Here is a 975,175-nt window from a genome sequence, read left to right on the forward strand (position 1 = left end):
TTTGAGATTCTGTATGGAATGTTGCTACTATTTGGGATTCTAGAATCTTGCTATTCTTTAGGATTCTGTTTTGGAATGTAGCTACTTTATGGGTTTTGGCCAGGTACTAGTGACATGGATTGGCCATGGTGAGGACGGGCTATTGGGCTTGATGGACCATTGGTCTGACCCAGTAGGGCTATTCGTATGTTCTTACCTTCTTTAATAATGATGGATGGTGTGGTGGGATTTTCAGGAGACCGAGAGCTGGAAGGAAAGGCTTAGAGTGGAGGACGAAGGAAGCCAAGGGTCAAATCTCACTATATTCGCTGTGACTTTGGGTAGGTCACTTAAACCTCCATTGCTTCCGATACAAACAAAGGTTTAGGTTTACTCAAGTGCATTAACTTGTTAATGTGTAACCACAAAAAGGCGGTCTACAAGTTCCATTCTCTTTCCCCTTTATTTTGAATATCGAGCTGCTATTTCTTTTGCTTTGGGGAGTTTGATCGCGATTTATTGTATTTCCTAATTAACAGTCAGATCCAGCCATCTTCTTTTCTCCCATCAAACCTCTCCAGTCCTCTTAATGCCTCACTTATAGGAGCATTTTCAAAACACCAAGACGTCCCAAAAATGGCATTACTCAGCACTTGGATGTTTTTCTCGTCAAAATGTCCAAGTGCCAATTTTTGAAGCTGAAATTCTGGACGTCTTACTAGGCATAAGAACATAAGAATTGCCGCTGCTGGGTCAGACCAGTGGTCCATCGCGCCCAGCAGTCCGCTCACGCGGCGGCCCCCAGGTCAAAGACCTGTGCCCTAACCGAGACCAGCGTGCAAAGTTTGAAGGGATGTGTTGGAGTAGGGCTACCAGATGTCCGGATATCCCCAGACATGTCCGGGGGTCCATCCGGATTTTGAAAAGAAATCGCATCGGGAGGGGGCGTCTGTGCCCATGGGAATGCAACGCGGTGATGTCACATGCATGTGGGCATGCATGTGATGTCATCGTGTTGCATCCACGCAGACGTGGATGCCTTCCTGCTCGACGAACAGGCAGTGAGGGGGTGTGGCTGGGGGGTAGAGCTGGAGCATAATGGGGGTATGGGTGGAACTGGGCAGGCCTGGGGGTGGGTCTAGGGGTCCAGATTTTACAGATGTAAAATCTGGTAACCCTATGTTGGAGGCTTGTTATGAGTGGGCTTTGGTGTGCTTAGAACTTGGACATCTTGCGATGATAATCAAACATTTCCCAAGATGTCCAGGATGGAACTTAGATGTCCAGAGATGATAAACCTATTTTAAAAGCATCAAAATACCAAAAATGTACCCAAACTAACCAGAAGACCACTGGAGGGATTCAGTAATGAGTCCCTTACTCCCCCAAGTGGTCACTGACTCTCTCCCACCCAACAATGATCTGAATGAAACAGTTCATACCTATCCATAGAACATCAGTACCTGATAAGGGAAAGCCTAGTAGAGCTGCACACGTGTCTTAAATAGCCTGGGGGAAGGGGGCTAGTGAACCATCGAGAGGAGGACCCAGGCCCATAAGCCACTCTAAATACTCCATTTATGGTGGGAAGTGTGAGGCCACCAAAACCCTACTCTACTGCCAGTTGGGTCTAGTAGGTTTGGGAGGACTCACTATACATAAAGGGGTTATGGTGAGATTTACAACTGGCACCCTTTTTTGTGAAGTTCATAGCAGTGCCCTCTAAGGTGACCCACTGCTCTGTTGGCATGTCTGTGTGGCCAGTCCATTACAATGTTGGCTTCTCCCATGGAAAAAATCCATTATTATACCAATTTTGAAAGATCATAAAATTAGTTCAGGCGAAATCTCCAATTATCGTCCCATCGCTAATACACCTTTCCTCGCCAAATTAACTGAAAGATTGGTTTTTGAGCAGGTTTCAGATTTCAAAGTGTATAAAGTCACTAGTCCAGGATATTAAGAAAAGGCCAGATGAAGGAGAAACCGCCCTGAGCTCCTGCAGGATCCTAGTAAACTCCATTATGGCAGATTAAAGAAGCAGCATAAGCTCGACTATATCCTAGACCATCTGCATTTGTAAAGGTTTCTGTTTACTAACACTAGTTCTTATTTCTTATGTAGCACTGTACAGGGTGCCCCCAAAAACAATCCTTGATTTTAAATGGTTACAAGCCCCCAAATTTATTGAAATATTCTTTCACTTTTGAGGCTACAGTTTTATCAACTCTTAAAGTTTCATATGGATCTGTTGATTACATACACCTGTTACTCGGCAAACATCAATGCGATAATAGAGCTTTAACCAGACCTTTCCGAAGCATAATCGGCGTGATCGTGTTTATAGCTGTAATAATGCATTCCTGCAGATCATCCATAATTACAGATAGTGGAGGTACACAGTGGCTTACCTCGCCTATGTGACACCTAGGGCCCATCATTTTTTCACACCCACCCATCTACATTACATTACATTACAGATTTCTTTTCCGCCTATACCTTGCAGTTCAAGGCGGATTACAAAAGATTTGACTGGACATTTTCCAGTGAAGATACAATTTTTTTTTAGTAACAACCCACACGTCACACAAGAGTGTAGCTGGGAAAAGGCAGCATCTTACATACTGCAGGAAGCAGTACATCAATACAGCCATTGTAAAACTAAACAAGCCAGACTAGTACTGATTAATCTTACACCATCAATCCTAACAGAAAACCATGTCTTTCGAAAACATAGAACACAGAAAACGCATCTGCCTAGTTTGGAATATGTAATCACAAACTAACCCCTCTCCCTTTTATAAAACTGTAGTGTGGATTTTAGCCACGGTGGTAACAACTCAGACTCTCGTAGAATTCTGAGCATTAGAGCTGTTATCACCACAGCCAGAACTAAAAAATACTCTATGGTTTTGTAAAAGGGGGGATAAAATAGAAATACGGAGACAAAGGTTAAATTGAACCACCAAGAAGCTGGGCTCTGCATACAATGCAATACCACAGAAACAGCGATGCATCTCCCCTAAAGCAAAAAAATTAATAAATAGAATTTTTTTCTACCTTGTCTTATGCTTTTCTCATCTTCTTGTCACTCTCATCCTTTCATCCACTATCTACCCTCTCTCTGCCCCTTCTATAGGGCATCTTCACTCCTTCTATTCCCCTTCCAGAAAATTTATGCCTCCCCCTTCCATTTCTTCCTTTACCCCCATTGGTCTGGCATCCATCTTTTTCCATTCCCTCCTCCAATGGTCTGGCATCTCTCATAGAAACATAGAAACATAGAAGATGACGGCAGAAAAGGGCTACAGCCCATCAAGTCTGCCCACTCTGCTTACCCACCCCCTGTCTATGCCCTAATGACCCAATTTCCTTATCTTGACCCTCGTAGGGATCCCACATGGGTATCCCATTTATTCTTAAAGTCTGGCACGCTGTCTGCCTCGATCACCTGCACTGGAAGCTTGTTCCAATGATCAACCACTCTCTCTGTGAAGAAATACTTTCTGGTGTCACCATGAAATTTTCCGCCCCTGAGTTTGAGTGGGTGCCCTCTTGTGGCCGAGGGTCCCTTGAGAAAGAAAATATCATCTTCCACTTCGACACGTCCCGTGAGGTACTTAAATGTTTCGATCATGTCTCCCCTCTTCCTACGTTCCTCAAGAGTGTAGAGCTGCAATTTGTTCAGTCTCTCTTCGTACGAGAGACCCTTGAGCCCCGAGATCATTCTGGTGGCCGTCCGTTGAACCGATTCAATTCTGCGCACATCTTTACTGTAATGTGGCCTCCAGAATTGCACACAGTACTCCAGATGAGGTCTCACCATGGCCCTGTACAACGGCATTATGACTTCAGGCTTTCGGCTGACGAAACTTCTATTGATACAACCCAATATCTGCCTTGCCTTAGATGAAGCCTTCTCCACTTGATTGGCAGTTTTCATGTCTGCACTGATGATTACTCCTAAATCTTGTTCTGCTGAAGTCCTAGTTAAAGTTTCTCCGTTCAAGAAGTACGTCCTGCATGGATTTCCGCTTCCGAGGTGCATGACCTTACATTTCTTAGCATTGAAGCCTAGCTGCCAGGTTGAGGACCAACTTTCCAATGTAAGCAGGTCCTGCGCCATATAATTCTGTAAACTGCATTCACTTACTATATTACATAGTTTGGCGTCATCGGCGAATAGTGTTATTTTACCTTGAAGCCCTTGAGTCAGATCCCCTATGAATATGTTGAAAAGGAGTGGACCCAGGACCGAGCCCTGCGGCACTCCACTGGTCACCTCCGATGTTTTAGAGAGGGTACCATTAACCACCACCCTCTGAAGTCTGCCACTCAGCCAATCATTGACCCATGCAGTTAGTGTCTCTCCTAACCCCATCGATTCCATCTTGCTTAGCAGCCTGCGGTGTGGGACACTGTCAAAAGCTTTCCTGAAGTCCAGGTACACGACGTCCAAAGACTCTCCCAAGTCCAACTTTCTTGTTACCCAGTCAAAGAAGCTGATGAGATTGGATTGGCAGGACCTACCCTTGGTGAATCCATGCTGACTGGGATCCCGAAGATTCCCTTCATTCAAGATTGTGTCCAATTTGCTTTTAATTAGTGTTTCCATGAGTTTGCACACTATTGATGTGAGACTCACCAGTCTATTTTCTACTCTCCTCTACTCTTCTTCCCTTACCGCTCCCACAGACCCATGATCTGTACCACTTCACTGTCTCCTCTCCCTTCCCCCACTTCCATCAGCATCTGCCCCCTTTCTTTCCCTCCAACTCAATTCCATCCAATATCCTTCCCCCTTATGTCTCTCTCTCCTTTCCCTGCACACCAATTTCATCAGTATCTGCCCCCTTTCTCTCCCTCCACCACCCTTCTATGCTCCTCTCTCTCTCTCTCTAAACCAGCAAGGTCCCATCTTTCTCTGTGTAATTTTACCCTTTAGGAAAGAGGAATCTTCACATTGGCCAAATTCCTTACCAGTTTTCAACTGGATTCCATTTGCGGGAGTCCAAGGGGAAGGCCGCCATATCTCCTCTCGCCTACCAGAGATACAGTATATTGGATGTCACATTGCAGTTTGGGGATAAAGCTACAAGTCCCTGTTGTAGTGACACATAATCCCAAACTGGAAAACCAGAAAAGTCATAGAAAGTCCTACAGCCACAGGAAGTCGAATCGCTGCCTTCCAACAAACGCTTAATCCACAGCAAAGCAAGATCAACCAGAAGCTCAGAAAGAAATTCCTAAGCTACTACCTTCCTGTTTGCCTTTGCAAGTATAACCGTTAAATCCACAGGATCTCAGGATTGCATCCAGATACAAACTATACGGATGCATTGCACCTGCTATGCTGTTCCTATGTCTGTATCTTTTATGCCTTGTGGTAGAGGTAATGCCTTTTCACTTTTGAATTAAAATGTGTCATAATTAGGGTTACTAGACGTCTGGATTTCCACCGACATATCCGGGGGTCTGGATTAGACAGCTGCACGGGAACGGGAACAACGGGAATCCCACGGGACCCGTGGGGATCCCATGGGGATGCCCCCTAAGGTCCTGGGGTCCCGTGGGGACACCCCCTAGGGTCACGGGGATCCTGTGGGGATGCCCCCTAGGGTCGCGGAGTTCCTCCGGGGTTGGATGCGAAGGCTCGTCTTCTCCCTACCTGCCCTGCCGCAGCACACAGCCAATCGGAACGGAAGTCTTCCACGATGTCAGCGCTGAAGTCGGAGAGAGGGCTTAAGCAAAGCCCTCCCTCCCTCTGACGTCAGCGCTGACATTGGGAAGACTTCCGTAATGATTGGCTGTGTGCTGCGATCGGCAGTGGCGTACCAAGGGGGGGTGGGGAGGGAGGTCCACCCCGGGTGCAGCCATAGGGGGGGGGTGCACAGCCAGCCAGGTCCCCTTACCTTTGTGGCGCTTCCACCGACCGACCGACAACAGGCCCGGTCCGACAAACCTCCCTGCCCTGTAGCCGCGAATCTAAATTACTTTCTTACAGCAGCTTCAATACTCCAGCTGCTGTAAGAAGATAATTTAGATTCGCGGCTACAGGGCAGGAAGGTTTGTCGGACCGGGCCTGTTCTGTTGTCAGTCGGGCGGGGAAGCACCACAAAGGTAAGGGGCAAGGAGGGAGAAAAGGAGGAAAGGTGGAGTGGAGAGGAAAAGACGCTTAAGGTAAAACTGAGGGGGGAGAAGGACGCTGAAAGCACTGGGGAAGACAAAGGGGTGGAGAAGGATGCTGAAAGGACATGGGGAAGACAGAGGGGGGAGAAGCACACTGAAAGCACATGGGGAAGACAAAGGGGTGGAGAAGGACACTGAAAAGACATGGGGAAGACAGAGGGGAGAGAAGGACACTGAAAGGACATGGGGAAGACAAAGGGGTGGAGAAGGACGTTGAAAGGACATGGGGAAGACAGAGGGGGAGAAGGACGTTGAAAGGACATGGGGAAGACAGAGGGGGAGAAGGATGTTGAAAGGACATGGGGAAGACAGAGGGTGGAGAAGGATGCTGACAGGACATGGGGAAGATGGAGGGGAGAAGGACGCTGAAAGGAAATGGGGAAGAGAGAGTGGGGAGAAGATGCTGACAGGGAAGAAGACAGAGATGCCAGAGACTATGGGGGGAGCGGAGGGAAGAAGATGGGTGCCAGACCAATTTGGAAGAGGGGAGAAAGGGAGAGGCACAGTAACAGAGAAAATGGAAGACGCAGAGAGAAGAGAGACAGTGGATGGAAGGAATTGAATGAGAAAAGCAGAAACCAGGCAACAAAGGTAGGAAAAAAATTCTATTTCTTTTTTTTTTTTTTGCTTTAGGATAAAGTAGTATATTGTGTTGATAAAAATTTATAAACATTAGAGGCTCTGGTAGAAACCCATTTATTCTTCCCAATTAATATTTCCAAATTAATAAAGTGTCTTTGCTTATTTGTAAATGGATTTCTACCAGAGCCTTTAATTCAGTAGCATAATTAAATGAAATAACTATTTCTGAAGTTTATAGGGATGGGTGGGGATGGAGGGTTTCCTCACTGGGACGGGTGGGGGACGGGTGGGACTTTGGCGGGGACGGGTGGGATTTTTGTCCCCGCGCAACTCTCTAGTCTGGATGGCTTTTCAGAACTCGGCACTTTGTCTGGGTTTTGAAAAGCTTCCCGACCAAATCAAATCGGGAAGGGGCATCGGCGCGTGGACGGACGCAACGCGGTGACATCATGCGCATGTGCGGATGCCAGTTGGGAGCGGAACTGGGCAGTCCTGGGGGGGCGTGGCCATGGGTCCTGATTTTCCCGAAGGAAAATCTGTTAACCCTAGTCATAATCCAAGAAAAGGGACCAAGTCTTAGAAATTGAGTTATTCAGCTGGGCTAAGTAATGAAGAAAATGCCGATTCAAATGCAACAAACAAACCACATCTTTCTCTCGTTTCAATGATAACTAGAAGCCAACTGACATTGTTGCCTTGTTTCTCACGTAAGCGTGCACGAAGATTTGGTACCTTTTCTTAGATCAGGGGTGGGGAACTCCGGTCCTCGAGAGCCGTATTCCAGCCGGGTTTTCAGGATTTCCCCAATGAATATGCATGAGATCTATTTGCATGCACTGCTTACAATGCATATTCTTTGGGGAAATCCTGAAAACCCGACTGGAATACGGCTCTCGAGGACCGGAGTTCCCTACCCCTGTCTTAGATGATGCTGTCAATATTTAAAATGCATTCTCCTCGGTTTAGACTCTTAATTATTGTCCTTTTTATGCTATATTTATGACTTATGTCTTATGAGGACTACATTTGCCACCATCTAATATGGTTTAATTGGTTTTATTATTCCGTTTTGATGTGTATTTTAGAGTTCATGTGTTTCATTTTGATGCTTCCAGATTTCTGAAACACGGCTGTAATGCGGCTTTTTCAAAGCTGAATTTTTAATAAACTAGATTGATCTTTACATCTGGGACTTTTTGCTTTGTTCAACCTCACTTCTTTTATCCTTCGCTCTCGCTTATCCTTCCTCCTGGTTTGCCTTCGCACGCACATGTATAATCTTTACAATTTTCAGTGGCTACATTCTGGAGTACTTGCTTGGCCTTTTTTCATTTGCTTCTCAAGCCAAAGATTCTTTCTCTGGAGTTCGATTTAAAAAAGTTTTGGAGAGCTTAATCTGTTACCAAAAGACCATAAGAATCGTCTTACTGGGTCAGACCAATGCTCCATCTAGCCCAGTAGCCTGTTTTCGCAGTGGCCAATCCAGGTCACAAGTACCTGGCAGAACCCCAAATGGTACCAACATTCCAGAATCCCAAAGAGTAACAAGATTCTGGAACCCCAAAGAGTGGCAACATTTCATGTTATCAATCCCAGGCTCTCAAAACAACATCCTACCCATATCAAAAGTTTACTAGAAAACGGATTACAGTACTTCCCCGATATTCGCGGGGGTTCCGTTTCAGGAACCCCCGCGAAGCTTAAAAAAACGCAAAATACGGTTTTTCGGGGGGGGGGGGGAGGAGACAGGAGAGAGCAGCCGGAGTGAAGGAAATCACTCGCTGTATGCTCCGACCGCCTCTTCCTGCATTACCAATCAGGAGCTACGAATCAAAGCAGGAAGAGGCGGTCAGAGCATACAGCGAGTAATTTCCTTCATTCACCGGTGCTCCGGCTGCTCTTTCCTGCCTCTCCAGCTGTCCTCTCCTGGTTGGCGGCTCGCGGTCGGAAAATACTGTGAATGACCGGGACCGCCAACCGCGAATGACCGGGGGAACACTGTATATTTTAATTACTCCAAGAATAATGATAATTGATGAAAATAGCTGATCAAATATATCTCATCACTTTAAGGCAAATCTTTATAACCTTTCACTGTAATCTCATGAAAAAATCTCATTAAACATGTAATATATGAGATACTATGGGAAATTAGCATATCAGAAAAATCGGTACCAATTACCACCAATTACAGTCAATTATTGAACTGCTTTGCACGTGCAAACGACCCGATTCTGTAATAGTGTTGTATTAATTTGCACGCCCTATTTTAAAGAATTTGAGGGCTAACCATCGGAGGGTGGGAGAGTCCCAGTCGTTATGCAGTGGTGACACCTAGTGGCCAGGTTTCGTGTGCACACTTACTGGATTCTTGAAGAAGTTGAGGTCTGAGAGGGTTGCCCAATTGTAACCATTAGGCAAAGGAGGCCGCAGTTCTGGGAGGTCCTGGCAACCGGACAAACTCAAGGAGCCATCAAAGAGGTTGGGCAATGTTCAAATAGCCAATTTATCCAGATCAATAATTTTGGAAATCACATGCATTAAGCAGGTGCATATGCATATAGAAGTTTCAAGTTTTATTTGAGTTTGATGAATCGCTTATTTAGTTTTACTAAGTGAGGTACAAAATTGGTAAAAGTATAAACATATATTTAAACATACAATTTAAAATTTGAAATAATGGCTTAGACAAATAGACTTACAGACTGACTAATACACGAGGTAAGAGGGAACAGAACTACAATTCAGTGTTTTAAAGTACAGAGGAGAACCATAAAGCCATGAGGTCCAATTATGAATTTTTACAGATTTATTTTTGGAGGAACGATCATGATTGTTTATTGAAACTACTATACCGCTGCTAATGACTGGGGAGTCAATCCAGAGAGGTTTACAGCGGCTTCTATAATGGTGTTATAATACATGAGTGGATCGATTTTTCACTCCGTCAAAAATTGCAAAGACTAGGAAACACTCGATGAAGTTACAGGGAAATAGTTTTAAAACCAATAGGAGGAAATATTTTTTCACTCAGAGAATAGTTAAACTCTGGAACGCATTGCCAGAGGTTGTGGTAAGAGCGGATAGCGTAGCTGGTTTTAAGAAAGATTTGGACAAGTTCCTGGAGGAAAAATCCATAGTCTGTTATTGAGAAAAACATGGGGGAAGCCACTACTTGCCTTGGATCGGTAGCATGAAATATTGCTACTCCTTGGGTTTTGGCCAGGTACTAGTGACCTGGATTGGCCACCGTGTGAACGGGCTACTGGGCGTGATGGACCATTGGTCTGACCCAGTAAGGCTATTCTTATGTTCTATAAAAGGCGTTATAATACAAAGTCAGCGTTTTTTGAAAGGCTAGTTCTGATTCAATGTCATTCCCAAAACAGCAGGAGAGAAATCCTCCCCCAAAACTCTTTGTAACTTAAAGCGTGGGACTCCCCTGGCCCCAATGCCTCCTTTTACTTTTCTTGTTCCTGGACAGCTGCTGCTGGGTGTCGTCCGCCTCCAGCTCCTGCTTCGTGCTTTGTTCGATGCCTACAGTCTCCTTTTCCTGGGGAGATGCTATTTGGGGCCAGATTTTATATACAGCGCCTAGACTGCGCTTGACGCAGTTGTCAATCAAGCGCTAGGTGCCAGTGGCCATGCCTATTCTCTGCCCCTAACCACACCTACTGTCAGAAAGCGCCTCGACAAACTCTAAATTGGTCATTTAAATTTTGTTTTTGATTGACGGAAAACTGGCGCAGTCAATTGCCATGCCGATTAAGCTAATTAAAAAAAGAAAGGTACGCGCGGATGCCGAAGTTCGGCATCACCAGGCAAACGCGACTAGGGCGCCTTGAGGCATCTAATGCAAGCATCCGCTCCAGAATCTGGCCCTTGGTGTCTTCTGCCTCCAGCTCCTGCTTCGTGCTCTGCACAGCGTATATGCACCAGGTTTTGGCATGGCCTTATCTTCTGACTCACTGCCATATCATTCACTGACGTGCTGTACCTGGTGCCTGGGAGGGATGCACAAGTTATGCTATCCAGGGAAGACACCTGGGTTGTGTTTGCGTTAATTGTGTCAATAAAACCCCAAATCAAAGTCACATTTTCCATGAGAAAAGATTCAGGGGAACCAGAGGAGGAGGTGGAAAGCTGGCACTTTTTGCCCAAGGGAAGAAAGATCTGACAGCTCAAGGAAAAGATGCCAGAGAGTGACATGTACATACACAGCTGTGAGTTAGGTCTTGCACAGAGGTCACACCTGGAACAGAGACAGAGGCAGCTCTGGAGGGAAGGAACTCTAAAGTGTGCCAAAAGCAAGGTGCCATGGCCTAGTTCCAAGCGTATCTCTCTCAGCGATCGTATATAGTCACTTCACTTGGCACTGGCAGAGTCAAACAGGGTTCAATATTAGCACCTACACAATTCAATATCTTTCTTGGGCCCCCACTAGTGCTGATTCAATCCATTGATTTAAACTTCCTTTGTGTACAGGGTTACCAGATGTCTGGATTTCGCCGGACATGTTATCCTTTTGAGGACACGTCCAGGGGTCCAGACGGCTTTTCAAAACCCAGCACTTTGTTTGGGTTTTGAAAAGAAATTGCATTGGAAGGGGGCACCCACGCATGTGCGGATGTAACGCAGTGACATCACATATGCATGCATGCAACATCATCGCATTGTATGCGCGGATGCCTTCCTGTCTGAAGAACAGACTGCAGGGGGCAGGGCTGGGGGTGGAGCTGAGGGCGGAGCTGGATCATAATGGGGCAGAGATGGTTGGAACTGGGCGGGCCTGGGAAGGCGGGTCTAGGGGTCCGGATTTTGAATATAATGGAGCTGTCCTCACCGTTGGCTATATAGGAATTAAATAGACCATTTGCTCAGATTGTTACCTGAATGTCAGAAAAGCCAAAGCCATTTGAATCTGCCACACAGCAACGAACGTCAATGGCTATCACTATGGCAGCCATTCACATTTGGTTGGTGTCATCTCTGGAGATCCTGTGAATTCATATTGACAGTCAACCCAATTTCAATTCGGTCTCTTGACCAGTAAGGCACTCAGAAAACTCCTCCATTCATTTAACATAGGAAGCTTGAATTAATGCAATTCACTTTTTGCAGGTCTCCAATTGCTGGTCAATAAATGATTACAACGTACAAAACGTAGCCATAAACTTCCTTAAGAACATAACATAAGAACATAAGAATTGTCATAATGGGACAGATCGAAGACCCATCAAGCCCAGTATCCTGTTTCCAACAGTGGTTAACAACATAAGAATTGCTGCTGCTGGGTCAGACCAGTGGTCCATCCTGCCCAGTAGTCCACTCACGCAACGGCTCCCACGTCAAAGACCAGTGCTCTAGTCTCACCTGCGTACGTTCCAGTTTAACAGGAACTTGTCCAACTTTGTCTTGAATCCCTAGAGGGTGTTTTCCCCTATAACAACCTCCGGAAGAGCGTTCCAGCTTTCTACCACTCTCTGGGTGAAGAAGAACTTCCTTACGTTTGTACGGAATCTATCCCCTTTTAACTTTAGAGAGTGCCCTCTTGTTCTCTCTACCTTGGAGAGGGTGAACAACCTGTCCTTATCTACTAAGTCTATTCCCTTCAGTATCGTGAATGTTTCGATCATGTCTCCTCTCGGTCTCCTCTTTTCAAGGGAGAAGAGGCCCAATTTCTCTAATCTCTCACTGTACAGCAACTCCTCCAGCCCCTTAACCATTTTAGTCACTCTTCTCTGGACCCTTTCAAATAGTACTGTGCCCTTCTTCGTGAACGATGACCAGTGCTGGACGCATTACTCCAGGTGAGGGCGTACCATGGCCCGGTACAGAGGCATAATAACCCTCTCCGATCTGTTCGTGATCCCCTTTTTAATCATTCCTAGCATTCTGTTTGCCCTTTTTGCCGCCGCCACGCATTGTGCAGACGGCTTCATCGACTTGTCGATCAGAACTCCCAAGTCCCTTTCCTGGGAGGTCTCTCTAAGTACCGCCCCGGACATCCTGTATTTGTGCATGAGATTTGTTACCGATATGCATCACTTTACACTTATCCACGTTGAACCTCATTTGCCATGTCAATGCCCATTTCTCAAGCTTGATTATGTCACGTTGCAGATCTTCGCAATCCCCCTGTGTCTTCACTACTCTGAATAACTATGTATCATCTGCAAATTTAATCACCTCACTCATCGTACCAATGTCCAGATCATTTATAAAGATGTTGAAAAGCATGGATCCAAGCTCTGAGCCCTGCGGCACCCCTCTGGTGACGCTCTTTCAGTCCGAGTATTGGCCATTTACCCCCCACTCTCTGTTTCCTATGCTCCAGCCAGTTTTTAATCCACGTGAGTATTTCACCCTCGATTCCAATTTTCCAAAGTAGTCGTTCATGCGGAACCTTGTCGAACGCTTTCTGAAAATCCAGATATACAATGTCGACTGGGTCGTCCTTGTCTATCCGCCTGTTTACTCCCTCGAAGAAGTGCAGCAAGTTTGTCAAACAAGATCTGAGATTGTGATGTCATAATGCCTAATTCCATCAATGCCTAAGAGTCAAACTCAGTGATGTCACAATGCTTGATTGTCCTATACTTGGCTTACATAACATAAAAACTGCCATACTGGGACAGACCGAAGATTCATCAAGCCTAGTATCCTGTTTCCAACAGTGGCCAACCAAGATCACAAGTGCCTGGCAAGATCCCAAAGAGTAGCAACATTCCAGAGTTCATACTGTGATGTTATAATGCCTAAGAGCCAAACTCTAACAAAAAGGAACCCAATAAGAAAGAATGGCTAAGTAGGTTCAGGAAATAATTCTTTCAAATAAAACCTCTGGGGACAATCTGGGGAGCCAAACTCAACAGTGATGTAACAATGGCTTGATCGCCCTATACTTGGCTCACATAAGAACATAAGAATTGACGTATCTATCAAGCCCAGTATCCTTCTAAGCTAATATTTTGGTGCCACTTGTTGGGATCATGTTATACCCTTTCCCCCCCCCCCCCCCCCCCATTAAGGCAGGAACATTCACTCCTGATATCAGCAAGGATTCCTTTTAAAATCCTTATGGGTCATCCAGAATACTCAGTCCTCTGAAACAGGGACAAGAATCAGAATGAAAATTTATGACCGTTAGTTCCCAAGAAGGAGAAGCAAAAATAATGGGATTTTTCCAAAATGAATAGAAAATGTACTGTCCTAAATAGAATAAGAACCATAAATGACATTTTAAAAATAAAAATGGCTTAAGAGGAACAAAACCTTCACATATATATATATGTATGAACTGAAGATCTGAATAAAAACTGGAACATGTTCAGCCAGCAGAGGGCAGTGCTTTGACTTCCTGCAGCCGGCGTTTATCCCTAATAGCTGGTCAATAGCACTGAATATCCATCTTCACTTTTACCGTAGCAGCTTAACCAGTTAAGTTAATGTTCAGTGTGAACCAGTTAAGTGCTTCGTGGGTGAAGATAGTCTGCTATGTGGCCTATTTTATTTATTTAGGTCCTCTTTTATCAAGCCGCATTAGGGTTTGTTTGTTTTTTGGTTTTTGTAAATTGCCGGCCGCTATGGTAAAAGCGCCAACGCTCTTAGGAATTCTGTGAGCGTTGGAACTTTCACTGTAGCGGCCAGCGATAAAAAACCCTAATGTGACTTGATAAAAGGAGGCCTTATTTATTTTAAAAGTTTATAGCTCACCTAAACCTAAGCAGGTTCTAAAATATATACAACTATTACAACAAAAAAAATATAAAGCATAAGAACATAAGAAGTTGCCCCCACTGAATCAGACCAGAGGTCCATCCTGCCCAGCGGTCCGCTCCCGCGGCGGCCCATCAGGCCTAGTGCCTGAACAGTGGTCCCTGATTAATTTTGTAATTTACCTATAATCCTATCCCTATAATCTACCTTTACTCTTATCTGTACCCCTCAATCCCTTTGTCTTCCAAGTACCTATCCAAAGCTTCTTTGAACCCCTGTAGTGTGCTCCTGTTTATCACATCCTCTGGTAGCGCGTTCCATGTATCTACCACCCTCTGTGTGAAGAAGAACTTCCTGGCGTTTGTTCTAAACCTCTCCCCTTTCAATTTCTCTGAGTGCACCCTTGTACTTATTGATCCCCTTAATTTGAAAAATCTGTCCCTGTCTACTCTTTCTATGCCCTTCATGATCTTGAAGGTTTCTATCATGTCTCCTCTAAGTCTCTGCTTTTCCAGGGAGAAAAGCCCTAGCTTTTTCAGTCTGTCAGTATATGAGAGGTCCTCCATGCCCTTTATTAGCTTAGTTGCTCTTCTCTGGACCCTCTCAAGTACCTCCATGTCCTTCTTGAGGTATGGCGACCAGAACTGAACACATTTTACATTTCATCTCATAAACACTAGTTCTAACTTACATCATTAAAATCTTCTACATAAATAATAATTTTAAAAACAGTAACACAGCATACTACTCGAAAGGGTCCAGAAAAGAGCAACTAAGATGGTTAAGGGGCTGGAAAGATTAGAGAAACTGGGCCTTTTCTCCCTCGAACAGAGGAGATTGAGAGGGGACATGATCGAAACAGTCAAGATACTGAAAGGAATAGACTTAGTGGATAAAGACAGGTTGTTCACCCTCTCCAAGATAGGGAAAACGAGAAGGCACTCTCTAAAGTTAAAAGGGGATAGATTCCGTACAAACGTAAGGAAGTTCTTCTTCACCCAGAGAGTGGTAGAAAACTGGAATGCTCTTCCAGAGGCTGTTATAGGGAAAATCCCTCCAGGGATTCAAGACAATGTTGGACAAGTTCCTGCTGAACCAGAATGAACGCAGGTAGTGCTGGTCTCGGTTAGGGCACAGGTCTTTGACCTGGGGGCCACCGCGTGAGCGGACTGCTGGACGCAATGGACCACTGGTCTGACCCAGCAGCGGCAATTCTTATGTTCTTATATACTTCATCTCTTAACCACTGGTTCCTCCTCTCATCAATAAAATGTTTCTACAAAAAGAGAAGTTTTTAAAGGTTTTATAAAATATCTGTATATCAGTGACCATTCTCAACTGGCCAATCAAATTATTCCAGTTAGCTTTGCAGGGTTTAAAAGACGTCTGGACAATTTCCTAAAAGAAAAGTCCGTAGGCCATTATTAAGATGGCTTGGGGAAATCCACTGCTTATTCCTAGGATAAGCAGCATAAAATCTGTTGTATTACTTGGGATCTAGCTAGGTACTTAGGACCTGGGTTGGCCACTGTTGAAAACAGGATATTGAACTTGATGGACCTTCGGTCTATTCCAGGATGGCAACTCTAATGTTCTTATGCGAGTCAAGCCATTGTGACATCACTGATGAGATTGACTCTTAGGCATTGGTGGAATGAGGCATTATGACATCACAATCTCAGCTCTGGAATATTGTTATTGCATCGAGGAGGGGAAGGTCTGCCATTTTGAAGAGGCAGGCCAACGGGCCAGAGGAAGTAGGCATCCCTCCGCCAGCCATCTGAAAATAAGTTAAAGGGGAGAGGGCGGGGGGTCATCAGAGGCATGGGGGTGGGGGTGGATGGGTTGCATGGCAGCTACTATAATCGCTATTATAATGGCTGTGACAGAGGCCTGTAGGTTTTTAACACAACATTTTGAGAATCTAGGCCTAAGCCGGTACTTGGACGTCCTAATTGCTGGTTCATCCAAGTGCTTGTTTCCTGGACGTCTAGCGAGATGTTTCGTCTGCTGTGCATCCAGAGTTCCAAGGGGCATGTTGGAAGGCATGTTATGGGCGGGCTTAACTTGGACATCTTGTAGTGACAATCAAACCTTTTCCAAGACATTCTGGACAGAACTTAGATGTTCAGAGCTAGACCTATTTTAGAAGCATCTAAGTGCCACAAAAGGACCCAAACTGACCAGATGACCACTAGATATATTAAAGTATGACCCCCACCCCACCCCCACTCCACCACTGCTCACTAACCCCCTCTCAACCTCCAAAAATCTGAATGAAAGAGTACATACATGTCTGCAGAACAGCAGCACTTGGTATGGGAAAGTTAGTAGAGCATCACAAAGGTGTCTTAAGTAACCTTATGGGTGGTCTAGTGAATCGTAGAGACCCAGGCCCATAAGCCACACTAACCATTACATTTATGGTAGACAGTGTGAGCCCACTAAAGCCCACCAAAACCATTCTCTACTGCCATATAGGCTCCACCTGCAGCCATGATGGCTATTGGCGTGGTAGGAAGGTGGGCTTAGTAGGTTTGGGGAGCTCAGCCTAAATTATAAAGGGGTATATGGCATGATGTACTTCTGGCACACTACATGTGAAGTTCACAGCACTGTTCTTTCTCTAAGGTGTCCCACTGCTCTGTTGGCATGTCTGTATGGCCAGTCCTTGACAATGATGGCCATTCCCATGTCCAAATAGTCTGGATTTAGACATTTTCAACATCCCACAGGTTGGACGTCCTGTCGACCAAGATATTCATGTAGGTAATTTTCCCCCAAAAAATATATATATATTTTTTAATGTCTAGTGGTTCAGTTTTCAAAAATAGACGTTTCTGTGCTTCCAACTTTGGATGTTTAGCAGGAAACATCCAAGTCAGACTTAGATGTCCCTCTGAGGTTACAGAATTAGGGGAAATGTGTATTTCATGGCGAGTGATGTCATGAAGTGATGCATTCAAAGGAGGCAAAGGGCCAGGTCATTTCAGCCCATACAGGGAAGGTCATGGCAGATCCTAAGTCACTTTCAGTTTGTCCTTGATGGCAAGAAAAGCAAAGAAAATGACCCAGCTATTTCTTGCCTTTGCCAGTGATGGTCCGTAGCCCTTGGAACTTATTGGCCCAACTGTTTCTCAAATACCTGGAAACAAAGAAAAAAAAGAAGAGGGATTTTTTCCCCTCACTTTTGTAAACAAACCTACTGCCTGAAATCTTAAAACACACAGTTCTTAGCAAGCTGAACCTGTTTCATAAACTGGGTAAATATTAGTTATCACACCAAAATATTGACTTTAGATTTTTTTAATAGAATTATTTCTTATCCTTCCTCTGCTTGTTGTAGGGTAAGTCCAGGTTAACTATGAGCAGAAAACATATTTGCTCACTTATCTAGGAGTAAAATGTGTTATCATGGTGCGTACTTTCAGCTATATGGGCCAGCGTATGATGGAAACACAGATCCTCCTGCTTAGGTCTTGGTACTATAGTGGATATTGACAGATAAACACTGTCTCTCCATCCCAGTCTGTCCAGTTGTGTCCCCTGTTTACATTGCTTTAGCCAAGAATATCTCCCACTTGGGTCGGTGACACAAGCTTCACCATCTCCACTGTTCTGTAGCCTTCTTTCTCCTTACCTTCACCCTCTGTGCTGAGGACATCTTCCCGCTGATCACGAGACTTAACTGCCCCGAGGATATTACGCCTTCTCTCTAGCTGGCACGTGTCACCAAATCAACCTGCAACCCCTAGGGTAATTCTCACTGGATCCCTCCCCTCCCCCCCCCCCCCCAATTAAGTCTGAAACTGTATCAAAACTCTGCCGTCACCTTTCCTTCTCTTCTTGGCAGTCTGATGGAGAAGTATTGCTACCTGCACAAACCAACTATCATTCCAGAAAGATCTTCCATTACCCCAGGTAAATTAAATAGAGTTAGGTAAAAATGCATCAGTCCCTGAATGTAAGCTGCTTAGACAACCTCCATTGATAGGAATATGTAAATAATTCATAATGAGTACATAGGTTCCCCTCTCTAGTGCCTCTCCCAGGCACTCAGTTTCCTTTCATCTATTGCGTCCCCCACCCCAATTTTTCTAATTATAAAAGGATAGACTTGTGGGTGAAAATAGGAACAACTTTTCCTGAGAATGAAAATGAGACCAATGGTATGATAGGAGGGGCATAATCAAAACATACGTCTGTCCAATATGGGCATATGGTGCTAGACACCCAAAGTTGGCAGTGGGAAAATGCCCATTTTTGAAAAATACATCTAGAATTTTTTTTTTTAATCATCTATCTGGACGTCCAGACCATTGGGATGCCCAGACCACCCATCTATCTTTATGCCACATTTTTGACCAAAATTTTGTCCAAGTCCCAAATGCCCAGAAAGACCATTTGGATGTGGGAGGGGTCAATCGTGTAATGGACTGGCCACCCAGACATGGTAACAGAGCAATGGGGCACCTGACAGGGCACTGCTGTGAATTTCACATAAAGGGTGCCATACGTACATCTCAGCAGAACTCCCAAAACACCCCCAAAATCCACTATACCCACCTGTCTACAACCCCAATAGTCCTTATGGCTGCAGGTGACACCTATATGGCAGTAGAGTAGAGTTTTTTGGGGAGGCATACATGTTCTACCATAAATGTAGTGGTTAGAGTGGCTGATGGGCCTGGGTCCTCCTCTCTATGGTTCACTAGCCCCTCCCCCAGGCTATTTAAGACACTTGTGGCAGCTCTACTAGGCTTTCCTATACCAGGTGCTGATGTGTTGGAAACAGGTATGTACTTTTTTTGTTCTGATCTTTGTGTGGGTGTGAGGAGGTCAGTGAACACTGGGGGGGAGTGGGGGGGGTTCTTTACCTGGTTTCTGCAGTGGTTATCTGGTCACTGTGGATACCTTTTTGGCACTTATACCTGTTTCTACATCGTCTAACTCACAACGTTTTACGTTTTGACCAGGATGTCTAGTAAAACATTCTACTAAGTCTAGGTCGACCCCCCCTCCCGCCCACGTACTGCCCTAACTACTCCTCCAGATACGCCCCTTTCAGCTCTGGGTACACAGCGGCATTCAGAGGCATCAAAAGTCCCGCGACATCCAGAAAGTCAGTTTGATTATTGCCACTTGGACGACCTGTCTTAAGACGTCCAAGTGCCGACTTGGGCGGATTTTTAGAGGTGTTTAAGTTTTGATTATGAGCCTCTATGCAACCCTCGGTTCAAAATGTTACAGGAATAAAGGTGAAGACCTCTTTGTACTTTTTGGGGAATGGGGTTATGATTTGTAAGTCCTTTCTAAAATCCACCTCTATACGTAGAGTTTTGGGGGGATTTTTTTTGGTGGGGTGGAATTTTATGTGCATTTATGCTAAGCCCTCACACACCCCATCTAGGAATGCTTTGTCTTGGTCTAGGTAAATGTAATAGCCAATCAAATTGAACATACATAAGGTTGCATGTTGCATGTTTACTGGAGAGGCAGTGATTTAAAAGCCCATTTTCAGAGAGTGAGCGAGCACTGTTTTACCGATGGAAATGCTTTTGAAAGTCTCGTCCCTGCACATTCTGAGGCTGATTGAGCATTGGTTCCCCATCCATTTCTGAATACAGTTCAAACTCCTCTTCCTGACTTACAAATGTATCTGCTTTGTAGCCGCTGAATATCTCTCCTCATCTCCCTCTATGGTCCCTCTTATCTGTACCCTTCTCCTCTACTGCCAACTCCAGACTCCGTCCCTTCTTTCTTGCTGCGCCATATGCCAGAGTCAATATGTCGTGCTCCGTCTCTAGCAATATTCAAATCCAAGCTAACTCCAACTTACTGTCAGATACCTTAACCCATCGTATCATTCCTTCTGCTAGAAACACCCCAACCCTGAGATGTCCTGTCTGTCCAAATTAGATTGTAAGCTCTTCTGAGCAGGGACCGTCTATTGAATGTTGAACATAGAGCACTGCGTACGTCTTTTGGCACTATAGATATGATAAACAGTAGTAGCAGTATGCCACAGGCTTTCTTCCCTGCAAAATCCTTTAAGTAGAATTTATATTATAAAATGTCATTTGCTAAATGCCCCAACTTGGGCGTGTCTGTTTATAGGACTTACAGATGAAATCTGCTGAGTTGTTAAATTACTTTTCACTTCTTAATTAGTGCACAGTAACACAATAACTCTCAAGGTTTAAGCTGTGATCTCCCTGTCCCTAATCACCATCAGAGCAATCCGCTTTCATTCAGAGGGCAGAGACGGGTTTGGCGCTCATAACCTGAGCAGCTGTGTCCTAAAAGTCTTAGACAACAAACCAAGGAGCTAAGTCAATCATTTTGACCCAGTGAGTTTAGCAGGGCCAACATCCTGTACACTGTTATTGTTTGTGGATTGTACATCCTGTCGTGAATTATTGCTTGCTTTCTACATCATTTTTTTTTTTGGGCTGGGTCACGCCCTGTTTGGTATGATTGCATCCTTTGTATGTTCTTCTTTGAATGTTATTGTTTACATGTCGCTCATCCAGTTTGAACGTGCTGTTATTAGTGACGAGTGCACGTCAGAAGCCAGTGGGAAGAACAACTCCTGGGACAGAAGCGCAGAGCCAAGTCACTGTGCAAGGGAAAATCGTCAATCTGTCCCACCAGTAACCCTTGTTGTATTCCACTAGTCACTGAACAATTTTATTTGCTTTTTAACTATAGACTGCGCTTATGCGGACAAAAGCCTCAGATCCCCGCACATAGGGTTACCATATAACTCCAGAAAAAAGGAGGACGGATTGAGACATCCTGGTTTTGTGTCCATTGAAAGCAACGGAAGTAAGGAGGACAGATTGAGCCATCTGGGTTCTCTTTTCTTTTTAAAAAAATTTATATATTTATTGATTTTCAAATCAAACAACCAAGAATAACTTGTACAGAAAGCAAGATTGGCTACTATATATACATCAAGAAATTCATACAATAACATAAGAATAAATCTTAGCTAATTATGCTCAAGTCCTCAATTATAAGATCCAAGATGTTACAATTGGCGAGAAACAGTGGTGTACCAAGGGGGTGGGCGGTCTACCCAGGTGCACACCCCAAGGGAGTGCACAGCTGGCCACCCACCGGGGAATAGGCTGCCACCGGGGAAAGGCTTCCACTGTCGTCGTCGGGAACAAGCCAGCCGAGTTCTCCCTTCTTTTCTTCCCTGCAGGGCCGACCAACTCTCGCCGCCCGACGTCAATTCTGACATCGAAGAGGACGTTCTGGGCCAGCCAATCGCTGCCTGGCTGGCCCAGAACGTCCTCTCCGACATTAGAATTGACATCGGGCAGCGAGAGTTAGTCGGCCCCGCGGGAAAGAGAAGCAGGGCAAACTCGGAGCTGGCCTGTTCCCGATGGCAGCAGTGGCAGCCTATTCCCCAGCGGCGGTGGCAGCATTTTCCCAATGGCAGTGGCATGGGGGAGGGGAGGGGAGGGAGAAAGAAAGAAACGGGGGGGGTACAGGGAGCCAGAAACAAAGGGGGCAGGGTGAAACAAAGAAAAATAAAAAAATGGGGCATGGAGAGAGAGAGAAAGAAAGACAGAGAGAGAGAGAAAGAAAGGGGGCATGGAGAGAGAAAGAAAGAAGGGGGCAGGGTGAAATAAAGAAAAAGTTTGGGGAGGGAATGAGGTCTGGAGGAGAGGAAGCATACAGGAGGCTGAAAGAAGGGAAAAAAATATTGGATGCACAGTCAGAAGAATAAAGTGCAACCAGAGACTGATGAAATTACCAAACAATGGTAGGAAAAATGATTTTATTTTCAATTTAGTAATCAAAATGTGTCCGTTTTGAGAATTTATATATGCTGTCTATATTTTGCACTATGGCCCCATTTTACTAAACCGTAATAGCAGTTTTTAGCGCAGAGAGCCTATGAGTGTTGAGAGCAGCGTGGGGCATTCAGCGCAGCTCCCTGTGCTATAAACCGCTATCGTGGTTTAGTAAAAAGGGAGGGGGTATATTTGTCTATTTTTGTATAGTTGTTACTGAGGTGACATTGCATAAAGTCATCTGCCTTGACCTCTTTGAAAACCCGCGGAATATAAATGATAATTAACATATTCTCTGCGTACAGTGTGCTTTGTGTTTTTAAAATTTTAATGCTGGTAGATCATTTTGACTTGGCCACGAAGATAAGGGGGAGGGAGGGAGGGGAGCTGCTGAAAGACATCTAGTAATCCTTGCAGGCTTGACTGTGCAGGGAATTATTTTTGTAAAATCATGTTTTGTTATGTGACTGGCATTATTTAATTTCTATGAATGAATAGAATGGAAATGATATAAAATTACTTGCTTGTTTTTATGTGCATGCGCTGAAGGAAAGTGGGGAGAGAGTGGGCTGAGGACACTGAAGGGAAATGGGGAAGAGCGAGCGGGGAGAAGAAGCTGATTTATAAATTGACAATTGTACAGAATATTGTTTCTTTTTATACTTTAATATAATAAGTTCAATATAAAACAATTCAAGGCTTGTGTGGATGGAATCAGGTGGTTTGTGGGGATGAGGACCGAGCTTACGGGGATTAGTTCAATAAAATGGTATTTTCTTATTTCTCATTATTTGTTTTATTTTTATTTGTTAATTTGTAAAGTGGCGATTGTTATGTATCAGTTTTTTCAAATTTACATCCACTGTCTTTATATTTTGCACAGTATTAGAGGACATGCATTACTGTTTTTGTGGTGTTGTAGTGTTGCATTGTATGCAGAGTCTGGTTTCTTGGCGGTTCAGTTTAACTTTTTCTACATATTTCTATTTTTAGTTTGTGATTATTCCATATTGAGCGAGGGTGTATCTGTGTGTATGAAAGGGACATGGATTTCTGATAGCATCGACTGTACTGGATCAATTGACTATGCAGGATCTGGCTTGTTTAGTTTTACAATGTATGTGTTGGTGTTCTAGTGCTCACTGCAGTGTTTAAGATGCTGCCTTTTCCTAGGTACACTCTTGTTGTGCGATATGTAGATTGTTACTAAAAATCATATTTTTCATATAGATGTGGGGGAGGGGTCAAAAAATGATGGGCCCCGGGTGTCATATATGCTAGGTACGCCACTGGCGAGAAATAAGAAGAAAAAAATGAACTAAGGGCCTGTTTTACAAAGCCGCGCGGTAATGGCCCCGAATTCCCCCACTTTCACTTTGATTTAAGATTTAACTTAAGATTTAAGTGGGCTTTTAGCTTATTGAAAATGAGGGAATTCAATCAAGGGGATTTTGTAAGCCAGTGGAACAACCTCCCTTTCAAGATTTGCTCTGGTGGTGTGTGGGTAGAGTTACCATACGACTCCAGAAAAGGGAGGATGGATCGAGATGTCCGGGTTTTACTTCCATTGCTTTCCATGAAAAGAAAACCCAATTAAGATTGATCAATTTCCCTAGGTTAACGTTGGTAACACCTAGGGAAATGTTTAAGAGGTACCTTCTTGAAGTTTTGGGGGTTTCGGAAGACTCGTTACCCCCTTATCAAGAGTGAAAAAATCAATTTCAAAAAAGGTCCTCAGACCAAGAATTATTGAATGTATCGGAGCTATTGGCGAAATCAGATAAAGAGGCAGCCGTGCCCAGTACTTTTATTATGGGCTCCTTTTACTAAGGTGCGCTAGCGGTTTTAGAGAGCGCTACAATGCCGCGTGCACTAAACGCCAACGCCTCCATAGAGCTTGCGTTAGTATTTTTCGTTTAGCGCATGGTTTGCGTGCGCTAAAAACGCGAACGCCCCTTGGTATAAGGAGCCCTATGTCTGTAGCTCTTTCTCTTGATAAAGTCTGGTTGCTAAAGCTTTTCTTTAAAAATAGATAGAAAGAATTTATGGGATTTAAAATACAGATGTTCGCTGATCTTTCACGGGAGACCCAGAAGCGTCACCGTGAATTTCTCTTGATGAAACCTGGGCTGTATCTTTAGGTGCCACATTTTACTTACGGCATCTTTGTAAGTGTAAACTGTTAAATATGTTTTCTTTGAGCCTACTGTTATTTATTTATTTATCCCGTTTGGAAGTAGAAAAATCTTAAGCCCTAAGGATTCAAGAATTTAACTCCTGGACTCAGCCTTATAGCCATTATCGTGTATTAGAATGTACATTTAGGGCCTGTTTTACAAAGCCGCTTGGCAAAAGCCCCGAAGCCCTTTAAATCTCTATGGGCTTCGGAGCCGCTAGAGTGGCTTTGTAAAACAGGCCCTTAGTTCATTTCTTTTTCTTATTTCTCGCCAATTGTAACATCTTGGATCTTATAATTGAGGACTTGAGCATAATTAGCTAAGATTTATTCTTATATTATTGTATGAATTTCTTGATGTATATATAGTAGCCAATCTTGCTTTCTGTACAAGTTATTCTTGGTTGTTTGATTTGAAAATCAATAAATATATAAATAAAAAAAAAAGAAAAGAGAACCCAGATGGCTCAATCTGTCCTCCTTACTTCTGTTGCTTTCAATCGATGTAAAACTCGGATGTCTCAATCCGTCCTTCTTTTTTCTGGAGTCATATGGTAACCCTATGCACGGGGATCTGAGGCTTTTTCCCCTTGTATCTAGACAAGTTAAAAAGCAAATAAAATTGTTCAGTGACTAGTGGAATCCAACAAGGGTTACAGGTGGGATAGACAGAAGCGTTGAGTTAATGCAATCCTGAAGCTCTTATGTCCTATGCGTATTTATTGACCGGACTTGACTTCTTCTTCCTACGGCCTCTATCACACCACGTCTATGACTGCCACAGATGTCTTCCAGTGGTAGGACATGTGATAATGATTCTCCTGAAAGAGGAGGACAGATTGAGACGTCCGGGTTGTGCTTCCAAAACCCAGATGTCTCAATCCGACCTCCTTTTTCGGGAGTGATATGGCAACTCTAATCATGAAGTTAAGACCCTCCTAACCTGTCACTGTAAGATTCATGGCAGGCAGGGCCCAGGGCTTTCACAACACAATTCTTTTCATTTTTAAAGCTGTGAGGGGCAATGGACTAGATATGTCTGTATTTATCCCCTCTAGGCACTTTCCTTTGATAAGAAGGCTTTTTTTTTTTTTTTTTTTTTACTTTCTTCCCTGCTCAGGATGAGGCTACTTTGAACTAGGTTTAAAGGCTAACACCTAACTTGTTAAAGAGATTGCTTTAAAGAGGTTTGATTACTAGATAACTGAGGTTTTCTGCAAGAAAGTTAAGACATGGGTTATTTACATAAGCAATGCCTCTGCTGGGTCAGACTTGAGGTCCATCGTGCCCAGCAGTCCGCTCACGCGGCGGCCCAACAGGTCCAGGACCTGTGCAGTAATCCTCTATCTATACCCCTCTATCCCCTTTTCCAGCAGGAAATTGTCCAATCCTTTCTTAAACCCCAGTACCGTACTCTGCCCTATTACGCCCTCTGGAAGCGCATTCCAGGTGTCCACCACACGTTGGGTAAAGAAGAACTTCCTAGCATTCGTTTTGAATCTGTCCCCTTTCAACTTTTCCGAATGCCCTCTTGTTCTTTTATTTATCGAAAGTTTGAAGAATCTGTCCCTCTCTACTCTCTCTATGCCCTTCATGATCTTGTAAGTCTCTATCATATCCCCTCTAAGTCTCCTCTTCTCCAGGGAAAAGAGTCCCAGTTTCTCCAATCTTTCTCTATCTCTCTCTTTCTATTTCTGTCTCTCTCCCTTTCTTTCTATCTCTCTCTCTCTCTCTCTCTCTGTTTCTCTCTGTCTCCCTTTCTCTCTGTCCCTCTCTACTCTCTCTATGCCCTTCATGATCTTGTAAGTCTCTATCATATCCCCTCTAAGTCTCCTCTTCTCCAGGGAAAAGAGACCCAGCTTCTCCAATCTCTCAGAATATGACAGGTTTTCCATACCTTTTATCAGACGTGTCGCTCTCCTCTGAACCCTCTCGAGTAACGCCATGTCCTTCTTAAGGTACGGTGACCAATATTGGATGCAGTATTCCAGGTGCGGGTGCACCATCGCCCGATACAACGGCAGGATAACCTCTTTCGTCCTGGTTGTAATACCCTTCTTGATTATGCCTAGCATTCTATTCGCTCTCTTAGCTGCCGCTGCGCATTGTGCCGTCGGCTTCATTGTCATGTCCACCATTACCCCCAAGTCCTTTTCTTGGGTACTCTCATTTAATAACATCCCTCCCATCGTATAGTTGTACCTCGGGTTTCTGTTTCCCACATGTAATACTTTACATTTCTCAACGTTGAACTTCATCTGCCATCTCATCGCCCATTCCCCTAGTTTGTCCAAGTCCCTCTGCAATTCTTCGCAGTCCTCCTTAGTCCGAGCTCCACTAAATAGTTTGGTGTTGTCTGCAAATTTTATTAATTCGAACTTCGTCCCTGTTTCTAGATCATTTATGAATATATTAAATAGCAGCGCCCCGAGCACCAAGCCCTGCGGGACCCCTCTCGTGGCCCTCCTCCAGTCCGAGTAGTGGCCCTTCACTCCTACCCTCTGTTTCCTACCCAGAGCGTTTGGTTCTGTGCTAAAAAGCTTGGAATTTTGTAAGCAGTGTTATACTCTGCTATTTTAGAAGTATTTTGTTTAAAATGGTTTTGATTATTTATTGCTGAAGCAGGTTTCTCAGTGGACTATGTGATCTGGCAGTTCCAACGTTACAGGAATGAAGGTGGAGACCTTTCTTAACCTTCTGTTCAGGGGTCATGAGCGATGCACTTTTTAGGGGGTTCATGGCATCACTATCTTCGCTCTCCTGGATTCTACACACCTCAAAATGGTTAAATGTCCACTCCGGTAGGCTGTGTAAAAGACACAGAAAATCAAAATATACAGAAAACACAAAATGACTTCAAGATTTTATCTAACTTTGGTTCTCTTCTCCTCCTTGGACGCCTTCTTGCTGTTTGGGTTGTTTTTTTTTGGATTAAGTTCACACCTTTGTTCAGTAGAACAGTGTTGCTTAGATAGGACCCCAAAGTTCTAAAACTTACCGTTAAAATCCTGTGGGTTGTTGTTTTGCCGGTAAATTTTCTGATTTCAAAGAGACAAGCAATGCTGCAAAAACTTTGCATGCAAATGAGCTCCGTGAAGGTCCATTGGAGAAAGCAACTGACATATGCTCAGAGTAGTCCATGGAAAGAGGCATACATGTGTGTATGTGCCAGGAAATGCTACGTTGTAGGCACATATGAGCATCAACCATAGGTGTGCCTTATCGTAGTGCATCATGGGCGCATGTCATAAGCAGAGGGGAGGGGCGGAGAACTACCAGTAGCCATGCAAATGCTTTTTTCTGCGGGACATACTGCATATGCTGACCCCGTATTTTTTTTGGAACTTCCGTCTCTCATGCAATCGGCAGCCCCAGACCTGCTGGCGTATGCTTTTAACAAAACACGTATGAGATACGCCTTTAAGATACATGCATGAGATGCACTGTTAACACACACATATATGGCATTTCCTCCCATCAAAGATGTTAAATCTTATCTTCATCTCCCATGCAATCAGCAGCCCAGACCTGCCGGTGTACAATTTTGCCGCATGCACATGTGAACTGTGAAAAATTGCAGACAGAGCTTAGAAATTTGGAAGACTGGGCGTCCAAATGGCAGATGAAATTTAATGTGGACAAATGCAAAGTGATGCCCATTGGGAAAAATAACCTGAATCACAGTCACTGGATGCTAGGGTCCACCTTGGGGATTAATGCCCAAGAAAGGGATCTGGGTGTCAATGTAGACAATATGATGAAACCGTCTGCCCAATGTGTGGTGGTGACAAAAAAATCAAACAAGATGCTAGGATTTTTTTAAAAAAGGGATGGTCAACAAGACTAAGAATGTCATAATGCCCATGTATCACTCCATGGTGTGACCTCATCTGGAGTATTGCGTTCAATTCTGGTCTCCTTATCTCAAGAAAGATATAGCGGCGCTAGAAAAGGTTCAAAGAAGAGCGACCAAGATGGTAAAGGGGATGGAACTCCTCTCGTATAAGGAAAGACTGAAAAGGTTAGGGCTCTTCAGCTTGGAAAAGAGATGGCTGAGGGGGAGATATGATTGACGTCTACAAAATCCTGAGTGGAATAGAACTGGGTACAAGTGGATCGATTTTTCACTCCGTCAGAAATTACAAAGACTAGGGGGACACTTGATGAAGTTACAGGGAAATGCTTTGAAAACCAATAGGAGGAAATATTTTTTCACTCGGAGAATAGTTAAGCTCTGAAATGCATTGCCAGAGGTTGTGGTAAGAGCAGTTAATGTAGCTGTTTAAGAAAGATTTGGACAATTTCTTGGAGGAAAAGTCTTCTGCTGTTGAGACAGACATGGGGGAAACCACTGCTTTGGGATTCTGTATGGGATGATGCTATTATCTGCGTTTTTGCCATGTACTTGTGACTTGGATTGGCTTGGCGTCCGCAAAAATGAGATACTGGGCTAGATGGACCATTGGTTTGACCCAATAAGGCTATTCTTATGTTCTTAATATAGAAAAAAGGAGACAAAGATTTCCTCAGTTCTTTCCCTGACCAGCAAAGAAAGCATGTTCGCTCTTCCTATGCTTCAACATCGTACATACAAGGAACGACCAGCAATACCCTCTGCTTACTCAATTGTACAGAACTGGGAATATACTGGCACCGAGATCCGAAGACATGTGTGACCTATTTTACCCTGTTATTAGTGTATTGTGTGTGTGTTTATTATTTTCATGACTTCTTTTTTGACATTTATAGTCACTGTGTTTGTTTGTAACTGTTGCTCGTTGTGTTATTTGATGACTCTGTACATTGTCTTGAACAAAGGAAAGGAGGTTTATAAATGAAGGTGAATAAAATCTTCTCTTGATTCCCCATTTTTCTCCTCATTGCTCCTACCCAGCTCTCCCCCCCCATTAGGGGTCACCAGTACTAGTGCTGGCCTCTGAGACTGACTCTCAGCAGCAGATTCATGTCAGGAGGGGTCAGAGAGATGTCTTCTTTTCTACCCTGGGACCGAGAGCCTCCCCTCGGCAACACGCAGAAGCCTTTAGGCCCCTGTTAAGCAAGAGTTTCCCATGGTGCAACATCAAGTGTTCTAGGCGCATCATGGTGGTGACTTGCCACACCCAGCTTACTTCTTGCATTCATTTATTCATTTACACCTGATGATCCCTTTAGAAATGTAAATAAAACTTCACAAGACTGATGAATCGACACATTACTAAGAACTAGGGTTACCAATTGAGACATCCAAGTTTTACTTCTATTGCTTTCAATGGAAGTAAAGCCCGGATGTCTCAATCCGTCCTCCTTTTTCTGGAGCCATATGGGAACTCGACTAAGAACCACAGAATAGGATAGCAGATAAAAGCCTTCAGGCCCATCTTATCTGTCCAATTTCCTTCCCCGTTGTCATACTAGTTGGTCTTCAACGGGCTACTGGGCTTGATGGACTATTGGTCTGACCTAATAAGACTATTCTTATGTGCTTAAGTCCTGATTTTTAAAGATCCTCCATGCTTATCCCGCTTCTGCTGGGAGGGTGTGTCATGCGTCTGCCAGTTTTTCCCTTAAAAGGCTCTCTGGCCCCCTTGAGATAGCCTAAGCCTCTTGCCCTGGATGTTTCTTTCCACTGAAGAACCCTTGCTTGTCTCTGACATAATAATCAGTGATGGAGAGCAATGCTCCCTCTAAACCAGTGGTCACAAATTCGCGGCCCGCCAGGTCCTATTTTGAGGCCCTCGGTATGTTTATCATAATCACAAAAGTAAAATAAAACAGTTTCTTGATCATATGTCTCTTTAGCTATAAATGACAATTAGCCAAAAGGAAAGATTTATAAACTATAAAGAGTTTTATCTCATGCAAAATTGTCATTTCTTTAAGACATTAACTATTTTTTCTGAGGCCCTCCAAATCCAAAATGTGGCCCTGCAAAGGGTTTGAGTTGGAGACCACTGCTCTAAACTGTGTTCCTGCCAGTGAGGGGCGCTGTTTCAGGATCATAGTTTAAATTATAAGGGACAGGCAAATTCCCAGACATTCTGCAGAGCTTGCCTGTCCCTCAATATTAAAAATGTGATACTAAAACAAACGTTTCCCACTGACAGGAACATAGGAAGTGCCCAGGTTAGAGGGAATGCTGACGGAGAAGATACTACTCATGTGTTTATACAAATAATTTCTTCCCTCCCGATCACCCCCAACTGACTCGAATCCTGTCATTGCAATGATGCTGTTCAGTCAGGGGCCGTGTGCCAGAGCGCCTTCCAGAATTTTCCAGTCAGGGACGTTGAAGTCCACGACCGTGTGTCACCATTGCCCAATGAGAATGGCTCCCTTCACCCAGGAAGTGGGAGCTCTACCTCTGCAACGTTCACAGTACCAGATGAGTCAGGAATTGAAAAGCCTGAGCTGGGAATTGAGCCCAGATCTTCCCTGATCCACTGGGTCAACCCTGTACAGATCAGATTTGCTTCTTATTTGAGGCACCTTGCTGACAAGGGAATGAGTCATCCCTACAAAGCAAACATGTCCATTAATAGCGCTGGGAGGAACAGGCTTCCTACCCAAACCTAGGCACATACTTCCTTATTAACTCTAACTGCTAAAACCCTGCAGATTTTTTTTTTCTTTCTACACAGCTTTGGTGCTTGAGAACAACAGACACAGGGCAGGATTAAGCATTTGGTAGGCCCTAGGCCATGGGTCCCCAAAGTCCCTCCTTGAGGGCCGAATCCAGTTGGGTTTTCAGGATTTCCCCAATGAATATGCTTTGAAAGCAGTGCATGCACATAGATCTCATGCATATTCATTGGGGAAATCCTGAAAACCCGACTGGATTCGGCCCTCAAGGAGGGACTTTGGGGACCCCTGCATTAGGCAAATAAGTTTTTTGGCCTCCTTATCATAATATAAATATATTTTAAAACTCCCACAAACTGGAAACCATGTGGAAAACTAAGTAGCAGGTATGAAGCAGGACCAGCTCAAGGGTAGCTAGGGCTACCAGATGTCCGAATGTTCCCAAACATGTCCTCTTTTTAGAGGACATATCCGGGCGTCCAAACGGCTTTTCAAAACCTGGCACTTTGTCTGGGTTTTGAAAAGCTTCCACCTCAGGACCACGCCAGGAGGGAATCTGTGCATGCGCGGTCATGAGGTCACAACAGGTTGAGGGGCGGGGCTTGGACATAATAGGGCGGGGCTGGGACAGGGCTTTGAGTCTGGATTTTACAGGGCATTTCAAAACAGCTATAAACAAAACATCACCATCAATGCTAATGCCCCACAATTGTAAAAAGGTGGCAATTATGAGCTATAGAAAATTGTTCTAAAAATGTTCCAGCAGAGAGTGTCGACAGATCAGAAAGGCTGCAACTAAAGGCAGGATCTGGTACTCATCAAAATGGACTAAGCTATCAAGGCTTAGAGATCACGAGACGGCAGAGGGGAGATAGGACGGAAGTCTCCAAAATCCTGAGTGGAGTAGAATGGGTACAAAGACTAGGGGACACTCAATGAAGTTACAGGGAAATACTTTTAAAACTAATAGGAGGAAATATTTTTTCACTCAGATAATAGTTAAGCTCTGGAATGCGTTGCCAGAGGTTGTGGTAAGAGCGGATAGCATAGCTGGTTTTAAGACAGGTTTGGACAAGTTCCTGGAGGAAAAGTCCATAGTCTGTTATTGAGAAAGACGTGGGGGAAGCCACTGTTTGCCCTGGATCGGTAGCATGGAATGTTGCTACTCCTTGGGTTTTGGCCAGGTACTGGGGACCTGGATTGGCCACCGTGAGAAAGGGCTACTGGGCTTGATGGACCATTGGTCTGACCCAGTAAGGCGATTCTTAGGTTCTTCTGATTAATAAAAGCTATGCACCACCAGCAATACTGACTGATTAGAAAGATAGTGGCTTCAAGTCCACGTCATCCAGTTAGTGTCTGAATGAAAAAATGAGAATAGAAGTGTCATTTAAGCGCACAAAAAAACATAACCCAAACCAAACTTATGAATGGATTGTGGCACATAACCAATGCGGATTCTGTTTTCAACCTGTTCAATGCATCCCGAATCCTTGGTGTAGAACATTTCCAATTACTGGTGGGTTACGCAGGACGTATAAATGCTCCTCTGCCTTACTGTTCAGGACGCAATTAATATGCATCTTAATGTGTCTGTTCATTTCTTTGATTGGCGTTTGTTTTGTTTATAAGTGATGCTATTTTCAGTCATCATTGTTATTTTTTTAGCTTTTTGAAACTCTGCCATTCCACTAACCAGCACTGTTTATTAGTTGGTTTGTCATTTGCAAGGTATGTTTGTCAATTATTAGTATGTTTATTGAATATCTTTTGAGCATTTTATTATACGTGTTCCATGGCATGCAATGTGGACCATATTCTATAAACAGCATCCTGATTGTTGCCGGCATTAGGCATCCTACCGTAGTCTAACCAGCCAATCAGCATGCACATAAAGAAAATCAGAAAACCAACCTGAGGCAGGTCGCCTGCGCTTTAGGCATCTGTTGCAGGTGCAGGGAGGTGCCTAGGGACGCTGAGGCTTGTCCAAGGCTGGATGTGGGTGTGATTTTGCACGAAAGTGGCCTTAAGCGAGCTTAAGCGGCTCTAGGCATCTCCCTAGGGCTGTGATAGGCACCAGAAATGTACAGGCACTGGGAAGAGGCCTAAGACTCTGGTTGACCCAGGTGCTTAAAGCCACTCCTATAAGAGGGGCCTTAGGCCCCTCCCCAGTGCATCCCAGGATGCACTGGGAAGGGGAAGGCCTGCCATTCTAAAGAGGCAGGCCTTCTGGCCGAAGGGAGTAAGTATCCCTCTGGCTGGCCTTTTTGTTAAAGGTACAGGGGGGGAGAGGTGCCAGCAGGAAGTAGTGGGCATCCCTCCTGCCAGGGATGTTAGGGGGGTGCCAGCAAGAGGGATGCCCAGTCTACTCTTCAGCGGCAGCAGATAATCCCTAATCCCCCCCCCCCACACACACACATACTGTCCGCGGCTGGAGGGATTCTCACTTCCTCCTGCTGGCACCCCCACCCCCCAACATCCCCGGCAGGAGGGATGCTTATTCCTTCCTGCTGGCACCCCCAAACACCCATCGTCCAAAGCCCACCTAGACTAGAGGTCTGCACGGGAACGGGGATCGTGGGAATCCCGCGGATCCTGTGGGGATCCCACAGGGATCCCCCCTGGCCCACAGGACTCCCACGGGGATGGCCCCTTGGCCCATGGGACTCCCACAGGGATGCCCCCCTGGCCCACAGGACTCCCACAGGGATGAAAACAGGATTCCATTTACTGAGGTCTACCTAAATTCTGGCGATGCAGCTGAGAGACAAGTCCGGTGCCACGGCGGAAACAGCCATGCTCCGCAGTGAGCTCAGCACGTACACAGCTGAAAGCCTTGCTTGCTGATTGGCCCTGCGGCACGGCGGGGCGGGATCAGCAAGCAAGGCTCTCAGCTATGTATGTGCTGCTTGTTTGCTCTATGGCTGCAGGTCTCTTTTCTCTGGGGCACCCCTTGTATCCTCCCTCAAACAAAGGCCGGGAATGCAGAGTTGGTTCCGTTCTTAGTAGGGGATGCCTCGGTAGGGCGGTAGGGCATCACAGCACCGGCTCACCGCTCAGCCACTGGGAACCCAGATTCGGTCCTGTTCTGGGTGGAGGACACTTGGGGGAAGGGGAGGGGGGCTTGTTTGCGCCGTCGTGTTGGCTCACCACTCTGCCAGCAAAAGCAGAGTCTGTCCCATTCTAGGGGGTGAAAACCTAGCAGGGACCTGGCTGCACCACAATACTGGCTTCTAGAAAGTACAATGGGCTGGGGGGGGGGGGGGGTCTAGCAGTGTGTGGCACCATTTGGACCCATGTAGACTTGCACGGCCATTCTGATGCTGACCTGAGGTCCCTTTCTCTCCAGCATCTTCCCTCTCCTTCATTTCCATCCAGCATCTGCCCCTTCCCCTCTTTCCATCCAGCATCTGCCCTTCTCTCTCCTGCTTCTGCCCAGAATCTGATCTGTCTCCTCTCTTCCTCCTTTCTGCCCCGTCATCCCATCCATCATCCACCCTTCTTTCTCCCCCTTCCATCTAGCATCTGCCCATCTTCCCCCCCCTTTCAGCCCAGCATCTGCTTTATTTCTCTTTCTCCCCTTCTATTCAGTGTCTGCCCCATCTTTCTCTTTCCTCACTTCCATATGCATCCTCCCCCTCTCCTCCCTTCCATTCAATGTCTTCCTCCTCTCTAATTTTCTTTACATCCATCATCTGTCTTTTTCTCTCTCCCCAGGCATTTCAGCTTGTCTTATCTTTCCCCTTTCATCCAGTGTGTCTGATCCCTCCCCCTTTCTATCTACAGTCTGTCTCCTCTCACCTCCTACATCCAGTATCTACCCCCTCCCACCTGACACCTCAGCCGCCACCAGACTGATGCAAAGCCTTCCCTCCGATGTCAGCTCTGACTTCGGGGGAAGACTTCTGGGTTGGCTACATATGGCGTGCTGCAAGCTGCCTCCAACCCCTGCTGTTATCTGTATTTGAATGAAGGGGTGGGAGGGAGTGCATTTTTGGACACAGAAGGCATGAACTGGGGAGAGAGGAAGGGAGGGAAAGAGATGCTGAGGTGGGGGAGGGAATAGAAAGGGAGAATTGGGTGTGGGTGTGTCAGTGAGCGGGAAAGAGAGATGGGTGTGTACACATGGGGAATGGAAGAAAGAGGAGAATTTTTGGTCGTAGGGAGGAAGGTATAGAATATGATAGGGAAGAAAAAGATGAATGAGAAATGTGGTGGCAAGGGAACAGTAGGACAGATTGAAAGGGATGCAAGAGGGAGGAATGTTGGACAGTGGTGAAGGGAATGGAGGGAGAGATGTGGCATGGTGCTGGAGAGGGGTGATAGAAGGAGAAATGTTGGGCATGGGGCTGGTGGTGAGCAGGCACGAAAGATGAGAAAGGGATAAATGCTGGACTTTGATAGGAGGAACCAATGGACAGCAACAGAATAATTTACAGAAGATGGGAAAGCGGAAAAAAGAAACTGGGACCAACTTAATGGAAAAATAAGTCTCCAGACAACAAAGGTAAAAACCTGAATTTATTGACTAAAATATGTTAGCTTTGGGAAATGTATATAGCAGATGTCTTTGTATTGTGTTCAACAGTAAAGGAAATGCATTTCTGGTTTTATTTCTACAGTGTTGAAGTACTTGCTGACCCTTGCTGTGACTGGTGGGGATCCCCAAGCACCGCCAGCAGAAGACCTCCTCTAGAGACGGCCAGAACTCCCCTCCACCAAACACAGCAGTCACTGGCAGCATCCATGAGCCACTGAGGTGCCAGCATCTGTGACTCAGGGACGCTACTGCTGCCTGCCAAGCTTAGCAAAAGGGACCCCTGGCCAACTGCAAAGGAAGTCCTCAGCTGACATCTTGGGGGTTCTCATCAGCTGAGTATATTTTATATTTACATTAGAGGCTCTGGTAGAAACTCGTTTACAAAGTATGCATTCTTCCCAATTAATATTTCCAAATTAATAAAGTCCCTTTGCTTATTTGTAAATGGGTTTCTACCAGAGCCTTTAATTCAGTAGCATAATTAAATGAAATAACTATTTCTGAAGTTTATAGGGATGGGCGGGGACGGAGGGGATTCTTCACGGGGACGGGTGGGATTTCTGTCCCCGCGCAACTCTCTAGGACCTCCCCATACCTTCAAGGTAATATGGAGAAATAAAACATCCCCCGGCACCCCCAACATCCCCTACAGGAGGGATGTCCACTCCTTCCTGCTGGCACCCCCCACCTGAACTGCCCCCCTCCAAAGCCCACCCAACCTTCTCTGTACCTTCAAGGTAATATGTAGAACGAAAAGAATATCTTTTTTAGTGAACTAACTTACCCCCTCCCTCCCCTTTTACCAAACTGTAACACGGTTTTTAGCGCTGGCCATGGTGGTAACAGCTCCAGCACTAATAGGAATTCTTTGAGCATCGGAGGTGCTACCGCCTCAGCCAGCACTAAACACCTCACTATGGTTTTGTAAAGGGGGAGGTTAATTTACTTTATGAATTGTATCATATTAGATCAAAAATGTATAAACCACCAGTAGCCAAAATGACACTGAGCCTCAGATCATGGATTACACCCATTTCGGGTTTTCTCAAAGAGACAAGTCCAATCGTTCTCTTGCTCCTACTTACATCACTGGCTTGAACCTGTGCTACCTACCTTTTAAACTACAACACTTTAATTCATTTCTCTCATAACTTCTTATTTAAAAAGAATTTTGTAGCTTAAAATTCATTTGATGTAAGTCTTCTAATTCATACTAGATTCAAGCAATCCTTACACTGGGTGGAAAGCGAACGCCGCCTACGCAATGACCGAAGCGCCAAAAGAAGCTTCCGCCTGCACCGCCACAGCCCTACAAATCTCCGAAAATCCCCCGGACTCAGCCCACAAAGTAGCCACTGCCTGAGTCGAATGAGCATGTAGAACCGCCGGCAACTGCTTCCCTGCCCCCGAGTAGGTGGACGCAATAGCCTCTCTGACCCCAGTGAGCAATCGAAGCCTTGGGACTCCGCCCAGCGAACAAGACAAAGAGGTGATCCGAATGACGAAAATCCTTCGTAACCTGAAGATTGTGGAGAAGCATCCTACGCACATTGAGCAAACGCAAAGAATTGAAACGTGAATTATACTTCTTCTCCTGCAGTGGGTGGCACAGTGGTTAAAGCTACAGCCTCGAAACCCCAAGGTTGTGGGTTCAAATCCACACTGGGCAAGTCACTTAATCCCCCCATTGCCCCAGGTACATTAGATAAATTGTGAACCCACCAGGACAGACAGGGAAAAATGCTAGAGTACCTGAATAAATTCATGTAAACCGTTCTGAACTCCCTTGGGAGAACGGTATAGAAAACTGAATAAATCATCAATTTTGGAACACAGAACCGACAGAAAAAGTACTGATCTTAGGAAAGTGCATTCGTGCTGTAAACTTGTAGCTTCTTTAATTCCTTTCTGCTTATAAAGCTTAAAGTGCATAACTCCTGCTCTGGACAACCAAGGCCGTTGCTGATCTCTTTTTAAACATCCGACGCGGCCTGCGTTTCACGGGATACACTAACTCCCCGCTGCGTCAGGGAAAATATCTCTCGCAATGCTTCTTTTTGGCTACAAACAAACTCCTGGCGTTCTGGGTTTTTCTTTTTATTGTAGTATCATATTAGGCAATAACTTTGTACTTTTACTTAAATATTTTAATGTCTTCCTCACTGTACTTATACATTAGGTGTTAAAAGTCAGCTGTATTTTTACTTAGTCACTACAGTCGTGCAACCTCGCACTAGCACCCTGCTCACTTCAAATCAGAGGAGATACAATACAGTTCTTGTATCCTGCAATTTTCTGCCTGGAATCAACAGGGCTTAACAGCAGGAGGGTTTTACATTAGTGACTCTAGGTCAGAAATAAGCGAATCTAACATGGATCTCTCAGGTTTAAGAACATAAGAAGTTGCCTCCACTGGGTCAGACCAGAGGTCCATTGCGCCGAGCGGTCCGCTCCCACGTGGCCCAACAGGTCTATGACTTGTGAAGTGGTTCCTGACCATTTCTATAACCTACCTCTACTTCTATCTGTACCCCTCAATCCCCTTATCCTTTAGGAACCTATATAAACCTTCCTTGAACCCCTGTAATGTGCTCTGGCCTATCACAACTTCCGGAAGCGCGTTCCATGTGTCCACCACCCTCTGGGTAAAAAAGAACCTCCTAGCATTTGTTCTAAACCTGTCCCCTCTCAATTTCTCCGAGTGACCCCTTGTGTTAGTGGTTCCCCAAAGTCTGAAGAATCTGTCCTTAGCTACCTTCTCTATGCCCTTCAGGATTTTGAAGGTTTCTATCATGTGTCCGCTTTTCTAGGGAGAACAGCCCCAGCATTTTCAACCTGTCAGCGTATGAAAAGTTTTCCATACCTTTTATCAGTTTAGTCGCTCTTCTCTGGACCCCCTCAAGTACTGCCATGTCCTTCTTGAGGTACGGCGACCAGTACTGGACACAGTACTCCAGATGTGGGCGCACCATTGCACGATACAGCAGCATGATGACTTCCTTTGTCCTGGTTGTGATACCCTTTTTAATATACCCAACATTCTGTTTGCTTTCTTTGAGGCTGTTGCACACTGTGCCGATGCTTTCAATGTTGAGTCCACCATCACCCCCAGGTCTCTTTCAAGGTTGCTCACCCCTAGCAATGATCCCCCCATTTTGTAGCTGAACATTGGGTTCTTTTTCCCTACATGCATGACCTTGCATTTCTCTATGTTAAAACTCATTTGCCACTTTTTTGCCCACTCTTCCAGTCTCGTTAGGTCCCTTTGTAGGTCTTCACAGTCTTCCGTGGTTCTAACTCTGCCGCAGAGTTTGGTGTCATCAGCAAATTTAATAACCTCACATTTCGTCCCCGTCTCCAGGTCGTTAATAAATATATTGAACAGGAGCGGTCCCAGCACCGACCCCAGTGGAACTCTGATGGGATGAGGATGACATTTTCAAGGGGCTGGGAAGAATTGTTGTGCCCCTCTGTAGAGCCCTTGCATTGCCCTTGGCACAGAGCTGCTTGCTGGACACGTATCTTCCACTGGACCCAATTTCTACTAAACCTGGATTTGCAGAGTTGCATTTAACCTTCCCTATGTGTGGCTGAGAGGTTGTGTTTGTCTGTGTGGGTACCAGATGTCTGGAGTTCCCCGGACTTCTCCTCCTTTGGGGGTCCGGATGGCTTTTCAAAACCCGACACTTTGTCCAGGTTTTGGAAAAACCTCCTCAAATCGGGTCAGGCAGGGAGGAGATGGCACGCGATGACATCCGCGCTTGCACGGACTTCCTCCCTGCCCGACCCGATTTGCGGACAAGAGCGGGCAGCGGTGGACAAGAGCAGGCAGCAGGGAGCGGGGCTGGGTGGGCCGATTGGAAAATCTGGCCACCCTACATGGAAGCATAACCTGCAGTAATGGTGTTACTTAACGACATAGTAGATGACGACGAATAAAGACCTGCAGGGTCCATCCAGTCTGCCCAGCAACAGAAATATACACATATTTGGCCATGAGCTGCCATTTTCAGGGCACAGACCTGGCACTGGCTTTATTTTCAGCTGCTGGAGTTGCTGCCAGAGCCGCTTCCAATCCAACCAGATCAAGCGAGCCATAATCGGGACACAGGGCTGTCGAGGTCTGCCTGGTATGATTTGCCATCTCTCATAATACTATCAAACCCTCTTTAACGGTTCCCTTATCTCCATATGACAGCAAAGCAATGGGCGAACAGCTAAGTCAGACCATACATTAGGTGATTTTCTTATTGTGCTTTAAATTTTTTTAAAAAATTGAAATTGCTTTGACAGCCAGGATGGGGGAGGAGCTGTGCTTAATGATTTCTCTTCTGAACAAACGCCAGGCATAGCTCCTCCCCCTTTTCTGGTGCTACTCAGCGTGCATATGATTTGCATGCTAGTTTGTGCTAAGCATCACCAGCAAAAAAAAAATTTGTTTCCACTATGGTATTTTTTTTACCATGATGTCATAGCTTTCCACATCCAGCCCCCAGTCCTTGGGGTACAACTAGTCCCATTGGGTTTTCAGGATATCCACAATGAATATGCATGAGATAGATTTGCAAACTTGGCTTCAATTTGCATGCATGTACGTTAGATAGATTGTGAACCCACCGGGACAGAGAGGGAAAACTGCTTGAGTACCTGAATAAATGCATGTAAACCGTTCTGAGCTCCCCTGGGAGAACGGTATAGAAAATGGAATAAATAAAAAAAAAAATAAAAAAGTAACTCATGCATATTCCAAGTTTTGCATTTTCGCTATTCTTTGATATACTGCTTATCAAACAGATACCTAAATGGTTTACAATGGATTGAGTAATTTGAGTCTATAAAAAGAATTTAAAATTTAAAATAAAACATATCTAAAATTAGAAATAAGGGGAAAAGTAATTTTTTAAAAGGGGGCATAAACAGACTGATGTACTGTAAACGAGATGGGAGGACAAATTAGGTAAGTTAATGCAGGTAATTACATCGAGATTGAAAATCAAAATAAAAGGGTGGAAGGTGGAGGGAGGGAGATACGTTAATTATGGTATGGCTTGCTTCAAAATAAGTGTTTTTTCCCCCAAAAAGTCCATCAAGAAACAACGTGAATTTTATTTGAAAGAAATGAGTTCAGAGATTGTAGGCATCTTTAAAAAGAAAAGTCTTAAGTTTGGACTTGAATTTTTCTAAAGAATCTTCTAGGCGAAGATCCACTGGGAGGGCATTCCACAGAGAGGGGGCAGGAGCTGAGAAAATAGTTCATCGCAGATATCCTGAAACCCAACGGGGCTAGGTGTGCCCCAAGGACTGGTTTGGGAATGGCCGACCTAAGCTATGCGTGGTCTCAGGGCAGAGTCAGCACGTATGAGGTTACGTGCCATATTCAGCACATAACTCTATGAGGTCATCAGGCCACAGAAAATAGTCCTGTGCCCGATTTCACCTATTTGCTTAGGAGCTGAACACTGGCATTGAATACCGAGGCATTAAATACGCACTCACCCAAGGCGCCGTCTTCACGGGGGGAAGGAGGAGTGCCGCTGCCCCCCCCCACCCCCTTGTGTACCTCTTTAAACATGCGCCAATCTTCAACATGACGCGCGCACCGGCTGCGATTCCTTTCCGACGTCACTTCCTGCTCGCGGGACCAGGACGTGACGTCAGAAGGGAGCCGAGGCCGCTCATGCCAGTGAACATTTCAAGAGGTACGCGGTAATGCTGGGCGCCATTTCCCCGGGAGCTAACCTCCCTCGCTACGCCACCGACTCGCCACCAGCAGCTGAATTTTTACCCCTTCGATTGTAAGCTCTCTGGAAAAGAATTGCCCGCAACTTACTTTGAGCTCTCTTTGAAAAGGTGTGAGCTAAGTAATAGGCAGCACGAACGGAGGGGGAGGGAAGGGCTATGCTTTTCTATCGCACTTTCAGCTAGTAAAACCTTATCACTCTGTAAAGGTTAGTCAGAACTTATCCTAAGGCTGCATTCACAGCCTGTTCCTCAGCAGCCCCGTGCGCTCCAAACCATCTGTAGCTGGAAGTTAATGAATAGCTCCACGGTACACAGCTCTGGGGGGTCATTAACCACCAGTATGCCAAGCCAGGGCTGCCAGGGCTTATATCAGAAAGGGCAGGCCAATAGAGATTCACCCTGTTTGCATAGCACTAGTATGTACAGTTTCTATAACTGAGGGAATGTTTGCCCAGAAAGCCGACAGGGAAGTCTGTTTTCCAGCTGTACGCACAATGCACCGAAGTTAATCTCTTCCTTGAAGAGGGGAACCTAATCTGCAGGTGTTAATTGTATCCAAAAGATGAAGGAGATTGCGCAGTATGCACCCCAGTTTCTAGCATTACTCAGCATTTGTACACATTCCCTCCCCCCTTTTTATGAAGCCGCGTTAGTGGGGGGGGGGGGAGGTTCCGCCAGCCACGGTGGTAAGAGCTCCGACAATCATAGAATTCCTATGAGCCCTGGAACTTTTACCGCCATGACCAGCGATAAAAAAGCCTAATGCAGCCTCATAAATGTTACTCATACAACTCGATCTAGTAGATCACAACATCCTACTACAAACATTGGAGGCAATAGGAATCACAGGCAAAGTCTACAATTGGTTTGAAGGATTCCTCCGCTCAAGAAGATACAGAGTAAAAGCAAACAATGAACAATCAGAATCCTGGAACAACCCTTGTGGAGTCCCCCATGACTCCCCACTATCGCCAACACTCTTCAACCTTTACATAGCCACACTTGGCACATGCTTAGACAAACAAGGTATAACGTCATACAGCTACATAGACGATATCACCATCCTCCTGCCTTTCGACCAAACCACCCCCAACACAACAAACAAACTACACATTGCACTAGAAACAGTGTCAAAATGGATGAGAGACCACAAATTAAAACTGAACCAAGACAAAACCAAATTCTTACTTCTAGAAAGAAACAAAACCCCAACCATAACAAACCTAGAAATACATCACATATCCCTTACAACCCAACCTAAAACTGCTGGGAATAATGATAGACAAAGGCTGCATCATGCAACTTCAAAACAGCAAAACGGTTCAGAAGGCATTCGCAACCATGCGCAACTTAAGACAAGTCCGAAAATACTTCAGCAACGAACAATTCAAACTCATAGTACAAGCGCTAATCCTAGGACTCCTGGACTACTGTAACATACTTTACCTGTCATGCCCCGCCAACATGCTAAAACAATTATAAACAGTCCAAAATACAACCCTAAGACTAATATACTCGTTGAAAAATACGACCACATTACCTCAACTTTCCAAGACTCACACTGGCTCCCAGTACAAGCACGCATACAATACAAATTCTACTGCACCCTATTCAAAGCCCTAAATGGAAATGGATCAAACTATCTGAACAACCGCCTAATCTGGAAAAACACATCCAGACCAAGGAGAACTCAAGCACACTATACCCACCCCCCAATCAAAGGCATGCAAAGCATAAAAATATATGACGTTCTACTAGCCACCAGAGCAGCAAAAATAGACCACCACCTCTCCAATCTGCTGACCACGACGCCCAACTAGAAAACATTCAGGAAAGAACTGAAAACCATACTATTCAAGAAATTTGTCAAATGATCTAACCAAACCGAATCGACCATTCCCAGATCCCGACACATACTATAGCTATCAACCTTGTAATCTCCCTGGGAATGCCCAGGATCATTTCTTGTTGTAAACTGCCTAGAGCTGAAAAGTATTGGCGGGAAAGAAGACATTAATGTAATGTAATATAATAAAAAGGAGCCATAGTTTTGCATTGCTTCCCAATCGTAGTTCTTAAAGTTAATCACTGAAAATATTTATCAGCCTTTTTCCCCTCCCCCATCATCTCTTTCTTGATCCCACATATCTCCCCCCTTCCAAAAGTTCCTCTTTTCTATCCTCATCATCTCCTTCCCAGGTCCTCTTCCCCCTCTCAGTCTCTCCTGTACATCTCACTTCTCTGTGCTTCTCTCCTTTATTCCTCCAGGATATCTTCCACCCTTTTTCTCTTTTCCTTCCAGATTTCCATCTGCCTACCTTTTTCTCCAATTTCCCCTCAAATCCTCTACCCCATCCATCCTGCTCAACAATCTGCCTGCTTTAAACACACTGAGGCTTATTAAAAACAAAACAAAAAATCCAAAAAACAGCATAAACCAGCACTTAGGACGTTTTCTTAGAACATAAGAACATAAGCAGTGCCTCCGCCGGGTCAGACCATAGGTCCATCCTGCCCGGCAGTCCGCTCCCGCAGCGGCCCAAACAGGTCACGACCTGTCTGAATCACCAGAAGGGGCTCCCTTGCCACCTTGGTTTCTCATTGAAGTCCTATCTTCCCATCGTAGTCCTAACCCTCCGGTCTTGCACATACACGACCTGTTGGGTTTCTATACTTATTACCTGGTTAGCTTTCTATACCTGTGTTACATCCCAGCACCTCTCTCAGTATCCCACGATCCCTTTATCCCTCAGGAATCCGTCCAATCCCTGTTTGAATCCCTGTACCATACTCTGCCTGATCACTTCCTCCGGTAGCGCATTCCAAGTGTCCACGACCCTTTGGGTGAAAAAACACTTCCTTGCATTTGTTTTGAACCTATCTCCCTTCAGTTTCTCCGAATGCCCCCTCGTACTTGTTGTCCCCTTCAGTCTGAAGAATCTGTCCCTATCCACCCTCTCTATGCCCCTCATGATCTTGAAGGTCTCTATCATATCTCCCCTGAGCCTCCTTTTTTCCAGAGAGAAGAGCCCCAGCCTATCCAACCTTTCGGCGTATGGGCAGTGTTCCAGCCCTTTTACCAGTTTCGTTGCTCTCCTTTGGACTCTCTCAAGTACCGCCATGTCCTTCTTGAGGTGTGGCGACCAATACTGAACGCAGTATTCCAGATGTGGACGCACCATCGCTCGATACAATGGCATGATGACTTCCCGCGTCCTGGTTGTTATGCCCCTCTTTATGATGCCCAGCATCCTGTTGGCTTTTTTCGAGGCTGCTGCGCACTGTGCAGATGGCTTCAGTGATGCATCCACCAGCACACCCAAGTCTCTCTCAAGTCTGCTGTCTCCCAACAATGCCCCCCCCCAATTTGTAGTTGAACAACGGGTTCTTTTTCCCTATATGCATGACCTTGCATTTTTCCACGTTAAAGCGCATTTGCCATTTGTTTGCCCAGTCTTCCAGCTTGTCCAGGTCCCTTTGCAGGTCCTCACACTCCTCCCTGGACCTAACTCTACCGCACAATTTGGTATCGTCTGCAAATTTTATAACCTCGCACTTTGCCTCCTTTTCCAGGTCATTGATAAATATGTTGAAGAGTAACGGCCCCAGCACCGATCCCTGTGGCACACCGCTCGTGACTCCCCGCCAGTCAGAATATTGGCCCTTCACTCCGACCCTCTGCAGTCTACCCGACAACCAGTGCTTGATCCATCTGTGCACATCCCCTTCCACCCCATGGTTCCACAGCTTCCTAAGCAGCCTTTCATGTGGCACCTTGTCGAAAGCCTTTTGAAAATCGAGGTAAATGATGTCTATGGGTTCCCCATTGTCCACCCGACTGCTTATTCCCTCAAAGAAGTACAGAAGGTTCGTTAGGCACGACCTTCCCTTACAGAATCCGTGCTGGCTTGTTCTCAGTAGGCCATTCCTCTCGATGTGCTCACAAATGCTGTCCTTGATCATAGCTTCCACCATCTTCCCTATAATTGAAGTCAGGCTCACCGGCCTGTAGTTCCCGGGGTCACCCCTCGATCCCTTCTTGAAGATAGGTGTGACATTCGCCAATTTCCAGTCCTCTGGTACCTCACCAGTTTTCAAGGATAGGTTGCAAACATGCTGGATTGTGCCCGCTATTTCTTGTCTTAGTTCCTTCAGAACCTTTGGGTGGATCCCGTCCGGGCCCGGTGATTTACCGCATTTTAACCTGTCTATCTGTTTGAGGACATCCTCCTTACTTACCTCTATGTGCTCCAATTTTTCGGCCTGTTCCCCACTCATGAGTTGTTGCCAAAACGTTCAAGTGCTGATTTTCACAACTGACTTTCTGGACGCCTTGCTAGGCTTCTTGACTGCTGAGCACCCAAAGTTCCAAGGGGGAGTGTTGTAGGTGGGCTTTGGGTGTGCACTTACAATGATAATCAAACCTTTCCCAAGATGTCCAGGACACAACTTTGACGACCAGAGCTAGACCTGTTTTAAAAGAATTTAAGTGCCAAAAAGGTACCCAAACTAACCAGATGACCACTGGAGGGATGAAAGCATGGTCACTCCACACTCCCCCAGTGGTTACTGACCACTCCCACCCCCTAAAGATGTAAAAGGAATAGTACCAGCCTCTATGACAGCTGAAGATATTATGGGACATCCTAGCATAGCAGCAAGCAGGTGTCTTGAGTAGCTTGGTGGGCAGTGTAGTGAACCATAGAGAGGGGGATCCAGGCTCATGTCCCATCCTACCCACTACATTTATTGTGTAAAGTATGAGCCCACCAAAACCCACCCCAAACCATATACTGCCATAAAGGTGACACCTGCAGCCATAAGGGCTATTGGGGTGGTAGACAGGTGGTATATAGTGGGTTTGGGGGGAATTCTGGAGGACTCACCATATACTATAAGGGGTTCTGGTGAAATATGAAGTTCACAGCAGTGCCCCCTAAAGTGTCTCACTGCCCTGTTGGCATGTCTGAGTGTCTAATCTATTAAGGTGCTGGTCCCTCCCATATACAAATGGACATTTTGAGCTTGGATGCTTTTGTATTTGAAAATGGCCAAAAAGTTAAACGTCCTAAGGACCAAGATGTCTAAATAGGTTATTTTAGTAAAAAAAAAGAAAAAAGAAAAAGATAAATACCAAACAAACAATTGGACATTTAACGGTTTAGAAAATGGATATTTCCCTGTTACGACTTTTGGACATCTTGTGGGAAATGTTCAAAGTTGGACTTAGATGTTCTATCGAAAATGCCCTTCTCTGTCCCACCGATGGCAGAAGAGGGCTCAAAAAAAAAAAAAAAAGTTGAGTGTAGCTTGGAAAAGGGTAATGGACAAAAAAGGAATAAGAAAAAGAGCTAGTGAATGTAATGGTGAGTGGGCAGAAGAGTAGGAGTAAAAAAAAGGAAGAATGGATGAGAGGTGAGGAGAGAGTCTAGGAATAGGACGAAGAAAGGGAGAGTGTAATGTGAGGAGAGAATAGTGAAAACAGAATAAGAAAGAGAAAGTTGGTAAAATGGTCTGAACTTTGCCAGCTAAAATTTAATGCTAAGAAATGCAAAGTCATGCATTTGGGCTGTAAAAACCCAAGGGAACGGTACAGTTAAGGGGGTGAAGAACTTATGTGCACGACGGAAGAGTGGAACTTGGGTGTGATTATATGTGATGATCTTAAGGTGGCCAAACAGGTTGAAAAGGTGACGGCGAAAACTAGAAGGATGCTAGGTTGGCCAGTAGGAAAAAGGAGGTATTTATGCCTCTCTATAAGACTCCGGCGAGACCTCATTTTGAGTATTGTGTACAATTCTGGAGGCCAAACCTTTAAAAAGATATAAAAAAGATGAAGTCAGTCCTTAGGAAGGCTACTAAAATGGTGTGTGGTCTTCGTTATAAGGCATAAGGGGACAGACTTAAAGATCTCAAAGATCTCAATCTGCATACTTTGGAGGAAAGGCAGGAGAGGGGAGATATGATAAAGACGTTTAAATACCTACGTGGCATAAATGTGCATGAGTCGATTCGCTTTCATTTGAAAGGAAGCTCTGGAATGAAAAAGACATAGGATGAAGAGAGGCAAACTGCCCTTAAAGAGAATTACAGTAGTTTAACTGAAAGATTGCTAAAGTCAAAATCTAAATCGCACAGAAGAAAACACCCGATGGCATAAGTATAACATAAGGCATAGAAAAAAGCATGCACAAATCATCAATTTGGGGTCTGATCATAAATTTAGGGGTCTTTTTACCAAGGCGCACTAACTGATTTAGCGTGCTAAGGCGCTCATTATATTCTATGGGTTCCTTAGCATTTTGTGTGCGCTAAATTGATTGGCATGTGCTAAAATCGGTTAGCGCGCCATAGAATTTGGAGGTGTTGGTTCCTTATAGATGGTGATGAAGGGCAAATATTCCATGGGTCAAGGAAGTGGACAGCCTCCCATTTCATGGTGTTCCAAAAAAGAGTCAATTTCCTTGAAGCCACGTTGAGTGTAAAGTAGAACAGAAATCTTTATTTATATACCACAAAAGCCTTTCGCTTCGAGGAGGTTTACAGGAAAAAGTATCTCCGTGTCAGCTGCAGAGCAGTTTGGGCTGTGGGACCCTCCGATTGGATAACGAGTGGAAGAGGGGACAGAAAAATATAAACGAGCCTGGGAGCAAGAATGGAGCCCAAAGAGATGCCACAAGAAGACAGGTTGTTCACCCTCTCCAAGGTAGGGAGAACGAGAGGGCACTCTCTAAAGTTAAAGGGGATCGATTCCGTACAAATGTAAGGAAGTTCTTCTTCACCCAGAGAGTGGTAGAAAGCTGGAACGCTCTTCTGGAGGCTGTTATAGGGGAAAACACCCTCCAGGAATTCAAGACAAAGTTGGACAAGTTCCTGCTGAACCAGAGCGTACGCAGGTAGGGCTGGTCTCGGTTAGGGCGCTGGTCTTTGACCTGGGGGCTGCCGAGTGAGCGGACTGCTGGGCACGATGGACCACGGGTCTGACCCAGCAGCAGCAATTCTTATGTTCTAAAAGTTTAAAAAGTGGATGAATTGGAAAGGAACAGTCAGTCAGATAAGACTCAAACATGGCGTAGAGCGTTCCAGAAATACCAGGACTACGCAATCATTGAAGAATAGAGAACAGTTGATTTGATTAAAGCAGAGGACAGTATTACCAAAAGGTCGACCGATAGAACATCTGATGTTGTTATAAAGTGCAATCAATGGATTTTCAGGGCTGTGCCCCTGGCAAAAACCTGGCTTAGTATAAAAACAAACACTTGTTAAAAAAAAAAAAAAAAGAAGCTGATAAGACAATCTTCAAGATTTTTTCAGAGGAAAGAGAAATTAGAAACAGTGGCATAGTAACAGGGGTGCGGTCTGCCCCATGAGTGGTCTTTGTAAGGGGCCAGGCACCCCCCCTCTCTCTCCATCCCCAACCTCTCCATGCATGCCCCTTCCCTTGTACCTCTTTGATTTTTATGAACTTTCTGCCTGCGTCGGGGTTGCCTCTATCTGACATCACTTCCGGGCCCCGCACCTAGGAAATGACATCAGAGAGATAGCCAACGTGACGCGGGCAGCAAGTTTGTGCTTTTAGTGGTACGGAGAAGAGCACGGGGGAGGGGCTCCACTCACCCTCGCTGCACCACTGATTAGAAATTGGCCTAAAATTAGTGGAGTCCCAGTTCCAAGTTATGAGGGGTGGATTCAAAGGTAAACGATGAAATAGGTAGGCGGGAATCAGAGGAAAGATGACTTCATTGATAGTAGGCAAAGTCAGATTTTGAAGAGAAAACCAAACTGAAAAGTGCTGTAGAAGATGAACATTTTGGGACGGGGCCCAGGCAGAGAATTACAAACAAGGAAAACATTTGCAGTGCAGACAGACTGGTGGAACAAAACGTTTTAGCCTATCTGGGGGAAGGAGATAAGGAGAGGAGGAATAGAGAGAAATCGTCCCTAGATTTTGGAAGAGTTTTTTAGGCTTCTTATTGAAGAATGAGACCTGAGAAGCAAGATCTTTTAGTCCTTCGTTATAACTTCGTGAAACTCCTTCTACATCATGAAAGCTGCAAGGTTTGGGGACTGGGTAAAACGAGGATCTCGCAAACCCCACAGATCTCAACCGCACGTCCTTAAAAATCTGGTTACCTCAGGGGTGAGCAGGATTCATGAGGTCCGTGGGAGTTTCAAGTTTATATAAATTTTTGATTAAACACAAATCATGGTTTCTAAGCGTTTTACAAATTATATTTTTTTAAAAAGGGAGCCATAATAGACAAATATCCACTTAACAACACTAGACCAACAAAGACATTAGGAAAATTGGGAGAACTACAATTTAAAAGTAAAGAATGCATGAAAGGAAGACCACAGTAAGGAGGAAAGACAATCAGGATTATCAAGTAGCTCTGGCTAAGATTTGAAATCTATTTAAGGGTCATATGCATCATGGAAAAGGTAAGTCTAGATTTCCCATAAATTTGGCTAAGTTTTTCTCCGTTCTGATATACAGCGGTAAAGAATTCCATATCATGGGGGCTGTAACTGCGAAGGAAGTAGCACGACACGAGTCAATTTTTGATGATGGTGTATGAAGAAGGTACTGAGAGGAGGATCTTAAAACTCGTGTAAGTTCATGTGGAATAAGAAGTTTATGAATAAAGGCCGGTTCTTTAGTGTCTTGCAACATAAACGAGAGAAGAGCTATTTTATATATGACACGATCTGGAATTGGTAGCCAATGAGCGGATTTTATCAGAGCAAACTTTTTCTTATTTGTGATCATTTTTATGGCAGTGTTTCGTATCAGTTGTAACCGAAGGATATCTTTTTGATAAATACCCTTATTCGGTGCATTACAATAGTCGAGTTTAGATATAATAAGAGAATGAATTAAAGTGTTGAGAGATAGAGGGTCCAGAATCTTCGCCAGTTGCAATGAGCATCCCTGCGGGCCCCACACCACGGCCGCTTTCTTTTTAAGGCCGCGCAGGATCCGTGGGGCCCCCAGGTAGAAGGCATTTAAGGCACTGGGATGCAGAAAAGCAGAGCACCACCAAAGGGAGAGCTAGGAAGAGAGAGGAGGAAATTCATGCAGTACTCAGTACCCGCAATCCCAACCACAAACCGAAAAGAAAGTAGCATGGGACCCCATAGAACTAAAAGCACAAGGCCTTATGGTGTGGGGTCCCCAGGATCCTTGTTTTAACTCCTGCAGACCTCACGGATCTCGCTCACTCTGCAAATCCTCGTTTTAATTCCTGTGGACCTCGCGGATCCTGTGTGTGTGTGTGTGGGGGGGGGGGTCAGATGAGGATATGCGGGATGAGTGGGATCCATAGGCTCCACGGGAGTTAAACAAGGCTTCCTTGGCCACTTTCTTTGTAAAGCTGTGCGGTAGAGAACCGCAAGGTCCTTGGGGTCTGCAGGATCCTTGTTTTACCCAGTCCCCACGGTTTGTAAAGTAATGATGTTACACATGCTGAATTTGGTACTTAAAGTATGTATAACCCAGGATTGAGCCAGGGAGTGTTTCTCCTCAGTAACCATGGCATGTTTAATCAGAGCAACCGTGTACTCTGTGCTTCATTATATCCAAATATAATCTGGAGAAAACCAAAACTATACAGCAAACTCTCTCGTTCCTTTCAAATACATTTTAAGCAGGGTCACTTGAAAGCCATTGTAATACTTTAATCTTTCTAACAATAGCTTTTCTCCCTTGGGCAAACATTCTTACAAAACCCCATGACGTGTATTTCTGGTACGTTCCTCCTCTTATGTTATAGAGGGACGTTCAATTAACGGACGCTCGACTTTCTGCTGGCTAGAAATGTCAATATAGATCTCTTGCAAACAGACAGGTAACAGGACACACAAACCTAAAGCATGCATGATATAAATACACTAAACAAAACTCCAGAGCAATGACTTAATCTCTGGCTTCACTCGTCATCCCATTCCACCATGGAATCTATATATTTGGAGACGTATAGTGGTATAGAGGCTATAGGTCTATAATTGGATGGCTGATCTGTAGCTCTTTTTGGGTCTTTCAGGATAGGGGTTATGATGATTTTGGATAGGTCTTGTGGAAATTGGCCCTCTGTGAGCGTGTAACTGATCCACCGCATGAGTTGGGTGTGGAATTTAGTGCTGGCTGCTCTTAACAGATATGGAGGATAGTGGTTGAGGTCGCAGGCTGCATGATTGTATTTGTTATAGGTGAGAGTTACCAATGAGTGGAGTGCTCGGGGAGAATGTGGGGAAAGATACTGAGGAGCTATGGAGTAAATACACTTCTAGATCAGTAAGAGGAGTTTGAACTGTAGCAGAAATGGATAGGAGGCCAATGAAGTGACTTGAGGAGAGGGGTATGGCAACATTGATGGAATATGAGGCTTGCAGCAGAGTTCTGAACAGATTGATGGGGCAATATGGTTTAGCAGAAGGCTAGTGAGAAGCAGATTGCAGTAGTCTAGGAGAAAGGTGATAAGGATCAGAATCAGAAAATAATATTAAATACTGAACTAAGGCCAGTACTGGGCAGACTTGCACGGTCTGTGTCTGTATATGGCCGTTTGGTGGAGGATGGGCTGGGGAGGGCTTCAATGGCTGGGAGGGTGTAGATGGGCTGGAGTAAGTCTTAACAGAGATTTTGGCAGTTGGAACCCAAGCACAGTACCGGGTAAAGCTTTGGATTCTTGTCCAGAAATAGCTAAGAAGAAAAAATTAAAAAATTTAAATTGAATCAAGTTGGGCAGACTGGATGGACCATTCGGGTCTTTATCTGCCGTCATCTACTATGTTACTATGTTACTATGATATGGATGAAAGTCTTGGCAGTGTGCTCAGAAAGGAAGGGTCTGATTTTAGGGATGTTGTAGAGAAAGAAATAACAGGTTTTGATAGTCAGATATGTGAAGAAAAGGAGAGAGATGAGTCAAACATTACCCCAACGTTGCGAGTCGACGAGACAGGGAGGATCAGGCTGGAGAAGCTGCTTGTGCTGGTGACGATTTTAAGAGGTACAAGGATGGGAAGGGAGGGCATAAGTGTGTTGCGGAAGATGCTACCTCCAGTGCCTCCTCCCTTCGCTATGCTACTGATAACAATAGACTTCCTCCCACAGGCTAACAGTTTTTCCAGTAACATCGATCGTTTTCTGCCCTTTGCTGAAGGAAAACCACAAACAAAATGGATTCTTCAGTCTTCTACTTCTATTATTCTTTTAAAAAAAAAAAAAAAAAAGTGAAAGAGAGACACCTGAAAAACTGAATAGTTTTCTTGTCTAACTTTATAAATAAGACCTGCAAAATCAAGTGTCCTAGGATTTCAGATGAATTTTTGTCTATATATTTCTGCTTTTAGCTTATGGTCTCTTTTCCTGTATTTACACAAAATCTATCATGTGTAACTAAGACCATATATTCTATTAGCACTAAGTGTTTGTTGAGATCTATAGTAATCCATCTCGTTCAGTTTTCCAGGGCGGGTTCAACCTATGAACCAGGTAAGAACTAGCTCAAGGTGTCATAATCCAGGTCCTGCATTACTCCCTCCACTGCCTTCCCCTCAACTCATGATCCGGTATCTCCGCTTCTTCCTCAAATCTGTCCACCCCTGGCCTACCTTCACAATCTGCACATGCTGCCTGAGCTTAGCCCAGAGCATCCCCTCTGCCTCTTCCTGCTCTCTCTGAAATAACTTCCTGTTTCCAGTGGAGCTGGATGTGGCAGAGGGAAGGCTCTACACTGCTGCCTTAGAGTGTGAAGGTACATGGAGGTGGTTGAGAGAGGAGATACTGGATTGCGGGTCCGGGAGGGGGGAGGGTGAGGGAGGGAGTGAAGAGAGCTACTGTTTCATGAGCAGGGGAATAAAATGATGCAAAATTTGACTAAGGGCACTACAGTCTTTTTCTGGAGCCATATGGTAACCCTACTCGAGCCAGGTCAGCAATTCTCCCACCAGGTGTTATGAGATATATCCTAAAACTTACCACAATATTGACAGTGCTGCCTTTACCTAGGAAAGTCCTACCCAATTTACAGTTTCCGAGTGATTGTTGTAGAGTTGTGTATTAATATAGCTCTTACTGGAGAGGGGTTATGTTGCTTTTATTGAGAAGAAACCAGAATCACACTTTATGTTTGGGGAATTGAGGGAAATGCTCTAGTTCTGCTCTGCACCCATTGTTGTATGAGGAAGGCGTCTAAGGTATCTCACCCACAGCAGACATCCCCACCTACTCTATTGTCTTAGGTACCACCTTCAAATCCTACGTGTACACTCGTTCCCTACAAATAAACCCCCAGACTCACACACATTTCTATCTCCGATGCCCACCCACACTTTATCCCAATGGCCCTCAATTTTCAAATATTCCCACCCTTGCTCCCTGACTGGAGTGCTGAAGGTGACTAGCCCCTGCTAACTTGCCAAATATGGGTGTTATGGGGGGGGGTGTCTATTTTAATAATCACCCCTCCCCTCGGCTCATTCAACTCAAGCTACACCACTGGAGATGATGAAATGATAACAGTAATAAATCAATTGAGGCGGGTGGGGTAAGTTTTCCAAATTTTTAAAGATACCATCAAGCATTTATTCTGCGTCAGGATATGTACTGGATCCTTCCTGAAGTCTTGGAGCATCTTCCAGATTGGCTGAACCTAGAATGGCAACTGATGTCCCTTAAATTACCACGAATTTATAAGGACAATAGTATTTTATTCGATACATGGAAAACCTTAAAATTCATCAACAACTTAACATCTGTGCCAGTACAACAGTCCATGTGTCAATCCTTATGGTTAAACTCCAAGATTCAAATTGGCGAGTCTAAAATTATTTGGAATCATTGGCTGCAGGCAGGCATACACGTATGTTAGATGATGTAATATCAAATGGGAAAATGCTTGATTTTTCACAACTGCAAAATGATTCTGTGAAAGTAAACTTTGAAATGTCAAGCATGTCCTGATCTAACTATGGATAAGGAGACTAATTCTCGCAGATACGATGGTCCTTGACCATATAAAATATTAAAAACCATCACACAAAGCTTAAAAATGTATCCTTGTGTGTATTGGCAGCCAATATAATTCTGTCATATTTAGAAATCGAAAAGACCACCTTAACTGCAGTATTCTGTAGTGTCTCTAGTCTCATCAAACAGGCTCTTTGCACATCCCAGATTTATTTTCCATCAAAGTGTAAGTGACTGAACTATAATTTAAAAACACAGCTGTATCAAAATATCTACGCACTACCTGGATTTTCCTTAAAAGGCCAAAAGCTTTCCTACTAATCATTTTAATCTGATGTTCCATAGTTAATATATTATCCAATTGTACTCCCAAAACTCTAGTTTGCATATCAAAAACATAATTATTCTGACCTATAATTGACAGCTGATCTTATCTGGCTAGATCCTGAGAACCCAGCCAGAGAAATCCTGAGAACCTTACCACCACCACCACCACCACCCCTTTTATGAAGCCGTGTTAGGCTTTTTTATCGCCACTCTGATGCTCAGAGAATTGCTACGAGCATCGAAGCTAATACCGCCTAGGTTGGCCTTATGTTTTTCGATATTTATTTTCAATTTGTGGGTTGATACCCATTGTTGTACAGTGTACATTATTTCTCAATTGGACTGTTAGTCCAAAACACAAAAGAAGAACAGACTGTGGAAAACAATGATCTTGATTAGGCATTTATTATGATGAATCAAATAAAAGTACAAATCCAAAATGAAATCATCTCCACTTCATGAATAACTGACGTGTCTTGCGATATGGACCCTACACAATCCGTGTTTCGGCAAAAAGCCTTCTTCAGGGGTCCTAGGTGGGGGGTAAAGATGTGAAGTATGAGATTAAATGTAAAAAAAAGTGATAATAGTGACCAATATCATAGGTGCAAAGTGTCAGTCAATTAAATGAATCGAGAAAGATCCTGTGAAGAGGTGCGTGAGGGATCAGACCTGAAAAAAGAAGGAAGGGCACAGAGGCTTGGAGAACACGGGGAAGAGAGAAGTCCAAAAACCAATGCGAAGACCATACTGATGGAAATGATGAAGGCACTCAAAAATCAAACACAAAAGGGGTCATACATACCAGGTGAGTATTCACTCAATGATATAAAAATAAATAGATAAAACCTACAAAAGGTCACAGTCATCGGCAAAAGAAGATCTAGCTAATAAGTTAGATTTCAAAATTAACTAATATGTCAGAGGAGTCTGAGAGATGAATACGGTGGCATAAAAAATACATACCCATGGCATACCCTAGTATTTAGAAGTGAAAACAATGAATACATTTACATAAAATCCAGAGGAACAAAACCTGACATTTTGTATATGTACAAAGAAGTCAAAACCTGGGATGTTGCATGAAATACATAAAATATGATATGACATGAGGACATCAAAATGCAACGTAATAAAAACACAATGCAATGAATCAAAAACATTGAAAAATCAGAACTCATGCAGCAAATCTCCAGTCTACCGATAACAACTCCAGACTACAAAACATTCAGCAAAGACATAAAGACTATACTTTTCAAGAAATCCCTGAAAAAGACTTACCACCACAAGTTCCTTCTTTCCTCCCACTAACTCCCCGACCCCCCAAAACAACCTGCTCTACTCTTTTATCTTCCCCAGAAAAGACCAGATAAATCTCCCTAGCCCAGCTAAGAATGACCAGATATCTTTTTGTAATCCGCCTTGAACCGCAAGGTAATGGCGGAATAGAAATCCCTAATTTAATGTAATAACATAAGGCACATAAATGTGGCATGAAGAAGGGTATTAAAAATGTCTTAAAATGCACATTGGGAATTAATAAAATAAGGAGAACTACATAATAACGTGGAGAAAGAGGAATCATGTGAGCTAGCCCGGCGGACCGAGAACTATGGTGAAACATAGGATGAAGAGGCTATGAAAAAGGAAGGAAGGAATGAAAGTCTGGCTGCCCTGAGAAAGTAAGGAGACAGTTACAGACAATGCTGGGGGGTGGTCTAGGAGCCGGTTCTCAGTCCGGCTTTTGGGATACACCTATCCAGTCAGGTTCTCAGGATACCCACCGTGAACACGCCTGAGATGGATTGGCATACAATGGAGGTCATGCATGTAAATTTATCTCAGACTGGCTGAATTTAAAGGATGCCGGATGTATTGAGCATCTTTTGGGGGGGCAGAGAGAGGCATAAAACTTGGGTATCATAATGAAAAAATGCATAAAATAGACAGGCGAGGGAAGAGGGTTAAAGTCACAGCCATGGAGACTGCAGTACAGGGCCTGCAAAAAAAAAAGTGTGCTCAAACCCCACCCAGAGCCTGGGGATGGTTTATTGGATCACAATTACAGGTCAAGAGCACCAAGACCAGGAAGCTGAAAGAAAAGAAAAATAACCAAGTCTAGTTAAGTGACAATCATCTGATTTCACAGATTTGCAGCTAGTCGACTGGATCCAATAAAAGCCTGCTCCAGTGCAGATGCCCCGATTAGCAGCTTCCATGAGCCAGGCGCGACTGGCATCACAACAGAACTCAATGCCACCTCACGCCCATGTATCCCGTAGTCTCAGATGGGCAGCACAGTCATGCAGAACTGATCTAAGATGCTTCCAATTCATTTTGCACTCCATCTGGCCATAACGTGCTCATGTCTTTCTCCGAGATTTGTTGGGTTTTTGCCGACAATAAATTGAAATAAAACAAACCATGGGTCGACCTTTTTTATTGGACTAACTAACACATGGCTTTTACAAAGCAAGGCAAATGCTCCGACATTCATAGGAATTTCATGAGCGTCTGCAAAAGGAGCCCTAATGTATTTAGTTTAAGGCATTCTTGATGCCTGGAATGTGCTCCCGAGGGAGATGGTGGAAATGAAAATGGTGACGGAGTACAAAACAACATGGGATGAACACAGAGGATCTCGAATCAGAAAATAATAGGCATATATTGGAGGAACTGTGTCCTGTATATGGCCATTCAGTTGAGGCTGGGATGGTTAAGATGGGCTGGAGTGAGCTTTGGCAGAGTCTCCAGTAGATGGAACCTAAGCGCACTACCAAGCCTAGCTCTGGGTTTCTGGTTCAGAAATAGTGAAGAAAAAAAAGAACAATTTCAATTAAACCATGACTTTATAGAGTGTGTACGGTTGGGCAGACTGGATGGACCATTCGGGTCTTTACAAGTCCTCTAAAAAGAAGGAATCACTTTTTTTTTCTATTTCTGTTCTAATTTTATTACCTTAAAGTGGATTCACAGGGTGACAACACCTCCTTTATCTTTTTTTTTTTTTTGTGTTACTGGGTCTTTATCTGATCAAGTTTGCCGGTAACAAGAGGGCATCCTTGGAAAATCAGAGGCGGGAAACTACGAGGTGACACCAGGAAGTTATTTTTCACTGAAAGGGTGGTTGATCGCTGGAATAGTCTTCCACTGTAGGTGATTGAGGCCAGCAGCGTGCCTGATTTTAAGGCCAAATGGGATCGACACGTGGGATCTATTCACAGGGTAAAGGTAGGGGAGGGTCATTAGGGTGGGCAGACTAGATGGGCCGTGGCCCTTATCTGCCGTCTATTTCTATGTTTAAGTTTATGAAAATTTTATATACTTCACCCCCGATTCCGTCTTCGATCTGTTCCCGATTGTATGCAGGCTGACGAATTCACAAAAGGCCTGCATGCAAATGGGGACGATCATTGACACGCCTTCCACCCACGGCATAGATTGCTAGAGAGCGATCCTGGAGCATGCGCAGACCCTGACAGTAGTGACAGGAGAAGCAGCCTCCTGTCAGGGCTTCTGCCGGCTTTTTCAATTTTTTTTTTTTTTAAATTGTGCAGATAGTTTGCGTGTATTACACAAGCAAAATAACTGCTCAGTTAAAATAAAATAAAGCCACCCCCCCATGAAGTGTCTCCTCAAACTCCTAAAAAAAAAATGCCCCCCACGCAGATGCCCCACCGAATTACAAAAGGCAGGAGGGATGCCAACTTTCTCCTGCCATCTCAACCCCATCCTGGCCGGGCCCAGCCCACATCCCTCCCTGTAGCTTAAGCTAGGCCTGCCGGCTGGCCAGGCCAGAGGCACCCCCTCCCCGTACCTTTAAAATCATTGGGAGCCAAATTATACTTGATAATTAAATTGAAAGGGTCTAGAGAAGAGGGACTAAGATGGTTAAGGGGCTGGAGAAGTTGCCGTACAGTGAGAGATTAGAGAAACTGGGCCTCTTCTTCATCGAACAGAGGAGATTGAGAGGGGACATAATTGAAACATTCAAGATAATGAAGGGAATAGACTTAGTAGATAAAGACAGGTTGTTCACCCTCTCCAAGGTAGAGAGAACGAGAGGGCACTCTCTAAAGTTGAAAGGGGATAGATTCCGTATTAACATTAGGAAGTTCTTCTTCACCCAGAGAGTGGTAGAAAACTGGAACGCTCTTCCGGAGGCTGTTATAGGGGAAAACACTCTCCAGGGATTCAAGACAAAGTTAGACAAGTTCCTGCTGAACAAGAACGTACGCAGGTAGGGTTGATCTCAGTTAGGGCTCTAGTCTTTGACCAGAAGGCCACCGCGTGAGCGGACTGCTGGGCACGATGGACCACTGGTCTGACCCAGCAGCGGCAATTCTTATGTTCTTAAAATCGGAAAGAACAAAAGGTGGGGAAAAGCAGGAGATCAGCCAAAGTGGCCGGTCTCGCGTAAACTTAAAACATCCTTAAAAGGACAATCAGGATTCAAAAGCATCTTGAAAAAGAAATGTCATCTCCCTTTTTCAGTTTTCTCTTGCTAGAGCAGCTCCTGAAATCTCACAGGGGTGCTCGGGGGCTAATTTTATAGCAGGTCACCTCGGTCAAAGCTGGGCAAACACACCCTAGGCACCGCTCTTCATTTATCACAGGGGCTCTCCAATCCAGTCCTTGGGGCCCGTCAGGTTTTCAGGATATCCACAATGAATATGCATGACATAAATTTGCATGCATTACCTCCACTGAATGGAATCCTATCTCATGCGTATTCGTTTTGGGCATCTTGAAAACCAGACTGGGCTTAGAACCCCTGCTCTAATTCTGTGACCTGAAAGAAAATGCAGAATTATTGATTTAACCTGGGGGGGGGGGGGGGGGGGGGAATGCATCAATAACATTGTTTGAATCTCAAATATGAATGAATAACCTTAATGATATTACACAAAACCATGCTTTTCTAAAGAAGAGAATAGTTTATCCTATTTGATTAAGAAAATTATTTCTCTCATGCATCTGTTGTTTATGTGTTTTGAACCTACCATTTCATTCTCTAGTCAAACAAGGCCCTGGATTTCGACCAGGTGAGCAAACTTCAAACCAGGATGTCTCCAAGTGCCAACACTAGATTCCTTTACAGAAGACAGGCCACGGGCTCCAGTCAAGCAAAGCCAGACAGTATTAGCTCAACGACGGCTCTGCAAACCAGGATGGAAGAAATTAGATCTGATGTTAGAAAAAGCTTCGTACACGGAAAAGACTTTCAGTTTGTTTTAGGGTTAATTTGGGACTTTGCTCAAGATTTGTGTTGTTTTATTTTCTCGGTTCATTTCCAACTTTTTGCTAACCCCTCCTCCCCCCAGGAGCGCTATGAGTGTCAGAGCATCATTGGAGCATTTTGCGTTCCAGGCTATGCCAGAAACCTCTACTGTGGCTTAGCAAAAGAGTGGGTAATTCTTTTTCATGCTGTTTAGATTTCCTGTTTTGATTATTGCAATGCGCTCTACAAGGGCATAACTAAAAAAGAAATAAGAAGACTCCAAATTATACAGAACATGGCAGTAAAAATTATAGTTAATGCAAAGAAGTTAGACTATGGGCTCCTTTTATCAATGCACGCAACTTTTCATCACGCGCTAACCCCCACGCTGGCTAAAAACTACCGCCTGCTCAAGAATTACAAGGCCCCACTACGGAATCAGGGCTCCTTCCAACTATTCCGTAAGCACCTGAAAACTGTAATGCTCCCCTCCCCCCTGTACTCAACCTCCAAACCCAATATGTTATTCCTTCCTATATTAAGCTCTTGTAAACCGTGCCGAGCTCTATAATTATGGAGAGGATGCGGTATATAAACTTAAGGTTTCGTTTAAGATCATCTTCTAAAAATCTTTTATCTGCTCCGTCTCTGAAGTTTACGAACACAATGAAGTCTACCATCTTCTCTGTCGGCGCTCCATCTCTTTGGAATAATATTCCGGCCCACTTACGGGAAGAATCAACCCTTCACTATTTAAGACGAAATTAGAAACATTTCTTTTTCTTGATGCTTTCGAGACCTAAACGTCCTTTTCAAGGCTACATGTCTTTTCCCTATATGTTCTTTCTTTTTACTTGAAAATTGTAGTTCTACCCTGTTTCCCTTTTGGTTTGTTTTTAAATTGTTTTTAATAACTATTATTGTTTTAAATGATGTATTGTTATCTCATATATGTTTTTAAGACAGTGTACACCACCTAGAAGGCTTATTGTCCGGTATATGAAATTTAAAATAAACTTGGAACATTTTATTATGTGCATATTGACTTTCCGTATGACAAATTGTAGGTTAAAACAAGCAGCAAAAGTCCAACAGGACAAGAACCCATGGGAACGCAACACCGCAGAAAAGAGTGGGAACAGACAATGAGCACTCCAATGGAAAACACCGATACAAAACAAACATTCCAGTCAAGGACACGTATAAAAGCTGTGGACCCAACACAGCGCTGTGTTTCGGTGTCTGAAAACGCCTGCATCAGGGGTCACTGTGCAGCTGTGATTCACGGATAACAGGTCCTTTGATAAAACAAGGCTGGGTAAAACAATCGTACACCTTTTGAATCGCTCCGACAGCTTTTCAGCATTTTGGCTTTTCATGTACGATTGTTTTACCCAGCCTTGTTTTATCAAACGACCTGTTATCCGTGAATCACAGCGGCGGCGAAAAGGGCGAACAGAATGCTAGGAATGATAAAGAAGGGGATCACCAACAGATTGGAGAAGGTTATCATGCCACTGTACCAGGCCATGGTGTGCCATCAGATGGAGTACTGCGTCCAGCACTGGTCGCCATACATGAAGAAGGACACAGTACTACTCGAAAGGGTCCAGAGAAGAGCAACTAAGATGGTTAAGGGGCTGGAGGAGCTGCCGTACAGCGAAAGATTAGAGAAACTGGACCTCTTCTCTCTCGAGCAGAGGAGACTGAGAGGGGACATGATCGAAACATTCAAGGTACTGAAGGGAATAGACTTAGCAAATAAAGACAGGGAGAACGAGAGGGCACTCTCTAAATTTGAAAGGGGATAGATTCCGTACAAACGTAAGGAAGTTCTTCACCCAGAGAGTGGTAGAAAACTGGAACGTTCTTCCGGAGTCTGCCATAGGGGGAAACACCCTCCAGGGATTCAAGACAAGGTTAGACAAGTTCCTGCTGAACTGGAATGTACGCAGGTAAGGCTAGATTCGGGGCACTGGTCTTTGACCTAAGGACCGCCACAGAAGACTGCTGGGTACGATGGACCACTGGTCTGACCCAGCAGCGGCAATTTTTATGTTCTTATTTTTGGAAAGAGTGAACGAGCGATTCACATCTAGCCTTTCCACTCCACTCATTATTTTATAGACCTGTATCATATCCCCTGTGCCATTTCTTCTCCATGCTGAAGAGCCCTAGGGAAGTTCTCCCATCTCTTTTATATTTTTGTCAGCCTTCTCTGTACCTTTTCCAATTCCGCTATATCTTTTTTGAGATGCGATGTCCAGAACTGCACACAATATTCGAGATACGGCTGTATCATAGAGGGATACAGGGGCATTATAACATTTTCTTCTTTGGTTTCCATTCCTTTACCGATAAGGCTGAGGCACCTACCAGCGCGTAAGGGCTAGATTCACTAAGCAAACCGATCGTGTACCAATCGGTTTGCAACCTCTTTGCGATCCGATTTTACTCTGGCCCTATTCACTTGCCTCTGTGCCGATCCAATTCCGATCCATGCATGCAAATGAGGGGGAACGGCATGCAAAGTAGGCAGGGACGTGATTCACTAAAGAAATCTTGCAAACTGACTTGGCTGACCGATCAACACAAGAAGCAACTGCTAGGGACCAGTTGCAAACGTCGTTTCCCCACTGTCCTTGGCCTGAAATCCCAGCCCTGCAGCCCATCTCTGCTGCTCTGCCCCTTCTATCCGAGCCCGACTCTCCTGCTCTCTGCCGCCCTTCCCTGTCATGCGAGCCTGTGATTTTAAAGCGGGGCTGCACTGCGGGGAAGGGCGGCAGAGAGCAGGAGAGTCGGGACAAGAGGAGGCAAGGTCTTCCGCGGCCAGGCCACTTTAATGCTGCTCCAGCTTCAAAATATCCTTCACCGAGAAAGGCGTGGAGGTCACAGGACTGGGAAACATGGTGGGGAGCAGATAAAACCACAGTTTATAGGATGGAAGAGCCTCATTAAACGCACACGTTTCTGAAGAGATGCATAGCAATTCCGCATGGTGAAGGGGCCTCTCAGGTAGACCAGATCATATGGAAAAAAGAAAGGCAGGAGCTGAAAGACATGCACAGACCATCTACAGGGAAAGCAGATGGTCTGCACATGTGTCAGGATCGCACGCTAGCGATCCGTGCGGTCGGAGGGGGGCGTTCCTCCGATCGCCCTCATTTTAATTTTTTTGCGAATTGGTCGGGCCATGGACCGGGCATGGAAAGGAGGTTAGTGAATCTAGCCCTAAGTCCACGTTAGGTGCGATTCTCTGTACGACGCCTAACTAAAGATTGAGAGGCGCTCCGAGCTGCATTCCCTCGGCACCTCTGTTTTACGCACCCTTTATAGAATCAGGGTCTTACTGCTTCCCAAGTAGGAGGTGGTACGTGATCCTGAATTAAATTTTTGTAGGTCGTGTGCATTAATTTAGAAATTTGCATGAAATCTGCAAACAACAATTTCAGTCTTTCAAAATTTGGTCTTAAGGGTTTAACTCAGCTCTTAGCATGTTTTAAGAAAAGGACCCCCAAGTTGCCATCAATTAGCTTTCCTGGCCGGGGGGGGGGGGGGGGAGAGAATTCCTTTTCAACACTATTCTGTATTTAGAAACCAGTCTTTTCCTTCTTTATTCAACTGGTCCAGTGACCAAAGGTCAAGTTGGCTGCTTCAAAAATGACCCTTGAGCTTGGCTGTGAGTCTGGGCTCCTTCTAGTAAGCGAACCTAATACTTTTCTGTTGTTGAACCGAGCAAACCTAGCCATACATAAAGCTTTTTTGCCAACACTCCCCACTGTGGTATGTTCAACTGTAGACGGAGCCCATTGCAAATGTTTCTCTCTTCACACACATTTGACAGCAGAGAGACTGAATTCAGGTCGGGAACACACCTGCCCTCAGGTAAAACAGCATGCTCCAGACAGATTAGGCCCTGATGTTCACTCTGATCTCCATGCCTTCTGTCTATCTTCTTTTCTTAATGAGTTATGGATATGTCCTTCGGCATTTTCAAAAATTCATCTGACAACTAAGAAGATGGTTTTAACTGGACGGGGGACAAGAGTGGATCCAAGGTCAAATGAGAACCAAGGGGTACCTGCAGGTTTGAGCGTCTCTCTCTCTCTCTTCAGTTTCTAGAGCTGTCCATCCCCCCATTGTTTTCCTTTGTCTCAACTGTAATATTTGTTTCTGAGCCTGGGTATTCATTCACAAGTGGCGCATGCCACCTTCTAGGGCATCGGGCCAGCTTGCCTTGTTCTTTTAATCAAACCACATCAACAGGGAAATTTGTGCCAACAACCCTGTTTAGCCATGCTTAAGAGCACAGAAATATGTTTTCTCCCTTTGCATACATGCATGTGAGCAGTGGCATTCCCTGAATTACTACTAACATTACGCCAACCCGAGTCCACACCTGGACAATCCCGGCACTACCCAGATAGTGTGGAGGTGGTCGGAGCTCATATGCACTAGTTGTGGGCCGACCAGCTAAGTGGCTCAACAGACTTCAGCAGGTACAAAATGCTGCCACTAAACTTTGATCTAATTCTAATATGTTATGAGGGGCATTTTTGATGTGAGGTCTAAATCCAATTTTGGACGTTGTGGGAAAAACGTTCAAAAATCCAGTAGAGAAAATTACCATTTTCAAACCAGGAAAAAAAAGTCTACTTTTTTTTTTTTAAACTTTATTAATTTTTCAAGCCAACAAAAGTACAGAACAATATATATACAATCATTAATCCATCACAGTAAGCACTTATAATCTGTCAAATAATACATAAAGAATAACCCCCCTCCCTTCCATAACTCCCCCCAACCTCCCACCCTACCCTGGATGTGTGTATAATTCCACAAAAAACTAAAGATAAAAGACAATTGTAACGAAGACATCATTGGGCCCCAAATCAAATTAAATAATTTGCTATGCCTCAACATATCAGCATTCGTTTTCTCATACCTGTAGCAGAGGCATAAATTTGCCCACCAAAAAGAAAAATTAAGGCGATCGCAATTTTTCCCATTACGAGTAACCAAGTCTACTTTTTTCTTGAAAATGACCATTGCTTAGATGTGTTTGTCCTCAGCGTGTCTATCTTTTTGAACTATTTTTGGAAAAAGGAAGTCCACATGGAAAATGCACAAAAACCAACCATTGGGACGCAGGAGGAGCCAGCATTCTTAGCAGACTGGCCACATACTGTGGACATCTCAGCAGAGCCGTGGGGCATCCTAGGGAGCACTGAAGTAAACTCACGATTCAGGTGGCCCAGAATTCAGTGGTACACTCTCCATTTCAATTGGACAGACGTGAGCATGTGACGGAATATTTTATACGGTTGTATTGGCTGAATGTAAAGGACAAGATACGTTACAAGCTCTTGCTACATGTTTTCATGTGCTTACAGATGTTGACCCCCCAAACACCTGGTCCAGAGCATCTTGCCGCGTGAGCTGGCTCGACTGCTTCGCTCAATTGAGCATGGCGATCTGTTTGTTCCATCCGTGCGGGACTTAAGGTTTTCCTCTTCCAGAAACAGTGTCTTTCACTGTATCGGCCCCAGGCATTGTAGCGCCTTTGCAGAGGCTCATGTAGTCCACTCTGAATTGACTTCCCAGTCATTGTTAGCAGTATAGAAGCTCTCAGTCAATAAGATCGCTGGTATCTGGATAAGTGCTAGCTCTGCCCTGACCATCCTAGCCTGCTCTGGCATTACCCAGATACTACAGGGGGAACTGGTGCTCACATGCAGCGGCCCTGCCTGGTTAAATGCTTTGAATATTGCTCCCAACATAGGCATGAACAGGGAAAGAAGGGGGTAAAGATTTCAAAGCAGCCTCGAAAAGGTGAGCTTTTAGCCAGGCTTTGAATAGGGTTAGAGAGAGAGCAATGCACACCGAGTCAGGAAGGTTACTCCTGAATCAGTTGGCTGTGCCCACACCTTGCAAAATCACCATTGCCTTGTGCATAGATTGGCAACTTAGCTGGCAGTTTTGGCAAAGAAGAAAACACCAGAATTAACAAAGAGACTGGAATATGTTCTTGCCCCAAATGTTGGCTCCTCCAGAACTCTATGTGGCTACGTATATAATGATTCCATATTGGCCTTTTCCTTTCCTTCCACTCTTCCCACTCTTTTCTGATCTTGCATTTGTGCAGTGCATTCTTTTTAAACTACTGGTGGCCATTTTGCAAGGGCAGATGCATCTGAGCGATCTGTGATTATTTTATGGTGCATTTAGTGGAAAGGTGGGTCATTTCACTTTATCCTTTGCATTGAACATTTGGCTTCCTCAAACATCCCTCCTGCCACTGGTGGGCAGTCATTTCTGCTTGTTCTCCCAGGGTTTCCACAGCTGGCATTGTGCTTGTTGCAGGTTTCCGGGTCTCGTCGAGTCTCGTCAGGTAGAAACTGTGCTGTGGCTTTCAACCTGAAAAAAGCATGGTGGCTGAAATGTCGGGGGGAGAGTGTGGCACAGTGGTTAAAGCTGCAGCCTCAGCACCCTGTGGTTGTGGGTTTAAATCCTCATTGCTCCTTGTGACCTTGGGCAAGTCACCTAATCCCCCCATTGCCCCAAATACATTAGATAGATTGTGAGCCCACTGGCACAGACAGGGAAAAATGCTTGAGTACCTGAATAAATGAATGTAAACCATTCTGAGTTCTCATGGGGGAATAGTATAGAAAATTGAGTAAATAAATAAATTCTACCTGCTAACTTGCAACAGTCATTTCTGCTGTTTGTGTTTTGCATCTTGTCATTCTCTGTGTGCCATTCTCCATGCACACTGTCAGTCAAGAATTTATAAGCCAGGCCTAAGAACATAAGACTAGTCTTACTGGGTCAGACCAATGGTCCATCAAGCCTAGTAGCCTGTTCTCACGGTGGCCAATCCAAGGAGTAGCAACAATCCATACAGAATCTCAAAGAATAGCAAGATTCCGGAATCCAAGTGTAACAAGATTCTAGAATCCCAAAGAGCAGCAACATTCCATGCTACCGACCCAGGGGAAGCAGTGGCTTCCCCATGTCTTTCTCAATAACAGACTTTTCCTCCAGGAACTTGTTCAAACTTTTATTTCCTTTTTTTACCTTAATGGAATTCTTTGCATATATCTGTTGGATCTCCATTATTGGGGACTGCTAAATATTTAAGTTTAAGGAGTGATTTTTCTGTGAGCTTTTTCCTGTTTCTGGACAAGTATTATTTGCTTGTATATAATTTGGAAATTTTTAATATAAAGAAAAGAGCTTATAAGCAAGACATTGCCCCCAAATAGGGACAGTCAAAGACCAACCAGGATCTGAGGTTATCTCAAGCGCTAACAATGGGTGGTTGATTTGAATCCATATCTTTACCAAGAGCGCTAATTCTTAACATGCAGAACAAATGAATACAAAATGCAAGTTTTCAGCTGACACAATGTTTTGATTGATAGGCTCGAGTTTAGGTCAAAGAAGGGTGTTCATTTCATGGAAAAAGAAGAAACCAAGAGTATTTTTCCTATTGTAGAAAAACATGCTCTAATATCATTAACCTCGTGTTATCCTGCACCTCGCCCAGCTGTGTTTTGGCAGGGACTCAGAACGGAATAGCACGTGGCCGCCAGTGATAGCTCAGCTCTCTGGTCCTCTCGCTCGAAGGGTATATTTAGACAGATGGCTTGCAGTATATCCTGGGGCTGAGAAAAGAAATTGCCTACTGATTTTACATAGATGCTACTGAACCCCATTGCAAATTCACCATCCGATAGAGGCACGTGTGAAGTTCAAGTTTGGATGTTTTTGCTTTAAGGTACTATTCGGTTTAGCCCCTAAATATATGTAACTGACCTTCTCTCTTTCTCAGCCAACAGACATAAGAGAAGCTCACACTTGAATTTTGTTTCCCCTCCGGTTAGAGGATGTAAATTTAAGACATCATCAACATCTTCTCTCACATCAGGCAGCATTACGGGGTAAAGATCTGGGACAATTGCTTACGCCTACTACTTATGGGGAATTTAGGAAATGCTTAAAAACATATCTGTTCCTGAAGTATTTAGGCAACTGACCTGCACAATCTTATTCCACAATAACTGATCCCTAGAGACGGTAATCACTAGCTTTAAACTTTGTTAATTCCACTCAATCTGTAGCATCTTTTAATTATTGTAAACCACATAGAACTTCACAGTCCTGCGGTATATAAACTGTTATTATTATTATTCATCCGACCTTACCTGTCGCCCTTGTTTAACCAATGGCTTTTGGAAGCCCTTGTCAAAATGGGGGAAATGCCAAGATGTTGAACCAGTTTCTTATCAAGGGACTGGAGCTGACTCTGATTGAGACATTCTTTGCTTTCCTATGTGACCCCCTGAAAAATGCCTCTGTCGTAAAGGCAGAGACAGTGGATTTTTCAGAGGGTCACTGAGACTAAGTTGAAACGGGTACTGGGTAGAGTAGGAAGAGTGAGAAGACCCTTTTTCCCAGTGGGAGGGGTGGAGTATAAAAGGAGAGGAAAGAGTGAGTTCCTGGCTTCTGGTGATCCGATTTCTCCCGCCAGAGCCCCAGGGCTGAGGGAGATTCCTGGAGTACTGATCACCTATGAGGAGAAAGTACTCCAGGTGAGGGCGCACCATGGCCTGGTACTTGTCGATCAGAACTCCCAAGTCTCTTTCTTGGGAGGTCTCTCCAAATACCGCCCTGGACATCCTGTATTCGTGCATGAGATTTTTGTTTCTAGCATGCATCACTTATCCACGCTGAACCTCATTTGCCATGTCGATGCCCATTTCTCAAGCTTGATTATATCACGTTGCAGATCTTCACAATCCCCCTGTGTCTTCACTACTCTGAATAATTTCGTATCGTCCACAAATTTAATCACCTCACTCGTCGTACTTATGTCCAGATCATTTATAAAGATGTTGAAGAGCACAGGTCCAAGCACAGAGCCCTGCAGCACCCCACTGGTGATGCTCTTCCAGTCCGAATATTGTCCATTTACCCCCCACCCAGTTTTTAATCCACATGAGTATTTCACCCTCGATTCCATGACTCAAAATTTTCCGAAGTAGTCGTTCATGCGGAACCTTGTCGAACGCCTTCTGAAAGTCCAGATAAACAATGTCGACAGGGTCACCCTTGTCTATCTGCCTGTTCACTCCCTCGAAGAAGTGCATACTATTACACCGAAGTCCTGCTCCTCTTTCGTGCACAAAAGTTCTTCACCCCTTAAACTGTACGATTACCAAGGGTTTTTGTAGCCCAAATGCATTGCATAGCATTAAATCTTAGCTGCCAAATTTCAGACCGTTCTTCAAGCTCTGCTAGATCCTTCCGCATGGTGGAGAGGAAAACGGTGATGGAGTTCAAAAAAACGTGGGATGAACACGGAGGATGTAGAATCAGAAAATAATAGTAAAGATTGAAGAACTAAGGCCAGGACTGGGCAGACTTGCACGGTCTGTGTCTGTATATGGCCGTTTGGTGGAGGATGGGCTGGGGAGGGCTTCAATGGCTGGGAGGGCGGAGAAGAGGGTGGGGGAGGGGCTAGATCTACTGTCAGATCTAGAATCAGAAAATAATAGTAAATATTGAACTAAGGCCAGTACTGGGAAGACTTGCACGGTCTGTGTCTGGCCGTTTGGTGGGGGATGGGCTGGGGAGGGCTTCAATGGCTGGGAGGGCGGAGAAGAGGGTGGGGGAGGGGCTAGATCTACTGTCAGATCTAGAATCAGAAAATAATAGTAAATATTGAACTAAGGCCAGTACTGGGCAGACTTGCACGGTCTGTGTCTGTATATGGCCGTTTGGTGGAGGATGGGCTGGGGAGGGTGGGGGTGGGGCTAGATCTACTGTCAGATCTAGAATCAGAAAATAATAGTAAGTATTGAACTAAGGCCAGGACTGGGCAGACTTGCACGGTCTGTGTCTGTATATGGCCGTTTGGTGGAGGATGGGCTGGGGAGGGCTTCAATGGCTGGGAGGGTGGAGAAGAGGGTGGGGGAGGGGCTAGATCTACTGTCAGATCTAGAATCAGAAAATAATAGTAAATATTGAACTAAGGCCAGTACTGGGCAGACTTGCACAATCTGTGTCTGTGTATGGCCATTTGGTGGGGGAGGGGCTGGGGAGGGCTTCAATGGCTGGGAGGGCGGAGAAGAGGGTGGGGGAGGGGCTAGATCTACTGTCAGATCTAGAATCAGAAAATAATAGTAAATATTGAACTAAGGCCAGTACTGGGCAGACTTGCACGGTCTGTGTCTGTATATGGCCGTTTGGTGGAGGATGGGCTGGGTAGGGTGGGGGTGGGGCTAGATTTACTGTCAGATCTAGAATCAGAAAATAATAGTAAGTATTGAACTAAGGCCAGTACTGGGCAGACTTGCACAATCTGTGTCTGTGTATGGCCATTTGGTGGGGGATGGGCTAGGGAGGGCTTCAATGGCTGGGAGGGTGGAGAAGAGGGTGGGGGAGGGGCTAGATCTACTGTCAGATCTAGAATCAGAAAATAATAGTAAAGATTGAAGAACTAAGGCCAGGACTGGGCAGACTTGCACAATCTGTGTCTGTGTATGGCCATTTGGTGGGGGATGGGCTGGGGAGGGCTTCAATGGCTGGGAGGGTGGAGAAGAGGGTGGGGGAGGGGCTAGATCTACTGTCAGATCTAGAATCAGAAAATAATAGTAAAGATTGAAGAACTAAGGCCAGTACTGGGCAGACTTGCACAATCTGTGTCTGTGTATGGCCATTTGGTGGGGGATGGGCTGGGGAGGGCTTCAATGGCTGGGAGGGTGGAGAAGAGGGTGGGGGAGGGGCTAGATCTACTATCAGATCTAGAATCAGAAAATAATAGTAAATATTGAACTAAGGCCAGTACTGGGCAGACTTGCACGGTCTGTGTCTGTGTATGGCCTTTTGGTGGGGGATGGGCTGGTGAGGGCTTCAATGGCTGGGAGGGCGGAGAAGAGGGTGGGTGAGGGGCTAGATCTACTGTCAGATCTAGAATCAGAAAATAATAGTAAAGATTGAAGAACTAAGGCCAGGACTGGGCAGACTTGCACAATCTGTGTCTGTGTATGGCCATTTGGTGGGGGATGGGCTGGGGAGGGCTTCAATGGCTGGGAGGGCGGAGAAGAGGGTGGGGGAGGGGCTAGATCTACTGTCAGATCTAGAATCAGAAAATAATAGTAAGTATTGAACTAAGGCCAGTACTGGGCAGACTTGCACGGTCTGTGTCTGTATATGGCCGTTTGGTGGAGGATGGGCTGGGGAGGGTGGGGGTGGGGCTAGATCTACTGTCAGATCTAGAATCAGAAAATAATAGTAAATATTGAACTAAGGCCAGTACTGGGCAGACTTGCACGGTCTGTGTCTGTATATGGCCGTTTGGTGGAGGATGGGCTGGGGAGGGCGGGGGTGGGGCTAGATCTACTGTCAGATCTAGAATCAGAAAATAAAAGTAAGTATTGAACTAAGGCCAGTACTGGGCAGACTTGCACAATCTGTGTCTGTGTATGGCCATTTGGTGGGGGATGGGCTGGGGAGGGCTTCAATGGCTGGGAGGGTGGAGAAGAGGGTGGGGGAGGGGCTAGATCTACAATCAGAAAATAATAGTAAATATTGAACTAAGGCCAGTACTGGGCAGACTTGCACGGTCTGTGTCTTTATATGGCCGTTTGGTGGAGGATGGGCTGGGGAGGGTGGGGGTGGGGCTAGATCTACTGTCAGATCTAGAATCAGAAAATAAAAGTAAGTATTGAACTAAGGCCAGTACTGGGCAGACTTGCACAATCTGTGTCTGTGTATGGCCATTTGGTGGGGGATGGGCTGGGGAGGGCTTCAATGGCTGGGAGGGTGGAGAAGAGGGTGGGGGAGGGGCTAGATCTACTGTCAGATCTAGAATCAGAAAATAATAGTAAAGATTGAAGAACTAAGGCCAGGACTGGGCAGACTTGCACAATCTGTGTCTGTGTATGGCCATTTGGTGGGGGATGGGCTGGGGAGGGCTTCAATGGCTGGGAGGGTGGAGAAGAGGGTGGGGGAGGGGCTAGATCTACTGTCAGATCTAGAATCAGAAAATAATAGTAAAGATTGAAGAACTAAGGCCAGGACTGGGCAGACTTGCACAATCTGTGTCTGTGTATGGCCATTTGGTGGGGGATGGGCTGGGGAGGGCTTCAATGGCTGGGAGGGTGGAGAAGAGGGTGGGGGAGGGGCTAGATCTACTATCAGATCTAGAATCAGAAAATAATAGTAAATATTGAACTAAGGCCAGTACTGGGCAGACTTGCACGGTCTGTGTCTGTGTATGGCCTTTTGGTGGGGGATGGGCTGGTGAGGGCTTCAATGGCTGGGAGGGCGGAGAAGAGGGTGGGTGAGGGGCTAGATCTACTGTCAGATCTAGAATCAGAAAATAATAGTAAAGATTGAAGAACTAAGGCCAGGACTGGGCAGACTTGCACAATCTGTGTCTGTGTATGGCCATTTGGTGGGGGATGGGCTGGGGAGGGCTTCAATGGCTGGGAGGGCGGAGAAGAGGGTGGGGGAGGGGCTAGATCTACTGTCAGATCTAGAATCAGAAAATAATAGTAAGTATTGAACTAAGGCCAGTACTGGGCAGACTTGCACGGTCTGTGTCTGTATATGGCCGTTTGGTGGAGGATGGGCTGGGGAGGGTGGGGGTGGGGCTAGATCTACTGTCAGATCTAGAATCAGAAAATAATAGTAAGTATTGAACTAAGGCCAGTACTGGGCAGACTTGCACAATCTGTGTCTGTGTATGGCCATTTGGTGGGGGAGGGGCTGGGGAGGGCTTCAATGGCTGGGAGGGCGGAGAAGAGGGTGGGGGAGGGGCTAGATCTACTGTCAGATCTAGAATCAGAAAATAATAGTAAATATTGAACTAAGGCCAGTACTGGGCAGACTTGCACGGTCTGTGTCTGTATATGGCCGTTTGGTGGAGGATGGGCTGGGGAGGGTGGGGGAGGGGCTAGATCTACTATCAGATCTAGAATCAGAAAATAATAGTAAGTATTGAACTAAGGCCAGTACTGGGCAGACTTGCACAATCTGTGTCTGTGTATGGCCATTTGGTGGGGGATGGGCTGGGGAGGGCTTCAATGGCTGGGAGGGCGGAGAAGAGGGTGGGGGAGGGGCTAGATCTACTGTCAGATCTAGAATCAGAAAATAATAGTAAATATTGAACTAAGGCCAGTACTGGGCAGACTTGCACGGTCTGTGTCTGTATATGGCCGTTTGGTGGAGGATGGGCTGGGGAGGGTGGGGGTGGGGCTAGATCTACTGTCAGATCTAGAATCAGAAAATAAAAGTAAGTATTGAACTAAGGCCAGTACTGGGCAGACTTGCACAATCTGTGTCTGTGTATGGCCATTTGGGGGGGGATGGGCTGGGGAGGGCTTCAATGGCTGGGAGGGTGGAGAAGAGGGTGGGGGAGGGGCTAGATCTACTGTCAGATCTAGAATCAGAAAATAATAGTAAAGATTGAAGAACTAAGGCCAGTACTGGGCAGACTTGCACAATCTGTGTCTGTGTATGGCCATTTGGTGGGGGATGGGCTGGGGAGGGCTTCAATGGCTGGGAGGGTGGAGAAGAGGGTGGGGGAGGGGCTAGATCTACTGTCAGATCTAGAATCAGAAAATAATAGTAAAGATTGAAGAACTAAGGCCAGTACTGGGCAGACTTGCACAATCTGTGTCTGTGTATGGCCATTTGGTGGGGGATGGGCTGGGGAGGGCTTCAATGGCTGGGAGGGTGGAGAAGAGGGTGGGGGAGGGGCTAGATCTACTGTCAGATCTAGAATCAGAAAATAATAGTAAAGATTGAAGAACTAAGGCCAGGACTGGGCAGACTTGCACAATCTGTGTCTGTGTATGGCCATTTGGTGGGGGATGGGCTGGGGAGGGCTTCAATGGCTGGGAGGGTGGAGAAGAGGGTGGGGGAGGGGCTAGATCTACTGTCAGATCTAGAATCAGAAAATAATAGTAAAGATTGAAGAACTAAGGCCAGGACTGGGCAGGCTTGCACAGTCTGTGGCTGTATATGGCCGTTTGGGGGAGGATGGGCTGGGGAGGGCTTCAATGGCTGGGAGGGTGGAGAAGAGGGTGGGGGAGGGGCTAGATCTACTGTCAGATCTAGAATCAGAAAATAATAGTAAAGATTGAAGAACTAAGGCCAGTACTGGGCAGACTTGCACAATCTGTGTCTGTGTATGGCCATTTGGTGGGGGATGGGCTGGGGAGGGCTTCAATGGCTGGGAGGGTGGAGAAGAGGGTGGGGGAGGGGCTAGATCTACTGTCAGATCTAGAATCAGAAAATAATAGTAAAGATTGAAGAACTAAGGCCAGGACTGGGCAGACTTGCACAATCTGTGTCTGTGTATGGCCATTTGGTGGGGGATGGGCTGGGGAGGGCTTCAATGGCTGGGAGGGTGGAGAAGAGGGTGGGGGAGGGGCTAGATCTACTGTCAGATCTAGAATTAGAAAATAATAGTAAAGATTGAAGAACTAAGGCCAGGACTGGGCAGGCTTGCACAGTCTGTGGCTGTATATGGCCGTTTGGGGGAGGATGGGCTGGGGAGGGCTTCAATGGCTGGGAGGATATAGACGGAGACTTCAGGAGTTGGAACCTAAGAACAGTACCGGGCAGAGCTTTGGATTCTTGCCCAGAAATATCTAAGGAGACTCCCCCAAAAAACGTTTAGATTGAATCTAAAAGTTACTCGCTTAGTATGTAATAAGCGATTTATCAAATTTAAATAAACTTGAAACTTGAAATCAGGTTGGGCAGACTAGATGGACCATTCAGGTCTTTATCTGCCATCATCTACTACATTACTATGTTTTTTTTAATGTCATCCACACCATCAAGGGGGTCTGCTCTGTTGGAAATTTTGGTATCATCCGCAAAGAAGCGAATCTACCTGACAGCTCTTCAGGCCCAAGAACCGACCCTTGAGGTACACCGCTGGTAACATCCCTTTCCTGAGAGCGATCTCCATTGACCACTACCCTCTGTCGCCTTCCATTCAACCAGCTCCTGACTCGGTCCATCAGTTTGGGGCCCATGCTGAGAATATTCCGTTTATTTTTTAGACGCCTGCGTATTTACCTTTCTGATGACTTTGACGTTTCCTTTACAGTGAGATCCCAATTCTCAGCATAGCACAGGATGGCATTCAAGCCATTCATTTTGGTGTCTCTCAGCTTCTGGGGATGCATTCCATGCTGTCCCTGTTATTCCAAACCTACAAGCTATATTCAATGTCCTTTCCTATCTGAACAATGAGCGCATGGGTCTCTAAACTGTCAGGAACAATGGTGTCAATAGAACGTCATTAAGAATTTTAAAATCCAGACCTCAAAGCCATCAATTATTCTGTTCTGAAATTTGAAATTTATTATATAGGGGCTGGTTAGGTTGGAGTGTAGGAGGAGGGATTGATATTATTATGGGAAATTATATTGTTGTTTTCGCATTTTTGTAAAAATAAATTAATACTAATGATAATAAAAAGTGGGCATCCCTCCTGCCATATTTCAGTTCGGGGGGGAGGCATCTGGTGGCAGGAGGGAGTGGGTCATTTTGGGGGGTTCAGGGGGGGGGCACTGTTGGGAGGCTTTTTCTCATTTTTTTTTAATTGGGCAGATATTTTGCGTGTGTAATACCCACAAACTATCTCTGCCATTGCAAAAAAATGAAAAAAAAACCCTGGCAGACCTGTTAGTAACACATTTACCGACAGGTCTACAGCAATTGAGTTTCAGGATCAGTAAAACCCGAAGCTAAATAGCCAATCAATGTATGTGAATCAATCGCTTGGCTATTTTGCATGGACGGATTGGAAAATAGGCAATTGAGGGGAAAAACGGATGGTGGGCCATTTCGGGAATCGGGTCGGTTACACGATCGCTGACTTTAGCGAATCTAGGCCTGAATCTCCTGTTTGTCAGGGCCTGTGAGATATCTGTCAAGTCTCCGGGTCATCTCCCACAATCCTAATGATGATGCTGAGAGTTCAACTCAGCAGGTCTGATGTGTTGTATCAGTCTCCCACTCCGTCAGCAGCAGGAGAAGAGTTAATAAGACGCCATGTGCTGCTGCAAGGGGACCAGTTGTGTGATAACATAGTAACATAGTAGATGACGGCAGATAAAAACCCGAATGGTCCATCTAGTCTTCACAACCTAATTCAATTTAAAAATTTGTTGGGGTTTTTTTTTCCTTGATAAGAGCTGCAAAATCTCACAGCTCCTATGTTTATGTATAACTTATACTTTCTATACTGTCTTTTGTTTAATACATCAAAGTGTTTTTCAAATAAATAATCATTGGAACATCGTAACCATAGACCTCTTTAAAAAAAAAAAAAAATTTATTCATTTCTATTTGTTTCATTAATAACAAATTCCAAAAAATTTATATTAAAAAATGAAAAGATATGTAAGAAGAAAATACACCCATAAGTCACCATATAGTCCACATTATCGGAGCTGTCTTGTTCCTAAGAAGGCGAAGAAAATATATCTAAGAAAATCAATCTTGAATTTTACAATCGTGGTATGCATAAAAAAATGTTTTTCTTTAATTCACATATCATCTTTAACCACAACATTAGTTTCTGACACTTTCTCAAGTAAAGGTTTATATTTAAGAAATAACTCTAGTTGGGATGGATCCACAAATATGTCCTTATTATTCCCATGGGATGCTAAATGCCTACAAGGAAATCTAAGGAAGAAAGTAGCTCCCCCAGCCAACACTTTAGGTTTACGCTAGAGGAACGGTCTCCTCCAAGATTGTGTCTGCTTGGCCAGGAAACACTTTTAATTGCTGACCAGAAAACATGGCCTGGTTCTTAGCAAAGTACAATTTAAGAATAGCCTGCTTTTTTAACTCTGTGTTATAAGGAACCAACAATGTTGCACGCTTTGCAATATAATCCTTAGAGGATTCCAGAAATTGAGATATATTTAAACTATCAAGAGATACTAGCTGATCCATTTTCCATTCCTCCGTCACACTCTTGGAACTCCTATGGATGTAATAAACCATGGACCTCTTTGATACAGAGTGCAATACCAAATGTCCTCTTTTCTTCTCCAAGCACCCCTTTTTACTCAGATTTGTTCCAGATGTATTTTCAACCCACTAGGAGAACCAACTACCCATCCACACCTTTGTTAGCCAAGATCTTGCAGAAGATATGACAGAACAAAGCAACCGTCATCCATGTTGCCCCCACGCTCAAAATCCCTAATCCCCTCTCTTCCACTTCTCTCACCCCTCGCTCAAATGACCCAACTCTCCCGGTACCCCCCCCTTTTTGATCTCCCCCATCTCACTACCTCCAATGACCTGTACAGTCCCCCCCTCTCATGCTCACCTTAACCACCTCATTGCTTGTAATTATGATCAATTGTAAGTTCTTGTTAAATTTTGTTTATCTGTTGTGAAAACTCCCCTCCTCATGCTCACCTCAATATCTACATTACTTGTAAATCTAGTTTATTGTAAATTCTTATTAAACTTTGTTTAATTGATGTGAACTGCCTAGAACTCCCTGGGTATGGCGGTATACAAGAATAAAGTTATTATTATTATTCTTATTATTCTAGCCAGGACAAATATGGTTCCCATACCTTTGACACTTGGCCATCTAACCACTATCTCAGACTTGATCTCACAGGATGAAGGGGTCACCCTTCAACCCAATCTTCCAACACCTTAGGGGGTGGAGCAGTGGTGTGGGGCTTGGTGGCATGTGTTAAATTCTTCCTCTTGAAAATGGCTCCACCTTGGGATGGCTTTGAAGGATCAATTTGTAGGAAACTTTAGCTCTTGGGGCTGGGAGCTTTTGACAGTCACCCAAGCTTGCCACATGGTGGGTGGGATGAAGAAGACATACATGAAACTATGAGGATGTTACTGGCTAGATTTAACACCTAAGTAGCAGCAAGACCAGCTGCCTATAATAGGAGCCCTTGCCCCGATCCAACCAGGCATGTGAGCTCCTCCCCCTATATCCCGTTTAAGAGATCAATCTACCTGCTTTAAATATCAGCAGCAGTAGAAAAACAACTGCTTTTACATACAAGCAGCAGCGAGACCTACCGCAACCACCAAGAGCCCACAGACCCGATCCTGCCAGGAGTGTGAACTCCTCCCCCTGCAGTCCATTGGAGAGATCAATCTGCCTGCTTTTAAATATCAGCAGCAGTGGAGATCAACTGCTTTTACACCTAAGCAGCAACGAGACCAGCCACAACCACCGAGAGCACACAGACCCGATCCTACCAAGAGTGTGAACTCTTCCCCCCATGCAATCCGCTAAGAAGATCGACTGTCGGCTCCGGGCGGCTTTCCCGCAGAGGAGAGAATCCTGCATTCACCGTGGGCCTCATCTGGGGCAGCCTCCTTGGAGCGGCTGGGGCACGGGCAGTGTGTCTGGGAGGGAATGCATGGATGGGAGAACATCGCAGGGGAGGAGACATAGGCATCCTGGGACTGTCTGCCAAGTCTCTTCCCTGAAGAAGCCCTTTCTGGAAACGTCAATCGCTCCTCCTAAACTTACTTGCTCCACTTCATCACTGACGCTGAAACCGTGGATTGAAGACAAAGTTTTATTTTATTTTTCTTTCCAGCTTATGATTTATCTTTAATCTTATCTATTGTTTTGCCTTTTGTCTTTGTTTTGTTCTATTTCTATCATTTAAATTTCTCCAGAATTCTACTGTTCAACGGCTCCCCCTTCTGCTTCTATTCCTTTCTCTCCTCTCTTCTACCTTCCAAAGTATTTAGATCAATGCTGTCTTGTTAAAATGTTTATTTTATTTTTATTTTTCCTCTAACTCTACTTTTCACTTCTCTATTACCCTCCAGGTACTTTAGTTAGATTGTGAGCCTTCGGGACAGTAAGGGAATTTTTCAAGTACCTTTCTTATTTCTAATCTTAATGTATATTTTCTGTAAACCGCTTAGAACCTAACGGATGTAGCGGTATATAAGAAATAAATTACATTACATTACATTACATTTTACGGTAGATGTCCTGCAAACAATGGGATGGTTGGATAGGCTGGAGTGAGCTTGGACGGCAACTTCAGCATTTGGAAGCTAGGACAATACCAGGTGGACTTTAGTCTATGGCCCAGAAATATCAAAGAAGAGACAAGTTAATCTAATCATGTATTTTTTAATGGGTATAACTTATGGGCAGACTGGATGGACCGTCGTAGGGGGTGGACCCAGCAGACGCAGGGAGTTGTGATGAGTGCATTTGCCGGGTCCACCCCCCTCAGACGTAACTTAAATCCTCCGGAGCAGAGCCGGCAGACATACTCATCGCGAGACCTTGCTGCATGAAGGGAGCAGGACTTCAAGAGTGGTGGAGAGAGAGAAAGGGGGAAGGATGGTACTGATAGAATTGGTGTGCAGGGAAAGGGAAGAGAGGCATAAGGGGAAAGGATACTGGATGGAATTGGATTGGAGGGAAAGAAAGGGGGTAGATGCTAATTGAAGAGGGGTGGATGGAGAGAGAAAGGGCAGGCATTGGATGGTAGTGGGGAGGGTAGAGGGGGAGCCTATGCTAGATGGAAGTGCGGATGGGAGAGATAAGGGAGCAAATGCAGGAAGGAAATGGGAGGGGAGAAAGAGGGGAGCAGATGCTGGATGGAACATGAGAACATAAGCATTGCCTCTGCCGGGTCAGACCAGGGGTCCATCGTGCCCAGCAGTCCACTCCCGCGGCGGCCCCCAGGTTCGTGACCTGTAAGCCCTTACCTAAATTCTTTATTCCCTATTCATTAGTACCCGTATAGTTACCCTCTATCTGTACCCTTCAATCCCCTTCTCCTTCAAGAAGTCATCCAATCCTTTTTTGAAGCCCAATATTGTACTCTGCCCTATCACCTCCACTGGGAGCGTATTCCATGTGTCCACCACCCTCTGAGTGAAGAAGAACTTCCTAGCATTCGTTTTGAATCTGTCTCCCTTCAATTTTTCTGAATGCCCTCTTGTTTTTGTTGGCCCTGTTAGTCTGAAGAATCTGTCCTTCTCCAGATGGAAGGGGTAGAGAAAGAGAGAACATGATAGAAGGAGGGGATAAATAAAAGGAGGGCACATGATGGGGGGAAAAGAATTGAATTAGTGAAATACTGGAGGGGGTGAGGGAAAGAGGGGACGAGCTGTAGGTAGACAGTAAAAAAGGAAATTGATGAGAGGGTAGTAAGAACGTAATCTAGGCGGGTGCAGAAAATAAATTGAAAAGGAAAATGAGGGAAAAAAGGGAAAGGGATTACAGAGGAGAGGTGTGGGAGAGGGAAGGAGAGGAGAGAGATGCCAGACCAATGGGGGTGAAAGGAGAGATGGAAGGGGGAGGCATACAGTTTCTGGAAGGGGCATAGAAGGAGAGAAGATGCCATATAGGGGAAGAGAAACGGCAGACAGTGGATGGAAGGAAGAGAGTAACAAGAAGATGAGGAAAGCAGAAACCAGAGAAGACAAAGCTAGAACAAAAATTTTCTATATATTTGTTGCTTTAGGAGACATGTGTCACTGTTTCTGTGTCATTTTATGCAGAGTCCAGCTTCTTGCTGGTTCAATTTAACCTTTGTCTATGTATTTCTATCTTATCCCCCCTTTTACAAAACTGTGGAGCGTTTTTTAGCGCCAGCCATGGTGGTAGCAGCTCTGATGCTCAGAATTCTATGAGTGTCAGAGCTGTTACCACCGTGGCTAAAATCCACACTACAGTTTTGTAAAAGGGGGAGGGGTTAGTTTGTGATGACATATTCCATACTAGGCAAAGGTATTTTCTGTGTTCTGTGTGTTCAAAAGACATGGTTTTCTGTTAGGATTGACGGTGTAGGATTGATCTGTACTAGTCTGGCTTGTTTAGTTTTACAATGGGTGTATTGATGTACTGCTCACTGCAATATGTAAGATGCTGCCTTTTCCTAGGTACTCATGTGTGACGTGTGGCTTGTTACTAAAAATCATGTTTTTCATACAAATGGGGGGGGGAGGTCAAAAAACGATAGGCCCCGGGTGCCACATATGCTAGGTACGCCACTGCATGGGAGGCCTGTTCACAAGGTGTTGTACTCCAGATACTCCAGTACACAGCACATGTGCTATGTTTAGAAATGTCAGGAAGTACCTGTCCCATGCCCTTAGGCTGCTCTCATGAGTCAGGACAGTTATTGCTCTGGGATAATTAACACTGTGACCCTTTGGCCTACTGCAGTTATTACAGAGCTTCGATTTATCATCTAAATAACCACTTCCGAAAGTTATTGCTCCTGCAAAGGAGATATGCAAGAGTTTATAAAACTGGGATTATCTCCATTGATAAAAGCCTCGGCAGCTGGGGGGCAGCCGGCTCAGGTTGCTTTTACTAGCCAGGCTACCTGTCATATTCAAGATGTCATTTTATGAGTCTTCTATTGTAGCTCACACTCGTTTTCAGGCCAAGACTTCCCTTCATATCCTTGTGGGCTGTTTATTGCTTGTAGCTGAATCTGGTTGCTAAGCAGGTTGACACAGAGAACCAGAGATGGAACCGGATGCCAGGCAAAACGCTCTTTTTCATGATTATCCTCTCTTCGCAGGACCTCCACTCAACACCTTTCAGCATTGCAGTTTATTCAGAATTCAGCTGCATGACCTAAAATGGGGGCAGAACAATGACATAACATTAAAAAAGGACATGTACAGGTAAGTCTGGACATATGGTAATAAGAACATAAGAATTTCTGCTGCTGGGTCAGACCAGTGGTCCATCGTGTCCAGCAGTCCGCTCATGCGGCAGCCCCCAGGTCAAAGACCAGTGCTCTGAAGGAGTCCAGCCTCACCTGCGTATGTTCCAGTTCAGCAGGAACTTGTCCAACTTTGTCTTGAATCCCTGGAGGGTGTTCTCCCCTATAATAGACTCTGAAAGAGTGTTCCAGTTTTCTACTACTCTCTGGGTGAAGAAGAACTTCCTTACGTTTGTACGGAATCTATCCCCTTTCAACTTTAGAGAGTGAACATAAGAAGTTGCCTCCACTGGGTCAGACCAGAGGTCCATCGCGCCCAGCGGTCCGCTCCTGCGGCAGCCCATCAGGCCTATGACCTGTGAAGTGGTCCCTGACTATTCCTATACCTACCTCTACTTCTATCTGTACCCCTCAATCCCCTTATCCTTTAGGAACCTATCTAAACCTTCCTTGAACCCCTGTAGCGTGCTCTGGCCTATCACAACCTCCGGAAGTGCCCTCTCGTTCTCCCTACCTTGGAGAGTGTGAACAACCTGTCTTTATCTACTAAGTCAATTCCCTTCATTATATTGAATGTTTCGATCATGTCCCCTCTCAGTCTCCTCTTTTCAAGGGAGAAGAGGCCCGGCTTCTTCAGTCTCTCACTGTACGGCAACTCCTCCAGCCCCTTAACCATTTTAGTCGCTCTTCTCTGGACCCTTTCGAGTAGTACTGTGTCCTTCATGTACGGCGACCAGTGCTGGACGCAGTACTCTAGGTAGGGGCGTACCATGGCCCGGTACAGCAGCATGATAACCTTTCACAGTAGACCACCCACTTATCCAGATTTGATTTGAACCTTTCCGGAGAAGGGCCCAGAATGTTCTTCCTGCTATTGCATTGCTAAGTGCATTTTGACAGCCTACTACACAAGGATGATGTTATTACCCTGTAAAGTTGAGAAAAGAGCACATGGAACTCAAATGGAGCCTTTCATGCACTGAACATTCAGAAGTGTGACCTTTGTGTAACAGCACCACCCTTAGAATCAGAATGGAGGGCCCAGGTTCTACGGTTGGTAAAGCTCTTACAGCAATATTGCTACTCTTGGAAGAAATCTCAGATCTTCCTACATGTGTTCTGTCATTTCACACATTTCTGAGCAAGTGAGCACCAACATGCTGCTCTGTACAGCCCTGGGGCATCTCAGGCAGAAAGGAGAGCCAACTGAGTCCCAAATGAATGTTTAGGACTTGGCTTCTGGACAAGAACAGAAAGAGCAGCTCTCGGTGTTTGATATCAATAGAACATGACAGAGCCATCTGCTGAGAGTAATCACGGATGACATGCTCTGAGAATGGGTGTTATTTTGGGAAATTTGAGGGGCTGCAGGCAGTCATGTGAGCTTGTGGTCTTGCATCATAGGGAAAAGAGCACCTGAAGAGGTGCGTTAAAACATGTTCTGAATCTAATTAGAGATTTTTTTTTTACATATAGATAATTGTTTAATTTTTATGTCAGTGAAGGGAACCAGACTGGCAGGACTGAAGATCCATTCTGCATGTTTCTACACAACAAGAACAAGACATGGAGGGCTGATGTGGTAGAGTCAGTCCTGGTGTTTTCTCATGATGTCTAGGGACCTAGTTTCCTGGAGAACCAAGCATTACAGTATCATGGATACAGTAGAGTGACACCAAGGCGTGGTGTCCTAGAGAAATCTGCTAAACTTGGGTTCACGCATGGATGTGCAGAACAAGCTCCACTAAGCTAGTTTTAGTTGCAATTTCATGGTATTCAGAGGGGAGGCTATACCAAAAACCCACAAATATGATATGAAAAAGTTATTTTGTTTTGTATTCGTGGTTGTTTTGTATTCGTGGTTGTTTTGTATTCGTGGACCGTCTTTGAACATATCCCCCACGAATATAGAGGGAGAAATGTAATACAAATCATAACACGTAAAAAATTAAGCAGTGGGGTCACAACCATCATTCTCGGTTAGACACCGACTGCAGTCCTACACAAAGAAATCTCCTGTGCTTTGGTTCTCTGATCTTTCTTGTAGTATCAGTCTTCTAAATACTTCTATGTTATATTATGTTAATCAGATTTTATATTCCTGCTTCACCTATTCAGTTCAAGGTCATAAGAACATAAGAATTGCCGCTGCTGGGTCAGACCAGTGGTCCATCCTGCCCAACAGTTCGCTCAAGCAGTGGTCCTCTGGTCAAAGACCAGCGCCCTAACTGAGACTAGCCCTACCTGCGTACGTTCTGGTTCAGCAGGAACTTGTCTAACTTTGTCTTGAATCCCTGGAGGGTGTTTTCCCCTATGACAGACTCCAGTTTTCTACCACTCTCTGGGTGAAGAAGAACTTTCTTACGTTCGTACGGAATCTATCCCCTTTCAGCTTTAGAGAGTATCCTCTCGTTCTCTCTACCTTGGAGAGGGTGAACAACCTGTCTTTATCTACTAAGTCTATTCCCTTCAGTATCTTGAATGTTTCGATCATGTCCCCTCTCAATCTCCTCTGTTCAAGGGAGAAGAGACCCAGTTTCTCTAATCTTTCGCTGTACGGCAGCTCCTCCAACCCCTTAGACGCTCTTCTCTGGACCCTTTCGAGTAGTATTGTGTCCTTCTTCATGTACGGTGACCAGGTGCTGAACGCAGTACTCCGGGTGCAGCAAGTTTGTCAGACAAGATCTGCCTTTGCTGAAACCGTGCTGGATGGTCCTCATTAGACCGTGCCCGTCAAGGTGATCAGTGATGCGGTCCTCTATCAGCGCCTCTACCATCTTTCCCGGTACCGAGGTCAGACTCACCGGTCTGTAGTTTCCTGGGTCTCCCCTCGAACCTTTTTTGAAGATCAGCGTAACATTTACCACATTCCTCTGGAATCTTTCCCGTTTTGATCGACAGATTGGCTATTAGTTGAAGCAGTTCAGCTATGGTCCCTTTCAGTTCCTTGATGACCCTTGGATGGATGCCATCCGGTCCCTAGGAATTTATCGCTCTTGAGCCTATCAATCTGCCTGCATACCTCTTCTAAACTGACTGTTAACCCTGTCAGTTTCCCATTTTCAATTCCAGCATATAGTCTGAAGGGTTCCGGTATGCTGTGTATATCCTCTTCGGTAAATACAGACGCAAAAAACGTGTTCAGTCTGTCGGGGATTGCTCAGATAGTCTTTCATCTGTGGACACTGCAAACTGAGAGAATGGGCATCTCATCCTGCTGCATCACAATACAGGGGCCGTGGGAGAGTATATTTTTGTTTTTACGGAAACCTTCTCTGCTGTCCGACGATCTTATTTGCACGTGCAATTTTTAAAGAATGTCTGGGGTTTGTAGATTCGGTCTGAAAACGGCTGCCTTAGCAGACCGTTGCTTTTTAGCGTGGGTTTTTGAAAATCCTGGCCTGAATGACGTGTCACTGGAAGCTGCATTATTTAAAAAAAAAAAAAAAAAATCACTTTTTCTGCTACAACATTACAACTTAGAACAGCAGCTTAATTGCAGTTAGGTTTTAACTAATAAATAGAGATGCATAAAACCAAAATGATAAAACATATGTTTATATAAGAAACACCAGAACTACACAGGGGCTTTTGTGGCATATGGTGACGGGACAAAAGTGCGCGAGACAAACGCGTGCCGACATTTGAGAGCAGACAATTGAGCGCAAGACTTCAGCGTGCCACTCTAAAAGCTTATTGTAAAGGGCTCCGATGGGGGTGTGGGGGGGGGAAGAAATCCCACTTTACTTAATACTGTTCATGCTGCCATGTTGGGGGGGGCGGGGGGGGTGTAACCCCCCCATTCTACAGAAAACTTAACTTTTTACCTATTTGGGGGGGAAAGTTAAGTTTCTGTTTAATGGGGGGGGGGGTTACAACCCCTCTAAACCACCCCCAATGGCAGCGCCAACACTATTAAGTAAAGGGAGGGGGTTCCCCCCCACGCCCCCCGTCGGAGCTCTTTAAAATAAGCTTTTAGAGTGTCGCGCTGAAGTCTTGCGCTCAATTGTCCACTCTCAAATGTCGGCGCATGTTTGTCTCGAGCGCTTATGACTGTGAACCGTGAATATTATATGTGAGGGTGGGGTGGATTGTTTTTGATGTGTATTTTATGTAGGACAAGGCAGTTAAGTAAAGTCTGTTCTTGCTTGAATGTGTTTTTGTAAGAAGTGTGTGTGGGGGAGGGGTGGGGGGTTGTGATTTTTACTATGTATGTTTTTGGAATCCGCTTTGTATAAAGTGGGATATAAATAAAACCCATAAACCATACACCAACCCCCCTGCTATTCTCTCAGCCTTCCCCTCCATTCAATTTTGGGCCTTTTCTGCACCGACCACTCCTAAGTGGCAAAAGGACACACATTTCATCTCGCTTGAAAACATTTGAATCTCTGATTGATTGGAGTCCATTAGCTAGAGAGGCACAGTGGTTAAAGCAACAGCCTCAGCACCTGGGGTTGTGGGTTCAAACCCCACGCTGCTCCTTCTGACCCTGGGCAAGTCACTCCAGAGACATCCGGACTTTGCTTTCAGTGGAAGTAAAACCCGGATGTCTCCATCCGTCCTCCTTTTTCTGGAGTCTACACTCCGGGCTCATTTTACTAAGGTGCGCTAGGAAATTACCGCGCGCTACGCGGAAAAACTAACGCCGGCTCAATGCTGGCGTTAAGGTCTAGTGCACGGGGCAATGTAGCGTGTGCTATTCCGCGCTTTAAATCCCTAACGCAGCTTAGTAAAAGGAGACCTTAATCCCCCCATTGCCCCAGGTACATTAGAGAATGTGAGGGCAAAAATGCTTGAGTACCTGAACAAATTCATGTAAACCATTTCGTGCTCCCCTGAATAAATAGTGTGACAAGCTTCAGCCTCTGGTAACCAGAGCTGGTATTGTGACATCATAATGCCTCATTCCACCAATAAGAGCCAACCTCATCAGTGATGTCACAATGGCTTCATTGTCCTATACTTGGCTCACTTTCACTACATTTTGATTTCTAGAATGGCGCAGTGGTTAAAGCTCCAGCCTCAACACCCTGAGGTTGTGGGTTCAAACCCTCACTGCTCCTTGTGACCTTGGGCAAGTCACTTAATCCCCCCATTGTCCCAGGTATATTGGATAGATTGTGAGCCCACCGGGACAGACAGGGAAAACTGCTCGAGTACCTGAATAAATGCATGTAAACCGTTCTGAGCCCCCCTGAGAGAACAGAATAGAAAATTGAATATCTAAAGTACCGTGGCTATTTTCAAGGACACTCGTGCTTCCTCCCCGAAGGAATGTCAGAACTTGCTTGCTTTAAGAGCTCTGGTGCTAAGGACATAACAAGGATAGAGAGTGAAGCAGGGTGAGGGTGTGGTGCCTTTCATATGGAAAATATCATCTTAAAGGTGTAATTATATATTACACATTTTTGTTTTTTGTTTTATTTTTTGGCAGAAGATCAGAGGACATCCTCCACCTATGGAACCGAGGCTGATTTACAATATACTGACTGTATAAACTGGTTTTTCTTTTTTCTTTTTACAAGACAATTCATTTAAAAACAGTCCTAAAAGAGTTCCAAATAGCTAAACAGAGCAGAAAAGTCCACGCGTGGTGTGGGGCACTTCCTGAACGGAGTCTGAGAGAATTATGGGCTGCACAAATCCCAACGGCTTCTTGTTTTGGTAGGACATGAAAGATGACGTAGGACTGGCCTACGATGTTTCTGTGTAGGTGGGGGTCATTTTTGGCACCCTCCACCTGGCTCTGGTCCCATTTTCATTTCTGTTGCCGCAGCTGGGGTGAAAATGAGCTTCACTCGGCTTAACAAAGCATCAGCTCCTCTCAGGTATTTGGGACACATGAGTTTAGCCTTACTTCCAATCTGAATGCTTTTAAAGAATGTAAGGAAGGACTTCACGCCAGTGGAGTAAAAACATTTGGATTCTTCATAACTATTTATGTACATAATTACAGTCAGTGTCTTAGTAAGGGGAAGGGGGGCAGACTGCCCCTGGCATCGTCGTGGTGGAGGGCGCTGGCACCCCTTCTCTGCACCCCCCAATCCCACTTCTTCTCATTCCTCTCCCGCCACGCCACCGTACCTCTGGCTCTTCGCCAGAGCGAGCAGCACTGCCAACTTGCTTCTAGCGCCAGTCTCGGCGCTCACCTCTGAGGTTGCTTCCGGGTCCCGTGACTGGAAGTGATGTCAGACGGAGAGCTGGCACCAGCGCGGACAGAAAGTTGGAGATGCTACTTGCGCCGGGAAAGCAAAACTGGTACAGGGGAAGGGAAGGGGCATACGCACGGCGGGAAGGAAACCTCACACCCTCACTACACCAGAGATCACAGTTCTCTACAAATGACACTACAGAGCAAAACACCTTCATTGCTGGCATCATTGCAACAATGTTCCTATGCCCACCCTCACGTCAGCATTTCGATCGGATAGATCTTCCTCAGAGGAATTCCACCCGTGCTGCCAATCTGTAAAAAAATCAATCAGCACCTATTTCTTTATTGTTTTTTATCATTTCTATTCCGCATATCTAGGGTTGCCAGAATTTCCTTCCGGAATATCTGGACCCCTAGCTCCACCCCCCAGGCCTGCCCATCCCTACCTCCAAGCCCCTCCCCCTGCTTCCTGCTTTTGTCGAGCAGGGAGGAAGTCCGTGCGTGCGTGGCCGTCACTCAATGATGTCACACGCAAATGGCTGCGCACGCGCAGACTCCCTCCCTGTCCGACACAGCTTTTCAAAACCCAAAGTGCCAGGTTTTGAAAAGCCGTCCAGACACCCGGACATAGAAACATGATGGCAGATAAAGGCCAAATGGACCATCTAGTCGGCCCATCCGCATATCCTACAATTCTATGCAGTTTACAAATTATTCAGGTACTCATGCATTATTCCCTAACTGTCCCGATGGGCTCCCACTCTATCTAATGTGCCTGGGTCAATGGGGATTAAGTGACTTGCCCAGGGTCGCAAAGAGTAGTGCGGGATTTGAACCCACAAGCTCAGGGTGCCAAGGCTGTAGCTCTAATCACTTCTCCACACACTCCCAATCACATGTCCACAATTAATAATATGGCTAGTCTGCTAGATTCACCGGAGGGTCCCTAATATCGAGGCCTTTTTGCATCTGTTATTATGAACACGCACAATCCACTTGACGTGCATCAGGGCTGTCCCCTTGCTTATGAATAAGGTGGAAAACATACGACTGATGTAATAAACAGTCAAAAAACCTAGCTGTGAAAAACCTCCTATCTATCAAACAATCCCTACTTTAGTTCAAAAGAACAAGACGATGCCTTGTAACGTCAAAAATCAGTGTGTGTGAGCACCTAAGCGTGCTTTAAGTATTACCACTGAGGGAAACGCCTCCGTTGAGATCATGACGCACTCAAAGGGGGAAGGAACTGAAGTCTTAAAGGGACAGGGCCAAAGACACCCTTCAAATGACATCATATTTTGCTTGTAGCCCGTCAATAGCGGCACCGCTTTATGGCACATAAAAATGATGAAAAATAGTCCCAAAGCAAAAGGAGAAAGAAATGCAGACAATAAAGCACCCAAAAAGAACCCATCTGCTAAGTGGGGAATTGACCCATTTAAGAATTCAAACAATTTATAGTTTTATAGAAAGAAGGCAGCAAAAATGAGTGGGGGGGAAAATGATTAAGTCAGAAAATGATGTCAAATCAAATAAAAGTAAACCTGTAGATGAGATGGGCAGCACAAGATGATTAGGCCCTTGGATGCATAAGAACCAAGAATAGCTGTACTGGGTCAGACCAATGGCCAATCCAGGTCCCTAGTACCTGGCCAAAACCCAAGGAGTAGCAACATTCCATTCAGAATCCTAAAGAGTAACAAAAGATTCCGGAACCCCAAAGAGTAGCAACATTCCACAATGAATCCCAAGGAATAGCAAGATTTTGGAACCCCAAAGAGTAGAAGAAAGTGTAGTTACTTACCTGTAACGTAGGTTCTCCGTGGACAGCAGGATAGTCAGCCACATATGGGTGTTGTCCCAACACCTCCCAATTTGCGGATAAGCTCTCCAATAGCTCAGAGAGATTTTTTTTTTTTTTCTCTGAGCATGTGCAGTGCCCGGGCCCCACTGGGCATGCCCGAGCCCTACCCATTTCCCCCTGCTTCCCCCTAATCCCCAGGATGTTCCTAGCTGTGGCCGGGTCGGCCGTATGGGGAGGCGGGTGGGTTGTGTGGCTGACTATCCTGCTGTCCACGGAGAACCTACGTTACAGGTAAGTAACTACACTTTCTCCTAGGACAAGCAGGATGAGTCAGCCACATATGGGTGACTCCCTAGCCGAGGGATGTACCGACTGGACCTGCGCCTTAGCGCTTTGTGCATCCCTCGCCTGGCTGTGGAGGCCGAGCCGGGCAGGGTAATCAGGCAAAGCAGGTAAGGTTGTGGAAACAAGGTTTTAGATAAAGTGCTGTGTTAACTGAGCAATAATACTCACAGAACAGTGAACTGGTCAATGACAATCAATGAACAGTGAGAGACCAACTGGTCCAAAGTGACAATTCGTACTTGCATGTGAGAATTCATACTTGCCTATTCCACATTCAGTCTAGACAGGAGTGCTGGAAGACCTACTTAACTCACAGAACAGCGAAACTGGTCAATGACAATCAATGAACAGTGAGAAAACCAACTGGTCAACAGTGACAATTCTTAACTGGTCAACAGTGACAATTCGTACTTGCATATGAGAATTCATACTTGCCTATTCCACATTCAGACTAGACAGGAGTGCTGGAAGACCTACTTAACTCACAGAACGGCGAAAACTGGTCAATGACAATGAATGAACAGTGAGAAAACCAACTGGTCAACGGTGACAATTCATAACTGGTCAATAGTGACAATTCGTACTTGCATATGAGAATTCATACTTGCCTATTCCACCTTCAGACTAGACAGGATTGCTGGAAGACCTACTTAACTCACAGAACAGTGAAATTGGTCAATGACAATCAATGAACAGTGAGAAACCAACTGGTCAACAGTGACAAATCGTACTTGCATGTGAGAATTCATACTTGCCTATTACACATTCAGTCTAGAAGGAGTGCTGGAAGACCTACTTAATCAATATCTATAACACCCTACTTGAACAGTGTTTGTCGATATTTATAACACCCTACTTGATCAGTGTTTGTCAAGGCTGTGCTAGTGGTTGCTGTCCCTCCTGGGAGGGAACCTGTGCATGGTGAAGGTGTGCATGGAGGACCATGTGGCTGCATCGCAGATGTCCCCTATTGGTGTGTGGTGCAGATGTGCCGTTGTGTTGGCTATGGTTCTGCGCTGGTGGGCGTTGGCTCCCACCTGCGGTTGATGCTGCGCTTTTCTATAGGTGAAGGGGATGCACTCTTATATCCAGCGCGCGCGCCTGCATTTGGTGGCCGGAAGTCCCGATCTGTTTTGGTCGTAGGAGACGAACAATTGAGGCTTGTCTAATCTGCTGCATAGTCAGGGCCCGCACACAGTCCAGGAGGTGTTGCTGAGGTGGCAGTGTGCCTCCCTGTGGGGAGATGTAGAGTGCCGGGAGGCCCGTTGAAGCCGCCTTCGGCAAGAATCGGGGATGGATACTGGGTACCACCCTGTTCTCATGAGGGAGTGTGTCGGTAGACACGATGATCAGGGTTTTCCCAGCCAGGAATACGGGATCTGCCTCCCCAAAAGGTTTGAAGGGGTCGAGGTGAGATGATGCGGCACCAAGTTGAGGTCCCATCTGGGCGGTGGTGGTCTGACCGGTGGGTGCAGATTGGACAGTCCCTTCATGAAATTTTGTGATTACTGGATGCCTCGACACTGGTTTGCTGTCTAGGCCAGCGTGGTATGCCGTGATTGCACTTAGGTGAACCTTGATGGAAGTGGGTTTTAGGTCCCCCTGAGATAAGCTCAGTATGTACTGCAGGATGTCCGGTATGGGGCAGTTGTAGGGGTCTCGCTGCGTGTCTGTGCACTGGTAGCGGAACCTTCTCCCTTTCAACCCATAGCGTTTTCTGGTTGAAGGTCTTCTGGCTGCCATAAGAGTGTGCTCCACGTCTTGTGGTAGGTTCATCCTCTCATCATCCATGCGGTCAGGGCTAAGGAACGCAGGTCGTGGTGGAGGGGGTAATGAGAACTGCACTGATCTGGAGCGGGGAGAGGTGGGTGAACCGCTATCCCTTGCCAGAACGGGAACCATGGTTGCAGGAGCCCGATCAGGGCAATCATGATCACCGTTGCTCTGTCCTGAAGAATCTTCTGCAGGACTTAGGGTGTTCAAACTCACAGACAGACCGTCGGGGCTGAGATGGCGATGGGTTGATCTTTTTGCGCAGAAGGTCGAGTATTTTGAGTTTGGTTCGGTTGCAAACAGGTCGATGCTCGGTGTGCTCCAGGTGCTGAAGATCTTCTTAATCGCCGCTGGGTTGAGACACCACTCATCGGGATCCAGCTGGTGGCTGAGTCTTTCTGCCAGGTCGTTCTGCTCCCACAGGAAGTAAGTTGCCTGGATGGTGCATTGAATGGAGTTGGAGAACTCCCACATGTGGCAAGCTTCCTTGCATAGCGAGGTTGACCCTGTCCCTCCCTGTTTGCTGATATAGTGCGAGGCCACCTGGTTTTCTGTTTGGGTGAGGACTGCCCTGCCTGTTTGAAGGTTTCGAGGGCATTCCCTAAGGCCCTGAGCTCCAGTGGGTGGGTGGTCAGAGGTTGGGTACACTGGTCTCAGTGATGTCTGAGGTGCCCTTTCAGGGATCACATGAGTAGTCTGGTGTGCTGCACAACAAAGACCGGAGCGTGCTGACGATGAGCTGCTGGCAGGGAAGCACTGGGCCAGGGATGTCCTGGCGTCGATCTGGTAGTCCCGTAGGACGGCCTTGGTCTGCGTGGTGTCGATGACTGCCCAGATGAACGATATCCCCTGGGTGGGTATCAGGTTGGGCTTCATGTAGTTGATGAGGAACCCCAGTTCTTGGAGGAGGGTTATGGTGGTTAACGGGGCTGCCAGCTGTCGAGATAAGATAGGACGCGCACCCCTTGAAGGCGAGGATGTGCCACTGCCACGCACTTTGTGAACGCTCTTGGAGCCGTTGAGAGTCCAAGGGGCAGGACCTTGTACTGGAGGCGTCTGTCTTGGCTTTAGAAGCGACGATGCCTCCTGTGGGCTGGGTGCATGGGATACTAGCCAATACTCGGGCTGTAACAGGGCCAAGACTGTACCCAGAGAGTGCATCTGGACCTTGTGTATGTATCTGTTGAGCTTACAGAGATCCAGGGATGAGCGTTGTCCTTGTCCATGGTGACGCGGGGGTTCCCGGAGTAGAAACCCCTTGGTGATCTCCTCTGTTCGTCACCGCATCTATTGATTCTGCCGAAGCAGGTCCTCTCCTTGCTGCAGGAAAGTTGGGTCGTCAGATGGAGGGTGCCCCGCCCACTTTGGGGGGGGGCGGGAGTGGAGACGAATTCGGAATCCCTGCTTGATGATGCTGAGGGCCCACTGGTCGATGGTGATCCTGGGCCAAGTCTTCGCAGACAATCTGATCCTGCTGGGCCGGAGGGTGGTCAAGGTTCTATTTTTGTCTTGGGGAGAGGGCTGCCCTTGGATGCCCCTGCCCCTCGGGCGGTGCTTGTTTGCGTAGCAGTTATGTTACTGTTGCGAGTGCTGGGGCACAGACTGCTGTCAGTGTGGACTGGCTCAGTTGTGAGCTGGAGTCTCTATTTTATTTTATTTATTTATTTCCTCTCACTGGCCTCCTGATAAAGCCGCATCTGGAACTGGAGCGCAGCAATTCATGCGCTCAGCATTGCGCCCTCGAAGGTCTTTTTCCCCGTGGAAACCAGGGTTTTTCAGGTCCTTCCCTGACGGGGGTTGGAGGGGGGGGGGGGGTCGTGCTGCCCTGTTTCTCTTAAGCTACCGCAATGTCCATGTATGGCTGCTGCGGGTTGTCGAATCCCTGGGCTGGAAAGATCTGGTACTTCAATCCCAGTCTCCTTGATGTTGGTTGCCCTGAGGAGGGAGTCAGCCAAATCTTGTCTCTGCAGTCCAGGAGGTTCTTGTGGACTGGAATTGCCACTGCCTGCGTGAAGTACTGGTACTGGTAGTTCAGGCCTTGTAGTACTCTGTCTTGGGTACTTGTTGTCCCCCCATGTGGATTTTTTAGTAAATATTTATTTATTTTTGTGGGTGGTGACTCGGGGCGTGGCTGGAGGCTGGTGTGTAGCTTGTTCCTCCGTTGCTTGGGTGCATGGCCTGCCGCTGAACCGCGCCATGTTGTTGTGCGTGGCTCCCTCTAAAGGGGGGCATTGTGGGGAGTGTAGCCCGCTGAGAGAGGAGTGGGTCAGCAGGAGGATTAACTGTGGCTGCTGGTCCCACCCCTGGTGGTTCGCAGGTTCATGTGCTGCTCCACTTGACTGGTTGGGTGGCTCCATGTACCCCACCACCCTTCTCTGTCCTTCTTGAGAGGGGGGGGAGAGCCTGCAGAGAGGGGGCAGGATGCACCCCTTCATCTGTGCCAGTGCTCCTGGCTGCGTTTCCCACTGTGCCTGGAGGCAGAGAAAGAGGAGTGATAATGCCTCTTGAGTGGGCTTCTGCTGCTGTACTGCCTATTGTATATTAAACTGTACAGCGCTGCATATGCCTTTCAGTGCTATAGAAATCATGAATAGTACAGAGTCCCTCATGCTAGCTGGAAAAACACTCTGCCTAGGTTTTATGAAGAGCAAACAGCTTTTAGACTGAGGAGTTTCAAACCCCCACCCTTGGAGAGGCATGGTCTGACATGCCGCATCTCTGAAGATATCAGCACCCTGCTGAGAAAGGCAGACTCCTCGTTCCCAACCTGAGAGGGGGAGGGGGGAGGGGTGGGAAAGGTGTGAATTGTAGACTCTGCAGGACCCCAAGAGGGAAAGAAACATCGAGTTGTTTTTTTTTTTGTTTTTGTTTTTCAGCATGTCCTTTATAAGCTGAACTCTGGGGCAGCATGTCTCCTACTGGGGGGAGAGGTCTGCAGGTCCCCTCCAAGGGAAAGAAGCATGGGAGATTCTTTCTCCTTAAATTCAGATTGGGAGGAGGGTGGGGCAGAGCCCTCGGGGCTGCAACAGATTATCAGAGGTTTTCCCAAAAACAAGCAGATAGGACTTACCTTTGAACCCCAATCGGCTCCCTTCAGAGGCCGGCTGTAAGAGGCAGCATGCCGTCTGGAGGGTGAAAGCCCCAATCTGTTGCTTGCAGAGGCTGTGGATTTACGCAGCAGCATGCAAGACTCCTATCGGCTGCCCTGCAGAGGATGGCTGCGTGGCAACATGCAAGGATTCCTGGAGAGATCTCTCGGTCTGGCGAGACTCCTATCGGCTGCCCTGCAGAGGTTGGTTCTAAGCGGCAACATGCAGGGACTCCGGGAGATATTTCTCTACCGGGCCAAGTGCAGGTGGGGGGATTAGCTGAGCCAGGGCATCCTGGAGGCTCCTTGCCACTGTAGCATGTGGATCCCCCGCTGCTGCATTCTGATGAGGATGGCTGCTGGAGAAAGATTCTCGGGCCTCACTTCTCTTCATGCCCTGCGGAGGCTGGCTGTCAGCAGCAACATGCAAGAACTCCTGGAGAGATCTCTCGGTCTGGTGAGACTCCTATCGGCTTCCTGCAGGGGCCGACGGCTAGCGACAGCATGCAGGACTTCCGGGAGAGATTTCTCGACCGGGCAAGTTGCAGTCGGGGGGGTTGACTAAGCCAGGACATCCTGGAGGCTCCTCACCGGATTCGTCTGTGGATCCCCCGCTGCTACACTCCGATGAGGATGGCTGCTGGAGGGAGATTCTCGGGCCTCACTTCTCTTCATGAAGTCTGTCAGTGCCCTCTTCCTTAGCTTGCGTGCACGTGGTGACATGTGCGCACAATGCAAGCCACACGGAAACCTCGAGCGCCGGATCCAATCAGTGGGCGCACAATTCGTGAGGATCCAGTGTGTTCATCCTCCTCCTGCATCCCAGTTGTTTCTTTAGATGATTCAGGCATCTTCAAGTTGATGAGTAGAAAAGTTGTAATGGAGAGCTGTAGAAAATCCGACCGATGGGAACGGGCGGAAACTAAAGACTGGGGATTAGGGGGAAGCAGGGGGAAATGGGTAGGGCTCGGGCATGCCCAGTGGAGCCCGGGCACTGCACATGCTCAGAGAAAAAAAAAAAAAAATCTCTCTCTGAGCTATTGGAGAGCTTATCCGCAAATTGGGAGGTGTTGGGACAACACCCATATGTGGCTGACTCATCCTGCTTGTCCTAGGAGAACTTCCTTACGTTTGTACAGAATTGATCCCCTTTCCACTTTAATGTTATAACTTAGCTTTCCAGCCATCACTGTTCGTCCCCTCAACCAACGCGTTTCGCTCTCTTTGTCAAGGCAGTGGGGAAACGATGCACTTTTCACAATACCCATACAGCCGTCGTTATAAAGGCAGGATACTTTCGAAATTACATTTGCATGTTGAGGTTAGTCAAACCTGTTAGAGTTTTAGAACTACATCAAGGCTGAAGAGAAATTTGTCAAAGAGATAAGTTTTGATTGACTTCCTAAAAGTTAGATATGAAAGTGCGTTCGAGATAGAGTTGGTTAGACATTTATTCCATTTGCCTGCTTGGAATCCTAATGTTCAATGGAGGAATCTCTTGTAGGTACAGCCCTTCAAGGATGGGAAAGCGAACAAGTAGGCACTACGTGTACAAGTTGTGCCTGGAAATTCAAACTGATGAGACAGATAGATTGGGGATGAACCTGTTATGGTTTCCAAGCAAACTTGAAGATGACCCTTGCTTCCACAGGCAGCCAGTGTAGTTTTTTTGTAGCACGGGCTTACATGATTCGATTTCATGTGGCCAAAAATGAGACAGACTGCAGCATTCTGGACAATTCTCAGTCGTTTGATTGTTTTCTTAAAAGATCCCAATAGTCTAAGGCAGTGTTCTTCAACCACCGGTCCGCAGACATTTCTTGCCGATCCACAGGGCCGGCACGTGCATCGGGCCCAAGACAGTGTTCTTCACCGCTGGTCTGCAGTTCGATCGATGCGGCGTTATCTCCAGGCCGGCTCCCTTTTCCTCACTGCCACAGTGCACAAAGCCGCGGGCAGCGGCTCCTACACACAGCCTGTACCTGAAGCGGAAGCCTTCTCTCTGATGTCGTAACGTCAGAGGGAAGGCTTCCAGATGAGGCGCGGGACGCACGAGGGGCTGCTGCCCATTGCTTTGTGCACTGCATCAGAAAGGAAGAGGGAGCCGGCCCGAAGATAACACCAGGGGTGGCAGGCCAGAAGGTAAGGCACAGCATGGAGGGAGGGAGACAACAAAGGTAGGGGGAATGATTTTCATTTTGAATTTAGTGATTGAATTGTGTCAATTTTGAGAATTTACATCTGCTGTCTGTATTTTGCACTGTTCAGGAAGAAATACATTTGTTTCTTTTCCTCTAGGGTTGTACTGCATGCAGAGTCTTGCATCTTAGGGTTTCTTTGTATATATTAGTACTTTTAGTTTTTGGTCCCATATTTGCATAGGGGTTATCTGTGTTCTGGTAGGAATGAATAGTGAGAAGCATACAGTGTGCTTTGTATAGTTTAATTTTGTGGTTAACCATTATGTGTTGTTAATACAATTATAGTGTGTGTATGTGTATATATGAAAAATGAATGAAAAAAATAGGGTTACAATTAGTACTATTATGGGGGCGGGGTCTGAGGCGTAGATGGGCGGGGTCTGGCCTGCGACTTAGCCCAGTGTTCTTCAGCCACTGGTGCCGGTCCACAAAATAATTCTTTTATTTTCGCCGGTCCATAGGTGTAAAAAAGTTGAAGAACACTGGTCTAAGGTACTTAAGATCAAAGATTGTATCAGCAGTCGAAAGCAGGAGAAATCGAAGTGATGTTTAATGGTGCGAAGTTTCCATAAAGTGAGAAAACATTTTTTGACCAGAGTGTTAGCGTGATCTTCAAACGTCAGGCTTCGGTCCAAGATGACTCCACGGATTTTGATTGTAGAATTAATTGGGTAATCTCAAGGAGGTGTTCATGATCTTGTTATTAGGACTTGCCACGAAAATCTTAGGTTTTTCCCGATTCAGTTCTAATTTAGATTGCGTAGTCCATTGTTCTACTTTGGGAAACACAGATGAGATGAAGTTGTTTGCAAAATCCAGAAAACTGACAAGCCTGAAACCAGAAAATGTATGCTTAAAATATTACCCAAACTCATTACGTGTGTAGCCATTTTAAACGTACAAATGAAAGTAATTCCACCTCTCGAACATTTAGATAAATCTGATTTTTAAAAACTGCATGAAATTTTCAAAGCCACTCCAAAATTCTGAACTTTTGTGTGGCCCCTGCAGTTTATAGGTCAATCCGTTATTGAGGCCACTCCTTCTCTAGAAATGCTTTCCTAAGAAAGGGAAAAGATCCAGAGCCCTTGCACTGCTTGAATGTATTTCTTGAACTCTTGGGGACAATTTCTCCAAATAGCTTAGTTTGGTACTCTGTGGGTCCCTTGTGAGCTCTGCCTCTGTCCTGATGGTATTTTGCAACACTGAAGTGTGTCTTGAGTTTCTAGAGCAGGGGTGTCCAACCTTTTGGCTTCCCTGGGCCACATTGGCCGAAAAAAAATGTTTCTGGGGCCGCCAAACGCTGCAGCAAGACAGAGGAGGGAGCCGGCAAGACGGTAAACACCCAGGGGCAGCAGAGGAAAACACTGCGTCACCCTCGACCGGGGCCACACAAAATACTTCACGGGGCCGCAGGTTGGACACCCCTGTTCTAGAGCAACCAAACCCTCCCCTCACCAGCCACAGTATCCAAACCCCCATTGTAAGTATCTTCTGTCACACTCTGCTCACCAAGAATGCTTTTGAACATAGTGTGTCTGAGGGTGACTGTCACTGCAGCTTTATGGCGAGTCTGTCTTTCTGACTTTGGGCTGGTACCGTGGAATTTGCTCTTCTGTTTTCGCTTATACTTTTGTGCTGTCTTTGGCATGACAAACATCTTTGCAAATGTGTGCAGAGCTCTGCAGGCAAAACTTGCTGGTCTGACCGGTTTTCAGAAGCCGATATCCCGACAAGACAAACTGGGGCATTTTGTACTGCTATATTTATCTTTTCAAATGCAGCTCATCAAGATGGAGAATGTGGGGCTCCCCAGAATGTACACGAGCAAAGAGGTACATGCAAGAGCCGTGGATTTGGGATGGAGATTATGGGATGGGATGTTGTGTGCTAGAGACATCCTGATGGCTGAAGGCTTAATCCCTGTGTCTCAGGTCAGCTGAAGATGAGAAGGCCCAGGAGCAGACCAGCTGTGCCATCTCAATACCTTGAAACCTAGAATGAGACAAGTTTGTAAAACAGAAATAAGGTGGTAGGAAGGATTGTTGCGATTTTATAGAGCATCTTTTAAGCAGAAATATTCCACAGTGCATTTTGCAATCTGAAATAATGGCGTGGTGTTTCAGAAGGGTCTCTCAGGATAACTTTGGGATTTCCCTGGTTAAAAAAAAAAAAAAATGTAAAATTGAAACTTTGAGCCTAGTTAAATTGTGGCTGAGCAGCTTCTGGGCTGGCCGTTATCAGACACACGATGCTAGAGGATTTTGAAAGGAAAGAGGGCAGTTTTGCACCTCTATGTCCTTGATAAGCAGTTACGGGATTTCCCAGCTATTTTCAGGATATCCACAATGAATACGCTTGAGAGATCTGCATCCCAATGAGGAAGGAAGATCTCATGCATATTCACTGTGCAAATCCTGAAAATCTGAGTAGTTGGGTGTAGAAAGAATGGCTGAGAAGGGCTGGACTTTTCATTGCTGCCTCTTTTCAATGGTAACTTCTTTGGGAGAGCATTTGCCTTGAGGGATAAGATTTTTGCTTGTGAAGACCAAGAAAGTGTTGCCTTATTATCAGGTGCTGTAAACTTGACCTTTTTTTTTGGAAAATACTGCAGGGAGGATCATTTTGGACCATGGCCCACAGGCTGTGAGCCTGAGTCTCTCTCTAACATATCTCTCACACACAGTTACACCTGTGCCAACACAGTATAAAGGGGAGAATGTGGTGTAGTGGTTAAAGCTAAAGCCTCAGCACCCTGAGGTTGTGGGTTCAAATCCACATTGTTCCTTGTGACCTTGGGCATGTCACCTAATCCCCCCATTGTCCCAGGTATATTGGATAGATTGTGAGCCCACCAGGACAGGGAAAATGCTTGAGAACCTGAATAAATTCATAGACCATTCTGAGCCCCCCTGGGAGAACAGTATAGAAAACTGAATAAATAAATAAATAAATAGTGTGAAACGTTTCAGCCTCTGATAACCAGAGTTGGTATTGTGACATCATAATGCCTCCTTCCACCAATAAGAGCCAACCTCATCAGTGATGTCACAATGGCTTCATTGTCCTATACTTGGCTCACTTTCACTACATTTTGATTTCTAGAGTGGCGCAGTGGTTAAAGCTACAGCCTCAGCACCATGAGGTTGTGGGTTCAAATCCCACACTGCTCCTTGTGACCCTAGGCAAAGTCACTTTATTTAGCCCATCCTCCCAAAAGAGCCCAGAAGGGTTACAGGAGTACATTCATAGTATGACTAGGACAAAGTTTAGTGAGACATAGACTTTACAGCATGGACAAAGGGGTTTAGATTACAGCAATTACAGTATAGACATAACGTGCAGACTTACAAACACAGACTTAGTGGACATTGCAACATTTTCAGTGAAGATATACTAGGAAGTGAAGTAGTTTCCCCTATCTGATCTGGTGGGCTCACACTCTATCTAGTATACCTGGGCCAATGGGGGATTAAGTGACTTGTCCAGGGTCCCAAGGAGCAGCATGGGATTTGAACCCACAACGCCAGGGTGCTGAGGATATAGCTCTAACCACTGTGCCACACATTCCCCATGTGCATGGGCAGAATTACGATAGCACATGAATTTTTGAATGCTATGATTTATACCCATTCATACCAGTAGGGGGCTCATGCAGTAAGCAACCGCAGGCTGAATATAGAGAAGTAGCCTATTCGTGCAGTGGGCTACTATGCTAGGGTTACCATATTTGAAAAAAGAGAACCCCGACTCCGAAGACCTACAACAAGACATAAACACACTCGAGGAATGGGCCACGAAATGGCAAATGAGGTTCAACGTGGATAAGTGCAAGGTAATGCATGTCGGTAACAAAAATCATATGCACGAATACTGGATGCCCGGTGCAGTTCTTGGAGAGACCCCCCAGGAAAGAGACTTGGGAGTACTGGTCGACAAGTCAATGAAGCCGTCCGCACAATGTGTGGCGGCGGCGAAAAGGGCGAACAGAATGCTAGGAATGATTAAGAAGAGGATCAGAGAAGGTTATCATGCCACTATATCGGGCCATGGTATGCCCCCACCTGGAATACTGCGTCCAGCACTGGTCGCCGTACATGAAGAAGGACACGGTACTACTCGAAAGGGTCCAGAGAAGAGCGACTAAGATGGTTAAGGGGCTGGAGGAGTTGCCGTACAGTGAGAGATTAGAGAAACTGGGCTCTTTCCCTTGAAAAGAGGAGACTGAGAGGGGACATGATCAAAACATTCAAGATATTGAAGGGAATTGACTTAGTAGATAAAGACAGATTGTTCACCCTCTCCAAGGTAGGGAGAACGAAAGGGCACTCTCTAAAGTCAAAAGGGGATAGATTCCATACAAACGTAAGGAAGTTCTTCTTTACCCAGAGAGTGATAGAAATCTGGAACACTCTTCCAGAGGCTGTTATAGGGGAAAACACTCTCCAGGGATTCAAGACAAAGTTAGATAAGTTCCTGCTGAACCAGAACATACGCAGGTTAGGGCACTTGGTCTTTGCCCTAAGGGCCGCCGCGTGAGCGGACTGCTGGGCACGATGGCCCACTGGTCTGACCCAGCAATGGCAATTCTTATGTTCTTATGTTCCATGAAGCTTTTTCTCCACTTTATTTTTCTTTCCTGGTTCTCTTGTGCTCCTTTTCCCTCTGTTTCTGTTTTGAATTTAGTGTGTGGTGTATGATTGCGGTGGTGTATTTCCTCTATCTGTGAGTGATTATTTGGCAGTACTGAATGGAATTGTAGGGGGTTCTATAGATATATTTGTTTATAGAGTATGAGCTTTGTTACTTGCTGATTTCAATTACCCCAACATTGACTGGTTAAACGTTACATCAGGGAGTGCTAGGGAGATAAAATTCCTAGATGTCATAAACGACTGCTTCTTGGAGCAACTGGTCCAGGAACCGACAAGAGGGGGAGCTATTTTAGATTTGGTGCTTAGAGGAATGCAAGGGATAGTACAGGAGTTAACTGTGTTGGGACAGCTGGGAAACTGATCATAACATGATCAAATCTGAGCTGATACTGGGAGTGATGTCGCTAAAGAAATCTACTGTAGAGGCATTTAATTTTCAAAAGGGTGACTATGATAAAATGAGGAAAATAGTTAAAAAGAAGCTAATAGGATCAGTTGCAAAGGTTAGGACTGTAAACCAGGCATGGATTTTATTTAAAATACCATTGTGGAAGCCCAGACAAGAGGTATTCCACATATCAGCAAAGGTGAAAAGCGGAGAAAAGGAGAGCCAGCATGGTTAAAAGGTGAAGTGAAAGAGGCTAATAGAGCCAAAAAACATCCTTTAAAGAATGGAAAAAGGATCCGAATGAAGAAAATAAGAAGAGACACAAGCACTGGCAAGTTAGATGCAAAGCATTGATAATGAAAGCTAAGAAAGAATATGAAGAGAAACTTGCAAAAGAGGCAAAAACTCATAGCAATTTTTTTAGGTGCATCAGAAAGCAGAAAACCTGTGAGGGAATCTGTGGAACCGTTGGATGATCAAGGAGCAAAAGGGGCGCTCAGGGAGGATAAGGCCATAGTGGAGAGACTGAATGAATTCTTTGCTTTGGTCTTTACGGAAAAAGATGTACGAGATCTACCTGAATTGGAAATGGTTTTCAAGGGTGATGATGCAGAGGAACTGAAAGAAATCTCAGTGAATCTGGAAGATGTATTGAGCCAAATCGACAAGTTGAAAAGTGATAAATTACAAAGCCAAAGGGACACTGGATGAAGTTACAGGGAAATACTTTTAAAACCAATAGGAGGAAATATTTTTTCACTCAAGAGAATAGTTCCTCTGGAACGCATTGACAGAGGTTGTGGTAAAAGTGGATAGCATAGCTTGTTTTAAGAAAGGTGTGGACAATTTCCTGGAGGAAAGGTCCATAGTCTATTATTGCCCTAGATCGATAGCATAGAATATTGCTACTTCTTGGGTTTTGGCCTGGTGTTAGTGACCTGGATTGGCCACCGTGAGAACGGGCTACTGGGCATGATGGACCATTGGTTTGACCCAGTAAGGCTAATCTTCTGACCTTTCTCCTTCACCTCTTTTCTTTCATCTCTTTGGTAGAGGATGAGGACCTCAAGAAGGACATGGCGGTACTTGAGAGAGTCCAAAGGAGAGCAACGAAACTGGTAAGAGGGCTGGAACACTGCCCATACGCCGAGAGGTTGGATAGGCTGGGGCTCTTCTCTCTGGAAAAAAGGAGGCTCAGGGGAGATATGATAGAGACCTTCAAGATCATGAGGGGCATAGAGAGGGTGGATAGGGACAGATTCTTCAGGCTGAAGGGGACAACAGGTACGAGGGGGCATTCGGAGAAACTGAAGGGAGATAGGTTCAAAACAAATGCAAGGAAGTTTTTTTTCACCCAAAGGGTCGTGGACACTTGGAATGCGCTACTGGAGGAAGTGATCAGGCAGAGTACGGTACAGGGATTCAAACAGGGATTGGACGGATTCCTGAGGGATAAAGGGATCGTGGGATACTGAGGGAGGAGCTGGGATGTAACACAAGTATAGAAAGCTAACCAGGTAATAAGTATAGAAACCCAACCAGGTCGTGCATGTGCAAGACCGGAGGGTTAGGACTTCGATGGGAAGATAGGACTTCAATGAGAAACCAAGGTGGCAAGGGAGCCCCTTCTGGTGATTCAGACAGGTCATGACCTGTTTGGGCCGCCGCGGAAGCGGACTGCCGGGCAGGATGGACCTATGGTCTGACCCGGCAGAGGCACTGCTTATGTTCTTAGGACCAAGGTACTTCATGGGCCTCTGGGCAGGAAGCCAACCACTTTACCTTACATTTCTTTGGAGAAGGACACTGGGCATCTCCCTAGACCCAAGTCTTCTACTTCAGAACACCTACTACTAGGCTTTTTACTGACTAGACCACCTCTTCAGTAGATTGAATGAACCTGCTCTGGAGCAGAGACCCAGACTGCTCTTCCAATTACCGCAAGGAAGGCACATTATGGCATCCTGCTCCATACAGTATATATTTATACAATTACGTCACAGAATACCAAGAGACTATTGTTGCTTGTTCTGCCTGAGAAAGCAGAGGTGTATAGGGGGAGCAGACATGATGTATAATGTTCTCCGTGTCGTGCAATTGAAGCAGGATTCATGGGAGTGCCAGTGTGGGCATATACAAGTGTTTTGCTGAAGTGTGCAAGCCACAATAACTTCATATTACTTCATCCTCCAGTAGTAAACTTAAAATAGGTCAAAGCTTTGTTACTGACATGCAAAGAAGCAACACAAATTCCAAGGAACTGGGAAGTGTAATGGGCCAGATAAACTGGTTTCACCAGCACAGGACTGATCAGCTTCTCTCCTTCTGTGTAGTTCTTGCCAGTGAATCACCACTGGAATTTTCCAGGGCCAGCACCGGAAGTGCTAATGACACGAAAAGAGAGAAGAATTCAAAACAACAGCAGCTGATCTCCGGTACTGGGATCAATACAAATCGATATCAGTGTCACATTTGTCATTTACCATGTAGTCATATCCCCCACTATCTCACAATCTAGGCAGGTTCCAGAAAAAGATCTAAAAAGAGAGGAAACTTTATACAGACCATTGAGGGGAGAAGTTATCGATGGCTTATTTCACCACTAACTCACGCTATTTTAACCCTGGTCCCCTTTTATACAATGAGGCCAAAACTTAAGTGCCTGTAGGCGTCCTACCGACGCCTAAGTTAATTGAGAGATGCCGTTTACAATGGCGAAAAATGGTAAAAATAAAGCTCCTACTGCCTCCTAAATAAAAGGCACCAGAATCGTGGCTATGCAGGCACTTTACGGCTCCTAACGCCACTGTGGGTGTGGCTAACACCGGAAGTGGCGTTAGGCGCCATAAAGCGCCCACGTAAGTGCGATTCACAGCACAGATAGGCGCCTACATTTCCAGCACCTGCCTTTCGCTGAGGCATGATTCTCTATAGGGCGCCGTCACGTGATTGAGACGCGGTCGATGGCTGCTATTTAGGGAGCCGCCAATGTCGGCACCCTATAGAGAATCTGGGTCCTAGTTACTAATGACTGAGATTAGCAGTAAAATAACACTTCTTCAAGGTAGCCCACATTGATAACTTTCCCCCTTACTTACAGAAACAGAAATCAAAATTGCTGCTATATGTAATGAAAGTGAGCCAAATAGAGGACATTGAAACCGTTGTGACATCACTAACGACGTTGTCTCTTATTGGTGGAATGAGGCATTATGACATCACAATCTCAGCTCTGGTCTCCTGTACTGTTAACACACAATAACTATCTCCACAACTCTACAAGTGACGGCCAGGTGGGGCAGTGGGAGTCTATGTATGGCTCTTCTTCGTTATCAGGAAGGGCCAGCCCTATGACCACACCCTTTAAATACACTCACAAGACACAAGGTGGGGTGGGCACAAGGCTGATTTCCCTAGGGCAGTGGTTCCCAACCCTGTCCTGGAGGAACACCAGGCCAATTGGGTTTTCAGGCTAGCCCTAATGAATATGCATGAAACAAATTTGCATGCCTATCACTTCCATCATATGCAAATCTCTCTCATGCATATTCATTAGGGCTAGCCTGAAAACCCGATTGGCCTGGTGTTCCTCCAGGACAGGGTTGGGAATCACTGCCCTAGGGTACCCTAACAAGCTGGCACTAGCCTAGGTGAGAGCCTCAGAAGGTACATATTGCAGTCTCTTCACGACCCCATTTGCTTGCATACACTCCCAGGCGTCATCCCTTTGCACAGATTCCTTACAGCTATATGAAAACGAAATAATTTTGGAGAAATCACTGCTGCCCGGTGACTTTCCTTGAATTCTTTCTCCCTGACATTTAATGCCAAACATTTTCCTCAAAGCTTGTCTTGTGAATGATGGCTCCGTCTGCCATTGTCCAGATAGAGGCTATTTCTGTGTTTCCTTGGAGCTCACAGACACATAAAGAAAGTGGGGGATGAGCAGAAAACCAGAAAGCAACACGAAAATCCAGCAGGCTAGTTGTGAAATAACGCTACTTCACAATTGATAGTGCAACTGGAGGCACACAGTGTTGTATCATGGCAATACATATTCGGGCATAAAAGCCCCATCCCTAAAGAACTTAAGAAGGTCAGCGAGGAGAGGATGTGAAACTTGTACCCTGGCTTCCCCTGGTCCTCCTGTTACTGCCGAGGGCTACAGCTGAGTGCTCACATAACATTCAGGACCTCCTGTCGATAGTCAGTTGCTGGCAATCAGCATTTCTATAAATGCTTTCTCTGTCTGGTATTAGCACCAAGTGTCTGTGGCACTGGGGCAGCTACAGGGAGTTAGCCAGATACCCTAGATCGGTGGTTCTCAACCCTGTCCCTGTCGGGTTTTCAAGATATCCCTAATGAATATGCATGAGAGAGATTTGCATACCTGTCACTTCCATTATAAGCAAATCTCTCTCATGCATATTCATTAGGTATATCTTGAAACCCGACTGGCTGGGGGGTCCTCTAGGACAGGATTGAGAATCACTGCCCTAGACCCTCAGTGCAGTGCAGACATGAAGGCTGCCAAACAAGTAGAGAAGGCCTCATCCAAGACAAGGCAAATGATGGGATGTATCAATAGAAGCTTCGTCAGCCGCAAACCTGAAGTCATAATGCCACTGTACAGAACCATGGTGAGACCTCATCTGGAATACTGTGTGCAATTCTGGAGGCCACATTACCGTAAAGACATGCTTAGAGTTGAGTCGGTTCAGCGGATGGCCACTAGGATGATCTCGGGGCTCAAAGGTCTCTCGTATGAAGAAAGACTAAACAAATTGCAGCTCTACACTCTAGAGGAACGCAGGGAAAGGGGTGACATGATTGAGACATTTAAGTTTGTCACAGGTCGTGTCGAGGTGGAAAACGACATATTCGTTCCCAAGGGACCCTCGGTCACAAGGGGGCACCCGCTCAAACTCAGAGGAGGGAAATTTAGTGGTGACACCAGGAAGTACTTCTTCACAGAAAGGGTGGTAGATCACTGGAACAAACTTCCGGTGCAGGTGATCAAGGCCACCAGCATGCTCGACTTTAAGAATAAATGGGACATCCATGTGGGATCCCTACGAGGGTCGAGATAAGGAACTAGGACATTAGCACCCAGACCTAATGGGGGGGGGGGGGGGTCAGTAGAGTGGGCAGACTTGGTGGGCTGTGGCCCTTTTCTGCCGTCATCTTTCTATCTATCTTTCTATGTTTCAGTGGCGGTACCTCAGTTACTTAGGGCAGTCTCTTTGCTAAATATCAGTGGTGCACAGATTACTCCCAGGTCACCCCGACTCTTTGCTCAGACTGCCCCAGCCATTGCGGTCTGCCCAAACATTCAGCACCTGTGTTCCCTCTAAGCCAGGGATCTCAAAGTCCCTCCTCGAGGGCCACAATCCAGTGGGGTTTTCAGGATTTCCCCAATGAATATGCATTGAAAGCAGTGCATGCACATGGATCTCATGCATATTCATTGGGGAAATCCTGAAAACCCCACTGGATTGTGGCCCTCGAGGAGGGACTTTGAGATCCCTGCGTAAGCGGAGCGTATGAGAAATTGCTTACATGGCCGTTACGTGGTCACTCACAGAAATACTGACCCGACCTGACTTTCAAACAAATTTAAAAGAAACTAAATCAATTGCCTTAAGTATGGTGGTTTTTTGCATGATTATATAGACATTTCTAGAGATTCTAGTTTTTCAGACATGGCCCCAAAGCTCTGGAACTCCCTTCCGCTATATCTGCACACAGAAAAATCTCTTAAATCACATTTGAAAGCCTATTATTTCAAGCTGGCGTTTGACCCTAGTTCTTCCTTTGCTTCCTTCTTCTCGCATTCCCCCTCTTGGTTTTATCTTATTTGTTCTTACCTCTTGATATCGTAAACCTTTCCTGCCCTTGATTGTCATTTTGTGTCTAGTATCGTTAATTGTACAGTATACATTTCCCTTTGATTTTTATCTATTGTTAACCGCTTTGATTTGACTTTTTAAAATGAATATTGGTGATATGTCAAGTACAATAACTGTAAAACTGTAACTGATCCTGGGATCAAAGATTGTTGCATTTTAGAATCTATTGCTCACACAGAAAAATTACATGCACTCAGCCATTCCTTAGAGGGAGCTCTGGTTAGTGCTATCTGCGTATGTTGCCACCTCACATCTAGGTTGGGTCTGGTCAGCAGGAATTATCCAGGTAGAGCAGCTCCAACCTTGATAAACACCCTTTATAAATGGAACAGCCCAAAATGCAAGATTTTGTAAACCGCATAGAACTTCACGGTATTGCGGTATATAAGCTGTTATTATTATTTTGACCATAGAGAAGAACGAGACACTCACCTGTGTCCCCACCATAATCCACCACGGAGGGTAAGGGACACAGGTGAGTGTCTCGTTCTTCTCTATGGTCAAAATCTTGCATTTTGGGCTGTTCCATTTATAAAGGGTGTTTATCAAGGTTGGAGCTGCTCTGCCTGGATAATTCCTGCTGACCAGACCCAACCTTGATAAACAACCTTTATAAATGGAACAGCCCAAAATGCAAGATTTTGACCATAGAGAAGAACGAGACACTCACCTGTATCCCTTACCCTCCGTGGTGGATTATGGTGGGGTGTATGGGGCAGTCATCCAGGGTCCAAGCCGAAAGGGGACTGATATAATGTGAATTAAAGCACAAGTAAGTTGGGGCTGGCAAGGTAGGGTGGGCAGAAGGGATACAGTTAGAATGAGGCAATACAGACGGCAGGCCAAAGCCACTCAACCCCAGTAAACATTTTGGCCCTGGGTTGGCCACTGTTAGAAGCCGGACCTTCGATCTGTCCCAGTATGGTAACTCTTATGTTCAATGGTTCTTTTTGGAGACTATTTGCAGACATCTCTAGGCTTTGGTTCCCTTCCTGACTTCCACCTCTTCTGACTAGACCCCATGGGAACGAGGGCTTGCTTGAGGTTACATAGAAGTGGATAACAGTGTCCCAATGCTTGGCAGGAAGTCACATCACATGATGGCCCTCGAGTCTGTGAAACCTGTGTTCCGCTGCCATAAAACTCACTTAAGGACCTGATTCATTTCTTAGCCAGTTTTCTTATGTCTTGCCATGCCACTAATCTTGAAACCAGTAAGGTCAGACTATCTTCCACCACATATTGCAAGAAAACCGGTTTTTGGAAAGACCTAAAGGTAAGAACAGTTCTTCAAAGCAAGCCGAGGATGGAGGACCAGAAGACTTGTCTTTGGCAGGGGAACATTACGGGAGAGAAGCCAGTCATTCCTCTCGAAGCTCCGGCATTTGCTTCTCTCTTGTGGTAAGGAACACTGGGCTTTGCTCCAAAAGACCAGTTGCACAATTTGTGTCCATGCAAATCAGCTTTGTTGAATAAGGCTCGCTCTTTCTACCCAGAAACGGCATCAGACTAACTGTGTTAATAATCTTGTCTTTGATATTATCTGTGTTTGTGGGCCTGGTCAATTTGTTTCATATCACTTTATTGTAAACTGTTTGTTGTAACTTGCAAAAGGCAGAACAGTAAATCTTTAATAAACTAACCTAAAATGGTAGGCAGTGGAGGCTAGAACAGTTTTAAAATCCTGCACTTTGGCTTTTTCTATTATTCATTGTGGAGCATCAGAATATATGAATAATTTAATTCTATTATCTATTCATAATAAGTTGGGTACAGCCAGACAATATTTAAAACTATCCCAGCCCAGCACATGTAAACTATAAAACCATTTTTACTAACATTTGAATTTAATGAAAGGAGGCTGTATTCCTTCTATGGGTCTCTAAGATGTTTTAATGGGGCTTTTCTTTGGAGGGTCTTTATCTCTCTGTATCATGGCGTTCCTTTCTTATTATAATTTATTTTAATGTTCTAAACTGCTGATATTCTCTGTAAAGTGACAGAGCGGTATATTAAGTAAATAAACCAGTAAACCTTATGGTTGTTAAATGGTGAAATCAGCTGCCCTTAAAACTCAGGAAATTGACGCATGGTGGACTATTTTGTAAATTCTTATTATACAATAAAGTTGTAATGGCAAATATCCAGTTTACTCTCTTAGCATTTAATTATCTCTGTGTATTCCTTAATATGCCCAGCACTGTTCCCTCTAAGCCAGGAGTAGGCAATTCCGGTCCTCGGGAGCCGGAGCCAGGTCAGGTTTTCAGGATCGCCACAATGAATATGTATGAGATGGATTTGCATGCACTGCCTCCTTGAGATGCAAATCTATCTCATGCATATTTATTGTGGCTATCCTGAAAACCTGACCTGGCTCCGGCTCTCGAGGACCGGCATTGCCTACCCCTGCTCTAAGCTGAGCAGAAGTCCTCCATCTGCAGTCCTGCCAGTGGGGGGTGCTGTTTCACCATCACTTTTTCAATTGTGGGGTACAGGCAAGCTCTGCAAAACTCCAGGGAGCCTGCCTGTCTCTAGTGATCGAAAACATAGTATCGAAACATAACCCCCCTCCCCCGGCAGCATAGCACTTGGAGGGCTCCTGCTCAGCTGGAGGGAACATAGTGGCGTAGTGAGAGTGAGAGGCGGCCGGGGCCCTCCTGCCACACACACGTGCGCCCCTTCCCTTTCCACATACCTCTTAATATTCCCAGCGCGACCAGCAACCTCAACCTGCTGTTTGCATCAGTGTTGGCTCTTCCTCTGACATCACTTCCTAGGTGTGGGTCCAGGAAGTGACATCGGAGGAAGAGCCGTGAACAGCAGCTTGGGGTTGCTGCTCATGCCGGGAACATTAAAGAGGGACTGGGGAAAGAAAGAGGCAGGCATGTGTGCTAGTGGGGAGGCCGAGAGGGGAGCGCCTGTGGTGGACTTACTACGCCACTGAGGTGACTAGTATTGATTCTCTAAATGAGAAGCTTGCAGATAGAAGAACCAATGTAATGGGAATTTAGGGTTACCATATGGCTCCAGAAAAAGAAGGACAAATTGAGATATCTAGGTTTCACTTCCATTGAAAGCAATGATCCAAAGGGCCAGTGGTGCAATTGTGCACCCCCTGGTGGTGGAGTGGTGCAACTACCTCTAAATATAAGTTGGTGAACGTGTCAAGGTGTCTAACAGGGTTCCTAAATTCTGACTTCCAAAAGCAAATAAAAGGCATTTCGTCAAATATGAGAGGAAAAAGAATCTCAGAAACTGATGAAATAGTCTGAGACTTATCACTTCCAGATTTCAATCACTAATCCTATATATATATAAAAAACCCTCTCATATTATCAAACGCCCTATTTTGTGTGTGTTAATAATTTTAGAAGTTTGGAGGTTCTTTATTTTCAAGTCAGCTGTCACTATTTCTCATCCAGTGTGCATCCGATCATATTCCAGAAATATTTCATTCACTAGACACGTAAGGATTTAAGGAAAGCAAGTAGTGTTTGAAGATAGTCATTTTTTAAATAACTTCTGGTCTAACTTGGATAGCCTATAGCCCATTTTGGATGCTTACACCCAAAATTTAATTATTGCTTCATTCCCTTCAGTAATTCAACTACTGGAGCTCAACTGTGGGACTAAGAATCTGTAAAGAACATAACATCAGATAAGTGCTAAGAGCAGATAGTTTGGACAAGTTCCTGGAGGAAAAATCCATAGTCTGTTATTGAGAAAGACATGGGGGAAGCCACTGTTTGCCCTGGATCCTGCAGGCGGGAAGGAGCGCCTTAAGATAGAGATCTTATCATTGAAGAATTTTGCTAGGACCTCGGCTGAAGGAGATGAGGGAAGAAGGGTGGAGTCATTTTTAGTGGTTAGGGAGCGCCAAATGTTGAACAATGTGCCATTCTGGTTTTTGGATTTGGAGATCTTGTCTCCATAGAAGTTCTTCCTTGCTTTTTTTAATATTGAGTTGTAGAGTTTGATATTGACTCTCCAGGCCTGACTGTCAGATGAGGATTTGGATTTTTTCCATTTTCGCTCTAAGGCTCGACATTTTTGTTTCAGGTCTCTATGGAGTGGAAGGTACCAAGGGGCTTTATGGGGATAGGTGATGGATTTAGTGGTTTGGGGGGCGAGGGAGTGGTAGGTGGACTTGGAAAGGGCGATCCAGTTGTGCCAATTGTTTTCAGAGTCTGCAAGCTTGGGAATGGAGGGGAGGAGGTTGAGGAATTTGGTCCAGAACAGATCGCTCGAAATTTTTTTCCGGAAGGTAATAGAATTGGGGGATCGGGGTGGGGATCCGAGATGAGACATGAAGATGGGGAGGCAGAAGGCCCCTAGGAGATGGTCTGACCACGGGATGTGTTCCCAACGGGTGTCTTCGGCAGACGTTTTATAAGCGGTGAGGTCGAGGAACTGGATGAGGTCTAGGGTGTGCCCTTTTTCATGGGTAGGAGCGAATTTGGGGGGGGAGAAACCTAGGGAGATGAGGAAGTCATTGAATTCTATCGTGTCCTTGCTGGTGGAGTCGTCAAGGTGGAGATTAACGTCTCCGATGATTAGTAATCTTTGGAATTTGAGAAAGGCATTAGTTATGGTCTCGAAGGACCAAGGGATAGGTGGACGGTATAGTAACAGGATGCCCAGTGGGTGAGGACGGAGCTCATCATTGATTGAGGCTAGCATATATTCTAATGAAGCGTGGGTGCCTCTCTCGAGGAGCTGGACATCAAAGAAGGATTTGTAGAGGAGTGCCAGGCCACCTCCTTTGTGGTTGATTCTGGGTGAAAAGAGGCCTTGGTAGCCATGGGTGCAGAGTTCGTTTTGTGTGAAGAGGTCGTCTTTTGAGATCCATGATTCTGTGATGCACAGGAATCCAGGATCAAGGTCCTCAAGGAGGTCCTTCAGAATTTGAATTTTATTGCATGCGGATCTGGCGTTGCAGTAAAGGGTCGGGACAGGGGTGAGAGAGTTAGAGGCATGGCAGGGGAGGTTAGCTTGGGGGACTGGCTTTAGAGAGGTGGGATTGACTTTGCGGGGGGTTTTTCTGGTGGGGTGATTCCTGGGGTGCGTCAGGGTGGGGATTCTGGTGCCAGGGCCAGAATTGTGACTATTTGAGGAGTCGAGCAGGTTGGGAGAGGGAGGGTTCAGGCAGAGGGAGGTGTTGAGAGATGAGCAGAGCAGGAGTATAAGGACCCAAAGGGGTGGCTTCATGGTGGGTTTTGGTTTTTTTTTGGTCAGAAAAGGGCCTTAGCAATGGGCAGAGACTAGTAACTGGACAAATTCCTTCTCCCGTGTGGACTTTCAATTTCCCCCACTTAAGGCCTCGGTTTTCAAATTCTTCTATGTTTTGCTTTACAGGTGTCAACAGATTCACATTTAACTGGGATTCCTTCAGGTAAGTATATCACAAATGCTTTAAATACTCAGCTATGAGGTGTGTCATTTGCATAAATGGAATCTACTGCAATAAATTTGAAAGTCTCAGTCTTGCGTTGGGTACCGTGTTCTTCTGGCAGTTGAAGTCAGCTCTCCAGTTCAGGAACTCCGGGGTACCTACTAATCTGACGGAAACAAATGAATAAATGAAAACCGTGACTCACTGTCCTCAGTCAGTGAAGGGTGGGGTTTCAAGAAGAAAGGATGGTGGGTACTATAATACAAAAGAAAATATGCTAGCCCTCCTTTCCAGACTGGCTCCTCCCACCCATCCTAGGCTAACTGCAATCACTGGCTGACTACCACTATCCCAGAGACAGGTTCTTGGAGGCAGGCTTTAAGTGCAATTCTCAGAGGGATGGGCTGCGGCTGCTTGGGGCTTGCTCTCATTTTTTCTCAGGAGTCCCACACGCAGCTCTCCTCCCTGATTCCAGCCTGGCTCTCTCTGTCTCTCCTGTAGCGGCCAGCCTCTCTCCCTCCCGCAGACCCCTTAGGGCTTGCAAGTAGTTTTCTTCCAAAAGCAGTTCAGTCAACAACATCAAGCTTTCCTTAGGCTCCATTACTTACCTATTCCAAGAATCTCTGTCCACCATTTTCACATGGACCATGAAGGAGCATATTTTGCAGAATTACTTATACCACAAATCCAACTGATGACTTTATGCTTCTACATCTTAATCCGCATTTTCAGGAGATGTGAGAGATCCAAGAGAATTGTGCTACGGAAATGGAGTTCCCACATATTCCATGACTACACAAGTGCAATTTTGCCACTTAATAACCTCTGCATTTTGCATTCGATTCACACCAAATTTTCTGGTGCCCGGGGGGGGGGGGGGGAGGAGGGAGGGAAGGAGACACACAAGAGCCAAAAACAGATTTAATTTTTTTTTTTGCTAAATCCACACTGACACATTCTGGAAAGTGGACTCCATTAGTCCTGTGTGCGAACACCCTATTTGTATATAATTTCATTTTTGGAGACATAATGCAGCACAAAATTATAGAAGTCAATGAAATAACCAGGGGAGCGTGATATTTCTAGATAGCTTGCCCCATTTGCATGCAATGTTGCCAACCCATGTAGAAAATGTACTTGAAGCTCTTAACATGAAACCAATTTGAAAGACTCTGGAATGCAAAACAGCAAAGTCAATCGTTCTGAAAACCAAGACGTATCTTCATACTTTGGATTATTTTCAGATGCTCAAATTACAGCAAACATTCACCACGCCCTGAGGAACTACCAACATTTCAGTCATTCCAGTCAAAGACCATTGGAGCCAATGGCGAGATGTAACATTTTTGGACAATCAGATATAATACAATGACGTTGCTTCCCATGAATTTATTCTTGGGGAACGTTCAAGTTAGTCTTCTTGTGCCTCTCCCCCAATCGCTTATGGTTTTTTTCAAAAGTATAAAAATTAAATCTCACCAGTTGGACTTGCTATATACTAAATTTGATTCAGAAAAATCAAATCATTGTCAACATATGCATGGTAAGAAATGTTGCCTTGCGAGATGAACCGCTGATGATCCTAAGGTCTGACCATAGTTTCACTGTACAAAAGCAATTCCTTATACCTTAGGTCAGCGGTCTCCAACCTTTTTCATGTAAAGGGTCGCAATGTGAATACAAGAAAGCTCCAAGAGCCACCAAAAAGATTTCAAGCTTACACATCCTACTAATTTTGTAAACCGCCGTGACCTGCTGGGTATTCATTCCAACATTGATTCTACAACACTTCAAGGATATAGTTTAAAAGCTCACTTTATTTTGGATTGCCAAGAGTAGCACCTGAGTAAGACACTTAAGAGATTGTTTGCAGTTACACTATCAAGTGGCAAGATTGAAATGAAAACAATACTGGCGAACCAAATACTTTGGTCTAGTATCGCTGGGAGTAATTAAAGGGAGGTATATAAAGACTGCAAAGAATCACTCTCCTATCAAACATTCAAACTTCTTAGAGACAGGGAGGCAAAAACAAGGGGCGAACCCCAAGGAATATCACCTCACCACCCAATCATTGCATATATTTGAGTAGACTTCAAAAAGCGTTCTTTCTTCGCTGCTTATGAAGTCTAAATATTAGTATATGTAAATAGTTGAAAAAGAACGTATCTTTTATCGGGGGTTCCGACGTGGCCCGTTTCGTTCCTGCATCAGGGAACCGATATGCAAGATTCAAAAGTTTGTAAAAGTGGCATCTGTCTCTGAAAACATAAGTAAAAGTAATTAATATACATAGTAACATAGTAGATGACGGCAGATAAAGACCCGAATGGTCCATCCAGTCTGCCCAACCTGATTCAATTTAAATTTTTTCTTCTTAGCTATTTCTGGGCAAGAATCCAAAACTTTACCCGGTACTGTGCTTGGGTTCCAACTGCTGAAATCTCCATTAAAACCTACTCCAGCCCATCTACACCCTCCCAGCCATTGAAGCCCTCCCCAGCCCATCCTCCACCAAACGGCCGTATACAGACACAGACCATGCAAGTCTACCCAGTACTGGCCTTAGTTCAATATTTACTATTATTTTCTGATTCTAAATCCTCTGTGTTCATCCCACGCTTCTTTGAACTCAGTCACAGTTTTACTCTCCACCACCTCTCTCGGGAGCACATTCCAGGCATCCACTACCCTCTCCGTAAAGTAGAATTTCCTAACATTGCCCCTGAATCTCCCTCTTCTTGTATATCTCTCCTTTCCTCTCCTCCAATACAATGTCCAACATCTCTCCCCTCCTTCCTCTCTCCTGTCTACCATCTCTCTGTCTGTCTGTCTCTCCCCCCATCTTGCGCACCTAATCTAACATCTCTCCCACTCCCCTCTCACAGCATCTCTCCATCCCTTCTCCACTTCCTCACCATGTTCAACATTTCCCCCTCTCTAATCTGTCCCTCCCTGCTATATTCAACATTTCCCACCTTTTATCCCTCCCTCCCTTCCACAGCCATGTCCAATATTTTATCCTCTATTGTCCTTTATCATTCCTGTGCAGCTTCTCTTTCCCTCCCTCTCCCTCTTCCCTCCCCTCCCCACCCCACCGTGCAGTATTTCTCCCTCCCTTCCCCTCATATCTAATAATTATTCTTGCATCCCACCTAGCATTAGCCCATCTCACTTCCCCACAGCAAACGTGCTCCTGTCCTTCTCCCTATCTCCCTGCCCTCTCCCCCACTTGCATGTTGCAGATTTTTGTTCCCCCTCCTAGACCATCTCTACTGGGCCACGGTTTTAATTCTACAGCAAGGCCATTCCAGACTGCACTGTCTGCATGCTGCAGCTGCTTGCTGTAGTCTGGCCCTACCTTCTCAGATATAACTTCCTCTTTCAGAGGAGGTGGGGCTGGCCCAGAGAAAGCAGGCACAGCGTATAGAGAGCCAGTCTTGTGCATCTTTGCTGTGAAATTAACACCACAGACCAGCAGAGATGATAAGGGAACAAGGGAACAAAACAGGCACCCCTAAGGGATGCATTATTCCTATGTAGGCCTGAACACAAAATGGGTGGGCCCAAGCTCACCCATGGCTACACCCCTGACATCAACAGGCTGGAAAAGAAGTACAATCGAAACAGGAAAAAGGACATTCATCTATCCAAGAAGAGAGAGGGAAGTAGATAGGGGGAGAAACAATAAAATATGTTTGTGATCCCCCTGAGTTACAGACAAGTTCCATCCTTATTATGTGCATGTTAATAGATTGAGGCCACCTTTATATAATAAGATTTCAATTGTTTTTTAAAAGCTTGAACAGTCAGTTCATATTTAAAAACAGCTGGTAGACTATTCAAGGGGCGAGAGGGGGGGAGGTCAAAAAAAGACGGCAGAATCTTGAGTAGATTCATAATGGGCAAACTTGGACAAAGGAAGTCAGTTGGTGAGAATCCAAGGATTGAAGGGCTCGTGTTAGGGTACAGGGAATAACTAAAGAAGCTAGATAAGCTGGACTACCTGGAATGCTTTACCAGACTATTTGCACCTGTGTACGATTATGATCTTGAAGGTGATAGAATAGAAGTTGTAAAGTATTTCAATCTCCTGGTCTCTTATGTAAACAAAGAAGCAACTAGCATAGATACTGATTGATTATAAGTGCTTGGTTGATTATCATTATTTGTATATAAATTGTATTGCACTTTATGTTGGCATTAAAAACTAAATAAAGTTAAAAATAAAAATAAAAAACTAAATAAAGTTTTTTTAAAAAAAGAAGCAACTAGCAGGGAAGAAATACTCCACAGAATAGCACTTGGTCCCTAAAGTATTCAAAGATAACACTCCAAACGGAGATCAGACTTGTCTACGACCTCATTTTCTAAGTGGTCAGTTATGGATGCGAAAGCTGGACACAACAGAAAGAAGATGGACTCATTTGAGCTTTGGTCCTGGAGAAGGATATTAAGCCAACATGGTTTCTGCAGGGGAAGATCGTGCCTGACTAACTTACTGCACTTCTTCGAAGGAATTAACAAACAAATGGACAGAGGAGACCCCATAGACATCATATACCTAGATTTCCAGAAAGCCTTTGACAAGGTGCCTCATGAACGTCTACTCCGGAAACTGAAGAACCATGGGGTGGACGGAGACGTGCATAGATGGATCAGAAACTGGTTAGAAGGTAGGAAACAGAGGGTAGGGGTGAAGGGCCACTACTCAGACTGGAGAAAGGTCACGAGTGGTGTTCCGCAGGGCTCGGTGCTCGGGCCACTGCTTTTTAACATATTCATAAATGATCTAGAAACAGGGACGAAGTGTGAGATAATAAAATTTGTGGACGACACCAAACTATTTAGTAGAGCTCGGACAAAGGAGGACTGCGAAGAATTGCAAAGAGACTTGGACAAACTAGGGGAATGGGCAGAGAGATGGCAGATGAAATTCAATGTTGGGAAGTGTAAAGTATTGCATGTGGGAAGCAAAAACTCGAGGTATAATTATGTGATGGGAGGGAAGTTTTTGAATGAGAGTGCACAAGAAAGGGACTTGGGGGTGATGGTGGACATGACAATGAAGCCGACAGCACAGTGCGCAGCTGCCGCTAAGAGAGCGAATAGAATGCTAGGTATAATCAAGAAAGGTATTACAACCAGAACGAAAGAAGTTATCCTACCGCTGTATCGGGCAATGGTGCGTCCACATCTTGAGTACTGCGTCCAGTATTGGTCACCGTACCTTAAAAAGGATATGGCATTGCTCGAGAGAGTTCAGAGGAGAGCAACACGACTGATTAAGGGGATGGAAAGCCTTTCATATGCTGAGAGATTGGAAAAACTGGGACTCTTTTCCCTAGAAAAGAGAAGATTAAGAGGGGATATGATAGAGACTTACAAGATCATGAAGGGCATAGAGAGAGTAGAGAGGGACAGATTCTTCAAACTTTCAGAAAATAAAAAAACAAGAGGGCATTCGGAAAAGTTGAAAGGAGGCAAATTCAAAACTAATGCTAGGAAGTTCTTCTTTACACAACGTGTGGTGGACACCTGGAATACAATTCCAGAGGAAGTTATAGGGCAGAGTACAGTACTGGGGTTTAAGAAAGGTTTGGACAAATTCCTGCTGGAAAAGGGGATAGAGGGGTATAGATAGAAATTTACTGCACAGGTCCTGGACCTGTTGGGCCGCCGCGTGAGCGGACTGCTGGGCGCGATGGACCTCGGGTCTGACCCAGCGGAGGCATTTCTTATGTTCTTATGTTCTTATGTGCCGTGGACCGCCAGAAGAACTAACAAATCGATTCGGGATGAGATCAAACCGACTATGTCACTCGAAGCCCAAATGATGATGTTACAACTGTCTTATTATGGCGCACCGTCAGAAGAGAGAGATCACTGGAGAAGGACCTCATGTTTGGGAAGATCAAAGGAACCGGGCGAAGAGGGCGACCTGCAGTCAGATGGCTGGACATGTTGAAGACGCTGGAAGACCTTTCTGGCCTAGCACAAAAACGGTTTCTTTTTAGATCCGCAAATCAACAAGTCGCTAGAACTCGAGCCCGAGTTATGGCACCAAACATCAAGAATATAGTCCAATTCTGGAAACTATTAACAATGTACCTGTTTGTTCAGGTGTTTTTCAATATCTCCCTTATTAGAGATGAGCAACATGTCAGCAGCAAATTAGTATATTTGTATGATAGATGTTGTTTGGAAATGTTTTCTTATTGTTTCTGTTTGTTTTAAGTTTATTATGTGTGTTTTTAATTTGTGACCCACCTAGGATGTAACATAGAAACATAGAAACATGGAAAAAAGCAGCAGAAAAGGGCTATAGCCCACCAAGTCTGCCCATTCCAAGTATCCCCTCCCCTGAATTTACTCCCTTAAAGATCCCACGTGAGTATCCAATTTTCTCTTAAAATCCGTCACGCTGCTGGCCTTTATCACCTGGAGTGGGAGTCTGTTCCAATGATCCACTACTCTTTCAGTGAAGAAGTACTTCCTGGAGTCGCCATGAAACTTCCCTCCCCTGATCTTCAGCAGATGCCCTCTGGTGGTCAAGGGTCCCATGAGCCAGAAGATATCATCTTCTGACTCGATGCGTCCCGTGATGTACTTATATGTTTCAATCATATCTCCCCATTCTCTTCTTTCCTCAAGTGAGTACAGCCGCAATTTTTTAAATCTTTCTTCATACGTGAGATCCTTGAGACCCAAGACCATCCTGGTGGCCGTTCACTGAACCGACTCGATCCTCAGCACGTCCTTTCGGTAGTGTGGTCTCCAAAACTGAACACAGTACTCCAAGTGAGGCCTCACCATGGTTCTGTACAACGGCATCATAACTTCAGGTCTCCTGCTGACGAAACCTCTGCAGATACACCACATCATTTGTCTTGCCCTGGAGGAAGCCTTCTCCACTTGATTGGCAACCTTCATGTCCTCACTAATGATCACCCCTAGGTCGCGTTCCGCCGTGGTCCTAACCAAGGTCTCACCATTTAGTACATAAGTTCTACGCGGGTTTCTCTTACCCAAGTGCATTATCTTGCATTTTTTAGCATTGAAGCCTAGCTGCCATGTAGGCAGGATAAAAAATTTTTTTAATAAATGAATAAAACTAGCTTTCCTGTAATGAGTAAAAGCACTAGAGTTATGTACTTGAAGGGAGTTGTCACTTCTATTTCTTTTTGGGCTTCCTCGGAAGCCTTTTTGTTGTTAATATTCTATCTATGAAATCGATAAAAATATTTTGAACTAAAAAAAAATCATCTTTGATTTCCGATTAATTCAGCAGCCAACAATCATTTCAGTCTGCTTTGGCTCCTCATCAACCATTAGTAACACAGAATATCTCTTAAATCGACCAACAACTTCTCCAGGGATATATCTCAGTGCCACTACTAAAACTGCCTGTTTTAGGTCTGTCAACCCCCAAGTGGAGGAATATGGCTAGTGCAGTGGGTTTTGATCCTGGGAATTATTAGAACAGGGATGGTCAACAAGACTAAGAATGTTATAATGCCCCTGTATCATTCCATGGTGCACCTTATCTGGAGTATTGCGTTCAATTCTGGTCTCCTTATCTCAAGAAAGATATAGCGGCGCTAGAAAAGGTTCAAAGAAGAGCGACCAAGATGATAAAGGGGATGGAACTGCTCTCGTATGAGGGAAGACTAAAACGGTTCTGGGCTCTACTGCTTGGAAAAGAGACGACTGAGGGGAGATAGGATTGAAGTCTACAAAATCCTGAGTGGAGTAGAATGGGTACAATCGGATCGATTTTTCACTCCGTCAAAAATTACAAAGACTAGAGGACACTCGATGAAGTTACAGGGAAATAATTTTTAAAACCAATAGGAGGAAATTTTTTTTCACTGAGAAAATAGTTAAGCTCTGGAACGCATTGCCAGAGGATGTGGTAAGAGCGGTTTAATGTAGTTTAAAAAAAAAAAAGGTTTGGACAAGTTCCTGGAGAAAAAGTCCATAAACTGTTGTTGAGACAGACATTTTTCACTCCGTCAAAAATGACAAAGACTAGAGGACACTCGATGAAGTTACAGGGAAATAATTTTTAAAACCAATAGGAGGAAATTTTTTTTCACTGAGAAAATAGTTAAGCTCTGGAACACATTGCCAGAGGATGTGGTAAGAGCGGTTTAATGTAGTTTTAAAAAAAAAAAAAAAGGTTTGGACAAGTTCCTGGAGAAAAAGTCCATAAACTGCTGTTGAGACAGACATGGGAGAAGCCACTGCTTGCCCTGGATCGGTGGCTTGGAATGCTGCTACTATTTGGGTTTTTGCCAGGTACTCGTGACTTGGATTGGCCTCCGTGAAGTCGGGATGCTGGGCCAGATGGACCATTGGTCTGACCCAGTAAGGCTGTTCCTATGTAATTCCTTGTGACCTCAGGCAAGTCACGTAACAAAATTTAGATTGTCAGTCCAGTAGAGACTAGATATGTACATCTAGTAGGTTTTTACAAGAAATTATTATTAGTAGAAACATTCATCAGTATGACCATTTCTTCTTTGTCCCTTAAAATGCACCTCAGTGCCTGCATAGGTTTGGAGAGGTTGTAACCCATTCTGAGCTCTCTGGGGAGGACAGATATAAAAACTCATAGGATGCATTGATTACGTACATAGGAGCTGGCTCCATAGGTGCTGTGCACCCCAATAATGAGCAAACTCCTTCACTGAGTCCAGGGAGGAATCATTTGCATTGTGTCAACCATTTGAAATGTTGGCACCTTTAACTAACACTTTTTCAATCCAGAGAGCCATTGGCTTGTTTCCAAAAATGAATTCCACATCTGTCACACAACCTAGGAAAGTGTTAACATGGCAAAAAGGGTTTGAACATTTCAGGAAGATTGTATTTTTAGCCCGACTCCCGTCTGTTTAAACTGGTTTAAGGCTGCTGCTTCTGATTAGAAAAAAACAATGGGCCATGTGGGATTTTCCTAACAATACTGAGTGAGTTCGTACCAAGCAAAAAGCACATCATGTGCTAGGCAGCCCCTTCCTGAAAATGCCTGATCCGCTAGGAGAGAAGAACATCATTGGGGTGTGGGAAATGACAGCTCTCATAGCAGGGTAGAAAAATACCAGGCAAGGGGGATATTATCTTCCATGCTGACACTCGCTGTTTAATCATTCCAAATTCACAAAAATGGTAGCTTGCAAATTACTCCCCAAAAATCTTTACTGTTGTGTTGGTGACTGTCCCAGTGGGTGGGGAACCAAGCTTACAGAAGAGATCAACAATAGGTGGCTTGTTTTTGGTTGTTTTTTTTCAGAACAGGTTGATCTGGTCCTTACGTTGTCCCATGGATGTAATTGGGGTGTCCCCTATGAAACACAGGGTTACAAGACCATGCATGCACACCAGCCTGAATCAGCCTGTCCCAAGCCAAATGCTGTCAGCTGGTAATGTGCAATCAAAGAGTTCATTCGTTTTTAAGATACTGCGTTCATGCTAGCTGAAACTGCTTTAACTCCTAATCTTTTCATCCACTAGACAAGATGATATCTTGATATTTGATGGAGTTTGTTGACCAGTTGGAAGGATATGTCTTGTTCATTGTCCAATGTTGCCTACTGGGTGACTGAAGAATTGGATAGTGGACATGCGCTGGATGTTGTCTACTTGGATTTCAGTAAGGTTTTTACAGGTGGCTCATAAATAAACTCAGTGGGCTACAGTTAGGACATACAGTAGTGAACTGGATTGAAACCTGGTTGACTGACAGATGGTAGAGAGTAGTAGTTAATGGAGTTTTCTCAGAGCATAGAAATGTAAGCAATGGAGAGGCCTCGGGGATCTGTAGTGGGGCCCATCCTGTTTAACATATTGGTGGGCAACATTGCTGAAGAATTGGAAGGTAATGTTGGCCTTTTTGTGGATGGCATCAAGATTTGGAACAGAGTGTGGACAATATGAGAAGGGATCTAAAAAATGAAATGGTCAATGCGACCCTCTTCCTCCCTTTCATGTGCCAACGCAACCCTTATCATCCTCCTCCGTTCTGCGTCCCAAATTCGTGCCTCCCGCGTTTACCTCCTCTGGTCAGCTTCCTCCTCCCAGCCGCACTTCTCTTGGCAAAGCCATGAGCGGCGGCTTCTGCCCGCAATCCACTGGTCTTGGCAAAGCCAACTCCAGCATGCCGTCCACTGACTCAGAAGCCATCCCTTTGCTGTCCTCTGACATTGGTTGTCCCTTCTCCCAAATGTGCCTATTATGAGTCTAACCATGCCGTGGCTTAACTTTTTCTATCTCCATGGTTATGGAACAATCTTCCGCGCTGAAGAGGCCTTTCCAAAATTTAAATCATTATTGAAGGCACTTTTGTTTCAGCTAACCTTTAATATCCCATTGGCATAGAATTTCTCAGCTTGGACTGGGATATTCTCGAGAGGACTGTCATACTCGGTACAGTGTTGAAATCTTATGAGTGTTTTCGTTTGTATTGGCGTTCCCTTCCACACTTCGATTTTATAGATTTGGGGGGGGGGGGGGGGTTAAGCCGCTTTAACCTTTTGCATTTGCAGGATATCTGTCCCAGTACGGCAAAGCTTATGGGCTTATTTCCAAGTTTTATTAAAATTTGTTATCCCGCTTATCAGATTTCTAAGCAGTTTTACTATAATAAAATTATAAAAAATGGGGGATGTACAAACATTCATCATTAACGAGATAATGTAGATGTTTACATGGACAATATGGACTAACAGCAATTACAAGAGGTAAGAGGAAAGAAATACAATTTTAATAGGATAGGAAGAAGGGGTATTCACTTCAGAAATTATAAGTCAAATGCGTTTTTGAATAGAAAGAACTTTAGGTTTGATTTGAATCTCTCGAGGTTGGATTCTTCCCGAAGGTGATTAGGCATTGAATTCCACAGTTGAAGGAGTAATGGAGAATATAGATGAGCATGTGGTGTCGTGTATTATCTGCTGTGGTGATGTTATAACTAATAGATGTTGATTTTGAGATCAGAGTACTTTGATAGCTGTGTTGGGAATTAGTAATTTATTTATGAATTCTGGTTTATTGGAGATTTTAGATTTAAATGTCAGTAATAGAATTATGTAGGTGATTCGGTATGAAATTGGAAACCAATGGGCTTTTATTCGTAATGGTGTTACATGGTCATATTTTCTTGACTTGGTTAGTAATTTAATTTTCGTGTTCTGTATTATCTGTAATCTTCTTAATTCTTTCTGAGAAATTCCTTTATAAAGCGCATTACAGTAATCTAGTCTTCATATGATGGTTTATGGGAGAGAGAGAGAGACTTGAGCTTAGTCAAGGAGGGAGAGTCTGGCAAGATTCTTTTTTATAGTTGAAAATTATATTATCATGATCAGGTGACACTTTAATTTCAGCAAAGAAACAAGGAATTAACAGTTATACAATTCCTTGCTTCTCTGGGCACCGTTCACACACATTGATGGAATGAGGTAGCAGCTGGTTCTACTCTGATAAATGGAAAATATCCATTTCTAAGAACATAAGAATAGCCTTACTGGGTCAGACCAATGGTCTAGCAAGCCCAGTAGCCCATTCTTATGGCGGCCAATCCAGGTCCCTAGTACCTGGCCAAACCCCAAAGAGTAGCAACATTCCATTCAGAATCCTAAAGAATAGCAAGATTCCGAAATCCCAAAGAGTAATAAAAGATTCCAGAACCCCAAGGAGTAGCAACATTCCGATCCAGGGCAAGCAGTGGCTTCCTCCATGCCTTTCTCAATAACAGGCTATGGACTTTTCCTCCAGGAAATTGTACAAACCCTTCTTAAAACCAGCTACGCTATCCGCTCTTACCACAATCTCTGTTACCTCTGATCTGTCGCTGGAAATTTGCTAACAAAGGGCCTGAAACATGTTGCTATCTCCAGCCTCATGCATGGAATAAGCCAAGATCAAGCTGGATCACAGGACAACTGAGGGGGTTTTGGCAAACAATAACTGAGTAAGAGCCAGAATAAAGGTTTGAATTGGCAAGTTAATAAGAGTTACTCGGAGTGACAATATTGCGTGTTCCAGTTATCTTTTCTAGAACTGGCTTTTCCCGTTGTTTGATCTTTCCCCCTTTTTCTGTTCCTTTAGGGTATGGTAATATTTTATTGCTTATTTATTCATTTATTGAGATTTGTTAACCGCAGGGATTCACCCAGTGCAACATTCAACAGGTATAGCTTGATATATATGACTTACATTGTGTTAAAATTGACAGTTGGGGGCAATTCTATAAGTTGGCACCTCCATTCAGATGCTCTGAGGCCGTGGATGGCGGCCTATTTTCTAAGGGTATGGGGATGCCCAGATTCCATTACAGAACCGGCAGTGTTGTAGAGGATGGGTCCTGGGTCAGGCCCAAACCAGCAGTGGTGCATCTCTGATGTAGGGGCTGGGGCTCCCCAAGCCCCGCCAGCTGAAGACTCCTGCCCTCTCTCCATCTCCCCCCTCTCAAGCATTTTGGCATCTCTCAACTCCACCACCCCTCATACATTTTAAAGCCTTCATTTCTTTGCTAACTGCAGCGGCAGCAGCAGCAGTGAGTTGTACCGGTTGCTCACGCCAGCCCTGAATCTCCCATCTGATGCAATTTCCTGTTTCTGCATAGGCAAGGCCACGTCAGAGGGAAGGCTTGGGGCTGGTGTGAGCACAAGTCATTGTTCATTACCATAGAAGAATTGAAGGGGGGGGGTACGGGGGGAGGGAGGGAGAGGTATGGGGGAAGGGAGAGGGTATGAGGGGAGGGAGGGGAGTTGAGAGACACCTGGTGTCTAAGGGCTGAGGCATAACGGGGCTTGGATGGGTGGAACTGGGCGGGCCTGGGGGGCGGGTCTAGTAAACTCTGGCAAACCTACTTGAGGCTGGTGTGAAGGCCAATAATTTTTGGTATACTTGTGTATTCCTGTGAGGCAAATCATCAGCTACATAGTTTATGGCTGTCTATTTTCCCATCTTTCACACAAGTAACTTCCATTAAGTGGCCCTAAACCCCATTCAAGAAACTAATAGTTCCACGTGTATAATTTTAAGCTCTGTCCAAATCATGCCCAGAACATGCCTCATTCAAATATAAGAACATAAGAATTGCCGCTGCTGGGTCAGACCAGTGGTCCATCGTGCTCCCACAGCGGCCCTTAGGCCAGACACCAGTGCTCTAAATGAGTCCAGCCTCACCTGCATACATTCCAGTTTAGCAGCAACTTGTCCAACTTTGTCTTGAATCCCTGGAGGGTGTTTTCCCCTATAACAGCCTCCGGAAGAGCGTTCCAGTTTTCTACCACTCTCTGGGTGAAGAAGAACTTCCTTACATTTGTACGGAATCTATCCCCTTTCAACTTTAGAGAGTGCCCTCTCGTTCTCCCTACCTTGGAGAGGGTGAACAACCTGTCTTTATCTACTAAGTCTATCCCCTTCAGTACCTTGAATGTTTCGATCATGTCCCCTCTCAATCTCCTCTGTTCGAATCCCTGGAGGGTGTTTCCCCTATAACAGTCTCCGGAAGAGCGTTCCAGTTTTCTACCACTCTCTGGGTGAAGAAGAACTTCCTTACGTTCGTACGAAATCTATCCCCTTTCAGCTTTAGAGAGTGCCCTCTCGTTCTCTTATCACCTATTAGTTGCAGCTTTTCTAAAATTGGCACTTAGAATACATCAACATTTTACATGTGAAAAGGCCTGAACCTTCTGAAATCACCCCAAGTTTTATTTTCATACCACAGAGCCAGAAGCTTTAATGCAGTTGGCTGAAAATAATTCAGTATTCCCTTTGATCATTTGAGTAAAGATGACAGACGGTTGCTAGAAAACGTAGATAGATCAAAATGCTTTTATTGTTTGGTGGTTTATTTTCATTCTAAACATTTTTGTTGGGCACAAACGGAGCGAAAACCTTCAAAGCCATACTCCGGTGGTTTCAAAACAGCAAGGCAGCCAAAACGTGACAAAGAATCTTACAGAAAAGTCGAGCCCCCGCCACCCCTTCCCCAGTTCTGGGACTGTGGTTTAGAAAGCCGTAACAGTTCTCTGCTTGAGCAATGGTAAAGCTGAATTTATTGAGAGATGATTAGTGGAAATTACACAAGAATTATTAGTGGTTGGAGTGGGCGGCTGGAGAAGCTGCTATATTAACCCATTTTCAAAGTCTGCCTCCCTTCACTCATGTCTGTCAGGAATTTATAATGCACAAGTGTAATGTTAATATAGAAATTTCATTTTATGTCTTATCATTTATGTTTTTAGATGAATTCTTATTTTACAGTGTGTGATGATTAATATTTTAAGAACATAAGAAATGCCGCTGCTGGGTCAGACCAGTGGTCCATCATGCCCAGCAGTCCGCTCACGTGGCAGCCCTTTGGTCAAAGATCAGCGCACGTCCTTGTTCAGTAGGAACTTGTCTAACTTTGTCTTGAATCCCTGGAAGGTGTTTTTCCCTATGACAGCCTCCGGGAGAGCGTTCCAGTTTTCCACCACTCTCTGGGTGAAGAAAAACTTCCTTACATTTGTACGGAATCTATCCCCTTTCAACTTTAGAGAGTGGCCTCTCGTTCTCCCTACCTTGGAGAGGGTGGACAACCTGTCCTTATCTACTAAGTCTATTCCCTTCAGTACCTTGAATGTTTTGATTATGTCCCTTCTCAGACTCCTCTGTTTGAGGGAGAAGAGGCCCAGGTTCTGTAATCTTTCGCTGTACGGCAGCTCCTTCAGCCCCTTAACCATCTTAGTCGCTCTTCTCTGGACCCTTTCGAGTAGTACCGTGTCCTTTTGTTAATGTACTGTGAAGGTTTTAGGGATGTTTTGCTGCAAACTGCATGGAAGGGTCTCGAACTGATGTTGAGGAGTAGAAATGGAATAAATGCACACTCGAACTGGTTTTATGAAGATAGAAAGTAACTAGACCGTACCTTGGAAACCATCACCATAAGAACATAAGAACATAAGAAGTTGCCTCTGCTGAGTCAGACCAGAGGTCCATCGCGCCCAGCAGTCCGCACCCGCGGTGGCCCATCAGGCCCATGACCTGTACGGTGATCATTGTCTGAACCCTTAAATCCCCTTGGTCTATATCTAAACTCTCTCTATATCCCATCTCTACCTCTATCTGTATCCCTCAATCCCCCTATCTTTCAGGAATTTATCTAATCCTTCTTTAAAACCCTGGAGTGTACTCTGTCCTATCACAGCCTCCGGCAGTGTGTTCCATGTGTCCACTACCCTCTGAGTGAAAAAGAACTTCCTAGCATTGGTTCTAAACCTGTCCCCTTTCAGCTTCTCCGAGTGCCCCCTTGTAATTGTGGGCCCCATTAGTCTGAAGAATCTTTCTCTGTCTACCTTCTCGATACCTCTCATGATCTTGAAAGTCACTATCATGTCTCCTCTGAGTCTCCGCTTTTCCAGGGAGAAGAGCCCCAGCCTTTCTAACCTATCTGCATATGAAAGGTTTTCCATGCCTTTTATCATTTTCGTCGCTCTTCTCTGGACCCTCTCAAGCATCGCCATGTCCTTCTTGAGGTACGGTGACCAATATTGGACACAGTACTCCAGGTGCGGGCGCACCATTGCTCGATACAGCGGCATGATGACTTCCTTCGTCCTGGTTGTGATACCCTTCTTAATAATACCCAACATTCTATTTGCTTTCTTTGAGGCTGCTGCACATTGTGCCGTTGATTTCATTGTTGTATCCACTAGCACACCCAAGTCCTTTTCAAGGTTGCTTTCCCCTAGCACCGATCCCCCCATTTTGTAGCTGAACATCGGGTTCTTTTTCCCTATATGCATGACCTTGCATTTCTCTGTATTAAATCGCATTTGCCATTTGTTTGCCCACTCTTCCAGTTTGTTTAGGTCTCTTTGTAGGTCTTCGCATTCCTCCGCGGTCCTAACCCTGCTGCAGAGTTTGGTGTCATCTGCAAATTTTATAACCTCACACTTCGTCCCCGTTTCCAGGTCATTTATAAACACATTGAACAGCAGCGGTCCGAGCACTGACCCCTGTGGAACACCGCTCGTGACACTCCGCCAGCCTGAGTATTGTCCCTTCACCCCAACCCTTTGTTTTCTGCCTGCCAACCAGTGTTTAATCCATCTGTATATATCTCCTTCCACCCCGTGGTTTTGCAGTTTCCTAAGTAGTCGCTCATGGGGCACCTTGTCAAAGGCTTTCTGGAAGTCGAGGTAAATGATGTCTATGGGTTCCCCTTTGTCCAACTCGCTGTTTATACCTTCAAAGAAGTGCAGTAAGTTTGTTTGGCACGACCTTCCCCTGCAGAAGCCATGTTGGCTCTCTTTCAGTTGTCCGTTTGTTTCCATGTGCTCACAGATGCTGTCCTTTATCAGTGCTTCCATCATCTTGCCCGGAACTGAAGTCAAGCTCACCGGCCTGTAGTTCCCGGGGTCACCCCTTGATCCCTTTTTAAAAATAGGTGTGACGTTAGCTATTTTCCAGTCCTCTGGGATCTGCCCCGTTTTCAAGGATAGGTCAAAAATTTGTCGGAGTGTTTCCGCTATTTCGTTTCTTAGCTCTTTTAGAACCCTTGGGTGGATTCCATCCGGGCCCGGCGATTTGTCGCTTTTCAGTCTATCTATCTGCTGGAGGACATCCTCATGGCTTATCTCTATTTGCGCCAGTTTTTCTTCTTCTCGATCTCCACTTATGGTCTCTTCGGGTTCTGGTATATAGGATGTGTCCTCGCTTGTGAAGACCGACGAGAAGAATTTGTTCAACCTGTCAGCTACCTCTTTTTCCTCCTTTACCACTCCCTTTCTGTCTCCATCATCCAACGGTCCTACTTCCTCCCTCGCCGGTTGCCTCCCTTTAACGTATCTGAAGAACGTTTTGAAGTTTTTTGCTTCCCCAGCCAGCCTTGTGCAACTCTGAAGAGGAAGTCATCCGCAGTCCTGCATTTTGATATTGAAGCCTCTCGTTAGCAGCAGGGGGACCTTGAAACCAGGAGCTCTCTCTCTCTCTGTTTCGTATAGACTTAGTGGTAGATTCTCAAAATTTAACGTCGCCTTTAACGCGGTCACTATACTGGTTGCCGACGGTTTAGCGTGCATGTATTTTAGTGGCAGATCAAAACAGCTTACCGTGGTCTTTTCCAAGCTTCCTTGCAGCCTCTGATTCTGCCATGCAAACGGGCGCATCTATATTTAAACGAGCACTCCAGTTGATTCTTCATCATCACCGAGTGGTTCTCCAAGTGCAGCGTTGGCTTTTGGCGAGCACAAATCAGCGACTGGTCTGGGGAGCTGGTGCTGTACCAGCACTGTGAAAAGCGCATCTCTGGCGTGTGTTTTTACTGTGGCTAATGAAATAAAAAAATAAAAATGACAAGATTCATATAAATTATATTTCAGTGTTCCCCTACGAATTCGCGGTTTGCAGTTCATGGTTTCACTCATTTGCGGTATTCTCCAACTGCCTCTTCCTGTACTAAAGTCGAGCTCACCAATCAGGAACTGAGTGTGAAAGCAGCTCCTGATTGGTGTAGCCCAACTTTCGTACAGGAAGAGGCGGTCGGAGCACGCCTTCACTCGCCGGCGCTCCAGCTGCCCTCTCCTGCCTCTCCAGCTGTGTTTTTTTTATATTTGCGGGGGTTCCTGGAATGGAACCCTCGGGAATATCGGGGGAGCCTTTAGTTATTTTTGAGGGGGTTAGAAAAAGCACGTTTCTTATGTGTTCCTGGCTATGGCTCATGTTGGATGATGGCAGTGGTCTAAGTTTGGAGCTATAAGCAGTAAGGGATTATCGCCTTGAAAAAAATGTTTCAGGTGAAACATTTTGGCTTAAAACATCCCTATATCTCGACCACAAGGTTAAGTACTTTTAAAGTATAAATAATTCATTCAAAATTAAATACTTTTTGAATAGGGTTCAATGAAGAGTTGACACATAAAGCCTCGGACTATGAAAGTTTTTTGAGTCCCAGGTGGTGCTGCTGAGAACCAAAGTAATCATATGTTGAGAGGTTAATGAGGAACTTTGGAGACACTGTTTTTGAGTTGATAACAGTTCTCATATGATCATGATAAAATTTGACATTAAAAACAAATGACAAGATTTACATAAATTATAGTAGTTGAACACTGACATTATTTTGCATCTGCCAAGGGAACCTGTCACCAGGAGTGGGATCCCTAGGATAGTAGACTTGGGGATGGGTCAGTAGAGTGGGCAGACCTGATGGACTATGGCCCTTATCTGCTGTCATCTTCTATGTTTTTTCCCCTTCCCCTTCATCCAATAGCACTGGCACGCCTATTATGCTCCAATAAGGCGCGCCCACAATATGTGTGCTTACGGCGTTGCTTTTCCCGGCCCATGCGCACATTTACGCCTCTTTCATGGTGTATTCTGTGCACGAACCAATTGCAATCACCAGCGACTCATCTCAAGTAAATTTAGCGAACCTTTGCTACTCTCCGCTAACCTCATTTGCATGCGCAGTTTTTGAGAACGACTCACCTTTTTTAAAATTGCTACAATAACGGCCGCAACAGCGGTGTGTCGGTTTTTACTGCAAAGATTTGAGAATTTTCCCCTTAGTGTACGACGGGACAAATTTTCACAGGTGGACATTCCGGCTTTGGCATTGTACACCCTGTGAGCTTGGGTGGTAAGGTCATTGGTAAGACCCCATTTGGAATATTGTGTTCAGTTTTGGAGACTGTATCTGGTGAAGGACGTAAGAAGACTTGAAGCGGTCCAGAGGAGGGCGATGAAAATGATAGGAGTCTTGCACCAGAAGATGTATGAGGAGAGACTGGAAGCCCTGAATATGTATACCCTAGAGGAAAGGAGAGACAGAGGAGATATGATCCAGACGTTCAGATACTTGAAGGGTATTAACGTAGAACAAAATATTTTCCAGAGAAAGGAAAATGGTAAAACCTGAGGACATAATTTGAAGTTGAGGGGAAATTCTACTTTACGGAGAGGATGGTGGATGCCTGGAATGCGCTCCCGAGAGAGGTGACGGAGTTCAATGAAGCGTGGGATGAACACAGAGGATCTAGAATCAAAAAATAATATTAAATATTGAACTAAGGCCAGTACTGGGCAGACTTGCTATGGCCCTTTGAGGGAGGATGGGCTGGAGAGGGCTTCAATGGCTGGGAGGGTGTAGATGGGCTGAAGTAGGTTTTGACGGAGATTTTGGCACAGTATCGGGTAGAGCTTTGGATTCTTGCCCAGAAATAGCTAAGAAGAAAAAATTTAAATTAAATCAGGTTGGGCAGACTGGATGGACCATTCAGGTCTTTATCTGCCGTCATCTGCAAATTACAGACCAGTGAGTCTCACATCAATAGTGTGTAAACTCATGGAAACTCTACTTAAAGGTAAATTAGACACGATAATGGATGAAGGGAATCTAAGGAATCCCTGTCAACATGGATTCACCAGAGGCAGGTCATGCCAATCCAATCTTATAAGCTTCTTCGATTGGGTGACAGGAAAGCTAGACTCTGGAGAGTCTCTGGACATAGTGTACTTGGATTTCAGTAAAGCTTTCGACAGTGTCCCACACCGTAGACTATTAAACAAGATGAAATCGATAGGTTTGGGTGAGAAACTAACTGCATGGGTCAGTGATTGGCTGAGTGGAAGACTTCAGAGGGTGGTGGTCAACGGCACCCTCTCTGAGACATCGGAGGTGACTAGCGGAGTGCCGCAGGGCTCAGTCCTGGGACCATCCCTTTTCAACATATTCATAGGGGACTTGACCCGGGGGCTTCAGGGTAAAGTAGCACTGTTCGCCGACGCCGCCATACTGTGTAACATAGTAAGTGAAAGCAACCTCAAGGATAGTATGACACAAGATCTGATCACGTTGGAAAACTGGTCCTCGACATGGCAGCTAGGCTTCAATGCTAAAAAATGTAAGGTCATGCATCTCGGCAGCGGAAATCCATGCAGAACATACTCCTTGAATGGAGAAACGCTAGCTAGGACTTCAGAGGAACGGGACTTGGGGGTAATCATCAGTGCAGACATGAAGGCTGCCAAACAAGTAGAGAAGGCCTCATCAAAGGCAAGGCAAATGATGGGATGTATCAATAGAAGCTTCGTCAGCCGTAAACCTGAAGTCATAATGCCACTCTACAGAACCATGGTGAGACTCCATCTGGAATACTGTGTGCAATTCTGGAGGCCACATTACTGGAAAGATGTGCTTCGAGCTGAGTCGGTCCAGCGGATGGCCACTAGGATGGTCGTGGGGCTCAAGGGTCTCTCATACGAAGAAAGACTGGGCAAACTGCAGCTCTATACCCTAGAGGAGCGCAGGGAAAGGGGTGACATGATTGAGACATTTAAGTACGTCACGGGTCGTGTCGAGGTGGAAAACGATATATTCTTTCCCAAGGGACCCTCGGTCACAAGGGGGCACCCACTCAAACTCAGAGGAGGGAAATTTAGTGGTGACACCAGGAAGTATTTCTTCACAGAAAGGGTGGTAGATCACTGGAACAGACTTCCGGTGCAGGTGATCAAGGCCACCAGCGTGCTCGACTTCAAGAATAAATGGGACATCCACGTGGGATCCCTACGAGGGTCGAGTTAAGGAACTAGGTCATTAGCATTCAGACTTAATGGGGTGGGTCAATAGAGTGGACAGACTTGATGGGCTGTAGCCCTTTTCTGCCATCATCTTTCTATGTTTCTATGTTTCTATCTACTATGTTACTATTTAATCCTCCATATTCAACAGGTTCTCAACTTCGGCAAAAAGGCCAGAAAGGGGCCATGATCAACTGAAAAATAAGAAAACATTCATCTGCCAGACAGCTTTTTATTATGAGGTTTAAGTCTTCTTGCTTTGACTTGGGTCCAGACCTTTTCATTTCAGGGTCCCAGTGGAACCTTGTGGTTGGGTATCCCCTCCCCCCTCCCCCTCAATATCATACAGCGAGCCATGTACGGACTGTTCTTAATTCCTAGAACAAGTCTTGGCACCAAGATGTAAGGACCACAATGGGGGGTGCATAGCACCAGTTCTGTAATGGTTGGAGGGTGTACCTAAGCTGCACAAAGACATACCCACTTATGACAGGTCAACGGCGGCCATAAGATGCCATGCCTAAGTGTTCCATGCAACACATGCAACTAATAGTATTCTGTAAGTTTATTGCAATCTATTAACCGCCTTTACGAAGAGATTCACTCAAGTCTTCGCGATATGCCCATGGCCACCATGCTCCACCCACACCTACACCTCATTTGCACTAACCCCCCCAATTCTATATATGGTGCCTTAAGTTGTTCATGCACACAACTTAATTGTTTAATTGGCCCTTATAATTGGCAACTAACACCTCCTAATTGCCACCAATTACAAGTTATGCACGCAATTTGGACGGTGTGATTCTCTAAAAAGTTTGCGAATTTGAAAAGGAGGCATCATCGGGGGAGGGGGAGGGGCGGATTGCGGGCATTGTTATGGAATAGGCCCGAACCGCACACAACTTAGGTGCAGACATTTATGCTTGGTTTTAGCTGACCTAAATGTGGCAACCTATGAGTTATGAGGCGCACTGCGCTTAGCGTGATACTATAAAAGGTACGTGCGCCTTGTGGGATCATGCTAAGTGCTGTTCTCGTTGGCACCGATTATTTTTTTCTCATATATAGCTGGTTTTAAGAAGGTTTGGACAAGTTCCTGGAGGAAAAGTCCATAGAATGCTATTGAAACAAACATGGGGGAAGCTACTGGTTGCCCTGGATTGGTAGCATAAGAACAAAAGAATAGCCTTACTGGGTCAGACCAGTGGTCCATCTAGCCCAGTATCATGTCTTTATAGTGGCCAATCCAGAAGCCAAATGGTAGCAACATTCTACGCTATTGCCGATCCAGGGCAAGCATGGAATGTTGCTACTCTTTGGGTTTTTGTCAGGTACTTGTGGCCTGAATTGGCCACTATAAAGACAAGATGGACCACTGGTCTGACCCTGCGATGCCATTCTTTTGTTCTTGTGTTACGACACCTGAGGCTGGCAGAGTGCCGCTGAAACATGGCTTTGTGTCGAATCTTTTACTTATAAGAACATAAGAATTGCAGCCCAAATAATCTTAAACTCCTACTGCCTCATTTCACTGTTGAGAACATTTTTGCTTTCAATTTCTTTTTATCTGGGCTTTTCATCATATAGTTTTCCAATGAATACTGAAACTATTTACCTCTGGGACCTAGTTTCATCTTTTTTGGGAAGTCCATCGAGTCATCCCTACTCTTTTCTGTCTCGGTGGCCCACCCCATGTTTGCAGGCTGACAGAAAAGGTGTCATGGTGCCCATCCATTCCCTCCTCTCAACGTAATTGCCCTGTTTGCGTATCCCCCGCCCTCACTTTGTCCTGTTCTATTGAGAAATAGTGTTCTTTATTGACTGTAAACTGCTTCAATGTATTTTGTAAGACTGTGGTATTTAAAGTCTAATAAACCATATATCGACATCACTGGCTTTTTTTGCTCGGAGCTGTAGGACATGTATTCGTCACTGAGATTTTTGGTGAGCGAATGGAGCAGGATCCAGAAGGTTAAGGAGGTTAATGTATTTACATAGTAACATCCAGTCTATATTTTTGCCTGGCACTGTCATTAGGTTCCAACTACTGGAGTTGCCGTCCAAGCTGACTTCAGCCTTTCTAAACCATCCAAAATTATTGTAGTTCCCGTCGAAGCCCTCCCCAGCCCATCCCAAAACATATAGACATATACGGTACACAGATCGTGCAAGTCTGCCCTAGTTCTTGAATGTACACCCTTCACTTTCTGATTAGAGATCCTCTCTTTGGCCCATGTCACCGTTTTGCTCTCCACCACCTCTCTGTGAAATTTTTTTTTCTAACATTACTTTTAAGTCTACCATCCCGTAACCAGATTCTCTTCTCTGGAAAAGAATAGTAACGTGGTAACACTTATCCGAGATTCTTGTGGGTATATTGAAAGTCTTCCCATGCTGCCGCAAATTAGAGTATGACACAGGGACAAATTTTCCCCTGTCCCTGCAGAAACTCATTTTTCCATCCTGTCCTGGGAGTTATTTTTCCTATCCATGCCCCCTTTAAAATCCTAAGTGTTCGAGGCTTGTGCAGTTAAGGCAGAGCTTACAGGAATGGGGCAGGGACAGCGACAAAACGCGTGGGGATGGGACAGGGAAATTGAGTTCCTGCGGGGAAAAATTTGTCCCCGTGTCATTCTCTCCTGCAAATGTCCCATGCAATGCACGGGTCTTATCTGCCCTTAGTTCACTGTTCACCACTAGCTTTAAGAAAGTGTGTAACTCCTGGCATGCAGTATTTTGTTCTCTTTGATTAATTTATTCTTCTTATTAATAAGCATCTCCAATTAACCCAGAGCAATATTCAAGTTATACAAGCACTTACAAATATCAATATGAGCTCACTAATTACATCCTCTACCATAATCTCTTACAAATAAACATAAAACCCATCCTTGTACGTAACTAAGCCACTTCAAAGGAGCGTAATCATAAACCCGTATAAAATAGAAAAGTTCAGACAAGATCATCCTTTATCAAAGCTTAAGCTTGTATCTCAGACTACACAGCCCTGTGTCTCTAACAACAAATGTTGGAAGTGATTCAGACACTCTTAAGGTTCCAGGAGATGAAAATGCTGGAGACGTAGAGCCGCAGCAAAAGGCAGTAGATTTCACTTTCATTTCATTGATTATGCTTTTATATGTCATTATGTCTCTAGTTCTGCTTGACTTGGAACCAAAACATACCTAAAGACTGCAAGGCCCATCCAGTTTGCCCAGTTGTTCAGTCTCCAGGACCGCGTACCAAGCAATACTGGATAGTATTAGTTTTTGTAAGTTCATCCCATCTGTGGTTCTAATTTCTAAACCGTCCCCTTGTTAGGTTCTGCCACCAGCCTGCCGGGGACTCAGATCCTGTGAGAATTTTGTTCGCACTTTGGCTGCTGACCGTCTTGTTCCCATACAAACCCAGTCACTGATTTGGTCTGCACTGTTTGATGTTGTCATGTGCTTTGGGTGCCTTCTTCTAAATGGCTCCTTAAGAATATAAGTCTAGTCTTCCTGGGTCAGACCAATGGTCCGTCAAGCCCAGTAGCCCATTCTCAGGATCACTAGTAACCCAAAGAGTAGCAACATTCCACGCTACCCATCCAGGGCAAGCAGTGGCTTCCCCATGTCTTCCTCAATAACTGACATGGACTTTTCCTCCAGGAAATTGTCCAAATCTTTCTTAAAACCAGCTCTTACAACAACCTCTGGCAATGTTTTCCAGATCTTAACTATTCTTAACTATACTTATCTTGTTAGACACTTCTTGATCCTAATCTAGTCCCTGCTGGACCTTAACCTTTCCCCTCATTAATAACTGTCCTGTGCTTGTACAAATTCATTGAGTTGCAACCGCTTTCGGGTTTTCTCTCCTTGAGTAGTTGGATTCAAGCAACAAAGACCAGTTGGCCATCAGAACTAGAGACTCCACCCGAAGGGAAGGTGAGCACCAAAAGTGGAAGACCCCCTGTCCTTCCCCAGTTTCCATTGGATCTTGGGAAACCAAGCCCTGTGGGGAATCTATTTATAGAGATCTGGTCTTCTCGTCGTTCATGGGTCTGGTCTACTAAGAACTGTCACACCCACCTATCCAATTTATATGGCTGCTTCTTCTTTGTATCATACTGTGATACCAATATGTTAGATCATCTGGCTGAACTTTCAAAGACACCACATTTTCAACTGCTTGGAGAAAGGTGCCACAGAATGGAATTATGTGTTCAAATATAGCATGCTTGGAAGGTGCCATCAATCACACAGTCTAGTTGGCTGACCTGCATTACAGGAATAGCCTTCAGCAACTGTTTTTTCTGGGTGATACACTAGGGATTATGAAAGATGCCTTTGTATCAGCCTTGGCCAAGTGTATGGATACAGTTCAGTCGCTAGGTCGAACTTACAACCAAGAGGTGGAGCAAACCACAAACCAAAATGACTGCATTGTTGCTTGGAAGAAGCAGTGAGGAATGTTTTGACTGGAAGGCATCATGAAAGGAAACGAGACCACACTGTCTTCGCTGACGTCCAAGTGTGATGAAGGTAAACTGCTCTCTTTGGATGCTTTCATCCCTAGTGTAATAATACAAGGTAGTTTTCTGAGCCAAGGGCATGCTGAGAAATCCCTGCTATCCAGGAAATCGGCCACACTGCCATCCAGAACATCCTGGAAAGTATGAAAACGAGGAAGAAGGGCAGGAGAGCTGCTCCTGTTGCCAGCACAGTGAAGCAAATTAGAAGAGTCCAGTTTCACAATCAGGTCAGACTTGCGCAAGAGGTCAGCAAATTGGTCTACTGGCATGAGTCTCAAAATGTACAGTAGGTCTGTTGTGCAGAGGGTTTAATCTCCCATGGCTTCTGGAATGGAAGAGAAGTCCACACAGTCAAGTCACCTGTCAAGGAGGGTGACCCGACAAATATGCGCATCACAAATGCGTGCAGACAATCGTACACGGACAAAAGCGCGCATGACATGTGCGTACCGCGCACGTCATATACGCGCAGCGACAATTGAACAAATGCCTCGAGCAAAGCAACGAATGAATAGCGGGACAAAAATGTGCACTTTTTCTCGTGCGCATGTGCCATGCGGGCAGCATGCGCACAAATGCGAAACGCTCATTTGATGCCTCACGCTGTACACATTATGTGGCAGTATTCATTTTGTTTCACGCTCATCCGGTGGTGCGCATACGTTGTGCGCTCATTTGACATGTTGCTCGCATAGGCTGTATGCATATGACGCCGCGTATTTATCGGCGTGCTTTTGTCTGCGCGCATTATACATGTGCATATTTCTCCACGTACCGTCAAAGAGCCCTGTCTCTTGCACAGAGGAGTCGGCGCACTGACCCCGTGTTAGAGCTGTGAACTAAAGCTCATTATGAGGTTCCCTAATGCAAGCGTGATGCAAACATCTTGCCCCTTGATGCTGTAAAGCAGAAATCACCTAAATTGATAAGGGCAGACTTTCTGCACTTGTACATAAGACGCAGCAGAAGGAAAAGCTAAGCAAGCCAATAAAAGCCCATTAAAGCTGATATTAAAAGACTTGATGTGGCCATGTTTCATCAAATGACTGTGTCAGGGGTGATAGAATCACTTAAAGATGCACTTGAAGAATACAGTATTCTCCTAGATCTTGCAGGGATCTAAGAAAAACCCCCAAAAAGATCAAAATAAAACTTGAAACGTCCTAAGGTGAATATGGATGATTATTTTTTTACACTACACTCAGGATTCCAGGCTAGCCCTAATGAATATGCATGGGGCAGATATACATGCCTGCCATCTCCATTGTATGCAAATCTCTCTCATGCTATCACGAAAACCCGACTGGCTGGTGGTCCTCCAGGACAGGGTTGGGGATCACTGGTTTATATGAATATATTCCTGTACTCAAGCATTTCCCCCTGTCTGTCCTGGTGGGATCACAATCTATGCAATGGAGGGAGCAGCATGGGTTTGAACCCACAACCACTACACCACACACTCTATGGCTGGCCAGCTCAATAGGGTTTACGCGAGCCCTTAACCTCTTTTTGCTCAAATTTTTATTTTCCCCCTAGATTTAACAGTTGTGGAACACTGAGCCAAAGCAGGCTAATGTTAATCCCACTTTCTGATGGCATTTAAGTCCTGTGCAAAGGTATTCCAGCTATGAGACACTAAAAAAGACTTTACTGCACAACCTACAGGAATAATAAAAACTTTTCCACCTCAAGCACAAAAGACCCCAAAAAGTATGATCACATTAAGACCTAATTTTAAAAAACACACATTTGTACAAAACATGTAGCCAATGTTTAAGAGCTATGGGGCTCATAATCGAAAGAGAAAAACGTCCAAAAACCAGCCTAAGTCGGCACTTGGACGAACATTTCTCAAAAACATCCAAGCGCCAAAAATAAAAACGGGTTTTGGACGTATTTCTAAACGACCTAGGCCTTCATAGTGCCGCTCAACGTCCAAAGCTAAACGGGGCATTTCGGGAGGCGTGTCAAGGGCGGGAGTTGGGCGGGATGTGGGCCGGCTTAGACGTAGTCGTACAGCATGTATAACTGAAATTTATACAGCCCAGGATCAACGAAACTTGGACATTGTGACTTAGACCATTTAAAACATGGTCTAAGTCACAAAAACCCACCTAAACTCACCAGATAAGCACTGCAAACACATAACACAGACCCCCACACACTACCCCCGTTATCCCATGCCCATAAGCCCCTGTAATCACTGCATTGATACTTAAACATGTGCACTGCCCTATACACCCCCAAAACCCTTTTTGACTGGCATATAAGTGGCTCCTGCAGCCATAAGGGCTATTGGGCTGCTAGATAAGTGGGTCTAGGGGATTCTGGAGGTGGTTTGGGGGGCTTACCAGTTACCATGACCTATAAGGGAGCTGTAGGAAGAAGAAGACATGGCACCCTTTCTGTGAAGTTTACAGCAGTGCCCTGTAAGGTACCCCACTATTTAGGTGGCATGTCTGGGTGTTCAATCCATCACTTTGCAGACGCCTCCCACGTCCAACAGGGCTTATTCTAGGCGTTTTGGACTTGGACGGAAAGTTGGACGGAAATGTGGTATAAAGATAGACGATTTAGCGGTTTGGACGATCAGATCGGCAGGACGTATAATTAGACGATTTTCTAAAAGTAAAAAAAAGTTGGATGTCTCTTTTCAAAATGTGTCTTAGGCTCTTTTTAAGTTTGGACGACTTGCGAGATGGACGTAAACGGACTTAGACGTCCCTTTCAATTATGCCCCTCCACATATACTCAGGAGTAATCTAAGGAAATAGTGTTTTACAGAAAGGGTGGTAGATGCGTAGAATAGTCTCCCAGAAGAGGTGATAGAGACAGAGACTGTGTCTGAATTCAAGAAAGCCTGGGAGAGGCACGTGGGATCTTTTAGAGAGATGATGGTTACTGTGGATGGGCAGACTGGATGGGCCATTTGGCCTTTATCTTCCATCATGTTTCTATAACCATAAAGCTTTATGACCTCGCAATGCAGGGGTAAAGAGCCTTAGGCAATAGGAAGAGGAGATGCAAATGTGAAGAGCCTTAGCCAATAGGAAGAGGAGGAAATAGTGGATTCTGTGGATGGGCCATTTGGCCTTTATCTGCCATCATGTTTCTATGTTTTAGATTGAGCCAGGAACTGCTATAAATTGAGCAGTGACCACAACTATGGTTTAGACCTCATCTGATTTTCCCACCAAGATCTGGCGTTGTAGGCAGCATTTCCAATGATGTACATAATGTTTGTTAGGCGTTGGCTGGTCATTAGTTTCGATGTATGTATTCTTAGATTTTCTTTATCTAAACCACTTTAAAACCCTGGTTGTGTTAAGAGATAGATTGAATTAACAAATCAAATCAAACGGTGGAGGAGTGTTAGCAATCATATTCTTTCAGATCACAAGTGGAGGGTTAAGTGTTATTTTATCTTGCAGATCAGTTCTTGCTTGGGGTGACACAGGGCTCGTGCAGACAGCATATTGGTCAGGAGGAAGGGTGAAGAGGGCACAGGGAAAGTAGTAGGGTCAGAGGTGGAAAGTTCACAGAGGTCCAGGAAAGGACAGAAAGAAGGTGGATCCTAGGATGAAGGACCTCGGACACATGAAGGGCCTCAGGCAGCTGATGTGGTATTTTGGTGAGTCACTGACAAACTTCTTTGCTTCAGATTATCATCATCTGGGGGATGTCTTTTTACCAGGGATTCTTACCAAATGAATTGCCCGACTCTGTGCTTATGTTAATTACAAAGGATGGAGAAGCTCCTCGGCATTGTCCATTACCTTTACTTAATACCATGTATAGCATTTGTACTAAAATTATCTGTGCTAGAATTGAAAATTATACAGTAAACCCCTGTGGACTCAGGAGCTACTTTGACACGCTATCTGGCATGTTGAAGCAGCTCCTGATTGGTGTAGCCTGACTTTAGTACCAGGAAGAGGTGGTCGGAAAATGCTGAGAATAATTTTCAGCACCCACCGGCATCCCAGCTGCCCTCTCCTGCCTTCGATCAGCTCCTAAACTGCATTTGCTGTTTTTCGAAATTTGCAGGTGTTCCTGGAACGGAACCCCCATGAATTTCGGGGGAGTACTGTATTCCAAGCATTTATACTCCCAGATCAAACATGCTTTGTGGAAGATTTATAGAAACATACTGTATTACATTAGATTACATTGATGTCTTCTATCCCACCAATACCTTTCAGTTCTTGGTGGTTTACAACAAGAAATGAGCCTGGGCATTCCCAGGGAGATTACAAGGTTGATAGCTATAGTCTGCGTCGGGATCTGGGCATGGTCGATATGGTTTGGTTAGATCATTTGACAAATTTCTTGAATAGTATGGTTTTCAGTTCTTTCCTGAATGTTTTCTAGTTGGGCGTCGTGGTCAGCAGATTGGAGAGGTGGTGGTCTATTTTTGCTGCTCTGGTGGCTAGTAGAACGTCATATATTTTTATGCTTTGCATGCCTTTGATTGGGGGGTGGGTAAAGTGTGCTTGAGTTCTCCTTGGTCTGGATGAGTTTTTCCAGATTAGGCGGTTGTTCAGATAGCTTGGTCCGTTTCCATTTAGGGCTTTGAATAGGGTGCAGTAGAATTTGTATTGTATGCGTGCTTGTACTGATATCGCAAACTGTGTGCATCCTGAAATTTCAGGTGTGCCGCAACGCACTGGGGAGGAGAGGCACGTCCTTTAGGCAATCAGTCTGCGCCAGCACCTCGCTATCTCTCCGGCCCTCTTCTCTGCTGGCATCCCCCCCACTGGTGGCTCAAGGCCCATCTGGAGGCCTCTGCACATGCAAGGGACATCATCACGGTGACATCTGCGCACTTCCGGATGACTCAAACCGCAGCCACTACGTTTAGTGTGCCACGGCTCGACAAAGTTTGTGGGACACCGCTTTAGATGCTGAAAAACTATTTGATAAAATTGAAGGGCTTTATTTGATTTAGAGATAATTTTGCTGCTTGGATTAAAGCTTTGTAGCAAAAGTCATTGCAATGATTTTGGTCAGACTCATTTCCTGTATACCATGGTACAAACAAGGATGTCCTCTCTCTCCTACAAAGTTAGAAGCCCTTTTAATAAAATGCGTTAAAACATTAGTGACATGTTTTAACGCGAGACTTTCCTGTGCGCTAAGCAAATTAGGCCTTTTTTTTTTTTTTTTTCCAGTTTGCAGATCATGTACTAATGCTGTCAGTACTCTACAACTGCTAATAATTATGAGAGCAAGCAGAAAAATTCTCAGCCCAGCCATCCAACTTCCTCAATTCTGAGCGTTATTTTGCCGCTGTAGTTGAAAAAGTGTTACACCCTTAATGGCGAGATCCTAGCAAGGACTGTAGCAGAACGGGACTTAGGGGTGATCATCAGTGAAGACATGAAGACTGCCAATCAAGTGGAGCAGGCTTCATCTAAGGCTAGACAAATCATAGGGTGTATACGTAGGGGTTTCGTCAATCATAAGCCTGAAGTCATTATGCCATTGTATAGATCCATGGTGAGACCCCATCTGGAATACTGTGTACAATTCTGGAGGCCTCATTACCGAAAAGATGTGCTGAGACTAGAGTCGGTCCAGCGAATGGCCACCCGGATGGTCTCAGGACTCAAGGACCTCCCATACGAGGAACGGCTGGATAAGTTGCGGCTATACTCACTCGAGGAACGCAGAGAGAGGGGAGACATGATCGAGACGTTCAAATATCTCATGGGCCGCATCAAGGTGGAAGAAGATATCTTCTTTTTCAAAGGTCCCACGGCTACAAGAGGGCATCCGTGGAAAATCAGAGGAGGGAAGCTGCACAGTGACACCAGAAAATACTTTTTCACCGAAAGAGTGGTAGATCGCTGGAATGGTCTTCCACTTCAGGTGATTGAGGCCAGCAGCGTGCCTGATTTTAAGACAAAATGGGATCGTCACGTGGGTTCTCTTCACAGAGAAAGGTAGGGGTGGGTCATTAAGGTGGGCAGACTAGATGGGCCGTGGCCCTTATCTGCCGTCTATTTCTATGTTTCTTTTGTTAAGTGCCAATCTGCAGAAACGAGATTCTATATTTTGATATCATATCAGATCATTGAAACATGACGGCAGATAAAGGCCAAATGGCCCATCTAGTCTGCCCATCCGAGTAACCATGATCTCTTTCTGCTATCCCAGACACTCTTGAATTCAGACATTCTATTTCTTTGTTGGGCTGAGAACTTTTCAGCACCCCCTCCTATTGTGATACTGTGATGTCATAATGCCTCATTCCACCAATAAGAGCCTACCTCATCAGTGATGTCACAATGGCTTGATTGTCCTATACTTGGCTCACTTCTATTACATAGGGCCCAACCAACCAACTTCCTAAACTGGATTAGATTGGATTGGATTTATTACATTTGATATACTGCTAGTACATGAGTATTAAAGCTGTTTACAATAGAACTACAATAGAAGTGGAAATTACAAAAAAAAACAACCCCAAAAAACCCCTAAAATACATTAGGGAAAGGAGTTACATGTTTACAAACCATCAGACTGTAGAAGAAAGGCAAAAAGGTCAACAGAGGGCATGAAAGCACAGGAGATGAGAAAGAGGACGGGGGGGGGGGGGGTTGGGGGGTAATGAAGATATGAGAATCAGAGACACAAACTATGGTGAGTCATCGCATAGGGTTCCATAGTGTTGGCGGAACAGAGTTGATTTCAATTGTTTCCGGAAGGAAAGGTAGGGGATTTCTTCAATGAATCCTTGACGTATGGAGTTCCTTAGATTAATACCCGCATACGAAAAGGCTCTCTTTCTAGTTGATTGTAGTTCTATACCTCTCAGGCCTGGGATTTCAAATCGGTCATGTTGAGATGATCTTAGAGCTCGGTTAGGTTGATATCCGACCAGTTTCTTGTACAGATATTCTGGAAGATGAAGATGCCAGGCTTTGAAGACTAGACAAAGCAGTTTAAATTCAATTTCTCTACTAGATTTTGGACAATTTTCCCCAAACATCTTAGATTTAGACATATTACTGAAAATGCTCATGTTAATATACCGGTAAATCTAATAATAATAATAACTATTTTTCTATACCCCACAATCTTACAACTTCTAGGCGGTTTACACTGACGAGAACTGGACAATCAGCGAATTATAGAATACAAATAGCAAAATACAACATATTTCTCAAAAATAATCCGTATAGAATTATTAATTTTAAAATGATTTCTGATTAGGAGATAAATCTGTCAAACAATGCAGACTTAATTTCTTTCCGAAATGTGCCTTAAGTCAACCTGGCTCCATTGATGGAATTGCCAAACCAAGACTGCTGTTTGCTTGCTTGAAACTTGAACATTCTATCCAGAAAGGACCTGGATTTAGGCAAAAAGATTATAATTTCTGGTTATCCTAGTGGGGATGTATAGCACGAAATGAGGTAAGAGATAGGTAGGGGCCCTTCTCCAAACCAGAATTTGAACATTAGTCGTGCATCCACTGTCAACCAGTGCAGCTTTTGATGAGTTTACCATGACTTTCATGAATATCAACATATAAAATAATAAATGTTTGTGTTTAGTCTCATCCTCTTTTCTATGTAGTTTTTGTATTTGCAACAAGAATGAATCAGTCTCGTTTAGATCTGTTTATGTTTTCTTGTGACAAGCTGTTTATGAGAGATTTACTACAGATCTAAAATTGATCGGTTTACAATAAAAAGATGTAAAATGAAATAAAGAAAGCGACTGGCAGTCTGGTACTTTTCTTTCCATGGCAGAACCAGATGGTTTCAGACATTTACTGGAATGAGCTACTGGTCTCTGAGAACGGAGAAGTTTCAAGTTTCTTTTTTATGTAGTCCAATCTTTATTAAGTTTTAACATCTTACAGAAAAATGCAACATACAAAAGTATTATCCAAGTTTTGATAAAACGCCAATCATAAATTCTAAGGGGCTCATAATCAAAAGAGAAAGATGTCCAAAAACTGGCCTAAGTCGGCACTTGGACGAACATTTCTCAAAAACGTCCAAGTGCCGATAATAAAAACGGGTTTTGGACGTATTTCTAAACAACCTAGGCCTTAATAGTGCCGCTGAACGGCCATAGCTAAACGGGGCGTTTTGGGAGGCGTGTCGAGGGCGGGAATTGGGCAGGACGTGGGCCGGCTTAGACTTAATCATACAGCATGTATAACCGAAAGTTTTACAACAGAGCCTAGACGGAACTTGGACGTTGTGACTTAGACCATTTAAAACATGGTCTAAGTCACAAAAACCCACCTAAAGTCACCAGATAAGCACTTAAAACACATAAAACAGACCCCCCACACACTACCCCAGTGATCACCAACCCCCCACCCCCATAAAAATTTTTAATAATAACTTTAAAATTCAGCCTCCAGACCATCATCACCTGGCCGCCTGGCATAGGAAAGCCTAGTCGTCCAGCCCAGAGGCAGCTTAAGTCGTTTTGGGGGTGGGTTAGGGACCCTTAGAGAGAAGGACCCATACCCATAAGCCCTTGTAATCACTGCATTGATACTTAAACATGTGCACTGCCCTATACACCCTAAAACCCTTTTTGACTGGCATATAAGTGGCTCCTGCAGCCATAAGGGCTATTGGGGTGGTAGATAAGTGGGTCTAGGGGATTCTGGAGGTGGTTTGGGGGGCTCACCGTAACCTATAAGGGAGCTGTAGGGAGGAGAAGACATGGCACCCTTTTTGTGAAGTTCACAGCAGTGTCCTGTAAGGTACCCCACTATTTAGGTGGCATGTCTGGGTATTCAGTCCATCACTTTGCAAACCCCTCCCACGTCCAACAGGGCTTGTTCTAGGCATTTTGGACTTGGACGGAAAGTTGGACAAAAATGTGGTATAAAGATCGACGATTTAGTGGCTTGGACGATCAGAATGGCAGGACATATAATTAGATGATTTTCGAAATGAAAAAAAAAGTTGGACGTATCTTTTGAAAATGTGTCTTAAGCTGTATTTTTACTTTGGACGACTTGCGAGATGGACATAAACGTTCTTAGAGTCCCTTTCGATTATGCCCCTCCACGTGTTTTACAGTAAAATATGGGGGAAACAATCAAGAGTCTAATTGAACACAATACAGACAAGAGGAAAGTGGGGAGAACATACAGTAAGAAATTCTTAACAAACAAGTCATTGTCTTCCCATCCCTCCCTCCCTCCCTAACCCAAACGCCCACCCTACCGCCCTCCCATATGTCTGGCAAGTCAATCATAAAGCAAACCAAGACAGGGAAGAACCAACAAAGTCTGCAGTGAAGGATACAAAGGCAAAACAAAGAAAAACTGCAGACACACGTACAATGATGCAGGCTAAACTTATTATATCAAATAAATGCGGTTAAAAATATCTTAAAACAAACCACAGGAGCCATCCGTGTTTCGGAAAACACGCCTTCATCAGGGGTCCCAGGATGAAAAGGGATCAAATAAAACCGCAATCAAACTACAGCCTGTAAAACAATGGAGATAAATCTGTCGGTGAGCTGCTCACCCCTGATGAAGACGTGTTTTCCGAAACACGGACTGTATTGGGTTTGTTTTAAAGTATTTTTAACTGCATTTATTTGATATAATAAATTTAGCCAGCATCATTGTATGTGTGTCTGCAGTTTTTCCTTGTTTTGGCAAGTCAATCATTTCAAGTTTCAAGTTTATTAACAAATTTGATGAAAATCGCTTTTTCGGAATTTCAAAGCGATGTACAATACAAGGGGGAAGACAGACGAATTATTTGGAAGCCTGTTTCCGTATATTTCTAACTGATGGGGAAGAAGTTAACTAGCACTGAGAGAAACATGAGCAAAAGGAGTAACTTTCTAAAAAGAAAAAGTACCAGATGAAGGCCAGTGATGGCCGCTATCTTCAACTGCAAAGGTCAATGACAAGTTCAAAAAAGGATCCAGGTCAGTGACCTGGCAGAACATCACCACTGGAGTAAAGGCAAGAAGGAAAAGCAAGGGAACCTGAAAGAGCTGTCATTAACCTCTTCTTTCTCTTTCTGATTGTGAATCGAGTGTCTTCAGTTCTTTACTTTCAGGAAAACATTATTGTTTGTGCGTTGACCTAATCAACCCTCCTCAGAACAGGAGCTCTCCTCAAAGAGAATCCAATCAGGAGCCTTTGTCAATCAGAGGACACATTTTAAAGTATGACCTACTAAATCCACCTGGAGTGTCCTAGTGATTAGAGCCACAGCCTCAGAACCTTGAAGTTGTGGGTTCAAGCCCCTGCTTCTCCTTGGGCGAGTCACTCAATCCTCCATTGTCCCAGGTACATTAGAAAGGTTGTGAGCCCACCAGGACAGATATGGACAAATGACTGAGTACCTGAATGTAAACCACTTAGACAATTATTAGGTGCTATATAAATAACTAAAATAAAATTAATAAAGACTCAGGGGACCGTGAAATAAAACAAGGAAGTCCATAGTCTGTTATTGAGAAAGACATGGGGGAAGCCACTGTTTGCCCTGGATCAGTAGCATGGAATGTTGCTACTCTTTGGGATTCTAGAATCTTGTTACACTCTGGGATTCCGGAATCTTGCTATTCTTTGAGATTCTGCATGGAATGTTGCCACTCCTTGGGTTTTGGCCAGGTACTAGTGACCTGGATTGGCCACCGTGAAAACGGGCTACTGGGCTTGATGGACCATTGGTCTGACCCAGTAAGGCTATTCTTATGTTCAAACATGAGCCAAGTTTAGGGCAATCAAGCCATTGTATCATCACTGATGAGGTTGGCTCTGTGGAATGAGGCATTATGACATCATAATCTCAGCTCTGGAATGTTGCTCTCATTGGGGTTCCGGAATCTTGCTATTCTTTGAGATGCTGGAATGTTGCTACTCTTTGGGTTTTGGCCAGGTACTAGGGACCTGAATTGGCCACCGTGAGAACAGGCTACTGGACTTGATGGACCATTGGTCTGACCCAGTATGGCTGTTCTTATGCTCTTATTTGTGCCAAGTATAGGACAATCAAGCCATTGTAACATCACTGATGAGGTTGGCTCTGAGGCACTGTGGAATGAGGCATTATGACATCACAATCTCAGCTCTAGAATGTTGCTTTCATTGGGGTTCCGGAATCTTGCTATTCTGTGAGTTGCTGGAATGTTGCTACTCCTTGGGTTTTGGCCAGGTACTAGTGACCTAGATTGGCCATCGTGAGAATGGGCTACCATTGGTCTGACCCAGTATGGCTATTCTTATGTTCTGCTACTGCACCTGCCCATTGCTACAAGGTGTTTTGCACAAGCAAACTGTACACAACTACTCATGCTCATAGATCATTCAGATCCCAGGGTAACGAAGGTATTAGCTATTAAACTCAGAGGCAAAGAACTGCACAAAAGACATGAGAGCTGAATACATTGTTTTCTAAGGCCAAGTCCTTGGAGCAGTAAAAGGCATTTCTTTGTTTCCTGTGATCATGAAGCATTAGCAATTTTTTTCTCAAATTGTTGAAGCAGTCATGTAGCCAAACCTTAACTTTTTTTTTTTTTTGGTGGGGGGGGAGGAATTATAAATTTACCCCACCCCATAATCTCTGCTTTCGTTCTCTTCTATTCCCCCCCCCCACACACACTCTCTTTATGCATACGCATGTAAACCTATATGTTGAGGGGGGGGGGGGCGGTGAAGTAGCAGCAGCCCATAGAAAGTACTATTGACCACCTGTCCATCTTTGGAGGACCTTCTACTGGCAGGGCTTGGAGATCCTCCCCAGCCATAGCAGACAGTGCTACAATTTTGGGAGGTCTGAATGCAAAGAGGTGGCGTCCAGATCCTCCACCCATTTTGCTCTTTTGAAATAGTGGCTTATATATAAAAGGTTGCTAGTTTTATAGAACAGCTTCTCGGGAGAGGTAGTGAAGGCCACAGAATTGGAGAAGGCTGTGGAAACCAAAGAGAAACTTGAGCAGTGGGAACTGGAGAAGAAAACCTGAGATTGGGTAGGGTGGGTGGGTGGGATTCTGAATGAGTGGTCAGGCCTTGCCGTCTGTATCTATGTTTCTGCTTCCTGTGTTCCTAGTAAATAAAGATTCCTGTTCTATGCCTGTCACTCACAAAGACCCTCTTGACAGCTTTCGCTTCCTGCTCTGTTTCCACAACACATCCCAACATTTCACTGCTGAAGTAAAAAAAAAAGAGGCAACAAAGATCCGGGATTAAACATGAAAGAGCGAGGTGGTGCCCGCAGTGCTGATGGTGAAACAGAAGCACGTGTCAAAGAGTTTTGCTGTTTGTCATGATCCTCCCTCTTTTGCTCGGAGCTCAGGGTTCTGTGCATAGTACTTGCTGGCTTGGCATGCAAATGCTCACTCCAGTCACTAGGTGGCAGCCATGACAGCCACACTGTTTCCATCTGTACAGGGCTCTATGCTCTCTGGGAGTAATTTTAGAAAGCATTTTCCATGAGGCAAACTATGGGGTCCTTTTACAAGGCGTACTAGCCGATTTAGCACGTGCTAAACACTAACGCGTCCATAGACTAACGCTAAGTTGGCTAGTTCCTTAGTAAAAGGACCCCTATGTTTTATTTGCAGGAACTAGATCATATAACAGAAAGAGTCTTATATGCTGCATCTTACAGACCTCAGTGGTACCACCTGTATGAATTCCAACTTGAATCATACAAGTATCTGGCACCAGTCGTCATTGGTCTCAATAAATACTTTAAATATTTTTAATATATTTTATATTTTAAATAGAAAAATACTGATTTTTATCTACGTGGGTGGAGGTAGGCGCTCCGACATAGAACTATGTTTCACCCACAAGGGCTTCATCAAGGAATTTCCCCTTAGGTCAACCGACTCATGCTTCCCGCGTTTAGCCGTTTTATCCAGGAAACTAGAGCATATCCACTCTCATAGGCTCTTCTATTCTTTGTATTTATAAACTGCTAAATCCCAGAACAGGTCCAAAGCGGAATACAATTAAAACAGCCAATACAAAATAATCAGCATGATCTGACACCAAACGTCATAAAATAATCTCATTTACAAACCAAATACCTCGGAAATAGATGGGGTTTTAAATATTTTCAAAACAACAATATGGGATCTTCCTACTATTTGGGTTTTTGCCAGGTATTGTGACCTGGATTGGCCACTGTAGAAACAGGATTTGGGTGGGAGGAGCCAGCAAGCTATAAACCGTGAATAATCGAAACCGCAAATGCTGAAACCGCGAATACGGAGGGAGAAGTGTAATCAACAACCTTAAGAACATAAGACTAGCCATAAAGAGGAAGACCACAGGTGCACCTGTAAGAACATAAGAAGTTGCCTCCACTGGGGCAGACCAGAGGTCCATCGTGCCCAGCGGTCCGCTCCCGCCGCGGCCCGTCAGGTCCACGACCTGTGAAGTGGTTTCTGACTCTGTATGGCTAGTCTTATGTTCTTAAGGTTGTTGATTACACTTCTCCCTCCGTATTTGCGTTTTCAGCATTTGCGGTTTCGATTATTCACGGTTTATAGCTTGCTGGCTCCTCCCCCCCCCCCCAAATTACATCAGCTTGCATAGAGAAAATCACTGATTCCCAGCACTCTCTTCACTGTTTTGCCTCTCCTTCAGGAACAGGCCAGGTCTCCCACCATATTATTCGCGGTTTCACCCTATTGACGATGGTTTTTAATAGAAAACAGCAAATAACATATGAAAAAGTTATTTGCGGTTTTTCTGTATTTGCGGTTCTGTTAATCCCCTATCACAGCGAATACGGAGGGAGAAGTGTATTCCACACTAAAACAGCCTGAAAAAGAGAAGAATTTTCTCTAGAGTTTTCCTAAAACATACACCATTAAAAGTGAAAAAAGGGGAGGAAGAAAACCACGTTTGGTAAACTTGGCAGAGTCAGCAGAATTAAGATGAGTTTCCTGTAGCAGAATAACATCAGATTTAATATCATCCAAATATGACATTAACTTCCGTTGTTTTATTACATTATTAAGACCCTTGACATTCAAAGATGTTATTGATAATATACTGAATGGGTGTCATCACCCGGTTTATAACCTGTACTTCCTTGGAAGCTCTTCTTTTTGTACTTATGTTTTTTATGTTTTCCAAAAACCAATAAAAAAAATTTTTGAACTAAAAAAAAAAAAAAAGTGAAAAAAATAAGCTTGCTTTATTACTTATCGAGAAGTTCATTCAATATGCTTAAGAGAGGCTGCTGAAAAGTTCTCAGCCCAACCAACAAAGTTGGGGCAGTCTCCATCGAGCGCTATACACTTAGGCTCCGATTCTATAACGGGTGCCTAAGTCATGCTTAAAGTTAGGCGTCCACTCTAAATGGTTAATGAGCCAATTAAGGGTCCTAACAAGCGATAATTGGTACTGTGGTGTCCAGATGCCACTTTGTAGGCAGCCACAATTTCATGGACGCCCATGTGTACAACTCACGCCTAACTCAATAGGTGTGGGCGTGGTTTGGGCAATGATTCCATTTCGGCGTCCTTCGATTCATGTACATAACACTGAGTGACCTAGGGCGTCCATATCATGCCTATATTGTAGGCGAATGAAAATCAGGTCTACTTTTGAGCTTAGTTTGGGCTTCAAATAGATCTGAGTCCTATGGACGAAACGGAGGCACTCTTTGGACGTTCTTAATGTGATCTGCTAAATAGCTCTCTGGGATTTATTTTTGCTTTATTAAGCTGAAAATACATTTAATAAGGCACCACATAAACGGGGCACATCAAAACAGATATATTGCATGCAAAATCTTCTATTTTTGTGGACAAATAGCAATGCTATTTGCTAATTAGAGGAAAAGATCCATTAACTGAAGCACAGCACATGAAAAACATCGCTTTAGTTTTCTTGCTAAAAAGCTACCCTTTTTTCTGACTAAACAGTGCTCCAATCAGCTCATTCCTGAAAGCAAAGAAAGCACATGACAAAAATATATAGATTGCATGCATAACTTTATTTGCAAAAGGTTAAAAACAGAAATGGACTTTAGCATGGCTTCTACTTCATTGCAAATGGAGGTTTGCAGCTACACAATGGTGACCTCATTGTGAGATCATCAAGGTGCACCTGCAAGGTGAAATGCCACAATTAAAATATGTGCTGGGGGAGCTGAACCCATGACCTCTGGAAGATGAGCACAGGGCTTTTACTTATTGACCTATAGCAGCTTCCAAGCAGGTGTCTCTGACTGCCCTGTGATATGATAGCTTAGCAGATCCATAAACTATCATCTCACAGGGTAGTCAGAGACACCTGTCTGGAAGCTGCTTTAGCTCAATAAGTAAAAGCCTTGTGCTCATCTTCCAGAGGTCATGGGTTCAGGTGCACCTTGATGGTCTCAGGGCCAAAGTCTAATGATTTTCCAGTTTTTTCGTTCTGTTGGAAAAATACAAAACAAAAAAAGTGGAAAATCACTAGACTAAGGGGCAGATTCTATAAACGACGTCCCAATTGTAGGCAGTGGTAGGCATCCTGCCGCTGTCTAACCTTCCAATCAGGAGGCATGTTTAAAAAAAACCCCAAAAACCCAACCAAGGCAGGCTACCTACACTATAGGCGTCTTTCTCATGCAAGCAGACACGTCAGGACACTGAAGGGCAGATTCTGTATAAGCCGCCTAAGCAGCTGCTGAGAATCACACACCAGCATCCCATATAGAATCATGTCTGTCCTAATGGACAGACACCTAACCCTTTCAAACTGGCCCGATTCGCTAACTGGTACTATGTCACAGATGCCGGTTAGAGAATCGCTGATGGATCCCTTGCCATTAGCTGATCATGGCAAGGGAATCCCCTTGCTGCAATCAGCTGAGCAGCTGTGGAACGGGGAAACCCTCCGTGAAGTCAGGAGGGAAGCCCATTCCCTCCTGCCCCTGACCCCCCACCCCCACAGAACTGGCCAGGCAGGAGAGATCATGGATTACAACTGAATGTCGGGAAATCTGAAGTGATGATAGTGAGTAATGATCAGGCTGAAAACCTTCCTGCCGAAATTCAGGTTCAAGGTGTGAACCTGAAAGTAAAAAGGGAGATGGTGATCTTGGGTGTATCTTTAGATTATACACTCTCAATGGGGAATCAGCTCCTCAGGGTGATCCAGGGTGGATACTCACAGCTGCGGACACTCTATCGATTGATGCCAATGCTCCTTCCATATGATTTCTGATCAGCAGTACAAGCATTGATCCTGACCCGGTTGGATTACTGTAATGCGCTCTACCTGGGATTGGTGAAGATCAAATGGAAAGCCTTGCAGCAATTGATGAACTCTGCAGCAAGGCTGATTTCAGGAATCCCACGTAGAGAGCATAGTACTCCGGTATTGAAGCAGTTGCACTGACTCTCAGTGGCACAAAGGATCTGCTTCAAGGTCCTATCAGTGGTGCATCAGAGTTTGTATGGTTTTTTTCCTCTGAATTTTCAAACTCTATGGGAGGTATATCAACCGAGGAGATGCTTAAGGTCTGAAGGCACAGCGAGATTAATTTTGAGGAAGTAGAATACTGTCCGGTATGAAAAAACAAGAATAGCACTGATGTCTGTGGTAGGAGTAAAACAATGGAATCTCCTCCCTGGCATCCTGAGGACCTGTTTGGATCGATTACAGTTTAAGCGAATGTTAAAAACTCAACTGATGCTATGTGGAAGGGAGATGTTCCAAGAGGAATCTGAACCATGAATAATGCTCTTGAGCCCTTAACGATTGATGATATATAATCCTACTATAGTTCCCTGCTGTTTTTAGTGGGTTAAATGTGTGTACTGAAAGTATCGTTATATGTTGTTCTTTGAATCATTGCGAATGTTTTACGCTGTAAACCGCTTAGTTATAGGTGGTTAAGAAATTTTAGAAATAAATAAAATAAAAACTCCCTCGTGCACCCAAATCCTGCCTAGTTGAATTAGCCTGGCAGGAGGGATGCCCACTCCATCCCTCCACCGAACTCCCCTCCCCCCATTGAATCGACCGAGCAGGAGGAATACCCACTCTCTCCTGTCCCCGAACCCTTCCCTCCCCATTGAAGTGGCTGGGCAGGAGGGATGCCCACTCCCTCGTGTCACCACTGCCCCTCGGAACCCCTCAGAGCTCTTGATACCTCTCAAAACAGAACAGCCAATGCCCTCCCAGGACTGCAGGCCCCCTACTCCGTACCCCTACCCCTACTCACCCCCCAAGCCCCCCCCTCCCATCTGAAGGTCCGGCTGGAGGGATGCTCACACTCTCCGGCCTTCAGACTCTGCCACTCCAAAATGACAGGCCTCCCCTTCCCAGTGCATTTTAGGGGAGAGGCCTAAGGCTCTGATTGGCTCAGATGCCTAAGTGCCCTACTCCTTGCTCACTTTTTGTTGAACACAGATAGGTTGCGGGTCTTAGCACTGCACATAATTTATTTTATAAATTTATATACTGTGATTTTGTTTTGGAAAATTTGTAATCACAGCTATTAAATATTTGTACATCCACAACATATTGAGTTGCCCAGACATAGTACATAAAACGGAGGGTTCTTGCTCTATATTATGCCACCGGAGGGGACTTGGTAGGGTAGAGCATTATATGATGGGCAACAGTACATGGGCAGGGTAGGATGAAGCACCTCAGCATTTGAGACTCGGGACGGCAAAGGCCTGGGGAATTTAGGTTCATAGAGCGCCAAGGGAGGAGGTGGGTTTTTATTGCTTTCCTGCTTGTTTACACCTTTCTCCTCTCCTGTCAACTCCTAACTCTGCCCCTTCTGCCTTGCTGCACCGTATGCCTGGAAGAAGCTGCCGGAATCAATCTGCTAGGCTCCATCTCTGGCGGTATTCAAACCCAGGCTCAAAGCCCACTTCTTCAAAGCTGCATTTAGGTCCAACTTCTAATACACTATCACATCTGTTTCTCATTCTCTCTGCAGCCCCCCACCCTCTCCGCCTCTTCATCCCTTTGTATCCCCCTTCATGAATAGTATATATTGACCCTCCCTGTGTGTCGGTCATAATTAGCTTGTAAGCTCTTTCGGGCGGGTTTAATGTACAGTGCTGTATGTGTCTGGTCACTAAACTCACCGATCGTGTCCCGACCAGTTTGCGATGGTTCCCCGACCCGGTTCACTCATTTCGTGCCCGATCATTCTCCCACCCGATCCGATCCAGCCATGCAAATGAGGGGATTCACTAAGCAGAAGAAGAAACACCGATCGGGGTTCCCGATCCGACATGAAGCGACTGCTGAGGAGCAGTCTCTTACGGTCCTTGCCAACTCTCCTGCTCTCTGCCACCCTGAAATCCCAGGATCGAGGTTACAACCCCAGTCATCAAAATATAAAACTGTAAAATATCCGTACATATGCATACAAACTCCCTTCTATTCTGCAAAAAGCGCAGTGCTAGCCTGTGGTTTTAACCCGCGGGTTTAAAGCGTGTTCTGTTCCATAATCTGGCTGCACAAAAATCATTCCTTTTGAAATGTCCACTCGAAGGGCCAGCAAGTAAACTGCAGCCACCCCTCCCCCTTTATTTTGAGCTCGCTTGTGCGAACAGCAAGCGCATGCGCAAATGGCCTCTACAACCAACAAGGATAATCTGCGCACGCGTCTCGATCGCTTGTGGGTGGGTGCATGCTGAAGCTGTAGTGAATCGGTCGCTCGGCCACTAAGTGCAGTCACCTGGTAGTCTCCTTTCCCACATTAACAGCCTTTAGTAGGAGAACTCAACAGGCTCTGAGACACAGGGAGCCTCTCGGCTTTCCCTAAATGAGGCCGAGCAAGAGCTGGAGGATGGACTTGCTAGGCCTCAGGTCTTCTTTCAACCCCAGGCAGCCATGGAAATAACTGATCTCATTTTCAGTCCTATTGGTCTGGATACCGACGGTGTGATAGACAGAATGATCAAATCCAGAGTCGGAGAAATACAATTGTATAACATTTCACATGGTGCATTTTAAAAACTCTCTGGATTTTATTTACCAGAAACCAAACTGTCCCCCTCCCCCCTCAATATAAAAGTCATTAAAAAGGGATTCTATTGTACTTAAGCATTGATGTAAAGGGCTTTATCACCTTTTACTGTGTACATTCCTTCCTTATCTTCCCTCTGAATCTCAGTACCAGGGATGACCTTTGGCTATGCTACAGCAGCATAGTGAAGTGAAAATCTCTTAGCTAGCTTTTTGTCTCTTGCCAGTTGGGGGTGAGGGGGAGACACTTCTCTAAGGGACAGGTTTGAACCATCCTTTTGTTGATGGCTATCTCTGAAAGAAGAAGTGATTCACTGAAGACCTGCCAGATGAGACTTTTTGACTGCAATGTGCAACATCTAATTAGCTTCCTGAAATAACGATCCCCTTGACCTGATGGTTTCTGTCTCCCTTCTCCCTCCCCACGCTGCCCGCTCATCTCTGCTTTCTTTTGTGCATTTCCATTCAGACCCATGCAAATATCCCAAATGGCCCCATGACTAGGTTTCATTGACATGAGGGTCTTTTGTCTTTTACTTTTCTCCTTAGGTGGGGGGATTTATGGCTCCATGAAGATAAGGACTGGTGCAGGTAAATACCATCTCAAATCCAGGATGGCCTCAGCCTGAGGGGGCTGCAATGGGCATTGACTAATATCCCAGCAGATCTCTAGTGACATACCGGTGTCGTCCAGGAGAAGCTCGCTAGAAAAAAAATACATACTAAGAACTTTAGTACTCTTGAAAAATAGGAAATACAAGTATTTTTTTTAGGATGGGGTCAAAGTAAAACAAAATTTCACACTTCAAAAAGCAGAGGGAACTGTTTGTCGCAGACCCAAATATACGAGGGATCTCAAAATCCAATGACATCACTTTTCAACATAATCGCCCTGTTTAATGATTCCATTTTCCCATGACATTCTACGACTCGCCCTCTTACCACTTCTCCCGCCCCAATCATTTCCTACGAAAATATGAAGGTGCCAAGACTTTTTGAAGAAACTAGATTAGTAGTCTAAGAAAGATACAATCAATAATTAAAAGTAATTACAAATACATATATCATTATCATTCACTTATATTACTCCTAAATATACCAATGTCATCAGTTAAAATGCTAAAAAATATCCCTCCCTTAATGAGATACGATGGGGTCTTGAAAAGTCCTCAGCCCAACCAAGTGATGTGGATATGGTTCAATGATCTGAAACAATGTGAAAAAACATAGAATTTCGTTTTTGCAAATTGGCCCTTAACGAAATAAGGTAACTCTCTTTTCAGCCACAATAGCAAAATAACGCTTAGAATTTTGGAAGTGGGTTGGTTGGGCTGAGAACTTTTCAGCATCCCCTAGTATGTAATAAAAGTGAGCCAAGTAGAGGACAATCAAGCCATTGTGACATCACTGATGAGGTTGGCTCTCATTGGTGGAATGAGGCATTATGACATCACAGTCTCAGCTCTGGCTACCAGACACTGAAACTCTTCACACTCTCAGGGATCTCTGTGTGAGGTCTAACTGATGAGCACGAAGAAGCACTACTACTAATCATTTCTATAGCACTACTAGACGTCCGCAATGCTGTAGATCAAAACACAGAGACAGTCCCTGCTCAAAAGAGCTTAAAATCTGGACAAGAAGGTGCCTCGATACTGTGTTCAGGTGGGGGAATTAGAGAGGGAATAAGACAGATATTGGTGCTTAGAAAGTGGGTTGGAGTCTGCACTTGAGCACTGCCAGAGATGGAGCTTAATGTACTGAGTCAGGAAGTTTGCTCCAGGCATACGGTGCAGCAGGCAGAACGGACGGAGTCTGGAGTTGGCCTTAGAGGAGAAGGGTACAGATAAGAGAGACTTACCTGATAAGTGTTGGGAGAAGGGATACTGAGGAGCGAAGGAGAAAGCATGTAAATGAAAATAAGTATGAACTTAGAATAGGGAGAGAGAGGAAGAGGGAGAGGAGGAGATAGGGAGAGAGAGAGAGAGAGGGAGGGGCAGAGAGGGAGAGAGGGAGGTGGAGAAGGAGAGAGAGGGAGAGAGAGAGAGAGAGAAAGGGAGCGAGAGGGAGAGAGAGAGAGAGAGAGAGAGAAAGGGAGCGAGAGGGAGAGAGAGAGAGAGGGAGAGCGAGCGAGCACCTGTTCCATAGGCTAATACTCCAGGCCAATTTATTAGCTATTGTCTTGGACTGTAATCAAACTATGGAAATGCAGACTACACAATGGTATGAGGAACTTAAGAAGAGTTAGTAAATACCGTATATACAGTTAAATCATTTTAGATCAGTAGTCCAATTTCTAATTTTAAGTAGATTATTGTAATATTGTCTGTTTGGGCACTTCTAAAATTTTGCAGGAAAAATTGCAAACGGTGCAAAATGTAGCAGTAATTATGATTAATTTGTGGTTCAGAAAAATTGAATAGGAGAACTCCATTTTGGGTAATATTGCATTTGCTTCCAGTAGCACCTGCTATAATTGATTTGTAGACCAAGGATGAACCTGTTCTATTCTTGCTGTGATCCAGTATCTCCTCCTCCTTTCTCCATCTCGGTAAATAATACTGTCATTGTTCCAGTCTCCTCTGCTCGCAATCTTGGAGTCGTCTTCGATTCTGACCTCTCATTTTCTACGTATATCTGCTAAGACCTGTCACTTCTCTCTCTTCAATATCACCACTACCCGGACCCTTGGCCAAGCTCTCGTAACCTCACGCTTAGATTACTGCAATCTACTCCTAACTGGTCTCCCGCAGTGTCGCCTCTCCCCTTTACAATCTGTGCAAAACTCTGCTGCGCGACTCATCTTCTACCAACTTCGCTACGCTCATGTCACCCCTCTCCTTAAGTCACTTCACTGCCTCCCCATCTGCCATTGCATACAGTTCAAGCTCCTATTGCTGACCTACAAGTGCGTTCAATCTGCTGCCCCCCAAATCTCTCCTCGCTTCTCTCTCCTTATACACCTCCTAGAGAACTCTGTTCCTCAGATAAGTCACTCTTAGCTTTAACCTTATCCTCCACTGCCAATTCCAGACTTCGTTCCTTTCATTTACCTGCCTCCTATGCCTGGAATAAATTACCCGAGTTTGTCCATGAAGCCCCTTCCCTTCTTTAAAAGCAGACTGAAAACCCACCTTTTTGATATAACCTTCAATCCTTAACCCTACTCTGATGTCATAATGGCTCATTCCACCAATAAGAGCCAACCTCATCAGTGATGTCATAATGGCTTGATTGTCATGTTCTCCCCCTCTGCCCTCCAACCCAGCCAGCAGATTAACCCTTCCCCTGAACTGTATCCATGACATCCTGTTTGTCTGTCTTGACTGTTTAGATAGTAAGCTCTTTGGAACAGGGACTGTCTTCTATGTGACTCTATACAGTGCTGTGTACGTCTGGTAGCGCTATAGAAATAATTCATTGTATAAGTAGTAGTGTGAAGAGTTTCAGTCTTTGGGAAGCAGAGCTGAGGTTGTGATGTCATAATGCCTCATTCCACCAATAAGAGCCAACCTCATCAGTGATGTCACAATGGCTTGATTGTCCTGTTCTCCCCCCTCTGCCCTCCAACCCTTCCCCTTAACTGTATCCATGACATCTTGTTTGTCTGTCTTGACTGTTTAGATTGTAAGCTCTTTGGAACAGGGACTGTTTCTTCTTGTTTGTGACATTGCGCAGCGCTGCGTGCGTCTGGTAGCGCAATAGAAATAATTAATCGTAGTAGTATAAGTATCTCGTATATCATTTCCTTAACCCAAAGGTACTCATTTGTGGAAATTATTCTCAACTTGACTTTCTTATCAAGCTGCAAAAAATTGATCTAGTTTATCTAAAGAAATCAAGCTTTTAACTAATAAAAATGTATTTATACAAGTAATCAAAATATATCTATGTGCTTCCAGGATATATCTAACATTTTGCGAGGGGGTGCTGAAAAGTTCTCAGCCTATCCAACCAGCTTCCTAAATTCTGAGCACTAATTTTACCAGTTATCTTATTTTGTTAATTGCCAATTTGCAGAAGCATTGATTGATTAGTGACTAGCAAAGCCTTTTACTGCATATACTTTTTGGGTGGAACCATCGATTGGCGGTCTTTTGTATATTTGTATATTGGAGATCGTTGATTGAACCCTATCCACGTCATTCTCTTCTTGGTTGGGCTGAGAACTTTTCAACACCCCCTAGTAGTGTGAAGAGATTCAGCCTCTGATAACCAGAGCTGAGATTGTGATGTCATAATGCATCTTTCCACCAATAAGAGCCAACCTCATCGGTGATGTCACAATGGCTTGATTATCCTGTCCTTGAGTTGGTGGTGGTACTGGACAGACTTTACGATATGTAACCCACAAGCGATGAGATGGTTGGGCAGACTGGAGTGAGCTTTGATGGCAACTCTTGGAGCTGGAACCTAAGGATGGTGCCGGGTGGACTTTATGATCTATGGCCCGGAAAAAAAGACAATTTAGGTTAATCATGAATTTATAATGCAAGTAACTAACGAGCAGATTGGATAGACTGTTCAGATCTTTATCTGCTGTCATTTACCATGTTACAATGTGGTAAAACTGCGGGAATATGATCTTGCTTCCTGCACCTGTTTTCCTTGGGTTGCTTGTTCCTTGCTATGAAGGGCTAGATTCACTAAGCAAACCGATCGTGTACCGATCGTTTGTGACCACTTAACTATCAAATTTCCATCCGGCCTGATTCACTTACCTCTCCTTCGATCCGCTTGGAATCCTTGCATGCAAATGAGGTGAAACGCATGCAAATTCGACAGCGACCCGATTCACTACACCAAATTTCCGATCCGACTGGGCTGTCCGATCACCTGAAGAAGCGACTGCTGGGGACCAGTCGAAAACGTCTTTCCAACTGGAAACCCTGCTCTCTGCCCTGCAATCTCTCCTGCCAGCTCGCCCCAAATGCTGCCCTGTTCTGCCCTGCTATCTCCGCTGCTCGCCCTCATGCCGCCCTGCTCTGCGTCGATCTTCCCCTGCCACATTGCCGTTCTCCTGCCCTTCCCTGCCAGCGAGCCCATGGTTTTAACCCACGGGCTCCATTTATCTTTTTGTGAGGGCGGCAACTGGCAAGAGCGGCACCAGCTTTTAGGAGCCACGCGGGTTGGGGGTCAGTGGAGGTGGCGGCGTTTCCCCGAAGTCAAAAGTTTAAAGAGTAAAAAAAACCAGATCGCTGCTCCTATGGTCTGCGCATGCGCGAGCCGTGCGTTCCTCCAATTGCCCTCATCTGCATGTTTAAGTTTACTGAATCAGTCGGACCTGCCAGGATCGGGACCCGATTGGGCAGGTGAATCCAGCCCAATGTCTTGTGCTAATGTGCTTTAAGTGTGACACATTTTGGCAGGTGTTCGAATGCCGCCTCTGTTAAAAGTGTGACAAAGCTCTTCTAAATTAGCTGAGGACACAAACCTTTCTTCTATTTGGATAACTATACGTTTCTGTGTCTTTTATGTTACTATGAGATCATTTCATGGCATACTTAATGAATTCCCCTCCCCCCCCCCCCAAGTCACCTGCTTCAACCAACGGCTGATGGAAATTCCACCACAGTAAATGCTAAATTGCTGGAAATGGGAATCACTGAAACAGCAAAATTACAGGCTGTGGGTTTGGCGGGGCCTTGCTCTACCTGTCCTGCCCACAGGTGAGAGGGTATATTAAAGGCCGTCTCCTGCAGAGCTGTGCATTGCTTGGTTGTTAGACCCCTGCTGGGGTCCAGAGTGCCCTGACTGGCAGGCCAAAGGCTAAGGCAGGTCTGGCATTGTAAAGCCTGCTGGGGCTCTGTTAATAGCCACTGTGCTTGGATAAACAGAGGAGGATTTCAGCAGGTTCCCTGGGGTAAAGAATAGAAGGAAACAGACTTTACAGGTAGTCAGAAAAATGGTCTGTAGAGAGTAAACTTTGGGGGTAACCTTTCCAGCTAAGGCCTTATGTTACACCTTTCCTTATAATGAGGACCCCTGAAGAAGGGACAGGGCCTTGAAATATTGCGTATCGGTCTATATATGAGTAGCAATTTAGGGTCCAATATTCAGCTGGTGTAGGGTTACCATATGGCTCCAGAAAAAGGAGGACAGATTCCATTGGAAGTAAAACCCAGATGGCTCAATCCATCCTCCTTTTTCTAGAGCCATATTGTAACTCTAAGTTTGCAGAAATCAGTATATTGCTGACCACCTGGAGTGCCGGGCCATGGATGGGCATCAGTATTGAATATTCAGGTCCAGAGGTAGCTAATGTAGGATTGCCAGATGTCCAAATTTATCCAGACATGTGATATCATAAGGCCTCATTCCACCAATGCCTAAGAGCTAACCTCATCGGTGATGTCACAATGGCTTGGTTTCCCTCTACTTGGGCCCACTTACTAGATTCATTTGCCTCATTGAAATGGAAAGTGTGGAATAACTTGTAAGTTTCCTGGCTCCACATCATTGTCTTCTTGGTTGGGCTGAGAACTTTTCATTGGCCCCTTGTATTGTGATGTCATAATGCCTCATTCCACCAATGCCTAAGAGCCAACCTCATCGGTGATGTCACAATGGCTTGGTTTCCCTCTACTTGGGCCCATTTACTAGATGCATTTCCTCATTGAAACGAAGTGTCCAGAAAAGTGTGGAATAACTTCTACATAAGTTTCCTGGCTCCACATCATTCTCTTCTTGGGTGAGCTGAGAACTTTTCAGCAGCCCCTCTACAGAATTCGCTCAAAGTAGGTGTCCTCTAATTGGAGTATATGCTCAGAAATGCCAAAATTCCACCTAAGTGCCATTCTCATATCTTTAGTAGCGTCTGCCGTGGCAGGTGTCAATCACCGACAGGTGCTGCTTCCAGGATCATATCTTCACGGGACCCTAGGTGTCGGTAATGTAGGCCAGCGCCTAGGCTCCAGACAGCAGTGCCTACGATGCTGCCCCTGACCATGTCCACTTCTGGGCTTCGCCTTCACTATGCTCCACTAGCCACCAGGGACCTAGGTGTGTTTTTTTGTAATTACCTTTTAATTGGTATTGCACGGCATGGTCAATTACCACATCGTTTAGCATCAATTAAAACAATTAAGTTAGGCAGCGGTAGGACGTCTGCACCTGCCTAAATTTCTTTTTTTTTTTTTTTTAAATTCTTTATTAATTTTCAAACTTTGACAGTGTATTACAATTAATATAACTTTAACAGATTGCATAAAATACACCATATTACACACATCCATTTTCCCCCCTCCTCCCAATGATTAATATATTAAATCATATTATTTGTTACAATATTATATTTTCATATTTTTAAACTCTTCCAAATACTTTCCCCTCCCCTCCCCCCACCCTGGATGTGTAAGGAAATCTATCTCTATTATTGTATGTTAACAAATGCAGTCAATGGGCTCCATTCTTTATTAAATGGATTGGTAAGACCCAAGTGTTCCCCATTCATTCTTTCACACTTGCCCACCAGAACGTGTCGTTAAGTCCGTCATGACATTTCCAGTTCCTCCTGATCATTTGGATGGCTCTTCCTGCCTTGATCAATAAAAGACGGCGCTTGTATTTATCCAGAACAGGCTTTACCTGTAACAACGTACCACAAATTATGGTTTCATAAGATAAAGGAATAGATGATTCAAGAATAAGATTTATCTGTCCCCAAATTGACCTCCAGAAATTAAGTATCAGTGGACAAAAATATAAGATATGATCAAGAGTCCCAATATTAAGATGACAATTGCAGCATCTATTAGACTTAGAACTGTCTAGTTTTTGTAAACGAACTGGGGTCCAAAAAATCCTACTTAATAAAAATGACCATGTTTGTCTCATAGATGCTGACGCTGTACATTTCAACCTCCAAGTCCAAATTGGTGGCCATCGAGATACAGAAATGTACTATTTTATCTTAATACTCCAAATATCTTTAAGACTATTTTTTGGTTTTTTATTCAAAAATTCAGAAATTAATTTATACCACTGGGCAGCCTGATGTCCTACTAAATCTGTCTGGTAGGAAAGGATCTGCAAGCTGTAATAATTTTTAAAATTTTTCCATTCAGAGAACCCACTCCGAATGGCCTGCTTCAACTGCAGCCACCTATATTGTTGAGATTTTAAAATGCCAAATGATTGCTGCAGCCGTGAAAAATCAAGCAATTTCCCATTAGATATAACATCATCTAATGTCCGAATTCCTACCTACATCCAATTCTTCCAAGCGATCCCAGCACCGCCTATTTGAATCTTGGAGTTTAACCATAAGGACTGTAAAGTAGATTTAATTATAGGAACATCTGTAAGTTTGTCAATAAATATAATTGTTTTCCATGTATCCAATAGAATTACATTGTCCTTAGCATAGCTGGGTAATCTGATACTTATGACATGGGATAATCGCATAGGGGACATAATTTTCCATTCCAAATATAGCCAGTCTGGGAGATGCTCCATGCCTAACTTTCAACGTCCCGATGAGCATCTGGTGGGAATGCACATAGCCTATAGGAAGAGGAGATGCAAATGTTAAGAGCCTTAGCCAATAGGGAGAGGAGGAGATAGTGGATGCTGTGGATGGGCCATTTGGCCTTTATCTGCCATCATGTTTCTATAACCATAAAGCTCTATGACCTCACAATGCAGGTGTAAAGAGCCTTAGCCTATAGGAAGAGGAGATGCAAATGTGAAGAGCCTTAGCCAATAGGGAAAGGAGGACATAGTGGATGGGCCATTTGGCCTTTATCTGCTATCATGTTTCTCTAACCATAAAGCTCTATGACCTCACAATGGAGGTGTAAAGAGCCTTAGCCTATAGGAAGAGGAGATGCAAATGTGAAGAGCCTTAGCCAATGGAGAAAAGAGGAGATAGTGGATGGGCCATTTGACCTTTATCTGCCGTCATGTTTCTATGTTTCTTGCGTAAACTGGACCCCTCCCCCCAAGCACCTCCCATGGCTGTACCTCCTTTGCAGATCTGCTTGAAAACACTTATTTGCTATCCTATAAAAGGCGCACTCCACGCCTAGGGACTGTCTATTGTATGTTAAAATGTACAGTGCTGTGTACGCCTTTCAGCGCTTTAGAAATAATAAATAGAAACATAGAAACATAGAAATAGACGGCAGATAAGGGCCCACGGCCCATCTAGTCTGCCCACCTTAATGTCCCTCCCCTACCTTTGCCCTGTGAATAGATCCCATGTGCCGATCCCATTTGGCCTTAAAATCAGGCACGCTGCTGGCCTCAATCACCTGTAGTGGAAGACTATTCCAGCGATCAACCACTCTTTCAGTGAAAAAGAATTTCCTGGTGTCACCTCGTAGTTTCCCGCCCCTGATTTTCAACGGATGCCCTCTTGTTGTCGTGGGACCCTTGAAAAAGAAGATATCTTCCTCCGCCTCGATGCGGCCCGTAAGATACTTGAACGTCTCGATCATGTCCCCCCTCTCTCTGCGCTCCTCGAGCGAGTATAGCTGTAATTTGTCAAGCCGTTTTTCGTATGGTAGATCCTTGAGTCCAGAGACCATCCGGGTGGCCATTCTTTGCACCGACTCCAGTCTCAGCACATCCTTGCGATAATGCGGCCTCCAGAATTGCACACAGTATTCCAGGTGGGGCCTCACCATGGATCTATACAATGGCATAATGACTTCCGCCTTACGACTGACGAAACCCCTTCGTATGCAGCCCATGATTTGTCTTGCCTTGGACAAAGCCTGCTCCACTTGATTGGCAGACTTCATGTCCTCACTGACGATTACCCCCAAGTTTCGTTCTGCTACCGTTTTTGCTAGGCTCTCGCCATTAAGGGTATAAGACTTGCATGGATTCTGGCTGCCCAGGTGCATAACTTTGCATTTTTTGGCATTGAAGTTGAGTTGCCATGTCCTAGACCATCGCTCCAATAGGAGTAGGTCGTGCATCATGTTGTCGGGCACTGAATCTTCGTCTGTTGTGCATTTGCCCACTACATTACTCAGTTTGGCGTCATCGGCGAATAATGTTATTTTACCTCGAAGCCCTTCTGCCAAGTCTCTTATAAAGATGTTGAATAGGATTGGGCCCAAGACTGAGCCCTGTGGTACTCCACTAATCACCTCCGTCATTTCGGAGGGGGTGCCGTTCACCACCACCCTTTGGAGCTTACCTCCAAGCCAGCTCCCAACCCATTTCGTCAATGTGTTACCTAATCCTATAGAACTCATCTTGCTCAGTAACCTGCGGTGTGGTACGCTATCGAATGCTTTGCTAAAGTCCAGGTACACGATGTCCAGGGACTCCCCAATATCCAGCTTCCCCGTTACCCAGTCAAAGAAGCTGATCAGGTTGGATTGGCAGGATCTCCCCTTAGTAAATCCATGTTGTCGGGGATCCCGTAGATTCTCCTCATCCAGGATCTTATCTAATTGGTGTTTGATTAGAGTTTCCATTAGTTTGCTCACTATCGATGTTAGACTCAGTGGTCTGTAGTTTGCTGTCTCCATTTTTGAGCCTTTCTTGTGGAGTGGAATGACGTTAGCCGTCCTCCAGACCAACGGGACGCTGCCTGTACTAAGGGAGAGGTTGAAGAGCGCGGACAGTGGCTCCGCCAAGACATCACTCAGCTCCCTAAGCACCCTGAGGTGCAGGTTGTCCGGCCCCATTGCTTTGTTAACCTTGAGCTTTGACAGCTCACCGTAGACACTGCTGGGCGTAAACTCAAAGTTACTAAACGGGTCAAATGAGCCAACCCTTGTCTGTAGCTGAGGGCCGAGCCCTGGCGCTTCTCGGGTGAAGACTGAGCAGAAGTATTCATTTAATAGTTGGGCTTTTTCCGAATCCTTTTCCACATAGTCTCCGTCTGGTTTCCTAAGACGTACAATCCCGCCTGAGTTTTTTCTTCTATCACTGATATACCTGAAGAAGGATTTATCTCCCTTCTGGATGTTCTTTGCTAGAGACTCCTCCATGAGGAATTTAGCCTCCCTGACTGCTGTTTTGACGGCTTTTGATTTGGCCAGGTAGTCTGCTCTAGAGTCCTGCTTCCCTGATTGTTTGTAAGAGATGAATGCTTTTTTCTTCTCCTTGATCAGGTCTGAGATCTCCGCAGTAAACCACTGTGGCTTATAGTTCCTTCGCCGTTTACTTACTGATTTTACATAGCGGTTTGTTGCTTCTTGTATAGTTGCTTTCAAAGTCGACCACATGTCTTCCACGTTATCGGTTTCTTCTTGGCTTTGTAGCGCCTGGTGAACGAAGTCTCCCATTTCTTTGAAATTTGTGTCCTTGAATTTGAGGACTTTGGTTAGTGTAGTAGATTTAGTGAAACCTTTCCTGATATTGAACCATACCATGTTGTGGTCACTGGAGGCCAATGTGTCGCCCACCGAGACCTCTGTGACACTTTCTCCATTGGTAAGTATCAGGTCCAGCAGTAGGAGTAGTTCCGGTGCCACACTTTGACATTCTTTCCTGTAACAGCACTTGGTTGCTCAGATTCTATTGTACGTCACTAGCGTAATTTATATGTCTCAGTTACCACAGCCAGAAAGTGTCGGGTTGCCAGATGACATGTCCTCTGGGTGTCTGGACAGATTTTGAAAAACATGGCAGTTTGTCCGGGTTTTGGAAGGCCCCGCTCTGACAAGAGGTCAGGTCCGCATCTGGAGGGCCTTCGAGCATGCATGGATGTGATTTCATTGTGTCGCATCCGCACATGCTCAGAAGCACTCTAGATGCGGCTCCAGGCTCAGGGAAGAAGAGACGAGGTTTGTAAGGGGGCAGGGCTTGGGTGGAACGGGATGGGCCATGTGTCCTCTAGCAACCTTATGCAAGTGGTGCGTGCAAGGGTATACCGTTGAAAGTGAGCAGGACATTGGCGCACCAACAATCCTGCCCTGACACTGGCATGCAGGACAAATGTGCGCCACCGCTTCCGCCAGTTTTAGGCCTTCACGTTGCATTCTGAGGGCGGGGGGTTGGGGAACCCCCCACTACGCTTACAACTCCTTGGGAGGGTTGGGGAGAATGTTGCTACTTAGGATTGTAAAGTGGTTGAGGCTTGTGCGGATGAGGACAGAGTTTGCAGGAATAGAGCAGGGACAGGAAAAGAACTCACGGGAACGGGATAATGAGTTCCCGCGGGGACAGGGACAAATTTATCCCCGTGTCATTCTCTAGTCTTTAGTAAAGATATGACAGTGAGAGGAGACAGATTCATAACGAATGCAAGGAAGTTCTTCTTCACTCAACGGGTGGTAGACACCTGGAACGCGCTTCCCAGAGAGGTGATAAGACAGAGTACAATTCTGGGGTTCAAAAAGGGACTGGATGACTTCCTGGAAGCGAAGGGGATAACAGGGTACAGATAGAGGTTTACCTTACAGGACATTGAGCGAACAGGGTATGGACATTTTAGGTTAGGTAGGGAACACTTACAGGTCATGGACCTGGGGGGCCGCCGCGAGAGTGGACTGCCAGGCACGATGGACCCCTGGTCTGACCCGGCAGAGGCAGTGCTTATGTTCTTATCATGCAGTTGATGATCGTTCATTTTAAACATTAACAAAAGGAAAGTTGAAAGATCTAAGATGCACGTTCAAAGGCCATGTCCCATCCTCTGGTTTCCTCATTACAAGGAAAGGTGTAACATAAGGCCTTAGCTGGAAAGGTTACCCCCAAGTTCCCTTCTATTCTTTACCCCAGGGAACCTGCTGAAATCCTCCTCTGTTTATCCAAGCACAGTGGCTATTAACAGAGCCCCAGCAGGCTTTACAATGCCAGACCTGCCTTAGCCTTTGGCCTGCCAGTCAGGGCACTCTGGACCCCAGCAGGGGTCTAACAACCAAGCAATGCACAGCTCTGCAGGAGACGGCCTTTAATATACCCTCTCACCTGTGGGCAGGACAGGTAGAGCAAGGCCCCGCCAAACCCACAGCCTGTAATTTTGCTGTTTCAGTGATTCCCATTTCCAGCAATTTCGCATTGATGAAGCAGGTGACTTGGGGGGATTCATTAAGTATGCCATGAAATGAATTTTAACGAGCAGAACAGTTAATGACAGGCCTTTCGGCCACCTAATTATAGCCTATGGCATGTCATTGCGCCCCCAGACTTTATGAACATGTCATCTCCATCTAAGGCTAGCAAGAAAGATCATGATGACCAGCTGTCTATTCATCGTGCTCTTCCTTAGCCAGTGAGCTCCAGTTCCAGGTAGGAGCAGGTGCCTTTAGAAACGGTTTTCTCTGCAGAATGCTGTCATCTTTCTGAAATAAGTTCCAGGTCCTAGAGAAGATCAAAATATCAGAGATCAGGGTTCAAGTTATTCACTCCATGTATCGTTAATTTCTGACTCCTACTCCCATACCTGCTTACCCTACTGATACTTATTATTTCTATAGCACTGAAAGGCATATGCAGCACTGTACATTTTAATATACAATAGACAGTTCCTGCTCAGAAGAACTTACAATCTAATTTAGACAGGACATTTCAGGGTTGAGGAGATAACAGTAGAGGAAATGATACAGTGAGTATCCCAAGCATTGATGCCTTCAAACCCAGAAAATAACTCAATCCATACATCACGACCCTCAGAGACAGACCTGCTCACTCCATGCATCGCTTGCTAACAGATTCATACACCTCTCATTCTGTGCATCACTGTCCTCAAATTCATAAACCCACTCACTCCATGCATGGCTGCCCCCAGATTGGTAAACTTCCTGTATCAATGCCCGATTCATAAGTGTCTTCAGAGCCATACAAACACCCACTCCATGCAGCACTGCTTTCAGATTCACAAACTGCATTACGCCAAACATTGCTGCCCTGAGATTTATAAACCCTCTCACTCCATACTTCGTTGTCCTCAGATTCATAAATCTGCTTGTTCCATGCATCCCAGATCCACTCACTCCCTGTTTTATTAGGATTCAGATTTTGCCTTTAACTGGTTGATCGATGGAATGGTCTTCCACGTCAGGTAGTTGAGGCCAGTAACGCACTCGACTTCAAGGGACGATGGGATAAACATGTAGGTTCGCTCTGGGAAATGCTTAAAAAGAGGAAGGAAGTCATCATGCCGCTGTATCGTGCAATGGTGCGCCCACATCTGGAGTACTGTGTCCAATACTGGTCGCCGTACCTCAAGAAGGACATGGCAGTACTCGAGGGGGTCCAGAGGAGAGCAACTAAATTGATAAAAGGTATGGAAAACTATTCGTATGCTGACAGGTTGAAGATGCTGGGGCTCTTCTCCCTGGAAAAGCGGAGACTTAGAGGAGACATGATAGAAACCTTCAAAATCCTGAGGGGCATAGAGAAAGTGGACGGGGACAGATTTTTCAGACTTTGGGGAACCACAAGTACAAGGGGTCACTCGGAGAAATTGAGAGGGGACAGGTTTAGAACAAATGCTAGGAGGTTCTTTTTTACCCAGAGGGTGGTGGACACATGGAACGTGCTTCCGGAGGTTGTGATAGCCCAGAGCACATTGCAGGGTTTCAAGGAAGGTTTAGACAAGTTCCTAAAAGAAAAGGGGATTGAGGGTTACAGATAAAAAAGAAGAGGTAGGTTACAGAAACGGACAGGAACCACATTACAGGTCATGGACCTGACCGGCCGCCGCGAGAGCGGACCGCTGGGCGCGATGGACCAATGGTCTGACCCAGTGGTGGCAACTTCTTATGTTCTTATGTTCTTAAGAGGGTTCTTGTTGAGGGAGGGTTCTTGGAGAGGGTTCGCTCCGGGAAATTCTTAGAGGGAGGGTTCTTGGAGTGGGCAGACTTGTTGGGCCGACGGCCCTTTTCTGCCGTCATACTCTATGTTTCTATGTATACGTAAATATGAAACTGAATAGTACATGTGGAGGGGTATTTTTGATATGACATCCAAATTTGAGTTTGGACATTTTGCAAAAGATGCACAAAAATCCAGTACCAAACATACCCTTTTCAAAACTGCAAAACGTCTATCCTGGTTTTTTAAAATAGCTATTTTTCAAATGTGCATCTAGCTTTTTAAACCTTTTTTTTTTTTTTTTTTAAGAAAAGTCCAAAAGAAAAATAACAATAGCCCATACTAATTCCAACCAATGGTCCATCTAGCCCAGTTTCCTATTTCCACAGTGGCCAATTCAGGTCAAAAGTACCTGGTAGAAACCCAAAGAGTAGCAACTTTCCATGCTACCGATCCAGGGCAAGTAGAAGCTTCCCCCATGTCTGTCTGAATAACAGATGTTGCACATTTCCTCCAGGAACCTATCCACCTACATTAACTGCTCTTGCCACATCCTCTGGCAACATGTTCCAGAGCTTAACGATTCTCTGAGTGAAAAAATATCTCCTCCTAGTCCGTTGTGATTTTGCTGGGCTTTGGATATTGTGTGAAGCTAGTGTCTGTGCCATTCCCCTGATGTAGCCTACGTGAGAGGCGTGAGAGGCGAAACAGGCGGGATTATTTAGCAACACAAGTTGGTGAAGCCAGCGATGAAGATAAGTAATCAATCTTTTTTGTCTACATGCTTCTCAGTGTGATATAATGCTCTTGGAAGATTACAATACAGCGTTTTGCACTTTCTTATTCATCTAGAGTAGGGGAAGGGAACTCCAGTCCTCGAGAGCCGTATTCCAGTTGGGTTTTCAGGATTTCACCAATGCATATGCACTGAAAGCAGTGCATGCAAATAGATCTCATGCATATTCATTGGGGAAAACCTGGAAACCCGACTGGAATACGGCTCTCGAGGACTGGAGTTCCCTACCCTTGATCTAGAGTGAAAAATGTACAACTGTTGCCATTTCACATTCATAAGTTAGTTGCTTGTGGACTTTCATTAGGGAACAAAGAGATAATGTTGACATCATAGGCATCACAGAAACATGGTGGACTGAGGAAAACATCTGGGACACTGTACTACTGGGATACAAACTATACCGCAGAGACAGAGTGGCTCAAAAAGGTGAGGGCGTTGCCATATACGTCAAAGAGGGAATTGAATCTCCTGGAGAGAACACGCCACAACTGACGGATAAGTTAAGAGTCTCTATGGGTCAAAATTCCGGGAACAAATGGACTGGAAACAAAGATCGGCATCTACTACCGACCCCCAGGGCAGTCCGAAGAAATTGACGGAGAAATGACGGACGTGATTAAACGCAACTGCAAGGGAAGCAACGCAGTTATCATGGGTGACTTCAACTATCCAGGAATAGACTGGAACCTAGGCACCTCTGGCTGCATTAGAGAGACCAAGTTCTTGGATGCTGTAGGCAATTGCTTCCTGGAACAACTTGTCAAGGAAAATACTAGAGGAAATGCAATTCTGGACTTAATTCTAAATGGTCTACAAGGACCAGCACAAGATGTAGCAGTAGAAGGGATGCTAGGAAACAGTGATCACAATATGATCCGCTTCGATCTGGATACAGGGGAGAAACATCAGTCCAAAACGACAGCCAAGGCACCGAACTTACTAAAAGGGAATTACGAAGGAATAAGACTCATGTAGGGAAGAAGATTAAGAAGAGGATAAGCACTGTACAAACGCTAGAGCAAGCTTGGTCCCTTTTTAAGGACACAGTCACTGAGGTGCAAAATCTATATATACCGCGTATCAACAAGGGATCAAAATGGAAAAAGAACAAAGAACCGGCATGGTTCACTGTAGAGGTGAAGGAAGTGATGAGACAAGAAAACTTTGTTTAAGGAAAGGAAAAGGTCAAAAAGGATAAAAACTGGAACAAGCACAAACAACATCAACGCAAGTGCCACAAGGCGGTAAAAGGGGCCAAAAGAGACTACTTTGGCTGAACCCATGCTGACTCTATCTCATTAAATCATGTTTGTCTATGTGTTCCACAATTTTATTTTTTATAATTGTTTCCACTATTTTGCTGGCACTGAAGTCAGGCTTACCGTAAGAACATAAGAATTGCCGCTGTTGGGTCAGACTAGTGGTCCATCGTGCCCAGCAGTCTGCTCACGCGGTGGCCCTTGGTCAAAGACCAGCGCCCTAACTGAGACTAGCCCTACCTGCGTACGTTCTGGTTCAGCAGGAACTTGTCTAACTTTGTCTTGAATCCCTGGAGGGTGTTTTCCCCTATGACAGACTCCGGAAGAGCGTTCCAGTTTTCTACCACTCTCTGAATGAAGAAGAACTTTCTTACATTCGTACGGAATCTATCCCCTTTCAATTTTAGAGAGTGCCCTCTCGTTCTCCCTACCTTGGAGAGTGTGAACAACCTGTCCTTATCTACTAAGTCTATTCCCTTCAGTACCTTGAATGTTTCGATCATGTCCCCTCTCAATCTCCTCTGTTCGAGGGATAAAAGCCCAGTTTCTCTAATCTTTCATTATATGGCAACTCCTCCAGCCCCTTAACCATCTTAGTTGCCCTTCTGTGGATCCTTTCAAGTAGCATTATGTCCTTCTTCATGTATGGCGACCAGTGCTGGACGCAGTACTCTAGGTGAGGGCACACCATGACCCGGTACAGCGGCATGATAACCTTCTCCGATCTGTTTGTGATCCCTTTCTTCATCATTCCTAGCATTCTGTTTGCCCTTTTTGCCGCCGCCGCACATTGCATGGACGACTTCATCGACTTGTCAATCATAACTCCCAAATCTCTTTCCTGGGAGGTCTCTCCAAGTACCGTCCCAGATATCCTGTATTCGTGCATGAGATTTTTGTTATCTACATGCATCACTTTACACTTATCCATGTTAAACCTCATCTGCCATGTTAATGCCCATTCCTCAGATTGCAGATCTTCGCAATCCCCCTGTGTCTTCACTACTCTGAATAACATTGTATCATCTGAAAATTTAATCACCTCACTCGTCGTACCAGTGTCTAGATCATTTATAAAGATGTTGAAGAGCACGGGTCCAAGCACCGAGCCCTGCAGCACCCCACTGGTGACGCTCTTCCAGTCCGAGTATTGTCCATTTACCCCCACTCTCTGTGTCCTATGATCCAGCAAGTTTTTAATCCACATGAGTATTTCACCCTCGATTCCACGGCTCGCAATTTTCCGAAGTAGTTGTTCATGCGAAACCTTGTCAAACGCCTTCTGAAAATCCAGATATACAATGTCCACCAGGTCACCCTTGTCTATCTGTCTGTTTACTCTCTCAAAGAAGTGCAGCAAGTTCGTCAAACAAGTTCATCACTAATTTGCTTGACTTCTTTAAAGGTGTGAATAAACATGTGGATAAAGGTGAGCTGGTTGATGTAGTGTATCTAGATTTTCAGAAAGCTTTTGATAAGTTCCTCATTAGAGGATCCTGAGAAAAAAATGGGATAGGAGCAAAGTTCAGTTGTGGATTAGGAATTGGTTATCAGATAGAAAACAGAGGGCAGGGTTAAATGTTCATTTTTCTCAATGGAGGAGAGTAAACAGTGGAGTGCCACAGGGGTCTGTAGTGGGACCGGTGCTATTTAACTTATTTATAAATGATATAGAAATTGGAACAATGAGTGAGGTGATTAAATTTGCAGATGACACTAAACTGTTCCAGAGCTTAACTATTCTCTGAGTGAAAAAATATTTCCTCCTATTGGTTTTAAAAGTATTTCCCTGTAACTTCATCGAGTGTCCCCTAGTCTTTGTCATTTTTGACAAAGTGAAAAATCGATCCACTTGTACCTTTTCTACTCCACTCAGGATTTTGTATAAGTCAATCCTATCTCCCCTAAGCCGTCTCTTTTCCAAGCTGAAGAGCTCTAACCGTTTTAGTCTTTCCTTATACGAGAGGAGTTCCATCCCCTTTACCATCTTGGTCGCTCTTCTTTGAACCTTTTCTAGCGCCACTATATCTTTCTTGAGGTAAAGAGGCCAGAATTGAATGCAATACTCCAGATGAGGTTGCATCATGGATACAGGGGCATTAGGACATTCTTAGTCTTATTAACCATCCCTTTTTTAATCATTCCTAGCATCTTGTTTGCTTTTTTGGTCGCCGCCATACATTGGGTGGAAGGATTAATCGCATTGTGTACGATGACACCCAGATCCTTTTCTTCGGCACTAACCCAAGATAGACCCTAGCATCCAGTAGCTGTGATTCAGGTTATTCTTCACAATGTGCATCACTCTGCATTTGTCCACATTAAATTTCATCTGCCAATTGGACGCCCAGTCTTCCAATTTCCTACGGTCCGCCTGCAATTTTTCACAATCCGAATGCATTTTAACAACTTTGAATAGTTTAGTGCCATCTGCAAATTTAATCACCTCACTCATGGTTCCAATTTCCAGATCATTTATAAATAAGTTAAACAGACCCCTGCTTTCTATCTGAAAACCAGTTCCTAATCCACTTATCCCATGGGTGTAAAGAAGTCAGAAAAAGTGTAGATATATATCTAAGCTGAGGCATTCAGGCAAATACTGTATATCCAAATTTTCTCCACAGAAAATTCTCATTTGGGGTATTTTTTCCTTACAGTTTAAAAAAAAATTAAAAAGCAATTACTTAGCACCTCTCTGGAAATGTTTTATTCCTTTGCCTGTTTGGATCCATAATTACAAGGCTGAGAGGATGTGTTTATATTTGAACTCGGGGCTGCTACAAAAGCAAATAATGTTTGGGAATTAAATTTGATCCAAACAATGCCTTAAATAAAGGGGAAGAAAGGGAGAGAAGGCAGGAACGGCAAAGTGTTGAGAAGGCCGAACAATGGCACAGTTCTAAGCTCAAAGCCATGGAGTATTTCGATAGCAGAACTATTATGAATTTACTTTCATTTTAATGGATCTATAGAAGATAGGAACAAAGTGCGGTGCAGTTGCTACAGTACCATGATCGCAGGTGTTTGAGTACCAAGCTGATTAAATTTGCCCAGAGTTTGGCATGGATAAAATTAGACAACGGCTCTACTGATAAAAAGACAGAAATGAAAGCGGTTATGTGCGTCTTTCACATGGGGCTTGAAGGACCATCTGCATATTCAAAGAAGTCATTTTCAGGCCCAATTAATTCACCTTAATGAAGCCCAAACACAGAAGTCGTAAGGAAGAGATGTCACCAACCAGGCTATTGTTCAACAAAGAAGCTCTTCATTAGTATTCATCTTAATGAAGTCAGACGGAGGGGCTGGCAGTGACACAGTGCCCGATCCAGAAACCTTCACGGGAAGCTCTCTCCAGATATGACTGAGAACGGGAAGGAGGTTCACTGCCCTGAACAGGTAACTCACCTAATACTGAGGTACCGATCGGAACAACAAGGCTAGCAAAACTGCATTAATTTGACAGATCGAACTTCACTGAAAAGACCCAATTGTATGCTCTGAATTGTTTTTGATTTGGGAGACAAATGTGTCAAACTCAATATAAGAACCTAAGAATCGCCTTACTGGGTCAGTCCAATGGTCCATCGAGCCCAGTAGCCTGATCTCATGGTGGCCAATCCAGGTCACTAGTACCTGACCAAAACCCAAGGTGTAGCAATTTTCCATACTGAATCTCAAAGAATAGCAAGATTCCGGAATCCCAGAGAGAGACAAGATTCTAGAACCCCAAAGAGTAGCAACATTCCATACAGAATCTCAAAGAATAGCAAGATTCCGGAATCCCAGAGAGTAACAAGATTCTAGAACCCCAAAGAGTAGCAACATTCCATACAGAATCTCAAAGAATAACAAGATTCCGGAATCCCAGAGAGAGACAAGATTCTAGAACCCCAAAGAGTAGCAACATTCCATTCAGAATCTCAAAGAATAGCAAGATTCCAGAATCCCAGAGAGAGACAAGATTCTAGAACCCCAAAGAGTAGCAACATTCCATACAGAATCTCAAAGAATAGCAAGATTCCAGAATCCCAGAGAGAGACAAGATTCTAGAACCCCAAAGAGTAGCAACATTCCATACAGAATCTCAAAGAATAGCAAGATTCCGGAATCCCAGAGAGAGACAAGATTCTAGAACCCCAAAGAGTAGCAACATTCCATACAGAATCTCAAAGAATAGCAAGATTCCAGAATCCCAGAGAGAGACAAGATTCTAGAACCCCAAAGAGTAGCAACATTCCATACAGAATCTCAAAGAATAGCAAGATTCCAGAATCCCAGAGAGAGACAAGATTCTAGAACCCCAAAGAGTAGCAACATTCCATACAGAATCTCAAAGAATAGCAAGATTCCGGAATCCCAGAGAGTAACAAGATTCTAGAACCCCAAAGAGTAGCAACATTCCATACAGAATTTCAAAGAATAGCAAGATTCCGGAATCCCAGAGAGAGACAAGATTCTAGAACCCCAAAGAGTAGCAACATTCCATACAGAATCTCAAAGAATAGCAAGATTCCGGAATCCCAGAGAGAGACAAGATTCTAGAATCCCAAAGAGTAGCAACATTCCATACAGAATCTCAAAGAATAGCAAGATTCCGGAATCCCAGAGAGAGACAAGATTCTAGAACCCCAAAGAGTAGCAACATTCCATACAGAATCTCAAAGAATAGCAAGATTCCAGAATCCCAGAGAGAGACAAGATTCTAGAACCCCAAAGAGTAGCAACATTCCATACAGAATCTCAAAGAATAGCAAGATTCCGGAATCCCAGAGAGTAACAAGATTCTAGAACCCCAAAGAGTAGCAACATTCCATACAGAATCTCAAAGAATAGCAAGATTCCGGAATCCCAGAGAGAGACAAGATTCTAGAATCCCAAAGAGTAGCAACATTCCATACAGAATCTCAAAGAATAGCAAGATTCCGGAATCCCAGAGAGAGACAAGATTCTAGAATCCCAAAGAGTAGCAACATTCCATGCTACCGATCCAGGGCAAGCAGTGGCTTCCCCCATGTCTTTCTCAATAACAGACTTTTACATGTGCAGGAGTTAAGCTATGGAACGGCCTTGTTGGCCAGATTCGAAAATATGGAGAGAGGAGTTCTTTTAGGAAAATGTTGAAGACTCAGCTATTGGTTAATGCATTTTTCTGAGCAATTGATTTATACTACACTGAATTTATGCCACATTCAATATGTCTATTATATCTTCTTATTTTATACAGATTTTAACATTTTATGTATGTAACTCCTTGTGAACCGTTTTGGATAAAAAGGTATAGAACTTTTAAAATATAAATAAATCAATAAACACCATGTCATACCGTCATCTTTCAAAAGACATAGATGTCCAAAAAGCATCCTAAATCGCCAGAACGTCCAAGTGCCGAAAATCAAAACCATCTTTCTGTACGTCTAGCAAGGTGTTTCAGCCTCTGTACGTTCAGAGCATGAGACGGGCGTGGTGCAGGCATGTTATGGGCAGTCTCAAGGTATCTCACAGGGAGAATTGAGACAGTTACAGATAATCCAGAACACAGCAATAAAAATCAGTACAAATTCAAAAAAAATTCAACCACGTTACACCTCTTTTGAAAAACGCATATTGGCTCCCGATCGCACTTAGAATCACATATAAAATACCCTTACAATCTTCAAAATCAGAGCTTCAAATCAATCTGCCAGCCTTTCTAGATAGGTTATTAATTCCTTACAGTCCGTTGAAGTCTCTGAGATTGAACAAACAACCCCTATTGTCTCTATCCCCTCTTTGAAGGTTATTAACACACGGCTAAGGCTCCTCAAATCTGGAATTGGTTACCTATCTACTTATGAGAGGAATCCTTATTAGAAAGATTTAAAAGTTCACTGAAGAGTTTTCTCTTCAGAGACGCTTTCGGAGACTAATAAGTTAGCCCAGGGGTAGGAAACTCCGTTCCTTGAGAGCCGTATTCCAGTCGGGTTTTCAGGATTTCCCCATTGAAAGCAATGCATGCAAATAGATCATTGGGGAAATCCTGAAAACCCGACTGGAATATGGCTCTCGAGGACCGGAGTTCCCTACCCCTGAGTTAGCCAATCGGCAAGTGTTCTTATGATTTTAAACTTAGCCCACATTTTTCTCTCCCCATTCCGATGTTATTACCTTATGTGTTTTCTGTCCTATTATGAGCTATAGTTCCTCCCTCTTTTCCTTTTGTTTTGGTTAGCCATTTTTATTCTGTTTTGTATATGTGATATTAATTATTTATATTATTGTATGCCCTATTTTTATTTGTAAATTGCTTAGAAATACTGATAAGCGTGCAATCAAATTTTATTAAAACTTGAAGGATGGGTTTCATAGAAATAGGTTATAGAAACATCGAAACACAATAGCCAATAAAAGCCAAATGGCTCATCTAGTCTGCCCATCCAGTATCTCCTCTTCTTCCTGGAAGACTGCTTGTCACACACTTTCTTAAATTCAGATACAGTCTAGATCAGTGGTCTCAAACTCAAACCCTTTGCAGGGCCACATTTTGGATCTGTCGGTACTTGGAGGCCTCAGAAAAAATAGTTAGTGTCTTATTAAAGAAATAACAATTTTGCATGAGGTAAAACTCTTTATAGTTTATAAATATTTCCTTTTGGCTAAGTCTTAATCATAATATTGTCATTTATAGCTACAGAGACATATGATCAAGAAACCTGTTTTATTTGACTTTTGTGATTATGATTATGAGGGCCTCAAAATAGTACCTGGCAGGCCGCAAGTTTGAGACCACTGAGTTAAGGGGAACGGTTAATCTGCTGGCTGGGTTGGAGGGCAGAGGGAAGAACAGAAAAATCAAGCCATTGTGACATCACTGATGAGACTGGCTCTTATTGGTGGAATGAGGCATTATGACATCACAATCTCAGCTCTGCTTCCCAAAGACAAACAGGATGTCATGGTTACAGTTTAGCCAGTGGTCTCAAACTCCAACTCTTTGCAGGGCCACATTTTGGATTTGGAGGTACTTGGAGGACCTCAGAAAAAAAACAGTTAATGTGTTATTAAAGAAATGACAATTTTGCACGAGGTAAATCTCTTTCTAGTTTATAAATTTTTCCTTTTGGCTAAGTCTTAATAATAATATTGTCATTTATAGCTAAAGAGACAGATGATCAAGAAATGGTTTTATTTTACTTTTGTGATTATGATAAACATACCGAAGGCCTCAAAATAGTACCTGGTGGCCGCATGTGGCCCCCGGGCCACGAGTTTGAGACCAGTGGTCTAGAGCTACCTTCATAGGCCTCCAGGCTTATTTAACATCGGCAATGGATCCAAATGCAGAGAAAGTATTGAATTATGAAAGCAGCCATCCAGAATTCAGTTAAATCATTCAACTTATGATAGGCATTCTGATCAGCAGAAGAAACGAGTGATAATCCACTTCTCGGCGCAGGAAAGGAACCAACAAAATATGCAAAGCAAGAGAAAAAGCTGTCAAAAAATTACGAGGGACCGTTGAAAATGATTTCCCACTTTTTTCGTTCCACACTTTTCCAACAGAACAAAAAAAGTGGAAAATCACTGGACTAAGTGTATAGCCCTCAATGGAGACTGCCCCAGCTTTGTTGGCTGGGCTGAGAACTTTTCAGTGGCCCCTTGTAGAGCCGCACAGAAAGCAATGCAAATGGAAAATGCATAAACACAGTGGGTAGTATCAAGATTTACTCCAGGATGTCATACATGGATTAAGCGCAGATGCATGAATGGTTAAGGAAAGAAGTACTAAAGCCTAAAAATGAAAGATCAATATTTGCAGCCCAGGACAGTAGATTATAGATGAGATGGTTCACAGTGAGCACAGAAAAATTGGTACAACAGACATTTGTAAATTCTGTAAAAAAAACAAACAAAAACCTGGAAATAGTTACTCATCTTGTAGCTGACTGCAAAGTCCTGATGGTGGAAAATTTCTGTATGGAAAGACACACAACGAGGTGGCACATGTCATTCATTGGAAATTTTGTACCAAAAAAGCATTGGAACCATGACCCTAAAGGAAAACAAAGAGATTATGGATGCAATGAAGCCAGACATAGAGGCATTGATCATAGAGGTCTAAGTCCCAGGTGGATCGTGCGGAGAGTAAGAAGATCCAATGTAGTCTAAGGCCAAGAAAATGGGACAGAAAGGTACCTACATATTTCCCATTGTTTCAGGTGCCACAGATTTGATTCAAAAGAATTTCCAGGCTCTTTGGATAGGTTGTTTTTATTCATGTTGCATCTTACAAATTCTGGAGGGAAGCTTTTATGCAATTATGACAATGCACATTAGCAGTAAGCTTGAGAGACTACGATGGAGATGGTATTTATGTATTCTTATATTTTTTATTTTCATTTATTTTTAATGAATATTTAATTTAATCTTATTAATTTAGATTCTTATATAATATTATGTATTAGGAATGTTACTTTTATCTTATTTTCCTTTTCTTTTCTATTTAAATGGAGTTCTTTTCATAATTTTGATTGAATCATATTGTAAACCGCGTTGATCCTTTTTTGGCTGTATCTGCGGCATATAAAGATTTTAATAAACATAAACCCATACTGTGGCTTAAGAGTGAGGTTCATGACTGTCATGGTATGTGCCCAACTAACCCTTTTGGAGAAATTAATCTCATGACAATGCAAAAGGAGACTGGGTTAAGTTATCAGAGGCTGCTATAAGGGGTCAGAGAGGAAATGCCACTGAACCGGATTTTGCAAATGCTTATCAAGCAGAAGACTGATCCCCTGACACGGGACGGATGATGATCAGAGAGTGGTATCTTCAATTTGTGTGAAATCAGGTGCTGTACAGAGAAAAGAGTCACAGGAATTTCATAAAATTGTACTGCACTTTGTCCATGTTGATACGGGACACAAGGGGACTGAGAGGGTCCTAGGGCTAGTTAGGCAGGCTTCATTGGCCTAAGCAAAGCACAAGATGTTGAAAGATATGCACTCTCCACCTTGAGAATGCTCGAAAAAGATCTTACACATACTGCCTACCACGCCTCTGGAACAAGCTACCTACCCAAGGAAACTCATTAGAACCTAAGAATAGCCTTAATGGTCCATCAAGTCCAGTAGCCCATTCTCATGGTAGCCAAACCAGGTCACTAGCACCTGGCCAAAACCCAAAGAGTAGCAACATTCCATGCTACTGATACAGGGCAAGCAGTGGCTTCCCCCATGTCTTTCTCAATAACAGACTATGGACTTTTCCTCCAGGAACTTGTCCAAATCTTTCTTAAAACCAGCTACGCTATCCGCTCTTACCACATCCTCTGGCAACGCGTTCCAGAGCTTAACTAGTCTCTGAGTGAAAAAAAATTTCCTCCTATTGGTTTTAAAAGTATTTCCCTGTAACTTCATCGAGTGTCCCCCTTCGTCTTTGTAATTTCTGATGGAGTGAAAAATCGATTCACTTGTACCCGTTCTACTCCACTCAGGATTTTGTAGACTTCAATCTTATCTCCTCTCAGCTGTCTCTTTTCCAAGCTGAAGAGCCCTAACCGTTTTAGTCTTTCCTCATATGAGAGGAATTCCATCCCCTTTACCATCTTGGTTGCTCTTCTTTGAACCTTTTCTAGTGCCACTATATCTTTCTTGAGATAAGGAGACCAGAATTGAAAGCAATACTCTAGATGAGGTCACACCATGGAGCGATACAGGGGCATTATAACATTCTTAGTCTTATTAACCATCCCTTTTTTAATAATTCCTAGCATCCTGTTTGCTTTTTGGACTGCCCCCGCACTTTGGGCGGAAGGTTTCATCATATTGTCTACGATGACACCCAGATCCTTTTCTTGGGCACTAACCCATGGAGGACCCTAGCATCCAGTAACTGTGATTCAGGTTATTCTTCCCAATATGCATCACTTTGCATTTGTCCACATTAAATTTCATCTGCCACTTGGACGCCCAGTCTTACAATTTCCTAAGGTCCACCTGCAATCTTTCACAATCCGCATACGTTTTAACAAGTTTGAACAGTTTAGTGTCATCTGCAAATTTAATCACCTCACTCGTCATTCTAATTTCCAGTTCATTTATAAATAAGTTAAATAGCACCTGTCCCAGTATAGACCCCTGTGGCACTCCACTGTTTACTCTTCTCCATTGAGAAAAATGACCATTTAACCCTACCCTCTGTTTTCTATCAGATAACCAATTCCTAATCCACAACTGAATTTTGCCTCCTATTTCATGATGCTTGCAATAATGTCGATCAACGAGTGTATACGGTTCTCTTGTATGTCCTCTTAATAACTGATGTAGGGTAACCATGTCGGGACCCAGGAGTATTTGGAAGATAAGTTTTTGCTTTATATTTTTTGAAATTGTAGAACCTTTTGAGTTATACACTGAGAAGCGATTATAAGAGCTAAAAATAAATGTAATGATTGGATGCTGAGACTTACTTTGGGGGATTGTTTCCTCAAGAGGTCTCGGGGTCTCAGAGCACATATCACATTTAAATACCATTGACAGAGACATTGTTTATTAGAAATCACAGTTATATCTGGGAATATCAGGTTTTTGTTGCAAAATTTATGCACCAGGATGATGCGGTTGAGCATGAATTCTAGAATGGCAGCTCCACGTGGAACTCTCATTGTAGAATACTAGAGTATGTTCACAGTTTTGTGCCTAACATTAAGTGGGAGAAATTAACATAATATCAAATGGTATAAGTGCTCAGGCCTAGCACTTGGCATTTAGGCGTGTAACCCCTAGTATTCTATAACATGTGCTTGAAACTACTAAGCACGCCCCTGTCCTGTATAGGCCCCTCCCACAGCCACACCCCCAGAAGTTGGGCATGACAGGAAATGAGTGCACTGATTCGAGAATAGCGACTAAAGTCAGTTGCAAGCTCAACTGTCAGGTATTGCCCACTAATGCCAATGAACTGCCCTCTATGTTACTGACATGGTAGAAACATAGAAATAGACGGCAGATAAGGGCCACGTCCTATCTAGTCCGCCCACCTCAATGAGCCTCCTTCTACCTTTCTCTGTGAATAGATCCCACGTGTCTATCCCATTTGGCCTTAAAATCAGGCACGCTGCTGGCCTCAATAACCTGTAGTGGTAGACCTACACTTCTCCCTTCGTATTTGCGGTTTCGATTATTCACGGTTTTTAGCTTGCTGGCTCCTCCTTCCAAATGACATCAGCTTGCATAGAGGAATCGCTGATTCCCAGCACTTTCTTCACTGTTTTGGCTCTCCTTCAGGAACAGGCCAGATCTCCCACCATGTTATTTGCGGTTTCACCATATTCACGATGGTTTTTAACAGAAAACAGTGAATAACATAGGAAAAAGTTATTCGTGGCTCTGTTAATCCCCTATCACAGCGAATACAGAGGGAGAAGTGTATAGCACAAATTGATATGCGCCTAGTCCAAAATGCCTCCCTAAAAGTGGGTGTGTTTAAGAGGCAGATCATGGCTGTGTTTTGAGGTTATCTACCTATTCTTGACTTGGGCATCATTAAGTACACATTTAGGCCAATAAAACCCTGGCGACGCCTAACACTGCATGATTCTGTACAGTGGACCTGATGTTTATAGCATCATACTTAGCGCCGCAGTAGTCGGCACTGATTTTTTAGGCCACATATATAGAATCGGACCCTAAGCGCAAAGTTAGGCGCCCAAGTTTATCCCATTAGAGGGGGACACCATGTATTTCATAGTGTTAAAAAGCCAAAGCTAGATCAAGGTCAAAGATGTTTGACTCTTTAAATCAGAGCTCGAAGGGCTTAAATGAGGCAGACACATTTGCTGCTACATGGGTCTCCATATCCATGTTGGGTCTCCATATCCATGTTGGGTCTCCATATCCATGTTGGGTCTCCATATTCATGTTGGGTCTCCATATCCATGTTGGGTCTCCATTTTCATGTTGCTGAGAGCTTCATTGAATTGCTGATGGACTCGTGTCTTCTTTGACCATCTCTGCTTTTTCTATGACTTGTGCATCGCTGTGGAGGGTGAGTCTGTGTTTCCTTTACAGTAGCAAGAGGCTATTAGGATGCCCCAAAGTGCCTGACGGTGAGGAATTAGGGCCGTCTCCCAGCATGCTTAACCCCAGCCCTGATTCTAGAGCGAGCAGCCCAATTCCCATCTTTTAGCCTGCAGATGTACCCCCCAGTTTGTATGTGTGTTTCTCCCCCAGGGGGGCTATGCTAATGTCTTTAGCCCTCCGTTGCTTCTAAAGTCACTCACACGCCATCCTGGCTTCCCTTCTCTCTGCAGGGTCTTAAATGAAACAGTACATAGCTCATCTGTTCCCGCCAAACACCTGTGGCTCAGGCTTTGATTAATTTTATATGAACATCTCTTTATGGAGGTCTTCAAAGTTTGTATCTCTTTTATCCTATTATTATTTTGGGCTATTGTTATTTCTGAAGGGCAGAGGGAGAATGAAAAACCCAGACCTCACTAGGACAGAAGACAGTTAATTACCTACAACTTCTCTGGCGAGAAGAGCAACTGAGCATTGTCACTGGAGAGGAGCTCTTCACCAACGCCCAGGTTTCTTAAACTCTTGCCCCCTTTCCCCAGGTCATTATTTGTCTCATTAACATGAGGTGAAGTGAGGAGAGGACCACTTGAAGAAACAATCAGCTTGTGCTGCAGAGCTGGGTTGTCGCATCAATCCCTGCACAATTAACCATGTGCTAATAATGTGTTCCCTGCCAGAATACCTTTTAAGACGTTAGCATCAGAACTGGGGGGGGGGGGGGCACAGGGGCCATGGCCTCCCCCCAAATTCCCGGTGGTAAAGGGCCGACAGTGTATCTACACATGCAACACTCTCCTGGGGGGAGGGAGGGAGAAGAACTAATGTCGTGGAAGGTTCGGGGCAGAGAGATATGACCAGCAGGTATGGTAAATGGTAGCAAGATGCCGCTTCCAGCAGAGTGCTGCCAGATTTGGGGGAGGGGTCGAAGGTAAAGAGGAAGCGATATAGGATATGGGAGAGGGAGTGGGGGAGGGGGAGGGAGAGATGTTGGATTTCAAATGAGGGAAGGAGGGAGAGATGTGACACTCAGGAATGGAGTAAAGGGAGGAGGGAAAGATGTCAGATTTGAGAGGGACAGGGAGAGATGGACATGGGGATGGCAGAGAGAGTAAAAGTATCACAGGGAGAGGTGGCAGAGGGGAATAGAAGGGGTATAGTGAGAGATGGATTTGGAGGAGGACAGAGGGAGCAAGAGAGGGAGATAAGGGGAAGGCAGAGGGGGTCAGGGAGACATGATAGAAAGGGGTGAAAGGGAGGGAGACATGGAAGTGGGGGGGACAAAATGGGAAGAGGGAGAGATGGATAAGGAGGAGGAAAGATGGACTACTCAGGGAGAACAGAGGAAGAAGAAGAGAGATGGACAGGGAAAGGCAGTGGGAATATGTCGGGGTCGGAAGGAGAGATGTCAGACTTGGGAGGAGGGAGTTGAAGGGCAGAAAGGATAGATGTTGGTTTTGTGGGAGGGAGAGAGAAAGAAAGAAAGAAAAAGAGGAAGGAAATGCTGGGCTACCAGAGTGGAATAAGCAAAAAGGAAGTGGTGGATCCATATGGGAGAGTTGTCAAGAGGATGAATGAGCAGAATGAGTATACGATGGTAGAAATATTGTAATGGGAAGCAGATAAAAGGGAATAGGAGGATGAGAAATGTGAAAGCCAGGGGATGAGAAAAGGAGATAGAAAGTTGATTAGATTAAAAGTGAAAAGGAATGTTCCCTCTAAGCTGCCTAGCCACACACCTCTTGGTATCAGGCCGCGTAACCAGCACACCAGGACCTCTGGCCATACTCTGTTGCTGCTGCCTGTTGCTCTGTGAAGAAAGAAGTGTGGCTGGAAAGAAGGAGGAGGAGGAGGCCTACTTGGATGTCTTAGAGCTGGCCAGAACACAGGTACACATCCTTGAGAGGGGGATGAACGTGTGACATGGGAGGGAGATACACAAGAATGCATGCGGATGCCCAAAGCCACGTCCAGTGGAAACCACGATCATGCCAGCCTTGGGCATCCATGAGCATCCCTGTATGTCTCTATAGGCATGAGACAGACGCAAACAATGTAAGTATCGTTTGCTGCATCTATTTTTTTTTTTTAAACATGCATCCCAATTGGCTGATGAGACAGCGGTAGGATGTCTACCACCGCCTACAATTGGGGCACCGTTTGTAGAATCAACCCCTGATTGTTTTGGGCCAGTTCTTTCTTCTGCTCCATCTAATTATGTAGAGCAGTTGTCTTCTTTAGTTGGGTTCCACTCATTACTTAGACTCCAAACACTCTTCTAAAATACTACACTTCCCCCTCAATATTCACGGGGGTTAGGGGGGAGAGCCGGCCCACGAATATTGAAAAAATGTGAATAATTTTTAGGACTGACTCTGACCTACCCCCACCTCCCTCCTGCCTCGACGTCTCCACACCTTACCTGGTGGTCTAGTGGTAAAGCGGGGCAGGAGCGATTGTCCTACGCTCCTGCCCCTTGTAGAGCCATGCACAAAAATGGCTGCCGTGAGTTTCCACTGTAGTCTCGCGAGACCACAGAAACTCACAGCAGCCATTTTTGTGGACGGCTCTGCACGGGGCAGGAGTGTAGGACAATCACTCCTGCCCCGCTTTACCGCTAGACCACCAGGTAAGGTGTGGAGAGGGCCGGGAGGCAGGAGGAAGGCGGGGGTGGTTTAGGGTTTAGAATCTCGCAAATAACTGAAGTCGCAAGTCCTAATATAAGTCCTAATGTAAGTATTTCAACTTGTATCTTCACTAATAGACACCCAGTTTATACTTCAGTTAAGCCTTCTATTAAAGATATTCTCTAATATGCTTGACCGCGGGGGGTACTGCGCAATTGGCAGAGTACTTTAATAATAACATTTTACATATTAGGAAACAATCTGAAGACAAGGATAAAAACTTGAACAGTGATATTTCATTTAAAGAGCCACCATATCCTGTAACTAGATTTTAGACAGACTTGTCTATGAAACAATGGGATACGGTTAATTCCTTCTTTCATAAATATACTTATAATATTTCATAAATATTCATAAATATAGGGATAGGAGTAAGAGTAAGTTATAGAAATAGGCAGGGACCACTGCTCAGGCAATAGGCCTGACGGGCCGCCGCGGGAGCGGACCGCTGGGCGAGATGGACCTCTGGTCTGCCTCAGCGGAGGCAACTTCTTATGTTTTTATGTTCTTATATACTCACTCATATTGTATGGATAACTGCCCTTCTTATATAATGCAGGCAGCACTTTTAGTTTTTAAAATTCATTTATTTGATTGGATTCAAGGCATGCTGGCCGGTAGCAAAATGCCTCTCCCAGCCTCTACAAGGTGCTTCTTTCCTCACAGGATCCCCGTCAGGCCCTGTTATAATACCACCGGCAATTTTTTGGGAGGTCATGGCCCCTGTGGCTTCCCCCATTCCAACGCCTATGCACCGCAACCTGAATAGATGCAAAGGCACCCATTAAAATATGAGAGGTCTCTGGAAAGTTCTCAGCCCTACCAAGAAGAGAATGATGTGGAGCCAGGAAACTTACAAGTTATTCCATACTTTTCATTTCAATGATATCAAGTGAAACAAAAAGTGTCCAGAAAAGTGTGAAATAACTTCTACATAAGTTTCCTGGCTCCACATCATTCTCTTCTTGGGTGGGCTGAGAACTTTTCAGTAGCTCCTCGTATTGTGATGTCATAATGCCTCATTCCACCAATGCCTAAGAGCCAACCTCATCGGTGATGTCACAATGGCTTGGTTTCCCTATACTAGATTCATTTGTCTCATTGAAATGAAAAGTTTGGAATAACATGGAAGTTTCCTGGCTCCACATCATTCTCTTCTTGGTTGGGCTGAGAACTTTTCATCAGCCCCTCGCATTGTGATGTCATAATGCCTCATTCCACCAATGCCTAAGAGCCAGCCTTATCGGTGATGTCACAATGGCTTGGTTTCCCTCTACTTGGGCCCACTTACTAGATTCATTTGCCTCATTGAAATAAAAATTGCGGAACAACTTGTAAGTTTCCTGGCTCCACATCATTCTCTTCTTGGGTGGGCTGAGAACTTTTCAGCAGCTCCTCGTATGCATGTTCACAGGCACAGCCAGGCAACACACTAGGAAGGTCACAGAAACTCTCACCCCTTGTAAACATATAGGTAGTATTTACTCTGCCCAGACTTAGAGCTCTGTGTATTCTCATATTGACCAAGAGCTTTTCCCAGGTCCTTGATTGTGAATGAATAAACTCCAATGGTAACTCAGCACAAGGTCAGCCCTGCTCCCTCCAGAAGTGATGGATGCCATCACAAAGTGTGTGTGAGAAATCTCTGCTCAAGTAAATGAGATAAAGCAAATCACTAGACAATTGGATTTGCTGCAAGGGAAAAGGGACCTTGGTAGCCAGTACTTCAGCCCATGGTTCAAGAACTACACTTTTTGCAATGAATGATGATTCTGGTTTATTTGGATTGATCTATAATGGAGCGCTCTCAATTCATTGTTTTCACAGGATGATCTGAAAAGTTTGTTGTTTGTATAAATTTGGGATTTTTGTATGTTGCTATTTGTAAAGCCATCTAGCTTGCGTGAGGTTACAGCAGTGAGGCGGGCAACGTTCCAGAACACGACCGCCGGACATGACCGCTGGACACTTAAGGCAGAAGTTTTCCCTAAAGAATCATTCTTTATAATACCAAGGGCCTCAAAATAGTACCTGGCGGGCCGCATGTGGCTCCCAGGCCGTGAGTTTGAGATCACTGAAATAGACTGAGGGGCAGGTGCATGAGCGGCAGTTACCACAAGGGGGACTGGTTTAAGCATGCTCAGAAAGGTCTTCCAGACTTTTCTCAGCTATGTGGAGCAAGTCTGAGCTGGTGCCGTCAAGCGATGACATCACCTACATCACCTACATGGCTGCCTTATCCTTCTTGTGCATGGAGTATGGTCCTTCCTCCATCAGGAGTGGCTCTTTTTCTGGATCATCTGGAAAAGATAAAACCTTTATTCTAGAAGCTGGTCAGGAATTCCCGTGCAGTTGTGACGTGACTCAAGCACATCCTCCATGGTTGTGGCTTCGGACAGTGATGCAGAAACCCGGCTGGACCAGCAGATCAAACGTCCCTCTCAAGCTCTCGGATATGCTTCATTGTTTAGTCACAAAAGGGGAAAGTGAAGGAACATAGCAGTAGCTACTTTCTATGTTAGAGGAACAATTATTTTCTATTCCTGGAAAATAAAATCCCTGAAAGGTCACGTTTGTTGATTGCACATGCCCAGAAACTTCACCAAAGGCAAGCCAAATTTTGCAAGTCTAGCAGAGGACGAAGGTACTGGATAATTTTATCCTCTCTCCCTCATCTCAAGTTGGGGATCACTCCTGATGCCTTTCCCAGGACTGGGTGATTGGCCGCACATGATCCCTGGTTAATTCAGTGTGATTTCAAAAGAGCCAAGATTCAGCAGTGAGAATTCTGCCTCAAGTGAACTGGATGACTTATCTGGTTAACTCAAAGTAGATTGAGCATTTAGTAGACAGTCCTAAATATAAATGGATGTAAACGAAGTTAGAAGGGCTATTTCTGTCTGCCATCACCTTGTATAAATACACTTTAATATGTCTGTAAACTTGTAACCCGTTCTGAGTTCTCCCGGGAGGACAGGATGTAAAACCAAATAAATAAACAGGTTCCTGTTTAGTGAGTGGTCATTGCTTGGTGGCGGGAGGGAGGGGGCATCTCTCCCGCTGCTGGGGGGGTGTTGGGAGGCCATTTCTTGGCAGCGGGAGGGAGTGGGCATCTCTCCTGCTGCTGGGAGGTGTCAGGGAGTCCATTTCTTGGCAGCGGGAGGGAGTGGGCATCTCTCCCGCTGTTGGGGGTTATCGGGGGCAGCTTTGCTTGGTGGCGGGAGGAAGTGGGCATCTATCCCACTGCCATTGGAGGGTGTGAGGGGGCTGTTTAAAGCGGCAAAAGTTTCTGACAGGTCTGAGCTGTCGAGGCTTACTTTCCTGTGAGTGCTTGAGCCAATCAGCGCTCAGGCACTGATGGGAAAATAAGGCAACAACAACTCAGCAAATAACTAGGTCAGGGAATCGCTCGGCGTGCTCATTGTAATATTACATTGGCACGGCAGTATTGGAGACCGCTAGAAAACTCGGAAAAGACCTCGGTAAGCCTTTTGATAATCCGCCTCTAAAATGCATGCATCCTAAACCGGCTGGAACTGGTTTTCGGTCTGGCACTCCTTTGGCATCGTGGTGTGGTGCATTCACAGATCTTTTTAATAGCTCACAGTATTTACACACCATCCTGTGCATAGGCCACTCTTGCCTATTGTATATTTCTCCATGGACAAGCAGTATAAGTCAGCCCCACTTTTGGTGACGTCATCTACATTCCCAATTCGGATTTGCTCTCCCAGAGCTCAGGTGAGGCTTTAGGAGCCTCATCTGAGCATGTGCAGGTAGCCCTATATATACCTGTGCTGTCCCTCACTAATCCAGTTTAGTTAATCCGCCCTTCCCAAACGGACGGATCACAGCTCTCCATTCAAAAAAAAAAAACAACAACAAAAAACCCAGGAAGAAAGAAAAGAAGAAGAATGGCAAAACAAAAACAAAAAAACGAAAAGCCTGCAGGAAAACCAGGTTTCAAGAAGTGCCCGGACTGCAAACGAAAAAGGAGCTCCTTGGACCCCCATGAGGTGTGTGTCCATTGCCTAGGAGAAGCACACCTCATGGCAGCCTGCCCTCAGTGCCTAAAAATGTCTCAGAGGGCTAGAAGAAATCGGCTCCAAAAGCTGCACACCATGGGGGAAGACCAGCGAAGGAAGAGAGAAAAAATAAAATAAAATAAAATGCAGCCAAAAAGCAGCCCCTGCTTACCTGATGCCTCAGGAAGCCCAGCAAAAGCTTGCATAGGCCCCATATTACAGGATATGGAGGAATGCGAAAAACACATGATAAAAGCGACTTTTGATGCATTTGAAACATCTGCCCGCACGGCCGGAGTGGCCATAGCATCCAGACGCCTGGCATGGCTGCAGGCATTGGGCCTATGCAAGGACACCCATGAGCGTATCGCAGATGCACCCTGCTCAGGGGAGAACTTATTCGGAGACAAAGTCACGGAAACAGTGGACATAATGAAAGCCAATTGCACAACTCTCCAAACCCTCTTCTCAGATGGCTTCGTAAAAACCCCCGGCATCAAGGCGGCTTAGCACCAACCACTGTCGCCGACAAAATAACACCGTAAGGCGCTTCGACAACCAGACAAGAGGGTCGTCCCACAGAAAGCACAACCCTGCAGCGCCCCTTACCAGCAAAGGCAGGGCCAGAGGGAGGGAAATCAGCAGAAGCCAGCTACTTCCACCACCGCTTTTGACTCATCAACAAGGCCCTCCACCCCTGTTGGGGGGCCGCCTCTCCGCATTCAACAAAGCCTGGGAGAAGATAACAACAGAAAAATGGGTGCTACACACCCGCCAGCCAACCCACCAAAGAACTCATCCTCAGAGAAATCAAAGCTCTCCTTCAAGCAAGAGCAATAGAACCAGTATCCAAGTCACAGCACAACCAAGAGTTCTACTCCCACTATTTTCTCATCCCCAAAAAGACAGGAGGGTTCAGACCCATCCTAGACCTATGAGGCCTAAACAAGTATGTAACCAAGGAGAAATTTTGTATGGACTCCTTAAGAACAATCCTACCACTAATTCAAAAGGACGACTGGCTGGCTTCACTGGACCTCCAAGATGCGTATTCACACATCCCTATGCACTCCTCCCAAGGAATGGTTCTGCGGTTCAGGATCCAAACCCAGTACTTCCAATACAGGGTCCTGCCCCTTTGGACTCTCCTCTGCACCGAGAGTCTTCACAAAATATGTCATGGTAGCAGCGGCACACCTCCGCAAGAGCGCCATATGCGTGTTCCCTTACCTGGACGACTGGCTGCTGGGGGGTCCATCAGCCTGGAAAACGACAACAGCAGTCAATACAACGATGTCACTCCTGCAATCCCAGGGGTAAACACCAAAAAAATCTGTGCTACAACCAGCATAATCAATAGAATTCATTGGGGCAAGGATCTGCACGCCCCTGAATGCAGCTTTTCTGTCCCACTCAAGGGGACAAGCAATACAAAAAACTGGTTCAGCAAATATCAGAGACACACACATTCACAGCAAGAACAATACTACGCCTCCTGGGCCATCAAGCAGCCTCCATGCATGTTGTCCCACGCACCAAACTCCACATGCGACCCCTTCAGTGGTTCCTCAGAAAGAATTGGAACCAACACACACAGCCTCTGTCTCAGAGTCCCAATGGATCAGAAAATTCGCAACAACCTCAAGTGTTGGACACAACAACAGAATTTGTACACGGGCAAGCTTTTCCAGCAGCCACAACACCAACGACATTCACCACAGATGCCTCAAAACAGGGGTGGGGAGCCCACCTCCTCCATCTGAGAACCCCTGGTCACCCTCCGAGGCCAAACAACACATCAACCCGCTAGAACTCAGGGCAATTGGGAATGCCCTACAAGCCTTTGCTCCCTGGATCTCCAACAAGACCTTACTGATCCAGACAGACAATCAGGTGGCAATGTTCTATATCAACAAGCAGGGAGGCATGGGCTCACTCACCCTCTGCAGGGAAGCCCAAAAAAAATCTGGACATTTGCTTTACCAACCAATATTCTCATCCATGCCACCTACCTCCCGAGCCTGAACAACGCCCTGGCGGACAGCCTCAGCAGAAAGCTGGATCCCCACGAATGGTCCCTCCATCTGGAGGTAGCCCAGGATCTCTTCCACAAATGGGGCCTCCCAACAAGGGACCTCCTCGCCGCAGAGGACAACAAGAAGTGCCCTCAATTCTGCTCCAAAAGACCGGCACAATACCAGTCAAACCAGGGACGCTTTTCTCCATACATTGGGGGGAATGCCTGCTCTATGCTTTTCCCCCCCATACCACTCATCCACAGAGTGCTACAGAAGATCAGGCAGGAAGCAGCCACAGTGATCTTCATTGCGCCCCACTGGCCGAGACAGGTGTGGTTCCCCTGCCTATACCAGATGTCGGCACACAGCCGCCAATCAGTCTACCGCTGCGACCGGACCTCATCACCCAGGACCAGGGACAAACTCTGCATCCCAGATTGAAAGCACTAACACTGACAACATGGATGTTGAAAAGCTAATCCTGGACCCTTTCCACATGTCAACCGGGGTGACCGAGGTACTGTGAGCAGCCAGACGCTCGGCAACCAGGAAATCATACAGGCACAAGTGGAAAAGATTCCACATATGGTGTGTCTCGAAAGGAGAAGATCCACTCACCTGCCAGGTCCCAGTAGTATTCCAATACTTACTTGACTTATCTACAGCAGGCCTGAAAACATCCTCCATAAGAGTCCACTTGAGCGCTATATCAGCGTTCCGCAACCGCATTGAGGACAGGACCCTAGCCACACACCCACTAGTGTCCAAATTCATGAAAGGGCTTATAAACCTGCACCCCCCGCCCATCGCCAGCGTGGGACCTGGGCATCATCCTCCGCAGGGTAACAACGCATCCCTTCGAGCCATTGGAGGATGCGCCAATCAAATTCATCACCTGGAAAGTAGTCTTGCTCATTGCCATCACATCAGCAAGGCGTATCAGCAAGCTACAGGCCCTGGTGACATACCCACCAGACACACAGATCCTTCATGATCATGCAGTGCTGAGAACTCATCCAAAGTTCCTACCTAAGGTAGTCTCATCTTTCCATGTAAACCAAATTGATAGTGCTCCCCTCCTTCTGCCCGGGACCACATACCAACAGCACGGAACAACTCCTACACATCTTGGACTGCACCCGTGCACTTCGCCTATACATTTAACGAACGCAACACTGGCGAAAGGCAGTACAACTATTTGTCTTCTTTGACCCCAACAAGCCAGGAACACCAGTGGCACTATATCCAACTGGATCTCAAACTGCATTGCCTCCTGCTACGAGCAAGAGGGAGTGTCCCTTGAGAGAAAGACCACAGCACACCAACTAAGAGCCATGGCCGCAACATTGGCAAACCTCAGCAACATGCCACTTCAGGACATTTGCAGAGCAGCCACATGGTCTACCCCACACACCCTCACCAGACACTATTGCCTGGAACGCCCGGAAACAGACCTCCAGTGACTTTGGTCTCAACACACTACGAATGGTGACCAAAACAGACACAGCAAAAGACACCAATACTTGGACTAGATGAACAGGACTATCTGATCTGTCTGAATCAGACAGAAAAGATTGTTATTTTTCATACAGTTCTTCACTGTCAGTTTAATTTCCATCCTATAAATTCACATAGAATTTTTCTTTTTTCAACCATCTTTATTAATTTCCAGGTACTTTAGTTAGATTGTGAGCCTTTGGGACAGTAAGGGAATTTTTTAAGTACCTTCTTACTTCTCATTTATAATCTTAATGTATATTTTCTTCAAACCGCTTAGAACCTAACGGATGTAGCGGTATATAAGAAATAAATTACATTACATTACATTACATTATATTCTGCTATGTTGGCACAATTTGCACAATCAAAAAAAAAAAAAAAAAAAAAGTGTTACTCAAACACCACGTTATTGATATATATTTGTTATAATCGCTATCTGTTATTGAGATACATACTCTACCATATTGGTAGATTAAAAAAAAAAAAAAGAAAGGGAGTGTTGGTCCAGTTCTAAGGACCAACATAAAGTTCCTATTGTTTACAATGCATAACCTCTGACTGGTCTCAGTAACTGGGGCTTTGTCTCTGTCCCTCACCTGACATTTATGCAGCCTCACCCTACCGCAGCGAGGTCGCGGGGACGCAGAGGGGACCATCCCCGACGGGGACCCCGTCCTCTTACACCCTCCGCACCCCGCAGCTGGAGAGTCACCAAAAGCGGGGCTGACTTATACTGCTTGTCCATGGAGAAAGCGAAGTTACTTACCTGTAACGGGAGTTCTCCGTGGACAGCAGGATAAGTCAGCCACACTGACCCTCCCTCCTCCCCTATGGGTGACACTGCAATAAGACTCAAGCTAGGGGAATCACTGGATTAGTGAGGGACAGCACAGGTATATATAGGGCTACCTGCACATGCTCAGATGAGGCTCCTAAAGCCTCACCTGAGCTCTGGGAGAGCAAATCCGAATTGGGAACGTAGATGACGTCACCAAAAGTGGGGCTGACTTATCCTGCTGTCCACGGAGAACTCCCATTACAGGTAAGTAACTTCGCTTTATACTATATTTATACCGTCCTACTAGGTTAACCCTTTCAACTAAGCACATGTATTTACATGCATCCTAAATGAGCTCTAGTATTGCCTATGTTTAGCTCTATGTTACCACCTCCCCCGTTCCTTTCCAACTCCCCCGCCACGTGCGTGCACCCCTTCCCTCGTACTTCTGTCATTTTTTTCCTGCCGCGAGCAGCATTACAAACTTGCTGCCCGCGTTGGTGTCGCCTCTCTCTGACGTCACGTCCGGGCCCCACCCCTAGGGAGTGACGTCAGAGAGACAGCCAACATGACTTGGGCATCTTAGTGTTTTGAAAATGCCCCTAATAGTGTAGTTAGACATTTATACCTGCTAATTCCGGTCACCGCATCGCAAAAAATATATGGCAGATTTAGAAAAGGTACAGAGATGAGCGACAAAAATTATATAAGGGATGGGATGACTTCCCTGTGCGGAAAGGCTAAAGCGGCCAGGGCTCTTCAGCTTGGAGAAGAGACGGCTCGAGGGGGATTCGATAGAGGTCTATAAAACACTGAGTGGCGCAGAAAGGGTAGAAGTGAATCGCTTGTTTACTCTTTCCAACAATACTAGGACTAGGGGACATTCGATGAAGCTACTAAGTAGTAGATTTACAACAAACCGGAGAAAATATTTCTTCACACAATGTATAAACTCTGCAATTTGTTGCCGGAGAATGTCTCAATCCATCCTCCTGTTTCAAGAGTCAGATGGTAACTCTATCTTAAGTGTATTACTCAGGTGTCTCATTTATGGAATTTGCTAAATAAACTCAGCTTTTAAAATATATCCTAGAAGTATTGTCGAATCAAATGTAGCATTAATTTGAATGTCGTATTACCAGTCTGAACAAGAGGTCACAGCGGTTTACCAAATTAGCGTTAAGTGTAAGCTTGAAATCTTCTGGTGGCCCTCAGCACTTTCTCGTACTCACACTGCGACCCTTTACACGAAAAAGGTTGGCGACCACTGCCCTATAGCTTCATGTAAGGATGGAACAGCGGCTCCGGGCAGGTCACCTCCCCTTCGTGGCTTTACTTAAGGCTGTATGTGTTGCTTTGTGCAGTTTAAAATGAATGTTTCATTTATAATTATTGCACATCTCAAAAAAGTGTTCAACGCAGGGAGTATAGGCCTTCTCTGGCCTGTGTCCTCCCTTTTTCATACTGGTTAGGTCTCTGGCTATCTAACTCATCATCCTCCTGCCTCTCTCTCCCTGTCCAGCCAAATCATACATCTGCCAGGTACAGCTCTGCTCTTCTGGGTGAGTCACATACTGTAAGCTCTCTGGAGCAGGGATTTATACCTGAGTGTAGATTAGTGTAAAGTGCCCTTGGGTAATGCATTATAGAAATATCCAAATAAATAGATAACAAAAAAAACATATTTCATCTTGGCACAGAAAGGCTCCTGGGTGGGGGGACTTTCACATCCAGTTTCCACATTAGATGGGAATTGTTTCGATAAACCTCCCGTCATCCATAAACCCTTCTCCCCCCTTAGAATACAACTTTCCTCTGTGAATGACTTGAAAACTGCCCAGAGCACCAGATACTATTTCCCTGTCAGCAATATTGTGCACACAAAGATGCTCTTAACGACTTGATGGGCATTTGGAGATGTATTACCTGATGGCTCTTTGGCATCGCCTCTGATCTCTCTTTAATGACATGCAGATAGCCTGTGATATGTGGGGTCACAAGTGCCCCAGAGCATTTAGCTACTTTTTTCATCAAAGCTCATTACAAAGAATAAAGGGGAAGCACTCCAAATCTGTCGCCTTCAACCCCCAGACTAACAGGTAGGAGCTCTGATGTCAATTCAGAGGCCCAGACATCAGAAAAGCGTAAATGAGGTGACTGAGCTGATAAACTCACTAAGGTGCACTGTCCTGGTTATAAGCCCAGCATTCCTCTGTAAAGGGGACATGGAAATTGCTGGCATGTATCGTACATCACAGGGGTCTGACGTTTAAAGTGATTTAAATGGGCAGAAGAGGCTCCTGGTCCTTCAAACAGCACTTAACTGGACAGTGCCACTGAAAATGTCCAGTTATCGCCCAGCCCAAAACCAGCTATTTTGGGGGGGGGGGGGGGACATTCCAGGAGCAGAATCAGCACTTAACCAGCCAAGGTGTCAGTATTGAGGATACGTTGAAACCCTGAGCTCAGTGTGCAGCAGCGGCTAAGAAAGCAAATAGAATGTTAAGAATTATTAGGACAGGAACAGGAAACAAAGATGAAAACGTTATAATGCCCTTGTATGCGCAGTTCTGGTCACTGTATCTCCAAAAAGATATAGCGAAATGATAAAAGGTTTGGGATGACTTCCCTATGAGGAGAGGCTAAAATGGCTAGGGCTCTTCAGCTTGGAGAAGAGACGGCTCAGGGGGGATATGATAGAGGTCTATAAAATATGGCGTGGAGTGGAAAGGATAGATGCAAATCGCTTGTTCACTCTTTCCAAGGGACATGCGATGAAGCTACTAAGCGGTAGATTTAAAACAAACCAGAGAAAATATTTCTTTACTCAATGTGTAATTAAAGTCTGGAATTCTTTGCCAGAGAATGTGGTAAAATCAGTTAGCTTAGCGGGGTTTAAAAAAGGCCTACCGTAAGTGGTTTATATTCAGGTACTCAGGCCTTTTTCCCTGTCTGTCAAACTCTATCTAATTTACCTGGGGCAATGGGGGGATTAAGTGATACTTTCAATAAATTTCACTAATTTCAAAAGGCATAAGTTCATATAGATTAATCACTGTCATTTTAAACAAAGGAAAAATCCTCAGGGCACGGTTCGGGACCCATCTGTCCTCACAAACCTTTTCAGTGCTTTCTCATTGGCATAAAAAACCTTTGTTCTGTTCCTAAATTTATACTACAAGTGGCTTATTTGAAATTTGTAATGAATTAAATTTTAACTTAGCTCAAAAAGTGACTTGCTCAGGAGCAGCGTGGGATTTGAACCCACCACCTCAGGGTGCTGAGGCTGTGGCTCTAACCACTGTGCCAATGAAAATGGTATAGGGAGCCATTTGTCGGACAGTTCTTCAGGTGGCTCTCACCTCAAAAAGCCCTCAGATCATTATTTTTCCTGGTCCACTCCCCAGCTTCACTCAACACACACACACTTCTCTCCAGGGAGCAGGTTCTCTCTGAAGGGAAGAGATTTCCTCTAAGGCCCAGGCATAGATTCCCCTTTTTCACAAATGCTCACACACATATGGGATGCTTCGACTAACTTTATTGTAGGCAGGAATGCAAGTATGCAAAAGGAAGAAAAAATAGAAAACACATCAAAACAGAGGGGACAAGACATTTTTTAGATATATTAGTGATAGGAAGAAGTGCAAAGAGGCATCGTGAATCTCAAAGGGGAAGGGAAGGCATATGTAGGAGCTGATAAAGATAAGGTAGAATTGTTTAACAGAGATTTCTTTTCTGTGTTCACAGGTGAAGTGCCCAGGAGCAGGACCACAGAAAACAAAAGCAAATAGGGTGGTAGACCCTGATCGATTTTTAGAGGAGCTAGCTAAACTAACGGTGGATACAGCGATGGGGCCGGATGGCGTACTTACGAGGGTACTGAAGGAATTTTAGGGAAGTTCTGGTGGCTCTTTTGGCTGACCTTTTCAATGCTTCTCTAGAGATGGGAGTGGTACCGGAGGACTGGAGAAGGGCAGATGTGATTCCTGTCCACAAAAGTGGAAGTAAGGAAGAAGTAGGGAACTATAGGCAGGTAAATCTGACTTCTGTGGTAAGCAAATTAATGGAAAAGCTTTTAAAATAGAGAATGGTGAAGTTTCTGGAATCTGATAGATTACAGGACCGAAGGCAACATGGATTCACTAGAGGTAGATCTGGTCAGACATATCTGATCAATTTCTTTGACTGAATGACCAGAGAGTTGGATAGAGGATGTGCGACAGATGTGGTGTATTTAGATTTTAGCAAAGTCTTTGACAGTGTTCCACCAAGGAGCCTAATAAATAAACTGAGTGCCTTCAGGATGGTCCTAAAGTGACACACTAGGTTAATCAGTTCTGGTTCTGGGCTTTCTAAACGCTGGGCCAACCTATTCCTCTGTAATTAACTCCATGGTTTCTCCTCTCTGGGATCTCTTCTACCTAGCCAGTTTCCAGCTGAGAATATCTCCCCAAATACCTTCACCTGTAGTGCAATTCCTGGTCCGGGCCTATGTCACTTTTCTCACTATCTTCAATTTGTAGGTCAAGCTGTTCAATTCACTCCATGTTTCTATAGTCAGGCTCTAGTTGTGGCCTGTATTACTCCTTTTTCTCTCTTTCTTCACCTCTCAAATCTTGCTCTTCAGTTCACTTCTTGTTTCTGTAGTCAGGCAGAGGTATGGGCTAAAACTCTAACTAGTGTATGCACTTCACACAATGACTATAACATAAAACTCAAGGGAGGCTTCATACTCAACATGAACTGACTAGGCCCAAAGGCTAAGATTTAAACAGAACGATATTTCATCTCTAGAATCGACATAACAATCCACCACAGGAATCCATATACACCCTAGGATCTCTAGCTTATAAATGGGCAGACTGAATCATGCAACTATCCCAGATGGAGATGTAGTAACAAATGTTATACAGCAACTTTCTATTTTAATATGGTGTGGCCCTGAAACTAGCAATTTACTGGACTGAACTGGACTGCTCTATCAATCTGTAATTAAATCCTAATGAGATACAGAACAGTGTAATAAGTAGAACTAGCTTCTAGTGAGTGAAATCCTTTCAAAATAAATGAGGTTTGCCTGATCAAACTATAAAATCAGGCTTCAAGTATGTGAGCAGGTCCAACATGGCCACCTCTCAATTACATCAAGCATCAAGAGCCCTGTCACTGACAAGCTTAGGCTATGGTCCATTTCAGCTCTATAGGACCTGAAAGCAAGGAGGAAAAAGAAATGAGCCCAGTAGAATAACAGAGTGGAGGTAGTTACCAGAATCCACTCTTAAGGTCCTGAATCACAAAGACTTGACTCCCATTTTATTTCTAGGGGTCAAAAGCTTAATGAATATTTGTAAATATTTACAGAGAACTAATTACCTGGAGCAGAGCTGTCACGGGCTGTCTCATTTATCACAGAAGCATTATGGCTCTTAAGGACCCGTTTTCTGCCCCATCCATAGCTACAGAGACAGCTAAGGCTGCTTTACCTGCTCAATGGGAATTTCTTTTGTAACTTGTGCATTGTTAAAAGTGACAGGGTGCCTGTAAGACTGATCTGTCTGGCAGGTAATTAAAGATAAATATGAAGTTAATGTGCTTAAGGTACAATCACTGTCCAGAACCACAGACACAAACTAAGCAACACTGCCACACAAATGGCAAAGGAATGCAGTGAAAGCCCTTTCCATCCTATCCACCAGTGGCCATTGATAGCTATTCTTTCAGCAATACCTGGTAAACACAGTGCTTTTACACTGATCTGGTGAAAGGAGCAGAGTCTGAGAACTCATCACACATGTTTTCGCCTAGTCCAGGGCCGGATTAAAGGGTAGGCCCAGTAGGCATGTGCTTCGGGCCCAAAAACATCATTAGGGGAAGGCAAACGGGGCAGCTGCCCTGGGCCTCTCTGGGCATCTCTTCCCTTTCCCCTCACCTTCACGACGCTTTTGCAAACCAGTTTTCTCTCTCAGAGGGGCCCTGATGCGGCAGCCATTCTCATTAGTTGCACGCGCACGGCTGCCGAAAAGCTTCTCCTCTGATGCAATCTGGCAGAAATGGGAAGTTGTGTCAGAGGAAAAGCTTTGGGGGAACTGCGTGTGTGCAACTTGTGAGAACAGCTTCCGTCAGGGCCCGTCTGAGAGAGAAATTTGGGTTTAGAAAAGCGTACACGAAGGTGAGGAGAAGGGAGGGAGATGGCCCAATAAGAGGAAGAGGTTGAGTGGCGTTTTAGGTTTAGGGGGACAAATACTGAATGGAAGTGTGGGGGAGGGGGTGAGAAAGGGGGACAGACACTGAATGGAAGTAGGGGGGGAGGTGAGAGATACTGAATGGACTGGGGATTAGGGGGAAGCAGGGGGAAATGGGTAGGGCTCAGGCATGCCCAGTGGGGCCCGGGCACTGCACGTGCTCAGAGAGAGAGAGAGAGAAAAAAAAAACACACAATCTCTCTGAGCTATTGGAGAGCTTATCCGCAAATTGGGAGCTGTTGGGACAACACCCATATGTGGCTGACTCATCCTGCTTGTCCTAGGAGAACTAGAAATGATCCAATAATTTAAGGAGATATATGGTACCCTCAGTGCAAAGGGTATAAAGGCTCGGTTCTTGGGCCCATCTTATTCAATATCTTCATAAATGACCTGGAGGAGGAAACAACAAGCAACATAATCAAGTTTGCAGATGACACAAAAATATGTTGGGCAGTTGGGTCACAAAAGGACAGAGAAGATCTCCAGAAGGATCTAAACCAGCTGGAGGAATGGGCGGAAAAGTGGCAAATGAAGTTTAACATAGACAAATGCAAGGTGATGCACCTGGGTAGGAAAAATAGGGAACATGAATATAAAATGTTAGGTGCAACATTGGGCACAAGCAAACAAGAAAGGGACCTGGGGCTGCTGATAGACAGGAACCTGAAGCCGTCGGCTCAATGTGCAGCAGCGGCAAAGAAAGCAAACAGAATGTTGGGCATGATAAAGAAGGGGATCACGAGTAGATCGGCGGCCGTTATAATGCCGCTTTACAGAGTGATGGTCAGACCACACTTGGAATACTGTGTCCAACACTGGTCTCCATACCTAAAGAAGGATGTGACCCTGCTGGAGAGGGTGCAGAGGCGAGCCACAAAAGCTAGTAAAAGGTATGGAAAATTTGAGCTACAAAGAACGCCTCGGAAAACTGGGTTTGTTCACCCTCGAAAAGAGACTGCGAGGGGATATGATAGAGACTTTTAAAATACTAAAAGGATTTGACATAATAGAGCAAGAAACATCGTTATTCACTTTGTCAAATGTGACACGGACAAGAGGTCATGGACTGAAACTGAGAGGCAGCAGGCTCAGGACAAATGTCAGGAAGTTCTGTTTCGCACAGCGAGTGGTGGACGCTTGGAATGCTCTCCCGGAGGAGGTTGTGACGGAGACCACCATTCTGGGTTTCAAGCGCAAGTTGGATGCACACCTCCTTGCAAAACACATTGAGGGATACGGGTAAACAAGGTCTCCATCTGGGAGCACCTGACTTGGCCTCCGCGTGTGCAGGTCGCCAGACTAGATGGACCTAGGGTCTGATCCGGTGAAGGCGTTCTTATGTTATGTTATGTAATACCAGTGTGTGTTAACTGCGTGTACTTTGGCCTGCTCTTACAACAGCACCGTCCAACATCTCTCCCAAGACAAGGGAAATCTCTTCTGGCATTCCTTATATTGCATTTATGACAACAATGTTTTGCGACCGATGCCCTTGACGCGTGCTGATGACGCACGCAAATAAACCACGCCTATGACTGGCGTACAACAGGCACATGTGTACATTGCATCAAGAACCAACAGGACTATTCTGCGCATGCGTTTAAATCGCTCTCACAGCAATCGATCAAATGAGATTAGGGTGAGCCTCTGCTCGGCCCAAATCAGCCAGAGAATGGTCCAACAGTGATCCAGTCGGTATTACCACACCCACCCGCAAAGCACCTGCCATCATTGCAAAGAGTGCACGTTTATGAGAATTTATCTACACATGCACGAGTTCACATCTGCACAGTGGGTGAATAACTTTACTCCTGCCCCCTTATATTATTTTCCTCAAATGCCCATGAGGAAAGGTTTCATCACGGCTCAGTGTTGGCAAGCAGGGTTAACACATCTTGAACTCGCACTGCAAGTACATCCCCTTGAGAAGGGCCACTACTAACAAGTGTAGTGACGGTCAACACTTTCCTATTCCACTAGTGCAGGGGTGTCAAAGTCCCTCCTCGAGGGCCGCAATCCAGTCGGGTTTTCAGGATTTCCCCAATGAATATGCTTGAAATCTTTGCACGCACTGCTTTCATTGTATGCTAATAGATCTCATGCATATTCATTGGGGAAATCCCGAAAACCCGACTGGATTACGGTCCTGCAGGAGGGACTTTGACACCCCTGCACTAGTATATCCTGGAGAGGCTGAAAGCTTTTCTTTCAAGCGGTTAAATCTGGAACTCTAATGCACATCGCTGAAAAACTTGTTTATGAACGTACATGTTTGTATTTGTGACGTGAGGCTGGTTGTGTGGGAGGTTCTTGGGATGTGTGACGGATCTTTCCTGTTTTTAATGGCGTTCTGTATCCTTTAATTTTTAATTACAGTATAATTTATGAATTGTACATCATTTTGACAGTTACTTGAAGGGTGGTATATTAAGTGCAGAAAGCATAAGAGCTCCCAGTCCCTCCCCAAACTCTGCCTAACATAATCACACCTTGTATCTAACTCAACTGTATTGTACTTCAAACTGCTGTACTATAATTCTAATGAGAGCTCCATGTTCCCCTCTATTGAAGGAATACTACACCTCATAGTATCTTCCTTGTTGTAACTCCGAAACATAATGTAAACTTCTTGATTTGTAAGTCACCTTGAACCTAGATTTCTTTGGGTGTCTTCATAGACAATAAGCTGAAGCCTTTTGCCCAATGTGCGGCAGCGGCCAAAAAAGCAAACAGGATGCCAGGAATTATTAATAAAGGGATGGTTAACAAGACTATAATGCCCTTGTATCACTCCATGGTGCGACCTCATCTGGAGTATTGCATTCAATTCTGGTCTCCTTATCTCAAGAAAGCTATAGTGGTGCTAGAAAAGGTTCAAAGAAGAGCGACCAAGATGATAAAGGGGATGGAACTCTTCTCGTATGAAGTTAGGGCTCTTCAGCTTGGAAAAGAGACGGCTGAGGGGAGATACGATTGAAGTCTACAAAATCCTGAGTGGAGTACAAGCGGATCAATTTTTTACTTCGTCAAAAATTACAAAGACTAGAGGGCACTAGATGAAGTTACAGGGAAATGCTTTTTAAAATCAATGGGAGGAAATTATTTTTCACTCAGAGAATAGTTAAGCTCTGGAACACGTTGCCAGAGGATGTGGTAAGAGCGGATAGAGTAGCTGGTTTTAAGAAAGGTTTGAACAAGTTCCTGGAGGAAAAGTCCATAGTCTGTTATTGAGAAAAACATGAGGGAAGCCACTGTTTGCCCTGGATTGGTAGCATGGAATGTTGCTACTCCTTGGGTTTTGGCCAGGTACTAGGGACCTGGATTGGCCACCGTGAGAACGGGCTACTGGGCTTGATGGACCATTGGTCTGACCCTGTAAGGCTATTCTTATGTTCCCCCCCCCCCCCCAGCCTCTTTAAAATCTTCGCCAGCGCGAGTAACTTTTCTAGCCTGGCTCCCTCTGAAATCAATTCCGGAACGCAGGGCCAGGAAGTCACGTCAGAGGGAAAACCAACACCGGCGCAAGCAGTATGCCGGTGAAGTGTGATGGAGCATGAGGGAGGGGGGTTAGGGTGGAGAGGGCAGGAGGGTGCCATTACCCCAGGCGCCTCCTACCTTTGCTAAGCCACTGCAACCTACACTGAATGCCCAGAACCTGAGAGGATCACACCAGTGCCACAAAGGGATTGTGTGTGTCTGTGTGTCTACACATGGTGCATGGTGTATAATGAACATATGTGTGTCTGCATGTGTATGTGTTCATGTGGGCATGTGTGCTTGTATCTGTGTATGTGTGTGCTTGTGTGTGGGTGGGTGTCTGCTTGTCCAACCTGTTAATTAAAGAAGTCAGGGGGCAAAAGCTTATAAGTTGAGTTGTATAATTTATATTGAAGGTGGGAACTATTACTCGCTGTGGCAGCCTTAATTTAATAGCCTATAAAAACAGCTTTCTCCTCCATATGAAACAGCAATTAGAGAAGCATTCCATGTTTTATGGGGAAAGGTGACATATTTGGACGTTAATATATCACTTGACAATTCACCCCACCTCGGTAAGTCTGGTAGTCTGCAGGGCTCTCCCTCTGCCCTTACGTCACTCTGTCATCTTGGAAAGAGAGGCTGATTTGATGAAAGCAGGTCAAGCTAATTAAGGAAGAGTTTGAACTTGCAGTCTTCAGCTCTGGAAACCTCTCATTAACCTATCAAAAGGCCTTGTCACCTTCAGTCACCCAGAATGGTCTATAGGAGACTTGAGCTCCTACTGTTTGGGCTGCTAAGAGTTAAATGCTAGATTCCACGCTGAAGCCCTGAGCAGTTCACATTAAACACAGAAGTACAGAAACTCAGTGTCAGGCTTACTTCTATTGGGTCCTGCTGGCCCACTGGCTTTTTTCGTTTTTTGCAAACTCACTTTCAAATCCCATTTTTTGCTCTCTATATGGGAGGATTCATTTAAAAACGGAAATGTTAATTTTTAATGGCAGTCTTGCAATGTTATACTAGTATTAATCATTTCCACAGCACTGTTCATCAAAACATAGAAGAGACAGTGGCCTGCTCAGAAGAGCTTACAATCTAGTCAAGACAGACAAACCGGACAAGAAGGTGCATCTATACACTGTGCTCATATGGGGGTACAAGTGAATCAATTTTTTACTCCATTAAAAATTGTAAAGTCTAGGGGACACTCAGTGAAGTTACAGGGAAATACTTTTAAAACCAGTAGGAGGAATACGAGTATACAATGTCAGGTGCAATGTCAGGTGCAACTCTGGGAAAAAGTGAACAAGAAAGGGATCTGGGTGTACTGATAGATAGGACCCTGAAGCCGTCGGCACAATGCGCAGCAGCGGCAAAGAAGGCAAATAGAATGTTGGGCATGATAAAGAAAGGAATCTCGAGTAGATCGGAGAAAGTTATAATGCCGCTTTATAGGGCAATGGTCAGACCCCACTTGGAATACTGCGTCCAACATTGGTCTCCCTACCTAAAGAAGGATATAAAACTGCTGGAGAGGGTGCAGAGACGAGCAACAAAACTGGTGAAGGGTATGGAGAAACTGGAATATGAGGATCGACTTAAAACACTGGGATTGTTCTCCCTTGAGAAAAGGAGACTGCGTGGGGATATGATCGAGACCTTCAAAATACTGAAAGGAATCGACAAAATAGAGCAGAGAAGATTATTTACATTGTCCAATTTGACACGGACTAGAGGACATGTAATGAAGCTAAGGAGGGACAGGTTCAGGACTAATGTCAGGAAGTTCTGCTTCACTCAGAGAGTGGTTGACACCTGGAATGCCCTCCCAGAGGAGATTATGACGGAATCGACCGTCCTAGGCTTCAAGAGCAAACTAGATGCATATCTCCTTAAGAGAGGCATATAAAGATATGGTGGACTATAAATTACGCCAGGTGTACACCTGGCAGGGCCTCCGCGTGTGCGGATCGCCGGACTTGATGGACCGAAGGTCTGATCCGGAGATGGCAGTTCTTATGTTCTTATGTTCTTATGTTCACTCAGAGAATAGTTAAGCTCTGGAACGCGTTGCCAGAGATTGTGGTAAGAGCGGATAGCGTAGCTGGTTTTAAGAAAGCTTTGGACAAATTCCTGGAGGAAAAGTCCATAGTCTGTTATTGAGAAAGACGTGGGGGAAACTACTGCTTGCCCTGAATCGGTAGCATGGAATGTTGCTACTTTTGGGTGTTTGGCCAGGTGACCTGGATTGGCCACTGTGAGGACGGTCCACTGGGCCAGATGGAGCATCGGTCTGACCCAGTGAGGCTATTCTTATGTTCTTATTGGTACTTAGAAGGTAGGTTGGAGTTTAGAATTGAAAGCATCTTCAAAGCACTGCCTGTTGGTATGCAAATCTAACTAATGCATATTCATTGTGGATATCTCCACTGTAACTATGATAAATTTAACCTGGATATTGGTATTAGATCCCTAGTATGTGTCAAGTTAGGATAAAAACTTGTACCAGAAAAAAACTGTAACTATGGCACATTGTAGCCTGTTAACTGCATATTATATATGTTAAGCTGTAACCCGTCCTGAGCTCCTTGGGAAAGATGGGATAGAAAAAGAAAGAAAGAGAGAAAGAGAAAGAAAGAGAGAGAGAGAGAGAGAAAGAAAGAAAGTGAGAGAGAGAAAGAAAGAGAGAGAGAGAGAGAAAGAGAGAAAGAGAAAAAGAAAGAAAGAGAAAGAGAGAGAGAAAGAAAAAGAGAGAACGAAAGAAAGAGAGGAAGAGAAAGAGAGAACTAAAGAAAGAGGAAGAGAAAGAGAGAAAGAAAGAGAGAATGAAAGAAAGAGAGAAAGAAATAGAGAAAGAAAGAGAGAGAGAGAAAGAAAGAAAGAGAAAGAGAGAACTAATGGAAGAGAAAGAGAGAAAGAAAGAAAGAGAGAATGAAAGAGAGGAAGAGAGAGAAAGAAAGAAAGAAAGAGAGAGAGAGAGTGAAAGGGAGAGAGAAAAAAAGGAGAGAAAAAGAGAGAGAGAGGAAAAAAAAGAAAGAGAGAGAGAGAGAGAAAGAAAGATAGAAAGAAAGTGACTTTAAGTCTGAATTTGAATACTTCCAGAGAGCCTAGTTTGTGAATAGCAGATAAGCAAGGAACCTCATTATATACTAAACATGTGTGGTCCAGTTTAAGGGAAGGGATTTGTTATTCTGCCTTTCTGTAGATTGTATATTAAATCGAGGTACTTACTTTGTACAAAGGGCAGCAAAGGGATGAGTATCGTACCCTGAGTCACAAGGAACAGCAGTGGGAAGTGAACCCAGTTCCCCCAGGTTCTCAAATCACTGCGCTAACTACTTGGCTACTCCTCCACTTATATCAAACAGCAACGCACCTACATATGGTGCTTTAAACGATTTATAACAAAAAGCTTTAAACAGTTTGTCGTTTAGGACTGGAATTTGGCAAATGTTATGCCGATCTTCAAAAAAGGTTCAAGGGGAGACCCGGGATACTACAGACCAGTGAGTCTAACCTCAGTACCGGGAAAGATGGTAGAGGCGCTGATAAAGGACAGCATCATTGATCACCTTGAAGGACACGGTCTAATGAGGACCAGCCAGCACGGTTTTAGCAAAAGCAGATCTTGTTTGACGAACTTGCTGCACTTCTTCGAGGGAGTAAACAAGCAGATAGACAAGGGCGACCTGGTTGACATTGTATATCTGGATTTTCAGAAGGTGTTCGACAAAGTTCCACATGAACGACTACTTTGGAAAATTGCATGCCATGGAATCGAGGGTGAAATACTTACGTAGATTAAAAACTGGCTGGATCATAGGAAATAAAGAGTGGGGGTAAATGGACAATTCTCAGACTGGAAGAGCGTCACCAGTGGGTGCCACAGGGCTCAGTGCTTGGACCTGTGCTCTTCAACATCTTTATAAATGATCTGGACATAGATATGACGAGCAAGATGATTAAATTTGTGGACGATATGAAGTTATTCAGAGTAGTGAAGACGCAGGGGGACTTGCGAAGATCGAGGAATGGGCATCTACATGGCAAATGAGGTTCAACGTGGATAAGTGTAAAATGATGCATATTGGTAACAAAAATCTCATGCACGAATACAGGAGGTTGTCCGGGGCGATACTTAGAGAGACCTCCCAGGAAAGAGACTTGGGAGTTCTTATTGACAAGTTGATGAAGCCGTCCACGCAATGTGCGGTGGCGGCAAAAAGGGCGAACAGAATGCTAGGAATGTTAAAGAAGGGGATCTCAAACAGATCGAAGAAGGTTATCATGCCGCTGTACCAGGCCATGGAGTGCCCTCACCTGGAGTACTGCGTTCAGCACTGGTCGCCGTACATGAAGAAGGACGCGGTACTACTCGAAAGGGTCCAGAGAAGAGCGACTAAAATGGTTAAGGGGCTGGAGGAGTTGCCGTACAGTGAGAGATTGGAGAAACTGGGCCTCTTCTCCCTTGAAAAGACGAGACTAAGAGGGGACATGATCGAAACATTCAAGGTACTGAAGTGCATAGACTTAGTAGATAAAGACAGGTTGTTCACCCTCTCCAAGGTAGGGAGAACGAGAGCGCACTCTCTAAAGTTAAAAGGGGATAGATTCCGTACGAACGTAAGGAAGTTCTTCTTCACCCAGAGAGTGGTGGAAAACTGGAACACTCTTCCGGAGTCTGTCGTAGGGGAAAACACCCTCCAGGGATTCAAGACAAAGTTAGACAAGTTCCTGCTGAACCAGAACATACGCAGGTAGGGCTGGTCTCAGTTAGAGCGCTGTTCTTTGACCAGAGGGCCGCCACGTGAGTGGACTGCTGAGCACAATGGACCACTGGTCTGATCCAGCAGCGGCAATTCTTATGCTCTTATGTTTTATCAAGCTGCGATAGAGGTTTTTTAGCATGAGCCAGCGTGGTAAATGCTCCAACGCTCGTAGAATTCCTATGAGCATCAGACAACTTACCTCTAGCGCAGCTTAGGCAGGGATAGTCCATTGAAATTTGTTAGACTTAGGGGGTACTTGGCTTGAAGAAGTTGAGAAACTCTGGACTAGCATGTAGCAGATGTGCCCTCAGATCCAAATTGGTGCCAGTTATAGTTCAATTATTGGTGCTAATTGCTCATTAGCCAGTTACTTGGGCATACATCTTGGATCGGCACCACATATAGAATGGGTTAGTATATAGTAGAAGGGTAGTTTGAAAAGTTTGGTAAAAAAGCAAGTCAAGCTACGCAGTCTCCATCAAGGACTATACACGCGAGTCTTGCGAGTTTCCCGGTTTATCGTATCACAGGAAAAACTGCATTGTTTAACTTTGCTGCTTTTTTTTTTTTTTTTATCTTTATTGATTTTGTAAAAGATACAAACGAATGAACAGTAAGATGTCCAATAACAGGTTAAAATACCTGTTCAACTTGCTTCTTTTTTTTACCAGATGTTTCAAACCACCCTGCTACATTAGCACATTTAAATGTTTCTGTGATATTTTCAAAGAGAAAGTATGCCCAGACTTCCTGAGAGGAAATGTGCAAAGTGCTGCCTCCTCCCATTTATGTCTGCTGGGAGCCCAGCAATAGTGTCAGCCAATGCCTGTGAAATTCTTCTTCTGAACTTTCTCTCGAATGCTTCTTCTGCCGAGCAGGGCCCATCACCTGCATTGCTCTGACTTCTGGGTGTTTCTAAATTTCTTTTTGAGTCATCCTTCCTTTTACTCGGTGAAAACAAAGCATAAAACCACCACTGGTTTCCCTTTGGAGCAGTCAACTGGCCACATCTTTTCCAGAGTTCAAGAACGGGCAAAATGCAGGTCGTTGGGCTGTGCCCGAGGCCCTAATAGCCTTTGAAAGCTTCCTCCAGAAAACCTGCACCTGTGCTTTCATTAGCATACGATTAAAGCACAGGAGGACACGACAGAAAAAGGATCCTTCAAAATGGCACAAAACTGGTTGCAGCTTGAAAGAGAACAGGATCAAGACATGCACCATAGAAGAAAGGTGCTGGAACAGAGCCACCGGAATTGTACTAGGGTTTCCCTGGAACTGTCCTCCTTTTCAGGACATGTCCGGGGCTCCAGATGGATGTAAAAAACCCATCACTTTGTCCAGGTTTTGAAAAGCGGTGTCGGGCAGGGAGGAAGTCTGCGCATGAATAGGCAGCGGGGGGGCGGGGCTAGGGTGGGATTAGGGCGGGGATGGGCAGAACTAGGCGGGGCTAGGGGATCCGGATTTTCCAAAAGGAAAATCTGGCAACCCTAAGTTGTTCTCCTGCCTTAAACATGAACCACTTTATACCAGGGCTACTCAATTCTGGTCCTTGAGGTCCACAGCCAGGCCAGGTTTTTAGGATATCCAGAATGAATATGTTATAGGGTTGAACCAAAGTTCTTGATGCTGCTTTTATTCAGTAAATCCTTTTAAAATACAAACTCCATCACGGGCCGTGGTTCGGCAAAACATGCCTTCAGGGATCCAAGATATTGATAATATAACCTTTGCAAATGTGGAATATCATTAAAAGCTTGACCAGCCCAAATAAAACTGCCAGAAAGGCCTGAAATCTGAACTGTCCAGGTACCTGAAGGGATTTTCAAAACCCGGCAGTTTGGGTTTTGGAAGTCCCTGAGCTTGGGGCCGCGTCTGGAGGGCCTCTGTGCGTGTGCACATGTTGACTCAATGACATCGCATGCACGCACACGCAGGGGCCCTCCAGATGCGGCCTCCAGCTCGGGGCTAGAGTAAAAGATGGCGAAGCTGGAGGTGACTGGGGGTGAAACGGAACAGGGCCAGGGTCCTTTTTTTGGTTTTAAAGAGGAAATCTGGCAACCCTAAATATCTATGAGAGAGGTTTCCATACCAACGAGTCAGTGCATGCAAATCTCTCTCATGCATATTCATTGTGGATATCCTGAAAACTTGGCCTACCTGTGGACCTCGAGGACTGAAATTGAGCGGCACCTGCCATAGACATCTGTGTGCAACACTGTCAAAGGCTTTGCTAAAATCTAAATACACCACATCTAGCGCACTTCCTCTATCCAATTCTCTGGTCAGATTTGATCCATGTTGCCTCCGGTCCTGTGATCCACCCGATTCCAGAAACGTCATGATTTATTTATTTAAAATTCGTTGTAGCCCGCCTATCTACAAATCTAGGCGGGGAACAATGTAAACATAGAAAATCAGCACATGACAAACAAAATGCAATAGCAATACACATTTTAAAAAATCATAAAACAGCCGAACATCTTTACTCAGTCATAAAATACATCTTCAAAAAGACATGCAATAGGCACCTATCTTTATTGGGTGCCAATTACAGAATCCAGCCCTCAGTGACCACTGTGGGTTTAAGGGGGGGGGGGGGTGTTCATGCCTTTATTCTTCCAGTAGTCATCTGGCACCTTTTTGGCACTTAGGGGGAATTCATCAAATGTGTGCTACTGTTAAAACTGATATCGGGATTGTCTCCAGCTTACCTTTTGCCTCATTTTGTGTTGTGTAGACCATCAAGAGAAACTAGACACTTCTACTTATTTGCTTATCCAAAAATTAATGGGTGTAGATGTAAGACCTTCTTAGATAGGACCCTAGCAACAATCTTGGTTAGGGAAATGTATTCAGCAAGCTATGTTATCGGAAATTAATTAAGACCACTTAGTTCGATAAGTTTTATTATTGAAATTCTATTTTACAAATATTTGTATTTTTTTACTATATTTTTGTATTTCGCTGATTGTCCAGCTCTTTTTAGTGTAAACCACCTAGAACTTTTCGTTATGGCGGTATAAAAGAATAAAGTTATTATTAGTATTATTATTATTTACCACGTCATGTTATTTTAGTACAAGGCCTCATTGGAAGAAAGAGCCCCTGTGCCAAAATAGCATGACTTGTGGCAAAATAACCTGACCTAACGGTAGCACACTTTGATGATATCCCTCATTGAAACTCAGAAAAACGGCCAAATCATAAGCATGCCCTAGTTCCACCTAAAACACGCCTTCCAAATGCCCCCTTTAAATTTAGACAAACTGCATAGAAAACCATCTTAAAAGTCAGTTTTGAAAATAGAGATTTGGACATTTTGGGGAAAACAAACAAAATCCATCGGCCGCTTTGGGCCATTTTGGGGACATTCTGTTTCAAAAACGAGCCCCATGTCCTCCTAGCTGCAGTGTTGTTCCAGGAGGGAACCAGCTTCTTCCATTAGAACCAACCTAGCAAAACGAAAAGTGACCGCTAGGGCTTCCCTTCAGAAACCCACTTTGCTCTGTTGGACTGTTGCTGCTCCCTGGGCAGGAGACACAAGAGTGAGTCAGTGGTAACTAACACACATAGACAGATCTAATTGCCACAAACTGATCCGTGAATCTGAGTCAGAGAAAATAGTTAACATATAACGTGCTAATATATTTCTCTCATGCAACAAAAACAAAACTATCCAAATTAAACATTCATGTGATTAATGTGTAGAAGGTTCCAGGGTGAGGCAACACCTGGACTAATTGTCAGTCATGTGTGGTTTTCTTTCCTTACCATCTAATCACAGCTTGCCCAGATTTCCGGTAGAGAGAAAGTATAAGAATGAACATCAGCCATGAGTCCATAATAACCTAATAATTGCAAAAATGTCATTAATTGACTGGGGGAAATGTAGGTTGCTTTGAACTGAAAACATGAACACGATATTCACTGATGGCCCTCAAGAATTTCCCATAGAGAAGAAGGATTCAAAGTACAAACCACAAAGGAACAAATTTAAAAAAAGCACAAAGGGCCGTCAAGTACTGGGTAATCTTACTTTAATGATGGACCCGACACGGGCCGTGTTTCGATGTCTCCGCCTGCGTCAGGGTTTTGTACTAAGATTAGATATACAAATTTTAAATGCAAATAATTAGACATAAGATGATTAAACAAACAAATTATAAATGCATGTCTGATATGCATAAAGATTACAATATATATAATTTAAAAAGGCATCTAAAAAAACATTTATTAAAAAGCATGTTTAAAAGCATCTAAACATATTTTTTGATGCTTTTTAATCTTTTATAAATGCCTTTTTTAATTTTTTTATCATGTTGCATGCTTCGTACATACCTGTCAACTTTATAAGTTGCAATTTTGATGCATATCAATCCATTGTGCTACCTGGGTTCTTCCCGAAGCCTCATTCTCACCCTTGAGAAACTGCTCTCCATACATTGGACTGTAAACGTGCCTTGACTTACGACATACAGAAATCGAAATAGAGTCGATAGGAGTCTTGAAGCTATGTCTCAGATCCTCTGCTATAAAGAGTCTAATAAGAATAGCAATTGAATTGCTAGTGTACTCAGAGCATTGCACAGTGGGGATTAGAACCCATGTCTCCACTGTGTATTCCTGCCCCAAAGTGTCAGCTTACTACTGATGAATCCTTATGCTACCTCCTCAGTTAACTAGAGATATAGATAGAAGCCATCTATAGCTTCAGCATACGCTTTTTTTAATAGGTCATCAGATGTGCTTTCCGCATTTGATCACTTTTAATCAACGGAAATATGTGCACAGCTTAGGTAATGATTTCATTGGTTTAATCATTACTTAGCAGTCCTCATTGACCCCATTTTATGTGTTTTGTTCATACGCTTTATATGCACGCTATATGTCACAAATTCTCACCACTCTTGTGCACTCTGGTCTACTGGGTCGGCTGGGGAGTATTGGTTACCTGTGCTGTACTTCCTATAAAGTGACTTCATAAAACTGCTGCGGCCATTTGGAACGGTGAGAAGTGGACCAAATGGCATTCATGGGTAAATAGAAGAAAGGGTCGATAAGTTTTTACAGGAATTATATAATGTGTGCCGTTTTGGGTGATAAAATAAATAAATAAATAAGTAAGTTAATCTTTATTAATTTTCCAAAACTAATACAAAGTGCCAAGATTTATACAAACATGAATAATCAAAATAAGCACTTATATTCAATCAATAACAATGCAGAAGAAAAATATCCCTCCCATCCCTTCCAACACATTTGATCAAAGAATAACCCAAAGAGATATCCCCCCCCCCCCCCCGTCCTGGATGTGTATGGAAATAAATACAAATTAAAATTAAAAGACAACTATAACAAAGTTTTTTTTAATCATATCTTGTATGTTTTGCAGAGGACAACCTTGAAAAAGTCATTGGACGAAACATGGCAGGAAAATAATCCCCAGCCGACCCAGGAGACCAGAGTGCACGAGAAATGAGAATTTCCTGTCTTGGTCTAAAGGGCCTTTTTCTTCTTTTATAGAGCAATTTACTTTGATAATATTACTTTAATTCTCCGCTAAGTATATCTTGGATCCTTATTGTGGACTTCAGCTATAATGATTTTCTTTTCACTGATGTTTGAGATGTTAGAGTGAATATATTATTGCCTTATTGGCTTACCTTTATCTTTCTGTACAAGTGACACTTGATTTGTAATTTGAAAATGATAACTAAATAAAGAAAAAAAAAAAAAAAGAAGAGAATTTGTGCTACTATTTAACATATAGCGTGCATATAAAGCGTAAAAATAAAGGGGGCCTTTAACTAAAGCACGCTACCCGATTTAGCACACGCTAAATGCTAACGTGCCCATAGGATATAATAGGCGCATTAGCATTTAGCTTTATCGAATGCACGCCTTAGTAAAAGCGGAGGAAGCGTGTGAAGAAACCGCATTAAAAAAAGCTTATCAGATTGGGTCAGAGAGGAGTGTCACGTAACGATTAAACGTATGAAATCGTTGCCTAAGCTGTGCACATATTTCCGTTGATTAAAAGTGATCAAATGCGGAAAGCACATCTGATGACCTATTAAAAAAAAGCGTACGCTGATGCTATTGATGGTTTCTATGGCCTCACGTCTATCTCTCTCTATAATGAGCGAGGTATTAATATTATAAGAGCTGAGGATTCAGCCTCACCAGTCAATGCATGCGATACTTATAGGACAAGCCTGGATCAGGGGCGCAGGACTATCTAGACGCGTCTGAAAGGGAGTCTGCATTCCCCAGCAGACAGAATGGGGGTCCCACAAACCAATATTCACGGTGGGGCTTAGTACAAGGGGCCGCTGCAAAGTTCTCAGCCCAACCAACAAAGCTGGGGCGTTGAGGGCTCTTCACTTAAGGCTCCTTTTCCTAAGTTTTTAGCGCACGCAGTGTTTTTAGCGCACGCAGAATTGCTGCATGCATTAGAAGCTAACGCCAGCATTGAGCCGGCGTTAGTTCTAGCCGCGTAGCGGGGGGTTTAACGTGCATGGCAATTAGGCACGCGCTAAAAACGCTATCGCAGCTTAGGAAAAGGAGCTCTTAGTCCAGCGATTTTCCAACGGAATAAAAAAAGTGGAAAATCACTGGACTAAGTGTAAAGTCCTCGATGAAGACTGTCCCAACTTTGTTGATAGGGCTGAGAACTTTTCAGCAAACCCTTGTAGACTGAAATATATATTTAGCTTCACGAAAACCAAAAGTCGATCTAATAAATATACCGTAACTTGACTTATTCCCTAGTAAAATTAGTTCAATGTGGATAATGATCGAAGAACATAAGCATCACCTCTGCCGGGTCAGACCAGGGGTCCATCGTGCCCAGCAGTCCGCTCCCGTGGCGGCCCCCCAGGACCATGACCTGTAAGTGATCCTTTACCTAAACCTTTTATTCCCTAATCATTTAATATTCTGTATAGTAACCCTCTATCTGCACCCTTCAATCCCCTTCTCCTTCAGGAAATCATCCAATCCCTTTTTGAAACCCAATATCGTACTCTGTCCTATCACATCTACTGAGTAACAAGAAATTTTTGAAACCAAGAAGTTTTCAGTTTCTTTTAAAGTCTCATAAAGTCCGATTCTAATCTGAGCTGCAGAGGGAAAGAATTCCAAATGAGGGCAGAGTATATTCGTTTTCATTTGCTTCCCTGTATCAGTGGAAAGCTCCTTTTGCTAGCGTCTTTAGCGTGCGCAAACCACGTGCTATATGAAAAATACTAACACAAGCTCTATGGAGGCGTTAGCGTTTAGCGTGTGCACTAAAACCGCTAGCGCACCTTAGCAAAAGCAGCCCTAAATTTCTTTGACATTGTAACACTTTACACCTGGGGAGAAGCAATATTATACTCTCCATATAAAGTGGCGTTAATCTTTGGAGAAACATAAAAATAAATGTATGCATTTTAAACAAAACACAGACCTGAGAACCAGGAGAGTTGCCCATTTAAATTTATAGAATAATATAGTAGATGATGGCAGATGAAGACTTGTGTTACCAGATGCTAGGGTCCACCTTGGGGATTAGCGCCCAAGAAAAGGATCTGGGTGTCTTCATAGACAATATGTGAGGTGTGAGGCGGCAGCCAAAAAAGCAAACAGGATGCTGGGAATTATTAAAAAAGGGATGGTTAACAAGACTATGAATGTTATAATGCCCCTATATCGCTCGTTCAATTCTGGTCTCCTTATCTCAAGAAAGATATAGCGGCGCTAGAAAAGGTTCAAAGAAGAGCGACCAAGATGATAAAGGGGATGGAACTGCTCTCGTATGAGGAAAGATTAAAACGGTTAGAGGGGCATAATCGAAAGGGATGTCTAAGTCCATTTACGTCCATCTCACAAGTCATCCAAAGTAAAAAAAACAGCTTAAGACACATTTTCAAAAAATACGTCCAACTTTTTTTTTGTTTTGAAAATCGTCTAATTATACGTCCTGCCAATTTGATCATCCAAGTCGCTAAATCGTCCATCTTTATACCACATTTTTGTCCAAGTCCAAAACGCCTAGAACAAGCCCTGTTGGACGTGGGAGGGGTCTGCAAAGTGATGGACTGAACACCCAGACATGGCACTTAAATAGTGGGGTACCTTACAGGGCACTGCTGTGAACTTCACAAAAAGGGTGCCATGGCTTCTCCTCACTACAGCTCCCTTATAGGTGTCAGTGAGCCCCCCAAACCACCTCCAGAATCCCGTAGACCCACTTATCTATCACCCCAATAGCCCTTATGGCTGCAGGAGCCACTTATATGCCAGTACAAAAGGGTTTTGGGGGTGTATAGGGGAGTGCACATGTTTCAGTATCAATGCAGTGATTACAGGGGCTTATGGGCATGGGTCCTCCTCTCTATGGGTTCCTAACAACTTAAGCCACCTCAGTGCAAGTCGACTAGGCTTTCCTATGCCAGGCGCAAGTTTGAGCCTACTTTTTTCATTACTGCCTATTAAGACCCCTGTGGATGTTCATATGTGGGCTGAAATCAGAGCTTCAAAGGTGCCCGATTCCAGGAGAGAGACCTTTTAGCCATTCCTGGTTTTGAACTTACTTATTTATTTAATTTTCTCTATCGTTCTCCCAGGAGAGCTCAGATACTGAAGCATTTTTCCCTGTCTGTCCCGGTGGGCTCACACTCTATCTAATGTACCTGGGGCAATGGAGGGGGGGGATTAAGTGACTTGCCCAGGGTCACAAGGAGCAGCGTGGGTTTAAACTCACAGCCTCAGGGTAGCTTTAACCACTGCACCACAAGCACATGGGATTTGTTGTTTCTGATTTCTACCCATTGAAACCAGCACTTCAGGTCCCATAATGCATCAGGACTGGAGGTGTATAACAGGGCAGCTCTGTGACATTTTCCCACTACACCAAGCTCTGCATCTGAGCAGCTCCTCTGCATAGACAAAGTGTTTCTACAGGTTACCATTTTGTAGAACCACAACCGATCCGGTCTTAAGAGTAACTCCACAAACACCTGCTGTAAGCCAATGAAATGTGACCAGAGCCCATCCCTGTTTCCTCTGAAGTGAAAATACCACAGACAATTTGCCTTGGGCATGAACTAACCTTAATCATATTGTGTCAGGCATGGAGGAGAAAGTGCCACCAGAGAAGCAGATTATTTAGGTGGCATTAAACAGTCCCTGCCTTTTCTTTTAAAATGACCCACATTAATCACAAACGTGTCCAGCACACCTCTGTGGAGAAAGTTACAAGGATGCGGTGATCCTTCAATTAATGGCTGCTAGTTTAAGGTCACAGCTACATAACACAACCCATCAAGGTTTAGGAAGACAGTGCCAAAGGTGGAGCCAATGGCTACCACTCCTTACCACCAACTGTAATTACAGCCCATTTGACCATGCCATAGGAAGAAAACGGAGCAGTGACTTTCCAGTGCCTCTCCTCCAGGGTGACCTAATTTAATTGTATCCAGGAGGACCTTGTCACAAGAAAAGCAACATCTGGGTTATTTGGCAGATAGAACCCAATGTTCATTTTTTTTCAAAACTGCAGGCAGGTGCAGGGCTGGGTTTTGTACTAGTTCTGAAAGAGAAAGTACACATACACTGCCCAGGGGGAAGGTGTTCGCAGAGACTTTTTCCGGTCAAAACAATGCAAATGCAAAGACTACAGGCACCTTTGCCTTCCCTGGTTAAACGTCACTAAGGGAACACCTCCATAATAATGCAGGGGAAAAATATGTTTTTTATTCCACAAGGTACATAGGTGGACAAATTTCCAAAATCTTTTTTCTAGAGATAAACAGTTTGGGGAAATCACCCTGCCCAGTGGCAGCATACTCTGAATTCCTGTGGTAAGGAAAGTATCATGGCTTGGCCTGTGCTGTGACCCACAGATCTAAAGCCTCATATTTTCAGCCAGTCTCTCACCTGCATCCTTCATAAGAACATAAGCAATGCCTCCGCTGGGCCAGACCTGAGGTCCATCGTACCCAGCAGTCATGTTTATTAATTTATACATAAACTTAACTCTGTTGTTTTTTGTGTGCAAAAATCACATATATTGACAATAGAACTGAAAACAGATTATAGTAGACTCTCAGTTAACCGGCACCCATGGGGCTTGATAGATGCCGGATAAATGGAGTTTCTGGTTGCTTGAGAGTTACTGTTAAAAACAGGCCTAACTAAACTAAACTAAACTAAACCTTGGGTTTATATACCGCACCATCTCCACGGATGCAGAGCTCGGCACGGTTTACAGGAAGTAGGATGAGAGAGGAACTACAGTGGAGAGATTAAGAGTTAGGTGTAAAAGGGTGGGGGAAGGGGTAGAGGCCTAAGAGGGGGGAAGTGTTACAGTTTTGAGAATAGCCAGGTTTTTAGGTGTTTACGGAAAAGTTGGAGGGAGCTTGAGGTTCGGAGCGGGGAGGTGAGGTTATTCCAGATCTCAGTGATTCTAAAGGGGAGGGATGAACCAAGTTTGCCTGCATGGGAGATACCTTTTGTGGAAGGGAAGGATAGTTTAAAAATTTGGGACGATCTGGAGGAGGTAGGGGTTGGGGAGTTCCAGGATAGAGGGATTACGGCAGGAAGGATGCCATGTAGGATCTTGTAGGCTAGGCACGCACATTTGAAGTGGATCCTGGGGATTACTGGGAGCCAATGGAGCTTAGATAGGACGTGATCGAATTTGCCTTTCGCGAAAATAAGCTTAGCTGTGGCGTTCTGAATCTGCTGAAGTCTGTGGAGGCTTTTCTTGGTTAGGCTGAGGTAGATAGAATTGCAATAGTCCAATCTGGAGAGGATGATGGATTGTACTAGGACTGCGAAGTGTTTTTGGTGAAAATAGGGTCTGACTTTCCTTAGCATGTGAAGGCTAAAGAAGCATTTTTTTACCAAGGATTGGAGATGATCGTTGAAGGATAGAGAAGAGTCTAAGGTGACACCCAGGACTTTGCTTGAGAACTCGAGCTGTAATGAGGAGCAGGAGGACAATGGGATGGAGGAGGGTAAATGGACTAATTTTGGGCCGAGCCAAAGGAGTTTTGTTTTGGACTCGTTCAGTTTCATTTGCATTGTGAATGCCCAGGATTGGAGGTTCGTTATGCATGAGGATATGTTCGTAGAGAGGTTAGTGAGGTTCGAGTCGGTCTCAAGGAGGACGAGGATGTCATCAGCATAAGTGTAAAGAGTTTCAAGGGGGGATAGTTGGAGTAGTTTCAGGGAGAACATGTAAATGTTAAAGAGGATTGGGGAGAGGGGTGAACCTTGTGGGACACCACAAGTCGGGGTCCAGGGGGAGGATGAGGTGCCGCTCATGTTAACCATGTAAGAGCGGGAGCGCAAGAATTTGGAGAACCAATCAAGAACTATGGAGCTAATGCCTATCTCGGAGAGTTGGAAAATTAGAATGTCGTGGTGGACAACGTCAAAAGCTGCGGAGAGGTCGAATTGTAGAAGAACAGCAAACTTGTTACGAGAATGCAGTTGCTGAACCTTAGAGATTAGAGAGGCCAATAGGGATTCAGTGCAGAAGTTGGATCTGAAGCCATATTGGTAAGGTAGGAGGATAGAGAATCTTTCTAAGTAGGAAGAGAGCTGGGTAGATATGATGGACTCGAGCAGCTTGGTGAGGAGAGGGATATTTGCTATTGGACGATAGCTGGATGGTATGGAGGGGTCGAGGTCAGCTTTTTTCAGTAAAGGGGTCAGTGCGATGTGTCCCATTTCAGTGGAGAATAGGCCTGATAATAGGGCAGAATTTATGAGTTTGGTAAGAGATGTGATGGCCTGTGTGGGGATTTTCTCAAATAGATAGCAAGGAAATGGGTCCAGGATGCAGTTGCATGATTTTAACTTGAGGCAGAGTTTAAGGGTCTGAGAATCAGATATGAGCTCGAAGGCAGTCCAGGATCTGTCGGCAGGGATGGGGTTGAGAGCAGCTAGGGTGGGGTTGGGTTCGGGGGGCACCAGAGAGTTGTAGGAGACTGCGGGCGGGAAGGAGCACCTTAAGATAGAGATCTTATCATTGAAGAATTTTGCTAAGACCTCGGCTGAAGGAGATGAGGGGAGAAGGGTGGAGTCATTTTTAGTGGTTAGGGAGCGCCAAATGTTGAACAGTGTGCTATTCTGGTTGTTGGATTTGGAGATCTTGTCTCCATAGAAGTTCTTCCTTGCTTTTTTTAATATTGAGTTGTAGAGCTTGATATTGACTCTCCAGGCCTGTCTGTCAGATGGGGATAAACTGTTCCAGACAAACTACCAGACATGTGGTAGCCAAAGCGTGGGTGTGCCAAGTTTACATTTCAATTTCCACGAGAAATTGATTTTATTTTCATTTTTATTTAAAGTTTACAGTATTTCTTAGATTTTTTTTCTGGTTGCTTGAGCATTCTGGTTAATTGAGTTCTGGTTACCAGTCTATTGTATCTCCATTCCTTTTCTGCCTTCTTCAGCTGAATTAAATCATCTTTAGGAAGCAAATGTGAGTGGCTCCTTCCGATCACTCCCTTCCCCATGACCCAATCCCCCTTCCTCCGACATAGAAAAATTAATTCCCTTCTCCTCCCAAATCCCACGGATCCACCCCACCCACCTTATAAAACTGAAAGATGGAGCACTGCCTCCAGTTCAACTGTCATTCAGAATGGCAGCACCTGACCCCCCCCCCCCTAGCAGGGCTTCCTGATTATAGGATGACCAAAACCAGGATTTTTGGAATCTCTAGACAAAATTTGCTGATTAGTATGAGCTACAATTAAAACCAAAACCAGCCCGTTCTAGCCCCACTCCAAAACAATATAGAAACATGATGGCAGATAAAGGCCAAATGGCCCATCTAATCTGCCCCGCATCCAGACAAATACTTCCTCCCTCCCTCCCTCCCAGACCCACCCATGAGCCTCCCCCTCCCCCAGGGCCTATCTTAAACCCTAGTGGTCTAGTAACCTAACCGGGGTAGTAGTGATCCCCAGTTGTGGCACTATTCAGTTGGTGCTCGGGTGGTCTGGCAACAGAGACAGGGTAGCGCTGTATTTACCTGCTGAGGAGAGGTCTTGAGCCTGCCAACCGGGTGAGTATCCGGATAAGTTCTGTTGACCACCTATGACTTGGACGTTCAATGTCATTTGCTTAGATTAAACCCAGCACTGCTCAAATTCAGCCGGCACCTTTGAAAACACTGCCAGCTGCCTATTAGAGTGGGAGGGGGATGTTTGCAACATGATCAATATTGTAAATTAAAGCCTCTGGTCTTGCAGTGAATAGTAATACAGTGGGCTGAGAGCCTCTGAGTCCCACTTAACCCTTCATTGCCCCAGGTACAGACATTATAAGCCTACCAGGGACAGGGAAACTGCCTGCATATAATAAATGTAAATTGCTCTAGTTGTACCACAGAAAGGCAATATATAAAAAAAAATAACAATGATGAATCACGCTCTCAGGGTTCACAGGAACATTGTACTGTCTCGTCTTCAGTGCCGGATTTACCTATAATCTAAATAAGCTACAGCTTATGGCCTCACAATCTGCAGGGCCTTACAAAAGTTCAGAATTTGGGGGGAGGGCTCTGAAAATCTTGTGTGGCTTTTAATCAAACTTATTTAAATGATCAAGAGGTGAAATTGCTTTCATTTGTACTTTTAAAATGGCTATATACGTAATGAACTTAGGTAATATTTTAAGGATAAATTTTCTGTTTTCAGGCTTACCAGTTTTCTGCTTTTGTAAACAAATTCATTATTACATATATTAATAAAAGTGATCCAAATTACTAATTTTGAAAGCATTGTATATCTATACGAGATATCTATATCTATACATTATATATATATATCCTATATAATAAAAGCTTACCGGCACATGTGCTGTTAAAACAGCGTGATCCCTACCACTGTGGTATGTGATCCGTGGCCATGTTCCATTTTAGAACCTGGCGGCAGGGAACATTCTGACCACTCCTCTCCTCCTGCCCTCACTCACCAACCGGAAGCGCAGGCAAGCTCTCTTCCTGCCCACATCCTCGGCAGGGAACACACCTCCCGCCCTCGCTCACCGCTGCTGCTGCTGCCGCCACCGCCACCGCTGATCCTCCTCTTCAGAGCAGCCTGCGATCGTGGCCAGCTTTAAAGAAACTCGCAGGCCGCTCTCCAACCTCAGTAGCACGTTCCCTCTGACGCACGGGATTGCGTCAGAGGGAACGTGCTACCGAGTTGGAGAGCGGCCTGCGAGGTTCGCTAAAGCCAGCCACCACGATGAAGAGGAGCAGGCCAGAAGACGCCGGGATGGAGGGAGGGTAAGAAGGGGATCAATACAGGGGGCCAGGGGGAGAGGGAAAGGGGGCTGCTTTGGGGGGAGGGGTGTGCTGGGGGGAGATAAAAGGGGCCATGGAGAGATAGGGAGAGGGAAAGGGGGCTGCTTTGGGGGTAGGTGTGCTGGGGACAGACAGCTTTGCTCTGGGGGGGAAGACAGAAGGGGCCATGGAGAGACAGGGAGAAGGAAAGGGGGCTGCTTTGGGGGGAGGGATGGGCTGGGGGGAGACAGAAGAGATAGGGAGAGGGAAAGGAGAGATAGGGAGAGGGAAAGGGGACTGCTTTGGTGGGGAAGACAGAAGAGGGCCATGGAGAGACAGTTAGGGAGAGGAAAAGGGGACTGCTTTAGGGGGGGAGGTGTGTGCTGGGGGCAGACAGCTTTGCTCGGGGGGGGGGGGGGTTGAAAGACAGAAGGACACAGACAGCAGCCAAGGAGAGAGAGATAAAGAAACAATGAACAGACAGACACATCTATTCTAGCACCCGTTAATGTAACGGGCTTAAAGACTAGTACTGTATGTATATATCAACGTATGCAAAAATTAGAAATGGGAAAGCAACTGCTTGCCTGGGATGTTGTTACTATTTGGGATTCCGTAATCTTGCTATTCTGTAAGATTCTGTATGGAATGTTGCTACTACTGTGTTTCCACGAAAATTAGCCCTAGCATGATTTTCGGGGTAGAACCTAATATATGCCCTACCCAAAAAATAAGCCCTAGCTGGATCGACTCTCGAAGCCCCTCCTGAATGTCTCTTACACTCCCTGATTCGCTGGCAGCAGCGCTTTCTCCCTCCTCCTCCCCATGCGAAGCATCTTTCCTCCCCTCCCACCCATCCCCTTATGCAGCATCTTTCCATCCCTCCTTCCCATCCCACGCAGCAGAACCCCACTGACCCTCCCACCATGAGGCTGACATACCTCCGTTCCAAGCAGTAGTGGCAGCAGCACTGAACTGGCTGCTATGTGGCCTTCCCCATCAGGACCCTCCCTCTGCCGCATCATTGATGATGTCAGGTGTAATTAAACTCTTGAATTTGTTGCCAGAGAATGTGGTGAAATTAATTAGCTTAGCGGGGTTTAAAAAAGGTTTGGACAATTATTGTAAATAATTGGCAGTTATTAGATTTTGCAAGGTCATCTTCCTGCATGCTATTCTATATCCCATGCACCTAAATACATTAGTGCCCACTCAAAGGGGGATGTGGTCGGGGTGGGGCAGGGCCATATCCGTGGAATCAATTTAAGATATCCTGTTTGGTCTATAAATCATTTTATTACTTTTCTTCTGATCGATTAACAAACAGATTTCAGCAAAATTTGCTACATCAAGAAGTTTTTGTTGCTGATTTTGCTAGATCTGGAACAAATAGTATTCTATCCCCTTTAAAGAATGGTTTTTTTAATTCTGACTGATTGCAGTGTAAACAGAGCTTGATTAAAATGAACAAACTTTATTATTATAGGTCTTGGATAAGCTTTACCTGTCAGCATTTTTGAAAGAGAGTGATGCACTCATTCTAATTCCAACAGCTGATTATATTGAACATTTAAAACCTGCAGTATAAAAGTAGTGAAACACTCAGTAATATTATCACCCTCTGCCGCTTCGGGCATCCCTAATATCCTGACATTATTTCGCCGCATCCTATTTGCCAGTCTTTAACATTGCCAGGCTGTTTAGCCGTCGCTGAAACTCCATGGCCTGTGAATCAAGGGACAAGATGTTTGCATCACGCTTGCATTAGGGAGCCTCGTAATGAGCTTTAGGTCACAGCTCTAACACAGGGTAAGTGCACTGACTCCTCTGTGCAAGAGACATGGATCCACTGATTGTCCTGCATCAGTAGCATGGAATGTTGCTACTCTTTGGAATTCCAGAATCTTGATACTCTCTGGCATTCTGCATGGAATTTTGATATTCTTTGGGGTTCTGGAATGTTGCTACTATTTGGGATTCTAGAATCTTATTACTCTCTGGGATTCCAGAATCTTCGTATTCTTTGGGATTTTCTATGGAATGTTGCTACTATTTGGGTTTCTGCCAGGTATTTGTGATCTGGATTGGCCACTGTGGAAACAGGATACTGAGCTAGTGGGCCATTGGTCTGACTCACTATGGCTAGTCTTATGTTCTTAAGTAGAACTACACATGTAATATTAACCCCTGGATTCTATATATGGCTCAGATATGTGGGCGCTTGTCCAATGTGTGCATGCAATTCAATTGAGTAATGAGACATTTAACACCAATAATTGGATACTAGCAATCAATTGAATTTGAGTGCACATTTCTGAGTGCTTTTCTATAAAGATGAGAGTGCAAATCTGTTAACCCTCCCCCTTTTACAAAACCGCAATAGCAGTTTTTAGTGCAGTCTGGCGTGTTGAATGCTCTGTGCTGCTCTATGAGTGTTGGGAGCAGTACAGAGCATTCTTTGTGCCGGCCTGCGCTAAAAACCGCTATCGCGCTTTTGTAAAAGGGGGGGGGGGGTTAATGCACAACTGTAAAGGGGGATGGCTATGGGAAGGGCCTGCATGGGTCAGGAGCTTTCACTACAGAGGTGCTCAGTGGTATAGAACTGGGGGGGATCTGCACCCAATTTATGCCCAAGGGCTCTCACCGGGTTTCAGTTGGTGGAAATCGTCATGCCCAAGGTTGAATGTGGATCCCGGTGAAGGGTTACCAGATATCGTAATTAAAAAGAGAAGACATGTGGCCCTGCTCCGTTTCACCCCCCAGCCCCATTCCCATACAAATCTCATCTTCCCCGAGTCTAGGCCCTGTCTGGAGGGCCTCCGAGCATGCGCGGATGTGACTTGATGATGTTGCATGCTGTGTGACATCATCATTCGCATCCACGCTCGCTCAGAGGCCCTGCAGATGAGGCCACAAGCCCGGGACCGTCCAAAACCCGGATAAACTGCCGAGCTTTAGAAATCCATCCAGACATCCAGGCATTCCTCTTAAAAGAGGACAGGTCCAGATTTTCCCGGACATCTGGTAACCCTATCCCAGTGCTATGCACTCTTCTGTGCAACTCAGAGCACCTTTTGATGCACATTTCTTTTGGTCTCCAAATTTGGACACCATTTACTCGAATCTAGTCCTATAGGGGTACCTCCCCCAGATTTTGGAAAGAAAGTACAGTAGTTCTGTTTGTCATGGCACAAAACGCATGACTGCTGTTGACTCCTATATTGCTACTTGAGTACAATTATTTATTAGTTTACTACTTCCCAGTTTCCCCATTTCGTCCCATTTTTCCCTTCAGTTCAAAGTTTCTGAGACATTTAAATCTCCAGAATCCAGTTGAGAGAAAAAAATCCAATGGATATTCTGAGTGGATGTGGGGGGAAATCTGATCTCTGAAGAACCCAGACCAGGCCGAAAGCCATGCTAGACTGAGTTCAGTGAGAAATGGTTCATTTATCTGGGCACGTAATGATGAGTTAACTTTAGGATGGGGGTCAGACGCCTTATGCCCAAACAGATCACATCTGTGTCTTTTCTGTACTCAAGTCTGCCCAACAGCTATGAATCATACGATTCCTTAACTCTCTTTTTAAGGGTAAATCAATATAAAAAAACCAACAACCCATAAAATGCCAGAAATCCATGCTTAAACATGTGGAACTGCCTTACTCACTCTAGTTTGGGTAAGAGGTGCCAAATAAAATATATCAAAGCATTCATAAAATGACACAAAGACCTGACAAAAGTTTCTTCCGCCTCCGCAGGTCTGTGTCATCTATTTGTACCACTATCTCATTGGTGCATAGGCGGGAGAGGCCCCTGAGGCCTCAAGCAGGTGCAAGACCGGCTCGGAATCCCAATCGGAAAGTTTTGGCCAAGAAAATTCTGTGGCACGTGCACTCCCAGCCGTCATGAAAGGCTCTGGCGCCGGCTCTAGGGGCTTCTGAAGCCTGACTAGGCAACCTGCAGTGATGAGTCAAGAGCCAGGCCACACCCCGTGTGAATGCAGCCAAGGAGGAAAACAGGAACATTTCAAGAAAGCGCTGCCAATTGTTTTATATATTAAAAAAACCTCGGGCCATCCAAGTTATGCCTTCTTGCTTGTGTTATGAAAAATGCATATAGAGAAAGTTACAAAAAAACCTCAAGCCTGTCCACACTATAGCTGTTTTGTGTTTTATGAGCTCTTTTTCATGCTAATAAAAGAGAGAGAGAGGAGAAAAAGAAACTGGATAAATCATGTACCTTAGCTTGTTTCTCAATTTAGACATGGAGTAGGGCCAACAATAACTGGTTTACTGAGTATCTGCAGTTCTTGCACCAGTGTTGCTTTTTTTTTTACAAGTAGGCAAGATGCCTTGAACAGCTGTTCTCATTAAACTGGGGAATGACTCCATCGGAACTGCCCCAACTCACTGATTTATGCACAGAGGCCTGCAGTTCCGATGGAGGTTGTGGATGCTGCTCCTTGTGACCCTGGGCAAGTCACTGAATCCCCCCATTGAATGGACAATTGCTTTTAGTTAGTGAAGGCCTTAGGGGACTTTACCTACCCTCTGTCCATTAGGACCCAATTTTTTGTGTACTCCCTTGGGCTGGCAGCCCAAAGCACCATCCCAATGGACTCAGCTTCCAGGAGTCCCTAAATTAAGACCTGCAATCCAGTTGCGTATACTGTAGGAGTCCAGACTAGAACTTCTCTTACGTTGTTCATCCAGGCCCTGGCTCTCACCCTCCCAGCTGAAATTTGGACGTCCGTGGAATCAAGTATCCCACCAGGCTACACACTTCAAATTACAGGAGTAAAACTAACCCCTTGAGCTTTAGAAAGATGGCCAGATTATGGACACTAGATTTCAGAACTCAAGAACTTTAGTTTATCATCACACAGCCAGGCTACAATTGCTCTCAAGCACTGATAGATGTTATTCATTAATTCAATGTCTTTGTAACTGACTGAGTTATGGAGCTGCACATTGCCTACATGAGAGATTGAGATTAGAGAATGACACGGTGACAAAATTCATCACCGTTCCCGTCCCCGCGGATAACCGCAGGAAATAATCCCATGTCATTTTCTAGTGTCTATTTCAGCCTCAGTCCTTCTACACCAGCATTCTTCAAAGCAAAGCTTGCGGGTCAGTGGTTGTGGCCATTCATACTCTGATTCTTCCCTCTCTCCTTAAAGAATGACATGAAGATGGTTTACCGCGGTTATCCGCGGGGACGGGGACGGTGATGCATTTTGTCACCGTGTCATTCTCTAATTGAGATCATGCTCCACATAGCCCTGCATAGAAGTGAGGTCCCTTTCTACAACTACTAATACTATTATTATTTCTATACTGTTACCAGATGCACACAGCGCTGCACATTGAACATGCAAGAGACTGTCAAGTTTCAAGTTTATTTAAAATTTGATATTCCCTTAGAAACATGACGGCAGATAAAGGCCAAATGGCCCATCAGCAGCATCCACTATCTCCTCCTCTCCCTAAGAGATCTCACATGCCTGTCCCACGCTTTTTCAAATTCAGATAGTCTTTATCTCCACCACTTCTTCCAGGAGACAGTTCCACGCATCTACCACCCTTTCTGTAAAAAAAGTATTTCCTTAGATTACTCCTGAGCCTATCATCGCTTAACTTCATTCCAGAGCCTCCTTTCAACTGATAGAAACTCTCCTCATGTGTATTTATGCCACATAGGTGTTTAAATATCTCCCCTCTCCCACTTTTCCTCCAAAGTACATTACATTACATTACATTACTGACTTCTATTCCGCCTGTACCTTGCAGTTCTAAGCGGATTAGATCAGAAGATAACTGGACATTTCCAGAAACGAAAGTTACAATTAAGATAACTGGACATTTCCAGGAAAAAAGTTACAATTAAGGAGTTGGTTACATTATACAATTAAGGAGCTGGTTTCATAATAAAGTTTTGAGAAGAGGGTACAAGATAGGTAGAAAAATTAGGAAAACGTCAGATGAAGCTGGAAGATTATGAGGAAGTTAAAGAGTAGAAGCTGGTTACATTGTTGAGTCTTAGGGGAATAATGCAGGTAGAGAAGGTGAGAGGGGGGGAGATTGCAAGGGGGGAGGGGGAGGGGGGTTAAGCTATCTGGATAAATTTTTTGAATAGCAGGGTTTTGATTTCTTTTCGGAACGTTTTGAAGTCAGTTGTTGCTTTGAGCAGGTTGGAGATGTAGGGGTCCAATTTTGCTGCCTGTGTTGCTAGTAGGTGGTCATACATCTTTTTATGCTGAGTTCCTTTGAAAGGGGGGGTAGGAGAATGGGGACTGGGTTCTCCTTTGCCTGGATGAGTATTGAGATCTTTAACTCTATCCCCGTATGCCTTATTACGTAGACCACTGACCATTCTTGCGGCCTTCCTGTGGACCAACTCCATCCTGTTTAGATCTTTATCAAAGTGTGGTTAGGAAGTCCTTAGTACTCCTACTAGTCCTGCCTCTCTTCACATCCCCAGATCAACGCTGTGTCTTCTGGCCATTTGTAGAGCTGTGTAAATGGCCATCCCAAGTTGTTCTTTCATCTCATTGACCCATAGAATTCCAGCTCTACTCTCATGCATGACCTGAGTCCCCCTCCTCACATTCTTCCTCTACTGGACCATGCAGGCAGGTCTTCTCAGACTCAGAGTGATATCAGGCAAAGCAGCTGTATTCTCTTTAATGTCCCGATGTAGTGCCTCCTTCAGGCTGTTCTGAGCTCCTCCAGTTCTAGATTCAAACAATTTTATCGATGCAAACATCATCAAATACAACATCAAAGCACATAAATAATGCATCAACTATAATAATATAATATACATAATAAAAGACAAATTCCACTTTCAATAAACCCCCACTTTACCTATATGTAACTATGTGTTTGAACCTTTCAATAACCTCTACCATCCCTCTCCACACCCACCCCTCCCCACCCAATAGTACTCTCTTCCCCATGATACTCTCTTCATTTAACTAAATAAAATCCCAATTAAGAGATCCAACTTAAAATCGCACTATGTCCCTTAGGATGCAAATCTTGCAAATATGAATCCCAGGTTTGTATAAACAACATCTTTCGCTTTTTTATAATTCCAGCATCTCTAGCTTCCCAAATGGCCAACTGATGTAATTGGTTCCGCCAATGCCAAAAAAACGACCCCTTAGCAATTGTCCATTAATCAAATCAACCCATAGTATACCAAACCCTAGATGGACAAATTTGCAAATTCTGTCTAGAGATTGGCCAGTTCTGCACAAAAAAGGAGGAATTCTTGCACCTGAAAAATTGCAGTCTTTTCACAATCATTCCCAAGGAGGGATGCTTGACAAAATTATCCAAGAAAGTCCAGAAAGGAGATCAACGTCCAATAGGAACACAAAACAACCAAAATAGCAAAGAAGGATGTTTGAAAAGGATTCACTCACAGTCTTTCTACTAGTTTCAAATTTATTAAAGTTTTGTTATCCCGCCTTATCAAATTTCAAGGTAGCTTACATTCAAAATACATTAAGTAAGGGTAAAAACCAAAGAAGTCTAAATAACAAATTAGCATCAAAAATTAAAACCAAAACAACAACAGAACTACCAAAAATAACCCTTAAACTTTTAGACAGACGTATAGACTGGAATGAAAGGAAGGGGGAGAACTACAATGATTTGAAAGAAAGGACAGAAGGTTGAGAGGACACTGCATTTTGCTGAGCAGAAAGACTGATCATAAAAGAGAGAAAAGAAGAAAAAAAAGAAAAATTCTAATGTTTGATTAAAAGAAGAGGACATCCTTAAAAGGACGGTCGTGCTGCAAACGCTTCTTCAAAAAGCATGGTTGGACTTTATTTCCCATGCGTTTCAGCTAAACCAGCCTTCATCAGAAGTGCATAACCCTTTGTATAATACGCTGGACATTGAACAAACAATGAGAATCGATTGTAAAAAATGCATCATATATACTGCTCTGGAACGCTGGGAACGAAAATGATCGAACAGCAGAGGATCTAGAGAGGGTGCTTTTTTTTTTTTTTTTTTAAATAGTGGACATCTGCTATAATGCCTTCTGTCATGGAGGTATTGCCATAGTTAAGCCTTTTAAGCAAACTATTTCTGATCTGGTAGACTTGATTAACCATGAAGGCAAGGATGCATTTTTCTTTGCAGGGGGTTGTGATACAGCAGCAAATCTGATGTGCCATCTGCGGCCATAGCAAAAGGGCTTCTCCTTTATAAGGAGACAATTGGGACAAAGGAGCTGCAAGATAGGCTAGTACAGAATTAGCATTTTGAGTAGGTAACAGAAACTCTCCACTTAAATACAGTTCACAGTTTATTTAAAATTTGATAAAAAACGCTTATAAGCGCTGTACAAACTAAATCAGGGTACAGAGCATTCACAAAAAAGTACATTAATACAAATAAAATATTCAATAGATAGATAAATCTAACTCAGGACTTCCAAAACCTGTCCCAGAATCCCTCAAGAAGTCAGGGATCCTGCATGGGATAAATTTGCATATATTAGAACCTCAGTATATGCAAATTGATCTCCTGACCATTCATCCTATAGATCCTGAAAAACTTATTGGCGGTGGGGTCTTTAGGGCAGGTTTGGGAAGCCCCAATCCAATTCTTGCTTGTTGTAGAAGATTTTAGCAGAAAACATTTGACAAACTGACCATGTTGCGATTTTGCGCAAAAGGGGTCTTAAGATTCTTTTCCCCTTTAACAAGGGCTTTGGCTCTGAGCTCACCTATCATTCTCCATTTCATTTGTGTTTGTTAGTTGAATAGCTGCCCAGCTGTGGACACAGCAGCCTTGCCAACACCACCTGAAGGCAAGGCATATCTCTAGCTGAGGGTGAGGCCCGCAATTCCAGGTACTATGATTAGAAAGTGACAGGGCAAGATTATGTAGGAAGTAAAGATCATTTGGAGTGAGTGTTTTTGTCAGAGAAGCCATTAAGTGAACTGCCCAGATCTACTTTTCCTGCAGCACAGAGGTTAAGACACGTGAATGGGTCAAGCAGCCCAGTTTACCAACCTGCTGTTCAAGTCTTGCCCACTTCAGCAAAACAAAGCAATACTTTGTTCTTCCACTCTGCTGGAAAGAATGCTTAGCATATCAAGGCTGGTTTTCTAAACTAAACTAAATCTTAGTTTTATACACCCGGTCATCAACCAATTTGTAGCTCGACTCGGTTAACATTAAAGAATAGAGTAATGCAAAAGAACAGAAGAAAAGAAATCTAATTTGGAAAAAATAGAATAATTAATTTCCAAAATGTTTGGCAAACAAGACTGTCTTCAGAGCCTTCCTGAAAGATAAGAAGGGGCTTAAGCTTCTTAGCGAGAGTGGCAAGTTACTCCAAAGCTCGGTTGGTTTGTAGGAGAAAGAATGGCTAAGTTTTCTGATACATTTGATTTTGCCCTTAAGGGAAGGAAAGTTTTAATAATAATAATAATAATCAGTTTATATACCGCAAGGCCGTAAAGTTCTATGCGGTTTACAATAGTTAAAAAAACAATAATCTCTGAGAGCTCCTAGCCAGATGAGATCTGCCCACATTCCAGTCCAAAGGGACAAGAGCAAATAAGATCTTGCGTGCAATACAAATGGACCGGAAGTCAATGTAGTTCTCTAAGGAGAGGGGACACTGCAACCTACTCTACAGGAGTGGTGCAAACTCACTACGTAAAGATGAATGAAAATAAAACACTGGGTTTCAGCAGTGGAGAAGTAGCCTAGAGAAAGGGATTGGGACTTGGTAGTTTTTCAACCACACTCAAAGTGGTTTACACACAGGTACTTCAAGCATTATTGCTATCTGTCCTGGTGGCCTCACAGTCTACGTAATGTATCTGGGGCAGTGGAGGATTAAGTGACTTGCCCAGGGTCACAAGGAGTGGGGGGGGGGGGGTTTGAACCCACCACCTCAGGGTAGCTCCAGCCACACCCCTGCATGGTTAATGCAGCAGCTTGCGCTTCTTTGGGAACTGGGTTCAATTCCCACTGTAGTTACTCGTGACCCTGGGCAGTCACTTCACCCTCCATTGCCCCAAGTACAAAAAACACCTTAGACTGGGGAGTCAATTCAGAGCTCCTGTAAAGGTGTTACAATACAGAGTTAGCGTTTTCTGAGATGGTTTTCAAGCAAAAAATTGACCCTTTAAACGCCACAGAAAATGCAAGTCCAGCAGAAACCTAAAACGCTGTGGAGTTCAAGATGCAGGCTTTATTAAAAATATGATTGAATAATCCACATAAACTATATCTAAAATATGGGAGCTATGGATCCAACATGGTCCGTGTTTCGAAGATGATGTCTTCCTCAGGGGGCCCTAAAGATCTAGTTATAAAAGCTCATAGACTAATAACTAAAAACAAACTAAATCATGACTCTGCACAGAGAAAACAATTTAGTTTGTTTTTAGTTATTAATCCACAAGCTTTTATAACTGGATCTTTAGGGCCCCCTGAGGAAGACATCATCTTCGAAACATGGACCATGTTGGATCCATAGCTCCCATATTTTGGGTCTTAGATATAGTTTATGTGGATTATTCAATCGTATTTTTAATAAAGCCTGCATCTTGAACATCACCATCTCCACAGTGTTTTTTGTTTCCGATGGTTTTCAATACAGACATATTTAAATCATAATCAATCATCCTATATATATGTACACATGTATACCATAGTCAATAATCCTACATATACTGTATAGACATATAACAATAGTATCAATGCCAAGAAATGCAAAGTCATGCACCTTGGCAGTCAAAATCCATGCGAGACTTACACCCTAAATGGCGAGATCCTAGCAAGGACTGTTGCGGAACGGGACTTGGGGGTAATCATCAGTGAAGACATGAAGACTGCCAATCAAGTGGAGCGGGCTTCATCTAAGGCTAGGCAGATCATAGGATGTATACATAGGAGTTTCGTCAGCCGCAAGCCTGAAGTCATTATGCCGTTGTATAGATCCATGGTGAGGCCCCATCTGGAATACTGCGTACAATTCTGGAGGCCTCATTACCGCAAGGATGTACTGAGGCTTGAGTCAGTCTAGCGAATGGCCACCCGGATGGTCTCGGGACTCAAGGATCTCCCGTACGAGGAACGGCTGGATAAATTACGGCTATACTCACTCGAGGAACGCAGAGAGAGGGGAGACATGATCGAGATGTTCAAATACCTCACGGGCCGTATCGAGGTAGAAGAAGATATCTTCTTTTTCAAAGGTCCGACAGCGACAAGAGGACATCCATGGAAAATCAGGGGCGGGAAATTGCACTGCAACACCAGGAAATACTTTTTCACCGAAAGAGTGGTTGATCGCTGGAATAGACTTCCACTTCAGGTGATCGAGGCAAGCACGTGCCTGATTTTAAGAAGAAATGGGATTCGTCACGTGGGATCTCTGCACAGAAATAAATAGGGGAGGGTCATTAGGGTGGGCAGACTAGATGGGCCGCGGCCCTTATCTGCCGTCTTTTTCTATGTTTCTATGTTTCTATGTTCATACTAAAGCCTACTTATTTGCACACATAATACCTGTATCGTGTTCTATGTTGTGTTTCTAATGGGGACTAGCCAGATATCTCCTCTATGTTGCTTTATTAATTAAAGTAGTCTGTGAATGGGATGGTCTTTATCCCTTTCTTGAACTTTCCAGTGACCTTTTCCAGTTTTATTTCCTTCGGAAGGGAGTTCCACCACCTTGTAGCCAAGACCAAGAACATTCTTGTTCTGACGCTTTTGTATTTGATGTCTCTGAAGGAGGGTATTTCCAGCAGGATGTGTGCCGGTGTATGGTAATGTAGTCTGGCTGTTAGATATTGTGGTTCTGAGATATGAATGATTTTGTGCATTAGCAACAAGATCTTGAATTTCACCCTGCTTTTAATTGAGAGCCAATATAATGCTTTCAGTAGTGGGGCGGCACTCGTCTGCCTCGATTTTCCCAGCAGAAATTTTGTTGCTGCGTCTTGCACCATGTGAATCTGCTTGATCATGTACTTCAGAATGCCCAGCTAGTTTGCATTGCAGTAGTCATAGATTGAGAGTACCAGGGTTAATATTACGTTAGACGCTGCTTGATGGGTAAGGTAGGGTTTAAGTCCAGTAGAATTTGCCATAAGCGTTTTTCATGAATCCTTTGATCTGTAGCATCATGTCTAGGTTTGGGTTCAAGAACAAAAACGGCATTGGAAATTCATTTAACCTTATCATAAATACAATTTTTAAACCATTAACTTAAAGTCTTCAGATTGTGCCAACTTGAAACCATCCGAAGATTTTCTCTAGGCCTGTCTTGATCCACCATTTAGTCTTCGTGACCCATTTCTTCAGCAGGATGAGCAGTTGGACGTCGTCCGCATAGATGTAGCAGTCCCATCCCAGTTTTCTGATGAATTTTCCCAGCGGTTGGAGAAAGTCGTTGAACAGCATGGGTGACATAGCGGATCTCTCTGGTACCCCTACATCTGTTTCTTTCCAGTTGCTTGTGTTCCCCTGCCATTCTACCTTTCTTAGTCTTTTGGATATAAAGGACTCTATCCATGCCAGGACTTTTCCTTTGAGGCACAATTCTTTGCATCTTGATTTTAGCAGTGTGTGTTGGACTAGGTCCAGGAACCCCAGCAGCACATCTTCTCCTTTTCCATGGTGTTGAGGACTGCTACTAGCATGATTTCTGTACTCAGGTGTCCTCTGAACCCTGATTGGGCCTGGTCTAGCTTCAATGAGTTTTCCAAGAAATCTGATATTTGTTGGCAGGCTAGTTTGTCTATTAGTTTAGATATCCACGGTTGGTTGGTTACTGGTCTGTAGTTGAAGGGATCTTCTAGGTCTTTTTCTTTACTCTTCAGGATGGGCCTGATGACCGAGAGTTTCCATTTAAGTGGAACATGTCCGGACTGTAATGATTCATTGAAAAGGTCTGTGAGGTAGGAGAGTCCCAGGCCTTCAAGCTCTCTTACCGGATGTATTGGGCATGTGTCGAGGGATGGTGGGCCCAGTAACACTCTTAGAAGTTTGTTCACCTGGATCCCTGTGACAGGTTCAAACTCTTCCATTGGGTCTCCCATTTCCCCTGTCTCTTTATCTAGTAATATGTTGTTATTTAGGCCTTTCTCTTTCTGTAGCTTCATTATTTTCTCTGTGAAGCATATAATGTGTACAGCACTAGGTGTATTTAGCAGCACTCTAGCAATGATTAGTAGCAGATAAAGGGCGTTAGCTATGAGATGGAGCACAGCAGACTGAAGTTTTTCAGCTTTGCAAATAAAACATTTTCACTGTTAGCTTTATGTGTGTTTAAGATAATGCACAGTTTGTGAGTTGCTGTGATGCCAGATAGTGTAACGAGCTTGCTTCAAAAAAGCCAGCGCTTCAGCTGGTTCAGTTAAAAGTTGTGTTGAGAAACTCAATGCACGCCATTTTTCTACTGAACTCATTTGCATGGTAGTTCTGTGCAAAGAAAGAAAATGTGCTATTTTGCAAATGCTATGCAAAAGTTTTCACAGTCTTACATGCATCTGGCTCGGTGCCCCATCCAGTCCAATACAACCTCATGTTGCAGCATTTTTAATCTATGCCTTATAGTAAAATGTAAAAAAGAGAAAGCACCTTTTGAAAACTCTTTCAAGAGGTAAGTTGGATGATAAATTTCTCTGTATATTTACACCTACTCTCTCTTTGAAACAACAGGTCCTAAACAGCATATATAGCTTTGGAAAATAAATCTTTGCTTTTTTTTCCTACCTCTTTCTGACTTCTCTACCCATTTCAAGAGTTCTCGTACTTCTTTATGGCTTCTTCTCCAACCTCACGATTTTCGTCACCTCTTTCTGACTTCTGTACTCATCTCATGAGCTCTCTGTGGTTTCTTTTCCAGTCTCGTGATTTTTCCCTACATCTTTTCTCTACCTACTGTATCTCATGAGCTCTCACACATCTTTATGATTTCTTCTCCAATCTCACAATGTTTTCACCTCTTTCTGACTTCTCTACCCAGCTCAAGAGCTCTCACAGTACGTTGTGGCTTATTCTCGAATCTCTTGATTTTTCCCACATCTTTTCTCTACCCAGCTCATGAGCTCTCAGATTTCTTTGTGGCTTCTTCTCCAATCTCATGATTTCCCACCTCTTCTGACTTCTCTACCCATCTCATAAGTCTCACACTTCTCTGTGGTTTCTCCCCTAAGCTAACCATTTTTCACACCTCTAACCATCTTATCAGCTCACTCATCTTTTTGTATCTTCTCCCAGCTCATGAGCTCTACCCATCTCACAAAATCTCCTATGTCATCATGGCTTGTTTCCCTTCACCTGAGCTCTTTCATTTCTTTGCCCATATCAGAAATTCTTTCATTTGCACTTTGCTTGCTCCCCTTCTCACGGACTCATCAACCTCTATTATAGCCTTCACACATAACCCAGATGAACCAAAATGGTTAAGGTGTGCAGGTGAAAAACAATGTGCAACCTGAGTCATGACATCAGAGGGTAATGTGCCCAGAGGTGCTCCTTTCCAATATTATTCTGTCTGGTGGGAGAAAGATGCTGAAGATTGCCTCACCTAGGAGCTTCTGGGATATAAATCTGGCCCTAGCTTCCACAACAGTTTGAGATTTCTCCCTCATCTCATGAGTTCTCCTACTTCTTCTTAGCTTGTACCTCACCTCTTGAGATGTCCTGCCTCTTTGGGATCTTCCCGCTACCTATAGGCATTGCTACTTCTTTGTCATTTCTTTCCTGTCTTCTGAGCTCTCTCACCTCTTCGACATTGTGCTTTCATCTCACGAGTCCCTTATTCACCATTGTCTCTCCTATTGAACAAAAAATGAATATCTATATCTGTGTGTCTAAGTAAAGAGCACTGGTGGTATTTAAATTGAGATTTTTCTAAATGGAACATGATCTCCTCCTGAGGTTCTTGTCATGCTCCAGATTTGGTCACTTCCCTAGTGGATTAGCCTCCCCCATCTACCAAAAGTAGGTTGCTTGTGGTTCTTTGCAATCAGCTTGGGATGCACAAATAGACAGATTAAATGCCTCCCCATCCATCCATCCCTATTATTCTGCTCTTTGCCCTCAGGCAGAGCTAAAGACCATGCCCATACCAGCTGAGCTGAAATAAACAATTATTGTTGATGTTGGTTTTGCAATCGGAGTCTGCACCAACTCAAATTTCTGCTGCATAGTGAGGAAGAATGTTGAAAATGCGGTGGAGGTGGAAAAAGAGAAGCCACGTGAGCTGCAAACAGCATGAAACATGTTGCGGCTTATTGTCTCCCTCTGTACTTATGCAAATGAGCAGCCACTTGGCAGAGAGCTGGTGGGAAGTAGCAAGATGACAATATATAGAAGGCCTTGCATATCTGGTGCAGCTTGTGCTAACCCTAATCCTACACCGAAAGGTATTAATTTAATGCGTGGGTGAATTTATTCCAAGCGGTAATAATAAGGTAATTTATGTTGCCATTAGGCAATCTGTTGTTATGAGAAGAAGAAGCTGGGATCAACTTGTCTCTCTGGTCTCTGCTTGCATGACAGACAAGAGCAGAACACAGAGCTTTTTCTTGAGGTTGCGTGGCTCCAGTGGTTCACTTGAAGCATCTTTTCAAAGGTGATGAGTGTTTGCTGTGCCCAGATTCCAACATCCCACTCACACTCCACCCTTGTCTCTTAACCGGCAGGTCCATCTCTAGTTTCTTCCATATTTGAAGGAGCTTGTTTCAACTTGACTGAAATGTATCTGAATGGCCTCAATTTTCAGTGTAGCCCTGTGCAAAAATGCCCCTGGCATACACAAAAGTCCCTCCATGGCTCTAGTTCTCCTTAACAGTACTAACCTGCTAAGAGCGTAAGTAAAAAAAAAAAAAATGTATTCCAATGGATTGAACATATGATTTTGGATATATGACTCCCCTGTGTAAAGCTCTGGATGAAGCAAGCACTCTTTTATAATCCATGCGTCCTCTGAGCTGGTGCAAAACCTCACAGGGAAATGTAGATGAGCATTTCCTAGGGAAGAGATGAAACAAATGTGTAGATTTTTGGCCCATTGCAGCCAGGCTCCCTTGAAGTCTCTGTCATGCAGACCTCCACATGTAAACAGAAGCTTTCAGAAATCTCTATTTACATATGTATGGCTCAATACGTGCAACTGTGCACATGGAAATGCTTTTAAAATGATGTCCTATACGGTATGTCCAAATACAAGTACGTGAGAAGGCTTTTGAAATGATGGCCAAACACATGTACGTGAAAAGGCGTGGGATTTGAGGCATTCTAGGAGCAGTACCACTCAGATATATAAGAAGTGTTTTTATAAGACCTTTCTACATGTCATGCCTCTATCTGCTGGGACATCGCGCAGCCACGTGCAGCGTGCAAGAGCCATTGTGCGCTGTCCCAGCAAGCAAGTGCAGCTGTCGCTGAAGATAAGGAGCAGCCAAGTCGGAAGGAAGATGGACACACGCTTGCAGGGGACACTATTTCTTCACAGACCGGCAGGAAATTTTTACGGACCGGCAGCTGAAGAACACTGATTTAGATTGATTATACAAACTCTCTGCCCACTAATCAGCCAGAAACTGCTCCCAGCCAACTAAGTAGCACTAAGCTGGCTAACCACTGATATTCAATGGGAAGTAGCCAGTTATCGGCAATATTCATCATCTGACCCGCTAAGACACAAAACCAGGCCTATATTTTTCTGCTAGGCCACAGCATCTAACTTTTACTAGGAAATTCAGTGCCGGTGGCCAGATATGGCCTCAGCATTGAATATCCGGGATTGCCACTGACCATGGGAGGTAGCCGGACTGCCTCCCGCGGTCTGAGTAACGAGTCGTATCTTATTACTCCATCCTGCTTATTGCAACATTTTTCATGTGGGATGCAAAGAGTCAGTTTGGACAAAGTTACAAAGATTACAAAATTTAGCAACGCATTTAATATTTAGGATTTCCAAATTTGAAAAAAGTGACCCCATTATTCTTGAGGTTGCTCTGGCTCCCGGTTGAAGCCCTAGCTATTTTCAGACTGCTTCCTTTGACGTTCCTTTTTTTTCATGGCTGAGCACTTAGCTATATGTCTCATCTTATGGAAATACCAATCGGAAACTTTGATACTCTCTCAAGATCTTATTTAGTTTTCCACTATCTTAATCCTGGAAGGAGAGTGTATAAATGTAACTATTTTCATACTGTTGTCCCCTTATTTACTGTATTTTTTGGACAATAAGACGCGCCCACCTGTAGAGGAGGAAGAACCAAGAAAAAAAAACTTGGTTCAGAATTTTTTTCATCTTGGTCTTTTCTCCTCTACACATAGGTGCATCTGGTGGTCTAGTACTGGGAAGCCTAAAGCCCAAAGCTGCCCAAAGCCCGAAGCAACCCGCAGCCGCCCAAAGCCCAAAGCCACCCGCAGCCTCCTGAAGCCTCCCACAGTCCCCTCCCCCCGTACTGTTTTTAGTGGCGGTGGTCCAGAGCGGTCTCCTGGACAGCTTAGAAGAGCAACACACAACACAGGAGTGCGACCTTTGCGCTTCCTGCTTGGTCCTGCGCCTCTCTGTGATTGGCTGCAGTCAGTAACTGCGGGCTTTGGGAAGCTTTGGGCTTCCCAGCACCAAACCACCAGATGCACCTACGTGTAGAGGAGTAAAAACCAAGAAGAAAAAAAATTCTGAACCAATCATAGAGTGGCGCGACCAGGCAGGAAGCACAAAGGTCGCGCTTCTGCATTGTGCGTCACTCTTCTAAAACAAAGGCAGCCATTCAGGAGACCGCGCTGGACCACCACCACTAAACAAGGTACCAGGGGTGTGTGTGTAGTGTACAGTATTCGGTCCATAAGACGCATCTCCTTTTCAACCCCCATTTTGCATCTTATGATCCAAAAAATATGGTATTTATTGAATTTGTTTTCTATCACATTCTCCCAAAACAGCTCAGAATGGGTAACAGGTTGACATACATAATACACAGTTAACAGGTTACAATTTGCCCTAGTTACACTACAACTTTGTTTGTTTTTTTATACAAGTTTTTATCCTAATTCGACACATACTAGGGATCTATTACCAATATATATAATAGGCTGTGAGATGGTAGAGTTCTTTACCCAAAGTCTCTGAGACAAACAACAAATTATAAATTATTTAGAAAGTTGTTTGCCATGGATTGATGAACTGAATATACCCCCCCCCCCATGAAAGCGGTTATTAGCGCAGGGAGCCACGCTGAATAACCGCTATTGAGTTTTAATAAAAGGGGGAATAGTTTGGCGATATATTGTGATCATCCTGTCAATGCCTAGTTCTTCTTTTCGTTAACTGCACTGAATCATGAGATTTATAGTGTCTGATGTAATTTTTGTAACGTAATGTGTGCGTGTGAGTGTTCACTAAAGCATGGAAATATCACTGTTCTGTATTTACGTGTTGCAATGGGTGTGTAAATTTAAACCATGCGTTACAGAATTTTCCTTAGAGTGCATGCACACTTTCACACCTGAGTTAGTCTGTGCAAATATATTTGTGCGTGACTGATCTCTGCACTTATTTTAAAAAAAGCTTGGAAAAGAGACGGCTGAGGGGAGATATGATTGAAGTCTACAAAATCCTGAGTGGAGTAGAATGGGTACAAGTGGATCGATTACAAAGACTAGGGGACACTCGATGAAGTTACAGGGAAATACTTTGAAAACCAATAGGAGGAAATTTTTTTTCACTCACAGAATCTTTAAGCTCTGGAACGCGTTGCCAGAGGAGGTGGTAAGAGCGGATAGCGTAACTGGTTTTAACAAAGGTTTGGACAAGTTCCTGGAAGAAAAGTCCATAGTCTGTTATTGAGAAAGACATGGGGAAAGCCATTGCTTGCCCTGGATCGGTAGCATGGAATATAGCTATTCATTGGGTTTTGGCCAGGTACTAGTGACCGTGGGTCTGACCCAGTAAGGCTATTCTTATGTTCTTGTGACCAAACTAGAGGGGTATTTAAAACCAGGCTTTACTAGGGGTGTTTTTGACCTGTTACGCATAAAATAAGTGTCATGTTCAAAGGTTTTTTTTAGGCTCCCCATAATCAAATTTTCATCATAGGCCCATATTCTTGAACCGGCGCTGAAATCAGCAACCACCTTACTACCGTAATATATACCTAGGAGCCTATAAAAACACCATCAAACGTCTAAGAATAGTACAAAATGCCGCCGTCCGCCTCATCTTCGGCCTCAAAAAATACAACCACGTTAGCCCCTATTACGCCAAACTCCACTGGCTGCCGGTGGAGGCAAGAATCACCTTTAAATTCGCTTGCCTTTGCTTCAAAACCTTAGCAGGCACTTCACCAATCTACCTATCCGAGCACCTTGAAATTACTGGCCCCTCTCGTACTCGAAATACCTACCTGTTCTCCTTTCCCTCCCTAAAGGGCTGCCTCTACAAAAAATTCCTTGACCAATCACTAGCATTCCAAGCGGGCAAATGGAACAAATGCCTCTCTACTCTCATCTCCAATTCCCCCCACTATCAAACATTCAGGAAGTTAACTAAAACCTACCTTTTTGATAAATTCCTCTGATTTATCCTCCCTCCTCCTCCCTCCTCCCTCCTCTTCTGACCTCTCCCCCCTAGACCCTTACCCTAGACCCTTACCGCCTCATGTTACAACGCCATCTATAACTACTCCGAACATATAACCTAGCTGCCAAAATAACTTCACCGTATATTTATTGTCTAGAATGTAAAGGTAACTTGACCGAATATGTATCGTCTAAAATTGTAAATGTAACATTAACGAAATTGTAACTTCGCTGTAAATGTATAGTCTCTTCATCTGTTAACCGCATAGAACTTCCATGGTAATGCGGTATACAAGAATAAAGTTATTATTATTAAAAGCAGCCGCCAATCGTGCGTCAATCACGCATTGGTGCCGGTTTTGGAACAAGGGCGATGCAAAAGATAGGCACCAGAAATGTCGGCCGGGGTTTTCTGGGCCTACATTTCCGGCACCTGTCTTCGCATGAATTGCACCTACATAGCTATTTTAGGCAGCCTAACGCAACTTCCGGCATTGGCCACGCCCACCTTGGTGTTCAGCAGCCTGAAGCAATTTTCATAGGCACAATTCTGGCACCGATTTTTCTAGGCATTGGTATGTGCCTCTAATCCATTCAAAACGCCGTTTGGATGACATTTTAAATGGAGATCTGGGCGCCACCGGCACCTAGAAAATCAGCGCCAATTTGGGAATCCTGGTCATAGGGCCTGTGTACCGATCACATAAAAGCAGATGCCGTCATTCGGGGAGTCTACTTTCTGTTCATATGCTTCTTTTCATAAAATCTGTTTTCACATGCAAAACATACTTTACTTGTGGAAAATGATAATTAAATGTGTCCCCTGAAGTACTATAAGAAAATAAGAATTGCCACTGCTGAGTCTGACCAGTGGTCCATCCTGCCCAGCAGTCCACTCATATGGAGGCCCCCAGGTCAAAGACCAGTGCCCTAAATGAGTCCAGCCTCACCTGCCTACGTCCCAGTTTAGCAGGAACGTATCCAGCTTAGTCTTGAAACCCTGGAGGGTGCTTTCCCCTACAACAGACTCCGGAAGAGCGTTCCAGATTTCTACCACTCTCTGGTTGAAGAAGAACTTCCTTACGTTTGTACAGAATCTATCCCCTTTCAACTTTAGAGAGTGCCCTCTCGTTCTCTCTACCTTGGAGAGGGTGAACAACCTGTCCTTATCTACTAAGTCTATTCCCTTCAGTATTTTGAACGTTTCGATCATGTCTCCTTGCGCATTTCAGCTTGAAGGACTCTTTGAGTCGGTTTGGTCAGAATGTTGATTTAAGACAGATCCTTCCGTTTACAAAAGTGACCACTTCCAGTATGACAGCAGATCTTGGAAAACTCTTAGCAATAAGCCTCACCCCAACTGGAAAATGCTGCCTATGGGGGCAGCTGTTCCACGCTATGAAGCTTTTCTACAAGCCTATGTCGAAATCAAACTCGAACAGAGGAACAAGAGGAAAAAAAAACAGTATTATCAGTGCTGCAAAATGGAATCTTGCGATTAGCACCTGAAGTGACTTATGATCCCAAGCAGTGTACTGTAAGATTTGATTAAATGTGCAACCATGACGGGGCACAGAATGCTGAATAGTTTTTAAGTGTGATAAAGGTTAAATTCTCACCTTAAGTGATATTTCATTGTACAGTCAACACTCTCTATTTAAGTCTGTTATATGTAGATATTTATTTACACACATGCAGAGCTATATATAACCACATATCTCTTATGAGTAATTCATCGCCTTCCACTTACATAGCAAGGATGTACTTGCTTTCAGTGGGTTCTGCTGGTCTGCCTCTGTTATGTCAATTATAAACAAATAGGGTTATGGGAAATTATTGAATTATTTTTTCATGTATTTATAGTAGTCACATACGTACTTTGTACCATTCACTTCATTGGGGGAACAAATGTATTGTTGCTGCCATTCATATAATCCTCAGCCAAGCAGAGTATTTGGATGTTGGGGCCACTTCTTCTTCCTATTCCCATACATTTGTTCCCCCGATGAAGGTCTTTGACTGAAACGTTCACGTAAAAATCGAGCGTCGGGCAGTTATGATTCAATAAAGCCAACGTTGGACCAGCAGTTTGCTGTGAAGAGATAAGTGTTGCTGACATATATAAAAGTTTATAAAAGACTTTTTTTGATAGATATAGTTACGATAAATGAATTGAATAATGATTGAATAATGTTAGATTCATGAATTGTCCATCATAAAGAAATGATTTTTTAAATGAAATACAATATAAAATAAATTAAATTAAATAAAGATACTAATCAATTAATTAAGGGAAGGAGGTTTTGGTATAAATGATTATTGAAATTTAACAGAATACGGACCTGGGATAACGTATGTTATGGGAGGTCCTATGCACTGAGATCTGTTATAAGGTATGATATACCATCCTCCTAGTTTATTGAGAGGCTTTTAATTCTCTTTTTGCTCTTCTAACCACGAGGTGACATTCTTTTTGATGCTTTCTATGCTATTTCCAGTTTTCTTCGGTTTTGTCCTTTTTCCATTTCTGGAATGAATTCTTCTTATCCCCTATCACTTTCTTTTCTTCTTTAGTTATCCACGCCGGGTCATTTGTTCGGCTCTTTTTGCATCCTTTTCTAAATCTGGGGATATACAGATTTTGTGCCTCGTTCACTGTGTCCTTGAATAAAGACCAGGCTTGCTCTACAGTCTGCGATTTCTTTGAGCTGTTCCTAAGTTTCTTCCTTACTATTACTCTCATCGCTTCGTAGTTTCCTCTCTTGAAATTAAAAGTTGTTGCTGTGATTCTCTTCCCCTTCGATACTCCTACTTCAACTTTGAACTTGATCATATTGTGATCGCTGTTTCCCAACGGCCCCACTATTTTCACTTCTTTTGCAGGTCCTCTTAGCCCATTGAGGATTAGATCCAAAGTGGCATTCCCTCTCGTCGGTTCTCTGACAAGCTGCTCCATGAAGCAGTCCTGTATAGCCTCCAGGAATCCGGTCTCCCTAGCGCATTTCGAGTTTCCAAGACTCCAGTCTATCCCGGGATAGTTGAAGTCTCCCATAACAATCGTGTTACCACTTTTGCATTCTCGCTTCATCTCTGCTTTCATTTCTTCATCGTTTGCTTCAATTTGCCCAGATGGACGATAGTACAGGCCCATCTTTATCTCGGGCCCATTCCTTCCTGGTATTTTAACCCATAGTGATTCCAATTTGTTGGTCATCACTGCTGTGTCCACTCTGGTCGAGTGTATGTTATCCTTTATGTATAGGGCTATTCCTCCTCCTTTCTGACCTGACCTGTCTTCGCGATAGAGTTTGTACCCCGGCAGTGCTTTGTCCCATTTGTTTCTTCATTCCACCATGTTTCAGAGACCCCAATGATGTCTAGGTTCTCTTTTTTGGCCATGACTTCTAGTTCTCCCATTTTGTTCCTTAGGCTCCTTGCATTAGTACACATGCAATTTAAGTCCTGGTATTTTTTTGCCTTCATTTTCTTTTCCTGTGCTACAATCTTCCTATCATCCTCTTCTTGATCTGTCAACTCTTGTTGTTTGCCCGTTGTCTCTTCCCAGCATTTTTCCCACTCAGTATCCTCTCGGGATACCTTCTTCCGAATCGTCGACACTTGGTCGACTGTCGGCTTTCCCCTTCTTCTTAGTTTAAAGCCTGCTCTATTCCTCTCCTGACGTTGTTTGCTAGAAGTCTAGTTCCCGCCGCGCTCAGGTGCAGTCCATCTCTCCTGAAGAGCTTGCTCTTGCCCCAAAACATTGTCCAGTTCCTCACAAAGTTGAACCCCTCTTCCTATCCATTCTGCGCTGTATCGTCATAGAAACATAGAAATAGACGGCAGATAAGGGCCACGGCCCATCCAGTCTGCCCACTCCAATGACCCTCCCTATCTATCTTTGCGGATAGATCCCATATGTCTGTCCCATCTGGTCTTAAAATCTGGCACGCTGCTGGCCTCAATAACCTGAAGTGGAAGACTATTCCAGTGATCAACCACCCTTTCAGTGAAGAAGAACTTCCTAGTGTCACCCATTGCACACACAGGTGGTTGTTTTTTATCCATTTTAATTGCAGTTTGTTATTTACCTAAAGAAGGCGTGTTTTCCGAAACACAGACCGTGTTGGGTCTTTTGGTTTGTGAAAAGGTAGCATTAGTTAGCGCATTTAACATTGGGTAAAATAAATATAGCCTGCATCTTGTACATATCAGTCTGCAGTTTCTTTTTTGTTATAATTGGAGAGGAAATTCAGTATAGGGGTTCCAGTGCCCTAATTGGATTCACCTCAGTGGGATCTTGTATTGGCTATGGATGACAAACTCCCTCTACAAAGTGTAATCATTCTTCAGTTGTGCTCACGTTACCCCCTCCTCAAGTCACTTTACTGGCTCCCTGTTTCCACATATGGTTCAAACGCTTCTTACCTACAAGTGTATCATTTCTGCAGCCTCTCAGTATCTCTCCTCTTTTGTCTTTCCCCATACTCCGCCCCAGCAACTCTGTTCATCAGGTGAGTCTCTCGTCAGTACCCTTCTCTTCTACTGCCAACTCCCGACTCCATCCCTGAAATCGTGCTGTGCCGAAGGCCTGGAGCAACATGCGTGACTCAGTGTGTCCAGCCCCGTCTCTGGTAATCTTCAAGTCCAGGCTGAGTGCCCACTTTTTGGAACTTGCAATTAAGTCTTGCCCATATCTGTTGTCATTCCCTCTTACTACCTCTTAAGTCCCTTTTAATTCACATCTATGTATCATGTATAAATTCACCCTTAGTCCTCTATGTCTGTCATAATTAGATTGTAAGCTCTTTCAAGCAGGGACCGTCTCTTGTGTGTTTAATGTACAGTGCTGCGTGCATCTTTTAGTGCTTTAGAAATAATAAATAGTAGTAATTCACATGGGGTCTATGGTATACAGCAAGAAGTAAGCTGGGAGATGATGGGTTAGTGATGTGTCTAGGGTTACCCGATTTTCCGGAACGCAAACCTGGACCCACGGTTCCGCCCTCAGGCTTGCCCAAGTCACGCCCCATTTTGCTGCCTTGACCTTTTCGCCTGTTGGAACAGTATCTGCGCATGCGCTGGTGTGATGCGATGACATCCTATACATGTGTGCATGTGCGTGACATCACCGCATTGCATTTTTGCTGATGCAGATACTGTCCCGACGCCACTGCTAGCTGGAAGCTTTTCAAAATCTGGACTAAGTGCCGGGTTTTGAAAAGCCGTCTGGACCCCCTGACATGTCCTCGAAAAGGAAGACATGTCCTTAGGTTCCAGTAGCACCAGAGGAAGAGAGCTGGTCCAGAAAGTATACCCTAGGGAAAAGCATTCAACACGAGGAGATCCGGCTCGTGTTTCTCCTCTAGCAGTGAGGAAAATGCGATCCAGCAAATGAAAAAGTCAAGAATCATCCTTCACAGACGTAAGTTCAGTAGCAAACAAGGTGATGGACCACAGCATTGCATCAATGACCTTTCGTAGCAGGATAACGAAAATATTGCTGAGAAATGGGAAAGATAAGTACATGCGGAAAAAGAAGAGACATTAGTGTGAATACAGTAAGTGGAAAGCTGTTGGGATGAAGGATGAGCTCAGCCTAGGAACCCAATACACTTTGAAATAACCAAAATATTCAATCTTCGTAAAAGTTAAGTGATCTTTTATTACAGTGACATTAAGATGCCACTGGAAGAGTAGCGGTATTTTGAGTCTGCAACTGATACACCATATTATCAGTCAGAAGTATCCACCAACACATGCACTCAGCGATGAACACAGAGAGTCACTTTAGGCCCATGTAAAGCCTTTCCTTGACAATGTACTGCAGTCTGAATGGATACCATAGGTCGACCATTTAGAAATAAAACTGCATATCCTGGTTGCTGTATTTGCACTCCACTGAGATCGTGCAAAATTCAAACTGTACCACTCTCTGGGAGGTTGACATCTATTCTATATAACCATGAATTGTGTTCTTTACCTCTGTCCAGGACTCTACCAACTGACTCCATCAGAGGAGTCTATGCTCCATATTACCTTTTATGCAAGTATCTGAGCTTGCATTGGGATTCTAACTTCAGTGTTTGGTTCAACCGAATGTACCTTCCAGAAAAGCAGTCTGCACCGACTCTGGCCCAACTCATGGTGGGGCAGGCTGATCTGTAAGGGAGTGTTTAACCAGTTTGAGGGGGGTAAACACAGGCAGAGCATGGGAAGGCCTGGGAGTGTCTCCACCTTACATTACACCTGCTATGGGCATGATAAAAGTGAGCATACCAAAAGGTGGGCGTGCGGATGTCTACGTATGCTTTCATTGGAGGAAAGCGTGGCCTAGTGGTTAGAGCTAAAGCCTCAGTGCCACCTTGTGACTCTTAATCCTCCACTGCCCCAGGTACATTAGATAGATTGTCAGCCCACCGAGACAGATAGGGAAAATGCTTGAAGTACCTGTATGTAAACCGCTTTGAGTGTGGTTGGAAAACTACAAAAAGGCTGTATATACCGGTAAGTCCCAATCCCATCCCCATCTCATTTTTAAGAACATAAGATTTGCCACTGCTGGGTAAGACTAGTGGTCCATCGTGCCCAGCAGTCTGCTCACGCGGCACCCCTTAGGTCAAAGACCAGTGCCCTATTTGAGTCTAGCCTTACTTGCGTATGTTCTGTTCCAGTAGGAACTTATCCAACCTTGTCTTGAATCCCTGAAGAGTGCTTTCCCCTATAACAGCCTCCGGAAGAGCGTTCCAGATTTCTACCACTCTCTGGGTGAAGAAGAACTTCCTTACATTTGTACAGAATCTATCCCCTTTCAACTTTAGAGTGCCCTCTCGTTCTCTCCACCTTGGAGAGGGTGAACAATCTCTCTTTCTCTACTAAGTCAAATCTCTTCAATATCTTGAATGTTTCGATCATGTTCCCTCTCAGTCTCCTCTTTTCAAGGGAGTTTCTCTTGGCGCTCCAGATGCCATTATGGAATTAGGACTCAAAACATAGCTTCAAGAATTAAAAGTCTCCATTCCGTTTGTTTCAAAATCGGTGGAAGCTTTGAAAAGTCATATGTCAGGTCAGAAAATGCGAACAGCAATTATCTGTGTAATCATGAGCAGAGTAAGAGGTAGGGAGCAATAGGAAACACAGTTGTAATGGAGAAACTGCACTCGAGCAGGACAGAGAATATTTTGCGCATGTTGTCCCCTGAGGAAGGCAAGTTCATTTGCCGAAACCCAGATCCTGGTTGGGACTTTTCTTAGGATTCCATTCATCTGGGACTTAAAATGGTCTTTCTAAAGACCTTTATACTGTTCTTTTTTATTTTTAATAAACTTGACCTATGGTTGGTTCAGACATCTCTCTTGCCTCTGTGTTGTTTTATGTGTTAACTTTTCAAACATTTTGCGAGCCAGTTTTTTAATTCAGGTGGCGGCAAAAGCCGCGCTTCCTTAAGCAACTTCTTGGCCAACTCTGTCAGCAGCAATTGCAACAGGGTCGCCCCAGCCAGCCCCAGGATCCTTCCTCTGTTGCAACTTCCTATTGCCACGTGGGAAAGATGCAGCAGAGGGAACGATTTGGAAAGAGCCTGATGTAATGCTGTCAAAGCCAGTGAATGCTGCAAGTCCCAAGGTGAGGACAAAGGAAGGCAAGACAAGATACCCAACACACAGGAAGGGCAGAGGACAAAGTGCACTGGGATATACTCTGTTTAGAGGGTTTTTTGTGGAGAGAGAGCCCGTTGTTAAACATTTACCAGTACACCACTGAGGAAACCTAGCGTGCATTTCGTAAGTGAGACTGGAAGACCAGGCGTCAAAATGGCAGATGACGTTTAATGTGAGCAAGTGCAAAGTGATGCATGTGGGAATGAGGAATCCAAACTATAGCTATGTGATGCTGGGTTTTATGTTAGGAGTCACTGCCCAGGAAAAGGATCCAGGTGTCATCATTGAGCATACGTTGAAACCCTCAGCTCAATGTGCGGCAGCTGCTAAGAAAGCAAATACAATGTTAGGAATGATCAGGAAAGGAATGGAAAACAAAGAGGAAAATCTTACAGTGCCCTCGTATCGGTCCATGCTACAGCTGCATCTCAAATACTGTGTGCAATTCTAGGTGCCGTATCTCAAAAAAGATATAGTGGAACTAGAAAAGCTATAGAGAAGGGCAACAAATAGGATAAAAGGTTTGGGATGACTTCCCTATCAGGAAAGGCTAAAGTGGTTAGGGCTCTTCAGCTTGGAGAAGAGATGATAAGATAGAAGTCTATAAAATACTGAGTGGGGTAGATGGGACTCGCTTGTTTATTAGGATTAGGGGACATGCGATGAAGCTACTAAGGGTCTGTTTTATAAAGCCACGCTACCGGCTGCTGCGCGGTAACGGCCCCGAAGCCCATAGAGATTGAAAGGGCTTTGGGGCTGTTGCCATGCGGCAGCCGCTAGAGTGGCTTTGTAAAACAGGCTGTAAGTAGTAGATTAAAAACAAACCAGAGAAAATATTTCTTCACACAACGTGTAATTCAACTCTGGAATTCGTTGTCGGAGAATGTGGTGAAATCAGTTAGCTCAGCAGGGTTTAAAAAAGGCTTGGATAATTTCCTAAAAGAGGCATCCATAATCCATTATTAAGATGGTTTGGGGAAATCCATTGCTTATTTCTAGGATTTGCAGCATAAAATCTGTTTTACTACTTAGGATCTAGCTAGGCATTTAGGACCTGGGTTGGTCACTGGTGGAAACAGGATTTTAGGTTTCATGGGCCTTTGGTATGTCCCAGTGTAGCAATTCTTATGTTCTTATACATTAAAAAGAAGTTAGCTTATAACGCTATGAGCGCAGTATTCAAATGCATCACAAATGTAAAAATCACTCTATTAAAAAAGCACATAAAACTGTAAGAAGGGGAGCTGCACTTAGGATGCCCTTTTATATTGGAAGGTGAGCTAACATGGGAGGTAGATGGAAGCTAAGGGGCTCATAATCAAAACAAAAACACGTCCAAAAACCGGCCTAAGACAGGTCGTCCAAGTGGTGATATAATCGAAGCCAGTTTTTGGACGTATCCAGAGACTTTTTAAGCCTGTGAATCCCAGAGCACAAAGGGGTGGTTTTGGAGGTGTGGTTAGGGCGGGAGGTAGGCAGGACGTGGGACAACCTAGACTTAGTCATCCTGCAGCGATAATCAAAAGTTTGACGAGGTTGCTTAGATGGAACTTATACGTTTTGACTTAGATGAAGTTAAAACAGGTATAAGTTCTGGATCAGCTTGCCGCTGAGCTAATCATGGCAAGGGATCTCCCTGCCGCGATCAGTTTAGTAGCCCAGGCAACCCTTTCCCCCACCCCCCACCCCCAAGAAGACTATTGGCAGGAAGGATGCCCAATTCCTCCTGCCGAAACCCCCCAGCCCCTAGAAAGTTAGGTTGCCAGCCCCCCCACAAAGCCCACCTGGCCGGACCACCCCAAGAACAACTGTACGCCAGTTGGAAGAATGTTTCCTCCGGCCGGCAGGCCCGCTTTCATCAGAATGGCAGGCCTGCCCCTTCACAGTGCATCATTGGATGCACCACAATCTTAGACCTGTCTCCCAGTGCATTCTGGGATATGCTGGGAGTAGCCTAAGATTCCAATTGGTCAGATCCCTTAGGCCACCTTCCCATGGCCATGGGTCAGTGATGTTGTAAGGGTATGCAGCGCCCAGGGCAGTGGTACCTCTCCCCTTTCCCCGTACCTTTTTATTGTCTCCGGTGTGAGCAGCATGCCCACATCGGTGTTGGCTCGCCCTTTGACGTCACTTCCTAGGCATTGGTCCCAGAAGTGACACCAAAGAGAGCGCCGATGCCAACTCAGGGGGGATGGCAAGAGGCGGGCATGTGGCAAGGAGAGGGGTGGAGCAGAAAGGAGGAGGGTCAGACTACGCTACTGGGTGGGGCATTACCTTCTCTTCAAGGCTTGAGTGCCTGCCCCGCTGTCACCTCCACCCCCACATACCTCTTGAAAAGTTCACCAGAACAAGCAGCATCTTCCATCTCCTGCTCACGCCAGTCTAGGCTCCCCTATGGTGTGATGTCCTGGTCCCGGAAATAGGAAGTGATGTCATAAAGGGAGCTAAGGCCGGCGCGAGCAAGGGGCAAGAGATGCTGCTCGCTCCGACGAACTTATCAAGAGGAATGTGGGGAAGCAGAGAGGAGGAGAGGCACCAATGCCTCCGGCATGACAGAACCTTGGGGGAAAGGCGGCCCATACCCCCACCTCAACTCCCCCTTAGTATTGCACTGGGGCGGAGAGAACAATTGAGCCCAGCTGATTCAGTGTGGCAGTGATAAAATGGCCCACGCTGCAATGATTGTGATGAATTCCGAGTCTAACTGCCTGGAACTCGAAGGCCCTTTTGTGCTTGTTACGTTTGCTCCTAAAATTCAGGATTGCCTGGGTCCTTTCTAGCAGAGGTCAACAGCATCGTTCCTTAATATCCTTCCAACTAGGGTTACCAGATGGCTCCAGAGAAAAGAGGACGGAATGAGACATCCGGGTTTTACTTCCATTGCTTTCCAGGAAAATAAAACCCGGATCTCTCAATCCATCCTTCTTTTTCTTGAGCCATCTGGTAACCCTACTTCCAACACCATCCTTCCAACCGTCCCTTGAGATTAAACCTCCTGAACTGAAGACTCCTGGGCCCAGACAGAAATATCACTAACAGTAAAACTGTTTAGGTGGAAGCGCTGGTCGCTTATTTGTGTGAATATTTTTATATGCATTTTATGTAATTTTTATTATGTATCTTTATACTTGTGAGCTGCTATGGGAAAATCTTTCCTCTAGAGCAGTGGTCCCCAACCCTATCCTGGAGGACCACAAGGCCAATCGGGTTTTCAGGCTAGCCCTAATGAATATGCATGGAGCAGATTTGCATGCTTGCCACTTCCATTATCTCTCTCATGTATATTCATTAGGGCTAGCCTGAAAACCCGATTGGCCTGGTGGTCCTCCAGGACAGGGTTGGGGACCACTGCTCTAGAGCACGAAGTATGATTGTTAATATTTTACATTGAAGCTTTGGAAACATTTATAACTTTGTAATCCCTGGTAATATGTGTCATCTTCCAGTTAAAAGGAGGGTGGGGAATTGGGGTGGGGTGGGGGTAGGATGAAATAGGTCATATTGAAATGTATATTGAAGGAATGATAAATTTTATTTTATATTATAGTTTTATTAATTATTCAATAAAATGTGAATTGGAGGGGGAAGGGGAGGGGGAAGTAGGGGGAAGGGAGGTGGGGGGTAGTAGGGGGGTAGATTTGGGTCATATGGAAATATATTTTGAAGGAATGATAGAAATATGTATGTAAATATTATAATTGTGAATCTATTTGAAATGAAATCTTTTGTATTATATTATATTATTTCCTTCAATAAAATGTTATAAATTAAAAAAAAAAAAAACCGAACCGAAGCAAAAACTCAAAGTTACCACCGCTCTAATTGGACCAGGTCAGTAATGACCAAAAGGCAAGATCTGATAACCACTGCATGAGCCACGTGAACAGGGTCAACCGTAGGCAGAGCTGGAACCTTCACCTCCAAAGTCAAATGCATTAACTAATTAGCACTCAATTGGTAATAAATACTAAGAATTGATATTAAGAAGCTCTAATTAGCATGAATTTGCCATCATGTATGTACCATGCTGTCAACAAAAGCAAGGGAGTATTAACGTGAGAGGAGTGTGGATGTGTCATGGCCTTCACACCACCCCTGCATGCACGTTAGAGAACCGCTCCATTTATATGGCCAGCTGCCACAATTAAGTGCCACCATTTACGCCAGCCATAAGTGGCGTGCAACTATAGACTTATGCTCGGCTTCTATAACAGATTTAGCGCACAACCTTGCTTTATCGAATACGGCAGATAAAGACCCGAGTGGTCCATCCAGTCTGCCCAACCATACATGCTCCAAATGGTCCTTTCTCTTAGATATTTCTGGGCCAGAAACCCAGAGCTCTGCCCGGTCCTGTGTTTAGGTTCCATCTACTGGAGTCTCCCATCAAAGCTCACTCCAGCCCATCTGAATCATCCCAGCCATCAAAACCCTCCCCAGCCTGTCCTCAACCGAATGCCCATATACAGGATCCAGACCGTGCAAGCCTGCCCAGTCCTGGCCTTAGTTCCTTCAATGTATATTCATTATTTTCTGATTCAAGATCCTCTGTGTTCAATCCCACGCTCGTTTGAACTCTGTCGCCGTTTTCTTTTCCACCACCTCCCTCGGGAGCGCATTCCACGCATCAACCACCCTCTCCGTAAAGAAGAATTTCCTAACATTACGCTTGAATCTACCACCCCTCAACCTCAAATTATGCCCACTGGTTTTACCGTTTTCCTTTCTCTAGCTTAGATTTAACGACTTGTACAGAATAAAGCAGTTCTGACCTTTTTCTGCTAGAGGTGTGCTGAGCATGTGGATTTTGTGCCATCCAACCTCCTAGCTGTGCCCTCAACCAGCTGTGCCCTCAAAAATAGGTTTGTGTCGGCCACCTTGCTGCTCACCCACAACCCAGAGTTACATTTAAATTAGCGGCTCTCCCTCTCTGATTCTCTCATCTGACACAATAGTGATTGGCTTCATAGTCGACAACCAATAGATCAAAGCAAGACTTTGATGGATGGATGTGTAAGTGTGAGCAAGATTTTCATTGCGTGAGAAGTCAGACCGCTCAGGCTCTTATTCAAAGCCAACCTTGAATTTAAGGAATATTGTCATGAAAAGTCATGCTTTCCTGGAGTTTTGGTTGCTTGTGGTGGCCTGTAGCTTTCTTCTGGTTACACAACAAGTTGTTACTGTGCCGTGAGTCAGCCCTGAAAACACAGCAAAAACCAGAAGATGAAAAAGAAATCCACTCACCAAAGAAACTAACCTGCAGTAATGGCATGACTCACCCTGGCAAGAGTTACCTATAAGGTGTTATGTTATGTGCAATCTTCTATCCCATCGAATCCTCACAAATCGATGTTCTAGGTGGGTTACAAGCAGCATAGTGCTACATAGAATTATACATAGAATCGTACATGTTCCATGAAATTATACATGTAATAAAAGGTAAGGCATCTAAAACAGTAAATAACTACTACCACTATTTATTATTTCTATAGCGCTGAAAGGCGTACACAGTGCTGTACATTTTAACATACAATAGACAGCCCCTGCTCAGAAGAGCTTACAATCTAATTTAGACAGGACATTACAGAGTTAGGGAGATTATGGTAGAGGACATGATACAGAGGGTCTAGGTACCTGACTGCAGTGAGAGTTGAAAGCAGTTTCAAAAAAGTGGACCTCTAGCTTGGATTTGAGCACTGCCAGGGACGGAGCATGACATATTGATTCAAGCAGCCTGTTCCAGCCATACGGTGCTGAAAGAAAGAAGGGATGAAGTCTGGAGTTGGCAGTGGAGGAGGAAGGGTACAGATAAGAGGAGCTTGCCTGATGAGCAGAGATCACCGGGGGGGGGGGGGGGAGCATAGGGGGAGATAAGTGAGGAGAGATATTGGGAGCTTCAGAGCGAATTCACTTGTAAGTCAGCAAGAGGAGTTTAAACTGTATTCGGAAATGGACGGGGAGCCAATGAAGCGACTTGAGGAGAGGGGTAATGTGAGAAGAGTGGCTCTCATGGAATATGAGTCATGCAGCAGAATTTTGAACGGATTGAAGAGACGAGAGACAGGTGTGGAGGCCCAAGAGAAGTACGTTGCAGTAGTCTAAGTGTGAGATGACTAGAGTGTAGACAAGGGTTTTGGTGGTGTGTTCAGAGAGAAGAGGACGAATTTTGGTAATATTATAGAGGAGGAAGCGACAGGATTTGGCGGTTTGTTGGATCTGAGCAGAGGAGAGAGAGGAGTCAAAGATCACCCCAAGGTTGCGAGCTGACGAGACAGGGATAGTGTTATTCACAGAAATAGAGAATGGCGAGAGGGAGGAGTAGAATTTAGGTGGAAAGATAAGGAGTTCAGTTTTAGACATATTCAGTTGTCAGGTAAACATTTATTACAAAGTCTGAGTCTCCTTAGGCCCCTAACAGGGACGTATTAAAAAGCCAGTGTTTTCAGACTTTTGTGGAACAGTGGTTCTGAAAAAGAGAAGGCTGACAGCAGGGAAATGGGGGGAAAGAAAGCCTGCTCCAGTCAATACCTCGATTGAAACCTCAATAATTCTAGTGCTACATTGTGCTCACAGGGTCACCCCCTTGGTTGAATTCCCTCATTTTCAATAAGTTAAAAGCCCACTTAAATCTTAAGTTAAATCTTAAATCAAAGTGAAAGTGGGGGAATTCGGGGCCGTTACTGTGCGGCTTTGTAAAACAGGCCCTTAGTTCATTTTTTTCTTCTTATTTCTCGCCAGTGGCGTACCTAAGATATGTGACATCCGGGACCCATCATTTTTTGACACCCCCCCCCCATCTATATGAAAAATATGATTTTTAGTAACAATCTACATATCGCACAACAAGAGTGTACCTAGGAAAAGGCAGCATCTTAAACACTGCAGTGAGCACTAGAACACCAACACATACATTGTAAAACTAAACAAGCCAGATCCTGCACAGTCAATTGATCCTGTAGTCAATGCCAACTGAAAACTATGACCTTTTCATACACACAGAACAGAGATACACCCTTGCCCAATATGGAATAATCACAAACTAAAAATAGAAATATGTAGACAAAAGTTAAACTGAACCGCCAAGAAACCAGACTCTGCATACAATGCAACACCACAACACCACAAAAACAGTAATGCATGTCCTCTAATACTGTGCAAAATATAAAGATAGTAGATGTAAATTTGAAAAAACTGATACATAACAATCACCACTACAAATTAACAAATAAAAATAAAACAAATAATGAGAAATAAGAAAATACCATTTTATTGGACTAATCCCTGTAAGCTTGGTCCCCATCCCCACAAACCACCTGATTCCATCCACACAAGCCTTGAATTGTTTTATATTGAACTTATTATATTAAAGTATAAAAAGAAACAATATTCTGTACAATTGTCAATTTATAAATCAGCGTCTTCTCCCCACTCTCTGTTTCTCATTTCCTTTCAGCGTCCTCAGCCCACTCTCTCCCCACTTTCCTTCAGCGCACGCACATAAAAACAAGCAAGTAATTTTATATCATTTTCATTCTATTCATTCATAGAAATTAAAGTCTAAATAATGCTAATCACATAACAAAACATGATTTTACAAAAATAATTCCCTGCACAGTCAAGCCTGCAAGGATTACTAGATGTCTTTCAGCAGCTCCCCTCCCTCCCTCCCCCTTACCTTCGTGGCCAAGTCAAAATGATCTACCAGCAATAAAATTTTAAAAACACAAAGCACACTGTACGCAGAGAAAATGTTAATTAACATTTATATTCCGCGGGTTTTCAAAGAGGTCAAGGCAGATGACTTTATGCAATGTCACCTCAGTAACAACTATACAAAAATAGACAAATATACTCCCTCCCTTTTTACTAAACCGCGATAGCGTTTTTTAGCGCAGGGAGCTGCGCTGAATGCCCCACGCTGCTCTCGACGCTCCCTGCGCTAAAAACTGCTATTGCAGTTTAGTAAAAGGGGCCCATAGTGCAAAATATAGACAGCATATATAAATTCTCAAAACGGACACATTTTGATCACTAAATTGAAAATAAAATCATTTTTCCTACCTTTGTTTGGTAATTTCATCAGTCTCTGGTTGCACTTTATTCTTCTGACTGTGCATCCAATATTTCTTCCCTTCTTTCAGCCTCCTGTATGCTTCCTCTCCTCCAGACCTCATTCCCTCCCCCAACTTTTTCTTTGTTTCATCCTGTCCCCTTCTTTCTTTCTCTCTCCATGCCCCCTTTCTTTCTGTATGTCTGGTTTTCTCTCTCTCTCCCCATGCCCCATTTTTTTCTTTCTTTCACCCTGCCCCATTTCTTTCTTTCTGGTTCCCTGTTTCCCCCCCCTTTCTTTCTTTCTCCCTGCCCTCCTCATGCCACCGCTGGGGAAAGGCTGCCACTGGCCATCGGAAACAGGTCGGCGCCGAATTCGCCCTGCTTGTTTCCCGCGGGACGACCAACTCTGGCTGTCCGATGTCAATTCTAACGTCGGGGAGGACGTTCCGGGCCAGCTAGGCAGCGATTGGCTGGCCCAGAACGTCCTCTCCGACGTCAGAATTGACGTCGGATGGCTAAAGTTGGTCGGCCCGTGGGAAAAGAAGCAGGGTGAATTTGGAGGGAGGGAGAACTGGCGCCGGCTTCTTTCGCGGCAATGGCAGCCTTTCCCCTGTGGCAGGCCAGCTGTGCACCCCCTTGGGCCCGTGCACCCGGAGCGGACCGCCTCCCACGCCCCCCCCTAGGTACGCCACTGGTTACCTCCTTGCCTTTGAATACTTTGTCGAGAGCCTTCACTGAAGAGTGACCAAGTGCTATTCTGCAGAGTATTTCCTCCCTGCTAGTTGCTTCTTTGTTTACAAAAGAGCCCAGGAGACTGAAATCCTTTACAACTTCTATTCTGTCACCTTCAAGTTCAAAATCCTCATCATTTTCTGTGTTCGTGATCTTCAACTTGTTTATGTTCAGTTCTAATCCCATTTATGGCTTTCAGCTTTGGCTTTTCTCAGTAGATTCAGGTACTCAAGCATTTTTCCCTATCTGTCCCAATGGGCTCACAATCTATCTAACGTACTTGGAGCAATGGAGGACTAAGTGGCTTGCCCAAACTTGGGCACCGATAAAAATTAGTGCTCAGAGTTGGGCACTCTTTATGCAATATCATTTGGCGTTGGGATCCATGCCCACGTTTGAGCATGAGGATTTACACCACATAAAAACCTGATTTAAATTAGCTTGCCTAAATTATGTACAGATCTCCCTTATTCTATAAAATTGGGCATGAATTGTAGAAACACCCCAGATCTGCTCACTCCCCTCCCATGGCCACTCCCCCTTTTCAGATCTCCACGTACAATTTACGTGCCTATCAAAGAGCCTAAAGATGTGGGTGTAAATTTCAATTAATACCAATTAACCCAATTATTGGACCTAATTGGCTCATTAATCACTTAAATTGTACACACAGTTGGGTACGCAGCCATATTTACTTACACGCACAGTTTTGAGCACCATATAATGAATAAGAGCAATGGTGTCCCCTATAGCTGCTATCTCACCAGATGTGGAAAAAGCTTTTGATGGCGTCACATGGGACCTCTTCTTTCACATATGGATTGGATCAATGAGTTTTGGGTTTTCTATATATCTCCCAAGGGTAGACTGCTTGTCAATGGGTATCCTTCCACTAAGCTTTTCATCACCACAGATTCAAGACAAGGGTGTCCCCTTTCATCATTATTATTTAATCCAGTGATTCCCAACCCTGTCCTGGAGGAACACCAGGCCAATCGGGTTTTCAGGCTAGCCCTAATGAATATGCATGAGAGAGATTTGCATATGATGGAAGTGATAGGCATGCAAATTTTCTTCATGCATATTCATTAGGGCTAGCCTGAAAACCCAATTGGCCTGGTGTTCCTCCAGGACAGGGTTGGGAACCACTGATTTAATCTACCCTTGGAGCCATTGGCCATTGCAATCCATCAGAACTTGAACGTGGGAGGCTCCTATTTGCACTCAGGAAACTGTGAATTGTCAATATATGCAAAAGATATTTTAGTATATGCTACAATTGAATTGGATTCTCCTCTTCTAAAACCGATCACAGAACGCTCTCAGATTTCCAGTTGTAAAGTTAACAATTTCAAGAAAGCCTGGGATAGGCACGTGGAATCTCTTAGAGAGAGGAAGAAATAATGGTTACTGCGAATGGGCAGACTAGATGGGCCATTTGGCCTTTATCTGCCATCATGTTTCTATGTTTCTATTGCTATAAAGCTCTATGACCTCACAATGCAGGTGTAAAGAGCCTTAGCCAATAGGGAGAGGAGATGCAAATGTTAAGAGCCTTAGCCAATAGGGAGAGGAGGAGATAGTGGATGCTGCGGTTGGGCCATTTGGCCTTTATCTGCCATCAGGTTTCTATGTTTCTGAAAGTAATACCTGAAGCTGAAGAGGGCAGCGTGGATTTGAACCCACAACCTCAGAGTACACAATGCACAAATGTGTGCTGGTACTTTCATTTTCATTGGACTCTTGCACAGTGAAGGAAAGATTAGATTCTTCACTCAGTAATCTTCTTTCTAGTAGGCAGACACATTATTCTTCAACCTGTGAAGCCACGTTATTCTGAGGTTTGATTCTCCACCCTTTAGGTTTTCAGTAGTGACTGGCACGTTCTTACTCTGTGGTTTATTCTCCCTTCAACACTAGTGTATGAGCATTGAAATTTGTTCTATTCAATCCCTGTTCTGTTGAATGACCATTTAAAAAAAACCAGGATAGACGTTTTACAGTTTTGGAAATGGGCTTGTTTGGGACTGGATTTTTGTGCATCTTCCACAAAATGTCCAAACTCATAAGAACATAAGAATAGCCGCGGCCCTCAGGTCAAAAACCAGTGCTCTAAATGAGTCCAGCCTCACCTCACTCGGATTTGGACGTCACATTGAAAGTGGAACTCTTTATCTCTGTCTATTTTAACTCTTAAATAAGAGCATAAGGAAAGTATTAAAGAGGGGAATTGTTATAAGTTCTTTTGTCTACGAAAAGCACATTTGATATGTGGACTGATATTATAACATGAAATCTAATCTAATCTTTGATTTCATATACCAATTCATCCCAAGAGGGCTCAACTCGGTTAACAAAATATTAATGAAATATACAAGAGATTAGAGCAGAAACGGTATCTTTTATGCCAAAACATTTTATCTTTTATGATCGATTATTTAAGGAAGAGTCATTAGTGAATTTCTGAAATATGCCTTCAATGCTTTATGAAAAATGGGTAAATGAGAGAGAACCCTATAGAAGGAAGGTCATTCCAAATTTTTACGAATAAAACAGAAAATGATCGACCAAAATTGGCCATAGTGTTTTTTTCTCTTAACAGTGGGAAAGCCAAGTTTAAGTTTCTGAGAGCTCCTAGAATTACAGATTTCGTGTGAATTAAACGAAACGGAGACCAAAGGAGAAAAAATACCATATAGGATTTTGAAAATTACAGTTGCACACTTAAATGGAATTAAATTAAATACAAATAGACATGCTTTTATGCAAATTGTGTGTAGGCATTTGGGCAAACCTGGAGGATAGGGGTAGAATGGTTGTGTGTTTCATGTACAGCGCTGTAGTGCTATAGAAATACACTTTTGTTGTTATGTGACCACGCATAGAATAGGTGAGGGGTGTAACTGCGCCTCTCTGGGAATTATTTCCTGAAATGTAATGACTCCCACGGGGTCCTTGCAAAGTAATATACATCAGATGCTTCCATCTGATGGGATCTACCGTAAATCTCAGTCTGTCAACCGGTGTCTAATGATTAATGTCATGCCTTGAAGCCTTAGCAGGCAGAGGAGTTTGAAGTCTTCAAGAGTGTTAAAAGCCTCTTGTCTGCATGGACAGGGCTGTCTTTTACAGCGAATTTGCATAGCAATGTAATTAAAAAAGCAAGTTCAATCAGATCAGGGACAGCATTGTCAAGTGCAATTAAGCCAATACACTACACCTCTCCCCTTTGCAGAGTCCAGGGGACAATTGGGGTAAGGAAGGATGAATAAAGAGCCCCCTATAAATGCATGTCGCACGCTGACACTGGTGGCACAATGGGACCTGGATGGGACCCTTAGACGGGGGCCGCAGGAACATGACCTTCTCTCCTAGCCTTGACGGATTCACAGGACCGGGGAAGCAGCTCAGATAAAAGTCATTAGCTAAAGTTGCTGATTCTTTTCAAGCCCTTTCTAAGTAGTCACAGTTGCCAGTTATGGGGCAAGACAAAGCTGGCTAATTAAGCTGGAAGTGCTCTGCAGTTTCTCAGGCTCCTGGGCACTAGCCCATGAGCCACACTCATTAGCGCAAAGCCTTTGAATTGCAAAAAGCAGTCCCTGAAGTGCCACTTCACAAAATGGGCCGTGGAGGGAAACGTGCAGGAAAAGCTTTCCATTTTCTGCCACTTCTGAAACATTCGGGGCCACCAGATATGGAGCTTTTCATGAGAGAGAGAGATGCTCGGATACCACTATTGATCATTTCCATAGCGCTGAAAGGCGTACACAGCACTGTACATTTAACATTCAATAGATGGGCCCTGCTGAGAAGAGCTTACAATCTAATTTGGACAGACAGACAGGACATCTCAAGGTTGTATCTGACAGTAAGTGGGAGTTAAGAGTTGAAAGCAGTTTCAAAAAAGTGGGCTTTTAGCTTGGATTTGAATTCTGCTACAGAAGGAGCAGGACATATTGGCTCTGGCAGCCTGTTCCAGGCATAAGGTGTGGCAAGAAAGAAGGGACGGAGTCTGGAGTTGGCAGTGAAGGAGAAGGGTACAGATAAGAGGGACTTACCTGACAAACAGAGTTCACGGGGGGGGGGGGGGAGATAAGTGAGGAGAGATATATTGGGGGGCTACAAGTAGAGAATGACACAGTGATAAAATTCATCACCATTCTCGTCCCCATGGATAACCTTGGGAAAACCATCCCGTGTCATTCTTTAGTGTCTATCTCAACCTCAGTCCTTCTAAACCAGCAGTCTTCAATGCAAGGCTTGAGGGTCAGTGGCTGTGTCCAATCATACTCTGATTCTTATGTGAGCCAAGTCTAGGACAATCAAGCCATTGTGACATCACTGATAAGGCTGGCTCTTATTGGTGGAATGAGGCATTATGACATCACCATATCTGCTCTGGATACCAGAGACTGTCATTCTTTAGTGACTCTCTCAACCTCAGTCCTTCTACACCAGCAGTCTTCAATGCAAGGCTTGAGGGTCAGTGGTTGGGCCCATTCAGACTCTGGTTCTTATGTGAGCCAAGTATAAGATAATTAACCCATTGTGACATCACTAATAATAACTTTATTTTTGTATACAGCAATACCACAAGCAGTTCAGAGTGGTTTACAGAGGAAGAGACTGTACATAGACAGCGATGTTACAGAAAAAGACTTTCACATTTCGTTAGCAAGCCAAGAGTGGTCAAGGTTTCAGAGATACAAGGCAGGAAAGGAGTCTGAGAAATTTATCAAAGAGATAGGTTTTAATTGATTTCCTGAAGGTTTGGTAAGAGGGTGCATTTGAAATGAAGGTGGTTAGACATTTATTCCATTTGCCTACTTGGAATGATAGTGATCTATCAAGGAATCTCTTGTAGATACAGCCCTTCAATGATGGAAAAGCAGATAGGCACTATGTGTGCAAATGGTGCCTCGAAATTCAAAACGGTGCAACAGGTAGATTGGGGATGAACCTGTTATGGTTTTGAAGCAGAGATAGGCAAACTTGAAAATGACCCTTGCTTCCATCAGCAGCCAGTGTAGTTTTTTGTAATACGGGCTCACATGATCCGATTTTTTGAGACCATAAATAGACGGACGGCAGCATTCTGAATGACTCTCAATCGTTTGATGGTTTTCTTAAAGGATCCCTAGTATATAATATTGCAGTAATCTAAGATGCTTAAGATTAGGGATTGAACCAGCAGTCAAAAAGAGAGGAAGTCAAAGTAGTGTTTGATGGTACAAAGTTTCCATAGGGTGCAAAAGCATTTTTTAACCTGAGCATTAGTATGGTCTTCAAAAGTCAGGCATCGGACAAAGATATAAACATGATGGAGTTGGTCCAGAGGAAGGCAACTAAAATGGCTGGTGGTCTACGTCCTAATGCGTACAGGGATCTCAATCTGTATACTTTGGAGAAAAGGCGGGAGAGGGGAGATATCATAGAAACATTTAAATACCTACGTGATGTAAACGCGTATGAGTCGAGTCTCTTTCAGTTGAAAGGAAACTCTGCAATGAGAGAGCAAAGGATGAAGTTAACAGGTGATAGGCTCAGGAGTAATCTTAGGAAATAAGGTACTTTTTTACAGAAAGGGTGGTAGATGCATGGAACAGTCTCCTGGAAGAGTTGGTGGAGATAGAGACTGTGTCTGAATTCAGGAAAGCATGAGATAGGCACGTGGGATCTCTCGGAGAGAGAAAGAGATAATGGTTACTGCGGATGGGCAGACTGGATGGGCCATTTGCCCTTATCTGCCGTTTTCCCCATCTCCCTGTCAGGCCTTTCCCCATTGCATTGAAAGATGTGTTCCCTCAACCATTCTTTTATGACCATGCTCTCTGGTTTTCTAGCATAGGGTCAAACAGCTGACAAAATGCTCCTCTTGTGTCACTCAGAGCAGGTTGTGTAACTTGTTGAGCCGCTGCTCTGCCTTTCATCTGAAGGAAGAGGTTGATGGTGGGGTGAGTCATCAGGGATGGGACATATACAATAATATACCTTACTACATAAATATTGTTTTCTTTAGACTCGGAAGCTTCTCCTAGGAAGTGTCTCCCTTCCTGTAAATAAACAGTTTTTTCTGATTTTTTTTTTTTTTTTTAACCAGCACCCCGATAATATCAATATGGCTGGTGCTGAGGGGTAGCTGATAGGAACATAGTAAATGACGGCAGATAAAGACCTGAACGGTCCATTACAAATACACGATTAAATTAACTTGTCTCTTCTTTGCTATTTCTGGGTCATAGACTGTAAAGTCCACCTGGTATTGTCTTAGGTTCCGTCCAAGTTCACTCCAGCCTATCCAACCATCCCGTTTGCAGGATATTTACTGTAAAGTCTGGCCAGTAACATCCTCGTGTTCCAAGTTAGTGGAGTTCCCATTGATGCCAGTAAGTCAAGCATCTTCTGGGAAGATGGATAAGGAGAGAGTGTGGCACAGTGGTTAAATCTACAGCCTCAGCACACCCACACTGCTTCTTGTAACCCTGGGCAAGTTACTTAATCCCCCCACCCCCCTGCTTCAGGTCCATTAGATAGATTGTGAGCCCTCCAGGACAGACAGGAGAAAATGCTTAAGTACCTGAATAAATTCATGTAAACTGTTTTGAGCTCCCCTGGCAGAAATAAATAAAATAAATACAAGTTACACATCTGAATGACTTTATAGAACCAGAGAGGGTATTATTTGGTTGTTGGGGGTTTTTTTTGTTGTTAGGGGGGCGGGTTTGTAGTGTGTATGTGTTGATATGTTGTGTATTTGTGTCTTAACAATATGAATCAATAAATAAGGAAAATCTGTAGACACCTAGAAGACTCCCAAGTTGGCTACAATTTCAGTGAATGAGAAAGAGCTAAAACCAGTTCCGATAAGAAGTCATGTCTTGCAGGTGGACCAGCTGAATCTGAGCAGGAATAAGCAGCCGACTGGTGGGCCAAATGTTCCTCATCTGTGAACATCCGTGAGATTATTGTGCATGTTAGACACAGAACAATTCACCTCTGAAGTGCCAGTGGGTGCAGGAGGATTCGGGATCGGATCTTCCTCTGAATGGTGAAGTAGGTGCCTCCTGCTCGATGCCGGTGGCTTCAACATCTGTGTCCCATCACCCATCCTCTCAAAGGTGCAGGAGAGGATCTTGCCACTCAGTGGGGTGTTTGTGAGAAACAGCTAACGGGACAGACATGAGCTGAATGCAGAGGAGAAAAGAAAAGAGATCATAAAATGAAAAAAAAAGAACTGAGAGATTGCGACGAGGCAGAGCAAAACCTGTGAGAGGGGAAGGAAGAAAGTGCGTCAACCCTCAGAGATCCTCACAGTCCGTCTGATCTTTGCATTTTCCCCCCTTTTCTTTCAGTCCGTTGCTCAGCTGTCTATCAACGGCTACGACTGCTTCATATTTTGTTGACACTAAGGGCTCCTTTTACTAAGGTGTGCTAGCGTTTTTAGCGCAGGCATGAAATTTCCGCGTGGTACGCTTCTAGAATAGCGCACTTTAGTAAAAGGAGCCCTAAGAGACATACAAAACACCAAATCGGATTCAACCAAACCTTATTGCTCCTGCTCGGCATTTGGTAAATTGGAGCCCCAGTTTACACAGCATGTAGGGATCAGTCCCTTGGGTTACTGATATGTCCATTTACCCCTTCTATATGTCACTGCCCCATTTGTAAAGAGCCAAGCAGTCGCCTGATCTGGCCTACTTATTTCGAATTTACACTTATAGCCTAAGCGGTTTCTTCTGGTGGACTCACAATCTGACGACTTGCCCAGGGAGCAGCGCTGGGCTCGAACCCGCCATCTCAGAGTGCTGAAGCTGCAGGCCACTCTTCCACCTATATTTAGGCTGCGTGGGGGGCTGCCGCGTGAGCAAACTGCTGGGCGCGATGGACCACTGGTCTGACCCAGCAGCGGCATTTCTTATGTTCTTATGTAATTAAAAGGGATCTAAAATCATAAAGAGTATAACAAAATTCATAAATGGCACCTTAAAAGCAGAAAAACCAACAAAGGTGACTGAATGGTCTTCAATCTCGTTTATTGAATTGAAAGATTCGACACTTAAAAGCAGAAACATGAGTCGGCAACAGCTTATTATTTCTATAGCGCTATCGGATGCACGCAGCGCTGTCCACTAAACACGCAAGAGACAGAACATAAATGGTGAACTCGCCACACTAGCTTTACAAGGAAATGCCAAACCAATGGATGCAACAGTGCCACCATCCGCAGCCAACCTATACGTTGCTGATTTTGAAAATAAATCTCGAAAAGCACATCTAGCACTTTGGCAGAGGTACACTGATGACTTGGCATGATTTTCTTTGATTGATTAAATTCCAGAGGATGTTTGATAAAGAAGCAGTACCCATCAAATAAAATGCCAACGGCTTCCACTACTTGGCGTATTTGGTCTCTTGGTTTGTTTGGACGTTGTCAATCTGAGGAAGATGCATTATGCTTTCACTCCCACTGGCTCGCTAACAAGACGTGCTCATGGGGAAGGGGTAAAACGCGGACCTCACGGATCTAAAACCGCACGACCTTAAAAATCCGAGGTCCGTGCATTGACAAGTCCGCCTTCGCTTTCCCTGCAGCTCAGGTCAGGCCCCCGGCTCCCTCGCGGACCTCACGGGTCTGAACTGCACATCACATCCTTAAAAATCTGAGGTCCGTGCCACTTTTGAGGTCCGTGACACTTTTAGTCTCTGGCTCTGACAGAGCTCTATGACAATTTAACTCGGACGGATTCTAATGCTTTTCCCTCCCTATGTTAAGATCCGTCAGAGTTAAATTGTCATGGAGCTCTGTCAGAGCCAGAGACTAAAAGTGTCACGGACCTCAAAAGTGGCGCGGACCTCGGATTTTTAAGGATGCGACGTGCAGTTCAGATCCATGAGGTCTGCGAGGGAGCTGGGGGCCTGAGCTGAGCTGCAGGGAAAGCAAAGGCGGACTTACGGACCTCGGATTTTAAAGGACGTGCGGTTTTAGATCCGCGAGGTCCGTAAGGTCTGCGTTTTACCCCTTCCCGTGTTCATTTCTTATTCTCATTTCTTCGATGATTTGGTTTTAATTCAGTATTTTGTTTTGCTTATTTGTAATCCATTGCCTGTGGTATATAGAAGCACCACTATGTTGACTTTAAATATAATAATCAGAAAAAGCTCCTCCCTTGTAAATATAAACCCTCATAAGAGAAAGCTTTACATATGGTAGGGTTTAGCTCAGAGACACGGAGGGGCTATGAGGGGGGAAACCCCCAACCACCTCACCACCCAATCATCACTTAGCCCTCCAAACTTTTAGCTTTTTCTTTGCTTATTTTTGATCAGATTTTAAATTGTGAAAAATGTTTAAAAGTCAATAGAACTTATGAATAAACCACTTAGCTATGTAGTGGTTCTTTGGTTTCAAAGTGAACCCGTTTCGATATCTGCATCAGGAAACCAAATAACTAATCTTTAAATCACGCTTCATACCAAGCAGCAGGAAAAAAGTGAAAATCTGAAAGCCAAACATTCTCAAAGGACGCTTCAAATTGCTGCTGAGTGGTGAGGTGGTTGGGGACTTTCCCCCCTTATAGCCCCTCTGTGTCTCTGATCTAAACCCTACCATATGTAAAGCTTTCTTTTAAGAGTGTTTATATTTACAAGAATCTTTCACTCCCTCTTTGGTATTTTTTCCTGCTATACAGTATATTGATATTTTTAACTTTGGTACTTTTCAATATGCATGGTCATTCATCACACACTCGATGTCTTACCGCTCCCAACACACAGTACCAGTTTGATTTTTCCATTTTACGTCACATGTTATGCATACAAACTTCACTATATTCATTCTTCATGTCGGTTTCCTCTTGGCACAGCAGAACTTACTGCCTGTTTCATAGACATTCACCTTTTTTGCCTGTTCTTACACATTTATGTGAATGTTCCTGCTCACCTTCGTGCTCGGCATTACACCCTATTTCTCCTCCTTTATTAGATTCATAGCCGCACGCCTAAAATTGGTTCACAGCTTGTTACACAGTCACGTATGTCTTTTGCACGATATCCATCCTTGATCTTTTCCTTATTCTTCCACATTTTTTCTATTTCATACATCCGCATAGGACCCCGGAAGAAGGTCTTTTATGACCGAAACACGGCCCGTGTCGGGTCTATGCCACTATTCATTTACTGTGTATTCTTATGTTGGATTTTTTGAACTGCACCATCTACACCAAGATTGTTTGAATAAAAGACTTTATCATGATTTTCACTTCCACAGTTGTTCTCCTTGTCATTTTTTTCCACTGCGGGACCGTGTTTCCGCAATCAACTGCCCGGATATTTATGTCTTTCTATGCATGTAGTTCAGTTTAAGAGACTGATGAAGACTTATTTGCTTATCTTATTTGCAAATCTCATTGGCTTCCCATTGCTCACCGAATCACTTTCAAAATTCTATTTCTGGTTTTCAAAACACTAATTTCCAACGAACCTTCATTTATATCAAAAATGATTATTCCATATAATTCTGCACGTACTCTAAGATCATCTTCATCGAACTTACTTTCAATCCCCTCACTGAAAATTATCGGTACCAGACGGAATGATATTTTCTCCGTAATGGCCCCTACATTGTGGAACTCCCTTCCTAATTTTATTAAAAGCGAAAAAGATCTAGTCTCTTTTAAGAAAATTTTAAAAACATATCTATTTCAAGACGCATTTGATACATGATACGATATACTCTAAATTTTTACATTTTACAATAATTATAAAATTTTACCTTACCCCTTTAATTCCTATTGTTCTTTCCCTTATATGTCATTTCTAACAAACAACAAAATTGTAACTTTCCCCTTTCCCCCTACTCATTCATGTCTGTCTAAAAATCGTCTGTCTAATGTCTGACCTATTTATATTTTATGTAATACCAACTTCTAATGGTTTTTAAATTGTACATCGCTTAGATATTGTAATAAGCGATTCATCAAATGTGATTAAACTTGAAACTTATGGCAGAGAATCAGCTGGGGTGATGGATGGAGCAGCTATAGTGAAGAAAGTTTTTCAGCACATTTCTTTGCTGTGTTTTAACGGATGTTTTCAAAGCTTTTAATAAATGCTTTATTGTAATCTGCCTAGTATTTTTAGGCAGAATATAAATTGAAGAATTAATAATTTTACAAACTGACACGTGCAAATGCCACCAATTAAGTAGTGAAGCCACAATTTTAACTCGGTTTCATATAAGAGGTGGAAATAAACTACATGGGATTAAGGAGAGTGACACCCTTAATCCTTTGTGTAAAGCCCTGGCCGAAACGAGTGCATTTAAAAAAACAATCTGTGCCTTTGAGCTGGTGCGAATTTTCCCCAGATATGTTCATTCCCTTTGTAAAATGGAACTTTAGCCATGTCCAAATCACGTCCCCGTGGCAATTCAGTGTGGTAAGTGTAAATATCAGCTTTCTGAAACGGGTAGGTACAATGTAAAAGCTGGTATTTACACGTAGCTGTGTTTGTACAATAAATGGCCTTGATATGAATGCTTATATTTCACGGTTTCAGTCACCAGGGACACTACAGGCTAGATGACAATAGGAAAATACATCCTCAAAAATTCAACCAATAAAAGAAAATCAAATTGAAGGCAATTGCAGCTTCCTCAAACCGTTTCCCTCGACCCTGAAGAAAGGTTTCTTTTTTGAAACATGGATGTCGGGAGAGGTGAAGACAGCACAGGCTCACTATAAGCTAAGGGATGGTCTGTTATTGAAAAAATGATAGCTTTTACATAGACAAAAATACATTAGAGTGACATATTGAATTAATAAAGGTTAGACCGATGAAGCATTAAGCAACTGGTGGTATGTGCCCGATTGCTGCCTGAAGGTCCAAACATATGACAGATGCATTCAATACTAGCTTGTCTTTAAAGTTAGTTGGATTAGACAAACCAATATATGACTTGTCAGACCTATAAGTCAACACGGAAACATTAAAATAACCTCAAAGGAATTGCTGAGTTTACATCCTAAAATAATTATCAAGCAGCCAGGGCTTCAATAATTCCCGATCACCTAAAAGAACTATTCAGAATATGTTGATGAAGTATTTTGTCACAAAAATACAGCCAAAAGCAAAACCTAAAATTACCAAAACTCAAATTCCCCAAAAGATTTGGTAAAATGTATGTAGATGGAAATAGGAAAGTGAAAAGGCCAATAAACCCAAACACTAAGACCTCTTTTTACGAAAGTGCAATAGCAGATGCTAGCGCAGGGAGCCGCGCTGGATGGCCCGCACTGCTCCCAACGCTCATTCAAGCTTGGCTCCCCGTGCTAGAAATTGCCATCGCCGTTTCGTAAAAGAGGGGGTAAATCTGAAAAGAGGAAGGATTGAATACAGTTTTATAAAAGAGTATCATATCCGAGAGAGCAACAAAGACCTCGTATACCCCATGGGCAGGCAACTCCTATTCTTTATAAAAGACAAAGCCTGACATGAGTTCGCCCCGTACATCAGAATGTCCCCTCTGAGTGCAAGATAATGTTAAGTACGAAAACTAAAGTGAAAAAAATACACACATGATAATACAAACAGGCACCGTTCAGGTCAAACATAGAAATAACTGATCAACAACCATATTTCAGTTTAGAAAAAAAAATGTTGTCTAATGTAATCTGCATTTGTGTTGATACTTTAAAGCAATGGATTGGTTCTTCTGCATCGGATGATAAACGAGGTAGGTTTAGAAACATCCGCACACGTTAACAGCGGTGTTGCACATCTAGGTCGGCATACACTTATGCAAATAAGATTTCAGAAAGATGCCATTTTCATGGGTAGATTTTCTAGGAAGCAGAGATTTCAAGAGGGTTCAATTGGGCAAGAAAGAGATTGTACATACACTTCTCCCTCCATATCTGCGGTTTCCGTATCTGCGGATTCGCTTATTCGCGATTTTTCAGCTGCTGACTCCGCCCCTAATTTTCATCACTGAACCCAGCATTTCACATTGGAAATTGGTGCTCCCGAAATTGTACGGAGCAAATCACAGGTCGGGTTATTCACGGTTTATTATCTTTTTCAGGTCTATTTTACTGAAAAACCGCGAATAACATGCAAAAAGTTATTTGCGGTTTTTCGGTATTCACAGCTATGTTCTGCCCGCATCCCCCGCAAATACGGAGGGAGAAGTGTATAGGGCTATGCATTCAGCAGCTGGAGTTTAGCATTTTGCTGACCCAGAAATTCCGATTATGGAGCAGACTAACACATCCAGTTAAGTCTGATATTCGGCATTTAACTGGCTATGGGTTAGGCATAAAGATACGACTGACTTTTATGCATTCCTGGCCGGTTTGGTGCTGAATAGAGGCACTTAACTGGCCTAGTGCCGACTCCACCCTGGAATGCCCCCAAAAGATATACCGGTAGGCACTAACCAAACATTTTCAGCAGCCCTAATTGATTAATGATCGGCTATCCTCATTTCTGCTTGGTTGATTCATTTTGAATATCAAGCCAATAGCCCTCACATGACAACGGAAATATACATTAGGGTGGTCCGAAAAAATTAATTAACACATTTCATTTGCCCACTAGGCTAATTTTATTCCTATATATAAAAATGAGAACAAAGAAAGTATAGGGTCACCCCACCTCGCTGTTTTTTTAAACTATCGCTACGCTTTTGGTGATTCTCCTTCAATCAAGAGATCAAAAAATGACCATGTTCTCTGGGTTACAAAACGTTCAAAGGTCACAGGTTCAGTTTCATCTGTACGCATGAGACATCATGGAATGTTTGGCAATGGTGGACGCTGTAAGTTTTGCACCATTTTGACAAGGTTGATTTTTTTGCATACTACCATGGACCACCCTCCTACGCAGGGAATAAAACTTGTGATCTGATACATTTTCACGTTGCTAATCTATTTATGTATGCATATATTTAGAGACTCCTGAAGCAGGCCTGTGTGGCCGAAACATGTACATGTCGAGTTACTGAGCTGTTGGATGAATAAAGTCATTTGAACATCAGACATCTTTATAATAATTTGTAGTCATCAGTCTTATTAGGACAATTCCACCCTAATACGCATACATTTTTCTATGTTCTGAGGCATGAAGTGCAAGCTTCCTCCTCATTTGGACATGGGGGTCTAAAAATCACGTCAAAATTCATTGAAAAGAGTTATTTCATCTGGCTCCTTAATCAGTTCCTCTTGTATTTGAAGCTTTGGAAGATACCAGTAGATGCAGACTGCAGCAGCCCAGCCATGAGGCAAGATTAAGAAGTCACTTAGGGCAGTAGTGAAATACGATTACAGTCAATGCAGAGCAACAGCTTCTGAGCCACACAGGCTCATAGAACCGCAGTACGTGCTTTACGTCCAATACAAAGTTTAATGTTTTAAAGTAAGATGTCCTATATAGAATGATACGAGGACAAAGTTTGGCCCCGTCCCCGTGAGTTCAGTTTGATCCCATCCACACAAGCCCATAGTTCTGATTTTATATTTAAATCATTTTATTAAAGTATTCTGTACAACTGTCATTGTATTAATCACAAATACAGAAAAAGGATCAACAAAACCCCTCTCACCTCACATAAGTCATGATATTCTAGTCATTGATGGACCTCATCTAATATTGACTAGCAAGAAGTACACCATGATCGGATGCTAGATTGCATAGAGAGAGGTATGGCCAGTAGGAAAAAGAAGGTATTGATGCCTCTGTATAAGACTCTGGTGAGACCTCATTTAGAATATTGTGTAGAATTCAGGAGGCTGCACCTTCAAAAAGATCTAAAAAGGATGGAGTCGGTCCAGAGGAAGGCTACTAAAATGGTGCGTGGTCTTCGTGATAAGGCGTATGGGGACAGACTTAAAGATCTCAATACTCAATCTCAGTATACTTTGGAGGAAAGGCGGGAGAGGGGAGATATGAAAGAGACGTTTAAATACCTACATAGCGTAAATGCGCATGAGTCAAGTCTTTCATTTGAATGAGAGGTCATAGGATTACTCTGGAGCCTATCACCTGTAAGAGGTGATAGGCTCCAGAGTAATCTAAGGAAATAGTTTTTTACAGAAAGGGTGGTAGATGTGTGGAATAGTCTCCCGGAAGAGGTGGTAGAAGCCAGTAGCGTACCAAGGGGGGGGCGGAGGGGGCGGTCCGCCCCGGGTACCAAGCCCTGAGGGGGTGCTCCCGGTCCGGTCCAGTTCCCCCCTTGCGCCGGGTGTCGCGTCTGGAAACAGCCTGCAGCAAGATCGCGATGCCAGAGATCTTTGCCTGCTTCGACTGTTTCCTCCGCCACGGTCCTGCCCCTCCTCTGATGACCGCGGCGGAGGAAACAGCCGAAGCAGGCAAAGATCTCTGGCATCGCGCGATCTTGTTGCAGGCTGTTTCCCCAGGGCAGTAGCGTACCAAGGGGGGCGAGGGGGAGGTCCATCCCGGGTGCCGCCTTAGGGGGGGGGGTGCACAGCTGGCCCGGTCCCTATCGCGCTCCTACCCTCCCAGCGAAAGCAGCATCGGCGCCATTATCGAAAAAGGTAATGGCGCCAGGCCTTGGAGCACCAAGGCAGACCGCTTCTCCCCCCTCCCAGCCGAAACCCCGCTGACCATCCTATCTCTCCCCCCCCCAAGTGAACCTTTCCGACCCTCCCAGCGAAAGCAGCAAACCTCCCTCCAATAGCGTCGGCTTTATCCTCCCTCTGCCGCATCACTGATGACGTCATCAGTAACGCGGCAGAGGGAGGTGAAAGCCGCGAAGGAGGTTTGCTGCTCTCGCTGGGAAGGTCGGAAAGGTTCACGGGGGGGAGAGATAGGAGGGTCAGCGGGGGTTCGGCTGGGAGGGGGGAGAAGCGGACTGCCTCGGTGCTCCATTACCTTCTTCGGGCAGCAGCAGCGTTTACAATTCGCTGCTGTTGCCGGCTTCAGGCCTTGTTCTCTGCCGGGTCCTGCCTACTTCCAGTTTTCATGAAGACAGGACCCGACAGAGAGGAAGGCCTGAAGCGGGCAACAGCAGTGAATTGTGAATGCTGCTGCTGCCCGATGAAGTTCAGGACATCAGGACATCGGGGAAGGAGCAGGGAGAAATCGGCTGCTGGCTTGGGGGTGAGGGTAGGGAAAGAATCGTGGAAGTGGAGAAATCGGCACGATGGCTTTGTGCGGGCTAGGGGGAGAGAGAAAGAAAGGAAAAAATAAAGAGGGGGCCAGGGGGAGAGAGAAAGAAAGGCAGAAAGAAAGAGGGGTCAGGGGGAGAGAGAAAGAAAGGCAGAAAGAAAGAGGGGGACCAAGGGGAGAGAAAGAAAGGCAGAAATAAAGAGGGGGTCAAGGGGGAGAGAAAGAAAGGCAGAAAGAAAGAGGGGGGCCAGGAGGAGAGAGAAAGAAAGGCAGAAATAAAGAGGGGAGCCAGGGGGAGAGAGAAAGAAGAAGGACCAGAAGAAGGACCAGAGACTCATGAAATCACCAGACAAAAAAGTAGGAAAAATGATTTTATTTTCAACTTAGTGATCAAAATGTGTCCGTTTTGAAAATTTATATCTGCTGTCTATATTTTGCACTATGGCCCCCTTTTACTAAACCGCAATAGAGTTTTTTAGCGCAGGGAGCCTATGAGCGTTGAGAGCAGCGTGGGGCATTCAGCGCAGCTCCCTACGCTAAAAACCGCAATCGCAGTTTAGTAAAAAGGGAGGGGGAATATTTGTCTATTTTTGTATAGTTGTTACTGAGGTGACATTGCATAAAGTCATCTGCCTTGACCTCTTTGAAAACCCGCGGAATATAAATGATAATTAACATTTTCTCTGCGTACAGCGTGCTTTGTGTTTTTAAAATTTTATTGTTGGTAGATCATTTTGACTTGGCCACAAAGGTAAGGGGGAGGGAGGGGAACTGCTGAAAGACATCTAGTAATCCTTGCAGGCTTGACTGCAGGGAATTATTTTTGTAAAATCATGTTTTGTTATGTGACTGGCATTATCTAGACTTTAATTTCTATGAATGAATAGAATGAAAATGATATAAAATTACTTGCTTGTTTTTATGTGCGTGCGCTGAAGGAAAGTGGAGAGAGAGTGGGCTGAGGATGCTGAAGGGAAACGGGGAAGAAAGTGGGGAAAAGACGCTGATTTATAAATTGACAATTGTACAGAATATTGTTTCTTTTTATACTTTAATATAAACAATTCAAGGCTTGTGTGGATGGAATCAGGTGGTTTGCGGGGATGGGGACCGAGCTTACGGGGATTAGTCCAATAAAATGGTATTTTTTTATTTCTCATTATTTGTTTTATTTTTATTTGTTAATTTATAAAGTGGTGATTGTTATGTATCAGTTTTTTCAAATTTACATCTACTGTCTTTATATTTTGCACTGTATTAGAGGACATGTGTTACTGTTTTTTGTGGTGTTGCATTGTATCCAGGGTCTGGTTTCTTGGCGGATCAGTTTAACTTTTGTCTACATATTTCTATTTTTAGTTTGTGATTATTCCATTTTGGGCAAGGGTGTATCTCTGTTCTGTGTGTATGAAAAAGACATAGTTTTCAGTTGGCATTGACTACAGGACCAATTGACTGTGCGGGATCTGGCTTGTTTAGTTTTACAATGTATGTGTTGGTGTTCTAGTGCTCACTGCAGTGTTTGATGCAGCCTTTTCCTAGGTACACTCTTGTGGTGCGATATGTAGATTGGTACTAAAAATCATATTTTTCATATAGATGGGGGGGGGGGGTGTCAAAAAATGATGGGCCCCGGGTGCCACATACCCTAGGTACGCCACTGGTAGAAGCAGAGACTGTATCTGCATTCAAGAGGTCTGGGAGAGGCATGTGGGATCTCTCAGAGAGAGAAAGAGATAATGTCTACTGTGGATGGGCAGACTAGATGGGCCATTTGGCCTTTATCTGCCGTCATGTTTCTATGTTTCTATGGATGGCACATTATTTTCCCATGGTCATGCACATGGATGGGATTCGGGAAGAGTACACAAGTAGACATGTAGAACTACAGAATACTATCATTCATGCACATCTATGCTAGCATCTAGGTGGGGGCATTTGCACAAATAAATGATCATGCCTTCTTGTAAGCGTATGTTTCGTTTATTCCATTTAAACTTTAAAAATGTATAAACCACCTTATTCCAAGGTGGTGTGCATAAACACCTACATGATTTTAAAAGACAACAACAAATACACAATGGAGAGTTCAGATTACAAGTCCCCTTACATCATCTGTCTCAGATAAGCAGATATTGCTTCACTAGCCGCTTAAACTGATTTAATTGGCAGCGAAGTCCTCTTGGTAACGCATTCAAGACATGCATCCCAGACTGTTGGTATTACCAACTGACATGAAGTTGCAGAGCGGAGAGATCTCCTTGGGTCATACCAATGGATACAACCCTTCAAATACTGATAAGATTGTTGGTATAAACATTTATGGACCATCATCAATAACTTGACTTGAATTCTATCGTCAACAGTCAGCCATTGCAACCATTCAGCCATTTGTGTTATTATTTGATAAAGAGACATAGATGGCTACTTTTTTAAATATAGAATAGGCTAAATGGGCACCATAACCAGCACCTATAGTGAGTCCTTGTTGTAGAATTACCTTCCACGTGTGGAAAAACCTTTCTAAAATTATCTCTACATGTGCACGCCTTCACTGTACAATCAACCTGTGCAGAGCACAGGGACTATGGCAATAATGAACCATTTCATGATTGAAGATCTTTACACACATTGAGAAAGCCAAGCTCATGAACTGGAGTGGTAGATTCTACAGAGGAAAGAGGTGTCCTTTGCTTTCACACTCTTCCCATTGATGATAGACTGGTTTTCTACCTATAGTTAATATACCTGTCCTGAAAGGGTTTCTTTTGAAATGATGTCCGGACAAGTGATTTCTACTTGCACAGAAACAACTGAGGCTCTGATCATGTTGGGATTCGCCCATCATTTATAGGAAATTGGATTAGTCTTAACTCTTGGTCGACTTTATACATAAAATTGTGTGTTTTTTTCCTAACTACCTGCTGGAAACTGCTCATTGAGCCATTAGGAGAGTGAAGGAGATTCAGGCTTGTAATGAGTCACTCCAATGAAACACATCCCAAGAATGTGCTAAGCAGGATCAGCAAAGAGTAAAAACCTATTAGTATCGCTCTCTAAGGCAACTCCACCCTGCAGAAGATACACATCATACAGGCTCAACAGAAACTGAAATTTGCATCCCAGGCAGCTTCTCCAGTCTTTTGTGGCATTGAATAACCTTTTTTTTTTTCCACTTGGGAATCACTTTCTTCCCTCTTTTGTAATGGATTTTCAGAGACAGGATAGTCTTCTACATCAAACATAAATGGGGGTCAGGATTCCAGGGTTCATGACTCAGTTCTGCTAATAGTTCTTGAACTTACATAGTAACATAGTAAATGACGGCAGATAAAGACCCGAGTGGTCCATCCAGTCTGCCCAACTATACATGCTCCATAAATTAATTTAGTTTAAATGGTCCTTTTTCTTAGATATTTCTGGGCCAGAAACCCAGAGCCCTGCCCGATCGTGTGCTTAGGCTCCATCTGCTCGAGACTCCATCAAAGCTTACTCCAGCACATCTGAACCATCCCAGGCATCTGAAGCCCTCCTCAGCCCGTCCTGAAATGAATGTCCATATATGATATTACAATTCCTTGTATCTCAATTTAATTGATTGAATAAAAATTCCAATGTCTTCATAGTGTATGCCAATACTTGAGAGCCCTAGAGAAGTAGGGTCCTTATGAATCAGTGAGCCCAGAACTCAAGCGCTAAGCAGGGCGAACCAAGGTTCTGCACCGAGGGTCTGAGCAAATTGAAGGTGTCAACGCACGTCTGTGCATGCGGAATAATGCTATCCTGTGGATACATATCAGCCTTGCAAAAAAATGTTTGCGCCTAACTTTGATTGCCCAATGCTTAAGCACAGGACAATATTCCACCACATCTGCAGATGCAGGGTTTTTTCTGCTCAGACCTTACCTCCCGTCGGCCTTAAAAGCTACAAGGTACTGTTATGCTGACAAGCCAAAAGGCTGTCATTAAATCCTCTCTGCCATCTGGAATACTGTTTTGGGGTTTCTGTTTGTAATGCTTGTTCAGGGTCGCCAACAAGGAGTGGGGTAAAATGTCTTAAACGGCTAGGGTGAGAAGCGAGACCACCTTATCATTTTTGCAGAAGGTGAGATTATGCACAAGTTTGGTTGTCATACTTGACTATCTTGGTACCTCGAAGTGTAGTCAAGGCTTGCGTAGATTATAATTGTACATGTACCTACTTGGAGACATTGTACCTTGTGTTGGGAGAGTTAGGGAAGGGGGTTGGGGATTCCAAAGGGGGAATAGCACTGTAAAATCCCCCATGGATCACAGAATAATTTGGAAAAGTATTGAGCTGCTCTGTCTGTATCAGTTGTGTTTGCTTTTACTAAGCAGAGATTTACATAAATCCTCTCTGATTCAACTACAGAAGAATAAACTAACCCTTTGGGGTTCACGTTCTAACCTTGTGCCCACCTTGCTGAATAACTAATGGTGTGAGTGTTTTTCACATATTTGCACCATGAAATACTTCTCTGCGTTGCACAGACATATAAGGTGCGCTAATGTCTCACTAACTGCGCACTTCCATCCATGTTAGCTTTCTGTATCAGCCCCTCGGTGACCAAGGAGCTCTGTGGACCCGGTGACCCAATCTTGTTTTCAGAAATCTCATTCATTAAGATCCTGGGAGTGGTGTAACTGCTTTTCCTACCCCAAAAAGCTGAACCACAGATCCCGTCAGATTCTGAGACCCAGGACTGATCTAGACCAATCTGAATATCTGTGATGCTCTATTGCCCTTCATCTCTCCTTCAGACCCACAGACTCTCCTCGGTAGCTGCTGAGGTCTCCAATCATGAGCAGTGACTCAGCTTCAGAAATCCCTGGAGGAAAATGGTGGATCCAGAAAGAACTTGATTTATTTGTCATGAAATGAATTTCATCAAACTGGAAAGACAGGGACTTGGAAGAGTAATTATTATTACATTCATGCATGCCATTTTAGGAAGGATTGTGAAATTACCTCGTATCAGTGTGGCAGGTACACACAGAGACCGGTTAGGAGGCCTGGTGAACCTCGGTGAAAAACACCAATGTTAAAGTTATGGATTGGGTACCTGAGGAATCCCTGTTAGCATAACAAACCAGATCTGGACTATTAGAAATGCCAAGTCAATTTAACAACTAAGGAGAGAAATGTTAGAGCAAACATTTGATCTTGTTAAGCATTTGTTGAGTAGCTGAGCTGGTGAATTGATCTGCATGAAATGACATGCTCTTTGCAAACAAAAAAATCTGTGTATTAGTTATAGAGAGCAAGCAGCCCGGAGCCCATCTCATGCATGGATAGTACAGGAGGAACCCCTGGAGGGTTTGGGGTTTGGTTTTTTTCCATTTTCTCAGCAACCACTTTAAATTTCAGTGAGAAATTTTGCACACTTAAGTATTGCTATTAAAAACAGCATTTCATTATCTTAAGCTTTGTTGATGTTACTGGCATTTTAGCATTATCACCTCGCAATTTTTGCACGTTAAAATGCAATCAAATATCAGAATTCTCAAAGGCAAATTCTGTAAGAGGCGCGTAAATTGGCTTCAATTATGAGCTTTAACAAGCTAATAATTGAAAAAATAATAATGAATGGGGTGCTAGGCACCTATATTTTTAGGCGTGATTCTACAAAAGATAGGCGCCCATTGCATGGCGCACAGCAACGCCTAACACCAAAGTAGGTGTGTTTAGAGGCGGAGAAGGACTTGGGCGTCTTCGTCTGGAGTTGAAGGGTACAGATAAGAGAGACTTGCCCAGGGAGGAGAGACTCATTCCAGTCTCTTGATTCTTTTCATCACTCTTTTTGTATTTTTCTAGTTCTCTTATATCTTTTTTGAGATGGATTGACAGATACTCAAGGTGCAGTCTCCCCTTAGAACCATACAGAGGTGTCCTCACATTGTGTTTGCTGTTTTGGCTGCCACACACTGAGCCGATTTCCACCTATTGTCCAAGATGATGCCAGATTTGGGTTATTCTTCCTAAAGTGAATCCCTTTGCAGTTGTCCACATTAACGGCTTCTTTTACAAAGCCACGCTGCACTAACGGCCCCAAAACCCATAGAGATTTTCCGCGCGGCTTTGTACAAGAGGCCGTAAATTTCACTGGAATATGGATGCCCTGTTTTCCAGCCTCCTGTAATTTCTTATAATTCAAATGCGAGTTAACAGCTTTGAAAAATGTTATGTCATTTGCAAATTTAATCACTTTACTAGTCTTTCCAAGTTCAAGATCATTTATAAATATAATTAGCGCCACTCCCAGTACTGATCTCTGTGGCACTTCACTATTCATTCTCCTTCATTGAGAGAAATGGCTATTTAACCCGACGTTTGGGGGGAGGGGGGTCCCAATAACCAATTCCTAATCCACCTGAGAAGATTGGTGAATTGGGATCCTGTTTTTTGGCAACTATTTAAGCACGATTTAAACAAAATTATTTTTATTGCAGATTATTTAGATTGAATTGATTTTCCTTTTTGATTTTTGATGGCGTTCTTTGCATTTCTTCTTTTTATATATTTTGTACACCGTGCTGTTGATACACCGCAGTGCGGTTAAAACTTTTAATAAACATAAACACAACAGAATTTATTTATTTACAAATTTAGATACCACATAAAAACTATGCGGTTTACAAAATTGCATGCATACATATTTAAGAAATGCTCAACAAGTTTCAACAAGACAAACACAAAAGACATTAACTAACGGTATCATTATTAACATTTTCTCAGATACGCTTTGGGGGTATGTCGCCTAACGGGCTCTAGCAAGTGGGTTTGGCACTTCCTCATGTGTTAAGCCCTTTTCTAGTGCACCCAGGACCTAGGCATTTTCCACCATTTTTTAGGTCATGTTCTAATGTTTGCATTAGCGCATGTTACCTGGAAAATAAATAAATAACAAAGGAATATGCAATTTAAAAACGGCTCATGCATTAAGTAAGCATTAACCAGGTAGTGTGCGCTACTGAGAATGCGATATCTGGCTAATGCTTCCCTGCCCATGTTAAAATAAATCAGAAAAATAAATAACACATTCTTAGCACACGCTAAACAGCTATTTGTCCCATTAGACCATGCTTGTCTATACATGTTCAGCAATTTTATTCTTTAAAAGAGTTTCTATTTTGCCTGGCACTGATATCAGGCTTATTGGACTGTAATTTCCTGGATCACCCCTGGAACCCTTTTTAAAAATCAGCATTACATTGGCTATCTTTCAATCTTCAAGTACCAAGGACAATTTTAATAACAGGTCACAGATTATCAGTAGTAGATAGGTGATTTCTTATTTAATTCTTTCAGCATTCTAGAGTGTAGACAATCTGGTCCAGGTAATTTGCTGCTGCTTAGTTTGTCTATCTGGATTTAAGTTGTACCTTTTTTTAGCTCTAGGTCAGTAGGTATTTTCCTTCCCCTGGAGGGCTTACACTCTAAAGGCCCAATATTCAAAGGATTTTGTTCTTAACTTTTGCTGGGTTTTACTAAACGACGCTAGAGGTTTTGAATGTGGGCCAATGAGGTAAATGTGCCAACGCTCATAGAAATTCTACGCGCGTCAGAGCATTTACCTCACCAGCCCGTGCTAAAAACCTATAGCGCTGTTTAGTAAAAGGAGCCCTTTGAGAGCTGGCCTCTTTGAAAATATTAGGGCTGAATTCCTAAATTTAAACTTAAAATTTCACTAAACTCCTAAATTTAGAAGCATAAAATAGGTGGCAACAGGGGCTAACCCTAAACCCGTCCATAATCAACATATACTATATGTTGAAGATAAATATTAAATAATGATGCCAATAAAGAAGATCCCTGAGACCCTCCCATTAACGAAGGCATCTAGGAGAGCATGTCACCACATAGAGAACCATCCTTTAAAAATGAATGAATCCCCTTCTCAAGACCTCCTTACAGGACACTCTAGAGATGTTTCCCTAAAATCCCTGGTTCTTAAAATGTAGATATCTCTAGCTCAGAAGGAGTCTCCTACACAGACAGAAATGAGCTCTGAGACACGGATCAGTTCGGACAATCTTCTCTGCCTCCAGCAAGAGCTCTACTAATGACATAACCTCTTGGTCCTTCTTAAGTCTCTTTAGTCTGAAAGAGAACCCAAGACATCTCCCTAATCCAGAACCCTAAATATATAATAGCATAGTGGGGTTGAGGAGGAGGGCGTAAGCTGTATGAAATGGCAATTACAACCCCAATCACCTTAATGGACAAACTAGAGGGACTTCTTTGGTCTCTACTTGCCATCACTTACTCTGTTACTATGAAGACGTGGTCATTCAGACTTTGGTTCCCATGCACCCTGTCAGGACAGGAAATAAAAGGCAAAGGACATGAGTCCAGACGGACTTAGCACCTGTTCCTAGCACGGAGAACCACCACATAGTCTGTTATTGAGAAAGACATGAGGGAAGCCACTGCTTGGCCTGGATCGGTGGCATGGAATGTTGCTACTCTTTGGGATTCTAGAATCTTGTTACTCTTTGGGATTCCTGAATCTTGCTATTCCTTAGGATTCATTGTGGAATGTTGCTACTCTTTGGGTTTTGTCCAGGTACTAGTGACCTGGATTGGCCACCGTGAGAACGGACTACTGGGCTTGATGGACCATTGGTCTGACCCAGTAAAGGCTATTCTTATGTTCTTACGTGAGCCAAGTATAGGACAATCAAGGCATTGTTACATCACTGATGATGTTGGCTCTGAGGCACTGTGGAATGAGGCATTAATGACATCACAATCTCAGCTCTGGAATGTTGCTCTCATCGGGGTTCCGGAATCTTGCTATTCTTTCAGATGCTGGAATGTTGCTACTCCTTGGGTTTTGGCCAGGTACTAGGGATCTGGATTGGCCACCGTGAGAACGGACTACTGGGCTTGATGGACCATTGGTCTGATCCAGTAAGGCTAATCTTAGGTTCTTAATTAGCACTCAAGCTGCCATAAAGTTTCTTTCTGACTTTTCTTTTTAACACACCAGGGATCTTCAAAATACCACCCAATCAAGTAGATCAATCAGATCAGTGTGGCAGCACTCCTCACTGGTTCCCCTTTTATTTGGTGTGTAATTTACTGCTCTCTTTTATACTTTACATTCTTTCTATGTTTTTTATATAAACAGTGTTTAACTATATTTCATGATTTCAAACATGTGCATTCTATATAATCATCTAACATAGACTTAGCGTAGTCAAAATCGTTGCTGCACCAGTTCCCCTCCGACGCGTTTCATACTTCTTCAGGGTCGGGGTTACTGGAAGTGCAGAATTCATAAGCTACTCGCTTATTCCATTAAATCATGTCTCCACGACACTGACATCGTCTGACCTCGTGGAATCAGCAGCTGCCAGACACCTAACATTACTAGTAAAGGACCTCTTGGTGGCATCTGACATTTCCTATACCTGATGTAGGCACAGCAGGCTCTAACTTGAGCTGATAACTGCACGAGGACTGCAACATGTTTTATTTTGATGATATGAGCCTTGTGTTTGTGTGTTCTGTGGTTTTTCTAAGTGACCACTTTGCACACGGGCTTTCTGAAGCTCTGCAACTCCAAAGGTCCAAGGTGTGGACCTTCTGCATTGGGCGTATCACAAGATGCTTCTTCGGGACTTTCTGTGAGCAATCATAGGTGGCATTATAACCATTAGAAAAGAGAATGTTAAAACCAGGTAATGTTGGCAGCGCTGGACGTCATTGGCAGAAACACGCTTGGCTGTAAAAGTAGAAGGGTGTTATCCAAGCAGGGGAACTCCAGGGTCACGAGTATGAATTATCTCCCGTTGCCTCAGTTGAATGCCAGTGTCGCTGTGCTACTGACTCCTGTCTTTTACTTCCTTGTGGCTTCTGAAATAATAAGCCACAGAATATGCGGGGATCCTCTCTGGACAGGAAATGCTACAGTATATCAGATGCTTATTAATAGAGCTATTAATTCACTGATGGGCTTTGTGGTTGTTAGGGTTTGCGTTCATTCTCATCACAGCTTGTGAAATCCCTGGCTTTGTTCTCTGGGGATCCAGCATTATTTCCATTGTCTGCACCCAAAAGTACCAGTACAACAGCCCAATAGCCCTCCCACCCCCCTCATCTCTCAGACAGAACACACAAAATAAACCTATATTTATTTTTTCCAGAATGTTTGGCCAGCTTGTTCTGCTTCCTGTGATTCCTATCACCTCTCTCCGTACTGGAATAACAGTGATAAAAATACATCACGTTAGAGGTTATACAGGACTTTTCATCTCAACAGACAGGTTCCAAGGTCAAGCACATGCACAGCCACCACTGGGGTGGAGAGTCCAAATTCCACAAAAACAGTAATCCTGTGTAAGGGGTGTAAAGTAGGAACTGAACTTGATTTCTTCTGCAGCTCTCTGGGACCCTGAGCAAGTCAGTTAACCCTCAACCACCCCAAGTACAAAATAAGTGTAAACCTGATCCCGCTCACACACAGCCCGAGGGCACCGGCCAGCTTGTCGGGTCGGGCACCCGCGACCAGGGATTACAAAAAGAATTTACTTGGAACAGTTTTAAAGTCAATGAACTGGGCACATGCCAGGCCTGGCCTTACTCTGGTAGGCTGAAGGGATCACAATCTTGGGCTCCAATCATCACATATCAAGAAATGAAGCTAAGACCAGGGTGCAATTGATAACTAGAACATTTTACCTGAACTTGATTGTAGCATCATTTACAGTTTCTTCTGGTGTGAATACTGAAACTGGTTTTATAAGCTGTTTACGATAAAGTCACTTCAGCAATGCATCTCCTCCAGCATCTCGCCCTCTTTCCTCAGCCCGAGACCACTCTATCTTTCCCGCCAAGATGAAACACGCCATACAGGCTCTGCAAGAAACAGGGTCTTTTTTTCACTCATGGTTTCCCTTTGGAGATGGGTCTCCACACACTCTTTATTAATTAAAAGTTTTTTTAAAAAATGGGTAGTGTCTAAAAACACAACATGAATATGTGGAAAGAAAGAAATACATTAGTAGATAGTAAAGATTTTTAAAAACACATATCGGAAAACACTTAAGGAGAGGGTAGGTCTTAAAGCTCAATCCAACTAGTTGAGTTCAACTTGCGAGCAACCTTTAAGATAAGTGTGGACTGTTCCATGGAGTTATAATTACACTGCACAACAATTTTTTGGTTAAGTCTTGATTCCTGAAAAGTTTTTGGTGATTATGACAGGTACCAACTTGGTATGCTCAAATATGGTTTTGGTTTTACTGCATCACGTAAGAACTATGAGAAATAGACATTTTTATGTTTACTGACAATAAAATATATAGTCAAGTTTACGTTTCGCACAAGCGACTAAATGAAACAGAATTAAAAGTGTTTTGCTCCCGAGTTTCTTTTATATTCAGTGTCTGGTGCATCACGTTGTAGCATCCAACAATAGTCGGCAAGCATTGACGGATTCCAATTGCCCTGGTATCGTTTCTCCATCGTAGCTATGTCTTGATGAAACCTTTCACCGTGCTCGTCACTCACAGCACCGAGATTTGCGGGGAAGAAGTCCAAGTGTGAATGGAGGAAATGAATCTTGAGTGACATATTGCACTTCATTCTCTTGTATGCTTTGAGAAGTTTGTCTACCAGCTGAATGTAGTTTGGGGCTCTGTAATTGCCCAGAAAATTGTCAACAACGTCTTTCAAGGCTTTCCAGCCAATTTTTTCCGGCCCAACTAACAGATCTTCAAATCGCTTGTCACTCATAACATGTCTGATCTGGGGGCCAACAAAAATACCCTCTTTGATCTTGGCATCAGTTATTCTTGGGAACATCTGTCTTAAATAACGAAAACCTTCCCCTTCCTTGTTCATTGCTTTCACAAAATTCTTCATGAGTCCCAGTTTAATGTGAAGAGGAGGCAAAAATATCTTTGTCGGGTCAACAAGCGATTCATGTGCTACATTTTTCTGTCCTGGAACTAACTTTTTACGGAGTGGCCAGTTCTTTCTAGAATAGTGCGACTCTCTGTCTCGGCTGTCCCATTCGCAGATGAAACAGCAGTACTTTGTATAGCCAAGCTGCAGTCCTAGTAACAGAGCAACGACTTTGAGGTCTCCACAGATATTCCAGTTATACCTGGTATACTGGACATACTTTAGTAACATTTCCATATTCTCATATGTTTCTTTCATATGTGCTGCATAGCCAACAGGTACTGAAGGATAAACGTTGCCATTGTGCAACAGAACAGCTTTCAGGCTTAACATTGACGAATCAATGAAAAGACGCCACTCTTCCGGGTTGTGATCACAACCAAAGACCGAGAACAATCCTTCAATGTCACAACAGAAACAGAGACTGTCGACTTGTGCAAAAAATTTGGTTATATCATGATGCCGGTCTCGAAACACAGAAATTTTCGTACCTGGTGATAGCAAACACCATTCCTGCAGTCTCGAACCTAGCAGCTCAGCTTTTGCTTTTGACAGACCCAAATCTCTGACCAAATCGTTCAATTCGGACTGTGTTATCAGATGTGGATCGCCTGATGAGGATGGTTCAAAATCCGGGTCAATGTCACTGTTAGAACCCTGCACTGCAGTTTCTTCATCTGGTTCGTCTAAGGTCCAATCCTCTGGTGGTTTCGGAACTGGAAGACTGTCATCATGTGGCATGGGTCTCATTGCTGAAGGCAGATTAGGATATTCAATTGACTTCTTGTTTTTGGCAGAGAAACCAGACACATTAGTCAAACAGAAATAACAGTCCGTCACATGGTCTTTCTGTTCTCGCCATATCATCGGAACAGCAAATGGCATCGTCTTTCGAGTACCTCTGAGCCAGGCTCTCAGACTAACAGCACATGTCGCACAGCAAATGTGAGGCGCCCATTGCTTGTCTTGATCACCTATTTTGCAGCCAAAATACAGATGATAGGCTTTCTTTACAAGGGCAGTCATCGAACGTCTCTGAGGCGTAAGTGTATATTCCCCACAGATATAGCAGAATGTGTCGCGGCTGTTACGACACCGACGAGACATATTGCCCGACACCAAAACGTCTATAGCATCAAGCTTACTTACTGTTATATTGCTACAGCTACTATACTACTATACTTTACTATACTGATACTATATACACACACGGACTATCTATATTAACCAAATGAGCAGGATCGGTGTATGGAAGCCACCATTATAGCATGGTGAGACAGCGCAAGCTCGTTCAGACCTGCCCAGACATGCCCAGGATGTCATCTTCCATAAAACAGCTTCCAACCTGGCTAGATTTTATGCATGGACATACCCAGGCGGCACAAACCGTTGTTGATAAGACACTTATGGGAGAAAAAATTGTTTGCATCCAAATATAAGAAAAAATCACGACAAAATTGAAGATTTCTCTGAAATGGTACGTGATGGGTAATTTTTGATGTAATATTCATGATCAGCACCCAAAATTCTATAAGAAACACCCAGCAGTGTTCAGGAAGCAAAAACTTTGTTGTGCAGTGTTATTTAAGCTTGCCGTTTTAAATTTTGCATGGAATTGATTGAACATTATCAAAATGTTTAAAAAGAGAGGTTTTTTTAGGATCGATGAACCTTGTAAGACTTGGTTGAGGTTTATTCCTGAATATCAAGCAGGTTTCTGAGATCCTTTTCCTCTCATATGAACACTTATTACACTGCTATAGGCGGGATTTTGCATATTTTTGCCAGATGGTATACATCCCCGCATACAGATAGAATTGAAAAATGAATTTGCAGAGTTAGGAATTTGTAATTTATGTTTAAAATCCAGCATCGTACTGGAAGACTGGAGGGTGGCAAATGTAATGCTAATTTTTTTTTAAAGTCAAGAGGTGATCTTGGAAATTATAAACTGGTGAGTGTGATGTAGGAGCCAGGCATAATGGCAGAGACTATTATAAGGAACAAAATGACAGAGCATATGCGTATATAAAGATTAATGAAACAAAGCCAAGGGAAATCTTTCCTCACCAATCTAATACATTTCTTTGAAGGTATTGAATAAACATGTGGATAAACGTGAGCCAGCTCACATTGGACAAAGTACCTCATGAAAGACTCCTGAGGAGATTATAAAGTCATGAAATAGTAGGTATATTTCTTCACTCACCCCTAATGTTCTGTGTGTTAATTAATTGGCCTAATCGGTGCCGATAACTGGAAATTAACAACTTATAACAGATGCTAATACAAACCCCTCTGCTCCTCCTTCTCCATTCTCCATTTCAGTATATAATACTGTCATCATTCTAATCTCATCTGCTGCAACCTTGGAGTTGTCTTTGATTCCGACCTCTCATTTTCGACACACATCCAACAAAGTGCTAAGGCCTGTCGCTTCTATCTCTACCGTAACTAAGGTTCTAATTCAAACTCATTCTTATCACATATACAGGCAAATGAATATCAATTTCAAATAATGTGCAGGCAGCAAATTGAAGAGGATCCTCAGAAAGCTCATTACAGTGCTAATCCTCATTGATCCAATTTTCTTATGTATGATGATGTCTTATTACAGTTTTTTTATATAGACATATTTTTTAAAATTATTTCTTCAAAACTAATGATCAAAAAATGTATCTGATTTTAAAGAAAAGAGCCGTGTTCACCACGCTTCCCAACATGCATGTTTCAGTTTCTTCTTCGGGGTCAAGGTGTCATCACTCAACGCCTACAACAAGCAATCCATATGTAGTACAATATTTTCATTTCCAACTGCCCATATCTGTGAGAACATTTCAATTTACATTTACTAATAAAAGAATATCTCTAAAGTGTATAGGCTCCTTTTACTAAAGTGCGCTAGCGTTTTTAACCCACGCTAAGCACGCGTTAAATGAAAAATACTCACGCAAGCTCTATGGAGGCGTTAGCGTTTAGCATGTGCGGTATTGTAGCGCGCACTAAAACCGCTAGAGCGCCTTAGTAAAAGGAGCCCTATAAACGCTTACCTATACTCATTGCTCTAATGCTCAATGCATAATGGTGGCAGCGTTCTCCGACCACAAATTTAAACACACAGCTGATTACACGCCGTGCATGCTGACATAAATTAAAAATTTGCATAAAAAGTACTCTTTTGTGGGGACTACTCCTCTGTATACCATGCTGATTTCAACTCTCCCCCTTGCTTGTGTGTAAAAATATTTACCGGATGTCTAGTAGAAACAAATAGTAACAGGGTTTTTCAATATCCAAAAATTAAACCTTTGATTTCTTCATTGAGGCCCGTAGGAGTCAGTGAATTCAACTTGAATATCCAATGTCGTTCTTTTATATCCATAATGGAATCGATAATACGCCATCTAATATCAGACCATGAATGGCCCATTAATTGCCAGTGTCTGGCAAGAGGTGCTGTATCTCTTTCAGTACAAACTCGAGATTTGTGCTCATTCAGGAGTACCTTAACAGAACAAATTGTACGGTCCACCTAGATGTTACAACATTGACACTGAATCAAATAAATGGCATGTGTGGAATCACAATTTGTAATCTCAAGCCCGTATCTGGATGTTGCCAACTGTCACCCATCATAGATAGCTCACACCATCGACACTCTCCACACACAGTACGATAACCCTTAATCTTTCGTGATGGAGGTTGAATGTTGATCTTAACTAGTTCCCCCACATTCTTAGTGCGTTTACATGAAAATATGAGGTTTTCAGGGAATTTTGAACTGGCCAATCAAGCCACATGCCAATGCTGCAAAATTAGACGATTAATCTGGGTAGAGAGTGGAATGTATTTCTGAACAAAAATCAAATTGGGAGTTGCCTTCTCCTCATGATAATTCAAAAGCAACTCTGTGCGTATTTGGTCCATAAATATGCATGCGGAATGACTTGTTTTGGGTAACCACTTAAGCTAAATCTTTGCATCATCAGTTCTGCATGACGACGGAATTCATCAGATGACGAGCAAAATAATCGTAAGCGTAAAAATTGGCTTATAGGTAGACTCTTTCTTAGATGATACAGATGAAAACTATGAAACCATAGCAAATTGTTTCTATCTATTATTTTCCGATATAAAGTTGTGACAAATCTATCATTGTTCCTCTTAATATACAAATCCAAAAAGGTAATTCTCTCAGTATTCACAGTAGCTGAAAAGTGAACACATGGGTCAAGAGTATTCGACCAATCAATAAATTGATTTAACACATGTCTACTTGACATCCAGATAAAGAAAAAATCATCCAGGAACCTCTTCTAGAGAACTACAATATTAAACCAGGTAGAAATGTAATGTAGATATGTTTTTCTTCAAGATCGGCCATGTGGCAAGAGATGAGACTAACGATACCCCTATTGCTATACCATTAAACCAAAAATAACTTTGCAACAAAACCAATTCAGCCAATTTCAGAAGAAGTCTGAGATTCTTGGATGAGTCATACCTCAAAAAAAATTCCTTCTAATAATTTCAGTTCTTTATCAGATACGTTTTTTGTTCAATATTTTTGAAGAAATAATTTTTTCAAATATATCTATATTTACAAATGTAATAAGACGCCATCACACATAATAAAGTTGGATCGATGAGGATGAGCGCTGTAAGGAGCTATTGACCCTGACAATTTTCTGATGACCCACTTCAATTTGCTGCCTGCACATTATTTGATATTGATAATCATTTGTTTTGTTTTTTTTAATTAATCTTTATTCATTTTGAAAGCTCACAATAAGTGTAACATATAATACAATCATTTATACTTCAACATCACTTAATATATCATCAAATTCTAACTCACATCAAATAACCCCCCTCCCTTATACCCAACAATTATTCCTAAGCAAAAGAAATCATAAAATATTCCCACCCCCCACCCCACCCTGCACGTATATGAACAAAAGGGAAAAAATTAATATTTATTCTATGCAATAATTTCAATCTTTACAGTATCTTGTTAATGGCTCCAAAATAACCTGAAATTTCTTAAAATTTCCCTGCTGCATGGCAATTATCCTTTCCATTTTGAATATGTGGCATAAAGAGTTCCACCAAAAGCTATAATTCAGCCTATCCCAATTTTTCCAGTTATTCGTAATCTGTCGTATGGCAACTCCTGTCATAATGAGTAGAAGCTTATTGTTATTAGAGGATATTTGGCTTTTAGCCCTCATTGACATACCAAACAATACGGTGTCATAGGATAATGCCACTGGATTTGACCCCATATTGATTTCCAAAAAGCAAGAATCAATGGACAATAGAATAACAAATGATCTAATGTCCCAGCTTCAAGATGACAGTGCCAGCATCTAACTTCTGTAAACGATCCGGGGTCCAAAATGCTCAATGTAACAGAAAAAAACAAGTTTGCCTCATAGATACCGACACTGTACATCTCATCCTCCAAGCCCAAATATGTGGCCATTGAGATGCAGTAATTTGATGCTTGATCTCAGTGCTCCAAATGTCCCGAAGACCAGTCTGTGGCTTCTTATTTAAAAATCCAGATATTAATTTACACCACTGAGCGGCCTGGTGTCCCACGAAGTCCACCTGAAAGCATAAGAGCGGCAAACTATACTGATTACTGAGATTTTTCCATTCAGGGAACCCAACCTGAATGGCCTGCTTCAACTGCATATATAAGGCAATAGTATATATCTTTATAAGACCAAAAATCTAAGAAGCTTCAAAGCATATAGCCTCAATTAGGATTAAAGTATATTCATTTATGACCTAATTGAGGCTATATGCTTTGAAGCTGCTTCAACTGCAACCATCTATAATTTTGTGATTTATTAAGACCAAATTTGTGTTGCAACTGTGAAAATTCAAGCAGCTTACCATCTGAAATAACATCATCCAAAGTACATATACCTGCATTCATCCAATATTTCCAGATGACCTTAAATAATAATCATTTGCCTGTACATATGACAAGAACGAGTTTGAATTAGCACCTTAGTGACATTGGAATTATTCTTGTGCTAATTATAGTAGCCTATTGGTATCTTTTGAGGGCTTCTATCTTTACAACATCATCAAAATTCGCCCCTTCCTCTCCGAGCACACTAGCCGGACTCTTGTCCACACTCTCGTAACCTCACACTTAGATTACTGCAATCTACTTCTAACTGGTCTCCAGCAGTGCTGCCTCTCCCCCCTGCAATCTGTGCAAAACTCTGCTGCACGAGTCATCTTCTTCCTACCTTGCTTCACTCATGTCACCCCTCTCCTTAAATCACTTCACTGGCTCCCTATCCGCCTTCGTGAACAGTTCAAGCTCCTATTGCTGACCTACAAGTGTGTTCAATCAGCTGCCCCTCAATATCTCTTCTCTCCTTTTACACCTCCCAGAGAACTCCGTTCCTCAGATAAGCCGCTCTTAGCTGTACCCTTCTCCTCCACTGCCAAGTCCAGACTTTGTTCCTTTCATCTAGCTGCCCCCTATGCCTGGAATAAATTACCTGAGTTTGTCCGTGAAGCCCCTTCCTTTCCCTTGTTTAAAAGCCACCTTTTTGATATAGCCTTCAATCCATAACCCTACTCCCCACTTCCCACCAACCCAGCCAGCTGATTAACCCTTCCCCTTAACTGTTTGTCTGTTTGTCTGTCTTGTCTGTTTAGACTGTAAGCTCTTTGGAGCAGGGACTGTCTTTGTGACTCTGTACAGCACTGCGTACGTCTGGTAGCGCTATAAAAATAATTCATAGTAGTAATAATTAAAAGTTAGGCACACAACTTGGAAAATGCAATTTTGTAAAAAGTATGCGCCAGTTACAGTGCACATATTTGAAAAGTGGGCCTGGCTAGAGGTAGATCAGAGGCATTCCTAAAAGTTAGAATATGACCGATGCGCACAAGCATTTACGCCTGGTTTTAGCTGCCCTAAATGCCTTCACCTAGGTTATGTGCTGCACACCAGCTAAGCCCGATTCTACGGTGCTGTCTAGTCAGCGCCAACTTTTAAGCATGATATAGAGAATCAGGCCCTCAACATGCAATTAAACGCTGGAATTCATTGCCAGAGAATGTGGTGAAAGCAGTTAGCGTCGATCATTTCCGAAATAAGAAGTCCATAAGCCATTATTAGGACGGACTTGGGAAATTCTGCTGTTATTTCTAGAATAAGCAGCATAAAAAGTGTTTTACTCTTTTGGGATCTTGCCAGGTACTTGTGATCTGAATTGTCCACTGTTGGAAACAGAATACTGGGCTTGATGGTCCTTCGGTCTGTCCCAGTATGGCAATTCTTCTGCTCTTATGTAACCCAAGTATAGGACAATCAAGCACTGTGACATCACTGATGAGTTTGACTTTTTGGCATTGGTGGAATGAGGCATTATGACATCACAATAACAGCTCTGGAATGTTGCTACTCTTTGGGTTTCTGCCAGGTACTTATGACCTGGATTGGCCGCTGTTGAAAACAGGATATTCGGGCTTGATAGACCTTCGGTCTTATGGTCTTATGTGAGTCAAGTATAGGACAACTGAGCCATTGTGACTTCACTGTTGAGTTTGGCTCTTAGGCATTATGACATCACAATCTGAGCTCTGGAATGTTGCTATTCTTTGGATTTCTGCCAGGTACTTGGGACCTAGGTTGGCCACTGTTGGAAACGATACTGGGCTTGATGGTCCTTCGGTCTGTCCCAGTATGGCAATTCTTCTGCTCTTATGTAACCCAAGTATAGGACAATCAAGCACTGTGACATCACTGATGAGTTTGGCTCTTAGGCATTGGTGGAATGAGGCATTATGACATCACAATAACAGCTCTGGAATGTTGCTACTCTTTGGGTTTCTGCCAGGTACTTATGACCTGGATTGGCCGCTGTTGAAAACAGGATATTCGGGCTTGATAGACCTTCGGTCTTATGGTCTTATGTGAGTCAAGTATAGGACAACTGAGCCATTGTGACTTCACTGTTGAGTTTGGCTCTTAGGCATTATGACATCACAATCTGAGCTCTGGAATGTTGCTATTCTTTGGATTTCTGCCAGGTACTTGGGACCTAGGTTGGCCACTGTTGGAAACGATACTGGGCTTGATGGTCCTTCGGTCTGTCCCAGTATGGCAATTCTTCTGCTCTTATGTAACCCAAGTATAGGACAATCAAGCACTGTGACATCACTGATGAGTTTGGCTCTTAGGCATTGGTGGAATGAGGCATTATGACATCACAATAACAGCTCTGGAATGTTGCTACTCTTTGGGTTTCTGCCAGGTACTTATGACCTGGATTGGCCGCTGTTGAAAACAGGATATTCGGGCTTGATAGACCTTCGGTCTTATGGTCTTATGTGAGTCAAGTATAGGACAACTGAGCCATTGTGACTTCACTGTTGAGTTTGGCTCTTAGGCATTATGACATCACAATCTGAGCTCTGGAATGTTGCTATTCTTTGGATTTCTGCCAGGTACTTGGGACCTAGGTTGGCCACTGTTGGAAACGATACTGGGCTTGATGGTCCTTCGGTCTGTCCCAGTATGGCAATTCTTCTGCTCTTATGTAACCCAAGTATAGGACAATCAAGCACTGTGACATCACTGATGAGTTTGACTTTTTGGCATTGGTGGAATGAGGCATTATGACATCACAATAACAGCTCTGGAATGTTGCTACTCTTTGGGTTTCTGCCAGGTACTTGGGACCTAGGTTGGCCACTGTTAAAAACGATACTGGGCTTGATGGTTCTTTGGTCTGTCCCAGTATGGCAACTCTTATGTTCTTATATACACAGATGAAATTAAAATGAGATCTGTTCTAAGAAATGAGAACTAAAGCCAAATGTCAAACATAACTTTCATATTTCCAGGAACTTTTCCTGGCTGGGCAGCCAGTGTGGGCGACAGGTGCCAGGTTTTTCAATTGAAGCAGCTCTGCCCTTCCTCCCACCCCACTGCCTGGCGCACACATCCGCAAATCACACTCAGATTCCTAAGTTAGGCCCTTCGTCTCGTGTTGGTTTTCATAAACCCCAGAACCTTTCCTCGGTCTTCTCTGGTAACAAACTTTTATTAACTTTGGCGAGTTTGCAGGGATCACACCTGCTCTTTAAACACCACAGCAAAAGTTTCAATAAAAAACAAAAAAGACATTTGTTGCAGTTTTAGCAAACAAGCAAAGAATCCATGTGAAGACTTTTGCTGACAGCTGTTCTGTGTACAACCACATTCTTAAACTCCTGAAAACAAATAGAACTAATTTTGTTAAAAAGAATATTCCTTGCTATGAGGAGAACAATGAACAGTGGCACAGAAAGTGCTCTTACCCCAAGCAACCAGCTCCAGCTCCAACACCTTCTGTTAATTGTATTAATTTAATAAGAACATAAGAATTGCTGCTGCTGGGTCAGACCAGTGGTCCATTGCACCCAGAAGTCCACTCACACGGCGGACCTTAGGTCAAAGACCAGCGCCCTAACTGAGACCATTCCCTTTATCATCCTAGTTGCTCTCCTCTGGACCCTCTCAAGTATCGCCATGTCCTTCTTAAGGTACGGCGACCAGTATTAGACACAGTACTCCAGATATGGGCGCACCATTGCTCGATACAATGGCAGGATAACTTCCTTCACTCTGGTAGTGATACCTTTTTTGATAATGCCCAACATTCTGTTCGCTTTCTTTGAGACCGCTGGCTTCATTGAAATCTATACTCTTGCTCTAAATATAACAAAATATGTCCATAGCATTAGCCCTTACCTTTAAAGATCCCAACGGGTACCCGTTTTGCCAGCCGCGTCCTCAGATCACTGTGTGCTGTACATATCTGTAAAGATAAATCAACATGTTACAGTCTGTCATTACAATCTGGTAAGAATACAAAAGTTTCAGCAAAAAAATTCACTTGTGACTGTTGCTACTGTTGTGGGTGGTTTTGTGGCTTTGTGTTACACACACAACGTCTGTGCCCATAGGAAAAAAAAAATGAAAAAACATGACAGATCACAGGTCTAACCTGTTGTTTTTGGGGGGTTGGTATTAGCGGTCGCTTATGGCTTTGCAATCTTAGGCCATCGATCGGATGGCTCATTTTTAAAGTAATGACCTCATTTTAATAGTAAATGAGGTCGCTTGCATGTACAAATGCACGGAAAACCACACGGTTTGAACATCGGGTCGGTCACTAAACCAGTCAAACGGGTTTAGCAACCATCAGTACACGATCAGAGTGTTTTGTGCTTAGGCCGAGGTGATCTCTCTGAATACTTTTGTATTCCAGCAAGATAAAGAGGCATTGTTAAGACTTTTCTTTAAAATTAAAGATTGCAGTTTTGGGGGAGGGAAGGTAAATATTTTTCCTGATGTATCTAAGTGGACTCAATCTCGTCAGAAAATGGTTCTTTCTTTTAGACAACATGGTGCCAGGAGGTGCCCTACTGGTGTCTAACTTAAGTGAAAAACGCTGTTTAAAAACAAAACCATTTTAAAACAAAAAACGTAGGTCTTAGAAAACGGTGCCTTGCATCTCAGCTACAAAAGCGCTTTACACTACCTAACGCCACCATAGGCGTGGCTAATGTCGGAAGTGGCATTAGGCATTGTAAAGCGCCACCGTAGCCGCGATTCATGTAGAAAGGTAAGTGCTGGAAATGTAGGCCATGAAATCCCTGGTCTACATTCCCGGCGCTTACCTTTCACAAAGCTGCGATTCTACAAACAGCCCCAGTGCGTGATTGACATGTGATTGTGGCCATTTTTCAAGCAACCGCCAATAACGGTGCTGTTTGTAGAATCCAGCCCCAAGCCACTTTTAAATTAAGATATCCTTGTAAACGTAGCATTTCCTTGAATCAGGGGTGTCCAATCTGAGGCCTGAGGGCCGCATACGGCCCCGTGAAGTATTTTGTGCGGCCCCGGTCAAGGGCGATGCAGTGTTTTCCTCTGCTGCCCCCGGGTGTTTACCATCTTGCTGGTTCCCTCCTCTGTCTTGCTGCAGCGTTTGGGCATTGGTGCGGCCCCCAGAAACCTTTTTTTCGGCCAATGCGGCCCAGGGAAGCCAAAAAGTTGGACACCCCTGCCTTAAATGATGTTAAATATATCTTTTTGGAACCCTCTCAATTGCAATATTTTCTTGAAGGTGTGGAGGGGCGTCATCAAAACAAACCTCTAAGCTAATTTTGGGCCTAGGGCGCTAGTCGGCCAAAGTTGGCAATGTCCAAAGTCCATTCTCGAAAAAATGTCCAAAATTTTATTTATTTTTTTTTTTTAAATCGTCTACTTCTAATAATAATAATAATAACTTTATTCTTCTATACCGCCATAATCGAAAGACTTCTAGGCGGTTCACATTCGAAGAAGGCTGAACAATCCAGCGAGTTACAGGATGCCAGAAGTGAGGGTTACATAAGAAATAGGTAAAGGACAGCAAATTACATCGAGGTTGGTAGAGAGAAAATATATCATTGTCAATGGAGAGGCTTCTGTTTAGGAGATGAATTTGTCAAACAGAAAGGTTTTCATTGATTTTCGGTCTATTGATGTAGTTTCCCAGCCAGGACTGCTGTCTGCTTGCTTGGAACTTGAAGGTCCTGTCCAGAAAGGATTTGCATTTGCAGCCTGTGATCTTTGGGTATGTAAAGATGTTTCGGTTTCTGGTCGTGTGGGGAAGGCAAATTTGAACAGTATTCGTGCTTCCATTGGCAACCACTGCAGCCTTCTGTAGTAAGGGCTAATGTGGTCGTTTTTCCTCCATCCGAAGATCATGCGAACTGCCGTGTTCTGCACTATTCTTAGTTTTTGTCCTGGTTTATTTTTTTAGGATACCTAGATTAACAATGTTGCAGTAGTCTAGCATTGATAGCCTTAGAGACTGCGCCAGTAGTCTAAAGGACTTAGCGTCAAAGTATTTTTTAATGGTCCTTAGTTTCCAAAAGCATCTCTTCACCACTAAATTCTACTTCTACATCCTGCCGTTTGATCGTCTAGACGCCAAGTCGTCTATCTTTATACCGCATTCTCGTCCAGAAAATCATCCAAGTCCCAAACACCTAGAACAAGACCTTTTGAATGTGGGAGGGGCCAACAAAGTGATGGCAACAGAACAGTAGGGCACTGCTGTGAACTTCACAAAAAGGGTGCCACATTAACATCTCACTGCAACTCCCTTGCAGGTCATGGTGAGCCCCCCAAAACCCACTATACCCACCTGTCTACAACCCCAATACCCCTTATGGCTGCAGGTGCCATCTATCTGGCAGTACAGTAGGGTTTCTTGGAGGACTCACATTTTCCATCATGAATGCAGTGGTTGGAATGGCTTATGGGCCTGGGTCCTCCTCTCTATGGTTCACTAGCCCACCCTCAGTCTACTTAAGCCACCTCTGTGCAGCTCTACTAGGCTTTCCTATGCCAGGTGCTGATGTTCTGGATGTAGGTATGTACGTTTTTATTCCGGTGGGGGGGTGGGTCATCAGTGATCACTGGGGGAGTGTGAGGGGGTCTGTACTTTGTCCTTGCAGAGGTTATCTGGTCACTTCGGATACCTTCTGGGCAATTAGACCTGTTTTTAGATCGCCTAAGTCACAACGTATAAGTTCCGTCCAGGCAACCTTGTCAAACTTTCAATTATCCCTGCAGAACGAAAAAGTCTAGGTCGTCCCACATCCCGCCCATACCACTCCTTCAAAAATGCCCCTTTCAGCAATCAGAGGCCTATAAAGTCTCTGGATACGTCTAAAAACCTGTTTTGAATATCAGCACTTGGACGACCTGTCTTTTAGATTGTCCAAGCTCCAATTTGGGCAGCTTTTTAGACATATTTCCGTTTCGATTATGAGCCCCAAAGGGTCTAGTTTAGGTTAGCTTAGATCAGTGGTCTCATACCCAAACCCTTTGCAGGGCCACATTTTGGATTTGGAGGTACTTGGAAAAAGTTAATGTCTTATTAAAGAAATGACTATTTTGCATGAGGTAAAACTCTATATAGTTTATAAATCTTTCCTTTTAGTTAAGTCTTAATAATAATATTGTAATTTATAGCTAATGAACCATATGATCAAGAAACTCTTTTATTTTACTTTTGTGATTATGATAAACATACCGAAGGCCTCAAAATAGGACCTGGCGGGCCGTACGTGGCCCCCGGGCCGTACGTTTGAGACCACTGGCTTAGATGTTTGTACCTCACTGTTATTGTAGAATTAATTCATTTTCCTTTTAAGTATCTATCTTCTAGATTTTCCTCCTTGGTCTCCCATATTTGTGAGCTGGAAGCAAAGCAGAATTCTATACGTATTTTTTGGGTTTTGGAATGATTTGATTGTCCTGTATATTTTCTCCTAATTCCACATTGCAAGTATGTTTGTTTACTTTTGGCAATTTGCTTTCAAGCCATGACGGCGTTCATTTACTTCAAGTTGTTACATGCACCTCATCGCTTAAAGATCAGGTGATAAAGAATTTCGATTGTTGTTGCTTACATCTTGTTCTTATCAACATTTTAGAACGCGGAGTGTTTGGGATTTAGTAATACATTTCATAGGGTGTGACGCCCATCGACTGTCATGTATTTTTCCTTTTATTAGATTTCCTTACACATCCGGGGTGGGAAATGTATTCTGGTTACTAAAATGACTTAACTATAATATTGTAGGGGGGGGAGAAAAAGTTTGTTTATGTATTAATGATGTATTGAAAGTGCCTTCTTTATAGTGTTTATGTTTAAATTAACTGTATTGCACTGTCAAAGTTTGAAAATTAATAAAGATTTAAAAAACAAAACAAAACCCCAAAACCAACACATTTTAGAACCCAATTGAAAACTTATCTCTTTTTAAAATATTTGGTTAAATAGTTCTACTGTATTTCCTTTTGCTATTTTTATTTATAATCTTTTATAAACCTCGTTGAACTTATGGTTATGCTGTCTAGAAGCACGATGTTGGACGAGAAGGGGGTATAAAGATAGACGACTTAGCGGTCTGGGTGATCAAACAGCTGGACGTACAGTTAGACAACTCTCAAAAAACAAAATATTTTGGATGTATTTTTCGAGAATGGACTTTGGGCGACTAGCGATGTAGGCCAAGAACGGAGTTAGATGTTTCTTTCGATTATGCCCCTCTGTGCGTCTATCTTTTTAAACCATTTAAAAAAAACAACCCCCACCACCCATACAAAAACACACTGAACAAGCATTTTTAGTAGACTGTCGACACAGAGCAGTGGGGTACCCTAGAGCAGTGGTTCCCAACCCTGTCCTGGAGGACCACCAGGCCAATCGGGTTTTCAGGCTAGCCTTAATGAATATGCATGAGCAAATTTGCATGCCTCTCACTTCCATTATATGCAAATCTCTCTCATGCATATTCATTAGGGCTAGCCTGAAAACCCGACTGGCCTGGTGGTCCTCCAGGACAGGGTTGGGAATCACTGCCCTAGAGGGCACAGCAGTGAACCTCTCATAAAAAGTGCCAGGTACATATGTCACCATAGCCCTCCAAGACCCACTCAAAATCCTCTGTACCAACTGTACAACATCCCAGCAGCCCTTATGTCTGCAGGTATATGTTTGGGTGGATTTTGGAAGGCTCACATCTCTATACTCCCCTGCCCCATCCACTAGGCTACTCTCGGAAGCTGCTTGTTGTTCTACTAGGACTGGCCATAACATCTGACGCTATCATAGAGGCAGGTATGTACACTTCCCGCTCCCCATTCGGGTTTTGGCAATCGCGATTTCACATATTCGCGATTTTTGGGGGAGGGGGGAAAAAACCCTCATAGTTTAGCCTTCCCCCCGGTGTCCCGGCCTTACCTGGTGGTCTAGCGGGCTTTCGGGGCAAGAGCAATCTTCCTACGCTCCTGCCCCGTGTAGATCGCCAATAGGAAATGGCTGTGGGGATTTCCCATCGTAGTCTCGAGAGACTAAGGGAACACACGGGGCAGGAGCGTAGGAAGCTCGCTCCTGCCCCGAAAGTCCACTAGACCACCAGTTAAGGCTGGGATGCCGGGGGGGAAGGCGGGAGGGAGGCGGGGGTGGGTCAGAGCAGGACCAGAAGATATTTGCGGTATTTCACCAATCGCGGTCCGGCTCTGCCCCTATCCCCCGCGAATCCGGAGGGAGAAGTGTACTCTTTCATTCACATCTTTAGGGGGTGAGGGGTGGTCAGTGTGTGGGGGAGGGGGATCATACTTTCAACCTTCCAATGGCCATCTGGTCATTTAGGCACCTTTTGGTAAAGCAGGTCTAGCCCCTGAAGTCCAAATGGTGCCCTGAATGTATTCTTAAATGTTCAATTATGGCAGAAAAATGTCCAAATCATAGGCCCGCCTTAAGCCCCTCCCCCTTGAGATTTAGACGAACCGCAGATGAACACGGCATAGAAATCCTTCTAGAACATGAGTTTTGAAAATAGCGAATTGGAAGGGTTTGGCAAGAAAAATGTCCATTTGGCCCTTTAAGCCACTTTTTGGATATTTGTCTGTTTTGAAATTGAGCCCCATAGATGATCCCCCCCCAGTAATGAAATGATCCAAATGGGAGAAAGACAGAAACGACAATGGGAAATACTCCACAGCAGTGAAAATAAAGGCTCAAGACGCTAGATCCCTGCTTAGATCTAATGGAGCAGGAGAGAATTACTGGGGGGGAGGGGGTGGCGGATCCACCTTGGACGCCATCTTGATGAGGGCACATGTGCCCTTTTTCCTCTCTGCCCCCCACCCGCCCCCCACCCCCGCTCCCGTTTGTCATGTCCCTTCCCCCATATCTCTGTAACGTTTCTGGCCCGAGCAGCAACCCTCCAACCTTCTGTCACACCAGTGTCAGCTCTTCCTCAGAGGAAGGGAAGCGGTGTGCGAGGGGGAGGTGGGGGAGGGGCTCCCCCTTTCCAAGAAGGTAGCCCAGTTCCTAACAAATCTAAATCCCTCAACCACACATTGAGACTTCGGAGCTCTGTCCTGTGCGTGGAGTGGAGGATCTGGATTTCAACTTTCTAGCTTAGAGCCTAAATTTGTCTTCCAGAACCTCCCTCCCATATTTTCCTATGTCATTAGTACATTCATAGTCATTAGTGGTGTGCAAGTCATTTGAGACTCAGTTAACATAATTTAAGCTACTAACTGAACATAATTTTGCCTGAAAAGCACTATTTATTTATTTAAAGAATTTATTATCCGCTTATCTCCTAAGCGGCTTTCAAGTAAACATACACAGTAGAGGTCAAATTTTGCCATACATTTTCCAATACATTACAAACATCAATCAGGGCTAACTATAGAAATAGAAGTAAAACGAATAGTAATGGAACACAATCTGTGACGACAATTTAATCTCATACAACCATACGAGCACAATCCATTATCACTGCCAATGTTCAACAAACTTTCTCTGGATCTTTCTAGAAAGGGCCTGGAAGGGAAGGGGGCAGTAGATTAGAGACAGGGAGTTTTAGCGTGCGGGCTCAAAGGGGGTGGGTAATCTGTGAGGAGGTGGGGTATGCTAGAGGACTCATGGCTTCCCGCCTGGAAACCTTCAATTTGATTGGGCAGAGGCAGAGGAGGAGGGGCTATAAAGGTTGTTGCTTCCTTGCCTGTTCCTCGGAGGTGGCTTTTCCTCCCTGTAATTTGAGGTTGGGATTGTTGCCATGGTGGCAGTAATCCCGAGCTCCTGGGTATTGGGCTCGTCGGGTGATGTGGAGCAGATGCAGTTTGGGTCAGGTGAACTGGAAATGGGACATGGAGGTTCATTCATGCCACCTCCATGCCCTAGCTGATATTGCGGGCTCAGGGCACTATAATTTGGAGTCTTTTATATTATACATGTTGGTAGCTTGGGAGGTGTGTTTTTTGTTAATTGCACAATTATGTTTTCCAATAAACAGAGCTGCAGCCTGTCTGTTGTCTGATTTACTGTAATCGATATGTTTAGAAGTACACCAATGCTTTTCTGAAATGGGTGTGAGGATGGAACGGTAAAGAGATGAGGGGTGGGTGGGGTCCAAGTGGGTCTTTCCAGATCCAAGGGTTAATGAAAAAAGTCTTTGGATAGGAAGTGATGTTCTATGGTATAAAATGTTTTCTAAACAAAAAGATAAAATTCTGAACTGGAAACCAGCACAACTGGAGTGCCCCAGGGATTGATACCAGGTCCTGGGCTTTTCACCATAGTCATATTTATAAAGTTAGAAGAAACCTGATAGGGGCAAAAGAAGCCAAATTACAGGCCCAAGACACTGTGTTTCATATTAGGAGGAAAAGCCTTTGGCAGTTGTGGACGATTTGGAAAGATGTGTCATTCCGCCTCCACGGAGTGGCTATACCTTGAGTATTGTCTGCAGGTCTGCTCGCCACCAATGATATGGTGGAACTAGAAAATGTAGAGAAGGGTGACATAGACTCCGAGTTATTCAAAATTTGGCAGTTCGACTGAGTTTTGGCTTGAAAAAATGGGAACATATAACTACACTGGCTGCCCCTGGAAGCCCAAGTTTTGTTTACATTTTTTTGTCTGTTTTAAATCAATATTTGGTTTGGCCCCTAAGTACTTGGTTTCTCATTTTAATTTGGATAGTTCTATTAGGTCTACACGTAGAATTCATATGTTCACCTATCCAACAATAAAGGCCTGTTGTTAGAAAAGATTCCTGGACAGAACTCTCGCTTTCCAGGCAGGGAAATGGAACGATTGGCTGGGTAACATTATTATGCACTCCTCAACCTATTTTAGTTTTAGAAAATCGGTAAAAATGAAACTGTTTAATCGATTTGTGACCTAAGAATTATAGTTTTTACTCCTTCTATTCTGTATGCTTGTATTTGATGACTTTACATTGTAACTTTTCTCTGATTGTCCAAAACCTCTTATTGTAAACCGCCTCGAACTATTATGGCTTTGGCGGTATATAAGAAATGGGTTAAAATCAGGGGATATGATAACGGTCTGTACGCTCCTGAGAGGAGTGAACCACATAAACTGGCAAAATTACTTACGTCGAAAGGGGAAGGATTGATGCATTCAGAATTGTTGAATTTGCTGCCGAAGGTTTCAAAGGAAAAGAAATATTGATTTGAAAAAACTATTAGCCAAATAAGCGTGGGGCATTGCATCAACAACCCTGGGGAGTGAGCAGCAAGGAACTGGTTTTATTACAATTTGATTTAATCGCTTATCTAATTTCTAAGCGAGTTTACAATATATATATAAAAAGAAGAGCATGAACATAATAAAAATGCCATTAACAATACCATTAATACTTACAAAAAGAAAGCAATTACAAAGAAACATCAACTAATAATTGGCATATTAAAAAGGGATAAATGAGACAGACAGACAGGAGACAAAAGGAAATAGGGATCTGCTGCATTCTTCCTTGTGTCCAGGACTGGCCACCTGGACCCTCAGTCTGACCTGCATGGCGCACCTTGTGGTCTTATATATTCACAGATAGAGACAGAAAAGTGGCCCTCACTGCTTGAAAGTCTGTCTGTTCCCCTCTCCTCAGCAGCGCTAAGACAGGATACAATGCCACTCCCTTTCTGGCATCTTTTTTTTTGGGGGGGGAGGGTCATTTTTTATATATACCATCTGCAAGCGCGAAAGCTATCATCTGTGATACGTTGCAAACCCAGCAGCTCGTTTGAGGATGGCATAACTGAAATGCCACTTCCCAGTGTGGGAGTTTAAAAATAGCTCATCTGTTATGTAAGTTGGAGGAAACTGTCGGAAAGGCTGACCTTCTCTGTTTATGCATACCAAGGTGCAAGGTCTGGTCTAGGAGGCTTGTCCAGGTGTGGAATGTACCTGCAGAGCTGATAATTACATTTCTAGGATTTGGCTTTGCCTCTATACTGTGGTACAGCTACCAGAGAGTGAGGTAAGGTCACCGTAGTAATGCCTTTATTCTGGAGCTTCTTCCCCTGCTCCTGGTTGTAATATAACCAGATCACCCATCACATTATGTAGAGGATGAGAGCAACCTAAGATTGGTCAGTTAGTTTTCTAGACTGATCTCCCACGGGAGCTCAAAACAGTTTACGTGAATTTATTCAGGTACTCAAATATTTCCCCCCGTCTGTCCTGGTGGGTTTACAATCTATCTAATGTACCTGAGGCAATGGGGGGATTAAGTGACTTGCCCAGGGTCACAAGGAGCAGTATGTGCCACTCTAAAAATCAAAATGTAGTGAGAGTGAGCCAAGTACAGGACAATCAATCCCAGAAAGTAACAAGATTCCATGCAGCATTTCAAAGAGTAGCAACATTCCATACAGAAATCCAAAGAATAGCAAAATTCTGGAATCCTGGAGAATAACAAGATTCTTGAATCCCAAATAGTGCAACATTCCATTCTAGTAGTTACTATTGACGAAACATAGTTACACTGCTATGATCCTGAGACAAAAACAGTGGCACTCAGGTTCTCCAAGGCCAAGGAAATTGAAGACCCAAAAGTCGTCATGGCCACAGCGTTTTGGGATCTTCCAAGGGGCCAAACAGTTAATGCAGAATACCTCAGTAACTTGCTGTTCCAATTAAGGGAGGCATTGAAAGAAAAAAGGAGAAGGAAGCTGCAGAAAGGAATTCTCTCTTTGCAAGACCTCACACCTGCTCACAAGGCTGGCAAACGGTGGATGTTTTGACGCAGTTGGGGGTTTCAGTGCATAGACCATCCACCCTATTCACCAGATCTTGCTTCAGCTGACTATTTTCTGTTTGCAAACCTTAAAAAGAGTTTGAAAGGACAAGTAATTCAGAGATGATTGCAGAAATATATAAGAGCTGGAGAGCTTGTCTCGGCTGGCGTCAATAATACAGGGCTGGAAGGCCTCATTGGCACTGGTTGAGATGTGGCATAGGGACCTCTGTGGTGGGGGAGGGGTGATTGGTAAACTGTAGGAGGCATCGTTTAAGGAGTGGAGGGTAGGGAAGGGTTCAAACAGGAAGACTGACTCTAAATTGATTGGTTAGGGCAGGGTCTCTCAAATTGTGTGCCCCAAAGAGATTCCGGAATTTTACTCTATTTTTAAAAATTCCCTTCATAAGTACTAGATGACATGTACGTCACGTACGCCAGAGTCTGTCAAGGATACATCCGCCCAGACAAGCATCTCCTTGAAAACTAACGGCAAGTAATTGTAGTTTCATTTTATTTTTTATTCAGTAGTTATCGTTTGGATTTTGCAGATGGTGGATGATGAAATGTGTGTCTGCTGGTCGGCTATCCAGTCGCGCTTTGAATTAATTTGCACTCCAAAACATTCACATCCACCACATTGATTAGCAATTCTATTCTATCTACTGTAGTTTCACCGTTGTTACAATTACTCATATTTAGCTTAAAGAATTTTAAATAAATAATTCTCAAATTTAATTTTTCGATGGGTTTGCAATTTTATAATTTCAATTATAATGTGATGTAACAAAATTTGCTCCTTTTAGTTGCCAGAGCTAAAAAAAAAGTTTGAGAGATACTGGGTTAGGGGGTAGAATGGGAGCGGTGGGTCCTGGGAGGGGAATAAAAGGCCAGGACTCTGATGATCAGAGGCGGCTTTCCCTCCCTCCCGCCCTTCTTTCTGTGTGGGGCGGTGTGAAGGGCAATGGGAGCCTGGGATGTCGAGCTACCGGGTGCTGGGCTCATCCGGCAATGAGCGGTTGGCTGGCAGGAAGCTCGGGGAGCTGATGCCATGGGTCATGGAGGTCCATGCCACCCCCCAGGCCCTAGCTGACATGGCAGGGCAGGGGGCTATATTTTGGTTTCTTAAGACACATGTTGTAGCTCCAATGTTCATACCATATTTGGTTTCCAATAAACAGAGCTTCAGCCTAGCTTTTACCCAACAGGAAGTGTCTGTGCCTTGGCTCTGACATATATGTTGTCAAGTAATACATATATTTATCCTAGTGGGGTGGGCGGGGTAGGAGGAGAAAAGAGGAGAGGCCCAGTGAGGACAAGAATGCAAGGGGTGGTATGTGGTGGCCAACGGGGCCTTTTTTGGAATGGCTACAGAAACTTCAGACATGAGGTGCCAACTTAGGGGTGAATATGTGGAATAAGTTGGAAATTTCATGGCTGAGAACTTTCCAACACACACCCCCCCCTAGAGTATATGTTGTAATCATGTATTGTAAACATCAAGTCTTTTAATAACCCTACGATGCTCAAGTTCCTTATAAAATCATCCATTCACAGTAAATACCAGCAGGTAAAGGACCAAATAAATGGTCCAGCCAGTCTGCCCAGTACTCTGCATGGAAGGAAGTAAAGATCCAAGAGAAGCAAGCATGGCTGATGTCCTGTTTCAACCAAGGTTGTAAAAGGACATCAAAATCCCAATAAAGAAAATATAAACTGATATCTTTTGACTGGAGGTAAAAAAAAGTCTTTCCTTGCATCACAATAGAACAAGCCTAGGATGGCAATGCTAGAAAATATCAGTCCCAGTGATAATCAGGAGGGAAAAGTCAAAGCCCAGATCTTTTTCCAAAGTGTCTGGTCATTTCAAGGCAAAAGTCTAACAGCTCTAGATTGTCTTGTGAGCATTTAGTTATTTATACCGTTTAAAGAAAACCCCAAATCTCCTGATGACAGGTGCATTGAGGTCCTGAGCTTTCTAGTTGAAAACCATATGAGACGCGTGCACAGAATCCATGCTGTTCCCCGGGGGTGGGGGGAGCTGTTCTCTGCTGTGCTCAAGCCGCCTCGTTAAGGTAACTAGTTTAAGAGCAGGCAGAGAGCTTGTAAAGACAGCTTTAGATTAGGGGTGACGCTCTTCTCTCCCCAGATTTGGGTTGCTCCGTTATACCCTAACTCTTCTGTTGTCTTTTTTTCCTATTCTATTTCTTACCCTTTTTCCCTTTTGTAGGGAATGTCTTGTATGTCCCCCTGAAAGGTGTAAAAAATTGAGCTATGTACATCACTTAGAAGTGTGATTAAGTGATTAATCAAATTTTAAATAAAACTTTTTGCTGGGCGAGCTTATGTTTAACTTATAAATATGAGAAAATGCATGCTGACATGCTGGGGCATAATAAGATATTGAAATTAGTTTGGGGTCCATTGACATCTTTTGTAGATTTGCTATAGTTGTCCTTTATCTTTATTTCCCGTTGTTTTTTCAGCCACACATCCGGGGGGGGGGGGGGGGGGGGAGGTATATCTTTTGCTTTGGTATTATTCCTGATGGTTATGATGGATGGGGGAGGGAATTTTTATCTTTTCTATAGATACTGATTGATTATAAATGCTTGGTTGATTATCATTATTAGTATATAAATTGTATTGCACTTTTTGTTGGCATTAAAAACTAAATAAAGTTCAAAAACATAATAATTTTAAATAAAACGTAAACTTTGGGGGTTGGTTGTTTGGTTTTTCCATCTTCCTAAACATTACACTAATGTTCTTAGATTGGAAGAAAATGGATTTTCCCGCAGCCCTGTTACTTTTCCTAAACTCCAGCTTCTCTCTCCCAGTGAAAGTCAAAGGGAAGAGAGGCGAGTTTGGCGCGAGGCATAGGAAGAGGGGTAAAAAGTCCAAAAGCTTTTTGGCTCCGGAAATTTGTAGCATTTCCATTTCCCCTCTGGCTCTGGGCTCCTGGTCATTCCGGATTTGGGATTTGCGTAGGCAGGGTTAAAAATAACAGGGGTATATAAGCAGGGAAGGTGGCTGTGCACAACAAAAGATTTCACTCCTCTGCAGGCCCTTCCATATACCTAGAGAGAAGCAGAAAAGTGAAATCCCCCCCACCCTCCAAAGGGGTTCAGGTCTGCGCACACACACAAGAAAACCCTTTTAAGACACTCTCTATTGTGGGACAAAAATCCCCCCAGCTCCTCTGGGACAACTCAGGATTTCACTTGGAACAACATTCTCTAGAAAAAAAGATCAGCTCCCTCTTAGCACTTGTGTCTCTGGCTTTCTATCTTGCAAAGCAGAAACAATCAAGTGTGAAGCAGGTGAGAAGCTTGTCCGGGGGTGTTAAGCTGAAATGGCTCAGGTGTTTGTACTTTTGGGGCCCATTGAGTAGGTGCAAATCTTCTCTGAATGTGTTACGTTCCTGGCTTCGGTCTCTCTTTCTGCCTCGATTGGAAGAATTTCTCGCACAGCCCATCTGATAACAGGGGAGGGGATTTAACATGCCTTGGAATTAATTTCCAAGTGGATGGTAGCCCTTGTTCTGATAACATTGTTTGCCTTCTAGAGAGGGAGCAGTGCAAGACATGATAACGAGTTTACCCTGGCCTTTTGTTCAATTTTGAAACAAATCCTGGGCTGTAAGGAGTGGATCTTGGAGACAAAAGAAGGGGGCTGAAAAGTTCTCTGAAACAATGTAATAATCATCAGAACACGGAATTTCGTTTTTGCAAATTGGCAGGTAACGAAATAAGAGAGGTTGGCCTGAGAACTTTTCATCCCCTTGCTTGTAACCTGGACTGGAGACAGGACTATTGGTCTGACCCACTATGGCTGTTTTTATATGAGCCAACTATAGGAGAATCAAGCCATTGTGACATCACTCGTGAGGTTGGCTCTTATTGGTGGAATGAGGCATTATGACATCACCATCTCAGCTCTGGTTGGGGTGCTGAAAAGTTCTCAGCCCAACGATCTGAAAATGTAAAAAAAAACCCATAGAATTTCGTTTCTGAAAATTGGCACTTAACGAAATAAGAAAACTCTTTCCAGCTACAGTGGCAAAATAAGGCTCAGCATTTAGGAAGTGGGTCGGTTGGGCTGAGAACTTTTCACCCACCCATCTTCGGGTTAGATAAGCCTCAAAGTGGCAAATGCAATCAAAGCCCAGTTCCCACCATCCCTGCTCCTTCCACCTAAGTCCCAAACAGCGATTCTGATATTCAATTTGGCGTTTGGATAAGAAACTCAGATTGCTTAAGGCACTACTTCCTAAAAATGTACAACGAACTAAACCAAACATCCCTAGCAAAGCAAACAAAGACGATGGCAGGCAGGCAGCTAAGAAGACCAACTGTTGCACAAGGCACCACAGTAATAAAGCTTCTGGAAATGAGGCCTGTTGACTTAAGTCGAAGGGGATTAGCAAATCCTCGAAGATGCAAAACAGAGAGATTCGAATTCTTTCGAATGACAATGAAAAGCCCCATTGGAAAATACACTCATGCGTGCAGAAAAAGGTATTTCACCTCCTCCCCCCAATTGCTGTTAAATTTGTGGCCGCCCAAAAAAAAAAAGAAATTCAAAACAGTGCTTCAAGATATGCTCGATTTGGGTTTTCTGCTGAAGGATTAGTTGCATTCGATTCGGCCAAATCTATAGACATTTCATGTGGCTTTCACCCAGAAATGAGGGGGAAAATCCAGTTTCCCTTAGCAGATTGCCACTTTCCTAGAGGGGTTTTCTTATTATTTGTGAATATCCCCCAGTTGTGAACCTTAAGGCATTCATCTATCTACGTGCGGAGAGGGGGGGGGGGTATTTCTAAGTGGTGGTTCAACAGTGGCACGCAAGATCAGTGGATGCCACCAATGTGGATTCATTCGCTTGCTTTCATGAGCGCGACTGTTGCAGGAACAGCTCTGGAGAATTATTAACTCTTTCCTCTGTTTGTCTTTTCAATTTGATTAGTATTTGAGCTGGTCTAATGGTCCCAGGCTTTTTCAAAGGGGATCCCCAGGAGGGGCTGGGCAGAGGGAAGGGGCAAAACGCGGACCTCACCCTCTTGGATGAAGGGGGAGTTTGAAAAAGACAGACCCCCTCCCCCAACCTTCTTGCGAACCTCCTAGAAGATTTGAGGACAATTTTTATACGTATTGCCGTCAGAAATCTTTCCATTATTCAATGTATAGGTTATGCAAAAAGAATGAAAATAACCTGACACTTGTACATCAATAAAAAATAAAGAATCATTTATGCACTAGAACATGAAAGCAAAGCAAGTTGATGGGGGAGGGTAACTGGTCTTTCTTGCTTTCGTTTAATCTATCAACGAAAATCAACGAATGAGCTGAGTCACGTTCTGGTATTAAATCTCAATACAATTTTCCAACAACGAAAGATTGACTATTCATTGATGCTTTAATCCACAATTGCGAGAGAAAGATGAAGGGAGGGGGGAGGATTTAAGTGACGACTTTTCACCCTAAGTGTGGATTGCTGTTCGTGGCGTGAAGAGATGCCTTAAACTCAGCAGCCCGCCCAGCCCTTAATCCCTTGGCTTTGTAGAAAGTAGATTGCAACTGGGGGTTCCGGCTACCAACGAAAAGGGTAGTTACTTACCTGTAACGTAGGTTCTCCGTGGACAGCGGGACATATGTGGCTGACTCATCCTGCTTGTCCTAGGAGAACCTGTGTATCAATAAAAAGCATGTGGAAAGAAATTGTGCAGGGTCTGAGGAGAGATCTGGCTCCCCTTTTCAGTAAAGCAAAGTTTTCATGTACAAGATTTCTTTTGGGCGGCTGCAAACATTGATTGGCAACGGTGACGAAAGTTTGTTTAGGTTAAGAATATGTTGGGGGGATTTTTGTGACAGGAACTCCCCTCCCCCACGTCCCACCACCACTGAGAAGGGAGAGTGGACCCCCTCTAGTGTTAGTGCAAAGGTGTAGCAGGCAGGAAGCTCTTTTGCTGGTTTGGGGGATCGTAACCTCAGCGCCCCTTCAGGCGTGGGCAGGTTCTGTCGGTGCCATGGTTTCAGTTGCCCTGTCAGGTTGAGCACATCTGCAGTCCCTGCTCAGAAGAGCTTACAATCTCTCTGCAAGGATTTTTCATTGCTGCAGCTATTTAGAGAGAAAAGCTGCGGAAAATCTACGGTTCCCTCACTGCCACTCCCGCCCTGAAGTGCTGAATCAATAGCAAACTGACCTAAATAGAAACAAATTCACCGTCTAAACAGGTGCGCGTGGAGGCGGGGGTTACTTTCTCTTTAGCCAACCAGAGGCTGGGGGCGGCGCCCCGGCATGAGTTCTGTGTACAAATGTTCGCAGCCAATCAGAAAAAGAGCCTCATATAAATATGAATAGAGCGGCTGAGCCAATCGGAGCGCAGTGGGGAGATTAACAGGCTCGCGGCTGGCGTGGACTCGGGACTCGTGGAGGAAGTTTGGGGCGAGTGGAGCTCTGTTTTGGAGGGGGGGCAGCAGGATGACCGGGGCCGTGGATGAAGCCGTCCTGCCTTCCTTTGCCAATATCTTACCTGGGGAGGACAAGCTAAAGGTGAGTGTCGGGGCTTGGGCTGGGCTCGCTTAGGCGCAGCTTCCTTTCTCGTTCCTAATCTTGGCCGTCTCTCGTCTGCTTCTCTTTCCACAGAGGATGGCCGAGCCCCGGGACTTGCGCTTCGCCATGATGGACGTCTCCGCAGTCAAGAAGGAGGACGACGACCTGGCCAAGTTCGTGGACCTGGACTTTATCCTCTCGCACATCGCCAGCTCGCAGAGCGCGGCGCACAGCGGCGCCTATCCTCTGCCCGAGACGCCGGAGAGCTACGACAGCGACGGCTCGTACGTGCCCCCGGGCAAGTTCGGCGTGGCCAGCTTCGCCGGCAGCCCCAACCACAGCTACATGGCCGAGCTGCTGACCCCGGACGTGGCCAGCCTGGACCTGTCGCCCGACTTCGGCCTCAAGAGCGCCCTGCACCGGAGAGAGTACACGGAGCTGCGGGTGCCGGGCATGGGCGAGCACTGGCACCACCTGGGGCCCAAAATCAAGAAGGAGCCCCCCGAGCAGCCGTGCATGATGGGGGCGTCGGAATGCATGCTCGACCAGAAGCCCGGCCTGCTGCACCCTTTCCCCCAGCACCGAGGGAGCCCCGCCGAGGAGCTGGCCCCCCAAGACTGTCACCTCATGCCCGAGCTGCACTGCCACCCGCACATGCCCGTGCCCCCCCACTACCAGCTCTCCGCCTCCTTCGCGCCCCACTTTGTCAACCAGGCGCCGGCGCAGTTCCACGGACAGTTCGGCGTCTACCAGAAGGTGCAGCACGGCATGGTGCTGACCCCCCCGTCCTCGCCGCTGCTGGATTATTTCCCCGCTCTCGCCGCCCCCGAGGACTGCAAGCCCAAGCGGGGCCGGAGGTCCTGGGCGAGGAAACGGACGGCCACCCACAACTGCGAGTACCCGGGCTGCGGCAAGACCTACACCAAGAGCTCCCACCTGAAGGCACACATGCGCACGCACACAGGTAAGCGCGCTGAGAGACTTTCAAAGCTGCCGGTCACCCATATCTGAATTTCTAATGTTTACTCGGTGGGATTTGAGAGCTCAGATGGGATTTGTAACTACAGTACTTGATATATAACAGCATTTTCTCCTCCCCTCCCCCTCCTTTGCTGCAGGTGAGAAACCTTACCACTGCAATTGGGAAGGCTGTGGCTGGAAGTTTGCAAGATCCGATGAACTCACTCGCCACTACCGCAAGCACACGGGCCACAGGCCCTTCCAGTGCCACCTGTGCGAGAGGGCCTTCTCTAGGTCTGATCATCTGGCACTGCACATGAAGAGACACATGTAACGGAACGCCTGGATCCAGATGTACAGCCTCTCTATAAATATCCCATAAGGCAAAGCAAGAACTCTATTTATGGTCAGATGTCGTATTTTCATATTGGATTTAATAACAAAGGTAGAAAGCTAATTTATGTATCAAGATATTTGTAAAGGTAAAAGTCAGTATTTAAGAAAAGTTAAAAGCCCTCACCCGATGCATCTGCCACACAACATCTGTATGAGTTTCAAAATCTACCACTAAGGTTCCTTGGTGGGGCAGCGCCCTAGCGTCTGTGTGAGATGATTTGAAGCGTCCAGTTCTGAAATTGCCAGATGCTGTACAGAATATTCTTTTCCTGGGAAAAGGGCTGCAAAAGGAAAAGAGTGTGTAAAAATACCCCATAAATGTGTATCTGTAGAAAAGAAGCTTTGTAGTATTTCTGGAAATAACGTTTTAGCGAAGAAAAGCTGCCACTATTTTAAGGTCAGATGGTCATGTTTTGCCAGACAGCCTTTTTATGCAATGTTTAAAACTGAAGTTGTTCTTTCCTTTCAAAAGGGAATATGAACAACACCAGGTACTTTTAGAACTGTATTTTCCAACAGTTGTAACATTTTGTATGAAAAAAAGAGGGTTTTTTTTGTATGAATGAGGGCCTGCCTCCATATGCTTCTGTTTATACTTGAAATTTTCTTTTGTAAAAAAAAGAAGAAAAAAACCTTACAGTGCTCTGAAAAGCCATTTGTAAATGAAAATGTAAAATAGTGTCTTTTTTTTTTTAGTGTAATATTGAGATGGTTGAGGAAGGGAGCTGAGAGATGTGCAATATTTTTGTATATATTAGGCTCTGGTTATGAGGCTTTCTCTGTAGAACCCTTACGGAAATGTTATTTTAATCCCCCGTTCATTTTTGTGATCTGTAAAAGAGCTAAATAAAACTGTAAACTAAGTGTTGGCTTTGATTTTAATATCAGCAGGATAAAAATAGGATTTAAAAAACCAATTTATTTTTATGTTATCTAGGAGGGGCTGTTGAAAAGTTCTCAGCCCAACCAAGAAGAGAATGCGGTGGAGCCATGAAGCTTACAAGTAATTTCACACTCGTTTTGACACTTTTCGTTTCATTTCATATCATTGAAACGAAAAGTGTCAAGACAAGTGTGAAATTGCTTGTAAGCTTCATGGCTCCACAGCATTCTCTTCTTGGTTGGGCTGATAACTTTTCAGCACCCCCGGGAAGCCTGTGGTGGAAATGTTCGTTGGCTGTCCCTGCCGTAAGGCACTTCACTTGGGCTGCTTTATAACCTACATTTAGACAGCTGGGAGCTGAGGAGAAGGGGCAGCCTACGTCAACATTTGATGTATTTTCTAGGTTGAAATGTAAACTAAAGATGGATTTTACAGGAGTTTATTTTCAGCTGGGCTCTGGTTTATATTGTGTTTCACATGAACGATACTTTCTAGTGAAAAAAGTCAAGCAGGTGGAAATGTCAACTTTTCTTTAGAGTGCTCAGCAGGTAAGATTAAGCATTGACATTGCCTTTTGTGTGTTTTCTTTTAATTTCTGTTGACTAAAATGACTGTTTTGACAGGCTGTTTATTAACAGTAAATAGCTCTGCTTTTCTCTCATAGACTAGTTCTTAGCCGAAGTACAGGGGCTTGTAGAAACCTGACAGCTATGTTGTAGCTGAACAAGGATTGTGTGCGAATCTGGACATCCCAAAACAGAGATGGGGGGATACTTTAACCGGACCAAAAAGGGAGAGGGGTTTTATTGTTGGGATGGGATTGAGGAGAGAGAAGTAGCCAAAGTAATATAATGTAGGATAACAGAGAGCAGCTGGTTGTCTCAAGCGGCACGGCATATTTAAGGTAATTCCCCACCACTTTACCCCCCTCAGAAGGATGTAGAAGGTGAGGGGAGATTGTGACTCGGAGCCAACCCTTTAGGGAGACAGTTGCAGAATTAAGCAGCCCCTTTTTAAAATTCAGAATTTAAGGGGCTCGACCTTTTGTCCTTTCTGGAATAAACGGGATCCTCTCTTCGTTCAAATTGTACTTTACGAGAGCTTTGTGCACACAACTGCACTTAGTATCCGTTCCTCATAAGAAAAGCCAGATCACAAGTATCTACACATCCCCAAAAGAGCAGGTCTGTTTCTCATTGTTCATTTCTAGGAATAAGCAGTGGCTCTCCCAAGTCCACCTTGCTAACAATTTTTAAGGAGCTTGTCCAAACATCTTGGGAAGGGTGCTATGTTAGTCACCTTAACTATCTGTTTATTTACAGTATGTAAATATTTGGATTTAGCTCGCACCTCTTTCAGTGAGTTATATTCAGGTAAACTAGGAAATATCCTCCCCTGACAAAAGATCCACAAAGTTTAACTGCCCACTACATGGAAAAAAAAATCTACAAGTTTTCTACCTGCAGGTCCCTAGTGTCATGGAGAGTCCTCCTGTTTTAATGTTGCTGAAAGGTTAGGCAACCGTTTCCTATCTTAATGGTTTTAATCATATACTGATTTTATAAATTTCTATCATATTCCCTCTAACTTGTCCACTAAACTGAAGCATCCTCAACAAGTAATTAAACTCTAGAATTTGTTCCCAGAGAATGTGGTGCAATCAGTTAGCTTTGCAGGGTTTAAAAAAAGGTTTGGATAATTTCCTAAAACAAGTCCATAGGCCAATATTGAGATGGCTTGGAGAAATCCACTGCTTATTCTTAGGATAAGCAGCATAAAATCTGTTTTATTACTTGGGATTTAACTAGGTACTTGAGACCTGGGTTGGCCACTTATGGAAATAGGATATTGGGCTTGATGGACCTTCGGTCTGTCCCAGTGTTGCAATTCTTATGTCCTTAACCTGCCCCTTCATCATGTTTTGTGCCTGTCTCTGAACCTTTTCTAGCTGTATGGTCTTTCTGAGATCGGGTAACCAGAACTGGCACAATACTTATGCAGCAGTCACACCAGCGACTTCTACAGAAGCAGAATTAGGGCTTCTATGGTTGCAAGTTTATTTTCCAGCTAATTAGAGGTTGAGGGTACACAAATCTTTGTTTATCAGTGGTTTTGTCCTAGGGGTACAATTGCTGGAAGATAGAGATTTATAAAATACCGAGTGGAGTTGAATGGGTAGATATCAGTTGCTTGGTTACTGTTTCAAAAATTACCTTGGAATAGGAGGCATACGATAAATCTACTAAGTAGTAAATTTAAAACAAATCAGAGAAAATACTGTATTTTTTTCACTTAACATGTAATTAAACTCACATTCATTACTGAAGAATAAGGTGAAAGTTCTTTATTTATTTAAAAATTTATAACCCACTTATCCTACAATTCTAAGCGGGTAACAACATAACATACATAATAAAATAACTTACCAATTCTACAATGTTAAATCATTAGTAACATAAAAACAAAACATTACAAAATAGCAGTAATTAGCTTAACAGGGTATAAAAAAAAGATCAAGCTCATTTCATAAGCCAATATTAAGATGGGAAAATCTACTGCTTATTCCTAGGATAAGCAGCATAAAATGTTTTACTCTGGGATTTTGCCAAGTACTTGTGACCTGGGCTGGCCACTGTTGGAGACAGGATACTGAACTTGATGGACCTATGGACCTCTGCTTCAGCCCTGCCTATGCTGTCCTGCTCTGCCTTTCCTCCGGTGTCCCATGTTACATGCTCTAAATTATAATCTACCAACATCCAGTAATCAATTTTTCATCTATATATAGGTGGTTTTTTTGATCCTTGGTGGCTCGCAAAGTGCCTCCGGGTTATGCAAAAAGCGCATACACCCAATCATCACTGGATCACTCATATATATTTTTTGAAAATTTCTTCAGTTTATATATTTTTTTTCAATTTATTTTTTAATTCTTAAATATCAAGTAGCACTTAGCTTTATTGCAAGAATCATTAGTGGAGCGCCTCTACTGACATATCCATGTTTCAGTGTCATTTTTTCAGGGTTGAGGCTCCCGCTATTAAATTATCATGCTTTTCTCCAAGATAGTCACTCCGCTCTGCAGTGGCCTGTGGACTGGAGTGACTATCTTGGAGAAAAGCATGATAACAATATCGAGAGCTTCAACCCTGAAGAAAAGACATTGAAATGCTCCCCTAATGATTCTTGCAATAAAGCTAAGTACTACTTGATATTGAAGAATTAAAAACTAAAAAAATATATAAACTGAAGAAATTTTCAAAAAAAATATGAGTGATCCAGTGACGATTGGGTCTATGTGCTTTTTGCATAACCCAGAGGCACTTTGCGATCCCACCGAGGATCAAAAAAACCACCTATATATAGATGAAAAATTGATTACTGGTTGGTAGATTATAATTTAGTGCATATTTAGTCCAGTAAAATATTAGCCAGTCATATTGCTGCCATGTTATATGTTTCATTTGAGTGTTAGCCACCCAGAACGTTGGAGACTGTGCGGGTTAGAAAGTAAATACATTCTGCACTGTCACTTCTTTCTGAATCGCTTGGGCTTTGCCATTCCTACAATTTTCCCAGTGAGATGGCTAGGAATATTTTGATTCTTTCTTTACCTGGGTTTGGGTTCTGTTTGCTGGGCATAATGTTCCCACAAATTCTACATGACAAAAAAAGGCACAGACTGTCAGTTTATTCCACAAAGGTACCAAGTTCCTGTGTGTATTACAGGAAATCAAATGCTCAATAACTAAATAAAACAAAGATAAACTAATTCAGATGCTCAAAATTTGTTTCTTAGGGTTGTCTTCCTTGTCTTTGCCCCCAAGATGTTGCTTTTTTCCACACATTGTCTGAACAGAAGGAGTCAAACAATTACTCAGTGCAAAGTAGTTCTTATTTCAGTGGGAATTCTGACTCCACTTGCTCAAAACGAGTCCGTGGTCATGGAATTCTTCATTATTCCCTTACTGATAGAATTATTTTTTTAGATTTATATACTGTTATATATCATTTTTAAACTTTTTTAAAATAGATATAAAAGTGTAGTCACTTATCTTCAATCTTTATCAATTCCCCTTCCCGACGCGTTTCGAAGTCTTTTTCAAGGTCGGGGGAACGATAAGATAAGGTAATCTGCCTCTTATCGTTCCCCCGACCTTGAAAAAGGACTTCGAAACGCGTCGGGAAGGGGAATTGATAAAGATTGAAGATAAGTGACTACACTTTTATATCTATTTTAAAAAAGTTTAAAAATGATATATATATCAGTAAGGGAATAATGAAGAATTCCATGACCACGGACTCGTTTTGAGCAAGTGGAGTCAGAATTCCCACTGAAATAAGAACTACTTTGCACTGAGTAATTGTTTGACTGGTTGATTATAAGGAGTGAGTCTATTGTTTTGGTAGATGAACAGAAGGAGGCCATTTTGCATTCCAACCACCAGCCCTTTTTTATTTGTAAAACATCTTTCTATTGAAAGCATCACATGCATATCGCTGCAAAGCCAACAGCTTATGAAATCGTAATTTATAGACAACACTACAGTGTAATCTAGTGGATACATAAAATTGAGATAAACTAACCAGCTTTTAATTATAGCTTCATTCAAACCATTGGAAACAGTGGTAAAGCAATCCATTCCCCCCCCCCACACACACACAATTTATATTGATAACAGAATACCCCTTAATCACTAAAACCCATTAAAAACCTTCAATACAGTAAATCCCCAAATGAAAATGTCCAGATCCGCACCCTCCATCTATTTCAATACAAATATTTATGCACAAACAAAGCTCAAGTCTTCTCCCAGTCAGCTTTCAGTTTCCGAGAAGGAATCCATTTAGAATTCTAAAGGCAAGCAAGCATACAATGTGCCATAGCCAACGTTAAAATTAACAAATGTTGCTACGAAACTTTAAGGGCCCTCGGTAACCCCATGGACGTAGTACCCCAGGTTTAATCAGTTTTTGATATACTGCCTATTCAGTTTACAAAATTATATTTTATAATAATGAGAAATGAAAAGAAGCCACATGATAGACAGGAAAAGAGAGATGTGATCCAGAACATTCCCATTGGCTCCAGGAGGAGACAGGCCATAAGCATCCCAGAAGAGAGATCTCTTCAGTTCTTCCTTAAATTTTTGGAAGGGGTCTTCCAATTGAGATGAAATGGTAGGACATTCCAGAGGGTAGGTCCTGTGACACTGACAATCCAGGTTCTTATAGCATCAAGACCCAGTTCTGTTGAGAAGATCGTTGGGACCTAGTATGTTTTTGTTTATTAATTCTTGATATACTGCTTTATTAGGAGCGTATCGATGGAATAAGTACTCCAGATAAATAAAGTGGTTTGCCAGAATAATGTACCTTGTGAACAAGGGTTAAGATTTAATCTTGGCTATCTCTGGGAGGAGGAGAGGTCATCTTCTAGTGGAACTTAGCAAATAAAATGAATAATTACTAGATTGTTGATTCAACATTGCCTTAATGATGACTGTTGGGCAGACTGGATGGACCATGTTACAATGTAAGTAACCAGTGGTGTATATGGAATAGAAGAGTCACATGCTCATATTTTTCCAAACTGTATGCTTTATGGTTTAGTAATATCAGAGGGGGTGCTGATAAGTTCTCAGCCCAACCAACCTACTTCCTTGAAGAATCAGTGCTGAACAATGTTAAGATATTTGTAAATGGAAGCTTAGATGTTGATCCAGGGTAACATCCAATACTCATAATGAAGATCCAAAAGGTATGTTAACATTTGTGATCAGGACTGAAGTGGGCAGGATCTGGGACAAATTTGGCATTGTTTCAACAAAGAAAACTTTCATAAGAACATAAGAATTGCTGCTGCTAGGTCAGACCACTCACGCGGCAGCCCTTAGGTCAAGGACCAGTGCCCTAACTGAGACCAGCCCTACTTGCGTATGCTCTGGTTCAGCAGGAACTTGTCTAACTTAATCTTGAATCCCTGGAGGGTGTTTTCCCCTGTGACAGACTCCGGAAGAGCGTTCCAGTTTTCTACCACTCTGGGTGAAGAAGAACTTCTATCTTTCAGCTTTAGAGAGTTCCTTCTCGTTCTTCCTACCTTGGAGAGGGTGAACAATCTGTCTTTATCTACTAAGTATATTCCCTTCAGTATCTTGAAGGTTTTGATCATGTTCCCTCTCAGTCTCCTCTTTTCAAGGGAGAAGAGGCCCAGTTTCTCTATTCTCTCGCTGTACGCCAACTTCTCCAGCCGCTTAACCATTTTAGTCGCTCTTCTGTGGACCCTTTCGAGTAGTACTGTGTCCTTCATGTATGGCGACCAGTGCTGGATGCAGTACTCCAGGTGAGGGCGTACCATGGCCCGGTACAGCGGCATGATAATCTCCGATCTGTTTGTGATCCCCTTCTTAATCATTCCTAGCATTCTGTTCGCCCTTTTCGCCTCCGCTGCACATTGCATAGACGGTTTCATTGACCAGAACTCCCAAGTCTCTTTCCTGGGGGGGTCTCTCCAAATACTGCACCGGACATCCTGTATTCGTGTATAAGATCTTTGTTACCGACATGCATCACCTTACACTTATCCAACGGATGCACACTGGGACAGGCAGAGACGTAATGACGCAGCTGGCACCCTGCGAGACCCCGCTGAGCCTCCTAATGGCGCCTAACAGCCTAGCTCGACCCCTGATTAAAAGGAGGTGAGACCACCTCAGGGACGGCCCTGAGTTCCAGAGAAACTATGCAGGCTGGCTAACAGGTACCCAGAGGGATCGGTCTGTCAACTACAGACTGAAGTCTGAATACTCATGCAGGCAGAGCTTTAAAAACGCTTCAAGCACTAAATTACCCCAAAAGGGGCCAAAATTTCATGGAATTAAAATAATAAAATGGGGAGAGCAGAATAAACAATCCTGCAGGCGCGGGTGCAGAAGGAAAGAACTGAAGGCGGAGCTAGAGAGCCCAGTGAAGTATAGCAGAGGCAGAATGAAAACTCCGCAGTGGATTCCTTCTGCAGCAGCACAAGGCTATAGGGAAATAACCCTACTGTCTAGACCAGTGGTTCTCAACCCTGTCCTAGGGGACCCCCAGCCAGTCGGGTTTTCAAGATATCCCCAATGAATATGCATGTGAGAGATTTGCATATAATGGAGGAGACAGGCATGCAAATATGTCTTATGCATATTCATTAGGGATATCTTGAAAACCCGACTGGCTGGGGATCCCCTAGGACAGGGTCTGAGAACCACTGGTCTAGAATGTCTCACCTATTGCACTGGAAATCCCATTAACACCATGGCTGCCAAAGTGGAATGCAGTGGTTAACACATAAGCAGTTAGCATGTGTCAATGATACCCTCATTAACTGCAGGGCACACTCCCTATCCGTTCTCTGCCCTTTCCTTACCCTCTAATATGAAACTCTAAACTAGGCACTGCTAATTTGGCACATTTAGGAATCAGCTGTCCAAATTTAGGTGCTAATAAAAATGAGACCGAAGTGCTATTCTATAAATGGCCAGAATCGACACTTAGTCTTGGGCTGGAGAATTTACACTGTGTAAATTCTCACTCCTAAATTTGGTGCAGGGTCTCCCTCATCCTGTAGCACTATGCGCAAATTTCAGGACAGTCCAGATCCACTCATGCTCTGCCCATGACTGTGCTGCCTTTTCAGATCCACATGCAAACTTTATGCCCATTGGATTGGTCACTGCCAGAGACGATGCTGAGCTTGATGGACCTTGGCTCTAACCCAGCATGGCACTTCTTATGTTCTTATCACTGCATTACTAAGCATTTTCCAAACAGGTGGAAGCAGAGGTGTGAAACAAAGAAAACTTCAAACAGAGAGAAGACAGGATTCCTCTCCAGCAGAAGAGCATTTAAAAGCAATCTGCCAGGTAGTCATAAGAACATAAGAAGAGCCCAGTAGCCCATCTCCATGGTGGCCAATCCAGGTCACAAGTACATGGCAAGATTCCATGCTACTGATGCAGGACAAGCAGTAGCTCCCCACGTCTGTCTCAAAAGCAGACTATGGACTTTTCCTCCAGGAACTTGTCCAAACCTTTCTTAAAACCAGCTAACCGCTCTTACCACAACCTCTGGCAACGCGTTCGGAGTTTAACTATTTTCTAAGTGAAAAAAATATTTCTTCCTATTTTTAAAAGTATTTCCCTGTAAAAAAAAAGTGTGCCCTAGTCTTTGTAATTTTTGATAGAGTAAAAAATCGATCCACTTGTACCCGTTCTACTCCACTCAGGATTTTAAAGACTTCAATCATATCTCCCATCAGCCATCTCTTTACCAAGCTGAAGAGCCTTAACCTTTGTAGTCTTTCCTCATATGAGAGGAGGCCCATCCCCTTTATCATCTTGGTCACTCTTCTTTGAACCTTTTTTAATTCCACTGTATCTTTCTTGAGATAAGGCGACAAGAACTGAGCGCGATACTCAGGGTGAGGTCGCTTCACTTGTCCATGGTTAACCTTGAATATTCAGCAGCATTCAGCAGCATGTGCCTCTGAATATCTGCAATTAGCACCAATGATAATTTGAGGGCGATCCAGGGGTGAAGTCATGATAGAAATGTAGAAACATGACAGCAGATAAAGGCCAAATGGCCAATCCAATCTGTCCATCCACAATCGCCTCCTCTCCCTATAGGCTTTGAAGAGCATAATCAAAACTTTAAAATGTCCAAAAACCTGCCTAAGTCCTAATAGCAGGGACATCCATGTACCAATAATCAAAACAAACTTTCTGGACATTCAGTAGCACCTCTAAGCTGCTAAGCATCCAGAGCTCAATAAGGTGTGTTGGGAGATGTGTTATGGGTGGGAATTGGGTGGGCTTCCACCTGAAGCAATAATCAAAGCTTTTCCAGGACATCCAAGGTGGAACTTACATGCTGGGACTTAGACCAAAGTAAAACAGGTCTAAGTGTACCAAAGGTGGCCAAACTGACAAGATGACCACTGGAGGGTTTAAGGCATGACCCCCCTTACTCCTCCAGTGGTCACAACCCCTTCCCACTACCCAGAGATGGGGGGGGGGACACATATTGCAGCAGAGAAATCCCCATTAGCTGAGTCTGTTTTGGGGATTCCTGCCAGCTCAGCTGAAGGCAATTCCCCCTGCCAGGATCAGCTGGAACCCTACACCTCTAACTCCCCCAACATTCCAGGACCCCCCATCACCCAACACCCCCAACATCAGGCAACAACCCCCCCATCACCCGATAAAACCCAACATCAGGTAGCCCACTCCCTCCTGCATACAGGGCCACGTGCTGTGAATGACAGGCCTTCTCCCTCCCAATGCATCTTGGGATGCAGTGAGAGGGGCCCAAAGCCCTGATTGGCTCAAAATTGCATTTAAATACCTACATGGCGTAAACGCACATGAGTCAAGTCTCTTTAATTTGAAAGAAAGCTCTGGAATGAGAGGGCATAGGATGAAGTTAAGAGGTGATAGGCTCAGGAGTAATCTAAGGAAATGCTTTTTTTACAAAAAGGGTGGTAGATGTGTAGAGCAGTGTCCCAGAAGAGGTGGTAGATACCGAGTCTGTGTCTGAATTCAAGAAAGTGTGGGATAGGCACATGGAACCTGTTAGAGAAGGATCTCAAAGTCCCTCCTTGAGGGCCACAATCCAGTTGGGTTTTCAGGATTTCCTGAATATGCATTGAAAGCAGTGCATGCACATAGATCTCATGCATATTCGTTGGGGAAATCCTGAAAACCCTACTGGATTGCGGCCCTCAAGGAGGGACTTTGAGACCCCTGTCTTAGAGGGAGGAAGAGGTAATGGTTACTGTGGTTGGGCAGACTGGATGGGCCATTTGGCCTTTATCTGCCATCAAGTTTGAGATGCACAAATTGTTCAACAATTTGTTGTGTCCTCTTGAAGGGGGGATATGAAAAAATGCCTCAGACGACAAGAGCAACGTCTTATATTTGAGTTAAACACGATTGAACCAGCAGGATTAAATTCAGCAATCAAATGGAAAGCTTTCTTTAAATAATTGATTTGGGTTTTGTTTGAAAGTCAATCCCTTGAAATTCTGAGCTACCCCTTTAAGATTACGTTCTTGAATTTTTGCGGGCTAATGATGCCATTTCAGCAATGAGGAGCATGTACGCCGCAGTCCTTAGCGTTTGCTAGTGAGATTTGCTATTCTCCTGCCAGAGTGTGAAACAAGGCTGTGCATGGACTCTTGTTGAAAAGAGCCAGAAGTTAGCCTTTGAATTTTGATTTTTGGATATTTTTTTGATACTTTTGCTGAACACTTTTGGTGTATTACAACTGTCGGTGATGGAAGGTGGAAGAAATTGGAAGTTTACTGGACTGACGATGTTGAGATAAGTGTTTGCATGCAGTGTTTTTGGATCTCACAAGTACAATAAATAGCCCGGTTTTTTGGATTGTGGGTTCTTCTTCCTTATTGGGGAGTTTTTTTTTAATCTTAGATTTATTTTCCAGAGCTGGCCTATGATTGTAAAGTGGGCCCCTTATAGGAGCTGATTGCACCTGGGGACATATACTGGTCTAAGACTTTTGAGGCCTTTATTCAAAAAGTTCCTTTTGATCTGTGAACTGCAGAAGGTGATGAAAGACATCATATAAGTTTGTTATTTTTTGTATGTTATATCTTTTCCCATTTTTTGGGATAATAGTGTGATATATGTTATGTGGGTTTTTTGGGGGGGGTTTATTTGTAATCATCTTTATTAGAAAGGGTGCAAATACAAATAAGCAGTAAAGATACAAGAATACACTCTCCATTGATAGGTACATGGATGGCACAGGTACATCAGAGCAACAAAAGGAAGCCAGCTCCACCCAGCAAGCGGTACATATAGGCAATAGAGGATCTTCTTCCGAACCACAGATATTACAGAGAGGCCTAGGACCCCAAAGACCCCAGATGGGGAGGCTAGACATTTTCATTATTATAAGTATAGACATTCTAACCTGAACAACACCCCAAGAGGGGAGGGTGTTATGTTCTTTTTTTTTTTTTTTAAACTTATGTTTATTGAAAGTGAAAAAGGTTACAACCAGACTCAGGCAGAATACAAAACTGAAATAGAAATACAGCCAAAGGGCCCAGAAAACTCTACCTATGTGTACAATATGTGTTATTTAAGGTATTTACAGAATAGAACTTAGAATTAGAGCATGACACAGTGACAAAATTCATCACCGTTCCCGTCCCCGCAGATAACCGCAGGAAACCATCTTCATGTCATTCTTTAAAGAGAGAGGGAAGAATCAAAGTATGAATGGCCACAACCACTGACCCACAAGCTTTGCTTTGAAGAATGTTGGAGTAGAAGGACCGAGGTTGAAATAGACACTAGAAAATGACATGGGATTATTTCCCGCGGTTATCCGCGGGGACGGGAACGGTGATGAATTTTGTCACCGTGTCATTCTCTACTTAGAATAATGCGTGCACAAAATTTGTTCTAATGATTTATCTATGTAATCAGCTTGTAACTGTTCAGGCACATTTTAGAAACCTGCCCCCCTCGCGACTAGTTGATTGTGATTAATTAGAGCAGGATAGGTGGATATTGCTGTTTATCGCATGACCCTTTTAAAACAGAGCTTACCAATCTCATAGCCACAGTATTCCCAGAGCTGTGTCAGAATGGCTTAGGTTTCGACCCCAGGTAGAATTTCGTATATGTTTATATAGAGAAATGATAAGTAGCAGTAGTTTAATTGCATAGTTCACCTGTCCAGTAGTTCATCTGTGGTTCAAGAGGGGCATGAGGGAGTCTTTTGCCTTGTGGGGATACAAAGCTTAGTTATTATGCCTCCCAGAGAGGGGGTGCACTTGAGACCCAGTGAGGGAGGGAAGAAGGTGGCTCCTACAGCCACCACATCCGCTAGTGATGCATCCGTCTCGGAAGAGATTTTCTGATAGCCCTAGCAGGAGAGAACCTGTGTCACCTGGTCACACATGATCTTGGATGGTATATCTGCAGAAAGCGGAAATAAGATACATTTAGCTGTCACTGGAATACTCCAAGCACACACATGAAAGCTTTATGTGACTCTGTAGAAGTTCCCTAGCACTTAATTCTAAAATAAATGTCAAAGGATGAAAAACAGGCGTGGCCTGTTTGATTAATATGAGTCAGTCTGTTACAAGTGTGCAGTCCTCCACACCTTTCATTTCCAGCGTTAAGTAGGTGTCCATAGGCATCCAGCAGCACTGGAAAAGCTGGATCTATTGGACAGAAAGTTAATCTAGGCCAGCTGGAAATGCCAAGGGAAAATTACTGAGGAAAGGAGGGTTGGGCTGCAGCTTTGGTACTGACGTTATTAAACCTATATGTTATTAACAGAGATGCTGAGTCTGTTCAGTTCACATTCATTCCAGTCTCTAGACCGGGTCCCCATTCTTTCATCAGGCCCGGGAGAACACAGCCTAGGCTGACCAATCTATTTTTCCTGAGCAGTAGCTGAGTAGCTAGACAATATCTTAATTATATAACCGAGCAGATTCCATTGGAATCTTATTTTTAGAAAGGAATTTTGAGCAGTGTGCAAAGATTGAAGCATTGGTCCTCCAAGGGTCTAGAATATCTTGGTGCCAGTGGCGTACCTAGGGGGGGGGGGGGGGGGGGGGGGGGACGGGCCGCCCCGGGTACCAGCCCTAAGGGGGTGTTCCCGGCCTTGCCGTTCAGTCCCCCGCCACCCCCGAAGGACCGCTCGCCCCACTGACCTTCCTGCACCACCTGTGAAGCAGCCCGCAGCAGGATCGCGAAGTCAGCGTCAGCATCCCTGCGCTGCTTCCTGCGCCGCGATCCCGCCCCTCCTCTGACGTCAGAGGAGGGGCGGGACCGTGGCGCAGAAAGCAGCGCAGGGATCGCTGACGCTGACTTCGCGATCCTGCTGCGGCTGTTCATAGGTGGTGCGGGGAGGCCAGGGGGGCGAGCGGTCCTTCGGGGTGGGTCGGGGCATCAGGCCTTCAGGGTGGGGCGGGCGGGCAGGCAAGCAGGCTTTCAAGGGGGAGGGGGTGGCAGGCAGGCAGGCAGGCCTTCAAGGGGGGATAGGCCTTCGGGGGGGGGGTGCAGACCTTCAAGGGGTGCAGGCCTTCAAGGGGGGGAGGCAGGCCTTCAGGGGGGTGCAGGCCTTCGGGGGGGGTGTAGGCCTTTGGGGGGGTGCAGACCTTCAAGGGGGTGCAGGCCTTCAAGGGGGGGAACAGGCCTTCAAGGGGGGGGACAGGCCTACAAGGGGGGGGACAGGCCTACAAGGGGGGGGGACAGGCCTTCAAGGGGGGGTGCAGGCCTTCAAGGGGGGTGCAGGCCTTCAAGGGGGAGACAGGCCTTCAAGGGGGGGAAAGGCAGGCAGGCAGGCCTTAAAGGGGGGACAGGCCTACAAGGGGGGGACAGGCCTACAAGGGGGTGGGACAGGCCTTCAAGGGGGGGACAGGCCTTCGGGGGGGTGCAGACCTTCAAGGGAGTGCAGGCCTTCGGGGGGGGGTGCAGTCCTTCAAGGGGGTGCAGGCCTTCAAGGGGGGGAAAGGCAGGCAGGCAGGCCTTCAAGGGGGGGACAGGCCTACAAGGGGGGGAGAAGCTACAAGGGGGTGGTACAAGCCTTCAAGTGGGGGACAGGCCTTCGGGGGGGGGGTGCAGACCTTCAAGGGAGTGCAGGCCTTCGAGGGGGGTGGTGCAGGCCTTCAAGGGGGTGCAGGCCTTCAAGGGGGGACAGGCCTTCAAGGGGGGAAAGGCAGGCAGGCAGGCCTTCAAGGGGGGACAGGCCTACAAGGGGGGGAGAAGCTACAAGGGGGTGGGACAGGCCTTCAAGTGGGGGACAGGCCTTCGGGGGGGTGCAGGCCTTCGGGGGGTGCAGACCTTCAAGGGGGGGGCAGGCAGGCAGGCCTTCAAGGGGGGGACAGGCCTACAAGGGGAAGGGACAGGCCTTCAAGGGGGGAAAGGCAGGCAGGCCTTCAAGGGGGGGACAGGCCTACAAGGGGGGGGACAGGCCTACAAGGGGGGGGACAGGCCTTCAAGGGGGGTGCAGGCCTTCAAGGGGGAGACAGGCCTTCAAGGGGGGGAAAGGCAGGCAGGCAGGCCTTAAAGGGGGGACAGGCCTACAAGGGGGGGACAGGCCTACAAGGGGGCGGGACAGGCCTTCAAGGGGGGGACAGGCCTTCGGGGGGGGTGCAGACCTTCAAGGGAGTGCAGGCCTTCGGGGGGGGGGTGCAGTCCTTCAAGGGGGTGCAGGCCTTCAAGGGGGGGGAAAGGCAGGCAGGCAGGCCTTCAAGGGGGGGACAGGCCTACAAGGGGGGGAGAAGCTACAAGGGGGTGGTACAAGCCTTCAAGTGGGGGACAGGCCTTCGGGGGGGGGGGTGCAGACCTTCAAGGGAGTGCAGGCCTTCGAGGGGGGTGGTGCAGGCCTTCAAGGGGGTGCAGGCCTTCAAGGGGGGACAGGCAGGCAGGCCTTCAAGGGGGGACAGGCCTACAAGGGGGGGGAGAAACTACAAGGGGGTGGGACAGGCCTTCAAGTGGGGGACAGGCCTTCGGGGGGGTGCAGGCCTTCAAGGGGGGGACAGGCAGGCAGGCCTTCAAGGGGGGGACAGGCCTACAAGAGGAAGGGACAGGCCTTCAAGGGGGGTGCAGGCCTTCAAGGTGGGACAGGCAGACCTTTAAGGGGGGACAGGCCTTTGGGGGGGGACCATGATTTAGAAGTACACGGAGGGAAGGGGGTGTTCAAAGAGACATGCATATGCCAAACTTTGGGGGGGGGGGGAAGAAATAATGGGTCTGAAAATAGAGGAGAGGGAGAGAGATGATGGACCATGGGATTTAGGGAGGGAAGGAACAGAAAGGGAGAGAAATTGGACACAAGGGATGGTGTGGAGGAGGGATAGAGATACTGGATAGGAGGGTAATTAGGAAAAGAAACGGAGAGATGGTGGACTCTGGGATGGTGGGGAAGGAGAGAGAGATGCCGGATGAAAGGGTATTTAAGAAAAGGTGGATCTGTGGAGGGAGATGAAAAAAAGGAAAGATACCAGACTTCCTGGGAAGGGAAGGGAAATGGAAAGGGAGGACAGAGTTGGCAGATGGATGGTTAGCATGCAGAAAGAAGGAGACCCTGGCAAGCAAGTTATCAGAAGAAAACCAGAGCCTTGGACCAACAAGATTTGAAATATAACCAGACAACAAAAGGTAGAAAAATTAATTTTATTTTCTGTTTTGTGATTATAACATGTCAGATTTGAAATGTGTATCCTGCCAGAGCTGGTGTTGGACTGCAAACGTGAGCTAGGATTTAACAGAAAGAGGAAAAGTCCTTTTTGTTTCTTTATTTTATTTACACCACAGCGCCAGTGTGGTTAGGAGAAGCCAAAGGGGGTGAAAAAGCTATAAAACCCACCAGGAGTTTTGAAAAAAATCACCCAACTGGGCAGGAAAATCGAATTGAAAAACCAATTCAATAGGGCTGAATCGAATCAAAATTTTTTTTTCCTGTATCTGGCAGCATTAGTTTGCGCTACTGTCTTAGACTTTAGGACCTGGGATTGGGGAGAGATGGCATCCTCAGTACTTTATAATGCAAGTGAAACGAGGATTTGGTCAGACTTTTGAAGGGTCTGCAGAAAAAAAATATTGTATAGGCCGGGGACATGAGACAACAGGAAATGGGAACTTTTCTTCCTTCTATTTTTGTGAATGGAAAGGCTGAGGATGTCAGAGAGGTCAGTTAAAATATGTGCTTTATAAGAAAATATAATAATGTGTTTTATAAAGTTTATAGCATAGCTGGCCTACCCAGTGAGGTGTTCCTAGTGGTGATGGTGGCAGCGTGTCAATGTGTTGAGAGGAAGAGGTGGTCTGGGAAATTCTGCTGAGCAAACTCCGGGCCCATTTCCACCCCCCAGTTAGTCCACTCCACTCAACTGATTCACACACTGAGTGGGTCTTTGGGTGTTGTGTTGGGATCTCTTCCAGTGGTTTATCTCCTTCTGGTCCAAGGAAGGAAACTTTGTTATCCTTAGCATTGACCTACAGAATATGTTTGTAACAGCGCTGCTTGTGTGGCATTAGGCTATGTAGTGATCGAAAGAAAAAAACAGACCTTTGCACATTTTTGCACTATATGGTGGGTGTATGAGGAGATTCACATTTCCTGCACAGCTAAGTCCATGTGAAGTTACCTTGTGCTGTATTTGACATCTAGCAAGGTCTCTGTTTGAAAGGAAAGATCTAAACTTAAAAATGAAGTGGCCAGAAGTTATGGTAAAAGCAGATAGTGTAGCTGGTTTTAAGAAAGATTTGGACAAATTCCTGGAGGAAAAGTCCATAATCTGTTATTAAGACATGGGGGAAGTGTCTGCTTGCCCTGGATCGGTAGCATGGAATGTTGCTACTCTTTGGGTTTTGACCAGGTATTAGTGTCCTGGATTGGCTACCATGAGAATGGGCTACTGGGCATGATGGACCATTGGTCTGACCCAGTTAGGCTATTCTTATGTTATGTTCTCATCTGTAGGGGCCTTTGTTTTCACTTCTTATTTTAATGTATTTTTTTTCTGGGAACTTATCAGTGTTTTTTATAATGGGAACAAAAATGGAAGAGAATTAATGTGTGTGGAATGGGGGGTAACTAATTTCTTCAGCTAAATAATTCAATCCACTTCAAACAGACATAGGAGAACTTGTGCACCATTCACACACCCTCCAACCAAAAACGTCAAAAGAAAAAAACTGTTCGACAACCTCCTAGCCATTCGAGCTGCAACACTCGACCCCCAACTCTACAACCAATTGACATCGACCACAGACTGGAAAACCTTCAAAAAGAAATAAAAACCCTTCTATTCAAAAAACACATAAAACCGAACTAACACAATCAGAACTGTCCCAAGCATCACCTGCAACTACTCCATATGTACTTCTAATGTCATGACAATTTAGACATAATTTATGTTATGTTATGTTTGGAATAATGGTTACATATATGAGGTTCAATAAAAGAAAATTTTCACTGCCTGTTTCTATTCTGACCATTTATTCCATTTCATGGTTATTGCAAAAAAAAAAAAAAAAAAAACTTTTTTACATGGGGGGGGGGGGGGGGGGTGTCAAAAAATGATGGGCCCCGGGTGCCACATACCCTAGGTACGCCACTGCTTGGTGCCACACTCTTCTGTACCAATGCTACTTTTAGGAAAAGGGAAGATAAAAATTGAGCATTACAGATTGTATGACATCATCACATGACTTTTGCATGGTCAGCACACTACAAGATTTTAATCTAATCTAGCATTTCTGAGTCGCACAATGCCTAAACAGGTTCAAGGCGACTTAAGATGTAAGGAACTGCAGAGTTTATATAATACATTATAACAGTTTGAGGAGGGCTGAGTTATGAACAGGGTAAAGGGGAGGGAGAGTGGAGGTTCTATGACTGCACTGGTATAACATTTGAGATGAGTATGGAATTTAGTGACATTAAGTATTTCAAGTTAGTTGTCTATGGTGTGTATGCTTTCAAAGAAGAGAATTTTTAATTTTTTCAGAATCTGTTGTAGAATGTTTCCATCCTGATGTCAGTCGGGAGGTTGTTCCAGATCTTGGTGCCAAGTTAAGTGAAGAGCAAATCGAATGTGTGCTTGTATTTAACCCCTTTGGGAGATGGAAATAATTGAATTGATTCTAGTTTTCTGGTTGACGTTGACCAGGAATAGATGAATACATTTATGAGCGGTGTAGCGATTTTTGCATATAGAATTTGGAACATTATAAAAGGGCTGTTCAAAAAGTATCAGACCTTAATTTTTCTTGCGTAAACAAATAAAGCTAGAGAGGCATGGTTTGGTACACGTATGTAGGCGACCCTAAAGCGCATGCTTCAATTTTTTCCTGCCTACAGAAGCTGTCAGTCGCCGGCAGACTGCCATTGAGTAAGCACCGTCCAATTTTCATTTTTGACAAAATGACAGAAAAAGTTGAACAACGCTACTGCATTAAATTTTGTGTAAAGCTTGGCGAATCCCAAGTGGAAACGATCCGCAAGATTCAACAGGCCTTTGGGGATGAAGCAATGGGCACCACACAGATAAAGGAGTGGTACAACTGCTTCAGAGATGGCCACACATCAGAGGAGAGTGAAGCACGTTCTGGTAGGTCCTCAACATCCAGAAATGAGATCATCATTGACCAAGTGAGGACCCTGGTGATGCAGGATCATTGAATCACCAAGGAGTACTACCAAGAGGTTCTATGTCACCTTCATAACGCTGTGAGACGCAAACGGCTGGACCTGTGAGCAGCGGGCAATTGGCAGCTCCATCACGATAACGCACTTGCCCATTTTTCACATTTGATACGGAGTTTCCTGGCCAAACACAACACACCTGTGATTCCTCAGGCTCCCTACTCTCCTGACATGGCTCCGTGTGACTTCTGGCTTTTCCCCAAGGTGAAAATGCCCCTGAAAGGGACCAGATTTCAGTCAAGAGAAGACATGCAGGATAGGATGGACCAGTTACGAGCAATCTCAAAAATGGCAGAACCATTGGAAGAAGTGTGTGGCAGTCCAAGGGGACTACTTTGAAGGAGATTAGTATAAGATTGTTGTATCTGAATACGAGTATTGTTTATGAATAAAGGTATGATACTTTTTGAACAGCCCTCGTACATGATAGGTTGAAGGTGATAAGAGTTTGACAGGTAGCCAATGTAAGTACTTATAGTAAGGTGAGAAGTAGTCACATTTTTTTAGTTTGAATATTAGTATGATCGCTGTGTGTATGTTGGGGGGGGGCAGTCTTCTTAAGGGTGCGGCACCCCACTCCCTCCCTGCAACACACATGTTCCTCTTGCCTTCTCCTGTACCTTTTTTACTTCCTGCCCGCATCAATTTAATTTTAGATTAATTTGGTGTGAGATAGAGGGTACTAGTTGACATTGCTTGGATAGGCTGGAGTAAGCTTCAACAGCAACTCCAGTAGTTGGAACCTAAGGACAGTACCGGATGGACTTCTAAGGTTTGTGGCCCAGAAAAAAACAAAGGAAAAAAAAGATAATTCTATCATGAACTTATAATGTATGTGGTTACAGGGCAGACTGGATGGACCATTCAGGTCTTTATCTGCCGTCATTTACCGTATTACTGTTATTATCAGGAATAAAGAGCAATAGTTACACCAACGACATCATGATCCTCCTCCCAGTTCCCTCTCTGCCTTCAAAGGAATGAGAACGAATCAAGGAGGTCATCAAAACAATGGAAGACTGAATGACAAAACACAAACTAAAATTAAACCCTGAAAAAAACAAGCTCTTTCTCGCAAACCCCTCAAACCTGAATGATGAAAACATCAGGATCAAGGGTAAAATCCTGGGTGTGACACTAGATTGAAAGAGGACTATGGAAACCCAAGTAGCGGCTGTATTGCGCAAAGGTTTTGCAACACTCTGGAAACTGCGATCCATTCGATCATACTTTGACATCATTCCCTTCCAAATCCTATGCCAAGCACTGATTCTTAAGCATGCTAAACTACTGTAATCTGTCTATCAATCATGCCCTTAGAAACTCCACAATGGACTCAGCTGTGTGCCTTATCTTTGTTCCAAGGAAAACCGACCATGTCACGCCTTACTACAAGCAACTGCACTGGCTCCCTATTGAGGGCCGCTTTCTTTTTAAACTGGGCTGCTTCATGTACAAAGTGCTGTATAGCTTCCTACCAAACTACATGATGGAAGTATTTGAATTGACCTCTCTGATCAGCCTTCTACGTTACAAGGAAGGCCTAAAAGAGCTTACATCACAAAACTGTTATCCTATCAGGTAGCTCACTTAAGCCGAGAACTACTCCCTATCATAGAGTCCTCATCATACATGCATTTTAGGTGAAGCTTAAAAACACACCTGTTCAATAAGTTCCTAGCAGAGCATTAACCCAGTGCCCTCTCCGTGACCCACTCTCGCTCATTCTCCCCCAAACAACTGTAACTGCTCCTTGTATTTGTATTATACTGATTGTATTTGCACCCTAACTACCTATGTACGGTCTTTAGATAATTTTTGTTAACCGCATCGAATCTTACGGTGTATCGCTGTATACAATACAAATAAAATTCTATGTTATAGAACAGAGCGGCACTCAAAGTGGCGGGGAAAAGTGAGATAGTGCACAGTACAGTGGGGAAGAGTTGGGAGGCATACAGTGCAGCAATGCTAGGAGTCACAACCCCAGATGCCAACCTCCCTCATTACACATAAGAACATAAGAATATAAGAACTGCCGCTGCTGGGTCAGATCAGTGGTCCATCGTACCCAGCAGTCCGCTTCCGTGGCGGCCCTTAGGTCAAAGACCAGTGCCCTAACTGAGAACCTGCATACATTCTAGCTCAGCAGGAACTTGTCTAACTTTGTCTTGAATCCCTAGAGGGTGTTTTCCCCTATAACAGCCTCTGGAAGAGCGTTCCAGTTTTCTACCACTCTCTGGGTGAAGAAGAACTTCCTTACGTTTGTACGGAATCTATTCCCTTTTAACTTTAGAGAGTGCCATTTCGTTCTCTCTACCTTGGAGTGGGTGAACAACCTGTCTATATCTACTAAGTCTATTCCCTTCATTATCTTGAATGTTTCGATCATGTCCCTTCTCAGTCTCCTCTTTTCAAGGGAGAAGAGGCCCAGTTTCTCTAATCTCTCACTCTACGCCAAATCCACTGTATATACCCTAGAAACAATATGTAAATGGAATTTTGGCATAGATAATGCTGATAAAATTAGTAATTTGGTCCACTTTTATTAATATAAGTAATGATGAACTTGTTTGCAAAACCAGAAAAATTATAAGCCTGAAAACAGAAAATTTATGCTTAAAATATTACCTAACTTCATTACATATGAAGCCCTTTTAAAAGACAAAATGAAAGTAATTCCACCTCTTGAACATTTAAATAAGTTTGATAAAAACCACATAAACGTATCAGAGCCCCCCCCCCAAAAAAAAAAATAATTGAACTTTTTTTGAGGACCCTGCAGATTGTGAGGCCCTAATTAATTTGTTGTAATTCTGCCCTCTTCTTCTACGAAGTTGGCTAAACTTGTTGTAAATTTCCCTTTTCATCTGCCAAGTTTTGGCTTCAGTTGTTGTAAATCCTATAAATTTGTTGTAAATCTACAAGTCTATACGGATCCTAATCTAATTTAATGTAAACCGCCTAGAACTCGCTGGGTATGGCGGTATATAAGAATAAAATTATTATTATTATTATTATTAAACTGTAGCTTATTTATCTTACAAGGAAATCTGGCACTGGCAGGTTTGCAAAAACTTTAAAAATGCACACAGGAATCAACATCCATGACATACCAAGTAGCTTTTACAAAAATGCAAAAGGGAGGGTTGAGTGCTTAAATCCAGAAAGTGTAAAATAAATGTATGGACAGAAAGCTACAAAAGGAATGGAGAGACTGGTTCTGGGCTGCATTATGCGCCTGCTGGTTTGTGAGACTAAAGTCTCCAGAGAGCGAGAAAGCGCTGGAAGCATCAGGTCCAGTTTCCTGGCAGAGTTAATAAAACAGGTTATGTTAAGAACTATGTTGGCTCCTCTGATCTTGCATATTGCAGTGAGCACTGTTGACATGTTTAATTAAAGGAAATGGAAAAAAAAAAAAAGGTTTTGGAAGACAGTTCTACAAATCTGTTGTGACCGTTCTGAGCCAGAGCCAAAGGGAACCCACAATTCTCAGAGCAGCCTGCTTCACCCAACATTCAAATTCCCTTCCAAAAATTCCTAAAAATCCCACATTTTTCAAATTATCATACTATATCCAAGCTCCAATATAGATGATATAAATAGTCAGCAAGCATTGTTGAATTCCAGGCGGGGTTTTGTAACAGTAAACCTAAGTCAGAAAGGGTCTTTATAAGAGGAATGATGAACAATGGTTTAGGTTATGCCATCAGTACACAAATCTGTGCTATTTGGCACATAAATAAATGCATATTAATAGTCCATCCAAGCCGAGTGGAGGGGCTGTATCCATCCGAGAATGATACTCATTGTAAGCTCTTTGGAGCAGGGACTGTTTTCTTACTCTTTATGACTGTGCAGCGCTGCGTGCATCTGGTAGCGCTATAGAAATAATTAATAGGAGTAGTAAAGAGCACATTCGCATGCCATTGTCAGAGACTGCTAGAAAAGACAGAGATAATCCGTTTTGATAATCTGCCGTTAAAATGCGTGCAGGCTAGACCTTAGCGACCACGTTAACGTTTTGAGAATCTAGGCCTTAGTGGTGGAGAAGCCATCTGTCTAAGCAGGGCTAGGTAAAGGGATTGTGGCATGTTGCGCTAACATTTGCTTTAAGGGCCCCTCCCACATTAGCACCCTGCCCCCCCACCACCACTCGCGTGGTTGCCTTACTCAAAATGGCGCTGCTGGGGGGGGGATTGAAGGGATTTATCTAAACTAGAAGAATGGTTCAGAAACTGAAACTAAAATCTAATGCTTAAAAATGCAGGGTCATACACCTGGGCTATAGAAACCCAAGGGAGCAATACCACTTAGGAGGAGAATTATTTCTGTGCACAAAAGAAGAGCAGACTTGGGGGTGATCATTTCTTTACTATCTTAAGGTGGCCAAAGTCTTCTTGTTAGCATACCCCTGTAAATGCCTAGTTAGGTATTTGGGAGTTAAATATACATTTTTTTCTCCTAATCACCTGAAGGAATTCTTGGATGTAAAGAAAATCATCAAGGACTGAGGGGAAATAGAAATTAATAGCTGGTGTTTAGAACATAAAGCCTAATTGTTTAATTAAGTTTCTTGTTAAATTTCTCTCAAAAATTTTTGATTGACCATCCCCCTATTATGGTGGTCTAAGAAAGGAAAAATTACTTTCATAAGTATGAATCTGTAATACTTCTGTATTGTTTTTTCTTTCCTGTATTTAATGTAACAAGATGTATTCTTGTAAAATTTTGTTGAATAATATAAATAAAAAATTCCAAAAAAAAAAAAGGTGGCCAAAGTCAAAGCCAGAAAAATGTTTGGGGACATAGGCTTTACACATACTCATAGGGTGAGGAATGGCCAGCAGGAAAAAGAAGGTAATAGTGCCTCTATATAAAGTCTCTGGTGAGACCCCATTTATTGTGTGCAGTTCTGGAGACTGTACCTTCAAAAAAATATAACTAGGATGGAATCAGTTCAAAGGGCAGTTATTAAAATAAAAGACAGACTTAAAGATCACAAAATATATACTTTAGAACACTGTGTGATGTATGGGGCGGTGTTCATTTAGACCTCATAGGTCTGGTGCTAGTCACCTATGGACACTTGCCAGGGGCCAAACAAAAAACGAAGGCTTGATTGAGCCCGTACTGAAGTTCCTTTCCATTTATCTTTATATTTCCTTGGACGGGTGTGGATTTCTAACAGGTAGTTTAAAGCTTTTTGTCAATTTTTCTTTGTTACATGAAGTAAAGCAGGGGTGTCCAATGTCGGTCCTCGAGGGCCACAATCCAGTCGGGTTTTTAGGATTTCCCCAATAAATTTGCATGAGATCTATTAGCATACAATGAAAGCAGTGCATGTATATAGATCTCATGCATATTTATTGGGGAAATCCTGAAAACCCGACTGGATTGCGGCCCTCGAAGACCGACATTGGACATCCCTGAAGTAAAGGGAATCAGAAAAGGTTACAATTAATAGAGAAGCATGACTAATTTTTGGAAAGTCACAATTCGAGCAAGCTACTCCATTGTTTAAGAACTTACACTGGCTCTTGTTCAGCTTAAATGTGTTTGTATTGTTTATAAAATTATTCATGGATTGTTTTGACTCTCTGATACCCTTAACCTTAAACTCTTCAAACATTTCTTATACATAAGTTATCTTTTCCTTCGATCAAAGCTTCTCGATAACCAGCAAAAGTGCTCAGTCTTTTCCCTATTCCTAATGACCTTCCCATTCAGATACGATCATGTATTTCCTTTCAAGTTTTCCGTAAAATTTTAAAAACTACGATGTTTCAACATTTTAGAATATAATCCCTAATGATCTATCTTAAAATCAAGATATATTTGTAAATATTTTTCTATTGTAAACCAAGTCAGATTTAGATTAGATTTTATAAAACCGTAGCATGGTTTTTAGTCAGCCACGGCAGTAACAGCTCCGACACTCATAGGAATTCTATAAGCGTCAAGCTGTTACCACTGTGCTACGGTTTTGTAAAAAAGGGGGCGGGGGTATTTATTTAATTCATTTTCTATCCTGTTCTCCCCAAAGAGCTCAAAACGGGTTACAATTTACCATAGTTCCAGTACAAGTTTTTCGATACAAGTTGTTATCCTAACTTGACTCATACTGGGGATCGAATACTAATTCCTTGCCTAAGGACCTGCATTTAGAATCTCCTACCAAAAAAAAAAAAAAAGCAGAGAAAACTTGGCTTTTTAACCCCTCCCCCCCTTTTATGAAGCCGCATTATAACTTTTTACCCTTACCTATTATTTTTCCCCTTTTACTGTGCTCTTTTCCTCAAAGATTGTAGTTCTGGCCCTTCTTCCCCAATTGTGTGAAGTCAGTCCATTTGTTTTTTGTTCTGTGTGTTAGTAACCTATTCTGGTTTTGTTTAGTACCTCTAATTTTAACTTGTTTTTATATAATTTTTTACATTGTACACCACCTAGAAACTTGATTAAGCGGTATAAAATTTTTTTAATAAACTTGAAACTTTTTTATCACCAGCCGTAGCAGTATTAGCTCTGACACTCATAGGAATTCTATGAGCATTGGGGCTAATACCGCCGTGGCGGACTATAAAAAAGCCTAACACGGCTTTGTAAAAAAAGGGAGGGGATATTTCAGATACTTCTGTTTCACCCTCAGTTGTTTCTTTTCCCTTTAGCCTGTTTGACCCTTTTTCCTCTGTTTTTCTAATCCTCTTCTTTCCTGTGCATTTTCCTTCCCTCCCCTCAAGTAGTTATCCTTTTGTAAACTGCCTGGATATACTTATAGAACGGATGGCAATTTAAGACTTTGTAAATAAATACATAAATAAAATTGAGTCCCGTGTAACTACAGTTACTGGAAGAGGTTTTACAGCAGCCTTTCACTGATTATATGTGTTTCTTGCTTGATATCAGCATTGTGTCACTTTTTTGTCCTTAAAGGTACAGAAAAATTCCTCATGGGAGAGGGTGACAAGGAAAAGGAAGGTTTCTATGCCTCTACCACTCTCTAACATGTCCTCTGCAGCCCTAAGAATTGCCAATTGCAATGTTGATAACATGCAGCCTGCTATCAGATCCTGAATGTTGCTGCCCCACCCTCAACAAACATTTACCTTTATCCACCTGAATCCACTACTATTCCCCCAGATAATGGGTTTGTGCTCTCAGAATTTCTTGCTTAATGCCCAGCTCACACCCACTGGCTGCTATCATAGGTTAGTCACAGGCAGAGAAGGAGCTTTTCCACAGCTTTTCTTCTCACTGCCCATGGGATGCAAACATCGGAAAGTCTCAGACATTGGCTGAGTGGCAGTCCTTGAGGTACAGCTAGAAGGCTCTTGTTGCTAAATACAATTCAGAGATTTCTGGTGCCAGCCCTCACTCACTAAAGTGTTCATAAGAAAGAATAGCCATGGTCCATCTAGCCCAGTTTCCTGTTTCCAACAATGGCCAATCCAGAAACCCATGCTACTGGAGGAGTGTGTGGTGCAGTGGTTGAAGCTACAGCCTCAGCACCCTGGGGTTGTGGGTTCAAACCCCGTGCTGCTCCTTGTGACCCTGGGCAAGTCACTTAGTCCTCTGTAGCCCCAGGTACGTTAGATAGATTGTGAGCCCACCGGGACAGCTAGGGAAAATGCTTGAGTACCTGATTGTAAAACCGCTTAGATAACCTTGATAGGCGGTATATAAAATCCTAATAAAACTTGAAAACTACCAATCCAGGGCAAACAGTGGCTTCCCCCATGTCTGTCTCAGTAGCACACTATGGACTTTACCTCCAGAAATGTGCCCAAATCTTTCTTAAACCCAGCTATGTTAACCACTGTAACCACATCCTATGGCAATGAGTTCCAGAGCTTAACTACTCTTTGAGTAAAAAAATATTTCCTACCTGCCCACCAGGACAGATGGGGAAAAATACTTGAATACCTGAATATAAACCACTTAGGTTATACTAAAAACAAAGAAATATGTCTTCATTTATTTTAAAAGTATTTCCATATAATTTGGAGTGTCCTCTGGTTTTTATACTTTTTGAAAAGTCGATTCGCTCTTACCCATTCTACACCTCAGTATTTTGAGGACCTCAATTGCCTGTTCCAAGCTGAAGAGTCTCCATTCTCTTTAGTCTTTCCTCATATGAGAGGAGTTCCATCCCCTTTATCATTTTGGTCACTCTTCTTTGAGATACGGCAATCATAATTGGGCTCAATACTGTATCGCACCATGGAGCGATACAGAGGCAAGTGATAGGTTCAAGGTCAGAGCTGTGAAGACTAGAGAGGGATGAACAGAGCTGAGCTCTTATTACACTTCTTTATTCTGCTGCTGTCTTATTTTCTGACAATCAATAACAGAGTCAGTTTCATATTTAGCAGAACAAAGCCATTAAAATATATTATTCCTCAACTTTAGGAAAGCAATAAAAACATACCTGTTCACCTAACTCTCACAACCGGAAATGTATATTGATACAAGATCCTTGGTATGTGCTGCGTTAGGACAAAAAAACTTGTATTGTAAAATCTTGTACTGTAACTGACAAATTTAACCTGTAAACTGTATACTACAATATTGGACCCCCTGTTGGCGGAAAGCCGTCTCAACTACAATCACTTTGACGAAAGTGCGGGAGCCATTGCGAGGCCAAGGGGCAGAGCTGCGAACTGGAAATGCTTTTGAAGAACATAAGAAGTTGCCTCCACTGGGTCAGACCAGAGGTCCATCTCGCCCAGCGGTCCTTAAGGTCCACGACCTGTGAAGTGGTTTCTGAACACCTCTACAACCTACCTCAAGTTCTATCTGTACCCCTCTATCCCCTTATCCTCCAGGAACCTATCCAAACCCTCCTTGAACCCTTGTCTCTGATGCTCTGGGCAGAATGGAATATGGAGGTAAACCTCTCCGATAGATCCAAGGACACCAGAAACACCCCTGGACACAGCAGAAATGGGTGACCGATTGTAGAACTGGAATATGTCTCCAAATCTCCAAGCCCTTCTGGCATGAGGAAGAATAAGGAGCATCTGCCTAAGCCCCCATTCGTGGACTGGAACAAGTTCAAGCATCCTGAAGACTAAGAGACGCTGCAGAATATCGCAGACCCTGGACTCTGGTGCAGTCGACTTGCTGGAGTCCAGAAACCAAGCAAGAGGAAAGCAAAGGAGGATTAACAAGTATCCGATGAAAGTCGAGTCCACTTCTAACAAACAGTAGAAGACAACCTGCAAGTGAGGAAGCCACAACCACCCCAGGCAACATCGGCGCTTTCTTCTTTTTTTGTGTGTGTGTGGCATAGCTACTGCACAGGAACCTGAGGATGCCTGGAATCGGAACTCTGATAACAGAGGCGTAGCCCTGGGAATGTCTCTAGAAGGGAAAATCTAAATAACTTTGACGACACCTATGGTAAAGGGTTTGAACCATAAGAAGTATGAGAAGAGACTAGAAGACCTAAATATGGACACTTGAGATGAGGAGAGACAGGGGAGATATGATACAGATGTTTAACTACTTGAAAGGTATTAATATAGAACCAAATCTATTCCAGAGAAAATGGTAAAACTAAAGGGCGTAATTTAAGGTTGTAGGGAGAAAGACTCAAGAGCAATGCTAGGAAATTCTTTTTCATGGAGAGGGTGGTAGATGCCTGGAATGCCCTCCCAAGGGACGTTGTAGAGAGGAACACGGTGATGGAATTCAAAAAATGTGGGATAAACACAGAGGATCTCTGGAAAACGAAGAATGTAAATTAAAGAACTAAGGCCAGTACTGGACAGACTTGCACGGTCTGTGTCCCATATGTAGTGATTTGGTGTAGGATGAGCTGGAGATGGCATCAATGGGAACTCCACTAACTTGGAACATGACTATGTTACTGGCCAGACTTCAGCATTTGAACCCTAAGACAATACCAGGTGGACTTTACAGTCTACGACCCAGAAATATCAAAGAAGAGACAAGTTAATTTAATCATGCATTTGTAATGGGTATAAACTATTGGACAGACTGGATGGACCGTTCGGGTCTTTATCTGCCGTCATTTACTATGATCTTTTTTCCATTATAATTAAGTTCTGGAAGATTCAATATACCTGTCTAATACTTCTGGTAAATCTACTGCTTACTTATTAGGCAATTCATCATATTCAAAATGACGCTGGTGTCACTTAAACACACAGGACCATATTCTGTAAACGGCGCCCTATTGTTGCCTAACTTAATTGCCTTAATTGGTGTGGTAATTGACCACGCCATTAAAAACCAGGAGGCAGTTACCACAGTAGGCACTACAGCATGGGGCCTAGCGGCACCTAAGGTCAAAGTAGGCATGGTTATGGGTGGAGATGACCTTAGGACCCACTATGCGTGGTTCTCCATAAAACCTAGGCGCCAGCAATGTAGGTCTTTAAAACCCTGGCCTACATTAAGCGGCATCTAAGTTCTTTCTTAGGCACCGGAATCCACAATTCAGGTAACAGTGCCTAAGCGTGATTGACATGTGGCTGGTGCCATATTTGTAGGACCAACCGATTTAGGCACCATTTACAGAATCCAGCCCACAAGTACCTCTACAGATCAGCTGATCATTTTCCACCAATCATTCACTCCATTTCTTTATTCAGAACCTGCAGTAGCACTATATTTAATTAATAAATCCATCTTTGTAATTAACTCCCTCCCATTCCCCTTCTATAGTACCTGACACCAGCCACCACAAATCAGAAAGGGGCAGTTTCATTATCAGACCTGATTCAAGATTTGTGCTCATTCAAACATAGCTTCACAGGGGCACTGAATGAGGTATATTAGAGCAGCTGTATCACAAGAAGTAAAGTGCAGCTCTTGCCTGTCATAGGATACACCCAATTCATTCCCACCATTGACAATGCTCACATCAAATATGTCTCCCTCTAATCTTGGATTTGTTCCTACCAACCCGTTGTACTCCTTTGAAATGCAAGCTAGAATTGTGGACATTTTTTCAAGAGAAACCCAATGCATGCCAAATGTTTCTGTAAAAAACAGATCATACTAGGCATTCATTGCTCTAAAATAAACCCTCTTCACCACATTGGCTGGGTAGCCCCATTGATAAATTCTCTTTTTAAGCTTGATATTTTAATTCTTCCAATGTGGAACATATGTGACAAATTTGCATAATTGACTTATTGGTAAACCTTGTCTCAATCAATGTGGATGGAAACCATGGTGCATCAAATAATTATTCCAATCAGTCTCTTTTTTGAATAAAATAATGTGTATGGTCCCTCATCCCCACTTTCAAGATATGAAGGTCCAAAAAATTAAATAGCAATTAAATGATAAAACATGACAAATTGTAAATGAGGGTTTAATATGTTCAACCATCTTGTAACATTTTTTAAGATTTTCCTCTAAAGCAGCCCAAATAACGAACAAACAAAAAAGACGTGGAGGCGTGGCCTAGTGGTTAGAGCAGCTGCCTCAGCACCCTAAGGTTGTGAGTTCAATTCCTACTGCAGCTCCTTGTGACTCTGGACAAGTCACTTAACACTTCGTTGCCCCATTTAAACCACTTTGCTTGTGTAAACCACACAGAAAAAGTGGTATATCATACATCCCATCCCCTTTACCTCCACATATTCCTCTAAAGATAACAGAGAGCCCAAGAAGGTAAAAAGCAAAGAGAAAATCACAACATCCAAGAATCTCTTCCACAACAGGACTGAAGCAAATAGGGTCCATGTATTGTAAATAAGGATTCTTTAAAATCAGCCATGTTTAATGAAGCCAGTGAGGAGCAAATGAAACTCCCATCACAGTTAAAAACATAAGAACTGCCACTGCTGGGTCAGACCTGTGGTCTATGTATTCATAGGAAACCCCATCAAACCAAAAACAACTTTGCTGTGGATTGCAATAAAGTGCCCTGAAATGAGGGTGTATGTATTCCCCCTCTGCCATCTCTTGCATCTGTAGTGTTTTTGCACACACACACACACACACACTCATATACACTTGTACTGTATTGCAGATCCTATTGTGTTTGTGCTGACAGAACTGCCCATGTGGCACCTTGACAAGCTCTTGGGCGATGGGAGTCTTGAAAGGGAAACAGATCCTTTCTAATTTATGAGCCCTATTGTTTGAGAGAGGAAGTGAGGTTGCATTTCTGGCTATATCAGATTCCAGTAGAGTACTCTAGAGAAATTCTAAAATTTCAAGTCAAACACACATTGAACATATATAAACACACGATCAGTACCTCACATACTACAACTTATCATTTCTATAGCGGTACTGGACATACACAGTGCTGTATGTTAAACACATAAGAGACAGTCCCCGCTCGACAATCTTCAATCTAATCAAAACAAGCAAGACAAATAAGGGATTAGGGAATTGTTTATAGTGGGAATGATTAAAACAAACATGGGTACTTTAAAAGTGAGGGTAAAGGGGATGGGACTTGATATACCACTTTTTCTGTGTGGCTACAATCAAATCAGTTTACATATTTTAGATTTCCTTCACTTTAAATTTATGCTGACCTCCTTTAATTCTGCTCTTAGACTTCTCTATCCAACTAACCAACTCCCTTTCTTCCAACCCATGCTGTCTCTTTGCCATTCTGAGCTCCCCTCCCCTCCATCTCTCTCTCTCCCCAGATGATAGCTGAATACTTCCATGACAAAGTTCACATGATCGCCCTTGAATTCGCCACAAAGTCACATCCTTCTCTCCTGATATTCAAGCTCATACCATCCCTTTTTCCTTTGCCCAAACAACTCAGGAAGCACCCGTACATCCTTCCCTTGCCTGGTCTCACCCTCTAGACCCTCCTTCACCTACCACCAACTTTTCTTCCTTCCTTGAAATTACACAGGAAGAAACCGCACAACTTCTGTCCTCAGCCAAGCCTACTACATGTCCCTCAGACCCTATTCCCACCCCTCTACTTGACCCCATCTTACATACTGTTATCCCTTCCATCTGCTATATCCTCAACCTATCCATTTTCAGAGCAACAGTCCCCAATGCCTTCAAATATACAGTGGTTACACCTCTTTTCAAAAAACCCTCGCTAGACCCCACCTGCTCATCCAACTATCGCCCTGTCTCCCTTCCTTAATTTCTATCCAAGCTACTCGAGCATGCTGTCCTCCATTACTGCCTTGACTTCCTTTCATCTTGATAGACTCTTGATCCTCTACAGTCTGGCTTCCACCCCCTTTACTCCACAGAGTCTGTAGTAAGCTGTCCTGGCCAGATCTAAGGGCCTTTACTCGATCCTCAATCTTCTTGATCTGTCTGCTGCCTTTGACACTGTTAATATCTGTTTACTCCTTGATACGCTGCCCTTGTTTGGATTCCGTGAATCTGTCCTCTCCTGGTTTGCCTCCCACCTCTCCCATCGCACATTTAGTGTATGCGTTGGAGGGTCCTCCTCTGCTTGTATCCCACTAGCGGTTCCAAGTTTCCAGGTTTATTAATTTTTTGTTATACCATCTATCCCAAGTATCTAGATGGTTTACAATGAATAAAAATAATAAAAGTTAAAAGAAAAGAAAAATATAATCTTAAAATATGAAGGAGGGAAAGACAGATTTGACGCACAAGAAACATGTAGGGAAGCTGGGGAAGGGAAGTAAAGTTACAATAAAATTAAGGTAGAAAAAAGTTAGGGGGATGGTAAATACAGTAGGGGAGGGTCTCTTCTATTTTGCATCATACAGTAGGAAAGAGTTAATCCGTATTGAAAGCGTTGTGAAACAAGAAGGTTTTAAGTTTGGATTTAAATGATGATAGAGATGACTCTTGTCTGAGTTCATTAGGCATCGCGTTCCAGAGTGCTGGGGCCATGATGGAGAAGACTAACTTCCATGTAGTGTCATAGAAGATTTCACGTATGGAGGGGATTACAAGAAGGTTTTGCGAGTTGGATCGAAAAGTTCTAGAAGGGGAATAAGGAAATAAGTTTGTTGATGAAAATAGGAGAATTTGAAAGTCTGGTTTTAAAGATGAGGAGGAACAGTTTGTAAGTGATCCGATGACAGATGGGTAGCCAGTGGGCTTTCCGGAGCAGAGGGGTAACGTGATCATATTTTTTGCTTTTGGATAAGCTTAATGGCCGTGTTTTGAAGTATTTGGAGTCTGTGAATTTATTTTTGTATCAGACCTTGGTATAAGGAGTTACAGTAGTCGAGCTGAGTGATAACAAGGGAATGAATAAGAAAGTCTAGAAGCTTAGATATAGAACAGATAATTTTGAGTTTGTAGAAGGATTTTTTGACAACTGAACTGATTTGATCATGATAGAAAAGTTTATTATCAAGAATGACTCCAAGGAATTTTATCTTAGAATCCATTTTGATAGGAGTGTTATCGATGCAGATTGGTGTGACAAGATCTTCCTTGTCAGCGAAGGGGAAAAAAACACCTTTGGTTTGTCCAAATTAGATGTAAGTTCTTCTGAGCAGGGACCGTCTATTGAATGTTAAATGTACAACGCTGCGAATGCTTTTCAATGCTATAAAAATGATCAGTATTGGTTTTGTCAATATTTAGGACTAGCATATTTTGGCTGAGTGTACCCCAGGGTTCTGTCTTAAGACCTCTTCTTTTCTCTCTCTACACTTTCTCCTTCGGTACCAGAATCTCCTCCCTTGGCTTCCAGTATCACATCTACTGATGAATCCTAGATCTACCTCTCTACACCTGAAATTTCACCTAAAGTCCAAGAAAAAGTCTCAGCCTGTTTGGCTGATATTGTTGTCTGGATATCCTGTTGTCATGTGAAATTAAACATGTCCATGACTGAACTGCTCCTTTCTCTCTGTTCTATCTCTGTAAATAATACTGTCTTCGTTCCGGTCTCCACTGCTTGCAATCTCGGAGTCGTCTTCGATTCCGACCTCTCATTTTCTACGCACATCCAACAAATTGGTAAAGCCTGTTGCTTCTATCTTTACAACATCACCACAATTTGCACCTTCCTCTCTGAACACACTAACTGGACCCTTGTCTACCCTTTCATAACCTTACACTTAGATTACTGCAATCTAATTCTAACTGGTCTCCTGATGTGCTGCCTCTACCCCCTACAATCTGTGAAAAACTCTACTGCATTACTCATCTTCTACCAATCTCACTGCACTCATGTTACCCCTCTCCTTAAATCACTTCACTGGCTCCCTACCCACCTTCATGAACAGTTCAAGCTCTTATTGCTGACCTACAAGTGTGTTCATTCTGCTGCCCCTCAAGATCTCTCCTCTCTCTTTATACACCTCCCAGAGAACGTAGATTGGGATGGAGCAGGGAATCCTTGTTCTGTGTCACCAATGTTGGAAAGATGAAAAACATAATGGGTTCTCGAACAGAGAGCTGTAGGAAAGGGAACCATGGTTGGCACAGCTATCGAGATCTTATGTGCACAACAGAAGAGCGGGACTTGGGTGTGATTGTATGTGATGATCTTAAGATGGCTAAACAGGTTTAAAAGGTGACCGTAAAAGCTAGAAGGATGCTAGGTTGTAAAGGGAGAGGTATGGCTAGTAGAAAAAAGGAGGTATTGATACCCCTGTATAAGACTTTGATGAGACCTCATTTAGAATATTGTGTAAAATGCTGGAGGCGGCACCCTCAAAAAAATATAAAAAGGATGGAGTTGTACAGAGGAAGGCTACTAAAATGGTATGTGGTCTTCATCACAAGGCATATGGGGACAGACTTAAAGATCTCAATCTGTATACTTTGGAGGAAAGGCAGGAGAGGGGAGATATAAAAGGTTTAAATACCTACGTAATGTAAATGCGCATGAGTCGAGTCTCTTTCATTTGAAAGGAAACTGCAATGAGAGGGCATAGGATGAAGTTAAGAGGTGATAGGCTCCAGAGTAATCTGAGGAAATTCTGTTTTACAGAAAGGGGGTAGATGTGTGGAACAGTCTCCTGGAAGAGGTGGTGGAGACAGAGACTGTGTCTGAATTCAAGAGAGATAGGCAGGTGGGATCTCTCAGAAAGAGAAAGAGATAATGGTTACTGCGGATGGGCAGATGAGATGGGCCATTTGGCCATTATCTGCCATCATGTTTCTATGCTATGAGAATCATGACAGCCTGCTCTCAGCGGTTTGAGTAGAATCTTCCTAATGAGAGGGAATGGAGGGATGGCATACAGGAACTTGTGTCGACAATAGAGGAGAAAGGCATCCGACTTCAGCCGATTGGGAGAGTCAAGCCTGGAGCAGAAAAGTGGGAACTTGTGATTGTAGGGAGAAGCAAAGATATCCACTTCCGGGGTTCCCCAATGCACAGAGATTTGTTGCATTATGGTGAGACTCAAATGCTCACGGTAAAATCTGATGGGCTGCTGTCATGGCTGCTACTGTAACAATTTCAAAAAGGCGAGTTATTCTTAAAAAACAGTGCATGCAAATGAGGTTCACAGAGGGTGGTTAAATTTGCATGTGCTGATCATTGGTGATAGCGATCGGCACACGCACAGAACAAATGCACAAATAATAAATAAATATAAAATATCAAAGTTTGGCAAGAGGGATGCCCACCCCATCCACCGCTGATGTCAAGCAATCCCCCCGGCAGCGGGAGGGATGCTCACTCCCTCCTGCCGCCAAATAACCCCCCGACACCCTCCCCCCGGCAGCGGGAGAGATACCCATTTCCTTCCCGCTATCAAGCAACCCCCCGACACCTCCCAGGCAGCGGATGAGATACCTGTTTGACACCCCCGCCAGAAACAACCTTTGGGTGGGATTTCCGGCCCTTATCTCAGACTCCCATCAACTCCCCAGCCCAAAGTTCCCGCCTCTCCCCAAGCACGCCGCAGCACGCGATAAAAAGGTGCTTGTCAGCTGGCAAACCAGTGCAATCCAAACATGTATACGACAGATGAGCTGAGCAGTTCATCCCTACCAATTTTATACAAATCAAGGAAGTTTGAGGCAGAAATGAAACTTTGAAAAAAAAAAGATAGATAAAATCCAAGATGGCAACAGCCAGCAAATTTGCGCCAAAAACAGCTGTAAAAAACGCTAAGAAAAAATAAAAAAACACCAATTTAGGGGTTCTGGAGGTGGGAGACCTGAACCCTACCCCCAGAAATGGGCCAAAATGCTATTTTCAGACCACCCCAATTCTCCCAGAGGGGCATAATCAAAATAAAAGTCTAATTCCAATTCAGACATATGATGCTGGACGCCCAAAGTTGGCAATGGAAAAATATCCATTCTCAAAAAATATGTCTAGAATTTTTTTTTTTTTTAAATCATCTATCTGGATGTCCAGGCCATTGATCATCCAGACCGCCAGTACATCTATCTTTCCTTAGCAACAGCAGATGAATCCAGAGACCAGTGGAATAGCACACATCAACCAGCAGGTGGAGATAGAGAAACTGATTAACAGGTGGTCCTATTGTCTGGCACGCCTCCTGTATCTTCAGTATGCTCTATCTCCCAGCAGGTAATGGTCACTGTTCAATTAGCTCCTGAATTCTGACTGTGACTGGGCAAATTTCTTCTCCTGTTGAGGTTTCTCTTCAGTGAGACAGGGGTGTCTGGCTGAACAGTGCCGGCTTTAGGAGTTACACCTGGGCCCCCCAGGTCCCTGCCTCACCCGCCCTCCAGTGATAGAGGGTTTAAACTGGGTCTCCATTTTTCTTCTTTCCCTTCATTGTAAAAAAATAAAAATAAAAATAGGAGACCACAGTTACTACATTCTGCCCTGTTAGTGCTAAACAAACAGCACCTACCGGCATCAACCAGTACTAACAACAAGCTTGTGAGTATGTGTGCGTTATTACTGGTGTTTGAACTTCGGGTTCTGTTTGGAATATTAGAGCTGCGGCTTAGGTCGCGTCGGTCTAAGGAATGGAGATTTTAATAACACTAAGTTTTGTGCAGTAAATTTTTATTTTGGGGAAGCTACTTCAATGAAGGGCTTCGGAGGGATGACTAGAACTCCATTGAGGGAGCCGGGACCTTCCGCCTGTTGCATGCTCGCGCTTGTTCTCCTAATCGGGTTACAGCGCAGCAGTATTAGTCAAATTTATTCCCAAGGCTCACTTTAGGCGGTGTTTGCCGTGGCAATGTGAAGCTGGTTGTACGGGGCTGTTTTTCTCTCTATTAAGGAGCCAGTTTATAGCAGCGCGCATGAGACGCGGCATGTTTTTGTAGGAAGCACTGCAGCATTCTTATAGTTATTACCCGAGCCTAATTGGTTTTTCTATGTAGGCCGCGGCAGTGTAAATTTTGCGGTTGGCTCTGACTGTTTCTAACAGGGTTGATGCAGTCACATTTCAGTGTGAATCAGGTGTGCACTTGGGTCTCCGGCGATGGAGGGAGAGCTGCAGCGTTCAGGTTATTTTCCAACTGACTTTGGTCAGGGTATGCCGCGGCTTCTATATTTTCCGGTTCAGACGAGTCCTGACACCACCAGGCCCACCCAAAAACTTAAACTATCCTTCCCGTATCCTCTATGCGGGAAAATTTCTCTTCTTCAGAATCACAGGGCTTTGGAATACTCTTACTGCCCCATTACGGAATCAGGGCTCCTTCCAACTATTCCGTAAGCACCTGAAAACTAGGCTTTTCACAAAAATGTAATGCTCCCCTCCCCCCTGTACTCAACCTCCAAACCCAATATGTTATTCCTTCCTATATTAAGCTCTTGTAAACCGTGCCGAGCTCTATAATTATGGAGAGAATGCAGTATATAAACTTAAGGTTTAGTTTAGTTTCACCAGCTTTAGGCAAGATTGGGCAGATCTAGTTTTCTTTGTGTGTGTTTCCTACTGTATCCACTTGAAGGAAGCAGCTAGTTTAATCGGACTATATGGTTAGCTCTCAAGGAGCTTAACAGAGAGACTCTGACTTATGCTAGGCCGCCCAGTCTCGGTTTATCTCCGGACTAGGTCGACAGAAGGCAAATCGTGACACAGTGATATAAGCAGAAAGAGAGTACCCTGTGTTTCACACGGGTATCTCATCATCTCTCTCGGGGTCCCTGAAGTTTGAGGCTTTGTCTATTGGTAGATGTCCTTCTTATTTGTGCCTCTGTGCAGCGCTGCATGTGTCTGGTAGCGCTATAGAATTTATGACTAAAGGTATTACGAACAGATTCCAAGTTGGGGGAGTCTCTATTGGAATGACACTTCACATCTTCCTGCAGCCAGGACTGCCTTTCTCTATTTCTGGGGGGGGGGGGGCTGGACTTCAGATTTCAGAGCTTATCATGCAGGCACATACTAGACAGACCTCCAACCAGGCATGAAGGGTTGTGCGGCCTCTTCTAACCAGGAACAAGTTACCTATTCTCTCAAACCCACAGAGGAGCAAACGCTATGTGGCTGTTGGAATCATCCCTGAAGCTCTCTTTAGGGATGTGAACGTTGTCTGATAACAATTAGGATGAGGATTGTTTTCCAGTAAATACAGAGTCTAGATTACGTCTAGTACGTCTTTACTTTAAAGGCAGTATGTTTTTTTGCTAACATTGCATGGAGTTAGTACTGTTTTCAGGGTTCCAATATACTCCTTCTTACATTGTGAAACTGTATTTTTCATAGAGTTCCTTTCTTCTTCCAGAACTTACAGTTCTCATCCAGCCATTCCCCGTACTCGTTCATTCTTCTAGACTGAAGTATGGTCAAGCTACCATTTCTGGAGTTTCAGACTATTCTTCTGGAATGATGATAAAGGTCTTTTAGGTCAGTATTATGATGGTGGTATTTCTCTACAGCCAGGGCAGTATGTGATGTACTCAGTTGGCGAGTAAAGGTTCTATTTCAATGGGTGGAATCTCATCTTCCTCTTCTATTGGCAGATCATTTTATGGTACAGGAAAAGTGTTTAGATAGACTTTCTCACCACAAAATCTTCTACATCCTGGAAATTGAGACATATTTGTGCACGCGTTACAGCTCTCCTAGAACTAGACCTCATGGCCTTGTCTCGAAATTCATAGTTTCCTAGCTTCTTCAGCAAACACAGGGAGTGGCAGTCAGAGGAGGTAGGAGTGTTGCTTCTTTCTCACCTCTGAACATAAGAACATAAGAAACGCCTTCACCGGATCAGACCTAGGTCCATCTTGTCCGGCGATCCGCACACACGGAGGCCCAGTTAGGTGCTCCTTGTTGGAGACCCGGGTTTCCCTATCCCCGGCTATGATTTGCAAGAAGGTGTGCATCCAACTTGCGCTTGAAACCCTGAACACTAGTCTCCTCCACAAGCTCCTCTGGGAGAGCATTCCAAGCGCTCACCACTCGCTGTGTGAAAAAGAACTTCCTGACATTTGTCTTGAACCTGCTGCCACACAGTTTCAGGCTATGACCTCTTGTCCGTGTCACGTCTGAAAATGTCAGTAATGGTTTCTATTTTTTAAGTGTTTTCTTTCTCCTGGCCGATCGTCGGATGCATTTGCCATCTCAAGCTCGCTTTCAGGGCTCAGTGATCAGAGAATCTCCAGATCAGCTGCACCGCTATGCTATGCGGATCTGATGAGTCTTTCAATGGGCGAACTGTTGAGATTCTGCTTTTAGATGACTGGTTCAGTCGTTACTACTGAGTATTCTCAATTATTGTAATATTATCTATCTGACAGTCACCAAGAAAGAATTAGCAAGACTTACAATAATACAGAATACAGCGGTCAGAATGATTTATGGCCTGAAGAAATTTGATCATGTTACACCCTTTTATCGCGAATTGCATTGGCTGCCAATGGAGGCTGTTTATGGCACAGCTCCTTCTTACTTAGTCAATAGATTTTCTTTAGCATCACACAGACATAGTAGAAGAACTCATCCTTTGTTTAATTTTCCATCTGTCCAGGGTTGCAGGAGTAAGAAATTTCTGAATCATACTTTGGCATCTCAGGCAGCTCTTTATGACAACGAATTCCGAATATTGATGCTTACTACCATTCCTATGGCCATTTTAGAAAACAATTGAAGACCTATCTTTTTTCTAAATATTTGACTTTTAATGAATCATCTTATTTCATGTAACATGTTTACTTTTATAACTTTTTGTAAACCACGTTGAACTTCTGGCTACGCAGTCAATGTTATGTTAAGCTATGTCTCTGGATTTACTCACCCAGGGTCTGATCAACATGGATATTCATCCCACTTTGATATTACAGCCTAGCTTTTGAAAAGTCATGGCTGACATGTAAGGGTTATGCGAAGCAGGTTATTTCTTCTCTTCTTCAAGCGATACAGACGGTTTCACCTGTGACTTACGCTACCATTCAGAGGCTTTTTCATTCTTGGGTACTTCTCAACATTTGGTACCCTTCCAGACTTCTATGTTTTATATTCTTTCTTTTTTAGAACAAGCATATTGCCAAGGGCTTAGCGTTCAATTCCCTTCACCTTCAAGTGGCAATCTTAGCTAGGTATCTCGCTCTTCGCTTACTTCTCAGCTTCATGTAGTTCAGTTCCTAAAATGAATACGGTATATTCATACACCTCTTAAGAAGCCCTGTCTGGAGTATAGTCTTAAGGTACTTCTTTGCATTTTACAGAAGGCTCTTTTCAACCTTGTCTTTTGAGACTCTAAAGGCTGTGACGTTGAACAAGGTGTTTCTTGTGGCCATGACTTCAGCTCGTCAGTTTTCTGAATTGCAGGCCTTGTACGGCAGGGATTCTTATTTCTCATTTACGAATTCTGGGGTGTCAGTTCAGACAGTACCAAAGTTTCTTTCTAAGGTGATGGCATCCTTTCTTCTATAGCAGAAATCGATGGAACACTGGTAATGTATATAACGTGATTTAAATCAAGGGAAAAAGACCTCAAAATACCCCTGAAATGTGAACAATGAAGTCACAAATATTTTGGGGTTGGGTATCATCACTGGTCAAAAACCCTTGAAGTATTTTTAATATTTTTGCTTTTAATTAATATTTAATATTTTTAAGTGTTTTTTTTAAAATATTTTTTCTATTAATGTGAATATAGTGTATAACATTTTTATATTCGCATTTTCTTTCTCTGAACAAATGAGCATATAAATGGCTAGCGACTGTTAGTCCAATACCAAACTAATCATCATGCTTATATTTGAATGATAATGAGCACTTATCTTTGATAACCCGACGGGGGCCCAGTCCGTTTCGCACTGATGGGCTTCTTCAGGGGTAATGAAAAGGCTTATTGGATTGCCAGTTAGATTTCAACTTTGCTCAAAGATCTTTAAATGAAAGAAAAATATGTAAGAATATACATTATATACCATATTTTAACTGAATAAATCATTGATGAAAAAATCATTGATGAAAAACATCAAGCACCCTGTGTACTAATATTAAAACTGTAATTTCATCTATGATATTGGATACATAGACTTTCTGTATGTTAAGTTATGTTTGTCATTAAAGCAAACATTACAGTTTTAATATTAGTACACAGGGTGCTTGATGTTTTTCATCAATGATTTTTTCATCAATGATTTATTCAGTTAAAATATGGTATATAATGTATATTCTTACATATTTTTCTTTCATTTAAAGATCTTTGAGCAAAGTTGAAATCTAACTGGCAATCCAATAAGCCTTTTCATTACCCCTGAAGAAGCCCATCAGTGCGAAACGGACTGGGCCCCCGTCGGGTTATCAAAGATAAGTGCTCATTATCATTCAAATATAAGCATGATGATTAGTTTGGTATTGGACTAACAGTCGCTAGCCATTTATATGCTCATTTGTTCAGAGAAAGAAAATGCGAATATAAAAATGTTATACACTATATTCACATTAATAGAAAAAATATTTTAAAAAAAACACTTAAAAATATTAAATATTAATTAAAAGCAAAAATATTAAAAATACTTCAAGGGTTTTTGACCAGTGATGATACCCAACCCCAAAATATTTGTGACTTCATTGTTCACATTTCAGGGGTATTTTGAGGTCTTTTTTCCCTTGATTTAAATCACGTTATATACATTACCAGTGTTCCATCGATTTCTGCTATATTATACAATTATTTGGACACTATTCTGTTTTCCATTCTTTCATTCAGTTGATCCTTTCTTCTATGCCATTCTCACTTTTTACTTCCTTCTTCCTGGGAGGAGGAATGGGGAGGTACAATGCTTATACACGATATGTAGGTTTCTAACGACTTTAGTCGTTTGGATCACCTCTTTGTATTCTTCAAAGGACGCAACAACATATGGCAGCGTCCAAAGCCTCCATCGCTCGAGGGGGCCAGGAGGACATTCTTTCCGCTTACTTGATGGCAGGGAAACGGTGGGCGGAAGAACTTCATGACCATTCAGCCAGAGCGATGGATACCTCTTGGACTCAGTCCAGAGGTTTATTCCTTGGAGGAGATTTGCCATGTGGCTACTTGGTCTTCCACCAATACTTTATATAAGCGTTACCGGTTAGATGTGGTGGCCCGTGTGGAGGCTGCTTTTAGTACTTCAGTTGTTGCGGAGGTGGTGTTTGCTTCCCACCCAGCTTGAGGATTGCTTTGCTACATCCCACAGGTCTCTGGATTCATCTGCTGCTGTTGCTAAGGAAGGAAAAATTATGTTCTTACCTGTTCATTTTTTTTTCTTTAGATGCAGCAGATGAATCCAGAGCCCCACCCTTTTTTCTAGTTGTTGGTTTTTGGTTTATATTTCGCGCGTTTCAGAAGTTTTGTTATAGTTGGTAGTTGTATTCTCTGTTATTACCTTTGAAATGTATTATGGGAAAGAAGTTTATTACATGCTAAACATATTTCTGGTTCCAGATGCTTGGGCAAGGAGCAATACTGAAGATGCAGGAGGCGTGCCAGCCAATAGGACCACCTGTTAATCAGTTTCTCTGTCTCCACCTGCTGGTAGATGTGTGCTATCCCACTGGTTTCTGGATTCATCTGCTGCGTCTAAAGGAAAGAAAATTAATAGGTAAGAACATCATTTTTCCTTATAACACATTTTCAACCAAAAATTTGTCTAAGTCCCAAATGCCCAGAACAAGACCATTAGGAAGTGGGAGGAGCCAGCTTTGTAGTGGACTGGCCTCCCAGACATGGCAACAGAGCAGTGGGGCACCTTACAGGGCACAGCTGTGAACTTCACAAAAAGGGTGCCACATAAACATCTCACCAGAACTCCCTCAAAATACAATATTCCCACCTGTCTACAACCCCAATAGCCCTTATGGCTGCAGGTTGCACCTATATGGCAATACAGTAGGGTTTGGGAGGTTTTTGGTGGGCTCACATTTTCCATCATGAATGTAGTGGTTAGAGTGGCTTATGAGTCTGGATCCTCCTCTCTATGGTTCACTAGCCCACCCCCAGACTACTTAAGACACCTATATGCAGCTTTAACACTACTTACCTTATACAACCTACCATTAAGATCTTGGATGTTATTCTAGATCAACACATGATTATGCAGGATTAGGTAAATGCTTTGGTGCGGAAGGTCTTCTATACTCTGGAAATTGCATAGTATAAGATCTTATTTAGACACTGCAACGTTCAAACTACTGGTGAAATTGCTGGTGTTGAGCCAACTGGACTATTGCAATATAGTATATTTGGCAGGTCCTCAAAAGAATCTATCTAGGCTGCGCATAGTCCAGAATGCAGCGGTTCGCCTGATCTATGGATTGAAAAAGTTTGATCATGTGAGTCCTTACTATCGAGAATTGCATCGGCTTCCTGTGGAGGCTCAAATTAAATTTAAATTTGGTTGCCTTTGTTGCAAAGTCCTCTTCAGCATGGCGCCCACTCACATTACATTACATTAGGGATTTCTATTCCGCCATTACCTTGCGGTTCAAGGCGGATTACAAAAGGTTAATTTAAAGAAAAAACAGAGTTACAATGATTAGCTAGAGAGGTAAGTTGTAGATCTTATAAACATTTAACGGGTTGTTGAGGGTGAGGTGGTTTGTAAAAGAATTAATAGGTGGTCATAGTGGAGGTTCTTTTGTTATTATTAGTGCAGTAATGGGTAGATCAAATGTCAGTTTTAGAGTTACTAAGAGGTCGTGATGTTATTGCTGCTTCAGGAATTTCTTGAAAAGTGTGGTTTTTATTTCTTTTCTGAACGTCCTATAGTCTGGGGTGGTCATCAGAAGGTTGGAGATCTGGTTGTCCAGCCTTGCGGCTTGAGTGGCTAGGAGGCTGTCGTGTAGTTTTGTTCTTTTTACTTCCTTGATTGGGGGGGGTATGAATGGGGAGTGCGTTTTTCTGTGTCTGGTAGTGGGTGCTTGGATGAGGCGATTGTTCAAGTATGATGGGCTGTCTCTCAATCCAAGCATTCACGCAGTTCACAGAGCCTTTTTACTTTTCCATCTGTCAAAGGCTGTCGTTACACAAAATATCACCAATCTTTGCTTTCTTATCAGGCCGCTTTCTGGAACAAGGAACGGAAACCTTTGTTATTGAGTTCCATGTCAATTTTCTTTAGATTTTATTTGTTAAATTTTGTAAACCGCATCGAACTTATCGGTTATGTGATATAGAAATGACTTGTTCTGTTCTCCACTAGGCTTTCCGGAGACAGGTATATACATTTTTATTTTGATATTTGTAGTGGTATGAGGGGGTCAGTGATCACTGGGTGAATGTGTGGGGGTCTTTATGCTGTCTCTGCAGTGGTTATTTGGGACACTCGATGAAGTTACAAAGAAATACTTTTAAAACCAATAGGAGGAAATATTTTTTCACTCAGAGAATAGTTAAGCTATGGAACGCATTGCCAAAGGATGTGGTAAGAGCGGATAGCGTAGCTGGTTTTAAGAAAGGTTTGGACAAGTTCCTGGAGGAAAAGTCCATAGTCTGTTATTGAGAAAGACATGGGAGAAGCCACTGCTTGCCCTGTATTGGTAGCATGGAATATTGCTACACCTTAGGTTTTGGCCAGGTACTAGTGACCTGGATTGGCCACCGTGAGAATGGGCTACTGAGCTTGATGGACCACTGGTCTGACCCAGTAAAGCTATTCTTATGTTCTTATGTACCTTTTTGGCACTTGTCTGCTTTTACATCATCTTAAATCACAATGTATAAGTTTCATCCAGGAAGTCTTGTGAAACATTCGATTATCCCTGCAGAACGACTAAGTCTAGGTCGGCCCACATCCTGCCCAAATACCACTCTAACCACTCCTCCAGATACTGTATATCCCTTTTAGCTCTGGGCACACAGCGGCATTCAAAGGCCTAAAAAGTCCCTGGATACGTCCAGAAAGTCAGTTTGATTATCAGCATTTGGACGACCTGTCTTTTAGATCATCCAAGTGCTGACTTGGGCGGGTTTTTAGACATGTTTGAGTTTCAATTATGAGCTCCATAGGATATAATTGGAGGTATAAACATGCCTGTCAGTTTTTACTGCAGCTGAATGAAGGAAAAGGAATTTCTGCCTCAGAATTGCTCCAGATGGTGCTATCTTCAGGATCTTCGGGCTGACAGTCAGATGGACCCCTACCAAAACCTCTGCCCCCTCGGAACCTCTCCATGTGACCGGGAGCGGGAAAAATGCAGCCTGAGCCCTGATACCCAAAGGGCTGTTACTCAGGATGCAATCAGACTGCACTTAAGCATCTGATAAGGTCAGAAGGACCCAGGGAGATGGACCCCAGGGCAAGCAAGCTCCCAGGGGGATGGATCCTGAGCCTGAAAGGTGGAACCCAGCAGGCTGTCCCCACAGGCCACAGAAAGCTACCCTGTGATACTGGAGTCTGGCTCCACGGAACTACTTCCTTCCCCAAGAGGAGAACCCCTCCAAAGGAGGTCTCACAGCACCATAGCCACCAAAAAATTAATTTTAAACAAAAAATGAAGAGCAGATCAGATAGACTTCTGCATGGTTTGCTTGCAGAAATTGAAACTACAGGGGGCTCTGTGTCTCTCAGTTAAGTGGGAGGAGCACATGAAGAAAAAGTGTGGATTTCTGCAAGACCTGGTTCACGAACATGGATTGAACACCTGTCATACAGAATCCAGAGGGGACATAACAGAATAAATGTGGGATGAACACAGAGGATCTCTAATCAGAAAATAATGGTATATATTGAAGAACTAAGGCGTCTACCGGGCAGACTTGCATGGTCTGTGTCCCATATATGGACATTCAGTTGAGGATGGGCTGAGGAGGGCTTCAACGGCTGGGATGGGATGGTTTGGCTGGACTGGAGTGAGCTTTGACGGAGACTTCAGTAGATAGAACCTAAACACAGTACCGGGCAGAGCACTGGGTTTCTGGCCCAGAAATATCTAAGAAAAAGGACAATTTAAATCATTAATTTATAGAAAGTGTATGGTTGGGCAGACTGGATGGGTCTTTATCTGCCATCATTTACTATGTTACTAAGTAGTAGGAGTAGTACTTTAGCGCTGTATCTTTGAACATCGGAGGCTAAGACAAGAATAAAGGTGAGGTCCCAAACCATGCAGCCATATAGCTCTTGCAGAAAACTGATGAAACTCAAATATTTTCCTATGCTTAAGGAAAAGCAGAGAAACTATGGAATTAAGAGCAGTGCTGGCTGGTCAATAGGATGATTCAGAGCTGCATTCTGAAAGTTCCATTCCTGGCTCAGGTTATTCAGAACCAGGAGTTCTGTTGTGGTAGTCCTGTATGCCCATGGGGGTTGCAATGCTAACCTAGAGAGGCAGGATTTAGCTAAAAGAGGCCTTGTAGGTGGCCAGGACTAAGCCTTATGTATAAAGGGACCCAACTGACACTTTCTGATAGCTTATAATTCTACATTTTCAGTTTTATTCTTTCCAACCCAACATCCCTAAAATGCTTTCATGTTTTCCTTATATATAATGATATTTGCCAACATTTGTTATTTCTGATCTGAAGAAGGGCTACCTTTGAAATGCATTGAATTAGCCCAATAAAAAAGGTTTTATGTTCAAACAATTTTTATTGATGAAATCCGCAAAACAGCAGAAACTGACAGATAATATCCAAATCAAGAATAGAACTCTGGAGCAACATCCACAACATAAGAACAGTCATCACCATTGGTATTTTCTTTTTGTATGTACATAATACGTGTCGCCTACCTAACATAGCCCCCTACATACCTAGTTCCATAAAAAACACAATACTAACCAGGGCCCTGGACTCTGATGAACCCTGGAGCAAGCCATCCATCATCCACCCCCCACAGTAATTGTAGAAGAAACGTACAAAACCGTATAACCCCCCTCCCCCACCCAAAAGCTCTGTCCAAATGCATCTACTAAGAAGACCCAACCCCCTAGGTACTCTCCACCCCTCCCCCCTAAAACTCTCCTCCCCCCGTCAACTGCAAACTGCCCAGATTAGGACAACCAGCTTAAGATGGCACTACGACTCTTGGGGTGCAAGGACTGCAAATAGGATTCCCAGATGTTTAGGAACCTCGAATCCTAACTCCACCAGATCCACTCAAAAATTCAAACTATCCTTCCCCTCTTTAAAAGGCATATCTAACTAGGGACATCCCTCCTCTTCAGGATCACTGAGCTGTGGAACAGCTTTACTGCCTCTCTTCGGAGTTCAACCTCCCTCCAACGCTTCCAAAAACATTTGAAAACTTGGCTTTTCTCTAAAATGTAACTACTCCCTCCCTCTCCATTATACTAAGTCCCTCTATCTTTCTTTTTACTAAGCCCTTCTTCTTTCCATTGGAGTTCCTTTCTATATTAATTCCTGTAAACCGTGTCGAGCTCTACTTTTGTGGAGATGATGCGGTATACAAACTTAAGGTTTAGTTTAGTTTTAGTTTAGGAACAATAGCTTCCTCTTCCGTGATCCCCTGGCATCCCTTGCCTCCCAGGTAGCCAACTGATGCAACTGATTCCGCCAATGCCAAAACGCTGGAGGGTTCTGAACTGTCCAATATTGAAGGATACATTTACGGGCCAACAGGCTCATCTTCCTACATAAAGTCAAATGGCCTCAAGGTAGATGGCCATAATCCTCGGGCAAATCCAGAACCAACTGGGCCGGTGTGCTCATCAATACTCTCCCAATCAAGCTGGACATGTATGAGACTATACGGCTCCAGAAGCGCTGTTTAATAGGGAAGGACTAGAATGCATGTCCCAAGGATAAAAAAGGTTTTAATAAACATATTATGTTATTTCCTCCCCCCTTTTACAAAACCGTAGCGTGGTTTTTAGTACCGGCCGCAGCAGTAAAAGCTCTAATGCTCATAGGAATTCTTTAAGCATTGGAGCTGTTACTGCTGCTATTTCTATGTATTTCCAACCCAACAGAAATGGGAAAAAATTATACAAAACAGGCTGAGAATGCCTCTCTGTCCAGGGACAAAATAATTCTCCAAAAATTAAATGGAATGGGATGATATACAGTATGAGGAGCATATATATGTCCTCTCCCCTGCCATTAGTGATTTTTTGTTTTAAAAATTATTTTATATTGTACTGTAAACCACTTTGGCATTAAAGCAGTATATCAAACCATAATAAACCTGAAAAACTAGTCTAAAAGCACAAAAAAGCAACCCGATGCTTTTCTATGAGATCAGGAGCTTTGGAAGGCAGCTCTAGTCACAGGAAGGGAGGATCTCAAATTTATGTGCTGCAAAGTGAAGTTTCTGCATCTGGTGGGACTTAGAAGATAAAAGAATCCTCTCCAAAAATACTACAATACATTTGAATGGGAGAAGCAGCTGCAGTAGCTGGAGTATAGATACATTGATTTACTGTTACATTGTGACTAAGGAATTGCACCCTTCAAACGGCCTTTCCTTCTGATCAACTCTCCTGATTATAAATGCACAGAAAGCACATACAGGAACTGCAAAATGTCTTTACATTTAGGGGTCCAAACTCTGCCCCAATCCCACCCATCAGCTCTACCCACAACCGTGGCATGTCCTCTTCCCTTACCTACCATTCTATAATCCAGCATCAAACCTACCCCCAAGTCTTCCATGGCATTCAGCATCTCTCTTCTTCCCTACCTCTGAACCTCCCTCTCCCACCATGTTGTCCAGCATTCTCTCCTTTCCTACCTCAGATACCCACCCCCCATGATCTTTAGAACCTCTCTCCTTTCTTCCTCTCCTCCACAGTCTCCAGCATATCTCTCCTTTCCTCCACCTCCTCTCCCTCTCCAAAAGGTGTCCAGCATCTTATCTCCCTTCACCCAAGGCAACAATCCTACAATCAGTATTACAGTAGACACTTCATGGCTGGCTAGTGCAATGCCTTGAGCACCTGCACATGCCCAAGGCCTGCCGCCTCCCACTTGATGGACCTTTGATCTGTCCTAATATGATGATGCTTATGTTCTTATGTTTAGGATTGGCCATGTCTCCCTCCTAGAACTAATCTAATCTAATCTAAACCTTAAGTTTATATACCGCATCATCTCCATGAGAATGGAGCTCGACACGGTTTACAAGAACTAGGTAATTTGACATGCCTGGATTCTGATTTACCGTATTTTTCGCTCCATAAGACGCACCCCAGATTTAGAGAAGGAAAACAAGAAAAAAAACCCATTCTGAACCAAATTGTATACTAATATACAGTATACCCGACACCTTTAAATTCTGTCCCAGCCCCCCGGCACCTTTAAATTCTGTCCTAGCCCCTCCCCCAATCAATCATCACTTTTACATACCCCCCAGCACCTTTAAATTCCATCCCAGCCCCCAGCACCTTTAAATCCCATCCCAGCCCCCCAATCATCACTTTTACATAACCCCAGCACCTTTAAATTCCATCCCAGCCCCCTGGCAGTACCTTTAAATTATGGATGGCTGCCTACTGCTTGTCAGGGCCCGCAGCACACAAGCCCGCTAATGCCTGGGCCCACGATACTTCCTAATTTTTCTGGTCGCAGGTGCTTCGCTGGACGGCTGCCTGCTAATTACTGGCATGTCAAGGCCAGCAGTGCACATTTGCGCTGCTGCGTGAGCGCACGCCACGTCTGAATGGCTGCCTCAGTTCTCGTGAGGAGCTAGCAAGAACTGAGGCAGCTATTCAGAAGTGGCGAGCGCCCACGCAGCAGCACGCTTGTGCACCGCTGGCCCCGACATGCCGATAAACAGAAGGCAGCCATCCAGCAAGCACCAGCGACCAGCACAATTAGGAAGTATCACGGGCCCAGGCATTAGCGTGCTTGTGTGGCATGGGCTCCGAGAGGCAGCAGGCAGCCGTCCACCGACCTCCAAAATTTAAAGGTACCGCCCGGGGGGGGGGGGGGGGGGTATATTCGCTTCATAAGACGCACCCTTATTTCCACCCACTTTTTTTGGGGAAAAAAGTGCATCTTATGGAGCGAAAAATACGGTATCTTGTATGGAATCCGGATTTCAACAGAATTCAACATGCCATCCACAAAAAACATCTGTTACAGGCGAATCTTCCACTCCATGCTAACCTTTCTGGGAGTAAAAACTTGGAATGACCTTCCAGAAGCAATCAGAACGGAAACCAGCTACACCTTATTCCTGAAGAAGCTGAAAACTCTTCTATTTGACAACTGATACTATTAGCATCTTCCCTTTCCCCACCTCTCTTTTCAGGCCTCTCCTTCTTGCTCTCTCCTGTCCCCTCCCTTTACCTTCTCTTATTCTCCCTCTCTTCCCTTTTCCCTGAAAGTCACCTAGAGCTTGCCTAGGTATGTGCGACTCACAAATGGAAGATTAGATTTCACTCCCATATAAAAAACTTGTGAAATAACGCTATCCATTACAATGGTAGCTTTCTTGGTGGCTGAAATTAGCTGGTGAGATTCATTATGAATAAAAGCCCTTGTGAATTATAGTGTATTTTATAGCTTATTTAAAGGTATAACAGGATAATTATGAGGTATGGAAATGTCACTTTGGCTCACCCTCCCCACATACCTGCCTTGAACCTTGAATCTCTGTTGCACCCTCACCCTCCCCCCCAAAAAAATAAAATAATCTGTCTGGAGATACCACTGACGAGCGGATAATCTCAGCACAAAATTCAAAGTTCTTAAATCAAAAATACAGTAACCACAGTGAATGGTCAGGAATGCAGGAGTGCCATCTCCTGGAAAAAGAAGCAACCTACTTCACTAGCTTATTTTATGAAAAGGAGGATGATGAGATTGCCCCTATACAGGTAGGTGTGTGTTACTATATATTCCTCTCTTTCCACCCAGCAATAATGCGTGGGTTTAGTGTCATGTTCACGCCAAATTTTCAAGTCCAATCGGAGTATACCTCACTCAGGATTCCTATGACTTGCTTCTCACAGGTCTCCCTTCAATCTGTTAAACAATTCTGATGCACAATTTATATTTTGTCATAAATAGGGTATGCCTATATTTAGAAAGCCTATGGATACCTAAGGGATCCTTTTACTAAAGCATGCGCAAGCTGAAACGGTAACCTGTGCTAACGCATTATATCCTATGAATGCATTAGCATTTAGCGTGTGCTAAATCGGCTACTGCACCTTATTAAAAGGATTAGTAAGCGTATCAATAGGAGGAATTTTTTTCCACTCAGAAAATAGTTAAGCTCTGGAACGTGTTGCCAGAGGATGTGGTAAGAGCGGATAGAGTAGCTGGTTTTAAGAAAGGTTTGGACAAGTTCCTGGAGGAAAAGTCCATAGTCTGTTATTGAGAAAGACATGGGGGAAGCCACTGCTTGCCCTGGATCGATAGCATGGAATGTTGCTACTCCTTGGGTTTTGGCCAGGTACTGGGGACCTGGATTGGCCACCGTGAGAACGGGCTACTGGGCTTGATGGACCATTGGTCTGACCCAGTAAGGCGATTCTTAGGTTCTTACTTTAGGCACGATTCTACAAAGTGTGACTTTTAATGAAATGACGATTAGCAACGGTCTCCTTAAAGAATTGGGGCCAAAGTGGTTGCTAGATTGCCTTTTTTAACAGAGGTATTTTGGGGGGACATTTCACTTGTGCCCTTTTCATAAGTCACTTCTCCCTCTCCCTGTGAGAATACATTCTTCAAAGACTTCTTTCTGTGGTTACACTGAAATAATCATATTATAGACAAGTAGTCATTTTGTACCTGGGTTAAGTGGGTTGTGGAGATGATCCGAGTTTGCAGTTGGATTCCAGTCTGGCTTGTTTTGCTGCTTTTTTAGGAAACCCTCAATAAAACTGTTTACCTGTGGATCTTGAGAAAGAGGCAACGGGGTGAAGCCAGGGCGGGTTTCAGGGTGAATTTCTTCAGTCTTGGGGACATAGTCCAGCACTCAGCCAACTTACCCGGTTAAAGCGACGTAGCCTCGAGGACCGCACCCAGCACTCCAAGTCCCACAATGCTCTAGAACTCCAGGCCTGAAAGCGCCGCTCTGATAGGGCACACACACGAAAAGGCGGGAAGCGCCGCTGAGGCCAGGACCCGCCCCCTCCTCCCAACGCCCGGCCGCTCCTATGGAAACCGCGCCGGAAACGCCTGGCCGTGACGCCGGAAGTAGTTCTGTGAGGACCGGAGACGAGCGCGACAAAGCCGAGCTCCCTTGACTGGGAACAGGAGCAACGAGCGAGTGAGTATGGAGTGTGTGGCCCAGTGGGCTCAAAGCCCTCGCAGGGCCGCAGAAATGTCTTTAAGCCCGTTACATTAACATTTGTTACAGTACATGACTCTCTCTCCTTGGACGCTGTCTGTCTCTCTCTCTCCTTGGACACTGGCTGTCTCTCTCTCTCCTTGGACGCTGATTGTCTCTCTCTCTCCTTGGACGCTGACTATCTCTCTCTCTCTCTCCTTGGACACTGGGTGTCTCTCTCTCTCTCTCTCTCTCCTTGGACGCTGGCTGTCTCTCTCTCTCCTTGGACGCTGTCTCTCTCTCTCTCCTTGGATGCTGGCTGTCTGTCTCTCTCTCTCCTTGGACGCTGATTGCGTCTCTCTCTCTCTCTCTCCTTGGACGCTGATTGCGTCTCTCTCTCTCTCTCTCCTTGGACGCTGATTGTGTCTCTCTCTCTCTCTCTCCTTTGACGCTGATTGTCTCTCTCTCTCCTTGGACGCTGACTATCTCTCTCTCTCTCTCCTTGGACACTGGGTGTCTCTCTCTCTCTCTCCTTGGACGCTGGCTGTCTCTCTCTCTCTCTCCTTGGACGCTGGCTGTCTCTCTCCTTGGACGCTGTCTCTCTCTCTCCTTGGACGCAGTCTCTCTCTCTCCTTGGGCGCAGTCTCTCTCTCTCCTTGGGCGCAGTCTCTCTCTCTCCTTGGATGCTCTCTCTCTCTCTCTCTCTCCTTGGGCGCTGTCTCTCTCTCTCTCCTTGGACGCTGACTGTCTCTCTCTCTCTTTCTCCTTGGACGCTGTCTCACTCTCCTTGGACGCTGTCTCTCTCTCCTTGGACGCTGTCTGCCTGTCTCTCTCTCCTTGGACGCTGGCTGTCTTTCTCTCTCCTTGGACGCTGTCTCTCTCTCTCCTTGAACGCTGTCTCTCTCTCTCCTTGGACGCTGTCTCTCTCTCTCTCTCTCCTTGGACGCTGTCTCTCTCTCTCCTTGGAGTGTGTGGCCCAGTGGGCTCAAAGCCTTCGCAGGCCGCAGAAATGTCTTTAAGCCCGTTACATTAACGTCTGTTACAGTACATGGCTCTCTCTCTCTCTCTCTCTCCTTGGACGCTGTCTCTCTCTCTCTCCTTGGACACTGTCTCTCTCTCTCTCCTTGGACGCTGTCTCTCTCTCTCTCCTTGGACGCTGTCTCTCTCTCTCTCCTTGGACGCTGTCTCTCTCTCTCTCCTTGGACGCTGTCTCTCTCTCTCTCCTTGGACGCTGTCTCTCTCTCATTCTCTCCTTGGACGCTGTCTCTCTCTCATTCTCTCCTTGGACGCTGTCTCTCTTTCATTCTCTCCTTGGACGCTGTCTCTCCCTCATTCTCTCCTTGGACGCTGTCTGTCTGTCTCTCTCTCCTTGGACGCTGTTTGTCTCTCTCTCTCCTTGGACGCTGTTTGTCTCTCTCTCTCCTTGGACGCTGTTTGTCTCTCTCTCTCCTTGGACGCTGTCTGTCTGTCTCTCTCCCTCTCCTTGGACATTGTCTCTCTCTCTCTCCTTGGACGCTGTGTGTCTGTCTCTCTCTCTCCTTGGACGCTGTCTCTCTCTCACTCCTTGGACGCTGTCTGTCTGTCTCTCTCTCTCCTTGGACGCTGTCTCTCTCTCCTTGGACGCTGTGTGTCTGTCTCTCTCTCTCTCCTTGGACGCTGTCTCTCTCTCTCTCTCCTTGGATGCTGGCTGGCTGTCTCTCTCTATCCTTGGACACTGTCTCTCTCTCTCCTTGGACGCTGACTGTCTCTCTCTTTCTCCTTGGACGATGACTGTCTCTCTCTCTCTCTCTCCTTGGACGCTGTCTCTCTCTCTCCTTGGAGTGTGTGGCCCAGTGGGCTCAAAGCCCTCGCAGGGCCACAGAAATGTCTTTAAGCCCGTTACATTAACGGCTGTCTGTCTCTCTCTCCTTGGACGCTGACTGTCTGTCTCTCTCTCTCTCCTTGGACACTGACTGTCTCTCTCTCTCTCCTTGGACACTGTCTCTCTCGCTCTCCTTGGATACTGGCTGTCTTTCTCCTTGGATTGTGTGGCCCAGTGGGCTCAAAGCCTTCTCAGGGCCGGAGAAATGTGTTTAAGCCCGTTCCATTAACAGCTGCTACAGTAAATGGCTGTGTGTCTCTCTCCTTGGACGCTGGCAGTCTCTCCTTGGACGCTGGCAGTCTCTCCTTGGACGCTGTCTGTCTCTCTCTCTCCTTGGACGCTGCTGTCTCTCTGTCTCCTTGGACGCTGTCTGTCTGTCTCTCTCACTCTCCTTGGATGCTGGCTTTCTCTCTCTCTCCTTGGAGTGTGTGGCCCAGTGGGCTCAAAGCCTTCTCAGGGCCGGAGAAATGTCTTTAAGCCCGTTCCATTAACAGCTGCTACAGTAAATGGCTGTGTGTCTCTCTCTCCTTGGACGCTATCTCTCTCTCTCTCTCTCTCTCCTTGGACGCTGTCTTCCTTTCCGTCTGTCTCTCTGGCCCACTGTCTGTCTGTCATTCTTTCTGTCTGTGTCTCTCCCTAGCCCCCTGCCTGTATTTCTCTGTTGTGTCATGCCTGCCTGCTCCGTGGCCCCTTTCTGTCCCCCCTTCCAAGAGCAGAGCATGATTGCTGTCTGACCCCTGCACACCCCTCCCCCCAAAGCAGCCCCCTTTCCCTCTCTCCCTGGCCCCCTGTTGTGCCATGCCTACCTGCTGCGTGGCCCCATTCTGTCCCCCCTTCCTAGAACAAAGCATGATTGCTGTCTGCCCCCAGCACACCCCTTCCACCAAAGCAGCCCCCTTTCCCTCTCTCCCTGGCCCCCTGTTGTGCCATGTCTGCCTGCTCCGTGGCCCCCTTCTGTTCCCCCCCACTCCCAGAGCAAAGCATGATTGCTGTCTGCCCCCCAGCACACCCCTCCCCCAAAGCAGCCCCCTTTCATTCTCGCCCGATCGCATCAGAGGGAGCGTGCTACCGAGGTGGAGAGCGGCCTGCGAGGTTTGCTACAGCTGGCTGGCGATCCTCAGCAGGCTGCTTTGAAGAGGAGGGCAGAGAACAAAGAGCAGCAGCGGTGTCAGCGGGCTTACAGTGAGTGAGGGTAGGAGGTGGGAGTTGCCTGCGTGTTCAAAAATAGAATTCGGCACGGAGTGACAAATCATGCTGTCAGGGAACATGGCGTCCTAAGTGCGCATGCGTGCTTAGGGTTTTATTATAGAGGATGACAACTTTGCATGTGGATTATCTGATATTATCAGAAGCAATTAAGGAAAGATTTATAAACTACAGTTTATAAACTATAATTCTGGAACGTTGCCTGCCTCAATGCTGTAACCTCATGCAAGTGCTTTCCTGCGTCTGTATGTGGTTGTGAGGTGGAGTGGAGAGGACAATCGCGTACAGACGCAGGAAAGCGCTTGTGTGACGTTACAGCAGTGAGGCAGGCAATGTTCCAGAACATGACTGCCGGACACTTAAGGCACAAGTTTTCTATAAAGAATCATTCTTTATAATACCAAGGGCCTCAAAATAGTACCTGGCGGGCCACAAGTTTGAGACCACTACTGTATATTATGTATGTTAACCTGTAACCCATTCTGAGCTCTTTAGGGAGAATGGGATAGAAAACTAATTATCTTCTCCCCCCTTTCCAAAACCATAGCATGGCTTTTAGCACTAGTCATATAGCTTAAATTAGTTGTTTAGACATATACGCCATCATTAAAGCTTTGTGTATTAACAAAGACTTTTATTTTTGTCAAAGTATTTTTGTATGGACCTTTCAGGCAAAACAAGCCAGTTGCTTGAACTCTGTATCAGTCCAACCTTTATTCATGTTTTGTTCGTATTTTATTCATGTGGATGTAACTATTTTTTACTTTTTTTGCTCATTAATATAAAATGCAAGGAACCTCACTTGACTTATCTTATAGTGAAGTGCTGCTATGTTCTCCTCTCCTGTCTTATAGCTTTCCTCGACCCTGAAGAAAGTTTCATTCTGAAACATGCATGTAGGGAGAGGAGAACATAGGAGCACTTCACTATTATTTTATATTAATAAGCAAAAAGAGTAAAAAATAGTTACATTCACATGAATAAAATATGAACAAAACATGAATAAAGGTTGGACTGATACAGAGTTCAAGCAACTGGCTTGTTTTGCCTGAAAGGTCCATACAAAAATACTTTGACAAAAATAAAAGTCTTTGTTAATACACAAAGCTTTAATGATGAAGACACAGTAAGAAGTAAATGAGATTGTATGCGCCAGCCTTTTATATGTTGGCGAATATGTCTAAACAACTAATTTAGGCTATATGATTAGATTGAAGATACAGCAGTGGCATTTGTTTGTTTGCATATAATTTTAGCACTAGTAACAGCTCAGATGCTCATAGGAATTCTATGCAGCCAGCGCAAAACTGTGCTACAGTTTTGTAAAAAAAAAGAAGGGGGTGGTTTAAATAAATCAATAAATGACACAGGGACAAATTTGTCCCCATCCCCACAAGCTCTGTCCTCATGTGCACAAACCTCTCAAACACTTAAGTGGGACAGGGACAGAGCTCGAGGGGCTGGGGACAAAATTCTCCTCGTGTCATTCTCTAGTTCAAACCTCATAAAAGCTTTTTTTGTGGGCAAAGCCTGTCTACCTTTACAAAAGACCCTTTATAAGTTTGCAAGCTGTGCACGTGTTTAACAATATGTGGGCCAAACAGCATGTGTATTTTTACATGCACCGCTTATACGTGTTCTCAGACGTGTTCTTTCAGTTCTACAAGGGCAGAGTCCTGAAGCAAGTATTTCATTTGAGGGGGTGATGGGACTTTCTGTGGTTACAATCAAAGTGGTTTACATATTAGCCTTACTGGGTCAGACCAACAGTCCATCAAGCCCAGTAGCCCATTCTCACGGTAGCCAATCAAGGTCATTAGTGCATAAATGGAAATGTTGTGTGGTGGCCTTTTAGACTGGGGAACTGGGTTCCCACTGCAGCTCCTTGTGACTCTAGCAAGTCACTTAATCCTCTATTGCCCCAAGTACAAAATAAGTAATATATATTCTTATGTTCTTACTATTGGGGTGTGTTCTAGGTGCCTATTTATGAAAGTGCATATGCATTCTCCTGCACTTTCAACCTAGGTGTGCTTTTATAAAATTATTCCCATTGTGTCTCAGAAGTATTTATCATAGGAAGTTCATGTAAACATCTACAGTACAAATTTTAGGGTTTATTTTGTGTTCTTGTCACAGGGCAACATGACAACCGGTGCAGATGTTCGGGATATCCTGGAGCTCGGAGGCGGGGACTCTGAGAATACAGGAATAATCAGTAAAAAGGACATTCTAAACTCAGACAAGGTAAGAGACTCCCAGCCTAATAGCGAGAGGGTGTCTAATCACTCATTTGCAAAAGTTAACTTCAAGATATATGTAACTACATATTTTTGCAACTGTGCAGCTTCTTTGGAAATTGCTGAGTTTTATAGGATTATCAAAAATGTATGCATGGGTCTTAAAAGGTAGCATAGAAGTGGATAAGACTGGAAATTTAGAAGTTCAGTCTAAGTAGGAGAGTTTTGAAAGTACATTACAATATATCTTTAATGTCAGTTGGGCAAGTCAAATGTAGTTGAATGTTTAACCAACTTTATCTCAAATGCATTTTCTTACCAAACTTTCAGGAAGTCAATCAAACTTATCTCTTTGATAAATTTCTCTAACCCCACTCCTGCCTTGATGTACTTTTAGACCACTTCCAAATAAATGTGACTAATCTTAACATAATGTAACCTCGAAAAGCTTTCTGTTATATCGCTGTTTGTATACAGTCTCTTCTTCTGTAAACTGCTTTGAACTGTTTATGGTATAGCGGTATATAAAAATAAAGTTATTATAGTACGTTAGAAACTAACGGCCCCGGCCCCGAAGCCCTTTAAATCTCTATGGGCTTCGGGGCCATTAGCGCAGCGCTGCCGTGGCTTTGTAGAAGAGGCCGTAAGATGTACTAATGTGTTATGTTACTGGAAGGGTGTTACAGGCTCAATATATGGAATAAATTCCAAGATGTGGATGTCATGTTTGATGGAGTATGTTTGTTACAGAGAAAGGAAGGGAAATGCATAAATGGATCTGTAATAAGCGAGTTGGTGAAACTGGAAAGTGAATGAATGGGAGGGGATTGCATTTCTTAGGATTACTTCAGGATATATTGTTAGATTTATAGGATGGTTCATGGGAATTAGGTTGTGAAAAGAATGTACGGAGAACAAATTCTTCCTACAGTGCTTGTGTAAAAGCCACAAAATTCATTCCTCCTTGTGAGATTCCTTGTTTCCTGCTGAATCGAGTGAATGACAATCTTTCCCCTCCCTACTTTGTGCTGATTGTGGTTATCCGCATAGTAGTGTTCTCTGCAGAACTTTTTTCACACAGACGTCTAATAAATAAACTGAGTGCCCTCGAGCTTGGTCAAGAACAGGTTGAATGGAAGGCGACAGTGATCAATGGAGATCACTCTTGAGGAAAGGGATGTTACCAGTGATGTGCCTCAAGGTTCTGTTCTTAGGCCTGTTCTTTTTAACATTTTTATAAACGATATTGCTGAAAGGTTATTGGTAAGCTTTGCCTCTCTTATGGATGGTACCAAAATCTGCAATAGAGTAGACACTCAGGATGGTGTGAAGAAAGACCTGGTGAAGCTTGAAGAATGGTCTGAATTTTGGTAGCTAAAATTTAATGCTAAGAAATGCAAGGTCATGCATTTGGTCTGCAGAAACCCGAGGGGACAGTACAGTTTAGGGGGTGAACAACTTTTTGTGCATGACAGAAGAGCGGGACTTGGGTGTGATTGTATGTGATGATCTTAAGACAGCCAAACAGGTTGAAACGGTGAAGAACTTTTTGAGCATGACAGAAGAGTGGAACCTTCTGTATGTGATGTGATGTGATTGTATGTGATGATCTTAAGGTGACCAAACAGGTTGAAACGGTGATGATGAAAGCTAGAAGGATGCTAGGGTGCATAGGGAGAGGTATGGCCAGTAGGAAAAAGGAGGTATTGATACACCTGTATAAGACTTTGGTGAGTCCAGCAGCCCCCCCTCCCTCCCTATCGCAGGCCCAACAGTCCCCCACCTTTGCATTCTATGTGCAGCTACTGTCATATGTCACTACCACCAGGGATTCCATTTATAAACAGGCCTCCTTTCTTCCCTCCATCTGCATGACCCCTCCGCCGAAGCCGACACGGAAGGCTTCCCTCTGATGCCAGAGCTGACGGAAGGAAGCCTTCCAAGTCAGTCAGGGATCCCAGTTACCTCAACAGTCCTTCCAGGTAGGCTGCTCTTTCCTGCCTTCAACTGAACTTGTTCTTTGCAGGGATGCGGGCAGCAGCTCTTGCACGCTCCATGTGGCTGACCCGGAAGCCATCTCTCCTGATGTCGGAGAGATGGCCCAGGTCAGTCACAGGCAGCATGGAATCAAGTGCTGCTGAAGGCGGGAAGGAGCAGCCCAGTTGGATTGCCTTGAAAGGAACAAGAAAGGGAGAGGGGGCTATCAACGTGAGATAAAGGGAGAAAGGAGGGGGCGGAAGGAGCGCATTAGGACATGGGATGGGCACAAATTTGGGACAAAGGCAAGGAGGGGGGCATGAATTCAGGACACAGGGAAGGGAGGGGGTATGAACTTGGACACAAGGGAGAGAGGAAGGGGACAGTAACTTGAGACATAAGGGGGGAATAGAAAGGAAGAATTATTGGGCATGAAAGAGATGGTGCACATGGGGAAAGGAAGAAAGAGGAAAATTGTCGATCAGAGAGAGGAGTGAGGGAAGAGAAGGATGAAAGAGAAATGTTGGATATGGTGGTGGAAAGGGAACAGAGGGATAGATGGAAGGGGATACAAGGCGGAGGAATGTTGGACATAGTGATGGAGGGAGTGGTGTGGCATGGTGCTGGAGAGGGGTGATAGAAGGAGAAATGTTGGGCATGGGGCTTGTGGGCAGTGGTGAAAAATGTTCACATGATCCATGGGATGAGAGAGGAAGAAATGTTGGATGTGGCGGTAGAGGGAGTGGGAGAGATGCACCCTGGATCTCTCTCTCTTTCCCTACTCCCTGTACACAGGGGGAGGGGATCAAAGAATGGTGAGATGGGCACAGGGGAAATACTAGAAAGGGATATATAGGAGACATAGAGAAGGGAGATGCTGAACATGGGGACAATACAGAGGTAGAAGAAATGTCAAATGGTTAGGAGACCCTGGTAAGTGAGTTAAGAGAAGATAAAAGAAAACAGACTAAGACAAACATGATTTGAAAAATGACGAGACAACAAAAGGTAGAAAAAAATAATTTTATTTTCTATTTTGTGATTAGAATATATCAGATTTGAAATATATATCCTGCTAGAGCTAGTGTTAGACATAACTGGGGACCACAAAGCCCAGGCCATGCTTCTTTAGCTTCCAACTGGCCTAGGGCTCTCTCTGACCAGGGGGCAGTTGCCTTAGTTGCACTCCCCTAACACTGTTCCTGACACGTGTGACTGCAGTATTCTGTTAGCATGACATTTCTGTGAGGCATTCTGTAATATTATTCCAGGACAAGCAGGCAGCATATTCTCAACAGTGGGTGACATCACCGACGGAGCCCCGCAGCGGACAGCCTTGCAAGCAGACTTGCTTGAAGATCTTTGTAAGAGCTTACGAGTGCTGCACTGCGCTTGCGGGAGTGCCTTCCCGCCCAAGTGAGGGCGCGCATCTCCTGTGAGGTACCTCAGTTCAAAGTTTTCCGCGGAGCCGAGAAGTCCTCTTCACTTCAAATCTGCAGCCTTCGTTGCCTTCTCTCACCGTGGCTTTCTTATTTTTGTTAAGTCGCTGTGCTCGCATTTTCTTATTACTCTTTTTCGTTAAAAAAAACCACTTATTTTTTGTCATTCTTCCGGCTAGCGGCCTTTTGGCCTAGGACTGGCCGCTTACCTCGTTCGTTACGTCGGCCTTTATTTTTTCTATGTTCCGGCCTCTTACTGGGTTCAAAAAGTGTAGCCAGTGCGGCAAAGCCATTTCAATAACCGATCCTCCTAGTCGGTGTATTGCTTGCCTGGGTCCTGCACATTACCCCAATGCCTGTTCGCGCTGTGCTACCCTTCGACCTTGAGCCCTTCGCAGATGATGTGCCAAGCTTCTTTAACTATTTAGCACTATGGAACAACCTACTGAGAAGGTCTCAACCTCGGCTTTGGGGTCGGCCTCGACCTCGACACATGCATCTGCCTCCACCAAGGCCCCGACCTCGACACCTCTGGTCTGGAAGGCCTCGCCAGCAGTTCCTCAGAAGTCTTCCTCGGTGGGTAAGTCTCCTATCTCTCCTTCAGGTACTATTCCTAAGAACCCTCCAGAGTCCCAGGCCATATCTGCGGTCCTACCAGCCTCTTCCAGACTTCCAGCCAAGCGTGCCTACAAGCTTAGGGAATACTCATCCTCGAGGTCGCCCTCATTGGAGCGCACTGCTGCACCTTCGAGACCTGATCCCTTTGTCTCGGTGCCTAGTTCGAGGACATGTTGAAAGCCATTCTGACCACTCAGATTTCCTCAGTCATGGCTCAACTCCTCCCGTCCTCGACCCTGCTTCCTACGAGCCAGCCTGAGCGGCAGTCTGAGACCCCTGTGGAAGCACCTCGAGGCAAGCCTCGGAAGTCTCGCCATTTCTCATCCAGTGACTCTTCGCTTACTCTTCGGACACAGTCTCCTCAACCTTGATCGAGGCATCGCTTGAGGCAGTCGAGGCATCTCGCTTCCAAGCTCAGTCAGGAGACTTTTCTACAGAAGAAACCCTCTCCTCCTCTGGATACTGAATCTTCTATGCCTCGTTTATCAAAGGCTACCAAGATTTCTACTAAATCTAAACATAAGTCTCGCAAGTCTATTACATCGGCTGTTTCTCCTCGCAGTCCATCGAGGTCGAAGACTCCTCCATCGAGACCGCCTCCGAGGGAGCCTTCTCCTCCTGCCTCAACCCACCCTGTTCCTCGAACCCCGGGAACTTCACCATCGAGGTTTTTGAAGCGCAAGCATTCTCTAACTCCTCCTGTTGTGGGTAGTGGAGCTTCTTCAATCACTGTGGGCCTGGATTCTGAGCCTCCTCAGTATTCCAGAGAGGCTTCTCCTTCCTATTCGGTGGTTCCTAAGTCTCGCACTCCTTCTCCTGAAGGTGCCTTGACCTCGAAGTCTGCCTCTTTTGCCAGGTTTGTCTTTGACATGGGAAAAGCTCTTCAACTGGATCTCCACTCTGATTCCAAGTACACTCCTGAATACTTGGCTGACATGAGTTGCCTCATCCACCCAAGGAGACCTTGAGGCTTCCTATGACTCCAATATTAAAGCAAACTTTCTTTAGGAATATGGAAACTCCTTATTCCATTACAGCCATTCCATCCAAGCTGGAATCCAGGTATCGCACAGTACCTTGCAAAGGCTTTGAGAAATCTCAATTGTCCCACCAATCCTTGGTTGTGGAATCTTCTTTAAAGAAAGCTCAACCATCTAAGCTCTACGCTGCGGTCCCTCCAGGCAGGGAGGGCCGTACCATAGACAAGTTTGGCTGTAGGCTATATCAGAATTCCATGATGGCTAACAGAATTCTCAATTACAACCACACTTTCACTGCTTATTTTAACTATTTCCTCAAATTGATGCCTAGGTTCTACCCGGCTCTTGAGGAACAAAGTCTTCCAGAATTTAAACAGATCATCAGAACTCTGTCTCAACTTCGACTCTTCATGCTGCAAGCCACATACGATGCCTTTGAGCTTTCTTCTTGAGTTTCTGCCTTTTGCAGTTGCCATGCGCCGTCTCGCCTGACTCCGCATTGTTGATATGGATCCCAATTTGCAGGACCGTCTAGCCAACTTACCTTGCCAGGGGAATGAACTCTTTGATGATTCTATTGAAGCTGCTACAAAGCGTCTCTCTGAACATGAGCGCTCATTTGCTTCCTTGATTCGGCTGAAGCCTAAGACTCCTCCTGCTCGGTCATACAAGCAACCACCACGTCGTTATCCTCAAAAAAATGACACTAGCTTTCTCCAGGCCTCCGCCTAGAAGGCCTCCAAAGCAACAACGACAGCAGAAAGCTCAGACTCCTGCTGCGGCTAAACCTGCTCAGTCTTTTTGACATTCCCAGTCTGAGCATGCCAACCTCCCTTCATCAGACTTCTCTTCTGCCCATAGGAGGTCGTCTTCACCATTTTTATCACCAGTGGGAGATGATCACCTCAGATCTCTGGATTCTCACCATCCTTCGGGAGGGATACTCACTTCACTTTCTTCAGGTGCCTCCAGATTGCCCTCCAAGAGAGTGTCCTTCCAATTCGTTGCAACTTCCCCTTCTTCTTCAGGAAGCTCAGGCTCTTCTTCGCCTTCGAGCTGTCAAGTTCAAGTTTATTTATTCTTAATGAATCGCCTATTTAAAATCACTAAGCGATGTACAAAGTCTTAATACATATAGATTAATACCTTAACACTTACAAATTAAATGTTATTGACAATATAAAGTAAAATTTTCTTAAATACTAAACATACTTAATTACATTCGTATATTAAAATGTTAGTTAGGGTATAGAGACATACTTGAATTGTGAGGATAAATAGGAAAGAAATTACAATAATTGGATAGGAAAGGAAGAGTAATAACAAAGGAAAAAACAAATAGGAAGGGGAAGTAAATCTATAGATGAATAAAAAAGCATAATAAACTATTTAGAATCATATGCATCTTTAAAGAAAAATGTTTTTAGTGCTTTTTTAAAAATGGATAAATCTTTTAATTCCCTAATGTGTTGCGGTAAGAGATTCCAAGACTGAGGGGCAATAACAGAGAACATATCGTTACGCCTAGTTCCAATCACCTTCAACGAGGGGACCGACAGGAGGTTGGAAGAAGATGAACGAAGAGAACGAGTCGTGTTATACGGGATTAACCATCTATTAATGAATTGTGGCTTGTTGAAAGTGATGGTTTTAAAAACTAAAAGTAATAGTTTAAACGTAATACGGTGAGTTACCGGTAACCAATGAGATCTGATAAGAAGAGGAGTAACATGATCGTATTTTTTTGCGTTGTAGATTAATTTGACGGCCGTATTCTGAATTAATTGTAGTCTTTTTTTTTTCCTTTTGTGTAATATTAATGAAAAGGGAATTACAGTAGTCTAATTTTGAAATTATTAAGGAATGAACCAGGATATTTAAGGATTCAGGCTGAAGGAATTTGGAAAGCGAACGAATGAGACGTAATTTGTAGAAACATGTTTTAACAGTATTACTAATGTGATTATGGTATGTAAGTTTATCGTCAATCAAAATGCCTAGAATTTTTATGTTAGTAACCAGGTCTAATGTATCGTTATTAATAGAAATTGGAGCCATTAATTTAATGTCATTTTTCCAAGTAAAAAACATTGTTTTTGTTTTTTTGAGGTTTAAAGCTAATTTGTTTGAGAAAAGCCAGTTTTTTATCGAAAGAAGTTTATTGTTAATACTTGTTATATGGTCCAAATTTTCAGGATCTAAAGGATGAATTAGTTGTATGTCATCAGCATATGCAAAAGTGGTAAAACCTAAAGACTGTGCTAAGTTTAAAAGTGGAGAGAGAAAAATATTGAAGAGGAGGGGGGAAAGTATTGAACCTTGTGGTATTCCATAATTTGTAGAATAACTTTTAGAAATATTATTGTTAAAGCTGATGACAGTGGATCGATTTGTAAGAAAAGAGGAAAACCACTCTAAAACTTGGTCTTTGACTCCAATAGAGTTTAGACGATCTAATAAAAGGTTATGATCTATGGTGTCGAAAGCAGCTGTTAAATCTAGGGAGATTAAAATAACCGATTTGTGGTGGTCTAAAAAGTAGTGAATGTCGAGGAGGTTCCTCTGAACCAACGGGACATGGGCTTTTATTCCTGTTATTTTCTAGTTCCAAAGAAGACGGGGGATTTGCGATCCATTCTGGACATCAGAGCCCTCAACAAATTTCTAGTCAAAGAGAAGTTTTGAATGCTTTCTTTACCAACTTTATATTCCCTGATGACTCGGGGAGATTGGTTGTGCTCTCTGGATCTCAAAGAGGCTTACACTCATATCCCGATTCATCCAGCCTCTCACAAATATCTACGATTCCGGGTGGGGAATTTTCATCTCCAATACAGAGTTTTTCCTTTCAGACTCACCTCATCCTCCAGAGTCTTCACGAAGTGTCTGGTGGTGGTGGCTGCAGCCCTCCGTACCCAGGGTCTTCAAGTTTTTCCGTACCTGGACAACTGGCTCATCAAAGCCCCTTCTCAACAAGGGATTATTGCAGCGACCCAACAGACTATTATGTTCCTCCAATGTCTGGGGTTCAAAGTCAACTTTCCAAAATCCCAGTTGACCCCATCTCAGTCTCTTCAGTTCATTGGGGCCACTCTGCCACTGTCCAGCTCAGAGCGTTTCTATCTCCACCACGGCGGGATACCCTCATTCACCTTTGCCATCAAGTGTCTCATCTCACATCAATTTCAGCAAGACAAATGATGGTTCTGCTCGGTCACATGGCTTCTACAGTTCACGTGACACCTTTTGCCAGACTTCACCTTCACATACCTCAGTGGACCCTGGCATCTAAGTGGCAACAAGCTACCGACCCACTTTCTCAACAAATTACAATAACTCCTTTGATGAAGCAGTCTCTCCACTGGTGGATGCTCTCTTCCAATCTTTCCAGAGGTTTGGTGTTCCACACTCTCCCTCTTCAGAAGGTTCTCACAACAGACTCGTCAACCTACGCATGGGGAGCCCATCTAGACGGTCTCCGTACCCAAGGTCATTGGTCTCCTGTGGACTGTCTTTGTCACATCAATCTGTTGGAACTCAGAGTGATTTTCAATGCTCTCAAAGCTTTTCAACACCTTCTTCACGACAAGGTAGTCCTTGTCCGGACGGACAACTAAGTCGCCATGTACTATGTCAACAGTCAGGGAGGGATGGGATCTCACTCCCTTTGTCAAGAAGCTCTGAAGCTGTGAGATTGGGCAATCCATCACAAGATCTTTCTCAGAGCTGTCTACATTCAAGGTCATTTCAAGATTTCGAATTTACGCCCAGTAGCGTCTACGAAGAAATATCAAGACTCAAAGTAAACAAAGCCATGGGACCGGATAATCTACATCCCAGAATGCTCAGGGAGATAAGGGAAGTCCTGGCTGAACCATTATCTGTTCTTTTCAATCTTTCCCTAAGCACAGGAAGGGTCCCCTTGGACTGGAAAACCGCTAATGTAATCCCACTCCACAAGAAGGGCTGCAGGACAGAGACAGCAAACTACAGACCAGTGAGTCTCACATCTATAGTCTGTAAACTCATGGAAACACTGATCAAACAGAATATTGACACAATCCTAGACGAAAAAAAACTGCGTGATCCACACCAACACGGGTTCACCCAGGGAAGATCCTGCCAAACTAATCTGATTAGCTTTTTTGACTGGGTTACTAGACAACTGGACGCTGGAGAGTCACTGGACGTGGTATACTTGGACTTCAGTAAAGCATTTGATAGCGTCCCTCATCGAAGATTACTGAACAAGCTGAAATCGATAGGATTAGGAGACACTCTAACTACATGGGTTGGGGATTGGCTGAGCGGTAGACTTCAGAAAGTGGTGGTGAACGGTACCCCATCCGAAGCATCAGAAGTGATCAGTGGAGTGCCGCAGGGCTCGGTCCTGGGCCCGATTCTATTCAACTTATTCATAAGAGATATGACGCGGGGACTTAGAGGAAGGGTATCACTGTTCGCCGACGCCGCCAAACTTTGCAACATAGTAGGCAGAAGATTGTTACCTGATGATGATATGACACACGACCTACTGCTTCTGGAACAATGGTCGACTACTTGGCAGCTAGGATTCAATGCTAAAAAATGCAAGATAATGCACCTGGGAAAGAGAAACCCGTGCAGAACTTATGTTCTAAATGGTGAGACCTTGGTTAGGACCACGGCGGAACGCGATCTAGGAGTGATCATTAGTGAGGACATGAAGGTTGCCAATCAAGTGGAGAAGGCTACCTCCAGGGCAAGACAAATGATGGGATGTATCCGTAGAGGTTTTGTCAGCAGGAGACCTGAAGTTATGATGCCGTTGTACAGAGCCATGGTGAGGCCTCACTTGGAGTACTGTGTCCGGTTTTGGAGACCACATTACCAAAAGGATGTGCTAAGGATCGAGTCGGTGCAGCGAGCGGTAACCAGGATGGTCTTGGGGCTCAGGGATCTCACGTATGAAGAAAGACTAAAGAAATTGCGGCTGTACTCACTTGAGGAAAGAAGAGAACGGGGAGATATGATTGAAACGTATAAGTACATCACGGGACGCATCGAGACAGAAGAGGATATCTTCTGGCTCATGGGACCCTCGACCACCAGAGGGCATCCACTGAAAGTCAGGGGAGGGAAGTTTCATGGAGACTCCAGGAAGTACTTCTTCACCGAAAGAGTGGTGGATCATTGGAACAGACTCCCACTCCAGGTGATAGAGGCTAGCAGCGTGACGGAGTTTAAGAGAAAATGGGATACTCATGTGGGATCGTTAAGGGAGTAAACTCAGGGGGGAGGGATACTTGGAATGGGCAGACTTGGTGGGCTATAGCCCTTTTCTGCCGCTTTTTTCTATGTTTCTATGTTTCTAACTGTCTGGCGGACAAATTGAGTCGTGTTCTGCAGCCACATGAATGGACACTCAATTCCTCGCCTCTACGTCAAGTGTTTGCTCGATGGGGGACTACTCAAATAGATCTCTTTGCCTCTCCCCTCAACAACAAGCTGCCTTAATTCTGCTCCTGAATATACTCTCCCCAGCGTCTCGAAGCAGATGCTTTCCTACTGGATTGGACGGGTCAATTTCTGTTTGCCTTCCCTCCATTCCCTCTGATTCTCAAGACTCTCTTCAAACTCAAGACAGAACATGCCACCATGATTCTGATAGCTCCTCGGTGGCCCAGACAACTGTGGTACTCCCTTCTACTTCAACTCAGCACCAGGGAGCCTCTACTTCTACCTGTTTTTCCCTCTCTGCTTACTCAGAGTCAAGGATCCTTGCTACATCCCAACCTGCAGTCTCTACACTTTAACAGCTTGGTACGTTTCAACCTAACAGACTCTACAGTTTTCTCAGTCTGTACAGGATATTTTAGTAGCTTCCAGAAAGCCGTCCACTAGGCAGTGTTACAGCCAGAAATGGACTAGATTTTCTGCTTGGTGTTCCACTCGCCATATGGAACCAATGTCTACCTCCTTGGCTTCTGTTTTGGATTATTTACTTCAGTCTACATCTATCAGAGTCCATCTCAGTGCGATTTCTGCTTTTCATCAGCCTCGATGGGAAACCTCTGTCTGCACACCCTGTGGTTTCCCGCTTTATGAAAGGACTTTTTAATGTTCATCCACTGCTCAAACCACCTCCAGTGGTCTGGGATCTCAATGTTGTCCTGGTTCAATTGATGAAGCCTCCATTTGAACCAATTTATAAGGCTCATCTTACTTGGAAAGTATCTTACTTGGAAAGTAGTTTTCCTGATTGCTCTCACGTCTGCTCGAAGAGTCAGTGAGTTACAAGCTTTCGTTGTGGATCCACTTTTCACAGTTTTCCACCATGACAAGGTGGTCCTCCGTACTCATCCAAAATTCTTGCCTAAAGTTGTTTCAGAATTTCACATCAATCAATCTATTGTTCTTCCAGTATTTTTTCCAAAGCCTCATTCCCACCCTGGAGAAGTGGCGCTCTATACTATGGACTGTAAGCGTGCCTTGGCTTTCTACTTGCAACACACTCAACCTCACAGAACAGCCCCACAACTTTTCATCTCCTTCGATCCAAATAAGCTGGGGCATCCTGTCTCGAAGCGAACCATATCCAACTGGATGGCTGCTTGCATCTCTTTCTGCTATGCTCAGGCTGGTCTCCCTCTGCAGGGCGAGTCACGGGTCACAGAGTTCGAGCAATGGCGGCGTCTGTAGCTTTCCTCAGATCAACTCCTATTGAGGAAATCTGCAAGGCTGCCACTTGGTCCTCGGTTCATACTTTCACCTCTCATTACTGTCTAGATACTTTTTCCAGGAGGGATGGCCATTTTGGCCAATCTGTTTTGCAAAATCTTTTTTCTTAAGCTGCCAACACTCCCTCCATCCCATTTTGCTTAGCTTGGAGGTCACCCATATGTGAGAATATGCTGCCTGCTTGTCCTGGAATAAAGCACAGTTACTTACCGTAACAGTTGTTATCCAGGGACAGCAGGCAGATATTCTCACAACCCACCCTCCTCCCCTGGTTGGCTTCTTAGCTAGTTATCTGAACTGAGGTACCTCACAGGAGACGCGCGCCCTCACTCGGGCAGGAAGGCACTCGTTCATGCGCAGTGCAGCACTCATAAGCTCTTACAAAGATCTTCAAGCAGGTCTGCTTTCGAGGCTGTCCGCTGCGGGGCTCCGTCGGTGACGTCACCCACTGTTGAGAATATCTGCCTGCTGTCCCTGGATAACAACTGTTACGGTAAGTAACTGTGCTATTTGGCTTATTCAGTTTTCTCGATAGTGGAGGTGTGAAGGGGGGGGGGAGACAGGAGTTTTATTGATCCTTGTGTGTATTATTTTTGTTTATAAAATGACAATTGTACAGAATATTGTCTCTTTTTATATTTTAATAAAATAAGTTTAGTACATTAGATAGATTGTAAGCCCTCCGGGACAGATAGGGAAAATGCTTAAGTACCTGATTGTAAAACCGCTTAGATAACCTTGATAGGCGGTATATAAAAACCTAATTAACAACAACAACCTAATAGTATAAAATCAGGGCGGATAGGATCAGACGGCTTGTGGGGATGGGGACGGGGACTGAGCTAGCGGGTACAGGAATTGAGCTGGTGGGGACCGGGACAAATTTTTTTTTCCCTGCATCATTCTCTAGTGGTAACTCAGATTGAAAAACACTTCACTGTTGGTTATAAGGATGGCTCTTTCCTAGGGATACTCACTGGGTGGAATTTAGTATGCTTCGTGTTAGAGAATGACACAGGGTCAAATTTTTCCCCATCCCTACCCCATTCCTGCAAGCGTCCTCCTCATCTGCAGAAGCCTCAAACACTTTAAAATCGTAAGTGTTCGAGGCTTGTGTGGTTAAGGCAGAGCTTTGATGGGGAAATTAAGTTCCTGTGGGTACAAGGAAAATTTGTCCCTGTGTCATTCTCTCCTTCATGGTCAGATAAGAAGCTGTTGTAGCTGATGATCCAAAAGTCTTAGAACCTGTGTAGAGATCTAGAACCATGAACTGTAGTTGTATTATTAGATAAACCCTGTTGTACAATACAGCAGTGTTATCCTCCCAGTGAAGTTAGTCTTATGTTCCCTGAATGGCAATTGTATAAAAATTCTTGTGAATTCTATAAGAGATATATGAGCGCTTGTAGCTATTCTGGTTCTGTTTTATTGTAGAAAAAATCCAAGAAATCTGCAGAAACCCTGACCTTCAAGAGGCCAGAAGGGATGCATCGAGAAGTGTATGCACTGTTGTATTCAGACAAGAAGTAAGTGAGGGTTTCCTTATCACTGTTCAGTTCAAGGACCTAACCTGGGTTCCAGCTGTCTGAGAGCATCAAATTGTCAAACAAAAACAAGAGAAAAATTCAACTGGTCTGCAGTGAAAAGCAATCGGAATAAACAAAGAAAAACTGCAGACCAGAGTACAAGATGCAGGCTAGGTTTATTAAAACAATTCTAGTTGCGGTTAGTGTTACCACCTTTTTAATAAACCAGGGGACCCATCAAGGTCCATGTTTAGGTCCCTAATTTGAAAAGGTATCAGACCAAACCACAGCTGAAATAAACTTAAGCCTGCGTCTAACCAAATTTGTCGCCAGAAAAATATCTCCGTAGGAAAATTGCAGTGAAGCAATGGGACATCAGATCAACAGCTGGAAGGTCTGACAATGTCCCAAGCTGAAAGAGCAGCAAAGCTGCTGTTTCTCTTCCCATCTCTGCTCCAGGAACTGAGTATGTGAACGCTTTCTGTGACCATGCTAGTTTGGCACTTTAGTTTACATATCAGGCTGGGTGAGAAATTGGAAACTCAGCAGGGGGAGAGAGACCTATGGAATCCCTGAGAAGAGTGTTCACCCAGAATCTTTCTTGCACTGGGGGACTGTACTGGGTATACAAAAGTACTGCAGGTTTGACCTTTTTGTTCCAGTTCAAGAAGGCTTCTAGGTAGATTTGCTGTGACACAGTAAGTGGTTTGCTTAGTCCAGAAATGCATGTTTTTGTACATTTTCAGAAATGAGACTGAGCAAAGAACTGAGGCAGTGAGGACTGCTTTATCCTCTGCAGAGAGAACATAAAAATAGCCATACTGGAGCAGACCAATGGTCCATCTATCCCAGTATCCTGCTTCCAGCAGTGACTAGTCCAGGTCACAAATATCTGACAATCCCAAAGAGCAGCAATATTCCATCTACCAATCCCAGGGACAGCAGCGACTTTCCCCATTTTTATCTCAGTAGTAGACTATGGACTTGTCCAGACCTTTTTTTTTAAGCCTGGGAACACTAATCACTGTTACCACATCCTCTAGTGACAAGTTTCAGAGCTTAACAATTCATTGAGTGAAAAAATATTTCCTCCTATTTGTTTTAAAAGTATTAAATTGAGTGTCCCCTAGTCTTAATACTTTTCAAAGGAATAAACAATCAATTCATGTTTACCCATTCTACTCCACTCGGGATTTTCTAGACCTTGGTCATATCACCTCTCAATAATCTCTTTTCTAAGCTCTTGAGCATTTCCTCATATGAGAGGATTTTCATCCCCTTAATCTGTGAACTTTTCCTAATTCTGCTATATCTATTTTCAGAGGTATTAGGTATAAATAAATTTTTTGTACAGAACAATTCAGTGGGGCCATGAGAACAGATGTCTGAAGAGTGTCCTTAGGATTCACCAATGACCTGTACAGGTGCATCCACACCACCTTTCTTCTACTGGTCACGCCTCTCTCTATACATCCTTCTGGCAACAGCCAGTCTGGCATCCTTCTGGCAACAGCCACCGCCTTGGCACACTCTTTGTGTTTAGATCTTTGGACTCTTATCACCCACAGTCCCTCTTCCCATCTGTGCATATCAGCCTCTCACCTCCCAGCACATACAGCTCCTTCTGATTTCTAATCCCCAGATGCACTAATCTGCATTAAATTTTAGTTGCCAGATATTAGACCATTCCTCTAACTTTTGCAGATTCTTTTTCATATTTTCCACTTCCTCCTTGGTGTCTACTCTGTTACAAATCTTGGTATCATCCACAAAAAGGCAAACGTTTCCTTCTAACTCTTGTCAATGTTGCTCACAAACATATTGAACAGGATCGGCCCCAGCATTTGCTTGGTACTCCTGGTAGCTGAGGATCGTGGAAGGCATTTCACTATTTTGGTCTCCTTGTCCTATGTTCCAAGGTTAATGCCTCTGATGATGGAATCCCCCAGCAGCAATAGTTTTCTGTTTTGGGCTTTTTTTCATTTGTGCTTAGGGTGTGCTTTCTCTCTTGAGTTACCTTCACTGGTTCCAGTCGCACCTCAATTCTGTTTTCTACTGGAGCAAAATAATTCTCTAGAGATCATATTTGTGAAGGTGGATATTTCTGTATTACATGTCGCAGTCTTCCTGAGCCTACTGTGACCCATTTATTCCTGGGCGGTTTTATCCTTTGAGGCAGAGGTGGTAAGTTGGTATGATTTTGTGGAGCGATGGAAGCTGCTTTAATTGTACTCAATTCATGTTTAAATTTGCAGAGCTCCTCTTTAATACTAGCAAGGTGACAACAGATGGGGCAAGCCTCCAAATGGTGTATCTTGGAATTAAGCATCACAGTGATTGCATTGAATAAAAGTCATCGTAGGGAGAAGAGGATTTAGGCAGGTTTAATGCTATAATCAGTGTAAGAGCAGAAATATAAAATCCTGAGTAACAAAGCTGTAGAAGTTTTCTAGGCAGTCTTTCTCCCTCAGCATTGTCCCAGTCACCAAATGATGAAAAAAATTCACTTGGTCTTGACGGAACATCTCCAAGTTCTCCTGACAGCAGCAGAGCCTCGTTGCCTTCTGACATGGCATCAGCTTTCTTGGAACCCATCTTGCACTAACCTTGGACATGCCCAACTTTTCATGAATTATTTTCCAAACTGTACCTGCCGAGATGCCTATTTCTTCAGCTATTCGGGAAACCTTAATTTGTCTGTTTGACAAAATTAAATCTTCGACTTTCTTGCAAATTTCTGTGGATGCTGCTTCCACAGGCTGTCCAGTATGAGGGTCATCTTCAATCTACTCTTTACCCCACTTAAACTGCTTGCTCCAAAATTTTACCTTGTAGGATGAAGAGGCAGACTCACCGTAAACTTCAGTCATGCGTTCATGGATCTCCTTTGGGGATTTCCCTTCTTTTATGATAAATGTTATCACTGAACGGTGCTCCAAATCTAGTAGGTTCTTATTTGATTTGCATGAGGACTCTGGCTCTTGGAATGTTAGACTTGCAATGAGCCACAACTGTGCATGAGTAACCTTGAGACATGTCATAACATTCACAGACTTGTTTCAACATGCTTGCTACTTTCTTTCATACTTAGGTAGATAAATTATTGAACACCCCGCGTAAGCTGTGCTGGAGGATGTGGCCAAAGCAGTTGGGTATCCCTGTGGTCAAAAGCAGTTTAGATAAGCTCCTGGAGGAAAAGACCATGAGCGGTTGTTAAAACAAGCCACTTACTCCTGAGACGGAGCTGCAGGAAATGGATCTGGCTTATGTGATAGTGCCTGGTAGTCTGGATTGGCTACTGTCAAGAGATAGATGCAGGTCTTGACCGATTTTTGGTCTGACCTAGTACTGGCATCTTTTGTAGAGGATTCATGAATACATGTGCACATTTACATCCGGTCCACACATAATCTTTAATGTGTCTATGAGGTAAGGATGGGGGTATTTTTGGCTGAATGCTAGCCAGATTGCAGAAGCTTGAAAAAGATCATCATGATATAGAGAAATAAAAGAACTGTTTTGAGGACATTAATCTTCCTGCTCACAAAAGGAGACAGTTTATGGTGGGTTGGGATTTAGGTTAATTTTAGGTACTGTATATATGTTTTATTTAGCCCTTTGGACTGTTTGCCTTTCAGTTATGTGATATGTCCTTTTAGTTCCCTGGTGAGAATAAGAATGTGTTTGTTATGCAAGTATGAAACATTTCTCTTTATTACTGTTTGAGTTTCCCTTATTCTGCTATATTGAATCATCTTATTATTCTCATGGTCTAGACAACCTTAGAATGCAGTATATATGTTTAATGAAGAACGGAATATATTCCACCTGTAGCTATGATGCTTAGTAACGTTTGCTTTTGCGTTCAGTCCATACCAGTTCTCAAGAGGGAGTAGAGAAGAGTCAAGTGTGGCTATTTCACACCCATCCAAGTGTATCCGTCCATTTGGAAAGGAAGTTCTAGTTTTTCTTAGCAATCAAAACTGTGTTACTTCAGACATGTAGGGCTCCTTTTACGAAGGTGCACTAGCGTTTTTAGCCCATGCACCGGATTAGCGCACACTAGCCAAAAAACTACCGCCTGCTCAAGAGGAGGTGGTAGTGGCTAGCGAGCACTATTCCGCGTGTTAAGGCCCTAACACGCCTTTGTAAAAGGAGCCCTTAGCACAATCCTAATGTGCTCCCACCTAGGAAGGGTTGGAAGAGATGGTGGAGAGCATTATTCCTAGAGTAAGCTTATCCCTTATAGCAGTTCTCTCCGGTCGACTAATCAATAGCTTCTAGTGGTCCCCTCTTTGAAAGTTATTGGGACACGACGAAACGATATGTTTTCAGTGATGGCATCGCAGCTTTGGAACTCCATGCCACAGCATTTATGACTTGAGTCATTTGAAAAGTAATTTAAAAAGTTTTCTTTTTAAAGACGCTTTTAACCTTTGAATTATGTTTCTTTCTTTGATTGCACTCTTCCCTTCCTATTGTTTTTTCCATATATGGTTCTCCTCTGTACTTTAAAAACACTGAATTGGAGTTCTTGTTCCCTCTTACCTTTTGTATTAGTTGGTCTGTAAGTCTCTTTGTCTAACCTGTTTTTTTAAAGTTTAAATTTTATGTCTAAATATATGTTTATATTTTTATCGATTTTGTACCTCGCTTAGTAAAACTAAATAAGCGATTCATCAAACTCAAATAAAACTTGAAACTTCTAAGCTGCACTTCTGCACTGAGTGTCCTTTAGTACTGAAGTAAGTTTAATCTAAAAGTCACTTGAGTGTTTCTTTTGTAAAACGGGGGTAGTTTTTGGTAACAGCAGTAAAGATGAGAGAGAGTATCTATTTGGGGAAGTCATGTTCTTGAGTGCACACAGCATCAACTTGTGTTTTCTTACCCAGGGATGCTCCACCTTTGCTGCCCAGTGACACCACGCAGGGTTACCGCACGGTGAAGGCCAAGCTGGGCTGTAAGAGAGTCCGGCCCTGGAAATGGATGCCCTTCACTAATCCGGCCAGGAAGGATGGGGCCATGTTCTACCACTGGCGGCGAGCAGCTGAGGAGGGCAAGGACTATCCTTTTGCCAGATTCAATAAAGTAAGCAAGGAAATAGTCTTGCTGTGAGTGTTGTAAGAATTCTGTGACCTTCCCCTGTGATGAGCCAGGCTTGGTTTATAATGTATGCATATCTTTTCTTCATGTGTTCTTTGTTTCAAAAAGCTTTTTATCCTCATCTACTGATGAAATGGTAGGCCCATCAGAGTAAATGCCCTCTCATCCCTCCCAAATTAATGATACCAAGGGAATGGCAAGAGACATGTCTTAGTATATGAGTGCTCTCTTGTTTCATGAAAGATGAGCTCTGTCATAATCCTGAAAGAGGAGTAAGCCATAAATCCTTAAAGATGTTTTCTTGTCTCACCTCTAGTAAGGTCTCTAAGCATTCTTTAAAACTGTATTCCCTTTGCAAGAGTGATCAGAAACATTATAATTTCCATATCCAGAGGAAAGTGTCCAGATGTCTGCCCCATGTTCTGTTTGTGATCTGGCATGCTCATGCTTTTCCTCTTTTGAACCCTTTCCCTTGATCACTAGATGGGTCCCATTATCAGGGCAGCAAGAGCCATTCCTACATCAGCCCCAAATCCAGGGATGGTCTCAGGAACACGGTTTATCAGCTCATGATTTCTAATCTTCTGGTGGTGCTAATGCTCCCAGCATCTGTGTCATTGTTAGCAGTTGGTGTCTTCAAACGTGAGGAATCCTGATACAGGACAGCCCCCAGGTTTGCTGTAGAGTAGTTGTGGTCTTTCCAGCTCAAAGAAATGTTTCTCATTGAGGATGGGATAGCTGAGATGGACAGAATACTTTTCACCTGCCAGGATGAATCCCATCAAGCAGTGGGAAGTTCCTTCTGCATTTTCCAATTTCAGGCAAATTTTGTATGTTTGTTCCCTATTTTTGATATAATAACATAGTACAGTGGTACCTCGGTTTACGAGTGCACCGGTTTGCGAGTGTTTTGCAAGACGAGCAAAACATTCGCAAGATCGGCGCCTCAGAAATCGAGCATGCCTCGATACGAGCGCTCCCCCGCGATCCAGCACCCTCCCCCCCCCCGCTGCGACCTGAAGTCCTCCAGACCCACCTAAACCCGCTTCTTACTTTCATCTGGCCTCGGCATCGGCATGTCCTGTGCATTGGTGCCGGTGCCCGAAGATAGGCCTCCTCTTCTGTGCTGGGCCTTGAGCATCTGCGCATGCTCAAGGCCTGCGAGTTCACGTTCTCTCCGAGATCTCCGAGAATCTCGGAGAGAGCGTGAACTCGCAGGCCTTGAGCAGCACAGAAGAGGAGTAAGAAAGTAAGAAGCGGGTTCGGGTGGGTCTGGGGAACTTTAGGTCGCGGCGGGAGGGTGCCGGATCGTGGAGGGGGGTCTTCGGGGGGAGCAATGCTGGTTCTCGTGTGGGGGGGGAGGGATAGAGCAGCGCTGCTGGCCTCGGGAGGTGGAAACGTATCAAAGCGAGTTTCCATTATTTCCTATGGGGAAACTCGCTTTGATATACGAGTATTTTGGTTTACGAGCATGCTTCTGGAACAAATTATGCTCGTAAACCAACGTACTACTGTATATATATCCACCCCACAACAGTGCCTGTTTCTAAAATAAAGTCTATAGTCCTTTAGAACTTCCCAAAACTGTGAGACTATGGCCACTAGAGGGTGACCTTTCCCATGAAAACTCAACAATCCTTGTTCTCTTCCACAGTTTAAAAAATATATTTTATGTTTTATTAAATCTCCCATTTACTCCAATCAAATTTCTGTGCCAGCCATTCTTCATTTTCTGTCTGAGCATGAGGAAAATTTGATACATATTTTGAAACTTCTTTCAAGAGCTAAAATCCTTATTTTGTAGAGGCAAATGGGCTTTGCATTGGCTGGGCTAGAGGAATACCTAAGGCAATCTGACCAACTTAGACCTTTCTGGATTCAAAACCCTCAATTTCTGTTGACAGCATTCCTGGGGGAGGTGTGGGCTCTAGTAGGTAGAAGGACAAAAGTGATCCAGAGTAATATAGCCATGCCTTATTTTCTGTCCCTTTCTGCTTTGCCTCTTTTCTCCTCTTCATCCTGTCTTCCTCTTCCTTTCCCTCTCTGTCTCCTCCGTGATGATGCCACAGACAGTGCAGATACCTGTGTATTCGGAGCAGGAGTATCAGATGTACCTGCACGATGATGGGTGGACCAAAGCTGAGACGGATCATCTCTTTGACCTGTGCCGACGGTTTGACCTCCGCTTCATTGTCATCCATGACCGCTATGACCATCAGCAGTTTAAGGTGAGTCTCCCGATCTTTGATGAAGCATCTTGTGGGTTAGTTTGCAGTCATCCTCCTTGCTGGCTAGAATCTTTCTCCACAGCACAGGGTAGAGATGATAGCATGTCTGTACCACTGACAGAGATGGCCTTATCAGTTCATAACTAAGTGTTATCTTATCTGCAGTTAAGGGAGGGAACACACACGGTAACCGATTGCGCGGTCCAGCAGATCCCTCCCTCCTAATGATCACCGTCATCCAGGCATCTCCCTCCTTCCCTTCCCCTCACCTTCATGGCAATTTTTTTAATTTTCTCTCAACAAGCAGCCGGAGCCTTGAAGTTCAAGGCTTCGGCTGCTTATTGAGAGAAAACTAAAAATCACCAGCAAAGGTACGGGATCCCCGACAACATGGATTTACTAAGGGGAGATCCTGCCAATCCAACCTGATCAGCTTCTTTGACTGGGTAACGGGGAAGCTGGATATTGGGGAGTCCCTGGACATCGTGTACCTGGACTTTAGCAAAGCATTCGATAGCGTACCACACCGCAGGTTACTGAGCAAGATGAGTTCTATAGGATTAGGTAACACATTGACGAAATGGGTTGGAAGCTGGCTTGGAGGTAGGCTCCAAAGGGTGGTGGTAAACGGCACCCCCTCCGAAATGACGGAGGTGATTAGTGGAGTACCACAGGGCTCAGTCTTGGGCCCAATCCTATTCAACATCTTTATAAGAGACTTGGCAGAAGGGCTTCGAGGTAAAATAACATTATTCGCCGATGACGCCAAACTGAGTAATGTAGTGGGCAAATGCACAACAGACGAAGATTCAGTGCCCGACAACATGATGCACGACCTACTCCTACTGGAGCGATGGTCTAGGACATGGCAACTCAACTTCAATGCCAAAAAATGCAAAGTTATGCACCTGGGCAGCCAGAATCCATGCAAGTCTTATACCCTTAATGGCGAGATCCTAGCAAAAACGGTAGCAGAACGAGACTTGGGGGTAATCGTCAGTGAGGACATGAAGTCTGCCAATCAAGTGGAGCAGGCTTCGTCCAAGGCAAGACAAATCATGGGCTGCATACGAAGGGGTTTCGTCAGTCGTAAGGCGGAAGTCATTATGCCATTGTATAGATCCATGGTGAGGCCCCACCTGGAATACTGTGTGCAATTCTGGAGGCCGCATTATCGCAAGGATGTGCTGAGACTGGAGTCGGTGCAAAGAATGGCCACCCGGATGGTCTCGGGACTCAAAGATCTACCATACGAAAAACGGCTTGACAAATTACAGCTATACTCGCTCGAGGAGCGCAGAGAGAGGGGGGACATGATCGAGACGTTCAAGTATCTTACGGGCCGCATCGAGGCGGAGGAAGATATCTTCTTTTTCAAGGGTCCCACGACAACAAGAGGGCATCCGTTGAAAATCAGGGGCGGGAAACTACGAGGTGACACCAGGAAATTATTTTTCACTGAAAGAGTGGTTGATCGCTGGAATAGTCTTCCACTACAGGTGATTGAGGCCAGCAGCGTGCCTGATTTTAAGGCCAAATGGGATCGGCACATGGGATCTATTCACAGGGCAAAGGTAGGGGAGGGACATTAAGGTGGGCAGACTAGATGGGCCGTGGGCCCTTATCTGCCGTCTATTTCTATGTTTCTATGGGAAGGGAGGAAGATGCTCGGACCACTAGACAGCGTGAAGGGTGCTGAAGGGGGGTGGAGAGGAGTAGATACTGAAGGGAAATGGGAAAGAGAGAGTGGGGAGAAGATGGAAATGGGGAAGAGAGAGTGGGGAGAAGACGCTGAAGGGAAATGGGGAAGAGAGAGTGAAACAGACACTGAAGGCAACTGGATGGAAGGAAGGAATAAAGAAAAAAAAGACACATGATGGATTGGGGAGACAGATACCAGATCTGAAGGGAGGAAAGGAGAGATGCTAAAAAACCACCTGGGGAGAAGGCAGGAAAGATGGAAGAGAAGAAGACAGATGCCAGACTATGAGGAGAGCGGAGGAGAAGACAGATGCCAGACTATGGGGGGAGCGGAGAAAAGAAGATGAGAGCCACCACTAACGGAGGAAACACAAGATATTACCCTTAAAGATTTGTGGTTAGGTATTTCTAGAGTTGAAGGGCTTTTCAGTAGAGAATGACACTGTGACAAAATTCATCACCGTTCCCGTCCCTGCGGATAACCGCGGGAAACTATCTTCATGTCATTCTTTACGGAGAAAGGGAAGAATCAGAGTATAATTGGGCACAACCACTGACCCGCAAGCTTTGCTTTGACGAATGCTGATGTAGAAGGATTGAGGTTGAAATTAGAGAATGACACGGGGAGCGATCCCCGCAGCGAACCGCTGCGTGGCTGCGGTTTGGCTGTGGGTTATGGTGACCTCATTAGCAAATCGCCGCAGACGCGGGGACAAATCCTTTCACCGACCGCAAAAACGGTGAATAGATTTGTCCCCGCAGGCCAATGTCCCCCCTTCTAGGAACCGCTATTTACCTGTGTTTCACCGTGCTCCTCATTTGTCAGATCAACCCTTCCTGCCAATAGAACCCCCCCCCCCCCCCCCCCGACGATCGCCCTCAGCCCTTCATGCCGACAGAACCAGCCCTCCCCAACGATCGCGGCAGGAGGGTACCCATCCCCTCCTGCCTACCCCAACAGCCCCCCCGACGATCGCAGCAGGAGGATATCCAACCCCTCCTGCCAGCTCCCCAACAGCCCCCCAATAATCACTGGTAGGAGGGTGCCCAACCCCTCCTGCCGGCACCCCCAACGGCCCCCTATATCGCCAATAGGAGGGTGCCCAACCCTCCTGCCGGACCCTCCCCCAACAAACCCCGCCATCCCGAAACACCACCCTTAGTCTTACTTTCCAAGTTGGACCGGACAGCTCCTCGCTCGTCTGGCCAGCAGGCCTGCCTCCGTCCAAATGAGGCGGGCCCGCCCCTCCCCTCCCCTGCCTAACCCACAGGATCCTAGGGCCTGATTGGCCCAAGCACCTAAGGCCCCTCCTATAGCGGGAGTGGCTTTAGGTGCCTAGACCAATCAGGCCCTAGGATCCTGTGGGTTGGGCAGGGTAGGGGCGGGCCCGCCTCATTTGGACGGAGGCAAGCCTGCTGGCCATACGTGTGAGGAGCCGTCCGGTCCAACTTGGAAAGTAAGACTAAGGGGGTTCCGGGGTGGGAGGGTTCGTTGGGGGGGGGGTCCAGCAGGAGGGGTTGGGTACCCTCCTGCCGGCGATCTTAGGGGAGGCCATTGGGAGGACCGGCAGGAGGGGTTGGGTACCCTTCTGCTGCGATTGTCGGGAGGGCCATTGGGGGGGGTCTACAGGAGGGGTTGGGTGCCCTCCTGCCGTGATCGCTGGGGGGAGGGGAGACTTGCAGCCGTAGCCGCGGTCACTATGCTAATCACGGCAGGGAGATCTTTGCCGCGATTAGGTACAGCGGCCGCGTCTACTTACCATGTAGGCTAACATTGTAAGCATTTAAAGTACATGTCGTGTTTGTTTTTGCATTGCTAGCCCCAGGGGTGGTGGAAGATTAGTGATTGAAAAACTGTATGAAAAATAACTATTTTAAATTTAGTGATCAAAATGTGTCAGTTTTGAGAATTTATATTAATTAATTTTTTCTCTGCGTGTTTTGTTTTTGTATAGTTATTAACTAATATTTAACTAAGTTTTAAAGTTTTAAAGAATGTTTCCTTTATACGTAAATAAAGAAAAGTATATAAAATCGTACCCGTTTGAGGCTTTTATGTATGCAGCGGTGACATAAAACTCCTGCTTTTATATTTAGACTTTTAATTCCCTATACTTCCTCTAGATCTCTTAGATCTCAAGATCAGCAACTTTTAGCTATTCCCTCACTAAAAGTCATTAACACAAGGCGTAACACTATCTTTTCTATAACAGCTCCTCAATCTTGGAACAATCTTCCATTGTACATAAGACAAGAAAAAAACTTAACAAAATTTAAGTCAGAACTTAAAAGTTTTCTTTATATTGACGCCTTTAATAACTGATCTTTTTTTTTTTTTTTTTTTTTCTTTTTTCTCCGCATCCATAATTCAAAAGGTCAATTGTCTTTGTCCCCCTTCCTATTGTTTTTCCCCTGAATTTAAATTTGAATTAGTAATTTTTTTATCGAATGTAACCATTAAATATTTTTCCTTTTGTTTCACTATAGCCTATTTAAATTACCTTTAAATGTATGTTATTTATATTATGTGTATTTTAGATAATTGTATGTTTAATTTAATAATTGTAAGTATGTCTCCAACTATTTTACTTGTACATCGCCTTGAATTTTGAATTGGCGATTAAACAAAATACCTAATAAACTTGGAAACTTGGAAACTTGGAAACTTGGAAACTTGGACGGTGACGGGGCGGTGAATGGGGTTGCAGTGGCGGTGACGGGGCGGTGAATGGGGTGGCAGTGGCGGTGACGGGGCGGTGAAGGGAATGGCGGGGGCGGTGCAGAGGATGGTGAGACGGGGACGGGGCGGTGACGGGTACCAATTTTTTCACCGTGTCATTCTCTAGTTGAAATAGACAATGACATGGGATTATTTCCCGCGGTTATCCGCGGGGACGGGAACGGTGATGAATTTTGTCACCGTGTCATTCTCTCTCAGGTCTGCTGTGAAACAATCAGTGGATTTTTCACAGTCTGTTTCTCAAAAGTTTGATAATGTGGATAGGGCGTGGCTTAGCGCGCACACAAAATGGTCGTGTGATTGCAGCGCTCCTCTTACCTGGGCAACCGTTGAATAAATAAAGATTTCCTTTTAAACTGTTTTCGGCTGAAAACATCGGAGAGGACAGCGGGAGCATGGCGAGCACCTGACAGAGTAAGAGTGAAACCGGAGGGGCTGTGAAAAGGCAGAAGCAGGATCAAATTACCCCGAATAAGGTTCCGCTTCCTGCTGATGTATCAGAGGAGTTAAGCAAAGCTGAAGTTATGGGGGAACTGAGGCAAATCAAACAAATGCTGACAGAGACTGTGAGTAATATGGCAGAACTGAAGGAAGAAATCCTGAATATACACAGACAAATGGAAGTAGCTAATAAAAGAACAACAGAGTTAGAAGTTAAAATGGAGAGCTTAGAATGTGAAGGAAAAAGATGCAAAAATGACAGTTTGGAAATAATTCAATTGAAAAGTCAGCTGGAAGATTACGAAAACCGTGGAAGAAGAAAGAATATAAAACTTTTTGGAATACAGGAAAATTTGGAAGGGAAAAATGCAATACAGTTTTTAGAAAATTTAATTCCTAGATTATTGCAGTTGGATTTCAAACAGCCTTTGGAAATAGAACGGGCACACAGGATTCCAATAAAGAGTCTGGAAAATCAAGGGAGACCAAGACCATTAATATTCAAGATGTTAAGATACCAGCAAGCAATAAAAAAGATAAAAACTTACACTATAAAGGATCCAAAATATGGTTTTTACCAGACTTTGCTAAAAATACAGCAAATATTAGGAAGAAATTCCTTGATCTGAGATCTCAATTAAAGGAAAAAGGATATAAGTATGGGTTATATTACCCAGCAAAAATGAGGGTATCTTGTGGGGATAAATCTTTGTATTTTGTTGATCCGGAAAAACTAAAGACCTTTCTTTCAAAATCAGAACCTATGTCATTTTAGCACAATGGGTGTTGAAATGAAGGGATAAATACTAAGACTGGATTGGTGGATATTGAACAAAAAATTAAATATAAAGAACTATGGGACTTTAGTTTGTTGGAAAAAGAAGAATATGCAACACAGAACAGGAAATAAAAATGAACAAGTGAAAAAGAAAATAAAAGAATGTAAAGAAGAAAGTAGAAAGAAGGATAGACTGGAAAGACATTAAAGTGAAGTTATTAGACTGAACTTTTAGGAGACTGAAAGATGAATGGTTGGAGTAAAGAATGAACAAGAAGGATTAAAGGACTGGACAAATTAACACAAAAGGAAAAGTGAAGACTGAATAGGAAAATAAATAGATGTGAAGAAGAAGAAAGCAGGACTGATAGACTAAAAGGATATTATAAAAAAAAAAAAAAAGAATGACAATTGGCAGTCAAAAGTCTTTAAGAGTGGATGGAATTCCTCAAATCCAACCTCCACTAGATCCACTCAAAAATTAAAACTATCCTACCCCTCCTTAAAAGGCATCTCCCTTGTTGGTAAACTTGGCTCTTCCCTCCCTTTCAGAATCACTCAGCTCTGGAACAGTCTCCCTTCCCCTCTCCGCAATTTGAGCCCCCTTCTACCATTCCGTAAGCATCTGAAGACCTGGCTCTTCTCCAGAACGTAACCCCGTCCCGCTCCTGGCACTCTCACACCAACCTCTCTTCTCTCATACTTATATAATTCCACTGGAGTTCCGTTCCTTCCCTAACCATGTAAACCGTGTCGAGCTCCATCTGCGGAGATGATGCGGTATATAAACCCAAGATTTAGATTAGATTAGATTAGATAAGAAATAAATATGAAAGTTCATTTTATTTAATAAGTCAGAAAAGGAGAAAGTAAAGAATGAAAGGACAATAAGGAAAAGATTGCAGAATGGACTAATGATAGAAAGGACAAGTTATATGATATTTAAATGCAAGTAAAGGAAAGGAAAATGAATAATATAAAAGAAAGATACATAAGAATTTATTGGTAGCTGAAGGAATGTAAAGATTGATGTTGTGATTAATATAGTTTTAAAAAGATTGGATTTAATTTGGAGAAGAGGAAATATAAAAAGGGGAAAAGGAAAAAAAAAATTATTTTGAAAATGAAATACAAATGTTTAAATACAAATAGGGGATAAAAACTTATAAAATTGAAATTTTTTTTAACAGAAATATATGAAGAGATGGATATTTGTTGTTGGATATTTAAAGGAGGATAGGAGAAGATAGATTAGATAATATAAGATATAGGAAAATGATACTTTTTATTAAATATATGACTATGATAGAATTTTCTTGAATGAAATAAAATGTTGGGGGAATGAATTAGAGATTGGTGAAATGATAAAAATGCATTAATGGAATGTTAGGAAATAAATATGGTTATGTGACTAAAGGTTAAATAATAGAGAAATTAATTACTTTAAAATGGAAAAAAAAAAGAAAAAAAAAAGAAAAAAGGTTTTATGATTAGAAGAGAGATATAATTAGATATATTGTGGAGAGGTAATGAGTTTTTCTCAATAAAGGATAAAGGGGTTATTAATAAATATTGGTTGCCTGGGGGGGAGGGGGGAAGTTGGGATTACTGTCCAATGTGTGTCCTTAAGCAGTCATTATATTGGGGGGAGGGGTGGGAAGAAGGTGGGTATTAAAGATATTACTAGGATCATTAAGGAAAAGATTAATAAGGGATTGGGTAATTTGGAGGTAAGAATGTGTGACATGGGGAGAAGTTTTTTAGATCTTAGTTATGGAAGAAGGGAAGAGGAAGATTATGATAAGGAGTATAAAATATATTATGTCTTTTAAGATATTTTCTATTAATGTCAATGGCCTGAATCATGTAATCAAAAGGAAAAAGGTATTATCATTTTTAAAGAAGCAAAACGCAGATGTTTATTGTCTGCAGGAGACCCATCTTAATATAAAGGAATCACAGAAACTAATGGGTGGGTGGGTGAAAGAATGTTTTTTTGCTCCAGCAGAGGGTAAAAAAGCAGGAGTAGCAGTTCTTATAAATAAAAAGTGTATGGCCAATTTTAAGATAGTAAATTCGGACCAACTTGGAAGATGGCTACATGTTGATATAAGTATGGGAAATAATGCCCTGACGTTGTTCAATATATATGCCCCTAATTCGAATCAATCAGAATTCTTTAAAAAATTGCAGAGTATGTTGTTACCACTGGCTGCTTCTAATTTAGTGGTGGCTGGAGATTTTAATGCTGTAATGGATCCATTAATGGATAAAAAACCAGGTAAAAATATAAAATCTTTAGGTTTAGATAATTTGGTTCAATCGTGTGATTTGAAGGATATAAGGCGTATTCTTCATTTTAATGGTCAGGAATTTTCATTTTGTTCACAGGTTCATAAATCATTTTCAAGAATAGATTATATTTTTATTTCATCACATAAGGTGCAGCAAGTGATTAAGGCTTCCATTGATCCCATTATCATTTCGGATCATGCGGGAGTATGGATAGATTTACAATTAGATCAATTAGAAAATAGAAGACCTCTTTGGAGATTTGATAATGCATTGCTTGTGGATGAAAAATTTTTGGAAAATTTTAAAACACAAATTAGTGATTTCTTTCAAATTAATTTAGTGGAAGATACATCTATTGAAAATGTATGGGACGCTTTTAAAGCGACTATGAGAGGTCATATTATATCATATTCGGCTTTTGTTAGGAAACAGATTAAAAAACAGTATATAGAGTTAGAAAAAGAAATTAAAATACTAGAAATTAAATTGGTAAGCAAATGGGAACATGATGTATTACAAGCTCTTTTGAAAGCAAAAGGTAAATATAATGAATTAGCTTCAAAAATGATAAGAAGAGACTTGTTTTCCAAACAGACAATGTATTATGGAAATTCTAATAAGGCGGGAAGATTATTGGCAAATTATCTTAAAGCAAAAAAAAAAAAGAACTAACATTAATGGGATAAAAGATGATAATGGTATAATAACCAATCAAACGGATATAATTTTAAAGCAATTTGTAAAATTTTATAAGGACCTGTATTCTTCCGAGCCTTATTTGGAGAGGCAAAAGATGGTAAAAATTTTTTAGATTTAATTATTGGACCTAAGGTTCCTGATCATATAAAACGGAGTTTAGATGAACCTATATCATTAAAAGAATTAGAAACAGCGTTGAGATCTCTTAGAGTTGGATCCACTCCAGGTGGTGATGGTTATACAGTAGAATTTTATAAAACATTTCAAAATGTCCTTTCCCCATATTTACTAAATTTATATCAGACACAACTTATAAAAGGTGATATTAAAGGTACTATGGTTGAATCAATAGTAATTGTTTTGCCTAAGCCAAATAAAGATCCTACTTTGGTTTCAAACTACAGGCCTATATCTTTAATAAATGTGGATAATAAACTTTTGGTGAAAATTTTGGCTTTGAGATTAGCCAAAGCTCTCCCACATATTATAGACACGCATCAGACGGGTTTCGTTGCTAAAAGACATTCCTCTAATAACTCTAGATTATTGTTTCATATGTTAAATTTATCAAAAAAAATGGATGAACCGGCTTTTACAGTTTCCTTGGATGCAGAAAAAGCGTTTGATAGGGTAGAATGGAATTTTATGTATCAGGCTTTAGAATGGTTTGGTATAGGTTCTGGATTTATACAAATGGTAAAAACATTGTATAGCTTCCCGATTGCAAGATTAAATATTAATAATATGATATCTGATGGTTTTCAATTGCAGAGGGGAGTTAGACAAGGTTGTCCTTTATCTCCTTGTTATTTGATGTTGTATTAGAACCCTTATTGTTAGCAATACAGCAAGCAAGGGGGATACAGGGTATTCCATATTCTGATATGGAATATAAAATTTCGGCTTATGCGGATGATATTTTACTTTATTTGAGGAATCCAGAGTCTACCTTACCTTGTCTATTGGAATTAATTGATATGTTTGGCAAATTTTCAGGTTATAAAATTAATTGGAGTAAGTCTGAACTTATACCTTTAAATGTTCATTGTGTAAAAGGATTATTTGACGCTTTTCCGTTCATATGGAAAGAAGAAGGATTTAAATATCTTGGCATTCAAGTTAAAAATACAATTGAAGATACAGTAAAAGAAAATGAAAAATTTGTATTGAAAAGAGTTACAGAGTTATGTGAGCAATGGAATCCGTTACATCTTTCTTGGTGGGGGAGAGTTCAAACTATTAAAATGATGATCTTGCCTGTAGTTTGCTACCAAATGAGTATGATACCTATTTATTTTCAGGGGTCCTTTTATAAAAAGCTTAATAGCATTTTAACGAAATTTCTTTGGCTTGGTAAAACGCATAGAATAGCTTTGGTATCTTTGCAAAAATCAATTAAGGAGGGAGGGGTAAATTTTCCAAATTTTTATAGGTACCATCAAGCCTATATTTTACGTCAGGGTATGTATTGGATCCTCCTAGAACTGATAGATAATGCACCGGATTGGTTATATTTGGAATGGCGCCTTATGTTTCCCCTAAATTTAGTTCATCTTCCAAGTATCAACATGCCTAGAAGATACAGAGAAAATAAGATATTAATGGATACTTGGAAAACGTTGAGGTTTATTAGTAAATTAACACCTGTCCCAATAAACAAGTCAACTAATCAGTCTTTATGGATAAACTCCAAGATTAAAATTGGCGGAGCTCAAATCCTTTGGAAGGACTGGATTATTGCAGGCATTAGATCTCTGAATGATGTTATTTCGGAAGGTAAACTGCTGGAATTTTCACAATTGCAACATAGATTTGGTCTTAGTAAAAAACAAAGTTTTAAATGGTTGCAATTGAAGCAGGCCATTCAGGTTGGGTTCCCTGAATGGAAAACATTGAATAATCAATATAGTTTAGAGTTCTTATGTTTTCAAGCAGACTTCCTAGGGCATCAAGCCGCATTGTGGTATAAATTAATATCTGGATATTTGAATAAAAAACCAAAAAATGGTCTAAGAGACATTTGGAGCATTGAGATTAAGCATCAAATTACTGCATCTCAATGGCCACTAATTTGGTCTTGGAGAATGAGATGTACAGTGTCAGCATCTATGAGACAAACTTGGTTCTTTTTATTACATAGAGCTTTTTGGACCCCTACACGTTTGCAAAAATTAGATAGTTCTAAGTCCAATAAATGCTGGCACTGTAATCTGGAAACTGGGACGTTGGATCATTTACTATATCATTGTCCCTACATTAAAAGTTTTTGGAATGCAATTTGGCCACAAATTAATAAATTGATGGAAAATCATGTAGCAATATCATATGATACAGTGTTATTTGGAATGATGATGAGAAAAAAAAGTCAAATTTCACCAGAAAATAACAAGCTTTTACTAGTCATGATAGGGGTTGCCATTCAGCATATAACCAATAACTGGAAGAATCATAGTAACCTTAATTATACATTTTGGTGGAATACAATTTGTCATATATTCAAAATGGAAAGAGTAATAGCAATACAAAGAGGGACATATCCTAAATTTATAAAAATATGGGGGCCATTGACAAAGTATTGTACTGAATGAATAGTAGGATTTATCTTCTTCTTTTCTTCTTTTTCTTGTCTTCTTTATGGCACACATGGAGGGGGGGTAGTGAAAATAATTTTACATAACATGTTATAATATGGTATACAATATGTATAAGGTGATTGGAAAGTACTTGAAGGGTGGGGGGTGGGAGAGGGGATAAAAAAATTTGTTCAGAATATTATGTAATAGATATAAAAGTGATATTGTGTATTCATTAGTTGTAACTCAATATTTTGTACACTTCATATAAAATATGAAAGTGAATAAAGAATTATTAAAAAAAAAGTTTGATAATGTGGATACCAATTTAGTTTGTTTGGATAAACGATTAAATGTGGTTGAAGCTCAATGTAATGCACTTCAAGCTGTCTCAGTATCTGCTGTTAAGGATTTTATGGTGTTATATTCTAAAATGGAATTAATGGAAAATATGTATAGAGGGAAGAATCTTCGCTTGGTTAACTTCCCAGTAACTCATTTATTATCTTCAGAAATTTTGTTAAGAAAATTTTTAAAGAAAAACTGGGGCTACCCAATGTGGAGAATTTTCCAATTAATAACTGTTATTATGTTCCCCAAAAGAAAAAAGAACCCGCCCAGGGGGTGGACCACTTGGTGATTAATGAAATTAATTTGACAGAGTTTCTGGAAGATAGTCAGGATGTGATCCAGAGTAGGTCCACTCTGGTGATAACATGCAGGAGTGAGATAGATAAAATGTTAATTATGAAACTCTATTTTTAAAATAGGTTAACTAAATTTTGTGGAGATTTGGTCAGAATTTTTCCAGATGTCTCCAGAGCTACGTAATTGAGAAGGAAAGAATTTTTGAAATTAAAAGTTAGAGTTTTAGCTCTGGAGGCATCTTTTTATTTAAAATTTCCATGTAAATGTCTTGTCAAGTTACAAGACATTGAATATGTTTTTTGGGATCCCATTCAATTGCAATAATTTTTGAGTGCTAGAGAACAGAAATGAGTTAACAATAAACTGGTTATTAGTTAATAAGGAATAAGAGGATATAACAAAGATCCAATATAGAGTAAGAAGTGGCTTGGATTCACAAGGATGAATCGTGAGTCGTGAATCATTTCTTTAGTTCTTTCTTCATAATTTTGTTTTATGTGAAATTGTATCATGTCTTACTTTTGTTGTGGGCTTGGAAAGGAATTGTGTATGAAGGTTTGAATATTGTAAATTTGTGGAGGATTCCTTTTTTTCTCCTGATATCGTTTGATATTGTAATTATTAAAATTTATAAATATAAAAAAAAGAAGATGGGAGCCAGCCCAATGGGTGGGGAGGGGTGGAGGTAGAGATGGAAGGGAGAAGCACAGTAACAGAGCATATGGAAGAGGCAGAGAGAAGGCAGACGATGGATGGAAGGAATTGAATGAGGAAAGTAGAAACCAGACAACAAAGATAGACAAAAAAATTTCTATTTTCTATTTTCCATTTTCTTTTTGCTTTAGGATAAAGTAGTATATTAGTTGTGTTGATAAACATTTATAAACAAAGCCCTGCCAGCTGAAGATCTCTTTCTCTAGTTCGGCAGCCAGAGCTTTGATTTGTACAGAATATTGTTTCTTTTTATACTTTAATAAAATAAGTTCAGTATAAAACTTGAAGTCCCTCAGAGATCACCTTATCCTCTATTCTTTATAACATCTATATGTCCTCCCTGAAACTCCTCCAATTATCCCCCCTTGAAACAATCTACACATACGCTGATGACATCCTTGTCCTCCTTGAGACGGACCAGAACCTCACCAACCTCCACGAGAACATTGCAGCTTGCATAATGAGACTCCATTCCTGGTCCTTCTCGGTATAGATGAAATTGAATGAATCAAAAACAAAATTACTCTGGCTCGGCCCAAAATTAGAACATCTGCCCACCCTCTTCGCACTACCCTCAGGCGCTGCACTGTAGCTTGAATTCTCAAGCAAGGTCCTTGGCATCATTATCGATTCTTCTCTCTCCCTCAATGACCACCTCAACTCCTCGGCTAAAACATGCTTTTTCAGCCTCCACACGCTGAGGAAAGTAAGATCCTATTTTCGCCAACATTTCGCCGTCCTTGTCCAATCCATCATCCTCTCCAAACTAGCAATGCCATCTACTTAAGCCTATCAAAAAAAAGTCTTCAAAGACTCCAGCTAATCCAGAATACTGCAGCCAAGTTGATCTTTGCAAAACGCAAGTCTGACCATGTCTCCCCACTCCTAGCCAAACTTCACTGGCTCCCAGTGATTTCCAGAATCCATTTCAAATGCTCCTGCCTGGATTTTAAGATCATTCACGGCATCCTTCCTCCCTTAATCCCACTATCTTATAACTCCTCGAGTCATGACTCTACCAGACCCGCCCAAAGATATAAACTATCCTTCCCTTCTCTACACGGTATTTGCTATGCAGGCAAACTGGGAAAATCCCTTCTCTTCAGAATCACAGGTCTTTGGAACGACCTTACTACCCCGCTGCAGAACCTGGGCTCCCTCCCAACTATTCCGCAAGCAACTGAAAACCTGGCTTTTCACTAAAATGTAATTCTATCCCCCCTTACTCTTCTCTTCTATATGTAAGTTCATGTAAACCATTTTTTTCCTTCTCTTCCTATATTTTAAGTTCTTGTAAACCGTGCCGAGCTCCACATACATGAAGATGATGCGGTATATAAACTTAAGGTTTAGTTTAGTTTAGTTTGTGTGGATGGGATTAGATGGTTGGTGGGAACTTTTAGTGCACATTTGGCGATTCTTTGGCGCTACTTTCCCAGCCTTTTTTTTGTGAACAAATTTTCTTTTTTCCTTTATCACCATGGACCCCTGATGAAGGTTGTTCGAAACACGGACCGTGTTGGGTCCCTTGTCTGGTAAAATGTTTTTAATTAAGATTTATTTGTCAAAATAAAATTTTGCCTGCACCGTGTACAAGCCTGCAGTTTTGGTTTGTTTGCTCTGGTGGGAACGGGGACCCAGCTCGCAGGGATGGGGCAGAGACGGGGACAAATTCCCCCCCCCCCCGTGTCATTCTCTAGGTCTTGGTGCCTCTCTTTGCAGTGTCATGCTGTTGACTGACTCTGGGTAAACTTATTTTTCTAAATATTTGTCCTGCGTTCTGTTTTGTTTTCTCATGTATAGAAAAGATCAGCAGAAGATCTGAAGGAACGCTATTACAGCATCTGTTCCAAGTTAACCAACATCAGGGCCCCTCCTGGCACAGACTTGAAGATGCTAGTGTTTGATGCTGGGCATGAACGGCGCAGGAAGGAACAGTTGGAACGACTATACAACAGAACACCAGAGCAGGTAAACCAGTGGATCTAAAGGGCCTCTTGGTTTTGGGAAAGGGAGGGGAGAGAACTGTACAGTAGGATGCCAGTGCAGGTAATCTATTACAGAACTTTAGATTGGGAGTCCTCTGGAGACAAAAAGTTGAGTGCATCAACAGAAAGGCAGCCTATCAAATCCATGACCCTTTATTAGATCTGAAGGGGCTTACTAGATTGAAAGTTGGGGAAAGAGAGAAAACTGTACACCAGAGCAGGTAACCAGGTTGTGGGTTCAAATCCCATGCTGCTGCTTGTGACCCTGAGCAAGCCACTTAATCCTCAATTGCCCCAGGTACATTAGGTAGAGTGTGAGCCCACTGGGAGAGAGAGGGAAAAATGCTTGAGTACCTGAATGTAAACCGTGGAGGCTATTAATGGTATATAAATAGTAAAATAAATAAAGGGGCTTTTTGGTTTGGTTGGCAGTGGGGGAGAACTGTATGCCAGCGCCAGTACCCTGACAGATCTAAAGGACCCGCTCAGACATAAATTTAGATGGGTGGCATGTCATGGGAACATGAACTTGAAAGTGAGGTAAAGCAGTGGTCCCCAGCCCTGTCCTGGTTTTCGGGATAGCCCTAATGAATATACATGGGGCAGATCTGCTTGCCTATAATCTTTAAAAAGCAAAATGAAATCACAATGAAGGCTGTTGTGTGGAGTAGCTGAGAATATATACGTTTGAAGCAGCATGGCCCCTGAGGAAACTGCACAGTAAAACGGTTGGGGAACCGTTGGGCAGAAGTTAGGTGCTCTTCTTCTACACTTTATTACACACAGTCATTCATATCACAGCCTAAAATAGAAAATTAATATCGGATATGCAAATGCCTAAAAGACCAATGATGAATGCACCACCCCAGTAAGGGCACAAAAGAAATTTAAGTAGTTCCTTGGGCTTATGAGATCTTGTGAAAAACTTAGTTATCTTATAAGTTTGTTTTCTTTATATTTGCATTTTTGTTTTTAGCAAACTTGAGTTTTCCTCTAGAAATACAGTTAGTAACATTTACACCTGTTTGGCTCATTCTAGTCTGAGGGTGACAGCCCTCCTGGTCCTGGGGTATAAGACTATTGATTATTCAAATGATGACAAGTTTCTGCAGTATAGGAACACTGGAACTGCAGAAGGATTTAAAAGAAATACCCCAAGTTAAACAAAATAACTTACAGGGACTCCTCCCTTTGCCCTGACTTCTAGTTGAAATGATGAGGACAGCTTGGTATCCACTCCCATTGGTATCGGCAGGGACAGATCTTAGTAAGGTCCAACCACCTTGCCCCTTTACAAAGCACAGCCAGAGTTTTCAAGTGACCTTAGGCAAATCAGTTCTGTGGCCCACACTCCTGATGCATTATGGTACCCTGTAGGGCTTTCAGATGGAAGAACAGGTCCACAGATACCATAATGCTTTGAGATGTAATGTCAGGAGCAACTAGCTGAGAACCTTGATCTAGAAACTGGACATTTGACAACTGAAATGAGCAGTCAGAGAGGAACTTTGGCCCTGTTCTGTGTGCCTAATGTGGCCGCCATTCCTCCTTTTACCTGCAGGTGTCAGAAGAGGAGTATCTAATCCAAGAGCTTCGGAAAATTGAGAGCAGGAAGAAGGAGCGAGAGAAGAAAGCGCAAGACCTGCAGAAGCTCATCACTGCTGCCGACACCACCACTGAAATGAGGCGTGCTGAGCGCAAAGCCACCAAGAAGAAGCTGCCACAGAAAAAAGAGACTGAGAAACCAGTAAGGAGAATTAAGTGGAACGATTTTTTTCTTGGTTTGCTTTTTCCTTGAAAGACAAAAACTTGATGGTAAATACAGAGGGGAGGGGACTTTCTGTGCAAAGCTATAGGGGAGGCTTGGCACCTGTCACACATCAGGTAAACTGGTACATCTGTTGCACATCATCAGTATACGTGAGAGCCCAGAACTGGGCATTACTTTCTTGATGATGCATCCAAAAAGTGATCACCGTGTTGTTTCCCCCTGCCATCCTTCCCATTATTTCCATTTCTCCTGTCTGTGTGGTAGGTGCTAGGCCTCTGGGGTGTTTGCAGAGAATAAAAACTGGAAAAACTGAGGTCTGGCAAAAACTTGATTTTCTGCATTTTAAAGGGTGGGAGGTCCATCAGATGTTACCCTTGCTCATATCCAGTGGTTCACTTAATACTAGAGCTGATGCAACTGAGGCATTCTCCAGCATGTGGATGATGCCAGTCCTCTTCCCCATAGCTCGCCCACCCCACCCCTTGATGATTTACTTTTTTACTGCTCTTAATGATCCTACTTAAAAGATTCCTCTGCTATTTTATGAACTGATACATGTGTTGGTTTTGCTCTTCCACCTGGAGTGATCAGGGCCCCAACTGTGAGGCAAGTAGACACATAGGAACCAACTTTTCAAAATTACTGGGGGGTGCTAAACCCAATGGAAATTACCCCTCCCTGGACAGTCAATGCTATCCTATGCAAAAAAAAAAAAAAATCATGAAATTTAAAGAAATCCCTGTTTGGGGGGGGAGGATGGATTGGAGTTTGCTTGCTTCTCTGACTTTTACAAACAGGTAGCTTGTGTGTGTCCAGTGATTTGCAGGTGACTGGCAGGAACTGCTTTTTCCCTTTTATTTTACTTTTCTCTTCAACCTTTCTTATTCCCTTTCTTGCAGGCCGTTCCCGAGACCGCCGGCATCAAGTTTCCAGACTTCAAATCAGCAGGTGTCACCTTGCGCAGCCAGAGGGTATGCCCTGATCTCTCTTCCTGTCTTGTTTGGTTCTTTAAATGCTGTCGGTAGTGAGATGGATGTTATGGCAAATTTTGGTTAATGTTATAGGGGTATCACAGTTGGTTGTTCTTGATGGTTTCTTGTGAGTGGCTGATGGTGAGAAGCAAGTTATGCTTGCTGTTTTCCTTGATGAGCCCTTGATAAAGTGAAAAATGTGAAAAGATGTGCGATAGTTTGATAAAAGAGTAAGAAGAAAGGCCTGTGCCTGATGGCTTCCTGATGACAGACAGACAAGGAGGTGTAGGAGAGCCAATCCATATGTTCTGTGCTTGCCTATTGTTTTAATCCAGAGTTGTCCCAGTCTGTGAGGTTATCATAGGATGTCCACAGGATACAGAGAAGTGGGGGGTAAACCCAGTTTATTTAGAAGGCTAACCCCACAGTTTTATCTAGCAGTGATGCTTGGAAAGGGAAATGTAGCAGTGCAGACCTAAAGCAGTGTGGGATGAATGCAGCCAGAAATAGCTGCAGCCCTGGGAGCAGGATCAGCATCGCTACATGGGCTGACAAGGACTAGAAACAGAAAGTACGGTTGCAGAAGAGGGAGGGGGGAGGGACTTTGCCGTCCTCGTACAATCCATTATCCTCTCCAGATTGGATTATTGCAATTCCATTTACCTAAGCTTAACAAAGAAAAGCCTCCACAGACTCCAACTAATCCAGAACACCGCGGCCAAACTTATCTTCTCAAAAAGTAAATTTGACCATGTCACACCGCTCCTATCCAAACTCCACTGGCTTCCCGTTATTTCCAGGGTCTACTTTAAATGTGCCTGCCTAACCTTCAAGATCCTCCACGGTATCCTTCCTCCTTTTATCCCTCTATCCTGGAATTCCTCAAATCCAACCTCCACTAGATCCACTCAAAAATTAAAACTATCCTACCCCTCCTTAAAAGGCATCTCCCTTGTTGGTAAACTTGGCTCTTCCCTCCCTTTCAGAATCACTCAGCTCTGGAACAGTCTCCCTTCCCCTCTCCGCAATTTGAGCCCCCTTCTACCATTCCGTAAGCATCTGAAGACCTGGCTCTTCTCCAGAACGTAACCCCGTCCCGCTCCTGGCACTCTCACACCAACCTCTCTTCTCTCATACTTATATAATTCCACTGGAGTTCCGTTCCTTCCCTAACCATGTAAACCGTGTCGAGCTCCATCTGCGGAGATGATGCGGTATATAAACCCAAGATTTAGATTAGATTAGATTAGACTGGGAAGGAGGGAGGGCAGTGAGAGTGGTGGAGCTGGAGAGAAGGGAGGAGCCAGCAGGGTGAGAATAGGAGAGAGCATAGGAAAGAGTGAGTAGTAGCATCTTGTAAGAACATAAGAACTGCCATCGCCAGATCAGACCCTCGGTCCATCAAGTCCGGCGATCCGCACACACGGAGGCCTAGCCAGGTGTACACCTGGCGTAATTCTAGTCACCCATATCCCTCTATGCCTCTTGTAAGGAGATATGCATCTAGTTTGCTTTTGAATCCTAGAACGGTGGATTCCGCAACAACCTCCTCTGGGAGAGCATTCCAGGTGTCCACCACCCGCTGCGTGAAGCAGAACTTCCTGATATTTGTCCTGGACTGAGGAAGGGCGAGAAAGTGGTATTTGGAGGGGGGAAGACAGGGGTTGTGAGGCTAGGAGGGATAAGAGAGAAAAAGTGGGTGGAATGGTTTGAGGGTTGCCAAACTAATTGCTAAAAATGTTGGAACCACCCACCCCCACCCAGTATACGTTGTGTCGGTTTGTACTGGCACATACACCACAAAGTTTATATGTGCCTCAGAGGAGCTGTAAGCTTGAATGGGGCTATTTGATGAAGATGTGTGGGGGCCATGTGTGTCTATGTGCACTGACAGCCTGAGGACCATGTTGTAGAATTACTGGGGGAGTTGCATTGTGCTGCTAGCCAGCTTCTCATGTCAGATTCAGGTCAGTCCTGATCCCCACAGCGTTTTACTGGAAACATGACAGACCGGGGACCTTGATACAGGTTGAAAGGGCAGATACCTTTCTCTGGAAGCTTACAGGCCCCTCAGCCCAGGATCTTCCAGTCCTTGAGCATCCCTGAGGACCTGTTTGACCAGTTTTGTGATCGATCAGATTTCCCGACCCAGTGCACCAAACTGGCGACCATGTGTTTCTCTGAGCAATCACTCATTCTCTGATCAGAGCATGCAAATGAGGGAATTAGTATTGAAATGCCATGCAAACTAGGCGAGTAATTGATGCACAAAATGTCTTCTGCTAGCAGAAGAAATAGCGATCGGGTTTACTAATCCAAAAAAGAGTGATTAGTGAAGACCAGTCACTCACGATCCTTTCAACTGTTCAGCCCTGAAAGTAATAGAATCTGTATTGAAGTTATACTATAAAATCAAATTTAGATATGCAGTGGAAAAAAGTGGTAAACAGAAAAGGGCAGAAAAGTATAAACGCTGCCTCACTGCTCGCTTTTACAACAGAGCCGTTTTCAACAGCTCTCAAAAGAAGGGCAGTCTCTAGCAGCATTCCTTATAGTGCATTTTATGACAACAATGCTTTGCGCCTGATGCGTTTGACACCCGCAAATAAACCACGCCTATAACAGGCGCATGCATACATTGTAGCATGAACCAACAGGAATATTCTGCGAATGCGTTTAAATCGCTCTCACAGCGATCGATCGGGTCAGATTAGGGAAAGCCTCCGCTCAAATCATTTGCATGTTAACTTGGTAGTGCATCGATCGCTCATCCACCATTGGCCAGAGAATCGACCAACAGCATTCCAGTTGGTATTAGCGATTATCTTTAGTGCATCCAGACCTTGATGAATCACTACCAAGCTAGGAGTCATCAATTTTACCTTGCTCTGTTGAGTATTCTTTGTGGACTTTTGAAGTTTGGCAGGTACTTCTGACCTGGATTGGCCACTGTGGAAACGGGATACTGGGCTAGTCTTATGTTCATCATGCACAGACCTGACCCCTCAGTTTATCGTTGATCTAACACATGTGACTGTGAGGCATAGGTTTTGTCTTTGATTTGTTGTATTGCAGGGCTTTATATAAATGCCTTAAAGCTGTTAATCTGTTGGGTTTACATTTTTAGGGGTTCTTTCCCAAGGTTCAGAGCCTGAGGGAACCAAACCATCAGTGGGGACAACTTGTTTGGCAACTCAGTGGTATTCTCATTAAAAGCAACTCATTGCCCCAGCATCCTGCAGCCAGAGAGGATGGGTGTTGCAAGCAGCTTGGAGCCACCATTGCTACTTGCGTCATTAACCCTCTCTAGGGTTACCAGACGTCTGGGAAAAGCTGGGCATGTCTGGGTGTCCGGACAGATTTTCAAAACCCAGCAGTTTGTCTGGGTGTCAGAAGGGCCTCTTGAGCTTGCATGGATGCAATGCGATGTCACACACGTGTTCATTCGCACATGCTTGGAGGCCCTTGAGACGCGGCCCTGACTTGAGAAAGGAGACGAGATGAGGCTTGTGTGGGGCAGAGACACATATCCAGTTTTTTGTTTTTTTTAATCCTATCCCCCCTCGCAAAAAAAACCTGACAGTTCTTGAGTCATGTTAATGTCTATTATATAGCATACGAGAGAGAAGCTGCCACCCTCATTTTGAACCTGTAGATGGAGAAGTGTAGCTTTAGGGTAAAGAACGGGTTCCTTCCTTGCCTTGTTGAGGTTTGTTTTATTTTGTGCTCATTTTTCTGCTTTAAGAGGCCATGGGCCAACACGGTTGGGGGTTCCTCCTGTTTTGGATTCTACAGACAGCCTCTCTTTGTACTGAAAGTGGAGCTGCCATGCTGGTAACCTGCCAGCCTGTTTTTTTGTGCCATGGTTACCATGCATTCAAGCCTAGTCATACTTTCTTTGTTTTGTGAGACTTCTATGATTTGATTATACTGATTTAGCAGAACAGGAAGAGAGTTGCAATGTGGCAGCATTGGCAGGAAATGCCCCTCCCACGGTGGGGAAGGAGGCAGGGAGACGGCAGCGTATCACTACTGCTCCTTGGATCATATTCACTATTTTATGTATTTGTTTATTGGAATTTAGTTTATTTATTTTTAATTCTTTATTGATTTTCCATGCTTCAAAAGTGCAATACAAGAATATATAATACATCAATTTAAGCACATTTAACTTACAATTATATATAGAAGCACTCAATGATTATTCAATAAAACATAGCGACAACCTTACCCTCTTCAGATTAATATCTTCCCACCCTTCCTCCCACCCCTCTAGGGTCAAATTAGGACAGAAATATCCCCCCTCCCACCCTATCTTGGATGTGTATGTAATAGTGACTTATAATCAGAGACCTGCTATATAGAAGTAACATACGATGTCAATGGGCCCCAAACCAATTTATTTTATTTATCTTGATATACTGCCTTTCAAACCCAGAATCGAAGCAGTTAACAATCTTAAAAACACAAGCGCTTGAAAGGAACTCCAACAAATGGACAGGGCAGTAATAAGCCAGAAATATGGGGGCATGCAGCAGCAGGACTGTCAGGTTTTGCCTTTGTTGTCCCTTTTCTTAGTGTTTTGTGGTGGTTCATCCTTTTTCCTTCAAAGGGAAGTTTCTAACTGTAAAGCCTCACCAGAGGTTGCTTGGCACCTCTGCCGCTTGTAAGAGTCTGGTCTGGTTTCACTCGTTTCAAATTTATTAAAAATTTGATGTGATCGCAATATCATATTGCAAAGCGATTTACAAATAATAATAAGACACAATAGGAAGACAGGTTTAACTACAATTCATAAAATAAATAAAAAAATGAACATAGAGGTTAAGACAGTAGGATGGGAATTATTACCCACTTAATTTTCATTTAAACTAAACCAAACCTTAAGTTTATATACCGCATCATCTCCACGGATGTGGAGAAGGAAAAAAAAGGTTTACATGAACTGATATATAGAAGAGAAGAGTAAGGGGGAATAGAATTACATTTTAGTGAAAAGCCAGGTTTTCAATTGCTTGCGGAATAGTTGGAGGGAGCCCAGGTTCTGCAGTGGGGTAAAGGATTTTAGTCCACTATAGAGTGTTTGAGTTTTATAGAATTTAAGCAGCTCAGCTTTTTAAGAGACCTTTGAACTTACTAAGTGATTTTTCTTCCCTAATATAAATTGAAAGCGAGTTCCACGTTTGAGGTGACGTGACAGAGAAAATTGTGTCCCTCCGTGTGTTCATGTTCTAGCGGATGTCGCTCATTTTTCTTTTAAAGCCTTTGGTTTCATTTCTAAACCATACCGCAGTTCCTTCCAGGAGTTGGCTAAAAGAGACATATACATTGGGAGGGGAGTGTATGCTGTGCTGTGTGAGAGAGAAAAATAAGAGCGAGGGGTTTGCCTTTCAGTGGCCACAATCTGTGCCACTCTCCCCAGTTGTTATAATGATCACAAACTGACTCAAGCACGTGAGTGATCCCAAGGCTTGGAACTGTATAAAGGATGACTTATTGCTAAATCTTCCAAGAATCTGGTTGGGGTGGTGGGAATGGCAAGAGGGAAGTTAAGGAAGGGCTGTAGTGAGAGAGGAAGAAGAAGATGAAAAGAAAGTAAGGTTGGGAGGAGGGCAGAGAGAGGCGATGAATTATTAAAAACACTGTGGCTCCCTAGCTAGGCCTGAAGTTTGCCAGATGAGAGCCAGATGAAAAAGAGGTCAAGCTGCATTGTTTATTGTGAATATTGAGCCAGAGCGAATCTATCAGTAGAAGGTTCCCTAGAGAGAGTAGATTCTGAATGTGGTAAAGCCCTAGAGAGATGGGCCACTCTGGCTTTCTGCTAGTTCCGAATGTACAGGAAGGCTCGTTTGCCCCTCAAGGGGATGACCCAGCACAGTTCTCCACCCACCTTCCACAAACTTCTACCTGAGCTGAAATGTGGAAAACTCTCCTCCTCCCAGGCAGCTGTCAAGATAGTGAAGCCACACCAGGAGAACATCATAATGGATTGAGGAATATCTCCTCATCAGTAAGACAAAATCAGATGAGCAAGGTACATCTGCATAATGACAGCAGAAATGGAAAATACAGTCAAGATGACATAGCTCAGTAGTTTAAAATTACTTTTATTTCACAGCCCAGCATTAAAAATAGATAAGGCGTCCAGGCTGGGATTCAGACGTGAAACATACTGACAAGAGTCGGCAGATGAATTACCAGCCAACCCCATAAAAAAGGAAGGAGTGAAGGGAGCAGCAGGGAGATTTAAAGGGATGCAGTGAGGTACTGCAGCCGTCTCTCACATGACAAGACTGAGTTAAAGGCAGTTACAGGCCACATGTAAAGACAGTTTGCCCTTGTACACACATCTGAACCCACGCAGTCAGAAATACTGTGAAAGAGTGGCAAGAAGAGGGATACTGCAGCACAGAAATGAGGTACATTGCCAGAACTAGGGAGGTCGGGGGTGTCCTCAGTCCTGGAATAGCAGCTGAAATGCACCCAGGAGTGAGGTGCATTGGTAGAGCTATGTATGAGAGATTTACAACTGGAATAGCTGAGGCTTTCGTAGGACAGGAACAAGATCTCGATGCTGCAGGGCGGGAAACGATGTGTGGAATGAGGTGCATTGATAGAGCTAGGCATGAGGTCTCAGTATTGGAATAGCAGGAGCCAACCACCTGTGCTGTTTATGGATAATTCTGTATTAACAACAGTATATGAAGAAGTTGCAGGTCGATCAACATAGAGAGGCAACTCAATACCGTCGCTCACCCCTGTTTTCCCATCCCAGAAATATTCCTGAAGAAGAACCTCTTGCCTCGGCAGCATTTCCCAGTCATCTTTGGTTACTTGTACTGCATTCAAACATTGTCCGAGAGAGAGAGGGGAGGGTGTGGGCCCTGTGGCAGGCATACAAAAGGTTTTCCCACATTAATGCAAGACCAGACTTCTCAGCTTCTAAGAGACACATGGCCTCTGATCAATATCATTCCTTTAGAGGCCTCCCTTTCAAAGCACTTATAGAAAATATCAGTGTTATTTATTTGGATTTGATAAATGTAATTACTTGGTGTGATTAATAATTTACCTGTTTACTATTGATTGTTCTGGAGGCGTCGTGGTGAGATAAGCAGATAGCAATCCACACATCCTTATTAGCTGCAGAGGTGATGTGGTTTAGAAAGGCAGAAACTTGGGGCGAATTAGAGAGACAGAAGGCTTCTGTCGTCTTTTCTGGCAGCTCTTTCTGGAGTGAAAACTCCCAGCGAGGTGATATAATATGCTAAGGTGGAAGGGGGAGAGGCAGAGAACATAAGCTTCATCTTTGCATCTGGCCTTGCTGTTACTGAGGGTCTGGCTAACCCAGGACTCTTCCTGTTCCTACTGAAGCAGCCTGATGGGAATCCAGACGCTTAACTAGCCATGTGTGTCAAGGAGAGAGCAACAAGAAAAGGAACCATTCTGTGCACCACTTACTATCCACTATGATAACTGAGGTCACAGAATCGGAATCAATTATGACACCCCTTTCTAGAGCAAGATTAAATTCCTCTTGAGATTCAGCTCTTTTTTTTTTTTTTACCTTGCTCCAGCTTTATCAAATTCTCTTCCATTCACCTTCACCTTGAGAAATTTTAAAATGACTTAAATTTGTTTTTTGGGTTTTTTTTTTTCTCTGTGGCCTTTGTAGGGTCCTAGTGCTGATGTCCTCATTCCTTTGGGAATGAATTTTTTTTATTTTTTTTGCTCCATTCAAGTACGTTTGGTTTGCGAACATAATTCGTTCCAGAAACATGCTCGTAATCCAAAGCGCTCGTATATCAAAGCAAGTTTCCCCTTAGAAAGTAATGGAAACTCAGATGATTCTTTCCACATCCCCAAAACAGGCCTACGTTGCACTCAACTTCAGTGACTTAATACATCTTCCCTTCCCCCCCCCCCCCACCCATCCATACCCTTCTTCTCTGTGTTTTCCCTCCCTTTTTCTTTCTCACCTTCGAACCTGCCTTTTAACACTCGGAGCGGGTGAAGGCTGAGAGGGAGTCTGTACGAACGAGCAGGTGAGAATGGGACCTGTTAACAGTCCCACCAGGCACGAGAGGCAATGGTAGCGGGGCGTTGGTGATGGGACGTGGCTGAAGAAAGCAGGTGGAATGGCAAGGGGGGGGGGCTTGCATTCCAGAGCTGGAAGTGGTGGGTGAGTCTGCGGGTCTGGGCGTTGGTAAGTCACTCGAGCCCGTTGCTTCCTTCTGCCCTGTAGCGCCGCAGATAATGGCCTGAATCTGCTGTGCACTCCCACACGTTCGCGTGATTCTACTTCCTGTCCTCTGGGCTGAGGAGCGGCAGAGTCTCTTTCGCCCGTTGGCCAATTACTGATGTCTTGACTGTTCGGCCGTCATATTACAGGGTACTGGCTACTATCCATTCTTCTGTTATGTTATTTTCCCTTGAAGTCAGGGTACATTGGATGGGAGATCTAGGGCAGTGATTCCCAACCCTGTCCTGGAGGAACACCAAGCCAATCGGGTTTTCAGGCTAGCCCTAATGAATTTGCATGAGAGAGATTTGCATATGATGGAAGTGATAGGCATGCAAATTTGCTTCATGCATATTCATTAGGGCTAGCCTGAAAACCCAATTGGCCTGGTGTTCCTCCAGGACAGGGTTGGGAACCACTGATCTAGGGGTTACCATGTGAAATAAGCTCTCCTCCATCCCAAAATTATATCTTTCACTTTTGTCTAATGACATGGTGGGCCACAGGGGGAGAGAAGTTGGTTCCCAGGGTGATCGAGTCAACGCTCAGTTTGCGAGTTAAAGTTTGCTCGAGTGTTTTGCTCATCCTGCAAAACACTCGCAAACCAAGGTTTGACTGTATTTCAAATTGTGTTTGTCTGAACCCCTTATCATTGTATATTAAATACAATAAACAAATCTCTCCAACACATAACAATATGCTTGTATAGTGCAGCTACCTCTCAGTTCTGTGCAGTTTACAGAGTAAAGATACTGGACATTCACAGTGAATTACAATCCATTTACCAAACAAGTATGTTTTTAACAATTTTCTAAATGCCTGATAAGATAGAATTCTGCCATCCCTTAATGGTTGGAAAGTCAAATATCCGCGAACCCCGTGTAGGGCATTTTCAATTAACAAATTCAAAGTGGTCAAGAAAATAACTAGGTAATAGACCATGAAAAGACTTAAAACATATAGAACCAAACTTAAACAATATTCTCGCCAGTGCATTTTGTCTCTACTGGGGGGTGGCTTTCAGTACTGCTACTGCTTGTACTGTACCTGCAGTGTTACAGTAGCAGTGGGTAGCCTCACGTCATGCAGCAGGTGATAAATCTGCTGAACATCTTAATTCTGAGATGCACCACCTGTCTTGGTGGGGGGGGGGTGATTGTAGTCTTTAAATCAAGAGAGGTATTGCTGTAGCTATGGAAGAGAGATGTAAGGAGAGACTGTCAAGAGTTGGAGAGCTTCCACATAAAAATACCAGCTAGTCAAATTTTGTAGCCATCTTAAGAATATTAGTAGGAAGGGGAGGAAAGAGCCAGGATTAAGAAGACAGACTGATGTGTTTCAGAGCCTTGAATTATGCTGTTTTCTCTGCCCTGTGTTGGCATTTAGACAAATAATGAATCCATGTCCCTTAGGTTAGACGAGAGAACCCCCCCCCCCCCCTAATGTGGAAGAACAATGAATGATTAACATTTTCTGCTGCCATGCTCATTCATGACTGACCACAGCTACATGTTTAGGATGGAGGCGACTCCTAAGGGTCCTTCAAGGAGTTGCAAGTGAAGGGTTTCGTTGGAGGCTTGCACTTTGCCACCTTAGCACAAGAGGGCGCTGCAATACTTCTCAGTAGCCAAGTGCCCATAAAAAGGAGTTTGAATTGGAAATGGAGAGGTTTGCCTCCTTTATGTACAATTAAAAGAAATGCAGGAAAAGAGTCAGTGTAGCCCTGCTGTATGGGACAGTCCCTTGCGCCTCTAAATGTGTTTAGTTAACAAAACCTTCACTAAGAGATCATCAGTGCTGTGTGAGTAATAGACTTCTCATTTACTTTTAATACGTTTTGCATAGAGAGCAATCAACCTTCATCAGTCTTAGAGATGAATCGTTGTGCCCAGCTACATTTTACAGATATTAGTCCAATAGCAGCCACATCAATCATAACATTTTCTTAATGATAGCAGAATTAAAATAAGCTCTGGTTTTCACAGCACTATGAAGTGTGTTATAAAGGAAGAGAGTACACACACGCTCACACAAAATTAAAGGAAAGATTTATCGCAGTGGATTTGTGATGTTCTTATTCCGGCTCCTGAGACTCTCTTGGGGAACAGCTTAATAAGCATGCCCAAATACTTTTATCCTTTTTCTCCTATCTTAGGTACTTTGGCCCGGATTCTGTAACAGGCACCGTTGTCAGCAGCCATCGAATGCGTGTCAATCACACGGTGGCGCCGGGTACAGAATCACACCTCTGGCAAAGGTAAGCGCTGGAAATGTAGGCCAGGGTTTTCCTGGCCTACATTTTTGGTGCCTACTTATGATGAGAATCGTACCTGCGTAGGCGCTTTAGGCTTCCTAGTGCTTCTTCCGAAATTAGGCTCGCCTAAAGCACCTAGGCGCCTTGAAACTCAGTTGAAAACTGTTTCAATAGCATTTGTTACCAGTGCCTGAAAAACTGGCATTGTCTTACATTACATTACATTATAAAAATAATAATATAATAATAATTTATTGTTTATATACCGCCAAAGCCAAGTTAGTTCGAGGCGGTTTACAATAAAGAAGAGCTGGACATACAGCGAAAAAAAACAATGAAGTCTTTGAGTACAATTCAGTGCAGTGCAAAATAGAAGAGCTGGAACATACAGCGAAAAAACAGAAGCAAGAAGGCTTTGAGTGCATGACTGTTTGTATAGAGTAAGGTAACATTGTAGGGACGGTTTGCAATAAGAGTGAGTCAATAGGGAGTAGGTCGTACAGTGTGGGGTAAGTAGTGAAGGCTTTGGGAGATTTTGGTTCTGTAGGCTTGCTTGGAAGGCCAGCGTTCTGACAAGGAATCTTTTTTATCGGCAGGTTTTTATTGTAGGGTGGCTGAACATGCGTATTCTGTGTGTAGGCCTGGTGGAGCAGTCTAGTTTGAAGTGGGAGACCAGGTACAGAGGGGCCAAACGGAGAGTGGATTTGAAACAGAGACAAGCAAATTTGAACAATACTCTTGCCTCCAGGGGCAACCAGTGGAGTTTTTGGTAGTAGGGGGTTATGTAGTCCCATTTCTTTAGGCCAAAAATCAGTCGCACAGCTGAGATTTGTATGATTCGGAATTTTTGAATGGTTTTTTTGAGCGACCCCAGATAAATAATATTACAATAGTCAAGTAGGTTTAGTGATTTCTATTCCGCCAATACCTTGCGGTTCAAGGCAGATTACATAAAAGTTTTCAGAAATTACATAAAGGTTTACAGGAATAGCTTAAGAGATGTCGTAAGACTTACATATGAATTACCAAAGAGTTGTCGAGATCTTAAGATGATAAATGTTTGGGTAATAAGAATTATCAGAGAGTTGTCGAGATCTAAGGTGGTAAGTGTTGGGTAAATAGAGGCATTTAGCATTAGTTGGGTAGTTGGGGGCATATTAGAGTATATTAAGGGTACAGGGTAGAGAGTTGCGCGGGGACAGAAATCCCACCCGTCCCCGTGAGGAATCCCCTCCGTCCCCATGAGGAATCCCCTCCGTCCCCGCCCGTCCCTATAAACTTCAGAAATAGTTATTTCATTTAATTATGCTACTGAATTAAAGGCTCTGGTAGAAACCCATTTACAAATAAGCAAAAAGACTTTATTAATTTGGAAATATTAATTGGGAAGAATACATACTTTGTAAACGGGTTTCTACCAGAGCCTCTAATGTTTATAAATTTTTATCAACACAGCTAATATACTACTTTATCCTGAAGCAAAAAAAAAAAAAGAAATAGAATTCTTTTCCTACCTTTGTTTCCTAGTTTCTGCTTTCCTCATGTTCTCATTCAATTCCTTCCATCCACTGTCTCTCTTCCTTCTGCATCTTCCATTTGCTCTGTTACTGTGCCTCTCCCTTTCTTCCCCCTTCCAAATTGGTCTGGCACCCATCTTCTTCCCTCCGCTCCCCCCATAGTCTGGCATCTGTCTTCTTCCCTGCCAGCGTCTTCTCCCTACTCTCTCTTCCCCATTTCCTTTCAGCGTCCTTCTCCCCCCCAATCTTCCCTATGTCCTGTCAGCGTCCTTCTCCCCCCTCTGTCTTCCCCATGTGCTTTCAGTGTCCTTCTCCCCCCTCTGCTTCCCCATGTCCTTTCAGCGTCCTTCTCCCTCTCTGTCTTCCCCCTGGCCTTTCAGCGTCCTTCTCCACCCCCCTCCCCGTCTTCCCCATGTCCTTTCAGCGTCTTTCTCCACCCCTTTGTCTTCCCCATGTGCTTTCAGCATCCTTCTCCCCCTTCTGTTTTCCACAAGTGCTTTCAGAGTCCTTCCCCCCCGCCCTTCCCATGGCCTTTCAGCGTCCTTCTCCACCCCTTTGTCTTCCCCATGTGCTTTCAGTGTCCTTCTCCCTCCTCTGTCTTCCACAAGTGCTTTCAGAGTTCTTCCCCCACCCCCTCCGGCTCGTCTTCCCCATGGCCTTTCAGCGTCCTTCTCCACCCCTTTGTCTTCTCCAGTGCTTTCAGCGTCCTTCTCCCCCCTCCTTCTCTCCCACCCCGGGTGCAGCACAGCCGGCCAGGTCCCCTTACTTTTGTGGCGCTTCCCCGACCGACCGACAACAGCCCCGGTCCGACAAACCTCCCTGCCCTTAACCGCGAATCTAAATTACCTTCTTGCAGCTGCTGTAAGAAGGTAATTTAGATTCGCGGCTATAGGGCAGGGAGGATTGTCAGACCGGGGCTGTTGTCCGTCGGTCGGGGAAGCGCCACAAAAGTAAGGGGACCTGGCCGGCTGTGCTGCATCCGTGGCGGACCACCCCCTCTCTTGGTAGCCACTCAAACCGCGAGGCTACTCTCCGTCTCTCTACCTGCCCTGCCTGCAGCACAGAGCCGAACAGAAGTCTTCCCGACGTCAGCGCTGACATCGGGAAGACTTCCGTTCGGCTCTGTGCTGCAAGCAGAGCAGGTAGAGAGAAGAAGAGCCGCGCGACTGAGTACATCCAGCCCCGCAGGAACCCCCGTGACCCTCGGAGGCGTCCCCACGGGATTCCCGCGACCCTAGGGGGCGTCCCCACACGGGATTCCCGCGACCCTAGGGGGCGTCCCCACGGGATCCCTGTGACCCGAAAGGGGAACCCGCGGGATACCCGTCGTCCCCATTCCCGTGCAGCTCTCTAGTACAGGGTGGGGTTTGGGTAGGAACTGGTCATGTTAGATGTCTTCCTCCTATTTCTCTATTTCACTGCCTTATCATTCCCACCCCCCAGTTTTCTGCAATAAGCCTGTCCCAGTCCTATATTCCCTACTTACTCCTGGGTCATTCCTTCTCACATCTCTTATTGAATCCTTAATCATGTTACCCATTTCTCATCACTTCCCTCGCTCCCAAATAATCCTCACCCTCTTGTCCTACACTCCCTAATCACTCTTGCCCTTTCCCCACTTCCCAATAATTCTGTCTACCCTTTCTATAGTCTGTTCTTTCATTTCTCTCTATCACTTCTGCCCCTTTCCCAACTATGGCCTAATATGCAAATAATCCTTTTTCACCCCTTAACAGTCACTCATCAGTCCTGCTTCCTTTCTCCATCTGACTTCATGGTGCTTCACCTTGTTCCTTGAGGGCCCAACTCTCCTCAATTGCTGATCAGTTCTATTCTGTCCTTCTCACGCCATGATTTTTCGTGCAGCACTCTACATCTCTTGCAGTGCCGTGTGCTTGGTCATGGAGGTGGACCAGAGGACATATGCTAGTAGTCTCTCGCCGTACCTAACTGTGTAAATCAAAATTCCCTTTTTCTTAGCTTTCAGTATTTATTCCTCGATTGCCTTTACCTAATCTCTTCATTGCACAGTGCACCTAAAGAGGAGAATTCATGCATGTCTGGCGCTTAAGTACATTAAAGATGTCTTCTGAAGTACCAGCTAGTAGAAATGTACATGCCTTGTCCAGAAAACATGGACTTTGTAGTAGATATAGCCAGGTCCTGGTCTGAGCTGACGGTGAAATATTGTAATTTGCAAACTCGTCAATGTCATGATCAAACATTTACACCTGCTGTTTGCCCAAGCGATCAGGGTGTGGTTTCTGCTGCTTACGCTAGTGTTTTATAAAAATGGGTACGTGTAAACAGCACTGAATTTGGGCAAGTTTGAGCATGACGTTGACGAGGTCGCACGTTAATTTATAGTCAGCTCAGACCAGGCCCAGCAGGGGCCCTTGCAGACAGCACATTGATACATGTGAAGCATGAATACAGCACAGACAGCTGAAGAAAAGACCTTCATTAGAGTCCTGTTCAAGCTGTATAATGCAGTACAGAAAGCAAGAAGAGTTTAAAAATGAATAAGCTGGGCATATTAAAAAGTGTATGCTTTCTCTTTCTACAAAAATATGACGCTATGAGAACATACAGATAAAGATAAGAAAGCAAGTTAAGTATAAAATTGTAGTAACAGGCTATGTGAAGAAAGAGGTAAATGGCAAGTTGCAACGTTCAATGAGAAGGTCAGGCCTGCCTTTACCCCATTGCGTTCTTGGACTTATAATTCTGCAATTCTTGGAGACTAATGGAACGAGACTGTGCATGCAGCGGTTAAAATCAGGACTAACTCAAGACTGCTGATGTACAACCATTAGTGATTAGAGCGTTGAGCTGAAATCAGGCAAGCCAGTGTCCAAATTCCATTGCTGCTATTACAGCAAGAACGAAAGAAGTTATCCTGCCGCTGTACCGGGCAATGGTGCGTCCGCATCTTGAATGCTGCGTCCAGTATTGGTCACCATACCTTAAGAAGGATATGGCGTTACTCGAGAGAGTTCAGAGGAGAGCGACACGACTGATTAAGGGGATGGAAAGCCTTTCATACGCTGAGAGATTGGAGAAACTGGGTCTCTTTTCCCTGGAAAAGAGAAGACTTAGAGGGGATATGATAGAGACTTACAAGATCATGAAGGGCATAGAGAGAGTAGAGAGGGACAGATTCTTCAAACTTTCAGAAAATAAAAAAACAAGAGGGCATTCGGAAAAGTTGAAAGGGGACAGATTCAAAACGAATGCTAGGAAGTTCTTCTTTACCCAACGTGTGGTGGACACCTGGAATGCACTTCCAGAGGACGTTATAGGGCAGCGTACGGTACTGGGGTTTAAGAAAGGATTGGACAATTTCCTGCTAGAAAAGGGGATAGAGGGGTATAGATAGAGGATACTGCACAGGTCCTGGACCTGGTGGGCCGCCGTGTGAGCGGACTGCTGGACGCGATGGACCTCAGGTCTGACCCAGCGGAGGCATTTCTTATGTTCTTATCTGAGACACTTAAACCCTCCATTGTCTCAGGTAAAGACATTTCTTTGGTCTGCCTGAAGTAACTCTCAGCTTGAACTATTTCTGAAAAGGTGCGAGTTAAATACTAATCCGTTAACATCATGGAACGGAGCTAAAGACATCAGATTCTCCCATAAAAAGTGTGTTCTTTCTCTCTCTTGCAGTTTGGAAGCTAAGGGGCTCATAACCGGCCTAAGTTGGCACTTGGACGATCATCAGTCCAAAAAGTCAAAGTGCCGATAATAAAACCAGGTTTTGGATGTATTTATTCAAGTTTCAAGTTTATTGGGATTTGTTATCTACGCAATATAATATATTTTAATGTGTATAACAATTGTTTTTAAAATAACAATTAACAAATTGGGGAGGACAAAACAAGATAATATAGACAAATTTTGGCATTCTATTACAAACTGGTACAAAAGGCAAAAGGGGTGAACTACAATTTTTAAGAAAAGAAAAAGAAACATTTAAGGAAAAAACACACATGGAGGGGTCATATAAAACATATATGGTAGGATCTCAAATCCAAGATATAAAGTAAAATAAAGAGTGTTTTGGCAACCTACACATAACACTCATTAAAAACTGGGATTTAGTACTTGTAGGTAATGTTTTCTATACATTGAAAGCGTCCTTGAACAAAAAGCTTTTAAGGGAACGCTTAAATTTTTCTAAAAATTTTTAGGTAAAAATAGTGGTAAATTGTTCCAGAGCTGGGGTGCTATGACCGAAAAAATGGTAGATCTCCTGGTCCCTATTATTTTTAAAGACAGAATAGTTAATAGATGTTGTTGTGTTGATCTGAGTGTCCTAGATGAAGAATATGGTATCAAAAAAACGGTCCAAAAATAACGGCACATGTGATTGTTGAATTTTAAATGTTAAGAGTATGATTTTAAAAGTTATTCTGTGTGTGATTGGTAGCCAATGAGCAGTTTGTAAAAGTGGTGTAACATGGTCATATTTTTTTGAATTTGTTATAATTTTTATTGCTGTATTTTGTATTATCTGTAGCCTTCTTATTTCTTTATTGGTTATGCCATAGTATTGCAATAGTCTAGCCTAGAAATGATTAATGAGTGGATTAAAGTGTTAAGAGCTTCAGGTTTTAGGACTTTTGATAGTGATCTGATAAGCTGTAGCTTATAAAAACAGTTTTTGACTACTGAGCTAATTTGGTTATGGTAAGAGAGTTCCTGATCTAGTGTTATTCCCAGTATTTTTGTTGTAGTTACTATTTCAAGCGGGGTGCTATTTAGGAGTATATGTGGTGAGAATTTAAGATCTTTTTCCCATGGAATAAACATTACAGGAGATTTTGCTGTGTTTAAAGCCAACATGTCCTTTAGCCTTTTGCTGATTTGGTTTAATTTATTATTTATGGTTATTATTTCCGTTGGATCTGCTGAGTTTATAGGATACAAAAGTTGAATATCATCCGCATATGTGAATGAGGAAAATCCAATAGACTGACTGAGGGTTAGGAGAGGAGATAAGAAAATATTAAATAAAAGTGCTTGAGTACCTGAATAAATTCATGTAAAACCGTTCTGAGCTCCCCTGGGAGAATGGTATAGAAAATTGAATAAATAAATAAATTAAATAAATAAAGGATTGAGCCTTGTGGGATCCCGAAAGAGTTAGTGAAGTTGTTAGATAATGAATTATTAAAGATGACTTTAGCTGAATGTTCTTGAAAGTATGATTCAAACCAATTTAATACTTGAATGACCAAACTAAACGGGGAGTGTCGACGGCAGGCTTAGACTTAGTCGTACTGAAAGTTATACAGCCCAGGATCAACGGAACTTGGACGTTGTGACTTAGACCATTTAAAACATGGTCTAAGTCACAAAAACCCACCTAAACTCACCAGATAAGCACTACAAACACATAATACAGAACCACTCACACTACCCCAGTGATCACCGACCCCCCTCCCATCCACCCCCATAGAAATATTAATCACAGCTTGAAAATTGTGCCTCCAGAACCTGGCAGCCTGGCATAGGAAAGCTTAGTCGTTCTACACAGAGGCATCTTAAGCCATCTTGGGGGTGGGTTAGGAACCCATAGAGAGGAGGACCCATGCCCATAAGCCCCTGTAATCACTGCATTGATATTGAAACATGTGCACTCCCCTATACATACTCAAAACCCTTTTGTACTAGCATATAAGTGGCTCCTGCAGCCATAAGGGCTATTGGGGTGGTAGATAAGTGGGTCTAGGGCAGTGTTTTTCAACCGCTGTTCCGCGGCACACTAGTGTGCCGCGAGATGTTGCCTGGTGTGCCGCAGGGCCGCCGGGCCCGGAGCTGACAGGGGGCCCGAGGCAGGGGTGCCAGTAGCTCGCCAAGGCAAAGTGAGTCGATCACCCAGGACTCACTTTGTCTTGGCGATCTAATCTATCGAGCCGATAAGTCTTCTTCTCCCCGACGTCAATTCTGCAGTCGGAGAGGAAGTTCGGGCCAGCCAATCGCTGCCTGGCTGGGCGGAACTTCCTCTTCGATTGTAGAATTGACGTCAGGGAGAGCATGCGTCGGCGTCGGCTTTGGGGCCTGTTATCCATTGGTGGGTCCTGTTCCCCGATGGCAGCGGCAGTGGCAGTGGCTTGGGGAACGGCAGGGAGAAAGAAAGAAAGGGGGCAAGCAGGGAAACAGAAGGAAAGAAGAGAAACAGAAAAAAAGAAAGAAAGGTCAGGGAGAGAGGAAGAAAAAGTTGGGGGAGGGAATGAGGTGTGGAGGAGAGAAAGCATACAGGCTGATAGAAGGGAAGAAAGATTGGATGCACAGTCAGAAGAAGAAAGTGCAACTAGAAATCACCAGACAAGGTAGGAAAAATGATTTTATTTTAAATTTAGCAAAGTGGAGGCAGTATTACCACAGTTTTCAAAGGAATTTGCCCAAATAACTTAATAGTTAACTGGGTAAATTCCCAGAGATGAAAACTTCCCTTCACTTACTATGCACAGTTCTGAATTTATATCTGCTGTCTATATTTTACAATATGGTCACCTTTTACTAAACCGCAATAGTGGTTTTTAGCGCAGGGAGCCTATGAGCGTCAAGAGCAGCGCTGGGCATTCAGCGCAGCTCCCTGCGCTAAAAACTGCTATTGTGGTTTAATAAAAAGGATGGAGGTTATATTTGTCTATTTTTGTATGCTATAAATACAGAGAGAGACTGAGAGCTGTTGACGAAGAGCTACGTGTGTGTCTTTCTTCGATTCCAGCCAGAATATCAGCTTTGTGTTCAGCCAAATGCCCAGGTTTCGCACTGAATAAAGTATTTTATAATTTTTATTTCGTAATAAAGTAATTATAAAATACTTTCTTTGTGTTTATTTGATTCCTATTCAAGAGAATTACTTTATATATAGTCAATATAGGCAGAGAGTTAAATTTTTTAACATTTTCTAATGGTGGTGTGCCTCGTGATTTTTTTCATGAAACAAGTGTGCCTTTGCCCAAAAAAGGTTGAAAAACACTGGTCTAGGGGATTCTAGAAGTGGTTTTGGGGGCTCACCGTGACCTATAAGGGAGCTGTAGTGAGATGATGACATGGCACCCTTTTTGTGAAGTTCACAGCAGTTCCCTGTAAGGTACCCCACTATTTAGGTGCCATGTCACTTTGCAGACCCCTCCCACATCCAACAGGGCTTGTTCTAGGCGTTTTAGACTTGGACGAAAAGTTGGACGAAAATGTAGTATAAAGATGGATGATTTAGCGGCTTGGACGATCAAATTTGGCAGGACATATAGTTAGACGATTTTCAAAATGAAAAAAATTTGGATGTATTTTTCGAAAATGTATCCTATGCTGTTTTTTTATTTGGACGACTTGGACAAAAACGGACATAGACGTTCCTTTCGACTATGCGCCTCCACGTATTTTGGTGCTGCTGCCCCTCTCACAATATTTGGGCCACATGGGAAACCATAAATTGTACCTGGATTACCTCCGTCTACTAAAGCCAGAAAAGCCAGGTGTTGAGAACATGGAGGGTAATTTATAACAGTGTGTCAGGTTAAGACGGCAAATAGGATATATGTTCATGAAGGGCAAGGAAGGGAAGAAATAGAAACTCTACAGATTTAAAAAGGAGGAAGAAAAGTGAATTGTGAAAAATGCATACAGGAAGTAAAGAGGAGAAAAAGCGAGATTGAATAGACAGGAGGCCCTGGAAATAGAGTTCAGAGCACAGGGAAAGAGACCGAGATGATTAGAAAGATTAAAATCATCAGACAGCAAAGGTAAGATCAATTAGTTTAGTAAAGGGGGTAATGGAATTTGATATACCGCCTTTCTATAGTTTCAAGTTTATTGACTTTTAATATAGCGACCATCAACAAGTATCTGGCTGGTTTACAATAAAATATTTTTAAAAAGATAAAGATGATAAATATTTAAAGAAAATAATGAAAGTGTACATCAAGGACATTAACTGGACAGACTTGAGAGTGAGGGTAAAAAGGGAAAGGAAGGGAAAAGTTACATATTTAGAAGAAAAAAAGGAAAAAGAGGGAATAGGGTAAAACATATGGGGTGGGGTCGCTTTTTAAAAACGGTTGATTAATTAAGAGAAAAAAAAAAAAGGAGAGGCTCTAGGCACAGGTAAAAGCGTCACGAAATAAGAAAAGTCTTCAGGCTTATCTTGAATTGATCGAGTTGCTGAGGCAGAGCATTCCACAATGTTGGAGCGACTACTGCAAAAGAAATCTTTTATGGAAGGAACTAACAAGAGTTTCTGATCTGAAGACCTCAGTGTGCGTGTTGAGCATTGAGGAATGAGAAGCTTATCAAGATATGAAGGCTGATGAGAGTTTTATTTTAAGGTCAGCAGGATGGTTTTATAAGTCATACGATGTGTGATAGGAAGCCAATGTGCTTCTTTCAAAAGAGGGGTAATAGGATCATATTTGCCTATTTTGTAGATGAAATGTGTTAGTTTTGAGAATTTGCATCTACTATAGAAGAGGAAAAGTGAGGGGGCGCTTTATGCGATTAATTGTGCAATCAAAAATTTTAATCGATGTACAGTACTTGGGGTTCAGTGTTCGCGGCCCCAGTCGTTCGTGGGGTTTTTCCCTCCTCAAAAATATACTGTTTTTCCTATTATCCTGCGCGCTTCTCTCCCGTGCTGCAAATGCCCATCACTCCATGCAGCCGCTTTCTCCAAGGTTGTTCTGTTCCACCTTTCCCTTCCAGAGATTCTGCAGTAAAGAGGAGGAGAGGGGTGAGCCCAAAACAGAGCGCATCACCGAAGTCAGGCAATCTGCACGGCGCAAAGAGAAAGCCGGCCCTGCAGCCCTCTCCCGCCTCCCTTAAACCGCATCCAATTATCGCGGTTTTTCAAAATTTGCGGGTGCTCCTGGAACGGAAGCCCCGCAAATTTCGGGGGAGTACTGTACAGCCCTAGATGGCAAACAGAGTAGAGTTAAGTGATTAATTTCTCAGTGGAGGAAAAGGCATAGTGAAGTCTATCCTGGGATCAGTTCTAACACATTTGTAAATGATCTGGAAAAGGGAATAACGAGTATGGTGATTAAACACAAAATTAGTCAGAATTGTTAAATTTTAAGCAGACTATGTGGAGTTGCAGGAGGATGGTGCCTCTAAATGGCAGATGAAATTTAATGTGATCAAGTGTAAAGTGATGCCTATAGGGTAAAAATAATCTTAACTTTACGTAGATGCTGCTGGGTTTCATATTAGGACCACCCAGGAAGAGGACCGCGGTTTCACTGTGTGATGTTGACATCTTTGACTCAATATAGTGTGAGTGAAAAAAGCAAACCGAATGTTAGGAATTATTCCGAAAGGAATGTATTGATCCACGGTACAATTGTTCTTTGTGATTCTCTGCACACCTCAAAAAAGATATAGCAGAACTAGAAAAGGTTCAGAAAAGGGCGACGACAATGAAAAAAAGGTTTCAGGCTCAGGAAAGACATTGGTGGGTGGGGGGAGATGATAGAGGTCCCTAAAATCCTAAACAAAATCAATAGATAAATAGAAACAGATGTTTACACTTTTAAATAATACAAGAAGACGCTCCAAGAAATTAATAGGTGACAGAATCAAACCAAATTGAAGAATGTCTCTCTTACCCTCCATGTGCACTTAGGAATGGAATTTATTACTGAAGACGTGGTTATGGCAGTTAACATCACAGTGCTGGAAAAGTTACTCATGTACGTGCCAGTAAATTTACCCATTTCACAATGTACGCATGTAAGTGTGGACGTGGTTAGGCTTACATATACAAGAGAGCCAATTCGGCACCTGGGTGAAATCCCTTCCACTTTTCAATGGTGTAGTTATTACTGAGGTAAGTAAGTCCAATTGCCCCCAGAGTCACTAGGGGACAAAGCAGGTAGCTGGAATAGGGAAAATTTCTTTATACATCTACACTGGGTGAAGGCGTAAGAAGACTTGAAGTGGTCCAGAGGAGGGCGACGAAAATGATAGGAAGCTTGCGCTAGAAGACGTATGAGGAGAGACTGGAAGCCCTGAATATGTATACCCTAGAGCAGGGGTGCCCAACACAACGATCGCGATCTACCAGTAACTCAGGAAGGCAACGCGAGTCGATCGCGGAGCCCATCCAGGGCTCCGTGATAGACTCGTGTTGCCATCCTGATCTACCGTGCCGATCAACCTTCCTCTCCAGTGTTCTCTCTAGGGCCTTTTAGCTGGGCGGTCCACCCAGCTGTCATCTGCTGCTGCCGCCGCTGCTGAACATTAAAAAAAAACCAGCTTGGAGATTTCAGCCCGTAGCGAACTTATGCTCCGTGACTCTAACGTGTGTGTGCTGGCTTCTCTTCTCTTCCCTCCAAAACCGGAAGTTATGTCCAGGGGGGGGGGGGGAGAAGGGAAGCCGTCATGCACATGTTGAGAGCCCTGAAGCAAGCGTTCGCTACGGGCTAATGCGGGAGACAGGTTAGTGAAGCATTTGTTCTTCTTGCTGCCGGGTCCTGCCTACTTTCTGTTTCCGCGAAGGCAGGACCCGGCAGCATTTCCCCCAACAGCTCGATCGCAATGCTGGTCGGCAGAAGCAGGGAGAGGTTGGGGCGGCGGCGGCTTTCGGGCCTGTTATTGGTGGCGGTTTGGGACCTGTTATTGGTGGCGGTTTGGGTCCTGGTCCCCGATGGCAGTGGCTTGGGGGAGGGCAGGGAGAAAGAAAGAAAAAGGGCAGGCACGGAGACAGAAGGAAAGAAGAGAAACAGGAAAAAAAGAAAGGGAGGCAGAGAGAAAGAAAGGGCAGGGAGAGAGGAAGGAAAAGTTGGGGGAGGGAACGAGATCTGGAGGAGAGGAAGCATACAGGCTAAAAGAAGGGAAGAAAGATTGGATGCACAGTCAGAAGAAGAAAGTGCAATCAGAGGCTAATGAAATCACCAGACAAGGTAGGAAAAATTATTTTATTTTAAATTTAGTGATCAAAATGTGTCTGAATTTATATCTGCTGTCTATATTTTACACTAAGGTCCCCTTTTACTAAACCGCAATAGAGTTTTTTAGCGCAGGGAGTCTATGAGCGTCGAGAGCAGTGCTGGGCATTCAGCGCAGCTCCCTGCGCTCTAAAAACTGCTATCGTGGTTTAGTAAAAAGGGAGGGGGTGGGTATATTTGTCTATTTTTGTATGGTTGTTAATGAGGTGATAGTGCATAGAGTCATCTGCTTTGACCTCTTTGAAAAACCCTGGAATAGGAATGATAATTAACATTTTCTATGCGTACAGTGTGCGTTGTGTTTTTTTTTTTATTTTATTGTTGGTAGATCATTTTGACTTGGTCATTTTAAAAGTAGCTCGCAAGCTCAAAAAGTGTGGGCACCCCTGCCCTAAAGGAAAGGAGAGACAGGGGAGATATGATTCAGACGTTCAAATACTTGAAGGGTATTAACGTAGAACAAAATCTTTTCCAGAGAAAGGAAAATGGTAAAACCAGAGAACATAATTTGAGGTTAAGGGATGGTAGATTCAAGAGCAATGTTGGGAAATTCTACTTTACAGAGAGGGTGGTGTCTGCCTGAAATGCGCTTCCGAGAGAGGTGGTGGAGAGGAAAACAGTGACTGAATTCAAAGAAGTGTGGGATGACCACAGAGGATCTAGAATCCGAAAATAATAGTAAATATTGAAGAACTAAGGCCAGTACTGGGCAGACTTGCACGGTCTGTGTCTGTATAAGGTCAGTTGGTGGAAGATGGGCTGGGGAGGGCTTCAATGGCTGGGAGGGTTTAGATGGGATGGAGTAGATTTTAACAGAGATTTCAGCAGTTGGAACCCAAGCACAGCTTTGGATTCTTGTCTAGAAATAGCTAAGAAGAAAAAAATTTAAAAATTTAAATCAGGTTGGGCAGACTGGATGGACCATTCGGGTCTTTATCTGCCTTCATCTACTATGTTAGGATACTAGGATTTGCGCTTGTTACTTGCGCACTTTACCTGTGGAAGTGCTTGCAGTTGGCCTTGGTGCTATTCTGCAAATATTTGCTTTACTTAAGAGCAGGAATTTGAAAGGGTGCATGTACACCAGTGTGGTCCACAGTAGTATGTCAAAAAATCAACCTTGTCAAATCTTGCCTCTACAAAGGTTGGTATGTTTTACTCAAATGTCAAATTTCAGCTTGATTAGACACTACTTGTGTGTTGTGTATGTAGCTGATTGCGTATAATTAGTTTGTATGATGTCATTTAGTTTACAATCTGCACCCAAAAACTGGCTCCTTGGGAAGTCAGTCTGTCGGATGTCAACTGCTAGTCTGCCTCATGGACTGGATGTTCTTATTCAGAGCACAGTTTCAGATGACAGCACAACGACTCAGTAATGTAACTGACTTGGCTTTGTTTGTCACTCTTGTGTACGTTTGACAGTGGAATGAATTCCAATAAAGCTCCATACAATGATATTGAGCTGCTGTCTGCTCTGAACACACAAGGTGCTCACAGCCATTTCCGGACATCTATAGTTTCTGTCCAAGAACCTAGCAGCACTTGCGGATAGCATAGCTGGCTTTAAGAAAGGTTTGGACAAATTCCTGGAGGAAAACTCCAAAGTCTGTTATTAAGACATGGGGAGAAGCCTCTGCTTGCCCTGGATCAGTAGCATGGAATGTTGCTACTCTTTGGATTTTGACCAGGTACTAGTGACCTGGATTGGCCACTGTGAGAACGGGCTACTGGGCTTGATGGACCCAGTAAGGCTATTCTTATGTTCTTACATGAGCCAAGTATAGGACAATCAAGCCATTGTAACATCACTGATGTGGTTGGCTCTGATGCACTGTGGAATGAGCCATTATGACATCACAATCTCAGCTCTGGAATGTTGCTTTCATTGGGGTTCCAGAATCTTACTATTCTTTGAGTTGCTGGAATGTTGCTACTCTTTGGGTTTTGGCCAGGTACTAGTGACCTAGATTGGCCACTGTGAGAACAGGCTACTGAGCTTGATGGACCAATGGTCTGACACGGTAAGGCTATTCTTAAGTTCTTATGACAGAATCGCACCAGAAACAAAGCTATGAATGATGCAAAACTTACAGCATCTACTGTTGCCGAACATTGCACGACGTCTCATGTGTACAGATGAAATGGAACCTGTGACCTTTGAAAATCTTGTAACACAGAGAACTCAGTCATATTTTGATCTCTTGCTTGAAGGAGGATCAACAAAAGTGAAAATATTCCTGAAGAAATATCCAATAGAGTGGACTGATCTAGTTTTCAAACAAGAGCGACCAAGATGGTAAAGGGGATGGAACTCCTCTCGTGTGAGGAAAGACTAAGGTTAGGTGTGAGGTTAGGGCTCTTCAGCTTGGAAAAGAGACGGCTGAGGGGAGATAGGATTGAAGTCTACAAAATCCTGAGTGGCGTAGAATCGGGTACAAGTGGATCGATTTTTCACTCCGTCAAAAATCACAAAGACTAGGGGACACTCGATTAAGTTCTAGGGAAATACTTTTAAAACTAATAGGAGGAAATTTTTTTTTCACTCAGTGAATAGTTAAGCTCTGGAATGCGTTGCCAGAGGATGTGGTAAGAGCGGATAGCATAGCTGGTTTTAAAAAAGGTTTGGCTAAGTTCCTGGAGGAAAAGTCCATAGTCTGTTATTGAGAAAGACATGGGGAAAGCCACTATTTGCCCTGTATCGGTAGGATAGAATATTGCCACTCCTTGGGTTTTGGCCAGGTACTAGTGACCTGGATTGGCCACCTTGAGAACGGGCTACTGGGCATGATGGACCATTGGTCTGACCCAGTAAGTGCTATTGTTATGTAGGCATCCAAACTGTCTGTTGTTAATGATGCAGCACTACACGGGATAAACCTAACTGAAAAATACAATGATACTTTGACAAAAGATAAAGAACAGAAGCAGTTTGTTCTTCGGCGAGTGGCCAGCCACCAAAGGAAGTTTCCTTCTGCATCAAAGGCAGCTTTTGTGTCATAGACCGTTGAAATTATTTGTTGAGTGCACAAGAATTATAATATACTATTAAGCTTAGTGGTGGTTTTAAAAAACAGCGAAATGGGGTGACCCCCTAAATTTTTTTTTTTTTAAGTAAAATTTTGTGTGTGTTTCATTTTTCTATAAAGAAATAAAATGGGTGAGGATGAGCAGGAGGTTCACAGGACTCCCACTGTGAGTGTAACTTACATGTATTCTATAATTCAACCTAGACATTTAGGGCCAAATTCTGTAAACGGCACGGTTTATAGACTCACGCCTAAGCAGACGTAGGCATCCTAAACATAGGTGCTGCTCCGTTAGGTCAGCTTTTCATTCGCCTTAACGACGCCTAAGTCAATCGTGCCTCTTCTCTGCCATAACCACGCCTCCATTGCTGCCAAACTCTTATATTGCTTTTTTTTATTTTTTTGATTGTCTGAATACCACGCTGATTAAGCCAATTAAAAAAATTAGGCCTCACTAGGCAGCCGCGACTAGGTGTCTAACAGCACCTAAATAGGGTTCCGTTTTTGAATTGGCACCTACCATGTGGACTCAGGGGGCTGAATTGAAAGTGCCCAGTTCTAGAATTGCCCCAGTAGTTTTGGCTGTCCATATCGGGCCTAGAACCCACCCCTTAAAATATATCCGATCAGTATTCAACTGGTGACAGTCGGTGTGTTTTTGTGAGGAGAGGGGGGTTAAAACATTGACCACTACTGGCTAAAATTGGCCTGAATATTCAGTTCCAGGCCATATCTGGGAACCAGCAGTAAATATGCAGGTCTTTGGTGGCACCAGGAAGTTAAAGCAAGTATGGTGAATATTCGGTGGCACTGAATATCAACTTGCTATGCTAAGTCAATCAGGTTTTCTATTCAGTTCAAGGTTGGATTACATGACAAGAGGTTGGGTCAGTTACAATGGACAGTAGAGTTGCTGGTCCAGTTAAGTCATACTTACAAGTTCAAGTAAGTCATCATTATATCCCAAAAGTTGCGTTAGACAGTTTAGAAATGGGCTTTTACAATGACCTTTTCAGTTACTGCAGGGTTGGCTCCCTGTCTTGGTACAGAAATGCTTTTAAAAGTGGTCACAACATCATAGTGTAAATAGTAGTTGGATCCAGCATTTTGCTAATTGATAATGAATGGATAAGGTAATTTGCCTGGTAGACTTTATATTGTTGCATGCTAGGAATTTTAAGTGCAAAAGATTTCTGGTGGAATATCTGTTGGAAGCACTCTGGAGTAGGATGAGAACTCTGTTAGGTAGTTGGGGGCATTCCCTCTCAGGATCTTAAAGGCAGTGAGTGGTGCCTAATTGAAACTTGTAAAGCCAATGGAGTTTCATTTAGTGATTTCCATAGTCCATATATGAGACTTTGCCCTTGGATCATCGGACAGAGGGAATATTCTGTGCCACTGCTGAATATCCCCGTCTGACCTGCTCAGCTGAATTTAGGCAGGCAGGAGCCCGTTCTGCCTGCTTAAATCACTTTAAAATATTGGCCTTATGTATCTACACTTGCCATGCGGTTGTTCTAAGCTAGGGGCCTTGAGGGCCGCAATCCAGTGGGGTTTTCAGGATTTCCCCAATGAATATGCATGAGATCTATGTGCATGCACTGCTTTCAATGCATATTCATTGGGGAAATACTGAAAACCCCACTGGATTGCGGCCCTCAAGGAGGGACTTTGAGATTCCTGGTCTAAAAGGATAGCTCAAGAGTGGCCCTGTGGTTAGAGCGGGAGGAGGCTGAGAACCAGGAAAACCACATCCTCTGCGGCTCTGCAGTAATGCAATTAAGGCTATTTTTATTTCACGCATTTATTTAGCTTGCATATTAGCTCAAGACAAGATAAATGTTCTTGTCCTAGAGGCAGAGAGATCACCCCATAAAACAGCCTCTCCATTAGGACTGCAGTAAAAATAGGAGAAGCTTTCACATGCTTCTAGCACTTCGTTTCCAATGAAAGAAAAACCAGAGAAACTTTGACTGGTGTTCTTTGTCTTTTCCGCAGCTATTTCTGCCTAATTAAAGTTCAGTGGGAGATTATTCTTCAGATTTCCCATTGTTTGCCACTCCTTTCCAGCCACTTCCCATTTGTACCTTACTGAAATTTTGAACCCAGCTTCTCCCTTCTTGCCAAGGAGCATTAGCTGCTTTCTGCCTGCCACTAACTTCTCTTGCTGCTTTGTTAAAGCTTGTGTTAAATGAATGTCAATTCTAGGACTGCTCAGGTGAAAAAAAAAATTGGAAAATAACAGAAAAAAAAGAGTTAAATATGCCAGCGCATGCATCTAACCAAATTGGGAGGAATGAAGAAAATAGGTCATTTCAGCTTGATCTGGGAATGACTCCTTTGATCTGTTCTCCACAGCAGGAGAGAAGAATCTGAAGGTGGAAGTTTTGTTGGTAATTTAGTGAGAGTTGAGACCTATGAAATAGTGTTTTCCCCTCTGCTTTGTCACTGAAAACGTTGAGCCCTTCAGTCCCTGCACTAGAAAAAGAAAGCCATCCGTCGTCTTTTGAACTTGGCAGCTGTGGGTGAGGGCTAACTCTGCTCTCTATCTTTGTGTTCCAGATGAAGCTGCCCAGCTCGGTGGGACAGAAGAAGATTAAAGCCCTGGAGCAGATGCTGACAGAACTGGGAGTAGGTGAGTAAAGGGAGCAGGGGAAAGAGGCGCACGCTCCGAGAGAAGGCCTTTGTACTCGTGATGGCCTGTTTGTTTTATCTTCCTCTCTGTTCATAGTATAAAAGATGCTTGCAATTCTTTCCCTTCCTTTTAAAATCAATCTATGGTTTTCTAAAGCCTCTATTACTGCAAAAGCTGAAGCGCTAGGAGCATGTTGGGAGCATAAGAAGATAAGAATTGCCATACTGGGACAATAGGAAGGTCCAACAGTGACCAATCCAGGTCCCAAGTAGTAAAACTGCTTATCCTATTATGGCATGTTTACATATTGCTGTGAATTCAAAGTTTGACATCAATCATCTCCCCCTTAACAGAATTAGACCAGGCCCTACTGTTGAGTCAAGCTTGGATCTTCTGGCCATCCAGAGTTCCCTCACATGTGGCTGGCGATGTGTTATGGCCCCTACTTGTAAGAGAGACCATCAAAGAGTTAAACTTTGAAGTGGGCTTCTATTCCAGGTCTCAGCTTGAAGGGAATGTCTGTCTGGTCTGATAAAAATCAAAAGAGAGCAGTGAAATTAGAAGGGCATTTTTTTCCAGTAAACCAAGGTGAGAGGTAAACGGGCTGTGCGATTCTTTTAAAAACCTCCCAGACTGGAGTGCTGTAGGATTGTCAGAGCACTAACCCAGCTCATACCTGCAGGCTAAGAACAGTATTAAAAGGTTTTTCTGCTAAAGATCCAACCTCCCTCCAGTTCCTGGGGTTTACAGTAGGGTCCTCACATTTTTAAGGTTTCCATGAGTGCAAGCCCTGAATAATGAGATACTGGGGTTGTAAATGGTGTCAGACCTAAGTCATCTGCATATTAATTAAAAGCACAAGGTGTGTTTTGAAGGTACGGCAAAGAGACTGGGGTTTTGTTTTTGACAGGAAGATAAGAAAAAAAGACTTGCCAAAGATTTCTGGTACTAGCAATGCCACCACTATTACACCTTAGCATTGTACGTTCCTAAGAGATCTCTGTGGAGCCACTGGAGTAGGCTGGGTACTAAAAGAGCCTCTATTGAGTAGAGGGTATGGAGATGAGTCTCCATTTGTAACTGAGGTGTGACCTTTCTCACATATTCTCCTCCTATTTTACAGATTTGAACCCCATGCCTACAGAAGAAATTGTTCAGATGTTCAATGAACTCCGCAGTGATCTGATATTGCTCTACGAACTGAAGCAAGCCTTTGCCAACTGCGAATATGAGCTGCAGATGCTTCGGCACCGCTATGATGCCCTTGCCAAGGCTGGCAGCTTGGGACCCCTGAGTGGGGAAGGCGCCAGCACAGATGCACACTCCAGTATTGGCATGGAGGAAGGAAAGGGGGATGGCAAGGATTCGATTATTGATGTGGTGGGAGCACCCTTAACACCTAACTCTGTAAGTAGTACCCCATCCTAATATTTGGTCCTTAGAAAAGGCAACAGTTCACATAAGGATTGTCCAGAGCTGATGACGTGCCTCACCAGGCCCATAAAAGTACTGGAGGTATAATTCCAGTTCTTTAGCACCTCTCCAGACCGGTATAAGTTCACTGATGGGTAATAGCTCACCATGACCAGCAGGTGGAGACTGAGACAAACCTTTTGGCTGTAATACAAGTAGCTGTGCTTCCCCTTAACATAACCAGTCTGTTCTCAGTCTCAAGCAGGTGTGGTAAGACTTTCTTTAGTTAGTGTAGGTCTGTTGGAAGTTGTTTAGTGCCCTTCTTGTCCCTATCTAGTTCCGGACTGAGCTTGGAGGGACCCTTTCGGGGGTCTGTCTGACCTCAGGGGTATCGCACTCAATGGATCATGAGTTGAGTCCCTCCCTCTCATTTCCTCCACCTCCCCAAAATTTTTCTAGAGGTACCTCAGCTGTAAGCCTTGCCACCGATACCAGCAAGACATATGGCTTAGAGAAACAGAAAAAAAAATCCTGAGGCAGTGCCAGTCTGAAGGGAGCCTTCAATTGTTAACCGGCACTTTTCTTTAAGCTAGGTCGCGTATTGCACAATGAGCACATTTAAAGGGAAAAAGTATTCATTGTGCTCCAGACGCGAGGTCAATGCGGCCGACCTGTGCTTGCGGTTTGCTGGCCGCCATGAACTAAACTAAACTAAACCTTAAGTTTATATACCGCATCATCTCCACGGATGTTGTGGAGCTCGGCACAGTTTACAAGAACTTAAAATATAGGAAGAGAAGAAAAAAAAAAGGTTTACATGAACTTATATATAGAAGAGAAGAGTAAGGGGGGATAGAATTACATTTTAGTGAAAAGCCAGGTTTTCAGTTGCTTGCGGAATAATTGGAGGGAGCCCAGGTTCCGCAGCGGGGTCGTGAGGTCGTTCCAAAGACCTGTGATTCTGAAGAGAAGGGATTTTCCCAGTTTGCCTCCATAGCGAATACCGTGTAGAGAGGGGAAGGATAATTTATACCTTTGGGTGGGTCTGGTAGAGTCAGGACTCGAGGAATTATAAGATAGTGGGATTAAGGGAGGAAGGATGCCGTGAAGGATCTTAAAAGCCAGGTAAGAGCATTTGAAATGGATTCTGGAAATCCTCGTCGGCTTCGGGTGCCAGCATCCAGGGATCCCCTTCACGAGTGCGTCGCATGCCGACAGCTGACAGCAGGGATGCCCGGGCTTCTCTCACTGTCCACACAGGGATTTCCCCAACTGCCAACGGTCAGGGAAATAAGGTTTCCATTATCGCCAATGCTGCTGGGGACTCCCTTACTGCTGCTTCCAGCTTATCTGCTTTAGCGGCTGGGACGGTTCAGGCTTCTCAGCCACTACAGGCCTCGGGAGCGTTTTTCTCAGCGGGCTTTGCTCCATTTTTGACAGGAAGCGCCTCCATTTTGTCTACAGCCTCAGGTGTCCTTCCCCCTGTATTGAGAGAAAGGGGCAGGTTTCTGCGTCCCATTAAGCCGCCAGGCAGTTTTTCTCTGATTTTGTTTTAGCCTTGTGCAAGGCTTATCTTCAGGTGGCCGGGGGTCCTGCTTTCGCCCCAGGGGTCTTCGGTGGGGGGGGGGGGGGGGTGACAGTTTTATCTGCAGCCTTGTGCAAGGCTTATCTTCAGGCAGCCTGGGATCCTGCTTCCGCCCCAGGGGTCTCTGGGGGGAATTTGTCTGCGCTCGATTCGGCCCCCAGTCTCAGGTGGCCTTCCCCCTGTATTGGAGAGAAAGGGGCAGGTTTCTGCTGGATCCTCTGCTTTGGCAGTGAGTCCCATTGGGCTGCCAGGGGTTTTTACCCTGATTTTGTTTTTGTCTTGTGCAAGGCTTATCTTCAGGTGGCCAGGGGTCCTGCTTCTGTCTCAGGAGGAAGGGAGTTCATCTGCATCCACTCTGCTTTGGCCCCCCCTCAGAACCGGTTTCATCCCCATTTCCTCCTCTTTCATACAAGTGGCCACGGGTCTCTTGGGACGATGATTTTTTCTGTGGGGAGCAGTTTTCACTTGATGAGAACCTGGACCCTTTGGTAGACCTCCAGGATTCTCTGGGTGGGACGGATGCCACTGGCAGAGGTTTTTCGGTTCCGCCAGCTGGCAAGGATGCGTCGGTGGTGCAACCTTTCAGCAGGAAGAGCTCCAGGAGCTTATTCTTCAGGTTTCCTCGATGTTGCACTTCGAAGAAGACACGAAAGTGCCCCCACATGTGGTGGACCCTCCTCCGGGGGATCCGCTCAGCCTCCCACTCTTTTCCTATGCATCAGGATATTCGGGATATTGTGCTTGTGCAGTGGAAGGCGCCAGATTCACCCTTTCGTTTTGCGTCCTCTATGGCTCGCCAGTATCCCATTCCGGAGGGGGATAGGAATACTTTGAAGTCGCCAGGTGTGAGCGTGGTGGTTTCGGCCATAGTGAAATGGCATACGGTGCCTGTTGAGGTGACTCAGCTTTGAGGGACTAGGAGTAGTGTAGGTTGGAGTCTCTTAAGCAGAATTTTGATGTTCCTGTCCTAGTGATCTAGGCAACGATGTGTGGCGGTCTGGTAGCTCAAACTTGTTTTCATGGTACAGGAAGTAGCCAAAATTGAGATGGGTGCTTCTTGTCTCTCAGATGCCATGTATGATCTGTTGCAGGCGTTGTCCAAGTCCTTGGCTCTCGGGGTGGCTGCTCGTCATACCCTGTGGCTCCAGGCTTGGTCAGCGGATGCGGCATCTGAGGCTAAGCTGATGAAATTTCCCTTTCGGTGGTCTTTTTTTGTTTGGCGAGGATTTGGACAAGTTGATTCAGACCTTAACGGACTTTTAAGGTGCCTTGTCTTGCTGAAGACCGTCCCTGCCTATCCACTTGTGTGGGGTGGCGTTTGCGTGATTTCCACAGATACCACCCTGGTCGAGGGGCAGCTTCCTTTCCTGCCGTGGGTCTCCCCAGGGCCATTTCTTTCAGTTCATGCAGTCCTTTTGGGGGGCCCATTGGGGAGGACGTGATCCCTCCAATGGTTCCCCTGCCACCCACCCCACCCAATGACTCCTTGCCAGCGCCCAGTTATGGGATTTTTACCAGGGGTGGGCCGAGATAACAATGGATAATTGGGTCCTGGAGATGGTTCAGAACAGTTAAGCTCTGGAGTTTTCCCGTGCCTTGCTGGATCACTTTCTCGCTTCTCTTTGCCAGGCGGCATGGAAGTAGGGGGTCTTTCGCCAGATGCTTCAATGGCTGCTCGAGCTCAAAGCTGTAGTCCAGTGCACTGGCTGGTATTCTATTTACTTCGTGGTGCCCAAGAAAGAGGGGACTTTTCAGCCCATCTTAGATTTGAAGGGGTCAACAGGGCTCTCCGTGTTCTGTATTTTCACATGGAGACCCTGAGATCTGTCATCCTGGAAGTTTAGCTGGGGGAATTCCTGAATAAAAAAGCCTCCCCCTCCTCTCTGGTTTTGCGACCATCGTTACAGGATCGGTAGGTTTAGTGAATCTAGATCCAAGTAGTGAAGACTAAATTGAGCTGCAACCTCCGTGAGGAGGTCTCAGTCTTCTGGGGTTACCAGATACCACACTAGACCACAGCATTTGCAAAATTTCCAGTATGTGGGTTGGGATTTTAGTGTTGTTGATCTCGGAGGCCTTAATTGCCGCCTTGAAGCACTGTGCAGACCTGGGATTGTAGGTGTCCTGCTGAATTTAATTGGATCTGGTTGTTCTCTTGAATTCTGAAATACTCTCACATCTTCAGAAGCCCGTAACCACTGCCGTGTTAACACCGGCACAGATGTATGCATATATATATATGCAGACAGAGCTAAAGCATTAGAGAAAACCACTGGAAAAAGTCTTTTAAAACAGTTTGGGGATTGCAGTGCCAATTGCTGCCTCTGCACAGGAGCTCTTAAGTGCAGCTGATGATATAGCATGGGCCCTGTGACAATGGCATCCACAGCAAATGAACCTGAAATAGTCCTTTCTGCAGTTAATTTGACATGTTTAAAGACAATGCATGATAGTTGTCCATTAGATGGAGGATTTATTCTGCCTGCTTACTAGTGAGGGGAGAGGTTTACATAATTAACTTGCATTCTTTCTGAGTTATGCAGACAGGCCTGAAAAGAAAGCATGCATCTGTTACGTATTCTTTTTATACCATTTATGAATGCCATTTGGTCTAATGAGAAGTTTGATTAGATATAACACAAGTTATTTTCACATGGACTGACTTAAGGTTTTAGCAGACTAGCCATGGCATTTATAGCATCAAGGGATGCCTGCTGAACAGCCCAGCCGGGGCAGCTAAGAAGATGAGTACGTGCGCCCGGGTGATCAGAATCGGAGAGGAAAGTCAACCACTGCTTTAGAGCCTGTGGAAAAAGAGTGGAAGCAAATCTACAGACACACGCAGGAACCAAAGAAGTGGGTTAGCGCAGTTCCTGGTGATGGACGTGGCTGCCCTGAGCTCCTCTGCTCTCAAGCCCCATAGGAGAGAGAGGTGGGAGCAGAGCTACTTTTCTGCTGCTCTTGAAAGAATTACAGAGGGTCTTAGAAGAACGGCCTGTGCTGTACCTTTCTGCTTTAACTGCAGCTCTGTATTTTTTTTTTCTTCATATCATGAGGCTCTGCTTGAAATTACTGTCCTGAGCTGCACAGAAACTGTAGAGTGTAGACAGAGGCGAAAGGGTTAAAACGACCTGCTCTTTGACATATTTGAAAAAAATATAATCAAGTTAATTCACTGCAAGGCAAATTCAGTACCTAAAGGCCCCCATGTTAAATACAGCACTGACCTTTACTGGGTGATTACACAAGGACGACACGATTAGATTAGTCCAAGGCAAAAGGGCAAGCACAGTCACATTTGTGACCATTTTCTACTACCTTGAAACCGAAATTACCTACAGAGTTGAATGTATTTTTGGATTCATCTCCTTGTAGAGGCTGCTCCCTTCCCTTGTGCCAGCATTGTGGCCTTTTGTGGTGGCTAGTGAGGTGAGAAGAGGAAGTTGGGTCTCCTGTCTTCAGAGCTGTCAGGTGGCCTCTCTTGCTCCGGTTGATTTTCTGTCTAAGCTTACTGAGCTCGTCTTCTTCCGTTTCTCCATCTTCATCTGTACTGTTCCTTTTTTCTGTGGCAGCTCTTTTGGAGAGCCTGTGGTGTGAATTAGTGTCTCCAGTGAGCTGGTTGTTGATGACCCTGACCAGATGGATCCCAGACGTTGAGAGAGCGAAGGAGATTAGGTACAGAAGAACTGCGATGAAACCTGTGTGACCTCAATTTTCGTCAATGAACAGATCTCCCATCACGGAGGGTTGTCTCTGCTTCATAGATAGGGACGTGGCAATGACTAGTATAAGAGGTTTGAAATCTTTTTCCCATGCTCTTTTGTTCCCTCTTTCCAGAGAGCAGGCTCAGGACCCTCACTGCATGCATCTGGGCTCACATTTCTTTCAGATTTTAGCACTTGGATGGATGTTTGGCAAGCTCTAACAAATAGTCTAAGAATCTGAATGGAACTTAGTAAGAATTATACAGCATAGCGTACCATTGTCCATGAAATGGAATTACAATCGCTGAATGTTCTGAAGAACCTCAGAGCTCATTCATCAGTGATGCTTTTTTTTTTTTTTGACATGACACTTTTTTAACCTTTCCTTATGGTCTTCCAGCTCCATCGGATTTTTCCTGTGTTTGTATATCACACATGCAATTCTCACCCTGGCCACTAGGGCAACAGTTCTTGATTAGAGAGTAGAGAAATGGTGATCACGGGAATCCTGCGGGTCCCGCAGGAATGCCCCCTAACCCACGGGACTCCCACGGGGACCCCCCTCTGGCCCAGGGGACTCCCACGGGGATCCCCCTCTAGCCAACGGGACTCCCACGGGGATGGAAGGCTTTGGAAGCAGGGTTCGTCCATATAATATAATGGACACGTCAGTCTTAGTAAAAGAGGGGTTTATAAATTAATTACCTGAACAGAAAACAAAAAAAGGGTTCCACCAAAGAGATTCCACAAGGAAAACAGCAGTGCAAACACAAAAGAAACTGTGGAATTGATGATCCTGTCAGAAGTAATTGCTGCTTTTTATGGGGATGGGCGGGGATGGAGGTAATTCCTTACGGGGATGGGTGGGGACGGAGAGGATCCTGACGGGGACGGGTGGGAATGGGTGGGATTTCTGTCCCCGCGCAACTCTCTAGTAGAGGCCAGAGGCACTCCACTCTCTCTGGAACTTGACTAATAAGAATTCTAAATGTGGCCAGAAGGTGGTGCTATTGAGGAAGATCCTGAGATGCTTCCATTCAGCCCTGACTAGCTCAAGATACAGAAATCTGACCTGGTAATTAAAGTGAGATCATCCAGATAGTGGTTTTAGCATTGTGCTGTCTTTTGAATTTTATTTGACACATTAGATAAAATTATTGGTCCAGCACTATACAAGATTTAGCTTCTGCCTTAACACTCACAATTTTTATACATTCATTTGTGCACTGGCAATCCATGATTTTAACTTGTCTGCATTGGTTAGGGATGGCCTGAAGTGATAATGTCCTCCCCAGAATGTGTGTCCATGTTTCTTCCTGTGACCCCCGCTTGGGAATTGTAGGCTGGGTCTCAGAGGGTGAAAAGGTGAACGGATGAGTTCTGCACCAAGGGTCTGTATCGTACTCCAGATCTGAGCTCCTTTTTGATTTCTGAAACTCAAACTGCACTCGGCGCTGGCTAATGAGTCGCCTCTCCCAGAATCCCTCACGCTGCCAGGCTTTGTTCTGCTGCTCAGAAGTCAGCCCATTAGCGGACCGAGGGAAAGGCCCCAGTGTAAGAAGTGTCGATGCCAAGTCCCAATCATTGCACTTTTAAAAGCTGCCTTCATCTGAACACCCGCTGACTTCTAGGTTTCAAATAAGCTGCAAACCTAGAAGTTACATTGTTAAGATCAAAAAAAATTTCTGTCTTCCAGATGAAGTCAAAATGTATTTTTATATTTCTGTCTCTGCAGTTTCTCTTTCTCTCTCTCTTTCTATCATTTCTTCCCTATTAAAGAAGCTGGGACTTGAATTCCCGCATTCTCATGTAAAACATTCTTTTCTTTTTTTTAACTAGACAGCTTCTAATTTTGCCTCTAGGCACCAACCCTGGCATAGATGTGAAAGCAAAGGGAAGGCGCTTAATTAGAATGGGTGACATCTCTGAAAGATGTCTCTTTCCTGCCTCCCTCTTTTTTCCCTGTCCTGGTAAAGATTATCAGACACACGGAGCCCTCTTCTGTTAAACCTTGTGCTCAGTGCTCTCGTTTCCCCCAAATGCTCTAAGACAGTATTATTTATAATTGTCTCCATAATTAGAGCATCCTTTGCTGGTATACAGCATTTGTAAGCAGCGCGGAGAACTAACTGCAGGTTACCTGCCCTTTGAATTTTTTCTCCTCCCTAATAGGTTCCTCATCAGATTACTCCACTAAGGGTTTTTATAACAGTAACAAAACAAAAAGAAGCCTTTTCACTTTATCCTGTCAAATTACGTTCTGTTTTGCGGTAGAATGGAACTCCTGCAGTAGACAGAAAGTCTGCAGCAACCTCAGCACTGCATGGGGGAGCTGCCTTTGGCTTCTTCTCTGCCAGATGCTGCATCTGAAGGAAGGGAGCTCTTTTTGTATTCCGACCCCTAGCCCTGTAGTTTCAATGCTGATGATAATCCCCATTGCTATCACATCTGTCATTTGCAGAAGATCAGGTAGCATTGCCCAACTGTGTCTAAAGGATACTGCCATCAATACCATAGCAAAATGCAGCACTGTTCTTGCAGCTAGAAGTTCTCCCCAAATAATATCTAATGAGATTTTGTGTGGTTTTTATCATGTTCTTACCAGTGGTGGGGTTTTTTTTTTTCAAATGTTAATGCAGACATGAGAGGTATAATGAATTTAGGGTTCACTCTTGCCCTTGGCATTTAGGGAGTGTTTCTTTTAAATGCTCTTAAGGAGGATAGGGGAGTTTGTCTGTGTTCATTCATAGAAAGGTAATTTTCCTTCAAAAAGATATAAAAAGGATGGAGTCGGTCCAGAGGAAGGCTACTAAAATGGTGTGTGGTCTTCATCATAAAACGTATGGGGACAGACTCAATCTGCATACTTTGGAGGAAAGGCGGGAGAGGGGAGATATGAAAGAGATGTTTAAATACCTACATGGCGTAAATGCGCATGAGTTGAGTCTCTTTCATTTGAAAGGAAGCTCTGGAATGAGGGTCATAGGATGAAGTTAAGAAGTGATAGGCTCTGGAGTAATCTGAGGAAATACTTTTTACAAAAAGGGTGGTAGATGCATGGAACAGTCTACCGGACGAGGTGGTGGAGACAGAGACTGTGTCTGAATTCAGGAAAGCCTGGGATAGGCAGTTGGGATCTCTCGGAGAGAGAAAGAGATAATGGTTACTATGGATGGGCAGACTGGATGGGCCATTTGGCCTTTATCTGCCATCATGTTTCTAAGTGCTGAATGAGTCCAAGGTTTAGCTACTCTGTTTTTTTAGAAACCATAGGAGGTTGTCACTTTGGGGTTTTTGGTTTTTTTTTGGGAGGGGGGACTAGTAGCACCTGAACACAAGAACTTCCTTACTTCCCTTCTCCTCATCCTCTGCTTTGTCTTGGGATTTTTCTCTCCTTTCCTCTAGGGCTGAATGTTTTTCTTTTGAATGTCCACCTTCAAGATTGTACCATAAGATCTGCAGGGAACCTGGAATGACTGTGATTCTAATTCACCTTTTGTTTTTCATGTTTCCTTATCTCAGAGGAAGCGGCGGGAGTCTGCCTCCAGTTCATCCTCCGTGAAGAAGGTTAAGAAGCCCTAACACCCTCTGAGCAGAATAAAGTGATGAGGCGTTCAGCTGCAGGCACTTGACACCCCTCTACTTTGGTTTGGAAAAGGGCGGGTGTGAGCTGCATCCTTTAGTCTGATGGAAGAAGGCTATCTGGCAATTACAGCAAGACCCACTGAGTGTTTCTGGTGAAACAGGAAAGAGGACTAAGAACTGCTCCAGGACGCTTTTCTCCTGCATCCACATTGTGTCAAGAGCTGCCAGGTTCTAGACACACTGGAATGTGAGCCTGCACATGGAAACACGCACTCATGCCTCAGTATCCTCAGTTTCAGCAAAAAAAGCAAAACACAGAAGCAGTAGCAGTTTAGGTGATAATCGGTCCCATCCACTAATGCGATCCTGATTTCAGGTCTTCATCTGTTAGCCATTCTTTAATTTTAGGGGCCGAGTGCCGATTCTGTAATGGCAGCTGGGTGCACAGACCTTGTCAAAGAGTAGCATTTCTGCTCCCACTTACATCAGGTGTGAATGAAAGGCACATTCACGTGAATAGCACTGAGGGTGTGACGTGTTATAGAATAAGGAGGGTTTGTGGACAAGAACTCCACTGTGATTTCTCATTATTATGCTTTCTTTTCTGTGCCTAAGCTCTGGAGCTTCAGTTCCTTGTCCTCTCTACACAGCCAGAACTTGCTGTCATTTTCAGTTCTGTGTTGGTCAGAGCTTGTGCAGCCCTGCACCTTCTCCCCCAGTCTTATGTCATTGTTACAGGAAAAGTCCAGCATCAGCTTTTGCAATTACCTAGGACAGCCTTCAGGCACTAGTAAGCTACCCTGCTGCTTCCATCCTGCATTATCTTTATACCAAACAAACCTGAGAGAGGCCCAGAGCACCACAATCTGATTTTCAAGAAGACACTGATGTTCATATATGCAGTCAGTAGCAATGCACAGAGAAATCCCAAGCCAGCGGAAAATATCTGTAGAAACTGGGACCACCTAGAACTAGTCCAAAACTTTATATCAAATGGGGGGAGGGGAGGGAGTTGGCTTGGAGGAAAGTGCTAGATGCTGGTATGCATAGGATTGGGATGTAATGTCAAAGCCAGTCTTCTGCTTCCAATTCCTGCATGGGGTGGAAGGGCAGAGGCTGGACATCTCATGGGGATGAGCGAATAAAAGAAGGAAGGCTGGAGACCGTGGGGGTGGTAATGAAGGAGAGAGAGAATGCACATGAGGGGGAGGAGGCTCTACATTTACCCTAGGGCATTGGATACCTTTAGACCAGGGGTCTCAAAGTCCCTCCTTGAGGGCCGCAATCCAGTCGGGTTTTCAGGATTTCCCCCAATGAATATGCATGAGATCTATGTGCATGCACTGCTTTCAATGCATATTCATTGGTGAAAACCCGACTGGATTGCGGCCCTCAAGGAGGGACTTTGAGATCCCTGCTTTAGACTGATCCTGGTTTTACTTGAGTAGCAGGAGGAATTTGGAGTTCAGCCAGGATCCAGAAATGGTGAACCCAGAGCAACTTAATGGCTCATTAGACCCTTAGCTGGATTCTGATCTTGGCAAGCAGCCGGTTCTTAGAATTGCGCAAGAGATGGTGCTTGGAGCCCTCTTGCACTTTCTGCTAATTATGCTGACTGTGACTTGCTGTCTTACCCATGGAAGTCAGTTGTGCTTCTCGGCATCCTAGAGTGGTGAGTTTTAACCTTGGCCTCCACCAGGGTCGCCGGTTGCACCCTGGCTTTTGGATTTGCTCACTGCAGAGGTGTGTGTTTATTTGAAACATCCCTAAATCAAGAGGGGCAGAAAAACCCATCAATTTGGGGTGTTTTTTTCCTAGCACTAGTACGCACTATTGAAGCCATTGTCCCTGAGCCATACAACATGACCAAAATTAATCCCTGTTCTTGAAGTGTCTTCATTTTGAGTCTCTTGTCTTATGAAAATTGTTCCGTATGCAGAACCCAAAATTTGTGGTGGAAAAAGATAAATCATGTGTCTGGTTTCTTTAAAAGTGAGCAGAGTCAGTAGAGCTGTAAAGATTCGTATCTCAATTGGACCTTTTTCTTGAGCCTGTTTTATACGAAGCAGATGAGTAATGGCTCAGGATTATCACCGTGCCGTCGGGTCAGCCATCCTTGTTTCTCTACAGGAGTGGGATCTTACCCACTGCCATTTCATATAGCAGCAAGACCGTTAATCCAAGCGCTTTGTTTCTTTTATTTTTCTGGAGGAGGAGACATGAGACCCCATGGCTTAACTCTTCTCGAGCTGCCAAGTTCTTGCTTCCTCGTGGCAGATAGCTTCTTTGCCCTTTTGCTCTCACAGACACTAGAGGCCCAGTATTAGCTGGCAGAGTGACTGGACTTAAGCCAAATGTGGGCACCAGAGCTTAACTTAGTACTATATATTCAGTATCACTATCCATTTGGATGGAAGTGGGAGTGTGCCAGCATCTCTGCTTAGTTTAGGTCTGCTATTTGATATAATGTACAAGGGGGAGCGGAAAAGTTTAGTACATTTCCATGAGATGGTGGCACAGTCCATTAAGTCATCGATGTTGTCAATAATAATAGTATTTTTCCTATGATATTAAAAGATATTAAAAAATTGGAAACTCGCTGGACTAACTGCATAGCCCTTGATGTTAACTTGCTTTTTTACCAGACTTTTCAAACGACTCTCGTATGTGGATTTTAAGAAGACAGGCTCTCACGAGAGACTCCTGAGGAAGCTCAGAAATTATGAAGTAGAAAGCATTGTCATATGGTGGACAATGTAATCTTCATTTGCAATGTGTTCTCGCTCTTCCCCCTGAAACAGTGTTGTGACTATGTCATAACTATGTTGTAACTAGTGCTACAAGGCCTCTTATCCTGTAAATCGCCTTGAACCTGTACTGGAAAAGTGCGATTAAGAAATCCCGATTAGATTAGTTTAGTGTATCACAAACTGTGTGCCTTTTGAGATTTTAAGTGTGCTGTGGCTCACAGGACAGGAAGAGAAGCTCTGGCGCCTGTGTCAGCTGACTTCTACCGTTGTGTTGTGTGTATCTGCAGGGACTCCTGCCTTCCTCGGCTCTGCCCCCCCCCCCCTGGACCAGCAGCGGCAGCTCTGTGTGCTTTTAACTTCGGCACACAGCTGCCACTTGCAGTAGTTTAGCTCGGTTTCATCAGGCAGCCTCGGGGCCTTTGCTAGGCCGGCCCGCATCGCATCATCGAAGCGATGAAACCAGGCTAAACTCCTGCTAGTGGCAGCTGTGTGCCTTCTACAAAAGTGCAATGTTTTTAGCGCCGGTTGCAGCAGTAGCAGCTCATAGGAATTCTATGAGCATTGGAGCTGTTACCGCTACAGCCGGCGCTAAAAACCATGCCATGCTTTTGTAAAGGGGATAGTGAAATTGTTTGCATATTTCCAACTGTAGTTTTACATCCAAAACATTGGATTGTAAAAGGTAAGTAACTTAATTCTATAATGGAGGAGTGTGTATGTTCCTACTCAGATCAAACACCGTAGAGGTTATGAGGTTCATAATCGAAATGGAAATATGTCTAAAAACCCGCCTAAATCGGTATTTGGACGACTTAAAAGACAAGTCGTCCAAGTGCTGATAATTGAAACAGGGTTTAGACGTATCTAAAAGCAGCTTTGGCCTTTTCACTGCTACTGTGCGCCCAGTGTGAAAAGGGGCATTTTTGGTGGAGTGGTTAGGACAGGAGATGGGTGGGATGTGGGCTGACCTAGACTGAGTCGTCCTGCAGTGGATGGAACCTAGGCGATCTAAAAACAGGTCTACATTAGAGAATGACACGGTGGCAAAATTCATCACCGTTCCCGTCCCCGCGGATAACCGCGGGAAACCATCTTTATGTCATTCTTTAAGGAGAGAGGGAAGAATCAGAGTATGAATGGCCACAACCACTGACCCACAAGCTTTGCTTTGAAGAATGCTGGTGTAGAAGGACCGAGGTTGAAATAGACACTAGAAAATGACAGTGGATTATTTCCCGCGGTTATCCACGGGGACGGGAACGGTGATGAATTTTGCCACCGTGTCATTCTCTAGTCTATATGCCCAGAAGGTATCCAAAATGACCAGATAACCACTGCAGGGACAAAGTACAGAACCCCACACACGCCCCTAATGATCAGTGATCTCCCCCACACTGCCATAAAATTCAGAATAAAAACGTACATACCTGCCTCCAGCACATCAGCACCTGGCATAGGAAAGCCTAGTAGAGCTGCACAGAGGTGGCTTAAATAGTTTGGGGGGGGTAGGCTAGTGAACCATAGAGGAGGACCCTGGCCCATTAGCATTCATGGTGAAAAACGTGTGCCCTACTAATGGCTGCAGATACCAACTATATGGCAGTAAAGGGCTATTGGGTATAGGTAGGTATAGCAGGTTTGGGGGGGGCTCACCACGACCTGCAAGGGAGTTGTGGTGAGATGTTTATGTGAGAATCCACCTGGTCCCGGGTTCAAAACCCTCATAGAAGGTTAAGTAGGAAGTGAAATTATGATACGGACAGCCAAGAATGATTGCATAAAGAATATATTGTGCAGAAATAGACTGAATGTTAAAGATACTAATGTCGTATTCTATTATTTAGCTGCTTCTGTGTTCTTGTGAACAAGAAAGAAAAGAAAGCTTCCTGAATAGAGAGAGAGAACTGAGACCGGGGAGAGGGGTGTCCAAGGGCCTTTTATAGGTTGGAATCTTATTCTAAAAATAGAATCTGTTGTATTTCCCAGTATCTTTCTGTTTTATAATTTGTAAACTGTTTGAAACTATGGTTAATTTAATTGATAAGGACGGTGTGACACTTGCAGGAATTAGTCTGACTGGTTTCTTTGTCCCATTCAAGCAGCCTGTCTTCTTGATTAACAATCCAGTCTGGCTGGATGCTTAATGGATGTGAATTCTGTGCAGGAGCATCAACATCCCATAGGCCTCTGCTGACATTGGTTAGGCCAACAGAAAATGCTGACAAACGTCATCTTGCATGGGGACTATGTGGAAAAGTGATATGTTAATTTGCTCCTTTATTTGGCTCTTATGGGAGATCTGCATCTTAAAATGGCACATCAAGTTACGTAAAGCAGCCGTTTCACCATCTGCCAGTTAAAGGATTAAAGGCATTAAATGTATTTTGCCTTTAGCAGAATTTTTGATTTACCCTCAAGTTTCAAGTTTTCATTAATGTTTGATAAATTGCTTATTCAATTAACTAAGACATGTACAGCTTTATAAAAACAGGTTGTGAAAAGTAACAGGGTAATACACATCTTATAACTCTAGGACAGACACGAAGCGTGGGGATAGCGGGAAGACGTTACAATTTTTAGTTAAAGAGAGAGAACAAAAAAGGGAAGGTAACAAAATAAAGGATTGAGTCTTCTTATGAAAAGTTCCAATTAGAGAATTCCCTGTCACGAATCAAGTAAGCTTTAGGGACTTTATTGCACTGACTTCTTCTCCCTCACAGCTTGGAAGTTGAAACGGTAGCTCTCGCATCTTGAACTTGCAGGTCTTGCTGGCTTTAGCAGAAATTCTACTAGAATAACTACTTGAATACTTTCCAAATTTGTCTGAGTCAGATCAGAAAAACAACTCTATTAGGATATGCCTTAGTGCAATTGGCACTTTCTACCAGTATGTAAAAAGGAATCCTAGCTCTGTACACCATTAGTTACGGCATTCAGTTCATCAGGGGCTTGGTTCTACTGAAGTCTCCTCCAGTGTCTTGGGACTTCAACAAGGAATAAACCCAGGTGATGAAAGCTCCCTTTCAGCCACCAAAGTACCTGACCTGGAAGGTCTTATTTTTGGTGGCAATGATTTCATCATTCAGAGTAAGTGAGCTCCAGGCTCTAGTAATTGATCCACCTTATACTAAATTTGTTAAAAACAGGATGGATCTATTTACTTATCCCAAGTTTCTAAGGTAATGTCAGATTTCCATCTTCCAATTAGGGTAGGAATTGTCATAACAAAGACATACATGCTGATATTCAGACCATGGTAGGCAGGCTAACTCCTATGGTCAGCGTGATTTGCGGATATTCAATTCCAGGTCACTGACATTGAATATCTGGTTTATTTTTGGCTGAAGTAAACATAACTGGCTAGCTCAATATTCAGAGCTGGCTGGTCAGCACCTGTTATCACATTATATAGCTGGTTAACCTTTAGCTACTAACCAAGAATATTGAGTGGAGATAACTGGTTAAATAGTTAAATAGCCCTGAATATCAGCCAGACTGCATTTCCTTCATTTGTGCCCAGGCTCTCTGATGTGACATTTTCCCCAAGTTTTCAGGATGCTCTCAGGCTCTGTGACATCATATTACTCCTCAGCAGGATTTGTGCTGTCACAGTACAAGCGTACCTCTAGGATTCCATTTTTAGGCTCTTTGATGTCACACTATCCCCAAACCTTTTGTCTGCTGCACTCAGACTAGGTGATATTACAATGCCCCCCCCCCCCAAGCTCTCTGATGTCACATAATCTGCAGGCTTTTTGGCTGCAGTCTGCGTGATGTCACATTCTCTTCACGATTCTATGCTAATCTCAGCCTCTCTTAGGTCACATGATTCCCTGCACAACACGCTCCCAACTGACATAGGTGCACTCCTATCCTACCCAGTTTGGTGGCATCAGTGCAAGGGAAGCCAATGGACAGCTTCTCTTGTACCACCCACATAGAGCTTGCTAAGGCCCTGCTGTGCTCAGGCTCTGTGACCTCACACTGTCTGATATCAGGCTTAGTTTCTGATGTCACACTCTCCTCAGATTCTATAAGAGATGTCATCTAAACGGAAGGCCTGAAACTGCCAGAGATGACTGCTAGGTATTGTTCATGTAATGACAGGCCATGCCTGTGTTTTTAAAATGCAGATCAATTGCACTCTGGTATTCGCAGTCCTAATGGGAAAAGACAAGTGATGCCCTAGAATGCACTTAGCACAGTATTGGCTGATTCTGAACTGGGTGAAGAGCAGGTTCTGATGCCAAGGCCAAGATGACCCCACACCACCACCCACACTGTACCAATAAACAGACAGCAGCCTCCCTGGGGACAGCCTAGGCTGACATTCCTATTAGCAAGGAAATACTTAAGCTATAAGAGCAAGGCTGTTGCCCAACTGTCAACATTATTGCAGCCGCGAGTCATTAGGCTCTGACATAGTTTAATGTTCCTTATGCTAAAAAGCCAGCAAGAAGCCTAAGTAGAAAGGCCAGAGCCAGTGCTAGAGATAATGTTAATGAGCTCTGGGAGTTCTTTCACAGGGAGCCTTGTTGAAGGTACACTGGAGCGCAGAGAAGTGCCAGGTACCCCGGTGATAAAACACATGTACATTACTGATAACCGGCTCAGAATGGTGCCGGGTGACTCGTAATGGTGAGTTATAAGGGCTTGGACAGTCTGCCTGTGGTGTGCTGAAGGCAGGTTGCTCCCTGTCTCCAATTAGCTCCTTCTTCTCACTTAAACAGCCATTGCCATATTATTCTTTCTAAGATAGATTTGGACCGGCTTCGACGTGTTGGCAAAGGCAGCCTGGTGCCATCGTTGGCGATCAGCAGCACTTTCTTTAGAACAAGGCTGATAATAATGAATGGGGAAAAGGGGGGTGCATTAAAAAATAAAACACAGGAGAGAAAGAGAAAAGCGATCTTAAAGCAGAAGTGCTATCAATTTTATTTATTTAAATAATTCAGTCCAGTCAGAAGGAAAGCAGACAGCAGCATTCCCAGTTGTATTCAAGAGAAAATCACAAATTGCTGAGAAACCCCCCCCCCCCCCCACACACACACAGTACAGTAATTGTCCAGAATTATAAATGCATACTAATACTTGGGCATGAGAGCTTGGTGACATCCCTTACACAGACATATATGGAGTACTGAAGATGGCTGTAGGTTAGGGACTTGGAAGTTTGCCCACCGCATTTCCACTCTTTCCAGACGTTCCCATCTAGACAACAATTCCATGACGTAATCCCCCATCTGAACAAAGTTAGCTTTTTTAAAGTCTAGAACCTTTGCTTTTAAAGAGCCCTCTCCATCCCCATCTTAATATAAAACCGTACCATGCAGTGATCACTGGATGCCAGATGATCACCCACTGTAACATCAGAAACACTTTCCCCGTTTGTAAGCACTAACTCCAGTATGACCTCATCACGTGGGGGTTCCATTACCAACTGCTGGAACAGTTTTCCTTGTAGAGGATCCAGGATCTCCCTACTTCTAGAAGACCCCACAATAGGGATACCCCAATCAACATCCGACATGTTAAAATCACCTATTAGCAAGACTTCCCCTTTTTTAGATATATTCTGAATGTCTTCTATTAAATCTATCTACTTCTTCCATCTGTAAAGGAGGCCTGTATATCACACCGATGTAAATATATTCACCATTCCCTCTTTCCAAATTGATCCACAGTGTCTCTTCCTTGCCCTGCTGATCCTGCAATTGGTGGCTTTCATATGATCTTTAACATATAATGCTACTCCCCCTCCTTTTATTCTTATCCTGTCTTTCCTGAACAAATTATAGCCTGGTATAACTACATCCCAGTCATGGTTCTCTGTGAATTACATCTCCGTGATCACCACTATATCCTCTTCTTCCATCACAGCTTCTAGATCCGGAATCATGTTTCCCATCCTTCGAGCATTAGTACCGTATTCACGAATTCCGGGTCTATGGATTTGCTTATTTGTGGTTTTAAACAACAAAAAAAAATTACTTTCATTTTTCAGGCTATTTTAAGCCCTGTAAGCCCCCCCTTAAGCCTTACCTGGTGGTCTAGCTGGTTTTCGGGGCAGGAGTGATCTTCCCACGCTCCTGCCCTGTTCAGATCGCTCACAGGAAATGGCTTGAGAGACTACGGGAGCTCGGCAGCCATTTCCTGTGAGCGATCTGCAAGGGGCAGGAGTGTGGGAAGATCACTCCTGCCCCGAAAACCCGCTAGACCACCAGGTAAGGCTTAAGGGGGGGGGGGAGGGCAGCTCCCAGGGCTAAAAATAGCTGGGGGAAGCGGAGGAAAAGGGTAGAACTGGCCCGAATATTATTCACGGGCTGGCTCTGCCCCTAACCCCCATGAATACGAAGGGGGGAAGTGTACTGCTTTCCAGACATTGCCCCCTTTTCCCATCTGTGTAGAGGTATTAAGTTACATAGTCTCATCATCCTTAATTATCCTCCATCTTATCTCTTCCAATATTCAAATGTAAAAGTTCTGGTTAAAGGCTTTACAAAATGTTCCTTGTGCTTCTGCATGGACTCTGCATCAGCTTGCAGTATTTAGGAAGTTTATAAGAAGAGCCCGTTTACATGTCTACAGGAGTGTTTCAAGTGCCAAACATTTTATAAAATTGCCTTCTCGATATTCTAAAAAAGGTAGCACACAGGGGGGCTGACAGACTGCAGGAGATGGCCAGCAACAAAACCAGACATTCACTCAAGGAAAAAAAAGATAAGGGATATAGAAATGTACAAAACTACAAACAAATCAAACTAAAAAAAGTCTCATCCTAATTTGCAGATTTGAGGACTTAGGTGTCCATTTTGGTAATAGTGATCTTGATTTTTTTTGTAAGTCCCTTACTTTTTTCCTATGTTCTGATTCCCCCTTTTGGCCTGTGTGTCTGTCATAATTAGATTGTAAGCTCTTATGAGCAGGGACCGTCTCTTCCATGTTCAATGTACAGCGCTGCCTGGTAGTGTTGTTTCCTTGTTTGAATAGAGCAGGTGGGAACGCACCTAACCATTTGGGTGGTTCAAGTTCATACTTCCTTTTTCTTGGCACTGCATTCAGTGACAGGCATTGAATTCCCAGGGGTTTTTGGGTCAGCCAAGCCATAGTAGTCAAAGATAAACCTGCTTTCTAGGCAGGTGTGTCTGGCTGCTGAACCTAGTTAGTAAGCTGATGAATATTGGCGGTAACCAGCTAAGTAGCATGACATAGCGGGTTACCGGCCAGGTCACCAGACAAGATATTCCATTGGACATAGCCAGCCATCCTCCACTGAATATCGGCATGCAGTAGCCATTTCTGGAAGGCCAAATAGCACTGGACATCAGCCAGATAGCGATCATGCAGAATGCAACAAGTACATTGCATGGACATGCACACATTTGAACAAAGTCTGCCCACACAGAGTCATGCACACACACATCTACTGAAAGAACACATACATGTAAACATGCACAGCAACCAAGTAGAGACAATATGCACATACATGTTCATTTCCAGTCAGATGCGCACACAGTCAGTGTCAATATAGAGACACAATATATAATGAAGACTCCTGGGGTATTCTGCGCCATTTCACATTGCGAAATATGCACATAATTCTGCACGGGAACCAAGATACAGCTGGTGATTCACAGGGTTCCCTTCCCCATTTTCCTACTCACAGCACAAACTCTTTCTAATATTTTAACTTACCCCTGGAGTCTGGTGTGAAGGAAAGGGGCTGCCTTGAAGGTGCATCTCCTCCTCATCGACTGGTCAGGGCCAGCTGCAGTATTTGAACCACGGGACTCTATGGTGTCCTGCATGGTTGATAGTACTTTCAGCCCAGAGCAGTAAACAGGACGCATGACACCCAGCTGGCTTTTCTCTTCCTCCCCATTAGGCTTCAGGAGGTAGGTCAAAAGATTAGAGTTTATCATACAGCAGGGGAGGGGGATTCCATGGGTGAGAGATATGCCTTGGGGGTGGATAGAGGGAAAGAGGGCTTAGCTTGTGGGACATATATATGTGTGTGTTGGGGGGGGGGAGGGCTTATGCTGGGGGAGGGGGGTGACCCGGGAAACTACAGACCGGTGAGTCTGACCTCGGTTCCGGGGAAAATGGCGGAAGCACTGATAAAAGAAAACATCGATGAACATTTTGAAAGAAACAAACTTCTGATAACCAGCCAACATGGTTTCTGCAAGGGGAGATAGTGCCTAACGAACTTATTGCACTTCTTTGAAGGAATTAACAAATGGATGGTCAAAGGAGATCCCATAGACATCATATATCTAGATTTCCAAAAAGCCTTTGACAAGGTGCCCCATGAATGCCTACTCCGGAAACTGAAGAACCATGGGGTGGAAGGAAACATACATAGATGGATCAGAAACTGGTTGGCGGGTAGGAAACAGAGGGTAGGAGTGAAGGGCCACTACTCAGACGAGGAGGGCCATGAGTGGGGTCCCGCAGGGCTCGGTGATCAGGCCGCTGCTATTTAATATATTTATAAATGATCTAGAAACAGGGACGAAGTGCGAAATAATAAAATTTGCAGACGACACCAAACTATTTAGTGGAGCTCGGACTAAAGAGGACTGCGAAGAATTGCAAAGGGACTTGAACAAACTAGGGGAATGGGCGACGAGATGGCAGATGAAGTTCAACGTTGAGAAATGTAAAGTATTACATGTGGGAAACAGAAATCCAAGGTACAACTATATGATGGGAGGGATGTTATTAAATGAGAGTACCCAAGAAAGAGACTTGGGGGTAATGGTGGACATGACAATGAAGCTGACGGCACAGTGCGCAGCGGCCGCTAAGAAGGCAAACAGAATGCTAGACATAATCAAGAAGGGTATTACAACCAGAACGAAAGTTATCCTGCCATTGTATCGGGCGATGATGCGTCCGCATCTGGAGTTCTGCGTCCAATATTGGTCGCCGTACCTTAAGGACATGGCGTTACTCGAGAGGGTTCAGAGGAGAGCGACGCATCTGATAAAGGGGATGGAAAACCTTTCATACGCTGAGAGATTGGAGAAACTGGGTCTCTTTTCCCTGGAGAAGAGGAGACTTAGAGGGGATATGATAGAGACTTATAAGGTCATGAAGGGCATAAAGAGAGAAGAGAGGGATAGATTCTTCAAACTTTCAAATAATAAAAGAACAAGAGGGCATTCAGAAAAGTTGAAAGGGGACAGGGGGTTTGGTATTTCACAATGTCAATTGTGATGGGCATTCACTCATTGGGTTCTTGTACTGAGCAACATTTGCTGTCATAGTTTCCAGTGCTGTTTTTCTGCCTGCTCTGTTTTATGATTCCTTTGATCCTGGGTGTATGTCCCTTTGCAGTTGCTAATAAAGAAATTTTAAAAAACCCAAAAAACAAAAAAACCAAAACGAATGCTAGGAAGTTCTTCTTTACCTAACGTGTGGTGGACACCTGGAATGCGCTTCCAGAGAGCGTAATAGGGCAGAGTACGGTACTGAGGTTCAAGAAAAGATTGGACAATTTCCTGCTGGAAAAGGGGATAGAGGGGTATAGATAGAGGATTACTGCACAGGTCCTGGACCTGTTGGGCTGCCGCATGAGCGGACTGCTGGGCACGATGGACCTCAGGTCTGACCCAACAGAGGCATTGCTTATGTTCTTAAGTATGTGCTTGGGGGAGAGCAGAAGGGGTATATGCCTTAGGGAAAGAGTGAGAAGTGTGTGCCTTGGGAGGGGTTATACATTGGGGCCAAGGCAAGAGAAAGGTCAATCTCACAGTATGTAGTGGTGGCAGGTGGGGTGGGAGAGTACCATAACAGGATTCAGGAGGAAAAGCTATGGGCAGTGCATAGAGGGAGTGAGCACTATGGGATGGTTGTCAGGGGGTTGTTGAAAAAAAGATGGGGAGAAAGACAGTTGTGCTGGAGTGACTGCCTTGGGATTTGAGAGAGAGCTATTGGTGGGTGGATGGGGGGGGGGGGTTCAGAGAATACTGTGGGGGTGTTGTGCCAAGGGGGTGTCTGAGAAAGAGAGTTGGAGAGCTGGAGTTGCCAGGGGTTGAACCTGCAGAGAAGAGAGATGAAGCCTAGGGAGGGGTTCAAGATAAGCTGAGCAACAAGGCTGCTCACAAAAATGTAGAACTTTGAAGAATTTTCAAAAATTGTGCCCAAAATTGTAAATTTTTTTTTTTTTGCACAAAATGTCCTCAGGAGTAAATGATATGCAGAAGACTTTTAAGCAGTACCTAGTGCATGGAATGACACACTGTGATGTAGTTATGTACTTTAAATGTTCTACTGAGCAAGGGAACCAAAAATGTATATTCTTCCCTCTATTGTCATACAATTCTGCATATAGCCAGACAGCTGCTGGAGCATGTTTGGTGTCTACAGAGCTTGGCGTACAAGGCAGGCCCAGAGTTTGGTGGGAAAAGATTATTTCATTGACTTCAGTCCAATTTACACCATCCAGTTTATTCTTACTTTGCGATCTAGGAAAAAGCAAACACCCAAAAGAACTTCAGCTGGTTTTGTTCTCTAAGCCAAACAATGGTCCCCTCTTGCTTCAAAAGGGCAGCATACGTAGTAAGTTACTGTCATACTTTCACCAGCATCATTTTGCCACCATTATCCAGATGATTCTGGATTACGTCAATGTCGCCTACCTAGGAATCAATACCACCCTAACCCACAAAATGCAACTTATTCAAAACACTGCAGTAAGACTCATCTTCTATCTGAAAAAATACGATTCCATCTCAACCTACCGCAACCAACTCCACTGACCACCCATCACAGCTCGTATATAATTCAAAGCAGCCAGTATCATGCACCACATTATCTATGGCAACTCAGCCATCCCACTCATCAAACACCTCGCGCAGAATTCTCAATAGGATGCAATTGAACCTCCCCTCGACAAAAAATCTCAAGTACAAAAGAATTTTCCAGTCCATGTTCACCTTCCTCGGAATTAAAATCTAAGAACATAAGCAGTGCCTCTGCTAGGTCAGACTAGAGGTCCATTATGTCCAGCAGTCCGCTCACGTGGCGGCCCATCAGGTCCAGGACCTGCATATTAATCCTCTATACCCTTCAATCCCCTTTTCCTTCAGGAAAACATCTAATCCTTTCTTGAAACCCAATACCGTACTCTGTCCTACCACGCCCTCTGGAAACGCATTCCAGGTGTCCACCATCCTCTGGGTGAAGAACTTCCTAGCTTTGGTTCTGAATGTCGCCTCTTAATTTATCCGAATGCCCTCTCGTTCTTGTAGTCTTCGAAAGTTTGAAGAATCTGTCCCTCTCCACTTTCTCTATGACCTTCATGATCTTGTAAGCCTCTTATCATGTCCCCTCTAAGCCTCCGCTTTTCCAGGGAAAAAAGCCCCAGTTTCTTCAATCTTTCAGCATATGAAAGGTTTTCCATACCTTTTATCAATCTCGTCACTCTTTTCTGAACCCTCTCGAGTATCGCCATATCCTTCTTAAGGTACGGCGACCAATATTGGACACAGTACTCCAGATGCGGGCGCACCATCGCCCGATAACTTCTTTCGTTCTGGCTGTAATACTTTTCTTGATAATACCTAGCATTCTGTTCGCCTTCTTAGAGGCCGCTGCGCACTGTGCCGACGGTTTCATTGTCTTGTCTACCAGTACCCCCAAGTCCTTCTCTAGGCTACTTTCTCCCATTACCAGCCCTCCCATCGTGTAGTTGTACCTCGGATTTCTGATTCCTACATGCAAGACTTTACATTTCTCTACATTGAACTTCATCTGCCATCTCGTTGCCCTAGTTTGTTCAGGTCCCTTTGTAAATCTTCGCAGTCCTCTTTAGTCCTAGCTCCATTAAATAGTCCAAGCCCCATTGGTGTCGTCTGCAAATTTTATTACTTCGCACTTCGTCTCTGTTTCTAGATCATTTATAAATACATTGAGTAGCAGCGGTCCAAGCATCGACTCCTGCGGAACACCACGTGACCCTCCTCCAGTCCGAGTAGTGGCCCTTCACTCCTACCCTCTGCTTCCTACCCGCCAACCAATTCCTGATCCATCTGTGTACGTCTCCTTCCACCCCATGGTTCTTCAGTTTCCGAAGTAGGCATTCATGGGGTACGTTGTCAAAGGCTTTTTGGAAGTCTAAGTATACGATGTCTATGGGGTCCCCTTCGTCCATCCGTTTGTTAATTCCTTCGAAGAAGTGCAATAAGTTCATCAGGCACGATGTTCCCTTGCAGAAGCCATGTTGGCTTGTTGTCATAAGTTTATTCCTTTCTAGATGCTCCTCGATGCTATCTTTTATCAGTGCTTCTGCCATTTCCCCCAGAACCGAGGTCAGACTTACCGGTCTGTAGTTCCCCTAGTCACCTCTTGATCCCTTTTTAAAGATGGGCGTAACATTGGCTATCTTCCAATCCTCCAGGATCACGCCTGTTTTCAGGGATAGATTACAGACTTGCTGTAGTAGTTCTTCTATTTCCTCCTTTAGTTCTTTCAGTACCCTAGGATGGATTCCTTCCGGGCCTGGTGATTTGTGATTTTTTAATTTTTCTATCTGCCTGTGTACATCTTCAAGGATTACTTCCATGGATGTTAATTTTTCTGCCTGATCTCCTTTGAAAATTTGCAGGTTCTGGTATGTTGGATGTGTCCTCTTTTGTAAATACTGACGAAAAGAAGATGTTTAGTATTTCCGCCACTTCTTTCTCCTCCTTCACCATTCCCTTCCTATCTCCGTCATCCAGCGGTCCCACCTCCTCCCTAGCCGGCTGTTTCCCTTTAACATATCTGAAGAACGGTTTGAAATTTCGTGCTTCCCTGGCTAGCCTCTCTTCATATTCTCTTTTTGCTTTTCTAACCACAAGGTGACATTCTTTTTGATACTTCCTGTGTTCTTTCCAGTTCTCCTCGGTTTTGCCCTTTTTCCATTTCTTGAATGAATTCTTATCACCTATCGCTTTCTTCACTTCTTCGTAGTTTCCTTTCTTGAAGTTAAAAGTTGTCGCTGTGGTTCTCTTTCCCTTCGGTATTCCTACTTCAACTTTGAACTTGATCATATTGTGATTGCTGTTTCCCAACCATACCCTATTCCAAAAGAAACTGAAAACTTCACTCTTCGACAACTAATTCCTCCAAGATCTTCATAAGCACCTGACCTTTACTTAATTTGCCTAAGTTTTTATGTTTTCTGTTCCCTTTCCCCTCCCTTTTCTCAAGTTGCCTAGAGCCTGTTTAGGTGTGCGTGACACACAAATATTAGATTAGAAAAGAATCAACTGAACTATCCAGTAAAACCTAGATATCTGCATATCTCAAATGCACTGAAGTGGTCAGGGTTTTAGCTGGCAGCATGTTTGTTTCTTGAGATATGTAACCCTTTCTTGTCCGCCCCCTGTTCTCTGCATGTCAGATGATTACTGGACAGCTCCTGAGAACTTTGGATACAGGGAGTTCAGTTCCCTCTTTCATCTGACTTGCAGGATGTGTGACCCAGAGATGAAGGGAGGTGTCACAGCGACAGGCACTGTTCCTCACAACCTTTGACAGTGGTGTCAAAGTGATGTACAAGCTCCTTTGGACTCTGCATTAATAATAACACTGTAAAATCATTCTCTGCTGCCTTCTCTTCCATAGCCAGGTGAGTTCTGCTTGCCCTGGATCGGTAGCATGGAATGTTGCTACTCTTTGGGATTCTTATCAAGAAAAGGTTAGACAAGTTCCTGCTGGACCAGAACATATGTAGATAAGGATAGACTCAAATAGGGCATTGGTCTTTGACCTAAGGGCCGCAGGTGAGCAGACTGCTGGGCATGATGGACCACTGGTCTGACCCAGCAGCAAATTTTATGTTCATATCAAGAAGAGGTTATGTTCTTATGTTCTAGAATCTTGCTATTCTTTGAGATTCTGTATGGAATGCTGCTACTCCTTGGGTTTTGGCCAGGTACTAGGGACCTAGATTGGCCACCGTGAGAACAGGCTACTGGGCTTGATGGGACCATTGGTCTGACCCCATAAGCTATTCTTATGATTTAAGAGCTGAGCCATAAGTTGTAAAGCTGCGTAAATCCTTCCCTTGTCCCCATTCTGAGGAGCCAAATTGAGGAACTGTGAAGCTGGCTCTGGTCCTTACATTTTGCTGTGCTATGTCCATATCCAAAAGGATCTTCTATTTCTGATTCATGTTCTCTGTCCTCCCTGTCTTAGCTCTTAACTTATGGCAGCAATGGGCCCGTACCAAGCCCTGGGTGGTATTTTTATGGCTTTCCATTTTCATTTGGTTAATCCACATGCTAATTTTGTTCACATTCATTGTAATTGGCACACCTCCATTTTTCATGATCCTCTGTGTCTGTCAGCATTTTCTTTGATTAGGGGTGTTGCTTTCAAACTTCTGCTGTAATATAACATAACATAAAACTCTCTTCTATACTGCAAATACCGCTAAGTTCTATGCGGTTCACAAAAATGCAAGGACTGAGTTCTGTCAGCCCTGCCTTAACTTGCTGGCCTAACCAATGTCAGCAAAGGTCTATGGGAGATCATATCATTCATTTCTGATTTTAGGGCATGTCATTGCAAATAGCCTAAATTAAAGGTAACAAAGGACCTTGATACAGCTAAGAGGTGTTAATGTCTGGTGCTTAAGATGAACAGCTTAAGTCCAGGTGCATGAGCTAGGACAGATAGCTAAAGTTAATCAGAAACCATTGTCAGAGGCATACTGGATATTACATTTGACTCGTCTGTAAGGGACAGGTTCGTCCTCTATTCTTCTCCAGTCTCTCACACCTCACTCACCTTATTCACCATTGTTTCAAACAGTTTACAAAAGATAGGGGTACTTAATTTCAATAGATTCTATTTTTAGAACAAGCCTCAAATGTATAAACATGGGAGATTAGAACCCCCCCCCCTTTTCTCGCCCTCTCTGCAACATGTCTCTCTCTCTGGAACCCGAAGCTTGGAACATCACCCCCACTCCCCTTTTTCTCTCTACCTCTCTCTTTGTCCTCACAGCACCTATTCAGGAAGCTGTCTTTTCTCTCTTTCATTCACAAGAGCACAGCAGTCTCTGTATTTGTAAAACTTATTTTCTACCATTGTAATGCTTGATGTATCTTTATAAATCTTGCTTTTCTGTAATATTAAGCTTATTTCTGCACAATATATATATTATTTATGCAAGCACTCTTTGTCAGTAATTTGACTTCCTACTGAATCTTCAATGAGGGTATCAAAGCCGGGACCTGGCAGATTGTAAGGCCGCTTCAACATTACCCCTCCAAACCTTACATTTGGGAGGCTAAACCTTACAAGTTCTTCCACATATTATTAAATTCACAAACTCCCCCATCTCTAAACGAACCAGCCAATGACTAACCTGTCCCACCAGAGTATAGTGTCATTTAGTGGAGCTATAGCCTCAGCACCCCTCGGTTGTGGGTTCAAACCCCACGCTGCTCCTTGTGACCCTGGGCAAGTCACTTAATCCTCCACTGCCTGTGAGCCTGCCAGGGCAGTTTCACATTCAAGCAAATGGAAAATGCTTGAGTAGCTGACTAAACCACATCTTGTCCAAGCAGTATATCAAATCCCAGTCCCTTTCCCTTACACAGTCTGTCCATGTTACTGCAGCAAGCAGACAAGGGTCCTAACCTGATCCAGATCTGGAAACTGGGGGGATAAGCCTCAGCAAAGGCATTAGCAGATTTTATTAAGAGGTTCTGCACATTCACATCTTATCATCATGAGCAACTCAAAACATGATTTTGGCAGTGGTATCTCTCACCATGATGGGTTTATTGTGTGCCTTAGAAATGAAAAGTCTAAGCTATCTGTTTGTCTTGTACTTGACATAGGCATCTTTTATCATATGTGCTTTGATCTGGCAAAGAGTTCAAGATATTTTTACATTTTGGGTCAAGCTTATAAAATTGTTATTTTATGGTCAGCAGCTTTGCCTCATTTGGTGTAAAAGAGTAAGGCTAGCTGTTTGATGTCCTAATGGGTTTAGCACTAAAACATAGTTTATCAGGGTGGAAACAATGCTGCATTGCCTTTTAATTCATGGGGGGGGGGGGGGGGTCTTGTGCATAAGTATATAGATGTGGCTGCTGTTAAAAGATTTGGGCTCCTTTGGATAGTTTTTGTTCATTGGTCGAAGTATAGTCTTTGTTTCGGACTCCTAACTTGTCAGTTATAGCTGTTTATTTTTGTGTGGGGATATGGGTAAGGGTTGACTTCTGTATTGTTTCAAAATTAATAAAGATATTACAAAAAAAACCTCCAACCTAACACAGAAACAGAGAAAAATAGAAAATGATGGCTGATAAAGGCCATCATGACTTTATTGCTTGGTTGACTACGATTACAGTTTAATTATGTGACATCAATATTTGACTATATGACTCCTGATGCAGGCATTTCCACCGAAACATGGCCGTGTTGCGTCCAATCCCTTGTGCCACTAATACTTGTAGTTGAGTAGGAGTACCTTGTGATTTTCTGTTGTCATCATTAAAACTTTTCAATATAAGTTTCTTTGACTTTGGTTTTTGGATATTATCTCCTCATTCTTCTGCTCTCCTTGAATTCAAATACAATCTTTGTCTTCACTACCTCCACAAGGAGGCTGTTTCACATATCCTACCACCCTTTCCATAGAGAAGTATTTCCTTAGATTACTCCCGAGTCTATCCCTTCCACCTTCATCCTATGCTCCCTCATTCCAGTTTCCTTTCTGGTAAAAAGACCTGCCTCCCTTCTCCCATGTTTCTATTTGGGTTTCCACCAGATACTTGTGACCTGGGTTGGCCATTGTTGGAAACAGGATATTGGGCTAGATGGACGACTGGTCTGACCCAGTATGGCTATTCTTATGGAATATCACCCCAAAAACTAAATGCTCTTCAAATCCAGAGTAGGATTAGCTTTTGTTTTATGGCAAATTACTTGGAATGATGGTAGCAAATAGAAGCCCATGCAGATGTCTTAATACTTAGACTAGAACAATTCCATGTTCTGGGCCTGTAGAGAGATAACAGTCTGGTCTTTCTGCTCTGGCTCACAAAGGCATTTGAGGCCACAGGAGCTAGCTCTGTGGGTGATCAAGCTCTTTTACTGTGTCCCGGAAGGAGTAATTTATATTAGGTTAGACACTGGAACCTCAGTCATTCTGAAACATTGGTGCCTGAGGCTTTAGTAGACATCTTGAATTTAGGAAAACACAGACTGGGCTTGCGGGCCAAATATAAACAGAATTGTTTATTAACAGTTAAGTTATGCGAATGTTGTTAATAGATATTATCAACCACAGAGTCTGGTGCATAAACACAGGCCCTGCGGCAAAGAACAGCCATTACCTGTTCATAAAAGACCCTCTAAAATACAGTATGTAAGAAGACATACTGTAATGGTTTCTCTGTAATCAGGTACATTCCTCAAAACAGAGAGAACATTATTATTTCTTTAAAAAACCCTCTTCTCCCATTTGCTGTGAAAAGAAAAGGTAAGCAGAGGCCTCTGGAGGAGTCAACTAGCAAGTTTATTTCTGTTAACGCTTCCACAGCTCCCTGTACATGACCATCAGTCCATGGTATTTCCCAAGAGAAGCAGACCCTGAGATTGCCTAGCTATATTAAAGTTAGAATTTGGGCAGCATTTGTGCTGAAAAGTTATAACTATTTTGGATTTGTTTGTGCAATATTATGTTTCTCAATGTATTATTTCACTCTTTCCAGTGTTTTGTATCCTTATCAAAGATTCCATTGATCACATAGTTAAAGGTTCAGTTTTTTGTTTAACTGTGGATAGAAGAAAAGAAAGAGAAGGGTAACTAGACATGTGTGAGAGATGAAAACAGAAAACCTGACAGAGTTCATATTAATTAGTTAGCAAAACAAGTTGCCCAGGTTATTTCTGCACATGATGTGTCTCATAAAATTCCAAAAGCTAAGATCTCTGTCCATAATAACCATAACCACAAGAGGACATGACACACAAATGCACACAGAATAGATAGATTTCGTAATTCGTTTTCCAAAGTTTATTGACGTGGCACATTTACAGCAAGAATTGAATAACTAGGCAATGACCACTAATGGTAGTTGACTTTTTCTTGGTTGGTTGGTTTAGCCGGTGTAACACCTACCGTGCATTACTAAAGTCAGGGGTAGGTTTGCTGTCTGCATTCTCTGTCTCTTGGAACCCACTTGGCAAAGTCTCTTCAAGCTCTACAAACATATCAGGAAGCTTTGAATAAAAAGATGCAAAAGACTTCTGGGAAGAGTCAAAGGAAACTGTAGACAATCCAAGTTCATGCCAGAAATATCTGATTCAGTCCTGGTTTTCTAAATTGCTTCCCAAGTACAGCCCTACTCAATGTACTGGGGTGCAAATAGCAACCTAGAACTGGACATGAATATGCTAAAGACATGGGTGTTAAGATTAGAGCACTTGAGAACTACAATCCACTGAGACATATTAGATACCAGACAGGATTAAATTTTAGACTGCTCAGTTTGTCTCAAGGAACGGCTTCTATAATCGTTATGCAAGTATACCAGTTTTGGACCGAATGGATGATAATATCACTCTCATTCTCAGAAATATAAAAGTATCTGAAAAGAAACCCATTAGCTTCTACTTGTGGAGAGAGTGAGGGGAAGTAGGTTGCTAACATTCAGAGATCACAAGAGAGAGGGCATGCATTTGTGAAACCTCATCGGAGCTTCCAGAACCTGTGTGAAGGCCACATGTTTGCCCAGGCATCTCCACAAGTAGACGGGGGAACTGAACAAAATTTATACTCTCTTCTATTAGGGGGATATTGGTGCCAGAAATGAGCCTGAGGGGCCACACAAGAGGCCATGGAGAAGAAGCCCTTCCTGCTGCCTCTCTTCATCCATGGGCACTAGGAAAGAGTGAGGCATACTGCAATGGAGTCCCAGAAAAAAAGAGCTGTATTCCCTGGCCCTGAATGAGTTAAGGAAGGGAGGGAGGCAGACAGTGCCCGCTTCCACTAAGCATGCGGCTGAGGGACAGTATGATTTTTTACATGGCTATCACACTGTTCTTGTCATGCATGGCATGACAAAGAATTGATGACAGCTGGAGCCACGACCACAAGAATTATAAAGTGGTCCTGTATCAGGGCTGGGAGGACAGAGGAGTGGGCAATATCAGAGCTGGCAGGATGAAGAACATGTCCCATGTCAGTGTGTAGGAGGGGAAGAGAGTCTTGCTGCAGGAAAAAAGGATCCAAAGCCTTCAGCAGAGAAGCAAGTACAGGATACCTAAGTGAAACTGAGAAAGGTAGCAGGATCATTTTAGATCCTAAAATCCATCCGAGTCAACTCCTACTTGAATATCCACAGGCAAAGCAACAATCATGCACTCAAGAGAGTACTTTCTCCACCACAATCTCTATCCATCAACCACTAAAGGCTCCACAGAATCAGTCTTGTAAGCCCTCAGTTCATAACTCACTTTACAATAAAGACAATTCTATGAAGTGGGCCAGGCAAAGCCAGGGGGGTCCTGTGGAGGACAGAAGTGAAAGGACTGAGCCACACAGCTCCTTCTTTTATTCCGTATTCTCCTTCTGCCCCAAGAAATGTTCATGTACTCTCCAAGCCTGCCCCAGTGTGGGGTTGGACCATGGGATCCAGGACTGACATTGGGGGAGGAGAGTACAAACAGGGCAATTGCCCTGGATTCATCTCATGGTCACCTAAAGATGAACAAGATACAGCCAGTTGTTGCGGGCTTCAGGGCTTACTACCAAATTTCTGCCTTAGGCCCCAGCAAATTTAACACAAAGTCAGCCAGCAGATTGCAACTCTTGTGTCCCCCAGCAACAGTCCTGCTTATTCAATATGTGTACTGCAGAAACCTCACACAGTGATAAAAGGACTGTAAAGATGACTGCCTTCTAATGCTCGCATATTTCTAGCCAAACTTGGGAAATATAGAGGCTTTGACACAGATGGCAAAGAAGGATAAATGTGGTTATGTTTATAACCGAGTCATCCCTCAGGAGACTTTCCAGGTCTGCACTGTCTGTCGGTCCCAGGAGAATGTGAGTATACAGTATTGCCAAAAAATGCACTCGGGCCCTAGTGGAGAAGGAGAGGTGATTGTCGATGCTACAGGTACCCCCTGCTGGTATACAGCAGTACTGAAGGGTTTGTTCTCAGAGCCAGCAAACAGAATCACAATCATCAGAAGAAAAGTGCATCTCCATGGTAAAGAGGAGTAGGGGAAAGGTTCGTTTTACCTACAGTAGAGCCTATACAGTTAGGCAGCCCAGTTATCACTGTGAACGCAGCAGACTTCCTAACAATTGGTCATCTCTTTCCAACCAAGCCTCTCAGTTCTTCCTGGTTACTGGGGCACTAGAGTTAGGCGAGATAACAAGAAGCAGACAGCATTGGGAGTGAGGAAGTCATGTTTTGACCCAAATATCACCATTAGCTCTGCCAGTCACTGAGATTAAAGAATACAATCCAAAGGAGAGAGACAGAGAATCCAGACCCCCCCTCCCTTATATAGAGGAACAGAGAGCAGGATCAATCTACTAATTTCAAAATTTTACCTCAGAAGAGAGGTTAAACATTTAACCGCTGGATGGACCAGATATCTCCCTGACCAGCAGGACCTTGGTGACTGTGCTTCTCTTAACTTCCATTCCAAAGTATTCTGAGAGATTTAATCTTATTATCAGACCAAATCCAAGGATGCTCTGGACTGGGCGTTAAACCATCAATTTGACATGAAAATATCCCAGTGGTTAATGAAGGCTAATGCTGCTCCAGTCCAGCGATTGGCAACTGCACAACCTTCTGCGCTGCTTATGACACCACAAGGCAGTTTGCATGCAATGGTTTTCAGACACTTCAACAAACGATGATGCCATCAATCATACGACAGGTTTATTTCTTTTTCAGGGACTTAGGTCTGGTGCTTCAGGTTCATGATATGCAAAATTAAAACAAAAAGCTACAGGAATGTGGGATGAAGAGAAAACATATTAAAATATATATAATTCAGAGTAAAAGGCATGCCATTGTATCCTTGCCAATGAATTACAGAATTATTACCCTGCTTCATCCTTCACGGTATCTCTCAACCAGTCAAGAGTCCCAAAGGAAGCACCTGGACCTCTCAGGGGGACACAGTGACAGCAGAGGAGGAAGCAAGGGTTGGTAGGAGATCAGAAATACAACTCAACACCTTGGTCTCAATGTGGCTGCTTTTCTGGAGCAGAAGCTTTATAATAACACTCTGATAAATTGAGGCAGTAGCAGCAAGTCCATGTGGGACTATATAACCTTGGAACCAGAAAGGAGGGACAGCCCATAGAGCAGGAGCTACCTAGGAAGGAAGGCATAAAAGCAGGATAACCAAAAAACACAGACTGTCTTGCTCTAGGGCACCACCATTTCCAACATGATTCCCCTAGCCCAGTGTACTGTCTTGAAAGCAAGTCAACAAGGACCTGAAGGCAGTGGGATATGATGTGGAGAAGCAGAACTAGAAACTAAACTGCATGAGGACATGGAGTTAAGTTTGCAGCACTGGGCCTCTCTGAATAATGGCAAACCAGACCCACTTAATACCAAAGGGATTAAGAAGCAAAGAAAATAGGCTTTGCTACGTGGTGATACATGATGAGATCGCAAATGGAAGTGGACTTTTCAACAAAAGTACCTAGATTTCTAAACATGTTGGGGAGGCCTCTCCAGTACAAAGCCAAGTCTGCTACCAGGCAGGTGCATTTGATCATTACACAGCACAAGCTGTTTGAACTGTGCAACATGCAGCTAGTTCCAGGGACAGAGATTCAGGATTCACAGGGAGGGAGGGAGGAGATCCCCGTTGCATCTCACACTCCTTCTTCCCCCTACCCACCAAAGACGAACTTCCATCCCCTCACAATGATGGGAGCAGGTGCTTTGGAAACGTTGCACCTGACCCATCTAGTGTCATTTTCCTAATTGGATGTGATGGTCCTCCCACGTCAGCTGGGTTGTGTTTGGTAGAAAGAGTAATCAGGGATGTGGAGGGGGGCCTCTGCTCAGTCCTGATCTCTCCCCCCAGATTTTTATGAAGTGAACTTTCTATTTGGGGCTACACGGAGATATAATTCCTGCTTGATATTTATGGCCTCTGTCATGGTAACGGTTGGATTGCTCTGTCCATTTGCCTTGAATTCTACATCCTGTCTGTCCTCATTACGTGAACACACGTTCAGAGAAGCGCTGCATGCAGCCTTTATTCCCCCCGCTCGCCCTGGCCATCAGATGCGTCTGGAGGTCTGCTTGAAGATGAAGCCCCGGTGAGCCAGCGTCTTCATGATGTTAGCGATGTTTCTGCAGTCATCTGTGAAGGGAAGAAACAAAGAAACATTCAAATAAGAAAGGGACTCAAGTACCTAAACCGTTCCAAATAAATGCTTAGCAACTACTGATAAAGCAGCAGCAACTAACTTGTTCCAGTTCACAAACGTCTTCCAGATTGGCCCCCAGTACGATATTTCCCATGGCTATAGCAACAAAGGGTCCACCGATCATTTCTTTGTAAGAAATATGGGGCTGTTATAGAGGGAGGCTCCTTCACAGAAGAGGGGTGACTAGTAGAGAATGACATGGGGACAAATTTCCCCATCCCATCCCCGTGAGTTTTGTCGCTCTCCCTGTCCCATTCCTGTAAGCTCTGCCTTAACCACACAAGCCTTGAACACATGATTTGAAAGTGTTTGAGGCTTGTGCAGATGAGGACGGAGCTTGCAGGAATGGGGCAGGGAAAATAACTCGCCAGGATGGGATGGGGGACAGGAAAAAAATTTGTCCCTGTGTCATTCTCTAGTGGCTATGACATTGATATGTCGAAAGAAAGAATTCCTTCTGGCCATATTGGACCCTGCTTTTCATAGCTGGGAAAGGAGGAAGCTCTATAGTCTAGGTCAGGGATCTCCAAGTCCCTCCTTGAGGGCCGCAATCCAGTCGGGTTTTCAGGATTTCCCCAATAAATATGCATTGAAAGCAGTGCATGCAAATAGATCTCATGCATATTCATTGGGGGAAATCCTGAAAACCCAACTGGATTGCGGCCCTCAAGGAGGGACTTTGAGACCCCTGGTCTAGGTCAATTAATATGCAGTAGACTTTACAGAATTCATGGAGAAATATCATTTAAAACAGCAAGATAGTTTTCTCCTATCTGCAAATTAAGCTTTTTATAAACACTAGGGAAGTTAGAGGTTTCCCTGCGAGACAGAACCCAGATTGAGGGCCAATTAATCTCAAAGCTGTACTCCTGCTTAAGCACAAACTGAAATGGGAACAGTTGAGTTTTACATCAGCAAAGGAGCGGTGGCAGGAAATTTAGGAAGTAGCTACTAAGGGTTTGATATGAACTAACATAGTGGAAAATGGACTAGAGATAGTATGTAAATCCATCTGGGCTGTATGGAATATAGGGAAGGAGATCATTTCCACACATTTAATAGGATGCCCCAAGATGGGAGGAAACATTGCGGCGTTCTCTGGGACCCCAAGTGATCCTATTATTACTATATGATAGCCAAGTTGTTAATGTTTTGATTGTGGCCTGTATGGAAGTGGCCGCCTCCTGGTAGAAGGATTAGTAATATAGACAGGGGAGAGTTAAAGCTACAGCCTCAGCACCCTGAGGCTACGCTGCTCCTTGTGACCCTGAGCAAGTCACTTAATCCTTAGATAATATTCTGAGCCCAAGAGGACAGACAAGGAAATATGCTTGAGTACCTGAATAAATTCATGTAAACCATTCTGAGCTCCATTGGGAGAACGGTATAGAAAATGGAATGAATCAATAAATAGTGACCAGGTTGACAGCTATTAAGTAAATACTACAAAAAATGGGGTGAAACAAAAAATACTTCAAAAATCCCCTCCACTAAATAACTTGTGCTAAATGAATAAAACCCCCAGCCTATGTTACAGCGCTTCCAAAATGGGTCACAATCTCAACAGATTCTCCCATACGGTCATCATTATTCTGATCTCGTGGGGAGGGAACAGATCACGGCCACTGCTAAACAATTTGGCTGACAGGCAAAGCTTTTTCACAGAGAAGTCAGCTACTAACTCGACCACAAGGTATGGGATAACTGAGGGGAAATCAAGTAAGAGACACTGAAAGAGATGACGCTTTTGCCTCACTGATTGGGCTGGGGAGGAAGTGGATTAGTAGTCTGAGCAGGGAAAGATTATATAGAACAGGGGTGCCCAATACGTCAATCGCGATTGACTGGTCGATTGTGGAGCCATGTGGTTCTGGCGTGCAATTAATCTGCTGTGTGGAGAACACCAGCCAATCATAATTCCCTTCATTTTTTTCCCCTCCTGACTGGGGTCCAATTAATCCGCCTCTTGAAGAACGCTGGCCAATCAGAGTGCTGGTAGGGCGGGGTTGGCAGGGGATGGAGCTTAGCGCCTACTACGCAAGACAGAAGCGGTACGAAGGTGTTTGGGCAATCAGGAGAAGCGCTTCCAGCTCTGGGCCATTTGTTGCCTGTTCAAGCTGCCTGTTGTGGTAACAGCCGAGGCTGGGAATAGTGCTGCCCGATTCAAATCGATTCGGTGACTGACCCTCCCCCCTCGCCCCCTAAAGCAGGATCGGCAGCGCTGCCATTTGCTGGCCGGCCGCTCCTGCTTTAGAGGGCAAGGAGGAAGGCTCAGTCAGGAAGTGCTGTGGTTTCCGGCTTTCCCCCTGGCCTCCCACGCATCCCTTTACCCAATTCCAGCAGGGAGCAGCCTGCAGAGAGGATCCCCAGTACTTTAGCGATCCTTGCAGGTTGCCATAGGCCTCAGGAGCTGTCTTCCCTCTGCCCTGATCCTGTCTCTGATATCAGAGGAGGGGTGGGACTGCGGCAGAGGGAAGACAGCTTCTGAGGCCTATGGCAACCTGCAAGGATCACTAAAGTACTGGCGATCCTCTCTGCAGGCTGCTCCCTGCTGGAATTAGGTAAAGGGATGTGTGGGAGGTCAGGGAGGAACACGCAGACCTTCGGGGGGGGGGGGAAGGCCTTCAGGGGGGTGTGCAGGCCTTCAGGAGGGACATGCAGGCCTTCAGGGGGGAGCAGCAGGGAGAGAGAAAGAATCGGGGAAGTAGAGAAATTGTCGCGATTGCTTGGGGGGACAGGGGGAGAGAGAAAGACATAAATAAAGAGGGGGGCGAGGGGAGACAGAAAGAAAAGGGGAGAGGGCAGAAATAAAGAAATATTGGATTTACAGAAGAAGGAAGTGCAACTAGAGACTCATGAAATCACCAGACAAAAAGGTAGGAAAAATGATTTTAATTTCAATTTAGTGATCGAAATGTGTCCGTTTTGAGAATTTATATCTGCTGTCTATATTTTGCACTATGGCCCCCTTTTACTAAACTACGATAGCGGTTTTTAGTGTCGGAAGCTGCGAGGGGCATTCAGCGCAGCTCCCTGTGCTAAAAACTGCTATTGTGGTTTAGTAAAAGGGGAGGGGGTATTTTTGTCTAGTTGTTCCTGAGGTGACATTGCATAAAGTCATCTGCCTTGACCTCTGATAAAAGCCCCGGAATATAAATGATAATTAACATTTTCTCTGCATACAGTGTGCTTTGTGGATGTTTAAAAATTTTATTGTTGGTAGATCATTTTGACTTGGTCATTTTAAAAGTAGCTCACAAGCCCAAAAATTGTGGGCACCCCTGGTCTAGAATATTTGGCAAGAATTTGTTTGTACAAAAGTGTCTATTATGGATAAGTGTCTAAGTGCCCTGGGCCGCAGTAGAAGCCTCTACTGTGGCTTAGTAAAAGAGAGTCTATATATGTATAAATAAATTGGATAAAATAACTGATTTCTGATTTTGCTGTATTGAATATGGAGTTCAATAAAATATATAATTTTTTGTTCAAAGGAAGATCCTCCTAATGTGAAGCATTATCCTCGGCAAAAATTGAGACAAGACCCAAAATGTGGTTTTAACAATGGGCTGCTACTGTCTAAATCACTTATTGCCCATATCTTATTTACAGGACTTTGCAAAAGTTGTCACACTCTTGCACATTTTTAAAAATTCTGTAGGAAAGAAATACTCCACGGAATAGTACTGGTTTGCCCTTCAATGAAGTATTCAAAGGCAAGGAAAGAACAGAGATCAGACTTGTCCACGCCCTCATTTTCTCAGTGGTCAGTTACGGATGCGAAAGCTGGACACGACAGAAAGAAGATGGACTCTGGAAGAGATCAAACCAGCTAGGTCACTCGGTAATTTGCCCCGAAGCCCAGAGAGATTTAAAGGGCTTTGGGGCTTTTGTCGCAAGCGGAACTTTGTAAAAGAGGGGGGAGGGGGAATGTTAGGAAATATTAGGAAAAAAATAGAAAGTAAAATGAATATTTTCATACTAGCTTTTATAGCCCGTTACATTAACAGGTGCTAGAATATATGTGTGTGTCTGTCTTTATTTCTTTCTCTCTCTGTCTCCTTAGCCGCTTTCTGTATTTCTGTCTTTCTTTCTTTTGGCTGTCCACCACCACCCCTTGTGTGTTCCCCCTGTCCATTCTCCCTTCTTTTTACCTCCCCTGTGTCCACCACCACCCCTTCACTGCTCCCCTTATCCAGCAGCAGCCCTTCTCCCTTTGTTTTACCTCCCCCCTATCCATCAGCACCTCTTCCTGCTCCCCCTGTCCATGGGAGTTAGTACAGGCCCGGTCTCTGCCGTTCTCCCCGGAGTTTGTTCTTTACTCGGATAGAGAGTCCTTGCCACCTCCCCTTCACTTCCCGCGGGCCCAACTACGAACCTGGTGATTCCAGCAGCGCGTGCAGCAGTCTTCACATGCTGCTTCGGGTCCTTCTACTGCCCTGATTTACTCTGGCACGTCCCTGATGACATCATAAGAGACGCAGCAGAGCAAATCAGGGCAGTAGAAGGGCCCGAAGCAGCGTGTGAAGACTGCTGCACACGCAGCTTGGATCACCAGGTTCGTAGTCAGGACTGCGGGAAGGGAAGGGGGTGGCGGCAAAGGACTTGGGACTCCTCTGGTCTGTCGCGGAGGGCGGCCCGGCTCCATTTCTCGTTTCGTCCTGGAAAGGGGGGGGGGCAGGAGGCGCTCTTTGTGCCCCAGTCCCGGCTTGTGGAGGCAATCATCGGCTGGCTGGGAGTGAGTTTGTGGAGGCGATCGTCGGCTGGTGACATAGTATGCGCATGCACACTTTCGCCAGCACAGCCCGACAAATCAGATCTCAGGGAACACGCGGCGAGAGTGCGCATGCACGGCTAGCATTTTATTATTATAGATTGCCTCTAGATCAGTGGTTCCCAAACCTCTCCTGGAGGACCACCAGACCAGTCGGGTTTTCAGGATAGCCCTAATGAATAGGCATGGAGAAGTTTTGCATGCATGGCACCTTCATTAAATGCAGATCTCTCTCATGCATATTCATCAGGGCTATCCTGAAAACCCGATTGGCCCGGTGGTCCTCCAGGACAGGGTTGGGAACCACCGCTCTAGATCGTATTTATTGGGATTTATTAACTGCATTTATGAAGAGATTTACCCAAGGCAGTGTACAGCAGGTATAATTCAACATAGAAGTTAACAGACCAAATAGGAACATAATAAATATGAGGTCAAGTAAATTGAAACAGCTCAAAAATATATGAATTAACAGGACTGAAATTCAAAGAAGAGAGAGAGAAAACATACTAAAAAGGAGACATAATACTTATGAAGCATCTACTAAGCACAAACCAGAACAGGCTAATGTTTTCCCATAATGCATCTGATCCTATAGCTCTGCAACTCTGGCTTTTTCATCTCCAAAAGATACAAGAGATGAGTAGACTGGGATGAGTCAACACAAATTAGTGCTTCACGCCACTCAAAAAAGTATCTAAAGACTAGGGCGAATGCCATGACCTTAGGAAGTTATCACATGTTAAACAGATGACATCATTAAAGCTAGGAAAGGTTGAATTAAAGGCTCATGGATTTCCTAGCTAGAACCCAAATACTTTACATATACAGTATATTACACTATGAAACACGATTTTTGTTCCTGAGCAGTAAGTGCAATTTCCTAATAGCTCAGGCCAAAAAAGTACAGAAAATGTCTATTTCCAGAAACTTTCCTTTTGTTACCAGGATAGTCAAATTTTGCAATTGTCATCTTTTCATTCTTATAAATGTATTTATATTGAAGTTATACAAAGATGTAAATAGTTTTTCGAAATTTGCAAGTATATTGTAAGGCCCTTTCATGAATCAGCCCCAAATATAGTCTCCCATCATATTCTCATATTGTCCTTAGTAGCGCCATTTGAAGTCTAATATATCCTGGTGGAAACGCTCACTTTTCTTCTCTGAGTTCTCCTTGAATGTCTCAAGATGAGCATCAAGGACTTGGACTTTGAGAGACATCCGACAGTCCATTCACTAGATTCTCAACCGACTCCATGTAGTTTTCAGCCTTATGATTGCTCAGGAAGCCCTAAACCACTGCAACAAAACTTTTCCAAACTGATTTCTCCTTCCTAGTTAGCTTCTTTGGAAATTCTTTGCACTCCAGGATCTTCTTTTTCTGTGGTCAGACGAACACCTCAGCTTTAGGAGATGATGCGGTATATAAACTTAAGGTTTAGTTTAGTTTAGTTTAACCTTTGCCTCAGACAGATTAGAGATGTCTTGAAGGTACTTGAAGACCGATTTTTAAAAAGGGTTCCAGGGGAGATCCAGAAAATTACAGAACCGTAAGCCTGACTTCAGTGTCGGGCAAAATGGTGGCAACAATTATAAAAACGAAAATTGTGGAACACGTAGACAAAGATAATTTAATCAGACATGGTCAGCATGGGTTCAGCTCAGGGAGATCTTACCTCATCAATTTGCTTGACTTCTTTGAAGTTAGGACCAGGGAGGAGTGTGAGGACCTGCAAAGGGACCTGGACAAGCTGGAAGACTGGGCAAACAAATGGCAAATGCGCTTCAACGTGGACAAATGCAAGGTCATGCATATAGGGAAAAAGAACCCGTTGTTCAGCTACAAATTGGGGGGGTATTGTTGGGAGACAGCAGACTCGAGAGAGACTTGGATGTGCTGGTGGATGCATCACTGAAGCCATCTGCACAGTGCGCGGCAGCCTCGAAAAAAGCCAACAGGATGCTGGGCATCATAAAGAAGGGCATAACAACCAGAACACAGGAAGTCATCATGCCACTGTATCGAGCGATGGTGCGCCCACATCTGGAATACTGCGTTCAGTATTGGTCGCCGCACCTCAAGAAGGACATGGCGGTACTTGAAAGAGTCCAAAGGAGAGCAACGAGAATGGTAAGAGGGCTGGAACACTGCCCATACGCCGAGAGGCTGGATAGGCTGGGGCTCTTCTCTCTGGAGAAAAGGAGGCTCAGGGGAGATATGATAGAAACCTTCAAGATCATGAGGGGCATAGAGAGGGTGGATAGGGACAGATTCTTCAGACTGAAGGGGACAGCTAATACGAGGGGGCATTCTGAGAAACTGAAGGGAGATAGGTTCAAAACAAACGCAAGGAAGTTTTTTTTCACCCAGAGGGTCGTGGACACTTGGAATGCATTACCGGAGGAAGTGATCAGGCAGAGTACGGTACAGGGATTCAAACAGGGATTGGACAGATTCCTGAGGGATAAAGGGATCGTGGGATACCGAGGGAGGAGCTGGGATGTAACACAAGTATAGAAAGTTAACCAGGTAATGAGTAAAAACCAACCAGGTCGTGCATGTGAAAGACCGGAGGGCTAGGGCTTCGATAGGAAGGCAGGACTTAAATGGGAAGCCAAGGTGGCAAGGGAGCCCCTTCTGATGATTCTGACAGGTCATGACCTGTTTGGGCCGCCGCGGGAGCGGACTGCTGGGCAGGATGGACCTGTGGTCTGACCCGGCGGAGGCACTGCTTATGTTCTTATGTTATGTTCTTATGTGAACAAACATGTGGACAAAGGTGAGCCGGTTGATATAGTGCATCTAGATTTTCAGAAAGCTTTTGATAAAGTTCCTCACGAGAGGCTCCTGAGAAAATTAAAGAGTCATGGGATAGGTGGCAAAGTTCAGTTGTGGATTAGGAATTGGTTATTGGGTAGGGTTAAATGGTCATTTTTGTCAATGGAGGAGAGTTAGAGAATGAGAAGGGGAAAAAAATCTGTCCCTGTCACTGCTCCGTCGCCGGACCACTTTCCCCTTCACTGCCCCGTCCCCTTCACCGCCCCATCCCCGCAGCATCCACCCTTACTTCTTGCCACCTCACCGCCCTTCAGCGGTCTGAGAATCTCCCTCCCTCCCCCTTACCTTCGCAGCGTAAAGAAACTTAAGGGAGAGAAGGCGCATGGTCATCAATCGCGCACGCGGCCCCCTTCCCTCTTTCCCTCCAGCCAAATCTATCTCCCTCCCCCTTATCTTTGCGGCGCTTTAGAAAAGAAACTGATGCCGGCGAAGCTTGCCTGTGCTGCCATGCAATTGCGTGTGTGTAGGCAGAAGCTTCTCCTCTGACAATTGTCATTTTATAAACACAAATAAAACAGAGCAAGGTTCAACAAACCCATCTCCCCTCCTTTTCACAAATATCCCCTTCACTATTGTGAAAACTGAACAAACCAAATTACTACAGAATGCTACATACAAAAATCAAGCTAACAGAATACTTTAGTCACACATGGCAAGAATAATGTTAGGGGAGTGCAACTAGGGCAACTGCCTCTTGGTCAGAGAGAGAGAGCCCTAAGCCAGCTGGGAGCTAAAGAAGCACAGCCTGGTTATGTCTAATACCAGCTCTAGCAGGATACATATTTCAAATCTGAAATATTCTAATCATAAAATATAAAATAAATTAATTTTTTTTGTTTTTGTTGTCTGGTAATTTTATTCTTCAAATCACATTGGTCTCAGGCTTTGGTTTTAGGTTACTTCTGTCTTCATCGTGGCATGACTGGCTCCTGAAGGTAAAATAGGTGCAAGAGGAGCTGGGGAGAAGATGCCGGGTTTGACACGGGTGCAATTTTTTTTACCACAGGAGTAAGATTTTTCACCACTCCTACAGGGCGGTAAAAGGTCTTGTTCCCCATTCCCGCGGGGCGGTGAAAGGTCTTGTCCCCATTCCTGTGGTAAACCAGTTGCAAATGTCTCCATTCCTGCGGATTTACTACAGTGACCCGAGGTTTACCACTGTAAACGGTCCCTGTGTCATTTTCTAAGGAGAGTGTACAGTGGAGTGCTGCAGGGGTCTATACAGAGACCAATACTATTTAACTTATTTATAAAATGATCTGGAAATTGAAACGATGAGCGAGGTAATTAAATTTGCAGATGACACTAAACTGTTCAAAGATGTTAAAATGCATTCGGATTGTGAAAAATTGCAGGTAGACCTTAGGAAATTGGAAGACTGGGAGTCCAAATGGCAGATGAAATTTAATGTGGACAAATTCAAAGTGATGCACATTGGGAAGAATAACTCAAATCACAGTTACCGGATGCTAGGGTTAACCTTGGGGGTTAACGTCCAAGAAAAGGTTCTGGGTGTCATCATAGACAATATGATGAAACCTTCCACCCAATGTGCAGTGGCAGCCAAAAAAACAGGATGCTAGGAATTATTCAAAAAGGGATGGTTAACAAGATTAAGAATGTTATAATGCCCCTGTATCACTCCATGGTGCGACCTTATCTGGAGTACTGCGTTCAATTCTGGTCTCCTTATCTCAAGAAAGTTTTAGTGGCGCTAGAAAAGGTTCAAAGAACAGCGACTAAGATGACAAAGGGGATGGAACTCCTCTCATATGAGGAAAGACTAAAACGGTTAGGGCTCTTTAGCTTGGAAAAGAGACGGCTGAGAGTAGAATGGGTACAAGTGGATCAATTTTTCATGCCGTCAAAAATTACAAAGTCTAGGGGACACTTGATGAAGTTACATGGAAATACTTTTAAAACCAATAGGAGGAAATATTTTTTCACTCAGAGAATAGTTAAGCTCTGGAACGTTTTGCCAGAAGTTGTGGTAAGAGCGGATAGCATAGCTGGTTTTAAGAAAGGTTTGGACAATTTTCTGGAAGAAAAGTCCATAGTCTGTTATTAAGACATGGGGGGAAGACTCTGCTTGTCCTGGATTGGTAGCATGGACTATTGCCACTCCTTGGGTTTTGGCCAGGTACTAGGGACCTGGATTGGCCACCGTGAGAATGGGCTACTGGGCTTGACGGACCATTGGTCTGACCCAGTAAGGCTATTCTTATGTTCTTATGAAAAATGCATTTTTCAGAGTCCCAAAGACTACCCCCAAAGCTCCTATAGGAAATAATGGAGGTGTACTTGCAGTCTGTCAGCTGTTACACTGCAGCTGAATGGAGGAAAAGGATTTTCTGCCTTAGAAACTGTTCCAAATGACCAAACTTGAAAATCTTCTGACTGGTAATTAGACGGACACTGACTGTAACCTCCACACCTACGGAAATTCTCAACGCGACTGGAGTCTGGAAATGCAGCCTGTACCCTGAAACTGGGAGGGAAATTTTACTCAGAACGCATACAGCCTGCGCTTAAACCCATGACTGGGTCAGAGGGCAAGCAAACTTCCAGACCCTGAGTCTGAGAAGGGTAGCACAAGCAGGCTGGCTCCACAGATCCTTTGAAGTTTCTTTGTGAAGCAGTAGTCTGGCTTCATGCCCTGCATCCTTTCCTCCGGCAGAGGACACTGCGCGGGGTCTCAAGGCACTTAAGCCACCAAAAAAAAATAACTTTAAGTGAAAAAATAAGAAAAATATGAAGAGCATATCCAAAAGACTTCTGTATGTATTGCTTGCAGAAATTGAAAACTGCAGGGGGCTCTAACTCTCTCTCTAAAGTGGGAGGAGCATGTGCTCAGAAAAGTGTTAGGATTTCTGCAACTCCCAGATTGCAGGAAGGAATTGAACACCTAGCATACTGAATCCAGAAGGGACGTAACAGAATTGGAGATTCACTCCTGGCCATGTCAGCTCCAATCTCAAAATGGCTGATGCAACCTCCAGTGGAAGCCTTGTGAGACTATCGTTGAGGTTTGCAGTAGCCATTTTGATGGTGGAGATGGCAGAGGCAGGAACAAATGGAAATCACTCCTGCCTCAACTAGTCAGTAGACCACCAGGGACTCTAAGTAGGCCCTAGGAGGGGGGCTACCTTTGTTTAGGGAGAGAGAGGGAGCAGTGATGCTACCGTACCTTTGTTTGTGAGGAGGATGCTGAGCCTACTACTGTTCAGGGGGGGTGATAGAAAGTAAAGTGGAATTTGGGATAGTTTGCGCACCAATGCTAAAATAAAAAACTGAACTTCAGTCAGTCTCTACTGTTCAGATCACAGCTTTGCTAAAGTACAAGGAAAGTTCAAAAACATGAGAATCTTTAATGAATGTCAAGAGGATAAATAGGAAAAGTGAGGAGTGTCAACGTGAGAGGAACTTCTAAAATACCAATACTATGGACAAAATCAAAGAATGATCCGTTCATTGGTTCCCCTTCTAGATTCATTTTCACTCAATACTTTAATACATTCTCTAGTGATTTCAAAACTAGACTACTGCAATTCCTTGTTAAAGGGGGCATATCTTAAGGATATAAGGCGCCTCCAAATCATACAAAACACTGCAATAAAGGTAATCTCAGGTTCAAAAAAATTCGATCATGTTACACCGCTGCTTCAAAATGCTCACTGGCTACCAATTTCATATAGAATTACTTATAAAATAGCACTATTAGTCTTTAAGACATTAAGAAATAATACTCCTGCATTTATAGATAGGCTTCTGATTCCTTACAGCCCCTCAAGAGTTCTCAGATCATCCTCACAAGCGTCCCTTTATGTTCCCTCTTTGAAAGTCATCGGTACTCGCCGTGACCTGATTTTTTCGGTTACAGCCCCTACTATTTGGAACTCACTTCCTCTTCATTTAAGACTTGAACAAGATTTGAATAAATTCAAAAATAGTTTAAAGTGTTTTCTTTTTAAAGAAGCCTTTAACTAAAAGTTTATTTTTCGGTTCATTCCTAATCTTATCGTTTTGTATTAAACTCTGATTATATATCCCCTTTTTTTTAGATTTTCAAGTTTTTAAATCCTTTTCTCACATTATCCTTATGTTCTAACCCAATCTGATTAACTCATCTTTTTTTTTTTTTTTTTATTGTATTTTTTCTTATCCCTCCTTTCCTACTGTTCCATGTGTTTGTTACCCCAGTTCGTTTTTTAATTTTTTAAGTAATTATTTTTATTTACGATGTATTTGTGATTTTAAGAAATCCAATTTTATTTCTTTGTAAAACGCTTTGTATCCTGAAAAGCGTTTAATCAAATAATTTAATAAACTTGAAACTTGATGAAACTGAAGATCCAGTGGGTGCCCCATGTGACAATGCCATCAAGGACAGAAGCATGCATGCACAGTATGCTGAAAGTATGCAGTGCTCTCTTTACCTTTCCCTAGTCCAGAGTGTCATCCATTAAGTGAGGACTGCATATCCTGTTTATTCTTAAGGAATATACTACCACTACTATCATTTCTATAGCACTTACGACCATAGATGCATTGTATTTAGAGGCTGACTAAATTTTGGTTTTGGCACTAAAACCAAACTGAATTTCAGGTTTGGGTTCCTGCCAAAAATACCAGAGCATTTTTGGCAGAAATCAAAACTCTCTCCTACCCCCATAATCACTCTCCACTACCATCATGCCTCCACCCCTACCCTGCAGAAAACAGGTTATGCCACCGCCCCTTGTCCCCCCTCCTTGGCAGCGATCTGGTCCTTTGTGCTGCCTGACCACCCTGTATGGCCTACCTTAACAAACCCTGGTGGTCTAGAGGCCTCTTCAGGGGTAGAAACTGAGTTCACTCGTTCCTGTCCTCTGCCGCTACTGAATCAAACCTGCAGCAGAGATTGCAATGGGAGGTCCCGGCAACCATTTTGAGACTGGCATCAGCATATTCAGGATATGTTGGGTGCAAATCTGAAAATGACTGCTGGGACCTTCTGCGGCAGTCTCAGCAGCCATCTTGATTCAGTAGAGGCAGCAGAAAGGAATGAAGGGGTTGGTCGAAGAGGGCACGTCGTTTTCATTTTCAATTCCAGCTGAAACAGAGCTTTGAATTTTGGCTGTGGATTTGGTTTCAGCTGGAACCAAAATCACTGGTTTTGGTCAGCCTCTAATTGTACACAGTATAAATACAATGACCAGCTGAGACCTAATGATATATTCAGGATCCTCAGAAAACGGAACAGAAAGACAAATGTTTATTGTTTCAACATAAAACAAATGTAAAGATAGAAACTAGACACTAGCCCGAATGCAGGTTAGTTGCAGAGTTGAGACTGCTTGTTTCAGAGGCAAATTAAGAAGTACTATCCTCGAGGAAAAATATGATAGGGCAGTAGCAAGAAGGTTAATAATAAGGATTCCAAATCTGGGTTTGAATTGCTGCAGCCTCTCCGATCCTCCAGAGGGCGCCCCCAGGCACACAGCAAGATGCCTTAGAGGTGACTCGGGAGACTCCCGGCCTCTACTGTACTTGCACTTACAATATAGAGGGCAGGGGTTCTGCCTGGAGGAAGCGAGAACGAGACAGCACCTTATTTACCTGGGACTGAACAGCTACACTTTGCTAAAGTAGAACTGTGTTTTAAAATGATTCCTGGTGTCTATATTTCATCTTGAAAATTGGCTTGTAAAACCATGGTTTGATCTATGGGAGCCGTCTGCTTAAGAAAAAGCTGGAGTAAATGTGTAATTTCTCCCTTGACAGAACACACGGCGCGGCGATCCTTCTTCCCGTTCCAGGACAGCTCCGTTCACTGCCATTACCACTTTTTCTTCCTCGCCCCGCGCCTTGATGTCTCCATTTCATTACAGCGCAGTCATTTATCAAGCTCTTACCGTAAGGGTGACTTTGCGCGCACACATCCTCACACACACGTGCATGTGGCAGGCAGGCTGAGAGACAGTGCCACACCAGGGACGAATAGACGTGTTAATGAATGTTCTGGGGGAGAGGAGACTATCGCCACTGATGTGTATAATGATAAAGAAGCCTCAACATCCATCTCCTAACTGGAAATCCAGAGAGTGCTTTATAATCAAGCCCAGGCGATAATAATGTGAAATTAGGTCTCTCTATCAAAGGGGGAGGCCTTTTAATCACGGCTTAAAGGGTGCGAGTGCTGTTTATCATAATTGAACTGTATCCGGGCTAATTGTGCCCATATTTCACTGTCTGGGAGACACCAGTGCTGGCTGGTGATAGAATGCTGTGCAGTGTACTGAATGGGGGGGGGGGGGGGGGTGACACAGAGAAGAGGCCCCCATGCGAGAAGATAGGTACTTAGCAGCAGTGAGGACCCCCGCCCCCACTGGACAACACAGAGAAAATCTATCACCCTTATGCACATGTCCTTGTCTGCATGTGTCAGGTCCCAACACTGTGGTTTCTGTCAAGACATAAACATATCAAGAAGAGAAAGAAAAAAGGGAACAAAAGAGAAAAGAGCTGGTGCATTCCTCAGATTCCCTAGTTTCAAGCTGAAGCGTGAGAGGAAGCACACTGCTAGACCGTGCTTTTCATCCTACATCGTAGCACTCCTCTCTACCCCCAAGCATTTGGAGGGCAAGTTTTAAACACCCCTTCAAGATGCAACCTACGTCATTTTGGAAGGGAATGGATGAAAACTGCTCATGCTGCAAAGGGCTTAGTGCTTGCTTTTGCAGGGTAGATTTGCAAGATTCCAATCTTGCCCCATGGAAACTCTTCTCCATTTCAAACATGTGCGCTACAGAATCGGAGCAGAGCAATGTTCAATTTCGTTTCCCGTTATTCATGTACTTTGGAGGGGCTGTCTTGTACTGGATACATAACATACACCCTTATCCAGCCAACAGAAAGATGGAAGCGTGGAAATAATTTCACATCTCCTCTACATCTAAACTTTTACTTCTAAAGGTGCCTTTTCAGGAACGGGGCATGTTTATCTATATCTTTGAGAAAGAAAAGGATTGCAAGAGAATAACTGCTGGAAATTAAGGTCACCTGCAGGAGAAAAACTTTTAATTAATCACTTGCCCGTGAGCAGCACATTCCAGTCTAGTTAAATTTTCTGATGTGACCGTGGCCCCATAAAGCTCCCCAGGCAGCAGAGGAAGTAATTTCAGTCATTTTTAGCTAATGGACAGGGTTATGTCCCCAATACGTTAAGAGGAGAACTAGAATGTACAGGTGCAACCAGCTGCAGGGGCCAGTTAAAAAGACAGAGGGTCAAAAGAGGCATTAATTCTTCGTAATAGCCAACATTTCTTTCAGCTCCCTCTGACAAGTCACTCGTTTAGCTAAAGAGAGCACAGAAACCAGCGGGCCTTCTATCACTGATACCCAGAAATTGTTCCTCTGACAAAGATTAAAACCACTTCTAATATACAGGGCAGGATTAACCAATAGGCCAAGTAGGCACGTGCCAAGGGCCCGAAATGGTCAGGGGGGCCCGATGAAGGAGGGCATCAACATTGTTTTTTCCAAACGGCGATGGGCCCCTCCAGCATCGATCGGCAATGTAGGCCCCCCCCCCCGATTGGCATCGTGGGCTCCACCCCGATCGGCAACATGGCCCTCCCCCAATCGACGGAAAGTAAGACAAGCAAGCAACGTGGGTAAGAAAGGCAACTGGAACTGTAATTGTGCAAGCGGTGCTGCTTGCCCAAAGCTTCCCTCTGATGCAGCTTCCTGTTTCCGCCTGGGTGCATGGTGGGGTGGGGCGGGGCGTACTTGTGTACTTGTATGCCTAGGGGCCCTGGACAAATTAATCCTGCCCTGCTAATATACCTAATAACACAGTGCAAGGCAAGCAAAATCTGGACTTACAGGGCAAATGCTTACTAAGACTGCTCAATGACATATCCAATTATTTCCCCACATCACATGGTGTCTGGAAAATGCGGCTCCTCCCAAACTGTTCCACAACCCCCAGCCACCACCTTGCATTTGGAGAAGATAAAGATATTTCTCATTTGCATTGTGGGTTCTCACTACAGTACTTCCCCCCAATTCACGGGGGTTACGTTCCAGGAGTGACCGCGACAAATGCCACACCTCCCTGCTCCGTTTTTGGCTTCTCGTTGCCACAGTGACGGCGCATTGTTCTCAGCAGAGCAGCTGCTGCCATTGGTCGCTATGGGCTGGAAGGCTCCATCGCGTGTGCACGTTCTACAGCTGCAACTACCAGCAATCTCCTCTCTCTCTCTCTTCCCCCTCCCCCTTGCAGCGGCTGCGCTAATAATAATCGACAGAATGAGGTGATGGTGTGAGCGTGGATTGAAAGCAGCAGGAGGAATAAGAACTCTCCTCCCCCCCGCGAATGACTGAGGCCGTGAACTCTGAATCGCAAATTCGCAGGGGAGTCCTGTAGTGGCAAAAGTGGCATCAGATGCTTTTAAGAAAAGCATCAAAAGTTTAAAATACAAAGCAGAGAATGAATACAGCCTCCCTTGACTATGATTACATTTTAGCCCAGGGCTGGCCTGATCCTGAAATAATGCATCTCTAGCCCAAAGATGGTGAGGGCAATGTTGGAAATACGAATTGGCGTGAATATGATGGCGTATACTCTTAAGCGCACACAGAGATTATTAAATATTCTAATCTACACATGTATGTTATTAATCAAGAGGTGGACATTTATACCAATGAGAGAACAGCAAAGTCTGCCCTCTCAAACCAGGCACCTGCTATGTCTACGAGGGAGAAAGATCTCAGGAAAATCTACTGTGGGATTAATATAAGAAACGTTTCTTGCACAATCCTCACTCGGAAGTTGCTGGACATTAAAATTTGTTACAGCAATAATGCCATGTTAATGCCAATAATACATTAGTTTAAGTTACCATGAGATACATAATAACATGAGAACTGCCGCTGCTGGGTCAGACCAGTGGTCCATCGTGCCCAGCAGTCTGCTCCCGTGGCGGCCCCCAGGTCAAAGACCAGTGCTCTAAAATGCGTCCAGTCTCACCTGTGTATGTCCCAGTTTAGCAGGAACTTGCCCAATTTTGTCTTGAATCCCTGGAGGGTGTTTTCCCCTACAACAGCCTCCAGAAGAGCGTTCCAGTTTTCTACCACTCTCTGGGTGAAGAAGAACTTCCTTACGTTTGTACGGAATCTAAGGAAGTTCTTTTTCACCCAGAGAGTGGTAGAAAATAATACAACTTGCAGTGAACACTCCAAGCTGTATTAGTCCAGGAAAAATAATACCAGCTCAAAGCTGGCACAATTTTCCCCCGGGTTTTTTAACACACAGCCTAACATTCTTGGGGCCATTCATTGCAAGCTCAGTTCATCTCCTCGCTGGAATACAACTTCTCCCTGAAGAGCCCCCCTTCAACTCACAGCCCTCTCTCTACACTCCTGTAGGTCCCTCCGCCTTGGGCCTCTCTCTCAAAACCCCTGGGGTCTAGATTGTAGAGAATGACACGGGGGCAAATTTGTCCCTGTCCCCATGGGATCTCAACATCCCTGTCCCATCTCTGCAAGCTCTGCCTTAATTGCACAAGCTATTATAGTACTGAGAAAAGTGTGATCTAAATCGAAATCCCAGTAACAGGCATACTGTGAAGTAATACAGAACACTACAAATGTCACCCAGGACCTGAAGAGCAATTCTACCAAAGCAGTAACATCCCCGAGTCACGTAACAAGGACCCACTTAGGTAAACACAGCACCAAACACTATAATGCGTACTAGAACATCAATAAACCTGTTAGAAAACCTAAGAAGCCAGATAGGTACAGATCCATCCTGTGCAGTTAATGCTATTCATATGGTCTCAAATTCATATCTGCAGAACACAGACCCTTGGAATTACTAATCACAAATTAAAAATAGAAACACATAGAAAAGTATTAAACAGAATCCCCAAGAAGCCACAACACAACACCAGAGAAAGAGAAAAAGTGATCTCCCCCCTGGACTGTGTAAAATAGAAAGACAGTAGACGTAAATTTCAAAAACTGACATATTACAATCACTACAATAAAAGTTAACACCTGTTGTGGATCTCTCCCTCCCTCTCATACACTCCGATGTTCAACATCTCTCCCTCCCTTCCACCTTTGGTCCAACATCTCTTCTTCCTACCCCCATGCAGCATTCTCTCCCTTTCTCTCCCCCCCCTACCAAGTGACCCCCCCCCCACCCGGTAAAGAGAGAGATGCCCACTCCCTCCCGCTGTCAAGTGAATCCCCACCCAACACCCCCCGGTAACGGGAGAGATGCCCACTCCCTCCCTCCACCACACAACCCCCCCCTGCCTCTGATGACTCCCTGCCCCTACCCTTTATCTTGCCTATGATGGCTGGCCGGAGGATCTGGGGAGGGGCCTAAGGCTCTGATTGGCACAGATGCCTAAGGCCCTGCCCTGGGCCAATCAGAGCCTTAAGGCCCCTCTCTGGTACATCCCCTACTGGGAGGGGATAGCCTGCCATTTTGAAGAGGCGGGCCTGCTGGCCAAATGGAGTAGTCATCCCTCCAGCCAGCCATCATAAGCAAGGTAAGGGGGAGGGGCGTGGGGGGTGTCTGAGGCATAGACAGGGTGTTTGGGGGGTTGGGTGGCAGCAGGAGGGAGTGGGCATCTCTTCCACTGCTGGGGCTGCGTTGCTTGGCAGCAGGAGGGACTGGACATCACTCCTACAGAACTTCAATTTGGTTTTTGTGTTTATTTTAATTTACATGTGGGGGGGGGTCTGAGCTGTCAAAGTTTACTTTCCTGTCAGTGCCTGAGACAATCAGCGCTCAGGCACTGATCAGAAAGTAAGGCAACGACAGATCAGACCTGTCAGCAAATTTTGGTTGCAAATGTGGCACAAGGTTAGAGAATTACTCACCGATTATAGAGAATTGCTCGGAGTGATCATTTTAATATTAATGACCTCGTTGTACTGCATTTGCATGGCAGTATTGGAAACTGCTAGAAAACTCGGAAGAGACCTCGGTAAGTCGTTTTGATAATCTGCTGGAACCGGTTTAGCGAGCACGTAAAGGCAAATTTTAATTTTGAGAATCTGCCCCTAAGAAGGGTAAGATCCTACTTCTTTCAACAGGATACTAGTGCAGTCAACTATATTGTCACTACTAGACTAGTAATAATAATCAGTTTATATACCGCAAGGCCGTAAATTTCTATGCGGTTTACAATAGTTAAAAAAAAACAATAAAAGAAGTTGAATAGAACTAAAAAAGTTAAAAGCCAATAATTAGAGACACTAAAATGATCAAAATAATGCATAATAAAATTTTTTACAAATTAGCTGCCAAAATACTTTGAAAATAGATATGTTTTAGATGTCTCCTAAATTCCCCATAAGTGTCAGTAAGCAAAAGCAATTGTTCTAAATCCTTACCCCATAACGTTGCTCGATAAGAAAAAAGATTTTGATGATGTTTTTAAAGTTTATATCCTCTAACAGTTGAGAAAACAAAATTCAGATGCGAGTTTCTCTTATGTCTGTCGGTTGCAAAAGAGAAAAGCTCAACCAAACAAAGCCTTAAATCAGAAGCAGCCAAACTTAAACCCGCGCCTCCATTGGCAGCTACTGCAGTACTCGAAGAGGGTGTTACATGATCATAGTTCTTCAACCTAAAAATCAGCCTGACTGCCACATTTTGTACTATTCGCAATCGTTGCATATTCTTTTGGGAAATTGTCAAGCTGGCTTAGTATAAGAGACTGTACCAAAACTCTAAATGATGGAACATCAAAATACGCCCTAACAGACCGAAGTTTCCAAAGAGTAAAGAAACCTTTTCTGACTTCATAGTCAAGCCCTGGTCCAGTATTAGTCCCACAACATTAATAATAGATTGAATAGGATAGCTGAATTTATTTATACGCAATGATGTTTTAGTATCAAATGGGCGCGGTGAAGCTACAAAAAACTTTGTTTTTTCAGAGTTAAGCTTCAGTCTAAATTCAGTCATCCACTGCAATGCTCCACTCTCAGGTATCTCTGTGAAATTAATGAAAAACTCCAACTGATACAAAACACTGCAGCAAAACATAAATACTACAAATCAAAATTTGACCATGTCACACCACTGCTTATAGAATTACACTGGTTACTTATAGAAAACAGAAGAGAATTCAAACTATGCTATATGGTGACGTCCCTAAGAGCTTCCCCAGATTTACTGAACTATTAGGTAGATCTGTGGACCAACAAAACTAACAACCTGACCCTATCATTCCCAATTCTGAAAGATATAACATACAAGACATGTCACAGCAAATGATTCAGCTACCAATGAACAAAATGTAGAACTCACTTCCCACTGAAATTCGTACAACCACAGTATATACATATACACTGTTTTGCAAAACAGAAATCCCTACCAGGGATCCAAAGAGACTCAGACTAATAAGTCACCCAAAAGAAAGACAATGTTAATGGTCAGCTGCTATTTATGATATATTACCTCAGACTATATGTATAATTTGATAACAATTTGATAACTTTATGTTGCATGTATTGATAGATTTATTTTAAAATTTATATAATAATAACTTAATTTTTCTATAATGCAATACCATACATAGTTCTTTTTTAAAAAAAATTCTTTATTTTAATAATTTTAATACAATAATCTCACTACAGAACATAAATATCAATAAGATAATTTGTGACCTTAATAAACTATGACAGGTTCATTTGCCTTCACAACAATTAAAACAATCCCACTCACTACCTCCCCCCATCCCCAGAAACCTAAATTCCTATTTCATAGGATAGGATAGTGTACAACTTCAAATCTTTCATAAGGCTTCTTTTTCCAAGTCAATATACCTCTCCCAAACTTCGCCCATTGGTTTTCACACACTGCACCCAATCGATCTCTCTTATCTCTAATTGTGGGTCCATTGCTGAGCCAATGTCAATCTAGTAGCTATAAATGCCAAATCCGTAAATTTAGATTGGGGTGATGTTACTCCTACTCTCAGATTAAGTCCGAATTAGCTTACTTACATGATCAAATACTTGTTCCCAAAACTCCTGGACCTTTCGACATTCCCACCACATCCCTTCCAGCAGACAGCATTATTCTCCTTAGTACATTTACTAATTAGAACCGGAGTAATGTACCATCGTACTAAAAGTTTAAGAGCATTTTTTACCAAAGTGGCTGCTACCATAAATAGTTCAATGCGGAAAGAGAGACTATACAGACAGCCATATTACAAAAGCTTACAAAATTACAGTAGCCAAAAATGAGCTTAAAATAGCAATATAAGTATGGAATTAAAAGAATTTACTAAAAAGATAAGTTTTAATTGACTTTCTAAAAGTTTGATAGGAGAATGCATTTGGAATTCATTTGGTCAAACATTCATTCCATTTGCCTGCCTGAAATGATATTGTTACATACCCAATATTAAAATAAGGACAAAATAAAAACAAATTCATAATAAAATACACATGTACATCCAATCCTCAGGAAAAAACAATGGTGAGGACAGTAGAGATCATAGATAATTCATCAATTTTAGCGGAAATACCTAAAAAAAAGGCATCTACGAATAGCTGTGTCTTTAATCGTTTTCTGAACCTACCCTTTTCACAGCAATTTCCTATCTGACCCACTAGGTAGTTCCATAACTCAACTCCTGCACAACAGAAAGTCCTTTTACCAGTCTCAACGAGTCTTGGATTCTGTTAGGATACATACGATATAATACACATTTCCTATTGTGTCAAATAAAAAAACTCCAGTTTTGAAGGATCCTCAGACCACCAAGTGGTTTAAATCCTCATTGATCCTGCTGAAGTTTTTTGGCTTAGCAGCAACAGTAATGAATATGAAAGTGTTAATTTCATAACGTATACCCCACCTTGAAAAAGTGTAGCGAAGCGCGTCGGCAGCAATGGGGAACTGATACTAAAAGCTAAATACCTGTAGTTCTAATGATATGAATAAATAAGAGAAACAAATTAAAAAGTAATAAAACAAAAACAGTCTATAACTTCAGCAGGATCAATGAGGATTTAAACCACTTGAAGTTAAGCTACTCTGTGGTGGTCTGAGGATCCTTCAAGACTGAAGTTTTTTTATTTGACACAATAGGGAATGTGTATTATATGAGTGGGATTGTCCGATTTGAAGAACACTCTAAGACTGTGATTTAGTTAGGATATACACGGGCCATACTAGAGTTGTTGATTCCCATTTCCCGCAAATTGCAGGATATCCCTTTAAGAGCTTGATAACTCCTCCCTTTCTGCAGTGGAACACAGCACCCCCTTCAATTGGTATCAAAGAAATCAAATTCCACTGACACATAAGAAAAGAAAAGGAAAGGCACAGCAAAATTCCCCGGAAAGAAATACATTCTGTTCTGCTCTGAGAACATTCAACAAGTAAAGAGAGAACAACAAACACTTGCATGAGTAACTCAGATCCAACCTGCTAAGGGTAACAAGCAGGAGCTAGAGGAGGACCCTCCCAGGAGGAGAAAGAAAGGGAAACCCCCAAGACCTGAAACACATCTGTTCCTTAGTCCACACAGGGAAGCTAGTATAGGCTGCTGTGTATCTTAACAGAACCCAGATTACCAAGGTAAGAACCTAATCTGTCATTCTGTTGCAGATACTCAGGAGTCCATATGTACCAAAACATTGCCATAAGAACATAAGAATTGCCGCTGCTGGGTCAGACCAGTGGTCCATCCTGCCCAGCAGTCCGCTCACGCGGTAGCTCTCAGGTCAAAGACCAGTGCTCTAAATGAGTCCAGCCTCACCTGCGTATATTCCAGTTTTGCAAGAACTTGTCCAACTTTGTTTTGAAACCCTGAAGTGTGTTTTCCCCTATAACAGATTCCGGAAAAGCGTTCCACTTTTCCACCATTCTCTGGGTGAAGAAAATTTCCGTATGTTTATACGGAATCTATCCCCTTTCAACTTTAGAGAGTGCCCTCTCATTCTCCCTACCTTGGAAAAGGTGAACAGTCTGTCTTTATCTATTAAGTCTATTCCCTTCAGTATCTTGAATGTTTCGATCATGTCCCCTCTCAGTCTCCTCTTTTCAAGAGAGAAGAGGCCCAGTTTCTTCAATTTCTCACTTGTACGGCAACTCCTCCAGCCCCTTAACCATTTTAGTTGCTCTTCTCTGGACCCTTTCGAGTAGTACCGTGTCCTTCTTCATGTACGGCGACCAGTGCTGGACGCAGTATTCCAGGTGAGGGCGCACCATGGCCCAGTACAGCGACATGATAACCCTCTCCAATCTGTTCGTGATCCCCTTTTTAATCATTCCTAGCATTCTGTTTGCCCTTTTTGCCACCGCCGCACATTGCCTAGACGGCTTCATCGACATGTCGATCAGAACTCCCAAGTCTCTTTTCTGGGAGGTCTCTCCAAGTACAGCCCCGGACATCCTGTATTCGTGCATGAGATTTTTGTTACCGACATGCATCACCTTACACTTATCCACGTTGAACCTCATTTGCCATATTGCAGCCCATTTCTCAAGCATGTTTATGTCAAGTTGCAATCATCGCAATCCTCCTGCATCTTCACTACTCTGAATAGCTTAGTATCATCCGCAAATTTAATCATCTTGCTTGTTGTACCAATTTCCAGATCATTTATAAAGATGTTGAAGAGCACAGGTCCAAGCACCAAGCCCTGCGGCACCCCACTGGTGATGCTCTTCCAGTCCGAGTATTGTCCCATTTATCCCTAATCTCTGTTTCCTATGCTCCAGCCAGTTTTTGATCCACGTGAGTATTTCACCCTTGATTCCATGACTCGCAATCTTCCAAAGTAGTCATTCATGTGGAACCTTGTCGAACGCCTTCTGAAAATCCAGATAAACAATGTCGACTGGATCGCCCTTGTCTATCCCCCTGTTTACCCCCTCGAAGAAGTGCAGCAAGTTTGTCAGACAAGCTCTGCCTTTGCTGAAACCGTGCTGGCTGGTTCTCATCAGACCGTGTCTGTCAAGGTGATCAATGATGCGGTCCTTTATCAGCACCTCTACCATCTTTTCCGGTACCAAGGTCAGACTCACCAGTCTGTAGTTTCCCAGATCTCCCCTCGAACCCTTTTTGAAGATCGGCATAACATTTGCCACCTTCCAGTCTTCCGGAATCTTCCTTGATTTGACTGACAGGTTGGCTATTAGTTGAAGCAATTCAGCTAGAGTCCCTTTCAGTTCCTTGATGACCTTCGGACGGATGCCATCCAGTCCCAGGGATTTTTCGCTCTTTAGACTATCAATCTGTCTGTATACCTCTTCCAGACTGACTGTCAGCCCTGTCAGTTTCCCATCTTCATTTCCAGCATAGAGCCTGATGGGTTCTGGTATGTTGCGTATATCCTCTTCAGTAAATACAGACGCAAAAAATGTGTTCAGTTTTTCAGCGATTTCTTTATCTTCCTTTAGTACTCCCTTTATATGTCTAGGGAAGGACACATAAGCCTGTGCGCAGTACCAAGGACCCTAAAGTGGCATCCTCTCGAGCCCCCACGTTGTTAAAATGTGAAGAGTAGCCCAACTAGCAGCTCTGCAGATTTCATCAGGAGGTTACTATATAAGAACATAAGAATTGCCACTGCTGGGTTAGACCAAAGGTCCATCCTGCCCAGCAGTCCGCTCACGCGGCAGCCCCAAGGTCAAGACCAGTGCTCCAAATAAGTCAAATCTCACCAGTTTAGCATGAACTTGTCCAACTTCATCTTGAAACCCTGGAGGGTGTTTTCACCTATAACATCTCTGGTGGAATGCACTGCCTGAGAAAGAGGCAGATTTTTCTTGGCAGAAATGTAGGAAGAGGAAATCGCCATAAGGATCTATCTGGCAATGGTTGCCTTGGAGGGTGGCCTGCCCTGTCTTCTAGTCAGTACAAAAAGATGCACAAAAAAGAAGCACAAGGGGTCTTCAAGTCCTGAGCTGTCAAATTGGTGTTAACTATTTGGCTATCTTTCCATTGTTCTTTGTATGGATTACATTGAATGACCCCTGACGCAGGTGAATATGCTAAAACCTGGACCATGTTGGGTCCTTCAATAAATGGAACTTTTGACTGCTCAGAATTTGAAGGCCCCTTGTACTTCTTTTTTGTGCTTCTTGGTTATTTTGTACTTTGACTCCCTCTCTATTTGACTATCAGTACAAAAAGATGATCAGAAAGCCTGATGTCATTACTCTACTCCAGATACCTGCGCATATCCAGCTTGCGCAAGTTTGTACTGTTTGGCAGGACCCGTAGGCTGAAAGGCAGGCAAATGGAATTCTTGATTGACATGGAAGGCAGAAAACACCTTCGGAAGAAAGGGAGGAACTGACTCTGTGAAACGGAGAAACGGCTCCCTGCAGGAGAGGGCCTTCAATTCTGAGATCCTTCTTGCCGAGATTATGGCAACCAGAAACAATGTCTTGACTGTAAGGTCTAGACGGAAGCCTCTGAAAGAGCATTGTGGGGGGGGAGGAGGGGGGGAGCTGGGCTCCACTGCAGAAGGGGAGGAGTTCTCAAGTTCTTAAAGGGATATCCTTCTGCAGTTTGTGGGAAATGGGACTCGTGTATCTGCAATAGAAAATTCTTTATAATGTATTTAAATCTATCCAAAATTCTATGTAACAATACCATATTTTTCGATCCATAAGACACACTATTCCCCCCCAAAAAAGTGGGTAGAAAAAAAGGGTGCGTCCTATGAAGCAAATACCCAACCCCCCCACCCATTACCTTAATTAGATCGGCGCCCACCCCTCGCCTGCTGCTGCTACTACTGGTGGCTCCTGCAAGTAGAGGAAGGGATGCTCTCTGCTCCTGCCGCTGCTCCTGGCCGCCATAAAAAGGGAAAGGCAAGGCGGGTACAGCGATTGCATGCCGCCAGCCCAGAAATCAATGGCTGGCCTGGACTTTCACTCCAACGTCAGAATTGATATCGGGGTAAGGCTTCTGGGCCGGCAGCGTGCAATCGCTGCACCTGCCTGGCCCTTCCAGCAATTTGTTTCTTCGTGGGGGTGAAAAGCCGCTGTAGGGAGTGAAGCGCTGCTGGGTCCCTGCTCATTCCTCACTCTTGGTGCTTTAGACAGGAATCCCCCCCCCCCCCCCGCTGCTGCTGCTTTGTGGATGTGTTCTCACAGCGGCAGCAGCGGGAGGCAATTAAAATCAGCAGGCAAGCGGGCAGGCTTTGGGGGGAAGAGGACAGGCTGGAAGGCAGTGAGGGGAATATAGGAGGGAGGGAGGAAGGAACAATTGTTGAGCCTGAGGTGGGGGGGGGGGAAATGACAAAGGCAGTGAGGGGGAACATAGGAGAGAGGGAGGAAGGGACAATTGTTGGCCCTGATTTTAGGGGGGAGAAGATGACAAAGGCAATGAGGGGAACATAGGAGGGAGGGAAGAAGGGACAATTGTTGGGCCTGAGGATGGAAGGAAGGAAAGAAAGAAAGAAATCACTAGACAACAAAGGTAGGAAAAATTATTTTATTTGCAATTTAGTAATCAAAATGTGTCAGTTTGGAGAATTTATATCTGCTGTCTATATTTTGCCCTATATTTGTCTATTTTTCTATAGCTGTTACTGAGGCGACATTGCATATTTTAAAAAGTCACCTGCCTTGACATCTGTGCCCTTTCCCTGCCTGCCCTACCACTAGACCACAAGAGGGGGGACAGGGTGCAGAGCCTGGCAATGAGTATGGGGTTGGGTGCAGAGCCTGGCAGGGAAATTTGGTTCAGAATGTTTTTTTTATTGTTTTCCTCCTCTAAATTTAAGATGCATCTTATAGTCAGGTGCGTCTTATGGAGCGAAAAATACGGTATGTTGCCTGTAACCTGCCTAGAACTCTAATTAATGAGGATTTGGCGGGCTATAAGATTGCACATAACATAAAGCACATAACCATAGAAAGCAAGCTGCTGCTTTGTGTGACCTTGGACTGGCCACTTAAGCCTTGACTGAACTTCAGAAAGGCAATAAAAACTCACCTCTTCCTCGAACCTTCTATAAAATAGCTCCAATCTAAATACTACTGTCTACACAACAAGATCAAGAACAAAAAAAGAGGCAAGAGAGATGTCTAAACCAGGCAACAATAATTAAAACATAGTCCTAAGTCTTTAAAGTCCCAAAGAGTGGAATAAAGAGGGATAAAAGAGCCATATATCAATGAATGTTACCTTTTATGTATTTATTTACAACCTGTCTATCTCTAAGAAACAACAATAATTTTACACAGATGCAAACATCATGTTTCATGTTTTTTTTTTAATATAGCACTTTAGTTATAGCCTTCATAGTGGTCCCCAAAGCATATTATATTAAAATAGTCAGAGGAGGATAATTGGTAAGCAAAGAAAAAGAGAGCAATCGGATTCATATTCTTAGAATAAGAATGGGTAGACAGATTATGTGGTTTCGGCTCCAGACCAGTATCAGTTGCCATTTCTAGTCAGTCCTTAACTCATTGAACTAGTCTCTAAAGGTATCCAAAAAGAGAAAGGTTTTCAAGTCTTTCTTAAATGTTTCCTGCCTGCTGTCCATCTAAAACCCCTTAATCTTCTGGCTAGGCCAACAAAACAGAGGTGTGTTTTTATCTTCTTTTGATAATCAAACAGGACCTTGGAAGAAGTGTCCTTACATTCCCATTGTCAAAGCAGGGCCTTACAAGGAATGTGGAGGGCAGAGAATGCACGCACACAAAGAAGACGGAGGGAGCTCATATATTCCCATACTCAATCCCGACTTTTAACCCATTTCCTGCCACTGCCCTCACTTAGAATTTGTTCCATTATTGGCCTGTTCCAAGTCCACTGGAACTAGATAGATCCTGAAATGTGAGGATTATCGTTTTCCTCTATGATTCTTATGAGACTAACATGAGGTCCCCTTCTGTTCTTATCACCAAGTTTTCTAAAAAAACCCGTGCTGGTTTCCCACTGCTCACTGAAATTTTGGTTTTAACCAAGCTCATTCCATGGAGGTTAGTTACTCCCTTAGAGAACTGATGCGGCCAAAGCACTGCTGTCAGGCTAATAATTCCTGCCCTGTAGAGTCTCCCCTTGGTTATCATCATGTTTATAGTTCCACAAGATCTTGCTTCTGATATCCCGTCACTTCTGGCATGTTTTATCCCATAACTGTTTGAAATCCACTATCATTTAACTTGTACCACCTATTCTAGAAGGGAAATTCACCACATTTCCCAATTATGTTCTTCATTCTACATTTTGGAGCTTCAAGTCATGACTCTTAGATATACAACTTCCTTTCAACTATAACAAGTTTTTTTTATTGCATATTATTAATATCATCCAGGTATTTAAATGTCTCTATCATATCCCCCAGGGACTAGCAGAGAGATAAAGGGGAAGAAGCAGGGAGGGGGAAGGGAAGAAAGAAGATGGAGCTGAAGGAGGAGATGAAAGTGGCAAATGAAAACAACAGGAGGAAGACATAGGTGAGATTAAAGAGAAGTGAAAAGAAGAGCAGAAAGAAGGAGGTGGGGGAGGAAAGGCAGAGAGGGGATGAGGAAAATTAAAGAGGAGACCGAAAAGGAGAGCAGATGGAGGGAGGAGAGCAGAGAGAGGTGAAGGAGGAAGAGACCCGTTACTCACTCATTCATAATTGCACCTTTTTTCAGCTCATTACACTGTTCCACCTTCATCTCCCCTGACAAATCAATTCCACACCCCACTGATTATGCCACCTCTCTGCATCTCATTATGAAGCATGTTCAGAGTAAGTTCATCTCAATTTAAAACTTTCGGAAGACAAAAGCTAGGATTCTCCAAGATTTGTCTTTCAGTGGAACAATTCAGGGTGAAGACAGTATGTGCAACGGCTGCCTCTTAAAAAACGCAAATACAACACTCTTCTTCATGACAGGGAAAAAAATAGGAATATGATACTGTCTTCATCTTTTCTTTGGGGAGGGGAGGCACTTAGCAATCCTGGTCCTTTCAGTCTCTACCAACAGTACTGCAGAGGTACCACTCAAGAACTTAAAAAAGGAGCATCACTTGATGGTGTTATGGTTACTACTTGAATATCAACCACAGGAATAGGGGCTTAAATTAGACCTAATCTAATCTAATTTCCATCTTATATACTGGATCATTCCAGCAAGGACTCGAGCCAGAAAACAAAGTTTAAAAGAATATAATAGAAAACAATAATGAAGGTAATAGAAAAATTTTCAATAAATTAGATCAGTCTTTAGTTAAGAGATACGTTTTCAGATTTTTCCTAAAAAGTGATAGAGATAATGACGTTCTGATATCGAGGGAAGATCGTTCCAAACTTTTACCAAGGAATAGGCTAAGGAATGTGAGAATTTACCTAGGGTTTTAATCCCTTTAACAGAAGGGAAGAGCAATTTAAATGTATGTGCATTCCTGGTAGTGTGAAACCGAAGAGAGTTAAATGATAGAGGTAATAAAGGCAAAAAAATTCCATGTAAAATTTTTAAAATTACATTGGCACATTTTAAATTGAATTCGCCAGTAAACAAGAAGCCAATGAAGTAACCTCAACAATGGAGAGGCATGATCATATTTATGTCTTCCAAAAATGAATTTGGCTGCAGTGTTCTGAATAAATTGTAGCCTCTTCAGATTAAATTTGGTTAATCCAATATACAGGGAATTTGCATAATCCAGATGTGCCAAAATAATCGCTTGAACCAAAACCGCAAAATGATTTTGATGGCTTTAGAGAGACAGTGAGGAGCGGAATTGCATGCCCCAGGAAGTTAGAGAGTAGGTACACATGAAAACACAAAGCCTTCAGCTTAATAAATTGATATAGAGCAACAGCAGAATTAAAATTCTCAGAATCCAATGGGATAGAAGTCAAACAAAAAAGCACGAACATATCAGGACTAGGTCAGCTGTCAGAGTCAGTAGAAAGTGAGGATCCGTCATCTCTTGAAAATACAGAAGGCCAGAACATTTTACATGAATTTATTCAGGTACTGAAGCATTTTTCCCTGTCTGTCCCGGTGGGCTCACAATCTATCTAATGTACTTGAGGCAATGGGGGGATTAAGTGACTTGCCCAGGGTCAGTGTGCGTTTGAACCCACAACCTCAGAGTGCTGAGGCTGTAGCTCTAACCACTGCGCCACTCTAGAAATCAAAATGTAGTGAAAGTGAGCCAAGTCTAGGACAATGAAGCCATTGTGACATCATAACATGCAGGCAATGTTTATTATACCAAATATTTAATGCAGTTGATAATACCACCTTATTACAAACCAAGGGACCCGACACGGTCTGTGTTTCGGGGAACACGCTTTCTTCAGGGGTCGTATCCACCATGGACCCCTGATGAAGGCGTGTTCCCCGAAACACGGACCGTGTCGGGTCCCTTGGTTTGTAATAAGGTGGTATTATCAACTGCATTAAATATTTGGTATAATAAACATTGCCTGCATCTTTGTACAGACCAGTCTGCAGTTTGTTTTTTGCTTGGTATACTGCAGACCCTGTTGGGACTTTTTTGGTGTATCATAACATAACAACAGATTTCTATACCACATAACCCTTAGTTCAATGTGGTTTACAAAAGGTTATGATATGAGTGAATACAGAGATAATGCAATCATCAAAGACCTCAATTTATTTAAAACTAATCTAAAAACTTATCTCTTCAAATCCTCATTTAACCTTTAGAACAACTCTTTGGAGTACATGTAAACAATCAATACTTTCATACACATCTTCCCCAACCTACTCGTTTGTTCCTACCCACATCATACCCCTTTCTTCCCTTGAGGAAACTACAATTTGTAACTATTATCCCCTAATGCTCTTTCCTAATGTTTCACAGTTCGTCTGTATTGTCAATCTGTCGTAGCACCTTGAAAATTGTTAATGTAAAATAACTTGTTTTATTGTTCTATACTATAATTCTTTTATTATGTAATTCGCTTAGATTTAATAGGCGAACCATCAAATTTTAATAAACTTGAAACTTGAAACTTGAATACGCAAGAATTAGCTAGCTACAAATTTAGAAAAAAGGGAAAAGTTTTCTGTAATGTTTATAAGATATTGATCTGGTCAGTAATGGGCGGAATTCTTTATCAAATTGAGCTACTTGATAGGAAAGACAGTACCCATGATATTTCTTATTTTTACAGCCCTTAACAGAAAGGAACATAAATAGGGCAATAGATTGTCTACTATTCCCGTGAATCATAGTAACAAATCTATCAACATGGTAAAGCGGAGTGGCACCAAAAGCGACTTTATAGTATAAACATCCCAACTTAAAGATCACCCGGGCCTCAACTGGGAGCCAGTGTAGCTCACGGTAATAGGGGGTTCCATGATCATACTTCCTCAGTCTGTAAATCATTCTAACTGCTGTGTTTTGGACCAAGGTCAGCCTAGCCAAGTTTTTCTTTGTACTTGTCAGATATATAATATTGCAGTAGTCCAGAATGCTAAGGAATAGTGTTTGAACTAAAAGTGTAAAGGCAGTAGCATCAAAATAAACTCGGATAGTACGGAGTTCCCATAGAGTATAATAACTCTTCTGGACCACAGTATCTATTTGATTTTTTCTAGTTAGACTCTGATCAAAAACCACTCCCAAGATTTTAATTGTAGGGCTTATTGGAAATAATACTGAGCTATCTTTTTTGAAGATGCAAAGAAAAACTTAGTCTTTTCCTAATGAGGTTGGCTCTTATTGGTGGAATGAGGCATTATGATGTCACAATCTCAGTTCTGGTTATCAGAGGCTGAAATTTTTCACACTATTTATTCATTCAATTTTCTATACCATTCTCCCAGGGGAGCTCAGAACAGTTTACATGAATTTATTCAAGTACTCAAGCATTTTCCTCCATCTGACTTGGTAGGCTCACAATCTGTCTAATATACCTGAGGCAATGGGGGGATTAAGAAACTTGCCCAGGGTCACAAGGAGCAGCGTGGGCTTGAACCCACAACCTCAGGGTGCTGAGGCTGAAGCTTTAACCACTGCTCCACATGCAATCCTCTCACGGTTATGTCCTTCCATCTCTAGCTGTTTCCCAGCATTCCAGACTCTCCCTTCAAGTGGCAGTGACAGATTTCAAGGTTCAAAGTTTCAAATTTATTTGATTTAGCACTCAACATTCAATCATCTATGTGGTTTATATTATCAAAATTAAAATGTAAAAAGAAAATGAAATAAATAAATTATGCACAATAAATTTGAAATAAAACAATGTCATACCATTAAAATAAGCAAAAATATATTACACAGGATATATAGAGGGCCATTTTCGATATGTCGTCAAAATCAGAGTTTGAACATTTTGGAGAAGACGCTCAAAATTCCAGTACCAAACATGGCCGTTTTCAAAACTGCAAAGCATCTATTCTGGTTTTTTTTAAAAAATGGCCATTTTTCAGATGTGCATTTATATTTTTCAAAATCACACAGAACAAGCCATTGGGATGTCGAAGGGGCACGCAGATATTCTAGCAGGGCACTGCAGTGAACTTCACATAATCCACAATAAGCGTTCTACAATGTGCAAGTTGCTGTTTAATGAGCCCACCACTTCTCCCCAACTTAATAACATAACAATTTATTTCTATATCACAAATACCTTGTGCTTCAATGTGGTGTACAAAAGAATGAAACAGAACAATAACAGTGAATTACATTTAGATGAATTATAGTAGCATAGCACAATCTACAAATACTTAATAAATAAACTTTTAAAAGTTTTCTAAAATGCTTATAAGTCATAGACCGTCTAGTCAGCGGCCCAAATTCAGGATCCCAGTGAGCAGCTTGGTACGATAGTTGTCGATTGATGAATTTTGTTTGTGAGCAATTTTAACTTCAGGAAACCTAAAAAATGAATAACATCCTAGCTCGATGTAAATTTCTGACCTCTGCAGCTGCTCCTCTAAGTTTCTTTTTTTACCATTCTCCTCATGTTATCATAGTCTCCTTTTTTTAAAGTTAAATGCTGTTGTATTGGATTTCCTGTGTGAAGTTATTCCAGGGATTAGATCAAATCTGATCATATTATGATCACTGTTATCAAGTGGCTCCATCATTACCTCCTGCACCAATTCATTCGCTCCACTAAGAACTAGGTTTAGAATTACTTTGTCTCTTGTCGGTTCCTGAACCAGCTGCTCTATAAAGCAGGAAAGGAAGATGTTCTTATGATTGAAAGCAACAGTATTGTAGTATTATGTTTCAAGATTGTATCATATGAAGTTGGCAAGGCAAGTAGCTTATGCCCAGTTTATGATGCCAGTATTTAATCATGAACAAGAGGAACCTGCACAGCGTGCCAGATATATCTCTGTGCATCTTCTTTGATAGACTGGATGGACACTGTGGGTCCTTATCTGCAAACATTTACTATCTTACTATGTTACATTTCTTCATTCTTTCTATGGGTTCTTTCCTCTTCCTTTATAAACTTTCTCTCATCCTTTCTCCTCCAGACCAGCATCTACAAATCTTTCTCCACTCTGACCCAGAATCTCCACACCTCTCCCTTCCCTTTTATAGTCCAGCATTTCCACCCCTCTTTCCCCTCCCTTCTTCCTTCCAGTCCGCCATGTCTACCTCTCTTTGTTCTCTTCTCTCCCCTACCAGTACAATATCCCTACCTCCCCCTCTTTTACCTTCCTTTCACCCTTCCAAAGCACCATGTCTGCCTCATACTCTCTCTTCCATCTTCTTTCTTCCAGTTCAGCATCTCCACATCTTTGCTCCCCTCTTCTACTGCATCTCCACTTCTCTCTACATTTTCCAGTGCATTATTTCTACTTCTCTCTCCACCTTTCTGTCCAGCATTGCCACCTCTCAGCACCTCTACCTCTCTATCCTCTTCTCTCCTTCTTCCAGGCGGGCATTTCCACCTTTCTCTCCTCTTCCCTTCTGGTCCAGCATCTGCATCTCTCATCCCCTCTTATCTAGCACTTTTTTCTCTCTCCTCTCCCCTTCCCCTTCCAATCAAGCATCTCTATCTCTCTCTTCTCTCCCCTTCCAGCCCAGTATCTCCACCTGTCTCTCTTCCCCTTTTACTAATCTGTCATCTCCAACTGCCTCTCCATTTCCATCTGATCAATCCAGCATCTCTACCTCTCTCTCTCTCCCCTTTCCACTTTATGTACAACATTTCTATCTTCTTCCCTTCCCTTTCAGCCCAGCATCTTCCCAACTTCCCCCTACCCCAGTTCTAACCTCTCCCTTCAAACCATCTTTTGAAGCTCCTTCCTGTTTGTTCCATAGCATAGCATTAAAAAAAAAAAAGTGACACAACATAGAACTTCCAATCAAGTGTGCCATAAGTCTCTGTCAGGTCTAGAATCCTTCCTGGTGCCATCCCAATGACAATAGGAGGTGTGTTCCAGTCTACCCAACCGTCCCATTCATGATGAAACCAATAATCCAACTGTATTATTAGCAACATTTTGCTCAGTACGTTCTAAGAAGTCTTCCCCTCCCCCACTGAGATATACAGCACCTGCTCTCATAGCATACAATATGAATGTGGTATAAAATATGCCTACTTGATCCTTCTCTTTTCAAGGCTCAGACCACAAAATTCTGTCCAGCACCAGCCCTACTTCTCAACTACTGGAGTTACCATTGAAACCCATTCCAGCCCATTATAGTAGTCTGTCTGACACTGTCTTCATCTCCACACGGCTGGAATGGCTGTCTAAGCACCACTTCTGTCCATCATAAATGACCTTATAGCTTTTGATGTGTTACGTTTTGTTTCGATTCTATCCTCTTCCTATTTAGGGATCCTTTGTGCCTATTGTCACTGCTTTTGTCTCCACTACCTCTGCTGGGAGCGTATTCCAAAAGTTATTTTCTGACATTACTTCTAAGTCTAGCACCCAGCAAACTCAATTTATGTCCACTAGTTTTATCACTTCTCTGTCTCTGGAAAAATTTGTTTGTAGGTTAATGAATGAGTTTAGCATTAATTGATAAAAGAATTAATGTTTAAAGTCAATTAGTGTATACAATGCTTGGACAGCGACATGGGGATAGGACTTGTGAATTTCCTTTGCACCAGTCTGCAGGCTTGCCCCCATCAGGCACATTCCTCTCCAGTCCCCAAGGCCAGGGTCTCCATAACTGGATTAAACACTGACACCAGCCCTACTCTATCTCCTAGTCTGTCGATGGCTGGCACAGTGTGTGCAGTAATAGGGATGCCATTAGGAAAGTAACAAGGGCAAGATTTAGAGGATTCACATTGCTAATAACTCCCTAACCAGCCATCCAGCTCTCTTGTTTTAAAAGCTGCTTAGGGTTTTTTTTTTACCCCTGCTTTGAAGTTTATGAAAATCCCCCGCTCTAATATCCCGAGAGCCAGCCTATAATTGTGTTATTAAATCAATGGCAGCGGATTACATTGTAAAATCAATGGAAGCCTGTAATTGCATATTAGAAAGTTGTTCTGCCACTGTTGATTTTTGTTTTTAACACAGATAATTATAATAAGCGTGTTTACCTTGGTGCTGATTAGACCCCGTTAGGTTACGTGATTGATGGCATGAAATGGATGTGTTTTGCTGCTGAAAGGGATCTTATATCTATTGGCAAAATATAGTTTGGCCACTTTTGATTTTTATTAGCACCTTTAGCTTTCTGGGACACAAATACCAACAGCACATATTACTTTATTCATGTATCCAGTCGGACAATATTTTCTTTCTTTCACTGGTTGACCTTAGTGATCAAAAAGTCAACCCCTCTGACTGTCCCACTAGAAAGTAATTACCAGAAGGTCTGCTAGCTGTTAGAAACCTGCACTTACTTGGTTTGGAGTTTTTATGTGATAACCTACTTGGAGCACATTTCAGCAGTTTAGGAGCAATGAGAGCAAACTGCTTCCCAGTAGAACAGGAATCAGGACGTCAGACTAAGCCAATTTGGAATTCTTTGATTATATTTGTTAACTGCTTTGCTGTTGAAGGTGGTGTATAAAATATGATAACAAACACGATTTGAATAGAGAATAAGGCAGTTGAGTTTTTGCAGGAAATCAGACATAGTAGGTTCTATAAAGAGTGTGAAGGAGGGGGAGAGCGTGAGAAGAAGAAGTGCTCTTTGGAAAATGAAGAGAGATTGTGAGGACCTGAGCATTAGAAGACACAGACAAGTTTGAACATGGCTTGGTTGGGGGCCAGTGAACATAAGAATTGCCGCTGCTGGGTCAGCGCCCTAACTGAGACTAGTCCTACCTGCGTACGTTATGGTTCAGCAGGAACTTGTCAAAATTTGTCTTGAATCCCTGGAGGGTGTTTTCCCTATAACAGCCTCTGGAGGAGCGTTCCAGTTTTCCACCACTCTGGGCGAAGAAGAACTTCCTTATGTTTGTACGGAATCTATCCCCTTTCAACTTTAGACAGTGCCCTCTCGTTCTCTCTACCTTAGGAGAGGGTGAACAGCCTGTCTTTATCTACTAAGTCTATTCCCTTCCGTACTTTGAATGTTTCAATCATGTCCCCTCTCAGTCTCCTCTTTTCAAGGGAGAAGAGGCCCAGTTTCTCTAATCTCTCACTGTACGGCAACTCCTCCAGCCCCTTAACCATTTTAGTTGCTCTTCTCTGGACCCTTTTGAATAGTACCGTGAAGTGTCCTTCTTCATGTACGGCGACCAGTCAGCAGAGGGGAAAAATTCCATAAAAATAGATTCCATAAACTCAGGAGTCTCAATGAATTCATGATATGATGGCTCAGGAATGAGTGATTTGGATTTATTAGAAACTGGGAAACATTCTGGGAAAGGGGGAGCCTATTCTGAAAGGTAAGATAGAACCAGGCTGCTTGTGCCAACATTTAAAAGAGAGAGAGCAATTTTTAAACTAGATATTGGGGAAAAGGATGAAATAGAGTCAAACAGGATATTTCCTTACAAAGTCCTGTAGAAAAAAAAATTCAATATGTAATCCTTACGGATAGAAATTCAAAGTTGTTAAATCGCAAGAGCATAGTGAAAAATTGCAAGAGAACCTTGTGAAATTGGGAGACTGGGCGTCAAAATAGCAAATGACGTTTAATGTGAGCAAGTGCAAAGTGATGCATGTGTAAGGTGACAGTCCCTTTTTCAGATCCCCTGTCCCATTGTCCCCACTCACAGCTTCGGGACGCCGAAATGTCCCATTTTCATAGAGGACATCCCAAAGCTGTGAGTAGGGACAACAGGACAGGGGATCGCAGCCTGGATTCGGCAGCGGCAGCATCATCGCTTGGGCCCCGCTGACCCTCCTATCTCTCCCTCCTACAAGCGAACCCTTCCGACACTCCTAGCGAGATGACAACCTCCCTCCAGTAGTGTCAGCAGCCGCAGCACGCTAAACAGGCTGCTTCGCGGCTTTCTCCTGTCGGTGAAGTGTCACTGATGACGTCATTGGTGACGCGGCAGAGGGACTCACTGGCAGAAGAAAGCCGCGAAGCAGCCTGTTTAGCGTGCTGAGCCTGCTGACGCTACTGGAGGGAGGTTGTCATCTCGCTGGGAGGGTCGGAAGGGTTCGCTTGTGGGGGAGAGATAGGAGGGTCAGTGGGGGTTCGGCTGGGAAGGGGGAGAAGCGGGCTGCCTTGGTGCTCCAAGAACTGGCGCTATTACCTTCTTTGGGCAGCAGCAGCGTTTACAATTCGCTGCTGTTGCCGGCTTCAGACCTTCCTCTCTGCCGGATCCTGCCTACTTCATGTTTTCATGAAGACAGGACCCGACAGAGAGGAAGGCCTGAAGCCGGCAGCAGCAGTGAATTGTAAACACTGCTGCTGCCCGATGAAGTTCAGGACACCAGGTCTTGGGTGACAGAAGGAGGAAAGGGAGCAGAGGGGGGGAGATTTGGGGAGAGTGTTGCTGTACCCAACTGGAGGGAAAAGGAAGATGAGGGAGGAAATGAAAGGAGATGCCAGGGCTTGGAAGGAAGGAGGAAGGTATGCCAGACCAAGGGAAAAGGAAGGGGGAAAGGAAGGAGGAGATGTCAGAGCATGGAGGTGGAAGGAGAGATGGAAGAAAAGGAAAGGAGAGAGATGCCGGGAATCAGGGAAGGGATGATGCCAGATCATGGGGTGGGAAGGAAAGAAAGGAGAAGAGAGAGATGCCAGAGCATAGGGGAAGGAGTGGTGACAGAGAGAGAAAAACGGAGAGGTGACAGAGTTGAAATCAATCATGTACAAAGGAGAGAAGGGGCACGGGATAGATAGTTTATGGAAGGAGCATAGAAAGAGGGAAGATGCCATATGGAAGAGAGAGAGAGAGAGGGCAGATACTGGATGGAAAGAGCACAGAAGGCAGTGAATAGAAGAGGCGAGATAGAGGGTGAACAGTAGATGGAAGGTGTAGAGAGAGGGAAACAGACACTGAATGGAAGTGTGGGGGAGAGGAGGGACAGCCGCTGAATGGAAGTGTGAGGGACAGGGGGAGCAGACGCTGGAAGGAAGTGGGGAGGAGAAAGAAAAAAGGGCACATGCAGGATTGAGGGAAGAGGATAGAGTTAGTTACTGGAAGGGGTGAGGGAAAGAGGTGGCAAGCTATAGGTAGACACAGTGAAAGAGGGAAATTGAGGACTGAATAGTAAAAAAGAATTTAGACAGAGGCAGAAAATAAATTGAGAAGGAAGACCAGGAGGAAGGGAGCAGAGAGAGAGATGCCAGAGCAGGGTGGAAGGAGAGGAGACAGATACCAGACCTGGGAGGAGGAAAAGAGGAAGGAGACAGATACTAGATCTGAGGGGGAAAAAGGAGGAGAGAGATATGCTAAAATCTGCTGGGAGGGAGGAAGGAAAGAAGGAGAGAAAGAGGCAGAGAAAGGGGGGTGTAAGCACATTAGAAAGACTACAGAGAAAAAGGCTTGGACGAAAGTGGAAAGACAGGAGGCAGATGCAGGACTATGGGAGGTTCAAACAGAGGGGGAGAGAGAGGGAGACCTGGAACAAAGGTAGAAAGGAAAACTGACACTGAATCTGGGGAGGGTAACAGAGGGAAAAAGAGAGAGAGACCTGGACCCAAAGGGGATGAGGCTGGATTCTGAAATAAATGTTGAATGCAAAAGAAAGAAAGATTGGATGTACAGTCAGAAGGAAGTGCAACCAGAGACTCATGAAATCACCAGACAACAAAGGTAGGAAAAATGATTTTATTATCAATTTAGTGATCAAAATGTGTGTATTTTGAGAATTTATATCTGTCTATATTTTGAACTACATTTGTCTATTTTTCTATAGTTACTGAGGTGACATTGCATATTTTAAAGTAATCTTCCTTGACATCTTTGAAAAAACCCTGAAACTCATAAATGATAATTAACATTTTCTCTGCGTACAGTGTGCTTTGTGGGGGGGGGGTTTATATTTTATGTTTACCATTATGAATTAATAAGATATTGTGTGTACATGAAAATATATGGAAGAAATTGGGGGTGGGGCTGGGAGCGGGACTGAATATTAATAGGTGTCCCGTTTTGATGAAAAAAATAAGAACATAAGAACATAAGAAGTTGCCTCCGCTGAGGCAGACCATAGGTCCATCCTGCCCAGCGGTCCGCTCCCGCGGCGGCCCATCAGGCCCATTGCCTGAGTAGTGGTCTATACCTATCTATACCCTTCAATCCCTTTTTCTTCTAGGAATCTATCCAAACTTTCTTTGAAACCATTTAATGTTTTCTTGTCTACAACAGCCTCTGGAAGCACGTTCCATGTATCCACCACCCTCTGAGTGAAAAAGAACTTCCTAGCGTTTGTTCTAAACCTGTCCCCTTTCAATTTCTCCGAGTGCCCCCTTGTACTTGTGGTGGTCCTTAATTTGAAAAATCTGTCCCTGTCTACTTTTTCTATGCCCTTCAGGATCTTGAAGGTTTCTATCATGTCTCCTCTAAGTCTCCGCTTTTCCAGTGAGAAAAGTCCCAACTGCTTCAACCTGTCGGTATATGGGAGATTTTCCATTCCCTTTATCAGTTTAGTTGCTCTTCTCTGTACTCCCTCAAGTACTGCCATGTCCTTCTTGAGGTACGGCGACCAGTACTGGACACAGTACTCCAGATGCGGCCGCACCATTGCACGATACAGCGGCATGATGACTTCCTTCGTCCTGGTCGTAATACCCTTCTTAATGATACCCAACATTCTGTTAGCTTTCTTTGAGGCTGTAGCGCACTGCGCTGATGCCTTCAGTGTTGCGTCTACCATCACTCCCAGGTCTCTCTCCAGGTTACTGACCCCTAGCGGTGTTCCCCCCATTCTGTATGTGAACATCGGGTTCTTTTTCCCCACGTGCATGACCTTGCATTTCCCTATGTTGAAGCTCATTTGCCATTTTTCGGCCCACTTTTCCAGCTGCGTTAGATCCTTTTGGAGATTTTCGCAGTCTCCCCTGGTTTGAGCCCTGCTGTATAGTTTGGTGTCATCTGCAAATTTAATAACCTCACACTTGGTTCCCGCCTCTAGGTCGTTTATGTAGATATTGAACAGGAGCGGTCCCAGCACCGACCCCTGCGGAACTCCGCTCGTGACCCCTTTCCAGTCTGAGTAATGGCCCTTTACGCCAACCCTCTGTTCCCTGTTCGCCAGCCAGTTTTTGATCCATCGGTGGATCACCCCTTGTACCCCGTGGTTCCATATCTTCTTAAGCAGCCTTTCGTGTGGTACCTTGTCGAAGGCTTTTTGGAAGTCAAGGTAAATGATGTCTATAGATTCCCCTTTATCCACCTGGCTGTTTACCCCCTCGAAGAAGTGCAATAAGTTTGTGAGGCATGACCTACCCTTGCAGAAGCCATGCTGACTCGGTTTTAGCTGCTCATTGTTTTCGATGTGTTCACAGATGCTGTCCTTAATCAGTGCCTCCATCATCTTTCCTGGGACTGAGGTCAGGCTCACTGGCCTGTAGTTTCCTGGGTCTCCCCTTGAGCCCTTCTTGAAGATGGGCGTGACATTTGCTATTTTCCAGTCCTTCGGGATCTCTCCGGTTTTTAAGGATAGGCTGTATATTTGTCGAAGTGGCTCCGCTATTTCGTTTTTTAGTTCCTTGAGTACCCTTGGGTGAATGCCGTCCGGACCTGGAGATTTGTCACTCTTTAGTCTGTCTATCTGCTTGAGTACATCTTCTTGGCTTACCTCTAAATTGACCAGTTTTACATCTTGGTCTCCTTTTACGCTCTCTTCAGGTTCTGGGATGTTGGTTATATCTTCCCTCGTGCATGTGGGAAAGAGGAACCCAGGCTATAGCTATGTAATGCTGGGTTCTATGTTAGGAGTCACTTCCTAGAAAAAGGAGCTAGGTGTCATTGTTGAGGATATATTAAAACCCTCAGCTCAATGTGAGGCGGCGGCTAAGAAAGCAAATAGAATGTTAGAAATGATCAGGAAAGGAATGGAAAACAAAGAGGAAAATTTTATAATGCCCTTATATCGCTTGATGATATGGCCGAACCTCGAATACTGTGTGCTGTTCTGGTCATCGTATCTCAAAAAAGATATAGCGGAACTAGAAAAGGCACAGAGTAGGGCAACAAAAATGATAAAAGGGATGGGATGACTTCCCTATGAGGAGAGGCTAAAGCGGCTAGGGCTCTTCAGCTTGAAGAAGAAACAGCTCAGAGGGATATAATAGAGGTTTATAAAATAATGAGTGGAGTGGAAAGGGTAGATGTGAATTGCTTGCTTACTCTTTCCAAAAATACTAGGACTAGGGGACATGCAATCTAATCTAATCTTTGGTTTATATACTGGGTCATTTCCCAGTGGAGCTCGACTCGGTTCACATATAATTAAGACTAGAGTACATAGCAGAAAACATAAGAGAAGGAAGAACTAATTAAAAACTAAAGTACATAAGAAAAGCATAAGAAAAATAGCTAATTATCATTTCGTTGAGACAGTAGTTAAACCATTTAAAAATTGCGAGAACAACAAAGTTTTCAGGAATTTACAAAATAATTGCAGCTGGTCTAAAAGCCTAATGGAGTCAGGAAGTTCATTCCAGATCTCTACAAACTTAAAAACAAAAGATTGACTGAGCTTCCCAGCAGATTTAATTCCCTTAAAGGAAGGGAAGGCTAACTTAAATCTTTGTGTGTTTCTCAAATGGCAAAGTCTAAGGGTATTCCAACATAAGGGGACAAAAGGATTGAAGATTAAGCATGCACCATTTAAACTGGATCCTAATGCAAACTGGGAGCCAGTGAAGCTTTATCAACAAAGGGGGAAACATGATCATACTTTTGTTTCCCAAAAATGAGTTTAGCTGCAGTATTCTGTATTAACTGAAGTCATATTAGACTGCCCTGCTTAATGCCCAGATAAACTGAGTTACATAAGAACATAAGAATTGCCGCTGCTGGGTCAGACCAGTGGTCAATCGTGCCCAGAAGTCCACTCATATGGCGGCGCATAGGTCAACGACCAGTGCCCTGACTGAGATTAGCCTTATCTGTGTACGTTCTGGTTCAGCAGGAACTTGTCTAACCTTGTCTTGAATCCCTGGCGGACGGCTTCATTGACTTGTCGACCAGTACTCCCAAGTTTCTTTCCTGGGGAGTCTCTCCAAGTACTGCACCGGACATCCTGTATTCATGCACCGAACCCTGCCGCATCCACTCGTGATGCTTTTCCAGTCCGAGTATTGTCCATTTACCCCCACTCTCTGTTTCCTATCCGCCAGCCAATTCTTAATCCACGTATTTCACCTTCGATTCCATGGCTCGCAATTTTTCGAAGTAGTCGTTCATGCGGAACCTTTTCAAACGCCTTCTGAAAATCCAGATATACAATGTCAACTGGGCCGCCCTTGTCTATCTGCTTGTTTACTCCCTCGAAGAAGTGCAGCAAGTTCGTCAAGCAAGATCTTCCTTTGCTGAAGCCGTGCTGGCTGGTCCTCATCAGATTGAGAAAGCACAGTGGATTGTACCAACACTGAGAAATGTTCTTGATGAAATAGTGATCTGACCTTCCTCAATATGCGCAGACTAAAAAAACACTTTTTTGTCAAGTAATTTATCTGTTTATGAAATGTAAGTGATGAGTCCAAGATGAGACCCAGGACTCAAGATGAAAAATCTATATAATAATAATAATAATAACTTTATTTTATATACCGCAGTACCACAAACAGTTCAGAGCGGTTTACAGTGTAAGAGACTGTACATTTACAGCGAAGATACAATGAGAACTGTACATATTCAGTAAAGGTGTTTATACAGCGAAAAACAATGTAGATTTACCATGCAGGAGAGATACCTGTTTTCATTGTAACAGAGGAAGGGAGGTTTTCTAATCTTGGCCCAATCTAAAGCAGTTTCATTTGAATAGACAAAGCCCACAGTTGAAGTTTAGAAATGCAGCAGTCTATACTAGGGACCAGGTTAAGATCAGGATCAACTTCTAATAAAATTAAAATATCACCTGCATAGGTATATATAGTCTCTGCTGATGAAAAGCAAAAATTTTTCAGAGAAGTCATATATACATTGAACAAGATTGGCGACAGCAGAGAGCCCTATGGCACTCCACAGCTGGATTTCCAAGAGGAGACAGTCTCACCCTCCAAATATACCTCATAAGATCGCAATGAGAGGAATTTACTAATTAGTAGATTTAAAACAAACCAGAGAAAATTTTTTCTTCACTCAGTGGGTAATTAAACTCTGGAATTTGTTGCCGGAGAAAGTAGTGAAAGTGGTCAGCTTAGCAGGGTTTAAAAATGTTTGGATAATTTCCTAAAATAGAAGTCCATGGGTCATTATTGAGATTGCTTGGGGAAATCCACTGCTTATTCCTAGGATAAGCAGAATAAAATTATTTTTCTCCTTGGGATCTTGCCAGGTATTTGTGACCTGAGTTGGCCACTGTTGGAAATAGGATATTGGGCTTGATGGACCTTTGGTCTGTCCCAGTATGGCATCTTTTATGTTCTTAAGAGCCATACTGGGTCAGATCAAATGTCCATCTATCCAAGTATCATTTTTCCACAATGACCAATCTAGGTAATAACATTCTGTGCTACTGATCCCATAGCAAGCATTGGCTTCCCCACATCTGTCTCAATAGCAGACTATGGACTTTTCCTCCAGGAACTTGTCCAGACCTTTTTTTTAAATCCAGCTATACTAACTGCTATTATCACATTCTCCTCTTTCTAATTTTTGAAAGTGTAAAAAACTGATTCATTATTACCCATTCTATACCACTCAGGATTTTGTAAACCTCAATCATATCCCCACTTAGCTGTCTCTTTTCCAAGTTGAAGTGCCCTAAACTCTAGGAGTTCCATCATTTTGGCCACTCTTCTTTGAACCTTTTCTAATTTTGCTATCTTTTTTCAGATATGGTGACCAGAATTGAATGCAATACTTAAGGTAAAGGGAAGAGTATATTGGTGGTGGTATACAGATATACATACACCTGGACAGGATGAAGAGAGAGATAGTGAAGTACTAACAAATGTTGTAACATAGTAATGGGAGATTTCAATTACCTCACCATTGATTGTGTAAACATTTCATTGGGACCTGCCAGGGAGATAAAAGTTCCTAAATGCCAAAAATCATTATTTCAAAGAACAGCTATTCCTGGAACTAACAAAAGGGGAAACTATTTAGATCTAACCCTTACTTGCAGGACCTGGTGCAAGGGTGTAACATTTGTGTTTATTAAAACTTTCTATACTGCATATCCTCAATCAGGATCTAGGTGATTCCAACTTATAGTACAATCCCTAATACTAGGTATATTGACATTTGATCTACCCATTACTGCACTAATAATAACAAAAGAATCTCCACTATGACCACCTATTAACTCTCTTACAAACCACCCCACCCTCAACAACCCGCTAAATGTTCATAAGATCTACAACTTACTTCTCTAGCTAATCATTGTAACTCTGTTTTTTTTAAATTAACCTTTTGTAATCCGCCTTGAACCGCAAGGTAATGGCGGAATAGAAATCCCTAATGTAATGTAATGTAATGTAATAGTGATCAAAACAAAAAGGAACGCCATAAAAGAGAACAAAGATGGTGGAGCCAATTGGCAGTCGTGATCATAACGGTATCATATTTTTATAATCACTAAAAGAAGGCCCCCCCTAAATACTACTACTGCTTTGTACTGAGTTTTCAAAAGGGAAACTGTTAGAAAGAAAATTAAATGGAGCAGTGGCGACAGTCAAAAATTTGCATGAGGCATTAGAATTATTTTGAAAGACCATTTTGGAAGCCCAGATAAAACATATTTCATGCATTACAAAAAGATTGAAAGAAGACTAAACAACTGCCAGTGTGGTTTAATGGTGAGGTGGAAGAGGCAGTGAAAGACAAACAAGCATCTTTCAGAAAATGCAGACTCTAATGAGGAAATACCAGAAACTTTGGATTGTAATTATTCAGAACTATTAAAGTAAATTATTGTAAATATAGAAGATATAATAGAGAAATCTTACAAAATAAAAAACAACAGATCTACAGAACTGGATGGTATTTGCCACATAGTAGAGAATGACACAGGGACAAATTTATCCCCGTCCTTACAGGATCTATCTCAATCCCTGTCCCGTCCCTGACTCATCCTTGCAAACTCTGTCCTCCTCTGCACAAATCTTGAACACTTAAGTTTTCAAGTTTCAATTTTATTAAAAATTTGATAAAACGCTTATATAAAAAATTTCTAAGCGATTAACAATAAAAAAAATAGACATATTATATAACATACTACAGTGTTCTCCCCAGCGCTTTTCAGCCGGGCGCTCCACCCAGCAAATTTACATTACCGCCCGGCTGTCATCTGCCGAATCCTGCTGCCACCACTACTTAACGCGCAGCCTGAAGAGCCGCCGAAAGACTCCTGCCTGACTTTAAACAAAACTAAACCCAGCAAGCGACTCAAACCCGGCTTCCCTCCGAAACCGGAAGTTACGTCGGGAGGGGGGGGGGGGGGAGGGAAGAGAAGCCGGCACGGACCATTAGAGCCCCAGAGCATGCGGGAGATAGGCCAGCCACAGAGGGAAGCTTACTTGCTCTTGTTTACTTCGGGCCTTTCTCGCTGCCAGGTCCTGCCTACTTTCTGTTTCCGCGAAGGCAGAACCCGGCAACGAGAAAGGCCCGAAGTAAGCAAGAGCAGCAAGTTGTAAGCTTCCCTCTGTTGCTGACCTTTGGGAGATAGGTCAGTGACGAAGGGAAACTTGCAACTTGCCTTTGTCTGTAGCGAATCTGCAGGGTGTGTGAGACGGGGGGGGGGGGTGAATGGGAGGAGAAATGCTGCTGTACCCAATAGGGGGAGGGGGAAGAGTCATGCTGCTGCACCCAATTAGGGGGGGAGGGTGAAGAGAAATGCTGCTTCTGCTGTACCAAATTGGGGGTAGGAAAGAGAAATGCTGATGATACTGCTGTACCCAATGGGGGGAGGGGAAGAAAAATGCTGCTGCACCCAATTGGGAAAAGAGAGGGAAGGAGGAAGAAGGAAGATCAGGAAAAGGAGGAAAGAGATGCAAAGACCATGGGAGGGAGGGAAAGGAGATACCATAACATGGAGTGGAAAGGAGAGATGTCAGGGCATATGGGGGGGGGGGAGCAGAGCCGGATTAAAGGATGGGCATAGGCCTAGGGCCTGAAATGGTCAGGGGGGGCCCGTCAGTGCTGTGCTTTGGGGCCTCACCCTTGCTGGATTCGCTGGCAGCAGCAGCAGCCTCATCATCATCCCAGGTGCCCCCCAAACCCAATCCAACCCTCCTATCTCTCCCTCCTTCCCTCATCAGTGACATGCCAGAGGGAATCACGGCAGGAGAAAGCCCTGAAGCAGCCTGCTTAAAATAGAGCAGTGCTGTTTAAAGTCTCATGATGGGAGGGAGGGAGAGATAGGAGGGTTGTGGGGGGGGAGAGTAGCAGTGCCCCAGGTGCTCGGCCTGGCGTCATGAACTTCTTCGGCTAGCAATAGTATTTACAATTCACTGCTGTTGCCAGCTTCAGGCCTTCCTCTCTGCCGGGTCCTGCTTACTTCTGTTTCTATGAAGGCAGGACCCGACAGAGAAGAAGGCCCGAAACTGGCAACAGCATCGAATTGTGAATGCTGCTGCCTGAAGAAGTTCATGATGCCAGGCCTTGGGTAACAGAAGGAGCAAAGGGAGCAGAGGGGGAGAGACTTGCTGAACCCAACTGGAGGGAGAAAGAAGATGAGGGAGGGAATGAAACGAGATGCCAGGAATTGGAGGGAAGGAGGAAAGTATGCCAGACCAAGGGAAAAGGAAGGGGGAAAGGAAGGAGAAGATGTCAGAGCATGGAGGGGGAGGGAGAGATGGAAGAAAAGGAAAGAAGTGAGATGCCAGAGAATCAGGGAAGGAAAGATACCAGACTGTAGGGTGTGAAGGAAAGAAAGGAGAAGAGAGAGTTGTCAGAGCATAGGGGACGGGGTGTTGACAGAGAGAGAAAAATGGAGAGGTGGCAGAGCTGAAATCAATCATGTACAAAGGAGAAGAGAAGGGGCATAGGATAGACAGTTTATTGAAGGAGCATAAAAAGAGGGAAGATGCCATATGGAACGGGGAGAGGGCGGACAGTGGATGGAAGGGGCTGATGCTGCTTGGAAGACAGAGCGGACAGATGCTGGCTAGAAAGAAGAGTGAAGACAAGATGATTAAAGCAGAAACGACAAAAGATAGAAAAAAATTTTTTTGTTGCTTTACGTAGAATCAAGTAGTATTGTATCTATTTATTAAAGTTTATAAATAGGAAATGGAAATAAGGCAATTTTTTGGGGACTAAACCCTTTCCTCAGGTCAGGACAGGATACCATAACAGCAGGGGTGTCCAAATGGTCGAGCGCAATCGACCAGTAGATCGCAAAGGCAATGTGAGTCGATCGCGTTGCCTTGGCAATCTTTTTCTTCCTGCCTCCCTGAGCCAGGCCAGACGCGTACAAGCGCCAGACTCACAAGACGTCAATTCTGACATCAGAGAGGAAGTTCTGGGCCAGCCAATCGCTGCCTAGAACTTCCTCTCCGACGTAAGAATTGACATCAGAGGTGAAGTCGTGTGAGTCCGGCGCTTTTACATTCCTAGTCTGGCTCGTGGAAGCAGGGAGAAATCGGCATGGTGGCTTAGGGGGTAGGGAAAGAATCGGGGAAGTGGAGAAATTGGCACGATAGCTTGAGGGGGCAGGGGGAGAGAGAAAGAAAGAGAGACAGAAAGAAAAGGGGAGGGACAGAAAGAAAAAAATATTGGATTTATAGTCAGAAGAAGGAAGTGCAAACAGAGACTCATGAAATCACCAGACAAAAAGGTAGGAAAAATGATTTTATTTTCAGTTTAGTGATCAAAATGTGTCTGTTTTAAGAATTTATATCTGCTGTCTATATTTTGCACTATGGCCCCCTTTTACTAAACCGTAATAGCGGTTTTTAGTGCAGGGAGCCTATGAGCATCGAGAGCAGCGTAGGGCATTCAGTGCATCTCCCTGCTCTAAAAACCAGCATTGCGATTTAGTAAAAAGGGAGGGGGTATATTTGTCTATTTTTGTATAGTTGTTCCTCAGGTGACATTGCATAGAATCGTCTGCCTTGACCTCTTTGAAAACCCGCGGAATATAAATGATAATTAACATTTTCTCTGCGTACAGCGTGCTTTATGTTTTTTTAAAAATTTTATTGTTGGTAGATCATTTTGACTTGGTCATTTTAAAAGTAGCTCGCAAGCCCAAAAAGTGTGGGCACCCCTGCTTTAGAGCCATTTCTTGTATGACTGGATGAGCTATATTTATCTTTTTTTTTTTTTTAGTTGTTTAAATTCATGCAGAAATAAATGGCTAGATTGAACCTAATGACTTCATTAATGCCTTTCCCTTTTTTAAACCTCTATACCATTTGAAAGAGGGCAAATACTTCTTAAATTTAGTAAAAATATTCTGGCAAAAGTGTCAAACCTTAAAAAAGGAAGTCATATTGAGCATTGGAAAATAATAATAATAATTAACTAATAAAAATAGTATACATTTAGGGCTCCTTTTACTAAGTTACGATATTGGTTTTAGTGTGTGCTTAGTGCGCGGAGGAATTGCCATGCGCGCTAGATGCTAACGCCAGCATTGAGTTGGCGCTAGTTTTCCCACGTAGCGCAAGGGTTTGCACACGCTAAAAATGCTTGCGCACCTTAGTAAAAGAGGGGGTTAATTTTCCCCACCACCAAATTCCCCATCCCACCCCACCCGGCTACTTTTTCATGCCACCCGTTGGAAAAAATTTCTGGGGAGAACACTGTACTAGTTGTTTAGCCCGTTACATTAACGGGTGCTAGAAGGTAGCTAGCATCTCCCCTTTCTCCCTTCCCCCCACGGTAGCCAGCATCTCCTTTTCCATCCAGCATCTATTTTGAAATGCCGTCCGTGCTCGGCCGCCGCGGCCTGCAGCTGCCGACAGCTGCCGCAGCCAGCAGCCACCGACAGCCGCCGCGGCCGACATCCACCTCGGGCCGCCAACAGCTGTCACGGCCGACATCCACCTCGGGCCACCGACAGCCACTGCGGCCTACATCTGCCTTGGAGGGGGGGGAAGAGAGTGTTTCGTGCGCATGCGCACTCCTATCTGCGGTGCCCTACACCGCACAGAAAATGGAACACGCGATGGGAGTGCGCATGCGCGGCTTAGGCTTTTATTATATTAGATAGACAACAAATATTGACCACAGACTTGCAAGGGAAGATGAAGGGTAGAAATACAATTTTCAAGAAAAAGAACATAGATGGGCTACATGTTAGTGAAGGGATTAACTACTGCCTAAAATACCAGTGTTTGAAAGAGGTAGGACAGTGGTTGTGGAGAATGGGGTTAGTTTGTCAGTTTTAAACTTGTTATGTATCAAAAGTATATATATACAGAAAGCTTTTGAGGGTGCCTGTAAATCTCTCTAGGGTAGTTTCTTCTTTCAAATTAATTGGTAAGTAATTCCATATTTGGGGTGCAGTAACCAAAAAAATTTCTGTACACCTTATATTTATAATCTTTAGTGATGGAATTGAAAGGAGGTGTTGATTTGTAGATCTAAGCGTCCTTGATGTTGCTTGTGGAATTAGAAGCTTATTCAAGAAAGATGGCAATTTTGACTGTTGAATTTTAAAGGCTAAAAGGGCTATTTTATAAGTAATTCTGAAAGAGATTGGCAGTCAGTGAGTACTTTTAAGAAGTTGGGTGACGTGTTCAAATTTCCTTGAGTTTGTAATAATTTTTATTGCCGTGTTTTGAACTATTTGTAAGCGTCTTATTTCTTTTTGTGATATGCCTTTGTACAGGGAGTTGCAGTAATCTAATTTTGAAACTACTAGGGAGTGTATTAAGATGTTTAATGCTGCTGGTGCAGGACTTTTGAAAGTGATCTTATCATCCTTAATTCACAAGCTGATTGTCCTGGGTGTCCTATTGCTTAGATTCTATTCTGTTCAGGGTGAGACTTATGATTCCATGTATTTAGTTCAGAAACAGCACAGCTAACTTACCTGTAACAGGTGTTATCCAGGAACAGCAGGCAGATATTCTCACAGATGGGTGAAGTCATCCACGAAGGCTGGTACGGACAGTGCAAAAGTGTACTGTCACTAACTTCTTTAGAAGTCTTGAGACTGCCTGTACCATGCATGTGCGAGTGCCTTCCTGCCCGATGTCAGCTCCCTTCAGTTTAGTAAACAAGTTAAGAAGCCAAATAGGGGAGGTGGGGGGGGAGTTGTTAGAATACCTGTCTGCTGTTCCTGGATAACACCTGTTACAGGTAAGTAACTGTGCTTTATTCCAGGACAAGTAGGCAGCATAGTCTCATAGATGGGACTCCCTAGTTTTTATGAATGGGATGGAGGGAAGCTGGCGACTAAATAGAGAATACATTTTTTTTTTTTTAATTATAGAACTGTTTGGCCAAACCAACTATCCCATCTAGAATTAGATTAATGACAGAAATGGGATGAGAAGGTATGGACTGAGGACTTAAAAGTCTGCTTCATAAATGTCCACAATGGGAGAGTAATGGAATAAACTTCTAAGGCTGCCACTGCTGTTATTTCATGCGCTGGACTACAGCTGTCCAGTGGCAGCCCAGCCCGAGCATGGCAGCATGATATGTAGCCCGTTGACTATGGAGAGATTGACTTCTTGATTACTGATGCTCCTAGTCTGTTGGGATTAAAGGACATTAACAGACTAGTTGTAGCTTTGGAAAGGCGTAGTCCAATGTAGACAGCAAGCCAAGGCAGGTTTACAGTCCAATAAGTGAAATGCAGTTCTCCCAGAGAGACAATGTGGTCTGGAGAAGGCCAGTAATTCTATAGACTGGTTGAGATGAAATTTGGAGACTACCTCCAGTAGGAAGTTGATATGAGTGAGGAGAAGAACAACTCTGTCTTAAGAAAATGTTGTGTAAAGTGGTTCAGACTACTGTCTAAGTAAGGTGCTGGATAAATGAAGTCATAAGCACTTCAAATGGAGACTTCAACAACTCGAGGAAGTTGAATTGGAGGTTTTGACATTGTGAGGCCCCTCAGGAAGCAAGAAAGCAATGGATTTGCAGCCAGAGGATTGTTGTTCAAAGGTATGTATAAGGCACTGAAGTCTTAAAGTTTGCTATCTTTCATAATTTTTTTTGTGTGTGAGAGATACAAAAAAGGGTAATGCAGCACTGATGATATAGGGGATATGATTGAAGCCAAGTCCTATAGGCAACAACAAAAGGTAAGCTGTGTCCACATGAAGCAGCAGAATCACTGTGTGGAGAGTTGAGCTTAAGAAGTTAAGGCAGTTGACACTGGAAAAGCTAGGAATGAGTCTGCAAAGTATCAATATTGTAGACTAGTAGGCAGAAGGGAACTTTCACTTTGAGTCAAGATAATTTAAATGTTTGAAGAGGAATTGGTTCCTTGACATTGAAATGAAGAAATAAAGGTAACCAGGGTTGCCCTCAAATACTGGGAAGTCAAGAGAATCACGGTGGTTAGATTCTGATACAATGTGAAGAAGGATTTACATATCATAGGGATTGAAGGGAACGTATGTAGGAACTGGGTTGTCCATACTAGAAGAAATTCAGTGAAATCCAAATGATGAGGAGAGGGTAGACTGGAACAGAAGTGCTAAAAGTTGCAATTGTTGGCAGAGACGAAGAGACTTAATTGTGGAGATTTTAAAGTCAAGTAGATTTGATGAAATGGAGATGAAGTAAGACACCACTTCTGAAGCAGAAGAAATCTGATGAAACCGAGTTGTAGAGTATTCCATTGCTCTGCTAGCTTCAAAGAAGAGAACTGTATCACCTCTGGAGAAGAGGAGAAGGATCTGCACACCCTCGGTTGACCCTGGGTGCTGATGCTAGGCCAAAGGGTAATTCTCTGTACTGGAGAAGATGTAATCCTATCTGAAAGCAGAGGTAGTCCTTGTGAACTGGGAGAATGGAGATATTCATTTAGGCTTCTTTGAGATACAAAGAGTAAAGCCAGTTATTCTGCTCTAATAGGAGACTTACCTGATGAATGGAGTTACCAGGACGGAGTATAGGGAGAGATTAGAGAGATATTTAGGAGATGCACAATGAGTACATTTGTAGGGCAATAAGAGGAGTTTGAATTGTATGCGGAAGAAGACAGGGAACCAATGAAGTGACTTGAGGAGGGGGGGGGGAAACATAAAGACCCTGGCGGAATACAAGGCGTACAGCAAAATTCTGAACAGATTGAAGGGAAGAGAGATAGCTTAGCGGAAGACCTGTGAAAAACATGTTGTAGTTCTCCAGTGGATGAGAGTGTGGAGGAGGGTCCTGGCTACATGTTCAGAGAGGAAAGTCCAGATTTTAGCGATGTTGTATAGAAAGAAGCAACAAGTTTTGGCAGTCTGTTGGATATGCAAAGAGGAGAGAGGCGTTAAAGATGACCCTGAGGTTGTGATCCAACGAGACAGGGAGGATGAGCCTGTTATCTACTGAAACAGAGAATGGAGGAAGAGGAGAGGCAGGTTTAGGAGGACAGATAAGGAGTTCAGTCTTGGCCATGTTTAATTTTAGTTGGCGGTGAGACATCCACGTGGCAATGTCAGTCAGGCAGGCTGAGACTCTGGTCAGGATTCCTGTAGAAATTTCAGGCTTAGAGAAATAAATTTGCAAGTTGTCAGCATAGAGATGGTACTGGAGATTAGAGTGCCAAGGGAAGAAATGTAGATTGCGAAAAGAAGAGGTCCCGGGACCAAGCTCTGAGGTATGCCAACCGATAGTGGAATAGCAGCAGAGGAGGATCCTCCAGAACATAGGCTAAAAGTATGATGGGAAAGATAGGAAGAGAACCATGAGATAACAGAGCTCTCGAATCCAAGCAAGGACAGCATATCGATTAGGTGATGATCCACAATATCAAATGCCACAGATAGATCAAGGAGAATCAGTTTCTTATATCTTGTTTAATTGTACAAACAACTTGCCTTGAGTTGAAGCACCCATCTGTTCATCCCAGTGGATTCTTTACCACCCAACTTGTCCCCATCCAATATTTGCACTTGGCCTCTTGGCTATGTGATAAGCTGTATTGTAGAAAAGCATTAGCATCATATCTATGCTACTTGAATGTTTTAATTTGTGCTTATTAGATGTTTCATAAGTACATGTATTGTATTTCTGCTATTTGAAATTTAGTACTCTTAAATAAGTATATTTTTGAAACTGTTTCATATTATTAGTTCAATCTGCTGATTTTGACTTTACCTCATTCATTGAAGGTATGTTTATATTTAGTCATCTTACTATGGTTATGCTGTTAACAAAATTGCAAGTTTTATTTTGAGCTGTATACAGTCTTCGGTGAATCTCTTTATAAATCCCAATAAATAAATAAGGTGTAACTAGTCAGCATGAATTTAGCAATGTTAAATCTTGCCTTACCATCTTTTTGGATTTTAAAAAGGCATTTGACAAAGTCCCTCATGAGACAGCTAAGAAAATTAAAAAATCATAGAATAGGGAGGTAATGTCTGATGTGGTTTGGAGACTGGCTAGAACATAGTAAACAGGTTCGTTTTTTAGATGAACAAGGGTCAGTACTGAAACCTCTGCTGTTTAACATATCCATATATGACCTGGAGAAAGCAGCAGTAAGTGTATGTCATCTGCTGTTCTAAGAACTTTGAATAATTTGAAGGATTTGTAGAAGGATCTTGTGAAACTAACCTTCTCTGTCCAAGGACTCGGAAATGGACTTGACTATACAAACACTCCAGAATCCTCACTCACGAGTCACAGGTGAACTTTTAATGCCCCTGCAGTTTCATGACATTAGGTGACAAGGCATTCGCCAACCCCAACTTATTTAAAATGCGGCTGTAAAGCTCATCACTGGTTCTTCTTATGACTGAACATAGGTTACCTGTCTCCCCATGATCATCTACAACAGTGGTCTCAAACTTGCAGCCTGGGGGCCACATGAGGCCTGCCAGGTACTATTTTGAGGCCCTCAAAATATCAAGCAAGTAAACAGCAGTCTTGGTTAGGTAACTACATTAATGGAGCTAGGCTGACCTATGGCGCCTTTAGGAAAGGAATTAAAACTGCATCGTTTGATAGATTTATCTCCTAAACAGAAGTTACACTAAATCTAATAATTTTTACTATGTCTATTCTTGAATAATATGCTGTAATTTTATAATTTGCACATTGTAATTCGCTGATTGAACAGCTCTCTTCAGTGTGAACCACCTAGAAGTCGTCTGATTATGGCGGTATAGAAGAATAAAGTTACGTTAAGTTATGCTCTGTGTTACCATTGTTTTGAACGTTGCCCGCCTCACTGCTGTAACCTCACACAAGCGCCTTCCTGAGTCTGTACGTAATTGTGAGGTGGGGAGAGAGGACAGCAGTGAGGCGGGCAACGCTCCAGAATGCAAGGTAACTATTGGAGGCAGTGAAGCTTGTGCGTGTGTACATTAATCTCGTGAACTCTCGTGAAATTCGGCACCTCTCCTGGCAGTGACTGCTTCAGGTAAGATTGCGGTTGTGTCCAGTGCTGGAGGAGGTGAGAGCTGAATGTGGTTGCACACGTGACCACCGAACCCTTAAGGCACAAGTTTTTCAGCACAAGTCGGATATTGATTCTCCCCTCTACAAAAAAGCCTAGAGGACTACACCAAAATCATGACTCTTGCAGTTGATACTTTAGATTAGAATCTAAACCACTATTTTGCATGAGGTAAAACTCGTTATAGTTTATAAATCTTTCCTTAATTGCTTCTGATAATTTTCGCTATACACAGCTGAAAGCAGTGCAACATTCGGAAAGTGAAAAACTATCAAGACTTCACTTTCTGCATGTTGCATTGCTTTCAGCTGTGTATAGCTGAAATTATCAGAAGCAATTAAGGAAAGATTTATGAACTATAATGAGTTTGACCTCATGCAAAGTTGTCATTTTTTTAATGAGACATTAACTATTTTTTTCTGCGGCCCTCCAAGTACCTACAAATCCAAAATGTGGCCCGGCAAAGGGTTTGAGTTTGAGACCACTGATCTACAAGGTCCATACCTCCGGTATCCCCCTATATATCGCCCATCTCTTTCCATATTCACCAAATCCTCTCTTCACAAGGTCTGCTATGACTTTACTCAATCTCAAATATTTAATGTAACTGGGCCCACTTTATGGATTGCATTACCTCCACCTCTTCATATTGCAAGTTCACTAAATTTAAAATAGACCTAAAATCCTTCCTATTTACTGACACTTCTAACCCATGACATGCTGCTGGCCTGGTGGATCAATGCTTTAGCTCTGATTCTTTCTCTTTTCTTTAATATACTAATTGTAGTTTCCTTCTCTTTCCAAACATATGTACAATTTGTAAAGTGCTCTGAAAGCTGCCTTAAGAGCGTTATATCAAAGCCTATTAAACTTGATTTAAAAACTGGGAAACTAAATGGCAGATGACATTTCAAGTGGACAAGTGCAAAATGATGCATGTAGGGAAAAATAATCCCAACTATCGTCATGACAATATGTTGAAATTTGCAGCCCATTGCGCCACAGCTGATTATTCAAAAATAGAAGGCGAACAAAAGGGAGAATATCATTACGCCTCTTTATAGGCCCATGGTACAACTGACCTACAAGTGGATTCATTCACTCTTTAGCTCCTCAATCTCTCTCCTCTCGTCTCCTCCCTACACTCCTCCCCAACAACTCTGTTCATGTACCCTTCTCTTCTACTGCCAGACTGCGCCCGTTCTCTCTTGCTGCACCTTATGCCTGGAACAAACTGTCTGAGTCAGTACATCAAGCTCCATCCCTGGAACTATTCAAATCCGGAGTAAAAGCCCACCTTTTCGAGAATGCATTTAACTCATAACCCCTCACCCTAAACCCCCCCTTGTCTGTTAATAAAGATTGTAAGCTCTACTGAGCAGGGACCGACTCTTTAACTGTTGTTGTACAGTGCTGTGTATGTCTTATCAGTGCTATAGAAACGTTAAGTAGTGGTTCTTTATCCTTCAAAACAACTCTAAAACCTGAGAATACTTCATGAAAGTAATAACCGCAAACTGAAAAGAAATCATATATAGTATAGTATTTTTTCATGGGTTGATGGAGGATGTAAGTAAATTGATCAGGGGAGAAGGGTCATGGGATTTGATCTAGCCCTTTTTTGTGGAACATTCAAGGTGGTTTTCATTTACTTTCTCTGCCCCTAGTGCGCTGGGGCAATGGAGGGTAAATGACTCCTCATTTCTGGGTCTGGGTCCCCCATCTCCTCTCCTCTAGCACTATGGCTCCTCTCCTCAGTTATTCTACTTCTCTTCCTTCTACTTCTGTCCCTCGGCCCTTCTTCCCACATTGCCGTCCTTCCATCACTGTGCCTTCCCTCCTTGCTCGCCCACCCCTCCGGCACCGTAGTTGCTTAGCCCTTTCCTCTCTCTCTCTGTCTCACACACACAGAGGCGCACTCTTTATGGGCACATTTTTCTTGTCAAGCTGACAGGCCTGCTAAGTGGATTTCACCCTGATCCATGGCTGGATTATCACATTACTCCAATGTCCTACATAAACATATTACTTTATATTCAATAGCTCTAATGAATATAAACTGCTTTTTTTCTGGTTTTGCAGAGGTTGGGGAACATATAGATTTTTAATGAGGGCCTATTAACTCCCTGTCCCCCACCTCTTCTTCAAGAGAGAGTTAGGTGGCAGTCTCTGTGTAGGAAATCAATGGCATTATTGTAGGAATATTGTCTATTGATATTGTAATAATGAGATGCAATTGATTTAGGGGTGCTGTAGCCAATGTGCATGGACGAGGTCAGTGCAGGGTTAGACAGACTGAGGTTTGCAGCTGTGGACTCATTCAGAGGCTTTTTTGTCATCTAATATCCTGTCACTGCAGGGCTCAACCCTCAACTTTTCCCTTTAGTTCTCTTTCAGAAACTACTCCTTCGGCCTTGTTGGAGATGGGTGTCACTCTCAGTGCTGGAGGGAGTTTTTATTTGAGTGAATGGCTAGATTGACTAAACTGACCAGCTACAGAAAATTACACATGCAAGATAAGCAGGTAGGAAGCACGAAGATTAGGACAACTGGAATTCTTTCCAGCAACTCTATTTTGTCTCTTTTATGGGGAGGGGGCAGCACGAATGGGTTTATTTTATTACCATTTCTAATCCAATGCAAAGTGTTACAGCTGACCACTCTACGTAGGCTCTCTGAGTCAGGAACTCAGCAATAACTTCTCGAAGGGCTTCTGGATAGCAACTTCCACAGCCCCATTTCACAACTTAAGTACAAGTACAAACAAGCAATAAAGCTCCCCAATCACGGCTGTTCCAACCCTCCATGGTGTAGACTGCAGACTACAGCCTAATTTTATAGCAAATTTACAGGTCCTCACAATAGCCAATCAGGTCTTCTAACCCTCCACAAAACAGACTTTAATGCATCATTTAAATTTCTATGGCAATCTTACAGCTCCTTAACTGCAACGCTTGGCTTGTCTGTCTTAGCCTCTTCAAAGTTACTCTATCAGGAGGATGTCCCTGGACCCATGGGCAGTAACTTTCCCATTTAACATACAGCCTTCTTGGTACAATTTTAACTTATGGTATACTCCTAATGGCAGTCAGGGTTACCTCTCTCAGTTTATCTAGAGAGGGCCTTAAACAACCTGGGCCAATCAGAGCCAAAAGTCCCTCCCTGGTGCATTCCAGGATGCACCAGGGAGGGGAAGGACCATCACTGTGAAGAGGCGGGCCTGCTGGCCAGAGGGAGTAAGCATCTTTCCAGCCAGCCATCTCAGTAAGGTAAAGGAAGAGGGCGGGGGTCGTTGGAGGCACGGGGGGGGGGGGTATTATATGTCAGTGGGAGAGAGTAGGCATTCTCCCGCTGCTGGGGGGGAGGTGATTGTTGGGGAGGTGTTGCTTGGCAGCAGGATAGGATGGGTATCTCTCCCACTGCCGAGGTATTGGGGTGCGTTGCTTGGCGGTGGAAGGTAGTGGGCATCTCACCCACTGCCAAGGATGTGGGGGGGGAGGGGCTCGATGCTTGGTGGCGAGAGGGAGTGCGCATCTCTCCTGCTGCCAGGGGTGTATGGGGGTTGTTGCTTGGTGGCAGGAGGGAATGAGCATCTCTCTCAGTGCGCAGGTTGGGGGGGGTGTTGGTTGGTTATTAGTGTCAGATGATTGTGTGAAGTAGCAGGAGAGAGTGGGTATCTCTCCTGCCAAACTTGAATTTGTTTTTTGCTTTTGTCAGTGCGTGAGCCAATCAGCACTCAGGCACTGATCAGAAAGTAAGGCAACGACAGCTTAGACCTGTTGGTAAATTTTGGCTGCAAATGTGGCACAAGGAGGTTAGAGAATCGCTCGTTGTGATCATTTTAATATTAATGACCTCGTGGTACTACATTTGCATGGCAGTATCGGAGACTGCTAGAAAACTCGGAAAAGACCTCGGTGAGCCATTTTGATAATCTGCCCCTAAAATACTTGCATGCTAATCTGGCTGGAAGCGGTTTAGCGAGCACATTAAAGGCAGATTTTACTTTTGAGAATCTGCCTTACAGCGCCTTCTTGTCACTGTCTCAAACACACATATTCCTAATCTGTTACAACCTTCTTTCCATCAGTTTCTATCTCATTTCAGGGTTGGGCAACCAAACTCAGTTCTGCTCTTCGTAGATACCAAGCTACATGCATACGGCTGTACTGACATGGTGAGCTCCCCTCTCCCTGTGACCAGAAAGAGCATACAGCCACCAGCCTAGACTTCACTAGCAGCTACTGTATTTCCCCATGTATAGGCCACAAGAAATGCCAATTTAGGTTTAAAAACTCTTAGATAAGCCGCCCCATGTTACTAGCCGTGGCTTAGCTAAGAGTTTTTAAACCTAAATTGGCCTATACTGTACACTGGGGCGGCCTATACATCCAACCTTAAATACTTCCCTCACCGCCCTCCATGCTGGTAAATATCTCATGGATAGCTGCCTCCTTCAACCACGCTGTGCAGGGCAGGAGTGATGTTTGCTATCTCAAGCCTCGCCCCGCCCCACCCCCTGATTGGCTGCCATCAGTTCTCATGACGACAGCCAATCAGGAAGCAGTGCGGGACGTGTCTTGAGATCGCAAACATCGCTCCTGCCGTTCACAGCGTGATTGTGGTTGAATGGGCTTGGAGCAGAAAATTGAAGATGGGCTCCATAACAGTTTCCAAAAGCAGTTGGGGAGGACGTGCTTCTATCAATGCAGCATTTAGGGTGCATGAGAAAGGGTTGGAAATGAAGCGGTATTGGGTACGGTGTGGAATGAATAAGAGGATATCCAGTGCCTGCCAACAGAGATGTCTTTGGCACATGCAGAGGGGCCTGCCAGTGAAGTGATGAATTTGTTGGGTTCTTACCTTCCACCAACATTCACAGCTTGCTCAGATATTTAAGGGGGAAGTTCAGTTACTGTACTCCTCTAATGGGGCGGCTTATCTAACAGCGAGTTTTAATGCCTTTAGATAAGCCACCCCATTTAAGCAAGCCGTACCCATTGCAGAGATTTGTAAAACCCATTTATAGGCCACGGTCTATACATGGGGAAATACGGTATTCACTGCCACTGTCCCTGAGCTTTCCTACAGCTGATTGTCTTTCTACCTTGAGCGTTCTCTTTCCCCCTCCCCCTCAAGTCCCAAGGCACCCCTATTCCATTTTATCTCTTTCTGACTCTACTGAAAAGGGGGAGAGATGGAATTGTTCAGCCTGAAGGGACAGAGTGTGCCTGCCTTGGAGTCTAGTGAGTGAAAGAGAAGGCAAAAGCATAAAAATATAAGAATAGCCTTACTGGGTCCGACCAATGGTCCATCAAGCCCAGTAGTCCATTCTCACAGTGGCCAATCCAGGTCACTAGTAGCTGGCCAAAACCCAAGGAGTAGTATTATTCCATGCTACCGATCCAGGGCAAACAGTGGCTTCCCCCATGTTTTTCTCAATAACAGACTATAGATTTTTTCTCCAGGAACTTGTCCAAACCTTTCTTAAAACCAGCTACGCTATCCACTCTTACCACAACCTCTGGCAATGCATTCTAGAGCTTAACTATTCTCTGAGTGAAAAAATATTTCCTCCTATTGGTTTTAAAAGTACAGTGGTGCCTCGCATAACGAACGCCTCACACAACGAACGCTTCACACAACGAACTTCATGTCTTGATTCACACAACGAACTTCGTTTCACACAACGAACTTCACACAACGAACTTCGTTTCACACAACGAAGTCGCCCGAGCTGCCGATGTATTGCATCCTTCCGCGCAGGCACTGCAGGCAGTCGTTAGTCACTGCGCTTAACTGCCCTCTCTCACTGTATACAGTCGTCCTTTTAAGATAAACTCAATATTTTTTATATATCATGGCTTCTAAAAAAAGCAGGAAGGTGATTTCTGTTGAAATGAAACGGGAAATAATTAGAAGGAGTGAATGTGGGGTAAAACAGTGTGACCTCGTCAAAGAGTTTGGCCTCAGCAAGACCACCATTTTCACCATTTTGACAAATTTATCTTTTTTTATGTCATCTTAGCATATTTTATGCTGCAGAACGAATAATTTTTTTTAACATGTATTGTTATGGGAAAACGCGTTTCACATAACGAACTTTTCGCATAACAAACTTGCTCCTGGAACGAATTAAGTTCGTTGTGTGAGGCACCACTGTATTTCCCTATAACTTCATCAAGTGTCCCCTAGTCTTTGTACCCATTCTACTTCACTCAGGATTTTGTAGATTTCAATGATATCTCCCCTCAGCCATCTCTTTTCCAAGGTGAAAAGCCCTAACCATTTTAGTCTTTCCTCATATGAGAGGAATTCCATCCCCTTTACCATCTTGGTTGCTCTTCTTTGAACCTTTTCTAGCGCCACTATATCTTTCTTGAGATAAGGAGACCAGAATTGAATGCAATACTCCAGATGAGGTCGCACCATGGAGTGATACAGGGGCATTTTAACATTCTTAGTCTTGTTAACTATCCCTTTTTAAATAATTCCTGGCATCCTGTTTGCTTTTTTGGCCACCACCACACATTGGACGGAAGGTTTCATCATATTGTCTACGATGACACACAGATCCTTTCCTTGGGCCCTTACACCCAAGGTGGACCCTAGTATCCGGTAGCTGTGATTCGGGTTATTCTTCACAATGTGCATCACTCTGCATTTGTCCACATTAAATTTCATCTGCCCAGTCTTCCAATTTCCTAAGGTCTGCCTGCAATTTTTCACAATCCACATGCGTTTTAACAACTTTGAACAGTTTAGTGTCATCTGCAAATTTAATCATCTTACTCGTCGTTCCAATTTCCAGATCATTTATAAATAAGTTAAATAGCACCTGTCCCAGTACAGATCCCTGAGGCACTCCACTGTTTACTCTCCTTCATTGAGAAAAATGACCATTTAACCCTACCCTCTGTTTTCTATCCGATAACCAATTCCTTATCCACAACTGAACTTTGCCACCTATTCCAATGCACTTCAATTTTCTCAGGAGCCTCTCATGAGGAACTTTATCAAAAGCTTTCTGAAAATCTAGATACACTATATCAACCGGCTCACCTTTCTTTATCCACAGGTGTATTCACTTTTTCAAAGATGTCAAGCAAATTGGTGAGGCAAGAGGATGAGCTTGTAGGGAGGAAAGAGCAAAGTGCAAAGAAATGTAGAGATAAGGAGTGATTGGGGTAGTAGCATAACCATGGGTAAGCCTCAGGCCCAACCAGCAGAAGCTGGCTTGGCCAGTTTTCACAGGTGGAGGCTGGCAGAAATGACAGAAAACTGGCCACTTTTAAGTGCCAGTTTTCTGCTGACTGCCGGATTCAGTGGGCAATGCTCTACCAACCTCCTCTCCACTGCTGCTATGAGTTGTACTGGTCTACCCGAAGACCTGCAGCAGTGATGTCAAAATCAGAAGATAGTACAGGACAGCTCTGCAGCATTTCACTCTCTAAGACACAGACTTCCTGTTTCTGTGGAGACAGGATACTGCAGAGCCATCAGTGTGCATGCAGTAGAAGATCCCATGGTGCGTTCTGATGTCCATTATCCCTGTTGCACATTCCCAGTAGGACAACCAGAAACTCCAATCTTTTTGTCTACCCAAGGATCTCTGATTGCAAATACAGGGCCTTTATGGACAGAACTTTGAAGTCTCAAGTTAGCAAACAGCAGACCTGGCTAGGCAACTACATCAACAGAGCTAGGCTGACCTACGTCGCATTTCGGAAAGAAATTAAGACAGCACTATTCAACAGATTTATCTCCTAATCAGTTACCAGTTCTAAACAATTAACTCCATGCTGATAACTTGAGAAATACGGGTACTGTACTAACTGTATTGTATCTTACTAATTGTATTCTGTAATTCGCTGACTGTCCAGCTCTCTTCACTGTGAACCGCCTAGAAGTCATAAGATTATGGCGGTATAGAAGAAATAAAGTTATTATTATTATTATTATTTGGGTGATCTGTTGGCAGCTATGGCTTAGATACCAATGGGACTGCAAGGAAGGGAGCTTCTTCAGGTATTTGGGTATCCTGGTGTGGTGGGCTGACAGCCATGGGTGAGGACCTGGTGAGACCACAGGGAATGAAGCTGCTGTAGCAGACAGGGAAATGCCAGAAAACAAGGACCCGGAGGAAAGATGCTTGAAGACCAGAGAAGGGGAGAAGGAAACAAGGGTAGTGAAGAATTGGGACATAAAGGGGAGATGTTGAATTGTGTAGGGATGGCAGTAGAAAAATGATATAAAGAAAGGGAATGATGGATATGAGGGAAGGAATGGAGGAGATTCTGAACCCAGAGGGACAGGACACAAGTAAAAAGACACACCTTTGTTTCTGGAATCCCCAGTCCATTCTGGCCCATTTTCAAGCACCCCCAAAAGTGAGCCAATGCACTCCATGGGAAAAGGAGTTCCAGCTTCTGTGGCATAGAATAATTAACAGAATTGCAAGTGAAAACCCCCCAAACCCCAGTAGAAAAACACCATTAGCGTGAAAAGCAGCACACATGTGAGATGAGGCAGCTCAAAAACTTCTAGTGATTCCCAACTGGACTCTGTTGGTGACATCACCCCCTGCTTGTCCTCGGAGAAAACTTTGGTTTAGGGAGCATGTTACAACAATGTTCGCCAGAGCTAAGTGCAGCGTTCTAACACAGTGTCCAATGCCTTTGTTTGCTACGCAGCGCTGTATATTGAACATGCAAGAGACGGTCCCTGCTCAAAAGAGCTTACAATGTAATCATGACAAAAAGGGTGAATCTATATACACTGCTCAGGTAGGGAATTAGAAGGGGACTGATGAGGCGGATAGGATAGGGGATAACAAATGGTGCTTTATAAGTGGGATGGGGCTAAAGCTTAAATCAAGGAAGGAAGGAAAGTACAGCAGTGAGAAGCAGCATGACTATGCCTACTATCCACCCCTCTGCCAAAATAAAGCCCTCCAAATTGTGTGGGAAGCTGGGCTCTCAGTAATGTAGCTCCTCAGAGAACACCCAGTCACTTTTTGAGTACTGTATATGCATTTATCTGCTTAGTTTCATTAAATGTATCCCCTCAGCCCTGGTCCTCTGAAAATAAAACCTACCCTATAACATTCAACAGTCAAATGCAAGTCAGAAAGACAGAACACGGAGGCTTGAATCACAAGAAGCCCAGGCTAACACGAGTTGTTGTGGCCCTTACTGCAGACTTAAAGTCTTTGGGTTTAATGCTTAGGGCACAGCATAGCAGCCGCCAAAGTCTTCACAAGGAAGCAAAACGCATCCTAACGGTTATTCACTCTGAAGCCAAAGGCTAGAGCAAGAGCAGGCGCTCAATCAGCAGGGACTGCTCCAGGTCTCTTGGAAATCAGAAGCCAGTTGTCACTCTGGCCTGAAATAAAAAATGAGGCTCTTAAAGCCCAAGGCATTGTCTGACAGATGAGCTGCAAGGATGTGATGCGGTGCTGATGTACTGTATTAATCCCTGGGCTAGGTGGGAGGGCTGGCCAGGGGGAGGATTTCACTTACCTTTAAATCACAACAGGGACAATGATTGCCCTAGAAAAAAACAAGACTCATGGTATTATCAAAGCATTTGGGCAGTCTAAATGTGCTCATTTGGCATGGGCCTGGCTGCACCTGTGTTACAGGCAGCAAGATGGATCACTCACATGCACAAGCTGAGCAGGTCCATATTTAAACTGTCCCCATGCTTTATGGTCTGTACAAGAACCAACGCTCGTTGACTGGGGGCCCATTTGTCAATGTTAAAATGGCAGATTACTGCTAATGAATAATGTGCTCCTCTCCCCTGTAGTACAGCTCAGAGGACAAGGAAACGGCCACCCAGTGTCTGCCTCCCTTTATCTCTCTCTGACCTCTTGTTGTCAAAGCATGCGCTCACACACACTCGGTGAACGTCGGCTAAAAGCACAGGTTTTTTTGGCTAGAGAGGTTACTGCTTGCAAATTCTTGAGCATTTTATCAGGTGCAATTTCAGAGTGGCACTGAAAGTTATTTCTCAAACAAGTTTTGCCATAGGTCTTTGAAGATTGAGTGCAAGAGACAGGGACCCTATGGCAAGGACAGGGGGGAAATTCTATTAAGCAGTAATTATGTACATATATGGCAAAATTCCACCTAAGCACTATCTTGGCAAATATGCGCCTTATCTTACAGGTTGGCGACCCCACCCCCCTCACATATCTCCAGCATTTAGGCACGTATTTTTGCAGTTATCTTAAAAAGAAAGTTGGTTCCTATTTTCCTGTATAGAATAGACATCCCAGAGCTGCCTTCTAGGCACCTAAATATAAATGCACAGTTTTAGAATTGCCCTCTATGCGGGACATATGTTCTCCAGCTCTGGCAAAAGTGGAATTAGAAGAAGTTTGGGTCCTTGGCTAGTTGCCTATCGCACGCTACTTTGATTTTTATAATGGGAGGGTGATATATCAAATGCTGTTTTAAATTTTAAACACTTTACTCAACAGCTAGAGAGCACCATAACTAAAGACTCTGAAAAGGTTGCTCTCCCCTTTTCACGAGGAGGTTGACCCTTAATGACATTTCTTGCAGTGAGACTGGACATTGCATTTAATTGAGAAGAGAAAATGTTGCAATCGTTGCATGGCTGGCCCGGAACTTCCTCTCCGACGTCAGAATTGATGTCGGGGGGAAGGCTTGTGGGTCGGCGGCTTGTGCAGTTGCTGCACGCGCCTGGCCCGTCCCTGTTGCTGTGTTGGCATCGGCGGCGGGGAATGGAGTGTGTCGGGGTGGGGCAGGGAAGCAGGAAGAAATTGATGGTGGTGGCTTCAGTGAAGGGAGGGGGTAGGCAGGGAGAGAGGAAGAAAAAGTTGGGGGAGGAAATGGAGTGTTTTGGGTGGCAGGAGGCACGCAGGAAGAGAGGAAGAAAAAGTTGGACTCATGAAGGGACAGAGATGTTGATTGGGGAATGGAATGAGGTCCAGAGGAGAGAAAGCATGCAGGAGGAAGAAATAAATATTTGATGCACAGTCAGAAGGAAGTGCAACCAGAGCCTCATGAAATCACCAGACAGCAAAGATAAGAAAAAATGATTTTATTTTCAATTTAGTGATCAAAATGTGTCAGTTTTGAGAATTTATATCTGCTGTCTTATGTTTTATACTATATTTGTCTATTTTTCTCTAATTGTTACTGAGGTGACATTGCATATTTTAAAGTCATCTATCTTGACCTCTTTGAAAGCCCCCCAAATATAAATGATAATTAACATTTTCTCTGCGTACAGTGTGCTTTGTGATTTTTTAATTTAGTGGTTACCATTATGTATTAAGATTATATTGTGTGTATATGAAAAATGGATGGAAGAAATTTCATTACAATTAGTACTATTATTATGGGGTGGAGTCAGGGGTAGAGTTTAGGTGGGTCTGGGGCAGAGCTTTGGTTGGTATGTGTTAGGCTTAGGGAATACTTACTTGGGTTGAAAAGGTTGAGAAACACTGGTATAAATTAAAGAACTAAGGCTGGTACTGGACAGACTTGAATGGTCTGTGTCCCATATGTGGCGATTTGGAGTAGGATGGGCTGGGGTGGGCATCAATGGGAACTCCACTAACTTGGAAAAAGAGGACATCATTGGCCAGACTTTAAAGTAGATATCCTGCAAACAGCGGGATGACTGGATAGGCTGGAGTGAGCTTGGACGGCAACTTCAACATTTGGAACCTAGGACAATACTAGGTGGACTTTAGTCTATGGCCCAGAAATATCAAATTAGAGACAAGTTAATTTAATCATGTATTTTTAATGGGTAGACTGGATGGACAGTTCAGGTCTTTATCTGTCATCATTTACTATGTTTCTAAATCTCATATTGTTATGGGCGTGCCTGACTGAATTTCATAAGCAAGCTCTATCCTTTTCTTAACCTCAAGTTCTTGAAGAGTATAAAGCACAAGTGACAATTTTGCATTTTTTAAAATTATGTTAAAACTCATTTGCTAATTAAGTTAGGTGCCTCTTACAGAATTTCTCCCAAAGTGTCCCAGCCATAGTTCAGTTGAAGAAATTTTTGCATCTCAATCTGTGATATTCTCCTCTCATTGGGGATGTGCTCCGTCCATGCTCTCTACCCAAACTCTACCCCTGTACATGTCCACTGGCAAAATACATACCACAGTGTCAAAAAACATATTTTTTACACTGGATATTATTTTATAAGAAGTCACATACTGTATACACAAAATGGACTTTAGAAAATTACCCCTTAATGTGGACAAGTGGAAGGTGATGCACCGAGGGAAAAATAAACCCGACAGGTACAACATGCTGGGTTCTGAGAGAAGACTCAAAACCCAAGAAAAAAGATTTTGCAGTTATTTAATTCAGTCCAGTGTGCCATGAGCAAAAGGAAAGTTAGGGATTAATCAAAAATGAATGGAGAACAAAATGGAGATATTGTTATATTGCTTTATAAATTGCACCTCGAATACTGTAGGCCAGTGTTTTTTAAACCTGTCCTGGGGGACCCCCAGCCAGTTGGGTTTTCAAGATATCCCTAATGAATATGCATGAGGTACATTTGCATATAACAGAGGAGACAGGCATGCAAATCAGCCTCATGCATATTCATTCAGGATATCTTGAAAACCTCTACCAACCTTATGAAAAAAAGACGAAAGAAGTTAGAGCTCTTGAGTAAGAAAAGAAATGACAGGGTATAATATGAATGAAATGTATAAAATCATTAGATGGTGAAAACACTTAAATAGGCTATTTGCCTATTTCCCAGAAGAATATGTGGCAATTACAACTGGTGCAAAATGCGGCAGTCAGGCTAATTTTGGATTGAAGAAGTTTGATCATGTAACATCTTCCTATCGACTTCTGCATTGGCTGCCGATGGAGGCATGTGTGAAGTCTAAGTTTGGTTGTTTTTGTTTTAAGGTACTATTCGGTTTAGCCCCTAAATATATGTAACTGACCTTTTCTCTTTCTCAGCCAACAGACATGAGAAGCTCACACTTGAATTTTGTTTCCCCTCCGGTTAGAGGATGTAAATTTAAGACATCATCAACATCTTCTCTCACATCAGGCAGCATTACGGGGTAAAGATCTGGGACAATTGCTTACGCCTACTACTTATGGGGAATTTAAGAAATGCTTAAAAACATATCTGTTCCTGAAGTATTTAGGCAACTGACCTGCACAATCTTATTCCACAATAACTGATCCCTAGAGACGGTAATCACTAGCTTTAAACTTTGTTAATTCCACTCAATCTGTAGCATCTTTTAATCATTGTAAACCACATAGAACTTCACGTCCTGCGGTATATAAACTATTATTATTAAACAAACTATTTCTTATTAAACAAAATTATTATTATTATTAAACAAAATAAAGCGAATGACCAGCAGACTGAAAATAATTTGTAGAAAGTTCATAATTAAGATGCGAGATCTGTCAGTGGAGACATGGTTCAGTGACTAATACAGTATGGCTGAATTCAAAAGAGGCTTAGACAAGTTCTGAGAAGAAAAATCCACAGAAAAAGTTATTAGGCAGCCTTTGGAAAGCCACTGCTATGAGAAAGATTTGTTGTTTTGGCATCTGCTAGGAGCTTGTGACTACTGGACATGACGGACTCAGCATGACTTGTCTTTTTGTTTCTTAATCATTCACAAAGTGACGCCAATATCAATCATACTGTAAACATTCATCTTGCTTTTCTTAGGGAAAAACCTAAGTAATAGACTGGATTACAAACAGGTTAAGGAATGGATGACAATTTATTTATAAGCATCTACCCTATATCTAGTTCATTGGTCACTCAATTGAAGAAATGAATCAGGTTTGTCTGACATAAGAATTGCCAAACTGGGACAGACCGAAGTTTCATCAAGCCCAGTATCCTGGTGATAGCGATGGGCACATTGCGCAGAAAAAACACTGTCAATGCCGTAAACCCCCCCCCCCCCCCCAAAAACAAACAAACACACAACATTCTCCCAGTGCCCTAAAATCCCAGCAGCGACCCCCCCCCCTGCAGCAGCAGAGATGCCCATTCTCTCCTGCTGCACTAAAATACCTGATGTGACCACCTTGGCACTGACCCGACTGCCCCCTACAGTGGGAGAGATGCCCCTTTTCCCCCCGCTTTCAAGTGACCCCCTTCCTCCTTACCTCAACATAGATGAGCCGGAGGGATGTGGATACCCTCCTCCCAGCTGCTCCTGCCTCGTCTAAAATAGGAATTCCACTCCCCGATGCATCTTGGGATGCACAGAGGAGGGGCCTGAGGCTGAGTGGCCCAGATTGTTTAAGGCCCCTCCCATAAGAGGGGCTTAAACAACCTGGGCCAATCAGAGCCTCAGACCCCTCTCCAGATGCATTGGGAAGAGTCCGAAGGCTCTCATTGGCCCGGACAAATCAGATCCTCAGGCCTCTCTCTGATGAATCCCAAGATGCACTGGGGAGGGGAATTCCCATTTTAGATGACGCAGCAGCAGCTGGGAGGAAGGTGTCCACATCCCTCCAGCTCATCTATGTTGAGGTAAGGGGGGTCACTTGAAAGCGGGAGAGTGGGCATCTCTCCCGCTGCAGGGGGGTTGCAGCCAGGATTTTAGGGAAGGGGTGTTGGGATGCTGCAGAGAGAATAGGCATCTCTCCCACTGCATCACAACACAGGGCTTTCTAGCAGTCTCTGGACCAGTCACTTTTTTTTGTCTCCAAAAGCTGATGCCGTTTTTGGAAAATGGTGCAGCATTTTTTAAGAATCCACTGGAGGGCTCATTTCAATGTTCTATGCGGTATATAAATTTTTAAATAAATGTTGACGAGCCCATTTGCATGTCAGCGTCAGAGACTGCTAGTAATCTCGCTAAAGATGGAGATAATCCCTTTTGACAATCTGCTGGCGTTAAACTTTTGAGAATCTTCCTCTCAATGTTTACTGGAATACAAAAGGACTTTGGTAGTGCTTTCTTCTCTCATTCCTATTTTATAGCAGCAAAGGGTCATGGATTTGATGGAGCACCTTTATTTGCAGGTACTTTCCGTCAAGAGCCCCTCCACCCATATCTCTGTAACCTGCAGTGGGATTTGAACTAGTTCCCACTAAGCATTAGTTTACTCCTTCATTCCATATAGAAGAGGCACAAGAAGCTAGCAATCTCATCCACCAGAGGATCACACCCCAATCTCACCAATCAAAATCTTGATGCAAGAAAACCAGACACTATGCTAAAAGAGTAAACCATCTTTGAATTTTCTCTAGTCACAGTATCGGTATTTCTGAGAGCAATATAAAGGAGCAGAAAGATAGAGAGATCATCCCAACCAGCCAGATTTAAGAATATTGATACTTATGAACTTCAGCAGGAGGCGCTTTTTCACACAATCCATTAACAGTACATCTGGACATTTTAGATTATTTCTACCATATTCTGATCCAGAAGTGGGGTTTAGTACTGTCAGTGTCCGTTGGAGATATTGGACAATCAATTATTTTGTACATAAGAGACATAAAGAAAGGGTGGTCAAAGAATACAGAAATGCTCCCAACTGTACAAAGCGCCACCAGCCTGGTTGAAAAGAATTTGCAAACCCAGCTCGATATGTACAGAGAACGTATTACACCTTATGAACTCCAGGAGATGACTCTCTTTGGAATAATGTCAGTGTTAAGAGGAGCATTAAATGCATTTGGAGACATTACTCCTGGGAGAAGCCCTGTTTTAATGGAAAAGGATTTTGGTATGTTCTTTGTGGCTAGGTGAACAGGGGTGTAAGTCTCTCTTCTTAGCCTTCCCCAGGCCACAGATCAATTAGATGGGGAGAGCTGTACACCAGCGACAGCGAGTGGCCAGAATATAAAGAGTAAGTTACCTCATTATCCTGAATTACATTACTGCTGCACACCTCATTTCTTCCCTAAGAAAAGAAAATTTGTTTTCTATTGACTTCAACCCGGCGGCTTCCCTAGTCACCCTTGAATAAAACACTCAGTGTTGGAGGATTTCTAATTGTACAATTAATACTTATTTCTCTTAAGCTGTTAGCGTGTTTCGAGATCTCCCCATTGCTAAAATAGGTCCCTCCAGGGAGGAAAGTGATTGCACGGATAAGTTATCTTCTAACACATGTGCAGTCTGTTACTGCAAGAGACAATACGAGCTGCTGCCCTTCCTCCTACAGTCGCAGTTGAAGAGTGGATGATGGCAGATAAAGACGGATGTTACTTTCATTTAGGGGGTCTTGTACCTGTTGCCCAGTTTTTAGCTCTGGTGCGTTGGACAGGTTACTTTCCTGGTAGTTTCTTAGGATAAGAATAATAGTCATTTTAGAGCTACTCGTATTTTGAGCTGAAGCGATCCTTTCTTGCTTTTTAGGGATTCTTTCTGAATTCCTGAGCTTGCTTTTGAATCTACCTCTTTCACTTGAATGAGGCTTCTTTGCTCTATAATGCCTCTGTCCCCTCTCTCTTCCAGAGTAGAGAGTTGCGTGGGGACAGAAATCTCACCCGTCCCCACCAAAGTCTCACCCGTCCCCACCCGTCCCCATGAGGAATCCCTCTGGCCCCACCCATCCCCGCGAGGAATCCCCTCCGTCCCCGCCCGTCCCCGTGAGGAATCCCCTCCGTCCCCGCCCGTCCCTATAAACTTCAGAAATAGTTATTTCATTTAATTATGCTACTGAATTAAAGGCTCTGGTAGAAACCCATTTACAAATAAGCAAAAAGACTTTATTAATTTGGAAATATTAATTGGGAAGAATACATACTTTGTAAACGGGTTTCTACCAGAGCCTCTTTTGTTTATAAATTTTTATCAACACAACTAATATACTACTTTATCCTGCAGAAAAAAAAAAAAAAAAAAAAAAGAAATAGAATTCTTATCCTACCTTTGTTGCCTGGTTTCTGCTTTCCTCATGTTCTCATTCAGTTCCTTCCATCCACTGTCTCTCTTCCTTCTGCGTCTTCCATTTGCTCTGTTACTGTGCCTCTCCCTTTCTCCCCCCTTCCAAATTGGTCTGGCACCCATCTTCTTCCCTCTGCTCCCCCCATAGTCTGGCATCTCTGTCTTCTTCCCTGCCAGCGTCTTCTCCCCACTCTCTCTTCCCCATTTCCTTTCAGCGTCCTTCTCCCCCCCCCATCTTCCCCATGTCCCCTTCCCCCTGTCCTTCTCCCCCCTCTGTCTTTCCCATGTCCTTTCAGTGTCCTTCTCCCCCTCTGTCTTCCTCATGTCCTTTCAGTGTCCTTCTCCCCCCTCTGTCTTCCCCATGTCGTTTCAGCATCCTTCTCCCTCTCTGTCTTCCCCATGGCCTTTCAGCGTCCATCTCCACCCCCCACCCCCGTCTTCCCCATGTCCTTTCAGCGTCCTTCTTCACCCCTTTGTCTTCCCCATGTGCTTTCAGCGTCCTTCTCCCCCCCCCCCCCGTCTTCCCCATGTCCTGTCAGCGTCCTTCTCCCCCTTCTGTCTTCCACAAATGCTTTCAGTGTCCTTCACCCCCCCTCCTCCGTCTTCCCCATGGCCTTTCAGCGTCCTTCTCCACCCCTTTGTCTTCCTCAGTGCTTTCAGCGTCCTTCTCCCCCCTCCTTCTCTCCCGCCCCGGGTGCAGCACAACCGGCCAGGTCCCCTTACTTTTGTGGCGCTTCCCCGACCGACCGACAACAGCCCCGGTCTGACAAACCTCCCTGTCCTTAACCGCGAATCTAAATTTCCTTCTTACAGCTGCTGTAAGAAGGTAATTTAGATTAGCGGTTAAGGGCAGGGAGGTTTGTCGGACCAGGGCTGTTGTCGGTCGGTCGAGGAAGCGCCACAAAAGTAAGGGGACCTGGCCAGCTGTGCTGCACCCGGGGCGGGAGAGAAGGAGGGGGGAGAAGGACGCTGAAAGCACTGGGGAAGACAAAGGGGTGGAGAAGGACGCTGAAAGGCCATGGGGAAGACGGAGGAGGGGGGGTGAAGGACACTGAAAGCATTTGTGGAAGACAGAAGGGGGAGAAGGATACTGGGCTAGATGGACCACTGGTCTGACCCAACATGGCTTTTCTTATGTTCTTAAATGCTTCATGTTGTACTTCTTTGCCTTATTCAACCAGTCTTCTAGGTTTTGTAGATCATGTCTCATTTTGCCTATTCCCTCTGGGGTGTCAGCTCTGTTGCAGATCTTTGTGCCATTTGCTAAAAGGTAAATTTTCCCTCTTATCCCTCCGGCAAAGATATTGATCAGATTTGGTCCCAGGACCGAGCCCTGAGGCACTCCATTTACCACTATATATAAAGACAAACTGTAGACCTCACAGCTTGATGGCTGAAACGTCAGTTCTACCTATCCAGATGCGGTGAGACCTGGACAACAGCAACCATCATGACGCCAGTCGTGGAAGCCTAAGAGAACATATAGCCTACAATCTATGTTTGCACCTGAGGAAATGGAGGGTTGAGTGACTTGTCCAAGATCACAATGAGCCACAACATGGGATTTGAACCCTGGTTTTCAGCCTGCATTAGGGTGAAGCAGAAAGTAAAAAGTCAAGAACCTTGGATAAGGAATGACGTCTTACAAGAGGTCACACTATGGCAAACAGCTGAAATCTATCCTCCCCCCTTACATAATGTCCTATCAGTGGGTCTCAGCCCTGCTCGGAAGGGATCGCTTCAGGGGTGAAAAGGTAATTTACTTCCATGCCTGTACAATGTTTGGCTTGTCCACTGAGTCTTCCAGTAAGAGCCATTATTAAACTTACAAGAAGAAAATATGTACTATACTCACCCCCCAGAATAAGGAGAATCTTAGATAAGATACTTCCTAACACAACTGAAAATATTAATTACCACACCTGCAAGCTACCATTGGCAGTGAAAATAGAAAAAAAATCATGGAGATACATCAGAAACGGAAAGGCACTTTCACATATGTATGAAAGGAGGAGGTAAGCAGCAGAGATCGACTGCTTGTCACTAGGACATCCCCGACATAAATTATTAAGAGGTCAGGAGCCATTCGGTCAGAGGGGGCAAACAGGAGCAGAATTGAAAACAGTAATTATCATTTTAGCTTGTTAAGATACCGGGGAGTGACAGAATGTCTACTGAGGAATTTTAAATGGCCGACATGTGGTTAAGAAACCATTACATTGCTACCTTATTCAGCTACGGACATTACAAAGGGTTTAGTGTTGTTTGCGAGATTAAGAAGGAACACTGGGTGTGGCCAGTTTTTCTGATGTGAGCAACAAGTTCTAAAAACCCACAATTTTTGTGAGGGACGCTCCTAGAATTTATGAGCAATTGCTCATGCGCTCGGCTTAGAGGGAACATAGTAACGTTATACAACTTGGATTCTTCACTCTGCCTGTCAGTTTAGAAAAATACCACCCATTTCTGTTTTGCATAAGAACATAAGCATTGCCTCTGCTGGGTCAGACCAAGGGTCTATTGTGCCCAGCAGTCCGCTCCTGTGGCGGCCCCCCCAGGTCCATGACCTGTAAGTGCTCCTTTACCCAAGACGTTTATTCCCTATTCATTTAATATCCCATATTGTAGCCCTCTATCTATACCCTGCAATCCCCTTTTCCTTCAGGAATTCATCCAATCCCTTTTTGAAACCCAATATTGTACTCTGTCCTATCACCTCCCCTGGTGTCCACCACCCTCTGAGTGAAGAAGAACTTCCTAGCATTCGTTTTGAATCTGTCTCCTTTCAATTTTTCTGAATGTCCTCTTGTTTTTGATGTCCCCGCTAATCTGAAGAATCTGTCTCTCTCTACCTTCTCTATGCTTTTCATGATTTTATAAGTCTCTATCATGTCCCCTCTAAGTCTCCCCTTTTCCAGGGTAAAGAGCCCCAGCTTCTCCAGCCGTTCAGCATATGAGAGGTTTTCCATGCCCTTTATCATCCTCGTTGCTCTTCTCTGGACCCTCTCGAGTATTGCCATATCCTTCTTAAGGTACGGCAACCAGTACTGGACGTAGTACTCCAGATGCGGTCGCACCATCATGCGATACAGCGGCAGGATAACTTCCTTTGTTCTGGTAGTGATACCTTTTTTGATAATGCCCAACATTCTGTTCGCTTTCTTCAAGGCTGCTGCACATTGTGCCACCGGCTTCATTGTTTTATCCACCAATACCCCAAATCTTTTTCTAGGTTGCCTTCCCCCAGTACTCTCCCTCCCATCGTGTAGCTGTACATCGGGTTCCCCTTCCCTATATGCAAGACTTTACATTTCTCTACATTGAAGCTCATCTGCCATTTATTTGCCCAATCACTCAATTTGTTCAGGACTCTTTGTAGTTCTTTGCATTCCTCAACAGTTCCGACCCTACTGAAGAGTTTTGTGTCGTCCGCAAATTTTATAACTTCGCACTTCGTCCCTGTTTCCAGGTCATTAATGAATATATTGAACAGCAACGGTCCCAGTACTGACCCCTGTGGGACACCACTCGTGACCCCTTTCCAGCCAGAGTAGTGTCCCTTTACTCCTACGCTCTGTTTCCTGTCTGCCAGCCAATTTTTGACCCATCTGTGCACGTCCCCTTCCACCCCGTGGCTCCACAGCTTCTTTAGTAGGCATTCGTGGGGTACCTTGACAAAAGCTTTTTGGAAATCCAGATATACGATGTCTATAGGGTCACCTTTGTCCAGTTGTTTGCTTATCCCCTCAAAGAAATGCAGTAGGTTCGTTTGGCATGATCTTCCTTTACAGAAACCATGCTGGCTTGTTCTCAACAGATTATTTTTTTCTATGTGCTCATTGATACTTTCCTTCATCAATGATTCGGCCATCTTCCCCAGAACTGAAGTTAAGCTCACTGACCTGTAGTTCCCTGGGTCGCCTCTCGATCCTTTTTTGAAGATAGGTGTAACATTCGCTATCCTCCAGTCCTCCGGGATTTCCCCTGTTCTCAAGGATAGGTTACAAATCTGCCGCAGCAACTCCGCTGTTTCGTCTCTGAGCTCTTTCAGTTTTCTTGGGTGGATTCCGTCTGGGCCCGGAGATTTGTCGATTTTTAATCTATCTATCTGCTTGAGTACGTCTTTGAGGCTTACCTCCATGCGTGATAATTTTCCCTCTTGTTCCCCCTTGAAGAATTTTTCCGGTTCCGGCACGTTGGATATGTCTTCTCTTGTAAAGACCGACAGAAAGGTTGTAAGGAAATCCATCTGGCTTCTGACTCTCTAAGTAATAAAAAAAGGCTAAGGAAAAAGGAGGCATACCCTTAATGGTGAGATCCTAACAAGAACGGTAACAGAACGAGACTTGGGGGTGATCATCAGTGAGGACATGAAGGCTGCCAGTCAGGTGGAGCAGGCTTCATCCAAGGCAAGACAGATCATAGGTTGCATACGCAGGGGTTTCGTCAGCCGTAAGCCGGAAGTCATTATGCCATTGTATAGATCCATGGTGAGGCCCCACCTGGAATACTGTGTGCAATTCTGGAGGCCGCATTATCGCAAGGATGTGCTGAGACTGGAGTCGGTTCAGAGAATGGCCACCCGGATGGTCTCGAGATTCAAGGATCTCCCGTACGAAGAACGGTTAGACAAATTACAGCTATACTCGCTCGAGCAGCACAGAGAGAGGGGGAGACATGATCGAGACGTTCAAGTATCTCATGGGCCGCGTCGAGGCAGAGGAAGATATCTTCTTTTTCAAGGGACCTGAGGCGACAAGAGGGCATCCGTGGAAAATCAGGGGCGGGAAACTACGAGGTGACACCAGGAAATTCTTTTTCACTGAAAGGGTGGTTGATCGCTGGAATGGTCTTCCACTGCAGGTGATTGAGGCCAGCAGCGTGCCTGACTTAAGGTCAAATGGGATCGACACATGGGATCTATTCACAAGGCAAAGGTAGGGGAGGGTCATTAGGGTGGGCAGACTAGATGGGTCGAGGCTCTTATCTGCCGTCTATTTCTATTTTCTATGTTTAAACCACTATGCAGTGCTAATATAGCCAATTGACATTAGTCCAACATGGGCTTCATAAGGTTCGAAATGAATAATACTGATGGCTTCTTGAATGCCAAATACGTGAGCTGGAAGGGCCCGGAAAGGTCATATCAGATTCTAGACTCTGTCCCTTGACCTCACAGGTTAAATACCAATGCTTTGCAATGGATTCCATTCACGTGGAAACATTTACCTTGATTAAGGTTTCATTAAAAAGACAACTTTAAATATTGTTCTGTTGGCACTTGACTAATAATTCCCTGATGTCTGGGGCTCCAAGGCATCTTCTTAGTTATCCATCTCCTGACAGCTCTGTATCAATTTTTTTGTGTGTACTTGGTTAACGTAATAATGAAATTATCCAGGTGAAAACTCAGCTCACAGTTGACTAAGCAGGGTCAAAAGCAAATTTAAGTTTCCACTCTTCCCAGCCAAAGAGCAATATTTTTGATTAAAACACAGTATCTTCCTCAACCAACCTCTTGAATGTGCCAAATTCCACTTTTCCTCACCCTCCCCTGCATGAAGGATAGCCCCGCACTCAGCAATAATGAGGGGAAGGGGACAATTTCATCTTCACTGAAAAGAGATTTCTCTTTCGTAATAAGCACACTTCAAATAATTAGCGTATTTTACGTAATAATGAAATTATGGAAATGCAGGCCACTTATTCAAACAAGTCGCCATTACCATATTTTTAAATATTAGACTTAATTAGAGTTTATCACTTCGTCCGAGTATGAAGACTGTTTTTTTCCTTTTTTTTTTGCATGAGATGCTCATAAAGTGTTTATTAAGAGCGGGTAAGAAGGGGCATAATGATGTGTTTGGAAATTAAGGCAATCAAACATTTAATGCTATACACTCCTGTAGGCAAAGGCATTCAAATGAGTCAATTATGCATCCATTACCCCAGCACGATTAAACAAGGCAGCCCTGCTTTTCTTCCTTTTGCCTCAGTATCTTATGTTTATCAGAGGACTTATGTCCACTTAAAGCTGCCTAATAAAACACTAAACTTGTTAAAGATTAAGAACTGGGGGGGGGGGGGAGAAAAAGGGAAGACAAAAGGGGTTGTGGGGGGTGTAAAAACAAAAAAGGGATTAGAAAGCTAATGACAGAGCAGTGCAGGCTAAGCCGCTCTCAATAAATCAAAATAATTAAGTTAACAGGAAAATCAACTTCTCTATTCTAGTAAATGACAGCATTTGCATACTGGAAGCTTCTGTAAGGCTGAGGGATCAGTGCTGCTGCGCTTGGTGAAGGGGTGGGGGTGTTTGGAGAAGGTGATGGTACCAAGCACGGAGAGGGGACTCATTTATTAAGGTGAATAACTAATTTCAGAATTTATGATGCTGGATTTTTGTTACTGTGCAATTTATACTGCAGAAGGAAATTAAGGGGAGGGGGAGGAGCTGGACATCTTTCTGCGTTATTGCTTGTCTGCCATTTGCAAATCATTATTAATCGTGGGCCCCTCCATCGGTGCGGTCGGGCAATGTGCCTGGACAGCTGGCATAGACATACATATCTCTTCATCAAGACCTCAGCCGCTAGCCCCCAAGACCCAATTACCCCACCCTGATTGGGCTGAGATAAGGAGGGAATTTTTACAAATTAGGGAATAAATAGAATTTCCACACGTGGAGCCTGGAGAAGCTGGGAGACGGTAATGAAAAACAATACATCACAATCAGGCAGACAGTTCTATTCATACGCCAGTGCGTTCCGCTCACTCCTCATAATCAGGTCCCAGTGACAGACACACAGCCCTGCTGCTCAAAAGCCATCACCTCCCCTGTGTGTGTGTGTGTGTGTATGGGGGGGGAGACATAGAACACCCCAAAAAAGAGAGCACGCCCTTTCCAACATACAGTAGAGGAGCAAAGAGCATGTATGCTTCTTCATTTCCCCCAGTCCTTTTCTCATGTCCCTCCAAAGCAAGCTCCAGAGCCTTCAAAAACTTTTCCAAGATCTCTGAATTAGCCTAAAAAGGTCTAAAAGTGTCCAAAAGTAGGCAGAAGGACAGTCCTTGATCTGCAAAGGTTATTAGCTTTTTAGTTCCCGGTAGTTCACAAAAAGCGCTTCCAAACTTGAATATACAGAAGGTTTTACTTAAAAAAAAAATAAAAAAATTACACAGCAGATATTCTCTAGGATTTTAATGTTCTTTTCAGCAGAATATGTATAATTTATTTTAGAACTGCACACAGGAAAGAGGATAAGGAAAAAGCTTCTTTAGTCCATTAGAAATGGAAGTCGGTAAGAATTATTTGGCTGAATATATCCACTTCAATATTCAGCAGTACTTAACCAGCCAGGAACTGTTCCTGGCCATTTAAATAACATTTAGCTGGCTAACCACAAAAATTCAGCGGGAGACAGCAGGTTACCTCCACTGAATATTCACAGTTAGCAGTTAAGTGGCTATGTCATGCGACTTAGTCGACTAGCCACAAATATTCAGTGGACAAGTTGGACCCCATAAAAACCAATCCTTTCTGTGCCCACTATTATCTTAACTGGCCAGGGCTGGATATTCAACGCTAGTTGTCAGCACTGAATATTCAGACTGAGCACTGGTGTTCGGAGTATAGCACACTGCTCAGCGCTGGTTAAAACTGCCTGATCACATCGAGATTATACAGACCATAATTGCTCCATCTATTTTACGTATATATTTCTTGATTACATGAACACTACTAACATTTAAGGTATCTCACACAACCTACAGAAAATAGAGGTTTCTCCAGTATCACTCTCACGACATGATTTCTGCACCATGAAGAAGCTTAAGCTCTTATGGACCGAGGAAATTACTATCTAAATATATGAAAAGCCGCTATTTATATGATGTGTATGTGGGAGTTTCCACTATTCAGTTCAATTAGTTTTTTCCCCTGAAAAACTAAAGGACATCTCATTTTAAACAGTGAGGGAAATAAGATCAGCAGCAACTATAAGAACATAAGATGCATTTTACTGCCCAAATGTTGCAGTGTTTTGGTCATCATACTTCCCAAATATCTGTTCTGATACTTTCTACCTATGAGACTATTATTTGAAAAGCAATATTGACATAGATCCTTCTTAATGATTGTCTTTCTAAGTTGTTTGATTTTTTTTTAATGTATTTGTTTTTTAAGACTGTTTGGTCATTGGAAAGATAAAATCAACCTTGAACGGAATCAATTTTTTGCTAAATTCGTAAGTACAGGTAAGTTATTGCAGAGTATCGTGGTCTGGTATCCTTCATAAGATGGAAATGGTTTGGAAACTTGTAGGTATTATATATACCCCTAACCCATAATAATTCACATGTCTGGTTATTGTTATTTCTTATATTGGAACTAAAACGAGAAAAGCCAGAACATAAGATGGGCCATGCAGAGTCAGACCAGTGGTCCACCAAGTCTGCTGTCTAGTCTAGTCTCAGCTCAGTTGGAAGTTCAAGTTTCACGTTTATTTAAAATTTGTTTAATCGCCCTATCATATATTCAGGGCGATGTACAATTCTAAAAATATTTTATAACAGTACACAGGGGAAGAAAAAGTTCATATAACAAATACATGACTTTCAAAACAGCCGGGACTAGTAGGGTAAATAGGATAGAAATACAATAATTGGAGGCAGATGAGACAATCAAGGAAAATTACAAGAGGAAGGATTTTTTGGGGTTTTTTTTTTTTTAAAGGATGGATTTTGCTTTAGTTTTGATGTTTTTATGATGTCTAGCAGTCAAATAATAATTTTATTTTTATATACTGCCCTACCACATAGTTCTAGGTGGTTCACATACATTAAAAATTATACAATCAATTAAGATATACATTAAGATCCACTAAAATATACACCTATAAAAACAATGTGCAATTTATCAATCAGAATACTAAAACATCAGTTTACAAATTTATCAAATAAATCAGTTTTTAGTAATTTCCTAAAAGACATGTATGAATGAGCCTGAAAGATAATAGTACTTAACCATAAGTTCATTTTACTTGCCTGAAAACCGAGCAATTTATCGAAGAATCTCTTATAACGACAAGACTTGAATGTCGGGAGAACAAATAAGTATTGCCCTCGAGTAATCCTATTGGGTTTGTATCATTCAAAACATGAGGTCAAGTAAATAGGCGCCATTCCAAACAACACTTTAAAACATATACAACCAAATTTAAACAATACTCTAGCCTCAAAAGGCAGCCAGTGCAACTGTCGATAAGATGGAGTAATATGGTCATATTTTTTCAGACTAAAAATTAGGCGGATCGCTGTGTTCTGTATAAGTCTCAATCTCTTTTTTTTTTTTTTTAATTTATTTATTTATAATTTTATACATTATTCCCAAGCATAAACATCTTGTACAGTAAGATTGTTTTGAATACAAATAAAGAAAAAGAAAACAAATTACAATACAATATAGAAGATATTAAATATCATAACATCTTCTCCTTATAAAGACAATCTCTAGTCCACAATAATTGGATCCTAGACTTCAATAGGGTGGATTAAAACAAAAAGATCATAAGATTAATCTTATACTTAAGAAAATCTAAATGGATGAAATCGCGGGGAGCTAATCATGTATTTCTGTTGTTACTTCTATTTTTTCACCTTTCTCAAGACGTTTCAATGCCACAAATTTGGTTAGGTGTGTCGGATCAAAGAAAACATATTTATCAGAACCATAATGAACAATACATTTGCAAGGAAATCTAAGGAAAAATTTCCCTCCCACTGAAATTACACCAGATTTTAATAACAAAAACTGCTTTCTTCGTTTTTGAGTCTCTTTGGTAACATCAGAAAAAATTTGTACTTTCTGACCCAGGAACTCTTTAGTTCTATTTCTAAAGAACATTTTCATAATCCAGTTCTTGTCTGGCATCAATACAACTGTTACCAGTAATGTCGCAGGTTTAACTAATTCTTTCATTGAACTTTCAAATAATGTAGTAATGTCCAAATTTGATTCCTGTTGTCCCTCGTTGATCAATTGCTGATCCAATTTTCTATCAGGCAGGTAAAATACTTGTGTAAATGGTGGAATTAATTCTTCTGAAACTGAGAAAATCTCCAAGAAGTATTTTTTTAACATTTCCCTAGGAGACATAGAAGATATCCTGGGAAAATTTAGGAACCGCAAATTATTGGCTCGTTGGCCATTTTCAATCATTTCCAGTTTCATCCTGATATTTGTACTATCTCTAATCATAGTTTCTTGTACTTGTTTGACCCCTACTATCTCATTTTTATTTTTATCTGAGGTAGCTTTGACTATAGTCAATTCTGATTGCATTTGAGTCAATTCTTGTTCCTGCTTATCAACTTTCATTTCTAGTGCTTTAAGTTGTGGATTCAATGAATTTCCCAGTTTGACTACTAAGTCCCAGAGAGACTCCATTGTAATTTCAGTGGGTTTTTCAACCAAAAAGAAGGAAGTCTCACCTGCCATACTTGTAGGAATCGAGTCTTGTTGTATCTCCCTTTCCTTTGATGTTCCAGCCGCAGTTTCTCTCTCCAGACTTAAAAAGTCTTTTGATAGATCCAATACATCGCTCGAAGATGAACCAGCCTCCTGGGCTACCAGCACTGCCTCTATGGACGTGCCTTGTGCCTGCGGTGAGCTAGTATGCTGCGGTTGGGGGGGGAGTATCTCTTTCTTCCGGGTTCAGCGTGACCTCTAGCCCCTGGATTCTGGCGGCGTCACCCCGTACCGCCAAGTCCTGCGGGCGATTCCCCGAAGTTGCCGGCTCCCTCTGAAGCCGTGTCAAGAGGCGCTCAATAGTGAGAGGAGGAGGAATAACAGAACGCCGCGAGGCTCCGGCGGCACTTCTCCCTCTCCTCTTAGGCATGAGGAAACCTTCAGAGCAAGCTGAATATCCAGAAAAGGTAAATTATAAAATCTACCAAACGCTCAGGAGACGCTCCGAAATTCAACCACTCGCGGCCATCTTGGATCCAAGTCCATGACATAGAATCAGTCTCAATCTCTTTTGAAGCTTTTTATGAGATCTTTAAAAAGAAAACATTTTAACTGACTCTTAAATCTATCGTTTCCTTCCTCCCTTAAGTAGATTGGCAAGGAATTCCACAATTGGGGGCCCCCGATAGAAAAAATGTATTGTCTTCGTGTATTAATGGTTTTAAGTGACGGAACAGTTAGCAAATGTTGGTCATTAGATCGAAGAGTTCTAGTGGAGGTGTAGGGAATTAGAATCCTGTCGATAAAAGCTGGAGACTTATGGAGTTGGCCTTAAATGATAACAGACATATTTTGTAAATTATTCTATGCGATACTGGGAGCCAATGAGATTTTTTAAGAAGTGGCGAGACATGGTCGAACTTTTTTGCATTCATGCTAATTTTAATAGAGGTGTTTTGAATTAGCTGTAAACGCCTGATCTCTGTTTGCGTAATACCCTTGAATAAGGCGTTACAGTAATCAATTTTAGAAATGATCAGTGAATGGATTAATGTGTTTAAGGATTTTGGTTTTAATCATTTAGAAATTGAGCATATTTGTCGTAACTTAAAAAATGTTGATTTGACTATCATGCTAATATGATCATGACTGAATATGACCCCTAGAATTTTGATGGTAGCAACTGCCTGAAGAGTAGCGCCTGTAAGTGCAATGGGGTGGTTGAGTTTTAGCCTTCTTTCCATGGAAAAAGCATTACATTTGATTTGGCAGAAGACCTCAGTAGAAAAGTCTGCTTCATACCAACCTTTCCCTGACATGAGAGAGGGAGATACCCAAGTCTATCTGGATAATATTTGTTAATGGACTCATCATCCTGGAGCTTCTTTTAAAAAACCTCCACTCTGCTACCAGTTTTGCCCACATACTCCAGCAATACATTCCACAGTTTAATTGTGTATTGATTGGGGAAAATAAAGAACTTCCTTAAATTTATTTAAAAGTTGGTTTTAGGAGAGGCCTCTAGCTCTAGATTGAGAGCCTCCCATCAAGTACAATACGTAATATGAAAGCATGTTTAGATGTCCTACTTCAATGCCACAATACGGTGGAATTCATCAAGAAGGAAAACTCTCTAAGTGGTTGAAAAATACCTGCCAACATGCTTAACATATGGTTGATATGCAGACCACTCTCCCCCTCCTACCAGTCATATCTAGCTACTTATTGTGGGCTTTCTTCAGTAAAAGATTTCCTAGAGACAGAGAACGGAAAGATGCCCTTTTAGAATAACACCTTATGTGTCACGCAAGCTTTCGCCTTCACTGACACTTTATCCTGTGCCTGTTAGGCATTAACTAATCTTGGGCTACAGGGACTAGGATTTGTCACACGTTGTTTCTCTACTTTCTTCATGGAACAGAGAAGTTTGGATCTCGTGTCAGAGAAAGCAGCAGCAAATTTGAAGGCCATGAGTTATGTGGGGCACTAGCAAGTCCTAATACAAAGTATTCTTTCCTTTAAAGCTCCAGAGCTGGCCTCGTTATACCATAAAAGAGACTCAGAATCAAAACAGCCAAGCTACGCTCAGATGGTTCAAACGCACCAAGGTTCAATTTAGCAGGTCCGGCAAAGCACAGAAGCACCACAGCACAGACAGGGCAGGCCTCTTCATCTTCGAGGAGAACAGTCGATTTTTAAACATCAGCTCTAAATCACTAGCTGCTGCTTTGTCTCTCGCCTTGCAGAGGGGAGATCAACTCATCATTTCCTTAACCATTGTTTCTCTCACAGCCAGACGAAGCCAGCGCTAGGAAACTGTTCCACAAAGTCAGGTGCTTAAAAGAAATAAAAAGTGCTTATTAAAAGGAGAACTGGGGAACTAATTTAAAGTCCTCCAAAGAAGCTGAGGGAAACAGCAGTAACACCACCTGCTTTAGCATCCTCGTATTTGTGGAAAGTGGGCCCTATTTGTGGAAAGTGGGCCCAAAGAGTTTCTTTTAAGTTTATCTATCCTTACATCAATCAATCAAGCATCCATCTATAAATCCATTATTTGTTAGGTTTACAATTAATCTCTCGTTGACTAAAGCAGCATACCGATTAATCAACTATGCATTTATGCCTCAATCTATCTATAAATCACAGGGTCTGGCTCTGAGGGTAGGACAGAGGGCAGATGGGAGTGAAAATGCAGTCAGATTCTCAGCTTCCAGCTTGAAGGAATCCAGCCTTTACCGCGGGGCTACCAGACCTGTTCACTCTATCCACAGTGAACATGCAGGAGATAAATCTGCACATAACACACCAATCTCATGCAAATTCATTGTCAAAACCCACCTTGCTATGGGAGAGCTCTGTCCTATTATTCTAATGGCACCAAGAGTCTTTATTCACAACTATCATATCCCCTTCAGGGACATCCCTTGGCCAGGGGCCACAAACTGAGGCTCCCTCCTGAACTTTGCTACTATGAACTCTAAGTATACCCCAGAGAATTACGCAATTAAGTGCATGTTAAGTGTGAACAAAATTGCAAAATCCTACATAATTATGAATGTTTAACCTGTAACCTGTTCCGAGCTCTTTGGGAACAACGGGACAGAAAACAAATTGAATAAATAATCTGTTCTTCCCAACTTCAGAATGTCTAAAGGAGACTTAGCAAGGCCAGTATGAGGCCTTAAGCATCTGCATGTGCTCAAGGCCTGCTGTGTCCCACCCCTTCAAAGAAGGATGATTCGTTCTCTCTGCTCCCCCTTGGAACTCAAATGATGTCACACTTAGAAGGAAATTAGAAGGTGTCCGATAATACAGAACACAGCCATTAAAATGATTTATAAAGCAAAAACATATGATCATGTCACTCCTCTCCTACAAAAGACCATCACCCACCGGATTACAGTTAAAATTCTGTTCATTACCTTTAAAGTAAAAAGAGCCCATTTGCCAGCTTTTCTAGATAGACTTCTGATTCCTTATACAACCTCCAGATTGCTCTGAGCAATTCCCTCTATTCGCCAGATATTTTATGATTCAACTTGTGAGACAATTTTTTCAGTCTTTCCCCTCGAATATAAGGCAATAATTGTGTGCCTCTAAATTTAAATCTGGCCTACAAACCTTTCTTTTTCAAGATGCCTTTGACTTATAGATTCAGATTGTGATATTAACTTACTATAAGCCTTATGTTTTTCCTTTCCCTGTCCAATTTTTTAATTTTATGAAATGATATAACTCTTGCTGTTTTCCCTTATTATTTTAAAGAGTCTGTGTTAACTTCCCTTTATAAGTATATTTTTTAGCTATGATTTTATGTAAACCATTTAGGCTGTACAATAAATGGTATATCAAGCCATAATAAAGTTGAAACTCGAAGGATGTTCAGAGGGGCATGACCTAGTAGGCGTTTAGCATGCACCAGTGCTCAAGATCTGTGCCAGCGATACCAAGTCTCCTTTAGACAAGCTAATTATTCCCCCCAAAGGAAGAAGGAAAAGGAAAGGAAAGAAAGATGCGGGACACTTGGGGGGGTAAGGAAAGGGAAAAGCTGGACACAAGGCAAGATATTGCCCACGATGGGAGGGTGAGGGGCAGGAGAGATGCTGAACACTGTAGGGAGGTTAGGAGGGAAAAGGGAGATGACATGCTGACCAATTGGTGTGGGGAGGAGGGAGAGGAAAGGAAGATGCTGGCTACCTGGGGTAATAAGAGAGGGGACGGGAGATGTTGCACTACAAAGGAAATTGAGAAGGGCATTCAGCTTCGAGACCACAGGAACTTACAGCAGCCATTTTTGTTCATGACTCTGCACGGGGCAGGAGCGTAGGAAGATCGCTCCTGCCCCACTTCATTCATTGCTAGACCACCAGGCTTTAAAAGTAAGGTGTGGAGAGGTCCGGTAGGCAGGAGTGGGTCAGATTTTAGAAACTCGAGAATAATTGAAGTTGCGAGTCCTAAACCCACTAATATGAAGAGGACCTGTAGTCTCTCACTATATACACTTTCATACATTCACTAACACATTGCACTTACTCTTTACCCAACACATCCATCCAGTCACACACTCAAAGGATTATCAAAAGTTACTGTGTCCTTAACACTGGAGTACTGGAGAAGGGCGAATGCAGTCCCTCTACACAAAAGTGGAAGTAAGGAAGAAGTAGGGAATTACAAGCCAGTAAGTCTGACTTCTGTGGTAAACAAATTAATGGAAACACTTTTAAAACAAAGAATGGTACAGTTTCTGGAATCTGGTGAATTACAGGACCAGAGGCAACATGGATTCACTAGAGGTAGGTCTTGTCAGACAGATCTGATCAATTTCTTTGACTGGATGACCAAAGAATTGGATACAGGATGTGCGCTAGATGTAGTGTATTTAGATTTTAGCAAAGTCTTTGACAGTGTTCCACACAGATGTCTGATAAATAAACTGAGTGCCCTCGGAATGGGCCCCAAAGTGACGGGCTGGGTTGAGTGGAAGACGACAGAGGGTAGTGGTCAATGGAGATCACTCTGAGGAAAGGGATGTTACCAGTGGTGTGCCTCAAGGTTCCTGTTCTTTTTAACATTTTTATAAGCGATATTGTTGAAGGGGCTGTCAGGTATAATTTGCCTCTTTGTGGATGATACCAAAATCTGCAATAGAGTAGACACCTCGGATGGTGTGAATAACATGAAGAAAGACCTGGCAAAGCTTGAAGAATGGTCTAAAATTTGTCAGCTAAAATTTAATGCTAAGAAATGCAAGGTCATGCATTTGGGCTGCAAAAACCCAAAGAACAGTGCATAACAGAAGAGTGGGACTTGGGTGTGATTGTGTGTGAGGATCTTAAGGTGGCCAAACAGGTTGAAAAGGTGACGGCGAAAGCTAGAAAGATGCTAGGTTGCATAGGGAGAGGTATGGCCAGTAGAAAAAGGAGGTATTGATGCTTCTGTATAAGACTTTGGTGAGACCTCATTTAGAATATTGTGTACAATTCTGGAGGCCAAACCTTCAAAAAGATATAGACAGGATGGAGTCTGTCCAGAGGAACGCTGCTAAAATGGTGTGTGGTCTTCATCATAAGATGTAAAGAGACAGACTTAAAGATCTCAATCTGTATACTTTGGAGGAAAGGCGGGAGAGGGGAGATATGATAGAGATGTAAATTCGCATGAATCAAGTCTCTTTCATTTGAAAGGAAGCTCTGGAATGAGAGGGCAGAGGATGAAGTTAAGAGGTGACAAGCTCAGGAGTAATCTAAGGAAATACTTTTTTACTGAAAAGATGGTAGATGTGTGGAACAGTCTCCCAGAAGAGGTGGTGGAGACAGAGACTATGTCTGAATTCAGGAAAGCATGGGATAGGTATGTGGGATCTCTTAGAGAGAGGAATAGATAATGGTTACCGAGGATAGGCAGAATGGATGGGCCATATTCTGCCATCATGTTTCTATGTTTCTAACATGGTCGCTAAACTGGTTCCAGCCAGTTCAGCGTGCCAGTAATTTTACCAAATGATCATCGGAACGGCCTTTTCCGAGTTTCCTAACAGTCTACGGACTCTGCCATGCAAATGTAGTACAATGAGGTCATTAATATTACAATGGTAGTAAAAGGAGCACTCCAGGTGATTCTCTATCATCGCGGGGTGATTCCCTAACCTCATTGTGCTCAGGCACTGACAGGAAAGTATGGCTTGATAGCTCAGACGCTCACAAATTTTTTTTAAAAAAGACCCCTGAATTGAAGGATGTCAGAAGGATTGCCCACTCCCTCCACCGCCGGTAATCCCGCCCCCCCCCCACCCCTCAACAGAATGGAAGAAGCATTGGCTCATACTTAGGAGCGTGCAGAGGTGGTCAAAGCATGGGATATACAAATAATGGACAGTAAACAACTGGAATCAGCTTTAATGGAAAAACTAGAAGATCTGAAAAACTGCAGCTGATGGTTTAACCCATGGTTCCAAGGGCTGCCAGACTTCAACAACTGATACCTCAACTGATAAGTCTAAACCAAGCAGGTTTTATAATGGGAAGGAAGACATCTGATTATGGCCCCGTTTTATCAAGCTGCGTTAGGGGTTTTTTTTTTTTAATCACTGGCCACTGCAGTAAGAGCTCCAACGCTCAGAGAATTCCTATGAGCATCGGAACTTGCACTGTAGCGGCTGGCAATAAAAACCCCTAAAGCGGCTTGATAAAAGGGGGCCTGTACCAGGTAATCTTTACATGTGATTAATCAAGCTACCATGTCAGCGATCCCTTTGATAATTTTATCTATTGATGCAGAAGATGCTGTTGATCAAGTCTACTGGCCATATGTTTGCAGTTCTTGAAAAATTGGACTTCACAGGTCCTTTACTTGCATTGGATTCAAGCTATAGGAAACCACTGGCCAACCTTAAAATAAATGGTGTTTATACAGAGCAGTTTGAATTACAATGGGGATCAAGTCAAGGGTATGTGCTCTCACCATTTCTATGCTCTATCAATCAACCCGCTTGTCCAGGAAGTTAGGACTAACATGGGGATAACTGAATGATCTGGGGGGGGGGCTGACCCATAAAATTCTGTGCAGGTGAAATACAGCTGACCCTGTTCAACCCAAATAATTCCTTGTTAAATGTGGTTGATAATTTACAACGGTATGGGCAGGTCTCAGACTTTTGCACAAAAATGTCTAAATCAGAAATATTAAATATAAACATTGATGCTATGGGTGCACTTTTGAATGTCTTTTTACAATTACCATATTTTCACGCATATAATGCGCGCGTTATACACAATTTTACAAACCGTGCATAACCATGTGCGTTATACGCGTGAGCGCATTGTACAAATTTTTTTTTACATAGTTCCCCCCCCCCCGACGTCCGATTCATCACCCCGAAGGACCACTCACACCCCCACCCGAAGGACCGCTCGCACCCCCAAAGCCACCCCCCCTCCCTCATGGAGAAGCTGCCTACCGTTGTTTCCAGATGCCAGTGAGCCCAGCTGCTTCCTCTGCTGGCGGTCCTGCCCCTTCTCTGAGCCCTGCGCTACGCTGCTTCCTCTTCTGGCGGTCCCGCCCTTTCTCTGACGTCAGAGGAAGCAGCTGGGCTCACTGGCATCCGGAAACAACGGTAGGCAGCTTCTCCATGCGGGAGGAGGAGGGGGGAGGCTGTGGGGTTGCGAGCGGTCCTTCGGAAAGGAGAGTTGGGGCGGGCGAGAGGAGAGTCGGGGCGGCGAGAGGAGAGTCGGGGCGGCGAGAGGAGAGTCGGGGCAGCGAGAGGAGAGTCGGGGCAGCGAGAGGAGAGTCGGGGCGGAATGCGCGGTATACGTGTGTGCGCGCTATAGTAAAATTTTTTAACATAAATTTCTGTTCCCCGCACGCTATACCCGTGTGCGCGTTTTACACGGGTGCGCGGTATATGAGTGAAAATACAGTAATTTACTTTCTTTATCTTATCGTTTTTTAATAAAGCCGGTTTCCACAATCTTTGGACTTATTGACTGACCACTGTATTTAAAGCACATTGGTCATTTGATAAATGTAAGCAGTGAGGTTTGGTTGGAAACCATGATGTATAAATGACATTGTTGGTTCCTCTTGAAGGAGAAATGCAGCATAAATAGCGCTTCTTTTTCCGTTTGAGAACAGATGTCAATTTGTAGGGTGAGAGAATTCACAAGGTATTTATCAATTTGAAGAAAATATCTTTCATGTATTCTGCTTTTATGTGTGAAAATCAGAGCTTAAATCTAATACTAATTAGTGGCTCAGGGCATTTTTCTTCTTTCAAAAGATCGCTCTATATACCCTAGTGGTTTTCACAGTGAGTAGATATAGTTAAATATCTTGTAGTACTTTACAATTTCTGGTTTTACCGAGATAGTAGAGATGTTTTCTACCATATATGACTGGTTTCAATAATATTGCAGTTCTCATTCATACTGTGCCTGTGGGCCCTTTTATTTTTTACTGATTTTCCTACTAGCTTTTATACTTTTTTTGGGGCTTATTTTGTATTTTAACAAACTTTTAGGAGCAGTCTGCCACATGATTAGTTTCTAAGGGTTTAGGATTCCTATGTGTCAAATGCTGATATATGCACTTTTTTTTAATAGATGAGTGATATGTAATGGTTTTTAAAATTATTTTATTTTTAGGAGAGATGTTTGTTATCCTTTTTGATCACATACTTTTTGAAAGACATTGAAGTCTGGCCAGTAAATTTTTACAATATTCACACATACATATCTATATTTTATTTATTTAGACAGAGTAATTAAAATGACGGTGATGCTGTGCTAGATGTATGGTTTATAAAATCTGTCACTGGTGCTTATGGAGGAGGAGGATGTAGATAGCTTCAGAGCTCTTATGGAGGAATAAGAAGCCCAGGATGCAGCTGAGATTGTTACAGAGGAAACCATCTGGTGAGGGATTCAGCTTGTCTGATTTTCAATTGTACAAATGTTCTTTGAAGAAGCACACAGTCAACTGGGTAGAAAATACTTCAAAACAAATAAGAACCAGCAAGGGAGAAAGGCACCCCTACAAAATCAAAACTGAAGCACAAAAAAAAGCTGGATTGAGACAATAGTCATTCAATTCAGATCAAAAAGTATAGTTTATTTGGACAGGGCACAAAACCAAAAGACTCAAAACCAAGCCATATTTCAGTGAAGAAACTGCCTGCCTCAGGAATCAAAAGTATCTGAGTATTTCAACATATACAGAGATTGAGGATCAACTGGTAGAAGCCTACTTGTTTGCATATGCTTTACATAAGAGGCTGATGAGTAAACTGGAACATAAGGATTTCTTCTACAAGATGAGTCTGGCATTGGGCAAATAGAAAGTTGGGATTGGAAAATAGGGTTGCAACTGATTTTCCAATTTGTGGCAATAGGGACTTCACCTGGGCTTGGAAGCTTCTGATTTTGACAGATGGCAGAGGAAGGGCCTGGGACAGGTTGGGCAGCCGTGGGAGAAAGGAGAAGGGTAATGAAAAATTTTACTGATCTCAGGGTCAAATTTGGACTATCCAATAGAGATTTTTATGGATACAGTGGTGCCTCGCATAACGGACGCCTCGCACAGCGAACGCTGCGCATAACGAACTTTTTGTCTTGCTCCCTATAACGAACTTCGTTTCACACAACGAAGTCGCCCAAGGGGCCCGGGGGGGGGGGCGGAACTACTCTCGCCGCTTTCTAATGTGAGCCGGGAACAGCAGCACCCTCCTGTCTGAATGCAGTGTTCCATCATCTCCCTCCACCTTACCTTAAAAACCGAGTTTTCCGGCTTTCTTTTTCAGCCAGCCACACACTTTCAAAGAGCAGCACATGCGCGCATGCTCTGTTGTTCAATCTTCTCCTCTGACGCAACCGGAAACCGAAAGTTGCAGGAGAGGAGAACATTGATCAACTCCAGCAGCTGCGCGTGCACAGCTTTTTGAGATCGTGCGGCTGGGTGAGGGAGAAGGCTGGCAGGCTCTGCATGTGAGGTGAGGTGGAGGGAGGGAAATGTAGGGCTGCAGAACGAATTATTTTGTTTTACAGGTATTCTTATGGGAAAACGCGTTTCACACAACGAACATTTCACATAACAAACTTGCTCCTGGAACGGATTAAGTTCGTTGTGTGAGGCACCACTGTATTTGGAGATCTGTTTCTTGAGCAGTGAAACTTGGCAATCCTCTAGGGCAGGGATGTCCAACCTGTGGCCCGAGGGCCGCATGTGGCCCTGTGAAGTATTTTGTGCGGCCCTGGTCGAGGGCGATGCAGTGTTTTCCTCTGCTGCCCCCGGGTGTTTACCATCTTGCCAGCTCCCTCCTCTGTCTTGGTGCAGCATTTGCGCGGCCCCAGAAAAAAATTTTTCGGCCAATGTGGCCAAGGGAAGCCAAAAGGTTGGACACCCCTGCTCTTGGGGATTTTGTGCACTCAGGCCTTTGAGCATATATGGTTTGTGGATGCAAAATTTCCTGGACATACCGGAACATGGTGGGTGAACTGGTGGGGAACCCTATCTCACCCTGGGTGTGGAGATGGATCATGATGATCTTCTGATGTGTTATGTTTGTGTATATGGTTTGATGGAAGACATGATTTATTGAGAACTGTACTAGATTTTTAATTTCAATTGTATGTTCATATATTTTTAGACTTCTGAAGAAGGCCCTGTTTAGTGCTGAAACACTGGCTGTTTAGAGTATGTTCTTGCCAAATACACATAAATACAGTAAACTCTCAATCATTCAGTATCCATAGTTTCTGGTTGCTTGAGAGTTACTGTAAAAATAGGATGAGAATAGAGTCCAGAAACTCTGCCCACTGAATGCCCACACACAAACAATACGCCATCACATCTAGACATGTGCTTAAAAAATACTGTTTAGCAGAAACTGCTCAATTATGCCCATCTGTGTTTATGACTGTATGTGTATGTGCTCTTGCTGCCTAAAACTAGTGGTTCCTCATATGGGCTCCTAGGATGAAGGTGCTAGGATGCACTTTGTTTTTAATAGTTGTTTTATTCGTGTTTGTTTTAATTCTCATTTTTAGATTGCCTTATCCCTGTCTGAACTGCCGCCGCGAAGCCTAACAGCCCAAGATCTCGCTGACAACTTTTGCAAAAAGATTAATGATATTCGGAAAACATTTGTTCCTGCCACAATTAACGAACCTACTTACATCCCAAACAATTACCATTTACCGCTTGCTAAATGTTCCTACTTTAGGAAGCGTCTTTTCCAAAGAGTCAACTTAAAAGGCTCTCAAGCAGAGATCATTCCTCCATTAATTCTAAAAAAATTTTCTCGTGTTTTGGTCCTTTCATCCACACCCTTATTCTAAATAGTTTAAAACTTGGTCTGTTACCTTCAGCATTGAAAAAGGCCTCAATTCTTCCAATAATAATAGATTACAAAGCTAGTCCGGAAGATGCCTCAAATTATCGTCCTATAGCTAATATTCCGTTTCTAGCTAAACTAACAGAAAGATTAGTATTCGAACAACTATCAGACTTTGTCGAAACAACCAATGTCTTACACCCAAACCAAACAGGATTCAGGAAAAACCATTCTATAGAGTACTCGCTAATTGGTTTGACCACGAACATACTTTATCATTTAGATCATCATAACTCTGTTATTCTTTTCTCTCTTGATCTATCAGCAGCATTCGATACTATCGATCATGTGTTACTTCTTGAAAGACTGAAATCTATAGGAGTTTGTGGCCAAATACTTGATTGGTTTAATTCCTTTCTTTCTAACCGCTCATCTACAGTTACTTTCAAGGATACAGTTTCAAAATCCTATACTCTCAATTGTGATATTCCTCAAGGATCCATTCTATCCCCACTATTATTCAATATTTTCCTATTCCCTTTACTAATAATAACTTTTAATAATAACTTTATTTTTCTATGCCGCCAACAATCTTGAGACTTCTAGGTGGTTTACATTGAAAGAGAGCTGGACAGTCAACGAATTACAATATGCAAATAGTCATTGAATTACAGTATACAGAATCATAAGATGTAGCGAATTACAATATACAGATTGTTAGAATTTCAAAAGTATACGCAGGGGAGGACATGTTAGAAAGAAAAGAGATTGATTTAGAGATTGAAATAGTTATTATTTAGGTGATAAATCTATCGAATAAGGCAGTTTTTATGGCTTTTCTAAAAGCGTTATAGGTCAGTTTAGCTCCATTTATGTAGTCGTCTAACCAGTGTTGTTGTGTGTTTGCTTGGTACATAAAAGTTCTATCCAGAAAAGTTTTGTATTTACAGCCGTAATGCTTGGATAAGCTTATGTCAGTCTATAGGTTTTACTACTTTCACATATGCTGATGATGTCCAACTTCTACACCCTTTTTTAAATCCAGAAAATAAAAAAAGAAATAATTGAGATTAACAGAAAGTTAGTGGATATTAAGCAATGGCCCTAAACATTCAGAAAACTAAAACTTTACTTTTCCCATGGAAAAAAGACATAAGTCTGACTATCCATCCTAGATAACATTCATCTAAAGTTAGTAAAATCTTCAAAAATATTGGGTGTAACTATTGATAAAAGGCTTTCCTACCATGAACATGTAAGTAACACAGTTAAATCTTGCTTTTATAGGCTACGAATGATTCGCTCAATTTCTAAGTTTCTTGAGCCAAAATCACTCAACATACTAATTCATTCCCTAGTTATCACTAAACTTGACTACTGTAACTCTTTATTAATAAATATTCCTCAAAAAGAAAAGAGGCGTCTTCAGATAGCCAAAATACCGCCATTAAATTGATTCATAATGGCAAAAAATACGATCATGTTACACCCCCTTTCTGATCAAATCCCACTGGCTTCCAGTTAATCACAGTATTACTTTCAAAATCTTACTTTTAGTATTTAAAACTTTGTCTTCCAATGAACCTCAATTTATTAGAAAAGTACTTATTCCTCATAATACATCACGCTCCCTTAGGTCCACTAACCAAAAACTTATAACAGTTCCCTCATTGAAAGTAATTGGAACTCGTCGTCATGACATGTTCTCAGTAATGGCCCTGCAACTATGGAATACCTTACCTCATTATACAAGAGAAGAAAAATGACTTAAGTCGCTTTTAAAGGCAATCTGAAGAGTTTTCTTTTTAAAGATGCTTTTAATCTTTAGCTATGCTCAAAGTTTATTTTAGTCCTTCCTTATTTTCTACTTTCCCCCCTATTGTTTTTTCTATTCATATCTTCTCTTATAGTCTAATATAAACAATTGTAGTTCTGCCCTTCTTACCTTATGTATCTATTAGTCTGTAAGTCTGTTAGTTAAACCCATTATATTTAATGACCAAATTGGTATATGCTTATACCTTTTTTTAAATTTGTAAATCACTTAGTAACGTAAATAAGCGATTCAACAAGTCAAAATAAAACTTGAAACTTGAATAGCAAAAGGTCTAATCCTTGCATAGCTCTATTTCGGGATGAAGTCATGGATAGAGTGTGTGTACAAAAGAATGTTGTGTGTAGGAGACAGAGTAGATGAGGTTTTTCAGGGGGGCCAAAGCTGAACTTTAGTATGTTTGGAAAGCTTGTTTAGCAGCAAAAAAATGTATTTTGCTCTAATAGACTGGGTGTATCTTTCGTTATCACAAGTGGAGAAGCTCAAAGCCATGTGGAAGGAAAGAAGCAAAATTCCTTATGAGAGGACCATAAGGATATATTATATCACTAGTTTTTTAGACCATTACATTAACGGGTGCTAGAATAGATGTGTAGACTTAGGCATTTCTTTATTTATTTCTTCCTGGTCCCCTGTTTGTGTGTCTTTCTGTGTTTCTGTCTTTCTCCCTGCCCGCTGTCTGTCTTTCTGTCTCTCCCCCCTGTCCAGCAGCACCTCTTCCCTGCTCCCCCTGTCCAGCAATAGTCTTTCTCCTTTACTTTTACCTCTCCCCTGTCCAGTAGTACCCCTTCTCCCTTCCCCATGTCCAAGATCGCTACTTGTTCCCAACAAATCACACCCCTCCCCCCAAAGTAAAGCAAGATTGCTCCCTGAGCCCCCTTCCCCAGCATCACCCCCCCCCCCCACTTTACCTAAACCAATGGAAGATAGTTCACAGCTCCCCAGCACACACTCTTCCCTCAAAACAAAGCAAAATAGCTCCCTTGCCCAAGCAGGCTTATCTGAGAAGTGTCGCTTGTTTTCTGAGGCAGCTGGAGCAGGTCCTGCTGCAGGCTCCTTTTTTAAACTGGGGAAACCACCATGTGAAAACTTCCACCTCCACAGGCTCCTTATTTCGTAAACCGCAACCAAAACACAACCGTCGCTGGGGAAAGCAACATAACCGTCGCTGGGGAAACCGCTGCGCGGAAACTGACAGAGGCTGTTTCTAATGCACATGCGGGAGGCACGGCACCACAGAAGCAAGGAGCCACGAAGACTGAAGTGCGCATGTGCACTAAGGGTTTTATTATAGCGGATTACTGGATAAAGCTGGATTGGAGGTTATTTATTTATTATCTGCCTTTCTGAAGAGATTCACCCAATTTGTAGTATTGTTCTGAATTTGGTCTTAGCCAGTCCATTTTCTTAAAAGAGGGTTGGTGGAGTATAGATAAAAAATATTTGCATGTTAAGCTGACGACTGTCCACAGTGCATCTCAAAACTTGACAATAAAAATGATTTAAACTACAGGGCAATTCTATAACTGAGGTCCCGAGAGAGATGCAGCAATGCCAAGCTTCAATTTTATAATGCCATCTGTGTACCAAGATGCCGTTATAAGTTGGCAGTTATGCCAAGTCAACGTCCAGTGTAAAAGCTCATGCCTAAGTGATCCATGATATAGTCAACACTTGTAGCATTCTATAAGTTACATGCGCAAGGTGGAAACACGCCCATGCCCCTCTCATGCATGCCCGCTTGCAGTTACACACTAATGTATTGATGTGCTATTTTATCCACTAGTGCATATATGGCTAAAGTACCACTAATCTCAGCACTTACGCCTGCAGATGACACAAAGTAATTCAAAGTTGTTGAATCAGAAAAGGATTGTAAGAAATTGCAAGAGGACCTAACGAGACTGGAAAATTGGGCATCCAAATGGTAGTTAACACTAAATGTAAATAAGAGCAAGTTGGTGCATGTAGGAAAGAGAAACCCAAACTACAGCTACTTGATGCAAGGTTTCACATTAGGTGTCAACATGGACAATACCTAGAAACTTGAATATAAATCCATCCAAATACAAACTGAGGGGAAAAAATGTCGACAAATATAAAGCGAATTCAGGGCAGTCTTGTGAGGTTACTGTGGGAACTCGTGTCAGCCATTTTGTGCAGTGAGGAACGCTCTTGCCCTGGCTCACCACTGGACCAGCAAGGCTTAAGGAGGCCTGAGATGGATCTAAGAGGGGGAGAGCTCAAATATAAACCAAGATCCCCATTTTGGCTCATTTTTTTGGCCCCAAAATTCTAGGTTTATATTTGAGTATATACGGTAAAGTGGTGCACACAAATACAAGTGCCCTAAGAAGAAAGGCTAAAGAGGCTTGAGGAAGAGACAGCTGAAGGCAGAAGTTTCTAAAATATTCAATAGAGTGTAACTAGTAAACAAAGACTTGCAGATGCCATAAAGTTACTGAGTAGTATGTTTAAAAGAAGTAGCATACACTTAAGCTCTGGGATTCACTGCCAGAAGATGTGATAAAGCAGTCAAATAGCTGGATTAACGAAAAAAGGCTTGGGCAAGTTGCTGAAGGAAACGTTCATAAACCACTATTGTTAAAATAGCCATAGGGAAAGCAATTGATTTTTGGGGGAGGAAGCAACATGATATCTAGCTGCTTTTTGGGATCCTGAAAGGCACTTGTGACCTGGACTGGCCACTACTGGAAACAGGATATTGGGCTAGACTGATGTTTGATCTGGAAGTTCTTAAGCTCCCTCACATCATCCATAGCTAGAGAGCTCTAGATATTAGTCTGGGAGGGGACTTTGTGGATGAGTTTCCAGTTTGCTCTTGGGGTGATCTTTGTAGGACGCACTCCTAAGTCAAGTCACTACCCACATATTCACAAATGGTTTTGTAACCCTGTCTAGACAGATGAGCATCGGCTAGTCTATTTTTAGGTCCTGATATAAAGTACTGACAAGACCTGAAGTGTGCTATTCATGTGAGGAAGCCAGCAACATCACAAAGTTGTTGCAGTTCTGGATGGAAAATGGGCTAAAATTCCTTAATTGCTATATGAGAGACTAATCAAAAGTAACAGAAATTGAAGTTACTGCTACTCAAGAATATGCCATCAGTTGCAGAATAGATCATTTTTGACTTATTCATTCAGTGGGATTATATTTTACCTTATTATAATTTATTTGACTTGATATACCACTTTTTATAGAACATATAGCAAAGCGGTTTACAAAACTGTGCCAAAATATAGCTTATTATTACTACTGTTAATTATTTCTATAGTACTACCAGATGTACGCAGTGCTGTAGAGAGTCACAAAGAAGACAGTCTATTATAGGGCGCTTACAACCTTTTTTGCATGTAAGTAGTACATGGGATAGATGTATGCTGTATGGCACAAGGGAGGCTGCAGGTGGTGCTATAGATGAAAGGAAAAAAAATGAAACAAATTCAAAAGTTAATATGTGAGCAAAAGAAAGCAAGAAATTAACAGTATCCCTTTAAAAAGGGGAGGAGGCGGGGAGAAATTAAAGTTCCAACATTCGAATCATTCCATTAACAGGATGTTTAACTCCGGATCATTAAATATGTATATCTTATTACACGCCTTGTTAGAGTATTGAGCTATATTGACTAATAATAAATTCCAAGCATCATCTTGGCTGTAAATTTATCTGGAGATGATGAAGACTCAATAATCTAGCCATGCAGATAATATGATAGGGTCTTAAAAAAGATCATTACATTATATGTCAAAATTAAAAGTGAAATATACTTTATTAACAGTGATTCCACACTCAGGCCCGTAACCTATTATATTCTGATGACTGAGAAGAGACAAAACAAAACAGGAGCATTAATTCCCTGGTCAGAGAGGGGGATCTGTAGAAATATCAAATGCATTTGTAGATTACTGGCTCATGTCCAGCTATGGTCAATAGCAGCTGAATGTTGATCCTATCTTCTGGCCACTCAGTGGCCCATGTGAAATGATATGGGGGACTAGACTCAATGATGCTGGAGTGTCAAGATAAGACCGAAAACTAGATGGGCAATTAGACTCATTTCAGGAAACATGCTGAGCTAAAGTTTGTATGGTTTGCCACTAGAGTTCTTCAAACAACCCTCAGCCACACCTGTTCAATGATATGTTACGATATCCAGATGAGATTAATAGCTTCCGAATCATTATGCCTGCTCAGTTGTTCCCAGTTGCTGTGTTCTGGTTAAGCTTATGTCTCAGATGTCAGCTGTACAATCCTAACCAGGTCAGTTTTGTTGTATACATATGTTCTCTTTGATCCGCTATCATTTCAGTATATGGCCATACACAGTAACATCTTATCATTAGACCAACATCTAGGCCCCATCTTTTTCATCCAAACCTTGTCAGGTAAGGGCACATCTTAAATTGTGAGTCCACTTTCACAGAAAGAATAACTTGTATACGTTAATGTAACTCATCTGGACCCCCGATTTAATAAAAGTAATGAAATCTCAAATCCAAACTCAAGACCAGCAACAACCAGCTAACAGACAAGCAGAGTTGGGGGGCTATGATAGCCTAAGATGAGAGATATTGGCCATCCCCCAACTGGTGAAATGGCTTAAAAAGAGTTACCAGAAGGCTACCCATGCTCCCAAGCGAGGTGAATTGTTTTCTACAAGAACAAAATTCTACTTCTGCTGTGGCTCCAACTTTATCTTCAAGTTTATTTATTTAATTTGGATTTCCCTCATGACTTTGCATTAGTAGCTCATTCCAGTACAGTAGATAATTCCTGGTCTCTGGAGAGCTTACAATGTGAAGGCCTCATTTACTAGCGTGCATTACTGAACATTAATTTATGTTATGCACTTCAAGAAATGGCAACCCAAATTAGGTGCTGGCATAAAAAGTGTTCTGGGCAGAATGACCTTTACAGAATACTAGATTAGTGCACATTTTGGCCCAAATTATCCAAATGGCGCCAAAAGTTAGGTGGCAGTCGGCACCCTACCATCACCTAACTTGATTTAATTGGTGCCAATCGGTGTGGTAATTGTTTGAAACCAATTAAAATGTAATTTTTTAAAAAAATTTCAGTGTTTATAGGCGCCTACAAAAAAGGTTGCTGTAATGGTGTCTAAGGTCAAAATAGGAATAACTTACACAGGAAATGGTGTCTCTGTAGATGCAATTCTCAACAAACATAGGCCTTGCCTTCAAAACCCTAGCCTACATTACCTGCGCCTGTGTTTAATGGTTGGCGTGATTCTGCTGTATGATTTGACACGCGATCGACGGCATTGTTTAGGCGGCCACCAATGTAGCCATCATCTGCAAAATCTGGCCCTTTGTGCCTAGCTTTTATGGCTCATGGCTAAGGGAAGTTAGGCGCACAAATAAATAACATGTAAAATACACGGTCCCTGCTCAGAAGAGCTTATAATCTAATTGGAACAGACAGAGGTTGGAGAGTTTCCTGCAGAGAGAATGATACAATGGATCGTTTCAGGAACTTTGCCAGGTACTGTGTATCCTGGAACGGGTAGGCTAACACATGCCATGATTGTGATGCTGCCAAAATCTGGCAGAGACCCTAAACTAGATGGCTCCTACCGTCCAATTTCTCTTCTAAATCAAGACATAAAAATCTTTGCCAGCATACTTGCCACTCGCTTGGGCAAAGCCCTGCCATCTCCGATACACCCCACATATCAGCAAGGGATCCAAAAGGAAAAAGAACAAGGAACCGGGGTGGCTCACTGTAATGGTGAAAAAAGTGATCAGAGAAAAGACTTCGTTTAAGGAATGGAAAAGGTCAAAAACGGACGAAAACTGGAAAAAGCATAAACAGCATCAAAGCAGGTGCCATAATAATAATAATAACAACTTTATTTTTCTATACCACCATAATCTTGCGACTTCAAGGCAGTTCACAATGAAGAAAAGCTGTATAAACAGCGAATTACAGGGTATAGGTAGTTAAGAGAACATTGAATGGTCAGTGAAAGTACAAGGTGAGTTACAGGGTCAATGAATTACAAGGTTCACAATAAGTAACACTATACAATCAGCGAATTGCAGAGCGGATGTAGATAAGAGAGCACTGCGCGGTCAGAGAATTACAAGGTGCAAGATGGATTAGAAGAAAATATATATAGGTTGTTGAAGAATTTACTTGTTTCCATATTACATTAACATGATTGGGCACCAGCAGGAAGTTGGGTAACGATTGTGGGGAGGACATTATGGCAGACAAAGAATAACGGGTTCCTATTATGGTGAAGAAGGAATTCGGGTGAGGTGAGGTGGCTCTAATTGTGTGGGGAAAAGTCTGGCTAGGGCATGAATTTCTTAAACAAGGTGGTTTTTAATTATTTCCGAAAGACACTGTAGGTCTGTCTAGCGACATCAGCGAAGTAGCCTAGCCAAGTTTGCTGTCTACCGGTTGGAACTTGAATGTTCTATCTAGAAAGGTTCGATATCTGCAGCCTGTGATTTTCGGATAAGTAAAGAGGTTGCGGTTTCTGGTAGACCTGGTGGAGGAGTAGAATTCAAAGTGAGGTAGCAGGTAGTTGGGGGCCATTCCCCAGATTAGTTTGTAGCAAAGGCAGGAGAATTTGAATTGAATTCGTGCTTCAATTGGTAACCAGTGCAACAGTTTGTAGAAGGGACTAACATGATCGCCTTTCTTTAGTCCGAATATTAGGCGGACGGCCGTGTTTTGAACTATTCTGTTTTCTCACGTTTTTTTTTAGGTATCCCCAAGTAAATAATGTTACAGTAGTCCAGGGTGGATAGAATCAGTGGTAAGAGGGGCCAAAAGAGACTACGAGGAAAAATAGCTAGGGAGGTGAAAAATTTCAAGCCGCTTTTTCGATATATTAAGGGAAAACGACCTGCGAAGGAAGCGGTGGGGCCGTTGGATGTCCATGGAATAAAGGGAGTGCAAAAGGAGGACAAAGCCATCACCGACAAACTGAACACATTTTTTTGCGTCTGTGTTTACCGAACACAACATACACAACATACCAGAAGCTGACAGGCTATATGCAGGAAACGAAGATGGGAAACTGACAGGGTTGACGGTCAGTCTAGAAGAAGTATGCAAGGCTTAAAAATTATAAATCCCTGGGACCGGATGGCATCCATCCAAGGGTAATCAAGGAATTGAAAGGGGCTATAGCTGAACTACTTCAACTAATAGCCAATCTGTCAATCAAATCGGGAAGGATTCCGGAAGATTGGAAGGTGACGAATGTTATGCCGATCTTCAAGAAAGTTCGAGGGGTAATCTGGGAAACTACAGACCGGCGAGTCTGACCTCGATACTGGGAAAGGAATATCTTGCTTGATGAACTTGCTACACTTCTTCAAGGGAGTAAAAAGGCAGATAGACAAAGGCGACCTGGTCGATATTGTATATCTGGATTTTCAGAAGGAGTTCGACAAGGTTCCGCATGAGCAACTACTTCGAAAAATTGCAAGCCATGGAATCGAGGGTGAAGTACTCACATGGATTAAAAACTAGCTGGCGGATAGTAAACAGAGAGTGGGGGTAAATGGACAATACTCGGACTGGAAAAGCATCACCAGTGGAGTGCCGCAGGGTTCAGTGCTTGGACCTATGCTCTTCAACATATTTATAAACGACCTGGAAACTGATACGATGAGTGAGATCATTAAATTTGCAGACGATACTAAGTTATTCAGAGTGGTGAAGATGTAGGAGGATTGCAAAGATCTGCAACGTGACATACACACGCTTGAGAAATGGGCTGCGACATGGCAAATGAAGTTCAACATGGATAAGTGTAAGGTGATGCATGTCGGTAACAAAAATCTTATACACAAATACAGGATGTCCGGGGCATTACTTGGAGAGACCCCCCAGGAAAGAGACTTGAGAGTGCTGGTCGATAGGTCGATGAAGCCATCTGCACAATGTGCGGCAGTGGCGAAAAGGGCGAATAGGATGCTAGGAATGATTAAGAAGGGGATCATGAACAGATCGGAGAAGGTTATCATGCCGCTGTATGGTTTGCCCTCACCTGGAACATTGCGTCCAGCACTGGTTGCCGTACATGAAGAAGGACAAGTTACTACTCAAAAGGGTCCAGAGAAGAGCAACTAAAATGGTTAAGGGACTGGAGGAGTTGCTGTACAGCAAGAGATTAGAGAAACTGGGCCTCTTCTCCCTTGAAAAGAGGAGACTGAGAGGGGACATGATCGAAACATTCAAGATACTGAAAGGAATAGACTTAGTAGATAAAGACAGGTTGTTCACCCTCTCCAAGGTAGGGAGAACGAGAGAGCACTCTCTAAAGTTGAAAGGGGATAGATTCCGTACAAACATAAGGAAGTTCTTCTTCACCCAGAGAGTGGTGGAAAACTGGACCGCTCTTCAGGAGACCGTTATAGGGGAAAACACCCTCCAGGGATTCAAGACAAAGTTAGACAAGTTCCTGCTGAACTGGAACATACGCTGGTAGGGCTGGTTTCAGTTAGGGCATTGGTCTTTGACCTAGGGGCCACCGCGGGAGCGGACTGCTGGGCATGATGGACCCAGCAGCGGCAATTCTTATATCCCTGGTCGCTATGCTTCCACCAACGTGCTACTGGTGCTCCATGCTTTACAGGTCCGAGGAGAGGTCCCAAGAGACTCTATTATTACATTACTAGTTTAGATGCTGAGAAAGCATTTGATAAGATCCTCGGGGACCACTTCTTCTAGATACTGCTGCATTTTGGTATAATGGGCCATTTCTGGTCGAGTGTGCGCTCCCTGTATAGGGCCCCTACAGCTCAAATTTTGATTAATGGTGAACTCACTTCTTTTTACTTGGAGTGGGGCACTAGGCAGGGATGTCCATTCTCTCACATGCTCTTTGTTTTGTCTCTGGAACCTTTGGCTAGTAAGATATGTCAGCATGCTCAGATTCAGGGAATTGTAGTTGGAGCCCAGGAATATAAGATCAGCCTATTCGCTGATGACATGCTGATATTTCTGGTGTCTGCTTCTCGGAATGTCCCTATCTTGGTTTCAGTTGTCCGAGCCTTTGGTTAATTTTCTGGCTTATAAATTAACTTTGGTAAATCGGAAGCCCTGGCGGTGTCTCCAAAATGTCCATGCCAATTGCTCCCTTCTTTCCTATTTAAATGGGCGGGTTTGTCTCTGCTACTGAAATGATACTAGATTTGAAAATTTCTCCTTACAGTTTATTGTACAAAAAAAATCATCTTAATTGTGCTCTGATGAAGGGTGCAGAGTGTGTTTACAAGACTGGAGATGGAGGATTTGTACTGGGATTCTGCCATATCCTTGCAGGTAGAATAAGGAGAAGCCAAGTCTGTCAATATTCTTTGTACTGCTTACAACTCTTTCATGGCCTCCAGAGTGATGCACTATTCCTTTAGGGCAAGGATGTCAAAGTCCCTCCTCGAGGGCCGCAATCCAGTCAGGTTTTCAGGATTTCCCCAATGAATATGCATGAGATCTATTAGCATACAATGAAAGCAGTGCATGCAAATAGATCTCATGCATATTCATTGGGGAAATCCTGAAAACCTGACTAGATTGCAACCCTCGATGAGGGACTTTGACACCCCTGCTTTAGGGTGTTTCAGTGGTCCTGTATAAGAGACCTTCCTTTGTCTGTAGGTAAGTTTCTCTTCAATTTCTCCCTGAAGAAAAAGAAGGCTACTTTTCTGCCTTCACATTACTACACTTCCCCCTCCGTATTTGCGAATTCCATATCTCTGGATTCGCTTAATACTTCTATTTATTATTTCTATAGCACTATCAGATGCACACAATGCTGTACATTAAAAACACAAGAGACAGTTCCTGCTCAAAAGAGCTTACAATCTAATTATAAACATAAATCAATTTCTTGACTGCTTAACCAAATAGTTCTAGGCAGTTCACAAAAGATTAACCAATCATAAACATGGAAGGATGAGGAGAATAAAACAGATTCTAATTGCCTATAAACTTTATGAAAAGACTAGTGTTTAAGCCCGTTACATTAACGGGTGCTAGAATATATGCCTGTCTGTCTTTTTTTATTTATATCTCTCTCCCTGCTCCAGTCTCTTTCTTCCTTTCTTTCTGTCTCTCTCCCTCTTGCTATTTTTCTCTCTCTCTCCCTGGCACCCTTTGTCTGTCTGTGTCTATGGTCCCCTGTCTGTCTTTATTTCTGTCTGTCTCTCTCCCTGGCCTCCTTTGTCTGTCTGTATTTCTTTCTGTCTCTCTCTCTGGCCCTCTGTCTTTCTGTCTGTCTCTCTCCCTGACACCCCTCCCCCCAAAGCATAGCAAGTTGACTCCCTGGCCCTCTTTCCCTCCCCTCCCCCTACTTCCCTGTGCAGCAGCATTTCCTTCCCCCTCCACTTTTTAATTGGGGTTCTACAGTATTGAAAGACTTTGCCTGGTATGGGTGTCAGTTTCGGTGCCTCCGGGTTTTTATTTGTTTTCTTTTATGTTATTTAGCATCTTTTATTCTTTTAACTATTCTTTTAATTTTAATTTGGTCTAATTCATTTTTTTTCGATCTTACTATTTAATCCAGGAGTATAATAACTTTCTGACCGTTGGCTCCAACGGTCAAATCGGCCCTCCTTTGGTGCTTGGGGGATGCGGATTCCAACTGGACCCCCTCGGCTGCTCCCCTTGGTGGAGTTTCTGCTTTGGTGCAGATCCCCTACTGTTTTCCGGGAGATCGCAGCTGGCTGCGTAGGCCTTTGGCATTTCCTCAATCTGTGTTTGCAGAGCTCCGGTTTTTACATGACTCCCTCTCAGGCGGCTTGGAGTCCAAGTGGCTGGTCGCGACTTGCCTTCTCTTTTCTCTCCTGCTGTGCCATGTTTCCTGGAGGACTACAGCCAAATTTGAATTGTTCTGGGGTCGTTGGTCTGGTCTTGAACGCTGTGTTTGATGAAGTGAGGACAGGGGGGGGAGTCGCTGCCGAGACCGCTATGTTAGGCGGAGTGAGGGGAAGAGGGGGGGAGTCACTGGCGTGTTCCCTGCCTCCGTGTTGCAAACGTCGGCCGTGAAGTGTAAGGGAGACGGAGAAGGCAAGACTGCACATCACCTGCAAGAGAGGGACCGTTGTATGCGCGCATGCGCACTCTGTTGACCACGGACTACAGATCAGGTAACACGGTGGTAAGAGTGCGCATGCACGCTTAGCATTTTATTATATTAGAAGAGTCTTTAATTGTCTTCAAAACCCTAACTGACTTGTCCCCAATATATCTCTCTCACCACTTTGCGTTCCCAGGTACCACTCGCACATGCAATGCCTCTCTGTTCACCTACCCATCCCCAAAGGGATGCACCTACAAAAGATTCCTTAATAGAACTATCTCATTCCAAGCTGGCAGATGGACAGATTGCCTGACCACCCTCCTCTCATCTTACTCATCCTTCAGGAAATCTCTCAAATCTTACCTCTATGATAAATTTCTCGAACCCCCCCCCCCCTCCAATTAACCAAACCCTATCACCTCTCCTCCCCCATCTCTCCTTTCCTCCACCTCAATCCAATACTTCCACCCTTCTCTCTTACCTCTCCCCTCTCGACACCCTCCCGTAACTGATACTTGTCATTTACCACTCTTTATCCTCGCTATATAGGTAACTATCTTTGCATAGTAATCCGCTACAACCACATTATCCAGTCTCTTACACTGTATCTTACTCTTTAAGTCTCTCGCACCGTATTTTCACTGTATAAATATCGCTGCTGTAAATGTACAGACTCCTGCACTGTAATTCTGCTTTGTTCTCCGCTGTATTAATACCTATGCTAAATATGTACAGTCCCCTGCATTGTAAATTGCTCCCAACTGCATAGTACATTCCCTTACATTGTATTTTCGCTGTATATGTACAGTCTCTTACATTGTAAACCGCTCTGAACTGTTTGTGGTATTGCGGTAAACAAAAATAAAGTTATTATTATTATTATTAGCAGATGCCTAAAGTCTCTGTTGAAAGGAAAGTAATCCTTCATGATATTTTGTAAATTTGCAACCTTTGAGCAACGGAAATATAAAAAAGGCATGAGCTCTTCTAGGATACCTCCGAGTGGAGTTAATAAAGGAATCTTTCAAATAACATGGAGCTTGACTGAGAGCGACTTTATAGTAGATAGAGTCTAATTTAAAAATAACACATGCCTCTATTGGGAGCCAATGGAACACACAACAGAAAGAGGTTACATGGTCAAACTTCTTCAATCCATATATGAGTTTGACTGCAGCATTCTGAATAATTCGCAGTCTGAGGATATTTTTCTTCGTATCTGCAAGATATACAATGCTACAGCACCAAAGACTGGGCCAAAAACCTGAATGCCAAGTGATCAAAATAAGCTCTAAGGGTACACAGTCTCCACAGTATATGGAAACCTTTGCGTATGACTGCATCATCCTGTTTCTTCATGGTTAGGTTTTGATCAAGGATAATTCCCAAAATCTTGATGGAGGAATGAATTGAATATTGCATGGCATTTAAAGTTATAGTAGGTTCCAACAATATCTGTCCGGGAAAAGCAAAGAAAAATTTAGTTTTATCAGAATTAAGTTTCAACTTAAATTCTGACATCCATGCTTCAATTGAGTTTAGGACGGCTTCAATAGTATGAGTTATATTAATTACTGATGTTAGACATGGAATAATGATGGCAGACAGATATACAGGACAAATGTATGTCTTAGGTATGAAATTACACAGGAAATGATGAGGTAGAGAGGGTAAGGGCCTACAGAGGGAATGGCAAACAGATTTTTGTGCTTTGCAAGTTGGTAAGGTTAGGACTTAAATGCAGCTTTGAAGAAGTGGGCTTTAAGCCTGGATTTGAATACCATCAGAGAGGGAGTCTAATGTACTGAGTCAGGCAGGTTGTTCCAGGTGTGTGGCACAGCAAGGCAGAAGGATAGAGTCAGGAGTTGGCAATAGAGAAGGGAACAGACAAGAGAGACTTACCTGATAATTGGAGTTCCCAGGGCAGAGTATAGGGGCAGATAAGAGAGAAGAGATACTACGGAGTGGATGCACTTGTAGGTCAGTAAGAGGAGTTTGAACTGTACTTCTCCCTCCGTATTCGCTGTGATAGGGGATTAACAGACCCGCAAATACAGAAAAACCTTGAATAACTTTTTCATACATTATTCGCTGTTTTCTATCAAAAACCATCGTGAATATGGTGAAACCGCGAATAATGTGGTGGGAGACCTGGCCTGTTCCTGAAGGAGAAGCAAAACACAGTGAAGAAAGTGCTGGGAATTGGCGATTTCTCTATGCAAGCCAATGTGATATGGAGGGACGAGCCAGAAAGCTAAAAACCATGAATAATCAAAACCGCAAATATGGAGGGAGAAGTGTATGCAGAAGCAGACAGAGAGTCAATGAAGTGACTTAAGGAGAGGGGTAACGTGAGCATAACGACCTTGGCAGAATACAAGCCATGCAGCAGAATTCTGAACTGACTGAAGAGGGGAGAGATCACTTAACAGAAGACCTGAAAGAAACAATAATCCAGGCAAAGGTGACAAAGAGAGTGGACGAGGATCCTGGCTACGTGTTCAGAAAGGAAAGTCCAGATTTTAGTGATGTTGTAAAGAAAGAAGCAACAAGTTTTGGCAGTCTGTAGATAGAGAAAAGAGGTCCAAGGATAGAGCCCTGAGTTACACCGACCGATAGCGGAATGGAGGGAGAAGGCTCCTCCAGAGCATATGCTAAAAGTGTGATGGGAAAACCATGAAATAACAGAGCCCTGAAATTCAAGTACAGAGGAGGGTTTAGGAGGAAAGATAAGGAGTTCAGTCTTGAGCATGTTTAATTTTAGATGGTGGCGAGACAGTCAGGTAGCAATGTCAGCCAGGTAGGTTGAGACTCGGGCCTGGATGCTGTAGAAATTTCAGGTGTAGAGGTAGTTTTGTAAGTCATCAGCATAGAAATGGTACTGAAAGCCATGGGAGGAGATTAGAGTGCTAAGAGAGGAAGTGTAGATGGAGAAAAGAGGTCCAAGGATAGAGCCCTGAGTTACACTGACCGATAGCAGAATGGAGGGAGGAGGTTCCTCCAGAGCATATGCTAAAAGTGTGATGGGAAAACCATGAAATAACAGAGCCCTGAAACTCAAGTGAAGACAGCATATCGATGAGTAGGCGGTGATCTACAGTGTCAAACGCCACGGATAGATCAAGGAAAATGAGGATGGAGCAGAAGCCTTTGGATTTGGCCAGCAGATCACTGGAGACTCTAGCAAGGGCAGTATCCATAGAATGAAGAGAACGAAAGCCAGAATGAAGAGAACGAAAGCCGGATTGAAGAAGGTCAAGGATAGCTGGAGACGAAATAAAGTCAGGACAATGGCAGTGAACAGCATGTTCGAGTAGCTTGGATAAGAAAGGGAGAAGGAAAATGGGGAGATAACTGGAGGGGCAGGAAGGGTTGAGTGAAGTTTCTGAGCAGCAGCATAATTACAGCATGTTTGAAAGTGTTGGGTACAGTCGCACTCACATTAAAATATATCAATAAAGATACAGGGAGTCATAAGAACTGTTATAATGATTCAGATGAAAAGGTCATCAAGCTCAGTATCCTGTTTCTAAATGGTGCTTAATCAAGGTCATAAGCACTTGGCAGAACCCTAAAATGTAGTGAGATCCCATGATGCCTATCCCCAGGTCTACCTTGATAATGGCTACTAGACCTTTTCTCCAGGAACCTGTCCAAACTTTTGAAAACCCAGTCACACTAACCTATCATGCATTATCTACCAGAAGGCTGACTTGATGAACTGGGTCTGCCTATAAATAATGCGCAATAACAGCATTATCACATACTATTAGAAAATGACTGCAAAGTTTTTGGAAGGGAAAAAGGTGAAAAATAAGAAGAAGAGGTTGCATCTCATGGAAAGGCTATTAGTAGCTCTAGACTAATAAAACTCTTTGGCATGCAGCTGATACAAAGAGGAGCCATACTATCTAAAAGCAAATACGTCTCTTTTCTTCCTTTGAAAAGTTGCATGCCAGTCACTGCAAAATAATACAGCGAGGGTCCCAGGCAGCTATCATGTAAGCCTCTCAGCCTGACAAAGGTTGTTCACTTCGTCTCTTCTCTTCAATACAAAAGAAATGACACTTCTGAACCGATCTCTTTTTAATAAGAAGGTCACAGTCATTTAAACTCTCTTGATTAGGGAAGACTGTTGAGGCTTCTTACATGTTGGACTCTGCTGGCCTCTTTGTATATGAGCTAGGAGATCAATGGTATGTATCAAGTTTAAAGTGATTCTGTGGCTCCGAGCCTCACACTAACGTACTCGTACTACTCCCCCCTCTCCCCCCCCTTAGTTCTCTTTCCAGACAAACAAGGTGACGAACATTTGGGGGCACGTGGATCGATAAAGCAACACAGATCAGCTTCAGGAAAACCAATGGCAGATCAGATTGAAAGTGACTGCTCCTTATATCTCTACCAGGCCTCTCTGCAATAGATTGGCTAAGAAATGCGATGGAGAAAGAAGACAAAAGGGGAAGGAGAAGAGAAAAAAAAAGCAGCTCATGCTCCCTGCCGGGGCTGTTTTAATCTGTGACAGCCAGAGGATTTGCTGAAAACCATTATCAGGTTTCTCTCTCTCTCTGATAAAGCTTTGCCTAATCTGTTTGCCAGGGGTATTGAACAAATGCATTAGTGAAACAAGTTTTCTCACTGTCTGTCAGGGCACTGAAGGTGGGGAGAAGAGAACGGGAAGGTTAAAAAGCCTGTCAGAAAAGTTATCATCAGTGCTCCCAAGAGGCTTCGTCAGGCTAGGAGACTGGAACCAGAAAAGACTAGGCCTGGTGTACAGGCTGTGTCAGAAGGATGCAGAATTTCCACATTCTTACAAGTATGGAGCAGCTTTGGCTACACAGCTTACAGAAAAGCTACTGTAAAATCTGCTCTTCTCTGTCTATTGCTACTCAAAGCTCCAGATTTTGCCTCCACCACAATGGGATTGCTACTTTCTCTATGTAAATGTCACATCTCTGTTGTTCAAGTTTCCTTTCCTGTAAATGTTGATACACAATTTTGGTTAAAACGATATGCTATATACAGGCAGTCGCTTGACTTAAGTACAACTCATATGCTTAAGAACGCAGTCGCGACTTCATTTGATTTCCAGCGGCAGAGACTCCTCCACTTCTCCTGCAGCAGATTCAGGATTGATGCCTGGCCACATGAGGTTGTTTATGCTGTACCCTAGAGCAGTGGTTCCCAACCCTGTCCTGGAGGAACACCAGGCTAGCCCTAATGAATAGGCATGAAGCAAATTTGCATGCCTATCACGTCCATCATATGCAAATCTCTCTCATGCATATTCATTAGGGCTAGCCTGAAAACCCGATTGGCCTGGTGTTCCTCCTGGACAGGGTTGGGAATCACTGCCCTAGAGGGAACACTGGTAGGGACAGTTGGCCCTTTTGTCAGCTGGGAGCAGAACCTGAAAATCTACCAGTTCTGAGTTACAAACAAATCCGACTTAAGAACAGCTTTAAAAATGTAGTTCTTCTTAACCTGGGGACTGCCGTAATCAAAATTTATAAACTGCTAACAGTGATCAAAGAAATACTCACTCATTGTTTGCTCTTTCCCTACATTTATCTTGAAATATCCAACTCATAATTTGAACACAAAATTCACTTCTTTAGTTATCTAACACCCCAGAGCTGATTACAGTGCCACCCTGGCATCCTCTCCTGTCTCTGACACCAACCTAATGTCACTGGAAGAAGTCAATGCCATACTGGCATTCTCCCCCCCCTCTTACTGAAGAACCTGACCTGATGCCACTCTACTGTCACTGGAAAAAATCTCTACACAGAAAGACACAATAAGCTGGCACATCTCAGCCACTGAAAACTTTGTAAACACTAAAATATCAGTGTTCTAGAAAAACACAGAGATCAAGATCCTGAGAGAGTCAGAGAATGAACAGGTTGTGATCATCTGGGACATCCCCTTCCTGACAGATAAAAAATTGAGCGTCAGGAAACCAGACAGTGGTGAATGAGAAAAACACCAGAACAGCATTGATTTTAGAGCTGTCAGTCCAAGTGACTACATAAGTACATAAGTAGTCGCCTCCGCCGGGGCAGACCAGAGGTCCATCCAGCCCAGCGGTCCGCACACGCGGCGGCCCATCAGGCATATTGCCTGGTCAGCGGTCCCTGACTAATTTTATTGCCTACCTCTACAGTTATCTCTAAACCTTCCACTGGTCTTATCTGTACCCCTCAATCCCTTTGTCTTCCAGGAACCTATCCAGGTCTTCCTTGAAACCCTGTACTGTGCTATTTCCTACTTGGTGAATTATGCAGAGAGAGAAAAGCTCTTCAAGAAATTCAGTCTGAGATACAGAAATATTTCCCCCAGTTTTGGGAGTCACAAGCCTGATTAAAAAGTTGCCTATACATATAACACTTATGGCACTATGCAAATACGAAGTGAGAGACTGAGATCCTACTCCACATACACAGGCTTAGGAGTGAGGTTCATGATATGCACAAAAATAACCCACTTGGAGACACTGACCCCCAGAAGAACCCAACTTGTGCCAATGCCATGCTAGTACTCACTCCCTCTCAATGGAAAAGTCTGCTGTGTTGCCACTCCGATCTGACTGGAAATCAATGCTATCTTGGTTCATTTGCCCCTCTGCTACTAGAAGATCCATGCCTAGTGCCTCCTTCTCACTAGAAGTCAATGCCATCCTGATGTTCTCTTTCCTCTCACTGGAAGAACCTGCAGTGGTATCACACTTTCTCATTGGAAGAAGTCAATTCCCACAATGCTTCCTCTGCAGAGTAGTGCTGCCCGATTCAGGGAAAAAAAAGGTTTTCAATTCAATTTGGCCTATTGAATCGATTTTTCAATTCCATTTTCCCGCCAGCTCTGTGGTGTAATCAAAATATACAAAAAAGACTGGTCTCCTTATCTTAAGAAAGATATAGTGGCGCATGAAAAGGTTCAAAGAAGAGAGACCAAGATGATATTTAGATCAGCCATAGAACTGGTGCTAGAGTATACATATTCAGGTCTTCCAGTCTCTTCTTGTATGTCTTTTGGCTCAAACCCCCTACCATTTTTGTCACTTTCCTCTGACCCACTTCAAGTCTTCTTATATCCTTAGCCAGATATGGCCTCCAAAACTGGGGCCTTACCAACAACTTGTACAGGGGTATTAACATCTCCTTTCTTCTGCTGGTTATACCTCTCTCTATATTGTCTTGCATCCTTCTGGCTACAGCCACGCTTTGTCACCTTCAGATTCTCAGTTCTCTCCAAGTTCCCTCTCCCCATCCATGCATATCAGCCTCTCACCTCCCAGCACATACAGCTCCCTCGGATTTCTGCTCTCCAAATGCATCACTCTGTATTGAATTTTAGTTGACAAACATTAGACCATTCTTCCAACCTTTGCAAATCTTTTTTCATGTTTTCCACTCCCTCTGGGGTGTCCCTTCTGTTACAAATCTTGATATCATCCACAAAATGCTAACCTTACCTTCTGACCCTTGGGCAATGTTGCTCACAAATATATTAAACAAAGCCCCAGCACTGATCCTTGAGGTACTCCACCACTCACATTTGCCTCCTCTGAGTGAATTCCATTAACCACCACCCACCGTTCTCTGGCTTCTATCCAGTTGACCTCTTAAGGCCCTAACTTTATCTCATCAAGTTTATTCAAGAGCCTCCTATGAGGAACCTTATCAAGGCCTTTGATGAAATCTAAGTAAATTACATCTAGTTCTGGTGCAGATTAATTTGGCACGATTTACCTTTAGTAAAACCATGTTGCCTTGGATCTTGTAACCCATTAGATTCTAGGATATTCATTATCCTTTCATTAACACTTCCATTATTTTTCCAATGCCCGAAGTGAGTCTTACCAGCCTGTAGTTTCCCGCTTCACCTCTGCGACCACTTTTGTGAAGAGGGACCACATCCATTCTTCCCCGATCCCAAGGAACCACTCCCGTATCCAGAAATTTATTGAACAGGACCCGCCACAATCTCCCTGGGATGGATCCCATCCTGTCCAATGGCTTTGTCCACCTTTAGTTTTTCAAGTTGTTCATAAACACTTCCTTCCATGAACGGCGCGGTATCTACTCCATTCTCTTTTATAACTTTGCCAGCCAATAGTAGTCCTTCTACAGACTTTTCAGAAGTATTGTTTAGTACATTTGCTTTTTCCTCATCACTTTCCACATAGCAGTTCTCAGCATCTTTTAGTCTTACAATTCCATTTCTAGTCTTCCTCCTTTCTCCAATATATCTGAAAAAAGTTTTGTCTCCTCTTTTTCATCTCTAGCCATTTTTCTTCCACCTGTGCTTTTGCCAAACGTATTTCTGTCTTTACTTCTTTGAGTTTTATCTGGTATTTTCTTCTTGAGTTCCCATGTATTTCTTGAATGACGCATCTTTTGCCTTTATATTTCAGCCACCTGTTTAGAGAACCTCTTGCTTTTATTAACTTTTCTTACATAGAGTTTAGTATTCATTTTTATGGCTCCTTTCAGCTTGGACCAGAGTCTTTCCACTTCCCTTATATCCTCCCATCCCAACAGTTCTTTCTTCAGGAACACTCTCATTTTACTGAAATCTGTACACTTGAAATCCTGGACTGTGAGTTTTGTGTGCCCACTGTCGAGTTTAGCTCTTACATCGAACCATCCTGTATGATGATCACTGTTACCAAGGTGGGCGCCGATCTAGACATTAGACACACTTTCTCCATTTGTGAGCACCAGATTCAGTGTCATCCCTTCCCTCGTGGGTTCTATCACCATTTGTTTGAGCAGAGTGTCATCCACAATTTCTTTGCTTCTTTCCGATTTTACAGTTGGGATATTCCAGTCCACATCAGGAAAGTTGAAATCTCCTAATAACATCACTTCCCCTTTCAGACTCTGTTTTTGGATGTCTGCAAACCAACTCTTTGTCCAGCTGCTCCGTTGATGCTTTCATCTCCGTTGTGTATTAGTGGAGAAGTTACATGAAAGATTCTGCACATGACTTTTAATATTTCTTGCCCAACTTGCTCATGCTAATACACTCAGCTGTAAATGGCAGGGTGTCACATAGCACACAATAATGCCATAAACAGTTCGTCCACCAGCACTGCTGATTCCTGGTGATAGAATTGAATTTATCAGTCAAGCTCCCTATGTCATGCACAAACTGCTAATCCCTTCGAAGGATGCCATTCTGCATCGCAGTCCTGCCCTAGAGAGGCGGCAGAAAATTCAAGACCTGTAGCTGCCTGTTACAATAGTTCTAATGGAACATCAATTATTGCAATTTAGCTTTAGGACACAAACTGCAGCCAATCCACGATTCAGTACATTAGTGGCTAGAAGTTCCAATTCCTTCAAAAAGGCATTTGGCACTGCCAACTGCTAAACAGGGAGGCAGAACCCCAAGCCTCCTCAGATGATTTTTGCAACCATTTTCCTGTTCTTGTTACCTATGCCCAACCTCCCCCAAGGCAGCACATAGATTTAGCACTTGACACATTGTGCCTTTGACTTTATCCTTGCAGCCAAGAAAATACCACTCATACATAAAGGCCCAGATTCTCTAAATGGCGCTGTTGTCGGTGGCATGTCAATCACGCATTTAGAGAATTGCGCCTCTGGCAAAGGTAGGCACCGGAAACATAGGCCAGGGTTTTCAAGGGTCTGACGTAAATCATGGCTATGGAGATGCCTACTGATGCCTAATGCCACTTCTGGCTGGAGAAAATATTAGCTATCCAACGAGGAAGTTATAAAAAGTTTATGGAGGTCTGGGAGCCATTAACAAATTATTGTAAGGAATGATTATAATTGATTATTTAATAATTTATTTCTCTCCTTTTGTTTATTGAAGTATAAGGGGGGATGATTTTATATTTATAAAATTATATGATTATATTGGAAGAAGGATGGGAGGGTGAAGTTATAGTTTGATTTCATTGAAGGTATGATTAATAAGTATTATTACAGTGTATATGATTGTATAATGAATTACTTGTTGAAAGTTTAAAAATGAATAAAGAAATTTTTTAAAAAATGCATTGTATTACTTTATTTTCTTTGTTTTTGTTTTATTTCAAAACATTGTTTATTTTTAATGACTGTACCCAACACAGACTGGTATAAAAGCAGGAGATGGAATGAAAGCTTGTCAGAGGCCTGGGCATTTTGCCATCCTACCCTAAAGCCTCCACAAGGGCAATAACTTGTACGCAAGCGGAGCCTCTCTTTCTGAGAGAAACTGCAAATAGCCTGAGACATGGATGTTATTTTCTTTCATGTTGTTCAGAGCCATCACCCCCCTTACCTGAGAAGCTGCTATATCATTCCTGAGGATGTTGGACTGATATATCCGTCAGACAGGCCTAGGTCTTGTGGTCTCCTCCAGTTAACTTTCAGGCCCCTATGCTTTCCATGAGATTTTGATAACTAAACTTGATACCTGTGATCAGTTCAACAGCACACACATAATTGGACATCATGCTTAAAAATACTGAACTTCATTTGTATCTACAGAAGTCCAATTTACCCTATTTGAAAATGCAGGTAAAATGGAGCAAGAGCCAAGTTAGAACACTGCACTAAGCTCCAGAGCACCCTATTCCTGCTCTCCCCCTCCACTAAATCCATAACCCAAGAAAAGACCACACTGGTAACTCCAGTGGGCCTCTCAACCCCACAAAAATACAAATTTAGGTACTAAGTAAGTCCTCTGGACCTCCCATGTTCCTGCCCAAGTGGGTCCCCCAGACCCACCACTCCTCTGACCCCCCCAAACAAAACTGAATGGTTATGTGGGTCTCCAGATGCCTTTGATGCCCACTTGCTGCAGTCACTGCACTAATACCTTGACCCCCCTCTGCAGGATCTTCATCCCAAGTCACTCTCGGCTCTTGCACAGCTTCTTCAAAATACTGTGCTACATGCCCACACTGATTTTCACAAGCTAAGCTTTCTTCCTGCACTGGAAGTAAGAGTCACCCAAGAAATTCACTCTTTCTAGCAGGCATTTCACCTCCCCACTGTCTACTTGTCTTGATCTCCTAATGCTGGAATTCCTTTTGACCTTTTCTTCTCTTACTAGGGTAGCACAGGACTTGCTGACAGTTCTTACTGTGTCCCTAGGAAGTTGCCCACTTTGCCTAGCAGTTGTGTATCCTTTCTACACTATTATTTTCTTTCATTCTACTGGCATACACAATGTGGCTCTTTAAGACACAATATGGTGGTTTCCTTTTTTACCTAACTGGAATATTTAGGATTTGAGCCCTCTTGGGTTCCTTTGACCCTTTTCACCATTTTATCTACTGTTCTTCTCTGTTGCAAATTTAAGTGCCCTGATGCAGATGGAGGCAGTGCCAAAACATTCGGAGAATCTGATTTATTCACAGTCAAATATTTAACACATGTTCTGTTGATGTTATTTGGATTGAAAGGATTATCATAAGAACATAAGAATAGCCTTACTGAGTCAGACTAATGGTCCAGATAGCCCAGTATCCTGTTTCCACAGTGACCAATCCAAGTCACAAGTATCTGGAAGAAGCCCAAAGAACAACAAGATTCTGGAATCCAAATTGTAGTAACATTTTGAAACCCCCAAAGAATATCAAAATTCCACACAGAATCCCAGAGATTCTGGAACCCCAAAGAGTAGCAACATTCCATGCTCCTTATCCCAGGACAAGCAATGGCTTCCCCCATGTCTGTCTCAATAGCAGACTATGGACTTTTCCTCCAGGAACTTGTTCAAATCTTTCTTAAAACCAGCTACGTTAACAGCTCTTACCACAAACCTTGGCAACACATTCCAAAGTTTAACTATTCTCCGAGTGAAAAAAATATTTCCTCCTATTGGTTCCCTGTAACTTCATTAAGCGTCCTCTAATTTTTATACTTTCTGATGGAGTGAAAAATCAGTTCACTTGTTTTCATATGTTATCATTATATTCCTCATTATGGCAAACTTTGAAATGTTTATTTAATAGAATTATTTTATCTATTTTTCTTAAATATTTTGATTCTTTACTTGGCATCTGTACCCATTGATCCTTTTGTATTTCCAAATTTCATTTTGTAACAACGAACCCCCCTCCCAAAAAAAAATAAAAAAGAAATATTTTTTTAATTAGGTATTAAAATTGTGCAAGGAAGTTACATCTCAGCAACTGCCATAGTTGTATGTTTGTAGTCTCACGAGATCTGTATTAGTAAAATCTTTTCCAGTTCCCCATCTAGGTCATTTTTACAAGCAACTGCAGAGCTAGAGAAGCTAATGATCTTTGTCCTGGCGCCCCCTAGTGCCTATAAGTATTATCTGCACTGAGTAGAGAGCCGTCTTTCTGAGCATGGCCAAGACTGTAAGAAGGTGCACAGACAAAGCCTGCTTTTACAGCTGCTCAGGAGACTAGGTTTAAGAACCAAGTCAATGTACAAGTTACATTGGTTTGGAAGAGATGCCTTTGTTAGTTTCTTTACTGTTTTTTTTTTCCCTTTTAGCAGTATGCTTGGCATGGTAGGAATTAGTTATTTCTATAGTCAGGCATCTGATCGTTAGGTGTGTCTCTCCTTTCTTGGAAACTTCTGAGCAAACCTGAGCTGGGCATCTCAGTCTTTTTGCACAAGCTCGTAACAATCACTTAGTCTGTACATATTCTGGTATATGTGGTGACCTCCTGTCCGCTGGCAAATGCATAGCCATGAGTGAGCCTGAACCCCTGCACTTCTTAGCTGGTGAGAATCCCCTAAGCCCTGACAAGTCAAGAAATCGGGAGGCTGATTCAACTGAGAAAGACATGCAGCAGCAGAGCTGATCTTGTGGGATCTGTGATGGGCACTCCTAGTCTGTCCCTCTTTGACATGCTTATGGTACTGGTGATAGCGCCAGAAAATGTGTCACCTGACTGCCACCTTCTTCATTTCTCACTCAACTTGGCTTCCAGATTTCTTGAGCTGGTGGAGGTTGGAAACCCTGACAGCTAAGTTATATATATATAATTTTTTTTTTTTTTTTGGGGGGGGCAGAGGGTGAGGAATGAGAAAGCAAGAATAGATGCTGTGGGAAGGCAGGCGGAATAGGTTGCTCAGTGTCTTCCTCCTCACTCTAAAAAAATTTCCGTTCTGGCTTCACCACTGGGCAGAGAAATAGTTGCCCCTTGCATCATAATCTGGTGTAGTCAGGCAGTTAGCCCATGCCAAAGAACTGCCCTGTAAAGAAATGTTCAGGAAACGAGCAACAGTGTTTGTAGAGGTCTGATCTCTGCATTATGTCAAACAGGAAGGACATTAGGCTGTGCTGCTCTCCACCCCCCACCCCCCTCTCTCAGTCACAGTAGCCAGAGGGCACAATCCACCTAGATTCAATCTTTACTTGCTACACATGTTTCCTTTCCAGCCCTGGATTACTTTTTATCATCAAATTACTGCTGTGATAAGATGGAATAGATGTGATAGCAGAGCTGAGGCTTCTCCCAATCATCACCAAAAGCACTGGTACTGCAAAACAGGCAGCGGCTCTTATTCAAATGTCAGTGCCCTGGGCCTTCAGACCTTCTACTGCAGACATCAAATGCCCACACATTTCCCTTTGGTACTGTCCCATCCAGTCAGGTCCTCTTCACAAAGGACTGAGGTCTGGAGTTCTTTTGCTCTAATCCTCTACCTCCAGCATCTAAATGCTTCGTGAGCTGGTAAACGCCAGCCTTCTCCCCAAACGAAGAGGTGGTGGGGGGGGGGGGGAGCTCAGGTACAACATTACTTACTTTTTTATTTTTAATTATCTTGCCTTTCCCAAAGACTCAATGAACTTAAAATCTGCAAAAGGACCTGAATTTATACCTTCAAATAAAACCATCTATGGAGATATCTTCTAATCTTCCCTGGCAGGAAGAAGATAGTGGGGTCTCCTCTAATCTTTCTGGGAGTAGGGGGTGGGGGGAAGATTTGATATTGTGGAGTAATTTGATAAGGCTTTTCTAAATTTAGCAATTTAGGCAGAGACTACTTTTTATAAAATTACCCTAGGATCACTTCTGCTCTTCCCTGGGGAGGGATAAAGGTAGTGGAGATCTCCTCTTATCTTCATGGGTGGGGGGGGGAGTAAGAAAGATAGTAGGGGCCTCCTCTGATCTTCCCTGGAGAAGGGAATGGAAAGATAGGGCTAGATTCACTAATAGCAACTCAATTGCTGTTGGCCGATTCTCTGGCCGATTTTCCAACAGCAATTGATTCACTAGTAAGTCTACATGCAAATGATTTGCACGGAGGTACAAATTATTTGCATGTAAACCCACCGACTCAGTCACTCAGTGAGCAATTGACACAATGCAGAGCCCTAACAGTAGTGACAGGGGAAGCATCCTCCTGTCACTGTCAGAGCTTCTGCTTTTTTTTAAATGGAACAGATATTCTGCACACCATCTGTCCCATTAAAAAAGCCCCCCCTTCCCCCCTCCCCCCCGCTAACACTCCCGAGCCACCGTCTCCCCCCCAAACCCCAAAAAGATGGCAGGAGGGATGCTACTCCCTCCTGCCATGAAAGACCTCCCCCTTCCACCCTGAAGAAAAAGGCTCATTCCCTCCTGTCCCCAAAGGCACCTGTCCGCTCCCCCCCCAAAAAAATGGCAGGAGGGATGACCACTTTCTCTTGCCCACAAATACCTCCTCCCTCCCCCCAAACAAAAAGGCAGGAGGGATGCCCACTGCCTCCTGCCACCAGAAGCCCCCCTCCCCCATCCCTGTACCTTTGACATTGGGAGCAGGAGGTATTGAAAATACCTCCTGCTCCGGCTCCTCTGTGACAACACTGGGCCTTAAGCCCCTGCCTGGTGCATCATGTGATGCACAGGGAAGTGTCTAAAGGCCCTGATTGGCTCAGATGCCTTGGGCTCCTCCCTTGTCTTTTTCTTCGGGGGGAGGTATTTGCGGGCAGGAAGAAATGAGCATTCCTCCTGCCATTTTTTCAGGGAGTGGCCGGGCGTCTTCGGGGCTGAAGGGAGTTGGCATCCCTCCTGCCTTTTTCTTTGGGGTGGAGGGGGAGGTCTTTTATGGCAGAAGGAAGTGGGCATCCCTCCTGCCATTTGTTTTAGGTTTGGGTGGGTCGCCGCAATTGTCGAGGAAGGGGGTGCATGCGATTGTTGGGGGTCGTTGGGGAGAGCCAGCAGCGACAGTGGGGGGATTATATTCTTTTATGGGACAGATATTTTGCATGTGTAATACATGCAAAATATCTGTGCCATTGAAAAAAAAAGAAACCCCCTCCCCGGCAGAAAAAGGCAGTTACCGACAGGTCTACAGCAATCGGGTTTTAGGCTTCGTAAAACAGCCAAGCAATGTAAGTGAATTAATCACTTGGCTATTTTGCATGGCCAGATCGTAAAATGGGCGATCGAGAGGAAAAACACAAGGTGGGCCGTTTAGTGAATTGGATCGGTTAGCAGCGATTGTTGGCTTTAGTGAATCTAGCCCATAGTGGGGTCTCCTCTGAATAGGTCATTCCCCCCTCCCATGTTCTTTATTTGTGGGAGTCATCATGCTTTGAGTAGAAACACTTCTACTTTTATTATGCCCTCTTCCCATATAGGGGGATCCTCTGTGTTTATCCCACAGTTTTTTAAATTCAATCACCGCATTTGTCCCCAGCAATTCTAACAGAGGAGCATCCTCTCTGTGAAAAAGTACTGGACTTCTTGATGCTGCTTTTTAGTTTCATTTCATGTCCCCTAGTTCTACAGTCTCCCTGTTTTGGAGAAGGTTGTTTTGTTCACCGATATCTTTCAAGTATTTAACTGTCTGTATCATACCTCCCCTGTCTTCCATCCTCTTCTCCAGGGTATATTCAAGTTTTAGGGCTAGATTCAGAAAGGGCAAGGATTTGATCTGATCCATGTCCGGGGGGCTGATTCACGAATCACCCTCGTGCAAATGAGGGCAATCGGAATCACACCCCCATCTGACTGTCGGGATCGCTAGACCGACGCATGCACAGACCATCTGTAGATGGTCTGCACATGCTTAAGAGCAGTGTTCTTTTTTTTAAAAAAAACTGGTTTAAAAACTTTTTTGCGAGCCCTTGGTTTTAACCCGCTTTAAACCCACGGGTTAAAACCACGGGCTTGCACTGCGGGAAGGGCAAGAGAGATTCGGGGCGAGTTGGGGCGGCAGGCAGGAAGATTCAGAGCGAGTTGGGGCAGGCAGGAGATTAATTTGGGGCTTAGAGCAGAGAAGCAGGGCAGAGAGCAGGACAGTAGGAAAGGGCTTGAGCGACTGGTCTTCAGCAGTCACTTGTTTGTGATCAGCCAGCCCAGTCGGTGTTGCAGGGTTTTGGTTAGTGAATTATGTCCTTGCCTACTGTGCTTGTCGTTCCCCTCGTTTGCATGCGCGGATCGAAGGATGGTTGGCAGACAGGTAAGTGAATCGGGCCGGAGTCAAATAGGGTCGCAAACTGATCGGTACACAATCGATTTGCTTAGTGAATCTAGCCCTTTGTCTCTTCTCATAGGTGCTGTAGCAGAGACCTCATACCACGCATTTGAGGCTTGCTGTGCTGTACCCATATTGCGGTGAGAAGTGTTGAAAGGGGGGGGGGGGAAGGGGGTGTAGCTTATACTTTTGCTTCCTGCACCGTACCTGTCCTGCTCTCTCTTTTCACTCTAGTAATATCTAGTACCTATAGCAAGCAATAAATGTAGCCAAAATAAATGAAAAGCCCTCCCTGGAGCTGTTGCCACTTTAAGAATAAGAGGGGTAGACCAAGGCCTTTAATCATGGGTGGAGTGATAAATAACCCCAGTTTGCCTTGTTTACTCCTGCGCTTTCCACACATCGTTTGCTCTCAATACAAACTTCTCCATGTTGTAAATATTTCATCTGCAGAAATGCACTTCAGGGCTCTCTGTCTAATCCCTATTAATTTAAATAATGCTTGGGCAGTCCTATCAAAGGATTTATTATTTATCAGGTTTGTTTACTTGTAGCTAACAGGTAGCGCTCAGCGTGTGTCCCTAAAGCAGGGGACCAGGACGGTAAATCACGCTGCCTCCCCCCTCCGAAGGGATGTGTCAATTATTCCTGCAGCCGTTAATTAGTAATGAGGACTAATATCAGCTGCCGGAGATAGTGGATGCCGCCAAGGCTGCCAAAAGTAAAAGGAGGAATCCAGCTCCTATCAGGAAGCCTTTCCCTGTATTTCTTCACATTTAGCTCTAACAGGGCAAATCCATTTCTTACTTTCTTTTAAACAAAGAAGATGATAATCCTTAAAAACAGCAGCTCTGGCTATCAGCATATCCAAGCAGTGAGAGGCTGAGCTTCCTGGGCCCTTTTCACTGCTCACCGCTGTCTGTATTCAGTTAAGCAATGGTACCATGTTTGGAAGTAGGGGGGGGGGTCTCTAGGTTCCTCCATTCTCTTCCAATTCCACCATGAGCCTTCACTTACAACCTACCAGGGGATTTTCCCCGTTTTAATAATTTTCCCACAATTCTTTCTCTGGTCACTACAGTAACACCAGTGTTTCTCAAGCCAAGTACCCCCTAAGTCTAACAAATATCAACCGAGTACCCCTGTCCAAGCTCCGTCCCAGACCCCCCCCCCCCAATAATAATAGTACTAACTGTAATGCAATTTCTTCCATTCATTTTTCATATACACACAATATAATCTTGTTAACAATACATAAATGGTAACCACAAAATTAAACTACAGAGAGAAAATTTTAATTATTCTGTTTTTCCCAGTCACAGCAGATGACTTTAAAATTTGTAATGTCACCTCAGTAACTGCTACAGAAAAATAGACCAATATAGTACAAAATATAGACAGTAGATATAAATTCTCAAAACTTACACATTTCAATCACTAAATAAAAAATAAGGACAGCGCGGCAGACGCAGCGCACACTCCCTGGGGTACGCGTACTGCATGTTGAGAAACTCTGCCATGCACTAGGGCTTCAACTAGAAGGTAAAGTTATTCACCTGTAGGTGTTCTACGAAGACAGCAAAACACATTTTCACATCTGGGCGACAATGTCCAATGTAACCCACTGCAGACACTCCCCAAGGGTCTGCAACCTTTTTAAAGCAAAAGGCCATTTTATCTTAAATGTTTGACTCAAGATTTGCAAAGAGCTGCAAATGGGTAGAGAAAGGGGTTTGAGATACGATTTTTTAATGCAATATGGGTATACAGTATTCCCCCGATATTCACGGGGGATCAGTTTTAGAAACCCCCGCGAATTTTGTCAAAAGGGAGGAGAGGAGCTGGAGCGCTGGCAAGTGAAGAAAATCACTCGGGGTATGCTCCGACCGTCTCTTCCTGTTACTGAAGTATGGCTACACCAATCAGGAGCTGCTTTGACATGCAGCTCCTGATTGGTGTAGCCCGACTTTAGTACAAGAAGAGGCGGTCAGAGAATACCACGAATTAGTGAGTCCACGAACTGTGAATTCACAGGGGAACACTGTATATGCATTCAATACACTAAAAAACTTCACATACTTACAGAAAATAAAGAAAAACAATCTAATGAGACTTTTGATACTATTTCTGCACAAAGTTGTTTCACATCCAACATTTCTCCCTCTCTTACTCCCCGGACCCTGTACAGCATCTTTTGCCCCTGTCCACCATCCCCATGCACAGCATTCCTCCTTCTATCACCCCTCTCCAGCACCATGTTGCATCTCTTCCTCCATTCCCTCCACCATCATGTCCAATATTCCTCCCTCTTGCATCTCTTTCCATCTGTCCCATTGTTCTCTCCCCACCACATCCAACATTTCTCCCTCTCATCTCTCTCTTCCCCATGCATCACTAGTACTAATTATTTCTATAGTGCTACCAGACGTACCAGCACTGTACAGAGTCACAAAGAAGACAGTCCCTGCTCCAAAGAGCTTAGAATCTAAACAGACAAGACAAGCATGTCATCGTGTTGGCGTCCACACATGCACAAAGAGCCTCCAGACACAGCCCCAAGCTCGGGGACTTCCAAAATCAGGACAAACTGCTGGGTTTTGGAAATCCCTCCAGGCACCCAGACAGTCCTCTAAAAACAGGAAAAGTCTAGGGTTTTCCAGGCACCTGGTAACCTTAGAGCCTCTTCTATCAAACTGAGCTAGCAGTTTTTAGCGCAGAGAGCCACGCTGAATGGCCTGCGCTGCTCCCAATGCTCATAGGAACTCTATGAATGTCAAGAGCAGCACAGGCCATTCAGTGTGGCTCACCGCGCTACAAACTGCTAGCCCAGTTTGACAGACGAGGCCCTTAGTCATACCAAGGATTTTAATGGAGTCTTGAAAAGGAGGAGGCTGGTTATTGATAAAAGGGGAGGGGGAGCGTAGAATTAGGATTGTGGAAGATGAAGGATTCACATTTAGAGGAATTGAAGAAAAATAGGTTGTTTTTCAGCCACATGTTGAAAAGGTTAGGAGCAAGGGTAGAATATTGTGGGACATCTGACTCAAGGGGGAAAACCAAGGTAGAGGAACTAGAGAGAGCAAGTTGGAAAGAGTGACCACAGAGAAGCTGGAAAACCAGGAAAAAAACCAGTGCCTGTGATACTCGGGAGAGAGTTATCAACTAGGTCAAAGGCAGAAGAAAGGTCTAAGGATACAACAACGACAGTGTGAAGAAGAGCAGATGGTATCTTGAAGGGCAAGGAGAAGGGTTTGTGAAAATCATGGAGGAACTGGTTCAAATTCAGTTAACAAAGTATTTGGAGCAACATTCCTTAATGCACGATTCTCAATCAGGCTTTAGATCACACTTTAGCACAGAAATTGTACTAGCCACTCTGTTGGATTATTTAAACAGCTTATTGAGTAAAGGCAGCAATGCGCTTGTCCTTCAATTCAATTTGAGCAGTGCTTTTGATCTCATTGATCTTATAAAATTGCTGGAAAGTCTAGATGCCATGGTGATCCATAATAAACTCTTCTGGATTAAGGGATTTTTAGAATCTCGTTTATACCAGGTTAGGTTCAATAACACTCGCTCTACTATTTGGAAGAACCCTTGTGGAGTCCCTCAAGGTTCACTACTCTCGCTTACACTGTTCAATGTGTACCTTTCCGCTCTGGGTTTCAAACTGAACAATTTAGGAATAAAATTATTCAGCTATGCTGAGGATATTACAATCATAATTCCTTACAATACTACACTGGTTCAAATTCACTCACACTATTGAACTTGTCTTGAATCTGATGGACTCCAGAATTTAAACTTAAATTGAATAATAAAAAGAGCAAATATTTTCTTGCTTCTTCCCAAAAGAACCTGAACGAATCATCTATTGATTTAAACACAATTCAATACACGATTTGTTCTTCTATAAAAATACTAGGAGTTGTTCTCGATCTAAATGTAAGTATGAATAATCAGATTGATACCATAGTCCAAAAGGAGTACTACACATTACGGAAGCTCCATACTATTATATCGTACTTTGAAATTTCTGCATTCAGACTTATGGTTCTATCATTTGTACCGAGTCTTCTGGACTATTGTAATATTGCGTATTAATTTATTTTAAAATTTGTATATCATTTAAACCTAACTATGACTAAGCAAAATATTAGCTTACAATTGATCCAGAATACTGCGGTAAGACTGATTTATGGTCTAAAGCAGTGGTTCCTAACCCTGTCCTGGAGGACCCCCCAGGCCAGTTGGGTTTTCAGGATAGCCCTAATGAATATGCATGAGAGAGATCTGCATATAATGGAGGTGCCAGGCATGCAAATTTGCTCCATGCATATTCATTAGGGCTATCCTGAAAACCCGACTGGCCTGGGGGTCCTCTAGAACAGGGTTGGGAACTACTGGTCTAAAGAAATATGATCATGTAACTTCTTTCTATCATGAGTTGCAATGGCTCCCTGTGGAGGCACACATTATCTTTAAACTGGGTTGCATATGTTATAAAGTCATCTATGGCCATGCCCCACTTTATTTAGCTAAGTCAAAACTAATAAGAGGTGAAGAAAAAGCTCTCAAAAATATGCTGAAGTGAGAGGTCAAAATCAATGACGAAAATATAACTAGAACCAAGACATCTCAATATATGAATCAAATAGTGAAACTTAAATATGAATGTTGAGAATGTAAAATACACTCATATTTGTGTAATCCGACCAAGAGCTGTGGCTCCTATAGCCGAACCCACCGCCCCATCACTGTGTATGACTTTGCTATACAAAAAAGTGAGTGAGGCTGTGTGCTCTATTGATTATTAACTTTGTTCTCAACACTGTTTTTTCGCCTTTAGATCTTCGGACACTATCACCCCAAGGTCCCTCTCCCCGTCCGTGCATATCAGCTTCTCTCCTCCCAGCATATACGGTTCCTTCCTATTATTAATCCCCAAATGCATTACTCTGCATTGAATTTTAGTTGCCATTGCATTAGACCATTCCTCTAACTTTTGCAGATCCTTTTTCATATTTTCCACTCCCTCTTCGGTGTCTACTCTGTTACAAATCTTGGTATCATCTGCAAAAAGGCACACTTTTCCTTCTAACCCTTCAACAATGTCACTCACAAACATATTGAACAGGATCGGCCCCAGCACCGAACCCTGAGGGACTCCACTACTCACCTTTCCTTCCTTCGAGCGACTTCCATTAACCACCACCCTCTGGCGTCTGTCCGACAGCCAGTTTCTGACCCAGTTCACCACTAGAACTGGGTTAAAAACTCTTAAAGGCTGATCATCTGCTTTCATTTCAAGCAGCTTTTCAAGACAAAGACGTTCGTTCACTGTTACTTACTTCTCACTTTTATGAACACTTTAGGAAACAACTGAAGTCTCATCATTTCCCTAAGTACTTGTCCGAATAGTTGTCTAGGGCCCTTTTTTGTAGATTATGTAATTTTTGTAAACCTCATTGAACTTATGGTTATGCGGTATAGAAATACGATGTAATGTTATATATGCAAGGGTCTCAGCACTGTGATTATGGTAAAAATAAGCCCAACAGCAGCCCTATTTCGAACTTCAGCTTTATCAAGGGCTTCGCAGAGTTCCTTTTGTGTTTTGAGCTGTTTAGCGAAGACTGCTAATGGAGAATTAATATCACAGCCCTTGATAAAGCTGGAGGTGAAACAGGGCCGCTGTTGGGCTTTTTTGTGAATGCGAGATAAAGAATACAGCTGGAATTAGCTTTTTTTTCAACCTGTTATGGCTCTGAGCTTTGAATGGTATGGGCTTGTATCTAAAAACTGTGCTTAAAGACACATTTTTGAAGACTGCAATAGAGTTGTATACTTAAAGTGGAGTTTTTTGACCAATGACAGTCTCATGAAGTTGGGACTTGTTGCAGCAAGATATCCGAGGTGTTTTTTCTCCAATATTTGAAACTAGTGCAGTTTCTACTGATATAATTGCTAAGCTTAACCTGTTTTCTGGTTATACTTTATTTTTTAGGCTTTGCTAGAAAGATTATAGATTTTATTTCTCTTCATAATTTTAGTGTTCATGCCAATGCTTCTGTGATGTCCCAACTTTGCTACTCAAAATCATGCTAAAACTTGCTACATCAAACCAGAAAACTGGTATCTATAAATGGCCCTTATAATTAAGTATTGGGATCCTAAAAGTTTTATTTTAATCAACAGAATTATTTAAAAGTAAAGAGATGATGTTGTAAGAGGAGATTTGCAAGAAACTCTCCACTACCAACTAGGCTCCTCTTTCTCTTAAGTCTACCCTTGTGAATGTCTTGTTTATCATCTTACTGAAGAGAAAGATGAAACTTCTCCTTCAACTCCAAGTTCCTCGTGCAAGTTCGGTATCATGCAGCACCTTACTTTAGCCCAGACATGAGCAAACTACGGGCTGCGGGCCATATCCAGCCCGCTTAGTTTTTTAATTCGGCCCACCGAATTTGTCTAAATTTTATTATTAAATGACAATGTAAAATTCAATGCTTTTCTGTATTTTATTTGATGAAATTATGATTTGATAATATCTGCATTGATATTATGATTTGATAACGTTTGTTCTTATATTGTATTATTTTTGCCAGGGGGGGGGGAATTTATGTTTGTCCTTTGTTTGTACCATATGTTTAGCGACTAAAGGCTGATCAGGATAATATGTATGTAGCTAATGTATAAACCGCATAGTTTTATGCAGTATATAAATTGTTAAATAAATAAATTAAATAAATAAACGTATAAAGTGAGAAAGCTTTCCAAATTAGAGTGATGCGGCATCTCTATAAACTGCATATGGACCGGCCAAGGACACTTGATAGATTCCTTCCTTACCCCGCCACTAAGTCGCCTGAATAAACTCCCCCCTCTTCGAAAGGGACAGAGTCATTCTGTGACCTCTCACACAATGGCCACTCTCTGTCACAAGTATTATAAAGTAAATGTAGCTCCCTAGCTACTTCGAACTACAATTCCCAGCGTGCCCACACAGGAAGTGGCGAGAAATTTGGCAGAGTGGCTGTCTGGTTAGAGTGTGATTTTTCGGGGGAAATTCTGGGTTGGGTTACGCCTATTAGGTGCTGTGGTAAAGGGCTATGGAGAAGGAGGAGGCCGGAGCGGTGATGGAGGTGCTGTTTGTCTGCGTGAGTACCAGAAAACTGCCTGCTGGTCCAGCTCCCTACATCCTCTACTGTCACAGCTGCTCCTTCACCTTCCCTGTGTTTTTTTTTTTAATTGTTAGTGTTCTAAGCTAGTGAAAGCTGTGCAAGCTTGGTGGTTGTGGCTGGGATTTAGAAGAGCCCCCTCTAGTTTTTACTCTGCAGGAGGCCTTGGTTTAAAGTGTTTTGTAAGTTCACCTGATGCCAACTTGCTCCTTTGTACCCAAAAGCTACAGCGCTAGATATGCTAAGACGAAACCTGGAGATGGCAAGCCTTGCTCAGCAGGGTATCGTGCTCATTGGAATGCACTCTGATCTATAGGCGCTAACTTTTCAAAATAACTGGGGTGCTAAACTCAGCAGAGATACTACTTATTTTCTATAGCGCTACTAGACATACGCAGCACTGTACATCACAACACAGAAGAAACCATCCCTACTCAAGAACTTACAATTTAGCAAGACAAACTGGACAAGAAGGTGCATCTATACCAGACATCTGCTCTTGGTCCAGCCTCTGTCAAATTTAAGAACCCATTGTAGCTCACCCCTGCTTTAGCCTGATGTAGTTCCAGAGTTAGGTTGGGGGTGGTGTTCACTCCATCTAAGCTAGAGGTCACACTGTCTCTGGATACCAAGATCAAGGGGTGGCAGCTCCCACTATTGTTGGACCCCATAACTGGTTGTCATGCAAGTAATATGGAAAGGGGAGCACAGAGTAATATGGCAGCTGAGCTGGTGGCGGCCCTTGAGTGGGATAAATCTCAATACTATTATCAAGTCTGTTGCAACCGTGTATTTAATCAGGAAATGACAACAGAAAGATGTGAGTCAGTTTAAGAAATTGTTGAACCGTCATCTTTTTGTCAGATGAAATATGCCTCTAATATTTGAACTGAGCTTCTCGGTTTTTCTCTGACATTTTATAGTGATCCATTCTTGATGCTATTCTTTGATGAAAATTTTTGTAATATATATGTATTGCTGTTTTAATTTGTCTGGATATTATATATGTTGATGAATGATCTGCCTTGGATAAAAGCAGAATATAAATAATAAACTATATATCAACTGCCCCTGCAGACCAGATCCCTTGAAGGACTCCTGAACTTTAGGAAAGCAATTAAAAACAGACCTCTTTACCTTCCTCCCCTGCCCCTGACCAATGGATTACAAAGAAATGTATATTGGTATTAGATCCGTGGAGGGGCATAACCCCCCCCCCCCCCCATCTAAGTCCCCTTTTGGCCTAAGGCCCTAAACACTGAAAGTAGCAGCAGGGAAAATGTCCATTCTCAAAAAAAAAAAAAAAAACAACGCCCAAAATGAGGGTTTTTTTGAGAATGGCCTACCTCTACGTTCAGCTGTTTAAATGCCAAGACCACCACTACGTCTAAACCTACAATACATTATCAACCAAAAAATAGACGTCCCAAATGCCCAAAACAAGACCTTTTAGGTGAACGAGGGGCCAGTCCTTCGCCTAAAAGCTGGATTCTGTAACCGGCATCTGTCAAAAACAACACCAGTTACAGAATCCACCCCCCACCCCCACCCCACCCCCAGCAACGATTGCAGCAGCAGAGTTGGCTCATCTCCCCTGCTGCGATCGCGATCACTCCACCTCCGAACTACCACAACCCACGGCAGGAGATGCCCAATCTCTCCTGCCGCGATCCCTGTCTCCCCCCCCCCCCCCGAACCAATACAGGCAAGAGGGAGCCCAACCCCTCCTGCCTACGGCGACCCTCCCATTCCCGAACCAATATGGGCAGCAGGGAGCCCAACCTGTCTGCCCATGATGACCCCTCCATCCACGAACCAATACGGGCAGGAGGGAGTCCAACTCCTCCTGCCCACGGTAACACCCCATCCCTAAACCAATTTGGGCAGCAGGGAGCCCAATCCACGGCCTGGGCCAACCAGAACTGGCCCAGTTGCCTTAGACCTTCCTGTGGGTGGGACCTTAGACACAAGAGGCAACTGGGCCAATTCCGGTTAGCTCAGGCGCCTAAGGCCCCTCCTGTGGGCGGGGCCTTAGGCACCTGGCCCAATCAGTCCCTAAGGCCTGCCATTCAGAGGATGGTGGGCAGACAGGCTTGGGACCCGTCCATCCGTCCAACTCATGTAAGTCAACTGGGATTACATCTGAGACACAGAAACTGATTTATTCAGGATCACAGAGTCAGCGACAGAGCTTGGGTTAGACATCAAGCATAAGGAAGCAAAGAAGCTTACATAGCCTAGAATCCACAAGTTTGAAGAAATGAAGCGATTAAATCATTATGTAAGGATATAAAGAGGTCAGTTTTCTAAGATCCACTGAGGGCTGTAGATAATTAACTAACTTTGGTCTGCTATCTTTAGAAAAGTTTATAGCTGGTACATAAGTGGCTAGATTTTCAAATGAAATTTTTCCTGGTACATATATGACCAGCTCGATGGAGACTATTTGTGAGGCAAACTTTATTTGTATAAGCTAAAAATTCATGCTAAAAGGCTACATCTTAAGTCTGTCCTGGAAACAACCTTGGAACCATTCTCAATTATTTTTTAAAGCAATGGTTTAACTGGCTTAACTCCTGAAGTTAGCTGGCTAAACCTTTTGAAAAACTACCCAAAGAGTGCAGGGGTTGTGAGGAGTAAATTAAGTTCCCGTTACAAACTGTTGTCCAGCATCGCAGTACTTAAGAGCCTTGTGTCATGGAGATGGAGCTACCATAGACAGCCTAATAATTAAAGCAGAGTGCAATATGAATGAGCCCAGTCTGATTTATTGACTAAAAGAAGTTTTTACACTGTAGCCCATTAAGAGAGACGGCCTTGTTTACAGCTAGACCATTCCACTATAGGGACCCTGGTCTGGATAGCCTGTTACGCTATTGCTCTTCAGGCCGACATCTCATTAAGGGCAACAGCATGTGGAGAGCACTGGATCTATACTTCACAGGTCTTGAGGGAGGCTTTTACCATTTTTAATAAGTGGTAAAGTTCTCAAATCTGCTGCCCTCCCCCCACCCCTTCCTGACTGAAGAATGTATACTGCTAATTACATTTATATGGGGTGATACACAGTAACACAATCTGAGTAAAGAAGGAATTATAAACCGGAGAAATATGATCATTAATTAATGTATGTCATGCTGGGATGGAGTAATACCAATCTTGCCACAGCTTAAGTGGGCCACTCAGTGGATGGAAGCAACCCTCCCTTCCCCCATAGAATGACTGATGGTCAAAGTAGTTTATATGGCTGTTTTTACAAGGAGGCTCGTCAATGCAACTAGTGCTTTTGTTTTGAAAGCTGGCATTCAGATTTGGCCATTACGAGCTACCTGACTAGCAGTAGCGATCCCTTTAAAGTAAGGTAGCCCCATGACTACCTAGAAACCACATGAATCCTGGAACAGGACACTTTGAGTGCCTTCCTTTCAGATCTCAGCAAGGAAGGCGAAGGCAAAGGCAGGGTTTCTGGGTTTGGAAGAAGTATAGATTCAGTCACTTCTCTAGTGCAGATGTTAGCACTGCCAGGTCCTGCTGTCAGACAGGGCTTTGTGACCTGTACAAGTTTGCGTGGCCACAGATAACAGGATAACAAGAGGTACTTGAGCGGCTTATCCTAGCGGTGCTTTATGCTGAGAGGGTTACTGCAACACTCATAGCTGAGGTCTGTTTCAGAAAATGGAAAAATAAGTAGAGCTTCACAGCACAGGCGTTTGGCTGCAGAAGGATTACTGCAGATTCGGTAACATGGATGTTAGGGAGAACAAGTAATCTCTCTCCGACTGCAGCCTTCTCAGATTGATCTGAGAAGCTACATGCAGCCCTGTCTTCAGAGAGGAAAACGCAGCTCTCTCTAGCAGGCCAGAGAGCCTCCAACCAAGGACCCAACCTAACCTGCTCAGGATACTGGACTTCTGGGGCAGAAGGAGATTATGCTACATCATCTCTGGGCACGAAGTCCCAGATGTGCCAGAGGTCAGGTACCAGTCCAGCTCTGCTCCCACTGCATACTACATTTCCTTATGCTGGCTGGGCAGCTGGTGCTTGACTAAATTCCATAAGGAGCTGGTAGTAAAAGCAAAGAACAGCCAAAGAGAGCAGAAAAATAAACGTCTTCTGAACCCACCCCCCAAAAAAAAGTTACTTCTGAAATTTTTTTTTCTACTACTTATCATTTCTATAGTGCTGAAAGGCAGATGCAGCGCTGTACATTTATCATGTAATACACGGTCCCTGCTCAAAAGAGCTTACAATCTAATTGGGACAAACAGAGTTTGGGGAATTTCCTGCACAGAGAATGATAAGATGGACATAAGTATCTTACGGTGAGTGGGAGTTAGGAAATGAAAGGTGTCTTGAAAAAGTGGGCTTTTAGCTTAGATTTGAACAGAGAAGGAGCTTGACGTACTGACTCAGGCAGTCTCTTCCGGCAGTGAGATAGAAGGGACAGAATTTGGACACTGCTTTGTTGACTGTGATGAAAGGTGATCAATCAGTTAATAAACTTTATATCTGTTAACAACACTTAGTAAAAGACAGGCCTACCATGCTGTCAGCTCCAACATTGCCCTCGCCTGTAACACAACTGGTTCCAGCTCAGAACCTCACTGGTGCAAACCCTCAATCTCACTTTTTGCTTCACCTAAATCCAGTAAGCAAAGCTCAGACATAGCAGGTGCATGAAAGCAGCAACACAAATGCTAGGACATGCAAGGGGCGGAAACAGCCCTGCTTGTCCCTTTCTGTACTGATTCCATACAAATGGTCACTTTTATGCCCATGAATGCAAACTGCAAGCACATTTTCAAAGATAAGTTAAGTTCCCTGGGGAGTTTCTCTTTGAAAATCTAAGGGTCAGCAATAGAGGTACAGAAGTGTGTGTAGATTTCCTGTTGCTTTTCAGCAGGTGCACAGCTGACATCATGCACCAGTGGTTAGGAAATATGCCTGTGTAGGGCCTGGCTTCACTCCCCTCCACCACATCCTCTTTACCCATAGAGAGGGAGGGGCAATTTCCAGCTGTCCTCCAGATTCCTTCTGCTGTTGATACTAAACTGTCAAGTATTTATGTTAAGAATACTCTGGGCTGGCTGGAGGCAAGATGGCGGCAACGTGAGCTGTTGGAGACGGAGCTCCGTCTTCTCTTGCATTACCTTTTGAAAATTACCTTTTGGCGTGGCTTGTTCAGCTATGCCTCATACAAAACGGAAGAGCGTTGTCCGTGGGGACCCCTCCATACCCGGCCAAATGATGATGGAGCGTTTTCTAACAAGCTCTCCAGTTATTGTCGGGGGAGAAATGCCTGTTGTTGCTCCGATAGAAGGAGCTACCGGAGCCTTAGGCTTGGAAATCTCTCTCTTCCCCCCCCCCCCCCCCAACAGCCCGATCTCTGCCAAATCCAGCGCAGGCCAGCGTGCAACGTAAGAGAGCGCCGAGCCAGCTGAGCAAGGCATCTTCAAACGGATGACGTCAAATCGCTGACCGAGACACTGAGCCGACATTCTCTGGAGTAGCAGAGGGAGCTGACTCCTTGGCGGTGACATTGGCAAATATATTTCAGATTGTCCAGAGACTCGAAACTGCGGTAATAAAATCGGCGGAAGATATCTCCAAGGTTGTGAGTAAATTAGAAGATTTGCCTGCCTCAGTACAACATATTCAAATGGAAACAAATAAGAAATCTGAGTGAGTTGATAAAGAGTTATCCTCATTGCAGAATTTATCAGCAACTATGGTGAAAGACAGGAATTCCTTACAAAATAAAATTGAACAGTTGGAAAATTTCAACAGGAGATTGAACTTGCGTGTTTTGAACTTTTCCTAAGTTAAATTTAGTTTCACCCATTGATACTTTCAAGAAATATTTAATGGAGATATTAAAATTTGAATCAGAGTTGATACCACCTATTAATAAAATCTGTTACTTGCCAAGGAAGTTAGATAAATCTCCTCCTCAGGAAATAGACTTAAAGAACTTAACTGGTATTCCTGGAAAATCTCAGGAAGAAGTTCAATATCGTGGTACTTTGATAGTTTCTTTTGTATTTGAGCAGGACTTAAATATGTTCCCAAAGTTTGTTTATGGGAGAAAAGATCTGGATTTTTCCTGATGTTACTAAGTCCACTCAAGAGAGAAGGAAAATATTCCTGAGTATGGTGCTACTTTTTTGCTTAGCTATCCATGCAAATGCATGATTAAATATGCTGGAATGAAATATGTGTATTTTATGCCGGAGCAACTTAGAAGTTTTTGGACAGTAAAAAGTAATATATAATATAGATTGGAGGGCTGTTATTAGGAATTTGAACCGGATGGAATCACATTAAGCCTTTTTTCTTTTTTAATATAGATATATTGTTTGAGAGCTCCTTATCTCGTTACATTCTGGTCTTTGCATATATTATTGAGGTCTAAGAAAGAAGGACTATTTAATTCTTTATATTTTGCATAATTTACTTTACTTCCTTAAAAATTATTTCTACAGATTAATTTGTTTACATGGATTTATGCAATAAGTGTTCTTATTTGTTCTGATTTTCTGTAACAAGAGGATTCTTGTACTGTAATTTTGAAATTTATAAATTTAAAAAAAAAAATACTCTGGGCTGTACAAGAACGTAGAGCTAAAACCCCCCAAGCTTGGCTGCCTGCATCAGGAACAGAATTTGGCTCATCTACACGACTCATGACAACGTTCAGTCGTCCGGGAAAATCCAGACATGTCCTCTTTTTCGAGCAGTGCTTCTCAACTTCTTCAAGCCAAGTGTGTTCTTACTGAGGGCCCGTTTTACAAAGCTGCGGTAGCCAACTGCCGCTGTTAATGCACCAGAGCCCATTCAATTCCTATCAGCTTCAGTGCATTTACCATGGCTTTGTTGTAAAAGGGGCCCTGAGTAAAAAATGAACAATGAGAGGCTTACAGATGGAGAAAAGAAAATCCTTCTCTGGTGATCATGGTGACTAGTCATGATTCCTTTTTTCATTTTGCCACAGAAATAAAAGATAACTTGATTGGTCACTTTGGGCTAATTCTTTCACATACATCCCACCTGCCCTCTCTCCCTCATACAAACACACATCTCCCACCAACCGGGTCCAGCAGCTCCTCTCCCTTTCATCTCCCCCCTCCCCTGGTGGCCACCAAGTGAGGCATGCCATTGCTCTCTTTCCCATCCTGGCAATTCCAAACCTCACAGTAGTTTTTTAAAAACTCTTATTCCTATGGTTCAACATCTCCCCCCCCCCCCCTTTCCTGTGGTCTGGTATCTCTTGCCTCTCTTTCCCACATTCGGGCATATCTTTCTCCCGTCCTTCCTTTCCATTTCCTGGTCTGGCATATCTCTCGCCTACTCTACCTCTTCCAGTGGTCTGACATCTCTCCTTCCAGTCCAATATTTCTCCCTCTTTTCCCTTCACCAGTCCAACACTTGCATGCTTCCTGTCCTCTGGACCTCATTCCTTTTCCCAACCAACATCCCTCTCTGTCCCTCCAGGAGTCCAACTTTTCTTCCTCTCTCCTCCACCCCCATTAGCAACATGTCTCACTCACTTTCTCTGTTCTTCTCTCATTCCCTCCCTTGCTGCAAAGAGAGAGAGAACGAGAGAATGCCCATTTCTCCTTCTATCACCCCTCTCCAGTACCATGCCACATCTCTCCCTCCATCACTATGTCCAACATTCCTCCCCCTTGCATCCCCTTCAATCTGTCCATCTGTTCCGTCTCCATCACCATATCCAACATTTCTCCCTCTCATCCCCATCCTCTCTCTCTCTCTATGCCCAACAATTTTCCTTTCCCCATGTGCACCATCTCTTTCCCTCTCACTCACACACTCATGCCCAACAATTCTCCCTTTCTATTCGCTCCCTCTTATGTCCCATTAGTGCCCTCTTCCTCCCTCCCTTCAGTGTCCTATGCTCATGCCCCTCCCTTTCTTGTGTCCTGAGTTGGTGCCCCCCTCCCATGTCCCAATGCGCTTCTTCTCCCCCTGTCCCAGATCATGTCCCCTCTCTCCCTTACTTGCTCGCTCCAGGGCCACACTCGCTTCCTTCAAGGCCGTTCAATTGGGCTGCTCCTCCTGTCTTCAGTGGCACTTGTTGCAGGGACACGCGGGCTGCGGATCACATCCTGCATGTGGCTGACCCACAAGTCTTCCCTCTAACGTGAACTCTAATGCCAGAGAGGCTTCCAGGTCAGCTGTGGATGCATTCCTGCAACAAATGCCGCTGAAGACAGGAAGGAACAGCCCACCTGGAAGGAGGTAACTGGGATCCCCTGCTGACCCAGAAGGCTTCCCTCCAACATCAGCTCTGACATTGGAGGGAAGCCTTCTGGGTCGGCTTCATTGGAGGAGTTGGGCAGGAAGGAGGGCATGGGATCCTCAGCGGCGGCGGCCATTAAGGAGGAAGGGAGCAGGAAACCCACGCAGTGTCGCGTACCACTAAGGATATGCATACCGTGTGTTGAGAAACAGCGTTTTAGAGCATTACAAAATCTGGTAACCCTACCTTGGAAGCAAGGAAAGGAAGGAGAGATAGAGATGGAGCTGGGACTGAAAGGGTGATGAGAAGCCAAAAGGGAAGGAGGACTAAGCAAATGGGTGTAAGGTGGGGGTTAGGTAGGGCATGGTAGAGGTGGGGTGTGGTCGGGGTATGGGTAGAGCTGGGGACAGGATCATGCGTCCTCTTCCTATTTGTCTTCACAAATAAAGTAACCCTACGTTCAGTGTTGTCTTTACCAAATGCAGAGCCTCTACCAACCTGTTAGAATGCAGAAGTGCGCTGCCTGAATGCTCTGATAATAACAAGGAAGAGCACAAACTGATCAAGACTCTTTCTACCCCTACATATATACAATACTTCACAGTTACAAATGGACACCTTTTATTCTAGTCAGATACTTCCTTCCCTGCGTTTCCTCCAACTAATCACATATTCTTCATATACAGTAGACTCTCTGGTAACTGGAACTCAAGCAACCAGAACTCTCCAGTAACCAGCAAAAAAAACCCCCTCTAAACCGAAAGTCTTCTGTAATTCTTTTCAGCTGTTCATGCTGTATTCATGCTCTACATGCCTCAATGTAATGTCAGTATGGGGCTCTGATAAAGATCTGCTCTTCAGCAGTCTGTGCTGTCTTCATGCTTTATGTGTATCTGTGCGACTCCTGTATGAGAATCTGATGGAAGCGAGAACGTTAATGTCCAGATTTCCTCTGATTAATAAGGGGCAGGAGCAACTACATTGGAGGAGCTTTCACAGACTAAGTCGTATCTTGGAGTTAAGCACAAATTACAAAGAAGCTTTCGTCGACTGGGGATGCTTTAAGGGTTAGCTTAGGGTTACTGTGAGCTTTAGAAGGCCCACGTTGGAGACCCTGTGAGCGGACTGCTGGGCACGATGGACCACTGGTCTGACCCAGCAGCGGCAATTCTTATCTTCTTATGCCTCCTGAGACTCTAGCAGTGTAACATTATGGCAGAAATGGAGCTCCATCAAATCACTTAACCCAGAGCTGTGGGCACGGATAGCGTTCCATCAGTAATAAATACAAATGCTGTATCCCATGGGTAGAAAAGTACACGGGAATGCCAGAAGCAGACGCTACATTCTTTCCTCATTTCCTAACACAATAGGGTAATGTGCAATAATGAGTGTGTGGTCGGGGTGTTCCTGTGCTCCCCGGCTTCAATTATTCATAGCACACTGCTGTAAAGATCTCACTCCGAGGAACATTGTCTTGGCAGTGCCTGTTTGAAAATTACTTGCATCTATCACTCAATCGCTCTCAGGTCAAACACACAATCCTGACTTAATGGCTGCATTTTGTTAGCAACTAATCTGTCACCGCTGTTTGTTTAAAAACAGCAATTTGTACCGGACTGCGTGTCGCTGGGTGAGGGGGTGGGTGGACCACTGTGCTAACTGCATTCTAACTAATCTCATGGAAGAAATGAGAAAGAGAATTCTCTTGTCTGTGTATTGTGCAGAATATCAAACGCCAAAACCCACATACGACGTATAATACTGCTCAGCTTACTCTTAACACTATCAGACCAATACCATGCAACCTTGACAGCAGGACCACATTGGAATCCCAAAGGACCTCGCTTCCCAAAGGGCTTCCAGTTGACAGTTCAGGCATGCAATTTTGGCAATGTACAAACTGGAACTGAGACGTTCAATTCTTGCAGTATTTAGAAAAGGATCTGCCAACATAGAACCTTTTCTAAAATATATGCGGGTATGCGTGGACAACAATTTTGCATTTATTCAAATATGCATTTAAACGCCAATATCTATAATTGTAAATTGTGAATAAGGCTTCTAAAATAAGGGTCTTTATTTTTTTTATTTAATTCTAACAATTCTATTGGATTGTGGTTTCTTATGGTATATACTCAAATATAAGATGAGATTTTTGGGCCACAAAATGTCCCAAAAATGGGGGTCTCATCTTATATTCAGGTCAGCGCCCACCCACCCCCCTCCTGAACTTGTTGCAGGCCTCCACCGGCCTGCCGTATGACCTGGTGGGCTGGGATAGAAAGGATCCCTCCCATCTCCTGTCCCAGCAGACTCTGACAATTTTTTTAACCTACCTCCTACCTCCCCCCATGTAACTTTTTGAATCCCTGGTGCTCCAGTGGTGTATCAGGCAGGAGCGAGCTTTCTGCGCTCCTGCCGCATGCTGAGCCCCTCTGAATGGTTGCTGGGAGCTCTTGAGGTCCAGCAGTGTACCAGGCAGGAGTGAGCTTCCTGTGCTCCTGCCCGGCGCTAAGCTGCTTGCTGAATGGCTGCCACCAATTCTTGCGGGACTTGTGAGAACTGGAGGCAGCCATTCAGGGAGCAGCTCAAGGCTGGGCAAGAGCGCAAAAATTCGCTCCCGCCTGGTACACCACTGGGCTGCGAGAACTTGAGGCAGCCATTCTTAAAGGGGCTCAGTGCAGGACAGGAGAGCAGAAAGCTCGCTCCTGCCCAGTACACCGCTGGACCACCAGGGATTCAAAATGGTACAGGGGGTGGTGGGGGGGGGGGGGAGACAGGAGGAAGGTAAAAAAATTGTCACAGTCTGCTGGGACAGGAGACGGGAAGAATCTCTTCTGTCCTGGCCTACCACTGTACCACAAGGTCATAAGGTAGGCTCAGTGGAGGCCTGCAGGACATCGAGAGAGAGATGGTACAGGGCGGGGAGGTGGAACAGGGTGCAGAGCCTGGCAGAGAAGGAGGGTGGGGGGATAGGGTGCAGAGCCTGGCAGGACAGGGGCGCTGGATGCAAAACCTGGCAAGGAGTGAGTGAGACTGAGTGCAGAGCCTGACAGGGGAAGGAGTGAGGGGGACAGATCCTGGCAGAGCACATGACTATTAACCCCCCCATCTCATATTCGAGTCAACCTTTTTTTTTTGGGGGGGAAGGGTACCTCATCTTATATTTGGATTGACTTAGAGCATATACGGTAGTTACATAATATTATGTTGTACACCTTTGCAAGTCTTGTTAAAAATGAAGCCTATGTTGGGTAGACGTCTAAGGTCTATGCTCTGGAAAGGGCAAGGACAGCTCAAGATCAAAATCAGCTATGAATATGTTATATCACATTATATAATATGCTATGGGGCTCAAACTCAATTCAGACAAAACTAAGTTTTTCTTGGCATCTTCTAGTAAAGTTTCTTTTGAATCCTCCATTAGAATAAATTCAATTTCTTATACAATCCATCCATCGATTAAGACACTGGGAGTCATCTTAGATCAGCACCTTACTATGAAGTCCCAAATAGATGCAGTGTACGTAAGAGCTATTTTACTTTATGGAAGCTACGAACCATTAGAGCTTATACATTATTGGTTCAATCACTATTACTGAGTCTTCTTGACTATTGTAATATTATTTATTTGACAATTACCAAGAAAGAACTAGCGAGACTTGTATTAATACAAAACACAGCGGTTAGAATGATTTACAGCTTGAAGAAATATGATCATATCATCCCCTTTTATTATGAGCTACATTGGCTGCCTAGGGAGGCTCGGGTGTTGTTTAAGCTGGGGTGTTTCTGTTACAAGGCTCTTTATGGTCCAGCTCCTCTTTACTTGGTTAACAGATTTTCTTTAGTTTCTTATAGATATAATAGAAAAACTCATCCCTTGTTTAACTCTCCTTCTGTTCAGGGCTGCAAAAAGTAAGAAATTTCTAAACCACACGTTAGCATCCCAAGCTGCTCTTCATGATAAAGAATTTCGAACATTCCTGCTTACAGCTTATTCTTACAAACAGTTTAGAACACAACTGAAGACTTATCTTTTTATAAAATATCTGATTACTTAACTTATTTTATTTCTCCCATTGTTAGTAATCTTTTGTAAACCACATTGAACTAATGGCTACGCAGTCTATAAGTACAATGTAATGTAATGATCAAAATGGAAATACGTCTAAAAACTGGCCTAAATCGGCACTTGGACGATCAGTGAGACAGGTCGTCCAAGTGTCGATAATCGAACCGGGTTTTAGACATATTTAAAAACGACCTAAGCCTTCACAGTGCTGCTGAACGACCAGAGTTAAAAGGGGCGTGTCAGGAGGAGTGTTGAGGGTGGGATTTGGGCGGGACATAGGCCGTCCTACACTTAGTCATACTGCAGGTATAACCGAAAGTTTTACAACACTGCCTAGGCGGAACCTGGACGTTGTGACTTAGGCCATCTAAAACCAGGTCTAAGTCACAAGAAGGTATCCAAAGTGGCCAGATAAGCACTGCAGACACAAAAGTACAGACCCCCACACTCTGCCCCAGTGATCACTGACTCCACCCCCCCCTAAAAATCGTAATAACAACTTTACATATCTGCCTCCAGAATATCAGCACCTGGCAGCCTGGCAAAGGAAAGCCTAGTAGAGCTGCACAGAGGTGGCTTAAGTGGTCTTCGGGGTGGGTTAGTGACCCATGGAGAGGAGGACCCAGGCCCATAAGCCACTGCATTCATGGTGAAAAATGTTCACCCCCAACCCCCCCCCAACCCTTTTATACTGCCATATAAGTGGCTCCTATAGCCATAAGGGCTATTGGGGTGGTAAATAGGTGGGTCTAGTAGATTCTGGGTGTTTTGGGGGGCTCACCATGACCTATAAGGGAGCTGTAGTGAGATGTTTATGTGGGTCCCTTTTTGTGATGTTCTCAGCAGTGCCCTGTAAGGTACTCCACTACTCTGGTGCCATGTCTGGGTGTCCAGTCCATCACTTTTCTGGCCTCTCCCATGCCCAAAAGGTCTTTTTCTAGGCATTTGTGACTTAGACGAATTTTTGGATGAAAATGGGGGATAAAGATGGATGACTTAGCGATCTGGGTGATCAGACAGCTGGATGTACAGTTGGATGATTTAAAAAATAAATAAATATGTTGGGCGTATTTTTTGAAAATGGACATTTTCCCGTATCTGACTTGCGACCTAGGCCCAAAATGGACTTAGACGTTTCTTTTGATTATGCCCCTCCCTGAGATTATCTTGTTAGGCAGATCAGATGGACCATGCAGATCTTTATCTGCCATCATCTACTATGTTATTTGAGAAGAGGGTTATAAATGTGAAATGCAATATGAATTACCAGTAGCTCTACTGGTACCAGACTGTGTTAGGAGGGCATGTCAAAGTCGGGATTAGGCAAAAGTTTCCCTTGCAATTGAGACACTTGGCAATCTGTCTTGGTCTGGGGAAAAAAGCCAAAAGTTACATCCCAACTAGAAGACTTTACTGGTTCACCGAGTCACAAACAGACACAAAGCACCAGTGTCGGCCAACTGCTGTGAGTATGTGATACCCTTCCAGAGATGAGGGGAAGTTAAAAGTGTTCACATTTGAAGATGGAAATATCTAGAGGAACATACATCGTACAGAGAGTAGCCTTGTCTAGGTAACCCAAAAAGCTCTTTCTAATAGGTTAGGGCTTCTCCATAAAAAGAAGCAACTAGACCTTTTTCTGAAATGTGCTCTGTTTTCAAAAACTTTCCAGATCTATGTTTAACAGTCAAGCTTCTTGACTTGTTAGCAGTTGACAGCATTAAGGTGCTGAATATTTAAAACAATGCTGAAGGTGACCACTCAGAAAAATCTATGTGGCTGGAGGCTTCCCTTACATCATGATGTCAAAACACTGAATTGGTCCATCCATCAGGCAGCAAGCATCACCGGCCATATGACAGTGCCAGTGGCATTTCACAGCACATCTAACTTTCTTAACAAGTACAGTAGCTGGTTTGTTGGACAATGGCTTCTGGGCCTACCCCAAACATCTGGTAGCCAACTTGTGTTTTAAGTCTAAAGCTACCATGAAGCTTTGCACTAAGCTAATGCAGCTGACAGCAATGACCTGAGAGATCTGGAAAGTTCCATGCTTGTGTGATCCTTACCCTCTCAGACATGGTAAGGAGATGAGAAGAAGTGAATGTACGAGACTGATTGAAAAGGCTGGATATCATGTAACATTAGTGATGTTTTCCAACTGAGAACTCCAGAAAATCAGTGTTACTGAAAAGAGAGCACTTGGTCTTTCCTTCATTTTCAAACCTATATTTTCAGCTCTGGACATCTCAAAAATAGACACTGAAGCTGGGACTGAAAGCCATACCTATATACCCAATAATGGGATGACATCCACTAAGCGCCTTGCCAACAGCAAAGTCCAGCTGAAGTCTGGAGGAAAAATGGAACAGTCCCTCACACAGCAAGGTTTATCTTAAAGGTAAAGACAGACATATAGATAGCATCTATCTGTCTAGAGAAAATGCAGAATGGATCCAAGCTTACTAATACTCGGCTGGAGCTGTTCTTAAAAATTTATTACTCTGTGGCCACATGAAAAATAAGACAGAGAAGTAATGATTAGTATAACTATAACTCCCCTTGCAATAGTCACACTTGTAAATTGAGATTTATGCTTGCAGCTGCCAATATTTCAGCAGCACGAAGAGGCAGCACAGGCTGTGCTGGGCTGCTCGCTGCTTTAACTCTTATACTTTATAACAATCGCTGCAGATTATTGCAATGAATAATACACCATGGGCTGGCACTGAAGAACTGCTCTCCATCAAGTGGTTCTGTAAACAACTGAATAAATAATATTTCTCACCCACTTTTAAACCCCTTCCAGCCCTAGACCATGCCGATGAGAGGAACAGGGGACCAAATATGTTTCTGCCTGTGAATCAGGGTAAGGACATCATTTTTAAATTTTTTTTTTTAAAGCCTACAACAGCGGTGTACTGGGCAACCTGAAAAGTGTATTTATTTATTAAAGATTTATATGCAGTGAAATTACAGCAATGCTGTTATTGGGGGACCCCCCAGTCAGCTGAGCCTTCAAGATATTTCTAATGAATATGCATTAGGCAGATTTGCATGCATATTCAATAGGGATATCTTGAAAACCCAACTGGCTGGGGGTCCCCCAGGACAGGTTTAAGAACCATTATTTTGGGTAGTTCCCCGAGCATGGTCATGTTCAGAGCTGTGTCAATCAAGATCAGACTAACTGAAAATTGCTACAATTTGGGGATATTTAAACAGAACGTCACAGGTTGAATTCAGCAATGGATTGGTTCTACATATAAAACAGGCTTGTCCAAATTCAGCCCTCAAAGGCTGCAAACAGGTTTCAGAATAACCCTAATGAATATGCATGAGAAAGATTTGCATGCCCATTTTAACCACTGTATGCAGATCTCTCTCATGCATATTCATTAGGGATATCCTGAAAGCTGCTCTGCTTCCAGTGCTTCAACTTGGCACTTGAAAGATATGCAATTGACAATATACAGAGAGCTGATTGCCTCATTTAGTTATAATGGGACCATCATTGTGGAATGTAGCACATAAAGATTTAGAGAAAGTTTTTGAACTGAATGAAGTGTGACCATTTTTTGGTAGTTTTTTCAGGTCCAGGATTCTCAAATTCACAGTGTTCCATATTTTTATTTGTGGCCGTTACAGTTTTAGCCAGGGGGATGAGGAAGAATGTGAAGAGAGATTATTATTATTTTTTTTAGATATGCGATAGAAACATTTCTTGGTTTGTTCTGTATATACATATGTTTGAAGATTGGAACCTGCTTAGGTTTTATGCAGGATATAAGTAAAATAAATACATAAATTCCTCGATGCAGTGGTAGAAATACACTGCGAAACGTTAGCCATTATTGAATAGACCTAGACAGCAAAATTATGGACAATTAAGTTCATAAATTTTTATATCATGGATTTCAAGTAATTATGAACAAAACTGAAAGAAGATATCAAAAAAGGTCCAAACCAAAAACATTTCACAAATCAAATTTTTCCAAGGAAACTTAGTATTGCTGAATACTGTTACGTTTCTTCATCAGCTCATATCTTAGAAACTTATTTAAATTGCTTTTATTAACATATATATTATATTTTGAAATTTGTCCAACTTATCGGAAGAATCTCGGCAGGGTATTAAACTTCTACCCAGATGATATACGGCGTTGGTGCTTCTATCATCTGGGGGTAGAGGTTTAATACCCTGCCGAGATTCTTCCGATAAGTTGGACAAATTTCAAAATATAATATGTAAGTTAATGAAAGCGATGGGCTCTTTTATTCAAGCCGCGCTAGCGGTTTAACGCGCGTAATAGCGTGCGTTAAACCGCCGGCTGCGCTAGCCGCTACCACCTCCTCTTGAGCAGGCGGTAGTTTTTGGCCAGCGCAGGGGTTAGCGCGTTAACCCCGCTAGTGCGGCTTGATAAAAGGAGCCCTATAAGTATCATAAATATTACAATTTAAATAAGTTTCCAAGATATAAGCCAATGAAGAAGCTCCACCAACTTCAGTATCTCGTATGCCATGGAGTGTTGCTTCTGATGGCTTTTTAAAAAGTTATATCTGAACTAAGGGCTCTTTTTACTAAGTTGCACCAGCGGATTTAGCGCTTGCTTAGCATGCGCTGCATTGTCATGCGCGCTAGATGCTAACGCCACCATTGAGCTGGCGTTAGTTTTTACGCGTAGCCTTAATTGTACAACTGATGATACTACCACAACTGGACTACTGTAACTCTATCTACATGGGAATCAACACCGCTCTAATCTACAAAATGCAACTCATCCAAAACACTGCTGTTAGACTAATCTTCAACCTGAGAAAATATGACTCGATTACAGCCTTCATCAGCCAACTGCACTGGCTACCCATCCCTTCATGAATAACCTTCAAACCTTCATGCATCATTCACTGCATACTTTACAGAAACTCCGCGGCTCTTCTCATCCAGCGCTTCTCCAAGGCATGGCCTACTTCCCGCAGAAGCCTCAACAGAATACTTTTAAATCTCCCTTCCACAAAAAATCTTCAATACAAACGTGTTTTCCACTCCATTCTCACCTTTCTAGGAGTAAAAACTTGGAATGACCTTACAGAAATGACCAGAACAGAACCTAACACGCCATATTCTGGAAGAAACTGAAACTCGTTATTTGACACTTAATCACCTGTATCCTCTCCTTCCCCCTCCTACCTACCTCTTTTCTTCTCCCTCCCCCTCCTCTCCCCCTTCTCCATCTTTGCCCCTCTATAAGTCGCCGTGAGCCTGCCTAGGTATGAGCGACGCAGAAATAGAAGATTAGATTAGAATTAACACCATTTTAAGATGATTACTGGCTGCTAACTCCAAATTATTGCATTAAGTTGTGCACATAACTGACCTTATTCTATAAATTAGGCGTCCTACTGTGCACACTAAGCGTAAAGTTTGATGCCCAAGTATACAGAATTAGGTGGATAGTGCATAAACCGAAGGGGCACATGGCAGAGAATGTTCACGTGTGTAGGTTACAGAATGTTGTCATTTAGGAACTGAATCACACACAATTACGCCAGCTATTGACATGGTGCAAGTAGATTTGCCTAAATGCTGACCTATGCCAGTATTCTGTAACTGAATCTGGGCGTCCAGATGCCATCAGAAAATTCATGCTCAATGTGCTATTTTTTGGTACATCGCCCCCCCCCCCCCCATATGTGCAGAAGGCAACTTTCACTTTTAGCCAGGTTAGAGGGAGTGGATTCATGTCACGGGAGTTAACACGTATACCTGGCTTGACCATTATTACATCTACATTCCTGTCACAAATATGTCTGACCATAACATAACATAAATCTTTATTTATATACTGCGAAAGCCTTTTGGTTTGAGGCGGTTTACAGGAAAAATGGCTGAGGAGAATCAGCGAGCTACAGCAATGGAGAGAGGGCTGAAAATTGTAGAGATTGCATAGAGGGAGGTTAAGCAGGGTTTTATAAGAAGGGAGATAAATAAGTAGGTAAGAATGTTCATAGTCTTAGAGCAACAATGTAGAATAGAGTCAGTGGATTGTGAGTCTTTTCATGGAAAATTTCAGGCAGGTTGCCCTGTTTGGGGATGAGGAACGTTTTTAGGAGCTTTCTAAAGTGCATGTAAGAGGTTAATGTTCTGACCAGTTGGCTCCATTCGGGATCTTTGGAGGCTGCTTGGTAGGGTAGGAGTCTGTTGATGAATCTCTTATGGGTGCCTCCTTTAATTGAGGCGAAGAATGATTGAGGTTGAGTAGATCGTCTGGGTCTGGCGAGTGTGAACTGATTGGTGAGGTAGTTGGGCAGTAGACCGTGCACACCTTTGTAGAAGAGACAACTGAATTTGAAAAATACTCGGCTCTCAATTTTCAGCCAATGAAGTTTTTGATAGAAAGGTGTGATGCGATTGAATTTTTTCAGGTTGAATATGAGCCTGTGCTCATTGCGGTGTTTTGGATGACACTTAGTTTCCGGAAATGTTTGCGTGGTCCTGCAAGGTAGATGATATTGCAGTAATCTAGGATGCTTAGGACTAGTGTTTGGACTAGGAGTTTGAAAGGCGCCTGGTCAAAGTATTTTCTGATGGATCTGAGTTTCCAGAGTATGTTGAATCTTTTGCATGTATTCTCATAAAATGTTCTTCTACACTCTGTCATACTGTTCCTCTCTTTGTTCCTACTATACTATATGCCATAATTACCATATTATGCTTTCCATACTATGTCTACCATGCTATGATCTCTTATGCCATACCTGCCACACGTTTGCTGTTCCATGTCTTCCATGCTATGTTTTGTCACTTGCCTTACCAGTTTTACCAAGTTATGTCATACTATATTAGCCATGCTTTGTAATAGTATGTTTGCTGTGCTATGTTTTGCCGTACTAAGCTCGCCATGCCATATCTCACCATACTCATAAGAACAATGGTCCATCAAGCCCAGTAGCCCGTTCCCACAGTGGCCAATCCAGGTCACTAGTACCTAGCCAAAACCCAAAGTGTAGCAATATTCCATGCTACCGATCCAGGGCAAGCAGTGGCTTCCCCCGTGTCTTTCTCATAAGACTATGGACTTTTCCTCCAGGAACTTGTCCAAACCTTTCTTAATACCAACTACGCTATCCGCTCTTACTACTCATACTATGTTTTGTCATATTATGGTACCATGCTTTGTTAACTATGTTTTGCTATATTTGTCAGATAATATTTGCCATACTATCTTCTACCATACTATGTCGATGCAGGGGTTGGAACTGCAGCCTCAGCATCCTGGGGTTTGGAGTTACAGAGAAATATGGTCGAGTACCTGAATAAATTCATGTAAACTGTTCTGAGCTCCCCTGGGAGAACGGTATAGAAAATGGAATAAATAAATAAATAAATGCAATGGCTAATTTTTGAAGAGATACCACTGGGGTTGTTTCTCTTTGAAAACTAGCTGCAAGTGTGTGGCTATTCCCACCATCACCCCACACACAAACTATTAGCAGTGTTCGTCAGAGGCACAACAAAGACAAGACATACTAAAGATGACAGAGGAAGATATGAAAGCTATGCATGTGTGTGTAAGCTTATACTGCTGCTGTCCTGTTGTAGGGCAGTAAAGGCGAGTGTGTGGACATCTTGCCCTGTTGCTGTTGCCTGTATGGAACACGTTTTTTCTGCTTCAAGTGTTTACCTCCTACTCTGGTGGGATAGTGTGTGTGTTCCGGGCTAGAGAATGACACGGGGACAAATTTGTCCCCCATTCCCGTAGGAACTCAATTTCCCCATCCCGTCCCCACAAGTTTTGTCGCTGTTCCTGTCAGCTCTGCCTTAACCACACAAGGATTTTAAAGTGTTTGAGGCTTGTGCAGATGAGGATGGAGCTTGCAGGAATGGGGCAGAGACAGGAAAAGAACGTACGAGGGTAAGGCTAGTCTCAATTAGGGCACTGGTCTTTGACCTAAGGGCCGCCGCGTGAGCGGACTGCTGGGCACGATGGACCACTGGTCTGACCCAGCAGCAGCAATTCTTATGTTCATGGGGACAGGATGGGAAAATGAGTTCCTATGGGGACGGGGGAAAATTTGTCCCCGTGTCATTCTCTATTCAGAGCCCTCAATGATTCCATAAAAATGCATTACTGGACATCATATTTCTAAATACTAAACTCTCCTTTGTTTCTAAGAGGCCATTTTGAAAATTGCAGGTAAAGATACACACTGATGGCTCTCACATTTAGTGTGCCTGCATCACCCCTGGCTGTCTACACATGGTGACGTTCCTTCAGTATATTTGCCTGTCATGCCCTATTGTCTTGTTTCAACTTCAGCTACACTTTGCCACTTCAATATCTAATGGTCATGCCAGCCCTAGTTGGGTGCATTAAGAGACAATGAAACATGCACAGGTTCATGGGCCTAAAACTGATCATCTTGGCCAAAATCCTTTTATGCATGAGAAACCTATCTATCACGCTCATACCAAAAATGCATGAAGAATTTATTCTTTACAGGTTTAAATGCCTTTCATTAGCCTTCTCCAGGGATGCTGAGCCTTGCAGGCTACACAGGTTTTGGAAGTGCCACCACTGGAGGATCACCACAGAACAGATTGTGGGCCACTCCTTAGCTCCAGCCCTAGGACTACATCAAGCCAATTCTCTCCTCTGTCACCAACTGTCTGAGGCTGTCCAGTGCCCAGCCAGAGAAGAGTTTCCTCCAATGCTCTGGCAGTGTGCAAGAAGGCCTGTTTCATTACCTCCCCCTTCATGAGAGCCATCAGTAGGCTTGCATGATTCTGCTAATTAGCCTCACTTCGTTTATCATTTTCATTTTCTTGCTGGAGACGCACGGCTTGGCGGTGGACAGCTTCATCTCTCGCTGAAACAATGCAGCCCCTTCTGTGCCCATCTCACTTAGCACTGTCACCACAGCCCATTATGAAATTGGGGTTTCATTTACAGACTAATTAAACATTACAGCTTGTTCACAATTACAACACGGGGATGAGGAGGTAACTAATTACTTAAGAAATGAGCTAACATTTATCTCTCACATTGCTCAGACTCCCACATCTCAGTGCCTGCCGCAATCAGCGTTAGCTGTTGTTGCAGTCTGAGGTTTTCAGGATGTAGCACCCCCCCCCCCCTCCAATAGACTGACAGACCTGACACAATGACACTACCAAGAAGGTTTAAAAGCAGTTGTGTCAGGATACTTGAAAGTGGCACCCTAAGCAAGGGCTGCATTGAGTGCCCCCTTTCCTTTCAGGATTGCTTGCTCACAGCCTGGCTTAAAAAGTATATGTGGAGCCCACCAGCACCTCTTGGGTTTGGCATCTAGGGTGGACCCCCCCTGGTTTCACTTTCATTAAATCTAACATAAAGTCAGCTGCATTAAGTATTTGTGAGCTCTCCTCCTTAGGCTCCAACAACAGATCCAGCTGTTAGGATCATCATCAGTAAACTTCCTCCAAGTAGATTCAACGTGAGATGGCACATTACTTTGTAACACAGGATGTTTGAATGAAAGAAAAAGTCTTGAATAGAAATCATCCATGAGTTGCTACTCTGCTCCTCCAAGACTTAAAAAAGGAGTGCTGTGCACTGGAATAGCCCCAAATCATACTGGTTAGAACACATTTGGCTGCGATTCTCTGCCAGGCACAACCCCAAACAAGGACATCGACCGACAGGTTCAACACTAGCCAACTTACTGGGAAGAGCAGAAGGACCACACTACTCTTTACCTGTCATCATTTACTCTGTTGCTATCATTCAAAGTAGAGGGTAGAAATTCAGTCTGTGCCAGTCCAGGCTAACCATGCCGCTAGGTGCAATATTTAGCACTTAACCACCTAAGATGACCTGCATAAAGACAGAACTGTGTTTTATGCATCCCAGCTTATGCGGTTAAGAGCTGATATCAGCAATTAACTCTATACGTGCTGGCTCTGCCCCTGGACCATCCATGAAATAGTTGGTTTCAACTTAGGCCCTAACCGGACACTATCTGGTTAACTGCTGCTGAATATTCCCAGTTGGCCCCAGATAAGTGACTTAATTGGTTAGAAGCCTCTCCTGGCCATTAAATTGTACGTTATTATGTGACTCATATGAAGATCAAACGTTCCTGGTAAGAAAATCTGCGGCTCAAACTAGGACATTGCAGTTTACCTGTACATTGCTAGCACAGTGGCAGTAGAGGACACTCACAGCGTGTTTTGTTCTGAGATACTGGCTCACTGATGGGACACGCTTTTTTTCTTCTGCATGCTAAGTGCCATATTTTATTTTCTCAGTAACTAACAGGATGTAAAAATAACTAACTAAATAAAAATAAACAGTGATGCTGTACACATCAGAGTGGGTGAGAACCAGACTGTTGGATAAAGCTAAGACCAGTTGCAGGAATGGGTCACAACAAAGTAAAGGGCTGATTCTACAATCGGTGTCCCAACTGTAGGTGTGGTAGACGTCTTTCCGCCGTCTCACCAGCATGTTTTTTTAAAAAAAATCCATGTGGTGAAGGACGCCTACAATAAAGGAAGGCATCTAGGCACGCCTACAGATGCCCAAGGCCGGCGTGGGCATGGTTTCCACTGGAAATGGCCTTGGGCATCTGTAAGCGCCTCTATGTGACTCCAAAGGTTCAAGACAGACGCCTTAAATGTAGGCCTACGCGATTCTCTAAAGGATGACAATGCATGATTGACATACGATCGGCGTCCTTTAGATAATCAGGCCCTGTAAGGGTGATAAACCTTCCTATTAGAAAAATATAATCCAATTCAAAATGAGGCTACGTCATTGAATCTTTGCAATGCATGAAAGACAAAAGAACAAGAAGAAATAGCAAAAATGAAATAAAAGTAAAAGCAGACAGATATTATAGAAACTCAGATAAGTTCTGCTCAGTTGCTCCTTGGAAATGGACCCAGGTGTAGTTTGCCTGCTTTGTTTGAAGGGGACAAGGAGTAAGACTGACAATGATACTCTCTTCATTTCATTTTGCTAACCTTTCTTTATTCATTTTATTTTCCATTAAGAACATAAGATTTGCTGCTGCTGGGTCAGACCAGTGGTCCATCGTGCCCAGCAGTCCACTCACGCGGCGGCCCTTAGGCCAAAGACCAGTGCCCTATTTGAGTCTAGCCTTACTTGCGTATGTTCTGTTCCAGTAGGAACTTATCCAACCTTGTCTTGAATCCCTGAAGAGTGCTTTCCCCTATAACAGCCTCCAGAAGAGCGTTCCAGATTTCTACCACTCTCTGGGTAAAGAACTTCCTTACGTTTGTACAGAATCTTTTCCCTTCTAACTTTAATGAGTTCTCTCTCGTTCTCTTCATCATCTTCTCCCTCTCATTTCTTTTCATGTTACTCAATTTATTCTCTCAGCATTTCCTCTAGATTTTTCCAACCTGCTGTCATTTCTCTTTTGTTTATGTTATGTTCCTATGTCCATTTCTTTTTATCCTACTTACAAATCTTCTATTTTCTTCTCCCTCCCATTGCACTCTCATACACAAACCTCCTGTTCCTCACACACATATTCCTGCCTACTCATTTTCCTTTGCCCACCTTTCCATAATTCCCTTTTCCTTCGCTTATTTCCCTAATCTCTTTCTCCATCCCATCCCTCCTTGATTCTCTCTCCCTCTTTCATTCCTTTTCTCAGCTCTCTTCTTCTTTCCTCCCCTCTTCCTTAAATTTCTTCACCTCTTGCCTTTTACCAATTTGTGTAACATAGACCAAAGAAGTAGCACTTAAGAGTATCCTGCAGCATTAGTAACAGTTCTGACTTCTGCTCCCCAACTATGCTCATGGTGGGAAGTGACATTCCAGAAAAATAGAAATATGCAGGCATTTTCTTTAAGAGCAGCAGAAGTACAGAAGAACTGGTTAACTAGAGGGACCTAGTCTGGCCATGGTGGAAAAAAAAAAGAGTCAGTAGGAGCAGGTAAGGAATATCTTGGATTACAGGATATGAAGCAGTACAGATTCATCACAAGAAGGTCATGTTAAACTACCGCAGATTTATCTGACCGGGTGACCAGGGAATTAGATGAGCTGGATGTGGAAAAACATAAGAAATGTATTAGGATAAAATAGGAAAGGAGATCAGGGTTAAATGACAAAAGAAAACACAACAGTGACAAGAAATAGGCAAATAAATATTCTGAGCTCTGGATTGAAGAATGGATAAGACATTGAGAGCGCCTCAAAAAGAGAGAGTCTGAGAGACTATCACCCCTGGTTCTGAAGAGAAGAGAAAGGAGCAAAGGGGCTGAATATATGGCATAACATTCTAATGAAGATTAACGCAATGAACATGTCAGTGTCCTGCTCATCACGAAAAGACATTTTCTTCAGGGAGAAATTAACATTTAAAAAAATTAGATCATTTGTATTAGCATGAGGACAATGTCACTCGGATCAGGAGACAAGGGGGATGGGCCTGAAGATGCAGATCCTATCAGCAACCTTACAATCTCCTTGGGAAGAAGTTGGAAAGGGGAGAAAAGGTGGGGAGGAGGAGAGGAGGAAAGAGAGAGAGAGGACATAAGGTAAGGAGATAAGTGACATGGTGTGAGATGACGACAGTAAGGTGGAGAGGAAGCAGTAGAGGAATTGGGAGGATAGAGAGGACAAAGAGAAACTGACTGACACACAGATCAAAAAGTTGCTATATGCAGGCAATCTGGTGATTTTATCCCCTAATCCAGCTAACAAGGAAAAGAACCTACTGTATAGACTTGCTGGAAATGTATTTCAAACCATGAATGAATTTCTCTAACTGTCTGAAACTGGGATGATAATTTGAGCTAATGTGCCTAAAAATATAATGGTTTGAACTGTATGTGAAAGAGTGAGAAATAAAATTCCAAAAGGTTAGAAAGATTCGACATAAATCAGAAAAAAGTAATAAACTCAAAATAACTCAAAATGAAAAGAAGATACAGTTCCGTCCATGTCCTTAACAGCTGAACCAGCTGGGGCTTTCCAATCTACTTCTGGCAGGTTGAAATCTCCCAGCATCCTCCTTCACTCCTGCTTTGGATATCTATGGTCAACTCCTCCTCTTGTGTTGGAGGTCTGTGTGGATGAAGGTTCCATCTTCTCTTTCTAAGATGATCCATATTGTTTCCTCTACCCAGATTCCCTGAATTTCAGTCACTTGAATACTGGTTTTCACATATAAAGCTACTCCCCCACCTTTCTAACCATCTCTATCTTTTTTTATAGCCCAACATGTTTGCATCCCATTCGTAGAAGCCACTGCTTGTGCATGGGATGCTATTTGGGATTCTGGATTGGCTACTGTTGGAAACATAATACTGAGCTAGACGGACCACTGGTCTAACCATATGGCTATTCTTAGGTGCAAGTCATTGAACCATGTATCTATGATAGAACTAATATCCAAGTCTGCCTGGAATATCACAACTTGCATGTCATAAACTTAGTGTTTGTGCTCATTGCTTTCTATTACATATTGACTTTCTCATTCTTTGTTGATCTTTCTGTAGACTTTCCCTATCTGCTTTCTTGCTGATATACGAGTTGTTAAGATGGTTTATTGTAATACTTTCTCTACTGCGGTCACTCTTGCTTTTGCTTTTGGTGGGGGTGACTGACTTCCAGAGTTCATCTGCTTCAGTTTAGCACCTCTATCTTGTAAGTATATAAGTTCTATGATATAAACTCCTTTTCCCATAAAAATACATTGGAACATTGGGGGGGAGGGGCACTTCCTTCTCAATTTGGCCCATTTTCAAACTTTTTTTAACCTCCCCCAATAAAATACCCCACACCAAAATGGTTTTTGTCTTACCTTCCATAGAACTCGGCCAATTCTTATGAATCTAATCTAATTCTTAAGTCTTAGAAATATTTTATAGGCGTTTTATCAAATTTTTAATAATAAACTCTGTCTACATAATTAGATCACAAAGAAAGATCTACATTGAAGAACTAAGGCCAGTACTGGGCAGACTTGCATGGCCATTCAGTTGAGGATGGGTTGGAGTGGGCTTTGATGGGGCCTGTGCACAGTGCTGGGCAGAGCTCTGGGTTTCTGGCCTAGAAATGTCAAAGAAAAGGAACAATTTAAATTAAATCATTAAATTATAGTGTGTATATTTGGGCAGACTGGATTAGCTTTCCATGGTTTAAATTGTCTGTGAAAAAGAAACAGTAAAAAAGTATAAATGAATATGCTATATTGCAATGGGAAGATTTTCTTCTGAATTTACTTGAGTCCCTCTCAGTGCAGATTATAATGTTATGGGGGAGGGCTGATCTCTTGGGACTTAATGAGAATAGTTTTTTAAGTCACATTCTTGGAGATACTTCTTTAAATTTATGTAGTATCAGCTGTTTTGGTGCTAGAAATTCACTGCCATTTATCCTTCTGGGTGTGGCATAATCTTTACATCACAACTCAGTTGGAGCCGGCATTTACTTTAAAAGTATAGTAAAGAACACTGCTGCCATTTTCGATTTAAAGATTGTATACAGGTATGTATTGGAGGATGAAATAATAATAAAAGATACCTTTCTTCTTATACTACTTATGTAGGTTGAGCTTTCTTTTAAAAGGGACGATTTCTAAAGCTGGGTCTTTTTAGTTTTGCTTTATAGGGGAAAAGCATAGGCAAAACATGTCGGCTACAATCTATCCCTGACATTGAAACCACAGAGTTAAGCTAAGTAACATTAAACTCAACTATAGAGATATATGTGAGAGGAGAACCAATGATGATTTGGCATGTGAAGCTTGAAGCAATGATAAAGCTTGAGCTTTGAGTGACATCGTTGGGGTTCAGTAAATGTGAATTAAAAGTGAAATAGGGATATGCTTACAGGATGCTGCAATAGTTCTGTGACATACTTGGATACTTTGACTTCAATATCAGCAGCACAAATTGTCATGCCAATGATTTAAAGTGGGGAGAGAAAAACATTAAACCGTTTGGTCCAATCTCTTCTGCAGGGAAAAATGGCAGCCTTCAGAACTTCTTGCTGTGCATTGCAAACTTGACATCACATCACCTTCCTGGCTGGGATTCCTTCTGGGAAAATAAATTGTGCTGCACCTTGGCTTCTTCTTATCACTGAAAGGGCTCCTTTTTAAAATAATGTTTTCATCCACAGGAAATGGGAGTTAGTGAAAGACAAGGACACTCAGGAAGAACTGAAAAACAGTAAGATGTGGAGAAAGAAAGAGACAGACAGACAGAGCGGCATGTGGGCAGCTTTATTCAGAACTATGCGATGGTCTTCCTATTCAGCTCTGTGGATCTGGGGCAAAATCTGCAGCTACCTTTAATCCAAGCATACTGCACCAAATTTCAAAGAGAAAGAAAGCAAAGACAGGAGCATCCTAAGCACATACACAGACATTTCAGTGCACCTGCATTCTTGGCTGCTATTTTCTCCACACAGATTTGAAAATGAAATCATATGTATTCTTTTTTTGCCACTGACAAACACCTGTTGTCCATAGTCTTGTTATTGAGAAAGACATGGGGGAAGCCACTGCTTGACCTGGATCAGTAAGTAGCATGGAATGTTGCCACTCTTTGGATTTTGGCCAGGTACTAGTGACCTGCATTGGCCACCGTGAAAACGGGCTACTGGGCTTGATGGACCGTTGGTCTGACCCAGTAAAGCGATTCTTAGGTTCTTTAGCCACACTGAAGGAGGGTCATTTTCTGTTAGCCAAAAGAAGCAGGAGGTGGGGCCTAAGGCGAAAGAGATGCAAAAGAGAAAGGGATGTACAGAAACAAGGAAGGACATAAGAGACTCAAGCTCAGATTCCCTCTAAGAATCTCAAGAGTTAGGTAAAGAAATTAGAAATTCACATTCTATCTGCATGAAATCAATACTTGCAAAACACAGGTTAACTCTTGCAAAATAATTGACTTGTGCTGTGCTCCAGCACCAATTTATTTCTCCGACTGTATGGAGAAGATTTACTCAGAGTAAAGTAGTGCAGAGGTTTCTAATTAATGAGAATGGTAAGCAGAGCAGCCCAGAGTCTAAAAGCAGCAAAGGAGAGAGGCAGACAGGGACCCAACACACACACTTTAAAAGCAACCAGGAAACTTCTCTGTTCCGGCAACATATGAGCAATCAGATTGGGTTCAGTCACATCACAATGTGCCTTCTGAGATTTCTGCTGTGCGTCCATGCCAGCTGCCTGCCTATAGGCATGCCTCTCGCGGCGAGAGACAGCCCTCGAAAAAGAGAGCACCCGAACTCTGGCAACCCAATCTAAGCAGCAATATTTGTGACCAGCACTGTGTACTCTAAGACAGTGTTTTTCACCCTTTTTATACCTATGGACCGACAGAAATAAAAGAATTATTCTGTGGACCAGCTGTTGAAGAATACTGGGCTAAGTCGTGGGCCAGACCCTGCCCATCTCTACTCAATCTCCAACCCCATACCCCGCCCCCATAATAGTACTAATTGTAACACTATTTTTTCCATTCATTTTTCACAGAAACACAATATAATCTTATTAACATCACATAATGGTTAACCACAAAATTAAACTACACAAAGCACACTGACAGTAGATGTAAAGTTTCAAAATTAACATAATTCAATCTTTAAATTCAAAAATAAAATCATTCCCCCCTACCTTTGTTGTCTCCCTCCCTCCATGCTATGCCTTACCCTCTGGCCTGCTCCCACCTGGCCATCTTATGCCACCCCCGGTGTTATCTTCAGGCCGGCTCCCTCTTCCTCACTGATGCTGTACACAAAGCTGCGGGCAGCAGCTCCGTGCCTCATCTGGAAGCCTTCCGTCTGATGTTGCAACGAAGGAGCCGCTGCCCATGGCTTTGTGCAATGAATCAGTGAGGAAGCGGGAGCGGGCTCAAAGATAAATCCGCACTGAGCGCACCGTGGACCGGCGGTTGAAGAACACTGTTTTGGACCTGATGCATGTGCTGGCCCAGTGGACCGACACCGGTCCACGGACTGGTGGTTGAAGAACACTCCTCTAAGATACTACTTCTTACTGTTAAAGCTCACAGCGAGTAGTCTGCCGGACTATTTGGCAACTTACACTATTCCTTCCAGTCCTGCTCATCTTCTGCACTCTTCTGTAAATGGCTAAATCCTAAACTAGTGCATTTAGATTCACTAGACATTGAGCCTTTTGCTTTTGGAATTTTCTCCCTCTCAACATACAGGGTGAACTTTCCATGAAGACTTGGCTTTTCAACATGGCAAATCAGTTCAAATCTTCAGTAGATTAAAGCTTGTCTGGTAACTAAATTTTCTTTCCTTTTTGTACTTAATCTCTTTGATACCTTCATGTCTTTCTCTTTTTTTGACGTTTGATTATTGTAGCTCCTTTTTCCTTATTGTGTATAGCCATAGCGCTACAGAAATGATAAAATACTAGTATTTGGCCACTAAGGAGATAATTCTAGAAGAAGCTGCTTAGTTTAGACTCAAGTGTAAATGTCATTTATGTAGAAATTACCTCTTATACAATTCTGACTCATGGACAATACACGCCATGCTTTCATGGCATGAACTTTGCTGGTAGAGTGTGCATGGGGGGAGTTTGGGTGAAGCATGGGCAAAAGGTTTATATTCAGGTCAACCTTTTTCCTCCTTTCCTCAGTTAATATTCAGGTTTATATTCGAGTTTATAAGGTAACATACTGTACACAATAAAATGGCAATAACTCAAGCATAAAATAAAAAATAAGCCAGATTTGAATCATGAAATCCACTAATAAAAATGTTGAAAAAGAATTGTCTTCAATTGTTTTCTAATGATGAATGCATGCGAAGCAATTTGTGGTTATACTAGAGAGTAAGTTGTTTTGTATTTACAAGGTAAGACTGAGACTGCATAAGAGTCAGAGGTGATGTTAAAAGTGTGTGAGGGGAGACAAGTTTTGTTGAGGCTCTGATATATTCTTTTCCCTGAAACTTAACCTGGCATTGCCTAGGAAATTTCAGGGAAAAAGTCATGCCAAGAGATAATGCTCTAGGTCTCAATTTTAGAAATTCTTGTCTGATCAGCTGACTTCTCCAAGAAACATCAGGAAAAATATATATTGGAGAGTCGTTTATGAAAAAATTAAAACCTTATTTTTATCCTCGCCACTATCAAAGATAACCAACACGGTAGCCTTTAAAGTGGCTTCCTGAATAGAAGTCTCCAGCATAGTGGCTAAGTCTATCTCAACCACAACTCTTATCTCTCCACTTGAAATATTTTTTGTAGAAGTGGGAATATAATAAGTTTTAGAAATTTTTGGGAGAGAGAGATGATCCATGGTTAAGACTTCAACCATACACTTTCTCAAAATTTCACCTGCAGAAATCGGAAGTATAGGAGAAATTTAAAATCCACAAATGATTAGCTCATATCTGGTTCTCTCTTTTTTCAATCTAGGTTCCATTAAAGTGTTCCATACCACACAGTCTCTTATACCCCGCAAATATCAGCAAGGAATCATTGTGGCTTACAATAAGGTTAATGGGTACTCATAGCTGTAACATCAAGGATCCTGCTAATATCGAGTTCTAGTCTTTGATTACAATGAGTATAGCTATGTCTTCTTTGACTTCCTGAACTGAAGGTAGGGAGGGATCTGCCACAAGCAGGCTAGGAGGCAATTCCAAATCTTAGGACCTTGGACTTCAAAGGTAGACTTGAAGAGTGATTTTCTCCGGGTATGTGATAGAGAGGAAAAGGCAGTTTGTAGCGTTGGATCGTTCTTGAGTTGTAGAAGGAATGTGTGACTTGAATGGCACATATAAATCCATTTGAGTTTCCCCCATATTTAGCTTTCTGTACCATACATAAAATTTTAAACCGGATTCTGCTCTTCACCAGCAGTTAGTGTTGCTCTGCCAGTAGCGGACTGACCCGTTTAAACCAGATCATTTTAGCTGTTGTTTTCTGAAGCAGCTGCAATCTCTTAAGACTTTTCATAAGGATATTACAGTATAGGGAGTTACAATTATCCAGATATGGAAGTAGGACTGCCTGATCAACGATTCTGAAGTTGGTCTGACTCAGGATCGGTCTTATCAATCTTAATTGTCTCAGTCTGAAGAAGAATTTTTTGATCAGTGAGCCTGTCTGATCTTCCAATGTTAGACCAGAGTCAAGGATAATACCTAGAAACATAGAAAGATGACGGCAGATAAGGGCTATAGCCCATCAAGTCTGCCCACTCTCTTGACCCACCCCTTGGAGTCAACTGACCCTTTTAATTATACAGCCACTTTACTTTACCCTAGTGACCCTATTCCTGGACTTGACCCCCGTAGGGATCCCACATAGGTATCCCATTTATTCTTAAATTCCGGGATGCTGCTGGCCTTGATCACCTGCACTGGAAGCTTGTTCCACTGCTCAATCACTCTTTCTGTGAAGAAGTACTTCCTTGCGTCTCCACGAAACTTCCCCCCCCCCTGAGTTTGAGCGGATGCCCTCTTGTGGACGTGGGTCCTTTGAGAAGAAAGATGTCGTCTTCCACCTCGACGTGTCCCGTGATGTACTTAAATGTCTCAATCATGTCTCCCTTCTCTCTACGTTCTTCGAGAGTGTAGAGCCGCAATTTGTTCAGTCTTTCCTCGTACCCAAGACCTTTGATATTTTGTCCATCATTTGTATTTCCCCAGTAGAGAATATTAGTTCTGAATGCGGTAGACAAACATGATTTAATGAGACAGAGACAGAATGGGTTCAGCTGAGGGAGATCATGCTTCACTAATTTGCTTGACTTCTTTGAAGGTGTGAATAAACATGTGGATAAAGGTGAGCCAGTTGATGTAATGTATCTAGATTTTCAGAAAGCTTTTGACAAAGTTCCTCATGAGAGGCTCCTAAGAAAATTAGAGTCATGGGATAGGTGGCAAAGTTCAGTTGTGGATTAGGAATTGGTTATCGGATCGAAAACAGAGGGTAGAGTTAAATGATCATTTTTCTCAATGGAGGAGAGTAAACAGTGGAGTGCCGAAGGGATCCGTACTGGGACCGGTGCTATTTATTTATAAATGATATGGAAATTGGAACGACAAGTGAAGTGATTAAATTTGCAGATGATACTAAACTGTTCAAAGTTGTTAAAACGCATGTGGATTGTGAAAAATTGCATGCAGACCATAGGAAATTGGAAGACTGGGCGACCAAGTGGCAGATGAAATTTAATGTGGACAAATGCAAAGTGATGCACATTGGGAAGAATAACCCAAATCACAGTTACCAGATGCTAGGGTCCACCTTAGGGTTTAGCACCCAAGAAAAGGATCTGGATGTCATTGTAGACAATACTATGAAACCTTCTGCCCAATGTGCAGCGGCAGCCAAAAAAGCAAACTAGATACTAGGAATTAGAAAAAAATAGACGGTTAACAAGACTAAGAATGTTATAATGCCTCTGTATCGCTCCATGGTATGACCTCACCTGGAGTATTGCGTTCAATTCTGGTCTCCTTACCTCAAGAAAGATATAGTGGCACTAGAAAAGGTTCAAAGAAGAGCGACTAAGATAAAAGAGATGGAACTCCTCTCATATGAGGAAAGACTAAAAAGGATAGGGCTCTTCAGCTTGGAAAAGAGATGGCTGAGGGGAGATATGATTGAAGTCTACAAAATCCTGAGTGGGGTAGAATGGGTACAAGTGGATCGATTTTTTACTTGATCAAAAATTATAAAGACTAAGGGTCATAGAAACATAGAAAAAAGCAGCAGAAAAGGGCTATAGCCCACCAAGTCTGCCCATTCCAAGTATCCCCTCCCCTGAATTTACTCCCTTAAAGATCCCACGTGAGTATCCCATTTTCTCTTAAAATCCGTCACGCTGCTGGCCTTTATCACCTGGAGTGGGAGTCTGTTCCAATGATCCACTACTCTTTCGGTGAAGAAGTACTTCCTGGAATCACCATGAAACTTCCCTCCCCTGATTTTCAGTGGATGCCCTCTGGTGGTCGAGGGTCCCATGAGCCAGAAGATATCATCTTCTGACTCGATGCATCCTGTGATGTACTTATATGTTTCAATCATATCTCCCCGTTCTCTTCTTTCCTCAAGTGAGTACAGCCGCAATTTTTTAAATCTTTCTTCATACTTTTAAAACCAATTGGAGGAAATATTTTTTCACTCAGACAATAGTTAAGCTCTGGAATGCATTGCCAGAGGTTGTGGTAAGAGCAGATAGCTTAGCTGGTTTTAAGAAAGGTTTGTACAATTTCCTGGTGGAAAAGTCCATAGTCTGTTATTGAGAAAGACATGGGGGGAAGCCACTGCTTGCCCTGGATCGGTAGCATGGAATGTTGCTACTCTTCGGGTTTTGGCTAGGTTCTAGTGACCTGGACTGGCTGTGAGAACGGTCTACTGGGCATGATGGACAATTGATCTGGTCCAGTAAGTCTATTCTTATGTTCTTCGGACCAGAGATAAAGAAGATCCTTGAGAGCAAAGAATTTCCAAAGAAGCTAACTAGGAAGGAGAAATCAGTTTGAAAAAGTTTTGTTGCAGTGGTTTAGGGCTTCCTGAGCAATCATAAGGCTGAAAACTACATGGAGTCGGTTGAGAATCTAGTGAAGAATTACAGTAAAATGGACTGTCAGATGTCTCTCAAAGTCCAAGTCCTTGATGCTCATCTTGAGACATTCAAGGAGAACTCAGAGAAGAAAAGTGAGCGTTTCCACCAGGATATATTAGACTTCAAATGGCGCTACTAAGAACAATATGAGAATATGATGGGAGACTATATTTGGGGCTGATTCATGAAAGTGCCTTACAATATACTTGCAAATTTTGAAAAACTATTTACTTTTAAATATTCTGTGGTCATCTTTGTATAACTTCAATATAAATACATTTATAAGAATGAAAAGATGAAAATTCAATGTTTTTAGTTTTAAATAGATAAATTGCAAAATTTGACTATCCTTGTGACAAAAGCAAAGTTTTATGGAAATAATATACATTTTCAATACTTTTTAGGCCTGAGCAGTTCCTCTTACTCCCTTCTTTTTAGCCTTAACCACTTGTCTATCTGTCCTCCCCCTCCAAAATGAAATATATTTTTCATTTGTTTTCCTGTGTGAAAACACTTGTAAAAGTGTCCCCCTCTGTACTTTTTAGTTTTTTTCTTTGGCCCAGAGGTTCCAGATCAAAGAGGTCTGTGATTATTCTCCAGGGCCATAATTGTGCTGACCTATGACCGGCACCTTCAATCAGTATAGTTTAACTATCCTGCTTTAACCCAGGAGGCACACCCCCATGCTAACTAGCAGCAGGCTTCTTCTCATTAGGAGTGAGGGCTCCCAGCAGCAGCAGCAGCAGCCAGCAAAGGAAGAGGTTGGAAGTACCGTTCTGTGCTCTGATCTCTGCGCTCCTGCTGAGATTCTGTGCACAGCAGGCAATGCAAGGAGAGCAACCCTCTTGAGCTCTGCGCTGACTTTGCTCTTCCTTGCTTGGAGCTCTTACTCTTTACCTATGAAGGGTCAGTAATAACCCTACACTACTAAGCTAGGCCAGCGTTTCTTAAGCCTTACTCTCACTGGTGTTCAGAGATAGCAAAGCTGGCCACAGGAACCAGAAAAAATGTCAGCAATAACAGCAGCTAAACTGATATCAAGTCCCTTTTCCTTCGCAGCCCAGGCAAGCAGACAGCAATCGGGGCAATGAGTGAGTAAATGGGCACCTTGAAGGATGCCGGAGGTGTGCAAATAACAGGATTCTTGGCTTACAGGACATTAGGGACAATCCTGTCACATGTCACTGCTAGGGCAAATTAATTCATACACCAAAATAACAGTTATCCAGCAAATTAACAAGACATCTATAAACAAGTAAGAATCTTACAAATATACTATACAGGTCTTATATCCCGCAATTTTTCTACAAGGATTCAATATGACTAACAAAAGACTGTACTTAATGGGGCAGTATAGATCAGTTATGATAATAATACTAATAAACTTTATTCTTATATACCGCCCTGCCATAAGTTCTGAGCGGTTTACACTGAACATTCAGTGATACATACAAACAATGGAAAAACTCATCAAATTTACTTAAGAATGAACACTATACAGTTAAAAAGTTCATCAAGTTTCACATTTTTTCAAATAATTTAGTTTTTAATACCTTCCTAAAAGAGTAATAAGGAATAAGAGCTCAACCAAGCGTTCATTTTCCCTGCCTGGAAAGCAAACGTTCGTTCATGAAATCTCTTATATCGAACAGATTTTAAAGATGGATACATAAACAAGTTGTTTTTTGAGTATTCCTGTTAGAATTGTTTACTTTAAACTGAGAAGAAAGATATTCAGGAGCTAAGCGTCTGAGAATCACCCCAATGGTAAAGCAGAGAGCAGGCATGGTCCCTGCTCCTGAGAACTAGTCCAGATGCGTCAAAAATTACTGTGGTGAAAAGTTCACTGCTGTGGACAGCAACAGAAATGCCAGCATGAAAACAGCTCAAACATGCACCTACCAAGCTGGCTTCTATAGGAAGAAGTCCTGCAAACCTTTAATGCACAGAATATGATATCAGCACATGTTCAGATGTTGCTGTACAGTGAGAGATTGGAGAAACTGGGCCTCTTCTCCCTTGAAAAGAGGAGACTGAAAGGGGACATGATCAAAACCTTCAAGATACTGAAGGGAATAGACTTAGCAGATAAAGACAGGTTGTTCACCCTCTCCAAGGTAGGGAGAACGAGAGGGCACTCTCTAAAGCTGAAAGGGGATAGATTCCTTACAAACATAAGAAAGTAGAGAACTGGAACGCTCTTCCGGAGGCTGTCAAAGGGGAAAACACCCTCCAGGGATTCAAGACAAAGTTAGACAAGTTCCTGCTGAACTGGAACATACGCAGGTGAGGCTGGACTCATTTAGAGCACTGGTCTTTGACCTGGGGGCCGCCACATGAGAAGACTGCTGGACACAATGGACCATTGGTCTGACCCAGCAGCGGCAATTCTTATGTGTGTCAACACAATTTGTTTTCCTGCTCAGACGTGTGTACAGCACTAGCTGCCCTTGTACATTTGCATCCTATTTGCTCTCCTTGCTTAACACAGGTCCTATTTGCATATAATTTGTCTGGACATTACCCTGGCGTTAGGAGGCTCCAACACAAGCTTTCTGCCTGAGCCCTTCTTTTAGCCATATTGCAGGATGGACTCCATGTTCATTGCCCTGATGGTGTCAGGTCAAAAGCGCGCCGGGACAAAGGCACGCCCAGACAATTGAGCGCAGTGCGCACTGCCGCGCCACTCTAAATTACTGTTTTTAGTGCTCCGACGGGGGGGGGGGGGGGCGTGGGGGGGGAACCCCCCCACTTTACTTAATAGACATCGCGCCACGTTGTGGGGGGTGTGGGGGGTTGTAACCCCCCACATTTTACTGAAAACTTCACTTTTTCCCTGTTTTTAGGGAAAAAGTTCAGTTTACAGTAAAATGTGGAGGGTTACAACCCCCCAAACCCCCATAACGCCGGCGCGATGTCTATTAAGTAAACTGGGGGGGTTCCCCAACAAAACCCTCCGTCGGAGCACCTAAAAACTGTAATTTAGAGAGGTGTGGCAGCGCGCGCTGCACTCAATTGTCGGCGCGCGCTTTTGTCTTTCGCGCCGTTGTCTATGAACCGCCCTGATACACAGGAGGAGGAAGTTAAAACCAATTAAAAGATTTCTTTCCTAGTCAAAGCAGGAAAAGGACAAAGTAGTCCTTAGTCTAGACCAGGGTTAGACAATTCCAGTCCTCGAGAGCTGGAGCCAGGTCAGGTTTTCAGGATCTCCACAATGAATATGTATGAGATGGATTTGCATGCACTGCCTCCTTGAGATGCAAATCTATCTCATGCATATTTATTGTGGATATCCTGAAAACCTGATCTGGCTCTGGCTCTCGAGGACCGGAATTGCCTACCCCTGGTCTAGACTGATCAGGAAAATATTAGGACATCAGAGAGCGGCACACAAATGTTGCCGAAATTTACACCACACTTCCCAGAGTAAGCTAGTGATGGCATCAGAAGAGAACTCATTTTAGCAAATTAAGTTACAGAACAAATTTATAAAGCTGCCATCAAGCTGATAGTGAATAAAGATGGCATGGCACAGCAGACACTGTGGCTAGTGAATAAAGTAAAGATGGTGGGATAGTGAAATGATCATCTATACGCATTTGTGAAGATACCCAAAATCAAATTCTGAAGTGCAGACACTTATAGAGGACACTGTGCCATGACCCTCTCAACCTAGAAGTAGGCCTGGGGAGAGGGAGAATAGAGCACAGAGCATGGCTGTAGTTTTGACACCCCAGTCAAGGAAGTGTCTCGTGTAGCAGGACATGGTAAGCCTGTTCAGTGCAGATGACATCCAAGGCCCCTTCACTAATGAGCAGATTTCTCATTAAGGGTAATCAGGCCCTCTTTGCACACTTCTGAACCAAGTAATGCCTTGTCCACTATGCTTTCCTGATGGTCACCTTCACCTGCCATTGGCGTTAATGACTTGCAAATATTGATGAAACTGTAATGTAAACCAATCTGCCAGGGAGCTCAGAGGGGAGAGATGAGACCCCCCTCTCCCCCAACAAATGAAATGATGTTCAGTTATCTCTTATCTTCAGTTTGGCTCATAATCCTCTGTGAAGCACAAATGAATCCAAGCCATCGCCTTATCCTGTCTGTCAATCAAGCGACTAACATCCCCCCTTCCCCTTCACACATGCATACAGACATACATGTACTTCTTCCACACAAAACCATTATTGGTGCTGCCAGGATAGAATTTGCATAATATCTGCTGCAGAGGCTCTAGGGGTCAGCAGGGGTCAGGCAGTGTAGTCTCTCTCCAACTGGCAATTTTGTCTTCCATTGATCTCTCCCTCCAATTTCTTTGAGGTTTATGTCTGTACAGGTCTGAAGGAGATACAGGGGCTTGCAAGCAACGGAAAAGGCAGACAGGAAGGACTGGTAAATAGATGGTAGAGGAGAGTGGAAAGAAGCCCACTGACGTACCAAAAACCTGTTCTGGGCCACAGTCCAGGCCCGATGTGTGCAGACATCCTAATTATGCTATTCTTGTGAACTCCTGCAGGGACACTGAGGGGGGTTCTTGTCAGGGAACGCAGGAGAAAAATGAAGACTTGTTAAATTGCGGTCTCTTTGCTGGCTTGTTATTCTTCGCCAGGGTCCTGCCGTGCCTCTCATTAGAAGAAACATGACTGCCCCACCCTACCAGAGCTGCATCTCCAGCTCTCTCAGCTGCTTCTCATTAGCTCCACTGTCCGCCAACCACACAGTTATGGGGTCAACTGGCTCTAGCAGACCTAAAACAGCGGATCCAGGCTCAGGTTTTAGGGTCTAATTTTGATGTTCTTGAGAAAAAGAGGACTAAACCTGATCTGAGACAGCTGGCATCCCTAAGCATAAACCATAGTCCACACAGGAAATCTTGATCACCACAAAAACAACTGTAGACACCTCCCTCCCTCCTACGTTATCATTTTGGGATCAGAGTATCTGCAGCCTTTTCTTCCCTTCCCCAGACGTCAACGCAGGACACTGCTAACCAGAACAATTCGCATCTCACGTTACCCTATTGCCTTAGTCTTCTGTTCCTTGTTGTTAATTGTAATATGTCTATTGTTATATAACCCGTTCTGGGCTCCTTGTGGAGGACAGAATATAAATCAAAACATATAAATAAACAAATTTATTTATTTATTTAAAAAATTTCTACACCGTCTAAGACCTAAGCGGTTTACAAAGTAAACATACATAAGCATGTATACATACATATCAGTAAAACATTATCTATTCACTCCTCCAAAGTTGTCTAAGTTACTAAAACTAGCACATGGCTAATAAGACTTCAATAAAACAGATTGTCAAAATCTAGAACATCATTACCTAGTAAAAGGCTTTCACAAACAAATATTAGTGGCCATTCTCCTGGTCAGGCTGTAGCCATAGGTCAGAAACCAGCCTGGAATGCATGATCCAGACCAACCCCTAAGAATGTGAAAGAACTGACTTTTTTCTCTGAAACAGATTTTCAGGTCACTATAAACTAAACATCATATTACTCTGGCACACATTGCTACTTAAGCTATGGTAGAGATGGGCTGACATAACACAGTCTTGTCACTCACACTGTAGAGCACCTAGAGTTGCATCATACTTCTAAATCCCACCAGCAGAGGGCAGCACAGATAAAGAGAAAGACATTTATCAGACTACAGTACTCTATCTGCCCAACTGTGGAAGGTGACAGGAAGGGTGGGCGAGACTGGTAACCAGATCCAACTAAGGAAAGCAACTGGCAATATTTGGAGTTAAATATAAAAAAAAAAAATTAAAAAAAATCAATGAAGCACTCCTCTTATAAAGAGGCAAGTGCACTCAACAGCTGTTTTAAGTTATAGAAGGGCAAATTTAGAGCTTTCTAGAATGTCTGGGATGACAACTGAGCAGGCTCAGTATTGACTGTTCATATCAAACAAGAGAGAGAGTTAGGTGTACTGTGTACCTGACCCAAGCTCTCATCACTCTGGCAAACATGAAGATTTTAAATTGTAAAACATGGAACATCTCATGATACTAGTTGGAAAGCTGGACGGGTTTTCCAACCAGTCAGGTTGCATCAATCTGCAGAAAAAAAGCATGATTAATATGCATACAATTTCCAGGTTTATAAGTGCGCAGGGGAAACCAAAGCTTGGCAGGTTTCGTCAACTGGCCCACAGTTATATAAAAATTAGAAGCTGCATATCATCCAATGCTGAAATGGTTCAGATATGAAGCAGGTGCTGCTTTTTCGCCACAAGACCACTTTAAGAAGCAGCTTTAATGGATCTCTTTCCTTCTTTCACTCAGTTGTTCGTTTTATACTTTCTAGCTACAGGACCAAGAAGGTGCCTGGTAAAGCATACATTAGGAAAGTGGAAGCCAGCAATCATGCCAGGTCCCATGCCGGGGCTGAGGATAGTAGCGATGCATCACGTTATCATGGGATTTGCTCTTTTCTCAAGTTAGTTTGCTGTCAGTTTGGTACAGCCTTAATGCTCTAGCCCCTGGGAGTCCCTTCAGAGACATGTCTTCTAAGTAAATGAGAGAACGCAGAGAGCCGTAGCTCTGGCTCCCAGGCATCCAGACATCCTAATTATCTTTTCGACACCCTCCCACACAGAGGAGAGAACAGGAAAGGACAAAGCGGTAGAGCAGGCTGTCAGATTTCACTTTTCCAAGGCTGTCTGCAGAGTGCTGTCTTTCCAGCTGTGACACCTCTCAAGGTAGTTAATTAGAATCATGTCACTAAGTTAATGTGGTCTGACTGGACTCTGACAGACGCTTGTCTTTGCTTAGTCCAGCTCTCCATGCAATCATCCAGCAGTCCTGATCCTCTACCCTGCTCCAAGGTCAGGACCTCAAATGAGGGAGCTCTTCCCAAAAAGTTACTGATATCACCTCAGTCTTCCGACACAGAACATAAGCTCTTTAGGAAATGATTACCTTTTACCAGACATCTTTTCCAACAACTGTATTAACTCTAAATACTGACTGAATACCATTTAAATAATTATGGACATGTCAAGTCACATGCATTTGGGATGTGACATGCATTCAGGCCTCTTTTCTAGCTCACACACTTAATCTAACACATTGGCTCCCATCCACTCCCACAGTCTTTCTCTTCTCTCCTGAGAGTTCGGCAATTCTCCCCCTCTTCCTCCCCTTCCCTCCAACTCCAGTGGTATTTCCTCCTCCTCCTCCCTCCCCTCAAAAACCAGTGAATTGTGGGCTGTGCTAAAGAGAGATTGCTGTGCTGCCCGATTCAGGGGAAAAAATTTCGATTCGATTTGGTATATTGAATTGATTTTTCAATTTGATTCACTTTTCCTGCCCAATTGGGTGACTTTTTTTAAATGGCCTAGAGGGTTTATTTTTATAGCCTCCACACTCGCCCCACTCCCCTTGGCCCTCTCCAACTCCACACTAGTGTTGGGGATAAACAACAACAATAAAAAAGACTTCTAATCTAATCTTCCATTTGTGTGTCGCTCATACCTATTCAGGCTCTAGGTGACTTACATAGAGAGGTTAAGAGGGGATCAGAGGGAGTTTAAGGAGGAGGGCCTCGACAGTGAGGGAGAAGGAGGGAGCGAAGAAAAACGCAGTTGTCGGAAGGGGAGTCATCTATGTCCACAATAAGATGAGGATAGGATCATTCCTGAGGGAGGCATGTTGGTTAAGCTGTCAAAGAGTATGGTTTTCAGCTTCTTCTGGAATGATGTGTAGTTCACACTCGCTGTCTAACACCAGCTCTGGTCATCTTATTATTCAAATCATGTTGTTCCCAGGCTCTGGTTTCTGTTTGTCTTCTGTTAACTCACTCACCAGGGTCTCCTGCCCATTTGACGTTTTCTTCTTTCCCGTGTTCACCATTCATCTTTCGTCTCTGTATCTTTCCTTCTACTGCCATATCCAATATATCTGTTTCTTTTCTACTATCTACCATATCTCTCTCTCGTGCTCTCCCTGTCTTGAATCCTAGGTCAAACATCTCTATTCTCCTCCATGCAGCATCTCTCCCTTCTACCCCTCCATTATCATGTGCAATATTTCCTTCTCTCCCCAAGCACCATCTCTCCCTGCCCTCCACCCTATGTCCAACATTTCTCTCCCTCCCCTCCACCATATGCAAGATTTCTCCCTTACCCCTTTCTACCTCTTTGCTGCATTGCTCCCTTCATCTCCTCCACCCCATGCCCAACAATTCTTCCTTTTTCCTCCCTGAGCAGCAGCTTTCCAACCCTCCCTCCCATCCCCTTGTGCAGCAGCCTTCCATCCTTCCTATAACCTTGTGCAGCACCCCACCCCAATGTGAGTCCTCAACTTTTGGCCCTCCTAAAGCAGCAGCAAATAAACTGCTTGTGGACTGCCTGCCAGGCTTCCCTCTGCTGTGTCATCATTCCAAGGTAAGGCCGCACCTTGAATACTATGTACAGTTCTGGCCACTATATCTCAAAAAAGATATAGTGGAATTAGAAAAGGTACAGAGCAGGGAGACGCCTTACCTATGAGGAAAGGCTAAAGCAGCTAGAGCTCTTTAGCTTGGAGAAGAGACGGCTCAAGGGGGATATGATAGAGGTCTATAAAATATTGAGTGGAGTGGAAAGGGTAGATGCGAATCGCTTGTTCACTCTTTTCAAAAATACTAGGACTAGGGGACATGCGATGAATCTACTAAACAGTAGATTTAAAACAAACTGGAGAAAATATTTCTTCATGTGTAATTAAACTATAGAATTTGTTGCCAGAGAATGTGGTGAAATTAGTTAGCTTAGCAGGGTTTTAAAAAAGGCTTGGATAATTTCCTAAAAGAGAAGTCCATAGGCCATTATTGAGATTGCTTGGGGAAATTTACTGCTTATTCCTAGGATAAACAGCATAAAATCTGTTTTTCTCCTTGGGATCTGTGAGCTGGGTTGGAAACAGGATACTGGGCTTGATGGGCCTTCGGTTTGTCCCAGCATGGCAATTCTTATGTTCTTATCATCTGGAGACTACAGCATGTACCCGGGAGTAAACTGGGCAGGTTAGATGAGCCTTCTAGTTTCTATCTATCCTCACGTGCTCTGCTTTTAGGATGTAATTTGTGAGCATAGGCTTCTACTTTGTGCCCTGTTTTGGCTTTCTTTGTCACCATGCTCAATCCTGTTCCTCAGTTCCAGTGATGATGCAAAGCTTCAGTAGTAATGCTTCATAACACACAGAGGTATTGATTCCCATCACTGAGGAGAATGTCTGTGTTTTTCAGCTTTACAGGCTATTACATTTGGCAGCAGGCAACTATTTCCAACATCTCAAGCTTTTCTATCTCAATTACTGTACCTGAAAAAATGATCCCCAATACTTTCTCATTCTGTGTGGCATTCACATTGCTTCCTCCTGCAGGGAAGTGTGACATCGCTCCCCACTATGCAATATAGCAGTCTGAGGCTATCACCCTTTCGTTCTCTTTAATTATTTGCTTGCCAAACAAGATATCAGAAATTAATCAAATTACCAAGAATTGGAAAAAAGGGTAAATACGAGGGTCATTTCATAAATAATGCACAGGTTGGCAACATTGGGGAGTGGATGATGCAATTGCAATAGACCTTGTTTCACTTTCACTTCAGTGCTTGAAGCAGCAGGACGTGTGCTTAGGAGCTCTGTAGTGTACATAGTGTGGTTGTGACAAGTATGGGACATGGAGGCTGCAGGTGTCTCAGGTACTATGTCTGTTGACGATCAGTGGAGTGCCGCAGGGTTCGGTGCTCGGACCTGTGCTCAACATATTTATAAATGTCCTAAAAATTGGCACGACAAGTGAGGCGATTAAATTTTCAGATGATACAAAGTTATTCAGAGTAGTGAGGACACAGGATTGCGAAGACCTACAACAAGACATAAACACATTGGAGGAATGGGCCGCGAAATGGCAAATGAGGTTCAACGTGGATAAGTGCAAGTTGATGCATGTCGGTAACAAAAATCATATGCATGAATACAAGATGTCCAGTGCTATACTCGGAGAGAGCCCCCAGGAAAGAGACTTGGGACTACTTGTAGACAAGTCAATGAAACCGTCCGTTCAATATATGGCGGTGGCGAAAAGGGCAAACAGAATGCTAGGAATTATTAAGGAGGGGATCACAAACAGATCTGAAAAGGTTATCATGACGTTGTACCGGGACATGGTACGCCCCCACCTGGAATACTTCGTCCAACACTGGTCGCCGTATATGAAAAAGGACATAGTACTACTTGAAAGGGTCCAGAGAAGAGCGACAAAAATGGTTAAGGGACTGGATGAGTTGTCGTACAATGAGAAGCTAGAGAAACTGGGCCTCTTCTCCCTTGAAAAGAGGAGACTGAGAGGGGACACAATCGAAATATTTAAGATATTGAAGGGAATTGACTTAGTAGAGAAAGAGAGATTGTTCACCCTCTCCAAGGTGAAGAGAACCAGAGGGCACTCACTAAAGTTAAAAGAGAATAGACTCCGTATAAATGTAAGGAAGTTCTTCTTCACCCAGAGAGTGGTAGAAATCTGGAACGCTCTTCCAGAGGCTGTTATAGGGGAAAGCACCCTCCAGGGATTCAAGAAAAGGTTAGATATGTTCTTTCTGGACCAAAACTTACACAGGTAAGGCTAGACTCAGTTAGGGTATTGGCCTTTGACCTAAGGGCCACCGCGTGAGTGGACTGCTGGGCATGATGGACCACTGGTCTGACCCAGCAGTGGCAAATCTTATGTTCTTATATTTTCAAAGATAGAAAAGATCTTGTTAATCGTAGATGAGTGGATGATAAATTTAAAATGAAAACTAATCAAAGAAAAAACTAGAATTTTCTTAGCCTCAAATAATCATTTTAAAGATGAACAGCTATCTTTAAATAGGATTAATTACTCCATTTCTTCCACTATAAAAATTTTAGAAGTACAGTTAGATCAGACCTTATCCATGTCCTCTCAAGTGAACCCAGTGGTTTGAAAAGGGTTTGTGATGTTATAACAGTTGAGGAAATTCTACAAACGGCGCCCTATCGGCGTCTAAGTTAATTGGAAAACACAGTTTGAAACGGCAAGCAACATTAAATTGAAAGTGCCTAGTGGCACCTAAACAAAATCGCACCTCCAAAGGTATCTAAAGCCGGAAATGGTGTTAGGCACCATACAGTGCCTACGTAGTCTCGATTCACGGTAAAGATAGGTGACAGAAAAGTAGGCCTTCAAAACCCTTGCCTACATTTCCGGCGCCTATCTTTCCTGGAGGTACAATTCTTTAAACGATGCCATCACATGACTGACATGCAATTTTCATCCACTTTTTTGGCAGCTGCAAATATCAGCGTCTTTTAGAGAATCTGGGCCTATGTTCTTATTTTGAATCCCACCCTTGCTTTAAGCATTTTGGATTACTGTAATGTTGCGCATTGAGATTTTCAGAAAATGCAGATAATCCAAAACACAGCAGTATGCTTGATATTTCATTTTAAAAAGTATGATCATTTTTCTTCTTATTACCAGAAGTTTCATTGACTTCCAGTCCAAGCTAGGGTATTATTCAAACTTGGTTGCATTCATTATAAAACCATGTGTGAGTTAGTCCCTGCTTATTTTTATGATCATTTCTCCTTTTCTTTGTTGAATCATTCTTTGTGTGGAGCTTCTTATTTTTTTCCCCCTTCTGTTAAGGAATGCAAGTATAATAAATATATTACATTAGTTTCACATTAAGCTGCTTTTTGGGATTAATTTTATCTTCTTCTTATATGCATTTTAGAGAATTATTAAAAACACCTCTCCTGGGACAACAACATTCTAATGCCCAAAGACCAAGTATGTAGCTAATCTCACATTTTCAGCACAGATCTCTAGGGTAGTGTCATCATCCCATCACCACTTGCGCCAACTGAAGCATCTTCGGCGATACTTTTCAGACACAGACTTCACCCAACTACTGTACGCATTTGTACTTTCTCGCCTGGACCACAATAATAGCCTGTACGCCGGCCTCCCTTTAAAGGCACAACACCGGCTATAGAGAGTCCAGAATGCCGCAGTTAGACTATTGAAAAACCTTGGCCCCTTCTAGCCATAAGAAAACGAGCCATCTTCAAACAATTAACCATTGCCTTCAAACATTTCCACACTATATAACCCTGAAAAACTCCCCATCTACCATTTGAACAGACCACTCAGATCGCAGCAAGAATGCCAACTAAGCATCCCACCGCCCACCAACTCGAAACCACGCGGAAATGATCCTTCTCTCACAGTGTAGCAAAACTATGAAACCAGCTCCCCCCCTCCAGACATCAGAGCCTTAGAAAGCCTACTACATTTCCAGAAAGCGGTAAAAACCATATTGTTCTCAAACCAATGCATAACAGCCTCGAGACCTAATGACCAGGCATTGACAGTATAAACAAAAACTGGAAATCAGAATGTATCGCTGTCAACCCTAACCCTTGACTCAAATATATGGGGTCAGTACACCAACCTGACACCCCAACACATTATGATTGCTCCATTATACGCCTAGACTGAGTACTCATTGAGCATAGCATGCTATGCCGCCAACATATCAAGATTATGTCACTATACCCTGCACCAAACTCCCTAGTATAATGTGAATATACTCTGTCCTATGCCAACATAACGTATATGTACCCTATTCATATGCATAATGTGTATGTATCCTAAATTGTCTAATCTAATCTAATCTAATCCTTAGGTTTGTATACTGCATCATCGTCTTGAAAACATTGTGAGGACGGGCTAGAAATCTAAATAAATAAATTTGGAAAGTGAAATTTGTTAGTTTGCTGATTGTGTAATTTTTCTGTTATGGTCAGTTTTTATCTTTTGTAAATCACATAGAACCATGAGGTATCTGTGATCCATAAATAAAATGTTATGTTATGTACTTAAGGACTTGTATTCAGCAGCAGAATTTTTTTTATAAGAGCCCTTTTCTGGGCTCTAATTTTACTCCGATTTTGATATGTTTTGAATATATGATTTTTTTTTTTTGTACTTTTGTTGACTCGAGTTTTTTTTGTAATTGTACTGTTCGTAATTATTGTATTCTTTTGTTTTAGCTCTGTAAACTGCTTTAAAACCTTGGTACTAGTCATTAACCTCCTCCTTTTCAAAGCTGTGCTAGCAATTTTAGCACCAGCCGCCGCAGTAACAGCTCTGTCGCTCATGGAATTCCTATGAGCATCCGAACTGTTTCCGCCACGGCCAGCACTAAAAATGCAAGCACGGCTTTGTAAAGGAGAGGGTAAATCACATCAAAATGCTTATAAAATTGCTTCACATGAGTATGCATAATGGTGGCAAAGTTTAATATTTAAAAAATGTGATGTCTAATGAGAGAATTTTTCATCTTCATCTTTGCAATTTAGAAAATTATTGAAATCATCATGGTTTACCAAATTTATTGGTAATTGAAAATCCGGTAATTTATTTTATAACTGAAAATTCTTGCTATTTTAACTACAAATTGTTTTCTGCAAATTTTGTAAGTCACTGAAGTTTTACAGTTTCTTCGTACAATGAACTGAAAGGTATTTGCGGTCTAGAAATGGAGATGGAGTGGCCATGTTTTATTGTACTCCGTACAGAATTGTGGGATGCTGCAGGTAATACATTTTAAAATAAATAAACATGCAAGAGATAGATCTGCATGCAATGCCTTCTTGGTATTCATTGTGGATATCCTGTAAACCTAACTGATGGACTGATTAGGACTGAGAGCTAGATGCACTAAAATCGGTCGTTAAGACGTATGGGTCACTGTGGGCTGATTTTTTTAACCGATTTCAAAACGGCGATTGATGTTCAAACGGCTTCCCATCTTGGCCGCCAAAATGTCCAGACCACCAGGACATCTAACTTTATTCGCCATTTTAAACCACAAAAACGAACTAGTTAGAAAAGTCCAAATCAGCACTATTTAGACTTGGAAGGGGCCACCATTCTAATGGACTGGCCACATAGACATGCAATAGAAGGCACTGCTGTGAACTTCACATAAAGGGTGCCAGATATACATCTCACTACATACCCCTTATAATTTATGCTCCCCCCCAAACCTACTATTTACAACTGTCTACCACCCCAATAGCCCTTATAATAGTAATAATACTAACTTTATTCTTTTATACTGCTATAACCAAAAGTTCTAGGCGGTTTACACCAAAAAGAGCTGGACAATGGTTGCAGGTAGAACCTATATGGCAGTATCTTAGGATTTTGGTGGACTCATACTTTCCACCATAAATGTTGTGGTTAGTGGGGCTTATGGGTTTGGCTCCTCCTCTCTGGTTCACTAGCTCACCTACCTGGCTACTTAAAGACACCCGTGTGGTCTTCTACTAGGCTTTCCAATACCAGGTGCTGCTGTTCTATACACACATATGTGAGAGGGGGTCAGTGACCACTGGAGGAGTGTGTGGGTCATACCTTAATGCATCCAGTGGTCACCTGGTCAATTTGGGTATCTTTTGGCACTAAGACACTTCTAAAACAGGTCTAGTTCAGGACGTCTTGCGAAAGGTTTGATTATCGCTGCACATCCAAGTCTAAGCTGGCCCAAAGCCTGCCCAAAACATCTCTAACATATGGGGGCAGAGGAGGGGGGTGTCATAGGCTTCCTGTCTTTGGGAGTGGGGATCTGGATCACAGGGGAGGGAAGAGAGACATGGAGTTGGTGAGACTACCAGCTTCCCTTATGTGAGTCTCAGCTGAATAACAACCAGGACCCACATTAACACCTGGTGGCCAACAAATGCTGATATGGCCTCAGATCTTCAATGCCAGTGCTTGGACAAGACCCAGCATTGAATATACGAGCCTAATTCTGCCTGTGGTGGTCAGCATGCATTTAAAAAATAACCTGCCTGCTGAATACTGTTTGGATTGAGAAGGCAGAAGCTCTGTTTTGTAGTTAAGTGGTAAAAAAAATAGAGCCATGCATCCACTTTTTTCCTCTGTAAATCAATCACAAATGTTGTACTTCCTTTTTTTTTGTCATTTTGTCAGTACACATGGGTGGTTAATTGTATAACAGTGTACCCAGGAGAAAAAGGTACAATCGATGCATTTATGTACCTTTACAAAAGTAGTCTACTCAAATGCTCCAAGGTGGGTGGTGCTGGGAGGAATCAACACATGTAGCTTTCAATCCTTAACCCTACTCCTCTGCCCTCCAACCAGGCGACTGATTAACCGTACCCCTTAATTGTATCCATGACATCTTGTTTGTCTGTCTTGCCTATTTAGATTGTAAGCTCTTTCGAGCAGGGACTGTTTTCTTACTCTTTTGGACTCTGTACAGCGTTGTGTGCATCTGGTAGCGCTATAGAAATAATTCATAGTAGTAGTATGTGCTCATATTTTAGAAAGTACATATACTTCACCTATTCTCCACTCCTAGGAAGGCTTTAAGATCATCATAACAACCATACTAGGTCAGACCAATGGTCCATCTAATCCAGAAACCAATCTTCACAGTGGCCAATCCAGATCTCAAATATCTGGCAAAAACCCAAATAGTAGCAATGTTCCATACTACCCAGGTGTCTTAATAGCAGACTATGGACTTTTTATTTTTACAGGAACCTGTCCAAACCCTTTTGAAACCCAGCTATGTTAACCGCTGTTATCACATCCTTTGGCAACTATTCTTTGACTGAAAAAATATTTCTCCTTGTTGGTTTTAAAAGTATTTCCCTGTACCTTCATCGAGTGTCCCCTAGTCTTTGTCATTTTTGACAGAGTGAAAAATCGATCCATTTGTACCGGTTCTATTCCACTCAGGATTTTGTAGACTTCAATTATATCTCTTTTCCAAACTGAAGAGCCCTAACCTTTTTAGTTTTTCCTCATATGAGAGGAGTTCCATCCCCTTTATCATCTTGGTCGCTCTTCTTTGAACCTTTTCTAATTCTGTTATATCGTTTTTGAGAAATGGTGACAAGAATTGAATGCAATACTCAAGGTGAGGTCACACCATGGAGCGATACAGGTCTTATTTATCATCTACTTCCTTATAATTCTTATGCATATATCAAATGAAGTACTCTCTTTTCTGACTGCCAACCCTCATGCACACAAAGACAGAGGTAATCTTATAAGTGCGTAACACACCATTGTACACAATGGCATGGCCCATAGTGTATAATTACCCTGCAAAGACTCTGTTTTTCTCCATGACCCATACAGATACTAAAATTTCTCCTCTGCTTCCTGTTGCTCTAGTGTACAAACAGCCTCTAAAAGTTCAATTTTATCCAGAATTTCTGTTGCTCTGTGTCTCTTTTGAAATCAAGGCTCTCTAGGTCTCAGGAAAGTCCCATCTGTCATTCGCCCAGTGCTCCAGGTTGAAAGAGCACCAGGGGGACAACAGAAGGCTCCATTATACCAAACACCACATTCCTGGCAGTTGAACTTAGCAAATGTATGCCCTTGCCTCACCACATGCTCTCTTAGCTCCCTCAGTGCTACTGGAGAGAACAGTAGCAGTCTCTCTCTCTCTAAATAGAGCTGTGTGTACAGAAAATGGGTGTCCATATCCCCGCAGGCTGCACCTCCCGTCAGCACCATCTCCCAGCTCTTTGCTGCTGGCAGCTCTCCGCTAGTTAATTAGAATCGTGTCACTAAGTAAATGTGCTGTGACTGGACTCTGACAGACGCTCACCTCTGACATGGGAGGCTAGGAGACAATCCACATCAAAGTACTACAGTGTGACCCTTTTAATATCCAGAGTAAACTCACTGCACATTGAGTTGAAGCTCATTAAAACTGTCTTCTCTCTCAGCATCCCATTAACCTTCCTGTTAAAAACACACTCTTCCTCCTTCTTCTGTGTGAGGTCTAATTAATGCTCAGGATCAGGAACTATCTAACAGCACAACCTTCTGAGATTTCTAATCAGTAAGAGAGAGGAGAGAGAGTGGGAAGGAAACAGTGGAGAAAGGGAAGCCATACTGTAGTTAACTTTGCTACATATGTCTTAGAGGTCTTCCGACTTGTCAAACATTTAGGGTTTCTCTGTGATGTTCACATCTCTGTCTGAAGAATAAAGATAAAAATAACAGATTACACTGCTCTTCATCTTTCCATCTGGCTTTCATCAGAGAGTCACAGGAGTACACGAATTATCATACTGGGTCAGAGCAAAGATTCATTTAGTCCAGTATTAGGTCTCCAAGCATGGCAGGCAGCGGGTGCTCAAAAGAAAGTACCTGTGAAATAGTGAAGGCGGAATTGGTCATCCACTGTCACAGCCTTCTCATTTCTGGAAGCTGTTCAGACCCTGGGGCAAAGTCCCTGATTATTATTGCTAAACTGACAGCGATTGCTTCAGCTTCCACAAATTTGTAGAATGCCTTTTTGAACCCAGCTGTACTATTTGTCTCCATAATGTCCTAAACAATGGAACTCTTCGGGGTAACTCCTTTATGTTTTAAACCTGCCCTCTGATTCATGAGTTGTCCTTCCTCTACTCTTTTAATGAGCTTACCTATTTGTAATCATGTCTGCTCTTAGTTGTCTTCCAATCTGAACTGTTTGAGTCTCTCCTTGTTGCCCTTCTGAAAGCGTTTGTCCTATTTAAGAGGGAGGCACCCTATGTACTTGCATGTTAAACAGCTGACTTTCACTGTCTTGTTGAATAGAAGTTTTCTTAGCAAAGTGAATTTAACACATCCAAATCTAAAAATATTTTTATTGAATTCACAAGAATTGTTATATAATTTCCATTCACAGAAACATGACAGCAGATAAAGGGCCAAATTTATTTCCTCCTCTCCCTAAGACATCCCACATGCCTGTCCTACGATTTCTTGAATTCAGACATAGATCACATCTACCAGAAGGCTATTCCAAACATCTTAGCATTTTTTTGCTACTTCAGCTTGTCTGCGGTGTTCTTTGCTCACATGTTTAAAGACAATAGACTGTTTTCAGTCCAATTCTTTATATGTGAGGTTGCAAACCACTGGACCCCTGAGGAAGGCGTGTTCACCGAAACACAGACCGTGTAGAGTCCGTTTGGATTTTTATCACAGTATTTTTTTATTGAATTTTCATGGTTTTATATGTCAGTGTTTAATAAATTATCTCCAGAACATCTGTATCCACAGTTTTTGTATTCCACACATCTACCACCCTTTCTGTAAAAACATATTTCCTAAGATTATTCCTGAGCCTATTGCCTCTTAACTACATCCTATGCCCTCCCATTCCAGAACTTCCTTTCAAATGAAAGAGACACGCCTCGTGCCTGTTTATGAACTTTTCTGGGAGGATAACAGTGCTGTATTGTACAACAGGGTTTTTCTAATAATATAGCCACATGGTTCCAGATCTCTACACAAGTTCTAACACTTGTACCATCAGCTACAATAGCTTCTTATCTGAACATGAAGCATACTAAATTCCACCAAGTGAGTATCCCTAGGGAAGACCTTGGGGGGGGGGGGGGGTCAGCGCTCAAGAAATAGATCTGAGTGTCATTGTGGACAATACACTGAAACCTTCCACTCAATGTGCAGTAGTGGCCAAAAAAGAAAACATGACAGGACGCTGGTCTTTGACCAGAGGGCCACTGCGTGAGCAGACTACTGGGCAGGATGGACCACTGGTCTCACCCAGCAGCAGCAATTCTTATGTTTTGTTCTTATGCTAGGAATTTTTAGAAAAGGGATAGTAAATAAGACTAAGAATGTTATAACCTCTCTGTATCGCTCAATGGTGCAACCTTACCTGAGTATTGCATTCAGTTCTGGTCTCCTTATCTCAAAAAAGATGTAGCGGCACTGGAAAGGTTCAAAGAAGAGCAACCAAGATGATAAAGGGGATGGAACGCCTCTTATATACAAGAGAAGGAAAGACCAAAGATAAGGTGTGTCTCTCTGTGGATAATGCCAAAATCTGCCATAGGGTAAACATCCCTGATGATGAGAATAGAATAAGGAGGGAACAAGAAGCTTGAAGAATAGTCCAGAATTTGGCTAAGATTTAATGCAGTGAATTGCAAACTATGTGCCATGGCGAGATTCTGGGTGTGTTTCAGTGAGATACAAGCCTGCTGCTGGCACAGATGCTGGCGCCTCTCCTCCTCTCCCCACCCCTCCCGGTGATGGAGGGATTTCCAAAACCTGGAAGTTTGTCCGGGTTTTCAAAGGCTCCCGAACTTAGGGCCATGTCTGGAGGGTCTCTGAGTATGTGTGGACATTAAGTGTGCCACAGTGAAAACAGTTTGTGAGACACTGATTTAATTCTATGAAATGCAGGGTCATAAATTTGGGCTACAGAAAGCTGAAGTACTTCTGTATACGAAAGAGGAGGAAGACTTAGATATGATCATATGTGATAACCTTAAAATGGCCCAGCAGGTAGAAAAGGCAATGGTGAAAGCTAGAAGAATGCTTGGCTGTAAAGGGAAGTGATAATGCCTCTAAGGTCTCACCAGAGTACTGTGTACAATTCTGGAGACTGCAGTTTCAAAAGGATATAAACAGAATGGGGTTGGGTCAGATGGTGGCTACTAAAATGGTCAGTCTTCATCATAAAGCATATGAGGACAGACTGAAAGATCTCAATATATATACTATATACTTGGAAGGTGAGAGAGGAGACATATACCGTATTTTTCGCTCCATAAGATGCACCTGACCATAAGACGCACTCTAGATTTAGAGGAGGAAAACAAGAAATAAAACATTCTGAACCAAATTTTCCCTGACAGGCTCTGCATCCTGTCCCCCCTCCCTGCCAGGCTCTTTACCCTGCCCCTCCCTCTGGTGGTCTAGTGGTAGGCCAGGGCAGGGCACAGATTAGGCAGGCCTAGTGGCAGGCAGGCAAGCCCCCCCCCCCCCCCCCCCCGGTACCTTAAATCATCCCCCCACTCAACCACGTGCCCCCCAGTACCATAAATCATCCCCCATACCCATGTACCTTAAATCATCCCCCATATCCCGACGTGCCCCCAGTACCTTAAATCAACCCCCATATCCCTTAAATCATCCCCCATACCCCCACATGGCCCCAGTACCTTAAATCATCACCCCCATACAACCACATGCCCCCCCCAGTACCATAAATCATCCCCCACATATCCCCAGTACCTTTTTAAATCATCCCCCCTCGGTACCTTTTTTAATTCCTCCCATCTTTCCCAGCCAGCGGCGCACAGGCCAGAAGCGCAGAGATCAGGAGCAAGTCCTCCGCGCTCCTCTGCCTGGGCCCGCGCCGATCTCCGAATGGCTGCAGTCAGTTCTCACGAGTCCTGCGAGAGCTGACTGCAGCTCTTAATCTCTGCGCTTCTTGCCAGGAAATTCGCTAGACCACCAAGTACAACGTCAGCGAGCGAGTAGGCGGAATTAAAGTTGCAGCAGTGGTGGGTTTTTAAAAAAACATGTGGAGGTGGCGGGGGGTTTTAAAAATATGCGGCGGCAGGGGGGCTTAAAGTATGCTGCAGCAGCGGCGGGGGGGGGGGTTAAAATATGCAACGGCGGCAGAAGCGGGCTTAAATTTGTATCTTCACTTCATAAGACGCACTTACATTTCCACCCCCTTTTTGGGGGTGGAAAAAGTGCGTCTTATGGAGCAACAAATACGGTACTATAGATGTTTAAATATCTCTGTGGCATAAATGCACAGGAGGCAAGTCCCTTTCAATGAAGGGGCATAGGATGGAGGTGAAAGGGGACATTCTTCTGCGCAGAAAGGGTGGTGAATTTGTGGAACAGCCTCTCAGTAGAGGTTGTTGGGGTGAACACTACCTGAATTCAAGAAATGTTGGGACAAGTACATAGAATGTGTAAGGGAGAAGAAAGGCTACACTGGATACAGTCTTTATCTGCCTTCATTTTTCTATTAGAGTTAGATGCCAATTGTGCACATGTACGAGATGTGTACTCAGCGGTATTCTGTAAGATAAGAGCACAAATGTCTTAGCATGTAAATGCAAGTGAGGATAAGCATGGGTGGAGCACAGCCAGGGATAATATGTACATGTATTCTGTTAACGTACAGAATACACAAAGTTACGTGCTAAAGAGCCGCATTTAAGCCCTAACACTTGCATGAGCTAAAGACCTGGTGTAAGCAATTTATAAAGGAAATTACATTACCTGCTTGGAACCAAATTGTGGTACCCAGGTACAGAATTGTCTCTTATCCAGATAGCTACTGTATATGGATACATTTTGTACATTTTTCTCCTTGTCAACGTAGGCTAAACAGATCAGGGCATTTCAGCATGGAGAAAAGATGCCCGAGAGGGATACGACAGAAAAGAGCCTGGAAAGTATAAGAGAATTCTATAGCAAGAATCACTATGAAAGTGTGAGCTTCTTCATCATTCAGTATAGCATGCAATAAAGATATGGTCTGTTTTGAATTGGAAGATTAGGTTTTTACCTTTGATAATCTTCTTTCTGTTAGTCCATGTAGGATTCCATACGCAAGGTGTTCAATCCCAACTCGCAATCTGGGATTTCAGGCTGTCTGATCACCTTTTTGTCCTGACTGCTGCGTCTTGCTCTGGGAGGCTGGCGTCCAAGTCCTCGATCACTTGATGGATTCGAATGGCTATTTCCGCGACATACATTGCACATGGCAAGCAGCCATCATATTCTCTTAAACCCCACTCAACTAGAAGTGTTGCTGCGTCGTGGGCAGGGTCTCGTGTGATTCATCTTGATAAAATTTGCAGGGCGGCTACTTGATCCCTTTTAATACCGTTACCTGGTTTTTCTGAGTGGATGTGGCAGCTCAGTCTGATGCCACTTTCGGGACCTTGGTTTTGTGGGCAGGCTTTTCTGTCCCTCCCTAGATGCTACCATTGCTTTGGTACATCACCTAGCATATGGAATCCGGAAGGAGCGTAACAGAATGGAAGATTAGATTAGGATTTGACCTTCGATAATCTTATTTCTGTTAGTCCCTGTAGGATTCCATATGACCCGCCTCTCTGTGTACATTCAGTAGTTTGGAATAGCCTGCTTCTTTCTGCCTGTTATTCTTCTTACAGACTTGAATGTTTTCCAGCCTTCTATGAGTATGTTTACCTGACGGCTGACTTAACAACCAAAATAAGTCCCAAAAAGGATCCCAGTTTCGGTGCTAAAAACGCCTTCTTAGGGGACAATAGAACAATACAGGTCCAGCTGTTTTTTTGAGAACCTGTATTGTCCCCTGAAGAAGGCATTTTTAGCACCGAAACTGGGATCCTTGTTGGGACCTAGTGTTTCTAATAAAGACTGGTTTTGGTTGTTGTTGTTTTTTGCTTGTATTCCAAGGCGAGGGATCTTATGTTTTTACCTGAAGGCTGTCTCATATGGGTGCTCGTTGCACACAGCAGGTTAGCTCTACATTGTTCCTCAATGTTTGGTTGGATTGCCTTTGTGCCTGTTTATTACTTGTTCATGTTTTGCAGAGCAGACCAGTTGAAGACTTGGTTGTGTTGCTGGGGATCTCACCCCATACCCCCTTGTCATGGATTTGTACAGGTATGTTACTTGGCTTTGGGACTTAACTGGATATGTTTTCTAGTTCTCAAGCTAAGGGGATGGAGCATGTGCTCAGAAAAGTGTTGGATTTCTGCAATTCCCAGTTTGCGGGTTGGGATTGAACACCAAGTGTATAGAATCCAGAAGGGATGTAACAGAAGTTGAAATTATAAAGGTGATAGGCTCAGGAGTGATCTAAGGAAATACTTTTTTATAGAAAGGGTGGTAGATGCATGGAACAGTCTCCCGGAAGAGGTGGTGGAGACAGACATAGTGTCTGAATTCAAGAAAGCCTGGGATAGGAACATGGGATCTCTTAAAGAGGAAGAGATAATGGTTACTGTGGATGGGCCGACTGGATGGGCCATTTGGCCTTTATCTACCATCATGTTTCTATATTTAGTTTGATGGGAGTATTTCTTTAGTTCTGTTTTCTACCTTTCTTTGTTTCTCTAGTAAGAGCAGAGGACAGGATAGACTGCATTAGGGTTTTGTGTTCATAGCGACCTAATTACTAAGCCATTTTAAGGTTTTGCAGTCAACAGTAGTCAACTGCAAAAGTTAATCCTTGGTAGTTGCTAAGGGTGTTCCCAAGCACTTAGGGAAGTCATCCATATCACTAATGCAGGGCAAAGATCTTCATTCCATGTTAATGGCATTGCTGCTAACTCGCCTGCGCTGTGTATTATTACTGGTAGTCATGTTAGCAGTTAATGGGCAATAATGACCATCTCTAATAAGCATCTTGGGCCCACTTTATGCAGGCTGTGAGCCTCTTCTATAAGACTGCATACAGCATAAGTGTTCTTACGAACAGTAACATAAGTTGGCATCTACGTGCCTTCATTTAGTTGTGTGTGTGTGGGAGGGGGGGATGCTAAATGTACCAGTTACCGTATGTTATAAATTACATGCATAACTATTGGACCTGTCCATGCTCCTCTCCTTTTAAGGTCCCCTTGCGTTAATATGCTAAGCAATTTGGGTGCTAACATTTTAGAACAGATTTGAGTGCTCTGCGTAAGTATACATTTGTGTCTATAAATGCTAGTATTCTATACATTTACGTGAGCAACTGGCACTTAAGTATATACGCACTGTGGTACAGAATGAGGGGGTAAAGTGTTTAAAGTGGCAAGTAACATAACTAGCAATTGAACCTTGAACAGATGGTGAGCAGTTGCACCAACAGCACCCTTCCCTGCCACACACATCATCTCCACTTAATACTAGTCAGAGCTGGAGATACTGCGGAGTGCCAGTGATACATACTGACCATCTGTGTGCACCAGGTTTTGTGACTCTCAAGCAGAAGACTGTCGCTGCACTGAAGGGAAGAAACCAAGCATGAAAACAGAAAGTCACAGAGGAAGACTTAGAGTTGAATTCACCTAAGCAATAAAACACACGGGACCCAATAGTGAAGAGCACACTGGCAGAAGCCCTTCTGTTAAAGGAGAAATTCAGATACTAACGGAGAACAGCTAAGTCTTCTACACTCTTGTAGAGCAATAAAATAAGATCTCATAATGTTTCTCATGTCAAGTCACAGCATTAAATAATACCATAACCAACCCTGTTACAGTTAGGGCTAATGCCACAAAGGAACTGATCTCTCTCCTCTTCTCAGTGACATATTATTTCACTGGTGACACAAATGTCCATTTCTTTCATCTCCACTGGTCTTGCTGATGTTACTACCTGTTATTACCATTTGCCTAAATGAATGATTGCATTACATCACCTTGACTTGAAATGCCAAAGTCCTATCACAGCACTGCAGAATGGAAATGGCCAAATTTATCACTGGCATTATAAAAAAACAAATATTTCTTCCCTCAGTAATAATTCTTGTTCATCCACTTATCTACAGGGCCCAGAACACTCTTTTTTCCATCCAGCTAGAAAACAAAGGGGGCGAAAAAGGGAAAGAAGAAGAAAATGGCAGTGCCTACAACATGCAGAGAAATGCAGAAAAGGGTGCCGATGTTAGAGACCTGAAACGCCTTCCAAGACCATGAATAGACATATGCCATGCTCAACAGGCACTTAAACCAGACCATGCAACCAAACATTGGCTCTGATTATCGTGGCACTCTCTAATTGCTGCAGGGATTGTCTAGGAGTGGAGTCAGGGAGAAGGACTGGAAGTTTATGTGGACACCAGGGATAATCAGTGGACATTGACTAGCTAGCTAGACAAGCTGGGCTGCACAAAAGGCAGTCCTAACCTTGACCAGTCAGCTATGTGGAACAGGTGAAACAGTGAATATCAGCCGTACCTGCATTACACATGACAGCAGATAAAGGCCAAATGGCCCTTTCACAGCATCCACTCTCTCCTCATCTCCCTATAGGCTAAAGCTCTTAACACTTGCATTGTGAAGTCATAGAGCTTTATGGTTATAGAAACAGAGAACTATAATAGCAGATAAAAGTCAAAAGGCCCATCCAGACTGCCCATCCACAGCATCCACTATTTCCCCCTCTCCCTAAGAGATCCCATGTGCTTGTCCCACACTTTCTTGAATTCAGACACAGTCTTTGTCTCCACCACCTCTACCAGACTATTCCATGCATCTACCACCCTTTCTGTAAAAAAGGATTTTCTTAGATTACTCCGGAGCCTTTCACCTCTTAACTTCATTCTATGCCCTCTCATTCTGGAGCTTCCTTTCAAAGAGACTCGACTCATGCGTATTTATGCCACATAGGTATTTAAACATTTCTATCATATCTCCCCAATCCCACATTTCCTTCAAAGTACACATATTGACATCTTTATGTCTGTCCACCATATGTCTTATGATGAAGACCACATACCATTTTAGCAGTGTGAGATAATAAAATTTGCGGATGACACCAAACTATTTAGAGGAGCTCGGACTAAAGAGGACTGCGAAGAATTGCAAAGGGACTTGAACAAACTAGGGGAATGGGTGACGAGATGGCAGATGAAGTTCAACGTTGAGAAATGTAAAGTATTGCATGTGGGAAGCAGAAACCCGAGGTACAACTATACGATGGGAGGGATGTTATTGAAGGAGAGTACCAAAGAAAGGGACTTGTGGGTAATGGTGGACATGACAATGAAGCCGACGGCACAGTGCGCAGCGGCCGCTAAGAAGGCAAACAGAATGCTAGGCATAATCAAGAAGGGTATTACAACCAGAACGAAAGAAGTTATCCTGCCGCTGTATCGGGCGATGGTGCGTCCGCATCTGGAGTACTGTGTCCAATATTGGTTGCCATACCTTAAGAAGGATATGGCATTACTCGAGAGGGTTCAGAGGAGAGCGACACGTCTGATAAAAGGTATGGAAAACCTTTCATACGCTGAGAGATTGGAGAAGCTGGGTCTCTTTTCCCTGGAAAAGAGGAGACTTAGAGGGGATATGATAGAGACTTACAAGATCATGAAGGGCATAGAGAGAGTGGAGAGGGACAGATTCTTCAAACTTTCAAAAAATAAAAACAAGAGGGCATTCAGAAAAGTTGAAAGGGGACAGATTCAAAACGAATGCTAGGAAGTTCTTCTTTACCCAACGTGTGGTGGACACCTGGAATGCGCTTCCAGAGAGCGTAATAGGGCAGAGCACGGTACTGGGGTTCAAGAAAGGATTGGACAATTTCCTGCTGGAAAAGGGGATAGAGGGGGTATAGATAGGGGATTACTGCACAGGTCCTGGACCTGTTGGGCCGTCGCGTGAGCGGGCACGATGGACCTCAGGTCTGACCCAGCAGAGGCATTGCTTATGTTCTGTTTATATTTTTTTGAAGGTGCGGCTTCCAGAATTGCACATAATATTCTAAATGAGGTCTCAGAGTCTTATACACGGGCATCAATACCTCCTTTTTCCTACTGGCCATATCTCTCCCTATGCACCCTAGCATCCTTCTAGCTTTCACCGTTGCCTTTTCAACCTGTTTAGCCATCTTAAGATCATCACATACAATCACACCCAAGTCCCGTTCCTCTTTCGGGCACAAAAGTTTGTCGCCTCTTAAACTACCGCTCCTGCGGGTTTTTGTAGCCCAAATGCAAGATCTTGCATTTCTTAGCATTAAATCTTGGCTGCCAAATTTCAGACTATTCTTCAAGCTTCGCTAAGTCCTTCCTCGTTGTATTCTATTGCAGATTTTGGTATCACCTGCAAAGAGGCAAATCTTACCTGACAGCCCTTCAGCAATATTGCTTACAAAAATGTTAAAAAGAGCAGGCCCATGAGCTGAACCTTGAGGTACACCACTGGTAACATCCCTTTCCTCACAGCAATATCCATTAACCACTACCCTCTGTCGCCTTCCATTCAACCAGATCCTTACCCATCCCGAGGGCACTCTATTTATTAGACATTTGTGTAATAAATCTAAATAAATAAACCAAATCTAGTGCTCTCCCTCTATCCAATTCTCTGGTCACCCAGTCAAAGAAATTGATCAGATTTGTCTAACAAGACCTGCCTCCTGTGAATCTATACTGTCTCAGGTCCTGTAATTCACTGGATTCCAGAAACTTCACTATTCTTTGTTTTAAATGTATTTCTATTAATTTACTTATTTCAGAAGATAGACATACTGGCCTGTAGTTCCCTACTTCTTCCTTACTTCCACGTTTGTGCAGAGGAACCACATCTGCCCTTCTCTAGTCCTCTGTTACCATTCCCAACTCTAGAGAATCACTGAAAAGATCAGCTAGTCTTATGTGCCCAACACCAAGGTGGTTTTGTGCCCAATTTTGTTGTCTTCTGTGCTGTGCTGTGCTTCCCAAACTGACACCATGGAGGCTTAATGGCTTATTCTGTTGTCCTGCGCACCCCGTCCCCTGACCAGACAACATCTGTGCCCTACCTCCTGACCCAACACCAAGGTGACTTTATGCTCAATTCTGTTGTCTTGTGTGCTCTGCTTCTTAAATTAATATCAAGGAGGCTTTGTGCATAATTCTGCTGTCCTGTGCATCCCACCTCTCAACCTAATGCGAAGATGATGTACGTGTATGTCATAAGAATTAGAAAAGCATAACTTAAGAGCTGCCATATTTGGACAGAGCAATGGTCCATCAAGGTGGTCAATCCAGGTCACAAGTCCTGGCAAGATCTCAAGGAGTAAACAGATTTATGCTGCTTAAACTAGAAATAAGCAGTGGTTTATGGACTTTACTTTTAGGAAATTATCTAAACCTTTTTAAAACCCTGCTACTCTAACAGCTTTCACCACATTCTCTGACAACAAATTCCAGAGTTTAATTGCATGTCGAGTGAAGAAATATTTTCTGGTTTGATTTAAATTTACTTCTTAGTGTGCAAACAATCATCATACTGCATCTTTTGATTTTGTTTCTTGCTGTTTTTGTGATGGTGGGAGGTTTAAATATTAATCTGTGCCAGATTCTGTTGCCCTGTGTCCCCCACCTTCTGTCCTGACACTCAGTTGAAGTATGAATTGCTGGATACTATGGTGCATGCCTAATGTGAAAAAAATATAACTAGGAACAAGACTTCTCAATATATGAATCAAATATTAAGGCTTGAATATAAATGTAGAAAATATAATGCAATTTTTCACATACACTCAGATTTGTGTAATCCGACCAAGAGCCATAGCTCCTATAGTCGAACTCACCATCCCATCACTGTGTATGATTTTAATGTGAAAGATAGTAAGTGAGGCTACATGCTCTACTGATCAATAACTTCGTTGTCAATGGCAATAAGAGGAGAAAACAACCCCTCCACTTAACTTTAAGGTGAATTAGCAGGTCCCGACATGGGCCATATTATTTACTGATTATTTTGATGTAAATGATATTTTACTTGTTTTAATTTGTACATCGCTTAGTAAAATTTAATAAGCGATTCATTAAGTTAAAAATAAACTTGAAACTTGATATCTTATTAATTCATAATGGTAACCATAAAATTTTTAAAAAACTACAAAGCTCACTATATGCAGAGAAAATGTTAATAATCATTTATATTTGGGGGGTTTCAAAGATGTCAAGGCAGATGACTTTAAAATATGCAATGTTACTTCAGTAACTATAGAAAAATTGACAAATATAGTGCAAAATATAGACAGCAGATATAAATTCTCAAAACTGACAGGATTTGATCACTAAAACGAAAATAAAATCATTTTTCCTACCTTTGCTGTCTGGTGATTTCATGAGTTTCTGGTTGCGTTTCCTTCTGACTGTGCATCCTTTCTTTCATTTCTTTCTTTCTGCACTCAGGCCCAACAATTGTCCCTTTCTATTCCCTCCCTCCTTCCTTCCTTCCTATGTCCTTAGTGCCTCCAGTGCCTCCTTCCTATGTCCTTAGTGACCCCAGTGCCTCCTTCCCATGTCCTTAGTGACCCCAGTGCCTCCTTCCCATGTCCTTAGTGCCCCCAGTGCCTCCTTCCCATGCCCTTAGTGCCCCCAGTGCCTCCTTCCATGTCCTTAGTGCCCCCAGTGCCTCCTTCCATGTCCTTAGTGCCCCCCAGTGCCTCCTTCCCATGTCCTTAGTGCCCCCAGTGCCTCCTTCCTATGTCCTTAGTGCCCCCAGTACCTCCTTCCTATGTCCTTAGTGCCCCCAGTACCTCCTTCCCATGTCCTTAGTGCCCTCAGTGCCTCCTTCCCATGTCCTTAGTGCTCTCAGTGCCTCCTTCCCATGTCCTTAGTGCCCTCAGTGCCTCCTTCCCATGTCCCTCTCACTGCCTTCCAGACTTTGTCCCACCCCCACCCCTGAAGCCTGCCTTCCTGCCTGCCTGTCTACCTCCCTCCCTGGCCAAAGCCAGCCTGCTTGCCTGCCTACCTCCTTCCCTCCCTGCCGCGCAAAAAAAAAAAAAAAAGCCTCCCTCCTTCCTTCCTTTTCCCCGGTCCGCTGCTATCTACCTCCCTGCTGCTAATCGCAGACACGAAGTCTTCTTTCCGATGTCAATTCTGACATTGGAGAGGACGTTCTGGGCCAGCCAGGCAGCGATTGGCTGGCCCAGAACGTCCTCTCTGACGTCAGAATTGACATCGGAAAGAAGACTTTGTGTCAGCTTTAGCAGCAGCAGGGAGGTAGATAGCAGTGGACTGGGGGAAAGGAAGGAGGGAAGCTTTTTTTTTTTTTGCGTGCGGCAGGTAGGGACATTTCGGCGTCCCGAATCTGTGTGTGGGACAACGGGACAGGGGGGTCTGAAAATGGGACTCTCCCATTCAGACGGGACGTACGGTCACCTTATGCATGCCTAAAGGAGTAGGATGTGCTCCGCTGCATACAGACTTTAATTTCCTACAGAGTTTTTGAGAGCACAGATGTCTTTTTTTTTTATTCCAGTTAATTCTTTGTTGTAGGCCAGTTTTCTTACAGATCTTGCCCATTTCACAGCAGGTAAGCCGTTTGATCCTATTTATGCATGGCATTCAATAATGGTAGGTTGTCATTACCTACTACTCAGTGGAAAATAGGTCTGTTAAATATTACGAGTCTAAGGCATAAAAAGCATCTTTGATTTATGATATTTTCCTCTTAACTATGTATTTTTGCTGCCACAGAAACTTGACTGCAGGAAGGGGAAATTACTGTGGTTCAAACTAAAAGGAGCTATAAAACCAGCAACAGATCTTTATATAAGGAAGGCAAATAAGAACAAGAGAAAAAGGAAAAACCAATATGGTTCACCAAACAAGTCGCTGACAAAATAAAGTCAAAAGAGGAAGCATTCATGAAACACAAAAGGTACAGCCAGACCTCGAGTACTGTGTGCAATTCTGATCACTGTCTCAAAAAAAATATATTGTGGAATTAGAAAAAAAGTAATAATAATAATAATAATAACAGCTTATATACCGCAGGACCGTGAAGTTCTATGCGGTTTACAAAGATTAAAGATGGTACAAATTGAATGAATTTAACAGAGGTGAAAGATAGAGGTTAACAATTCAAGGGAACCGGTGTTGAAGAGAAGGATTGTGCGGGTCAGTTGTCTAGATACTTCAGGAACAGATTTGTTTTTAGGCGTTTCCTGAATTCCCCATAAGTGGAAGGCGTGAGCAATTGTTCTAGATCTTTACCCCCATAGTAAAGGGGATGGGACTTGATATAGTGATTTTTCTGTGCGGTTTATACAATCAAAGCGGTTTACATATTTTGGACAGGTACTTATTTGTACCTGGGGCAATGAAATCTTAAGTGATATGCAGAAAGTCACAATGAGCTATAGTGGAAATAACTCCCAACCTCAGCTCTAACCACTAGGTCACTCCTCCAAGTCAGAGAAGGGTGATGAAACCGATAAAAAGAATAGGATGACTTCCCAATAAGGAAAGGCTAAAACGGCTAGGATTCTTCAGCTTGGAGAAGAGATGGCTAAGCGGGAAAATGATAGAGGTCTATAAAATACTGAATGGCGTGGAAAGGGTAGATGTGAATTGCTTAATAACTCTTTTTTAAAAATATTAGGATTAGGGAGCATGTGATAAAGCTACTAAGTAGTAGATTTAAAACAAACTAGAGAAAATATTTCTTCACTCAAGGTGTAATTAAACTCTGGAATTTGTTGCTGGAAAATGTGATTAAAGCAGTTAGCATATGAGGGTTTAAAAAGGTTTGGATAATTTCCTAAAACGAAAATCCATAAGCTGATGGCTCAGGGAAATACACTGCTTATTCCTAGGATAAGCAGCATAAAATCTGTTTTTTCTTCTTCAGATCTTGCCAGGTACTTGCAGCCTGGGTTGGCCACTGTTGGATGGACCTTTGGTGTGTCCCAGTATGGCAACTCTTATGCAAAAATAACACAGAAGACATTACTGAATAAAACAAAGAAGTGAAGAGAAAAATACAGCTGGCAAAGGCTCTGGCGGATGAACAAATAGATAAAAACATAAAAATAGGGCAACAACTTTTTTCAGATATATCAATCAACAGAGGAAGGCTAAATATTGAATTGTAAGACCAAAAGATAGTATGAACTGCTATGTGAAGAGTGATGAGAAAAAACTAGATAGAAACATGACAGTAAATAAAGGCTAAATGGCCCATTCAGTCTGCCTATCCACAGCATCCACTATCTCCTCCTCTCCCAAAAAGATCCCATGTACCTGTCTCATGCTTTCTTGAATTCATAAAGGCAAAATGGCCCATCTAGTCTGCCCATCCGCAGTAACCATTATCTCATTCTCTCTTTGAGAACTCTCACATGCCTATCCCAGGCCCTTTTGAATTCTCTGTCTCCAGCACCTCCACCAGAAAACTATTCCACACATCTACTACCCTTTCTGTAAAAATATATTTCCTTAAGATTACTCCTGAGCCTATATTACCTCTTAACTTCATCCCATGCCCTCTCTTTCTGGAGTTTCTTTTCAATTGAAAGACTCACCTCATGTGTATTTATGCCACATAGGAATTTAAATGTCTCTATCATATCTCCCCTCTCTCGCCTTTCCTCCAAATTATACATATTGAGGTCTTTTAAGTCAATCCCCATATGCCTTTCTCGATAGGCATGGGCGAAAAAGCAGCAGGCATTGGATCTGCTGATACTTGATGTTGCACCAACATTGCCTGCCTCATCACAGTCGTAGAGGCAGGGGCTGGGGGAAGCCCATGGATCTTTCCTCACCTTTTGCCCATCCTCAGCCTAATAAGGACCCAATGAAGCAAAAACACAAGTTGGAGAACAGGAGCTACTGCAGGGTACATCCTCTCAATTCGATGCCATTTTGGAATCCCTCCGAATTCTCTCTCTATTTTTTCTTGTCTAACAATTTTGGGATAAAATTTCAGCAGCCCAGATTACTGCAAGGTATGTGTTGTTGTAACAAGCCGAGCACTACTGCTAGCCTTGGTCCAGTTAAAAGGCAAAAGAACACAGTCCTTAAACTGAGAAAGATAGAGTATGATGGCAGAAAAGGGCCGGCGGCCCTACAAGTCTGCCCACTCAAGAACCCTCCCTCCCTTGAGAATCCATCTTTTAAGCATTCCCCTGGAGTGACCCCACCTGTCTGTCCCATCCTGATCTAGACTTCCATCCTGACCAAGTTCCCCACGTGTAGGAGCCCTGGGAGGATTCAGTGCCGTACAGGGGTAAAAGAACTTTCAAACAAAAGTTGAACACTGTTAGGATACAGCCCAGAAAACAGGGACTTTCCCCTTTAAATCCACACTTGCTCAGGTTAATTACTGATCAGGAAAGAACACAGAAAGAGCTGAATCCTGTGCTTCTCCCACCTAAGTTAGGGCATGGCACTCTGAAAGAAAGTCAGCTAGAGCAGGGTAGGCTGCAGTCAGAGAGAGTTAGTCAAGCACAGGAAAGGGATGGATTCCATGGCTGAGTTCTCCAGAGCACAAACAAGGTAATGAGATAGAAATGCTGGACTGTGAGGAAGCTATGCAACTAAACCAGCCAGAGTACCTGGGACAAGAGGAGCTCATGGACATTTCAGTACAACCTGTGTGTGAGGCCATGGATGTAAGCTGAGTTTTCCTTTTTTTCTATTTGGGAAACTGATTACCACTATTGTGTTTTGGTAAAAAGAACTGGCTGGCTTGGAAACTGAAAGCCAGAAGGAATATTAGATTTTGGAGGCACCCAGAGAGGGAGGTTCTCCAGCACAAAAAGGACTTTCTTTCTTTTTTCTGTGTTTTGTTTTTGAAAGAAAATACAGGGTCTGCAAGGTCTGCTTCATTGTAACAATGCTGAGCAGAGAAAGAAACTGCCTGTGCTGCTTGTGAAACTTTGGAGGGTTTCTTTTTTTTTTCCTATAAATCACTCACTGCTGGTGTGGAGATTGTCTTGGGGAGAATTTACTATTCAACCAAGGGTTTTGGGATTGCGGGCACTTGAAAAGCCAATTAATTTAGTGGATTCAGCAGTTCTCTCCTCCTCCAACTCCCAGGAGTTGGTGGTGAGCCTGACTATGACCAAGTACAAGAGAGTTATTTGGTCTGTGTGCAAAGCTATATATATGAATGCATGATTTTGTTCTTTCTTTTGTTTTGAAAAATAACTGTCTCTGAATGAAATGTGCTGAGCTGGCAACCAGAGAAGCTGCCTTGAGGCTTCAGAAGCAGCTGAACGGTTTGCTTTTCCTTTATTTTTGCTGCTTGAACCTATGTGGAGAAAAGGCCTGCGAACTGTGACACCCTTGCATGTAGGAAACTGGGGGTGAACGTGAACCGAGTTTTGACTTTTCAATGTTTTCAAGGTTACTGAGGACAGAATAAAGACCACCTCATCTATGACTAAGTTGTTGGTTTTTTTGAGCATTGAAGGCCTTAATGCTATCACCAGGACACGACTTTCCCTCGTAGAAAGCATGTCAGAACTGTTAATAGCAGCAGGTGAGGTCACCCGTCTTTAAAAAGGGATCCGCTGTGTGACAATGTGCACTTCGTACTTACTTTTCCCTTTGAGACTATGAGCATACTGAGCATCATTGTACTTTCCTTCTACTATTCATTTAGGACCATATTTGCTAAATGTCAGTGTGTGTTAACAGATGCAATAATGTACACTGCTGCATGCCCTTATGACTAGCTCTATCTTCCTGGTTAAATCCACGAACGCGGGAAACATGAGTCGTTTGATTTAAGGTATCTGTAAGATTATTTATGGTTGTTTTACAACTCTATTTATACTTATTTGTATATATTTGCAGAGGGATTCCTTGATAAAGCCCTCTGTCGGAGTGCCTACCCCCACCCGCGTAGATGAAGATGAGTATCTATATTTAAAATAAAATAATTTAAAGCATTTGAAATGTTGAGACCAATGACGACTTTGAGTGCCTGAATTTTGTATCTTTAAAAAAGTTTATTTGCACAAAGAATAACTCTAATGTTATTCTTTGTGATCTTATGAATATAGAAGCAGTGACAGTGCAAGCTACCATATTTCCCTGAAAATAAGCCCTAGCATGATTTTTAAAGGTGCTCCTAATATAAGACCTACCTCAAAAGTAAGCCCTAGTTAGATCAACCCCCAAAGCCCCTTCTGAATGTCCCCGACACCATCCCTAACAATAGTGTTGCCTGATTCGCCAGCGGCAGCACTTTCTCCTCCCTCCCCCCACCCCCACCCCCGTGCAGCATCTTTCCTCACCTCTCACCCATTCCCTTGTGCAGCATCTTTCTATCCCTCCCTTCCATCCCCCCATGCAGCAGAACCCCGCCGACCCTCTCACCTATCCTCCTGCACAGCAGGTGGGAGGGTCGGGGGGGTCTGCTGCATGGGGGATGGGAGGGAGGGATGCTGTGCAGGGGGATAGGTGAGAGGGTCAGCGGGGTTCTGCTGCACGGAGGATGGGAGAGAGGGATAGAAAAATACTGCACAAGGGGATGGGTGAGAGGGGAGGAAAGATGCTGCTCATGAGGGAGGAAGAAAGGAAAGAGGGTGGAGGAGAGAAAGGGAGAGATGATTGTTGTACATGAAAAAAAATAAGACCTCTGAAAATAAGACCTAGTGTGTTTTTTGGACCCAAAATTAATATAAGACACTGTCTTATTTTCAGAGAAACATGGTTGCATTTTTAGCATGTGTGAATATTTAGAAAACATGGCCTGTAATTTTGAAAATCTAGCTTATCAGCACAGCTTTTTTCCCCTGACATACACCACTCCCAGGGTAGGGGCTTCCATTAAGAAGTCACTTAGAACAATTCCTTTACCAGCTCAGTCTCTATAACTAACAGAAAAGAGGACATTCTCTAGCACACATGGCAGAGGAAACTGATATTTGTGCAGAGCCACTGGAGAAGCACTTGGGAAGGGCCTCCAGGGAAGGGAACATGGACATTTTTGCTGTCCTTTTACTGTCCCCCAAATCCTGTTCTTATTTTGGAATCTTACTCAAGCTGCCAGTAAGTAGGTTGTGGAAGGGAAATTCACCTAGGGCATTCTTGCCCCAGCCCTGCACCCCCCCCCCAGAAATATCCTATTTTAATTCATTTTAAAAGTATATCAATTATGAAGGTTCACACACACGTTTAGCCTCTTGAGATGACTTTCCAAACTGTCCTCAAGAAGTTTCAAAGTCATTTGGAAGCATCTACACTTATCAACTGAAAACTGACCAGCCTTATAGGCATACACTGCAACGCTGCATACAGAAACATGATGGCAAAGAAAGGCCAAATGGCCCATCCAGTCTGCCCATCATATGTGGGGGCAGGGTTAGGACAGGAATTTCAGACTCTCATTAGAATAAATATTTTAGAATTGCCATCTTCAGTTCATACTCATCTGACTTGAGGAAGGAATTTTCAGCGCCCGAAAGCTGCTCAAAAATACGTATGTTAAGTACTGTAAACTCAATAGAAACGTATCACCTTAAGCTCTTTTTAAAACTGTGTGTGGCGCAGTGGTTGAAGTTACAGCCTCAGCACCCTGGGTTTGTGGGTTCAAACCCCGCACTGCTCCTTGTGACCCTGAGCAAGTCACTCAGTCCTCCATAGCCCCAGATACGTTAGATAGATTGTGAGCCCACCGGGACAGCTAGGGAAAATGCTTGAGTACCTGATTGTAAAACCGCTTCGATAACCTTGATAGGCGGTATATAAAAACTTGATTTCTGCATATTCAAGTAGACTAATACAGCAAATACACCATTTTATCCAGGTAGAAACTGTCAAGACAATAAAGATTTCTGAATCCTTTCTTTGAACCTGTTACCATGCATTTCATTCACAGGATCTTGAAGCACCTTTGGAGTCTTTCGTTGGCGTGAGTTAACTTGCATTTTACATAACTGCTGAGTGTTGCTATAAGTACCTGCCCTGAAAAAGCAGCGATTCAGTTCTGTACCAACTGCAGAGAGTGGTTCTGTTCTCTGTATCTCTTTATCGCTATGTCCACCTTCACATCTCTTCAGGCTATTCTAAATCCCCATAGAATACAAATCCTAATCACAGGCTGAACACTACACTAGGAGATGGGATTAGGTTTACAACCAATCTTAGCTCCCATCTGTCTCCAAGCGGCATGCCTGCATTTCACATTGAAAAGTAGGAGATGCATAAGCTCTTACCTGAAGGCACTTTCAGTGAAGAAAGGATCTACAGAATGCCTTCCAAGGAAGGAGAGGAGATAAAACACACAGATAGAATAGAAATAGAAATTTAAAGATCGTACATTCTTTCTCCCTCTTCAGTGTTTCCTTGGGAAAGTGAGCTGGACAATCAGTGCTGCTTGACTGCTACTGACAGACTGAAGCAATACCCACCTAATGACATCATTTCTGGATCAGTGTTTCAATTCCCAACCCAGTGCAGGAGGAGACTGAGAGACCTAACTTTACTGCCTCACCTATCATTTACCTACATGGGAAAGAGAGCCAAATGATCACTGAATGGGCAGCACTGCAGCCACTCTTTGTGGCAGTCCAGCAGCAATGATGTCATTTTTGGGCTGGCTCGTTTAAAAGCCCACCTCTTTGAGAGTGCTTTTGACTCCTAACTCCTCTCACCTTGGGTTCTGCATCCCCTACCCTCTATGTCATGTCTGTCTGTCCAAGCTAGATTGTAAGCTCTTCCAAGTAGGGACTGTCTATAAATGTCCAAATGTACAAGTGATAAGTAGTAATAGAACTGCCTTGCTGGGTAATCACGGTGGAGTGTTCAGGGGACCTATGTGTGTGCAGGGGGGAGTTATCTATAGAGGAGCTGGATTTTGGGGAAGATAGATAAGGGAGGATGGAAGAGGGATGTGGGATCTGTGGAGGGGTAATCTTGCTCTTTTATTAGTGGGTCAGGCTGTCCAGTTCTAGTATGGATAAGCAGTAGAAGCTAGGGGAGAGCTAAGCAGACAAAGGTAGGTACTACACTTAGATGGTTGTCAGTTCCCTTGGGGAACAGATGTTGTGCCTCTCTCAGTAGGTTATATTAATGCTAGATCTCTGGTAAATAAGTATCTTCTAATTTGGGTCTGCCTTGAGGACCACCACCTTGATATACTGAGACCTGGTTGAAGGAAGGTTTCACATTTTGTTTTTATTTAATGTACCACAAATAAAGCAAAAATACTTACCTGTAGCAGGTGTTTCTCTAGGTTTCCACAGAGCAGAGAGGTTGCTCTGCCAATCCTTTTGTACCTTTTAATGTCTTACTTTGCATGTTTTTCTTATTTTGCTTCATATTTTGCTCTTTTTTCCTTCTATCTTGTCATTTTATAAAATATTTTTCAATTTCACAGTTTTGTGCCCTTCAGGACCCTTTTTTTGGCCTTAGAGCATCAATGATTTTCAGTCTGTCAATTACTCGAGCTTCCCGAGTCTTGGTGTTAACAGTTTTTCCCTCCACCTCACAGAGGGTGCCGAGTGGCTTTAAGAGGTGTACTCTGTGCAAAAGGACCATTGCAACCTCTCACCTGCATAATTGGTGTGTTCAGTGTTTGGGACATTCAGTGTGTTCTCCGTTTGTCTATACAACAGAGATCCTTCAAAGCCTGCAGAACCCAGTGTACTAAATTTTTAGGATCTGCATCAGTGTCAACTTTGGGCATGGCAAGGGAGCCAGTGCCAGACATGCAACCTACACTGGCACAGAGTGTGCCAATGCGGTATTATCAAATGCACCAACACGATGTCGGCATCGACATCAAGTGCACCAATGCAGCGAAAAGAGCATCCAGCATTGGACTCGGTACAGAGGATGCAAAAGAACCCTAAGTCCTTCTCATCGAAGGACTATATATCAAGAAACCATAGCAGAGGACACTTAAGAGACCCAGAGCTGATCCCCTGCATTAGAGTCTTCGTCGCCAGGGAAGTGTCAATCAGCTTTCAGAACCCTTGAAGTCTCCTACATCTTAACAGGTTATTATCACAAGCTGCTGCCACAGCAACTTCCCAGCCTGCACCATTGCCTTCTCTCTGAGAAGAGATCTGGGCGATGGTCAAAGATGAGCTTCCAAGGCTACTAATTAAGCAGTGTACACAGGCTTAAAAAGTGTTTGCACCAGCCTCTGCCCAGCCCAATCCAGTTCAGGTCAAGGATATATCGAAGCATCAGTCATGGGAAAGGTCCAGCATTCTGGCTCCAGGTCTACTGCTTGGGCAGTAAGTCTCTCCTGTCTGTATCCTTCTCCTCTACTGTCAACTCCAAACTCCATCCCTTCTATTTTGCTGCATCGTATGCCTGGAACAAACTGCCTGACTCGGTACATCAGTCTCTATCTCTAGCAGTATTTAAATCCATGCCAAGAGGCCACTTTTTTAAACTGCTTTTAAGTCCTAACTCCAACCCACTTGCAAAGAACCAATATCTGTTTGTCATTCATTCCCTCTATAGTTCCCTACCTGAGCAGCATGTATAGATTCACTTTTTTTGTCCTGTTTGTTTGTCACAATTACATTGATCGCTCTGAAAAGAGAAGATGGAACTTCTATCTACATGGGTGTAGTCTACAGATCTCCGACTCAATCGCAGCAAATTGATAAGGATCTGATTGTGGATAGACAAAAGTTTGGAAGGAAAGAGGAGGTTCTGCTGTTGGGAGATTTCAACCTGCCAGATGCGGAATGGAATGTTCTGTCTGCGGAATCGGAAAGAAGTAGGGAGATTGTGGATGCCTTTCAAGAGGCTCTGCTCAGACAAATGGTGACGGAACCCACAAGGGAAAAAGCGATATTGGATCTGGTCCTCACAAATGGAGAGAGTATCTCTAATGTTCGAGTGGGTGCTCACCTGGGAAGTAGCGATCATTAAACGGTTTGGTTTGATATAACGGCTAAAGTGGAGAGCGGCCGCACGATACTTAAAGTCCTAGATTTCAAACGTACGGACTTTAATGCAATGGGAGAGTACCTGAAGAAAGAGCTGTTAGGATGGGAGGACATAAGAGAAGTGGAAAGACAGTGGTCTAAGCTGAAAGGAGTGATAAAAATGGTTACAGACCTTTATGTGAAGAAAATCAATAAAAACAAGAGAAAAAGGAAGCCGATATTGTTCTCCAACCTAGTGGCTGAGAAAATAAAGGCGAAAGAGTTGGCGTTTGTGAAATATAAAAACCCCCAAGAAGAGGAGAGCAGAAAGGACTACAGGGTGAAACTGAAAGAAGACAAGAGAGAAATACGTCTGGCGAAAGCACAGGCAGAAGAACAAATGGCTAAAAATGTAAAAAAGGGAGACAAAAATTTTTTCAGATATATTAGTGAAAGGAGGAAGATGAAAAATGGAATTCCTAGGCTAAAAGATGCTGGGAACCACTATGTGGAGAGTGAGGAGGAGAAAGCAAATGTGCTAAACAAATACTTCTGTTCTGTGTTCACAGAAGAAAATCCTGGCGAAGGACCGAGATTGTCTGGCAAAGGTACACAAGAAAATGGAGTAGATTCTGCGCCGTTCACGGAGGAGGGTGTTTATGAGCAACTTGAAAAACTGAAGGTGGACAAAGCGATGGGACCAGATGGGATTCATCCCAGGATACTAAGGGAGCTCAGAGAGGTTCTGGTGAGTCCTATTAAAGACTTATTCAACAAATCTCTGGAGACGGGAGTGATTCCTGGGGATTGGAGGAGAGCGGATGTGGTCCCTATTCATAAAAGTGGTCACAGGGATGAAGCAGGAAACTACAGGCCGGTGAGCCTCACTTCAGTTGTTGGAAAAATAATGGAAGTGTTGCTGAAAGAAAGGATAGTGTACTTCCTTGAATCTAACGGGTTACAGGATCCGAGGCAACATGGCTTTACAAAAGGTAAATCGTGCCAAACGAACCTGATTGAATTTTTTGATTGGGTGACCAGAGAGCTGGATCGAGGACATATGCTAGACAGGGCTGTGGAGTCAGTGTCGGAGTCGAGGAGTCGGAGGAAATTTCGGGTACCTGGAGTCAGAGTCAGAAGTACAAAAAACTGAGGAGTCGGAACATTTATCTAACGACTCCATTTTTGAACTTGGCATACCAATCACGAGCGATTCTTTCAGCTATAGCACCCACTATATACACAGCACAAATGTTGCGAGCAGCTTCTGCGGCCTTAGAATCTTAATTAAAAGCAAAAGGAAGGTGGTGTCGAAAATGCTCATTTCTCTCAACTTGACATTCCATTTTAACGATCTTAAAATTAACCAGTGCTGTGGAGTCGGAGTCACTTTCAGGTACCTGGAGTCAGAGTCGGAGTCTGAAGTACAAAAAACTGAGGAGTCGGAGTCGGAATATTTATCTACCGACTCCACAGCCCTGATGCTAGATGAAATTTACTTGGATTTCAGCAAAGCCTTTGATACAGTTCCTCATAGGAGGCTGTTGAACAAACTTGAAGGGCTGAAATTAGGACCCAAAGTGGTGAACTGGGTCAGAACCTGGCTGTCGGACAGACGCCAGAGGGTGGTGGTTAATGGAAGTCGCTCGAAGGAAGGAAAGGTAAGTAGTGGAGTCCCTCAGGGTTTGGTGCTGGGGCCAATCCTGTTCAATATGTTTGTGAGTGACATTGCTGAAGGGTTAGAAGGAAAAGTGTGCCTTTTTGCAGATGATATCAAGATTTGTAACAGAGTAGACACCGAAGAGGGAGTGGAAAATATGAAAAAGGATCTGCAAAAGTTAGAGGAATGGTCTAATGCCTGGCAACTAAAATTCAATGCAAAGAAATGCAGAGTAATGCATTTGGGGATTAATAATAGGAAGGAACCGTATATGCTGGGAGGAGAGAAGCTTATATGCACGGATGGGGAGAGGGACCTTGGGGTGATAGTGTTGGAAGATCTAAAGGCGAAAAAACAGTGTGATAAGGCAGTGGCTGCTACCAGAAGGATGCTGGGTTGTATAAAGAGATGCGTAGTCAGTAGAAGGAAGAAGGTGTTGATGCCCCTGTACAGGTCATTGGTAAGGCCCCACTTGGAGTATTGTGTTCAGTTTTGGAGACCGTATCTGGCGAAGGACGTAAGAAGACTTGAGGCGGTTCAGAAGAGGGCGACGAAAATGATAGGAGGCTTGCGCCAGAAGACGTATGAGGAGAGACTGGAAGCCCTGAATATGTATACCCTAGAGGAAAGGAGAGACAGGGGAGATATGATTCAGACGTTCAAATACTTGAAGGGTATTAACGTAGAACAAAATCTTTTCCAGAGAAAGGAAAATGGTAAAACCTGAGGACATAATTTGAGGTTGAGGGGTGGTAGATTCAGGGGCAATGTTAGGAAATTCTACTTTACGGAGAGGGTAGTGGATGCCTGGAATGCGCTCCCGAGAGAAGTGGTGGAGAGTAAAACTGTGACTGAGATCAAAGAAGCGTGGGATGAACACAGAGGATCTAGAATCAGAAAATAATATTAAATATTGAACTAAGGCAAGTACTGTGCAGACTTGCACGGTCTGTGTCTGTATATGGCCGTTTGGTGGAGGATGGGCTGGAGAGGGCTTCAATGGCTGGGAGGGTGTAGATGGGCTGGAGTAAGTCTTAACAGAGATTTCGGCAGTTGGAACCCAAGCACAGTACCGGGTAAAGCTTTGGATTCTTGCCCAGAAATAGCTAAGAAGAAAAAATTTAAAAAATTTAAATTGAATCAGGTTGGGCAGACTGGATGGACCATTCGGGTCTTTATCTGTCGTCATCTACTAAGTTACTATGTTACTATGTAAGCACTCACAAGCAGGAGCCGTCTCCTATATATTAATGTACAGTGCTGCATGCATCTGGTAGCGTTATAGAAATGATAACTAGTAGTAGTACAAACCCAACCAAAGCATGTGTCGACATTGGAAGAGGAGATCTTTATTGAGACAGATGACAACCTCTGCTTCGATGCTCATCCACACAGAGCTGACACACTCTTCCACGTATCTCCTGAGAGGAATAATTTGAAGGGTCGGATTCCAACTTTTTCTAGGAGATGGAACAGGAGCCACAAAACTTCTACTGATAGGCATAAGTCTCTTCCAGAAAATAATTTAATTTCCTGGGTTTGTCTGCAAGATGGCTCAGACAGTACTCTAACTTTGAAATGGAGAAAGTTCCTTGCTTGTAGCTTTTGAAGTAATGCATTCTGTCTCCCCTCCTAGAGAATGACGCAGGGACAGGTACCTGTGTTTAACCATGGGCTGGGAACAGAGCTCATGGAGATGGGACAGGGGCAGGAACAGAGCCCATGGAGAGGGAATACATTTTGTCCCCATGTCATTCTCTAAAAGTTTGAAACTAGCCTTAAACAAGCTGTTCCACCTAACATCTATAAAACGTTAGTATTGATATGTAAAACCATAACCCATATTAGACAAATGGCAACTGAATTCAATGATTAAATAAACTGCAAGGTAGAAAACAGAGGGAAGGGTTAAAATGGTCATTTTTCTCAATGGAGGAGAGTAAACAGTTGAGTGCCACAGGGGTCTGTACTAGGACCGGTGCTATTTAACTTATTTATAAATGATCTGGAAATTGGAACGACAACTTAGATGATTAAATTTGCAGATGACACTAAACTGTTCAAAGTTGTTAAAACACATGCGGATTGTGAAAAATTGCAGGCAGACCTTAGGAAATTGGAAGACTGGGCATCCAAATGGCAGATGAAATTTAATGCAGTGATGCACATTGGGAAGAATAACCCGAATCACTGTTACTGGATGCTAGGGTCCACCTTGAGGATTAGTGCCCAAGAAAAGGATCTGAGTGTCATCATAGACAATACGATGAAACCTTTCGCCCAATGTGTGGTGGCGGCCAAAAAGCAAACAGGATGCTAGGAATGATTAAAAAAGGGATAGTTAACAAGACTAAGAATGTTATAATGCCCCTGTATCACTCCATGGTGTGACCTCATCTGGAGTATTGCGTTCAATTCTGGTCTCCTTATCTCAAGAAAGATATAGAGGTGCTAGAAAAGGTTCAAAGAAGAGCGACCAAGATGATAAAGGAGATGAACTCCTCTCGTATGAGGAAAAACTAAAAAGTTTAGGGCTTCTCATTTTGGAAAAGAGATGGCTAAGGGGAGATATGAATGAAGTCTAAAAAATCCTGAGTGGTGTAGAACGGGGACAAGTGGATCGATTTTTCATACTGTCAAAAATTACACAGACTAGGGGACACTCAACAAACTTACAGGGAAATAATTTTAAATCTAATAGGAGGAACACATTGCCGGAGGTTGTGGTAAGAGCAGATAGTGTAACTGGTTTTTAGAAAGGTTTGGACATTTTCCTGGAGGAAAAGTCCATAGTCTGTTATTGAGAAAGGCATGGAGGAAGCCACTGCTTGCTCTGGATTGGTAGCATGGAATGTTGCTACTCCTTGGGTTTTGGCCAGGTACTAGGGACCTGGATTGGCCACTGTGAAAACAGGCTACTGGGCTTGATGGACCATTTGTCTGACCTAGTAAGGCTATTCTTATGTTCTTGGATTTAAGTGAACTACTGTTAAATAGCATCTGCAACGTCCTTCCATCACATGCCCAGCTGTTCAAGCATCTTACTGTTACTGCAACAGATTCATCCATAGTTGCTGGCATCAAGGAGCATTTCCAACATTTAATAGACACTTATTTTCCTGTTCATCTACTGCACAGTGTTGGTTCTCTTCTATACCCATGTCTGAAATTACCAATTACCTTCCCAGATGATGTAAAACCATAAGCAACTGAATCTTTGGGAAAGTTGTACCAAAACCATATAGAAATTAAAGATTTTATTGGTGATTTATTAACAGTTTGAGGTTTGCGCAGATGAGGATTGAGTCTGCAGGGATGGGAATGGCAATGGAGACAGATCTTGCAGGGATGAGGATAAACTTTATCCCTGTATCATTCTCTATATCATACGAGGGTTCTTCAAAAGGTTTCCACACTTCCATATTTTTGTGAGAAATGGTTGAGGCAAGAGGCATGTTGAAGAATGTCATGTGACTAATCAGTTAGGCAAGCCAGCTCACCTTATGGAAAAGTGATTTAATTCTTTTTGAGATATTTAATAAATAGTGTTTAAAAAAATAAGTGCAGAAATCTTTTGAAGATCCCTCGTAGTAACCCTTCATAAATCATAAAGGAAAAGTGATACTATGTACAGAGTACAAAACTGTTCTGAATTAAAAACCAATTTCCACATTATTCATTGGTTGTGAAATTCACATAAAAACCTCCAGGAGGAAAAGCTAGAATGCTAGACTCTTTTGGTCAAGGCCAACGCAGAAAAGCTTGCATCCTGGAGACCAATGCATGGCTGTGCAGATGGTGTCGTTGAGAGTGAACATAGAAACATGATGGCAGATAAAGGCCAAATGGCTCATCTAGTCTGCCCATCCGCAGTAACCATTATCTATTTCTCTCTCTGAGAGATCCCACCTGCTTCCTGGATTATGGGATGATTTTCCAAAGGCTGCTGAACAGAGATCGTATGCATCTATCAAAGAAGGGAAGAAGCAACAGACTAGCAAGCCTACTGACGAGGGCTTTAAACTAAACTTGGAGCTGGATGACCAAAGTCCCCAGGGTAAGAATAAGCCCTCAAGTCAGTGAAACATTAACTACCTCTACACATATGGGAAAAAGGAGCATGTTTGGAAAACAGTATACATGTATACTAATGCCCAAAGTAAGGGAAAGAAAGCTGTAATAGAAGAGGCTGATTTGGATTTAGTGGCGCTCACAGAGATGTGGTTCACAGAGAAACATGACTAGGATATAGTTATACCAGGCTATAATCTATTCATATAGAAAAGGAGGGTGGGGGTGGCATTTTTATGTTAAAGATCATATTAACGCTACACAACTGCAAGACTTACAGGATAAGGGAAGAGGCACTGTGGGTCAATCTGGAAAGAGGAAATGGAAAATGCTATTTACACTGGTTTGATACACAGGGAAAAAATTTGTCCCCGTCCCCGCAGACTCTGTCTCCATCCCCGCCCCATTCCATGGACTCTACCTGATCCTATCCATACAGGTCTTGAATAGCTATTTTATATTGAAATCATTTTATTAAAGTATAAAAAGAAACAATATTCTGTACAACTGTCATTTTATAAATCACAAATACAGAAAAAGGATCAACAAAAGCCATCTCCCCTCCACTATCAGAAAAACTGAATGCTACATAGAAAATTCATCCTAACAAAATACCTGGGTCACACACACAGAACACAAATGCCAAATACATAATAACTGACAAAAAATGATAAATGTAAATTAAACCAAAATCCCAATAAGTTACACCTGCCATATAGGACAACACTAAAGAAATAAAAAGATTATTTCTTCCTATACTGTGTAAAATATATACCGTATTTTTTTGATCTATAAGACGCATCTGACCATAAGATGCACCTACCTGTAGAGGAGGAAAAACCAAGAAAAAAAATTCTGAACCAAATGGTGTACCCTGTCCCCCCTCTGGTGGTTGAGTGGTAGACTGGTACAGGGCACAAGGAAGGCAGCCCCCCCCCCTTTCCAAATAGAACTCAGTATTGTGAAACTGTTGGATAATGTCCCACATTCATTATATATATATTTATTTATTTTTAACCCATTTAGCAGTTCTAACTTACTTCTAGAAAACTGTGCATGATTTAGAGTACAGGGTAATTAAGTATTAAGATGTACTGAAACACGTGATAACCTACAGTATCTCAGACAGATCACTTGTGCTCTTCAAGCTGCAATGATTCGTTTCCCCATCCAGGCTAGCTGTGGTAGTATGACAAGAGCCATCTGCTCTATCTGAAGACAGCAGCACTAAATCAGCAGGAAAAGTTTCATCTTTGACTACTCTCACAATACAGCTACACACCAAACAGATCGTTACGTTCTGAAAATTTAGCTTTACTGAAAACGAATGTAAGCCCAAGGCATGTCGAGACTGGCAAAATGACTGTTTGCTGTGCAGGAGTTAAAAAATGGAACTCCCTTGAGGGCCAAAAACGAAACTGCCGTGTAAAGGGCATGTTCAGGAAATTACTCAAGACACAGCTATTTGAAGATGCTTTCTTCTAGTTAATAATTGCCTTTCTTTTGGAAAAGCAGTTGTTCACGATCATTCTTATTATGGTTTTACTTTTTAATAATGTTTTAACATGATTTTTTAGGATTATTTGTAAGTCATGATGATTCTGTTCTTAAATTACGTATGTAACTCTGTGAACCATTTAGTTATAAACGGTACAGAAATTTTTAAAATAAAATAAAAACATATACTGGTGCTCCATTTACTTCATTGTCTGCTTTGTGCTGTAACCAGTCCCCATAACCCTGTTTTACGGCTGTTACTGTTATTACAAAGAACAATGGTCATAGGACTTGTTGGGGTTTCTATCATAAGCTGAATAAGAAAATAGAAAATAGCTATTCTTCTGAACTGTTCAAATAGATTTTTAGGAATAAAATTCCATACTTTATACTTGGATGATATGATTCTGTTGACTGCAAATTGTAATGCCCATGTCGTGGAAATCAATTTGCTACATGAATTGTTCAAGTTTCACTAGGATGTGGTAGGTCAACACCCACCTGCTGCTGGACCCAGCGCAATATCACAGCATCTGCAAGCCGGCCGCCATCCTGAGGCGCTCAGTCCTGGCTCTCCATGGCTGTGCCCCTGTCGCGACTCCACAGCTGCTCGGCGCTTCCTCCTCCGGCCACCAACCTCATCCTTCTCCCGATGCCTGCAGGTCACTGAGGCGAGCAGACCCGCCTACCCGGAAGTGCAGCCGGTGGGAGGTGGAGCCAAGCAGCACTTGGAGGACTGCGGTGGACAACGGCAGTAACCCAATCCTGTCAAGCGGGGCAGGCATTTTATATCGGGGGGGGGGAGGGGGTTGTTATATTCGCTCCATGACGCACCCTTATTTAAAGTGCGTCTTATGGAGCAAAAAATGCAGTAGATCACACATGTCACAGATGGTGTTAGGCCAAAGAGTGCAATTAGAGCAACTGCCCCCTAGCTACAGAAAGCTCTAAGCCTGCTGGAAGCTGATGATGGCATGGGCTAGTAGAGGGCTTTGAGGTCCCCTCCCAAATTTCTGCCCTGGGCCCTACCCATGTCTAACACCAGCACCAGCAGGATAAACATTTCAATTCTTAAATATTCTAATCACAAAATAGAAAATAAAATTATTTTTCTACCTTTTGTTGTCTGGTCATTATTCAAATCATGTTGACCCCAGACTCTGGTTTCTGTTTGTGTTCTGTTAACTCGCTTGCCAGGGTCTCCTGCCCATTTGACATTTTCTTCTTTTTCCGTGCTCACCATCCATCTTCCATCTCTGTCCTCCCCTTCCCTTCCCTCCCCCAGAGGTCTGGCATCTTTCCTTTTTATAGTCTCCATCCCCACAGTCCAGCATTTCTCTAATGACCACTCCCCCCCTCCCCCTGCGATCCTCTCCTCCATGGGATCCGATAGCATGAGTAAAGTTTTTCCTCTGCTACTGCTTCGCACTTATGCGGGGCTAGGAAGCAGTAGCAGAGGGAAAGCTTCCAGCCACAGAAGGCAGCGTGTTTACTTCACTCACACTGCTGGTGGCCCAAAAAATGAAAGGGTGGCTGCAGCGATGGATCCCACCATTCCCAGTTCCACCATCTCTCCTTTTCTCAACTACCCCTTTCATCCAGCATCTCTTCCTTCTTCCCCAGCACATCAGGGTCTATCATCTCTCCTTTTCTCTTCCCAACTGCTCTCTTATCCAGTTTTTCTATCCCCCCTACCTGCACACCACCCCTTGGGCCCAACTTCTCTCCCTTTCTTTTCCCTCCCTCCATCCCATTGTCTACCATCTCTCTCCCTCTCCTCTATTTTCAGACCAATTATTTCTTCTCCTTCACCTCCCCCCTCAGTCAAGCATATGCCCCTCTCTTTGGACTCCGTCTCTCTGTGTTCTTCTAATGGTTACTACACCAGGGAGCCCCCCCCCCCCACATCAGCAGGGAGGGAGGGAGGGAAGTCAGCTGGAGCCGCCAGACCCATGAAGGGAGGGCTGGAGTTGCCAGACCCACGAGGGGAGGGCTGGAGCCGCTGGACCTGCAATGGTGGAATATCAGACTGTGGTGGGTGGAGTTCCCCACAGGGACAAACCTTTTCACCTCTCAGTAGAGTGGTGAAAAGGTTTGTCCCCATGCCAGTGGTGAACAGAAGTGGAGAGATTTAATTGAAGGAGGAGTGTGTGGCGCAGTGGTTGAAGCTATAACCTCAGCATCCTGGGGTTGTGGGTTCAAACCCCGCGCTGCTCCTTGTGACCCTGGGCAAGTCACTTAATCCTCCATTGCCCCAGGTACGTTAGATAGATTGTGAGCCCACCGGGACAGATAGGGAAAATGCTTGAGTACCTGATTGTAAACCGCTTAGATCAGTGTTCTTCAACTACCGGTCCACGGACCAGTGCCGGTCCACAAAAATTTCCTGCCGGTCCACAGGGCCAGCACGTGCATCAGGCCCAAAACAGTGTTCTTCAACCACCGGTCCACGGTACGATCGATGCGGCGTTATCTTCAAGCCAGCTCCCTCTTCCTAACTGATTCAGTGCACAAAGCCACGGGCAGTGGCTCCTATGGGCATCCTGCGCCTGAACTGGAAGCCTTCTGTCTGACATTGCAACATCAAAGGGAAGGCTTCCAGATGAGGCACGGGACATGCAAGGTGCAATTAGTACTATTATGGGGACGGTTTCTGGGGTGGAGATTGGGTAGAGATGGGTGGGATCTGGCCCACGACTTAGCCCGGTGTTCTTCAACCGCTGATCCACGGACCGATGCCGGTCCACAGAATAATTCTTTTATTTCTGCCGGTCCATAGGTGTAAAAAGGTTGAAAATCAATGGCTTAGATAACCTTGATAGGCGGTATATAAAATCCTAATAAAACTTGAAAGACATTTAAAATATAGCTATAAAAGGGGAAGTATTACCAATAGGTGATTTTAATATGCTAATTGTTGGATATGTCTTCCCACTGTGAGATGTCCTAGAAGTAGGGAGATCGGTTCATAGACAACCCCGCGAAAGAGAAAGGTGCGCGCCGACAACTGAGCGCAAGACGGAGGTGCGCGCCGCAGAAAATTACAGTTTTTAGGGGCTCCGACGGGGGTTTTTGTAGGGGAGCCCCCCCAGTTTACTTAATAGAGATCACGCAGCTTTCTTTTCCTCTTAATTTACTGACTTGCCTCACAAAAAGGTCTGTCGTCCTTACAATAATTCTTTCAGTTTGTCCACTGCATTTCTACTCCTTCCAGATGTTCCTATCCAGGAACAGGAGGCTGTTATAGGGAAAAACACCCTCCAGGAATTCAAGATAAAGTTAGATAAGTTCCTGCTAAACCAGAATGTAAGCAGGTTAGGGCACTGGTCTTTGACCTAAGGGCCACCGCAGAAGCAGACTGCTGGGCACGATGGACCACTGGTCTGACCCAGCAGCAGCAATTCTTATGTTCTTATGACAGCAATTCCTTGATGTAATCCCCCATCCGAACAAAGTTAGTTTTTTTATGTTTAGTAATTACGTTATTGATAAAGAAGCCAGAGTAGAGCAAAACATCCTAATCTGGGAAACCTAGGTGTACCCTATGACTGCTAGACATCTGTAATTGGCATGAGGTTTCACGACATGCAAGTAGATCCTACTAACCCCCACAGTCATGGTAGTTTGGGATTAAATCAGAGAATTCTATAATGAAATGACACATTTTAAAGCATTTCTCACAAGCATTCAGAACTTAAGCAAACCTCAATCGAAAGACTTCTACACCAGCATACACCAATAACTGAAGTGCAGCTATTTCAACTTGACAGTAAAAGGCTTGCTGCATTTATACAGCTCTCAGGACCGGTGATATGATAACATCAAAACAAGTACTTCGATGCATTAAAAAAAAAAATATCCCCCATGCCATCAGATGAGAATCCCTGCATGCCTTCAAATATTCAACATGTCCAGTTCACAAAAGAACCATTCCTCCCCTCCCCATCACACCAAAAAGGACAATTTTCTGTTTTCCCCCAGTAGGAAAATAAATGTCCTCACAAACAAGAAATTTTAATGCAGTGTCTGCCAATAATGTAACCAGATCCATAGTTCAAAACTAGCTTACTAATTAAAAGCTGGTGGGTTTTAAATAATTCATCTCCTTAACTTGTATTGATTTGATAGTTTAGTGGTTAGAGCCTGGAAACAATATTAAACAGTTTCCTACAGCCTGAGGCTCAGCTACAGCTTCTGCAAGTGAATCACAGATCATGCAAAACCCTGGCTGCTACACAGACATGCTCAGAGAGGAAGGGGGAGAGAGAGAAGGAGAAAAGGGGAGAGGGCAGGGAGAGAAAAAGGCAAGAAGATAGGAAGAAGGTAGACAGACCATGTATTCTACACCGCAGATAATCAACTTCAACACATTAGCAGATAGAGTGATGACAGCTAACAAGCAAAATGCAGATCTGCTAGTATGGCACATTTTGGCATGAGCCAAATCCGTCAAGAGTTTTCCTGGAAATATTTACATGGCTTTTGGTTCTCCTGAACCTTGTTCTTACATCCTATTATGTACACTGTCACAATGCAAGTGTAAATATAAATGGATACACCCCATGTCACATTACATATGTCTTTTTACAAATGCAGTACTCACCAATGCCGCTATGAGGTCTCCCTATGTGTTGCAGGCTCATGCCTTTGTTCATGTCTAGGAGTCCATTCTTAGGCCAAGTCCCAATGGCAAAGCTGTACGCCTTTGAGAGAAGAGAGACTAGAATAAGTTACAAGACACCAGGGCCCAATAGCTACAATGCAAGTACAGCCATGATTCAACCCGGACTCTTGAGGTTTCTTCAATTGTTGATCACTAAGTAGCATCACAAATGAGAAGGAACCCAAAGCAGGTCATTCTTTCTCCTGCTGACTAACCCCTCAACCCTTGCTGGAGGAAATCAGACTTCTCTGGGGAGCAGTATTCTAAACCAGGGAATGGGATACAAAAATATCTGTATCATTAGGAGCTTATGAGGAGGGTCACACATTTAATATACTACCTTTCTGTAGTACAACCAAAGTGATTTACATTTTTATTACATGTAGGTTTATTCTTTCTGTCCCTGGAAGGCTCGCAATCTAGGTAATTAGAATGAACTATCTGATCTCAAAGCAAACACTTTTTTTGTCTTTGAAGAGGAAAGATGGGTTAAAGAAAACTAGCATCTGTCTCTACCTCACCCCACCCCTCCCAATTTCCCTAGTTGCTAATGCTATACACAACAAAAGGAAGGTTGGGCAACAACCCCAGGGGTCCATCCTGTTCCACGAAAGTCACAACAAAGAAATAAACAATGTTCATAATCTCCAAGATGGCCCAGTTACAGTGCCAACCTTCATTCCACTTCTCCCTTGGTATTCGCGGGGGATAGGGGCAGAGCAAGACCACGACATGTGAAAAACCACAAATAACTTCTTGTCCGGCTTTGACCCACTTCCGCCTTCCTCCCAACATCCCGACCTTACCTGGTGGTCTAGCGGGTTTTCGGGGCAGGAGCGAACTTCCTACGCTCCTGCCCCATGCAGATCGCCAATAGGAAATGACTGCCATGAGTTCCCGTAGTCTCTCGAGACTACGACGGGAGCTCACGCAGCCATTTCCTATTGGCGATCTACACGGGGCAGGAGTGTAGGAAGATTGCATCTACCCCGAATGCCCGCTAGACCACCAGGTAAGGAGTAATCTATAGCGCTACTCTCTGACAAAATTAATTCCTCAACTTTCTGCACATTTCTGTGGAAGTTGCTTCCACAGGCCATCCAGTGTGAGGGTCATCTTCAGTGGACTCTCTACCCCACTTAAACTGCTTACTCCAAAATTTTACCTTGTAGGATGATGGAACAGACTCACCATAAACTGAAGTCATTCATTCATGGATCTCCTTTGGCTTTTCCCCTTCTTTTGTGACAAATGTTATCACTGAAAGGTGCTCCAAATAGCAATGTTACTTACCGTAACAGTTGTTATCCAGGGACAGCAGGCAGCTATTCTCACTAGTGGGTGACGTCATCTGACGGAGCCCCGATGCGGACGTCTCACAAGCATACTTGCTTGTAGAAACTTTAGAAGTTTTGAGTCGCCCGCACCGCGCATGCGCGAGTGCCTTCCCATCCGATGCACTGGGCGTGTCTCCTCAGTTCAGATAGCTAGCAGAGAAGCCAACCCAGGGGAGGTGGGTGGGACGTGAGAATAGCTACCTGTTGTCCCTGGATAACAACTGTTATGGTAAGTAACATTGCTTTATCCCAGGACAAGCAGACAGATATTCTCACTAGTGGGTGACCTCCAAGCTAACCACAATAGGATGGTGGGAGTGTTGGCAACTTAGGAGAATAAATTTTGTAATACTGTTTGGCCAAACTGTCCATCCCATCTGGAGAAAGTATCCAGACAATAATGAGAAGTGAAGGTATGAACCGAGGACCAAGTAGCAGTCTTACAAATCTCCTCAATCGGTGTCGATCTGAGGAAGGCTACAGAGGCTGCCATTGCTCTGACCTTATGGGCTGTTACTTTACCATGAAGGGGTAATCCAGCCTGGGCATAGCAGAAAGAGATACAAGCCGCCATCCAGTTGGAGATGGTGCGCTTAGAGAAAGGACGTCCCAACTTGTTCGGGTCAAAGGAGATGAAAAGTTGAGGAGCAGTTCTGTGTGGCTTGGTGCGTTCCAGGTAGAAAGCCAAAGCACGTTTACAGTCCAGAGTATGAAGAGCTGATTCTCCAGGATGAGAATGAGACTTTGGTAAAAAAACTGGAAGAATAATGGATTGATTCAGATGAAATTCCGAGACCACTTTGGGGAGGAATTTTGGATGAGTGCGAAGGACCACCTTGTCATGATGGAACACTGTAAAAGGCGGATCCGCAACCAATGCTTGAAGCTCACTGACTCGACGAGCAGAAGTGAGGCCAATGAGAAACACCACTTTCCAAGTGAGATACTTCAGAGGAGCCTTGTTAAGAGGTTCAAATGGAGGCTTCATAAACTGAGAAAGAACAATATTGAGGTCCCAAACCACTGGAGGTGGTTTGAGGGGAGGGTTGACATGGAAAAGTCCTTTCATGAATCTGGAAACCACAGGATGTGCAGAAAGAGGTTTCCCTTGAAGAGGCTGGTGAAAAGCAGCAATTGCACTAAGATGGACTCGTATCGATGTAGACTTGAGGCCAGAATGAGAAAGGTGCAAAAGATAGTCCAAAACAGAGGATAAGGAGGCATGTTGAGGCTCCTTATGAACACCAAGTAGAAAATATAGTCCATTTTTGGGAATAGCATTGTCTGGTAGCAGGCTTCCGGGAAACCTCTAAAATATCCCGCACAGCTTGTGAAAACTGAAGGGGGGTTACGTTGAGAGGAACCAAGCTGTCAGGTGTAGCGACTGCAGGTTGGGATGAAGCAGAGATCCCTGATGCTGCGTAAGCAGAGATGGAAATACTGGTAGAAGGAAGGGCTCCCTGCTGCTGAGTTGAAGTAGAAGGGAGTACCAAGGTTGTCTGGGCCACCGAGGAGCAATCAGAATCATGGTGGCCCTGTCGGACTTGAGCTTGACCAGAGTCTTTTGAATGAGAGGAAACGGAAGAAACGCATACAGAAAGAGATTCCTCCAGTCCAGAAAAAAAGCATCTGCCTCGAGGCAGTGAGGAGTATAGATCCTGGAGCAGAACTGAGGCACTTTGAAGTTGTGAAGGGCTGCAAAAAGGTCTATCTGAGGCATTCCCCACAGAGAGAAGATGTAATGAAGGGGCGTGGAGAGTCCATTCGTGAGGCTGTAGAAGACGACTCAAGTTCTCCACCAAGGCATTGTCCGCCCCCTGAAGTAGACAGCTTTGAGGAAGGTATTGTGGCGAATTGCCCAATCCCAGACTTTCAGAGCTTCCTGACAGAGGGAGGCCGATCCCGTGCCTCCCTGTTTGTTGACACAATACATGGCGACCTGGTTGTCCGTGCGAATGAGAACCACCATGTCGTGAAGAAGATGCTGAAAAGCATTGAGAGCATTGAAAATCGCTGAGTTCCAGCAGATTGATGTGACACAGGCGGTCCGCACTGGTCCAATAGCCCTGAGTGCACAGACCATCCAGATGAGCCCCCCAAGCTTGAGGAGTCGGTCGTGCGAACCTTCTGATGGGGAGGCATGTGAAACAGCAAACCTCTGGAGAGACTGGAAGAGAGCATCCACCAACAAAGAGACTGTGCCAGAGCAGGAGTGACCTGGATGTGGCGAGTCAGAGGGTTGGATACCTGCGTCCACTGAGATGCCAGGGTCCACTGAGGAATCCTGAGGTGAAGTCTGGCAAAAGGAATCACGTATACTGTAGAGGCCATGTGGCCCAGAAGAACCATCATGAGTCTTGCCGAGATGGACGGGCGAGAGGACACTGAATGACAGAGATGGAGAAGAGCATCCAGACGTTGTGGAGGGAGGAACGCTCTGAGTTGCACAGTATCCAGAACAGCTCCGATGAAGGGAAGAGTCTGGGAGGGTTGCAGATGGGATTTTGGAAAGTTGATCTCGAACCCCAGACTCTGCAGGAACCAGATCGTCCTTCGGGTCGCCTGGACGACTCCCTGAGACATGGAATCCATGATGAGCCAGTCGTCGAGGTAGGGAAACACCTAGAGACAGTGGTTCCTGAGTGCTGTAGCCACTACAACCATGTACTTGGTGAAAACTCTGGGAGACGAAGCCAGGCCGAAAGGAAGCACTCGGTATTGAAGATGAAGATGTCCCACCCGAAATCTGAGGTATTGGCGGGAGGCCGGATGGATGGGAATATGAGTGTAGGCCTCCTTGAGATCCAGAGAGCATAACCAGTCGTTCTGCTTGAGGAGGGGATAGAGAGAAGCCAAAGTTAACATGCGAAACTTCTCTTTGACCAGAAACTTGTTGAGCACCCTGAGGTCCAAAATAGGACGCAGATCGCCCGTCTTCTTCGGAACAAGAAAGTACCGGGAGTAAAATCCCTTGTTCTGTTGGTCCAAAGGGACCGGCTCGACAGCTCGAAGCCAGAGCAAAGCCTGAGCTTCCTGAAGAAGAAGGGTGGTCTGGGTTAAGTTGGAAGGATACTCTCTTGGAGGATGTTCTGGAGGAACTTGATGGAACTGAAGAGAGTATCCCTCCCTTACGATGGAAAGGACCCAGAGGTCGATGGTGATAGCCGTCCATCGATGGTAAAAATGATGGAGACGACCTCCGATGAGAAAAACAGGGGAAGGCAGAATGATGGCAGTTATGCTCTCTACGAGACAGTCAAAGAGGCTGAGGAGCCTTGGGGATAGCAGAAGTTGAAGGTTTTTGCTGCTGCTTCGGCGTGTGCTGTCTCTTAACAGGCTGACGGATGGTAGGTGCTTGTTTTGGTGGGTAACGCCGCTGGTAGATCAAAGGCATGGGTGATGGACGAGGAGGAGCAGGCTTGGGCTTCGGACGGAAAATTGACTGGAAGGACTTCTCGTGGTCCGACAGCTTCTTGGTCGCTGCCTCAATGGACTCATCGAAGAGGTCGGCGCCAGCACACGGGACGTTAGCCAGCCTGTCCTGAAGATTCGGGTCCATATCAATGGTCCGGAGCCACGCCAGGCGTCGCATGGCCACCGAACAAGCAGCAGCCCTCGCCGAGAGCTCAAAAGCGTCGTAAGAAGACTGCATCATCTGAAGCCTCAGTTGGGACAACGACCCCAGAACCTCCTGGTACTCGAAGCGAGCTTGTGAGTCCAAATAGGGCAGAAACTTTTGCAGATCTGAGAGGGAAAACTCTAAGTAGGTAGCAAAATGAAAACTGTAATTCAGGACTCGAGAGGCCATCATAAAGTTCTGGTAGATGCGCCTGTCAAATCTGTCCATGGTCTTGCCCTCCCGGCCAGGTGTAATGGTGGCATAGATTTGGGAAGGGTGAGACTGCTTCAAGGAGGATTCCACCAGTAGAGACTGATGAGAGAGATGAGCCCCATTGAATCCCTTGTGGTGAACTGTGCGGTACCTGGCATCCAATTTCCTCGGAACAGCTGGGATGGAGTAAGGAGTCTCGAAACAGCACATGAAGGTCTGGTCCAGCAGCTTATGCAAAGGAAGCTGGAGGGACTCAGCAGGTGGTTGAGAGAGATGCATCGTCTCCAAATATTCCTTGGAAAATTTGGACCCTGTGTCCAGGGTAATGTCCAGATCTACAGCCATCTGTCGGAGGAAAGAGGAAAAAGACAGCTGGTCGGCCAGAGTAGGGCCCCGAGAAGGACTCAAGGACGTTGAGGCCTCTGGATCCAACGAGGCCGGGGATCGGCAGGGAGAAAAAGATCCCAAAGTGTCCTCGAGCTCCGGCATAGGAGGAGGTGAAGACTCCGGAGGCAAATAGTCGAGGAAAGGCTGCTTCCGACGAGGCGAGTCATGCCTCGATGAATGCCTCGAAGAATGCCTCAAGCGATGGCCAGAACTGTGCCTGGAAGTAGGCCTCGACCGTCGAGGCGAACGAGGCACCATCGAGGCTTCCAGCGAGTGAATGGGGCTGGAGACGGTGGATCGAAGCAGAGGCACCCGCCAAGCCTCGAGGCTCGGCATCGATGGCATCGGATCCGGAGGCTCTCGCAGAGACTCGGCTCCTGGCATCGAGGGAATCGGTTCCAACGGAGGCACTCGCAAAGACTCTGTTCCTTGCATCGAGTGAATCGGTTCTAATGGAGGCATGGACAAAAACTCTGCTCCTTGCGATGCATGCATCGATGCCAGACCAGACATTGGCAGAGACTCGTCTCCTTGCAGCGAGAGTGTACGACGTGGAGGCACCGGAGGCGGCTCGATCTCGCGGGAGGCCCCCGCGTGCCCAGGCTGGATTTGGGAGAGAAGCTTCGGCCCCATAGTAGTAAAGAGCTCGATGAACTGCTTCTCCAGCAAGGTATTGAACGATGCCGGTAAGGAGGGATCCGCATCCGCAATGGGACCTCCTGCACGGACATCGGGATCCCTGGCGCCCAGGTGCTTGGACTTAGAAGCCTTGGGCACCTTGAGCACCACAGGGGGAATGGGCTGCTTAGCTACCTGACCTGAGGAGGCAGAGGAAGGCACCGCAGCAGGTGGCGGAGGCGAAGCCGGAACAAACGAAGCAGACTGGAGGAGACTCGGGGCCGCAGAGGTAGAAAACGGAAGAGTCGAGGCGAAAGTCGAAGGTTTGGCGCTCTTCGATGAGGTCAGCTCCAACGAAGCCTCCATGCTGAACAGCGACTCCCACAAGACGCAGCAACGCTTGAACGCACGTGCTGTAAATGTAGAGCAAGGGTCCGTCAGCGAAATCACGCGCTGGCACTTGACACACTTCTTAAAACCGGTGATAGGCCGGGACATAGGCCGAAAAAGCTCTGCCGCTAGGTCGAAGCCGCGGGGCTACGGCCACGTGGCCTGCCCGGTCGAACGGAAGGAAAAAAAAATTTATTTTTTTATTTTATTTTTTTGAAAAACAAGAAAACGACAAAAATCTACGATTATGAGTAAAAGAACCCAAAACCGCGGACTTAGAAGGCACAAGTGAAGTTACTTCGCACAGAGAGTCGAAGACGGACTTCTCGGCTCCGTGGAAAAGTAAAGAACTGAGGAGAAACGCCCGGTGCATCGGGCAGGAAGGCACTCGCGCATGTGCGGTGTGGGCGACTCAAAACTTCTAAAGTTTCTACAAGCAAGTATGCTTGTGAGACATCCGCATCGGGGCTCCGTCGGATGACATCACCCACTAGTGAGAATACCTGCCTGCTTGTCCTGGGATAACTAGCAGTTTCTTACTTGATTTGCATGAGGACTCTCCTGACAGCCTATGTTAGACTTACGCTAAGCCACAACTGTGCATGAGTAACCTTGAGACATGTCACAACATGCACAGACTTGTTTCAACACACTTGCTACTTTTTCATACTCAGGTAGGTAAATTACTGAACACTCCTCATAGCTTGGATAGGAACAGAAGAAGGGAGACAGGGCGATAGTTGGACAGGCAAGTGGGGTTCAGCAAGGGTTTTTTGAGAAGGCATCAGGGACAGTTGCAGTGGAAATGGATAGATTGAGGATATTGTAGATGGGAGGGATAACAGTATGTGAGATGGGGTCAATTAGAGGGGTGGGAATAGGGTCTGAGGGGATGTAGTAGGCTTAGTTGGGGAAAGAACTAGTGCGGTTTCTTCTTCCATGATTTCTGAGATGGAAAAAATGTCAGTGGTAGTTGAAGGAGAATTGAGAGAGTGGGACCAGGCAAGGGGAGAATGTGTAGGTGTTTTCCGAGTTGTTTGCAAGAAGGAAGAAGGGATGGTGTGAGATTGAAGGTCAGGTGAGTGGATGGTGGAAACGGGGGAGGGATGTGACTTTGCAGCGAATTCAAGGGTGAATCTGTGAACCTTTTCATGGAAGTATTCAGCCATCATTTGTGGAGAAAGAGGTGGAGGGGTCAGAGAGGGAGGAACTTTGAGGAGGGAGAACAGTATGGCAAAGAGATGGCATGAGTTGGAAGAAAGGGAGTTAGTTAGCTGGATGTAGTAGTCTTGCTTGGCCAGTGTAAGAGCAGAATTAAAAGAGGTTAGCATAAATTTAAAGTGAAGGAAGTCAGCATGTGTGTGAAATTTGAGCCAAAGGTGCTTGGAACAGTGGGTACAGGAACATAAGTATCGGATACTGGGAGTAAGCTAAGGTTGAGGTTTAGTATGCCTATTTATCGCATAACCTTGAAGCAAAGATTCATTTTGGCTTTTAAAAGAAAGTTGATTATTAATTTTTATTAGTTCTACTGTCCAGTTCAATGAAATCTTAGTAAGACTATAGCACACTGAAATGTCAATAATCCTACCGCTGGCCAGTACAGTAGACTCTCAGTTAACCGGCAACCATGGGGCTTGATAGATGCCAGATAAACGTAGCTTCTGTTTGCTTGAATAGGCCTAATACTATACCCCATACTATGCCATACTATAAACTGTTCCAAATAAACTACTGGACATGTGGTAGGCAAACTGTGGGCATACTCAGGTGTGATATGCCAAGTTTACACTTAAATTTCCAACAGAAATTGATTTTATTTTCATTTTAAAAGTATTACAGAATTTCTTTGATTTTGATTTTTTTTGCTGGTTGCTTGCGTTCTGCTTAACAGAGTCTACTGTACTTTGTATCTGGTCACGCTACTTGAAATGTCTTTTTTCTTTAATGATTACATCATCATCATCATCATTATCATCATAATAAGCCACAATGCAGAATACTGTAGAAAGCCCAAAAAAGCCAGAGACTATGATAAAATGCAAAGCATGGGAGACCATGCAAGTCAAGTACTACTAACCAAAAGCATGCCTTTAGCTTCTTGGGATAAGATATTTTTAAAAAGCCTTCGCTCAATTGGAAATATCCTCGCTTAGACATCATTAGAAAGTGGCTCTACTCCCATCTGCATCTTCCTGATTTCAGTCAATCAATCTCTTACATGTTTAATGGCAGTAGAAGAAAGTCTGTATAATCAGGACCTATTGGTAAACCATATCTAAACTCTCAATACCGGTTCTACTTCACTAGTTGCTGGTCTACAGCACATTCTTCTGCACTGACTCCCACTCTAAACAGCAACATGTTTTCAGAGATAATTAATAGATACCAGCACTAATCTCATGAGAACATGATTGGAAATTAAACCTCCTAATTAAATCTATGCATAATTCATTAAAATTATACTTTATGTACACAACAGGGAGTTTTTTGGTCTTCCACAAATATGCTTGATGCCTTTATTGTTGAGTCTCATCCTATGAGCCAGGGCCCCAGTCTCTTTAGAGCCGAGTTTGAGCTGTCCTATGGGGACATGTTAAATGAGAACTGCCAAGCCTGAATTCTATAATTACCTCTGTATTACAGGAGATCTGCCTTGTTCTCCTTCTATAATGTCCTCAGTATAGCCTTACTCCATAATTATGCTGTCAGTATTGAAGGGAAATTTTCATGCCTACAGCCCTTTATTAGAGAATGGCCTTTTCCTCAGGCCCGCTGTAAAGGTTTTGGCAATTGTTTAAGCTCTTTCATATCTCAATCATAAACTGCACCAGAGCCAGGGCATACTCAAGCCTGTGGCATGGAATGAGGCACGTGGATTTCCAGGCCCAGTTATATCAACTATTACCCTGGGTTTCTCTTCTTCACGATAGGTAATATTTTAAAAATCTAGTTTTCTAGTGAAGGTCATTCTTCTTCACAGTGAAAGATCTGAGCAAATCTAGCTAAGCAGACATTGTGGAGGTGAACTGACCACTGAAGGTCAAGTGTGCACTTATGCATATTCAAAGCTGTCTGCAGGATCGATTGCTTTCTAATTGTTTTCCCTGAGTTTTGGAAGGAAGTGCCAGGGGCATTGATCAGTTCTAGATGAGGTCGCTCACTCTTTAGGGGGGAGGGGGGGTAAAGATTATCATTCCAGAGCAGAAGCACTGAGAAATGAATGACAAGATGACAGCACAGAACAGAAAGCACTTAAAAATAAACTCTCCAGTTCCAAGGCATGTCAGAAGTAATGACAACACTATGGGTGGAAGCAACATGGAAGTGTTAAAGATTTAGGGCTGGCAGGGTGAAAATTCTAGTGAGACCGTCAACTCCCCACCCCCATCCGAGATGTGACCAGCAACACAGCAGTAGCGATAAGTATGCCTGACCCCCTCCCGTAAAGATACAGGTTCTCATATGCAGTACTGCCATAAGCTCTATTTAATGGTACGGAAAGAAAAGGTTTTGTACTCGTATTTATTTATTTGACAGATTATTAGCCTGCACTATAAACAGATGTACTATTCTATACCTTCACAAAACACTACTACTCTTATAGGTAGGATATGGTATAGGATTATTATTTGATAGCTGAAGTAGACAGGCTGAGTGTGGAAGCTGTTTCTAGTATTGTAAAACAGGTTTCAAACTTTGGGGATGGCGAGGTATAGAATCAAATGCAATAAATAGCATATTTTACAATGCTCTAAGGGCCTGATTCTGGAAACGGCCTGCAAAACCAGCACCTACCCTTTGTCAATCACTGGTAGCTGCTGCGTCCTGAATCGTGTCTAGTTTTCAGACAGATGTCTTAAATGTAGGCCACCATTTTACAGGTCTATATTAAAGGCCTCTTCCAGCATAAGCAATGCCTAAGCAGGCCTTACGCATCCATAGGCACGAGTCAGACACCTCCATCGTAGACATCTTTCACCACACAGATTTTTTAAAAAAATATATGTCCCAATTGGTCCATTAGACCAGTGGTTCCCAACCCTGTCCTGGAGGAACACCAGGCCAATTGGGTTTTCAGGCTAGCCCTAATGAATATGCATGAAGCAAATTTGCATGCCTATCACTTCCATCATATGCAAATCTCTCTCATGCATATTCATTAGGGCTAGCCTGAAAACCCGATTGGCCTGGTGTTCCTCCAGGACAGGGTTGGGAATCACTGCATTAGACAGTGGTAGGACATGAAGAAGGAATAAGACATAGGGGAATTACACTGATATTGCCATGCCTGCGTAAAGTGTCGATATCAAGCTAAACCTGGGATGGTAATTATTCAAAGGCGTTCCTAAATAGGTGACTTTTTCATTTCCCTTTGAACTTATCAAGGGTTTTTTCCTCCCTTACCTGTCTGAAAAGCATTGTGCACAAGAAGAATCCCTTACCCAGAACAAGAAGTCATGCCATGAAGCTGTAAAGACATGGACTCAGGAGCAATGTCAACATTTTCTTCACAAAAGAGTGCTGGATGTCTGGAATACTCTGCTAGTGAGTGATAGAGGCTAAAACCGTAATAAACTTGACGAAAACATGGGATAAGCACAGATCTTTCTTAAATGCAAAAACTGTGACGAGAGTGAAGCAATTATTAATAGCCAGATCTGTTGGGCAAACAAAGTAAGAACTAGAAGCAGAAATTCTGTATTTTGGAACCTACCTAGCAGTGTAATTAAGAAAAAGGCTATAAGGTTAGGATTCAATTAACTAACAGCTGGGTCTATCTGGCAGGTGGTGGGTAGAGTAGTTACTAGAGGTTGTAGCAAAAACACAGGTGTTGGTAAGTATCCAGGTCTGTCTGGCGGGCTCCAAATGCTTTATGCTGATATCATTCCAGTGGGTTAATAGTGACCGTAAAGGTCAAAGGGAGCTGGGAGGCCAGATATCCTGGTAACAACTGCACTGGTTTTGGTGGCTATTCAGTTATGATTAAACGTAGCAAGGAAGGGGTGCTACTGTACATATAAACTAAAAACTGAATCTTGTATGATCAAGTGGAGAAAGATAGTGGATATGAGGCGTTGCATTTTGATTTATCATACTTGATACTACTGAGTATATTTGACCAAATATCATCCTTCCCCAAAGGCCACCACTGTCAGGTATCTGAGCTTTATTTTCACAACTGCCTAAAATTCCTCAGCAGATATCATATACACTGCTACTGGCAGGACCATAAGAGGGAAAGGTGAAATATCATTTCCACACGTGTGCTGCCAAAATGTTACAGACGATGTATGAATTGCCATACTAGGAGAGACTGAAAGTTCATGAAGCCCAATATCCTGTTTCCAAGAGTGGCCAATCCAATTCATAAGTAACTAGCAGAATCCCAAAAGAATCGATTTTTGGTTTTGCTGAAGTTACTAACTGTACATGAAGATAACTCACCTTGAGCTTAAGAAAGGCTAGCTATAAAGGGGGAAATGGAATGGGATTTGTATACCACCTTTTGGTGCTTACGCATTCAGGGCCTGATTCTCAAAATGCGTGTCCTGATTACAGGTGGCAATAGGTGTCCTACCGCCATCTGGCAGCCAATTGGGATGCACATTTAAAAAAAAAAAAAAATTGTGTGATGAAGAACACCTAGATTGTAGGCATCTGCAGCGTATCTATGGAGATGCGTAGGGATGCTTAAGTGTCTCCGTAGGCACAAGACAGATGCCTTAAATATAACTCAGGAACTAATATCTATACAGAGAGGAGATGCATGGCCTTTCAAATATGTGAATGATACAGTCACATAAGTAGCAAACTGTTTCAGAACTACAAATGCTCCATCTACAACATTGTTTTTGGACTTTCTTTTGCTCTGTCATATTTCACCCTGGGGCCCTTAGCTAATATTAATCAGTGCCTTTATCTCGTAATCCCTCATCACCTGCATACGCTGAAACTTATTGTTATTGTTTATGGATTTAGATTTAGTTGCAGCTTAATGTAAAGTTATATTCAGGTAAAATAGATATTTTACTGTCCCCAAAGGGCTTACTATCTGTGATTTTGTTGGGTTTTAAAAATTTTTTTATTAATTTTAATTTAGGTATTTTTATTTCTTTCTAACTGTATAATATCCTTATGATTCACTGTACCCCATCTTATTTATAACCCACACTTCTCAAAATCTGTGTGAGTAACATAAAAAGATACATAATATATAACAAATAAAAACATAAGAACATAAGAATTGCCATCTCCAGATCAGACCCTGGGTCCATCAAGTCGGTGATCCGCACACGCGGAGGCTCTGCCAGGTCTACCCTGGCATAGTTTTAGTCCACATATCACTGTATGCTTCTCAAGGGAGATGTGCATCTAACTTACCCTTACCCGTATCACTCTATGCCAGGGGTCTCAAAGTCTCTCCTTGAGGGCCGCAATCCAGTCGGGTGTTCAGGATTTCCCCAATGAATATGCATGAGATCTATGTGCATGCACTGCTTTCAATGCATATTCATTGGGGAAATCCTGAAAACCCGACTGGATTGCGGCCCTTAAGGAGGAACTTTGAGATCCCTGCTCTATGCCACTCTTAAGGAGATGTGCATCTAGTTTACCCTTAAATCCTAGAACGGTGGATTCTGCAATTACTTCCGCTGGGAGGGCATTCCAGGTGTCCACCACTCGCTGTGTGAAACAGAACTTCCTGATATTCCCCCTCAGCTTCAGTCTATGTCATCTTGTCCGTGTCACATTGGACATTGTAAATAACTTCTTTCCCTGCTCCATTTTGTCAAATCCTTTCAGTATTTTGAAAGTCTCGGTCAGATCTCCTCACTGTCTCCTCTTCTCAAGGGAGAACAACCATTAACCATTATAAACAACCAATAACCATTATAAATAAAATGCAAAAAAAAAAAAAAAAAGCCATAAATTAAAAACAAATTGACATTCTGAACAGATTCTGGAAGAGCATTCCACATTTGAGGACCTGCCACAGAGAATACCCGTTAACAAAGCGATACCCTATGTATCACTTGCAGCGACGACACTTCTAACAACTGCTTAAACCGAGACCATTACATGCAAGAGGGCATTAGCCAAAACAATAGGCAAATCCTGATGTTCTGTTTTATACACTAAAGTCACAATCTTAAATTGTACCCTCCAAACTACTGAAAGCCAGTGCAACTCAGCCAACACTGGGGTAATATGTTTCTTATGTGACATGGACACAGCATTCTGCCCTATCTGCAACGCTCTTAGCGTCTTGTGAGGATGTACACAAAGGAGCACTGCAGTAGTGATGTCTTAACACAAAGCATTGCATCACTTGGTGAAAAACTGTACAAGACGACAGATCTTGCAGTCTCAACACCAAGCAAATTTTGAGAGAAAAAAAAAGAAGCAGTTTTTACATCCGCTGCAACATGATTCTGGAATGACAAAGTCCAGCAACACCTCTAGTCTCTGCATCCTAAAATGAATAGGAATCTCTACCCCATCATCCCAATAAGCAGAAGGTACCCCAAACTTTCCAGATGCCAATAACCACAGAATTTTTGTTTTTGCCACATTCAAACTCAGTTTATTGACGACCAGTCTGTAATTACAGTTAAATATGTTCATATCTGAAAACCTTGGTCACAGTCAGCAGGAATCTCAAACCAAAACTGCAGATCATCCTTATACAGCCAATATTGCTCCCCAAGCCTGACCAGTATCATACCTATAGGTGCCATTAATAGATTGAACAGGGCTTAAAGAGAAGAACCTTAAGGAACATCAGCGGTCAAGAGGAAGAAAGGAAGCGACACCACTGCTGCCCACTCTTACCACTCTGCATTTCTTATATACATTTCTAGATTGTACACCGCCTTGATGCAGCTGTCGAAGGCAGTACTGTAAATACAAACATATCAATTCCTTCTAGGACAAAGAGGCTTTTACTTATTTATTTTAAAATTTTCTATTCCGTTTATAATCTAAGCAGATTAAAATATTCACATACATAAATCCAAATTAAAAATAACAAAAGTACATCACACGTTTACAAGCTCTTTACAAATAATCTTCAATTATACTCCAGTCATTACCCTAGCTTTGAAGTTTAGATCTTATCTTTGTTCTGACAATATTCTTTTTTGGTTTCGTCTGTTTGTCTCAGCTGCACTTGGAACTCCACAGAGCAAATGCTTCTCCTGTACTGACCTATGCAAAACGGTTCAATTTTTGTAATGCTGCAGTCACTTAAATTTTATAAGTTTTCAATTTTTAAGAGCCACTTTAACTGCTGGAGATCCAAACTAGAGCTGCTTACCTACTTTTTCAGTGAAGAAAAATAAAAGATTACTTGTCTTTATTATATTGAACTTGTTAGTTTAACCACAAATTTGTGTGCAGGGGTGTTTTTATTTATTTTATTGCATTTGCTATTGCAATGGTCAGTTTATAGTTAAAAATGGGGAGGTGGAATAAAAGAAGGAACAGGAGTAAGGAGAGGAATGAGGTGAGGGAGAAGATGGGGAATAAGGGTAGAGATTCAGCTGGTAGAGGAGCCAAGGACTAGAGAATGGCATGGGGAAAAATGTGTCCCCATCCCCGCAGGAACGCAATTTTCTAATCCCCATAAGTTTTGTTGCTGTCCCTGCCCCATTCCTGTAAGCTCTGCCTTAACTGCACAAATCTCGATCACTTATGATTTTAAAGTGTTTAAGGCTTGTGCAGATGAGGACGGAGTTTAGGCATTGGTGGAATGAGGCATTATGACATCACAATCTGAGCTCTAGAATGCTGCTACTTAGGATTTTCAAGTGTTTGAGGCTTGTGCAGGTGAGGACGGAGCTTAGGCATTGGTGGAATGAGGCATTATGACATCACAATCTGAGCTCTAGAATGCTGCTACTTAGAATTTTCAAGTGTTTGAGGCTCGTGCAGATAAGGACAGAGCTTGCAGAAACGAGGCATGGATAGGAAAACAACTCGCGGGGACAGGACGGGAAAATGAGTTCCCGTGGTGACGGGGGGGGGGGGGGGGAATCGGTCCCCATGTCATTCTCTACCAAGGACTCAGAATAGATGGGTTTTCAGTATTTTTTGAATGGAGGGTTAGTTCTTAAATATATAGTCAACCCTATACTTCCAAGACTAAGAACAAAGGGCTCCTTTTACTAAGCTGCGATAGCGTTTTTAGCGCACGCAGGATTTTAGTGTGCGCTACGCGGCTAGAATTAGCACCAGCTCAAACTGAGTGCCTCTGTTCACCATCCAAAATAGCTCACTGAAAAGTGCTTTTGGGTACTCTCTGTAGAAGAAGCACTATTTAAATCCTCGTCTCTACACTCACATTCTCTGTCCAAAAGCAGAGCCAAAGTCCAAGCATTCAGCACTTTTAAAACACTTAGGAAAACAAGCACAGGACCAAATGATAAATTCCATTGAATAGCAGAAATAAAGAAATAATCTACTCCATCAACCACCACAAGACAGTTTTGAGTTAAAAACGAAAAGTAGGGAAAAAGGAAAGAAAAAAAAAAAAGGAGGATAATGTGTGTTTACTCAAGCAAAGAAAAAATATTTAAGTGATGTCGAGGAGCAGATTGTGGTAACTGGTGAAGAATAACAGCGGCTACTTAGCTGTCAAATCACAGCACAATTTCAGTAATAGATTCTCGAGCTGACACTCCATTCGATTCAAAGGTGATCCTGCTTTATCCCGGTGCATCAAATATTAAAGGCTGGCATTAGGCAGTGAGCGTCGCTTTCCCAGCTTAAACTCTGCTTTATTTCATGCATTCCTTCTTCCGTTCATGCACCTGAATGTTCTCAATGTTATCTGGACAGGCCTTCATACACTTGGCTTAGCAATCCTTTTTTGGGGAGGGGGATAAAGAGAGGTTACAGAAGAGGATACTTAAAACGGTATTAAAGGGTTTCTTTATTTCCCTGATTATTATTTTCAAGCTTTTCAATTTATATCCAGAAAAGCTTAGTTGTGAAGACTGGTGGGAGGTGAGATGGCAATGTAGTGGTGGGGGTAAGGCAAGAGACGGGAAAGAGAAGAAAAGAAATGAGGCAGCCCATAGCCCTTCTGTGACTGATACCTTTCAAAAGGAGCAGTCTAGCTTGTCCAAGCCTCGGCTGAAGCTAGATTGGCATGTCTCTCCAGCCTGCCTCCGTGTATCCTACAGTACATGTTTAACCTGGAAAGCTACATGCATCAGTCCCAGACATGGCCCATCTCTTGGCTGCAGCATTCCACCAAACCCCAAATGATCATTGTGGCAATGACTGAACTGGGCTTTCAAACAAAATACTATGATCCAAACTCCACTTGCCTTACTAGTACTAATACTAATACAGCCCAAGCTAATTTAAAAAAAATGACCTTATAATTCCTTAGCAAATGTTCTGGGTGGAGAGGACTTACAAAATAGTTGAAGGATAGAGAGGTCAAAATTGTGGACTAACAATACTGTAAATAAGACTTCTCAATATATATGGAATTGAAAGTATATATATATAAATTGCATCTATACATTCTTCACATACACTCAGAAAATGTGTGATCCGACCAAGAGCCTAGACTCCTATAGCCGAACACACTGTCCCATCACAGTGTATGGCTTTAGTATAAAAATGCTGCAATTTATATTTTTATACTTTCAGTTCCATATATATTGAGAAGTCTTATTTACAGTATTCTTATAATTCCTTATAACAAAATTCTCACTTTCTAAATTTCTTACTTCATCTCCCTGAAAGCAAAAGTGTGCAACCAGTAGAAAAGAAACTCCAAAGCCAAAGTAGAGTGCAACTATGATTTCCAGATATTACAGGGAAACAGATGAAGGAATGCAAGGTTTATTAGATATCTTGAAAAGTCCAAACATTAGAATACAAATCAATCCCAAACCATCATCTTCCCTATGTATTCCCTCCATTGAAAGAGAGCTCCCTAATCCTATTTACCAAAGCCTCCCTCCCCTCCCTCTCCAGTTTAAAGTTACCCAACTGTTCCATGTCGCTGAACACTCGGCTTCTTCCACAGTAGTATGCAAAAAAAACAATCAACCTTGTCAAATCTTGTCTCCAAAAAGCTTATTTTTTTTGTCTTACTTATGTGTCAGATTTCAGCTTGATTAGACAAAATTTAGAGGTCACACCAGCATGACCAATTTGCTTGTGTGTATGTAGGTGACTTCGCATAATTAGTTTGTATGGTGTCATGTTCAAGTTTATTTATAGTGTGGTATACTGACTATCACAGGTACCTGGCCGGTTTACAATATAGCACAGTTACTTACCGTAACAGGTGTTATCCAGGGACAGCAGGCAGATATTCTTAACGTATGGGTGACGTCACCGAAGGAGCCCCGGTAAGGACATTTTTAACTAGAAAGTTCTAGTTGGCCGCACCGCGCATGCGCGAGTGCCTTCCCGCCCGACGGAGGAGTGCGTGGTCCCCAGTTAAGATAAGCCAGCTAAGAAGCCAACCCGGGGAGGAGGGTGGGACGTAAGAATATCTGCCTGCTGTCATTGGATAACACCTGTTACGGTAAGTAACTGTGCTTTATCCCAGGACAAGCAGGCAGCATATTCTTAACGTATGGGTGACCTCCAAGCTAACAGAGAGGGAGGGGGGATGGTTGGCCATTAGGAAAATAAATTGTGCAACACAGATTGGCTGAAGTGCCCATCCCGTCTGGAGAAGGTATCCAGACAGTAGTGAGTAGTGAACGTGTGAACTGAGGACCAAGTGGCAGCCTTGCAGATTTCCTCGATGGGCGTGGAACGGAGGAAAGCCAGAGAAGCAGCCATAGCTCTGACCCTGTGGGCCGTGACAGCACCTTCCAGTGAGAGACCGGCCCGAGCATAACAGAACGCAATGCAGGCAGCAAGCCAGTTGGAAAGCGTCCGTTTAGAGACAGGACGACCCAGACGGTTAAGGTCGAAGGACAAAAAGAGCTGAGGAGACGAGCGGTGAGCCCTGGTACGGTCAAGGTAGTAAGCAAGGACACGCTTACAGTCCAGCGTGTGCAATGCCTGTTCCCCAGGATGAGAATGGGGCTTAGGGAAAAAGACAGGCAACAAAATGGACTGGTTGAGGTGAAATTCCGAGACCACCTTGGGAAGGAATTTAGGATGGGTACGCAGAACCACCTTGTCATGGTGAAAAACAGTGAAAGGTGGGTCGGCAACAAGTGCATGCAGTTCACTAACCCTCCTGGCAGAGGTGATGGCAATGAGGAAAAGCACCTTCCATGTAAGAAATTTGAGCGGAGTTGTGGCAAGAGGCTCAAATGGGGGTTTCATTAGGGCTGATAAAACCACATTCAGGTCCCAGACGACTGGAGGAGGCTTCAGAGGTGGTTTGACATTGAAGAGGCCTCTCATGAACCGGGAAACCAGTGGATGAGCCGTGAGAGGTTTTCCGAGGATAGGCTCATGAAACGCAGTGATGGCACTGAGGTGGACTCTGATTGAGGTAGACTTGAGGCCAGCGTCGGACAGAGAGAGCAAATAGTCCAGAACAGTTTCCACCGCCAATGAGGTGGGATCGTGATGATGTAGTAGACACCAAGAGGAGAACCGGGTCCACTTCTGATGGTAACATTGGAGGGTGGCCGGTTTCCTGGAGGCATCCAAAATACGACGGACAGGCTGAGACAGATTCTCTGGAGAGGTCAGCCCGAGAGAAACCAAGCTGTCAGGTGGAGCGAGGACAGATTGGGATGAAGTAGAGACTGATGCTGCTGTGTAAGTAGAGTAGGAAACACAGGCAGAGGGATGGGTTCTCTGGAGCTTAGCTGGAGCAGGAGGGAGAACCAGTGTTGGCGGGGCCACCGAGGGGCGATGAGAATCATGGTGGCTCTGTCCCTGCGGAGTTTGAATAACGTCCGCAACATCAGAGGCAGTGGAGGAAAGGCATAGAGGAACCGATCCGTCCAGTCGAGCAGGAATGCATCCGGGGCCAGACGATGAGGAGAGAAGAATCTGGAACAGAACTGGGGCAGCTGATGGTTGTGAGGAGCTGCAAAGAGGTCCACCTGAGGAGTGCCCCAGCGAGCAAAGATGGAGCGGAGTGTAGGAGGATCCAGAGTCCACTCGTGAGGTTGAAGGATGCGGCTGAGATTGTCGGCCAGGGAGTTCTGTTCGCCCTGGATGTAGACAGCCTTGAGGAAGAGACTTCGGGCCGTGGCCCAGGTCCAGATGCGGATGGCCTCCTAACAAAGGAGGGGAGATCCGGTGCCGCCTTGTTTGTTTATGTAGTACATGGCAACTTGGTTGTCTGTGCACAGGAGAAGAACCTGTGGGTAGAGGAGGTGCTTGAAGGCCCTGAGAGCATAGAACATGGCCCTGAGTTCCAGGAAATTGATGTGATGTTGACGCTCCTGAGGGGTCCAGAGTCCCTGGGTGCGAAGATCTCCCAGGTGAGCTCCCCACGCATAGGGGGAGGTTATGATCATGGAGTGAGGGGGTAGATGAAAGAGTAGACCCCTGGAAAGATTGGAGGAGTTCAACCACCATTGAAGAGATTGCTGAAGAGACGATGTCACAGAGATGGGATGAGAAAGAGGATCCGTGGTCTGTGACCATTGGGTTGCAAGAGCCCATTGAGGTGTCCTGAGGTGGAGTCGCGCCAGAGGAAGCACATGGACCGTCGAGGCCATGTGGCCCAGGAGGACCATCATCTGCCGAGCTGGGATGGAGTGATGAAGGAGCACCTGACGACAGAGGTGGAGCAGGGTCCGTTGTCGGTCGGAGGGGAGAAACGCCCTCATCAGAGTGGTGTCGAGAACTGCTCCAATGAACTGAAGTCGCTGTGTGGGAAGTAGGTGCGACTTGGGGTAGTTGATCTCGAACCCCAGGAGATGGAGGAAAGAGATGGTGTGTTGAGTGGCTTGTAGCACAAGTGGAAACGTAGGTGCTTTCACCAACCAATCGTCCAAGTAGGGGAACACCTGGAGGTTGTGAGACCTGAGGAAGGCCACCACCACAATAAGGCACTTGGTGAATACCCTGGGCGATGATGCGAGGCCAAAGGGTAGCACTTTGTACTGATAGTGACGGTGCTGTACCTGAAATCGGAGGTAGCGCCGTGAAGTCAGATTGATTGGGATGTGAGTGTAGGCCTCTTTGAGGTCTAGGGAACATAGCCAGTCGTGTTGAGAGAGAAGAGGGTAAAGCGTGGCAAGGGAGAGCATTCTGAACTTCTCCTTGACCAGACACTTGTTGAGGTCCCTGAGATCGAGGATGGGACGGAGGTCTCCTGTCTTCTTGGGAACTAGGAAGTAGCGGGAGTATAATCCCTGGCCCCTTTGGTCTGATGGTACCTCTTCGATGGCGTTGAGAAGAAGGAGGGAGTGGACCTCCTGCAGGAGGAGGGGGGATTGGGAGGAGTGGGAAGCAGACTCTATGGGAGGATTGTCTGGTGGAAGAGTCTGGAAGTTGAGAGAGTAGCCATGGCGAATGATGTTGAGGACCCATTGGTCTGATGTAATGACCTCTCAACGGCTGAGGAAGAGTTGGAGGCGTCCTCCGATAGGCTGAGGAAGAGGCAATGATGGTGGGAGACTGGCTATGCCCTGGAGAAAGGAGTCAAAAGGGTTGAGATGGTTTTGATGGAGGGAGAGGCTTGGCAGGCTGATGAGACTGGGAACGAGCCTGAGGTTGATGCTGGTGACGAGGACGGCGAGGCAGGTTGAGAGGTCTGGCCGAGAACCTGCGTTGGTAGGAGGACTGCTGTCTGTAGGGGCGATCAGGCGGAGTCTTCTTTTTAGGTTTGACCAGAGTGTCCCACCTAGTCTCGTGCGCTGAGAGTTTCTGGGTGGTTGAGTCCAGAGACTCCCCGAAGAGTTCGTCACCAAGACAAGGTGCGTTAGCCAGACGGTCTTGGTGGTTAATGTCGAGGTCAGAAACTCTCAACCAGGCCAGACGTCGCATGGCAACAGCCATGGCAGATGCTCTAGAGGTCAGCTCAAATGAGTCATAAATGGAGCGTACCATGAATTTCCGAAGTTGGAGCAGACTGGAAATTTGCTGTTGGAAAAGAGGGACCTTACGTTCAGGAATGTATTTTTGTAAGGAGGAGAGTTGTTGCACCAGATGCTTCATATAGAAGGAGAAGTGAAAGGTGTAATTATTTGCCCTGTTGGCCAGCATTGCATTCTGGAAAAGACGCTTGCCAAACTTATCCATAGTTTTTCCCTCTCTGTCAGGTGGGGTGGAGGCATAGACACTGGAGCCCTGAGATTTCTTTAAGGTGGACTCCACTAGGAGAGATTCATGGGGCAATTGAGGCTTGTCAAACCCCGGGATCGGAATGACCCGGTACAAGCTATCCAGTTTGCGAGGGGCCCCGGGAACAGTGAGGGGGTTCTCCCAATTTTTGTAAAAAGTTTCCCGTAGGATGTCATGGACGGGTAACTTAAGGAATTCCTTGGGAGGTTGCTCAAAGTCTAGGGCATCGAGAAAAGCCTGGGACTTTTTAGAGTCGGACTCTAATGGAATGGAAAGAGCAGCCGACATCTCCCTGAGGAACTTGGTAAAAGAGGACTGTTCAGGTTTTGAACCGGTATCAATCGTCGAGGGTTCCTCGTCCGTCGAGGAAGCGTCTTCCTCGGTACCGTGCGGGGATTCTTCCCATAAGTCAGGGTCCCTGATGTCGGGGTGCGCACGGCGGGCCATCGGTGTGGAGGGCTCGGCATGGCGGGTCTTGGAGAGAGACTTGCCGGAGCGTACCGAGGTGGTACCGGGAGAGGAAGACCGGTGCCGTTCCTGGTACCGGGAAGGGTCAGTATCAGAACGGGCCTGCACCGCAGGTTGGGAACGGTGTGGTTCAGCCGAGAGCACCGGCATGGAAGTGTTAAGCGGTACCGAGGGGGTCGACACCGATGGGATCGTGCGAGGCACGGACCGGTCCTGCACCGGAAGGTGTGGGGCCAGCAGCGCCGGCAACAGTTGTTGCTGCAGCTGCTCCTGTAATTGGGTCTGGAGTATGGCCGCGATGCGGTCGTCCAGGGGAGGCACCGGTACCGCTTTTTTCTTCTTCGGTACCATAGGTGCCGCTCTATGCTCCGGTGATGAGGAGGCCGATGACGAGGCACTCACCGATATCGGAGCGGAGCGTTTGCGGGGTCGATGCGGTGTCGGAAGGACTGGCGTCGCAACCGTGGCAGGAGGGCGCTCAAGGAAAGTGGAAGGCTTCTTAGCCGGCTTACCTGGGGCTAGCGACCCCGAAGAAGGATCTGGCGTCGTCGAAGTAGTCGGTGCCGACTTTTGAGGTGCCGTCGATGTCGCGGCAGGTTCCATGGCAGATCCGGTGCCGAAAAGCAATGTTACTTACCGTAACAGTTGTTATCCAGGGACAGCAGGCAGCTATTCTCACTAGTGGGTGATGTCATCAGACAGAGCCCCGGTACGGACGTCTCACAAGCACGTGTTGCTTGTAGAAACTTAAAGTTTCTAGATGCCCGCACCGCGCATGCGCCGGTGCCTTCCTACCCGGAGATCCGGGCGTGTCTCCTCAGTTCAGGTAGCTAGCCTGAGAAGCCAACCCAGGGGAGGTGGGTGGGACGTGAGAATAGCTGCCTGCTGTCCCTGGATAACAACTGTTACGGTAAGTAACATTGCTTTATCCCAGGACAAGCAGGCAGGTATTCTCACTAGTGGGTGACCTCCAAGCTAACCTCAGTGGGATGGAGGGGGAGTTGGCGACTTAAGAGAATAAATTTTTCAATACTGTTTGGCCAAACTGTCCATCCCGTCTGGAGAGGGTATCCAGACAATAATGTGAGGTGAATGTGTGAACCGAGGACCAGGTGGCAGCCTTGCAAATTTCCTCGATTGGTGTTGATCTGAGGAATGCTACTGAGGCTGCCATTGCTCTGACCTTATGGGCTGTAACCTTACAAGGGAGTGATAATCCAGCCTGGGCATAGCAGAAAGAGATACAAGCCGCCATCCAGTTAGAGATGGTGCGCTTTGATACGGGTCTTCCCAACTTGTTAGGGTCGAAGGAGACAAAAAGTTGAGGAGTGGTTCTGTGTGGCTTGGTGCGATCCAGGTAGAAAGCCAAGGCACGTTTACAGTCTAGAGTGTGAAGGGCCGATTCTCCGTGGTGAGAATGAGGCTTAGGGAAGAATACTGGAAGTACAATGGATTGGTTGAGATGAAATTCGGAGACCACCTTAGGCAGGAATTTCGGGTGAGTGCGGAGGACCACCTTGTCATGGTGGAATACTGTGAATGGTGGGTCCGCCATCAATGCCTGGAGTTCGCTGACTCTGCGAGCGGACGTAAGGGCTACAAGGAAAAGAACTTTCCAGGTGAGATACTTCAGAGGGGCCCTGTTGAGTGGTTCAAACGGGGGCTTCATGAGGTGGGAAAGGACTACATTGAGGTCCCAAACCACTGGGGGTGGTTTGAGAGGAGGGTTAACATGGAAGAGTCCTTTCATAAATCTGGCGACCACCGGATGGGCCGAGAGGGGTTTCCCTTGTAGAGGTTGGTGGAACGCCGCAATAGCGCTCAGGTGGACTCGTATGGATGTGGACTTGAGCCCAGATTGAGATAGGTGCAGGAGATAGTCCAGCACGGAGGATAAGGAAGCTCGCTGGGGTTCCTTTGACTTAGAAACGCACCATGAGGAGAATCTGGTCCATTTCTGGGAGTAGCATTGACGAGTGGCGGGCTTCCTGGAAGCTTCCAAGACTTCCCTCACTTCTTGTGAGAATTGGTGAGGGGTTACGTTGAGAGGAACCAAGCTGTCAGGTGGAGAGACTGCAGGTTGGGATGAAGTAGTGATCCTTGATGTTGAGTAAGTAGTGAAGGAAACACTGGAAGTGGTACTGGTTCCCTGCTGCTGAGTTGAAGTAGGAGGGAGAACCAAGGTTGTCTGGGCCACCGAGGGGCTATTAGAATCATGGTGGCCCGTTCGAGTTTCAGCTTGACCAGAGTCTTCTGGATCAGCGGGAATGGTGGGAACGCATATAGAAATCGTTTCCCCCAGTTCAGTAGAAAAGCATCTGCCTCGAGGCGATGAGGAGTGTAGATCCTGGAGCAAAACTGAGGCAGTTTGGCGTTGTGGGGAGCCGCAAAGAGGTCTATCTGAGGCGTCCCCCATTGCGTGAAGATTTGGTGAAGGGGGTTGGAATGGAGAGTCCATTCGTGCGGTTGTAGCAGACGGCTTAGTTTGTCTGCTAGGACGTTGTTCTCCCCCTGGATGTATACTGCTCTGAGTAAGGCGTTGTGGCGCACCGCCCAGTCCCAGACTCGTAGAGCTTCCTGGCAAAGGAGGGACGAGCCCGTGCCCCCTTGCTTGTTGATGTAATACATGGCAGCCTGATTGTCTGTGCGAATGAGGATTACCGTGTCGTGAAGTAGATGTTGGGAAGCTTGGAGCGCATTGAAGATGGCTCTGAGTTCCAATAGATTGATTTGGTGTAGTCTTTCCGCACTGGTCCAGAATCCTTGGGTGCGGAGACCCTCCAGGTGGGCCCCCCATGCGTAATTCGACGAGTCGGTTGTGAGGACTTTCTGATGGGGGGGAGAGTGCATCAGCAAACCTCTGGATAGATTCGAAGAGGTCATCCACCAAAGTAGAGACTGCCGAAGAGCAGGTGTGACTACGATGCGTTTGGATAGTGGATCGGATGTCTGATTCCACTGTGATGCCAGGGTCCACTGGGGGATCCTGAGGTGGAGTCTGGCAAAGGGTGTTACGTGTACTGTGGAGGCCATATGGCCCAGGAGCACCATCAGTTGTCTCGCCGGTATGGTTTGGTGAGTGATCACCGACTGGCAGAGGTGAAGAAGAGACTCCATGCGTTGCCGGGGCAGGAATGCTCGGAGTCGGGTGGTGTCCAGGACCGCTCCGATGAAGGGGAGGGACTGGGTAGGTTGTAGATGGGACTTGGAGAAGTTGATCTCGAAGCCCAAATTCTGGAGGAAGTAGGTTGTAGCCAAGGCCGCCGAAGTGACCTCTGGGGCTGACGGGGCCTTGATGAGCCAGTCGTCGAGGTATGGAAAGACCTGTAGACCCCTGTCCCTGAGTGCTGCGGCCACTACCACCAGGCACTTTGTGAAGACTCTGGGGGACGAAGATAGGCCGAATGGTAGCACTCGATACTGTAGGTGCAGATTTCCCACCCGAAATCTGAGGAACTTTCGGGAGGCCGGGTGAATGGGGATGTGAGTGTAGGCCTCTTTGAGATCCAGGGAGCATAACCAGTCGTTCTGCTCGAGGAGGGGGTATAGAGAAGCCAAAGTCAACATGCGAAACTTCTCTTTGACCAGGAACTTGTTGAGGGCCCGAAGGTCTAAAATGGGTCGCAGGTCGCCCGTTTTCTTCGGGACGAGGAAGTACCGGGAGTAAAACCCTCGGTTCAATTGGTCTGACGGGACCGTCTCGACCGCCCGAAGCTGAAGTAAGTTTTGGACTTCCTGAAGAAGAAGGGCGGTCTGCGTCGAGCTTGAAGGATACTCTCTTGAAGGATGGTCCGGGGGGACCCGGTGGAATTGAAGGGAGTATCCTTCTCTTATGATGGAGAGGACCCATAGGTCCGTGGTTATGGCCTCCCATCTGTGGTAAAAAAGATGGAGGCGGCCCCCTATGGGAGAGGCCGAGGTTATGCTCCCGGGAGGGGCGTCAAAAGGGCTGGGTAGCCTTAGGTACAGCGGGTGGCTGGACTTTTTGCTGAGACTTCTGGGGGGGTTGTCTCTTCGCAGGCTGTCTCGCCGCGGGCGTTTGTCTGGGCATGTAACGCCGCTGGTAAATCAGGGGTGGCCTGGAAGGTCGAGACTGTTGAGGTTTGGGTTTGGGCCGTAGGATGGATTGAAAGGATTTTTCATGATCCGACAGCTTCTTGGTAACAGTTTCGATAGACTCATCGAACAGGTCGGCTCCAGCACATGGTACGTTGGCGAGTCTGTCCTGTAGGTTGGGATCCATATCGATAGTACGGAGCCATGCCAGGCGACGCATAGCTACCGCGCTTGCGGCGGCGCGTGCCGAGAGTTCGAATGCATCGAAGGAGGATTGCATCAGCTGGAGTCGTAATTGGGAGAGGGAGGCTACCACTTCCTCGAACTCGAATCGAGCTTGGTTGTCTATGAACGGAGTGAACTTGCGGAGTACCGGCAAGAAGAACTCCAGATAGGAAGAGAAAAAGAAGTTGTAGTTTAGCACCCGTGACGCCATCATGGAGTTTTGGTAGAATTTTCTACCAAATTTGTCCATCGTTCTTCCCTCTCGGCCCGGCGGTACAGAAGCGTAGACCTGGGAGGGATGAGAGCGTTTGAGGGAGGACTCGACCAATAGGGATTGGTGGGAGAGTTGGGGGCCCTCGAACCCTTTATGGTGCACGATGCGGTATCGAGCATCGAGTTTGCTGGGGATCGCCGGTATGGAATATGGCGTTTCGAAGCACTGCATGAAGGTCTGGTCCAGTAATTTATGCAAGGGGAGCCGAAGCGACTCCGTTGGAGGGTTAGGTAAGTGCATGGTGTCCAGATACTCTTTGGAGTATCTGGAGCCCGTGTCAAGGGTCACATCCAGATCATCCGCCATTTGTCGGAGGAATGATGAGAAGGACAATTGTTCCGCCAGCGTCGGTCTGTGGGACGGGCTGGAGGAGGATGAGGCCTCCAGGTCTGTGGACATCGGGGAGTGACAAGGAGAATCGGGTACCGGTGTCTCCTCGTACTCCGGGCCCCTCGGAGGGGACACCTCTGTTGAGGAGTATCCCCTACGTTGCAGTTTTTTCTGCGGTGACACCTCCGAATGGCGTGAGGAGTGCCAGGATGAGTGTCTCGATCGGTGCCCGTCTCGGTGGCGGGACGGGGATCGGGATCGTATGTGCATCGCATGGTCTCCCGAGGCCCCCAAGTGGATAGGGCTGGAAGCGGTGGATCGCAACTGGGTTTGCGATGCGGGTTCTTGCGATGCTACCCAAGTCTGGTAAGGAGTGCGGAAGAACTCTTCCTGACTATGCCCAGGGCTTCGAGTATCGAGCGGGGGTCTGGTCCCATGTTGGCGCGGAGGCGTAATGGGTTCTAATGGCGGCATATCGGTAAGCGAGGTTTGCCGCGTGGGCATCGCCGCCCTCCCCCGTTCGTCCTCGTCGGTTGTCGAGGTCGAACGGTGTGGGGGAGGGGGAGGGGGCGGACCGCCCCTTTGGGTCGGTACCGGGAGGTCACCCTGTATGGCAGCGATGAGCCCGGGTCCGATGGTCTGCATGAGCTCAACGAATTGAGCTTCCAGCACGGACCGTAGCGAAGCCGATAGGGAGGGATCCGCACCGAAAGGGGGTCCTCCTGCACGGACATCGCGCTCCTTCGAGGTCGAGTGCTTCTGCTTAGCAGCTTTCGGCACTTTGATGACCATTGGTGGCACTGTGGAAGGAAGAGGTACCTGAACCGAGGAGACCGGGGCAGGCACCGACGTCGAGCTCGTGGATGGTGTCGGGGCGAGCGATGCCGGTTTCACCACACTCGATGCAGGGATGGTCGATGCCGGTTTCGCCCGAACCGGGGAGGTATCAGATGAAGTGGAGGCTGTGGGATCCTTAGCTGCGTCCATCTTGAACATCGATTCCCACAATAGGCAACGCCGCTTGAATGAGCGTGCCGTAAGGGTAGAGCAAGGCCCGCACGATTTCGGGATGTGGTCAGGGCCCAAACACTGCAAACAGCGCCAGTGAGGGTCCGTGAGTGAAATCGCGCGTTGGCACTTGCTGCACTTTTTAAACCCGGTGGTTGGCCGGGACATAGGCCAGAAAATCTCCGCCGCGAGGTCGAAGCCAGTGGGCCTGAGCCACGTGGCCGGCCCGTTCGACCCGCCGGAGGAAATAATCTTCTTTTTTTTTTTTTTTTTTACGAAAATAAAAGAACTGTTAACTGTAATTAAAAGAAAGGCGAAAACGCGGACAAGGAAGGCAAATTTAACTGAATTCAGCTAGCGCATGATGAAGTTGAACTTCTCAGCTCCGCGGAAAAGAAAGAACTGAGGAGACACGCCCGGATCTCCGGGTAGGAAGGCACCGGCGCATGCGCGGTGCGGGCATCTAGAAACTTTAAGTTTCTACAAGCAACACGTGCTTGTGAGACGTCCGTACCGGGGCTCTGTCTGATGACATCACCCACTAGTGAGAATACCTGCCTGCTTGTCCTGGGATAAATAATATTTTGCTGGATCTGCCTATTTTCCAATGTGCATTTTTTAACAGTAGCACAGCGGGTGCAGGTGTCAGCCCGATGCTCTGGACCCAAGCACTGCAGGCACCAATTGTGCGGGTCAGTGAGAGAGATCGGGCGTGCACACCGCTGGCACTTCTTAAAGCCCGGTTGCGGGGGCATGAAGGGAAACACGGCCTCCGCAAAATCGAAGCCGGAGGCCTGTATGGTGGCAACAGGCCCCGCCGGGGCCGGGCCGAAAAAATAAGAAAACTCGATGAGTTTTTTTTTTTTTTTAAAATAAAAGCAAAGGAATCCGAAGGGAAAAAATCAAAGAAAAAGAAAAACTACGCGATCGGGAAGGCAGAAACTAATTTTTCAACGGCGTTGAAAACACATGCGTCTTCTTCGCTCCGCGGAAACGAAGAAACTGGGGACCACGCACTCCTCTGTCGGGCGGGAAGGCACTCACGCATGCGCGGTGCGGCCAACTAGAACTTTCTAGTTAAAAATGTCCGTACCGGGGCTCCGTCGGTGACGTCACCCATACGATAAGAATATGCTGCCTGCTTGTCCTGGGATAATAAAATTTTTTACATGGTTTAAAAAAAAAAAAAAAGTAAAAATATGTAAAATAGAAATAAAAATAGGGCAGGTAGGGGCCAAGACAAGGACAAAATTTAAACGGGTTAGAGACGAAAGGAGAAGGGGGGAAAGGGAGATTTTAATTACATTAAGAAAATAAAAATAAAAGGAAGAGAAGAGGGAGAGGGTAAAACTATCCTCAATGTGCAAACTGTATGAATTTCCTTTGAAGATACACCACCATATCATTAATCAGGAAGTCCATGTGCTTGTGGATAATTTCATTCACCTTTAAGACTCTCAAGACTTCTGAGGCAAGCTGTCTTCGGCCGAAACATGCTTATGTTTGAGTTTGTGTTATCCAGGCTTCTGATAAATAAAAGGACTTTTATGCAATAAATTGAGTCCAGCAGTCTCTGTAGGACATTTCCACCCCTTGCCTTACGTCTTGAGTTTAGGGATTTGGTTTTCCTGTTCTTAAACTCTTGATATTGTATTGTCAAGGGTGTGAAGTGCTGGCAAAGATATATGCAAACTCTCAAATGTCTCAAAGCACAAGCTATATTATAGTACTTTAGATTGGCCAATTCCAATCCACCTTGTGACCACCCTCCTATCAAATAATGAAATCGGACTTTTGTTTTTTTCCCCAGCCCAGCAAAATTTAGAGGCTAGACGGCTGTGGTGCTTCAAGTCCACTACCATCAATTGAAGTGGTAGTGTTTGTAGTGTGGAAAGCCATTGCGGAAAGACAATCATTTTAACAAGTCCAATTCACCCTAGCAAAGGCAGAGGGTTTTCTCTACAGCTAGTTAGTTGGTTTCATCAAGAACCTCTCTACATTTAGATGGTAGAGCTGGGAAGCTGAGGGGCCAACAGAATTCCCAAATATTTAAAGCAACCAGTGGCTCATTGCAGTGGAAAGATGTCACCCCATTCCCTCCAAATTGATTCTGATGACGGTAGTGCTTCAGATTTTTTCAAGTTTGTTTTAAATTTAGTAGCTTCAGAGTGTGCCCCCTAGTCCTAATATTTTTGGAAAGAATAAACAAGCGATTTATGTCTACCCATTCCACTCCACTCAGTATAGCTCAAAAGCACTAGCCTCTTTAGCCTTTCTTCATAGGGAACTTGAACCATCCCTTTATTTTCACCACCCTTTTCTGTACCTTTTCTAATTCCATTATATGTTTTTTGAAATGTGGTGAACAGAATTACACAGTATTCGAGGTTGTCGCACCATGGAGTGATGCAAAGGCATTATAACAGTGTCCCATATACTTTTTGGCCGAAGGCACACTAAACCCAGTGCCCTGACCGGAAGGCATCCAGAATGAGCAGATGTCAACGCGATGACATCCTGCACATGCATGATGTCATCATGTCAACATCCATGTATGCACGAAGGCCCATCTGGCTGTGACCCTGAACCCATCACTTCGGAGGGGGATCCTGCAGGAGGAAAGGTGCAAGGGAGAGACGCCAGCGAAGAAAAGAGTCGTCGGTGCCAGCTGACTGCCTACAGGATGTGCTGGTGCCTCTCCTACTTACTAACATCTCATCGGGAGACACCTGGAATCTGCTGCAGCACAAAGTTTGTGATACACTGCATTATAACATTCTCATCTTTGTTTTCCATTCCTTTTCTCATAATTCCTAACATTCTATTTACTTTCTTAGCTGCCACTGCTGAGGGTTTCAATGCATCATAAATGATGACACCTACTATACATACTCAAATATAAGTCGATCCAAATATGTCAAGACTCCCATTTTCCCCCCCAAAAGGTGGTAAAATGGTTGACTCAAATATGTTGGGCGCTTAATATTCAAGAGTCCTGTCCTGCCCTGCCAAGATCTGCACCCAACGTTCCCTCCCTCATCAGGCTCTGCACCCAGACCCCTCCCTACCAGGCACTGCATCCAGCCCCCTTTCCTTTTTCCCTTCAGGCTCTGCACTCAGCCCCTCCTTGCCAGACACTACACACAGCCCCTTCCCTCTCTGTCCTACCAAGATCTCCACCCTGTCCCTCCTCCCTCCCAAGCACTGCACCATGTCTCCCCTCTCTCCATTGTACATCTTCTGTGCCGTACCTGGAATCCCTGGTGGTTCAGAGTGCGCTTTCCACACTCCTGCCAGCCTTCCCCGTGCTAAACTGGTCGCTGCCGAGTTCTGACTTCAGCTGTACCAAACAGGAGCACGCTTTGGCATTGCTGCACGGCACTGAGCTTTTTCCTGAATGGCTCCAGCGAATTTTTGCGAGACTTGCCACAGCCATTCAGGAAGCCACTTAGCGCCACCAAGCAGCAACGCCAAAGCATGCTTCTGCTTGGTACAGATGAAACCAGAACTCGCGGCAGCGACTGGTTTAGCAGCAGGGCAGAAGCACGGAAAGCTCGCTCCTGCCCGCTACATCTCTGGACCACCAGGGATTCCAGGTACACGGCAGAGACAGGGCAGGGAAGGAGGATATGGTACAGAGCCTGGTGACTCAGCGGAGGCCTGTGACAAGTCCAGGAGGGGGGCGGGTGAGCGCTGGCCCGAATATAAATTGAGATCTCCATTTTGGGGTCAATTTTTTGACCCAAAAATCTCAGTTTATCTTTGAGTATATATGGTAGATTCTTCTTCTGGATGGTGACTCCTAATATGGAACCCTGCATCATATAGCTATAGTTTAGGCTCTTCTTTCTCACATACATCACTTTGCACTTACTCACATTAAACTTCATCTGCCACTGAGATGCCCAGTTTTCCAAGATCCTCTTGCAATTTAACAATTTTGAACAACTTTGTATCATCAGCAAATTTAATTACCTCACTAGCTGTTCCCATCTCTAAATCATATGTTAAAAAGCAGCGGTGGTCCCAGCACAGACCCCTGGGGAACCCCACTATCTACCCTTCTGCATTGAGAACATTTAACTCTGCAGTCTGTTTTCTATTTTTTAACTAGTTCTTAATCCATAATAGGACATTACCTCCTATTCCATGACTTTCTAATTTCCTCAGGAATCTCATGAGATACCTTTGTCATCAGGGAGATATGGAAAAAGAATAAGCACTATCACATAAGATATCCTAAATATTGCATGAGTGTGTCTAAAATGTGAAATAAAGAAAAACTGCCGAGTTTTACTCTGCTTTTCAGAAAGAGTTTGTTTAATTTAAATTTGTAGGGAGATAGCAACAAAAAAAAAAATTAATCTCACTGACACAAAATTTTAACAAAAAATCCACCTCAATTGACAATATAACAATAACAGCTGCAAAAACAATAAAAATGAGTTGATTGTGGAATGGGAATACCTATCACTCTCCCACCTTTCACAACCTCCAGAAATGTGGGGAAGGCAGGGCTCCTAGGTGCGCTTGGTATCTGTGTAAAGTAATGGGGGATAGGAGGGAGGGAAAGAGAGAGGTTGCACAGGCTGGGGGTGGGAAGGGAAGGAAAGAGAGAGGCTACACGGGCTGCAGGTGCAGGCATGGAAAGAGAGAGAGAGATGCCTACTTTGGGTTCAGACCCGCCCAAAATTGGCTGTCTGGCTATGCCAGTGTCAGACAGTACTGGAAATGATCAGATGCAACAGACATGCAGAAGAATGATGAAGCAACTAGGGGCAGGGCCTTTTCCAGGCCACTACCTTCCATTGTATTACTAGGGCTCTTCAAGAGCTGTTAATGCATCCAGCCTTCAGAATAACCCAGGATGCAAATTAACCTGCTTCCTTGATCAAGTGTACATAAACACATCTGATGAAAACTCATTACCAGCATCCTGAAAACCAGAGAAGTTTACAGCAGACCAGAGAAGGCACCAATGACGCTGTAAAAAAGAACTGCACTATACAAACTGAACTTGCAGATTATGGGTTTTGTAAATTCTCTCCGCCACCTTTGCTCCAACTCACAGCAGGCAACTCCTATCTTGAGCAGTGAGGCACCATCCTGCCCTATCCAGAAAGATGATGCTTCTGCTAAAATGGAAACAAAGGAAGGAAAAGTACAGCTTTTGCCTTTTCATCTACATTGTGTAGTAGAGAACTTCATGTGCTATGTCAATGTGCTCAACAGTGTACCAGGTAAAGGTGTGGGGGAGGGTGGGCACGCCTTCTCTGATGCATGCCAGATCTCACTGCTGATGGTCACTGAAGTCTCCGTTCTCTCCTCCACATAAAATTCCCCTATATTTCCCAGCCAGTTGGTTCATCTGGGATTGATATCAGTACCTCTCTGTTTCTGATGCGACTATGTGGTTCAATGAACACCATTCTGTGTCTGGCGAGCTCTGCACAATTCAAACACCCTCAACCTGAACCATTGGGCCATAGGAGTGAAATGGCAGGTGACGCATTGCCCAGCTGCCACGTTACCCGATTCAAGCAGGGAGATTTTTTAGCCAGCCCTAGATTTTTGACAACTCTAGACATGCAGCACTGATTTCAAAGAGCAGAATCATAGAGATGACAGTGGTTAGATCACTGGGCTAAGAATCAGGAAAGTCAAGGTTCAAAAAATCCCAGTTAATGCCAGACACGTTTTGCATCCTTGCGCAAGTAACGAATCCCCGTAGCCTCAGGGACACTCAGATTGTAAGCCCTTTGGGGAAGGGATATTTTATACTTTAATACCTACTGTACTGTAATGTGTAAGCTTAGTAATGTCATAGAATGGTAAGGATTATTATTACCACGCTGCTTTGGAATATAAATCAAAACCAAGACTAGCCAAAATGCCTCCTGACTAGAATGGGGTAGCTTGTTTACTCCTTGCAACAGCCCTGCAAGGAAAGAAAGCTCAGGAAGCAGAAACATCGCAAGGGGACAGAGCGCACTACAAGAGAAGCTAGTACTGCACTGGCTAAGCTTCCCTGACCTCAAGGAGATCAATGATCCATCAAGCCAGCATGCTGTGTCTGACAGTGGCAAGCTGGGTTACTTGGAAAAGACCCTTCCCTCCAGGAAATAGGAAGTGGCAAGCCCAACACCTGCCTGGCCAATAGCTATTAATGGATCTGTTCTTCAGAAACTGGTCCAAATGCTATGCAATTCACTTTGACCACGTCCTGGAATGCCTGAGCATAGAGGCTGAGTCGCAGCCAAGTGCATTGCTCTGGTGTTTGGCTATTAAGATATGAACATTAATGGGAACGTTTTTCCCCTAAATTAATTTGATGGATATTTTTACTGAGGCCATTCTTATCATTTCTCTTTGAGATTTTCTACTGGTGGACAGATATAAAGGAAAACCTTAAGTTTTCATATAACCTAAAAGCACTACTGTCACTAATCATTTCTATAGCGCTACAAATCACAGAAGAGACAGTCCCTTCTCAAAAGAGCTTACAATCTAGTCAGAACAGACAAACTGGGCAAGAAGGTGTGTCAACAGACAATGTTCAGGTGGGGGGAATTCCAGAGAGAATTGCTTTCAGGCACACATCAATCCCTCATACTTGTTTGCAATGTCAAAGGTTGTGGGTCAGCAAACTGGTACAACTGTTGTACTATAAGGGAAAGCAAATCACTATGTGTTAATTTTTTCTCAGAAGGGTGACAGTAGACCGGCTTGCAGCATTTTATGGTTCTTCTGCCCAATATTTTCCAATTCCTTCAGTGTGGTTCTCTCAGAAGGTTAGTGGGGTTCAGTGAGACTGACTGATAACATTGCTTCAAGCTGCGTATCTTTCCTACTGTACCATGGGAGAAAATGAGTAAAAAGGGTTGCAAAAGCAATTTGAAAATTGTACAGGGTTTTGAATTATAGATTGAATGTGATTACATTTGCAATCACATTCTGATACAGGAAAAGCCTCTACTAAAATCTCCTGAACAGAAACTGGGGAGACCACAGGCTATGTATGCCTCCTTCAGTTTCAGGTAGATTTGAGGTCCCCTTTCACAAATGCTGTGGTTGTCCATGCCTTCATCCTTTCAACACCAGCCCTGCAAACAAAACGCTAGAACTGGCCCATCTGAGCCTCTCTTGCTTCCGTGTGCAGATCTTTGCTGCCGCAGCACAGCTGTAAATGAATGTCAGTCACTCCCTGATCACCAGCCCTGGCAGTGACCCCTTAAACACTACATCATCACATCCCTAATGAGCTACAACTTCCTGTTTTGCCAATACAGGAGAAGCCTTAAAGACACTATCGATTTCCTCCCCACATGGACCCACACATGGGTGCCCTGTGTGTACATCCAGAAATGGAGCTCAATGAGGGCCACCCCCATTAGCAAGGGGTGGAGAAGATCTAGTCTGAAAGCTGTGCATGAATACATAGAATACAGAAAAGGAGAGCGCATACAAAGCAGAACAAAATGCACTCTTCCCAGCCGAACTTAGCTGCCCATTAATAGTAAATGAGGCGGCAGCAGATCTGCGACTCTCCCATGTGGGTGCCTACAGCTGTTCGCCCTGTGCCAGTGTCCACCCCAGCGGTGCAGAACCTCCCAGTGCAACTTAGATGCCCCCTCAATATCACTGGAGAGGAGCAGGTGCCCAGCCTCCCGGGAGCACTCCTCTCTCTTGCAGCCTTCCCTATTAGTTTAGTGCCCAGCCATCTGCATCATCACTTCTGCTGCTTTCCCCTTCCCCCACCCCAACCCACTCCGCCTTTTCCATTAGTGGCTTTAATATTCTGACACCCAGCACAAGCTGCTGTTTCATTCAAACACTGATCGCCCTGTGAAATTACATCGGCAGCGCCACAGGAATGAAATTGTATATAATCAGCCTGTTCCATGCACCGTCAGCCCCATCGCAAACACAACTAAACCACACTTACCGACGGCATTCACAGCTGCTTAAAGAGTAGCACTCCTGCTTCTGGACTATTTCTTTCAAACAGATGAAGGATGCTTTACTTAAAGCATTTCTTCAAATTAAAAAAACTCCCCCGAATAGTGAAAAAGTCAAGTGACAACTCCCACACTCTTAGCTATTGTCTTGGTTTTAGAGTACACTGTCTCCCTTCAACAATATCCAAGAATAAGGTATGATGGAGAAAAGGAAGGACTAAACTGTCTAAAGAGACAGTCAGAGAAGTTAAGCGTCGGAGGTAACAAGAGAAGAAAAAAAGGGGGGGGGAAAGCTAGACATCATCCCCAGAGAAACCTCAAATCCTGCTTTTTGTATATCGTCCACCACCCACTCAATTGTTGACTAAATATTTTTAAAATCAGCTTGAAGAAAACGAAAGCCCAGCCTTTAAAAAGGAAGCTGAGAATGCCATCAAGATCTGATTTTCAGGGACACCGTCAGATGCTCTGGACTTGTGAGTGGTCTAGTGGCAGAGCATCCTGAGGTTGTAGTGTGGGATCAAATCCCAGCGCTGCTCCTTGTGACCCTAGGCAAGTCACTTAATCCTCCTTTGCCCCAGATACAAAATAAAGTACCTGCATATATGTAAACTGCTTTGAATGTGTAACCACAAAAAGGCAGTATACAGTTCATAAGGTCTCTCCCTGTTTGTAATTCTTTGATTCTCCTGCAGGTGGAAGCAGTCAATGCAGAATCAAGCCTTTGTAGTGTACTGTACTTCCAGGAGCTCAGTCACTATTATCCCTAGACCTATCAAGAAAGTCCCTTAAATTTCTATGCCTTCTGACCTGAAAGTGACATGACCACTGGAGCCCATTTCCAGGCAAGCAGGCTTTGAAATTTAGAGGTGGACATCCCTTGCACACCTGCTAGGCTGAGTAACCAGTTTCATCAAATGTTTACACCGCCACTACTACTTATTATTTATAAAATGCTACCAGACGTACGTAGCGCTGTGCAACTAACACGCAACAGACGGTCCCTACTCGAAAGAGCTTACAGTCTAATTAAGACGGACTTAGAACAAAGGTTTACACATGTTACAGAGGTGAGGAAATATAACGGACTAGAGGTAGGAGAGTAAAGAGGCAATGGCAACAGATATGGGTGATTGACAAGTTGAAAGGGTGGGGCATAAACAGAGTTTCAAAAAAGTGAATTTGTAGCCTGGATTTGAACACCATGAGTCAGGCAGAATGTTCCAGGCCTAAGGCATAGCAAGGCAGAATGGATGGAGTCGGCACTAGAGGAGAAGGGTATCGACAAGAGACTCACCTGACGAACGGAGCTTCTGGGGTAGAGTATATGGAGAAAGAATACTGGAGAGCTGCAGAATGAATACACTTGTAGGTCAGTAAAAGGAGTTTGAACTGTATGTGGAGACGGACAGGGAGCCAGTGAAGTGATTTGAGGAGGGGGTAACATGAGCATAATGACACTGGCAGAATACAAGGCGCGCAGCAGAATTCCAAACAGATTGAAGGGGAGAGAGATGGCTTAGCGGAAAGACCTGTGAGAAGCCTATTGCAGTAATCCAGGTCAGAGGTGACGAGAGCATGGATGAAGGTCTTGGCAGCGTGTTCAGAAAGGAAAGTTTTAGCGATGTTGTATAGAAAGAAACAAGTTTGGATATGTGAAGAGAAGGAAAGAGAAGAGTCAAAAATGACTCCGAGATTTTGAGCGGATGAAAATGTTATCTACCGAGACAAAGAATGGGGGAAGGGAAGAGGCAGGTTTAGGAGGCAAGATAAGGAATTCAGTCTTGGTCATGTTTAATTTTAGATGATGGTGAGACATTCAGGTGTCAATGTCAGAGAGGCAGGCTGATACTTGGGCCTGGATTGCTGTAGAATGTAGCCCGTGCCATCATCAGCTTTCTTGGCCTAACACCATCCCTGGCATGTGTGATCTTTATATTTTGCACAATATAGGAGGAAATTAATCTTTTTATTTCTTTGGTGTTGCCAGAGGTTGTGGTAAAAGCAGATAGCGTAGCTGGTTTTAAGAAAGGATTTGACAAATTCCTGGAGGAAAAGTCCATACTTTGTTATTAAGACATGGGGGAAGACTATGCTTGGTAGCATGGTATGTTAGCATGGAATTGGATTGGTAGCATGGAATGTTGCTTCTCTATGGGTTTTGTCCAGTCACTAGTGACCTGAATTGGCCACCGTGAGAACGGGCTACTGGGCTTGACAGATCATTGGTCCGACCCAATAAGGTTATTCTTATGTTCTTATATGGAAGGTGTGGCTTCTTGGGATAAGAACATACGATTTGCCGCTGCTGGGTCAGACCAGTGGTCCATCATGCCCAGCAGTCCACTCACGCGGCGGCCCTTAGGTCAAAGACTAGTACCCTATTTGAGTCTAGCCTTACTTGCGTATGTTCTGTTCCAGTAGGAACTTATCCAACCTTGTCTTGAATCCCTGGAGGGTGCTTTCCCCTATAACAGCCGTTCCAGGTTTCTACCACTCTCTGAATGATGAAGAACTTCCTTACGCTTGTACGAAATCTTTTCCCTTCTAACTTTAGCGAGTGCCCTCTTGTTCTCTTCACCTTGGAGATGGTGAACAATCTCTTTCTCTACCAAGTCAATTCCCTTCAATATCTTGAATGTTTCGATTATGTCCCCTCTCAGTCGTCTCTTTTCAAGGGAGAAAAGGCCTAGTTTATCTAGCCTCTTGTTGGTATGGCAACTCCCCCCAGTCTCTTAACCATTTTTGTCGCTCTTCTCTGGACCCTTTCAAGTAGTACTATGTCCTTTTCCATGTAAGGTGACCAGTGTTGGACACAGTATTTCAGGTGGGGGGGGGCTACTGTTGCCCGGTATAACAGCATGATAACCTTTTCAGATCTGTTTGTGATTTGTTGGTTTAAATTAAATTTATCATTTTTGGTCAGTTATGCATTTGGCATTTGTGTGTATGACCCAGGTATTTTGTTAGGATGAATTTTCTATGTAGCATTCAGTTTTTCTGATAGTGGAGGGGAGATGGGTTTTGTTGATCCTTTTTCTGTATTTGTGATTTATAAAATGACAGTTGTACAGAATATTGTTCCTTTTTATACTTAAAAAAAATGATTTCAATATAAAATAGCTATTCAAGACTTGTGTGGATGGGATCAGACAGAGTCCATAGGGGCGGGAATGGGGACAGGGACAAATTTTCCCCCCTTCATTCTCTGTGATTTCCATTTCAGAATTGCATGTAAAGTGCCTCCTTCTCTCCTAAGAGCATAGCAATGTACAGTAGATAAGGCCCAAATTATTCCTGGCGAGGTGCCACACGCTCCTGTTGAACTATTTCTCTTCACTTCTTTATATCAAGAATTGTTATATTTGATAATTTCAATAAAAATTATTGAACAAAAAAAAAGAAAAGAAAAAAATTCTCTATGGCAGTGTTTTTCAATTTACACCTTTTTACACCTATGGACCGGCAGAAATAAAAGAATTATTCTGTGGACCGGCATCGGTCCGTGGACCACCGGTTGAAGAACACTGGGCTAAGTCGTGGGCCAGACCCCGCCCATCTCTACCCAATCTCCACCCCCAGACCCCGCCCCCATAATAGTACTAATTGCACCTTGCACATCCCGTGCCTCATCTGGAAGCCTTCCCTCTGACGTTGCAACATCAGAGAGAAGGCTTCCAGTTCAGGCGCAGGATGCCTGTAGGAGCCACTGCCCGTGGCTTTGTGCACTGAATCAGTTAGGAAGAGGGAGAGCTCTGGCTCTTCGATAACACCGCATCGATCGCACCGTTGACCGGTGGTTGAAGAACACTGTGTTGGGCCTGATGCATGTGCTGGCCCTGTGGACCGGCAGGAAATTTCTGTGGACCGGCACTGGTCCATGGACCGGTGGTTGAAGAACACTGATCTATGGTACCCAGCCAGGCTTTCTTGAATTTTGTTACCATTTTTGTCTTCATCACCTATACATTATCTTTTAGGTGAAGAAATATTTTCTGATGCTGCTGTATATGCATATAGGTCCATTTTGGGGATAAAATGTAAGGCTGCAGAAAATATGTTTTCTAACTAGCAGAGTTGCTGTAGCTGGAAGTCTCAAAAGTATAGCATTCCCTTCCCATATATAGAACGTTATTAGAAGAGAAACCCATACGGCAAGCTACAAGTGGTCAATAATATGCAGAAGGGAGGAAAGCAGCAAAAAGTAGCTAAAATGCATCCCACTGCTTACCAACTGTAGGTGCAATAACTAGCAAAGACACTGTCAGTAAGCAACATCTGAATCTCGCACTCAGCAGACAAAGCCAAATGGTCCTTTTGCTCTGGTTTATAAAAGCCCCAGAATTTGGTTTCTAATGTTAATCAAAAACATCCCACCACCACTACCCACTGGAGGCTACTGAAAAAAGCAGAAGTCTGCCAACAAACAACTGTACCTAGCAAATTTAACACCCAGAGTAGGTAGGCATGAGGACTTCACCCCCACCTCTGCCTGGAATCTCCCCATCCAGTCCCTCAAACACCGTCTCCCCAGTACCTTTTAAATCCGTTAGTTCTTCACCAGCAGCGACTCAAACACTGGTAAAGCCAGGCCCCAGAGCCTTCCCTCCGACACAACTTCCTGTGTTGGGACAGGGTGAGGGATCAGATTACCTGCGGGAAGGGGATAGGAGGAAGAGATGGCAGGAATTTGGGGCAGGCAGTGTTTGGAGATTCCCACTGGCAGCATCACAATGCACCCCTCTGGGGTGGGCCACTCCCACCACTCCACCCTTAGTAGGCTACTGATGTGTGTACAGTACTCTCAGAGTGCTGACACTGCCGATTCCTGTTCAACTGCCACACATAGTGACAAACATTGTAGAGTATTCATAGAAGACCTCTGGTGTAATGGAAGGAAATCGTCCAATGTTACCCGTGAGTTTGTAGCTACTGTAATCTTTGAGTTCAGTGCTTCTGCTACTGATTTCCTTACACATCCGGAACTCTGTCAAAGGTTTAGCAGCAAGAGGCAATCAGAGAGAAGTGAACCTGTTTCTCTGCAAGCATTATACAGCCCATAGGATGAATTCCTTGGACATCAGCTAAATGCAGTAGTTACAGAAGGCCTCTGCATGGTGCTCAATACAGTATGCCAACACATGGTTTATTAAAATTCACTATACTGCCAGACTTCACCAGATTACAGTACAAGCTAAAATACTGATTCGCCTTTTTTGCCCATTATAATTAGATTGTAAGCTCTTTTGAGCAGGGACTCTCTCTTGCATGTTTAATGTACAGCACTGTGTGTGTCCGGTAGTGCTATAGAAATAAGTAGTAGTAGTATATTAAAATAAATGGAAAGGAAGTCCATTCAGATGGTGCATTTGCTTAGGATTAGTCTAGACCCATCATATTGCGTGTGACAAGCTCTTGAGTAGCAGGAAAGCTGAAACTAGGGCTAGCTTAATGAGGCTACTCCGGGATGGATGTCAAATTCAGCTGGCTTCCAGTTCTCATGAACAGGTAACTGACTGGCCAATAAATATTACTACAATCTCTGTTTCTATCCAATCTCAAAGTGGTGCAATAGTAACCAAAACCAAAGCAGCAATGCAAACTCAAACACTGAAAATTGGAAACAATCCAGTGCACGGCTGATGCCATCATATGATAATTTTCAGAGCAGGTTTTCATGTAATGATGGTATCTCCTTGGTTTTGAGAGCTTAATTTGTTTTCTGAAATTACAAATTTAAGACACACCTTATGGGAAAACTGCCAATGCAAAGTCAAAAGGGCCCAGATGGTCTACCAAATGAAGAGTCAAACGCCACTGGTGTGGGAACGGGCTGAAAAGAGCCTGAAGGCCCGAAAAACAGAAAGTTGGGAAAAAAATGAAAATTTTTAACGGGACAAAATGATAGAAAAAATATTATGACAATAAATGAAGAAAAAAAAAAAGAACAGGAAGGCACAAGAAAAGTAGAAAAGTTTAATTTGCTTAGAGAGTTAAACACAGCTTCTCAGCTCCATGGAAAACTATGAACGTCCCGTGAGCCGATGTCAGATGGGAAGGCACCAGCAAGCACATGGTACAGGTGGTCTTCAAAAGTTTTAAAGTGACTGTACACATTTTGACTATCCGTGCCGTGTTCCGTGCATGATGTTACCCATATGTGAGAATATAATGCCTGGTTGTCCTCGGAGAAACTGTTTATACACATCCATGCATCACTGGGGGGGGGGGGGGGAAACTGACTTGAACAGCAAGAAGGACACTCCAGCAGGATTCCTTACTGCGTGCACTGCTTGCTTTTCAGAGCTCTGGCTGGGAAGCACTTCATTCCATCATGGCTTAAGTTACTGCTAAGGGCAGGCAAGAGCACTCATAGCATGCACACAGTCTAACCCAGTCCTGGCATTTCGTACCACAGCTCAAATGAACGATGAGAGAGAAAGAAGTTTTACTCTGGCTTTTGATGTTTTCAGGTTTTATGAAAATGTGATATACCGCCTTATCGAAAATCAAAGCGGTTTTACAATGTATGATTAAAATTAAATAGGGACAAAAAAACAACATTGAGGACGACAACAGAAGACAAACAATGACTTACTGGAACGAGAGGTGACGAGGCAGAACTACATACAATGTTTAGAAAAGGGGAAAACCGAAAGGGAGGGGAGGCAGGAAAGTCAGCCAGGGGAAGGGCTAATGAAAACTTTAAAATCCTTAAAACATCCTTAAAAGGACGATCATAAATCAAATGCATCTTTGAAAAGAAATGCTTTTAAACTGGATTTAAATTTGTCAAGGGATGTGATCTCTCTTAAATGGCTGGGAGCCGTAACGGAAAAAATACTGGTTCTCACGGTGTTGATGTGCCTCAATGAGGGGATAGAAGAACGTAGGGAACGGTGAGTAGAGTGAGGCATCAGTAGCCTGTTGATGAAATCTGGTTGGCCAGCGATTTTAGTTTGAAAAGTCAGCAGCATGATCTTATAAGTAATTTGATGTTCAATGGGTAGCCAGAAGGGGAGTGACATTATCAGGCTCTCGTCTGTTATAGGAAAATTTGAGCAGGACCAACCCGAGGTCAAAGTCAGTAGTGCCAGCTTGCATTCTAGAAGGTGACCAGCTGCTGCTCAGTAGCAAATACCTGCGAAGGAAGCAACCCTGAATCAGAGCGCCATGGAGAAACCTAGTAATCAAGACCCTGCACATTATCCATCTCAAGATATACACCGCACTTGCTTAATTTGGCTGATCACCAAAGCACGGTGAAAGATGTTTTTTGTATTGTGTCACAGAGGCAGAGAGTTTCTGTTGTCTTCAGATCAGGGAAAAAAAAAATGATTGGTTCAATAAAAAGATACAATCATGTTTAAAACCAAAGCAGCCCTGCCACCTGACCTTCCCACTCTGCTACTATAGCTTACAATGTGAGGAAGCAAAAAAAAAAAAAAAGAACACCCCAAAAACAAACAAAAACCCGAAGACAGAGAAAAGAAAAAAAAAAAAAATTAAACAAAATAAATAAACGTAAAAGAACACAAAGAGAATGTGACAGAGCCTCCACACTGCTTCTGTGAGGTATAAAACAAACGGCAACTTTCTTTATTTTTATTCCAATTTCCTCTCGTGATGATTATTTTCCATCATCCCAGCTCTTCCCTGAGGTGCTCCTGATTGAATGAAACATGACCCACGGCTTCAAGAAGTGTATTTCAATTACATCTGTCATCATGTAAGGATATGATGATATATCATGTGATATTAAATCCATGGTAATCATATCAATGATTTTTTTTAATAGTACACTAATCACATTATTACATCTCAATAATTAGAAGTGGGAGGCATGAAAAGGAGGTTATAAAGCACGTCTCTCTCCCTCTCCTTTTACTCTAAAATCAGGATTGGCCATTAATGATCAGGAGCAAGGCTGGGATTCTGCAGTGAAGGTGGCAGTAAGAGGCCTAAGCTTTCGGATCACACTATGGAGTATTCACGGATTACTCTGCCTTCAGGACACCATCAGCAATCCACTATCCAAAGAAAAACTCTTACCTATGTAACTAGCTTGCACTGGGGAAGGTGTGGCTCACTGGTAACAGCTGATGCCTTTGCACCCAGAGATTGCGAGATGAAATCCCAGTACTGGTCCATGTGACCCTGAGCAAGTCACTTAATCCTCCAGTGCCCATTGCTTTCAATGTCAGCTCTGAATACCAAAGCCACAAAAAAGTGATATTTTTGATAATTATTTCATTTTCTATACCATTTTCCCAAGGGAGCTCAGAAGGGTTTCCATGAATTTATTCAGGTACACAAGCATTTTTCCCAGTCTGTCCCAGTCTATCTAAAGTACCTGAGGCAATGGAGGGATTAAGTGACTTCCTCAGGGTCACAAGGAGCAGTGTGGCTTTGAACCCACAACCTCAGGGTGCTGAGGCTGTAGCTTTAACCACTGCGCCACACTCTCCCCTTTCCTTTTCCCTTATTAACAGTAGGGTAAATAAAAAGTGAAAAATTTAGGAACAACACAAATTGAACCCAGAAGTCAGACTGCCTGTTCGTTTAGTATTCAAGAGATGCTATATGGCACAGGGATTATTTCAATTTCATTTGCAAGATGTAAAATTCTGGCATGTCGCAAATGTTCTCTCTGAATCTGAATAAAATTCCCTTCTCTACTTTTGTCTTATGGAAGCAGCACACCTGTCCCTGGATGTCAACAGTACCACTGATATAATCCTACAACCTTAGAATGGGTACTCTACGACTAACTTGGAAAACGTTGTTTTAGAATAGAGTGGCATGAGTTTCCTTCCTCCATAACTTCTGAAAATTTTCAATATGCTTGTCAAGGGACTAAAGAAGTTCTTTATTGTCTGTACTGGGATTGCTGCTTTTTAACATATTTATCAATGATCTGTAGATGGGAATATGAGATAATTAAATTTGCTGACAAATTTATTAAATTGCTGAGGATTGTGAAAAATTGTGAGACTGGGAGACTAGGTGTCAAAATAGCAGATGACATTTACCGTATTTTCACGTAGATAATGCGCACCCGTGTAAAACGCGCACACGGGTATAGCACGCGAAAAACACAAATTTATGTACAGAAATTTTTATATACCGCGCACACCCGTATACCGCGCATGCTGCCCGACTCTCCTTTCGCCCGCCCCGACTCTCCTCTCCCCCTTGAAGTCCTGTCCCCACCCTGAAAGCCTGATGCCCCCCCCCCCCGCAGGACCACTCGCACTCCCACCCCGAAGGACCGCTCGCACGCACTCCCACCCGCATCCCCACCCTGAAGGATTGCTCGCACCCCCACAGCCTCCCGACCCCCCCATCATGTAGAAGCTCCTACCGGTGTCCTGCTGCTTCCTCTTGGCGGTCCCGACTCCCCAACACGATCGGGGCAAGAGGGAGCTCAAGCCCTCTTGCCCCAGCCAACCGCGACACCCCCGACACGATCGGGGTAAGAGGTAGCTCAAGCCCTCTTGCTCCAGCCAACCGCGGCACCCCCGACACGATCAGGGCAAGAGGGAGCACAAGCCCTCTTGCCCCAGCCAACCACGGCACCCCCAACACGATCGGGGCAAGAGGGAGCTCAAGCCCTCTTGCCCCCCCGACTCCCCGACACGATCGGGGCAAAAGGGAGCCCAAGCCCTCTTGCCCCGTCGACTCCCCAACAATATCGGGCCAGGAGGGAGCCCAAGTCCTCCTGGCCCTGGCGAAACCCCCCCCCCCCCCCCGCTAGTTGTTCGGGCCAGGAGGGAGCCCAAACCCGTACCTTTGTGTAGTTGGCCGGACAGACGGGAGCCAAACCCGCCTGTCCGGCAGGCAGCCAACGACGGAATGAGGCCGGATTGGCCCATCCGTCCCAAAGCTCCGCCTACTGGTGGGGCCTAAGGCGCCTGGGCCAATCAGAATAGGCCCGGGAGCCTTAGGTCCCTCCTGGGGGCGGGGCCTTGGGTACATGGTCGGGTTGGGCTCATGTGACAGTTTGACTCCCGTCTGTCCGGCCAACTACACAAAGGTACGGGGAAGGGGGATGGGGGTGTCGTGGGGGTCGGCCAGGGGGGTCGCGGGTCGGCTGGGGGGGGCGGTCGGAGGTTCTTGGGGGGGGGCAGTCGTTGGAGGGAGGGGGGTTTGCGTCGAGGGCAGGAGGGCCTGGGATCCCTCCTGCCCGTAATGTAGTGCGGGGTGGGGATAGGGAGTCGCCATGGCCAGGAGGGTTTGGGCTCCCTCCTGGCCCGAACAACTAGCGGGAGGGGGGGGGTCGCCAGGGCCAGGAGGACTTGGGCTCCCTCCTGGCCCGATATTGTCGGGGAGTTGGGGAGTCGGCGGGGCAAGAGGGCTTGGGCTCCCTTTTGCCCCGATCGTGTCGGGGAGTCGGGGGGGGCAAGAGGGCTTGAGCTCCCTCTTGCCCCGATCATGTCAGGGGTGCCGCGGTTGGCTGGGTCAAGAGGGCTTGGGCTCCCTTTTGCCCCAATCGTGTCGGGGAGTCGGGGGGGCAAAAGGGCTTGAGCTCCCTCTTGGCCCGATCGTGTCGGGGGTGCCGCGGTTGGCTGGGGCAAGAGGGTTGCGCTCCCTCTTGCCCCGATCGTGTCGGGTTTCGGGACCGCCAAGTGGAAGCAGCAGGACACCGGTAGGAGCTTCTACATGATGGGGGGGTCGGGAGGCTGTGGGGGTGCGAGCGGTCCTTCAGGGTGGGGGTGCGGGTGGGAGTGCGTGCGAGCGGTCCTTCGGGGTGGGGGTGCGGGTGCGTGCGAGCGGTCCTTCGGGGTGGAGGTGCAAGCGGTCCTGCGGGGGGGGGGGGGACTATATAAAAAAAAATTTGTACAACGCGCTCACACATATAACGTGCAAGGGTATGCGCGGTACGTAAAAACCACGTATAACGCGCGCGTTATATGTGAGAAAATACGGTAATGTAAGTGCAAAGTAATGCATGTGGGAAAGAGGAACCCGAACTTTAGCCATGTGATGCAGGGTTCCAGGTTAGGAGTCATCACTGAGGATATGTTCAAACACTCAACTCACTGTGCGGAGGCAGCTAAGAAAGCAAATAGAATGTTAGGAATTATTAGGAAAGGAATGGAAAACAAAGATGAAAATGATTTAATGCCCTTGTATTACTCTATGATTTGGCCGCACCACGAATACTATGTGCAGTTCTGGTTGCAGTTATTTCATAAAAGATATAGAGGAATTAGAAAATGTACAGAGAAGGGTGACAAAAATGATAAAAGGGATGGGATAACTTCCCTATGAGGAAAGGCTAATGCAGCTAGGGCTCTTTAGCTTGGAGAAGAGACGGCTCATGGAGTAATATGATAGAGGTCTATAAAATACCGAGTGAAGTGGAAAGGGTAGATGTAAATTTCTTGTTTACTTTTTCAAAAAATACTAGAGGGCATGTGATTAAGCTACTAAATAGTAGATTTAAAACAAATCACAGAAAATACATATTTCTACATACAATGTGTAATTAAACTATGGAATTCATTGCCAAAGAATGTGGTGAAATCAGTGAGCTTAGCAGGGTTTGAAAAAGGTTTGGATAATTTCCTAAAAGAGAAGTCCACTGGCCATTTTTTTAGATGGCTTGGAGAAATTCACTTCTTATTCCTAGGATAGCATAAAATTTGTATACCGCATCACCCTTCAGATCTATGCGGTTTAACAGAATAAATAATTGCCACAAACACAAAATATAGTACAAATTCAGTCTTTCAAAAATTTTGATATGATGTGGATGTAAAGAATAACTGATGGAAAATCAGCATCCCAGGTAGCTGCTTGGAATGGCAATAGATGATTACATCTTTTATAGCGGCAGCCTTTAGGCAATGGAAAGTCAAAAAATGTAGCTATTCGAGAGAAATGTCTAAGATAAGAGAAAATAAATTGATAGTGCAACTTCCTATAATAGGGAGTTATATAGTCTGAATTTTTCAATTTAAAAATCAGTCTGCTGTGTTCTATATTAATCGAAGTTACCAGCCAAGTGGACAATGTTGCAATAGTCCAAAGTACTCAGAACAAAGGACTGAACTAATAGTCTGAATGATTTATCATCAAAATAAAGTCTAATTACTCTGAGTTTCCAAAGCATAAAGAAACATTTCTTTCACCAATGCATTTAAAGATAGGTGATACTGGAAGCCATTAGAGGAGATCAGGGCACCGAGGGAAGAGGTATAGAGAGGGAAGAGAAAAGGACCTAAGACAGAACTCGGGAGTGTGGCAACTGCTAGCAGGGAGAAACAGAAGAGGACCCACCAACACATACACTAAAGGTACGATGGGAGATGTAGGAGGCAAACCAGGAGAGGACAGATTCACGGAATCCAAGCAAGAACAGCTTATCAAAGGCAGCAGATAGATCGAGTAAAGGCAGGCTTTGGTGAGGGCAGTCTCTCTGGAGTGTTGGAGGCAAAAGCCTGATTGTAGAAGATAAGAATCTGTCGAGTTGAAAGGAAGTCCATGCAGTGACTGAGATCAGTGCGCTCAAGTAGCTTGGATAGGAACAGAAGAAGGGGAGGCAGGGCGATAGTTGGACAGCGAGGGTTAGATGTCTTGACCACATCCTTTGGCAATAAATTACACAGTTTAATAGTTCATTGAGTAAAAAAATATTTTCTTATATTTGTTTTAAATCTATCACCTGTTAGTTGTGAGTATCAGTCCTAGTATTATTTTAAAAAGTAAATAATTATTCCCTATTAATCTGTTTCAGCCCATGCATTATTTTAAAAATCTTTTATATCTCTTCTTGGCTGTGTATTTTCCAAGTTGAAGAGCCTTAACCTGTTAGATCTTCATTTTATAAGGAAACTCTTCCATTCCCTTCTCTGAACCTTTTGTTTTTCTACAGTTTCTCACACAAAGATTCAGCTCCATGTATTGTGCTGGCAGTGTCTACAAGATCATGGAGTTTGCAAAGAAAATCATCTTTTGTGTAACTGAATTTATACAGGGGAATTAGGACCTTCCTGTACGCGTGATGTAACCTTTTCCCCATGATGTGGTGCTTGGGCTTCTTATCTTGTAAATCGCCTTGAATCTGTACTGGATAAGTTCGATTAGATTAGATCAAGCATATGCCAGACTGGATAGCTTGTGTTGGATATAAGAATTGCCATACTGGAACAGACCGAATGCCCATCAAGCCCAGTATCCTATTTCCAACAGTGGCCAACCCAAGTCCCTTGCTAGATTCTAAGTAGTAAAACAAATTTTGTGGGAGAATTCCTATGGTGTTTCACAGGGATCCCCTCTTTTGTCATTGTTGTTCCACATATATCTGGCTTCCTTAGGGACAAGATTGGCAAACTTAGGGGTACAATTATATAGTTTTGCTGATGATATCACCATCATAATCCCTTTAACTTCACATTTATCTGCAGTTACTCAGTTTATATTATCATGATTTCGTTGGTTGATAACTGGATGAAAGATTTTAAATTAAAGTTGAATCCGGATAAGACTAAATTTTTTTTTTAGTTTCTTCACATAATTGTGAAGAAACTAGTATAACTAAGTGGAATCACATATCCTATTGCATCTACCATAAAAATATTAGGTGTTTATCTGGATAAGAATATGCTGATTATCTCCCAGATCAATCTCTCTACACACGAAATTTCACCTGGTCCAAGAAATAGTCTCTGCCTGTTTGGCTGACATTGCTGCGGGGCTGTCGCCATCATCTGAAACTAAACATGTCCAAGACTGAGCTGCTCCTATTTCCTCCTAAACCCTCTGCTCTTCCTCTGTTCTCCATCTCTATAAATAATATTGTCTTTCTTCCAGTCTCCTCTGCTCACAACCTTGGAGTCGACTTCGATTCCAACCTCTCATTATCTACACACATCCAACAGACTGCTAAAGCCTGTCACTTCTCTCTAAATCATCACCAAAATTTGCCTCTTCCTCTCTTAGCACACTACCTGGACCCTTGTCCACACTCTCGTAACCTCATGCTTAGATTACTGCAATCTACTTTTAACTGGTCTCTCACAGTGAAGCCTCTCCCCCCTGTAATCTGTGCAAAACTCTGCTGCAAGATTTGTCTTCTACTAACCCCTCTTCTTAAATCCCTTCACTGGCTCCCTATCCGCCTTCGCATACAGTTCAAGCTCCTATTGCTTACCTACAAGTGTGTTCATTCAGCTGCCCCTCGATATCTCTTCTCACCTTTTACACCTCCCAGAGAACTCAGCTCCTCAGATCAGCTGCTCTTAGCTGTATCCTTCTCCTCCACTACCAATTCCAGACTTCGTTCCTTTCATCTAGCTGCCCCGTATGCTTGGAATAAATTACCTGAGTTTGTCCGCCAAGCCCCTTCCCTTCCCTTGTTGAAAAGCAGACTGAAACCCCACCTTTTTGATATAGCCTACTCCCCACTGCCCACCAACCTAGCCAGCAGATTAATCATTCCCCTTGTATCCATGGCATCTGTTTGTCTGTCTTGTCTGTTTAGATTGTAAGCTCTTTCGAGCAGGGACAGTCTTCTTTGTGACTCTGTACAGTGCTGCGTACATCTGGTAGTGCTATAGAAATACTTAATAGTAGTAACATAGATGAGTTTAAATGAAGTTTGTGAGGTTGTAGAAAAGCCACTACTGGGAGTAAACAGGGAAGAAAAGGATCCTGATGGACACTGGCCGCTGTCAGAAGAAGGAAGCCGGGCTCAACGATAAAGTAAATATTAAGTATTGTGAATGATATCAAATAGGAAAAAAAGGGGAAAATCCATCAATCCAGTAAAACATCAATTAAATGTGTCATCCAAAAAAGTAATATTTTTAAACCGCAAAATTCAAATTGCTTAGAACCAGTTATAATGCTAAGAAATGCAAGGTCATGCATATTTGGGCTGCAAACACCCAAGGGAACGGTACAGTTTAGGGGGTGAAGAACTTCTGTGCACGAAAGAGAAGCGGGATTTGGGTAGGATTGTATGTGGTGATCTTAAGGTGGCCAAACAGGTTGAAAAGGCGACGGCGAAAACTAGAAGGATGCTAAGGTGCATAGGGAGAGGTATGGCTGGTAATAATAATAATAATTTTATTTTTTATATACCGCCCAACCAGAAGACCCGGACGGTTCACAGCAAGAAAACTGAGGCATATCAGTGAAGATGCAAGATACAGTAGGAATCAGTAGGATTCAATGCTATACAATACAATAAAATACAACATGATACAATGCAGAACGAAGGAAAGTGAAGTCATCGCATAAATTTACCAAACAGATAGGTTTTCAGTGATTTTCTAAACTCAAAGTAGGATTGGGAGTGGGCAATCAGAGAACACATCCAAGAGTTCATTCTCCCCACTTGAAAGGTTAGAGTTTTGTCTAAAAAACTTTTATAATGGCAGGCTTTTGGAGTAGGGTACATGAACATGCCCGAGTTTCTTGTGTTCTTGCTTGATGGGAAAGGATTTAATTGGGAAGATAAGAATGATGGTAGTAATCCAAAGATAGCTTTATAACAGAAGCAGCTGAATTTAAAATTGACTCTAGCTTCAAAAGGGAGCCAATTGAGTAGCAGGTAAAAAGGGATTATATGGTCAAACTTTTTCAGTCCAAAGATCAAACGTACAGCAGCGATTTGAACCAGGTGAAGTCTTTGTAGTGTTTTCTTGGTTGACCCTAGATATGTGATATTACAGTAATCTAAGGTGGATAGGATGGTGGATTGAACTAGTATCCTAAAGGACACCATGTCAAAATATTTTTTAACAGTTCTTAGTTTCCATAAAATAGTGAAGCATTTTTTAGTCAGTTGGTCTGTGTGTTTCTCGAACGTTAGGTGTCGGTCTATAGTTACTCCCAGGATTTTGATATAACTTGCTATTTCAAATTTTTTCTGAGTTTATCATTAGGACTAGCTAGGAAGATCTTAGTTTTCTCAGGGCTGAGTTTCAGTTTTGACTGCAAAAATCCATTGTTCTATTTTTTCCAGGATATTTGAGATTAGGTCGTTTAGTTCTGTTGAGAATGATTGGAGTGGTATTAGTATAGTGATATCATCAGCATATTTGTAGAATGTCACGTTTAGACTTTGTAATAAATTAGCCAAAAGGGACTAAGTATATGTTGAACAGTGTTGGTGAGAGTGGAGAGCCTTGCGGGACTCTGCAGGACTTTGTCCATAGAGAAGAGTATTTACCTGCATTATATGTTTGATAAGATCTGTTTCTCAGGAAACCCTGGAACCATTCGTGTACATTACCCATAATTCCAATTTAATTCAAGCAGCCCATCATTAGATCATGATCTACCAGATCTAAGGTGCTGCTCAGGTCCAGTTAGAGAATCAGGGCCCTGGTACCTAAGCTAAATAGGTTGTTAAGTTGATTAATTAGTGAAGCTAGTACAGAAAAAGGAGGTATTGATGCCCCTGTATAAGACTTTGGTAAGACCTCATTTAGAATATTGTGTACAATTCTGGAGGCCGCACCTTCAGAAAGATATAAAAAGGATGGAGTCGGTCCAGAGGAAGGCTACTTAAGGCGTATGGGGACAGACTTAAAGATCTCAATATGTGTACTCTGGAGGAAAGGCGGGAGAGGGGAGATATGATAGACGCTTAAATACCTACATCATGTAAATGCGCATGAGTCGAGTCTCTTTCATTTGAAAGGAAACTCTGCAATGAGAGAGCACAGGCTGAAGTAATCTCAGAAAATTATTTTTCTTGGACAGGGTGGCAAATACTTGGAATGGCCTCCCAATGGAGGTAGTGGAGATAGAAAGTGTATCCAAAAGAAAGCTTGGGACAAGAGTGTTGAATCACTAAGGGAAAGGAGGGGATAATAGATGGCATGGTAAGGCAGACTACCGTAGATAGAAAAATGAAGGCAGGTAAAGACTGTGTGGCCTGTGCTTCTCTAATAACCAGGCACTTCATGTTAGAACAGAGGAAGATACCTATCCAGGAAAACTTAAAACAAAAGAGAAAAAGAAGAAAAAATAATTACTTCAGCATGTTTTAACATGCAGTAAGACTTCATTTTTATCTAGATGGATCTAGTCACATCTGGGAACTGGCTTAATCTCTTCCCACAAAAAAAAAAAAAAATTTTTTTTGTTCTTAAAAATTTTTGTAACACAAATCTTTGCCCATTTCAGGCGTCAATGACACCATTAATGTGGCTCTAGTGGGAGAAGTCCAGAAAAGCTGAAATGTCCAAACTGAACATGTGTCTATCTCACTTTCTTTCATATAACACCTCCTATGCATGGATACCGTTTCTCACACACATTTCCAATCCTAGTCTTAGAGAAATGAAGCAGTTTTAAATATTTTATTCAAATTGTCTAGCTTGTTCCCCATAGAAGCCTACTGCTGTTCAAATGTCCAGTCTTTGCATCCTGAAAAAATGATGACTGAGAAACAGACTCATCAAAGATCCTTTCTATTCTGAACACCATTCTCACTGCTGGCCCCTAGTAGGGACCAATGCTCAAAAATACTGCTGGCATTAACCTACTGTTCATGCCAGGTTGGCACATACGTTATATACAGGGCTGCATACTACGACTATTATTACTTGCCATTTCTGCAGTGCTGTACATTAAACATGTAAGAAACAATCCCTGCTCAATAGAGCTTACAATCTAATTAAAACAGACAAACAAGACAAAAGGGGGTAAGGGAATTTCTGAAATAGTTTTGGCACAGCTGCTGAAATCATTAACACAGACTGCATTTAAATGTGATCATTAGTTACCTCATAGCTATGCTCCAAAGAAAAAAAAGTTTTTCACGCTTGTTTAGCGTAGGAAAAGTTTTACAAGGTCCAGGACAGTGTAGGATAGGTATCAAGCAGCAACCCTTCTCTTCCTTCAATTTGACCACTCTGTCAAAGATCTGGCTTAAAAAACTAACCCTAACCCTCCACCCACCCCCCCCCCCCCCCCGGATGCCAGGTGACACAATCCCCCTTTTCCCCTGTTATAAATAAAAAAAAAAAGCCCAGGTGGTCTAGTGGACCCACGGTCTCGCAAAGTCCATATAAAACTTCTTGATAGTCTACTGGGATACCAACCCAAAGCTAGACCACCCCAGCCCTGCGTACCTAGAAGGAGTCGGAAGCGATGCACACCCAATCCTGCTTCTAGGTACCACCATCTATGACATGGTGCTGCCGCACTTAGTGTATATAAGGGAGATCACTTAGTCCATATAAAGTACCTAGTACCATATAAAGGAGATCTCTAATTTCCCCTACAACTAGTGCTCCCACACTATTCCCCTACAGCTCCTCCTGCTAGGAGTACATATGAACTCATAAAAATAACAAAAAACAAGCTAGTTTCACCTCATTGCTTTGCTGAGATATATCCTAACATCTGCTTCTGCCCTTCCTGGTATATGTGCTTGCCGGCAGCAGAGCTGAGGACTATGAAAGTTGTAGCAGCAGACACTAACCCCAGGGCAAGTCAAGCCTGGTTATGAAGCACCCACTAGCACAGCACTCCAAACTGTATTAAATAAGCACAGTTATTGTTAAAAAGTTTAGGAAAATGGCTGAGACTTCCACATTTCATGCCAGTCCTTGAAAAGTCTTTTGTTTCCATTATGCTCCTTACTTAGTATGTGTGTGCTCCGCCTGCAGCTCCCTGTCGCAGTCTACAGGTCAGTGGTGCAGTTAGCGGCTGGGGGGGAGGGGGGGTTGTGGCTGGGACTGTCTGAACAGGCTTCTGAAAGCAATGAGCTCTGGTTGTGTGCTGGGGGAGATATATGTCTTGACTTCTCCTTCCCCTGTGCTGGTTCAGGTAGGTGCAGCGCGGGATGGCTGGCAGATCTGAGAGTACAGCACGCCCCAGCAGGCAAACGCGCACAGTGCACAGGAAAGCAAGAGTCAGTTTGGAGTGCTCCCCATTTATCAAACTCACGCGGGCCGCCAACAGAGCGGGTCCTTCTATCATTACACCTCTCAAAATCTGATTCATACCACTAATCCTGCCTTCATTCTCCCAGATTAATAACATCTCTTTCAACCTTCACAGTGTGATAAATAGACAAAGAGAGAACAAAAGGAGAAAGAGAAGTGAACGAAAAAGCCACAGCAACTCCTCATAATAAAGAGGAACTGAGCAAGAGGGGAAAGAAAAAACAGTATAAGGAGGGCAGCAAACTCTCCTTCTAATGGACTCTCTAAGAGACTCTCAAGCACTTCTACACTATCCCAGTCCTTAACCAAGAGACACACCCTGAGCTGCTACACCCACAGCATCTGTTAACATAGCTTTCAAAAGCTCCTCTTAGCTGTTACCTCTCAAGATGAAATCTTGGGAGATCATTTTATAAGGATTTGGGGTTGACTTGGAGCATCCCATACTGGAAGTCCTAGGACTAGAAACTAGCCCTCAGCCTATCATAGCAAAACCAGATTCAGTGAGCAAGCATTAATGATGTCATAGATAACATCCTTTATCTTAACACTTTTTCTCCCTCTAAAATAGCTCCATAGGTACTATTTTTGAGATTGCTGTACTAACTTGCAAAATTCTTTCCATCAATTTTTATATATATACAGATGAGCTCCTGGATCATCTAAATCCAATGCAAAATTTCACATCAATTTTGCAAGTAGAATGACAGCTAGGAACTTTGCACATCCCTGGGCTGTAGCATGGGGAATTAAAATTTTAAATGTGCCTCTTTTAAACAGTAGTAGTGGTGGTAAACCTTAAAAGGGGGTGTACACACCCTCCTTATTCCAATCTATAGCAGTTATAACCTGCTTATCCCATATCAGGTTTGAAGCAGGAATTAACACAATAATATAAGCAGAGCATCAAGTTAAAAATCATCGTGGGCCAGATATTTATGAAAGAGATAAGTTTTTAAGTGCTTACATGAAGAAAAGTAGGAAGGTTGTTGCTTGATGGGCAAAGGCAAATTGGAATTTGGAAAGAATATTCTTGAATCGAATGCTCTTAACCAAGAGAAAGAGATTTTGTTTATTTTCAACTTTGGTTAACGAGTTAATGCCCAATCCCTTATCTTTTTCATATTCATAAAAATATGATTAAGTCTACTTAAGTGAGAACCAGCACAAAAATGTTGACAGTACAAGAGTAAAGACATTCACCCTTGTCTAATAAAAGGGAGCCTAGGCAGCTCATGAACTATTTAAACCAGGGGTGGCAAAGTCCCTCCTTGAGGGCCGCAATCCAGTCGGGTTTTCAGGATTTCCCCAATGAATATGCATGAGATCTATTTGCATGCACTGTTTTCATTGTATGCTAATAGATCTCATGCATATTCATTGGGGAAATCCTGAAAACCCGACTGGATTGCGGCCCTCAAGGAGGGACTTTGACACCCCTGATTTAAACAATACCAGTGAAAGGGATAGCCTTGGGAGATTCCATAGGGCAATACTCAGTAAGTGATTGTTTTCCAGGGGCCTCAAATTCTGATCAATTCACAGTCCCACATTTCCTAGCTTTATGCCTGCCTTAGATACAACCCTCCCCCCCAGTAAATCCCATCCTTTTCTAACACCAAGACCTATGTTTCCAATGACTTTCCTCCACCTGGTAGCTTATCTCAATGTATAGTATAGGTTTCTTTTTTAAATTACCTCCTATCCCATGACTTTCTAATTTCCTCAGAAGTCTTTCATGAGGTACTTTCTCAAATGTCTTTTGAAAATCCAAATACACAATATCAACCGGTTCACCTTTATCCACATGTTCATTCACCTCTTCAAAGAAATGCAGGAGATTGGTGAGGCAAGATTTCCCTTGACTAAACCCATGTTGGCTTTCTCTCATTAATCCATGCTTACGTCCATGTTCTTTATAATAGTCTCTACCATTTTGCCTAGCACTGACATCAGACTCACCGGTCTATAATTTCCCACATAGTGAGGAAGTACAGAATGAATTCACTTGTAGGCCAATCAGAGAAGCTTGAACTGTATGCAGAAATGTATAGGGAGCCAATGAAGTGAGTTGAAGGGCAAATTGAGCATGGCAACATTTATGGAAGAATTTTGAAGGGGAGATAGGTGGTTCTGTGAATGACCTGTGAGGAGCAGCTACAGTAGACTTAAATGAAAGGTGATGAGATCATGGAAAAACCTTTTGGTTGTGTGTTCAGAAAAGGAGGGCTGACTTTGGTGGTGATGCAGAGAAAAAAAGTCAGATTTTTAGTAGTCTATTGGATATGTATAGAGAAGGGCATCAAAGATGATCCCAAGGAAAGAGGATGGGACTTCATATTTCTGCTTTCTGTGATTACAATCAGCAGTATACATATTATATACACTACAGATACTTATTTTGTACCTGAAGCAATGGAGGGTTAAGTGACTTGGCCAGTCACAAGGAGCTGCAGTGTTCATTGAACCCAGTCCCCCCCCCCCCCCAGGGTTTTCAGGCTACTGCATTGACCACTAGGCTACTCCTCCACCTGGAATGATCTGAGGGGGCTAGAAAGATAACAGTGTTATCCACAAGGGTAGAGAAAAGGAGAAAGAGGAAGATGGGTTTAAGGGAAAATATAAGAAGTTTTGAAGGGGCAGATGGGTATTTTAGTTTCTATAGTTTATTATTTATATTCTGCTTTTAAATAAGGCGGATTACAACCAAACATACACAATGGACTAGATTCACTAAACACACCGATCGTATTGCGATCATGTACTGACCCGATTTTCCTCCAACCCAATTCACTAACCTCTGTTCCAATCCGCACATGCAAATGAGGGGAAACAGCATGCAAAGTAGGCAAGCAGCGATTCACTAAACAAATCTGGGACACTGACTGGGCTGGCTGATCAACAAAAGAAGTGACTGCTGGGGACCAGTCGCTCACATCCTTTCCGACTGTCCTCGCCCTGAAATCCCAGCCATGCAGCCCATCAAACTATCAAAAAAGCTCCCAGCTCTCTGCCGCTCTGCTCGAACAGGAATACATTGCCACACTTCCCTTCAAGAGCCCTGCTCTCTGCTGCCTTTCGCCACAGTGCGAACCCGTGGTTTTAACCTGCAGGTTGAAAGCAGCCCTGCTTTCAACCTGCAGGTTAAAACCACGGGTTCGCACTGTGGCGAAAGGCAGCAGAGAGCAGGGCTCTTGAAGGGAAGTGTGGCAATGTATTCCTGTTCGAGCAGAGCGGCAGAGAGCTGGGAAGGGCATCAGAGAGGAGTCGGGGCAGCACACATTTCCATTTTGGTCTTTTAGCCTGATGTTGTGCTGGGCACAAGCCACAACTTCTCCTCAGCAGCCCCCCCCCCCCCCCCCCCGGTGAAAGAGAGACCATTCCATAAGGCTTTTTGCCTTGAAAACATTACAGAGACTACAGGGGTAGCAATTTTATCACATAAATGTGCTCCAACTGGACAGTAGGGAGTGGGGTGGGCTCGTGGCTCAGCTGCTTCAGGGCTTGAATGAGGGGGGAGGTGGATTTGCGGCTCAGGACCACTGCCATGCTGGTGCTTTGGGTCAGGAGGGAAGTGGGGTTTGTGGCTCAGGACTGCTCCTGCTGGTGCTTTGGGGAACTTTTCCCCCTACCCCCAGTAATTTTTTTGCTGGTTGGATGAGAGAGCCAGTTGTCGGTTAACTGAATTCTGGTTAGCTGAGATCTACTGTAGTAAAGTTTCATCACCATCCTGTGACATTGTAGCTCCACTGCATATTTTAAAAATCCATGGCTTTGAGGTGTAATGTTATAGTGAAAATGGGCTTGTGAGCCATTCTTGTATACCAGTTATTCTGGATACGCCTGCTGGAATCCCAGCACCAGTTAAAGTATCAGCTGTAATTGAGCTGGGTGACAGCAGGAGACTCAGTAACATACCAAATCTGTTTAAGATGCAGATATCTGAGGAAGGGAGTTGAAGTGATCTGAAAACTCAGGCCCATCATCACTTTAGGAGAATTCTTATATGGGAACGACACCAGGTATCACAATCTGCCAGAAGGCAAAGCGTAAACCACTCTCTAAATGCCCGCTAAGGGCTGAGATCTAACAGCAGCCAGGCGACGGGAGTCTTGTAATATTTAACTTTGCTTGCCTTCTTTCCTCTCTTGAAGATGCTGCTGTGCCTTCAGGGAGCAATCCTGTGAAGTTCTAAGTTCCCTCATAACGCTTGAAAGAGAGAGAAAGAAGCCCTGGAAAAAAAACCCGACAGCATTTACTCCTCTGTGCTATTGTTCGGCGGAACTAATAAATCTTGTATGAGCTGAGCTGCTTCTAATTTTCTAACAAGAAAAGGCATTTAGATTGAGAAAGAGGTCAGAAAGATAAGAGGAAAGAAAAAGACAAATGGGAAGAAACAGAAGAGACAAAAAGAAAGGCAAAAGCATAGTAGTAGAGCTATGTGGTATAACAGGATGGAAAAAGTGGAAGAAGAGAGACAAAACAGTCAAATTTGGGCAATCTGTTACAAAAACACTCCAGCATTTTGAACATCTGAAGAAAGGCTTTGCTATGCCTCACAGATATATCTTTTAGGGATGTACAGTTCAGATATATGTGAGGGACATATATTAGGTATGGTTTAGGGACATACATTAGGTATGGTTTTTGAGGTTTCCTTTGAGAAGGTAATGTTAAAGAACAGCTTGAAAAGTTCAGGGTTCCCGAGAGAAGAGGAGAATCAAAGGCAGGTCTTGCATGGTGATGGTATCATGGTTTCCAATGAATGTTGGAAAAAGTACCAATATCTTCAAACCTAGTCTCTTAATGCTAACCTGAGGCTCATTTACTTGAAGTTTATCAACCAAAATTTATTTTACACCAGAGTGATTGTGGAGCCATATGGTAACCCTATCCAATCCAATCTTTCAGTTTATATACTGGATCATCCTCCGGACAACAGAGGCTCGACTCGGTTTACACAATAACAGGTTGTAATCATTTCTTCAAATAAAATTAACTTATGTAACAATTTTTTGAAAGAGAAAAAGTCTTTAGATATTTTCTAAAGACATAAAGGGAAATTGCTAATATGGCGGCATTAAATCTCCTCTGAGGACGTCAAACCATTCTGCCAGAAGTCAAGCCTTGGGATTTTTTCTACCTGTATCCTTAAAGTTTTACAAGCCACTAAGATTTCACACTATTTCCAACACGATTCAGACTTAGGGGTTTTTTTAATTTTATAATTTGTGAAAATATTTTTACAGAAGTAAATAAGAAAATGATGGTCTACAACATTTGGAAGCAAGAAGGAAATTCATACAAGTTCAACTAGAAATCCCTAATATCACATTGTGAAAATATAATTAACAGAGAGCAGATAGGACTAAAAAACAGAAGCTAGCTACGAGATTATATTCCATCAAACTCAATTCCCTTCAAAGTTAGTTTCCTCACAAGACAGCAAAAATTCTGGAAGCTGTTTGGGCTCAAAGAAAACATAATTCTTACCAAGATATACAACAATGAGAAGGAAATTTCAAAATATAAGTAGCACGAAGCGCCTGCACTCTAGCTCACAGAGTCAGAAACCTAATCTAATCTTCATTCATTCTTTTATACCGGGTGTTCCCTATGAAATACACCTCGAACAGCATATAAAGTAATAAAAAAATATCAAGAATTATACAGGGGTCCTTTTACTAAGGCGCTAGCCGTCTTAGCACACGCTAAACACTAATGCATCCATTAAATCCCATGGACGCATTAGTGTTTAGCGCACACTAAAACGGCTAGCGCAACTTAATAAAAGGACCCAACAATTTCTGAAATAATAAAGTCTTTTTTTTCAACCCATTCCACAAAGAAGTGCTGCATAAGAGGAGAAGTGTTCAGTAAAAGTCTTTAAACGAACATCTCTGAAAGAAGGAAACATCAGTGTATGCGTATGTCTAGATTTATGCGATACCCTACCAGAGAAAAGTTGAACTAAATAGGAGTTTGACTCTGACGAGAGACCAAGAGAAAGATCAGGAAATATACATATTAATGAGTCGAAACCTTTTCATGCATATGCTTGAAATATAAATGCAAAAACTATTATGGTCAGGTTCCAAAGGGAACATACCAAAAACGCTATCTAGTCCAGATCAGGAGTTTGCTCTCTATTAAGTTGTACTGCCATCAAATCCATCTGTCTAGCTCCCAAAGAGAGGTATTCTATTCTCACAATAGGTGGTATCATTTCAGGAGCAAGAAGTAAAATTGTTCAGACTTCGTTTTAAGGAGAGTTGAAAACTACAGGAACTCATAAAAGCCTAAACTTATGAACTTGACTTGTGTTGAGCACTGAAAGTCGCATAGCATTGAAGAACACTTTTGATACGATTCCTCTCTTTCTTTGCTTAACATTGGTGCATGTTCTTTGGGGCTTTCAATTCAATCTGAGCACTGTTGCTATTATTGTAACAAGAACAGTATTTTCACATTTAATAGGCATTTGTTGAAATGATTTCAAACCACCACCAACTGATATTCAGGCTATAGCAGATGTTTTGCTCTTGCTCTTAGACAAGATGTCACTTGGGCTCTTCAGAAACCTGTGGTTCAAGACATTTATCCACAAATTACTAAGCAGCAAAGCTTTGCATCACTTTTGCCCAGGTAATAGGGCTGGAAGTCTGGCAAGCATTCAAGAAACCCAAAGTGACAAGACAAGGACAGACAATGTCACTCACACTGCAAGGATCTAAAATGTTGGTGATGAACCATCTAGAACCCAAAGCCATTCCCCACTGCCACTGTTATGTCAGTATATCTCAAACTGTGTGCCACGAGAGATTCCCTTCATAAGTATAGATGGCAGTGTTCTCCCCAGAAATTTTTTCCAGCCAGGTGGCATGAAAAAGTAGCTGGGTAGGGTGGGCGAGACAGGGAAATTTGATGGTGGGGAAAATTAAGGGCTCCTTTTACAAAGATGCGTTAGCACCTTAATGCGCAGAATAGCGTGCACTAAATTGCCGCGCATGTAGCCGCTACTGCCTCTTAAGCAGGCGGTAGTTTTTCAGATAGCACATGCTAATCTGGTGTGCGCTAAAAACACTAGCGCACCTTTGTAAAAGGAGCCCTAAATGTGTACTATTTTTATTAATTATTATTTTCCAATGTTCACTATTGCTTCCTTTTTTAAGGTTTGACACTTGTGCCAGAATATTTTTACTAAATTTAAGAAGTATCCAATTCTAGAAGTGAATAATTAGATATTCGCCCTCTTTCAAATGGTATAGAGCAGTGGTCTCAAACTCAAACCCTTTGCGAGGCCACATTTTGGATTTGTAGGTACTTGGAGGACCACAGAAAAAATAGTTAATGTCTTATTAAAGAAATTACAACTTTGCAAGAGGTAAAACTCTTTATAGTTTATAAATCTTTCCTTTAACAGTTAAAGGAAAGATTTATAAACTATAAAGAGTTTTACCTTATGCAAAATTGTCAATTATTTTTTCTGCGGCCCTCCAAGTACCCTATTTTTTCTGCCCTCATATTTAAAGTTTAATATTTTTCCTCTCTCAAAACTGACACATTTCAATCACTATATTGAAAATAAAATCATTTTCCCTACCTTTGTTGTCTGGTGACTTTATTTTTCTGAAAACAACGAACAGACTGCAGATAATGTACAAGATGCAGTCGTTGTTTATTAGTAAATGCAGTAACATATACAACCTTATAGCCAACCAAGGGACCTGACACAGTCCATGTTTCGGACAACACGCCTTCCTCAGGGATTCATGGTGGTTAAGGTATAAAGCAAACTGCATAAAAGATAACAAACACACGCCAATCACGATCAAATGGGGTCAAGCAAGTCTTACACAATGCCATTTGATCGTGATTGGCGTGTGTTTGTTATCTTTTATGCAGTTTGCTTTATACCTTAACCACCATGGACCCCTGAGGAAGGCATGTTGTCCGAAACATGGACTGTGTCGGGTCCCTTGGTTGGCTATAAGGTTGTATATGTTACTGCATTTACTAATAAAAAACGCCTGCATCTTGTACATTATCTGCAGTCTGTTCGTTGTTTTCTGGTTGCTGTTGTTTACTGCAGACTACGTTGGACTTTCTTTCTCCCTTTTGTGCATCGACTTTATTTTTCTGTGCATTTAACTATGTTTCCAGGGTCTTCTTGTCCTTTGACTGTTTTTCTCTCCGTCTTCACTTTCTGCCTTGCATCCATCTTTGGCATTAACTTAATATTCAATTTTTCTGCTTTCTTTTCAAAATCTGTTTCCATGTCTTACCTTCCCTTCTATTTCTCTCTTCTTCTGTCCCTATTTCCATGGTCTGCATCTCTTTCTTTCCTTTCTCTCCATCCCTCCTTCCTTCCTTTCCCCTGGTCTGGCATCTGTCTCCTTCCCTCCCCCAACTTTTTATTTCTTTCACCCTGCCCCCTTCTTTCTTTCTCTCTCTATCCATGCCCCCATTCTTTCTATATGTCTGTCTTTCTCTCTCTCTCCGTGCCCCCTTTCTTTCTTTTTTTCTTTCTCCATGCCCGCCCTTTCTCTCTCCATGCCCCTTTCTGTCTGTGTCCCGTTTCCCTTATTTCTTTCTGTCTCTCTGTCCCCCCCTTTCTTTCTTTACTTCTCCCTGCCCTCCCCCAAGCCACCACTATTGGGGAACAGGCCGCCACCACCGCAATCAGGTAACAGGCCGCCACCGCCGCAATCGGGGAACAGGCCAGTGCTGAGGTCTTAACTCTCCCTGCACATCTTCCCCAGCACGGGCCAACCAATTCACGCAACCCGACGTCAATTCTAACGTTGGGGAGGAACTTCCGGACCAGCCAGGCAGCAATTGGCTGGCCCAGAACTTCCTCCCCAACATTAGAATTGAACGTCGGGTGGCAAGAATTGGTCAGCTCCGAGCTGGGGAAGATATGTAGGGAGAACTAAGACCTCGGGCGCTGACCTGTTCCCTGATTGTGGTGGCTTGGGGGAGGGCAGTGGGGAAGGGAAGCAGATTGGGGACCCCTGCTTTAGGCAAGGACAGATTGCGGGCCGCAAAATAGTTGCTGGGCCCCGCAGCCGCGTGTTTGAGACCACTGGTATAGAGGTTTAAAAAAGGGAAATGCGTTAATGAAATCATTAGGTTCAATCTAGCCATTTATTTCTGCATGAATTTAAACAACTAAAAAAAAAAAGATAAATATAGCTCATCCAGTCATACAAGAAACATCTCTACAGCACCTCTAATAATATTTTGATCACTATATTCCTTCCTGAGGTCTCACTGAGGATATGAAATAGATGCGATCTCCAATTCCAAACCTCTTCCACATTATTTGAAGGAGACCTGTGTGATCGCACTACAGCAAAATAAAAAAGTAGCAGATAAAAATCAAAGTGAGAGCTAGGCAAAACAGTTTAGGTAAAAATGCAGGTAATAATTAGCAATGTATTAAAAATATTTTATTTTTATTTGCTTATAATGTCATTTGAAAGCTGTTTGATGTTAATACAGCTTTAATTTAATTCATTATAGTGTGTGGGGGGGGGGGGGGAACGACACTACATCAACAGTAAAGTTAGCATAGGGTCATTAAATCCAGTGGCGTACCTAGTATATATGACAGCCAGTGCTGATCATTTTTTAATAACCCCCTCCTCTATATAAAAAAAGTTATTTTTAGTAATAATCCATGAGTTACACAACAAGGGTGCACCTAGGAAAAGGCAGCATCTTAAACACTGCAGTGAGCACTAGAACACCAACACATGCATTGTAAAACTAAACAAGCCAGATCCTGCACAGTCAATTGATCCTGTACAGTCATTGCTAACAGAAAGCCATGTCCTTTTCATACACACAGAACAGAGATACACCCTCGCCTAATATGGAATAATCACAAACTAAAAATAGAAATATGTAGACAAAAGTTAAACTGAAACGCCAATAAACCAGACTCTGCATACAATGCAACACCACAGAAACAGTGACACGTACCCTAATACTGTGCAAAATATAAAGACAGTAGATGTAAATTTGAAAAAACTGCTACATAACAATCACCACTTTACAAATTAACAAATATAAATAAAACAGGGAAAAGAGAAATAAGAAAATACCATTTTATTGGACTAATCCATTTTTCAATTAGTAGTAATTAGCTTTCAGAGGCCAAATCTTTCTTCAAGACAGTACAGTATACTGCTGTTATGGTAACCTGTCCTGACCTGAGGAAAGGGGTTTAGTCCCCCAAAAACTGCCTTATTTCCATTTTCTATTGATAAACTTTAATCAATACAGTTACAATACTACTTGATTCTACATAAAGCAACAACAAATTTTTTTTCCACCTTTTGTCGTTTCTGCTTTAATCATCTTCTCTTCACTCTCTTCTTTCTATTCAGCGTTTGTCCTCGCTCCCTTCCATGCAACATCTGTCCTCTCTCTTTGCCCCTTCCACCCAGCCTCTGCCCTCTCTCTCTCCCCCTTGCATCCACTGTCCACCCTCTCTGCCCTTTCCATCCAGTGTCCGCCCTCTCTCTGTTCCATATGGCATCTTCCCTCTTTCTATGTCCCAATAAACTGTATATCCTTTGCCCTTTCTCTCCTTTGTACTCTGTGACCTTTGTACTTTGTGCCTTTGTACTCCTGTGCCCTTTCTCTCCATTTCAGCTTCACCCCTCTCCATTTTTTTTGTCTCCACAACTTCTCCTATGCTCTGGCACCTCTATCCCCTTCTCTCCCCCCATGCCCTGGCATCTCTCTCCTCTCCTTCCATCTCCCCCTTCCACTCCATTAACTGGCATCTCTTCTCCTTCCTTTCTCTCCTTCCTTCCTTTCACCTGATCTGGCATCTGTATCCTCCCCCTCCCCCCATATGCCCTGACATCTCTCACCCCTCCATGGTCTGGTAGCTCCTTTCCTTTCCCTCCCTCCTATGGTCTTTGCATCTCTTTCCTCTCCTCTCCCTTCCCTGGTTTTCCTTCTCCCCTCTCTCCCCAATTGTGTGCAGCAGCAGCACTTCTCTTCCTCTCCTCCCCTATTGGATGTTGCAGCAGCATTTCTCTTCCCATCCCTCCCCTCATGCCCTGGAATCTCTCTCCTCTCCTATGTCTCCCTCTGCTTCCTTGCTCTGGCACCTTTCTTTCCTTTCCCTCTGGTCTAGCATTTGTCTCCTTAGTTTCCCTCCCCTCCCCCATGCCCTGGCATCTCACTCCTCTCCCCTACCCCCTCCATTATCTTGCATCTCCACTCCTTCTTTTCTCTCCCCCTTCCTTCCTTTCCCCTGGTCTGGCATCTGTCTCCTTCCCCCCCCCCAAAGTCTGGTATCTCCTTTCTTTTCCCTCCCTCCTATGGTCTTGGCATCTCTTTCCTCTCCTCTCCTTTCCCTGGTCTTCCTCCCCCCCCATTGGGTGCAGCAGCAGCATTTCTCTCCCCCCTAATTGGGTGCAGCAGTAACAGTATTTCTCTCCCCCATCACTTCTGCCCCTCCCCCCCCCGCCTCGGTCGGCAGATTCGCTACAGGCTAAGGCAGGAGAAAGGTCAGCGACGGAGGTAAGCTTACAACTTGAAGCTCTTCCTTGCTTCGGGCCTTCCTCGCTGCTGGGTCCTGCCTTCATGGAAACAGAAAGTAGGCAGGACCCGGCAGCGAGGAAGACCCGAAGCAAGCAAGAACACCAAGTTGTAAGCTTTCCTCCCTGCCCTATCTCCCGCCTTAGCCTGTAGCAAATCTATTTTTCGGACCTACTTCATTTCTCTTAGGTACCTTCTCCCTCCATTAGCCAGCAGCAGTTAAAGCAGCTGCGAGCTTCTGCCTCTCCTCTTTCCGATTGGTTTAGCTTTGTGCAGGAGCGTCTTGTGAGATAAGCTGCAGATTAGTACAGAACAAAAGTAAACACGACGTCGGGGTTCTTCCTGTTTGTGCACTGGGTCATAATGAGCCTGCAGCCCCTGTCTCCAACTGCGACTGTAAAAATCGACCAGCAGTAGGAAAATTGTTTAAAAAAGTAAAGCTGAAAACCCTTTTTCTGGCGCTTAAAAAAAAATAAAAAAGTCAGGCGGAGGCAAATTTGCAGCCAAGATGACAGCCGGGCGCTCACCTAATCTAGCCGGGCGGGGCGCCCGGCTGAAAGGCACTAGGGAGAACACTGGATGGCATATACTTCGTGTATGCAAACGTTTGTCAATGTTATGAGCATCTGTGTGCATAAGGATACAACAACCCAGATAAGCATCATTCTTTGACATGATTGGTCCTTGAAAACTAACAGCAAGCAATTTTATTTTTCTTTTTTATGCAATAGTTATCCTAACTTGAGCAACAAACCAATCAAGGCTTTGTTATTGTTTGGATCTTCTTATCTTTGTGAAATTGGATTTTCAGCTCTGACAGAAATTAAATTAAAAAAACCAGAATGACTGCAGATGGTGGATGAAAAGCATGTTTGCTTGTCAACTATCAAGCTGCAGTTTTAGTTAATTTGCACTCAAAAACAAGCTCATCCATTGCATTGATTAGCTCATATCTACTTTAGTTTCACCGTTGTTACAGTCAGCCATACACAACTTAAAGAAATAACTCTCAAATTTTTTGTTGCTTTTGCAATTTTATCATTTCAGTTAGAATGTGCTGCAAAAACATTTGCTCTGTTTAGTGTGCCAAAGCTAAAAAAGTTTGAGAGACACTTATGAAACTATGCATATGGAACACTCCAGGTAATGTATGGCTCAAACGTTCAGCCCCAAAACAAACATTCTCAAAGAAAAAAGATAATCAAATGAGGGCAGAGGAACCTACAAAAGAAACACCTAGCAGAGAGTAGGTCTGTCTAGCCATATTTCACAAGAGGAAAAGAATTCCCATCTCTAGCCTGTAAAGTTCAGATAAGGGGGAAGTTGGAATAGCTGGTGCTCTGGTACTTAAGTAAGGAGACAGAAGTACCGTACTGTCCTGACAAAACTACCAGGTTTCATTCCACTCTGCCACCAGGTCACCGATCCTCTCACAGGGCATACAGTATACTGATCTGGAGCAGAATGCAGCTCCTGGGACACATTCAGTCTCCCATCTTCATCCTAAAACAGTGCTGGGTGTTACAGTTTATGCAGAAAGCTATTTAGAAATAAGCATTAAAACATTCCAATGATTCTATCATTAACCCTATAAGATGACAATCTGAAGCTAAATTACTAAGCACAGCTATTACAGGTCAAGCAGCCAAAGATGACCTGCACGATATTCCCTGACACAAGAAGAAGAAACAGCAACAGAAAAATGGGAATTTATTAAAGGACAGGGAAAAGAAAACCTGCTCCTTTAAGGAAGTTAGCAATTTTCACAAATCAAATGCAGTATCAGTGTCTGCAGAATCCAACCAGCTCTTCAAGATTGATATAGCTATCCCGACTGCGGAGACATTCACGCTGTGTGCTGTCAAGCTATAAAATTTTTTAAAAAGTATTTCACTGAAAGATAATAGGCTCTTTCTTTTCTTTTTATGACATAAAACATAGGCAGCTGGCCTAATTACTACACACTCAAAGCAGAATATGCAACGAGCATCATAAAGGCACACGGCTGCTGATTAGACAGTAAAAATAAGCAAAGGCTTGTGTTTACTTTTCTTTTCCTGAAGCTTTGCATACCATTAATCGAATCTAAGCAGTATCAACTGGTGTAATAGCCTTTGTGGATATGTTGTTAAGGCTAACAGACAAGTTGTCTTACCTGGGTTTTTCACTTAGTTAGGTAGCTGTAAATGTGGAAATGGGTTCAGCAAGAGAGGAAGTGAGGGCAGCTGCTCTAACCACTAGGCCACGCCTCCACTCCCTTTGCTTGCTACAATCCCCACTCTTGCTCCTGGAAGCGCTGAGGAGAAGCAGCAGAGAAGGAAGATCAAGTGTTAAGTCTTCCAGTAACCCCTAGCGTCAAAAAAAACCACCTCCTGGCAGAAGCTTTTAGGAAATGCACTGTTCTCTCAGTAGGAAATGGAGACCAAGACTAAGACCAAGACTAAATGAACTAAGATAAACTCATCAACTAGGCCAGGGGTAGGCAATTCCGGTCCTTGAGAGCCAGCGCCAGGTCAGGTTTTCATGATATCCACAATAAATATGCATGAGATAGATTTGCATCTCAAGGAGGCAGTGCATGCAAATTCATCTCGTACATATTCATGGTGAAAATCCTGAAAACCTGACCTGGCTCCGGCTCTCGAGGACCGGAATTGCCTACCCCTGAACTAGGCCGTATCGCTAAGTTCCTCACCAAAGCATGTATAGTGAATTAGTCTATCTCAGATGTTTATATCTACTCTAGCATGTATAGTTCTAGTGTATCTCAGGTGTTCTCTATTTACCATAACTTGGCATTCTACCACTCGCTTTCCAAATATATCTTGTCCATATTTGTCTTGACTATACTCTGTATGTACTCCTGTAACCCGTTCTGGGCTCTTTTGGGAGGACGGGCTAAATAAATAAAAATACCAGATCTCTTGCAGAAAGGAATCCCCCCACTGGACCAAGATGGAGACATGAGAGAATCCATGCAAGACAACTCCATGAATACAATATAATTCAGCTCTTATATTCCACACTATACCTCTGCAGCTCTATGCAGATAACAAATTCTATGAGATTGGACAAAGAGACCAGGATTATTAAAAAAATAATTAAAGCTAGTCATATCCTACTATCAAAATCTTCAGCATACTCGTAAATATTCCTCAAATAGAACAGATTTAACCATCTTTCTAAAAATAACCATCTTTCTAAAAATTAGAGATTTGCCTCACCTCTAATGGAAGATTATTTCATAGACCTTAAATATCAAGATAGATAATTGAAATCACAGGCAGCCAATGTAGGAGACCAGCAATGGTGTCACATGGTCATATTTTCCAGCAGAGAAAATACATTTGGCTGCGATGTGAGGGGGTCAAGATGGCGTCGAGAGAGAACACTTGAGCAAGCTGTGCTGCTCGTCTCACCTGGAGGTGCGTAGTGAGTTTCCTTCCCGGTAGCGATATGGGGAAGAGAAAGGGAGTTCCCCGCTTTGCCCCTCCAGCAGTCGAGTCCCCTCAACGGCTGATTCAGACGACGTTAACGAGCATCTTTGCTCGTTCGGGTGAGGTGACCCGAACTACTTTGGGGGGAAGCCCGGAATCTTCGGGGGACCTCAGCGCAGAGAGTCAGGCTTCATTGAGCCCCGAGCAAAGGCTGGTTCCTCCCCAACCCGGAAGTGCTCCAGTGCAGGGAATGTCTGGGGTCTGGTGGCCCTGAGAGGGAGAGCTCGACTCCAGCATAGGAGGGACATCCCTACTAAGTCCTTCGGAAGAAGGAGGAGATGGGAACCATCAGAGATCTCCCTGCACTTTAGAGGAAGAGGTGAGAGGTGCTTCGGGAGGGAATATTATCAGCTTTGGGGAGATGAAGAAACCAGATAAAATAGATATGGAGGCACTGTGGCAGGCCATATCAGTCATGGATTCCAATCTTAAATTGAGTTTATCTACTATTAAAACAGACTATGGAACTGTCTTTTCCAAGGTGGAACAACAGGGGGTACTTCTTACTAACTTGAGTGAAAAGTTGGAGGAACAATAAAATAATTTGAATGAAGTGAAGAAGGTACAAATGGAATGGTTAAAAAGAGATCTTATGTTTCCCGTAAGATGGAGAATTTTGAAAATCAACTGAGGAAAAATAACTTAAGATTTTTGAACTTTCCAAAGTGCCCTATTATATCACCAGTTGAGATGGCTAGAAAATATTTCCGTGGAACTTTAGCCATTTCACCAGAAAATTTACCTCCAATTGTTAGAGTTTATTATTTGAATATAAAGACGCCACAAGGGGAATCCACTCCTACAGAAATTCCAGTGGATAAAGCAGTGGACATGAATTTGTCTTCATTCTTGGAAAACTCCCTTGAGGTTGTCACCCATAGAACTACCATGCTGTTAACTCTAGCCATGGAGCGTGATAGGGAATTTATTCTTCGTTTGTATTTTCGTCATATAAATGATAAGTTTTTAGGCTCTAATGTTCGAGTTTTTCCAAATCTAGCTCAGAAAACCCAGACATAGGAAAGAGTTCTTGTCCTTGAGGCCAAAAACTCTTGCTTTGGGGGCTACATTTCTTGTTAAATTTCCTGCAAAGTGTTATGTATCTTATCAAGATAAGAATTTTCTTTTCTTTGAGCCTAAACAACTTTTAGAATTTATTGGATCAAAAAAAAGGTTGGTAACCATGTCTAGCGATGTATGACCTACCAGCTGGCTGTAATTCGGGAATCTAATGCCGTGACCTTAATTAATTTTGTTTGGAAGTTTATTTCTTTTCTTGATCCTCATTTTTGTGGACTAAATATGAGATAGTTAATGTTTCCTTTATAGGTTTTATTGAATATAATTTCTCGATCTGTAGCATCGTGCAAAAGCAATGCTTGTATTTAAAATTGAAAATCTTATAAATATTAAAAAAAAAACATTTGGCTGCGATGTTTTGAATAACTTGCAGTTTTCTAATCAAAGGTTTAGTACAACCCGCATATATTGAGCTACAATAATCTAATTTGGAGACTATCAATGCTTAACAATTAAAGCTAATTGTGAGGTATCAATATACTTTCTAATTTGTCTCAATTTCTTCAATACTAGGAATGAACTTTTAACTACACTATTAACCTGTAGTTTCATTGAAAGCTGACTATCCAAATGAATCTCCAGTATCTTTGCTGATGACTCAAATTGATGAGACTATCAGTCCAAGGATAAGAGAGGGTGGTAAGAGCTAGAGAAGACAGACTGAAAAGATTGAGCTTGCCTCCTCCTACTGACGTACAGGTACAGGCCACCACACCAAGCCCTGGAATGAATTCATCACATCAACAACCCTTCTTTAGGTTCTTATTTTTGAATCATTCCTGAGAAGATCCTGTGTTCAAAGCTCTTCTTTCTTAGGAGCTCTAATTATGAATCTTGGACAACTGAAGAACTGCTATGCTGATCCTTATTAGATCCCCACATCGAAAACACAAGTAAAGCACAGACAGCTAAAGTGAGACTCAGGGACAAAAAATACTTCATTATAATTAAAGATACAGATTTTACCACTGATCCAATCCAATATGATCTTTGTGAATGTTATCATATTTCTCTATTTCTTCTTTTCTATTACTATCCAAATAATCATTTAATGAATTACACACTATTCTAGCCAAACAGCTTAGTAGGGACCCAGTCCCATATAGACAAAAATGGAAGAAAAACCTTAGCAAATCACAAATAAATATTAGGAATTTTTGAAAAGGGATGGGGAAACAAAACTGAGAATGTCATTATGCCTCTGAAGAGGTCCCTGTAAACTCCTGTTCTGGGGCCTGACAGAGCCAGTGGCAGCACTCATAGGGGAGCATCCCTGCACCTGTTTTTTGTTTCCTACTCCCGCTGTGGGGAAAACAAGCAGCACACCTATGCAGGAGGTGAAAACCACATCAAATGGGTAAGCCAGGGGGACAGGAGAGACAAGACAGCTCAATATTGAATACGGGGGAGACATGAGATAGGGCAATGCAGGATATGGGGGTGGGGAAAGACAGAGCAATGCAGATTCTAGGGAGAGAAAAAGATGGACCAATGTATGATATGTAGGGTGCAGAGAGACGGAGCAGTAGCAGACCTTGAAGAAGGTGGGGGGGAGATAGGGCAATAAAGGATATGAGGGTGGGGAAAGAGAGCAGGGCATAATGGGAAAGACATGGCAATGGAGAATATGGGGGTGAGAGACAGATGGAGCAATGTAGAATACAGGAGTGATGTGGTAATGAAGTATATACGGGGAGACAAGGCAATATTAGATGGTTGGGGGTAATGGAGAGAGATGGGGCAATGAGGGATGATATTTTTGGTTTTGGGGTAATGGTGGTGAGACAAGGAGGAAAGACGGAATTAGGAGGCGGGACAGAGACGGCATAATGCTAGTGATGGAATGAAAAGATGGGCGCTACTGGATATGGTGGATAGAGAGACAGAGGTGATTGATGCTGGTTGGCAGGGGAAGAGAGAGGTAGATGTTGGAAATGGAGGATGGAAGAAAAAAGAAAGAAGGGAAATGGTGGACAGGAACAGAGGGTAGGAGAAGAGAGAGGAGAGGAGAAATGCACATAGATTGCAGGGAATGGAGGAGATGCTATCCACAGATGGAGAGAAAGAAAAAAGCTGGAAATTAGATAGATTTGAGGAGGCGGCAGAAAAATAGAAGAAACTTGGATGTGAAAAATGGATATTGGCAGGCAATGAAGGAGAGCAGGAGAGAAAAGAAACAGTGAACGGACAGGAGGCCCTAGAAATAGAGTTCAGAGCACAGAGAGAGGGAAGGAGAACCAGAAACAGGGAACAAAATTATTACAAAAAAGGGACTATATTTTGTACTGCACAAGAAGAAATGTGAGTGGGGACACTATATGAACTTTACTGTGTGATTAAAAATTTTAATTGTGATTAATCGTGATTAATCGTGTGATTAACATTTGTAATCGATGTGCAGCCCTAGATACAGATACATTTTGGGTTTTAAAAGAGATATTTGAAGAAACCCGATGTTCAGCTACCAAATGGGGGGATTAGTATTAGAGGGAAGTAACCTTGAAAGAGATTTGGGTGTACTGGTGGATACAACAATGAAGTCAACGGCGCAATGCGCAGCAGCCGCGAAGAAGGCAAACAGAATGTTGGGTATTATTAAAAATGGTATTATGACCAGAACAAAAGAAGTCATCCTGCCGTTGTATCGGGCAATGGTGCGCCCGCACCTGGAGTACTGTGTTCAGTATTGGTCACCGTACCTTAAGAAGGATATGGCAATACTTGAGAGGGTCCAGAGAAGAGCGACACGAATGATTAAGGGCATGGAAAACCTTTCATACACTGAAAGACTGGAGAGGCTAGAGCTCTTCGCCTTGGAAAAGCGGAGACTCAGAGGAGACATGATAGAAACCTACAAGATCATGAAGGGCATAGAGAAAGTAGAGAGAGATAGATTCTTCAAAATTTCAAAACATAAAAGAACAAGAGGGCATTCAGAAAAATTGGTAGGGGATAGATTCAAAACAAATGCTAGGAAGTTTTTCTTTACTCAACGGGTGGTGGATACCTGGAATGCGCTTCCAGAGGACGTAATAGGGCAGAGTACGGTAATGGGGTTTAAGAAAGGATTGGACAATTTTCTGTTGAAAAAGGGGATAGAGGGGTATAGATAGAGGATTGCTGCACAGGTCCTGGACCTGTTTGGGCCGCCGCGTGAGCGGACTGCTGGGCGCGATGGACCTCGGGTCTGACCCAGCAGAGGCATTGCTTATGTTCTTATGTTCACTTATTTCTGATCAGAACTAGAAGATTCAGATTTTTCTGGATGTGTCACAATCTACATAGATCAATGGTGTAGACTTTCTTTCATGAAGAGATAAGTTACTTGCTTTGGGCGCAATCTTTTTTTTAGATCAATGAAAGTGCCTCATTACTTTTCAGGGAGCAAGATAGCACAGTTACTTACCGTAACAGGTGTTATCCAGGGACAGCAGGCAGATATTCTTAACGCATGGGTGACGTCACCGACGGAGCCCCGGTACGGACACTTTTAACTAGAAAGTTCTAGTTGGCCGCACCGCGCATGCGCAAGTGCCTTCCCACCCGACGAAGGAGTGCGTGGTGCCCAGTTAAGATAAGCCAGCTAAGAAGCCAACCCGGGGAGGTGGGTGGGACGTAAGAATATCTGCCTGCTGTCCCTGGATAACACCTGTTACGGTAAGTAACTGTGCTTTATCCCAGGACAAGCAGGCAGCATATTCTTAACGCATGGGTGACCTCTAAGCTAACAGAGAGGGAGAAGGGATGGTTGGCCATTAGGAAAATAAGTTATGTAACACAGATTGGCCGAAGTGTCCATCCCGTCTGGAGAAGGTATTCAGACATTATTGAGTAGGGAACGTGTGAACTGAGGACCAAGTGGCAGCCTTGCAGATTTCCTCGATGGGCGTGGAACGGAGGAAAGCCACAGAAGCAGCCATAGCTCTGACCCTGTGGGCCGTGACAGCACCTTCCAGTGAGAGACCGGCCCGAGCATAGCAGAACGCAATGCAGGCAGCAAGCCAGTTGGAAAGCGTCCGTTTAGAGACAGGACGACTTAGGCGGTTAGGGTCGAAGGACAAAAAGAGCTGAGCCCTGGTATGGTCAAGGTAGTATGCAAGGGCACGCTTACAGTCCAGCGTGTGCAACGCCTGTTCCCCCGGATGAGAATGGGATTTCGGGAAAAAGACAGGCAACACAATGGACAGGTTGAGGTGAAATTCCGAGACCACCTTGGGAAGGAATTTAGGATGGGTACGCAGAACCACCTTGTCATGGTGAAAAACAGTGAAAGGTGGGTCGGCAACCAGTGCATGCAGCTCACTAACCCTCTTGGCAGAGGTGATGGCAATGAGGAAAAGCACCTTCCATGTAAGAAATTTGAGTGAAGTTGTGGCAAGAGGCTCAAACGGAGGTTTCATGAGGACCGATAAAACCACATTCAGGTCTCAGACGACTGGAGGAGGCTTCAGAGGTGGTTTGACATTGAAGAGGCCTCTCATGAACCGGGAAACCAGGGGATGAGCCGTAAGAGGTTTTCCGAGGATAGGCTCATGAAACGCAGTGATGGCACTGAGGTGGACTCTGATTGAGGTAGACTTGAGGCCAGCATCGGACAGAGAGAGCAAATAGTCCAGTACAGTTTCCACCGCCAATGAGGTGGGATCGTGGTGATGTAGTAGACACCAAGAGGAGAACCGGGTCCACTTCTGATGGTAACATTGGAGGGTGGCCGGTTTCCTGGAGGCATCCAAAATACGACGGACAGGCTGAGACAGATTCTCTGGAGAGGTCAGCCCGAGAGAAACCAAGCTGTCAGGTGGAGCGAGGACAGATTGGGATGCAGTAGAGACTGATGCTGCTGTGTAAGTAGAGTAGGAAACACAGGAAGAGGAATGGGTTCTCTGGAGCTTAGCTGGAGCAGAAGGGAGAACCAGTGTTGGAGGGGCCACCGAGGGGCGATGAGAATCATGGTGGCTCTGTCCCTACGGAGTTTGAATAACGTCCGCAACATCAGAGGTAGTGGAGGAAAGGCATAGAGGAACCGATCCGTCCAGTTGAGCAGGAATGCATCCGGGGCCAGACGATGAGGAGAGAAGAGTCTGGAACAGAAAAGGGGTAGCTGATGGTTGTGAGGAGCTGCAAAGAGGTCCACCTGAGGAGTGCCCCACCGAGCAAAGATGGAGGGAGTGTGGGATGATCCAGAGTCCACTCGTGAGGTTGAAGGATGCGGCTGAGATTGTCGGCCAGGGAGTTCTGTTCGCCCTGGATATAGACAGCCTTGAGGAAGAGACTGTGGGCCGTGGCCCAGGTCCAGATGCTGATGGCCTCCTGACAGAGGAGGGGAGATCCGGTGCCGCCTTGCTTGTTTATGTAGTACATGGCGACTTGGTTGTCTGTGCACAGGAGAAGAACCTGAGGATAGAGAAGGTGCTGGAAGGCCTTGAGAGCATAGAACATGGCCCTGAGTTCCAGGAAATTGATGTGGTGTTGACGTTCCTGAGGGGTCCAGAGCCCCTGGGTGCGAAGATCTCCCAGGTGAGCTCCCCATCCCAGGGGGAGGCATCCGTTGTTATAATCATGGAGTGAGGGGTAGATGAAAGAGTAGACCCCTGGAAAGATTGGAGGAGTTCAACCACCATTGAAGAGATTGCTGAAGAGACGATGTCACAGAGATGGGATGAGAGAGAGGATCCGTGGTCTGTGACCATTGGTTGGCCAGAGTCCATTGAGGTGTCCTGAGGTGGAGTCGCGCCAGAGGAAGCACATGGACCGTCGAGGCCATGTGGCCCAGGAGGACCATCATTTGCCGAGCTGGAATGGAGCGACGAAGGAGCACCTGACGGCAGAGGTGGAGCAGGGTCTGTTGGCGGTCTGAGGGGAGAAATGCCCTCATCAGAGTGGTGTCGAGAACGGCTCCAATGAACTGAAGTCGCTGTGTGGGAAGCAGATGCGACTTGGGGTAGTTGATCTCGAACCCCAGGAGATGGAGGAAGGAGATGGTGTGCTGAGTAGCTTGTAGCACAAGTGGAGACGTAGGTGTTTTCACCAACCAATCGTCCAAGTAGGGGAACACCTGGAGGTTGTGAGACCTGAGGAAGGCCACCACCACAATAAGGCACTTGGTGAACACCCTGGGCGATGATGCCAGGCCAAAGGGTAGCACTTTGTACTGATAGTGACGGTGCTGTATCTGAAATCGGAGGTAGCGACGTGAAGTCAGATTGATTGGAATGTGAGTGTAGGCCTCTTTGAGGTCTAGGGAACATAGCCAGTCGTGTTGAGAGAGAAGAGGGTAAAGCGTGGCAAGGGAGAGCATTCTGAACTTTTCCTTGACCAGACACTTGTTGAGGTCCCGGAAATCGAGGATGGGACGGAGGTCTCCTGTCTTCTTGGGAACCAGGAGGTAGCGGGAGTAGAATCCCTGACCCCTTTGGTCTGAGGGTACCTCTTCGATGGCATTGAGAAGAAGGAGGGAGTGGACCTCCCTCAGGAGGAGAGGGGATTGGGAGGAGTGGGAAGCAGACTCTATGGGAGGATTGTCTGGTGGAAGAGTCTGAAAATTTAGAGAGTAGCCGTGGCGAATGATGTTGAGGACCCATTGGTCTGATGTGATGACCTCCCAACGGCTGAGGAAGAGTTGGAGGCGTCCTCCGATAGGCTGAGGAAGAGGCAATGATGGTGGGACTGGCTATGCCCTGGAGAAAAGAGTCAAAAGGGTTGAGATGGTTTTGACAGAGGGAGAGGCTTGGCAGGTTGATGAGACTGGGAGCGAGTCTGAGTTTGATGCTGGTGACGAGGACGGCGAGGCTGCTGTTGAGGCGGGTTGAGAGGTCTGGCCGAGAACCTGCGCTGGTAGGAGGACTGCTGTCTGTAGGGTCGAGTAGGCGGAGTCTTCTTTTTAGGTTTCACCAGAGTATCCTGTCACTATTGTTAGGACTCTGAATTGTGTCAATTGCTCACTGAGCGATTGACTCGGTGGGTTTGCATGCAAATGATTTGCACCTCTGTGCAAATCAATTGCATGTACACTTAACAGTGAATCAATTGCTGTTGGAAAATTGGCCAGAGAATCGCCCAACAGCTATTGAGTCGCTATTGTTAGTGAATCTAGGGTTTAGATTGAAGAAAGGAAAATAATTTGGATAAGTAATAATAATAATAATTTTATTCTTATATACTGCCAAAGCCGTAGTAGTTCGAGGTGGTTTACAACAAAGAAGAGCTGGACAATCAGCGAGTAGGTACAATCAGCGAATATAGATACAATTTATATAGGTAAGCAGGATATGGGTACAATATATAGGTAGATAAGTAGATAGGTACCATACCAAAGAACTTTATATCAGAGACAACCGAATTTAAATTTAACTGCCCATACACCGCTGGACCACCAGGAATAACTGAAAAGGTACGAGGGTGGGGTGGGGGTGAGGCGTAACTGAAAAGATAAGCGGGGGGTAAAAATAAATTATTTGTATCAGCCGGGTCAGGAGACGGGAGGGATGTCTCCTGTCCCGGCCTATCAGAGGCCTGCATCAAGTTGGGGAGGGGGTTGGGTGATGACCAAAATATAGGACGAGTAAATACGGTAACACCCAAGATCTTAATAGTGGGTTGTATTAAATACGTAGTGTTATTTAATAGTAATGATGTTTCAGTAAAATTCTGACCTAAAGATGCAATCAAAAATTTTGTCTTCTCTGGGTTTAATTTTAATTCTAACATCCATAGCAAATAAATGCCAGAAAAAGAGTGGTCAAAGAATGTAAACTCCTCTTTCCTTCCACACAAAGCTCTAGTGTAGCTTGTGCTTAGCAGTCAGAAGGCCACTGCACTACTTGCTAGAAGTTCTCAAAAATTAAAACTTACATTTCCTTCCCTTAGGGGTAAAAACAGAACTCTCAAGAGATTCAATTACTCTTTTGTTTTCAAAATAACTGAGCTCTAGAATGAGTTACCACTTCTCTGAGAAGTTTAGGTCCCTTCGTTGTATTCCAGAAAACTCTGAAAACTTTCTTGTTTTCCAAACACTTTGGAAACTAAATCATTGTAGTTTATATTCTCTTTTATGTTCACTTTATTGTTAACCGAGTTGAGCTCCTTTTGGTCTATAAAACTAAGTTTTAGTTTAGTTTACTGTACTCCAGGTGCAAGCAAGCAAAAAGCAAGGCAGAAGGATATAAGATGAAAACATCCAGACTTAAAAACTATCCTGCATTCCTCCAGACTAATCACAGGTTCCCTTCTACAGAGCAAATTCATAAATGTAAACATGGACTCTGAAATAGGACAAAGACCGTGAAAGATTTCTAGAGCTCAGGGGACTTATACTGACCTAATGAGTTATTGAGTGGGTATTAATTATAAATTATAACAATTAGACACAATTGAACATGTTCCGTTTCCTCCACTTTACAATTTGAAACCATTTATGTGTAAAAGGTAGCCCGGCAGTCTTTCAGCTGTGGTTGGGGAGGGAGCCTCTAGGCCCAGATGAATGTGCCCGTGCAGACAGGTGGCAATTCAGCCAATACTGCACACCTCATCACAGAGCATCAGTACTAGTTTGCTGGTAATCTAAGCTGTCTGCGTGAAGGGGTGCAGTCACGGAGGTGGAGATGGATATTGGGAGACTGATTGCTGGAAGGCAAAATTGGAGGGGTCCAGACTGAACTATTGTCATTCCCGCCTACTAAAGAAACCTGGAGCATAAGTAGAAACAAACAGCTGATAAAGGCTGAATGGCCCGTCCACAACATCCGCTATCTTCTCCTCTCCCTAAGAGATTCCACATGCCTGTCCCACGCTATCTTGAATTCAGATACACCTCCATTGAGAGATTATTCCACGCATCTACCATCCTTTCTGTATAGAAGTATTTTCTGAGCCTATTGCCTCTTAACTTTATCCTGTGCCTTCTCCTTCTGGAGTTTTCCTTCATTTGAAAATGAATCACCTCCTGTACATTAATGCCATGGAGATATTTAAAAGTCTCTATACTTTCCATGACAGCATGGAAAGTCTCTATCGTATCCCCTCTCTTCCGTCTTTCCTCCAGAGTCTACATATTAAGATCTCCAAGTCTGTCCCCATACGATTTATGACAAAGACCACTAACCAATTTTATATCCACCTTCTGGGCCAATTCCATTCCATATAAATCTTTTTGAAGGTGGGTCTCCAAAATTGCACATAGTATTCCAAATGGGGCCTCACCAGAGACTTATACAAGGGCATTATCACCTCCCTTTTCCTACTGGCCATTTCTCTCTTTATGCACCCAAGCATCCTCCTGGCTTTGACCGCCACCTTTTGCCACCCTGAGATCATCACACAATCCCCCCCACCCCCCTCAAGTCCTGATCTTCTTCGGCACTTTGCCTCCTATACTATACTGTTCTAGAATTTGGCATGACCCTGCATTTTTTAGCATTAAATCTTAGTTGCCAAGTACCAGATCCCACCTCTACTACAGAGCTTGATGATATCTGCAAAAACACAAACTTCTTAAATATCACTCACAAAGATGTTAAACAGAGCCAGTCCAAGGACAGACCCCTGTAGCACTCCACTAACATTATCCTTATCCTCCGAGCAAATTCTATTTATGACTACCTTTTGGCTCCTTCCACTTAACCAGCTTTTAATCCAGTTTATCACATTAGGCCCATTCCGCATGCATTCCAAGTACACTGCATCTAGCTCCCATATCTAACTATTTGGTCGCCCAGTCAAAGAAATCAATCATTCAGGGAAAACAACACAGAGAGCAAAAAAAGCACACAGGGTTCTCTTGCAGAAGCAATGTCTGGATGCCAGACAGTACTAGCTCACCAATATTCAATACAGTATAATCTTGTTTTAACGGACTTCAAGGGACCTGGAAAAACAGTTCGTTATATCCAGAGTTGCATTTTTAAAAAAACTTTATTTAGGTCAACTTGGAACAACGTTCAATCAATGAACAACAGTCACTGCACAACCATATCAGCAACATCAAGAACAAAACTCAGCAAAACATTGGTATGGCTCGAAATGATTGAAAAACCAGAACACTATAAGATGTTCTAAAGCATTATGTCGTACTGTACTGGAAAGAAAAATACTCTGTCATTTTCTTCTGGGCTGCATTTTGATACTATATCACCGGCACGCCACGTGCCTTGTAGGCGGAGCCTGCATGTCCATTATAACCCAACAAAACTACAGCTAAAAGCGGCTCTGGGGACCAAATTGGTTGTCCGTTTTATCCGAAAGTCTGCTATATGTGATGATTTTCTGTATGTTTATAATGGCGCATGGCCGGGACCAGCGGACCTCATCCACTATAGGCGAGGTTCCATTATAAGCAAGTCCGTTATAACGAGATTATACTGTATACTCAGTGTTGGCATTAGAGACTTCAAGTGATGCCACTGATAGCCACGCTTCTCCTTTGCTTACTTGTGCTCCAATTTCCTTCAGCTGGAGGGGCTTAGAGATCCCTGCCAGATGAGATGTAATTAATTTGAATTTTGGTGAAGGGTGAAAGGGGGGGGAGGAGGAGGAGCAAAAAGAGAAAAGCAGATGAGAGCTGCTGGGAGAGGGAAAGGAAGAGACAATGAGTGCCCAGTGCTGTGCTGGTAAAAGGGGAAAATGCAGGAGGGAGGAGCTAGGGGAAGAAGAGGGAGCGGCTAGAGAATTAGGTGCTAACTAGAAAAGATGGAGAGACCAGCTGTGGTGGGAAAAGGAAGGAACAGGAAATGGGTGCTGGAAAAAATGGAGGAAATGAGCAATAGAAAAAAGGGGAGAAAGACAAAAGGGAGAATCCTGGGGTGCGGAGGGAAATGCAGGGAAATATAGGCAGAAGGGTGGATGCTGAGGAAAGAAGGTAAAAAACGGTTGAGAGCAGAGCACAGACAGAGTGAAGAGTGCTCTCTGGTTCTGGGTAGAAACACCACCTTCAGCAAAACCTTCTTGTAATTCCCTCTGCAAGGCAAATTATATATGCATCCAACAGAGATCGTATACAACTCTGGAATGTTCTTCTGAACTATATTAGATTAGAATCTAATCTTGAAAGTTTTAAAACATTAAACACTTTTCTGTTTATGAATGCATTTGGTTAATTTTAAAACTACAGAGATCAATCTGAATTTAGGAGCACACAATTAGCTTTTATTCTTTTATTTCATTCTCTTTACTATTAATATTGTAGTTCTATCATTCTACCTTATTTTAATTTTTGTTTTATTAGATTTATATATAAACCGCATATATGTTTTTCCAATGCAGTATATCAAATGTTGATTAAACTTTAAAACTTGTATCCATTTCTTTATTATCATTATTATTTATTAAATTAGTTATACTGCTTAACTTTATCCATGAAAAAGTGGGATCTTAGTGAATGGGTAGGGTGGGAAGATAGAAACTTAGTACCAACTCTTCCTAATCCTAATTCCCAAGTTGGGGTAGGCCTATGACTCAAAGGCCTGGATGCACTAAAGATAGTTGGTAATACTGACCGAATCGCTATTGGCCGATTCTAAACTAGCGATCAATGCACTACCAAGTTTGCATGCAAATGATTTGCACAGACTGAGCTTCTGTCCTGCTCCAACATCTCTGAAAAGGTATTTGGTGGGGAGGATGGCGAGGGACCTCCAGTGGCAGGAGAGAGTGAGTATCCCTCTTGCCTTGATGTTTGGGAGGGTCAAGAGGCACCTGGCGCAGGAGTGGGCCTTCGGTGGCAGGAGGGAGTAGGCATCCCTCCTGCCACATCGCTGCCATGGGGGTGGGGGAGTCACATTGGCAGGAGGAAGTGGGCATCCCTCCTACCAATTTTCTTTCGCGGGGGGAGGGTTTTTTTTGCAAAGCAGTTGGAAGTGGGCATTCCTCCTGCTATTTTTGCTGGTGCGAGGGGCTATTTTGCAGTGACAATTTGTCAGGGGGGTGCTTTTTTTTCTTATGGGACAGATATTTTGCATGTGCAACACTTGCAAAATATCTATGCTATTGAAAAAAAAATTTTTAAGCCCAGGCTTTGTCGGTATAGAACAAAAATGGGTAAAAGGATGATTAACCTATGTTGTTTCAGAACCAAAAGTTTTGTAATTTCCAATGAATCTAAAACCATCAAGGGTTAATATAGAATATCATTCTTAGCTTGTTACTATTGACTTCATAGGAACCCTCAAATCTTCCCTATGAACACTTTATTTGTACTTGAGGAGGGACATATCATAGAATACTCACTGCCTCTTTCACAAAGCTGCGCGGCAACAGCCCCAAAACCCTTTAAATCTCTATGGGCTTCGGGGCCATTAGCGCAGCCGCTAACATGGCATTGTAAAAGAGGCCATCAGTAACAGATCACAGGACCTCTTTATGATCTATGTATCATTTCAGGTCCACATGCTGTATTATGTTTTTTTCTTACTCATATACTTTATGTCCATTCCTCCTTCCTATCCTCAGGCTATTTTAAAAAACCCTAACTTATATGTGTGTGAATGTACCTCAATTATATCCCATCCCCCCTCTTTTTCTTATTACATTAGTGATTTTTATTCCGCCATTACCTTGCGGTTCAAGGCGGATTACAGAAGAGGATTTCTGGACATGTCCAGAGGTGTTACAGAGGATTGAAAAGTTTCATATGGTGTTAGTTAGTCTTCATGGATTTCTGGACATGTCCAGAGGTGTTACAGAGTAGAGCGGGTTGCTTCAGAGGACTGAAATGTTTCATATGGTGTTAGTTAGTCTTCAAGGATTTCTTGAATGGGGTTTTTATTTCTTTTCTGAAAATTTTGTAGTCTGGGGTCACAATTAGTAGACTGGAGAGTTGGCGGTCTAGTTTTGCTGCCTATGTGGCTAGAAGGCCATCGTACCGTTTTTTCCATTTGATGTATCTGATTGGAGGGTATGTGAATGGTGTCTGGGTTCTCCTGTGTCTGGTTGTGGTAGTTTGGATTAGGTGGATGTTCAAGTAGGCTGGGCTGTCACCATTTATGGATTTAAATAATAGACAGTAGAATTTAAATAGTATTCTTGCTTGAATTAGGAGCCAGTGTGAGTCGAGGTATGCCTTGGTGATGTGGTCGTGTTTTCTTAGTGAATAGATTAGTCTCAGGGCTGTGTTTTGTACTGTTTGTAGTTGTTTTATCATTGTTGCATGGCAGGCAGCATTTATCTTTAGTGGGTCCTGCCACACTCAGCGCTGGTTAATATTTCAAACTCCTGACGCCCTCCTTCAACCTGGGCATTTCAATCCACAAAGGATCTTCCTCGGGGGGGGATTCCAAAAACTGTGCTACCTGTTTTCATAATAAAGCACTCCTCTGTTACTTCTCATTTATAAGCGTTTAATAACTTCCAAGTGGCCGCAACGAACGGTCTACACTCTAGAGTGCGTTTGTTGCGGCCACTTGGAAGTTATTTGCTCCAACAATCCACTAATTACTTACATTCAAATAGAGGCCAAGCACAAAGCCACTAGGCATGTGCATAGTTTCTCCCCCATAAGAACATAAGAAATGCCTTCACCGAATCAGACCCTTGGTCCATCCAGTCCGGTGACCCGCACACGCGGAGGCTTAACTAGGTGATTCCTAATGAAGACCTTGGTGTTCCCAGATGACCTTGTTTACCTGTATCCCTCAATGTGATTTGCAAGGAGATGTGCATCCAACTTGCCCTTGAATCCTATAATGGAGGTCTCCGTCACAACCTCCTCCGGGAGAGCGTTCCAAGCGTCCACCACTCGCTGTGTAAAACAGAACTTCCTGACATTTGTCTTGGGCCTGTCACCTCTCAATTTCAGTCCATGACCTCTCGTCCGAGTCACATTTGACAACGTGAATAACGATGCATCTTGCTGGATTTTATCAAATTCTTTTAGTATTTTAAAAGTCTCTATCATATCTCAACGCATTCTTCTCTTCTCAAGGGTGAACAAGCTCAGTTTTCTGAGGCGTTCTTTGTAGCTCAAATTTCCCATACCTTTTACTAGCTTTGTGGCTCGCCTCTGCACCCTCTCCAGCAGGGTTATTTCCTTTTTTTAGATAGGGAGACCAGTGTTGGATACAATACTCCAGGTGTGGCCTGACCATTGCTCTGTAAAGCGGCATTATGACATTAGCCGATCTACTTGTGATTCCCTTCTTAATCATGCCCAACATCCTGTTCGCTTTCTTTGCAGCCGCCGCACATTGTGCCGACGGTTTCAGGGTCCGGTCTATCAGTACCCCCAGGTCTCTTTCCTTTTCGCTCTTGCTCAATGTCACACCTAACATTTTATATTCATGTTCCTTGTTTTTCGTGCCTAGGTGCATCACTTTGCATTTTTCTATATTGAACTTCATCTGCCACTTTTCCGCCTATTTCTCTAGCTGGTTCAAATCTCTCTGGAGTTCTTCACTATCCATTTGTGATCCAACTGACCGACATAGTTTCGTGTCATCTGTGAACTTGATTATATTACTCTTTGTTTCCTCTTCCAAGTCATTTACATTCACATGATTACAGCAAACAAACTGTTTTACCGACCATAAACATCAAAACAGTAACTAATGAATAACCTGAAGATTCAGTTGTAGCATTTTTATTTCTATATACTTTCTTAAGGTTGTAAAAGATGTCTAACATAAGAAAAATTTGCAGCTCCCCTGTAAGTCAGTCACGGCTCCCCAGGGAGCCGTGGCTTAGTTTGGGAATGGCTGCTCTACAGGATGAAGAACGAAGAGAGAGAGGGGACATGATTCGTCTTATGGGACCTTCGTCCACCAGAGGGCATCCGCTGAAAATCAGGGGAGGGAAATTTCATGGGGACTCCAGAAAGTATTTCTTCACTGAGAGGGTGGTCGATCATTGGAATGAACTCCCACGGCAGGTGATTGAGGCCAACAGCGTAGAAGATTTCAAAAATAAATGGGATATTCATGTGGGATCTCTAATGAGGTAAGGGCAGGAGGTTGGTGAGCAAACTCATGGGGGAAGGGTCACTGGAGTGGGCAGACTTGATGGGCTTTGGCCCTTTTCTGCCGTCATTTTTCTATGTTTCTATGATGTAGGTCCGAGTACACGCTCAGTTTTTGGACTGGTTATGTGGGAATGAACTCTCCTATAAGTGGAAACTGCATCGCAAAAGAGTCCACGCAGCCGGCCCACTGTTAGCCCAGCCGAGACAGGAAGGAGCCCACATAGCCTGCGCTCAAGCTCCTGACTAAATCAGAGATGCAAGCAGCTACGCAGGGGATGGCCCCTGAGATCTAAAGAGATTCCAGCAGATTGGATAGCTAGGTGTCCCCCCGAGGAGCTGATAATGCTAGCAGCAGACTTCTTCCAGGCAGAGATCCCACCAAGCAGGAACCTCTGGGCACCGAGACTCCAAAGAACACGGAGTATAAATACTTAAATATCATAAAACCACCGAGCAGATCAAAAACACTTCTGGGGAAGGACGTGCAGTTGGAAAACATGATTGACATGCTTGTTCAGATGCAAGATCTAACGTTCAGGACCATTAAGACACATTGCACTAGAAAAATGTTTTTTGATATGATCTTAGCAAACTACCCTTCCCTCTTTTTACCAAGTGCTCTGGGCTGCAGTAAAAACCTCTACCGCAGCTTAGTAGAAGAGGGCCTGTATCATTTATAGGGCAATTTTCAAAAGTCTGCATGCAGGTACAAAAATTATGAGGAATTTTACCTGTGGATTTTGCAACAATTCGCATAGGTGAACTTTCAGTTTGAAAATGGTGCAGCAAAAGGTACCTAGTTTAGAGACCCTACACTAGATATAGGCAGTCCCTAGGTTTAGAACACCTGACTTGTGTCGCACTCATATTTATTAACTGGAGTCCTGCCTCTCCCTTCCTGTCCAAATGCGACTCTCCTCCTCCCTTCCATGTCTCAATGTGCCCCTCTTCGTCCTTCCCTCTGTTCTACATCCCAAATTCGTGCCTCCCTCCTGCTGGCCAGCTACCTCTGTCCAGCCGCACTGTTCTTCACAAAGCCACAAGCAGCAGCTCCTGCAAGCAGCTAACCTGGAAGCCTTCCCTCTGATGTCAGAGGGAAAGCTTCCAGGCCAGCTGCTGGTTGCATGTAGGAACTGCGGCCCCGACTTTGCGAAGAGAAGTGCAGCTGGGAGGAGGCAGATGACTTTCTCAAAAGGTCTGAATTTGAACAATTTATTTCTAAACCATCATTTCAAATTTTGTTAATTTTTTTAAAGAAAGCATTTTCATAAAGTTTACACATATCTTAAATTATTGAAAGAACCCACCACCAACATGGGTCATGTTTTGCCATTAGCTATATTTGGTATTGCCTTCAACTGCTTCTTCAAAAAATATTTTTATGGATGAAGAAGTGATTCAGCTGAAAAAGGTAGCTAATACTTATGTCAATGGCAGTATATCAAGTAAAATAAGTCTAATCCACCTACTTTGTTTTTTTGTTGTTTTTTTTTTTTTCATAAACACCCCCCCCCCCCAAATACAGTACATAATTTTAAATAAACAAAAACACTCCTGCCTCAAGAATACCTCCATGAAAATACATGTAAAAGTGTGTGCTGGAACAATTCATATATTTTCACCTGCTTAAAGAGAAGCAATTTGGAACAAGTCCTTTTACCTTTGAAAACTGTACAAGCTGACTTCAGCACCAAGATGACAATTTAGGGGGTAATGTTATAAATCCTTTTTTGTATGTAATGCTCATTTTACATGTAGAAACTGCTTGACCACATACACACTTAAAAAGTAGACACTTGGAATATTCAGTTCTTTCTTAAGAAATGGTCACATATCTCTGTCAAATCTTTTTTTATTTATCTCTGGAAAAGAAAGTGATGTAATTGCAGGTAAACAACAAACATTTTCCTTGATTCACTCATGAAACAAAAGATATCCACAAAAATGTGCATTCTACCAGGAATAAATTAGGACACCCTGCCTACACCCTAATAGCTAGTGTTCCCCCCTTTGGTAGATGGCTACAAGAAGCATCTCACTACAGTTATTTCAGCCAAAGGGGGTAACAGTAGCTATTAGGGTGTAGTGCCTGAATAAATTCATATAAACTGTTCTGAGATCCCCTGGGAAGAATGGTATAGAAAATGGAGTAAATAAATAGTGTGAAACGTTTCAGCCTCTGATAACCAGAGTTGGTATTGTGACATCATAATGCCTCATTCCACCAATAAGAGCCAACCTCATCAGTGATGTCACAATGGCTTCATTGTCCTATACTTGGCTCACTTTCACTACATTTTGATTTCTAGAATGGCGCAGTGGTTAAAGCTACAGCCTCAGCACCCTGAGGTTGTGGGTTCAAACGCACACTGACCCTGGGCAAGTCACTTAATCCCCCCATTGCCTCAGGTACATTAGATAGAGTGTGAGCCCACCGGGACAGACAGGGAAAAATGCTTCAGTACCTGAATAAATTCATGTAAAATGTTCTGAGCTCCCCTGGGAGAACGGTATAGAAAATTGAATGAATAGAGTGAGTTCAGTTGGGCACCTCTGGTCTCCGATAAAAATTCTCCCCTCGACACCTAATACCTTAGACTCCCTTGGCCATATAAAAAGCACCTCTTCTGTAAGGCAAGAGACAGACTGGTTAAGGGTCCAAACACCTAAGAGGCAACGCTTTTGCTATTCTTAATTAGAAGGGGTAATGAAGGTGTCAGAGGCTATGCTGCCAAGTGCCACACGGCACAGAGATGCCCTTTCTTGTCTCATCTGCCTTCCCCTTTCTTCTTGCTCTCTTTGATTTAAGAGTTCCTCTTCTGGCACTGACAAGAAGGTATTTCTGTCCCACAGATTATAACTCACTCTGGGCTATTATTCAGCTTCCAAGCCCTGGCCTTGCTGCATTTAGCCCAAACATAATATCCTTCATGCATATATTATCTGTCTCCCTATTATCTGGAATCATTTTGGAATTAAATTTCAGTCCTGCAATATTGGCTTGAAGAGCGGCTAGCTTTATGATCTAGTCAAAGGTTAGAATACCAATCAAAATAACACTGCCAATGCAGCCAGACATTTTAATATTCCAAAACCCCGTAATTGTAAAAGGACATAATATTTTTCCCTGATTACCCCAAAGGCAACACATGTTAACAAGGGAAGGAGAAGGGAATGGAAAGAAATTTCAGAGTTCAGATGAGCAGCAAGACAGATTTTATACTGGAAAAATGACAGTCAACTAGTGTGAAATTGTTGGGGGGGGGAGAGAAAACAGTGAATGGATACTGCATAAATGAAAAGGCAGGAGGAAAGGGGGCAACAACATTTAAAACCTGCTCAGCCCAAATAGGTGCATGGGGTTTTAGCCTTTTGAATCATCAGCACCTAGGACTTTAGAGGCATCTCGTTGGAGAATAGATTAGCATCACATTAATCAGGAAAAGAATTCCATTTCACATTATGTTTACATAAGATGCTCCCAGTCTCTTCAGCACCATGTAAGATGAATCAAAAGCCACACAAGCCCTGCCAGGGGTAATAGCACAGGGAGTGTATGAAAGTCATCCTCAAACCCCCAAGATATCACCACAACTCTTCCGGGACATGATGACAGCTCTAGGATTCACCTAATATATAGAGGGATACAATCGTATATGTCCAAAACAAATAAATCTAAAACGTATAGTACACTTAGTTTAGTAGAAGGACCTCATTCATACCACATCAAAAAGATCACGGGCACAAAAAATAAATACAAAAACGGGGAAAAACAAACCTCATACACAGGCAGCTGGGACTACACAAGTACCCTAAGCCACCTGTATCATCACTGGTTTGAAAAAAAAACTCCATATTGATATATAAATACACTTTCATTTCAAAAAAGTTTTCTTTTCAAAGTTCACTTAATCTCGTGCATCATGATGTGTGAATAGAAATCCAATCTATCTAAAACAATTGTAAGGGCAACAGCTTAGTCTCCAAAGAGTTCTTGATATCGTGGAACAAGCAAAATTGTCAGATATAAAAGAGACTTATGTCAAACTGCCTTAGCAAACATCTTTCGTCCAATATTTATTTATTTATTTATTCGATTTTTTTGCCCGTCCTCCCAAAAGAGCCCAGAACGGGTTACAATGAATATATTGGTGCATTAAAATTATAAGTAAGATAGGTACTTAGAAATTCCCTGGCTTCCCGACAGAAAGTCCTTCTGTTTTGCCTCAACAGGCTACTTCTGGGGATCAGTTTTCAATATTCAATCATCTCCACGCTCTCACGTAACACAGAAGTGGAACTAACTCCTCTCAAGATGGCTATGGGCTACAATACGTTTTAGCACTAGGATTCACACATCTGATCAAATCTCCAACCCACAAAAAAAGGTCACATGTTCTACAGAGGGCCCGACATCCCAAAACACTGGAATAGCGGTGTTGAAATAACAACTATCAAGGACAGACCATCTTCGAATCAAATTTTCTCTAAGTGACCACTTGAAATGGATGGAACCTTCCAGAATTTGGAAGGAAATCAGAGATTAGCAAAAGTGGACTACTGAGAATTTAATAGAGACCTTGGACTATCCCCATGTGGATGAAAACAATGACTATGTTGGTAGCAGGTTGATATTTGAACTATACTCTTGGCTAATAGAAGGTTGTAAGCAATGCGATCACATCACACCAGTTTTGCAAAATTTTACCGACTACCAGTTAAAAATCTTTGTCCAATCTTCAAGGTCCTCATAGGAAATGGTCTAGAGTACCTGAAGAACAGGATCTTCCTCTACATACCTCCAAGGTCACTAAGCTCCTCACAGAGAGTATATGATGCCTACCAGCAAGTCTTCTCCAGAGTAGCCCCCACCCTCTAGAATGCACTCTCAGAAAGGCTTTACTTAACACAAGACAATCTCTGTCCGATGATAGGCTCTTCAACCAGGCCGTCAATAAAAGTACCGTACTTTCCCATGTATAGGCTGCGGCTTATACATGGGTTTTACAAACTTATGCAGTGGATGCGGCTTCCTTATATGGGGTGGTCTATCTAAAGACATTGCAGGTAAGTCACCCCATTAGTAGATCAGCCACGGTGCTACTGGAATCCCCCATACCTTTTAAAATACCGTAGCTCCCTCACTGGATGGCTGACGGCTGCTTCCTCCAATGTCGTGGTCAGCGGTGCAGGATAGGAGCAATCTTTTCGGCATCCAGCCTGTCCCTGCACAGCTTCCTCAATGCCTGCTGTCAGTTCTCACAAGTCTCGCAAGAACTGAAGGCAGGCATTGAGGAAGCAGCGCGGTGCCAGGATGGATGCTGAAAAGATCATTCCTGCCATGCACTGCTGGCCACGACATTGGAGGAGGCAGCCAGCAGCTATCCAGCGAGGGAGTTACGGTATTTTAAAAGGTACGGGGGACTCCAGTAGCGCCGCAGTTTATCTAATGGGGTGACTTATCTAAGATTTTTAAAACGAGAATAGGCATTTCTAGCAGCATATATATGGGGAAATACGGTAGTAACTAACTTACTAGTCATATACTACTACTACTATGTATCATTTCTATAGCGCTAGAGATGTATGCAGCGCTGTACATTAAAAATGTAAGAGACAATCCCTTTTTAATAGCGCTTACAATCTAATTAAAACAAACAGGACAACTAGGGGTTAGGGAATGATAAAACAGACATGGGTACTTTACAGCACAGACAGTTCCTTAAAGAAGCCTCTGACTGCTGAAAGTAGAAAGAAGGATCACAGCCTTAAGAGGTTAAGGGTCAAAGCATTTGTTGTACCATGGAGTTGTATTCACCTGAATGATTGAACCCCTCATGAATCAAAATCAACATTCTGGGCCTTATTAACAATATATATATATTTTTTAAGTAGTAATGAATTAAAAGGAAAGACATCCAAACTTCTGTACTTTCCATACACACATACAAAATGCTATCCACTCCAACCTAACTGAACTATCAGAAGAACTAACAAATCGATATGGAAGAGATCAGACTGGTTATGTCACTTGTAGCCCACGTAATGAAGTTATGACTGTCTTATTTCGGTCACATCGTGAAGAGAGATCATCAGAGGAGGACATCATGTTTAGGAAGATCAAAGGAACTAGGTGAAGAGGGCGACCATCAATTAGGTGGGTAGACACATTGACAACCATGAGGATGATACTGGATGACCTTGTCGGACTAGCACTAGACCAACTTCTTTTTGGATCTTTAGCTCATCAAGTCACTAGGACTTAAACTCAAATCAATAGCACCTAACACCCTAGTTGAGAATTTTCAAGAGCCATTCTGATCTCATACTCAACTTCTTTAAATTAGTCCCCTTATTTTCTTACTCCTGTTATTATATCGTATCTATCTAAATGCTCCATCTTTGCTTATACCTTTTGCTATTAAATGTTGTTATATTACTATGCCATACTATGCATTGTAATTTGAATATTTTTACTATTGTAATTGTCTATTGCTTTTGTTTAATTTATTCTTGCCGTATACTGTCTTGAGTGAATCTCGGCGAGAGGGAGAATTAGAAGGCCTTGAGCATGCGCAGATGCATGCTCAAGGCCGGCAGAGGCAGGAAGTTCTAGCGGCACCGGCACATCCTGTGGGCTGTGTGCCGGTGCCAGACAGGGGGTAAGTTCAAGTTGTTTGGACGGAGGGTGCTGGTTCGTGGGGGGGGGGGGGGAGCAGCGCCGCTGGCCTTGGGGGGGGGGGAAACGTATCAAAGCAAGTTTCCATTATTTCCTATGCGGAAATTTGCTTTGATATACAAGTATTTTGGTTTACGAGCATGCTTCTGGAACGAATTATGCTCGTAAACCAAGGTTACACTGTACATATGTTGGAATGTAGCTCGCTCAGAATTTTTGGATGGTTGCGAGTAATAAATTTTTAAATAAATAAATAAAATCCCTTAAATCCAATCAACCTTCAGGAGCTGCCTCTATTATCTGCAACAACTATGCTGTCTCTTCCCATACATTGAGACAGCAAGTCTTGTCACAGTCATGTTGTGAAGACTAGATTATTGGAATGCACTTTACATTGGGTTCACTAAAAGGGTTTCAGCAGCTCTAATTGAATCAGAATCCTATAGTGTGTCTGGTACAGGGGTAGGCAATTCCGGTCCTCGACAGCCAGGTCAGGTTTTCAGGATCTCCACAATGAATATGTATGAGATGGATTTGCATGCATTGCCTCCTTGAGATGGAAATCTATTTCATGCATATTTATTGTAGATATCCTGAAAACCTGACCTGGCTCCGGCTCTCAAGGACCGGAATTGCCTACCCCTGGTCTGGTAGAATGTTGTCAAAAAAACTCAGATGTTGTGAAAACCAACAGTAATTAATAAAACACTTCCACATCAGTAAGATGCACTATGTCAGATGGTATATTGATAACACAATGCAGGCTGAAAGACAATTTTCAAACGGAGGAAAAAGCCTCAGACAAAGGCCCTCCCACCTCCACAATGGTGGAATAGCAGTGGTGGAGCGTTCACCTCACCAGCTAAAAAAACCTCCTTAAAATGAAACAAGCGCTGCGCTGTGTTATATGCTTAGCTTGGAAGATGTTTCAAGATAGATGAAAAAACATATTCAACTTATCTTCTGTTGTAACATGATCACATAACACCATTTCTACAAAAACTTCACTAACTCCAGTACTATACAGGGCTAAATTGAAAACTCTATGTTTGATCTACAAAGCCCTTACAGGAAATAGACCAGAGTAATTCAACAACAGCACCTTCCCTCTACATATCTCCAAGGTCCTCCCTAACCACACCTTCTCCAAAGAAATCACACATCGTGACCCCCACCAACAAGCCTACTTACAAGTAGCCCCAGCACTTTGCAATGCACTCCCACAAAGACTTTGCTTAACACAATACCATAGGGCTTATTTTCAAACCAGAAAAACACCTGAAATGTGGCATAAAGTGATGGATGGACTTTTTTTTTTTTCCACCCAAATATCTAAATTGCTATTTTTTTTAAACCCATTTTTATTCAGTTCATATGCAATGCTTCTAAAATCCAAGGAGGCGCGTTATAGGTGCATTTTGGACAGACTTATGATTTGGACATTTCTCTGCAATAATGGAACATTGTAAAAAACGACCAGGTAATAAATTAAACTTTTGAGGCTAGACCGGTTTCAATACTGACCAGATGACCACTGGAGGGATTAAGGCCCCAGATAGGCTTAAAGTTCCAAGTTTCCATCATATTCTAAGTTTCTGTGTGGCCAATATGTAAAATAAAGTTGATATCCTAAATATATGCATCTATTTTCAGTTGAAGTATGTTGCTAAGTTTGTTGAAAATAAACAGCTAAAACTGAGGACCCTTTAGGAGTCTAGGGAAAAATTCCAGTTTGCCAGATCTAAACACCTTTTGCAAAACAAAATTCTTGTTGATGGGCCTGAAAGGTAATGAATCAGTTTTTATAATAGAAGATGTATGAGGGGTTGGTGACAAGTTCTCAGCCCAACCAAGAAGAGGATGCTGTGGATATAGTTCAATCAATAATCTGAAACAATTTTGTTCTGAAAATTGGCCTTTAATGAAACAAGATAACACACACTTTTCAGCTACAGTGGCAAAATAACTCTCAGAATTTAGGAAGTTGGTTGGTTGGGCTGAGAACTTTTCAGACCCTCTCGTAAAATATAATTTGGAGAGATCTCTTAAATTACTGGATATTATGATGGATTATAGATTAACGATGGAAGATCAAAGTAATCATTTTGTAAAAAGTTCCTTTTGGATTATGAGGAAATTTAGAAGAATACGTAAATACAACAAGAACAATTCAGACAGCTAGTCCAATCTTTAATTCTAAGCAAACTGGACTAGTACATATTTGGACATTCCTAAGAACTTATTGAAAAGATAGACAGTTAAAAACAAATGAGGCAAGTCAATTAATCTATGCCCTTAAAACATTTTTTTTACATACCTCAAAATCTAATGCTATTGTCATTTCCAACAGCAAAAGGCATTTCATCTAAGAGAATGTTCTGCCTAAAGAAGTTTGCTTCTTTAAAAAATGTCACAGCTTATTATAAATCTAGCAAAACAATTTTATTTCACAGATGTTTTGGCGAGATAGTTGTGTTATAAGTTTTATGACCAATCATTTATGTTCTTTTTGTGACTTCCTAGATTGGTGATCCACTTTCTTCTTGACTTGTGACCCAATTAGAATTTCAGTTAATTAAATCAGATTAGAAAAAGTATCAGAATATCAGCTTGTATATTTCACTGAGGTTTAATGCCTCTCTGTAATTAATTGCGGCAAGCCCTTAGTCCCTCATTTGTCTTCAAGCCCCTCCCTCTACTCTCACCAATACATTCAACAGAGCTCTGGATCTCTGTGATTGAAACTCATTTTGTCACATTTTTCAACATATGAGTCTTATTGTACCCCACCCTGTACGACACTAACAGATAAAAGCATCCCATCCCCCATCAAATCTCTTCCGCCCAAAAACATCATTAAGCTGTTCTTTCATCACACCTTACTCAGGTCATGATTAGTGCAGGCTAGCATTTCCAAAATATTCTGAACAACTGCAGTCATAGACCAAATCCAGCATGAGTCTGCTGAGGTTCTGCTTAGCCTAGTTTGGACTACGCATACTAAGATATACCCGACGAGATCAATCTCTATGTACACTAGCCTCAGGAAAGTCAGCACAAGATGGGATGGATGAACTAGTCCACATTTTCCATCACACACTGACAAATGAGCAAACCTCAACTTGAATTGCACATTACATGCAATTAGGATAATTCCAGCACAGTCTGCAAGCTCCCCTGGGGCTAGGAGGTTGGTGGGAAGGAGAACAGCAACGCTTCAGGTCCACTGACTGATGGCACACAGCACGACTTCCAAAAGGCTCTTTTTATCAGCAGCATATATGCCAGTCATCAATGCTAGCCACACATCAAAATATTACTATCTTCTAAAGACATTCAGTAATGGTCAGTGAACTGCACTATGCCCAACTCAGCTTTCACATTGCTACTACTATTATTTCTATAGCGCTGAATATTAAACACACAAGAGGCAGTCCCTGCTCGAAAGACAGACATACAGGACAAATGGTGAATCTATGTATGTCTTAGGTATGGAATTACACAGGAAATGATGAGGTAGAGAGGGTAAGGGACTACAGAGGGAATGGCAAACAGATTTTTGTGCTTTGCAAGTTGGTAAGGTTAGGACTTAAATGCAGCTTTGAAGAAGTGGGCTTTAAGCCTGGATTTGAATACCATCAGAGAGGGAGTCTAATGTACTGAGTCAGGCAGGTTGGTCCAGGTGTGTGGCACAGCAAGGCAGAAGGATAGAGTCAGGAGTTGGCAATAGAGAAGGGAACAGACAAGAGAGACTTACCCGATAATTGGAGTTCCCAGGGCAGAGTATAGGGGCAGATAAGAGAGAAGAGATACTACGGAGTGAATGCACTTGTAGGTCAGTAAGAGGAGTTTGAACTGTATGCGGAAACAGACAGGGAGTCAGTGACGAGACTTGAGGAGAGGAGTAACGTGAGCATAACAACCATGGTGAATTCTGAACTGACTGAAGAGGGGAGAGATGGTTTAACAGAAGACTTGCAAGAAGCAAGTTGCAATAATCTAAGTGAGAGGTAACAAGAACATGGATGAGTGTCTTGGTTGTGTGTTCAAAGAAGAAAATCCAATTTTAGCGATGTTGTAGAGAAAGAAGCGACAAGATATGGCAATCTGTTGGATAAGCAAAGAGAAGGAAAGATGAGTCAAAGATGATACCAAGGGTGCAAGCTGTCTAGACAGGGAGGATGAGAGTGTTATCCACTGAGATCAAGAATGGAGGGACAGGAGGGTTTAGAAGGAAAGATAAGGAGTTCAATCTAGGCGATGTTTAATTTTAGATGGTGGCAAGTTATCCAGTTAGCAATGTCAGCCAGGCAGGCTGAGACTTAGGCCTGGATTGCTGTAGAAATTTTAGGCATAAAATCACACCCAGATTTTAGGCAGAAGTAGATTTGTGATGAAAGGTGGAGGCGATACGATTGAGAACTGAAGGTTAATCTTGTGAACCTTGAAGTACTTGACCATAGTCTGGGGAGCAAGTGAACGAAGTTTGCAGAGACTTACTAATGGGCTCAGATATCTACTCTGCCAGTACAGAAGACCATCTTTAGGTTCAGTAATAGTAAAAAAAGCAGGAGAGACACATCAGGCTGGTGGATCAGTTCCAATTCTTCCCCTTATAAAAGGAAGAAGTGCTTATTTCATCACATGTAATGTCATCCCATTTTCATACAAAGGAGGACTACTAAATGTGATGTTTGTTGGTATTAGCAAGGTGTTTGACAGTTTCACATACACAACTTATGAATAAACCAACACCCCTGTATTTTCAATACACAAACATCTCAAAATGATATAAACTGTCCATCTACTAAAAATGTCCAAATTGTGGTTTTGGAACAGCAGAATTTGGACATCCTATACTGCAATTCCATACTGTAATTCATCCAAATAGCAAGGGGGAGTGTTTTGGGCAGGACTGGAGAGAGCCAAATGTTAAGACATTCAAAACCAATAATCAAACAGGAGGAAGGTGTGGTAGACCCTGAATGATTTTCAGAGGTCTGTGTTTGTGAGGAGCTAGCTGAACTAAATTGGACAAAGTGATGGGGCCGGATGGAGCACATCCAAGGGTACTGGTGGAATTTAGAGAAGTTCTGCAGCTCTGTTGTCTGACCTTTTTAATGCTTCTCTAGAGTCAGGAGTGGTACCGGAGGACTAGGGAAGGGCAGATGTGGCCCATCTCCACAAAAGTGGAAGTAAGGAAGAGGTAGGGAACTCTCGGCCAGTAAGTCTGACTTCTGTGGTAAGTAAATTAATGGAGACACTTTTAAAGAGAATAGTGAAGTTTCTAAAATCCAGTGGATTACAGGCCCCAAGGCAACATGGATTCACTTGTCAGAAAAATCTTGTCAGAAAAATCTAATCTATTTCTCTTACTGGGTGACCAAAAAATTGGATAGATGAAGAGAACTAGATGTGGTGAATTTAGATTTTAGCAAAGCCTTTGACAGTGTTCCACACAGGCATCTTATAAATAAATAAACGGAGTGCCCTCAGGATGGGCCCACAAAGTGTTAGACTGGGTCAGGAACTAATTGAGTGGAAGGCGACAGAGGGTAGTGGTCAATAGAGATCGCTTTGAGGAAAGGGATGTTCTTGGGCCTGTTCATTTTAATATTTTGGCAAGTGATATTGCTGAAGGGCTGTTTGGTAAGATTTGCCTTAATAGACACCCCTGATGGTACGGATAACATGAAGAAGGACCTAGTGAAGCAGTTAAGATTTAATGCTAAGTACAAGGTCGTGCATTCAGGCTGCAAAAAACCCAGGGAATGGTACAGTTTAGGGGGTGAGGAATGTGTGTGCATGACAGAGAAGGAGGACTTGGGTGTGATAGTACATGATGATCTTAAGAGGGACAAACAGGTTGAAAAGGTGATGGCAAAAGCTAGAAGGATGCTTGGGTACATAGGGAGAGGAATGGCCAGTAGGAAAAAGGAGGTTTTGATGCCCCTCCCTGCATAATAAGACTCTGGAGAGACCTCATTTAGAATATTGTGTGCAATTCTGAAGATCTCACCTTCAAAAAGATATAAACAGGTTACTAAAATGGTTGGTGGTCTTCATTATAAGGTGTAGATTTAAAGGTCTCAATCTGTATACTTTGGAAGAAAGGCAGAAGAGAGGAGATATGATAGCGATGTTTAAATACCTATGTGGCATAAATGCACATGAAGCAAGACTCTCAATCAAAAGGAAACTCTGGAATGAGGGAGCATAGGATGAATGTGAAAGGGGATAGATTCAGAAGGAACTGCAGAAAATACTTTTTCACGGAAAGGGTGGAAATGTTAGGAATCGTCTCCTGGTAGAGACAAAAATGTATCTGAATTCTTGAAAGCTTAGGACAATTATGTTGGATCTCTAAGAGAGAGGAGGGGATAGTAAATGGCATGTTTAGGCAGGCCAGATAGGCCATGTGGTCTTTATCTGCCTTTATTTTTATTTTGTTTCTTCTGTTTCTATGTTTCTAACTGTCCAAGTCTAAAAAGGAGGACATTTTTATTTAGATCTCAGGGTACATAAAAGTGCTCTGATTGAGTATGACCTCTCATGAATCCCCTAGTGCAGTGCTAGCAAACTTTCTGGTCGGCGGCACACTAAATCCAATGCCCCGGCCGGAAAGCACACGGAAGTGCACGGATGTCGACACAATAACGCCATGCATGGCATCAACAGCTATGCATGCACAGAGGCCAATCTGAGGGATCTAGGAGGTGCGGGGAGAGACGCTGGCCGGCTGACTTCCTACAGGACGAGCCTCTCGCTGAGAAAGGCACGACCTGTAGGTAGGAAGCCAGAATGGACGACTCTCCTCTTCGCCAGTGTGTCGCAGCACACCAGAAATCTCAGGAGGCACACAGTTTGCAATACACTGTCCTAGTGGTTGCTGTCCCCCTCCCTCTCCCCTGAAAGTGAAACCAAAAGGAATACCAGGCTGTATGGGCATCCTGAACAAAGCAGAAAGAAATTTTGAGGGGTAGCCTAGTGGTTAGTGCAGTGGACTGTAAACCGAGGTGACTCTCTTTTTTTTTTTCCTTTAAATTGTGAACCCTGCAGAAAGAAACATATCTATTGCAACTAAATATTTATGACCCTTGCAGGCCTGAAAATTATTCATAATAATAATAACTTTATTTTTCTATACCGCCATAGTCAGGTGGTGTACAGTCACATAGAGTAGATATTTTTTCCCTGTTCCTGGAAGCCTCAGCATTTAAAATCAGAGTTGTAAGGAAAAATGAAACAGAGTGTCCTGGTTTACAGTCCACTGTAGAAGACCGGACGGAAGTAACATGGAAGCAGATTCCGATAAAGCCGAACTACTGAATGAATACTTCTGCTCAGTCTTCACCTGTGAGGCACCGGGACACGGTCCCCAGTTGAAGGCAACACAAAGCACAGAAGACCCGTTTCAGAATTTTGAGTTCACACCAGGTGAAGTTTACAGTGAACTGGCAAGACTCAAGGTGAACAAAGCCATGGGACCAGACAATTTGCACCCAAGAATGCTCAGAGAATTGAGCGATGTCCTGGTGAAACCGTTGGCTGAGCTATTCAATCTCTCCCTAAGTAAGCGGAAAGTTCCCCTGGACTGGAAATTAGCTAATGTCGTTCCTCTGCATAAAAAGGGTTGCAGGGCAGAGGCTGCGAATTATAGACCGGTGAGTCTCACATCAATAGTGTGCAAACTCATGGAAACACTAATTAAAAGCAAATTGGACACGATCTTGAATGAAGGGAATCTTCGGGATCCCAGTCAGCATGGATTCACCAAGGGTAGGTCCTGCCAATCCAATCTCATCAGCTTCTTTGACTGGGTAACAAGAAAGTTGGACTTGGGAGAGTCTTTGGACGTCGTGTACCTGGACTTCAGGAAAGCTTTTGACAGTGTCCCACACCACAGGCTGCTAAGCAAGATGGAATCGATGGGGTTAGGAGAGACACTAACTGCATGGGTCAATGATTGGCTGAGTGGCAGACTTCAGAGGGTGGTGGTTAATGGTACCCTCTCTAAAACATCGGAGGTGACCAGTGGAGTGCCGCAGGGCTCGGTCCTGGGTCCACTCCTTTTCAACATATTCATAGGGGATCTGACTCAAGGGCTTCAAGGTAAAATAACACTATTCGCCGATGACGCCAAACTATGTAATATAGTAAGTGAATGCAGTTTACAGAATTATATGGCACAGGACCTGCTTACATTGGAAAGTTGGTCCTCAACCTGGCAGCTAGGCTTCAATGCTAAGAAATGTAAGGTCATGCACCTCGGAAGCGGAAATCCATGCAGGACGTACTTCTTGAACGGAGAAACTTTAACTAGGACTTCAGCAGAACGAGATTTAGGAGTAATCATCAGTGCAGACATGAAAACTGCCAATCAAGTGGAGAAGGCTTCATCTAAGGCAAGGCAGATATTGGGTTGTATCAATAGAAGTTTTGTCAGCCGAAAGCCTGAAGTCATAATGCCGTTGTACAGGGCCATGGTGAGACCTCATCTGGAGTACTGTGTGCAATTCTGGAGGCCACATTACAGTAAAGATGTGCGCAGAATTGAATCGGTTCAACGGACGGCCACCAGGATGATCTCGGGGCTCAAGGGTCTCTCGTACGAAGAGAGACTGAACAAATTGCAGCTCTACACTCTTGAGGAACGTAGGAAGAGGGGAGACATGATCGAAACATTTAAGTACCTCACGGGACGTGTCGAAGTGGAAGATGATATTTTCTTTCTCAAGGGACCCTCGGCCACAAGAGGGCAACCGCTCAAACTCAGGGGCGGAAAATTTCATGGCGACACCAGAAAGTATTTCTTCACAGAGAGAGTGGTTGATCATTGGAACAAGCTTCCAGTGCAGGTGATCGAGGCAGACAGCGTGCCAGACTTTAAGAATAAATGGGATACCCATGTGGGATCCCTACGAGGGTCAAGATAAGGAAATTGGGTCATTAGGGCATAGACAGGGCGTGGGTAAGCAGAGTGGGCAGACTTGATGGGCTGTAGCCCTTTTCTGCAGTCATCTTCTATGTTTCTATGTATTGACAACTAGGTTGCTCCTCTGCTCTGCAAGGACATCTGTATAGCCATTTTAAAAAACAAACAACCCACTGCCAGACAGATGTCCCTGTATCACTCCATGGTGAGACTTCACCTGGAGTATTGCGTTCAATTCTGGTCTCTTTATCTCCTGAAAGATATAGCGGCACTAGAAAAGGTTCAAAGAAGAGCGACCAAGATGGTAAAGGGGATGGAACTCCTCTCGTATGAGGAAAGACTAAAAAGGTTAGGGCTCTACATCTTGGAAAAGAGACGGCTGAGGGGAGATATGATTGAAGTCAACAAAATCCTGAGTAGAGTAGAAGGGGTACAAGTAGATCAATTTTTCACTCCATCAAAAATGTAAGCATAAACACATTTTCTACAGATATATATGCATACAGGGCTATTAAAATAGATTTTCAGGGTCACCATTTGACTAGCAATTTGTAACTGTCAATCAGAGCATGCCGGGCTTTTGCCACTTTTCTGAAAAATCAAAGTTACTCGTCTGTAGCAGATGTTCTCCAAGGTCAGCAGATCACGTATTCTCACATGTGGATGTTGTCTCACAATGGAGCCCTGGTGCACATATTACTCAGTGATCGTAGGGCTAGATTCACTATGGAAACCGATAGTATCCCAATCAGTTTGCAACCCCAATCCGATTCACTATCCTTCCTCCCGATCCGATCAGCACATGCAAATGAGGGAAATGGCATGCAAATGTAGAAAGGCAGCGATTCACTAAACAATTTAAGGAACACTGTCTGGGCTGGCCGATCAAAAAAGAAGCGACTGCTGAGGACCAGTCACTCATGTCCTTTCCTGTTCTCTGTTGCCCTAAAATCCCTGCCCTGCAGCATAAACCCTGCTCTCTGCCACCCTGCCTGCATTTCTGCCACTCTGCTCTCTGCCCCAAAAGGAATCAGCACCCCGACTCTCCTGCTCTCTGCCGCCCCGATTCTCCTGCAGTGAGAGCCCGTGGTTTTAACCTGCAGGTTTAAAGCGGGGCTGCACTGCGGGGAAGAGCACTAGAGAGCAGGATATTACGGGTGGCATGGACTTCTTCATTTCGGTCTCCCCAAGGAACCGCTTTCTTTGAGACTCCCACAATGGTCAATGACAGGAGTAAATAGGCCAGAAAGATTTCTCACATCATGTGCCTCTGGCTAAAATAGCAAGCAGGAAGTTTACGGGAAGGACGCGGCTGATTGGGGGCTTGGCAGTGCCAGTGCTAGCCCGGATATGCAACCGCTGCCAGAACATCCAGGCCAGGAGCTGCTTCCCCCCCTCCCCCTCTGCATGTAGAGACAGAAATAGAGAGGCAAACTGTTTCTGGACACTTGTGCATTTTTCCAGAGCACATCACACCATCTGGGGCAAGGGATTTGAAATCAGCCTTCAGCCAGACACGATCCAACCTGATGAATGGAAGACTCCCCGAGGAACCATGGGCTCACGAAAGTTTCTTCCAGCTCTTCCTTGCATGCATGCGTCAGGATTGCTCTTCAGTGATCCATGTAGCCTGTCTGGGGCATGCCTCCGATTGCAATAATTTGCATGAGGACGCATCGTGAATCAGTACACCGGCCACGGATCAGATCCGTGGCCTTAGTGAATCTAGCCCTTAATTATTTAAGAAGCCTTTGGTAGGCCCACACTGCACATGTACAAATGTGTTCCTGCCTTCCTGAGACATGCAGGACCACAATTGGGTCAAAAAGCATAAAGAATCCAATTCCTGGGTCATTTCCTGTCACCAACAAAGCACATTTCATGCATTCTCAGTTCATGCACATGAACTGAGCATGTATGTGGGGTGGGTGGGAGGGGGCAGGGTTACCAAGCCCACCACCAACTTCCCTGTTGTTCGGGAGGCCTGGAGAGCTCCACAAAACATTTCTCCAGATGGCAGGGAATTCCACCCTATTCCCTCTCTTCCCTTTTTCTCCTTCTCCCCTCTTATTTTCTGTTCTCTCAACTTCTTCCTTTTCCTTTCATCTCACATCTGCTGAGGTCTACTCTTCTGCCAGGGAAGAGGGGGAGGTTGGGATCCCCATGCGCACCAAGTAATTTCACCAATGTGCCAGTGAGTGTTGGAAATCCTTCTGGCAACAGGTGCGTTCCTGCACAGGTCTCTCTTATACTGAGCCAAACAATATGCACCTACAGCAACAAAACAAACTAAAACTTCATGCAAATTGATGGATTAGCCATTAAGCAAAAGGTGTCTAAAATATACACAAAAACATAATAACATAGTACATAATGGCAGATAAAGACCTGTGTGGTCCATCCAATCTGCCCAACAGTCTATATTTTTGCCGTAGAAGTCTGCCTGGCACTGTCATTAGGTTCTAACTACTGGAGTTGCCGTCCAAGCTGACTTCAGCCTTTCTAAACCATCCAAAATTATTGTAGTTCCCGTCGAAGCCCTTCCCAGCCCATCCCAAAACATATAGATATATACTGTACACAGATCGTGCAAGTCTGCCCAGTTCCAGCCCTAGTTCTTGAATGTACACCCTTCACTTTCTGATTAGAGATCCTCTCTTTGGCCTATGAAGCTAATCAACATATAAATGTAACATAAAACAAGAAATAAATCGGAAAAAAAGTTTCCCCCATCACCAAGAGCAATAAAGAACTGCTCAAACAAAACACACCTTATATTAGCTATCAGTAAAAGTCTATTCAACAGTGTCTTTACCGTTTAGCAAAAGAACACAAATTTCCACAGTAAGTCAGTCTACAATATGTGACCCCTGCCATAGGATCGTTCAGGCTGGCACATTAAAAACAGATATAAAGCAAGGGTTCTCAACCCAGTCATTCGGACACTCCCAGCCAGTCACACTTTCAAGATATCCACAATAAATATGCAAGAGGTACACAATGGAAGCAATGCATGCAAATCTCTCTCATGAATATTTATTGTGGACTTGATTGGCTAGGTGTGTCCCTTGAGAACCCCTGATTTAAAGTGTCCCCTTTCAAGTGTTTAAAGAACATGACAAGTTTACATTTAATCCTCCCAGCTACTGGCAACCAGTGCAGCTTTTCAAAAGTTAGAGAAAACTGATCATAAATATAGATTGCCATATTCTGAAAAAATTGCTAAACACATCAAGGAACTAGGAGATCTATATAAAACATCATTACAATAATCCAGCACAGATAGAACCAAAGCCTGGGAATCCCCCCCAAATTAAAAAAAAGTTTCAGACCTTTGTGTCAGGTCTAACTTAAAGGCAACCTGTAAAACCTGTGTTCTAAAATTTCACTTTCCATGTAAACTATCCTTAAATCCTTACTTCTTGGGGCAAAGAGCAACCTTAGCCATCCTCAACATTTCTACTGCCTCTGCTAGAAAGAAAGAATGGCCAAAAGTAATGTAGAGCAGGATTTTCAAAAACCCATTTAAAAAGCGACGATCTGCTAATGCAGCTGTTTAGATACCGAATCTCAAAACCCGAGACATTCTTTAAAAATCCCGCATTGAAATGAGGTTGGCGGACATCAGTGAAGATTTCCTAATTTGTCTAAGGCCTCGCCTAAGGGTTGGCCAGGCCAAACAGAGCCTTAGGACCCTTCCCGATGCATCCAAGGAAGAGCCTGAGGCTCTGACTGGCCCTAGTTGTTTAAGGCCCCTCCCATAGGAGAGACCTTAAACACCCTGGGTCAATCAGAGCCTCAAGCCCCTCCCCGGTGTATTCCAAGATGCACCAGGGAGGGGAATTACCATTTTAGATGACGCAGCAGCAGCAGACAATGTCCACGTCCCTCTGGCTCCGGCTCATCTGTTCAGGTATGGGGGGAGGAAGGTCACTACTGGTGGGAGAGCGTCTGGGTCCGGTCGCAGCGGGTTGTTTACTGCAGCAGGAGAGAGTGGGCATCTCTCCTGCTGCGGGGGAGTGGGGGTTGCAGTTGGGTCAGGGGTCGCAGTAGGATTTTTAAATTTAGTTTAGTGCTGCAGGCAGGAGAGAGTGGGCATCTGTCCTGCTGCAGGGGGGGTTGCAACTGAGTCAGGGGGATCACGGTAGGATTTTTTTTTATTTAGACAGTGCTGAAGAAGTGGGCATCTCTCCTGCTGCAGGAGGAGTCGCAGCCGGAATTTTAGGAAAGGGGTGTTATGATGCAGTGAAGAGATTGGCATCTCTCCCACTGCATCACAACACAGAGCATTCTAGCAGTCTCCGACACTGACTGGCCAACGCTGCTTTTTGAAAATGGCTTGGCATTTTTTAAGAATCCACCAGAGGGCTCATTTTGATGTTGAAGAGCCCATTTGTATGTCAGTGTTGGAGACTGCTAGAATCCTCGCTAATGAGGGAGATAATCCCTTTTGATAATCCGTCGCTAAACTGCGTACAGGCTAAACTGCCGCTAAACAGTTTAGTGACAGCGTTCAAGCTTTGACAATCTAGCCTTAAGTCTTACCTAATTTAATATACCGTTGTTTAATGGCATTCAATCCCCAGGTACATTAAAGCAGATGGACGCTGTTTCATTGTCCCAGCTATGCTAGATTTAAAAAGGCAATAAAAGTTAGGAATTGCTGGCATAACTGTCTATGAAAACCAGCAGCCTCCCAACAGGAAGGTTGGGACACCTCGGATCATTGCAAAGCACTGGCACTGAGATCTCCTTTACTGCAGAATACTCTATCCAAATGTACACATCATGCCCAGCCTTAAGAAAAGGCTGGAACTAACCTGGTGTTTTTGTTGCACAATCCAACAAAATAGCAAGACTTAATATATCAAATACAAATGAAATATTAAGAAATATTGTACTGACACTTAAGGCATATATGCCCTTTGTGCATTGTTTTGATGCTGCTGAGCACTGCAAAAGTTTATCGATATATATTTATTTATTAAGAAGTGTGTGTATGAATAGATTTTATAGAGAGATCTATAAACATACCCATATACTAACACTCTTACTTGCCCTAGAGAGTTACAGGCAATGCTTGCTGAATTCACATACTCTGTACCTACACCCACAGACAGCGTAATGGCATTCGCTCCCATCCAGGACTTGAGAGACTATCAGAGGAGACACAATGGGAAGTCGACTCCAACATGGGCTCACCTCATTTCCATGCAAATGAGCCGGACTAATAAACACTTTCTGGAGAAGAGAAAAAGGAAAGGCTGTGTGGCTGGGACTAAAGTACCTTTTTCAGATTAATCCACTGTTTGAAGTAATCAGGAACCTGCAGTCCTAAATACTCGCACTGCCCCGGTAGCCTGCAAGAAAGGAGAAGACAATGGTTTTAGATGAGAAGGAAAGACCGAGCAGTCTTGGAAGCAGGGACTCCAGGCAGAAATGTGAGGAGGGAAGACTCAGCAATTGTCTTCCAGAAAGGACTGCAGTGTTTCCTGAATGCACTTCTCTCTCAGACTAAAGGTGCTTTAGATAATTTGCAAAAGCTCTCCGGAGGAGTCACTTGACTCTTTAGGATAGCCACAAGGACCACTGAGCCTAGCATCCTGTCTCTGACAATGGCTAGTCTAATTCATGTACGCAGCACATCAGATTTCTTATGCTTATAGCTCATTTGTAGGTTTGCTTCATGTTTTATTTTCAAAGTGTTTTTAAGAAAAGAAGGAGAAATCTTGGCTCTTCTCCCAAGCCTTTAAAGAAGCAGCAGCTACCTAGCTAGTCATGCACACAAGGACTGACATAAGCCGCACACACAGTTGCTGAACCTGATCCTCTCCTGAAATCACTTTCCTCTCCTGTACCTTATCTTTGTCTATAATTTTTTCCTTATGTTGGTCATCCATATTTCCAACCAGTTCTTGGTATTCTCTTATTTATCTATTATACACTATGTTGTCTATTAAAATGTTTAGAGGGGCATAATTGAAAGTGTGTCTAAGTCTGAGGTTGGACATTTTGTGCAAGACATCCACATACCTAGTAAGAAAAATGTCCATTTTCAAAGCTTCCAAATGTCTATCTTTTATTTTTGAAAATGAGCAAGGTATAAGTTTTGGTCCTTAGGACATCTACATTTTTTGCCCATTTTCAGAAATAAAAACATCCATGAGAAGAACGTACAAAAGCAAGTTTTGTAGATGTACTCACCAACTACCTTGTCTCATCACGGCAGAAAGAATCCCCATCAGCTGAGCCGGATTCAGGGATTCCTGGCGCCTCTGCTGATGGGGATTCCCCCTACCAAGATCAGCTGAGCTGCGGAGCCTTACACCCCTCCCTGACATTCCCGAAATCTCTGTGTGTGTCCGTCCCCCACATCCCTGGAACCTCCACCCCCCTCTCAGATGAGAAAACGACAGGAGGGAAGCTCACTACCTCCTGCCTACAGGCTGTGTGCTGCAAATGATGAGGCTTCCCCCTCCCAATGCATCTTGGGATGCAGTGAGAAGGGCTGAAGGCCCCGACAGGCTTAAAATGGCTGGTTTTTGGATGTTTTAAAGTTTTGATTATAAGCCACTTAGTATGTATATACTGATATTGTAAGTAGCATATTATGCCATAATGTGTACTGGTTGAATATTTTCACTGCCCTAATTGCCTATGTTTACTTTATTCTAACTGTCCACAACTCTGGATGAATTTCTTCAAAAACAACAAAAGTACAAGATACATTTTTTTCCTGATTCTAATGAACAAAAATATGAAGTGTTACTCCACCTCTCCTCTTGCGTCAGACTGGGGTGTGTGGGTGGACCACTCTGTACTGAGGGAAGGGAAAGAGGGGATCATTCACAAATTCTACAGGATCAAAATAAACTTCTGTATTAAGTGGTACAAAGTTAGAGTAAAAACTGAATAATCAGTTTTTGTAAAATGTAGGAGTCAGTTTTTCAATAAAATTCTGCTTACAGTGAAAATGGAGAGCCCCAGCAATCTTTAGCAAGGTATCCTCTGACATATGCAGGGAAGGAAATGTTTATTAGCTAGACATGATAAATTGACAAACCCCATTGTGTGTCTCTAATCATCCCTTTCCCTTCTAACCGTACTGTGTAATGCCAACACCCACTCTGGCTGACCTGCGATGTTAGAACAGACCCTCTGTGCAAGTTATAATGATCTGTAAAGAGCACACCCCAGAGTAACAATTCTATATGTGGGTACCCTGATGCCACACAGTGGTAATATCTGGGCATCCAGATTAAAGAACAATGCTCACTTACATTTATGCCCTCACAGTTGTGCCAGGTCTATGGCTGGTGTAATCGTGGGTGCATAAATGTAAGTGAGCATTCTGTAAGCTGCACATATGTGTAAGTGGGAAACATGCCTATGTCTTGCCCATGCTCTCCCCGCTGTTTCAACCTTACAAAATAGCACATAGACACCCTGCTAGTACTTTTGTGGGTAACAATAATCATTACCGCAGTAACAGGGGAGCCCAAAGCCATTTGCCCGGTGTTACCATGGTATCGTAGACCAGTGTTCTTCAACCAAGAAGCGATATGGACTATGTGGGTGTGGTCTACAGACCTCCGACTCAATCGCAGCAAATTGGTAAAGATCTGATTGCAGATATTCAAAAGTTTGGAAAGAAAGAGGAGATGCTGCTCTTGGGTGATTTCAACTTGCCAGATGCGGACTGGAAAGTGCCATCTGCAGAACTGGAGAGAAGTAGGGAGATTGTAGATGCCTTTCAAGAGGCTCTACTCAGAAAAATGGTGACAGAACCCAAGAGGTAAAAAGCAATACTGGATCTGGTACTCAACGTTTCAATTTTTTTAGGTTTTTATATACCGCCTATCAAGGTTATCTAAGCGTTTTTACAATCAGGTACTCAAGCATTTTCCCTATCTGTCCCAGTGGGCTCACTATATAACGTACCTGGGGCTATGGAGGATTGAGTAACTTGCCCAAACATATGGACTTTAGTAAAATGAGAGAGTACATGAAGAAAGATGTTAGGATGGAATGACATAAGAAAAGTAGAAAAACATTGGCCTAAGCTGAGAAGAGCAACAGAAATGACTACTGACCTTTATGTGAGGAAAATAAATAAAAACAAGAAAAAAAGGAATACCATATGATTCTCCAAACTAGTGCGGAGAAAATAAAGGCAAAGAGTTGGTGTTTGTGAAATATAAAAAAAACTCAAGAAGAGGTATTCAGAAAGGACTACCAGGTAAACTGAAAGAAGTCAAGAGAGCTAAGTCTGGAGTGCAAGCAGAAGAGCTAATGGCTAAAAATGGGAGACAAAAATTTTTCAGATATATTAGCGAAAGGAGGAAGATGAAAAATGGAATTACGAGACTGAAAGATGCTATGAACCAATATGTGACGAGTGATGAGGAAAAAGCAAACATGCTAAACAAATACTTTTGTTCTGTGTTCACAGAAGAAAATCCTGGAGAAGGACCGAGATTGTTTACGAACAATTTGAAGAAGGTGGACAAAGCAATGGGACCAGACGGAATCCATCCCAGGATGTTGAGGGAGCTCAGAGAGATTCTGGCGGGTCCTATTAAAGATTTGTTCAACAAATCTTTGTTAATAGGAGTGGTTCCTGGGAATTGGAGAAGAGTGGATGTGGTCCTTATTCACAAAAGTGGTCACAAAGATTAAGTGGGAAACTACAGGTCGTAAGCCTCATTTGGTTATTGGAAAAATAATAGAAGTGTTGCTGAAAGAAAGGATAGTGAAATTCCTATAATCTAATGGGTTACAGGATCCAAGGCAACATGGTTTACTAAAGGTAAATTGTGCCAAACGAATCTGATTGAATTTTTTGATTGGGTGACCAGAGAACTGGATCAAGAACATATACTAGATGTAATTTACTTAGATTTCAGCAAAGCCATTGACATGGTTCTGCATAGGAGGCTCGTGAACAAACCAGACAAGATGAAGTTAGGACCCAAAGTGGTGATATGGATTAGAAACTGGTTGACGTACAGACACCAGAGGGTGGTAGTTAATGGAATTTGCTCAAAGGAAGGAAAAGTGAGTAGTGGAGTCCCTCAAGGATTGGTGTTGGGGCCAATTCTGTTCATTGCCGAAGTGTTAGAAGGAAAGGTTTGCCTTTGTGCAGATGATATCAAGATTTGTAACAGAGTAGACACTAAGGAGGGAGTGGAAAACATGAAAAGTATCTGCAAAAGTTAGAGGAATGGTCTAATATCTGGCAACTAAAATTCAATGCAAAGAAGTGCAGAGTAATGCATTTGGGGATTAGAAATCAGAAGGAGCTGTATGTGCTGGAAAGTGAGAGGCTGATATGCACAGATGGGGAGAGGGACCTTGATGTCTAGTGGTAATGCATTCCAGAGTGAGGGAGCGGTAACTAAGAAGATGGACTTACAGGTGGTTTCACAGAATAGTTCACAGAGGGAATTACGAATAGATCCTGGTTATTGGATCGTAGTGTTCTGGTGGGAGTATAAGGAATCAAAGGTTTATCGATGAATGTGGGAATGTGTGGTTTGGTTTTGTAGGTAAGGAGCAGTATTTTAAAGGTGATGCGGTGCATTTTGGGTAACCAATGAGCATAAAGGTGGTATAAAAAAATCAAAATAAAATTAATTAGGATATTTTTTGTTCAGCTGTGAATTTTAATGCTCAGTCTCTCACATGGCTAAGTCTCATTTCCCGGGTGTATCTCAACAAAAGAGAGGTTGAGAACCACTGCTATATACCCAGGAAAAGCATTTCCATTTTTCTATCATTTGCAACATGTTGAAGGCAGAAAACATCCTCGTCTTGGAGTGCAGTGTGCAGCTGTCCTGGGATAAAGCCTCTCAGGCATCTCACCTCATCACAGATCTTAAATGAATGCCAGAGTCCCCTAATGATGGATGGGCTGCAGTTCTGTTATCAGGGAAGGCTGTCCGACACATTGACCACAATTTCCACAAACATTTAGGCAGGAGATCATTATTATAGCATGGCAGAGCTTAAAATATGAGCCCAGAAGAAAAAAAAAAAAAAAAGAAAAACTAATTGTGCAACAAAGAGATGAAGCAGTGTCTTATCAGACCACAGAGGCCTTTTATCAAGGCACAGGGAACACAAGCAGGCCAGAAATTGCTCTTACCTCTGGTATTGTATCCTCTTGTACAAACACAGCCTGATAAAGCGTGTCAACGGTGTGATAGCATATCAATTTAACCCTAATTATCCAGGGGGTCAGCAGAACAAATAGGGGTTTCTCCTTTCAACAAGTTTCTCTGGCACTGCTTGGAAACCTAACATTATGACAGCACAGGCAGGCAAAGAGAGTTAGGGGGAGGAAGAGCACATAATTGAATTTTGCTCTCTCAGGTGGTTCCAGCATATGAAAAATAAATGCTGTCGTCTCCTGCCTAATCAAAACAGGTTAATGTCCATCTGCTACTGGGCATAGCATGTCAAGAGGCCAGTGAAACAGGGTTGCTCTCAGAAAGCTGCGTACACCACTATGTAGTTTCTGCTGGAGTGGAAGGGTTTGGACCTTCAGGCTTTTCCTTTTGTTGTCCCTTCTGAATTAGGATGGCTTTTTGTAAATCTCACAAATACAAAAACCACTTCAGAGCAGATGGGTGGAGAAAGGCAGATTACTTACCTATGAGAAGGATTCTCTGTAGACAGCTGGCTAAACCAGCCATACAACTAACTCTTCCTTTCCTATCAGCCAAACAACCTGAGAAAGCAAGTGCTATGGCCTGTATTTCGGTTGTTCTTGGTCTGTGGCAACCCTGCAAGAGGTCTCAGGCCACCAGCTCAGAGCACTAGCAACCACGACAGCTTTCTTTCACAACACTTTCCTGTAAGATGGTTGCAGGACCATTACATGGTTGTTGCTTCACACTTTTGCAGCTCATTGTCTTAATAGGCCACCTGAAGACTCCAATTTTGTAGGATAGCCCTACCAAAGTATTGTTGCCTATGAATGTATTCTCTGTCCCAATGGCCTCGGTGTCACTGTTACACTGATCTTATTAGGTATCACTGTTTTACCATGCTAGTAATGGTTAATTGCCACTATTCTACTGGTTTCTACTGTTACACTCTATTACCACAGGCTGACATGTGGAGGGTCATTTTCAATATGACCTCCAAATCCAAGTTTGCACATTTTGCAGAAGACACACAATACTCCGACAGCAAATATGACCATTTTCAAATCACAGAAATGACTTTGTTTCGAAAATGGCCATTTTTCAGATGTGCATCTATCTTTTTGAACCAAATTCGGGGGGGAAAAAAACAAAACAAAACCCCAAAACACCCCACATCCAAAACAAAAATACACAAAATGTAGCAGTGGCCAGCATTTTTAGTAGAGTGGCTTCAGACATCCCAGCACTGCAGTAAACATCATATAAAAAGACCCAGGTACAAATCTCACTATAACCCACTTATAGGGTACAGCAAGTCCTCCAAAACTCACCCAAAACCTACTGGACCAAACTGTTCACCACACCAATAGCCTTTAGCCCTGCAAGTGGCACATATACGTAGGTATAGTGGGATTTAGGGGGGGGTTGGAATGCTTGCATAATCCACCATAAGTGTAGTGGTAAGAGTGGGATATGGACCTGAGTCCCCATCTCAATAGTTGAGTATACTGACCACTGGGCTATTCCAGGAACCTGCTTGCTGCTTTACTAGAACTGACCGTAACATCTGAAACTGTCATATAGACAGGTATATACTGTTTCATTCACATCTTTGGGGGATGGTAGGGGATCAGTGACCATTGGGTGAGGTGGGGTGGGTTATGCCTTCATCCCTTCAGTGGTCATCTGGTCAGTTTGGGTGCCTTTTTGGCACTTATACATTGTTAAAACAGGTCTAGTCTCAAACATCCAAACTGTGCCCTGGACATTTTCTAAAATGTTCAATTATTATAGAAAAACTTCCAAATCATAATCCCACCCTAGTCCCACCTAAACCACAGAAAATAGAGAGTAGGTTTAAATCAGGGGTGGCCACACTTTTTGGGCTTGCGAGCTACTTTTAAAATGACCAAGTCAAAATGGTCTACCAACAATAAAATTTAAAAAAAACACAAAGCACACTGTATGCAGAGAAAATATTAATCATCATTTGTATTTGGGGTTGTTTTCAGGTCAAGGCAGATGACTTTATGCAATGTCACCTCGGGAACAACTAGACAAAAATACCCCCTCCCCTTTTACTAAACCACGATAGTGGTTTTTAGCGTAGGGAGCTGCGCTGAATGCCCCTCGCAGCTCCCGACGCTAAAAAACACTATCGTGGTTTACTAAAAGGGGCCCATAGTGCAAAATATAGACAGCAGATATAAATTTTCAAAATGGACACATTTCGATCACTAAATGGAAAATAAAATCATTTTCCTACTTTTTTGTCTGGTGATTTCATGAGTCTCTAGTTGCACTTCCTTCTTCTGTAAATCCAATATTTATTTATTTATTTATTTATTTATTTCTGCCTCTTCCCTTTTCTTTCTTTCTGTCTTTCTTTCTTTCTTTCTCTCTCCCCCTGCCCCCTCTATTTCTGTCTTTCTCTCTCCACCTGCCTGTCTGTCTTTCTCTCTCCCCCTGCCTATTTATCTTTCTCTCTCCCTCTGCATGCCTGTCTCTCTCCCTCTGCCTCCCCAAGCCATCGCGCCAACTTCTCCACTTCCTCGATTCTTTTTCTCTCTCCCTGCCCCCCCTCCTCTCCCCCTAAGCCACCACACCGATTTCTCCCTGCTTCCCCGAGCTAGGCCTGGCACGTACAAGTGCCGGGCCCACAAGCCTTCACCTCCGACGTCAATTCAGACGTCGGAGAGGAAGTTCCAAGCCAGCCAGAGGTAAAGTCTTGTGGGTCCGGCACTTGTACGTGCCTGGCCTAGCTCGGGGAGGAAAGGAAGAACAAGATCGCAAAGGCAATGCGATCAACTCACATTGCCTTTGCAATCTACTGGTCAATTGCGATCAACCATTTGGGCACCCCTGGTTTAAATGATCAAGAATCTCAATAGAGAAGGGTAAATAGTGGGGTTTCCCAGGGGTCTGTGCTGAGACTACTGCTTTTTAACATATTTATCAACAATTGAGAGATGGAAATAACCAGTGAGAAAATTAAATTTGCTGATGACACAAAGTTGTTCAATCGCAAGAGGATTGTGAAAAAATTGCAAGAGAACCTTGTGAGAATGGCAGATGATGTTTAATGTGAGCAAGTGCAAAGCGATGAATGTGGGAAAGAGGAACCCAAACTAAAGTTATATGATGCTACCCAGAAAGAGGATCTAGGTGTTACTGTTGAGGATATGTTGACACTCTCAGCTCAATATGCGGCAGCAGCTAAGAAAGCAAATAGAATGTTAGGAATTATCAGGAAAGGAATGGAAAACAAAGATGAAAATGTTATAATGCCCTTGGATGGCTCTATGGCGCGGCCACACCTTGAATACTTGTGCTATTCTGGTCACCATATCTCAAAAAAGATATAGTGGAATTAGAAAAGGTACAGAGAAGGGAGAAAAAAAATGCTGGATGGGATAACTTCACTTTTTAAGATATTTATATTCTGCAAATACAAAACTCTATGTGAATTACAAAAGAAACACATATAATTATTAATACACACAACATAATACTATACATAACACAAATTTTAATCTAAAATCAAGACTCTTAACTTCAATCATTAATACTGCTAACATTAGTGGTATGGTCACTTCAAAAATTATAAAAGGCCTCCTGAAAAAAATGGGCTTTCAGACACTTATGAAAAGATAAAAAATTAGAAACTTGGCGAACTGAATCTGGAAGAGCATCCCATAATAAAGGGCCTACTACACAAAAAACACGAGCACGAAGAGTTGCTTTAGCTAGAGTTCATAAAGGCGGCACTTCCAGTAACTGCCTAAACTCAAGAGCATAACAAACGAGGAGGCTCGTATGGGACAACTGCAGTAGCCACTGCTTTGGGCAGAATTTGATGCATAGCCTTAAAAACTAGCACCAATATCTTAAACTGAATATATGTGAACAGTGGATGATTGAATTTAAATTAAAACTTAATTTGAAGAAGAGCAAATTTTTCTTTGCATCACCACATCAAAATCACACTGAGACCTCCCTGACTTTAAATGCTTTCGCTTATCCTGTTCAATCTACTATTAAGATTCTGGGAGTGATCTTGGACCAGAACCTAAGTATGAGAAACCAGGTAGATACTTTGGTATGGAAATGTTTCTATATGTTATGGAAATTGCGCACCTTTTAAACTGCTGGTACAATCATTAGTTCTAAGTCAGTTGGACTATTGTAATAATATTTATTTCGCTGGTACTCAAAGAAAAATTTATACATTACATATCATCCAGAATGCAGCCGCTTGATTTCTAATTTGAAAATGTTTGATCATGCTACTCCTTATTTTTGCGAACTACATTGGCTGCCTGTCGAGGTTCGTGTGAAATTCAAGTTTGCCAATATAAAAAATATTAACATCTTTTTTCTTATCAAGCAGCATTATGGAGTAAGGATCTTAAATCTATGATATCGACTGCCACTTCTTAACATTTTAGGAAACAACTGAAAACATATCTGTTTATCAGATTCTTAGGCAATTGATGTATTTTATCTAATTGTATGTTCATTCTATTTTTGTAAACCACATACAACTTAATGGTATAGTGGTACAGAAATTCATTTTTATGTTATGGAAGCCAATGCAACTTGGCCAGCAAAGGAGACACATGCATACCATGAGAGATACTTCCAGTCACTCTTACTGCTGCATTTTGAGTCACTTTTTAGGGAGCCCACATAATAGGGCATTATAATAATTCAAATGAGAAAATACAAAACACTGCATAACCTGTTGAAAATTATCAGAGGAAAGCAAATTTTGTAATTTCAGTACCAAATGCTATATAGCTAAACCATGGAAAGGATATGAGGAAAGGCTAAAGCAGCTAGAGCTCTTCAGCTTGGAGAAGAGAGAGCTCAGGGGTGATATGATAAGAGTGGAAAGGGTAGATGAGAATTGTTTTTTACTTTTTCCAAAAATACTAGGATTAGGGAGGCATGCGATGAAACTACTAAGTAGTAGATTTAAAACAAACTGGAGAAAATATTTCTTTATACAAAGTGCAATTAAACTCTGGAATTTGTTGACGGAGAACGTGGTGTGAATTCAGTTAGCTTAGTATGGTTTAAAAAAGGTTTGGATCATTTCCTAAATGAGAAGTCCATAGGCCATTATTGAGATGGCTTGAGGAAATCCACTGCTTATTCCTAGGATAAGCAGCATAAAATGCTACGATGCTCATTCAATTCCTATGAACATCACAGCATTTACCGCACTGGCCCAAAGAAAGAAGCTCTTCCACAGTTTAATACAACCCAGCATAAATTAGTTATACCGTTTAGCTTTATCCAAGAATGCAGCATTTACAATCATTTAAAACCAAACCAGAAATAGAAAAAAACTACAAAATAAATAGGAAATCCCACTCACCCAAGACCATACATACATTCATACAACCATAAAATCTATATAACAGCACTGCACTGCAAAGCAGAGCTTACAATCTATTCAAGACAAGCAAACAGGACAAATGAGGGATTACAGACTTATTTATTGTGGGAATGATTAAGACAGACATGGGTACTGAACGGGAGCATAGGAGTCGGAGTTAAAAGCTGCCTCAAAAAGGTGGGCTTTTAGCCTAGAACTAAACAAGGACATACTGACTTAGGAAGTCTATTCCAGGTATAACGTGCAGCAAGATAAAAGGAATGGGATCAGAAGTTTCTTGAAGGGTAGATAGAGAGAGACTTATCCGATTCCTAGTGAGGGGTGCAAGGAAAGAGAGCTGTAGAAGAATGCACTTGTAAGGCAATCAGATAAGTTTGAACTGTACGCAGAAATGGATAGGGAGACAATGAAATGACGTCTCCTACAGGGGATATTGGTTAAAAAAAAAAACTTTGCCATCCAGGGAGCCTGCTATGAAAGCACACATATGGCATTAAAAAATAAACTCTCCAAAGGCAACTTGCAGAACCAAAGGGGAGGGTAATTTTTAACTGACCCCATTTTGTCCAGAACACTCGCCACTTTTTTCTCCCCCAGATCTTCCTCCACAATGCTGCTCACTCTGCCTTGGCAGGCAGAAGATTTCATTATCCGTGTTTTTGCCTTCTGATCAGATTCAATTTCCCTCTGATATCTTTCAAGAATGTCCTCTGCTCTCTTACAGATAGCCCAACAGAAATGTGTTGCCTGACCAAGTCACACATTGACCTGTGAAATAATTGCAAAAGAAAAAAAATTTTCTCTGGCATGCAGCATCTTGGTCAAATTCAGACTGTGTGGGGGAGAAACACAGAGGGAGCACACAAAGAGCAGCTGGAGTTGTAGGGCCACAAGCCTTCCTTTCTAACCCCTCATAACCCACAGCTCAAGACCATGCACTAGGGTTTTTCCAGAAACATGGGCCTTACGTATGGTTGCTAGGTGTCTACAATGGCCTCTCTTCCTCTGCAGCATTAAAAACAGCAGCACACTCACCTGGCCATAGATAGCAGTGTTCTCCCTAGGGCCTTTTAGCAGGGAGGTCCGCCCGGGTAATTTAGATGACCGCCCGGCTATCATCCGCTGTGAATTCTGCTGCTGCTGCCGGTGCTGCTCAACACCAAAAAAAAACAACAACAAAAAAAAAAACGGCTTGGAGATTTCACACCTTAGCCCATAGTGAACTTATGCTCCGGAGCTCTAACGTGTGCATGCCGGCTTCCTTTCTCTTCCCTCCGAAATCGGAAGTTATGTCCGGGAGGGGGGAGGGGGGAAGAGAAGAGAAGGGAAGCCAGCACGCACATGTTAGAGCCCCGAAGCATGTGTTCGCTATGGGCTAAGGCAGGAGACAGGTCAGTGAAGCTTACAATTTGCTCTTCTTACTGCCGGGTCCTGCCTACTTTCTGTTTCCGCGAAGGCAGGACCCGACAGTATTTCCCCAATAGGTCAATCGCGATCTTGGGCCGATCAGCCTTCCTCTCCCCGACGGCAGAATTGACAGCAGGGAGAGCTTGGGGCGGCGGCTTTGGGGCCTGGTTATCCGATGGCGACAACTTGGGGGCCTGTACCCCAATGGCAGCGGCAGTGGCAGTGGCTTGGGGGAGGACAGGGAGAAAGAAAGAAAGAGGGCAGGCAGGGAGACAGAAGGAAAGAAGAGAAACAGAAAAAAGAAAGGGGGCATGAAGAGAGAAAGAAAGAAGGGAGGCAGGGAGAAAGAAAGGGTAGGGAGAGAGGAAGAAAAAGTTGGGGGAGGGAATGAGGTCTGGAGGAGAGGAAGCATATAGGCTGAAAGAAGGGAAGAAAGATTGGATGCATAGTCAGAAGAAGAAAGTGCAACCAGAGACTCATGAAATCATCAGACAACAAAGTAAGAAAAATTATTTTATTTTAAATTTAGTGATCAAAATGTGTCTGAATTTATATCTGCTGTCTATATTTTACACTATGGTCCCCTTTTACTAAACCGCAGTAGAGGTTAGCGCAGGGAGCCTATGAGCTTCGAGAGCAGCGCTGGGCATTCAGCGCAGCTCTCTGCGCTAAACACTGCTGTTGTGGTTTAGTAAAAAGGGAGGGGTACATTTGTCTATTTTTGTATGGTTGTTACTGAGGTGACAGTGCATACAGTCATCTGCTTTGACCTCTTTGAAAAAACCCTGGAATAGGAATGATAATTAACATTTTCTATGTGTACAGTGTGCTTTGTGTTTTTTAAAAAATTTTATTGTTGGTAGATCATTTTGACTTGGTCATTTTAAAAGTAGATCGCAAGCCCAAAAAGTATGGGCACCCCTTCTCTAGAACATCGCTCCTTAGTTTTATCAAATGGTGCAGTGAGGGGCCAGCACTTTACATCTTATCTCCTCATTCTTTCTTTTTTCTCCTCATGTACAGCACGGTTCTTTATTCTAAGCAGTTCTGGCACTAACAATACTATGGGTGCCTTATGCTACTTTCACTACTACTTGCAGTCAGGTTTGCCATTTTATCATGGTTTTGGTTTTTTATTTAGTTTTTCACCAGTATTTTCATTTATTTATTAAAGCAGCCTTTTTTAACAGCCCGATGCCCCTCCCCTATCAGTGTGCATCCAATCCACTGCCGACACTTTTTTGGTGCCTCTTTCAATGGATCAAATATCATAGCCCCACTGTCGCGTGTTCACATTTATTCTGCGTATGAGTTTATCTCATTAGTGCAGAGACCTTTTTGGTAAGTCCATTTTACTTTCCCTTTTTTACTCTCCCGAGTGCTGTGGTTTTATTCTTTGGTTTTAATAGAAGCTCATTTGAACAATAATTTAGATCTTTCCCAGGTTTCACTTTTCATCTGCGCGGTCGGCTTGTCTTTGAGCTACTATTGGCTTATGTTTTCACTGTATTATCAGCTGTTCATTTCCCATACGTTTACTTTTACCGTGTTTAGGTCTATATAGTCTAGGCATGCTGTTTGTAACCAGCCATCATTTTAAGTATGTATATGCCCTATTTTAGAGGGGGAGTTAAGTTCTTTTAGCATGATATTTCATTAATTCTGAGTTCGGTGTTACAATATATTGTTCTTGGTTTTTAGTTTACACATTATTTATTCTTTTCTATGACATGTTCGCATCGCAATTTTACTCAAAAGTATAAATAGGTATCCATATTTCCATTCAAGTTTCATCACGGTGCTCTGGTTTTGGCTCCAGTATTTGTCACTTCCGTCCACAAGGTCTGGCTATCCGTTACCATCTCATATTTAAAGACTCACTCGTTATAATTAGCGGTGATCCACACATCTCTTCATAATGGACATGTCCGATTTTAGCATTTGGATCTTAGTACTATGGGTTTGTCTTTCCTGGTTTCCTTTCTATAGTCTGCTTTTCGTCTGGAGTCTTTTGAATTTAGAATTACATTTTATGACATATTTTTGTGGTTGTAATTGTATGACATTTCTAAATCGGTCAAGTTATCCATTCTTTTTATTATTTTTTGTCCCCTCATACAGTGGCAGACCGCCCCGGGAGCCAGCCCTAGGGGGGTACACAGCCGGCAGGATCCAGAACATTCCAAGCTGCTCTAAATGGCACCTGCACCTCAGCGCAGCTGCCGTACTTATTCCGTAGCAGAGTCAGCAGCCGCACTGAATGCAGGAAGGTCCCGCGATGACTGCATTTGCCACCTCTGCCTCCGGAAGACATAAGTAACGTCGGAAGGGGTGGACCGGCAGCTGCAGTCATTGGCAACTCCCTGCGTCTGCCGGCCCACCCCCCTCCAACATCACTTACATCTTCCAGAGGCAACAGAAGCAATCATCATGGGACCTTGCTGGTTTGGAGGGAGAGAGGAGCATAGAAGGGTGGTGAAGGGAGAAAAAGGGGGTCAGGGTGGTATGGAAGGGTGGTGGAGGGAGAGAAAGGGAGCAGATGCTGATGGAATTAGTGTGCAGGGAAAGGAGAGAGAGACATAAGGGGGAAGGATACTGGATGGAATTGGGTTGGAGGGAAAGAAAGGGGGCAGATGCTGATGGAAGTGGGGGGAAGGGAGAGGAGAGAGTGAAATGCCAGACCATGGGGGTGTGGGAGAGGGAAGGGAAGAAGAGGAGAGAGATGCCAGACCATTGGAGGAGGGAAGGGAAGAAGATGGATGCCAGAATAATATGGGTGAAGTGAGAGATGGAAGTGGAATACAAGGAGAGAAGATGCCATATAGAAGGGGCAGAGAGAGGGTAGACAGTGGATGAAAGAAGAGAGTGACAAGACTATGAGGAAAGCAGAAACCAGAAAAGAAAATGTAGAAAAAAATTCTATTTATTTATTTTTTTGCTTTAGGGGAGATGCATCGCTTTTTCTTTGATGTTGCACTGTATGCAGAGTCCAGCTTCTTGGTGGTTCAATTTAACCTTTGTCTCCGTTTTTCTATTTTATCCCCCCTTTTACAAAACTGTAGAGTGTTTTTTTAGCACCAGCCATGGTGGTAATTGCTCAGAATTTTATGAGAGTCTGAGCTGTTACCACAATGGCTAAAAACCACATTACAGTTTTGTAAAAGGGAGAGGGGTTAGTTTGTGATTACATATTCCATACTAGGCGAAGGTGTTTCCTGTGTTCTGTGTTCGAAAGACATGGTTTTCAGTTAGGATTGACTGTGTAGGATTGATCTGTACTAGTCTGGCTTGTTTAGTTTTACAATGGGTGTATTGATGTACTGCTCACTGCAGTATGTAAGATGCTGCCTTTTCCTAGGTACTCATGTGTGATGTGTGGATTGTTACTAAAAATCATGTTTTTCATACAGATGGGGGGGTGTCAAAAAATGATGGGCCTCGGGTGTCACATATGCTAGGTACACCACTGCCTTCATAGTTTATACCTAATCCACAATCCTGCTTTTAGGACCTACAGGGTATGTATCCCTCTGATTCATGACAATTTCACTTCTCATGTTATCTTATCCATTCTTTTTATTATACAACTGCCCAGATAAGCATCATTCTTTGACGTGATTAGACCTTGAAAACTAACAGCAACAGTGTTCTCCCCAGAAATTTTTTCCAGCCATGAAAAACATTTGCTGCATTTAGTGTGCCACAAAAAAACTTTAGCTCCGTTTAGTGTTCCAGAGTTTAAAAAAAGTTTGAGACGCTGCTCTATACTATTTGAAAGAGGGCAAATATCTAATTATTCACTTCTAGAATTGGATACTTCTTAAATTTAATAAAAAATTATGGAACAAGTGTTAAATCTTAAGAAAGGCAATCATATTGAGCATTGGAAAATAACTAATAATAATTAACTAATACAAATAGTACACATTTAGGGCTCCTTTTACTAAGCAGCGATAGCAGTTTTACCGCACGCTTAGCTCGCGCAGAATTGCCGCACGTGCTAGACGCTAACGCCAGCATTGAACTGGCGTTAGTTTTAGCCTTGTAGCGCAATTCTTCACGCACTAAAAACGCTATTGCAGCTTAGTAACAGGAGCCCTTAATTTTCCCCACCACCAAATTTCCCCGTCCCGCCCGGCTACTTTTTCATGCCACCCGGCTGGAAAATATTTCTGGGGAGAACACTGGATAGCATTTTCTAAGTACTTCTTGGACATATGCTATCCTGATGTTTAAAGCTGCTGCAGAGCAAGTAACCACTAAAAACCAACAAGCACAATGGGCTCCTAGAATCCTTCCTGCAAGCACCACTCCCTAATGATAGAGCCCAGGATAGAGTTACCATATGGTTCCAGAAAAAGGAGGACGGATTGAGGCATCCGGTTTTACAGCATATTCACTTTAGAAACACAGCTTACAAAACGGGAACCCAGACCTCAACTGCTCCTTGTCCTAAAGCAGGGGTGGGCAACTCCGGTCCTCGAGGGCCGGAATCCAGTCGGGTTTTCAGGATTCCCCCAATGAATATGCATTGAAAGCAGTGCATGCAAATAGATCTCATGCATATTCATTGGGGAAATCCTGAAAACCCGACAGGATTCTGGCCCTCACGGACCAGAGTTGCCCACCCCTGTCCTAAAGAGATGCTGAGTGAGGATCTGCTAAGGGGAACAAAACCTCCATTGGAATATCTTACCTGCTGGCATTCAAACTTGGGAAAAGGTAGGTTATTTCATTCTCCTTCTCTTTTACTTTTAAGCTCAGTACTCTACTTTTAGCGTAATGTCAGTTTAGGCAATAGCCTTTAGAATCTCTAATAGGGCTTTTATATAAAAAGTGTTTTGGGGCTCCTTTTACAAAGGTATGTTAGCGTTTTTAGCGTATGCTAGCCGAAAAACTACCGCCTGCTCAAGAGGAGGCGGTAGCGACTAGCACACACTATTCCGCACGTTAAGACCCTAACGCACCTTTGTAAAAGGAGCCCTTAGTTTACATTAGTACTTTTGGTTGCATTTCAGAGCAGCGGGATCAGCCATCGCCACTACAGAGAGCCCATCGACTCGATCCTGCGACTAAGAACTGCCTGCCTGCATATGTAACTGTTAGGCATATGTTACCATCAGTCATACAATTGCTAGATGAAAATTTAACCACTAGATGTATGTGTAATTGGTGAAGTCTTGAATTAGGACTACTTAGGAATTTTTGAGGCATATGTTATCATCAGAGACACAAATAGCTGTTAAATGCATGAGTAACTGATAGCTGCATGTGTAATTACTAGAGACTTGTCGTAGAACTGCTTAAGATCTATATCCCTTTGGACCACCTTCAAAACCTACACCAATCCAGTCAACAACCATACAAACAATAACTCAAGAATTTACAGGGAAACCATTACACTTCTGTGCTAGGAAGAAATACCATACCCTGCAAACATGAATCTCCTCCTGATTTTCCTGATCTGTCTGCTAATTAGCAACATCAAAGATGTTAACTCCCTCCACCCACAATCACAATCAATCAACTACCCGGATCTCTCACTTTTACACATCTCTATTCCACAAGAAAACAAAACAAATCACATTACTGCTATCTCAAATAAAAGAAGACACCAACGAACCCTTAAAAAAAGAATAAGGCAAGTAAAACCCATCAAAACCAATACCGCTACCAAACCTATCACACCCATATCTGTCCCCTGTGCATACCTTAATACTAGATCTGTCAGGAATAAAGCCTTCCTAATTAATGATTGGATCATTAACAAGCAAATAGCCTGCCTTTTACTAACTGAAACATGGTTACTATCAGAAGATGATCCAATAATAATTGACCTCCTACCAGACAATTTTAAAATCCTTACGCTAAACCGCGTGGGGAAAAAAGGAGGAGGTCTAGCAATTATTCTTAAAGATGGATTTGAGTTCGAACTATTAGATTCCAAAATGAGCGACCAACTAGAAATTCTAGCCTGTAAAATTAGCAACTGTCATCTAGAAGAATCCCTATCATGCATATTATTCTGTCCCACCAAAAAGCTGGCCAAAAGCCAAAGAAGACTTCTGTGCATTTGTCCTAAACAATTCACTCAGTTCTTCTTACAATATCAGCACAATGCGCGGCAGCGGCAAAGAAGGCAAATAGAATGTTGGGCATGATAAAGAAAGGAATCTCGAGTAGATCGGAGAAAGTTATAATGCTGCTTTATAGGGCAATGGTCAGACCCCACTTGGAATACTGCGTCCAACATTGGTCTCCCTACCTAAAGAAGGATATAAAACTGCTGGAGAGGGTGCAGAGACGAGCAACCAAACTAGTGAAGGGTATGGAGAAACTGGTATATGAGGATCGACTTAAAACACTGGGATTGTTCTCCCTTGAGAAAAGGAGACTGCGTGGGGATATGATCGAGACCTTCAAAATACTGAAAGGAATCGACAAAATAGAGCAGAGAAGATTATTTACATTGTCCAATTTGACACGGACAAGAGGACATGAAATGAAGCTAAGGGGGGACAAGTTCAGGACTAATGTCAGAAAGTTCTGCTTCACACAGAGAGTGGTTGGCATCTGGAATACTCTCCCAGGGGAGATTATTGCAGAATCGACAGTCCTAGGCTTCAAAAGCAAACTAGATGCATATCTCCTTGAGAGAGGCATATAAAGTATGGTTGGCTATAAAATAAACCAGGTGTATACCTGGCAGGGCCTCCGCGTGTGCGGATCGCCGGACTTGATGGACCGAAGGTCTGATCCGGAGATGGCGCTTCTTATGTTCTTATGTTCTTATGATCGCAGGAGACATAAACTTACACCTAGATGAAGAGGACAATACAAACGCGAAAGAGTTTAAAAACTTTCTATCCCTACTCAATTACAACCTCCCTCTACCCACACAAACACATGAAAAAGGCCATCAGTTAGATGTGGTAGCCATGTCCACAAAGGACATCCCAAACCCTGCCATCTCTATACATAAAGGCACCTGGTGTCATGATATCTGGTCTGATCATTTTACTTATTATTTCAAGCTAATCTGTTCTTATTCTAAATCTAAAACACGCCCAACAATAAAAAGAGAACATCACACCAGAGGCTATATTAATCCAATAGATTTCTGGTCACAATATGAATTGCAATCAGCGATAGAAGAAGGAATCGATTTCTGGGATCACTGGATGACAACCAGCACATCCATTTTAGATAAAATCGCCCCTATACGCAATAGCAAAAACAATGCAAATAAATATAACAAATGGTTTGACACCGAACTTCTAAAACTGAAACAACTAGCTAGACGACTAGAAAGAACTTGGAAAAAAAACAGGAGAACTAACAGACCGTAACAAATGGAGAGCTAACATAAAAATCTACAAACAAATGATAAAAGACAAACATAAAGCATTCTACTCAATTAAAATCAACTCATCTTGTAATGGTTCACAAGGAATCAATACAAAAGAGCTATTCAACCTGATCACAAATTTATTTGACACCGCTCGCTACACCACACCCACACACAACTCTAAGTTACCCTCTGCAAATGACTTAGCACTACACTTTGATTCGAAAATTAAAAACCTTAGAATTCATTGTTCAACAAAAGACTCTAGTGATCATCCGATACCTATCACCCAAGGAAATGATACACCGGCAGACATGATCTGGAGCTCCTTTCAAGATTTAGAGTGGAACAATTACAACAGACTATATAACAAATACTCTAAATCCTATTGCGTTCTGGACTCATGCCCCCCAGAAATCATGAAAGCAGCACCTTTAGTATTTAAACTATCGTTGATGCAATATTTGGCTCATAACCTAAAAACTGGGAAGTTCCTCTCTAATAATGGTCACATAATAATAGCCCCAATTCTAAAAAATTGAAAAGAATCTTCAGCTATAATATCCAACTACAGACCAGTAGCATCCATTCCGTTTATTGTAAAAATTATGGAGGGATTGGTACACCCCCAACTGATGGATTATCTGGATCAGTTCTCTCTCCTACATGAAACTCAATCCGGTTTTAGACCGTTATTCAGTACTGAGACAGTAATTGCGGCTATTTTAGACAATCTGCGCCTACTGTTTAGTAAGGGCCTTAATGCCCTGGTTATGCAATTCGATATGAGTTCTGCCTTTGATCTAGTAGACCACGGGAAACTGCTGCAATGCCTAGACGCCATTGGTATCAGGGACGAGGTGCTGAATTGGTTCCATGGCTTCCTTATGTCCCGCACTTATCAAGTACGTTTTAATTATGAACTTTCAGATATCTGGAGCAATCCATCCGGTGTGCCACAAGGGTCTCCGCTATCTCCATTGCTCTTCAACGTCTACATGTCCTCACTAGGCACGCAGCTAACCCAGTTAGGGATAAAACTATTTAGTTATGCAGATGATTTTACGATCATCATCCCATTCGTTAATGCTATCTCTGAAACTATTCCTAAAGCTTCAGAAGCCATAAACGTGATGGAGCACTGGATGACAACCTTTAGGCTCAAACTTAATTCAGAAAAGACAACTTTCTTCATTGCTTCGTCACATCCGCTTGACACCAAATCACCACTATGTATCAATAATCTTAATTACCCTATCCAACCTACCATAAAGAAATTAGGTGTAACTTTGGATCAGTGCCTAACCATGAGAGACCAGGTGGACTCCTTGATCAAAAAGGGATTTTTCACTCTCTGGAAACTTAGATCCATTAAAGCTTATTTCGATACAGCGAAATTCAGAACCCTAGTCCAATCCCTCGTACTGAGTCTACTTGACTACTGTAACATCGCCTATTTAGCAATTTCCCAAAAGAACATGCAGCGTTTACAATTGATGCAAAATGCAGCGGTCAAACTGATCTTTGGGCTGAGGAAGTTTGACCATGTGACATCCTACTACCGGCAGCTGCATTGGCTGCCAATGGAGGCGCGCGTAAAGTTTAAATTTGCCTGCTTCTGCTTCAAAGCACTACATGGACTTGCCCCTAAATATATAACTGACCTTTTCGTCTTCTCAGCCAACAGACACAAGAGAAGCTCACATTCCAACTTCGTTTCCCCCCCAGTGAGAGGTTGTAAACTGAAAAAACACCATGAACATCTTCTCTCTCACCAAGCAGCATCATGGGGTAAAGACCTAGAACAATTGCTTTCGCCCACTACTTATGAGGAATTTAGGAAACGTCTGAAAACACACCTGTTCCTAAAGTATCTAGACAACTGATCCTCTCTTCTCTCTCCCCTCTATAGCAATTAACTTGTTCTATTGATTACTCTCTCCTCAAAAATGGATTTCCTGTCCTATTAACCCTCTTTCTTCCTCCCCTCTTAAAGTCAATCAATTTGTACCTTTGCTTAATCTTTGTAAACCGCATAGAACTTCACGGTATTGCGGTATATAAACTGTTATTATTATTATTATTATAATAAGATCAGATTAGGGCACGAATAGCAGTTGAGGAAGATGTGGGGGAGTTACCAGTGCCAGAAATGGTATTCAAGTCTGGTGAATCAGAGAAACTTGAACAAATCTCAGTAATGCTGGAAAATTTAATGGGTCAATTTATCAAATTGAATAGTAGCAAATCGCCCGGATCAGATGGTATCCCAGAGTACTAATAGCAGAGTAATCCCAGAGAACTGATAGAATTGAAAAATGAACTAGCAGTTTTCTTTAAAATCCAACATAGTACCAGAAGATTGGAGGGTAGCCATGACACCAATATTTTATTTTTTTTTTAATTCTTTATTTATGCAAATTTTACCATTTGACAATATAACAAGCCAAAAAGAAAAAATACAATGGAAACTGAAATATTTCTATTAGCAAGAAATAAATATTCTTAAATCACCATTTCAGAATAAATTATACATTCAAAAGTATAATTAGTCCATAATATCAAATCTACAATATCAGAGGACGGACCTGTAAGAATCAACTTAATAAAGTTCCAAACCAAAAGGAAAAAGGAAATTAAAAATAGACACAATAAATCATATCTACTCTCACTTAATAAATCATAAATTAAAACCACCTTGTTCCTTGCCGACCTAACATTTATATATCCACATTTAATTCTATTTTGACATTCATTCACCCAGTCACTCCGGGTTTTTCTTGTCTACAAGAAGGCACACTCCACAGGCTCCCATATTTACCCTGTCCCATTAAAACAGTGATTGGTTCATAATCCATAATTCCCTAAAAACCTTCCACCCATAACCTCCACAAAGCCTCGCTCAAAGGAGCGCCCTGAGGGTGTAAACAACATGAGGAAGGACCTAGCCAAGCTTGAAGAATGGTCAGTTTGGCAGCTAAAATTTAATGCAAAGTCATGCATTTGGGCCACAAAATCCCAAGGGAATGGTACAGTTTAGGGGGTGAAGAACCCTCATGCACAAAAAAAGAATGGGACTTGGGAGTGATAGCATGTGATGATCTAAAGGTACCCAAACAGTTTGAAAGGTTTCAGTGAAAGCTAGAAGGATGTTAGGGTGCATTGGGAGAGGAATGGCCAGTAGGAAATAGAAGATACTGATGCCCCTGTATAAGACTCTGGTGAGACCTCATTTAGAATATTTGTATACAATTCTGGAGACTGTACCTTCAAAAAGATATAAACAAGATGGAGTTGGTCCAAAGGAAGGCTTCTAAAATGTTTTTCATCATAAGACATAAGAACATAAGAAATGCCTTCACTGGATCAGACCCTAGGTCCATCTTGTCCGGCGACCCGCACACGCGGAGGCCAAGCTAGGTGTTCCCTAATGGACACCTTGTTCACCCGTATCCCTCAAATGTGATTTGCAAGAAGGTGTGCATCCAACTTGCCCTTGAATCCCAGAATGGTGGTCTCCGTCACAACCTCCTCCGGGAGAGCATTCCAAGCGTACACCACTTGCTGTGTGAAGCAGAACTTCCGGACATTAGTCCTGAGTCTGCCGCCCCTCAGTTTTAGACGTATGAGGACAGACTTAAAGATCTCAATATGTGTGCTATGGAGGAAAGGCAGGAGAGGGGAGAAATGATAGAGATGTTTAAATACCTTCTTAGCATAAATGTGCATGGGGAAAGCTTTTTTCATTTGAAAGGAAGCTCTGGAATGAGAAAGCATAGGATGAAGTTAAGAGGTGATAGGCTCAGGAGTATTCCAAGGATATACCTTTTTACAGAAAGGGTGGTAGATGCGTCCTGGTAGAGGGGGTGGAGACAAAGACCATCTGAATTCAATAACATGGGATCTCTCAGGGAGAGGAGGAAATAGTGGATGCTGCAGACAGGCAGGCTGGATCGGCCATTTGGCCTTTATCTGCCATCATGTTTCTATATTTTTCTATGTTTAAGGTGGATTGCCACCATGCTTCAATCTGAGAAGTTAAAAAAATAAATACTTATGCAGTCAGCACCCCAACGCAGGCCATGTAAATGATTTTGAATATCGATTTTAAGTTTTTTGTTTTATTTATTTGTGTTTACAATTTCAGATGTCAGTTCTATTGTGACCAACCTAGAAATATTATCAAGGAGAGGGCTATAACAAGCAAGAAAACCAAAGAGGCTCTTTCAAAGGCTTTTTGGTTCTCAAAGTCAGTCAGTGTCACTGAAGACCCCAACGTGTGTCCCTTTGCCATGATGACTGCAACCTGCACAGCTCCACCTCCCCAAGAGAATAGGCTCCATTATTTAAACCTAGCCCAGTGTGTCAAGCCATACTGGTCTTTTAGGGGGCATTTTCAGTAGCTGGCAGCTGGTTAACCGAGAGGTCAATCAAGCACCGAGGGGGGGTCACCAATAAAACTGCCATTGTGATTTGGATAATGTATAACAAAATAATCTGTTGTCTCACACATAAATAAAGTGGCACAATCAGAACTGTTTTACTGAAATAGAAAAATCTCATGAGGCTAAAATACTACATGCAAAATCAAAGCTACTAAGACAGTTTTAATTGCCATTAGGGAGATCACTCACGGTATATAAGAGGGCAACTTCACAGCTCCAGGGTTCCAGCAGACTAGTGGCATGTCAGCTATGTACTAACTACACCATCACTCAGTGAAGTTCAGAAACAATTTCCATCAAAGCAGCGGGTGTAAGAGAGGCCAATTAAGAAGGAGAATTATACAGACCAGATGAGAATTCAAGCATCAGTTTTACTGGAAAGAAAATCAATAGCTTTAATAACTTATTTCAGTATTTCACCCACTTTCCTCATTTGCATTTCCTGAACAGCAACTATTTCCTTTCTCCACCCACAGACTTTGCCGGAACTAAATTCTCAAAACAGAAGGTTAAAAAGTTGTCAAACCAGAGCAAGTGCTTGTTAAAATCCTGAGAAAGGAAATATTTCAGATTAGCCACAAAGCAGAGCTTAAACAATAGCATGAAAACTCCTTAAATGATTGGATTTAAAAATTTTAACTGAGTTCATTGCAATAATATAATGAAGCCAACTTTACACAGGTTCACACAGGAACAAAACCCTGAAATTTGTGCAAGGGTCAGTGCCACTATTAGCCTGTACTCTGAAAAGAAGTAAGGAGCGCTCCAGTGCAGTGGTAATAATCCAAATGCAATGAGAACTGTTTAACTGTATAACCCCAGGGTCAATGTTTCCGTCACCTACTCCTTTTATACATATTCTAGCAGGGTGGAAAGTACTGCTTTGCAGAGCTGTGCTCCCCATCTCCCCAGAAACTCCAGTGGCAAGCTGAGAAACACATCAGAAAGGTGAAACGGAGCACAACACATGCACATGGCAGAATCAGTAACATCCATCTAGTGCAGACATGGGCACTCCAGTCCTCAAGGGCTGGAATCCAATCGGGTTTTCAGGATTTATCTAATGAATATGCACTGAAAGCAGTACATGCAGATAGATCTCATGCATATTCATTGGGGAAATCCTGAAAACCCAATTGGATTCCGGCCCTCATGTCTGATCTAGTGCCATCTCCTACTGTCATCCCCACTATCAGCCATATCATCAACCTATTGCTCTCTACTGCAACTGTACCTGATGCCTTCAAACATGCCATAGTTATGCAATTTCTATGGGAATTCAGACCCAAGTCTCATCCTGCCTGTCTGACTTTGCTACCTGAATGTCTCACCAACATCTAAAAATTAAACATGGCCAATACTGAACTCCTTATCTTTTTCCTTAAACCTGCTTTCCCCCCCCCCCCCACCCCAGTTCTCTATTTCAGTGCTCTCTTTCTCCCTGTCTCATTAGCCTGCAATCTCAGGGTCATCTTTGACTCATCTCTCTCCTTCTCTTCACTTATCCAACAGACTGTCAAAACTTGCGCTCCTTTTTATACATCATCACTAAAATCTGGACTTTTCCTTTCTGAACATGCTGCTGAGACCCTCATCCACACTCTCGTCACATCTTGTCTAGATTACTGCAACATTTTTTTCGCGGCTCTACTGCTAAGCCACTTCTCTCCCCTTCAATCTGTTCAGAATTCTGCTGCATGCTTCGTATTCCGCCAAGGTTATGTTCACGCTCCTCCCCCCTCCCCCAAGTAGCTTTATTGGCTCCCTGTCCACTTCCTCTTACTGACCTACAAGCGTATTCACTTTGCAGCTCCTTAATCTCTCTCCTCTTATCTCTTCCTACACTCTGCCCCAGGAACTCCGCTCATCAGGTATGTCTGTCTTGTCTGTACCCTTCTCCTCTACAGCCAACTCCCGACTCCAGCCCTTCTACCTTGCCTGGAACAACCTGCCTGACTCAGTATGTCGAGCTCCATCTCTGGCAGTATTCAAGTCCAGACTGAAAGACCACTTTTTCGAAACTGCATTTAGGTCTTAACCCTACCAATCTGCAAAGCAGCACATCTGTTTATCATTCCCTCTGTAGCCCCCTACCCTTTCTACCTCTTCAGCCTTTGTTTTTCCCTACATGAGCAGTATATATTGATTCACCATTTTTTTAAATCCAATATGTCTTTCATAATTAAGACTGTAAGCTCTTTGAGCAGGGGCCATCTTGTGTGTGTTTGATGTACAGCGCTCCGTGTATCTGATAGCGCTATAGATATAATAAATAGTAGTAGTATTTACCAGTGTAGATGCTTCTAAAATTACCTCTTTAATCTAAGTTCATGAATAGTACATCTAAATTTAGGGACCTAAGTTTAGGTGAATTTTCATCTTTATTTCGTAGAATTTGGTTACCGCCTTTCAATATTTACATCAGAATGGTTTACATTAAGTAATAATTTACTGAAACAAAACAAAGAAGAATTGATATGAACACATTAATGGATATGAACAGTGAGAAGGGACAGAGATTACAGTCTATCAGGACATATGGCAAAGGCAGAATGAAAAACTAAAACTCTGAAAACCGAGGGCCCTTGAATGCAGATATAAATAAGTTCCTAACTTAGAATCCTAAATGTAAGGCCTCAACTTTTGAATATCTGCTTCTTGTATTTCTTCTGAATAAAGACAAGTCTACAGATGCATTGATTGCTTTACCATATTGAAAGAAGCTTCCCAAGGCACAGATCCAGGTCTTCCCTGCATCAGCTTCCTCTAGGGAAGGTTTTATTTTTGGTTTTGGCTTTTTTATTTTAAATAAAATACAGAAGATCACAGCAGGGAGCCCTAGCAGCTACAGAAAGGGAAGGATGCTGCTGTTTGGAAAAAGGCTGGATTTTTAGGGTCCAGGGAAGAAAGAGCACCCTGCTGAATCTAAACCTATGCGACAAAGCTAGCGTGTCAGATACCTCAACAGAAACTACTGTGGTAAGAAGCTTAGCAACCTGTTATGGCACCTAAATTCCACAAGAACTTCAAAAAAGGGAAGAGGATCAGTATGTTCATTACAATTTTTCCAAAAGTGCTGTGCAAACTGAGGCACAAGGAGAAAAAAAACAATCTGCTAAAAACACCAAGGATCCCTTTTACAAAGCCGCAGTAAATGCACTGAAGCCCATTCAATTCCTGTGGGCTTTGGTGCGTTTACCATGGCAGCATCATTACAAAGGGGCCCTAAAAAGTCAGATTAAGCCCCACCACGCACAGACATCCTTGTGTGGCTCCTCAGTATTTCCTGCACAGATCAACTGATGCTGCTTTATACTCTGTAGTGGTGATCTTCAGAGTACACATCTGTCACATGGAGTTAGCACCTCATCTTACATCTATGTTCTCTGATATCCATAAAGGATCAACAGAAGAGTTGCAGGTGATACCTTTTTACAGAATTCACATAATACATTTCTGACTAGTTCTGAGACTGCCCATCCTTCCTTCAATTTAGAGCAAAATGAGAAGCCTAATGGAATCTGAACGCCCCAGAACTTGAACAACTTGGAATCTGAACAGAAAATTTGAGCAAATTTTGCCCCAGAATCTGAAAGCTGCTTTGGAAGCTGAACGCCCTGCATGTTGTTCATGTGTGTTTGTGCGCTGGAATCTGAACGCTCTGCACCTTGTTTGTGTGTGTTTTGTGTCCTGGAATCTGAACACTGCTTTGGAATCTGAACGCCCTGCTTGCTGTTCGTGTGTGTTTCTGCATACGTTTCTTCAGTGCTCGGGCCACCCATAACAACATTCAATTCATTGTCGGAAGTGATAGTGAAAGCATCTCGTGTGATTTTCGCCTTTGTATAGTATAGTGAGGAAAACACTGTATTATTACTATTTGTTAACATTTTACTCTAAAGTCCAGTGTATTTACTGTTAAAATTATTCCAGTTTCTATTATTTTAAATGGGAAAAATTGTCTTGGAACTCGAACAGGGTTCTGGAATGGATTAAGTTCCAATTCCAAGGTATCACTGATTGACCTAAGAGCAAGAGAAGGTGTGGCTGGCCGCCATCTCCTCTCTCCCAGTTATAATAGCAAGAGGGGGGCAGACAGCTTCCAGGGCCCTGCTCTAATGCTCCCTGATGCGCCTCTGCAGACAGCAAGCTGTTTGCAGTCACCTTGTTGATTTGTTAGTAATTATTTTCCCAGTGTCATGCTGCTGTCACTCTTAACAAAAGAGCCCCTGAACTGCCTTAGGCAGAGAATGGGGCTAGGAAACAGCTGTCAGGGACCAGCAGGTTTACAGCTTCTGAGCTGCTGCTGCTCCTTCTTACTTCCTTTCACTTTTATGCGTAGAGATTTTATAGTAACCTTCTGAAATTTAGAACAAAATAAAAAAACATTCTTATAAAAGGTGGCACTCTTTGGAATCCAGCTCATCCCCACTATCCCAACTATTCTTTGCATTAAGAGAGAGGTTCATTACTGTCATGGTAAAGGCAAAATTAAGCCATTTGCAGACATGGATACCAAAAGCCCAGCATCTGCAGAAGTGTTTCTTTTGCCACTTGCCTGCAGCACCAGGGAACTTTAATCTCCACTGAAAATGCCTGTCCACAAACCTCAGCCCTTCACTTTTATTCATTTATTTATTTAAAATATTTATAGCACGCTACATCCACAGTTCTGAGCGGGTTCAACAGAAACATACATAATCAAATTATAACATAAAATAAAAAACTTGATGCATAGTAAACCAAAAGTCTACCTACAAAAACTGAAGAGACTTACCATATATACTCGAATATAAACCAGGATTTTTGGGCCAAAAAATTGGCCCAAAAATGGGGGTCCTGGTTTACATTCAGGTCACCACCTCTACCCCCCTTCCAAAATTATTGCAGGCCGCCATCGCCAGGCTCTGCATTCTGCTGCCCTCCCTGCCCTAGCCTCAGGCTCATACCTCTACTGGTGATCGTTGGTGGAAGTGCAGTGGGCAGGAGCGAACTTTCCAAGTTCCTGCTCCACTGTTAATTGGCTGTCTGTGAGCATCTTCAGCCGCTTAGAAAAAGCACGACCAGGTGCACAATTTTGCGCTGCTGCTCAGAGCTGAGCGGCTTCCGTAATGGCTCCTGCGAATTCTCAAAGCCATAGAAGCAGAGATACATGAGTAACTTAATATTCTGTAAGTTACATGCCTAAGCCTGAGTCCTGGCCAGATTCCACCCATGTAGAATTCATGCTATTTAAGATATGCTTGTATTTACCATGTAATGCTTAGGCCAGGGGTGTCCAATGTCGGTCCTCGAGGGCCGCAATCCAGTCGGGTTTTCAGGATTTCCCCAATGAATATGCATGAGATCTATTAGCATACAATGAAAGCAGTGCATGCAAAGAGACCTCATGTATATTCATTGGGGAAATCCTGAAAATCCGACTGGACAGCGGCCCTCGAGGACCGACATTGGACACCCCTGGCTTAGGCAAACTTTGGAATATAACTAAAAATGTGTGCAATTGTTCAAATATATTTTACATAGAGATCACGGGGAGGGGAGTCCTCCATCATTACACAGTGCATGAGACTGGTTATCAGGAGGTCAGATAGGTAGATATTCTCCCTCCTCTACTGTATGAAGCTCTGCTCTTGCTCACAGAAATCTGGACAGCTGTTCAATGACAAGCACAGCAAGAGACCATTCTCTGAATTTTGTGGTGAAATTTTATCTTTATTAGGATGTATTTACCACCTTTTTAAAGAAATTCACTCAATGGAATGTACAGTGCTCCCCCTCAAATTTGCGGTCCCGGTCATTCGCGTATTTTCCGACCGCGAAGGGGAGGCAGGAGAGGGCAGCTGGAGAGGCAGAAGAGGGCAGATAGAGAGGCAGGAGAGGACAGCTAGAGAGGGCAGCCGGAGCGAAGGAAATCACTCGCTGTATGCTCCGACCGCATGTTACTGTACTAAAGTCGGGCCTCACCAATCAGGAACTGCTTTGACACACACCTCCTGATTGGTGAGGCCCGACTTTAGTACAGCAAAAATAAGTCAAACACAGACAACAGATGACAATGACAGCAATAAAAATGCAGAAACACTCCCACAAAGTATGGCATAGTGTCCTGTCAACAGAATAAAACATTTAAAGAGAATATAAGGTGTAAGCAAAGATGGAAAATATAGATAGATAGGCTAGAGTAACAAGAGGTAGAAAAGAAACTAAACTAAACCTTAGGTTTGTATACCGCACCATCTCCACAAGCGTAGAGCTTGGCACGGTTTACAGGATTAGGTTGAAAAGGAGCTACAATGAAGGGTTATAGGAAAGGAGCTAGGAAGATAAAGAGGGACAGGGTACCAAAGAGCGGGAGGTGTTAGATTTTTGAAAAGAGCCAAGTTTTCGGGTGTTTGTGGAAGGATTGGAGGGAGTCTAATTTAAAGAAAGTTGCCGATGAGGTCAGAAAGATCACCTAGGGCAGGGGTAGGCAATTCCTTGAGAGCCGGAGCCAGGTCAGGTTTTCAAGATATCCACAATAAATATGCATGAGATAGATTTGCATCTCAAGGAGGCAGTGCATGCAAATCCATTTCATACATATTCATTGTGGAGATCCTGAAAACCTGACCTGGCTCCGGCTCTTGAGGACCGGAATTGCCTACCCCTGACCTAGAGTGAAAGTCCTGGTCTAGTATGTTGTGACACGTAACTTAAGTTACGTCTTCCATTAAAGGGCAAGCTTTCACTTGCTTTCCAAAGTAGAGTCTTGTGCTAGGGATTTCACAGTCCCTCCTTGAGGGCTGCAATCCAGTTGGGTTTTCAGTATTTCCCCAATGAATATGCATGAGATCTATGTATATGCACTGCTTTCAATGCATATTTATTGGGGAAATCCTGAAAACCCGACTAGATTGCGACCCTCAAGGAGGGACTTTGAGATCCCTGTGCTAAACCAAGCTTTTCAAGAAATACGTTCCAGATTGTGACACAGATTGCTCACTGGTGGGAATAAAATCTGGGACAAGGGGGGTATGGGATCCAAGCAGCTTTCTCCACTGCAAGGTTGCTGAACATGGGGGTACAACTTTGCAGCATCAGCAGAAAGAATGCAGTGCAAGATGCGACTCAGCTTTTGCTTTCTGTTCTCTGCAAATTTCACCTTGCATAACAGATGGAAGAACAGCGATACCTGCAGGTATACATTAATACTGCACCAATTACAACTTTTTCTATCTATCACAAATGCATTTGTTTCTTTACAAGCTGTTTCTTGGGGAAGGGGCTTCATGCCTAAAAAGATATCACACAGCAAAAAGCAGCAACATGCAACAATGTTCCAAAAATGTCTGTTCCAAGTGCAAAAAAAAACCCCACCCAAAAACGCTTCCTCCTAACACTTGGTATGCTTTAAACATTTACATGGCATATGAAGGATGCTGCTTCCCTTTAACTTTCCCCAACACAAAGAGCCACTCCAAAAATTTCCTTTAAAGATAAATAATATCTGAAAGCAGCTTAGACTGATTTGCTCTTAACAAATTGCCAAATGCAGCACAAGCTGCCTAAGACGACATATAATGGTTAAAATAAAATTAGTGCAATGGCATAATTTACAGATAGGACTTCGCTAATGTGCATCAGAGACAAACACCGCTTCCCATAAACATTTCAGGCTGGGCCGCTTTGTTTTATCACAGTATTAAAAACACCATTTGCCATTTACCACTCACTTCAAATATACAACCCCAAAAAACTTCTTAGTAAGTATTTGCTCACCAGGAAATTAATTTTATTTCTCTGTAACCATTAAGATCACTGGCAACAAAATATCTACCCTTAGCCCCAAGTGAGTGCCAAGGGTCAGGCTTGTCCCAGCCCCAGCCCGGAGCGTGCGCAACAGATAGGACTTTCCTCAGTCCCAGCACCAGACCATTTATAGTTTATTCTGGTTCTAATATACCATTCTCAATCAACATATCTGAATGGTTAAATAAAATATACAATTTAAAACTAAAAAGAGAGAAAAAGAGCTCCAATGGTAGAAACATGGTGGCAGATAAAGGCCAAATGGCCCATCCAGTCTGTCCATCCACAGTAACCATTATCTCTTTCTTTCTCTCTAAGACAGGGGTGTCAAAGTCCCTCCTCGAGGGCCGGAATCCAGTCGGGTTTTCAGGATTTCCCCAATGAATATGCCTGAGATCTATTTGCATGCACTGCTTTCAATACATATTCATTGGGGAAATTCTGAAAACCCGACTGGATTGTGGCCCTTGAGGACCGACTTTGACACCTGTGCTCTAAGAGATCCCCCATGCCTATCCCAGGCCCTCTTGAATTCAGACCCAGTCTGTTTCCACCACCCTTTCTGTAAAAATGTATTTCCTCAGATTACTCCTGAGCCTGTCACCTCTTAACTTCATCCTATGCCCTCTCATTGCAGAGTTTCCTTTCAAATGAAAGAGACTCCACTCATGTATATTTATATTATGTAGGTATTTAAACGTCTCTATCATATCTCCCCTCTCCTGCCTTTCCTCCAAAGTATACAGATTGAGATCTTTAAGTCTGTCCCCATACGCCTTATCAGGAAGACCACACACCATTTCAGTAGCCTTCCTCTGGATCGACTCCATCCTTTTTATATCTTTTTGAAGGTGCGGCCTCCAGAATTGTGGAAGGTCCCGAACTCCAGGCAGGACATGACCTTGTTCCCAGGCAAAGCCTTGGTTTGCGGTCTTGTACATTTGCCACAAGGTCATCCAGACCCTGGCTGAACAGAAGCTGTCCCTTAAAGGGCAACTTGCTCAAGATAGCCTTAGAGGAGGAGTCCCCAAACCACTTCCTGATCCACAGCTTCCTCCGGGCGGACAATGAATAAGTGCCCAGCTTGGCAAAAACCTTCAATATCTCATAGGAGGCATCACAAAAATATAACCCTTTAGATAATAGCCAATACTAAAGAACTGGCTAGCACACTTAATCCCCTGGATAAAATGTCTGAATTGTGAAGGAATCAAAAAATAGAAAAGGATGAAAAAACTTATTTAAATAATGGACATCAGTATGAGCCCTTGATGGATAAACGAGAACTTATGGCTCAGGCGGTATCTCGTGGGTGACCAGCACCAGACCACAGTCTAAATGAGAACTGCCTCATACATCATTTAGTCCATTGTGAAATTAGTAAACCTGTGAATGAAATCACACTCCCTGTAAATAAGAAATCTTCAGAGACTTGTACACCAGGGAAGAAAGGTGAAAAAGGCACAAAATACATACACTCCCTAGAAACCAACCCAATAAATAGGACAATACAATATAAAGTGCAAAGTGATGAATAGCAATATATTTGCACTTTATGTTGTATTGTCCTATTTATTGGGTTGGTTTCTAGGGAGTGTATGTATTTTGTGCCTTTTTCACCTTTCTTCCCTGGTGTACAAGTCTCTGAAGATTTCTTATTTTCAGGGAGTGTGATTTCATTCACAGGTTTACTAATTTCACAATGGACTAAATGATGTATGAGGCAGTTCTCATTTAGACTGTGGTCTGGTGCTGGTCACCCATGAGATATCACCTGAGCCATAAGTTCTCATTTATCCATCAAGGGCTCATACTGATGTCCATTATTTAAATAAGTTTTTTCATCCTTTTTATCCATAGGAGGCATCAGCCACATAATCCAACCCAGAGATGAGAAAGTCCAAATCACTCAGCCCACAGTGTCAGTCATAGCATAGTTTGGAGGGGCACGCCCGAGTAATGAAGGACCACGCTGTTGCCACCTTGACACCAGCCACAGCCGAATCAAAAAGGCGTTTAAGGATAAAATCCACACGTCTGTCCTGAACATCTTTCAGGACCACCCCTCCTGTCAGAAGGGAGGGAAAAATATGCTTAGTGACCTGAGCCACAGCGGAATCCACCTTCGGAGAAGCAAAGTGCTTGGTAAAACCAGCCACCATGGGATAAAGCCTCGCCATGGCCCGAACACATTTCAAGGAACCCTTTGGGAATCCTAAATCTCAGACAGGATACGAACCACATCATGGTTATCAGGAAAGGAAGCTGATTACACATGAGGCAACATTCCGCCTGGAGCGGCTGATCTGGCTGCACTTTTAATTCCTGAAAAGATTTTGTAATGAGGTCCTCCAGATGAGCAGGATTGAAGAACCTGCGTACTGTGGGATAGTCAGCCTAGTGGTACCTACACGGATCCTAATTGCGGAACGCTGCCAAATTTCCTCTATGGATGCCACCAAATCTCCCTGCGAAAGCAGAGGGATCAAGAGAGTGCCTGACGCAATCATGGGCATCACCTGTTTCCACTTCAGTATCCCCACCAGGGAACAAATCAAAAGACTCGGGTCCAGTGGAGGCAGAATCCACACAGATGGCTCAGACGTAGCAGGGGTGACCACAGGCATAGACGACTTAACTTAGTTTGCCGTTTACCTGACATAGCCTTTATTTCCCCTCACACATTCTAGGGGGAAAAGATCTCACACAGTGAGAGCCGCCGTGTGCACCTCAGAGTGCTTGGAAGACTTATGAGGCTTTTCTCTAGAACCGTGCTTGCGTTTTGCCAAAATGCCGCCAGAACTCTCCCGAGAGCCCCTGGATGCAATTTTCGCTGAAATTAGGATAGAAAGCTCAAGAAGGGTCTCCCCACAGGTGGAATGCACCGCATCCGTGCAAACTTTGCTCCCTTTATGGGCCGCAGCACACGTGAAACACAGCTGCGCATCAGATAGCCATCCACCGCAAACGAGGCATGAATCCATCCCATCCCAACCTGGGGAGGCCATCTGTGAAGTTTGGAGCAAAAACAAAGCTCCTAACTAGTGCTGCCCGATTTCCGATTCGAATTGATTCATCGATTCACTTCGGGTGAATAGATTCGAAGAGATTTGTTTTGGGGTTGTTTTTTTGGTTGTTTTATTTTTTTAATCGGCCTCGCCAATTCGGTGACCAACCCTCCTCACCATGCCTTCAGGTCTCCTAAAGCAGGAGCGGCAGCGCTACCTCTTGCTGCCGCTACCACTCCTGCTTTATGGGGGAGGGGGGAGGGTCATTCGGGAAATGCTACAGCGCTTAGGCGCTCTTTGCAGCATCCTCCGGCTTCCCCCTGGCCTCCTGCTCTTACCTTTAGATAATTACCACAGCGTGCTGAGAGAATCGCCAGTGCTGTAGCGATCCTTGTAGGCTGCTGTTGTCCTCAGCAGCACGTTCCCTCTGCCACGTTCCTGCCCCTGACGTCAGAGGAGGGGCGGGACCGCGGAAGAGGGAACATGCTGCTGAGGCCGACGGCAGCCTGCAAGGATCGCTACAGCACCGGCGATCCTCTCTGCAGGCTGCCGTGTCAGGACAATAATTCCAGCAGATCTGAAGATTTGCAGCTTTCTCTCTCCTTCTCAGAAGGGTAGATGGGAAGAGAAAGGGAGAGATGGTGGACCCTGGGGTGGTGGAGGAGGGAGAGATGCTGGATGAAAGGTTAGTTGAGAAAAGGAGAAATGGTGCATCTGGGGATGTTAGGGTCCATCACTGCAGCTGCGGGGATGGAGATGAAAAAAGGAAAGATTCCAGAGTCCAGACCTCTGGGGGAGAGAAAGGAAATGGAAGGGGAGGACAGAGATGGAAGATGGATGGTTAGCAGAGAGAAAGAAGAAAATGACAAATTGGTAGGAGACCCTGGCAAGCGAGTTATCAGAAGACAATCAGAGCCTGGGACCAACGTGATTTGAATAATGACCAGATAACAAAAGGTAGAAAAAATAATTTTATTATCTCTTTTGTGATTACAATATGTCAGATTTGAAACGTGTATCCTGCCAGAGCTGGTGTTAGACCGTAAACATGAGCTAGGATTTAACAGAGAGAGGAAAAATCTTCTTTGTTTGTTTATTTTGTTTACATCACAGCGCCAGTGTGGGTAGGAGAGGGGAAAGGGGGTGAAGAGGCTATAAAATAAACCTACCAGGATGTTTGAATAAAAAACACCCAATTGGGCAGGAATATCAAATCAAAAAATCGATTCAATAGGCAAAATCAAATCGAATTTTTTTTCCTGAATCAGGACAGCACTACTCCTAACTATAAAAAATAGTTTTATTCAAATCAGTAAAAATCCAAGATGGCCGTCACAGGTGCCAATTTTGCAAGAAAATGAACAGGGAAAGGAATAGGAATCCCTAGAAAAGGGCAATTTTGGGATTTTAGAGGTGGGGAGGGGTAGGGCATGCAGGGAAACCACCCAAAACCCCCTTTTTAAGATCCCCCCCAAATTGCTAAAACAGGCTGACAGTCTGTTACTCACTGTTCCATTGTGCTGAATGGAAGAAAATGCAGGAAATGCTGAAACAGCATGTTGGGAGATCCAAAACATCAGACAGCTTTAAAGCTGGATTTCAAGTCTTCTGATTGCCCCACCGGCCCGACCACCACGGCCAGTGACCTCTTCCACTCTCGGATACATCGCGCAATCACCTGGCAGAGCCATGCAGTCCGGCTCCAATCCCAGTCACGCTTCCTCAGAACAATTCAGCCTTTGCTACACCCACTAGCAGACGAACCTGGGGTGAGCTAGCTCCCAATCCCGAAGCCCCAATCTGTTGTGCAAGCTGTCCAGGGGGCTTACTGCCAAGCAGGGAACCTCCCAGACAGCAGACATTCTCCAACAGTCTGCAATCTCTCCTGCCACAAGGATGTCCCTGCAGGGAACCTCCACAGCACGAGGGCAAACCCGCGAAGGAAATACTGAAAACTAGCCAAAGAAACATGAGCAGAAGAGATAATTAGATGGATCAGTTGTCGCTTTCATCAGATCAGTTTCAACATTGCATGCTTCCAAATAGATAGTACTAAACCAGAAGTAAGACTATGATTAATAATGGAAACTAAAAACTGAGTCGGTCCCAAAGAAGGAATTTTCAACCAACCTACAGAGGATTGGATCAAAAATAGGTAGGTCTCATCAGCATGAGCATTTTGGTTAATGAAGACAATATCACTACTTGAAAGCTGGACCAAGACTGACTGAAACCAATCCCTGCTGAAAGTTGAGATAAGTTAATGGGAGAGAGATCATTAACAAACGGAGCAGGAAAAGTATATTGCATCTTTTAGTTACTCCTGGCGGAATTCTGTGTGATTCTGCAATGCAGAATTTCTGTAAAATTGCAGTGTCATGCAGAATTTTACTTTTTTGCTCAGAATCTTCTTCCTCAGCGACATCCCTCCCTAAGGCATTGCTTCAATGGCTCATGGCAGCGGCAGTGATTCCCACATTATGTCTGCTAACCCAGAAGCATCGCCTCTGCCATGGAGAGACTTCTGGGTTAATGGTAGGCAGCACGAACGCAATGAGCCTAAGGAATAAGATGGGAATTGGAAGCTATGGCACAAAAAGAAAACCTTGACATCATCGGCATCACGGAAACATGGTGGAACGAGGAAAACGTCTGGAACACTGTTCTACCGGGATACAAGCTATACCGCAGAGACAGAGTGGGTCAAAATGGTGGGGGTATTGCCCTATACGTCAAAGAGGGAATTGAGTCTACCGGAAAGAATACGCCAGAAACGAAAAATAAGTTAGAGTCTCCATGGGTCAAAATTCCAGCAATGAATGGAACAGAAACGAAGATCGGCATCTACTACCGACCCCCAGGGTAGTCCGAAGAAATTGATGGAGAAATGACGGATGAGATTAAACACAACTGCTAGGGAGGCAACGCAGTTATCGTGGGTGACTTCAATTATCCGGGGATAGCCTGGAACCTAGGCACCTCCAGCTACGGTAGAGAGACCATGTTCCTGATTGCTGTAGGCGATTGCTTCTTGGAACAACTTGTCAAGGAAAATACGAGAGGAAATGCAATTCTGGACTTAATTTTAAATGGACTACGAGAACCAGCTCAAGGAACAGAAGTAGAAGGGACACTGGGAAGCAGTGATCACAATATGATCCGCTTCAACCTGTACATAGGGGCAAAACATCGATCCAGAACAACAGCCATGGCACTGAACTTCCGAAAAGGGAATTACGAAGGGATGAGACTCATGGTGGGGAAAAAGATTAAGAGGATAAGCACTGTAAAAATCCTACAGCAAGCATGGTCCCTTTTTAAGGACACAGTCACTGGGGCGCAAAATCTATATATACCACATATCAACAAGGGATCCAAGAGGAAAAAGAACAAGGAACTGGCGTGGCTCACTGTAGTGGTGAAGGAAGCGATCAGAGACAAGAAGACTTTGTTTAAGGAATGGAAAAGGTCAAAAACTGACGAAAACTAGAAAAAGCACAAACAGCAAAGCAGGTGGCATAAGGCAGTAAGAGGGGCCAAAAGAGACTATGAGGAAAAATTAGCTAAGGAGGCGATAAACCTCAAGCCGTTCTTTTGATATATCAAGGGGAAACGACCCGCGAAGGAAGCAGTAGGGCCGTTGGATGACCATGGAATAAAGGGAGTGCTAAAGGAAGACAAAGTCATCGTCGACAAACTGAACACATTTTTTTGCATCTGTATTTATCGAAGAGGATATACACAACATACCGGAAGCCGACAGGCTATATGCGGGAAATGAAGAAGGGAAACTGACTGGGTTGACAATCTAGAAGAGGTATGCAGGCAGATTGATAGGCTTAAAAATGATAAATCCCTGGGACTGGATGGCATCCATCCGAGGGTAATCAAGGAACTGAAAAGGGCTATAGCACTGTTTCAACTAATAGCCAATCTGTCGATCAAATTGGGAAGGATTCCGGAAGACTGGAAAGTGGCGAATGTTACGCCGATCTTCAAGAAAGGTTCGAGGAGAGATCCGGGAAACCACAGACTGGTGAGTCTGACCTTGGTACCCTTAAAGATGGTAGAGGCACTGATAAAAGACTGCATCATTGATCACCTTGACGGACACGATCTGATGAGGACCAGCCAGCACGGCTTCAGCAAAGGAAGATCTTACTTGATGAACTTGCTGCACTTGTTCGAGGGAATAAACAGGCAGATAGACAAGGGTGACCCGGTCGACACTGTATATTTGGATTTTCAGAAAGCGTTCGACAAGGTTCCTTATGAACGACTACTTTGGAAAATTGCAAGCTATGGAATCGAGGATGAAATACTCACGTTGATTAAAAGCTGGCTGGCGGGTAGGAAACAGAGAGTGGGGGTGAATGGGCAATACTCGAACTGGAAAAACGTCACGAGTGAAGTGCCACAGGGTTCGGTGCTTGGACCCGTGCTCTAACATATTTATAAACAACCTGGAAATTAGTACGACGAGTGAGATGATTAAATTTGCAGATACGACGAAGTTATTCAGAGTAGTGAAGATGCAAGGGGATTGCGAAGACCTGCAACGTGACATAAACATGTTCGAGAAATGGGCCGCGACATGGCAAATGAGGTTTAACATGGTTAAGTGTAAGATGATGCATGTCGGTAACAAAAATCTTATACACGCCTACAGGATGTCCGGTGCGGTACTTGGAGAGACCTCCCAGGAAAGAGACTTAAGAGGACTGATCGACAAGTCGATGAAGCTGTCTGCGCAATGTGCAGTGGCGGAAAAAAGGGTGAACAAAATGTTAGGAATGATTAAGGTTATCATGCCGCTGTACCGGGCCATGGTACACCCTCACCTGGAATACTGCGTCCAGCACTGGTCGCCGTACATGAAGAAGGACACGGTACTACTCGAAAGGGTCCAGAGAAGAGTGACTAAGATGGTTAAGGGGCTGGAGGAGCTGCTGTACAGCAAAAGATTAGAGAAATGGGGCCTCTTCTCCCTTGAAAAGAGGAGACTGAGAGGGGACATGATCAAAACATTCAAGATAATGAAGGGAATAGACTTAGTAGATAAAGATAGGTTGTTCACCCTCTTCAAGGTAGAGAGAACGAGATGGCACTCTCTGAAGTTAAAAGGGGATAGATTCCGTACAAACATAAGGAAGTTCTTCTTCACCCAGAGAGTGGTGGAAAGCTGGAATGCTCTTCCTGAGGCTGTTATAGGGGAAAACACCCTCTAGGGATTCAAGACAAATTTAGACAAGTTCCTGCTAAACCGGAACGTACGCAGGTAGGGCTGGTCTCAGTTAGGGCACTGGTCTTTGACCTAGGGGCCATTGTGTGAGCGGACTGCTGGGCATAATGGACCGCTGGTCTGACCCAGCAGCGGCAATTCTTATGTTCTTATGTGGGTATTGTTGCCACTGCCGTGACCTGATTAAGCAACGCCTTAGTGAGGGAGAGTTGTCAGTAGGGTAGCGGTAGGAGTCTGCCCAGCACTCACAAACAGTGCACATCTTCCCACAGTAGGAAGATTATGGCATTCCATAGCCCAGAAGCCCAGTTCTGTAATCCCTGACCATCACCCTTTGATGTTCCATGGTGTTAAATCTACCATGATTTGTAGAAGTCTCCCACACTCAGATCCATTCTCTTGCACTCCTGCAACAGCATGGGAAACTCTTGTTTAAATAAGGAATCTTTCCTGCTGTCGACGGGAGTGGCATGGGTTTTGGAGGGGACTCAGCACAGCCCATTCTCCCAACAGCTGAAAGATTTTTGGGTGTGACAGCCAATCCTGTCCACAAGAAAATAAGAGAAGTCACGCTTACAGGCCAGAGTTGGGTCCTTCTCTTCTCCTAATGGCTACACAAATTACAAAAAATCTGGGGAAGGAGACAGGGAGCAAAATCTATAATAACAGAAGGAATGAGGAGATGGCTCTCCACTATGACCTCATCTTCTCATGTCCTCAACCACATTCTCTCCCCACCTATGAAAAATCTTCAAAATGAAGTTTCCATCTTCAGATCCTCTTGTGTGGATTTTAGAAGTAATTGCCCTTCCATATCTAAGCTCAAATCAAGGGTATTTCCCTGCCTGAGACGGATTACAGACTAGATTTACCAACAGGTAGTACACGTGTTATTGGTATTAGCTTGGTTATTTAGCACAAGTCCTGTTTAATGTAATGAGATATATTTACTAAAGACCACATTAATGCTATAGTGTACTTTAGCAAATCCAGCACTAGAGAGAAGGGTGGTTGAAAACACAGTAAAGGGCAATACTGAGCACCCAAATTAATGTGCCACTTATATATGTAAACATACAGAATATTGTCATTTTCACTAGCAGGTTCCAGGTGCTATTCTGTATGGGAGCACTTAAGTCATATTAAATGCCAGGGGATGTTCACATTGCAAAGCATGGGAGAGGCAGAGCTTAATTCTAAAAACTTGTGCACCCAAATTTGCAACTGATATTCTATAAATTGAGTATGTAAATTTGCACAAGTTTAGTTGTGTGTGTATATTAATGTAATAGTGAGGTGTTAATTGGTGTCAATTAGCAATAATAGGCTACAACTGGTACATTCCTCTTTCTGCGATCTTTTCTGAAAGCTAATCTCTTATTTCTTATCTTCTCAGCTTCTAATTTTGAAAACCAAAATGGCCTTCTTTTCCTTTCGCCCTTACAATCGCTTCTTTCAGTTTTGCCCACCGCATTTCCATTCCTTCCAGATGTTTCCACCTGTATATGGTCAATGTACTTTTAATAAATGAATTGTTGCCCTAGAGGCTGATGTGCAAAGTCCCTTCTCCACGTGTGTTGTGTCGAGTTAGAAGCCTGACAGGCAGTCATACATAGGGTGAGAAAGAGTCAGAAAAGAGCTAAAAAGGAAAGATCAATATGTCAGAGGCAGGTGTAGTGAAGAAATAGACAGGAGAGGAGAAAAGACAAATGGACAGCAATCACTTGAAGGAGAATTAGCAGATAGTCAGGAAAGCGAAAAAAACCCAAAAAACAGCCACAAATCTGGAATCAACATGATAGAAAAGTAAAATGTCCAAAGGTAGAATAGAATAAAACTATTTTGAATGTTTTAATGGAATATGGATAAAAATTAGCAAAAATATTGTTTAAATTTTGATAACCTTGCAAATTTTACTAATTTTGTGCACAGAATTTTGATTTTTTTTTCCACAGAATTCCACCAGGAGTACTCAGCAAAAGTCAGTGGTTAGAGGAAACTGTGCTATCCTGCCGGATGTTGTGGCAAGTGAAATCGGATAACTAAGATAAAAGTCATTTAGATCTATTTAGGAAATCATTTAAAAGTCTATTATAATATGATTTCTTAGCTTCTCTTACCTGCATGAAATAGAAACATTGGTTCTTTTTGTAGGAGTGCAAATTCCAGGGTTCTATGCTTATGCATGTAGACAAGTTTCTAATCAGCAAGTACTTACTTTCTTCGTGCAAGCACATAACAGAAGTTAGACGGACAGTAAAGACACTGAGCAGTCCTTCAAATGACAGCCTGACAAGGCCTTACTGCATTGCACAAGTCTTATTCTTAACTAAGTCCTATCACATTACATCCATTGGTAATGCAATGCTACACGGCAAAGAGAGCTTATCACAGGCCAATAACTGCATCCATGAATATCCATAGCCTCTCTCTGCCCCCTCCAAGAATGTCACCTTTCCTGTTTTCTTGGGTTAATAAAATAGAAATTGCAAGTAAAAAAGATAAGTCAAATTCCAGCAGTCATCCTCATTAGACAGAACACTGTCAGAGTATGCCAGAAAATCACTCTCCTGCTCCATGTGCACGCTCTACTCCTCTTTTCATGGTTTTAGGGGAGAATTTATAGGTATCACATAATGAGTGACTTGTATGTGTGGAGGCAGCTGTGTGACACAAGCAGCAGGCTTTATGTTCTGGCTTGTCAGCAGACCCTTCAAAGGAGCGGGCTTGCTGCTCCTCAGGAGATTGTCCCCAGTCAAGTCAATTGTGTGTGAAAGGGGAAAGGCTCCCCCTGCCCCCATCCCTTCTCCAATCTTCATTTCTTTATCTGCTCATATTTCTTTTCTCTGATATCCTCACAATCAGTAATTCTCTTCAAGTGGCCTCGACACAGAACACTGACTATATTAGCAAATGCCATCAAAGAAAGAACACCTACCCTGAACCACCTTTACAATCCAACAAGGTCTGCTAGGGTCCCAAGGGTAGCCACAAGGTCAGAGGTCTGGCAGGTCTCGACCACAGGTACAGATCTTAAAGTCAGGCATGCAAGCAGGATAATTCATTTTATTTGTTTTGGGTTTTTTTTTTTTACACTGAATAGTAATCAATCAGATACCCTCTCTGTCCCCACAGGCTCACAATCTAACTCTGGTCCTGGAACAATGTAGGGGTTAAGTGACTTGCCCAGGGTCACAAGGAGGGTTCTAACCACTAAGACATTCCTCCACTCCAATTCATGCCAGATCTCATACCACCTGTGTCCCGAAAGTCTGAAGCACATTGCAGAAGAGCAGTGCTCTCAAACTCAAACCCTCTACAGGGCCACATTTTGGATTTGTAGGTAGTTGGAGGGCCTCAGAAAAAAATTAAAGAAATAACCATTTTGCATGAGGTAAAACTCTTTATAGTTTATAAATCTTAATACTAATATTGTCATTTATAGCTAAAGAGACATATGATCAAGAAATGGTTTCATTTTACTTTTGTGAATCCGGTAAACATACCGAGGGCCGCGAGTTTGAGACCACTGCAGTAGAGCAAGAGATGCTGTTTTGATAGGAGCCCCAGTCTCGTACTTACCTTTACCCTCTCTACAAAATCATGAACCTCAGACTACTAGGTTCCACTTTGCCAAGCAGAATTCGGCAACATGTCCAAATGCACACTAAATATCCGTTCAGGTAGCAGCCCAAGTACTGCTAGTGATGGGGGGACCAATCAGCAATCTTCTGACGCTTTTGAGTCTGACTCATACCTGTGCACACACACGGACAGCCTGGCCTAAGAAAATGAGATGAGATCCCGGCTCCAACTCACCCCCCACCTGGCAATACAGGGTAATGGCTCTGAACTGCAAACACATCACTTGATCAAAATAAAACGAATCAATCAGGTGTGACAAACCTCGCAGTAAAATATGGACGACTACTTCAACTCATTTCTATAGTGCTGTATGATAAACATGTATGAGACTGTAAGCTCTGTTGAGCAGACACTACTAATCAAATCAGAAAAAAGGACAAAGGGATTAGGGAATTAAGTATACTAAATAGGTGAATAAGAACACAAGAGTTGCCATATTAGGATAGACCAGGGGTAGGCAAGTCCGGCCCTTACGAGCCACAGGCAGGTCAAGTTTTCAGGAGATGGATTTGCATGCAATGCCTCCTTGAGATGCAATTCTATCTCGTGCATATATTTCAAAGTGTCCTTTGGGTGCAGCCTCTTACTTTTTAAATACTTCAGACTTCTATCCAACCTGTTGTATTGAACAAAGAATGAACCAAGTCTAAAGCACACCCTGTAGGCCATATCTTAGGCATTACTTTTTCCACTTCTCCCTTCAAGATGTCCTTAAACTCAGACTACACCATAAACTCCTGGAAAAATTCTGAACAAAAAATTAATAATTTTGTGCACAATATTTTAAAATCCTGCATTCTATACTTGTGAAAATCATGCAATATAGCCATTGCCTCTTACACAAAGACATGGAGCTTTAAAGTTTCTGGTGTAGATTTTCACCAGCAGTAAATTAATAGTGATCATAGCTAGGGCATCTGTCTTTTAGGAGTATGTATTTTAGCAATCCACCGAGTCAGGCTATGCCAACTTCTTGCACCCCAACAGTTGTCAAAACTCAGTTATTGCTACAGCCGTCAGAACTTGAAAAAAATCAGTGCTACCTGCCTCTTCTTGGACACTTCAGATTGCCACACTGCCATATGAAAATACATGAAACCCTAATCATAAACCAGTAACATACACAGTAAATGACGGCAGATAAAGACCTGAACAGTTCATCCAGTCTGCCCATAAAGTGAGTTCTTTTAGGGGCAGCTGACTGATAATGGAAGTTCGCACTTTCTTAGGCTATATTCCTCTGGATGAACAACAAACACCAAGGTTCAGGAAGTAACTCAGAAACTGTAGACCAGGGAGCCTTACATCACTGCTGGGCAAAATGGTACAGGCTAAGAGCAGAATTACTAAACACATGCATAGGCATGGATCAAGCCAAGGGAAACCCTGCCTCATCAATCAGGTGTGAACAAACATGTGAATAAAGATTAGCCAGTTGATATGGTGTATCTGGATTTTCAGAAAGCGTTTGACAAACTAACTTACGAGAGACTTGCAAGGAAATTTAATATCAATGGGATAGAAGGCAATGCTCTGTGGTGGACTGGGAACTGGTTAAAAGTTAGAAAACACACAGTGATCTATGCTAGGATTGCTGCTTTTTTAACATGGTACTTATCAATGACCTGGAAACAGGAATAAGGAATGAAGTGATCAAATTTGCTGATAAATTGCAAAATCTTACAAGACTCAAAATAGACATCCAAATGGCAGATGAAATTTAATGTGAGTAAACAGAAAGTGAAGCAGCTCAACAGCAACACATACTGTCTTCTTCCCACAAGACACCACCCAACATCTCTCCTTCTTCAACCTTCAGCTTCTTTGTCTCAGCTTCCCCCAAATGCATCCCCTTTCTCCTTTCAACTTTTGTTTCAGTTCCCTCCAACACATCTCCTTACCTCCTCCAGCTCTTCTTTGTCCTCTTTGCTCAGTCTCTCCCACAAATATTCCCTAACTCCCCCCATCTCCTCTTCTGTATGTGTCCCCCTTAACCCTACTGTCCTCACAACTCCTTCCCCAACACAAATCCCCACCGTCTCCATCAGCTCATCTCCTCTTCTGCTCCCATATAATCTTCCCTCTGCCTCTACAGATTCTCTCCCTAGTGATATTTTCAGTCGCCCAATGGATCTTGGAATTGATTATGCTGAAATATCTACGGGCCATATGAGCTCTACCTATTTAAAGACGTAGATCTGATCTCCACTTATAGCCAAACTCTGCTAGCCCCTGAAAATGATATAATCTGCATATTTCAAAGTCCACAAGACATTTGTTTTTGCTTTGGCTCAAACCTATAAATAAAAATCCTTAGGATAAGGGTTAAAGGGCAGAACATCAGCTGATGTGGCAGAGTTCTCTGATCACTTTTATTTAGCAGAGTACTCACATGAGTTTCAAATCCCAGTCTCCACAGGTGACAAAGATGGACTTGACACTTGGATCTAAAAGACCTTCCTTCCCCATCCACTCATCGACCCGCTGAAAGGCAAGAGAAAAAAGGAATGAAGAACAGAGATGAGCTCTCCTTTCAGTTCCACAGGAGTCACACATTTTAAACTCAGATAAGCTCTTGTAATCTGCACAAGTAGAAAATTGTGATCTTATCCAACAACACCTCTCTTCTCAGCATTTATTAACAAGTCTGATAGAGGCAGTCATCCTACAGCTGCATCAGTCCAGATCTTATCGTGTATAGCAAGCTCTGCTCCCAGAGGCAGTGTCTAGCACAAATGTATGATGCACACACAGTACAGGAGGTCATCTCGTTACAAATGGCTTTCATTTCTTCCCACATTTACTAACAATATAGCTTACGTAACTTTTTTCTGCTACTGGTCATCTCATTCTTTCTGGCTTGCCTTTACTTTAGGACTAACATACATTCCCCTCCTGCTCGAGATTCTACCCCACACCCAATCATTTACCATAGTGAGAAGGGACGTTCATTTCGGGCACCAAGCACCTTCATTTATGGATGCCAGGAGTTAGCACTTAATTGAGCCACATTCTGCCCCTCTGTAAGCAAACCACTGCTGTGACAGCCCTTGCTAGGAGACAATAGCTCTGTTTGGAACCAGGATGTATGTTCTGTATATCATTAATTTCACCCACCATTGCTGTCACCTCAGTGATCTCTGGCTTGGCAGGGCAGAGAACTGTCAGATCACTAGTATAGCTAGCCTGGATTTCTCAGTAACACAGCAACCTCGGATGCTGTAAGTCAGGACTGAGTTTCACAGGCAGACAGTATTCCAAGTTGTTTGGGTCAGGTACCAAATTAGCAACTGGATTTTACACAAACATTTGTGAATTCCAAGATGTGCAAATGACAAATAGGAGGGTAAGCAATCACGGATTTACATGTTACAGACAGACAGCAAAAGCTATCTAATAAAGACGGAATCCTTGTGAAATTCCATCCTGCTCGTCTCAAGAAGAGAGGGACACAGATGTTATAAGCGGTCAAATTGCTCACCTCAAGTACTTGATTAAGAGTTGGCTGGCCGTCCACCATATCCTGAATAATTCCAGTCAGCTGGGATTAAAAACAAAAACATTTTATCAAATAAGAGAATATTTTTCATAAAGAACAGAGACAAGTGTTGTGTACCTGGAACATAGTAACAAAGTAGATGACGGCAGATAAAGACCCGAATGGTCCATCCAGTCTACCCAACCTGATTCAATTTAAATTTTTTTAATTTTTTCTTCTTAGCTATTTCTGGGCAAGAATCCAAAGCTCTACCCGGTACTATGCCAAAATCTCCGTCAAAACCTACTCCAGCCCATCTACACCCTCCCAGCCATTGAAGCCCTCCCCAGCCCATCCTCCACCAAATGGCCATACACAGACACAAACCTTGCAAGTCTGCCCAGTATTGGGCTAAGTTCAATTTTTACTTTTATTTTCTGATTCTAGATCCTCTGTGGTCATCCCAAGCACTGCCTAACTCACTCCATATCAGGCCCAAGAATCAACTCCATTTCTAACTTTCTAACATTTATGTGGGCCATTGCATTCCCCTGAACTTTCAGCTCACTTGGAAACAGTCCTCGCTGGGTTATGCCACATCAAGCTTCATTCTCATGCACCTAAGTTTTCACACCTGCCTGCTTGGTCAAAGGCACACACTCCTTAAACCCAGCAAACGTAAGCTGCTGCTGAGCAGTGGCAGAGACTTCCTCACATAACGCACTTTTTGATTGATCAAGGGATTTGATCACAATCACATTAGAAACCCTAAGTCCAACCAGCGTGAGGCATGACTTGAGCTGGGAAAACAAACCTATGTGTGTGCAAGGCCACTGAGCTCATATCAGACTGTTTACAGAATGAAGAGGTATAGTGTAAATTGTAAAAGAATATCCCAGGCTCTTATACAGTATTATAACCAGCAATCCCTCTCGGTTCCTAAATGCAGTATTTAGCAAACTTGCTGTTCGGTTTCTCTTACTGGCTCCTCAAGATCCTGTATACCAGTGGTTCTCAAGACAGTCCTCGACACAGCCAAACAGTAGGGTTATCCACAATAAATGGTGAAATCCTGACTGGCTGGTTGTTTCCCGAGAACTAGGTGGTGAGCTTTGCAGTTGGAAGACTACAGCAAAGAGACACTAATAATAATAATAACTTTATTTTTCTATACCGCCATAGTCAGGCGACTTCTAGGCGGTTTACATTGTAAGAAGGCTGGACATTCAGCGAATAACAAAAGGTCTTAATACAGTACAATAAGTCAACTTACAATACCGTACCATGAGTCTAAATACAATACAATACAGTACATTACAATGAGTCTAAGTACAATACAATACAATGAGTCTAAGTACAATACCATACAATGGGTCTAAATACAAACAATAATCTAAGAGGGAAACTTACGTATTAATTGGAGTTCTATGGTTAGTGAGTACCTGAATACTTTAGTACTTACATGTTGATTGGGGTTCTATGGGTAGAGAATACCTGAATACATGAGAGGAGCTTCTTGAGAGGAAGAAAAAGGCGTTTACAGGGGGGAAGTCCTAGTGAGTGAGGGGACAGTTTTAGTCAATGAATTTGGCGAACAGGGCGGTTTTAATCGATTTTCGGAATGCACTATATGTCAGATTGGGTTCGTTTATGTAGTTTTTCAGCCAAACTTGCTGTCTGTTCGCTTGGAACTTAAAGGTTCTGTCCAGGAATGATTTTTACCTGCAGCCTGTAATCTTTGGGTATGCAAAGATGTTTTTGTTTCTGGTTGTTCGAGTGGGGTTGAGCATTTGTTAAAAATGCCTGAAAAATGAAGCTGCACAATCTATGAGTGTCCATGTATTAAAAAATGTTTAAACACCAGTTAGGACAATGGTCTTTGACCTAAGGGCAGCAGCGTGAGCGGACTGCAGGGCATGATGGACCACTGGTCTGACACAGTAGCGGCAATTCTTATGTTAAACAAACCAAAAAGCACAGTTACTTAACGTACAAGTGTTATCCAGGGACAGCAGGCAAATATTCTCTACATGTGGGTAACGTCAACCACGGAGCCCCGTCGCGAACAGCTTTTCAAGCAAACTTGATTGAAGATTTCAAGTTTGCTGGTGCTGCACCACGCATGTGTGTGCCTTCCTGCTCCACTAGAGGGCGCATCCCCTCCTCCTGGTCTTCAGTTCAGTTATCTAGCAAAGAAGCCAACCCGGGGAGGTGGGAGGGTTGCGATAATATCTGCCTGCTGTCCCTGGATAACACCTGTTACAGTAAGTAACTGTGCTTTATCCCAGGACAAGCAGGCAGCATATTCTCTACATGTGGGTGACCTTCAAGCTAACCAAAAAGGGGCGGAGGGAAGTTGGCAATTCAAGAAAACAGATTACGCAAAACCGACTGGCCATACCGGCCATCGTTCCTGGACAAAGTATCCAGACAGTAGTGAGAGGTGAAGGTATGAACCGAAGACCAAGTGGCAGCCTTGCAGATCTCCTCAATTGGCGTAGATCTGAGGAAAGCGACAGAAGCCGTCATCGCTCGGACTTTATGCCCCGTGACCCAACCATGCAACGAGAGACCAGCCTGAGTGTAGCAGAAGGAAATACAAACGGCCAACCAGTTGGACAAGGTGCGTTTGAAAACAGGATGGCCCAACCGATTGGGATCAAAGGACAAGAAAAGTTGAGAAACCTTCCGATGAGACCGAGTGCATTGGAGATAGAAAGCCAACGCCCACTTACAGTCAAGAGTGTGAAGCGCCACCTCACCAGGATGAGAATGCGGCTTAGGGAAAAACACCAGAAGGACAATAGACTGATTAAGGTGGAAATCGGACACCACCTTAGGCAAAAACTTAGGATGAGTACGCAGGACCACCTTTTCATGATAAAAAATAGTAAAAGGCGGATTCGTAACCAGAGCTTGCAGCTCATTGACTCTGCGAGCAGAAGTGAGAGCAATCAGGAACATCAACTTCCAAGTCAGGAACTTCAGATGGGCAGTATCCATGGGCTCAAAGGGAGGTTTCATCAATTGAGCCAGAACCACATTAAGATCCCAAACTACGGGGGGAGGCTTGAGAGGAGGATGGACATTCAAGAGACCCTGCAGAAACCGAGACACCAGAGGATAGACCGAGAGCGATTTCCTGTCAAGCTGCTGATGAAAGGCAGCAATCGCACTAAGATGGACTCGAATAGAATTAGTTTTGAGGCCAGATCGTGACAACAAAAACAAATAATCCAAAACCGAAGGCAAAGAGGCAGACACGGGATTCACACGATGCGAAGCACACTATGTGGCGAACCGTGTCCACTTCTGAGAATAACACTGTCTAGTAGAAGCCTTCCGAGAAGCTTCCAGAACATCCCTGACCGACTGGGATAACTCAAAAGGAGGAGTCAGGCGGAAAGGAACCAGGCCGTCAAGTGCAGAGACTTCAGATTGGGATGTAGCAGCGAACCCCGACTCTGAGATAGCAGAGAAGGAAATACAGGCAGAAGCAGAGGTTCCCTGACACTCAGTTGAAGAAGAAGGGAAAACCAAGGCTGCTGAGGCCACCGAGGAGCGATCAAAATCATTGAGGCCCCCCACCGACTTGAGATGCACAAGCATCCTTAGAATCAAAGGAAAGGGAGGGAACGCATAAAGAAACCTGCCCGACCAATCCAGAAGGAAAGCATCGGCCTCCAGACGATCTGGGGAATAGATCCTCGAGCAGAAGTGAGGTAACTTGTGGTTGAGAGGCGAGGCGAACAGATCTATCTGAGGAGTCCCCCACCGAAGAAACACCTGGCGCAGAGTCTGGGAATGAATGTACCATTCGTGCGGCTGAAGAAGGCAACTCAACCTGTCCGCCAGACAGTTGTGCTCGCTCTGGATGTAAACCGCTCGAAAAAAGATGTTGTGGCGTAGCGCCCACTGCCAAAGACGCAGAGCTTCCCTGCAAAGGGACAGAGAACCCGTTCACCCTTGCTTGTTGACGTAATACATCGCCACCTGATTGTCGGTGCGCACAAGGACGACCTGATCCTGCAGCAGATGATGGAAAGCCACCACTGCGAGATAAATGGCCCGGAGCTCCAACAGATTGATGTGGCAGCGACGGTCCGCCTCCGACCAGAGACCCTGAGTCCGAAGACCATCGAGGTGAGCCCCCCAGGCATACGCCGAGGAGTCCGTCGTCAGGATCTTCCGATGCGGCAGAACGAGAAAGAGCAACCCGCTGGAAAGATTGGAAGAGTTGGTCCACCAACGGAGCAAGCGTTTCAAAGAGGGAGTCTCCACAACGTGCTGAGAAGTGGGATCCCAGTCCTGCCGCCACTGAGATACCAGAGTCCACTGAGGGACCCGAAGATGCAATCTGGCAAAGGGCATGACATGAACGGTGGAGGCCATGTGTCCCAAGAGGATCATCATCTGCTTGGCCGAGACCAAAGACCTCAGGGAAACCTGCCGACTCAGCCGCACGAGCGCATCCTGTCGAGGCTGAGGCTGAGGCAAAAACAAGCGGAGGCAAACCGTGTCCAGCACGTCCCCGATGAACTGCAGAGATTGAGAGGGGCAAAGCTGGGACTTCGGGAATTTCACCTCGAACCCCAGACGCTGAAGGAAGATAAGTCTGACGGGTCGCTGAAATAACCCCCTCCCTCGACGGGGCCTTTATATAAGCCAGTCGTCGAGATACGGGAAAACCTGAAGGCCCTGCGACTGCAAGGCCGCTGCCACCACCATGAGACACTTCGTGAACACCCGTGGGGATGAAGCAAGACCGAACGGGAGCACCCAGTATTGCAGATGTAAGTCCCCCACCTGAAACCAGAGGAACCTGCGACAGGCCGGATGTATAGGGACGTGAGTGTAAGCCTCCTTCAGATCGAGGGAACATAACCAGTCCCCCTCGTCCATCAAGGGATACAAGATAGGAAGCGAAAGCATCCTGAACTTCTCCCGAACGAGGAACCTGTTCAGCTTCCGAAGGTCCAAGATGGGACGGAGGTCCCCGGTCTTCTTAGGAACCAGAAAGTACCGGGAGTAAAACCCCGAGCCCCGTTGACCCAGGGGAACCTCCTCCACCGCCCGAAGGCGGAGAAGAGTCCAAGCCTCGAAGAGGAGCAAGGGAAACTGCGTCCGACTGGAAAGAAACTCTCCTGGGGGCCTGTCCAGTGGCAACACCCGGAAGTTCAGGGAATAACCCTCTCTGATGACTGAGAGGACCTAAGAGTCCGAGGTGATCAGCTCCCAGCTGTGATAGAAGACGGAAAGGCGGCCCCCGATGGGAAGGGACAGGTCCTGGACGGAGGGGGGCAGCCCCCTCCCGCCCAGACCATCAAAAGGACGGCGACGGCTTAGCCGCTGCAGGGGCCTGAGGCTTAGAGGGAGCCCTCTGCTGCTGCTGGCGCTGAGGGGGAAGCCTGGAAAAGGCTGGCGTAGACTTCTGCGGATACCGCCTGGGGGGCATCCGATAGGCCTTGGGAGGTGTGGGCTTCGGCTTGGCCCGAACCAAGAAGGCAAAAGAACACTCGTGCTCCGAGAGGCGTTTGGTGGCAGCTTCAATAAAGTCATCAAAGAGCTCGTTCCCCAGCTCAGGGAACAGGGAAGGTTAGCCAGGCGGTCCTGGATTGGGGTCCATATCGACAATGTGGAGCCATGCCAAGCGGCGCATGGCCACCGCAAAGGCGGAGACCCTCGAGGAAAGTTCGAAGGCATCATAAGCTGCGTGAAACATGTAAAGTCTCAGCTGCGAAAGAACGTCCACCAGTCGCGGGAACTCCCCACGGCGCTGGACGGGCAAGTCATCCTGAAAGGCGGGCAAGGATCTGACCAAGAACTTGAGATAGGATGTGAATGTAAAGTTATAGTTGAAAACCCTGTTCACCATCATCGAGTTCTGATACAGGCGTCGGCCAAACTTGTCCATAGTCCTCCCTTCCCTGCCCGGCGGGACCGCAGCGGACACCTTGGAAGGGTGAGACTTCTTCAGAGAGGATTCCACCATCAAAGACTGGTGGGAAAGCTGAGCCTTCTCAAACCCAGGACAGGGGACAGTCCAGTACCGAGACTCCATTTTGGACGGGATGGCCGGAACCGCATAAGGGGTCTCCAAATTGCGGAAAAAGGCCTGCCACAAGACCGGGTTCAAAGGGAGTCGCAAGGACTCCCTAGGAGGACCGGGAAGATCCAGCTCCTCCAAAAACTCCTTGGTGTACTTAGAGTCCGACTGGAGGTCAAGATGGAGCGCCTTCCCCATGTCCTGAATGAACCAAGTGAAGGAAAAGGGTCTGCTGTCAGTCTGACCCTCAAGGGGGGTAGTCGAGCGCGACCGCACAGCAGTGGAAAAGGAAGGTGATGCTTCCCTGGAATAGTGAGGCGGCCTATCCGTATCCACATGCCCCGAAGCCGAGGAAACCCCTCTAGGAGAATGGGCTGGGGTCGAGGATAGCCGCTGCTGAGAGGTCCCCTGAGTGGAGGACCCTGGGGTCCGAGGCACCGAGGCCCTACACCGCCGAGGCGAGAAGCCTCGGGAAGGGGAGGGAGAATCCCTCAAAAACAGAACCTCCTGGCGCGAAGCCCCAGACCGGGAAGGAGATCTCAACAACCGGGGATTGGACAAAGTCAAGTCCGAGACCCAGAGAGATCCTGCCATGTGCAGGCCCGGAGACCGACCCCGCCTCGGGGAAGAGTCCCGGGGCAGCTTCGACACCCGTCGAGACGAGGTCGAGGGACGCCAAGACCGGCGGCTCGACCTCGGGTGCCCCGAAGGCGAGGAATGCCTCGAAGGAAGAGGCGAAGAGCCCGAGGAGGAAAGAGGTCGAAAAAGACGAACCTTGCCCCGGTGGTCCGCGACACAACGCTCAGGCTGGTCCACCTGCGAGGTCGGGGCCAGGGCCATGCGAGCCACAGCCGAGGAGAGCTCCGAGGAAATAAGAGCTTTGAGCATTTCCTGGAACATCGGCACCGAGACTATATTAGGCCTGTCAGGTGCAGCAGTGCATTCCACCAAGAGTGACCTCGAAGATGAATATTCCCAAGTGGTGGAAGTACGCTTGGACTGCTTGGATGGTCTCGTCGAGGCCGGCGGGACCCCACTCGCCGCCTGGACGGCCGGAGACTCCGAGGGTGGCTTCTTTGCTAGTACTGGCCCTGAAGAAGGAAGAGGAGACTTACCCGGAGCCGAGGTCTTCAGAGTCGAGGACACCGAACCCTTCAAGACCGAGGGCAACTTGGACAGGGCCGAGGTCTTTGAGGCCGAGGTCTTCAAGGCCGACGTCGAGGCCGGGGCCAAGGCCAAGACCGGGGCCGAAGCAAGGTCCGGCTCCACTGCAAAAAGCTCCGTCATGCGGGACCGAAGACGGCGAAGGGCCCAGGACTGAAATCACGCACCTGGGACAAGAGTCCGTCGGATGATCAGCCCTCAGGCACAAGATGCACCAGCGGTGCGGGTCACTAAGGGAAAGCAGCCGACCACACTGCGAGCACTTTTTAAACCCGGTGAGAGGCCGGGACATAAGTAAGAATAGGCCATGGCCACGGCAACCGGGAGCCCCCGGCGCCGAACCAAAAAGAAAAAACGAGAGAACTCAACAAAAAACAAGAAAACAAAACCACACAGCGACTCCCGAAGGAAAACAAAGAAGCTGCGGTGCAAGAAAGGCACTTAGAACGGAGAGAGAAAAAAGACAGGGCTTTCTGGCTCCGCGGAAAACTAAGAACTGAAGACCACGAAGAGAAGATGCGCCCTCTAGTGGAGCAGGAAGGCACACACATGCGTGGTGCAGCACCAGCAAACTTGAAATCTTGCTTGAAAATCTGTCCACGACGGGGCTCCGTGGATGACGTCACCTACATGTTGAGAATATGCTGCTTGCTTGTCCTGGGATAAAATAAAATATGGTCTTAAAGAATTAGATTCCACTCTGTGATATATATGCACAGAAAAATCTTTCCAGTCCTTTTCTAACTTTCCTAAGAGTTTATCTCTATGAGAAGTCTTTGTTACACTGCAGCTAGCACAGACCATATGTGCAGTACATGTGGGATACAATTTATAATGCTCATCAACATGTTTTCAACCAGGTCTTACAAAATATTTTAAATGAACTAGTTGTCTTTTAATGCAAGGCAGATTATAATTTGAAATCAGCCGATTGTACTGTTTTTCATCTGAAGTTACATCTGAAGGAAGGACTCGGAGGGAAGAAGACTCCTGTCGGAGTAGCCCTGCATGCAGGAAGCTTCTAAGAGGCTGGTAGGCCTCCCCACAAAGTACGAAGGCGCCAACCCAGGAGCATCACAAGTTTGTTGGGGGGTTTTCATGCTGGACTCATGTGGTGGGGCTGCTGCTTCACCCGCAAAGGGGGAAGGGAGTTGCTTGGGCTTCTGGACCGGCTGGAGCTGAAGGGAAGGGAGACAGTTGCTGAATCTGGTCTGGGGATTTGGGAGAAGGGAAACAGGTGCTGGGCCCATGTGGTGGGTGAAGTGGAGCTGCAGGGAAGGGAGACGTGCCAGACCCACACCTGGGTGCTGAAGGGAGGAGACAGAGTTGTTGGACCCATGGGAAAGGGACTAGAGGGAAGGAAGAGAGAGAAGGAAAGAGAAAAGCTGAACCAAAGGGATGAAGGAAGAGTGAGTGAAATATTGAACATAGCGGACGGAAAGAGTGTAAAAGACACATTGGTGTAAGGAAGTAAGAGAGATGGGAGAAAGCAATGTTACTTACCGTAACAGTTGTTATCCAGGGACAGCAGGCAGCTATTCTCACTAGTGGGTGACGTCATCCGACGGAGCCCCGATGCGGACGTCTCACAAGCATACTTGCTTATAGAAACTTTAGAAGTTTTGAGTAGCCCACACCGCACATGCGCGAGTGCCTTCCCGCCCGATGCACCGGGCATGGCTCCTCAGTTCAGATAGCTAGCAGAGAAGCCAACCCAGGGAAGGTGGGTAGGACTTGAGAATAGCTGCCTGCTGTCCCTGGATAACAACTGTTACGGTAAGTAACATTGCTTTATCCCAGGACAAGCAGGCAGGTATTCTCACTAGTGGGTGACCTCCAAGCTAACCACAATGGGATGGTGGGAAAGTTGGCAACTCAGAAGAATAAATTCTGTAACCCTGTTTGGCCAAACTGCCCATCCCGTCTGGAGAAAATATCCAGACAATAATGAGAAGTGAAGGTATGAACCGAGGATCAAGTAGCAGCTTTACAAATCTCCTCAATCGGTGTCGATCTGAGGAAGGCTGCCATTGCCCTGACCTTATGGGCTGTGACTTTACTGTGAAGGGGTAATCCAGCCTGGGCATAGCAGAGAGAGATACAAGCCGCCATCCAGTTGGAGATGGTACGCTTAGAGATAGGGCGTCCCAACTTGTTCGGATCAAAGGAGATGAAAAGTTGAGGAGCAGTTCTGTGTGGCTTGATACGTTCCAGGTAGAAAGCCAAAGCACGCTTACAGTCCAGAGTATGAAGAGCTGATTCTCCAGGATGAGAATAAGGCTTCGGAAAAAAACACTGGAAGAACAATGGATTGATTCAGATGAAATTCCGAGACCACTTTGGGGAGGAATTTGGGATGGGTGCGAAGGACCACCTTGTCATGATGAAACACTGTAAAAGGAGGATCTGCAACCAAAGCTTGAAGCTCACTGACTCGACGAGCAGAAGTGAGGCCAATGAGAAACACCACTTTCCAAGTGAGATACTTTAGAGGAGCCTTGTTAAGAGGTTCAAATGGAGGCTTCATAAGCTGAGAAAGAACAACATTGAGGTCCAAAACCACTGGAGGTGGTTTGAGGGGAGGGTTGACATGGAAAAGGCCTTTCATGAATCTGGAAACCTAAGGATGAGCAGAAAGAGGTTTCCCTTGAAGAGACTGATGGAAAACAGCAATCGCACTCAAATGGACTCGGATCGATGTAGACTTGAGGCCAGAATGAGACAACTGCAAAAGATAGTCCAAAACAGAGGATAAGGAGGCATGTTGAGGCTCCTTATGATGAGAAAAACACCAAGTAGAAAATCTAGTCCATTTTTGGGAATAGCATCATCTGGTAGCAGGCTTCCTTGAAGCTTCTAAAACATCCCGCACAGCTGGGGAAAACTGAAGGGGTGTTCGTTGAGAGGAACCAAGCTGTCAGGTGTAGCGACTACAGGTTGGGATGAAGTAGAGATCCCTGATGCTGCGTAAGCAGAGATGGAAACACTGGTTGAAGGAAGGGCTCCCTGTTGCTCAGCTGAAGTAGAAGGGAGTACCAGGGTTGTCTGGGCCACCGAGGAGCAATCAGAATCATGGTGGCCCGGTTGGACCTGAGCTTGACCAGAGTCTTTTGAATGAGAGGAAACGGAGGAATCGCATACAGAAAGAGATTCCTCCAGTCCAGAAGAAAAGCATCTACCTCGAGGCAGTGAAGAGTGTAGATCCTGGAGCAGAACTGAGGCAATTTGAAGTTGTGGGGGGGCTGCAAAGAGGTCTATCTGAGGAGTTCCCCACAGAGAGAAGATATGATGAAGGGGCGTGGAATGGAGCGTCCATTCGTGAGGCTGTAGAAGACGACTCAAGTTGTCTACCAAGGCATTGTCCGCCCCCTGAATGTAGACAGCTTTGAGGAAGGAGTTGTGGCGAATTGCCCAATCCCAGACTTTCAGAGCTTCCTGACAAAGGGAGGCCGATCCCGTGCCTCCCTGTTTGTTGACACAATACATGGTGACCTGGTTGTCCGTGCAAATGAGAACCACCATGTCGTGAAGGAGATGCTGAAAAGCATTGAGAGCATTGAAAATCGCTCTGAGTTCCAGCAGATTGATGTGACACAGGCGGTCCGCACTGGTCCAATAGCCTTGAGTGCGTAGACCATCCAGATGAGCCCCCCAAGCATAGGTCGAGGAGTCGGTCGTGAGAACCTTCTGATGGGGAGGCATGTGAAACAGCAAACCTCTGGAGAGATTGGAAGAGAGCATTCACCAGCAAAGAGACTGTGTCAGAGCAGGAGTGACCTGGATGTGGCGAGTCAGAGGGTTGGATACCTGCGTCCACTGAGATGCCAGGGTCCACTGAGGAATTCTGAGGTGAAGTCTGGCAAAAGGAGTCAAGTGTACTGTAGAGGCCATGTGGCCCAGAAGAACCATCATGTGTCTTGCCGAGATGGACGGGCGAGAGGACACTGAATGACAGAGATGGAGAAGAGCTTCCAGACGTTGTGGAGGGAGGAACGCTCTGAGTTGCACAGTATCCAGAACAGCTCCGATGAAGGGAAGAGTCTGGGAGGGTTGCAGATGGGATTTTTGAAAGTTGATCTCTAACCCCAGACTCTGCAGGAACCAGATCGTCCTTCGGGTCTCCTGGACGACTCCCTGAGACGTGGAATCCTTGATGAGCCAGTCGTCGAGGTAGGGAAACACCTGGAGACCGTGGTTCCTGAGTACTGCGGCCACTACAACCAGGCACTCGGTGAAGACTCTGGGAGACGAAGCCAGGCCGAAAGGAAGCACTCGGTATTGAAGATGAAGATGTCCCACCTGAAATCTGAGGTATTGACGAGAGGCCAGATGGATGGGAATATGAGTGTAGGCCTCCTTGAGATCCAGAAAGCATAACCAGTCGTTCTGCTCGAGGAGGGGATAGAGAGAAGCCAGGGTTAACATGCAAAACTTCTCTTTGACCAGAAACTTGTTGAGCACCCTGAATCCAAAATAGGACGCAGATCGCCCGTCTTCTTCAGAACAAGGAAGTACCGGGAGTAAAAACCTTTGTTCCATTGGTCCAAAGGGACCAGCTCGACAGCCAGAAGCTGGAGCAAAGCCTGAGCTTCCTGAAGAAGAAAGGCGGTCTGGGTTAAGTTGGAAGAATACTCTCTTGGAGGATGTTCCGGAGGAACTTGATGGAACTGAAGAGAGTATCCCTCCCTTACAATGGAAAGGACCCAGAGGTCGGTGGTGATAGTCGTCCATCGATGGTAAAAATGATGGAGACGACCTCCGATAGGAAAAACAGATGAGGGCAGAACGATGGCAGTTATGCTCTCACAAGACAGTCAAAAAGGTTGAGGAGCCTTGGGGACAGCAGAAGTCGAAGGTTTTTGCTGCTGCTTCGGTGTGTGCTGTCTCTTAACAGGCTGATGGATGGTAGGTGCCTGTTTCGGTGGGTTACGCCGCTGGTAGATCAAAGGCGGACGTGATGGATGAGGAGGAGCAGGCTTGGGCTTCGGACGGAGAATTGACTGGAAGGACTTCTCGTGGTACGACAGCTTCTTGGTCGCTGCCTCGATGGACTCATCGAAGAGGTCGGCTCCAGGACACAGGACGTTAGCCAGCCTGTCCTGAAGATTCGGGTCCATATCGATGGTCCTAAGCCATGCCAGGCGTCGCATGGCCACCGAACAAGCAGCAGCCCTCGCCGAGAGCTCAAAAGCATCATCTGGAGCCTCAGTTGGGACAACGAAGCCAGAACCTCCTGGTATTCGAAGCGAGCTTGCGAGTCCAAATAGGGTAGAAACTTTTGTAGAACTGAGAGGAAAAACTCGAAGTATATGGCAAAATGAAAATTGTAATTCAGGACTCGAGAGGCCATCATCGAGTTCTGGTAGATGCGCCTGCCAAATCTGTCCATGGTCTTGCCCTCCCGGCCAGGTGGAACGGTGGCATAGACCTGGGAGGGATGAGACCGCTTCAAGGAGGATTCCACCAGGAGAGACTGATGAGAGAGCTGGGCCCCATCGAATCCCTTATGGTGGACCGTGCGGTACCTGGCATCCAATTTCCCCGGAACAGCTGGGATGGAGTAAGGTGTCTCAAAACAGCGCATAAAAATCTGATCCAGCAGCTTATGTAGAGGAAGCCGGAGGGACTCAGCAGGCGGTTGAGGGAGATGCATCATCTCCAAATATTCCTCGGAAAATTTGGACCCCGTGTCCAGGGTAATGTCCAGATCCACAGCCATCTGTCGGAGGAAAGAGGAAAAAGACATCTGGTCAGCCAGAGCAGGGCCTCGAGAAGAACTCGAGGACGACGAGGCCTCCAGGTCCAACGAGGCCGGGAATCGGCAGGGAGAAAAAGATCCCAAGGTGTCCTCGAGCTCCGGCATAGGAAGAGGTGAAGACTCCGGAGGCAAATATTCGATGAAAGGCTGCTTCCAACGAAGCAAGTCATGCCTCGAAGAATGCCCGAGCGATGGCCAGAACTGTGCCTGGAAGTAGGCCTCGACCGTCGAGGCGAGCGAGGCACCGACAAGGCTTCTAGCGAGTGAATGGGGCTGGAGGCGGTGGATCGAAGCAGAGGTGGCTGAGTAGACGCACCTTGAGGCATCCGTCAAGCCTCGAGGCTCAGCATTGAAGGCAACGGGTCCGGAAGAGGCCCTCGCAGAGACTCGGCTCCTGGCATCGAGGGAATCGGTTCCAATGGAGGCATTCGCAAAGACTCTGCTCCTTGCATCGAGTGAATCGGTTCCAATAGTGGCATGGGCAAAGACTCTGCTCCTTGCGATGCATGCATCGATGCCAGACCAGACACTCACAGAGACTCGGCTCCCTGCAGCAAGAGTGTACGACGTGGAGGCACCGTAGGCGGCTCGACCTCGCGGGAGGCCCCCGCGTGCCCAGGCTGGATTTGGGAGAGAAGCTTCGGCCCCATAGTAGTAAAGAGCTCGATGAACTGCTTCTCCAGCAAGGTCTGGAACGACGCCGGCAAGGAGGGATCCGCATCCGCAATGGGACCTCCTGCACGGACATCTGGATCCCTGGCACCCAGGTGCTTGGACTTAGAAGCCTTGGGCACCTTGAGCACCACAAGGGGAATGGGCTGCTTAGTTACCTGACCTGAGGAGGCAGAGGAAGGCACCGCAGCAGGCGGCGGAAGCGAAGCCGGCACAAACGAAGCAGGCTTGAGGAGACTCGGGGCCGCAGAGGTGGAAGGCTGAAGAGTCGAGGTGGAAGTCGAAGGTTTGGCGCTCTTCGATGAGGTCAGCTCCGACGAAGCCTCCATGGTGAACAGCGACTCCCACAAGATGCAGCGACACTTGAACGCACGTGCTGTAAGTGTGGAGCAAGGCCGGCATGATTTCGGAAGGTGTTGAGGCCCGAGACACTGAAGGCAGCGTTGATGAGGGTCTGTCAGCGAAATCGTGCGCTGGCACTTGACACACTTTTTAAAACTGGTGATAGGCTGGAACATAGGCCGAAAAAGCTCCGCCGCTAGGTCGAAGCCGCGGGGCTGCAGCCACGTGGCCTGCCTGGTCGAACAAAAGGAAAAAAATTTTATTTTATTTATTTATTTTTTTTGAAAAAGAAGAAAACACGATGAAAATCAACGATTAAGAGTAAAAGAACCCAAAACCGCGGACTTAGAAGGCACAAGTGAAGTTACTTCGCACAGAGAGTCGAAGACGGACTTCTCGGCTCCGCGGAAAAGTAAGAACTGAGGAGACACGCCCAGTGCATCGGGCGGGAAGGCACTCATGCATGCGCGGTGTGGGCGACTCGAAACTTCTAAAGTTACTACAAGCAAGTATGCTTGGAAGACGTCCGCATCAGGGCTCCGTCGGATGACGTCACCCACTAGTGAGAATACCTGCCTGCTTGTCCTGGGATAAGCTGAAGTTCCAACAGATTTATATGATAGCGATGATCCCTGGTAGACCAGAGGCCTTGAGTGCGTAGGCCATCCAGATGAGCTCCCCAAGGATAGGTTGACGAATATGGATATAGGGAGATATACATAAGAGGGGAGATGGTGGGCATGGATGGGAGCATAGGAACATGGACAAAAAGGGGAATGCTGCATCTGCATGGGGATGGTATATGGACATAGAGGTATTGATAGACATGGAAGGGTATATGGAAACAGGGGTAATGCTAGACATGGGTCGGTATATGGACACATAGGGAAGATGGCTAGTCACGGGGAAGACAAGAACGCAGAAGGAAGATGCTGGACGGGGGAGGTGGGTCATAGGAATATAGAGGACTGATACTGTATACAGGAGGGGAGCATAGAATGATGAGATGATGAAGGCAGGGAGATGGGCACAGGGGAAATACCAAAAAGGGGCATATAGGAGACAGAGAAGGGAGACACTGAACAAGGGGAACAATACATACAGAAACAGAAGATGGATGGTGAGTATGAAAAAGAAGAAATGTCAAATGGTCAGGAGACCCAGGCAAGTGAATTAAGAGAAGACAAAAGAAGATAGAGACTAGTACCAGAGACCAACATGATTTGAAGAATAAAATGATGAGACAACAAAAGGTTAAAAAAAAAAAATTTTATTTTCTATTTTGAGATTAGAATATATCTATTTGAAATATGTATCCTGCTAAAGCTGGTTTTAGACATAACTGGGGACCGCAAAGGCCAGGCCATGTTTCTTTAGCTTCCAGCTGGCTTAGGGCTCTTTCTGACTGCGATATTCTGTTAGCATGCTTTTTTTGTGTAGCATTCTGTAATAATTTGACATATTAAATTTTCTCGATAGTGGTGGGGATATTTATGAAGGAGAGGAGAGATTGGTTTTGCTGATCCTTGCTGTGTATTTGTGTTTATAAAATGACAATTGTATAGAATATTGTTTCTTTTTATACTTTAATAAAATAAGTTCAGTATAGAATCATAACTATTCCGAAGCTTATGCGGATGGGGTGGGGACGGGGCTGAGCTCACAGGGACAGGGCCAAATTTTTTCCCTATGTCATTCTCTACCTTCTACCTCCGGCCAGCAGGCCCACCTCTTCAAAATGGCAGGCCTTTGCCTCCCTGGTACAACTGGGGGGGGGGAGAGGGGGGGGGGGGAGGGGGGGGGGCTAAGGCTCTGATTGTCCCAGGTTGCTTAAGGCTCCTCCCCAAATTTGTCTCACCTCTTTGCAAATGACAATGTTCAGGATTTGTGTGTTAAGAGGCTACAGATTCCCATTTAACCAAGAAATGAACAAGCGCCTAGCCCAGTCTTAAAAGGCCTTGACTAATACAAAATGTGGCACATGAACCACAAACTACACACCTCATCTCTGTCAATGTCTGCAGTGTGTGTGTCTGGCTAACAGTACTCCAACTAAAAGCAAACAAATGCACTTAAGAAGAGATTAAACCACAATTAAGCTATAATTACATTTACTGAATGCCGAACTCCCCAGCTTCCCTACAATCCATGGCAAGATGACATTCTGCTAATGACTCCCATGGAATGGTAAATATATACCTTTCAGGGAGAATGTTTAATTTTCAGAAAAAGCAGCCTTCCTCTAGGTGGCTTTTCTCTTAAGTTCATCAAGTGACTATTAGGTGGAACTTTGAGGAAGTGCTGGAGACATTCTAGATTAATCTGTATTTTAATTGGGTAACTGCTGCCTATGGTCTCCCCAAGGTCCAAAGTATTTAAGACAGATGAAATAAGTGTAACCTTCTCTAACACAGCTTACTTTTAACCTCTTGCTTGCTTTTACGACCTCCCATTCTCTTTCTGGTACTGGTGAAACCTTTCGAATGCATTCTCTTCCACAATGTGAATATGCACCATGAAGACACCACCACAGTGTAGCAAGCGTGCTCAGACAAAGATGAAGAGTCTAGTGAACCTAAGGCTAACAGAGTACAGAATCTAACCTGTAGAGATTATGGTTAGAGAATGACATGGGGACAAATTTATCCCTGTCCCGGCAGGAACTCAATTTCCCCTTCCCATCCCCTCCCCTCCCCGTGAGTTTTGTCACTGTCCCTGTCCCATTCCTGTAAGCTCTGCCTTAACCGCTCAAACCTTGAACACTTACGATTTTAAAGTGTTCAAGGCTTGTGCAGATGAGGACAGAACTTAATGAAGCAGGGACAGGAAAAGAACTCGCCGGGACAGGAAAATGAGTTCCCGCGGGGACGGGGGAAAATTTGTCCCCGTGTTATTCTCCAATTATGGTCTAATCCTATAGTCATTGTGGACCCTAACAGAAACATATAGCTGTTTTGTGCTTTTGTACATAAATTCCTAAATAACTCCGTGGAGCTACTGAATTTAGGGTGGCTTATGCAATGTCCCTTTAATCATACCACTGAATATAATCATAATAACATAGTAAATGACGGCAGATAAAGACTTGAATGGTCCATCCAGTCTGCCCAATTATACACTCTCTATAATTTAATGATTTAATTTAAATTTTTATTTTTCTTAGATATTTCTGGGCAGAAACCCAGAGCTCTGTCCAGTATTGTGCATCTACTGGAGTCTCCGTCGAAGCTCACTCCAGCTCCTCTAAACTATCTCAACCCATCCTCAACTGAATGGCCATATATGTGACACAGGCATGCAAGTCTGTCCATTACTGGCCTTAGTTCTTCAATATATACCATATTTTCTGATTCTAGATCCTCTGTGTTCATCCCACGCTTTTTTGAACTCCGTCACCATTTTTCTCTCCACCACCTCCCTTGGGAGCACATTCCAGGCATCAACCACCCTCTCCGTAAAGAAAAATTTCATAACATTATACTTGAGTCTACCACCCCTCAACCTCAAATTATGTCCTCTAGTTTTACCATTTTCATTTCTCTGGAAAAGATTTTGTTCTACATTAATACCTTTCAAGTATCTGAACGTCTGAATCATATCTTCCCTGTCCCTCCTTTCCTCTGCAGTATACATATTCAGGGCTTCCAGTCTCTCATCATGGGACTAAAAGTATAATACTAAAACACTTTTCAAGAACTATTTCCTGTATTTATAAAATCAACCACTGTGATTTGAAAATGGCTTCTACCAGTGTATAAGCACACAAAATTTGTCACATACGTACGTACACATGAAGGCAAAAACACAAGTAGTCAAACCGCAGTTTGCAAATGTTTTGCAAGACAAACAAAACACTCTTGCAAATCTTGCCTCACAAACCGAGCATTGACTCGCTATGTGAGCCCCCACCCCCGAGAACCGGCATTGCCCGTCCGCCCGCCTAAACCCTTACCGCGATCGGGCATCGGCATGCAGCACCAACCCACAGGATGTGCCAATGGCAAAAGAGCCTGCCGCTTGCCGGTGATCTCTGCTGGCCTTGAGCATCTGAACATGGTCAAGGCCTTCTGGCTCCCACTCTCTCCGAGAATCTCATTAGAATCTCGGAGACAGCAGGAGCCAGAAGGCCTTGAGCATGCGCAGATGCTCAAGGCCCAGCAGAGATCACCGGCATGTCCTGTGGGTTGGTGCTGCGTGCCGGTGCCCGATCGCCGTGAGGGTCTGGGCAGGGGGTTGATGCCGGTTCTCAGGGGCGATGCCGGTTGCCGGGGGTGGGATGGAAGCGCACAAGTGGCCTCGAGGGTGGGAGGGTCTTTTTAGGATGTGATGGGGTGGAAGCACGCCAGTGGCCTGGGGGTGGTCTTTTGGGTACATGGAACGAATCACCTGTGTTTCCATTCATTCCTATGGGGAAAGTTGCTTTGCTATACGAGCACTTTGGTTTACGAGTATGCTTCTGGAACGAATTATGCTCGTAAACCAAGGTTCTACTGTATATGATTCAGATATATGTCTGGAGGTGGATTTTGGGTATAATCAATTTATGCACTTTTTTATAATTAAAATGCCTACAAAGATTTACACTTGCTCCCAAGATGATGTAAATGCAAACGAGTTATTATAAGCATGATTTCTGTGGGATTTTTGCTAGTATTTTTTAAATAAAATATACAAGGACACCTATGTGTCTTTATAAAACAGGTCCAAAATTATCCTAGGAATTTCAGGCACTCCTGAGTCAAAACCCTTTGAACAATCAAAACAAACAGGGTACAACCAAACTAGGAAGAGCTCGCAAGTACAGGCAATTAGGCTATTTCCAATCCAGCAGATTCTAGAAATCCAAACCAAAATGGGTCATTAGAGGGAGGTCAGCTCAAAGAAATATGATGGACCCTGGAGAAAGCCACAGCATGATGGCTAAAACAACAGTTCTACCTACCCATTACATTACATTACATGCTTATATTCCGCCTGTACCTTGCAGTTCTAAGCGGATTACATCAGAAAGAGAGCTGGACATTTCCAGGAAGAGAAATACAATTAAAGAAGTTGGTCCTAGTACAACAAAAAAGATAGCTGGACTTTTCCAGTAAAGGAATACAATTGAAGGCGTAAGGTCTAAAGCAATTTTGATGAGATGATTCGAAGAGGGGGTGAGAGGGGAAACGGGAGGGATTAGGACGTTTGGGTGAATTTCTTGAATAGTAGGGACTTGATTTCTTTGCGGAAAGCCTTGAGGTCAGTTGAAGCTGTCAGTAGGTTGGTGATAGTGGGATCCAGTTTGGCTGCATGTGTTGCTAGTAAGTTGTCATACATCTTTTTGCGTTTAGTTCCTTTAAAAGGGGGGTAGGAGAAAGGGGATTGGGTTCTCCTCTGTCTGGTTGAGAGGTTCCTGTTTAGACGGTTGTTTAGGTGGGTGGGTGCCGTTCCGTTTAATGTTTTGAATAACTTGCAGTATAGTTTGAATTGGATGCGGGCTTGTATTGGAAGCCAGTGTGAGTCTAGGAAGGCGTTGGTGATGTGGTCAAATTTTCCAAGGGAATAGATCATTCTGAGGGCAGTGTTCTGCACTGTCTGTAGTTGTTTTATTAGGTAGGTGGGACAGGAAAGGTAGAGGATATTGCAATAATCCAATAGACTAGGTATTGGACTATGAGTCTGAATTGTTCTTTTTCAAAGAATTTTCTGATTTTGTGAAGGTTGCACATGGTGAAGAATGCTTTTTGTGTGATTTTGTTGATTTGCACCTGAAGAGTGCAACCTCTGTCTACTGTTACTCCAAGGAGTTTGAGAGTGGGTTGTAAGGGATATTTGGTGGTTTTTATTTCTAGCTCAGTTATAGAAGGGGTTTTGTCCTTTTCAAGCAGTAGAAATTTAGTTTTATCTGGGTTGAGCTTCAGTTTGTGTTCTGTCATCCATTTTTCCACCGCTTCTAGAGATTTTTCCAGGATGCCTGATTTGGTGGGGTCTTGTGTGTCAAAGGGGAGGAGTATGGTGATATCGTGGCGAGACCCAGACATCAGCAACAATCATGTCACCAGCTGCAGAAGCCTAAGAGAACAAATATAATTGACTTCTTTACCAGGAGGTTAGATAGTTAGATGAAAGAGCTATGCTGGATGTAGAGTATTTAGATTTCAGAACTTCTCCACAAAGGAGCGACATAAGCAGGATGGATGGACAAGCCCGACTGATGGAAAAACAGGTTCAGTAAAAACCAGGAGAAAATGGGGAGAAATGCAAAAGTGAGGTGCCAGAGGGATGAGCCCAATATCCAGTTCTTTTGAAAGATCAGGACACCTTAAAAACATCTCAAAACATTTTGATAGATAGAAATATGTGATCACACATTTGCCTATGCAAACTTCTGTCTTCTATAGATAAAAATACAAACATGCTTGTGCAACACAACCATGTGCCCGTTCATCTGTTAAGAGGATGTAAGCGCAAGCCAACACAGCCAGACCCAGACACAAGCGGTAAAAAAAACTCTTTACTGATGAAAAGAAAGGCAATCCTTCACCCTGTTTCTTCACAGCAAAAGTCCCGATATTTCTTAGGGCTTGTGGCTGCCATGCCCCAAACACATTCTGTAACAGTCCTTCTTGAGACAGGTAAGAAAGGCTGGTCCCAGCCAGACCTCAGAATGAGACTCATAAGCAGTTTAGCAAAACAAAGCATTGGCTTACCTCAGCTAAGCAGTACTACTTATGTCTATAGCGTTGCTAGACGTATGCAGTGCTGTATATTAAACATGTAATCTAATAATAATAATTTATTTTCTTGTATACCGCCCTACCAGTAGTTCTGGGTGGTTTACAGCAAGAGAAACTGAAACATTTCAGTGAAGAAATACAATTCAATAAGATACATATACCTATTTTTAAAAAAACAACATCATTAATATATTGTTAAAAATTATCATTCGTATTTATCAGATAAGCTTTCAATAGTTTCCTAAATTTAAAATAAGATTGTGATTGAACAATCAAAGGGCCTCAGGAATCCGTTCTTCCTTCTTCCCTAGCTCTGGCTACTTCCCGATTCACAGAAACAGAGTATGATGGCAGAAAAGGGCCGGTGGCCCAACAAGTCTGCCCACTCAAGGAAGGTAGCTCTGACAATGTGAGGGAGTATTCAGTAGGGGGGATGGTAATGTCTTGACTCCTTCACAGAGGACTTCTGACTATACTGCACATTAATTACCATACAGCAAAAAATTAATGTATATACCAGAGCAATGATGAATAGACCACACCAGCAATGGGCATGAAAACTATGTGAGTAGTGTTCAGGGTGTAAGAGGTCTGTGTGTTTGAAATATATTGTATTAGTTTGCTCTCTTGAAGTTTGGACATTAAGGATTCTTGTGAGTTGAGTGGATTATACTCCAAATATATCCATATATAAAATTTAATACATTGGCAAAATTCTGCATGGAATGGACACACAAGAGCTTTAGTGCAGAGCACAAGAGAGGACAAGAAACCTAGTAAGACTTGTGACAAATGGGCAAAAGGATAGACCAGCATTGTCCTTTTCTTTTCCTAAATAGATACCAAAGCCTTCACTAGCATCTCTCTGTATCTATGTTTCTATATCCCTATGAAATTGCACTTCTGAGCCATTTGATGGGAAAAAGCCAAAGAAAAAAAAGAGCAGAAAGAAGTTTATCTGAGAAGCGAGGCAATGTGCTGATTGCATAAGCACTCGTCTCTGGTGGGCAATCAGATAATTGGGCCTTCCACACAAAGAATGCAATAAGCCCCTATCCCACCTAAGCGCGGGAGCTGAAACAAAGCCCCTTAACTGCCATTTAACATGAAGGGCTGCTTCACATAAAGCCAAGAATACACATACCACAAAGCCCCTGCTTCAGAGCACTCAGCTATGATAAGCGCTGGAGGCAAAGCGAAATCCCCAAATCCCACCAGACGTGCATTATTAGTAGAACCACCACTGAAAGCCGAAACATTTGTATTTATTAGTTGAGCAAATCCTATCCTGTAATCTCTTTCAAGCAGGGATTCTCAGCTGTTCTCATACACTGCCATACCCTGCTATACGCTAACAGACAGCTCCCAGGCTGATGCAGCAGATCCCTCCTTATAAGAACTGCATCTGAGGCTAATGCACTTATAATGCAGCACAAGCACATAGATGAGAAGCAGGAAGACTTAGTTCAAAGATTGCTTTTTTACCTATGTGAAGAAAGGTTAAACAAAGGGGAAATAAAGAAGATTCTAGAATGCATGCAGAGTGGCACTTACATGTGATTCAAGTCAGGTAACTAAGCAGCAGTCTTGTTTTAACTAGTACAGTGGAACCTTGGTTTACGAGCTTAATTCGTTCCAGAAGAATGCTCATAAACCAAATTACTCGTATATCTAAGCAAGTTTCCCCATAGGAAGTAAGGGAAACTCACTTGATTGGTTCCACCTCCTAACCCCCCTCCCCCGCAGCCACCGGCACTGCTCCACCCCACCCCACCACATCCCCAAAAGACCTCCCCACCCCCGAGGCCACTAGAGCACTTCCACCCCCCCCCCCCCCCGCAAACCAGCATCGCCCCCCCCCTTGCGAACGCCCACCCGCCCAAACTGAAGCCTTACCCCCATCTGGCACCAGCATGCAACACCAACCCACAGGAGGTGCCGGTGCCCGAAGATCATGCTGCTTGCTGGACTGGGCCTTGAGCATCTGCGCATGCTCAAGGCCTTCTGGCTCCCGCCTCTCTCCGAGATTCTCTGAGTCAACGCTCAGTTTGCGAGTCACGATTTGCAAAAATGTTTTGCTCGTCTTGCAAAACACTCGCAAACTGAGGTTTGATTGTATATCTAACCAAGTACTTCTATTTATTCTAGCAAGGAAAGCAGACACCTACTTTCCCTCACAGAATCTTAGTGTAACTGCCTATCTATGCACAATAAGAAACAAAAAGTCCAACTTAAGTGCAGTCAGATATCAAACCGAAGAACAAAAGGAGCAGAGACTGCAGTGATTATGTACAGGACGCCAAGATTTTATTAAACAATCATAAAACAGTTTGTTTACAAAAGGACTGATAAGACCGGACCCAACATGATCCGTGTTTCGAAAAAATAAACAGTCCTTCCTCAGGGGTCCAAACACATATCAGAACAAAATGACCTGATGGATAACAACTGAATGAAAGCTGGAGACAGCAGTGAGTAACCGTTAGTGGATCCGGTCTTCTTGGTCCTTTTGGAAACAAACTGTTTTATGAGTTTTATGATTGTTTAATAAAATCTTGGCGTCCTGTACATCTGCTCTTTTTATCAATGCGCAGTTACAGTTCGTTTATTTGATATACCGCATTTCTTAACAACTGTAGTCAAATCAAGGCGGTTAAAGTTAAAAACAATGGATACAAGATTTTAAAAAACTATTAGTGTGCACTCTGCCCAGAATCTACCCATCCACAGAATTACAGAATATTGATGCACATTTGTGCAATGACTACAATACCAGCCCCATACACATTGGCCCCCTAGGCCGATTCCGTAAGTGTTGCCTGCCGCAGCTGGCACCTACAAAATGGGTGTCTGTTGTGTGTCAATCACCAACAGGCTCCCAAGGACCCTAGGCCACGGGGTCCTTCCTGATTCATGGCCAGAAGAACAAAGTGACACTGAAGTCCAGCGCTATCTCTAACCACTTCCACTTCTGTGTTTCAGCATCACTTTGTGCCATTAGCTGACAGGGATCTAGGCACCGGTCCCAGAAGCTGCATCGTGGCAGCTTTTTTTCTTTTTTTTTTAAATAAGGGTCTTAATTGGTTTTTAATGGCACGGCCAGTTATCACACTAATTAAATTAATTAAATTAGGTGGTGGTAGGGCAGCTTTCGGTGGCTTTTGTAGAATCTGGCCCTTAATGACTGCTGTTAAATACGTGATTTTTAGCCAGTGCTTTACCTCTGTACAGAAGGGAGTGAGCTGAGGATGCACCACAGGCTGTACATAAGTGTGGAAGGTTGATTCTATCTCCATCGTCCTGCCATTTAACTTCAAGATGGGAAATTCAATAATTTCCTACAATTAAAAAGAACAAAACACAGGATTATCATCCGTCAGGGAAAACATACACAAGATCATGCTGAATTCATCAGAGGCCACATGATAACATGGGTCAGCTGGCATTTACTCACTCCAAATACTGATTAATATGATTTATTCAAGGTATGGGACATCAAAGGAACAATGCACAGAAAGCTCAATGCACCCCCAAATTTAATCCAGTAATAAGTGGTCATGTGACTGCTGAACTAGACATATTTATTGGCAGCAATCAACACTACATTCAAGTGAAGCCACATGAGCCACCAAAATGTTGGCAGACAGACCCAACTCCAGCCATGATACTAGAAATCCATAACTTGGTTAGCAGAGTCTTTTCAGGTCCTGATATAAGCAAACCAACTCCAGATATTATAGGAAGCTTTGTTGATTGAAAGGTATAAATAAATTCACATTATACTACTTAACTAATAAAGTACTCCTCGGATCTCAAAGCTTTCTTTGCAGCTTCCAGGTTATAATTCTGTAAATTGCAAATTAAGATGAAGACTACGGCTTTGTATAATATCTGGACATTCTGATAAATCCAACAGGTTCTTAGAAGCTGATAAGATAAAGCAAAAATTCTTAGCAAATATCTATGTTCCATGTTCCCAGAAAAAAGGGTTGGGAGTAAGACAACAGAAGAGAAATAAATAGAAATGAAAACATGGAAGACCTTGAACAATTTTCAGAAGACTCTGTAATAAGCTAACTAATCTGAAGGTACACAAAAAGTGATTGGACCAGATGGAAAATAAATTAATGGAAATGCTTCTAAAATAGAGAATAGTGAGGTTTCAGGAATCCAATGGTTTGCAGGACCCGCGGCAGCATGGTTTTCTACAGATATCTGATACATTTTTATGACTAGATGATCAGAGAGTTGAATTAAACGGAATATGCTGAATATGGTGTTACTTAGGTTTTAGCAAAGTCTTTGACACAGTTCTACAAAGGCATATAAGGGAAGATTAGGTTTTTTCCCTCAATAATCTTCTTTCTGGTATAAGGGTATAGTAGTCTTAACTGTGGGTAATATTCCCCTGCTCGCAATTTGATTTGCAGAAGGATGAAATTTCCATTTTTCAATTCCACCTCCTTCACCAATGACAGTAGAGCCCCCTTCAGTTTGTATCAATGCAATCAATCATCACTATAACATAAGAAATAAGAAGGAACCTCCCAAATACATTTCTGTTATGCTTTGTAAGAAAAATATTGCACCAATTAACATTTAAACACAGGTGGAACGAACATCCCACCTATCAAATTGTAGCCAGAACTAACAGTTATAGGGCTCATGGTGTCTCACTTACCGCCTTTAAAAAAAAAATTATCATCATCATCTGACTAACAGAAGCAAATCTCCAGCTCTGGACACACTCCAGCTCTATCCAAGACATGAAGCAGGTGAATTTCAGACCGACAGGACTCCTATACCCTTATACCAGAAAGAAGATTATAGAGGTAAGAACCTAATCTTCCCTTCTGGTGCAAAAGGAGTCCTGACTGCAGGTGACATATCAAAGCAGTCTCCTAAGTCTAGGGCAGGACAGATGAGCATGCCCTTAAAACCAAGGACCCAAAAGTGGTATCCTCTTGTGCTGCCACATCAACTCTGTAAAATTCTGTAAAGGTATAGAAGTAGATTACATAGCTGCCCTACAAATCTCATCAGGTGAATTGCCCGAGTCACCATCAATGAAGAAGCCACCACAATAGTGGAATATGCTTTCAAGGAAATAGGCATATGTTTCCCATAGCCAATGTACGCTAATGATATTGCTATACGAATCCATCTGGAAACGGTTGCCTTAAATGCTTGCTTATCCAGCCTAGCAGCATTGGTGAGAATAAAAAGATGATCTGAGGGATAAAAATCATTGGTCACTTCAAGATAACAGAGAAGAACTCTCCACACATTCATCAGTTCCAACACTTTGTCCCTTCTCTTGGAGCCCGTGGAATGGAATGCAGGCAACCTGACTTCCTGATTGACATGGAAGACTAGCACTACTTTTGGCAAATGAATACTCCCACTTCTATAAATCTGAAGAACAGCTATATCTCCGAGACTCTTCTCACAGAGACAATGGCTACCAGAAACACTGTCTTCACTGTCAGTTCTAGTACAGATGCCTCCTGCAAAGGCTCAAAGAGTGCCTTATTAATCCTCCTCAAGACAACATTAAGATTCCACAATGGAAACGGCCATCTTACCGGAGGGTGCTACCTGAGCACCCCCTTCAAAAATCTGGCTATTTCAGGATGTGAAGCCAAAGAGCCTCCATCTAAAATTCCTTACTTGGAAAGTTGTCTTTCTCATTTCTTTCACTTCTGCCAGAAGAGTAAGTGAACTATAAGCGCTAGTTGTAAACCCACCATTCACAGTGTCCACAATGACAAAGTTGTGCTTCGCACTCATTCAAAATTCCTTCCTAAGATCATCACTGAGTTTCATTTCAATAAATCAATTGTTCTTCCAGTATACTTCCCTAAACCTCATTCTCATTCAGGAGAAACGGCTCGTCACACTTTAGATTGTAAGTGGGCACTGGCCTATTATCTCAACAGGACAAAGCCGAATTCAACATCTCAACTTTTTGTCTCCTTTGATCTTAACAGGTTGGGTCACCCTGTTTCCAAAAGAACGATTTCCAATTGGTTGGCTGCATGCATCTCGTTCTGTTATGTAATGTAATGTAATGTAATGTAATTTATTTCTTATATACCGCTACATCCGTTAGGTTCTAAGCGGTTTACAGAAAATATACATTAGGATTAAAAATAAGAAAGGTACTTGAAAAATTCCCTTACTGTCCCGAAGGCTCACAATCTTACTAAAGTACCTGGAGGGTAATAGAGAAGTGAGAAGTAGAGATAGAGGAAAAATAAAATAAAAATAAACATTTTAACAAGACAGCATTGATCTAGATATTTTGGAAGGTAGAAGAAAGGAGGGAAAGGAATATATGCAGAAGAGGGAAACCGTTGAACAGTAGAATTCTGGAGTAATTTAAATGATAGAAATAGAACAAAACAAAGACAAAAGGCAAAACAATAGATAAGATTACAGATAAATCATAAGCTGGAAAGAAAAATAAAAATAAAACTTTGTCTTCAATCCACGGTTTCAGCGTCATTGATGAAGTGGAGCAAGTAAGTTTAGGAGGAGGGATGACGTTTCCAGAAAAAGGGCTAACAGTCCCAAGATGTCTATGTCTCCTCCCCTGCGATGGACTCCTATCCATGTATTCCTTCCTAGACACACTGCCCGTGCCCCAGCCGCTCCAAGGAGGCTGCCCCAGATGAGGCTCACAGTGATTGCAGGATTTTCTCCTCTGAGGGAAAGCCGCCCGGATCTTATAGTCGGTGTGTGCTGGTGCCGCTGGCAGCTTGGCAGGTGACTCCCGGTGATCTTCAGAAAGATCTTGGTTGTGTCTTGCAAATAGGCAACGGCGGCTGTCGTCATGAGAGGTTCCAGAGCATTGAGACACTTTCCAAAAATAGGGATCCAGAATGGGACCTCCGAAGAGGGATGACCGGATGAGGCCAGTGAGGTCAAGTAGGTCCAAGACAGCAGGGCCAAAAGCCGGGATGACAAGAGGCTTGGTCACTGCCGACACAGGCACCGACCTCCATACAGTGATCAGAAAAGAAGGTGGGATCAGAGGAACAACCAAATACAGTCCCAGTGAAGGAGGCAATGACACACCAGGAGCACTACTCAGCACCCCAGTTCTCTCCCGTTTCCTCCTCCTGGCTCCCCGGTCCTGAAGCCAAACCTGCACTCCAGATCCTGCCATAACCAGGCTCATCGCCAGTTCCTCCCCTCGCTCCAGTACAATCCAACAAGTACATCTGGACAGTGGATCTTTCGAAAAGCTCCCTCCAGCTTTTCCAACTGCAGGCTGTCGACAGAAGTGCGGCATCTGCGCTGCCTTCGCTTCAGGAGCCCTGCTCGATCGTAGCTTCCGGCCGCCCGCCCGGGATCCGCCTCCTCCTTTTTCGCTCCCAAATAGGGGCAAATTGCAGCACGCAGCCATCGGCACACCGGAGCAGAGGATTCAGACTAGGTCTTCAACAACTTCAACCAGGACAAGGTCTCAGTCCGGTCTCTCCCAGCTGTCACCATAAAGTCCATCGAATTACAAGTGCAGGGCCCTTCAACTGCCGAGCTGGATCCAACGGTCAAATCATAAAACAGTAAGTAATTTGAAAAATAAATATAGAACAAAGGAAAAGAAACTCAGAAAAAGAAACTGAGATCAAAGACATAAGCAAAAATTAGAAATCAATAATAAAAATTATATATAAGACAAAAGAAAAGAAAAAAACAAAAAAGTAATCAGGAGACGGAACAGTAGGTGACTTAACTGTCTGCCATCTTGTTAGAATCTTGTTATGCTCAGGCTGGGCTGCAACTGGGGAGTTGTTTCACAGCCCATAAAGTTTGAGCTATGGCAGCTTCAGTAGCCTTTCCTCCGCCCTACACCTATAGATAGAAACATAGAAATATGACGGCAGATAAAGGCCAAAAGGCCCATCTAGTCTTCCCATCCACAGTAACCATTATCTCTTTCTCTCGCCGAGAGATCCCACGTAACTATCCCAGGCCCTCTTGAATTCAGACACAGTCTCTGTGTCCACCACCTCTTCCGGGAGACTGTTCCACGCATCTACCACCCTTTCCGTAAAAAAATATTTCCTCAGATTACTCTGGAGCCTATCACCTCTTAACTTCATCCTAAGCCTTCTCATTGCAGTTTCCTTTCAAATGAAAGAGACTCGACTCATGCACTTTGCTAAAACGACTATCATATCTTCCCTCTCATAGAAACATAGAAAGATGACGGCAGAAAAGGGCTATAGCCCATCAAGTCTGCCCACTCTACTGACCCACCCCATTAAGTCTGAGTACTAATGACCTAGTTCCTTAACTCGACCCTCGTAAGGATCCTACTAGGGCATCCCATTTATTCTTAAAGTCAATAACGCTGGTGGCCTTGATCACCTGCTCTGGAAGCTTGTTCCAGTGATCTACAACCCTTTCTGTGAAGAAATACTTCCTTATGTCACTATCGAATTTCCCTCCTCTGAGTTTGAATGGATGCCCCCTTGTCACCGAGGGTCCCCTGAGAAAGAAGATGTCTTCTTCCACCTCGACACGTCCCGTGATGTATTTAAATGTCTCAATCATGTCCCCCCTCTCCCTACGCTCCTCTAGAGTGTAGAGCTGCAATTTGTTTAGTCTTTCTTCGTACGAGAGACCCTTGAGCCCCGAGATCATCCTAGTGGCCATCCGCTGAACCGACTCAACTCTAAGCACGTCTTTACGGTAATGTGGCCTCCAGAATTGCACACAGTACTCCAAATGAGGTCTCACCATGGTTCTGTACAGTGGCATTATGACTTCAGATTTGCGGCTAACGAAGCTTCTATTGATACATCCCATAAGTTGCCTTGCTTTGGATGAGGCCTTCTCTACTTGTTTGGCGGCCTTCATGTCTGCACTGATGATTACTCCCAAGTCTCTTTCTTCTGAAGTCCTAGCTAGTGTTTCTCCATTTAAGGTGTAAGGTTTGCATGGATTTCTGCTACCGAGATGCATAACCTTACATTTCTTAGCGTTGAAGCCCAGCTGCCATGTCGAGGACCAGTTTTCCAACATAAGCAGATCCTGCGTCATACTATCCTGCAGATTGCTTTCACTTACTATATTACATAGTTTGGCGTCATCAGCGAATAGAGTTACTTTACCCTGAAGCCCTTGGGTCAAGTCTCTTATGAATATGTTAAAAAGGAGTGGACCCAGGACCGAGCCCTGTGGCACTCCGCTGGTCACCTCCGATGTCTCAGAGAGGGTGCCGTTGACCACCACCCTCTGACGTCTTCCACTCAGCCAATCTTTGACCCATGCAATTAGTGTCTCACCTAACCCCATAGATTTCATCTTGTTTAATAGTCTACGGTGTGGGACGCTGTCGAAAGCTTTACTGAAATCTAAGTACACTATGTCCAGAGACTCTCCCGAGTCCAGCTTTCCTGTTACCCAATCAAAGAAGCTGATAAGATTGAATTGGCATGACCTACTCCTAGTGAATCCATGTTGACTAGGATCCCTTAGATTCCCCTCATCCAAAATCGTGTCTAATTTACATTTAAGTAGTGTTTCCATGAGTTTACACACTATTGATGCGAGACTCACTGGTCTGTAATTTGCAGCCTCCGCTCTGCAACCCTTTTTGTGCAGAGGAACGACGTTAGCTGTTTTCCAGTCCAGGGGGACTCTCCCTGTACTTAGGGAGAGATTGAAGAGCATGGTTAATGGTTCCGCCAGGACATCGCACAGCTCCCTGAGTACTCGTGGGTGCAATTTGTCTGGTCCCATGGCTTTGCTCACCTTGAGTCTTGACAGTTCGCTGTAAACATCAGCTGGTGAGAACCCAAAATTCTGAAATGGGTCTTCCTTGCTTGGCTTTGCTTCCAGCTGTGGCCCGTGTCCAGGTGCCTCGCAGGTAAAGACTGAGCAGAAGTAATCGTTCAGTAGTTTGGCTTTTTCGGAATCTGTTTCCACATAAATCCCATCTGCTGTTCTAAGACGTACTATCCCGTTTGTGTTCTTCTGCCTGTCACTAATATACCTGAAGAAGGATTTGTCCCCTTTCTTAATGTTCTTTGCTAGAGTTTCTTCCACTCGAAGTTTGGCCTCCCTGACTGCTGTTTTGACCGCTGCAGACCTTGTCTTGTATTCAATTTTAGCTTCTTTCTCCCCGGTGCGTTTGTATGAAAGAAATGCTCTTTTCTTGTCCTTGACTAGGTGTGAGATCTCATCAGTGAACCAACGGGGTTTCTTCTTTCTTTGTTGTTTATTTACTGATTTTATGTAGCGGATAGTTGCTTCGTGTAGTGTCCTTTTCAGTGTTGACCACATAGCTTCCACATCATCTGTTGTTTCTTGAGCCTGTAGCGTCTGATGGACGAAATCACCCATGCTTGCGAAGTCAGTGCCCTGGAAATTGAGTACCTTCGTTTTTGTTTGTGATCTAGGGAAGCCCTTTCTAAGGTTGAACCATACCATGTTATGGTCACTGGTTGCCAGCGTTTCTCCCACCAAGACTTCCGTGACGCTTTCCCCGTTCGTAAGTATCAGGTCCAGGATGGCCTGGGCCCTAGTGGGCTCTAGTACCATTTGTTTGAGCTGTACTCCCTGCTGTAAAGCTGCTACTTGGTCCTCGGTTCATACTTTCACCTCTCATTACTGTCTGGCAGCAGCCATTCAGAGAGCGGCGCGGGGCTAGGCAGGGAGCACAAAAAGTTTGGTCCTGTCGGGTGCACCACTGGCCATGAGATTGGAGGTTTACAAGTACCGCAGTTTATGAGTGTTTTGCAAGACGAGCAAAACATTTTGTAAAATCTGCGACTCGTAAACCGAGCTTGACTCGCTATACGAGTGTGTCCCAAAGTAAGGGTGTCCAACCTGCTGCCCTGTGCGGCCCGCTCAAGGGCAATGCGTTTGTTCCCTCTGCCGCCCCTGGATGATTGCCTTCTTGCCGGCTACCTCCTCCTTGCTGTGGTGTTCACTCGAGGCAGCAGCTCCTGCATGCCTCCTGCGGCTGGCCCGGAGACGGTCCCTCTGACGTTGCGACGTCAGAAGGAGGGCTTCCGGGTCATCCGCGGGGGGCATGAAGGAGCTGCCGTCTGTGGCCCCAAGCGAACACTAAAGCAAGGAGGAGGGAGCCGGCAAGAAGGCAATCATCCAGGGGCGGCAGAAGGAGGGCTTCCGGGTCGACCGCGGGGGGGGCATGCAGGAGCTGCCGCCCGCGGCCCCAAGCGAACACCACAACAAGGAGGAGGGAGCCAGAAAGAAGGCAATCATCCAGGGGCGGCAGAAGGAGGGTTTCCGGGTTGGCCACAGGGGGCACATGGGAACCGCTACCCACGGCTTTAAACGAGCACTGTGGCAAGGAGGAGAACGCCGGCACGAAGGTAGGCACCCACGGCACAAAACGAACGAAAAAGAATGTTGGTTGGTTCGGCTGTGGAAAGAGTCCCAGTGCCCCAGTTCTGTCATGTTTATGTCGGTCGCTGGCAGCCGTAGCAACGAATCGTCTGAGTCTCCATTATATCCTATGGGGAACTTTGCTTTGATAAACGAGCGTTTTGGATTATGAGCATGCTCCTGGAACGGATTATGCTCGAAATGGTGTTACAATTAGTACTATTATGGGGTCTAAGTCTGGAGTGGAGATAGGCAGGGTCTGGCCCACGACTTAGCCCAGTGTTCTTCAACTGCCAGTCCGCAGGCCGGTGCAGACCCACAAAATTTATTTTATTTCCGCCAGTCTATAGGTGTCAAAAGGTTGAAGAACACTGCCTTAGGAGGCTGATCATAGTGCATGGTTTCCAAAAATTCAACACTATGTTTGGAATCTGCCTCCAGCTTGACAGATAGATCCTTACCCAACTGTCTAATAAAGCAAGTGAAGGAAGGTCTCTCCCTAAGGGATGTCTCTCTTAGATGGAAGTCGTCTTAGATGGAGACTGTGGCTCAGGAGAGCCATAAGTCTCTGTGGTTGAATGAAAAACATCAACATTGGAATCCATTTGAAGATCAGAGTCAATGAGCAGTGATGGAGAAAGATGCTGCCGCTTGGAACGGTGTTGGTCTGATGAGGAAGGCTATGCAGGATGTTTACGTTTTTCTGGACATTTGGAAGCAACATGCTTGGACTTGCAAACACACTTGCTGCACTGAGAACATCAAGGAGATGAACGGAGTCTGGAGACACGATGCTTCAACGCATGGCTGGATGATGATCAGTGTCAAAAAGCCATGACAGTGCAATGATGAAGAAGTGGTGGTACCAGCATCCCGTATGGTGTGATGCTCAGGCTGGGCCGATACTGGAGGAGCCGGTGTTGGGGTAATAAGCTGAAACATATCCTCCTACTCCGCACAAAAGAGAGCATCGAGCTTCTCTTTGAAGGTAAACACTGGTACCTGTGGCTTCGTCGCAAGCACCAACAGTGCCACAACTCATTTCCTCAATTTGGAAACTAGTTGCATAGGGGGTCTTCACTTGGTTGGCATGATTGGATTCGATGCCATAATGACCTGCGACCCCATCTGGGAAGCTGGTGGATTTTTAGCTGGCTTACCAGAAGGAGCAATGACCTGCAAAACCGGAGTCACCGGAGTTGGCGCATCGGATGATACCGGTGGCATTGACATTGATGCATCCGCTGCCTCCATTCTGACACCAAACAACTTTTCTTGTTGTAAAATGCGGCTCTTAATGGTGCGCTTTTAAAGAGTGGAACAGCGTGTGCAGGACTCATTGTGATGTTCCAGGCCAAGGCATTGTTTACACCAGTTGTGGGGATCGATGATGGAAAATGTCCTTTGGCACCTGCCACACTTTTTAACGTCAATGGCTGAGGTAAAAAGGAGGCCCCGCCATCAAAACGCTTGAAGGCGAAAACAGGTGAGAAAAAATTCTTCAGAGTTCTCTTTTTTCCTTTTTATTTAAGAGAACAAGAGAAATGAAAAGAAAAAAAGATAAAGAAAATAAGTGTGAGAGGGAAGGTAAGGAATGAAAAACCGAACATTTAAGAGCACAATGTCTTAGCTCTGCGGAAAACTAAGAACTGAGGAGCCGTGCACGTACGTCGGGCAGGAGGACACTCACGCATGCACGGTGTGGTCAATCGCAAACTTTCTAAAGTTCTTAAAGTGCCAATGCACTTTTGCAGCTGTCCCTACTGGGACTCCATGGATGACATCGCCCATATGTGAGAATATGCTGCCTGCTTGTCCTGAGATAAAGCCCTTATCTCAATGCAACCAGGTCATTTCCTGATCAGACCAAAGGCCCTGAGCCATCCAATCCTTAAGGTTGGCCTCTTTGGTCACCACAGTCCACACTCCAGAGGGTCCAAGGGAACCTCTGCCCCCCCTTATGATACCAAACATGTGAGGATCCTTCGAACCTAAGGAAGGGGCATCCTGAGATTGAGAACCTTAGACTTCAGGAACCAGCATGATAACTGCCATTGACCCAAGGACCTGAAGTTAGCCCCATGCCTGCAGAACCTGTGAAACACAGAGGCTCCATAGCTGGGACTGGGGTGTGTATATCCATTCCTCAAGGAGGAATATGAACCCCTGGGCCTTGCCAAAACAGAGCACCCAGGTATTACAGAGAAGGAACCAACTGGCTCTTAGTCTGATTCACCACTCAATCCAGGATAATAATAATAATAATAACTTTATTCTTGTATACCGTAATACCATGGAAGTTCAATGCGGTTAACAATAGAAGAGACTGTACATTTACAGCGATGATACATATTATAGTGGTGTTACATTTACAGAGATGTTACATAAATAGCAGTAATAAAAAGGCATATACTAAAGAGGAGGCTGTGCGTATACAGCGATGTTACATGTTATAGCGGTGATACATTTACGGTGATGTTAAATGTGAGGCAATGATAAGGCAAGGCAATTAGATAAAACAGAGATTGAGTAAGAGAGGCCATAGTGGCTTGGGAGGGGGGCGTAGTCAGAGGGCATGGAGGCATATCGAGGTCAGGAGGGTGCAGGGAAGGGGGGAAGGCAGCGTTAGCGGAATTTGTCGAAGAGGTAGGTTTTTAGTGACTTCCTGAACAGGTGGTAGGGCGGGGAGTTGGAAATGAGGACAGTAAGGCAATTGTTCCATTTGACCGCTTGGAATGCTAGGGTTCTATCAATGAATCTCTTGTAGAGGCAGCCTTTTAGGGAGGGAAAGGTGAATAGGTGGGCGTTTCGTGTGCGAGAGGGGCCTGCTATTTCAAGGTGCTCAGACAAGTAGATTGGGGAAGATCCTGTTAGAGTTTTGAAACAGAGGCAGGCGAACTTAAAGATGATCCTTGCCTCTACTGGAAGCCAATGGAGTTTGGTGTAGTAGGGGCTAACATGGTCGTATTTTTTGAGATCATAGATGAGGCGGACGGCCGCATTTTGGACTGTTCTAAGACGTTTGATGGTATTTTTATAGGATCCCAGGTAAATAATGTTGCAGTAGTCTAATATGCTTAATACCAGAGATTGAACGAGTAGACGAAAGGCTTGGTGGTCGAAGTAACGTTTGATGGTGCGCAGTTTCCAGAGGGTACAGAAACATTTTTTCACCTGGGCACTGGTATGGTCATCGAAGGTTAGAGTGCGGTCCAGGATGACTCCAAGGATTTTTATGGTGGGTAGGATAGGGTAATCTATCCCATTCAGTCTGAGGGAAGTGTTTGTTAATTTATGGTTGGGACTCGCTAGGAAGATTTTGGTTTTTTCAGAGTTCAATTTTAATTTGAGTTTTGAGGTCCACAGTTCTAACTTGGTGAGGATAGATGCGATGAGTTTTTCCGTTTCTAGAGTGAGTGAGGTAATGGGAACAATGATGGTGATGTCATCTGCATATATGAACGATTTTAGGTTTGAGTTTGCTAGGCTTCGTGCCAGAGGGGTCAAGTAAATATTGAATAGGGAGGGGGATAGGGGAGAGCCTCGTGGGTTACGCCAGTGGTGGGAGAAGGCTCCATTACTGTGGACCTGGTAGGTACGGTTGGTTAGGAAGCCTGTGAACCAATCTATTACCTGTCCGGAGATGCCGATGGAGTCAAGGCAGTTGAGCATAATGTCATGGTCGACCAGGTCGAAGGCACTGCTCAGATCGAATTGAAGTATCAGGGCGCTTTTACCCAGCGAGAACAGGTGGAGGAGGTAATTTGTCAGAGCAGCTAGGACGGTTTCGGTGCTGTGGTTTTGGCGGAAACCGGACTGGGAGTCATGAAGAATATTGAACTTGTCGAGGTAATTCGTAAGGTTGTTGTTGACAAGACCTTCCATGAATTTTTGGAAGAGTGGTATGTTGGCGATGGGTCTGTAGTTGGTGATGGAAGAGATTGGCTCCTTGGGTTGTTTAGGGATAGGGGAAATGAGGATGTGGCCAAGTTCGGACGGGAAGTGTCCAGTGGACAGGCATAGGGATACCCAATTGAAGAGTTCTGCTTTGAATGATGGGGGGGCGCATTTCATGATGGTGGGAGGACAAGTGTCTAATAGGCAGTTGGAATTGTCGTATTTAGAGTAAAGTTTGAGGAATAGATTCCAGTCAGGATTTTCAAAGGAGGTCCAGGACATGTCGGCTATTGAACCTTCTATATCTGCTGCGTGTAGGTTGAGTGGGGGTTCGGGGCTGTGAGCTGCAAGAGACAGTTTTAGAGTGTGGATTTTGTTCGCGAAGTGGTCGGCTAGAGTGATTGCGGACGGAGGGAGGTCGGAGGTGGGGCGTTTGTGAGAGTCTATGTCGAATAGGGAGTTAACTAGTCTAAAAAGTGCTTTGCTGTTTAGAGAAGGGGAGTTTATTAGTTGGGAGTAGTGTTTACTGCGCTTATCGATGATCTGTTTTTTGTATTCTTTGACTTTCAGTCGCCAGGTAAGTCTGTCTAAATCAGTCCCTGATTTACTCCAGATTCTTTCAAGTTTCCGGACTTCTCGTTTTATGGTCAGGAGGTCCGCATCAAACCAGCTGTTTGAGGGGCAAAGAGTTTTCGAGCGAAGTTTAAGAGGGACAGTGGTGTTAAGAACCTGGTCGCTAAATTTTTCCCAATTTAGGTGGAAGTTGGGGTCTACGTCGGAGTCGGAGATGAGAGTGTAGTGTGACCAGAAGTCTGCTGGATTAAGATGTTCTCTTGTCCAGATGAATTGCTTTGTATGGATGGGGTTAGGCTTTTTGTTAGGTTGTTTTTTGTGCCAGGCTAGTTCAAAATTGCACAGGAGGTGGTCAGACCAGGGGATATTTGACCAGGTTTGGTCTAAGAGACTTATGTTGGGAGTGGTGTTGGTATTGGAGAGAAAGGTGATGAGGTCGAGGTGGTGACCTTTGTTATGGGTTGTGGTTTGGGGGGATTGGAGAATCCTAGTGACGTGAGGAAGGAGAGAAGGTCTGCGACATTTGAGTTCTCTTTCTGTTCTAGGTGTAGGTTGATGTCTCCTGCTAAGAGATTGTAGGTGCCTGCTGACGAGTTCGCAAGAAGGTGCTCGTAGAAATCGTCTTTTGCTTGATTCCATTTATTAGGGGGTATATAGAATAGCGTGACATTTAGGTTATCTATACAGTCTGTTTTGGAAATTTTGCAGGTGAGGATTTCCAGGTCCTTGGTTGATTTAGAGTCTAGGACATGGAAGTGAAGGTGATTATGGAGAATGATAGCGAGGCCACCTCCTCTTTTTGAGTTTCTTGAGAGAGTGATAATTTTGTAGTGTGGAGGGAGAATGTCCCCTATGATGGGGTCCTGGTCGGAAATGAGCCATGTTTCGGTTAGGAGGACAATGTCTAAGCGAGTTTCATCCAGCCAGTCTTTGATGAGCTGGGCCTTATTTCTAGCTGAGCGGATGTTCAAGTAGGCACAAGGAAGAATGGATTGTTGTGGGGGGCAGGAGGGTATCGTATATTGCAGATATTTTAGAGATCACTTGGGGAGGTGGCATCTCTGGGATCTCCTTCCAAATCAGCTCTGATCAGCCAGTTCTCAAGATAGGAATGCCTCTTGATGTCTTGGAAGTAGAGATGTGCCACTGCCACCACAACCATCTTCGAAAAGGACTACAGCCATACCAAATGGGAGGGTGCAGAACTGAAAATACCCCAGTATACAGAAGCACTTGTGAGCCACTTGGTGGAACCACTGGTGGCATTACATTTGTGTTAGGGAAGAGAGACTCTTAAAGCTTGCATCAGAGTTATGCACTGATGTCTGAGCACACAGCTTCTAACTTGTTTATAAGCTATCCCAGGGGTTCAGACAAAACCTAGTTCCCTGGGATTCAGTCCTCAAACATTATACAAATGTAGATTTCAGTTTTACTAGATACCAAGGTTATCAGCAGAAGATCATTCTCCCCATTCATCCACTTGATAAGTTACAGGGAAAAAATAGCATAAGTGACCCTCCATGAAAATCGCAACTTCACTGAGCACAAAAAGAGGTTCTAAAAGGTTTATATAATTCCACAATATGATTTGTCATCCCTGGCCACTGTCCTAACCTTGTGCTAATGATGGGCCAGAGATTGAGACATTTTATCCTAGCCAGAAGTGCTACTCTTATAGCTACAGTTATTTTATAAGATAAAGATGCAAGTACCACTCTACGGATAACACTAAAAGGTGTTTAATTATGGCATAAATGGGTTCCTGGGATAACTTCCACTTGCACATTCATACTGGTGGAAAAAATATATGTATTCAGAGCTTTGGGGCATTGGTCATCTGAATAATCTCATGCATTCAGAAGAAATTAGCTCCCTGCTTTTTGACACCAGTCAGTGAGAAAACACATCCAGTACTTCATGCTCTACTTTCCCTCTGCAACAGTAAAATAAAACATTATGCTGTGAATTGAACAGATTTCAGTTGGCACTCATGCAACCGTCATAGAAAAACAATCTAGCTCAGGGGTGTCAAAGTCCCTCCTCGAGGGCCACAATCCAGTCAGGTTTTCAGGATTTCCCCAATGAATATGCATGAGATCTATTAGCATACAATGAAAGCAGTGCATGCAAATAGATTTCATGCATATTCATTGGGGAAATCCTGAAAATCCGACTGGATTGTGGCCCTCGAGGAGGGACTTTGACACCCCTGATCTAGATAGTCTTACTTCAGTACAGTGATTTTTACAATACTTGATGAAATGCAGAACTAGTTGTCAGACGGAGATGGGGAAGGACAGAGAGCTGCAATCATTACTGTAGGTTTGTTCCTGTTTAGTTCTTTTATACAGGAAGACAAATGTGCTGCATGGCTTGTAGAGATTACAGTCTCAGTGTTGCTTAATAGAGATGCATTCCCCTCCTCTTTTTGGAATATGCAAATAAGTCTCGCACACACAATAAGTCTCGCACACACAAAAAAACTAGTACTCTTTAATATTCAAAAACTGTTTGCAAAATTTAATCAAAGCGGAGCAAATGCTACCATTTTTACCTCACTGACATTTTTATTAGCGCATTCATAAATTTTTTACAACATGAAAGGAATTAGTTTAACAACCAACAACAAAAATGTGCCTGTAAACATCTGGAAGAATGAGAGGAAAAGATAATCAGACTAAAAAGGAGCTCCTGTTCACGAATACCCCAAGAGGGACTTGACCAGTATGGAAACGCTGCTCTGAGCTTCACAAGGATCCTAAGCCAATGTTAGAAAAGAGGACGAATGCAGGAGATATCCTGGGACATGTGAAGATTAAGAACATAAGAATAGCCATACTGGGTCAGATCAATGGTCCATCTAGCCCAGTGTCCCATTTCCAACAGTGGCCAATCCAGGTCACAGGTAACTGGCAGAAACCCAAAGAGTAGCAACATACCATGCTACCGATCCAGGGCAAGCAGTGGCTTCCCCATGTCTGCCTCAAAAGCAGACTATGGACTTTTCCTTCAGGAACTTGTCCAAACCTTTTTTAAACCCAGATATGCCAACCAATGTTATATCTTCTGACAATGAGTTCCAGAATTTAACTTATTTTTTCAAGTGAAAAAATATTTCATCCTTTTTGTTTTAAAGGTGTGTGCCTCCTAGTGCTGCCCGATTCAGGAAAAAATATTTCATTTCAATTCGATTCGATTCGATTCAGCCTATTGAATCGATTTTTCAATTCGATTTTCCTGCCCAAATGGGTATTTTTTTCAAACATCCTGGTGGGTTTATTTTATAGCCTCTTCACCCCCTTTGCTCTCTCCTACCCACACTGGCGCTGTGGTGTAAACAAAATAAACAAAAAAGACTTGTTTTCTCTCTGTTAAATCCTAGCTCACGTTCGCGGTCTAACACCACCTCTGGCAGGATACACATTTCAAATCTGACGTATTGTAATCACAAAATAGAAAATAAAATTATTTTTTCTACCTTTTGTTGTCTGGTCATTATTCAGATCTTATTGGTCCCAGGCTCTGGTTGTCTTCTGATAACTCGCTTGCCAGGATTCTCCTTCTTTCTTCGTGCTAACCATCCATCTTCTATCCCCTTCAGTTTCCCTTCCTTCCCCCGGAGGTCTGGCATCTTTCCTTTTTTTCGTCTCCATCCCCAGATCCACCTTTTCTCAACTACCCTTTCATCCAGTATCTCTCCCTCCTTCCCCACCACTCCAGATTCCACCAATCCTCCCTTTCTCTTTCCAACTACCTTCTTATCCAGTATCTCTACCGCCCCCCCCCCCGTGTACAACTTCTCTCCCTTCTGTACCTTCCCTCCCTAACTCCCATTGTCCACTATCTCTCTCCCTCTCCTGTTTTTAGATCCATTATTTCTTCTATCCCTCCCCCCATTTCTCCTCTCCCTCCCCCAACTCCCCTCTCCCCCAAGTTCATCTCTCCCTCCCCAAGTCCATCCATCTTCCCCAGCCCACTAACTCCAAGTCCATCTCCCCTCTCCCCCCAGCTCTGATTCCCAACAAAGAAGCCCAATATTTGGCTGACAGAGGGTAACATTAGTGCATTGTGACACCTACCAAGAGCTCCGGGCGCTTCACACAGCGGACATACACTTTTCCTGTGAGTCTCCGGTGGAGTGAGAAGCATCTCCGCACTGCAGCACTTCCAATGCGCTCGCACCACTCCTCGGGAGCCCCTGTGAGGCACTACATCACCCGGTGCTCGCAGGTGCGCGGGGCTCTGGCCATCATGTGGCCGATGAAAGGCCAGCCACTGGCAGGACCCGGAAGAGCAGGGCATTTTCCAGGCTTCGGGGGAAGCATGCGGGAAGATAAGGCGCGGGCATCTGCTGCCAGCCAACCAATTAAAAATCACCTTGTGGCCGCCGTTCTGCACCGAGGTCCACTCGGCTTTTTCTCTGCCACCGGAGTCCTTGCTTCTGGTGTAACTTCCGGTTTCATAAAACCGGAAGTTACATTAGATGGAAGGATTCCAGTGGCAGAGGGAAAGCCCGAACGAGTCTCTAGCAAGGGGGCAGACGAATCGGTGAGTTCGATTTTTTACAAAAATCAAATCGATTCGAATCGATTCACCCGAAGTGAATTGGTGAATCGATTCGAATCGGGCAGCACTAGTGCCTCCCAGTCTTTGTAACATTTGAAAGAGTTAAAAACTGATACATTTTTACCTGTTCTATACCACTCAGGATTCTGTAAATTTCAAATCATATCCCTCCTTAGTTAAAAAGGTGTGAGCTAAATTCAAATAAATAAATATCTATGTACTAGTGCTTCCAGATTCAGGGCAAAAAATTTTGATTTGATTCAGCCTATTGAATAGACTTTTTAATTCAATTTTCCTTCCCCCCCTCCCCCCCCCAAACGTTCTGGCAGGTTTATTTTGTAGTCTTTACACCACAGCGCCAGCATGGGGTTGGAGAGAGCGAAGGTGGATGGAAACAAAACAAATAAAAAATACTTTTCTTCTCTGTTAGGTCCTAGTTGACACTTGCTGTCTTAACACCAGCTCTGACAGGATACACATTTCAAATCTGACATATTGTAATCACAAAATAGAAAATACAATTATTTTTTTCTACCTTCCACTGCCATAATCAGCATTTGTTTCTTTCCCACTATCTACCATCTCTCTCTCTCCCCCTGTCTTGTGCCCTGGGTCAAATCTCTGTATTCCCCCATCTCTCCTTTCCTCTCCTCCATTATCATGTGCAACATTTCTTTCTCTCTCCCCATGCACTATCTCCCCCTGCCCTCCACCCTATGTCCAACATTTCTCCCTCTCTTCTCCATGCATGTCTCTCTCCCTTCCATCATATAAAGGATTTCTCCCTCTCACCCCTGTTAGTTTCATCTCTCCCTTCCTCTCCTCCATTCCAACAATTCTTCCACTCTCCTTCCTCCCCCTATGTGCAACATCTTTCTTCCTCTCCCATCCCATGAGCAGCAGTTTTCCTCCCTTCTCACTCATCCCCCTGCGCAGCAGCACCCCACTGTGAGACCTAACATACCTCCAAGACCTCCTAAAGCAACACAGCTCTGAACGGGCTGCTTCACAATCTGCCCTGCTAGGGCTTCCCTTTGCCATGTCATTGATAATGTCATCAGCGATGTGGCAGAGCAAAACAGCCTATTCAGAGCGCCATCACTGCTGCTGCTTTAGGAGGCCTCGGAGGTATGTCAGGTCTCACTGGGGGGGGGGGGGGAAGGGAGGTTCTCAAACAGATTTGAATCAATTCACCAAAGTGAATCAGTGAATTGATTCGAATCGGGCAGCACTACTGTCTACATGCATAAGTCAACCAGGAGCTACCTCAACTAAGCTGGCTTCAGAGTGCTGAAAAGCTGCTGTCCATAGTGCTAAAAGCAGTAAAGCTAAGGAACTTTACACAAGCTCATCTTCATGCATGCTTTCTACTGTCCAAGAAGTTCATTTAATAGAAATGACAGCACAAGCCACATCAACACATAGTATGCTGCATTCACAAGAGGCTAAAAATGTCTGAAATTTCAGGACAGATATTCAAATAAGGAGATGGTTTCTGGTTTACAAAGTAACTTTCTCCACAAGAGCAAAGCATGTTATTTAAAATTGATTTTGCAATACCACGTCATCCTATGATCTCTGTGCTCTGTACCACATATGTATCAAGCGTCCCATCAGTAACAAGGAACTCTGCTTTTCTTGGTGAATACAAGAAATAGAACTTTTTGGCATTTTTTTTTTGTCTACAATAAATGCATGACTTTTCAGACTGGTCATCCAATCAGCAACTGCAGAATCAAAAGGTTTTACTTCCACTAAGCAGGTTAATCTGCACTGCCATGAAATTCAACCTATGACACACTGGTGGCTTTTCATTTCATCTTTCATTAGGAGAAGTCCCTGCTAATAAAGACATTCTGAAGGTACAAGTCATCTCTTCTCCCTCTTATCTAAATTCAGTTTTTTGAACTGGCCTGAGAACTGATAAAATCAGAAGCTGACATTTCAGCAAGAAAAAGTATATAAAGAGAGGGAAAGTAGATTAAACACTCCTCGTGAAGCTATTTTGACCAGCATTGCACTCCACCCAGCTGTATAACTGGTTCTGTGAATTCTGTTTTGATCCTAACAAAGAATGCAGAAGAATTGGAAACGGGGCGCACAGAACAGGCAAAGCACAAACAGCAATATCACAAGTCCCCCTGTCACACACACCCCAGAGAACAAGTACAGGACATATGAGTAACCACACTGGAATAGACCAAAAGTTCCATCAAGCCAGCCCAGGTCTCAAGGAGAAAAACAGATTTGATGCTGCTTAAGTAAGGAATAAGCAGTGCATTTCCCCAAGTCCCCTCACGCCACAGAACAAGTAAAGCACATACAGCAGTATTAAGAGCTCTCTCCCTCTCACTCCTCCACAGGGCAAGTAATGCACAAGCAGTAATATTGAAAGATCCTCCTCCCAGGCAGTACCCTGGGGTTGTGGGTTCAAACCCCGGCAAGTCACTTAATCCTCCACTGTCCCCAGTACATTAGATAAGATTGTGAGCCCACCGGGACAGACAGGGAAAATGCTTGAAGCACCTGCTTCGAGTGTGTTTGTAAAATTACAAAAAGGTAGTATACAAGTCAGTCCCAATCCCTTTACCTTTCCCCAGCATAAGCAGTGCTGCATATTTTCCAGGGATGAATACTGAAAGCTTCCCCTTCCCTAACACACTACAGAACAAGCAAAGCACAGGCAGCAGTACCGAAAGTTTTCTACTCACACACCTCACAGAATAGATAACTCTATTGTACCACTATCGCCACCACTAGGCACAGCACAGTAAGCAGTACCACAAGCTTCCCACATTTCAAAATAATGCAAGCTTCAACCACTCCCCAATACCATAAAAAAGGCACAGCATAGACAACTGTATCCCAAGCTTCCTCGTCAGTATACTTCCCCAGACTCAAAACAAACGTAGCATGGGCAGCCTTACTGCAAGGTTCCTCAGATTCATTCTCATACCTCACTGCCACCCCAGCACATACTAATCAAGGCAAGATCAGGCCTTTGATGGCCCTAGACAAACATGTGTTGGGCTCCCCATTGTAATATATACATTTAAAACTCCCCAAAACAGGACCCTGCATGGTCCTGGTATGTTTATGCTTTGATTTTTAATGTAAGATTGTAATTCCTGGAGATAGCCAGCTTATCAACTTGGAAATTACATTAAACTCCTATTGGGGTATATTAGCAATTCATAAATATTAAAATTCAGTGGGGGGAGGGGGGGGACACCTCACCCCAAATTTGGGTTCAAGCCTCCACAAAATTGAGGAACTGTCTAATAGCAGAAGCCCTCCTTCACTCAAAGCCTGGCAGTCAGCAGCGCTTCTCCTGGACTGCCGCCACCACACAAGGTCCTTACGCCCATATTTGTTTTTTTGTGAAATTGAGCACGTGCAAGGGAGGTTCACCCTCCACACAAACAAAAACTGAGCAAGGGCAGGTGGTGGGCCCCTCCCATGTATGCTCAGTTTTCTGAAAACCAAGCACACACAGGGATGGGGGCCTTGAGTAGCAATGGCCCAGGAAGATACCAACTGCCACCCTCCAATCTTCTGTTGTCCCGAGGGCTTCGGGATCGAGTCTCGAGGCGATGCCGAGGTATTCGGGGCCGAGGCCGGGGCCGACCTCGAGGCCGAGGTGGAGGGTTGGTCCGGGGCGAAAAGATCCGCCATGCGGGCTTTCCTTCGACGGAGGGCCCGGTTCTGGAAAGTAGCGCACTGGGGGCAGGAGTCGGTTGGATGAGCGGCCCCCAGGCAGAGGATGCACCGGCGATGCGGGTCTGTGATGGAAAGAAGCTGCTCGCACCAGGAGCACTTTTTAAAGCCGGTCAAAGGCCAGGACATAGAATCGAAACTGGCCGCGGCTCGAATAGCCACGCGGCCACGGGGACCCGGAAGCCTCCGGGTTGGTGAAAAACGAAGCAGGAACAGTTGAAACAAGAAAAAACTCGCGCACAGCGACTAAATCGAGAAAAACAAGAAAAAATTGCGGTGCTAGAAGGCAGTTGGGGCAGAGCCTGAAAAAACACGACTTCTAGGCTCAGCGGAAAATTTTGAACTGGAGACCACGAGGGGATGCGCCCCCTAGTGGAGCAGGAAGGCACGCATGCGTGGAGCAGCAGAGCAAACTTAAATCTTCAATCAAGTTTGCTTGAAAATGCTTCCGCATCGGGGCTCCATAGATGACGTCACCCCACATGTGAGAATATCATGCCTGCTTGTCCTGGGATAAGATTATATATCAAATCTGATCACGTTTTGATCACTATTATCAAATAGCCTCAGCACCATTACCTCTGGCACCGAATCACGTGCCCCACTAAGGACTAGGTCTAAAACTAAAATGAAAAGCCACTTGTGTCCAGAAAATGACCTCATTGTGGGAATCAGTACATCGAAACAGAGATTCAGACCGCTTATTTCATCCAAAAAGCCCAAATGTCCATTAAAACTTATGGTTGTATTCCTTGTTTGTTCTGAAGATAGGAATGACACACTGTGGGGTACTTTTAGTTTTCATTTGGTATTTATTTGTATGTGCATAAAAAGGTGCCTTGAATCATTAGGGCCTAATATTTGGGGGGCAAAAACCCTCAAAAAACAGTACTTGGGGGAGATTCAAAGATGGCGATGAGAGCGGACGCCTGAGAGTGAGGCTCCCTCTCTTGTTCTCGGCCGGCGTTGCTTTTTCTTTTTTGAATTAGCAGTTCTCTTACCTTAATATGGGCAAGAGAAAAGGAGCCCTTCGCGGCAACCCTCCAGCGGCGGTAGCGGCACCGCGTCTGGTGCAGTGCACAATCGAGGAAGCCTTGGCCCGATCGGGCGAATCAGCGGTGGCTACTTCAGGGGTGAGCCCGAATTCGTCGGGCGAACTCAGCCAGCAGCTTCGGGCGATGTTAAGCCCGGAACAGAGGAAGCCACCCCCACAACCTGGAAGCAATGCAGTTTTGGGAGTTCCTGATGCATCATGGACCCGGAAGGAGTCTTTGATCCTCAGTGAAGGAGGGCTGGTAGCTCCAAGTAAATCTGGAGCCGAAGAAGAAGCTGTAGTATACCGACAGCTTACCCACACTGCAGGAGAGGAGAGAGGAGCTTCGGGAGGAAGTAAGATCACTTTTGGGGTGTTGGAGAAGCCTAAGGTAATAGATATGGAGGCTTTATGGCAGGCCATTTCAGTTATGGACGCTAACCTCAAAATGTCTTTTTCCACTTTAAATACTGACTATGGGACTATGCACTCTAAGTGGAGCAACAGGGTTTGGCCCTTAAAGATTTAAGTGAGAAAATAGAAAAACAGGAGTCAAGAAAGCAATGTTACTTACCGTAACAGTTGTTATCCAGGGACAGCAGGCAGCTATTCTCACTAGTGGGTGATGTCATCCGACAGAGCCCCGATACGGACATCTTGCAAGCATGTCTTGCTTGAAGAAACTCAGAAGTTTCGAGATGCCCGTACCGCGCATGCGCCAGTGCCTTCCCGTCCGATGCACTGGGCGTGTCTCCTCAGTTCAGGTAGCTAGCCTGAGAAGCCAACCCAGGGGAGGTGGGTGGGACGTGAGAATAGCTGCCTGCTGTCCCTGGATAACAACTGTTACGGTAAGTAACATTGCTTTATCCCAGGACAAGCAGGCAGGTATTCTCACTAGTGGGTGACCTCCAAGCTAACCCCAATGGGATGGTGGGAGAGTTGGCATTTAAGAGAACAAATTGTGTAACACTGTTTGGCCAAACTGTCCATCCCGTCTGGAGAAAGTATCCAGACAATAATGAGAGGTGAATGTATGAACCGAGGACCAAGTGGCAGCCTTACAAATCTCCTCAATCGGTGTTGATCTGAGGAAGGCCACAGAGGCTGCCATTGCTCTGACCTTATGGGCCGTGACCTTACAGGGAAGGGATAATCCAGCCTGGGCATAGCAGGAAGAGATACAAGCCGCCATCCAGTTGGAGATGGTGCGCTTCGATACAGGTCGTCCCAACTTGTTTGGATCAAAGGAGACGAACAGTTGAGGAGCAGTTCTGTGTGGCTTTGTGCGATCCAAGTAGAAAGCTAAAGCACGTTTACAGGCCAGAGTGTGTAAAGCAGATTCCCCAGGGTGAGAATGAGGCTTTGGAAAGAACACTGCAAGCACGATGGATTGGTTGATGTGAAATTCAGAGACCACTTTAGGTAAGAATTTTGGATGAGTACGAAGAACCACCTTGTCATGATGGAATACAGTGAACGGTGGATCCGCCACTAGGGCCTGAAGCTCACTGACCCGGCGAGCTGACGTGAGGGCCACCAGAAAAACCACCTTCCAGGTGAGATACTTAAGTGGAGCCTTGTTGAGAGGTTCAAACGGAGGCTTCATAAGATGAGACAGGACAACATTGAGATCCCAAACCACAGGAGGAGGTTTGATAGGAGGGTTGACATGAAAAAGTCCTTTCATAAATCTGGAAACCACAGGATGAGCAGACAAAGGTTTCCCCTGTAGAGGCTGATGGAAAGCCGCAATAGCACTCAGGTGGACCCGTATAGAGGTAGACTTGAGACCAGACTGAGACAGGTGTAGAAGATAGTCCAATACAGAAGATAGGGAAGCTCGCTGAGGTTCCGTGGCATTGGAAATACACCAGGAAGAGAATCTAGTCCATTTTTGGGAATAGCATTGTCGAGTAGCAGGCTTCCTGGAAGCCTCCAAGACCTCCCTCACTGCTTGAGAAAACTGGTGAGGAGTTATGTTGAAAGGAACCAAGCTGTCAGGTGGAGGGATGAAGTAGAGAACCTTGATGTTGAGTAAGTAGTGACGGAAACACTGGAAGAAGTACTGGCTCCCTGCTGCTCAGTTGAAGTAGAAGGGAGTACCAAGGTTGTCTGGGCCACCGAGGAGCAATCAGAATCATGGTGGCATGGTCTGATCTCAACTTGACCAGAGTCTTTTGAATGAGAGGAAATGGAGGAAACGCATATAGGAAGCGAGTCCCCCAATCCAGTAGAAAGGCGTCTGCCTCGAGGCGATGAGGAGTGTAGATCCTGGAGCAAAACTGAGGCAGTTTGAAGTTGTGGGGGGCTGCAAAGAGGTCTATCTGAGGCGTTCCCCACTGAGCAAAGATCTGATGAAGGGGGTCGGAATGGAGCGTCCATTCGTGAGGCTGGAGAAGACGACTCAATTTGTCTGCCAAGACGTTGTCTTTCCCCTGAATATAGACAGCTTTGAGGAAGGTGTTGTGGCGAACCGCCCAATCCCAGACTCGAAGAGCTTCCTGGCAAAGAGGGGCCGAGCCCGTGCCCCCTTGTTTGTTGACAGAATACATGGCGACCTGATTGTCTGTGCGAATAAGGACCACCATGTCGTGAAGTAGATGCTGAAAAGCCTGGAGAGCATTGAAGATGGCTCTGAGCTCCAGAAGATTGATTTGATGGAGTCGTTCCGCACTGGTCCAGAACCCCTGAGTGCGAAGACCATCCAGATGAGCCCCCCATGCATAGTTCGATGAATCTGTCGTGAGAACTTTCTGGTGGGGAGGAGAGTGAAACAGCAAACCTCTGGATAGATTCGAAGAGGTCATCCACCAGAGAAGAGACTGCCGTAGAGCAGGAGTGACTACAATGTGACGGGACAACGGGTCGGACACCTGAGTCCATTGAGATGCTAGGGTCCACTGAGGAATCCTGAGATGTAGTCTGGCAAAAGGCGTCACATGAACGGTAGATGCCATGTGGCCCAAGAGAACCATCATGTGTCTCGCTGAGATGGATTGGCGAGAAGACACCGACTGGCAGAGTAGAAGGAGAGCATCCATGCGTTGAGGAGGAAGGAATGCTCGAAGTTGAATGGTATCCAGAACAGCCCCGATAAAGGGGAGAGACTGGGTGGGCTGAAGATGTGACTTGGGGAAGTTGATCTCGAAGCCCAAACTCTGCAGGAAACAAATTGTAGTCAAGGTCGCCGAAATGACCCCTGGAGCCGACGGTGCCTTGATGAGCCAGTCGTCGAGGTATGGAAACACCTGAAGACCCATGTTCCGGAGTGCAGCGGCCACCACCACCAGACACTTCGTGAAGACTCTGGGAGACGAGGAAAGGCCGAATGGAAGCACTCGATACTGTAGATGCAGATGTCCCACCCGAAATCTGAGGAACTTGCGGGAGGCCGGATGAATAGGGATGTGCGTGTAGGCCTCCTTGAGGTCCAGAGAGCATAACCAATCGTTCTGCTCGAGGAGGGGATAGAGAGAAGCAAGGGTCAGCATGCGGAACCGCTCCTTGACCAAAAACTTGTTGAGGACTCGAAGGTCCAAAATGGGACGCAGATCGCCCGTCTTCTTCGGGACCAGGAAGTACCGGGAGTAAAACCCCCGGTTTTGCTGATCTAATGGAACCGGCTCGACTGCCCGAAGCCGAAGCAGAGCCTGAGCCTCCTGGAGAAGAAGAGCGGTCTGCGTCAAGTTGGAAGGATACTCTCTTGGCGGGTGGTCCGGGGGGACCCGTTGGAAATGAAGAGAGTATTCCTCTCTTACGATGGCAAGGACCCAGAGGTCCGTGGTGATCGTCTCCCATCGATGACAAAAATGATGGACACGACCCCCAATGGGAAAAACGGGGGGAGACAGAATGAAGTCGGTTATGCTCCCTGGAAGAGAGTCAAAAAGGCTGAGTAGCCTTGGGTGCAGCCGGCATCTGAGGCTTCTGCTGAGGCTTCTGGGGAGGCTGTCTCTTCGCAGGCTGTCTTGCAGGAGGAGTCTGCCTCGGTTGATAACGCCGCTGGTAAATCAGAGGCGGCCTAGAGGGACGAGACTGTTGAGGTTTGGGCTTAGGCCGCAGAATAGACTGGAAGGACTTCTCATGGTCCGAAAGCTTCTTAGTAACAGTCTCGATAGACTCATCGAACAGATCCGCCCCCGCACAAGGCACATTTGCAAGTCTGTCTTGGAGGTTCGGATCCATATCAATCGTACGAAGCCATGCCAGGCGACGCATGGCGACCGAACAGGCCGCAGCACGTGCCGAGAGCTCGAAGGCATCGTAGGAGGATTGCATCAGCTGCAGGCGTAACTGGGAAAGGGTCGCCACCACCTCTTCAAATTCGAATCGAGCCTGAGTATCGATAAAAGGGATGAACTTGCGGAGCACCGGCAAGAAGAAGTCCAAATATGAAGAGAAGAAGAAATTGTAATTGAGCACTCGAGTCGCCATCATCGAGTTCTGGTAGATACGTCTACCAAATTTATCCATCGTCCTCCCTTCACGGCCCGGTGGTACTGAGGCGTAAACCTGGGAGGGATGAGATCGTTTGAGGGAGGACTCGACCAGAAGGGACTGATGAGATAGTTGTGCCCCCTCAAACCCTTTGTGGTGGACGATGCGGTATCGAGCATCCAACTTACTGGGAACTGCAGGGATGGAATATGGTGTTTCAAAACAACGCATGAAAGTCTGGTCAAGCAGTTTATGCAGAGGTAGCCGAAGCGTCTCCGCCGGAGGGTGAGGCAAATGCATGGTGTCCAGATACTCCTTAGAATATCGAGAACCAGTGTCCAAAGTTACATCCAAGTCATCCGCCATTTGTCGGAGGAAGGAGGAAAAGGACAGTTGGTCCGCCAGCGCCGGCCGGCGAGACGGACTAGAAGAAGTGGAAGCCTCCGGGTCCAGAGATAGCTGGGAGCGGCACGGCGAATAGGAGGTAGATGGTTCCTCATACTCCGGTCCCTCAGGCGGGGATAAATCCGACGAGGAGTATCCCATACGCTGGATCTTCTTTTGCGGGGACACCTCCGAATGACGTGAGGAGTGTCGAGATGAGTGTCGAGATCGATGCCCCTCCCGGTGACGGGATGGGGAACGAGATCTTCTGTGCATCGCACGATCCCCCGAAGCCTCCAAGGAATGAATGGGACTAGATGCCGTGGATCGCAGAGGTGGCAAGGATGCGGACTCCCGCAGTGCCACCCAGGTCTGGTATGGAGTGCGGAAGAACTCCTCCTGCGATGCGGTATGCCCAGGACTCCGATTATCAGGGGCTGACAAAGTGCTCTGATGTCGAGGAGGCGTGATGGGCTCCAAAGGCGGCATATCACCAAATGAAGCCCGCCTGGAGGCTCCCGCCGCCCTCCGTCGATCCTCCTCGTCGAGCAGAGAGATCGAACGACGAGGAGGAGGGGGAGGGGGAGGGGGCGGTCCGCCCCCCCGGGACCAGGACCGGGAGGTCACCCTGAATGGAGGCGATAAGCCAGGGTCCCATGGACTGCATAAGCTCGACAAACTGAGCTTCCAGCAGGGATCGCAGCGAAGCCGATATGGAGGGATCCGCACCGAAAGGGGGTCCTCCAGCATGGTCTTCGCGCTCCTTTGTGGCCAAGTGCTTCTGCTTGCTAGCTTTAGGCACTTTGATGACCACCGGAGGGACAGTGGAAGGCGGTACCTGAGCCGAGGAGACGGAGGCAGGCACCGGTGTCAAACTGGAGGCAGAAGTCGGAGTGAACGATGCCGGCTTCACAATGCCCGATGCAGGAGTTGTCGATGCAGGTTTCAAACGGACCGGCGAAACATCAGCAGAAGTTGAAGCAGACGGCTCCTTGGCAGTCTCCATCTTAAACATCGACTCCCAAAGCAAGCAGCGCCGTTTGAACGAGCGCGCAGTGAGTGTGGAACAAGGCCGGCACGATTTCGGAACGTGTTCTGGACCAAGACACTGAAGACAGCGTCGATGCGGGTCCGTCAACGAAATCGCACGCTGGCACTTGCTGCACTTTTTAAAACCGGTGATTGGCCGGGACATAGGCCGGAAAATCGACGCCGCAAGGTCGAAGGCGCTAGGCCTAAGCCACGAGGCCGGCCCGGCCGAACCGCCGGAAGAAATAATTTTAACTTTTTTTTTTTTTTTTTTTAAAGAAAATATAAAGTAAAATTGAAATAAATCAAATAAACAAAAAACGCGGTACAAAGAAGGCAAAATTACTGAAATTCAGTCAGCGCAGAATGAAGTGAAACTTCTCAGCTCCGCGGAAAGAAAAGAACTGAGGAGACACGCCCGGTACATCGGGCGGGAAGGCACTGGCGCATGCGCGGTGCGGGCATCTCGAAACTTCTGAGTTTCTTCAAGCAAGACATGCTTGCAAGATGTCCATATCGGGGCTCTGTCGGATGACATCACCCACTAGTGAGAATACCTGCCTGCTTGTCCTGGGATAATTTGTGGAATGGAAACATTGGACTTGGAATTAGTAAAAGAAAGAACATTTATTGCTAGAAAAATGGAAAGTTTCGAGAACCAATTAAGGAAAAATAACTTGAGACTCCTAAATTTTCCAAAATGTCCCTTAATTTCACCAATGGAGATGGTAAGAAAGTATTTTAAGGAAATTTTGCTTATTCCTATTGAAAGTTTGCCACCTATTGTTAGAGCTAATTACCTTCAAATCAAGAGACCTGTGGAAGTTTCCACTCCTAATGAGATTCAAGGGACTAACAATGAAAATATGAACTTAACAACTTTTCTGGAAAACTCCTTGGAGGTTATAACGGAAAGGAAAACCCTGTTAATAACTCTCGCTTTGGAAAGTGATAGAGAATATATATTGCGTTTGTATTTTCGTCATATTAATGATCAGTTTTTAGGTTCTAATGTTCGAATATTTCCTGATATGTCTTTAAGATCCCAGAGGCGTAGGAAAGAATTCTTGGCATTAAGGCCAAGAGTCCTTGCCTTGGGGGCAAATTTTTTGTTGAAATTTCCTGTAAAATGTTTTGTGTCTTATCAGAATAAGAATTACTTGTTTTTTGAACCTAAACAACTAGTAGGATTTATAGAATCCAAAGAGCAAGTAGTGCCTATGGCTGAGAATGTATAACCTGCCATGAATGGCTGTAGCACCGCAGATAATTGCCGCTTTCTAGGTTGGATAAAGATTGTTTCTATTGTTAATTTATTTTCTAAAAATCTCCCTTCAAAGATTGTGGACTAAATATATTAGAAGTATAAATGAATAACCAAAACACTGATTTAAGTGGAATTGGTTTATAAGTTTTCTTTTTAATAACTTCTGATAATCTGAAATACAAGTAATGTATTGCTTGTTTGTATTGATAAAATTGAATAAATAAATAATTAAAAAAAAAAAAAATCAGTACTTCACAAAAACACAGAACTTGCCCATAGCGATTAATCAGATCTCCTGTTTCATTTTTCCCACATAAAACAAAATTGGATTGGTCACTATGAGCAGTTTTTGTGGAAAACCTTCTCCTGCTTTTATAAATGAGCCTCATTATTCATTTTTGCTTAGTTTGTAAGAACATACCACCACCTGTATTTGTTATGGATGCTGCTAAGTTAGATAAGTTCTTAAACAAAAAGACGTTTCTTTAGGTAAGTGAGCATTTTCCTTTGTGCTTTGGCGATTTAAAGATTGGGATAAAAGAGAAACTGTAGGTTTCTAGATTTTTAAAAAAAAAAGCAGCACACTTAAACTAGTTTCCATAGTGTAAAACCCTATTCCACCTAGTTTTAAAATTGAACATTCTGCAAGAGAGTGGGCGGTAAATGGACAATATTCAGACTGGAAGAGCGTCAACAGTGGGGTGCCGCAGGGCTCAGTGCTTGGACCCGTGCTCTTCAACATCTTTATAAACAAATCGGGACACTGGTACGACAAGTGAGATGATTAAATTTGTGGACGATACGAAGTTATTCAGAGTAGTGAGGACGCAAGGGGATTACGAAGATCTGCAACGTGATATAACCAAACTTGAGAAATGGGCATCGACATGGCAAATGAGGTTCAACTTGGATAAGTGTAAGGTGATGCATGTCGGTAATAAAAATCTCATGCACGAATACAGGATGTCCGGGGCGGTACTTGGCGAGACCTCCCAGGAAAGGGACTTGGGAGTTCTGATCGACAAGTCAATGAAGCCATCCGTGCAATGCACGGTGGCGGCAAAAAGGGCAGACAGAATGCTAGGAATGATAAAGAAGGGGATCACGAACAGATCGGAGAAGGTTGTCATGCCACTGTACCGGGCCATAAGCCCTCACCTGGAATACTGCGTTCAGCACTGGTCGCCGTACATGAAGAAGGACACGGTATTACTCGAAAGGGTCCAGAGAAGAGCGACTAAAATGGTTAAGGGGCTGGAGGAGTTGCCATACAGTGAGAGATTAGATAAACTGGGCCTCTTCGAGAGAGGACATGATCGAAACCTTCAAGATCCTGAAGGGAATAGACTTAGTAGATAAAGACAGATTGTTCACCCTCTCCAAGGTAGGAAGAACGAGAGGGCACACTCTAAAGCTGAAAGGGGATAGATTCCGTAAAAACATAAGGAAGTTCTTCTTCACCCAGAGAGTGGTAGAAAACTGGAACACTCTTTCAGAGTCTGTTATAGGGGAGAACACCCTCCAGGGATTCAAGACAAAGTTGGACAAGTTCCTGCTAAACTGGAACCTACGCAGGTGAAGCTGGACTCATTTAGAGCACTGATCTTTGACCTGAGAGCCACTGCGTGAGCGGACTGCTGGGCAGAATGGACCACCAGTCTGACCCAGCAGCGGCAATTCTTATGTTCCTATGTTAAGAGGAAGGAACTTAACAAGTCACAGCCTACAGTATTAACAGATTTTCTCTAGAAGGCACAGCACGGTCTACTTCAGTCTTCTAAAATTCATTTTATTTATTTAATTTGATTTCTATACTGTCCTCCCGGGAGCTCAGACAACATCCATAACAAACTTGACACCACCCGGAAGTTATATCAAGGAGGGGCTCGACGGCTGAAGGAAGGCTTCGGAGCAGGCCTCTGAAGATTTTTCAGCATGGCGCAGCTGGCTCATTCGGGTAAGCAAGGCATGAGGGGAGCTGGGGGTGGTGATACTGTAAGCCATGGGGAGAGGAAGTGTTGCCATGCTGATCCTGGTGCAATTTTTTTTTTTTGCCATGGAAATAAAGCTGCTTACCTCTCCTGCGGGGGGATAGTAGGCGGTCTTGTTCCCATTCCCGTGAACTAACCACGGGTACCCTTCCCCGTGTCATTTTCTAGTTGAAACCCTCTGCTCAGTGCGCAATGGTGGCTAAGAAAGCAAATAGAATGTTAAGAATTATCAGGACAGGAATGAAAAACAAAGATTAAAATGTTATAATGCCCTTGGATCACTCCATGGAGTGGCTGTACTTCGAATACCGTCTGCGAGTCTGATTGCTGCATCTCAAATTAGATATAGAAAAATTAGAAAAGGTACAAATTTTTTTTAGAAGGGATGGGACGGGTTCCCTAGGAGGAAAGACTGACGTGGCTAGGGTTCTTCAGCTTGGAGAAGAAATGGCTCAGGGGAGATACTCTTTCCAAAAATACTAGGACTAGGGGGAATGCAATGAAGCTATCAAGAAGCAGAAGACTGGAGGGAAGTATTAGAGTTAAAACAGACCAGAGAAAATAGTTCTTCACTTAACAAGCAAAACTCTGGAATTCCTTGCTGGAGAATGTGGTGAAAGCAGTTAGCAGGATTAAAAAAAAAAAAAAAAGTTCATAAGCCTTTATTAAGATGGACTTGGCGGAAATCCTTCTTCCTAGGATAAGCAGCATAACATCTGTTTTACTCTACGGGATCTTGCCAGGTACTTGTAACCTGGGTTGGTCATGGGCTTGATGGACTTTCAATCTGTCTCAGTATGGCAATTTTTATGTTCTTATGGGTACTCATCAAAATTGGTTCAATTAAGGGGTACTTGGCAAACTGCTCTAGCTTACTCAGGTCCAAAGGGTTTGGTCTTTAGGTACACTCCCTTGGGCACTGAGACACTGAATGGACTGGACTAAGATGCCACAGAAGGCCTAAATTTATTGCAGTCTCTTTGTGCAATATTTTGAACTATCCCGACTCAAAAACCATGAGCGAATAATTAGCAGCCAACTAAGTGGAGAGACTCAACCTTGCTCTTCCTGGTGTGATCAAACAATTCCCTAGCACCACAGCCTCCAGATCACCATTACACACAGTCAGAAGAATAAAAGGTTACCCCTCCCACACACACACACACACACACACACACACCTTTAACAGAACTTTGACCCTACCCTGTTATTCTGGGTACTTTCAGTTTGACTACAGGCTACAACATATTTTTAACCCTTTATCTGGCATTGTTGCTCAGAAGCAACATATGTTTCTATGGCCCTTATGGGAGATTTGCACTTCCAAATGCCTGTTACTTTGGCACTGTTGCTCTTGTTAAACATAAAGTTATATAAAGCAGCTGTTTCACCATCTGCCAATTAAAGAGTTACATAAAAATGGTTTAAAGTGATTACAAATACATTTTAAAACTCATATATAAGAATTAGTTTGAGTGACGCTGGCTTCTCCAACTTCTTTTGGCTCCACATAAAATAGAGGTTTAAGAGCAGAAATGGCCTGCTTTTAAACTTGCATAGACGATATACAGTGCAGGTAAAAAGGATGCATATACTGCCTGTACTTGTACAAGCTGATGCTAATTGAGCAGAGGCACTCTTAGGGACAAGGACAATGTGCACAAGTATATAAACCAGGAACTAATGTGCATAACTTAGGTTGGGAAACAGAAGGTAAAAATGTGTGCCTGCAGTTTCAGTAGGGTAATTTTCAGAGGGAAAACATACACAATAGTTTCCTTCGAATGCTGGATGCAACTCATGCACATACATGCCACATAAGTCAAATGGCCCAAAAATTAAAATAATGTACCAACATATCCAAAAGATGTGACCTCTGAGGTCTAGAAAAGGCACCTACTGCAAAATCATCACCTCTTCCAAATACAAAAAGCAGAAAGAGCTAGGCTGTACACAAATACTCCTGCTTTTTCTAGGGTTTTTTTTCTTCTTTTACACCATGGGCTGTCCTTAAATAATTTATGGCGGGTTAAATTTATTGCACAGCCCAGGCTGGCTGGAAAATTCGAATTGCCAAATAATTAGATTTTAGGGGCAATGCTTATAAATTATCCGCTGATTTGTCCGGACTTGTTTGTCACTTGCTCTATGCTTCAGGTCATCTTTGGCATTTGGCTGTTTGCGTTTTAATTGCTGATTTACACTTTGACAGATGAGAGCTGACGCCTCTAAGGTCCAGGGGGAAAGAGAGCAGAAGGGTGGAATGGATTCTTTCAAAGAATTCTTTCCCTCCCCCCTAAGAGACAATTAAACAAGAAAGAACAAGGATAGAAGGGGCAAAAGACCTAACACTATCTTCAGATATTTATTTGTAATGCCACATATTAAACTGATATATAGTTTGATAAGAGGGGTAGGGAGTAGAGAGCTGCACGGGGACGACGGGAATCCTGCGGGACCCGCTGGTTCCCCCTTCGGGTCACGGGGATCCCATGGGGACGCCCCCTAGGGTCGCAGGGTTCCTGTGGGGTTGGATGCACTTGAGCCGCGAGGCTCGTCTTCTTTTCCCTACCTGCCCTGCCGCAGCACACAGCCGACCGGAAGTCTTCCATGATGTCAGTGCTGACTTCGGAGGGAGGGCTTAAGCTAAGCCCTCCCTCAGACGTCAGCACTGACATCGGGAAGACTTCCGGTCGGCTGTGTACTGCGGCAGGGCAGGTAGGAAAAATTCAAGGCAGTGGCATACCAAGGGGGGGAGCGGGAGGGGCGGTCCGCCCCGGGGCAGCCTTAGGGGGTTGTGCAGAGCCGGCCAGATCCCCTTACCTTCGTGGCGCATTCCCCGACCGACCGACCGACAACAGGCCCGGTCCGACAAACCTCCCTGCCCTGTAGCCGCGAATCTAAATTACCTTCTTACAGCAGCTAGATTCAGGGCAGGGAGGTTTGTCGGACCAGGCCTGTTCTGTTGTCGGTCAGATGGGGAAACACCACAAAGGTAAGGGGCAGGGAGGGAGAAAGGGAGGAAAGGTGGAGTGGAGTTTGCTTAAGGGAAATGGGTAAAACTGAGGGGAGAAGGACGCTGAAAGCACTGGGGAAGACAGAGGGGGGAGAAGGACGCTGAAAGCACATGGGGAAGACAAAGGGGTGGAGAAGGACGCTGAAAGGACATGGGGAAGACGGGGGGAGGAGAAGGACGCTGAAAGGACATGGGAAAGACAGAGGGGGAGAAGGACGCTGAAAGGACATGGGAAAGACAGAGGGGGGAGAAGGACGCTGAAAGGATATGGGGAAGACAGAGGGGGGAGAAGGAGGCTGAAAGGACATGGGGGAGAAGGATGCTGAAAGGACATGGGGAAAACAGAGGGGGGAGAAGGACGCTGAAAGGGCATGGGGAAAACAGAGGGGGGAGAAGGACGCTGAAAGGGCATGGGGAAAACAGAGGGGGGAGAAGACGCTGAAGGGAAATGGGAAAGAGAGAGGGGGGAGAAGACGCTGAAGGGAAATGGGGAAGAGAGAGTGGGGAGAAGACGCTGAAGGGAAATGGGGAAGAGAGAGTGGGGAGAAGACGCTGAAGGGAAATGGGGAAGAGAGAGTGGGGAGAAGACGCTGAAGGGAAATGGGGAAGAGAGAGTGGGGCGAAGACGCTGGCAGGGAAGAAGACAGAGATGCCAGACTATGGGGGGAGCGGAGGGAAGAAGATGGGTGCCAGACCAATTTGGAAGGGGAGAGAAAGGGAGAGGCACAGTAATAGAGCAAATGGAAGACGCAGAGAGAAGAGAGATAGTGGATGGAAGGAAGAACATGAGGAAAGCAGAAACCAGGCAACAAAGGTAGGAAAAAAATTATATTTCTTTTTTTTTTTTTTGCTTCAGGATAAAGTAGTATATTAGTTGTGTTGATAAAAATTTATATAAACATTAGAGGCTCTGGTAGAAACTCGTTTACAAAGTATGTATTCTTCCCAATTAATATTTCCAAATTAATAAAGTCTCTTTGCTTATTTGTAAATGGGTTTCTACCAGAGCCTTTAATTCAGTAGCATAATTAAATGAAATAACTATTTCTGAAGTTTATAGGGACAGGTGGGGACGGAGGGGATTCCTCGCGGGGACGGGTGGGGATGGAGGGATTCCTCACGGGGACAGATGGGGACGGGTGGGACTTTGACGGGGACGGGTAGGATTTCTGTCCCCGCGCAACTCTCTAGGGAGCTGACTAGAAAGAATGGAATCAAGTCCAGTCCCTTGATTAAAGACCTCCCGGAGACCCCAGACACCTCCCTTAGGACAGAGGCATTCCAGGAAGCTACTCAGCACCTGGGAAACAGTACTCCGCCTCAGATGTTAAGTATCTTGATGAATCCCAAAGAATAAAGGGGGAACCCAAGGAAGAGTCCATGAGGTACAGGTCCCTGGGAAGAGAAGAGTTTTGTGAGGAAGAAATCCCCAAGGAAGAGGAGGAAATGATCTGGGAATCTCAGAATGAGGAATATGACAGCCCCATGGAAGTAAGTGAAGCGTGGTGGTGGGGGATATGATGCAGGATGAGAATAAGGAAATAGGCCTATAACCTTCATATCACCCAAGATATGGGGAGGAGAAACCTGTGAGAATTCCATATGTGTGGTGACTTTCTCCCTTACACTCTGTGCCTAGGTGACAAGGTTAATTCTGGCAACCCTGAGTATGACATTGAAATCTTTGTGCAGGTGACAATTTTATGGCCTGAATAAACCCCTGTATGATTCAGCTGAATTATGGACTAAATTTGTATGGGGACTGATTTGCATATTTATCAGCCAAATATGACTGGTGTTGGAATCTTAATAGGAAGTTTGGCATCTGGGAGATCACTTCCACATTTTTCTGTGGTCTACTGAGCAAGATGATGATGAACTGGATGTCTTCATTTAGATTTTTTTTTCTCACCCTAATGGACATAGCATGGGGAAACTATAACTGAGACTATGACCCTCCTTGTTTTGGGGGGGAAAATCTGGCATCCTACCTAAACCCTAGTAAACCATCCCTGGACTGAACTGGTGAAGGTTACAAAAGAGAGAGAGAAAGGGGGATAGGATCAAACTAAGTACTTGCAAGATCGTCTGGAAAGAAGATCTAATGAAGGACTCGAAAGGCTATCTGGTAACAATGGTAATATAGAGTTGATCTATGCAATATGTTTAAGGAATATAATAGTGATTCTCAGGGCAACAGCAAATGAAAAGCTTAAAATTAGATAATCCTTAAACTGCAAGGATGAACTCTTAATGTCAAATTTAACTGCTCTGGGGCAATCTGAGCATGGTCTTTGCTGTTTAGCATATGAATAGTATAAGATTCAGTATTTCAACATTATCAGCAGAGAATAGGATAACATGAAAATATTCTATTAAGCCCCCTGATTGTGGGGCATCTCTGAGATAAGGCCTTTGGGTTAAGATTTCACTAGAGATCCTCACGGTGTCATATACTGCACAAAGAAACTTGTGTTTTACCATACAGCCTAATGAACAATTGGGTGCTTCCCAAAGACTAGGTTCAAAAAGTGAAGTAGTGCATGTTCTCCGAGAACAGAAGACACACATTCTCACATATGGGTAATGTTATCCAATGGAGAGGTGCAGAGATGCTCCCCAGCATTCACATACTGAAGAAACATTTGACAGTGTCTACAGCACTTGGGTACACCTTCCTGCCTATTACCATCATGAAGAATGAAAGCAGTCCAATCTAGCAGGCTAAAGCAGTATATCGCAAACTGTGTGCCTTTTGAGATTTTAAGTGTGCCACGGCTCACTGGGCAGGAAGAGAGGATCTGGTGCCTTTTATCAGCTGACTTCTCCTACCGTCGCGTTGGTCGCATATCTGCCGGGACTCCTGCCTCCCTCGGCTCCACACCCCCGAACCATCAGCGGTAGCTCTGTATGCTTTTAACTTCGACACACAGCTGCCGCTAAGCAGTAGTTTAACTTTGGTTTCATCAGGCAGCCTTGGAGCCTTTGCTAGGCTGGCCCGCATCACATCATTGAAGCGGGCCAGCCTAGCAAAGGCCCCAAGGCTGCCTGATGAAACCGCGGCTAAACTAGTGCTAGCGGCAGCTGTGTGCCGAAGTTAAAAGCACACAGGGAGCTGCCGCTAGGCTAGACAGGCAAGGTATTGCTGGACAGGGAAGGAAAAAGAGACACTGCTGAACATGGGGAGCAGGGAAGAGAGAAGGGGTAATGCTGGACAGGGGGGGAGGTACAAGCAAAGGAGAAGAGGTGCTGCTGGACCTGGCAGAAAGGGAGGGAAAGGAAAGGTGCTACACACTGGAGGGGAGGGTGATATGGTGCATGGGGAGAAAGCATATTGGGTTGATGGTGTGGAACGGAGAGATGCCATTCGAGGGAAGAGGCAAGGACAGAGAGAAAAAGCGTGCAGGAGGCAGAAAGTATTGGACTCATGAAGAGGGTGAGATGGATGGGGAGGACAGAAATTAGGGAAGGAGAAATGTTACACTCTGGGGAAGGGGAAGAGGGCAGAGAGTGAAACGTTGGACTCATGGAGGGAGAGATGTTGGTTGGGGGAGGGAAGGAGGACCACAGGAGAAGCATGCAGGAGGAAGAGAGAAAAAAATGGACTGGTGGAAAGGAGGGAGAAATATTGGACTGGGAGGGGGCACCAGAAAGGAGAAAGGGAAGGGAGATGGACTGCAGGGGGCAGAAAGGAGGAAGAGAAATAGAAATGTTACACTGGGGGGGAGGAGGAGAGATGACTAAAGGAAGGTAGAGATACCAGACCAGGGAATGGAAGGGAAGGAGGGGAGTCTAGTAGCGCTATAGAAATAATAATAGTAGTGGTAGTAGAGAGAGATGCCAGATTATGGGAAGGAGAGGAGAGAGATGTCAGACCATGGAAATAGGAAGGGAAGGAAAGAGAGATAGGAAGGAAAGGTAAGACATGGAAAAGTAGATTTTGAGAAGAAAGCAGAAAAATGGAAATATTGAAGGTTAAGTTAATGCCAAAGATGGATACAAAATAGAACAAAACACAAATGACTCCCCTCTCATCAATACTGGGCAAGTTTCTCAAATAATATCATCAGATAACATTTAAAGGCTTTTAAATATTTAAATGTGCTCATAAGCTCTTCAGCAAGGCGCCACAGCAGTGGTACAATGTTCCTGGAAAGGTGCTTGAATTTTAATCATAACACATTGCATGGAGCAAGGATTCTGGCTTCTCCTGGAGTGACAAATGTTATGGCTCTACAAAAGCTGTTTAACAGTAGACCACTTATCTGAAAAGGTCAGTTCACGGCTCCAACACAGTCTGTGTTTCGCTACGCTACATCAGGAAGTCAAAAGGATGAGAACATAAGAATTGCCGCCACTGGGTCAGACCAGTGGTCCATCGTGCCCAGCAGTTTGCTCACGCAGCGACCCTCTGATCAAAGATCAGTGCCCTGAGACTAGCCCTACCTGCACACGTTCCGGTTCAGCAGGAACTTGTCTAACTTTGTCTTAAATCCCTGGAGGGTGTTTTCCCCTATAACAGACTCTGGAAGAGCATTCATAAGAGCTTTTTATATTGATTTTATTTGCAGTGTGCAGTGCCTGAGTCCTTTGGTCTACACACTTGATGTAGACCAAAGGGCTCAGGCACTGCACACTGCAAATTTATTTTTCCCCAATTTATTTTAATGTACAATGCTTTGAATTCTATGTTTAGCGTTTAATCAAAATTTTAATAAACTATGGAACTATGAAACTATAGTGGACAGTGCTAAAGGCTTTTTCTATATCTGAACTCCTGGAGCATCTCCACACCACGGCTCTATCAGATGATGTCACCCACATTTGAAAATATGCTGTCCAAATGCATGGAATGTTAACACCACCAAGCATGAATTTAAAAATAACTTCATAAGTAACACTTTGATTATATTTCAGCTCCATTACAGCATTCTTTTAAATACTAAACTATCTTGGGTTAAGAATTTAAACAAAACGATGCAATAATATAGGGATGGAGAATAGTTAAGCTCTGGAATGCATTGCCAGAGGATCTGGTAACAGTGGTTAGCCTAGCTGGTTTTAAAAAAAAGGTTTGGACAAGTTCCTGGAGGAAAAATCCATAGTTTATTATTGAGACAGACATGGGGAAAATCAGTGCTTGCCCTAGGATTGGTGGCATGGACAATTGTTACTATTTGGGTTTCTGCAAGATACAGTGTTCCCCCGCAAATTCACAGTTCGCGAATCGCGGACTCACTCTTTCACGGTCTGCTCTGACTGGCTCTTTCTGTAGTAAAGTTGGGAGACACCAATCAGGAGCTGCGTATCAAAGCAGCTCCTGATTGGTGTAGCCCGACTTTACTACAGGAAGAGGCGGTCAGAGCAGACCGTGAGTGATTTTCTTCATTCGCCAGCACTCCAACTGCCCTCTCCTGCCTCCCCAGCTCCCTCTCCTGCCTCCCCTGCCTTTTGACAAATGAAAAAACGCCTTTGCGGTTTTTTAAAATTCACAGAGGTTCCTGGAACGGAACCCCCGCGAATTTCAGGGGAGTACTGTACTTGTGACCTGGATTGGCCACTGAAGAAAAAGGAAACTAAGCTAGATGGACTGTTGATATGACCCAGTATGGATGTTCTCATGTTCTTATAATAGTTCAAACAAAAAAAAGATTCTCCCAATTGCTTGCATCCTGAACAGCACTTGGAACCTGTATGCCAATAGTAGCAGATTATACATGTTGACCTGCTTTCAGAGTTGAAAGGCTCCTAAACACCTTTGCTGTCTTCAAAAGACTCCAGTCCAGGACCAAGCAGTGATAATTTGTAATCATACTGGCCTTCACCTGACTTCAGCAGGATGCTGTTAGCACAGACAGGGAGACAAGGCTAATACCGACTAAAAGTTGGAAAGGCTCAAATTGCTCTGAAATTGGAGGGTCTAGCATTCCCTGCATTTCAGGCATGAAATTAGTAAGCAATGGTCATAGAAATGCCAAAAAGGACTCGTGTACAATTACAAAGCTGACACCAGGACATCTCATCCAAATAGAGAACATGCTCATTTTCATGACATGCTCCATACTTCCAAATAAAGTCAGCAAGAGACAAAGAAGAGAGTTGAAAAAAAGAAAATAAAACAGATGCTCTCATGCAAACAAGGTGAGCAGAAACAGTGGATAGCAGGACTAGAATTCCTTTTTTCACTAATTTACTTTCCATCTTTTTACATGGGATGATTTTCAAATCTTTTCAACTACATGTATGACTTTGGATTCAATAAGAATTAAATGCAAACAATATTTGAGAGAACCGCAGTCTGCTCATAGGGCAGGTTTCTCTTCCTTCCTTATTTCCTCCTAAATTATTCAGCTGGTTAGACTGCTGCTTCTAGTGCAGGCCTCTCTTGTCACAGGGAACAAACTCCAACCTGCACACATTATTTTAATAGAAATACATGCAAAGTCTTCAGTGAAAGTGGTAACACACAGTAACACAGTAAATGATGGTGGGATAGGTTCACAGCCTAGTTATACAAGGGAGCAGATAATTTATAACAGCATCACTAAAAAAGAAGTACACTGTACTCTGTATTCTGGGCACCTTGCATCTTGCATATACTTCTAATTATTCTGTCAACAGATTAGTAGATAAACTGCCTTGGCTTCAAGTAATGAGTTTTTTCCATGAAAGTAAAGTTCTACCAACCATAAGTCACGTTCAGGTTTCCCACAGTATTTTCTGCCCAACACAGGGCAAGTGCAGTCATTGCACAGTGGTCCACCATGCATCCTAACACAAAATAATTGGATCATATGTCCTATACTGCAAAGGGACACACAGTATTCCAAATCACAGGAACATATAGAAATGCTCCACTGTATGATATATTGAAAAGAATATAAAAAGAGAGCGCCCCATGCTGCTAAGTTCTACTAACCATAAGAATCAATATGTAGTCCATGAAAATGTGGATTTCTTTAGAAAAACGCCATGTCCCAGAACCAACCTATAGACCACAGCACTTTTAAGAGACCACCACCATTCATGCTACAGACCAAAGGCATTCTCTGTACATACCTGTGGATGTATCTGTGGTTTGTCACAGGTAGCCTCAAAGTCCAGCACTAAAAAGTAATGGTATCTCTGTGGTGGAAAGGATGCCATCGCTGCCACGGAAGCGCCAAACCCTTGGCATCCAAGTTTCCTGTTTAGCATTGGGTCGAATCCTGGGTCAACACCGTGGAAAAAGAAGGGGTCAGGATTCAGCACACCTTGTGCCCTGGTATATAGTTGTGGAGGAAGTCTTATTGGACGGATATGAGACAGCGCATGCATTGAACTCCCAGGAGATGTTACAGCTAAACCTTAGGAAGGAGAGAAATAGTAAACATTACTACCAGTGTGGCTTTAAGGAAGCAGTAGTACTCTTTATCAAAGTTCTCAAACCAATACTCAGCAAACTCCCAATCACTCTAGTGTTCAAAATATTCATAGGGAATAAGAATGAGATAAAAGTGTATTCAACAGAGGCAAGTACATGCAAATTTCTCAATTCAAGTTTAAAGTTTATTAGGTGTTTATATACCCCCTATCTAGGTTATATAAGTGGTTTAATCAGGTACTCAAGCATTTTCCCTATCTGTCCCGGTGGACTCACAATCTGTCTAATGTACCTGGGGCTATGGAGGACCGAGTGACTTGCCTAAGGTCACAAGGATCAGCACGGGGTTTGAACCCACAACCCCAGGGTGTTGAGGCTGTAGCTCCAACCACCGTGCCACATGCTCCTCAGGCATATTCACTGTGGTTGTCCTGAAAAAAATGACTAAGTAAATCCTGAAACCCTGGGCTAGGTTCTTCAAAACATCAGATGGACAAGAGTTCAGTGGGCTTTTTTCCTATGCTTCCAAAGTGCTTTCTGTCCCATTTTATTTCTTGCAGTTAAAGGCCTGACCACCTTAACTATCAGGCAAACTATCCATTAAGCCTGGAAGTTCCACTCAGTCACCTTCGAACATGAGGGGAAGGAAGAGAAAGGGATGTGCAACATAGGATATAAGAGACATACTTGAAAAATGCTGTTATTATATTACCTTTGCTTCTCAAAATACATTTTTTTAAAATAGACAGTCGTCTAATGAGGGCAACTTCTAGGGAGCTGTAGCCAAGCAAAAGACTACAGTAGATCCTAACAGCCACACAACCCAAAGAACTACCTGCATACTTTTACCCTCAAGGAAGTGGGCAGATTTCAAATAGCCCATTTACCCTGGTAAAGGGCTTTTAGAAAGTGCTCTCATTGGGAATATATTTAAAAAAGAGTAAATATTCAAAGGTTCTCTTGCCCAGTTAAATCTTGCTGGCTGTTCACTGATATTCACCAGCACTACACCAAACAGATAGGTTAGGGGTGATCCGAGAGCAGGGTTTGAGCAGAGCCTCTACTTAGCTGGTTAGCAGCAAAATTCAAGCAGCTAACAGGTTGCTAGACAGCAAAATGGCTATTCTAATTTTCTCTACCAAATTAACCTGACACCAGTCTTATTGTTCAGTGCCTCGTTAACTTCCAGATTGCCACATTAACCAATTAATTCAATGCCAGAAGATAAGCATGACCCAGCATTGAATATCCTGGGTAATTTCAGCTCATAAGCTGCTTACCCACTTTGGCCTGAATATTGAACTCAATACTTTTTGACACATTTAGCCCATTTCACATGGAGAAAGGGCCTTTTATAAAATTGCACAACTGAAGTAAACACATGGTCCCACTTTTATGTTATTTGCACAACCTGAGCTGAGGAGTAGTTGGAAAGTGCACAAATTTACCCTTTTTTCAGGGCAGGTGGAAAATTGTGCATCAGCATTTCCATACTCTTTGGGAATGTTCTAGGATCCTATTTCATAAAGGCCTTTTTTATTTCATTTTCATAACCAGAGACAGTTTAGAGCACAAATTATTGTGTTCAGATGTACCAAGTGCCGAAATCTTCATTCCACCTGTCTCCCTCGCCTTAATCCCCAAAATGCCTTTTTACCTCCTTTCAGAGAAATCATTTGTAACCTTCAACTTACTTCCTCCTGATGGCTACTTTTCTTCTGTGTGAGCAGATTTAAATTCTTTGTTCCCTCCCTTACCACATTGTTCATCCCTTTCCCCAACATTTTTATTTTTATATTCCCTCTTTCCCCATGTTCTCAATTGTTTTCCTTTACGTTTTGTCTTCTTTCGGTTCTTACCCTATTTAATTTGGGGGGCTTGGGAGGGGTTAATTTTTTATTATAAACCGCTTAGTTGTGGTTTGATATTTGCGGTATATTAAATAAACTGCTTACAATTGTACTGGCTAGTATGCTCTCAAAATGAATTGCTACAAAAAACAGATTTAACTACTCTGGCTTGAATAAGTGCTTAACATGCCCTAAGAGGCATTCCTATTTTCTTAATGGATATCTCAAGTACATCTAAAAGTACTGAAGGAACGTAGGGAAGTTCTGGCTGAGCCTTTCAATGCTTCTTTAGAGTCAGGAGTGATACTGGAGGAAGATGGATGTGGTTTCTCTCCATAAAAGTGGAAGAAAGGAAGAAGTAGGATACTATAGGCCTCCAATCCCACGACTCCATTTTTATCGGGAGCCTCTCATGGGAAGCTTTGTCGACAGCTTTCTGGAAGTCTGGATGCACTGCATCGACCAGCTCGCCTTTCTCCACATGTTTATTCACACCTTCAAAAAAGTCAAGCAACTTGGCAAAGCAAGACTTCCCTTGGCTGAACCCATGCTGACTCTGTTCCACTGAACCATGTTTGTCTATATGTTCCACAATTTTATTTTTTATCATGTTTCTACTATTTTGCCTGGCACAGAGGTCAGGCTTACTGATCTACAATTCCATGGATCTCCCCTGTAACCCTTTTTAAAAAATCAGCGTAACATTGGCTGTGTTCATGTTGACGTGTGGCAGTGTCTTGCTGAGTGGCATTCATTATTGTTGCATGTTTTTGTGTGCTACCATGAGAATGTCGGAGCTTGAATCAGAGCAATGAAAGAGCATTAAATTTCTTGTTAAACTTGGCAAGAGTGGAACTGAAATCAGGGACATGTTAGTTCAAGTTTATGGGGATAAAGCCATGAAGAAAATAGCAGAGGGGAGAGGAAGTGTCACTGATGAGGAAAGGTCAGAGCGGCCAGTAATGAGCAGAACCAACAAAAACATTGCAAAAATTTGTCGAATTATGCGTCAAAATCATCGGTTGACTGTGAGAAGCATAGCAGATCAAGTAAGCATCAATAGAAAAACAGGAAAATCTGAAAATATTGGCATGAGAAAGATGTGTGTAAAAATGGTCCCGAAGGAACTCACCAAAGAACAAAAGCAAAGGAGAGTTGAAGTTTGTCAAGACCTTTTGGAGAGGCAAGACAATATTTTGGGCCATGTTATCACTGGTGATGAAACATGAGTGCATCAATATGACCCTGAAACTAAGTGTCAAAGTGCACAATGGAGGTCAGCCAATTCTCCATGACCAAAAAAGTTCTGCTAGTCCAAATCCTTGGGTTTTGGCCAGGTACTAGGGACCAGGATTGGCCACCATGAGAATGGGCTACTGAGCTTGATGGATCATTGGTCTGACCCAGTAAGGCTATTCTTATCTTATGTTAAATCAAGAGTCAAAACGATATTGCTAACCTTTTTGATATCAGAGCGATTATTCATTATGAATTTGTATCAACTGGACAGTTAACTAAGTTTCTATTTGGAAGTGCTGAAAAGGCTGTGTGAAAATGTTAGACGAAAATAACCTGAATTTTTCACCAACTCATGGCTCTTGAATCATGACAATGCACCAGCTCACAAGGCACTGTCTGTGAGAGAGTAAGGAATTGTCTCGTTACTATACGAGGACTGAGCCCGTCTAGTCACTATCAAAGTAGGGCTATATCTCACTACTCTATGAAGAATACGCCTATCACTGCTAACTGCTGTTATGTACGTCTGCTTGTATGTCAACTTGTAACCTTGTTGCTAACCTTTCATTAAGTATATAAACTTGTAACCCATTCTGAGCTCTTTCGGGAGAATGGGCTAGAAAAAAAAATAAAAATAAAATTAAAAAATCAATCAATCAATCAATCTGCTGACTTCTGTGGCAAGTAAATTAACAGAAATGCTTTAAAACAGAGAATAGAGATGTTTCTGGAATCCAGTGTATTACAGGACCCGAGGCAATATGGATTCACTAGAGACAGGTCTTGTCAGTCAAGTCTGATCAATTTGATGAACAAAGAACTGGGTAGAGGGAATATGCTTTGAGAGTGTTCCACACAGGCGTCTAATAAATAAACTGAGTGCCCATGGTATGGGCCCCAAAGTGAAAAACTGGATCAGGAATTGGTTGAGTGGAAGGCGACAGAGGGTAGTCAATGGAGAGCGCTCTGAAGAAAAGGATGTTGCCAGTAGTGTGTCTCAAGGTTTGGTTCTTGGGCCTGTTCCTTTTAATATTTTTTAAGAGATATTGCTGAAAGGCTGACTGGTAAGATTTGCCTCTTTGCAGATGATACCAAAATCAGCACTAGAGAAGACACCCCTGATGGTGTGAACAACATGAAAAGGGGCCTAGCAAAGTGTGAAGAATGGTCTGATATCTGGTACCTAAGATGTAATGCTAAGAAATGCAAGGTCATGCTTTTGGGCTGCAAAAACCCGAGAGAACAGTATAGTTTAAGGGGTGGAGAACTTTTGTGCATGAAAGAGGAGCGGGACTTGGGTGCGATAGTATGTGATGATCTTAAGGTGGCCAAACAGGTTGGGAAGATGACAGCGAAAGCTAGAAGGATGCTAGGGTGCATAGGGAGAAATTATGTGCAGTAGGAACAAGGAGGTACTGATGCACCTGCATAAGAATGGCAAGTCCTCATTTAGAATACTGTATACAATTCTGAAGACCGCACTTTCAAAAAGATATAAGCAGTATGAAGTCGGAGGAAGGCTACTAAAAATGATCTGTGGTCTTTGCCATAAGGCATATAAGGGTAGACTTAAAGATCTCAATATGTATACTTTGGAGGAAAAGCAGGAGAGGAGATATGAGAGACATTTAAATGCTTACATGGTATAAATGTGCATGAGACGATTCTCTTTCATTTGAAAGGAAGCTCCGGAATGAGAGGACATAGAATGAAGTTAAGAGGTGATAGGCTCAGGTGTAATTTAAAGAAATATTTTTTTTACAGAAAGGGTGGTAGATGAGTGGCATAGTCTCCTGGTAAAGGTAATTGAGACAAAGACTGTGTCTGAATTCAAGAAAGCATGAGGTAGGCATGTGGGATCTCTCAGAGAGGAGGAGATAGTGGATGCTGCAGAAGGGCAGACTGAATGGGCCATTTGGCCTTTATCTGCCATCATGTTTCTATCTTTCTATGTAACTTAGCAAGCAAAATATAATATACAGGTAATTTGACACAATATAGAAGTAGTTAATTTCTCCGATGTGACAAGCTGAAACCAATGCAGATGCATGCGTTTCTTCTGTTCTCTGCACAATTCAGGTCGGAGGGTTGGAAAATGGCCAAGAGAGCTGCAGTTTCACTCAGAACTATGAAAAGCAGAAAAGGAAGAGTTTTTCTCCGTCAATAGCACAGAAGAAATTTGATCATGGTGTGTCTGTACAATGGCTGACTGAAGAATATGATGTGGGAACATCAATCATATATGACAAACAAAGATAAGAACATAAGAACTGCCATACTGGGACAGACCGTAGGTCCATCAAGCCCAGTATCCTGTTTCCAACAGTAGCCAACCCAGGTCCCAAGTACCTAGCTAGATTCCAAGTAATAAAACAGATCCTATGCTGCTCATCCTAAGAACAAGTAGTTCATCTCCCCAAGCTATCTCAATAATGGTCTATGGACTTCCCTTTTAGGAATTTATCTAAAGCCACTAACTGATTTCGCTATATTCTCTGGCAATGAATTCCAGAGTTTAAATTACACATTGGAGTGTTGACCAGAAATTAATGAAAAACAGAAAAGCACTGCATTGGCTGAAAAATGTAAAAATTTAGATCAAGTTTCAATTGAGTGGCTTCGGCAAAGTAGGCATAAACATGTCATTGACTAGTTTGATGGTAATGAAGAAAGCCAAAAAATACCATCAAGAACTGAACATTGACAGAAAATGTGGATATTCAGAAGGTTGGCTATAGAAATTTAAGAAGCGCCACAATGTTAAATATCTCAAAATCTGTAGTGATAAAGCTTCTCTGATTACAAAGCAGCTGAAATTAACATTGATGAATTTGCTAAACCTTGGCCTTGAACAAATTTAGTGTGCTGGTGAAACAGCTCTCTATTGGCACTATGTTCCTATAAAAGCACAGACAACAGCGAATGAACGAGTACCATTTGGTTATAAGGACACAAAAGACAGGGTAACTGTTCTGCATGTACAAATGATACAGGCACACACAAATTAAAGCTGGAGGTGATTAGAGGGAAAAGTCAACATCCTTGATGTTTCAAGGCTGTATGTCATCTACCTGTGGACTATTATGCTAATAAGAAAGCATGGGTAACCAGAGAAACATTTAGTGATTGGTTCAATATTCATTTATTTAGATTTATATTCCGTCCTCCCCAAAAAGCTTAGAACGGTTTACATTCACCGTGTTACAATATAAGGTTTACATACAGTGTGTTGCAACATAACTTCATATAGGATTACTTACTGATGCTGGTGAAGGGTTGAGGGAGTGACTAGGCAAAAAGTTTTTTTAACAGCTTTTCTAAAGTTAAGAAGTCCTTTAAGGGTTCTAAAAGGAGGTAGCCTGTTCCAGAAGTTTTGTAAGAAATGGGAATAGAATCATTTCCAGGCTGTCTGGAGTTGGAGGGAGTGTCCTGTAGGCGTATTTCATCTTGGAAGCATAGCATTCTCTTTGGGGTGTAGAGAGGAAATTTGTCTGAGAAGTATTTGGGTGTCATGTTGTAGACAGATTTATATGCCAACACTAGGCCTCTGAAAATGCAGCGTTTGCTTATGAGCAGGCAGTGGGACGATATCAGCGCTGGAGAGACTGTGTCATGGGATTGTAGGTTTTTCAGTATTCTTATTGCTGCATTTTGAACTCGCTGTAGTCGATTGGTATTTTCTTGCTGTATGACCATTGAATAAAGCGTTGCAGTAATCCAGGCATGTAAAGACAAAGGCAAAGAGTAGTTGGGTGAAGTCTTGCTCTCTGAAGTAGTTTCTTATCTTTCGGAGCCGGCAGAGGTAGTAGAAGACAATTTCAGTGATGTGGTGTTTTCTGTAGCCTAACTGGAATGTGGAAAGGGCCTCCCGTTTGTCGATAAATGTTTGTAGTTGGGTTAATGCTGCCTTTTCCAGTATCTTAGATATGTAGGGCAGGTTGGAGGCAAGCTTGAAGTTGAAGTTGGTTGGTTGGTATGTTTGGGTCGAGGGATGGTTTTTTTTATGAGCGGCCTTATGATTGCTGATTTCCAATTTTTGGGCACTTGTCCTGTTTGTAGTGAGGTGTTGTTGAGTGCAAGGATAGAGTTTATAAAGGAGTCTTTGACTAACATTAGGAGATGTGATGGGCAGAGGTCCAAGATGGAGTTGGAGGGCCAGATTGTGTCTGCAATTTCGCCAATTTCTTCATGGGAGATGGTATTGAAGCTTTTTAGGGTTTCCGTTATTGCTGGTGGTGTTTTGGTAGTGGGGGGTGTCGATGTAAGGTTGAGAAGTGTGTTGGGTGGAGGAATCAAGATTGGAGTGTATTTTAATCAATTTTGTCTGCGAAGAAGGAAGAGAGTGTCTCACCAGCTGGAGGCTGGTGTTTAGGGGTTGATCGTTTGCTTGGGATGAGGTGAAAAATCACTTTTTGTCAGTGTAAACAGGTTTCTTGAACTGTTTGGAGACTTTAGTCATTGAAGGGAGTAGTAAATCTGTTTCGCGTCAAGGATGGCCATTTGTACTGTTCATGTAGTTCTTTCCACTTAATCTTATTGACAGAGTGTTTTGTTTTGCATCATTTTCTTTCAGCTCTTCTCAGCTCTCTTTTTTTGGTTCTTAGCTGATCGGTGAACCAGGAAGAGGGTGGATTGTGAGGGCATTATTTAATCACTCTGGTTGTGGCTAGGTTGTCGTAGAGGGATTTGACTCCTGTGTGCCAGTTTGAGGCATGGTTGTGGCTAGGTTGTCATAGAGCAGTGGTCTCAAACTCGCAGCCCGGGGGACACATGCAGCCCACCAGGTACTATTTTGAAGCACTCGATATGTTTATCAATCACAAAAGTAAAATAAAACAGTTTCTTGATCATATGTCTCTTTAGCTATAAATTACAATATTATTATTAAGACTTAGCCAAAAAGGAAAGATTTATAAACTATATAGAGTTTTATCTCATGCAAAATTGTCATTTCTTTAATAAGACATTAACTATTTTTTCTGAGGCCCTCCAAGTACCTACAAATCCAAAATATAGCCCTGCAAAGGGTTTGAGTTGGAGACCACTGTCGTACAGGGATTTGACTCCTGTGCGCCAGTTTGAGGCAGTATCATCCAAAACGTAACCCCGTCCCCTCCCTGGCACTCTCACACCTAACCTCTCTTCTCTCTTACTTATATAAATCCATTGGAGTTCCGTTCCTTCCCTAACCATGTAAACCGTGTCGAGCTCCTCATGCGGAGATGATGCGGTATATAAACCCAAGATTTAGTTTAGTTTAGTTTAGAGATTGGGTTTAGTTTTGCAGGTTTTGTTAATTGAGCAATACCAGATGAGGTTTCTAGATCTATATCTTCTTGAATTGGGGTTCTTTTGTCTTTGTGGGTTACTTCTCGTTCATGGTGTAGCTGAAGGTTATAAGATAATCAGACCAGGGTGTTGGGCTGGTGGTGCAATGCAGAGTGGCCTGGTTACGGAGTTGGCTTTCTTGCATGACGATTAGATCGAGTGTATGGTCTGCGAGATTATTTGTTCGAAAACGAGGTCTGTGAATGCCTCCATGAAGTCTGCTGTGGATCCCGTCACAATTGGATATTCTGAGAACTTAAAATCACCTAGAATAATGATCTTTTGTGGGAGATTAAGGGCTCCTTTTAACAAGCTGCACTAGCTGTTTCACGCGCGTAATAGCGTGCGCTAAACTGCCGGACACGCTAGCCACTACCGCCTCCTCTTGAGCAGGTGGTAGTTTTTGGTCAGCGCAGGGGTTAGCGCGTGATGAAAAGTCGCGCAGCTTGATAAAAGGAGCCCTAAGAGTTTAAGAAAGGAGTATTATATCTAAGCTGAAAGGAGCAATAAAAATGGCTATGGACCTTTATGTGAAGAAAATAAATAAAAACAAGAGAAAAAGGAAACCGTAATGGCTCTCTAAACTTGTGGCAGAGAAAATAAAGGCAAAAGAGCTGGCGTTTGTGAAATATAAAAATGTCCAAGAAACTACCGGGCGAAGCTGAAAGAAGCCAAGAGAGATACATCTGCCAAAAGCACAAGCGGAAGAGCAAATTATATTACATTAGTGACTTTTATTCCGCCATTACCTTGCAGTTCAAGGCTGGCTAGAAATGTAAAAAAAGGGAGACAAAAATTTTTTCAGATATATTAGTGATAGGAGGAAGATGAAAAATAAAATTGCGAGACTAAAAGATAATATGTATCAATATGTGGAGAGTTATGAGGAAAAAGCAAACATGTTAAACAAATACTTCTTATCTGTGTTCACGGAAGAAGATCCTGGAGAAGGACTGAGATTCTCTGGCAAAGTTACACATGAGAATGGAGTACATATTGTGCCGTTCACAGAAGAAAGTGTTTATCAACAACTTGAAAAACTGAAGGTGGACAAAGCGATAGGACTGGACAGGATCCATCCCAGGATATTGAGGGAGCTCAGAGAGATTTTGGCAGGTCCTATTAAAGATTTGTTCAACAAATCTTTGGAGACAGATGTGGTTCCTGGGGACTGGAGAAGAGCAGATGTGGTGCCTATTCATAAAAGTGGTCGCAGAGATGAAGCGGGAAACTACAGATCAGTAAGCCTCATTTCAGTTATTGGAAAAATAATGGAAGAGGACTAGGACTGGAATAGGACTGGAATGGAATAGGACTGGACAGGATCCATCCCAGGATCCATCCCAGGATATTGAGGGAGCTCAGAGAGATTTTGGCAGGTCCTATTAAAGATTTGTTCAACAAATCTTTGGAGACAGATGTGGTTCCTGGGGACTGGAGAAGAGCAGATGTGGTGCCTATTCATAAAAGTGGTCGCAGAGATGAAGCGGGAAACTACAGATCAGTAAGCCTCATTTCAGTTATTGGAAAAATAATGGAAGAGTTGATGAAAGAAAGGATCGTGAAATTTTTTGATTGGGTGACCGGAGAATTGGAACAAAGGCATATACTAGATGTAATTTACTTTGATTTCAGCAAAGCCTTTGATACGGTTCCTCTTAGAAGGCTCTTGAACAAACTTGACGGGCAGAAGTTAGAACCCAAAGTAGTGAACTAGATTAGAAACTGGTTGACGGGCAGATGCCACAGGGTGGTAGTTAATGGAATTCGCTCAGAGGAGAAAAAGGTGAGTAGTGGTGTCCCTCAGGGATCGGTGCTGGGGCCAATCCTGTTCAATATGTTTGTGAGCGACATTGCTGAAGGGTTAGAAGGAAAGGTTTATCTTTTTGCGGATGATACCAAGATTTATAACAGAGTAGACACTGAGGAGGGAGTGGAAAACATGAAAAAGGATCTGCAAAAGTTAGAGGAATGGTCCAATATGTGGCAACTAAAATTCAACGCAAAGAAGTGCAGAGCAATGCATTTGGGGTTTAGAAATCGGAAGGAGCCGTATGTGCTGGGAGGTGAGTCTGATGTGCATGGATGGGGAGAGGGACCTTGAAGTGATAGTGTCTGAAGATCTAAAGGCGAAAAAACAGTGTGACAAGACAGTGGCTGTTGCCAGAAGGATGCTAGACTGTATAGAGAGAATTGCGACCAGTAGAAGAAAGAAGGTGCTGATGCCCCTGTACAGGTCGATCGTGAGGCCCTACTTGGAGTATTGTGTTCAATTTTGGAGACCGTATCTGGCGAAGGACATAAAAAGATGAAGCTGTCCAGAGGAAGGCAACAAAAATAGTAGGAGGTTTCTGCCAGAAAACTTATGAGGAGAGACTGGAAGCCCTGAATATGTATACCATAGAGGAAAGGAGGGATAGGGGAGATATGATTCAGTCATTCAAATATTTGTACAAAATCTATTCCGGAGAAAGGAAAATGGTAAAACCAGAGAGCATAATTTGAGGTTGAAGGGTGGTAGATTCAAGAGTAATATTAGGAAATTCTTCTTTATGGAGAGGGTAGTTGATCTGTGGAATGTGCTCCTGAGGAAGCTGGTGGAGAAGAAAATGGTGACAGAGTTCAAACGAGCGTGGGATGAACACAGAGGATCTCTAATCAGAAAATAATGGGTATATATTGAAGGAACTAGGGTTGATACTGGGCAGTCTAGTATAATAATAATAATAATAACAGTTTATATACCGCAGGACTGTGAAGTTCTATGCGGTTTACAATGATTAAAAAATGCTACAAATTGAGTGGAATTAACAAAGTTAAAAGCTAGTGATTACCGTCTCTAGGGATCAGTTATTGTGGAATAAGATTGTGCAGGTTAGTTGCCTAAATACTTCAGGAACAGATATGTTTTTAAGCATTTCCTAAATTCCCCATAAGTAGTAGGCGTAAGCAATTGTTCCAGATCTTTACCCCATAATGCTGCCTGATGTGAGAAAAGATGTTGATGATGTCTTAAATTTACATCCTCTAACCGGAGGGGAAACAAAATTCAAGTGTGAGCTTCTCTTATGTCTGTTGGCTGAGAAAGAGAAAAGGTAAGTTATATATTTAGGGGTTAAACCGAATAGTACCTTAAAATTATTTATTTATTTATTTATTTATATTTTTATTCCGTCCTCCCAGTAGCTCAGAACGGTTTACAAGTAAACATTCACAATGGAGTGAATTGGACATACAAGATTATACAGTAGATTTAAATACTTGGACATACAAGACTGTGCAGCAAAACAACCAAACTTAAACTTCACACGTGCCTCCATCGGCAGCCAATGCAGAAGTTGGTAGGAAGGTGTTACATGATCGAACTTCTTCAACCCGAAAATCAGTTTGATCGCTGCATTTTGCACCAGTTGTAGTCGCTCCATATTCTTCTGGGAAATTGCTAAGTAGGCGATATTACAGTAATCAAGTTGACTCAATATGAGGGATTGTACCAGAATTCTGAATGATGACGCATCAAAATATGCTCTAATGGACCGAAGCTTCCAGAGAGTGAAAAAACCCTTTCTGATTATGGAGTCCACCTGGTCTTTCATGGTTAGGCTCTGGTCCAGTGTTACACCCAATACCTTCATAGTAGATTGAATAGGATAACTAAGTTTATTGATGCATAGTGATGTTTTGGTATCAAACGGGTGTGGCGAAGCTGCAAAAAATTTTGTTTTTTCTGAATTAAGTTTCAGTCTGAATACAGTCATCCATTGCTCCATCAAATTTAGTACTTATATTGCCTTGGGAGTAACTTCCAAGAGTGTGTGTGTTCTGTATGTGGACATTCAGTTGAGGACGGGCTGGGGTGAGCTTTGATGGAAACTCCACTAGATAGAACCTAAGCACACTACCGGGCAGGGCTCTGGGTCTCTGGCCCAGAAATATCTAAGAAAAAGGACAATTTTAATTAAATAATTGATTTTTATGGAGCATGTAGGGTTGGGCAGACTGGATGGACCATTCGGGTCTTTTATGTACCGTCATTTACTATGTATATGTTCTAGTGTGGCCATGGAGGAGGGGATTGCTCTGTAGATCAGGGTGAAGACGAGATCTTTGTTATGGCCGATGGTGAAAATAAGGCCTTCGAGCACATTTAGGGTGATTAAATCTGTTGCCTTTGGGTTGAGGCCTGATTTTATGATGGCTGCTACTCCTCCTCTTTTGTCGGGTAGAGATTATGCTAGCACTTGGTAACCACTTTTGCCAACTCATTGTAGAGAAAGATGAACTAAAAAAGAACTATGAAGTTTTACTAGTTATAGACAAATAATCTGCAAATCCACTTCAAGAACTACCTTGTGAAAAATAATGTTTCTGCTATTTATCTCCCACCCAATGTGACATCCTTACTACAGCCTTCTGACCAAGGAATTTTACATTCCATGAAAACCAAGTATAAAGACTTTTCTGCATTGCAAGCTTGATGCAATTAACAGAGGCATAAAAATTCAAAACTCTCTAAAGGAGTTCGGTCTTAAGGATTACATTTATGCACTTGACAATGCATGGAAAGATGTAGCTAAATCAGCATTAAAAATGTTTGGCATAGACTTTAACCATCAACAATGGCTGATGAAAACAAACCTATAGAAGGCGGCTTTGAAGGTTTCCAAGCGATAAAACGCTGATGATATCAAACCTCACTGTTTATGCCAGAAGTCTATCATCTGATTATGTAACCCACTCTGAACATGAATGAAGGGATACAGAGGATATAAAACCTTAGCATAATATAGCATGAAAAATAAACACGTCAAAAACTGAACCAGCAGGGGAGAAACAAGAAGTGTCAATTGGAATCCACCACTGGACCACCATCTACAGTATAATAAATTTCAGAGCTAATGGGGAACCATTGAAGAAATATACTGGATTATTTCCTGAAAAGGTCATTACAGGATCAGAAAGATGGTGGAGAAGGAATGGAATTTTCTGCTTTGTTAGAATCACCGGATATAGAATTTTCCAGACGAGCTAGACTTTTGGTGTCCTTCGTGTTTCACCATGATAAAGAGATGGTATTAAAGCTTTATTATAATTTGAAATAAGTCTCCTTTATAGGAGAAAAAATATATATTTTTCCAGACATCTCAAAATGGACACAAGTTAGAATGAAGGAGTTTCTAGCATACTGTAATAAAGTTATTTCTCTGAGTGATGTATATCAATTGCAATTTCCATGCAATACATAACAAGGTGAAAACAACCTGAGCACAACCTGCACTAAGAGTATGAGAGATTCTACAGATACCCCCTAGAATCTTTAGCATGGCAGTTGCATCTTCAATCCTTATTAAAGCTGGCAGTATTAAAGAAAGAAACAAGATGTCTGAATTCCCCAGCACATTCGAGGCAGCAAGCAGGCAAATGAACATCTAACAGGGCGGGCTTCAGGAATAGTGTCTACTGAAAAGAAGATTACCGAGATAAGAACCTAATCTTTCTTTCTAATACATTTTATTCCGGAACCTTTAGGATGTATCAAAGCAATCTTCAGAGTCTAGGGCGGGGCAGATGAGCCTGCTGACAGTACAGATGACCCAAATTAGGAGTCCAATTTGACTGCTACATCCACCCTGTAAACTTCGTGAACCAGGAAAAAGGACCATGTGGCAGCTCTACAGATTTCTTCTGAAGACACCACTGAAGATTCCGCACCTTGACAGATATAGGCAGTCACTTTACACTTTCGATAAACGCTGAAGAAATGGTCATATGGATCCATCTGGAAATCTTACCTTCAAGAACCATGTTGACTGCTTGATTAAGACTTTTTTTTTAAGATCAAGCCAATTAAAAACCATAAGACTAATATTAAGCCATAATAGCTTTAGGACAAATCGAACAAGCCATGCCTAGATTACTGCAACGCTATATACTCCGGAATCTTAGAGAAAGAATATAAACTTTGCATTTACTCCAGAACCGATTTTCCATCAACATTGATTTGGGATGCTAGTTACTTTTGAGAGAACTACAATGGCTACCAATAAAAAGAAGAGTTCAATTTAGTGAGGCGAGAATTCCACAGGCACCACTGAAACAATTACCAACAATACCATCTCCCTCTGGAAACACTTGCACTGCTCCCCAGCTAGAACCTGGACTTTATTCTTGCTTCTCGCACCATCTGGGCACTAAGATCCTCTGAGGGTCTAGAGGAGGCTAAGCCAGTGCCTGCCCCCCTCCCCCCCGTAGAACATGGATAATCTTCCGCCAGCCACCACAAATTTGGCATGAATTCATGGTATCCTGGCCTGAGGAGTTCATCACACCTGTTTCTGAGCAAAACCCAAAGTGTTTTGAGGCAGAGGCTTTTATTTTCAAATTGGGAAATCCAAGATAGCCAACATAGCAGCAACTATCTTGAAGGCTGCATTTACCACCTTGAGGTCTAGAATCAGCCTCCAATCATGGGTTACAGGATTCGAGGCAACATGGCTTTACAAAAGGTAAATCGTGCCAAACGAACCTGATTGAATTTTTTGATTGGGTGACCAGAGAGCTGGATCGAGGACATATGCTAGATGTAATTTACTTGGATTTCAGCAAAGCCTTTGATACAGTTCCTCATAAGAGGCTGTTGAACAAACTTGAAGGGCTGAAGTTAGGACCCAAAGTGGTGAACTGGGTCAGAAACTGGCTGTCGGACAGACGCCAGAGGGTGGTGGTTAATGGAAGTCGCTCGAAGGAAGGAAAGGTGACTAGTGGAGTCCCTCAGGGTTCGGTGCTGGGGCCAATCCTGTTCAATATGTATGTAAGTGACATTGCTGAAGGGTTAGAAGGAAAAGTGTGCCTTTTTGCAGATGATACCAAGATTTGTAACAGAGTAGACACCGAAGAGGGAGTGGAAAATATGAAAAAGGATCTGCAAAAGTTAGAGGAATGGTCTAATGCCTGGCAACTAAAATTCAATGCAAAGAAATGCAGAGTAATGCATTTGGGGATTAATAATAGGAAGGAACCGTATATGCTGGGAGGAGAGAAGCTGATATGCACGGACGGGGAGAGGGACCTTGGGATGATAGTGTCCGAAGATCTAAAGGCGAAAAAACAGTGTGACAAGGCAGTGGCTGCTGCCAGAAGGATTCTGGGCTGTATAAAGAGAGGCGTAGTCAGTAGAAGGAAGAAGGTGTTGATGCCCCTGTACAGGTCATTGGTGAGGCCCCACTTGGAGTATTGTGTTCAGTTTTGGAGACCGTATCTGGCGAAAGACGTAAGAAGACTTGAGGCGGTCCAGAGGAGGGCGACGAAAATGATAGGAGGCTTGCGCCAGAAGACGTATGAGGAGAGACTGGAAGCCCTGAATATGTATACCCTAGAGGAAAGGAGAGACAGGGGAGATATGATTCAGACGTTCAAATACTTAAAGGGTATTAACGTAGAACAAAATCTTTTCCAGAGAAAGGAAAATGGTAAAACCAGAGGACATAATTTGAGGTTGAGGGGTGGTAGATTCAGGGGCAATGTTAGGAAATTCTACTTTACGGAGAGGGTGGTGGATGCCTGGAATGCGCTCCCGAGAGAGGTGGTGGAGAGTAAAACTGTGACTGAGTTCAAAGAAGCGTGGGATGAACACAGAAGATTTAGAATCAGAAAATAATATTAAAGATTGAACTAGGCCAGTTACTGGGCAGACTTGTACGGTCTGTGTCTGTGCATGGCCATTTGGAGGAGGATGGGCAGGGGAGGACTTCAATGGCTGGGAGGGTGTAGATGGGCTGGAGTAAGTCTTAACAGAGATTTCGGCAGTTGGAACCCATGCACAGTACCGGGTAAAGCTTTGGATTCTCGCCCAGAAATAGCTAAGAAGAAAAAAAAAAAAATAATAATAATAATAATTTAAATTGAATCAGGTTGGGCAGACTGGATGGACCATTTGGGTCTTTATCTGCCGTCATCTACTATGTTACTATGTTACTATGAAGTATACCGAGTATTTACAGAGCCTGAGTCTTCCTCCGATATGGCTTCCAGGTCCAGCAACCTTTGCACTGTTGCTCAGACTTTGACTGCTTTTTTCAGCTTCCCAGTCAGAGAGTCCAGAAGAGTCCAGGAGGGGCAAAAAGAACTCAAGCTTATATAAGCTTCTGAATAATATCCAGCATCTAGCAATCTTTAGTGATCTCCACCCACGATCTCCAATAGGTCGATAACCTCCCTCTGATGTGTGGAGGTTAGGCATCCTAACTGCTTCTTAAGAGCTGTTGCGGAGCGGGATCCTAAAGAATGGGAGAGCCTGGTTCCTCCAAATCTTTGTCTGCAGATTTGAAATAATCTCTGGCGTGCAGGCCCTCCCAAGAACTGGTGATAGCACCTGAAAGTTTGAAAATTACTGTGACCTGACCCTCCTAGGTGTTTGAGGCCACTATCCAGTAAAGACTTCAGCTTGTGATCCTGAACACTGGCCAAAAGATCATCCAGACCTTTCCCAAAGAGTAAATGCCATTGAAATCGTAATTTACTCAAGGTCATCTTGGAAGAGGAATCCCCTGCCCATTGACTGATCCCCTACTTCAGGAGATGATACAGTATATAAATCTTAGATTAGATTATCATTCTTTGGGCAGAAATGGAATAAGCAGACATTTTGCTCAAGACTCTGAAAAGATCATAAAGCATCAGCTACATAATCCACTCCAGACATTAAAAACTGGTGATCCCTCCCAGCTATTGCCTCCAGATCACAGCACAACTTGGAGTGGCAAGCTCAGGCGACAGAGGATGCCACTGCGGTTGCAAAGAGCTTCTTATGAACCAAATTCAGCCTGCGGTCCTGGGCATCCTTTAATACCACACCACCTTCACTGGGAAGGAGGTACACTCCTGCACCAACAGGAAACCCACTTTTGGTGGAACAAAGAGCTGGTTAAATTCAGCATCCATCATATAGAGCTTTGCCATGGTTTTGACCACCCAAAGGGGCCCCTCTGCGACCCTCCATAATGGTCTGTTAGCATTTTTGAACTATCTCGATGAGAGGGAAAAACAGGTGGTCGGTGCTTTTGTGCTGCTCATACGTGAGCACTGCGCAGAGCCTCTATCTTTAATTCCTGGAGGGATTCCATGATCACCTCCAAAAGCACAGTCATCCCTCTCCAAAATCAAGGACCTCCACCAGATTCAGATCCGGCCCCCCTAGAGATAAAGCAGCATCTCCTGCTACAGAGGACCCTGACTAGGAGAGTAAAGGCATTGATACAGAGCCCTCTTCACCCTAGTCTTCCTCAGATTGGACCTCCCCCTGTCTTGCACATGGCACTGTTGCTGGGGAATTGCACTCTCTGCGGGGGAAACCCCCGGCAGCAGCATGGCCGTGATACCCCAGGGTTCCATGTGGCCCTTATGTAAACTTCAAACATCATATTGATGAATTCAGGGGAAAGCCCTGTCCAAGACTTCCAGACAGCCCCTGCAGATGTTAGCAAGCTCCTTTCTGGGGTTTTGCGGCAGATGCACAGCATGGCTTAACTGGGGACACACTTGCACTGCTCCCCAGCTCGAACCTGGACTTTATTCCTGATCCTCATACCATCTGGGCACTAAGATCCTCTGAGGGTCTAGAAGAGGCTAAGCCAGTGCCCCGTGGAACATGGACAATCTTCTGCCAGTCATTCACCACAAATCTGGCATGAATTCAAGGTATCCTGGCCCAAGAAGTTCATCACACCTGTTCTGGAGCAAAATCCAAGGTGTTTTGAGGCAGATGCTTTTATTTTCAAATTGGGAAATCCAAGATGGCCAACACAGCAGGAACTTTAGCGCCAAAAACGGCCCAGGGAGCTACATTGGGGTCCAAAAATGAGCAATTTTGGGATGCGAGATGTGGGAGACCCCGACTCTAGCCCAAGAACCCCCCTCCCCAATTTTGTTATTCAGGCTGTCAGTATAACTTATTGGCAGACTGGATGGACCATTCAGGTCTTTATCTGCCATCATTTACTATGTTATGTTACTGTGCCACGGTGTGTGCTGGGAGCTGCAAGTGCTAAGACTGCAGACAGCTTACAGGGAGAACTGCCTCAATAAGCCTGGAATCTGAATTCCTCGCCTCTTCAGACTTCCTCTCAGGCCCAACGAACCGGCTGGAGACATCAACCCCCACCTGACCTTGTACACACAGACAGAGGAAGGAAAGCAAGCAGTCGTCCCCAATCCTGGAAAAACTGCCAGAGCCACTCAGTCTGCGCTCAAGCCTGGGGCAAGCCTTGATCCTAAGAAATCGGTCCCTGAGCCCCCAAACTGTTAATGCAGGCTGTCCAAGTGGGTGCACTGTAAAGCAGTCTGCCCCTTAGAAGGACACCGTCGACCTGAGTCTGCGCTCTCTCGCAGCTAGAGATGCCCCAAGATTAGGATCCTCTGCAGCACCGAAAAATCTCACAAATGGTAAGCAAAAAAACAAAATTTAATTGAAAAATAAACATGAGCAGAAAAGAGAGACTCCTCCTATCATCTCACTTGTACACATCTGAGAAATAGGAGGACAGCCCAGAGGGATGGGAGGCAGAGTAAAAGCATGTAATGAGGCTCTCTACGAGACTTCTTGCGAGAAGGGGTTGACTACCCGAAGGTTCAGGAATAAAGTGCCTGTCACACTGGATTATTCTTCCCAATGTGCATCACTTTGCATTTGTCTACATTAAATTTCATCTGCCATTTCGATGCCCAGTCTCCCAATTTCCTAAGGTCTTCCTGCAATTTTTCATAATCCCCATATGTTTAACAACTTTGAATAGTTTTGTGTCATCTGCAAATTTAATCACCTCACTTGTCATTCCCATTTCCAGATCATTTATTAATAAGTTAAATAGCACTGGTCCCAATAAAGTTCCCTGTGGCACGCTACTATTTACCCTCGTTGAGAAAATGGTCATTTAACTCTGTCCTCTGTTTTCTGTCCAATAACCAATTCCTAATCCACAACACAACATTGCCTCCTATCGCATGACTACGGTAATTTTCTCAGGAGTCTCATGAGGAATTTTATGAAAAGCTTTCTAAAATCTAGATACACTACATCAACCAGCTCAACCTTATTCATACCTTCAAAGAAAGGAAGCAAACTGGTGAGGAAAGACCTCCCTTGGCTGAACTCATGCTGACCATTAAGGGAAAGGGGAAACGGAATGGGGACTTGCATACCGCCTTTTTGTTGCTTTGGAATTTCAAAGCCGACTTTCAAACTGGTGGGAACTGAAGAATTAAGTGACTTGCCCAGGGTCACAAGGAGCAAGACTGGGATTTGATCTCAACCTCTGGATGTAGAGGCAGTAGCTCAACCAATGAACCACAGCCCTTCCTCATGCTTGTCTGTGTTCTGTAATTTTTATTTTTTATAATAAGTTTCCACTATTTTGCCAGACTCTGAAGTCGGACTTACTGGTATGTAGTTTCTCACATCACCCCTGTAACCCTCCAATCTTCAGGTACTATGGATGATTTTAGCGGTAGGTTACAGAACATGTTTAATCATGTATTGCTAATGAATGTGAATACAGCCACAATAATAAAAACTTCCACCCATTGGCATGATATTGTACTATGTTTCACAATTATATCATATATATCTTTGTCTATATGTGGTTGACATGGAGGCCAATTGCCAACTGCCCCATTTACGATGCCAGTTTTTAATCCTCCAAGAGCATAACTTGCACATAGTGGCAGATATGGTTCTGGCTAACATGTTGGGCAGACTGGATGGACTGTGCAAATAATTATCCACAGCACTTTAGTCAGAATTACAGAATACTGTATAGTAAATAATGGAATAAAATCTTTACCCATGGTGTATAGTATAGATTCTTGAGACATGTGGTTTCTCCTGGTTTAAACTTTCCTAAATCTGCTTCTGGTTTTATAATTTCTATATTATTATTGTAAACTGCTTCTCCTATTATTTTGTTTTATTATTGTTAACTGCTCTGTTGGCCTGGCCGAGCTGTCCCAGGACTACTGGGAGCCTCTTAGCACAAGAAAGCCTTAACAAAGATCAGATTAATACCCCAAAATAACAAATTTAGTGCAGAGAAGAGGAAAAGAACTTGCTTGTAGAAGTTAAGACTGAAGAGAGAAGGTACAGCCCAGGGAGACCAGGAGGCAAAGCTGAGAAAAATGATTGACTCTTTCTACAATCCAACTTACACTGGAAATTCCATATATCCAATATTCGTGAAAGACACTCAAATCTGCCCAGAGGATTTATCTGCATTCATACCATTTTTTATATTCCCAAGAAATATAACTAGACTGCAAATTTCCCCCCTCCCCCCTTTTATGAAGCCACATTAAGCTTTTTTTTTTTTTTATCGCTGGCCACGGCGGTATTAGCTCCAACGCTCATAGGAATCTATGAGCATCGGAGCTAATACCGCCACAGCCGGTAATAAAGCAGCCTAATGTGGCTTTGTAAAAGGGAGCCTTAATGCATCAACGTGATTAACGCCAATTAAGAGATCTGATTGTAATGTCCTATCTTCTGCTCATGTCTGGGCCCACTTTTTCTCTAGGTCTGAAAGAGGCTGTGGTGTTGGTGTCAGCGTCAGCATGTGTATGCTGCTGCTGGCTCTGCCCGATGTATCTTCCTGTTTCTGGGTCAGGCAGAGCCAGCAGTAGCACAGACGGGCTGAGAACCCTTACCTCACGCTACAGCTGCATTATTTCCTCGCTCTCATGGTTCCCTCGCTGGCTTTCCCACCTCTAATAGTTTTAAGTAGTAAAAGCAATGCCCGTTAAAGAGCAGAGCAGAATTCGTTTCACTTCACCTCTATTCTATTGCTTGATTCCTTAATAGAGTCAAGAAATATTCTATAACAGGAGAGAACAATAATCAAACATTTTTAAAAAAATGTACTGTATTAATCCAAATCAGAGAAAAAGTTACATTTTAATGCTTTTTCTGAAAAAGACTGAATTTACCTATTCTGAATAGAAATGGCTTATGCACCCTGTGGGGAAAAAAAGAATGCTCTAGAATTGATTTTGAATGAATGTCCATTGTAAGTTATCCTAGTTTTAAGGTTGCTTTAAAATGAGAATTGACAATTGACATAAATACATGAAAAATTCTAACTTCAAATGAGACCAACTGAACATAATCTGTTCAAAGATTTTAAATATATTGTTCCACAGACAGCTGAAGAAGGTTTCTTAGCAAAAGGGAAGCCCTGTCACATCTACCCATCCCAAAAATCAATCCGACAGAGGTATTTTGAAGGAACTGCAATTTGCAACAAAGCTAAACAGAAATACCATTGCAGTAATCTGAGGTAGTACAATAGCAGAACTTAAAACAAAGATCTTATAGCTCATAATTGACAGAACTTAAAACAACCTCTTAACCAAATCATTGACTTGGGTGTCATCTTAGATGCAAAATTTACATTAGAAATGCAAGACTCTAGATGCTATCTCAATATGCAGAAACTCACCCGAGATCGAAGCTAATATTCAAGTTAAAATATTCACCAAAACGTACATTTCTAGTTTTTTTGGTCATTTAATCTCAAATAATTGTTTAAAGTCCAATTATCTACCAGCTGACTACATTTCAAAACTTGGATACTTTCTTCATAAATTAAAACACAGGATTCAAAATAAAAATGTCATTGGAATATGAAAGAAAACTAGCCAGCCTATCTAGCATTTCACCCAAAGAATTCATATAGACATTAAATAATGATGTTCCCACTAACTTCCAGAGCCTACTAATTTTAGAATAAACTGCACTAGGACAGAGGCTGTACCGTGAGCCACAGAAGTAGGAATTTGATCAGGGACCAGTATTTCCATGTCCCTCTGCCTTGATGACTTATTGAAAACAGTGGCAATGCTTTAAAACACTTCAGTTCTTGCTTTTTAATAAAATTGTTCACAAGCAAACTCATGCCTAAAGGTAGATGCTTAAAACAAAAGGCAATTGCTGAAATAGTCCCAAAACTAACTTTGCTTCTAAATTAGTGGGAAATGGCATTATCCTCACTCATAAAATAACCCAGCAAAGGATGTAAATTTTGAAAGACATAGGGCTCCTTTTACCAAGGTGCGCTAGCATTTGTAGCGCATGCTAACCACACGCTAAACGAAAAATACTAACACAAGCTCTATGAAGGTATTAGCGTTTAACGCATGAGGTACTGTAGCGTGCGCTAAAACCACTAGCACACCTTAGTAAAAGGAGCCCATAGTGATGGCTGGGGAAGTTCTACCCCAAAGGCCAATCAGGGAAAGGGATTGGGACCTGTATATAGCCTTTTTGTACTTTTACAATCACACTCAAAGCGGTTTCCATACAGGTACTTCAAGCATTTTCCCCGTCTGTCCCGGTGGGTTCACAATCTATCTAATGTACCTGAGACAGTGGAGGATTAAGTGACTTGCCCAGGGTCACAGGGAGCCGTGCAGGGTTTGAACCTACCACCTCAGGGTGCTGAGGTTGTAGCCACACTCTCCTCCAATTAGAAATACAGAAGGACAGCCAATAGCAAACTTGCCAGCATAAAGGTTATTGGGGTATATACCTTGATGCCAGCACAATGCTGCAATACCTATGCATGTACTTTAAACAACTTTTTTTTTTTTTTTTTTTTTAAAGAAACAAGAACTACAACAGATATTTGTGGTTTCAGACTACTTTGTAATTTAAGGCACTCTGAGGTTTCAGTGTTGTATGAAACCACATTTGCCAAATTGGTTAAACAGAGAAGACACCTAGATAAGGTACAAAAAAGCGCGTGGATTTCTCCAATATGGCATTAGATGGCACCGTGTAAAACTGAAACCTTTTAGACACAAACGAGGTTGTCCTGTGACTTTCAGCTCAGGTCTGCTTGGTTTATCGCATACTTTTGCACACACCTGGAGTTTGATTCACCGAAGTTCTTCGCCCGTTCTGCATCTAAGGGAAAAAAGCTTCATGAATCAGGTCTCAGTTCCTGCACACTAAAAACCAAGGGGTCAATATTTAGCCAGCAGTGGTAAGTAGCTTCAGCTGCAGACTAAACTAACCTCAGATAGTCAATGCTGGGGCACACACAGCTCCCAGCATTGAGTATCTGGGTATGTCCACCAACCCAGATGTTAACCGGGCACTAATTGATATTAAGACTGTGGCCGGTTAACTCACCACATGAAGTCACAACAGCTGTTTTATGGTTACTTACCCAGTTGGCAGACCAAAAATCACCACTAACTGGCTAAGTTACTATTCTGCCCTAACTCTACCCCCAGTCTGCCCCAAACCTATCCATAAGGGATGGCCAGTTAATGGATATACAGGATTAGAAGCACTAGCCATTTAAAAGCTACTGAATATTGGGTGTCAGTTTAGTCAGTGGGATTTAACTGGGCAGATTTAATCCTTTTGAATACAGGCCCCCCAAATGACCAGCTCAGAGTCTCTCTGGATGAGTTCTTTTGCAGTACATGTCCACATTGTTCAAGAATCTGAGTTACTAATGTCTATATTATATATAAGCATAAAAAGAAAACATCCCATTTTCTCTGTGCACTACGTGTGAAATAGTGATTTTGACCAGTAAATCAAGTACATAGGAAACTGTCATAGGCTTAGAAAGGCTGTGCACAGGCTTTGTTTTATAACATAGTAACATAGTAAATGACGGCAGATAAAGACCTGAACAGTTCATCCAGTCTGCCCATAAAGTGAGTTCTTTTAGGGGCAGCTGACTGATAATGGAAGTTCGCACTTTCTTAGGCTATATTCCTCTGGATGAACAACAAACACCAAGGTTCAGGAAGTAACTCAGAAACTATAGACCAGGGAGCCTTACATCACTGCTGGGCAAAATGGTACAGGCTAAGAGCAGAATTACTAAACACATGCATAGGCATGGATCAAGCCAAGGGAAACCCTGCCTCATCAATCAGGTGTGAACAAAGATTAGCCAGTTGATATGGTGTATCTGGATTTTCAGAAAGCGTTTGACAAACTAACTTACGAGAGACTTGCAAGGAAATTTAATATCAATGGGATAGAAGGCAATGCTCTGTGGTGGACTGGGAACTGGTTAAAAGTTAGAAAACGCTGATTGCTGCTTTTTTAACATGGTACTTATCAATGACCTGGAAACAGGAATAATGAATGAAGTGATCAAATTTGCTGATAAATTGCAAAATCTTACAAGACTCAAAATAGACATCCAAATGGCAGATGAAATTTAATGTGAGTAAACAGAAAGTGAAGCAGCTCAACAGCAACCCAAACTATAGTTGAAGGAATACCCAGGAAAAAGTGTAATTGATAAGTTGAAATCCTCTGCTCAGTGTACAGAAGCAGGAAACAAATGGAATATAAGGAAAGGAATAGAGAATACCATATTTATGCCTTTAGATTGCTTTATGGTGTGACCACGCCTCAAATGCTGTGTACAAATAAAGATATAGCTGAATTAGAAAAGACACAGAGGAGGAAAACATAAGACTAGCATAAGACATACCGAGTCAGACCAAAAATCCATCTACCCCAGTATCCAGTTTCCATATTTGCCAATCCAGGTCACAAGTACCTGGCAAAAACCCAAATAGCAGCAGCATTCCATGTTATCGATCCAGGGCAAGAAGTGGCTTGCTTCCCCCATGTCTGTCTATGGACTTTTCCTCCAGGAAATTGTCCAAACCTTTCTTAAAACCAACTATGCTATCCGCTCTTACCACAACCTCTGGCAATGCGTTCCAGACAGAGCTTAACTATTCTCTGCATGAAAAAAAAAAATACTGTATTTTTCGGACCATAAGACACACTTTTTCCACCCCCAAAAAGGGGGTGCTTCTTATGGACCGAATACACTGCGTGCGCCCCCCTCCCCCCAGTACCTTTTTAAAGTAGCGGTGGTCAAGCGCGGTCTCCTGCTGGATGGCTGCCTCTTTGCAGAGTGATGCACAACGCTTGCTCCTGCACCACAACTGGCTGCAATTGAGTATGATTGGCTGTGATTGGGTGGTTTAACGGCAGCAGCACACGCTTACCTTCCCCGCCCCCATCCCTCTAGCATTTGTAATTTTTGCATGTGAGTGCGCCCACACGCATTGAGGGGGGAACAGGCAGTGGCTATGCGCACGCTGGACACCCAGAAGCTAAAGGTAGCCAACCTGCGGCCGAGCTCCAGCGTCAGGGCCTAGACTGCAGCGGGCTGAAGGCTGAGTTGACACAGTGGCTGCAGGAAGCATTGGATGCTAAATTGTTAGCAGGAGATTCTGGCGAGGAGGAGACAACAGGACTAGGTGGAGAGCCGATGGACGACAAGCTGGGCAACAAGAATCACAGCACAGCGGGGGATGAGGACGATGGAGAGCCAGCATTTCGTCTAGAGGGAGAAGGCCAGGAACTGGAGCAGATCTGGTAGCTCTGAATTCAGAAAAGGGCACAGAGGACAGGAAATCAGAGCGAACCACAGGGGAGTGTGAGCCAAATGGAGAGACAGGAGAGAGGAAACCAAAGGACCGGACACAATCCCCTGCCAAGCTCAAGGCTTCTTTGACACGACCCCTAGGGCACCGTGATCCAGGCGTGAATGGTGGGCAGGAAGCAGAGAACCGGCCCAGAGAGGAGGCACAGTGAGGAAGAGGAAGATGCAGAGGAGGTGAGCATTGTGCTTCGCTATGCAAAGAGGCAGCCATCCACTTTAAAAAGGTACGGGGTTCGGGGGAGGGGGAACTGCGGACAGCTTCGGGCTTTGGACTGCAGGTTGTTTCGGGCTGCAGGCTTCCCAGCACCAGACATACCTATGTGTAAATGAGGAAAAACAAAGAAAAAAATTCTGAACCAAATTTTTTTTTCTTGGTTTTTCCTCCTCTACAGGTGGGTGCGTCTTAAGGTCCGGTGCGTCTTATGGAGCGAAAAATACGGTATTTCCTCCTATTGGTTTTAAACATATTTCCCTGTAACTTTGAGTGCCCCTACTCTTTGTAATTTCTGGGAGAAAAAAAAAAAAAAAGATTCACTTTTACTCATTCTACACCACTCAGGATTTTGTAGACTTCTTTGTTTGTTTATTTATCTCCTGCCCTTATCCAGGGCGAGTAACAATTTTACATACAAAATAATACATTACATTTAACATACAAATCACATCAACACAACCCTCACTTTAACCAAAATACACACATACAAAGTATAAAAATACAAGTAGGAAAGAAAATTAGCAGGTAAGAATATAATTTTTCCTTCCTTAGCAACAGCAGCAGATGAATCCAGAGACCAAAGGGATGTAGCAAAGCAATCCTCAAACTGGGTGGGAAGCAAACGCCACCTCGGCAACAACCGAAGCACTAAACGCAGCCTCCACATGCGCCCCCACATCCAACCGGTAATGCTGAGATAAAGTATTCTTGGAAGACCAGGTAGCCACATGACAAAACTCCGCCAAGTAAAAAACCTCTGGACTGAGCCCAAGAAGTAGCCATCGCTCTGGCTGAATGATCATGAAGTTCTTCCACCAACTGCTTCCCTGCCATCAAGTAAGCGTAAAGAATGTCCTCCTGGACCCTTCCAGCGATGGAGGCTTTGGACGCTGCCATAAGTTTGTCGTGTCCCTTGAAGAATACAAAGAGGTGATCTAAACGACTAAAGTCATTAGAAACCTACAGATTGCGGAGAATGCTATGCACTTTTAAGGAACTCAGTGAAGAAAAGCTCCCCTCCCCATTCTTTCCTGAGATGGGGGAGTTCTTTCCCCAGAGGCGGCCAGTGAGATTCTGGAGAGTGTGGAGACAGAACTCCCAGTTCAAGGAGCATCTGTAGGAGATTCCGGGACTAAAACAGTAACGGGAGGTGAAGAAAATCAGCCAGAGCAAAGCTAAGAACTTTCTTCAGAGGGTGATCATTTTTTCACTCAGCAAAAGTTTACAATTTTGGAAAAGCCTCCACAAGTGACCCTGGAGTCCTTATGGGATTTAATTGCAAACTTTTCAAAAACTATTAGTCCCAATTTCCAATACATTGAAAATAAATTGATACAACATACTAAAGAGCTTAAGGATTTAAGAGAAGATCTGACTGTTACCAAATTATCAATTCAAAAGCATGACCAAGATTTACTATTGGTTAAACAAGTACAGGAGTCCCTAATCAAGGATAATCTTAGTCTTAGGAAAAAATTAGAGATACTTGAAAACAATTCACGAAATAATAATCTGAGACTAATTAATTTCCCCAGATTAACAATGATAACTCCTAGGGAAATGCTTAGGAGATATCTGGTGGAAATTTTGCAAGTCTCGGAGGAAACCTTACCACCACTTACACAAGTGTACTATTTACCAAATAAAAATGGGACTCAATTACAGGATAAAATATCTGTTCAACCACTGAATGTATCAGAAATTTTAGAAACGTCAGATAAAGAAATAGCGGTACCTTCTACATTGATACTAACTGTAGCTCTTTCAATTGATAAAATGTGGTTATTGAGGCTCTTTTTTAAAAACAAACAAAGAGTTTCTTGGATGCAAAATTCAAATGTTTCCTGATCTTTCAAGAGAAACTCAGAAACGTCGTCGATAATTTCTTCTTTTGAGACCTGGGGTCATTGCTTTGGGAGCAACATTCTATTTGAGACACCCTTGCAAGTGTATCATATGCCACCACTCAGTTAAATATGTTTTCTTTGAATCTCAACAGTTAACTGCTTTTTTGGCTCTCTCTCGACTGGATGAAGTAAAAACAAGCGCTCTATAGTTATAAAATACGCTCCAATCTCAGCTCTTTCTGTAGTCTATCCTGCTACATAGATTTATATTTTCCTTTATTCGCCTTTATGTAATCTTGGATCTATAATTTGTGGACTTGAGTTGAGTTAGCCATATATATATATTTTTTTTCTTCTTCTTTGTTATAAAATCATGTTAAATGGTAATGTGATTTATTTTTCCAATGAAAGTCATAACTTGACTAACTTACTTTCTGTACAAGTGAATACTTGATATGTAAATTGAAAAAAAACTTATAAATTAAAAAAGAAAAAAAGAAATTGTGGTAGTGTATGAACTAACACCCCAGAATTTGTAAATCATAAATAAGAATCACCGCCGTACAAGGCCTGCAACTAAGAAAACCTTAGCTGAAGCCATGGCTACAAGAAACACCGTATTCAATGTCACAGCCTTTTAGAGCCTCAAAAGACAAGGTTGAAACGGAGCCTTCTATAAACTGCAAAGAAGTACCTTAAAACTGTACTCCGGACAGGGCTTCTTAAGAGGTGTACAAATATACTGTACTCCTTTAAACAAGTTTACTGTGGAAGTCATAAATCAGATATCACCCATATTATCTCAGATAGAGCAATAGACTATTAGTTTCAGGCTAAAACTCAATACGGAAAAAATAACAATTTTTTAGCCAGCCCCAATGATAAAATAACAGAAACATCGCTTTGTCTTAATGGACATGTCTATCCAATAACCAATTCCATAAAAATTCTGGATATCACACTTGACCACGAACTGACTTGGATCAATCACACAAACTTAGTAGTACAAAAATGTTTCTACATATTGTGGAAATTAGGGACCATTAAAAAATACTTTGATCCAGTGTCTTTTAGATTACTGGTACAATCATTGATCCTACCCATTCTGGATTATTGTAACATCATTTATTTGGGATTTTCCCAAAAGATTTTAAGAAGACTGAGAATAATTCAGAATGCTGCGGTTCGATTGATATTTGGTCTGAAGAAGAACGACCGCATTAGTCCATATTATCGATTATTGCATTGGCTAGCGTTTGAACTAAGAATACTATTTAAGTTTTCTTGTATTTGTTTTAAGCCGATTTCAGGAGAGTCTCCAATTTATTTGTCCCCTCACTTTGAATTTTATAGACCATCAAGGATTACAAGAAGCTCTAGCTTATTTACCTATCCTAAGCCAAATGGTGTCAGATATAAGAACTTTTTTGAAAGGACCTTAGCATTTCAGGCAGGCAAACTACAATGTTGGCTCAGTGAATGTCTTGTCTTCATCAAGCCATGTCTTACTGTTCTTTTTGAAAATTAGTAAAGTCTGCTTTGTTTGACAAATTTATCACATAATTAGGTCTTTTTAATATTGTAATTATTTTACTAACTTTTAATCTTGGTTTTTTAATCTTAAAACATGTATGTACTTCGCTGATTGCTCAGTTTCTTATGGTGTAAACCGCCTAGAACTCTTGGGTAATGGCGGTATAGAAGAATAAATTTATTATTATTATTATTTTAGGAACTGAACTACAAGAAGCTGAGAAGTAAGCGAAGAGCGAGATACCTAGCTCTTGTAACCAGGGCTGTGGAGTCGGAGTCGAGGAGTCTGAGGAAATTTCGGGTACCTGGAGTCGGAATCTGAAGTACAAAAAACTGAGGAGTCGGAACATTTATCTACCGACTCCATTTTTGAACTTGGCATACCAATCACGAGCGATTCTTTCAGCTATAACACCCACTATATACACAGAACAAATGTTGCGAGCAGTTTCTGCGGCCTTAGAACCTTGATTAAAAGCAAAAAGAAGGTGGTGTCGAAAATGCTAATTTCTCTCAACTTGACATTCAATTTTAACGATCTGAAAATTAACCAGTGCTGTGGAGTCGAGGAGTCGGAGGAAATTTAGGGTACCTGGAGTCGGAGTCTGAAGTACAAAAAACTGAGGAGTCGGAACATTTATCTACCGACTCCACAGCCCTGCTTGTAACAAGCTAAGATTGCCACTTGAAGATGAAGGGAATTGAACGCTAAGCCCTTGGCAATACATTTCTGCTAAAAAAGAAAGAATATAACACATAGAAGTCTGGAAGGGTGCCAATGCTGAGAAGTACCCAAGAAAGGAAAAGCCTCCAAATAGTAGCATAAGCCACAGGTGAAGACATCTGTATTGCCTGGAGAAGAGAAGAAATAACCTGCTTCGCATATCAGCCATCACACATCAGCCATGACTTTTCCAAAGCTAAGTGGTAATACCAAAGTAGGACGAATATTCATGTTTACTGGACCCTAGGTGAGTAAATCCGGAGATACCGGGAATCGCAACAGTTTGGCCGTCGAAAGACTCATCAGATCTGCATAACAAGGACGGCGCAGCCATGTGCCCTGAAAGCGAGCTTAAGATGGCAAATCCATCCAATCGTCAGCCAGGGAAAACACTTAAAAATGAGAAACCAGAGGCAAGAAAGAAGCAACACTGCTACCCCCTCTGACTGCCACCCCCTGCGTCTGCTGAAGAAGCTAGGAAGCTTTGAATTTCGCGACGAGGCCATGCGGTCTAGCTCTAGGAGATCTCACCTTTATACATAGAGCTGGAATGCCTGAGTGAATAGTTCCCAATATCCAGGATGTAGAAGATTTTACTACTACTACTAGTATTTATTATTTCTAAAGTGCTGAAAGGGGTAAGCAGCGCTGTACATTTTAACATACAATAGGTGGTCCCTGCCCAGATTTTGTAGTGAGAAAGTCTATCTAAACTCTTTTCCTGTCTTGTAAAATGATGTGCTGACAGAAGAGAACAATGAAATTCCACCTATTGAAGATGAACCATTACTTTACTCGCCAACTGAGTACATTATGTATTTCCCTGGCTGTAGAGAAATACCACTGTCATAACACTGTCCTAAAAGACCTTTATTGTCATTCTGAAACTTCTAAAACGGTAGCCCGACCATGCTTCAGTCCAGAAGAATGAACGAGTACAGAATCTCTTCTTAATACGCTGAGGATTGAAGGCACTAAGCCCCCCAACCCGACAGCCTGGGTTGTTTGGTGACTATGTACCAGTCCAACAAAAAGTGAGGCATGCCTTTGAAAAGATTAATCTCGCTGAGCCACCAAATTATATTAAGCGATGCTTGAGGAACCTACTAGATACTACAATTGGAGCCTTGAGATACTGGGAACCACTATAACAAAAGCGACTGCTGTGGCATTCTCACGTGAAAGCGAGCCTAAGTTCCCAGTGGAGTCACCACCATAGATCCTAGAACCTGTACAGAATCCCATGCTCTTGTTCTTGGCGACTGAAGAAGAAGGCAAACCTGAGACTGTAACCTGTCATCCCAGTCTCTGGGAAGAAACACATTCCTCTCCTACGTGAACAACATCCCCCGCTCTTTGGAAATTTGAAGATTCACATCCAAAGAATTGAAGAAAAGAAGTTCAAATAAAAGAAATCACCCGTTTGTGTCTGACAAATTGATCTGGCTGGAAGACATCCGAATCAAGTAGTTGTCTAAGAAAGAAAGTACCTGAATCTCCTGTTTATGCCAAAACGCCATCACTGCCCTCATTTTCTAAAATGTTCGTGGAGCCATAGCTAAGCCAAATAGCATCTGCCAAAACTGATAGCACTCGATGAGAGCCAAGTGAAGATAGTGCTAATTCGGTGTCCATAGGGAAATTGTAAATATTCTCAGTTTTTCTACGGAAATGTTTAATTCTGAGAAACTAATTTACCAGAATGAGATCTAGCTCCCTTCTGACCAATTCCCCCGTCTTAGGCACTATGAAGTACATGGAATAACTTCCCTTAATTCCAGAAGAACTAAAACTACTGCCCCGAGTACCAGTAACACTTAAAAGGGGTCTTACACGAACGTAATCTTTGGAAGCTCGATACATGGTAACTCCAAGAAAGAATCTGAAATGGGAGGAAGATTCAAAGTTGCAAGCATCCTGAAAAATGCCCAAAGCCCCCTGACCTGACATCATGAGAAAGCATAAAGAGTTACCAGAGGAAGTGAAGATCCCTTCAGAATGAAGAGCAGATAGTCGGGGAATGGCTGGACGAAAGCTGTAAATTCTGGAAGAAAGGCACTTTCCCACAAAAAATCCAGCTTTGCGATGTAAGATGGAGTATGTTGGAATTCTGAAAACAGTATTAACTCCATGCAATGTTATCCAAAAACTTACTGCCTTTAAAGTGAAGACGTACTAGACGTAATCTAGAAGCTGCATTGACTACCCCATGGGAAATAATCTGCACCATAATTGTTATCAGACAAAGCTTACATTCCTAAAGAGAGCTTCAGGGATGATTCCAACCGCCACATAGCGTTTGCTACTATATGGGTTTGGGAGAATAGGTAACTTGTCCCTGGTTAGAAGGAGCCACACAGCTCTTCCTGCCAGTTTGAGGGACTGTCTAGCACAGACATGGGAAACTCCGGTCCTCGAGGGCCAGAATCCAATCAGGTTTTCAGAATTTCCCCAATGAATATGCATAAGATCTATTTGCATGCACTGCTTTCAATGCATATTCATTGGGAAAATCCTGAAAACCCGATTGGATTCTGGCCCTCGAGGACAGGAGTTGTCCATGTCTGGTCTAGCAGGTGCCATGAGAAGATGGCGACCTGAGAAATCTGTATGAGAAGCTTTGAAACTTGCAGTCCCTGGCACCCTAGAAAAAGAAAAGACAGTTCTGCCCACAGAAAGATGTGAAGTGCCGTTATGACCCTAGAGACTCCCCCAATTCGTAATCTATTCGTACTACGTTCAGGAATCAAGTCTATAGTGCTACCAGACACACACAGTGCTGCACAGAGGCACAAGAATAAGAAAACCTCTAAACCTCAATAGACTCACCCTTCAGGGACCCCGAGAGACAAGATACCTGTATGAAACACAGGGTACTCTCATGCCACTGACATCACTGTGCAGCAATTTGTCTTCTGCTGACCCATAACGGCAAAAAAACGAGATTGGGAGGCTGAGCACAGGACAGAATATCTTTCTTAAGCACCGTGAGGCGTAACGGTACAGTCCCGATTAAAGTAGTTAAGTCTTTTCAAGTAGAGAAAGTGGGGCAACACACACACAAGGTATATCACTGCAACAGTGGCAAAAGCTGTTGAAACACTCCCGACGCGTAGAACTCCGAAAACAGGGAAGCCACGGGATACAGTGATCTAAGTCAGCTGCAAAATAAACCCCGTGAATGCTGTAGTGCTCCTGCTAGCGCAGGAGACCCAAGCGCATGCCTGTTTCATGCCAAAATGAGCCAGCTCTATCAAAAGTGCATTAAAAACCTACCCGGAGCCAACCATTAAAATATTTTTCCACTGTCATGGTATAAAATGCTTAAAATGAATACTGGAGAGAAATTAATGAATGCTGCTTTGTTCTCCTCAACTTAGGAAAATAAGCATGCGTCTCTTGCACTCAGTCAGGAACCAGCTATGTGAAGAACACATCTGGAGTCGTCCAAATATTCACCTCCACCTGGCCACGGGAACTGCCAAGCAGAGTCCGCATCGGGGAGAAATCCCACTACCACCGTGGTGCTGCTGCTAGAGTATGAAAACAAGCGTGCGCTTTCAACACGCAAAAAGGCACCAGTTCCGTCAACGGAGCTCTATCCATACATTCGAAGGCCTTTACTGAATAGACTTCATACAAATGTAAATTTACTTGTCATTCGCTAAACCATTTCCACAACTCTACAAAAGATAGCGTTTGATAAAAAAAATATTCCTTTTGTAGACTCACACCGAACCTGCAGCTCCACCACAACCAGAAACCAGAAAAGAAGTGCAAATAAAACATATACTCACAACTTTGTTGATAGTGCCGGGAGATGCCGGTTGCTCAGCACTATGAGGGCAGAAATGTTTAATAGTCACTGTGGTCTCTTTTTTTTTTTTTTTTAGTGAAGAAAAAGAAGAAAAATCGAGACCCATTCAGACCCTCTATCATTGGAGAGAGGGTGAGGCACCATTCAGCCGGACACCCCTGTCTCACTGAAAAGAAACCTCAACAAGAGATAATTATTTGCCCAGTCACAGCCAGAATCCAGGAGCTAGGTGAATAGCAACCATCACCTGCTGAGAGATAGAGAAACTGATTAACAGGTGGTCCTATTGCCTGGCACACCTCCTGCATCTTCAATATGCTCTATCTCCACCTGCTGGTAGATGTATGCTATCCCATTGGTCTCTGGATTCATCTGCTATTGTTGCTAAGGAAGTTAGACCATTCTTCTAACTTTTGCAGATTCCTCTCTTCATGTTTTCCACTCCCTCCGGGGCATCCACTCCGTTACAAATCTTAGTATCATTCGTAAAAAGGCTAACTTTACCTTCTAACCCTTCAACAATGTCATTCACAAACATACTGAACAGAATTGGTCCCAGCACCAATCCTTGAGGCACTCCACTACTCACCTTTCCCTTCTCCGAGCAAATTCCATTAACCACCACCCTCTGGCATCTGTCCATCAATTACCGTAGTTTCTAAACCAGTTCACCACTTTGGGCCCTATTGTGTCTGGCACTAATGTCAGGCTTACCGGTCTAATTTCCTGGATCTCCCCTGGAACTCTTTTTTAAAAATCTGTATAACACTGGCCACTCTCCAAACCTCAGGTACTACAGATGATTTTAGTGACAGGTTGCAGATCACTAATAGTAGATTAGCAATTTCATATTTGCGTTCTTTTAGTACCCTGGAATGTACACTATCCAGTCCAAGTGACTTATCACTAACTTAAGGGTAGGCAATTCCGGTCCTCGGGAGCCAAAAGCAGGTCAGGTTTTCAGGATATCCACAAAGAATATATACGAGATGAATTTGTATGCACTGCCTCCTTTAGATGCAAATCTATCTCATGCATATTTATTGTGGATATCGTGAAAACCTGACCTGCCTGTGACTCTCGAGAACCGGAATTACCTACCCCAACTTGTCAATTTGGCTTAGTATGCTTCCAGTTCCTCCACATCACCCTTGAAAACCATTTCCAGTTCAGGTAGATCTCTTATATCTTCTTCCATAAAGACCGAAGCAAATAATTCATTCAATCTCTCTGCTATGGCATTATCTTCCCTGACTGCCCCTTTAGTTAAAGCAGATGGAATGAGGAAGAGCTAAAATAGTTAGGACTAGAGCTTAGAGAAGAGATGACGAGAGGAAACATGATACAGGTTTATAAAATTTTTACATTTTCCAAAAGCAGAAGAACTAGGAACACGCAATGAAGGTCTTTAGTACTATATTTAAAACAAATCAGAGAAAACATTTCTTCATTCAGCACATAAATTAAGCTCTGGAATTTGTAACTAGAAAGCACAGGAAAAGCCTTTAGAGTAGCAGGGTTAAAAAAAAGAGGTTTATAAAGTGCCAGAGAGACTAATCTATAATCTATTATTCACATGGACTTGTGTAAGGCCAATGATTATTCCTGGGATAAGCAGTATGGAATCTGTTTTACTCTTTTGGGATTTACCATTTTCCTAGGTAATAGTGATCTGGATTGGCTGCTTTTGGAAACCGGATACTGGGCAAATAACTGTACGGAAGAAGATGTAAAAGATCTACCTGAACCAGAAATGGTTTTCAAGGGTGATGATGTGGAAGAGCTGTAAGAAATCTCGGTGAATCTGGAAGGTGTACTAAGCAAAATCAACAAGTTAAAAAGTGATAAATTGCCAGGACCGGATGGTATACATCCCAGGGTACTAAAAGACCTAGTGATCTGTAACCTGTCGCTAAAATCGTCTGTAGTACCTGAAGATTAGAGGGTGGCCAATGTTATGCTGATTTTTAAAAAGGGCTCCAGGGGAGATCTGGAAAATTATAGATCGGTAAGCCTCACTTCAGTGCCAGGCAAAATGGTAGAAACAATTCTAAAAAATAAAATTGTGGAACACGTAAACAAACATGATTTAGGGCTCCTTTTACAAAGGCGCGTTAGGGCCTTAACGCACGGAATAGCGTGTGCTAAAATGCCATGCACGCTAGCCACTACTGCCTCCTCTTGAGCAGGTGATAGTTTTTAGTCTAGTGCGCGCTAAAAACGCTAGCGCACCTTCGTAAAAGGAGCCCTTAATGAGATGGAGTAAACATGGGTTCAGCCGAGGGAGATCTTGCCTCACCAATTTGCTTGATTTCGTTGAAGGTGTGAATAAACATGTGGATAAAGGTGAGCTGGTTGATATAGTGTATCTAGATTTTCAGAAAGCTTTTGATAAAGTTCCTCAAGAGGCTCCTGAGAAAATTAAAGTGTCATGGGATAGGAGGCAAAAATTCAGTTGTGGATTAGGAATTGGTTATCGGATAGAAAACAGAGGGTAGGGTTAAATGGTCATTTTTCTCAATGGAGAAGAGTAAACAGTGGAGTGCCACAGGGGTCTGTACTGGGACCGGTGCTATTTACCTTATTTATAAATGATCTGGAAATTGGAATGACGAGTGAGGTGATTAAATTTGCAGATGACACTAAACTGTTCAAAGTTGTTAAAACATGCGGATTGTGAAAAATTGCAGGCGGACCTTAAGAAATTGGAAGACTGGGCGTCCAAATGGCAGATGAAATTTAATATGGACAAATGCAAAATGATGCACATTGGGAAGAATAACCTGAATCACAGTTATCAGATGCTAGGGTCCACCTTGGGGATTAGCACCCAAGAAAAAGATCTGGGTATCATTGTTGACAATACGATGAAACCTTCTGCCCAATGTGTGGCGGCAGCCAAAAAAGCAAACAGGTTGCTAAGAATTATTTAAAAAGGAATGGTTAACAAGACTAAGAATGTTATAATGCCCTTGTATCGTTCCATGGTGCAACCTCATCTGGAGTATTGCATTCAATTCTGGTCTTCTTATCTCAAGAAAGATATAGTGGTGCTAGAAAAGGTTCAAAGAAGAGAACCAAGATGGTAAAGAGGATGGAACTCCCCTCGTATCAGAAATGACTAAAAATGTTAGGGCTCTTCAGGCTGGAAAAGAGATATGATTGAAGTCTACAAAATCCTGAGTGGAGTAGAACGGGTACAAGTGGATCAATTATTCACTCCGTCAAAAATTACAAAGACTAGGGGACACTCAATGAAGTTACAGGGAAATACTTTTAAAAACAATAGGAGGGAATTTTTTTCATTCAGAGAATAGTTAAGTTCTGGAACGCGTTGTCAGAGGATGTGGTAAGAGCGAATAGCGTAGTTGGTTTTAAGAAAGGTTTGGACAAGTTATTGAGAAAGACATGGGGGAAGCCACTGCTTGCCCTGTATCGGTAGCACAGAAAGCACAGTTACTTACCGTAACAGGTGTTATTCAGGGACAGCAGGCATATAATCTCACATGTGGGTGACGTCATCTAAGGAGCCAAGATGCGGAAGCATTTTCAAGCAAACTTGATTGAAGATTTAAGTTTGCTCTGCTGCTCCACGCATGCGTGCCTTCCTGCTCCACTAGGGGGCGCATCCCCTCGTGGTCTCCAGTTCACTTAACTAGCAAAGAAGCCTACCTCGGGGAGGTGGGCGGGTTGTGAGAATATATGCCTGCTGTCCCTGGATAACACCTGTTACGGTAAGTAACTGTGCTTTATCCCAGGACAAGCAGGCATGATATTCTCACATGTGGGTGACCTCCAAGCTAACTGAAAGGGATGGAGGGAAGTTGGCAATTTAAGCAAATAGATTTCGCAAAACCGATTGGCCGAACCAGCCATCGTTCCTGGACAGTGAGTCCAGACAGTAGTGGGAGGTGAAAGAATGAACCGAAGACCACGTGGCAGCCTTGCAGATTTCCTCAATAGGTGTGGACCTAAGGAATGCTACGGAGGCTGCCATCGCTCGGACCTTGTGTCCCGTTACTCGACCATGCAGCGCAAGACCAGCCTGAGTGTAGCAAAAGGAGATGCAATCGGCCAACCAGTTGGACAAGGTGCGCTTGGAAACTGGGTGACCTAACCGGTTTGGGTCAAAGGACAAAAACAATTGTGGGACTTTCCGGTGTGGTTGAGTGCGTAGGAGGTAAAAGGACAACGCTCTCTTGCAGTCAAGAGTGTGGAGCGCCACCTCTCCGGGGTGAGAGTGGGGCTTGGGGAAAAACACAGGTAAGACAAAGGACTGATTGAGATGGAAATCAGACACTACTTTAGGCAAGAACTTTGGATGAGTGCGGAGTACCACCTTGTCATGATGGAATACAGTGAAGGGTGGGTCCACTACCAGAGCCTGTAGCTCACTAACCCACCGAGCGGAAGTGAGCGCAAGCAGGAAAATCACCTTCCAAGTGAGGAATTTTGGATGGCATTTGTCTAGGGGATCAAATGGGGGTTTCATTAGTTGAGCCAGAACCACGTTAAGGTCCCAAACCACCGGAGGAGGTTTGAGAGGAGGGTGGACATTCAGAAGACCCTTCATGAAGCGAGAGACTAAGGGATGGAGCGAGAGGGCTTTCCCTTCTAGGGGCTGATGAAAGGCCGCAATCGCACTGAGGTGTACCCGAATGGAGTTGGTCTTTAGGCCAGAGTGAGATAATTGAAGTAAATAGTCAAGGACCAGGGGGACGGGAATCGATACCGGGTCCTGGTTGTGAGAGGAGCACCAGGCTGAGAATCTGGTCCACTTTTGGGAGTAGCAGGTTCTCGTCGAGGTCTTTCTAGAGGCCTCCAGTATCTCCTTGACTGATTGAGACACAGGGAGAGAAGTCAGGGGGAAAGAAACCAAGCATTCAGATGAAGAGATTGAAGATTGGGATGTAACAGCGAACCCTGACCCTGTGATAGTAGAGAGGGAAACCGAGGCAGAGGTAGTGGATCTCTGACACTGAGTTGAAGTAGAAGGGGAAACCAAGGCTGGCGTGTCCAGCGAGGAGCAATCAGGATCAGGGTGGCTTGCACCGTTTTCAGGTGGACCAGTGTCCGCAGGATCAGCGGAAACGCTTACAGAAACCTTCCCTCCCAGTCGAGGAGGAAGGCGTCAGCCTCGAGCCGGTCCGGGGAGTACATCCGGGAGCAGAAGAGAGGCAGCTTATGGTTGTGGGGGGATGCGAATAGATCTATTTGAGGCGTCCTCCATGTTTCGAACACCTGTCGTAGGGTCTGAGAGTGCAGTGACCACTCGTGTGGCTGGAGGAGGCGGCTGAGTCTGTCCGCCAGACAGTTTTGTTCTCCTTGTATGTACACCGCTCGAAGGAAGGTGTTGTTGGAGATTGCCCATTTCCAGAGGCGCAGGGCTTCCCGACAAAGGGCCCAAGACCCTGTTCCCCCTTGTTTGTTTACGTAGTACATTGCTACCTGGTTGTCGGTTCGGATGAGAACCACCCGGTCGTGGAGCAGATGTTGAAAAGCTACAGCTGCGAGATAGATGGCCCGAAGCTCTAGCACATTGATGTGGCAGCGACGGTCCTCTGCTGACCACATCCCTTGAGTGCGTAGGCCGTCTAGATGGGCTCCCCAAGCGTACTCCGACGAGTCCGTGGTGAGTACCTTGCTGTGGGGTGGGGTGAGGAAGAGCAAACCTTTGGAAAGATTTGAAGAGTCGGCCCACCAGCGGAGCGATCGTTGCAAGGAAGACGTCACTGTCACGGGGTGGTCGATCGGGTCCCGGTCTTGACGCCATTGAGAGGCCAGGGTCCATTGAGGGATTCTCAGATGGAGGCGGGCGAAGGGTGTGACATGGACGGTGGAGGCCATGTGCCCTAGAAGAGTCATCATCTGCCGAGCTGATACCGTGGTCAGCAGGGAGATCCTTCGACTCAGACTTACTAACGCCTCTAGACGCGGAGGGGGGAGGAAGGAACGGAGGCGAACCGTGTCCAGCATGGCCCCGATGAACTGTAGGGACTGGGAGGGGCGTAGTTGGGATTTTGGGAAGTTTATCTCGAACCCCAGACTCTGTAGGTAGATAATAGTCTGTTGGGTCGCTGAGATAACCCCTTCCCTGGACGGGGTTTTGATCAGCCAGTCGTCCAGGTACGGGAATACCTGAAGGCCCAGGGAGCATAAGGTAGCTGTGACCACCACAAGGCACTTGGTGAAGACCCGAGGTGACGATGCTAGGCCGAAGGGGAGGACACGGTATTGTAGGTGCCAGTCCCCTATCTGGAAACGCAAGAACTTGCGGTGAGCGGGGTGCACTGGGACATGTGTGTACGCCTCCTTCAGATCAAGGGAGCAGAGCCAGTCGCCCTCGTCGATCAGGAGGTAGAGGGTCGGTAGGGAAAGCATCCGAAATTTTTCCCGTACCAGAAATTTGTTGAGGCGTCTCAAGTCTAGTATTGGGCGTAGGTCTCCCGTTTTTTTCGGTACCAGGAAGTAACGGGAGTAGAAGCCCTTCCCCCGTTGGCCGGGGGGAACCTCCTCCACTGCTCTCAGGCGAAGCAGGTCTCGAGCTTCGGAGAGGAGTATGGGTAGCTGCGTCCAGTTGGGAGGGCAATTCCTTGGGGGGTTGTCTGGAGGAATGGCCCGAAAGTTGAGAGAGTATCCTGATGAGATCACGCCAAGGACCCATGTGTCCGACGTGACTTGTTCCCAGCGAGGGTAAAAGGCTTTGAGGCGACCCCTGATGGGAAGGAGGCCTGGGACTATGGCGGAGGGGGCCCGCCCCCTTCCGCGTATCCCATCAAAAGGACGGGGATGGTTTGGTAGTCGCAGGCGGTTGGGACTTGGGCATGGCTTGTGGGCGCCTGGGTGGAGGCCGCGAGAAGGCAGGAGTGGATTTTTGTGGGTAGCGGCGCGGAGGGGTCCTAAACGGCCTGGACGCGGGCGGTTTAGGCTTTTGCCGGACGAGGGAGGCAAACGAGCGTTCGTGTTCTGAGAGGCGTTTTGTAGCCGCCTCGATAGTGTCATCGAACAGTTCTTTTCCCACGCAGGGGAGGTTAGCCAACCGGTCCTGTAAGATGGGGTCCATGTCGACCAGGTGTAGCCAAGCTAGTCGGCGCATGGCGATAGCAAAGGCTGCCTCTCTGGAGGAGAGTTCGAAACCATCGTAGGCCGCGTGGAATAGATGGAGGCGTAGGTTGGAGAGGGATTCCAAAAGCAGGCTAAACGCTCCTTGGCAGGAGGCCGGTAGGTCAGTCTCAAAGGCTCTCAGTAGTCCAATGAGGTGTTTGAGGTAGGATGTGAAGGTGAAAGTGTAGCTTTGCACCCTAGAGGCCATCATCGCATTTTGATATAGTCTCCTGCCGAACTTGTCTAGGGTTCGGCCTTCTCGGCCTGGGGGGACCGCTGCTGAGACCCGGGAGGGGTAAGCCTTTTTTAAGGAGGATTCTACTAACAGCGACTGGTGGGATAGCTGTGGTTGTTCAAATCCTGGAAAGGGTACTGTACGGTACTTGGTCTCCATTTTGGAGGGCACGGCTGTGACCATATAGGGGGTCTCCAGGTTCCTGAAGAGAGCCTGTTGGAGTACCGGGTTAGGCGGTAAGCGAAGGGACTCTCTGGGCAGTGATGGCATATCCAGTTCCGCTAGGTACTCTTTAGAGTATCTGGAGTCGGACTGGAGGTCTAAATTCAAAGCGTGGCCCATGTCCTGGACAAAGCATGAGAAGGATGGGCGGGATGTTCCCGAGGCCCCGTGCGGGGTCGGTGAACGAGACCTCCGTCGGGTGGAGAAGGAAGGGGAGGCTTCCCTCGAGTATCGAGGTTCCTGCTCCGATCCACGCTCCGAGAAAGTGTTCCGGGGTCGTGGATCTCCGACGTCTCGAGGAGCCCCTCGGAGACGACGCCGGGGTTCGGGGTACCGATCGATGTCGAATCGGTGACCTCGAGCCGGACTCCGTCGGTGAAAGCCCAAGACCTCGGATCGGGAGTTCGGAGGATGCGCGGGTTGAAGAGTGATAACTCTGCCACCCTCAGCGGTCCCGTACGAGGTGTAGGTGAACGGCCTTGTAGAGTGGGGGAACCCTGGGCCTTCTTGGAGGTACGGCGGTTCGAGGTTTCTGTCGTTTTAGCACGATGTTTTGCCCCGCGGCGGTCTGTGGAGGGAGAGCGCCTCGGGCGCCTCGGCGAGGAGTCCGAGGAGGATGGGATGCGGCGAAGCTTGCGCACTTTTCCCCGAATTGGCTCGACGCGAGGCTCAGGCTGGTCTGGCACATGCGGGGTCTAGGTCGAGGCCGGTTGTAGCTGGGCCATTTCAGCGGACAGCTCCGACGAGATCATCGCTCGGAGTAGGTCCTGAAAGACGGGCACGGACAGCATCGAAGGCATGTCCACTGCCTCGGTGCACTCCACCGGGGGCGATCTCGTATCAGAGTATTCCCGTGTGGTGGAGGCACGGCCCGAAGGCTTGGAGGGCTTCGCTGGGGCTGTAAGCATGGGGCTTCCGCCATGTGTCGTCGGTGTCCCCGAGGCTGGTTTCTTCGCTGGTACAGAACTTGAAGAGGGAAGAGGGGACTTACCCGGAGCCGAGGCTTTCTGTTGTCCCGAGGACTTTGGATTCGAGTCTCGAGGCGATGCCGAGGTATTCGGGGCCGAGGTCAAGGCCGGGGTCGAGGCCGAGGTAGAGGGTTGGTCTGGGGCGAAAAGATCCGCCATGCGGGCTTTTCTTCGACGGAGGGCCCGGTTCTGGAAAGTAGAGCACTGGGGGCAGGAGTCGGTTGGATGAGCGGCCCCCAGGCAGAGGATGCACCGGCGATGCGGGTCTGTGATGGAAAGAAGCCGCTCGCACCGGGTACACTTTTTAAAGCCGGTCAAAGGCCAGGACATAGAATCGAAAGTGGCCGCGGCTCGAGTAGCCACGCGGCCACGGGGACCCGGAAGCCTCCGGGTCGGTCAAAAATGAAGCAGGAATCAAGTTGAAAAAGAAAATTTCGCGCACAGCGACTTAATCGAGAAAAAACAAGAAAAACTCGCGGTGCTAGAAGGTAGTTGGGGCAGAGCCTGAAAAAACACGACTTCTAGGCTCAGCGGAAAATTTTGAACTGGAGACCACGAGGGGATACGCCCCCTAGTGGAGCAGGAAGGCAACCATGCGTGGAGCAGCAGAGCAAACTTAAATCTTCAATCAAGTTTGCTTGAAAATGTTTCCGCATCGGGGCTCCGTAGATGACGTCACCCACATATGAGAATATCATGCCTGCTTGTCCTGGGATAATATTCCTACACTTTGGGTTTTGGCCAGGTACTAAGGACCTGGATTGGCCACCATGAGAATGGGCTACTGGGCTTGATGGACCATTGGTCTGACCCAGTAAGGCTATTCTTATGTTCTTAAGTTACCTTTCTACATAAATCAAGCTTTCATAACATTTACACATGCCAATTTGAAAACATTACTCAAATTTATCTATCCATGTCTTCATTTTCAAAATTCTGCAGTTGAAACATTTGACGTATCAAATATAATTTAATTATAAAGCTGAAACCTATCACTAACCCCCTCTTTAACGAATGCATAGCACGGGCTTTAGCACCGGCAGCAGCGGAAACTGCTCTACTGCTCATAGAATTCCTGAACTTCGGAGTAGTTACTGCCGCTGCTAACAACCGCACTACACGTTCATAAAAAGAGGGGGGTAAGTTTTTATGAAGTTCACCTTGAAGTTTCCACAATGGAAAGGCAGGTTATCAGAACATGCCAATAAAACACATCTACTGAAGCAAAGAAAAGGCACTGGACAGAACACTAACATTAAAGCTGGTTTCTGTCAGAAGTTCTGTAAACTGTGAATGAGAATTACTGTACTAAGAAGCTGAACACAAAAAAAGATAAGAAATGTATGCTCTGTAGAACACCCAGAACTAAAGAATGACACAGGGGCAAATTTTCCCCATCCCCAAGAGAACTCATTTTCCTGTCCCGTCCTGGTGACTTCTTGTCCTTGCCCCATTCCTACAAATTCTGTCCTCATCTGCACAAGCCTCAAACACTTTAAAATCTTAAGTGTTTGAGGCTTGTGAGGTTAAGGCAGAGCTTACAAGAATGGAGCAGGAACAGGGACAAAATTTGTGGGGATGGGACAGGGAAATTGAGTCATTCTCTACCCAGAACCTCCAAAAAGTGTTCTTGATATTTAACATGATTTTCTAAAAAGTTAAATATACCGGTATGTATGCATTTATGAGCTTGTACCTTGTACTAGAAGCTGTGCGAGTTGGTGAGAGAGGGAAGATTTTATGCTATGCGGCTTTTCACATGCAGCAATTGGACTTATCAGCCAGAAAAGAGAATGGGTGTTAAGCTCAACCACATACTACTGCATGCAGCTATTCCGGTATATTTATCATTCAAACCAGTGTTTCTCAGCTCAATCCTGGAGGTCCCTCTTGCCAGTCAGGTTTTCAGGATATTCACAATGAATATGCATAAACTTGAATTTACATATACTGCCTCCACTATATGCAAATTTTTTTCATACATATTCATTGTGGATATCCTGACTGACAAGGAGGTACTCCAGGGCCCAGCTGAGAAACACCGATTTAAATGGTTAACTTTTTAAAAGTTATTTACATCCTTAGGCCCAGATTCTCAAAACTTTAACACCGTCACTAAACTGCTTTCTGAAGGTTTAGCCTGCAGGCATTTTAGTGGCGGATTATCAAAATGGCTTATCTCTGTTTTAGCGAGGTTTCTAGCAGTCTCCAACAATGACATGCAACGTTGAAATGAGCACTGTCGGAGACTGCTAGAAAACCAACCAACCCCCAGCAGCGGGAGAGATGCCCGCAGCTCATTATCTCCCACTGTCACACAACACATCTCCCCCTCTGACCCCTCTCCCCCCTTCCTTGAACTAGTTAGCTGACCGGAGGGATGCCTACTCCCTGCAGCCAGCTATCCCGCCTCTTCAAAATGGGCCTTCCCCTCCCCGTCGCATCTGGCCTTCCCCCCTTTGCATCTGGGCCAATCAGAGCCTTAGGCCCCTTCCTGGTGCATCCAGGGAGGGACCTGAAGCTCTGATTGGCCCAGATTGTCTAAGGCCCCTCCCATAGAAAGGGCCTTAAACAACCTGGGCCAATCAGAGCCTCAGGTCCCTTCCTGGCTGCACCAGGAAGGGGCCTAAGTCTCTGATTGGCCCAGATGTCACATAGGAGGGGCTTTAAGCTCCTTCGGGGTGCATCTGGGGAGGAGAATGGGGATTTGATGGGCTAAGGTTTTATAAGGCCCCTCCTATGGAAGGGGCCCATCAGGGCCCCAAGTCCCTCCCCTGTGCATCCCAGGATGAACCGGGGAGGGGAAGGCTCATTTTGAAGAGGCGAACTAGCTGGAAGCAGGGAGTAGGCATCCCTCCAGTCAGCCAACTAATTCTAGGTAAAGTGGAGAGGGGTCAGAGGTGGGAGGAGTTGTTGTGTGGCAGCAGGAGAGAATGGGTATCTCTCCTACTGCTGGGGGGGGGGTCTTCTGGCAGTGGGAAAGAATAGGCATCTCTCCCGTTACTGGGAAGGGGGGGATGTGGCAGGAAAGAGTGGAGATCTCTCCCACTGCAAGGGGAGGCAGGAGAGAGTGGGTCTCTCTCCCACTGCTGGGGGGAGGGGTCTTCTGGCAGTGGGAAAGAATAGGCATCTCTCCTGGGAGTCATCACTGCAAAAGGGGAGAATGTGGCGGGAAGAGTGCACATCTCTCCCGCTGCAGGGAGAGGCATGTTTGAGGCAGGAGAGAGTGGGTCTCTCTCCCCCTGCTGGGGGGGAGGGGTTCATTTGGCAGCAGGAGAGAGTGGGTATCTCTCCCACTGCATTGGTTGGAGCAGGAGATATTGAACATCTCTCCCACTGTTGTGTTTTTTGTTTTTTTTTTTGCATTTATTCTGTGCATGTGCCCATCACTATCACCAGCGATGGGCACATGCAAATTTAGCGAGTCTTCGCTAACCAAACTAATTTGCATGAGCGTTTTTTGGAGAATGACTGGGCTTTTTTAAATTCACTATCAGAACGGCTGCGATAGCAGTCTGTTGTTTTTTTTAACACTTTTTTAAAAGAATCTAGGCCTTAGTGAGAAGGAAGCAGCATGTGATTGTCCTAAGCTGGATAAAGATATAGACAACAATTGACAACATGTAACTTTTTCTTGTTGATCAATTTATGCACAATATACAATTGGAAAATCAACACTACTGATAGAGAATATCTAATAAAAACTTAAACATCCAAAGATCAGAATTACCTACAAAAATATTAGTAATTTAAATAATGTATTTTTTCTTAAAATATGTTGTGCAAGTTAGAAATTGTTTTTTTGTATCAAAGTTAAATATTTAGCTGCGCATAATAGTTTATACAAACAGAAAAAGCACAAGCGCTCCAGAATAGCAAATACACTTCTCCCTCCATATTTGCAGGGGTTAGGGCAGAGCCAACCCGCGAATATGGAAAATGGTGAATAACTTTAGGCACGACTCTGACCCACCCTTGCCTCCCAGACCTGTCCACTGTACTTACTTTTTAAAGCCTGGTGGTCTAGCAGTGAAGCAGGGTGGGAGTTATCTTCCTGGGAACAAAAATGGCAGTCATTTTTGTTTCCAGGAAGATACTCCCACCCTGCTTCACTGCTAGACCACCATGTTTTAAAAAGCAAGTAAGTGGAGAGGTCCGGGAAGTGGGGGGTGGGCCACCCAGATGAAAACCAAGAATAACTGGAAGTTGTGAGTTCTGAACCCATGAGTATGGAGGGGGATGTGTAATGTTCAAGCATTATATTATAGAAACTTTTGGCTAAGTACAGTAGACTCTCTGTTAACCGGGACAGAAGTAATAAGAACTCTCCAGTAACCAGCAAAACAAAAAGAAATACTCTAAGAAAGAAAATAAAATCAATTTCTGGTGGAAATTTGAGTGTACACTTGGCACGCTCGGTTTATGGTACAGCATGGCATAGTATGGGGTAAAGGCCTGTTTTTCATAGTCACTTTCAAGCAACCAGAAAGTACATCTATGGGGCCTCGAATCCATCCCCATGGGTGCCGGTTAACCGAGAGTCTGCTGTAGCGGTATGCACGTGGAAGCCTTTCCAGAATGCCCTGGACGCAAACCACTCTGCAGACGTTTTCACCCCAAAGCAAAACTTTTACTGAGCAACCCTCCAGCCCCCCCCCCCTCCCAAAACCCCACGTCCATCGCGCCAGAAGCCTCAGGCCAAGGCAGGTAGACGGGGTTCGGCTCACCGCTAGGCCCGCTCGGCGCAACTTCACCCCCAGCCGTGCAACGACCTCCCGTTCCAGCCCCACAGCATTGAATGCTGCAAGGCCGAGGCAAAGCGCGCGCTGCCAGCGCCCCCCCCCCCCTCCCTCTCACTGGAAGGCAGCCTGACCTCACAGCGGCGCCAGGGGCCCGCCACAAGGCGCTGCCCCCGCGTCCCTGCAGGCCCGGCGCCCCGAGCCCCCCCCCTGCCAGGCCGGACACCCCCCGAAGCGCCGCCAGACGCGGCGCTTTCGCATCGCTTTCACAGCAGCACATGAGTCCCCCAACACAAGCGACTCACCTCGCGCTCTCACCCTGTCTATGGCGACGCCGCTGACGGACAGCCCGGCGCCGCCAATCTGCCGCCCGCCTGCCGGGCCCGCCAGCCAATCGGAGCCGGGGAGGCGTGCCCGCCGCGCTCAGGTGCGGTTGTCGGCCCAATATGGCGGCCGAGGGCCTGGGCAGGATTGTGGGAGTTGTAGTACGGCGGGTTCGCAGGGAAGGCCGGCCGGCTTTCGCGCCCAAAGGGAAAATGGACGGCGAAGTGGAGACGTGAGGCGACAGAGCCGCTCACTTGTAGGCGACAGAGCGGGATGATGGGTGGGGGGAGGGGCGCTGGCGCGCTGAGGGATGCGGCGCGGCCGTTGCCAGGGAGATGGAGTTGCAGTGCGGGCTGCAGGGCGGTTTCCAGGGCGACCAGGGCCCTGCATCCTTCGCAGCCCGCCGGCCCGCCCGCTCCCCTCCAGCCCACTCTTAACCGGGGGGGGCTACTTCGAAGAATGGCTGCAGAGAACGTGTACACGCAAGAAAGCTAAGGCAGTGGCGTAACCAGACAGCCAACTTTGGCCGGGCCTGACCCAAAATGAGCATCTCGCTCTCTCTTTCTTTCCCTCCCCCCTCAGCCCATGTAGCCTCTCTCTTTCCCTCCCCCTGAGCCCATGTAGCCTCTCTCTTTCCCTCCCCCTGAGCCCATGTAGCCTCTCTCTTTCCCCCCCTCAGCCCAAGTAGCCTCTCTCTTTCCCTCCCCCTGAGCCCATGTAGCCTCTCTCTTTCCCTCCCCCTGAGCCCATGTAGCCTCTCTCTTTCCCCCCCTCAGCCCAAGTAGCCTCTCTCTTTCCCTCCCCCTGAGCCCATGTAGCCTCTCTCTTTCCTTCCCCCTCAGCCCATGTAGCCTCTCTCTTTCCCTCCCCCTGAGCCCATGTAGCCTCTCTCTTTCCCTCCCCCTGAGCCCATGTAGCCTCTCTCTTTCCCCCCCTCAGCCCAAGTAGCCTCTCTCTTTCCCTCCCCCTGAGCCCATGTAGCCTCTCTCTTTCCCTCCCCCCTCAGCCTATGAAGCCTCTCTCTTTCCTTCCCCCTCAGCCCATGTAGCCTCTCTCTTTCCCTCCCCCCTCAGCCCATGTAGCCTCTCTCTTTCCCTCCCTCCCCCCACCCAGCGTGCCATCAAGCCATAGCCAAACAGCCAACTTTGGCCGGGCCTGACCCAAAATGAGCATCTGCTCTCTCTTTCCTTCCCTCCCCCCTCAGCCCATGTAGCCTCTCTCTTTCCCTCCCCCTGAGCCCATGTAGCCTCTCTCTTTCCCCCCTCAGCCCAAGTAGCCTCTCTCTTTCCCTCCCCCTGAGCCCATGTAGCCTCTCTCTTTCCCCCCTCAGCCCAAGTAGCCTCTCTCTTTCCCTCCCCCTGAGCCCATGTAGCCTCTCTCTTTCCCTCCCCCCTCAGCCTATGAAGCCTCTCTCTTTACTTCCCCCTCAGCCCATGTAGCCTCTCTCTTTCCCTCCCCCCTCAGCCTATGAAGCCTCTCTCTTTCCTTCCCCCTCAGCCCATGTAGCCTCTCTCTTTCCCTCCCCCCTCAGCCCATGTAGCCTCTCTCTTTCCCTCCCCCCTCAGCCCATAAAGCCTCTCTCTTTCCTTCCCCCTCAGCCCATGTAGCCTCTCTCTTTCCCTCCCCCTCAGCCCATGTAGCCTCTCTCTTTCCCCCCCTCAGCCCATGTAGTCTCTCTCTTAACCTCCCCCTCAGCCCATGTAGTCTCTCTCTTAACCTCCCCCTCAGCCCATGTAGCCTCTCTCTTAACCTCCCCCTCAGCCCATGTAGCTTCTCTCTTAACCTTCCTCCCCCCACCCAGCATGCCATCAACCCATAGCCAAACAGCCAACTTTGGGTGGGCCTGAACCCAAAATGAGCATCTCTCGCTCTCTTTCCTTCCCTCCCCCTCAGCCCATGTAGCCTCTCTCTTTCCCTCCCCCCTCAGTCCATGTAGCCTCTCTCTTTCCCTCCCTCCCCCCACCCAGCGTGCCGTCGACCAATAGCCAAACAGCCAACTTTGGGCGGGCCTGAACCCAAAATGAGCATCTTGCTCTCTTTCCTTCCCCCCTCAGCTCATGTAGCCTCTCTCTTTCCCTCCCTCCCTCTTTCCACCAGCGTGCCATCGAGCCATAGCCAAACAGCCAACTTTGGGCGGCCCCTGATCCCAAAACGAGCATCTCGCTCTCTTTCCCTCCCCCCTCAGCCCATGTAGCCTCTCTCTTTCCCTCCCTCCCCCCCACCCAGCGTGCAATCGACCCATAGCCAAACAGTCAACTTTGGGTGGGCCTGAACCCAAAATTAGCATCTCTCGCTCTCTTTCCTTCCCTCCCCCCTCGGCCCATGTAGCCTCTCTCTTTCCCTCCCCCCTCAGTCCATGTAGCCTCTCTCTTTCCCTCCCTCCCCCCACCCAACGTGCCGTCGACCAATAGCCAAACAGCCAACTTTGGGCGGGCCTGAACCCAAAATGAGCATCTCGCTCCCTCAGCCCATGTAGCCTCTCTTTTTCCCTCCCTCCCTCTTTCCACCAGCGTGCCATCGAGCCATAGCCAAACAGCCAACTTTGGGCGGCCCTGATCCCAAAACGAGCATCTCGCTCTCTTTCCCTCCCCCCTCAGCCCATGTAGCCTCTCTCTTTCCCTCCCTCCCCCCACCCAGCGTGCAATCGACCCATAGCCAAACAGTCAACTTTGGGTGGGCCTGAACCCAAAATTAGCATCTCTCGCTCTCTTTCCTTCCCTCCCCCCTCGGCCCATGTAGCCTCTCTCTTTCCCTCCCCCCTCAGTCCATGTAGCCTCTCTCTTTCCCTCCCCCCTCAGTCCATGTAGCCTCTCTCTTTCCCTCCCTCCCCCCACCCAGCGTGACGTTGACCAATAGCCAAACAGCCAACTTTGGGCGGGCCTGAACCCAAAATGAGCATCTTGCTCTCTTTCCTTCCCCCCTCAGCTCATGTAGCCTCTCTCTTTCCCTCCCCCCTCAGGCCCATATAGCCTCTCTCTTTCCCTCCCTCCCCCCACCAAGCGTGCCGTCGACCAATAGCCAAACAGCCAACTTTGGGCGGGCCTGAACCCAAAATGAGCATCTCGCTCCCTCAGCCATGTAGCCTCTCTTTTTCCCTCCCTCCCTCTTTCCACCAGCGTGCCATCGAGCCATAGCCAAACAGCCAACTTTGGGCGGCCCTGATCCCAAAACGAGCATCTCGCTCTCTTTCCCTCCCCCCTCAGCCCATGTAGCCTCTCTCTTTCCCTCCCTCCCCCACCCAGCGTGCCATTGACCCATAGCCAAACAGCCAACTTTGGGCGAGCCTGAACCCAAAATGAGCATCTTGCTCTCTTTCCTTCCCCCCTCAGCTCATGTAGCCTCTCTATTTCCCTCCCTCACCCCACCCAGCGTGCAATCGACCCATAGCCAAACAGCCAACTTTGGGCGGGCCTGAACCCAAAATGAGCATCTTGCTCTCTTTCCTTCCCCCCTCAGCTCATGTAGCCTCTCTCTTTCCCTCCCCCCTCAGGCCCATATAGCCTCTCTCTTTCCCTCCCTCCCCCCACCCAGCGTGCCATCGAGCCATAGCCAAACAGCCAACTTTGGGCAGGCCTGAACCCAAAATGAGCATCCCGCTCTCTCTTTCCTTCCCTCCCCACCCCCAGCCTGTGCAGCCTCTCGCTTTCTCTTCCTCCCTCCCCCCACTAAGCGTGCCTTCGAGCCATAGCCAAACAGCCAATTTTGGGCTGGCCTGAACCCAAAGTGGATATCTTTCTCTTTCCTTCCCTTCCTCCCTCCCCCACCCCCGCAGCCTGTGCAGCCTCTCTCCCTCCCTCTCACCCCTCATCCCATTCACCCCCTCTCTTTCTCTCCCACCCCACACCAAGAGCACCACCTAGCTGTGCCTGTTCTGCACCTCTGGAGCTGGGACTGCAGTGGCTGGAGTCACCTTTTCCTGGAGATGGAGCTCCAAGTCTGCTAACAAACCCCTGCAGCCCCGCACACCCCCAAAAGTGCCACCAGATATGGAGCTTTAACATCGCTTTAACAGCAGCACACAAGTCCCCCAACACAGCGAGGCATGGTGCTGCTGTGAGCGGGACTGCCACTGCAGCTTGGCCCAGACTTAGTGCCTGAGCCACTGCAGCAAGCTCTTCCTTGGTCTGTGTTGAGTGGGCGAATGCCAGGCCATTATCCCACATGTTTGATGCTGTGGGAGAGACTGGGCAGGCCTGAGTCAAGTGGACGGACAGGACCTGCCCAGGCCCATTCATAGCTAAGCCCCTGCTCCTTTTTTCACAGTTGGAGGGCCAGGAGTAGCACACAAGACAAACACAAATAGAAATGAAGATGTGATAAATCAACAATTTTCAGAGGTCTGTGTTCGTGAGGTGCTAGCTAAACTAAAGGTGGACAAAGCAATGAGGCCGGATGGAGTACATCCAAGGGTACTGAAGGAACTTAGGGAATTTCTGGCTGCTCCCCTGGCTGACCTTTTCAATGCTTCTCTAGAGTCGGGAGTGGTCCCAGAGGACTGGAGAAGGACATAAGAAATGCCTCTGCTGGGTCAGACCAGAGGTCCATCGTGCCCAGCAGTCCGCTCACGCGACGGCCCAACAGGTCCAGGATCTGTGTAGTAGTCCTCTATCTGTACCCCTCTATCCCCTTTTCCTTCAGAAAATTGTCCAATCTCTTCTTGAACCCTAATACCGTACTCTGAGCTATCACGCCCTCTGGAAGCGCATTCCAGGTGTCCACCACCCGTTGGGTGAAGAAAAACTTCCTAGCATTGGTTTTTAATCTGTCCCCTTTCAACTTTTCCGAATGCCCTCTCCACTAGTGCTGCCCAATTCAGGAAAAAAATTTTTTTATTCGATTCAGCCTATTGAATCAATTTTTCGATTCGATTTTCCTGCCCAATTGGGTGTTTTTTTCAAATATCCTGGTGGGTTTATTTTATAGCCTCTTCACCCCCCCCCCTTTTCCCTCTCCTACCCACACTGGTGCTGTGGTGTAAACAAAATAAACAAAAAAGACTTTTCCTCTGTTAAATCCTAGTTCACGTTCACTGTCTAACACCAGCTTCTTGCAGGATACACATTTCAAATCTGACATATTGTACTCACAAAACAGAAAATAAAATTATTTTTCTACCTTTTGTTATCTGGTCATTATTTAAATCATGTTGGTCCCAGACTCTGGTTGTCTTCTGATCAGAGTCTCCTTCTTTCTTCTTTCTTCATGCTAATCATTCATCTTCCATCTCTGTCCTCCCCTTCCGTTTCCCTTCCCTCCCCCAGAGGTCTGGCATCTTTCCTTTTTTCATCTCCATCCCTGCAGCTGCAGCGATGGACACCACCATCCCCAGATCCACCATCTCTCCTTTTCTCAATTTTCTCATCTTTCCTTTCATCTAGTATTTCTCCCTCCTTCCCCACCACCCCAGAGTCCACATCTCTCCCTTTCTCTTCCCTACTACCCTCCTATCCAGTATCTCTATCCCCCCCTCTACACCATCCCTTATGTCCAACTTCTCTCCCTTTCTGTTCCTTCCCTCCCTAAATCCCATTGTCCACCATTTCTCTCCCTCTCCTCTGTTTTTAGAGCCATTATTTCACCCCCCCCCCCAGCCCGGTATATGCACTTCTCTTTGAACCCTCCCTATGTGTACTTCTACAACAGGGCCCCTCAGAAGGCCTACATGTTCCTACAGCTTCTCCCGAAGGACTGCACACACACACCCCCCCCCCCCGGAAGGCCTGCATGGTCACCCAGCTTCCTCTGAAGACCTGCTCCCCCCCCCCTGAAGGCCTGCATGTTCACCCAGCTTCCCCACTCTTACCTTAAGATAATATGGCAGCCTGTAGGATTGCCGGTGCTGTAGCGATCCTTGCAACTGCCATCGTCCTCAGTGGCACATTCCATCTGCCGTGGTCCTGTCTCTCCTCTGATGTCAGGGGCAGGATTGCAGCAGAGGGAATGTGCCGCTGAGCATGAGGACAGCTGCAAGAATCGCTACAGCACCAGCGATCTTGCAGGCTGCCGTATTATCTTAAGGTAAGAGCAGGGAAGCTGGGGGAACATGCAGACCTTCGGGGGTGGGGGCAGGCCTTCAGAGGAAGCTGGGGGAACATGCAGACCTTCCCGACTAATCCTCCCCCCTCGCCCCCTAAAGCAGGAGCGGCAGTGGATGGCCAGCAAGAGGCATCGCTACCGCTCCTGCTTTAGGAAGGCACAGGGAGGAGGGTCGGTCACTGAATTGGGAGGCCAATTTTTTTTTATTTTTTTTTTAATCGAATCGATTCAAATCAGCAGCACTACTCTCCACTAAAGTGGAAGTAAGAAGGAGGTTGTGAACTAGAAACCAGGTAGTCTGACCTCTTGTAACTAAATTAATGAAAACAAGAGAATTGACCCAATGATATCCACAGACAAATCCAAGAAGAAGCAAAAAACAATGTGGAGAAATGATGTTCCCGAGATGGACTTTATTAATATCAAAATAATATTAAAACTTAGCAAACCACATAAAAACCTCTAGGACACAGTCCGCTGAAAAGCTTTGGATCCTGGACCCAACACGGTCTGTGTTTCAACAGAATGTCTTCTTCAGGGGTCCCTATCAAGTCCTATGGTAAAGATACGTGGATAAAAATGCCAGTTGAAAATAAATTAATCCGTAAAAGCTGTGTGCAGGACAGGGGCTCAAAAAGCTGAGTGAAAAGAGAGAGGTGGTAGAGAGGAAAACGGTGATGGAGTTCAAAGACGCGTGGGATGAACACAGAGGGTCTAGAATCAGAAAATAATAGTAAATATTGACTTGCATGGTCTGTGTCTGTATATGGCCTTTTGGTTGAGGATGGGCTGGGGAGGGCTTCAATGGTTGGTCACAGGGATGAAGCAGGAAACTACAGGCCGGTGAGCCTCATTTCAGTTGTTGGAAAAATAATGGAAGTGTTGCTGAAAGAAAGGATAGTGTACTTCCTTGAATCTAATGGGTTACAGGATCCGAGACAACATGGATTTACAAAAGGTAAATCGTGCCAAACGAACCTGATTGTATTTTTTGATTGGGTGACCAGAGAGCTGGATTGAGGATATATGCTAGATGTAATTTACTTAGATTTCAGCAAAGTCTTTGATACAGTTCCTCATAGGAGGCTGTTGAACAAACTTGAAGGGCTGAAGTTAGGACCCAAAGTGGTGAACTGGGTTAGAAACTGGCTGTCGGACAGACGCCAGAGGGTGGTGGTTAATGGTAGTCGCTCAGAGGAAGGAAAGGTGAGTAGTGGAGTCCCTCAGGGTTCGGTGCTGGGGCCATTCCTGTTCAATATGTTTGTGAGTGACATTGCTGAAGGGTTAGAAGGAAAAGTGTGCCTTTTTGCAGATGATACCAAGATTTGTAACAGAGTAGACACCGAAGAAGGAGTGGAAAATATGATTCTGCAAAAGTTAGAGGAATGGTCTAATGCCTGACAACTAAAATTCAATGCAAAGAAATGCAGAGTAATGCATTTGGGGATTAATAATCAGAAGGAACCATATATGCTGGGAGGAGAGAAGCTGATATGCACGGAAGGGGAGAGGGATCTTGGGGTGATAGTGTCCGAAGATCTAAAGGCAAAAAAACAGTGTGACAAGGCGGTGGCTGCTGCCAGAAGAATGCCGGGCTGTATAAAGAGAGGCATAGCCAGTAGAAGGAAGAAGGTGTTGATGCCCCTGTACAGGTCATTGGTAAGGCCCCACTTGGAGTATTGTGTTCAGTTTTGGAGACCGTATCTGGCGAAAGACGTAAGAAGACTTGAGGCGGTCCAGAGGAGGCCAATAAAAATGATAGGAGGCTTGCGCCAGAAGACGTATGAGGAGAGACTAGAAGCCCTGAATATGTATACCCTAGAGGAAAGGAGAGACAGGGGAGATATGATTCAGCAGTTCAAATACTTGAAGGGTATTAACGTAGAACAAAATCTTTTCCAGAGAAAGGAAAATGGTAAAACCAGAGGACATAGTTTGAGGTTGAGGGGTGGTAGATTCAAGGGCAATGTTAGGAAATTCTACTTTACGGAGAGGGTGGTGGATGCCTGGAACGCGCTCCCGAGAGAGGTGGTGGAGAGTAAAACTGTGACTGAGTTCAAAGAAGCGTGGGATGAACACAGAGGATCTTGAATCAGAAAATAATATTAAGTATTGAACTAAGGCCAGTACTGGGCAGACTTGCACAGTCTGTGTCTGTATATGGCCATTTGGTGGAGGATGGGCTGGGGAGGGCTTCAATGGCTGGGAGGGTTTAGATGGGATGGAGTAGGTTTTAACGGAGATTTCAGCAGTTGGAACCCAAGCACAGTACCGGGTAAAGTTTTGGATTCTTGCCCAGAAATAGCTAAGAAGAAAAAATTTAAATTGAATCAGGTTGGGCAGACTGGATGGACCATTCGGGTCTTTATCTGCTGTCATCTACTATGTTACTATAATGGGCTGGAGTGAGCTTTGATGGAGACTTCAGCAGTTGGAACCCAAGCACAGTACTGGGTAGAAGTTTGGATTCTTGCCCAGAAATAGCTAAGAAGAAAAAAAAAATGTAAATTGAATCATGTTGAGCAGACTGGATGGACCATACCGGTCTTTATCTGCTGTCATCTACTATGTTACTATAATGGGCTGGAGTGAGCTTTGATGGAGACTTCAGCAGTTGGAACCCAAGCACAGTACCGGGTAGAAGTTTGGATTCTTGCCCAGAAATAGCTAAGAAGAAAAAAAAATGTAAATTGAATCATGTTGAGCAGACTGGATGGACCATACCGGTCTTTATCTGCTGTCATCTACTATGTTACTGTATTGTCTCTTACAGTTTGTCTCTGCGGATGATACCAGAATGTGCAATAGGGTAGATATTCCTGATGAGGAGGATAGCATGAGAAAGGATCTAGCAAACCTCGAAGAATGGCCCAGAATTTCACAGCTAAGATTTAATGCAAAAAATTTAAAGGTTATGCATTTGGGCTGCAAAAACCTAAGAAGGAGGTACAGTATAGGGGTTTAAAGTACTTCTGAGCATGAAGAAAAAGAGTACTTAGGGATGATTATATCTGATGATCTTCAGGTCACTATGCATGTAGAAAAGGCAATGGCAGCAGCCTAAAGGATACTTGGGTTCATAGGAAAAGGAATGGCCAGCAGGGAAAAGGAGGTGTTAGTGCCTCTGTATAAGTCTCTAGTGAGGCAATTTTGGTGGCCACACCTTCAAAAAGGTATAAACAGGATGTGACCTACTAAAATGGTCACAAAGCATATGGGGACAGACTTAAAACATCTCAAGGTGTATAATTTGGAAGAACGGCAAGAGAGGAGGATTTTGTTGAGTCATTAAATACATCTATGGCACTAATTGCAGAGAGGTGAACCCTTACAGAATTTGTGTGTCTACTTAGGGGCCTGGAGTGTTACAGAAAAGAATGGTTAAAGGCAAGACTTTTTGATCATGTACAGTGAAGAGCAGGGCTTTAGATTTATCTGGGTTCAATACAAGTTTATTATTATGGAGCCAGTTTGTTGTCTGTATTAGTTTAGTGCTGATGTCATCAATCTGATGGGAGTCTGTCATATTTACAGTGTAGATAATTTGTATATCATTGTTGTAGTCAAACATGGGGTAGCATAGAGCCTATGCTAATGTTAGTAAAAGGGTGATAAATATATTTAACAGTATAGGGCCAATTCCAGTCCTCGAGATCTACTGGCAGACCAGGTTTTCAGGATATCCACAATGAACATGCATTAGAGAGATTTGCATACCAAGAAGGCAGTGCAGGCAAATCTCTTTCATGCATATTAATTGTGGATATCCTGAAAACCTGGCCTGCCAGTAGATCTTGAGGACCAGAATTGGGCAGCCCTGGTATAGGGGCTAAGATAGATCCTTGGGGTAGAAATAGGTTTGAATGGGCTGGAAAGAGAATTATTGAAGTTGACAGTGTAATTGCAATTGCTCAAGTAAGATCTGAATCAGTTGTGTGCAGTACCAGAGAGGCCTATGTCTTGCAGGCAGAGTAAAAGAATAGAGTGATCAACCAGATCTAGAGATATCAGCAAAACAGATTTCAAGTGGTCCAGTTGGTAATAAATAAATGTAGTGAGGCTTAGAAAAGTAGTTTCAATACTATGATGCTGGTAGAATTCAGTTTGATTTGGGTGGAATGTGAGCTTCTTTGCCCTGGCTTCTCTCCCAGAGCCACAAAGTCCCAAATCATCCTCCAAGAGAGTCTCTTTTAAATTTCCTCCAGAAGATCTTCCTTCACAAACAGCTCTCAGTCCTTCTTCAGCTCATTGCAATAGAACTAGTTCCTCTGCAGGAGTGGGACCAAGGGTTGTACTCCAAGTATTTCCTGATACCGAAAAAGACGGGAGGTTTACACTCGAATCTAGACCTCTGTACGCTCAACAAATACTTAGTGAAGGAGAAATTTTGTGTGGTCTCTCTGGGAAGCCTGTTACCACTGTTGGAAAAAGAATCACATATTACCTGCTCATAGGAAATATCTTTGCTTTTGAGTGGGTTCTCATAATTTTCAGTACAAGTTTCTGCCCTTTCAGTTCCAAGAGATTTCACAAAATGCCTTGAGGTAGTGGCTGCAACCCTTTGCTCATGGGGGTTTCACGTCTTTCCCTATCTAGATGACTGGTTGATCAAGGCTTCATCATCGCAACTAGCTCAGCATGCTATCAACTCAACAGTTCATCTACTGCACCTTCAGCTAACTCAAACCTTAGAGTTCATAGGAGCTCTCTTAGACACTACTCAGGGTCAAGCTTTTCTACCTCAGCAGAGTCAACAATCTCTTTCACCTGTGTCAGAAAGTCTCCTCATTGCCATGCATAATGGTGCATCAAAAGCTATGACTTCTCAGTCACTTGGTTTCAACAGTTCACATCACTCCACACATCTGCACCTCAGAGTTCCATAATGGATCCTATCGCCCAATGGTCTCAAGCCACCGTATCTCTGTTTACTCCACTACAAGTTACACCAGACCTTCATTACTCCCTCTAGTAGTGGATGCTTACGTCCAACCTCTCCCGAGGTTTCCCCTTCTAGCTTCCTTCTCACCAGAAACTTCTCACCATTGATGCTAGGCTGGGGAGCTCATCTCAACAGCCTCCATGCTCAGAAATTCTGGTCTCCTCACAAGAAAACTCTCCACATCAATCTCCTGTAGGTCCAAGCAATTTTCAGTGCTCTCCTCACATTCCAGGATCGCCTCTGAAATCAAATAGTTCTAATCCGCGCTGACAATCAAGTTGCCATGTTCTGTACAAACAAGGAGACATAGGATTTCATCTCTGCACAGAAGCAATAGAGATTTGGACTTGGGTAATTGCTCAGGGCATAATTCTCAGAGCTGTTTATCTAGCAGGAAAGAAAAGCATGTTGGCAGACAAACTAAGCAGACTCCTTCAGCTTCACGAGTGGTCTCTCAACACATCTATCTTGCATTAGATCTTCTCCAACTAGGGGACTCCCAACATAAATCTCTTTCTTGTCTTAGGTTTCCACAGCTGGCATCATGAGAGTGTGGCGCAGTGGTTAAAGCTACAGCCTCAGCATCCTGAGGTTCTGGGTTCAAACCCACGCTGTTCCTTGTGACCCTGAGCAAGTCACTTAATCCCCCCATTGCCCCAGGTACATTAGAGAGATTGTAAGCCCACCAGGACAGACAGGGAAAAATGCTTGAGTACCTGAATAAATTAATGTAAAGCGTTCTAAGCTCCGTTGGGAGAATGGTATAGAAAATTGAATAAATAAATAAATAAAATGAGTGTTGTAACAATCATAAATCTCTTTCCTTCCCCCCACAACAGCAAACTTCTGCTATTCTGCGCCAGACTGTATATTACCAAGTGTCTGGAGTTGGATGCCTTTTTGCTGGACTGGGGATGCAAATTCCTATATGCATTCCTTTCAATACCTCTCATTGGGAAAACTCTACTCAAACTTCACTAAAATCAGGGCACCCTGATCCTCATCACACTCCATTGGCCACATCAATCATGGTTCCCTTTCCTCCTACAGCTAAGTGTTCAGGAACACTTCAGCCTTCAATTATTTCTCAGACAGAACAAATGTTCTCTCCTCCATCTCTCTCCTAGCATATACCTTCACCCCATCTACTCCAGTATCAGCTGTCATTGAATCATCCAGAAAACCATTCACACAATGGTATTACCGTTTCAAATAGTCTCACTTCACTATCTGGTGTGACCGCGGCCTATACATGGGGAAATACGGTAGAAGCATTTCAATAAATGTCTTTTCTAGGTTATGAATGTTTTTGTATTGATACGCTGTCGAGTGCTGTAAAATATGGCTGATATGAAGGAACTGTTTGTATAATATGTACTGTATGTTTCTTATTTTTATATGATTTTTTAAATGTAAAACCGCCTAGTTGTAGGCGGTTAAGAAATCTTTTAAATAAATAAATTATCTTCAGAAGAGCTAAAAAAAGCTAGGGGCTTTGGTAAGGGTTTTTTCTGTTTTCTCTTTTCCTTCAACAGATGCAAAAACTTCTGCAACTGAAATATGGCTGGGAAACTTCAATGCTGTTGCTCTAGTTACAGCTTCTGCCTCTGTGCAGTCAGGAAATATCCAAGGAGAAAATATCCACGTACAAGATGCCTACAGCTGGAATCCCTTATAAGAGTTAAAGAAATGAGAGAAGTGGTAAGGTTGAGAATGAGAATATATATTGATTAAATGCTTCATGAGACATCAAAGATCTCCCGCAGTGAGGAAGAAGAAACTCTACTAAATGAAGACAACTGGACATGGAACACGAGTTTCTGCAAAATTGATACTATGACTCCACCTGTCCTCAAACTAAAGAAAGAAGAATTAGAGAGAGAAGCATAGGAAGTAGAGAGAGACTAAGGACTGCAAAAGGGAGAATGAGGAGTTAAATTTAGATAGATACAGACATACAGAAAAAGAAAGAGAAGGATCAATGCCAAATATAGATGTAAAAGAGGAAGGGAAGAAAAAAGGGAGAATTAAAAAATATATTTATATAAAATGAAATTGAGATCCTGGAAATAGGATTAGGGGAAAACAACAAACAAAATTAGTAGAAAGAGACCTGGATTAACCCAACTGGAAAAATAAAATAATCATACAAATATAGACAATGTTTATTTCCATTTTTAGAAAATGAAATATGTCAACTTTGAAAATATGCATTTTTTATATAATGTTCATTTTTATACAATAATCTCTGGAATCTACACCTTAGGGTCATTTACCTTTTTCCAGCCTAGAAACTGTAGGGAATTTGAAACCAGTTTCTAGCCACTCCCTCTGTTCATCTACTGTTATTTACCCCTGGATATTCAGTTTCATTTCCTACAAGCCTAGGCTGTGGGAACTTTTCTAGCTAGGGGCTATCTCCTGCGGTCATCGCTACGCTCCTGCAAAGTAAGCGGAAATCCACTTTGTAGGCCTATTGAAAGCATGGAGGTGCTTTCAGGCTTGGTGTGAGAGGGCTCAGGTGGATCCCTTGGCTCCTGTGGCACAGGTCTTGGATTTCTTACAAGTGGGCCTTTGGAAGGGCCTTACGGGATCTTCGCTCTGTGTTCAGATTGCGGGCCTCACTTGTTTGGGTCCCGCTTTTCTTAGGGGTTCTCTTGCGTCTGACCCGGATGTAGCCTGCTTCTTATGGGGGCGGGGTGGCTGCAGCCTCCTTTGCGCCTGTTTGTCCAACTTGGAATTTGAACCTGGTTCTCCATTGGCTGGCTTGTCCGCCCTGTGAGCCCCTGTATCAGATCTCTCTGAAGGATCTTACCATCAAGACTGTTTTCCTTGTGTCCATCACTTTGGCCCGTAGAGTTTCGGAACTACAAGCAATTTCGTGCAGAGATGCCTTTCTTCGTATCACCGATTCTGCATTCCTCTTGAGGACAGTTCCTTCCTTTCTTCCAAAAGTGGTCTCAGCTTTCCATGCCAACCAGGAAGTTCGACTGCCTGCCTCTGGCCCTTCAGGCTCAAAGTCCAAGGACTGTGTTTTGCAGTCTCTGGACATGCGGCGTCTCCTTCTGAGATACCTGGAGACCACAAATGACTTTCATCTCTTGGACCATATTTTTGTGCTAGCGGGTCCTGCCTGGCAGGGCAGGCCTGCTTCTAAGGCTGGATCTGTGCGGCCATTTCAGCTGCCTATGTGTCGACAGCGAAGAAGCCTTCCCTTGGAGTGAGGGTTCATTCTACCAGAGGAATGGCTTCCTCTTGGGCTGAATCGTAAACTGTTTCTCCTGAGGAGATCTGTGGGACGGCCACTTGGGCCTCTCTGCATACTTTCTCTAAGTTCTACCAGCTGGATGTGGAAGCAAAACAAGATGCATCCTTTGGGACTTCAGTCCTGGTGGCGAGCTCATCGGGACCCCCTCCCCCCCCTCTCTCAATGTGCTGGAACTGTTTTGATACATCCCTAAGGTGTAGATTCCAGAGGTTATTGTACAAAAACGAAAGATTAGGTTACTTACCTCTGCTAATCTTCTTTCTTGTAAATATCCTCTGGAATCTACACACCTGCCCAGACTTGTCTGTCCGATTCGCAGGTCGCCTGCCCAGTAATTGGTAAGGGCTGGATTTCTGCCTTTGACCAGTCTCTCTAAGACATTACACTCTTGTTCCTTTATGTAAGGTTTGAGGGTCCTGGGTGGTTGCCCCCTTCTACACCTCAGGCTGTGTCTCCTTTAACCAAATTTATGCTGTTTTTAATTGGTTTGTTATTCAAATTGTTTTTATACAAAGTTTGGCTTAAGGGCTATTTTCACTTATTGTTCATGAGCAGATTTGATATGGTAGCTTGGAGTTTCCCCGCACCCCCTTTCTTCTTTTGTTTCCTGTTTTGTGCTGTAGATCTCTGGCTTGTGTACTGACTGAATATCCAGGGGTAAGTAACAGCAGATGCACACAGAGGGAAGGGCTAGAAATTGGTTTCATTTCCCTACAATTTCCAGACTGGAAAAGGTAAATGGCCGTAAGGTGTAGATTCCAGAGGATATTTACAAGAAAGAAGATTAGCAGAGGTAAGTAATCTAATCTTTCATTACAGAAGGAAATGCATTTATGTTTCCTTTTCTTCAGTGTTTCACTGCTCACAGGGTCTGTCTAGGGGATGTTTCCACTTTATTTTTTCTTAATTTACACATTTATTTTTAATTTCTGGTCTCATAGGGCTCCTTTTACAAAGCCGCAGTAGTGATGCTGCCATGGTAAAGTCCTATGGGCTTCAGTGCATGTACCACAACAGTATCGCTACCATGGCTTTGTAAAAAGGGCCTTATTCTTTACTAGGTGATAGTCTGTGTTTTCCATGTCTAAATGAAGTGAGGGATTCTGTTAACATGTAGGGTCTATGTAGGAACTGTAGCAGTCTACCTTGTTCTCTTTTCTAAACTGTAGGTGTACGTGTTCTAAAATATTTACAGCACTGACTTAATAGGAATGGTTGGTGCAACTTGAGTTACTGGAGTTGGTGTTGGTATAACATGGTAAGCTTCTGAATGTATATATATGGAAACCGCTTAGTTATAAGTGGATTAGGAATGTAATAAATAATTTTCAGGTGTTTTTGTTACTTCAGACTGTTGTGCAGTGGAGAGAGAAACAAAGTATGCTGGCAGAAGGGGAATGAAGGAGGAAGCATCTTGGGGAGGAAAATCTAGAGAGAGCCTGCTAGGGCAGGGGAAGATGAGAGGTGGGACTGATAAGAGGAGAGTGTGGGAGAAGGGAATGAAAGAGAGGTAGGGAAGGGAAAACACAAGGGAAAGAAGGTGGAGAGAAGAGAAACTGAAAATGCAAGAGGAGAGGAAATAGGAAAGGAGCAAGAGGAACAAGAGCTGAAAGTACAGATGAGTACGAAGAGGAAAATGTAAAAAGAAGGAAGGATGGAAAGGGTGGTGAGAAAAGATAAAAGGGGGAGGTATAGAGGAAAGGAAGAGAAAGAGGTGACAGATAAGGTAACTATGGAGAGGCAGAGAAGGGTGTGTGAGAGGAGAAGTATGTGTGGGAAATAGAGGAGCAAAGTGTGTTTGGATGACAAACAGGGAGGAGAGGGAGAATGAAGAGTATAGGTTGGATAAAGAAAAGAAGAAAAAATATGGATCCTAGGAATAACATAAGCAAAAGAATGTTGAGAACAAAA

General features: G+C 44.0%; 3 protein-coding genes and 1 long non-coding RNA gene across 7 annotated transcripts; 2 read left to right on the forward strand and 2 right to left on the reverse strand.

Annotated features, from left to right (window-relative positions):
- The first annotated feature begins 316,102 nt into the window (after window positions 1–316,102).
- Window positions 316,103–318,514, forward strand: LOC117346842 (Krueppel-like factor 4). The gene is made up of 3 exons (XM_033916994.1): window positions 316,103–316,294; window positions 316,388–317,258; window positions 317,413–318,514. The coding sequence occupies exons 1-3, from the start codon at window positions 316,223–316,225 to the stop codon at window positions 317,586–317,588; spliced, it is 1,119 nt and encodes a 372-aa protein (XP_033772885.1). The 5' UTR covers window positions 316,103–316,222; the 3' UTR covers window positions 317,589–318,514.
- An 11,383-nt stretch (window positions 318,515–329,897) lies between these two features.
- Window positions 329,898–370,055, reverse strand: LOC117346844. Its single transcript, XR_004536665.1, has 4 exons — window positions 369,977–370,055; window positions 369,777–369,884; window positions 360,463–360,656; window positions 329,898–330,526 (listed from the first exon to the last, which is right to left on the reverse strand). It is a non-coding gene; the product is annotated as an uncharacterized LOC117346844 (long non-coding RNA).
- A 49-nt stretch (window positions 370,056–370,104) lies between these two features.
- Window positions 370,105–454,274, forward strand: DMAP1 (DNA methyltransferase 1 associated protein 1). 2 transcript variants are annotated; one of them, XM_033916931.1, is made up of 11 exons: window positions 370,105–370,257; window positions 375,464–375,571; window positions 388,733–388,824; window positions 393,717–393,912; window positions 395,997–396,155; window positions 410,548–410,715; window positions 412,294–412,479; window positions 413,403–413,474; window positions 442,034–442,106; window positions 443,230–443,513; window positions 452,331–454,274. In XM_033916931.1, the coding sequence occupies exons 2-11, from the start codon at window positions 375,470–375,472 to the stop codon at window positions 452,388–452,390; spliced, it is 1,392 nt and encodes a 463-aa protein (XP_033772822.1). In that variant the 5' UTR covers window positions 370,105–370,257; window positions 375,464–375,469; the 3' UTR covers window positions 452,391–454,274. The 2 variants fall into 2 exon arrangements, with proteins under 2 accessions (XP_033772822.1, XP_033772823.1); XM_033916932.1 differs by lacking the exon at window positions 370,105–370,257 and adding an exon at window positions 373,161–373,300.
- Window positions 454,275–473,159: 18,885 nt separating this feature from the next.
- Window positions 473,160–959,259, reverse strand: ERI3 (ERI1 exoribonuclease family member 3). Of its 3 annotated transcripts, none has more exons than XM_033916422.1 (9): window positions 959,000–959,259; window positions 934,722–934,761; window positions 911,091–911,377; window positions 869,973–870,089; window positions 846,054–846,113; window positions 844,965–845,056; window positions 799,419–799,491; window positions 692,335–692,434; window positions 473,160–477,511 (listed from the first exon to the last, which is right to left on the reverse strand). In XM_033916422.1, exons 2-9 carry the CDS (start codon window positions 934,759–934,761, stop codon window positions 477,429–477,431), a joined length of 852 nt encoding a protein of 283 aa, XP_033772313.1. In that variant the 5' UTR covers window positions 959,000–959,259; the 3' UTR covers window positions 473,160–477,428. The 3 variants fall into 3 exon arrangements, with proteins under 3 accessions (XP_033772313.1, XP_033772315.1, XP_033772316.1); XM_033916424.1 differs by lacking the exon at window positions 959,000–959,259 and adding an exon at window positions 958,683–958,760; XM_033916425.1 differs by lacking the exon at window positions 934,722–934,761 and having other exon boundaries at window positions 959,000–959,258.
- Between the last annotated feature and the right edge of the window lie 15,916 nt (window positions 959,260–975,175).

The sequence above is a fragment of the Geotrypetes seraphini genome, chromosome 12 (genome assembly GCF_902459505.1).
Source record: "Geotrypetes seraphini chromosome 12, aGeoSer1.1, whole genome shotgun sequence".
Taxonomy (NCBI): domain Eukaryota; kingdom Metazoa; phylum Chordata; class Amphibia; order Gymnophiona; family Dermophiidae; genus Geotrypetes; species Geotrypetes seraphini.

Bases quoted from the DNA above. Each gene is read 5' to 3' on its own strand.
- LOC117346842 (XM_033916994.1), top strand. From the start codon at position 316,223: ATGACCGGGGCCGTGGATGAAGCCGTCCTGCCTTCCTTTGCCAATATC. The intron at 316,295-316,387 runs GTGAGTGTCGGG...CTCTTTCCACAG, and splicing joins CTGGGGAGGACAAGCTAAAG to AGGATGGCCGAGCCCCGGGA. The intron at 317,259-317,412 runs GTAAGCGCGCTG...CCTTTGCTGCAG, and splicing joins ACACATGCGCACGCACACAG to GTGAGAAACCTTACCACTGC.
- DMAP1 (XM_033916931.1), top strand. From the start codon at position 375,470: ATGACAACCGGTGCAGATGTTCGGGATATCCTGGAGCTCGGAGGCGGG. The intron at 393,913-395,996 runs GTAAGCAAGGAA...ATGATGCCACAG, and splicing joins CTTTTGCCAGATTCAATAAA to ACAGTGCAGATACCTGTGTA. The intron at 443,514-452,330 runs GTAAGTAGTACC...TCCTTATCTCAG, and splicing joins CACCCTTAACACCTAACTCT to AGGAAGCGGCGGGAGTCTGC.
- ERI3 (XM_033916422.1), bottom strand. From the start codon at position 934,761: ATGCAGAACGGGCGAAGAACTTCGGTGAATCAAACTCCAG. The intron at 692,435-799,418 runs GTACTTTAGTCC...CTTCTCTCAAAG, and splicing joins AGTGGATTAATCTGAAAAAG to GCGTACAGCTTTGCCATTGG. The intron at 477,512-692,334 runs GTGAGTACTGCA...TTCCCTTCACAG, and splicing joins GAGACCTCATAGCGGCATTG to ATGACTGCAGAAACATCGCT.